The sequence below is a fragment of the Oryctolagus cuniculus genome, chromosome 6 (genome assembly GCF_051225735.1).
Source record: "Oryctolagus cuniculus isolate XC-2025 breed Fujian yellow rabbit chromosome 6, ASM5122573v1, whole genome shotgun sequence".
In the NCBI taxonomy this organism is placed as follows: Eukaryota; Metazoa; Chordata; class Mammalia; order Lagomorpha; family Leporidae; genus Oryctolagus; species Oryctolagus cuniculus.
The window spans coordinates 94,511,753-95,665,185 of NC_142872.1; the positions used below are offsets into that span (position 1 = coordinate 94,511,753).

Below are 1,153,433 nucleotides of genomic sequence, written 5' to 3' on the forward strand. Positions count from 1 at the left end.
AACTAGAGAGTTGGATAAAATAAAATTTAAGTTTCCTTCCAGTTTTAAAGACAGATAAAAGGGAGCCAGTGTATGGCACAGCGGATTAAGCCACTGCTTGGGGCACCCACATCACATATTGGAGTGCTGATTCAAATCCCAGCTACTCAGCTTCTGATCCAGTCCCCTGCTAATGAACTTGGGAAGCAGCGATGATGGCCCAAGTACTTTCGAACCTGCCTCCTGCATGAGAGACCCGGATGGAGTTCTGGGTTCCTGGCTTCAGCGTGGCCCAGCCCCAGCTGTTGCAGCCATCTGAGGAGCGAAACAGCAGATGGAAGGTTTCTCTCTCTCTCTCCCCTCACTCTGTCACTCTAGCTTTCAAATGAGCAACTTTTTAAAAATAAATAAAAGGGAATCATAAAATGTTTAGTAGGAATTTAAGTGGAAAGAGAGGATCAGGAAATACTTCCGAGAAAGGTAGACTTGGAAATGGGCATTGGAGAACACACACTCAAGATCAGGCAAGCTGGCTTTGTGTTCTGGATTCAATCCACTCTAACTTATAGGTATGAAAGTTGTGAAATGTGAAGCCTTTAGCATTACAGCAAGTGACCTAGTTGGCCAGAATAAGAAGAGTATGTAGAAAACAAAAGGTTTGAACATTCAGATTTGGATTATATAGTTCAATTATTCACCATGTATCAATTAAGCATTTGCTATATGCCTGACAACTATCCTTAGCATATGATAAAATGTCAAGCAGGTTAAGCAGGGCCTCTTTAAGGGAACTTATGGGCCGTTAGTGGAGAGAGAATATTTAACACTTTATGAAGGGGGTCATAGAGCATGGACATCTAATCAAGCCCGGAGGAGAAAGTCTTTGAAGAAGTTCCGTGTAAGCAGAAATCTAAAGGCTGAATACACATCAGCCAGACTAAACTGTTCCAAGCAGTGACATATCTGCTTTTCCTAATCTTTTATGCCCAAATCTTGTTGACCAAGTTATATACCTTGTGTCCAGTAGCCAACAAAAATGAGCCACTATCCCTCAAAGCTATTAAAAAGGGGTTCATTCACCCACTCTGGCCTAGGATAGGCTGTGCCATAATGAGGAGACTTTGAAATGTTATCAGAAAATGGAATTAAAAGAAAAAATCAAAAATACAAACTTTATTTCTCAATATAAGGTCCATCAAGTGCTAGATGCTTTTCTAAGCCATAACACCAGCCATCTATTTTATCCCTAAGGGCTGAAGGTCCTGGGAATTTAGCTGTACCAATGCAGTATTTTTAAGATTGATATTTGTCTTTGCTACAATTCTAGTATAATCCATTTGGTCTGATAGGGGATTTTTTTCAAAATGATTGCTTACCCATCTTTGTGTCTCAGCCTAAGTCTGTTAAGACATGTTGCAACAAGTTAGTATGGAATTATTTTGGCACAAAAAAAAATTTGAAACACATATAAAGACTTTTCTTAGTATGCATTTTACATGCACATTTTGAAGATGCTTCACAGCATGGCAACTTTATTCTTAAACACACAAATTTTGGGGCAAGCATTTGGTACAGCCTTTCAGACATTATTGGGGATACCTGCAACCCGTATCAGAGTACTTGGGTTTGAGTCTTGGCTCTGCTCTCCAGTCCAGCTTCCTGTTAATGTATACCTTGGGAGGCAGCAAGAGATTGTGGTGGCACAGAAGTTAAGCCAATGCTTGTCTGCATGCCATATTGGAGTGCAAGGTTCAAGTTCCAGCTCCGTGGCCCCTTCAGCATTCTTGCTAATGCATATCTTGGGAGGCAGCAGGGGATGGCTGAAGTAGTTGTGTCCTTGCCAGAGTGTGAGACCCAGGTTGTGAACTCGGGATTCTTGGCTTCAGCTTAGCTAGCCCTACTAGCCCTAGCTGTTAACAGACATTTGGGGAATAAACCAGAAGATGGAAGATTTCTCTCTTTCATTCTGCCTTTCAAATAAATACAATTTCATAACACTTAAAAAGAAAAAGCAAAGTGTGACAAACAGGGCAGCTCTGAGGATGACAAGGTTTAGTGGGTAGCTGAAAAAAATGGAAAAAGGAACTAACTGAGGCTCTGATGACAACTGAGTCTTCCTGCAGATGGTTAGGTCACCCAGGATGAGGTGGGACCAGGGGCAGGGCCAACAAAGAGTGTGAATAATTTTCTCCAACCAAGGACCAAACAGGAAGTCAGTGGATCCCCATGACAGGGAAGAGGCAAGAGTCAGATGTAATCATCAGCCCAAAAGTCCCTGGAAGAGGAGGAACAAGAAATTGTTCTGAGATGATAATGGAAAGTATGAGGAATGTAGGTACCTTCTTTGAGGACAACGCTGTGAAGAGGGGAGTAGGGTGAGGCAGGGTCCTAAGGAAGAGGTGAGTAACATTTAAGGTAAGTGTTGTGAGTATGGAGTAAAGAGGTTGAGCAAGTGGGGTGGACATAATCTAAAGAAATGTTAGGGGCTCAAAGAACAAAGATTGTCCCAGGAACACAGGGACTAGGATGAGAATACAAAAATGACAAAGGCACTGCAAAGGCTTGAGCTGACAATGTGAAAGGTGTCAGAGACAAAAGGTCTTGGTGTCGCCTAGTTGATTTTAACACTCTTACTAGAACTTGGAGGTAAAGATATTCCCCCACTGATGCAGAGAGGAACATTCAGTCACGTCTGAAGCCAGACAAAAATCTCTACACTGTGGCCACTTTCTGTCTTAAAAGACAAGCTGCCTTCCCTGCAAAGGTAGGCAAAGCCTGGCAGGAGTCATGGTGACTCGCTCAGAATTCTTCCATGGGAGGCACAAACAGACTTCTGGATAAAGGAGTGCCTCTGATTTAAGAATCACTAGATGGGGTCAGTGTTGGCATTAACTAGATTGATTGGAGTTGACAGATTTATCAGAGCTAGGATTTAGGATCAGCATGTGTCTGGTGTAGAAGCCAAATAGACCAGACAGTGGCGAAAGGGGACTGAGGGTTGTGCAAAGAGAAGATAAATCTTTCTATAACTTGTTGCACACACAGACCATCAGAATTCTGTCCAGCCGTGGAAAACCACAAAACTAGGCCCAGACCCCTATCACTTAGTCAAAAGATACTTAATATTTCCACATCCCGTTTCCTTAGATTGTATGTCTGGGTTTGATTAAGACAGTGACATACAATCATGGCTATGAATATATTGAGAACTTAAGTCACTAGGTGTAGCTCCTTTAAAGATTAAACAGTATATAAAGGTCAGAAACAGACTATAGAACCTACTACAGAGAAGCCAATTGAACCTGTCCTCTGGAAAGTGAAGTCTGGGGAAAGCACATTTTACCTGTCTCCTGTCTGCTCTGAACAGTGATCTCAAGAGGCTGGTAGTAAATAGCTAGTGTTGGGAGCCACGTCCAGAGTCACCCAAAGACACACACATGTTAAGTGTTTGCAGCAAAGACAACTGCAGGGCCAAAAAGATGTGTATCCTTGAAGCTTCCATAGTGTTTAGCTTTCCACTTGGCACGGAATCATTTAGAGCACAGCAAACCACATATCTTAATCCAATTCAAGGCAAGGGAAGAAGGCGGCACCTGGGAAACCTTAGATCACAGCTGACCTTTTAAACTAATAAAGGATGAGCGTACTGTATAAAGACTAAGCAATAGTGATGCAAATAGCAGCCAAACCTTATCCTCTAGAGGACAATGGCATCATGACATTGATAATAGTTGTATAGACTGGGAACATAGGTCAGGTTTGCTTTGTGGAAGTTTTTTGGTGTGGTTTTATCTTGGCTTGCAAGAATAAGAGTTGGTAATTTTGGTTCTCTAGCATTATGTCTTTATGACTCAATGATCTATTTGGGTATCAAGTATTATTCAATCAAGATTTTAAGTAAAAGATAGGTGAGGGAAAAATGTAATTGTAAGGCTCCAGTATGTGATGACAGAATAAAGTTAAACTTTCCCTGATATATGGTATATTTATAGCTTTTTAAAAAACTTTTATTTAGTAAGTATAAATTTCCAAAGTACAGTTTATGGATTACAATGGCTTTCCCCCCCAATAATTTCCTTCCCACTCACACCCCTCCCATCTCCCGCTCCCTCTCCCCTTCCATTCACATCAAGATTCATCTTCAATCATCCTTATATACAGAAGATCGATTTAGTATATATTAAGTAAAGATTTCATCAGTTTGCACCCACACAGAAACACAAAGTGTGAAATGCTGTTTCAGTACTAGTTATAGCATTACTTCACATTGGACAACACATTAAGGACAGATCCCACATGAGGAGTAAGTACACAGTGACTCCTGTTGTTGACTCAACAATTTGACACTCTTGTTTATGGCGTCAGTAATCTCCCTAGGCTCTTGTCCTGAGTTGCCCAGGCTATGGAAGCCTTTTGAGTTTGCCAATTTCAATCTTATTCAGACAGGGTCATAGTCAAAGTGGAAGTTCTCTCCTCCCTTCAGAGAAAGGTACCTCCTTCTTTGATGGCCCTGTTCTTTCCACTGGATTCTCACTCGCAGAGATCTTTCATTTAGGGGTGTGTGTGTGTGTGTGTGTGTGTGTGTTTGCCAGAGTGTCTTGGCTTTCCATGCCTAAAATACTCTCATGGGCTCTTCAGCCAGATCTGATTGCCTTAAGGGCTGATTCTGAGGCCAGAGTGCTATTTAGGACATCTGCCATTCTATGAGTCTGATGTGTATCCCACTTCCCATGTTGGATCATTCTCTCCCTTTTTGATTCTATCAGCTAGCATTAGCAGACACTAGTCTTGTTTGTGTGATCCCTTTGACTCTTAGACCTATCAGTGTGATCAATTGTGAACTGAAATTGATCACTTGGACTAGTGAGATGGCATTGGTACATGCAACCTTGATGGGATTGAATTGGAATCCCCGGGCATGATTGTAACTCCACCATTTGGGTCAAGTCCGATTGAGCATGTCCCAAATTGTACATCTCTTCTCTCTCTTATTCCCACTCTTACATTTAACAGGGATCACTTTTCAGTTAAATTTAAACACCTAAGAATAAGTGTGTGTTAATTACAGAGTTCAGCCAATAGTATTAACTAGAACAAAAAAAATACTAAAAGGGATAAAGTATTAAGTTGTTCATCAACAGTCAGGACAAAGGCTGATCAAATCACTGTTTCTCATAGTGTCCATTTCACGTCAACAGGTTTACCCTTTGGTGTTCAGTTAGTTGTCACCCATCAGGGAGAACATATGATATTTGTCCCTTTGGAACTGGCTTAATTCACTCAGCATAATGCAACAAAATTGAGGAATCTATTTATAGCTTTTTAACTTTAATTACAAGTGTTCGAGGTTAATTTTTTCATACAATTATAAAAAGCATGTATAAGACATTATTTTAAGAAAACATGTATTCATTTGAAAGACAGAGTGACAGAAAGAGACAGAGAAAGAGATCTTCCATTTGCTGGCTCACACTCCAATAGGCCAAGACTGGTCCAGGCTGAAGCCATGAACCCAGAAATGCATTTTGGTGTCTCATGCAGGTGGCAGGGGCCCAAGTCCTTGGGCCATCTTCCACTTCTTTCCCAAGTGCATTAGCAGGCAGCTGGATCTGTAGTGGAGCACTGGGTACAAACCTGTGCTCTAATATGAGATATTGGCATTGCAGGCAGAAATTTAACATGTACCACAAGGCCAGCCCCTATGTTTTTTTGTTTGTTTGTTTGTTTGCTTGTTTTTTTTTTTTTTTTTTTTGACAGGCAGAGTGGACAGTGAGAGAGAGAGATAGAGAGAAAGGTCTTCCTTTGCCATTGGTTCACCCTCCAATGGCCGCTGCAGCCAGTGTACCGCAGCTGGCACACCGTGCTAATCCGAAGCCAGGAGCCAGGTGCTTCTCCTGGTCTTCCATGGGGTGCAGGGCCCAAGCACTTGGGCCATCCTCCACTGCACTCCCTGGCCACAGCAGAGAGCTGGCCTGGAAGAGGGGCAACCGGGACAGAATCCGGCGCCCTGACCGGGACTAGAACCCAGTGTGCTGGCGCCGCAGGCCTATTGAGCCACGGCGCTGGCAGCCCCTATGTTTTCTTTTGAAAGTACTATCTGAAAGAGAAAGGGAGTGGAAAGCCATGTAAGGGAGATGTCCTCATTTCTCAGGTTCCTTATCTTTTATGTCAGTTGACACACGTGGCCACACTCCTCTGGCTCTGAGGGGAGCTCTCACTACAACAAATTTGAGGACATTAGCGAAATGAAAGGCACATCAGGGTCAAGAAGGGATCTTGGCTTCTAAAGACGGTAGATGTCAGTCTTGAAAACTTGTAATCTTATCCAAAACAGACATGGGCACCAACATTCTGACCCATTTTAAAATATTCCCATGGTATTATTGTATTTTATTTCATTTTATTTAAAGATTTATTTATTTATTTGAAAGGCAGAGTTACAGAGAGGCAGAGGCAGAGGCAGAGGCAGAGAGAGAGAGAGAGAGAGAGAGGTCTTCCGTCCGTTGGTTCACTCCCCAGATAGCCACAATGGCTGGAGCTGTGCAATCTGAAGCCAGGAACCAGGAGCATCTTCCGGGTGCAGGGGCCCAAGGACCTGGGCCAATTTCTACTGTTTTCCCAGGCCATGGCAGAGAACTGGATCAGAAGTGGAGCAGGCCGGCGCCACGGCTCAATAGGCTAATCCTCTGCCTGCGGCGCAGGTACAACGGGTTCTAGTCCCGGTCAGGGTGCCAGATTCTGTCCCGGTTGCCCCTCTTCCAGGCCAGCTCTCTGCTGTGGCCTGGGAGTGCAGTGGAGGATGGCCCAAGTGCTTGGGCCCTGCACCCTCATGGGAGACCAGGAGAAGCACCTGGCTCCTGTCTTCGGATCAGCGCGGTGCGCTGGCCGCAGCGCGCCGGCCGCGGCAGCCATTGGAGGGTGAACCAACGGCAAAGGAAGACCTTTCTCTCTGTCTCTCTCTCTCTCACTGTCCACTCTGCCTGTCAAAGAAAGAAAGAAAGAAAGAAAGAAAGAAAGAAAGAGGAACAGCAGAGACTTGAACCGGCGCCCATATCGGATGCTGGCACTGCAGGCGGTGGTTTTACCCACTAAGCCTCAGTGCCAGCCCTGCCATGGTAACATTGTGAATGTATGTTCATATATCAAATATCCCTTATTCTTTAAAAATTCTTCCTTATATTTAATTTAAGGACTTCCTTCCCCTTATTATTAATCATTTAAACATAGTCTATCCAGATGTAATTAAAGCTCATTTCCTCTACTTTGGTAATTAGTTAAGAAGCAAGAGAAGGGAAGGGGGGGGGAGAGAGAGAGAGAGGAAACATTTCTTTCTGAGGCTATAAATCTTTTAGGTATTAGTTTTTTAGTACTGTGAATGAAAAAAATAGGAAAATTAACAAGCTTGGGATATTATTGTGTAAACCTCAGTTGTCTCTTGTCCCTTATACAGCGTCAATCTTGATTGCACTAGTTAATTTAGAAGCTTATAATGAAAATCAATTCCAATTTCTGTAACCCTCAGCAACGTTGTTGTATCAAGGAAGGTCTACAGATGTTAGCATTTTGACTGCACAGAATCAAATGTAGTTGATTCTTATCAATCATCTGGATACAGACATAAAATTTTATATAACACATTTTCCTTTTCCTTCTACCTCTTACAGCACTATTGATTTTGAAATCTTCAGGGACCTCAGACAGCTGCTTTTCAGACCCTGAAGCTAGGGTTGCACTGGGGCTGATATGCTTTCTGGAGACAAAGGAATCTTTTCTGAAGCCTGGTTTTTACTCAAGAATTATTTTCTCTGGGAAGCAGTAATGATGAACCACTTTTTCCATTGAAAATCCTCCAGTAATATATCAGAGCTTCAGAGCAGTTTATTACTTCAGAAGGAGGTCATTTAAATCCAATGAAGCACCATCCTCATTTAACCTCTTTGTGGAAGAGATGAGTCTGTTATAAAACATTCTCCCGCATTTGGACTTAGAAATAATCATACAGTTAAATAAAGGTGTGAGACTGGATAAGAGCAGAGGGCTTTACATTAAAGAAAAGTTGAGTCTTTGCTTTTTCATTTACTAAGCTGCCTAATCTTAAATTCCCTCATCTGAGAAATGGGGGAATTAGTGGACACCCAAAGGTACTTGCAAAGAAAAAAAATATTGTTAATGTACACCAAGTTAAGCAGCACAGTGAACAATAAACAGAAGGTATCTCTTTATGTCAATTGAGCTATATTAGTTTGCCGGTGCAAATTTTACTTTTTTAGTTTCAGTTATAGCTGCATACAGTAAGGACTTTAGCAATGAAAATAGGGTATAAAAGGTGACTCTCTAAAATGAAAAATCCAAAGAATAGAATACATATAAAAGTACATATTATTGAGCTTCAAAAGGTTCACAAGAAATGCATATTATAAAAAAGAATGGATTTCAATTTTTAAGCCAAAATAATATTATCTTTTAATTTCATTTTCCATAACCTTTTGATTTACCTTTGCATTTTATTATATATTATATAATGATGTTATATAATTACCCTAATAAAGCTATGATTATTTACTTTATTATATGTTTAACTATAATTATATACTTTATTTATAGAAAGTATTAGTATTTAATTCATTCCCAGGTGATTTCTTGTAATACAATGATATCAGTTAGTTAAAATTGCCAATTCATAAAATGTATGTAACAATTAAAATTTTCTAGACACAGAATTTTGAAATAAAGAATCATTAGTGGCTGGCACCTTGGCTCAATAGGCTAATCCTCCGCCTGCGGCGTCGGCACACCGGGTTCTAGTCCTGGTCGGGGTGCCAGATTCTGTCCTAGTTGCCCCTCTTCCAGGCCAGCTCTCTGCTGTGGCCCGGGAGTGCAGTGGAGGATGGCCCAAGTGCTTGGGCCCTGCACCCCATGGGAGACCAGGATAAGTACCTGGCTCCTGGCTTTAGATCAGCACAGTGCGCTGGCCGCAGCTTGCGGGCCGCGGTGGCCATTGGAGGGTGAACCAACGGCAAAGGAAGACCTTTCTCTCTGTCTCTCTCTCTCTCTATCCACTCTGCCTGTCAAAAAAAAAAAAAAAAAAAAAAGGAAAAAAAAGAATCATTAGTGACCAAGTTTATATAAATTGCAAATATGTAGATGTCCAATAGATTAATGAAATTTTATGGCACAATTGGCAATATTTGCATTTACCACATTAATTTTCCTATATACTTCCTAACAATCATGTGAGTTGAAGAGATCAGTAAGAAAATCATATTAGCTATAAAGGCAGAAGAGTCTCGGCAGCTTCTTTGAAGTTTTCACACATTCCATATAAAGCTCTCTCTCTCTGATTTGAGGAGCTCTTCTAAGGATGCTGAGAGTTGAACTGGGAAAAGCAGGATGTATAATCAAATCCAGAGGGTGAGATATGATGTGTGTTGGTTAACTTTCTGTCAGCGTAACAAAGCATCTGAAGACACTCCTTATGAAGAAAAGAGGATTATTTTAGCTCCCACTTCTGGTAGCTCGTGGCCCAAGATCATCTGGTGGCCCTGCTGGTTTTAGTGAGGGCTTTCTGTGCCCACTGTGGCACAGAGGGAGCAGCTGTGGAAGGAGAATCATGTGGCAAACCAGGAAGTGAAGAGTCGGGGCCCCCGTTTTGCTTTTATCATCATTTTCTTGTGTGTGAGAAATAGCTTCCAAAGTCATGCTCCCAATGTCCTAGTGTCACCTCCTAAACAGTGTAACTGGATCAAGCCTCCTCCTTTAGTATGGTTAATGTATGTTTTTGGAGCTTAAGCAAATCTGCTTGAGTTCATGTTCAAATCATAGCATTCTGTCTGTGGCTCCCAGAAACTTATGTCCTTTCACATGCAATATATAACCATCCCATTCCCAATAGTTTTGAAAATTTAGTCCAGTCCAGCATTAATGCAAAAGTCCAAAATAACAAAGTCTCATCTGAAACCCAAGGCAAACTCCCTTAGCTATGAGCTTCTATAAAATCAAAAACAAGTTACATACTTCCAAGTTAGCAGTCACAGACTGAACATTCCCATTCCAAGAAGGAGTAATAGGCAAGTAAAGAGGATTAATTAGACCAAAGCAAAATAAAAAAAAAAATAATAGAGCAAACATTAAATCCTAAAGCTTTATGTCTGGCAGCCAGGGCACACTTCAGAAATTCTGGAAAAATATAATTAAACGATATTTATTTTGGTACAAAGATATTTTTAAATCTGTGCACCAGGTGTTTTATAATATGCATTTGTCATGAATATTTTGAAGAACTTTGTACAAACTAAAAGGAGACACAAGGTCTAGTAAAGGTTAGCAACTGAACACTAAGAATATGGACATGGGCAAAGTTCATTTGAATCTAACAAGTTAATCCAGCAAGTTCATTTGTTACAAGTTGGCAGGAAGACATTTTGCTTTTTCATTTTTAATTCTTTTTTAAAAAAAAAACATTTTATTGGACATTAATTGCAAGATTTATGCGTGCTGCTCTGTTTGAAAAGTAGACATTGACAATTTGGGTTGTTTTCTGTCAGAGATGGAGTGTACACACAGAGGAATCAGATGAGAATTTCAGAAATATTCATCTGGCAATAAGGCATTGACTCAATTTAAGGCCAATCTTGTTTCATTCAAAGTAATAATTTAGAGAATCAAAAACCTTGGCCTGCGCCGCGGCTCAATAGGCTAATCCTCCATCTAGTGGCACCAGCACACCAGGTTCTAGTCCCAGTCAGGGCGCCGGATTCTTTCCCAGTTGCTCCTCTTCCAGGCCAGCTCTCTGCTGTGGCCAGGGAGCGCAGTGGAGGATGGCCCAAGTGCTTGGGTCCTGCACCGCATGGGAGACCAGGAGAAGCACCTGGCTCCTGCCATCGGATTAGCGCGGTGCGCCGGCCGCAGCAGGCATTGGAGGGTGAACCAATGGCAAAGGAAAACCTTTCTCTCTGTCTCTCTCACTATCCACTCTGGCTGGAAAAAAAAAAAAAAAAAAAAAAAAAAAAAAAAAAAAAAAGCCTAAGTAGGAGAAATAAACACAGGAATAGAGAAGGAAGTTTTTCTTGAAAGCAACATTTAAAGGATTTGGCAAACACCTCCCCACACCCCTTTGCTGCTACTCCTCCTCCTCCTCCCCTGACTCCGCCCCACTTCCTCTCTCTTGTGGAGACCCTTGATGCCTAAGCAGACCCTTCTCAACTCCTTGCAATGCAAATGGCAAAGCAGATAAACTGCACAGGGCAGCTATGAAACAGATAAGGGAAAGTTCCCTGAGACTTCCAGGAGCCCCATACTCTTCCACCAGCTGCCTTCTATCCTCTCCCCCCTCCCAGTGGCAAATTCCCTCCTCACCCAAATAAAAACCTGAGTTCTAAATGCACCCAGCGCACAGTCTGTTCGAAAGAACAGACTATTTTCCAACCTCTTTGCTTCAAATAAAGCAACCTGTCTCTGTTGAGATCAATCTCCGTCTCCTTTTTTGGTCTTTCCTTTCTGGGGTGTGAACGGTCAGAACCCTGAGCTATTCCATACTTGACAATGTTGACATGGATTAGCAAAGATTTAGAACAGATTTCTGATTAGTCTACTTTTGCACAACTCCCAAAGACACATTCATTAGTTGTGTAATATACTACAGGACACTTTTTGTATTTTACACATTTTACTTAATTACTCTCCTTCCTGCTTGGGGCTAAAAGCCCAAATTCTAAATTTTAGGATATCGAACTATGGCTAGGCAGTGACTATGTCCCATGCACAAGTACCAAATGCCATGAGCATAGAAATCCAGAAAGAAGAAAAATCAGTAAAATATACAGCTTAGGATTAACCCAGCAAAGTTTCAGAGGATTTCCTTTGTTTCTCCTTTCTGTTGCCACTTATTCATAGTTGTGGAGATTCTTTGTAATGACATGTTGGTGCTTGTATATGAGGGTCAGCTTTCTATTCAAATTACTTTAATGTATTCTGAATTACCTGTTATCATAATGAGCTCTCATCCCCATAGCTCTTATCTCTGAGGCCCACAGCTATGTAGTTCCTGGCTGATTTCAGCAGTCACTGTCTAGCACTTTAACACACCACTTAAGCCTTTGCCAATTTCTGGTGTTGGGTCATAGGTAGCCTTAGATTTATATTCTCATCACTGCTGTTGTTTACCCCCCCGCCTTGGTTTTCCACTGAGGGATACAGTCACTTCTACTTTCTTTTTGTAGACGTTTGCCCCTATTTATTCCCATAAGGGTTTTGCTGTCCTATAAGCCCCATTTTTCACTTCTTTCTAATATATATAATCTTCTACCACACAGATATATAACCATTCCCCTCCACACATGCCATTTATAATAGCTTATCAAACACTACTGGGTTTTGGAGTTGGGGCGCTGATTGAAATGAATGAAAACGTTTCCTGCTTCACAGAGATGAATCTACATTTGGGGTTATTTCGGAGCAGTAGTTAAGGAGCTGGCTGTCCTCCAGCAAAGGGATGGAGGCAGCCTCCTGCAGTCATCTTGGCACTTTCGTGGAGGGTCCTGTTGTTTGCAGATGGTGCTTTGATGGATGGGTGTTCACTGTGGTGATAAAAACCCTTGTGCACCGAACCACGGGCAAGTTTTCATTGTTCTCCTTTCTGGAGTGACAAGAAAACCTTTTCTGCCTCCTAGAACAATGCTGCAGACCCCCTGAGAGAGCTGGACAGTGTGACTCTGAGTTCGGTTTCCTGTGAAATGTGACTACAGAATGCAGAGGAGAGCACTGTGTATATTCATGCATGCATGCATGCATTCATTCATTCACTTATCTGCGAAAGCCCCGTTCTGCTTACCTTTATTAGACTTCCTTGAGCTGTAGAATGTTTCATGTGATCCGGCTAAATGGAAACATAACAAAATAAATAAATAAAAACTTCATTCAGGAGGGTTGGTGCTGTGGCGTAGTGGTAAAGCCTCCACCTGTAGTGCCAACATCCCATAAGGGCGCCTGTTCAAGTCCCGGCTGCTCCACTTCTGATCCAGCCATCTGCTATGGTCTGGGAAAGCAGCAGAAGATGGCTCAAATGTTTGGGCCCCTGTGCCCGCATGAGACACCCGGAGGAAGCTTCTGGCTCCTGGCTTCGGATCAGCACAGCTTTGGTAGTTGTGGCTATCTGGGGAACGAACCAGTGGATGGAAGACTTCTGTCTCTCTCTCTCTTTCTCTGGCTCTGCTCTGTAATGCTACCTTTCAAATAAATAAATAAATCTTAAAAACAACAACAACAACAACTTCGTTCTATAGAAATCGGTTTGGATTGAACTGTGATTCCTCTTGGCCGTGAAAAAAATAGCCACCTGTCTGAAACAAGTGGCATCAATTTTGTTCTAGCATGGACTGGTTAGGGAAGCCCAGACAAGTAAACTGTGACTTTAAAAACAGAGAATGCGTTTCTTTTGTTCCTTCCCAAGGGCTGTGGACTGGGGTTGCAGAGTGCTGCTGAGGGGGGTTACTGCCCTGAGTGACAGAGACTAGGCGTCTTCCATTTAAAACACTCCATGGGTATTATTTTATGTAAAATCTGTGTTTTCATGATAATGTGAGAAAATGTTGGTGGCAGCATCATAGCTAGCCATTATTTATTTATTTATTTATTTATTTTTTACTTTCATCTGCCTCAGGACAGAGAGAAGAGAAAGCAGAGCTTCAGATTTGGCCCACAGTCGGTAGCAGGGATGGTTCTGTCTGTTCATTTTTGGGAGTGTGAATCAACCTATCCCAGAGGTTTTCCAGAGTCTACTTTTTCTCTTTTCTCCACGTGGAATGCTCTGTTTCTGCTTTTTGAAAATCATCAGGACAAAAACAGGGTCACTTGTGTCAACTCTAATAAATGAATAAAGCCAGCGGGTTGTGAAGGAGGGGTTCTCATGCCTGTAAAGCTGATGCAACAAGAACTGTTCACAAAAGACTTTGTTAGAGTTTACCTTGCACAAAGGCCACTGCAGTCTTACACACAGAATACTTCCGCAAGGACATCTGCCTGGCAGCTTTGGACTGGTGCCACCCTGTTTAGGATTATTGTTTCTAAAGATCTTATGTAATTCTCCTCATTTTTGCCTTTAAAAATTTCCCTTTGCTCCATATCCTTGAATACACTCATAGTTTACTACAGCATGTGTATTCCCATTGCAATGCTACTCTTTTCCCAAGCAAGCTTAATTAACCTTTAGAGAATCTCTCTGTTATTTAGGCTGACATCTTTTATTGTTTTATACACAGGTCACCTCCAACATCCATCACATCATGTTCTAGCTAGGTGTTTATGCAGAAAAGTCTAACTATTGATTCATGTAGCATGGAACTTACAAATGAGAGAATTCTCCATCCTCACTGCAGTGTACAAAATAATGATGGCAAAAAATGTTTCTTTACGGTTCAAGACAAATAACTGAGGTCTGTGCACTCATTTGACTGGAAGAGACTTTATTTCTCATCACTAGATGATATGAATTCTAGTGCGTATTTGTCCATTTTGCAAAGTGAAGAATACAACGAGTCTGCCCCATAATATATAATTGAAGTTTATCCCCAAAGTCTCTCATAAGTAACAATAATTTTATGTAAAGAGCAGTACAGTTAATAGACAATCAATTCAATACCTATTCATATTTTAAAGCTTTGTAAACTTGAGTGTTTTGAAAAAAAAGTCATTTATTTACTTGAAAGGTAGGGTGATATGGGGGGGGGTGCAAAAGAGAGAGAGCGATGGAGAGAGATCTTTTATCCATTGGTTAACTTCCCAAATGGCCACTGAAGCCAAGAGCCAGGAACTCCATCTGGGTCTCCTACATGGGTTGCAGAGGGCCAAGCACTCAGGCCACCTTCTGCTGCCTTCTGAGGTCAGAAGCAGGGAGCCGAATTTGAAGTGGAGCAGCCAACCCCTGCACTGGTGGCTTAACCCACTGTGCCACAACTTAGGCCTCTTGAGTGAGTTTTGATTCTTAAATTTCTTATCAGTTGAATAAACCAGCAACAGGACCTGCCTTGTAGGATTAATACAAGGATCAAGTAAGAGTTTAGATTAAAATACTTAAATTCAAAAAGTATTATGTAAATATTTGTTATGTGGCTAGTTGAGCATGCATGAATTTTATATCATGCTCTCTAGAAAATATCTAGTTCTTACAGCTTCTTTAATGTGCAAACAAAAGTAGTTCTATCATGATGCTATATTTCCAAAAAATTGTTTTTCATTACTCAAAAAAACAAAGAAAGAAAGAACGGGCCAGTGTGGTGGCACAGCAAGTTAACTTGCTGCTTGTAATGGCAGAGTCCCATATCAGAGCACCAATTCAAGTCCCAGCTGATCCAGCTCTCTGCTAATTCACCTGGGAAAGCAGTGGAAGGTAGTACAAGTACTTGGGTCCCTGCCATTCGCCTGAGAGACCTAGATGGAGTTCCTGGCTTCTGGCATCAGCTTGGCCCAGCTCCAGCCACTGCGGCCATATGGGGAGTGAACCAGAGGATGGAAGCCTGCTCTCTTGCTCTCTCTGTTTCTCTCTCTCCTCCTCTCTCTACACTCTCTATCACTGTGCCATTAAATCAAAAAAAACATGTCTTTTTTTTTAAAGATTTATTTATTTTACTTGAAAGTCACAGTTACACAGAGAGAGGAGAGGCAGAAAGAGAGAGAGAGTCTTCCATCCAATAGTTCACTCCCCAGATGGCTGCAACACCTGGAGCTGTGCCGATGCAAAGCCAGGAGTCAGGAGCTTCTTCCAGGTCTCCCACGTGGGTGTAAGGGCCCAAGGACTTAGGCCATTTTCCACTGTTTTCCCAGGCCATAGCAGAGAGCTGGATTGGAAGTGGAGCAACTGGATCTCGAACCGGTGCCCATATGGGATGCTGGAACTGAAGGCAGCAGCTTTACTGGCTACGCCACAGTGCCAGCCCCAAAATACATCTTTTTAAGACAGGTAATATGAACATTTAGAAATACTTAGGAAGGTGATGTCAACTTAATGTATAAAACTCTGGTGGGGCCGGTGCTGTGGCGCAGGGGGTTAAAGCCCCAGCCTGCAGCACAGGCATCCCATATGGGCACCGGTTCGAGTCCTGGCTGCTCCTCTTCTGATCCAGGTCTCTGCTATGGCCTGGGAAAGCAGTAGAAGATGGCCCAAGTCCTTGGGCCCCTGCACCCATGTAGGAGACCCGGAAGAAGCTCCTGGCTCCTGGCTTCGGATGAGCTCATCTCTGGCCATTGTGGTCATTTGAGGAGTGAACCAGCGGAATGGAAATGTCCTCTCTTTCTCTCTCTCCCTCCCTCTCTCTTTAATTCTGTCTTTCAAATAAATACAATAATTCTTTAAAAAAAAAAAAAAAAAACTCTGGCAACACTTATGTGCTCTAGCCATAGTTTACTATGCAATCTCACAACCAGAGTCAAACATTTAGAAAACTGGATGGCAGATGTGTTTGCTTGTGAATTGGTAAAGATAATTTTCTCTATTAAAATAGCATAAATCTGATCTAATTGGTTCATAAAATGTTTTTTGAAACCTTTGTGACTATATTAAATATATAATTTGAACATTGAATTCATGTTTGAAAATACACTTACCAAGTTTAAAATCAGAATGCATCATAATTAAGAATTTTTCCAGGACTGGTGTTGTGGCACAGCAGGTTAACTTGTCACTTGTGACTCTGGCATCCCGTATAGGTGCTGATTGGTGTCCCTGCTTCTCCACGTCTGAGCCAGCTTCCTGATAATGTCCTGGGAAAGTAGCAGAGGACGACCCAAGTGCTAGGGCCCCTGCCCCATGTGGGAGATCTGAAAGAAGCTCCTGGTTCCTGGCTTTGGTCCAGCCCAGCCCCAGCTGCTGTGGCCATTTGGGGAATGAACCAGTAGATGAAAGTTTTCTCTCCTGTCTCTATTCTCTCTCCTTGTAACTCTGCCTTTCATATAAATGAACAATCCTTTTTAAAAAATAATTTTTCTTTAGTCATTCTTGGCTGGATAATGGATTTGATTATAGTATTTGTGTGTTTGTTAATTTGACTTTATTTTCAATAGCACCATTAAACTAAGCTAGTGTGTTTTTATCTCAATTTGTAACCAAAAGAAATGACATTTGATTTTTATACAACCCAAGATACAACCAAAGTTGAATTATTTTTGCAAATATTCTTTTTTTAAAGTCCTTACTGTTTTTTTTTTTAATTATTTATTTGCAAGTCAGAGTTACACAGAAAGAGGAGAGGCAGAAAGAGAAGGAGATCTTTCATCTGATGGTTCATTCACCAATTGGCCACAATGGCTGGAGCTGCGCCGATCCCAAGCCAGGAGCCAGGAGCTTCCTCCGGGTCTCCCACGTGGGTGCAGGGGACCGAGGACTTGGGCCATCTTCTCCTGCTTTCCCAGGCCTTAGCAGAGAGCTGGATTGGAAGTGGAGCAACTGGGTCTCGAACCAGTGCCCATATGGGATGCTGGCGCTTTGGGCCAAGGCGTTAACCCACTGTGCAGGCCCCTTTGCAAATATTCTGAAATCAGACTTTGTCTTTTGTTTGTTTGTTTGTTCTTCATAGCATTGGTGTAGCGGTTGATCATTTTTTTAGTTCTGGCTAACTTCAGCCTGGTCTGTGATGTGCTATCTTTCATGAACCTTCTGCCTCCAGAAGAAAGGGAAGCAAAACCACTGAATGAGATTATTTGGTTTGCACAATGCTCGGTGTCACTCTGAGTTGGTAGTCAAATTACTAAGAGCACCATGACCTTCAGGAGTGGCCCAGACTCAGAAGCTGGTGCCACCAGTGAAACAAGGTGGAGCTCAACCCAAGGCCCTAAGAGAAGGTACCCCGCTCTTAAATGACCCCTCCCTCCACCAACATTCCTTGGTTTTCATTGCTTCTGATCCCTCTGTGGTAGAACACTCTGATCTTTTCTGAAAGTACTTTGCTACTAATCTTGCCAAGGGTGTGGCTTCAACTTTTGCCTAAGAGAAAACCTTCAAACTCATTTGCAGGTCTGATTCATCATCAGTCGAATGAATCTTTAGTCTAATGGCTTCCTTTGCTTTTATTGCTTATTAACTTGAACTCCACTGGTACAAAACAGAAACATATCCCTTGTCTCTCATGGGAGAAAAACCTACCATTTCTCTTCATTTTCTAGTTTCCTTAGAGAACATCACCTTTCTCCCAGTTACCGTAGCTTAACACCTTATAGCAACATTTTACCTAGATGCCAGGTAGATTCTGACTTACACATGTCTTTTCTATCTCCTTTTTCAGCACTGTCTATAATACCTTTGTGATTTCTGCCTGCATTATTAAAAAATCTAATGTGGAGTCATTTTCTTTTTCCCAACTCATCCTATACCCCTGCTATGAAAAGGATCTTCTTTAAATGTATGTTATTTGTTAGTCTATAAAGAAATGTATTCTGTAATTTATTTATTTATTTGAAAGTCAGAGTTACACAGAGAGAGGAAGAGACAGAGGCTGGGTCAGGCCCAAGTCAGGCACCAGGAGCTTCTTCTGGGTACCCTACATGCGTGCAGGGACCCATGCACTTGGGGCATCCACTTCTGCTTTCTCAAGCACATTAGCAGGGAACTGCATTGGAAGTGGAACAGTCAGGTCTCAAACTGGTGTCCACGTGAGATGCTGATTGCAGGCGATGGCTTTACACTCTGTGCCCCAGTGCTGGACCCAAAGAAATGTAAAAAGTCCTTTCCATAGCCTTTGAGTTAAGCAAAGTGTCTATTGTCTTGTATCTACCTGGCTTCCCTTTGGTTTAACTCCTGCTCTGCTACCAATATCCTTTGATCAAATCAAAGACAACTGTAGTTGATGGATGTGCTCTGTGCTTTCTACCCCCTTCCCTTAGGCTCTGTGTGCTTCCTATCCTCTCTTCCCAGTAGAATTCCACCCACATTTGTAGACACAATCTTCATGAAGTCTTCCTGGCTCTCTTCAGTTCATTCTCTCCTCTGAATGCATGTGGCTTTGTACTTAAGATCTTTCATGGGCAACATATGTTCTTCATTTAGATGTAGTGGTACATGCAATCCATTAAAGATATTTTTTATTTATTTAAAAGGCAGAATAACATAGAAACAGAGAGACAGAAAGACAAAGGGACAGAGAGAGAAAGAGAGATACCTCCCATCTGCTGATTCACTTTCCAAATAACTGTTACAGTCAGGGCTGGGCCAGGAGCCACGAATTCAATCCAGCTCTCCAACATGGCTCGCAGAGGCGCAAAAGCATGAACCATCATCTGCTGCCTTCCCAGGAGTCTTAGAAGGGATCTGGATCAGAAGTGGAGCAATGAAGATTTGAACTGGTACTCTGATATGGAATGCCAGCATCCTAAGTGGTGGCTTAACCTGCTGCACCACAATGCTGGTCCAACACAAGCGTCCCACTGACACAGCCTTCTGCCACGTGTCCATCAACGTGCAGGCTGGCAGTTGCTCACCCACCTCTATGAATTTATTTCCCCTGAATAAATTCAGTCTGGTTGTAGATTTGCATGCTGCCTCCTCTATTCTGTGCCTCTTTTCCTAACATTTTGGTGCCCTGTGTGAGGAGGTACCACTCTGCAACTCTTTTCCTAACACACAGCATTGCAGAGGTGCTTCAAATGATCAGCTGGGACAGAAGGCCCTTCCATTACTGCTGTTGAATATTTGAGATTTTACTTTATTTTCCCATGCTCAATGGGGAAAGGATTCTGGACACTCAATTCTGGAAGGAATGGAATCCACCAGAAAAACTGAGGGAGAGAAAGCGAAGCTATAGTCATCCCTGCAACATAAAGTTAGAGCTTGGTGGGGCCTCATGAGCAGCTCAGGCTTTAGGTCCAAAGCTGAATCCCTTACTCCCAGACAGAAGCCTCAGGGAATGGATCACTCATCAAGGCCACAGGCTACTGTGTGATTCCTTCCAGTGGGGCAGCTGGGCATGCTGAGAGCTGTGAGCTAACAGACGTCAGAAAGCCCCCTGGGCAGCTTCAGAACCGAGATACTCTGATCTTCGGCCTGCCTGTCTCTCACTATTTCATTCCCCGCTGAAGTAAGACATAGAAACAGGTATTCTCCCTAAGGCAGATTATAGAAACTAGAAACTGTTTTCCCATCAGTCTTTTTTTTTTTTTTTTTCGCGCTGCTGCTGGCGCACTGCGCTAATCTGAAGGTAGGAGCCAGGTGCTTCTCCTGATCTCCCATGGGGTGCAGGGCCCAAGGACTTGGGCCTTCCTTCACTGCACTCCCTACCACAGCAGAGAGCTGGACTGGAAGAGGAGCAACCGGGACAGAATCTGGCGCCCCGACCGGGACTAGAACCTGGGTGCTGGCGCCACAGGCGGAGGATTAGCCTATTGAACCTTGGCGTCAGCCTCCCATCAGTCTTAAAAACGCTACTCTAAACTTCTAAACTTCCTCTACCCTTGAATGTCAAAGCTGTCCATAAAGAAATTCTCTGACTTTCCTTGTCTGATAGCAGACAAGGAAAGAAGGGGTTCTGTCCCGTACCTGCAGGAAGGAGTCCCAAACAGAACAGCCAGGACCAGTCTGAGCAGACAGGATTTGTTGGGCCACCCAGCATGGTTTATTACCATTAGATCTCACCTTGTTGTCCAATATCATTTCAGTAAGGCTTATCCATGCCTCATGGAACTAAACACAAACAAAATAGACAGTTCCTCTTGGATATTTGGGTCTTCGTAATGAAGGCTCCCATGTCATATGAAACCCTGATTAAATACATTTGTTACGTTCTTCTGTTGTTGTCCTGTCTTTTGTCATAGGAGTATCAGCCATGACCCATATGAAGCATAGGAAGAGTTCATTCCCTTCCAGCCTTACAAACTTGAACATGGATAGTGAGGGAACTGAGCTTCTTCCAAGGGAATAAGGAGCATAAACTCCCTGGTGAATGTGCTTTAGCCTCACTTGGGCATGAAACAAGAGCTGGAAGGGGGAATTCGATTTTGGAGAGCCAAGACCCAGCCTGACATTCCCAACACAATCTTCAACATTTTGTTCATTTTTTATTGATTCTCTTCTATATGCCACTGCACTGGGCATTTTAGATAGAGTGCTGTATTTAATCTTTGTAATTTGTGTGAAATCAGCATTACTTTTCCATTTTATAGATGCTGAGGCCGAATCTTAGGGAGATTAAGTAATTAATGAGGTATAGTCATGAGGTTCTGGAAAACAACTTCAGGGAGACAGTCCTAAGCTATAGGTAGAATCAGAAATGAGTCTGTTCAGCATTGAGAAGTGGACACAACACAGATAGTAACAGTTTGTAGATGGCTGCAAATAACGAAGATAGTTTCTAAATGCAAATATGCTCAAACCAGAAGATTGCTTCAATGCACAAATTGTAGTTAATGCCATTTTTGAAAACCTTTAAAACATTTTTAGTAAATGGCATAAAGTTTAGTTCCCTATTTTAATTTTAAAAACGAATCCTCTTTCAATTTAATGTGTATTATATTGTAGTAAGAAGAATACTATATTTGATTTATAAAATATACATACACAAAATATATGAAAAGAATTACCTTTGATGCTAAGGATGGAAATTATTTTCCCTGAGATCCTCATACTTTTAACAAATTTTTTTAAATTTTTCCTCCCCCAAAAAGCCTTTTATTTAAGGGATACAGACTTCATGTATTCCATAAGCACAACTTTAGGAATGTAGTGATTCTTCCCACCATACCCACCCTTCCACCCACACTTTCACCCCCTCCTCCCTCTCCCATTCCCAGTCCCATTCTCCACTAAGATCCATTTTCAATTAACTTTATACACGGAAGACCAATTTTGCAGCAATTTGCACGGTAAACTTTGTGGTCAAAAGCCATTTTCAACAACAAAACTAGGCAACATTCTTAAACACTTTGGAGGACAGGAGTGTTTTGCAATTTTTGTGGCACACAGTCTAGGTCAAGGTCAACTTTTCATATGAAGTCCAAGTTTAACTGATGGTGGATTACAGTTGACAGTGACACACCAAGAAAATCTGACATGGAAATACTTTTCAGTATGTTCTCTTGGTTACTGCTTAATGTGAATCATACCTGAAGCCTGTAGGGAAAAAATGATTTAATTCTCTACTTTCTCATTCGAATTGAGGAATATAAAGCTTTTAGAAAATATAACAATATAACTCCCTTAGACCAACAAAAAATGCCTGATAGTGATTGTTTAATTGCTAGATTAATATGTAGATATATTCTAGCAACTAATATGTACAATATATGAAATTTTTAATGTCTTCAAACTGAAAGTTTTAAGATGAAATTGGGACTAAAATATTTCCCAAAATATATTTCAATTGTCTTTTATTGTTTGTAAGATGACAATAGGAAACTGAATATAAACCCAGATAATGATTGTGTGTCTATGAAAGCATTAAATTCCTTGTTATTAAGCAAGTGCAAAAGGCTTTGATGTGTTTGGTGAGGTTGCTGCTATAAAACTAGACTGAATATACCACTCATTGCTTTATGTTTTCTTGTGAAGACAGTTTTACCAGGAGCAGTTAAGGCCTCGCGTCTGAAGACGTGATCAGAAATGTTTCTGCGTTTAAAGTGCAGTGTATTTGAACAACACAGTGTTTGGAAGGATTATTTCTGTACTGATTTGAAGTCAGAGTTCCTGCTTTGAGAATTATAGCAAAAAGTCTTTTCATGATATCTTAACTTTGAGTTCTTCACTTTTTCTTTGCAGCCATGTTTATTACATTTTTGAGCTTGAAAATATTGTGAGCTCCAATTACAAATTGGTCTTCAACTTAAGTAAAATTCTTCTATTAATTTATTGTCATTCCTCAGAGTTATTTTTTCTGAATATTATTATCCCTTTCACTTCCCTTAGTTGCTTCTTCTTATGCCAGTACTTGTGATGTTTACTTGAAACCCAGCAGTTTCTTTGTGTTTAAAGTGTGTTCTGTGGCCAGCACTGTGGCGGAGTGGGTAAAGCCCCTGCCTGCAGTGCTAGCATCCCATGTGAGTGCCGGTTCTAGTCCCGGCTGCTCCACTTCCAATCTAGCTCTCTACCGTGGCCTGGGAAAGCAGTAGAAGATGGCCCAAGTTCTTGGGCCCCTGCACCTACTTGGGAGACCTGTAGGAAACTCCTGGCTCCTGGCTTTGGATCGGCGCAGCTCTGGCCATTGTGGCCAACTGGGGAGTGAACCAGCAGATGGAAGATCTCTCTCTCTCTCTCTGCCTCTCCTTCTCTCTCTGTGTTTCAAATAAATAAATAAATAAATAAGTCATTAAAAAAAAGAAGTGTGTTCTTTGATCTTGTTTGTTTGATTTTTTATCCATTGTAGTAACTTTTGAGTGTTAAGACTGTTTACATTTAAATTAATTAGTATTACAATTGGTTTATTTCTCATCTTGCAACTTGTTTTCTATTAGCTGATCTGTTCTTTATTTGATGTCCATTATTTCCCCTTTCCTAACTTCTTTTGGATTTATCAAATCTTCTCTGTAACTGCATTTTTCTCCTCTGCTGACTTTCAGTTCAACATCTTTATTAATTATCATGGTTATCCTTGAAATTACATTTAAATATGCATCCTTGATTTTTTTTTTATTTGATAGGTAGAGTTACAGAGAGAGGTAGAGACAGAGAGAAAGATCTTCCTTTTATTGGTTCACCCCCCAAATGGCTGCTATGGCCGGAACTACGCTGATCTGAAGCCAAGAGCCAGGTGCTTCCTCCTGGTCTCCCATGCGGGTGCAGGGGCCCCAAGCACCTGGGTCATCCTCCACTGCACTCCCGGGCCACAGCAGAGAGCTGGCCTGGAAGAGGAGCAGCTGGAACTAGAACCCGGCACCCATGTGGGATGCCGGCTCCGCAGGTGGAGGATTAAAGTGAGCTGTGGTGCCGGCCCACATCCTTGATTTTTTTACACTCTATCTTATGTAAATAATTCTTTTTTTTTTTAAAAAAAAATATTTATTTATTTATTTGAAATGCAGAGTTACAGAGAGGCAGAGGCTGGAGGAGGGCTCTTCCATCCACTGGTTCACTCCCCAGATGGCTTCAATGGCCAGAGCTGCTTCGATCTGAAGCCAGGACTCAAGAGCTTCTTCCGGGTTCAGGGGCCCAGGGACTTGGGCCATCCTCCACTGCTTTCCTTGCCATAGCAGAGAGCTGGATCGGAAGTGGAGCAGCCAGAACTCAAAAGGGCACCCACATGGGATGCCAGAACTGCAGGCAGCAGCTTTACCTGCTGCACCACAGAGCCGGCCCCAATTCTTAAATGATACAAAATTTAACATGAGCCTCTCTCCATTTGCCTTCATTTTTGTTTATCTTTAAAAATTGTACACATTTGTGGGGTTACAATGTGATAACTTGACAAATATATTTAATATATCATGACCAAATAAAGGTAATTAGTATATCCATCTCCTTAAATATTTATCATTACTTTGCACTGGGCCCACTTGATTTTTTTTCCCACAAAACTTGGTCACCTTTGAGAGTGAAATGGTACAATATTTACAATTATGATGCAAGAATTGGCATAAACTGGAATACATTTTAACTGCATAACTTTTGGCAAATTAATTAAAATATGGAACCTCAATTTCTTTATCTACAAAACAAGGAAAAATGAGATCAAATGTATAGAATTGTTATGAGGCTTTAAAAACAAGTTTGTTTGATTAACTTGCCTTAGCTCAAGTTAATACTTTGCATTTGTGAGAACTTCCTGAGGCTGGCCCTTTAGGAGGTACCATCCGTCCAATTTTGCTGGACTTGCCATTGACCTTTCCAAATATATATGGAGCATGTCACTCCCCTGCTTGCAAGTCTTTGCAAGTTGATTATCTCCCACAAAATCCAAGCTTACTAAAATGGCATAGATGTCCCCAAGTCCTTGCCTGCCCCTCACCCAATGTAACCTACATTCTAATAAACTAAATTACTTGGTAATCTCTCTTCAATAAAATCATGACTTTGAGAAATCATGATTTCATGCTGTCCAGAAAATATTTACTAATTTTTCATGCATTACTTAGGTTAATTGCTCCCTTTTCTATGCCTTGATTTTTTTTTTTTTTTTTTTGACAAGCAGAGTGGACAGTGAGAGAGAGAGACAGAGAGAAAGGTCTTCCTTTGCCGTTGGTTCACCCTCCAATGGCCGCCGTGGCCGGCGCACTGCGGCCGGTGCAGCGCGCTGATCCGAAGCCAGGAGCCAGGTGCTTCTCCTGGTCTCCCATGTGGGTGCAGGGCCCCGGGGACTTGGGCCATCCTCCACTGCACTCCCGGGCCACAGCAGAGAGCTGGCCTGGAAGAGGGGCAACCGGGACAGAATCCGGCGCCCCTATGCCTTGATATTACTTCTTAAGTGTAAGCTAATCCAAGAGTGAGGTACATAATGTTCCGAGAGTTGAACAAATAGAGGAGATCAACATGTCCAAGACACCTTAGAGATAACATTTTCCCAAGCAGAATATGGAATAACTACAACTGTGCTTCTTATCCCAAATAGAGCACTTAAAAATATTTGCAAGGTTTTTTTTTTTTTTTTTTTTCCTTTCTGGTGTTGTAACAATTATTAAAGGCATAGTCACTTCTGCTATGATGCCCATTTTGAAACTGTGAATTTGTTCCAAGGCAATTAAGAGATTAGGTAACAATTTGAGCATTAGGAAATTTGGTGTTTACTTTTTTGCAAACTTCTGTCCTTGCAAAACACTAAATGAATGCAGAAAAATGCTCTTGAATGAACCTAGTTATTAGGAACACACTATGAACACCTACCATCTACCTATGGTTACCATATGTGTTGTTTTATAAAGTTGTGCATTTTCTGTAGTTATGAATGTATCTCTCTTCAAATACATATAATTTCAAAAATATATACAAATTTAAAAAATATCTACATATATATTTATTTTATTTGAGAAGTAGAGTGACAGGAAGTGAGATGGAGAGACAGAGAGAAAAAAGATCTTCCGATCTCTGGTTCACTCCCCATTGGTCACAAAGCTGGGGCTGGGCCAGGCTCAAGCCAGGAGATTGGAACTCCATCCTGGTCTCCCATGTTGGTGGTAAGGGGCCCATATACTTGGGCCATCTTCCCCTGCCTTCTCAGGTGCATTAGCAAGGAACTGGGTTGGAAACAGAGCTGCTGGGACGCAAAATGGCCCTCCAGTATGGGATGTCATGGTCAGAAATAATGGCCTAACCTACTGCACCACAACACTGGTCATATATATGCGTATCATAAATCTGTTCAGAAATCCTATAATCCTAGTTCAAAATGCTTGCAAAAAGGAAGCTCTGGGTAATTGGGGAATCATCAAATCCCTTTAAAGCTCTTTTTGATAACAGTGTCAGGTTTAGTGGTTTCAAACATCACTATGATTTTCAAAATCTTCAACTACCAGAAGAACCTGCCACTGCAGACAGGAACAGTAGAAAAGAATTTCCAGCAATGATGCAAAAGTTAATTGAAGAAGAAAGTTGTATATTGGGTCAAATTATCAATTTTTTTTGAAAAGTTTTTGTTTTTATTTTCAAGATCAAATATTACAACAGGACATTTACATGTATTTATAAAAAAATGCAGCAGTTGAATTTATAGATCAGAGGTTTCCTTGAGTTTGGTCCCTCTCTCAGCACAGTGAGCTGATGTCTTTGATGGAATAGGTCTGTGCCAAATAATCTATATCTCAAAGGTAAAAAAAAAATGCCTCAGGATTAAAGACTAAGAAAGATCGCTGAAAGGACAATGCAACAGCCCCGTCTGTATCTGGTGTCATGAGTTTCCCAGTGATTTCAGAAAACCTTCATTCCACCACTTCATGGTGACTTGTAAGCTGTAGCCCTGCCAGTGAGCACACTTCCAAGCAAATTCCAAGTCTTTTGCTAAGTCTACCTTTATTCCAGTATTTATATATGTATTAGCCATTGACCATAAAGAAAATTGTGTATTGTGTTTATAATATTTGTATCTGACATTTCAAAAATTTTATTATTCATTTTTATTTTATTTGAAAGGCAGAGAGAGATCACATGAGAGAAACAAGAGAGAGAGATAAGAGAGGGGGATGTAGGGGGAGATTGTCAGTCTACCGATTCATTACTTGAATGAGAACCCCAGAAGTCTGGTCCTGTGTGTGTGTGTGTGTGTGTGTGTGGCAGGGACCTAAGAGCTGAAGTTATCTCTTACTGTGCTTCCCTGGGTGCACATTAGCAAGAAGTCGAATCAGAAACGCAGGAGCCAGGACTCAAATTAAGGGCTCCAATCAGGGACTCCAACAGGGGATGTGGAAATCCCCATAGGCAACTTAACCTCTGCATCAAACACCTACCCCTAGATAACTTCTTGAGTGTTTTACTCTAACCTTGGTTTCCTCCATGGTAAGCCTTGTAGTTTTTAACTGGACAATTTTGTATAGCAGATGTCTTTGAGGGATGCACATGTCATATATAAGAGCTGATTGTACTCCTGGCAATCATGATTGCTACACAATGCCTTGGAAACCAAGGATTTTCTTGTGTTGGAGATGAGTTGCCAGTGTTCCTTTGCCTTAAATGTAGACAAAAAACTGTTTTTAATGACTGAGCCTAAAGACCTACTCAATTTTAAGTATAAACTGAGAACATTTTAAATTAACATTTTAACATTTTAAATTAAAGTGCATGCTGAGTTTTTAAGAAATGTCTTTACGGTGTAAATTGAAGAGTGATTATATTTTTTTTTCCAAATTGTTCACCATCTAGAGAAGACAGTACCCTGGTAGCAATGTCAATTAGAATATTTAAAGTCACAGGAAAAGCAAAATAAAAACAAACATACAAATAAAATAGCACTAGCCATCATCAGTCTACTACTCTGGTATCATATTTATAGTGATTCTCACTTTTTATGCAAAGATCTAATTTATTGCATCTTGTGGTATCATCATAAATGAGCTTTCAAGTATTGATGCAAATTCTACAAATCAAATTTCTTTAACAGAGTTAGGGCATAATATTGTGTTAACCATGTCTTTTATTTTCTACATTCTGAAATATTACAAATAGCTCCACCTTGCTGACTCCAGAGGGGCTGCTCCTCTTAAGGTAAACCAATTCCCAGTGATAATAAACTCACTTGTCCTTGTTCTTTTCAATGCTCTCCAGCCAATCCAGAGCCACCGCATCAACAGCCTCTTTTTATCAGGCCCTCATATTCCACACCACCAGCCATTTCCCCTAGCGCACCACAGCCAGCCGCTAAGTCTAGGAGCCTCCTGGAATTATTCAAACTAGCCAGGTCCAAGCCTGCTTAGTGTGTCATACCTGTCCCACCGTGGGTAAACCACAATATAGGCACTTGGCACAGTTCCCTTCCTCACTCTTTTCTGACCCATCCTGGTGTCTCCCCACACAAGTTATGTATCCATCATGTTGTGTGCCCCTTGCACTTGGCAACAGTAACAGAGTTTCAATGGCAATCATCTCCTGGTGTGTTGACTTTACCTTTCTTGGACTTTGTATCAGTATAGCTATAATGTAAAACAAATGTTTATTTAAAAATACAGATGAAGTGTGGCTTCATGTTCTATGCATTCCTTGGCTATAAAGGGGACATTACACAATATGTGTTTTTAAAAGGTAGCATTGAGTCTTATAAAATTGAAGGCTACTAAACCAGAATTTGTAGCGTATGGAAGTACTAGCATAATTCTAGAAACAGTATGTTGATCAAGGAGTATTACTCAGTCTTTTTTTTTTTTTTAAGAATGATTTATTTTATTTGAAAGTCAGAGTTACACAGAGAGAGGAGAGGCAGAGAGAGAGAGAGAACTTCCATCAGCTGGTTCGCTCCCCAAATGACCACAACGGCCAGAGATGAGCTGATCCGAAGCCAGGAGCCAGGAGCTTCTTCCAGGTCTCCCACACGGGTGCAGGGACCCAAGGACTTGGGCCATCTTCTACTGCTTTCCCAGGCCATAGTAGAGTTGGATCAGAAGTGGAATGCCAGGACTTGAACCAGCACCCATATGGGATGCTGGCACTGCAGGCGGTGTCTTTACCCACTATGCCACAATGCTGGCCCCAGTGCTACCCAGTCTTGATCTGAGACATATTGCACATATTTATTCTGTGTGCCTTAGCACTGGTGTTTGGAAAGGGATACTGATAAGCCAGTGTACAGTCTGGTTCTCCTCCTCTGTTGTGTAGAGGAGGCATCAGACAGGGTCAGATATCAGCAAAGCCTCAAGTTAGAGCAATGACTCCCTCTCCCAGGTTCTGTGGTCAAACATACAATATCCCATCGATTTGGCCAATGAATATAGAGTTTAAGTAGTGAGAAAATATGATAATCAGGAACAGAAATAGCTTACTTTCTTGAAAATTAGAAGTAGTCACATAAAATGAAAAATATTATGTGAATTAAATTACTAGACTTTGAGAATTTAGGTGGCATCCTCAAATGTGATCATCTTAAAACAGATGCAAAATCAAGTTATTAATCCTAGAAGGCTTTGCCAGTCTTCAAAGATCAGCCCTGGATCCTGATAAATTCATTAGTGTTAGGACATTCATAAGGACTACTCGGCTTTAAGCTTTTCCTTTCAGCCTTCCACAATACTCAATTCTGTTAAGTGATTTAGTTCTGTTATCATCATGTTTTATTAGTTTGTTATTTATATTTTATTTTTTCCATTTTCTTGCATATCCCTGGCACATATTATTAGAAAATATTTTTTAAATGGCGCTTCAATCTCTTTTGATGTTGTAAATGCTTACAAAATCCAGGAGTAAGCCTGTTAGCTATGAGTCTGATTGAAAAAGACATTTCTGTGTAAAAATGCAAGTTCTGGGATTGCTCACACTGTCTGAGGAATTATGTACGCCGCACTGACTCAAGACCATGGTTAGCCGGCGCTGCGGCTCAATAGGCTAATCCTCCACCTTGCAGTGCCGGCACACCGGGTTCTAGTCCCGGTCGGGGCACCGGATTCTGTCCTGGTTGCTCCTCTTCCAGGCCAGCTCTCTGCTGTGGCCAGGGAGTGCAGTGGAGGATGGCCCAAGTGCCTGGGCCCTGCACCCCATGGGAGACCAGGATAAGTACCTGGCTCCTGGCATCAGATCAGCGTGGTGCACCAGCCACAGCGTGCCGGCCGTGGCGGCCATTGGAGGGTGAACCAACGGCAAAAGGAAGACCTTTCTCTCTGTCTCTCTCTCACTGTCCACTCTGCCTGTCCAAAAAAAAAAAAAAAAAAAAAAGACATTTAGCTATCATTTATTAACAGGCAGTATCTACCAGGCTCTTGCATTTTTTTCATTTCTTATTTGCTCCTTTTAAGTCTAAGTTTATAAAAATAAACCATGGAAGATACAGAAAAGATACATTTCCAATTCTAAGATGATTAGGTGAAACTTGATCATATCATTTGCTATCATCAAATAATGTTAGAAAAAGAGAGATAAGTACATTAACAGAAATTTACCTACCCATGACAAAATTTGAGAGCTTTTAGCTTCACATATTCACTGGAGATGCACCTGTAAACTTGCAAATTTCATTTTGTGCTATTGTCCTCAATCACAGTGCCAATTTCTCCGAGTTGTGAGCATTAAAGTTTAATGTGGGCTCATCAAAGTTTAGAGTTTGAAGTCAGCATTTTATAGTGATGATATAAATCAATTCTATAAAATAATTATGTTGGATACACAACAAGCAACACCAACATAATTCAATCATTTTCTAGGAATGTTGGATTATTGCCACATGGAAACATCCTGAGAGAATAGGGGTGAAGTTCAACTGCAAATACATCTTCGGTCATTCCAGGTCATTCATGTTTAAATACTGAAACATTATGCAGATGTCTTCAAATGAAGCAGGGGAGAAAAAGGCCTAGAAATATAGAGGGGGGAGGAGAATATACACTTCATAACTCCAATAAAATAATTCATTTTAATATACAGTAAGAATATTCATGTCCAAGTGAGTTTGAAAAGCATTATTGAATTATTAAGGCTTTTTGGGGGATTTTCTGATAGACAGGGCATTTGTGAGGTCAACCACCTAATCAGTGATATGTTTTTCCATTAATCTTTTTTGTTCTATTTTTAAGAAATTTTTGTGCATTTTCTGTTCTTTTAGAGATAGTAGCTTAAATGAAATTGTCAATGACTTGAAATAATTTTCTTTGATGTATAATGTCTTGCAACTCTGGGTTCTTAAATGAGATTCCATTACATTCAGCTATATAAAAACATTTTAATGTCACATTGCACATGTAACTTTATAATGCAAGTTATTTGCAAAAAAAGCATCCCATAAAATAGAAATATATTCTTTAAAAAGAAATTTCATACAGCATGTATTTATTTCAGTTCAATTCAAACCTTCCTGAATACCCAGTCCTCAAACAGGTGCTATGGGGAAAACACAAGAATTCCATTTAGATTGTGCAAGTGATGCTCCAGTCTTTGAACAGTTATACCACTTGTCCATAAATGTAAACAAAAACACACGCCCTAGGACTGACTACAATGTTTTGGAATTAAGACTTGAGATATTAACAAAATAATAGATCAGATATTCCTGCTAAATGAGTAAGACCAAGCAGAATAACAGAGCAGATTTTAAAAGATAGACCAGCTGGGATATTATAAGCAGACAGAGGAACAAGGAATTCTTAGCAACCTGATTTTCCTCCTGAGTATTCAGGACAGGGAATGTTAATGCTTTATCAGTAATCTTATATGATAGCTTTCAAAGAATGTAGTCCAATACAAGAAATGCCAATGTTAAGGTAATTGCTAAAAAAGTGATAGTATCTGAAAATATTTGCTAAGCTATCATTCTTTAAAAAGAAATTCAAGGATTGAATTTCTGTAAAGAAAATGGAAACACTGCATCTTTATGAAAACATCTGAAGCTGAGTGCTGAGTCATTTACAAGAAACCAGTATGGTTCTGGCCTTTCCCAGGTATCCACAAGCCCCTTGCTTCCTCCAGATGGGGGTGGAGGGATGGATCTGGAAGGGGGTATTGATTGTTAAGGAGTATCTGATGGTAGATAGTAGAGCTCTGATTCTTGGAAATATCTGAGTGAGAAAAGAAGTTGAAAGCAAGAACCCCTTCCCAGGGAAACTAGAGTACCTGGTGAACACTCAAAGAGTAGATTTAGGTGCTCAGAAAACAGAAATTAAGAGTCAAGATTGGAGATCAAATAAACCTAGGTTCCAACCCAGCTGTAAAACTGTGATTTGGGGAATGTTATTTTATGTGTCTAGGCTTTGTTATCCAAGGATTTTTTAACAGAAAATATACTATGCCCCTTTTAATAATTTTATTTAAGATATACAAATGTCAAGTATTTCATATATACAGATTCAGGAACATAGTAACACTTCCCACCCCATGCTCCCTATTGCCCATATTCCCACCTTTCCTCCTCCCCCCTCTCCTATTTCCATTCTTACTTTTCACAAAGATCTATTTTCAGTTAATTTTATACTCACAAGATTAACCCTCACTAAGTAAAGAATTCAACAAATGATATGAAGAAAAAAGACAAGGGCTGTTAAAAATCATTACCCTGCCTGTGGAGCCGGCACAGAGGGCTCTAGTCCCGGTTGGGGCGCCGGATTCTGTCCCGGTTGCCCCTCTTCCAGTCCAGCTCTCTGCTGTGGCCCGGGAGTACAGTGGAGGATGGCCCAAGTGCTTGGGCCCTGCACCCGCTTGGGAGACCAGGAGGAAGCACCTGGCTCCTGGCTTCGGATCAGCGCAGCGCGCCAGCAGTTACACACCAGCTGTAGCAGCCACTTGGTGGGTGAACCGATGGAAAAAGGAAGACCTTTCTCTCTGTCTCTCTCTCTCTCACTGTTCTAACTCTGCCTGTCAAAAAAAAAAAAAAAAGCATTACATCTGAAAGTGTCAATTTCATTTAGGTACTCTGTTACCACAGATCAAGGAGGACATACAGTATTTGTCTTTTTGGGACTGGTTTATTTCACTAAGTGTAGTGGTTTCCAGTTGCACACTTTAAAGGGCTGACATTATGACACAGTGGGTTAAGCTGCCACTTGCACCCCAGCATCCCACATGCGCACCGCAGTTTGAGTCCCAGCTGCTGCACTTCCCATCTAGCTTCCTATTAATGTCCCGGGAAAAGCAGCGGAAGATGGCCCAAGTGTTTGGGCCTCTGCCATGCATGTGGAAGCCCTGGAAGAAGCTCCTGGCTCGTGGCTTCATCATGGACCAACCCTGATCATTGAGGCAATCAGGGGAGTGAACCAACAGATGGATGATCTCTGTCTCTGTCTCTCTCTCTCTCTCTGTAATTCTTTCAAATAAATAAATGAATCTTAAAACCCACTTCCAGTGATTCTTTTGAGAATTAAATAGTTTAGTATGGTTCTTGACACATTGCAAACTTTTCAAAACAGGCAGCTTGTTTTTATTAAGGTTGGTTTAATGTTGAGCTGTCAGAGCTCAGGAAAAGATTGAAGACAAAGCTTAAGGCAGACAGGGCTCAAGATGGCAGGGGAGGTGGGTGAGTGGCAATGGTTCTCAGGATGAAAGAAGGCTGGGTCAAGAGCCACAAAACACAGCAGGTGATTACAGGAGTCAGGAGTGACTGATGGTCCCATGCATGCTCTGAAATCTCATTGTTATGGATCTGTTTCCTTCCCTCCTGGGGAAGAGGTATACAGCAATCACTGGCTTCTCAGTGGAATGTGTAATCTATAATAATAACCTATAATAATAATAATGTGTACCCTCCAAAAATTGATTTAAAAGTTCATAGAGCAATTCTCTCTCTTTTTTTTTTTATCCACGTTGAAACTCTGCATTTTCCAACCCCATCCTGTTATTTTTAGGAGGCTTCTCTCCCAACATAGCCAACTCTGATTGGCTCCATGGACAGGGCATAGATTTAGAGTCAGATTCAAGGGTACTGAGTGTGAACTTGGGCTTCTTTCTGCATGAGACACTGTTACATGTAGAAGGGGTGACTGTGATGTGTAGGTTGGCATTGGTAGCAAAACGATAGTGAGATTCAAAATCTTTGATGTCATATTGTGGGAATGGTACTATTGAACCTTCAATAAAATTTTAATTTCTTTTGATTCATGAGTACATAGAATCCTTGTCAAGTAAAGTTACTTTATTTGCTGAGTTCAGGCCTGGACTCTATATTATTCCTAAATTTATTGCTCATCTCAAATTTATTCAGTTCAATGGGTTGTCAGACAGATTCTCTTTGTAAGGTGATGATGTTATTTATCTGTGCCAGCTTCAAATGTTTGTGGAAGGAATTAGGAGTCAATAACCAAAAGGTGTAGTTGCGCTGATTTCAAATTTGGTAGTATAAAGACAAGTTTGCTGCTGATAATTTGAACTGCAATTTCCAGTTCGTGTTACCACTCCTCAGTCATATTTCCACAACAATTTTCTGATAAAGTCAGACCATTTTAATTTTGCCTGTTAGCTAATATATAAGGCTTTCTAAAATATTTCAAGAGTTTCAAAACTTTTTATTGCTTTTTATCCCATAGATGTCAAAATACATGAATCCCACTCACACATGAAATAACAGATTATGGCTGATTGTAATAATTTGTTTAAAGATTTATTTATTTATTTGAAAGGCAGAGGGAAAGGGAGGAGAAGAGGGAGAGAGAAGGAAAGAGAGAGAGAGTAAGAGAGAGAGAGAGAGAAAGAGAAGGAGAGAGAGATCTTCCATCCGATGATTCACTCCCCAAATGGCTTTAATGGTTGGAGCTGAGCCAATGTGAAGCCAGGAGCTTCTTCAGGGTCTCCTACACAGGTGCAGGGGCCCAAACACTTGGGCCATCTTCTACTGCTTTCCCAGGCCATAATACAGAGCTGGATTGGAAGTGGGGCAGCCAGGACCCAAACTGGTGCCCATATGGGATGCCGGCACTGCAGGTAGCGGCTTTACCTGCTACGTCAGGCTTTACCTGCTACGTCACAGTGCCGGCCCCTGCAATCATTCTCTTTCCAGTGCTGTCATTGAAGTTCTGTTGCTCTACAACTGGGAGATCTCAACCAGCTAAAGCAACCAGAAATGAATCCAAGTTAAGAACCTGGATCAGGGTTAAATTTAGATGACGTTTCTTGCAACTACTTTGGCTGAAAGTTATACAGAATAGCACACTATTAATATAACTATTAATGGTAATTATTCATTTATTCATTACCATTTATCATAATATGTAACACTCAGAGGATTCATTGATTATTATGCATTTTTGCCAAATTGGCACCTTTAACCCAAAGGTTTAAGTGTAACAATGAACAAGAATAACATTTTTGCATCAAACCAAAAAGTTCATGACAATCTGGTTATTTTACATCTCATATATATTTGGTTGATAATGTTCCTTCCTTTTTATTAAAAGGATATAGGGTCCAGCACTGTGGTATAGCACGTTAAGCCACTGCTTGGGTCACTGGCACCCCATATCAGAGTGCCACTAGTTTGAATACCTATGCTCTACTTTCAGTCCAGTTCCCTGCTGGGGGAGTGAACCAATGGGTGGAAGATCTCTTGCTCTGTCATTCTGCCTTGCAAGTAAATAAAGAAATAAATATTTTAACAGGTCATCAAAAAAGGAGGCACCTTTCTCTGAAGGGAGGAGAGAACTTCCACTTTGACTATGGCCTTGTCTAAATAAGATCGGAGTTGGTGAACTCAAGAGGCTTCCATAGCCTTGGCAGCTCCTGACAAGAGCCTCAGGTGATTACTGACACCATAAATAAGAGTGTAAATTATTAAATCAACAACAGGAGTCACTGTGCATTTACTCCCCATGTAGGATCTCTGTCCTTAATGTGTGTACTATGTGAATTAATGGAATAACTAGTACTCAAACAGTACTTTATACTTTGTGTTTCTGTGTGGGTGCAAACTGTTGAAATCTTTACTTAGTATATACTAAGTTGATCTTCTGTATATAAAGATAATTGAAAATGAATCTTGATGAAGAATGGGATGGGAGAAGGAGTGGAAGATGGGATGGTTGCGGGTGGGAGGGAGGTTATGGGGGGGAAAAGCTGCTATAATCCAAAAGTTGAACTTTGGAAATTTATATTTATTAAATAAAAGTTACAAAATTTAAAAATGCTAAAAAAAGAAATAAATCTTTTAAAACATTTTATTGTCCTGCAGATTGTGAGGTTCTGATTTATTTGTCTTTCAGTGTATTTTCCTGTTGTTGTTCTAATTGAATGAACTCTAGTGATCTCTCCTCAGTTTCACTGGTTCTATTGTTTGCCAACTGAACTTTTCTATTGAACTCATCTAATCAGGTTTTTACAAATGTTAGATTTTTTGGTTGTTTTATTTCCACATGGCTTTGTTTCTTCCTCCTCATTCTCCTTTCATCAACTTCCTCTTCCTTCTCCTCTTTTTCCTCTTCCTCCTCCTCCTCTTCTTCTCATTCCTCTTCCTGTTTCTCTTTCCCTTCTCTTCATCTTTCTTCTTTGAGATTTTATGATGACTGATTGAAAATTGATGGTCAGACTATTCCAACATCTGACTCATCTAGATATTGATGTTAGTTGATGTTTCTCACTTATTCAAAGTTGTGATTTTCATGGTTCTTGGTAGAATGAGTGAATTTCTTATATATTAGATAGCTTGGTTATGTTAGAGGAGTCTAAATGACTGTTGAAATGATTTTTTTAGCAGAAAATCATTCTGTTTGTGGTTTATCATGCAAGTCCTGCCCTAATTCTGTTGACTGTGATTCTGGTGATGGTTTAATTTCTAGAGTCCTTGTGGTGGTGCTTTGGTCTATTTGGTTATTGGGTACCAGGAGGGCTCCTATTTGCCTCTGTTGACATGGCATGAGATGGTGAATAGGTTGTCCCAGGCCAGGATATCTGGTATTTTTCCATGGGAGAAGGAGTGTTAACCTCTTGACAACAAAGTTGTTTTCTGGCACTATCCCAGAGCCCTCCACTGACTTGGGACTAGGAAGGGGAGCCCTGTGCCAATGGAAATAAAGAGGCTTCCTGGAACAGGCTACTACCGTGGTGGGGCTCATCTTACACGTGACACTCTGCTAACTGGTTATCTCTCTGTGGGTTGCGGGGATTATTAAGCCTGCCATTGTACAAAGGTCATCAATATACTTGATGGCTTATATTCACAAAGCTCCCAGTGAATTCTCCTGGGTATTACCGTTGGGTTGGTCTACTTTTGCTTATTTTTGTTGGAAGAACTGTCCTTTGATTCATGGGAGTAATGAAAGACCCTGAGCTGTCCCTTCTGTTGTTTCATTGTGTGTTGAAAAATACTGATCCCAGGTTGCTTTCTTCTGTTTCATGCGGAGAATCAGGGGATATAAAGTGCCCTACAACTGTGTTGTTTCTCCAGTCTTGGGGTCCCAAACCAGCTCTCCTTTCTTTTAATTGCCTTTGGTTTACTATTGTATTATTTCCAGAGTTTGTATTTCTGTGTAGCCAAAAGGAGAAGAGAAAAATGAGGTTTATGCCACCATGTCTAGAATGGAAATCATAAGCTAACTAAAAGCATGATTTTTTTTAACTTATGAGTGCTATCTCTTAAGATCAGACAACTTTGTATGTGTGCATTTGTTTCTGGGCTCTATACTTTCTCATGACTTTGCTAACAATTTGAAGTTCTCTGAGTCACTGATAAATAGAAGTTGGCAAGTGCTCAAACTTTAACCCAAACAAGCTTGATCAGAAGTTTACACTTGAGCCCAAAGAAGACAGTATGGTGGAGAGGGGTCCTACCCACTGGCTTTCCTGAGATAGTTGGTTTTTTTTCTGGGTTTTCATCAGGTTTAGGAGGGAAGACCACCTTTGGTTTCTGGGTTGTCCCTCTCAACACAGGGCATTTCAGTTTCTGCACAGGTGTTCTGCACAGGTGCTACTGTTCCTCTAGCACAGGGCATGGCTCCCTAGATCCTCCCAAGAAAGTCAAATATTGGTTGCAATTGGCTATTCTGGGCATGTGGTTGGGAAAGTTACTAATGGTGCTGATGGAGATTTTGCATTTTAGAGTTTTTAGGAACTTTTTGCTCCTTATTGACTGGAAGTTTGGTGGGGTGACCGGTGGTTGCAGCTGGGCAAATGGATCCATGGTCAGGTCAGGAGGAGCTACCTTGACTTTGTGATCCTGTCTCCTTTGACTATCAAGTTTGCCTCTGATCTTCATTCCTGTAAATTATCCTTCCACTCCCTGCTCTGTTAAGACAAAACAAAGGTTCTAGATTAAGTTTGCTTTTTGCTGCTGCTGTTGTGGCTGCTCCTTGTCTATGCTTAGCTGAGAGGTTCTTGAACAAATTAAATTGTCTTCTGGCTCATTTTCCCATCTGTAAAAACAGGAGACTGATTGGAAGTATGCCTCTGAAATCTGTTACTAAATAAGCCACTGATAATATGAAAAATGCAAACTCACAAAGAGAGAGAGAGAGTTCAGTGAAGATTCTCCTGGGATTTGGACGAGTGTTTTCTTCAGGTTCACTAACACTCACTCAAAACATCTCACCATGTGACTTTAGGCTTGACTCTGTAATCTTGACTCTGTAATCTTCTCCATGTTAAATTCTATTCTGTGTTTCAATGGCTATCTATCTAATTGATCTCCTAATTTTCTTTGATTCTATGTTTTGTAAACCTTCTTCTAAGCATTACCTCAGATGCAAATAAGAACATGAAATATACTTACAGACATAAAATCAATGCATGTGTAAATATGATTATCCAAAGCATATTACTAGAATAAAATCATGATAAAATATGTGAATGAAAGCTTACTAGACTATAAACTCAACTATAGTTTGATTATGATTTCAACATGGCCCCCAAAGTTTCATGTGTCGGAAGCTTGGTCCTCAGTGTGGTGATGTTGCGGAGGTGGCCTTATAGGAGGTCTTTAGGTCATTAGGGCCACTGAGCTCAGAAGGAATTGAGACCTCAGTCCCTCTCTGACGTCCTCTTTTGAGCTGTAATCTCTCCTTCCTGCAAAGGTTCCTTCCATTGCCATTTTCCATGATGTATGGCAGTGGAACAGGATGCCCTCCCCAGAGCATGTACTGTGCTGTTTGGACTTCTAGCCTCCCGAATGTGACCCCCCAAAAACATTTATTTATAAAATCAGCCTGCCTCAGGTATTTTATTACAGTTAGGCAAAATGGACTAAAACAAGCTATATGAAGGCAACGATTAGGTTGTTTTTTATATACCATATTATCTTCCTTGTCCACAGCTGAGACTCAAATATTCACTGAAATAATAAAAGGAGCAGAAGGAATATTATGTCATGTTTGGTATACTGATAATTCCAGGCAGTAAGAAAGTTTAAGTAACGAATCTGAATGGCTGACGGCAGGTGTGTTATACCAACGTGCACCATTGTGCGTAGGCCTGGGCGCAGACACAGGAGAGAGAGGGATTGTGGCAGGACTAGGGGCCATATCATTTGAGTTAGGCATGAAAGACTGTGGCCTTCAAGTTGGAATTTCAGGAAAGCGGCATTTAACTGGGAGAAACAATTTGAGTAAAAGCTCAGGGGTGAGAATTCTGGAGAAGAGATCAGATTTAATTGGAAGAATAGGGCAGGGAGTCTTTAACAAGCAGATTGGAATCTAGTCATTGCAGAGTCTGATATTTATATTTCCTTTCTGTGCTCTTCATTTTTCACTCTTATGTACAGTTGACAATGCCTGTGTGGCTACAAAACAATAATAAAAATGAAATTAAAATTTCTGAGCATGTTTTTCTGTCATCCTTCTTTTCATTGTTATTAGGTTAACTTCATTTTTAGAAGTGTATATTTGAAAACAAATAAATCATTAAATGGCATTTAAATGTAATAACAGTTCATAATGTATAAAGGACTTCATTTATTATAATCATCCTTAATGTTCTCATCAAATCAAATGAAACCTACTACTGACACTAAAACAATGAAAGAAGGAAAATGGGATAGGTTGACCATGTTATTCTTGGAGCCTGCCTCTTTGATTATCTTTTCTATAAGGTGAAATAAAAACAAGTAATAAATTTTACATGTGTCAAGAGGAACCAAGAGAGTGGGAGGGTCATATTATATGCTCATAAATAAATCATAGTAAGGCTTCTTCATATGTCATACACAGCCCTTGATTCTGTTCTGGTCCAGGAGGCATTGAAGAGATAAACAAGACAGAGGCATTATTTAGTCACAGATAAGAAAAGTAGACAAATACTAAATCCACTACTTGGTCTTCTTTCTATCCTGTTTCTCCAGCACTGTTGACAAGGACACAAACTATCTTCTTTCAGAACCTAGAGAAGTGAAACAGATTTAATCATTGATTAAAGAGGGATGAAGTAAAAGAGCAAATATTCTTATTTATATATATATATAGTTATATAGAGAGAGAAACAGACAAAAATATACATATTAATATTTGATTTGAACTTTGACATCTCAGTAGATCCACTGTGTACACTGGTAAAGAATTATGATAATAAAGGAATTATCAGAATGCCATTCTGTGGGGTGGGCATTGTGGTCCCATAGGTTAAACTATGACATACATATCCCATGTCATGGTGCTGGTTCAAGTCCCAGCTACTTTGCTGCTGATCCAGCTTCCTGACTAATGCATCTTGGAAGAAGCAGCTGATGGCATAAGTGCTTGGTATTCTGGCACCCACATGGGAGACTTATTTCCCAGGCTTCTGGCTTTGGCCCGACTCAACCCTGACTGTAGCAGATATCTGAAGAGTGAACCAGAGAATGAAGATTCTGTCCCTCTCCCTCTCTTACCATTCAACCTTTCAAGTAGAGGAAAATAAATAAATAAATATTCTTCTAAAATGAATGCTGCTCTGACTTATGCAATACACAGAAATTTCATGATGACACTATTGTGTGTTCTCCCACCAAATAGCAGAATTTGTTCTTTCTAGGAAAATAAAAAGATAAAGGGATGCCTGTATATGATGAAACTGAAAATATTGTATTGTGTATTTTATTGCAGTTACCCAATTCTTGTATTTTTTTAATTAATAAAATTTGGCCTGCATTGTAATGCAAAGCATTCGCCTTAAGAATGAGTTTTGGGGCTGGTGCTGTGGCACAGTGAGTTAATCTGCTGTCTGCAGTGCTGGCATCCCATATAGGCACAAATTGGATTCCCAGCTGCTCCACTTCCAATTCAGCTCCTTGATAATGCACCTGAGAAAGCAGTGGAAGATGGCTCAAGTGCTTGGACCTCTTACCCACATGGGAGCCTTGGAAGAAGCTCCTGGCTCCTGGCTTCGGTTCGGCCCAGCTCTGGCCATTGCAGCCATTTGGAGGTTCAATTAGTGTATAGAAGGTCTCTCTTTCTGTCTCTTCTCTCTTTGTATCCCTTTTAAATGAATAAATAAATCTTTAAAAAAGATAAAATTGAAAAAAAAAAGAGTTTATGGGAGCAGGCGTTTAGCCTAATGATTAAGATGCCTGTGTCTCATACTGGAGAATCCCAGCTGAAGTTCCTGACTCCAGTTCCCTCCAAGTGTGGATCCTGGGAGGCAGAGAAGATGGTTCACATTGTTGAGTCCCTGCCACTCACATGGGAGACATAGACGGGGTTCCTGGCTCCCAGCTAAAGCCTGGCTTAACTCTGACATTGAGATGTGAGTGAGCACTTAGGGGTGTGAGCCAGTGGGTGGGAACTCTTTATGTCTCTCTGATTCTCAAATGATTGAATGAATGAATACATATATAAATACAATAACTTGTTTTAATGTCTTTAAATGTTAATTGATTGTCTCCTAAAATTATTATGACTTTGGTTGAATGGACATTGCATTTGTTGAAAGAACACGTAGAAGTCTTTGGATTCTTTCCCTTCATTTAAAAAAGCACTAACATTGGAGCTGGCACAGTGAGTTAAGCTGCCACCTGCGACACTGGTGTCCCATATGGATGCTTGGTTCAAGTGCTGGCAGCTTCACTTCTGATCCAGCTCCATACTGGTATGCCTGGGAAAACAACTAAAGACAGCTCAAATACTTGGGCACCTGCCACCCACATGGGAGACCCAGGAGTTCCTGGCTCCTGGCTTCAGCCTACCCCAGCCCTGATTGTTGCAGCCATCTAGAGAGAGGACCAGCAAATGTAAGATCTTCCTCTGTCTCTCCCTCTGTCTCTGTAACTCTGCTTTTCAAACAAAATAAATATTTAAAAGAAAAAGACACTAATCCTAATAGTTAGGACAATCTTTAAAAAGAAAAGTTAGTTTAAAGCTAGGTGAGGGGCTGGCACTGTGGCATAGTGGGTAAGGGCACCACCTGCAGTGCCGGCATCCCATATGGGGGCCAGTTTGAGTCCGGGCTGCTCCACTTCTGATCCAGCTCTCTGCTATGGCCTGGGAAAGCAGTGGAAGATGGCTCAAGCCCTTGGGCCCCTGCACTCGGGAGACCCGGAGAAGCTCCTGACTCTTGGCTTTGGATCCATTCAGCTCCGGCTGTTGTGGCCAATTGGAGAGTGAACCAGTGAACAGAAGGCCCCTCTCTCTCTCTCTTTCTCTCTCTCTGCCTCTCCTTCTCTCTCTGTGTAACTCTGAATTTCAAGTAAAAGAAATAAATCTTAAAAAAAAAAAAAACACAAAAACTAGGTGAACAAAACTTCAGAGCCTAAATTAAGCAGGCTCAGTACCAACTTCATTTTGATGTTTAATCAAATCACTTCACATTTACTTTTCTTGTCTCTTGTATTTCCCCAAGCTCTCTAGCTTTCTGTTACTTTCACTATCATTTCATTCTTCAATGCATCCTATGTCTGCTACATGATAATTTGTACTACTTTTTGTGTTTTTTACTTTAATAATATTTTGATTAAGCTAAATATACACAAAATGCTGTCATTTCAAAATGTAATTCTCACAAAATGTTGAAAAGGATATTTTATATTCTTGCTTTATACTATTTCTTCAAAGTGTATTAGTTTTACTTAGAGCGTATCTCATTTCAGAAGTTAAAATTTTACTGCATATACTTATTTGTATTTTGATTATATAATATTGACACTTGAAAGAGAAGATACACGTTTATGTTATTCCAAACAAACCTTCGAGTTTCCTAATAACCAAATCTAATATCCACTTTTAAAGTTGAATTCACACTAATTAAAATGAAATAAAAGAAAACATTTCTTTTTACTGCTGGATGGTACCTCATGGTATGAAGAGAGCACAGGTTTTTTTTGTTTTGTTTTAACTTTTATTTAATGAATATAAATTTCCAAAGTACGACTTATGGATTACAATGGCTTCCCCCCCATACCGTCCCTCCCACCCGCAACCCTCCCCTTTCCCACTCCCTCTCCCCTTCCATTCACGTCAAGATTCATTTTCGATTATCTTAATATACAGAAGATCAGCTTAGTATACATTAAGTAAAGATTTCAACAGTTTGCTCCCACACAGAAACATAAAGTGAAAAATAATAGATGATTTTTTAAATGATGATGAAATCAGATCAGACCTATTGTCATGTTTAATCCCAGTGAGAGTCAAGTTGGGAATTGATAATTTCTTTCTTTTTTTTTTTTTTTACAGAAGATCTGTTTAGTATGCATTAAGTAAAGTTTTCAACAGTTTGCACCCCCATAGAAACACAAAGTGAAATATACTGCTTGAGTACTCGTTATAGCATTAAGTCTCAATGTACAGCACATTAAGGACAGAGATCCTACATGAGGAGTAAGTGCACAGTGACTCCTGTTGTTGACTTTACCAATTGACACTCCTGTCTATGGCATCAGTAATCTCCCTATGCTCCAGTCATGAGTTTCCAAGGCTATGGAAGCCCTCTGAGTTCTCCGACTCTTATCTTGTTTAGACAAGGTCATAGTCAAAGTGGAGGTTCTCTCCTCCCTTCAGAGAAAGGTACCTCCTTCTTTGAAGACCTGTTCTTTCCACTGGGATCTCACTCACAGAGATCTTTTTGCTGGAGTGTCTTGGCTTTCCATACCTGAAATACTCTCATGGGCTTTTCAGCCTGATCCGAATGAGAGCACAGGTTTTTAATCCATTCACACACTGAAGGATGTTTCAGCTGTTTCTAGTTTTTGGATATTCTAACAGTGTTTCTTTAAATAGTTGCATATAGCTTTTGCTTGAACATCTTTCATTCTCCTAGGGTAAATGTTCAAGATAGGATGCTGGCTCATAGGATAAGCCCATATTTAACTTTATAATAAACAAACAAAACCCTGTCAATTTCCCAGAATGGGTGTTCTGTTTTGCATTCCCAGCTGCAACATAAGAGTGCTCCAGTTGCTTATACAAAACACACCAACCCTTGATATGGCGACTGACTTATTTTAGTTATTCTAATGCATCTGGTGTATTTTCCTCAAAGCTCTAGATGTTGAACATTGTTCTATGTATTGAATTTCTTTCTTTATATAGGTTTTGGTGGTGTATCTGTTCAAGTATTTGAAGATGATGCAGAATTGATAACCTGTGTCTTTGAGGGGAGCAACTTTATCAACTAGAGTGCAGTGCTTATATAGACAGAGATTCTTTTGTCTTTGGTCTGAAAGACTGTTCACTTTCAAAGTTAATTAGTTTAGCTCCTATCCTCCTTCAGGTAAGTTCTTTCACACATTTGTAATTCATTTGAATTATCTTATCATAGTGTACATTTCAACCTGAGATCTTTTGACTGCCTATATTCTTTCCTAAAAGTTTGCATACATTAAGGTTCATTCTTTGGGCTATAAAGCTCTATGGGTTTTGGCAAATGCATAACATGCCAGATATTACAACACTACAAGGAATAGTTTTTCTACCTTAAATAAATCACCTGTGTTTCACCTATTCAACTCTCCCTTCCACTAATTCAAACCAACTACTGGTCTGTTTATTATCTCTTTTTTTTTTTATGAAAAATCTCACTTTTTATGAAAGTGTCATATAATTGGAATCATTAAGCATATGGCCATTTTAGATGGGCTTCTTTTACTTTATAATATGTATTAACACTTATATAAGTTTTCTTGGTTTGGTGGTACATTTACTTTTATTGCCAAATGTGTTCCATTGTTTGGATGTACCACAATTTGTTTTTCCCGTCATTTATGGAAAGACCCCTTGTTGCCAATAGTTTTTGGCAATTATGAATAAAGATGCTGTAAGACTTTGTGCACAGGTTTTTATGTGGATATATGTTTTCAAATCAGTTGGGTAACCTAAGAGTGAAGTTGCTGGATGGTATAGTAAGATTATATTTAATTTTGTTAAGAAATTGCCAAGTGGTTTTGAAAGAGACTGCATCCTGTCTTGTGTTGCCAGCAGCAAGGAAAGAGAGCCCACAGTTCTCTGACATTCTTCAGCAATGGGTATTGTCAAGTGTTTGGAATTAAGGGTGAGGCCCTAATTGAATATGTTTTATACCCTTATAAGAAGGAGAGGCACCAGGGACACTGAAAAAAGATCATGGGAGGACACAATGAGAAGGCAACCGTCTTCAAGCCATGTGTAAGTGCCTCAAGAAAAACCAAACACAGCAACACCTTGATAGATTTTTAGGCTCCAGAAAAATAGATTTATGCAAAAATAGATACATGTTATTTAAACCACCTGGTCTCTGGTATTTTATTATGCCAATACTAGCAAACTAATACATATGAATCTAAAGATTTCCTCCAAGATGTTTTATAGTTTCGCATTTTGTATTTAGAGGTCTATGATTTACTTTGTGTAAATTTTTATGATGGGTATAGGCCTGTGACTAGGTCTCTTTCTTTTTCTTTTCTTTCTTTTGCATACAGATGTGGAATTGTATCAGCATCAATTATTTGAAAAGACTCTGTTAGGTAGGAAGGTAGATATTAGCTTATGTGTGTGGAAGGGGCTAATGGGAACAAATAAAAATGTTTCTGCAGGAAAGTATGTAGCAAACTCAAAAGCATGCCTTGGAAGTAGCCCAACATTTTACACATCCAAGCTCTACACATAGCCCTGATGGTGGTCCCAATCTCCCCCACCCCTCCCTGGAAATACCTTAGGAGACTCTTCCCTGCCCTGTGCCAAGGGGGATACCCAGTCTGACAACATTGGGTAGTAGCACCATTCATGAAATTTCATGAATGTCACACCAAGAAACCCTTTATCCAATAAGGGAGAGGGGAAAGGAGAAAAGGTAGGAAGAAGTAAATTCTATCCCTTACAAACCCCAGCCTGAATGTAGATGACACTTTCTCAGAACCATCTTTAGAGTTACCCATTCACCCTGTTGGATGAACCACATCATTAAACTTGACTGCTATTCTCTGTTTCACATCTGAAATTCATTTCTTAGAGAAAGACAAAGACCTCTATTTCAGCCATTTCCATTCACAATTCTTTGGTCTATTGAATTGCTTTTGCACTTTTGCCAAAGGTCATTTGACAATATTTGTATTAGGGTCATTTTTTTTTTACTATTTAGGCAAGTTAATGTGAATTAATATTTATAAAACTAAAGTATTATCTACAAATATAGCAATGACCTACTTAGCTCAATAGTAACTATAATGTTCTAACTGATTTGTCCGCCTCATTGAATCATTTGTCTCTATCCTGAAATTTTCTTTTCATAGATGAAGTTAGATATAGCTACTCCTTAGAAGAGGGACACTTCAATTTAAGAAAATTACCAATGATTTATATTGCCATTTGGGGAGTCAGGCTCTAGGCCAAAATTTCACATGCAATCTTTCAGATGCAACCATAGGCAATTACATAGATTCCCATGAGGGAAGTTGGCTCCCACACCAGACATAGGGTGCCAGGCTGGAGGGAGATGAAATCAGGACTCAGCCCCCACTCACTTCTCCCCCAACTCTAGACCTCCTTCCCACCATAACCATGTCACATCTGCATTCACAGCCTAGGTGCCTTTCTTCACACACCTTACTGGGAAAGGAGAGGGGGGCTCAGCTGAAACACTCTGCAGGTTGACTCTTGGGAAGGTTTTCAAGACACTCTTCTTCACTCTCAACCAGTATGTACATACTCTTGGTCCTTCCTCTCTCAGGATCTATAAAAGGGCAAGGCCTTTTTTTCATGATTTCCTGGAAGTGAACTGATTATCCTATTATTTGTGTAAACACCATCTGTCTTCTTATGCTGTCTCACAGGGGAAAAATGCAACATTGGGATGGCCATCATCTTTCTCTTTTCAACTGCAGAGTTAAGTGAATAAAGCCTTCATTGTTACTTCCAGTTTGGTTTGTCATATTAAAATACTACCTGGACATCTGCAGTTCTCTAACAGCATTTATCATAGTGCTTTCCTGTCATTTTAAATAACTTTGTTTATTCAAAAAGCAGTGAGAGACAGAAAGAAAGAGAGGCAGAATCTTCAATCCATTGGTTCACTCTCCAAATACTCACAACAGCCAAGCCTGGCTGGGTCAGGTGAATGCCAGGAACCTGGAACTCAATTTGGGTCTCCTGTATGTGTTACAGGGACCTAAGTACTCGAGTCATCATTGGCTGCCTTCCAGGATGCATATTGGCAGGAAACTGGATCTGAAAGAGAGCTGGGACTCAAATCCAGAAACTACCATGTGGGATGCAGGACCTCCAAAAGAGCTCTTAACTTCTGCACCAAATGCCCACCACTGGCAGTTCAATGAATCCTCCCTTCCCTCCAAGGATCATTATGTTTTCTCTCTACCCATATACCACTCAGCCATCACTCTATCTACTTTTGCGAAACACTTTAATAAGTTGCATGCATTGTGATTAGTGACAGGACCACAATCTTCAAACTTAGAGGAACACTGAGTTTTAGCAATCAGCACATCTGAAAATAAATGACCACTTTCAACTTCTGAAGTCCAAAAATGTAATTCTGTGATGAACATGAGAGCTTTACATAACTAAATTGACCTTAGGAAAAGCACATTGGCATCCACTAAATTTCATTTATAACCATGGCCTATATCACAGTGTTTCTTAAATTTCCCCAGTGATAAGGATTCTTTGGATTACTTTTAAAATCAGATTGCTAGGAGCCACCCCAAACCAACCGAATGAAGTTTTTCAAGGAAAGGGTTTGGAAATGATTATGGCTGAATGCCTGGATTCATTCTTGTCATCAGAGAAGTTTTGGTAACCGTAGAAGACTCAAGTTAAGTACATATTTTACAGTAAGAATTCTGATCATCCTTCCTTGGATTTTATTGAATTGCTGCAAATTTTACTAAATTCACCCGTGTAAATCTTTAGCATGTGAGCATTGCTTTGATCTGCTTTTCTTTATCCTTCCCATTTCCTGGATTCTCTGGATTCCATCGTATTTAAGCAAACATTCTCATGGTCATAACTCCATTTTCTTCACTTTGGGGGTGAGGAAATGTGTAAGAATCAGTAGCACATTTATTTTCAGAAAACTATTTCATTTGAGTATTTCAAAACTTACACTGGAGACATTTAAAACTGTAATTAAATGTGTGGGATTCTCCTTTCTCTCTATCTCTCTCTCACTGTCCACTCTGTCTGTCAAAAAAAAAAAAAAGTGTGGGATTCAGGGCAAAAGCTGGGTCATAGGAATAGGGGCAGAGAAACTGAAAGAGTTCAATCGGAGTTGTTTTTTTGAAGACTTTCCAGGAGGAGTTATCAAGCCGCCAGTCAATCAAGGAAAGCAGCAAGAAACCAGTCTGGGTCAGAATTTTAAAGGTACAATGCATGGGGACGTATGTTACTTCAGCAGGATGGGTCTTCCTGATCCCCGTCCCATACCTCCAGGTCCCTCCCCTTGCACCTGCTCTGAAAGGCCTGGCATACTGCTACTTGGGGAGGCAATTTCTTTAGGAAATCTATACCTTCCCACTCTCCTTTACTTGTCACTAGTCAGTAAAGCTTTCTTCCGGGCAGCTCTCAACAGAGGCTGATTATTTGGTGACACTTCAAGCAAATGGGACCCCTTGTGTCTGCAAACAAAATGAAGACAGATCCTTTCATTTATGTCCAGCATCCCTGAAGTTGCCACTTAATTTTAGGATATTTGTATCCATACATCTTTATCATGTCGAATTTCCTTTAAACATGATTTATTGCATCTATTTGAAATCCTTAAAGAATTCTTCAGAATTTTGACCTAAATATACTTTGAAAATATTTTTTAATTGGTGCTCTATCAGATTTACTGAGCTGCTGGGCCCTTCCAATACTGCAGTAGCAAGAAGAGCTACAAAAGATTTAGGCTCACTCAAACCAAGAGTTTGTCACTTAGGATTAAAACATAAACTTCCATCTCCATGATTAAAAGGACTTGTAATTCTTATAAGATTGTATGTATTTTTGTCCAGCTGATACCTGGACACAGGAATACACTACTTTTCGAAATAGATACCCATATTTGCAAAGTCCTTTCAGAAACAACTGTCTTTCTCATATTAAATTTGGCAACAGAAACCATAGTTTCACAAAGGGCAACAAACTCAGTGCTACTCATAATGAATGCATTTGAGCTTGAAGCTCTGAATTATCATAACTTAGAATTTTAAATAGTAGAATATAAAATAGCTTTAGCTACTATTTTACCAAGATGTTGATAAGAGAACACACACACATACACAAACAGATATACACAAACACTTGTATTTTTTTTTCCCAGTCAAATGCTATTACCAAATAAAAATATAAGCTTTTACCTGGGGCAGTCTGACTATTGCCACAAACAAAACTGAGCCTTAAATGTGATCAGCAGGGCTCTATTTGGTCACAGTGGAGAGGCTGTCATCTGGCAAGTTGGTTTCATAAGATATGTGAGCTCCTGTCTTTGTAGAATTCCTAAGCTAGTGAATCCAGTATTAGAAGGGAAAACGAAGCATTTCAGAAGTAAATGTATTGTTTTGAGTAAATATAGAAGAGGTGAGTTAGAATGACTTTGGAAAAGCCAGAGGCACGCACAGAAGACATTGCTGTGCTAGAGATTGAGGGAAATAGAAGTTCTATGGTTTGATAGAGAAAGAAAGGGGGCATTTGGAGAAGAGTGTCTGTGCAAACTCATGAAAGTGTAAGAGACTAAGATGTGTTTAACAAAATAGATGTTGTTTGATATGACTACAGCATATAATGCAAGTGAGAAAGAAGTCCTTTCTTAATGAAGAGGAAACAAATCTCCAAAGAAAACAAAGGTGGATGCAGTATCATTGCCATCATCCAGCCCTGAAAACAGGCATTGGGGTTTTTCAGAGTTCCTGTTTGTTTTGCTTCTGCTATCTAAGCTGAAATTTCTAAAATTTGGTCAATAGGCAAGTATGCCCTGAGGAAAACACAGAGAGTTCAAATAAAGTATATATAATATATTTGAAGAAGAAGCAGATCTGCATCTCTGGGATTGACAACCACCTGAATTAGTTTAGTTTCAGTATAAGTTTAACATAAGGCTATACTTGACCATAAGCTGTAAAGTCCTACAGAAAAAGAGCATTTGACAGTCTCACATCAAAATAATCATAAAATCTCAGCAGAATTGTACTTAGCAGAATTCCACTACCTGATCAATACAGATCTACTGCTTGATCAGTTCACCAGTGTGGACCTTCTCATTTGCCTTTTAGTTAATTACTTTCAGAATGCAAGGGCAACCAAAGATTACCAGACATTTGAGGAAATCTTTCTGGCATGAAAGATTCCCACACAAAATAAATGAGACAAAATCGTCAGAAGAAACAGAAAACAGTCACAGAAAACTTCAAAAATAAGTTAGTGAGGGTACCACTTACAGTATGGAGCCCAAGGAATAATATCTATAAATATATATATATATTTATAAATATATAATATAATATCTATAAATCCTGAACAAAATACAAAAAACAACTACCAGAAGATAGTAAAGAATGAACAGAAGTAAGTGAACTTTGGAGGGGAAATGGGATAACCTCTTCCTGACAACTTTTTAAAAGATTTGTAAACTGAAGACAATCTGAAATTGGCCTCATACCAAGTGGATAAATAAAAAAGGAAACAATTTGTAATCTTTCTGCCCTGCAAAAAACAAAACAAAACAAACAAACAAAAACCAGGAACAGAGTTCAGAAATATCAGCAACATTGCAAGTAAAGAAAAATATTACCAAGATAAGAGCAAGGGAAGACGATCTCTAAATTTTCTCTATAAATTTTTTTGGGGAAAAATTCTAATTTAGCAGAAATTTTGGTGCAGTGGGTTAAGCTGTGGCTTACAATGCCTGCATCCCAAATCAAGCATTGTCATTTCGATTCCTGGCTCCTCCAATTCTAATCCAGCTTCCTTCTTATGTTTCTGTAAAGGCAGTGGATGACGGCCCAGAGACTTGGGTCCTGGTAACCATGTGGGAAACCCAGATATAGTTAGTTCATGGCTCCTGACAGCCTGGTGCAGTCCCCCTGCTGCAATCATTCAAGGAATGAGTCAGCTGATATAAGATCTGTCTCTCTTTTTTTTCTCTCTCAATCATTTGGCCTTTTAAATTAATTAATTTAAAAAATCTTATCTATGCACACATAAAGTAAACTCCAAACAGTATACCCTTACTTTAAGCCAAGCCAAGTTACTTGCTTACAAAACAGCATCATTTGGAGAAATATCCCAGAACCCAGAAACTGTAAATGACAAAAATTGAGTTATAGACAGGCTGAAGTACCCACATGAAACATACACTTGTCTGAAATTCAAAATATATAAAAACAAATGTTTATCAACGTAGGAATACATATTTGAAAAGGCACAAATAGTGAAATGCTACTGCTAGAAGCTATGGGCCAGGCATATTAGTGCTCCCTCTAAAATTCTTTTAATTTTGATACATGTTTCAAACTTTGATGAAAAGTATTTGGAAAAAATGAAGTACTGCAACTAATATCTTCTGAGAAAAGAGCATTCAAAAACAAGATACTGTAAATAAACAATATTCAGACAACTAAAAGCTCTTATGTAGTAAATCTCAGCTCCAAATGACACACAAAATCAACAAAAAGATGGGAAATTTAGATTCAGGCAGTGTCCTGAAAGATGAGATGGAAAAATACAAGAAAAAGAGAAGAAAACTACAGTATTAAGCAAGGAGATCCAGCATCAGCTCAATGATATTTCAGACATTGAGAACTGGCAAAATATTATACAAGAAATCACCAAAGAAATGGTAAGAGATTGGCCTAAAAACAGGTGAGAAAACAAAAAAGTGCTTTCCTATACTGAAAGGATTATGAGCTAGCACAATGATGGGGGGACATATTCTCACCACTAAGCAATTTCAGAGCACTATGATTTGCAAACTGATGGCATTGACTACTCAACTGAAATGCTGGTGTTGGAAGATGATGGAATTACAGCGTTTATATTTTGAATTGTTTCCTAACTAGCATTTTATGATCAGTCAAGTAATCAGATTAGAACAAAACATTCTAAAAGACTGAAAGATAAAGCAATCAAATAAAAAAAGATCTTAATGAGCTATTTGTCAGAAATCTACAGGATGATGCTCAAGTAAACTTACAAACCATGAAAGAAGAGATGTGGGACCTGGGAAACAGGAAGCCACACTTGAGAGTCCCATGAAATGAATCCCTGAAATGAGGATGAAGGGATATGCTAAAATCGTGTTGGGAAAGCTGGCCTAGGAAGCTACTTTCCCAAATAAAGGAATGGTATTCAGGGATTTAACTGCTGTTATAAACAAATTGTATAATTTTATTCATACAAATGGGAGGCAGTTTGGACATGAGTCAGTGAGAGGAAACTAAGAGAGGAATTAAATAAGAATCCTGATTAAAGCCAAGGAAATAATTCTTTAATGAACTATTTCCTTCATTAACAACTACAGCTATAGATTATTTTCTGCAAAGGTTATTGTCAAATTGACAATTCCCCAAAGTGACAGGCATTAGGTGAATGTAGGAAAGAGCATTTTAGGGGACTAAATCCACATCTTCCAGATTATGATGTCAAGAAGCATGATATCAAAAAAAAGAAAACAAACAAACAAAAAAGAAAAGTACTCTATATGAGAGTTTAAGATTTTTTTAAAGATTCATTTAGTTATTTGAAAGGCAGAGGTACAGAGAGAAGAAGACACAAACACACACACACACACAAACACAGATCTTCTATTCATTGGTTCACTTCCCAGATAACTGCAATGGCCAGCACAGTACCAATCTGAAGCCAGGAAACAGGAAGTTCTGGGTCCCTGCATGGTTGCAGGGCACTTGGGCCATCTCCCATTGCTTTGCCAGCCTCATTACCAGGAAGCTGGATTGAAAGTGGAGCAGCCGGGGCTGGCACTGTGGCGTAGCAGGTAAAGCCACGGCCTGCAGTGCTGGCATCCCATATGGGCGCCCGTTCATGTCCCAGCTGCTCCACTTCTGATCCAGCTCTCTGCTGTAGCCTGGGAAAGCAGTAGAAGATGGCCCAAGTCCTTGGGCCCCTGCACCTGTGTGGGAGACCTGGAAGAAGCCCTTGGCTCCTGGCTTCAGATAGGCACAACTCTGGCAGTTGTGGCCAGTTGGAGAGTGAACCAGCGGATGGAAGACCTCTTTCTCTCCTTCTCTCTGCTCCTCCTTCTTTCTGTGTGTAACTCTGACTTTCAAATAAATAAATAAATCTTAAAAAAGAAAGAAAGTGAAGCAGCCAGGATCCAAACAGTGCCTGTATGTGATGCCGGTGTCATAGGCGTTAAATAACAGAAGAAAATGACTTCAGTACCAGTTGCTCTCCAGAGAACAGACCAAGGATGAAGAAGGAAGCTGTCCTCTCATTACATGTCTTCCAAAATGCTTCACTTTTTAACAAATAAATAAGAAAATAAAATTTAATATGTAGTGATATTATAGATTGATATCACCCAGATCATTCTTTTTGTAGAAAAAATTAATTGCTTTGATCAAATCATATTACAAAATATAATAATTTTAGTGGTTTTCACATGGGAATTACTATGGAATAGTTGAGCCAGTTAAGTCAGAAACGTGTGCGTATAAGTTTATGTGAAGCAGTATCTATTTTCTGATGAATTTTTTTTTTGCTTTTAAGAAAACACTGTGAGGCATTGTGACATGGGGGTTAAGCCACTGGTGGTGATGCTGGCACTGCTGACGAATGCAAGATGGAGCTCTCACTGCTCAACCTCCCCTCCTGCTCCCTGCTATTGTGCCTGGTTAGGAGCCCTTGCCACCCATGTGGGAGACATGGATGGAGTCCCAGGCTCTTGGCTTCAGCATCGTCCAACCTGGCCTTTGTAGCCCTTTAGGGAGAGAATCGAAAAGTGGAAGATCTGTCTGTCCCTCTCTTTGTAACTCTACTATTCAAATAGATAAATAAATAAATCTTTAAAAAAATAAAGAAAACACTGTGATATTCTCCAGAGCTCTCTATTCTCAAGCCATTTGCTTAACAGTAGTGGAAATCTGAAAAGTATACCAGTAACTGCAAGAGAAATTTTTATGGGATGCTGAATTTATTCAGAAGAAACAACTTGTAAGAGTTCCTTTATTGTGTCGTATAGAGATCTAACAAAATATGTCATGGAGATAAGTTTATTCAGGATTGATTTCCATAAAACACAGGCCTGGGCAGTTCACACTAGGCTAAAAAAAAAAAAAAATCACCTCTGTTCCATAACCTACAAATCAAGCCTTTGCTTCTTACCTTGAAGTTTAAGGCTATCTGGGCTCTATTCCTAACACTCATTTTCTAAATAATTCACTGCTATTATCCCTTCAGGAGAGTCAAACTGCACTCCCAGCAGTTCCTTATAATGAATGCCTTATTTCTCTTTGCCATGATTGTATTTTTTTTTTGTATTGATTCTTTAGGAATGCTCTTCCTTCTTTTTAAAAAATCTTTTATCTTAACAAATTAATATTTTATCATAACATTATTTTATATTGAAGTTAATAAATTTGAGTTAAAAGTTCATTTAAATTTGAATTAAATATGTTTGTTTTAAATGATCTTAAAATTGTTTTATTTTAAAAATTAAAAATTATTAAAATCAAATCTGTTAACTTTACATCTCTTTCTAGTCATTATCTGATCTATCTTCTTTTACTAATTTCTTCTTGAAAATGCTGAAAAGCATTTTTATGCGTAATTAGGACTTCTTTGACTAACAGAAAAAGCAGTGTCAGAGGAATGCTAGAAAGTTATAGAGACAATGAGATAAATAAGAAATTACATAAAAACAAATGGAGATATTTCTAGGCTAGCAGGAAGCAAATCTTTCCATAAAGGGCCAGGTTTTAGGTAGGTCAATAGGTTATGTCAGCCTATCTGTCTACCTACCTACCTACCTACCTATGTATCAACCTACTATCTATGTATTATCTATCTATCTATCTATCTATCTATCTATCATCTATCTATCTTTATCATCTATCTAATCTGTCATCTATATGTCTCTCTTTTAGGCTTTGTGGGCCACTCTGTCACATTTGCAATTACTGTTTGCTGATGTAGCATGAAAATAGCAACACAACCTACATACAGATATCAGCACTGCTGTGTTCCGTTTCACCTTGGTTTTGACCCAAGGGACACATGTTTGGTGATCCTGTTTCTAGGCTTTTCTAATATCACCCTATACACTTCTTCTAAGAGTTACTTGTCTGTGTCACAGAGTTAAGTTATGCTGTGGTAGCAAACAGTCCAAAATAACTCATTACCCGTGGAATCTACATGTATCTACATGAAGTGGGTAACTGTTCCCCTCATTTTCTCCCCTGTGTGTACATATTGGAGATTCTGTCTCCAGTTTTCCCTTCACAGACACCACCATATATAAAGAACAGAGTTCAAAGATCTGTCAAATGTTCCAACCTGGAATCTGCATGTATTTCATTTTCCCACAATCCAGAACTAGCCATATGGCCATGGCTGATTTAAAAGAACCAGAAAATATAATGCTCTTGTATGTCTAGAATAAGAGTAAAATCAGGTGCTTTTGAATAGTGAATGCTGTGTGGTAGAAAAACTACAGAAAAGGGGGTGGTAGGTCCACCATATAAATCAGACACATTTTGGTAAGAGTTTTCTTTTTACTCTTCATTTAGCAATAGACTCTCTCTCTGGGGCCTGCACTGTGGCGTAGCAGATAAAGCCACCACCTGCAGTGCCGGCATCCCATATGGACTCCAGTTTGAGTCCTGGCTGCTTCACTTCCAATCCAGCTCTCTGCTATGGCCTGGGAAAGCAGTACAAGATGGCCCAAGTCCTTAGGCCCCTGCACCCACGTGGGAGACCCAGAAGAAGCTCCTGGCTCTTGGCTTCGGATTGGCACAGCTCCGGCTGTTGTGGCCAATTAGGGAGTGAGCCAGTGGATGGAAGACCTCTCCCTCTCTCTCTGCCTCTCCACTCTCTGTAAAACTCTGACTCTCCAATAAATAAATAAATCTTAAAAAAAAAAAAAAAGAAAGAAATATACTCTCTCTATCACCTTGTAAAGCTGCAAGTGGAGCCCAAAAATTTAATCCAGTAAAATGTAAAGTTGTAAACTGTCTCACAGACAAAAGTTGCCAATTAGCCTTCTGGTTATGGTGTCCCCCAAATGACCTTTATTAGAGGTGTGAGAAATGAGCTGCAATAGCAGAAGGCGGCCGGCGCCGAGGCTCAATAGGCTAATGCTCCGCCTTGTGGCACCGGCACACCGGGTTCTAGTCGCGGTCAGGGCGCCAGATTCTGTCCCGGTTGCCCCTCTTCCAGGCCAGCTCTCTGCTGTGGCCTGGGAGTGCAATGGAGGATGGCCCAGGTGCTTGGGTCCTGCACCCCATGGGAGACTAGGAGAAGCACCTAACTCCTGCCTTCAGATCAGCGTGGTGCACTGGCCACAGTGCGCCGGCTGCAGCAGCCATTGGAGGGTGAACCAACGGCAAAGGAAGACCTTTCTCTCTGTCTCTCTCTCTCTCACTGTCCACTCTGCCTGTCAAAAAACAACAACAACAACAACAACAACAAAAAAACAGCAGAAGGCACAGCTATCTACGCCCGAGAAAATTCAAATGGTCATGAGGTAATCACTACTTTTCCCCATATCTCTCAGAAGACAATGTAACTTGGTATTCCTTGTTTGAGTATGGGTACTGTGCTGTAGAGGGAGTTAATTGCTTACTATATGCATATTATATCTAAACTCACATTATTGTGGAATATTCTATATGATCAGGTTTGTTGTTTTGGCTGTGTAGTGAATCTTAATTAGTTTATTTCAATTTAAGTAAATTGTGTACTATGCCTACTGCATAAAACTGACATAAAAGCTGACATTCCATATGGGTGCAGGTTCGAGTCCTGGCTGCTCCACTTCCCATTCAGCTCCTTACTATTGTGCCTGGGAAAGCAACATAAGGTGGCTCAAGGGCCCCAGAATCTACCTAGGAGACCTGGAAGAAGCTCCTGGCTCCTAGCTTTGGATCAGTCTGGCCCTAGCGGCTATTTGGGGAATGAACTGGTGTTTGGAGGATCTCTCTCTCTCTCTTTCTCTCCCTCTCTCTCTGTAACTTTGACTTTCAAATAAATAAATGCATATTTTTTTAACCATAGTCCCTTGTTTTAACCCCTTAAAGAAAATGACTTTGAAATGGCTAATCCATTTTTTGTTCCTTGTTTCTGCTTTCTTCTTAGGAAGTCACATTTTTTTCTGCCTATGAACTCAGATGAGTGGAGTACCTATTTTGTAGAAGGGATACTGCCCATTCCATGAATCATCAATAAAAGCCAAATAGATATTTCAGTGAAGTGTGTTGAAGTTTTGTTTATTAACAAGTGATGAGAGGTGCCGGCGCCGCGGCTCACTAGGCTAATCCTCCGCCTGTGGCACCGGCACACCAGGTTCTAGTCCTGGTTGGGGCGCCGGATTCTGTCCCAGTTGCTTCTCTGCCAGTCCAGCTCTCTGCTGTGGCCCGGGAGTGCAGTGGAGGATGGCCCGAGTCCTTGGGCCCTGCACCTGCATGGGAGACCAGGAGGGAGGCTCCTGGCTCCTGGCTTCGGATTGGCGCAGCCCGCCGGCCATAGCGGCCATTTGGGGGGTGAACCAACAGAAGGAAGACTGTTCTCTCTCTCTCTCTCTCTCTCTCTCTTTGTCTAACTCTGCCTGTCAAAAAAACAAAACAAAACAAAAAACCAAGTGGTGAGAGGATAATGACAAAACGTGACAGAATAGCAGAATAATTAGTGTCATAGTGGGTTTTTAGGAAGTCCTATTCTCTTCTTGCAGAGGGTCAGATGCCTGAACTATGGGTTTCTCACAGCTTGGACATCGTTGGACATGGAAATTTTCCACTGTAGGCTGTGAGGAGCAACTGGGAGCAACTCAGACTAGACTGTTACTCGAATTAAGACTTATTCTATGCATCTGCTCTCACACAATATGGCGCTGGGAGAGGAGGAAACAGCTTCTACACAGCTGCCTCCAGTTCAACCAATAAACAGCAGGACCTGCTCCTGATTGGAGGAGAGCAGCGCGCTTAGCGTGTGGGTAGCAGAGCACGGATTGGTGGAGAGGACTATATAGGAGGAGAGAGACGGCATGGTGGTGTGGGTTGGTTGGAGAGTGCGTTGGAGAGTTCGCGGGGAAGTTCGTTGCTTCGTTCTTTCTCATTTCTCTCCACTCATTCTTGCTTTGGGAGTTCGCTGTTTACTTATTCTTACTTTACTATAGAAAAGACTTGTAAAAAAGGGGAACAACAAGCGTCCGGTCCGGTGCGGCTCCTCCGCGTGCGGAGGAGCAGCAAATGGTGCCGTGACTCGGATAGGAAACCTAGGTAGGGTTTAGTGTCGTTCCTCCACGAAGAGGGGGAGCGACATAATGGTGCCGAAACCCGGGGGGGCCGAGCAGACAAAAGAACAGCGCAGGGTCCTGTGTCGTTCCTCCATGAAGAGGGGGAGCGACATAATGGTGCCGTGACTCGGATATGAAGCCTAGGCAGGGTTTAGTGTCGTTCCTCCACGAAGAGGGGGAGCGACAGTAGGCTAAAATATTTTTCAAAAATTGCCTCTCTGAAGCTCAACAAAGAAAGACATACATGGGAAGCAGTAAGTTTTGTGATTGGAGCACACCCAGCATGGAGGGGAAAATGAAGGGAAGAGATCCTGGGAGGGAGCTTCCAGCCTTCAGGCCACCTCTTGGGCTGAGAGGAAGTATCTGCCTGTATGTCTCTTGTTTTTCTTCATCATCTTTATTCCCTTCTCTCATCATCATCTTTTAAGACTCTTGCTCCCAAGTCTGTATAATTATTTGCTTAAGTTGGGCAATTCTTGGTATGTATCACCCAAAGTGAACACCAAGTATTTCACATGCATGTTGGGATACAGAGACACTTTTACTTATTTATTTTAAAATACTCTTACCTATTTACTTGAAAGGTAGAGTGACAGAGAAAGGGAGGGAGCAAAGGACAGAAAGAGAGAGAGAGAGAGAGAGAGAGAGGAATCTTGTGTTTGCTGGTTCACTTCCAAATGGTGCAACATCCAGGTCTGGGTCAAGCCAAAGTCATGAGTCAGGAACTCCATCCTGATCTTCCCCATGAGTGGCAGTAGTCCAAGCACTTGGGTCATCTCCTGCTGTCTTCCCAGGTGCATTAGCTGGAAGCTGGATTGGAAGCAGAACAACCAGGACTTGAACTAGCACCCCACTGATACAGGATGTCAGCATTGTGAACAATGGCTTAACCTGCTAGACAAAAGTACCCAGAGCTGCTTTTAGGTGAAAGCCATCTTTCATTAGAATTACTACCTTTGAAAAATAATGTGGGACCAGTGCTGTGGCATAGTAGGTAAAGCCACTGTCTGTGGTGCTGTTATCGCATATGGGTGCTGGTTCAAGTCCTGGCTGCTCCTCTTCTGATCCAGCTGTCTGCTATGGCCTGGGAAATCAGTAGAAGATGACCCAAGCCCTTAGGCCCATGCACCTACGTGGGAGACTCAGAAGAAACTCCTGGCTTCAGATTGGCGCAGCTCCAGCCGTTGCAGCCATTTGGGGAGTGAACCAGCGGATGGAAAACCTCTCTCTCTCTCTTTCTCTCTCTCTGCTTCTGCCTCTCTGTAACTCTGATTTTCAAGTAAAATACATAAATCTTAAAAAAAGATGCCATCTCACTAGTCCAAGTGATCAATTTCAGTTCACAATTGATCATAATGAAAGGACTAAGAGTCAAAGAGAGCACATAAACAAGTCTAGTACCTGCTAATACTAACCGAAAGAATAAATAAAGGGGAGAGTGATCCAACATGGGAAGCGAGATACTCAGCAGACTCATAGAATGGCAGATGTCCTAAACAGCACTCTGGCCTCCGAATCAGCCCTAAAGGCATTCGGATCTGGCTGAAAAGCCCATGAGAGTATTTCAGGCATGGAAAGCCAAGACACTCTGGCAAAAAAAAAAAAAAACAAAAAACAAAAAAAAAAACAACAACAAACAAAACAAAACAACACCACCACTACCTAAATGAAAGATCTCTATGAGTGAGATCCCAGTGGAAAGAACAGGTCTTCAAAGAAGGAGGTACCTTTCTCTGAAGGGAGGGGAGAACCTCCACTTTGACTATGACCTTGCCTAAACAAGATAAGAGTCGGAGAACTCAAGGGGCTTCCATAGCCTTGGAAACTCATGACTGGAGCATAGGGAGATTACTGATGCCATAAACAGGAGTGTCAATTTGTAAAGTCAACAACAGGAGTCACTGTGCACTTACTCCTCATGTAGGATCTCTGTCCTTAATGTGCTGTACATTGAGACTTAATGCTATAACGAGTACTCAAACAGTATATTTCACTTTGTGTTTCTATGGGGGTGAAAACTGTTGAAATCTTTACTTAATGTATACGAAACTGATCTTCTGTAAAAAAAAAAAAAGAAGAAGAAATTATCAATTCCCAACTTGACTCTCACTGGGATTAAACATGACAATAGGTCTGATCTGATTTCATCATCATTTAAAAAATCATCTATTATTTTTCACTTTATGTTTCTGTGTGGGAGCAAACTGTTGAAATCTTTACTTAATGTATGCTAAACTGATCTTCTGTAGATAAAGAGAATCAAAAATGAATCTTGATGTGAATGGAAGGGGAGAGGGAGTGGGAAAGGGGAGGGTTGCGGGTGGTTGGGACGTTATGGGGGGGAAGCCATTGTAATCCATAAGCCGTACTTTGGAAATTTATATTCATTAAATAAAAGTTAAAAAAAAAAAAGAAAGAAAAGTAATGCTGCCATGTTGCCAATCATAGCTAGGCCATGCTGGGGAGTGAAGGTAAGATCATTATTAAAATATCCTTGGATAATAAAAAAGTATGTCTAATATTTATTATCCGGTTTTATTAACTTACCAAGTGACTATAACACATGCTATGTGTCAAAGTTGTAAGCATTTTGATAAACACAACTCACTGAATCCTTCCACAATAGCCCTTTCTTATCTGAGGTTTCATTTTTGGAGGTATCAGTTAGCAGAGATCAACAGCAGTCTGCAAAATACCCAAATGCATGTAATTTCAGTTGTGAACGTTCTGAGCAGTGTGATGATCCACAACACATCCTGCTTTGTCTTGTCCTGGACATGAGTATCCTACAGCTCCACCTATTCCTTTGCCACCCACCCATTAGTCACTGAGTTGCCATTAGGTGGTTACAGCATGGTAATACTGTAATCTAATACTAATCCTGATTTTACTTAATAATGGCCTCAAAGCATGACAGTAGTAAAACTGACCATTCAGATACACCAGAAATGTCATAAAGTGCTTCCTTTCAGTACAAAGGTGAAAAGCCCTCTACTTAAGAGAAAAGTTATATGCTGAGGTTGCTAAGATGTATGGCAAGCACAAATTCATCCATGAAATTGTGAGAAAGGGAAGGAGAAAATTCAAGCTAGTATTGCTGTCACACCTCAAACTGCAAATGTTATGGTTGCAGTGTGTTGATAAGCACTTGGTCAAGATTGAAAAGGCATTCAGTCATAAGGTTCAGTACTAACCTAGGTTTTAAGTATCTCCCGGGGGTCTTGCAAAATATGCCTTGCTGACAGGGTGGGCTTTTGCACCAAGCCTCTAGGATTGATAGTATTGTTATTATTGTCATCTTATATATGAAAAGACTGAATCCTAGAGAGATGAGGCACATGCACAAGGTCACACAGACCTGGGGTTCAAACCCAGGCAATCTGGTTGTAGAGCCCCCACCATTAATTGTTATTCTGTGCTGCCTTAATGTTGACTAATGAATGCGTGGAAAGAGTTTCATGGCTCATTGTAGTTGCTAATTTGATTCCACTTACTTTCTTTATGGTGTCCAACATCTGGGGGTGTTTAAAGATTGCTCAGGTGCTGAAAACATTGTCAGGGATTTAAGAGGCTGGCAGTACAGATAACTTGAAAACCCTCCAGCTACAAACACCAAGAATTGCTCAATAAATTATAACTAACATCCTTATAAATGCATGGCTGAACTGCTAAGAAAGGCAGGGAAATTGCCTTGGGCCAGAAATGAAGAAGGAACTGAAAATCAGGACAGTGAACAGCAGAGCTGACACTGTATCTACTCTAGGGTATTTATTGCCTTAAATAATATAGTGGCTGAAATGTAATACCGGTGTAGGGAGGGAGAGAATTAGGCTGGAGACCTAGACCTTTTTGACACAATCCCATCAGTGAGAGTGAAGATTCCAGCAAAGGAAACTCTCAAAACTTGTGGAAAAGATTATAAATTTATACAACCACTTTGGAACAATGAGACAGTGTCTCAGGAATTTGAATATATGCATCCTTATGAACAAGCAATTCCTTTGCTGGATTTATACCCCATAGAAACTCTATACCATGGGAAAATCAGACGTGGGCCAGAATTTTACTACAGCATTGTTTATATTAGTAAAAACTTGGAACAGGAAAGGGGATAAATGAATTGTGCTGTAATCATACAATGGAATACACAGAGCAGTGAAAATCAATGCACTATGGCCTTATATCTCCAGGGATAATTCTCAAAGGCTTCACTTTTGTGAAAAAGAGAAAAGTTGCAGATTATTTATAGTATTAAACCCAAGTAATGCTAAAATGCAGAGGACCAGAAATAATAGAAAAAAAAAAAAAAAACACAACCCTGTAATCCTTAACCTAAAAAAAGAATGAGGCAAACAAGAAAGGACTTGTAATTATCCCTCTCAAAAATGAAATCTACACCAGTGCTGCAGATGTAGTTGACTTCTCTTTGGCCCAGTGCCAATTCTGCATACAGACCCTCAAAACTGGTCTCAGAGCATAGCAAGACAGATGGAACCAAAGTTTCACTGAACATGTCCTGAGTAGAGGGGAAAGTCACTTAAGGAAAAAATAGAATGAAATTGTATTTATATATTTGGTTTCTTTCATCATAATTCAAATCAACTCAATATAGTCAGTGGCCTCACCCAGTGTCCCACTTCCTGAAAAACAAAATGTATGTAGTCTCAGACTAATGCAATCATTTAATTCCCTTTTGCTTTTTAACTTGCATTTTTATTACATCATGCCGCTTATCACATAAAGGTTCCTTTTTAGAATCTGTTTACTACTATGTGTATGTGTGTGTGTGTGTGTGTGCGCGCACTATAATGGTACTTTTCTGTCAGAAACAAGAAAACAAGATCCAAGAGGACCTCGGAATCAAAAATTTAGCAATTATTGTTAATTTTTTAAATTAACATTTACATTGAGCTTAATTCACTAAACAAACAATTCACCTATTTAAAGAATATGACTGCATGATTTTAGTATTGTTGGTGCTGTGCAATCATCAGCATAATAAATTTTGGAACCTGTTCATCACACCAAAAAGAAATATCACACTCATTAGCAGTTACTCTCTTTTTCTCTACCTGTTCCCACCCCTATTATTACCCCAAAGCCTTTTATCCCTACCCCTCCACCCCCACTGCCTACTTTCCTATGAGCCTTGGACCACCGCTAATCTACTTTCTGTCTCCATAGACTTGAGAATTGCCTATCCTGAATTTTTCGTATCACCAGAACCAAACCATATGTGGTGCTCTGGGACTGGTTTCTGTCACTTTTCAAAGGTCACCTATGGTGTAGCATGTGTTAATACTACATTCATTTTTTTTTTTTTTTTTTTTGGACAAGCAGAGTGGATAGTGAGAGAGAGAAAGAAAAAGAGAGAAAGGTCTTCCCTTTGCTGTTGGTTCACCCTCCAATGACCACTGCGGCTGGCGCACTGTGGCCGGTGCACCGCACTGATCTGAAGCCAGGAGCCAGGTGGCTCCCATGCTCTCCTGGTCTCCCATGGGGGTGCAGGGCCCAAGAACCTGGGCCATCCTCCACTGCACTCCTGGGCCACAGCAGAGAGCTGGCCTGGAAGAGCGGCAACTGGGACAGAATCCGGCGCCCCGACCAGAACTAGAACCCAGGGTGCTGGCACCGCAGGCAGAGGATTAGCCTATTGAGCCGAAGCACCGGCCTACTATATTCATTTTTACCACCAAAATATTAAATTGTATGATCATGTCATATTTTATTTAGCCTTGCATGAGGTGATAAATATTTGGGTCTTTAGATCATTTGCACTTTTTGATTATTGTGAATATTACTGCTACAAATTTTCATGAGTAGGTTTTTCTGTGGGCCTGTGTTTGCAATTCTCTTGGGTATAAATTTAAGAGTGGAACTGCTAGGTTGTATGATAACTCTGCATTTAACCTCTTGAAGAACTGCTAAAGTGACTGAAATGATTTTACTTACTGAGCAATTTATGAGTGCACCGATTTTTGGACATCTTTGTCAGCACACGCTATTGTCCACATTTTTTGTTTATATATATATATACTTATATAATATATACACTCATATATATATTCATATAATAACATACATAATATATATACACTCATACACACACACACACACACACACACAGTCTGAGGTAAAGATCCAACTTGGAGGCTGGTTTGAGGCACAGTGGGTTAAGCCACCACTTGTGATGTCCTCATCCCATATCAGAGGACTGATTCAAGTCCTGGCTACCCTGTTTCCCATCCAGCTCCCTGCTAATCTGCAGATGGTAGTTCAAATACTTGAGTTGCTGGCACCGAAGTGGGAGATCCAGATGGAGCTCCTGGTCCAAAATGGCCAGCCCTGGCTATTGTGATCATTTGGGGAGTGAACCAGGTGATAGAAGACATCTTTCTCTTACTCTGCCTTTCAAATAAATAACTCAGAAAAAAATTCAGCATAATTATTTTGTATGTGAATATGCATTTGTCTCCACACAGCTTAATGAAAATATTCTTTCTTTATTCAGTTGCTTTGACTCCTTTATTTAAAGTAATTTAACCACAAATATGAAGTTTCATTTATGTACCACAATTTTTTTTGACAGGCAGAGTTAGACAGAGAGAGAGAGAGAGAGAGAGAGAGAGAGAGAGAGAGTCTGAGACAAAGAGAAAGGTCTTCCTTCCATTGGTTCACCCCCCAAATGGCCGCTACAGCCTGCGTGCTGTGCCGATCCGAAGCCAGGAGCCAGGTGCTTCCTCCTGGTCTCCCATGCGAGTACAGGGCCCAAGCACTTGGGCAATCCTCCACTGCCTTCCCCAGGCCACAGCAGAGAGCGGGACTGGAAGAGGAGCAACCGGGACAGAATCTGCTGCCCCAACTGGGACTAGAACCAAGGTGCCAGCACCACAGACGGAAGATTAGCCTAGTGAGCTGCGATGCTGGCCTATGTACCACAATTTTATTCCATTGGTCTATGTGTCTATCTTCATGCCAGCTGCTCTTCTTTTTATTTATGTGAGAGGCAGAGCCACGAACAGAGTGAGGGAGAGATAGAGCAAGAGGTCTTCTGTTTGCTGGTTCATTCCCCAGATGGCTGCAGCAGCTGGAGTTGAACCGATCTGAAGCCTGGAGCCTGGAGCTTCTTCTGGGTCTCCCTATGGATTGTCTAACAAGATCAAAGACGGAAATATGTTTTATCATAAATGAGAGACCACCACTATCAATTCCCCATGGAAAATAAGATGATAAAAGAATATTGTGAGGCTGGTGCCATAGCTCACTAGGCTAATCCTCTGCCTGCGGCGTCAGCACTCAGGGTTCTAGTCCCAGATGGGGTGCCGGATTCTGTCCCGGTTGCCCCTCTTCCAGTCAAGCTCTCTGCTGTGGCCCAGGAGTGCAGTGGAGGATGGCCCAGGTCCTTGGGCCCTGCACCCCACGGGAGACCAGGAGAAACACCTGGCTCCTGGCTTCGGATCAGCGTGGTGCGCCGGCCGCAGCGGCCATTGAGGGGTGAACCAAAGGAAAAGGAAGACCTTTCTCTCTGTCTCTCTCTCACTGTCCACTCTGCCTGTCAAAAAAAAATTACAAGTTGATTATGTCCAGGAACCAGTATTCAAATTCATGGAAGTCTGTTCTGTATTCTTTTATGTGGGGTCAACTGGGTATGGCCATAGGAGGAGACATAGGAGGGACCCTACTTACAATGGCTTGACTTATGAGTTTTAAACTTCTTAATGGTGCAAAAGCAATATGTATTCAGTAGAACCAGCACTTGGAATTTTGAATTTTGACTTTTATTTTCCTAGGCTAGTAATAAAGTAATGTCATGTTGTCTGGAAATGCTGGACAGTGACAGCCTCAGCTTGCAGTCAGCCTTAGGGTTGTGAAGGAAGCAATTGATGTCCTACAGTTATTGTGTTACTGAGATAGGAAGATGGTGCAGATTAGGTAGATTCAATGCATTTTTGAACGGCGGTATTTTCAACCTACCATGGGTTTATTGGAATGTAAGTCCATTGTAAATTGAGATGCAGCACTCACAGATTCAGTACTCACAGACTCTAGAAACAGGAGACCAATATATCTTTCAGGGGAACATGAGAGAGCTTCAAGGTGTTTAGAAGGAGAAAGCAGGAGTGGGGGAAGAAAATAGACCAAGGAAAAGGCAAGGCAGGGCAGGGTGAACAGTTTAGGGTTGGTTAGTTTAGATAATTTCATTGAGTTCTGATCTATTTGGGTGGTTTCTGGTTGGCTTGTACCTTGTCCTTGGAAGATTAAGAAAGTGGAATATTTTCTCCTGAAATGTATGAGCCAGCTATAGGAGGTCTGGTTCTGGATTGATCATTTTGTATATCAAGGCATGCTCCCTGGTTCTTTCACTAAGTAAGAATTTACTGGCCTTGGGAGGGGCAAATTGCCCAGCCAGAAAGGTTTTTAAGATGTCAAGATGTTATATTCCAGAGTCTATGTGTTCAAGTAGTCTCCAAGACTGCCTCTTGCTTTCTAAAATTAGTGAGGAAACCAAAAAGTTATAGCACAATATGCGAACACATACCTCTTCCAACTGTTGAAATATACGATTGGTCAACTGCATTACAAGTATATGAAATGACATTATTGAATATTATTCTAGATATAAATAGTTTGAAAGTAAACCCATTACAAACATAATGGAAGGAAAGGAGATGCTAAGGGGTATTGATAAGGAGTCTCTCCTTTACTATTCTTTAGACAAGTTCTTCCTTACTAAGCCTCAACTTTTGAGCTTCCGTGTCACACTTTTTATTGCTCAGCCTTAGCAAGAATCCTGCAAAAATGGTTTAACCACAATCTCCCTTTATCCCTAATTTTCCTCTTAGCAAATTTTCTACCACTGACCCCATTCTGTTTCTTGGCTATGAAGTCCCATGTTGGCCGGTGCCACGGCTCAATAGGCTAATCCTCCACCTTGCAGCGCCGGCACACTGGGTTCTAGTCCCGGTTGGGATGCCGGATTCTGTCCCGGTTGCCCCTCTTCCAGACCAGCTCTCTGTTGTGGCCCAGGAGTGCAGTGGAGGATGGCCCAAGTGCTTGGGTCCCCATGGGAGATCAGGAGAAGCACCTGGCTCCTGCCTTCAGATCAGCGCGGTGCGCTGGCCGCAGTGCGCTGGCCGTGGTGGCCATTGGAGGGTGAACCAATGGCAAAAGGAAGACCTTTCTCTTTGTCTCTCTCTCTCACTGTCCACTCTGCCTGTCAAAAAAAAAAAAAAAATCAAAACAGAAGTCCCATGTTGCCTTACTGTATAAAGCATTGAGCCCAATCTCTATCCCAAACTTTAAAACTCCATTGCAGTAATCCTCAAATCTATTGTAATAGTCTTGAAGAAAATCTGCTATTCTTTAGAACAAGTGTTAGAACAAGAATTCAAAACAATAACAGTTGAAATTGATCCTCTATAATACAAACATATGTTTTGGAATCAGATAAACAGAGCTTTGGCTTTTCCAAAGTTGTCTACAGTTACCTACTTCAGTTGTCTTATATGTAAAAAGCAGAGTGATAATGGCAGATGATCTGGGGTAACACAGTTGTCTGAAAGTACTTGACCCATAATTCAATTTCAAGTTAAACATCAAAGTTGGTTTAACCGTCTTTGAGAGAACCCTATATACCGAGGGAGATAAAGATCTCAAAAGGCACATAAATGTAGGATATCAGCACAACCACAGAGCAAATATGAAGAAAATCCATTTATTCTGGGGAATAGATGGACACACTTCAGAAAAATTGAGTCTTGCACATTTCTGTATCATTCTGTTGCTGACTATTTTAATTTTGTCTGAGATTTTGAAATTAAATATCAGTGAAATGTTGAAGATTGCTTTTTGCCTTTTTGAAGTTTGAAATATCCTTATTGTCATTCCTTTATTCAAGACAATTTTTTCAGATCATGTCATTTTATTAAAGGCAATGAAATGAAAAGGAGAAAAAACTTTTTCTTTTGATAATATTTTCAGAACCTATGTATGAGTCACTTTATGTTGAGAGTAAGAAAAAACCACCCTGACATATATAAAAACATATATAATTTGACATAAAAATATGCCTAGTGGTATCAGTTGTCAAGGGCAAGGGTTTATAGATAAAGAGATCTTAGAATATGTTTTAGAAAGTGGATGACACAGAAAATATTTGTCATTTGTTCCAGTCAATCGTTTTTCACTGACAATTGTGTACAATTGTTTTAGGCTCATGCTGCAACATGAACAGAACATCCTTTAAAAGAAAAAAAAAACAAAAGAAGAAAATAAAAAGAAGGAAGGAAGGCAGAGGGGAAGGAAATAGAGAAGACAGTGACAAACCGAAGAGGCTCAAACACATAAAGGCAAATCTGTGCTGTTTTCTGATAGAAACACTATTACATAAAGCATTAAAATACTTAAAAGCATATTTTAGTAAATGAAATCAACTAGATGTTGTGTATGTAGGCATGGGACTTAAATGTAGATGAGTATATAGTTATCGGATATACCTCAGTGTTACCTAACGAATTACCACCATTATATTCATTTAATTTTTTTCCTTAATTCATTTATTCTTCCATCTCTTCACTCATTCATTCATTTGATGATTTTTGATTTCCTAATCCTCCTAGGCATAGTTAGTAAGTTCAGTTTCTGCTTTTTTTTGGTTCCATCACATAACAGATAAGTGTGATTCTATGATGCTTTCAGAAATTTAGCCTATCCTCAGACATCACAAGATTCCATCTCAAGGACCAAAACTGTCTGAAGATTGAGGGGTGAGTATTATCCACAGAGAATGGGCCAACTTCTGCTTGAGAAGGAGACAATTTGCGGAGTGCTTTGGGTACGATTGTGCACAGAACATTTTTGCAGGAGTTAAGTCATCCTTCTACTTTATTTCTTGGTTAAGATTTAGATTCGCTCTAAATTTAGGCAATTGTGGTCCAATAATTCTGCCACAAAACACCTTTAACCCTTCCTGCTGGGGTTGCGGTGATGCACTCCATTATGACTGAGCATCAGCTCGCATCCACAGAGATGCATGTTTGAGGAATAGGTCTTGTGTCACTTAATTCTTGATAGTGAGACTGGAGCGATAGTACGTTCTGTCCTAGGCAGAATGCCTGCATCCCCAGGGTGCAAACCAAGCAGAATTGTTTTGCCTTACCACATCATCTTTTGTTTGCTTAGTTGCTTTTATTTTCTCCATCCTTTCAATAAATTCAGTATCACATTACAGCATCCTGTAACATTTTTTACTGTTCAAGGGTTTTTTTTTTTTTTTTTTTTTTTACTTCTAACAGTGACTCACTTAATAGGGTGAAACATGATTTTGGAAATTATTGTAAGCAAAAAGCAAGTAAGGGTTATTAGAATTTATTGACAACATCCTTTAAGTGACTCATGACTTAATGCAAACAGACATGCCGTAAAATATTGTTGCCGTAAATTATCCAGATAAAGAAAGCTTGAAAATATCCCAATATTAAAAATGAACCATTAAACCTAATATTTAAATATGGAAATTAAAGAGATATACATGTCACTTGAGGAGGTTGAACGGCAAGATATCTCACACTGGCAACTTCATTTGGGTTTTCCAATGAACAGATCCAGTAAGTTGATGTTATCAGCACAGTTGAATCAGGTAGTCCTAATGCAATTGATTAGCTATTACTCACACTGACAAGATTCAGTGAATTGATTTAGTATGTGGCCAGAAAATAACCCTGGTATCTGCCACACAAGCGACATCCTTTCTACACAGGCTACAACCATTCTACATCTGTATACTGGAGAAGTCCAATGAGATATAAAAATGTCTCTTGGTCAAAACGAATTCAAAAAAAGGAATGTGGCAGGACTGGAATATTGGCAGTCAGCCTTTGAGTGTTTAAAACACGACCAAGGTTCAAATACGGACTTTAATATTTACTAACTATGAACTTGAGTGGGCTATTTATCTGCTGAGTGCCTCAAGTCCTCATCTGAAAAAGCAAAACCAATAGGAATATCTACTTCATGGTGTTGCTTTGAGGGTTAAATGAGTTAGTGCAGTATATGAAAATGCTTGTACCAGTTGCTGGTATATAGGGAAGGATGCATTTGCATTAGTTAACAGAGGTAGTTTAGGCTGAAATGCAGAAAACTGTGTCCACTCCCTTTTGAAGATCAAGTGCTCTGTGTTCTTTGTTACAAGGAGGTAAGGAGAAAAGGGTTCAGGAAGAGGCTAGCTATGCTTCAGGGCTAGTAGTCAAAATTCAAGAAACAAAATTTCTCTGCTCTCTGACTTCAATATTTAATTAATTTGAGGGATTGAATTGCTAATACTTCCTAATTGGGTCAACTGGACTTCACCACTGCTCCCTCAGCTCTCAGCAGAAATCATTTGTTTAAGGAGTTGTGCAAGGTGTCTTACAAATGGAGTTAGACAAGGGCCTTAGTACATTCTATAAATTGGATTCCGTATACTTGTAAATTATGCTGACAGGCACTCCTGCAACACAATGAGGTCAAAACGGTCTCAGTGAAAATGGCCTTTTCATACTGTACCCAAGCCAATGACAGGGGAAGGATTATAAGGCCACCAAGTCACATGTGTAGAAGAAAGTTACTAAATCCAACCTAAGATAATCATTTCCTTTCAGCTTATCTTAAAGGGGTTAAATGATACAAATTCTTAAAATGTATAGCAATAGGGTAGGATCTTAACCTAAGCTATGTTGAGGAAGAACCTATTATATGAAAATACACTGTGTTACATATGGTAAAGTATATGAAAATTATTAAGACATAGCTCACAATTTTAGAGGGTTTGCAGTTTAAAAGAGGTACCAATATATGCATGCAGTTAACAAAATGAAATGAAGCCGAGTATAAATACCAGGAGCCAGAAGCAAAGGCTAGTCTGGAAGAACATGGCTGGATTGGATTGGTCTGCTAAATTTAAATTCATTCGTTTAACTGCTGTTTAAGGGGTGCCTACTATGTGCCAGCTCAACAGACCCAACTCTAACTCCAAATTTCATGTCTAGTATTCAGATTACAGGGTAGAGTAGACATAGCTTCAGCTTTAGAGCTAGAAACACCTGAATCAAAACCTGCCACCCCTCCTGCAACAAACCTACCTACCTTACCTTACCAATGATGCACTGGGTGGCTTGATCAAATCATTTATCATTTATTTAATCAATATGTTAATGGTCACATTTAAAAAAAGCATCATCCTCATCTTTAGAGGAGGAAGACTCCTGTTTTCAGGAAGCCATCCTGATGTTCCAGCACAATATGATATTGAAAATACTTGGCTTTTTAGCTAGGCCAAGGTGGTCTTAGAGCTCTACACTGTACTTTATAGCAATAGAAATGTTGGTATTCGCTCTGTATACTTAATTTCTCTTAAACATATTTAAAAATACTTAAATACCTTTGAGCCACAATGGAAAACACCTGGTAGCCCTAGGCATCTCACTGCAGTTCAATTTAACTCTCCATAGACAGATCATCCTGCATCTGATTGAAAAAGATATAATGTGGACATGTTTCCCTCCCAAATGTTGTCCATTTCAGGATATCAGTGATGTCTGAGCTTCTACTTACTCTGATTTACTCAATGGAATATTTTCTGAAATATTCCATCCTTAACTATTGAATACTTTCACAGGTAATTTAAAATCCAGACAAGAAGCCCGGACACCAGTAAAGAAATGAATCTAGGAAATCCAGAACACAGTGGAGAAAGAAAAAAAAGTCAACACCGATATTGTGTGCTTTAAGGAAAATTAACCCATTGTTCTAAATGCTAGTATTTATTAACATAAACCATTTGAGTCTGGCAGCTCATCACGGTTAGGAGTCGGAGGAAACGTCTTGGGACCGCAGTGTCTTGTATCACACAGGAAGGGAAGCTCTGTAAAGAAACTTGGGCTGTCTGTAGATCTTCAATTCGCAAGAACCCGCATAAAATAAGAAAGGTACCGGCTACATTGGAGGCGCCCAGGAAGCATCTAGGTGGCATATTGTGCAGTAGGGTTGATGCTGCTCCAGACTTACAGACAGGATCCAAGGCGCGGATTAGGAAGGCAAACTTGGAAGGTGCGGGCTGGGTCGCTTATGTCTCCTGACGGCTTACTCCCAGCCCCTGTGAGTTGGCACTCGGTGAGTTTTTAACTGTTCTCACTTTGTATTCGCCCATCTTCTTGCTCCAGGCCAAACCAGATTTTTAAAAGGAGGGCCACTTCATTTCGGCGGCACACCGTTAGACCCACCCACTTGGCCCGCACTCTGACCTTCTGAGACCCTGAGCTAGTTAGTGTAGGTAAGGCGAAAAGGTGCCCTGGAGAGGCTGCGGAGGGGCGGCCGGGCCGAGCCCCTTCCCGAGCCTGTTTGTAGCTGCCAAGGAGTAGCCAACAAGCGTCAGATTTATGTGCACTTTGAAAGAAGCACCTTTACCATTGGCTTTTGGAGCGGCGCTGTCGCTAGGGAGCGTGTGGCGAGCGCAGCCTCGGGGAGAAGCCCGGGCTGTTTGTTCCAGGAATCTGGCAGAGGGGTACCCAGAGGCGGGCGCGCGCGGGCGCCTTCGCTCCCACACGTGCGGCGAGTTCGAGCCCGGCCGCCCCTGGCGGGCCGCGTGCGCCCCCCCGGCGCGGCTCTCGGAGCAGCAGCGCCGCCGCGCCTCGCCGCCCGCCCCCCGATTCCTGCTGCTGCCGCCCAGAGGAGGAGAAGAGTCGCTGCTTTCAATTTCCCCGCGGCGCCGCGCGCTGCGGAGAGCCGTGGGGGTGGGCGCCCAGACGAGAACGCGATGAATGAGTTCTCCCCTCGCCTCGGAGTTGCCTGAGTTGGCGGCGCCGCGCTTGGCTTTCCTGCTCTCAGCGCCCCAGGAGCTCGCGGCTCCCGGGGGGCACCGCCCACGCCCGCCGCCCGGGGCTGAGGTAGCGGCGCAGGCGGGAGCCGAGGCTCCGAGACCGGGGCAAAGGAGGGCTGTGCCCCACGGAGGCGCACCGCGGGGCGGTCTTTCCGCACTCTCTCCGCGGCCCCATCTGTCTCTCCATGGCGTCTCACCAGCAAACCCGGATCCAGGCTTACCTGGAGAAGAACAAGATCGGCCCGCTGTTTGAGGTAAGGCGCTGTGGAGGAAGACGGGTCCGGTTGTCTTCGGGGGAAAAGGGGGAAAAAAACCAAAACACCCCGGAGAGATAGAGCGTGGAGAACAAACGCGCGGGAGAGGGCGCCCTGTGGTCCCAGTTCCCTGGCATCCGCTCTGTCCGCGCCAGGTGTCCTGGAACGCGGCGAGGCGGGTGCCTCGCCAGACACCTGGACGCGGACAGGTGAGCTTGGGGAGGACCCAGCCTCAATCTGGCAGGGGAAGTTTGAATCGCCGCCCTCCTGTGCTGCACCTCGTAGCCTCACGTCCAGCACCCAGACAGGTGATGCTCACGGATGTACACACTCAACTATCTTAAGCACTCACACCGTCTTCCTGGAATCCTCGCCAGCTTGCGTGCTTTTTTTTTTTTTTTTTTTTTTTAAAATGTGGGTGGTAGTATAACCCGGAAAGGTGGAGGAGGTGATTAGCAGTGGGGAGGACTATTGCTAGCTGGAGAAAAGCCGAACTGCTAAGGAAGGGGTGGGTTTATAGGTGCGGGCGTGTGCAATATAACTGGCAAACTGGGAGGCTGGCAACCACCTCTGGGCTAAAGGAGGTACCTTTCTCTTCCTAGCTGTGTTAGGGAAGAGAAATATTCTAGAAGAGTACACTCGTTCTTTGAGAAAGAGAGGGGGCAACCCTGAACTGCTTTATTTTTACACCATCAAAGAACTGATGTCAAAAATACGGTAGGAGAAGAAAAAAAAAAAAGTGAGAGAACCAAAGAAAATCAGAGCAAAAGGCAAAGGCGGAAAGCCGCACCTGCAGAGCGTCCCACCGGTTGCCAGGGCGCTGGGCAGGGGCGGGGCTTGCCGAGCTGGTGGAGGCATAGGCCCGCTGGGAGGGGCGCCCAGGAGCCCTTCCCCTCGTGGAACTGCAGTCCCGCTGCGTGTATCCGAGCGGCAGGAGTACGTGGGAGGGAGGGGGTACCCCTTGCCCCCAGATGCAGGTATGATCCTTCGCTGGCGGTGGGGAGGGTGATGGGGTTACAAATCCTCGAATGAGAAGAGGCGGAAACGCAGCAAGAGGAAGAGAATGCACTGATCCCGGGGAACGGAGCAGGTTTCGTAGGCACTGAAAAGAAGCGAATGAGATCTGCAGAAGAAGAAAAAAAAATGCTAATGCGAATTAATGCCTCTGAACCAAAAGGGAGACGACAACGCTGTGGCCCTCTGAGGAAGAAGGGGCTTCCAATAACCAAGGTTTGCAAGACCTCTTTTTTTTTTTTTCCTTTCTTTCCTGCACAACTTCAACTTTAACTGCCCTCTTGTAAGACCATTGTTTCAACTGAAGCTTGCTGTACCCAATCACAATGCCCTACAATGGTCTTGAATCCTGTTTGTACCAAGAGTTAGAAGTCCCCCCAAGAGTGACTTGGAGCTGCTGGAGCTACCTGAATTCTTTGCTTTTACTCGTACCTAATCCCATATGTATGCATATGATATATATATATGATACATAAGAATCTACTGTGAAACAGTGTATTAATGGCATCACAGGAATCACAAGAAATACACTTGGAATATATGTTTGCTGGCTGCTCTCCTGTAATATAAAGCCCAAGTAGCCAGGGAGAATAAATGAATAATTTTTAATAGAGGCAGTTCTTGTTCGTGAAATTGTTTTAAAATTCCCCTTTTCAAGTGATAATAAGAGTTTGGAATATGTGTAAATTTTCTACATAAGTAGGAAATAAACCCAGCTTGTTATTGATCAACGGCTCCCCCCTTCCTTCTTCTTGCTCACTGGTTGACTCTGCACTGAAGAAGTTTAAGTGATGTTAAATTGTTTCATGTAAGCTTTGGATCTTGCCACAAAACAAACACCACCAACCAAGCTTTATGTTTTGTGATTTATTGATTGCATATTATACAATCCCCTTTAGCTTTGATGGCAATGATTAGTAGTTAATGGTTGATGTCCCTATTTTTACAATGTAAGGGAGAAAATGGATAAATTATCTTCTAAAAGCAAGATGATACACAGATTCTTAGCAAAGTTTGGATCATGATAGAGATTAGCTATATTTCGGAGACAGGTGGACATACAACACGCCTGTCTGCTGATTCACTCCCCAAATGCCTACAATAGCTGGAACTGGACTGGGCTATGGCCAAAGCCTGTAACTAGGAACTCAGTCCAGGTCTCCCACATGGGTGGGAGGGACTCAACAACATCATCCATTAGCTGCTGCCTTCCAGGGTCTGCATTACCAGGAAGCTAGAATTAGGAGATGTGGGACTGGAACTCACAAACTCTGATATGGGATGCAGGTGTCCCAACTGGTGACATAACTGCCAGGCTAGACACCTACCCCTAGACCTTAGTTTTGAGAGTATACTTCACTTGTCACTTACCAGCTTATGCTGGAAAACCAATGAAGGAGTACTACCTGTGAAATGGACTTTGTTGATCTAACTAACATCAAAACTTCCAGGAGTTCACTCGGTAGTTCTTCTAAGAGCTGATTCAGGGGGTCGGAACAGGCATTCTGATTTTAATAAATTCAGGAATCTGTTTCCTGAATTTATTAAAGAGCAGCAAAAATGATTGTTACTCCTGGTTCACATATTAAGAAACAATCATATAAGGGTAAATCTCATTTTACCAATCATGGTTTGAAATAGGCAACTCCAAGCTTTATCACAGTGCTTTGCTTTGATTTGTTATATTGAGTAGCAGGAGTTGCTAACACAGCCTTCCTTTAGTCCTGAAACTACATAATATCTGACAGTATGTCCCCCTGGTGGATTTTGGAAATTAGGAATTTTTTTTAAGATTTTATTTATTTATTTGAGAGGTAGAGTTACAGACAGTGAGAGAGAGAGACAGAGAGAAAGGTCTTCACTCTGTTGGTTCACTCCCTAAATGGCCTCAATGGCCGGAGCTACGCTGATCTGAAGCCAGGAGCCAGGTGCTTCCTCCTGGTCTCCCATGTGGGTGCAGGGGCCCAAGCACTTTGGTCATTCTCCACTGCTTTTCCAGGCCACAGCAGAGAGCTGGACTGGAAGAGGAGCAGCCGGAACTAGAACTGGCGCCCAAATGGGATGCTGGCACTGCAGGCGGAGGATTAACCTAGTGTGCCATGGCACTGGCCCCAAGAATGTTTTAAGAAGACTTATTGGAGTGAGTGAGACACTCTAAAAAGAGCATAGGAATGTTATTTAAAACAATAGCGAAGATAACCCAGACACTGGTACTAAGAAAGCCTATATCCTATTTTTTACCTGTAGGGCTTATTTACTTAGTTTGGTTAATAAGCTTATTTGTCTATTTATGGTTTTTTTTTTTATCATTTGTGATGTTTTTGAAGTACTACAAGCACTATGGTATTCCAAAAATGACTCTAAATTGAAATTAATTTTGTTTTCTGGTGATTGATGAGCATAACTTTGTACTACCTTTAAATATTGTTGAAGATGTTTTGAAGCATTACAAAATTATGCAACAGAGCTGTTTTACTTAAATAATATGAAGATGTAAGGAGAAAATAACTTATATTCCACAAAATCTGACGCTGTGATAAGACATAGCAATCTCAACATTTTCATCACCTTATTTAGGGCAGCCAAGCAATGAGCAGCCCAGACATCTGTCTTTAAGGAGGGGTTGACATTGCCACAGTACAGGAGAACTGCATTCCTACTTTAATTTTCCCCACATCATTCCTTCCTTAACTGGCAAGTTATAAAACCGCTCAGCTCCTAGCAAAGTAGAAAATTCTACCTAGGTAAGATGCATGATACAAACACAAGTCTTGCCTCACCTCAGACCCCGAGGCCTGCCAGTTAATAGAGAAGTTGGCAGTCAGTCAGAAATTCCGAAACTGAAAAGTTATCTGGTGTGTAGGGCTTTTTTGGATTAAAGTAACCCATTTTGTCTCTATTGTAAGCAGTTCAGGTTAGTTTCTGACAGAGTATATGATGTGGAAAATAAAAATAAATTTCTTAATTTCCATGTAAAGAAGTATGCCATGTTTAGTTCTCCCATTCCCATTAAGTAGAGCAATTTAAAGATTATTGATTGCAAGGGTGCGCAGGGAGTCACATGTCTTGAATCAGGCCTGTTCACACTCACAAGTGTGTGAAATCCTAAGGTATTAAATAACATAACAATGGAGATCTTCATCAAATCACCATAGAATTTGTGCACTGAAGAAGTGGCAGACCAGACTCAAACCTAGCTCTGACTTACTCCAAGTGGAATGGAATAACTTTATCATCTTCACCATTTAGCTCAAAATATTCCAACTCACATGGTCAAAATCTGTGTAACTGATTTGGCACACACGTTGTGAGGTGGACTGCTGTCACACTCACGGCCTTCCATGAACCCACATGCGCACACCTGCCTCTGTACCTCACTCTCTTATTTGCTTTCCTACTGTGTGTTTCCCAGCCACGAGTGCAACCGGAACTCCAGTCTGCTTCCACCCCTGCAGGAGCCTGTCAGTTTACTTGCCTCCCTGAATTATGGCCTGAAAAATGTCCCCTGCCCTCATAGCAGGGCTGTGGAGATGTCCTTTGGTGTCCATCCTCTTGTGAGGTTCATAGTCCTGAGCTACTTGTTATGTCTGAAAACAAAGACTTTTTGTGATTATAAAATAAATTGAATGGATATCATTGCCAAAATTAAAAGAAAAATAAGAAAGGAAGGAGGGTGGGAAGTATCATTATGTTCTTTAAACTGTATATAGGAAATACATGAAAGCCGTTCCCTTTGTGTAAATTAATACAAAAAGCAAACAAAGACTTCATCTATTTTGGCCAAGTTCATGGTTGCATAAGGCAGTGGATTTGGAGATAAGAAGGTTACTAGTTCCTCTATGGTCAGAGGTAGAATTCCCACCTCTAAAAGTCATCTTAATGTTTAAAAAATAAATCGTCTGTAAAGATGTAATGTAACTGTAATTAAAAGATTAAGAAACTGCTCTCATGAGAAAGGTAATACAAAACAAGCTTGGCACTTACAACATGTTTAGTTTTACTTGTAGGTAAGGTTTTGGAGTAAACTCTGTCCAGTAATTTTCCTCAGTGCTTGAGATTATGAAGATTTTTCCTGTGTCCAAATTTTTGTAATGATATTTATAATTTCAGGGCATCCAGAGTGCAAATGGATAAAGAAAGCAGTTCATTTGTATAATACTTTGCTGAGAGTCCAAGTTAAGTATTTTTGTTGGTTTACTTAAAAAAGAATTTAATGTTTTTAAAAATACATTTTAGATCATCAGTGCATTTATTTTTATTTATTACTTGATATATTTCCAAGTAGCTTATAAATAGCTCAATAAAATGATTCAAAAATAGACTCAATAACTCTGTAATTTTAGAAATAATAAAATATAAATTAACTCTAGTGACATCATTGTATTTGGAAGAACTATTTTGGTGTTTGTTGGTCTCTTTTAAAGAAACTGTGACCAATAGAAATTTTAAATTTCAAAAATAACTAGAACATCCCCTCATTTCTTTCCATAATAATTCAATGAAAAAATATATTAGGCAGACTCATGCAAAGAGGGCAGCCAATTGGAGCAGCTGGCTTGGAGAGCATCAGGACAAGATTGAACAACAACAAAAAAAAGGAAACCACAAACCTGGATGGGCAGTGGCCTGGCAGGGTCAAGCATTTTGTTCTATATTAGGTGGGGGCAGAGTGTTGAGAAAAATAAGTAAAAGTAAATACATTGCCAGTCATGCAATCCAGCCTTCTTATCAATGGAGATAAGAGTCATAAAGATAAAAGGGAGAAAAGCTAGAATGAACCTTGTGTTGGATTGAAACTGGAAGTTTCAGTGATCTCAAGACTTTCAATAATTGAAGCAGATATTGATGTAGTAGAAATAAAAATAGATCTGTATGTATTTACATATACTGCAGTGCGTGTACTTAGATTAATTTTCTTGCTCTGGGGACTGTGTGATCCTGGGAATAGCAATACTCTAGTAGCCAAGAGTGTACTCAGTGCCCAGATTTTGGTTTCTAAGTACCATTACTCATTAAGTACATCCAGGTATCCTTAGCAAAAAGGTTGATTCTAGGTTTGGGCCTGAGAAAGTATGAAAGTATGACCCTGGATCATCTTATACCAGGTGGTAAAAAAGTTTCAAAGATTGATGGACTGTACCAAAAGAACACAGAAGCCAGTCTGAAGAAACTCCTTCCCCTGTAGCAACCTGAGGTTCCAAATAAAGAATGATAGTAGCAGACTATCCTACTAACTGAAATAGGAATATTTTATTTCACTAGGATATATAGAATTCAGAATGTATTCAGTCAGTGAGGGGGCAAAGGGAAAGCTTCACCTTCTGGTAGAGTGCCAACTAATAAAAAGTAGAAAGGATAATGGGATTAGAAAATCACTGGCACCCATCTGGGTGCTAAGCAAGATCAGGCAAGAAATATTAATCAATGCTAAAACTAATGAGTGAAAATTGTACGATGACAATGAAACGTTACATAAACTCAACTATGTTCTCCTGATACACTTGTTGGTTACAAAGGAGAAAACTAATCTTTCTGTCAGGGAATTTGGCAGACACCACTTTGCTTGAGTGATGAGACAACCCAATATTGTATGCCCCGATAGGATGTAGTTAAAGCGACAGCATTGCCTTACTGCCAATCATATATAAAAATTGAATAATGAGGAAATATTTAATGGATCCCAAGGGGAAAATCCTGCAAAGTAAATTTCCTAGAGTCTTGAAAAATGTTAAAGTCTTGAATGCCAAGTTTGTGGGGTGAGACTCAGACTGAAGGGGCTTGTCAACTACGTGCAAAATGTGGTCCTGGATGTGATACTTGCAGTGTGAAGAATGTTATAGGCAAAGCTGACAGAACTTGACTGAGATCCCCAGGTGAAGAATGTTTTGTTCATATACTTTTTCTATAAATTAGAATCTTTTCAAAATAAATATGTTACAAATAAAAAGTACATTACAAGGCCATCTTTAGAAGTGACTTAGAATAGTCCTTGTCTCGACTATTGAGGAACAGTTTTGTTTTTCATATTATTTTCTGAACTATTTGCTTAGTATAGAGTTAATCTTATGTGTATGAAGTTAATTGAAAATAGGTCTTAGTAAAAAGTAAGAATGGGAATAGGAGAGGGGGGAGGAAGAATGGGAGTGGGGATGGGAGGGCAGGTACTGTGGGAAGAATCACAGTGTTCCTAAAGTTGTATTTCTGAAATGTGTGAAGTTTGTGATGCTTATTTGCAAAATAGTTGACCCATTGGATTTCTTTAAACAGTTAATTATGTGAATGCAGTAAGGATTTTATACATATTTTTACATGGGAATGGTTAATAAATAAGGAGCTAAGAATTCTGCATAAAGAAAATTTCCAATTCTGGGTAACTCAGCATATCCATTTCCCTCTTCGCTTGCAAAAATTTTGTTGTAATGCAAAAAATACGTAATGAAATATATGAGCCCTTGAACAAGAAAGTGTGCTAAGGTAAGAGACTGTTTTTCCTGCTTAAGAACAGAATTTCTTTATTGTGAGTGTGGGAATCCCCTTTACAGCTATATACAGGTCCTGCTATGCTTGATCATGTAGTTATGATCTGAGAAATATGTTGTTAGGCTATTTCTTCATTGTGTGAACATCATAGAGTGTACTTACACAAACAAAGATGGGTACAATATCACTGTCATAGAATCTTGTGAGATCACTGTGGTATGCGTGGTCTACAGTTGATAGAAAAGTTTTTATATGGTTCCTGACTGCATAGTCATGGGATGGAGTCAGTCATGTATTATAGGTCCATTTATGCTGCGTTAATGCAACACCTGTGACTGAGCAATTTCTGAACAACAGAAATTTATTTCCCATGGTTCTGGGCAGTCCTATACCAAGCTACTGGCATTTGGACTGGTGAAGGCCTTTTTTCTGATCTTTGGATGGCAGAAGGCAGAAGAGTAAGCTGGCTGAATACTGATTTTGGCTTGCTTAAGTACTCTGGGGAAGTACTTCACTGTTTTAATTTATAATTCCATAATGGCATGTGATTTTGAGCATCTTTTCATCTTTTTATTTGCTATCTGTGTTTTCTTCTTTGGCTGAGGTGTCTGTTAAGGTCTTTGAACACTTTTGAATCAGGTTGTTTTCATATTGTTGAGTTTTAAAAGTTTCTTTGTGTGTTTCGGACAGCACTTCTTTATCGGATATTCCTTTTGAAAGCATTTCCTCACAGTCTCTGACTCCTGTTTCCAATCTCTTGAGTATTCTCCCAAGTATTTAAGAGACATTGTTAGTATTCAAAATATTGTTAAGAAAGCTCATTAAGAGGGTTTATACAGGAAACATACATGAGACTGTTTTCTTTGTTCCACCCAGTAAAAGTTATGTTAGTAAAATGTGAGCCCATTTGCAGAGTTCATAGGATGAAATCCATTTGATATGCATTTTGTAAGCAAATAATTGAAACTAGAAGCATTTACCCTTGTTAAGGTAAATATGTGGCTTTTGGTTGCTATTCTTTTTCTTTGTGGAACTATCTTAAATAATGATTTCTGTACAAGTTATCCTAAGCATTCTGCAGTTATCAATAGGAAGTTGCTCCATGCACTTGCCCTGTTGCACCGTCTTCACCTGGTTATTGAGTTGCTTGGGGAAAGTTGGCCCAGCTTTCATGAACACATACCTTTGAGTACTCAGAAGGTCTTCCTAGGTCCCTTTTTGGCATGTTTTTAATTTTGGACTCTTATTCACATTTCGTGGGATTGTAAATTTCAAGTGCCTTTTGGGTTGAAAATTTGTTAAAATATATCAAAATTAAAAAGAACCCTGAAGAGCAATTTCATTTGTAGGAATGAGTTCTATAGAAATTTTGCTCATTCAGGGACATAGATTGTACAGTATGTGAAACAGTCAAGAGTTGTGAACAATCTAAATATCTGTAGATAGAAAAATAATTGAATTAATGTTTACTCATATATACTTGTTGCAGTTGATTTCTCAACAATGTTGCTTTTCACCTGAGTGGCCTTCTTGGCATGAACTTTTCACCTCATTCCACCATATATACTTTCAATTTTTTTCATTTTATTAGAAAGAGAGAGGAGAGAAAGGGAAGGAGGAGAGACACAAGGTGTGTGTGTGAGAGAGAGAGAGAGAGAGGGAGAGAGATAGTGAGTGGTATCTTCCATCTACTCCCCAAATGCTCAAACTTGCCAGGGCTGAAACATGCCAAAGCCAAGAGCTCAAAGCTCAGTGTGGGTCTCCCACTTGGGTGACAGGGACCCAGGTTCTTGAGTCATTGCTGCTTCTCAAGGTACACATTAACAGGGACCAGAAATGAAATATCAGGGATTCTGAAATCATATGGTCTGATGTGGACATCCTAACTACTGCACCAAATGCCTGATCTTATTTACCCATATTTTTGAACACATCCAGCTGTTCTAAAAATCACATAGGTATTTATATACTGAATGCATAAACTGACATGCAAATATATCTATAATAATTATTTATAAAGATTTATTTAATTATTTTGAAAGAGTAAGAGAGAGAGAGAGAGAGAGAAGGAGACAGACAGAAGACAGATAGCTTTTATTTTCTGATTCACTCCCCAGAAGGCTGTGATGGGCAGTACTGGGCCAAGTCAGAGCCAGGAGCGAGGAGCTAGGAGCTTCATCCGGGTCTCCCAAATGATGGCATTGGCCCAAACATCTGGGTAATTTTTCACTGTTTTCCCGGGCCATTATAGGGAGCTGCATTGGAAATGGAGCAGCTGGATCATGAACCAACCAGTGTCTCTATGGGATGCTGCCATTGCAGACTGCAGCCTTACCTGCTAAGCCACAACGCTGGCCTCTATAATAATGTTTTTAAGTGAATGTTTTTTGAAACACATGTATTTCTCGCAATACAATCCAATAGATATCTGAAAAAGATTCCTTGCTGAAAATTTTATAAATTACCTCATTATTCATGTAAAAACAGTATAAAAGAATATTAAGGAAACCATTCACTAGAAATGAATAGGGATTATTTAATTGAACTGGTAGTTTGACACTAAATCTACATCTGCTCTGAGTATTATGCTTCCTCTCCTGAATGTTGAGCGTGGTACATTAATGATTATGTAACTGACAAAAGACATGGCTTTGGACTTTGGATATAAACAATGAGATGTTAAAACTGAAATCCCCCCCCATACACACATGAAGAAGGATGCATTATATATTGAATCTAATTAGATAGATGAGAATCATAATACCATATTAGAAAAATAGTAATTTCTTAGAGGAATAAGGCGAGTGCAACTATTTTGGTAATATTTTCCATTGTTCTTTTGAATTACAGGTAGCTAGGTATTTTCTATATAATTATTTCAACTCTGTAATTTTCAAATAAAAATTTAAAAGTAAGGAATATGTGGATATATGTGTTATGTGTACAGTGTGCTTTATGTTAATACATCTATTTATTTATATCTAAACAAAGTATGCGAATTTTTTATGTGTGTTATTTGGGAAATTAACATTGAATTGTTTAGTAGTTACTCATAGGTAAGGAGATACAGAAGATTAGTTAAAGGTGGCTGGAGCTGCGGCTCAATAGGCTAATCCTCCACCTAGCAGCGCCGGCACCCTGGGTTCTAGTCCCGGTCGGGGCGCCGGATTCTGTCCCGGTTGCCCCTTTTCCAGGCCAGCTCTCTGCTGTGGCCAGGGAGTGCAGTGGAGGATGGCCCAAGTGCTTGGGCCCTGCACCTGCATGGGAGACCAGGAGAAGCACCTGGCTCCTGGCTTCGGATCAGCACAGTGCACCAGCTGCAGCGCACCAGCTACAGTGGCCATTGGAGGGTGAATCAATGGTAAAGAAAACCTTTCTCTCTGTCTTTCTCTCTCACTGTCCACTCTGCCTGTAAAAAAAAAAAAAAAAAAAAAAAAAAAAAAAAAAAATTAGTTAAAGGTGACTTTTATTTTGTGCTATAAATTATTTGAATGTTTTGAAATACTCTTATATTATGCTTATGTTTATCAATAAAAACAAATGCAAATATTTTATCTGGAAAATTATAGTCCAATTCTGTAGAACGCAATTCATTTTGGAAAATTTATACCCTATTTTATTTAAAGGGATAATAGGCCCCATAATCATAGTACCACTGTAGGCAATTTATTATTTTCAGACTGTGTTTCCTTGGAATAAAATAATTTTAAGTCATATGGATTTGAGAATATTAGAGCTATGTCATTATCAGTGGACTGACTACTAGAGTAGATTGATATGACTGGCCAAAATAGTGCACTTGACTGCTTTGCCTTTTCTTTGTGCCTCCAAGTCACAGAGAACAATCTACCCAAGTAAAGAAAGCTCTTCTATAGTCAGGGTGTATTATTACTAGGTATATGCTGGCAGGAGGTATTTACTCCTGTGTTCTATCATGTCTTCTTGTGAAAGTAGAGCTTTGGTTCTTGCGGCTGGAAAAAAAGTGTTTTGTTTCATGTTTTATTGTGCATCTACTGTAGTGTCTAGGGGATGATGGACTATAAACAAGGACCAGCAGATGTCTGTTAAAGTGAGCAAAGTAATGATATGTTTATATGTTTTTCCTTATAATGGAAAATATTGAAGATGAAACTAGATAGCTAATAGCATCTTAATATTTATTCTTTTAAATTTCAAGAAAAAGATGCCCAACCCATTAATTTACCTTTATACACAGTGAATACATTTTAATAATGTACTTAGCTACCTGATCAGCTGCTGGCCATCTTTTTTTCCTGTTTTAATATTTGCTTTCAAGAAATGGGCTTATAAATTAATTCACACTGCAGTACAAAGTATAATACCTAATTCTTCCTGAGAAAGTGCATTTGCATTTGATAGGAAAGGAATTGCATGACATAGCTATAGACAGGAGGGAGGCAGGTATTATTTGGAGAAATTTAGAATTAGGAATCATTTACTGCCTGTTTGACCTTGAGAAAGTCATTTAATCTCTGTAAACATTGGTATTTTAATTTGAAAAATAATATTAAAGGGGAATATGAGAAATATGTGAGTTAAAAAAATGTCTAAAGAACCTGTTTTGGTGCCTGATACTTGGACATTCAGTTAATTTTGGCCGCCATTACATTAAATGCGCCACTTCTCTATTCTGTTAAAATTAATGGCCCAGTGACTGGCCAGGTGGACAGATGCTTTTCAAGTTTGGCCTGGTATCCTGGAACTCATAGTGTGCATCTGCTCTTTTGGGTTCTAGCTCTGATGTATTTGGGAAAATATCATGGTGGTGGTGTAATAGAAAGTAGCACTCATCAGAGCTGTGTGTGTGTGTGTGTGTGAGAGAGAGAGAGAGAGACTTGGTGAGGGTGGCAGAGGAAGCCTCGCTTACTGCTGCATCACCAAAGTGACAATACAGCTTGGAAAATTTTGTGACACACCATATACGTAGAAAATAGTCCAGAATATCTATGAGAGACTACCTGACTCACCCTTACCTGAAATACCATACACAACCCAGCTTTCCTTTTTTTCCCTGTAGAATGATTGTCTTTGCTTATCTTCATATCCCTTATCATCATCTGAGATGGTCTTGTTGGATTGATTCCTTTGATTTAAGTTTAAATTCTGCTTGTTCCTACTAGAATATAAACTGATTAATGAAACTCTTTTGTGTTTTTTTTCACTCCTTATATCTTCATGCTTAGAAAATATCTGGTACATAATAGCTGCTTTCTTCAAGAGTTTTCAAATACAAGGGCAAGCATTGTGGCTCAGTGGATTTAGGCACTGCCTGCTGTGTGACACTAGCATCTCCTATGGGTACTTTTTTGAGTTCCAACTGCTCCACTTTTGTTCTAGCTCCTTGCTAATGAGCCTGGGAATGCAGCAGAGGACGGCCCAAATGCTTGGACCATTACCACCCATATGGGAGACCCAGATCAAGGTCAAGATTCCTTATCTTCAGCCTGGCCCAGCCCTATCCATTGTAGCTTTTTGGGGGAGTGAACCAGCAGAGGGAAGATCTCTCTGTGTCTCTTCTCTCTCTGTAACTCCACTTTTCAAATAAATAAGTATGATGTTTCATTTTTCAACGAAGGTGATTTCAAATATATTTAAAATTTTTGTTTATTTTGTTATTCATCTGAGAGGTGAGGGGAGAGAGAAAGCAAGAGCGAGAGCAAGCGAGTGTGTGTGTGTGTGTGTGTGTGTGAGAGAGAGAGAGAGAGAGAGAGAGAGAAACAGAGCAATGAGACAGCAGAGGCAGAGAGACAAAGATAGAAACACATAGACAGAGAGTTTCTGGTTCACTTTGGAAACACCCACAGCATCCTGGGCTGTAGCAGTCAAAAGCTGAGAGGAAGTCAATTTAGGTGTCCCACATGGTCTCAGGGACTCAACTACTTGAGTCATCACCTGCTATCTCTCAGGATCTATAACAGCAGGAAGCTGGCATGAGGAATTAGCAGGATGGGATCCCAGGCACTCTGATACCAGATGCAGGTAGCCAAATGCCTATCCAATACATTTATAAATGAAACAATTAGGACCAACCTATCATATCTGAAATGTATGGCTTGTGTATGACTAATCATTTGCCACTAGGAATTTAAGAATACTCTCAGGGGTTTAAGGAAGATTTCACTTTATTGAAAATTCATTCAGATTTTGTTTCAACAGCTATTAAATTCATTAGCGTATGACGTTTGGAACTTCACTGACTTCACTGAGTACATATTTATGGGGTGCTGTACTATGTACTGAGAAATATTACACTATATTTCTTGTCCTCAAAAAGTTCTGTGTATTTAGAAAATGCAGGTGTACTTGGGGCACTCTGAACTATTATGTTCTGACAATTTCATAAAAGCCTACCTGGTTTTCTCTTTGTATGCCTGGTCAATTTCCATACTCATTAAAACATTCCACCATGATAATGTTAGAAGTAAGAAATGCATGTTTGAAATTCATATTCAGTTTTCAGGATACTTGCCATGGAATCAATTATTTAAATTAGATGAGGTCAGAGACAGATTTATTAAATAGAGCAGTTTCTGTTATGGTTGTTTTGTTCATGGAACAACAATAAAAGGATTATTTAAAATATACAAATGATTACTTTGCTACTAGAATACTTCCACATAAAAGACATTGAAAGTTTCAGGTTGAAAGTTGTTCCTTTTACCCAAGTGGGAGAGAGAGAGAGAAATTCTTCTTGCAGTACAGTCTGAAGGGTTTAGGAGTGTATAACTCCTGCCATTCCTTCACTTTCGGAACATATTGATCTAAATTCATAGTGACAAGCTATATTGCATTGAGAGTGATTTTGATTTGTTTCCACACTAGCACAACATGTCTGTTTTCATGAAGGAAACTTCATTGTGTCAGATTTATTGAAGCTGTTGGTTTTTGAGACATTATCTTTAATTCAGTGCTCCTTTACTTTGAATTCTCTCTAGAAAATCTAGTATTGTTTTGATCATTTTATTCTTTTCCTTTTATTCTTTAAATGATTTATTGATTTATTGCAAGGCAGAGTGAAGTGGGAGGGAGGGAGGGAGGGAGGGGAAGAATGAGAGAGAGAGAGAGGGAGAGAGAGAGAGAGAGAGAGAGAGAGAGAGAGAGAGAAAGGCCACAGCAGCAGCCAGGATGGGGCCAGGCCAAAGCCCAGAAGCAGGACCTTCATCCTGGTCTCCTACATGAGTGGAGGGGGCCCAAAGTACTCAGACTATCTTTTGCCACCTCCGCGGGCACATTAGCAGGAAGCTGAACTGGAAGCAGAGCAGCTGGGACTGGCACTCTGCTATCAAATACGGGTGTCACAAGCAGTGGCTTAACCCATCATGTCACAATGCTAGCCCCTGTTTTATTAATTTAAAATGTATAATCATCTTAGTAGTCTATAAAATGTTAATTATATTGGGCACACATGTTCTGTCTGTCTGAAAATATGTAGTGAAAAATTCTGTAGTATATTTCCTGTTACTGGTATAAGAATGATATGTAAGCAACAACATTAAGTTTATACAGATGACAAAATCTGTGCTTTGTGGAAGCACCGAACCTTTCTGTCGTGTCCTGAAAGTTCCAGACTTCACTGAACTCACTATTCAGCTAAGACACAGAGGTGTATGACAGGCAACGTTCCATTCTGAAGGTCTCATATTATAGGAAATACAAGACAGCATTACTAGGTTTATTAATATTTCAGTTTTAGGAAATAAGATTCAGGGAACAATTCAGAGGCTCTTGTATGTTAACTTCTAAGTTATTATAAAAAGCCTTTTTGGGTAAAATTAGTTGAGTAATGACCTGGTGCACATCTTTTCGAAAGGTGGTCCCCTGGAGAATTTCTTTCCCTGAGCTATTCTGTGGAGTGGTGGCAGAAGCCTCTATTGTGATTCTTTATAAGAATCAGACCAAGGAAAACCCAGTTTTGTCCGTTGGATGATGTTATAAATTGAATGATGTTATTGTGTAATATTTCTCAGTACATAGACATTACTTTAGGCAGCAACTTCATAATGAAAACTATTTTGTAATTTTATAATATCCACAAAAGTTATGTGAATGTTTTGCTTTTTGCACCTAACAAACTAACAGTATTATCCTCCCCTTCTTTGTTTCGGCATAGGCTATTATAAAACACATAGCTCAACCAGATCCAGATTGTTGGTCATTATCATAAATCATTATTCTCTAATTTTTCTCCCACTTTGTCTTCATCTTGTTTTACTTTGTCTTTTCCTCCTCTATTATTAATGCCGTTTGTTCATAATTTATACTTCTTGGGAAAATGCCTTAAAGTCTTTCTGAAATAAAGATGAAGATAACTGTGTCAAATATATATCACAAAGTACCACATTCTTGGTCTAAATACTTTTGGTACATTTAAGATGGAATCTGTTTCCTGTTGATACATGCTATAGCTGTAAAAAATCTTATATTTGGCTCATTCCAGATTGTTTAGTGAGAATTTATTTTTCAGTGCTGCCTCTTAAGATGTCTCATGAACAGCCCAGACAAAGCTGTCTACAAGGGAAGGTTTGAGACTTGGGGCCTTTTCCTAATCTGTTTTCTCCAGTAGAAAGTTGCCACCATATTGTGGCTGACTTCATCTTGCCATTCAAATCCTGGGTTAATCATTTTGTCAGAGAAATCCTCATAGAAACTCAATCTCAGCAGCTTTGCCGTCAGCTGTACTCATATCACAAACTTTATTTTCACAACCGTTTTCATCAGTCACTAACATTTTCTTATTTATTTGTTCAGCATGGTGCACCTCCTTTTATATTTCTTCCATGAGGAAGATGACTTTGTCAGCCTTGTTCTTGGAAATATTGTGTCTTTAAGATGCACAGTAGCCCAGTTCCTCCAAGTGGCTATTCATTCATTTTTTTGACGATGTTCATTTATTTAAGAATGTTGACAAACATTATATACTTATTCATTCTTATTCATCTTAATATTATTAATAACAATATTCTTACTAATTATTATTACTACTAATAATATTAATAATATTCATCTTACTATTATTAATAATATTCTTACTGATTATTATTAATTATTATTAATAATATTTTACTAATATTAAGAAGGATTAAATAATCTTTCCTTCAAATAGAATACAATAGAGCCATTATAATGTAGAAAAAATTAGTTCATGATTCTATATGCAATATTACTCCCATTGTGCAAGAAATGTAGGAAGAATGAAAAATAAGAAAAATTTATAACTTATAAGTGATGTTTTAGGTTAGTGGAATGTTTCTTAAAATAAAATGAACCAGGTTAAGGAGCTCTTTTTTCTTAACTCTTTTTTTAATGTACCAGATTAATGGCTTATTTTTGCTCCTATGCAATCCATCCAAATATTCTAAGCTCTTTGTAGTATTGCTCTATTGTATTTAGTATTGTTAACTTGTTGCTTCAGATTGCTTAGTCTTATAGCCTGTATTGACTCCCATATAAGTTCTGTATTTGCATTTAAGACTGGATTTCTTGTCAATTAATACCTTTAATGGAGATTTTTTGGCAAAGGCCTAGCATAAAATCCTGCTTGGATAAACCAAATTAGGAGTGATGGTGATGAGAGGACAGGCGTAGGTAGAATGAAATGACAATCAGTAGAGTAGAAATGGTACCAGGTAGGCAGGTGGAGCAAATGAGTCAGAGTTTAGAAATACAGCCCTACTATCATGCTATACTCATTCCTCTCTCTTTTTAAAAATCCTCTTTTAAAGAGCTGAAGAAACATTGAGAATTAGGGACAATATGTGCTATCTGGCTTCACAGATCTTAGCATTATTTCATCCCATGTCCCAGCTCTTTGTAGGAGTGAAGGGAGTGAGAACTGAGGTGGCCTCCAGGAAGTAACTGAAAGCCTTCTGGTAACATATTTCCTGCATGTTGAGTCTCACTGGACATGCCTCAAGCCAAGCTGGAATTTACTGTAATAATAACATGTCAACAGCTGACTACACAGGATGGCTATTTCACAAATATATTTGAATGAATAATATTTGACAGACTTTCCATCATCTTATAGGTCATCTTATAGGTACCTTAAATTAAAAACAACAGAAAAGAATGGAAGATAACACGAAATGTTCCACATTCCTTTTCTGTTTCAGATATAGTTTAAAAATTCTTTTCTTGACCCAAAGTTTCTGTCTTCTCTCTTCTTAAATAAATGAATTTTTCAGTTTGTTCTTTGAAATGCTTTTGTGTCACTCCTTTTCTCATTATTGTCAAATTAGTGCTGCCATCAAGAGAATTCCATTAGATTTTCCCACCTCAATTCGTTGTACATGTGGCTGATATGTTAACTATACCAAAGAGTGATATTCATATAATTTCATTTCTCTGCAGAAAATAGGGACAGATGTTTGGTATGGTGGTTAAAATACCACTTAAGAGTGCTTAGGTTTGAGTCCCAGCTCCACTTCTGATTCCAGCTTCCTACTGATGCAGATCCTGGGAGGCAGTAGCTGATGGCCCAAGTCTTTGGGTCCCTGCCACCTACATGGAAGTCCTGGACTGATTTCCATGCTCCTGACTTTGGCATGGTCCAGCCTTGGCTGCTGCAGGCATTTGGGGAATTAACCAGTGAATGGAAAAATCTCTGTGTGTCTCTCTGCTTTTCATAAATAAATAAATAAATTTAAAAATGACTATCTAGTATTGTTTTCTTATTTATTGTAGCCGTACTTTTTAAAATAGGAGTGTGCCTACATTATTTGACACACTTTGGTAACTGTGGACAGAAAGCAGAGTTCATGTATATTTTGTTTTATTTTATGTTTCTTAAAATTTATTTTATTTATTTGAAAGACAGAGTTACAGAGAGAGGTAGAGACAGAGAGAGAGAGGTCTTCCATCTGCTGGTTCACTCCCCAGATGGCCACAGCGGCCAGAGCTACGCTGATCTGAAGTCAGGAGCCAGGAGCTTCTTCGGGTCTCCCACGTGGGTGCAGGGGCCCAAGGACTTGGGCCATCCTCTACTGCTTTCCCGGGCCATAGCAGAGAGCTGGGTCAGGAGAGGAGCAGCCAGGACTAGAACTGGCACCATATGGGATGCCAGTGCTTTAGGCCAGGGCTTCAACCCGCTGTGCCACAGCACCGGCCCCTCATGTACATTTTAAATATAATCTAGGCTTAGAGATCTTCTTTATCACTTCTAGCTATGCCTCTAGTTGTTCGGGAGAATGAATTAACAGCCCTGGGCTACAGAGGATACCAACAATTTAAAACAGTGAATTAGGGGATGAATTCCAAACCAGTGTCATTCAAGGTTCTCCACAGTCTACTGAGCCATACTTTCATATACTGCCTTCGGTATTTGCCAGATAGATTTTCCAGTTTTCTCAATAAACACAGTGTTAAGTTTTTACTTTTTTTCCAGAATTTCATAGACCAGCTTCCTTTGGAACTAGACTCTGAGATGGAGACTTTCATTCAGATAGTTGTGGAGTATTCCTGGGAGCAGCCCCTTGGAGAGAGCATAAGGGAAATGGATTTAACAACAGAGACATCAGCCCATCCATAGGGCAGTTCACCCAGAAGGCTCTGGAGATGGAAGAAGCTGAAGGATTGCTCTGATGGAAGTGGGGTTGGGCTTATGTACTCCATATAGACTAGTGTTCAGAGGCAGGCCTTCTGGAGCGTGGGCCTGGGTGAGGCGGCTGTCTTCTGTGTGAGGACAGTTCTGGAAAGGCTGCATTAAGAGCTCCCGACAACCAGGGCCCCTGCAGCTGGCAGAATGAGTGCTTGTTCCTGAAGGCAGAAACTGGGCATATGCCACAATGTTGACCTCATTTCCCTGTCCAGCTACTCACTACTCAATAGTGGAAAACTTATACGTTGCCTCTTGAATTAAGTATTCTTTTAATGCTCTAGCATCCTTAGATTTTTCTGTTTCTGTGAACTTCCAATGTAATTATGAGTTATTTTACCCATTTTTTGTTGTTGTTGTTGTTTATCACATTGTCACTTAACTACTTCTAGGTTACAGATTGTCTTTCTATTTTGGTAGATATTTTCCAACATTCCTTAGAAGTATCTAACTTAGAATATACACATCATAAAAATTCCATCGAGTACTTGTTGGATGAACAAATGAATAAAAAAATAGCATGATCTACAGAAACATGAAATAATATTTGGTTTTACACAATCAGGGTAAACCTTTCCACTAATCTTTTTTTTAACCTTTTATGTGTATTATTTCATATGCTAGTACTCTAGTTAACTATGCATTAAAAGCAAAGATATCAACATTCATAATGGTTAAAAGACTATACACAAGATCCAACGTGGTCTTAGAAGTCACAAAGCCTCACAAAAGGAACATCTGAAAGGTCTCAAAGAAGATGATCTACAAAGATAAAAGGAATTGCAATCTCTACAGTTGGTTACATGTGTCAATGGATCATTTTTTGTTTATAAGCCAGATTGATTTGGATTTTCTATTGGTTTTGACATAAAGAGTCCTAGGTTAAATAAATTGCAGATAACGCCAACAAAACAATTTATGTGACTCTAATCAATCTGTGCATGAATAAGAAAAAAACAGTTAAAATAAACAGCATTTCTGTTTAACTGATTGCCTTCTTTTTCATGTAGATTACAAATTTGTGTGTCTTAAGTATAGAGTTCTTTTCATGAAGACTCATTTATTTAGCTATCAAGGTTATTCATTAAAATAGTGCAATATGTACAGGTTAATTCTCAATTTGATATTTTCTTCATTAACACAGAGATTTTATTTTTTAATATTGGAATCCACTATTAGTGAAAAATAAATGCAGTGCTGAAGTAACAGAAGATAAATTAACAATAATTGTTACTCTACTTGCATTGTGGAGGCGCTGTCCAATCTAGATATATAGATTTACTTCTATATTCTATTATACCTCAAAGTATGATGTTAGAGGAGCATTCAACTCAAAGGACTTTAAAGAGTTTTAGATGCTCTGTGAATAAAAGAGCAACCTGTGCAGAGGCTTTTCCACAGAATTCTTAATTTTCTGATTGGACAAGAAGGGACATTTAATTATGATGAAGTTAAGTTTTCTTAAATTTTATTTAACGTATACAAATTTCATGTATTTCACATATACAGATTTAGGAACATAGTAATATCTTTCACCCCACCCTCCCTCCCACCAATGCTCCTATCCTTCTTCCTCTTACCTCTCCTACTCCCACTCTTAATATTTACAAAGATCTATTTTCAGTTCACTTTATACTCATACAATTAACCCTACACTAAGTAAAATGTTCAACAAATAGTATGAAGAAAAAAAACCACTATTCCTAAGCAGTAGAAACAAGGGCTGAAAGCAATCATTGAATCTCAAAATGTCAGTTTCACTCCAGTACATTACATTTTAGGTAATGTATTAATTGACACAGAAGAGGGAAAAAATATGGTATCTGTCTTTTTGGGATTGGCTTATTTTGCTAAATATAGCGGTTTCCATTTGAATCCATTTTGTTGGGAAAAGACAGAATTTCATTTTAAAACGCCTGTGGCCGGCGCCGCGCCTCAATAGGTTAATCCTCCACCTGCGGTGCTGGCACACGGGGTTCTAGTCCCAGTCGGGGCGCTGGATTCAGTCCCAGTTGCCCCTCTTCTAGTCCAGCTCTCTGCTGTGGCCCGAGAGTGCAGTGGAGGATGGCCCAAGTCCTTGGGCTCTGCACCCGCATAGGAGACCAGGAGAAGCACCTGGCTCCTAGCTTTGGCTCAGCGCAGTGTGCCAGCCGCAGCGCACCGGCCGCAGCAGCCATTGGAGGGTGAACCATCGGTAAAGGAAGACCTTTCTCTCTCTCCCTCTCTCTCTCTCTCACTGTCCACTCTGCCTGTCAAAAAATAAAAACAAAACAAAACAAAACAAAACAAAAACACCTGAAGTATTCCATGCTGTATATGTGCCATAATTTCTTTATCCAGTCATCAGTTGATGGATACTTGCGTTGATTCCATATCTTAGCTATTGTGAACTGAACTGCAGTGAGTGTTGGGGTGCAGATAACTCTTTCATTTGATTTCGCTTCCCTTGGGTAAATTCCCAGGAGTGGGATGGCTGGCTTATATGGTCGATCTATTTTCACCTTTCTGAGGTATCTTCATACTGTCTTCTACAATGGCTGTACCAGTTTACATTCCCACCAACAGTGAATTAGGGTACTTTCCCCCCAACATCCTCACCAGCATTAAGTGTTGATTTTTGTATTTGAACCATTCTAACTGGAGTAATGTGAAGCCTCATTGTGTGTGTGTGTGTGTTTTTTTTTTTTAATTTTATTTAAGGTATACGAATTTCATGTATTTCTAATATACAGAATCAGGAACACAGTGATACTTTCTACCCTACCCTTCTTCCCAACCATGCTCCCATCCATCTCCCTCCTCCCACTCTTATTCCCATTCTTATTTTTTACAAAGATCTATTTCAGTTAACTTTATGCCATAAGATTAACCCTACACTAAGTAAAGAGTTCAAGGAATAGTATGGAAAAACAAAAACAAAAACAAAAACACTGTTTCTCAGCAGTAGAAACAAGGGCTGTTAAAAATCAAATCTCGGGGCTGGCACCGTGGCACAACAGGATAAAGCCCTGACCTGAAGCGCCGGCATCCCATATGGGCGCTGGTTCTAGTCCCGGCTGCTCCTCTTCTGACCCAGCTCTCTGCTATGGCCTGGGATAGCAGTAGAAGATGACCCCAGTTCTTGGGCTCCTGCACTCATATGGAAGACCTGGAAGAAGCTCCTGGCTATTGGCTTTCTTCCTTCAATCCTTCCTTCCTACCTTCCTTCCTTCCTTCCTCTCTTTCTTTCTTAGAAAATTTTTATTTAATATAAATTTCAGAGGTACAGCTTTTGAAATATAACAGTTCTTCCCCATACCTGCCCTCCCACCCCCACTCCCGTCCCACCTCATACTTCCTCTCTCATCCCAATCTTCATTAAGATTTATTTTTAATTATCTTTTATACAGAAGACCAACTCTATACTAAGTAATGATTTCAACAGTTTGCACCCACCCACACACACACAAAGTATCAAGTACTGTTTGTTTGAAGACAAGTTTTACCATTAATTCTCATAGTATAACTCATTAAGGACAGAGGTCCTACATGGGGAGCAAATGCACAGTGACTCCCGTTGTTGATTTAACAATTGACACTCTTATTTATGACATCAGTGATCACCCGAGGCTCTTGTCATGAGCTGCCAAGGCTATGGAAGCTTTTTGAGTCCACAAACTCCATCAGTATTTAGATAAGGATAAGCAAAGCGGAAGTTCTCTCTCCCTTCAGAAAAAGGTACCTCCTTCTTTGATGGCCCATTCTTTCCACTGGTGTCTCATATATAGAGATCTTTCATGTAGGTTTTTTTTTTCCCACAGTGTCTTGGTTTTCTATACCTGAAATGCTCTCATGGGCTTTTTAGCCAGATCTGAATGCCTGAAGAGCTGATTCTGAGGCCAGAATGCTATTTCGGGCATTTGCCATTCTATGAGTCTGCTGTGTGTCCTGATTCCCATGTTGGGTCATTCTCTCCTTTTTAATTCTGTCTATTATTATTAGCAGACACTTGGTCTTATTTATGTGATCCCTTTGACACTTATTCCTATTTTTATGACCAATTATGCACTTAAAATGATCACTTTAACTAATAAGATGGCATTAGTACCACCTAACTTAATAGGATTTGGAGTCCCCCAACAAGTTGTTAAGATGGTGGATTAGGGAAGGAGCTTACTGCTCTAGTGCAGGAGAAGATAGTTTAAAAAAGTGGATATCATGTCGTCTCAGGGAATAGTTAGGGAGAAAATGGCAGAAGAAACTCTTCTAAAATTAGAGGGACACAGTGTACATACATGGAGGGTGTAGGCACCCATGGCTTGGGACTCCATCAGTGGAGAGCCTATGCATAAGAACTGAAAAGTGAGGTGAGGCCAGAATGCAGCAGCCCAAGCCACTGGCAAAAAAGCGGCAGGAAGAGCCTAGAGGGATCCTGGCTTGGAGCCCTGTAGGGGAAAGTGTACCAGCCAGACTAGAGGAGAAAAAAAAAGTACAGGACGGACATGTTTCTTTCCCCTTGATCACTTTACAACAGTGTCCTGTAATAAGCCAATAGAGCTGGTGCCATTTTGGACATATGTTAACAGCTGTGCCAGCTTGTGTCTGCACCAGGTAATCAGCCAAGCAGAAACTCCTGACTCTGGTGGGGGAGAACTAACGGGGCTAGGAGCTTGTGATTGTGTGAAGCTTCTTTACCAGGCCTGTGAAAAAAGAAAAATGAGTTGTGTGGGAGCAATCACGGTGTGGCTGGGACTTTGAACAGTCTCAGTGGGAGACTCCACAAGCTCAGGGGTTCCTGGTTACCTGTTGAGACACATTGCTAGGAAGTCTGGATTCACACTGAGGGCTGCACAGATCCTTTGTGTGGTCCTTGGCACAGAGCAGATGATTATTATACTCACTGGGTCTAGCGCTCAAGCACTGGTGGTCTCCATTGAGGAGAGGAGCTCAGCTGAACAGAATAAACCTCCCTTCTGATTAAAAAAATAGAAAAAGAGAGAGAGAGAAAATAAGTTCTTTCTCAGCCATGCATTGTCTGTGTATACAAAGGCAGTTGATTTTTGTGTGTTAACTTTATATGCAGCCACTTTACCAAACTCTTTTTTTATTCCATTTGTCTCCTAGTGGAGTCTGTTGTATCCCCTGTAAATAGAATCCTATAATCTGCAAATAGAGATAGTTTGACTTCCTCCTTTCCTATTTGTATTCCTTTGATTTCTTTTTCTTGCCTAATGGCTCTGACTAAATCTTACAGGACTATACTGAATAGCAATGGTGAGAGTAGGCAACCTTGTCTGGTTCTGGATCTTAGTGTGAATGTTTCCAACTTGTCCCCATTCAATATGATGCTGGCTGTGGGTTTGTGATAATTTGCCTTGATTGTGTTGAAGAATATTCCTATCTATACCCAAGTTGCCTAAGGTTTTCATCATGAAAGGATGTTGTATTTTATCAGATACTTTCTCTGCATCTATTGAAATAATTGTATGGTTTTTGTTTTTCAGTTTGTTAATGTGATGTATCACAGTTATTGATTTGTGAATGTTGAACCATCCCTGTATACCAGGGATAAATCCCACTTGGTCCAAGGGAATGATCTTTCTGATGTGTTGTTGGACTTGATTAGCTAGTATTTTGTTGAGGATTTTTGCATCTGTGTTCATCAGGGATATTTGTCTATAGTTTTCTTCCTCTGTTGTTTCTTTTCCTGGTATAGATTGAGTTTGGGAAGATTCCCTCTCTTTCAGTTGTTTTGAATCACTTGAGAAGAATTGGAATTAGTTCTTCTTTTTAAAAAGATTTATTTATTTTTTTGAGAGTCAGAGTTAAAGAAAGAGGGAGAGACACAGAGAGAGGTCTTCCATCTGTTGGGTCAGTCCTGAAATAGCTGCAATGGTTGTAGCAGTGTCGATTTGATGCCAGAAGCCAGGAGCTTCTTCGGGGTGTCCCACGTGTGTGCAGGGGCCCAAGCACTTGAGCTGTCCTCTGCTGCTTTCTTCAGTGTCAGCATGGATCCTATTACCATGAGCCACCCCAGGATATTAGGGAGCTCCGAGCATGTGAGGCCATTGATATAGATTGCCTGGAGACCCAGCTACGCCCTTCACTGTTTTGTGCAGTCACTGGCACAAGGCTCCCACAGTCATGGAATGTAGAGAATCCATTCTGCGCCTCTGGCCTGTTCTTGTCCATGGAGAGGCAGTGATTTTCTCAGAGCCAGCTGCCCCTGCGTGCTCTGCCTAGGTGATTTGAGCCCCTGAGCCTATGATTTATGAGAGGCTGGGGGCATCTTACAGTCCTTTGTGGATGCCCAGTCCCATGTCAATCCTCCCAGCCAGTCTCAAAATTAGTGGGTAACCCAGATTTTCCCCTCTGGTAGAATCTGGATCATTTGTGTGCATAAATGATCCCTTCTTCTCTCTCCTTCCCCCCCCCCCCATCTTCTGCCAGCCACAGCTCCTACTTGTTTTACAGTGTTGCCTTCTCCCCGCTGTTTGCTGGGTGCATTCACACCAGCTACTATGCAGCTACTGCTGATAACATGACGTCTTGCCCGGCCAGTTGCTGGGCGTGTTCACAAGAGCTTCCAGCCATGCTGCTTATGCCCAAAATGGCACTCTCCCTCTCTCATCCGGTTGCTGGACGCTGTTGGGGTAAAGGGAATGGGGAGAGAGAAATCTACCCCTATTTCCCACTGAGTTAGGGGGTACCCTATCCTCCTTAGGGCTCTAGGCCGAACTCATGCCAAGCTCTCCCTCCAGTTATATCACAAGTTTCATGGGCTGCAGCGTTCTGATCTCACCCCACTCTCCAAAGCTGGTGCTTTCTCTGTCTCCTGGTTGCTGGGGTTGTGTGTTGTGTCCATGCTCATGCTGCACATCCACACCTTCCACACCAATCCACAGTGTTCCTCTTCTTTCTGTAGAATTTGCACTGTGTTTTCTCTCTAACTCTCCCTTAAGAATGTAATTCCCCCACCCCACTTTTTTTTTTTTTTACCATTCACCCCTAGCCTAGAGTAGTATGCCCTTCCCTATTCTGCCATCCTGAAATCTAAAAATGAAGTTTTCGTGTTGATTTAAAACACACACCATGAAACATGCTAAATTTCCTTACTAGTCTTCCTTAGGTTGATGTTATTTTGAGCTCTCTATGTAAAAAACCTTATTGTTTGTGAAATTGATAGTGTTGTTTCTTTCCAGTTGAAGATTTTACTTTTTCTTTTTGACCTTATGATGGCTGTTATTCGTGAAAACTGACAGTTCTAGGTTTTTTTTTTCTTTTTTATTTATCTGATCAGGCTCTACTGGCTGGTTAAGATCTTTAATACTATGTTGAATAAAAGTTGTAATATTCTGTGTGTGCTTCCTGATTTTAAGAAGAAAGGTCATTGTAAAGTGGGTAGATTTTCCTTATATGGATTTCTTTCATAAAGTTAGAAAAATTTACTTCTCTTAACAGTTTGCTAAGAATTTTACATTAAAAGGTACATCCAATAACACTTAAAGGCCCTTCTTTATGTTTTGATGTTATAAGATTTTTCTGCTTTACACTGTTACTGGAAAGACTTACATTGGTGGTTTTTAAAATGTTAAACCAACTTTCCATTTCTGGAAAAAATTGATTCTTGACCAAGTTTATAACCTATTTTTGCAGTAATAGATTTGCATTGCTAATATGTTGTTTAAGATTTTTTATCACAGGCACCGTGGCTCACTGGGCTAATCCTCCGCCTGCCGCGCTGGCACCCAGGATTCTAGTCTCGGTTGGGGTGCCAGATTCTGTCCCGGTTTCCCCGCTTCCAGTCTACCTCTCTGCTGTGGCCTGGGAAAGCAGTGGAGGATGGCCAACGTGCTTGGGCCCTGCACCTGCATGGGAGACCAGGAGGGAAGCACCTGGCTCCTGGCTTTGGATCGGTGCAGCGTGCTGGCTGTAGCGGCCATTTGGGGGGTGAACCAACGGAAAAGGAGGACCTTTCTTTTTTTTAACTTTTATTTAATGAATATAAATTTCCAAAGTACAGCTTATGGATTACAGTGGCTTCCCCCCCATAATGTCCCTCCCACCCGCAACCCCACCCTTTCCCACTCCCTCTCCCCTTCCATTCACATCAAGATTCATTTTCGATTCTCTTTATATGCAGAAGATCAGTTTAGCATACATGAAGTAAAGATTTCAACAGTTTGCTCCCACACAGAAACATAAAGTGAAAAATACTGTTTGAGTACTAGTTATAGCATTAAATCTCAATGTACAGCACACCAAGGACAGAGATCCTACATAAGGAGTAAGTGCACAGTGACTCCTATTGTTGACTTAACAAATTGACACTCTTGTTTATGGCATCAGTAATCACCCTAGGCTCTTGTCATGAGCTGCCAAGGCTATGGAAGCCCCCTGAGTTCACCGACTCTGATCATATTTAGACAAGGCCATGGTCAAAGTGGAAGTTCTCCCTTCAGGGAAAGGTACCTCCTTCTTTGATGACCCGTTCTTTCCACTGGGATCTCACTCACAGAGATCTTTCATTTAGGGTTTTTTTTTTTTTTTTTTTTTTTTTTTTTCCCAGAGTGTCTTGGCTTTCCATGCCTGAAATACTCTCATGGGCTTTACAGCTGGATCCACATGCCTTAAGGGCTGATTCTGAGGCCAGAGTGCTGTTTAGGACATCTGCCATTCTATGGGTCTGCTGTGTATCTCACTTGCCATGTTGGATCGTTCTCTTCCTTTTTTATTCTATCAGCTAGTATTTGCAGACACTATTCTTGTTTATGTGATCCCTTTGGTTCTTAGTCCTATCATTATGATCAATTGTGAACAGAAATTGATCACTGGGACTAGTGAGATGGCATTGGTACATGCCACCTTGATGGGATTGAATTGGAATCCCCTGGTATGTTTCTAACTCTACCGTTTGAGGTAAGTCAGATTGAGCATGTCCCAAATTGCACATCTCTTCCTGCTCTTATTCCCACTCTTATATTTAACAGTGATCACTTTTCAGTTAAGTTTCAGCACTTAAGAATAATTGTGTATTGATTACAGTATTCAACCAAAAGTATACTAAGAGGGATAACATATCAAGTTGCTCATCAACAGTCAGGGCAAGGGCTGATCAAGAAAAGGAGGACCTTTCTCTCTTTCTCTCTGTCTCTCTCACTGTCTAACTCTGCCTTTCAAAAAATAAGATTTTTTTCTCTTATATAATTGAAAGTTTGAACTCAGTTTCTTTTATTATTATTATCTTAGAAATAGTAGGTTGTGTGTATAACTTAAAATCTGAAATTGAGCAGTAATCTCAAATTTGCCTTTCTCCTGAATAATGTAAGGAATTTGGAGGTCTTTGCTTTAAGCCACCACTTATTTTTTGGTAAATTTTTTAAAATTTATTTATTTGAGAGGTAGAATTACAGATAATGAGAGGGAGAGACAGAAAGGAAGGTCTTCCTCCCATTTGTTCATTGCCCAAATGGCCACAATGGCTGGAGCTGCGCCAATCCGAAGCCAGGAGCCAGGTGCTTCTTCCTGGTCTCGCACATGGGTGAAGGACTTGGGCTGTCTTCTACTGCTTTCCCAGGACATAGCAGAGAGCTGCATTGGAAGAGGAGCAGCTGGGACTAGAACCCATGCCCCTATGGGATGGCAGCGCTGCAGGCTGAGGATTAACCTACTGCGCCATGGTGCCAGCCCCATCCATCACTTTATTTTTTAAAAATGTTTTTACCTCTTCAATTTTCATTTAAAATATTTTAAATATTACAGGAATGTATAAGGAATAGTTTAATAAAAAACATAGATTTAAACATTTTTAATGTTTTGCCAGGTCGGTGCTATGGCGTAGTGGGTAAAGGCACTGCCTGTGGACCAGCATCCCATATGATCACTGGTTCTAGTTCCAGCTGCTCCATTTCTGATCCAGCTCCCTGCTAATGCACCTCAGAAAGCAATGGAAGATGGCTTAACTACTAGGGCCCATGAAACCATGTGGGAGACCCAGAAGAAGCTCCTGACTCCTGGCTCTATTGCAGCCATTTGGGGAGTGAACCACCAGATGGAAGATCTATCTCTTTCTCTCTCTCTCCTCTCTCTCTCTTTCTCTCTATGTAACTCTGCCTTTCAAATAAATAAAGAAATCTAAGAAGAAGTGTTAAAAATTAAAAAAATGTCGTATTTGCTTAATATGGTTTATTTTCTTGAAAGCAGGGATGGATATATTAATATCATACTATGTGATATTCATGTCAAATCATAAAGTGAGGAAAGAAGAGTATATCATTATATAAGAGGTATAATTCGATGAAGACAATATTTATAAATATCTATATACCAAATAATAGTGACTCATTTTTCTATTATATATAAAACTTCTATATATGAGAGAAAACATAAATTGTCTTTTTTGTGGCTTATTTCACTTAGCATAACTATCTTAAATTCCAGCTATTTTGTTGCAAATGTCAGTATTTCATTCTCTTTATTGCTGAATTGTATTGTATTCTTAATCAAGTCATCAGTTGATGGACATCTAGATTGATTCCATATTTTTGCTATTTCTGAATTGGGCTCCAATACACATGTAGTGCAGGTACCTCTTTTGTATGCTGACTTCTTTTGGATATAGGAGTGGAATAACTGGATCATATGGTACATATATTTTAGAATTTTAGAGAAGTCTACATACTGTTTTCCATAATGGCTGAACTAGTTGACATTCCCACCACAACACACTATATGAGAGTTTCCTTTTCTCTACATCCTTGAAAGCGTTTATTTTTGATTTTTTGATGATAGCCATTCAAACTGGAGTGAGATGATACCTCATTGTGGTTTTCATTTCTCTAATGGCTCGCATTTCTTCATGTCTTGTTCTCCATTGTATTCCTTTTTTTTGAAAAATGACTGTTCAGATCCTTTGTCCATTTGTTAACTGTATTGTTTATTTTGCTGTTGAGTTCCTTGAGCTTTTTACATATTCTGAATATGGACCCTTTATTAGATGTGTAGTTTGCAAATATTTTGTCCCATTTTGTCAGTTTTCTGTTCCCTCTTTTTTTTTTTTATTCTATGTTCAGAAACTTCTTAATTTGATATATTCCTATTTATTTTTGCTTTTATTGCCTGTGTTTTGGGGCTTTGATCCAAGAAATCATTGCTTATGGTAATATTTTGGAGTGTGTTCCCTTTATTTTCCTTTTAGAGATATATGTCTTAAATTTAGATTTTTGATCCACTTTGAGTTGATTTTGGTATAAGGTGTAAAGCCACTACTTTTTAATTTTTTTGTGTGTGTTGTTCATTATATCAGTTCTATTTTACTTTTTTTGGTTCAGATACACAAAACAGATAATCAGTATTTTCTTCCTTTATACACATTTTAAGTGATTTTTCCTCATAACTCTTCCAACATTCTTGCAACCAATCTTCTAATTCTAATCTTTTCAAATTTCTGAGTCTTACCATTATTCATTGACTACAAGTCAATGGATCTCTACTTTTATCAACAGATCATTCAATTTAATGACCAAGTAAGCTTAAAGTTTTGCTTCCTGGGAACCTTATTGCCTGTCTTTCTAACATGTCTCAGTGGATCTGCAATGCTGTAATCATCCACTTATATATACTGACTGTGGCACAGCAAATGCAAATAAATTTATTATTCATGTTAAACAACGTTTGCTATAATTCAAAACAGACCAGACACACTATATCACTTGAAACTCCAGACATCTACCAAACACAGATGAAATATCTGAATTTCTTAGTAATTGTTTTCATGAGCTTTGAGATTTGCAGAGTGAATCTTCAAGGATACTGTATGTCTCCTAAAACATTACCATATTCCCTACTGCTTCAAATTGTCTGTAAGTGAAATACATGAAATAGTGAGAAGTAGTTATGATTCCTTTTAAAAAAATAAATGATCTATGCTTAAATAATTTAAGTAATTGGACCAAGGTAATAGGTGAGTTCCCAAATTGGGATTCTGTCAAAGGGGAAATGCTTGGATATTACAATAAAAATATTCAAATACCAGTTTTCTTTTTACTAGAATTACAACTTTATAAGCTTGCTTAAGTTTCTGAACTTCCTCAAAATAAATGATAATGTAGGGTAAATATCCCATTTGTTAGTGGGTGGCTATGAGGATGACTATTTTGCAATTGTGACTAGTGAAAACAAGATATCAGTAGTTTTCCATTCCCCTACCCAATCCTCATTCCCTGGAAATAACTGCTCTGATTTTTTCCTTGGGCCGGGAGTGGTTTTTTGTTGTTGTTATTGCTTAAAATATTTAAAAACATTTAACAATTTTTAAATTTTCAATTAGGTTTTAACAGATTCAATATGATTTGTTGATATAGTTCTAAGAACATATTGATACTGCAGAGGAACAATTGGAACTTTTAAGGGTAATGAGAATGTTCTGTATCGTAGTTATTGTATGGTCTAAGGACTGTATATATTTGTCCATATTCATTGAACTGTATAATTAAAAGAATCTGTGCTGTATGTGAATTACTCCTCAAACTTTAAAAGTATATTAAAGATAATGCAGTTTAAAAATAGTTTTCTTCATTTAGGAAAAGATGTTATAAAATCTACATCAATGAGATTCTTTGAGGTGTTTTCCAGCTCATTAGCAAAGATAGACCTGTGAGGACTCATCTTCATCTTCTTAATTGAACTCAATTTTAGAATAAGTTTCTTGGCCATGCTCTGATTTGTTGGCAGGGTTATGTGTAAGTTTCTACTAAAACAATTTAGGGAGCCTATTTTTACAATAAAATCCACTGTTTGGACAGCACAGCAGAGAAATCTTGATCCACGGTGGTGTTATTGAGTCAACCATGCTATTGAGTTGGTCCATGCTGAGGATTTTCAAGCTAATGAATTTTCTTTATTATTTAAGCTAGTTAGAATTGAAATTTCTGTTATTTGCAACCACAAGCATATTAAATAATACTCATATATGATAGATAAGTTGGGGAGTGAATGCTAGAAAGGCCAGAATGCCTGTGTTGTGAAGATCTTTTATTTTTAAAGTTTGAAGACTAAGCCAATAAACAATGGATGATGTTAAGAACATTCAACTGAAAATAGATAATATTACTTTTGCAAGTTATAATAATGTTATAACTTGCATAAAGTGAAGTTATCCTTGAAATGAAAAGGAAGAGTGGAAGCATCAAACAGTCATGTGAACTCTGTGTGTATTATTAAATGCTTTTAAAAGTTTCTCAGGATTTTCAGAGAAAGAAGACTTGACCTATGGACAAAATGAGTGCACTTACTTGCATATCACTTATATTGATAAGCCACATACACATATATAAACCAGTGAATTAAAATTGGACGTTGCATTGATTTGTAAGTAATAGCCTATAACTAATCATTGTTTGAAGAGACAAAAAAGATAACGGAATACTTCAGTCATTTGTGGATATTTGAGAGTCCTAAGAAGTTTCAGTGTTGCTTTGGTTATCTATTCCAGACCCATTACATTCCTGATGGTAAGAATCAGATCATCTTTTGAATAAAACTCCAGGAAGGATTTAATTCTTTCCCCACAAAGGCAGAATGTCTATTTTCACATTCCTACTGGTAAATTAACCAAGCATAAAGCGTGTCTACTTATGCTTCTGTCCACGCCAATCTGCATCAGCATTGCCTTAAATAAAATGTATGGGAATATTGTTCCAATCATTTCTATTACTCTTGTCTTTCTTCTGACTTCCTTGTCACTCTTAAAACTGCTGCAACTTCGTCTTATCTTAGTCAATTTTCTGTTGCTGTAACAAAATATCTAAACCTGCGTAATTTATAAAATATTTGAAAGCTTATTTGACTCCTGGTTCTGGAGACTGGGGGACCCAAGAGTGTGGTGCAGGCATCAGGTTAAGGCCTTCCTGTATCTGACATGGCAGAAGGCATCAAATGATGAGACCCAGTAAGGCTAGCTCAGGGCTCTGTACCTCTTCTTATAAAGCCACTCGAGCCTTCGGAGTCCCTCTCTCACAACCTCATCTAATCCCAATTGCTTTCTGAGGACCTGACCTCCAAACACCATTGACAAATGAGTTATGGGGATTACATTTCCTCAGCTGAACTTTTCGGGGAGCACACTAAAACTGTGGCAGTTCTCTTTCCTTCCATGGCTTCTATGGTTTAGAACCTTCTTTCATTTCTCTCTACAGTATTATCTGATTCCTTCTACAAGTTAATGATTCCTATTCACACACAAAAATGCAGCAAGCTTGGCCAATGTAGTCCACTTTGAGAAAAGAAGGTCAGGATTGCATCACTGCTTAGCATACAGATGTGCTAGGACACCCGCCTGTTCCTTGTTATCACAGATGTATATATCTCCACGTTTTCCTGTTTAGTCCTAGCTCTGCTTTTGGTTAGAGGAAATATCATTGAGCCACTGAGATTTGTAATTTGGCCAACTATGCCTTTAATTCACTTGAAAAGCTACACACACACACACACACTCACAGAGAGAGAGAGAGAGAGAGAGAGAGCTCCATTTTGCCCTGACAGGAACAAGATGTACTTGAAAGAGAAATTGAGTTCAGCTCAGAAAAATAAGATGTAATCAATGGAAGGGGCTTGAATAGAAATCTAGCATTTAATTATGCTTAATTGTCACTGTGGAAATGACTGTTTACAGTATTGTCATTTTAAAAAAGATGTTTTCAGAAGTGACATTTTGATTACGATAATTTCCTGCTTTCAACATAGTGCATTTTTATCATTATTTGACTCATGGCTGTCAAGATAGCAAAACCACTGATGGAGTTTTTAGGTTGGAGGAATTCAGGCCCCAACTATCTTGATTCTAGCTGGGGTTTGGTGAATGCAGCTGTATTTCACTGATATAATAAACTATTTTTTGCAACATTAACTGAACTAAATTGTACAACCTGGTAAATAGATGTACTTAAGGTAGTGTTGAGCTCAGCAATATTTTATGCGTGCAACTTGGAGAGGCATTCAAGATTGAAACTTAGACTTGTGTTATGCTATGTCTGAGGCAATCATGAGTCCCTCAGAAGATTCTTTTAGGAAACATAAAACTTCTTCCTATGTGTCCAGTCACACCTCGAGACTATATGCTGAAAGTCCAAATGAATAAAATAGATAATTACAGGTAAGCATAAAAGAAAAGAAAAAGGGAAATTAAGTAAGGTAAATTATGCTAGGAAAAAGAAGGCTTCAGGGTGTCAGAATTATAGTTAACTACAATTTCTACTTTTTAATTGTTGAACATTATGGTTAGTAGTACATTAAACCTATGATTATAAAGTAAACTGAAAGTATGTTATTGCAAAAATTAAAGGAAAAAGAAGGTGGGGACTTTGAGAGAGAGAGAGGGAGGGAGGGAAGAAATATGATTACCTTGGTTATCTTCTTAGAATTGTATCTGTGAAATCCTTTCTCTTTATATTAATACAAAATTTAAAAAGTGAAACAGTGTTAGAGGAAAATTTTATAAAGCATGAAGGCTTTCAGTTATTTAGCACAAGAAGGTAACTGTAAAATTGTATAGTTCTGTATACAGTATTATATGGACTTACTTCTAAGATTAAAAGTTTGTCATGGAACTCCAAATCCCACTAAAATTGGTAGTAAAAACGCCATCTTAATCGTTAAAATGATCATATTAAGTGTTAAAGTGAACATATAGATAGGATTAAGTGGTAAAGAGATCATATAAATAGCATCAAGTGCCTGGTAATAATAGACAGAATTAAAATGGAGGGAATTTCCAACATGGGAAGCAGTCCACATAGTAGACTTAATAGAAGGACAATTGCTTTAAGTAACAATCTGACCTCAAAATCAGCTGTTAAGGCATTTGGATGTGGCTGAAAAGCCTATGACAGCATTTCAGGCATGGAAAGCCAAGACACTGTGGCAAAAAAATATCCTACATGAAATGTCTCTGTGAGCAAGACCCCAGTGGAAAGAAGGGGCCATCAAAGAAGGATGTACTTTTCTCTGAAGGAAGGAGAGAACTTCCACTTTGCTTATCCCTGTCAGAATACGGATGGAATTTGTGATCAAAAAAATCTTCCACAGCCTTGGCAATTCATGGCAAGGGCCTTGGGTGATCACTGACGTCATAAATAAGATCATCAGTTGTTAAATTAACAAAAGTCACTGTGCACTTACTCTCCATGTAGAGATGAGCTGTACTATGAGAATAACTGCAAAACTTGTTCTCAAACAGTACTTTATATGTTTTGTGTGTGTGTGTGTGTGTGTGTGTGTGTGAGTGCAAACTGTTGAAATCTTTAATTAGTATACAGTTGGTCTTCTGTATATAAAGTTAATTAAAAGTAAATCTTAATGATGAAGAATGGGATGGAGAGTAGGAAGTGGGATGAGAGAAGGGGTGGAAGGGTGGGTATTGGGGGAAAAACCACTATATTCCTAAAGTTGTACCTATGGAATTTTCATTCATTAAATAAAAGATTTTTAAAAACTTGAATCATGCTAAATTACTGTTTTACACTCTTGAAAATTTGTATCAGGAACATATATCACATAAAATCTTTTATTGATAACTCAAGATTAATGGCATTCCACTGTATAAATACATCATGATATATTTACCTCATTTGCTATTTTGTTGGATATTTGATTTTTTATCTTTGCAATTTAACTATGGCTGTGGTGAATATGTATACACATCTGACTACTTCCAAAGATAGATTCTTACTGATAGACTGCTATATAAAAATGGGTATAGTTTATTGCTTTTGCATATATTAACAAATGGCTTTCTGGAGAGAATTTTGTAGTTCACCATCTCAGCAATTTCAGAGTACCCTTTCTCTATGATTTTGCCTCTACTTCCTCAACTGTAAAACAGGAATAATGATAATTATACTATGCTTTTTTCTAATTTTTTTGTTTTTTAAAAGATTTATTATTTTGAAATTCAGAGGTGCAGAGAGAGAAGGGGGGAGACACACACACACACACAGAGAGAGAGAGAGAGAGAGAGGGAGACATACACAGACACACACATACAAACAGAGAGAGAGAGATAGAGAGAGCGAGCATGACAGAGACAGAGAGATGGCTCTTCTATCTGCCGATTCACTCCCCAGAAGACTGCAATGGGCCAGGACTGGGACAGGCTGAAGCCAGGAGTCAAGAGCTTCATCCATGTCTCCCACATAGGTGGTAGGAGCCCAAGTATTTGTACCAATTTCAGCTGCTTTTCTCAGGCCGTTAGCAGGGAGCTGGATTGAAATGGAGAAGCTGACACATGAGCCATCCTATGGGATGCTGGCATTGCAGGTGGTGGCTTAATGAACTGTGTCACAGTGCTAGCCCCAATAATATTTTTTTAAAAGATTAGTTATTTGAAAGATGGAGTCACACACACACACACACACACACACACACAGAGAGAGAGAGAGAGAGAGAGAGAAGGAGAGAGAGGGGGAGAGAGGGAGAGAGAGATTGATTCCATCCACTGGTTCACTCACCAATGACTGCAACAAGGAGCTAGAAATTCCATCCTGGTCTTTCACATGTGTGGCAGGGGCCAAAGTACTTGGGCCATCTTCTGCTGCCTTCCCAGGCACATTAGCAGGAAGTTGAATGTGAGGTAGGCGAGCTGGAACTCAAGCTGTGATTCCCATTTGGGATTCTGGTGCAAGCGGTGACTTAACTCTGCTACACCACAATGCCAACCTCAATGATACAATTCTATCCTACTGTCTAGGCTTGGTGTGAAACTAGACTGCACTGATACATGAAAATGTTTTATGTAAAGAATTAGAAACTTGAAGTTCTGAGGTTCTGATGGTTTTCTGCCATTCTGTCTTCTTTCTGTGGCTTCCTTGGCCACTTCTGTGGTTGTGGAATGGCTCTCTGGCAGATAGAAGAAATCTTTCTCTCTCTTTCTCTTGCTGTTATGTGCTAGACACTGAACCATTTTATTCTCAGTATTAGTAATTAAACAACCTGAAAAGATGATATTATGACCCACTCAGCTGATCAGTTTATAGAATTGCCCCTCTCCTTTCTCTACTTAATCCTTAGAGTTTAATATCTTATTAGTTGGAAATAAACACATCCCTCTCTCCCACCTCCCTTGAATTGTTCACCACATTCATTTTCAGGTCCAGGAAATCCCAAGCGGTTCATGTAATTTAATGGAGGAAGAATGATCCATCCTCTGCTTTATATACTGTAAATACAAAGGCTTAATTTATAAGGCCCTCCACCTTTCTTGTAATATGCCAATCGCTTGGTCTCTGTGTGATTTTTAACCTTCTGTGAAAGACCCCATACATGATTCCAAGGAGTATCCTTATCTGCTTTTCTAAGGGAGACTAACTTCTATAATTCTGTGTAATCTCTTAATTTCATATAATTTCAGAAAATATCATTCAACATTTGTTATTTAAAAATATATGTGTTATCTCTGGCAGGGAAATCTCTCCCATTAGGGCACCTATGGCTGGAGGGTAACTATCAAATAATGTCATTGGAGGAAAAATCTATTGAGATCATGACATCCAAGGCTTAGCTTACAAAGTCCAGAGATAGCTGTGGATAGCATGAATGCATGGCTAATCCACGAGAAAGCAACAACAAAAACCTCACATCCACTGTTAGGAAAAGAGGCACAGGATAGAGAGGAGGCAGTGTACAAATTTACAGCCAGGCCGAATTTATTCAGAGAAAATAAATCCATAGAGGTAATTGACTAACTGCCTGTGTACCCATGATGGAACACGTGGCAGAAAGCCCTGACCTGCAAGGGCCAGGCCTTTTTATATTTTAGGAGGGCTGGGGATGGGTAAGAGGCAGGGAATCCCTGGAACTAGTCTTTCAGGTGTTCAGAGCAACTGTTTTTTCAGGTGGCTGTAGAGGGTGGGGTATGAAGGCAATAGGGTGTGAGACCCAATTGAGTTTCAAGAGCACGGAATACATTCCAAAGTTTATCTCTTTTGGGCAATGAGGCGGAATGGCTGAGGCTTATGTCATTGTTCCATCATCCACCAAAATGCACACTGGACAGAGAGGGCAACAGAGGCTTATGTCATTGTTCCATCATCCACCAAAATGCACACCAGACAGAGAGGGCAACAGAGGCTTATGTCATTGTTCCATCATCTACCAAAATGCACACCAGACAGAGAGGGCAACAGAGTACCAAGTTTCCCTTTAAAAGGGGATTCATAGTTGTCTCATGCACCAGCAATCCTGGTGTGCCTGACTAGAAGGCTCTTGTCTCAGAGTCAAGTTTTTTGAGAAAGACATTTTGTCAGTGTTTTTGTTAAGAAATCTTTCTTACTGCTGAGAATAGGTAAACTATGTGATTTCCAGGATGTTCTCACTATATGAATAGAACTATATGGGACTCTCACAACTACTCAGGGATATTGATAGGAACAGCGGAACTCAATGTGATGTGTGGATGAGCTTGCAGTGACATCAGACTAAGAGGACCCAACCTGTTATTCTTACAAAAGGAAGGTTTTGCTTTTGTGACTAGGTAAGTATGACTGCTCTTCAGGCCTTCTGTCCTTTATGTGGAGCTCCGATGGGCACCAATGTTTGTGTCTTGACACTTCCTTCTATGCTTTTGTAGTTCACCATCTTACTTTTAGTTGACAAATTCCTCTTTTTAGATTTGTTAAGAGCAGACAAATAGGTTTAAAAATCTCTTTTGGATGACTTTTTATATTTGTTTTCAACTCTTCTAAGTATTTCTAGATTTTTTTTATAGACCCACCTATTTTTTCTCATTTGTAAATTGTTTGGAAATGTCACATCTAAAATGATCTCATTTAATACTTTTAGCTGTGCTATTATTTATTTTAAATCATGCCTGCTTTGCATATGAAGAATCTTAACCTTGTAGAGTGACATAATTTCCGTACAGTATACTGTGCTTTAGTGGAGGAGATGATATGAGCCTGGGATATGTCTGAGTCTAAAGCTCAGACCATGCTGTTAAACACTATGCTGCTTTGTCCTCTATCTCCTTAGACTCCACACTGTGCAATATAGCAACCACCTGCCACATGTGGCTACTTAAATTAAGTTAATTAAATGAAATTGTCAGTGCTTAGTCTCACCAGCCACATTCCAAGAGTTCAATAGTAATGTGAAGCTACTGTACTGGACACAGCAGAGCTAGAATACTGCCATCACTGAAGAATGTTTCACTGGGTAACTGGTGCTTGGTTTCAGAGGCATTTCTTTTTCCCATCCTTCCTGGCCCTCAGTGATTCTACACAGTGAGATGCTGTTTTCCCTGGGCTGCAGTGACACCGTCCTCTTCTAGTTTTTCTCCATACTTTTTAGGCCATTTCTTCTTAGTCTCCTCCACCTCCACCTGCTCTTTAAATATTGAAAATTCTCAGGGCTGAATTCTAGATTCTTCCTCCTTTACATTGTATGCTTTCCTTTTGAGAAGCTCTTCCACTTCTACAGAGTCAAACCCTTTCTATTTGGTGACAAGTCTGAGTTTTATACTGGCACTTCATAGCATATGTTCTGATCCTATCTGCTTCCTTGTCAGTTGAATTTCTTGCCAGTTTTTCCTGGAAGAGAAGGAGTACCCCGATAAGAACTGGAAATTGAGGGGATGACTCTAGTGATTGAAAGAAGAGTGCTGTCCCCTCTCTTGGTCTAGATACTGGGTGTGGATAACTAGGAGGCTATCTGTTATAGCATAGGTTACAGACAGCATTGGGACAGGTATTAGGAAATATTGAATACAGGCATGGTACAGCTTCCAAGTCCAGTGCACACATGAAGGTGAAATTTTCTGAGGCTGTTTTCATGACTGTGTTCATATTCTTCATCTTCCAGCCTTTAGCACAATTTTATTGGAAATTCTAGATTTGTGTCATCTCTTTTATATAGAGTTTGTTGAGGAGAAAACCCCTTGCCTAACATTGGGCCAGCATGGCAATCATGCAATTGTGTCCTCCACCCATTAGTCCCCACATCTCCTGCTTCCTCTGCAATGGTGACTGATAATTTTATGAGATGTTTCACAGGTTTGTGTCTTGCTTTTCTGATTTAGATACTTTGCCCATCATGAAATTTTCCTTCTAGTGTTAATAATTAAAATTTCTAGTTTTTATGTAACTAAAAATATGCATGTACCCTTCAAATTGTTTGCTGGAAGGAAATACATTTGAGTCCAGAATGTTCCTCTAAGGTTTCTGGTTTAATATGAGTATATTCTTGTACAGCTACAATGTGAGAACAACAAATGTGCTTCTAAGTTATTGTGTCTTGATTTATGCTTTGAGCGATAGAAGGTACAACAGTGCACCCTTCTGGAAAAAAAAAAATAGGAAAAGCTTCCCATCCCCTTACACAGCCCATCCTGATTCTTTAACTTCTGCTGAAAAATATTCTTATCCTTCGTATAGTCACTGGCATCATCTCCATGAGTATCTTGTATCAGTTTGTCTGGGAGATGATCCTGGCACTGACTAGATACTGAAAAAACAGTTGTTGAATCAAAGCATCCATATGTGCTTCATTGAGCAGTCTAAGTGAGGCTGTGTAGCTTCCCTAGCAGGGTGGAAAGAGGAGTGTTTCTGTTCCGGTAACACTGAAAATGCAAGACATTGGATACATATGAGTATTGTACAAGTGATCTGAGATTCAGATACGTATACTACTTTGAATAATATACTTAACCACACCATCCTTTCTCAGCAGACATAATAGGAAGGGAGATTTAACTACAAAATGCTTTTGAGATGGAAATTTTGCTTGCTTCAATCTGATGATCTGAAACTATTATTTTAAAATTTGTTTGTTTCCACAGTCAATATCAGTTTGTTGTTTTCAGCCTTCTTTGACATTCCAAAAGTTTCCTTAATTACAGAGGGAACAAATATCTTCAACAGGACTAGTAGATCAAAGGGACCTGTATTCAATGACTTTTGCCAATTTTCTGTTCAAGGTACAAATACGTTGCTGTTTGCATCAATTTTAGGCGATTTGCTACCTTGCCCAACAACACGTGTGGGATGAAGGGCAGTCTGTGTAGAATGGAGCTGGCCTCTGCTTCTGGCTCTGCTCTTTGGTTGCCACTCTGTTGCTTTACTTGTTAAACAAAAGAAGACAAATTTAATTGCTTCAGAGTAAAACTCAAGGGCGTGTGATTAAATATGGCATAAGAACAAACATGGAGGTGAAAGATGCTTGGTGGTTCAGTGGTTTATTGATCAAAGTTACAATTTGTCCTCTTTTATTGTTGATCACTGAGATGAATAGGCTGAAATTGGTCATTTAAATATATAAATGTACTTTGACAAGGAAACTGCTTCATTTGTTATGTGTAGACATAATTGTTAATCACATTCAGTCAAAGGTGTTATTCTCCCACCCCCCCTTCATATTTTGAAAGATTGGAAATGTAGGTTCTAATAATAACATGTTGGGACAAAGCTCATAGTGGGAGCAGATGGTAAAATTTTAACAGATGCCATGAGAGAGTGGAAGAATTTGACCTTTATTTTACTGATGCATTTTCTATCAAAGAGAATTATCTTTAAAAAGCACAAAATAGAGCATTCTCAATTAAGCAGAAATTGAAAAGCAATAAATGGCGAACCCAATGCAATATGTTTTAAATGAATTTTAAGTCTCTTGGCCCAGGAAGTCATCACCTTGTAAATTTGAACAATTTGAACTGAGGTCACAGGAGCGTGGTGTATCCTCTTTAAGTAGTAAGTTAACTGTTAATCATAATTACTGTGTGCCAGCAACTTTTCAAGTACCAGGCATTGCTTGATTCTCACAACAATCCCGTGTCATAATTTTATTTACTTTGTAGTAAGGACACTGAGGCACAGAAAGGGTAAGTGATTTGTCTGAGGTCACATAGCAAACAAATGAAATAACAGACTAGGACTCAAACTCAGATATTTTGATACCAATGTCCACATTCTCAACTCCCGTGAATACTTGCCAAACTGGGCTTGCTTAGAAAGTAGCAGGTGATGGCTCAGGTGGTGGTGGCTCTGCCACCGATCTGGGAAACTTGGGTGGAATTCTTGACTCCAGCATTTGGCCTGTTCCAGCCCTTGGTAGATAGGAGATAGCTCTGCCTGTCTCTGTTTATCTCTCTCTTTCTCTTTGTCTCTTTGCCACTTGACTTACAGACACACACAGAGACAAACACACACAAAAGCCTGTGTGAGTTTGCTGGAAACATTCATTCCTCACTAGCTGATTTTTTTCTTTCTGATACAATAACTTGTCTCCTAGATAAGATCCATGGAGGAGACAGAGCTTATCTGTTTTTTATATGCCATTGGAAAAAGCCTTTCATAGGCACAAGACAGTTAGGTATAAGATGGAGAAATATGCAGTGAGTGATGGTTCAGTCATTCCAAGCTTATTGAATCACCCTGCTCATGAGGATAGATTGTTGATTGGTGTGAGCTTGTAAGATCAACCCCAGTGACTTGTTGGTGCCAGAACATGTCCTGTTCAATACTCTTACCAAAAATGTAGCTGATGAAGGGGAAGCGTCAGTTTTTTGTACATTAAAAAATAGAACCTGAAACTTAATGAACAATATGAAACTTATATGGGTAAATATGAAGTTCAACATTAAACCTAAAATATTGTTTATGCAATTGTCATTACCAGAATGGCTAGGAGAATGAGAAATACTTGAACTATTTAGCAATAAGAAATTCAAGAAGGAAGATATAAGGGAGACACAGCACATGTTCTAAAATGCACAAAGTATTGCTCTATGGAACATATGTTTGGTCTGTATATATTCAGGAGACAATGCTAGAAGCAGTAGGTTAAAATGACAGCAGACCTTGTTAATGAATTCGTTGTTTAGAATGTGAGTGGGTTGCCTTTCCCTCTCTGAGCTTCCACATGTCTATGGAACATAGACATAGGTAACTAACTGCTGGTTCTACTTAGATCTGCACTATGATTTGAGAAATATTAATGGATTCCCATCACCGCCTGTCAAAATGTCTTTTTACCACTGAATCTTCGGCAGACTTCCAGGTGTCCATGCTATTTATGACACTACGGCTTGCTTCAGCACAGCACTGTTAACAGTTTGGACCAGATAATTCTTTGTTGTGTGAGTGGCCCCATGCCTTGCGGGATATTGCTGGTTTTTACCCTCTAGAGACCAGTAGTAGCCCTCTTCTTGTCATGAAAAAAAAAAAAAAAATGTCTCCAGACGTTGTCAAAGGTTCCCTGAGGGGCAAAGTCACCACAGATTCATAACTACTACTTTAGGGAAAGGTGTTAAAGATTCTTGCTAAAATGGAAACATTAGTAGGAAGTATATAAAACAATGTTTAGTTACTGATTTGTCAGACTGCCCTAGTTTTATCACTTAGCACTGTTAGGAATGGGCAGAAAGAACTGAATGAAAAACAAGTGATATTTAGGGAGATAGTATGACAGGACTCACTAAGAGCTAGAGTCTTAGTACATCTGTGTTGCAATAACCAAAGAAACCATAAACTGGGTAGCATATCAAATGACAGAGGTTTATTTCTCACCATTCAAGATGCTGCAGATTTGGTGTCTAGAGAGGGATGGCTACCGATAGGCGAGCATCATAAATCTGGGTCCTCACATGGCAGAAGCAGCACAGGAGCTCTCCAGGGTCCCTTAAACAAGGGCATTCATTCTACTTCTGTGAGTGCTCTCACAATGGAATCACCTCTCAAAGGCCCCATCTCCAAATACTACCACATTGAGGATTAAGTTTCAACATTTGAATTCTGGTGGAGGTGTGTTGTGGTGGGACACAAACATTCAGTACATAGCAGTTCAGTTATGTAGGGCATTTTGGAGCAAATATAAGCACAGGAAGGGTCTCCATATGGTATCTCCATCAAGTCAAGGAACAAAACACAGCATTTGAGAGTCCTTCAAAAAGTTCATGGAAGATGTTTATGGATTTCAAAAATTTTTGCACTCTATAATCTTAACTTTTAATGCCATTTTCCATGAACTTTTTGAAGTTCACTTGTGTATCACATATGCAGCTACTTGTAAAGAGTACAAGATGAGGGCAAGTGTTTGACCCAGTGGTTAAAATGCTCAGTTCCCATATTGGAGTATTTACCTTTAATTGTCAGCTCCAGCTCTGGCTCCTGAGTCTGGCTTCCCACTAATTAATAGCGTAGGAGGCAGCAGTGATGGCTCAAGTAATTCAGTTCATGTCCCTCATTGAGGGCAGGTGTTATTCATTTAGTTACACTACCATCCACTCCCTGCTCAACCCTATCATGGCTCCAATGTCTTGCCCAGTAGATGCTCCGGAAAATGTTTGTTGAATGTAAATGGAAGAAGTTATAATTTGAAATGTGATATGGTGCAATGATGGGCAAGAGAGACATGGAGGTGGGATCTTTTCTTGAAGGAGCAGCTTGGAACTCTGGCTAATGGCTTATGACTAGAAGGAAGGTGGAAGATTGTTATGGGATGGTAGGCTGGTTCTAGGTGTGGTGCAGCCTCAACATCAGGCAGGAAGTATATGCTAGCTTTGGTTGGCAGGTGAGAAAGAGAAATATTTAAGTGGACCGTGCTCATCAAACTGCTGCAATGGAAGAATACATCTTATAGTGGTGTGTAGGGTGACTGGGTGAGTAGGAGTGGATGTCATTAGTTAATGTTTATTACTAGGAGAAAAATAATGACCTGACCTAGAGTGATGATTAAGTGGAACTGAGAAAGGAGGCAGCAGATGGGAACTCTTAAAGAAGAGCTATAATTGAATGGATATGGGGCATGTGAGCTGGGAAAGAATGATTCGTAACTTTCAAATGCAGATTTAAAAATGTAATGTTAGTTCTTTTAAATATAGAGAAAGGAGGGCAGCCATGGAAATAGAGAGGGTGACAGAGAAATTGGAATAGACACTAAGTTCTTAAGATACAGAAATAGGGATTTGCAGAGGACAGAGTTTCCTTCAAAGTGCTGTGTTCAAAGGTAAAATGATCTTATAGAAATCTACCCTTAATTGTGTAGAACCAAAAATAAGCCAAATACTTCATTCTTTTAGATCAATACCTCATTGTTTACTGAAATCTAAAACATGAAATAGGCATTGGAATATAAATGTGGCATTTCTTCTCTTTTTCTGATACACGTGTATATATGTGTATGTGTGTGTATATATATATATATAATTTTGAATTAAAAAATGTCTCCTCATCCAGTGTTTAGGCATTTAGCCTGAGTTTGTATAAAAGCACTTGCTTGCTCACAAGCTTGAGCATTCTGCTATTGTTTCAGGTTTTCCTTGTTATTCAGAGAACATATTTCAGATTAGCATTGCCTGTGAATTTCCTGATAGATACAGTGCAGTGCATTTGATTGTCTTCTGTTGTTGATAGTTGTTTTCCACTGATCATTTGCAGTCATGATTTCCATGAGAATTTCTTCCAGTTTTTGTTCACAAGACCAATTGTTTTTTCAGATAAAATAGACAATTTAACTGTTTTATCCCCTCATTTCACGTTACTCCCTGGAGAAATTCTTCACAAAGTCTATACAAAGGATTTGGGGATGAAGTGCAATTCATTATATTTTGTATTTAGCAACTTCAGTCATTAAGCTTGCTAGTCTCTTTGTATTTTGTTCCAGAGCCCCAGTGGAGTCTAACTCAGCCTCCCCTCACTCTAGAGAACCACCCCTCCTATGAGGTATGGAGTAGATGGATCACTTTCCACCCTTGTCATTATGATGTGTATTTTGATAGAAACATTTTTAAAAAACTTTAGCTCTTTGGGAGTGGGGGGCCTATCCCTCTTGCCCCAGATAATACACACATAGTTTAGCAGACTGAGGCAGTGTGTTGTAATGGTGCCGAGTCTACTGAGAAATGAACAAATGAGTCTACGTGAGGTTATTTTTAAAATTAATCTTTTTTGGTACAGGTCGTTTGCTTCATGCCAAAGCACAATGCTGACAAAGCAGTACCAAAAAGTCTAAAATAACTTGACTTGTATTTTAGACTTGTTAGAGGAATAGATGGACCTTACATCGTTTGAAGCATCTTATCTCACTAGTTATGGTTAACACGACTTCGGTGTGTATTGGAATCATCTAGAGGACTTGTTAGAGTAGACTGCTAGGTCTCATTAGTTGAGTGTTAGATTCAGTAGATATAAAGTGATAGCCAAAAATTTGCATTTCTGCTTCCCAAGCATGCTGTTGCTTCTGGTCCAGGGATCATATTTTGATAATCCCTGCTCTAAATAGAGCTTTAGAGGAGTGCTGTTAAGTCTCTCATTAGCCTTTTCTGTGTAGTAACTGTATTACAATTCTTTTGCTTTGTTGATTGATAATGCATATGTTATGCCAATTACAAGGTATGCTAATCAGCTGGTATTCAATGACTTGAAACTTTATTGGTAATAAGATCTGGCATCTGTATTTTTGTATGCACTCATTTCATAGAGCTTTCTAAAATCTCCAATTTCTGTTAGAAATAGTGAGCAAAATAGTGTCCTCATGGAGCATCTATTGTATTGAAGAAACAGAATGGGAAGGAGGCAATTATAAAGTTCAAAGACATGGTTTCCATCCCAGTTGTGGTCTTATGTGATTTTGGGCATGGTCTTCACTTTCCATATGTGAGATGCAGTGGTGAGAATAGAACTTGCAGAGATGTCACAAATGAAATGAAGTATCAAATATAAGCGCTATGTATACTGTCAAGTTCTACTCAAAAGTGGGATATAAACTAAAAATTAAAACATTTCCAGTGTGTATGGAGACGATGCATGATAGGTAGAAAAAGATGATTGTAAGATATCTTGTTGATAGATAAGAGTCGGAGAACTCAGACGGCTTCCATAGCCTTGGAAACTCATGACTGGAGCATAGGGAGATTACTGATGCCATAGACAGGAGTGTCAATTGGTAAAGTCAACAACAGGAGTCACTGTGCACTTACTCCTCATGTAGGATCTCTGTCCTTAATGTGCTGTGCATGAGATTTAATGCTATAACGAGTACTCAAACAATATATTTCACTTTGTGTTTCTATGGGGGTGCAAACTGTTGAAATCTTTACTTAATGCATACTAAACTGATCTTCTGTAAAAAAAAAAAAAATTATCAATTCCCAACTTGACTCTCACTGGGATTAAACATGACAATGGGTCTGATCTGATTTCATCATCATTTAAAGAAAATCATCTATTATTTTTCACTTTATGTTTCTGTGTGGGAGCAAACTGTTGAAATCCTTACTTAATGTATACTAAGCTGATCTTCTGTATATTAAGATAATCGAAAATGAATCTTGATGTGAATGGAAGGGGAGAGGGAGTGGGAAAGGGGAGGGTTGTGGGTGGGAGGGACGGTATGGGGGGGAAGCCATTGTAATCCATAAGCTGTACTTTGGAAATTTATATTCATTAAATAAAAGTTAAAAAAAAAGATATCTTGTTGATGACTTAAAGTCACATTTTAAGTACATCCAACATTTAATTGTATTTGATACCCACACATTTATAAATGGAGCCTGATCCCCCCTTTAGAAGGTATGAATTGTTTTGCTATTATTATATTGTAAAGTCCATGAATGACTGTCTTTTCCAATTGTTACTTAGGAATTTGGAAACTATAAGGCACTTAGAGAGGCTTATTCAATCAAGGGGTTATATATTAAAAATATGAATATGAGAAAATGAATAAAAATAAAATGTTCTTTTGGTATATATGGATTGATTTGACCATTTGTTTTCTGTTTATTTTCTGAAAGGCTTGGAGAACTTATGTGGAGAGTAATATATTTACTTTTCACGTAGGAAACAAAATCTGGTTCAAGGACAATTTCTTTAGACAGAAATTATTTTAGCCTTATATAATCCCAATGATGACAACTTTCTTGTAACCTCTTTTCTAAGGTTCTTATGTATTAAGGTGTGTGAGTAAGCATTTTGGAGAGCACAGTTTCTCTTGAAGTGATTGCCACCACCATCACTATTAGCAACAAGGTGACTCCTCCATTCCTCCAAATTTAGGTCTCCGATTTCAAATTTGAGTATGTTTTGCTCTTTCCTCAAGCTGCATATTTCTTTTTTTTTTTTTTTTAGATATTTATTTATTTATTTGCAAGTCAGAGTTACATACAGAGAGAACAGAGAGAAGGAGAGGCAGAGAGAGAGGTCCTCCATATACTGGTTCATTCCCCAACTGGTAGCAACAGCCAGAGCTGCACCAATCTGAAGCCAGGAGACTGGAGCTTCTTCCAGGTCTTCCATGCGGACACAGGGGCCCAAGGACTTGGGCCTTTTGTACTGCTTTCCTGGGCCATAGCAGAGAGCTGGATTGGAAGTGGAGCAGCCAGGACTTGAACTAGTGCCCATATGGGATGCAGGCACTGCAGGCAGTGGCTTTACCAGTTATGCCATAGTGCTGGCCCTGCATCTTTCTTTTTGATGTTGGATTTTTACCATGGGATGAATGAGAAGGAAGTAGGATATAGTAAATATATACCTGTTTGGGAATGAGGGATATTGATCTCCCAGTCTGTCCCCTGAGCCAATCCCCTCACAGGATAGTATCTTGGGCTCCCTAAACCTGAGGACCATAGTCTAACTTTCTTCTTGAAAAAGAAAAATCTGAGAAGTTACCAAGTTAGCTGATTAAGTCTGAAATCTTTTCAACAAGAAGGTGGTAGCTATTTTCTTTCTATATGTATCATAAATATATCAAGAAGAAATAACTTGCAATAAGAATCTGCAATGAAAAATATGCTGATAGAAGTTAATAGATATCAGAAGGGATTATGAATGGAGACTGTATTGTCTAGAATTCTTCAGAACTGGTAGAGTCTTTCTTTCCATTCCATTTATTTCCTTTCTAATTCCACTATGGGAAATTTATCAAGTTTCTAACATATGTTTGTTCATCTTTACCAGGCCACAGGCTTTGGAACAAAGGAACCTAAATTTGAGTTCAGGCTTCAACATTTATCAGCTCAGTTTTTTTTATCTCTAAAATGGAGATGAAATTGGTAGTTGTGCTCTGATTGGCAGTATTCGCTAAAGAAACAGGATAAATATAGATTATTTTAAGGAATTGGTTCATGCAATTGTGGATCCTGGCATATCCGAAATCTGTAGGGTAGTTGCAGCATGCTCTAACTCAGGCAGAAGTTGGTGTGCAATCTGAGAACAAATTTGTCGCTCCCCGTCTTCGTGGAGGAATGACACAGGACCCTGCGCTGTTCTTTTGTCTGCTCGGCCCTTCCCGGGTTTGCTGCTGGTTCCTCCCGGGTTGGCTACCGTCCCTTCCACCTCCGTGGAAGGGCGGTTCCCCCTGCCACTTTCCCCACTTCCGCAGGGGAGCGGCACACCGCCGGCCGGCTCTCTCAGGGGCTGCACAGGTGTTCCTCTTAGATGTTCCTGGTGCATGTTGTCTCTCTCCTCCTTTATAGTCCTCTTCCTCCAATCCCAACTCTGCTACCCACACGCCGAGTACGCTGCTCTCCTCCAATCAGGAGCAGGTCCTACAGTTTATTGGTTGAACTGGAGGCAGCTGTGTAGAAGCTGTTTCCTCCTCTCCCAGCGCCATATTGTGGGAGAGCAGATGCATAGAATAAGTCTTAATTCCAGTAGCTTAGTCTAGTCCGAGTTGCTCCCAGTTGCTCCCCACAAAATTCTTCAAGGAATTTCTGTTTTTGCTCTTAAATCCTTCAGCTAATTGGATAGGACTACCACCATTGTCAAGGGTAATAAAATTAACTAAAAGTCAACTGATTGTAGCTGTTAACCACAGCTCCCAGAAACCTTAAACAATACTTACTATTTGATTAAATAAGTAGATGCTGTGGTCTAGTCAGGGTGACACATAAAACTAACCATCACATAGTCCTCTTGTGTGGCTGGTATGTATTTACTGCCTGAGCTAAATGCTCTTGTGGGAGATTTCATTTAACTGTGATAAAAACCATAGGAAGGGATTTTATTTCGTTACAGAAAGCGTAAGACTTGCATTTTCCCACAGAAACGTGCATAGTTACTTGGGAGACATATCATGTCTGGGACAGTCAGATGTCTGTCCACTAGTTTGCAAATTTGGATTGGAGAGGGCAGTTTTCTTTCCTGTCTCAAAGTCGCAGGCTTTAGGGTCATGCTGGTGGTGACATCTCCTACCCATGAAGGAGGCTGGCTCAAGAGCATGAAGCCAACATGCTAAGTGAAGTGGTTATGAGAGTCACAGATAGGTAACCATGAATGTTCCGAGATTGTCTTTCCCCTTCTGCAAAATATTTTTTTTAATGTAATAACTTTTCTTCTTTCCTTAAGAAACTTTGAGTTGGGTTTTTGTCATTTGCTATCAGGACCCAATTTGACACTGTCATGTCACGATAAAACTGACAGCTAACAAATTGCTATGAAATTTCAGCTCAGCTTAGTCCATGCCATGTTCTTGTAACTATCATTCTCACTAGAAACCTCTACTTCTTGAAACATGGCTGGCCACCAGAGCAGAGAGACAGAAACATGGAATATTGTGCACTGGTTCTTAAAGGCTTCTGCCCAGAGTGACAGAAATCACTTCTGCTCACATGTCATTGTCCAAAGCAAATCACACATGGCCCCCAAAGCTTAAGGAACTGGGAAAGTGCTATCCCTATCACAGGAGAAAGGAAAACTGACAAATATCATCATGAATAATGAAAAGTTCTCAGAACTCTCTACTCATGTGAAACACTTCGGAAGGATTTATTGGTTAAAGGTAAAAAACTTTATGAGAATATAAATTCTGCTTTCGAAATTATTAAGTTTTCATGTATTGCCATGGCTTTAATTTCTCTTCAACAAAATATTTTCCTGCCATGAGGTTATAAAGATTTTTCTCTGTATTTTCTTTTAAAAGCTATTTTTCCTCTCCCATTAGACCTTTAATAGATCTAGACTTCATTTTACTATGAGGTTTGAATGATTAATTTAATTTTAATTTTATTTATACATAGAAAGCAAATTGTGGGGCTGGCGCTGTGACATAGTGGGTAAACCCACCACCTGCAGTGCCTGTATCCCATATGGGCGCCGGATCAAGTCTCAGCTGCTCCACTTCCCATCCAGCTCTCTGCTATGGCCTGGGAAAGCAGTAGAAGATGGCCCAAGTCCTTGGGCCCCTGTACCCGGATGGGAAGAGTTGGAAGACCTCTCTATCTTTGTCTCTGTCTCTGTCTCTCTCTCTCTCTCTCTCTCTCTCTCTGTGTGTGTGTGTGTGTAACTCTTTCAAGTAAAATAAATAAATTTTTTAAAGTAGTATTTCAAAGGCTGAAGAATTAACAAATGCTAAAGTGCAAACCACATGTTCATTGTACGTCTGTAAGCCTGTAAAAGTTAAAAAAAAGAAAGAAAATTGTTCCAATACCTTTTATAAAAAGTGCATTTTTCTCCTCTGATACATAAAGCTGTCTCTAAGACATATCAAATCCCCATATCTACAGGGGAGCATAGAGAATTTGTATTTCTTTAAATTGTTCTATTTCTTTTATAGCAAAACAGGTCTGAAAACAAAATAATGTATCTCACATTTGAATTGATAATATTATAATGTTTCCTAGATTCTTTTATTTATTTTCCCCAAGTCATGGTATGTCAAAAGTATTATTTTTTTCTTTAACATTTCTGTAGATATTATAGAGAAAATTCTGTTACAGAATAATTGTTTGCCAAATACTTACCACTCTCAATTACTTAACACAAATGTATTTTAATTAAATTCATAAAAAGGGATATAGATATCCTCTGAGAATGTACTTGAGAAGAGACTGACCCGAGTTCATCCTCAATCTACTCTTAGTCTAAAGAATATGCCCCTGGTAGGAACTGCAGTCCTATTTTCTTCTCCATAGGCTATTATGATTTTGAAAAGTGTTAACATCACATCATGTCCTTGGCTTCAGGTAATAAAGACTAAGCTTTGGAAAAAAGCCCAAGGATTTAATACTGACCTTGGAAATTTTTTCTTAGGAATTGTATTAGAAAAACATATTACTGTCTTAATTTTATTTTATACATTAGCCAGAGTTTCATTTCTTTTATAAAACAATGCTGTAGTTTCACTCATACTTTAAGTTAATTATTTGGGTCTGGTGGAGGAAGAAAATGCTAATGATGAGAATGAATGAATGAATGCCTTTTTTGTTTAGTGAATTTCATAGAAGTGTACAGCCTTTTTGTAAGAAATGGGAATTGAATTCAGGTATTAATGTTGGTTGGTCAAGTATAGATGGTCTGAAGGTAGAGGACAGTCAATCTCATTTCATTTATTACAATGAGTGTCAGCTGAAGTAATGTGAGTTGATCAAATATAAAAATATGGAGGACTGACATGCTCTTCTTGGAAATGTTGTTTACTGCTGCAAGAAATCAATGGAGGATTTAGTGAAGCAAATGAATCACAACAAATATCTGTTTTTGGTAGAACAAAGCATGATAAACTGACCAGGTCAGTGAACATGAGGAATTTTCTAGTGAATCTTCTTTTCTACCATAGTGCTATGGCACTGGGCTGAAGTGACAGTGGGAAACTGGCTATAATGCCAAGTCATTGCATGGCTTTTTGTTTCACTTGACTTCCTGAGAATGGCATGGAAGAAGAAAATAAGAAATAGAACAAACAAGGTGATTTAGTTAAAGATTTTGAGAATAAATAAGTAGTAAGGATGAAATTGGAGAGTTCAGCAAGAACCAGTTCATGCAGGTCTATATAAACATGTAGGAGTTTGGGCATAACAAGGGGGTGGCAAGATATTGAAGAGATCCAAACAGGTTAGTGAAATAATTGGATAGGGGCTTCAGAAATATACTCTTATCAATTTGAAGAATAGATTTAAAAGTTGAAAGCAGTGGCACCTGTTTCAGGGGCCATTACAGTGATTCAGGGAGTGCTGGTGGTAGCTACAACTAGGTAGTGGCATCAGGATTGGAAAGGACTGACTTGATGCAAAATTCAGCCTGTGATGTGCCAGACTTAGTATTCAACTACTTTTGTGGGCCTGAGAGTGGAGGCGAATCCCAGAACAATGCCCTGGGCAGTGAAACTGAGTGGATAGGAGTGCTATTTCTGAGGCAGGAAATACACATCCCTTGACAATTGTCTGATCCTAAGTATTTTGCACGTTTTTGTTTCTAATTTTGTAAAATATTCTCCACTGTTAATGAGGGATTCAATCTTGTTTTGAACTCATAAACACACATAATTTCTCATTTTTTCAGTGAAGGCAGTTATCTCAAAAATTTGGTACTAAAAAGTAGTGGCGTTTCTACTGTTGCCATCTAGTGGCTACTCTTAGTTATGGAGGATTTTATTTAATTTTCTGCTCACCATTATGTGTAGTCAGATGAGCCAATCCTAAATAGACCAAAGATCATATGTTTTCCCTGATCTGTGGCAACTATAATAGAGTACAAAAATGTAATGTGTAGAAGTGAAATGGACATTTGGAATTTGATTATTATTTACAGCCCTGTCTATACTGCTAAGGAACAGGTTTTTTTTTTTTTTTTTCCTCTTCTTCTTCTTAGTATTTATTGAATTCTTTACTTAAATATGTCATTGTGAAAATTAAAAGAAAAAATAAGAAAATAAGGAGTAGGGAGTGTAGAAGCATGGGTGGGATGAAAGGTAGAGTGGGAAGTATCACTATGCTTCTAATTCTGTATATATGAAATACCTGAAATTTGTTCACGTTATATAAATAAAAAATTTTAAATTTTATTTCCTCAAGGATACCACTTTAAATTAGAAGGTCATACTATAGTAAATACTAACTCTTAGGAAATCAGTTTCTTTGAAAATGTGGTAATTCTAGGCTTACCTGTCATTGAATGAATCTTACTTTGTAAAATGTTAGTGTTGAAGGCAATTTTTTGTAGTTGAAATTCTATTGTCTTCTTAGAGTAGGACTTCAAGCAAATTATTTTAGTGATTTTGGGGGGAATCTATCAAGATATTCATGGGTAATCTAAATTTTTCCATATCAAGTGCATTTTCATTAGTGGCAAGTATATGGAAAAGGTACAAACGGATTCTTATAACTATCAGAATGGGAATACCTTGGGATCATGTTCTGTGTGTCCAAAAATGAACATTTTCATATTCCAGGAGACATAAACTAAGAATAGACTGCTTTTTCCTGGATGTATAACTGAATTAGGGGAAAGGGAGCAAAATATCGTATATTTGTCTTTCCTAAATCCAACACACACATACACACACAATAGTTTACAGTTCTGAGCATCTGGACTGGGTCTCCTGTTCCCATTGGTAAAGAGTGATAAAATATTAATTGTGAGATCCTGGTGTTGAGGGACGTTTTCCATTTCAAGCTTCTTTGCTTTGCCTTACTTGGTCAAACAAATAACAACAAATGTAAAAATTTAAAAGCCTCATCTATTACAAAACACTGACATATGCTATGAAAAATTTAGAAATATACATGAGTCTGAGCCCAGATCCCTATGGTTTAGGAATTTATAGTCTGTTTGGGAAGTGGCATGTGGACAACTTGATATTAGAACAACTATATTTAATAGCAGGCAAGGTAGGTGCTGGAGGATTCAGTGGAAAACTAAATCAGCTTCAGGTGTCCACACTAGACTTTGTTCTTCAGGGGTAGAAGACCAACATCTATATTCTGTCCAGAGTATTTGGTAATAAGGAAGCCCACAGAACTGAGGGCAGGGACAGTAAGTGTGCCAGTGACTCTTTTTGGTCCTTTATAACTAAAAAAGATTATGATTTTCTCTAAATTTGTTCCTAAGGAGACAATAGAAGGTTACCTACTCTTATACTAAATAGCATGTCATTGTATTCTACACTTTGGTATATTTTACAATTCTAAAACAAAATGGAGCACGTTATTTAAAGCACTTTAAAGCATTCTTAGGAATATTTTTAGCTCAACCCGGCCCTACTTACCATTTGCCAATAGTTAAGAGACATATTACTCATCCTGGTGTCTCCTAGACCCTGGCATGGAGTATGACATATGATTTTAAAAAACACTCAACACTTGTTAATGGAATTTCTTTAAATTGTAATGAGTTATTTTTTATAGAAAGCTTTTATTTAATAAATATAAATTTCATAAGTACAACTTTTGGATTATAGCAGTTCTTCCCACCCCCGTACCCACCTTCCCATACCCAAACCATCCCATCTCCTACTCCCTCTCCCTTCCAATTCTTCATTCAGATTTGTTTTTAATTTTTATACACAGAAGATCAACTCTATGAGTAAAGATTTCAACAATTTGCACCCACACAGAAACACAAAGTATAAAATACTGTTTGAAGAATAGTTTTACCATTAATTCTCATAGTACAACACATAAAGGACAGAGGTCCTACATGGGGAGCAAGTGCACAGTGACTCCTGTTGTTGATTTAACAATTGACGCTCTTATTTATGATGTCAGTAATCACCCGAGGTTCTTGTCATGAACTGCCAAGGCTATGGAAGCCTCCTGAGTCCACAAACTCCAACCTTATTTAGACAAGGCCATAATCAAAGTGGAAGTTCTCTCCTCCCCTCAGAGAAAGGTACTTCCTTCTTTGATGGGCCCTTCTTTCCATGGGGATCTCACTCACAGAGATCTTTCATGTGGGTTATTTTTTGCCACAGTGTCTTGGTTTTCTATACCTGAAATGCTCTCATGGGCTTTTTAGCCAGATCTGAATGCCTTAAGGGCTGAGTCTGAGGCCAGAGTGCTGTTTAGGGCATTTGCCATTCTATGAGTCTGCTGTGTGTCCTGCTTCCCATCTTGGATTTACTTCGAAACTTAGTAGTTATGCTTAAATAAAGCTAATTAAAGTTATTATACAATGAAACCTGTGATTAATAACTATTAAGACTATGTAATTTATAATTAATAAATGATCATACATTCATTAACATAAGCCTGAAAGTAAAAAAGAATCAAATTATTATCAGGAACAAAATAGAGTATCGTAATATTTTCAGGGTTGGTGCTGTAGCATAGTAGGTAAAGCCACCACCTGCAGAAGTGGCAACCTATATGGGCACCAGTTTGAGTTTCACCTGCTCCACTTCCGAACCAGCTTTCTGCTATGGCCTGGAAAATCAGTGGAAGATGACCAAAGACCTTGGGCCTCTGCACCAGTGTGGGAGTCCCAGAGAAAGCTCCAGGCTCCTGGCTTCAGATCAGCCCAGCTCAAGCTGTTGCGGCATCTGGGGAGTGAACCAATAAATGGAAGACTTTCTCTTACTCCCTTTCTCTCTTCCTCTGCCTCTCTGTAACTCTCTCCTTTCAAATAAATAAATAAATCTTTTTTAACAAAAGAAATAATATTTTGAAAACTCAGTAGTGTTATTTTAAAATAGGGTTTTATTTTTGTTTTTATTGTGACAAAAAAACCACAATACAAAAATGATTACTATATGAACTAATGTATATGTTAATTTGCTTGACTACAGTAACCATCTCACTATGTGTATGAAAACATCATGTACATCTTAAACCATGCAATTAAAAATAAACAAAGTCATAATTTTGGCACAGAAGAATTCCCTTACATAACTCAGCAACCCCATTAACAAAATGATTTTACAGCAATTTGAGGAAGTTTCAAGTAGTCTTGAGATATTATTGCTATATTTGAATTGTTTTGCCAAATATGCAGTTTTATCATTGGTGAAATCTACTGAAGAAGGAATTTACAGACAGCACAGCAGTATCTGACTCAGCACCTTTTACTATTCCTTAGTCAGGGCTCTGGCTTCATGGGTGCGTGAACTGTGTGGTCACTGCAACCCCTATGCTCAGAGGTTCCCACTCTTGATTTAATGCTCTGCTCTTGCAATCATGAAATGCCCAGTCGTTATTAGAGCAGAGGGTCCTGCATTTCTGTTTTGTACTGGATCCAGCAAACTATGACCCCAACCCTTCTCTTCATACATTTTTCAGGATAACAGTTTTTTTTTTTTTTAAATAAAACGTATCCTTGAGTCAGTATTAATCAATCCCAAGTACAGTGAGTGTTTTCAGTCACTGAGAAATGTCAAGCACAGAAACAACTGGATGAAGATTTCTGTTAATACAGGAATTTCAGATCTATACAGTTCAGGGCTTCTAATGTCAAATTACTTCTTGAAGACTAATGTGACCCCCAATAAAGATCAGTAAGGAGCTTTGTGATACTACCCTTGCAGTCATGGAGATGATGCATACTCTGTCATATTCATTTATGCCCTTACGTGGTAGGAATTGTCTGAAGACTGGCAGCAGTTTGCTGTTTGATGCTCTTTGTCATCTTCTGTGCCTCAGAGTTACTATGCATGAGTGATTCAATATATCGTTCAACTCTGAACATTCTTTGTTTTTTTTTTTCTTTAAAAAATTTTTAAGGTGAACAGATTTCATGTTTTTCAAATATACGGGTTTAGGAGCACAGAGATACTTCCCACTAAACCCTTGCTCCCACTGTTCTTCCCAACATTCCTCCTCCTTCCTATGTTATTCTTTTGTTATTTTTTGCAATGATCTACTTCCAGTTTATTTTATGCTCATAAGATTAACTGTACACTAAGTAAAGAATTCATCAAATAGCATGAAGAAAAAAAATCACTGTTCCTCAACAGTAGAGACAAGGGCTGTAAAGAATAAATGAATCTCAAAATGTCAATTTTATTCCTAAACATTACATTTTTTTGGTACTCTGTTACCACAGATCAAGGAAAATATATGGTATTTGTTTTTTTGGGGGGACTGTCTTATTTCACTAACTATAATGGTTTCCAATTGCATGCATTTTGTTGCAAAAAACAGGATTTCATTCTTTCTTTTACAGCTGAGTAGTATTCTATACTATATATATTCTAAACTATATAAATATATATGTATACACTTATGTATGTGTATATATTATAATTTTTTATTAAGTAATAAGTTGGTGGACACCTGGGTTGATTCCATTTCTTAGACATTGTGAACTGAGCTGCAATAAGCATGAGATATAGAACTCTTTCATGTGCTGATTTCATTTACTTTGGGTTTATTTCCAGGAGTGTGGTTGATTGGTAGTATGGTAGATCTGTTTACAGCTTTCTGAGGTATCTCCACACTGTCTTCCACAATGGCTGTACTAGTTTACATTTCCACCAACAGTGGATTAGGATAAGTTTTCACCCACACAGTCGCCAGCATTTATTGTTTGTTGATTTCTGTATGAGAGCCATTCTAACTGGGGTGAGGTGAAACCTCATTGTGGTTTTGATTTACATTTCCTGATCACTAGGGATCCTGAGCATTTTTCATGTGTCTGTTGGCCATTTGAATTTCCTGTTTTAAAAAATGCCTTTTTGCCTTTGCCCATTTCTTAACTGATGGTTTTGTTGTTGCTGAGTTTCTTGAGCTCTTTAGAGATTCTGGATATTAATCTTTTATTAGTTGCATAGTTTGCAAGTATTTTCTCCCATTCTGTCAGTTGCCTCTTCATTTTGTTGAGTGTTTCCTTTGGAATGAGGAAGCTTCTCAGCTTGATGAAATCCCATTAGTCAATTTTGGCTTTGATTGTTGTTAGGTAGGGGTCTTATTTCATACTTCTGTACTTGGACATCCAGTTTTCCCAGCAATGTTTGTTGAAGAGACTGTCCTTTCTGCAGGGATTGATTTTAGCTCCTCGTGAGATTAGTTGGTTGTAGATATGTGTTTATTGAGATAATCATATGGTTTTTGTTCTCTAGTTTGTTAATGTGATGTATGACATTGATTGATTTGAGAGTGTTGAACGATCCTTGCATATCAGGAATAAATCCCACTTGGTCTGGGTGAATGATCTTTCTGGTGTGTTGCTAGATTCCATTAGTTAGTATTTTGTTGAGGATTTTTGCATCTATGTTCATCTGGGATATATATTGGTCTGTAGTTTCTTTCTTGTATCTTTTTTCTGGTTTTGGAATTAAGGGGATGCTTGCCTCGTAGAAGTTTGAGAGGATTCCCTTCCTTTCAGTTGTTTTGACTATCATGAAAAGAATTGGAAATAGTTCTTTAACTGTCTGGTAGAATTCATCAGTGAAACTATCCAATCCTGGACTTTTCTTTGTTTTGAAGGATATTTGTTATTGATTCAATCTCTGTCTTGGTTATTGGTCTTTTTAGGTTTTCTGTATATTCATGGCTCAGTTTTGGTAGATTTTATGTGTCCAGGAATCTTTCAATTTCTTCTAGATTTTCCAATTTTTTGGCATTTTGTTCTTTGTGGTAATTATCTGGAATCTGTTGTTACATCTACTTTTTCACCTCTGATTTTATTTATTTGTTCTCTTCTTATTTTTAGTTAGTTGGACTAATTGTGTATCAAATTTTTTTTTCAAGAAACCAGCTCTGCATTTCACTGCTCTTTTGTATTTTTTGTTTTACTTTGATTTCTTCTCTAATTTTAATTATTTCTTTTCTTCTAATAATTTTGGGTTTGATTTTTTTGTTGTTTTTCTAGGTCCTTGGGATGCATTGCTAGGTCATTTATTTGGTGCCTTTCCAATTTCTTGATGTAGGCACCAATTGCTACAATGTTCCTTAACATTGCTTTTGCTGTATCCCATAAGTTTTGATATGTTGTATTGTTGTCTTCATTCATTTCAGTTTTTTCTCTTTATATTTCTTATATGATTTCTGTTTATTCAGGAACATGTTATTCAGTCTCCATGTGTTGCATATTTCCTAGAGATTCTTAAGTGATATTTTCCAACTTCATTCCATTGTGGTCAGAAAAGACACATGGTATGATTTCAATTTTTTTTTTTTGAATTTGATGAGACTTGCTTTATGGCATTGCATAAGGTTTAGCCTAGAAAAAGTTTCATGCACTGTTGAAAAGACTGTACATACTTCAACTATGGAATGAAAAGTTCTGTATATATCAGTTAGGTCCATTTGGTCTGTATCATAGATCAGTTTTGTGGTTTCTTTGTTGGTTTTCTATCTATTATTTAGCATTTGTGAAGATAATGATTGGATTCTTCTTTGCTTTTTGGTGTGGTGGCTTTTATCTTTGTATTATGTCTCTGTGGATTGGTGGAGTGTCTGCTTTTTCAATGAATACCTATAAGGTTGTGGTGCATGGGGCCAGGGAGCTATGTTCAGTGCTCCAGGGTGAAGAGTGTGTTCAAGTTGATATCCAGGTTGATCTTGGTAAACCATTCTTTATTTTTTTTTATCAGAAAGGGGGTTTTCTCTTCTCTGTTGGTGTAGTCTCAGCTAACCTCTTCTCATCATCAGATACCAGTGCCTGAGCACTAGCCCCCATGGGTATAATATTCATCCATGCTGCCACAAGAACCACACAAAGGATCTGTGCAGTCCTCAGTGTAAGCACAGATTCTTCAGCAGCGACCCTCACCAGGCAATCAGGGAAGCCTGAGTGTGTGGAGACTTTCACAGTGACTGTCCAAAGTCCTAGCCACACCCTGAGTCCTCCCATGTAGCCTCAGTGTTTTCACATTTCCAGCATACAAGTCTCCCACATTTACCAGCATCCAGCCTCCTGTTACTTCTCTTCACCAGATTCAGGCATCTCTGCTTGGCTGGTTGCTGGGACATGGGCTGGCCCTGCTGTTACCTATGTCCAAAATGGTGCCCACCCTCTATTGGCTTGCTATGGGATGTCATTGCAGGGTGATCTGGGAGAAGAAATGTGCTCACCTTTTTTTCTCCACTAGTTTGGCAGGTACACCATTCCCCACAGGGCTCCCAACTGGATTCCCTTCAGGTTCTTCCTGTGGCTTTATCGCCAGTGGCTTGGTCTGCTGCAGTCTGGTCTCACCTCACTCCAGAGCTGGTACTGAGGTTCTCTGCTGCTTGAGTCGAGTTGTGCATTTCCAAACCCTCCATATAAGTCCACAGTGTCCCTCTAATTTGTGTGGCATTTCCTCTCCATTTTCCCCCTGACTCTTCACTCTCTCCACTTTTTCAAAACTATCTTCTCCTAGACTTGAGCAGTATGCTCCCTCCTTATGTGCCTTCTTAATTTAATCCCTTGAGATTCTTGAATTGTTGATTTCTATCTTTACTCCATTTTGGTCAGAAAAGATACATAGTAGGATTTCAATGTTTTTGGAATTGTTGAAACTAATATATGGTCTGTCCTAGAGAAAGTTCCATGCACTGATGAAAAGAATGTGTATACTTCAATTGTGGAATGAAATGTTCTGCAGTTATCAGCTAGATCCATTTGGTCAATACTGTTAATTAGCTTTGTTGTTTCTTTGTTGATTTTCTGTCTAGTGGATCTCTCCATTGATGAAAGTGGAGTGTTGAAGTCCCCATTACTATTGTACTGGAGTGTATGTCTCCCTTTAGATCCATTGACATTTATTTTAAATAGCAAGGCACCCTGTATTGGGTACATATACATTTATTATAGTCACATCTTTCTGTTGAATTGACCCCTTAATCATTACATAGTGCCCTTTTTTGTTTCTTTTAACAAATTTTGTGTTAAAGTCTTATTTTATCTGATGTTAGGATGCTACACCTGCCCACTTTTGCTTTCCATTAGCACAGTGAAGTGCCCCTTTATCTGTGATAATACAGTCTGTCACTGACTGAAACCCATTACACAGAGTATGACTGTCAGTGGAATCCAGTTAGAGACAGTCTGGGTGTTAAACTGAGAGCTTGTGTTTCTCTTGGTGATTCAGCTGGGAGAGATGGTAAGTGTAATAGGATCCTCCCAATAATCTTTCAGTAAGTAGGTCATCAGCTAACTCTGGATCAAGGGCTTCTTGGATAACATGGCTCTCTTGGCTGGTCCCTGTGCTGATGCCATCTCAGAGGATTGATTTCTTTGGTACATTTGAGTTCCAGGTGATGCTGTGACAGGTTTTTTTTCTTTTTAGCAGAATCACAACAAATGGATCAAGGAGAAAAAGGTTAGTCAGGGACAAGAGGGCAGGATCTGTCCCAGCAGTAGAGAGCTAGGGAGGCTGGTGCAGCAGGGATTGGCACAGGAGCTTCCTCTACTTTGTGACTATAGATACACATTCAGTGCCTGTTTCCAAAGGGAAATTGAAAAGTAATCACATTCTATTAAAATATTATTACTGGGAATGCAGTAATCCCAAGATGCCACTTGGGATATTGCATCCCATGTGGGAGTTTCTAGGTTTGAGTTCCAACTCTGTTTCCAATTCTAGCTTTCTGCTCTTGCCCACCCTAGGAGGCAAAAGATGATGGCTCAATTACATGGATCCCTGCCACCCTGCCCCATGCCTTGGTGACTTGGAATGACTCCCCAGCTCCTGGCTTCAGACTGGCTCAGCCCAGTCTGTTGTGGGGATGAACCAGCAGTTGGAATATCTCTGTCTCGCTCTTTCTCTCCCCATCTGTCTCTTTGCCTTTCAAATAAAATAAAATAAATAATATTACTTGAAGAATGTACTAAAGATCAATATCTGTTTTTAATAAATTTTGTTTATTTTCATTTTACTTGGAAAAGAAGAGAGAGAGAGAGAGAGAGAGAGAGAGAGAGAGAATCTTCCATTTGCTCACTCAATCCCCAAATGTCTGAAACAAGGGTTGGTGGGCAGGCTGAAGCCAAGAGCTGAGGACTCAATCTGGGTTTCCCACTTGGGTGACAGACCCATATAATTGAGCATCACTGCTGCCTCTCAGGGTAGGCATTAGCAGGAAGCCAGAAACAGAAATCGAGTTAGCACTCAAAGCCAGGCCCTCCCCATGGAATGCAGGCATTCTGAGTGTCCTCTTATCCGCTGTACTAAATGTGTTCCTCAATTTGAACATTACATTTTTTTCATGTTCACATTTTACCACATCTCCATATTTGTGGCTGCCTCTGATTCCTACTGCACTTTTTCTTAGATCCCTTTTTTACTTATTGGGTATCTATCTAAAGGCTGTTTTTTCATATAGAATGTGAAGGCAATATACCAAGTTTCATGTCTGAAAAAATCCCATTTCCCTGCCTCCACATTTGATGTACAACTACTTGTTCATAGATATCTAATATTTTTCTAAGACTTTATACCTCCCTTCCTATAGTCAAGGATCTTAAAGCTCTCTGCTGCTTGTTTTCTTTCTAACATTTATTTATTTATTTGAAAGGCAGAGAGAGAGAGAAAGAGAAAATCTTCCATCTTTTTTTTTTTTTTTTTTTTTTTTTTACAGGCAGAGTGGACAGTGAGAGAGAGAGACAGAGAGAAAGGTCTTCCTTTTGCCGTTGGTTCTCCCTCCAATGGCTGCCGTGGCCGGCGCACTGCGGCCAGTGCACTGTGCTGATCCGAAGGCAGGAGCCAGGTGCTTCTCCTGGTCTCCCATGGGGTGCAGGGCCCAAGTACTTGGGCCATCCTCCACTGCACTCCCGGGCCATAGCAGAGAGCTGGCCTGGAAGAGGGGCAACCGGGACAGAATCCGGTGCCCCGACCGGGACTAGAACCCGGTGTGCCGGCGCAGCAGGCAGAGTATTAGCCTATTGAGCCACGGCGCCGGCCAAATCTTCCATCTTTTGGTTAATTCTCTCTAAATGGCTGCAGTGGCTGAGACTGGGCCATGCTGTAGCCAGGAGCCAGGGACTCCATCCAGGAATCCCACATGGATGGGAGGAGCCCACTCACTTGGGCCATCTTCACTGATTTTCCAGGCACATTAGCAAGGAGTTTGATTGGAAGGGGTGTAGTTATTATAAATAAATTGTTTGGATTTCTCCCTACTTGAAGAGTGTCCCCTATCCAGCTTCACCTTGATTGGGGAGTTCAGTGAGTTGGCTGGAGATGGTAGCAAACAAAGTACCAAAGGAAGGAGAATGTGACTCTAGGAGGGCAGAGTGCTTTACTGTGGTTCACCCATAGACACTTGCTCTCACTTGAAATGTGTTGTCCAGCATTACCGGAATTTCTGCTTTATAGCTGCCAAAGACTCTCAGGATGCTGGCCTTGGAGAAGAGTTATTTGACCTCACCCTGTGGATAAAAGCCTCAACTCCCTGCAGCCGTCTTTAGAAGACGGAGATGTGATCCCAATTAACCAACCCAGCTGCTTTGACTGCAGTACTTGAATGAATCATGCTGATGGCTTCCCCTTGGACTCTGGGTTTTCATTTCAGCTCGAATGTTTTTCTGGGTCTCTTAGAAAGCATAGAGCTTATTTCTGCTTTTTTGGGCTATAGTATGTCACCTGCTCTGTTATGATCATCAGTGACCCTGTCTGCTTTATTTTTAAGGTTTTCAACATTTCTCAATGTTTCTCAAAATTTCTGGTCCATTGATGACACACTTTATTCTTTTCTCATGCTATTGTGTTTTCATTATTTAAATAACATCTTTTCTGTTATTGTAATAGAAATTTGGAGGCCTGAAGAAAGAGTTAGCCAATGTGCAGGTGTGTAAGCTTATTCCCCCTTGACTGCACAAGGAGAAACCAACATGTGTATTGAACTTGTCATGTCAATGTCACGGAGGTATGTGGCTTCCTAGTAGTATTTATGATCTGCATTTCATGTTTAAGAAAACATTTTTGGTCAAATGACCACTATAAGCATATACAACATGCTTCGTCGGTCCTAAAGGTCTTCAAGAGAAGCTGAAGTGATTGTACATCACCTCTGCGGAAAAAGGATTTTACTGAACTATTCTGAATCTTTCTGAATCTCCTGGGGGTTTAGTGGCTGCAATGAACTCAGTTGGACTCGCTGAAGTTTCATTGAAACTGAGTGCTCTTTATCACCAATTGAAGAATTTTAGCTTTAAGCACACAATGTCTGTTTATATAAAAACAAATAACTCTTCCAAACCTTATGTAAAGTGTATATAAGTGGAATTCAGCCCATGCCATCTGTGAGTATGCCTCTTCATTATCTGACAATTTGGAAGGTATTAATAGCAGTTACTGATGATGTTAACATATTCTTCCATTTCTTTTAAAGATTATTTATTTATCTGAAAGTCATAGTTACAGAGAGAGAGAGAGAGAGAGTTCTCCCATTCACTGGTTCACTACTCCAGTGTCAGCAATGTCCAGTGCTTTGCCAGGCTGAAGCCAGGATCCAGGGGCCCCATCTGAGCCTCCCACATGGGTGCAGGGAGCCAAGCACTTGGGCCACCTTCTGCTGGTTTCTCAGGCTGTTAGCAGGCAGCTGGATAGAAGTGGAACAGCCGGGGCTCTAACTGGTGCCCATAGGGGATGTGGCTTCACAGGCAGCAGCTTTACCTGTTCCACCACAGTGCCGGCCCCATCTCTTTCATTTCTTAAACCATGGAAAATATGTGATGTCTACATATTAGCAAATTAATTTATATACAATTTCTGTCTATGTCTAGTGCCCTGACTTGTATTTTAATGTAGACTTGGGACTATATGCCTTATCAGTTAACTGTTATTCACATTGGTACTCTGTGTAGTTGACATTTTTTCTTTAAAAATGAATACATAAATTTGAATATTAGTGTATTGCGGTATAATTTTGGATTTAAATAGTAGTAGTGTAACCTTTCATAGCTGAGGAAATATTTCCAATAAAGAGGCAAGATTAGAATTTAAGTGTTTCAGATATGCTAGATTTAGGAAATGCTTTAAAATTGGCCTGTCTTTACGTGTACTTGGATTTACTTCTAAAGGGTAAAGCTAGAAACATGCCATGGGACTCCAAATCCCAATAAGTTGGCAGGTAGCAATGCCATGTTACTAGTTAAAGGGATCAGTTTAAGTTCATAATTGATCATAAAGATAGGATTGTCAAAGGGATCGCATAAATAAGACCAGTGTCTGCTATTAATAATTGATCGAATTAAAAAAGGGAGAATGATCCAACATGGGAAGTGGGATACATAGCAGACTCATAGAATGGCAAATGCCCTAAACAGCACTCTGGCCTCAGAATCAGCCTTTAAGGCATTCAGATCTGGTTAAAAAGCCCCTGAGAGCATTTCAGGTATAGAAAACCAAGACACTGTGGCAAAAATGACCTAAATGAAAGATCTCTGTGAGTGAGGTCCCAGTGGAAAGAACAGGTCTTCAAAGAAGGAAGTACCTTTCTTTGAGGGGAGGAGAAAACTTCCACTTTGATTATGGCCTTGTCTAAATAAGGTCAGAGTTTGTGAACTCAGGAGGCTTCCATAGCCTTGGCAGCTCATGACAAGAGCCTAGGGTGATTACTGACGCCATAAACAAGAGTGTCAATTTGTTAAGTCAACAACAGGAGTCACTGTGCACTTGCTCCCCATGTAGGATCTCTGTCCTTAATTTGTAGTACTATGAGAATCAATGGTAAAAATAGTCTTCAAACAGTATTTTATATTTTGTGTTTCTGTGTGGGTGCAAACTGTTGACATCTTTACTTAGTATATACTAAGTTGATATTCTGTATATAAAGATAAATAAAAACAAATCTGAATGAAGAATTGGATAGGAGATGGAGTAGGAGATGGGATGGTTTGGGGGTGGGAGGGTGGTTATGGGGGGAAAGAGCCACTATACTCCCAAAGTTTAACTTTTAAAATTTATATTTATTAAATAAAAGTTTTCTAAAATAAAGGCCTTTCTTTGAACTCTATAATTAGATCGCATTTCCTGCTGCCTCTCATTAATTTCATCTAAAGATCCCAGGGTCATTCACTTATATTCCTCAATAGCTTTATCTACAAGTTATTTTTGTCCTCTAATACTACCCCAATATTCAAGTTTTGGAAATTTTCATATTCATGTGGAAGACCTTTCTAAAACCCCACACTATTGTACTCCTTTGAGGGCTGTTCTTGATTGTTTTAACCTATTGTTTGCTTCAGCCACTCCTAATGATGTTACCATAACTGCAAACTCTCCATCATTTCTCTTGGAAGCATCCTTCTCAGTTCATGTCCTCCTACCTTTCTAGCTCATTGTCACTAATATCACACTGCTGACTATACTTTGGTCATATTTGGGCAGTTAGTCCATTGATTCTGCTACTGTTTCTGTTGTCCCTTGCATTTTTGATTTCCTCACTCTGCTTCCTGTCCAGCTTAAAATCTAGGACCAGATTATTCTAGTTATTCTAATCACTCCGTTGCCTATACTCCCAAGGGCTTTTCATCTCCCAGTTCAGGCTATCCTATTAACTAAACTATAACCTGCCTACACAGAAACTTCTGCCTCTTTCTCTCCTACACTTGTGTGATGAACATAGCTTGTCTTGCTTTGAAATTAAAACCACAAATATCAAGTGACCAGGAAACCATAAGACACTTAGTTCAATCATTTTTGTATTCTCCTGCATCACTATTTCACATGTGTCCCTTTTGTAACCCCCCCCACTCCTGCCCAATTCTCATCTTTTTCTTCTGTTTCCTATTGTGCTGGTATTAACTGAAGCCAGCTTGAAGAGGAAATCCCTAGACAACACCACCAACTACAGATTAGGAATATCTTTCTGGTTTGTTTACTGAATATCTGCAATATATTGCCTATTTTATAGATGTTCAATAAATAGCTTTGAAACAAATAGAATCAGTCATTTCAAAAGGGAAGCATAGCTTAATTTGGGGTTATATTGTGGCACAGTGGATTAAGTAGCTGTGATGCTGGCATCCCATATCAAATGCTCATTTTAGTCCCAGCTGCTCTGCTTCTAATCCAGCTTCCTGCTGATGTGCCAGGGAAAGCAGTATATGGTGCAAGTATTTGGGTCCCTGACACCCATGTAGGAGACACAGATGGAATTCTTGGCCTCTGGCTTTGGCCTGGCACAGCCCTGTCTGTTGTGTCCATTTTGAGAGTAAACCAGCAGATAGGAGATCTCTCTTTTTTCTCTCTGCTACTCTGCCTTTTAAATAAATAAATCCTGAAAAATAAAGCACAATAATTTAAACATGATTACAGCCACTTTCTCTGTAGTTTACAACTCCTTGTATCATGCCCAAATTGGAACACTTGATTTCCCAACCCTAAACCATCCTTCAGTCATCTTGTACCAGAGTGAGTGGCACCAACATCAGCCTGGTCATTCAAGCCTGACATCTGCTTGGGGTCACTCTTTAGGCTGCTTTCATCCACTCCCCAGGTCTAGTCTACTTCTGAGAGTTGTATAAAGTTAACCACCTTTTTATCCCATCCTAATTTAAATTACCACTGTAGATATGTGCTCTGTTCTTCCTGATTCCTCTATTGCCCTTTGTATAGTGTCAGGGGTGTCACATCTTTTAAATATATACAGAAATGTTCCTCTCTTCCTTAACACTCTTCATTGATTTTGCACTCCATTTAAAGTAATAATCAGACTCCATACCTTAACTGAGGCATCTCTGCATAGTCTGGCATCTCTAACCTTTAACTCACCTGCTGTTTTATCCCTATGGCCATTTTGACAGCTCCTTAGAGTGTGTTAAGCTCTTCAATATCCCTTTGCATATATGGTTTTTCTCTGTCTGGAATGCTAGCTTCATGTCTGGTTCTAGTCTTATCCTCAGGTTAAATATTACCTCTTCAAAGAGGCTTTCTTTTCTTCTTCTTTTTTTGGAAGTCCTTTCAAGCATGTTTTTTAAACCTAGAAACATTTTATTTAACAAATGCTTATTTATTTATGCATTTCATATATACAAATTTAGGAACATAGTGATTCTTCCCAAGCTACCCTCCTTCCCACCCACACTCCCACTCTTCTTTGTCTTCTTACTCCTATTCCCATCCTTATTTTTTACAAAGGCCTATTTTCAATTAACTATATGCACAGAAGAATAACCCTACACTAGGTAAAGAGTTCAACAAATAGTATAAAAAATGTTCTTCAACAGTCGAGACACAGGCTGTTCAAAATCATTGCATCTCAAAGTGTCAATTTCACTTCCATAGATTACCTTTCAAGTGCTCTATTAGTTGCCACATATCAGAGAGAACATATGGTATTTTTTTTGGAGACTGACTTATTTCACTAAATATAATGGTTTCAAGTTGCATCCATTTTGTTGCAAAAGACAGGATTTCATTTTTTACTGCTGTGTAGTATTCCATGGTGTACATATCCTATAATTTCTTTATCAGGTGATTGATGTCTGGGTTGATTCCATATCTTAGCTATTGTGATTTGAGCCTCAATAAACAAGGGGGTACACATCACTCTTTCATATTCTGATATCAGTTCCCTTGAGTAAATTCCCAGATGTGGGATGGCTGGGTCATATTGTAGGTCTACATTTGGGTTTCTGAAGTATCTCCATACTGTTTTCCTCAGTGACTGTACCAGTTTACATTCTCACCAACAGTGGATTAGCATACAATTTTCCCCACATTCTCGTCAGCATTTGTTGTTTGTTGATTTCTGTATGAGAGCTATTCTAACTGGGCTTGGGATGAGGTAAAACCTGATTGTTGTTTGGATTTGCAGTTTCCTGATGGCTAGTGATTTTGAGCATTTTTTTCATGTGTCTTTTGGCCATTTGGATTTCCAAAGATGCTTTCTTGATCAACCTGTGTGATACATCCCACTCCCTTTTTCTCTGGTGCATTACTTTGCTGGTTTTTGCATAAAACTTGACAGAATATATATGTTGTTTTCTTTATTTATTTGAATATTTGTTTATTGTCTGCTCCTCTTAAGAATGTAGGCTCTAAAAACCCTGGGCCATGTCTGTTCTGTTATTCTGAAATGAGTGACTCCTATAAATACGTGGCAGGAAAGTTAAAGTTGTATCAAGGAACCTCTGTTATCTGTAGAACCTCTGTTATCTGTGCATATTATCATAACAAATGAAACTGCAGATTGGGAATGATTTGAATGCTATAATAGGAAAAATGTATTTTTTTGTAAGTAATATGTAGAAATGGAAAGATTTTAGTAGGCTGCTGACATAATTTATTCATTTATTCATTGTTTCTTTTAGCAAATGGGCTAAGAGCTATTTTTTGATCTTGGGAAATAAGGAATTCTAAGAAATGTTTCCTGACCTCATGCACACCACAGACAGCTGCACTGGCAAAACACATGATTTAATATAGGGTTGTGCAGAATTGCATTTGTAATATTATTCATGCTTATTATGAATAATACTTATTATATCTAACTACTTTGGGTATACTGAGAACAATCAGAGCTGTTTATTTTATCAGCAGCTCTCCTGTTTAGATTTAGCTCGTAGGTTTTGGCCTACATTTGTAGACTTTAGTTTCACTGGCAGCTTAGATTCTAGAGCTCTTGAAATGCTATTCTGGTCTGCTTTGTACTTTTTTTTTTTTTTTATTTGACAGGTAGAGTTATAGACAGTGAGAGAGACAGACAGAGAGAAAGGTCTTCCTTCCATTGGTTCACTCCCCAAATGGCCACTACGGACGGCATTGCACTGATCTGAAACCAGGAGCCAGGTGCTTCTTCCTGGTCTCCCATGTGGTTGCAGGGGCCCAAGCACTTGGGCCATCCTCCGCTGCCCTCCTGGGCCACAGCAGAGAGCTAGACTGGTAGAGGAGCAACCGGAACTAGAACCCAGCACCCATACGGGATGCCGGCACTGCAGGCAGAGGATTAACCAAGTGAGCTACGGCACCGGCCCCTGCTTTGTACTTCTCATAGTGCTGGAGCTCTCACTCAATACCTGCTGCTGCAACAGCAGGAACTAAATTCTTTCCTGGAACAGTTGATAAAAATGGATGACAAGGAGATCTTCTTATGCCATTTGGTGGAAGGGACAGGTGAATGACTGAACCTGATTTGTGGATACAGAGTTTGGTTGGACTGATGATTTGCTTCTGCCATTGTGGGAACATCAGTCTACCCTTTGGTTCTATGACTGCTTAGCAGTGGCTGACTGGCCGAAGGATTTGCTGATGCTACTGTTGACAGATTAAAGAGCCCACATGTACCCTGGTTGTGGAATAGGACCTGGGACTCTGCCAGGCTTCTGTTGTGATTTCCAGGTCCTTTGGCAGAGAGGTCAAGCTTTTGTTCTTTTTGTTTTAGTTTAGGTTGCTTGGTTTTGCCTATACCCATTGTTTATTCCCAGTTAACTCTTTGTCTTTCAGTTCAGGATACAATGGAATATTATAAAACAGTCTGGAAACTCATCAAATTGTTATTCCTCCTAACCAGAACACCTTCTTTATAGATTTCAGAGTCCTTTCATTATTGTCTGTTGAATAATGCTGAAGGTGTTTAATTGTATTGAGAAGGGAAGAGCAGGGAAGTAAGTCTACACCATCTGTTCCAGAATTTGAAGCACAGTTTTGTTTTTGTTTTAATCTGCAGCATTCCAAAGACATGTTTACATTTTGCTTTACATTTATTTACTTGTGGCTCATTCTAAGAATTTTAATCAATGGGTTGATGCCTTTCACAATTTTTGGGAGTTGTTGGCTCTTTTTAGGTCATTATTCTATGCTTCACTCTATCTTCTGCTTCTGCAACACCAATGACAGTGGAATAAACCTTTTCAGTGTTTCAACTCTGATTTTGTTGTATTCCTTTTTTCCTATGATTTTATTACTGTTTGCTTCATTCCAAATATGTTCTTCTGATTTATCATTCAGGTTTTAAATTTTGTCTTCAGTTATGTTTAATCTTGCTATTAATCCTGAATTTTCAGTTCCTAATTTCTGTAAATGTATTTTTGTTTAGTTTTAAATTTTCAGGTAGAAGTTTTTGTTGAAATCTTAGTTGCCTTTTCTCTCCTGGAAGTTACTCAGTCTGTAATAGTTCATTGTGGTAGCCCCAGGGAAGTAACAAAGAGAGGTGGATAACTAGGAAGACAAAAGAAAGTAAGAAAATCAAAAGAGCCTGTAATGCAGCTTATGCTTAATACTGGAATGAACCTGGAAGGCAACAACTCAAGAGTCTCTGGAACATATCCAAACACATGGGGACTGAACAACATATTCCTGAAGGAACAGTGGGTCTTAGAAGAAATCAAAAGAGTAATCAAGAATTTCTGGAAGTGAATGAAAATGACAATGTAACTTATCAAAACTTATGGAGCTGGCTCTGTGGCATGGTAGACTGAGCCTGCGTCTCCGGCATTGGCATCTCATATGGGCACTGGTTCCTTTCCTGGCTGCTCCTTTTCTGATCCAGTCCTCTGCTAGTGGCCAGGGAAAGCAGTGGAGATGGCCAAAGTGTCTGGGCCCTGGCAACTGCATGTGAAACCCAGAAGAAGCTCCTGACTCCTGGCTTTGGATTGGCCCAGCTCTGACCATTGCAGTCTTTTGGGAAATGAATCAGTGGATGGAAGACCTTTCTCTCTGTCTCTCCCACTTTCGGTCTGTAACTCTGCCTCAAATAAAAGAATAAAAATATTAAAAGAAACTCATGGGATATAACAAAAGCCATGTGAAGAGGGAATTTTGTAGCAGTTGGTGCCTACATCAAGAAATTAGAAAACTACCAAATGAATGAGCTATCAATGCAATACCTAAAAATAAAACAAACCATGCCCAGTGAAATGAAGAGCTGGTGTTTTGAAAAACTAAACAAAATTGATAGACAGTTGACACAACTAACCAAAAACAATAAAAGAGGGAGAAATGGAAGTCAAAATGACAATGAAGTTTCACTTCATCCCAGTTAGAATGGGTCTTATACAGAAATCAACAAACAACAAATAAAAAATGCTGGCGAGGATGTGGGGGAAAAGGAACCCTAATGCACTGTTGGTGGGATTGTAAACTGGTCCAGCCATTGTGGAAGACAGTATGGAGATACCTCAGAAATCTGAATGTAGACCTACCATATGACACACCCATCCCACTCCTAGGAATTTACCCAAATGAAAAGAAATCAGCATATGCATATGAAAGAGTGATCTGTACCCCCATGTTTATTGTGGCTTAAATCACAATAGCTAATATATGGAATCAACCCAGACGTCCATCAGCTGAAGACTGGATAAAGAAATCATGGTATATATACACTTTGGAATACTAAACACTGGTTAGAAATGAAATCCTGTCTTTTGCAACAAAATGGATGCAATTTGAAACCATTATATTTAGTGAAATAAGCCAGTCCCAAGAGGCAAATATCATATGTCCTCCCTGATCAGTGGTAATTAATAGAGTACCTCAATGGTAATCTATAGGAGAGAATTTGACCCTTTGACATTTAATAATTTTTAACAGCACTTGTCTTAACTGTTGAGGAGCAGTGCTGTTTTCTTTTTCTTTTTTAAAATTTATTTGACAGGTAGAGTTATAGACAGTGAGAGAGAGAGAGAGACAGAGAGAAAGGTCTTCCTTCCGTTGGTTCACTCCCCTAATGGCCGACATGGCCAGCGCTGTGCCGATCTGAAGCCAGGAGCCAGGTGCTTCCTCCTGGTCTCCTATGAGGGTACAGGTGGCCAAGCACTTCAGCCATCCTCCACTATCCTCCTGGGCCACAGCAGAGAGCTGGACTGGAAGAGGAGCAGCCGGGACTAGAACCCGGCACCCATATGGGATGCTAGCGCCACAGGCAGAGGATTAACCAAGTGAGCCACGGCGCCTGCCACAAACAGTGCTTTTTTACTTCGTACTATTTGTTGAACTCTTTACTTAGTGCTAGTTTTAGGAGTATAAAGTTAACTGGAAATGGGTCTTCTATAAATTAAGAATGAGAATAGGAGAGGGAGAAGGAAGAAGAGTGGGAATGTGGGCTGGAGGGAGTGTAGCATGGAAAGTATCAATATGTTGCTGGATCTGTATATAGGAAATATATGAAATTTGCATACTGTAAATAAATCATAAACATTTTATTAATGTAAGGTGAAAAAATTTCATAGGTTACAATTCTTAGAAGATAACCTTATTTCTCTCTTTTCCTGTTTTCCTTCCTCAGTCTCTGAGGGATCACATTCAAATTATGGAGACCACTAACAATTGCTTTAGAGAAAATAAAATATTTAGGTATGACATAAAAAAATTCATGTACCAGATTCTGATGAAAATTTCAAAATGCTGGAGAAAATAATTAAGGAAGATTTAACTAAATGGTGATGCATACTGTGTTTGTTATTTGGAATACTTTACATAGTAAAGATGCCAGTTCCCCTTAATTTGATGTGTGTGCAAGAATCATTCCTATAAAAATTTCAGCAAGATTTTTCGGTTGACATGATCAAACTTTTTCCATAATTTATAAGAATTTGGCTTTGAATAGTAAAATATGTTTGAAAACAATGAACTGGGAGAAATCACAATGTTTGATTTTAAAGATTTCTATGATATGAATATAAAAATCAAGATATTGTGTTGCTGCTGGGAAATTAGACACAGAGATCAGTGGAACAAAATAGAGAAAACAGAGATAGATATGCAAAAAACATGCCAAATAATTTTTGGCACAGAAACAAAAATGGCTCAATGAAGAACAAATAGTCTTTTAGTAAATGGTACTGGATAAAGAATATTCCTAGGCAAAACTTCAACCTTAAATGCAAACCTTGAACCTTGATATCTTATGAAAAAATTAATTCAAAATGAATCATTGATTTTAATGTAAAACATAAAGCTTAGGAGAGCACTTAGCAGAAAATCTTCAGGATCTAGAGCATGATGAAGATTTTTTATACATGACTGAAAGTATAATGAAAAGTTGATAAATGAGACCTCATCATGATAAAATAAATAACTTGCTATATTATATAATCCTGTTAAGAGGATGAAGAGTGAAACTGCAGAAAGGGATAAATATTTTCAAATTACATCTCCAACTAAACATTATTATAATTAATGGGTATTGAGCTCTCAAAAGTTTGTAAGAAAAACATTCAATATGAAAATGGGTAAAAGATATGCAGACATTTCACTGAAGGTTTACAGATGGTAAATAAATACATCAAGAAATGTTCAATATTCTGAGTTGTAAGGGAAATGCAGCTAAAACTACAGTAAGATAGTATAAAAACCATAGGAGAATGACTAAAATTACCCATATATTATAGATTTTAAAGTGAAGTTTTATATTCACTCTGCCAATAGTTTACCAATTCCTTTTGATACTAACAATTGCCTTAACACATAACCCAGCCATTGCACTAGTAGGCATTTATCCCAGAGCAGTGATGACTTAGGTTTACAAGAAAGCCTATATAAGAATGTTCATAACATCATTATTCATAGTATTTAAAGCCTGTGAACTAATAGAATGTCCTTCAATTGTTATTAATGAATGGTTAAACATACACCCTGAATCTTATGTAGCAATAAAAAGGAATTAATTATTGATAGGCACAACAATTTAGTTGAATCTCAAGGAAATTATGCTGAGTGTAAAAATAAAATCCCAAAAGGGTATACACCTCAAGTTTCTTTAACAAAATGTTGTGACAAGTCATAATTATAGAGGAGAACATATCAGTGATTGCTGAGTTAGAGATATGGAGGAGGAAATACATGTATGTGAGTATGAAGTTACAGCATGAGGGAGTCTTGTAATGGTGTATTTAATTATCACTATTGTGGAAGTGGTAACTCATTGCTACACAACAATAAAATTACATCGAGCTACACACAAAACAAGAGTGTATGTAAAATGTTGAAATCTGGATACGCTGCCAATTTTACTAGTGCCAATTTCCTAGTTTTGATGTGCTGTCATTTTGCAAGATATTAACTTTGGAGAAAGTTCGATGAGGGGTATGTGGAACTTCTTTGCACATTTTTTGCAACTTTCTGTGAATGTGTAGATATTTAAAAACAAAAAATTAAATAGTAAAAAGTGACTAGTAAGTCAGATGTTCTTTAAAGTAATGTGGCTGAATTCTCAAAAGGATAATTGAAAGAAATTAGATGTATGTGGTTAGATACAGTGAAAATATTTCAAGTTGATAAAGCAATAACTATATTACTGTGCAAAATGAGACACAGAAATTTGTCATCACTAAAATAAAATATTTTCCTTAGCTTGTGTGAAAGATCCCAAATGGATGGTTGGAGATCATGGAAAAATAAGAGCAATAAAATTGGCAAATATGTGGGTGCTTATAATTATACAACAATGGTAAAAAGTAAAAATTAAAACTATTTTATGTGATCTAAATATATCTATAGAATTATAATGCACACTAATAAAAATAAGTCAGAGATGATAAGTGGAAAATATTCTAAAATCATTGTTAGACTTCACCATACACCTTCTATAGCATCATAACAAAGGAGCTTCTGCTAATTACCCTTACCACTGGGCAGTTTAAAGGTTTTGGGGAACTCTATGCTAGGAATTCGTGGCAAAGACCAAATATTTTCCTATGACACAACACATCCATACACTTTAGTTCATATTTGCCTATTGTGGCAGTTAAATAGGCACATATGGTATCTATTGTTTAAGTCTTTCTTCTTTGCTCACTCTGATGTTTATGAGATTTAGATATAGTTGTGTATAGTCATGTGATTTGTTGTGTGTATCTGTAGTCTCACTCATTTCCATTGCTGTTTAGATTTTCATTGAGTGAGTATAACAAAATATTTGTATATACCCTACTTAAAACATTTGGGTATGTGCTGCTTATTTATAGACAGTATAAGTATGGATTACCTGGGACTTGTGATTGGCTCCTGAAAATGGGTCATTTTTTTGTTGATTCTATTACTATCCCCAAGTAGATAGTGTTGAAGTTGAATAGAATTATTGGGTACCTGGTTGATGTCTGGAGCATTAGAGAATTCATTGTTGTTGACTGAAAGGTTCTTGGGTGGTAAATGTATAATGAAAATCCAAAAGGTTACTATCATGAAAGTGTGGAAAATTGTTGACTTTGGAAGATTAAAATAGTCTGTGAAGAGGGAAGACATACTATTTTGGGTTGGTGGCTCTAAGATTTACCATGCAGTTGCCTGGAGCTGAATGTTTTCTTGTGAATTGGCTTATTAGCCAGTCTTATAAACGCTTATCTTAAGAATCATAACATTTTGGGGGACTAAGTGGGCATCCCTCTGCACTGCACATTCTTTTCTTACAGGAACCTAAATGGGAAACTGCATTGCTATGAAATAAATCCATACACTCCATGCAATGTGCTATATGCATTTTTTTACTACTACTGACAATGAATTGACAAGATAGCTATTTTCCTACTTAATCTAATGATTAGACAACTGAGGCACTGAAAACCAAGTAACTAGACTAAGTTCATATGGCCAGTGGATGATGAACCAGGATATAAATCCAGGTCATTGCAGCATCAGAATTTTCATCTTCTTGTTAAATCACATTCTGTTTCCAAATTATCTTTTAGAGTAAATACAATCAGAGAAAGGACTTAATATGTAGTAATTTCACTTATGATAGTCCACTGTGCCCAACACCAATCTGAAGATACACTTGCTATAGAGACAGAAATGTGTCCAACATTTCCTTAGATCCCCAGTTCTTAAAGGAGATGTGGGGTATACACCATGAAATTTTCTCATTACAGTGAGCACCTTGTTAAGTTATACATTCTTTATATATGATATAAGGCTAAAAAGTATCTATGACTCAATTGAGAGATAGCTTCCTTCCTATGATGACTTACACAAATGAAATTTATTTTATTAATTTATTTGAATTTTGAACTGTCTCCTTATTGCATTTAGTACATCCAAATTGTAGTCTACATAAGTATTTTCTAGCATAACTGTGGAAAGTCCAACATAACAACAATTAAACTGCTTTGGTAGACTATTACATTGAACAATGTAATTCCCTAAATGAAAGTATTTCTGTATATGTTAATGCTTTTCATTGGGGACCTTGAAGTTTTCCCAGAAATTTAACTCCCATTTTGCATTGATATGAATTCCTTTTCAAAGTATACTCTAAGTATTTAATAATTTAATCTGAGAATATATCCTGTAATAGAGGAAAGATTCTTAGGAACTAGACAAAATATTGCATCAGTTATTATCATTGGGTAGTTGTGTTGGTTAGATTTATTATTTGCCAATATCAGTAAAAGCAGAGAGATTTAAGCTATGAATCTAAAGCTATGATATAGCTTTAGAATTTAGGATGATTATCTTTTAGTTGTGGTATTTTCAATCTTCATTAATAAAGCGATTTATTTTAATCTGCTTTAATATCTTGATTATATTTCATATTATATAACAAGGCTAATTAGAGACATTTTCCTTTTGTTAAAATTAGTACATAAATTTAATTTCCTATTAAATTACATTTTTAAAAGATTAATTTTATTTATTCAAAAGGCAGAGTGGCAGAGAGAGGAAAAGACAGAAAGAGCCCTTAATCCTGTCTTTTGCAACAGAATGGATGCAATTGGAGACCATTATATTCGATGAAATAAACCAGTCCCCAAAAGACAAATATATGTTTTTCCTGATTTGTGATGACTAATATATGAAGTACAAAAATGTAGTGGATATAAGCAAAATTGAAATTTTGAGATTTGACTATTGTCTATAGCCCTTGTCTGTACTCTGAGGAATAGTGGTTTTTCTACATACTGCTTACTGAATTCTTTGTTTAGTGGAGAGTTAAGCTTGTGATTATGAAGTAAATTGAAAGTCTGTCATTGTAAAAATTAAAAGAAAAGTAATGGAGGAGGAGGGAGGGTGGGATCAAGGGAAGGAGGAAGGGCAAGGTTGAAAGTATCATGATGTTCCTAATTTTATATATATATATATATATATATATATATATATATGACATACATGAAATCTGTTCCCTTTAGATAAATAAAAAATTACAAAATAAATAAACAAGAAAAAAAAAGGTTCTCTATCTGCTGATTCACTCCCCAAAATGGCTGCCACAGTCGGGGCTTGGCCAGGTTGAAGCTTGCAGCCTGGAACTCCACTGGGTCTCCCATGTGGGAGGCAGGGTCCAGGTATCTGGGTTGTCTTTCGCTGCTTTCCCTGGCACATTAGCAGAGGCTGGGTTGGAAGCAGTGCAGCTGGGATGTGATCCAGGGTTCAGAAGGTGGTGGCTTAATTCACCTTGTCACAATGCCACTGTCATTAAGAAGGACTAACAGTCTAGTAATTCAGGGAGTCGAATTTTCTTATTTCCCAGGCCTGTGAAAGCGGGGTAGGTAGTTATAACAGAATTGATGAGTGGTTGGTGAGGGCCAAGTAATGTGAAATAAGCACGGAGTTAACCAACACCATTGTAACAGTATAGACATATGTTGGTTGGGTTGTGCATTTTGATTTCTATTCTTTAATTGGTAGTGAATATTTCAAAACAATTTTATTTAAATAAAATCTGACAGACATGTAAAAATTGTACTATTTTGAGGTAATGTGTGATTTTAATTACATTTGTACATTGTGGTAAATCTATCCTTTTAAGCATGTAGCATCTCTTTATGGATTTAAAACCTAAATTGATCAACCTTTTGCAATCTCTTCCTCCCCACTTGTCTCCTTAGCCTCTGGCAACCAACCACAAATTATATTCTTATCCTTTAGACTCCACATATGAGATCATGTGATATTTGTCTTTCCATTCTTGACTTATTTCATTTAACATACTGTCCTCAGTTACATTCATGTTGTCCATCTTTTTTATGGCTGAGTCATATTTCATTTTGTATAGGTACCACATTTTCTGTATCTGTCTATCAGTTGGCAGAAATCAAGATTATTTCCATTTCCTGGCTAGTGTGAATGGTACTGCAATAAACATGAAACTGCAGATGTCCTTTTTACACATGTAGTTTTATATTTAAAAGTTTACATATGTATTTGGAGGGCAGTTATGGGGTGAGAGGAAGAGAATATCTTTTCCTTTGGATATATACCCAAGAGTGGGCTTACTGGGATCATATGATAGTTCAATTTTTAGTCATTTGAGGAATTTCCATGTATTTTTACACACTGGCTGTACTAATTTACATTCCCACAAAAGCATTCAAGAGTCGCCTTTTTGCCCATCTTAACCAACCCTTGTTATCTTCTAGAAATAGCCATGTTCTTATCACCTTTGTCAAATTTCAAGTTGTTGTAGATGCCTAAATTTAATCTAAGGTCTCTATTCTGTCCATGAATCCATGAATCTGTTTTATGCCAATGCCACATTGTAGCTTTGTAATATATTTTATTTTATTTATTTTATTTTTTAACTTTTATTTAATAAATATAAATTTCCAAAGTACAGCTTATGGATTACAATGACTTTCCCCCACCCCATAACGTCCCTCCCACCCGCAATCCTCCCATCTCCTGTTCCCTCTCCCATTTCATTTGCATCAAGATTCATTTTCAATTATCTTTATATACAGAAGATCAGTTTAGTATATATTAAGTAAAGATTTCAACAGTTTGCACCCACACAGAAACATAAAGTGAAAAATACTATTTGAGTACTAGTTATAGCGTTACTTCACATTGGACAACACATTAAGGACAGAGATCCTACATGAGGAGTAAGTGCACAGTGACTCCTGTTGTTGACTTAACAAATTGACACTCTTGTTTATGGCGTCAGTAATCTCCCTAGGCTCTTGTCATGGGTTGCCAAGGCTATGGAAGCCTTTTGAGTTTGCCGACTCAGATCTTATTTAGAAGGTGATAGTCAAAGTGGAAGTTCTCTCCTCCCTTCAGAGAAAGGCACCTCCTTCTTTGATGGCCCCGTTCTTTCCACTGAGATCTCACTTGCAGAGATATTTCATTTAGGTCCTCTTTTTATTCATTTAATTTTGCCAGAGTGTCTTGGCTTTCCATGCCTAAAATACTCTCATGGGCTCTTCAGCCAGATCCAAGTGCCTTAAGGGCTGATTCTGAGGCCAGAGGGTTGTTTAGGACATCTGCCATTCTATGAGTCTGCTGTGTATCCTGCTTCCCATATTGCATCGTTCTTTCCCTTTTTAATTCTATCAGTTAATATTAGCAGACACTAGTTCTGTTGATGTGATCCCTTTGACTCTTAATCCTTTCATTATGATTAGTTATGAACTGAAACTGATCACTTGGACTAGTGAGATGGCATTGGTACATGCCACCTTGATGGGATTGAATTGAAATCCCCTGGCATGTTTCCACTGCTTTCCCATAAGCAGAGAGGTGAATCAGAAGAGGGGCAGCTGGGACATGAACTGGTGCCCATGTGGGATGCCAGCCTTGCAGGACGCAGCTTAGCCTGCTATGCCACAGCAGTGGCTACCCTACTTTATTTTTTGCTCAAGATATTTTTGGCTATTAAATATCTATTGTGGTTCCATATAAATTTTAGTAGTGTTTTTTCTAGGTCTGTGAAAAATATCATTCGGATTTTAGTAGGGATTGCATTGTATATATAAATCACTTTGGATACTATGCGCATGTAATGTTATTGATTCTTCCAATCCATAGACATAGGGTGTCTCTGTTTCTTTGTGGACTCTTCAGTTTCTTTCATCAGTAACGTAGTTTTTATTGTACATCTCTTTCACTTCTTTGTTTAAATTTATTCCCAGATATTTTATTTTATTTTTTGTTGCTTGTGAAAATTGAATTATTTTCTTGATTTTTTAAAAATGGTGTACTCGGCCGGCACCGCAGCTCACTAGGCTAATCCTCCGCCTTGCAGCGCCGGCACACCGGGTTCTAGTCCCGGTCGGGGCGCTGGATTCTGTCCCATTGCTCCTCTTCCAGGCCAGCTCTCTGCTGTGGCCAGGGAGTGCAGTGGAGGATGGCCCAAGTGCTTGGGCCCTGCACCCCATGGGAGACCAGGATAAGTACCTGGCTCCTGCCATTGGATCAGCGCAGTGCGCCGGCTGCAGCGCGCCGGCCGCGGCAGCCATTGGAGGGTGAACCAACGGCAAAAGGAAGACCTTTCTCTCTGTCTCTCTCTCTCTCACTGTCCACTCTGACTGTAAAAAAAAAAAAAAAAAAAAAAATATGGTGTACTCTTGGTGTATAATGACACTGCTGATTTTTGTACATTGACTTTGTGTCCTGCAACTGTTAAATTTCCTTATTAGTTCTAACAGCTTTTTGGTGGACCCATTAGGTTTTTCTATGGATAAAGTTAAATAATGTGCAAATAGTGACTGTTTGACCTTCTCCTTTCCAAATGGATGCAGTTTATTTCTTTCTCTTGCCTAATTACTCTAGGTAGGACCTCCAATATGATCTTGAATGAAAGTGGTGAATGTGGACATCCTTTTCTTCTTATCTTAGATAGAAAGACTTCAGCTTTTCCCCATTCAATATGATATAAATTGTTGGCTTTCTATATGTGCTTTATTATGTTGAGGTATGTTCCTCCAGTTTTCTCAAAGGGTGTTTTTTTTCATGAAGCGTTGTAGAATTTCATCAAATGTCTTTTCTGCTACTATTGAGAAAATGATTTGATTTTGTCCCTTATTCAGTGATGTGAAGTATCACATATACTGATTTGCATATGTTGAATTTGCATTCCTAGGATGAATTCCACTGCTTACAGAGTGGTGTTGGATTTGATTTGTTAGCCTTTTGTTGAGGATTTTTGCATCCATGTTGATCAACATATGCAGATTTCTTTCTTGCTTTCTTTTCTTTCATGTGTCCCTTTCTGGTTTTGGTATCAAGGTGGTGCTGTCCTCACGGAATGAAAATAGAAAAAAAAAAAAAAAACTTTCTCCTCTATTTTGTGAAGTAATAATTTAATCAAATTTGTTAATTCCTCTTTAAAAATTTATTAGAATTGAGCAGTGAAGGGCTAGGCATTTTTATGCGTCCTATTAAGTCTATGCCATTTTATGCGTCCTATTAAGTCTATGTCCTGTAAGGGAACCTAATTCTAGTGCTGGCTACTCAGTGCTTCTGATCCACCTTCCTGCTACTGTGCTTGAGAGCTGGCTAATCATGCCCCAAGTTCTTGAGCCCCTACTACCCACATGGGAGACTCAGCTGGATTTCCTGGCTCCTGGCTTCTTCTTGGCCTAATCCTGGTATTTACTACGTTTGGGGTGTGAACCAGCAGATGGAAGATCTTTCTTTCATTGTCACTCGCTCTCTCTCTTTCTGTTCCTTTCTCTGTCACTTTACCTTTCAAATGAATGAATGAATATATGAATGATTGAATCTTTTTATAAAAACAGAAGAATAAGGCATGAAGCTGCCTAATCCTGGGGTCTGTTTTGGTGGGAGAATGTTTTTACTGGTGATTCAGTCTCACTACTCATGATAGATTTTTAGATGCTCCATTTACTCATGAATCAATCTGGGTGAGGTGTTTGAGTCCAACAACTTGACCATTTCTTCTGTGTAACTGAATTTGACTCCATAGAGTTGTTTATAATAATGTCTAATAATTCTTGAACTTTTGTGGTGTCAATGGTGATGTCTTCATTTTATTCTATAATTCTATGTGTTTGGTTAGCCAAACTAAGGGTTTTCAGTTTTGTCTATCTTTTCTTTTTTTTTTTTAAACTTTTATTTAATGAATATAAATTTCCAAAGTACAGCTTATGGATTACAATGGCTTCCCCCCCATAACGTCCGTCCGACCCACAACCCTCCACTTTCCCACTCCCTCTCCCCTTCCATTCACATCAAGATTCATTTTCGATTCTCTTTATATACAGAAGATCAGTTTAGCATACATTAAGTAAAGATTTCAACAGTTTGCTCCCACACAGAAACATAAAGTGAAAAATACTATTTGAGTACTAGTTATAGCATTAAATCACAATGTATAGCACACTAAGGACAAAGATCCTACATGAGGAGTAAGTGCACAGTGACTCCTGTTGTTGACTTAACAAATTGACACTCTTGTTTATGGCATCAGTAATCACCCTAGGCTCTTGTCATGAGCTGCCAAGGCTATGGAAGCCCCCTGAGTTCACTGACTCTGATAATTTTTAGACAAGGCCATGGTCAAAGTGGAAGTTCTCTCCTCCCTTCAGAGAAAGGTACCTCCTTCTTTGATGACCCATTCTTTCCACTGGGATCTCACTTGCGGAGATCTTTCATTTAGTTTTTTGTTTTTTTTTTTTCCCCCCAGAGTGTCTTGGCTTTCCATGCCTGAAATACTCTCATGGGCTTTTCAGCCGGATCCGCATGCCTTAAGGGCTGATTCTGAGGCCAGAGTGCTGTTTAGAACATCTGCCATTCTATGGGTCTGCTGTGTATCTCACTTCCCATGTTGGATCATTCTCTCCCTTTTTTATTCTGTCAGCTAGTATCTGCAGACACTAGTCTTGTTTATGTGATCCCTTTGGTTCTTAGTCCTATCATTATGATCAATTGTGAACAGAAATATATCACTGGGACTAGTGAGATAGCATTGGTACATGCCACCTTGATGGGATTGAATTGGAATCCCCTGGTATGTTTCTAAGTCTACCGTTTGAGGTAAGTCAGCTTGAGCATGTCCCGAATTGCACATCTCTTCCCTCTCTTATTCCCACTCTTATATTTAACAGTGATCACTTTTCAGTTAAGTTTCAGCACTTAAGAAGAATTGTGTACTTTTGTCTATCTTTTCAAACAACCAGCTCTTCCTGTCATTGAGATTTTTTGTACTTTTTTAGTCTCTATGTTATTTATTTCTTCTCTGAGTTGTATTATTTCCTTGCTTCTATAAATTTCAGATTTTATTTTTTTCTTGATTTTCTAGTTTCCTGAGGTGTAGTGGTCAGTTACTTATTTGATATCATTCTGTTTCTTTGTTGTAGGCACTGATTATTATAAACTTCCCTATTATTACTTCTTTTACTGTATCTCATAGGCTTTGGTATGTTGTTACCATTTTCATTCATTTCAAGAAATTGAAAAAAATTTTTGATTTCTTTCTTGATCCATTGATTATTAAGGAGTAACTTTTCTTAATTTTCATCTATGTGTGTGGTTATAATATTTTTGGTTGATTTTTAGTTTGCATTGTGGCCAGAAATGATACTTTTTGTCTAGTTTAAAAAGAATCTCTCTCTCTCTCTCTCTCTCTCTCTCTCTCTCTTTCTCTCTCTTTCTAAGATTAATTTATTTATTTGAAAGGCAGAGTTTTAGACAGTGATAGGGAGAGCTGGAGAACGAGGTCATCCATTCACTGGTTCACTCCCCAAATGGCAGCAACAGCTAGAGCTAGGCCAATCTGAAGCCAGGAGCCAGAAGCTTCTTCCAGGTCTCCCACATGGGGTCCAGGATCCAAGTACTTGGGCCATCTTCTACTACTTTCCCAGGCCAAAGTAGAGAGCTGGATCGGAAGTGGAGCAGCCAGGGCTAGAATTGGCACCGATATAGAATGCTGGTGCCACAGGCGAAGACTATGCCACAGCACCAGCCCCAAGAATCTCTTTATTAAAGTTGTTACATTAGGATACGTTTTTATAAATGATAGTACAGAACATTCTGTAAGGATGGTTGCCAAAAATGTCATGAGTAAGGTTTTCCTTTATTTTTGCTTTTTTGAATCCTTTTTTCCTATAATGCATATGTATTTTTCAGTAAACTCTTTTTGCACTCCCTTGTTCTCATGACTTTATTATAGTTTATGACCTATCCACTAGGATCTGGGACAACTGTTGACACAAATATTATTTCTTGGGTTTTATTTCAAACTATTCTAAACTTCTTCTGAAGCAATTTTTGTTGAGGCATTTAAACTGTGACTGTTGACAATGATTTCTCTTTTTAAATTTGTTGAGACTTGTTTTGTGACCTACCATATGATCTGCCCTGGAAAATGTTCCATTTACTATTTAGAAGAATGTATTTTCTGCAGCTGTTGGATGGAATGTTCTGCAGATATCTGTTAATTCCAGTGGATCTAGGGTACAATTTAGCTGCTGTTTCTTTGTTGATTTTTGTACAGTGAATGATTAAATATAGTCAAATATTGGATACTTGTGCGTATAGATCACAATAAATGACTGATATTTTAAATTATTATTATTCATATTGCTTTCTTTCCCATGAGGTAAGCCTTCTATTGAAAAATCAGTTTTGACTGGGAATGAGGCACAAAATGGGTTCAGGTCAGGCCTGGGCATGAGCCTGAGGCTGCGTAAGGTTGAACTTTCAGAGGATGGTCTGAGTTCTCTGAATGTTATGGAAGGGTCTGATGGGAAATCAAGATGTGTCTCATTCTTACTGTGAATGGGAACCCAAACTGCATTGGAGTCTATGTCTTGTCAAAGTCAGAATTCATTACAGAGCTTAAAGGCCTGATAAGGCATAAAAACAATTCTCTCCATTCTACTTCCTATTCAGAAAAAAATGCAATGAAAGAAATGGCAAGCATTGGTTAGAGTGCAGATAGGAATCAAGTCAGATATTATTTATTGGGTTAGGGGACTGGTGCTTAGATGTAGTGGGTAAAGCCATTGCCTGTGACAAAGGCATCCCATATGGGCAATTGTCCTGAACTGGCTGTTCTACTTCCCATCCAGCTCTCTGCTAATAGCCTGGGAAAAGCTGCATAAGATGGCCCAAGTACTTGGGCCTTTGCCATCGCATGGGCGACCTGGATGAAGCTCCAAGATTCTGGTTTTGGGTTCATCCAGCCCTGGCTGTTGAGGCCATCTGGAGGGTGAACCAGGGAATGGAAGATTCTGTGTGTGTGTGTGTGTGTGTGTGTTTCCGTGTTTCCATCTTTCTGTAACTCTGGCTTTCAAATAAATAAATCTTTAAAAATAAGCAAGCAAAATAAATATTTTTGTAGGCAATCAAATATCAAGCTTTCTTTTATTTGTTCACCACTCAATGTGCTTTACCTACTTATTTATGAAAAAAGGTTGGATGGTGGTAGGTGTTTGGAACATTATGATCTCAAAAGCAAATTTTTAACAGAAGCCTAATTAAAAATAAAGTAATTGAAGTATTTACAGATTTAAAATTTATTAAATTCAATCATCAGATCTTAATTTTAGTTGTGAACCAGAAAAACATGATACAAATGATAATATATCATATGCTAATAATAGTTAAGATATTTATAGGTATTAGGTAAAAAAGATACTTGAATTATTATACCTCTGCTATTAATTGAGTTCAATGTCTTGCATATATGCTATTTAAACAAAAGCCATATAATGAGTCATTTTTCAGACTTTAGAAATTGTTTTAATTTCATTCTACAATAACTTCCTCTTGATGTCCAAAATGAGAAAATTATATCTTATTTCTCAGGGAAATAAAGTAAAATGTAGCTTAGTCCCAAGTCACAGATTTTTAGGCAGAATACCATGCTTTCATACACTACAATACAGGATAAGGGTGCAAATCTCGAGCCAATAAGATCTCATTCATCCAACCATGGGTGGGTCAATACCCAGGAACATTATGTACAGTTTGGTGTTTGTGTGTACCCATGCACTTGTGTGTGTGTGAGTGTGTGTGTGTGTGTTTTGACAGGCAGAGTTAGACAGTGAGAGAGAGAGACAGAGAGAAAGGTCTTCCTTCCATATGCTCAATGTGCACTTTTATTGGCTTTCTATTTTTGTTCTAAAATTAATAAATGGTCTCATATAGTTTATTATTAATAACAATGTTTGATTTCATGACACACTATATATTAAGACAGACCCTGACTGCTATTCTATTATCATTTTGTTATTGATGCCAATTCAAATACATTTAGTTTTAATATTTAAATATATATGACAATAAATACTTTTTAAAAACTGAAAAACCGATACATCAGAAGTTATTAAGTAATTAGTTTATAAATTTGCATTATGCATTATACAAGGATTAGTGGAATTGAGGTTATCAATAACCAGTGATAGACATTCTTTTACTATATACAAAATTAGCATGATTAATAATCTAAACAATGAATATTAACCATTGTGGGGAGCAACCCGGACTGGACTGAGTTACTGGAATTAAGACTTATTCTATGCATCTGCTCTCCCACAATATGGCGCTGGGAGAGAAGAAAACAGCTTCTACGCAGCTGCCTCTTGCCAACTTGAGTGATGACCTCCAGGAGCTGATCCTGCTCCTGATTGGAGGAGAACAGCGTACTCGGCATGTGGGCAGCCGAGTTGGGATTGGCGGAGGAGGACTATAAAGGAGGAGAGAGACGGCATGCACCAGAAACATCTAAGGGGAACATCTGAGGGAACACCTGTGCAGCCCCCGAGAAAGCCGGCCGGCGGTGTGCCGCTCCCCTGCGGAAGTGGGGAATGTGGCCAGGGGGAACTGCCCTTCCACGGAGGTGGAAGGGATAGTAGCCAAGCCGGGAAGAACCAGAGCAAACCCGGGGAGGGCCGAGCAGACAAAAGAACAGCGCAGGGTCCTGTGTCGTTCCTCCACGAAGAGGGGGAGCGACATAATGGTGCCGTGACTCGGATATGAAGCCTAGGCAGGGTTTAGTGTCGCTCCTCCACGAAGAGGGGGAGCGACATAATGGTGCCGTGACTCGGATATGAAGCCTAGGCAGGGTTTAGTGTCGTTCCTCCACGAAGAGGGGGAGCGACATAATGGTGCCGTGACTCGGATAGGAAACCTAGGACGGATAGCAAACTTAGGAGGGAAGAAACGGGAAGAAGCAGGAAAATACCAGAGAGAGAGACTAGCAAACAGCCTAGGGAAAAGCCGGACGATAAAGGTGCCGGAAGAAGCTATTGAAAGCCTAGGCATAGACTCGGATACGGACTACGAGGGGAAGCTGGGAGAAATCTCTAAGGTCGAAAGCGAAAGTGAAAGCTAGAACAAACAGACTCGGATGCGGACTGTGGGGAGAGGCCAGGAGAAATGAGGGAGGAGTATTGTTGGAAGAAAGCTTGGGGAAACATACCGGGTAGAGAAAAATGTTAGGGAAATTGAAGCTGCCGCGGGGCGAGGTGCCGAGAAGCAGCCTCGGGGCAGGCGCCGCCGGGAAGCCGCAGGGATAAGAGAAACAGAAGTTTAGAAGTAAAATGAGAGAAATAGGAATGCTGGAAGATAGAAGTAAAATGGGAGAAATAGGAATGCCCGGAGATAGAGAAATAGAGAAATAGAAAGGCCTCCCCACAACATGGCAATGAGAGAGCTTGGATTCGGTCTGCCTGATTAAGGTGGTAAGCACCAGCAGGCAGCTCGACCAGAGTATGAGTTGCAGGTCACCGAAGATAGGCACGAACCAACACTAATAAGTCTCCCCCACAATACGGCAATGAGAAGGCTTGGATTCGGTTTGCCTGATTGTTAGGGCTTGTAAGCCCCTGCAGGCAGAGCAGAGCATGCGCTGCAGGGCACCGAACACAGGCACGCATCAGCGCCTAAAAACCTCCTCACAACATGGCGAAGAGAGGACCCGGATTCGGTTTGCCTGATTGATAGGACTTGTAAGAACCTGTGGCAACTCTAGCAAGCAGAGCAGAGTGTGTGCCGCGGGACACCGAAGACAGGCGCGTATCAACGCCAAAAAATAAAAAGAAAGGGGGATCTGTGGGGAGCAACCCGGACTGGACTGAGTTACTGGAATTAAGACTTATTCTATGCATCTGCTCTCCCACAATATGGCGCTGGGAGAGAAGAAAACAGCTTCTACGCAGCTGCCTCTTGCCAACTTGAGTGATGACCTCCAGGAGCTGATCCTGCTCCTGATTGGAGGAGAACAGCGTACTCGGCATGTGGGCAGCCGAGTTGGGATTGGCGGAGGAGGACTATAAAGGAGGAGAGAGACGGCATGCACCAGAAACATCTAAGGGGAACATCTGAGGGAACACCTGTGCAGCCCCCGAGAAAGCCGGCCGGCGGTGTGCCGCTCCCCTGCGGAAGTGGGGAATGTGGCCAGGGGGAACTGCCCTTCCACGGAGGTGGAAGGGATAGTAGCCAAGCCGGGAAGAACCAGAGCAAACCCGGGGAGGGCCGAGCAGACAAAAGAACAGCGCAGGGTCCTGTGTCGTTCCTCCACGAAGAGGGGGAGCGACATAATGGTGCCGTGACTCGGATATGAAGCCTAGGCAGGGTTTAGTGTCGCTCCTCCACGAAGAGGGGGAGCGACATAATGGTGCCGTGACTCAGATATGAAGCCTAGGCAGGGTTTAGTGTCGTTCCTCCACGAAGAGGGGGAGCGACATAATGGTGCCGTGACTCGGATAGGAAACCTAGGACGGATAGCAAACTTAGGAGGGAAGAAACGGGAAGAAGCAGGAAAATACCAGAGAGAGAGACTAGCAAACAGCCTAGGGAAAAGCCGGACGATAAAGGTGCCGGAAGAAGCTATTGAAAGCCTAGGCATAGACTCGGATACGGACTACGAGGGGAAGCTGGGAGAAATCTCTAAGGTCGAAAGCGAAAGTGAAAGCTAGAACAAACAGACTCGGATGCGGACTGTGGGGAGAGGCCAGGAGAAATGAGGGAGGAGTATTGTTGGAAGAAAGCTTGGGGAAACATACCGGGTAGAGAAAAATGTTAGGGAAATTGAAGCTGCCGCGGGGCGAGGTGCCGAGAAGCAGCCTCGGGGCAGGCGCCGCCGGGAAGCCGCAGGGATAAGAGAAACAGAAGTTTAGAAGTAAAATGAGAGAAATAGGAATGCTGGAAGATAGAAGTAAAATGGGAGAAATAGGAATGCCCGGAGATAGAGAAATAGAGAAATAGAAAGGCCTCCCCACAACATGGCAATGAGAGAGCTTGGATTCGGTCTGCCTGATTAAGGTGGTAAGCACCAGCAGGCAGCTCGACCAGAGTATGAGTTGCAGGTCACCGAAGATAGGCACGAACCAACACTAATAAGTCTCCCCCACAATACGGCAATGAGAAGGCTTGGATTCGGTTTGCCTGATTGTTAGGGCTTGTAAGCCCCTGCAGGCAGAGCAGAGCATGCGCTGCAGGGCACCGAACACAGGCACGCATCAGCGCCTAAAAACCTCCTCACAACATGGCGAAGAGAGGACCCGGATTCGGTTTGCCTGATTGATAGGACTTGTAAGAACCTGTGGCAACTCTAGCAAGCAGAGCAGAGTGTGTGCCGCGGGACACCGAAGACAGGCGCGTATCAACGCCAAAAAATAAAAAGAAAGGGGGATCTGTGGGGAGCAACCCGGACTGGACTGAGTTACTGGAATTAAGACTTATTCTATGCATCTGCTCTCCCACAATATGGCGCTGGGAGAGAAGAAAACAGCTTCTACGCAGCTGCCTCTTGCCAACTTGAGTGATGACCTCCAGGAGCTGATCCTGCTCCTGATTGGAGGAGAACAGCGTACTCGGCATGTGGGCAGCCGAGTTGGGATTGGCGGAGGAGGACTATAAAGGAGGAGAGAGACGGCATGCACCAGAAACATCTAAGGGGAACATCTGAGGGAACACCTGTGCAGCCCCCGAGAAAGCCGGCCGGCGGTGTGCCGCTCCCCTGCGGAAGTGGGGAATGTGGCCAGGGGGAACTGCCCTTCCACGGAGGTGGAAGGGATAGTAGCCAAGCCGGGAAGAACCAGAGCAAACCCGGGGAGGGCCGAGCAGACAAAAGAACAGCGCAGGGTCCTGTGTCGTTCCTCCACGAAGAGGGGGAGCGACATAATGGTGCCGTGACTCGGATATGAAGCCTAGGCAGGGTTTAGTGTCGCTCCTCCACGAAGAGGGGGAGCGACAACCATTATGACAATGATTCCTAAAAAATTTCAATTTTGATGTACATTAAACAAAACTATAGCCACAAGTGAGTTGGTAGGTCATCCTACAGTCATTATTATTAAAACTGGAATGAGAAATTCAGTAATAGTAAAAAATTATTTTAGTAAAAGTTCCATTTGATTTGATAGAAGCTATGGAATCTTTTGCTTAAAACACACACAAGGCCAGCACCATGGCTCACTTGGCTAATCCTCCGCCGGCACCCTGGGGTTCTAGTCCCAGTTGGGGCACCAGATTCTGTCTTGGTTGCTCCTCTTTCAGTCCAGCTCTCTGCTGTGGCCCTGGAGGGCAGTGGAGGATGGCCCAGGTGCTTGGGCCTGGCACCCACATGGGAGACCAGGAGAAGCACCTGGCTCCTGGCTTTTGATCAGCGCCATGTGCCGGCTGCAGCACGCTGGCCGTGGCGGCCATTGGAGGGTGAACCAACGGCAAAAGGAAGACCTTTCTCTCTGTCTCTCTTTCTCACTGTCCACTCTGCCTGTCAAAAAAAAAAAAAAAACCCTATTTTGATAGAAATGTCAGTAATGATAGTAATAGTAATAAACATATAACCATGACAAATATGTAAAATATATTCTATATATAAACATTAAATATTAAAAACATTAAATTATCAGGTAACACTTTCTTGAAGTGCCCCATTAAGGGTAAGTCAGGAAAACACAAACACTGTCTGTGTCATAATAGATTCTAATAAAAATGAGTTTACTTGGTGGAGAGTTATAAGGTTGGGACCCACAGGCCAGGAAATTGCTGCAAGTGATTCTCAAACACTTACTCGGAAGCTGCTGCTGTTCTCCAGTTAAAGCTGTCATTGCTATCCCAGGCTGTGGTGGAGTTTGCCTCAAACATGCATGGAAACTGTTGGATCTCTCATATGTGCCCGCACATCTTTTTCCCATCAACTCCAGGGAATAATTTCTTCTGATTCTCTTTATTTTCCAGCTCTCTTAAAAAGTCCTTCACTGGGAAACTGTAAGCCAGATCATGTGAAGGGGATTCTGGGAAACAGTTCCCAGCCTTAGGTGGAAGTGTGAAACAATTCATCACGGTAGGCTGCATAGTTCTCAAGCAGGCATGAATGCTTTGCAATCATTATCTTTTTTAATCTCCATTGAAACTCTGATGTGAGTACTATTATCATTTACATTTATTAGATAGAGTACTGAGGGTTGAAGTGATCAAGTGCCTTGCACAAAATCACATAGCTACTATGTAGAACATGAGTTATTCCTAAAATCCACCATCAAGTTTCAAAACATGAAACATCACTACCTCTCCTTGTATCATCAATCTTCCTAATGCCAATTCTGTTTACAATAATGTACTTGATATTAGCAATAATGAATTTAATCTTCTGATGGTGATTATTTTGTTTGCAATGTCCCAGGTTTAACTATCCTGTGCATGCAAATCGAAGCACATTAAAATGAATTCTTGCAATTCACCAATACCCAAGTCCTTAACCTAAATTGTCCACAAATGTTTTCTTCCAGGCAAGAGTGCTATGGGCAGAACCTTCTGGGGAATTTCATATCATGACTTTTACACTAATAAAAATAGTGGTAGTTGAAACTCCTCTCTGTTCTATTCCCAAATAGCATTCAGCCTCTGTACCTGACACTGGTCTGAAGCTCTGGAATACATTATTTTTTTCATTACTGGGAATGATCCCTGTGAAACTTTCTGCAATCAGATTTCTAGCTCCAACTTGACATTTTAGTTGCACAACTCTGTTTTCAACCACTAATTCTATCAGTCCCTCAGTTCTATTTCTGTGTTTCTGAACCCTAGTGGTGGAAAGAAATCAATCCTTTTATTGCCAGGAGCATCTTTGCAAATCTAAGGATTTAAATTTCCATTCCCCAAAATAGGATTTTTGTTAAGTTGAAGTTTTCAAATTCATTCAAACTCTAATGCCAATGAATATATGAAATAGAATAATCTAAAACTAGAATTTGCCCAATTAAGACACACAGAATAGCCTAGTGCAGTTATTAACTATGTCCACTTTTTTCTGACTAAATTTGTCTGATTTCCTTTTTTAAATTTTATTTAAGTTATACAAATTTCATGTATTTCATATATATAGATTTAGGAAGAGTGACGCTTCTCTCCCCCACCCTCCCTCCTGCCAATGCTCCAACCCTTCCTCCTCCTCCATCTCATATTCACACTTTTAATTTTTACAAAGATCAGTTTTCAGTTAATGATTGTATAGTTAAACATACACTAAGTAAAAGAGTTCAACAAATAGCATGAAGAAGCAAAATAAACTTTTACTCAATGGAAGAGATAAGAGCTGTAAACAATCTTCGAATTTCAAAATGTCTATTTCACTCCAATACATTACATTACAGGTACTCTATTAGTTACCTCGGATCAGGGAAAACATATCTGTATTTTTGGGACTGGCTTATTTCACTAAGTATAATGGTTTTCAGTTGCATCCATCTTGTTGCAAAAGACATGATTTCATTTTTTATAGCTGAGTAGTATTCCATAGTACATATATGCCATAATTTCTTTACCCAGCCAACAGTTGATGGATATCTGGGTTGGTTCCATATCTTATCTATTGTGAATTGTGCTGCAAAGAACATGGGAGTACAGATAACTATTTCACATACTTTCTTTTTGTTTGGGTAAATTCCCAAGAGTGGGATGCCTGGATCATATGGTAGATCTATATTCATATTTCTGAGTTATCTCTATCCTGTCTTCCACAGTGGCTACATCAATTTACATTCCCACCAACAGTGGGCAAGAGTTCCTTTTTCCCCACATCCTCACCAGCATTTGTCATTTATTGATTTTTGATTGAGAGCTGTTAAAAAAAAACCTCACCATGGTTTGATTTGCATTTCTCTCATTTGCCTGATTTCTTTAATATCATAAATTTGTTAAAGAACAAAGATATATCTAAAATTAAATACTAGACTGATAATATTTTTAAAATTTAATAGTGGTGACTTGTTTTATTATAACTGTACAGTCCATCTTCTTTCTTGTTTCTATAATACAGATACTTTCTCTTTTTCTTTCTTTCTTTTTTAAATTTTACATAAGGAATACAAACTTCGTGCATTTCATAAATATACACATTTAGAAACACAGTGATTCTTCCCACTTTACCCTCTCTCCTAACTGTACTCCCATTCATCTTCCTCCTCCAACTACTATTCTCATTTTTATTTTTTACAAATATCTGTTTTCAATTAACTTTATACTCATGGGATTAACCCTAAACCAAGTAAAGAATTCAACAAATAGTATGAAGAAGAAGAAGAAGAAGAAGAAGAAGAAGAAGAAGAAGAAGAAGAAGAAAAAAACTGTTACTCAACAATTGAAACAAAGGCTGTTCAAAACATTGCATCAAGAAGTGTCAATTCCACTCCTATAGATTATGTTTTAGGTACTCCATAAGTTACCACAGATCAGAGAAAACATATAGTATTTGACTTTTTGAGACTGGCTTATTTCACTAAGTATAATGGTTTTTAGTTGCATCAATTTTTTTTTGCAAAATACAAGATTCCATTTTTTTACTGCTGTGTAGTATTCTATAGGGTATATATACTATAATTTCTTTATTCAGTCATCAGTTGATGGACAGCTGGGTTGATACCATATCTTAGCTAGTGTTATTTGAGCTGCAGCAAACATGGGGGTACACATTGCTCTTTCATATCCTGATTTCTTTTCATTTGGGTAAATTCCCAGGAGTGGGATGGGTGGGTCCTATGGTAGGTATATTCAAATTTCTGAGATATCTCCATACTGTCTTCCACAGTGGCCAGACCCATTTACAATTCTACCAATAGTGGATTAGGACATTTTCCCCCCACATCCTCATCAGCACTTGTCATTTGTTGAGTTCTGTATGAGAACCCTTCTAACTCTGGTGAGGTGAAACCTCATTGTGGCTTTGATTTGCATTTCTCTGATGGTTAGAAATCCTGAGCATTTTTTCAGGTGTCTGTTTGCCATTTGAATTTCCTCTCTTGAAAAATGCCTGTTCAAATCCTTTGCCCATTTCTTAACTGGATTGTTTGTTTTGTTGTTGAGTTTCTTGAGCTCTTTATAGAGTCTGGATATTAATCTTTTATCAGTTGCATAGTTTGAAAATATTTTTTTCCATTCTGTAGGTTGCTGCTTTACTTTGCTGAGTATTTCTTTTTGTAGTGCAGAAGTTTCTCAGTTTGATGTAATCCCTTTTGTCAATTTTGGCTTTGATTGCCTTTGCTTCTGGGGACTTTTCCAAGAAGTATTTGCCTAGGCCAGAGTCTTACAGAGTTTTCTGAATGTTCTCTAGTAATTTGATGGAATCAGGTCATAGATTTACATCTTTGATATATTTTGAGTGGATTTTTGTATAAAGTGTAAGGTTGGAATCTTGTTTCACACTTCTGCACATGGAGATTCAGTTTTCCTAGCATCAGTTGTTGAAGAGATTGTCCTTACTCCAGAGATTGATTTTAGCTCCTTTTTCAAAGATAAGGTGGTTATGGAAGTGTGGATTGATTTCTGGAGTTTCTATTCTGTTCCGATTGTCTACATGTTTTTGGCAGTACAAGGCTGTTTTGATTATAACTGCCCTGTAGATGTCTTGAGATCTGGAATTGTGATGCCTCCAGCTTTGTTTTTGTGTATGAGATTGCAATAGCTATTCAGAATCTCTTGTGCTTTGATATGAATTTTAATCACCATTTTTCTTAATATTAAAAGTATGTTGTGGGTATTTTGATGGGAATTTTATCTTTTCTATAAATTGCTTTTAATACTATCAACATGCTGATGATGCGGATTCTTCTAATCCATGAACATGGAAGATTTTATCATTTTTTTGTGTTTTCTTCAATTTATTTCTTTAATTTTTTAAAAATTTCCGTTGTAGAGATCTTTGGCATCCTTGGATAAATTTATTCCAAGGCATTTAATTTTTTGTAGCTATTATGAATGAGATTGATCTTGGAAGTTCTTTCTCAGCTGGGACCTTGTGTATACATCTATTGAGTTTTGTGTGTTCCAATAGTCTGTTTGTGGAGTCTTTAGACTCCCCTATATTTATTTTTTTAAAGATTTAGTTATTTATTTGATAGAGTTACAGAGAGGCAGAGGCAGAGAGAGGTCTTTCACCCGCTTGTCCACTACTCAAATGGCTACAATAGCTGGAGCTGGGCCAATTGGAAGCCAGGAGTGAAGAGCTTCTTCTGGGTTTCCCATGTGGGTGCAGGGGCCCAAAGACCTGAGACATCTTCCACTGCTTTCCAAGGATAAAGTATAAAGCTGGATCGGAAGTGGAGCAGCCGGGACTCGAACCGGTGTCCATGTGGGATATTGACACTGCAGGTAACAGCTTTATCTGCTGTGCCACAGTGTTGGCCCCTCCCATATATTTAGAATCATATCATCTGCCCACAGGGATAGTTTGACTTCCTCTTTCCTAATTTGTAATTTGTATCTGTTATTTTTTTTCTTGTCCAATGGCTCTGGCTAAAACTTCTAGGACTTTATTGAATAGTAATGGTGAGAGTGGGCATCCTTGTCTGTTCTGGTTCTAGATCTATTTTTTTTTTTTTTTGACAGGCAGAGTGGACAGTGGGAAAGAGAGACAGAGAGAAAGGTCTTCCTTTTGCCATTGGTTCACCCTCCAGTGGCCGCCGCGGCCAGCGTGCTGCAGCCAGCACATGGTGCTGATCTGAAGGCAGGAGCCAGGTGCTTCTTCTGGTCTCCCATGTGGGTTCAGGGCCCAAGGACTTGGGCCATCCTCCACTGCCTTCCCGGGCCACAGCAGAGAGCTGGATAGGAAGAGGAGCGACCAGGACAGAATCCAGTGTCCCGACCGGGACTAAAACCTGGTGTGCCGGCGCTGCAGGCGGAGGATTAGCCTATTGAGCTGCGGCACCGGCCTGGTTCTAGATCTTAAAGGGAATGCTTCTAAATTTTTTCTATTTGATAAGATGTTGGCTGTGGGTTCGTAATAAATGCTTTCTCTGAATATATTGAGATAATCATATGGTTTTTGCTTTTCAGTTTATTGATATGATGTATCACATTTATTGATTTGTGAATGTTGAACCATTCCTGCATACCAAGGATAAACCACACTTGGTCCAGTTGAATGATCTTTCTTATGTGTTGCTGTACTGAATTAGCTAGTTAATGTTTCTTTTTTAAAAAAGATTTATTTTATGTATTTGAAAGACAGAGTTACAGAGAGAGGTAGAGACAGAGAGACAGGTCTTCTATCCACTGGTTCACTCCCCAGATGGCCGCAATGGCCGAAGCTGTGCTGATCCAAAGCCAGGAGCCAGGAACTTCTTCCAGGTCTCCCACATGGATGCAGGGCCCAAGGACTTGGGCCACCTTCCTCTGGTATCGCAGGCTATTGCAGAGAGCTGAACCAGAAGTGGAGCAGCCCAGACTAGAACTGCCACCCATATGGGATTCCGGTGCTTCAGGCTAGGGCTTTAGCCTGCTGTGCCACAGCGTTGGCCCCAATTAGCTAGTTTTGTTGAGGATTTTTTGCATCTATGTTCATCAGGGATATTGTTCTATAGTTCTCTTTCTCCATTGTTTCTTTGTGTAGTTTAGGAATTAGCATGATGTTGGCTTCATGGAAGGTATTTGAGAGAATTCCCTCCTTTTCAATTGTTTTGAATAGCTTGAGAATTGGTATTAATTATTCCTTAAATGTTTTGCAAGAATTTAGCAGTGAAGCCATCTGGTCCTGGGCTTTCTTTGTTGGGAGGGACTTTATTACTGATTCAATCTTTCCACCTTGGTTAGTGGTCTGTTTAGTTTTTTATGTTCATGACTCAATTTTGGTAGATTGTAGGTGTCCACATGTCCAGGAATCTATTCATTTCTTCTAAGTTTTCCAATTTGTTGGCATATAGCTCTTCATTGTTATTCTTGAGGATCCATTTTATTTATGTGGTATCTGTTGTTACATTCCCTTTTTCATGTCTTATTTTATTTGAGTCTTCTTTTTTTTTAGTTAATTGTTCTAATGGTATATCAATTTAATTTATTTTTTCAAAAAAACCGGCTTTTTATTTCACTAATGTTTTGTATTATATTTTTGTTTCAATTTTGTTTATTGCTTTCCTAATTTTAATTATTTCTGTCCTCATATTAATTTTGGATTTAGATTATTGTTATTTTTCTAGGTCCTTGTGATGAATTGATACCTTATTTATTTTATACCTTTCCAATTTGTTGATATAGGCACCAATTGTCATAAAGTCCCCTCTAAACATTTTTTTTTCTATATCTCATATGTCTTGATATGTTTCATTATCATCTTCATTCATTTACAGAAATTTTTTGAATTCTCTTTTGATTTCTTTTGTGACCCACTGTTTGTTTTGGAGCACATTGTCAGTCTCCATGTTTTTCATATATTTTAGAGATTCTTAAGTTGTTGATTTCCACCTTGCTTCCATTGGGGTTAGAGAAGATGCATGGTATGATTTTGATTTTTTTTGAATTTGCTAAGACTTGCTTTATGGCTTAACATACAGTCTATCCTAGTGAAATTTCCATGCACTGATGAGAAAAATGTGTATTCTATCACTCTGGGATGAAAAATCTTGTACATTTCCATTAGGTCCTTTTGGTCTATAATATAGATTAGCTCTGTCATTTCTTTGTTGATTTTCTGTCTGGTTGATCTGTCCATTGATGAAAGCAGGGTGTTAATATCCCCCATTACTATTGTATTGGAATCTGTGTCTCCATGATTATTTTAAATAGCCATGCCGCATTGGCCACATTTATATTTACATTTATTATAGTCACATCATCTTGTTGAATTGACTCCTTAATCATTACATAGTGCCCTTCTTTGTTTCTTTTAACAGTTTTTTTTTTTTTTTTTCTGATGGAGTCTATTTTGTCTATTATTAGGATGGCTACACCAGTTCTTTTTTGGTTAATTTTAGCATGGAATATATTTTTCCATCCTTTCACTTTCAGTCTATGTGTATCATTGTTGATAAGGTGTGTTTTTTTAGGCAGGAAATAGATGGGTCTTGTTTTTAAATCCATTCAGACTGTATCTTAACTGCAGAGTTTAGACCATTTAAATTCAAGGTTACTATTGATAAGTAATGACTAAGCCCTGCCATATTTTTATAAATATTCCTCATGTTTCCTTTCAGTTTCCTTTGTACTTTTACTAGGAGATTTTCTGCCTATAAATTCTTTCATAATCTTTCATATTTCTTTGTGTTTCTGTGTGTAGTACATCCTTAAGCATCTTTGTGGGCTGGATGGGTGATGACAAATTCTTTCAATTTCTGTTATGGAAGGTCTTTATTTACCTTCATTCATAAATGAGAGCTTTGCAGCATAAAATATTCTGAGTTCATAGTTTTTTTCTCTTAAGACTTGGACTATGTATTGCCATTTTCTCTTAGCCTGTAGGGCTTCTGAAGGTAGCTGTGAGTCTAATTGGAGATCCTCTGAACATAATCTGGCATTTCTCTCATGCACATTTTAGAATCTTTTATTTATGTTTTACTGTGTAACGTTAAATTAAATATATCGTGGTAATGCCTTTTCGGAGTTCTATGTGCTTCCTCTACATGGAAATCCTTTTTTTCCCTCCAAATTGGGGAAGTTTTCTATAATTATTTCATTAAATAGGTTTTCTAATCCATTCTCTCTTTTAACTCCTTGAGGAACTTCTAAGACCTGTATGTTGTGTTTTGATAGTATCCCCAAATCCTTCAACATTGTTTTTATTTTTTCTGATTTCTTTTTTTTTCCTGACTGAAAATTTCCAAAGATTTGTCTTCTAGATCAGATATCATTTCTTCTGTCTCACTGAATCTATTGTTAGGGATTTCCACCACTTTTTATGTGTTATCTATTGAATTCTTATTTTCTAATATTTCATTTTGATATCTCTTTAAAATCTAAATTTCATGGGAAAATTTTTCATTTGTGTCATGCATGGATTTCTTTAATTCATAGATTTGCTTCTGATTGCTTCTGAATAATCCTGTGATTAATCTTTTGAATTCCATTTCAGACATTTCATCAGTATCTTCATATTCACATTCTATCATTGAAGCGTTGTTGTGTTCTTTTGGGGGTGTCTTGTTATCTTCTTTAATGTTATTTCTTGATTTTCTACATTTATTTTTATGCATTGGTGGATATCTTTGTTGTTTTTTTTTTTCCTCTGGTGGCTTTTATCTTTGAACTATGCTCTGTGGCTTAGTGGAATACACACTCTTTGAGTGAATATCCAGAGATGTTTTCTGGATGTGGTGAGGGAGCTCTGGTCAGTGTCCCAGGGTAGGGTGAGTTTTGAGAGTGATACCAAAGTTGCATGTGGTAGATCTCTTCTTGTTAACAGAAGATGGGTATGGTTACCTGTATTGGTGCGCTTACAACCTCACTTCCTTCTTCCAAGGTAATTAACGCCTGAATGTTAGCCCTCAGTGGGTGTAATAGTCACCCTTGTTTCCACATGGACCGCAGAAAAGATCTCTGCATTTCTCAGTGTGAGGCTGGATCCCACTGCAGTAAACCCCAGGCAGTCAGGAAGTTGTGAGCATGTGGAGCTGCTCAAAGTGGTTACCCAGGGATCTAGCTACATCCTGCACCTTCTCATGTAGTCAAAGAGTTCTTTCAGTTTCAACATCTGGGCTTCCATAGTCACAGAGTGCAAGACGATCCACTCTTCCCTGCTCACCTGACCTGACCACAGAGAGACTGAAAGGTTACAAGACAAGAGCCCACTGCCTGTGGGTGTTGTGCCTATGTGGATTGAGCCCTGGAGCCCCAAAGCCTGTGATTTGTTGAGAGGTTGGGGGCACCTCACAGTTGTATGTGGCTGCCCAGCCCCCTGTCAATCCTCCTTGCTAGACTCAAAATCAGTTGGGGCCACAGATTTTTTTCTCTCTTATAAAATCCCTGAGTCACATGTGTGCACAATACCCGCTGGCCACAGCTCTACTCATTTCAGAATCATGCTGGGCATGTACAAGTCTGCAGGCAGTAGTAATGCCAGAGTGTCTCCTTCCCCCTGCCCGTTGCGGGGTGGGTGCAGCACAGTTGCTGCGGTTGTCTCTGCTAACAAGAGCTAACAAGATGGAGACTGTCCCCTCTAGTTGCTGGGTGTGCACACAAGAGCTGCAGCAGCTGTTATCTGCTTATGTCCAAGATGGCGCCCACCCTCTCACAGTTGGGTGCCAGGCACTGTTATGAGGGCAGGAGGAGGATTGGGAGAGAGAGACATGCCCTTATTTCCGCTCTGGGTAGGCAGGTACCCTGTTCCCCTCAGGTCTCTGGGCTAGGCTCAAGGACAATCTAGTGCGTTAAGCTCCCCTTCTGGCTATATCAGCAGTGGCAAGGCCCCTGCAGTCTGATCTCACCTTGCTCTGTAAAGCTGGCACTTTCTCGTGTTCAGGACTCTGGGGTTGTTTGTTGTGTCCGTGTTCATGCTGGGCATCTCTTGCTTCTGCAGAATCGCCACTGCAGTTTTCCCTGCACTTCCCCCTGAGAATGTACTTTCTCCATTTTTTTTTTTTTTTTTTTTTTTTTTTTTTTTTTTACTATTTTCACCTAGCTTGGAGCAGACTGCTCTGTCATTATCCCATGGTCTTGGAATCCCCATAATCCACCTTCAAAACAGAACATAGGAACACTTCAACTTATTAACTGCAGGCATTTGGCTTAGCAGTTGACACTTCTTGGGATACCTGTGTTCCATATATGGAGTGCCTGGGTTCTAGTCTCAGTTTTGTTCCAGATTCCAGGTTCCTGCTAATGTGCACTCTGGGCAGCACCAGGTGTTGGCTCTAGTGATGGTTTCCCTTCTACCCATGTGGGAGATCTGGATTCAGTTCCTAGCCCCAGGGTAGGCCCCGGACAGGGTCTGTTGCATGCGTTTGGGAAGTCACCTAGTAGATGAGAGTTCTCTCTTTTCTGTTCCCTTTCTCTTCTCTGGGTCTCTGCTTCTCAAGTAAAATAAATACATAATGTAAAAATCCAGAAACTTTCCATTTAAAAAATAATTAAAAGAAAATGTATGAAAACTTCAGAGGTCTCCAGGAAGAAATTACTGTGCCTTTAAAGCACTTTTATCTGATTTAATTTTACTTTATCTGAGTGTCCGGATAATGCCTTTTGTGACAAAAGTAATATAGTTTTTACTTATGTTTATTTTTATTTCCAGTTTCTAGTGACTTTCATAGTGTATCATGAATTCAGATAGAATATAACCTATCTCTTCTATAGAAGCAAAATATAAAGTATGTTAAGTTGTATTCCACTGATATAAAAGATATTTCAAAGGTTTATGGAAAGTAAAAGTAAAGATAAATTTTTTATTTATATTTAAATATCTAATTACTTACTTGAAAGTCAGAATGGCAGAGAAAGAGGGAGAGAGGGAAGAGAGACAGAGAAAGAGACAGAGAGAGGCCCTCTTTCTGCTGGTTCACTCCCCAAATGGCCACAACAGCCAGAGTTGGGCTGATCTGAAGCCAGGAGCTAGGAGCTTCTTCTTTGGGTCTCCCACATGGGTGCAGGGGCACAAGGACTTGAGCCCTCCTCCAATTGTTTCCCAGGTGCATTAGCAGGGAGCTGGATTGGATGTGGATCAGCTGGAACTTGAATTGGTGCTCTGTTGCATGGTGGCTCTGCAGACAGTGGCTTAGCCCACTATTCCACAGCAATCGCCCCAAGTTGGTTTATTTTGTATTATAGGGTATTTATGGTATAAATACTTTACTCTTTAGTTGCAACTCTATGTTCAATCTGCATGTTTTTGAGATATGTGGATTATTTTATCTATGTCTCTATGATCAACTTGGGATCTTATCATCTATAAATCACTTTAGCACCTACTTGGATAAGGTTGTGTTCCTAGAGTGTTATAAGTATAAACAAATATCATTGAAAAAAATTATGGCAGCAGTTTCTTGTATAGGAGGTCAGATTATAGTTTGGTGGAGATGAAAAATCCATGACTGCTATAATACCTATTGAATGGTACAAGAAGGTATTTAACTTACTAATATCTACCTGCAATCAATAAACTAGTCACTTCCCTTCCTCCCTCCATTCTTTTCCTTCTTTCCTTCCTTCCTTCCTTCCTTCCTTCCTTCCTTCCTTCCTTCCTTCCTTCCTAGTTTCTTTCCTTCCTTTCATCCTTCCCTCCCTCTCTCCTTTTTCCTTTTCTTCCTTGCTTTTTAATTCAATGAATGTTATAAGCTAGATAGAGTTCTAGACCTTAGGGAGAAAGTAGACACCAAACTAGGAAAATCCTGAATTGAGGAGGAGAGACAGGCAACAAGCAGGTAAGCAAACATTGAACAAAACAATTCTGTAGAGTGAAAAAACTAAAATAATAAAGTTAGAGATACAAAGATTAGCTAGGATAAACCTCACTAAGGTATCACTTGAAACTGAATAATGACAAGCCAGCCACCTGAACATCTGAGAGATTCAAGACAGAGGAATTAAGCTACCAACAAAAATAAAAAGACAATGAGATATGGAATTTCCAGTAACCCTCCATTTGCATTCCAAGTATGTGATATGTCTGGCTTATTCTGTAGAACTCCTGCCTCTCACAGTATTTGAACTTAAACATGACAATTGACAGACTAGAATTCTCGGCTAAAATTAACAGGATGGCCTGTGACTTATATGACTGTAAAATGCTGCATGTAAGTTCACAAACTCAATTACAAAACCCAAAATGATATCCATGTGGCTTCTCAGCTATTCATATTTGAACAGTACGGGGCATTCTAATTGACCACAAATTAGAGGCTGCTCTCTGCTGTTCCTCACTGGAAAAAAAAAAAAAAAAACAACAGTAGGTACTACCCTTGAGGAGATTTCCGTGTAATTTAAGGTATCATTAGAGCTGTCTGAAAAAGGATTGGCCTGGCTTTCAAGTAGAGAGATCAGCTGCTTAACTCATTAAGAAATGGAGAGGCAGGTAGGGGAAGAAGGGGGAAAGGAAGGAAGGTAAGTTGGTTATCAGGACATTTTGTAAAAAAGAAAATTCTGTATTAATCGGAGACTACTTTAAGACACATTTGATTTCTGTGATTCTGTGATTTATTACTTGTTTATTTCATCCCAACAAGATTTCCTTCCCTTGGGGATATTTACGATTGATTGAGAGGGGAAAACAATATTGATCTATAAGGTACTTGGTGAAATTTATGGAAGTTTAACCTCTAAAGGTATTTTTCAAAATGGTAATTGAGGTTTAAGGTTCTTAGACCATAATTTTTAAAAAGAATTTAGATAAAATTTCTAGTATGTTTTTGACCAACTATAATAAAAATGAATGTAACTGTATCTTGCTTTTGCTACATCTTAGCTGTGTCAAGTGAGGACAGTAATGTGTAACTGCCTGAAAAGATTATTATGAAGATCAAACTAGTTGTTGTATTTAAATGGAATAGTGCCCAGCAGTAGTAAATGCTGTTAATGTTTGCAGTTATTGTTGCTGTTCCTGTTAGATGTAAACGTGTCATTTGTTGTGCCTTCAGGAATTAATGACCAAGTTAATAACTGAGACACCTGACCAGCCTATCCCGTTTCTCATTGACCATCTTCAGTCTAAGCAAGGACACCGAGGACAATTGCAAAGAACTTTGTCTGGATCTGCAGCTCTCTGGGCAGAAAGTGAGACATCAGGTAAATGAAACCATGCTTTTTGCAATTAATTTTGGATATATATAATGTAAAATTTTATCAAAGGTCTTCTGGTTATAATAAGAGAAATCTAGATGCATAGTTACTTAGGGTTTTCTTATGTTCATGTGTGACCTTATCTAAATGCTAACATTTGTCATAAAACATTCTTTAATTTAAATATGTGATAAAATATTATACTTCAAAATTCAAGAATCAGTGTATCCAATTTTGCTAAAATAGAATTTAATTTGCATGAGACTTCATTTCATATTAATTCAAATGAATAATCATAAACTTATTTTTCTTTGTGTGAAGAATTTTATTTAAATGCTTAGAGTTCATCTTTATAGAAAGATACACAGTAGATTTTCACAAAATTATTTTTCTCATTGCCTAAACTGATAATTGTGAGGCTCTTCAAGAAGCAGAGAGGAAAAATGGAATTAAAAGATAAGTGTATTTTACTGCAAAAAAATGTTGAAACCCATGTATATGAGAGGCCCTCAAAAAGTTCATGGGAAATGTGTATTATGAAAAAAACAATGCACAGATTTCAAAGACATTTTTATTAACATTTACCTTGTTATTCAACTTTCCATAACCTTTTGGAAGTACCATCATATTCTCTAGATCCACAAACCTCATCTTTTTCCCTCTGTAGGAAGTTCAACTTTAGGAAGATTCACTCACTCTGTACACTGGGGAACCAACATTCCAAGTCTATAATACTTGAATTTCCTAGTGAATAATAGTGAAATAATTGGCTAAATTTAACTTAAATCTTTATTTGTAAAATATGTGTTCAGCAGCTTTTTTCTTCTGCACATTATTCTGTTGGTTTGGTATTTACTTTTAAACCCAAATTCCCTCATGTCTGTTATTTGCATAAACATCTCCTGGTCTGCTTCTCAAGGAGATTTGACTTATTGGACTCCAATGTTTCCCAGAGATTTCACCATCACTTCTCTTCTTCATGCTCAATGGGATCCTGTGAGAAGATATTGGTCCTCCTTGAGTGTATTGTCAAATCAGTGCCTTCCTGAGACCATGTCTCAATGCTGCCATAAATGGGATTGAGAATGGGACATTCCCTGAAGGATGTAGACATCTATGGTGTTGGTTTCCATGAAAAACTTATTTGAAACATACAAGAAAATAGAATATGAGCTTTTGGTATTCAAAAGAAGGAAATATTGTTTTTGTTTTCTTAACCCTACTTTCTTGGGTTCAGATTCTAAGTAGGGTGAGTCTAAAAGCATGGGCTTTGTTTTGTAGGTGCTGAATTTGTACCTACCATGTGAAAGCAGACGGATATCTGTCAGCCAACTTAAGTTTATATGAACCCATATTCTAGACTCTGTAGTATCTAGAGTGATGGGAGTGCATTATTAAACTCTGCACTTCTAACCTGCTCCCGTCTCAGTGTCCTCGAACATTAGAAGTCTGTGCACAGCATAGCTAACTCATCTTTTAACCTCATGAGGCTGCATATCAAGACACTGGCTGGATTGCATTCTCATCTGGAGTCTGGACCAGAAAATAATCCGCTTCCAAGCTCATCTGAGTTGTTGGCAGAATTAACTTCCTGCCTAAGATCCCTGTTTTCTTGCTGGAATTCAGCCAGGGTCTGCTGTGAGCTCCTAGATGCAGTCCATAGTTCCTTGCCAAATAACTCTGTCGCATCATGACAGCTCACTTCTTTAAAGCCAGCAGGGGAATTTCTCTCTCCAGGCTGCTAGATGGAGTCTTATATAATACAAGGTGATCACAACATTGACATCCTAACAACATCCTTGTCATATTTTAATGATTTGAGGCAGGTCAAAGGTCCTGTCTGCACTCAATGGGCAGGAATAGTATGAGAGGCCTTTAAAATGTTCATGGAAACAAAGAATTAAAGCATAAGCTTATTTTGGTGAATTTTTTTAAATCCATGCATATGAAGAGTCTTCAAGAATTTCATGAAAGATGTATATTATGAGAAAAACGGTATGGGTTTCAGAATCTGTGCAGCAAAATAAACATATTTTAATTTCATTTTTTATGAATTTTTAAAGCGTGCTATCACAGGGCATAACGCCAGAGGACAGAGATTATGGCTAAGAGTTACCATATTTTTCCATTAATTACCTTAAAATGCTGCCTAGTACAAGGACTTACTGACTCTTCTCTTGGAGAGGATTTAGGAAGAGAGGAGGCTACTATAGTTTTTCAGCTTGCTGACATATAGCTGGATGCTATATTTTTTTCTTTTTAAGATTCATTTATTTATTTGAAAGTCAGAGTTACAGAAAGAGTAGGTCTGAGACAAAGAAAAAGAGAGGGAAAGAGAGGGAGGGAGGGGGGGAGGGAGGGAGAGAGCGAGGGAGAGAAAGAGAGAGAGACAGGGAGAGAGAAATCTCTCATCCTCTGTTCACTCCCCAAATAACCACAAATGCCAGGCTGGACCAAGCTAAAGCCAGGACCCAGGAACTTCTTCCTTATTTCCCATGGCTGGCTGGGTTCCAAGAACTTGAGACATTATTGTTACTTTTCTCAAGCTATTATCAGGGAGCTGGATTGGACCAGGGATAGCTGGGCTTGAAGAGGTGCCCATATGGGATGCTGGTGTTGCATCCTGGTGATGGCTTAACCCACTACACCACAACACCGGACCCATTGAATGCTATATTTTGGTTTTTGTATTAAATTTTTCTTAAAATGAGCTAAATTGTATAAGTAGATTCTTTTTTGGCCTCCTTCCTTTATGTAAAACTTTTTTTCCTTAACAAAAGTGGAGAATAAGAAAAGTTACAAAATCAGTATCTAATTTCTCCCTGTCTGTTTTTAGTTTTCTTTCATATCAGGATATACTATATTTTGTGACCAAGTTTCTTTCTTCCTCACTATTGGGTTTTTGTCTATATTTTATTTTAACAGAACCTAAGGGAACAAGAAGGGATATCAGGAGCTACGATAAACCTTGGCAACTAAATGCAAAGAAGCCTAAAAAATCAAAAAGTGACCTCGCTGTGTCTAATATTTCACCACCATCACCAGACTCCAAATCATGTAAGGAAGTTTGCTATTTAAATGTTACTCAATGTGTGTAGTTTATGTTGTTAGGAAAATGAAGAAAAAAGCCAAAATTTGCATCTGATATTTCTTATGAAGTTCATCTTAATGACTTCGACTTTTAGCATTAACATCGCACTTGGTTTGTGTACATTTATTCATTCGCCAAAACTCTTGAAGTGTGTAATTGATTTAGTAGATTTTTTTTTTAGTGTGCAATTCTTTAAAGAATGTAAACTACATGAAACAAACAAGTCTCATGTCTCTCATGGCCTGTTGTAACATTGTATCTGTTTCAAAACTGCATAAAACACCCATTTAATAAAGTACAGAAAAACAAATTAAATCTTTTTAAAAGAATAGTTATTTATTTGAAAATTTGAAAGGGAAGTGAAAGAGAGAGAGAGAGAGAAAGTAAGAGAGAGTTAGACACTTGCATTTGTTGGTTCACAGAAGCCAGAACTCCATCTTGTCTCCCACAGGGTTTCAGGGGGCCAAGCTCTTGGACCTTCTTCTGCTGCTTTCCCAGGTGCATCAGCAGAGAGCTGGATCAGAAGCTAAGTAGCTGGAACTCAAACTGAGCTCTGATGTAGCATGACAGCATTTTAGGTAGCAGCCTAACTGTCACAATGTTGTTCCTGCAAATTAATATTTTAGAGCAGAATCAAAAGACAATTCTTGTCTTGTCTTCTTGTACAAAACAAGTGAATAACAACAACAGAAAAGTGTTCCTTTTTTTTTTTTTCTTTTTAAACCTTTACCTAGGATCTCCCTAAAGTTCAGCTGGGGAGTTGTGACTGAAGTTCCTTCATTTATTCTCTTCTCATTACCCTAAGTTATTCCTCCTCTCTTAGTGCCCCTGCTTTCCCGCTACCTCAGTAACCTCCGGATTTCTCCAATGCTCTGCTATCTCTTCATATATGGAAACACATTTAATAATCAGGAACCTATAGCAGATTGGAGGAGAGCTTAAAATATGTTTGTTCTTACACATTAAATCCTTGTATGATTGAGGTGTTTGACTTTAATTTGAACAGAGAAAGGAGTAGGTTGAAAATATTTATTTTTGTTTGAAAAACCACTGTACGCTAAATGGGATCTGAATCATCTGTGAAATTATCTCTGTGTATCTTCATTACATGGTATACTCATAAAAAGTTTTGTATCAGGGGCCCACACTATGGCACCGTGGGCTAAGCCTCCAGCTGCAGTGCCCGCATCCCATATAGGTGTTGGTTCTAGTCCTAACTTCTTCTCTTCAGATCCAGCTATCTGTTAATGGCTTGGGAAAGCAGTGGAGGATGACACAGGTGCTTGGGCCCCTGCACTCAAGTGGGAGACCCAGAAGAAACTCCTGACTCCTGGCTTTGGGTTGATTCAGCTCTGGCTGTTGCAGTTATTTGGGGAGTAAACCAGTGGATTGAAGACCTCTCTCTCTGACTCTCCCTCCCTCTGAAACTCTACTTCTCAAATAAATAAATAAATGAAATCTTTAAAAAAGTATTATATCAACCACAATTTTCTAGAGAATTGTGTAAAATATTACACATTTCAAATGTTCTTCACAAATTATGATTGTAAAAAAATTTTCCTGCTTCACCAATTTGGTATATGAAATTAGGCCCAGTCTTCTGTTTTTTTAACATTTGATGATATAATTTTATTTTTTTTCCCTTAGAAATTTTTTATTTAATGTATACAGACTTCATGCATTTCATAAGTAGAACTTTAGGGACATAGTGATTCTTTCCACTATGCCTGCCCTCCCATGCACACTCCCATTCTTCCTCCTTCTCCTATTCCCATTCTTATTTTTTGCTAAGATCTATTTTCAAGTAAGTACACAAATTTTATATTTGCATGTCTTGTTTACAACAATATACCTAGTAATATCTAACACTGTGCCTGATTTAATTAATGAATGCTAAAGGAAAAAGAATAATAACAAAATAAAAAATGAAAGGAATCATCTCCACTTTCTTTTCCATCATGAATCTATCTTTGTTTCTCTCTCTCTCTCTCTGTTTTCCTGTGAACAGTTCATAGTGCTAGGGGATTACTAATTTGTAGGGTCAGTTCTGGATTCCATCACATCATTGAGGAGAGAATGCCAAAAGATGTAGTCATTGGGCAGGCTCTTTGTTTTGTATAGGATGTTATACCATCATAAAGTGTTGCTTGCAGTCTAGTTTGATTCCATCATTTTTCTGCCCAAGTAAGCTACTCCCAACCTCCAGTTCTTTGAGACCAACAGTGAGATTTTTAAAGCAACAACAATAATAATAAATTAACATGTTTTAAATATTTTAGTTATTTGTTTGAGAGGTAGAGAAGGAGAGACAGAGAGAAAGGTCTTCCATCCACTCCCCAGGCGGCCGCAAAGGCTGGAGCTGAACTGATCTGAAGCCAGGAGCCAGGAGGCTCCTCCATGTCTCACACACAGCTGCAGGGGCCCAAGGACTTGGACCATCTTCCACTGCTTTCCTAGGGCATTGCAGAGAGCTGGATCAGAAGAGGAGCTGCCGGGACATGAACTGGTGCCCATATGGGATGCCGGCACTGCAGGCAGAGGCTTAACCTACTATGCCACAGCACCAGCTCCTTAACATGTTTTTAAAAAATAGAATATGTAGCAATAATATATGGGTTAATTTTTGGAAATACATTATCAAAACATTAAACATTCCCTGAAACAATATAATGTCCTTTAATGCTGATTGTGATAGGTTAAAGATGTGTATTATAGTTCCTAAAGCATCGCAAAGAAATTGCACAAAATGCATGAATGAAAAGTTAGTAGAAGTATTAAAATTGGGTTTAAAAAAAAAACCTCCAAAATAAAGGCAAGGCAAGAAAATAGGAAAAGATTAACAAAGAACAGATTGGATAAACAGAAATCAAACACTAAGACGGTAGGCTTTAAAACATGTCAATGGGCCCTGTGCTATGGCATAGCTAGTAAAGCTATCTCCTGGGTTGCTGACATCCCATATGGATATCCATTTGTGTCCCAGCTGTTCCACTTCCAATCCAGTTCCCTACTAATTGCCTGGGAAAAGCAGTGGAAGATGGTCTAAATGTTTGGGCCCCTGATACCCATGTGGGAGATCTGGGAGAAGCTCCTGCCTCCTGGCTTTGGCCTGGCCCAATCATCTGGGGAGATAAGCAAAGGATGAAAGCTCTCTCTCTGCCTCTCTCCCTCTCTCTGTAATTTTGACTTTTAAATGAATAAATAAGTATATATTTTTTAAAAAGTCAAGATTAGAATTTTTTAATGATTAGAATTGAAATGAACTAAACCTCTCACTTATTAAGCAAATATTGACAGGATGGATAAAAGGAATACTTTTTTTTTAAACAAGAATCATACATTTTATATATACACACACACACACACACACACACACATAAAGATTGAAAAGCTGAGCATGAAGAAACTTGTCAGACAAAAGTAAAATCAGCCCAAGTAGCATTTAAGGTGAAGGGTATTATCAGACATAAAGACTCCATCTTATAATGGTAAAAGGTTAATTAAATAGACAGCAATAAAAAAAAAAGGGCTATGCAATGAAAAGCAAAGTTTCTAATTACATAATATAAAAATTTATAGAATTAAAGGGAAACACAGGCAGAATAAATAGTTCAAAACAATCAATCAGGACATGGAAGATTTGAATAACAATATCAACTACTTTGAGTTAATTGACATTTATAGAAGATTCTACCCAACAAAGTTAGAATATATATAAATCTCAATTCCAGGTATAATATTCATAGGTGGACAGTATGATATGCGATAAATCAATTACTGAATTACATAGTATGTATTTCCCAACAAAAATTATATTTAGTTAATAAGCAAAAGAAACCTAATGGGGCCAGCATTGTGGCACAATTGTTTATGCTGTTACTTTTGAAGCTGGCATCCCATTTTGGAGTGTGGTTCAAGTAATAGCTGCTCTGCTTCAGATCCAGTTTCCATGCTAATGTGCTTAGGAAAGCAAAATGTGGCCCAATTAGTTGGGTGCATGCCACTCACATGGGAGACCTGGGTGGTGTTCCTGGTTCTTGTCTTCAGACAGGCCCAGTCCTGGCTGCTGCAGCCATTTGGGGAGTGAACCAGAAGAGGGAATATCTGTTTCTCTCTTTTCTTTCTCTCTATTCTACCCCTCTCCCATGTCACTCTGCATTTCAAATAACAAGTAAATAAACAAATACTTAGGAAAAAAAACTAGATCTGTCTTCCTGCCACACACACCCCAATATTTTCAAATTTAAAAATACATTTCCAAAAAACTAATGAGTTGAGAACAAATCTCACAAAGAAAGTAAGACAAAATTTTGGAAATAAAGTATATAAAAATTCATGGAATGAAGCTGAAACCGTGCATAAAGATAAATTTATAACTCTAATGTATGAATTATAAAAATTCCTGTATTAGAAAAGAAAAATGGTATAAAATAAATGATCACAGCCTTTATTTTAAGAATATAAGTAAATAATCCTTGTTTTTAACAATTAATTAAACCAAGAATATGTTGAGGAAAAGTAGTTGTAAGAATAATAAAATATGAAATATAAAACAGAAACAATGAAGAAAATGAATTCACCCAAAGTTGATTAATGGAAAAAAATAGTAAAACAGATGAATACCAATTGAGATTTACCAAGAACAGAGAAAGAAAAACTGCAACTGTGAGGAGTGAGACAGTGAACATGACTGCACAGAGAGGGCACTGAAAGAATACCACCAGGATAATCTGAACAACTCTATGCTAATGAAATTGACAATTTACATGAAACTATAAACTCCTTGGAAGACACAGATTATTGAAACTGATCTGAGAATAATGATATTTAAATTTCCTCTATCAATTAAAGATACTGAATTCAATTTTTCACCAAAAGAACTTGAGGTCCAGAGAGCTTCACTAGGTGATGCAAGCATTTGGAAAGGAAAGGGAATAACACAGGATGCAACTCTTTTAGAAAATGGAGTGGGAGGATGGAATAATTTTCAATTTATTTTGGAGGCCTTCATACCCCTGACACTAAAACAAATAAGGACATTTCAACAAAAGAAAACTAAAGATGAATATCTTTCATGATAATAGTCACAAAATTTTGCCAAATATTACTAATATTCATACAAGAACATGTAAACCAGAAAATAACCCATGATCAACTTTGGTTTATCTGAGAAATATAAAGTCCATCTGATGTGCAAAAAATAATTGTATAATTAACTATATTAACAGACTAGTTATATTAAGAAAAAGTATTTTCATTTCAACAGATGGAGGAAAAGCAGTTGACAAAATGTAAGATTTATGATAAAACATATCATATTGAGAATAAAGAAAAATATAAAGAGTGACAGAAACTTCATAGCAAATACCATATTCTATATTCCACTGTATAACTGGGAATATGTATTCACATCTGTTATTCAGCATTGTAGTGGAGCTCATAGACAATGAAATCAGACCAGGGGAAAATGTATAATTGCAAATGAACATAAAAATATTTTTATCTCCAGATCCTATCATTACACACATAGTAAACTGAAGGAATTTGTAAGAAAAATATTAGAATTGTTAAGTAAATTCAGTAAAGTTACTAGATACAAAGTTAACATGCAAACATCAATTGTGTTGTATATAGCAACTGTAAATTAGAAAATGTCCTTTAAAATACCATTTATGATAGCATCAAAGAACACCAAATATTTAATAGAAAATTTGATGAGAAAATGTGCAAATCTTTTCCTCATGGAAAATTATGAAACTTTGTTGAAATAAATTAAAGAAATAAAATGGATAGATTTACTTTGTTCAGGTTTAATATTGGTAATATTTTAGTATGCTACAAATTAATCTAGGGATTGAATATAGTTTGTAAGAAAACTTTCAAAAGGGCTTAACCCCTAGAAATTGAAAGAGTTATTTTTAATTTTACTTCAAAAGTCAAAAGTCATAATTATCTAAGGCAATCTTGACAAACCTGAATCAGGTAGGAAATTTACCATATTTGACTTCATCTTTTTAATAAAACTGCAGTTAGAAAGTATTATTCTGGCAAAAGAATGGACAAATAAATCAACTGAATGTAATAAGGACTCAAAAATAAAAGCCTCCACATATAATCACTTGAGTTCTCATAAGGACAAAGGGAAAAGAAAAATCCTCTTGGTGTTGAACGTCCATAGAGACAACACACACACACACACACACAAAACCTTAAATCATTACCTTAAATTATACCTGAACAGAGGCTAAGTATTTTTAGATGTTCCAGTTATGATGGCTGCATACCAAATCATTTCAAGACATTTTATTTTTTTAAAAAAATATTGATTAACCATTTTAAAAATGTATAATTCTGTGGCAGTTAGTACATTCACAATATTGTGCTACATGCTCTGTGCTGACATTTAGTTAAAAAATACTTTCATCACTTCAAAGGGAAGCCCTATACCCAGTAAGTAGTCTTTCAACATTCCCATCTTCTTTCGGGTTCTAGGAACCTGCTTCCTGCCTTTGTAGATTCCGGGTATATCAGATGAAGAGTCACACAATTGTGATCTTTGTGTCTGGTTCACATCACTTAGCATGCTTTCATGGTTCGACAATGATGCAGCATGTGTTCTACTTCATTTCTTTTTATGGTGAATAATATTCTGTCATTATTCGTTAATTGGTATTTTGTTTCTACCTGTGAGTTATTGTGAATAGTGCAATTGTTTTAACATCCATTCATAAGCATTTGTTTGAATGCCTTTTTTTCCTTTCATTATTTGGGCATGTACTTCATAATGGAATGTTGGGTTATGTGGTAATTCTATGTATTACTTTTTTTAGAAAAAAATAAAAGGTTTATTTATTTATTTGAAAGGTAGAATGACAGAGATATATAGAGATGACAGAGATAGAGCTAGGTAGAGGTACTGCTGGTGCTAGATAGGGATAGGGATGGAGATACATACAGATGGAAGAGATCTTTCATCAACTGATTAACTCCCTAAAAGGCTACAATAGCTAGAGCTGGACCAGGTGGAAGCCAGGATCCAGGAACGATATCCAGGTCTCCCATGTGAGTGGCAGGGACTCCATCAAGCCATCATTTTGCCACTTCCCAGGCACATTAGCAATTTTATGTTCTTACTAGTGATATACAAGGATCTCAATTTCTCCACATCCTCACCAACACTTATTTTCTCTTTATAAAAAAATTACAGTTATTTAAGTATGAGTTAAGTGGTATCTCATTGTATCGTTGATTGGCATTTCCTTAATGACTAATGTTGTTTTTCTCAAGTGCTTCTTGAATGTTTGAATATCCTGTTTAGAAAAAAATGTCTTTTTATCTATTTTTAAGTGGATTGTTATTTTTTCTGTTCTTAGATTATAAGAGTTCTTTGAAAGAGATTATTAGATGCTTATCAGAGATATGATTTATGAATATTTCTTCTCATTTTGAATGTTCTTTTTCTTTCTTGACAGTGTTCTTTACTGCACAGAAGTTTTTAATTTTGATGAAGTTCAATTTACCTATTTTTCTTTTTTCTTGCTTCCAATGTCATATTTAAGAAACCCTTTTCAAGTCCTAGATTATAAACACTTATATTGATCTTTTCTTCTAAAATTGCATAGTTTTTATATATCTGTCAGCACCATTTCTTGAAAATACTATTCTTTCAGCATTGAATGATCTTGGCACCCTGCTGAAAATTAATTCACTATAAATATGAAAATTTATTTCTGTACTCTCAATTCTATCCCGTTAACCTACATGATTATACTTATGTGAATATCACACTGTTTTAATTACTGAAGCTTTGTAATAAATTTTAAACTAAAGAAGTGTGAACATACCATCTTTGTTATACTCTTTTTGTCTACCAGGATTATTTAGGCCATTCTTACTCCCAATTCTGCATACACTTTAGAATCAGATGTTTCATTATGCAGAAAGATCATTTTGATTTTGACAGGAAATGTGTTGAACAATTTGATCAATTTTCAGAGTGTTGGGGCCATTGTTGTGATGCAGTGGATAGCTGCTGCTGCTTGTGATGCCAGCATCACCTATCAGAGTGCTGCTTCCAGTCCCAGCTGTTCCAATTCCTATGCAGCTCCCTACTAATGTGTCTGGAAAAGGAGCAGAAAATGGCCCAAGTACTTGGGCCCCTGATAACCAATGTGGGAGACAAGGATGGAGTTCTTGGTTCTTTGCTTTGGCCTGGGGCAGACCTGGCTGTTGTGGCCTTTTGGGGAGTGAGCCAGTAGAGGGAAGATTCTTTCTCTCTCTCTGTCTCTCTACTCTCTCTATGTTGCATTTTCAAACAAATAAATATTCTTTACAAATATCTCAGAAGTGTTGTCAGAATAGCAGTGAGATTTCTAGTCCATGAATATGAGATTTCTTTTCATTTATTATGTTTCTCTTTAATTTCTTTAAGGAATATGTTATAATTTGCAATGTCACAAGGATAGCACCTCTTTGGTTTAATTTATTCTCAAGTATTTTAGTCTTTAAGTTGCTATTATAAACTATTTTAATTTTACATTTCATATTGTCATTGCTTTGTGTTGTGTGATTATTTTGTATCCCAACACTTTACTGAACAACTTTATTAGTTCTAAAAAATTGGTATGTGTGTGTATGCAATTCTTTAGGATTTTCTACAAAGAAGATCATGCCAACTGCAACTAGAGATAGTTTTACTTCTTTCCTTTCAATTTAGATGCCTTTATTTTTTAATTGTTTTTAAAAAATTTTTGGCTCATGGCTCTAGCTAGAAATTCCAAAACAAGGATGAATAGAAATGATGAATGTTGGCAGTTATTTTATTACTCATCTTGGAAAATAAGTTTTGTGCCACTGAGTATGATGTTAGCTGTGAGCTTTTCCTGAATACTTTTTATTATGTTAAGGAAGATTCCTTCTATTCCTAGGGTGTTGTACATTTTTATCATTAAAGTGCATTGAGATCTTTCAAATGCTTTTTCTCAATCGAGAAAATCCTACAATTTTCCTATTAATATGTTACATTGAGGCTAATTCTCTGCCTGCGGTGCCGGCACACCGGGTTCTAGTCCCAGTCTCCCTTCTTCCAGCCCAGCTCTCTGCTGTGGCCCGGGAAGGCAGTGGAGGACGGCCCAAGTCCTTGGGCCCTGCACCCACATGGGAGACCAGGAAAAGCACCTGGCTCCTGACTTCAGATCAGCACGGTGCTCTGGCCTCAGCTCACGGGCCGCAGCGGCCATTGGAGGGTGAACCAATGGAAAAAAAGGAAGACCTTTCTCTCTGTCTCTCTCATTGTCCACTCTGCCTGTCAAAAAACAAACAAACAAAAAGTTACATTGATTAATTTTCTTATGTTAAATAATCCTTGAATTCCTAGGGTAAATCTCCCTTGGTCATGATATATAATCCTTCTCATATGCTGGTAAGTTTTATATTGATATTCATGAAAGATATTAATCTGTAATTTTGTTTTCTTGTAATGTTTAGGTTTTTGGTATAAAGGCAGTATTGGCCCCTTGGAATGAGTTAGGAAGTGTTTCCTCTTAATCAGTACTTTAGGAATAATTTGAGAATTTAAATGCTTGACAGTATTCACAGTGAAGCCATCTTATACTGGACTTGATTTCATTGGGAGGTGTTTGATTACTGGCTCAACATTTTTGCTTGTTATAGGTCAGTTCAGGTTGTCTATTTCTTATTGAGTCAATATTGGAGGTTGTTGTTTCTAGTATTGTTTTCATTTAATCAGAGTTATTCAATTACTTAGCCTAAAGTTGTTCCTGGTATTCTTCTAATCTTTTTTTTATTAAGTTCAGTAGTTATGTCTTAATTTTGTTAGATATGAGCATAGCTTTCATTGCACTCCATAAAGTTCAATATGCTATAATTTTTCTTCCTTTTAGTTCTCAAAGTACTTTTTAAATTTTTGTTGTGTTTTTTCTTTTCCTCACCATTTGTACATGAGTGTATTGTTTAATTTTCACATATTTATGAATTTCTGAGATCTTGTTTTGATTTGATTCTGTCCTATTGTAGTCAAAGAAGGTACTTTTAATAATTTCATTTTTAAAAATATCTTGAGACTTATTTTGTTGCCTGAGATGTGATTCCTACTAGAGAATGTTCCATGTGCATTGGAGATGTGTCTTCTGCCATTCTGCTATTTTTAGGTGGATTGTTCTTTATATGTCTGTTGATCCACTTGGTATATGGTTTTGTTCAAGTCCTTCGTGTCTTTACGAATTGCCAACTTGTTCTATTCAATAGTGAAAGTAAGGTATTGAAGTCTCCAAATGTTATTATAGAACTCTCTATTTTTCTCTTTAATTATGTAACTTTGTTCTTTCTGAATTTTAAGGCCCTCAAGCCAAGTGTATATATCTATAATCATTATATCTTCTTGCTAGATTGATTTATTTTATTTTATTTTTTTTTTTGACAGGCAGAGTAGACAGTGAGAGAGAGAGACAGAGAAAGGTCTTCCTTTTGCTGTTGGTTCACCCTCCAATGGCCACTGCAGCCGGCACACTGCGGCCGGTGCACTGCGCTGATCGGAAGGCAGGAGCCAGGTGCTTTTCCTGGTCTCCCATGGGGTGCAGGGCCCAAGGACTTGGGCCAATCTCCACTGCACTCCCTGGCCACAGCAGAGAGCTGGCCTGCAAGAGGGGCAACCGGGACAGAATCCGGTGTGCTGGCTCCACAAGGCAGAGGATTAGCCTATTGAGCCCCGGTGCCAGCCTAGATGGATGTTTTTATCAACATAAAATCTCCATTTTTGTTTCTTACAATGATTTTTGCCCTAAAGTCTTCTTTGTCTTATGTTAGCATAGCTATCCCGTTAGTATATCAATTTTGCATGGATTAATATTTTGATCATTAGTTCCTCAAATATTCTTTCTTCTCCTTTCTCTGTCTTTGCTCCTTTGGGATTACCATTGTATGTTGGTACATCATGTAAGAAAACCCATGACATCCCAGCCAGTACTTGGATTGTATTTCATACAAATTTACATCTTCCTGTTTTAAAACATGACATGTTAAAATTCTTTTAGGAATAGAAAAATATTTCCTGGCTATAGCATAGCCTGGCACAAATGTTTGTGGAATAAAGCTAAAAAATATCTAAGATACTGTTCGTGTTAAAAAGGAAAAAGGGGGCACAAATTAACAGTCATTAATTTTTATACGTAGAAAAAATACTGTTATTAATTCTTTTAAAATGCTTGTTCTGAAATTTAGTTCAATTTTTTATTAAATAGTAAACATGTCAGCTTTGTAAAGAAAAGAATAACTTATCAAGCCTATTCAGTATATCCTGAGCTTAGTAGAATACAATCTTCAAAAAAAAAAAAAACTAAAATTACCAAAGCAATCTTAAGGGGAAAAAGTTAAGCTGGATGAACCACTATACCTGACTGTGGAGTATACCACAAAGTTATAGTAATTAAAACAGCATAGTGCTGGCAAAAAAAAAAAAAATACAATCTTCATGAGTTCAGGATTTTGTTACTTTAATTCTCACTGATTCAACCTGAGCATCAAGACCAGTGCCTGCTATATAGTTATATGTCACGTTGTTGTGCGATATAAATGAGTGAATAAAAGAATAAATGAATGAATAGTTCAACTGATTTATCCTCAGCATTGGGGACAGTGCACTTACACCATGAAAGTTCTTCAAGGCAATATTATGTTACTACACTTGATCTTAGCCTAAAGGCCAAGAAGCAATGGGTCAATGTTATGTTATCAATTTTTTTATCATCACTTGTCATAGGTAAGGTATATAGGACTCAGAGAAGTATTTCTTCTAGTAACCTGGCATGTGGAGTGACCACCGACTGTGAGCAGAATTCAGGTAGACATGCGAAGTACATTGTTCATGAATCTCTGTGCATTGTAGAGAGTGCTGATCATTTATGGCCACCTCAGTTTTATGACTCAGGTCAAAAGATTGAGGTAAATGTTGACCTAGATAAAAACCAAAAACTGAAACCAAATGTCACTAACTGTATTTATACTTTTGTGTTTAAAAGAGTGTTTCTCAGGTTGTTGTTGTTGTTGTTTAATGTTGCTACTAGTATAGAATATACAAAGATGAAATAGCTGGATGTTTACAAAGTACTCTTCATTTTAGGAAGAAAGGAGAGGCAGTGCACATTATTCAAAATGCATGTTACAGTAATAAAAGAGACTGAGATAGTAGAACAATGACTGAAAATTGTAATATTGAAAATACCAGCAGGCAGGAGACATGCACGATGCTCTTTGTGTAGTCGGTGTTGGGTGTATCATCACTACAGTGATGGGAATGTTTCTAGCATATTTAAAACAAAAGTAGAGTAATGGGGAGGAATTTTCAGATAATAATATTAGCAATTTAATAAATTTTAGAAAATTGACTTGAAGGATCCAAATAATTGAAATTATTCTTGTTCAAATGAAATGGACAGACTTTCTCAAAAATCATGGAGGTACACGGTATATTTCTTTTCTAATCCATAGACAGAAACTATAGGTAAAGATCATTGTGAATAAAATTTCAGTAATATAAACAGTTGTTCACAACTGAGTCCTGCCCAGCATAGGCGTGCAATAGGCTGATTTGAGAAATAGTGACCTCGTGATGGGAGAGTGGGGAGCGTCATGGTGGGAGGATGGTCAGCCTCTGTCCGGGAGGCGCTGTGGACTGCCTCCTGCGCTGCAGGGAGCGTCACCTCAGTGACCTCAAAGACCCGCCCTGATGTCAGATTCTGTCGTCTTTTCCCTTGGGTCGTTTTATGTTGCTGACCCTGCCTGCCCTTCTTCACATCGCCTGAGGATATTTTTATAAAATGTGTGTACACTGTAGCACAGCATCTTAAGATGAAATATGACCTAAGGAAGCTTTGTAATCTGTCAGAAAACCTAAGAGATATTCTCACCCAAAGATTGTTTCTGGACTGGTGACCTCTGAAATCTCCTTCTATTATTTATCAACACAGCTTTGGGAAGTACTGTTTCATTGATTAGACCATGATTATCCTGTGGTTTGTTGTCCTGGATAAGTTATGTCACATATAGGTATCGAATTGTCACAAGCTATAAAAATGTTAAAAGAAATTGAGCTTATTTTCTCTGCATGGTTTCTGAGGAGAAGTTCTTGATTGTTGTACCATTTTTGAATTTGTTTCTCATAACCTGCCCCAAACACAATGACCTAAAACAACAATGCATGATTTACTGGGTTGACAGGGCTGTTCTGATGCTGGGTCACTTACACTGGTGCACTTAGGTGTTACAGACCTAGGCACAGCTTGGATAATGGACAGCTGGGCCATGTCTTGGTGGCTGATTATCCTGGAATGGAATGTTGATTGGGATTATTATTTTTAAATCTATGATTTTATTTTTATAAATTATAAAAGAGAGTTTTCTCTCATGTGGTAATTTCTGAGAAATCAGTAATGCAGTGGTACAAGTTACAGATTTGACAACTTATTCAAAGAAGTCTAATAAGATTGCCAAATGATGTTTGAAGAATCCGGTATATGTGATGTTTTATCTGCTCCCTCGTTTGAGCCTGCCTCTCTGGTCTAGGCTCATCCTTAGGTCTCCCGGGGGAGTGGCCTGTTAGGTAATAGCAGTTGGCCTGGAACAGCTTTCTAGATTAGCCATGCTCACTACATCCATGCTCCACAACTTGAACACTTGTGTGCTAGTGTTAGCTGATAGCTCCATTCCAGAGTTCTTTAAGCAAAGAGACTCAGAGGAGGCAGCTACATGTGATTCTGCTTTTTAAAGTTTTAGATTATTTAAGTTAAAGATGCAATATTTTAGTATTTTGGAAATTTACAAAACATAGACGTATAGAAAGAGAGTCTCTTCTTCATCCCTCCCTCAAATTCTACTCCTCTGGAAATAGTTTGTATGTTTGCACATCCCTTTCTTTGTATCCACTGACATAGATAATATGTGTGGGTTAATTTATGGCAATAAAAACTGCCTTAAACGTATACATTCTTATACAAACTGTTTTAATTATTTAAAAATGCATTTGTAAATCTTCATGGCATTAACTTATATTTTCAACTCATTTGATTGACAAGTTTTTTATTTATTTATTTATTTTTTGCAGGCAGAGTTAGACAGTGAGAGAGAGAGAAAAAGACAAAAACTTTTTGTCTTTGTCTTTGTTTACCACTCAAATGACCACAAGAGAAAATGGTCTTCCTTCCGTTGGTTCACCCTCGAAATGGCCGCTACGGCTGGCGCCCTGTTTTAATAACTGCATTCTGTAACATAGTGGAAATGTGCCATAATTTGTCAGTACTCTGTTGATTATATCTAGGATTTTGCACACAAGCTATTTGCTGAGATAAATGAATAAAACTCTTGGACTTTCTTGGAAATTAATAACCTTATACATACAGATGTTTTTCTTTTAAATTTTACTTATTTATTTCAGGAGTATAATGACACAGAAAGGCACATAGAGAGAGGAAACTCCCATCCACTTGTCCCACTATAGCAGGGACAAGATGAAGACACAGCCAGCAGCCAGGAGCTCAGTCCAGGTCTCCCTTGTGGGTGGCAGGGACTCAACTTCTTCATCATCTGCTGCCTCCTGGAGTGAGCATTAGCAGGAAGCTGGATTGGGAATGAAGGTGGCACTCCATCTCAGGTGTGCAGATATGAGATGCAGACATCCTGAGCAGTGTCTTAGTGCCGGGCCAAATGGCCACAGCATTTCTTTATGATGACTTACCAAATATAAGCCTACTGGGCCATAGTGTCAGTACATTTTTCAGTATAATGAATGCTGACCGATTACCTTTATAAAAGTAGCAGAATGATATATTTTGGTAGTTTGAGAGACTATTTCCTATGTCCTTATGATTTGTTTGACTTTTATCAAAATAGAATGTACATGGTTTCAAAAAGTAAAGTAGTACAGATAGTGATGTCCTTCTTTCTCCTCAAGTTTGATGTTAACCTGAAATTGTTTTCAATTCATTTAAATGTTTCTTCTGGTTTCTGCTTCTCCATATCTGAATATGTGAGGTACTTCTGCGGTTTTCTTGGTTGGTCTGAGGCATTGTTTCCCTGTCTCTTTCCCATGGGCTATTTCAGTCCCCAACCACCATTTCATCCTGCAAGTATCACTATGTAGTTGTCTCACAGATTGGCTAAATATATATTCTGCACAATATTACTATAACTATCTTAGTTAACACTTTTCACAGTTGAGCCATATGGTGTCTATTTTCCCCTGAATTAATCATTTTCTTGCTTTCCTGTTTGTTTTCTTTATACCCACCCCTTAATGAAGTGTCACCAATCCTTGTCCAGAGAAGTAAACCTTCTCAATATGATCAAATACATCAAGTAAACTTAACTTCTCTTTATTTTATATTTATATTTTATTTCATTTAAAACGTTGTAGAGACATCTCTCCTGTAGTTTTCCATCCTTTTTTTCTACTCTTGACTTTGGATTTTAGACTTTTTCCTCAGCTGTCTTGTGAGACTTTACTTCACTGTCATCTGAAAATTTCCTTTTCCATTTTCGTAAGTGGTATTACCAGTTTTTTGTATCCCAATCCTTTCAAGTTCTCAGCTTACTTAATCATTTTGGTATAACACTCCCACTTGGAGTTTTCTGTAAAGGAGTGCTTCCAAGATGAATTTGTGAGTCCTTATGAGCATCTCAGTTGGTTTCTTAGGTGGGCATGTAATTCTCAGAGATAATCTTCAGCTGGAATTTTGAAAGAATTGCTTTCTTGTCTTTGAAGTCCATGTATTGCTATTATACTGATACCTATTTAGGTTCCAATTTTTGTCTTAACTATTTTATTTATTTTTAAGATTTATATATTTATTTATTAGAAAGGGATAGTGACAGGGAGGAGGGGGGGGGAGAGAGAGAGAGAGAAACACGGAGGGAGAGTGAGAAATCTTTCATTTGCTGGTTTACCCCCCAAATGACCACAATAGCTAGGGCTGGGCCAAGTGCCAGAAATTTCATCTGGGTGACAGGAAATCAAGTAGTTGGATCATCCTCTGCTGCCATAAAGGCACATAAACAGGAAGCTGGATTAGAAGTAAAGGAACAGGAACTAAAATCAGCTTTCCAACATGGGATGTGGGCATCTTGAGTCACGGAATAACCTGATACAAAAAAAAAAAAAAAAAAGCCTGGACCTAAAGTGTTAGTGATCTTTTCTTTACTGCCACAATTTTAAATATTTTTCATAATATGCCTTTAATTCAGCTGGATATTTAATAAATCCTGGAAAACAATTCCATTTATTATTTTGACATTGTCCCCTGAGTTGATGTATTAATGCTTTTTAAACTTTTATTTAATAAATATGTTTCCAAAGTACAACTTTTGAATTTTAGAGGCTCCTCCTCCCCATAACCTCCCTCCCACCTGCAACCATCCCATCTCCCACTCCCTCTCCCATCCCATTCTTCATCATGATTCTTTTTCAATTATCTTTATATATAGAAGATCAACTTAGTATATACTAAGTAAAGATTTCAACAGACTGCACCCACACAGAAATACAAAGTATAGAGTACTGTTTGGGTAGTAGTTTTACCATTAATTTGCATAGTACAACATGATAATGCTTAAATTGTGTGAAGCATTTACTTTCTTGGTGTTCTCTTTAGAGACTTAGGTTCCAGTTTTCTTTACCTAGTTAAATCCACTTACCACTCATCAGTCCACTTTTCCTCTTTAAAAAAATGTGATGCTATTTCTAGCCTAATATTGTCTTCTCTCCTTGGTCAACTAATTATTTGAGGAAAAAAGATCCCTTGACTGTAATATAATTTTACTGAGATTTTTGGAAGTGAAGATATATCTATATCTATATATACATATATAGATATACACACACACATTTGGTCTTTTTGATTTTAGAAGACGTGACAAGAAAGTCTTTAATATTTACTAAGTTTTTATTTATTTTAAGCTACTAACATGATACAAAATATACTTTGCCTGTGCGTTTCCCCCTACATTACAGAAATGATGAATTTTATATCAATTCCTGAGTTTTGCTTTCTGATATATGCTGCCCCACTTCCCTTTACTTGTTCAGTTAAAGCATTTTCTTCAAATGGACTTTATATCTTCCAGTCTGCTCACAAGAAAACCATCTCCACTTTAAACTCTTTTTATTCTGTACATTGATCTTGGTACAGTCTTTCACATAATGATGAGTAGTGAGTTCGTATCATTATGCTGCATGCTTTTGAAATAACCATTTTTTTTAAACATAGTGCCAAGGTCAGTAGAGCATCATAAGTGGAACTGGCGGACTAAACCAGTAAGCCGTGATTTTGATGAATTGAACCACATCCTTCAAGAGAGCAAGAAGCTGGGGAAAGCCCTTGAGAATCTCTCTAGAAGTAAGTTCATTTACTTGATTCTAATTGAAATTCCTAAGTAGTGTTAAAGCAGACACATTCATTACTATTGCCAATAACCCATTTCCAACATCCTTGTTATGATTCTGTGAGAGGCTGAGGAGTTCCAAGGTCATGAGACTGGAAATGGGGATTGATTCTGCATTTTACATACATTCGTGGGTTGACTGGTAGGAATGAGTAGAGGGGTTGTGAAACCACTCATAGCTGTTTGGCTCCAACCTTTCTACATGGTCTTTGTTACGCAGTTCAAATGTGCCTGCAATGATATCTTCTTCATTCTTCTCTTTTGAAACACATTGTTTTATGTTTTTCTCATTAATACGCATATCCATTGTTTTTATGAGTTTTTATTTATTTGAGATGTAGAGCCAATCCCAGCTCTGGTAACCAGGAGTCAGGATCTTCTTTCGGGTGTCCCTTGTGGGTGCAGGGGCCCAAACACTTGGGCCATGTCCCACTGGTTTCCCAGACCATTAGCAGGGAGATGGATTGGAATATGTGCAGCTAGTACTCGAACCGACACCCATATGGGATTCTGGCACCACAGGCTTAGCCTACTACACCACAGAACTAGCCCCATCTCTAAGCATCTTAAGGGTGGTGCCTGGGCCAGATTCTTCCTTGAATCCTTTCAGAGCTTAGTACAGTGCCTTGTAACTTTTTTTTTTTTTTTAATCAACAACTGTAATCTCAGGGCCTGGGTTAGAGGTTTTGCTCTGCCACCCAGGGGGTGAATGACCTCATGTAAATCATTAAACCATCAAGAATCTTGGTTTTCTCATTTCCCAAACCAAAAGATATTGTTGTGCTTCTTTCTTCTGGTGTATTTGAGGGCTTACAAGAATACCTTTCAAGTAAAAGCTTTTAAATAAATGTTATTGTTATGAGCATAGGCAATCATAAAGGCATTTTGATTTGATAAAGGTATTCTATATATGTTGACATGCATATATGCTTTATGGTTTTAGTAGTAATTTCAAAGTATTTATATCTTTTTTGGGTTCAGTTATTTCTCAATGTTAAAAGTTAGGCACCATTAGGAACACATTAATGCATGACCTCGTTAAAATTTTCTTTTGATACCATAGAGTATTAAAATTTCTTAAATGGAAAGTAGTTAAAACAGTAGCAAATTCTAGTGGATTGTATTTTAGCACATATAGGGTTTTAAAAAAGATAATATAGCTTTATTAATTTCATAATTTATATGAAAGTTAAACATTCTTCTATTGGTATATTTTGAGAGAAGTATCAGGCTGACAACTCATTCTCTAATTCAACAGTAAATTTATTACTCATATTTTAGTTACTAGAAGAATAAAAGAGATGGAATTTTCCTCTAGATATGATCAAAAGGAATAATCAGTGTCTTGATACTTTGAACTTTTCCAGCATCATATCCATCTAAGGGAAAAAGATTGGAAACTTTTAGTGATTTCCCTATTTTAATAGAATTCTGATGAGAATTCTCCCTTTGCTTTATCTTAGTGTACATTCTAATAAAAAGCTTGCATATTTTAGAAGCATCTTTTAGTTGAGATTGACAACAAATAATCACTTACATCTATCAGAATTATAGAATTAGCTTGGCAGCTGTCAACCTACAGAGATGTAAGATATACATACACATACATACATGTACACACATACATGGTTCAAATATAACAAGGAAGACTAGATAATCTCTCCAGTTTGAAAATATGATTTTTGCTTAGTGACAACTGCATCATATTCCTTTTCTGGATTTTTGCAGACCTTGCAGTATAACTGTGGCAATCTTCGTGATATTTTTCCTGTAAAGGTAGACATGGTCGAGTGACTTACTGTGGCTGGTAATGTCACATGGTTATAGTGTGCTAGGCACAGTGGCTTTTTGGCTTCCTGGATTCCTGGCTTTATAACATTTCTGCATTTTCTACAAACATTACTTCTCTCTTCCTAGGAGCCAGGATTCATAATTAATTATTCAAGTGCTTGCTCCCATGTAATTTTCAACTAGCAAGGAAATTTGATTTTAAATAGGGAGTTGTAAAGATGGAAGGATTTCACATTCTAACATTGTACATCTCTTTTAGTGAATGTGATTCAAAGGCCCCAGAGCATTATTCTTCTCCTGCATGTTATGAGCTCCTGTTATCCCATTACTTGTCACATTAACCTCAATCCATTGATTAAGGTGGTTTTCTGTCACATCTCTTCACTGTAAATTTAGTATTCTTCTCTTTGTTGATAATAAATATTTTAAGAATACTTTGAATCTATGAAAATATCTTGTTTCTCTTCAAAAATTCAACCACTAGGATCTTCCCTGCCACAATTATCATTTGTTGTCCTGAATGTAGTTTTCTATTACTCTCTTCTACATTTGGTCATTGAAATTCCTCTGCAGTTAAGAGAAAGGAGGCCGGCGCCGCGGCTCACTAGGCTAATCCTCCACCTTGCGGCGCCAGCACACCGGTTTCTACTCCCGGTCGGGGCGCCGGATTCTGTCCCGGTTGCCCCTCTTCCAGGTCAGTTCTCTGCTGTGGCCAGGGAGTGCAGTGGAGGGTGGCCCAAGTACTTGGGCCCTGCACCCCATTGGCGGCCAGGATAAGTACCTGGCTCCTGCCATCGGATCAGCGCGGTGCACTGGCCGCAGCACGCCGGCCGCAGTGGGCATTGGAGGGTGAACCAATGGCAAAAAGAAGACCTTTCTCTCTGTCTCTCTCACTGTCCACTCTGCCTGTCAAAAAAAAAAAAAAAAAAAAGAGAGAGAGAGAAAGGAATACAAACTTTTAAGCATTGCAATAGTTATAGGGCCTATTCACTGTTGCTTGTGACTGGCCATATGTCTGTAAATATTTAGGTATGTATATAGAATAATTGTGCATATACATGTAAGTGTCATTACAAATACACTTGTCAATAGATATTGACACAATGAAGCTAAGGTTTGTATATATTCAAAGCCAATTCCCACATATTTTTCTCAGTATTGAAAATAATAAATTTGCTTGATTAAATTTACTCAATATCTTTTTAAAGAAATAACATCTAGAGCTAGAGCAAGGTACTGTGATGTAATGGATAAAGCCACCACCTGTGATGCCAGCATCCCACATGAGTGTTGGTTGGGGCCCCAGCTGCTCCACTTCCAGTCCAGCTCTCTGATAATGGCCTAGGAAAGCTGTAGAAGATGACCCAAATGCTTGGAAACTGATATCCAAATGGCAAACCTGAAGAAGCTCCTGGTTCCTGGATGTAGCCTGGCCCATCCTTGGCCAATGCAGCCATCTAGAAGCAAACCAGCAGATGGAAATTTTTTTTCTTTGTCCCTCCCTTTCTCTATAATTCTGACTTTCAAATAAATAAGTAACTTTTTTTAAAAAAAAAGAAACAACATCTAGGATGGACAAATTTGTTAAGACTCTAATATTGCCTTTTCTACCTAATTTTTGAAAATATTTACCTCTTTTTTTGAAAGATTTATTTTATTTGAAAGAGTTACAGAGACAGAAATAGAGAGAGTGAGAGAGAGGTCTTCCATCTGCTGGTTCTTACCCCAAATAGCTGCAACGGCTGGAGCTGAGCTGATCAGAAGCCTGGTCTCCCATGTGGGTGTGGGGCCCAAGGACTTGGGCCATCTGCTGCTTTCCCAGGAACATCAGCGTGGAGCTGGATCAGAAGTAGAGCAGTCAGGATTCAAACTGGTACCCATATAGGATGTCAGCACTGCAGGCCAGGGCTTTAACTGAGCCACAGTGTCTGCCCCAAAACAGTTAGAGAAAGAGAGGGCAAATGAGTTAACTGTCATCAACTGATTCATTTTCTAAATACCTGCCACAGCTAGGACCAAGTCAAAGCTAGGAGAAGGAACTCAATTTGAATCTCTCATGTGGATGGCAAGAAACTAGTTACATGAGTTTTTACTGTTGATTCCCAGGGTGTACTTTGGCAGAAAGTTGGAATTGGGAATGGAGCCAAGATAAAACCAGGTATTCTGATACAGGATGCAGGTGTCCCTACCAGTGTCATGACTGCTAGCCAAATGCCTACCTCATCTACATTTTTCATAATCCCACTTTCTACTTATTTCACAGACATATTTGCAAAAGTAACAGACCAGCTCTAAAAAATAGAAATCTGAGGCATCTTTTGTGATTATTATTATGAAATGGTCTAGTGCCATCTAAACAAGTAATTTTTTTTCCTAAAATTCACATAAAATAATGTCTCTCCTGGAAATCTATGTATTTATACCTGCATCTGTGTGTGTGTGAGTGTGTGTATGTATGGAAAGTGTTTGGTTGGTGATCAAGATGCTGCTCCAGATGCCTGCATCCCATGTCAGAGTGTCTGAGTTTGAGTCCCAGCTCTGCTTCTGATACAAGATTCCTGCTGGTGTGCACACTGTGGGGTTGTGTTAACGCCTTAAGTACTTGGGTCTCTGCCACACATGTGGAAGGCCTGAACTGAGTTCTGGGCTTTGGTCTGGCACAGTTTAGCTATTGTGATCATTTGGGGAGTGAACCAGTGGATAGAAGATCTGTCATTCTGCCTATATATATTATATCTATATAATCTGCATATATATTATTAATATATACATATTATCTTATCTATAGCTGATCAATAACTTTAGGAAATGTTTTTCAGTGAATGAAAGCAAATGACACATTTTTATTAGACATTCAGTTTATCATTCTGCATTCTTCTGTGTCAAACAGTAACAGACTGTATTTTGTCATTCTGAACATCTCATTTAACTGTATTTAAACCACACAGACACACTCACTTGAGCTTGCAGTCAAAGCATGAAGTCAATCAATGTCAGGGACACAGTTTTAGTTTGATTTTAGAAAATCATCCTATGTCATATCCTTTTTTGATGCATTAATGTGCATCACCTAAAACAGTTCAAGGACTGTCCAGGAGAGAGATCTGGACAGAAAGATGGCTTGGTCCCTGCCCTGCCACTAGCTGGTTTCCAGTTGTGTGTGCCATCTAGACTCACTCAGCTTCTTTATATGTAAAATTAAGGCATTTACACTAGAGTACCATAAGCAATTCCTTTAGTGTTCAGAAACTGTTGAGGATTGATAACTCATGTTTCAAAGTTGTACTTCTGGTTCAGAGATTGAAGTTCACTCTCCCTGCTTCCTTTTTTTCTTTCTTCTGCTCCTCCTTTTTTTGTGTGCTCCTATCTTTTGGTTCTTCATTTTCTTTTTCAATTTCTACTTATTTATTTTCATTTTATTTGAAAGGCAGAAATGGAGAGAGAAAGAGACAGAGAAACAGAGAGAGAGCTTCTATCTGCTGATTCACTCTTCAAATGCTTACAAAAGGCCGGCCTGGACGAGGCTGAAACCAAGAGCTCAGAACTGAGTTCCATCTGGATCTCTTACATAGGGAGCAGAGCTCCAATTTCTAGAGCCCGCATCTGCTGCCTCCCAGGGTGCACATGAGCAGGAAATTGATGAGAGTGAGGCTGAGAGCCCCTGGGAGTAAGGAGAGATCAAAGTTGAACATTGTGCTACAGATTTATGATTAGATATTGAATTAGGATTCCACTGCTGCCTAACATACTATCACAAATTTAGGAGCCTTAAAAATACAAATTTATTATTGTGACTCAGAATATGAGTAAGGAGTAGCTGGTCAAGGTCTAGGCAGGTAGAAACTAAGGTGTGGGTTGGGGCTGTAATGTCACTGGAGGTTTGGGGTCCTCCTCCAAGCTCCTTCAGCTGTTGGGCAAATTCAATCCTTATTTTAATAGACTGAGATCTCTGTTTTCTCATGGGATGCAGATGGGGCTGCTGTCACAGACGAGAGGCTGTTCTCAGTTGCTTACCTGTGGGTGCCACTTGCTTCACACAGTTCCTTACTACTTCTTCTCTGAGGCCACAATGTCATGTTTCTCTGATGCTTTCCCTTCTTTTAAAAAACACACTTGGATAAGTCAGACCCTTGCTGAGTAAAATCAAAATTTATCGATTTACTCAAAATCTACTGATTAGTATTCTAATCAAGGTTGTGATATCTGTACTCAGCAGTCCTACTAAGACTCAAAGGGAATTTATTCTACAGATGGTTCTAGGCAGCCATCATGGAAATTTGCCAACCACAGATATTGTTACTGTTATTACTGTTTTTTTTTTTTTAATTCATCTACTTGAAAGGCAGATTGAGAGTGAGAGTGAGAGCGAGAGTGAGAGTGAGAGAGGAATCTTTTTTTTTTTTTTTTTTTTTTGACAGGCAGAGTGGACAGTGAGAGAGAGAGACAGAGAGAAAGGTCTTCCTTTGCTGTTGGTTCTCCCTCCAATGGCCGCTGCAGCCGGCGCACTGCGCTGATCCGATGGCAGGAGCCAGGTGCTTCTCCTGGTCTCCCATGGGGTGCAGGGCCCAAGCACTTGGGCCATCCTCCACTGCACTCCCTGGCCACAGCAGAGAGCTGGCCTGGAAGAGGGGCAACTGGGACAGAATCCGGCGCCCCGACCAGGACTAGAACCCGGTGTGCTGGTGCCGCAAGGCGGAGGATTAGCCTAATGAGCCGCGGTGCTGGCAAGAGAGGAATCTTCCATCTGCTGGTTCACCCCCTAAATGTCAGCAACATCCACAGCTCAGACAGGCTGTGTTGGAGCTCAGAACTCCATCCAGGTCTCATACATGAGTGGCAGGGGCCCAAGCACTTGAGCCATCAGTCACTGCCTCCCAGGATGCATTAGCAGGAAGCTGGATAGGAAGTGGAGGAGTTGGGCTCTGAAATTGGATGCAGGCATCCCAAGCATCAGCTTAACTCACTGATCCACAATGCCTACCCCTTTTGTTGTTACTCCTAGGCAGTGCAGAGCATTACATAGAATGAGACAGGAAGAGCACGTGTCTGTGTGCACATATCTGTCGTTTCTTATAAAGCCACCAGGAGACAATCACAGGAGCTCCATCCACCCTAAAGGCCTAATCCAATGTAACCACTTTCCAAAAATCCCACCTCTAACCACCACAACAGAATTAAGTTTCCATCCCCTTAGTACCATCAACACAACACATTGTGGTCTAAATTCCTAAGTATGGAGGGACAGATACTCAAACCATAGAAGTTATCTAATCTTCCCACTTTTCCCTCTAAAATGTATCTTGAATATGATTATTTTCTTTACCCCTACCTGTATCCTCTGTTGCACACCCCTAACATCTCTGATCAGATCATTGATTTATCTATTTAACATGTTCCATTTCATTCATGTTCCAGGCCACCAAGAACAGAGAGTCCTTGGTTATATTGAGCTTATGGCTGGCTGGATTGCCATGAATCCATGTTAGGAGAGTGACATTTCTAAAGTCTCTGTAGCTTAATCCGATGTAAATATGTTGCCCTTCAGTAACTAGCTTGGTGTGTTCCAGGGCTGCAGGCCAGGCCATCTTGTTATTTACCATTGTTGACACATTCTTTTTCTCAGAAGCAGAAAGAGACAGTGGAGGATCAGGAGGGAGATTGCTAATGCCTAAGGTGGATGTAGCATGTGTTAGATTGGCACACATTCTAGAGTTAGTTACAAGGAAGCTGGGAAATGTGATATACTTTGTGTGCCCAAGTGAAGCAATAGGTTAGGAATGAATAACCAGTCTTGCCCACATACTTAATCCATTTGTCTGTTCCTCCAGTGTGCTCTCACTGCAAGTGTGGTAGATCTAATGTTAAATGAGATCTTTACTTGTTTCAGGTATTCAGTGGCTCCTTAAAGTCTCAGTGAAAGTGCTGTACTATCTGGCCCTTCATCATGTCTCCAGTATCATCTCTCATGACTTTTTTTTTATTTTATTTTGAAAGGCAGAGTTAGACAGTGAGAGAGACAGAGATAGGTTTTCCTTTCTGTTGGTTCACCCCCCAAATGGCTGCTATGGCTGGGGTGCTGCGCCTGGCGCAGGGCCCAAGCACTTGGGCCATCCTCCATTGCCTTCCTGGGCCACAGCAGAGAGCTGGCCTGGAAGAGAAGCAACTGGGACAGAATCTGGCGCCCCAACCAGAACTAGAACACGGGGTACTGGCACCGCAGGTGGAGGATTAGCCATGTGAGCCGCGGCGCCGGCCTCTCATGACTTTTTTATGCACCATGTGCACTTGCTGTTCCTCCATAAACTGTTTGTGTGTGCCATCCCCACATCCTAAAATCTCCCCTCACCTCCTTCTATCCTTTTCCTTTCCAACAAACTAAATCCATTCTTTCTTCAGCCTCAGCTCAAAAGCCATTCTCCAAGATAACTTCTCTGTTGTCCTGCTATGGACTGAATTTCTTTTTGTGCTTTTATGCTTTTCTCTCAACATACATATCTACCATTATCTGTTCTTATTTATCTTTTCTCTGGACTTTGAGACTCCTGAGGGCAGAGTCGCTTGCTCTCAGAACCCTTGGGACTTGGCATAGTGATTATGGTAGAATTCACTTGTGGTTTACTGGATGAATGCTACTTCAGATTCTCTTTCTTCCTATTCATCCTCTCTGGGACCCCTTCCTCACTCTGGCTTTCTTCCCTGTTTGTCTGCCTTCTGCTTCTCTGAATGTGTGCCTTTGATTAAAATTCCATGGGTTTTGGGTATTTGTAGATTTGGTTTGTTTACTGAGGACTTTGACTTTGAGCATGGCTCACGTATTTGAGGAGTTACAATTAAAAGTTAATAGCTTCATGTGTAAGTTAACAAATAAATAAACGCAAAAAACTAAAGGGCTTTAGTCCCCTATTTCATGGAACTGGTCAGCAAAACCCTTTGTTTAGTGAAGTGCTTGTCTCAGGGTAGTAGGGCTTCCAGTGTTTTCTGGACCTAATGCTTTTGTTGCTTCTGGCAGATTTCTCTAAAGCAATGTAATGCTAAGATGAGCATTTCCAGGCATCCATTGCTTTTCAGACTGCAGTGCAGGTTAAACATAGGCTGGAACTTTTCCAAGGAGAAGAGCCCAGCTGTTGGGGGAGCAGAGGGTAGATATTTATGCTTCGTGACTAATAATAGCAATATGGATTCAGCCAAGGAAAAAATAACAAAGGACTTTTTTTAGTTACTCAATCGTGATCATACCCAAAGTCTCTTCTCTGACATAACAGTCTGAAGAGCTACAGAATAATAAGCCATCGGAGAAAATGGAGGCAGATAATGTGGCAGTTGTTTGTTCATTCATTCCCCTATTCGCTTATTGTTTGTTGGGAGACAGAGGTGACATGTGGGCCCAGGTCACACATTTACCTTTTCGTGGGAGAGAGATGTGCAAGCATAATATCAACATCTTATTGAACATGTTGTAAGAGAGCTGTGGGAACTTAGGGCTAATAAAAACAAGAGGTCTAATAAAGTTAGAAAACCTGTTAGAGGACATATGTTAGGAAACTCTAAATGATCAAAAGGGAAAAGTCAGGTAAAAAGAAAGGGAATGCATGCCATGGAGAGAGGTATTTATTCCTTACAGAGCAAGAAGGATGTGTGTAAGAAGGCATTTCAAAGAAAAAGGGCAATTTTGTATTGCTGGTACAACAAGGATGAAGCAAGTGATAAAGGTAATGAAGCCAGAAGTCTAGGCAACAGAGGAGTCAGGGGCTGGGGACCTCTGTGCTGCAAGAATCTTGTGAAGTCGTGATCCGAACCATGTTGTATTTGTTAAGGATCACTGGTGGCAGCATGGAAAATAGAGGAATGCCTTGAGGAAAAATCAGAATAAAGAAGCCTGAAATTAAGTAGTAGTAATAGGATGGAAAAGAGCAATGTGTTTAAGAAAATCTGGAAGGTTCTATGACTAAGATTTATTGATTTACATGAAGGAAGGGTGAGAAAAGAGATAAGAATGTGTTTGGTTTATCTTGGTTTCTGGTGCTGTTTATAATCAAGGTGATTGGGTCTGCCTCTAACTTAGATAAGAATTCACAAGAGTTAGAGGGTGGAGGATTGCTTGTTTGAAACTCCATTTGCAGGGAATTTTGGGACAACCCAAATGGATTGTGCTCCATTCCCATCAATCAAGTGCCTAGATGAGTCAGTAATTAGGGACAGAGGTTTCGTTAAGGATATAAAAGTGGGAGTCCTCATTGCATATAAAAAGACACACAGACATACAGACACACACACACACACACCCCACATTATCAGCATTTGTGATACAGAAAAAGAGTGACTTGATTGAAGAGACTGAAAAGGAATTTTCACAAAGGCAGATGAAAAGGAAGATAGAGTGCCTTCCTAAAAATCAAGAAGAGGACATATTCCAGAAGATTGGGGCATTCAAAGTGGTTCCTAGCTTATGGAAGAAAAAGAAAGAAACATAGGTATTCTGAGTTCAGTTGTCACTGAACTGTGTTTCTTACAGTAGTAGAGTTCATAATAGTGAAAAGCCCATGGCCAGCATCCTATTGAATGGGGAAAAGTTGGAAACGTTTCCACTGAGTTCTGGTACCAGACAGGAATGTCCACTTCTACCATAGATATTCAATATAGTACTGGAAGTTTTAGCCAGAGCCATTAGGCAAGAAAAAGAAATCAAAGGGATACAAATTGGGAAGGAAGAAGTCAAATTATCCCTCTTTGTAGATGATATGATTCTTTGTCTAGGGAATCCAAAGAACTCTACTAAGAGATTATTGGTCTCATAGAAGAGTTTGACAAAGTAGCAGGATATAAAATCAATGCAAAAAAATCAACAGCCTTTGCAGGTAATGCTATGGTGGAGAAAGAACTTCTAAGACCAATCCCATTCACAATAGCTACATAAACAACCAGATACCTTGGAATAAACTTAACCAAGGATGTCAAAGATCTCTACGATGAGAATTACAAAATCTTAAAGAAAGAAATAGCAGAGGTTACCAAAAATGGAAAAATCTTCCATGCTCATGGATTGGAAGAATCAATATCATCAAAATGTCCATTAACCAAAAGCAATTTATAGATTCAATGTGATACCAAGCAAAATACCACAGACATTCTTCTCAGATCTGGAAAAAAGGATGCTGAAATTCATATAGAGGCAAAGGAAACATCGAATAGCTAAATCAATCTTGTACAACAAAAACACAGCCAGTGGCATCACAATACCAGATTTCAAGACATACTATAGGTTAGTTATAAACAGAACAGCATGGTACTGGTACAGAAAAACAGATGGACAGAGCAATGGAACAGAATAGAAACACCAGAAATCAATCCTAACATCTACAGCCAACTTATATTTGATCAAGGATCTAAAGCAAATTCCTGGAGCAAGGACAGTCTATTCAACAAATGGTGCTGGATTTCCACATGTAAAAGCATGAAGCAAGACCCCTACCTTACACCTTACACAAAAATCAACTCAACATGGATTAAAGATCTAAATCTATGACCCGACACCATCAAATTATTAGAGAACATTGGAGAAACCCTGAAAGACAGAGGCACAGGCAAAGACTTCTTGGAAAAGACCCTGGAGACCAGGTAGTCAAAGCCAAAATTAACACTTGGGATTGCATCAAATTGAGAAGTTTGTGTACTGCAGAAGAAACAGCCAGAAAAGTGAAGAGGCAACCAACAGAATGAGAAAAAAATATTTGCAAACTATGCAACAGATAAAGGATCAATAACCAGAATCTACATTGAACAACACATTAAGGACAGAGATCCTACATGAGGAGTAAGTGCACAGTGACTCTGTCCTTAATGTGTTGTTCAATGTGAATTAATGCAATAACTAGCACTCAAACAGTATTTTACACTTTATGTTTCTGTGTGGGAGCAAATTGTTGAAATCTTTACTTAATATATACTAAATTGATCTGCTGTGTATAAAGAGAATTGAACATGAATCTTGATGTGAATGGAATGGGAGAGGGAGTGGGAGATGGGAGGGTTGCAGGTGGGAGGGAAGTTATTGGGGGGGAAAAAGCCATTGTAATCCCTAAGCTGTACTTTGGAAATTTATATTTATTAAATAAAAGTGAAAAAAAAATAACCAGAATCTACAAAGAGATTAAGAAACTCCACAACAACAAAACAACCAACTTAAGAGATGGACCAAGGACCTCAATAGACATTTTTCAAAAGAGGAAATCCAAATGGCCAACAGACACATTGACAAAATGTTCAGGATCACTAGCAATCAGGGAAATGCAAATCAAAACCACAATGAGGTTTCACCTCACCCCGGTTAGAATGGCTTACATACAGAAATCAACTAACAACAGATGCTTGCAAGGATGTGAGGAAAAAGGGACACAAATCCACTGTTGGTGGAAATGCAAACTGGTAAAGCCACTATGGAAGACAGTTTGGAAATAGCTCAGAAATGTGAATATAGCCCTACCACATGACCCAGCCATTCCACTCCTTGGAATTTACCAAAAGGAAATTAAATTGGCAAATAAAAGAGCTGTCTGCACCTCAATGTTTATTGCAGCTCAATTCACAATAGCTAAGTCAACCTAAATGCCCATCAACAGAAGAATGGATATAGAAATTATGGGGGCCAGCGCACTGGCTCAATAGGATAATCCTCTGCCTGCGGCACCGGCACCCCGGTTTTAGTCCCGGTGGGGCGCCGGATTCTGTCCCAGTAGCTCCTCTTCCAGTCCAGCTCTCTGCTGTGGCCTGGGATTGCAGTGGAGGATGGCCCAAGTCCTTGGGCCCTGCACCTGCATGGGAGACCAGGAGAAGCACCTGGCTCCTGGCTTTGGATCAGCGCGATGTGCAGGCCACAGCGGCCATTGTAGGGTGAACCAACAGAAAAGGAAGACCTTTCTCTCTGTCTCTCTCTCTCACTAACTCTGCCTGTCAAAAAAAAAAAAAAGAAAAAAGAAAGAAATTTTGGGATATTTACTCGATAGAATACTATACAGCAGTAAAAAAAATGAAATCTGGCCATTTGCCAGACTTGATCAGCCCTTGTCCTGACTGTCAATGAACAACTTACTATTTTATTGATTTTAGTATTTTTTATTCTACTTAATACCATAGGTTGAACTCTTTAATTAATACACAATTATTCTTAGGTGTTTAGATTTAACTGAAAAGTTATTCCTGGCGAGGATGTGGGGAAAAAGACACTTATCCACTGTTGGTGATAATGCAAACTGGTAAAGCCACTATGGAAGTCAGTTTGGAGATTCCTCAGAAACCTGAATATAACCCTACCATACAACCAACCCATCCATCCCACTCCTTAGAATTTACCCAAAAGAAATTAAATTGGCAAATAAAAAAGCAGTCTGCACCTTAATGTATATTGCAGCTCAATTCACAATAACTAGGGTCTGGAATCAACCCAAATGCCCATCAACAGAAGAATGGATAAAGAAATTATGGGATATGTACTCTGTAGAATACTATACAGCAGTAAAAAAAATGAAATCCGGTCATTTGCAACAAAATGGAGGAATCTAGAAAACATCATGCTGAGTGAAATAAGCCAGTCCCAAAGGGACAAATATCATATGTTCTCCCTGATTGGTGACAACTAACACAACTCCAAAAAGGAAACCTGTTAAAGTGAAATGGACACTATAAGAAACAGTGACTTGATCAGCCCTTGCCTTGACTGTCGAGGAACAACTTAATACTTTATTCCTTTTAGTATTTTTCTTTTTTCTGCTTAATACTATTGGTTGAACTCTGTAATTAACATACAATTATTCTTAGGTGTTTAAATTTAACTGAAAAGTGATTCCTGTTAAATACAAGCGTGGGAATAAGAGAGGGAGGAGGTATTCAGTTTGGCACATGCTCAATCAAACTTGCCCCAAACGGTAGAGTTTGAAACATACCAGGGGATTCCAATTCAGTCCCATCAAGCTGGCATGGACCAATGCCATCTCACTAGTCCAAGTGATCAATTTCAGTTCATAATTGATCACACTGATAGGTCTAAGAGTCAAAGGGATCACATAAACAAGACTAGTGTGTGCTAATACTAACTGATAGAATAAAAAAGGGAGAGAACAATCCAGCATGGGAAGTAGGATACACAGCATACCCATAGAATGGCAGATGTCCTAAACAGCACTCTGGCCTCAGAATCAGCCCTTAAGGCACTTGGATCTGGCTGAAGAGCCCATGAGAGTATTTTAGGCATGGAAAGGCAAGACACTCTAGTAAAACAAAACAAAACAAAACAAAAGAAAACAAACAACAACAACAACAACAAAAAAAAACAAAAAAACACCCTAAATGAAAGATCTCTGCAAGTGAGATCCCAGTGGAAAGAACGGGTCATCAAAGAAGGAGGTACCTTTCTCTGAAGGGAGAAGAGATCTTCCGCTTTTACTATGACCCTGTCTAATAAGATCGGAGTTGGCAAACTCAAAAGGCTTCCATAGCCTTGGCAACCCATGACAAGAGCCTAGGGAGATTTCTGACACCATAAACAAGAGTGGCAATTGTTAAGTCAACAAGAGTCATTGTGCACTTACTCCCCTTGTAGGATCTCTGTCCTTAATGTGTTGTCCAATGTAAATTAATGCTATAACTAGTACTCAAACAGTACTTTACACTTTGTTTTTCTGTGTGGGTGCAAACTGTTGAAATCTTTATTTAATATATACTAAATTGATCTTCTGTATATAATGATAATTGAAAATGAATCATGATGTGAATGGAATTGGAGAAGGAGCAGGAGATGCGATAGTTGCAGGTGGGAGGGAAGTTATGTGGGGGAAAAAGCCACTGTAATCCAAAAGCTGTACTTTGGGAATTTATATTTATTAAATAAGTGTTAAAAAAAGAAAGTTAGTTAAATGCCTAGAAATTGCCCATCTCTTCTCAGGGAATATCTTTGGGCATTCTGCTAAGTGCTTGCAGAAGTATCCTGGTTACTTTATGAATGGCTACCCTTGGAGCACCATGCTTATCTGAAGTATAATGTTTCATTAAAATTCTTTCAATTGCTTCTAATTAGCTTGAGCTTTGATTAAAATGAAATTTAAAAAGTGAAAAATACCCTGGGCAATTTGACATTGATGATAGAAAGCTGAAAGTATTATATGTAATAGAATGGAGATTTATTTGGATGATTTCTCAGGCAAAGTCATTAAAATATGTAAATTTTAAGCAAATATGATATTAGATATCTGAGCAAAATATTGTCAGACCAAACACTTGGGATAACTTGAGGTATAATTCTTTCCTAGGCCAAGTGTTTCATTTAGCTAGCTTGAGTTTTATTCTGAGCCCATGGCTTCTTAGTAATGAAATATATATCTTCCTAGCAATGTTTATCTTCATCTCCGTTTTCTACTGCTAAAATTTTTCAGCTCTGAAAAATAGCTCATGGTGCTTACAAAATCAAGAGGAGCTGTAACTGTGTGATCCACATTTTTACTCTTCATAGTTTTTTGATTTGCTAGCTCTTGGCTACATTTACCATGAATGATGTATTGCTGTTATCTTTATGAAAAATGGTTTCATAAATCTGAGGTGTAGATGAAATTTAAGGATCAACTGATAGCTTTCTAAAAATTGAATGAGAAAATTCTTTTTGCAGGCCCAAGGGCATTAATGCAGCAAGTTTAAAAAATCAAGAGATTGTCCACAATCCCTGACAACTGAATCATGGTTCATTTAATTTCAATTATCTAAGCTTTATGACTGGATAGAAAGAGGATTTTACTTCATCTTATCTACTCTTTGTGTCCCTTAAACCATATTAAGTCTTGTCCTATAAATATTTACATTTAAATATGTTATTTGGCTTTAATCTTGAATTCATATTGCAAAGGAACATTCTTGTAGAATGCATTATGTGTAAGTACAAGCATTTATAAATATATTTGTGACTTGTATAAACTGAATAGTGTATTTTAATTCTACTGTAGACTGTGACATAAACCATTTGGTCTACCATACATTTTCTAAATTTTCTCAAAATCTGAGTTATTCTAAGTGACCATTTATAACTATATGTATTTTAAAAATCTAAGCAGTCATAAGTATGTGACTTATATTAGGTCTTGAGAAATGTTTATGATCACCAAGGAACCCTTATATGCCCAGTATCCCCTCCCTGACTATAAGCCCATCATATCTCAGGGTTCTGTACCACGGTGCACTGGGTAGTAGTAACAGCACAGCTCCAATGCTAGTTCTCCATAAAGCCATTTCCCCTAACGTTGTCTGAAGGAACTACCTTCATAATACACTAACAGTATTGAGTGATTGTTAAACTTGGATTGATCAAAACCACTTAAGTGGTAGCTAAACCCTTTATTTGTGTGTGTAGTGATATAAAAATGATTAGTTATCAATAACTTTTATGAAGTACCGAAGAATTTCATAGAATATTGCTATGAACAATATACGTCAAATATACCCCTGTTTCTAGTTTCATCTTCAAGAGGAAGAATGGTGCCATTTACTGAGAGGAAGAAGCATGTATTTTGTCTGCTTTTTGCACAATTGGTTTTTTGGTTAGTGGTGTGAGGGATCTTTATGAATAAGTAAATTACTCTCTAAACTGTTGCGGAACTCTGCACATGCGCAGGGAGAGGATCAGGACCCCAGAATCGACCTCGACTCGAGTCTAATATCTTGAGACTTTTGCATTCTCTTTTTGTACCCATCTCGTTATTCCGTACTCTTTATAGTCTGCAGAACTTCGCCTTCAATCTTGTTCTTATTTCCTCTGTGTTTCCTTGCACTTCGACCTTGAGTCTTTCCTTTTATCTTGGCCCATCTCCTATTGGAATCTGACACCATCTCACCTTTGCTTTCTCTCCCAAGCCTGGAGTTGGGCTCTTCTGCTCCACCACTCATCTACAATGCCTGAGTTTGGCCCTAGGCACACCATTGTTTAAAAATAAATAGATTAATATCTTTGTTTGAGATGTTGAAATGAAAACGTCCATGGGAATTCAACAACTAGCTCAGCAACAAAGTCTGTGTTGGCAATGAACATTTACTGGTCATCACTATACTAATTGAAGTGTATCGAGAAAGAAAACATTGCAACAAAGAACCCTTGGATTTCAGGAAAGAATTCCTGTTCCTTTCAAAAAGAGAACTACTGAAACACACACACACACACACACACACACACACAGAGAGAGAGAGAGAGGGAGAGAGAGAGAGAGAGAGAGAATAGAAAAGAGATGATAGTAATTGAAGAAAGAAAATGGGTTAACAACATCTATGATCTCAGGAAAATAAATTAAGGATAAAGCTTTTTCTGTTGTTGACATGGAATAATTTTGGAGGAATAAGAAGGAATCTGACGTCAACGTGGAATATATGGAGGGTGAGAAGTGGAACTTGTGACAGGGAATCCTGTCTCTCTTGGTTCAAGAGAGCTGTCTATAGGACTGTAGGACAAACACCTTAAATTATCTCCAACTACTGTTTTGCCTTTCGCCTTGTGACAGGCTAAGCTGTTCACAATATCCCCATGATTGTCTTTGCATGTTTGCTCTGCTCCTAGCACCTACAGCAATATGGTAGTGCTTTGTTTTCCTTGTGCCATTTACATTTTATCAGCAGTTCATGATTGTCATAGTTTTTTCCATTATTTGAAAAGATGTGCCACATATTTTGAAGTACTTATAAAATAGAATAGGAGCTGCATTGGTTTTACAAAAAAACTTTTGTTTTCACATTAGGTTATTAAATATTGTTTCTAAATTTTTTATAAATCTCTTTTGAATCCTAGGTATTGCAATTTCAGATGAACTTGATAAGGTAAGCCCCACTGCATATCTATCAAAAATAAAATGTAGAATTTATTCTTTAATCCATTGTATAAATTCAAGTTTCTAAAACATAGGAAATGTTCAAATATACTTTGTTTGGTACTAACATTTAAAACTTTCAAAGGTAGGTGCTTAGATTCTCTTAGGAAAGTTGTTGTTGCATTAAATATGTATCAACTACTCTTTTGAGTTAAGGTCTTTTAGAATTTTTTTAGAGAAAATAGAATCAATGTAAGTACTGAATTACTGTATTAAAATTAAAATATAACATTTTATGAGATGAATTGTTTGAATTCTGCCATATGTAAATGAAGACACTTATACATTTCTGCAGTTACTCTATGAAAACTTCACTAGCAAGGCTTTTTGTTTGTTTTCATTTTGCAAAGTGCTAAGAGACTATGATGGTGCTTTAAAGTGATAGTTGTGAGAGAATGATACGATTAGGAATGTATTTCAACAGCATTGTGGTGGAACTCCTGCTAATGGATTGTACATGGAGAGTTGTGGGAGAAATCATCCAAAATCATTCCTAGGATTAGAGGATGAGCAACTTGGTGAATGTGGGAACCAAAACTGGGAAACCAGTGAGAAAGCAGATTTGTCAGGTTGAGACAGCACATGGTTATCATTTGGACTGTTTGTTTTGAGTTGTCTACTAAACTTTTTTCTATGAGTTGTTGCTCATGAAATAGATTTGATTTTGTGATATACATTTAGGAGTCACTGGAGAAATTTTTTTTTTTAATCTCAGGACCCCTTCTCAGTCTTAAAAATGGTAGAGAACCCCAAGGAGAGTTGGTATGTTCAGATTGTATGTGCTAATAGTTTCTATGTTAGAAATTAAAACTAATAAAAACTTTACATGCTTAGTCACTAAAAAAAGAAAAAGAATCAGTGAAGGGTTTGCATTGTAGCACAGTGGGTTAAGTTGTGCTCTGTTACATTGGCATCTCATTGCATTGGTTTGAGTCCTGCTACTCTGCTTGCTTAATGCGGAGTCTATGGTCTATAATCCAGCTTCCTGTTAAAGCAGTTGAGAAAGCAATGGAAGATGGTCTAGATGTTTAAGCACCCTGACACCCATGTGGAGACCAGGATAGAGTGTTCCTGTCTCCTGGCCTTTTCCTGGCCCAGCCCTGGATGTTGTTAGCATTTGGGGAATAAACCAGCAGATGGAAGATATCTCACTCTCACACACTCTCACTTTTCTCCATCCTTCACTCTCTCCCCCAAAATGAAATATTAATGAGAAAGTTACTTTGTTTACATTTTAAAAATGTTTTTAATGTTTATTTTGATGGATTTTTGTAGCTGCTTCTGTACTCAATTTCTTGTAATATGTTTTTCCAGTTGAATAAAACCTGACATTAGAAATGTGGATGGAAAAGGAAGAAGTACTTAGAAGTAGTCATCATCAATATCTGGTGAATATCAGTCCAGATATCTCTCAAAGATAGGTTGAAATTTGGCCTTGGTGGCTTGATATATATAGCTCGAAAGAAAACATTGGAAAGAATTGAGCAAAAAAAGGAATCTTATACATAATGACATTTTAAAATAATAAAGCCATCACATAAAATTGTATTATTTTTGCAAAATCAGTAACATTCTAGTCCAAATGGGAATATACCTTTTGAATCTTGTGTCATAAAAATGCGTTTCTGGTTAAATAACCAAAAAACAAATATACTGTTAAATATGAATTCCTATTAATAAGCCATAATCATATTTTAAATTGTCTTCATTTCTTACTGTGCACTAGGTCTTGACTACAAACCGTATCAAGTGTGATGAGCGGAGGTGTGGTCTCCAGGGTCTGTTCAGGTTTCCTCATCCTCTTTTCATCCCTCGTTGTCTTGCCAAGCTGGTCTCCTTTTGCCATCACCTTCCTTACAGTTTGCAGAAACTTAATTCCCTGCTCTTGCAGCTATAGTCAATGTTCCTTTTTAGTACAAAGATACAATCATCAATCATTCTTTGAGATCATTTGCCTCTTCCAGTGTTCTGCCAACCTCTGGTTGCCGTGTCCGTAAGGCAGCCTGGGTGGGGCAGTTCCTCTGCCTGGCTCTCATCCTCCCCTGTGCCCTGTGCCCCTGCTTGCAGCAGCATTGGTGTTCACACCTTTTTTGGTGAGCTGAAGAACTTTGATTACTGATTGAACCAAAATAGGTTCAACACTGAATAAATTGAGATTCCCTGACACTTGCCTCAGTGTCTTCCTGAGGACATATCCTCTCCTCTATACTCTCTTTCTTCCCAGTGCTAGGTCAGGGCTGTGTCCATTTAACTAAATTGTATGACACTGCCAATTTCTATATACTTACCTAATATTCTTATTTTTGGACACTTCATGAAAATTGCTGAAATTTATTGCATATTTATTATTTTTCATGACAAATATCTGCATAAATATGTCTTTATTGGAAAAAGTATTTATATCCGTGAAAAACAGTTGACTCATTCTCAGATTTGATTTTCAAGAGTGGCAGTTAAGAATCAAGGCTTCCAGAGCCATAGCCATCATGCTTTGCTTGATGGAAAAACACCCTTGGATGAGACAGCCTGTCCAGGAGCACCCTCTGGTGACCATGAAGCTCATCGTTCTGAATGTTTCTAAATAAGAGAGTGACTTTCCTGCTGATACTGTAACTCAGCCAGTCAGAGTGATTTACAGTTTGTGTTGACCTTTCACCTGTCTTTAATGTAATGATAAAAATAAGCACAGTTCCTTCTTTTAAATTCCCCTTAACAATTTTGAGCGTTCACGGAAAGATATATAATATTATTTAAGGATTTTTCTTCAATTATGGGAACTCCAGCAAATTCCTTATTCACAAGGGTTTTGTTTTCCTTCCTGAGTCATCATATTGGTTTTCTATGATGCTGTAAAAAATTAAAATACCACAGATATATTGTCTTACAATTCTGTAAGCTAAAAGCTCAACAGGAGTCTCCTGATGTAGACATCAAAATGTCATCAGGGGCCGGTGCCGTGGCTCAATAGGCTAATCCTCCACCTGCAGCGCTGGCACATGGGGTTTTAGTCACGGTCAGGGTGCCGGATTCTGTCCCGGTTGCCCCTCTTCCAGGCCAACTCTCTGCTGTGGCCCGGGAGTGCAGTGGAGGATGACTCAAGTGCTTGGGCCCTGCACCCCATGGGACCAGGAGAAGCACCTGGCTCCTGGCTTCAGATCAGCGTGGTGCACCAGCCACAGCATGCCAGCCACAGCGGCCATTGGAGGGTGAACCAACGGCAAAGGAAGACCTTTCTCTCTGTCTCTCTGTCTCTCACTGTCCCCTCTGCCTATCAAAAAAAAAAAAAAAAAAAAAGATGTCATCAGGGAAGATTCTTTCCTGAGATGCCTGGGGGAATCTATTTCCTCACTTTTTCTAGCTTCTAGCGGTACCTTATTCCTGAGCTCATGCATGGCCCCCTTGCACCTTTAAAGCCAGCATCAGCTCTTCTCTCTATAACTTCAGCCAAGAATAGTTCTCTGATTTTATGGAATCATGTTAGCTTGGGGCCACCCAGCCAATTCAGATGATGGTTTCATCTCAAGATCTTTATCCAGAATCCTGAAAAGTCCTCTTTCCATGTCATAGAACATATTCACAGGTTTAGGGAATTAGAACACAGACACCTTTGGGAATCCATTATTTTGCCTACACAGCCAGTATACAAGTTGAGATGACAGTACTATTCACATACATATAATTCTTAAGATGTCTATGATTTCAGTTCATACCACAAATACCTCACAGTGATCATAGTTGATGCCTACAGTTTCTCTTTTCACTTCTACAGATTGCCTTTTAGGTTCTCTATTAGTTATCACAGGTCAGGGAGAATATGTGATATTTGACCCTTTGGGACTGGCTTATTTCACTAAATACGATGTTTTCCAGATTCATCCATTTATTGTAAATGACCGGATTTCATTTTTTTTTTTTACTGCTGTGTAGTATTTCATGGTGTACATATCCCATAATTTCTTTATGTAGTCTTCAATTGATGAGAATTTGGGTTGATTCCATGTATTAGCTATTATGAATTGAGCTGCAATAAACATGGTGGTGCAGATAAATCTTTCATATGCCAATTTCATTTCCCTTGGGTAAATTCCCAAGGACGAGATGGCTAGGTCATCATAGGTCTATATTCAGATACTGTCTTCCATAGTGGCTTTACCAGTTTACATTCCCGCCAACAGTGGATTAGGGTACATTTTTGCCCACATCCTAACCAGCATTTATTGTTTGTTGATTTCTGTATGTGGGGAGCAACTGGGAGCAACTCGGACTAGACTAAGTTACTGGAATTAAGACTTATTCTATGCATCTGCTCTCCCACAATATGGCGCTGAGAAGGGAGAAACAGCTTCTACACAGCTGCCTCCAGTTCCACCAATAAACTGTAAGACCTGCTCCTGATTGGAGGAGAGCAGCGTACTTGGCGTGTGGGTAGCAGAGTTGGGATTGGCGGAAGAGGACTATAAAGGAGGAGAGAGACAACATGCACCAGGAACATCTAAGGGGAACATCTATCTGAAGGAACACCTGTGCAGCCCCCGAGAGAGCCGGCCGGCGGTGTGCCGCTCCCCTGCGGAAGTGGGGAAAGTGGCAGGGGGAACCGCCCTTCCACGGAGGTGGAAGGGTCAGTAGCCAACCCGGGAAGAACCAGCAGCAAACCCGGGGAGGGCCGAGCAGACAAAAGAGCAGCGCAGGGTCCTGTGTCGTTCCCCCACGAAGACGGGGAGCGACATAATGGTGCCGTGACTCGGATATGAAGCCTAGGCAGGGTTTGGTGTCGTTCCTCCACGAAGACGGGGAGCAACACTGTATGAAAGCCATTCTAACTGGGATGAGGTGAAACCTCATTGTGGTTTTGATTTGCACGTCCATGACAGCTAGTGACCCTGAGCATTTTTTTCATTTGTCTGTTGGCCATTTGTGTTTCCTCTTTAAACAATGTCTGTTAAAAAGTCCTTTGTTTATTTCTTCACTAGATTTTTTGTTTTGTTGTTGTTGAGTTCCTTGATCTCTTTATATATTCTGGTTATTATTCCTTTATCAGTTGGATAATTTGCAAATAAATTCTCCCATTCTATTAGTTGCATCTTCACTTTCTTGAGTGTTTCTTCTTTTGTAGTACAGAAGCTTGTTAATTTGATATAGTCCCGTCTGTGAATTTTGGCTTTGATTGCCTGTGCCTCTGGGTTCTTTTCCAAGAAACTTTGCTTATGCCAATGTCTTGCAGGATTTCCCCAGTGTTCTCTAGTAAGTTGATGGTACCAGGTCATAGATTTAGGTGTTTAATCCATTTTGAGTAGATTTTTGTGTAAGGTTCAAGGTAGGGGTCTTGTTTCAGATTTCTGCATGTGGAAATCCAGTTTTCCCAGCAGCATTTGTTGAAGAGACTGTCCTTGCTCCAGAGATTGATTTTAGCTCCTTTGTCAAATAGAAGTTGTTTGTAGATGCATGGATTGATTTCTGACCTTTCTATTCTATTCCATTGGTCTACCCACCTGTTTTTGTACCAGTTCCATGCTGTTTTGATTATAACTGCCCTGTAGTATGTCTTGAAATCTGGTATTATGATGCCTTTAGCTTTGTTTTGTTGTATAAGATTGCTTTAGATATTTAGGGTCTCCTGTATTTCCATATGAACTTCAACATCATTTTCTCTATATCTGGGAAACTTACCTGGTATTTTGATTGGAATTGCATTGAATCTGTAAATTGCTTTTGGAAGTATGGTCATTTTTATGATATTGACTCTTCTAATCATGATTATGGAAGATCTTTCCATTTTTTTGTATCTTCTTCTATTCCTTTCTTAATGTTTTGTAATTTTCATTGTAGAGATCTTTGATATCTTTGGTTAAAGTTATTCCAAGGTGGGGCTGGTGCTGTGGTGCAGTAGGTTAATCCTCCACCTGTGGCACCAGCATCCCATATGGGCACTGGTTCTAGTCCCGGCTGCTCCTCTTCCAATCCAGCTCTCTGCTATAGCCTGAGAAAGCAGCAGAAGATGGCCCAAATCCTTGGGCTCCTGCACCCACGTGGGAGACCTGGAAGAATCTCCTAGCTCTTGATTACGGATCAGTGCAGCACTGGTTGTTGAAGCCATTTGGGGAGTGAACCAGTAAATGGAAGACCTAAAAAAAAGTTATTCCAAGGTATTTGATTTTTTTTGTAGCTATGTGAATGTGATTGATCTTAGAGGTTCTTTCTTGGCCATGGCTTTGTCTGTGTATAAAAAGGCTTTTGATTTTTGTGAATTAATTTTATATCTTGCTACTTTACCAAATTCTTCTATGAGTTCCAATTGTCTCTTAGTGGAGTTCTTTGGATCCTCTAAATGAAGAATCATGTTGTCTGTAAATAGGGATAGTTTGACTTCTTCCTTCTGAATTTGTATCCCTTTGATGTCTTTTTCTTGCATTATGGCTCTAGCTAAAACTTTCAAGACAATACTGAATAGCAATGGTGGAAATGAGCATCCTTGGCTGATTCTGGATCTCAGTGGAAATGCTTCCAACTTTTCCCCATTCAATAGGATGATGTCTGGGGGTTTGTCATAAAGTGCCTTGATTGTGTTGAGGTATATGCCCAATTTGCTTAGGGTTTTCATCATGAAAGTGTGTTATATTTTATCAAATGCTTTCTCTGCATCTATTGAGATAATCATACAGATTTTGTTCTTCAGCTTGCTAATGTGATGTATCAGATTGATTGATTTGCAAATGTTGAACCATCCCCACATCAGGGATAAATCCCACTTGTTCCGTGTGAATGATATTTCTGATGTGTTGTTGGATTTGATAGACTAAATTTTTGTTGATTTTTGCATCTATGTTCAAGAATTAGAATTAGTTCTTCTTCAATGCCTGGTAGAATTCTGCAGTGACGCCATCCAGTCCTGGGCTTTTCTTTTTTGGGAGGGTCTTTATTACTGATTCACTTTCCATCTCAATTATGGGTCTGTTTAGTTTTTCTGTGTCTTCATGGCTCAATTGAGGTAGGTTGTATGTGTTCAGGAATCTATCCATTTCTTCTGGCTTTCTAGCTTTGTTGGCATTCAGCTCTTGGTAGTAATTTCTGGTGATTATTTTTATTTCTGTATCATTTGTTGTTGCATTTCCTTTTTTATCTCTAATTTTATTGATTTGGGTCTTCTCTCTCCTTTTTTTGGTTAGTTGAGCCAATGGTGTATCAAATTTGTTTATTTTTTCAAAAAACCAGCTCTTCATTTACTGACCTTTTGAATTATTTTTTGGTTTCAATTTTATTGATTTCTTCTCTAATTTTAATTATTTCTATTCTGTCGCTCCCCCTCTTCGTGGAGGAACGACACCAAACCCTGCCTAGGCTTCATATCCGAGTCACGGCACCATTATGTCGCTCCCCCTCTTCGTGGAGGAACGACACAGGACCCTGCGCTGTTCTTTCGTCTGCTCGGCCCTCCCCGGGTTTGCTGCTGGTCCTTCCCGGGTTGGCTGCTGATCCTTCCACCTCTGTGGAAGGGCGGCTCCCCCTGCCACATTCCCCACTTCAGCAGGGGAGCGGCACACCGCCGGCCGGCTCTCTGGGGGGCTGCACAGGTGTTCCTTCAGCTAGATGTTCCCCATAGATGTTCCCTGGTGCATGCCGTCTTTCTCCTCCTTTATAGTCCTCCTCCGCCAATCCCAACTCGGCTGCCCACACGCCGAGCACGCTGCTCTCCTCCAATCAGTAGCAAGTCCTACAGTTTATTGGTTGAACTGGAGGCAGCTGTGTGGAAGCTGTTTACTTCTCTCCCAGCGCCATATTGTGGGAGAGCAGATGCATAGAATAAGTCTTAATTCCACTAACTCAGTCTAGTCCGGTTTGCTCCCCACATATTCTACAAGTTTTCGGTTTGGTTTGCTATTGCTTTTCTAGATCCTCGAGGTGTATAGATAGTTCATTTATTTGGTGCCTTTCAAGTTTTTTGATGTAGGTACCAATTACTATAAACATTCCTCTTAACACTGCTTTTGCTGTATCCCATAAATTTTGGTATGTTGTGTTGTTGTCTTCACTTGGTTTCAGAAATTTTTTGATTTCTTTTTTTTATTTCTTCTATGACCCTCCGTTCTTTCAGAAACATGTCGTTCATTCTTCATGTATTTGCATATGATGTAGATATTCTTGAGTTGCTGATTTCCAGCTTCATTGCATTTGGTCAGTGAAGATGCAGATATAATTTTATTTTATTTTTTCAATTTGCTGAGACTTGATCAATCACAGACAGTGAGAAGAATGTGTATTCTGCAACTCTAGGATGGAAAGTTCTGTAGAGGCCGGCTCACTAGGCTAATCCTCTGCCTTGCGGCGCCAGCACACCGGGTTCTAGTCCCAGTCGGGACGCCGGATCCTGTCCCGGTCACCCCTCTTCCAGGCCAGCTCTCTGCTGTGGCCAGGGAGTGCAGTGGAGGATGGCCCAAGTGCTTGGGCCCTGCACCCCATGGGAGACCAGGAGAAGCACCTGGCTCCTGCCATTGGATCAGCGCGGTGCGCCAGCCACAGCGCACCGGCCACAGCGGCCATTGGAGGGTGAACCAACGGCAAAAGGAAGACCTTTCTCTCTGTCTCTCACTGTCCACTCTGCCTGTCAAAAAAGAAAAAAGAAAGAAAAAAAAAGTTCTGTAGATACATGTTAGATCCATTTAGTGTGTAGTGTTGATTAACTGCTGTTTCCTTGCTGATTTTCTGTCTGTTTGGTCTCTCCATTGCTGAAAGTGAGGTATTGAAGTCCCCAATTAACTGTAAATTTGCTCAAGTTAGTGAGGTCTCTGGGCTTCAACTTTACTAAGTTTAAAATGCAGGTAATTAGAGCTTCCCCATAGGCTGTCATGAGGAGGAGGAGGACAAGGAGTAGTTTTTCTGTTCTGTTGGCATACACTCAGCTCATTTCCTCTCCTCAAAGGAAGCACTGGGTGCTGGTGCTTGCCCAAGTGGATATAATATTCATCCGCATTTCCACAAGGAGCACTATAGGATCTGTACAGTACTCGTTGTAGGCAGATTCTCCAGCAATGTCCCTCATCAGGCAACCAGGGAGCCCTGAGCGAGTGGAGTCTCCCACAGTGACTGCCCGAAATCCCAGCCATACCGTGAGCCTTCTCATGCAGCCTCAGTGTTTTCAAAGCCCTGCAGTATCAGTGTTTTCACAGTTCTGGCACACAAATCTCTAATAGTCAGGAGCCCCCAACCCCCCAACAGTTCTTCCCACCAGACTCAGGAATCTCTGTTCGGCTGGTTGCTGGGTGTGGACATGAGTTGGCATAGATGTTACATATGCTCAAAATGGTGCTTGCTCTCTATTGGCTTGTTACAGGATGCCATTGCAGGGTGATCATGGAGAGAGAAATGTGTTGCGCCCACCTTTTTTCTTCTCTAGTTTGATAGTTACACTATGGCCCACAAGGTTCAAAGCTGGATTCCCTCCAGGCTTTTCCTGCAGCTTTATTGCCAGTGGCTTGGGCTGCTACAGTCTGGTCTCACCTCTTTCCAAAGCTGGTGTGGATGCTCTTGACTGCTGGGGTCCTGATTTGTGTGTGTCCACACCCTCCATGTGGGTCCTCTCTGTCCCTCTATTTTGAGTGAAGTTTCCTCTGATGTTTTCTCCCTAACTCTCTCATATTTTTTTTTTTGTGCTTTGTTTCCCTCTTTTTCTTTATTTAGAATCTCTACTCAACAGGGAATCAGGGAATAGGAAAAAGCAGATAGACTTCCATGATTCCAGGTCGTGTTATTCATTTCCACATTTTTGTTCATGTTAGTTGGTGTTCTCTTTCTGTTTTCTGTCCTTCAATTTCCATTTTTCCCTGGTCACCCTTGGACAGTATGCTGTTACCTCCCATTCTCTCAGTGGCTGTGTCCCAATGACACTTCCTGTGGGTATTTATTTTTGTCACTACTTGAAGATGTAGACTGATATTCTGGAAAAATATAAAGATAAAATTTGATTGAATCTTGGCTCCTACCATTTGCTGACCCTGTGCCCTTCAGCAAGTTATTTATAGCTGCTAACTATAGCTTCCTTCTCTGTTAACATGAGACATTTTTAGTAATTATTAAAAATATTATTGATTAATTTCCCACAAAAATAATTTTAGGTAGGCATCTAAAATACCAAAAACATAAAACATTTCAGTGATATATGTAGGAAAATTATTTTAGAGGAATAAAACATGGAAAATGTAAATCTTCTGTACAAAATGCAGTTTTGATGTTCTGTATTGTTGCTTCACTTGGGCCACAATTGAGCTTTTTGTCAATAAGTGACATCACCATCCACAGGATCTGAACAAACCAATTGCTTATGGAAAATCTGAGTACTCCTGTTATTGAATCCTAAGAAAATTGTCACTCATTCATCCTTACACATAAAATACTCTATTATATAATTAATGATATCTTCAAAAAACTCTTTTATATTTCTAAGCATCAAAGGACACAGTCAACTGAATGAAATGGGAGCTAATGAAATGGGAGAACCATTCACATATCATATATTTAGTATGGGATTCATATCCAAATATATAAAGGACTCTTGCAACTCCACAGCAAAGAAGCAAATACCTCAATCAATATATATGGGCAAAGGACTTAAAGAGGCATTTCTCCAAACTTGGTAAGCAAATTGACAAAAGCATATGAAAAGATGGTCAAGTTCACTAATCATTAGAGAAATCCATATCAAAACCACAATGAATACTATCTCACATCCCTTAGAATGACTATTGTTTTAAGAAAATAGCAAGTGTGGATAAGGATGTAGAAAAATTGGGAGAGTTGTCTTAGATCCCAGTGCAATAGTGTTAAGAGGTGGAGCCTTTAGGAAGTGGTTATATCATGAGGTCTATATCGTCATGGATAGGATTAGCACACTTATAAAGGGGCTTGAGAGGCTTGGCCTTTCTATTCCCTCTCTCTGGTATGAAGACACAATATTCATCCTTCCTTCCATGTGAGGACTCAGGGAGACAGAACCATTTGGGAAGCAGAGAGCAGCCCTTCGAGACACTGAATTTGCTGGCAACTTGATTTCAGACTTGATTTCTCCAGAACTAAATTTCCATTAATCATAAGTTACCTATCAAATCAAGAATTGACTAGGCACCACACACACACACACACACACACACCATAAAATATTTGACAAACAGTCCTAATTCTAAGTATGTAGCTAAAAGAATTGAAAGCAGAATCTCCAAAATATATTTATCATCTTCATAACAGCATTATTCATAATAGCAAATAGGTAAAAGTAACTCAAATGCACATTAGCAGATGAATGGATAAGCAAAGTGTGCTATATACCCACCATAGAATACTATTCAGCCTTCAAAAGGAAGGAAATGTATTCATATGATGCAACATGGATTAACTGTAAGGATCTTATGCTAAATGCAATAAACCAACAAGAGAAAGATAAATACATTATGATTTCATTTAACATGAAATATTTAAAGCAGTCAAGTCTGATAAAACAGAATGTAGAGTGGTGGCTTCCAGGGGTCAGAGGATGCAGGAGATGGAGTTCTTGTAAAATGGGTGTAGTCTCAGTTTTGCAAGATGAAAAATATAGGCTCAGCATTCATTTTCACAAAGATTGGCTGCACAAGACTGAGTACACTTAATGCTGCCAAACTGTTCATTTAAAATTGGTGAGGATGGTAAATTCCGTGTTATGTGTTTTTACCATGATTTACAAATATATTCTTTCCATAAATGAGAGCATTACTTTCCTTTGCGTTCTGAGAATAATTTCTGCAGACACAGGCAGATGTCAAGAGACAAAAACAAACTTCAATTAGAACAATTCCCCAGGGGTTTTTGATATTGAAGAATAAGACTGGTCTCCCTCATGTTCTGGCTTAAGGAAAAATACACATTTTTGAGTACTATACATCTTTGAGATTACTCATCAGAAATACTATTCTCTTTATCACCTGTTGTTATATATTGATTGGTAGTGAAATTGTTTCCAGTCCTTGAATCTTGAGATTTATATGTAACAGAGACAGTAATATACTATTTAGTACATACTGTATTCTTGACCCTGGACTAATAATTTTATAAAAATTATGGTTATTTTATGCTAATAAAGTAGGTAACATTTATTGAAAACTTATTAAAAAAGAAAACTTATTACATGCCAGACTATATTCTAAGTTATCTGTATTATCTAATTTAGTACTTAGCAATAGCCTGTGGAATAGAGAATTTTATTCCCATTTGACAAGTGAGATAATTGAGACTCAGAAAGGTCTTGTCCATCTACCTGTGCTTATATAAATAGAAAAGAGAAGAAGCGGAACACAAACCTAGGGAAATTATTTCCAAATCCCATGCTGTTAATGAAACCACATTTGTGAGATATGTTCTATCAGTTTAATAGCTGGAATTACAAGAGTTTCTAGAGTTTATAAGCTCCCCTATCTCCATAATGAGCCAAAGAGATAGAACTCAAACCCAGGCAGTTAATATTTCAGAATTTGTACTGGAATATTATATCCATAGTTCTCTATACATTGCCTATCTCAGAACAGTCACTCAATTAATAATTGCTATCTTGCTTATTAGGAAATCCTTTCCCACAGGCTATTGAATGGCCTGTACTAAGAGTTTGGTGAATGATTGCTGAGTAAGTAACTAACCAGAACATATTAAAAACTGATTTCTGCCGGTGCTGCGGCTCACTAGGCTAATCCTCTGCCTTGCGGCGCCGGCACACCGGGTTCTAGTCCCGGTCGGGGTGCCGGATTCTGTCCCGGTTGCCCCTCTTCCAGGCCAGCTCTCTGCTGTGGCCAGGGAGTGCAGTGGAGGATGGCCCAAGTCCTTGGGCCCTGCACCCCATGGGAGACCAGGAGAAGTACCTGGCTCCTGCCTTCGGATCAGCACGGTGCACTGGCCGCAGCGTGCCGGCCACGGCGGCCATTGGAGGGTAAACCAACGGCAAAGGAAGACCTTTCTCTCTGTCTCTCTCTGTCACTGTCCACTCTGCCTGTCAAAAAAATAAAATTAAATTAAATTTAAAAAACCTGATTCTCTGTTTAATTTGCTCTTCATTTTATAACCTGTTTCCCCCATTTTCCCATCATCAAGGCGTTTTCTCTGTGTGAAAAGCTCTGACTTGTTTTCATATGACAGTAATCTAGAAAGACAGTTAAGACAGTGTAATGTTCCTACTCACAACTAATGTTTCAACATGGAAATTAAATATACATGAGACAGTGGGAAAGACTAAACAGGCAGATAATGAATGAGTACATTTAACAAGCAGCAAGTGTGATGGGCAAGGTGCCAAGTGCTCTGTGTCCATCTTCTCACTTGAACTCATGACAGCTTATGGGGAAACTCTAAAATCTGTATTTCACAGTTAAGAAAGTTGAAGCCCAGAGACCTCGCTAACTTGAGTAAATTTACAGTTATAAGTAATACATGCAGAACTCATATTTGAGCACAAATTTGACTCCAAGACCCATTACTTAAACACTGTGTCATTTTGTCTCCCTAAAATTTCATAAGCAGTTCCTATTTCAAATGTTTTCAAACTAGCTGTAAGTGTGATGCTAATACAATGCAGATGTAATGGGCCATGGACTTTATATTGCCTTTATAGTTGCCCCACCGAATAGACAACTGGAAGAAGTGAAATCTTAACTCCTTTAGGTTAGAATGTCTTTTTTCCAGATAGTTTTGTTTTGCTACTGACTTTGTTTCTCTTTCTGTTCATTTCCTCCCTAGGCAAACACATAAACAAAACCAAAAAGCTTCTATTGCTTTTTGTGCCCACTGATTGGAGAATACTTTAGAAATTATTTGTCTAGCAGGGTATACCTACATTGCTATGACCGTTAAGTACTGCTTCTATGTTGAAGAATTTCTTGCCTACCTCCATGTGACATACATGTGCATCACATGGAATTTTTGACAGTAGGAAAAATTTCATGGAATTTCTTTATATGACATAACTAGTCATTTTTTAAAACAAGTAACAATTCTAATATTAAGGAAGATTATGCAAATTTTCTTATATGTTCTATAGCATGATTATTACCATATTTGTGTTCAAATAACTTGTCTATTAAAAATAAATTGTAGGGATAGATATTTGATCTAGCACTTAAGATATTACCTAGGACACCTATATCCCATATCAGAATGCCTGGGTTTTTGTCTGAGCTCCTCCTCTGTTTTTAGCTTCCTGCTAGTGAAACACTGAGAGGCAGCTGGTGATGGCTCAAGTACTTTGATCCTGCCATCCACATGGGAAACTCACTGGCTTTGAATTTCCAGCTCCTGGTTATGGTCTCAGTCCAGTCCTGACTATTGCAGGCATTTGAAGAGTAAAACAGGGACTGGGAGCATTCTCTCTCTTTCTCTACCTCTCAAATGAATATAATTAATTAAGGGATAAAAATCATCAAGTGTGGAAATTCATAATCAAGGAAAAATATTTGCAATTTGCATCACAGATGAAACTTAATATGGCTAATTAGAGGAAGCTTCTAAAAATGGAGAATAAAAATATTCCAATTCCACTAAAGCAAACAATATAAGCAGATTGTTTATGGTGAAATAGTCCTTCTTAGTGTTATGAAAAGTTGCTCAACTTTGTTCAAAATAAGAGAAATGCAAATTAAAGCCTATTACACTGACAAAACTTACTGACCTGCTACATTTACAAAAATTCCCAAGTTTGTCAAAATACTCTATTAGTGAAGCTCAGGGAATCGGGCACTTTCACACATTGCTGGTACAAATGCAAAATGGTGCAAACACTGTCGGGGACTTTTGCAGTATCTAGAACATTACATGTACCATTATTCTTTGATCAAATGATCCTATTTCCATGAGTCTATTCCAGGGACACGAAGGGAAACATATGAAAAAACTACCTATGTGACTATATACTGTCAAACCACTTTACTAACAAAAATGTAGAATAATTCTGGATAAATTTTAGTATACCCATACAACAAGGGATTATACAACTATAAAAATGAAATAATATATATTATTGGATGATTGTCTAGGATATATTATTAAATGGAAATGCAAGAATAATAATCTTGTTTATAGTGTGCTCCCATTTATTTAAGTAATTGTAATAGAATTATAGATACCTACTTACTTATATTAAAACCAAAACAGTACAAAAACCTCTCATACTGTAGTATGCACATACATGCTTGCCTACACACATATACACATCAAATTGTGAGAAAAAATACCTAAGGGAGAAGGGAAAGTAGAAAGAGAAGGAAGGAGAGGTACAGAGAAGGGAGCAAAGAAAAAGAAATTTGACTTCTTAGAATTTTGAATATCACAGTTTGGAATCATTTAAATATATTTTTAAATATTTATCTATTTATTTTGAAAATAAGAGTTATAGAGAGAGTGGGAGCAAGAGAGTGAGAGATCTTCCATCCACTGGCTCACTCCTCAGCTCCACTTGCAATCCAGCTCCCCACTAATGGCTTGGACAAAGCATTGGAAGATGACTCAAGTGCTTGGACCCCTGTGACCAATATGGGAGACCCAGATGAAGCTCCTGGCTCCTGACTTGGGCTTGGCCCAGTCCTAATCTTTGCAGCTATGTGGGGAGTGAACCAGAGGATGGCAGATCTCTCTTTCTCTCCTGCCTTTCAAATAAAAATAAATAAATAAATCTCACAGACACACAAAAAAGAATGAGAGAGTGAGACAGAGAGAGAGAGAGAGAGAGAGAGAGAGAAAGCAAGAAAGCCCATCTCTTACTACCCAAATGCTCACAATGGTAGCAACTGGGGCAGGCTAAATCTAGGAGCCAGGAATTTAATTGAGGTTTCCAAAGTGAGTTGCAGGAACTCACTTACTTGAGAATTCACCACTGGAAGAATTCTGGAATTCTGTACTGGAAGAGAGCAGGAGCCCAAGCCGAGAGTCAGACCCATGTACTACATTGTAGGACTCAGATGTTTTAACTGCTAGATTAAAGGCTTCCTATGCAATACAGTCTTAAAACATTTTTATTAATCATGTTTTTAAAAAAGATTTATTTATTTATTTATTTATTTGAAAGGCAGAGAGAGAGAGGGAGAGAGAGAGAGAATCTTCCATCATCTAGTTCACTCCCCACATGGCCACAACGGCCAGAACTGTGCCAATCCAGAGCCAAGGAACCAGGAGCTTCTTCCGGGTCTCCCACGTGGTTGCAGGGGCCCAAGGACTTGGGCCTTCTTCCACTGCTTTCCAGGCAAAAGCAGAGAGCTGGATTGAAAATAAAGCAGCCTGGAATTGAACTGGTGCCCAAATGGGATGCTGGTACTGCAGGTGGTGGCTTTACCCACTATGTCATAGTGCCAGCCCCACTAATCAGGTTTTTAATGACAGTCTTGATGTAATTATAACCAGGCTATTGTGTATGCTTTGTGTGATACAAAAAATAAGGAACTAGCATTTCTGGCACAAGAGAATGGAAGCACATCTGTACTATCAATAAATGTAAGCACAAATTCCACAATCCTGATTTCAAATGAGAAGTTCCATTAGGAACTCATAATATTTTCATCTTTTTTTTTATTTGACAGGTAGAGTTAGACAGTGAGAGAGAGAGACAGAGAGAAAGGTCTTCCCTCCGCCAGTTCACCTCCCAAATTGCCCCCATGACTGGCGCACTGCACCGATCCGAAGCCAGGAACCAAATGCCCCCTTCTGGTCTCCCACATGGGTGCAGGAGCCCAAGGACCTGGGCAATCCTCCACTTCCCTCCTGGGCCACAGCAGAGAGCTGCACTGGAAGAGGAGCAGCCGGGACTAGCACCTGGCACCCATATGGGACACCAGCGCCTCAAGGCAGAGGATCAACCAAGTGAGCCACGGCGCTGGACCCAGTATTTTCATCTTTTGAGATACATACTCTAGTGACAGTGAGCTTGGATAAAGTCCAGATACTGTTTTCTAAATACCATTTGCTATAAAAAGGAGTACCCGGGATCCTTTGAGAAATGATTGAATCTAGGGCAGCAACTAAGAAAGTTCAAGTTGAATCTGAAATATCTTCTAGTGCCAGATAGCAAAGGCACATTAAAAAAATGCTGGAGTTTGTTAAAAAGATACAGAACTCAGGTTCTAGAGACTCCTTTTTATGAAACCTGGGTAAATACCAAGTATAAAAATCAAGAGTGAGGGGCCGATGTTATGGTGTACTGGGCTAAACCTCTGCCTGCAGTGCTGGAAACCCATGTGGATACCAGTTCATGTCCCCACTGCTCTTCTTCCTATCCAGCTCTCTGCTAATGGCTTGGGAAAGCAGCTGAAGATGACTCAAGTGCTTGGGCCACTGCACCCATGCAGGAGAATCTCCTGGCTCCTGGCTTCGGATAGGTCTAGCTCTGTTCAATGTAGCCATTTGGGGAGTGAACCAGCAGATGGAAGACTTCTCTCCCTCTCTCTGTAACTGCCTCTCATATAAATAAATAAATCTTTTTAAAAAATCAAGAATGATTGTTGTATTTTAGAACCCACTGGGTAAAATAAAATCAACATATTCATATTGAAATATATATATATATGTATACACACATACATACATACATATATACTTACACACATACATATATAAATTAGGTGAGGGAGAAGTTCTTCCACACAATAGAGTACCAGTAAATAAAATTAGAACACAAGATGGAATTAGAAAAACCACAGATTGACAACTATTTATTTTTTTAAAGATTGATTTATTTATTTAAAGGCAGAATTACAGACAGAGGTAGAAACAGAGAGAAAAGTCTTCCATTGACTGGTTCAACCCCCAAATGGCTGCAACAGCCAGAGCTGGGCTGATCCAAAGCCAAGAGCCAGTAGCTTCTTCTGGGTCTCCCATGAGGGTTCAGGAGTGTAAACGCTTGTGCCGTCTTCCACTGCTTTTCCAGCCCATTACCAGAGAGCTGGACGAGAAGTGGAGCACCCTTGTGGATGCCAGTGCAACAAGCGGAAGCTTAACCTACTAAGCCGGAGCTTCAGACTAGACAACTGTTGATACAGGCAAGGCTCAGCAAAGAAGTTAAAATTAGTCAGCGGCATTTTGTTGAATTCTAGAGAATATGCATACTTTCAGTGGGACTCCCTAAAAGATAGTTATTAAGAGAAAAGTAGCCACTTTACACTGAGGAAACATGAAAATATAGCACATTAACCAAGTGATCAAGATTGATACCACCAAAGATGGGGAAAATCATGTTCCTTTCGATATGAAAAAAATACCTGAATTTTGTGTTACTTTTTCCGAGCATGCATGACTTTCATATAATTGTGAGGAAATGTTATAAAAACAAATTGAGAGACCAGATAGTAATATTTTGCTCCTACTTTTCAAAAACACAAAAGGTATATATGTCAAAGCAGGACTGAAATTTGTTCTAACTTAATGGAGTTTTTTTTTTAATGACTATTTGATGCCACATGTAATTTAGCATTTTCTTTTGCTAGGAGCAACATTATTCTAATTATTGGGGGAATTTAAACAAGGTTGGTATATTAGTATCATTGCAATGTTAATTGCTGGTTTTGATTATCATATTTTGGCCATGTAAGAAAATATCCTATGCCCTGAAGTGTTTAGTGAAAAAGGAACATCATATCTGCAAGTTACTTTCATGTGGTTCTGGGGGAAATTTATATATATTAAGAAGAAAATATATAGTATCATACATATCTTCTTTTATTCTCATATATATCCATATATATATTTCTCATATATGCGTGCATATAAAGAGAAAAGTAATAAAGTGCCAGCATAGTGATAGTACAAACTGCCAACCAGTAGTTTTTTAAAGATTTATTTATTTATTTGAAAGTCAGAGTAACAGAGAGTGGAGGGAGACAGAGAGAGAGAGAGAGAGAGAGAGATCTCATCTACTGATTTACTCACCAGATGGCCACAATGGCTGGGACTGGGCTAAATGGAACACAGGAACCAGGAGTTTCATCCAGGTTTCCCACGTGGGTGGCAGGCGCCCAAGTACTTGGGGCATCTTTTTTTTTTTTAAGATTTATTTTATTTATTTGAAAGACAGAGAGACAGAGAGAGAGGTCTTCCATCCGCTTGTTCTCTCTCCAGATAGCCACAACAGCTGGAGCTGTTCTGATCTGAAACCAGGAGCCAGGAGCTTCTTCCAGGTCTCCCATGTGGGTGCATGGGCCCAAGGACTTGGGACATCTTCTACTGCTTTCCCAGGACATACCAGAGAGCTGTATGAGAAGTGGAGCAGCTGGGACTAGAACTGGTGCCCATATGGGATGCCGGTGCTTCAGGCCAGGGCTTTAGCCCACTGCACCAGTGCCTGCCCCCAGGGCATCTTCCATTACTTTTCACAGGCCATTAGCAGGAAGCTGGATGGAAGTGGAGCAGCTGGGATAGGAACTGACCCCCATATAGGATGCTGGCATCACAGATGTCAGTTTTAACTACTACACTACAGTGGTGGCCCCAACAATGTTTTCTTTTCTTTTTTTCATTTTTAGCTTTTTTTAGTTTTTGAGATAACGTATTTTTAATTTATATTACTGGGCTTAATGCCCCACCAAACAAAAAGTTTAACGAGTAAAAAGTAAATCAAATAGATCCTAGTTTATCAGGAATCTGGTAAGGGCTATGAACAATAATTGAAAGAAAGGACGATCATTTCACCCATATATAGTACATTTTACTGTAATCATAGATCATTAATCTATAGTAATATAAGATTCTTAATCATTGTCAACTGACAGTATTGACATTATCATGCTAGCAACTAACATTTGGAAATATGTGTGAAAGGTATACAGGAATTCATTGATTTTTTTTCTTTTTGCAACTTTTCTGTAGATCTGAATTGTGTGAAAGTAAGTTATTGTTTAAACATATATATCCCTTAATTTTAACCACTATTACCAACCCAAGAGCAATTAGTACTCTGAGTGTCCAGCTTCTAGCCTATGTATGCTATGTTAAATTAAATGTATTTAAGTTCTTTTGGAACAATGGCTGACCGCATGTATTGGAGTAGGTATGTGCAAAAAGAACCTGAAATACCCATAACCTGTCACAGCAGAAGTCTATAACACCATCAGAGACCACTGAGATTATATCAAAAGATACAATTGCCAGTGTAAATAGTAACGCATTTGGAATGAGTTAAGAAAATTTGAACTTTAGTAAGAATGATTACTGCAAATCAGTGAGTTATATAAAATATTTTATATGCTTATAATCTGTTAAAAATCTTTGGAAGATATGAGGATAGCAAAGTCATGACCTTGAGAAAATTCTAAGAGTACAAGGAAAGAATGTAACATTTAATCTGCCCTTTTTGTACAAATTGAACTTCATGGTAATCAAATATTTGATTATAGGAAGTTTCTCTTCACAGAAATATTCTAATAAATAAATGAATATGGAATTATATAACTAGACAATAACCATTTGGCATTTGTTACTGAATTAATGGATCTGAGCCCTAATTATCTATGTTGGCAACATCCACAAAGAATAGTCAGTGGAACATTATGTGCCTCCAGATGAAGCTGTAACATTCTCTCTGAAGTAGCATTGGCAAAAACAAAAACGACAACAACAACAAAAAGCTTTAATCCAGATCTAACTGCTAATTACACAAATTACAAAGGGCAGAAGGACATTTCAAACCACATCACAAGGATGCAAAGGGAAAAGAACAGACTGGAAAACTTGCAAGACAAAAATCCCCACTAAACTCATGCTTTTTGAACAACAGCAACAAAAATACAAGTAAAAGCATGAAACAGAGGGATAGAATACAGAGATTAAAAGAAATGTAAAAGACTATAAATTAGATGCAACATATGGAGAATTGCTTGTAGCCTGATTTTGCAAGCAGAGATTATCAGGAACATCTGAAAATGAATTGGATATTTGTTGATATTAATGAATTAGTTAATTTATTATTAGGTAAAATAATCAGATTGCAAAAAATTGCTCTTTCTAGAAACATGTATTGAAATATTTAAAAGTGATAAGTTGAATAGGTTTACTTTGACATAATTAGGGCAAAGAAAGGGAAATATAAAAGCGATGCAAGCAAAGATGAAGTGAATTTACCGATGAGAATGAAAATGTGTGAAATATAAAGGAGTTTATTTTGTCGTTATTTCTATTTTTATATCAGTATTAAAATCTCTATAGTAAATAATGAAAGTTTTAAATCATAAATAAAATGGTGTAGAAGACAGAGGAGGAAGGAAGAAAGGATGATATTTTACTAACAAGTATTTCAGGTACTTTTTGATATGCTATTAATTTTAGTTCTTGCATCAGTTAAGTGAGGTTGTTGTGCTTTACCTGAGACTGCAGTGTTTCAGTGATGTGCTCAAGATCTCACTAATAGTACTTGGTAGAACTGGAATAAATACCTCCTGGCCTCTGTTTCTCCATATGTCTTACTCCAAATTATGCCATATTGTATTCTACCATATTGTTATAATAGTTACATCTTCCTGTTGAATTGATCCATTAATCTATTACATAGTGCCTTTCTTTGTCTCTTTTAACAGTTTTTGTGTTAAAGTCTATTTTGACTGATATTAGGATGGCTACACCAGCTCTTTTTTGGTTTCTGTTAGCACAGAATATCTTTTTCATCCTTTCACTTTCAGTCTGCGTGCATCTTTGTTGGTGAGATGTGTTTCTTGTAGGCAGCAAATAGATGGGTTTTGTTTTTTTAATCCATTCATCCAGTCTATGTCTTTTAACTGGAGAATTGAGACCATTTACATTCAAGGTGACTATTGATAAGTAACAACTTGGCCTTGCCATTTTCTTGTAAATGTTCCTATTTTTTACTTTAGATTTCCTTTTTCCTTTTACTGGGAGATTTTCTGCCCTTACCTTCTTTTGAATTGATGAAAATGTTTCTGTGTTTCTGTGTGCAGCACATCTATAATATCTTTTGCAATTCTTGATGGATGGTGACAAATTCTTTCAATTTCTGTTTGTTATGGAAAGTTTTTGTTTCAACTTCATTCACAAATGAGAGCTTTGCAGGGTAAAGTATTCTGGGTTGACAGTTTTTTTTCTCTTAAGACTTGGAATATATCTCATCACTCTCTCCTAGCCTGTAGAGTTTCTGATGAGAAATCTGCTATGAGTCTCATTGGTGTTCCTCTGAATGTAATCTGGCATTTCTCTTGTGCACATTTTAGAATCTTTTCTTTATGCTTTACTGTGGAGAATTTTACTACAATGTGTCATGGTAAAGAGCTTTTCTGATCATGTCTATTGGGAGTTATGTGTGATTCCTATACTTGGATGTCCCTTGCTTTCTCCATATTGGTGAAATTTTCTATTATTTCATTAAAAAGGTCTTCTAATCCTTTCTCTCTTTCCATGATTTCAGGAACTCCTAGAGACTATATATTGGGTCATTTGATAGTATCTTGTAGATCTCCATCTGTGTTTTTGTAGTTTTCTAATTTCTTCTTCTTGTTTTTGGTCTGACTATAAAATTTCAAGAGATTTATCTTCTAGTTCAGATATTTTTTCTTCTGCCTCACCTATTTTGCTGTCAAGACTTTCAACTGCATTTTTTATATTTAATCTATTGAATTCTTCATTTCTAGTATTTCATTCTGATTTCTCTTTCACATCTCAATTTCATGGGACAATTTTTCACTCATATCATGTATGCTTTTCTTTAGTTCATGAATTTGCTTATGATTGCTTCTAAGTAATCCAGTGATTAGTTTTCTGAATTCTGCTTCTGGCATTTCTTCAATCTCTTCATCTTTACCTTCTAATATTTATTTGTTTAGTGTTCTTTTGGGGGGGTTCATAATGTCTTCTTTATTCTTATTTATGTTTTTGCTTTGTTTTTCAGCATTTGTGTAGTTTTTTTAATTGTCTGGTTGCTTTTATCTTTTGGCTGTGTCTTTATAGCTTAGTGGGATGTCTGTACTTTCAGTGAATACCAAGAGATGTGTGCTGGGTGTGGCAGGGTGCTCTGTTCAGTATTCCAGGGTGGAGCAAGTATCCAAAGTAAGACTCCTGTTGGGCTTGATAGCTCTCTTCTGGTTATCTGGATGGAGGAGATTGTCACCTCTGCTGCTGTGACCCTCCATTCTCACAGCTGCAGGACAACCCTATGGTAGTCCCCAGTGTGCTCAGCCCTCATTCACACTGCTTAATGAACTGCATGTTTAATCTGTGGAGTCCTTCCTGTGAGCACGGTTCCCTCTGTTAGGAGATCTGTAGGTAACCGAGGAGCTCAGGGGTTGTGGGGAAGCGTTCTGTAGTTGTCAAGGGCCTAGCCACATTTTGTCTCCTCTTATGCAATCCCTGTTTTATCAGACTCAGCTCCCAGGATGGGTCTTTCTCTCTGGTTAGGTCTGTAGATTGTATTGGGGGTACGCAGATCTCACACCCACTGGAGCTCTGCTTACTTCTTGATGATAATGGACAGGTAGGAGATTCCCATAGGTTGGGCTGCCCCTCCCCTCCCATTGCTGGGCAATGGCGCAGTACAGCCAGGAGGAAGGGATTCTCCTGAATTGTGGCCCTTACTAGGTGGGAGAGTGAGGTGATCCCCACTATTGTTGGGCATGTACATGGGAGGTGGGGGCTGCAGCCAGCTGCCTGTGTTAAAAAAAATGGTGTGACCCTTCTTTTGGCTGGCTGCAGGTCTCTGCTGTAGCAGAGTTGGTGGAGGGGAGGGGGGTACACCATCTCCTTATTTATTTATTTATTTATTTTTCTTCCCACCTCTGCTGTCCAAAGGGGGTTCACGTGGAACTTCAAAAGCAGCTTGCCATATTTTCCCTGCTGCTGTTATCTACAGCGCTGTAGACCCATGGATTCCCCTCTCACCTAGTCTGCTGGGGCCAGTGTTCTCCCCCTATAATTTTATCTTAAACTCAATAAACTCACCAAACTCATATTAATTTAATATTTGTATTTGAATTCTCTTGATTTTTATATATGGTAAAATAATCATGTGATGATGACAGTTTGGTTTCTTCCTTTCCATTAAGTAATGACTGACATGAATTAGCAAGATTAAACACCCCATTTGAAAAGGAGAATAATGAGAGGTTCATAAAAATTACTAGCTATAAAAATTCTGAAATATTGCTGGGCCAGTATCATGAGGTCTTCTTACCTGAGGGCTGGGGGAGTGGGACCTGGATTCACTGAGAGTTTCCATCTGTTGTTTTCTGTAGCTCTTGGCTTTGGCCTCTAGAAGTTTCTTCTCTTTGTTAAGCTCTTTGGCCACTTTTGAAGACGATGTGGAATAGCTTCCATTGAGCAATGTTCTTAGCTTTCTTCCTTATGGTAGAAAAATGGGGACCCTGCCCTTTTGCTCTGGCCGATGCTTTTGCAATTAAGTTGTCTCAACTCATTTATAGATTATGTTATAGATTCTGATTATTTTCCCATTCTTGTACCAAATACCATATTGAGAATTCTTTCCAAGCCATGCCTCTCTTTCTAAATTTAATTCTGGGTATTTACGTGTTCTGAAACAAAATTTTGAATACACACAGTCTGTATTTTCAGAGGACTTAATAAAGAGTTTTATAACCACATCTTTGATTTCTTCTTTAGCCTGAAGGCCTTATCTTTCTGTTAGGGCCATGTATTGAATATTTGTATAAGGATTTATATTAATTTAAAGATATTTAGCTGTCTGGAAAAGCTGAAAATGATATACTCAGACTCTCAACACTTTCTCTAAGTTTTGCTTGCAAACTGGCCAGTTATTTCTGAGCTCATATATTTCTTAAGGTAACTTTTATGTAGCTAAAAGTAAATACGTAATGTTTACAATATTTTTCCTGGAGATCTCCTTACTTAATTTAAAAGTTTATTAGGTACACTTTTTGTCTCCCTAGTTACCATGGCTGACAATTTTACTAAGTATTTGAATACCACATAATCTTCCTCTCCATTTATTTCCAGTCTCCCCAGATAATTGCCTCATCATTTTACAGCTTTTACCTGTCACTCTGTACCAAAGTCAGTGGCATATATTTTAGGCTTTTAGTAAGCAACACTCTCCAGGGGATCAATTTCTGCCTCAGCTACAGATGCACAACAATTTACTTCAAAACTCAGTGATTTCACATGGCAAATATTTATTTCTCCTTCTTTGGGGTTCAGCTAGCTGATTTATGCTGGTTCCTGGCCAACTGGCTCCACAGATCCCCCCTGGTCTTCCTCATGTGTCTGAGGGGTGGTGGAGTTGGCTGTCACATGATACAGCTGGGCTTGTTCCAAGTGTTTCTTCTCCTCTTTCTGAGGCCAGTGGAGTAACATAGACATGAGCTTCTTTTGACAATGGCAGAAATGCATGATAGCAAATAGAAGCATGCATGGCCTGTGGAGACCTAGGTTTGTAAGTGGTATGTGCTAACTTCTGCTGTGAACTAAAGTAAATCATGTGTGTAGGGAAATAAATTTTATCATTAAGAGAGGAACTCTAAAGTCACATGTCAAAAAAGCACAGGCACAGAGTGGTTGGAGAACAGGGCCATTAGCACCATCAGTCTCCCACACAGTAGCAGCACAGTTGTTAAAGTCAAAGGCATTAAGTCACCCAGGATATGCTGCAATGCTTAGGGCAGCTTCTTGCTTCAACTCTGTCTTTCTAGTTTGGACATAGACTTTCCTTTTGGATGGTTTCCAGTCTTTTCTCACAAGCTCCTTTCTCTGAGATTTGCATTGAGCAATATCTTATTCCCTTGTATGTAGCTTTATTGGATATTTGCAAAACAGAATTTTCAGGATTTCTAGTCTACATTACAGGTGAAAGCAATAGTGCAAAAGTTCTTAAAACTATTTAAGACACCATATAATCTGCTTGTCCAGCCCGCATGATATCCTCAATGGGCTTTTGTAGTCCATAAAAGGATTCCTATTGTGAGTGTTATTTTCATTCAACAGTATAATAATTATCCAGTTGATTGCTTAGGGTATTTGTGGACTATGTAAAAACTCCAATAACAAAAAAAATGAAGAAGTAGAAATTCATCAGAGAAGGGAATGAAGTTTTGTAATAGGATATAATGTTAAGGACAAGAGTGAATGCAGGAACCACAGACAAAGTGAACAGAGGAGACAGGAATGGACAGGAATCAGAATGATAAAAGTAGCAATGAAACAACTGAATGGCATGCATATGCACAATATGCTAAGTATACATGATCAAAAGCTGTTCAGGAACTGTGTTCTGAGACCTGAGCTAGGATTTGAGTTCTGAGACCTGAACTGACTGATTATTTTGCTGTTGATCTTTCTTCTCCAATGGAACAATCCTCCTTCTTCCTTCTTTGTCCAGCTGCCCTTAGTAAATTGCATGCTATGAAATGTGGCAGAGTAGATGAAAATCAAGAAGACTGTTTTTTTTTTTTTTAAATAATGTTCCAAAGTTAATCATCCTAAAGTAGTATAAACTGAAACTATTTAATGTCCTTGCACTCCATTTATAATCGACATTATGGAAAGTATATGCAAACAGTTAAACATTAGTAATAAAACCTGACAGCCACAGCACCTCATCATATGGTTTGAAAAATATAGTGTAGTGATTTTCTCCTTTCATATTTTCCATATTACACTTTAGCATTTTGACTAGTAATACATAGATTATCCATTTTTTCACTTAATGTGATATAAAGTTTTTGAGGAAATGTATACTGATAAATATTATTAAAGCAAAACAAAATTTTAAAATATTCCTTCTACTTGCTGAAGTATTAGCCACCCCCAGTTCTCACTAATTACTATGGAACAGTAAAGGCTGATGGAAAGAGCTTTTAACTATGAGCTTCCGTTTGTTTCTTTAATCACTAACTAAAGTTCAACATGCAGGTTGTTATCAAATCTAATTTAATGATATTTTGTATGAGATTTATGTATTCCCAAAACTCATTTTTGTGAACTGGGAGGATTAAAATAATTTATTCCAAAGTTTAAGTTTTTATAAGAAACATTTGTTATAAAACTTGATAACCATCCTGCATACTTTCTTCTGATATGACTTTTAAAATTATGTAAAACAATGTTGTCTATGAATCATTCATATGGTTTTTAGTTAGGCCCAAAGATATTTCATGATTCACCACATATGCATTGTTTTCCATTCTTTATTTTTAATCTGATGAACACTTGTTTGGGTGCTTATTTCAGGAAATCAGAAATGTGCTAGTTATTGTGGAGGGAAACACAGTTTAAGACATGATCCCAGCCTTCCATGAATGCATAGTTTTATTGAGAAGATAAATCAGACCCATGTAACATAGGACTAATCTTGTGTTTTGCTGGTATCTGGCAAACAAAGCAGTTGAATTTATGGGTTAGCCACTGGGTGCTGGCTTCTCAGAGAGAGTGGGTCCAGGAAAAAATGATTACTTCCTGGATAGGTAAGCTTCTTGCTGATGGTGAACACTAAGCAAATCTGTAAACACTGGAAAAATTTTTAGGTGGGAATTATTTTCTTATTAAATTTAAGCATACTTGCTTAGGAACTTCAACATGTACCACTAGCTCTAAAGGACAAAAGAACATGTATTTTTATATTTCTAAAGAACAATTTAGGATTTACGAAGCTTGCTCATAAAATTTTAATTGATTTGTTTATCCATGCACAGAGTAAAATATTTTCAAAAGCATTTTGCATTCAATTTACATTTAAAAATTCCTTTTTCCATGTACTGATACTTGTAGTGTGTTATTTGTAGTGATCGGAAAACTCTTTTTACTAAGACCCTCTCAGTAAAGATACACGAAAAGACGTTACTTAACTTAATCTAATAAAAACAAATTGTCTGTGGTTCCTGCATTCACTCTTGTCCTTAACATTATATCCTATTACAAAACTTCATTCCCTTCTCTGATGAACTTCTACTTCTTCATTTTTTTGTTATTGGAGTTTTTACATAGTCCACAAATACCCTAAGCAATCAACTGGATAATTATTATACTGTTGAATGAAAATAACACTCACAATAGGAATCCTTTTATGGACTACAAAAGCCCATTGAGGATATCATGCGGGCTGGACAAGCAGATTATATGGTGTCTTAAATAGTTTTAAGAACTTTTGCACTATTGCTTTCACCTGTAATGTAGACTAGAAATCCTGAAAATTCTGTCTTGCAAATATCCAATAAAGCTACATACAAGGGAATAAGATATTGCTCAATGCAAATCTCAGAGAAAGGAGCTTGTGAGAAAAGACTGGAAACCATCCAAAAGGAAAGTCTATGTCCAAACTAGAAAGACAGAGTTGAAGCAAGAAGCTGCCCTAAGCATTGCAGCATATCCTGGGTGACTTAATGCCTTTGACTTTAACAACTGTGCTGCTACTGTGTGGGAGACTGATGGTGCTAATGGCCCTGTTCTCCAACCACTCTGTGCCTGTGCTTTTTTGACATGTGACTTTAGAGTTCCTCTCTTAATGATAAAATTTATTTCCCTACACACATGATTTACTTTAGTTCACAGCAGAAGTTAGCACATACCACTTACAAACCTAGGTCTCCACAGGCCATGCATGCTTCTATTTGCTATCATGCATTTCTGCCATTGTCAAAAGAAGCTCATGTCTATGTTACTCCACTGGCCTCAGAAAGAGGAGAAGAAACACTTGGAACAAGCCCAGCTGTATCATGTGACAGCCAACTCCACCACCCCTCAGACACATGAGGAAGACCAGGGGGGATCTGTGGGAATGGAATGGGAGAGGGAGCGGGAGATGGGAGGGTTGCGGGTGGAAGGGAAATTATGGGGGGGAAGCCATTGTAATCCATAAATTGTACTTTGGAAATTTATGTTTATTAAATAAAAGTTTAAAAAAATAAACAATTTGTCCAAAGAAAAATCTACTGTTTTAATCTATTATCTTAAAACTTCTATAGTCAACAATTTGCAGAAATAACAACATTTTTATAAAGGGAAACTATTCTACTCCCATCTTTTCATCAATACTAAAATGTTTGGTCTTAACAGAGCTTTGTCCATTCAGAAAAATAAAATTTAATGAGCCCGACCTTTCATATGTAAAATACTTTCTATCTCCTCTGAACCTGTTTTTAGCTCTTTATATTGCTTTGTTCCTCAGCTATTGCTCACTAAATTCCTACTTCCAGTTGGAGTTAAACATCATAGATGTACCATTCCTCCTCTCTGTATTTTCTCACAGCAGTGGTGTCTATAATTTTATTGAATATCCCAGTAAGCAACTATTTCTGATTTTTCTGAATAACTTGTTGATCAGACCCAACTCTAAACTTTACTATTATTGTTCTGGGCCACACTGCCTCAATCCACCAATTATAGTTGTCCCCATGATCAATTTCTTCACCTCAATTCTTACCTACATTTGAACCCATAGCAAGGCAATTCTGAGAGCCGAATTCTTCCTCATTATTTTGATGATATTAATAATGTGGAATTAATTATCCAACCTTTTTATATATGATCTAGGAAATAAAAGTTTCTGAGACAAATCTCTGTACCATCAATTTCCTGTTATGTTCCTCTGTCCATGCTGACAACCAAGCAAATATTTTTACCTATCTCCTCCATTCAAGTAGTTCTATTTACCTTTTTTCTCCACATATATCACATATGTAGGAATGATTTGAATGCAGTCTGTAAGCTTTAGTAATTGCATCTAACATTTGCACAGGGTTTTATGGTTTCTCTGTATTAACTACTAATTTGTTTGACACAAGAGGCTTTACGATTCTGATCATCTCCATTTTGCAGTTGGACTAAATGAAATTCATAGGATAAGTAACATTTCAAAATCTTACAGGTTGAAACAGATGGTGAAGTGGTATATATGTTCATAGGTGCTTTATTCTGAAAATGTCTTCACTAAAGTTTGCCTTTAAAACTAAAGGTATATTTAAAATGTAAGAATACTTTTCATTATACTTTCTGTATATCAAATGAGATTAAATCTCAACAGATGGAAAAGGCTTTCCACTTATATTAATTGGGTTATATGAAGTCCAATTGTAGTGCTTTGCTTTCTGACACTAGGAACGAAGTTCAGGAGTTCAGAATAGTTGCAAAGTTTTATAAACACTCTAACTAAAATTTATTTGCTGCATATTCATGTAGACCCAATTAATATTAAGCTACTCAACTACTTTTGGGTTCTTACTACCACTTGCAGAAATGCTCATCAAATATTTCACCATTTTTTACCCATTGCTTTTGATATTGTATTTGTTAGTTACATACTACTTTGAATATATTGTAATACTTTATTTGTATTTGGTGTTGTATATTAGATTTATTTTTTGAATTATAAAAGCTTAATATCAGATATGATGAATTTTTCAAGACATAATTCTAATATTTGTCACTAAATATAATTTAAGCAAATCTTGTGTTTCTCAGATCAAAGTCTTAAAATATATATTTGAGAGAGACACACACACACACCCCCCAAAACAGAGGGAGATCAGCCAGCCACTGCTACCCTCCCTTAATATCTGCAGTAGCTGGGACTGGGTCTGGCTGAATTCAGGAGCTCAGAAATCAATCTGGGTTTCTCACAAGGGTATCAGGAATTCAAATACTTGAGCCATCACCTGCTGCCTCCCAGGGTGCATATCAGCATGAAGCTGGAAAGCAGAGCTGTGACTCTAACCCATGTGCTCTGATATGGGATGTGGGCATCCCACATGGTGTGTTAACCACTGCAGCAAATGTCTGCCCCAGAACAAGATATTCTAAAAAGACATTTATTATTACAAGTACAAATTTAGCATGGAATATTAAAAGGATATGGGAATGCCACAACTTGAAATTAAAACGCCCTGAAATCCCTCCACTAAAATAAAATTATGTTAAATTTTGCCTTATTCACCTTTGTTTTCCCCAGCATAACAAACAGTACTTTGTGCATAGTAAATCTTAACATATATTAGATCATGAGTATATAAATGATGATTATATGCCTAAGTGAATTTCTAAACAAAAATTAGATACTATTAGTAATTCTTTTTAAATTGTCCTTTTTGCACTTAAAATATCCCTAGAAATTATACATATCAGTTTTCTCATGCAATATCATTTTAATATCTGTGTCATATCTAATTTTGGGAAAATCGATTAATATATTTTGAATTATGGCATATCTGTCATCGATATTGCCTTCATTTGAACTTCCATTGTATCTCTAAAAGTCCAAAATGCCTCTCGGTTGGACAAAATAGGCCCTTTCAGGCCACTCTCCTCTTGCCCTGACCCCAAACCAATACCCACCTGAGAAATTATTTGCCATTCCCCAGAAGTGACACCAACATTTTTCACTCTGTGGGCCCCATGATACACTCTTCCTTCCATTCTTTGTCCCTTCAAATTCAACCATGGTTTCATTCCTGGATTTCCTATCCCAGTGGCCTTCAGAAATTAACATAAGTCACATAGAACAAGTCATGTAGTAAAGTTGGAGAGAACTGAAGTTTTATGTCAATTCAGAAAGAAAGGAACATTTTGATCCAAATAAGTGGTCAAGTTCTAGACAAGATCTTTTCTGTTTTCCTACTAGCAAGAAAAAGTGGCCCAAGACAACATATTCTTTTCTTCTCTTCAGGAAACAATTGCTTTTAATTCTTCTCTTCTGAGGCCCCGTGTGATTGGAGAATGGATTGGCAGAGAAGACAATGATGCTGATCCTCTTGCTGCTGAAATGCTACAGCCTCCAATTCCAAGAAGTAAAAATGACCAATGGGAAAGTGAAGACAGTGGCTCTAGCCCTGCAGGAAGGTGAGTGAGATGTTGTCTTAGATTCTATATTATCAGTTATTAAAAAGGAAAAGGAAAAATACATTAAATTGCATGATTTCAATGAAAGAATTGTTTTCACCAAACCTATGTAGAAAATAGGATATACTTAGGTTAAAAATGTATTACTTTCTTTTAAAACTAGAATGATACTAGACTTGCTATGAGGTTATGGTTTTGACGATTTTCTTCATATCTTTGATATCTTTATCGTCTTGTTACTAACACCAAATAGGGAGATAATTTCAGGAATGTTAGCTATCAGTCAATATCTGCTATAATACTGAGCATGGAGTGGCTGGCTAAGATCAGAGGAGGGTATCAGTGTCATGGCACAGTAGGTTAGGCCACCAATTGTAAGGATGCTGGCATCCTACACAGAGTGCTGATTAGAGTCCTGTCTGCTCTGCTTGTAATCCAGCTTCCTGCTGATGTCCCTGGGAAGGTGGTGGATGGGAAGTTGTTGGGGCCTGCCATCCACATAGGTGACCAGGAGAGTGTTTAGACTCCTGACTTCTGCCTGATCTAACTGTTATGGGTCATTTGGGGAGTACACCAGCAGACTGAAGATCTCTTTCTCTCTCTCTGTATCTCCCTCTCTGTCTCTATCACAATGGCTTTAAAAGAAAAACATAATTGGAGGGAGCACATCTGATGTGCTAGAACAATGTAGTCAGTCATCATGGAGAAGAAAGTTAATGGATCTGTAATAGAGAGGAGATGGAGTTAGTGTGGAATATAAAGACCAAAATAAAAATTTAAAAAAATTGTAATGTGAAACTAGTTGAATATAATTATTTAAATTTTCTTTAATTTTTATTTTGTTTAAGTAATACAAATTTTATGTATTTCATATACACAGATTTAGACACTTAGTGATATTTCCCACCATACATTCCATCCTGCCTATGTTTCCACCCTTCTTCCTCTTCCCACTCCTATTCCCACTGTTCAGTTTTACAAAGATTTATTTTCAGTTTTACTTTATACTCATAATATTAACTATACACTAACTAAAGAGTTCAACAAATAGTATAAAGAACAAAACACTGTTCCTCCACAGTAGACAAGGACTGTAACAATCACTGAATTTTAAAATGTCAACTTAATTCCTATATATTACATTTTAGGTATGCTATTAGTTACCACAGATCAGGGAAAATATATGGTGTTTGTCTGTTTGGGACTGGCTTATTTCACTAAATACATGGTTTAAATTGTATCTATTTTGTACCAATAAACAGGCTTTCACTTTTTTTTCTTTCCACTGAGTGGTATCCCATATTATATATGTACCTTAATTTCCTTATCAGTCATCAGTTTATGGACATTTGTGTCAATTCCATATCTTAGCTATTGTGAATGAGCTGCAATGAACATGGAGGTACAGATAACCCTTTCATATGATGATTTTATTTTGTTTGGGTAAATTCCCAGGATAGGTATTACTGGGTTATGTGATAGATCTAATTTAGATTTCTGAGGTATCTCCATACTGTCTTCCACAATAGCTGTACCTGTTTACATTCCCATTGAAAGTGGATTACGGTACCTTTTTCTCCTTACCAGCATTTGTTGTTTGTTGATTTCCATATGAAAGCCATTCTGACTGGATTGAGGTGAAACCTCACTGTGATTTTGATTTGCGTTTTCCTGATATCTAGTAATCCTGAGCACTTTTTCAGGTGTCTGTTGACAATTTGAATTTTCTCTTTTAAAAAATTCATAACTGGATTCTTTGCTTTGTTGTTATTGAGTTTCTTGGGCTCTTTATAGATTCTGGATATAAATCCTTTCTTAGTTGGGTAGTTTGCAAATATATTCTGCCATTCAGTCGGTTGCCTGTTCACTTTGTTGTAGATATTTTGGTAGTGCAGAAGCCTCTAAGCCTCTTGTTATTCCATTTGTCAATTTTGGCTTTGATTGCCTGTGTATCATGGTATTTTCCAATAAGTCATTGCCCATGCCAGTGTGTTGCAGAGTTTTCTCAATGTTCTCTACTAATTTGATGGTTTCAGATTGTAGATTTAGGTCTCTGATCCATTTTGATGGAGTTTTGTGTAAGATGTAAGATAGGGATCTTGTTTCATATTTCTGGACACAGAGAACCAATTTTCCCAACACCATTCGTTGAAGAGACAGTACTTTTTCCATGGATTGATTTTAGCTCCTTTGTCAAAGATTAGTTGGCTACATATTTATGGATTGATTTCTGGGTTTTCTAATTTTTTCCAATGATTAACATATCGTCTTTTTTTGCCTTTAGCAGGTTTTTTCAATTATAACTGGTCTGTAGTACATCTTGAAACTTCGTATTGTGATGCCTCCAGCTTTGTTTTTCTTGTGTAAGATTGGTTTAGCTACTTGTGGTATTTTGTGTTTCCATATGAATTTCAACCTCATTTTTTTCCTAGAACTGAGAAGAATGTCCTTGATATTTTGATTGGGATTGCATTTAATCTCTAATTTGCTTTCATTAGTATGAGCACTTTGATTATATTAATTCTTCCAATCTGTGAACATGGAAGATGTTTCCTTTTTTTGTATCTTCTTCAATTTCTTTCTATAATGTTTTATAATTTTCATCACAGAGTGTGGTGGAATGGGAAGGCCATACCAAGATGGCTGCTGGCAACAAACTGCCTGGCAACAGGCTGTGATTGGATGGCTTTGGAAACCACATGACGAGGGATCCTGCCTGGCAACAGCGCTGTGATTGGATGGCTTTGGAAACTGCCTGGAAACAGGGTGTGATGTGTTAGTGCATAGATCACCCCTTGACCAGATTGGCTGCCTTGGTTTAAGCTGCTGTAGCAACTGAAATAAATGAGTCTGCAGGCTGCTCGCCTCAGGCCTGCTTTCACCCAACTTCCGGTGTCTGTCTGGTGACTCCGTGCCTCTTGCCCTCACCATGCTCTCCTCTCAGAATGATTCCACCGCAACACAGAGATCTTTATCTCCTTGGTTAAATTTATTTCAAGATATTTAATTTTTTTGTTGCTGTTATGAATGGGATTGTTCTTACAAGTTCTTTTCCAGCCATGGCCTTTTCTATGTATACAAAGGCTATTTCTTTGTGTGTGTTAATGTTATATACTAGAATTTCACTAAACTCTGAGTTCCAATAGTCTGTGGAATCTTTTTGTTCCTGTATATATAGAAACATGTCATCCACAAATAGGGGTAGTTTGACTTCCTCCTTCACAATTTATATCTCTTGGATTTCTTTTTCTTGCCTAATGGCACTGGCTAAAACTTCCAGGACTATATCGAGTAGCAGTGGTGAAAGTAGGCATCCTTTTCTGATTTCAGATTTCAGTGGAAATCGTTCCAATTTTTCCCCATTTAATAAGAAGCTGGCTGTGGGTTTGTCATAAATTGCCTTGATTATGTTGAGAAATATGCGTTCTATCCCAATTTACTTATGATTTTTATCATGAAAAGATGTTGTATTTTATCAAATGCTCTCTCTGCATCTATTGATATAATGGTATGGTTTCTGTTCTTCAGTTTGCTAATGTGATGTATCACATATATTGATTTGGGAATGTTGATCCATTCCTTGCATATCAGGGATAAATCCTTCTTGGTTTGAGTGAATTATCTTTCTGAAGTAACGTTGGATTTGATTAGCTAATATTTTGTTGAGGATTTTGGCATCTACATTCATCAGAAAATTGGTTTATAGTTCACTTTCTCTGTTATATCTTTCTCTGATTTAGGAAAAAGATGATGGTAGCCTCATAGAAGGATTTTGGTAGGATTCCTTTCATTTTAATTATTTTTAATAGCTTGAGAAGAATTGGAATTAGTTCTTAAAAGTCTGGTAGCATTCAGCAGTGAAGCTATCCAGTCCTGGACTTTTATTTGATTTCAAGGTTCTTTATTACAGAGTCAGTCTCTGTCTTGGTTTGGTTGATTGTGTGTGTCCAGGAATCTATCAATTTCTTCTAGGTTTTCTGATTTGTTGGCATACAATTATTTGTAGTAATTCCTAATGATTCATTTTATTTCTGTGGTGTTTGTTACATTTTCTTATTGATCTCTGATTTTATTGATTTGGCTTTTCTCCCACTTTTTTTTTTTAAGTTCAGCCAATGGTATATCAATTTGGCTATTTTCTCAAAAAAAAAAAAAAAAAAAAAAAACCCAGCCCTTAATTTCATCAACCCTTTTGTATTTTTTGTTTACATTTTGTTTATTTCTTCTCTAATTTGATTCATTTATTTCCTCTTACTAATTTTGAGTTTGGGTTGCTGTTTTACTAGGTCATTTGTATGCATCAATAGCTTATTTATTTAGTGCCTTCCCAATTTCTTGATTTAGGCACAAATTGCTATAAACTTCCCTGTTAACACTGCTTTTGCTGTATCCCATAATGTGGTAGAATGAGAAGGTGATGGCTGCTGGTAAGCGAGCATCAGTTACTTAGGAATGGCTTTGAAACCCACTTGGCAATGGAGCCTGACTGGCAACAGGTTGTGATTGGATGGCTTTGAAAACTACATGGCAACAGGCTGTGATTGGTTAGGGCATAAACCACCCCTTGACCGGATTGGCTGCCTTGGCTATTTAAGCTGATGTAGCAACTGAAATAAATGAGTTTGCAGGCTGCTCGCTTCTGGCCCACTTTCACCTGACTCCCGGAGTCCTGTGTGGGATCCACCATGCTCCTCCTCTCAGAACAAACCCACAGTAACATCATAGGTTCTGATATGTTGCATTGTCATCTTCATTGAATTCCAGAAATTTTTTTATTTTTCTTTTGATTTCTTTAACCCACTGTTCATTCAGGAGCATGTTGTTCAGTCTCCATGTGTATGCATATGTTCTACAGATTCTTAAGTTTTTAATTTCCAGCTTCACTCCATTGCATTCAGAAAATATTTGTGGTATGATTTTATTTTTTTTTAATTTGATAGGACTTGCTTTATGGCCTTGCATATGGTCTATCCTAGAGAAAGTTCTGTGTACTGATGAACAGAATGTGTATTCTGCTACTTTGAGATGAAAGGTTCAGTGGACATCAGTTAGGTTCATTTGGTCCATAGTGTCAATTAGCTCTGTTATTTCTTTGTTAATTTTTTGGGATATTTTGTTAATTTTTTGTTAATATTGCTTTTGTTAATTTTGATCTGTCCATTGATGAAACTGGGTTGTTAAAGTCCCCCATTACTGTCGTATTAGAATCTATGTTTCCCTTTAAATACATTATCATTTGTCCTAAATACCCAGACACCCTGTAATTGGGTGCATATACATTTGTTATACTCACATCTTCCTGTTTAATTGATCCCTTAATCATTACATAGTACCCTTCTTTGTCTCTTTTAAAAGGTTTTTTAAATTTAATTTTTTAAGTTATACAGGTTTAATATATTTCATATATACAAATTTAGGAACATAGTATGATTTCATACCCTACCCTTTCTCCTCCCCACACACTCCAGTGCTTCTTCCTCCTCCCTCGTGAAATCCTGTCTTAAATCTTACCATGATCTATTTTCATTGTGCTTAATGATCATATAGTTAACCCTACTTTAAGTAATAGAGTGCAACAAACAGTATGAAGATAAAGAAAAAAACAGAATAAAGCCAAATTAAAAAAAAAAAAAAAACATTCCTCTATAGAAGAGACAAGGGTTATAAGCAATCATCAAATCTCAGGATGTCTGTTTCAGTCCAATACAATACATTTCAGGTATGCTATCAGCTACATGCTATCTTTTTGGGATTGGCTTATTTCAGTCAGTATAATGGATTCCAGTTTGACCATCTTGTTGCGAAAGATAGGATTTCTTTTTTTACAGCTGACTAGTACTCCATAGTTTATATATAACTGTAATTCGTTTTCCAGTCAACAGTCAATGGACATCTGGGTTGATTCCATTTCTTTGCTATTGTGAACTGTGCTGCAGTGAATATGGGGGTACAGATAACTCTTTCATATAGTTATTTCTTTTGGTTTGGATAAATTCCCAAGAGTGAGATGACTGGATCATATTGTAGGTCTATATTCAGATTTCTGAGATATCGCCATACTGTCTTCCACAGTGGTTGCACCAGTTTACATTCCCACGAAGAATAGATCAGGTTACCTTTTCCCAACATCCTCACCAACAATTTTCATTTGATGATTTCTGTATGCAAGCTGTTTAACTGGAGTGAGGTGGAACCTTGCTTTGATTTTGATTTGCATTTCCCTTATGGCTAGTGATTGTGAGCATTTTCATAAGTGTCAGTAAGCCATCTTAATTTCCTCTCTTGAAAAATGCCTGTTTAAGTCTTTTGACCATTTTTTCACTGGATCATCTGTTTTGTTGTTGTTGAATTTCTTGAGCACTTTATATTTTCTGGATTTTAACCCTTTATCCATTGCACAGTTTGCAAATATTTTTTTCTCCCATTCTGTCAGTTGTCTCTTCACTTTGCTGAGTGATTCTTTTGCAGTATGGAAGCTTCTAGGCTTGATGTAACCCAATGTGTCGATTTTGGCTTTGATTGTGTGCACTTTTGGGGTCTTTTCCAAGAAGTCTTGGCCAATGCCAATGTCTTGTAGAGTTTCCCCCATGTTATCTAATGACTTGGTGATATTGGGTCTTTGATCCACTTTGAGTGGATTTTTGTGTAAGGTATAAGGTAGTGGGCTAGTTTCATACTTCTGCACATAGAGATCCAGTTTTCCCAGCACCATTTGTTAAAGAGACTCTCCCTGCTTCGTGGGTTGATTTTATCGACTTTATCAAATGTAAATTGGCTGTGGATGCATGGATTGATTTCTGGAGTTTATATGCTGTTCCATTGGTCTACAAGTCTGTTTTTTGTGACAGTATCATGCTGTTTTGATCATAACTGCCCTGTAGTATGTCTTGAAGTCAGGTATTGTGATGCTTGTTTTTGTTGTACAAGATTGCTTTAGATATTCAGGATCTCTTGTGTTTCCATATGAATTTCAGCATAATTTTCCTTAGATTGAGAAGAATGTCCTTGGTATTTTGATTGCCATCACATTGAATCTCTAAATTGCTTTTTGATAGTATGGAAATTTTTATGATGTTGATTCTTCTAATCCATGAACATGGTAGATTTTTCTGCTTTTTAATATCTTCTATTTCTTTCTTTAGTGTTTTGTAATTTTAAACATAGAGATCTTTGACATCCTTGGCTAAATTTACTGCAAGGTATTTGATCCTTTTTGGAGGTATTGTGAATGGGACTAATCTTAAAAACTCTTTCTGAGCCATGACATTGTCTGTATATACAAAGGTTATTGATTTTTCTGTGATTTTGTATCTTTCCACGTCACATACTCTTTTATGAGTTCAAATAGTCTCTCAGTGGAATCTTTTGGATCCCCTTTATCATGTCATCTGCAAATAGAAATAGTTTGATTTCCTCCTTTCTAATTTGTATCCCTTTGATTTTTTTTTCTTGCCTAATGGATTGGCTAAAATTTCCAGGACTGTATTAAATAGCAATGGTGAGAGTGGGTATCCTTTTCTGATTCTGGATTTTAGGGGGAATGCTCCCAGCTTTTCCCCATTCACTAGGATTCTGGCTGTGTATTTGTCATATATTGCCTTGATTATGTTGAGGAATGTTCTTTCTATATCCATTTTGCTTAAGGTTTTCATCATGAAAGGATATATTATTCTACCAAAGGCCTTTTCTGCATCTATTGAGATAATCATATGGTTTTTCTTCTTTAGTTTGTCAATGTGATGTATCACGTTAAATGATTTGCAAATGTTGAACTGTCCCTGCATACCAGGGATAAATCACTCTTGGTCCGGGTGAATGATTTTTCTGCTGTGTTGTTGGATTTGATTGCAGTGTATTTTGTTGAGGATCTTTGCATCTATGTTCATCAGGGATATTAGTCTATAGTTCTTTTTCTCTACCACTTTTATTTACTACTTTCTTTACTACTACTTTTATTGCAACTTTTTCTGGTTTAGGAATTAAGACAATGCAGGCTTCATAAAAAGAGTTTGGGATGGTTCCTTCCCTTTGAATTGTTTTGAATAGCTTGAGAAGAAGTAGAATAATTTCTTGTTTAGATGTCTGGAAGAATTCAGCAGAGAACCATCCAATCTTGGGCTTTTAGTTGTTGGGAGGGTCTTTATTACTGATTCAATTTCCATCTTGGCTATTGGTCTGTTTAGGTTCTATGCATCTTCAAGACTCAATTTTGATTGGTTCTGTGTTTCTAAGAATTTATCCATTTTCTTGGGGTTTCCTAATTTGTTGGCATACAGCTCTTTGTAGTAATTTCTGATGATTCTTTTTATTTCTGTGTTGTCTGTTGTTGCATTTCCTTTTTCATCTCTGGTTGTATTGATTTGGGTCTTTTCCCTTTTTTTTTGTTAGTTGCACCAATGGTATTTCAATTTTGCTTATTTTGTCAAAAAACTAGCTCTTCATTTCACTGATTTTTGAATTTTTTGTTTCAATTTTGTTTATTTCTTCTCTAATTTTAATTATTTCTTTTTCCTACTAATTTTGGATTTGATTTGTTGTTGTTTTTCTAGTTCCTTGAGATGCATTAATAGCTCATGTATTTGGTACCTTTCCAATTTCTTCATGAAGGTATTGATTGCTATAAACTTCCCTCTTAATACTACTTTTATTGTATCTCATAAGTTTTGATATAATATGTTGTCATCTTGATTTATTTGTAGAAATTTTTTTTTATTTCTCTGTTGATTTCTTTTCTGGCACAGATAGTCATCATTCTGAAAGAACGTGAAGGCAAAAAATCACCCAGTAATCCAAAGCAAAAAATATTTATGGGTAAATATCATGGCAAAGTTTTTAGTTATCTATAGTGACCTTGAATGTAAATGGCCAATATTCTCTAATTAAAATATACAGTTTCTTTGTGTAGCCATCCTTAAGAATTTTTTGTAATACTGGTTGAATAATGACAATTTTTTTCACTTTCTGTTTGTTATGGAAGGTCTTTATATGGGAACTTTGCAGGGTACAGTATTTTGTGGTGACAGTGTTTTTCTCTTAAGACTTGGACTATTTCTCTGCACTCTTTCCAAGCCTGTAGGGTTTCTAATGAGAAGTCCTCTGTGAATCTTATTGGAGATCCTTTGAGTAATCCAGCATTTCTCTCATGTACATTTTAGATTGTTTTCTTTATGTTTTACTGTTGATAGTTTGACTATAGTGTGTGGTAGTGAAGATCTTTTCAGGTCATGTCTATGAGGGATTCTTTGTGCTTCCTGTAATTGGACATCTATTTCTTTTTCCATATTGGGGAAGTTTTCTGTGATTATTTCACTAAATAAGTCTTCTAATCCATTCTTTATTATCACATCTTCAGGAACTCCTAAGAGCCATCTGTTGGGTCATTTAATAGCATCCTTTAAATCTCCAACACTGTTTTTAAAAGTTCCAATTATTATTATTATTCCTTCTTCTTCTTCCCCTTTTTCTTCCCCTTCTCCTCCTTCTCCTTGACCAAAAAAGTCCCAAAGATTTGTCTTCTGGCTAGGATATTCTTCCTTCTGCTTCTACCTCACCAACTCTATTGTTAAGGCTTTCCATAGTATTTTTATTTGACACATTGAATTTTTCATTTCTAGTATTTCTGGTTTATTTCTCTTCAAAATCACAATTTCATGGGAAAAATTTTCATCCGTGTACCGTATGGATTTCTTTAACTCACGATTTTGCCTCTCTTTGTTTCTGAGTGATCGTATGATTCATCTTGAATTCCATCTCAGGCATTTCATCAATCTCTTCATCTTCACATTCTAATATTGAAGTGTTGTTGTGTTCCTTGGGGTGGATTGTGTTGTCTTCCTTATTATTTCTTGAATTTCTGTATTTATTTTTAGTCATTTGTGGAAATACTTGTTGGTTTTCTCCTTCGATTGTCTGCTCTTCCAGTGAATATCCAGAGGCGTATTTTTGGGGTGGCTATGAAATTGTAAGCACTCCAAAATGGGGCGAGTATTCAAGCTGGCACCTGAGTTGAGTGTGGTAGATCTCTTGTTAGCAGAAAGTAGGGTGTTCACCTTTGTTGGCATAATAACGCCCTCACTTCCTCTCTTCCAATGTGATCAATGTCTAGGTGCTAGTCCACCATGGGTGCAATAGTCATCTGCACTTCAGCATGAACCACACAAACAATCTGAACAGTCCTCATGCTGAGCATGGATCCCACTCAGATACCCACCCCAGGCAATCAGGGAGCTTTGAGCTTGTGGAGCCACATACAGTGATGGTCCAGAGACCCAGCTACATCCTGTATCCTCTTGTGCATTTATATTCCCACAGTCTCAGCACACTAGGATCCCACAGTAATGGCATATAGAGGACCCACTCCATCCTACTAGCCTGTCCCATCCTGGGAGGGGAAGATATGTCAGAACCATCTGCCTATAGGTGCTCCACCTTGGCTGTTTGAGCCCCAGAACCTGTGATACGTTGATAGGCTAGGGGCACCTCACAGTCCTACATGGGTTTCTAGCTCCCTGTCAGTCCTCCCAGCAGACAAAAAAAGTCAGTGGGGAACACAGATTTTTCCCTCTGGTAAAATCTCTGGATCACATGGGTGCAGAAGAGCTGCCAGCCGTAGCTCCTGCTCATTTCACAGTGGTGTCTCCTCTCCACTGGTTGCTGGGTGAGCACACTCGAGCTGCTGCTGCCGCTACTGCTGTCAGGATGGCATCTCTTCCCTGCCATTTGCTGGGCCTGTGCACGAGAGCTGCTGTAGGCACTACTCGTGTCCAAAGTGGCACCCACTCTCTCTCAGCCAGTTGCTGGGTGCCATTGGCTGGGGGAGGTGGAGAGAGAGAAATGTGCCCCCTTTTTTCCCTAGGTTAGCTGATATCCTGTCCCCCTTAGGGTTCCTGGATGGACTTGATGGCAGTATAGTCTGCCAGGCTCTCCCTTTGGCTATACCACCAGTAGCATGGGCTGCTGCAGTCTGATCTCACCTCTTGTCCAAAACTGGTGCTTCTTCTCACTCTTGGCTGCTGCGGTTATCTGTTATGTCTGTGTTCGTTGCTGTGCACCCACTCCTTCCACACTGATCGTTAACGTCATTCTTCCTTAGATTTTCCACTGCAGTGTTCTCTCCAACTCCCCCTGGAATGTACTTCCTCCACTTTTTTTTTTTTTTTCCTGTTTTCTCCTATCCTAAAGCAGCATACCCTTTCCCCTATTCCATCATCTTGGAATCCTAATTTTTGAAGCCATTATGACTTAGGAACTTGAAACTACGTATTTCTCTCTCCTGATACTCAAAATGGTAGCAGGTATCTGCCTTAAGTGTTCATGTTCTGATAGAAGTGCAGTAGTGTTGAAATGTTGAGATCATATTTATTAGAAAATCTGTTTTCAGAATAATCATTTTTAATGTTTGTGATACGAATGTCAGTGATTAAAGCACAAAACAAAAATGAAAACTTCTACAAGAAGTTGGCATGCAAAGCATTATTGGAGGCCTGACTTACCTAACACAGAGAAAATATATTTAAATCCTCATGAATTAACATATGGCAGAAACTTACAGTCTCTGTGTTACTAGATGGCCGCCATACAGGAGTTTTTGCTGTGCATAGCATAGGCACAGTAACTTGGCATTTCCTATTTTAAATTTATCAGCAACCAATAACTATTCTTTCTCAAGGAGAAAATTATATTTTCTACAGTGTAATAGCTTTCAAGGATCCTTTGCTTTGACTTATCAGTTGGCTAGAAGGAAAAAAATTCAGAATACTCATTTCTGTGCCTCAGGCACACAGAAAACTGAGTCTATTTCCATGAAAAATAACTTTAAAATTATTCAAATTGTTGAAGTGTCCTCTACAAAGAGAAGAGAACCATTTTTAAAAATCCATTTACCTTCTTTTGTGAAATGTCAGATCAATTTCACCTGTCAATGAGGGTAATTTTATTTTCAATACCAGACTTGTGAAAACCTCTAGACCTTTAGTCATTGTTAGATCTTTAGTTCTTAAATGTAAAATAGAGAAATGTCAGCTTTCATTTGGTTTTCACTTAGTCATAACAATAATCAGAGCTATTTATTGCAAATGTTAGGGCTTCTATTTTTTCCAAGCTCCACTGAACTTTTATTCTTTCTTGAATACCCAATAAAAGGAATCTGTTCTGCAATCCTCACTGAATCCCTGATTCAGAATATGTAGTCAATGACAATCTCGCCCAAATGCTTGTCTTGAACATTGTTTTAATTTTTATTTTTTAGCTATACTTAAAGTATGAGTTGAAATAAATAAAGTGGTGAATATTCTGCCCCATTAGAACAAAGAGTTTTTATCTTGAGTAAATACAGAAAATGTGACAAACTATCTGTTAGAAGATATATTTTTCCCAATTTCTATTTTTCAAAGCATGATTTCTGAATTTAAACCAATAACACAGACAGCATTAGATTTGATTTAAATGGTAAGGAAAATTTGGGGAGAAAATTTTAATAGCTCTAGGGTCTATAACTATTGTATTAGCTCTTGCCTTCTGGTAGGAACATACATACTATAATTGTACCATCTTAAACATTAACAGGCAAAATTATATACTACCCTCTGAAAAGAAAATTTCACTTTCAAGCATGACTTCATCCATTACCCAACTCATCCCCTACTTCCCAGGACGGGTACATTGTCTTGTCAGTACACATCTGTTACATGATGGAACAGGGCAGAGGGTGTCACTAGACATCTGTAAAATAAACATTTTTTAAAAAATAATGAGCATTGTTTTCCAAACTGGCTTTTTCCTATTGGTGATTGTGTAAGTTTTCTTTGAATGGCTGTGACCAAAACACTCCATATTTAGCACATAGCCAATTTTCCATTTCATGCAGAGTAATAGATTCCTAATAGGTTGGACTTCCACCATTAGGTTAGACAAAATTACACAAATGTCATATTATAGAAACCTGGAGTCTAATGGGTAGAAACTTTTCTGGAAACATTTTTGAGGAAATGATATACCTTACCTGAATTGTTATCCTTTAGGTGCTTCAAATACAATTTTGTGTGAAGAGGGCCGACAACTCGGGTACACATAGCTGACATTTGAAGTGTTAAGTGCTGGACAAAACAAAGGCAGGTGAGGGCATTGTGGGGAAACTAATGGGATAGGAGCAGAGATGCTAACCCAGGGTCCTAACTCTTCCACAGTCTCTGTGAGGGCCTCGAGAGTGCTGGAAGTGTTGTGTGTATGTGTTTGCAGACATTTCCCTGCGCTTTCCTGCCGCATCATTCTTAAGATTTTCAAAATGTTCAGAATTAAGAGAGCTTATGAGAGAAACATCTGAGTAAGAAAAGGAAAAGGTTCTCCTAAATCAATGTGTTGAGGAATGATTGAAGCTTTTCTGCAACTGTCAGAATCTACCTGTTGGCATCAGTTGCCATGACTTTTTTAGCTAGTTGATGAGAAAGCATGTACCTTCATTATACATTTTGAGTTACTGAAAGTAATCACACACTTGTAACATGAATGTAAATAAAAATTGAATATGATAAACCCATCTAATCTTGTTTTAAGCCATTTTAATTAGACTCTGTGCAATGGATTACCAAAAACTACTTATTAAACTGTAAATTTTAAAATAAGCACACACCTTGAAAACTTTAAGAAACCCGTCTGCAGCTGAAGTATCTTATTAAAAACAATAATAACATCTACAAATATTATAGATCAGGTGAATTCATTTTATTTTTTAAATGAAGATTGTTATTAGAGTGTAAAGAGGACATAAAATGAATAGAAAAATCTTAGAATTTAAGCATATATATTAAATATATTAATTAATGCTAAGTTTCCATTAAGAAGTTTTCCTTTTCATAAAAGCTCATAATTACTTCTGACATATCAGTAGATAAGGTCTGGAAGTATTCTCCTCTCACAGAAAGACAAATAGTAAGCATGTAAGTGTACTAATGCATACCACAAATCTATGTGGCATTAGGTGGTGTGAAGTAAAACAAGAAAAAAACAAAAACAAAACAAGATACAAAGGGGGACAATGGATCAATGAGATCAGAACTCATTTACTTCTGTTTACATGACAAGTGCTAGAACAAGGAAATGACTTTATTTTTGCCAGATTTTGACTATTGTAGACCTGGTAGAAAATATGCAATGCATATGGAAAAGGTAGTCAGATTTAGAAATTTAGTGGTATTCTAACATGCACATTTTAAGAATAAATGATACTGATTAATCAAAAATTAAATTGCAAAGAAATCAAAGAACAGAGGCCTTAAAATATCTAAAACACAGAAATTATAACTCATGTTTCACAAATTACCTTTAAAATATAGTTAAATCATATATTTATTTCAGAAAACTGATGCACGTTTGAACAGTGTCAAAATTTGCTCCATTTCATTTATTTAGAAATTCATTCATTTATTTATGAAGGAAATAGATATCTTAATTCAATTATTTTATGAAACACAGTACTTGTGATCATGGACTTCACTTCTATTAGATAGATAACATTTTGAACTTAATCAGTATCCAGATATCTTAACCCTGTACTACCTTAACGACTAAGCCATTTATTCTAATGATACTAAAGAGAACACTTACTTCATTTCTCATGAAATTATCTTGGTTGATTTTGGCTGATGAATGGAAGTTATACATTTATGATTTATCATTTGTTCCTAATTGTCCACATTTATATCTACATCCTTTTTCTATACATTTCTATATTTCCCTAGATTTTAATATTTCTCAAGTTGAAACACATAGGCATCCACCTACAATAATTTTTATTTTATTTAGTATGTCTGGTTAAAAAGAAGACATGCTGAAAGAAAGAGTTAATTTTTAAAATTCATCTATTTGTTGAATATGTTGGGCAGGTAATGTGAGACCAACATGAAGAAAACCCTAGTTTCAAAATACCTGCTTTAAGGTGAGAGTGACAACATAATAATAATATACAAATATTAAAATAATATATAAAATAATATATAATATATATGTCATATCTGCAGTTCAGTGCACACAGTATTTGGTATATGACAAACAATAACTAACTACTAACATGATTATAAAAACATCACAATTAGGCATGTTAACACAAAGATCTCATATATGTAAAAAATCTAAATGTAGAAATTGCATGGAAAACTTTTATGATCTCATTAATGCAAAGAGTTTAAACCATTTAATTTCTGTCTAAAGTCAAGAAAAGGGCCAGAGCTCTGCCTATGAGGTTGTGAGGATGAATACAACAAATTTAGGAGATAATTTGAGAGAAATCATCCAGTTTTTCACCACTGAGAACACATGAGGCGAAACCTAATAGGTACCGATGTGTGCTCAGAAACAGAGTGTGAAACAAAATGGAGCAAGGGCAGCCTGGGGTCAAGAGGGAGAGACACGTGTTCAGAGTGGAGCTTGAGAAGGGGACTGACCTGGAGAGGTAGCCCATGAAGGTAGGGCTCAGAGTGGCACTTTGATCTATCCTTCTCCATCTGATGCTCGTTTAAAGGTTGTCCTTCTAAAGCAAAACCAAATAAGCTTCTTGAGTATAGAAACAGCAGATTGAAATGTAAATTGCCAGTCTTTTTCATTAGGCCTCTTTTGGTTCCTTTTCTGTGTGGGAAGTAGTGACATGAAAAGACACATGGAAAATTCTAGAATGCCGCCCTTATTTTCTTTGAACTCTTGCTGCTGCTGCTATTACCCCTTAGAGATGGCTATGTGCTCTGTGGGCTTTACCTATCTTAACCCTTTTTATCTTCATGAATATTTTATTATTATCCCCATTTCAGAAATGAGAAAGCTATGTCCCAGAGGTGTAAAATCCCAGGATCTGATAACTACTAAGTGACTAAGCCCTGTTGTCTTACCCCAGATTCTGTGACCTAAAGTTCTTTGATATCTTACCTCTTCCAAGTGGAGTTCTAAGAATCCTGTTATCATGGAGACTTAGGTTCAAATTTGAGGAAGTGGCCAGAATGCTAAGTGTTCTTAGAAAGACCCCTCCAACATCTCCTCCCCATCTCACCAAACACTGGCCTCCCTGCCACAGATGCTTTGTCTCTTACTGTGGCCAGTTTCACTTCTAGGATTCTTAGGTGATGGGGCTGAAGAAGAGGAACATGTCACCTTTGTTCCAGTGCCTACAGAATTTATTCTTTCCCTAAAAACATCCCCAATTCAGAATGCTATGTTTTCCCACAGTGATCATTTTCCAAATCATCTTGTAGTAACAATTTGCCAATCCCCAGTCATTCACCTTACCCTGCTCACCCATCACTCTCTCCAATACCCTTCTGTCTTGGTGAAATCAATGTCAACACTGGTGATCTTTCCTCAGATCTAACCTTTTACTTCCTTTGCCTTTTTGCCACAGGTCTTGAATTCTGTCCAACCTCATCCACTCATTCCCTTTGTCACAGCTTGTGATAATCTTGTGATTATCATTACAAATCTATATTGTAAAGTTAAGGCCCAATACTCTTTATCTTCCACCTCTTGTCCTTCTAGTTCTTTCCCTGTATTTCCAAATTTTAACTGGATCCCAGATACCCTAATGCTCCCAAATCACCTTTCCCCTCTTTCCTCGTACTCGTTTTTTTTCTCTATTCAGTTTTTCCCATGGCTTTTCACTGTATTGGAATAGACCCTCAACTCTCTTGCTCCTCTTCTTGTTGTTACTCTCCTGGTAAAACTTCACCCTGGTATAGGATAGAACCAGCATAGGGTGGAGACCAACACATGACATACTGGCCAGTGTCTCTGATTCATAACTACCCAACTTCAAGGTACATTGGATCCACCCAACCATGCTACTGACAGACTAGTCCACTAACATACTCTCTTCAGTGCTGGCTTCACATCTTTCCTGCTCTCCTCAACTCTGCAACACTGCTCCACAATTCTCATTCTCAGTTGATGACTCTGCTTTATGCCTCACAGAGAGAAAATAGCTTCAGCAAGGGAAAAGAACTTCCATCAGCTCCTTCCAAGGAACACCAGTTGATTCTTGGCTCATCCATATCCCTGTCTTCTGCCATGGGTGAGCTGTTGGTGCCAGATCTGCATTCTTCCTCTGATGTAAATGCATAACTCCCTAGTTTTCCCTGCACTATTTGCTCTCCTAGATCATTCCCACCAAGATAAATGTATGGAGGGACTTCTCTCTAAAAAGGGAAGTCTCCCTAGTACTCAACTATTTTTGCTCCCTGCTTTTCATTCTTTTTACAACCAAGTTCTTCTCAGATGTCTTGTGTTCACTGTTCCCATTTCTTATGGGAATTGTATTCCTTCCAGCTACTGAAACCACTTTTGTCAATGTCACAAGATGACCTCTGTCAGTGTCACTCAATGTCTTTCAGATTAAATGGCTTTCTTTCTCAAGTCTCAACTTTAAGTCTCAACCCTATCTTACTTGACATGACTGCAGCATTCAAGGTTCCAACTCTGGCCTGGATTAAGATGGTGGAGTATGGAGGGAGCTTACTCCTACAGTCTAGGAGAAGATAATTTAGAAAAAGTGGAGAGAGTACAGACTCAGGGAAGAGTTAGGGAGAAAACAGCAGAGGAATCTCCATGCAAATTAGAAGGACACTGTGGACTGACGTGGAGGATGTGGATGTGCACAACTCAGGACCTCAGCAGCTGAGAGCCTCGGTACCAACTTTGGAGAGATGAGGCCAGACTTCAGCAGCCCAAACCGCTGGTGATAAAGCTGCAGGAAGAGCCTGTAAGGAAATTGGCTTGGAGCCCTGTGGGAGGTTGTGTACCTGCCAAATTAGAGGAGACAAAAAGAGGAGCACATTTCTCTCCACAATAACCCTGCAATAGTATCCTGTAACAAACAGATAGAGAGCAGGCACCATTTTGGACATATGTAACAGCTGTTCTAGCTCGTGTCTGTGCCCAGCAACCATCCAAGTGGAAATACCTGAGTCTGGCAGGGAGAACAGACAGGGGTCTGGATGTCTGTGACTGTGGGAGGCTTGTGTGCTGGGACTGTGAAAATACTGAGGCTGAATGGGAAGGCTCAGGGTATAGCTGGTACTTTGGGCAGTCACTGTGGTAGGCTCCACATGCTCATGGCTCCCTGGTTCCCTGGTGAAGGACATTTCTGAGGAATCTGTGCTTACACCAAGAACTGCACAGATCCTTGTGTGGTTCTTGTGGCAAGGCAAATGAATATTCTACCTATTGGGGCTAGTGCCCAGGCACTGGCCTCCTTTGAGGAAAGAAGGTGAGCTGAGTCTATGCCAACAGAACAGAACCAAACCTGTGCTCTAATTAAAGAGAGAGAGAGAGAGAGAGAGAGCAGATTTACCATGCCCAACCTGGGTGTGACTTTAGACACTCGCTTCACCCTAGAGCTCTAAACAGAGCTCACTGACCACCACATACCTCTAAGTATTCACTGAATAATGTACACTCCACTAATCCATTTAGTCATAGTCGGAGATAAAAGCTGCCACAGAGAAAAAAAACAAAGAAGAAACCAACAAGTATCTCCACAAGTGCCAAATAATAAATGCACCAGTTCAAAAGCAAGAATAAGGAAGACAACATGATGCCCTCAATGAACACAACACTTCAATACTAGAATGTGAAGATGAAGTGATTGAAGAAATGACAGAAATGAAATTCAAAAAATTGATCTAGGATTACTTAGAAATAATCAGAAACAAATGCAAGAACTAATGAAATCTGTACATGACATGAAAGAAAATTTCTCCCAAGAACTTTAGATCCTAAAGAGAAATCAAAATGAAATCTTGAAAATTAAAGATTTAATAGAACAAATAAAAATGCAGTGGAGAGCCTTAATAACAGAATTGGTGAAGCAGAAGAAAGAATATCCAACCTGGAAGACAAATTTCAGGTAATTATACAGTCAGACCAAAAACAAGAAGAAGAAATTAGAAAACTAAAAAATACTGTTGGGAATCTATAGGATACTATCAAATGACCCAACCTATGGGACCTAGGAGTTCCTGATGGTGTGGAAAGAAAGAAAGGATTAGAAGGCCTTTTTAAGTGAAATAATAACAGAAAATCTCCCTAACTTGGAGAAAGAAAGGGATATCCAAGTACAGGAAGCACATAGAACTCCTAACAGATATGACCAGAAAAGATCTTCCCCATGAAACTTTGAAATCAAACTCTCCACTGTAAAGCATAAAGTAAAATTCTAAAATGTGCATGAGAGAAATGCCAGATTACTTTCAGAGGATCTCCTGATTTAGGTTCACAGTGATTTTCTCATCATAAACCCTACAGACTAGGAGAGAATGGTGAGATATATTCCAAGTCTTAAGAGAAAAATCTGTCAAACCAGAATACTGTACACAGCAAACTCATTTATGAATGAAGGTGAAATAAAGACCCCTCCCATAACAAACAGAAATTGAAAGAATTTGTCACCACCCAGCCTTGCAAATGATGCTTAAGGATCTGCAGCACACAGAAAGATGGTCATCTTATGGAAGAAGGTGAAGGCAGAAAATCTCCCAGTAAAGATACAAAGGAAATCCAGAGTAAAAAATAGGAATATTTATGGAAATATTGCAAGGCAAAGTTGTTACTTGAATGTAAATAGTCTCAAATCTCCAGTTAAAAGACAAAGACTGGCTGAATGGATTAAAAAACAAAACCCATCTATGTGCTGCCTACAAGAAACACATCTCACCAACAAAGATGCATGCAGACTGAAAGTGAAAGGATGGACAAAGGTATCCCATGCTAACTGAAACAAAAAAAGAACTGGTGTAGCTATCCTCATATCAGACAAAATAGACTTTAACACAAAAACTGTTAAAAGAGAGGCAAAGAAGAGCAATATGTAATGATTAAGGCATCAATTCAACATGAAGATGTAACTATTATAAATGTATATGTACCCAATTATAGGGCACTTGGCTAGTAAGAAACTATAAGAGATTTAAAGGGAGACATAGACTCAAGTACAGTAGTAACAGGGGACTTTAATACCCCATTTTCACCAATGGGCAGATCAACCAGACAGAAAGTCAGCAAGGAAGCAACAGTTACTTGACACTAGAGACCAAATGGACCTAACAGATTTCTACAAAACATTCCGTTCTAGAGCTGCAGAATAGACATTCTTCTCACCAGTCCATGGAACTTTCTCTAGGACTGACCACATGCTAGGCCATAAAGCAATTCTCAGCAAATTCAAAAAAAAAATTGAATAATACCATGAATCTTCTTGGACTGCAATGGAATGAAGCTGGAAATCAGCAACTCAGGAATCTCTAGAACATATGGAAACACATGGAGACTGAATAACATGCTTCTGAATGAACAGTGGGTCATAGAAGAAATCAAGAGAAATCAAAATTTCTGGAAACAAATGGAGACAATAATACAACATATCAAAATGTATGGGATGCAGCAAAAGCAGGAAAAGTTTATAAGAGGAAAGTTTATAGCAATCAGTACCTACATGAAGAAATTGGAAAGGTACCAAATAAATGAGCTATCAATATATCTCAAGGATCTAGAAAAACAACAGGAATCCAAACCCAAAAGTTGTAGGAGAAAAGAGATAATTAAAATTTGAATAGAAATAAGCAAAATTGAAGGAAAAAATATAAAAGATCAGCAAAATGAGGAACTTTCAAACAGAAATCAACACACAAAAATGCTGGAGAGGATGTGGGGGAAAAGGTACCCTAATCCACTGTTGATGGGAATGTGAACCATAAAGACGCTATGGAAGACAGTATGAAGATACCTCAGAAATCTGGGGGATGGCACTGTGGTGCAGTGGGTTAACACCCTGGCCTGAAGTGCCGGCATCCCATGTGAGTGCCGGTTCGAGATCCGGCTGCTCCACTTCCCATCCAGCTCTCTGCTATGGCCTGGGAGAACAGCAGAAGAAGGCGCAAGTCCTTGGGCCCCTGAACTCACTTGGGAGACCTGGAAGAAGCTCTTGGCTTCAGATCAGCATATCTCTGGCCATTGCGGCCAATTGAGGAGTGAACCAGCGGATGGAAGACCTCTCTATCTCTCTCTCTCTCTGCCTCTCCTCTCTCTGTGTAACTCTGACTTTCAAATAAATAAATCTTTAAAAAAAAGAAATCTGAATATAGACACACCATATGACCCATCCATTCCACTCCTGGGAATTTACCCAAGGAAAATGAAATAAGCATATGAAAGAATGGTCTGTACCCCCATGCTTATTGCAGCTCAGTACACAATAACTAAGGCAAGGAATCAACCCATATGCCATCAGTTGAAGACTGGAAAAAGAAATTATGGGATATGTACACCATGGGATACTACACAGAAATAAAAATGAAATTGGTCACTTGCAACAAAATGGATGAATCTGGAAAACATCATACTTAGGGAAATAAGCCAGTCCCAAAGGGACAAATACCACATGTTCTCCCTAAACTGTGATAAATAATAGAGCATCTAAAAGGCAAAGGACAGAAGTGAAACTGACACTGAAACTGACACTTTGAGACACAATGACTTGAATAGCTCTTGTCTTGACTGTTGAAGAACTTTTTTTTAATATTTATTGAACTCTTCACTTAACAGAGTTAATCATATATGTATAAAGTTACTTGAGTATATATCTTAGTAAAAAATAAGTGAAAATAATAGAGGGAGGAGAAAGAGGGTTGGGAGTGTGGGTAGGGGTGTTTGCATGGTGGGAAGAATCACCATGTTCCCAAAGTTTTAATTATGAAGTTTATGAATTATGTAATTATAAAGTTGCATACATTCTTGTGGAATTACTTTAAGGGTACAGTTTAAATACTTTCAATGGGACCCCAAATTCCCTTAAACTAGGTGGTAAAAATACCATTTTAAGTGTTAAAGTGATCCTGTGGATAGGATTAGTGTTAAAATGATCATATAGATAGGATTAAGTGCTAAAGTGATCAAATAAATAGGATTAAGTATCTGGTAATAATAAAAGTTATAATAAAAAGGAGTGAATGCTCCAACATGGCAAGTAGTTCATACAGCAGACTCATAGAATAATAATTGCTTTAAGTAGCAGTCTGATGTCAGAATCAGCCCTTAAGGCTTTCTGGTCAGGCATGGAAAGCCAAGACAATGTGGCAAAAAATGCCCTACATGAAGGACCTCTGTGGGTGAGACTCCAGTGGAAGTAAATGGTCATCAAAGAAGGCCTTTCTCTGAATGGAGGAGAGAACTTCGACTTTGCATGTGGACTTGTCTAAATACTGATGGATTTTGTGGCTTCAAAAAGCTTCCATAACCTAGGCAGCTCATGTCAAGTGCCTTGGGTGATCACTGACGTCATACATAGAATGTTAATTGTTAAATTAGCAACAGGAGTAACTGTGCATTAATTTCCCATGCACGACCTCTGACCTCAAAGAGTTGTATAATGAGAGTTAACAGTAAAATTTGTTCTCAAAGATTTATTTTGTTTTACTGTATTAAACGAACAATATTCTTATGTCTCATAAGATTTAGTTATGCCTAAGTGTCCAGCTCCATTATTTGCTTTCTTAGTTGCTTCATTAATTAATGATAAAACTTGTTCTCAGGGATGAGCTTTGTTTGAATATGTGAAGTGGAGGATAAAAAAGAAGATTTCAACTCTTTGTTCCCTATTGAGATATTTTCCTATCATCCTTGTCTGTATTGTAAAATCAAAAAACCTGGAAAACTGAATATTTTTACAACACATGAAAGCAAAGCCTGGTATGAACACTGTGTACTCTTTCCTTATCCTACTCAGGGGTAGTGCTGACTTATAATGAGTTTGGTAACAGGGTAAGCCTCAGACTTTTCTTTGGGTGCTGCACAATATAGGGTTTGTTCAAGGATACTATGAAAATAGTTGTGGCCTTGGAATAGGGTTCTACATTTAAAATTTAAGCAGAAGTTTTTTTTTTTTTTTGTAAATAGGAGTATTTTGATTTTTGATTGATTGTAGACTAACTTTTAAAAATATTCATATTATATTTACAATAGTAAAAGTAAACATTTAACCTATGTGTAGTCATATAAAGTCACATTTTCAGGATAGAGTATGTATTATTTCTGCATGAACAGTTCAATTTCTAATTATACATATATAATCTATATATTTATATGTAGGTGTATATATATATATATATATATATATATATTTAGGTACATGGTAAGTGGGCATTGTGAGAATCTTCATAAAACATTTGTTCCAAAGAGTAATACATTAAGAATTATTATCTATCTCTAAGGAGAAAAATTACCTTACACCTATGACTGTCTTTATACATGGAAACAAAATATATTTAAGTGCAATATATTGTAAAATGTTATATTTTATTCTTTTTGGTTACATTTACAATATAAAATGTCAAGTTATGAAGGAAAATTCAAATAATTGATTTATTCAACAAAAACATAAAAAAGATATTTTCCAGGAAATGTTCTATAGCTGTTTTTTAAGGTTTATTTATTTATTTTGAAAGTCAGTGTTACAGAGAAAGAGACAAAGGGAAAGACAGAGAGAGAGAGATCTTCCAACTGCTGGGTCATTCCCCAAATATCTTCAAAGGCCTATGTTGGGTCAAGTTGAAGCCAGGAGCCAGGAGCTCCTTCCAGGTTTCCCACATGGGTAGCAGGGGCCCAAACACTTGGGCCATCTTCCATTGCTCTTCCCAGGCCATTAGCAGGGAGCTGGATTGGAAGTGGAGCAGCCAGTATATGAACCAGCACCCACATCAGATGCCAGCACTGCAGGCAGTGGCTTTACCTGCTAGGCCATGATACCTAGCCCCTGTTCTGGAGTTCCTAATCTTTTTGAATTGTTAAACTATTGTATATAGTAGTTACTACTATAATCTGCATTACAGAGAGAGAAGTCAAGGAAGAGAGAAGTAACTTGTCCAAAATTACTCATATTGTAAATTGGCTCTGCTCATTTGTCAACCAAACCAATATGTGTCCCTTCTTCTAATCAAAAGCTAATGCAGCTCAATTTATAAATGAATATAATTATTTTAAAATAATTTGATTCAAATTAAATAATTTACAAGTAAATTCTAGTTTAGCATGTTAGGTCTATCAGCTAAGCAATCTAAATTAAAATTTTGTTTTGTTTACATCTCAGTGAATAAAACTAGTGAAAAAAAGACTTTAAAATTGCTACATTATTTCTCAGTCTAAAAGACACATGAAGTGATGGAGAAGGCAGATTTCATTGGTAGGAACTAGGATAAATAAACATTTTCCACCATTTTGCAAGGGAATATTTAGTCTTATTTACAACATTATAGAGTAAAAACAGCTTTCTTTAAATTTTGAAATTATACTTATCATTACTCAAAATATTTATTTTAAAAGAGATGAGTTTTTATGACATCTCAGCACCAATCCTGTTTATATTGGAGACCTAAGTTGGATTGAAGATAAGATTGAAATATTGTGTCCAGGACCTGAGATCTCCCTCCACACTTAGTGGCAACAAGCAGTTCTGCACCTTTTACTGGCCACAAAGGCACAGTAAGAGGTATCCTTCCACCACAAGGCTTGGGGCAGGAGCCCTTTTTCTCCCCCTAGTCGGATACTGCCTTTGTCCTCCTGGAGGCACCAACTGGCCAATGTGGGGTTGTGTCTTTGGCTCCCTACCACAACACCAGCAAGGGCCAGAAGGAACCACAGAAACACGAAAGAGACCAAAACAGCCTTGACAGAGGTGTGACAGCTAATTGTCATTATACCTACAAGGCCACAAGAGTAATCCAGGAACTATAGGTGGTTGCCCTCTAAAATAAAATATTTAAACAGAACCCAAGGACTCTTAAAATAATAGCCAAATTGTGCAAAATACAATACAGTCAATTTATATCAACATTAAGGTTAGTCAAATGGTGGAATTATCTGGCATGAAATGTTAAACAGCCAATCATAAAAACACTCCAATAAGAAATTAAAAATTTTGTTTGAACAAATAAGCATAAAAACTACCAGCTAGTAAATATTAGTATCAAAAAAGAATCAAATGGAAAATACAGGGGCCAGTGCTGTGGCATAATGGGGCAAATCTGCCTAAAATTTCAGCATTCTCGTTTGAGTCCTGACTGCTCCACTTCTGATCCAGCTCTCTGTTTATGTGCCAGGAAAGCAGCAGAGGATGGCCCAAGTCCTTGAGCCTCTGCAACCACATGGGAGACTTGGAAAAAACTCCTAGCTCTTGGCTTTAGGCTGGGCTACCCCTGGCCATTGTGGCCATTTGGGGAGTGAACCGGTGATTGTGAAACTCTCTCTCTCTCTCTCTCTCTCTCTCTCTCTCACATGCACACACACACACACAATGTAACTTTGCCTTTCAAGTAAATAAAATCTTTTTAAAAGTCTAGAAAAGAGAAACTACAGAACTGAAAAAATGTAAAAATACAATGCTGGCTGGACAAACTCAATAGTTGAGGGAAGATGAGAGGATTAATCATAGCATGTGAGTACACAGCCATAGGATTTTCTCATGCTGAACAGCAGTAAACAAATAAACTGAAAAAAAGTATGATACAGCCTCAGGACCTATGGGGAATAATAACATAATGTGACAGTCACATCACTTGAGTCCCAGAAAAAAAGTGTGTGTTGAATGAGAATTAGAAGTGACAACTCAAAACTTCCTAAATTTGCTTTAAGGTGTAGCCTTTAGATTTAAGAAACTGAGAAAACTCCCAAATAGGATAAACTCAAGTTCCGTGTCAAGGCTTATCATAAGTAAACGTCTGGACACTGATGTCAATGAAGACTAAAAGCAGAGGGAGTTAAAAGACACATTACCTTTTGTAACTGAGGTAGGGGAACCTCAATTGGAATGACAGAGGATTTGTCATCTGAAACTCCGGAGGCCAGAAGGAAACATCAGAAGCAGAGAAAGGTTAACCATTAATTCTGCATTTAATTAGACCATATTTCTGAATGAAAGGCTAACAAGGACTTTTGTAAACAAAGAAAATAGGAAAAGGGGTTACTAGGAGGTGTATCCTTAAGGAGTCCTGCAGGAAGTTCTTCAACCAGAAAGGAAATGATGAAAGAGACAGTCATAAAACATCATGGAGAAACATGGAAAGAGCAGAAATATGAGTATATGAGAGTGATTAAAAAATTCACAGAAGGGGCGGTTTTTTGTGCAGCAGTTGAGTCACCACTTGGGATGCCTGCATTCCATATTGGAGCTGGTTCAAGTCCCAGTTTTTCCACTTTGGATCCAGCTTCTAGCTTACAGACATCCCGAGAAGCAATAGATCACGCTGCAAGTACTTGGGTCCATGCCATCCACATTTGGAGACTGATGGAGATTAGGCTCCTGCCTTCGACCTGGCCCAGCCCTGACTGAGGTGGCCTGTTGGAGAGTGAGCCAGTAAATGGAAGATTCTCTCTCTCTCTTTTCTCTCTCTCTCTCTCCTACTTTCTCTCTGCCTTTCATTCAAAAATAAAAGTAAACAATTTTTTTTAATTTATGGATAGCGGAATTAAAAGAAAAACCTGTGAAAAACATTTGGAATATATGCAGGTTTTCTATAATACACATTTTTCTTGAACTTTTTGAATACCTATAGTATATGGTAGCCTTTTTTCTGGGGTTTTATGAATGATGTTCAACTACTGCAACAAACATAATGCCATCTGATACCAAAATAATGTCTTTTTAAAAAGTAGGGAATATAAGGGGTTTGAAAGAGAAGATGTTCACACTTCTTTGAACATGGTAAATGTTGATGTTAATACAATAATCTATTGACTAGAATACCTCATACATGTATTTTGCAACATAAAGAAGAGTCACTAAAAACCACAGGACAAGATAGATTTAAAGTGCTGTACATACTGCAAGGTAGTTCAGTGAGGAAAAGAATCATCTTTTCATAAAATGTACTGGGGGACAACGTTAAGGTATACACATGCCAAAGAAAGAAATTAAAGTAGGTTTTTTTTTTTTTTTTAAAGCCAACCTTGGAGTAGTATGTTAAAGGATTTATCCCATTCCATTTGTTTTTCTTAATATGGCTTTGTTTTACAAAGTCAGGGAACAGTAAGCTAGACTTTGTACCTCTTTTAAAAAAAATCAGAGTATTGGTTAGAGTGACTCTAATCCCCACGTGGCAGCAATTGCAGATTAGCATCTCCTCTCTTAAAGGGGCAGCAGTTTTTTGCTCCCCCACACTGAGGTGGGAATTTGTTAGTAAGGTACTGAAAGATGATTAAAAAAGGCTGTATATTCCCGTTATCCTTGGGGAATCTTTAGTAACAGGTGCATCTGTTTGCAGAACAAAATAACTGAATGAATAGTGCATGGATTTTCTCTATTTCCCAAAACTAATTAGCATTTTAATTATGTCTTTAGTTTAAAGATGGAACCTAAAACTAAAGGATTAAAACAGCAGCAACAGCAGCATAAGAAACTTCTGGCAGCAATGCTTTCTCAAGATTCTTTTGAGTCCCTCCACAGCCCCACTCCATCTGTAACAGAAGAAGATATTGATAATGAAGATGATGCAATGGAATTGCTGGGTAATTTTAAAAATTAATAATTTCTCTTTTTCTTTTTCTCTGGCATTGTAAAAACACGTAGTGACTAACAGTTTTTAAAAAGGTTTGGGTACTTTTGTCTTAGGGGAAGAAAACTATTTAACACATACTTTATACTAGATGTCTATGAAGTTGCATGTAAGAACTAACTTGAAATAACCTAAGCATGTGGAATATTTATTAAATTGTATTTTGTGTGTTGTGTATGCAGCACTTTACCTTCTGATGACTTAATCAAGCTTTATTCTGTGTGCAAGTGTTCAATTGTGATACGAATTCATCTGTCTGCTTTATTCTCTGATTATAATTGCCTTGATCACATCTATTGTCTATAAAATATATCCAAAGTACTTAATTCAGTCATCCCAAGATGGCCTCCTTTAATTTCAAGAATGCTTTAGAAAAATAGAATAAAATTTAAAGGGCCAAGTAGTAAATCAATATGTCTTCTGTAAATAACAGGAAAGCTTGCAAAGATGTCAAAGTCCTTTCATGTTTTCAGCCTTGATATTGTATTACTATATAGCATAGGTTTTTATATTCTTAATGAAGAAACATATACTTTTGCTTGGACAGGAATCTCTTCATTTAAACTTGTAAAATTTAAATTCTATTGGGAACATATTTTTCCAAATAATCCGAGTGATCTACAAGTAAAACCATGTGTTTTAAATTCAGTGATATCAGATATTTTATCATGTTATTAGAAAATTTTCAAATACTTTCTAAAAGAATAAAAAATAATTAATTGAAAGTTTCAACCAAGTTTTAATTCCAGAATATGAAATCCCAGAAAAACACAGCTGTTTTCTAAAATCATTTTTTATCTGAACCAAATCCTTTGTTTTAACTGTTGATGTCAAAGCATTTTTTTTATTATAACTGACATATGGCTCCATACATTGGTCTGCAAAGGTGTTATTTACTCAATGATGGTAGATTCAAAAATGTTTTCTGATGATTTAATAGCAATACTTATTCCAAAATTAATAAGATCATATCATTGCAATTATTTCTCTACAAACTGTTGGTTCTTATTTTGTTGTTGTTAACAATTAAGTCTTATTTCTCCACCTCCAAATGATTAATGCAACGGGCCAGATGTGACTGTGGTACCTTTATTCAACTTCCATTCAACAAACATTTTTTAAGCATTTACTCTCTGCTAGTCTCTGGGCTTGGTCCTGACAACATAAAAATAAAATAGTGTTGGTTTCTCTTTGTAGGAACTTTACATTTTTAGTGTTGAAGATAAGAATGTAAATACTTCACTCTATTAGTGGTTACTACCTATACTAACTGGATTAAGCACATTGTTGTATATATGGGTAACATTTAATAGAAAAGTGGGGGACCATGATTAAGGAGTGTTTTCCACAAAAGCTGATTCCTCTGGTTAGTCTGAAGGATAAATAGGTGTCAGCTCTGCAGATGGAGTGTGATCCTGACCCCATGGGTGTACACATGTAGGTTTGGACTCTTCTGCCATTGTGCTCCTCGGCTTCATAAATTGTTTCTCAGCTCTGGCCAGTAACAGTGAGGGGCACAAGTGCATGCAAGGGATTCTTTAAGGCGATTCAGGTGTCCATTCGGTGCTGTTACTTCTCAGAGTTCAGCTGTTCTGTTTTGAAGTCTTACAGGCTGAAGACCAGAGGGTTGGGTCCTGGAAACTCTTTAATGATTCTTGCTTTCATTAAGACATTTCACCCTGGGTCTGAGCAACTTCAGTAATGGTAGATAGCTGAAGATGTGGACTTCCTCCACTTATCTTACCAGGTGAATAATAATGCTGGTCTCTAGACTACTAGGTTTCTCCATGATAACATGGAATCATCCGAGTTCACTGGAATATCCAATAAAATAATGCCATAGGCAATTTATTTTTGAAACTGATTCCAGAGAAACACATGATTGTATCTTTTTGAGGAAAATACGAATGCTAAAAATCTTGAAAATTTGTGTGAAATCAAATTTTAGGATATAGAATCATTGTAAGATGGAATACAGACACCTGGTATTTAAAATACTTTTTCAAATATGCAATATTTTATAGTATGAGTTTGCTATAATTTAAATGTTTTTTAAGTATTTAACTTTTTATTGTTTTCTATACCAAGATATCACTGAAAATCTTATTTACTCATGCATGGAATGCATTCTGTAAATCTTAGGATGTGATAAATAAGTAAAAGATATAATTATTATCTAATATTAATATAAATTACTCCTCAATAAAATTGTTTGATTTGAAGCTGGAAAAGTATTCTGAGTTGAACGAGAAGTTAGTAAATCTATCTTTGTATTGTTTACTAAATAATCTATTATTGTTAATATATACTGTTTATTCAAATTTGTTCAATTGTATCTGTGGATTTCTTTTCTAAATGTATTGTGTATATGAAAATATTATAGTATAGCACTTGTAATTTTAAGTAGATTAAATATTTTCTGAAAGATAGCCTGAAATACTAATTAATTCATAGTATAAAACATGGAGTTAATACTACCAAAGAACAAAATATTCACTGATTGAATTTGAAAGTTTGACATTCTTAATCAAATCTGAAATTAATACTATAATTGCGATAGATAGTGAATAAAATATCTCCCAAGTCACGTTAAACTAAATAATTCTCAATCTCAAATAGAAAATATTCTCAAGCACTTTGGTAACGGTGCTGTCAATTAATGAGCACAATGAATAGAATTCCTTACAGATAATCTTTACATGTTTTCTCAAAATTATTAAATCAGTAATTTTTCAAAAATTTTATGACACATTTGAGTGGTGGAACACGAATTATAAAAACCCATATATATTTCATTTAATTAATTTTAACTTGTGAAGGATCTCATGAGTTTAAAAATATTTCAGCTTGTATGTATGGGTTCATTTCCATTACATTACATGCATTCATCATCTTACACATTTTAGTATGGGATATTACTTGAAAAAATGTTTGAGTCTTTTTCAGAATTGGTGATGAGGCAAGTATGTAAAAATCACATTTCAGATATGGTAAAAAAGAAAAACAAGTTGTATAGGTTCTGGTATTACCTCCTAATCATATAAAATTAGGAATTAGATGTGAAATTATATTGCTAAAATTAAAAGTTAGTGCAAAGAGATTTTATTGGCTTTCAAGTGAATAATCAAGAACAAACATAATGATACTAGTACTCTTTGTCTACTATATTCACTGAGTTCCTGTGACCTTAATATCTTAACAAATTTTGTAAAATAAAAATTTACTAGATGACTAATTATATTAAGGTGATGCCTTAGCAAATTCTTTCTCATTGTGACTGAACCTTATAAAATAAATGTTCATTCTCTGCTCTCATTTTTTTAAGCTTTTTTTTTACTTGGAAGACAGTTACAAATAGAGAGAGAGAGAGAGAGAGGGAGAGAGAGAGAGAAATCTTCACTGGTTCACTCCTCAAATGGCCATGTCAAGCAGGGTTGGACCAAACTGAAGCATGGAGCCAAGAACTCCATCCTGGTCTCCCACATAGGTGCAGGTGCCCAAGTACTTGGGCCGTCTTCCATTGCCTTCTCCAGCAAATTAGCAGCAAGCTGGATTGGAAGTGTAGCAGTCAGGACTCGAACCAGTGCCTATATGGGATGCCAGCTTTGCAGGCAGCCACATAACCTGCCTTGTCACAACCTAATGCAACACAGTGACAGCCCCTCCTATGTATTTTGTAAGTGGGAGGCTTCTTAAAGCGGAAACTATCCTTAATTGCAAAATGAGAATATGCATTTCACTTAAAGGGAAATGAATGCTGTTAGTGTTGTAGAACTTGAAAAAGGGATAGGGGCTGTAAATGTGTTCAGATATGATCTCCCATCTACACACCTAAATTTTAATAATTTAAAATATGTGAAATGATCGAAGGCACAGGGGACAATACATGCACTTTTCTTTCTTTTTCTTTTTGAATATTGGTCATTGGATTTATTGGGACTACAGAAAATTTGCCCATTTTAAAATGAAGTTTCTTCATAAAAAATACTTCATAAAAAGACATACCAAATTAAATTTATGGATCCTGCAGTATTGTTTATAAGATTGCTTTAAATGCCACTCAGAAATTTACTCAGTATAATGTAAAAACAACTTGATATGGATTTTGTACATAATGGAGATTGAAGCATCAAAACTGGTAGGATTTTTAGATATTGCAGTATTAACCCCCTACTGAATTTCATGCTCTAATTCCAGAAAATGTGAAATAATCTTCAAATAGCCACAACCTAAATAGTTATCATCTTTAAAAATATGATATTCTTAAAAAATTTCAGTAAATAAGATGACAATTGATGACTACAATTGACCAAATAGTATAGATAATCTATACATGTATTTTCAATTGTTAATTAAATTAGGGGCATAATAGAAAAATTAGGACCTCATGAAGGTTTGTGAAAAAGTCTTTCACATACTGCATGATGTTTTTTCCTATTAAGCCCTGTATTTGATTGTAGCAGCTCTATGAAATGCCCTTCTATTATACCATTTTCACTTGAATTTCTGAATGCTAACTTCAGCTCTTTGTTTGCACAAATATCTACTGAGCTTGGCTTAAGAGTGGTCTGAGGAACTGAATAGCTTTGTGCATCTCTCTCTGGAAAACAGTGACAACATTTGAAAAGATCCATTCAAACATACCCATTCAGCAAATTTTATGTATCTGTTTTGTGAACAGTACTAGTTCATAAAAATATACAATCCAATAACCATTACTTGTTATATTTTCTAATTGTCTTGACCTCTTTGAGACCAAGATTAAAATAATGAACACTGGCTCTTTATAGAACCCAACAAGTTGTGTGTCTTGCTTCAGAACTTAATTAGTCCTTTCATTCATTCATAGGTTTATATTTTCCCAAATGTGTCTCCATCACCTACAAGTGACTATCTGCATATTCTAGTAGTTTGAACAAACATGGGCATGTTTCAAAAGTGCCACTAAAGATTCATCTGGGAAACTTGTTTAAATGCAGATTCCGGTCTCCTCTGCCCCCAATTTTTGGTTCATTAGATTTGGTTATAGCCCTGGAATCAATAATTTTTCAAGAGAAATGACCTCTTGCCTTTCTTCAAGAGATTCTGTTGTAGGTGACCTGCAGAACATACTATGAGGGCCCTAATCTATTAGATACAGTTAATGAATTGTGTTTGTTAAGTGCTGAAGCAAAAAGAACAAAATATTAGAAGTCTAACGTTTACCACATAAAGAGCATGGGATAGAGATTCCCATAAGTATCTCCTGGAAACATCTGAAAATCTTGCTAACAAACTTTGGGTGAAGTATTGTCTTATTTTCTGTATTCTTAAATGATATATTTTCAAGGAGTACTTGAAATGTGAACTGTTTAGTATAGGAAACTCACAAAAGTTATAAAATAATTCTAGCATAGACCTGAGGAAATGGTTTCTTTTTATTTTACTTTAATTGTCTTATTAAAATTTTATTTAAAACTTTTACTTTATTTTGGCTGAGTGTGACTGATGGCTGCTTCACTGCCTTTTATATTTATCTGTATTTGGAATAATTTTTGTCATGCATTCCCTCCATTTCTGTTTCTTTTCAATAATAACAAAAATGAGAACATTTACAGTTGATAACTAAAGCTTATATAGAGATTGCCCCTTAAGTAAGTATAAATTTGCAAACCACCAAAATATATACAACACTCAATATGATGTATTTAGTAAGAACTTCTGCTTTTTTTTTGCCAAAAGGATTCCAGTGGTAAGCGTAGCTCCATGTAGCAGAAGAAAATCAATGCTTTGAAATGAAAATCTAAACCCTTAAATAAAATACTGACAATTACCCTTTTCCTCAGTTGTATTTTAATGTGAAATTCTTTTATTAAAGAGGTAGCTATTTTAATATATTTGTGAATATAGATGTTTTGTGCATATTTATCACTTTAAATGAGTTATAAATTGGCATACACCGATAATATAGGTTAATGTGCTTTATCCTGTTTGTGTAATAGATTTTCACTGAATGTTTTGCAAAGAGTTTGAGCTACAACATGTTGTGGTGTAATGGGGTAGGCCAAAGCACTGGGCTAAAAGTCTTAAGCCACAGGTCCAGTTCTTAGATTGCCTTTTCCTGTTTGGTCACCTGAGCTGTAGTAATTAATTATAACATTCTGGTTACAATACAGACTTTCCTACTCCACAGGGATGTTGTGGCGATCAAAATGGGATACTGTTTGAGAGTGCTATTATTTTTTTCTTTTTGTCATGGCTTTGAAATATTTGAAAAAAGACAATTGAATTTATATACAAAACTTTTATTCTATTAAATTTATATATTCTCTAGCTCACATATATTTTAAATAGTTATAGGCTTTTGAAAAGTATTCCTTCTTTAGTTTGGGAAAACTTCCTACAAACAATAAAAATTGATGTTTACTGCTATACAGTAAAATCAAAGGCTTGAAGAGAAAGGAATTAAAACTGTTAATGTACCTGTAAGTCAAAATATGTGATATATCAATATAAAGCACTGCATCTTTTACTTTTAAATGGATAGTTAGTAAGGGCAAACATTTATATGATTTGCTTTAGGATGTGATATGAACTATTCTATTTTCTTTAATTTTCTTCCACATAAATGCATAATATGTAGGAAGAAAAAAGTTGTGTATAAACATGAATCTTCACTATCATAAGTTGGACTGAGAACAGACAAAGAGGGAGATACTTGCAGGAGATACAGAAAAATTAGAAAATTATATTCTCTGTTTACATTCTTCTGTGTAAGTAATGTTACAAAAGTGTTGAAAATCCATAAGCTTTAAGAACTTTTCTAAGAATATTGATAAATATAAAAATACTTGAACATCACGATTTTGATGGTTTAACATTAATTCATTGTAGAAACAAATCTTCACCAAATTGAAAACCAGTGCTAAATATTATTAGGGTTTTTTTTTCCTTTTCAAATACTAATAAACAATGATGTTGTACTTGAAGATAATTTGTTTAGTCATGGTAATGATTTTCATATAATTTGTATTTAAATATTGTGCTGTATGTAAAAGCCATTGGAAAGTGATATGAGAGCATAACTTTATTGTATTTTTTGTGGTTGAAAATGTGTAAAGAAATGTATCCAATTCAGTAATTAATATCAATAGATTAATTAAAGAGATATTAAAACTCTTCTTTCTGAATTGTTTAAAATTGATTGTATCACTCTAACAATCTCTAGATTTTCTTATAATGTCACTGATGACTTATTTAATTATCTCTGTTAGACACTGAATACACGTTAACAGAAGAGTCGCCACAAATCCTGCTAATTATTTTCATCATCTGAAAACCAATAAATTCTGTTAAGTGAATCTTTCTTCACAATCATTTTTGAAGCATTTTATAAACACATTTACAAAATGCCAAATGTTTAAGCTTGTTCTACCTGTGAATTTATTTTAGAATGAAAATATTATGAGTTTCTCTTTCAAGTATCTTATGTTCAGTAATCTTAGAGAGAAAAATATCTTTAGCAATAATCATTTTTTATTTCTCTTAAACTTTCAAATAGAAGAGTATTAGCAGAGTGAAAAAATATGAGTTTTATGGAGATAAATCTATGTCACTTTACTTTTGAGTTTTAAGGTTCTTTCTGTAAATGATAATTGAATGCTTTATGTTAATATATGATTAAGTTGTATCAAAATATAAACATCTTAAGATTTCATATAAATTTTGATTGCCTTAAAATTGTTTTACAAATTGTCAGAAGAGGATTGATTTGGGTAGTGTTTTTTTTTTTCCCTCTCTTAAGTCTCATCATGCATACTTTTAAATTGCTGATCCTTGTTTGTATCTCAAGAATTTAATGTAGAGTAGCATTATTACAATGAACTGAAATTTAAGTTAACCTTATAGAATTAATTTTATGGAAGACAGTATCACATGGTATTAGAAGCAATAACAACATGAGCTTTGTATCCAGATTGCTCTTGTTTCAAGCTTCGCCACTGCCGTCTGTTTTATGATGTAAGAATAGTAACTTCCTCCTCCAAATATCAGATCTGTCATTAGAAAAATGGGAGTGAATTATATCATAGGGTCCTGTGAAGATTAAATAAAAGTGCTCAATTAACTGATAAATAATTAGAGCTAGATAAATGATTTGTGATTGTAATCATCTATTGTTGTATTGATCCTTATCCTATCTCAGTCTGACACATGAAGTTTAGGACACATGGAAAACAAAGCTATCCTATAGAAATTTTGCCTTAGGGGTTAAATATTTAATCTGTTTCATTAATATCTCACCAAGATAGGAGCCACCCATTTAGACTATTTTTCCCAAGTCCTCTATTCTTGTTACTTAAGTATTATTTCTAATTTCTTGCTTTCTTTTAGAGTTCAAAAACAACTTTCTGAAAAGATCATGTCAGAGGAACCAAGTTCTCAGCAATGTGTTAGAAAGAAACTTGGTATGCTCTTCCATTTTAAGATAGTAGCCTGGGGGAGTATTTGGCGAAGCCTTTAAGATGCCATTTGGGTTTTAGTGCTGTCAACTCCAAAGAAAGTAGCAAATGATAGCTCAAGTAGTTGTGTCTCTACCACCAGATTCAGTTTTCTTGACTCCTGGCTTCAGTCTGGCCCAGCACTAGCCATTGTGGTCATTTGAGGAGTGAACCAGCAGATGGAAGACTCTGTTGGTTTCTGTATCTTTTAAATAAAATAAAAATAAATAAAAATAAATAAATATTTATTTATTAATTATAGTATCTTTTTTTTTTTTTTTTTTTTGACAGAGTGGACAGTGAGAGAGAGAGACAGAGAGAAAGGTCTTCCTTTTGCTGTTGGTTCACCCTCCAATGGCCGCCCGGTGCACCGTGCCTATCCGAAGGCATGAGCCAGGTGCTTATCCTGGTCTCCCATGAGGTGCAGGGCCCAAGCACTTGGGCCATCCTCCACTGCACTTCCCTGGCAACAGCAGAGAGCTGGCCTGGAAGAGGGGCAACCCGGACAGAATCCGGTGCCCCGACCGGGACTAGAACCCCATGTGCCGGCGCCGCAAGGTGGAGGATTAGCCTAGTGAGCCGCGGCGCCGGCCTAATTATAGTATCCTTTTTATAAAACATCATCATATTCAAAATTTTTCTTGAATTAATAAATTATTTTTGGTAACATGAAATATTAAAGCTATTTTTAGTAGCAAAACTCCAAATGTCGACCTTATTTTCTCTTTTATGTGTTTGCCTTCCTCCATGAATTGTAGTCATAGACTCTCTGGAATCTTTCTAAACATGGAAACTGTGCTATCTTGTTTGTAAACACAAAGACACTTTCTTGGTCCCATGAATCACAGCTTATAATGGGAATAGAATATGCAGGATTCGAAACTTGCACAAAGAAAAAAAAGTTTTCCAAAGTTGTTATGAAATGCTTTTTTTATATTATAATTCATTTTTTATCCTCTCACAATACTGAGAATCAGAAAAAAATAGCAAGAAAGGTAAGGGGGGGGGGACCAAATTTCTTTTCCCCAGATTACAATCTGATATTCTTATCTTCTCATTATGGACTTTTGACATTTATGATCTGAGACTTTCTCAAATAGCATTGTTAATATTTTGATACCATCTGAGAGCTGTGTCTTGGTGGCTGAGTTAGGGACATCTTTTATAGAAAATAGTTTAAGATAGGAAATATGTCTCTGTTCATATGTGGGTTAAACACAGTGGATGAAACAAGCTCCAGGGAACTCTATTTTGATAAGGAAAATTGAGAATGTGAGAGGAGATACTCGTCAGGATAAAGCTTTAAATTGAAAGAAAGAAACCCCAAAGAATATGCACAATCACCACAACCATATCCCTTTAAAAATAAACATTAGATCGTTTGCTCAAGGAGCTATTCCTTTTTCTGCCAAAAAAATAAAGGAGTATTCTTTTGGAAGTACTATATTTTTTTAAAAAAATACTTTGTAACAATGAGGGTAATGTCATCATAATATACAACCCTATAAACAATATTTATTTTCTAAATTGTATTATTTTTGTGGTAACTATGGGCTTAAATAACAAATTTCAAAAGAGGAGAAAAACAAAACAAGATAAGAAAAGCAATATATATGCTTATTATTGGTCTTATTTGGCTTTAGGATCTTAACATTCTTAATTCCCCCTGCCACCTCTTTCTACAAATGTGCATACTATCAACATAATTTTGTTGTTTATTACCTTCCTAATAAGTAAAATTTTTAGAAATTTCAATAACCAATAATGCTTTTCTGAAAAACCGTTGGCACCGTGGTCATTTGGGCTTTAAATATCAAAACTTCTGGGAATCCAATTGCCATTTAAATAGTAGTTAGTTTGGTTATTTAAGGTAGATATTCAATATAAACTGCAATGAAATTCAGAGGTCAGAAAATAAATAAATATTATCCTGAAATTATTGCTATTGATGTTTTAGTGATGTTCTGTCTAGATGTTTCAATATATAATATATAGTGAATAACATTAACATTTGTGTATTTGCAATATGCAGTGAATTATGAAAAATATTTTCTGTACATCATTGAACAATCACAAAAATGCAATACTATTATCCTCCTACTGCAAGAAAAGACACAAATCCTTGACAAACAAGATTTACCCAGGTTATATAATTGGTGCTCAAAAGATAGATTCCAAATCCAAGCAATTGAACACTATGCAACACATACATATTAAAAAACACATGTATGTTGATATGTACATATCACATGAGTATATATGCAGTTTTCTTATGATGACAAAGTTTTAGAATTTACCATCAGCCTCCAGTCATGACAGAATAACTGATGTTGGCCTTACTGCTCTGCATTAAACAACAGTGAAACTGGACAAAACCCATGCAGTCACCTTCTCAGGTACTGGGCAAAGAGCAACACAGAGCTTTGCTTCTTATGGTTAGGAAAATAAATGAAGTGAGCCCTCTGTTTCATTGTACCTTTCTCCAGCTAACACTTTGCTGCCAGCTTGCATGTGAGTAGAACAGAAGTTTAAAGTGAAGAGTGGCCATGTCACAGAGGTGAGGAGGGAGAGATTGGAGTTTTGGGGCTACTGAAGTGACTGGATTTGTGGGACTGAGAGAAGCATACAGGTGTGTTCTCCTTGGATCCTAGGAGGAGCACTGTACTGCTCTTGCACTGGGCAACCATTAGGCTTAGTGAAACCAGCCAGTCCCCAAAAGACAAATAGTTGTTTGCTCTGATCTGTGTTAGCTAATAGAATACAAAATATGTTCAAGAATGAAACTGGTGGCCGGCGCCGTGGCTTATTTGGATAATCCTCTACCTGTGGCCCCGGTTCTAGTCCCAGATGGGCGACGAGAACTAGTCCCGGTTGCTCCTCTTCTAGTCCTGCTCTCTGCTGTGGCCCGGGAGGTCAGTGGAGGATGGCCCAAGTGCTTGGGTCCCTGCACCCACATAGGAGAACGGGAAGAAGCACCCGGCTCCTGGCTTCAGATCGCCGCAGCACCGGCTGTGGCAGCCATTAGGGAAGTGAACCAACGGAAGGAAGACCTCTCTGTCTCTCTCTCACTGTCTATAACTCTCTCTGTGTCTCTCTCTCTCACTGTCTAACTCTGCCTGTCAAAAAAAAAAGAGAATGAAACTGGTATCTTAGGATTTGATTACTGTTTATAGCCCTTTATATTCGTGTGGGACAGTGGTCTATTTTTTACTTGTTGAACTTCATGGTTAGTAGTGCATTAAGCCTGTGATTACATAGTAAATTGAATTTAAAAATCAAGAACTGTTAAAAGACAAGAACTATTAAAGTATGACTAAAGAGAAATGACACCAGGTCACCAGGTGGAAAAGAATGAAGAACACCATAATTGATAAATATGTAAGATTCTCTCTGTTTTTGTTAATTTTCAAAATGACAGTTGACTACCTCAAGCAAAAATACAAACAACATAGTGTAGGGTTTATGATTCACAAAGAAGTAAAATTGTATGATAAATACACAAAGGAGAAGAGTAAATGGATTTAGAGTAAATAGACTGTAATAACTGAGGGCTGCATTTCTTTAATCCCAACAGCAATCACCAGCAAAAGTTGCTTATAATATAAAGAGCTAACAGAGGACATAAACTGGAATACAAAAATATGCCTGACAAGGAGAGACTAAGATATCCGAAGACACCGAGGCAAAGAGAAAAAAGAATGGTGTAATCAAATCCAAACTTACTATTAATTACACTAAGTGTAAATGGACCACACACCAATGAAAAGCTAGGGTTTATCAGCCTGTATAAAGCAAGACTGTATAATGACGATAATATACAAAATTCAAAAACAAATGAAAATAAAAGTCTAGGAAAGTTATTGTGCAAAATTGGGAACAAAAAAGTTGATACAGCATAATGATAAAAATGCATTAAGCAGGAAAACATGACAACCCTAAATGTATATATATTTAAAGCAGTTTGAAATACATGAAGTAAAAATGATAGAATTGGAAAAAAGAGAAATAAGAGTTCATAATTGGATATTTTAAGTCAATAATTAATAGAAAAAGTGAGAAAAACTTGGTTTTTATATTGTAGACAACACTGTCAACACTAACTGTAGATTAAAATTTATAGTATATTACGCAAGAAGCAACAGATTATGCATTTTTTCAAGTGCAGATGAATGTTCAATGAAATGCTGGTAAACGTATGCTAGATCAACTTTCTATACTCTGCTCAGAAAGCATTAAATTAGAAATCAGTAACAATATGACATTGAGACTGGCGCTGCGGCGTAGCTGGTAAAGCTGCCACCTGTTGCCACCTGCAGTGTTGGCATGCATATGGACTCCGGTTTGAGACCTGACTGCTCTACTTCCAATCCAGCTCTCTGCTATGGCCTGGGAAAGCAGAAGATGGCCCAAGTCCTCGGGCCCCTGCACCAGCGTGGGAGACCCAGAAGAGGCTTCTGGCTCCTGGCATCAGATCGTCACAGCTCCAGGTATTGCGGCCAATTGGAGAGTGAACCAGTGGATGGAAAACTCTCCCTCTCTCTGCCTCACCATCTCTCTGTGTGTGGCTCTGACTTTCAAATAAATAAATCTTTAAAAAAAAGAACAATATGACGTTTAGGAAAATCTTGAAATATTTTGGTAATCAAACACATCTTAATAACTCATGGGCAAAGAAAAATCTAAAGGGAACTTACAAAATATTTCAAATTAAACAGCAATTAAAATTCAACTCATAAAATTTAAGAAGACATAACCATAATAGTTCTTAAAGAGAATTTCAGAGATTTACACAAAAAATTTAAATCATCTATATCAATTTTTATATTGAAGCTAGAGGTGCAAATTGTAAATGCAAATTGAATACAAATAAGAAGAAAGAATAAAATAATACCTATAAGATGAATAGATGACACAAAAGGAATGCTAATATACAGAGTTTTGTAATGCACAAACTGGAAAATTCCTAGTAATACTGACAAAGAAAAAGATAGGCAATTACAAATTACCAATATTAGAAATGAAGACAGGATCAGACTTGACTACTGATTTTATAGACACAAAGGATTACAAAAGACTATTGCAAATTTATTCCAACATATTAACAACTTGGATGGAATAGAAAAAATTATATGGCAAAATATGTCATATCATACAAGATATAAAGCAAGAAGATATAGTATATCAAAATATTCCTATGTATATATAAGCAAAATCCTTCTCAAAATGATGACTTCAGTTTCCCATTATATCATTGGTTAATTCTATCAAATGATTAGTAAAGAAATGATGCCAAATATAACAAAATCTTTCAAAAATTAGAGAAGAATACTTACTTCTCACATTGTTTTGAGACCAACATAGCTGAGATCAATACCTAAAAAGATATTAAATGAGAATTACAGCTATTACAGCTAAATATCCTTATAAATATAGATAAAATATATCCTTACCAAAATATTATTTAATTAAATCTTCATTTCCAGAAAACCTGAAATGCTTGCTTCAAAAAAGAAATTGACAAATTAATTCTAAAGTTTATATGGAAATAATGGCATGAATACCCAAATCATCTGATAAAGGAAAAACAGTATGGTGGAATTACAGTATCTGATTATAAGAATTACCCTAAGGCCACAATAATTAAGACAATGTGGAATTCAGTAAGGATAGACAAACAGATTAGTAGAATGGATCACTGACCAGACATATAGTCACACATGTGGTCAGTTAGTTTTCAGTAACGATATCAAGGCAATTTGGTATACAAAGAAAAATATTTCAACCACTTCAACCACTAGTGCTAGAAAAGTTGGGTAAATGTAAAGAAAAACTTGGACATTCTGCTTCATAACAACTGTTTTGAGATGAATTATAAGGCCCAAACAGAAAAGCAAGGAACACATACATTCTCATAGAAAATGAGGAATATAGTCACAATCTTGTAGCAGGTAAACTTTCCTTAGAGATAACAAAAATCATGAAGGAAAAAACATTTGGTAGACTAGAGCTCATTAAAGTTAATAATTTCTCTTCAAAACCTGCACTGAGGGGTGGGTGTTGTGGCACAGCACGTTAAACCACTGCTTGGGAAAGCAGCAGTGCCAGTTCCAGCCCTGGCTACACTGACTCTGATCCAGCTCCCTGCTACTGTGCCAGAGAAGCAGCAGATGATGACTCAAGTGCTTGGCTCTCTACCAGCTGCATGAGGGCCAGGATGTAGTTCCTGACTCTTGGCTTCAGCCTAGCCCAGCCCCTGGCTGTTGTAGCCACTTGAGGAGTGGACTAGAGAATGGAAGATTCTCTCTCGCTCTCTCTCCACCCACCATTTCTGTCATTTTGCCTTCCAATTAAATAAGTAAATCTTTTAAAGTATGAAAAAGAAAATATAAGGAATACTAGGAGAAAAATATGCAACATATCTTTTTAAACAATATTTTGAGATAACATTATTTTAACATTATTCTAAATCACAGTGTAGTCAAAGGCTTAATGACTGTACTAAATGAAGAGTTCAACAAATAAAAGTAAAAAGTTCATAGTCCAGCAGGATAATAGGCAAAGGATTTAAGCAACAATCAAATGAAAATATGTTCAATTTCATTCATATAAAGTAGTATGAGTATATCTTTAAAAACATGTATTGAATGGCCACAAATAAACCCTCTAAAAGGACATATAGCATAATAAAAATAGTAGAAATACTTCAATAGGCACTTCATAAAACAGGGACAAATGGGAAGTGAGCAAATGAAGATTGTTCCACATTATTATCCCTAAGAGAAATACAAGTCAAAACAACATTGAGATTTCACTTCACACCAACTAGAGTGGTTAAAATGAAAGCCTCGAAGTAAGTTTTCTCAATTATGTGGAGTGCCCAGACTGCTCAAATTATGTCAATAGGAATGTAAAATTTTACAGTCACTTTGGAGAAATTGTCTGACAGTTTCTCATAAACTTCACTAAGTACTCATCCTATGACCTAGAATTTCCTAGATGCTTTCCCAAGGAAAATCAAACATGTTTCCATAAAAGTATTTGCATAAGAAAGTAGTTTTATTAAAAATAACTCAAATAGAAAAAAAGCCAAGTCAATAATCAGGAGAGCATATAACCATATTGTGAAATATTCAGAGAACAGTATTGAACAATAAAAATGAATTAGTTAAATCACTCATGTAACATCATAGATCAATCTTGTTGCTGTCAATTGAATTATGTCCCCAGAATTCCATATGTTGAAATTCCAGTTAAATTGTATTTGTAGACATTTAACTTTTAGGGGCTAAAGTTAAGTGAGACTTTAAGGGTTAAGTCCTACTCCATTAGCATTGGTGGCCTTTGTAAGAAAAGGGATAAAGAGAAATTGATTCATGTCCCCATGCATATGTGGGGGGAAGAGCATGAGAGGACAAATTGATAAGGTGGTTGGCTATCTACAGCTTAAGGAGAGAATCCTCACCAGAAGGTGACTCTGCTGCCACCTTGATACTGGACTTTCGAGCCTCCAGGATTGTGAGAAAATAAGTTTTTGTTATCTAAGCCACACAGTTTATGGTTATTCAATATAGCACTCTGTGTTAACTAACACACTCATGAACATGTGGGACAACAACATGAGATCCACATGATTACATACTACTTTAATTTAATCATAAAAAGTCACGAACACACAAAACTAATGGATAGTCATAGAAATCAGAACAGGTGATATAACGAAACTTTCTAGGGCGGTGTAAATATTTTAAATTATGATGCATATGTTTATCAAGTCTCTTAACATTCCACATTTAGTGTCTATGCATCTCATTGCACATTTAACTTCTATAAATCAAATAGTAATTTCCATATATAATAAGTCATGAATCCATAAAGTTATATAAAAATAATACATTAGGGATCAAAGTGAAACTTGACATTTGTTGTTTCTGAAATCAAATGATGATGTTGAAATCTCCAGTTACCAAAGTTGATTTATCTACTTCTCATAGTTCTGTCTGTTTTTGCATCATTTATTTTGATGCTCTATCATTAGGCACAAAAATATTAAGGATCGTTATATCCCTTGGCCACATAACATTTGTCATTATGGAATGTCCCTCTGTCTCTGGTACCTTTGTTGCTTTTAGGTTTGCTCTGTCAGAAAGTATTACAGCTACTTACCTTTTGTGCGTTTATTGGTGTTAGCATGGTGTATAGTTTTCCATCCACTTATTTTCTTTTCTTTTCTTTTATTTTTTTATTTTTTGACAGGCAGAGTGGATAGAGAGAGAGAGAGACTGATGTTTTCAATAATTATTGATGTAGTGGAATTAATATCTACATTTGTTCCCATTTCCTACTTATCTTTGCCATTTGTTCCTATTGTTATCTTCCACTCTTTTTCTTCTTAAATGTAATTACCATTAAACTTGCTCTCCTTTCCTAGTATATCAGTTATACTTCTTTTTACTCATTTCATTGGTTGCCATTGAGTTTGGAATGCACATCTATAACTGTTTCAAATCACTTCCAAATTGCACTGCTTCATAGGTAGAATAAATTCATTGTAATATCAAAATAATCAGAATTTCTCCCTCCCATCCCTTGAATGTAGGAAAATTTTAATTTTACTTCATTCATTTTCTAATGCTTTTACTTTCTTCATGCAGATCCCAGTTTCTGACCTACTCATTTCTCATCTCTGAAGAACTTCTCTTAATGTTTTTTGAGGCAGCAAATTTCCTTAATTTTTATTTTGTGAGAAATTCTATTTTCATTCCATTTTAAAGAATAATTTAAATGGCGTAGTATTCTACATTGTTTTTTTGTTTGTTTTATTACTCCCAGTGTTTTGGATTTTTTCTTTCTGACATGTTTCTGAATATGGATATGATCCTATTTTTTGCTTCCTATGAGTAAGGATTTTTTTTTCTGACTTTCAACATTTATTATTTTTATCTCATCTTCTACAATGTGAATATAATATGCACAGCTATGATTTTATTGACATTTAGTCAGCCTGGTGCTGTGAGTTTTCTGAATCTGCAGCTTACTATATTACATTAACTTGGGGATAATTCTCAGTCTTTCTTGCTTCAAATACTGCTTCTGCTCTTTTCTCTCCTTCTGATGTTTCCATTATGTATATGTTATGTTCCTTTTGTGATTGTCCCGAAGCTCTAGTATATTTTAATTTGTTTTTGTTTTAATTGATTTTTTCTTTGCTTTCCTGTTTTATATGTTTTTATTGATATGACCTGAGGCTCAACAATTCCTTTCTCAGCCAGGCTAATGAGTTCATCAACAGCATTCTTCATTACACTTCCAGTGTTTTGATCTCTAGCGTTTCTTTTTAATCCTTAGAATCCATCTGTATGCTTACACTGCCAATCTGTACTTACATGATGCCCCCTTTATCCATTAGAGTGCTTAGTATATTACTTAATACTAGAAAAAAAAATTCCTAGTCTGATAATTCTAACATTCCTGCCTTATCAGAATCTGGCTATGATTCTTGCACTATTTCTTTTCAAGCTGTTTTTGGTGTGTGTGTGTGTGTGTGTGTGTGTTTGTATATATTGTAATTTTTTTCTTAATACCCAAGCATGTACTGGGTAATGAAACTGCTATTGCAAATAGACTTTTAGTAATGGGGTAGTTAAATGGTGAGTAGTGGAGTTGTGTTCTATTGCTTTATGACTGGACCTCTGTGTTTTAGTGAGCCTGTGCTTCCTGGGCTTTGAACTTCACAAATGTTCTCCAGCTACTACCACCCCAACCCTCACCACACACACATCCTAGCTAGGAAAGGAAAGATAAAGAAACTCATGTTTTCTTCCAGAGGTTTCAGTTTCAACTCATGGATTTAAGTCTATGATACATTTTAAGTTCATTGTTGTGTATGGCATGAAATGTGGGTTAACGTTGATTGTTTTGTATGGAGATATCCTGTAGTCCCAACACAATTTATCAAAACAGCAGTTTTCCCCATTGACTTTGCTTGATATGCTTGTTGAAAATCAATTAACTGAGGCCGGCACCGCAGCTCATTAGGCTAATCTTCTGCCTGTGGCACCGGTACTCCAGATTCTAGTCCCAGTTGGGGCGCCGGCTCTAGTCCCAGTTGCTCCTCTTCCAGTCCAGCTCTCTACTGTGGCCCTGGAAGGCAGTGGGGGATGGCCCAAGTGCTTGGGCCCTGCACCCGCCTGGGATACCAGGAGGAAGCACCTGGCTCCTGGCTTCGGATCGGCGCAGCGCGCCAGCCATAGTAGCCATTTGGGGGGTGAACCAACAGAAGGAAGACCTTTCTCTCTGTCTCTCTCTCTCTCACTGTCTAACTCTGCCTGTTGAAAGAGAGAGAGAGAGAGAGAGAGAGAGAGAGAGAAAGAAAGAAAGGAAGGGGAGGGGAGGGGAGGGGAGGGGAGGGGAGGGAAGGGAAAAGAAGGGAAGGGGGGAGGGAGGGAGGGAGAGAGAAAGAAAGAAGAAAGAAAGAAAGAAAGGAAGGAAGGAAGGAAGGAAGGAAGGAAGGAAGGAAGGAAGGAAGGAAGGAAGGAAGGAAGGAAATCAATTGACTGAGTTGGTATTATGGCACAGTGTGTTAAGCCACTGATGGTGGTGCCAGTCTCACATACCAGAGTGCTGGGTCAAGTTCTAGCTGCTCTGTTTCTGGTCCAGCTCCCTGCTAATGTGTCTCTGGAAGGCAGGAGAAGATTGTACAAGTACTTGAGCCCCTGCCAACTGTGTAGGAAACGAGATGGATTTCCTGACTCCTGGCTTTTGTGCAGCCCATTTGGAAAGTGAACTAACAGATGGAAAATCTCATTTCTGTCTCTCTCTTTCTCTCTCTCTCTTCTTTCCAACTAAATATGGGTCTTAAAGAAAATAAATAAAAGGGTACATTTGAAAAAGGGAAATTAGTTTACCATAAATTATGGTTTTATTTATGGACCTTTGCTTTATTCTATTTATCTATATGTCTGTATTTATGGCAATTATTTCTCTAGCTTTGCGGTAAGTTTTGAAATTGGGAAGTGTGAGTCCTACAACTATGTTAAATTTTAAATGTATTTTTCTTATATTTATAGATGAATGGTAGGGCCAGCTTGTTGGTTTTTTTAAAAAGTTGTCTCAGCGACCAGCATTTTGGCATAGCAGGTTAAGCCTCCATGCCTGACACTGGCATCCCGTATCGGTGCCCATTTGAGATCTGTCTGCTTTTCTTCTGATCCAGCTCCCTGATAATGCACCTTTTATGGCAGAGAAAGGTGGCCAAAGTGCTTGGGCCCCTGCACCCATAAGGGAGACCTGAAAGAAGTTCCAGGTTCCTGGCTTCGGCTTGGCCCAGCCCCTGCTGTTGCAGCCATTTGGGTAGTGAATCAATTGGTAGATGGAAGATCTCTCTATTTCTGTCCCTCCTCCTCCTGTCTCTAACTCTACCTTTCAGATAAATAAAGGAATAAATCTTTTTTTTAAAGTCATTAGAATTGATAGGGATTTTGTTGAAGCTGTAAATCATTTTGAGAAGTATTACCTATGTTAAGTATTCGGATCAATGAATATAAATAACTTTCTAATTGCTTACATCTTTATTTTTAACAATATTTTAAGCTGGCAAGAATGCAACTTTTACATTTATTTTGTTATATTTAATCCTAAGCATTTTATTCTTTTTCATACTATTGTGAATGTGTAAAATACAATTGATTTGGATAGAATACACTTGTTTATGCTTCAATCTTGCTGAATTAATTTGTTGTAATAAGTTTTCTAGTGATGCCTTAGAGTTTTCTATATATAAGACCATGATATCTGCAAATAAGTTTTTCTTCATCCTTTCCAATTTGGATGCCTTTAATATTTTCTTAACTAATTATTCCGACTAGAATCTCCAGTAAAATGCCAAATAGAAGTGATTAGAGAGCACATCTCTATGTTGTTTTTCATTTGGGGAGGAAATCATTTAGTCTTTTATCATTAAATATTATGTTAGTGTGAGTTTTTTGTAAATTCTCTTTATCAAGGTAATTTCCCTTTTATTCATAATTTGTTAAGTTGTTTATTAAAAAGTGCATTGGATTTTTGTCAGATTTTTCTACATCTGTTGAAGTTATCATGTGGTTTTTATCCTTCATTCCATTAATTGTCTAATGCATTAATATTTTATATACATATTTCATCAACCTTGCATTTCTGGGACAAATCCCTTTTTCTTGTGTTCATAATCTCTTTTATAGGTTACTAAATTCAGTTTATTAAAACCTTGTTAAGGATTTTTGTGTCTATATCCATAAGAAATATCAGTTATTTTCTTTTCATGTCTTCATCTGGTCTTATAGCATGAATTAGAAAGCTTTTCATCCACTCTTATTTTTTGGAAGAGTTTCTGAAGTACAAACATTAATTCTTTAAATGTTTACTATAATTCTCCAGTGAAGCCATCTGGATCTAGACTTTTAAATTACTAATTCAATCTCTACTAGTTGTAGGTCTATTCAGATTTTATATTTCTTCAGTGCTGTTATGAATATTCCTGTCCTGTCTTCTTGAGAACCTTTGCTGGAGATCTGTTTACATACACCTGAGAGAGGTATTTCTAGATCATTAATAGGCTTGTATATGCAACTGTTTGGGTTTTATTAAATTTCTATTGTTTGTTTCTCAGTATAAATGCGTGAGTTTCTTCTTATCCTGTTTAACGCTTCTTTTTTGGCAAACCAAAACTTTATTCAAGAAATAAAATATATATAGAAAATATTTCTAAGTCAACGTTTCATTTGAAAATGAAGTCATTAAGTGAGCATTTAAACAATTCTCTTCCAAGAAATCATCTAAAAGAAAGAAAAAAACCACACACATTCCATTTTCAGCTAAATAGACAGCCAAAGCCTCAAATTTTAAAATAAGTTAGCGGACTGCCAAAAAGTACGAGGGAAAAGCAAGAACTCATGTAGGGAAGAATGGATGAAGTGCATGTTCTCAGAGACCCAACACTGAAAGCACACTTCTGCAGGGGAGGGGTGAAACACACTAATGCAAAACCTGAATCCTTGCTCTAGGGCTGCGGACCTTGTTTTCTGCTGAGGGCCATTTGGAGATTTATATTATCTTTTGCAGGCCATATAATATCATCGACTTAAAAATTAGCACACTATAGATATATTGAATTTCAGGTGCCACCCAGACTGAATGTTTTCACTATAGCCCACAGGCCAGACATTCCTCACCTCTGGTTCAGTCCAAAGGGGCTGTGGCCGGGTAGCAGAAGTGTGCCCAGTAGAGGCTGTAATCAAACAGCAGATGAACCACCATGTGTTCAGAAATCAGTCTATCTCTTTGGAAGCAGAGAAGAAAGGTAATGCACTCTGAATCGCATCTACCTTCACCCCCTTTCCCTATTCCAGCAGATAGCCATGTACTTAAGCATTGGGAGAAACGATCTTAGGAAAATCCCAGGCCACTGAGAAAATATTAGCATATCTGGATAGTCTCTCCCAAATTTGTAGTGGATCTAGAAAAGATTCACTTGTTTTAAAATTGAGAATTAAGAAAACCCCCCCAAAACACCAGATTTTCAGATTTTAGAGGAAACTTCCATTGAATATTTAAAAAACAACTATTATAAAGCTAAAGTTTTCCAAAACACAGAAAAATAAAAAGTGCCTGAATAATTTCTTCCCCCCAAAATCTTTTTATTTAATGAGTACAAATTTTGTAAGTACAACTTTAGGAATATAGTGATTCTTCCCACCTTACCAGCCCTCCTCCCACCCCCACTCCAATTACAAGTCTTCCTCTCTCTCCCATTCCCAATCCCATTATCCATTAAGTTTCATTTTCAATTAACTTTATACAAAGAAGACAACTCTAAGTAAAGATTTCAACAATTTGCACACACACATACAAAAAAATGTTTGAGAACAAATTTTACAGTTAATTCTTACAATACAACTCATTAAGGAGAGAGGTCCTGCATGGGAAGTAAGCGCACAATGATTCCTGTTGTTAATTTAACAATGAACAGTCTTATGTATGGCATCAGTGATCACCCAAGGCACTTGATGTGAGCTACCATGGCTATGGAAGCCTTTTGAATCCACAATCTTTGTCAATATTTAGACAAGGCCATAAGCAAAGTGGAAGTTCTCTCCTCCCTTCAGAGAAAAGTACATCTTTACTTGATGGTCATTTCTTTCCACTGGGGTCTCACTCACAGAGATCCTTTATGTAGGACATTTTTAGCCACAATGCCTTGGCTTTCCATACCTGAAATGCTTCCATGGACTTTTCAATCAGACCAGAATGCCTTAAGGGATGATTCTGAGGTAAGAATGCTGTTTAGAGCAATTGACATTCTATGAGTCTGCTGTGTGCTCTCTTCCCATGTTGGGACATTCTTTCCTTTTTAATTCTATCTAATATTATTGCCAGTCCTTGATCTTATTTATATGATCCATTTAACACTTAATCCTATCAATATGATCACCTTAACACTTAATTTGATCGTTTTAACACTTAAGATGGCATTTTTACCACCCAGTTAAATGGGATTTGGGGTCCTGTGGCAAGTTTTTAAATGTACCCTTAGATGCAGTCCATGTGAATGTTGGCAGAACTATACAGCTTTACAGTTACAAACTTCCTCCTCCTCCTTCTCTTATTCCCACTCATTTTTAACTGAGATCTATTTTCAATTGACTTTACACACATATGTTTAGCTCTATGTTAAGTAAAGAGTTCAACAAATAGAATGAAGAAGAGAAAACAAAAAACATAAGTGTTCCTCTACAGCCAAGGCAAGAGCTGTTCAAATCATTACTTCTCAAAGTATTAATTTTACTTCTACAGATTTCCTTTTAGGTGCTGTATTAGTTATCACAGAATAGGGTGAACATAAGGTATTTGCCCCTTTGGGACTGGCTTATTTCACTAAATATGATGTTTTTCAGATTTTTCATTTTGTTGCAAATGACCATATTTCATTTTTTATCACTGTCTAGTATACTATAGAGTATATATATCCCATAATTTCTTTATCAAGTCTTCAGTTGATGGGCATTTGGGTTGATTCCATGTCTTAGCTATTGTGAATCGAGCTGCAATAAACATGGGGGTGCAGATAACTATTTTACTTGCTGATTTCATTTCCCTTGGATAAATCCCTAGGTGTGGGATGGCTGGGTCATATGTAGGTCTTTATTCAGATTTCTGAAGTGTCACCAAACTGTCTTCAACAGTGGTTTTACCAGTTTACACTCCCACCAGCAGTGGATTAGGGTACCTTTTTCTCCACACTTTTGCTAGCATTTGTTCTTTGTTGATTTCTGTTTGAAAGCCATTCTAACTGGGGTGAGGTGAAATCTTATTGTGGTTTTGATTTGCATTTCCCTGACAGCTAGTGATCCTGAACATTTTTTCATGTGTCTGTTGGCCATTTGGATTTCCTCTTTTGAAAAATATCTATTTAGGTCCTTGGCCCATCTCTTAAGTGAGTTGTTTGTTTTGTTGTTGTGGAATTTGTTGATCTCTTTGTATATTCTGGTTATTAATCCTTTATCTGTTACATAGTTTGCAAATAATTTCTCCCATTATTTTGGTGGCATCTTCACTTTCCTGAGTATTTCTTTTGCAATACAGAAGCTTGTCAAGTTGGTGTAGTCACAATTGTGAATTTTGGCTTTGATTGCTTGTACCTCTGGAGTCTTTTCCAAGAACTCTTTGCCTGTGCCAATGTCTATAGCCTTTTCCCAATGCGCTCTAATAATTTGATGGTATCAGGTCATAGATGTAGGTCTTTAATCCATTTTGAATAAAAAGTGTAAGGTAGGGGTCCTGCTTCATTTGTCTGCATGTAGAAATCCAGTTTTCCCAGCACCATTCGTTGAAGAGACTGGCATTGCTCCATGGACTGGTTTTAGCTCCTTGATCAAATATAAGTTGGTTGTAGATGCTTGGATTCATTTCTGGTGTTTCTGTTCTGTTACATTGGTCTAGCCATATTTTTTTGTACCAGCAACCAGTCTGTTTTGATTATAACTGCCTTGTAATATATCTTGAAATCTCCTATTGTAATGCCTATGGTTTTGTTTTTGTTGTATAAGATTGCTTTAGCTATTATAGGTCTCCTGTGTTTCCATGTGAATTTCAACATAATTTTTCCCAGATCTGAGAAGGATGTCTTTGATATTTTAATGGGTATAATATTGAGCCTGTAATTGCTTTCAGAAGAATGGACATTTTTATGATATTGATTCTTCCAATCCATGAACATGGAAGATTTTTCTATTTTTTTGTATCTTCTATTTGTTTATTTAATGTTTTGTAGTTCTCATCATAGAGATCTTTGACATCCTTAGTTAAGTTTATTCCAAGGTATTTGATTTTTTTGAAGCTATTGTGAATGGGATGGGTGGTGACAAACTCAATTTTTGTTTGTTATGGAGGGGCTTTATCTCACCTTCATTCATAAATGAGAGCTTTGCGGGATACAGTATTCTGGGTTGACAGGTTTTTTTCTCTTAAGACTTGGAATATATCTCCCCATTCTCTCCTAGCCTGCGGGATTTTTGATGAGAAATCTGCTGTGAGTCTAATTGGGGTTCCTCTGAATGTAATCTGGCAATTCTCTAGTGCACATTTTAGAATGTTTTCTTTATGTTTTACTGTGGAGAGTTTTACTACAATGTGTCATGGTGAAGATCTTGTCTGGTGTGTCTATTGGGAGTTCTATGGACCTCCTGTACTTGGATGTCTCTTTCTTTCTTCAGATTGGGGAAGTTTACTGTTATCATTTAATTAAGAAGGCTTTCTAATTCTTTCTTCTTTCCACACCTTCCAGAACTCCTAGGATCTGTATGCTGGGTCATTTGATATTATTTTGTTGATCTCCAACTGTGTATTTTAGTTTTCTAATTTCTTCTTCTTCTTTTCTTCTTTTTTTTTTTTTTTTTTTTTTGGTCTGACTGTAATATTTCCAGACATTTATCTTCTGGTTCTGATATTCTTTCTTCTGTCCTACCTATTCTGTTATTAAGGCTTTCCACCACACTTTTTACTTGACCTATTGAATTCTTCATTTCTAGTATTCCATTCTGACTTCTCTTTAATATCTCAACTACTTGGGAGTACTTTTTATTCAGATCGTGAATTTGCTTCTGATTGCATCTAAGTAATCTGATGATTAATTTTCTGAATCCTGTTTCTGGCATATCCTCAATCTCTTTGTCTTCACCTTCTATTATTGAAGAGTTGCAGTGTTCCTTTGTGGGGCTCATAGTGTCTTTCTGATTCTTATTTAGGGTTTTTCTGCTGTTATTCAGCATTTGTGTATTTTTCCTTTTTTTTGTCAGGTTGCTTTTCTTTTTAATTTGTGTCTTTGTGATTTAGTGGCACATCTATACTTTCAGTGAGTTCCTAGAGGTGTGTGCTGGATGTGGCCTGGGTACTCTGTTCAGTATTCCAGGGTGGATAGCATATCCAATGTAAGCCCCCCGTGGGGCACTGTAGCTTTCCTCTGGATTTGTGGTTAGAGGAGGTTGTTCTCTTCTGGTGGTGTGACCTGCCCTTCTCCTCACAGTTGCAGGACACATCAGTGTTAGTCTCTGTTGTGTTCAGGGTTTTTTCACCCTGCTTAATGGAACTGCACCTCTAATCTGTGGAAATTTTCTTGTACTAAGGTTTTCTTCTGTTGTGAGCTGCTATGTGTACATGGCAAGTGGAAGCACGGAGTACCACCTAGTGTAACCCAACTCACTTCTCAATCATGGTGGAGCTGGGTATGAGCTCTGGTGCACAGAGCCCCACCTACTGTAGCCTGGCTCACTTATCAATAGTGGATGGAACAGGCTCAGGTTTTTAATATTCAGGACTTCTTGTTGTACAGCTTGTCTTTTGGGGAAGAAATTCTCAAATGTTGTGGTCCTCATTCTTGGGTGAGGGATGTGGTGAAGTTACCCCCGAATTAATGGGCATGTGTGTAGGACTCAAAGGCAACAGTCCCCTGCTTACATTAAAAAATGTAAACAAATTGCTTCTCCCAGCCAGCTGCAGGTCCAGGTGAGGGGGTGGAATGTGCAAGGGGGTGCTCGACCTCTCTGTTTCTCTATACCTTCTCTTTTTTCCCATGTGAAACTTCAAAAGCAGTTGCCAAGCTCTCCCTCCTGCTGCTATTGGCAGCTCCGTGGAACAAATCGAGATTTCCTGTCTCACCTGGTCTTCTGGGGGCTAGCGCCAACCTTCCCAGTCCAGCCTCCACTACTTCCCTTTCTTATTTGCTTTTTCAGCGAGGACTTGCCCAGTCTCTGTTGCTCTCCTGGGCTTCCTGTCAAGAATTTCCCACAGCACTATCTCTGGAGTGTATCTTCTCTCCTTTGTAACTATCTATTTTACCCTGTGTGACTCGAATCATCCTGTTGCTATAGTGCCATCTTGGGACCCCTAATCACTCACTTGGTTTTGGAAGTTTTGCATTCCAAGACCAGCTGGTCCCTGCTAGTGAGACCGTGAGAGCACACAGTGGGAATGGTCCCTTAATATTTCCTAATTATGGCGAGTGCTGTCCAGTCCAGGTGAATTTGTAAACATGTGAAGGCATTTTTACTTCTCATAAGAGCTAGGGGAACTACTGGAACACTAGTGTGCAGGAGCCAGGGATTGTGAAAATCCCATTTTGTTCAAGATTGTCTTGTTTGCTAAATGGCTTTCTTATTTAAATTTCCAGTCATGCCCTTTTAATATATTTTATATCTGGAAGTGAAATTGCTGATTAAAATGGTATAAACTTTCACTTGTACAAAAGACTAATTAAAAAGTTCATGGAAAAATGGATTTACGAGTATAATTTTATTTTGGTACAGCAACATTTTTCATAATATCAGGAAAATATTATGGAAAAGATGTGCATCAAAATAAAATCATGCTTCAATCTCATGTTTCCATGGGCTTTCTGAAATACCCTTGTCATTAAAATTATCATCGCGCTCTAAAGTGATTGCATCAGTTTACTCTTAAACCAGTAGTGGAAGTTTCTGATTTCCTACAACTTTGACTATCAGACTTCCAGAAATCTTCATCAGTTTGATTCTGAAAAAGCTAATACTTTAGAAAATTATTTTAGCATGCCTTTTAAGATTGAATTTTCATATTTTCTATTTCCTTGGTTATTTCTTCTTATGGATGATTTCTTCAGATATTTTGTCCCTTTCACTGATTCATCCTGCAACTCTGATTTGTAGTTTTCTTGTATGTTAATATTTTTACTTTCCTAACTGTATTTTTCATGTCTAGTAATTTTAGTGTTTTTATTCAAATTTGTTTGTGATTATTGCTGTTTTAGCCCATATTTATCATTCTTCTCTTATGGGTTCTACATGTTCTTTTTGTCTCTGAGTTTAAATAAACTTCAATTTGGTCCTTGAAATGAATCTGACACCTCCAGTTCTTGGGATATGAATTCTCTTCTGGTTTTTACTTTGTTTATATTTCCTCCTGGCAATTAATTTTTAATGTTGCCTATTATTATTAATTGCGACCCAATTTGGTGTAGAGACCCATTTACCCTTGATGGAGAGATACTAACAGAAAGGGTTTTTGTATTGCTTTTTACTGGGCTCTCTTGGAGGTTTATAGGTTCAGTTTTCATATCAATTTATTAAACTTTCCTCACCACTTGGGCAATGTAAGCTGCAGCTTTCCATTCCCATATGGCATAAGTTTGTGTTTCCATTTTTAATGATTTCTTTTCCAATGAAAGTTGCCAGTGAATGACAAACACTCTTGCCACTGCCTTGCTGCCTATTGAGAAGCTTTTTTTGTCTTGGTTTCCAGTCAGAGTTTCATGTAATTTACAGCTTTTCGGAGTTCCCAGCTTCATTCAGCAGACTGCATTCCAATTCCCCAGTTAGATGAGCTGGACACCTCAAAAGCTTGTCCAGTTCTCAGCCTGTGTGGACTAGTTTTGTTTTTTTTTTTTTTCCTAAATGTCATAATACAGATTTCTTTTTCTTTGTTTCTGCAGTGTGAAGATCTTACTTCTTTCCAAAATTATTTGGAGCAGTTTTATTCTGTTGTAATTTATCTAGCACTTTTGCATTTGAAATAGCACACAACTTTTTCTGACAGTCATTCAGTCATACTGGTAGCAATTTACTTTGTCTAATTAGGATGAAATTGAGTAATAGTTTTTAACAAGCAATAGAAATATGCATGTTATTATATCCTAATTGTCACCCTTAAAAACAAACATTATGTATGAAATAATTAGTTTTTCTAAAATTTTTCAGGAAAAATTAGTTCAATTTATGTAAAATAGAAATAAATCTATCTGCCTGTCTATATTTATTTTTAATTTTAAAGACACACACAGAGAAATAGATAGATAAATGCAGGTGATTTCTCATGCGTTGATTCACTCCCCAAGTGCCTGAAGCTACCAGGAGTTATCCAGGGAGAAGCTAAGAGCCTAGAACTCAATCTAGGTCTCTGAAGTGGGTGGCAGAAACCCAACTACTTTGGCCTCAGTGCCAGAATATACATTAGCAGGAAACTGGAATAGGCAACAGAGTCGACATATGAACCCTGAAAACCTGGTAAGAGGTGTCATTATTTTTTTTTTGTTTATTTTTTTAGGATTTATCTATTTTATTTGAAAGGTAGAGTTGCATAGAGGGAGATACATTTGGGTTCATTCCCCAGGTGGCTACAATGGCTAGGGCTGGGCTATCTCTAGGCTCTGGACTGGATGGGACTCCTTCCAGGTTTCCCATGTGAGTATAGGGCTCAGATACTTGGAGCATCTTCCCAGGCACTGCTTTCCCAGGCACGTTAGCAGAGAGCTGACCCAGAAGTGCTGCAGCCAAGACTCAAACCATCACCCATAGGGTTACTGACACAGCAGTAACAGCTTAACTTGCTATGCAACAGCTCTGACCCCTGTGTCATATTTTTTATCTCTATTTCTATTTATCCAGAAGCAAAGTATCATTCATCTTCCTATTTTATGTACATTCTTATTTCATTTTGTACACAATCATTTGAAATGGTAAAAAGGTACGAAAAGTGCTAATAATTTTAAAATAAAATGTACTGCAATTTTCTGAATAATATCTTGATGATTAACTGAAAGAGAAACTTTTTAAGACTGAAAAGCAGATTGTAAATTTGTTTCGCAGACTGCATGTAGTGGCCAGAGTCTCAGGACTGGGACACAGTAGTAAGAGGCAGAGATGGTGAAGAGTATTTGCATCTCCCAGGCCTGCTGGTGGCCAGGACCAGATCAGTCAGACCAGGGGCACAGTGATCCACTGGGGATGCCAGTAATTAGCATTCGTTCTCCCAGTGGTGTCAACCTCATGGCCTTTTAAGTTTGTTGAAGTGGATCACAAAGTTCTTACAGGGTCGAACATTTATAGTAATGTTGGTGTAGGTATGACAGATCCCACTCACAAATGGTATTTAAAGGTCAGTTGAATTTCTCTCTCACATCTAACTTGACTTCACTTCTGGTAGCCATATACTCTATTTAAAAATTTTTCATTCTGAGTCTTCTAAAACATGTTTTACTCACCTTAAAATAAGAAAAGAATTCTTGTAATTAGTTTCCTTACACGTAAGGTGTCTTAACTTGCATTTGACTTTATTTACGGATCGTTTCTATCAGACATATAACCCATTAATCCATAAACAACAAAACATGTATTTGATTGAATTTCAGTATGCCCATAGAACCATGAAAAAAATCTTGCTTTCTTTACTAATTGAGCATTGCTTCATTATTTCCGTGCAGGCTAAAATAAAGTGTGTTAGCATCTGTGTTTTGTAATTATCCCATTACCCATTTATACTTAGTATCTTTGTCAACATTTAATTCTAGGAAAATAATTTTACACTGAAATAGCCATTAATCTGCTCTGTGGGGGAATAATTTTCTTGTAAATTAAGTTGCCTAGTTAGCTGATCCTTTAGAAAATTGATTCTGAACTCGATCCCCAAAAGCTTAATCAATATGTTTCTACTTTTATAATAAACAATTATAAACTGTTTCAGAAAGATATCAGTTTCAAGTTGGTTTTTATTAGGTCAATAGAGAGGTCACTTGTTCTAGGAATTAAGCGACACATCAAGACATACCATTTTAATATTTTACTAGCACTGTTTGCTCATTCCCATCCAGCTCTTGCAGGAAAGCAGCCAAAGACCCACCTTGCGTATGGAACATTGTCATGTGCTTCGGCTTCCTTGCAAACAGCCTGTAAAAGGACAACCTTGAAACAAAAAGTTTGTTTTTATCAAACAAGCTTGCTACACCAATAGGGAATAAATAAACTTCCCAAAGACTGTAATGTAAATTAAAAAATATGTTATCTCAAAAAGAAAGAAAGAAAAAAGAAGAAGGGAAGGAAGAAGGAAGGAAGGATTGGGATTTCATTATATTCTTAGAATTGTATGTATGATCTACATTGAATTTGTTCACGTTGTTGATATCATATTAATATGAAAAAATAAAGTATGGAAAAAGTTATTGAGATGCTTGTATATTCTGAGGATATTGCAACTTTCATTATTGTTTCTACTTAATATTTGATCAGCAACAACTGAGATATTTTTCAATGCACTGTTTTCTTTTCAGGAATGTGAGTGGTGGAGCCTTTCCAGACCAGGTACCTATAGCATAAGCATTGCCACAATGGCAGGTGTGGCCATTGGCAGTCAGAGTTAAAGGCTAAGAATTAGAACAGATGTCGAGTTAGTGATTAAATATTATTCTATATTCATTGCCCTGATCTTTGGACACTTGAATAAAATGCCCTAGAGAAAGAAAAAGAAGAAAATTTCCACTTAAAATATGAACAGATGCTAAAAGATATACAGTTCAGAATGCGTTTCTTTATGAATCTGGCTCTCATTTTTGGTCTACAACTGAGTTCTGAATTTTTTAGAGATAAAATTTACAGGAGAATATATGAAAATTCTACAATAATCCTGTTTTTTTTTTAAGATTTACTAATTTATTTTATTTGAAAGAGTGGCAGAGAGAGGGAGGGACAGAGGAAGAGAGAGAGAGAGAGCGCGCTTCTCTCTGCTGGTTCACTCTACAAATACCTGTAACATCCAGAGTTGGGTCAGGGCAAACTCAGCAGGCAAGAACTCCATCCATGCTTCCCACATGCATGTTAGGAACCCAGAACTTTGGGCCATCTTGCACTGTCATCCCAGGCACATTAGCAGGAAACTGAATCAGAAACAGAGCAGCCTGCACTTGAACTAGTACTCTAATATGGGATGCTGGTATCACAAGCATCATCTTAACCCACTGTGCCACAGCATCAGCCCCAATTCTGAGCATTTTTATTTTGAATAGGCGCACATTAAAATAAAATAGTCTATTATTCAGCAAACACGGTTAGTATACACACACATTTAAGCATAAAGTTGGTTATTACTTATTCTTTACTTCACTTTGGGCTTTGAAGCTGGTGTTGTTAAATAGTCTTAATAACAAATTTTATTTATTTTTATTTTTATTTTTTATTTATTTGACAGGCAGAGTGGACAGTGAGAGAGAGAGAGAGACAGAGAGAAAGGTCTTCCTTTGCTGTTGGTTCATCCTCCAACGGCCGCCGCACCCAGTGCCCTGAGGCCAGCGTACCGCGCTGATCCGATGGCAGGAGCCAGGTACTTATCCTGGTCTCCCATGGGGTGCAGGGCCCAAGTACTTGGGCCATCCTCCACTGCACTCCTGGCCACAGCAGAGAGCTGGCCTGGAAGAGGGGCAACCGGGACAGAATCTGGTGCCCCGACCGGGACTAGAACCCGGTGTGCCAGCGCTGCAAGGCGGAGAATTAGCCTAGTGAGCCGCGGCACCGGCCCCATGAACAAATTTTAGAAATCAAATGCACATTGCCATTAATTAAAAATCTAATGAAATCTACATCTTAAATTAAATCTTTTCGAAATAGAGAACCTCAAACCATGTAGTTTCTTTTTTCTTTCCTCATAGAAAGTTAATAATGTGGAGAATGTAACTGATGGAATTTTTTTATAATTCTTAGGAATATGGAAGAGGGAAAGGATGAATGAGATAAGGGTTCTCTCCCAAGAGACAGAGATAGAGACCACAAATATGAGAAAACTTTTCAGTCTTCTAGCAAAAAGAATAAAAATAAAAGATTAGACATTGAAATGGGCCAATTCTTTTGGTGATTGGTTGGGTAACAGTGTCAATGGAAATTTATGATTCTATTTCTGATTAGCTATTAAGGTCATTGATTATGCCACACCCTGGAGTACATACTGAAAATAATGGGTCAATTGCACCACAATTAGCAAAATATAACAGAAAAGGAAAAATTTAACAAGAAGATTTAAACAAAAACTCATATGACACTACCAATATTAGAAGTAGGTAAGAGCTGTGACATGATTCAACAAAACAATGATTGCTTAATTCTGGCCGAATCAGGGATGATTTCCCAGAAGAAATGAACAGATTAACAGGGTTTTGAGTAATGCAGATGAGTTCTCTAGTGAGAAGTTTGAGTGGGGGAAGGTACACCAACAGGAGTGAATACTAACATAAAACAGGATCAGATTTGCAAGTGTGAAAACACAAATTCTGCTCTGCGTGGCAGTGATTACAGGGGGTTATTCCTAGATTTAGATCCCAGAGTAACTGACTATAGAAAGCCAAGTGGAAGAGGATAGTTTGTCTAAAATGATGTCCATGTGTCTAGTCTGAGAGAATGCTGGTGCCATCAACATAGAAAAGGAATAGAGGAGGAGGAACTTTTTGTCTTGCACTGAGAAATAATTTCACATTAAAATAGTTTTAAAGTGTCTTTGACATATCCCATAAATTACAAGACATGTAGTTAAGTCTATAAATTGGAGGGAAAGGGTTGATGAAGAAGACAGGATAGGAAATTGAATTTTGCAAATTAAAACAATTCTGCATATTAACAATAAAGGGGTACAATTAACTTGATAAATGAGACACTAACTATATAGCAAATAAGCCTTTTCTTTAGTTGCCATAAGAACAATTTATGATCCTGTCTTAATACGCAAGATTCATCTACATGAGAAGATAATCTGGAGTTTTTTTAAAAAAAGTGTTTTTTTTTTTTTTTGAAGGGAGACAATTCCCATCTGCTGGTTCACTCCCCAAATGCTCACACAGCATAAGCAGAGGAGCAGTTCGAAGCTGTGACTCCGTCTAGGTCTCTAGCATGGTTAGCAGGAGCCCAACTACAAGTCATCACTGTGGCCTTCCAGGCTCTGGATTAGCAGAAACCTAGAATCAGGAGTGAAGAATTGAACCTAGGCACTCTGATGTGTTTCACGGGCATCCTTATCAACATGTTAACTTATATGCCAAATGCCATCCCTGGATTTAATCTTATTCATAGATATCTATATATATGTCTTCTTAAAAAACTAAATTCTAATATGACATCAATATGGAATTAAACAGCCAGTAAGTTCAAAGATTTCAGAAATTAGTGGCTTTTATGACCAATTAAAATATACTGAGTGGTAAATGCTATGATGTGGCTAGAGTGTGATACCTGGGGAACATGTGATGGGCTCCTCATGAGTGGAGAAAGTAGAGTGAGAACAGAAGAATTCACAGTACTTTTAATGGTACAGTGTCCCTGAAAATCCAGTAGGTACAGAGAATTGGAGTTTTTAAGCTTTTTCTTTATTTCATTTATGTTTATTTGAAAGGCCGAAAGACATAAGAGCTAGAGCGAGAGCGAGAGAGAGAGAGAGAGAGAGATCTTCAGAGACCCACAACAGCTATAGCTGGGCCAGCCTGTGGCCAGGAACTGGGAATTGAATCCAGGTCTCCCACATGGTGGCAGACACTAAAGTATCTGAGTTTTCATCTGCTGCTCCCCATGGTGCACATTAGCAGGACACTAGAAGAAGATGGAAGTGTCCCAAGTGGTGGCTTAATTGCTGTGCCTAACATCTGTCCCCAAAATTGAGTTTTAGATGAGGACAACAGAGATCACGGAAGTATTAATATTAGGTGGCTCAGAAGACCAGAGACAGAGCATTGAAAGTGATGAAGCTGGACAGATTGGCCAAGATCAGACAACAGAGGACTTTGCATTTTACATTAAAATGATTTCAGTCTTCTGGAGTCACTAGGAAATAAACAAGTGGGTATAAGCAAGGGAGTCAGTGAGAAACATTACCATAGAAAGTGTTTGGAAAACCTCATGACCAGAGGTTAGCAGAATTACACATACATGCACAAGAAAAACTTCATACATATGCAACAGAGGGAAGAAACAACTTTCATTTTTGACCCTTTTGTGTGTTCACTTCATTCCTATAAAAAATAGCAAATTTTTAAATCACATGTGCTGAGTTTTAATTATTTATCTTCCATTGCCTTGCTCTATTTCTTGGTTTGCTTTGAAATCAGGACCTGAAAATCAGTGGCAACAGGTTTACCTTCATTTAGCTCTTCAATAGAGAGAGAGCATACTACTCAAATGAATGAAATACTTGCAGAACCCCTTCCCTTTTGTGACTTTTCCTCATGTTTTAGCTACACTTGTAAGTCAACAAAGGGATTTATTTTCATTCAACATCTAGTAAATCACTTCTGCAGTCTTACTGTATGGGAGACATCGTACTAGGCACCATTTATCAACCTCTGAGCCCTTGGCTATTTGAAAATGGGAAGGAAAATGTGTACAGGTCCGATACATGTAGTTAATTTGAACAGGGGAGAAGGATCAGGGAAAGACTGTAAGGAAAATATAGGTGATGTAGCCTGATCTAATAAGGATGCCCTGTATGCATTTTCTTGCAAAGGGCTATATTGCATGAATGTGAAAGGAAAGAAAAGGACACTAATTAGAATCTAATACCTGAATACACAATTATACTGTGTAACTTGCTGACAGGTGTGAATATGTGTCTCACATCAGATCAAGAGATCCTGGAGGTTCAAGACTTGGTCTTTGATGTTTTTATACCCAGGCAATAACCCGGAGTTCTGAAAGAGTGTTGTCATTCCTATTGTGTCAAATTGATTCATTAACCATCCCTTCAGGAACTAACATTTCTCAGCATACCCTAACCTTGATAGGTGTGCACTATTACTGAACCCATATTCAAAGCTATATTATGTGGCACATCGCTGTCACTTTTTAAAAGATACATCTCATGGTTGGCACGGTCTATTCTGGTTTAAAGTTATATTAGCAAATGGATGCTTTTCAAAGCTATACAAAATTGTTGTTTGGGGGAGCTATTGGCCAACATGGACTGTGAATTAATGATCTCAGTTTATAGGGACTCTGTGGCTTATTCTTATACCTCTAACTCTCTAATAATACTAATAAGGCTACAACCTTAATACTATCAATATTTAACAAGATTTCAGAGAAATAATATGACCTACTCAGATAGACAGAAAAATGCTCATAAAACAAGAAAGATAATTAAGATATCCATTTCACAGTCACAGTAAAATGTATGCCACAAATCCTAGGGTCATTGCTATATTTTGAAAAGCTATCCTTTTATATTTTACAGTTGTGATAACTGCAAACAAATCCAGCTTCACTTAAAGAAGAGGGATTGAGATTAAGTCAAGAAAATAAAAGCATTAAAGATAAGCTATGTTTATTGGAACCTTCACAGAGACCTTACCAAAAGCCTGTGGAAGTTTCAAATAAAACCACAACTTTGAAAGATATTTTCTTTTTCCTCAAATGGAGTGATCAGCAGATCCCAGGGCAGTCAAAGGAGAAAGAGGGCTAAAATGAAAGCCAACTAGGAAAATTTTGGAAGGCTCATGTTTCTGGTTTGGGATTATCTGTTTGAGAGAGTTAAAATTAAAAAAAAAAAAGACAATGCCATCAATATTTCATAGATGCCTAATTTTTTATTCTGAGATATTGATATGTAAATAATGTTTCAGCCCTCAAAACCTTCACAGATTAGTGAAGAAATGAGCTCATAATTGAATAATTCCATTACTGGTGAGTGATAGAAGAGAAGCATACAAATTTTTTGAGGGAATAGAGGAAGGAGCAAATAACACTGAAACAAAATCAAACTGGCAAGGGGAAGGAGAATTACTGAAAAAAAAATTTAGCTCCAGAAACTCTACTAGATCGCTTTTCGGCCTTTTGGCTAAGATCAAGTGCAGAAAATGTACTAGAAGCTTTTGGAGAATATTTAATATTGACTAATAAAATGCCAAGATATCTGAAAAAGAAATTCTGTACTTTGTTTAAATAAAAAAAACCCCACAACTCACTATGTTCGATAACTGGAGTGTATGTGTATCCTTAAATTAGTCTGCTTTAATAGTTTCTTAGTAAAGAAACATCCTTACTCTCTACATCTTATTATTAGTGTGATCAAATTGACATACCTTTTGTATTGATGACTTTTTTTTACTTTTATAAATGAATAAACATCAATTTTTCATGAACATTGCGAAATGACACTTACCAGCAACATAGTTCTCTGAAAAGTGTGACTATATGTTCATGGAAATAGATATTATAAGAAAAGTTGTGCATGAATTTCGATCTTTGGCACCAAAATAAATTTGCTTTTTAATTTCATTTTCCAGTCTTTTGAAGGTACCTGCATAATACTCTTTCTAAACTTCTCTATGTGTATGTGTGTGTGTTGTTTTGTTTTTAAGGGATGGAGAGAGGGAGAGAAAGTGCTCTCTGATCTACTTGTTCACTTCCCAAATGCTCACAACAGCCAGGACTGGGCTGGGCCAAGACCAGAAGCTAGGAACCCAATCCAAGTATCCCACATGATCAGCAGTAGCCACTGAGCCAATACCACTTCACCCCAGATCTGCAGTATCGGGAAGTCGGGGTCAGGAATTAGACCTGGACATCAAAGCCGAGTTTGGGATGCAGGCATGCAAGCATCTCAGCTAGCATGCCAACCACTAGCCTAAATGCCCAGCTCACTTTAAGAGAGTAACAAGGTAATAAAATATAATTGACCATTATAGCTTCAGTCTATCTTAAAAATGGTAATTTGATTACATTTTTCTCACCTTCACACTCTAGAATGATATTTGAAATTAGAAGGGATTCCCAAAGTTGCTGTAGACCTACTGATTCAGGATTCATGCTACGAAGTACATGTTTGTAAAGTAAGAAACCTGTTTATATATTTTGCAGTAAAATATGCCTTACATATTTTGTAATAAAATATGTTTTATACATCATACAAAATGGGCCAAGACTAGAAATAAGGGCAGTGGGATGTAAAGGGGATTCCTGGGCTTGGAGTCAATAGGCTGATGTCCAGTTCTGCCTTTGATTTGAGTTCCGTTTATGTCAGGAAAATCATCTCATCCTGGGAGCTCTGGCTTCCTTCTCTGTACAGTGAGGACTGGAGAGCAGGGATCCCCAGTGTTTTTTCCTATAGAAGAGGATCTCAGAATCAGAAAAATTTGCACCAGAAAAGGGTACTTAAAATGAATTCATATAAAATGGGGCACACAATTTTTAGTTCATATTGGAAAAAAAGTTTGACTAGGATAACCCCTAAAAATTTAAACTAACAATTACTTTTAAAATTATTTTGAATTTACTAATAAAATTTAGACTGCAATTCTATTCTACATTCCTCATTATAACAAAGAAATTTCAGATTCTTAGAAATGTGAGTTGTGTTGACTTTTCCCATGTGGTCATTGGAGGATACTGCAATACCAAACTCTTCATTCCACATTACATTGTTTATTACAGTTTTATCTTCATATCTGTGAGGGATGGGTTTCAGAACTCTCCATGCACGCACATGCACACACACACACACACACACACCCCAAAATCAAGTCCCCTCTAAGAAACAATATGTTTGCTGGGGATCAATGTCAAATTGCATATTCATATTACATAATCATCCCTTAGATGTAACAAGTAATTGGTTCCAGGACCCCCTGAAGATATCAAAATTCCAGATACTCAAATCCCTTATGTAAAATGGCATATTACTTGTTTGTAACTTGTACAACATATTCTTTAATTATATAATTTAAATTATTTCTAGGTTACTTATAATACATAATTGATTTTAAATGAATTCATTTAAAATAATTGCATTGCTTAGATAATGACAGAAAAAATCTGTACATGATCAGTGCAGATGCCATTTTTTAAGTATTCTCCATCTATGGTTGATTGAATTTGAAGATGAAGAACCCACAGAGGGCAAGGACCAACTATGCATTCATAGAAATGGTCAGTTTTACAAATTGATTTGAGGATTTACGTAATTTTCCCAAAGTTATCTGTCTTTTGGTATGAAAATACTCTTCTGAAGCTCCTATAACCGTTCCTATCTGTCTTGTCTTTTTTAGTTGTTAACTGGACATACAAACCAATCCTCCTCTCTCAGCGATTAAGCATTTGGCACCCAGCCTTTTTTAATTTTCAGCTCTTCATTTTATCCTTTATCTTTCTCAAGATAGCCAATTGCATTTGTTTCACTGGATTGCCAGTTTCCAGCAAGACTGACTGATGTTAGAAGCAGGAGAGTAAGTCTCCGAGGAATTTTCAAGTTGGGGTTGATGTTTGTACATAACTACTTCATTGGCAACGGTTTTTGAGTCACATTTACAGTTGATTATAGACTTGAAATGTGTGCACTTATTTAATGAAGAATGAGCTATTGCATCCTTTTTGTACAAATTCCTTTGAACATGGTTCCTAGGAGTTTTCCCTAGACCAGATTGCTTCTTTTGGGGAGATTTCAACCAAAATAGTGCCAGCAGGTGCCAGGGTGGCAGCAGCCACCAAGCGGTTCACTTGCCCTTCTTGAGGCCTGATTCTCTCATGGCCCATCCTGCTGCTCTGTGATGCACACCTAACAGGGAAGGATCCGAGGGAGAAAGAGAGGCAATGTCAAGTACAAGAAAATTGGAAGGCAGGGAGATTTATCAGTGAATTCCTTTCCATTTAACTTTGAAAAGGTAGCCAAATGTTTGGATTTAATGCCGTCTGCAGGTTGTTCTGTTTAGGTTGTTCTGCTGGAGAGAGACTAGAATGAGGGAGAGAGAGAGAAAGAGAGAGATTGAGATTTAGATCTAGAGTTAAGTAGATATACTGAAAACCAAGTGTGTTATGCCCATGCACACCCTTGGAGAAGGAAGCTGTCTCTGCTTAGAGGTACTCCTGGAGCTGGGCCAAAGGTGAGGTTCTGTGTTTTCAGGCACTGAACCACTCCAGTAAAGCATTCCGAGTGTCTTCTTTCTTCACTTTTGACTCACTGGAGGCAGGTAGAAACAAAGGCAGCAGTAAATTGTTCTTTGTTTTTTTTCTTTTCTTAAGGTATTCAGAATTTGTTTTGCTCTGTTTTATAATAAGTCTAAACCCTTTCTACTTTGTCTTTGTTTTCCTGTCGTGGCCTTATTGATCCTGTTCACTTGGGCTATCTCTAACACCATAGTCATGATATTTTCAGACCTGGATCTTTGCTTTCTGAAAGAATGGGCTTTTGTAAAGTGTAGCTTATCATGATCCGACTTGGATAACTTATTCTTCTGTGTTATAGGAAACAAATCAATTTCCCAAAACATAAAATTGCTTCTCAATGATTATTAAAGCCAGGGCAAGGCCACAATGAATCACTATCTGCATTCCTCAAATATCCTCTGAAAATGCTTTGCAAAGTAGAACTTTCTTGAAATCTGTTTTCAGTGAAGTAAGGAAAGGAGAGAGCAAAGAGGGTGAGGGAAGAAAAGGAGGGTGAGGATGAGCATATGAAGCAAAAAAAAAATACAGTCACATTTTATGTACTAAAGTAATGGTCATCCAAGATGGATGAGTCCTTTTGGCATTGTACCACCAAGTGTTTTCTAACCTCACTGAAGAAGACAGGTGATAGACTGTACAAAATTTGTCCTTACATATATTAAGCTATTATGTATTCTGTCAGCATAGACAGACTTACATTTTATTTTATTTTTTAAAGATTTATTTATTTATTTATTTGGAAGACGGAGTTACAGAGGGGCAGAGGCAGAGAGATAGAGATCTTCCATCAACTGGGTTACTCCCTAAATGGCTGCAATGGCCAGAGCTGAGCTGATTCAAAGCCAGGAGCTTTTTCCAGGTCTCCCATGTGGGTGCAGGGGCCTACGGACTTGGGTCATCTTCTACTTTCCCAGGTCATAGCAGAGACTTTTTATTTGTCAATTCTTATTCTCTTCACTTGACCCACTTATCTTTCCCACTAAATAACTACCTGATTTATGGGCTCGTAGAAATAAAGTATGATTCTGCAAAAATTTTCAGTTTTAACATGCTAGCCCTTACTAAGAAAAGAAAATTTGAATTCAACCTTTATCACTTAGAGGTTGCTTAAAGACACAAAAGAACTAATACTGATACAGAATAAAGAATTTGTTATAGGATTTGACCGTACATGGTGAAATGATTAAATAGCCTGTGTGAGGCAGTTGTTTCTATGTCTGATGTTGAACTTTAGACTGCATAGCAGGCCTTGAAGGAGAACAGATGGACACAAAGTAGGTGAGAACAAAAGACAAACCAGAACCCCTGCTTGCCTCTCCTCACTTCTAGACCTCAACCTCCAAGGATGCAGGGGACTCCCAAGAGACACCAGGCCTGGGTCACAAACCTCCAGGGGACCTTTGGCCAGATCTGGAGACATCATAAACAGTGGCTACCCAACCTCCATACCCTAAGCATGGCTACTGCTTCTCTTCCTCTTCCCACATTAATGCAGAACTCCCTTGCAGCTATTCTTAGCCCAAGTTCTACAGCAAAGGGGCTTTGAGGAAAGGTTTTATCTGAGCTAAATACACAGAGTATAACAAAGTCTGCATCTGAATTAGAGTGTCATATGCCAAGGAATTCAGAGGGCAATGCCAGTCAGTGTCCCAGCGTCATTAAAGTATGGGCATGTGACTGTAATCTCAGCTTCTACAGCAACTTGAGCAAAAATACTGTTTACTGTATTGCTTGTACAGCTGCCTGTGTAAAGCACCGTGTAAATAATTGAATAAACATCAAGAGGACAAGCAGTGAGAACAACAACAGAGCTGTGAGCTCCAAAGCTTGCTGGTCAGTCAGTTCTTTCAGTTGTTCCCAGCCTGAGTCTCTTCTTACTGCTCACATTCTCCTTGTCTATCTCTCATATCCCCTGATACCTTCAAAATAATTTGCTGGAAGCTCTGTTTTTAAAATATCAGCACCATTCTCAGAAGGCAAACCAGAACATAACTTGAACATAGAGTCCCTAATCAGTGCACATAGTTCTAAAGTCGAATCTGGTCTACAAAAATTTAAGCTTTTGGGTCATCTGGTTTATCTCAGGGTCCTTTTATCTGTTTTTGACATTTACTGTTCATTTACTGTCTTCTGGTATTCAGCAGAAAATTTCCTATCAAACACATGCTTCCCAAACGTTTATCATGAATGACTTCAATGTGCCAACACGCAGAGCTATGGGCATAGTGACAGAAGACATGTGTCCCACCTAGAGTAACACAGTGATGATCTGTATTCAGCAAAATTGTCTTAGTGGTCTCCTGTGATTTGGAGGGAATCCTCATGCTAATAAAAAATGTAAAGCATTTAATTTTGTACATTTGTGGTGCATCCAGTGTTTAGTTACAGTTCCCCTATTTCACTTCTACACAGCTTGAGATATGAGTTGGCCTCCTCTTGTAGCCTGGAGTCAAAGGCAGCACATCATTTCACATTTTCCTTCTACTAACTATAAGCTCTGAGAAATAAGTCATTGACACCTTGCTACTCAAGGATGTTCATGAACCAGCAGCATAGGCATTATCTGGGAGCTTGCAAGCAATGTGGACTCTAGTCCTAAGCACAGAGCTGCTGAATTCTCATCTTTTTTAACAAGGTTTCTTTATTGTGGGTGAGCACATTAAAATGTGAGAAGTGCCTAATTAACTCTTGGAGACATCTCATTAAACTGGAAGTCATAATATAATACACAAATGGTCAAGAGTTTTAAGTGAGATAGTGCATGCTAAGTATGTGGTACAGAAGCCTGGAGCAATAGGAGTTTCCTCTACTAAAGAAATTTGAGTGGGCATTTTTTTGTTGTTCTCTAATTAATGGAAGAAGCTTTAACTGGTCAAGGGAATCCTTGGGAAAGACACTATCCTAGAGAGAAGAGCAGAACCTAGAGGAACGAACGTGTCTACTCTTGGGAATAAAGCATTGTGAGCATGCGTAGGTCAGTTGTCTGTCTCAAGAAAGCCATGCCAGGGAGCCTCTTCAACCACGTGGAGGGAGTGTCCTGTGCTATTGGCCACACAGATGTCATTTAGTCTTTGTGCCAAATTTCCTTGTTGGCATTACTCCTCATGAGACATTTCTGTAAAACCCCGCTTAGTTTGTTCACAAGTAAATCCCCTGAAGGGAATACACATGTGGGATCTTTGTAGTCAGGGAAGATTTCATTTTAATCTTCTTGCCCTGAAAACAGCTGTAGAAAAGGGTACATTGTCAAGTTCAGCAGGAATTATCATGCCTTTCATGTAAACATAGGTATTGAGCAACCAGGGCCTGTAAGATACTTCAAAAGTTGTTCCTAAGCCTGCTGTGCTTATGATGTTGGTGGCAGGTTAACTTAACATTTGTTGATACCTGTGAATAAGTATAGAAAAAGAGTTTTCTTAAAAATAGTTTCTGAGTGCAAGCTTAGATATTATGGCCAATAAATAAGTTATATTTACATAACAATAGGAGGTACATGAAGTACATGAACATTTTGATTGAGCCTTTTATCTGCCAAGAAAACTGTGGATTTTCGAATACTAACAATAAGTGTATAATTAAATAGCATATTATTCCAAAAAAGAAAATCGTGAAACAATACTTTTCAATCATCATTGGTGTTCCCAAATGAGACCAATTATTACTTTACTATTTTCTATTTGAAGATATCATTAAAACTATACAGTACCTGCATGTATTATATGACATTTCTGACATTTCCACCTCATGAACACATAAAGGTTTTTAGAGCTGTGTTCTAGTTTTACCATAATCACTATTCCATAATATGTAATATGTATTTTAATATAATTGATAAGATAATTCTCAGAATGCATACACAAATACACACACACAATCCTAACCCTGATGATACAGAAAAAATTCCATTTTCTTTATCTACATTTTCAGCAGTGTATGTGGTATTGTTTTTTATCAGATTACAGAAATATTGCACTGCCTAATGCTGTACTAGGGGTGCTCTTAAGTGTGTTTTACTCCTGTTTAGCTAGATTTGATTACGAACTTCAGTGCAAATGAACAATATGTCTTGGTTTTATGTCATGCCTGTGGTCTGTTTCCTGAAATTGCTAAGATTAGCTGAAATTGCTAAGATTAGCAGGATTGCATTGTGATGATCAGTGCTTCAGATAGGAATGATTTTGTGTGTTTCAAAATAACATGGGTAATGACAGTACATAGCCTGATTTGTATGTGGGACTGGAATTTGCCTTTCTGTTTTCAGTCTCCTAGGGTGAACATCAACAATCCTGAGTTCTCTTTCCTACTCAATATGTCAAGTATTTCAATAGAGTTATCATGGCTCCCCCAAGTTGTCTTTCCTTTGGCTAACTATCCAGATTTTCTTTGCTCCACTGTTCCCATGATCTGTTTTACCAAAACATTGCATTGTGATGTTAAACACTGGTTTCAGTTCTTTAAGCCCTGCTGTACCCACACCCTTAGCTACTTAATCATATAGTTCCTCCTACTAAATCTGAATATAAGACTCTTCAACACTTAAATTCAGGCTGTGCCTCGTCACATTCTTTTTCTTTTTTAAAAAAAGATTTATTTATTTATTTGAAAGTCAGAGTTACATGGAGAGAGAAGGAAAGGCAGAGAGAGAGGTCTTCCATCTGATGGTTCGCTCCCCAGTTGGCCAAAATAGCTGGAGCTGTGCTGATCCAAAGCCAGGAGCCAGGAGCTTCCTAAAGGTCTTCCCACAGGGGTACAGAGTCCCAAGGACTTGGTCCATCTTCTACTGCTTTCTCAGGCCATAGCAGAGAGATGGATCAGAAGTGGAGCAGCTGGGACCTGGACGGGTGCCCATATAGGATGCCGGCACTGCAGGTAGAGGCTTTACCCACTATGTCACAGTCCCGGCCTTGTCACTTTCTTAAGTTAACAAAATGTAGGTAGAAATGGCAGGGTACTGATTCTGAGGCTAGAGCTTCAAAAGCCCCCATCACTGTGCTTTGTTCTTGCATCTCTGTCATTTCACTAAGAATGTGCACCAGCTAGATGGTAGTCCAAGGAGGAATAAGAAATACATAAAGCCAACTCAGATCCAGCCTGTAACACATAACCAGGCTTCTAGTTGTGCCCATCTGAGATCAGCATGTTTTTCCCAACTGACTTGCAGATTTGTGAAAAATGTTTTCATATACAAATGAGATTTTTGTGGTTGTTTGTTACAGCACTAACTGCCTGATATAGGCCTACTTTAGTTGAAAGTGATATCCAAGACAAAAAATGGGACTGTCTGACCAGTCCAGTGCATCTGTTTCTTCCTTTTGAACACACAGGACTGAGTATCGTATAACTCTGCTTGTGTAATGTTCCAGGGCATGCTTTCACATCACATACAATGATGTGAAAGGTGTCTCGTGGAATTGTTCAGTTCCGCAGTACTGTGGAGTGTGCATGTTGTACGTTGTTTAGTATTGTATTAGGCTTTGTCTATGTTCATATTACATTCTTGGCTAATTTACAACTGCTGTGGCAAATACCCTTGTCTTTTACTTTTGTGATTGACCTGTTTGAATGCAGTTAGTCCTCCATATCCATGGGTTCCATGTCCAAGAATTCAACAAACCACAGATCAGAAATACTTAAAAAGAAAAAAAAATTGCATCTGCACTGAACATGTTGATTTTTTAGCCCTTAGATAATACAGTATAGCAAGCTATTTGCATGCATTTTCATTGAATTAGCTATTGTGAGGAATCTGGAGATGATTTAAAGCATATGGGAAGATGTGCACAGGTTATAAGCAAATTCAATGCCATCATATATAAGGGATTGAGCATCTGTGCATTTTGATATCTTCAGGTAGTCCTGGAATCAATCCCTTGTGGATATTGAGGCATGATTGTAAAATTTAATGATCCTCATTACCCTCAGCTTAACCACTTGGACATTTGGTTTAGACCATCAAAAGTCCATCTCCTGAAATGTTAATTCTGTGTGATTTTTTTTTAGTCAAAGATATCTATGGTCAAATAAAGTTGTATGCATGCAGATTTTTAATGAACACTAGGTGATCCAAAGTTCTGAGGATTTCTACAGTAAAGAAAATAACTTAACCTTCATTCACTCAACGTTTCCCTAAAACTACTGAATTATTTTTCAAGTCATAATAGTAACATACTATAGGCTGGTGTCCTTTATATATTTTGCAAGTCATTAACTTATTCTATCAGTTATTTTCCTTTTGATTCTATTTTCTAATGATGTTACCTGTTTCTTTTTCTTTTAAGATTTTATTTGAAATGCAGAATTGCAGAGAGAGAAAGAGAGAGAGAGAGAGAGAGAGGAATTCCATCTGCTGGTTCACTCTCCAAATGGCTATAACGGCCAGGGCTAGGCCAGGCAGAAGCCAGGAACTAGGAGCTTCTTCTGAGTCTCCCACTTTAGTGCAGGGACCCAAGGACTTGGGCCATCTTTTCTGCTTTCCCAGGCACATTAGCAGGAAGCAGGATGGTAAATGAGCAGCTGGAACTCCAAGCAGTGCCCATTTGGGATACTGCCACTGCAGTCGGTGGCTTAACCCTCTACACCATAGCACTGGCCCCAGACCTAATGTTTTAACATGTGCACAAAAATGTGTGTGTATTTGGTATTTGGGATACTTACCTTCATTTAAGATACTGTGAAAAATGATTAAAAGAGATTGTTAAGGCAAACTATTTGACATTTGCCTCAGCTTATTGGCTTTCTCATGACTGTAACATCCTCTGAATTAGAAATTATTACATAGCTGAGACAGCATCCATCCTACACTGTTTCACTTTGATCTCTGATTAGAGTATATATAATGCCTTGTAATCAGGATATTTTCTAGTTTTTAAATCTAGTCTAAAGTAAACATGTCTATTGTTCTTAATTGACTTTAAAAGTTTTGAAAATGCAAAGTAGACAGTACTTCTCACAAATCTTATAGAATTAGTTAGATAGTTTCTTAACTAGAGTAACAGAACCCTAGTTACTGTTTTTGTTTAACGTGTAACAACTTCATGTATATATGTATTTGTCTTCCATTTCATGTAAACTTGAAAGTGATGCATAAATGACCACTGTGCTATCTGATGGAAGATCTTATCTGGAAATCTGGTAGATTTTGTAGTTTCATTTGTCAAACTTGTGACAGAAGTGGTTATTCCTTCAGAAACAGAAATTAGTCCAAACAAGTCCACATTGGGAGATTGCGCTTTCTAGGGCATCCTCAGGAAAATACTTATCCTCTTCTACTTACTTTCCCTTCTACTTTTGTCTTCCTTCTTGCAGATCATAAGTTCCTTACATTGACTGATATGTATAGAAATCTGAATAAATGTTAACTCCACAGCTGGAAACAATTCTAAGTAAAATAGTCAGTTTGTGTAAAATCCATACCCAAAATGACGTTCCTATATTAATTATCCTGCATCTACAAAGGAAGGAATACAAACCATTAAAAGTTGGAAATGTCATGAGGAGAAAGGCACAAGTCATAAGTTTATAATTTTTCACTTATAAATATGTCTCCTATTTAGACAGCTAATGTGATGTATTAATATTCTTGGTGAATTATATTAAAATACCAATAAAATGCTTATACATCTACATCACTGTAAAATAAATATCTAAAGCTAAAAGTAATTTATAACAGCTACTTCCTAATCATTCTTTTTGTCAGGCTGTTACTTTTCAGTTTACATTGCTACTTTTGGAACTATAAACAGTATAGTTTTCTAATCCTTCATACTGTCACTTCCCAAAGTACTTGTGCTATATTATGGCCTACTTGTGTTTTCAATGCCATATATGTTATGTGGTGCTTCAAACAGGAGTTTGAAAATGGCACTGGAGATGGGTACTCATATTTCCTTTTGTGAATTAATTGAAATAGAAAAGAGCTATATTGTCATATTATAGAACTGTCATCCCTAGAGTTCAAACATAGTGCATCCCAAATCTATCTCCAGATTGAAATGCCCAGGCCCTACTAGGAGTACTGACCAAGCAATATTGGGTGGTCTTTTAATGAGGTCCTAAGGTAAGTGTAATCAGAGGTAACAGGATGATTCTTCCTTATGCTGTATGTCTTGAGTGTCCACCTGGATGAAAGCGTTACAGTTGCTGGTCTTCATGAGCATATTTGCTGAGGCTTAATGAAGTGTTATTGGCGTTTTAAACTTTGTTTCCCAATTTGGACAAGGTGGATAACAATATATGTTTGTTGTTTTTATAACAGACTGATAGAATGCTAGTAGATTTTCTCCTTTTCTGCTTTCTTGATTTTTTTAAGAAAATTATGTTATTTGGGCATTAAGTTACCATTTCCAAGGTACAATTATTATAATTTTGCTGTTAAGTCCTGTCCCAAGATTCAAGATATTAGGTCATTTACTTATTATCAACTAAATATTCTTTTACACCACACACAAACATATACACATATACACACAAACAATTATTCTATATGTTATTTTTCTGCTTCTCTAAAAATGATTATTAAAATAACATTATAATTATATGGCTGTGTTAAAAAAGAAATAATAAACTTTCACTTAGGATTTAGGCTGTAAATACTCTGTGGTAAATGATAAAATACAAACAGTAAAACATATTCAGCTAACATTCAAGTAGCTTTTGGTTTCTTCTAGATATGATGCAAAATTAGGGATGGAAAGTTAATGAAACTAAGTCTTAAAAACAGTTTGTTTAAGGGCCAGGATTGTGGCATAGCGGGTACAGCTGCAGGTACAGCAACTGGTTGCAACACCGACATCAGATATTGGCACTGGTTTGAGTCGTGGCTGTTCCATTTCCTATCCAGCTCCCTGCTAATGCTACTCAGATAACAGTGGAAGATACTCCAAGTGTTTGGTACCTTGACACTGAAGTGAGAGACAAGGAAGAGGCTCCTGGCTCCTGGCTTCTGCTTTGCCCTGTCCAAGCGGTTGCAACCATCTGGAGGGTGAACCAGTGGATGGCAGATCTCTCTATGTCTCTCTCCCTGGCTCTCTGTATCTCTGACTTTCAAATCAATAAACAAATTTAAGAAAAATGGTTGTTTCATATCATGGATAATAGGCAAGGTTTCTCTTAGCAGATGGAATGAATACTTAGTTACTTTTCTAAGTCACAATCCATCCATATAATTGCATTATAATCTCATTATAATTATAACATCATTAATAAATCGGTTCTAGTTCAAGTGTTTGAGCACTGTATTTGATAGAGTTATGTAGTAATAGCTGAAATTTACAGATCTCTTAGTATATGCCAGCCATGTGTCAATGCATCCATTGTTACTTTGATATTTGTACTGATTTAAGTTCTATGATTAAAATTCAACCTTGTTATTGATTTTTAACTCAAAAGTTTCTGTGAAGAGCTAATATGTGAGAAACAATGAAAGTAAAATATATATCAAAATAACTTTTCATTTTCATGTTTGTAAGTCAAAAGGAGGATAAGATAAACTAAGAAACATCCCTTGGGCATTTTCTGTGAACTTATTAACATGCAATAGTATATTAAATTGCACACAAATAAGTTAATGTGTAGAAGTACTTAGTTTTTTAAAATGATTATTTATTTATTTGAAAGTCAAAATTACAGACAGAGGGAGAGAAAGGAAAAAAAAAAAAACAGAGAAAGAGAGAAAGAGATCGTCCATCTGCTAGTTCATTCCTCAAATAGCCACAATGGCCAGGGCTGGACCAGGCTGAAACCAGAAGTCAGGAATTTCATCTGAGGCTCCCACATGGATGACAGGAACCTAAGAACTTGGGTCGTCTTCTGCTGCTTTCCCAGGCACATTGGCAAGGAGCTGGATCAGAAGTGGAGCAGCTGGGACTTGAACTGGCACCCATATGGGTTACCAGCAGTGTGGACAGCAGCCTGAAAGTACTTATCTTTAAAAAAATGCATTTCCCCCCCCAAATTGTATCTTTATATTTCTTATCTAGCTGTTTTCTCAGAATATTTATAAATATTTAATAATGCTTTCTATAAACAAGTGGAATACTTTTTTCCATGTAATTACTACTCAAAATATATTGTTTGATTCAGGACTATAAGTAGCTTTCAGGAGTTTTTAGAAATACAAGATATCAGGCATCATGCAAACCTGTTGAATCAGAACTTTCATTTCACTAAATATCTAGCTGATTCATATGCATATTTGATTAATTAAAAAATAAAAATTTAAATCCACTTTTAAAAGGGAAATCACGTGACTTAAATATATATTGTTATCGTAAAGTAGAGGAGAAAAGTCTATGTAGTTTTCATGTCTTAAATATGTAACAAATCATTAAAGTTCTCTTTAAATCAATGTAGTTTTTTAAACATTTTTGACTTGCCTTATGTTACTCATTTGCATTTGGAAGTGACCAGAATATATTTGAAATTACATGTTACAAATGGGAGGTTTTAAATTGTTAAATTTATTATTAAAAAAGGAACAAGGCAAGTTTTTGTACTCCTTAGAGCTTAAAACTTGATAGACCACCAGGGGGTGCTAATGCTTTTGATATGCATTTTCCAAATATTAAATCTAGATAAAATGAAGTTTTCAGAAAGAAGGGAATGAATATGTGAAACATGTGAGTAAACCCTTTAAAGGAAAAAAAGAATGATGCAGGCTGGTGAAGTTGAAACCTGGACTGGAAATTTAAATTTGTTATATGATATGCTTTTATGCAAAAGGAATAATTTTTAAAACCTTACTTCATGGTTCTATGTTTTGAATCTTTTTGCAAAGTTAGAAGAAAATATTTAGCATATAAACATTAAAGAAAACATGCTGAAACATGACAATTCTCTTGTGAGACCAGAATTATGGGAGATTATCTTCTTCTGTATACTTATGTGTATTTTCTGTTTTATTTTCCAATATTTTCATGGGAGATTTAGTTTATAATGTTCTAAAAAGATATAAAAAATGAAAGAAGCAGCAGAAAAGAAAGAGAGAAAGAAGAGAGAGGACTCCTCTGCCAGGATATTTTGTGGCTAACACTGAAATTTTATTGAGAGTTCCAAATTATTTAAATATATTTAGGACTCGAGAAAACAAAGCATTATTTTTATGAATAGGATTACATAACGTTGACAACGCCAAGTACATCCTCAACTTGCTTGTCTTCATGCGGTTCATAATGAGGCAACAAAGAAAATAACATGACTTCATTTCAGATTCTTTCTTAAATCAGTTTAACACTAGACATGATTTCAAGAGGATCTTCTATTGACTGAGACTGAACCCAAGTGACTACAAATGTGTTGCTCTGGCAGAATATACTCCATCTTTTTATCTCAGGAGGGTACCTACCATTGGTGTGACTGTCTTAGTACATCTAGAACAAACTTGGTGTCCCATAGAGGTAAGTTTTTAAAGAAGTTTCACTATTATGCTTATAAGTAATTTAGGTCCAGGAGAAAAGAATAACAAAAGAATTATAGAAAAATATTTAGTTGAAGACATCTGTAGTGCACTGTAGAATAAATATGATGTGTAAGTGGATGTGCATATGTTTATGTATAAATATATCTATAATCTGAAGAAGAATCAAACTAGTTTGTAGGTATTGTCTTGGTTTGCCATTGTTTTTCGAGTAGTACTATATACACACTTATATTTACACACATTTATATATACACATTTAAAAATTACATACACACATTTAAATACACACTTAAATGCTAGTAGTGTATTTAAATTTCAAACCTAAGTACATTTTATTAACATTTGATCTATTGCTCCACTACTTATGGCATAAATTTTGCTTTGAGGAAGAAAATGCTAAATCAAGATCTACAAGTAAATAATATATCACAACTCCTACCCTTACTCCATTTACTTTGGTTTTGGAGTATTGGTGAGTATCAGTCCTTGTTTCTTTAACAGGAAAATAACCTTTTATTCCTTCTTTGTCACGTATCAGAGCTCTTTACATGCTTGTAGAGCATAAGCCTCCCTCACTAATATAGCATGCCTCAGGTCTTCCATAATTGTGCAGAAAACAATGTTGAGAATCAAAGAATGACACCTATATAAGTTGTCCTTATTCCAGGCTCTGCCCTCTGAGTTCTGATCCCCATAAGTTCTGACACTTTGATTTTTGTGATCACAATCGTGCATGATTTCCTGCTGCTTCCAGGAATGGAAACTGCTTTTACAAGGCTCATCATGATATGACTGAGAGAAGCTGATATTCCTAAATGATTTTTATCAAATTCTTTGAGAGCACAAAATGCAAATAATTTGATAAGAGCAGAACTTAAAAATTTTCTTTCCACTGAACAGGTTTAGTAACCTAACCTAACTTTTCTTATCCTCATGTAAAGACACATTAATTCCAAAGCACCTACTACTTCATTAATTATATTCCTCTTGAGTTTATAACTTCCCAGACAGTATCTGTCTCTTTACCAAGTAACCTTTGACTACTATCTTGTCCTTTAATACCTTTAAGATCTAGTATGATGGTTTATCTTTCCTCTGTAAAGAAAAGTTGCAAAGTGAACTTTCTTTTTCTTTTTTGGTTAAAAAAAATACCTTCTACCTTTGCTAGTCCAAGTGTGCTTTTCAGGTGAGCAGCAGCAGCAGCAGCATGACCTGGGAGCTTGCTAGAAATAAACACCTGTATCTCATTCTCATTCATGGTCTGAAGGCTTGACTCACCCGGGAACTGCTTCTAAGGGCAGGAATGACTGAGCACATGAATTTTAAAATGACGATGGCAATTATACAGCATATGTACTACTACTTTCCTCTACTGCAACTTAAAGATGCACTGGTTGTCAGTCAAGGAACATGGCGTTTATCTCCTTGATCCTAGACTCTGCCTGAGACACATTTCTAACCCCAGTACTCTAAGTAGTCTCTAACCTAGATTCAGGTTAAACCTATTTATTAGACTATATATAAGCTGTCTATTCCCAGGTTATCTATTTTATTCACACTTAGAGTAATATAAACCAAATAAATTACTTTGTAAAAAGCTGGTCAACCCTGGAAGACAGATTATGGCCCAAATATGTGGCCCTCTGCCTCCAACATGGACTGATTTCCAGACTCCTAGCTTTTGTGTGACCCAAACCTATCTGTTCAGTGGAATAAAACAGCAGGTGGAATATAACTCTCTCTCTCTGCCTCTCTCTCTTCTCTCTGCTTTCAAATAAATAGAGGTCGGTGCTATGGTATAGTAGGCTAAACCTCTGCCTGTGGTGCTGGCATCCCATATGGGTGCCATGTCTTGGCTGCCCCCTTCCAATCCAGCTCTCTGCTATGGCCTGGGAAAGCATTGGAAGATGGCCCAACTGCCTGGGCCCCTGCACCCACATGGCATATCTGGAAGAAACTCTTGGCTCCTGGCTTTGAATGGGCCCAGTTCTGGCCTTGCAGCCATTTGGAGAGTGAGCCAGATGATGGAAGACCTTTCATCTGTCTCTCCCTCTGCCACTCTACTTCTCAAATAAATAAATAAATCAACAGAAGGCTACTCATAGGGATATTAAGATGAATAGTCATAGTAAGTAAATAGATAATGAATAGCAGTAGTTCATATACATATACAATAAATGAGGGAGGGTTATTCATTCCAAGAATGAAAAAGAATATATTAGACAAAATCCCCACAGGCCAAAAGCTTATTTGTTTTCCTAAATAGAGAAACAGAGTATCAAAGGTTTAAGAAATATGAGAAATCACCCAATCCCTATTTTTAAAGAAAATAGGAAAGGACATCACAAGTGCTAAATAGTTTTGTTATATAGTCAGTTATATTGTATTCCATTAATGTTTAATCATTAGAGCTGATTTTTTCATGTATTTAATTAAAAGTAATAAAAACACCAAGAAATTTTATAGTGAATACTATTGATATAATTATAAGGTTATACTTATGGCCCCAACAAGTTGATTAAAGTTCAAGCTTTAACTATTAGAGTCAGAAATAAGCAAAGGTCCTGAGAATGTTCAGTGGAAAAGTTTCTACTATTTAGCTTATGTCTACTAGTATAATTGGCACCTAGTACTAATAACTCATAAGAAGATAGAATTAATTGCTTCTGAAAAAATGGGAAATTAAAGAATTTTTGTTTTTCGCTTAAATAAAACACAATACTCTCCAGAGATAGATTTTCTCATGTGTAATGAAAAGATACTGATTTTTCTGATGATGGAGTCGGCTGCTCTGTAGGCTTCGATACTGTTGAGATTAGGAAAAAAATCTTTCTCCATTTTAAATTCCCAGGGCCTACAATGTGTTTGGACCCTAACATGGTAGATCAGTGAAATTAAGTGTTGAAAAAACTCTTGCATTTCAAGTGCAGAGTGATTTAAGACAGGGAATTAAGTGTGTAGGGGAGGAAATAATTTTCCTCAGCGCTTTTAGTGTCTCCGGCTAGGTCTTCAAGCTCAGGAGGACTCTCAAAGATAAATTAATAAGAAAAGCATAATAAGAAAAGCATACAAGTTTACTTAGTTGCATGTGACATGGGCCTTTATAAGGAAATGGAGACCTAAGAAAATAATCAACATGCTTTTTGTTTAACTAATTCATTTATTTACTTTAAAGTCAGAGTGAGAGAGAGAGAGGGAGAGAGAGAGAGAGAGAGAAGGAACCTTCCATTAATTGGTACACTCCTAGGTGGCTGCAATGGCCAGAGCTTGGCCAGGCAGAAGCCCGGATCCAGGAGCTTCATCCCTCTCATGTGGGAGGCAGAAGCCCAACCACTTGTGTCATCTTCTGCTGCTTCCCCAGGCACATTAGCAGGGAACTGGTTCTGAAATGGAGCAGCCCGTATACCAACCAACTCCCGTACGAGATGCCGGCATCACAGGCAGTGAGTGCCTTCACCAGCTATGCCACAACACTGGCCCTTACATGTTTCTTTCTTATGCAGTGGATAGATATGGAGAAATATGATTTTGTTAAAAAAGATTAATCTAATGCTAATAAACTGGGGAAAACTTTGCAAGACCTGTTTGTGCAGCTCTGAGTATGTGTTCTTCAGAGATAAGGTTGTCTCTTTCCTCTACGTATAGGAAGGGCACTGCTACAGTGAGGAGCCAATAATCTGCTTCAGGGAAGGTCAAAACATTCATCCTAGGGTTGATGAGCTGCTTCAGGGTAGAAGAGTGAGGGACAGGTGGGCAAGACTACCTTACTTCTGATATTTTCTTAAATGCTAAGAAGCCATATTTTGGGGCAACGTGTCTTGAATTCCATCAGATGCTAGCAAAATTATTGGAACAGACTGGAGAGTGAAAGTCAGGGTTTCAGGTTTTCATATTATTGCTGAACAGCTGTATTGCACTTTGTGAAGCTGCTGCTGCCAGACTGTCTCGCAGTCCCAAAGCTGATAACTGGCAGTGGCGTGCAGAGGGAAGCCAGCCACTTCCACCTCTCCATCCCAGAAGGCTGTTTTACTGCAGATAAAATGGCCTTTATCATGCTCCCAACTTCCAAATGTCTTACCAGAACATCTCTTTGGCAGAACTAAATTTCATCCATGATTGTAGCTGCAAGAGAGTCTTAAAGGAATTCCTGAACTTCCAAATCCAACAAAACATGGAAAAGCATGGGTGCTGAGTAGTGCAGGAGAAGAATAAAACAATTTCCAATGTACTGATCTCAGTCAGTAAAAGGGCCGGGGTAGGGGGGGGAAGGGAAGTTTATTAATGTGTGAGTGTGTATGTGTGTGTGAGAGAGAGAGAGAGAGAGATTCTCTGGGGTGTCTTAGTAATGCAGTAGATCTCAAAGAAGGGGCCCAGAATTAGGTCTTACATTATGTCTTCAACTGCAAACAATGGGAAAAGGGTGAGGAAAAGACAAGTTAGGAGGGGGTGACTAGAAAAAGCACAAGGTTTGTTCTTGTAGATCTACCACTATTCTTTCCACATTGGTGAGTGACTTATTGTCATCCTTCTCTTCCTGACCCAGGACAGAGAGAACCTTACAAATGGAGCCTTCTTTTTTAAAAAAGAAAAATAATTTTCCTTACAAAAGTGTAGCGTACTGCTGGTGCCGTGGCTCAATAGGCTAATCCTCCGCCTGCGGCACCAGCACACCGGGTTCTAGTCCCGGTAAGGGCACTGGATTCTGTCCTGGTTGCCCCTCTTTCAGGCCAGCTCTCTGCTGTGGCCCGGGAGTGCAGTGGAGGATGGCCCAAGTGCTTGGGCCCTGCACCTGCATGGGAGACCAGGAGAAGCACCTGGCTCCTGGCTTTGGATCAGCTCGATGTGCCCGCCGCAATGCGCTGGCCGCGGTGGCTATTGGAGGGTGAGCCAACGGCAAAAGGAAGACCTTTCTCTCTCTCTCTCTCTCTCTCTCTCTCTCACTGTCCACTCTGCCTGTCAAAACAAAACAAAACAACAACAACAACAAAACAACACAAAAGTGTAGCATAGGTTGTTTTCAGAGTTTCTCCTGTGTCTGCTGTTTCTCCAAATAATCCTTATGACAAAGATGCACGTTTAGGTGGTTTATTCTGGTCTACAAGAGTCATATTTTAGGGTGGCAAATGCACATCTCATACATCAGAAATAGAAACTCCGTGCAACTTTGCCTGGAGGTCCTTGATTCTAATAAATACTTTTAAATCTCAAAAAAAAAAAAATAGACAACAGCCAAGACATACAGGGAAATATTACATATAGCTGTCCTTTGTGATCCATGGGAGAATTCATTCCGGGGCCTCAGGGGTATCAAAATCTGCAGGTGCTCCGGTCCTTTCTATAAAATGGCATAGCATTTGCATCTAGCCTATGCACATCCTCCTGGACAATATAAACCATTACCTCTAGATTACTTATCATATCTAACACTATGTAAATACTATGTAAGTCATATTGTTTAGGAAAAATGAGAAGGAATAAAATCCATAAATGTTTAGTAAAGAGAGGAATTTTTAAAATTATTTTGTGGGCTGGAATTGTGGTGGCGCAGGCAAAGATGCCATCTGTGACTGACATCCCATATAGATGCTGGTTCTGGTCCTGGCTACTCTATTTCTGATCCAGTTCCCTGTTCCCTGTTAATATATCTGCAAAAGCAGCAGAAGATGGCCCAGGTGCTTGGGCCCTTGCACGTATGTGGGAGACTTGGATTAAGCTCTCGGCTCTTGGTTTCAACTTGGCTCAGCCCTGGCTGTTGTGGTCATCTGGGAAGTGAGCCAGTAGATAGAAGACCTCTCTCTCTGTCTCTCCCTCTCTCTAACTCTGACTTTCAAGTAGATGAATAAACCTTTTAAGAAAAGTTTTCAAACCATGGTTGCTTGAATCTACAGATGGTGAAATTAGAAATAAAGATGAGTCAACTGTATATTTAATATTTTTAAATATTTAATCCAACTTTTCTGAACTGTTTTTTAGCTAGTAGTCACCTTCAACTGTGTTTTAGATTTATTTATTTATTTTTATTTGTTTGAATGGCAGAGTGATGGAGAGAGAGGGAGAGAGAGAGAGAGAATGATTGATTTTCCATCTGCTGGTTTAATGCCCTAAATGCCTACAACTGCTAGGGATGGGCCAGGCCAAGGCCAGGAGCCAGGAATTCCATCTGGATCTTGCACATGGGTGGCAGGGACACAAATACTAAAACCATCGCCTTCTGACTTCCATGATGCTCATTAGGAGGAAGCTAGATCAGAAGCCAGGTGAGGACTCAGTTCCAGGAATGCAGACATGGGATGTGGGCGTCCCACCTGGTGTCTTAACCCACTGCACCACAAGTCTGCCTCTAATTTAATATTTCTAATAACTTTGTTATTCCAACTTTTACTGGAGCTGAGTGAAATTAAGTCACTTGTCAAACTTCATATAGCTAGTAGATGACGGCTATAGTCTGAAAACTGTAGTTTTCATTTTATTTGAACTGCCATAGTTCAAATAAACACAGATGTTTAAGTCCTAAAGGCATAATTTAATGATACTTAAAGGGTGGAAATGTAATCCAATTTTGGGATTTAAGAGGTGAGTCTAGTGAGAGATCCTTGGATAAATGGGGGAGTGTCCTAAAATTTGAGTTTGTTCACCCTCTCATCTTCCAGGCTCACCACTGACATCCACTACTCTTTCTAGATGTCAATTAATGGGACTGACCAATCTTGGACATAAACTCCCAAACTGTGAACAAAATAAACCTTTTCTGTTTCTAAAGATGATTGCCTCAGGTATTTCATTGAAGTAGTGGAAAGCAGACTACTACAGTGACAGAGAAAATAATTTTTTTTAAAGAATTACTTTATTTATTTGAAAGGCAGAATTACAGAGAGAAGTAGAGCCAGAGAGAGAGAGAGAGGTCTTCCATTCCACTAGTTCACTCCCCAAATGACTGCAACGGCCAGAGCTGAGCTGATCCGAAGCCAGGAGCTAGGAGATTCTTCTAGGTCTCCCATATGGGTGCAGAGGCACAAGGGCTTGGACCATCTTCTACTGCTTTCCCAGGCCATAGCAGAGAGCTGGATCGAAAGTGGAGCAGCCAGGACTTGAACCGGCACCCATATGGGATGCTGCTGTTCCACGCTGGGGCTTTAACCCTCTGTGCCACAGTGATAGTCCCAAAAATAATTAATTTTTAAACACACTTTTCTCTGAATCCAAAACCAGGCGTGGTGCTAACCTTAATGAATTATTTAGATAAATAGTAAGCCAGATATTTAGATTTCTGTCCATTTCCACATCCCCATAGTGATATTTTTCAGTATACTAATCCAATTCCATCTCTTTAGAAATCAACAGATATGTAGGTAAATGATTCTCCACAATTTTATGTCATAAACAACTGTGAAGACTTTCTTAATTTGTAAATACTAGTACTTAAAGGATTGAAGATTATAATGATGGCTTTCTCCAGATTTTTAAAGATTCAAAAAAGTTTTAAAACAATGTGATGGTCTTATTTTCATCTTGATTTGAATTCTTCAAAAGGACAGATGAAACTGACACCTTGCAATGTTGCATAGCACACAATCACCTGTTTAATGCAGACGTGATGTGAATGGCTTTTTACTGATGGTTACGAATGTTAAACATGTTACTTAATCACGAAAATTTTCAGAGTTCTAGATATTTGTATAAATGTTATCTGCCATGTGAAAATGATATCTGAATCATGGATGAAAAAAGTTTAAACATTGTTGATGTGGAATATTATGGAAACTATAACTGAGGACAATATAACTGTGGACAAAAATAACTGAGGATTCACGGATTATCATTTGGTACATTATTTCTTTTTATTATTCAAGAACTATTTATTGTTCTATACTTACTGTTACTAGCACATTGCATGGGTAGAATTAGAAAATCTCTTCCTAAATGGTACCTTCAGATATAGCCGCTCCATTTTGTCTGCTAAACTCAGTTGAGATTGTTACAACAGCCATCTGTCCTGATAGAATTCTCCATGAGAAAAAATACTGGATGGAACCTGATCAAAGAGTGAATGTGAATAGTGGAGATAAACCAAACAGCACTGCATGTGGGTATCCTCTTTTCTCAGTGGGTGAACTGTTTAATCCCACCAATTGAGATATAACCTTCTATGAAAATTGTACTTAGATGCATTTAAATATCCATTTCCTTGTGTATCTTTGGGATACATACACATATACATTTCTATACCCCCGGTATCTTATCCCTGGAGTACCAAATGCACAGAAAGAGCAAATGCACCACGGAGAACACAGCTGGGAATCATTAGTTGTAATCATAGCCGGGATCAAAGGGAGACCCGGCAGGTAGAATGTTCTCTCTGACAAAACTGTCCAGAAATCTGGAAAGAGGAACATTGTTTAAAACGTAGGTCTTCAAATAAATCATGAATGCAACTTCCTCTCGTCTTAGTTTTCTTTCATTTCTGATTTTTTAAACCTGGCTCTTACTTGCTTAAAAATGGAATATTTGGCATGATAAAATAATAAACATGAATGGAGTTGTGATGGGACTTAAAGAATTCCATAAAAAACATGGACTTAGATATAACCCTTTTCCTTTGGCTCTGAGGCCTGTTAACTGTCATACAAACATCATCTTTTGTTTGTTTGTTTTAAAGTGAAGACGTGGAAACAGGGCTAGACAGAAATAGAATCCCTGGAATCTGATGCAGACCTGTCACTGTTTGATCTCGGGGAGGTTGCTTGATCTCTCTAGACCTAAAATATTAAAGTTTGTGAATTGAGACCCTTTTTAGTCATAAAACCTTGTCATTGAGCTTAAAGCTCAGGGGAGGGGTGGGAAAAGGGTGATTCCTTTCCTGCTAGTCATAAAGGGCCAGAGCCAGCATCCCTGTAACATAAGACTGGTTAACAACAGAGACTCGATAAATTCACTTGATCACGGGTTTGCGAAACACAGGAAATTTCGGATTGAAGACACAATGATCAGGGGTGAACTGGACTCAATGAAACATGGACTCAATGAAACATGGACGTCCATGTGAAAAAGATGAGTGGACAGAGTATGATCCAGTAGTAATAGGCTGAGGGAGTGGACAGGCAGCAGGGGCATTCTGCTCAGGTTCTTGGCACCTCTGTGCAGCGTTGCTTCCTCTCCAATAAGTGGCAGGACCCTTTCTGGACTGGGGTGTTATGACCTACATTCAGACAAGGCAGATCAGATTTCCTTATGGCCAACTCTTCCATGGAAAGGTTTGTGACATTTAGAGTAGCATTTTTGGATTCGGGGGAAGTGGGGTTTTTGTGTCTGTGACTTGCCTTGGGAAAGGGGAGTTCTAGTTGCCATGGTTTGCTGTGTGGTAGAATGAAAGGAATAAACAGGCAAGGAGTAGGTCAAAAAGAAGCTTTGTTTCTCAGATCTTCACTTTGGGGTGATTTTCTGGATCCCAACATCAGTGTTGGATGGGATGAAAAAGATCTGAAAGTCTGAAAAGTGAACTTAGATTACCCTTGGGATGCTTACATTTCCATTTATTGAACCAAATGGGAAAATTGGCAATGTGGTGAGTGGATCTATAGATGAAAGGGAGAAAGAAAACCACAACATGACTTCTTGGAAGTGATAGAGCAGTGAAAAAAGCTTTGAAAGATAGGAATTTCATGGGATAATTTGTGAATTTAGTTTGGTCAAGGATGGGTCAAAAGACAATTTCAATACATGGTTAAATAAAAAACTTGGTTGTAGATTGAATAAAAAGGGCATATTAAACAAACCATTGAGGACACTGTTACATGGTAGTCTGTATTTTGTTTTGCCATAAATTACAATATGTGTTAGTTATCTACATTGCATAACAAATTATCTAAAAATTTAGTGGCTTAAAACCATAAACATTTATTATTTCACAGTTTGGGTGAATCAGGAATTTTGGTGCAGCTTAGCTGGGTGGCTTTGGCTCAGAGCCTCTTATGTAGTTACAGTCAGTGTGTCAGCCAGGCTTGATGGGACTCACTCATGTACCTAATGGGAGGAAGCTTTACTCCCTCACTGCATACATCTCTCCCTAAGCTGTTAAAGTGCCCTTGTGGAATGGCAGCTAACTACCACCAGAAAGAGAGATCCTGGTGTGTGTGGGGCAGTGGGGAGGGAGAAAGAGAGAGAGAGAGAGGGAAAGAAACAAGAGCCACAATGCCTTTTATGATCTAGGCTGAGAATTAACACGGCAACACTTTTGCCATATTCTATTACTTAACCAGTTCAACCTTAACACAATCTGGGAAAGCAATGACACGAAGGTATAAATACCAAGAGGTGGGATATTTGGGTACATGTTTGGAGGCTGGCTACACAAATGCAGAATGCAATACTAAGGACTAAAGATGGATGAGATTTTGCTCTAAGTATATATACATGAAAAGGGGAGGGGAGATTTTATAGAGAAAGATACAATATACAGCTGGATTTGATTATGCTCTTCTGTACATTAAAGGGGGAGAACACACATATATTTATGGAATTTACAAATTGCCTACTCCTCTGTTATCAATAATATTTCAAGGAAACATCAAAAATCCTCCCTGTTGTTAGATGTTATTCAATTTTTTTTTCCTGTTCAGTCTGTCTGACTAAGATCTTATACCATGTGAAGATGGGCCTGTTTTACCATTTTATTGTTGCTTGCTTATGTTTTCATTATTAGTATTATCTTTAATCTGTTATTTCTATTCAGAAATCTTTTGTACTTTGAGAGGGCTAATTAGTTAAAACTGTACAATAAAATTTATTCATCCATCCAGATAAACTGTAATGTGCTGCAACTCTCCAAGAAATGCACTGTTGACTGGTTGGCTCACTGGAAATTTTACTCAATTATAACTCACTTTCTTTCCTAGAAATGTTATCATTAGCATGAGCATATTGAGAGTACCATTGTTGATCTAGTTTATGGATAAAGAATTTCTTAAAACTTATTTTGCTGTGATAAGCAAGGAATAGGCATGGATATAGATCATGATTCAGAAACCTTGGCCCAAGGTCAAATCCAACTTTTCACTTGTTTTTGTAATAAATTTTTATTGGAACTCAACCACTGATGTTTGTTTACATATTTCCATTGGCTTCTTTTTTGCTGTAATAGCACAGCTGAGTTGCATCTTTTCTATGGCCTGTAGATCTAAAATATTGCATGGCCCTTAAGAGAAAATGTATGTCAGCCTCTTTTTCGTTATGTTAATTTTTTTCCAGGGGCTGTTGCAGTGGTGCAGTGGGTTAAGCCACCGTCTGCAGTGCCGGTATCCCATATGGGCACCAGTTCAAGTCCTATCTGCTCCGCTTCTGATTCAGATCCTGATAATGTATCTGGGAAAGCAGGAAAGGATGGCTCAAGTGCTTGGTCTCTGCACCCACATGGGAAACCCAGATAAAGCTCCTGGTTCCTGGCTTCTGCCAGCCTTGGCTGTTGTGACCATTTGGGCAGTGAACCAGCAAATGAAAGAGTTCTCTCCTCTCTCTGTTCTTTCCCTTTCTTGTTGTAACTGTGATTTTTAAATAAATTAGTAAATCTTAAAAAAAAGTTTAAAAAAGAGAAAAAAATTGTTCTAGAATCAGGCAGATTCTAAGACAGCTCAGCCTAGTGATTAAAGACACAGGTTTTAGCTGATCAGATCCTTCTGTGAACTAGCTCTCACACTCTGGCCTTGTGATCTTGGGCTGGTTATTTCATTTTCTTGGAGTCACACTTCTATTATCTGTCAGAGCAGAGAGGATAAAATGCTATGTGTCAAAGTGACTAATTCAGTGCAATATTAGGCACTGAATAATGGCAAGCTTTCAAGACACATTATTTAACAGATGATCTTTAAGAAATAGAAATAAATTCAGTGCAGATACCTTGCTTTTTTTTTTATTATGTTTTGCTATTCCTTTATAGATTCTGTGTTGGATAGTTTATTTCAACCTAGATCTTAAGTGGGTTTATCAGGAATTGCCTTTGGTCCTTTTTAAACATTTTGTCAAAACCTCGATGATGACAGAGGCAAGTTTATCATATTTGAGGGGCTGGTGCCTTGGCTCATTTGGTTAATCCTTCACCTGCAGCACCAGCATCCCATATGGGTGCCAGGTTCTAGTACCGGTTGCTCCTCTTCCAGTCTAGCTCTCTACTGTGGCCTGGGAGTGCAGTGGAGGATGGCCCAGGTGCTTGGGCCCTGCACCCGCATGGGAGACCAGAAGGAAGCACCTGGCTCCTGGCTTCAGATAGGTGTAGCTCCGGCCATGGCAGCCATTTGGGGGGTGAGCCAACGGAAGGAAGACCTTTCTCTCTGTCTCTCTCTCTCGCTAACTCTGTTAAACAAAAAAAAAGTTTATCATATTTGTGATTAACACAAAGTTAGGAAAGGTAGACAAATGTTAAAAACAGATTCAAAATAATATAGATTCTTATATTCATTTAATCAATAATATTTGTTAAGTTTTCATCAGATACTCTTCAATGGCATAGAGATTGTGGTAAATAAGCATTTTTTGCATGTTGGGGAAAGCAAGTTTCTCTAGGAATTTATTGAAAGACAATGAGGGGCCTGTGCTGTGGTACAGCGTGTTAATGTCCTGGCCTGAAGCGCTGGCATTCCATATGGACGTCGGTTGGAGACCTGGCTGCTTCACTTCCGATCCAGCTCTCAGCTGTGGCCTAGGAAAGCAGTAGAAGCTGGCCCAAATGCTTGAGCCCCTACACCCGCATCCGAGACCTGGAAGAAGCTCCTGGCTCCTGGCTTTGGATTGGTGCAGTTCCTGCTGTTGGAGCCATTTGGGGAATTAACCAGTGGATAGAAGATCTCTCTCTCTGCCTCTCCTCTCTCTGTATAATTCTGACTTTCAAATAAATAAGCAAATCTTTAAAAAAAAGACAATGAGAGTAGAACAACACATGGAAAGTTATAGCAAATGATCTGTAGACAAATGAGCTGTAGATATTAGTCCCTACCACAAAAGTCTAATGGGTGGTCATAAGCTTGATGTTTTGTTTTTTTTCTTTAAGGATTTTATTTATTATTTTAGAGGTAGAGTTACAGACAGTGAGAGGGAGAGACAGAGAGAAAGGTCTTCCTTCCGTTGATTCATTCCCCAAATGGCCACAACGGCTGGAGCTACACGGATCCGAAGCCAGGAGCCAGGTGCTTCTTCTGGGTCTCCCATATGGGTGCAGGGGCCCAAGCACTTGGTAGGCCATAGAAGAGAGCTGGATTGGAAATAAAGCAGCCAGGACTAGAAACAGTGCCCAAATGGGATGCTGGCACTGCAGAGAATTAACCTATTGTGCCACAGTGCGGGCCCCATAAGCTTGATCTTTATGCATGTACAGGACTGTCATAGAAAACTGGATAGTCCCAGTAGACATTTCACTCAATGATACCTTTTTTTAAAGATTTATTTATTTATTTGAAAGTCAGAATTACACAGAGAGAGAAGCAGAGGCACAGAGAAAGAGAAGTCTTCCGTTGGCTGGTTCATTCCCCAGTTGACTGCAACGACCGGGCTGAGCTGAGTTGAAAATGGGGACTTGAACTGGTGCCCATATGGGATGCCAGCACTGCAGCCAATGGCTTTACCCACTACACCACAGCGCCGGCCCCCTCAATGATGCCTTTAATAATAAAGACAGAAAGTTGTTAAAAGACTGGTACCATCTTTGCACTGAGAAGATCTTCCAGAGGTGAGCGCTCTCTAATAATGGTCTAGATCCAAGGTCAGTGGTCTTTCATCGTAAAGGACTAGATCATAAATATTTTAGACTTTGGAGGCCAGGTGTTATCTGTTGCAGACTCCTGCACCCTGCTGTTGTAGTGCAGAACAACCATAAACAACATGTGAATGAATGAATGTGAATATGCTCTAAAATACCTCATTCTTAAAAATAAGCAACAGCTTAATTTTGACCAGTGAATCACAATTTACTGATCCATGGACAAGGCTAATTCACAGTCCATGAAATGCAAATGGCTAAACACAGACAAGCAGGCTATCAATCCCATTAACTATGGAATCCGAGAAAAAACTAGATTCTTAACCTAAGATTCTTTGGAAATTAAGGTTGCTGTTAACAGTAGCTAATTATTGTCTATCTCTCTGTCTATCTATCTACCTATCTACTTATCTATCTATCACCTATCTCTATCTATGAATTCTTCTCTTCCGTATTTCATTTATGTGACTTCTCTCCTATTTAGCCAGAGATGTTTATTTATATCAGAAAGTTTCTTTTAAAAATATTTATTTTATTTATTTGAAAGACAGAGTTACAGAGAGAGGTAGAGACAGAGAGAGAGGTCTTCCATTTACTAGTTCACTCCCTAGATGGCTGCAATGTCCGGAGCTGCGCCAATCTGAAGCTAGGAGCCAGGAGATTCTTCTGGGTCTCCCACATGGGGACAGAGTCCCAAGGACTTGGGTCATCTTCTATTGCTTTCCCAGACCATAGCAGAGAACTGGATTGGAAGAGGAGCAGCTGGGACTAGAACCGGTGCCCATATGGGATGCTGGTGCTTCAGGCCAGGGCTTTAACCCACTGTGCCACAGCGCTGGCCCACTATTATATTACAATTTTATGGATCTCAGATCTTTCTCATCATTCAACCAGTGTCCTTAAGTATTGATTTTGACATAATGGTTTCACTTTAATTTATTTCTAATTATTGTTTAATTTCCTTCAAAATATTCTGTCTAAGCTAAAGGTTATTTGATAGTAATTCATTTTGATTACAAACAAAAGGTTTTTTTTTTCTTTTTCTTTTGGTTATCTGTTTTGGGGGCATAGTTTCAATGTTTATTTATTAGGATTTATTGAATGTTATCTGTCTTTGAAAAATATTTTTAGAATGAGTGTTCCTACATTGTGCTTGGTGATATAAAATGTTTTATATCTGTTTATTGAATGTAGTAAGTATGCTCACAAATATTCTGCTTCCTCCTGACTAATGAATTCCTGCACTTATCTCTTAGATTTTTCTCAAATGTTGTTTTTCACCTTTAAAGATGATGCTAGATCCATATATGGGATGGGGATATTGATTCAATCTTCTGAATCTAGTGTTTCTTTATTTGAATACAGTTCTCTGTTTCTTCTTCTGAAGTTTTATGACATTAAATTCTCTTTTATCTAAAAATATTAAAATTAGTACTCTAGACATTATTGGCATGACAATTCATCATTAATCTTTCTGTTCTACTTTTCTGAAATTTTCTTCTATGTATTTCCAGATTTTAGCCAGTACCATTCTGGATCTTTTATAAATTCACCCTGAGAATCTCAGACTTTTTTTTTTCATACTCCAATTTTTTTTATTTAAAAATCTGATGCGCCAACTTAGCGTTTTCCACCAACTCGGGGAGCAGAAACCTTCACAGGTTTTACAATCTTTTGCTTAGGTGCTGCCTTTGTAGGAACCTTAGCAGCAGCCATTGCTGTCTTTTTAGAAGCCTGCTTAGCCTTTTTGGCTTCCTTGGCAGCCCTGATAGCTTGTTCTCGTTGAGCCTTTCTAACTTCAGGTTTCTGATTTCTCTTGGCCATTATATCAGCAAGAGATGCACCAGTGATGGCTCTCTGGAATTTGACTGCACGACGAGTTCTTTTCTTTTGAATTTCTTCCGACTGCCCCTTTTTATGTTTTCTTCTGTAGAGGACAGTCCAGTTTATCTGCCGAGGATTTCTCTTGGAAAGAAACGCACACTCGCATTTTGCGTTAAGAAATTGGAAAACCTTCCTGTCGGTCCTGGCATAGCGCCTCCCGTGTCCGGGATAGATCTTATACCCGCTGAAACTGCACAGTTCGACCTTCATGGCGGCGGCTCCCCAGGCGAGAATCTCAGACTTTTGAGTGGTGAATTTAGCCCAAGTACCTTCATGTGAACAACTCTCCAAGCAGGGAATATTTTTATTATCTTGTTTTAAAATTTCTATTTATCATTTATCATTGTATTTTTTCTCCTTTTATACCTTCATTGGGATAGATCAACTTTAATCCTGCTCATTTAAAAGTTATGCATTTTATTTTTATCTTACATTGTTTTCTTTTTGTTTATTAAGGTCAGTGTGTATTTTTATCTTTCCTCACCAGTTTTTGAGCTAAGATCAGTGTGTTTGCTTGGTATCACTTCCTTTTGAGTTCCAAACTTATTGGGAGCTCATTGAATGTCTTAATCTAGTGTTTAGTCCTGAATTTTTACAATTAGTAACCATAAAAATTTGTTTATAATAAACCTGTCTGAGTAATTAAGTAATCTTTATCTCTCAAATACTTTTAACATTCTCTTTGATTCATTTCTCTTCTAATAGGCTACTTTTACAGTTCTTTCAAAGATCTTTGGTTGATTAATTTTGGGGGCTTCTCTGTCTAAAAATATCATTTAAAATATACCCTTACTTTAAATTAGTGACAGTTAAAATTATAGTTGAAATATTTTCCTTTAAAAATATGTAAATATTGTTTCTGATAAGAAGTCTCATGTTGCTTTGTTTTTTGTAGATAATCTACCTTTTTTTTTCTCTCAAATCCTTCAAAATTTTCTTAGTCCTCAGGATTCTTGTATTTCCCTATAATGTATTTAAGTGGTTATAAATTTGTTTCCTCTAATATATGCTGGAGATATTCTCCAAATAAAACATTTGGATGTGAGAATGTACATGTGCAGGAAGGATTTCAGGCACTATTTCTCTAGATACTGAATCTTTTCCAACATCACCATTTGCTCTTCAGTCAAGACTTTTATCTCACATAAATTGACACTTATGCTTTTATTTTCCACATCTCTTATATTTTTCTTTATCTTTCATCCTTCATCCTTCCCTGAAATAGTCAGATGCTTAAAACTATTTTCCAGAACACTACTTGATTTATTTAAGTGTATCTGTTATATATTTCAAAATTCAATTATTTATTTCAAATACTACATGTTTATTTATTTATTTATTCATTTATTTGAAAGGAAGAGTTACAGAGAGGCAGAGGGAGAGAGAGAGAGAGGTCTTCCATCCACTGGTTCACTCCCCGATGGCCCCAATAGCCAGAGCTGCACAAATCCGAAGCTGGAAGCCAGGAGCTTCTTCTGGGTCTCCCACACCAGTGCAGGGGTCCAAGCGGTTGGGCCATCTTCTATTGATTTCCTAGGCTTTAGTGGAGAGCTGGATCAGAAGTGGAGCAGTAGGGTCTTGAACCTGTGCCCATATGGGATGCAGGCATTGTAGGCTGCAGCTTTACCTACTACACCACAGTGCCAGCTCCTGTTTATTTTCACATCCAGTATCTTCAAAGAGACTTTTTCTATTGTAACTGCTAGTATTTGCTACATGTTTCTGTAATATTGCTCTTTCTCTCTGAAGACATTTATTATGTTCCTTATCAATATTTTTCTTTTTAAATCTTTCATTGGTAGAGATTATCCAGTTTATGCCCGGGTACTTATATCCCTGGAACATATAATATTTCTCTCCATGTCAGTTCATGTTCCCTTTGGCTGATTTGATGGACACTATTTCCAGATAAGTCTTGGGGTTTCAGAAGGAAGTAGAATAGAGAATTTCTGGTGTTGCTACTCTCTTTTTGTCCTGTCCACACTGAACAATCATCTTCCTTAGATAATTCATTTTCTAGGGCCTCCTTCATGTTATTGTCCTTGCCCTGAACACATTTCTTTTAGAAACTGGTGTTATATTAAAATACATACACAGGTGTTGGTATCAAGAAGTATGAAGGGCCAAAGATTTTTTCTCCTACTTGCAATTTAATAACCTAGTCTGCTAAAGCTTCCAGGATGCTAGCAGAATACCTGAGACTCCTGCACATTAGAGAAAAAGGCCAAGTTATTACTCAAAGCAATAGTAGCAGTTAGACTATTTGCATATCCTTATGCTCATTCCTTATGCCTCAGTTCTCACATGTCCATGATGAGGCCAGCTGATCCCTGTATACCTGTTGGTTGTGTCCAAGAAATTAACCTCAAGCCTAGAAAACTTCAATCTTTCATAAAGGCTAGAAGTAAGCCTGCTGAAGTTTTGTCCTGGAGGAAAACATTATCTCTGAACAGTTCTGCCTTCTATACTTCTGTGAGGTCCTTTGTGTCCCCAGGCTATCTAAGAATACAAACATCTTTGAAAAGATAAAAAATTATAGAGAACTGTTTCCTAGTATAGGTGGATGCAATATTTTAAGAATCCACTTGGGGGACTTCCCAAGATATATATTGTTATTTATCCTTGATGTACACGTCTGTGCACACTTTAGTTGAGGATTGAACTTTTTTAAATTTATTTTTACTTAAAATGATGTTATTGTAAGAATATTGATCCTTGGAACCACACACACTTTCAGACATGCTTCACATGTTAATGATTTTTCTAAGGATTCTTGACTAGACTGCCATTCTCTTTCAAATACACCATATGCTTGTAGGGTATCTTTGGAAATATCAGTCATTGTTTAGAAAACCAAATATGAATAAAATAAAATCTCAATGATCTCAAATGGGATTTTGTGTTTCAAAATGTGCGAAAACTCAAATGAAACTCAGCATAAAGTTTTTAATTAGAATCCTGATCTCAGAAGATGAGTGATGCTATCTATCACTGAGCAGGATTTTAGCCTACTGTCATGAATGTGCTCCCCAAGTCAGAACATGCCCCCTGGAACAATGGGTGTGATAGGAAAAGGGGCCATGTGTCAATCAGGAAGCGCAAGCTGGGGCTTCAGAGGTGAAGTTGGGGCCCATGTACATTCTCAAATGGATTGCAGATTGGTTTTCTGACTAGATTTCTATGGATGGAATTTTTTTATATGTAGGACATGGGAAGGCACTTATTTCTTTAAATGGTTTTATAGGGAATATCTTCATCTTCTACACAAAGTGCCCCATCCTTACTGCTTTGGAAGAGTGGTTGAAGTGTAAGGGCATGAACTTTACATTGAAAATCCATCTGTCTGTTTCTCTAACTACAAATCCTGGGAAATCAGAGGAGCTTTAATAGATTCATCCTGCAGTTCACATAATACATATGCCAAATCAGCATGTGTGTATGTATACTGATGAAGGAAATTTAAATGGGCTCTTTCCCTCATTATTTTGATATCCAAGGAAGAACCCCCAAAGGGACTCTCTTTGTTAGAAAACTGATATTGTAAGAGCAATGTTTCTCATGTTTCAGATAACACTTTTATACTTTGCTTTAAGCCTTAAAGTAATATAACTACTAGGAAAGAGTAACTTTTTTTTCCTGTTTCTTGTCACAGTCTGACAGCCAGTAAGTAGTGTATATATCTTAGTTCTAACTTTGTTTATACTGATAAAAAAAAGAAGGTGGTGAATATTTTACTTTAAAACCAGGAAATTTTTCTTCCTGGATCTAAGTTGATTAAAGTACTTTTGAATTATGACCTTCCTTTTTTAAACCATGTTGAAGAAAATTAATATTTTCATACAAGTATAATTTACAAATTGAAAATATAACTAATTAATCATTTTAATTAAAAAGTAATGTTGAGCTGAGATGATTACTTGTACATGTTTCTGTAACATGCACCCTCCTCATTCTTACCATACCAATCAAAACATTACAGCTGACCAAGGAAGAGAGTGACAAACTTCCTTAATCCTTGATGCATTTCCGCTGGAAACAATGCAGCCAAGATCAAAATGATGACTCTAGAGATCATCTTCAACTCTCTTCTTTAGTCAGTAACACACTCATTAGTATCCCCCCAAGTGTCTAAGGAGAGTGCTATAGTTTGAATATGATTTTGCCTCTTAATTCTTGCAGATGTTTAACCCTCAAGACATAAATTATAGGACTGGTAAGGTGGAGACTCAATCCAGTTACAATGTTCAGAAGATGGGCATAGAAGAAGGTCCTTAGATCATCAAGGAGTACCCATGGAAGGTAGTTGTTTGGAGAGAATTGCCTGTAAAAGACTGAGAGGTGGGCCGGGATTCTGTCTCTTCTTTCTGGTTTGCCCACTGATCATTCCTTTGCACCTATTCCACCATTGCCAGCCTACTGGCCCACCAGACAGCTTAACAATGGGTCCTTCCTGATCTTGGACTGTGAGCCTCCAAAATCAAGAGAAAAAACAAACCTCCTTCCTTCACAATATTTATCTTAGATATTTATTTGTAATAATGAAAAGATCACTCATACAGGGAATGTGATGATGATATTCTAGCAACATGACATTTGTGAATCTTTTTGTTACTGGGGATCCAAAGCAAAAGCAAAGGCTACCAAGGGTTGTTGGGAACCTGACTCATATCTTACACCTGTTACCATCAGGCTAATTCCTGAACAGCAATGGGCACCAGTGGATGAGACCATGGCATAGCTAATCTTGCTGTCATACATGTAGAAACATGGAAAATGGCATTATGGTATCAAGAAATAAAAAGAAAGCAATGAAGAATATATTTTCCTTTTATGACTACTTGTGGCTCCATCTCTCCCCAGTTCTAAGAAACGTTGGTTCAATTAATAAATTATAGACATGCTTTAATCTCTAAGATATCCCTTTTCATATATGAAAAGAGGATTCTAACTAAGGGGAGAATAAATACATTCAATGAAAACATGTCAGTTATTTTTAGGGAAAATATATGTAAATAGAAAACCTCTATAACATTAACTTAAAAAAACGGTAGGATAAGTGAGAGGATTTTGTTTTGTTGAAGAGCTGATAAGATTGAATATATAAGAGAGATAAATTTTAGGCATTTACTTTGCATTTTCAACTTTGAGAGAACATGGAGATTGTGAAATTAGAGATAAAAAGGGAACATAAAAATATAGTGTGATGAGATTTATTTACTTGAAAGGCAGAGACAGAAGGCAGACTGACAGACAGTCAGAGAGATGGAGAGATATCTCCCTTCTGCTTACCCCACGAATTCCTGCAACAACCAGGGTGGAACAGACTGAAACTAGGAGCTGGGCACTCAACTCAGATCACCCAATGTAGATGGTAGACATTATGTGCTGCCTCCAATGGTGTGCAAGAATGCAAAGCTAGAATGGAAACGAGAGCTGAGACTTGAACCCAGGCACTACTCTGAGAAATTCCCAAACCCAGCATGGTGAGATTTCACTGGAGCTGGAGAGGAAAAGGAAAAACCAAAGTGGAAATTAAACTAGGTAAGTTCAATATTCAGAAGTATCATATATAATTATAAATTTGAAGCAATAAAGAACAAAAACCAGCCTCCAAAACCACGTAAAATAGCTAAAAATCATAAAATAATTAGAAATAAATTTTTAAAAGTTTCAAAGTCCATACTGTTAAACATACATATCTATGAGATATTAAAAAGGACTGAAGTAAATGGAAACACACATCATGCTTGTGAATTTGATGAATTAATCTTGATATTAGTTTAGTTATATGTATAATGCAAGCTCAATGAAAACCCAAACATGCTCTTTTATAGAAATTGACAAGCTGTTTCTGAAATTTATATGGAAACACAGAAATGTTGATAGCCAAAAAGCAATCTTAGAAAAGAACAAAGTGAAACTCATACTATATAAGTTCAAATTCAGCAATTACAGTAATCAGGACAGTGCTGAGTTAGAATAAGATGAGAAAAGTAGGTCACTGGAAAAGAATCAAGAGGATAGAAATAGACCTTTGCATATATAGTCTGAAAAGAAAGCCTTTTAAAAGAATTCTGCTTGATGAAAATGAAGCTGGATTCCTTCTCCAAGCAATACAAAAAATAAATTCAAGATACACCTATAAGAGATAAACTATACTTCCAAATATAAAAGCTACAACTATAAGACTGAGAGATGAAAATATAGGCTAATATATCCATGCTTTGGCAGAAATAAAGATTTCTTAGAGAGGACAAAAAATATCAATTATAAAAATGTAAAAAAAGGAACCCCATTAAAATTAAAATATTTTGTTTTTAAAAATCATTTTTAAGGAAATAAAAAGGTTGAAGAAAATATAAGTACATATATACATATATCATATTGTAAAAACATACGTATGTGAGTATATATCCCAGTACTTCCTTTTAAGCATTGGCTAGAGGTGGACATAGCTTCCTGTTGGGCTGTCCCGACACCATCTGTGGGGAAGGAAGCCAAGTGTTGACTAGTCTGGTCTCACACCCCCTTGTTAAGTTCAGCTCTCCACTAGACCCCTGAATGGGAAATTGAAGATCACTGTCTCTTGAGCCCATGGAAATCATAAGGCAAGGGGCAGTTTTCCTATAGACTGTTGGTTAGGGTAATGGATGTTTTGTCAAGAAAGCTATCTATTTCAATACTCATCCTTTTCCTGTACCTTTAGCCAGAACAAATATGCTTTGTAGGAGCTTATTTTATTTATGCTTATGGGCATTCTACATTTAAAGCTTCCATGGCATACTCTCAAGCATTTATGAAAGGCAATAAGGAAACCCAGGGAAATCACTGTGATGTCATTCCTCAATTCTTGAGGTTCCCTATTAGTGCACTCTTTCTTTTCCACCTTTCAAAATCTCCCCATGTTTGCTTATTATGTTGTGTTCAGGTTGGTGAGACGGAATGTAGCTACACACTCATGGCTGGAAGCAGAAACCTCCTCATTATCAAGGAAAGCATAAAACTACACAACCACTTTGAGAAAAGGCTTCACAGCTTCTCCTGAAGTTATATAACACTTACTTGGTCACCTTGGCAATTAAACATATGCTTCTGTTTTTCCTCTCCTAGGTATAAATTATGTATGCCTGTCTATATTCATAATATATTTCTTTGTAATAGTACCAAATACAGACAATGCATATGACTATTGAAAGAAAGGAAAAACAAATTGCGGTACTTTTATAAATGGAATACTACCCTGGTATGTACAACCGTATGAATGAATTCCTATACAAAGAAACCATGGTGTATGATTTCATTTATGTGAAGTTCTAGAACTAGTGCAAGTAATTTATGGTGGAAAAGAACAGAATCAGAGTAGGGCAAATAGGTGCTGGCAGGAACAGCGAGAGGAACTTTCTTGATTGACAGCATAGTTCTATACTTTCACTGAACTGTTGGCTACAGAATGAATAACTAAACTCCTAAAAATTACACTAAAGATCTGTTCATTTCACTGCATTTGAATTTTATCTCAATGAAACAAATCTTTTAGATAAACCGGTGCCCTGTAGTTAGGTGCATATACATTGATAATTGTTATATCTTCCTGTTGAATTGTTCCCTTAATCATTATGTAGTGTCCCTCTTTGTCTCTCTTAACGGTTTTTGTGGTAAAGTTTATGTTGTCTGATATTAAGATGGCTACGCCCGCTCTTTTTTCATTTCTGTTGGCATGGTATATCTTTTTCCAGCCTTTCACTTTCAGTCTGTATGGATCTTTGTTGGAAAGATGTGTTTCTTGTAAGCAGCAAATAGATGGGTTTTGTTCCTTAACCCAATCAGCCAATCGGTGTCTTTTAACTGGACAGTTCAGGCCATTCACATTCAATGTGACTAATGATAAGTGGTAACTTTGCCCTGCCATTTGCCAAAGATAAGTTCTAATATATGCTTTGAATTCCCTGTGATCTTTTGCTGTGAGGTTTCCTTCCTTGGTTTCCTTCCTTTACCTTCTTTCATGTTGATGACTGTGTTTCTGTGTTTCTGTGTGTAACACATCTTTAAGCATCTTTTGCAGGGCTGGACGAGTGGCGCCAAATTCTTTCAATTTCTGTTTGCTATGAAAAGTCTTTATTTCACCTTCATTCACAAATGATAGCTTTGCAGGATATAATATTCTGGGCTGGCAGTTGTTCTCTCTTAGTACCTGGGCTATATCTTGCCATTCCCTCCTAGCTTGTAGGGTTTCTGATGAGAAGTCATCTGTGAGTCTGATTGGAGATCCTCTGAGAGTAATCTGACGTTTCTCTCTTGCACATTTTAGGATCTTTTCTTTATGTTTCACTGTGGAGAGTTTAATTACAACGTGTCGTGGTGAGGATCTCTTTTGGTCGTGTTTATTAGGGGTTCAGTGAGCTTCCTGTACTAGGATGTCTCTGTCCTTCTCCAAACCTGGGAAATTTTCTGCTAATATCTCACTAAAAAGGCCTTCTAATCCTTTCTCTCTCTCCATGCCTTCAGGAACTCCTAGAACCCGAATGTTGGTTTTTTTAATAGTATCCTGCAGATTCCTGACAATATGTTTTAGATTTCTAATTTCCTCTTCTTTTCTTTGGTCTGACTGTATCCTTTCCTGTTCTCTGTCTTCTAAGTCCGATATTCTCTCTTCTGCTTCACCCATTCTGTTTGTAAGGCTCTCTATTGTGTTTTTCATTTGATCTATTGAATTCTTCACTTCAGTCACTATCACAGTTTCCTGTTGTACTAGTTGTTTCGTTTCATTTTGATTCCTCCTTAATATTTCATTTTCACGAGAGAGATTTTCTATCTTGTCCATTAAGGATTTGTGTAGTTCCAGAATTTGTTTTTGAGAACTTCTTAATGTTCTTATCAATTTTTTGAGATCTGCTTCTTGCATTTCTTCTATGTCATCATCTTCATAATCTTGAATTGGGGTGTCTTTTTCATTTGAGGGCGTCATGGTGACTTCCTTGTTTTTATTACCTCGGTTTTTGCATTTGTTATTTGGCATATTGGAGATATTTGGTTTCTTCACTGTGGTGCTTTTTCTTGTTATACTATGACTCTAGATTAAGTGGACTGTCTGTTTTTGATGGAGCCTTAGGGCTTGAGATGGGTGTGGCCTGAGAGCTCTGTTTGTTGTGCCAAAGGTGACACTCCCAGGTTAGGCATGGTGGACCTCTCTCTCTCTTTTTTTTTTTTTTTTTTTTGATTCAAAAGGGAAGTAATTCTGCACAGCTGAACGAAGTTGGAGGTAGTTAGCAGGCAAATGATATACCCACAGGAGCCAGAGATCGGAAGCTCTTTCCCAAGGACCACACAGGGAATCTGTTCGGCCCTCAGAGTGGGCTCAAATTCTCCTTCAGTCTCCCACTGGGTTGCCAAAGTTACGGAATTGTAGCGTCTCTGGAGAGTGCTCACGTGAATTCCATGAGTTCTCTCCCCCACCGTCTCTTTTTTCACAGTCTCAGTTCAGTAGCACCACAAATTTACTAGGTCCTAATCTCCTGTTAATTCGCCCCGCCCAGAGTCAGGTTTTTCTGCTAGGCTCAGGGCCGGTGCAGACCTGAGGTCGCTCTGCTTATGACGTATGTCCAAGATGGCGCCTGCTCTTTGTCTTGCTCGCCCTTGAGAGGTGAGCGGAGAGAGAGAAACCCGTGTCCGTACCAGTCACCTTTTTTTTTTTCTCTCTCTCTCTCTTCCAGTTAGCCTGGTGAACTCCCCCCCCCCCCCCCGGGGGTCGTTCCCTCTAGTCTCCTCTCTCTGCTTGCCTGCCGGTGTCTCGGGCTATTGAGGTTCGGCTCACCTCGCGTTCCAGCGCTGGTGTGTTGAGTCTGCTGCTGGTGTCCCGAACTGTGGGCTCCCACGCTCTCCACGCAGGTCTCTATCTCAATGAAATAAATGACAATAATATACATGTTCTAAACTTTGTAAAAATACATGAATGTTCCTGACTAGTAAATAAATTATTAGGCAAAAATGATTTGACTAAGGAAGAATTTTAAAAATCTAAGAAGCACATCTACGGACTCAAAATTTTCAGTGGAAATAGATAAAGGTGAAAACATTGAGGAAATTGGAATTACTATATGGGACGTCACTGTTAAGCAGCTTTTTCCCAAGGAGTGGCAGGGGCCAGGCAGCTCAGCTTCATGAAGGTTCTCAATGAACATGGCCCGCAGGCACTCAGCACCGACCCTTGCCACAGCCAAGATGCCAAAGAAGGTCAGCCCTGCCGAAGGGGCCGTGAAGGGAAAGAAACCTCCTTCTGCAAAAGTGGAAACAAAGCCCAAGAAGACTCCAGGGAAGGATAAGTCATCAGACAAGAAAGTGCAAGCAAAGGAGAAGAGGAGAAAAGGGAAAACAGGCCGAGGTGGTTAACCAAGAAGCTAAAGATTTGGATGCAGAAAATGGAAAAACTCAACATGAAAAAAGAGGCCAGCCTCTGTTGAAGCAGAAGAGCAAGAAGCCAAGTCTGATTCAAATCGTATGCCATGTCTTGTCAGTGGTCCCTGGCTCCCTTCTTGTATAATCCAGAGGAATGATTTGTCAATTATTTTGTAAATGCAAGTTTTTTAATAGCTCTAGAAACATTTTGGAGAAGGATGGAAGCCCTCTTTATCCCATTTTTAAAATGTAAATGAGTTTTTAACAGGTGAAATCATTTATTGGTTGTTTGTTTATTTATTTATTTTTTGGTACAACCAGAAGATAGTGGGATATTGAATTATGGGAGGCTTTGACTGTTTTGGATGTCAGCTTAATATTCCATAAGGGGGTGATTTTTATATCCTACAATAAAATGCATACTAAATGACAATTTTTGGACACAATGGTGCATTTAATCTGTCTTGAATATTTTCTATTACTTCTCCTATGTTGCTTCGTAGAATTGTTTCCCCATAAACAACTCTTTGTTGCCCTGTCAGAACTGTGTGCACTCTGTAACATCTTTGGTTGTGGTAGTCTAGTTTTCTTAATAGTTTTCCAATGTACTGTGAAAGATTGAAAATATGAGTGTGTGTGTATGTGATATTAAATTGTGAATTAGTGGGATTTATGAAACAGCAACATTTGAACAATTGGTACTCAACTGCCTCTTAAGGAAGAGTTGCTTCCAAACTTAAAGCTGGAAAGTCACTGGAACAACAATGCATGGCTTTTCAGATTTTCGGTATGTATGCTAAGAATTTTGTACACATTGAAGGGCCTGTGTATTGATTCTCAACACCAATAACATCTCGATTATGCACAACAAAAAAAAAGTAACTTTTTCTCAAATGGCAGAGGAAATAAAGCACTGACAGAGCATGACAAAAGAAACTATGTCACTTACAAAGTGAAGAAAAGGATTTGTAACAGGAAGAAGAGAATAGAAACAAACTGGAGACAAGAATCATAGATCCAAGGGAACTAGACTAATACTCAGATCAAAGGATGTCACTGTGAACCATGCACATTAAGTTTTCAATTTTCTTAAAGATTTAGTGGAAAGCAGAATTAGAGAGAGAGACAGAGAAAGAGAAATCTTTCATCTGCTCGTTTGCTCCCAAAATGGCTGCAAAGGCTGGGGCTGGGCCAGGATGAAACCAGGACCCTGAAGCTCTATCTGGGTCTTCCACGTGGTCGTCCAGGTATTCAGGGGTCCAGGTATTCAGGCCCTTTCCTCTGCTTTCCCATACACCTTAGCAAGGAGATTGATCACAAGTGGACCAGCCAGGACTCCTATTGGATGATAACCTTCAAGTGCTTTAATCTGCTGAAGCACAACACTGACCTGCATTAAGTTATTTAAAAAGTTAATAAACAAGGGTGGGCATTGTGATGCAGTGGATTAAGCTACTGCTTGCAACACCTGCATCCCATATTGGAGTGCCAGTTCAAGTACTGCATACCATGCTTTTGATACAACTTCCTGCTAGTAAGTAAAGCCTCTGCCTGGGATGTCAGCATCCTTTATTGGCACAGATTTGAGACCCTACTGCTCCTCTTCCAATCCAGCTCCCTTGTAGTGGCTTGGGAAAAGCAGAAGATGACCCAGGTGCTTGGGCCTCTTCCACACACATGGTAGACCTGGAAGAAATTCCTGGCTTCTGGCTTCAGCCAAGTCCAGCCCTGGCAGTTGCTATAAATAATAATAAACCTCAGAATGTCAGTTTTGCTGATATTCAGTATAGTTTTTTGGTACTCTGTGTATTAGTTACCAAAAATCAGAGACAACCTATGATAGTTATCTTTGGGGACTGGCTTATTTCATTTAGCATAATAGTCTCTAATTGCATCCATTTTTGTTGCAAAAGACAGGATTTCATTCTTTTTCATATACTATAATTTCTTATCCAGTCATCAGTTGTTAGATATCTGGGTTGATTCCATCTTAGCTATTGTAAGTTGAGCTGGGGTACAAATGGGGTACAAATGAGCATGGGGGTACAAATAACTCATATGCTGATTTCATTTCTTTTGAGTAAATTCTCAGGAGTGGAATAGCTGGGTCATAAAGTAGATGTATTTTCAGAGTTCTGAGAAAATGCCATACTGTATTCCATAAAGGTGATGCTAGTTTACATTCCCACCAACAGTGTATTTTTGCGTACCTAACCCCCCAAATCCTTGCTAACATTTAATATTTTTTGACTTTTGGATATAGCCATTCTAACTGGTGTGAGGTGAAACCACTTGGTATTTTTTATTTGCATTTACCTGATGGCTAGTGATCCTGAGCATCTTTTCATGTGTCTGTTGGCATTTGTATTTCACCCTTTGAAAAATGTCTGCTCATGTCCTTAGCTCATTTCTTAACTAGATTGCTTGTTTTGTTGTTGTTGACTACCTTGAGCTCCTTTCCTATTCTGGAAATTAATCCTTTATCAGATGTGTAGATTGCAAATATTTTCTCCCATTCTGTGAGTTGCCTCTTTATTTTGTTGAATATTTCCTTTGCTGTGCAGAAACTTCTTAGCTTGTTGTAATACTATTTTTCTGTTTGTGCCTTTATTGTCTATGCTTCTGGAGTCTTATCCAAGCACTCCTTTTCTATGCCAATGTCTAGTAGTATTGTCTCTATGTTTTTCTTTAGTAATTTGATAGTTTTAGATCTTAAGTTCAGATCCTTGATCCATTATGTGTTAATTTTTGTAGAGTGTAAAATAGTGGTCTTGATTCGTACTTCTGCATGCAGAGATTCAATTTTACCCAACAGCATTTATTGAAGAGAATGTCCTTTCTCAAGGGATTGACCTTAGCTTGTTTATCAAAGAGTAGTTAATTGTAGATGTGTGGATTAATTTCTGTGATTCCTAATTTGTTCCATTGGTCTGTATTTCTTTCCTTGCACCAGTCACAGGCTATTCAGATAGTAACAGCCCTGTTATATATCTTGAAATCTAGTATTCTGATGCCTCCAGCTTTATTTTTATTGTTTAGGGTTGCTTTATCTATTTGGGATCTCTTTTGATTCCATATGAATTTTAGAGTTTTTTTTCTAGATCTTAGTAGAATGTCCTTGGTATTTTGATTGGTATCACATTGAATCTGTAAATTGCTTTGGGTAGTGTGGACATTTTGGTGACTATCAATTTTTCCAATCCATGAGGATGGAACATTTTCCATTTTTGTATCTTCTTTATTTTTCTTAATATTTTATAATTTTTATTGTAGAGATCTTTCACATCCTTGGTTAAATTTATCTCAAGATATTTAAATTTCTTTGTATTGGTTGTGAATGGGATTGATCTTACAAGTTCTTCTCAGACAGAGTATTATTTGTGTATGCTTTTGCTATTTGCCAAACTCCCTCATAAGTTCCAATGATCTCTTAGTATAGTCTTTTGGTTCTCCTATGTATAGGATCATATCATCTGCAAACAGGGGTAATTTAACTTCCTCCTTTCCTATTTGTATTCCTTTGATTTCTTCTTGTTGTCTAATGGTTCTGGCTAAAACTTCCAGAACTATATTGAATAGTAATGATGAAAGTTGACATTTTTGTCTGGTTACATATATTAGTAGAAAAGGTTCCAGTTTTTCCTTAGTCACTGTGATGCTGGCTGTGGATTTGTCATATATTGCCATGATTGTGTTGAAGTATATTCCTTCTATATCCAACTTGCTTAAGATTTATATCCTGAAATAATTTTGTATTTTATCAAATGCTTTCTCTGCATCTATTGAGGTAATCATTTTGTTTTGTTCCTTCAATCTATTAAAATGATGTATCATGTTTATTGATTTGTGTATGTTGAACCATCCCTACACTCCAAGGATAAATCCTACTTGATCCAGTGAATGATCTTTTTGATATGTTCTTGAATTTGGTTAACTGGTACTTTTTTGAGGCTTTTTAGATCTATTTTCATGGGGACATTGGTCTATAGTTCTCTTTCTTTGTTTTCAGTTTTGGAAATATTGTGATGCAGCCCTTATAGAAGGAGTTTGTGAAGATTCCCTTCCCTTTAGTTGTTTTGAAGAGATCAAGAAGAATTGAGATTAACTATTTAAAAGTTTGTGATAATTCAGCAGTGAAGCTATCTGGTCCTGGTATTTTATTAGGTTTATTAGTTTCTTTATTCAATCTCCATCTTGGTTATGGATCTATTTAGGTATTCTGTCTTCATGACTCAATTTTGGTAGATTGTATGTGTCAAGAAATCTATCCATTTATTCTAGAATTTCCAATTTTTTGACATAGGGTTCTTTGTAGTAATTCTAATGATTCTTTTCATTCCTGTGGTACATATTGCAACATCTCCTTTTTCATCTCTGATTTTATTAATTTGAGTCTCCCCCTGCTACACAGACACACCTTTTTATGGTTAGTTGAGCCAATGGTTTATCAATTTTGTTTATTTTTCAAAAATCACCTCTTCATTTCACTGATTTTTTTAAAAAAGATTTATTTGTTTAATTTAAAGGCAGAGGTACAGAGAGAGAAGAGAGAGAGAAAGAGAGAGAGATCTTCCATCTGCTGGTTTACTCTCCAAATGCCTACAACTACCAAACATGGTCTGATCTGCAGCCAGCAGCCAGGAGCTTCCTTCAGATCTTCCATGTGGGTGAAGGGACCCAAGGACCTGGGCCATCTTCTTCTGTTTTCCTAGGCTCATTAACAGGGAGATAGATCAGAAGTGGAGCACCTGTGATTCAAAATTGGTGCCCATATGAGATGGCAGCACCACAGGCAGCAGCTTTGCCAGCTACACCAGAGTGCTGCCCCTTCACTAATCTTCTATATCATCTTTATGGTATTAGTTTTATTTATTTCTTCTGTAATATTTACTAGGTCCTTCCTTCTGCTAATTTGGTGTTTGATTTGTTCTTGTGTTTCTAGATCTTTGAGATGCTCTGTTAGATCATTTATTTGATGTCATTATAATTTCTTTCCTCTTGACACTGATTTTGCTAATCCTATAAGTTTTTTTTTAACTTTTATTTAATAAATATAAATGTTCAAAGTACAGCTTTTGGATTGCAGTGGCTTTTCCCCCCCATAACTTCCCTCCCACCCGCAACCCTCCCATCTCCTGCTCCCTCTCCCAATCCATTCACATCAAGATTCATTTTCAATTATCTTTATATACAGGAGATCAATTTAGTGTATATTAAGTAAAGATTTCAACAGTTTGCACCCACACAGACACACAAAGTGTAAAGTACTGTTTGAGTACTAGTTATAGCATTAATTCACATTGTACAACACATTAAGGACAGAGATCCTACATGAAGAGTAAGTGCACAGTGACTCCTGTTGTTGAATTAACAATTGACACTCTAACAATTGACACTCTTGTTTATGGCGTAAATAATCACCCTAGGCTCATGTCATGAGTTGCCAAGGCTATGGAGGCCTTTTGAGTTAGCCGACTCTGATCATACTTAGACAAGGTCATAGTCAAAGTGGAAGGTCTCTCCTCCCTTCAAAGAAAGGTACCACCTTCTTTGATGGCCTGTTCTTTCTATTGGGATCTCACTCGCAGAGATCTTTCATTTAGGTGTTTTTTTTTTTTTTTTTTTTTTTTCCAGAGTGTCTTGGCTTTCCATGCCTAAAATACTATCATGGGCTCTACAGCCAGACCCAAATGCCTTAAGGGCTGATTCTGAGGCCAGAGTGCTGGCTTCAGACGTCTGCCATTCTATGAGTCTGCTGTGTATCCCACTTCCCATGTTGAATTGTTCTCTCCCTTTTTTATTCTTTTTTTTTTAAATTGTTTTGTGACAGGCAGAGTGGACAGTGAGAGAGAGACACACAGGGAGACAGGTCATCCTTTTCCGTTGGTTCATCCCCAATGACCGCATCGGCTGGCGCACCACAAAAGGTGCAGCGTGCTGATCCAAAGCCAGGAGCCAAGTGCTTCTCCTGGTCTCCCATGGGGTGCAGGGCCCAAGGACTTGGGCCATCCTCCACTGTACTCCCGGGCCATAGCAGAGAGCTGGCCTGGAAGAGGGGCAACCAGGACAGAATCCAGCAGCCTACCGGGACTAGAACCTGGTGTGCCGGCCCAATAGGTGGAGGATTAGCCTATTGAGCTATGGCAGCGCCGGCCTACTTTTTTATTCTATCAGTTAGTATTAGCAGGCACTAGTCTTGTTTATGTGATCCCTTTGACTCTTAGACCTATCATTATAATCTATTGTGAACTGAAATTGATCACTTGGACTAGTGAGATGGCATTGGTACATGCAACCTTGATGGGATTATATTGGAATCCCCTGGCACATTTCTAACTCCACCATTTGGGGCAAGTCAGCTTGAGCATGTCCCAAATTGTACATCTCCTCCCTCTCTTATTCCCACTCTTATATTTAACAGAGATCACTTCTCAGTTAAATTTAAACACTTGAGAATAATTGTGTGTTAATTACAGAATTCAACCAAAAGTATTAAGCAGAACAAAAAAATACTAAATGGCATAAAGTATTGTACATCAACAGAGATGACAAGGGCTAATCAATCACTGTTTCCCATAGTGTCCATTTCACTTCACCAAGTTTCCTTTTTGATGCTCGGTTAGTTGTCACCAATCAGGAGGAACATATGATATTTGTCCCTCTGGGACTGGCTTATTTCACTCAGCATGATGTTTTCCAGATTCCTACATTTTGTTGCAAATGACCGAATTTCATTGTTTTTTACTGCAGTATAGTATTCTATATAGTACATGTCCCATAATTTCTTTCCAGTCTACTGTTTATGGGCATTTGGGTTGGTTCCAGGTCTTAGCTCTTGTGAATTGAGCTGCAATAAACATTAAGGTGCAGACAACTTTTTTGTTTGCCAATGTAATTTCCTTTGGGTAAATTCCAAGGAGTAGGATGGCTGGGTTGAATGGTAGGGTTACATTAAGGTTTCTGAAGAATCTCAAGACTGACTTCCATAGTGGCTTAAACAATTTGCATTCCCACCAACAGTGGGTTAGTATCCCTTTTCCCCCACATCCTCGCCAGCATTTGTTGTTGGTAGATTTCTGCATGTGAGCCATTCTATCCGGGGTGAGGTGAAACCTCATTGTGGTTTTGATTTGCATTTCCCTGATTGCTAGTGATCCTGAACATTTTTTCATGTGCCTGTTGGCCATTTGGATTTATTCTTTTCAAAAATGTCTATTGAGGTCCTTGGCCCATCTCTTAAGTGGGTTGTTTGTTTTGTTGTTGTGGAGTTTCTTGATCTCTTTGTAGATTCTGGTTATTAACCCTTTATCTGTTGCATAGTTTGCAAATATTTTTTCCCATTGTGTTGGTTCCCTCTTCAGTTTCCTGACTGTTTCTTTTGCAGTACAGAAACTTCTCAATTTGATGCAATCCCAAATGTTAATTTTGGCTTTGACTGCCTGTGCCTCCAGGGTCTTTTCCAAGATGTCTTTGCCTGTGCCTATATTTTGCAGGGTTTCTCAAATGTTCACAAATAATCTGATGGTGTCAGGTCGTAGATTTAGATCTTTAAACCACGTTGAGTGGATTTTTGTGTAAGGTGTAAGTTAGGGGTCTTGCTTCATGATTCTGCACGTGGAAATCCAGTTTTCCCAGCACCATTTATTGAATAGACTGTCCTTGCTCCAGGAATTGGTTTTAGATCCTTGGTCAAATATAAGTTGGCTATAGATGTTTGGATTGATTTCTGGTGTTTCTATTCTGTTCCATTGCTCTATCCATCTGTTTGTCTGTAAAGTACCATGCTGTTTTGATTACAACTGCCCTGTAGTATGCCCTGAAACCTGGTATTGTGATGCCTCCGGCTTTGTTTTTGCTGTACAAGATTGCTTTAGCTATTCGAGGTCTCCTGTGTCTCCATGTGAATTTCAGCATCATTTTTTCCAGATCTGAGAAGAATGTCTTTGGTATTTTGATTGGTATTGCATAGAATCTATAAATTGCTTTTGGTAGAATGGACATTTTGATGATATTGATTCTTCCAAATCATGAGCATGGAAGATTTTTCCATTTTTTGGTATCTTTATATTTCTTTCTTTAATATTTTGTAATTCTTATTGTTCAGATCTTTAATGTCCTTAGTTAAATTTATCCCAAGGTATTTGATTGTTTTAGTAGCTATTGTGAATGGGATTGATCTTAGAAGTTCTTCCTCAGCCATGGCATTGCCTGTGTATACAAAGGCTGTTGATTTTTTTTTTGACAGGCAGAGTGGACAGTGAGAGAGAGAGAGAGAGAGAGAAAGGTCTCCTTTGCCGTTGGTTCACCCTCCATTGGCCACCACGGCCGGCGCGCTGCAGCCAGCGCACCGTGCTGATCTGATGGCAGGAGCCAGGTACTTCTCCTGGTCTCCCATGGGGTGCAGGGCCCAAGGACTTGGGCCATCCTCCACTGCACTCCCAGGACACAGCAGAGAGCTGCCCTGGAAGAGGGGCAACCGGGACAGAATCCGGCGCCCCGACCGGGACTAGAACCAGTGTGCCGTCGCCCCAAGGCGGAGGATTAGCCTAGTGAGCTGCGGCGCCAGCTAGGCTGTTGAATTTTATGCCTGGATTTTATATCCTGCTACTTTGCCAAACTCTTCTATGAGTTCCAATAGTCTCTTAGTAGAGTTCTTTAGATCCCCTAAGTAAAGAATCGTATCATCTGCAAAGAGGGATAGTTTGACTTCTTCCTTCCCAATTTGTATCCATTTAATTTCTTTTTCTTGCCTAAAAGCTCCGGCTAGAACTTCCAGAACTATATTGAATACCAGTGGTGAGAGTGGACATCCCTATCTGGTACGAGATCTCAGTGGAAATGCTTCCAACTTTTTTCCATTAAATAGGATGCTGGCTGTGGGTTTTTCATAAATTGCTTTGATTGTATTGAGGAATGTTCCTTCCATACCCAGTTTGCTTAGAGTTTTCATCATGAAAGACTGTTGTATTTTATCAAATACATTCTCTGCATCTATTGAGATAATCATGTGGCTTTTCTTCTGCAGTCTGTTAATGTGGTGTATCACATTGATTGATTTGTGAACATTGAACCATTCCTGCATACCAGGGATAAATCCCACTTGGTCTGGGTGGATGATCTTTCTGATGTGTTCTTGCATTCTATTAGCCAGTATTTTATTGAGGATTTTTGCATCTATGTTCATCAAGGATATTGGTCTGTAATTATCTTTCAATGCTGCATCTTTCTCCAGCTTAGAAATTAAGGTGATGGGGGCTTCATAGAAAGAATTTGGGAGGATTCCCTCTTTTTCGATTGTTCTGAATAGTTTGAGAAGAATTGGAGTTAGTTCTTCTTTAAATGTCTGATAGAATTCAGCAGTAAATCCATCTGGTCCTGGGCTTTTCTTTGTTGGGAGGGCCTTTATTACTGTTTCAATTTCTGTCTCAGTTATGGGTCTGTTTAGGTTTTCGATGTCTTCCTGGTTCAATTTAGGTAGGTGGTATGTGCCCAGGAATCTATCCATTTCTGATAGGTTTCCCTGTTTGCTGGCATACAAGTCCTTGTAGTAATTTCCTATGATTCCTTTTATTTCTGTGGTGTCTGTTGTTATGTTTCCTTTGTCATCTCAGATTTTATTGATTTGAGTCTTTTGCCTTCTTTTTTAGTTAGTTGGGCCAATGGGGTGTCAATTTTGTTTATTTTTTCAAAAAACCAGCTCCTCGTTTGGCTGATTTTTTGTAATGTTTTTCTTGATTCAATCCTGTTGATTTCTTCTCTGATTTTAATTATTTCTCTTCTCCTACTAGATTTGGGTCTGATTTGCTGTAGGTTTTCTAGATCCTTGAGATGCATTGAAAGCTCATCTATTTGGTGCCTTTCCAATTTCTTGATGTAGACATCTATTGGGCTCTGGAGCCATGGGCATCCTTGCTCTCCCGGTAGGTTGTCCGTGTCACATCCACTAGATCCGGAAGTGTTTCCTCTGCAATATTTTCCCCGAGCCTTTCCCTGAAACTACAGTAACTCCACTTTTATTAAACTATCTTTTCCTGGACTATCAGTGTGTGCCCTCACTATTCTGCCATCTTGGCTCCGCCTTTATTTCCTTTTTGATTTCTTCTGTGACTCACTGTTCATTTCTCCATGTGTTTACATATTTTCTAGAGGTTCTTAAGTTGATGCTTTCCAACTTCATTCCATTGTGATCAGAAAAGATATATGATAGGATTCCAGTTTTTTTAATTTGCTGAAACTTGCTTTATGGCCTAGCATATGGTCGTTCCTGGATAACATTCCATGCACTGATGAAAATAAGGTGTATTTTGCAGCTGTGGGATGAAATTTTCTATAGATATTAATTAGATCCTTTTGGTCAATACTGTTAATTAGCTCTATTGTTTTTTGATTCTTTTCTAGTTGATCTGTCCATCGATGAAACTGGGATATTGAAGTTCCCCATTATTATTGGATTGGTGTCTGTGTTTCTATTTAGGTCCACTAAGATTTGTTTTAAATAACTAGGTGTCCTAGCATTGGGTGCATATACATTTACTATAGTCACATTTTCCTATTGAATTGATGCCTTAGTCATTACATAATGTCCTTTCTTGTCTTTTTTTTTTTTTAACAATTTTTGTGTTAAAGTCTATTTTGTCTGATACTAGGATGTGTACTCCTGCTTGTTTTTGATTTCCATTAATATGCAATAACTTTCTACATTCTTTTACTTTCAGTCAATATATTTGTTTGTTGCCAAGGTGTGTTTCTTTTAGGCAGCATATAGATGGGTCTTTTTAAATCTGTTGAGCCAGTCTGTATCTTTTAATTGGAGAGTTTAGGCTATTTACATTCAAGGTTCCTGGCATTCTTCCATATATATTTTCCTATTGTTTGCTTTAGATTTCCTTTATACTTTTACAAGGGGATTTTCTGCCTTTACATTCTTTCATAATGCTGACTATCTCTGTTTCTGTGTATAGCACATCCTTAAGTATTGTTTGTAAGGCTGTATAAATGGTGACTAATTCTTTTGATTTCTGTTTGTTTTGGAAAATCTTTATTTCACCTTCATTTATAAATGAGAGATTCACTTGGTTCAGTATTCTGGATTGACAGTTTTTTTTTTCTTTCAGGATTTGGGTTATGTGTCTCCATTCCCTCCTAGCCTACAGGGTTTCTGATGACAAATCAGCTGACAATCTAAGTGGAGATCCCAATGATAACTCTCATGTGTTGAAAATGTGGAATTCATTCACATAGTTGACTGTCTTTGGCAAAAGAGCAAAGGACAACGGAGTAACATAACATTAGTACTTAAAATGACTAGAACAGTGGACATCCACATTTTCTAGAAAAAGAATCTAAATACTGACATTATATTCTTCAGAAAAATTTACTCAAAATGAATCATAGACCTAAATTTAAAATTCAAAGCTTTATAATCTTAAAAGTTAATGTGGGAGAAAATGTAGATGAACTTGGGTGTGATGATGATTTTTTTATATAATTTCAAAGGTACCATCCATGAGCTAATTGATAGGCTAGAGTTTATTAAAATTAAAAATGTATACTCTCTCAAAAAATTCGAGACAATAAAAGACAAGCTATAGATTGGGTGAAAATAATGTGCAAAATACATGCTTGATAAAGGACTATTATTCAAATTATACAAAGAATTTAATTTAAAAATGGACCTTAACAGACACTTCAATAAGGAAGACAAAAAGGTGAAATATAAGCATTCAAAAATTTGCTCCACATTTTATATCATGAGATAAAGGCAATTTTTTTAGATTTATTTTATTTATTTGAAAGAGAGATTTACAGAGAGAGGCAGAGACAGAGAGAGAGGTCTTCCTTCCCCTGGTTCACTCCCCAGATGGCCACAATGGCCGGAGCTGCTCCAGACCGAAGCCAGAAGCCAGGAGCTTCTTCTGGGTCTTCCACATGAGTGCAGGGGCCCAAGGACTTGGGTCATCTTCTACTGCTTTCCCAGGCCATAGCAGAGAGCTGGATTGGAAGAGGAGTAGCCGGGACTAGAACCGGCACCCATATGAGATGCCCACACTTCAGGCCAGGGCTTTAGCCCACTGTACCACAGCGCTGCCCCGAGAAAGGCAAATTTAAACAGCACAACACAGGGGTGAGCATTTGGTACAGTTATTAAGATGTTGCTTGGGAATCCTAAATTGAAGGGGCTGGGTTTGAGTCCCATTTCCACATCCAATACCAGCTTCCTGCTTATGCACACCCTCCAAGACAGCAGCTAATGGTTCAATTGTTTGGGCCACTGCACCCACACAAGAAACCTAGAAGGAACTCCAGATGCCTGCCTTCAACCTGCCACAGCCTGGGCTGCTGTGGGTATTTGGGGAGTGAACCAGCAGATGGAAAATCTCAATTTATCTATCCATTGATTAATTTTTTTTATCTCCCCTCTGTCTTTAAAATAAATATAAAAATAAAGATTTAAAATGACAAATGCAATGAGATGCACACCTATCAGAAAGACCAAGAATTTGTACAATGACAGAGCCAAATGTGAGTGAGGATGTGGAACAACTGGAACTCCCATTCTTGCTGGTGGGGTCCAGAATGGTAAAGCTATTTTTGTAAGATAGTTTGACAATTTCTTACAAAATTAATCATGATCTTGACATTTGATCCAGCAATTGTGCTTCTAGTATTTACCCAAATGAGCTGAAAAATTGTGACCACAAAAGCAAAAAGAAAACCTGTGCAAGGATGTTTATAACAGTTTTGTTTATAATTGTCAAAATTTTGAAGCAAGAAATCCATTTTTTACTAGGTTAATGAGTCTATGGACTGTGGTACATATACAATGCAATGTGATAAAATGAATGTTATGAAAAGGCTTTGCATGGATTTCAAAATAGTTTTTTACCAAAATAAACTCTCACTGCCTTCTTATTACGTGTCTGAACAAGATGTAGTTTGAGACACAAGGACAGTTAAGACATCTGAAAAAAGCCACCCTTATCAGAGCAGCATGAATTGTGTTAAAATTTAAGCAAAAACAAACATTAAATTGATAGTGAAGCATGGGTGGAAGAATTATGTAATTTTTGATGCTATATGAAAAGTTTATGGAGATATTGTCCCTCACCCATCAATCCCCACAGTCAGTAGTTAATGAATGTACAACTTTTTTAAAGAAGGATAAGAAATGATGAAAAGGAAGTCTGTGGTTACAGGATATCCACACAAATTTGTGAGAAAGTAATTAATCTTTTACTCTAATGACATAAAACTTTTAATTAATATCAGAAACAACAGCTAACATCAGAAGTCATCTTGATTCATTCAGCTCACAGAATCTTAACTAACAATTGAAAATGGAGAAAACTTCTATTCATTGAGTGCCAAAATTCTTCCCCAATTAGTTGCAGACAGGGGTAGAGCTTTCAATGGAAATTTTGAACAAGTGAGATCAACAGCCTGAGCATTTCTTTCTAGAGTTATAACAGGAGATGAAACATGGGTTTACCAGTATGAACCTAATGACAAAGTACAGTCAAAGAAATGGCTGCCAAGAGGAGGAAGTGATCCAGTCAAAGCAAAAGTGAACCAGTCAAGGACAAATGCCATGGCAAGAGTTTTTTGTGGGGAGGCTCAAAGCATTTGCTTCTTGACTTTCTGGATGGCCAAAGAATGATTACATCTGCTTATTAGAAGAGTGTTTTGAGGAAGTTGGCCAAAGCATTAAGATAAAAACACCAGGGAAATCTTCACCTGAGAGTCCTTATCTCCCAGGACAGTGCTTGTGCTTATTCATCTCAGGAAACAAAGGCAACTTTGTCAGGGTTTCAGTGGGAAACCACTAGGCAGCCACACTACAGTCCTGATTTAGCTCCTTCTGACTTCTTTCTGTTTTCTCATCCTGAAAAGTGTCTTTAAACGAAATGCATTTTTCTATAGTTACCAATATGTAAAAAGACCCTCAGATTTTTAGAGGTCAACTGAATAGCTCATGTCATCACTTTCAAAAGTGTCCTGACTTTGATGGAACTTACGTTGAGTAATGAAGCTGTATTTTTTTATTTTTATATTTAATTCCACTTTCAACAAGATTTTTGACATCCCCTTATATAATTCAGCTTTGGTAGGAAATGATCTACCAAATTGTAAGGAGACCTAGAAGAATCTTAAAAGATAATATTAATGAAAGAATTAGTATTAGGGGATAGGGGCAAGAAGAATTGAATCAACAGAGCACAGAGCAGCTTCATGGCAGTAAAGCTATTGTATTTGACACTGTTATGATAGTAACTTGTCATTATACATCTATCCAAAGCTACAGAATGTACAAGACTGAATGTACCAAGTGTGAACCCTAATGTAAACTTTGGACTTCTCAGTGATAATGATGTGTCAATTTGGTTCAATTGCAACAAATAAACCACTCTGGTGGGAGATGTTGATTACGTGGGATGCTATGAATGTATGAGGCAGAAGGACTTTGCTCAAGTCATAGCTAGATAAGAGTAAGAAGTTCTGAGACTTTTATTAAAAGGAGAAACAACAAATAAAGATTTTACAATCCACTCACTAGCATTTTAATGATCTACAGTTGATGTCTTTAAACAGATTTGATGTCACATATTACCTTAGAATGCAAACTTTTAAAGGAACAGAAATTGTGTTTGTTGGTATTTAGTTTGTATCCAGCAAAATTAACATCACCCAATAAATCTGCAACTAAATCAGAACAAGCAACATGATATCCTGCTTCTTAATAATTACTATTTTGTTGATAAAATGCTATAATAGAAAGGCAGTAGTTCCTGCATGATTTTGTAGAATGAGGAGGCAAAAGGGGAGTGCAAGAGAATATAGTTGAGTATCATGCATAAAATGCATTAAATTGAAAATTCTCTCGAATCAAGGTATTCAGTAATACTTGGTATTATTGTAGATTTTTGGATTTTACTTCTTTATTGGATATTTTTAAATGCAAATAAGCTAGTTGAGCTAATTTAACATTTCCATGTGTCTACTCTCTGACCAGAAGAGTAAAATTTTATACTGTAGCACCTCTTAGGAAACATTCACTCACATATTACATATCTCCAGATGCTTACCATTTGTGAAAGTTTGTAAAAATGAAAACTACCATCTGTGTTTCTTACCCTCCATCAGAGTGTATCATCCATAGCAAAGGTATTCCAAAGGCTTTGTTCATCAAAAGAAAGCAAAGAAGAAAGGAAATTAACTTTTTCTTCCTTACTTCATTGGCAGTAAGATTTATGTTTCCTTGTAACAAATATTCTTTATTACAATAAAATATATTAAAAACTAACATTATTACCTACTGTCTCAGTTCACTAAGGCTACCATACAGAGTACTACAGACTATGTGACTTAAAACAGTTCTGGAAGCTAGGCATCCAAGATCAAGACATGAGAGTGTTGATTCCTCCTAAGTTTCTCTTGTTGGCTCAGAGATGGCCATCCTTACTCAGTGCCTTCACACTGTATTTCCTCTGCATATATCTGTGTCTCTAAATTCCAGTCATGTTGTGTTGGGACCCACCCTAATGACATGATTTTAACTTAATTCTTATTCAATGGCCCTATCTCCAAATACAGTAATATTGTGAAGTACTAAGAGTTAGGACTTCAACATATGAAATTTGGGGTGACACAATTCAGCCCACAATAGCTACTTAATGTTCACTTTGAGGCCTGAAAATTCAGATTTTACTGAAAAGTGAGGAATCATTCCTGTTGCAGTATTAATGAGCCTTCAAGTGTGCAGAATATCAGAATATCAAGATTCTCAAATTGTGGTTTGAACTTTGGTGAAGAAGATATAGAGGATTCTAAAGCATAGTGAACAATACAAAGAAGGTGCAGGGTCATCATCAGCCTGCTGCATGAATGGAAATTGGAAGCAGCCATTTATGTAGTGATGCAAGATCAAAGTCAGAAGCAGGAAGAGAAACAACGAATCAGGCAATCACATTGCAAGAAGTTAAGATATGAGCTTGTCGACAAGGACGTCTGAGTATGGCATGATCAAATGCAATTTTCCATAAATCATGTGGCAGCTGTGTCAAACCTGTATCTTAGAGGGGTGAGATGAGAACCAGGAAGAATAGTTGAAGGTGCTTTTAGCAATCCCACAGAAGAAAGATGAATGTTTTACTACAAGGTATCAATCTGAAGGATTGAGTGAAATAGGTGATATAAGACATATTTGGGAAGTAAAGTTAGCAGACTTTGACAATAAGATGGAAGGAAAGTGGAGACTTGAGGGTAGAATAAAAGTGAAAAAACAGTATAAAGTACAGATTTATGTTGTATAAATTCAATTGCCAAATGTGCAGGTCAGCTCACTGAAGGTGTGCATAGGAGTAATTAGTAGACATGTGGTGGTTGAAAGCCATGGGATTAAAGTAATCTTCCAGGATAGAACAGAGAGTAAGAAAAGAAAACTAAGCATGCTAACTTGAGGACTTTCAAAAGTAAAAGTCACAAAAGAAAGAAATCATAAAAAGCTACAAGGAAAAACAGAAATTGGTCAAAGTTGTGATGAGTTTTTAGAAAATTTGATGATCGTCAATGTCAAACTACGTTTGAGACTGAATTCTTTCTCAGGGTTTGAGATTTGTGAAACCACTGACTTGAGAGAACAGTGGTGTGGTGATGGCAGCATTGTTTGCTGTAAATAGAAAAATCAATGGTAGGTAAGAAGATGGAGAAAACACTCAGTCTGGATGAGTCTTCCAGGGAAATGATTAAGTTCTCCTATGATTAATATTTTCCTTAGTTTTAGAGTACATTAGCTCTCAAGGGAGAAGGAAATCTGGGGAAAAGATAGTTATGGTTCAACTCTCTGAAGATGGTGGATGATCAGATTAAGCACAAAACCAGGGATGTGGAGCCAGTCAGAGATAAAGAATGATGTTGTGAAAAAGTTGGAATAGAAAGGCAGTTCCTGCCATGTCCAAGATCATTCCAAATGCAGCTAGGTATACATAAGGCGCAGAGGCTGAGCCTGGGTCAAGTGCACTGAGATCTCTAACATTCACTTAGAAAAGGTAATGCATGTAAAATCAAGCACCAACTTCCCATGGGAATTTTTAACAGCAGTGTGCAGTATCCTTATGGAATGTTTGATATATATGCAATATAAAAATTTTTAATTAAAAAATAATTCTCTTAATATAAATTTAAACAATAATTCTTGATATGTAATTCAGTCATTTCTAGGAGTTCTGGGAAAGTGGATATATGAGAAAGAGAGGTGGAAAGGAAGAGAGTAATCCAAAAAGTTAATGGTGTGAGGCAATACTTTGAAGCATGTGCTGTTTGTTGCACTACATGTACTAAGAGCTGGTGTTGACACTTGTTTATAATCATTGGTTGTAATACTTACTTAGTGATTCTCATGAGATATATCAAATACATGTTAGTGTAATAAACCTATATTAAGACCTAAGAAATATATGATATTAAAACAATGTAATCACACTTGAACTTAGATAGTTTAGTTTAGGAAGATAGACTTTCAGATATTTTTGATTTAATTCACATAATCAGCAGGTTTTAGATTTCTACCAAGTTTTTGGGGGTACGTGGCTACTAAGCAAGAGTTACAGGAGGAGATAGAAGATATTAGTATCTTTTCCTCAATTTTTAACTTAGTTGGGGACATCTGAAAACCATAAAAGAACAATACAGACAGGATGGAAGTAACTAATGAAAGCATATTAGTGTCTTATACATTTTAGTTATATGTCCAAGGATGAAGAAATAAGAATTAGAAAAAAATGGATTTATCAGCAATTTGACAGATTTAATGAGCCTCATGTGAATTCATGGGAATGCCTAATTCACAGAGAAATCAGGGAAGTAGTGTAAGCTAAGGTTGTAGAGATGGAAACAAATGTTTAGATGGAGAGGCAGAAAGTGATGAACATTTTAGAAGAAAATTAGAACCATTTAGTGTATTTGTTCTTGTTCTTAGTTTTCAGTTCATTTCAACTGTATTGTTCTGGTAACAGAAAATCAAGACCCTCTATGTCTACAATAAAATATCTTGGTAGAGTGGACATTGTAGCTCAGTGGGTTAAACTGCCACTTGTGATGCCCACAACCCGTATCAGAGGGCTAGTTTGAGTCCTGGCTGCTCTGCTTTTGAACCAGCTCTCTACAAATGTGCCTGGAAAAACAGCAGATACTGGCTCAACTACTTGAGTCCCTGCTATTCACAAAGAAGGCCCAGATGCCGTTCCTGGTTCCTGGCTTCAGCCTGGCCCATCCCTGAATATTACAGACATTGGTAAACTAGGGGTTGGATGATCTCTCTCCTTCTTCTCTCCCTCTTTCTCCAATACTTTCAAATAAATAAATAAATATTTCAAAAAATAACGAAGAGCTGATGTTGTGGTATAGCAGGTAAAGCTGCTGCATGCGACAGGGGCATTATATATTTGGGCTAGTTTGAGACCCAGGTGCTCCACTTCCGATCCAGTTTCCTGCTAATGTACCTGGAAAAGCAGCAGAAGATGGCCAAAGTGCTTGGCACCCTGAACCCGTGTGGCAGACCCAGAAGAAGCTCGGTGCTCCTGGCTTTGGCCTGGCTCAGCCCTGACCATTGTGATCACTTGGCCAGTAGATTAGATATTCTTTCTGTCTCTCTGTCTCTGTCTCTGTCTCTGTCTCTGTCTCTGTCTCTCCTTTCCTGTCCCCTCCCTCTCTCTGTAACTCTGGCTTTCAAATGAAAAATCTTTTAAAAAGTAAACTTTATTATTCTAAATGGCTTAAGAGACAGACAACATAATTCAGGTTTTAGAGATCTGGAAGGAAAGCTAAGAGAGTGCAGATGATTTACCATGTTTTAAAGTTGATAAGAGAGGGAAGTTTAGGATGCAAAGCTTGAAGCTAAATGGCCTATGTTTGAAACTCAGCCCTGTAACTTACTTGTTTGATCTTGGGCAGTGACTTTAGTCCCGACACTCAGTTAATTTTATCTGCAAAATAGGACTGAAATTCGCATTTGCCTTTTGGATTTTGGCAGCATGAGCAGTGACAATCCAGGTAAATGGTCTAATATTGCTCAACATGTAGTGTACATTCAACAAATATTAATTCATAGTAATGTGCATTTCATCTTCTGTTGAGTATTGGATTTGCCACTCACATCTGAAGTATATGCAATAGCTTGTTTGGTCTTTCAAGTACCATTCTTTTTTGCAATTCTAGTTACTGGATGATCTGACAAACTATAACTTTTTTTCAAAGAAACAAATTAGTCTAAAAAAAATCTTATAATTTTCTATCAGTTTCCAATATCAAAATTGACAAATCAAGGCAGCCTACCTTTGAAAATATATAGAGAGGAATATTGCAACTTAATCACCTGATTTATTTTCTCCTTCAAAATTTTTTTAAAAACATTGGGATAAAAAAGGAAAATTGCATTGGAAACAGGGCTGTTACCCTTTTATATCTTGAAAGTGAATAAGTAGTTGGACGATTCTCTCTTGGCTTCTCCCTTTCTCTCTGTCACTCTACCTTTCAAAAGCCTTTAAAAAATCAGTTGGTGATTTCAAGAGTTTTTCTTAAGGCTATTAGCTGAGACCACAAGAAATGGATGCATTTTATGAGTAAATATCTTTAAACTTTTCAAGAAGGTTTTAACCAAAAAACATTCACATACCCTTTCAGCCAACAAAAATTAGCATACAGCATTAGTTATTTCACTTTGGAAGTAAAGTTGCTACTTGTAGCTGTTTCTCTTTAAAATTAAACTGAAAGTTTTTTTTCCTTCAAGTTTTATAAGTTTTCATTTTGTAATGGTATGAAATTAAATATCTACAAGTGTATCGAAACCACTACTTTTTTTTGACAAGCAGAGTGGACAGTGAGAGAAAGACAGACAGAGAGAAAGGTCTTCCTTTTGCCATTGGTTCACCCTCCAATGGTCGCCGCGGCCAGCACACTATGGCCGGCGCACCGCGCTGATCCGATGGCAGGAGCCAGGTGCTTCTCCTGGTCTCCCATGGGGTGCAGGGCCCAAGGACCTGGGCCATCCTCCACTGCACTCCCTGGCCACAGCAGAGAGCTGGCCTGGAAGAGGGGCATCCGGGACAGAATGCGGCGCCCTGACCGGGACTAGAACCCGCAGCGCCGGCCTCGAAACCACTACTTCTGAGACAGATTGTCACTTATTCCTTGCTACTCACTCTTCACAGATTTTAACCTTCTAACAATTTTGATTAGAAGGTAAAGTGAAAATGCACGTTAACTTAGGCTCCAATTTCAATTGTCCATGTGCATACAAATAATAGCCAGTGAGCAGAGTGTGAAAACGCCAACAATGAAATCTTGAATTTCAGTGAGTCAAAGAGAAGAGTTATGTTTTTCACATGAACTTCAGGTTAATGTGGCTTTGTTGTCAGATGCCATCTTGTCCAATTTAATGTGTGTTGCCTTTTCCTGGAAAGTTCAGGAAACCAAACTTGCGAAGGGGCCACTGTGAAAGTGATATATGCTGGGCAATTTTGTGAAGCAAATTACCAGATGACGGAACCTTCTTCTTCATAGCTCTACGGAGATAAGCTGGTCATCAGTATCACCCACAGTGCTTCCATCACGAGTTCATCTTGATCGTTTCCAACATTAATAACAGCTTCATTGCCATTTACTAAAGGCTTTCTGTGTGGTAGACATAATTTTTCACAAATCCCGAGTAAGCCACCGTTTTCCCAATGGAGAAGCTGAGGCTTTGACATGTTAAATAATATGTGTGTTGAGAGCTTCTCTGACTATCTTCCTCTGGGTCACTTTGCTGTCCTTAATATGACACAGACAGTTGCTCTGGGTGTGATCAAAGCAGTAGACAAGAAGGCTGGAGCTGGCAATGTTATCAAGTCTGCCCAGAAAGCTCAGAAGGCTAAAGTAATATTATCCCTAATTCATGCCATCCCAGTCTTAATCAGCGATAGAAGAACAGACTCAGAACTGTTTGTCTCAATTGGCCATTTAAAGTTAATAGCAAAGGACTGATGATAACGGTGCATGCTATAACCTTTAGAAGGAAAGAATGTTTTGTGGACCATTTCTTTTTGTGTGTGTGGCAGTTATAAGTGACTAGTTTTTAAAATCAGTAATTTTTTATAGAAACAGCTTGATGGAAATTCTGTCATAAAATTTTGATACCCATGAAAAAAAGGTCTAGTGAGAAAAAAAATCAGCACGAAGCATAATCAGAATTTGAATCTCAATAGCGTGGTTCCAGGGGTAAAACCTGTGTTCTGAAACACTATCAAAATAGAGGCATGCTCTGGCTCCACAACACTGTTTTACTTATCTGGTCATTGCAACCTGTATTGATTGCCTTTTCTATACCATTTTAATATTTGTATCACCTGTCTCCTCCCTAATCACCCAACTGAAAGCTTAGTAAAATCTCATCATCTGGAATATCTCAAGTAGGCTTGATTTTCTTAAGATAATTGTTAGAGGTATTTAAATTAGCGCTCTTTTTGAAAAGACAAAATGGTACCAGTGATGAGCAAAATTATGTTAATTATGTGTTATATCCAATAATTAATAATTCATTCTAATATAAGCACACAGCTTATTCCCTCTTTTCCATTCTTTAAAATCTAGGTATAATTATTTACCTTGACCAAAGATTTAACATCAACTACATTATTTAAAAGATCAAAATAATGTGAATGAAATTAAGAACTATAAAATCAACCTATAGCTGAAAAGCTTTTCGTCAAGCTGGTAGGGGTTGAATGGACATGGTGCAGAAGCAACAAAAGTGATCCACACAAGTATGTGAGCTCTCAGTAAGAGGTGGAGTAGTCAGGGAATGAGTAGACTAATATTTAAAGTAAGAAATTGATGCAAAGCCGTATACTCCTAAGTGTAAATATCACTAGTAATGTGTCACTGACATTCAATGGAAAGAAATAATTACTGAGAATTAGGATGATGGGAAAGTCTTCAGGGAAGAGTGATGTTTGATCTGAACTTGGACGGAGAGGTTGATTTTTATTGCTGGTGAAATCATGAGAAGTCTTTATGGATGAGAATAAAACTTTTGAGTGAGGACACACAATGCCCATAGGAAACAAGGTTGTCATGAACAATACAGATAATGGTTGCCATTGAATCAATGAACTTTTTTCATTTTCAATTGTATTTTAATTATATATTATGTTTCCCTGCTTTTGACAACATTGAGCTATCATTTCTAGGAAGAAGCAGTACCATCTAAAATAAAGAGGTTACTTATTGATCAGCTTTGTGTTTCAGAGTTAATTTCTTTGAAGGCAAAGGGATACAAGATCCATAAAGAAAGTGAGAGGCATTTTCTAAATTCCCAAAGCTTTCCCTTTGCCTCTCTAAAACAAAGCATTTATGAGGTTTAATCAGGAGTCATAGTCACATTGAAAAATAGGATTTTAAAGAAAGTACCCAGTTGAACACAAAGTGCAAAAGGAAATCCCTTGCAGTCCTGGATCATAGAAAAGCAGTAAAAAGACAAAATTGGGAAATCAGAGAGAAATGTCTCCAGTTAGCCCTCAAGGTAGACATCCTGGTTGCATAGGCTATAAAAGTATGTAAGTGGATTTAGGAGTAAAGAAGGTGACAGAATCTTCACTCAACAACCACCTCAGACTGTTTAATGTACAATATGGATCTCTTGGGCTACCCATTTTTATTCTCCAGTCACATAGCACAGAAATGCAGAACAGAAAGCAGGAGAAGGGAAGGGATAAATAAGATGGGCCTGGAAAGCACATTCAAACTTCTTGAGCTCCTGTGTGACATGGCAGGCGCCCACCGGCTCCCACATGCCCCATGAAGGCTGTGAAAGATAGTCAGGAATCGAGAGCAATGAGGCTGCCACACTGAGGGACACAGGGACTCCACAGCAGATGGTGCAGTGCTACAGCCTAGGCCAGAGCCCAGGAAATTGGAGTTGGGCTTCCGAGGATTAATGATTGAGCTGGGGCTGAGTCAGCAGTAGAGGGCTGGAGCACAAAGTTCCTGACCAGTCACCAGGCTCCATAAGAGCTGTCTTCTGAGGGTCCAGTGGGACCTGAACCGAGAAGAGCTGCCATGTAATCCATTGTCCAGAAGACACCCAGCTCCCCTTGTGTCTAGATGCCACACTGAGTGGCAAGGGGGTGGGGAGGAAGGGAAACTTGAAAGAAGCAAAGGAGAGATTTTGAACCAAATTTGACTGTATCTATGTCTGAAAAAGGACAAAGTTTCCTAAAAGAAATATCTCAACCCAGAGGATCTGTAAATTGTAAATTTAAATTTTTAAAAATATTATTAGTTTTCTTTTTTTCCCCATTATCCGACAGAATAGAGACTTAACAACAAGGTCAGATCACATATAATAAAATAAAAGATACTATATTTTTCACCCATCCTAACTGTATTTAGAGAGCACTCTAAGTGTTTTGAAGGCTATGAATAAATCAAACTTCCAAGAGTGAATCAGTTTGTGTTAGGAAATAGTGGTCCATAGAGTAAGAAATACAGAAATATTTCCTGGATGTGGGAACACCAGTATTTTAAAGTTGTGTCTGGAAATATATTCAATACATCTTTACATGAAAAGGTGTTCTTTATAATTGCAAAAGTTCCAGAAGATGAACCCAAGGAAGTGTTGGTTGGATGATCCTCTGTCTGTGGCTTTATCTAAGCCATGACTGTGATCCATCTGCAGACACTGAGCTAGGACAGTGAGGTAGGAATGCACATGTGGTGCTTTGGTACTTGAGTAGTGTGTGTTTGTGTGTGTGTGCCTGTGGGTATTATGTGTCCCGTGAAAAGCTGCTACAAGCTGACTCTAGTTTTTGTCAGAATGTGTTTGTGAGAACACATATTGGATCTGAGACTCACAAAGTAAATCATATTGTTCCTATCCAAATATTGTTATAATTGTGGTTGAATTTAAGAAAGAGCATCAAGTAAACCATAATTGTAATCAACATCAGGACACAAAAGGGAAAAACTCAGGCCCCATAAGCCTTTTTTTTTTTTTTTTTTTTTTGACAGGCAGAGTGGACAGTGAGACAGAGAGACAGAGAGAAAGGTCTTCCTTTGCCGTTGGTTCACCCTCCAATGGCCGCCGCGGCTGGCGCGCTATGACTGGCGCACCACGCTGATCCGATGGCAGGAGCCAGGTACTTATCCTGGTTTCCCATGGGGTGCAGGGCCCAAGCTCTTGGGCCATCCTCCACTGCACTCCCTGGCCACAGCAGAGAGCTAGCCTGGAAGAGGAGCAACCGGGACAGAATCCGGCGCCCCGACTTGGACTAGAACCCAGTGTGCCGGCGCCGCAAGGCAGAGGATTAGCCTAGTGAGCCGCGGCGCCGGCCCCCCATAAGCCTTTATAAATAATTTTGAAGTAACAAAATCATGATTTCTTATAGAATATCCTACAGACAATTTGTCTATATCATAAATTGGCCAAATTGGAAGTTTAGATGACTCTCATTCTTTAATGTATGATTTTACTTGCCATTTTCGACCAAGAAAAATACTTTAAGGAATAATTTAAATGGCATGTGTCTTAAAATAAGATAATGTAGAATTGCTTGTCTTTTATATATAAGTTTTAACTGATCTTCAACTGGAGTTATTCATGTAAAACTACTCCCAGAAGTAATTCTTCAAGGATTCACTAGAAATTTTATTCTAAATAATTTGAAGGAAAGTATGTCATTGTAAAAATTCAAAGAAGGGGCCAGCTCTATGGTGTAGTGGGTAAAGCTGCCGCCTGCAGTGCCGGCATCTCATATGGGCACCGGTTCAAGTCCTGGCTGCTCCACTTCCAATTCAGCTCTCTGCTATGGCCTAGAAAAACAGTAGAAGGTGCCCCAAGTCCCTGGGACCTGCACCCATGTGGGAGACGCGGAGGATGCTCCTGACTCCTGGCTTTAGATTGGTGCAGCTTCAGCTGTTGCAGCCATCTGGGGAGTGAACCAGTGTAGGGAAGACCTCTCTCTCTCTCTCTCTGCCTCTGCCTCTCTGTAACAACTATGTCTTTCAAATAAATAAATGTCTTTTTAAAAATTAAAAGAAAAATAAGAAAGGCAGACAAAGAGAGGAAGGAGGGAGTAAGAAGGGAGGCCACCCTCAGTCTCTTGTGATACGAACCTCTTCAACCTGGCAAAGTGTTTCATGCAAGTGTGGAAGCCAAGAAAGCATAGAAAGTGCTAGCAATATGGAAGTGGAAGTCATGGTCTCTTGTAATTTAATCACAGATGTGAAGTCCAAGCAACACGGCTGCATTCTACTAGTTAGAAGCCAAGTCACTATATCCAGATGACAATCAGTAAGAGGGAATCACACCTTTGAATGAATAGTGAAAATGGTGTTTTATGGTCCTCTTGAAGGGCAAAGAAATAAAAACATTGTAAGTGGGAAAACCAGAACATACGTGCATTTGATATGTTTGTCCAGCAATCTGATAGGTTGATGGCATGGCTATAAGCTTGACACTCACAATATCAAAGGGCACTGTAATAAGTGGGATGGCAGAAAATATTTCATAAAAAAGATAAATTTCAAGATGGGATATTTGTTTTATTAATCTTGGTGTTCACTAGGAATGCAATTAGAGTTAGTTCAACTGTACTTTGAAAGCACTGCAGGTGAGGCTACAGTTATGGAAAGTGTAAGAATCAACACAAAATTTGGGATGCAAGATATGGAGTAGCCACAGGGAACAAAAATTGGCAACAGAGGCAAGTATTTTAAAGGGGGAATATTTACTATGTAAAACTCAATTATCTTTTCCATAGTGTCATAAAATTTCCAGTAAAATTTTCCTTAGTTAGGTACCATTTGGGATGAGAGTATAAAATGGAATAATTGACACTGGTGTAAAAATAAATGCAACACTGCCCCAGCAGACCAAAGCAACTTTGTGCAAGGAAGAACTAATCAGCAATATAATTTGAATAGGCTATGGTACTATAGTTGGAAAAACATTGCTTTAATGCTCCATTCCAGGGCTGTACCACACACTAGCCATGAAATCTGATCAAACTAGTCTCTGGCTCAAATGTCACATCCCTAGGCTGAATCTGACCTATACTCTTGCTTGGTCCAAACATAAAACTTTCAAAACCCTCTGAAACCCCATCCAAAATTCTATTTTTTCTTATGCCTATCCATTTTGTTCATATAAGGTACACTCTTGTAATGCTTAATAAATATTAAGAGATCCAACAATCCCCCCAGCAGTGGTTCTAAACTTCAGCACTGTTAACATTTTAAATTTAATAATTTTCAGTGTTAGGGGGCTGCTGTCTACCAACTAGATTCCAGTAGCACTCCCCATCTTCACCTCTGGTTATGAAAAAAGGAAAATGTATTTAGCTCTACCAAATGACTCAGCCATTCTACTCCTGGGAATTTACCCAAGCGAAATGAATTCAGTGTATGAAAGTGTTAGTTCTACCCCCATGTTTATAGCAACTCGATTCACAATAACTAAGATATGGAATCAATTCAGATATCCATCAACTAATGATTAGGTAAAACAATATACTATGGAATATATAGTATTTTCTCATTACAAGAATGAAATCCTGTCTTTGCAACAAAATTGATGCAACTATAGACCATTATGTTTAGTGAAATAAGCCAGTCCCCAAAACACAAATATCGTATGTTTTCTCTGATATGTGATAGTTAATATAGAATACAAAAAACCTCACAATCTGTAAGAATGAAACTGACATCTTACAATTCAGTTATTGTCTGTAGCCCTTGTCTATATTCCTGTGGAAGAATGGTCTTTCTGCTTTTTACTTGTTGAACATTATGGTTAGTGATGCATTAAGCCTGTGATTATAAAGTAAATTGAAATTATGTTATTACAAAAATTAAAGGAAAAATAAGAAACAAAGAAACAAATAAATGAAGGAAGGAAGATCAAGGGAGGAAAGTTTGGTTATTTTCTTAGAATTTTATCTGTGAAATGTGTTCTCTATATCTTAATAATTTTTTTTAAATTATAAAAAGCAACAAAACATTGTCCCAATGTTATCTTGTGGTTGAGAAGGGGCAAATCACTCATGTTTGAGAACTTCTGCCTTAGACATTTTCATGTGAGACAAAATAAGATACAACATCTGAAAGTACCTGTCATTGTCCATTTGGATATTTTAACAAAGTATCATAAACTGGATGGTTTATAAATAACAGAAATTTGTTTCTTATAGGTCTGAAGGCAGGAAATATGCTTTTATACTCACATGACATAAAGAGGGCGAGTGAGCTTTCTGGCGTTCCTTTCCTAAAGACACTAATTCTATTCATGAAGGCTCCATATACATGATCTAAGCACTTCCCAAAACCTCATCTCCTAATATCATCACATTAGGGGTTAGGATTTCAATATACAAATTTTATAGCAACTTATATATTCAGTCCAAACAAGTGATTAAACATAACACACACTTAAAGCACTATAATTTTCTTCTAAAAATTTGACACCGGAGAATAGTATCACCTATGGAATTTATTAAATATGTTTACTGAAACATAACACAAATAATGTTTTTTTTTTAATTTATATAACCACTACTTTGAGAAATACTTTGTTGAGGTGTTTACATGTATGCATAAAAGCTGACCCTCAACTCTAAAATCAAACTTCAATTCCTGTCTCTACCAATTAATGCTTGTGAGTCTTGGGAAAATGCTATAGACTTTCTAAGAAACTTCCCTATAATATAATTCATGTGAAAAATGGGAATAATAATAAATAGCAATAATAATAAGCATGATGTTGGAGTAATTTATTCACTCAACAATTCAAAATGTAACTAGTAAACATCCATGTTCCAATGACCATTCTAGGAAATAAGGATATGGTAGCAAATGTGAGATAATTCTTGCTTCCTGGGAATTTATTAGTAAGGTTATGAATAATGAATAATAAATAAAAAAATAATGCTGTGAATATAAGAAGTATAAAGGACTAACAATGATAGAAGATGCTCTCTCTGATATAATAGTCAATAGAAGGCAATGTTTAATCATATGAGGGGAGATGGTATATAGAGAATATCTAGGAGAAGGGTTTACCAGATTAAGGACAGAACAAGTACAGAAACCTGAGAACATTAACATTACATTCTTGGCTTTCTCAAGTATAGAAAGGGTCTACGGCTATTATATAAAGGAGTGTATTGTATAGCTAAATAGCAGATTTTTATATTTTTCTTAATATTAAGTACTCATTTTTTAGGAAACTCAAAAATCATGCATCTAATGTAGGAAGTGAGATGAGATTCTTAAGTGATATCACACTGCATGACATATTACTAAGGAATCACTCCACAGAGGCAACTATCCAAGAAAATGGAACAAATCGAAAATGGTCTTGTAAAATTTCATTTGGAGTGGCAGTGTTTGTGGCTTGAAGTGTAAGGGATGAGAACAGCATGTGAATTCCAAGAAAGCACCGCAGAATGGAAAATGGATTTTCAACGTGTCAGACAGGGTGGCAACATCTTGTGGCGTGTGGCTTCATCTCAGTGATGGGAAAGGTATGTCATGTGCCTGCTGCTTGCCTGTGGTGCACCACAAGGGAGAATGAGTCGGCAACCATAGCTGAAATACATCAGCAGCAATTTTAGTGTATGGCAAACCATACTCTTCTTTTCAATTTTTCTCCAAATTTGATTATTTTCTATTTATCTCCAGGGGCTGAATGTAAGACAGAAATAAAGAGTTTGGAGGGTAGATGAAGGGGTAGCTATGATATTTAATGTCATCTTTATATTAACCTATTAGATCTACTTTCCTAAAAAATGGGACTACATTAATGGAAGGCAGCAGAAGGTGGTCCAAGTATTTGAGTTCTTGCCACCTGTGGGGGAGACTTCTATGGAGTTCCTAGTTTCTGGCTTCTGGATGGCCCAGCCCTGGTTGTTGCAGGCATTTGGGGATTGTACCCACAGATGGAAGATATTCTTCTCTCTGCCTCTGACTCTCTCTCTCTGCCACCCTGAATTTCAAATAAATAAATAAGTAACATTTTTTAAAAAAAATCCTCTACTATCATATAAATTTAATTTTGTGTATTAATGTCTAATATATGTAGTAAATGACATCAGGCAGAATCAGCTATACTAATGGTAAGTTTACAACATAGGTAGAGAAAATGTAATTGCTAGGATTGGGACTCCAGCAATTAGTATACAAATTTATAAATTTATCATAGTCTCCCTTTTGGGCTTTTTGCAATTTGTTCTTTGAGTTAGAATATAATATAATCTAAAGCAGAAGCACTCATCAAAATGGGCCCAATCAATACTTATGACCTAGATCAAGGTAAAAAAATATTAAATATGGTACAGGTACAATTATAGGTTTGTGGTCAAAGTTCATCTGCAATCAAAGTATTAATAGAATGCATACAAGCAATTCTCAACATATAAGACTTATTTTACTTATCATAGATTCTGTCAGAGTATAAACACTATATTAAATAAGGTTAATGATTAGTTTTAGCAACAAAAAGAATAAATATAAGTTTGAAAACTCAGCTCTAGTGATTGAAATGATTTCAGCAACCTAGTAAAACCTAATAGACCCACAGTCATAATCATAGTCCCATGTTGAGTTGTACATTCTCAAAAAGAATGACTTAACTGTTTAGAGATATTTCATATATGAGTCCTAGAGCTAGAGACACAACCTAGGGGAATCAACATGTTGTAAATACACTTTGATGTGGTAAGTAAAAATGATGAGCAGTTTGCAAGACTTTGTGTGATTTTCACAGTAGAAAGAAATCACACACTTTAACCCATCACCCTATACAAAAATTAATCATTTGTTTAATACCATTCTTCTGGGCCAATCAACGTTTCCTCGTGATAACTTAGATAAAAATCTTTGCTTTACTTATGTCTATGCTCTGAGCATTTTGCCTGGTTCCCCTCACTATTCCTGGGAAGTATTCCTTCTACTCATATTCTCTTTGCTACTCTACTGTCTGTGGTCTCCCTCCTTGCCCTTAAAACCTGGTTCCTGATGCCACTCTTCTGTTATTGCCTCTAGATTTCTTTGCTGTCATTTCAATGAGGGCTGCAACTGAGTTTTCATTTATACCGGATCACTCTGCTTACACAACACTACCCTGACAAGCATTCACACATCCACACACCTGGAATTTTGTTAATTTTATGAAAGAAAATTGTTCACACTCTCTAACCTGTAGCTGTCATACCTTCAAATAGTGACAAAAGTTTTAGCAAACAGAAGTCCATTGTTGAGTGCATACAATATAATGTCTTGAATTTCTGATGGGTGAAACTCAAGAAAAATAAAAATGCATTCTGATGTAGAAACCAGGCTTTGCATAGTGTTTGGATTTGAAGTGGCTAGAAGAACTAGTATTTTCTTCCAGCCTGGAAAGAGAAAACCACTCCCAGATGTCTTAATTTTTCTGACTAACAGAAGAGCTTCAACAATTTATATAATGATGGGTTCAATTAGCACAAGTCTTGTCATTTATTTGCAGTATAAGCAAACACATTCTAACCTATAAATTTTTTAACAAAACTTATGGTCATTGTGTGTTTTTCTATTGAAGATTGTGTTCAAACAAATTAAACAGGAATTGGTAGTTTACAAAAAATTCATCAGGAAGTTTCTTGCTCCTTTTAGTCAACAATAGAAGACACAGAATATTTGTAAATTTTTAGTTTATATAACCATTTTCCCCAATTTACTGAACTAATCATTTTCTTTGTTTATCGATCACATGTAGGCAAGGAAAGTAAATATCCTGTAACTTAATCTATTATGCTATTAAAATGGGAAGCTTCAACATAGCATTTAAATTATGCAGGACATTTTATACAAATCTAATTCTAATAATTTTTAAATTAAGAGTAATCTAAAAAATTAAAGCCTATAGTTTCTGGTAACTACCTCTTTGTTCCTATCATTTATGAACTTGATTATTGTTTATAAACTTGAAGTTGTACTATTCTGATGTTTTAAAAAAATTTTGAAGTTATATTTGAGGCATGATTGTAAAAATAGAGAAGCAATAAGAAGTATGACCTTAATATCCTTTTTCCATCTTTCAACCAGAATGTGTCCCAGTAAAGTGAATTATGTCTTGCTGTCCTTTCTTCCTTTTTTAGAAAATATAGCTGTCTCACATAGCTAAAAAGTTTTCGTACACATTTTATTTAAACTTGTCTCATTTCTGATATATTTTCTTAACATTTGCTTTATTTTTAATAATTCATTCAGAATATACAACATCTGCTTGAAACATTTGACCAGATCAACTTTATTGATGTAAATCAACAAACCAATTACAATGCAGGGAAAAGCTGCCATATAACTCTTTGCAACCCATCACTGAATGGCTGTGAGGGGCCTCATGTTTGGAAGGCTTTTAATTTTCGTTATAAAGTTCCTTGAAACAGATGTGAAAATTCACTCATCTCCCACATTGTCTAGTTCAAGCAGCTGTAAATTATTTCATGGATTACACTTGAATGAAATGAAAGCCCTGGGATTATTTCATCTAGGCAGCTGTTATTTTCTTAAATTAAATCAAAACACTTCTTTGCTTGATTAGCTCTTGGTTATTTGCCATTATATAGAGATAAAATGCTCACAAGTCTTTAGCTGAAATTAATTCATCTTCTTCAACTGTGTTCCTATGATGTGGAAGATGAATCCCAATTTTATAGGTTACCTTTAAAAATAAGTTACTGTTGTGAAAAAGAAAAAAAAGTAGTATTCTTCATAAGCTTTTGAATAAAATATTCATATAATGCACACATTTTACTTGTAAAGAACAGTTAGACACAAGAAGTGTCACTGCCTAATGTTAACTACTGGGATGAAAATTTTGTCAGTTTTTCTCAGCCAGATGGTGTAAAGTTCCATTTCAAACTCCTCCAATGTCTCCAGACTTATCCCACTGCCTTCCAGAAACCCATATGGATAACTTGAAGATAGCGCCATGTTGGCATGTGTGAAAGTGAAAGCATTATCTCTTCCTGAGTTCCCTAAAGTGATTAGATGGAGAAACTTTTTCCGGTTTTTCCATCCATTGTTCACTACACATTATTGAGTCTTCCTCCAAAAGAAGCTTTGAGTCCATTCTCTCTTCCTCATGGTCCTCAGGCTCTTACGTGTGGACTCCCAGTAAAGGCTTCTTCCCATCACAGCTCCCTGTTCACAGTTTCTTCTTTTTCTAATGGATATAGATAAGTAACAAAAAGTATTCCTTCAAAAACCCATTTCCATAAATCAATTCCAGGTAATGATCACATTATCTAATGATTAATTAACTAATTATCAAACTATATGAAGTCTTGTGGTCAGCAAATACCAATTAATGCTTTCTGTGTGCTGGACTCATTTCTATGACATTGAGATTACAAAGACAAAGTTCCTATTCTGAGATGTTGAAAAAGATATAGAGTTTTAAAAATAAGTAAGGAATAGATCTTTGTGTATATGTGTGGAGTACAGATACATGTATATTTAAGTAGGTAGGTATGTATGTGTGTGTGTGTGTGCTTGTGTGTGTGTGTGTGTGTGTGTCAAAACAAGTAATGAAAAAGGTTTTAGGGAAAAAATAAGGGCAGAAGGGATGATAGCAAGGAATGAAAATAAGTATTCTTTTAAAGATAGTCAATGAAAAGATTAGATTTAGCTCATAAATGTTATTCTTGAATAGTTCCAATGACTATTATTCTTTTCATTAATATAAATAGTATTTATTTAGCTTAAAGTTGCAGAACAAAGATTATTTTAAAATATAATTTTATCAGCATAGTCATGAAATATATTCTAAAATAGTACTGGCCAATAGAAATATAATATGAACCTTGAAATGAAGTAACATACTCATTTTAAATTTTCTACTAGACACATTAAAAAAGGAAAAACAGGTAAAATTTTATTAAGAAATTGTATTTGACAGGTTCTATTCATAATATATATTTTAACATGTCTCTCACTGTCTAACTCTGCCTGTCAAAAAAAAGGAAGTTAAACATGTAGTCAACATGAAAAATATTTAATTAGATGTTTTGTTATTGCCACAGAATCAGAAACACTTAGGATAACAAATTCATAAAAACTGAAAACTCTATCCTTTGGAATCCTTTGATTCCAATTCACTGGAATCACAGTACTTTTTTATAAATATGTGCATATTTATGGTATACTTTGTGATATTTTGTTACATATATACATTGTATTATATCAACCAGGTTAAATATATTTATTCTTTTTTTTTTATTTAATGACCATAAATTTCCAAAGTACAGCTTATGGATTACAATAGCTTCCCCCCCGCCCCGTAACTTCCCTCCCACCCACAACGCTCCCCTCTCCCACTCCCACTCCCACTGCCCTTCCCCTTCACATCAAGATATATTTATTCTTTCAAGCATTTAACCTTTCTTTATAATGTAAACAACCCCTAAATCCTATATTTAGATATTTTTTAAAATAGAGAAATATACAGCACATTAACATTACATATAGTCACCCTACTGTGCAATAGAACCCCAGAACTTCTTACTCCTATCCAGCTGTAACCTAGTTCCTGCCAAACAAACTTTCCTTAACCTACCCTCTGATTTTCCTCTCTAGCCTCCTACAATCACCATTCTATTTTTAACTTTTTTTTTTTTTTTTTTTGACAGGTAGAGTTAGACACTGAGAGAGAAAGAGAGAAAGGTCTTTCTTCTGTTGGCCAGCGTGGGTTGCGGTGGGCGCACCGCGCTGATCTGAAGCAAGGAGCCAGGTGCTTCCTCCTGGTCTCCCATGCGGGTGCAGGGCCCAATCACTTGGGCCATCCTCCTCTGCTTTCCTGGGCCGCAGGAGAGAGCTGGACTGGAAGAGGAGCAACCGGGACAGAATCCGGAGCTCCAACCGGGACTAGAACTCAGAGTACCGGCACCGCAGGCGGAGTATTAGCCTAGTGAGCCGTGGCACCGGCTATATTTTTAACTTCTATGAGATCGCTTATGTTTTTATTTTGTTTTATTTCTTTTTTAAAACTTTTTTTATTTATAAAAAGGGAACAAAGTTCAAGTATTTCATATATACACTTTAAAGAGTGTAATAGGGCCAGCACCGCAGCTCACTAGGCGCGCTGGCCGCGGTGGCCATTGGAGGGTGAACCGATGGCAAAGGAAGACCTTTCTCTCTGTCTCTCTCTCTCTCACTGTCCACTCTGCCTGTCAAAAAAAAAAAAAAAAAAAAAAAAAAGAGTGTAATGATACTTCCCACACTACTCTCCCTCCCTCACTTCCATCCCTCCTCCTCCTTCCTTTCTCATTTTTCTTTTAATTTCTATAGTGACATTCTTGCAATTTGCTTTATAATCACAAGCTTATCCTTCCACTAAATAAAGAATTCAACAAGTAGTAAGTAGAAAAAACACTGTTCCTCAAGAATGTAGACAAAGGCTATAAACAATAACCAAATTTGAAAATGTCAGCTTCATTCTTATACATTACATGCTCTGTATATTAGTTACCACAAATCAGGGAAAGCATATGATATTTGTCTTTTGGGGACTGGTTTAATTCACTAAGCATAATAAGGTCACCTATTTTTTAGCCTCCATATATGAGTGGGTTCAGGTGATATTTGTCTTTTTATGATTAGTTTATTTTGCTTAACATGATGACCTCTAGCTCCATCTATGTTGTTACAAACAACAAAATGTCATCACATTTTATGGTTGAGTAATATTTCATTGTTCATATGTACCACGTTTTCTTTATCCATTTATCAGTGGATGGATACTTACATTGTTTCCATTTATTGACTTGTGAACAATGCTTCAATAAATATTGAAATACACATGTCCTTTCAGCAAATGGATTTCCTTTCTCTTAGATATTTGTCAAGGAATGGGATTGTTGAATCATATGGCACTACTATTTTTAGCTTTCTGAGGCAACTTCATGCTGTTTTACACAATGGTTGTACTAATTTATGTTCCCACCAATGGTGTGCATGGATTTCCATTCCTGCACATCACAGCCAACACTTGTTATCACCGCCTTTTTAATAATAACCATCTTACTGGGGTGATGTGATTTCTCTTGGTGGCTTTTTGAGTTGCATTTCCTTGATGATTAGTGATGTTCAGCGTTTTTTTTTTTTTTTTTTTCATGTACCTATTGGTCCTTTGTATGTTTTCCTATTAGAAATGTCTGTTTACACCTAATGACCAATTTTAACTATTTGTGGTTTTGCATTGAGCTGTTTGAGTTCCTTATATATTCTGAATATTATTCCCTTGCCAGACGTATAGCTTGTAAATTTTTTCTCCCATTCTTCAGGTTGTCACTTCACTTTACTGGCTGTTTCTTTTGCACAGCAAAACCTCTTATGAAACCTAATTTGTCTATTTTTGCTTTTATTTCCTGCGCTTTGGGGATCTGATCTTGAAAATACTTGTCTATTCCAATGTCCTGAAATGGTTTCTTGATGTTTTCTATGAGTTTCAAAGTTTTAGGTATCGTATTTAGATACTTAATACATTTTCAGTTGATTATTGTACATGGTGAAAGATGGGTGGTTAGTTTCTTTCTTCTGCATGTATATATCCAATTTTCTCATACCAATTATTAAAATGACAATTCTTTCTCCAATGAATGTTCTTAGCACATGTGTCAAAGACCAGTTGGTCATAGAAGTGTGGGTTTACTTTTAGGGTCTCTACTCTGTTCCATTGATCTATAGATTTGTCTTTATGCCAAAACCACGCTGTTTTAATTACTATTGTAATATATTTCATTTTTTTAAAGATTTATTTGTTTATTTGAAAGTCAGAGTTACACAGAGAGAGAAGGAGAGGCAAAGAGAGATAGAGAGGTCTTTCATCTGCTGGTTCACTCTCCAATTGACCACAACAACCGGAGCTGCGCCAATCCTAAGCCAGGAGCCAGGAGCTTCTTCCGGATCTCCCAGGCGGGTTCAGGGGCCCAAGGACTTGGGCCATCTTCTACTGCTTTCCCAGGCTATAGCAGAGAGCTGGATCGGAAGTGGAACAGCCAGGTCTTGAACCGGTGCCCATATGGGATGCCGGCCAGGGCGTTAACCCACTGCACTACAGCGCCGGCCCCTATTGTAATATATTTTAAAGTCAAGTAGTGTAATGCCTCCTGCTTTGCTCATTTTGCTTAAGATTACCTTAGTTCTTCATGGTCTTTTGTGGTCATACAAATTTTAATAGTGTTTCTTTATTGTTCTGTGGAGAATATCATTAGATTTATACTTTTATTCCTTTGTATTAAATCTCTAAATCTTGTGTCTTTTTTTTTCTGTATATTTCAGTTTGGACTAGCCACATTTCAAGTGCTCAGAAAAACATGTGGCTCTTTACTAATGAACTAGGTGATGCAATTCTGTAATATATTGAATATGTTGACTATATTAAATATAAGTTCAGAATGTTTACATAGTTTTATTTTTCTGAGCAAAGATTTATTAATAAGAAGTACATTTATGATTATGAGTTATAAATCTCTAAACTTATTCAATGAATGCATTAAATAAGTATATTTATTTCAATGAGGCATAGTTTATAGAGATTATATTACTTGTAATATTGTCTATGTTTAAAAAGAATATTCCTAAAATTAATTTTTATAATTTTAAAAATGCTTCTTTGGTAAATTGGTTTCTATAAATATGGCAATAGTCACCTTTCTAAAATGCAGGATTGATCACTTTAATCCCTCTTCCTGATGGGAGACTACACTCTCCTAATATCACATTCCTGCCTCATCTAGCGTGTGTACATTGACACATCTGTCATCTAACTTAATTCAACTTCCTGATGACTCCCTTCTCAGTCAGTTTTCATTCAGAAAACTAAAACTCTTCTGTGAAATTAAAATTGCTAGGAATTTAATTCAAGGAATTAGATGCTTGACCTGAAAGATTGAGGATCAATGCAGCCACCATCAACTTTAAGATATTAACTGGCTGGGGTTCAGTGGGTCAGGGATTGGCTGTTGCCACCCAAAAGTTAAAAAAAAAAAACTGCTGGAAATTGCTCTAAATGTCACAAATCCTCTGTAGTACAAGCATGATTATTCTGAGGATTAAAAAGGTTTAGAAAAATCAACCAATAGCTCTCATCTCTACTGAAGTCCACCCAAATGGGACTGCTGCAAAAGGAAATGAATTAGTCTATCCCTCTTCTACTCTCCAGATGTGCTAATGACTATTTGATGAAACTCTTTGTGGAGAACTAGACAGTAAAAGAGAAAAAAAAATGTAATTCTTAATCTTATAGCCTCTGCAACATAGGGAAACATGGGTAAAAGTAAATCGTGCTAAATGCCAAGAGACAATATTTGGCATTTTTTTTAATTCTTGGCTAATTGTTCTTCTCATTTGTTTCCTACAACATTTAAAAAGATTCATTTTTGGTTTTTTTTTTTGTTTTTTGTTTTTTGTTTTTTTTTTTGGGTGGAGGGGAATAGAGCTGACAACACTACATTATACTATTGTTATATATCATAGCTTTCTTTTTCCCATTTACCAGATAGTTGAGAAGGGACGTCTCATTATATTCTTAGAATTGTGTCTATGAAGTGCTTTGGATCTGTTCTCTTTGTATTAATATCACATTACCATGAGAATTGATGAGAATTGTGTTGTAGTAATTATCACGTATATCATGTCACCTTGAAAATTATACAGTAATAAACTCCTTTTTAAATTTTGCAATAATATGATTGCAGGAAGCCACTGATTGAGGCTACTGTTGCAGGCAGTAAGAATTCACCAGAACACAGAGAGGAATGAGCAGGTTTAGGTTTATTAAAACTCACTGCAACAGAGCAGTTATTGTAATAATCCTAAGTATTTTTGGTAACAGAAAGTATTCCTGGTTGCCTCCAAGAAATTCCTAGTTGGACAGAATCTGTCCTTCATGTACTGGTTTTGTACCTTTGAAAACAAAGAGGTATATCTGCTTTATCTAAAGCACTAGAGTCAGTATTGTAAGCGAGTATCTTCAATAATATTTTACATTGGAAAGCAATTCCTAAGAAAGAAGGAAAGGAGAGAGGGAAGAAGAAAAGAAGGAAAATTCTCCCCAGCAAAGTTCACTGAAATGAACAGACAGTAGATAGATTAGCAAGAGAAAAGAATTCAAATTATTAATGTGAATGGAGGCATAGGAAGATAATTACCCAGTTAGATTCAGAAACTTACATATCTTTCTTTAGAAGAGAGAAGGAAATGGTGTTGCAAGAATTTTTGTGGAGTGGAAAATGATTTCAGAGGAGTTTAATGTGCCCCCCAAAACAGGCAACGACCTGGGACAAAGTTCCTCTGAGTTCCACGTGTGGTGTTTGATTTCCAATTTCTTCTCCATGGTTAATTCTTCCTAGTTAAGGAGATTTCATAGCAATTACATTCCTTCTGGGAAAGGAACTTTCTTAAATAATCTCTAGTTTCACATTTTCACATATGATCCATCAACAAATAATATTGGGTCAGGATTTTCAATGGGAATCCTTATAAAAAGCTAAATAAAGTACAGAATGTTCTCTAACTGAGGCAAGAAAATTGAGCAGTTTCAGTTTTCTGGTAGTGGCAACAGAAAGGCCAAAGAACCATAAGATCAAAAAGGAAGCTATATTTTAATTCACTGGAAGCACCAACTTTTGAAGTTGCTGTTATGTTGTATTAACAAAGTTTGATGTGAAGGCATGGGGCAAGGGTGGTGTGTGGGTTGTGCTTAATCAAATATTAAAATGAAGGGGAGTTTGTGTCAGGGCTTGAGAACTACCCATTTTTGTGTCCCATTTCGGGAATCTTGGAAATGTCATGGCACCAGGAGCATGGGGAGAGAACCTCCCTGCCTATATCAAAAGCACACAGGAAAAGTTAAGAATAATAATAATAAAAAAAAAACCAGAGAGAGATGATTTCAGATATATTCTGATTAGAGAATGTTAGAAGGGAAAAATGGAGGCAGACTATTAAGAAGCAAAGATTTTGTATAATCGCTTTTGGCTTTGTTGGGTTGATTCTGAATTGAAATCAAAGGCAAACTATAGGGAAACAGGAGGTTGTTGATCACATCCTGAGCATTTTAGGCTAATTGCCTAAAATTTGATTTCCCAGGTAGGGGTTGTGCATCACGGTTCTGTTGTCGCAAACATTCTGTCCATTGTCTGTGTGTATTCATTCTCTAGCCATTTTGTCTTCTGTAAATCTCGCATAATTTGTTTTCAACTATTTGTAGAAATATCTTTTTAAAAATTGGAACATGAGGTTAGATGTTTGTGAAAGAAATTTAAAATAGTATTTTGCTTAACAAAATACTGGCATATACCTGAAAATGTAGATCTTTTTCCTTAATTTTAGTAGAGTTAACATCTTTTCTGTAATTGTGTTGTTACAGAGGATCTTGATGATTTAAGAATGGAGGGAGTAACAACTCTGGTGCCTTCTGGGAGCAAATTTAACCCCGGCCGTCCTACTCATGCTGCTGAACCTCAGGCCAAGGTCACATTGAACATCTGTTCAAGGTGTGCCAGGTAAAAACACATAATAATATCACATAATAAAGTATACATAAAGATGATATTTATTTTTATTAAATTTAAGATTTTGATGCAAAGAATGTGGTCTTCTGTTTTCAGAAAATCTTTTCCTTCTTTTTATCTTTTACGCTAACATTGGCAAGGGAGTTAGTTATGCAGCCTATCCTTGTGCCCAATGCCTCCTTGGTCGATAATGAATCAAAGAGTTTAGATTGTCTTCATTTCACAGCTTGAGACTATTTTAAGTCTTTCTGGCTCTGAATGTCATTTGCTGTCTGCCCTTCTGTTTCCTTTCTAAAGAAGATTCAAGGGACTCTGACTGTTCAAAACCACTTTTAAAAGCACTTGCATAAAGGAAGAGTTTGCTCAGGTACAGTTTATGATCTAATATTATTAGCCTCTTAACCTGCCCCTCATCCTGTTGACCTCCTGGAAAGAATTTAATCAGCTTGATGCTTTTCAGTTTTGGCAGCTGGAAGCAATCTTTGCATGTACTGTATGTCGCCAGAGAAGTAGCTTATAGTTACTGCCAAGTCAGCTCCCGGTGCAGGTCTAGCAAAAACTCACCACATAGCTAGAATTCATTCTTTTGTAGGAACTAAATCTCATTTGCAAAGCGGCTTTTAAGTCTGTTTAAATGATGAAACAAGCCTTCTAACCCTTATGTAAATGGTTCAGATTAGCAAGAACAATGTACTGGCTGGCCAATTTTACCTCCTTTTCTTTATGTCTAGCTGTTCTATTGTACTGTTTGAGAGGGGATTACTGCTTGGAAATGGGGAGGGGAAAAGTGTAGGAAAATCAAATCAGGGTTTTGTGGCTTCTCCTCTTTTGCTTTACCCCTTTGGAATTTTTATTTTAATTGTCCCTGGCTTAGAAAATAGAAAGAATGCCTCTGAGAAAACCAAGGGATGTCATTGGAGGACATTAAGAGAAATGCCTTAGCACAATGCAAACACCAATGGAAACATTGCATCTGGCATGTAATATTTGGTGAATTGACTTTTTACTAGGACTGTGACGAAAGCTTCTAACATTTATGTGATAAGATTTGTACATCTTGAGTGTACAAAATCCTCTATGGAAGAGTTACTTGCCATTGTGTTTTATAGGGTATTTGAACATTTATAATTTGATTGAAAGACTGATGTTTGGTTCTTTCTATCATTTGTAGAAAATTGGAATATGAGGTTTTTGTGCTTTTTATTATTATTATTAAAGGGAAAGTCTATGTTTAACTGAATTATTGAGGATTTGAATTAGTACTGGACCAAACATACGTGCACATGTAGACATAAATTATCTCTAAGCTTCTCAGTGATACAGTTAGATGGTAAATCACTAGCTGCATTTAAGGTGAGTACTTAACTAAATTTACTCAAGAAATATCCAAACTGAATAATAACTGGTCACATATGAGTATATTACACTCTCATTCTGTACTGTTAAGTCCTTCCACTTTATCAGGGCCCTGTTATGTGGGGAGGGACCTTGAAATTGGGTCCTTTGTTGCAAGTCATGAAGCCAATAATGAAATTGCAGCTAAGTGAAATCGGAGAAGACTCCCTAAAATTTACACTAAAATGTGGCCCTTTAAAGTTCCCCAGAACGTTATCTGGGGTGCCACATGTGCTACCAGAATTTGGGGTGCCATACAATTTCACCATGGGCTTATTACTAAATCCCCAATATTAATAAGCCAGAGAGGGTTCTTGCCTAATGTTTAGAGAAGAATTCTAAATACCAGCACAGATAAATGAGGCAGTATGGTACATTTTAAGCTTTTATTTAGTGAGAAAGATGCATAGGAGAGTGAGAGCTTTGTTTAAGAGAAAGGGATGAATAGGGGTTCATACCGAGCACCAGGAACCAGCCACGTGGAAGAGCATCTAGGCCGGTATCTGGGCCAGGAAGCCTAGGGTGCAGGAGTCCACGGAAGAAGAGCAGGCCAGGCCACACTGTGTCCCAGGCTTTTAACCCACTTCCAAAGGGGAGTGGTTAATTAACCTGATTGGCTGGTGTGCATTCAGGTGTGGCCAGGTAGGGGGATGAGGCCACACAGGGGCTTGGTGAAGGTATCAGGTAGGGGCATGAGGTCACACAGGGGCGTGGCGAAGGCGTGATCTTCCAGTTCACAGATCTAATCAATATTAGCCTGTATGCCTGCCTACTTCATAAGCGCAAACTCTATTCAGTGACCAAAAGAATGAGAGACCAATAATGGACCAAAAGAATGACCAAAGAACGGAGAAGTATGAGCCTTGCTTGCAAGTCAACTTTCTGTTATACACCCCCAAAGTTGGTTTGAGTGACTGCTATAGAACTCACGAAACTGGATGTACCCACCAGAGAGCAAGCCAATTCCTGACACCAGGGTAGTGAAAGAAAGTAGGTATTTACTGCAAAGTGCAGATCAAAGAGCACAGCAGTTCTCACTTCATTCCTGGGTTCCTCAAGATGTTAGAAGTGAACGTTCTTACAGCTTGAATTTGGGATTGAGATATGCAAGTTCAGTATGTGTCCAGGTTCCTGGGTGTTCTTTGACCTTCCTTTGATTAGTCAGATATATGGAATTTTGAAGATGGCCGAGTGTATTCCAGTCAGTCCAGGGACTACATGCAGTCAGTAGTTACTTTTTGCTCAGGACTTGGAGTTTCTGGCAAAGACATCCCTTGAGACAACACTAAACATCAAGATGTTATCCATAAGGGAAATAAATGACCTCATGAAGTAATGAATAGGAAATTTGCAGGACTGGTTGCACCACTTCTTCAACTCAGTAACTTAACTGTGCAATCATAAAAGTAGGGCAAAGGAAATTTTAAGTTAAGAGAGGGAGTCTACGATAATGTGGGAGACTAGGACCTGATGCTGTTTAGTATCTGCACACACAGCACTGTAAGGAATTTGGTTTCATTCTCAACTTGCTGGGGGTTTAGGAATCATAGATATAGGGCAACAGAGATGAGGGCAAAAGGGCTAGTGTTGTGATAGAGCAGTAAATTTTCCTGCTATGCCAGTATCATATTATGGATGCCAGTTTGAGTCTAAGCTGCGCCACTTCAGTTCCAGCTCATGGCTAATGGCCTGGGAAAAACAGCAGCAGATGGTCCAAGTATTTGGGCCTCTGCCACCCATGTGGAAGGTCCAAATGAAGCTTCTAGTCCTAGCTTTGGCCAGGCCCAGCTCTGACTATTGAGGCCATGTGGGGAGTAAACCAGGGGATGGAAGATCTCTCTCTTTCTCACTCTCTCTTTCTGTAGCTCTGACTTGCAAATAAAGAAATATTTAAAAAAAGTAAATGAGGGCAAGGAATATGCTAATAAGTGGGAGGAATACTCACAGATTGGTCAGGGAAAGGTGTAATTTCTGGAATTGGAAAGCTGTCTTTTTGATACTTCTATGCTCTCTTTTGGTGTTTCTTGTTGTAATTATCAACTGTTCTTGTTCTTGTAAGAATGCCATTTAACATGGAAATTAGATTATAATGAAGCTTAAGGTCTTAAAAAGGTTACTGAAGCAGCCATATTGGATCTAGCTTCTACTGACCAGTTAGCCTAAGTCGGAGCTGTTGACTGCAGGGCATCCTATTTGCAAAGTGAAATAATGTTAAAGAGGGCTTAGTTAGCAGTGCCACTTACTATTCTAAACACATTGAATGTGTAAACTCTTTTAATTCTCATATAATTCTAGGAATTAGTTACTAGTATTATCCTCATTTTATAGATGAAGAAGCTGAGATATGTATTGCTTAAATAACTCATCTGAAGTAACAATACGTAGGTAGCAAACAAAGTTGAAAACAGGCAATGTGGGTTGACTGTGTGCTAGTCATGTCTGAAGGTGAACAGAGATCCAGAATCAATAAAATGAATGAAAGAGAAAGAGATATAAGTGCTTGAAAGGATGGGAGTTAGTGATTGCTTTGAAGGAGAATAAAGCAGTGTTGTACTTTTGAGAAGAAACGAGATATATGTTCATTCAGAGAAATTTAGTAAATAATATGGAAGGAGACTCTATTAGATGGTTCATTAAGAGCAGCTATTGTAGCTACATATTACTGTAGAAGAAACACTTAGAAGAGCCTGAGAGTTCACTGTATTTGCAACAATATGTTAGTCTGTTTTAAGCACACTAGTGGAAGGCATGAAATTCTTGGGTCAAAGACCAGGAACTTTATTATTCATAGCAATAGAAATAACCAGAACATGAGCATCATCCCTGGTTCCCTGAGCCACAGTGCTCACAGGGTGAGACTAATAGTGCAGTAAATTTCATTACATGAGAGAATCTCTGAGCTTGGGAAGTCTGAATATATTATCGTTATAATAGGCAGTCAGCATGCCCTGCTATTGCTGTGGTGTGGAAAGAGGAGCGTATTGCTCTGTCAAGGTTGTTTGCTATGGAAACATCCTTAAACAGATGATTGGAAATAAAGGTTGTCAAATTCCCTAACTGTGAGAGATTTATGGAGAATCGTCTCTCAGTACTACTTAGAATGGATTACTTTTAAATTGCATTGATTATCAAAGTTTTCTATCATTAATTCTCCAACACCAAGTTATGTCTTTGCCTTACCTCTCTTAGTTTTAAGTAAAACATTTAAGACTATGAGAATTATCCCTCCCAAGCCAGGGCTGAACAAGGTTCAGTTATAAACTAGAAGACTGTGGATAGTGTCTAGTTGGTTTTATGTCCACATGTTTTTAAATGTCACGAGATCACTATCTTGGACCATTTGTGCTGCTATAACAACAAAAATAAAAATAAACATGGTGGGTTACGAATGACAGACACTTATTTCTCACAGATCAGTTTCTGGAAAGTCTAAGATCCAGGGGTTGTCAGATGCAGTGTCTAGTGGATGGCCTTGCTTCCTCCTTGTAGGTAGGTGTCTGTCCTCACATTGTGAGGGGTTAGTTAGCTTTCTAGAAACTCTTTATAAGGGCACCAATCCCATTTGTGAGATTGTATCCTTGTAACCTAATCACCTTCATACGCCCCACCTCCTAATAGTCTCACTTGCGGTATTAGGATTCAACTTATGAATTTTGGGTGCAAGAGGCACAAACACTCCAATCATACCAATTAATTATCAATTTCATGTAAAAATTGGAATGTTTATCTCCTCTTAAAAATTAGCACAGCTGACAATATAGGCCTATACTGTGAAATGATTTCACAGTAGTAGCTTCCCTCACAGGACCATGAGGCCAGCAGTCTTGCTCAGGTGCACCTCAGTTTATCTGGACAATTTCACTCACTTACATTTCCTGTCTGAGGTTTGGAGACCTTTGTTGGTAACCTCTTCTTTGTAGAAATGCTGCTTAGGAGAAGGAACTTTTGCTCTGTACTCTGAGGTTTCAATAACTGAGTCTATGAAATAAAATGACAACAGGAAAAGATCAATAGGAGAAGAGGTATACAAGTTTATTATATGCACAGTGGCATCACAGGAAAGAAAAGTGAGTGCCTCCATACCCAGAGAGATTTAGGAGCTTTTATATCCACTTTACAGGGGGATGGGGCAAGTTAGGGGAAAGGAAATGATTTTGGGGAAAGAAGAATGGGCTTGTGGAAGAGTGACTGATGGTTTGTGGCCAAGTTGTCAAGGTCTGGGGTCAACTCCCAGTCTCCTCTCCTATGACATGAGTTGTTCTTCCCTGGTTGTTGAAACTCCTGAGCAGGGGTTGAAGACAATGGAGTTCCTTTTGAAGGCTCTGTTTCTACGAGTTCAGAGAAAGCTCTGCATTTGCTGAAGTACCTTCAGTTCCAAGTGATCAATTTATGAAATAGCATAATTAAGGGTGACATGTTCTGAACTCCTTCATCTGGAACTGTTGTTGGAATCTGTAATAGTAGCTATTCCGGTTTGTGTTTCGTGACCAAGAAGAATGAGGAGCACGGACAATGGAGAGTGATCAGGAAAGAAAGTCTATTAAGGGAAAAGAAAAAAGCACAAACAAAAGCAAAAGCTCCAACAAACACCAAAAGGGATCCCAGAAGAGATGTTCCACATGGGGAAGTTACCTTGGGGTTTACATCTTTTGAGTTAGGAATGTTTGTACATGGTTTTGCAAACCTATCAGTCAGTCACTGATGACTTTCTCAATGCTGGGAAGTCAGTACCTGGAACTGGATGGATCTGGCTGTAACTGCATCCTGTTCTATTTTCAGTTTCTCTACCTTGTTTACGAGTGGCATTTCATTCCAGGTATGTCCTTCTGTACGTGAGGCTTGCGTCTCCCTCTGTGCCAGGCTTGAGTCATGTGAGCCCTTAGTCCGAGATTGTCCAACTCAGACCTCAGCTAATTGCCTCTTGCCTCTATCAATACTTCAAGGATAAGCAGTGCCTTGGGAATGACCATAGAGGAAGGAAGTTGGGCAGGCCACTGGGAAAGACTAGTGCTAAGAAGATGCAGACAGGATCCTAGAGCATAAGGGTTCCAAATTCTGGGCAGAGTTGAAGCAAAGCGGGTTGTAGTCTCAAAACTCAGAGTATGCCAATCAGAAATCCAGTGCTGAGAGTGTACAGTAGTTTAAGTCATTGATACACCCATATCTCATATCAGAGCACTTGGTCAAGCCCCCCTTTCTGCTTCTGTACCTGTGAGACAGCAGATGATATGACCAAATTACTTAGGTTCCTGACACTCACATGGAAGACCTGGATGTATTTCCTCACTTCAAGGATCAGACTGGGCTAGCCAAAGTATTGCAAGAGTTAGAGGAGTGAGCCGATGGATAGAAGCTCTCTTTCTCTTTTTCTCCATCTCTCTGTTCAAATAAATGAACCAATAAATAAATATTTTTAAAAAGAAAGAAATACAATGCTACAGATTAGATCAACATGAAGAAAAATGATTTTTCATCTGGAGAAATGTGCCTTATTCCCATTTCTTTCTGTGGGCACCTGTACCCATCCAGAAAGAGACATGAGAGGATAATGCAGACTTCATAGTGGAAGCCCAGACTTTGGACCCGAGATCAGAATTTATTTCCAAATAACTTGGGGCTGGAGATGGTGTGGTGTTGTTGGGTAAGAAAATTTAGGATACAAATGTTAAATTAGATCCCTTTCCTTACTATCACCTGTCAAGACTTTTCAGCAAAAATAGAATATAAAGACAATCTGCTGTGAAGTTTGATGAAAGAGATTTAGCATTTGTACTCCAAACCAGCTGGGGTGTCATCTAGGGAAAAATTCTGGAGGTCTTCAGAGAATCTGCTTCTTTATCTGTGAAGCGCAGTTCACAGAATCCTGGAGGTAGCCTTCCATGGTGACTGTGAAGGCTGGGTGGGAGTTGGTGACAGTTACAGAGCAGGGCTCTCAAGGAACAGGCTTTCCTTTTTTCTTTCTCTCACTCACTGAGATAGTCATCATGTACATACTCAGAGGTGTAAAATTCTTCGGAATTTTGTCACCACCTTGAGAGGCTCCTATTAAAGTGCTAAGATGTGAAAGAAGAAAAAAGCCTCATTTTCCTGACATTGGAGAATTTTCTCCCAGCCTTAAACTTCTGAATGGTCAGGAGAGAAAATCTAGGTCCATCTTCTGGAATTTTTGGGTTTAATCAAATTCTAAAGTAGCAATATTTTTGTTTATTTGCTATTTTTTAGAATCATTTTTCCCATATAACTAGGGAGGCAAAACATTTTAAGTGGTTTAATAGATGTTTGTGAACTTGAAATAATTCTGTAACCCCAAGTTACTATAGATAACCTTCATGTAGAGTTAGTAAGATCCAACTGATGTTGACAGTTTCCACAAGAGCCCATTAGTGATTAATTTAGTATGTGGAGTACAGTCAAATTTTTTTTTTTTTTAAAGCAGAGTTGCAAACAGGTAGAAATAGAGAGAGAGAGAGAGAGAGAGATCTTCCTTCTACTTTTTTACTCCCCTGGGGATGGGCCAGGCTGAAGCCAGAAGCCAGGAGCTTCTTCCAGGTCTCCCATGTGGTTGCAACGACCCAAGCACTTGGACCATCTTCTACTGCTTTTCCAGGCACATTAGCAGAGAGCTGGCTAGGAAGTAAAACAGCCAGGACTTGAACCTGTGCCCATATGGTATTCCAGCTTTGTGGGTGGTGACTCAACCCTCTATGCCACAACACTGGTCCCTACAGTCAACGTTTTAGATTTTCATTTTTCTCAATCAATTCTCGAATACACTACCATCTGTGAGATACTTAAGGAGCTGTTGTGTCCCAGGGCACAACACCCCAAAGTATGTTGCTTTGGTGTCTGTGTAGTGTGAACTGTAGGAGACTGGAAGGGCCTCGAAAGCAAGGTCTTTCTCATCTTCTCCTGTCCTCCTATCTCCTGCCTCTTCTCCCATAACCTGTCAAAGAAACTAGAATTTTTCTTCCTGTCATTAGATCTTTGTTTCTGAAGTCTACCATGTCACTGAAATCTTTGATCAAATACATTTATCATGCTAACCCATCTTTTGTTATAGGAATGTCTGCCATGCCCTTTGTGATGGGGATTGAAAAGAATCTACCTTTCTGTCCTCACAGGGTCACATTGTTTAGAAGTGTGTTTGCACATGATATACCCGGATAATTACTGCTGCATTATTATTTATTATACTCACTATGTATCTGAAATTCTCTATGCTTTTATCAACATCTCCTTTTTCTCAAATCACCCTCCCTCCCCCCATCTTTGGGAATCGCCCTTCTATTCTATACTTCCATAAGTTTGACTTTTTTGAGATTCCACATATAAATGAAATCATATAGTGTTTGTCATTCTGTGCCTGATTTATTTTACTTAATATATATTTAAGAATCCTTCAGGTTCTTCCATGGTGTTGCAAATGGAAGGACTTCCTTCTTTTCTTAAAGGCTGAATAGTATATTTTTTGAATATGTGTGTGTGTATCTATATCTATCTATCTATCTATCTATCTATCTATCTATCTATCTTCTTTATCCTTTCATTCCATAATGGGCATACAGATAGAGTGCTTTCAAAAATTAGCTCTTATGAGTAATGCTGCAGGGAATATGGGATTCAACATATCTCTTTGGCATACCGATTTATTGTAATTCTAAGCTTCTGCATAGCAAAATAAAGTGTAGAGACAATCCAAAGACTGGGAGAAAATATTTGCAAACTATACTACTGATGAGGCTAAATATAGAAGGAACTAAGTTAATCAATAGCATAGAAATGAAGATTTCAGTAAAAAATGGGCACAGGACCTAAATAGACACAAATGGCCAACAGAAACATGGAAAATGCACATAATCACTAATTGTTAGGGGAATCCAAATTAAAACCAAATGAGAGATCACTCTATGCATATTGGAATGGCCATTATCAAAAAGATGAAAGATAGCAAGTGTTGGCAAGAGTGAGAAAAACAAGGAAAGCTTGTGCCCAGCTGATGGGGATGGAAATTAATATAGCCTTCAGGGAAAACACTGAGAGTTCTTCAGAAAATGGAAAATCAAATTACCATATGTTCCAGCAGTCTTGTGTCTGGCTATATATCCAAAGGAGCTGAAATCATTACGCCAAAGAGATATCTGCATAGAGTTCATGACATTCAGAACCTGACTGGAAGACACCATCAGTAATGAGCCTGGTATATTACTCCAAGAATAATCAAGGGATTGAGCTATGCATGACCACTGGAGATACTTTCACTTTTCAAAACATCAAGACAAGAGGCAGTCAGCTCACATTAAATTGTTTTGTAAAGTGTTATGTACAGCAAAGTGACTTAGAAGATCAGGAATGTAAAAAAGTCTGATCAGCAGAGTTTGAGAAATAAGACTATAGGCATTTTTTTTTTCATAAACATTTCACACATGGTTAGAAAACTGCAAATGGAAGATAACTGTGTTTTCCAGCTGGAAATGACCCTAGCATAGTGTTACTGTGATATCGCTTGATGATTTTAATCTGGTATGAACTCTGCTGCAATCTGTGTGATTTAAACCAAAAAGATGACATGGTTTAGCAAATAGAATAATGCATGGCTAAGAAGAGAATTGGACAATAAAACGCATAAACATTCTAAACCAGAACATATATTTTCCCCAATGCCTTAAAAGAAAGAATTTTACAGAAAATAGAAATATTAAGTAAATAAATAAGGCATTCCAGTGTGGGTTATATCAATTTCCTTATAATTGGCAGCTTTATTTGTTAAAGGTAGACTTTCAGTATGGTTAATGAGTGTGTTGGCTTGACTTTTAGATTTCACCAATGCAGTCACAAATCTGTGAATGGTGTGGACAAGACAAATTTCTTTTGTTGCTTAGGAATCACACAAGGTCATATCAACTAAAAAGTAAAGTGTTACCAGGTCAATGATGAAAATTATCAGTGATCACCAGCAAAACTTAAGGTTTAGGAAAGTAGTTTTGCAGAAAATCGTGAGTTTCACATTAAAGCTCTCTGTTAAATGTGTTAAATTTTTGTTTTAACATAGCAGTTAAGATACCAATAACAAGCAGACAAATGCTGAAACCAAGGCACCAAATTACTATTTCAGTGAAGTTTATAAGCCATTTTTCTGGAAAGACCACCCATTAATTCTGTCTACCCACTGCCATTCTTAGGAGTTAAATCTTGTTTTTGTGGACTTATGCCAGGGCATTCCGGGTGGTAAGATGCTATTTGCTTTTGATGGTGCAAGTGTTTGCATTCCTTCATGCTTAACATCAATAGTGCACAAAAAAAAAAAGGAGCTGAAATCCATTTTAAAAGAAATTGGATTATAGAGAACATAACAATGATTCTGGCATGAGAATTCTAGGAGAGGTTTGTTTCCAAGCAGCCTGATGATTTTAACCCATTTCATCATTTCTGCTAAATATCATGGCATTTGAATATTAAGTCAACATACATGGTGACTTGATAAAGCAGAAGTCCATCATTGTTGGTGATAGCATAGTGAAGAGAAGATGAATGCTAGACCTTGTAAACATGAACTAAATTCAAACTGTCTGCATTAGAATTTACTGCTTGACTCGAGAAAACCTAAACAGTTAATCATATATTATATTTCATTATGCTATTGTGTACCTTTTTCCCAGTTATTTTTATAAGGCTTAAATTCAAATAGTTTTTATTGGGAGGGAGATTGAACAAAAAAGATAAAACAAAATAGAGAAGAGTAAAAATGTTTTTAGCATCACTTGTTTAAATTTTTCATGAAGTAGAACTCCTGATCCTCCAGGAATAAAGGGCTCCTTCTGAGGCATGTAGGCAATGTGTCACCTGCTACTGTGACTCAAGTGACAGAAACATTTAATTTGAATCAAAATGCATTTATCTAGCATTCATTCTGTGACAGACACTGTGATAATCCCTAAACACAAAAATTAACACCCCTGACTACTAGGAAGGAATAGTCTACATGGAAATAGACTTATAAACAAGTGAGCATATATGGAAATGTAGACCTCAGACCTTCCCATGTGCTTCTAAAATGGAGAAAACACCTAGAACATACAGAGATTTATGAAAATGTCAACAAATAAGATGATACCCAAGGAACCGGCATATTGTAAAAGTTAATTCTTACTCTCCTAACTTCGGCCAGGGAAATCTGGGTCCAATTCTGTGATGTCATAGGGTTAGGGGAAATATTGTTGCCAAGATAAAATTCATATTTGAGTGAGTCAATATAAAGATATTTATGGTATGTCTTATTAGATCAGTTGTGATGAAGAATACAGATAGAAATAAGAAAGGCAACTTTAAATTTAGTGTATAGACAAAGTGCAGCAGTGAGTATACCCAATTCTATGGTTATTTTAGAAAAACAGTTATTGCTGGGAGGCAAGGGATAAATTTTTTGATCCAATCACCCCATTCTATTACTGGAGTCCCTAAAGGAATCCATGAAATAATTACTAGATTATCTACAGGCGCAACATTTCTTTGAGCCCACTGACCTCACCTCCAGCTTGTTTTCCTTCATTGTTTTTTAAAAGATTTATTTTGTTCCTTCAAAAGGCTGAGTGACTAAGAAAAACAGAAATCTTCCATCCAATGGTTCACTCCTGTATTGGTTGCAACAGCCCTAGCCGAGCCAGGCTGAAGCCAGGAGCTAGGAATTCCATCAGTTTCCCATGTGAGTAGCAAGAGTGCAAGTCCTTGTACTATCTTCTGCTGCCTTCCCAAGAGTACTAGCGGGGTGTGCTCTGATACAGGTTGCTGGTGTCACAGGCAGTGGCTTAACCTGCTTGTGCCACAACACCAGCTCCTTTATTGTTGCAAAAGTAAGCTGAGTCATATTTATTTGACTAAGGCCCCTTCCCCACACTGGTCAGAAGCATTGACTCTTGCTTACCTTACCATAGGGTGTTGTGGCTTCCCACCTTCCCATCCCACATCATTTTGTCCCATTATCCCCTTGCTCCTGCCCACCTATCACAGTGGTCCTTGAGCTCTTCCTCTAACACATTAGATTCATTCTAGTCTTGCTTTTCTTCAGCACTTGGGTTTTCCTCTAACTGAAGAAGGATCTCTACAGATGTTTGTGTGGTCTGCTCCATCATTTCAGCTGTCTCTTCCTCAGAAAGGCCTTTCCAGATCTCTAATTGTGTCTTTCATTATTTATCTCACTACTTGTTCCTGTGTCACCCCTGTTAGAGTACCTGTAAGTAACAGAGAAAGGAATTTTTTTTTAAACTTTTATTTAATGAATATAAATTTCCAAAGTACGGCTTATGGATTACAATGGCTTCCCCCCCATACCGTCCCTCCCACCCGCAACCCTCCCCTTTCCCACTCCCTCTCCCCTTCCATTCACATCAAGATTCATTTTCAATTCTCTTTATATAAAGAAGATCAGTTTAGCATACATTAAGTAAAGATTTCAACAGTTTGCTCCCACACAGAAACATAAAGTGAAAAATAATAGATGATTTTTTAAATGATGATGAAATCAGATCAGACCTATTGTCATGTTTAATCCCAGTGAGAGTCAAGTTGGGAATTGATAATTTCTTTTTTTTTTTTTTTTACAGAAGATCAGTTTAGTATACATTAAATAAAGATTTCAACAGTTTGCACCCCCATAGAAACACAAAGTGAAATATACTGTTTGAGTACTCGTTATAGCATTAAGCCTCAATGTACAGCACATTAAGGACAGAGATCCTACATGAGGAGTAAGTGCACAGTGACTCCTGTTGTTGACTTTACAAATTGACACTCCTGTTTATGGCATCAGTAATCTCCCTATGCACCAGTCATGAGTTTCCAAGGCTATGGAAGCCCCTTGAGTTCTCCGACTCTTATCTTGTTTAGACAAGGTCATAGTCAAAGTGGAGGTTCTCTCCTCCCTTCAGAGAAAGGTACCTCCTTCTTTGAAGACCTGTTCTTTCCACTGGGATCTCACTCACAGAGATCTTTCATTTAGTATTTTTTTTTTTCCAGAGTGTCTTGGCTTTCCATGCCTGAAATACTCTCATGGGCTTTTCAGCCAGATTGGAATGCCTTTAGGGCTGATTCTGAGGCCAGAGTGCTGTTTAGGAGAAAGGAATTTAATCAGGAAGTCTTGCTCTGCGGTAGAAGCTTTTCCCCCTCTGTTGCTAACAGTGATGAAAGGGGGAGTGAGGAGTTTGAGGAGGTCAAGAAGGGAAGGTGGCTGTGTGACATGTGGCTCTCATAATCAGCAAAATATGATAAATTTCGCCATAATAGGTTGCCCTTGATACACACAAAGGGACTTAAAGTTCATGGAAAGTGGAACTCAAAGATGAATTTACTGTCATGCAAATATATTTTTGAAATTCACATAGATACCATGAAACTTTTGAAGATCCCTCATAGAATCAAATAATAATGTCAAAATTATATGCCTTTGGTGTATTACTTAATGTTTCCCAAATGCTTTTATGCTTGAAAAGTAAAAGCAAACTCCATGGAGATATTTTTTACCTTCTCTTTTTAAAATGAATCAAATCAAATAAAAATTAATGCTTCTCAAATTAGACATCCTCTGATTTGATTTCCAAACCTCTTATTTCAGTTTTAAGAAATAACTTGTTAAACAGAAGTTTAATGTCAACAGTTCAGTTATTATCTCAGTGGTTAGAGATTCTTTTCTGCTCTGTACCAGATTTTCCTGCTGAGTTAAGTCTAGTAGCAGCTGTTGTTACAGCAACGTGGTTCAGTTAAATCATTTTTGGAATGGCTACCTTTTGCATGCAGCCTTAGTACTAACACAGAGCAAAGTGAAAAGTAGGGGCTTATGTAAATTGTAGATCGTAATCCAGACATGATAAAGACTTTTATGACTATGGTTCAAAAATTGGTCAAATATTCTGTGTTCTAGAGCCATTCAAAATTGTTATTTCTTTCTTTCTTTAATTTGTTTGAAAGTCCGACAGATGGGTCAGTGAATTGGGGGTTGGAGAGAGATACAGAGACAGAGATTTTCCTTGTTCATTTCCCAAATGCCCACAACACCCAGGGCTGGGCCAGGTTGAAGCCAGAAACTGGGCTCTCAGTCCAGGTCTCCAGTGTGGCTGGAAGGAGTCCAGGTACTTGAGCCATCACTCCTGCCTCATAGGGTATACATTTGCAGGAAATTGGACTCAGGAGCAGGATCTGGGGTCCAAGCCCAGAGACTCAAATGGGTAATGTGGGCATCTCAAGTGGTATCTCAACTACTATGCCACATGCTCATCCCAGGACCATCTTAACTTACTTTAATTAGTAGTGCAGAACATTTTACACTAATATTTTACACAATTAGCCTGGCAAGGAGGAATAGGTGTTTATATTTAAGTCAATTTTGTTGTCACTAGAGAGTTAATCAGGTAACTAAAAATAACATTGCCCAGGAGAAATGTATCTGTCTAGAAGGAAGGAACAGAATTCTGTCTCACATCCATTGGCACACTTGAAAGAAATTTCACAAAAATGTGGAACTGAACCGCTTTCTGACAGATTTAATCCAGCAAAATAAACCCAGAGGAGAAAATGAAACACTCCTGTCAAACACCCAGCAGTGCAGAGCGGAACCTGTTGGCGGCAGATATCTAGTCCTTTAGAAACAGCTCAGAAACCCTAGGAAATAATGGAGATACTAAAAATTAAGAAATACTCTTTTAAGACCGAGCATCAATTTATATGAAATATACGCTCATTTCTTCTACAATTGTCAATACATGGCAATTCCATTTAACTTTCAAGATACATGATGATTTCTTCATTTAGAACTTTCATTAGAAGTTGCTGGTGAGTCTAAGTAGCAAACTGTCTTACACAGGAGGAACTTTCCCTTAGCTCAATGGCTCAAGAAAATAGGAGGATTTAGGGAGTTTATATTGGAAAAGAATAAGTAGAGCTATGCATGTGTAAAGGGCAATTCCATGGAAGAAAAAATATACTTATGTTTGTGGCTCCAAAAAGCAGTACTGGCACTAAATAAAGGCTTTACTTCAGCTTGAGAAAGGACAGCAAGACAAGTGACATGACAGAAAAATGGAAGAGGGTTGGGAGTATGCATTATCTGAAGTTTGCAAGCACATGCCCAGAAACTACCTGGTGGAGATCTGTTGAGTGAGGGGCTGGACAAGAAGACCTGACAGGCAAAATTCTAGAAGTGCTCTGCTAAAACACTTTCCATGGCACAGCCAACAAAAGATAAAAAGAGAATCCGAATGGGATACATTACAGTTTAGCTTCAGCCAAGCAGATATTTATAGTCATGGTAATTTATTGCTGCACATTTTAACTTCCCTGATTTTACAATTTTGATTTATTTATAACTAATTTTTATAGCGAAGAGTTGTTTGAAAATGTATATATGATGTTATAATTTATTTCTCATTAAATTAATGTTAGAACTAATTTGAGTAAATACTAGGCTTCTAAAGCATTATCTGCCATTCAAACGGGTTTACTGAGGTTTGAAATTCAAGTAGTGACAGTAGGGGCATTCAGCACACAGAATTACTGGGCCAGAGGCCCTAGAGTCGGTCCTGCACCTACGGGCTCTACACTTTCAGGTTGAACCAATGGTGAATTGAAAACATTTGGAAAAAAAAAAAAGGTGTTTCTGCACTGAACACATGCAGACTTTTTTCCTTGTCATTACTCACAAAACACTACAATAATTATCGGCACAGTATTCTCATTGTACTACAGTGTATTATGTGCTCTAGGGATTATTTAAAGTATATGGAAGGATGCCCATGGATTGCATGTAAATACTGTATTTTATATAGGAACTTGAGCATCCTCAAATTTTGGTATCCATGAGGAGAGTCAAATACCATTGTCTGTTAAACCAAAAAAAGAAAGAAAGAAAGAAAGAAAGAAAGAAAGAAAGAAAGAAAACAAGCAAAAACATGTGGAGTGTGGAGTCCATTTATGAGGAGAAAATCAGGAACACTCAGTAAATGAGGTTTAAGTTCCGGCCTTCTCCATTGATAAGAGTCTCTGTTGATTTATTTTTCTCTTCTCGGCATAGAGAGAAAAACACCTTTACAAATGGAGTTTTTAAAAAAATTAATATGTTTCCCTCACAGAAGGGCAATTTATGCTGTATTTGTAGCTTCTCCTGTGTTTACAGTTTCTCAAAATAATAGCTCAAAATAATCCTTGTGCCATATTTTGGGGTGGTGCATTCTGGTCTCCTACATCATCAATAGCAATTGTTGATTTAAGTCAATTTATAGTAAATTCTGCATTTAGAAATTATAAACTTAAAGACACATAAGTATCCACAGTGGTTTCTAGCTAAAAAATTTTACAATGGCTTCATAGAAGTATTTTTCAAGCCGTGATTATTCTTTCCAATTAGAAAGTAAATTCTTCCATTTCAAATTGGTTTTCATGAGGGGTGAGGGGAACCATGTCTTGAACGTCTCTACAAGGAGATCTCCTAAGGATCTCTTATCTTACAGACTCTGTGTAACCAAGTGCCAGCGAAGCAGACTGACTGCCAAGTGTGGCTGTTGAGAATTAGCACTGACTTTGGATTCAAATAAGCTTCTTAGTACAGTCATACAGAACAGAAAAAAGTATGATTTATACTTGGATAAGAATAATAAAAACATTGAGAACTCTGGCCTCACAGACTCTGTACGACAGTCACTTAGATGACTGTTGTCAGTTTTACCAAGTCATATAGAATATTATTTTTGGAACTCAGATTTTGTTTAAAAGGGTATTTATAAGATTCAGACAAAATTATGGTTTAGAATCGATTTAAGAGTATAGGTTCTGGTTGCTGTTAAAGTTTTAGAAATGGGACTAGCAGTCTGGCTCCATTAGATGGTAAAGAGCTTAAAATTGATTTGTGTGAAGAGGAACAAAGACCGATCTTGATCTAGCAAGGTGTATTGATCTCTCTGATAACCACCCATTTCTCAAGTGCTTTAAGAAAGGGTAACACGAAGGACTTGAAAGAGTTGTAACTCTGAATATTTTGCTTTGTGCTTCTTGATAGCAAAAAGAGAGATAAACAAAGAACTATGGTATATACAAATTTAAAACATGGATAGAAATAAAAATAACATATTTGAGAAGTTTGGAAACAGGTCTATGTTTCAAAAAGAAAATGTACATTCCAATACCTTATCAGTATTTAGTGGAAAATCAGAACCTGTACTCAAACATTGTTTTTCCAAAAATCATAAGAAAAAAGGGGGGGGGGCTGGTTCTGTGGTGGAGTGGGTAAAGCCACTGCCTGCAATGCCAGCATCCCATATGGGTCACGGTTTTAAGTCCCGGCTGCTCCACTTGGTATTTAGCTCTCTGCTATGACCTGGGAAAGCAATAGAAGATGATCCAAGTCCTTGGGCCCCTGTTCCCATGTGAGAAACTTGGAAGAAGCTCCAGGTTCCTGGCTTTGGATCAGCCCAACTCTGGCCATTGAGGCCATTTGGGGAGTGAACCAGTAGATGGAAGACCTCTCTCTCTCTCTCCCTTTCTCTCTCTCTCCCTTTCTCTCTCTCTCTCTCCCTTTCTCTCTCTCAGCCTCTGCCTCTCTGTAACTCTGCTTTCAAATAAATAAATACATCTTTTAAAAAAGGAAAAAAAAGAAATGTGATAGGGAGAAGACGATAAAAATGTTACATTTATTATTTTTTGATACCTGGCTTTTGGGGATATCTTTCATCTTAGTGATTTTCTGTTGCCATATCAAAATACTGGAGGATGGGTAATTTATAAAGGAAGAGTTTTATTTTGACTCATGGACCTGTAAATACAAGAACGTGGTGCCAGCATCTGGCTTCTGCTTAGGACCTCCTGCTGTGCCATATCATAGCAGGTGCGCTGAAAGGAAGCAGGCACATAAGACTAAATGCCACAGGGACTGAGGAGAGGCGGCAGACTTGGTTTCTAGTAACCCACGCTTGTGGCAGCGACATTCATATGAATGTGGCACCCCTGTCATTTAATTACCACGTAAGAGTGCCACCACCTCTCAAAACTGTTATGGTGGGAATTAAATTTCAACTTGAGCTTTGGCAGGGACAAACCATATCCAAATCACAACATTTTTCATATTCAAATTCTGAAAATAATTGGAAGAGTTAGAAATGGAGCAACCGGGTCCTCTTGCATAAATCAGAATCTAGCTGACTGTAGTTGTGTTAAGTGAAGTCCCAGATGGTAACGGCTGTGGGGAGCAATCCGGACTAGACTAAGTTACTCGAATTAGGACTTATTCTATGCATCTGCTCTCCCACAACATGGCGTTGGGAGAGAAGTAAACAGCTTCCGCACAGCTGCCTCCAGTTCAACCAATTAACTGTAGGACTTGCTCCTGATTGGAGAGCAGCGTACTCGGCGTGTGGGCAGCCGAGTTGGGATTGGCGGAGGAGGACTATAAAGGAGGAGAGAGACGGCATGCACCAGGAACACCTGAGGAACATCTGAGCAGCCCCCAAGAGAGCCGGCCGGCGGTGTGCCGCTCCCCTGCGGAAGTGGGGAATGCGGCCAGGGGGAACTGCCCTTCCACGGAGGTGGAAGGGATAGTAGCCAACCCGGGAAGAACCAGCAGCAAACCCGGGGAGGGCCGAGCAGACGAAAGAACAGCGCAGAGTCCTGTGTCGTTCCTCCACGAAGAGGGGGAGCGACATAATGGTGCCGTGACTCGGATAGGAAACCTAGCTCGGGATAGGAAACCTAGGACGGATAGAAAACTTAGGAGGGAAGAAACGTGACTCGGATAGGAAACTTAGGACGGATATGAAACTTAGGAGGGAAGAAACGGGAAGAATTGGGAAAATATCGGAGAGAGAGACTAGCAAACAGCCTAGGGAAAAGCCGGACGAAAAAGGAGCCGGAAGAAGCTATTGAAAGCCTAGGCATAGACTCGGATACGGACTACGGGGGGAAGCTGGGAGAAATCTCTGAGGTCAAAAGCGAAAGTGAACGCTAGAACAAACAGACTCGGACGCGGACTGTGGGGAGAGGCCAGGTGAAATGAGGGAGGAATATCGTTGGAGGAAAGCTTGGGGAAACATACCGGGTAGAGAAAAATGTTAGGGAAATTGAAGCCGCGGGGGGCAGGCCGAGGCGGAAACGGAAGCCACTTTGGGATTCTCAAGTTAGCCCGGGAATAGGGGGCGAAAAGTTGAAACCAGAAGCTGAGACGTAAGCCAGATTGGGATCCGTCTGATTAGCCCGGGGAGCAAAGGACGGGAAGCCAAACCGTGGGGCGGAGACGTACGCTGGGTTGAATTCGCCAGGCTAGCCCGGGGAACTTAGATTGAATGCTAGTGGCGGACACGTGAGCTACGCTGTGTTACTCGCGGAAGCCGCCGCATGCAGAGAGAGCACGGGGCGTGAATAGATAGGGAACGGGGCTGGAGTAGGCCGTGGTTCAGACGCGAAAGGGTTAAGCGTGGAGACCGCGGAGCGCGCGAAGCCGAGCCGCGCAAAGCCGGGAAGCTGCGCAGATGAGAGAGGCGCGCGGGCTGAAGCGGTGCAGAGCCGGGAACCCGCCGGCGGGGCGAGGTGCCGGAAAGCTGCGGGGATAAGAGAAACAGAAGTTTAGAAGTAAAAGAGAAATAGGAATGTTGGCAGACAGAAGTAAAATGGGAGAAATAGAAATGCCCGGAGATAGAGAAATAGAGAAAAATAAGGCCTCCCCTCAACATGCCAATTAGAAGGCTTGGATTCGGTCTGCCTAATCAAGTGAGGCGATGAGCACCTGCGGGCGGCTAGCAGCTTATGCGCCGCAGGTCACCGAAGACAGGCACGAATTAACATCAGTAAAGCTTCCCCACAATGCAACAATTAGGAGGCTTGGATTCGGTCTGCCTGATTTAAGGCGGTAAACGCCAGCAAGCAGCTCGACCAGAGTATGAGCTGCAGGTCACCGAAGATAGGCACAAACCAACACTAATAAGTCTCCCCCACAATACGGCAATGAGAAGGCTTGGATTCGGTTTGCCTGATAGGTTTTGTAAACACCTGCAGGCAGAGCAGAGCATGCGCTGCAGGGCACCGAACACAGGCACGCATCAGCGCCTAAAAACCTCCTCACAACATGGCGAAGAGAGGACCCGGATTCGGTTTGCCTGATGGATAGGACTTGTAAGAGCCTGTGGCAACTCTAGCAAGTAGAGCAGAGTGTGTGCCGCGGGACACCGAAGACAGGCGCGTATCAACGCTAAAAAATAAAAAGAAAGGGGGATCTGTGGGGAGCAATCCAGACTAGACTAAGTTACTCGAATTAGGACTTATTCTATGCATCTGCTCTCCCACAACATGGCGTTGGGAGAGAAGTAAACAGCTTCCGCACAGCTGCCTCCAGTTCAACCAATTAACTGTAGGACTTGCTCCTGATTGGAGAGCAGCGTACTCGGCGTGTGGGCAGCCGAGTTGGGATTGGCGGAGGAGGACTATAAAGGAGGAGAGAGACGGCATGCACCAGGAACACCTGAGGAACATCTGAGCAGCCCCCAAGAGAGCCGGCCGGCGGTGTGCCGCTCCCCTGCGGAAGTGGGGAATGCGGCCAGGGGGAACTGCCCTTCCACGGAGGTGGAAGGGATAGTAGCCAACCCGGGAAGAACCAGCAGCAAACCCGGGGAGGGCCGAGCAGACGAAAGAACAGCGCAGAGTCCTGTGTCGTTCCTCCACGAAGAGGGGGAGCGACAAACGGCCAACAAGGAGTTGCATTGTGCTTACTTTAAAACTGTTTTGAAGCTTGGCTAATGCTTTAAAAGCTACTTTTAAAACAAAAACATATAAAAACAGTAGTGGTATATTTAACAATCAAAGGAGGTTTACTTTTCTTGTTTCTCTTTCTGGTTCTTTCATCTCCTTCGTTTGTTCAACTTCTCTTTTCTTTCACCACCTGAATCCAACCTCGTTTGACCAACTGGAACCTGTTTATTTAAAAATGTTCTGTGAACTCATAAAATTATAGCTTGCAGTGGGACTTTCCTCTTAGACCCAAAGTATGTCGCTGTTGCCCAGAACATGTATGCTTCAAAGTAAAACTAAAGTATAATATATTCAGCCCTGAAAACAATAAGGATTGGAAATTACCTAAATGCTTTTGGGGTAAGAGGAGACAGACATTTTCTGTCACAGATGGTAAATCTTTAATGGGCATAAAGAATGAGGATTTAGGAGTCAGTCTGAGTGGACACTGGGATCCTACCAAACTCCAAATGTAAGATATATTCATAAATTCCGTAAGGAACATATTGCTCTGAATGACAATCTAGTCCACAAAGTTTCTAGTCAATTTTTCTTTCTCCAGTCACTGTCTTACATCTTGCTAAACTTGCCTAATAGCATGAAAAGGCAAAACTGATTGTGACTGATTAATTGACTGACTTCAGTTTCTGATGTTATGTATAATTTCTGAGAATGAGTTTACAAATTAGAATAATACTTATCCTTTGGTATTGTAAAGCAATAGTAGTAAGAATCATGCTAATAAACATGTAAATCCAGTGCATTTATTTAAATTCCTCTAGAAATTTTTTTCTAGCAGTATAGAAATATTTTGAAAAGAAGAATATTATATGTTTCTTCATTTTTATAAAGAATTACTTTATTTATTTGAAAGAGTTAGAGAGAGAGGTAGAGCCGGAGAGAGAGAGGTCTTCCATCCACTGGTTCACTCCCCAAATGAGCGCAACAGCCAGAGCTGAACTGATCTGAAGCCAGGAGTCAGGAGCCTCTTCTGGGTCTCACACATGGGTGCAGTGGCTGAAGGAGTTGGGTCATCTTCTACTGTTTTCCCAGGCTATAGCAGAGAGCTGGATCGGAAGTGGAGCACCCAGGACTTGAACCCACGCCCATGTGGGATGCCAACGCTACAGGCTGGGGCTTTAACCTGCTGTACCACAGTGTCGCCCCCCCAGGACATTTCTTTTTTAATCATTTATTTGTTATTTAACTTAAATGCTCTAAGCAATATATCAGCTCAATAAACATACAGAAAAACACATTTATAAATTTGATGGGAAGAGTTAGTCCAAATATACTTTTACAGTAAAATACAAAAAGCTTATTTATTTTCTTTTATTTATTTTAATGAAAAGTAAATCTGAAACATTTTTGCATAGCAGTTAAGATGTTGCTTGGGGCACCCACAGAGTGCCTGGGTTCAAGTCTATCTCTATTCATTATTCCAGCTTCCTACTAATGCACACCCTGGGAAGCAGCAGGTGTTGGCTCAGGTAATTGAGTTTGTAACATACACATAAGAGACTTGGATCAAATTCCCAGCATCTGGTTTGACCTTACCAAACCACCAGGTGCTGTGGGCATTTGGGGGAGTGAACCAGCAGATGGAACATCTTACTGTCTTTCTCATTATCTGCCCATCTGTCCTTCAAATGAACAAAATAAAAAAGTAAAAATTTCTCTCTCCCTCTTATTCTGTAACTCTGACTTTCAAAATAAATAAATAAATATTTAAAATTATAATAATAATAAGGGGGTCAGCATTGTGATTTAGTGGGTATAGTTGCTGCCTGTGGCGCTGGCATCGCATATGGGTTCTGGTTTCAGTTCTGGCCACTGCACTCCCTATTCTTCTCCCTCTAGAGGTCTGCAAAAAGTGGTGGAAGATGGCCTAAGTGTCTGGATCCTGAGAAGTCTGGATGAAGCTCCTGGCACTTGGCTTTTGCCCAGTTCAGTCTTGGCCATGGTAGCTATCTGGGGAATGAACCAGCAGATGGAAGATCTCTCTCTCTTTTCTATCCCTCTCCCTCTGTAACTCTGACTTTCAAAATAAATCATATATCTTTTTTAAAAAGTAAAATATTTAAAAGAAATAATATATATAATGTATGTATACATAATGTGTGTATGTATAATAAAAAGACAATATTAAATTTAGTAAAATAATTGGTTAACATTTAGAGTGATTACTGTATTATTTTATATTTATATACTATAATTCATAAATATACAGCAGACCAAATAAGAATGTGATCTCTGCATAAATAATTGTGCACATTAAAATATCCTTTTAGTGAATCTCAAAATCATTAGAAATTTGTACCAGTTGTTTTATCACTGCCACATTTCCTAACCAAGAATAACTTTAAGCAAGTTATTTTCTTAAAAGATTTATGTATTTGAAAGTCAGAATTACACAGAGAGAGAGGAGAGGCAGAGAGAGAGAGAGAGAGAGAGAGGTCTTCCATCTTATGGTTCACTCCGCAATTGGCCAAAACGGCTGGAGCTGAAGCCAAGATCCAGGAGCCAGGAGTTTCCTCCAGGTCTCCCACGTGGGTGCAGGGGCCCAAGGACTTGGACCATCCTCCACTGCTTTCCCAGGCCACAGCAGAGAGCTGGATCGGAAGTGGAGCAGCCGGGTCTTGAACCCACGCCCATATGGGATGCTGGCACTTCAGGCTAGGGCATTAACCTGCTGCATCAGAGTGCTGGCCTCTAAGCAAGTTATTAAGACACTTTTCTGGGAGCAGAAAATGATCTGGGGCCGGCGCCGTGGCTCACTAGGCTAATCCTCTGCCTTGCGGCACCGGCACACCGGGTTCTAGTCCCGGTCGGGGTGCCGGATTCTGTCCCAGTTGCCCCTCGTCCAGGCCAGCTCTCTGCTGTGGCCAGGGAGTGCAGTGGAGGATGGCCCAGGTGCTTGGGCCCTGCACCCCATGGGAGACCAGGAGAAGTACCTGACTCCAGCCATCGGATCAGCATGGTTCGCCAGCCGCAGCGCGCCAGCCGTGGCTGCCATTGGAGGCAGCCATTGGAGGGTGAACCAACGGCAAAAGGAAGACCTTTCTCTCTGTCTCTCTCTCTCACTGTCCACTCTGCCTGTAAAAAAAATTAAAAAAAAAAAAGAAAGAAAAGATCTGAAAGTGTTGGGAGAATCCATGGATGAATTCAATATACATGCTATGCTTAAACCAATTGTTATCTCAAACTTTCCTTTTTCTCTATCATTTATTCTTTTATTTTTTGACAACCAGAGCTTCAATTCATTACTATGCCATCAAGGCTCATCATACTTAATTATAAAGGCATACAAATAAAATTTAATAAGCTTTTATATTCTCATTGTGAAATGACCCAAATTAAGGGAAGGGAGGGGAGATAAAGGATGTAGAAATTCAGTCTAAAGTACGTTTACCAAGTGACATTTCCTGAGATTCAAAAGTCATGACTGCCAAGTGAAAATTTCTACTGAGTGGATTTTGACAAATGGAGCAAATCAATGACTTTACATGTAATATTGAAACATTTCAAATTTATGAATATGAATTTGGAAATGTCCTTAAAAAGTAGGCTGAAAGTTTCTTTGGCTCCATAGCATTTTTTTTTATTTTGACAGGTAAAGTTACAGACAGTGAGAGAGAGACAGAGAGAAAGGTCTTCCTTCTGTTGGTTTATTCCCCAAAGGGCTGCCATGACCAGAGCTGCCTTGATCTGAAGTCAGGAGCCAGGTGCTTCCTCCTGGTCTCCCATGCGGGTGCATGGGCCCAATCACTTGGGCCATCCTCCACTGCTTTCCTGGGCCACAGCAGAGAGCTAGACTGGAAGAGGAGCAACCAGGATTAGAACCCGGCGCCCTTATGGGATGTTGGCGCCGCAGGCGGAGGATTACCCAAGTGAGTCACGGTACCGACCCCACTTCCATAGCATTTTTAAGACTGATTAATTTGAAAAACAGAGTTAGAGAGAGAGAGACCTTTTATCAGCTTGCTCACTCCCCAAATGACTACAATGGCTGGAGCTGGGCCAGGCTGAAGTCAGGAGCCAGGAACTTCATCTGGGTCTCCCATGTGGGTATCAGGGGCCATAGTACTTGGGCCATCTTCCAATGCTTTCCCAGGCCATCAGCAGGGAACAGGATTGGAAGCGAAGCAGTCAAGACTTGAACTGGTACCCATATGGGATGCCAGCTTTGCAGGCGATGGCTTAACCCACTGTGCCATAATGCTGGCCCCTCAGTGGCATTTTTGAAAAGATTTATTTATTTGAAGACAGAGTTTATTTGAAGACAGAGTGAGATAATGAGAAAGGAAGAGAGGAAAGAGAGGAAGGAGAGGAAGGAGAGGGAAAGGGAGAGGGAGAGAGGAAGCTTTCATCTGCTGGTTCCTTCTTGAAATGCTTGTAATAGCCAGGGCCAGGCTGGGCCAGGAGCCAAGAACCGCAATCGAGTCTCTCACTTGTGCAAAGGTAACCTGAGTACTTGAGCTGTCATTTGTCATTTGCTGTCATTTGCTGCCTCTCAGACATTTAGCAGCCAGGAAGCACAGTAGCGTGGACTTGAACACCAAGGACTCTGATACGGGATGCAGGTATCCCACGTGGGGATTTATCTTCTGCGCAGTAAGGTTTGTCTCCTCCTGCAGAACATATTGAACACACGGTTAGGATGTACCACATGTGAACCAAACACCACGCTGGGTGCGTTCTGAGATCCATTGTCTCCATTCATCAACTCTTCCAAGGGGGTGTCTCTCAGCCTTATTTTGCTAAGATGAGAACTGAGATTCAGAGAGGCTGAGTGAACTTCTTAAGGCAAAACTTCTTCTATGTGGCACAGGCAGAATTTGAACCCAGCTTCATCTGACTCCAAGGCCTTGGTTTTTGTTCGTACTCAATGCTGTCAACTAACTTGAAAGCAGTCAAACTGCTGTTCCTGTTTTGGAAATTGATACATTTTTCAAATAACTTATTAATAATACTTAATCTATTTTGGGAATAAAGAGCCCATATGGTAGAGTCAAGCCTATTATTCATAAGACATTGAAAGTTTATTTGTCAAGCTGTAGAAGTTTAAGCTAAGCAAATATTCATACACTTTTGTTTATACAAGGCTACTTAAAAAAGTTAGTAGATTTGGAATCAAAAGATAAGTTTATTTGGTGACAAAAATTTTTGAAATTATGCATAGATTTTCTATCGCATGCATTCTCCACAGAGTTTTTGAACACCTCTCATATAATCTAGGTGAAATAATTACATTATCTATTTTTTATAGTTTATTTCTTTTTTTAAAGATATATTTATTTATTTGAAGGTCAGAGTTACACAGAGAAAGAAGGAGCGGTAGAGAGAGAAAGAGAGGTCTCCCATCCATTCGTTCACTCCCCAACTGGTTGCAATGGCCAGAGCTGGGCTGATCCAAAGCCAGGAACCAAGAGCTTCTTCTGTGTCTCCCACACAGGTGCAGGGGCCTAAGAACTTGGGTCATCTTCCACTGCTCTCTCAAGCCATAGCAGAGAGCTGGATCAGAAGTGGAGCAGCTGGGACTCAAACCAGCACCCATATGGGATGCCAGCACTGCAGGCAGCGGCTTTCCTGCTACACCACAGTGCCGGCCCCTATAGTTTAATTCTTATTTCCTTTGTTTTATAGTTTAGATGTGTACAAGAAATTTGGAATCTATTTAGAGGAGGAAAAATTTCATCACTACCTTCTGAGGATTTTTTGACTGGGCTTGAGAAGTAAACTCTTTAAGATATTAATAGGAGAACAGTATTTAAATTTATTTAGAAGCAGTTTAATATGACACAGGAGCCCTTGTAAGGAGATGAAGGCCCCAAAGAAGTGGCAAAACCTAAATGTTCTTATATTAGGTTAATCAAAAAGAGGCAATTGTGTGTGTGAAAGTAACTGTGGGGGCCGGCGCCGCAGCTCACTGGGCTAATCCTCCGCCTAGCGGCGCCGGCACACCGGGTTCTAGTCCCGGTTGGGGCGCCGGATTCTGTCCCGGTTGCCCCTCTTCCAGGCCAGCTCTCTGCTGTGGCCAGGGAGTGCAGTGGAGGATGGCCCAGGTGCTTGGGCCCTGCACCCCATGGGAGACCAGGAAAAGCACCTGGCTCCTGGCTCCTGCCATCGGATCAGCGCGGTGCGCCGGCCGCAGCGCGCCTGCCGCGGCGGCCATTGGAGGGTGAACCAACGGCAAAGGAAGACCTTTCTCTCTGTTTCTCTCTCTCACTGTCCACTCTGCCTGTCAAAAAAATTAAAAAAAAAAAAAAGATTTAAGATTTAAAAAGAAAGTAACTGTGGGGAGGCTGAGGGAAGATAAGAAATATTTTAACAAGATCTGTTTGTACAGAATTCTCCTGGACTCAAACTCCCATTCTTGATGATAAGAACATTTCTTTCTTTCTGGTGCAGGAGGACGTTTTCCTTATGGACATTTTATCTGCTATTTTCAGGAAGAAAAGGAGAGGGCGCGCTCAACATTCTATTCTAAAAAAATGCTCCCTTATTTTTCAAGTGCTTCAGCTTTAAATATTCCATATGTCAAAGTGGCATATTTTGGGGTGAACTCTTCTTCCACTCTTCACACTGTAGTAATAACAAATAATTTCAAACTGAGAAATAGGTTATTTAAATATCTTTTTTCTAGTTATGTTTCAAGATAAAATTATTCACTTGCTTTGTGGAAAGAAAACACTAGAAGCATTGTAGATTTTTAAAACTGTCTTAATTATAGCTATTTCCTTTTTTTTTTAAGATTGATTTATTTATTTGAAAGGTAGAGTTACAGAGAGGCAGAGGTAAAGAAGGGGGAGGCCTTCCATCCACTGATTCATTCACCAAATGGCTACAATGGACAGAGATTTGCCTTTCTGAATCCAGGATCTGGAGCTACTTCTTGGTTTCTCACATGGGTGCTGGGGCCCAACAGCTTGGGCCATCTTCTACTGCTTTCCCCAGACCATAGCGGAGAGCTGGATCAGAAGTGGAGCAGCTGGAACTTGAACAGGTGCCCATATGAAATGCTAGCATTGCAGGAGGTGGCTTTACCCACTACCCCACAGTGCCAACACCAGCTATTACTTTCACTCATTTAAGACAAATAAGCTAGAGGCCGGCACGATCGCTCGCTCTCTCTCTCTCTCTCTCTGCCTCTCCTTCTCTCTCTGTGTAGCCCTGACTTTCAAATAAATAAATAAATCTTAAAAAAAAAAGACAAATAAGCCTTGCTTCTAATTCTTACTGCATTTATATAAAGTTCAAATTCTAGTTAAGTTTGTTCTCACAAGGCATTAGCTTGTCAACAAAATCAGTGAGAAGTAAAATCCAGTTCTTGTCTTGTTTTTAACAGTAAACATGTCCTCTTTTTTTTTTTAATATTTATTTAATTTGAAAGTCAGAGTTACACAAAAAGAGGAGAGGCAGAGAGAGAGAGAGAGGTCTTCCATCTGCTGTCGGAGCTGTGCCGATCTGTAGCCAGGAGCCAGAGGCTTCCTCCAGGTCTCCCACTCAGGTGCATGGGCTCAAGGACTTGGGCCATCTTCTACTGCTTTCCAAGGCCATAGCAGAGTGCTGGATCGGAAGCGGAGGAGCAGCTGGGTCGCGAACTGACGTCTATAAGGGATGCTGGCACTGCTCGCAGTGGCTTAACCTGCTATGCCACGGTGCCAGCCCCAATATGTCCTCTTTCAAACCCCTCTTTAAGGAACTCCAATCTCAACCCAATGTAGGTTGTCTAAGCCATCTTGGTTTTGGCAAAAAGTGAAGATTATAAGAGTTTGGTTTATGTTATATATGTGTTAAGAATTTTACAGGACAAAGTTAAACAACTCTAGGGATAAAATACAAGGAGGCACTTCTTTTAGTGAGTGTAGATTCAGAGAAATAATTCAAGTGACACAAAACTGAAAAATGTCAATGAGCATTGGCTATAAAGATGGGCAAAAACCATTCATATTTGTGATATCAGAAATGCCAAAGATGATCTAAGTGTTTAGAAGCTGGATCTCATTGCTTCTTGGCCTTTTCACTAAGATCAAGTATAGAAGCTGGATCTCAGGGTAGGGTAACTTGGTAGATAATGAGTGGACCTTGTCCATTTTGAAAGATTGAATGGATAAAGAGCAGGAGAGAAAGAACCATGAGAGGGCAGAGAACTTTTCTTGGGCACGTGTACTGGCTTGGACAACTGCCTAGGACATGGATTCAAGAAGAAACAACAGAAACCATAAGTGAGGAACAACTAGATTGTGGTAGAGGAGAAGATTAATAATAACTTTTTTCTTCAGTGAATGATACTTATTTGGAATGGATCCCTATTACAAAAAAAAAAAAAAAAACACTGTGGTTTATTATTAGTATGTAATTTCATATATACATGGGAGACTCCCCCAGGGAATGGGTAGTTCTCAAGAGATGAATTGGAATTCCAGCTTATTCAGAATTTTCAATAAAGAATAGTACATTTTTGGATAAGACAAAGAAAAAGGACAGCAACTTGTGGGAAGGCAAATAAATGCAGAGAAAGACTAGTTAGTGTGACTGTCAGTGCAGATTCCTTGGTATCATCTCCAGATGATAGAAGGTCTGAAGTTGTCTTCAGTGGCTAACCTACCTAGTGTGGTGGGCCGGGGGTGGTCAGTACACGTTTTGTCTTTGTAAATCTGTGTCCTATTTTTAGGCGAGCAGAGGGAAGGCACAGAGCGCTCCTGTATTGGTATCTTAATTTCCTTCAACTCAACACTGCAACACATGCTAACCCCTCAGTGGGTTAAGGAGGCAGTTTTCACTCTGACTATAAAGCTATCAGCAAATAACTTAAAGATAAGGAGATAACTGAGCCAGGCACTTAGAAGGAGATAGGAGGGAACCTGGAGATACAGCTTACCTACAACTCTTAAAGAAACAAGCTGGAGCCAGCATTGCTGCATACCAGGTAAAGCTGCTGCCTGCAGTGCCAGCATCCCATATGGGCATTGGTTCAGGTCTTGGCTGCTCCACTTCTGATCCAGCTCCCTGCTAATGTGCCTGGGAAAGCAGCAGAGGATGGCCCAAATATTTATGTCCCTGCACTCAAGTGGGAGACCTGGAGGAAACTCCTGGCTCCTGGCTTTGGCCTGGCCCCAAGATTTATTTATTTATGTGAAAGGCAGAGTTACAGAGAAAGAGAAGGAGAAATGGAGAGAGAGATCTTCCATCCTCTGGTTCACTCTCCAAATGACCACAACTCGGGGCTGGACAGATCCAAAAAAATCTTAAGAACATTAAACCTTAGTGCATTTGGAGTGCCCCCCCTCCCCCCGCCTTTGGAAACACTCAAATTAAGGTATTTGAAAGAAACTCATGCAACAAAAGCATAAGTGATTTGTGAGACAATGACAATTTGGTAAAGGATGTCAGGTTTATAAGCACCTTCTAAGAAAAAAAAATATATATTGTAAATGCCACAACAGAAAAATACAACTTCCTTAGCTTGTGCTTATGTATGGAAGCATTTCAAAAAACTCTTGGGAAAAGGAATTTAAAAAATTAACTTTATTGCAAAAATGTGAAGATCCACACTTATGAGAAGTTTTGTAAAAGTTTACAGAAAATGTATATTATGGACAAAATTTCAAATGGTTTTACAGCACAATAAACTTATATTTTAATCCCATTTTTATGAACCATTTGAAGTACCCTAGTATATATAATATCAAGAATATCAATCATGTTGTAAAGATAATTTTGGAAGTATTCTAATATCTATTTTCACTTAAATATTTTTTCTCTGACGATGCAGTAACAGTAGCATTCTTGGAGTTTGCTGTGATAATATGGGGAAATTGATTTAAATGACTCTTCTTATCTTTGTTTTCCATTTTCATTTCCCTAGTGATATAAAATGAGACATATTGTATGAGAAATAGGAACAAATAGCATAAAATCACATTTCACCCTTTTACCCACAGATAGGAACTTATTTATTATTCACTTGCGTGACATAATAGATCTCACTGGTACTCATTGTAGTCAAATTGAAATTGAAATTACTTCCAATTACTTGTTATGGTAATTACCCTTATAATTGGATCATAGTTCCTAAATGGCCTACATAAGCCCTATCAATCACTAAGATGCTCTTCATTTTGTCTTCTTCCCAAGTTGGTGCTTATGGTGAAGTCTGAAACAGCACCTGGAAATAACAGCACACGATTGACTACAAGGCCATTGTGTTATATTTTAGTCAGTCTGTATTTTCCAGGGAGCTCACTGGAGCTCTTGTTTTACTAATAGTTTTCTGTGGAATATTAAATATATTAATCTGTTTTCTCACTTAAAAACAGAAATTTGGTAACATCTAACTCATGTCATGTTTGAGTCAGAAAAATACATGAAATCTGAGAATACTTTTGATTTGATACATGATAAAAATGTGTAAAATTATATGATGTATAAAATAAATGAAATTAGCAATTATTTAAGACCATTGGAAAACTCTTACTTATGGGCTTATGGCTGGTTATCAGAGCAGAATACAGGTAGAAAAACATTTAAGTATAAGTAAATTATATTATCATTTCAAGGGAAAAATTGATTTACACATTAGGAAAAACTAAATTCTAGGCTAAGACAGTTAAATTTTAGCAAAGCAGTATTTGTGTTCCCTCGTAAGTCACTGGATGTAAGTCCTGCCTAGAATATTAAAGCAAACCATGAATTATCTTGGTATCTTTCTGCCAATTATGCAGATATTTATATCCAATGTTGCCGTTCTTTAGAATTTTAAAAGCATTATTAAAAGAATAAAAGGAGGCCTTCATCTTTTCCTTGATAGCTTCCTCAAGGACTTCACATGCTTCACAGTTTGTAAACCCATCTTCTTTTCCAGTTCATCAACTTTTTTTGTCAGCAAAATCTACAATGCTATCTAAACTCTAATAAATAAGGCGATTTAGTATTGAGTCATTTAAACACTATTTGTTATCTGAGTTTGTATTGGCCTATGCAAGGTTACGTTGAACACAAACTTACACCACTCAAACTTCCTGCCCCACAGCGACTTAAAAATCTAGAAAACAAAGCAGGACAAGGCTAGTGCTAAAGTCAGACTCAATTAGCAACAGTTTATTGCCTATTATGAATACATCAGTGCTAATGCACAGTGAAACAGGAGACCAAATTATGTTTGTCTGCTCCAATTTCTGACAGCTAATTCTTGTATACTGTACTATGGAGAGTGTTCATAGAACTTTGAATTTGGAAAATTAAGATTTCCTTGTAATGTTGTTGCCACATATTCTGAAATCATACTTTCCTTGAGTTGGGTACAGATATTTTGAATCCAGTTTCTATCTGCTTATCATCTATCCATCTATCCTTTATGTACCACTATATCATCTAGCTCTTTTGTTTCATGAGAGCATATATACGTCTTAATTTAATTTTATGTGATTCATCTAACACATTGGCGAATATTTATCTGCATTGCATTTCTCATTGTTTAAGCCACTGTTATATATATATATATGCCCTCCCATGTTTTTTTTTTCCTTTTCATTATTTTTTATTTATTTGAGAAGTGGAGTTACAGGGAGGCAGAGCCATCTTTCACTTGCTGGTTCACTACCCAAATAGCCACAACAGCTCAAGCTGAGTCAAGACGAATCTAGGAGCCAGGAACTCCTTCTGGGTCTCCCACGTGGGTGGCAGGAGCCCAAGCATTTGGGCCATTTTGCACTGCTTTTCCAGGTACACTAGCAGGGAGCTGGATTGGAAGTGGAGCAAGTGGGACTCAAACCAGTGCTTGTCTCATGCCACAATCAAAGCCTGCAGCTTAACCCACTGGGGTACAATGCTGACCATGCTTTGATTTTTATAAATCAGTCCCTTATTGTATTTATTTAATTTCTCTCTTAAGCAACTCAGTGATGAATATCTTTCTCATTTTCCTGAACTATCTTTTTTTAAGACTTATATATTAATTTGAAAGGCAGATTTACAGGGAAAGGGAGAGAGAGAGACAAAGAGAGAGAGTATCTTCTATCTGCTGGTTCATTCCCCAAATGGCTGCAACAGCCAGAGCTGAACTGGTCTGATACCAGAAGCCAGGAGCTTCCTCCAGGTCTCCCACATGGATACAGGGGCCCAAGCAGTTGGGCCATCTTCTGATGCTTTTTCCAGGTGCATTAACAGGGAGCTGGATCCAAAGTGGAACAGCTGAGACTTGAACTGGCACCCACAGGGGATGCAGGCATTACAGGCAATGGCTTTACCTATTATGCCACAATGCAGCTCCTCCTCCCATATGTTAAGATGGTTTCCTCAAGAGAAATTTATGATTCAAAAAACATATAAAACAATGAATCAATTATCTATTTATATAAAATTTATATATAATTATATCAAATTACCCTTTCGGAGTGTGTTTTTTTTTTATTATTTCACTTGTCCCCAAGTCATGTTTTAAATCTCTACTAGGTAGCTAGTTGGAAAAGTCCTACATTGTTTGTTCTTTCTCAAACTCTTTTGTGCTATAAAATTCAGCTAATAAAAATATACTACAATTAGGCAATTGAATAATTCAAACTCTAGGGTTGTGGGAAGCAATCATGAACCAGGCAGGGACGTTCAGTGCTCTTTGGAAGATTGTGTTCCAGTTGAGTAAAATCAATAAAACGGAGTTTTTGTTCTCTGGTCTTCCCCTCCATTTCATAAATGCCACAGTAATGGTGTGCTAGGCTAGTCTACAGGTGAAATGACAACAGACTAAAGAGAGGGGGGCCCTGGTTGGGTGAAGAAGCAGCTCACAGTTCATTTCGCTGTTCATCAATAAATACCACCCCACATTAAAAACATCTTTCATGTTTTTTAAAGATTACTTAATTATTTATGGGAGAGGCAGAGAGATAGAGAGCAACACAGATTGACTGAGTTCTCACCTGCTGGTTCACTCCTCAACTATCTACAACAGCTAGGGTGCCAAAGGCAGGAGCCCAGAACTCAATCCAGGTCTCCCAGGTGGGTAACAAGTGCCCAATCACCTGAGCTGTACCATTGTCTCCCAGGCTCTGCGTTTTCAGGAAGTCGGAGTCAGAAGCTGGAGCCAGGAATTGAACACAGGCAGTCCATGTGGGATGCGTTGTCTTAACTGGTATCTTTTCTGCTATACAATGTTCCCAACTCTAGTTTCAAAAATTGAGTTCTACTTTTCCTAATAGTAATGTTAAACTACAGTTAAAGTTTTCCTTGAATTTTTCTAGCATATTTCCTCTGTTCCTTGACTTGTAAATTTATTTATAATTTTGTGTCAGACAAGTCTGTTTTAGTCAATATGTAGTAGGTTTTGTCCAATACTGGGTATTAAATAAATAAGCATTTATTTTATGATAAATATAAAAAGATAATAGAATAATAGATTAATTGTTAAGTTTACTTTGGTGCAAGAAATTTTGAAATCTATGTATAGTTTTTTCATAATCACCTTTTCACAAGCTGTTTGAAGACCTTCATATATTCTGAAATTTGTTACTTTTTGAACTTCAATAATACTTCCTTGATGTTTTCTTTACTTCCTGTATTTTGTCTGTTAGAATTTCTAAGCTCTAAAGCTTGTTTTATTTCTATAGTAAGTCCTAAAACGATTACAAACAAACTGTTGCATTAGCAAAACACAGCATCTTCTCCTCTGATGTAGGGTTACCATAACCAAAACCATCCCAGCTCCCTCCCATTCTTTCAGTTTTTGCATCACTTTGTTATTGCCAAACTACTCTTGCATTTTTTCCCCTCAAGCATCTTCTCTACCTAGAATCACAGTGATCCCTCACTGGAGTCACTGGAATTATTTATACTTATTCCAATTACTTGGGCCATTACAGTGCTTGCCACTCATCTCCTAGCTTTATGGCTTGCTTAGCAATGAGTTCTGCATTTTGATTCTTATGCATTGTACCACCCATGGGAAGATTTCCAGGAAGGGCAGATAGAGGGTACAGGATTCTGAACTTCTGACTCTTCAAGTATGTCTTGTTAGTGAAATGTCTCAACCCATTTTCTTCATGTAGAATAATAAGCTACTGACTTACTGTGGGGAGCTCCCTGTGAAGAGGTCCCCATCTCATTGACTGCCCTCACCCTCTGTCCTCACTTATCCAGACTAGGGGAGCTTTCCTGCAATTCAGTGGCATGATCCCTGCAATGTGTGATCTTAAATCTTGCAGGAGTCACAAAATTCCCCTCCGGGAATTATTTGACAGGGTAGCAGCACTCCAGCTGACCTTCCTTAACAACACAGTGGTCTTAGGATTCTAAGGGACTTTTCTTAGATTTTTTTTTCCTGTCCTCTGTCCTTACCCCTCTAGAGTTTTCTGGGAATTCCTCTATCTCCAGTCCACAAGGGCGTACAACATTCCAGCAATGATTGCTATGAGGCCTCCCCTGATTCATTTCTTCATGCTGGCTCCATATCTAGTAGCAATTAATTCATATTTATAATATTACATATCATTGGGAACATTCTTTAAATTGCCATTTATGGGCAGATAGAACCCTATTAACATCTCACCTGTCTTTGATTCAAAATAATATTCCTATTAATTGGGAAATTTCAGGATACCTTCTAATTCTTCAAGTTATCACAATTTAATATCAATTTTTTCTAAATCTTATGGAATGCAAAAACCCATGAAAGGAACTTAAGTCAGCTTACCAAGGCAGCATGACACACTTTCCCTCTTGTGCTGTGGTGTGGAAAAGTCCAAAATTGTTGAGTTTGTCTCTACTCCCAGAGAGAAAGAGCGATCAGCTACATACAAAGGGAACAGCTATCTAACAGATGCCTCCAAAAAATGCACAAAAAACGGGGTGGTCTCCCATGATCTACATATGTGAGGCAGCCCTCGGTTTTAGTACCATGAATAAGGGGTCCCTGATTAAAGGAGGGAATGGAATAAGGAGAGAATGACAGTTTTGGCGACTTTTCAAAAGGGTGTTTTGGCTCTGCACACAGGCCCATTTTTCAACCTGCTAGAAATCAGCACTTTAACAAGACTCCTCACAGCTGCTGCTGAACGTGATATCTGCTGCCTGAAACTTCTCTGGATTACGTGAAGTATGCGGCATCCTGAGCTCAAGTGGAATCAGACTCCAGGAAGACCAAATCATAACATATGTGGGAATACAATTAGGTGTTTAGCCAGAAGTCATTACTCAGACAGATAGAGAAAGTAAACACCTACACTCTCTGGTAGAGTCTTCTCTGTTTTTGGCATTCTGTGTCTGCTGCCACACTACAGCAGTGAGGATGGGTAGAAAGGTCTATCTCATTCCATAGCTGTAAAGAAAACATTACTTGGGGCCAGTGTTGTGGTACAGTCATTAAGCCATTGCCTGCAATGCCAGCATCCCATATGAATGCTGGTTTGAGTCCTGGCTGTTCCACTTCCACTGGCTCCCTGTTCATGTGCATGGCAAAGCAACAGAAAATGATCCAACTTCTTGGGACCCTGCCACCTACATGGGAGACCCAGATGGAGTTCCAGGCTCCTGGCTTTGGCCTGGCTCTTGCGGCCATTTTAGGAGTAAAGCAATGGATAGAAGATTTTGTCTCTCCATTTCTTTACAACTCTCTGCCTTTCAAATAAATAAATAAATCTTCTAAAGATAGAAAGTATCACTCACTAGCAGTATCAGCACCACCTGGAACTTGTTAGAAGCCTAGATTTTTTTTTTTTTTAAAGATGTATTTATTTGAAAGGCAGAGGGGAGGCAGAAAGAGAGAGGGAGAGGGAGATCTTTCATTCACTGGTTCACCCCCACTAGGTGACCAGAACAGCCAAGGTGCAACCAGGTCAAAGGTAGGAGCTTCAAACTCCATGCAGGTCTCCCACATGGATAGCAGGGGCCTTCCCCAAGCACATTAGCAGGAATTGGATTGGAAGAAAGGAGCAGGAACTCCAACTCGCACCCAGGTTATGTGATGCTGGTGTTGTAATGGGCAGCTAAATTCTGCACCACAACGTTGGCCCCTGAAGCACGAGATTTTATGCTGTGCCCTAAACTTTCTGAACCTGAAATTCTGTGATTGGAGCCCAGTAACCTGTACTTTAAGAAATGCTTGAGGAAATTCCAAGGCATCCCAAAATTTAAGAACCACTATCCTACAGAAAACAAATACGAACCTTAACTGTGTCTTTCCATTAGGATAGATTTTTACCAAGGGCCCACTTGTGGGGAGGATGAAAAATTGAAAGCATGCCTACATAGCACTGCTTCCTCTTATGGACATGACGTGGAATTAAAGATGTGCATGAACAGTGGTTGTTAAGGAAACATGCTGATTCCAGGGCCGTGGGCTATCTCCAGCCCAAACATTTCATGTTTGGCCTCTTTTCCCTGGAATTTCTTTGGCTCCAGAGGCAATTTAACATCATCCTTTCTCATCCTTAAGAATTTAGGAAAGTTGGGATGTCCTTTGCATCAGCCTTTTGTGCACATAATAATCTGGTCAATGTGTGTGGTGAGTCAGTGGCCCAGAATCTGATTATATCAGCTGGAAAATCTGGTGTAGTGATTCCCAAGCCTGTTCTGTGCCTCATCTTCTCTACCTCATTTTGGGGCTGACATTTTTACATCTGGTTTGAGGTCAAGCAGAAGAGATCAAAACCAGAGCAAATCTATTCTCATGAGTACTTATTTTAAAATTCTTAAGCCTCGGCCAGGAAGGTAATTAGCAGCCCAGATAAGAGGCAGCTACATGTCTGCCATCCTGTGTGAATGAGAGCAGTGCAGATTTGATTAGAGCACTAAAGATAGTCTGCAGACCCGTATCTCACTTTCAGGAGATAGGAAGTAAAAGGAAAATTTAACAGGAAGAAGCATGTTTTTAAAATCTTTATGTCATCATCAATCATTATATTTTAGTGGTGGTGTTCAGAGGTTCTTCTGAAGGAGGGAGTGAATCTAATAAGTAACGTTTAAGAAAAGCCCTCACGTGAGAGAGAATGTCATGTTCCATTGCTTTCAGGAAAAACAAAAACAAAAACAAAAAACTTTACCTTGATTCGTTACTTAGCCTCCCTCAACAACAACAGCAAGAATTTCACAATAGCAAGAGTCTGCACAGAAGAGTGCTAGAAGAAAGGAGAATATCTAGAAGAACACACTAAAATACAAAAGGAAATCTAGGTACTGCTGAATGGTTTCTCTTAGCAAAGGAGACCCTGGAAGGTGGAGCAGTGTCTGAGGACCTGGAAGTGCTGCCAAGGACAGAATCAAAGCAAGCAGAACATAAACCAAAGGGTCCAGCTGGAATGATCAAGGCACAAAGAGAGGAGTGAGTAGAAGTGTAGCTCAGCGGTTAAGACACTGCTTGGGATGCCCACATCCCATGTCAGAGTGCCTGGGTTTGAATTCCAGCTCTGCTTTCAATTCCAGTTCCTCTCTAACGTGCCTACTGGAGGGCAGTAGGTGATGGCTCAAGTCCCTGCCACCCGTATGGGAGACCTCAGTTGAACTCCTGGCTACTTGCTTCAGTGTGGGCCAAATCCAACTGTTGTTGGAATTTGGGTAACCAGCAGATGAAAGATTCCCCTTGGCCTCTCTCTGTCTCCCTCTCTGACTCTCAAAGAAATTTTAATAGAGAGAACAGCGAGGTGGAGTAGGTGGGTTTAGGAAACAGAGTGGGAGGAAGGACATCCTGCTAATTCTTTAAAGAATATGGGCATGGAGAGGAGGAAGTCAATGTTTCATAAGGCAGTGGTGATTTTTTTCAAGAGTAAGAAAGGAACCACTCAAATGCTGAGTAAACATCTTTGAATTCCGTAGTTGTTCAGGGGAAAGGTGGTGGAATGCATGCAAGGACCTGGTGGTGCAGGGAATATCGGGCCTGGTCCCAGACCTCAGGAAACTTACAGTCTTTGGGAGGTCAGGCACAAACAGGTAGGTCTCATGCCAGATCACAAGCTCAGGGCTCCAGAAGAGCTTAGTCTTTGAAGGTCCCCCATACATTTTTTTTTTTTTTTTGACAGGCAGAGTGGACAGTGAGAGAGAGACAGAGAGAAAGGTCTTCCTTTGCCGTTGGTTCACCCTCCAATGGCCGCCGCGGCCAGCGCGCTGCGGCCGGAGCACCGCGCCGATCCGATGGCAGGAGCCAGGAGCCAGGTGCTTTTCCTGGTCTCCCATGGGGTGCAGGGCCCAAGCACCTGGGCCATCCTCCACTGCACTCCCTGGCCACAGCAGAGGGCTGGCCTGGAAGAGGGGCAACCGGGACAGAATCCGGCGCCCCGACCGGGACTAGAACCCGGTGTGCCGGCGCCGCTAGGCGGAGGATTAGCCTAGTGAGCCGCGGCGCCGGCTTGGTCCCCCATACATTTTTGATGCTCATGATGATCTTGATCTTTTTAAGACCTCAGCATTGAATAAGTGACACTAAATTGTTAGACTTCCCATTAGAAAACAAATGTGGAGAAATTCTAAAATGGAAAATTAACATTTAGAAGGAGACTAAGAAGTAACTCAGTGAAGACAGCTAACAAAGAGCCTTTGTGAGTTAAAACTAGATGTTAGAGGGAAAAGATAAGTTAATTTTTTCTTTGAAAGAAATGGTTCCAAATTTCTTAAAACCCCACTGTTTATATGGCTCCTATGATGTAATTGACATACTATTTATTTTTCAGTGAAGCAGAAAATCATGTATCCAAAATTGCTGAATTTAATTGTAGTTTATCATATATTGATGTTCTGTGTTAAGATTTTGGACCTACTAAAAGCAAAGCTTATGTATTATTCTCCAAGCCCTTGTTCAACATCACCACAGGATTGATTATTCAACTGCTTTCTACATCTTTATCTACACATCTAAATGCATTTTAAACTTGCCCTGTCCCAAACCAGATTCCACTGAATCCCCACCAAATCTTTGTCAGTTTTCCAGAGTTCAGCAAATGAGGACATGATCAGTTCAGTTGCTCAGATCAAAAACTTTAAACATTTATTTTTTCCTCTCCCTTTTGTCACATCTTAAATTTCATTTTTCAGGACATAAATCAGGTTGCAGCTCCAGAATTTATCCAGAACCAGCCCCCTTCTTACCACCTCTTTCAAGGCTTCCTTGCATCAGCCATACTGATCTCTTACCAAGATTGCTGTAAAATTGAGTCTTCTGGCATTTTTGCTTGTCCTGGACGGGCCATCTTCAACACAGCAGGCAGAGTGATTGTTTTTGAAGCAAACATGATCATGCTACCCATCTGTTTATTTTTAAAAAATACATAAATACATTATTCATTTATTTTCACTTTATTTGAAAGAGGGAGAAGAAAGGGGGAGAGAGAGATAGAGGGAGAGAGAGAATATGATTTATGCCTAGTGGTTCACTCCCTGCAGTACCCTGGGCTAGGCCAGACTGAAGCTAGGAGCCAGGAGTTCTGTCCAGGGACTTAAGTACTCGAGCCATCATCTGCTGCTTCCCAGGATGTATTAGCAGGAAGCTGGATTGGAAGCAGAAGAGCAAGGACTTGAATCAGGCACTAACACAATGGATGCAAGTATCGCAAGTAGCATCTTCTTTTTTTCTTTCCTTGTTTCCAAGTAGCATCTTAACTGCTGCACCAAATGTTGCCTCTACTCTTCTGTTTCCAAAGCCTCCAATGGATACCCATTTCTATCAGGGAATACCACCAAATATTTAGATGATGTTGTGGTATATCCTGATTGATGTAATCTTAGCTGCCTCTTTGTCTACACTTACTATTCATCCTCTCACCCATTCCACTCCAGCCACTGGTCTTTTTTTTTTTTTTTTCTTTTTTTTTTTTCAGGCAGAGTGGACGGTGAGAGAGAGACAGAGAGAAAGGTCTTCCTTTGCTGTTGGTTCACCCTCCAATGGCTGCCACGGCCGGCACGCTGTGGCTGGCGCACCGCGCTGATCCGAAGCCAGGAGCCAGGTGCTTCTCCTGGTCTCCCATGGGGTGCAGGGCCCAAGGACTTGGGCCATCCTCCACTGCACTCCCAGGCCACAGCAGAGAGCTGTCCAGCCACTGGTCTTAAAAGGTACAAATCACAGCTGGTGCCGCGGCTCACTAGGCTAATCCTCTGCCTTGCAGCGCCGGCACACCGGGTTCTAGTCCCGGTCAGGGTGCCAGATTCTGTCCCAGTTGCCCCTCTTCCAGACCAGCTCTCTGCTGTGGCCAGGAGTGCAGTGGAGGATGGCCCAAGTCCTTGGGCCCTGCACCCCATGGGAGACCAGGAGAAGTACCTGGCTCCTGCCATGGGATCAGCGCAGTGCGCCGGCCGCGGCGGCCATTGGAGGGTGAACCAATGGCAAAGGAAGACCTTTCTCTCTGTCTCTCTCTCACTGTGCACTCTTCCTGTCAAAAAAAAAAAAAAAAGGTACAAATCACCTTTCCTTTTCTCCTCCAACTGTATTTAAAACTTCCCTCTCAGAATGGATATAGCTGATGAGCGTGTGTTTTAACCAATCCTTGTGTTTCAGGACTTAGTTTCAATGGGCCCTGTTTTCAGTTTCTTTACTTTTCCTTACTGAGTGAAATATTACAGTCAGTTGTATCTCAAAATATCACGAGGTAGCAAAAATTTAATCACTGCTATGAATCCCCAGAATAAATTCTGATATTTTTTTCTTGACTGGTCCATTTTCCTGATGTATATTCTTAAGATTCTGGGGGCAATTTAGCAACATTTATTTAATGAATATTTATTGATCATCACATGTGATGGATATTATGATAATGATAGGCACAATAATCTTTGTGAACATAATCTTTCATTGATTTTTTCACTGTTAAGAATTGGTGGAAAGTGATTAATGACTCATGAACTTCTATATAGATTGTTTTACAATGTTTCCTCTAATCATTTTCACTGGACAATATAAAATTAGATCTGATTCATTAATTTTTAAAAAAGATGTATTTACTTATTGAAAGAGCAACAGAGAGAAAGGGAGACACACACACACACACACACACAGATTCATTTTCCATCTGCTGGTTCATTCTCCCAAATGGCTGCAGTAGCTAGGGCTGGGCCAGGCCATAGCCAGGAGCCAGAAACTCCATCTGGGTCTGCCACATCTGTGGCAGGTGCCCAAGTATTTGGGCCATCTTCTTCTGCTTTGCCCAGGCCATTAGCAAGGGGCTGCATTATGAGTAGAGCAGCTGGGACTCAAACAGGTGCCCGTATGGGATGTTAGCATTGTAGGTGGTGGCTTTACCTACTATGCCACAACACCAGCCCCTGCAGTCCACTTTTTTTAAAAGATTTATTTATTTATTTGAATGGCAGAGTTACAGAGAGGCAGACATATAGAGAAAGAAAGGTTTTCCATCCGTTGGTTCACTCCTCAGATCGCTGCTTTGGATGGCTGAGCCCATCCAAAGCCAGGAGCTAGGAGATTCTTCTGGGTTTCTCACGTGGATGCAGGGGCCCAAGGACTTGGGCCCTTGTCTACTGATTTCCCAGGCCATAGCAGAGAGCTAGATTGGAAGTGGAGCAGCCAGGACTTGAACCGGCAGCCATATTGGATGCCGGCACTGCAGGTGGCAGCTTTACCCAGTACATCATGGGGCCAGAGCCCTGCAGTCCACTTTTGGATACTCTGCCTCGCCTCTTCTTGACAGTTATTCCTGCACATGCTTTAAGCTGTGGCAACCAGCTTTGTCAGGTGCAGCCTTCAGCATTTCACCTGAGAGCTTATTTTCTGAGCTAGGATGGCAAATGGAAGACATTCAACACTAAAGTACTTGTATCTAAAAAATTTAGGGGTATCAGTGTTCAAAGACCACCCTTGACCCCACGCCTAACGATAAAGGTTTTACCTTTTCATCCTTCAGGTGAACACATCTCAGTAGTATCTTTAGAAAATTTTATAAGATTGTGTAACAGCCACTTGTATAATAATTATCCAAAATTCCATCCAAGTATTGGATTTCTTCTTTGTATGTTTCACATTGAGTCCCTCATGCTTGCCTCCTAGATCTTACAACACATCTATAAGCCTCTGTATTAGGATAAACCAGGCAAGTAACTACTTAACTCAAAATATATGCAAGATAATTTTTACCACTTTTAAGAGAAATATAATCAAAACTGTAGTATCCATGGTATTGCATAAAATATTCCCCATACATAAGCTGGGTCAAATTTTCCTTTCTTTATTTTCAAGGTGAAATGATCACTAAAAATACCTTAAACCATCTCTTTTAAAATTTACAATGTACCAACATTGTTCTAAGCTAGACTTTAGGGACATTACAAATATGAAGAGCAAACTTCTTGCCTTTAAGACACTTACAATGTGTTGACAAACGTGGATTTTTAAAATAGACAATTAAAATACATCAAGGAAAGTACTATGGTAAAGATTTAAGCGGGTGCTAAGACTTATGGAAGAAAATCTTCTGAAAAGAGAAGAATCTAGAATAAAAAACTAAGAATATGCTAAATAGTGAAAAGGAGGAGAATAGGAGTGAGTAAATGCTGCCAGAGATAATAGTCTAGTGGCAAAGAAACTTAGTAATGCTATCTGCAAAAGCATGAAAGCAGCTTGAATGTTATGTTGTATAAAATTCATGGTGGAATACCCGATAGGATGAATGTGCCGACAGATGTAAGCATTATGCAATAGAGAGGCCCACAACTTGCTAAGGAAACCATAACTCTTCCTATAGGTGATGAGAAGCCAATAAAATGGTAGTTATGAAACCCCTTTATGTCAAGAATTATGTAGAGAAATTGGTTAAAAGTACTGGCTCTCAAAATGGATCACATCCAGCCAAAAGCTCTTTATTCTATGCATTGTGAATTACTGTGATTCCCCTAAAGTTTGTCCATGAACCTAGTAAAAATACTAAGGTTAAAATACTTAAAACACTAAAATACTTAAAGCATGGAAGTAATATTATTGTATTTATGTTTTTAAACACTCTGGTAGCCATATGGAAATTGGAATTTGGGACGGCAGGTTTCCAAGTTAGAAAACTGAACAATAATCTAGAAAAATAAAAAAAAAGAGCAGTAATACTATAGTGATAGTACAAAGAACTGATAAATTCAAGAAATCATTTCTGGAAGTGCAATTAGTAAGACTGGGATTAATTACTCAGGTATATTGAGAGGCAGAATGATAATGACGATAATTTTCTTTTAGAAGTGTTGCTTTTAAGGTGCTTGCTATATTCAAGTAAATTGCTGTGCAAGAATTTGTATATGTCAATCTTGAACTGAGGATTTAGATAAAGATCTGAAAAACCTCAACCTTTACATGATTAAAATCATAAGGCTAGATCAGACAATTCAGGAAGATGGTGTAGAGTAAGAAATGAGGTGCAACAGATACAGCTGAGAGGATAAATATTTAAAAATCTGCAAAGACCGGAGACCCTACCAAAGAGTGATGCTGGAGGGAGGGACTACAGAGAGCTAGCAGTGACAGCCTCAAGAAACAGGAGGTATTCAAACACCATTAAATAAGGATAGTATCTAAATTGTGTCCATTGTAGATGACAATTAGCAGGTCAGTTTTTCAGTGGCAGAGGCACAAAGCAAATCAAAACAGGTTGAGGAGGATACAGAAACTGTGCAAGTGAAGGCATTGAAAGAAGACTTTTTAAAAAATATTTATTTGAAAGGCAGAGTTACAGAGAGAGTAAGAGAGACAAAAAGAGAGATCTTCTATACAGTGGTTCGCTCCCCAAATGGCTGCAACAATCAGGGCTGGGTTAGGCCAAAGCTAGAGGCCAGGAGCCAGGACCTTCATCTGGATCTTCCACTGGGTGGCAGGTGCCATCTTTTGCTGCCATCTGTGGCACCTTAGTACAGAGCTTGATCTGAAGTGGAGCAGCTGGGACTCTTACAAGCGCCTGTATTGGGATGCCAGCATTGCAGGCAGAGGCTTAACCCTCTATGCGGCCACAATTGCCCCAAAAGAAAAATATTTTAGGAGTTTGTCTCAGAGAACAACAGATATGAAAAGGCAGCAGCCATAGGTTTTAGTTGAGCTACTTGTGGGTGGGATTTTATTTGTGTGTTTACTTTTCTTAAGCTGAAAAGTAAGTGAACTTGCTCATATGTTGTTGAAAAATATGCGGTGGAGATAAACATGTTGAATACTGGTGTTTGAGTTGATGTGGACTAAATAGATGGAGGTCCAAGATGGAGATGAGACAACAGAATCCAAATTCATCAGCTTGGTGGAAATACAGGACTTTACCTTCTGTGAACTGGATTGCAAGGAATCTGGGTCAGGATAAAATAATTCTGGAGGTGTTGTGTGAAGGGGAGTTGAAGATCTTTATTCCTGGTTGCATGTTTTTTTCTGGATCACATAGAAAAGAGGTGATGTTGTTGAATAGATCTTGAAAGGAAAGGAAGAAAAAACAAAACCAAGAAGCCCACGTTTAAAGTTGGAGATCACTGATTTGTACTTAGCAGTGAATTCTCTTTGAGTGGCATGAGTGTCTTCAGTATTCAGCTGCACATGTGCAGGAAAGTGGTAGATTCCTACAGGACTGGAGTCTGATTGGACAAGATGACTGAGGCACAGAGTGCAAGGACTCTTAAGAGACAATAAGTCTTAGTTGATTAGGGAAGGAAGCAAATCAGCAGGGACTGGATATCCGGAGAAAACAGAGAAATGAAGATGTACAACTGGTCCAAGAGACCGTGCTAAAACAGATTGTGAGGCGCCGGCACAGTGGTGCAGTAGGTTAATCCTCCACCTGTGGCACTGGCATCCCAGATGGCCTCCGGTTCAAGTCCCAGATGCCCCTCTTCCAATCCAGCTCTCTGCTATGGCCTGGGAAAGCAGTAGAAGACGGCTCAAGTCCTTGGGCCCCTGCACCTGTGTGGGAGACCCGGAAGAGGCTCCTGGCTCCTGGCTTCAGATCGACACAGCTCTGGCCATTGTGGCCATTTGGGGAGTGAACCAATGGAAAGAAGACCTTTTTCTCTGTCTCTCCCTCTTACTCTCTGTAACTCTACCTCTCAAATAAAATAAATAAAATCTTAAAAAAATAAATAAAACAGATTGTGAAAGAGCCCAAAGGAGGTAAGTTTGTTGTCAGAGAATAGAACATTAGATTTGTAGACTTCTGGCATGGAGCAGTTTCGAAAGGTTTGGCCCTGGGTTAGGGGAGGGTGAAGTGGGGGGGAAGGTCCCCAAGAGACTTTGAGATTAGTAAATAGATCCAGATACTTGGGTTGAAAAAGAACATTTTGAGCCTGAGCTTAGTCTGTGAGCAAAGAGAAGAAAGGCTAATTTAAATCATCCACTGTTATCTGAAGTCATGGGTTCAGGCAGCATCTTTTGGAAAAGGGGACATTTGAATATCCTTAGCAGGGAAGGGATCTCAGTCTGACAGAGAGGAGTAGGAAGAGCGGTTTTACTAAGCAAAGAGAACGGAGCTTAGGAGTATGAGTAAAACTCTTGTAGTGAAAAAACAAAACAACAAAAAGCAATTTAACTTTTTAAAGCTGTATTTCCCGGACTTGCCCACACAGCCCTTGTTTGCACAGCGCCCATTAACCTCTTACAGAGGGAGTGCTGTGTGGGTTTCAGCTGGGAAACATTGGCAGAGCACTCACGGATAGCAGGGCTGTGAAGCATTCCACAAAGGAGCTGGTGCCAAGTCACAGTAAACTCCACTCTTGAGGTATCTGCAGGGCAGTGTTTGGACAAAGATGAGCCAGCTCAAGGCCACCCAATTTGCTAGGTTTTTATTCATGGACATTTGTCTTTTCAACTCGGCTAGATTGAGAATTCTGTGAAATCAAGAGCAGTTATTATTCCTTCTTATCTCTACAATATTTGGCTTACTATTGAGCATGTTAATTAAGCATTATGTTAAATATTTTGTTTTACTGATGCATGCAATGAGCAAAATAATACAACATAATTTGTGTGTCTTGTTTCTTTCTGCCTTTTTTAGAGATTTATTTTTCTACTAGGTCTTTTATCTAAAATTAAGTACTGGAATGTGTTGGAGCTTAGTATGAAGTTTTAATCATAATTTCTACTTAATTTTTTCAATATCTGACATACCTATATAACTTATCTCTTTGATAAGCTTTGATTGAGTGGTCCTAGACAAAGAGAGATCAAAAATTATATTTGATATATTTTTAAAAGATTTATTTACTTATTTGAAAGGCAGACTTACAGACAGAGAGAGGGAGAGACATAGAGAGAGGTCTTCCATATTCACTCCCCAAATGGCCGCAACAGCTGGAGCTGTGCAGATCCGAAGCCAGGAGCTAGGAGCTTCCTCCAGGTCTCCCACGCGGGTACAGGGGCCCAAGTTCTTGGGCCTTTTCCACTGCTTTCCCAGGCCATCAGCAGAGAGCTGGATCAGAAGAGGAGCAGCCAGGACTTGTAGTACTGGCATCCATATGGGATGCACATGCCTCAGGTAGAGACTTAACCTACTATACCACAGTGCCGACTGTTGATATTTCTTATTATTGAAGTAACTCTCTTATTTACTGGAAGTGAGTAAAAATAGAGAGAAAACAGTAGGAAATATCTTACATAAATATAACTAATTAATTTATCGGAACAGGTGTGTTTCCCAAGTAAATTTTAAAAAGTAAATTAAATATATAAAACCACTTATAGCTGACCAAAAAGTATTAAGACTGTCAGAAAACCCCCTTGAGAATTTTTCTTTAATTGATAAAATACATTAAATACAGTTTTATATTTAGAAGGTAATATGTAATATAATAATATAAAAATAAAAATACATGTATAATTTATGGTATTTATAATTACACAAAAAGATAAAGAAAGAGATATGTAAATATGGTAGAATTTGTAAAGGTCAAAAGTGTATTTTTATTTGATTCCACCGTGGTATATAAAAGAAAAGTGAGAATTTTAACATTTGAGTACCATATAGTTATTGATTGTTCTTATACTTAAAAAATTTAAATGTTATATGACATATATTTGTTAATTCTCTCCTGAAGGTCATTCACCATTAGCTATATACAAGAAAGAAGTATGACACTGGTAGAAACTTCTAGTCTCTGGATTCTTTGATGTGTTGTCCTCTATCATTAGCAGAGATGTATTTATTTTACAGTTCCCAAGACATAGTTCCAAAATGTATTGTTGAGCTATACCTCCTTGGATCATATGGTCTCAGAGTGTAATATACACTGCGACTTGCAGTGACTTTGAGTTCATTTTTCACACTCTAGAGAAGAGGATAGGGAAGCTCAGAAATATAATGCCATAAAAGTACCTCCAGAATCTTCCTCTCCTGAAGCTGGTCTAGTGTCTCTGGAAGCCTGGGCAGGCAGTAACACACATTAGGAGTCTTCACTCCACAGGTACATGGGTCAGGTTGGTTTAAGGTCAGGTGAGTTCTTTGGAGATCTGTGTTTGATGGAGTTCTCTGTGACTTTGTAAACACACCCAAGCCTCCTGCATCTGCACCCTGAAATTAGGTAAGCTTGTGTGTCTTGACTCTTGTTCTCCTTCCATTCAGTCCTGCTTTGCAGTTGCACTGCCGACATTGCTCATAGAACTTCCTTGGTCATGCAGAGAAGAAAATCTGATTCTTCCTAGACTAACCATGTTGGGTAAATAAGAGGAAAGGTAGAACTCTCTCAATGGTGAGAACAGCAAAAAGTCTATCTTTTTTTAAAATTATTTATTTATTTGAAAATTAGCAATACAGAGAGAGAAGGAGGGGGTGGGGAGAGAGAGAGAGAGAGAGAGAGAGAGATTCCATCTACTGGTTCACTCCCCAGATGGTCACAACAGCTGGAGCTGGGCTCATCTGAGCCAGAAACCAGTAGCCAGGAGCTTCTTCCAGGTTTCCCACATTCGTGCAGGGCCCCGAGCACTTGGACCATCTTTCACTGCTTTCCCAGGTGATGACCACTTGGACTGGAACTGGTGCCCATATGGGATGCTTACACTGCAGGCTTTACCTTTCATACCTTTCATGCCACAGAGTCAGCCACCAAACCCCTATCTTTTTTTTTTTTTTTTTTTTTTTTTTTTTTTACAGGCAGAGTGGACAGTGAGAGAGAGAGAGACAGAGAGAAAGGTCTTCCTTTGCCGTTGGTTCACCCTCCAATGGCCACCGCGGCCAGTGTGCTGCAGCCGGCACGCTGCGCTGATCCAAAGCCAGGAGCCAGGTGCTTCTCCTGGTCTCCCATGGAGCACAGGGCCCAAGCTCTTGGGCCATCCTCCACTGCACTCCCTGGCCACAGCAGAGAGCTGGCCTGGACGAGGGGCAACCGGGACAGAATCCGGCGCCCCAACCGGGACTAGAACCCTGTGTGCTGGCGCCGCAAGGCGGAGGATTAGCCTGTTGAGCCACGGCGCCGTCTCCAAACCCCTATCTTAAAATGTCTTTAGTAAACTTGTATTTCTACTTTAAAGAAATATGTCTGATTTTAGAGTCCAGAAGTTCACAGTCATGTGCTTCACAGTATGCATTTCATATGTCATGATTTAATATTCAGACGTGTCTTAAGAATCTTTTTTAATTATCTAGGCTTCAGGGAGACAGCCTGGCAGAAAGAACAGAGGAGACATTACAAATACTTCATTCTCCGGATGAAATAATCCCAGATTCTTTGGGTAAGTTTTAAGTCTACCAATACTTATTATTGTTTTAGGCGAACTCAAAGACAAAAAAATGAAAGAAATAAAGTATATATACATACTCAAATCCGTTATTGTACTAATGTCATGGCACATTCTTAGGATAGACCTTTAACCCTGACAATGGAAGTTGAGCCTTGCCTCACTAGCAACAATGAATGTCCCAGACTGGCTTTTTGTTGATGCTCCCTTAGCTTCCAGAATCATCTGAGTTGCTCCTCACAGTTAAGCTAGTGTTTGTATTTTTCACTTGGGCTATTCTTCCCTGACAAAGTTCTTTTTCTTCTCTCTTGCTTATTTAGGTCATCCGTAAGGTCGTGTTGTGGCTCACTGATGTTTAGCACACTCCAGTGTTTCCTTTGTCTCATCCCCTAATTGCTTTTGAATTGCTTCAATTGAATTAGAGGATTCTTAAGGTTTTCTTGTGCTCCCCATCATGCCAAAAACAAAACAAGATGCTAGACAGATGCTATTTAACAACTTGCTCATTAAATGTTTAAATTCCATCAAAACCACTCCAATCTATCAATATGCAGATAAATATCTTTCAGCATTTTATTTATATAATTATTGAGAACTTTAGGGATTTGAATGTTTTAGGAAAAATAAAATCTTGGGAAACTGCATCAATAATATGCTGTTGATTAAACATACTTATATTCATTAAAAATGTAGTTATTAAGTTTAATATCTTTCCTTGACATAATTATATCCTGCATTCTTTACACTCAAATGTTAGTAGATCTAATCAGCAAGTTAAAAAATACAAGTTTCTGATTTAGTACATTCTTTTCTACTTGGCAGAATCACAGGATCTAATAACTGGATATAATTGACACTATCCAAAAACTCTAATGTGACTTTTATGTCAATTTTTATTCAATATAATCTTTATAACTAATATGATTTTTATGTTAATATTGAAACTGGCTCAAGAAATAGTATTTCTATGTGTAGGATAATTATGCACATAAAAACCTGTTGTGTTGCAAGCAGCAAAAGTAAAATAATGCCAGGAAGAAGTTCAATGAAGTTAGCCATTGTGATACAGTCTATAGATTTCTACTCCTAAAAGGTTGTTCAGGTAACCACAAGCCAAATTTCTAGTGAAAGTGCTGCTAGAGACTTGGTTTTTGACAAAATTGCTTCAACTTCCCTTGCTTTCATTTCTTATTCTAAAAATGAGAAGAGATAAATTTTGTAGTAGATGAAAAATTGAGAGACTTCTTTACCATTAACTCCTATAAGATTGAAAAATATCTTACGGGGCAAGTGGCAGGTGGCATAGCAGGTTAGGCCACCATCGGGATGCCCACATCCTATATGGGAGTGTGTGGATCAGAGTCTGCCTCCACTTCTGCTTCTGATCTAGCACTCTGCTAATGTGTTTGGGAGGCAGCAGATGATGACTCAAGTACTTGGGTCCCCTACCAGCCAAGTGGGAGACCTGTATGGAATTCTTTGTTCTTGGCTTTGGCTTGGCACAACCCCAGGTGTTGCAGACATTTGGGGAGTGAAGCAGTGAATGGAAGACCTATCTCTACCTCTGGTTTTCAAGCAAATAGACAAATATATCTTAAGAAAATATCTAAGAAGTACTCCCTTGTATTTTGAACATCATATAACTTACAGAAAAAAATTTCTCCAGAGAAGTCAGAACAAAATTATACAGACGCATCTACCAATTGCTGTTAATAAGCAATGTATTCAGAACACTTTGCCTTTTTAAAGATTTATTTATTTATTTTAAATTCAGAGTTACACAGAGAGAGAAGGGGAGAGAAAGAGAGAGAGAGAGAGAGAGAGAGAGAGGTCTTCCATCCGCTGGTTCACTATCCAAAAGGCTGCAACAGCTCGAGCCGCTCCTATCCAAAGCCAGGAGCCAGGAGCTTCTTCTGGGTCTCCCATGCTGGTGCAGGGGCCCAAGGAGTTGGGCCATCTTCTACTGCTTTCCCAGGCCACAGCAGAGAGCTGGATTGGAAGTGGAGCAGCTGGGACTAGAACTGGTGCCCATATGGGATGCGGGCACTGCAGGTGGTGGCTTAACCTGCTATGCCACAGCGCTGGTCCCTTAGAACACTTTGAAAACATGGAGTTAACCTCAATGTTTCCTCCCCTCCCCTCCCTTCCTCTCCTCTCCTCTCCTCTCCTCTCCTCTCCTCTCCTCTCCTCTCCTCTCCTGATTGTTATTTATTTGAACAGCAGAGTTATAGAGAGAAAGATGCAGAGAGAGAAAAGAATGAGAGAGGTATTCCATCCGATGGTTCACTCCCCAGATGGCTGCAACAGCCAGAGCTGAGCAGAGCTGAAGCCAAGAGCCAGGAGCTTCTGCAGGGTCTCCCACACAGGTGCAGGGGCCCAAGGACTTGGGTCATCTTCTGCTTTCCCAGGCCATAGCAGAGAGCTGGATTGGAAGTGGAGCAGCTGGGACTTGAACCAACATCCATATGGGATGATGGCACCACAGGTGGCAGCTTTACCTGCAATGCCACAGTGCCAGCCCCCCAAGATTTTGTTTTCCTTTTGTATATCGCCTGTAAGCAGCTAGTTAGATTGGCATTCTATCATTGGATTTGGACTAATTGGCAGGGTGCACTCCACTTAGTAGCTTTCAATTCAATCTGATATTTAAGTTTTCAAATCTCTGGCTACTTATGGTTGTCCCTCCGTGTTAAACTCTATGAGCTTTGCTACATGATAGATCTCACTGAGCATGGACTCATAACCAGGAAAATTCAACCAAGACAAAAACAGAACAGAATATAAAACCATTGTTACCAATGTGTTCTCTCTATGAATGCTTGTTATTGTTAAATATCAATGCTGTAAATGTATTCAAGTGAATTCCTTGAGAGAAAGAATGTTGAAAGTGTTTATTTGCCCAAATAAGATAATTTGAGCTCTTGCGCAATTATGACTTCACTGGGAACTTCTTAATTAGGAATACTTAGGATTTTTGTAAGTTGTCTTCATGCTACATAAATTTCATTCTGCACTCTGCTTCACAAACATTGTGATATTTTGACAACTAATTCAATCACTGTATTCATTCATTTATTTGAAAGGGGAAAGAAAGGGAGAGAGAGAAAGTGTTTATTTGTGGCTTCACTCCCCAAATGCTCTGAACAGCTAGAGGCTGTGCTAGGTTGAACCCAGGAGCCTGGAAGTCCATCTGGGTCTCTCTTGTGGTTGTAAAGATTCAGTGCTTAAGGCCTCACCTGTTGCCTCCCAGGATGTGCATTAGCAGTCTACTGGAATCAGGAATGGAGCCAGGACTCCATCCCAGGCACTTTGATATGGGATGTGGGCATTGCGAGCAATGTCTTAACTGTTATGCCAAACACTCACCCTTCAGTCACTTTAAAATGCCTCTCACCAATAGGTTTATGTATGAGAACTATTAAGCAATAATGTGACCATAATTTATTTATTTATTTTGTAAATCAAAATAGATTCTTTACCTGGGCCTGAAGAAACACTAATGGAAGAGGAGGAAGAATTCCAGAAAGTATCTAAATTAGTAGGATCTGTAAGTATATTCATTTACTTATTTTCTTAATCTCTGAACTGGTGTATCTCATGAGTAGGAAAATTAAAAAGGAATTAAAAATAGCAATCTTTAAATTAAAGAGTATTTTCAAATGTATATGCAGTGTTCTGCACATTGTCACACCAAGTAGTTGCTACACTAGCTGGCCAGTGTTATTAGAGTAATACAACAAGACTCTACCAAGACATGAACAAGATGGAAAAGTTAAGTTCTGGTATTACTAGCTGCTTGGTTGTCTTTTTAACATTTCAAAAGATTATGAGCTGCCATTTTAAACTTCAATATCTTTAGTGATGTATATCTTAGTAGAAAGATGTGTATTTTACCTACCCTAAGATTTATATGTTACTTAAACATGTTTTTCATAATTATGTACTGCTTGTGATATTTTTATTAGACTTTTTCTGCATTAGAGTATATCAAAAGTAAAACCTTGGTTTTAAGAATTTTAAATGCAATTTTAAGCTAAAGCAAAAAATATAAAATCTGAAATCGCTATATAAACTCTAAAAGTTTACCAAAGGTTCTGAGTGGCTATACAAATGAGTAAGCAATATTGCATTATTTTAAACATACTTTTTGGGACTGGATTCATATGCTTCTGTATTCTCTGTGTTCATTTGTTAGGGATGCATTAACAATATACCACAGACTTTGGTAACCTCAACAATAAACATTTTTGTTTGTCACAATGCAGGAGGCAGAAGTCCAAAATTAAAGTGTTGGTGGGGCTGGTTTCTTCTGAGGCCTCTCTCCTTGCCTTGTAGGTAGCTGTCTTCCTCTTGCGTGCTCTCTTCTTTCCTTTGTACCCATCTGATCCTGTCTCCTTTCATCCTCAGTTGTACCTCACTGGTGTCACCACTCATACTGAATCAAGATCCACACTAACGATCTCACTCAACTTAATTACTTCTTTAAGACCCTATCTCCAAACACATCCTGAGGTACTGGGATTAGAACTTCAACATATGAATTTTAGGGAGACATGATGCAACCCACAATATTTAGCTCATACTATTTGTTTAAGGGCACCATGTTTTTCAATGGATTTCATAATAAAATAGATTTTAAAAATGACTGATGAAATTAGTGTGTCTTTGTTGATATATTGCTTTCTCACTGAAGCTTCCTTGACCTTGCTTCTTTATTTTTCTACACTGCTACTGTCCTATAGTATTTACTTGCTTGTTTTGTTTATTTTATTTCACTATAAGATCTATTTTTCTGTGTAACTCCTATCACTGCTAATGTCCTATTTAATTTACTTGTCTTGTTGTCTTTTTCCGCTATAATATAAGATCTACAACAAGAGTTTTTACCCATTTTTTTAGCTCTTGTATCCCCTAGGAGAGTACCTACAACATAGAAGCCTCTCAATACAGACCAGTTTAATGAATAAAATAATTAAACAATAATTACCCACCAAGAGATAAAATATTAATATTTCCCTTATAATAAAATGGCAGAAATTTAGAAATAGAACCATAGCGACCATCTATTCAACACTTTCCCTTCCTTGCCTCGTGTTCTGAACTGCTGCCACATCTCCTTCCAGTGCAGGCATACCCATTTTATAAATGAGGAAGCAGTAAAACACAGACGTTCAGGAGCTGGTCCAGGGTCCCAAAGAGGAAAGAGCAGTGAGGTCAGGAGTTGAGCAAGAATAAATTTTCCAACTAGTGCACATCCTGGATATTTCTAGTGCTTTCTTGTGTCTTCTGGAAACAGTTTGTTTCTTCTTATTAGGATTTTTTCCCTTCCATCCTTCATCAATTACTTACAGCCAATGGTCCTGGTTCAATTCCTGGGGTGAAAGCTTCCATCTAATCCTTCCACTTAACTGCTCTCCAGCTGTTACAAGCCATCAGCATGTCCCATCTGAGACTTAACAGTTTTTAGCCAAAAAAAATTCCTTTTTTTTTAAAAAGGTACATTTATTTACTTTTGAAAATCAGAGTTACAGAATTACAGAGAGAGAGAGAGAGACAGAGAGAGATATCTTCCATCCACTGGTTCACTCCCCAGATGGCCACAATGGCCAGTGCTGGGTCAGGCCGAAGCCAGGAACTAAGAGCTTCATCTGGTTTCCTACATGGATGGCAGGAGCCCAAACACTTGGACCATTTTCCATCGCTTTTCCCAGGCCTAGCAGGGAGCTGGATTGGAAGTGGAACAGTCAGGACAGGAATCAGCACCCATATAGGATGTTGGCATTGCAGGAGGCAGTTTTACTGCTACACCAACATGCCAGTTCCAAGAAACAATTCTTGTGTTGTGTCGTTTTCAAAATTTCAGTACCTGATGCTTCCTCTCTGCATATTCTCATAGCTTAGATCTGTTTGTAAACTGTGAGTTATACTACCACCAAATCCACACTTCCCAATTGTGTTCATACAGCAAGGAATATAATGGGGCATGTTCTTAGAGCAAATATTAGTTTTAGATTATGACCAAGGGTTACATTAACTTTTTTTTTTAAAAGAGTGTTCTGCCATTTTTACACTTTAGTGTATCTCCATGGTTGCATGATGATAAAAGCTGTTGTCATTCATGTTGTAATAATCTGTCATTCATCACCTTTTTGGAAAGTTTTGTTTTATCAGCTGTGAATTCCACCAGAGCCCATATTTCTCTCTCTTGTTTAAAAAGATACGGTTAGATTCTTTCTTCTAATAACATTCTAAAATCAAGATATATTCTGTTCATAGCATTTGGCTTGTTTAGTAATACCTAAAAACCAAGAATAAAGAAGTTACCTTTACCTTGAGAAATTTTTTCTGAGTAATTTCAAATTGACTCTTGTAGACTTTTTTCTCTTTCCAGAATGCTCACACAGTATTTCTCAGGTCAAAAATTTGTTGCAGGTCAAAATTTATATCATTTTAGATTCTTAAAATTCTCTAATTCCATTTGATGACAAATTACCATTTAAATATTTTTTAAATAGGTAGATAGAAACAATACAGGTGAGTGAATGAACATCAGGATCTTAACATGGCAGTTTCTAGAGGTAGTTGCTTTTATGTTGAGGAAAATGGGATTTTTTTAAGGTTAACTATGTCATAGTAATATCTTAGATGCAAATTCCCTAAAATATACTTTTATGATATTTTAGGGGATAGTAGTTTTAGTAAATCAAGTAAAAAAGTGACTTCATCTAAATATTAATGGAAAAATACAACAAAACAAAATTTTTCTTTACTATAAGAAATACAAAATACTTCAAAGCAAATTTTGAGTCATATCCTGAAAAATATAAATATGCCACAAATGTTGAAAGCCTTATAGGGTAATTTCAACACTCGCTGCCTTTATTTGCCAACTTTCTGTGTTGGGTATTGTATATTAATAAGTGGGAAAGAGACTCTTGGAAACATTTTTCTCTAGTGGCTTAATCTTTTCTGGAAATATTGCTTTCACATTTTGTGAATATTAAGTGAGGAAAAGACAGCATTTGGATTTGGGTGCTTATCCTCTCCCCATTAATCAACTCATTTTTCTGGAATTTCCCACTCCCTGTCTTCTTCTTTGACTGTTCTGGAATGCTTCTTAACATATATACACTGTGTACAGATTTAGAGCTGGATTTGTCAGGACAATCCATTTTCCAAAAATGAGCCAACAGAAAGATCGTCTTGAGAAGGAAATAGCTAGCCATGCTATTGAGTGTGACCTTTTACCTTCCTAAATACAGTACATGGCTGTTCTAGGTTGATGATTGATGAGGACATAATATCAATGATTTTGGCATTCTCCCTCTTAAAAATTCCATTTTGTTTTAAAAGTATCAAATAAACATAGGTAAGTAAAGGGAAGATGGAGAGACAGTGAAGAAGGGCATTGAACATTTAGTGTCTTACTGACTTTCTTTCTCTCTTGTAAAGGTTTTATGTGTTTGATTTATTGATCAGTACTGACGAGCTCATCATAAGCTAGTCCCTTAAGACTTCACGTAACTGCTCATCGTTTCTGACTTAAGTAGAAGAAAAGTTTCAGGAAAAACTCTTGTAGGGAAGGAATTCCTAAAAGACCAATTTTATTTATTTTTCTTCTGATGGATTTTACCTGTTCAAACTAGAACAGTAATAGTAATAATTACATATTTTATGCGTTTTAATTCTTAATTACTAAGCTATTAATATATTGAAGGTCTCTGCATTTTTCAACTCCTAATATTTATCACTTCATTCTTGGTAATCCTCCTGTAATGTAAGTAGTACCTACCTTACTCAGTCTTGACTGACATGAGCATCCTGAGGTCCCAAAAGATCTTGCAATTTGTCTGAGATCACCGAGTCAGGGCAGAACTAAAGTTTGTATTACCCAATGCCCAGACACTCTTTCCCAGAACTTGTCAGAAGCTATATAAAGTTTACTTATTTGTGCATCTGTATTAGGCACTGCATTACTGTTGAATAGCACATGCAATTTAAAGGGGGATAAGAATTAGTACATTTTCGGTAGCCAATATGAAAACCAGAATTACTCAGTAAGTTAAGTAGGTGGTGAAAAAGCAAGGGTTTGAGGGTCTGGATCATAGGAGGCAGGAGTTTATGAGATGAAGGGATCTGTAAGTTTGGGGCATTAGAAAATAATCTTACTTGGGTTTATCACAATTGCATGGGTCTGATAAAGTAGAACCGTGTAAGCTAGGCATTCTAAGACTGGGAAAGTACTAGAAGAAAAGCACAAAGTTAAACAATACACGTCTAAGAAATAAATTCCTGTGGCAGACTATCTAATAGACTCCTGTGATTCTAGAATTATCTTAGTAAGTGTCTGCCCAGCTGGACTGGAGCTAAAGTTTGATTACTTTTAAGTTTGCCTGATTTTGCGCTGTGTGGATCAGTAAATAAAACATTCTGTTTATTAATACTCTAGGGACAAGTAGATGGTGTTCTTTTTTATGCTTTCCTGATTCTTTCTACTGTTCACAGCTAGTGATGCTTCAGTCTGATTATTTTAAGCTAGGATTTCCCAAGATTCCATGGAAATGAACTCAAAAAGAAGGAATATGGACAATATGTGAATATAATACTCTTTTGATGACAATTGTAGTAGGAAGACCTGAAGCTACAAATGCATCTAAGTACATAATCTCTTGTATACTGACAATTTCTGAGCTTTTTGACAGAAATTAATTTCTTCTTACTGGAAAGCATTAGGGAAACATGTTTTATTAATTTTTAAAAATTTTATTCAGCCAATACTGTACATAGCACCATAAAGGGTTTTGACTATATTTCTATTCCCTGCCTGGATGTTAATTAGCAGAGTGGAATCCTCTTATAATAAATCCTGGGTACTCTGGGGAATTATGGTAAAAGGGGAATTCCATTACACACACCGAGTATCGATTAAGGCTAGGCTAGTTTTGCAATCTGCTGAAATCATATGGCTTTTCACAATATGCAGGTTGCACAAATCCCTCTTTTCATTTCCTTTCTTGAGAAATCACATAAGACTTTCATGCCAAGTAATGTGTCTCTTTGGAGATTCATTCTTCCATCTCATTACATCTTTTCCAGATTTTAACTCCTCCTGTTATGCATGTCTAAAAAGACCCCTGCTTTTAAGGGTTAGGAGCTTGGCACAGTAGTTAAGATACCATTTGGGGCCAGCGCTCAATAGGTTAATCCTCCGCCTGCAGTGATGGCACAGCGGGTTCTAGTCCCTGTCGGGGCGCCTGATTCTGTCTCGGTTGTCAATCTTCCAGGCCAGCTCTCTGCTGTGGCCCGGGAGGGCAGTGGAGGATGGCCCAAGTGCTTGGGCCCTGCACCCCATGGGAGACCAGCAGAAGCACCTGGCTCCTGCCATCGGATCAGCGCGGTGCGCCGGCCACAGTGCGCTGGCCGCGGTGGCCATTGGAGGGTGAACCAACGGCAAAGGAAGACCTTTCTCTCTGTTTCTCTCTCTCACTGTCCACTCTGTCAAAAAAAAAAAAAAAAAGATATCATTTGGGATGTCCACAACCCATATTGGAGTGTGTGGGTCCACTTTTGATTCCAAATCCCTGATCATTTTAGGCAGCAGGTGATGTCTCAAGCATTTAGTTCTCTGCTACCTGCATGGGAGACCCAGATTGAGTTCAGGGTTTCTGATTTGGTTTGGCCAGGCCCGGCTGTTGCAGGAGTGAACCAGCAGATGAAAGATTCTCCCTCACTCTCTCTTTTTCCCACTCTCTCTTTCTCTGCCTTTCAAATAAAATGCTAAATAATTTTAAATATCCATATTTTTGGAAGAAACAAAATTATAAAATTAACAGAGTTGACCATAAGCATTAAAAAATGTTTTACACACACTTTTCTATTTTAACATTCAGGTGAGGAATAGTGGATCTTTAGATTGTTTATTTAATCATTACTATTGCTAACTGTTTTGTATGTTGTTATTGACACTGTCTACAAAATCCTTCCCCCATAAAGACGACATTTTAAAGTTTCTAATAAAACATCCTCTACATTCTTTTACATATTTAACCATAATTTTATAGCAAGTAAATTGTTGCACAAATTTTAGAGGATTTATAGTTTTATGCAAGTTAATTCAAGTAGGTAGGCAATGAAAGAAATGTTGACTGAATAAGCTAATGAACAATTTGTAATTATTTGTATGATATATCTGGCATGGAAATATAAGCACAAATGAGTGTTTATGGAATTAAGGATAAACATATTTTAACTTGTTCTCTTGCAAAATGAAAAACAAATAAATGAATGTTCATTATTATCTCACCAAATAGAAGTAATAAATTGCTGGGAATTTTGCCTTTTAACAGATAGTGTTGACAAATGGCTGGCAGCTAGTTGTAGCAATGGATTTTATGTTGGAGAACACATTTTGCTCAATCCTAAAGATTTTTGCTGTCTCTTTTTCCTTCTAGTCTGTGGAATTTTGCTTGGCTTTCATGACTCATAGATCTAGATGCCAATAAAATTGCTTATAAGTAACTGCTATAGTAGGCAAGTTATCTAACCAAATTTTGGGATCTGGTGAAATTTTTCCTTTTGACATTTTGAGTGTGTTGATTTCTAGCACATTGAGGATGGAAATATCTGCCCAAACCTATGCAAATATTTTTTAAAAACATGTATGAGTTCTGAAAATGTAACTTCTAAATGTCACATTTGCATAGGAAAAAATGGCCCCAGATGGTAAAGTATGACATAATAAATGTTTAAATATTGATTGTGGCTTTGGTAATTACTTCAGGCCCTTTACATAATTTCCATGTTTCTCCATTAGTAAAAGTATGGCTTTTTTCTTGGGATCAGCTAAATTCTGCATTTAATTTTTAAGGTAATAGGGAGTGAGAATGGCCTCAATTGCTCTGATATAGAGTAAGTACTATTGATTTCTAGGCAAATAATACCCAAAAAGATGTACGACAGCATGCTGTTAATATTCTGAGATCTAATTGTGAATCCATTTATACTTTATCAATATCACAAACAGAAAGGAAAATGTATATTGATATTTTCAGTATTTTGAAGTTATTGCTAAATCTGTAGCAAAGTAAATGCCAGCTGCTACACATTTCATCTGGTTGATGTATGAGTGTAAATAGGCTGAAAAGGAAGGAAGGTAATAAGGATTGTGCTTGTGTCATGAGGTAAAGCCCCATAGCTCTGATCAGGAACTGTGGAGGACGTGTGCTAGGAAGCACGTCATATTACTACTCAGCCCCTTGCGGGGAGGGGAAACATTAAGGTCCCCACAAAGATGTTTCCTTCACATTTTTCTTCAGTTAAGAAGATAACATAGATTATATCAAATAGTTGGCTACAAAGTGATTTTCTAAAGGGGCTTCCACGCTGTGGACTTCTTTTTACCTTTCAACCACACTTTTTTAACCAAGATCATTTTCTTGCTCATCATAAAAGGTGATCACATATATAATCTCAGTCTCAGAGATTATATGTGTTGATCAATGTGCTGATTAATATTCGACACTTCTGTTATGGTGTGGCGCTAATGTGGTATTTATTTTTTTTGGGGAGGAGAATATATTCAATGCATATTTATCAAAGGATTTTTATTCTAAATATATAATGAGCTCTCTTACAACTAACATAAAAAAAAACCCAATCCAATTAAAATAAAGCCATTGAAAGATGCATGGATGAAGAACATTCTCTCTATATACATATATACATGCACAATAGAATATTTTTCAGTCATAAATGAGTGAAATCCTAACATCTTCAATTAAATGGATGGAACTGGAGATCACTATGTCCAGTGAAATAAGCAAATGCAGAAATACAAATACTACCTGTTAAAAGAAGATTTGGAAAAATATTTTAGGAACTAAATTTGAAAGGATGTTGACAGTTGGATCATATTAAAGGACAATTCCTTTTTACAAAATATAGCTCTTTATAATATTAAATAGGAACGGTTTTACATTCTGCTTTTCTTTAATTTTCTAATACAAAAAACATTCTCATATGAGCTTCATAAGCATCATTTCAATGATTGCACATTCTTATTATTTAATGTGTTTTAATGTCTATTGGAGCCTCTATCTGCTTATTGATAATTTTTACAGTTTGAGACTGTAATATAGAATCATTATTCTAGAATTAATGTTAGGTTTTAGGTTGAGTATTCCCAATTGGTTTGTCTCTGACTACTTATGATCAGGAGTTGCTGACACAGGCTGGGATCTCAGCAATGCAGTCTTTGGGCAACTGTTCAGAGTCTCATTCTGGTACAAACAGTCTATTTCAGATCCTTGTGTATGCTATAGAAATATTATTTTATATGTTTGTTTTGGTGTGACAAGAGCTGGGAAACGAATTAGTTGTTCCTGAGACTTTGATCTCAGAAGTAGTGCTTTGAGGAACAACTGTAGACAAAAATCACAGGCAATGTTTCAGTGTTTTCCTCAGGCTAAATTCCTTCAAGGTTAAAGTGAATGAACTGTTTTAAATTCTTGGTCCATTACGGGGGTACTCTGTTGGCATGTTTACCAAGAATTTCCAAAACTGTTAACCAGATTAAATCTTTTCCCAAAGCGTATAAATGAAAAGAATAAAAACCTCACAAAATTTATTTATTCTGATCAATATGAAATCAAATATTTTTGTTCTTGAATTTGGATTTTTTGGCTTACCAGTAAATTTCCTTGAATACTGATGAACAATTTATTATACCTATTCATTTATTTTTTATGAATTATTTTTCTATGCCACTGACCATATTTCTTTGTTAATAAAGATATATTTATTTATTTGAAAGGCAAAGGGACAGAGAGGGAGAGATGGACAATGAGAGAGAGAGAGAGAAAGAGAGATTGAGATCTGCTGCTTCACTCCTTAAATGCCTGCAACAGTCAAGTGTAGGTCAGGCTAAAGTTAGGAACTAGGAACTCCATCTAGGTCTCCCAATTTGCCTAAAAATTCTCTCTATTTTTTTTTATCATCTGGGTGACAGGCACCCAACTACTTGGACCAGCATCCACAGCCTCGTAGGTGCATTAGAGGCAATTGGATCAGAAGTAGCTGAGATTCAACAGAGTAGCTGGGAGTCAAACCAGGCACTCCAACGTGGGATGTGGATGTCCCAAGTAGCAGCACTGAGCTACAATGCTGTGTCTTCCAGCCATGTTTCTTTTGAAGTGTTTGTGATTTCTAATTGACTTGCTAGTATTCATTATATAATTATAAATAGTGACTTGCTCCATTTCTTTTTTAAAAAGTATTTTTATTTATTTATTATTTCACTTACTCGAAAAGCAGAAAGAGACAGAGATCTCACATCCTCTGATTCACGCCCCAAATGCCTGGAATAGCTGAGGGCAGGGACAGGCTGAAGCCAGAAGCTAGAAACTCAATCTAGGTTTCCCACTTGGGTACAAGGACCCACCTTCCTGGGCCATCACTTATTGCCTCCCAGTGTGTGCATTAACAGGAATGTGGACTCATGAATGGACTCAGACAGACTCAAACCAGGTGCTCCGATATGGGATGCAGGTATACCAAATGGTTTCTTAAGCCTTGCTTTGTTCAATTTCATATTTGGGCAAATATTTGCAAATATTGTTTCTAATCTTAATGTTGTTTATAGTCATTTTTTCATTGTACAGAAGATATACTTTTTATTTATGCTTTCTTTCATTCTTATTATACATTGTTTTCACTCTCTAATACTAATTAAATATTTACCTAAAAATTCTCTCTATATTTTCTTTGAATTCCTAAGTCAATTTTGAATTTATTTTGGTGATTATTCTGAGACAAGGATCTAACAATATATTTCTTGTAGAACTTGGCAGGGTCATTTGTACCATGGAGTCCATTCCTTCCTTATTAGTTTGAACATCTTCTTTTCATTGTAATATAGTATGAACAATAATCTCACACCTAATATTCAATAAATAATAATTTTTCACAGGTTTTACAAACCCCATCACTTTTTTGCTGCCAACATGTCTTAATTATTACCCAACTTATATAGAGAAACTTAAAATTGAGAGAGATGTGTTAACTTGGTTTGAGTCTTCAATTTTGTTAACCAAGGAGCTGAATTGGACTTGCCCTAGGTAGTACATATCTAGGCTGTGTTAATTTAAGTTTCTGTCATTGGGACTGTGAATAGTTGGCTTCTATGAATTTATACTATTTCTGTTTTAGTTATTACAGTTTTACATATATAATATAGACAAAGTCCTCCCAAAGAATTGAACCTCCAATCAGCAAACTACCTGTTTTTTATACAATTCTGAAACATGACTTCTTGTATGATCTTTAAAAATATAGAGAATTATTGCTTTTATCTTTCAAAAGAAGCTTGGTGGATTTTTTTTCCAGAATATTAGAAACTACTCATCGTTTCTACAGATCATTTGATTTAGTTATATAAAAATTTCATCTATTGATGCTTGTAGAATTTCTGAAGTAAAATTTGAATAGAATTCAAGTGAATCTCATAAATTAGAGACAGAATTAAAATCCTAGTGTCCAGTTATTTGTTCAGTATATTGGGACATTTTGATCCAGAAATAAAAAAAAATAAGCTTCTTGGGGAAAAAGGAAGCTGAATAATTTGTAAGTTCTCTCCACGATGTCATAACTATAAAAAAATTCATATTTCTTAAGAATTGTGAATCAGATGTCTGTATTTATTTTACATAAATGAATTTCTGGAACTTCACATTTTCCTTTTATGTGTCACTGATGCTTTTTAAAGTTTAGCAAGAAATGTATTTGCATTCCAGTAGTAAGAAAACAGGCATACTGACAAAGGGAATTTCTGGAAAGATCACTGTATCAAAGAAGAAATATAAAGGGGTTATTGCCTTTGGGAGATGCATCTCAAGTTATGTAGAAAAACACTAATCAAGAATTAACAGGCACCTGAACTTAGAGACCACAAAAGTTGAGATTTAGTCATTGAGGGTCTATCTGTCCTTGGAAAGAAATAGACAACGGTATCCCAGCGTGGAAGATTTGCAGCTGAAGCACAGTAGAATGAGAGCAAACAGGATACAGATCTTGAAAATGCAAGTCAAGGGGCTGGTGCTGTGGCACAGGAGGTTAATCCTCTGCCTGTGGTGCCAGCATCCCATATGGGCGCTGGTTCAAGTCCCGGCTGCTCCTCTTTCAATCCAGCTCTCTGCTGTGCTGGGAAAGCAGTAGAAGATGGCTCAAGTCGTTGTTCCTCTGCACCACGTGGTTCTCCTGGAAGAAACTCCTGGCTCCTGGCTTCGGATTGGTGCAGCTCTGGCTGTAGCAGCCATTTGAGAAGTGAACCAGCAGAAGGAAGGCCTTTCTCTCTGTCCCCCTCTCACTGTCTGTAACTCTACCTCTCAAGTAAATAAAATCTTAAGAGGAAAGAAAAGAAAAGAAAAGAATCTCTGTCAGGGAGTGTTTGCTCCTGTGTCTCCACCACTTAATATCAACTCAGGAGACATACGCCTTGCTTTGGTGGATTTACCTCACTAAATGGTGCTGCTGATGTATGCCAGGATGAATGGGTGTTCCCTGCCTCTAATTTTCATTAAATCTTTTTTATGCCCAACATATCTTCCATCTCCAAATCCTGTAGAAACTTCTTATGGATTATCATTATACTTTATTCCACGTAGTGATTCCAGGAAGCTGTCTAGATAGTGCCTTCTCTTCCAACTCTAGTTCAAGGCAGTTATGCTCACCATCTTATCATTTCTGCACCACTCCATTGGAATGTATCTGTCCGATGACTGTCCAACCCAGGGACTCCTACCTGGTGGATACCAGAGTTCATGTGCCTGTAGAGTCAACCCTTCCTGTCTGGGGTTCACTGCCATGGCTTTCTTTCTTTCTTTTATTTTTTAAGATTTATATATTTATTTGAGAGGCAGAGATATAGTCAGAGAGAGGGAGAGACAGAGAGAAAGGTCTTCAATTCTCTGGTTCACTCCCCAAATGCCAGCAATGGTCGGAGCTGGGTTGATCTGAAGCCAGGAGCCAGAAGCTTCTTCCAGGTCTCCCATGTGGTGGAGGGGCCCAAGGACTTCTACTGCTTTCCCAGGCCATAGCAGAGAGCTGGAAAGGAAGAGGAGCAGCTGGGACTTGAACCGGTACCCATATGGGATGCCAGCACTGCACATTTAATTAGACACGTGAGTGTTGTGTATAAGGAGATGGAAATGCTAAATAACTGATTTTGTCATTAGATATTACATTATTGTATTTAATTAGCACACTGAGCCTTATGAAACATACAATTTGAAATTAAAAATATATACTGAATCTTTGAATTATTCAATTTGAGAGAGAGAAAAAGAAAAGAGAAATATAAATGAAAAATGAAATAGGCCACAAATACAAATTGTTAGAAACTCATAAGAAATTTTATGTTTGCAGATAGGCCCTAACCTATTCTATCATTTTTATTTTTGAAAGAATGGTAAATTTTAACTGTATTACTCCTAATTCAAATTTGTAAAATACCAAATTCCCACTTTTCTTCCTTTTTAAAATAGCCCAGTTATTTAAATTCTGTTCTGGGAGGCCTGTTCTACAGAATAGAGTTAGTTTATGGCCTGAGGTTCAACAACACCACAGAGATATTTAGGAAAACCTCTTTGTTCCATTGTTGTTCCACTGTTGACCGTTTTCCTGCTTAGACAACAGGAGTTGATGTTCTCCATTTCTCAGACCACTGACTTTTTCAAAAAACTGTTGACAGAGAAGGAAAGCAAAGAGGTTTAATAAATCATCGTTTGTATATTGGAAATTCAAGCATAATGTACTCATTTTATCTGTGGTTTTAAGTCTTTGCTCAGCCGTGATGTGCAAATGTCAAATAAATAGCTGATGTTTGATGTATTTTCATACAGCAGTAAAAGAGACTGTAACAAGGCAAACTTTGTCTTTACATATCTTTGTTGCTCATTTTCAAAACTCAATAACTAACATTTACATGCGCATTTTAGTTTATAAAATGATTTTGTATGATTTCAACAACCTGGAAGTAAATACTGTTTTTCCCATTGTAAACACAGAAAAGAAGCCGAGAAAGGGTACTGTACGCTGAATCACACAGAACTAGAATTCCTTTGGACTTGTTCTGTGTTTCCTTTAGAATTTGAGCAAATAGATGGCAGTGTAGCTTGAAAAACCACCAAGCAAATAATTTTACTCCCATTTATGATGAATTCAGAGTTTCGTGATGTTGATTCTGTGATTATCAATGCCAAAATGTTTTTACTAGTAATATAGTAAAGTAGGAAGTGGAATTTCTATCTTTGTGAGTCCTGTTTATCTTGAGATATGCAGTAACTAGCAGAGAGCCAGGAAAAGGAAGTGCTCAGTGAACGTTTAAAATGAAACCTTTAGGTGAGTGTTTACTAATTAGTCATTTTCCCCAAAAGGCTTATCCTGAATCGGAGATAATGATGTCTATTAAATAGCACACTATTAGCCCTTTTATCTTTCCTAAAATATGTAGCCCCTGTGTCTTAGAAAACTCACCAGTTTTCTGGATTCTGTTTATCAGTTTGGGGGTTATATAATGGTGTGGTTCTGAATAACTTACATGTTTTGGTCTTTAATATTTGAAGAAATTTCATCTGTTTTTCAATAATTCAGATTGCATTGATTATTATGGCATCCCACACAATTTTAAGCAAACTTTGAGAAAATGTCCTGGAAGTCTTAAACAGATTATGGCAATATTTATGATAATGTTCAAGGAGACAACACTACCAGAAGTCTTAATTTTCATGCAATTAAATAGAAGCAGCTTTGAATCAAATGTTTGCATATAGTATGACATTATTGTAATTATTATTATTATTATTATTATGGTGGCTGTTGTGTCAGTATAACTGTAAGCAATAGTATAGTTTTACTCAGATTGGCATTGTAAACCAACATCCTAATATCCCCAAGACATATCTAGAGCATGCCTGTATTGCAAGTTTGAAAAATTCTTCTGGCGAAATGCACTTAGAACCATCTTATTTTGAGCTCTTATTTGAATAGAAAATAAAATGCTTCATATGAAGTGTCTTCATAATAGTCATGGAAAATGTGTATCAAGACAAAATCTGTCCACAGATTTCAAAAAATGTTTACACTAAGGCTGGCGTTGTGGTGTAAAGTATAAAGCAGCCGCCTGCAATGCTGGCATCCTTTATGGGTGCCACTTTGAGTCCTGGTTGCTCCACTTCTGATCCAGCTCCTTCAAATGGTCTAGGAGAAGCATCAGAAGGTGATCCAAACACTTGGGACCCTGCCACCTACATGGGAGACCTGGGTGAAGGCCCTGACTCTTGGATTTAGTATGGTCCAGCCCTAATCATTGTGACCATCTGGAGAGTGAACCAGTGGATGGAAAATCTCTCTCTCTCTCTCTCTGTTTACATCCCCTTCTTCCAAACTCTTTCAAATAAATCATTTAAAAAATTATTTGCACCAAACTAACTTGTACTAAATTGTTACAGCATGTTTGAACAAGATCTTGTACGTGGCACTAAGGAGGATTAAACATGAGCTTAAAAAGAATTCTGACTCCTTGTGCACTACCATCAAGTGTCTAATTAAATGCATAAGGGTTGTATTTATCATATATCCTTACAACAATTTAAAGTATAAGGAATTATAACTCTGAACTCCTCCATCTAATTGTATCTGTTTGAAAAAGTTTAGTGGGAGATCTGGGTTTCTGGATTTGACCAGGCCCAGTCCTGGCTTTTGTGGTTATTTGGGGGAGTGAACCAATAATGGAAAGCCTTTTTCCATTTGTCTATCCATCTCTGTCTCTCAAAATTATAGAAATACATAAATTAAAGCTTAAAACATTCATGGTGCCAAGATGTGGAAGTGGTCTGGTCAAACAAGAGTGGATCAGTGAACAGCAAATGTCATGGCAACAGTCCTTCGCAATGCTCAAAGCATTTTGTTTGCTGGCTGTCTGGAGGGCCAAAGCACCATACAGCTACTTATCAGGAGGGTGTTTTGAGAAATTTAGCCACAGCTCTATCAGAAAAAACTCTTGAAAGCATCTCCAGAGAATTCTTTTCCACCAGAATAACGTTCCTGCTCATTCTTCTCATCAAACAGGACAATTTTGCATGTTTCATTAGGAATCCTTCTTAGTGTTGTGGTTTGCTCCTTGAGAATTCTTTTTGTTTCCAGTCTTAAAAAAATCTTTAAAGAACACCCACTTTTCTTTGCTTAATGGTATAAATAAGACTACACTGGCATGACACAGAGTTCTTCAGAGATGGATTAAATGGCTGATACCATCATTTAAAAAAGCGTCTTCAATTTGATGAAGTTTATTTTGAAAAAAAAAAGTTTCTATCTTAGAAAGTTTTATCTTCTAATTCCATTTCCATCAACTGTTTGAAGTCCCTTCATACCTTCAGCCTCTTAATTTCTGCCTGTTTTTTCCTGCTTATTTCTGCCTCTTTTTTCTATCCTTTGGAAAATGAATATTCTCTCAGGCATTTACTACTCTTTTTTTTTCTCATAAAATACCCATTTTTTCTCATATCACAACTATAAGAGGCAGCTATTTCATAATTCTCTGTTGAAACTTCCTAATCATTCATTTTCAGCTCTAAGTAAAAGTTATTCTTCCTGTGGCATTCATATTATCCACGCTAATTTACAATGGTAATTTACATTATGCCATGTTAATTTGCCACTTATCTTATTGCATTTTGTTCTGCTGGGTAATTGACAATGAAAATTTATTTGGCTGATGGCCCTGGAGAATGGCTAGTATAAGACTGATCTGGTACCTGGTAGTGGCATTATCCTGTATCACCCCATAGTGGAAGGCAGAGGGGCCCAGGAGATGGGGGGGCGGGGAGAGAAAGAGAGAGAGAGAGAAAGAGAGAGAGAGAGACTGAACTCCACCTTTTATAACGGACTCCTTCCTGTGCTAAGGGTGTAATCCTTCATGAGGGTGGAAAACACATGCCCTCTCACTTCTCCTCCAGCCCTATCTTCTAGCACTGTTGCATTGAGCCTTTCAGTCTTAAAATATCAAAGCTGAAATATTGAAACTTCCCTTGTTTTATCTGTAATTCAAAATTCTCTCTCTTACATCCAAACCGTTTGGAAAATTATCACTATGCCCACAGTCTTATCCTCCATCAATTCATTATGTTAAAAAAGAAGAAGATATTTATAAAATAAAAATCTGAGCATGTTTCTCTTGCTAGTGGGAAAGCATCCAAACTTGTAGGTTTGGCATACAGGTTCTGGAAAAGCTGGCCCAGGAATCTCTTTACCTTTTTCTACTGTGTATCCTGACTCTTCAGCCACTGTGTTTGGATTCCCTCTTTGGAATCACACATTTTAGCTTCCAGCTTTCTTACTTAAATTGCCTGTATCCATGGAAAATGCTCTTAGATTCTGGAAAATCCCTATTTTCTTTTAGTGTTAAGCTTTATAACTCCTTCAAGTTCCTTTCTTCATCCTTTCTTTTGTTGCATATCTCATTTGTGTTCAGAGTGGAGCTGTATTCCTGAGCCCATTTCAATCTCATCACTCCAAGGAATTTTGTTATTTATCTGTCTCAGTCTGCTAGATTCGAATCTCCTGAAGTTAGGAACTTATCTTATTCTTTACCCCAGGACATAGTTGGGCAGGCAAAGGGAGAAATGAATCAATCAGTGATGAAACCATGCATCCCATCTGTTATTTTACAATTTTCATGGTGTATCACTGGGTATGAGACGTTGTATTACTTCAAGCTGTGGTTGCTTTCTTTCTGTTGTGTCCAAGTACAAACAAGCTCAAATACAAATAAATAGGAAAGGAAAAAGGAAATCCAATTCCTTATTATCCAACATAGATGCAGAAATTTTTTTTTTACTTCAGTTCTTTAATTAGTAAATCATCAGATAATTCAATCAATAAATATTTGCATAGTCATCATGTACTGTGGAGAGTAATAGTAAAGATTGGCTTTAATTCTGGACTCAAACTCTATAATCCAATCTGGGGCTGGTGTTGTGCTTCAGTGGGTTAAGCCATTGCCTGCAATGCAATGCCAGCATTCCATATAGGCATCTGGTGGAGTTGGCTTCCAATCCTCCTCCCTGTTAATGCGCCTGGGGAAGTAGCAGAAGATGGTCCAAGTACTTGGGTCCCTGTACCCACATGGGAGACATGGGTGGAGCCCCTGGCTCCTGGCTTTGGCCTAGCCTAGCTCAAGCTGTTGGAAGCATTTGGGGAATGAAACTTCAGATGAATGATCTCTCTCTACCTGTCTCTGTAACTCTGCCTTTTAAATAAATAAATCTTTTTTTAGAAAAAATGTATAATCTAATAAAATAAAATAAAATATTCATTAGGAAACAGAATAAAAATCAATGTAGAAAAAATGATCAAAGTCATGTTTATGATTTGATACTTAATGGATTTTTTCTCATTGTGCCAGTCTGCTAAGTGTTCTCATGCATAATGATTTTCACAACAAACCAATGACATTTTATTTGCTTTATTAATGAGTAAATTAAATAAAGGTTCATTAGACTTTCTCAAGAACACAATGTTAAAGGGTTCAGTGAAAATTCAATCCCATGGAATCTAGCTCTCCAGAACAATATCCCACTAACATCAATTAGAAAGGATAAAGACAAATATTATTACTGAGCACTATTTTAGGCTTAAAAACATGATAACAACAAATTGTTGAGGATTACCTTAAAGTTTGGAATGATTTTCCACATAGGCAGAGAAGGGGTAAAGCACAATAGGTGAGAAAGACACAGGTGAGGAAGTCTTGGAGTTTAAAAGAAATGGCTTCATTGCAAGAGCCATAGAAGCCAGCCTGATTGTTTAAACCGTTTGTGATTGAGCTGTAGAAATACTAGTAGGTTGTGGATGTTAAATATCAGGTTGAGGGCAGAAGAAATCCGACTATCTCTGAGAACATTCCATAAATTTAGACCATTAAAATTATCTGATGTGATGGTGAATTGTTATAGCTAAATTTGGTAAACCATTCTAAAGATGACAAGGGCATCCTTGCATATAATGACCAACTTATGGACCCACAGTAATGGAGAGAATAAGGGGAAATAGTATGTTTTTTTCAACCTTGTATTTGTCTTCTCTGCAATTGTTTTTACAGCTTGGTTGAGGCATAATGTATTTGATCATAAAATTTGCCCATTTCAAGTGTGTGGATGAGTTCTTTGGATAGTTTTGGTACATTTCCTGGGTTGTAAACCCATCAACATAATTCAGCTTTGAGACACTATTGTCTTACCAATAAAGGCTTCTCAGGTCCAGACAACCATTTTCCTATTTCCAGGTGCTACATATTTGCCTATTCTTGATATTTCATGAAAATGAAATAATGAAGCATGTAGTCTTCTGTGTCTGGCCTCTTTCATATAACTTAATTTACTATGAGATTTATTCATTTGTTTGAAAATCAGAGTTACAGAAGGAGAGAGAGGGAGGGAGGGAGGGGGGAGGGAGAGAGAAAGAGAGACAGAAATATCTTCTATCTACTGGTTCAGTACCCAAATATCTGCAATGGCTGGTGTTCAACCAGGTCAAAACCAGGGACCAGGAGTTTCATCAGGGTCTACCACATTGGTGGCAGGGGCCCAAGGACTTGGCCCATCTTCTGTTGCTTTCCCAAGCCCATTAACAGGGAGCTGGATTAGAAATGGAGCAAAGGGAACATGAACCTATGCTTATATGGAATGCCAGATTTGTAAGTAATGGCTTAACCTGCTATGCTGGCCCCACCTCGATGTTTTTGATGTTCAACTATGTTGTGGTATGATCATTGATTTATGTCTTCTTATTGATAATTGATAGCTTTCCAACTTGGGGATATGCCACATTTTATCTATTCATGACTGGTTTTAATAGTAGGCTGCTATTAATAAAGTTGCTATAAAGATTCATAAGCAAGTCATTCTGTGGATGTATGCTTTCATTCTTCATGGGAGAATCTTATAAGAGTAGAGTTGTATTGGAAATTTACCTTTAATCTTTTAAAATTTCTGCTTTCCATTTTAATGGTACAAAATTAAAGCTGTAAAATATATAGTTACCTATATAAGCCAGGAATTCTACTCCTAGGCATATACCCTATACTACTGAAAACAAGGTGTTCAGAGAAAACTTCTACATGATTTTTCATAGCCACTTTCTTTACAATACCCAAAAGGTGTAAGCAACCCATTGTCCATGAGCTAATGAATGACCAAACTATAGCGCATATATATGTATATATATATATATATATATATATATGCATATACACACATATACATACAATAAAATGTAAAGGTACTTCAAAAAATTCACAAAAATGCAATTGAAAGAACTCATTTTGATGTTTTAAGTTATGTAAAGCTATGTATGTTTTTTTCATTATGTACATTTTTGTCAACTTTTTGAAGGCAACTTCCATGCACTGATTTCAAAAATTATTGCAACAAAATAAGGTTATCTTTTGGTTCATTTTCAGTGAAATTTTTGAGGTACTCTTGTTTTATTCAGCCATGAGAAATGAAGTTCTAAAACATGCTATAACATGAAAAAGCATTAAAAATATTATGTTAAGTGAAAAAACTCAAAGATGAAAGGTCACACAGTCTACAATTCCATTTATATGATATATCAGATTCATATAGACAAAAAGATTAGGATTTTCCAGGAGTTGGAGAGAAAGGCAAAAGGGGGGTGGCTGATAAATGGGTTTTAATGAAAAATTTTTATGATTGGAGAGTAGTGATGGTTGTCAATGTATTTAATGCCACTTGGCTGAATACTTTAAAATGATGAAAAACCTGTAGAAGTGAAATGGACACTATGAGAAACAGTGACTTGATCAGCTCTTGTCCTGACTGTTGATATACAATATAATACTTTACCCATTTTAGTATTTTTTTGTTCTAGTACTATTGGTTGAACTCTGTAATTAACACACAATTATTCTTAGGTGTTTAAATATTAACTGAAAAGTGATCACTGTTAAATATAAGAGTAGGAATAAGAGAGGGAGGAGATGTACAATTTGGGACATGCTCAATCAGACTTGCCCCAAATGGTGGAGTTAGAAACGTGCCAGGGGATTCCAATACAATCCCATCAAGGTGGCATGTACCAATGCCATCTCACTAGTCCAAGTGATCAACTTCAGTTCACAATTGATCACACTGATAGGTCTAAGAGTCAAAGGGATCAAACAAACAAGACTAGTGTCTGCTAATACTCACTGATAGAATCAAAAAGTGAGAGAACAATCCAACATGGGAAGTGGGATACACAGCAGACTCATAGAATGGCGGATGTCCTAAATAGCACTCTGGCCTCAGAATCAGCCCTTAAGGCATTCGGATCTGGCTGAAGAGCCCACGAGAGTATTTTAGGCATGGAAAGCCAAGACACTCTGGCAAAACAAACAAACAAACAAACAAAAAACAACAACAACAACAACAAAAACCAAACCAAACCTAAATGAAAGATCTCTGTGAGTGAGATCCCAGTGGAAAGAACTAGGCCATCAAAGAAGGAGGTGCCTTTCTCTGAAGGGAGGAGAGAACTTCCACTCTGACTATGATGCTGTCTGAATAAGATCGAAATTGGCGAACTCAAAAGGCTTCCATAGCCTTGGCAACTCATGACTAGAGCCTAGGGAGATTACTGATGCCATAAACAAGAGTGTCAAATTGTTAAGTCAACAACAGGAGTCACTGTGTACTTACTCCTCATGTGGGATCTCTGTCCTTAATGTGTTGTTCAATGTGAATTAATGCTATAACTAGTACTCAAACAGTATTTAACACTTTATTTTCTGTGTGGGTGCAAACTGATGAAATCTTTCCTTAATATATACTAAATTGATCTTCTGTATATAAAGATAATTACAAATGAATCTTGATGTGAATGGAATGGGAGAGGGAGCGGGAGATGGGAGGGGTGCAAGTGGGAGGGAAATTATGGGCGGGGGAGCCAATGGAATCCATAAACTGTACTTTGGAAATTTATATTTACTAAATAAAAAAAGAAAATAGTAAATTTTATACTATATGTATTTTACCACAATTAAAAAAAATGAAGCTGTGTGTGATCTGCAAAGAGAAAAATTCTAAAGTTCATGTTAGTAGAGTGGATTGATTTGGTACACTGCTTTTGTGGAATCAGAATGGTAAAGAAGTGAATTTTTTTAAAATGATTCTTAGAATCAATTAGTCATCTTCACTATCTCATAATTCATGAATTCAGTGTCTTCTATTCCATGAATCGTTTATGAGCCTCACAGATGTAATTTTCTTAGCAGTCCAACTGGGTAGATATTTTTACCCCAGTTTTTAAGGCTGGGAAATATACACTCTAAGAAGCTAGCATATTCATAGTCACAGATCTGGCCAATTCTAGAATTGGGGGTCAAGATACATTATCTTTTATACTGAAGCCTGTGGGTTTTATATGTATTTGTTGCTCTAAATTTTTTTGTGCTTGTACTAGCTGAAAGTTACCAGGTACAAAAGAATCATAAAATAAAGTATTATTATGGAGGACGGAGGGAGAACCTGGAAAGGGATCCTCTTACTGGAGAGCTGAGTGTTTCAGGAAATTCATATTGTGTTTAATGCTAGTAGACCCCAGGGTAAACTGGAACAATGACCGTAATTTATGCCACATTGTAGCATGACAGTTCCTAGCTCAATATATGCTTACTATAAGCTGATTTCAAATATTTTGGCTCACAGCCAGGAAGAACACAGAGCTTGTAATTTCAATTACATGGTATTTCAAGTAGAACCATGTCTTAATATTGAAGGGAGGAATTAGAGCTGACTGCCAGGACAGCAACAGGAATCAGAGAAGGATTATTATTTTTAGATTACATTAAGGACCAAGTCGACCAGCTCACCCCTGTGCTCGAAAATCCTCCAAAGGCTAAATGATTTAATTCTTGGTGAGTCTTAATAGAGAAATGTAGGTTGTGTGAAGTAGTTTATACAGAATCTCAATAGGAAGTTAAAACTCTTGCACACCATGTTGTACTGAAGGCTTAGAGGCTGGAATTGCAATCAGCCTCCTAAGCTGTGGGTTAGGATTTGTTTAAACTATAGATTTACCAATGGTTGTTGGAAATATATGAAATTACTTTGGGAAATACTTGGCCATAGTAAAATAAATAAGGGACAGAATATAGGTGTTAGAAGAGATACATAAGGGGCCAGCGCCATGGCGCACTGGGTTAATCCTCCGCCTGTGGCTCAGGCATCCCATATGGGTGCCAGTTCTAGTCCCAGTTGCTCCTCTTCCAGTCCAGCTCTCTGGTATGGCCTGGGATAGCAGTAGAAGATGGCCCAAGTGCTTGTGCCCCTGCACCCGCGTGGGAGACTGGGAGGAAGCACCTGGCTCCTGGCTTCTGATCGGCGCAGCTCCGGTGGTTGCGACCATTTAGGGAGTGAACTAATGGAAAGAAGACCTTTCTTCTTCTCTCTCACTGTCTGTAACTCTCCCTGTCAAATAAATAAATAAATAAAATCTGTTTTAAAAAAAGAAGAGATACATTAAATACTTTATCATTAAATTGTTAGTAAAACTTGTATTATATTGAGATTTACAAAATGTAAGATGTATCTATATATAAAGGGAGGGTACTTGGTGAAGCCATTAATGCCACTTTGGTGTCTGCATTCAGTATTGAAGCGCCTATGTTCAAGTCCTGGCTGTGCTTTTGATATCGGCTGCCTTCTAATGTGTATCCTTAGAGGCTTTGGGTGATGGCTCAAGTAGTTGGATCCTTGCCACCCATGTGAGAGACCCAGATTGAATTTCTGGCTCCTGGCTTCAGCCTGTCCAACCCTTGCTGTTATGGACATTTGGGGAAAGAGCCTAAATGTCTGTGTTTTACTCTCTTTGTCTTTCAAGCGAAATGCAAATAAATACATGATCTTTTAAAATGTGTTTTTTAATTTTAAGCATTCAGTATATAGGAAATAAACTCAAAGTCTTTTGTGTAAATTCACATGTATATTCATAATGATAGGCACTTCTTTCAAATCACAAAATGAAAGTGTGAAGGTTGTTAGTGTTTTAGTTTAAATGCAATTCCTGTCTCATAGGCTCAAAGTACATGAAGAACCCTAAGAACACTTGCATTGTTAGCCAACCAATGTTAAGTAATCCCTCAGCCTTTTATCAACTTCTCCAGGTTAAAGGTGACTTAGACCTCAAAAGCAGGGACATATCTCTGCAAAACTTGTTGGAGAGTTCTCCCTCATTTAGAATGATTAAAATTTGGTTCCTTCTGCCTTCCACAGATTGTGTTAATGTCTCACTAAACCTAATTTCCTTTCTTTTGAATTCTATGAACCAGAAACTCTATGGAATTTTCCTGACTAGTCCCCTGATGAGACTTATACCTGTAAGTCCATTCCTTATTACCTAAGGCCTCCTTTCCTCTGGGATATTACAAATAGCATTTAGAGTGGGATTCCTGAGGTGCTCCCTAACTGGCTCACAGAAGCTCCCGGGCCCTGGTAGTACCATCTTTATGGTAGAATGGATCAGGGACAGACTGAGCTGGAAGAATGTCTCTTATTTTTTTTTAAGATTTTTAAAATTTATTTGACAGGTAGAGTTATAGACAGTGAGAGGGAGATTCAGAGAGAAAAATCTTCCCTTCACTGGTTCACTCCTCAAATGGCTGCAATGGCTGGAGCTGGGCCCATCTGAAGCCAGGAGCCAGGAGCTTCTTCCAGGTCTCCCCTGTGCATGCTGGGGCCCAAGCATTTGGACCATCTTCCAATGCTTTCCCAGGCCACAGCAGAGAGCAGCATCAAAGAGTAGCTGGGACTTGAACCGGTACCCATATGGGATGCCAGCATTGCAGGCAGGAGATTAACTTACTGTGCTACAATGCTGGCCATGTCTCTTAATTTTAATTTTATATTTAGGCAAGCTTCTCTTTTTAAAACATGTTAATTAATTAATTAATTTTCATTTTATTCAGGAAGCAGAGAGACAGAGAAAGACAGAGAAAGAAATCATCTACATGGTGGTTCACTCCCAAATGCCCACAACAGCTAGCACTGAGCCAGGTTGTAATTGTGAGCCCAGAATTCCATCTGGGTCACCCATTGGATAATAGACATCCATGTAGTTGAGCCATCATCTGTACCTCCCTATGTATGCATTAATAGGAAGCCAAAAGTGGAAGTGGAGCCGGGACTTGAAACAGGCACTCCTATATGGGATGGTGACTTCCCAAGTGATGTTGTAACCGCACCAGATGCCTGCCTCAACATGTCTTTTAGTTTTTAAATTGTGCTTTTTTTGGATGTCAAGAAACTGCCAATAAATTAGTAGGTGTTTTTTTTGAAAACAGTGTGGATCCAGTTTCTTCTCAATTTACTAGATTGTTGATTTTTAAAAAACGATAGGCAGCATTTTGTGAAGCTCTGTATTGCTGCTCATTACTCATTCTTGTTTAAAAGAAAACAAATGACATATTTTAGGGACATGAAAATGAATGTTAAAAGCATATTTTCTTTGATAAAGGAAATGATCACTCTTTTCTAAAAATGAGCATTCTTAGATCATATAGATATATTTGTGAATGTTGAATGTCTAATGTAATGCACAATTTGAACATGTACCTTCCTGGTAAATCAGCTGTGATTAATATTAATTTTTAGATATAGCCTCTCCTCCCCCAAAATCCATAAAGCTTTGCACACAGAAGAATAGTGAGAAGTGCAAAAATTTTAGCCCCAATGATATGCTGGTTCTCTTAGGAAGATTCTCTAAATGCAGCAAGATAAGAATTGTTCAATAAATTCTGTAAATTGTACATGTACAATCAGCTTAGAGATAGGAGACTTTTTCCATAGGCTGGAAGAGGTAGCTAATCAAGAGAAGATGGAAACTGATCTTTATGTCATGGAAGTTGTTCATGTTCATGTGGTGTTTCAGTTAGCATAGTATCTGTTTCTAGCCGTGCAAAATAAAAGCATGAGGAAGAAAGCAAACTAGGCACCTCAGGTATATGGTGCATGTGATTCTCCCTTAGAAATTCCATGATGTAGTTTACATATGACTTGGATAGATCCTCTGTTAGAGATAAGGTTTTCAAAATCTTTTATTTTAAGGAGTGTGGTTTCTAACTTCATAAAAAAAAGGAGTCTGATGTATGAATAGCATGCTCCATATTGTTGAAATTGACTAATAACTTTGATGTGTCATACATGGCCTCAATGTGACATTTCTTGGTGTGTGTTCTGTTCCTGGCCAGAAATAGAGTCATGGTGAGCAGTGCCAAACCCTTTCTGTGGCTGCTGGAGAGGTCAAGTCATGCTCTAGTCAGGAGCAGGAAGCGCTGAGAATGAGCCGGCCACATTCTGTGCAGGTTCCCATTGCTGTGATTGATGTCTAGCATTTAGTTACCATGTTCTTTTGGGCAATTTTGTGCATGCATTAACTGAAAAGAAAATCACTTAAAAAATGTCTGGAGCACTTTAGTTAAGCAAACTGATTAGAAAATACAGAGCTATAAGGATCACATTAAGGTATGTGAAAACCCAAACTAATAAATCATACTGTAAACTAATAAAACAGACTGTTGACCTTAGAAATGAAAAAGTGTATCCTGAAAGTGTTACTTTTGCATTTTTTTTCTAAAGCTATGTTAAATTGCTACCTTAGTTCAAAGTAGAGAAAAGAAGCCAAAACCTGCTACCGGGAGTGAAGTTGACAAGTATGTTCTTTCATGATTACTTTGTATTAAGGCATAAAATTCCTTTCTGATGTAAACAGGGCTTTTAAGAATCTGGAAAGGAATGTTAAACAGCAGGTGAAGGTTGGAACCTGGAGGCCAAAGAAGACTTTAAGTAAACTCAACCCACCCAAATTACCCTGGGACTTGAATCAATCTGGGTCCTGGCAAAGAATCCTGAAGGCCGTCCAGGCCACAGAGAATTCATGGCTGAATTAACTGGAGCTGCACTCTTTGCATGGAGATTGCAGGGATTTTTAAAAAGACAGAAATGCAAATGTTCTACCTTTGCAATTTTACTTTGTGAAACTTTTAAAGTGTCAAGGACATCATAATCTACCAATCTTGGAAGAAGTACACTTGGAAAAGTGTACATAAAATGAAAAGCCAAGACAGAATAGATTTCTTAGAGAAACTACATTACATATATCTACATATATCTTACAAATACGTAGATTTCAACATTTTTCTCCAAAATAAATGTATCTTTTGGTTCTATTTTCTACAAACTTTTTGTAGTTTGCTGCTATAATTCAACAAGTCATAGAATCCACACATTGAGACATTTTTAATGGTCAGTTAATCCTTAATTTAAATAGTTTATTAAGATACTTTCTGACCTAAAAAAATTTAGGAATATTTTGTAGGAAATTCCTGGATCTTATACAGCAGAAGATTTTATAGCACAACTGGGATTCTTCTTTTGATTGCGCACTCTGGTAAAATAATGTGTTCTGTGTCAATGTAAATATTCATAGCGTTTCAAATTTCTTCCTTCCAACTTGCAGTAAATATTTCATACTTGCCTGGATAAGAATATTTTCAAAAGACAACAGGATCATTCAGGGTCACTGCATTCGAAATGAAATCCAAGCTCCACTTTGGCAGAGCTATCAGAATTTCACTGTCAAGGGAAACTTGTATTCTAGATTCAATGAGTGTCTGCTGAGAGTCATCCTGACAATGACAGTTCTGAGTCTACCGTAACTCCCTGTGAACTTAACAGAAAGAAGCAGTCCTACTAACAGTAACAGAATAATATGCCAACATTATCAAAGACTTGTTTTTTTACATATTGAAAATTTATTATTATTCATGAATGTGTTATGTTCTTCGCAGATATTACCTTGTAAATTCCTCATACCAATCCTAGGCAATAGATACTGTTATTCAAAATTTTAAATGTAGAAAATGCTCCAAGGAAGCTTTCAAGATGGCAAACATAGGGAATAGCAGAGTCAGCTTTGGACAAAAGTCCACAGGACTCCTTAGCCTGTGTTCTTTTCTTTTTTTTTGTACTTGCTTTTTATGTATTTGAAAAGCAGAGACAGAGAAAGAAGGAGTCACAGAGAGAGAGAACCAGAGATAGAGAGAGATACACAGAGACATATTTCATCCATTGATTTACATTTACTCCTCAAATGCTACAACAGTTGGTGCTATCCCATGTCAAAGCCAGGAGCCAGGCACCAGGAACTCCATCAAATTTTTCCATTGTCAGAGTCAAGTGCTTAAGCCATCATCTGGTGCCTCCCAAGATATGCATGAGAAAGAAGCTGGAATTGGAAGCAGAGTTGAGACTTGAACCAGGCACTCTGATATGGGATGTTGGCAATACTATCAACATCTTAAAGACTGCACCAAACACCTGCCCTGTCAGTCTTCATTCTTAACTCTATTAGAATGCTACCTCTTGCACATATGTCCAACCACCCACAATTGCCCAACCCACTTTAATAATTGAGGGGAAATATGTTCTTTGTATTCTAGGAAATCATTCCATTTACAAATGTGTTTGGGACTTAAAAACTAAGAATTATTTTCAGACAATCAACAGAGACAGAAAACACATCTGACATCTGCCAGCAGCCCTATTTTTCCCATTATACCATCTGATGCCCCCTATACAGAATACAGTACACTGAAATAGAGCGTGTGTTTGAGTGAAGAAATGAAGCTGGAGTACTTTATCTTTCTTACATTTGCAGCCTGAAATAGATGTAAGTACTCTGATGCTATAGACAGCTTGCACAAAATTAATTCCACTAGAAAATAATTTATTCTATTTTCAAAAGTATAACTCTCCTGAGCTTCTGACCTATTATTAATTTAAGGAAGTAGAAAATACACTGGTGATCTTTAAAATTAAAATTGGCACTAATTCAGTCTAATTCAGCCAATAATTGCTATGAGCCTCTGCTGGGCATAATTCTGAGATGACAGATATGGGTGGGAGGAGATTTCTGAGTCTAAGTTGAGTGAGTCTGTAAGGATGAAAAGAACTTATAAATACCTAAAGAAGAGAATGGGGGGATAAGAAATCTTAGATAGCATTTCACTTAAGCATTTTGTATTTGCTTTGTTTTTTGTACTTAACTGATGTATTAATTTGGAGAATGTTAAAGAATGTTCATCAAAACAGGACTGGTAGAGTAGGAATATAGCTTAGTGTTTCTGATGTGCACATCCTACATTGGAGTGTCTGGCTTTGATTTCCAGCTTTAGCTCCTGATTCCAGGTTCCAGGCATTGCAGATCCTGGGAGGCAGTGGTGATGGCTCAGATGGTTGGGTTTGTGCCCTCCATGTGGGACACCCACCTGGAGTTCTGGCTCCTGGCTTCGACTTGTTCCAGCTCTGGCTATTGCAGGCATTATGGGAGATGGGTACCCTCTATCAGTCTCTGTCTGTCTGTCTTTCTCTCTCTCTGAAGAGAAATTGTTTAAAAGACAACAAAACAGGACTGGTATGGTAGTGAATCTGCACACCAAAATATTTCAAAAATATCTCAGCAGATATCCTGCTGATGATCTTGAATAACATAGATGCTGTTGACTGATATGATTTTAAACAGGACTAGCTCATTTCTCTGTGAAAATCTGGAGGCTTCACATATGGATGTTTCTTCCTAAAGATGAAAGGGAGCTCTTATTTACTTAAATGCAGTTGACAGAAGACTTAATAGATGATTTACACATAGAGGGATCAGATGCGTACCAAGCATACTATTCATGAATTGAAACAATCCCTCCTCTACAACATAAAAAAGACATCTTATCTGCACACTTGCATTTCATAGTGAGATGTGATTGTTACAGTGAAAATAAAGTTGACTCCATTTGTTGTGTAGCAGAGAAAGGACAAAACTTTTTCATTCGTCCTTATTATTTATATTCTCATTATTTCATTACCATCGAGATCCTGCGAGCTGGGTTTTAAATGAAAATTAACCCCTATGCTTTCAACAGGAGAGATGAGCAGACTCTGTGTCCTTCTTTGTTATCCTATAGAAGTTCTCTGCAGGCCAAGGAATCAGAGCTATATACTAAGCATCTCACTATAGCAAATATGAAAGGTTAGTAAAACAAATGCTACATACATGGAATATTGTGCTGAATATATATACATATATACATATACATATATATGTGTGTGTATATATATATAAATATATATATATATATATAATTTGTCCAAAATTCATTAAGGCCAGGTAATATCTTGACTCTGTTCTGGTTCTGGGAAGTGAACACAATATGTACAGATAGATCTTGAACTCTGAAGTTGTAAAGTCTCATGGGTAAACCTGGCTTTAGTATCTTTAAGTCTAAGATATTGGGCAAGTGATAGTCTTTTTGAATTCATATTTGAATCATTTTGTACTCATAAAACATTAACACCAACTTCACGTAGGAAGGATGAACTGATAATTTGTAAGCACAGTTCTAAAAGTGGTAGATATTTTACATATCCATGGTTGTTTCAGATTTTTCTAGATTTTAGGTTGAAATAGTCCCACAGACCACATAATCAGGTGGGAAACATTAACAGCTTGCTGGGTGCCCAACACTCCAATGGCAGGGAGGACACACTTGTGCTGCAGCTTAGCTTCTGTCCTTAAGGGGCTTCCAGTTCATTTGTGAAGATGAAGAAATGCATGCACAGTTTGACCAGCCAAAGACCCTCACCAAGGTGGCCACAGAAAAAGCCAAGGCTGCCTGTATCCATTAAAAAAAAAATCTTTCTCTTTTATACAAACAACCAAAGTGAATTGCTTCTCCTGCCTCCCCGTCTCATGTGGACTTGTTTATTTTTTTCCTGTGGGTCACTGGTTTTTCTATTACAACAGCCAATTCCCAAGCTAAACTGGAGTCAGGGTAGTAACACAGGATGATTCTTTTATGAAGTTGAATGCAAGCCATACTCATTAGTCAGCAGTTGACTTGGCTGGGAACATCAGGGCAGAATATCCTCTCCAGAAACAAGTGATATATGAATGTATTTACATTAGTTCTAAGAAATCAGGGAGTATAGCACCGCTATTAAGGACTATCTATCGTGAATTAAGCCTTTCAGGTCTGCTCACTTTCTTCCAAACTCTGGCAGGAAGAGTTGTGAGCGGTGGTGGCGGCTTGCTGTCTGTGTGGGAACTCGAGGGCCTCTCAGACCTTTTCACATCAGGCAGGGACCATGCAGAGCACGCAAATGATTATCTGGGGCTTTATTTTATTTTATTGTTTTTATCGGCTTGTCTATTTAAGTAGTGTATTATATCTTGTAGGTGGACTTCATGACCAAATCAGCCAATGTTCCTTAAATAGATAAAAGTAGTAAAATTCAGCAGTAAAGGCAATCAGGCTTATACTGTATTTATTTTTCCTGGGACTGCTCACAGCAACATTGGCACAGTTGTTACTTGGCTGTCTTCCCTTACAGTTTTGATAAAAATAATTACTAGTCATTTTACTTTTACCGATTTGCATTTCCAAAAAGAATGCCAAAGCTTTCCCAGGAAGCACTCCTAAAAATTATATGTAGACAGAACACATGCATAGACATGCATATACCCAATCTATATTATTAAACCATTCTAACCACTATTGGTTAGATAAATAAATATATATTATATTTTATATATTTAATATTACATGTTATATACATATAAATAAATATGTTATATAAATATAAATATATATGATTATATAAACAAATCACTTTTTTATTGGCTATAATACATCTGTTTTATTTTTTTAAGACTTATTTATTTATTTGAAAGTCAGAGTTACACAGAGAGAGGAGAGACAGAGAGAGAGAGGTCTTCCATCCGATGGTTCACTCCCCAAATGGCCGCAACAGTCGGAGCTGCGCTGATCCGAAGCTAGGAGCCAGAAGCTACTTCCGGGTCTCCCACGTGGGTGCAGTGCTTTACCAGGCCATAGCAGAGAGCTGGATCGGAAGTTGAGCAGCTGGGTTTCAAACCAGCCCTTATGGGATGCTGGCGCTTCAGGCCAGGGCGTTAATCCGCTGCGCCACAGCACCAGCCCCAATCTATTTTATTTAAGGGAAGAAAAAATATTGAGTTTTCTACCAGATTTAAAATGAATGTCTACTAACTTTACATGATGGCATTTTACCATCTTTTAATGCAGGAACTAGCCTTCATTTCTGTTGAAGGAGCAAAAATTAGAAAAATACAATTTTGAATTTTTTTGTTCCTTCTCACATACCTGATCCACCTGCCATCATTTCAGTTTTACCATTGTGTGATTTAGGATCATATCTGTTAAAAATGAGACTCCCAAAACAGGGAGCTCTTTCTTTTACAAATTTTTATTTACTTATTTTCATTTTCTTTGAAAGACATAGAGACAGATTAGGTGGAGGAGGATAGCAGAGAAAGAGAGAGAGAAGGGGGAGAGAAAGAGAGAGAGAAAAGAGGGAGAGAGAGAATCTTCGATCTGTTGTTTCTTTCTACAAATGCCTGCAGCAGCCAGGGCTAGGTCAGGCCAAAGTCAAGAGCCCAGAGCTCTAACTGGGTCTCTCATACGGGTGGCAGGGACTCAAGTACTTGAGACATCATCTGCTCCATTCCAAGGTGTGCTAATGCAGGACGCTGTATTAGAAACAGAACAGCTGGGTCTCAAACCAGGCACTTGCATATGAGATATAGGGTCCAATGTATGACTTTACCACTGCACCAAACATCTGACCCCAGTGAATTCTTATAAGAATTACAGAACACAGGGAAGCATACTGCTTGTATGTATGAGTCCATCTAATATACATATAGAAGTGGAAATGGATAAGTGGCATCTTTGTTTATCAGTGGACAAATAGTGATTGATTTTTCTGGATGCCATTCAGATTGTCTAGTAAATGCATGTTTAACCTCTGTTTAATATTCAGTAAGATTTTGAGCGGATTGATAGATACACCTAATCTTAAAAGATGATTTAGTGTAGCATTGGAAGAACATACTGTACTGACCTTCTATGAGTAGTGTATTCATTCATTCAACGAATGTCTAAGGAACATTTATTGTAAAGCACTCTGAGGTTCTGGGAGTCCGCAAATGCACAGTACACTCCTTGCTGTTGAAGAGACCACAGTATGATGGCAAGGGCATTGAATGAACAGACGTTTGTGAGAGCATGGAAATGCTGTGACAGATGCACAGCATGCACACGGGAAGGGAGAGGCCCCCAAGGTAGCCTGAATGGCCAGAGAGTGATCCGAGACAGCTTCCAGGAGCAGGTGGTCTCTGGGTTGATGGCTGAGTCGCTGTGTATGGCCAATATAACAGTCAGAGGTCAGCTTGATGGGGGCCCACATTCACTTTAGCACAGCTGGGAAATTAGGTGACAGGAAAGTGTAGCAGACCATGACGTTGGAGTGACAGGTCGTAATCAAATTGGGAACTATTAGTCTATTACCTAGCACCACAGTTTACAGATAGTACCCCTAACTCTTTCCACTACAAGTGTTCATAGCAATTATCTTTATAACTGAAGAAAGAGAAAGGCTTGGGGACCTTAAGTCACTTGCCTCAGAGACCACATACCTGATGGAGGACAGAACAAAGGACACAAGACTTATTTCTTCTCTGAAGTCAATATTACCTCTACTGTTTGGAGTCTTGACTTCCCTGGAGAGTTGAGTGACACGTTTGCATCTTGAAAGCTCAGAGGAGACACAATGATTTTAATACTTGTTTTTACTTTTTCTTACTGGCAGAAATGAACCCACTTATTAGGGCCTATTATTTTTGCAATATTATTGATAAACTTCATTTAAAAACCTAACAAAAAATATGGCGACTCATAGTAGGTTTTTTTCCTTTAATGACTTTATATATTTGTAATGGGTTCAGATATCACAGTCAAAGACAAGGCTAACTCTCTGAGGACTTTTCCACTTCCTTATCCCAAATAAAATCCAGTATAGTTATGCTTATGACAAGAAAATTTAGTCTAATGTTATTTCTTCAGTACCAATCTTATTCAGGTTAGTGGCTGAACTTTGGAATTTTAAGAAGAAATATGTTCCCCAAAAGAAGACATTTTTAAAAAGATGTATTTATTTGAAAATGCTGAGTGATCGAGAAAGACACACACACACACACACACACACACAGAATGAGAGAGAGAGAGAGAGAGAGAGAGAGAGAGAGAGAGAGAGAGAAATCTTCCATCCATGGTTTCACTCCCCAAATGCTAAGAACAGCTGCAGCTGGGCCAGGCCAAAGCCAGGAACCAGGAACTCCATCTCAGTCTCCCACATGGGTGGCAGGGACCCAAGTACTTGAGCTACCATCTGCTGCCACCCAGGCACATCAACAGGAAGCGGGATCAGAAGCGGAGACAGTACTTGATTCCAGACATTTCAAAGAGGTGTGAACCTTCCAAGCAAGAGCTTAACCTGCTGCACCAGGAGGCCTGCTCTAAGAGAAAAAAATTTAACAGGAAGACTTCAATGTTAGAATACAAGGTGATTTCCGACTCAGTAGAGAACACTTTCTCTAGCCTACTGCCTGATCTTACCCTCAAGATTTCAGACAGCAGATCCTTCCTGAAACCACCCAGATTTTATTAATGCTCTAGAACAACATCTCTCATTTTGAGAGAAAATGTTTTCCCTGAAACTATAATCTATATGAATCTATATGACTGAATTGGTTTTCTGAATAAGAACTCTAATTTCCTCTCCATCTTTTAATTCTTCAGCTGTATCACAATCACTTTCTTTTTTTTTTTTGTCCTTCTGATGAAAATGAACTACTTCTTCATTCATTGCTATGTGACCTGTTTTTTAGATTTCTTTTTGTTTTAGTCACTTCCTCTTTCAATACACCAAGCCTAAGCACTATGTTCTAGCATGATCAACGAAGTACAATTCAACTGTTCATTCCCTGGAAGAGAGTTTTTATTTAACAACCGCCTCCACCCTCCTACTTTTTTTTTTCTTTAGCATGAACTGCTGTCTGGCTACATTTCTATAATTCTATATTTATGTGATTTTTAAACTGAAAACATAACAGAATGCTTCACAATTAATTATATTGACTTAGTTTTAGCTTTTTATGAATTTAAAACTTAATTATTTCATTTCTTTTTTCTTATTGTCACTGTCGAAAGTCTTTCTACCCTACCAAATTGAACAGCATTGCTCCCCCTGCATCTTTGGCTGGGGCTTACCCTTCATCATTGTGTATGGTAGCCAGCCCTAAGTTTGAGGGTTGGCCAAATTAGTGATTAAAGATTCGCTCAATATTTTAAGGCCAAACTGTGTGGCAGGTGCCTTGATTAGCTTGATTTGTGTTGTCTCTGAGCTTCAAAGGGCATCTTCCAAGAAGAAAGAGAACTGTTTCCCAGGAGACTTTTGATCTTTAAAAATACTGAGTCTGCCTTTCAATGCTTGGCTTTATTAAATTGATATATTTAACTAATTGGCAGTGACCACAGAAGAGTTACATTTAGCTTCTAATCTGCAGTGTTGGTATGGATTTCAGACAGTGCTAAATAGTTGGGCTCTGAAGCTCATTGTCAAGGAGTATTCAAGATTTCATGTGTTTTTCTCAATTAACAGTGAAGCTGAATAAAATTAGGCCCTACATGTTATAACAATTATTTTTTCTCTTGAAATCTCTGGCTTTTAGATTCCCAGACATGGTAGGAAATCTTTTTAGCTACTCTGTTTCTGATACTAGCTGTTCTTACAAAATGCAAACACATGCAAAAACATTGTAATAAACCTCAGTGTTCAGTCATGTTCAGTAAGACCTCAAAAATGTTTGCTTTGAACTTGGTTCTAAAGATGGGTATACCTACATGAGAATGGAAGATATCTCTTTACCCTCTATGATGTGGTTTGGCTCTTTTCAATGTCCCAAAGTAAGCTTTGTTCTTTGTGGCATATTAAATTCACTTTTTGGAATAAGACTTAACAGAGAAAAAATTTCTTCCTATAGTGCATCTTGGGGGCTCTAGTCCTCAAAGGAGCAAGGATTTTAGACCACGAAAGAAAAACTGCACTGCATCAAAGAAGATGGGAACATCATTAGGAGGCCCACACTCTGTTTCCTGCCTTAGATTTAATGGAGCATTTGAATTGTGGTTCATTAGGTTGTTGGGTCTGGTATCACTTTGTGGTTTTGCCTCTAACATGTTTACTATACTGATTGGTCTATGAAGTCTGTTCTATACACCAATGAAGCAATTTTTACTGGATAAATTCTTCCTGGAGTGAGAGGGAGCTATTTCTTCAGTTCATGCTACAATTGTCTTGTACTAAGAATGAATGAATTTGTAAGCAAGAATTTAAGATTAAGCTGAAGGAGTATATGTATATAGTGGAATACCCTTTAGTTAGTAGAATATGATTGCCAAGATACCTTCTATAGGTATTCCCTTCCATGTCATTGCCTGCTTTGTTTCCTTTCTGTGTTTTATACAGCTTACCTGATAATGGCATTGCAAATCACCTTGCCTATCCCAGATAGAAATTTTGTCATTGATCTCTTCTCAAACAGTTGGTGGGTCTGAAGATTTATTGTTGATAGGTAATTTCAACTGGATCCTACTCCCTTATTTGTATTTTTATATTTCACCTTTAAGTTTGATTAATGTGTTTGCATATACTATCCAACTCAAAACAAAGTCAATTTTTAAAATGTCTTCCTGTATTTGTCTTCAGACTCTTTCTGTTGATCCTAAATAGATCTAAAATATGACTTTCCGTAGTATCTCTTGATACTTGAATCTTCCTGATTCAGTCCTTTTGAAATATTCAAAACTGTCACATAAAGTTTTTGTCTTTATGCCTTTTAAGTACATCATCTACTGTCCTTTGTGCATCAATGTGTGCCTCTTATAATAATCTTGATTTATTCAATGATAATTTTGGAGTGACTATTAGGTACCAAGCCTTGCACTAAATGTTATCAAAGTAGGAGAAATGTTTCCACCATCAAAGAACTTCAGTGGTACTCTTAGACAAACCCCAGGCTGTGTTCCTCCTCATGGGATGAGGAATCTATGAGGTTAAGGAGACATCCACTTGGAGCCTGATCATGTGCTGGGAACCAGGATCCTGGAATCCACAGCACAGAGGATCCCATGAATTCTGGACCTCCATGGGCTTCTTTCCCTGACCTATTTTTCCTGACAGCTCAACTCTAGGCTTGAAGCCTTTTGTGTTACAGTGTGTGGTGTGGGGAAAGTGCAGTCAGGGTAAGCAATCCCTTTCTGCTCTCTCTTTTAAGTTATGGTGCAGAACTCAAAGAACTCCAAAATTTCTAAACTTAAAGCTGGACTCTCTAAGTCTGATGAAAAGTCAGGAATATATTTTGTGTAATGGTTTATTGGTCATGTGGATATCTATTTGACCTCTTGCTCTAGACTTTGTAGATGATAAGATTGAGTCTATGGAAGTGGTGGTGTAGCAGAGACTACTTTAGCTCAATGCAGTCAGTGGGCAAATTTTCTAGTAGTAGGAAGTCATGAGAGCATTTGGCGATTCAGGAGACGTCTTGAGAGTGCATGATGGGGCAAAATAACACAAACCTGTAGGTTGGGGAATCTTCCTGGAACAAGTGACATCAGGGCTGAGACCTGGCAAGGGTAAATTCTTGCAATATCAGGAAGAGGACATGGATTGAACTTAGAAATGGCTTGAGAGGAAAAAGAAAGATAGAGATAGGAGGAAAGGAGACAGACAGACAATGAGAAGAGACACTAACTATCGAGGACGTGGAGGTTATTCAGTGTGACTATTGGAGAAGTTCTTGAGATTGTAGATAAAGATGGAGATATATTAAGGAGCAACATCTTGTTAAGGATTCTATCATACTCCCTTGTCTCAACAATTAATTTCTCTTGACTTTTGTCATTTGCTTCTTTCCAGTTCTGATGCTCTAGGTTTTTTAAACTTCTCCTGTATTCAATATCAGTCAACCTTTCATGTACCCTTGAATTTGCTCCTGGAAACTTATTTGCATTTAAAGCCATTCAATAATTACCTGTCATTGAAACTGCAAGTCTCTTCTAATGAAAGTGACACAAAAATAAGAGGAGATAAATTAAGAAATAGCACCTGGTTTTCCCATAATCAGGTCACCTTTCTAACAGTGTTGTTAAATAATTGAGCATATGTTCAATTTTTGTATCCTTAGTGGCATAATGTTGGTCTTTTCTGTATTTCACTCATTACAAATTTCCTAAGTAGTAGCACTAACATGATGAGAGCCAGGGGTTTGTTCTTGTCTTTTCTGCTCTATAGACATCATTTCATTTAATCCTTAAAATGACTCCTATAGCAAATGATGTTATCACCATTTACAGAGGAAGAAATTAAGAACTAGAGAAGTTATATAATTTGCCCACTGCATCTGAGCATGGGTGACAGAACTAGGGTTTGGATGCATACTTATTTGACTTCAAGGACCGTCTAGGTCATTACAATCTTCGTCACCTTCTGAGAGCACACAGTCAGACCCCTCTTAGTCTAATGACCAGCACATATCAAGCTCACATTAGACAGAAGAAATATATAACACAGTGATGAGTTATGGTGCACTGATAGGGATTGTCTCTCAAAGTGATCTAGAGGCTGGAGATAGAATGTCAAACTTAGTGATTGTCATAATCTGAGTACTTTAAAGACCCTCTGTATATTTCCACTCAGACATACTTCTCTTATTTATGTGGAGGTCAGCTCTGTTTCCTGGACAATTGATTATGCACATTCCCTCCCCCCTCCCCAGGGAGTAAACCACAATTCTCCTAGTGACACTGTTATGGCCTCAGCTGCCAAGTTTGTGACAAGATAGATAATGATCATTCATGCATTTTGTTTATTTGATTTAAGACCTTAATTCTGAAAATAGCATTCTCTCTGAACTATTATGGAATCAATTAAAAAATAAAAAAATTATTCTCCTTCAAATCAATGTGTTAAAGATTAAAAATATACTTTCAGCTTCAAATGTACTTCTTTCTGTATCATGTGGCCCACATTTGTTTACATTTGCAAGTCAGTGAAAAATAATTTCTCTTAGAAAGTTTACACTATTCAATGGCACTTTAATGTGTATTAAATATTGTGATGATGTCTGAAATATGAAACTGGTCTTTTTTTGCTGAATGAAAAAAAATAGAGACATATGTTGAAAGAAACAAACAGGAATTTTTGTATCCTTGTATCTGTTAGAGAGATATGCTTTCTAAACATAGAGAAATGGCCACTAATATAACTTATCTGAAAAATCAATCACTTTTTAAAATTAAAGGATAAAACAGGAGACCAAACCCTTGGGATTTCATGAGCATCACACTCCCTGATGAACCACTGTTCAGGAAACTGGTCACCCTAGATGTACAGTCATTTTGCAAAGACATGGGTTAATTCAATTTTAAGAGAACACTTCATGTATTTTGTTTGAATTATGGTACTCACATTCACATTTCACTAACCTTGGAGAATGTATACAGGTACATTAAAAATTCCAAAGTGACATCTATTGATTTTCTAAAGCGTCTGATGGAAGAGAGTGTAAAAGCTTAATTATTTAAAACGGTAAAATTAAAAATTGTCCAATGATTTTTATGAGGTCAGTGTTAGATTAGTTTAAGGTCAAATCAGATCACCAAGAGTGCCCTTTACTTCTCTGGATATATAACCAATAATTACAGCTTTACATGGACCAACTGATTTGGATAAAGAGAGATTAGTTATGTGACCATGCAGATACAATCAACAATAAACAAAGTGTAATATTTCATTCAAAATTTAAAAAATTTCACTTGGGGATGTGGAGGGACAAGATCTTGACACAGTGGTTAAATCATTTCTTGGAGGTCCCATATCCTATATCAGAGTACCTGGTTCAAGACCTGGTTCCTCTGCTTCTGATTTCAGTTTCCTGCTAATGAACACTATGGGAGACAATAATTGATAGCTGAAGTGCTTGGGTCTCTTCCACCTGTGTGGGATGTGGGATACCCATATGGAGTTCGGGGCTCCTGGCTTCAGCCTGGCCAGCTCCAGATGTTGTGGGCCCTTGAGTAGTGAATCAGTAGATGGACGATTTCTCTCTGTCTGTCATCCTTTCTCTGTCTTCTGTCCTTCAAATACAGTAAAAATTTAAATGGCTGCCTGTTTATTTTTAAATATCATTCCATCATAAAATCAAACACACCTGGGGCAGGCTCTGGTGTAGTATATCAAGCTTCCACCAGAGGTGCCGGCATCCCATATGGATGCTGGTTTGAGTCCCAGCTGTTCCTTTTCCAATACAGCTCTCTGCTATGGCCTGAGAAAGCAGTAGAAGATGGCCCAAGTTTTTGGGCCCCTGCATCCGCATGGGACACCCAGAGGAGTCTCCTAACTCCTGGTTTCAGGGATCAGTGCAGTTCTGGCCATTGAGACCATTTAGGGAGTGAACCAGCAGATCGAAGACATTTCTCTCTGTCTCTCTCTCTCTCTCTTTCTGTAACTATAGCTCTCAAACAAGTAAATAAAGTCTTTAAAAAACATTAAACACACATAGAACATTGCCCATAGTAGATTTATGCCTTAATTACTTACTATAATGAGAACAGAACATAGGTCAATAATGAGCATCCTTGGTGTGCCTCATTCCAGTCACAACCTCTGGCTTCCATCACAAATAAGTACTATTCCAATAATCGACTCCTTGCATTTAAAAACGTGTTAGCTTCTAAATATGCATCTGTTACTGTGGTTAACATCGCCAACTTTTAAAACTTATAGATCTTCTTAATTCTTTTTTTAAGTTATAAATTCCCCCTCATCCCACACATTTCTTACAATTTGTCTTTTGTGGAATACAGTAAAGTTTTCTTGAATTGTAACTTTTTAAAAACATTCTTCCCCTTTGCTTTTGTTTCTTTTGTCAGCATCTCCTATTCTTCATATGTATGATCTTCTCTGCCCATCTTCAATATGTGTCACTTTCCCCAAAGTACTGTTTCTTCAATCTTTCTTAATTTCTTTCTGACTTTTAAATTTTCCCACGAATCACCTTCTGGCTCTCATCAGGCCTTATTGGTTGCATTTATTTCTTCTTGCATTTCTTCTATTTTAGTCCTCATTTTTGAATTTTAAGTCTTCTAGTTCTTTCTTCAATTCTGTATCACTTTATGTTCTTAAAAGGCCAATTCTGGGTATTTATATTTTTCATTATTGTGGAAAGAATCATGTACTTATTACATTTCAAAAAAATAAACTTGCATACTAATACATTCTTGTCATATTTCAAGGTGAAAGTTCTATTCAGTAGCTACTAATAAATTTTAAGTAAGCAGCAGTTTCTTTGGTGGGTTTGCTTCAGTTTCATAAACAATATCTACTCAAAGATTTTAAAAGCGACTTAGCTCTTTTTTCCACTATGTAGGGAATTTATGACTGTACAGGCTCTAAGTATATGCAGTCAAAAATAAATAAGTCAACACATAGAAGGGTAGATGTATGACTGATACAATTATTAGTTTAATGTTAACTGGTTCATTATAGTCAATTGGTCAATAATATATGCTTTAGTCTATTCCTAAGTTGCTGCAATCAAAACTAACCCTAGTCATCCATTGTTGTAGTCCCATCCTCTTTTCCTGTTTCTTCTTTTGTTCAATAGGCACTGATAAAACCCACCACTCTTCCAATTATGCAGTTTTCTCTTATTATCTTTGTCCTTCCACTTTTTTACATAAAATTCAAGCAAAAAGAGGATTAAAAATACATTTTCCCAAATAAATATTTTTCACAAAATAGAAAGGAACACTACTATGTCTGAATTCATTTAAAATTTAACATTTTCGGTAATTGCCGTTAGTCCTGTAACTGCTCCTGCTCGTGTTTATTCTTTTTCTAAAAGATATATTTTATTTATTTGAAAGACAGAGTTAGAGAGAGAGGTAGAGACAGAGAGAGAGGTCTTCCATCCACTGGTTCACTCCCCAGATGGCCGCAATGGCTGGAGTTGCACAGATCCAAAGCCAGGAGACAAGAGTTTCTTCTGGGTCTCCCGTGTGGGTGCAGGGACCCAAGACCATCTTCCACTGCCATCCCAGGGCACAGTAAAGAGCTGGATCAGAAGAGGAGCAACTGGGACTAGAACCGGCACCCATATGGGATGCCGGCGCTTCAGGCATGGGCTTTAACCCGCTGTGCCACAGCGCCAGCCCCATCTTGTCTATTCTTTTAAGATAAATCTCTAAGGCACAGGCTTCACCAGCTGAAGGAATTATTTGTGAAAATAGTTAACAAGAGAAACTTTAAGACAAAATGTACACTGTTTTATTTTAATTTAAAACCTGGTCATATGCATAGTTTATGAATATTTTCTGCTCAAATGTAAAGTTGCTGATTCCTGATTCTTGCTTTAGACACAAAGTATGTGTCTGAATGCAATGGTTGAGTGATATCATAATATTTTGTGTTAAAATTCATTTTAGTCTTAGCAATACCAGGGTCTTCTCTATTGTAAAGACAGTGCTTTCTGAAAAAGATGATTGACACTGATATTATAATTGTTCATAAATTATGGGAAAATTTCAAGAAAGATGTTGAAACTTAATATGAAAAGACATTGGAAGCAATTCAAATAGCATCTGTTCATATATGTGGGTCTGAAAGCAAACATAAATATTGATTTACTGAATATATAAGTGATTTCAAAGACTTCTAAACTTTCTAAAAATTCTGAGTTAATAAAATACTACACTCAATTTTCAACTAATTGGAAGTAGTTCACTGTTTGTTTTCTTGAATATCAATAGTAGTTGATGTTAAAGTTTGCCAAGCTTGGAAAGCTGAATTTCAATCTCTTTGTCATCTATCATAAACTTAAGAATCCTGTGTACTAATGCTATTTGAAAACACAACATGTAGCCATTAAGTTAATAGTTATGTTGTAAAAATTTTAGTACATTACATTTTAGCACATTGTATAATTTATGCTCTTCATTTCAATATATGGGCTCCTCAAAGCATTCACAGAAAATGTATATTATGGAAAATTATCATGGATTTCAAAATATTTTGCATAAAAATATCTTTAGTTCCATTTTCATGAACTTTTTGAAGTATCTGTGCTCTCTCATGTCTGGGCCTTTGCTCAAAATTTTCCCTCTTCCTGGAATTAGTTCTCCCCACTTTATTCTGCTCCTTCATCTGGTTAACTGACCACATAGTTAAGACTAAGCCTAAAAATAACTTCTTTGAGGGTTGCTACTTCCACTTTGCCTTCTTTCATCACATGTACACAGTGTCTACAGTAGTTTCCCCCACATGGCAGTTCTTGATTACACTTGTTAAATGAACAGAAGACTAACTGCTTTTTCCTCTTTTTTCTCACTGATGGCACTTTGGTCTTACTCGCGTCAAGTAACTTCTGTTCTGCATTCTAATCAGTTGTATATCTATTTTCTCAATAGGGATTAGTTCTTGTTCAACTCTTTGTCCCAACACCTGGCATGCTATGTGGTACCCGATAAATGCTTCCTACCTACATGCACAATACCTGTTGGGTGGTTTTATGAGTCCCTTGAGCTTAGAAATGCTCTAATCATTCATGTTGAGTTCCCATTGTTTTATGGGCCCCAGATAATTAAAGTACTTCTTAAGAGCATGCTGTCTGTTTTAGGATTATTATTTAGCTACAATTGGGGGGAAAACATTGGAAGAAAGATCATGCTGGTGGAAGCAGAGTTATAGACCTTTCTTTAAAGAAGGGTTATCATAGACCTTTCTTTGAAGAAATCTCAGACATACAGTGTTTGAGAAAAAAATATAATCTATGTACAAGTGTCAGTCTACATTTTGTCTAAAGATTAGAAAGAGATGAATAGAAAACACTTACTGGCTGATACAAGAGAAGCAAGATACAGTGAAAAGTGACAACAGATAGAGGACAAGAAGGATCGAGTACTATGTCTGTCTCCAGGATGTTCTATGTTGTTCAGAATGTTTCTTTAACTGTAGAGTAACCAGGGAGGGACAAGAGCCTTCCTCTCTGAAGCTGTTATCACCCTATGTCATATGCTAAACAGCAATCACAGCAGCCTCTTTTATTCCCTTTCAGTTTATTATAGATTTTCTTTTTTAAATAATTTTTGATATATTTTTTGATTCACATGAAGACATTTTTATCTCAACTGTGATTATGTTATGAATTCATGGTAAGTGAAACCACATTTCAGGAAATACCTTTTTTTTTTTTTTCACAGCACAGTTTCCATGTATTCTGCCCTTTCCTTCCTTCACACATCCCACTCGGCCTCCCTTCTCTGTTTGTCAAGGGAAATTGCACTTGGGTATTTTTGATCCGTGTCCAGGTGATTGCCAAAATATTATGTTGTTAGAATGACTTGATATATAAAATACCAATTTTCTAACATTAAGAAAATTTGACTGAAAGTGCAAGCTTTGTGCTGTGAAAGGGATTTTGTTTCCTTAGCGCCCCCAGTGGGGAGAAGAGGGGAATGTCGGCGTTTCACTGGTCCTGCTTAGAAAGGAGGAGACTGAGGACAATCTGATCAAGCTTCTTGCCTGGGCCAGCTCTTCTGACCCCAAAAATCAGATATTTTGACATCTTGTTCTTTCCCTTTCCATTGTCCAATTGGCTCTGTACCCCGTTTGTAATCCCCACTGCCAAGTGTTCATTTGTCTGTGTTTTCCTCCTAGAGTCTCTTATTTTATTCGTTTTTGCCACCCATGTCAGTGATTCATGAATGGCAGCTGAAACCAAACTCTGGTCTGCGAAACAAATGGTGTTATGTGGGTTTTCCATTTCAATGATGTAGCTATCGAAAACACCTGGCATTGTGGGACGAAGCAAGGCTGCGAGGAAGCCTGCTTTATTTACATCCGATCATCAAGAAAACCCTTAATCATTACCAGGTCTTTTTTTTTTTTTTCTTTAATTTTTTTTACAGGCAGAGTGGACAGTGAGAGAGAGAGACAGAGAGAAAGGTCTTCCTTTGCCGTTGGTTCACCCTCCAATGGCCGCTGCGGCAGGCGCGCTGCGGCCGGCGCACTGCGCTGATCCGATGGCAGGAGCCAGGTACTTTTCCTGGTCTCCCATGGGGTGCAGGGCCCAAGGACTTGGGCCATCCTCCACTGCACTCCCTGGCCACAGCAGAGAGCTGGCCTGGAAGAGGGGCAACCGGGACAGACTCCGGCGCCCCAACCGGGACTAGAACCCGGTGTGCTGGCGCCGCTAGGCGGAGGATTAGCCTAGTGAGCCGCGGCGCCGGCCAATCGTTACCAGGTCTTAGCAGAAGACTGCAAGTGTCCAAATTGGGAAAACCACTGCCCTCCAGCTCTAAACAAACCACCCTTTCCAGTGAACTCCCAGGCATCGCTCTTGCATCTCAGTGTTAGCCGTGGAATGTTCAGAGGCCAGCGAGGCTGCCCAGAAAGCACATCTGTGCCTCCAAGCAGTTTTCCACCTTGTGCTCTTATGCTCTTACTCCGAGCAATTAAGGCAGAGTGGTGGGATTATTAGCGTGCAAAGGATGGGTTCTGAAACATGGAAGCATCCCATTGAAGGAACCCGCAGCACTCCTAGACTAGTTGTTCAAACGAAGGACATCGTTCAACTCTATTAATTCAAAGTAACTTTCCAGTCTGCTTTTACACATTGAGTTAAATTCCTCTCAGCTTTGGGGATTCGTATGGATTTCATTTTTCCAAATAGTTTGTTCCTTAGCTTAAGTAAATAGAACTATCTTATCTCTTTTACTACATTATCCCAATAAAAATCCCATAAGTTTGGAAGCGTTTAAAAGCATTTAAGCTATACCATATTAATTTTTGTTGCTAGCAAAAACCATGCTTTAGGAAGAAATATTACAGCCTCTGTGATTTGACCTGTGATTTCTAAGTTTTAGTAATATCAGCATTTTATTCTAGCTTAAGTTTTATTGCGACATGGCATGCTCCCCTCCTCACCCTTCCCCAAGTGCTCTGCAGCTTACATCCCAATTTAAAAAAACTAAAATAAATTACTTTTTTAGTTACAAATTTTTCATTCTGGCCAGGTGGAAGAGTGTCATGCTAGAATCCAGTCCCAGGAACACCATGTCTAGCTCCTTGATTTTCAGCGTTTTGCTTAACTTCTGCTGACTTTTAATTTCCCTATGTGTTATGTGGGTCTGAGGGGGTCTTTGTTCAAGTTGTAGCAAAAAAACAATACAATGAGATGATACATATGAAGGTCCTGGAAAAGTTAAAAATTATTTTTTAGAAACAAATGTAAGCTTGATTAAGATTTATTTAGTTATCTTTTAAACACATATGGTGTCTGAGAATTTATCATTCCATGATATCTCAGAATTTATTTCTCAATGTCTGTGGTCATAAAGCATAAAAATATAACTTATGAAAACTAGCGAGTTGTTTGACAACTGTGACCACCAATGTTTAAATGAGTTTGGGATAAATGTTTAATTGAATGGTTTAAGTCTCAATGATTTAAGTCTCAGTAATTATGAGTGCTCAATGAAGTGCCAGTAAAAGATACAAATAATGGAGAATTCACCAGTTACATACTGGGAAGGTAAAAAAAAGATTGGATATAAAGGTTAATGATCTATCCCCTTTCTAAAAATGGGGATATTTTTCAGACCATCTGTTAAGAGTTCCTCACATAAATTCATAGAATAAAGAATTGGTGACTTCTTTTTGAAATAAACTTTTAAGACCACATTTATAAAGTTAATAACAGGAAATTTATTTTCAATTTGTTTTGCATCCTATCCTAAAGTTTAGTTAACTACTCTAGCTGGTTATTTTTTATATTAATTTAAATGCACTGGAAAGATACACTGTTGTCTTGAAAAAATTATCTCATTCAAAGAGTAAAATGTTGCCAAATTGATAATCCTACCAATATCAACTGAGTACGAGGGGGGTAGGAAAGATTCGTGTTGCTCTCATCTCCCAGGATACTTTTATTTCATTCTTTCACCTTCTTCTGACTTTCTCAATATCCCTTCCTCTTTGCCTCTAGGGAGAAGCTTCTAGTGGAGGACACTTATTGAAAAACTACATGGAAGAAGTGAGTTTTCTGAGGTTGTCTTACAATATATTCTGAAATCAATCTCTCAAATAGAATGAAGCAGTCACTTGGGCTTTGAATATCTACCTGTAACATTTCTAATCTACATATGACCAGTGGTCATGTCCAGAAAAACAAGATAATAAGTCCCATGTTATCACAAGAGTCTTTGATTAAGCCACCCTGAACATGTATACAAAAACCACGCCCGTCTAGTGTTATCATTTATTTTCATTCACAAACATTTGCTGATATCATATTAAATGAGAGACACATATTTACAGTGGGTATGCACAAAAGGCATAATCATTCTTTTTATTAAAAGAACAATCTATGTTATATCGGCATTCACTTATGGGACAAATTCTTATCAACAAAGCTATTTGTGTAAACCATTACAAAAAAGCATGGTTCTGACAATTAAAATATATGGTAGATATCTCTTGAAAAACCCTTGAAACTGCTAAATTTATTCTTTGGTGATATACAAGGATATTTCATGTCACAGAACTTTGGGCTCATTATAGATTATTTGGGCATTCTGAGATAAGTCCACAAGCCATGGTTGATTTGAAGCCAAACTACAGTGGTTACTAAATTAACCATCTGAAATCTGTTGCAGGTGAAGGGGATGGGGCAGGACTTTGGTGATGATAAAATAGCCATAAGAAATATTTTGTTTGAAAATTATTTCTCACTAGGGCAGAATATGTTTCTATAAATATTCTTACATGTGTGAGTCAACTTAAACACTATTATGAGTGGTCTCCTGAATGTACTCTGTAGTTGATACATTAATTTAGAACAAGGTACCCATACTTCAACTCTCAGTTGCTTCCAGATTTCACTTGGAGAAGGAAATAATGCATGGCATCCCTTTCAGTGTATACCGTCTCTGGTTTGCACACTTATTTGGAGGTGGTTGCAGCTTTGCCAAAGCTATATGGAGAAAGAACAACAAAAGCAAAGAAAAGAGATATTTAGATGGATGCTTGGAATTCAAGTTAGAAAGCTGAAAATGCACAGGGCAAAAAAATTTCCATTTAATGAATATGATGAAGAAATTGAATAAAATATATTAAATCACTAAATGTTGCTTAAAGAGAGGAGATGCTATCTTCAATATTTACACTAATAGAATCTCTTTTTAGGATTTTGTGTTTGCTGAAGCCATTGGTTCAGCATTCCCCATTTGGCAGTGGACCTGGAGGTGGTAGGCCACGTTCACCAGAAGGCTGCTCAATGCCTCCTGAAATGTGTCCCCTTGAGGTCCAACACTGAAAAGGAAGGGAAGCAGGGCAGTGCTGGCACAGGAAATGAGCTACATATCAATGATAGAACTTTTAGAATAAATATTATTCTAATTTTGGAGTTCTTATCTAAGAAAAGGAAATTTATTTTCTCCATAGCAATTACCAATCTGAATGTGCATGCAGTATGCAAGTCTGAATGTTTCATGTGGCAGGGGGCTGAGAATGTGTGCTTTTTTCTTGGTGGCACTTGAGGGCATTGCTCCACAGAATGTGACCCTCCTAGTACAATATCAACATCACCTAGGGACTAGTAAGGAGTTCAGAATCTCAGGAGTCAGCTCAGCCTGAAAGATTCAAACTCTACGTCCTAGTAGATCGCCTTGTGATTCGTAAGTGCTCTAATTAGTGAGAAATACTGCCTTCAAGTGGCCTTCTCAACAATATTTCTACAGAGAAACTATCCATCATGGAAATCCCCCAGTGTTGTACAATATTGGTAAAGATGAAACTTTTATTAAAAACATATTAATTTTATTTATTCATGTCCTGCATAATATTTTTTGGTTGATTGGGGGTATCAACTCTCTTTAGTTTGGAAGATTCATTGCTAGTTTTTGGTTTGAATTTTGCAATTACATGTGAGCTGTCCAGCATATACCTTACCTTTCTTACTGGCTCAGGAACTCATGGTATTTTTATCAAATATTGGTCAATATTTAGCTTTTAGTTCTTTTTGAAACCATCAAATGTTCACTCTTTACAGTAAAATTGTGTTACCTAAGTTAGTGAATAAACTTATGAATAATTGGTTTCTTTTTACAGATATTCACCCATTTATATGTAGTCAAACCATTCTCCACTGGGAACATATTGAGAATGTGAGCCATAAAATGATAACATTTAGTTTTTTTCTCATGCTCTGATTTTGCTTTTATCCTCTTTCATCATGTTAGTAGAATCAGCAAACAATAAGAAACAATATTTATAAATGTTGGAAACATTGAAGTTAAAATAGACATAGCAAACATTTGCTTTTATTTAGTACACACTGAAATTCAAATAAACCATACTGTTTACATTTTAATATATTTAACATTTCTTGTTAAAGTTTGGACCACTTTTTGCAGATCAAAGTCTCTATTTTTTGAAAAAAACATGGTCTTATAATGAGAGAGAATCATAACCACCTGACATTAAACAATTTTGTTTATACCTAAATCAAAACTAAAGAGATAATATAGTCACCTCTGAAAGTTGAGACAAATGTAACTTCTATACTTTATTTTCTGTCTTTAATGTATTATTTTTTCAGATTAGAATTTGCACTTTTGACTAAATAAAAAATGAGATCTTTTAAAATAGTTTACTTTTCTTTATCCTCAGAGTTTCCTGATAATTAAATTTCTTTAAAAACTTACATGCCTTTTGCATCTAAGGCACCTGATAACTCAAAGTAGGAGTAATAATTTTGTATCATAGAAACTTTAGCTTTTAGAACCATTACATTAATATTCATTGAAAAATATATATAATTTATGACAACTCAAGATATACAAATACCTGCAATAGTTGATTATCATGCCTTTTAGAGAGAAACTCATCTATTTAAAATACCACACTTTCCAAATGAGTAATTGAGAAGCAATATGGCATGTTGATAAAAAAAAATCACATACTTACTAGTGAAATGTAGTAATTCAAATACATATACATCAGATAAGCATTGTCAACTTAAATGGTTAATGAGTTTTAAAGAACTAAAGCGACTGAAGTGAGTGACTTTTTTAAAAACTTTGCATAAAGCAGATTAGAGTGGTTCCTCACCACTTTGGGAAGCAGGGTGGTGAAAACCAAAGGCAGCAGACACCAGTGTGAAACCCCTGGGAGTGTCAAGAGGCAGCTGCACAGACTGTAAGGGTGCCAGACAGTGAAAGAAACACTTCAAGTAAGGAGGACTTTTTCAAATTCGTTGCGGTTGGTTTTGCCAGTTGTACCAATTGAACTGGAAACAGGATCAATTCAATTGAACAAGATATAACTAATTATCTTTTGTGAGAATTTTGATTTTCTGTCTCATTTTCTTGTGTTGTATTCTGTAGTCTCTGTTGTAATCAGTTTTGAACTGTACTTTTGATAGAGTGTGTCATATCATTCCCTATAAGAAATTAGACATATTTTACTTTTTATCGCTCACAGGGTATTTTCTTACAATTGAATATTTTATTTTTAATTTGAAAGGCAGAGCGATAGAAATAGTGGGATAGGGAGAAAAAAAAAAGTTTGTGTAGAGGGGATAGTGATATCTGCCATCCACTTGTTCCCCCCAAATGCCCCTATCAGCTTCAGATAGACCAGATTAGGAGGCCAGAACTCAATCCAAGTCTCCTTGATGGGTGACAGGAACTCAACCACTTCAGCTATCTCCTGCTGCCTTCCAGGGTGTGCATTAGCAAGAAACTGGAATAAGGGTGGAGCTGTGACTCAGATCCAGGCACTCTAAATTATGATTCCAGTGTTCCAAGTGGTGTCTTTTTTTAAAGATTTATTTATTCATTTGAAAGGTAGAATTACAGAGAGGCAGAGGCAGTTAGTAGAGAGCGACTTCTTCCATCCTCTGGTTCACTCCCCAAATGGCTGCAAAAGCTGGTACTGTGCCAATTCGAAGCCAGGAGCTGGGAGTTTCTTCTGGGTCTCCCACGTGGGAGCAGAGGCTCAAGGACTTGGGCCATCTTCTACTGCTTTCCCAGGCCATGGCAGAGAGCTGGATTGGAAGAGGAGCATCCAGAACTCAATCCGGTGCCCATATGGGATGCTGTCACTGTAGGCGGTGGCTTTACCCCCTATGCCACAGCACTGGCCCCCCCGCCAAGTGGTATCTTAACTGCTGGATCAAACACCCAGCCCAATGTTCATGATATTTTTAATGTTATAATCAAGTTATAACTAAACAGGTATAAAATCAATGCATGAATAATTTTTTAAGTCATTAATGAGGAATAAACACAATATTACAGTCAAAGGAGAATTCATACCCTCCTATACATTATCAAATAAGTAATGCTAAAATGTAGTTATAAATAGATGCAAAACCCTCAAAATGGTTCAACATCTGTAGAATAATTATAACTTGTAATCAAATGAATGTAATTTGCATTTATATGGACAACAATCGTTTGCATTGCTATCAGTTTCTAAAAATTACATTGTTAGTAAGTCTTCTCCTTATGTTTTAATTGCCCTTTTACAATTATCAAAGAAATGGGCAACAGAAGTCTAATTTACTGAAAAATTATGTATTTCACCTGGTAATTTGAAACATTTTATTAGCAAATGCAAAGGAAGTTATTTACCAGCTTTACTAATTTAACTATGTAAATTATATATGGGGAATTTCATTTTAGTGGAAGTATAAAATTCCTTCCTCATTAGTGGAAGCAGTCTATTAAAAGTATCTGGTATGGAAGGTAGTTTAATTTTGCGTTGTATTTGGCATGCTACAGAGATCCTTATTTTATAGGGATTTAATGATTATAAAGGTAAGTGAAGATCCTAAAGCCTTCTAAAAGATGAAGACTGATGTTTTATACATGATTTACATACTTAGCACTAAAGATACATAATTTCTTAATTTAGAATTAAAGTATCCAATGGTAAACGTTTGAACAAAGGGGTATTTTTTCCCCTCTAACTGCATTGAACTTCCATGGCCACATATGACACAAATCACTGATTGATTGCATTTAGAAGATCTAAAAATAAGCTATCCATGTGGAATAACAATACTGCTGAAGTTTACAAAGCACTTATTCTGTTAGCAGATAGAATGACTGTTGATTCAGAGCTAGCGACTGTTTTCCATATGATCCATGTCATTCTTTCCCATCGCTCCTAGTCCCTGAACGTTTGCTATACTTATGGCAAAAGTGTTTTAGAGGAAGGATGAAAGGCATTTCTTCTGAAAGCAATCCAAAGAATTTACTCTTGGGAATATGAGTTTGTATTATGCTCAGACACAGTTTAATATTCTTATAAAATTTTTGAACAAGTTAGCAAAGAGGAACATGTCAGCTCTTGTTTTTAAAAATGTCTAAGATTTTACCTTCTTGACCCCATCAAAAAGAATTATATGTGGCCTAAAGGGCTGAGCTTTGGACATACATAGTACTGCCTGTTGGCACTGATAAAACAAACAGGTGCATTATATTACTAACTGTATTCCAGGGAGAACCAAAGTAAAGCATTTAAATCATCTAATAATAGTAATATTTGTGCTATCTTTATGATTACAATAACTCAACATTTTAAAGTTCTTCCCAAACCGCATATTTTACTGAGTCAGTGTTCCATTTGTGCTTTATAAAGTTTGCTATAAACAAAGAATATTTGAATGCTGCTTATCTGTTCAGGAGTAGAGCATTTAAAACTGGAATCCAATAAGTAGTATTGCTTAATATTCTAAACTATTGTGGGAAAAAACCCTATTCACATATTAGTCGTATCTTTTCATATAAATATGAACTTTAGAATTTGGATCAAAATATAAATAACCCAATTACTTTTCTAAAGATTTTATTTATTTACTTGAGAGGTAGAGTTACAGAGATAGGGAGAGAAAGAGAAAGATCTTCCATCCATTGGTTCACTTCCCAAATGGCCATAATGGCCGGAGCCGAGCCAATCTGAAACCAGGACCCAGGAGCTTCATCCCAGTCTCCCAGATGGTTACTTGGGCCACCTTCCACTGTTTTCCCAGGACATAGCAGAGAGCTGGATCAGAAGAGGAGCAGCCAGGACATGAACTGGTGCCCATATGCGATGCCAATGCTGCAGGTAAAGGCTTAGCCCATTATGCCACAGTGCTGGCCCCTGCTTTTTAAATAAAACACTTTTTCTTTTTCCTGGTCACTTTAAACTTTTCTGTTTTAAATGAAGACCTTCAACCATATACTTTTAACTTCCAAAACAACCATTTTTCTTATTTATTCTTTAAGCATCAGAGACTGCTGCATTCAGTTTTTGAAGAGATGCAGGAATGTGAATTCTCCATTATGTGATAATTTTTGAAATTTTATTTTTGCTCTATTCTGTTTTGGTGGAATTTTAAACCTAACACTTTTGACATTTGTGCTGCTTCTTTGGTAAATGCCTACAAAGACAAATCTAATAATTGAGAAATAAAAAAATTAAGTTGTAATCATAATCAATGACATATTTAAATACTATTTTATAAGATTAAATATCTGTAATTTTTGTTGTTGCTAATTTTCCATACAACAGGCCAGCCAGCACCTCTCAATGGCTTGTAGTCTAAAGGATCCCAGATCCAGACGTTAGCCACATGTGACTGACTTCCTGGAGATTCACTAGTCTAAAACTTCACCCTCAGCTTTCCATCACAGGAGGTGACATAACACACCCTAGCTTGACCAGGATAAAAAGCTGTGTCTCCTGACCATTGGAGCAAGGACTTTCACCCTGTAAAGCCTCTCTCTTTTGATAGGATTTTAAATTTCAATCCAAGTGACAGGCTGTTTCCAAGAATTGCAGGTGCTAAGAAAAAAAAAAAAAAGTTGTGCTGAAATGGACATTTCAAAGTCAAAGACACCAGTTGAGCCATCCACATTCTGTGTCAGAGTGCCTGGGTTCAAGTACCACCTCTGCTCCTAATTACAGCTTCCTCCTAAGGTGTATGTGCTCAAGTCCTCAGGTTCTTGGCACGCTTGTTAGAAACTAGGTTTATGTTGCTGGCTCTTGCCTTGGCCTGGCCCAACCCTGGCTGTTGAGGGCATTTGGGACCTCTGTATCTCTCTGTCTCTGTCTCTGTCTCTCTACCTTTCAACTACAATATTAAAACAATGTCTTTTTTTTTTAACATAGAAACCTTTTATTTAAGGTATACAAATCTCATGCATTTCATAAATACAAATTTAGGAACACAGTGATTCTTCCCACCCTGCCATCATCCCACCCACACTCCCACTCTTCTTTTTCCTCCCTCTCCTATTCCCATTCTTATTTTTCACTATGATCGATTTCCCTTCCCTTCCCTTCCTTTCCCTTCCCTTCCTTTCCCTTCCCTTCCCTTCCCTTCCCTTCCCTTCCCTTCCCTTCCCTTCCCTTCCCTTCCCTTCCCTTCCCTTCCCTTCCCTTCCCTTCCCTTCCCTTCCCTTCTCTTCCTTTTCTTTCTTTTCATTTTTTTTATCCTTTAAGATTTTTATTTATTTCTTTGAGAGGTACAGTTACAGAGAGAGGGAGAGACAGAAGGGTCTTCCATCTGCTAGTTCACTCCCCAGATGGCCATAATGGCTAGAGCTGAGCTGATCCAAAGCCAGAAGCCAAGAGCTTCTTCCAGATCCCCTAAATGAGTACAGGGGACCAAGCACTTGTCCCATCTTCCACTGCTTTCCCAGGCCATTAGCAGAGAATTGGACCAGAAGAGGAGCAGCTGGGACATGAACCGATGCCCATATGGGATCCCAACGCCACAGGCGGAGGCTTAGGCCACTACACCACAGCGCCAGCCCAAGATCTATTTTAAATTAACTTTATACACATAAAATTAACCCTAAACTAAGTAAAGAGTTCGACAATTAATATGTAAAAAAATACTGCTCCTGAACAATCATGCTATTATTTAACAAGTGAAAATCACTGGGCTGGCAATGTGAACAAAGCCGCCACCTGCAGTGCTAGCATCCCATATGGATGCTGGTTTGAGTCCCAGATGCTCCACATCCAATGTAGCTCTCTGTTGTGGCCTGGGGAAGCAGTAGAAGACAGCCCAAGTCTTTGGGGCCTGCACCCATGTGGGAGAACCGGAAGATGCTCCTGGCTCCTGGCTTCAAATCAGCACAGTTCCAGCTGTTGGGGCTATCTGGGGAATAAACCAGCAGATGGAAGACCTCTCCCTCTCTCCCTCTCTCTCTGCCTTTATCTTTATGTAATTCTGCCTTTCAAATAAATAGGTTAATTTAAAAAAAAAAGTTAAAATTATTTTAAAAATTTGCTTTTCCTTGGTTTCAATTATTTAAGTAAACCTTTTATTTTAGAACTGTTCTAAAATCAAGATTTTCAGAATTATTGCAAAGGTATTAGAGATAGTTCCTATATGTATCCTACTCACTTTTTTAAGATTTATTTATTTATTTGAAAGAGTTACACAGAGAGAGAAGAGGCACAGAGAGAGAGAGAGAGAGACAGAGAGACAGAGAGACAGAGAGAGAGAGAGAGAGGTCTTCCATCTGCTGGTTCACTCCCCAGATGGCCGCAATGGCCAGAGCTGCGCCGATCCGAAGCCAGGAGCTTCTTCTGGGTCTCCTATGTGGGTGTAAGGGCCCAGGACTTGGACCATCCTCTACTGTTTCCCCGGCCATAGCAGAAAGCTGGATCGGAAGTGGAGCAGCCGGGATTCGAACTGGTGCCCATATGGGAAAACTGGATGTCCACATGTCAAAGTATGAAAAAGATCCCTATCTTACACCATATACAGAAATCATTCAACATGGATCAAAGATCTAAATCTAAGCCATGACACCATCGAATTAATTGAGAGCATAGGGGAAACCCTTCAAGACATTGGAACAGGCAAAGAATTCCTGGAGAAGACCCCAGAGGAACGGGTAGTCAAAGCTAAAATGAAGAATTGGGATTACCTCAATTTGAGAAGTTTCTTTAAAGCAAAAGAAACAGTCAGGAAAGTGAAGAGGCAACCAACAGAATGGGAGAAATTATTTGCAAACTATGCAACAGATAAAGGGGTAATAACCAGAATCTACAGAGAGATCAAGAAACTCCACAAAAACAAAACAAACAACCCACTTAAGAGATGGGCCAAGGACCTCAATAGACATTTTTCAAAACAGAAAATCCAAATGGCCAACAGACACATGAAAAAATGTTCAGGATCACTAGCAATCAGGGAAATGCAAATCAAAATCACAATGAGGTTTCACCTCACCCCGGTTAGAATGGCTCACATTCAGAAATCTACCAACAACAGATGCTGGTGAGGATGTAGAGAAACGGGACACTAACCCACTGTTGGTGGGAATGCAAACTGGTAAAGCCACGATGGAAGACAGTCTGGAGATTCCTCGGAAACCTGACTATAACTCTACCATACAACCCAGCCATCCCACTCCTTCGAATTTACCCAAAAGGAATTAAACTGGAAAAAAAAAAGAGCTGTCTGCACCTCAATGTTTATTGCAGCTCAACTCACAATAGCTAAGACCTGGAATCAACCTAAATGCCCATCAACAGAAGACTGGATAAAGAAATTATGGGATGTGTCCTCTATAGAATACTATACAGCAGTAAAAAAAATGAGTCAGTAATAAATGCATTACTGAAAAAGAAGAGCCCAGGACCGTATGGCTTCATCTCTGAATTCTACCAGGCATTTAAAGAACAACTAACCCCAATTCTTCTCAAATTATTCAAAACAATTGAAAGGGAGGGGATCCTCACAAATTCTTTTTTTAAACTTTTATTTAATAAATATAAATTTCCAAAGTACCGCTTATGGATTACAATGGATTTTCCCCCCCATAACTTCCCTCCCACCCGCAACCCTCCCCTTTCCCATCCCTCTCCCCTTCCATTCACATCAAGATTCATTTTCAATTCTCTTTATGTACAGAAGATCAATTTAGTATATATTAAGTAAAGATTTCAACAGTTTGCACCCACACAGAAACATGAAGTGTAAAATACTGTTTCAGTACTAGTTATAGCATTAGTTCACATTGGACAACACATTAAGGACAGAGATACTACATGAGGGGTAAGTGCACAGTGACTCCTGCTGTTGACTTAACAAATTGACACTCCTATTTATAGCATCAGTGATCTCCCTAGGCTCTAGTCATGAGTTGCCAAGGCGATGGAAGCCTTTTGAGTTCGCTGCCTCCGATCTTATTTAGACAAGGTCATAGTCAAAGTGGAAGTTCTCTCCTCCCTTCAGAGAAAGGTACCTCCTTCTTCTTTGATGGCCCTGTTCTTTCCACTGGGATATCATTTGCAGAGATCTTTCATTTAGGTTTGTGTGTTTTTTTTTTTTTCTTTGCCAGAGTGTCTTGGCTTTTTTTAAAATACTCTCATGGGCTCTTCAGCCAGATCTGAATGCCTTAAGGGCTGATTCTGAGGCCAGAGTGCTATTTAGGACATCTGCCATTCTATGAGTCAGCTGTGTATCCCACTTCTCATGTTGGATCGTTCTCTCCCTTTTTGATTCTATCAGTTAGTATTAGCAGACACTAGTCTTGTTTCTGTGATCCCTTTGACTCTTAGACCTATCAGTGTGATCAATTGTGAACAGAAATTGATCACTGGGACTAGTGAGATGGCATTGGTACATGCCACCTTGATGGGATTGAATTGGAATCCCCTCGCACGTTTCTAACTCTACCATTTGGGCAAGTCTGATTGAGCATGTCCCAAATTGTACATCTTCTCCCTCTCTTATTCCCATTCTTTTTAAAACAGAGATCACTTTTCAGTTAATATTTAAACACCTAAGAATAATTGTCTGTTAATTACAGAGTTCAACCAATAGTATTGAGTAGAAGAAAAAAAAATACTAAAAGGGATAAAGTATTACGTTGTAGATCAACAGTCAGACAAGGGCTAATCAAGTCCCTGTATCTCATAGTGTCCATTTCACTTCAACAGGTTTCCTTTTTGATGCTCGGTTAGTTGTCACCAATCAGGGAGAACATATGATATTTGTCCCTCTGGGACTGTCTTAATCCACTCAGCATGATTTTCCAGATTCCTCCATTTTGTTGCAAATGACCAGATTTCATTTTTTTTTTTTTTTGCTGCTGTATAGTATTCTATAGTGTACATATCCCATAATTTCTTTATCCAGTCTTCTGTTGATGGGCATTTAGGTTGATTCCAGGTCTTAGCTATTGTGAGTTGAGCTGCAATAAACATTGAGGTGCAGACAGCTCTTTTTTTTTTTTCCAGTTTAATTCCTTTTGGGTAAATTCGAAGGAGTGGGATGGCTGGGTTGTATGGTAGAGTTATAGTCAGGTTTCCGAGGAATCTCCAGACTGTCTTCCATCGTGGCTTTACCAGTTTGCATTCCCACCAACAGTGGGTTAGTGTCCCATTTCTCTACATCCTCACCAGCATCTGTTGTTGGTAGATTTCTGAATGTGAGCCATTCTAACCGGGGTGAGGTGAAACCTCATTGTGATTTTGATTTGCATTTCCCTGATTGCTAGTGATCCTGAACATTTTTTCATGTGTCTGTTGGCCATTTGGATTTTCTGTTTTGAAAAATGTCTATTGAGGTCCTTGGCCCATCTCTTAAGTGGGTTGTTTGTTTTGTTTTTGTGGAGTTTCTTGATCTCTCTGTAGATTCTGGTTATTACCCCTTTATCTGTTGCATAGTTTGCAAATAATTTCTCCCATTCTGTTGGTTGCCTCTTCACTTTCCTGACTGTTTCTTTTGCCATCAATTGCATCAATTTGATGCAATTCCAATTGTTAATTTTGACTTTGGCTGCATGTGCTTCTGGGGTGTTTTCCAAGAAGTCTTTGCCGGTGCCTATATCTTGCAGGGTTTCTCCAATGTTCTCTAATAATTTGATGCTGTCAGGTCGTAGATTTAGGTCTTTAATCCATGTTGAGTGGATTTTTGTGTAAGGTGAAAGGTAGGGGTCTTGCTTCATGCTTCTGCATGTGGAAATCCAGTTTTCCCAGCACCATTTATTGAATAGACTGTCCTTACTCCAGGGATTGGTTTAAATCCTCAATCAAATATAAGTTGGCTGTTGATATTTGGATTGATTTCTGATGTTTCTATTCTGTTCCATTGGTCTATCCATCTGTTTCTGTACCAGTACCATGCTGTTTTGATTACAACTGCCCTGTAATATGTCCTGAAATCTGGTATTGTGATGCCTCCAGCTTTGTTTTTGTTGTACAAGATTGCTTTAGCTATTCGAGGTCTCCTGTGTCTCCATATGAATTTCAGCATCATTTTTTCCAGATCTGAGAAGAATGTCTTTGGTATTTTGATTGCCAATATTACCTTAATTCCTAAGCCCAGAAAAGATGCAACAGAGAAAGAAAACTGTAGACCTGTCTCCCTGATGTACATAGATGCAAAAATACTCAACAAAATCCTGGCAAACTGAATCCAGCTACGCATACAAAGATCATTCACCTGGTCAAGTGGGATTTATCCCTGGTATGCAGAGATGGTTCAATATTCGAAATTCAATCAATGTGATACATCACATTAACAAATTGAGAAACAAAAATTATGATTATCTCAATAGATGCAGAGAAAGCATTTGACAAAATACAACATCCTTTCATGATGAAAACTCTAAGGAAATTAGGGTTAGAAGGAACATTCCTCAACACAATTAAGGCAACTTATGACAAACCCATGGCCATCCTTATATTGAATGTGGAAAGTTGGAGGCATTTCCATTGAAAACTGGCACCAGACAGGGATGCCCACTCTCACCATTACTATTCAATATAGTCCTAGAAGTTTTAGCCAGAGCCATCAGGCAAGAAAAAAGAAATTAAAGGGATACAAATGGGTAATGAGGAAGTCAAACTATCCCTATTTGCAGATGATATGATCCTATATAAAGGGGATCCAAAAAATTCCTCTGAGAGACTATTGGAACTCATAGAAGAGTTTGGTAAAGTAGCAGGATACAAAGTCAATGCTCAGAAATCAACAGCCTTTGTATATACAGACAATGCCATGGCCGAGGAAGAACTCCTAAGATCAATCCCATTCACAATAGCCACAAAAACAATCAGGTACCTTGGGATAAATTTAACCAAGGATGTCAAAGACTTTTATGATGAAAATTACAAAACATTAAAGAAGGCCGGTGCCGAGGCTCAATAGGCTAGTCCTCCACCTAGCGGCATGGCACATTGGGTTCTAGTCCCAGTCAGGGCGCCGGATTCTGTCCCGGTTGCCCCTCTTCCAGGCCAGCTCTCTGCTATGGCCTGGAAGTGCAGTGGAGGATGGCCCAAGTGCTTGGGCCCTGCACCTCATGGGAGACCAGGAGAAGCACCTGGCTCTTGCCTTCGGATCGGCGTGGTGTGCCGGCCTCAGTGCGCCGGCCACGGCAGCCATTGGAGGGTGAACCAACAGCAAAGGAAGACCTTTCTCTCTGTCTCTGTCTCTCTCTCACTGTCCACTCTGCCTGTAAAACAAACAAACAAACAAAACAAAAGAAAACAAAACATTAAAGAAAGAAATAGAAGACACAAAAAAATGGAAAAACCTGCCTTGTTCATGAATTGAAAGAATCAATATCATCAAAATGTCCATTCTCCCGAAAGCAATTTACAGGTTAAATGCAATACCAATCAAAATACTTCACAGACCTAGAAAATTCTTCACAGACCTAGAAAAAATGATACTAAAATTCATATGGAGGCATAGGAGACCACAAATAGCTAAAGCAATCCTTTACAATAAAAACAAAGCTGAAGGCATCAGAATTCCAGACTTTAAGACATACTACAGGGCAGTTATAATCAAAACAGTCTGGTATTGGTACAAAAACAGATGGATAGACCAATGGAACAGAATAGAAACATCAGAAATCAATCCAAACATCTATAACCAACTCATATTCGACAAAGGAGCTAAAACCAACCCCTGGAACAGAGACATCCTCTTCTACAAATGGTGGTGGGATAGGTTTAAGACGAAGATTATAGAGATAAAATTCCTTTTTTACCACATGCTATCAAGTGCATGCACTATCAATATGACTCATTTTTCAGAAATGGGCCTTGTTCACCTGGTTTGAGGTACTCTTTGTCAAGTTTTTCCACTGTAAAGTGGCTCTTTTTTTTCTCTCAATTTCTGTAGTGCACTTTTAGTGACAAAGTCACTGGCACAGCTCACAGTGGGAAATTATTCTTTATCTCCTTAAGGGCTGAGTATCTATTCTACGTAAATTGTTTGAAATATTCCTATATGCATATTTGTCAATTCTCACTTATAATTTAATTATTCAATCATGCATTTTTATCAGTATGGACTCAAAGATATTTATTTTTTTACTTTGATAATAATCTAATATTGCCTTATTTTGTTTCTTAACTTGTTCTAGCTTTGACTACTGGCAGCCTTTATCCCTTTGACATACCCTCACCATTGTGTGTGGGATGTGGGATGAGATTTCTTGCTTTCTGGTATTATTAGATGTTCTTGTACATCTTGTGCATTTCCTACCTCAGTCCTGGAATTGAGAAGTTCTTTAAGAGCTCTGGCTCTTTTACTAGAGAATGCTAATAAAAACAAACAGCAGGGTGGTAGGTTTGTTTATTGCTAGTAAGTATCATTGCTTCTAATTCCTCATAGCTGTCAGAGCAGGAAAATACACATGCGTGTATAATTACTAACACACATACAAATATCTAGAAATATTTTTGTATAAAACAATCTGCATTTATAGTAAGCTAGACACGAGTTCCTAGTGATGTCTTTTTCTCTAATACGTTACACATGGATTATTCTAGACTGCTCTTCTTGTTTATGTGTAAAGTACTACTCCAAGAATGAGAAACCTGGCTCACGCCAGTTATCATTTATTTATTTTATTATTTAATTTCAGAACACATGTATAGCAGCTTCAGAATTGTTGACCTATATGGTCTATGAGAAACAACTTTGTTGAATAAAGTACATTCCAGTGCTACTTAGATTGGGACCTTATTATCTACTCTCTTCAATGAGTTTCATATGTTCTAGTACATTAAATTATTTTGTAGTGTTTTGCTTCCATCCTGGGATTCCCCTAGACTTCTTCTTCTTTTTTTGACAGGCAGAGTGGACAGTGAGAGACAGACAGAGAGAAAGGTCTTCCTTTGCCGTTGGTTCACCCTCCAATGGCCGCCGCGGCCAGTGCGCTGCAGCCGGCACACCGCACTGATCTGAAGGCAGGAGCCAGGTACTTATCCTGGTCTCCCATGGGGTGCAGGGCCCAAGTACTTGGGCCATCCTCCACTGCACTCCCTGGCCACAGCAGAGAGCTGGCCTGGAAGAGGGGCAACCGGGACAGAATCTGGCTCCCCGACCAGGACTAGAACCCAGTGTGCCGGCGCCGCAGACAGAGGATTAGCCTATTGAGCCATGGTGCCAGCCCCCCTAGACTTCTAATTGATCCTTTTCACTTGTATCCCATGAAGTTTGTGCTATGGTATGAGGTTCAATGAGTTTAACAAATTCATAACAAATTTGCTTATCAAAATGCTTTGTCTTATATTTACTGTAACAATATAAGATATTCCATGGGGCTGATGTTGTGGCATACTGGGTTAAGCCACTGTCTTTGGTGCTGGCCTCCCATATGGGCATTGGTTCACATCCTAGCCACTCCACTTCTGTTTCCGCTCCCTGCTGATGCACCTGGGAAAGCAACAAGTACCTGGGTACCTGCAACCCACATAGGAGACCAGAGAAAGCCTCTGGCTCCTGGCTTTGGCTTGGCCAAGCCCTTGGCTGTTACCACCATCTGGGGAGTGAACAAGTGTATGGGAAATCTCTCTATCTTTCTCTCCCTTTCTCCCTGTGATTCTGAATTTCAAATGAATAAATAAATCTTTTTAAAAAGATATTCTCTGTGATGCAGTATTCAACACTCTGCTACTAAACTCCTGAAAAACAATGCCTTTTTGAAACTATGGATTAGTTTAGTTAGTCTGAACATCTCCAGAATGTTAAAAATGTTCAAATTTAAAAGATTACAGATGTTTCCCTCATGCAGGAGTTGCGTTAAGCAAAACGGACATTTAGTGTTTCATAGTATCATGTTTCCTAGAAAACAAAGGCTGTGGGTTTTGTTTTTATCTCAGTATTTGAACAAAATATCTAGCTGATAGAAAAGGTCACCAAAGGCATAAAATAGCAAATGGACTTTAACTGATAGGTGATATTTGTTCAATATCTGTAATTTTGAAAATGTACTAGAAAAGTATTTCTTTATTCATGGCTCCATGAAGTTATACCTTTGTAATTGTTACTGATTTTGATTATATTGAATCCATGTTTCTTCTCTCCTTCTTATCTACTCTTTACATACTCATATTTTTTCCTAAATTTCTCCTATTCAAATATTTCCTTAGTGAGTTTCTGTTTTGTGCAAGAAAATGCATAAATGTTAAACATTTATCTCTGCCTACAGGATGCTTCCTATTATTATTGAGGCAGAAAGATAAGAAATGACATTTGTTATACAGTAATTGTTACATAGGTACAAATGTACATAGAGGAATAGGGGAGTGACTCTGGAGGATCAGGGAAGGGTTCCACTGCAGACACCTTACTCTTGGAGGAGGAGAGATAAGGAAGTACAATGTGAAGCATCTTCTCAGATTACAACACCACTGAGGAGCTCCAGTTTAATATAACTGGAGAGGCTGAGACAGGAAGCAGATGGTCAAGTGCTAGGTCAGGCAAACAGGGATCCTGAAGTTTAGATTTCATTCTGGGACTAATGAAATAGGCACTGAAGGATTAGAAATAATGCAATGGTTACATCATGCTACTTCTTTAAAAGTTCTTGCTGGTGGGAAGAAATAAAGAGAGTTTGAAAATTGGACCTAGAAAATGTCATAGAACGCTATTACTACAGATAGGAGAAGAGATGATGAGAGTCTTCTCTTAGTCAACGATAAAAAGTAAAAGAACAGCAAGGAAGTATAGGAGAAATATTTTAACAAAAGTAAGGGTGTGAGAAGAAAGAGGCCATTAAGTAGAAATGAATGGTCAAGTTCAGGATGTTCTCCAAATTCTACTCATGTTTATTCTCATTAAAGGAAATTTTAAACCTCAATGGCCAAGAGGCACCTTTTGTACAATTTTATGCTGTATATTTCATAATTTAATACTGGTACTATTAGATGTGCTTGCACATCTTGTGTATTTCCTACCTCAGTCCTGGAATTGAGAAGTATCAACATTTCCATAAAATATTAATTCAGGAGAAACATAGTTTCAGTAGTTCTTATTATGACTCTAAATAGAAAAATGTAATGGAAATGAGCTCAGAGTTTCGTGGTTTATGTCTATCATATGAAAATGAACTTAAATTTAGAGGTTTCCTCTGATGTGGAGAAATTCTTCTCATGGTTTTCGAATGTGCAGTCCATGCAGAGTGAAGTACCTAGACTGATGTTAATGTGATCGATCTGTATTTAATCTAATATAATTTATTCTTTGGCAGGATGAATCCTTAAAGCAACTGCAGGTAGTTCATCAACCATGGCTCTTGCCAAGTGACACAGAGAGTGAAGGGCTGGAGGCAGAACCTGAAAAACGTGAGTAGATACTGTAATTTGTAGACAGACTGCTTGTAATCAAACTTCCACAGTAACAGTACTCACCCTTCATAGCATCAAGCAACTTTTGCCAAAAGAAAAAGACTTCAATAGGGATAACATGTAGAGATAAGCTAATTCAGTGATTAATGGTGGCATAGAGACCCATTAACCAACTCTGAAATGAACGAACCGTTCTTAAACAATATAGAATTCCTACTTGGGATCGTCTATATATACTGTAGAACTATGTCAGGGATGACTTGTGATTAATTAAAAATTTCAAAGTGTGCCTGGACAAACTGAATATTACATATGAAATTATCCTTATTGAATACATTTATGAATACAGTTTTAAATGAACAAATTTATGTGTAGAGAAACTATTTTATTAATAAAACAAATAGAACTTGAGACAAATAGACTATATAGCTCTTGATTTAAGTCACTGGATGATCACTATAACAAAGAACAGATCACTATAATATGGCGTGACTCAGTGCAAACTCTCCAAGGATTTGACATTGTCAGACATATGGGGTCAGCAAAGCAGTTGAGAGGTTAGTGTCTGGATTATATAGAAATGGAATTGCCTTTTAAAATATTAACATGTCAAAATTACTTTGTTTTACCAATATGAGCCTACAGAGAGAAATAAAAACTGTATATCATAACATAGCCCTCATCATAACTGGTATGAAGTGATTAATTAATAATTATTCATCAGCCCTAAGCATCAAAGATACCTAATATGTATACAACAATCATGACTCTGCACCCTGAGGGATTCAGGAGCTTATCCCTCCAGGTTCAAAGGCATTTTAGAATGCCCTCATCCCAATTTCTTAGCTGTAGGCTTATATGGCCAGAGTACAGTCAAGAAACAGGCTTAAGGGCCAGAGTGCTCAGGTTGAAGGTGGAGGCTTGGAGCCTACCTGCTACTCAGCTGGCATATTCAGAAATACAGCAACAAAATGTAGTAACATTTTCACAGATTCTATTGGAGGAAAACAGCAGCTTCCATATTAAACATCTGGTGAAGTCTCAGAAAATAGAATGCACTTTAAGCAAATGCTGAATCAAAGAGAATATTTTGAATATTTTTAATGCAGGAAATCCTAAAAAAATGACATAGGCATTCCAAAATCTGGAAGGATCAATGGTGGCCTACAACTTTTATGAAAAAATGCAAATGCAACTTCCTTTCACCTCCTCAACTTTTCTACATATTTAAATATACAAAAACTTTCATTCTAGAGCTTGCAATTTATCATTTAGTACTTTTGAGACCTTCATAAATTCTTAAAAAATTTTTTTCAAAGACTATATTCTCTAAAAGTGATCTACTCATATGTCTTTCTACTAGTTTTATGCTCTTATATTCAGCACGTAGATGCCTGAGTTGGGTATAACTAGGTACAAACTTCCTCATATAAAGCTCAGTTAATTAGATGAGAATGTTATATCTTACAATAAATTAAAACAAAAAACATTAAAATAGGGTATTCCATCGAATACCAAATTCTGACTTACTATATTTCCTTCAAATTTTTTTATCCCTAATCAATAACAAGACTAGAAAACACACCCTAACAATGTAAATGTGACTAAAATACTCAGAATGTTCTTCAGCCCTTGTCATTAAACACACACTGCCTTTCTGCAAATATTTTCCTAAGATTTTACAATTTTCTTCTGTTCTACTAGGGTACAAATTATTGGATAGAAGCCCATCTGTTCTATTCATTTCATAGAAACACATAATAAATTCTCATAAATATTGGAAGAATTAATAAATGAACAAGTAAATGAAGGAGGGAATAAATGAATAGATTTCTTTGGTACTTCTAGAATTATTTGTTGAATAGTTACAAATTTAAAGCAAATAATAACTGTGACTATGAATAACTTTATAAAATTATTTACAGTTTTATTAACATTTTAATATTGTATTCGTGTTTTAGCAATTGACTTTGCTCATTGGTCTATCAATCACTCTACAGAAGACCATTCCTGAACTCTTCTGACCATAGACATAGAACCAAAAATATTTGATCCCAGCAATGTTGTACTGGGAGGTGATCCTTGACAATGGTAAATTGTTTGAAATAAAATCATGGTTTAGAATAATTAGGTGGTAATAGGAGCCATCTGGAGATGGAATGTTAGCTAGCATTGTAGCAGACTCACAGCACATAGACACAAATATTTCAAGAGTGGCTTCCATTATCCAGGTGCTGGGACATGTATAAATGGAGCCACTGAAGCACTGGCATATCCAGTAGTACTTGCACTCAGGGCATGTGCTTTGTGGAACAGCTGGCAAGACACGTGTACATCATCTACTTCCCTTTCTCATTGAAAGGAAATAGATGACATAAATCTATGTGGACCCAGCATCTGATTCAGAGTGTACGGGCTCATATAATAGAAATTTATGAGTGAGGCAGACAACAAGTTCATCATTCCAACGAGAACACCTGTTTCTTGACTCAGCTTTCTATAAATTATGCCTAGGTAAGATTCTGGAATTCTCTGATTTCTCCTGAGACAAAAACCATCCCTGCATAAAGTTCCCAAATAATGTGAGGATCTTTGCAATGGCATATATTTCTTACTGTATCATTTGAAAATAAAGCTTGGCCCAAATAAATTTTATAAATGAGCACTTTTTAAAAAAAGATACCTTGAAAAATAAAATGGGAACCTTTGTAAAATTTCCTTATAAACAAAGTAAGAAAAAAACCTTGATTAATTAGTATTTTTCCTTTATTCTGCTTTCATTAGAAAATCAGAAATCGTAAGAATGAAAAAAAAGTCACAGATTTTTCTTAATTGATAGCATTATGGTCAAAATACATTAAATAAATCAAACTACAATTATTGAATCTACTGGAGTGCTTGTTTCATGGTCGTGCTCTACAATTCTATTTCACACCTAGTGAATCAGTTTCTGTGCCTGAGATTCTTTTGAATTCTGCATTTTTAATAACTCCGCAGTGATTTTTCTTATTGTGAAGGTTTTAACTATTGGTAGGAAAATTCAGTGTAACAGGGTTCTGATTGTAGAATTGGCCCATAGTGTCTTTAGACTTTGGACCATCTTACTCTAGGCCTCTTTCTCCATCTATAAATTAAGTTTGCTCATAAAATGTGAGGTTGGACAAGAAGGAAGGTTGAAACTTTTTTTTTTTTAATTTTATTTATTTATTTGACAATTATAGAGAGAGAAGAGACAGAAAGAAAGGTCTCCCATCCACTGGTTTACTCCCCAAAATGGCTGCAGCAGCCAGAGCTGAGGCGATATGAAGCCAGGAGCCAGGAGATTCTTCTGGGTCTCCCACACAGGTGCAGGGGCTCAAGCAGTTGGGCCACTTTCCACTGCTTTCCAGGGCCATAAACAGAGAGCTTCATCAGAAGAGGACCAGCAGTGAGTGAGCCAGTGCCCATTTGGGATGCAGGCACTACAGGCAGAGGCTTATGTCACAGTGCTGTTCCCAAGGAACATTGAAATGTGAAGGAATAAATGTAGAGGAAAAATGACAGGTGTTCCAGACTGCAGGTTCAGAAATTACAAAGTCAAAAAATCATGAAACAGTAGAGTCCTTTCACCTAGTAACTTCTGAAAATACTTAAGATTCATAAAAATATAAGTAACCAAGCTAAAAACAAACAAAAACAACCCAACAAAACAACACAGGTTGTTCTCCCCACACACAAACAACAACAATAACAACAACAAAACAAGAAAGAGCCAGAGTGATGTGCACAAGCTCATGTTGTCATGACATTTTGAGACTTCAGACGTGGGTTTCCTGGCTGAACTCTGGGGCCTATCTATGATAGGTGATTTGGCAGTGAGCATTGTTAAAGCGGACAGTCTAATGTGGTGGCACTGAATAAAGCTTGACCCAGAGATGAATTGGATGAGAAATGAAAAGGAAAACAAAATACCTGAATTCTCTTTCTGTAGAAAAGCCCAGATTTTTGTTGTCTTAGAGTTTTGAGTGAAAAATGTGAAGTTATCAATAACAAAGCCAACTCCTTTGTCTATACTTTGGTTGTTGTGTTTTGCTGGGAACTCCAAATTGTCATAATAGTTGGTCAACCTCATTAAATTCATTGGGTCTGGACATATATAAATGCATGTGCTGAGGTAATTACAAATCTCTGTTTTAAAGTTCAACTCCTGATGATGATGAGCTCTCAATCAAAATTTATTTATTTATTTATTTATTTGACAGGCAGAGTGGACAGTGAGAGAGAGACAGACAGAGAGAAAGGTCTTCCTTTTTGCCATTGGTTCACCCTCCAATGGCCGCTGCGGCCAGCGCATCGCTCTGATCCAAAGCCAGGAGCCAGGTGCTTCTCCTGGTCTCCCATGTGGGTGCAGGGCCCAAGGACTTGGAACATCCTCCACAGCACTCCCAGGCCACAGCAGAGAGCTGGCCTGGAAAAGGGGCAACCGGGACAGAATCTGGCGCCCCGACCAGGACTAGAACCCGGTGTGCTGGCGCCGCAGGTGGAGGATTAGCATATTGAGCCATGGTGCCAGCCCAGAATTTAAAAACTTAAAGTTCAGCAGCATTGAGCAGATGTTGTGGCACAGTGAATGAGGTGGTTTCTTGGGATGCCTGCATACCATATAAGAGTGCCTGGTTCGATTCTTGGCTAGTGAACTTCTGACCCACCTTCCTGCTAATGCACCTGTGAGGCAGGTACTCATGCCCCCAACACCCATGTGGGATATCCAAGTGGAGTCCAGGACTCCTGGCTTCTGCTGGGCCCAGCCCTGCTTGCTATGCGCATTTAGGGAGTGAACCAATGGATGATCTCTCTCTCTCTGTCTCTGCTACTCTTCTTTTCAAATATATAAAAATGAATAGACATTTTAAAAGTTCTAACAACAGAAGGAGAATCTGCAGATGTGAAAACATATAGAGCTAGCATGACTGGAAATAAAAATAGGACAATCAGAAAAATGTTCTATGAAAAACATATTCAAAATGTTTAAAGATAAAAGAAGATGAAGAGACAAAGACACCATACTAAAAGAACCAGAAAGTAAGAAAAAAAGACAAAGAAATCTTTGAGATTATCAAAGAATTTTAAAGTAAAAATGTAACTAAAATTAAAAATTCAATTTGTGTTTTAAATAGCTCACTGAAAATTCTGAAGAGAGGATTAGACAAACAAAAATGGATCTGAAAACTTCTTCCAGGAAGCAATAAAGAGTGCAAAGAGCTGAAAAAGTTGAACTGGAGGTTTAAAAGCATGTGATGTGGGCCGGCGTCGCGGCTCACTAGGTTAATTCTCCGCCTGCGGCGCTGGCACCCCAGGTTCTAGTCCTGGTTGGGGTGCTGGATTCTGTCCTGGTTGCTCCTCTTCCAGTCCAGCTATCTGCTGTGGCCTGGGAGTGCAGTGGAGGATGGCTCAAGTGCTTGGGCCCTTCACCTATATGGGAGACCAGGAGGAAGCACCTGGCTCCTGGCTTTGGATCGTTGCGCCACGCTGGCTGAACGCACTTGCTGTAGTGCCCATTTGAAGGGTGTACCAATGGAAGGAAGACCTTTCTCTCTGTCTCTCTCTCTCTCTCTCACTAACTGCCTGTCAAAAAAAAAAAAAAGTATGTGATGTGCATGTATCTATGTGAATTTATACATATATACACCTTATAATGGTCATATATGTATGAAGATACTCCATAAAGTTTGAGGAAAATTGAGAGTTAAGTTTATTTTGCCGTAGAGAATTTTTGAAAATATGTATATAGAGAATCTTCAAAAGTTTATTGGGAAATTTAAATTGTGAAATCAATATGCAGCCGGCACCGCGGCTCACTAGGCTAATCCTCCGCCTTGCGGTGGCAGCACACCGGGTTCTAGTCCAGGTCGGGGTGCCGGATTCTATCCCGGTTGCCCCTCTTCCAGGCCAGCTCTCTGCTGTGGCCCGGGAGTACAGTGGAGGATGGCCCAAGTACTTGGGCCCTGCACCCCATGGGAGATCAGGATAAGTACCTGGCTCCTGCCTTTGGATCAGCGTGGTGCGCCGGCTGCAGCGTGCCAGCCATGGCGGCCATTGGAGGGTGAAACAAGGGCAAAAAGGAAGACCTTCCTCTCTGTCTCTCTCTCTCACTCTCCACTCTGCCTGTCAAAAAAAAATCAATATGCATAGATTTCAAAATTTTGGTACACCAAACTAAGCTTATTTTTTAACTTCCATTTTTCACAGATTTTTTAAAGTATCTTCAGATGTACACACACACACATATACATATAAGTATAATGAGCTTTATATAAAATACAAGCTCCAGAGGAGAGAAAAACAGAATAGGAGGCAGTCAGTGGTGAAAAGTAGAGTATATGAAAAGTTTACACAATTAATGGGAAGTTTTAATGCTCAAATTGGGAAACAATAAGAACTATGTATTTTAACATTTACTCTAAAAATACAGAATATCACATAGATAAAGTTTTAAAAACAGCCAGAAAAACTATGTAGGTTGCATATAAAATAACAAATTAGACATACTATAGAATCCTCATCTAGTGGCCGGCACCGTGGCTCATTAGGCTAATCCTCTGCCTGCAGAGCTGGCACTCGGTGTTCTAGTCCCGGTTGGGGCACCGGATTCTGTCCCGGTTGCTCCTCTTCCTGTCCAACTCTCTGCTGTGGCCTGGGAGTGCAGTGGAGGATGGCCCAGGTCCTTGTGCTCTGCACCCGCGTGGGAGGCCAGGAGGAAGCACCTGGCTCCTGGCTTTGGATCGGCCCAGTGTGCTGGCCGCAACACACCGGCCATAGCAGCCAACTGGGGAGTGAACCAACGGAAAGGAAGACCTTTCTCTCTGTCTCTAACTCTACCTGTCTGCTAAAAAAAATAAGAATCCTCATCTAGCAAGACTACATTTGACTAGTATTCTAAGAGGCATCTTGTGCCAGAAAAACTACTTCACATGAATGATCACCACCCATAGCACTTTACTGAAGCTAATAAGGATGCAGTTCAATAAGAAATATAAGAGATTTCAGAAGGATTTTAAAGTATGAAAGAAACAAAAGATGAGCAAAAATTTGTGAACATGCTGGTGAACTTCAAGAATTACTGACTATAATTTTAAAAACTTTATTCTGAATAAATTCAGGAAATGGGGTGAAGGAAAAAATATGATAAACATAGAAAATATGATGGTATAAATAAAAATGAGTTTAAAGACTTCCTTTATTACAAAAGTTGTATATGAAATAAGAAATGAACCAAAAAATGCTGCTTAATTAAGTATATCTTGTTATGAAATAAAAGTTATATTCATAAGCTATGAGTCTTTAACAATCAAAGTAAAATTCATTTTTTATCTGTATATTATAGGAAGGGTCTTAAAAAGTTAATGAAAATGCATATTATGAAGAAATTATTTGACTTCAAATTTCCTTGCACTAAGATGAACATATCATTTAATTCCATTGTTACATTAAATTTTTGGAATGCTCTTGTACACCCTAGGATACAAATATGAGCAAATAAGTACATTTCATTCAATTTTCCAGCAAAAAGAATTTATAAGGAATGTATTCTGAATAAATCTGGGTTTATTAGATTATTATATCTGAAAATTCTGATCTATTAAATTTTTATTGTACCTAATAAATATAATGATATAAATGAAACAACACACATTTTAAAAATAAAATTTAAAGATTTAAATTTAAATATAATGGAAAAATCTTAGAATGTAAGGAAAGACAACACTGGAAACATTAATGTATTTTGAATTAGCAGAAGTTAATGAGAAAAGTCTAAAGTTGGCAACTTTGTTTCAATACTAGCGATAATGCTATATCTCAGCGTCTTTTCCTGTATATATTTTACTGTTAGTTACAATTTTCAAGTTTCAAAATACATGCTTATTTACATCTTACACAGGGATAGACAGAAGAGCTATATAATTTTTTACCTTATTAGAACAGAAATCTTTTGAAAAATGATTTTTTGAATAACTGAGAACAAACTTTTGTAAAGATAATAGTAAAGAGAGTTTAGATAGACCTTGCATCATTTCCTGTATGTCAACATTTCACAATTCGATGGTAAATTACTGAAATAAAGCGAAATTTTATGAATTAAATATTAGAATTTGTTTACTCATTATGTCTTTTTATTCTCTACTGTTCTTTGATTGTTTTCAGTCTCATTTTCCATAAAATTATCAGATTGCTCTAGCATAGGTCAAATTTTGTATAATAGCTCTCAGTTAGGATTTATGTGATAGTTTAGAGTAGGAAAGTCAGGTAAAGCACTCCCATCATTTAATTTTGATGGATGCACACTATCAACATGATTTGTCAGTTGTAACGTTACTTTTGTCACAGAGCAAGGTAACATTTATAATTTCTCCACTGTGAAGTTACTTTTAAACTATCTCTCTATATTCTTTGATAGCAAGTCACTAATTCTAGTCTGCATTTAAAGAATATTCCATCCCACTTCCTCTGGCCACCATAGTTTCCAATTAAAAGTCAGCCTTCAATTTTATTGATGACCCATTGTAAATGATTTGCTGTTTTTCTATTGCTGCTTTTAAGATTCTTTGTTCATCTTGCCTTTCAAACAAATGCATAAGTATATGTAGAAATCATTAAGTTTCTCCTATTTGGAATTTCTCAAACTTCTTAGATGTGTAGATTAATGTTTTCATTAAATGGGTAATGTCTTCAGTCATTATTTCTGCAAATACTCTTTGTGTCCCTTATTTCCTAACTCTCACTTCTCCTTAAGGTCGGTCTCTCTCTCTCTCTTTCTCTCTCTTTCTCCACACACACAAACACACACTTGCACACACATACATATTTGATGGTATCTCCTAGGTTTACCAAGCAACTTTAATTTTTGTTATTATTATTTTCTTTTTTCTTTCTGTTCCTTGCACCAGATAGTGTCAATTGATCTGTTTTCAACGTCTTTAATTTTTTTCTTATTATATGTGAAATGTACTATCGGGTTCCTCTAGTGAAATATTTATTTCAATTGCAGGCTTTTTATTTTTTCTGTTATAATGTATATCTCTTACCAATCATCTCAATTTGGTGTGACATCTTTCTTTTCCTTTCATTTAACTTATTTGACATGGTTTCATTCAGTTATTTGAATATATGTACAGTGGTTGTTTACAAGTTCTTGTCTAATAAATCTATTATCTGGTCTCCTCAGGAATGGTTTGTACTGACTACTTTTCCTCCTGTTTATAGGTCATACTTCCTTGCTTGCTGCTTACTGTTTTTTTCACTATAATTTAGCCACTGGAGCATCTGATCCTCAGCTTAGTGATCAGCTAATGATCACATGAGGTGCTGAAGCATGCCATGAACATTCCAGTACTTTCATACTCTGCTTACACAGAACCTCTAGATCAAACAGATCTGAGAAATAAAACCCTATCAGGTCCTTCCTAATAGATGCACAGCACTGCATGTCTGTTTAGTGCCCTACTAACACTATTCTTCAGATTTCCTTTTATTTTATTTACTTATTTATTTATTTTGGTTTGCCTCTTTTTTGCACCTAGCTAGTAGCATTATTTAGGGCAGTTGCTTTGTAAAACTATTGGCCTTGATAGTTTTTGAAAAATGTTCTTGAGACAGAGTTTGTCACTGAGTGAAAAATTTTTTTTGTTTCAAAAGGTGCTTTTTAAATTAACTTTTATTTAATGAATATAAATTTCCAAAGTACAGCTTATGGATTACAATGGCTTCCCCCCACGTAACTTCCCTCCCACCCACAACCCTCCCCTTTCCCGCTCCCTTTCCATTCACATCAAGATTCATTTTCAATTCTCTTTATAGACAGAAGATCAATTTAGCATATATTAAGTAAAGCTTTCAACAGTTTGCACCCACATAGAAACACAAAGTGAACAATACTGTTTGAGTACTAGTTATAGCATTAAATCACACTGTACAGCACATTAAGGACAGAGATCCTACATGAGGAGTAAGGGCACAGTGACTCCTGTTGTTGACTTAACAAATTGACACTCTTGTTTATGGCATCAATAATCTCCCTAGGCTCTTGTCATGAGTTGCCAAGGCTATGGAAGCCTTTTGAGTTCACCGACTCTGATCATATTTAGACAAGGTCGTAGTCAAAGTGGAAGTTCTTTCCTCCCTTCAGAGAAAGGTACCTCCTTCTTTGACGACCTGTTCTTTCCACTGGGATCTCACTCGCAGAGATCTTTCATTTAGGTCATTGTTTTTTTTTTTTTTTTTTTTTTTTTTTTGCCAGAGTGTCTTGGCTTTCCATGCCTGAAATACTCTCATGGGCTCTTCAGCAGGATCTGCATGCCTTAAGGGCTGATTGAAATTTAATTCAGATAAAATCAAGAAAAACTTTTTAAGCAGAGATGTTCTAGGGCTCTTTTTGTATATGTCAATTAGTAACAATTCTCTAAGAGTAAAAATTTGGGAGAATGCCACCAAATCCATCCTTTTTAGTGAATACTGTGCTATTTGACCAAAGCTGCTATCATTGTGACGATACTGATTTTCAAAGATACATTTGATTTAGAGGGAAGTATATTGAGACAAGGCAAGTTAAAGTAAAGCTTGATGTAGGCACTAATTACTATGAACTTCCTTCTTAACAGTGCTTTTGCATGTAAGTTTGATATGCTGATTTGTAATCTTCATTCATTTCCAGGATTTTTTAAATTTTTCTTTGGGTTTCCTCCATGACCCACTGTTTATTCAAGAGCTTGTTCATTCTGCACGTGTTTGTGCATTTTCTAGAGATCCTTAGGTTGTTAATTTCCAGCTTAATTTCATTGTGGTCAGAAAACATACATGGCATGGTCTCAATTTTTTTGAATTTGCTGAGACTTGCTTTATGGCCTAGCATGTGGTCTATCCTAGTAAAAATTTCATGGACTTAAGAAAAGAATGTGTATTCTTCAGTTGTGGGTGAAATGTTCTATATATCAGTTAGGTACATTTGGTCCAAAGTTTAGATTAGCTCTACTGTTTCTTGTTTTTTTTTTTTCTTTTTTTTTTTTTTTTTTTTTTTTTTTTTCTGTCTAGTTGATCTGTACATTGATGAAAGTGGGACGTTGAAGTCCCTCACTATTATTGTATTGGAGTCTAAGTCTCCTTTTAGGTCCATTAACATTTGTTTTAAGTGGCAGGAACACTGGCATTGGGTGCATATACATTTATTATAGTCACATCTTCTGTTGAATTGATCCATTAATCATTACATAGTGCCCTTCTTTATCTCTCTTAACAGTTTTGGTGTCAAAGTCTATTTGGTCTGTTATGAGGGTGGCTTCATGTTTTTATTTTTTTCTTTCTGTCAGCATTCAATATCTTTTTCCATCCTTTTGCTTTCCATCAGCAAATAGGCAGCAAATAGATGAATTTTTTTAAAATACATTCAGCTAGTTTGTACCTTTTAATTGGAGAATTTAGCTGATTTACATTCAAGGTTACTATTGATAAGTAATGGCTTAGCCCTGCCATTTTTCTGCAAATATTCATATTGTTTGCATTGGATTTTCTTTGTACTTTTATTGAGAGATTTTCTGCCTTCACATTATTTCATAATTATGACTATATTTTGTGTGTGTGTGTGTATAACATCCTGAAGCATAATTTGTAAGGTTGGGAGAGTAGTGACAAATTCTTTCAATTACTTTCTGCTATGGAAGATCTATATTTCATTCATAAATGAGTGCTTTCCAGGGTATACATTTTGGGTTGACAGTTTTTTCTTTTAAGACTTGGATTATGTCTTTCCATTCTCTTCTAGCTTGTAGGATTTCTGATGAGAAATCAGCTGTCAGTCTAATTGGAGATCCTCTGAAAGTAATCTGGCATTTCCCTCCTGCACATTTTGTCATCTTCTTTTATGTTTTACTGTTGAAAGCTTGATTAAAATGTGCTGTGGTGAAGATCCTTTCTGGTCTTGTCTATTAGGAGTTCTCTGTGCTTCCTGTATTTGAATGTTCCTATTTTTCTCCAAATTAGGATAGCTTTCTGTTATTATTTCACTGAATAGGCCTTTTATTTTTCTAAGACCTGTATGTTGGGTCATTTGATAGTGTCTCAGGTTGTTTATAGATTTCTTTAACTCATGAGTTTGCTTCTCATTGCTTCCAAGTTTCCTATGACCATTCTTTTGAATTCCTTTTCAGGCATTTCATCCTTGTCTTTTTCTTCACATTCTAATATTGAAGTGTTGCGGTCCTTTGGAGGAGTCATTTTCTCTTCTCTTCCTTGTTCTTGTTTCTTGTATTTCTGCATTTTTTGGCATTTGTAGAAACCCTTGTTGGTTTTCTCCATTGATGAATTTTATCTCTGAACTATCCCTCTGTGGCTTAGTGGAGTGTCTGCTCCTTCAGTGAATACCCAGAGGTGCGTGCTTGGTGGGATGATGGAGCTTTTGTCAGTGTTCCAGAATGGGAATCAAGGTTGACAACCAAGTTTGGATTTGTAGTTCTCCTCTATTTTCAGCAGAGGGTAAGGTATGATCTTGTCTATTAGTGTAATCACAACCACACCTCCTGTCTTTCTAGATGATCTAAGCCCAGGGTTAGCCCACACTGGCTACAACCCTCACCTGTGCTGGTGCATGAACCACACAAAGGATCTGGGCAGTCCTCTGTACACAGAACCCTATGCAGCAACCCACCGTAGGCAGTCAGAGAGTTCTGAGACTCAACTCAGACACAGTGTTTGCCAGAGAACCAGATACACCCCATGCCTATGTATAGTCACAGAATTTCCATAGTCACAGTGTGCAATGGTCCCACAGTCACAGGGTGCAGAGGATCCCTTGTCTGCCTTGCCAGCCTGCCCCAACCACAGAGTGAGCAGAGTCATTTCCAGAGCTAGCTGTCTATGGGTGATCAGCTTTGGAAGTCTGAGTCCTGGGGTCTCTGATATACTGAGAGGCTGAGGGCACCTCACAATCTTAAGTGGGTGCCCAGCCTCCTGTCAACCCTCCCAGCCAGGCTCAAATTCAGTGAGAAACACAGATTTTCCCTCTGGTAACATCCCATGATCTCACACTTGCAGGAGCCACCGTAGCCTCTGTTGGAGTCTTCTCCCCACAATTTGCAGGGAGCCCTTGTTGGGGGATGGAAGAAAAATGTGCTTTCCTTCACTGGACTAGGGGCATACCTTGCCACTCACTAGGCTCCAGGCTGGACTAGAAGTCAATGTAGTCTGCGAGGGTCTCCCTCATGTAATATCACCAGTGACACAGGCTTCTGCAGGCTGCCCTAACCTCAATCTCAGAACCTGGTGTCCCTCCTCCAATCCCAGCTGCTGGAGTCGTGTGCAGTGTCCTCGCTCTTTACTGTGTGTCTGCTCTTTCCATGCTATTGCATGGTGTCCCTCTTTTTTTTTCTGTAGAATTTCCACTGCAAACTTCTTTACAACTCTCCCTTGGAAATACAATTTCTCTACTTTTCTCCTGCTATTTCTCCCTCCCCATTCTCTTGCTATATTCAAGGACCTAGAAAAACAACAAAGCAAACCCTAAATTAGTAGGAGGAAAGAAATCAGTAAAATTAAATAAGAAATAAACAAGATTGAAACAAAAAATACAGAAGAGCAATGAAAAGAAGAGCTTATTTTTTGAAAAAATTAAGCAAAATTAATACATAATAGGCCCAACTAACCAAAGAAAGAAGAAGAAGACACAAATCAATAAAAGAGAAGAAAAAGGAGATGCAATGACAGATGCCACAGGAATAAAGAGTCATCAGGCATTGCTACACACAGCTAAATGCCAACCAATTGGAAAATATAGAAAAAAAAATGGATGGCTTCCTCGACACATAAAATCTACGAAAACTGAGGCATGAAGATTCTAAAAACCTAAATGAACAGTAACAAAGTTGAAGATTAAATCAGTAATAAAGACCTTCCCAACAAAGAGATGTGTAATACTTCACTGCATAATTCTACCAAACATTTGAAGAACTCATTCTAATGCTTCTCAAATTATTCCAAACAATTGAAGGCAGGGAATCCTCCAAAATTCCTTTTATGACGCCAGCATCACCTTAATTACAAAATGAGAAAAAGATACAAGAAAGAAAACTATGGAATAATACCACTGATGAACATGGGTGCAAACTCTTCAACAAAATCCTAGCTAATTGAATTCAAAAGCAAAATCCTAGCTAATTGATCAGAAAGATCATTCACACAGACCAACTAGAATTTATCTCTGATATGCAGGTGTGGTTCAGCACTCTCAAGTCAATCAATGTGATACATCACATTAACAAATTGAAAAATAAAACCCACATGATTATCTCAATAGATGCAGAGAAAGCATTTGATAAAATACAACATTCTTTCAATATAAAAACCTTAAGCACATTGGCTATTAAAGGAATATTCCTCAATACACTCAAAGCAACTTGTGACAAGCCCACAATCAGCATCATATTGAATAGGAAAACATTGGAAGCATTGGGGCTGGCACCATGGAGCAGTAGGTTAATCCTCTGCCTGCGGTGCTGGCATCCCATATGGGTGCCTGTTCTAGTACTGGCTGCTTCTTTCCAATCCAGCTCTCTGCTGTGGCCAGGAAAACCAGTGGAAGATGTCCGAAGTCCTTGGGCCCCTGCACCCACATGGCAGACCTGGAAGAAGCTCCTGGCTCCTTGCTTCGGATCCTCACAGTTCTGGCTGTTGCAGCCATTTGGGGAGTGAACTAATGGAAGGAAGACCTTTCTCTCTCTCTCACTGTCTGTAACTCTACCACCCAAATAAGTAAATAAAATCTTAAAAAAAAGTTGGAAGCATTTCCACTAAGATCTGGAGCCAGCCAAGGATGTACACTTTCACAATTACCGTTAAGTAGACTTCTAGACAATTTAGCCAGAACCATTAGGCAAGAAAAAGAAATCAAAGGGATACAAATTGGGAAAGGAGGAAGTCAAATTATCCCTTTTTCCACATGACAAGATTATATACATAGGGAATCAAAATACTTCACTAAGAGAATATTGGAACTCATAAGACAGTTTCATGAACTTATAGGACATAAAAATCAACACACAAAAATCAATAGCCTTAGTATGCACAGACAAATGACATATCTGGGAAATACTTATAAGATCAGTCACATTCAAAACAGCTACAAAAGTTAAATACCTTGGAATAAATTTACCAAAATGATGAAAATTCTCTATGATGAAAATTACAGTTAGAAACGTGCCAGGGGATTCCAATACAATCCCATCAAGGTGGCATATACCAATGCCATCTCACTAGTCCAAGTGATCAATTTCTGTTCACAATTGATCATAATGATAGGTCTAAGAGTCAAAGGGATCACACAAACAAGACTAGTGTCTGCTAATACTGATAGAATCAAAAAGGGAGAGAATGATCTAATATGGGAAGTGGGATACACAGCAGACCCATAGAATGGCAGATGTCCTAAACAGCACTCTGGCCTCAGAATCAGCCCTTAAGGCATTCGGATCTGGCTGAAGAGCCCATGAGAGTATTTTAGGCATGGAAAGCCAAGACACTCTGGAAAAAAAAGGAAGACCTAAATGAAATATCTCTGAGAGTGAGATCCCAGTGGAAAGAACAAGGCCATCAAAGAAGGAGGTACTTTTCTCTGAAGGGAGGAGAGAACTTCCACTTTGACTATGACCCTGTCTGAATAAGATCAAAATCGGCGAACTCAAAAGGCTTCCATAGCCTTGGCAACTCATGACTAGAGCCTAGGGAGATTACTGACACCATAAACAAGAGTGTCAATTTGTTAAGTCAACAACAGGAGTCACTGTGCACTTACTCCTCATGTGGGATCTGTCCTTAATGTGTTGTCCAATGTGAAGTAATGCTATAACTAGTACTGAAACAGTATTTTACACTTTGTGTTTCTGTGTGGGTGCAAACTGATGAAATCTTTCCTTAATATATACTAAATTGATCTTCTGTACATAAAGATAATTGAAAATGAATCTTGATGTGAATGGAATGGGAGAGGGAGCGGAGATGGGAGGGGTGCGAGTGGGAGAGAAATTATGTGGGGAAGCCATTGTAATCCATAAACTGTACTTTGGAAACTTATATTTACTAAATATAAGTTTAAAAAAAAGAAAATTAAAAAACATTAAAGAAAGAAATAGAAGAAGAAAAAATCAAAAAATCTTCTCTGCCTATGGATTGGAAGAATTAATGTCATTAAAATGTCCATACTGCTGTAAGCAATATACAGATTTAGTGAGCTCCCAATTAAAATAGCAGCATCATTCTACTCAGATCTAGAGAAAATGATGCTAAAATTAATATGGAATCACAAAATGCCCCCCAACAGCTAAAATAATCTTAAACAACAAAAATGAAGTTGAAGGCAACACAAAACCAGATTTCACGACATACTACAGGACAGTTATAGTCAAAATAGACAGGTAGACCAATGGAACACAGGAACCTACAGAAACCAATCCACACATTTACAACCAGTTAATCTTTGGCAAATGAGCTATAATCAATCCCTGGAGAAAGGGCAGTCTCTTAAACAAATGATGCTGGGCAAATTGGATCTCTACATGTAGAAATATGAAATAATACTCTTAACTTGCACCTTTTAAAAAGCAACTCAAAGTGGATCAATGATCTAAATCTCTGACCTTATATTAGTAAATTATTAGAGGAGAACATTGGAAAACTCTGAAAGACATTGGCATAGCCAAAGATTCCTTGGAAAAGACCTCAGAAACACAGTCAATCAAAGCAAAAATGACAAATGGGATTACAACAAATTGAGAAGCATTTGCACTTAAAGCTAAACACACAGTAAAGTGAAGAAGAAACTGACAGAATGGAAAAAAAATCTGCAAACTGAGAAACTGATAAAGGATTAGTATCCAGAATCTGTAAAGAGCTCTATAAACTCAACAACACTCAAACAATCCAGTTAACAAGTGGGCAAAGGATTTGAACAGACATTTTTCAAAAGAGGAAATTCAAATGGGCAATAAACACATTAAAAAATGCTCTGGCACCATGGCGCACTTGGCTAATCTTCCACCTGCGGTGCTGGCACCCCGGGTTCTAGTCCCGGTTGGGGCACCAGGTACTAGTCCCAATTGCTCCTCTTCCAGTCCAGCTCTCTGCTGTGGCCCACGAAGGCCGTGGAAGATGGCTCAGGTGCTTGGGTCCCTGTACTCATATGGGAAACTGGGAGGAAGCACCTGGCTCCTGGCTTCAGATGGGTGCAGCTCTGGCCGTAGTGGCCATTAGGGGAGTGAACAAACAGAAGGTAGACCTTTCTCTCTGTATCTCTTTCACTGTGTATAACTCTACCTGTCAAATAAAAATAAAAAAATAAAATAAAAAAAAAAATTCTCGCAATCACTAGCCATCAGGGAAATGCATATCAATCCACCATGTTTCAAATCAATCCAGATAATATGGTGCACATACAGAAATCAATAACACAAATGCTGACAAGGATGTGAGGAAAAGTTTCCCTAATTCACTGTTGGTTGGATTGCAAAGTAGTACAGCCACTGTGGAAGACAGCATGGTGATTCCTCAGAAAGCTGAAAATAGATCTACAATATTACTCACCCATCCTTCTCCTGGGAATTTACCCAAATGAAAAGAAATCAGCATATGAAAGAGTTATCTGTACCTGCATGTTTAGTGCAGCTCGATTCACAATAGCTAAAATATGAGATCAACTCAGATGTTTAACAACAGATGAATGGATAAAGAAAATACGGTATATATACACTATGGAATATTACTCAGCCATAAAAAATGAAATCCTGTCTTTTGAAACAAAATGGATGTAAATGGAAACCTTTATATTTAGTGCAATATGTCAGTCCCAGGAATACAAACATTATATGTTTTCCCTGGTGTATCGTAACAAATAGACTAATAAAATGTAATGGATTTTAGTGAAATTGACATCTTGACATTTGTTTATTGTTTGCAGCCCTTGTATCTATTGTTGTGGTACACTGTTTTTTGTCATTGTTGAATTTTTTACTTTATGGATGCTAATCTTTTGATTGTAAAATAAACTGAAAGTATGTTATTGTTAACTTTTTTTTATTTTTTGACAGGCAGAGTGGACAGCGAGAGAGAGACAGAGAGAAAGGTCTTCCTTTTGCCGTTGGTTCACCCTCCAATGGCCGCCGCGGCCGGTGTGCTGCGGCCGGCACACCGCGCTGATCCGATGGCAGGAGCCAGGTACTTATCCTGGTCTCCCATGGGGTGCAGGGCCCAAGTACTGGCCTGGAAGAGGGGCAACCGGGACAGAATCCGGCGCCCCGACGGTGTGCTGGCGCCGCAAGGTGGAGGATTAGCCTAGTGAGCTGCGGCGCCGGCCCCTATTGTTAACTTTTAAAGAAAGAATAAGTAAGTAAGGAGAAGGGATGATGAGAGCATAGGCGGGAGTGAGGTTAGGGTGAGAAGTTCCTCTGTGCCCCTAAATCTGTAAATATTAAGTACATGAAATTTGCTCACATTATATAAATAAATAATAAATAACCTCACCTATTTCATTGTTATTGATATTCAGCTGTTTCCCTTGACTTAGTGTTCCACGGACTGTTGTGAGCCTTTGATTAATCTCAGGAATCTTAAAACATCAATTTTGAGGAATTTTTTTTTTTTTGCCAGAGTTCTCACTACTTTTATGGAGTAGCACAATTTTGGAGAACTCTACACTATCTTTGTGAAAGGGCTTCTCCTCTCCTATTTTTGTTTATTTCATCTGTTTGTTTTCTTCTTTGAGAAGTGAGACTATGACATTTTCACAATGGGGTAGAGTAGAGTTTCATGAGAAGCTATTAAAATCAGCTCTGTGGTAAAATAAGTTTTGTGAAATTCTACCTGTTACTATATCTGAGCAATTTCCAATTGTAAGACAATATTGTCTATATAGTAATAGATTTTCAAGATGAACAAAGCAATTCTTATTTTAACTGAAATATCTAGTGTATTCAGTATCTTGGTTTAAAATATGGGGAAACTATTATCCATTGTTGAACTTTGCAAAATGCCAGAGCTCCTCTTCTAGAATATTTACACATAAAACATGTATTGAAATATCACAGTGAAACTCATATATATGTAGAACTATTCTTCTTAAACAAATTTTTTAAAAAAATAAATGTTCAAATAAATACAAAATCATTGGGTAGTCTCATACCAACAATATCTTCTTGACTGTATTTAGCTTAGGTATTTTTTCTTTGCATATTGACTTTTTTCCCAGTATGCATTTTAACTTCTATTTCCAGAATGCTTAAAATTTTTAGAATGTTTATTAACTTCTAGCAGATTCAGTGTTCTGGAAGCACTAATTAGGAAGCAGTAATATGTAATTCTCAGAGTCTCAATTCTCTTAATTTAAAGATTCAGAAATTGAGGCTCAAAAAAATTGTAGGCTTTTCTATGTTATCTGGTTAGTAGCAGAGGCAGAACAGTCCAGTGATATTAACCCCATTGCTCCATTCTCGAAACATAGGTGTCTCTCACTCCCATTATCTGGAATGAAACAATATATGCTGTGACTCTTAAGAGCAGAAGTTATTGGGGGCCATAAGTGGAGCTTCAGATTCCATTGTTCACCCACAATGGGGCTAGGCTTTTCACCTTGATGAAAAACCTCCCTTTTCTTATCTAGCCTTTCCAGTTAGTCTCCCAATATTTAATTTGAAAAATGCTTAAGATAATGCTTAAAATGCTATTGATAATGTCAGCAAACCCAAGATAATGCACTAATGGACTGATCTATCAAATGATGGGTACAAGGATCATCAGGGAGCAATGGACTATATAGATATATAAATACCAAAATGAGTGTATGATTACCCAAGTAACATCAAAAATAGGGATGACAAAATAAGCTTTATGCAGTAGTTCCTCAGGAAGTAAAGGAGACAGGACTTTGGCACTTTGATATTATTTAAGTCAGCTAGGTTACCACACACAGCACTAATATACATAGACACTCTGGAAACAACTAAGAACAACTCAATAATAGCAACACAATAAAAATAATATAGAGATAATCAGAAAGATGAGCTCTCAAAGCAAAGTAGACAAAAATTCCCAACAAGCTGTAATAGTTTTTTTTAATAAAAAGATTAATTTATTTATTTGAAAGGATGGGAGTGGAGAGGAAAAGATCTTCTATCTGCTGGTTCATTCTCCAAGTGCTCACAACAGCCAGAGGTATGCCAGGCCAAAGCCAGAAACCTGAAAATCCATCCAGGTCTCCCAGTGGCGTGGTGGGATCACTAGTACTTGGGCCATTATCCAGTGCCTTCTCAGGTGCATTGGCAGGAAACTGAATGAGACTCAAACCGGCATTCTGATACGGGATGTGGGCTTTGCTGCAGGGGCTTAATCTATTGTACCATAATGCTGCCTCTTTTTGAATATCATAGTTCTTTTTGAAGATCAAAGGACATGTTCACAGTTTTTAATTCTCATTTTTCAGTATTCTATGAGCTTTAAAAATTCTTAACATTCTTCTGAAATCTTGGTATTTGGGTCAGGCATGTGATGCAGGAGTTACGTTGCCTCTTGGAATGGCCACATCCCACATTGCAGTGACTGGGTTTCAGTCTTGGCTACTCTGCTTCTAATCCAGTTTCTTGATAATGTACATCCTGGGAGGTAGAGATGATGACTTAGGTACTTGGGCCCTGCCTCCCACATGAGAGTACTGGATCGAGCTCCTAACTCCAGCCTGTCCTAGCCCTGGTTGTTGTGGAAATTTAGAGAGTGAAACAGCAGATGGGAAACTTCTTTCTGTCCATCTGTCTCACTCTCTTTCAGACAAAATGTCTCTCAAATAAAATGCAAATTAAAAATTAAAGTGTTCAGGACATTTGAACTTTTATTAGATGATAAATCTTCTAAATTAGGTATATCACACATATACCAGTTTGGTGTCTGTAATTATCGTAAGTATATTAGGATTGGTCTTTGACTAATAATTATAAAAATAAGTGAAAACAATTGCTGTTAATTGTCTGTTAAGATCAAACATTTTCAATGCTAAAGTATAATTTTAAAAATAATAGTTATTATAGAGTTTACACTGGTTATGAATAAGATTTTGCAATTTCTACAGAGCAAATGCCCCTGAATCATTATGTGGTATTATTTTGAAATGTTTCCCACATCTGTGGTAAACTCTAATATTGTGGAAGTTTCAATTGTTTCCTAAGGCCATAGAAAAATATTTAAAGGGTACCATTTAATAACATATAAAATTTAATCTCACCAAGTAAATGATTATTAAGTGTAATGGAAAAATGTGTGAGGTTGCTCAGCAGTATATAAGGTTACATACTTCAGACTACCTGCTTTGTTTATTAAAAGTCCCTGTCATGTGCAACAGTAGTCAGAAATTTCATAGCAGAATTGCAGAAGGCTGTATTTAAATAAGACAGCTGTACTATTCTTTTGCTAATGCAAAATATTTGGATTAAAGAGTTGAATTCTTTAAACTTAAAAATAGAAGAACGCTGGTACAATTTTTTGTTATTTTAAGAAATCAAAGTCACAAACGAGGGGCAAATGTTTTAAATCCTTTTAAAAACGCTTTTTATTTGTCTTACAATATTCTTATATATGCTCTAGATGTGGCCTAAAGTACAAAATAAAATAATGAAAATAACACAAAGGAAAATCTAGCTCATTCTTCAACCTTGATGAACTAATAGCTTATAGAAGACTTATGTCAGAGGAAGCATGTCTTTCACAAATGAGAAAAGAATGTATTGGCTGGTTGCAAGAAAGGTCTGTTTGTCCCTGTGGGTTTTGTTTGTATATTTCCAGTCACTGAAAGAACTTAAACACTGGCTAAGGTGTTTCATGATTTTCTTTGTCTTCCTTTTCAGTATTGATGTGCTTCACTGTCACAAATTAAAGAGACTTAGACTTTTTGTCCCCCAAATTATTTATGATTCTCCAATAAATCTTACATTAGTTCCTTAGGAGGTAACTTTTTGCAAATATTCATGAATTTTATATATAGACAGAGAGGTTACCACGTATTGGGCTCTATGCCATGGTATATGTGTAGATAAATAAGATATTTTCTCTCTACTCACACAGAAATTAGTATGCAAGCATCTGCAGCATTAATCACATTCTCTCTTAAGAAATAAATTTAATGCTAAGGGCACTAAAGGAAGTAAATAATATATTGAGTCCATAGTTGGTACATGAGATTAAAAAGACATTCATGGCCGGCGCCGCAGCTCACTAGGCTAATCCTCTGCCTGTGGCGCCGGCACACCGGGTTCTAGTCCCGGTTGGGGTGCCAGTTCCGTCCCAGTTGCTCCTCTTCCAGTCCAGCTCTCTGCTGTGGCCTGGGAAAGCAGTGGAGGATGGGCCAGGTTCTTGGACCCTGCACCTGCATGGGAGACCAGGAGAAGCACCTGGCTCCTGCCTTCGGATTGGCGCAGCACGCCTGCTGCAATGCGCTGGCCGTAGTGGCCACTTGGAGGGTGAACCAACGGAAAAAGGAAGACCTTTCTCTCTGTCTCTCTCTCCTCACTGTCTAACTATGCCTGTAAAAAAAAAAAAAAGATATTCATGAGGCAGGTCATGTTTGAACTGAGGGCTTGGGAAGGAGTTTGAAAGGCAGGAATAGGTAAGAAGTTCTTATAAGCAAGAATAACAGCATGGGATAAGGCCAAAACACAGGAAGAACATTGGCTACACTTGATGGTCCATGGAACATAGTAATTGATGTGCACTGTTTGTGGTACATAACAGATAGTTCCAGGAGATTAGAGAGAAAGAAGGGAATCTAGAACATAAATCTTAAGAACAGAGAAGGCCCATGGCATAGGGATAAGAAATGTGAATTGCTGAGTAGGTAGTGAGGACATCTTTGCAAAGGATTAGCAAACTCTGGTGAGAGCCTCCATATCCATAATGTTCATTCATTATTTGACTACGTGGCAGTATTTGTACATTTTCTCCCCTACTTTCAATTTTCTTCTTGATTTCATGTATAACTTTTGGAAGAAACGGTGCTAGTTTGGAATGACTTACTGTTATGTTAACAACCTATATCTGAACTCACCTACATAACTAAGGATTCATTTTCAAATGACGCAAAATTCTTGCGTATCCCTATGTAGTAAAATTTAAAGGCAAGAGACTATAAACTTGTAGCCCAAGTGATGGATATATCTGCATATATGTTTTGTTTAACCAAAATAATATTTTAACTTAACAATAAACTTGAGGCCAGCCCTATGGCGTAGAGGGTTGAAGCCCCATTCTGTAGCACTGGCATCCCATATGGGTACTAGTTCGAGTCCCGTCTGCTCCTGTTCTGATCCAGCTCTCTGGGAAAGCAGTAGAAGATGGCTCAAGTCCTTGGCCCCTGCACCTGCGTGGGAGACCTGGAAGAAGTCCTGGCTATTGGCTTCAGATCAGCTCAGCTCTGATCGTTGCAGTTATTTGGAGAGTTAACTAGTGGAGTGTAAGACCTTTTTATCTCTCTCTGGCTCTACCTCCCTCTGTAACTCTGTCTTTCAAATAAATAAAATAAATTGCTAAAAAAGAAACCAATACATGTAACACTTAAAAGGCTGGAGATCTCTTGCAAAAAAAAAAAAAGCAATACCTTTTAAAAGACAAAAGATAATGGTATTCCTTGGCTGAGGATCCATCATAGCACACTAGCTTGAGCTGAGTAGTATTTTATTTTATTTTATTTTATTTTATTTTATTTTATTTTATTTTATTTTATTTTATTTTTGACAGGCAGAGTTAGACAGTGAGAGAGAGAGTGAGTCAGAGAGAAAGGTCTTCCTTTTCAGTTGGCTCACCACCCCAGTGGCCGCTATGGCTGGCGTGCTGCGGCTGGCGCACTGGACCCATCTGAATCTGAAGCCTGGAGACAGGTGCTTCCTCCTGGTCTCCCATGCGGGTGCAGGGCCCAAGGACCTGAGCCATCCTCCACTGCTTTCCCAGGCCACAGCAGAGAGCTGGACTGGAAGAGGAGCAACTGGGACAGAATCTGGTGCCCCAGGCAGAAGATTAGCCTAGTGAGCCGCGGTGCTGGCCCTGAGTAGTCTTTTTGGATGATGAACATGCTCTCCAGTTTCTTCATTAATTCACACTCCACCCCTGCCTAGGTTAGGACATAAGGCTGCTGTCTGTGCTCTCTGCTCAGGTCAGGAGTCTTTTCTGTTAGCCAATAGTGTCTCCTTCTAGATGTCCAAGGATTTTTGACTTACATTTTCATAACACCTGAAAAAATGCAGAGTTCCTAAATTTGTTCTGCTAATCAACAACCACTTTCACAAATATACTGTAGAGTATTGATAGGCTTACCTTTAGAAAAACATTCAAAACTTAAGATAAATTAGTCTGATCACATTTGCTTAATTCTCAATTAATATCTATCAGAATATAATAATATGACCCCACCACTGTATTCTCCCAAACTTTTTTTTCTTTTTTTTTAACTTTTATTTAATGAATATAAATTTCCAAAGTACAGCATATGGATTACAATGGCTTCCCCCCAATAATGTCCCTCCCACCCGCAACCCTCCCCTTTCCTACTCCCTCTCCCCTTCCATTCACATCAAGATTCATTTTCGTTTCTCTTTATATACAGAAGATCAGTTTAGCATACATTAAGTAAAGATTTCAACAGTTTGCTCCCACACAGAAACATAAAGTGAAAAATACTGTTTGAGTACTAGTTATAGCATTAAATCTCAATGTACAGCACACTAAGGACAAAGATCCTACATGAGGAGTAAGTGCACAGTGACTCCTGTTGTTGACTTAACAAATTGACACTCTTGTTTATGGCATCAGTAATCAACCTAGGCTCTTGTCATGAGCTGCCAAGGCTATGGAAGCCCCCTGAGTTCACTGACTCTGATAATTTTTAGACAAGGCCATGGTCAAAGTGAAAGTTCTTTCCTCCCTTCAGAGAAAGGTACCTCCTTCTTTGATGACCCGTTCTTTCCACTGGGATCTCACTCACGGAGATCTTTCATTTAGTTGTTTTTTTTTTTTTTTTTTTTTTTCCCCAGAGTGTCTTGGCTTTCCATGCCTGAAATACTCTCATGGGCTTTTCAGCCGGATCCGCATGCCTTAAGGGCTGATTCTGAGGCCAGAGTGCTGTTTAGGACATCTGCCATTCTATGGGTCTGCTGTGTATCCCACTTCCCATGTTAGATCATTCTCTCCCTTTTTGATTCTATCAGTTAGTATTAGCAGACACTAGTCTTGTTTGTGAGATCCCTTTAGTTCTTAGTCCTATCATTATGATCAATTGTGAACAGAAATTGATCACTGGGACTAGTGAGATGGCATTGGTACATGCCACCTTGATGGGATTGAATTGGAATCCCCTGGTATGTTTCTAACTCTACTGTTTGAGGTAAGTCAGCTTGAGCATGTCCCGAATTGCACATCTCTTCCCTCTCTTATTCCCCCTCTTATATTTAACAGTGATCACTTTTCAGTTAAGTTTCAGCACTTAAGAAGAATTGTGTATTGATTACAGTATTCAACCAAAGGTATTAAGTAGAACAAACAAAAAAAAAATACTAAGATGTGTGCTTTCAAGGGTATTGCAGGTGATTCTTAACTGTAGGGACGTTTGAGACATTCAGGCTTGTGCTTGATAGTGACCCCTTCTCTTTGGGAGTTAGAACATGACATCTTGGAAATGAATGGCTGATTCTATTTCTTTCTTTCTTTTTTATTTGATAGGCAGAGTTAGACAGTGAGAGAGAGAGAGAAACAGAGAGAAAGGTCTTCCCTCTGTTGGTTCAACCCCCAAATGGCCACTATGGTCGACCGAAGCCAGGAGTCAGGTGCTTCCTCCTGTTCTCCCATGTGGGTGCAGGGGCCCAAGCATTTGGACCATCCTCCACTGCCCTCCCAGGCCACAGCAGGGAGCTGGACTGGAAGAGGAGCAACCAGGAATAGAACCTGGCACCCATATAGGATGCCGGTGCCACAGGTGGAGGATTAACAAAGCGAGCCATGGTACCGGCCCCCTGGTTCTATTTCTTAAGATTTTATTTATTTATTTATTTGAGAGACAGAGTTACAGACAGAGAGGAGAGACAGACAAAGGTCTTCCATTCACTGGTTCACTCCTCAAATGGCCACAACAGCTGGAGCTGAGCTGATCTGAAGCCAGGATCCAGGAATTTATTGCAAATCTCCCACATGGATGCAGGCCCCACGTACTTGGGCCATCTTCTACTGCTTTCCTAGGCCATAAGCAGAGTTGGACTGGAAGTGGAGCAGCCGTGATGCAATTGGGAGCCAGCGTCCCAGATAGAGGTGGAGGCTTACCCTTCTACACCATGGCACTGGCTCCTCTTCCACACACTTTTAGGAAGTAATTTAAGGGCCAGCACTGTGGCATAGAGGGTAAAGTCACCCCTTGTGATTATGGCATCCTATATTGGAGTCAGCTCCTTACTAATGCACCTGGGAAAGCAGAAGAAGATGGCCCAAGTACTTAGGTCCCTGTAACCCACAAGGGAGACTTGGAAGAAGCTCCTGGCTTTTGCCTTTGGCCTAGCTCAGCCCTGGTCATTGCAGCCGGCTGAGGTGTAAACCAGCGGATGGAATCTCTCTCTCTCTCTCTTTCTCTGTCTCTTTCTCTCCCTGTCTCCCTCTCTCTCTGTCTCAGTCTCTCCCTCTCTGTAGCTTTGATTTTCAAAATAAATCAATAAATCTTAAACAATAAATAATTCTTTTTAAAAAAATAGTTTCACTGTTAGACACCCATTTCCAAAGAATCAGAGAAAACATTTCCCCCACTGTATGTCTCGCTAAACTTGATTCCAGTATGTAAGAAAATTATAAGGAAAACCTATTTGCCTGTAAGCCAACTAACTGACAAACTTAGATATAAAAATCCTAAATAAATAGTTGCAAGCCAAATACCACCTTATATTAAAGATAATACAGATATACTACATTGGCATATCATAGAAAACCATCATCGTATTGACTTGTTGAATATCACTAAGTTCAATTAACCGAACTAGTATAATAAATAAGAAACATAATATCAATACTGCATAAAAGTGATAAATATTAAAACATATTCATGATTTTAGAAATTTAAAAGTGCATTTTTAAAAGCAATTTACTTGATTCAACATTGAAACTTTTTTCCTTAATATCAGAGATCAGATCATAATGTTTAAATATGAAGTGATATCTTGTTAAAATAAACAAAAAAAAACAGGGCAAGATGATAGCTATGTTTTTGCAGATGGTAATTAGTGAGCAGAGAGGAGCTCCTAGGGCTGTCAGGATTAACTGGATAGTGGTTGATGGGTTTGTATTTTGTCCTTTCTAAATGAATGTATATGTCTTTTATACTTTGCTGCATGTGCATTGTATTCCACAATTTAAAATGCAGGCAGAGTTAAGATGAGTGTTGTGGGGCAGACAGTGCTTTGGACGTCCACATCCCATATGGAAATGCCTGATTCAAGTTCCAGCCACTCCACTTCTGAACCAGCTTCCTACTAATGTACCTGGATGGCAGCCACAGTACTTGGGTCCCTGCAACCCATTGGGAGATCCAGATGTAGTTCCTGGATCCTGGCTTCAGCTTGGCACGACTTTGGCTATTGTGGGCATTTGGGGAATGAAAAAGTAGATGGAAGATTCTCCTTGTCTCTGTCTTCTCTCTTTCTCTGTCACTCTTTCAAAAAATTAATTTTTTAAAAGTAGGTGGCTTTAAAAATGTTCTGGATTTTTCTACAAGTTGACAATGATTTTGTGTTGCATATGAATATAGAATAAAACATTTCTATGTAGAGAATCTTGCTCAGTGGTTCATAAAAGGTTCATTCTGTCAATTGACAATTATTTTCTTAGAAATCACCATTAACACCTTCAGCATAACTATAGGGATGTGGAATACAGTTTCAGAAATAATTAACAAAAATGTCCTCTTTGACTCCACTACAAATCAATTTTCCTCAACTTTGTTGTTACTTTCTGATTTAAAATTCTATGCATTGAAACTTCACAATTAAGAACCAAATTTTCCATCTTCAAAGTTCTTAATTGTTTTATATGTCATCTTTGCCATCAATATAAATAAAATTCTTGAGGGGGGTGTTCAGCTTAGGCATTAATATACTGGTTAAGATGCCCATATCCCTATAGGAGTACCTGGGTTTGAGGCCTTGCTCTGGTTCTTGACTCCAGCTTCCTGCCTAGGTAGACTTTGGGAGGTAGCAATAATGGCTCAAGTAATTGGCTTCTTGCCCATTACATGGGAACCTGGCTTGAGTCCCCAGCGTGGTGCCACTGCAGTTATTTGGAGGGTAAGCCAAGGGTATCTCCCTCTCTGTGTCAGTCTCTGTCTCTATATCACCAGCAAATTACAGAGAAAAGATTCACACTTGGGTGCATCTACAGGTGCTCAATTCTCAGATTTTAGCTAGGTGGAAATCATGGAGAGTGCTTTTCTCCAAATACCACCTATTTTCTTTGTTTTACTTACTAACTGAAGAACAATTGCCTTTTTCTTTGTAAAACTACAACTCGGTTTTCTATGTCTTAATTAATCATGGCCTCTGTAGTCAACTTATATACCTATGACACTGCAGAAGAAGAAAGGGTTTTGAATTCCTCATTTGGGGCATAAAGAGGCCTCTTTCCATTGGATGTGTCCATGAGTATTATGGTTGTCTTCTTCAGTGTATAAGAGTTCAAGATTTTCATTTTGTAAGCATTTCATGGCCATGCTGTCATAGATCCCAAACTACTTAAATATTTTCTTCTCCCTTTTCCTCTTACTTCAGACTTAGCTTTTTCTTTCACTAAACCTAAGAAAAAAGATGAATAAACCATTCTCTCCAGAAGATGCTCTATTGCTGTGGTTTGATCTAGGATAAAACTTAACCGGCATTATGTCACAGGATGTAGTGAGGTATTTGTTACTAGCATCTGGCAAGAAATCCTAACCTGAAGATAGACATTATCACTGCTGAAACAATTGTGTGGGTATAATAGAGAGGGTATGTGAGGATAGAAGAACAGAACTCCAAAGTATGAAGTGTGTTTTTTCTCATAGAATCAGCAGCATTCCTTTTGATAGGATCTAATTGAATAACAAATTGGGGAAATTTTCATATACATAGCTAAAAATAAAATAGATACACATAGTCTATTTTTTGGATATAGCATTGCATTTCTCCTTAAAACCTATAGTGAACCATTGACATTTCAAAGATTGTAGTAAAACACATACATTTTTAAAGGAGAAGTGGAAGAGGGCAGATTTTATTAAATTTTTGTTATTATTTGTCATGTATTTTAAAATCCATGCAACGACTTCATGTACGAGCAATATTTTTATTTTATGAACTTGGATCCATTAAGTATATTTTCATAAGAATACATAGCTAGTAACTGCAGTGTAACTTCTAACCTAATCTAAGGCCATATACTCTGAAATTTCACTCCATCTCTAGAAGCTAAAAAAAATTGTGTGGGAGGGATGTGTGTAAAAATAGTAATAAGACATGAATTATTTCACTGAAGCCTGAAACAGTTTGTATCATAATGAAAACACCATAAAACAAGAAAATAAGGAAACATATGAAGAAACTTATGAAGTATCATAAGGGTAGGAAATCTGTTTTTAATAGAAGCTTCAACTTGATTTAGTCATATTTACTCTATGTTCCAAATTATTATCTACAAGCATAGTCATCCAGAAAATTAAGGGAGGCAGATATGATAAATATAAAAATTAAAATTTTGACAGAATAAAATAAATAGCATTTAGTAATTACATTAAACATGTTTTCAGTCCCATAGTAAGCTATTAAAAGTAGAACAACTGTTTAATGCATGTTGCCAAATTGCTTCAAAATGACTTGTTTTGAAACGTTGACTAAATGCCTAAAAACTGTATACCATTTTCGGTATAATTAAACATTCTTTGAACAAAAACATAGCTATTTTTTGTATTCGTTAACATGAATTATTTGTGACTTTCTCTTTTATATCAGGACACAAAAGAATATCCATTTGTTAACATTTAAAATAATTTTTAAAAACTTCCCACCATTTAGATAAAATTGTATAGTTCATAAACTGCATCTAATTACTTAATTCAAATATTGACTTATTAGGGAAAAATTTACTCTTTATAGTCCTATTTTATGTACTGAATGTTCAATAAATATTTATTAGACATTTATATATCACTATTTATTTAATACACATTTAATGAATAGATTTAATGCCTGAATGGTGATTCCATTTTGCTCAAATTGGTTAAGTGACTTTCAAAGATCCTTCTAGAAGTGGTAAAGCCTTGGTCTGGATCTTTGTAATTCAAAGGACACATACATGGTGTTTACTTATATATGATAAAAAAGGATTTGTTCAGTGACATGCCATATGTTCTATATATTATCCTTTATAGTGAATATAGTTCCATCAGAGTTGCAGTGAATGTGGTGTTCTAACAAAGAATTAACTTTACTTCCTGCATATGTATTTGTGGTATGTTGTCTCAGGTGATTTGTGATATTAGTTTCACTGAATAGACGTGCACCAATACCATCACTCTTAACAAGAAATAAACAGTGAGGCTGGAGTTGTGGTGCAGCAGGTAAGCCCTTGCTTGTGATGCTCACATCCCACATCAGAGTGCCAGTTCAAGTCCTGGCTATTCTGCTTCCAATCCAACTTCCTGCTAATGCACCTGGTGAAGCAGTGGATGATGACTCAAGTGGTGGGGCTCCATCCACCCACATGGGAGACTCAGATGGAGTTCCAGGCTCCTGGCTTCAGGAGGTGAAGCAGCCAGCGCTATGGCATAGCAGGTAAAGCCACCTCCTGTAGTGCCAGCATCCCATATGAGTGCCAATTTGAGACCCGGCTGCTCCACTTCTGCTCCAGCTCTCCGCTATGGCCTGGGAAAGCAGTAGAAGATGGCCCAAGTCCTTGGACTCCTGCACCTATTTGGGAGACCTGGAAGGAGCGCTTGGCTCCTGGCTTTGAATCGGAATAGCTCTGGCCTTTGTGGCCAACTGGGGAGTGAACAAATGGATAGAAGACCTCTCTCTCTCTCTCTCTCTCTGCCTCTCCTTCTCTCTATGTAGCTCTGACTTTCAAATAAATAAATAAATAAGTCTTTTTTTTTTTAAAAGAAATAGTATCTTTAAAAAAAGAGATTGCATTCTAATGTGTTTATATAAATTATATATATATATTATTTCTAGATATGATAGCTATTCTCTTAATTATTTGCTACTAAACACCACCAAATTGCCTCATTCTAAAAATTCCTTCAAAAAGGGGAACTAATGGGTTATCCTCGGTATAAGGAATTCTTCAAATATGAGGGAAATAATATTAGATTGGACACCTAAGTCAGTTTCCGTGCAAGAATAAAGTTATGCCAAAGTTCAACTCAGAAATTTGAGATCATTTAACTCTATCATTTATCCCTGTTATCGTTGGCCATTCTGCCTTGCTCCACCTCCTCTTTCAAAGAAAATATTTTCTTATATGAATATTTATATGGCTAACCTACACTGACATAGTTTCCATGTTTTTGTGCTGTGCTATATGGTACTGGAAGTTGATTTGTGAACTGATTGTCCTTCAGTGCTGTTCAAAGAATACTCTGCATGTGATTGTCACCTGATTTGAAATGGGTTCTTCCTGGAAGACACTGCTTCCCTGTAAGCCTCTCCAGGGAAAGGGACTCTGTCTTCCAATGACCGTGTCAAATGCAATGAGGCAGCATCCACTTCTTTTCCAGCCCAGGCGTTTGTCATGCTGTCTGTCCCTTACTTGTCACTATAATTTTGCCTACTATTTGTCTTCATTCATGTGAGACTCTTACATCTGGTTTGCTCGTTTCCTCTCTATCACAACTCTTATCATTAGAAAATTTTAACTCCTATGTGGATGGTTTTTTGATGTTCTACCAATTTAATTCCTTGGCCCTCTCAAATCCAATGATCCTGTAAGGCTATGAATTACTTTTTTTTTTTTTTTTCATTTTGAATGTGCAATAGCATCTAATGCTATCATTTTAGATTACTATAATTTGTCCCAAATTTCTTACTCTTAAAATCCTTTCTGGCCAGTGCCGTGGCTCACTAGGCTAATCCTCCGCCTTGCAGCACCGGCACACCAGGTTCTAGTCCCGGTCGGGGCGCCGGATTCTGTCCCGGTTGCCCCTCTTCCAGGCTAGCTCTCTGCTGTGGTCAGGGAGTGCTGTGGAGGATGGCCCAAGTGCTTGGGCCCTGCACCCCATGGGAGACCAGGATAAGTACCTGGTTCCTGCCATCAGATCAGTGCGGTGTGCCGGCTGCAGCGTGCTGGCCGCGGCGGCCATTGGAGGGTGAAACAAGGGCAAAAAGGAAGACCTTCCTCTCTGTCTCTCTCTCTCACTGTCCACTCTGCCTGTCAAAAAATTTAAAAAAAAAATCCTTTCTGTCTCATGGAACCTACACCTCCATCTCATTTTGGTTACCATACACTTGGTTACTCCTTTGTCTCCAAGTTTGTGAGGCCACTGCTGATCGTACCCTTCAGCCTGAAGTCCATGCAGCAGTGATATGCAACATCTAGTCCTCAAATAGCAGCATCAGCAACAGTATCTCTTGGAAATTTATAAGAAAAAAAATTTCCTTGGACCCATCTTAGATCCACCAAGTCAGAAATTCTGTTGGATCCCAATAATTGTGTTTTATATTCCAAAGACTTCTTTGAAGGTGAGGGAGTGGTTCTATCTGCTGGTTCACTCCCAAATACTAGCAACACCTGGAGCTGGCCTACACTGAAGCAGATACTAGGAACTTGATCTGGGTTTCCTACTTGGTGGCAGAAACTCAAGTACTTGAACCATGAGCTGATGCCTGCCAAGGTGCACATTAGCAGGAAGCTAGGTTGGAAATAGAGTAGCCATAACTTGAACCAGGCACTCTAAGGAAGGAGACAGGTGTGCCAAGCAGTATCTTAATCTGCTGTACCACAATGTGTGTTCAAAGCAAGCTGTGTTTTACAGAGCCCTGCAGGTGAGTCTGATGAATTTTAGAACTTGAGAACCATTAAAATAGAGTGTTAATTTTTCTGCATTTTTGCCAAATCTTTAATATTTTAGGGTGGTAAATATCATTCAAATATACATATATCATTTTTATTACAAAGCCTCCCATGTGTAAGATTTCTAAAAATTTACCAACTTCTCCTGCATCATCCGGCATGTACCTTCCATATATAATCCCTGTCTGCAATCCAAATGCTTTTCATAGTTCCAATTCTTCTAAATTTAAATAGTGATAGCATTAAATGCCATAACTTAATGATACTTCCAAAGGTATTTTGCACATAGCCATACTTTGGGAAGATGTTAAAATATGCTGAGTTTCTAAGGATCACATATATAAGAAAAAGTGGATCCAAACCTTAAACTCAGTTCTACCTGAATACAAGCTCCTTGTCTCTTATATCTTTCTGCTAAATTTTTTGAGACAACACCTAAACATTACTCCAGTTGAAGAAACACTTATTGATAGATGTTCTATAAATTAAAAACAAAAATAAGAATGTTATATGAAAATCTATTATGAGTTAGGGATAGAATTAGGACTTAGTATTTCTGGTGGTAGAACCAAGATGGTGATCAAGTAAGAGGTCTTGACACCCACCTCCCCACAGAGACACCAATGTGGACACCAGGTCACTTTTGTAAGAGCTATGGAAGCCGGGCGAGAGATCACAGTGCCTTACCTTGTTCATCAGAAAGTAAAGAGTTGTCTGATGCAGCTAGAGAGATGCCTCCTACTTGGGGGGGGGGGGATGCAGAGGGAGAGAATGAGGGAACTGAACCCCAGTGCTACTGCAAAAAAAAAAAAAAAAAAAAAAAAATCAGACTGAGCACTGCTGCCCTGGCCACTATGGAGTGAATATTTGCAGCTTTCACCACCAGGAGGCCTCAGCCATTCTTTCCCCAAAATGCAGGGCAAAAAGTGAAACTCCTACCACGCAGAGAGGTAGGAGAAGAAGCTTATGACTGCTTCTCAGATCTCAGAGCTGAGCTTATCTCACTGAGGCCTAGCAGCTGGTAAATCCAAAAGGCCTTTAGCCCTGGGTTTGTGCTCAAAGATGCAGACTCAAGACTGGCCTGGATTCTGTCAGAGCTGGCACTCTAGGGGTTTGGACTCAATTTGCTGTGTGTCACTGCTGGCCTCCAGTGGACTTGGCAGACACCCCTGGTACTTTGTAGGGTGCTGTGACTGTACGAATCACGTGTGACCAGCCTGGGGCCACTTTGGGTGCCCAGAGGGCTGCCTTTATCAATCTTTTCTAACCATGAGCAGATAAGGAACTGTGTCTTTGGGACTCAGTGTTGGACTGGTAAAACCCAACTGGATAGAAACTAATGGTTTCTGTCCCGAGGCACGTGCCTTTGGACAGAGGCTCTGGCTTTGCCCCATTATCAGGCAGAACCCTGCACCTGGTGAGAAAGACTTGTTTGGGAGCATTTCACTATCAGCCTCTTGTGGGGTTAGGATGAAAACAAGGCTTGATGACTTTGAGACTTAACACTTGCATGAGTAGCTGAGGGGTGCCTACATCACCTCTACTATAACCACATAGATAGCAAGGAATCACAAGAACATTTTAGGACTCTGCCAGACTGATCACACCCAGCACTTAGCTGATCCTAACTATCTGTCAAAGGCAGTGCAGGAAGACAGAGCCTCTGGACTAGATTCTGTGCCCAGCAGAGTTCTGTGGTTCCAATTGAGCAGTCTCATATCTCAGACATTACCGGTGACGGAGAAGTGTGGCACTGGGAAGTGAGCCCCTCAGCAGAGGAGAGATCACAGCATGGTCAGCGTTGCTCTGGGTATGCTGAGAGCTCTGGATGGGGTCTGGTATTGTGGCATTTATGGATATAGGGCAAGGAGTCTGAGCCTACCACAGCCTCAAGGAGAAGCTTGTAGTGATTGACTACCCATTTTTAGATAATTCCCCTGTTCATATTGAGCAACATATCAACTGCAGGTTTGAGACAAAACTGAGTTTGGGTAGTATTGTAAAATTGAAGCATTAAAATATATCAACAGCAGACCTGGGGCAAATCATGACTTAGGGTGTTATCTAGTGTTGAAATAACAGAAATATTCATAGGCTCAGAGAAATTAAAATAATCAGAGTGTTTAGAATTTCTAGAATGACAGCCACAAATGAGTCCAGATTAATATAACTGATCTTTTAATGCACAGATGACATAGTACAGCAACAAGCAAAAAGAACTGCTAAGAACCAAGACCTCACCTAAAAAGAAAAATAAGGAGTTGGAAACCAAACATCTTAAACATTTGGGAATTAAATTTCTGAATGCTCAAATGAAATTTAAAGTAGCTACTTTAAGGAAACTCAGTGAAATTAAGGAGAAAACAGAGATATGATTCTAACAGAAAACCTGGTAGACAGATGGTTCTAATTAAATAAAATTAAGTATAAATCCTTCACCTGAAAAGTCCACCTACTGAAATTAAAAATATGATAGGAAGCATCAATATCAGAATACAACAAACAGAAGAAAGAATCCGTGAGCTCACAGACAGGCTATTTAAAAATATGCAATTTGAGGGGAAAAGGAGGAATAAGAAAGTTATAGGAGATATAACATGAAAAGAGTATATATTTAAGTTGTTGGGATTCAAGAGAGACTTGAGAATGCCAAAGAGGTATAAAGCATAATCAAAGAGATAATGATAAAAAATGCCCCAACTCTCAAGAAAAATACTAATATCATGATACAGGGAGTTAAAAGGTTACTAGTCAGATTCAACTCAACCAAGTTACCCTAAGACATATTACAAGCATGCTCTCCAAGGTTAAAGATAAAGTAGAAGATTATCAAAGCTTCAAAAGAAGCAAATTACACAGGAAGGGGTCTACAAACTTCTCATCAGGAAAGTTAGAGGTCAGGAGGGAGTGACATGAGACTTCTACACTTTTGAAGGTAAACAATTTGCTAGTCAAGAATATGATATCCAACAAAGTTATCCATCAGATAATAGGCAGAGGCAATGGCATTCCCATGAAAACAAAAGCTGAAGTATTTATGGCTACCACAGACTTGTGTTATAAGAAATGTTAAATGGAGTTCCTCCAAGTTAAATAGATGTGAACAAGTAAGAAGAAAATATCAGAAGGTACAAAATTTGTAGGTAAGAGTAACTATAAATTCAGAAAGTGTTAATTACTTAAACATGGTAAGTAATCAAGTTCTATATTTCTCATAAAGAATAAAATAATTATACTTGCTAGATTAAACCTGAACAAACAGGCAATATTGAAAGAGGTCAAATATAACAACAAAAATTCAAAACATGGGAAGGAATGGAACATAAAAGTAGAGTTAAAATTTCTTATATCTTTGTTTCTCACTTGTCCATTTTCCTATATTTATAATCAATATTAGGCTTTTATTATTTTAAGATAGCTTTTTAGAACCAAAAGAAGTTTTTTGTAAGCCTCATGGTAATCAGAAAACAAGAATCTATGTCAGACTTAAAAAAATAATAAGCAAGGAATCACAGTATTGATTAGAGAAAATCACTAGAGAAAATCATGTAGCTACAGATGAAGACCATAAGAGGGAGAGAAGGTCTCTAAATTAAAGTAGAAAACAAGTATCAAAATGACAGTAGTAAGATTTTATCATTAATAACTGCTTTCAATGTCAATGGAATAAATTCTCCAATTAGAAGGCTTAGAGTGACAGAATGGCTTAAGAAACGGGACTTAACTATAAGACTAAGGACACACTTCTAATGACACAGTCACTGAAAGTGAAAGGATGGGACAAAGTTTTCCAAGTAAATGTAACCCAAAAGAAAGCAGGAGTAGTCTAGCCTCTATCAGAAAAAATATTTTAATTCAAAAGCAGTATAAAGAGAACAGGAAGATCATTATGTAATGATGAAGGGCTCAGTTCAGCAAGAGGTAATAACTAATATGCATCCAATATTAGAGCACCCAAATACATGGAGCAATTTTTAAAGGCTTATTTTATTTACTTGAAAGTCAGAATAACAGGGAGAGAGGAGGGACCAAGAGAGGGAAAAAGGGATCTCTCTCCATTTGTTCACTCCACAAATGGCCAAGGCTGGGTCAGAAGCTTCCTCTGGCTTCCCACTTGAATGCAGGGGCCCAAGCATGTGGGCAGGGAGTTAGATAGGTAGTGTAGCAGCCAGAACATGAACCAGTGCCCATATGGGATGCTGGCATCACAGGCTGTGGTCTTAGCCACTACACCACAGCACTGGTCCCAATGCTAATTTTAATACACCTAAAACACATAGAATCCACTACTGTATTAGTAGGTGACTCTAACACTACACTTTCAGAAATGAACAGATCATATAGATAGAAAATCAACAAAGGTTCCATCCTAGAGCAATTGGACTTAATGAAGATCAATAGAATTCTCCATCTCACAGCTGCAGAATGCACATTCTTCTCAACAGCATTTTTCATGATATATCATATGATAGGTCACAAAACAAATCTCAAAAAATTTTAAAAATATAAATCATAGTATGTTTCCTGTCCACAATGTAATAAAACTAGAAATCAATAACAAGAAAAACTTTAAAATGTTCACAAATACATAGAAATTAAACAACTTACTGCTGAACAATCCATGGGTCAAGGAAGACATCAAGGAGGAAATTTTAGGGGCTCATGTTGTGGTGCAGTGCATTAAGCCACTGCCTGTGACGCCACATCCCGTATGGGTACCAGTTTGTGTCCTGGCTGCTCCACTTCCAAACCAGCTTCCTGCTAATGGCCTGGGAGCAACAGCAGAAAATAGACCAAGTGCTTGGATGGCTGTCATTCATTTGGGAGACCAGCATGAAGTTCCTGGCTCCTGGCTTTGGCCTGGTTCAGCCCTGGCTATTGCAGACACTTGGGGTAGTGAAGTAGCTGATAAAGAACTAACTCTCTCTATGTCTGTATATCTCTACATATAATTCATTAAAATAAATAAATAAATCTTTTTAAAAGGAGTAACTTTTAAAGGTTTTGAAATGAATGAAAATGGAAACTCAACATTCCAAAATCTATGGTATATACAAAAGCAGTACCAACAGGGAAGTTTATAGAAATTGATTCTTGCATCAATAAAATCAGAAAGTTCACAAATAAATAACTTATCACTGTACCTTAAAGAATTATGAAAAACAAGAACAAATCAAAGTCAAAATTGGTGGAAGGAAAGAAATACTAAAACCTGGAACAAAGATAAATGGAACTGAGACCAAATAACACCAAAAAGTCAATGAAATATAATTAAGAATTAGTTATTTGAAATGATAACCATAACTGATAAACCCTCGCTAGACTTATCAAGAAAAGAGTGTGAGAGGATTCAAATACATAGAAACAGAGATGAAAATGGAAACATTAAGACCGATACCACAGAAAAACAAATGATTATTAGAGATTACTATGAACCAATATATGTAACAAATCTAGCCACCTAGAAGAAATGGACACACTCTTGAATAAATATACCTTACCATAATTGAATGGTGAGGAAATACAATACATAAACAAACTAATAATGATTAGCACGTTTGAATCAGAAATAAAAATCTTCCATCCAAGAAAAACCCAAGACTAGATAGCTTCATTTCTGATTTCTACCAAATTTTAAATAAAAAATCAACAGCAATTCTTCTTAAATTACTACAAAAAAAGAGAACAGGATGGAATTAATTCAAATTCATTCCATTGAAGCCAACGTTGCCTTAATACCAAACCAGAACAGGGAATAACATAAAAAGAAAGCTACAAGCCACTATTCTTGATGAGCCTAAATGCAAAATGCTTAACAAAATACTTGCCCATAGAATCTAACAGCACATTGAAAAGATCATTCACTATAATCAAGTGGAATTCATCCCAATAATGGAAGGATGGTTCAATATAAGCAAATCAATAAACACAACACCTCAATCAGAATGAAGGACAAAAAAAAAAAATCAAAAAATCATCTCAATAGATATAGAAAAGGCATTTGATAAAATTCGACAACCATTCATGGTTTTAAAAAAAATCATGCCAAATTAGGTAGAGATGGAAAATACTTCAGCATAATAAATGAAATAAATTAAATACCAACAGTTGGGGCTGATATTATGTAATAGAGTGAGTTTAAGTGACCACCTGGGACACTAGCATCCCATATTGCCACAGTACATGTTCTGGCTATTCTACTTTTGATACAGTTCCCTGTTAATAGCCTGGGAAAGCAGCAGAAGGTGGCCTAAGTTCTTGGGTCCCTGCCACCTACATGGGAGACCAACATGAAGCTCCCAGCTCCTGGATTCAGCTTAGCTCAGCCCTGGCTGTTGCAGCCACTTGGGCAGTGAACCAGCAGATGGAAGATTTCTCTCTCTATTTCTCTCTGTCTATATATCCCTCCCACCACCACCTCATTCTCTGCAACTCTTTCAAATAAATAAATAAATGTTTAAGAAAAATGAGAGCTAACAATATATTGAAGGTTTGCTCTCTAAGATTTTGAACCAGACAAGGATGCCAACTTTCAGCACTTTTATTCAACAAGGCATTGAAATCCTAGCAAAGCAATTAGGCAAAAGAAAGAGATAAAAGGCTTCAAAATTGTAACAGGGGAAGTCAAATTGTCACTCTTTGCAGATGACATGGTGTTATTCATAGAAAACCCCAGAGACTCTACCAAAAAGCTATTATAACAATAAAGAAGGGGCCAGCGCTGTGCATCTGCATCCTATATGGGCGCCCGTTCTATTCCTGGCTGCTTCTCTTCCAATCCAGCTCTCTACTGTGGCCTGGGAAAGCAGAAGGGGGTGGCCGACTCCTTGGGCCCTGCACCCATGTGTGAGACCCAGAAGAATCTCCTGGCTCCTGGCTTTGGATTGGCTCAGTTCGGGTCATTGCAGCCATTTGGGGAGTGAACGGTAGATGGAAGACTTCTCTCTTTCTCTCCCTCTCACTTTCTATAACTCTACCTCTAAAGTAAATAAATAAAATCTTAAAAAAAAAACAATAAAAAATTTCAGCAAAGTTGTGGGATACAAACAATGTACAAAAACAGTAGCATCATAAACACTAATAGTGAATCACTTGAAAACAATAAAAATATCAATCTCATTTCCGATAGCTACGATAATACAAAATAAAATACTGTGGAACAGTGGCTGGCAGTGTGGTGCAGCTAGTTAAGCCATTACTTTCCATGTTGGCATCTTACATTCAAGTGCCAGATTAAGTCCTGGCTACTCCACTTTCCACCCAGTGTTCTAATGTGCCTGAGAAGGTATGGAAGATGGCCTAAATACTTGGGCTCCTGCCACCCATGTGGGAGACCAAGATGCAGCTCCTAGATCATGGTTTTGGCCTTGACCAGACCCAGCTGTTGTGGTCATTTGGGGAGTGAATCAGCAGATGGATGATCTCTCTCCCTCCTTCTGTCTCTGTAGTTCTCTATTTCACATAAAGAAATAAATCCTTCTAAGAATGTGCGAGAATGAATTTTTAAGAGTTACTTATTTATTTAAAAGGCAGAGTTAAAGAGAGGCAGAGAGAGAGACAGATTTTCCATCCACTGGTTCACTCTCCAGATGGCCACAATGGTAAGAACTGTGACTACCAGGAGCCAGGAGCTTCTTCTGGTCTCCTTTGTGGATGCAGGAGCCCAAGGACTTGGACCATCTTCTACCACTTTCTCATGCCATATCAGAGAGCTGTATTGCCAGTGGAGCAACTGGGACTAGAACTGTTGCCCATATAGGATGCCGGCACTGCAGGCAGTAGCTTTACCCACTATGCCACAGTGCTGGCCCCAGACAATAAATTTAATCAATGAGATAAAAGATCTCTATAATGAAAACTATAAGTGATTGATGAAATAAATTGAAGATGACACAAAAAATAGAAAGACATTGTGTGTTGATGTATTGGAAGCATCAATATCATTAAAATATGTATATTACTCAAAACGATTTAGAGTTTCAATGCTATCCCTATAAGAATCCCTATTATATTTTTCACAGAACAAGAAAAATGCTAGTAAAATGTGTATTAAACCATAAAAGATTCCAGTGGCCAAAGAAATCTTGAGCAGAAAGAACAAAGCAGGAGGCATTATCCTACCTGGTTGTAAATTATATTAGAAAGCTACAGTAATTAAAACAGCATGGTTTTAGGCATTAGAAACAGATCCACAGACCAATTGAACAGAATAAAAATCATGGAGGTAAGCACATCTACAGCCAACAGATCTTTGACAGGGGTGCAAAGAGTGTGCATCTGAAAAGAATAGTCTTTCAATAAATGGTGCTTGGAAAACTAGATATACTCATGCAGAAGAAATCTGACCCCTATTTTTCACCATGTACAAAAATCAATTAAAAATGACTTAAGACCTAATTGTGAGACCTGATAACTTGAAAGTATTTGAAGAAAACATGGAGAAAACCCTTAAGACTTGAAATGAGTAAGAACATTCTAGATTAGGTCCCACATTCACAAGAAATAAAAGCAAAACTAGACAAATGGGATTTCATCAAGTACGGAGTTTTTGCATGAAAGAAAAGCAATCAGCAGTGTGAAAAGACAATCTACAGAATGCCAGAAAATATTTTCAAGCTTTGTGTCTGCCCGGAAGTTAATATCCAGAATATATAAGGAACATAAACAAGTCAATAACCAAAAACCAAATATTTCAATTAAAAGTCGGGCAGTAGATTTTAAACAGACATTTCTCAACAGAAGACACACAACGAATGCTACTGAACCTAAAATCATCAAAAGAGCTGGTGGCCTGTAAGTGCTATTTCTTTGCTGTAAAAGTAACCTTGTCCACAGGCCTATGGCAGCAGGCTAAAAAGTGTGAAAATAGTTTAACATTCTGAGTTGACAGAGCTTTAATAATGTACAGTGATTTCTAAATAGTTCCTGTTTTTTAACACTTTAACAGATGCCATTCTAGGTTAAACTGGGTTTGTCTGCACTAAATTATATGCAGAGTTAACTTGAATCTTTTATGGATTATGCATTGATTCTAACAAAAACTGTCATGGCCTTAACAGAACTCATCTTATTAATATAGTATAGTTCTTTAAAGCACATAATTTATATTGAATACAATTTCATTTGTGAAACTGTAAATAAGAGCTTTTGTACTAGCCCAGTATTTATTTACATTGCTTTGTAATATAAATCTACTGCTTTAGAGCTGCATGCAGTTTACAGTCGTACATACTGCTCATCTGTTCTTCATCTGGCATTGTTATGATTGAGTGATCTCTACGTTTGATTCCAGAGGCTATATTGAGTTTTTGAGTAACATTGATTTATCAGATTTAATTTGCTGATGGAAACATTTGTCTCACGTTAATAACTTTTTTTTAAGAACTTACTTGTAAATACTCTGGAGTTTCTAATTTGTGATGTCTTTGTATTTCTAAGACATACATTCCAAAGAGCTCTAACTATGATTGATTTTGATTACTACAGAAGGTTCTTTACTGGTCTCAAACTCTGGATCTTGGATTGGAAAATTTTCTAATGTCATTCTCTGAAAATTAAAGCAATTGCTCCTATTTTTAGCAAAGCTAAATCTTGCTTATGGGCAATTATGTTGTTTTCATGAACTGTAAATAGGAAGTTGAATTTCAGAGATAGGAAGGGCAATTCTGGATAATTTCCCACTCTGTTTTAATTAACTGAAGTCTAAAAGGAAAAAAAAAATAGCAAATGAGGATGGGTAGTTTTTTATTCTAAGTAGTTTTTATTTTTTCCCCTATTCTTTTTTTTTTTTTTTTGGTCTTACTGTTGTATCTGTAACCAATCTATACATCATGAGTTGAGTCAGAACCCTTAAAATATCTTTTTTTTTTTTTTTTGACAGGCAGAGTTAGACAGTGAGAGAGAAAGAGAAAGGTCTTCTTTCCATTGGTTCACCACCCAGATGGCAGCCAGGGCCGATGCGCTGCACCAGTCCAAAGCCAGGAGCCAGGTGCTTCCTCCTGGTCTCCTATGTGGGTGCAGGGGCCCAAGCACTTGGGCCATCCTCCACTGCCCCCCAGGGCCACAGCAGAGAGCTGGACTGGAAGAAGAGCAACCAAAACAGAATCCGGCACCCCAACTGGGACTAGAACCCCGGGTGCCAGCGCTGCAGGTGGAGGATTAGCTTAGTGAGCCATGGTGCCAGCCAGAACCATAAAATATCTAATAGATGTCTTTGTTGTCTCCTGGCCTCCGAAATGGGCTGTTGCAGTATCGCAGGCACTTCCTGGTCCTCAGTTGTCTCACCATGACATTATGCCCTCTTGAAAATACACTTCCAGTTTTGTGCACCTTGTGAAGACCAGGCTTGTGTTCAGTTTGGCAGCTGTGGAAGGAGGTGCTAATCTCTTAAAACACCATTCCTGACTATTCCATGAATTCTGTTCAAGCATATTGTACAGAGACATGCATTACAGCTTGACAGAATATTTGCTTTTTGGACTCTAGCTCTGTCAGAAGTCAAGGAAAGGTTTTTAACCACTTAAGTCTTTGCAAAAGAGGAAGTTCTCCCCTTTCAACCAATTCAGCTTTGTTTTATATTTCATTTAGTCTTTAATTAACTGGTACTTTGCAGTAACTTGTATATAAAGTGCTAGAAGATCATGTTTCCCATAGTGAATAATGGTTAATAAAAATAAATGCATACCTAGAGTTATTTCTATGGTATAATTTATGGTCATTAGTTAAAAGTTCAAAACATGAACTGTTAAAAGTACTTTGAAGTACTTTCATACACCTCCCTAATAATTGCAGATACAATCAAAAAGTTATATCTTGACACACAAATGGATTACACCAAATTTTATATAAATATTTTAGGTTCTCTAGGTGTTCAGGTTTTAAAATTAGAAGATACCATGATGATTTATTGGCATTTGTATTTACGTATTTCCCAATGGTTAGCCCATCTTATGCACCCTGTGAGTGAGTTTGGAACTTCCTGTCATGTAACATTTCTCTAGTCCATGAGTTTACAATATTACAAACTGTATTATTTCATCTAGTCCATTGCTTAATCTGTGTGTTTTTTTTTTCATGAATGATTATATTGTGGTTACTATGCTAGCATGGCAGTAATTCAGATAGCTTTGTGTTGGGTGGTGGTTTTTTTTAAGTACTTTGCATGAAATACTTTATAATGATGGAGTTGCCTTTTCTTTTTGTCTTGTGATGTTTTTTGAAATAAAATTAATATTTCATGCAAGTAGTACTATTATACCCATCTTAATTACAAGTGTCTTACTTGTACTGTATCACATTCCATACATTCATTTAATTCTTAATAAACTGTTCACTTTTTTTTTTTAAAGAAAGACATACAGATAGCCAGCAGGTACATGAAGAGATGCTCAACATCACTAATCATCAGGGAAATGCAAATCAAAACAACTCTAGTAAGGTTGGATATTACCAAAAAGACAAAAGATAAACAGTGTTGGTAAAGATGTGGAGAAATGGGAATACATTCACACAGTTAGTGGGAATATAAATTCAAACAGCCACTGTGGAAAACAGGATGGAGGTTTCTCAAAAACTAAAAATGGAACTACCATATGATTTGACCATCCTTTTTCTGGGTATAGAAACAAAGGAAATGAAACTGATCTGTCAAAGTTCAGCTGCATGTCCATGTTTATTACAGCACTACTCAAAATAGTCAAGAAATGGGAACAACTTAAGTATCTATGTACTGATGAATTAATGAAGAAAATGTGCCAATAATACACAAGGGAATATTACTCAACTATCAGAAGGATGAAATCACGTCATTTCCAACAACATAGATGGAAGTGAAAGTCATTATACTAAGTAGAATAAGTCAAGCACAGAAGAAAAATATCCAATGACCTCACTCATATGTGGAGTCTAAAAAATAGGTGATGTCATGGAACTTAAAAATGTAATTGTGGTTACCAAACGCTGGGGAGGGCGGTTGATTGACAGGTAGGAGGTAAAGCTAGATAGATGTAAAAAGTCTTGGTTTTCTATTGGACAGTAGAGTGACTACAGGTACTATTAATATGCTGTATATTTCTGTTTTTCAAAAACCTGGAAAATATGATTTTTGACACTTTCACTATTAATAAATGTTAAATATTTGAAAAGGTGAATATATTTACCCTGATTCAATATTACAAAATATATACATCACACAGTATCCTATAATTATGTACATTTTTATATATCTCTTAAATATTTTTAATAAAAATTTTACAGATTCAAAAAAAGAAAACATGTATTCAAATATCTTTGGTGGATATCAAGTTAAATGATTTTCTTACTTTTAAATGATGTCTTACTTTTATGAGCTTTTAAAACAATGCTATGTATTTTGGTCCTCCAAAACTCAGATATACTATGCTTTCCAAATTTCCTTGACCAGCGAGTTATTTGTTTGTGGACTATGTATATTAGCCCCTCTTAAGGGTAGTGATCCAAGATATGCTTTGAAAAATCTGAATTTAATCTTTCCTTTCTCTTTAATGTGCATGGAATTGTATCTCACATTATTTCCTTGTTTCACATGCTTTACGTTGTTTTATGTTTTGCTTTGTTTCTGCTGCTCCATAACCCTCATAGTCATATGTCCCCTGGTTCTACTAGGCACTGCTTTTCCCTTTCTTCAGAGATAGTCTCACATTCCACTCTTCTGCCTCAGGGCTATATTCAGAGGAATTATTTTTAGTATGTAATGCTATGTACCAGGCATTAAAAATGGTGTATGTGTGTGTATATGCAGTACCTTTTAGAAATCTCATAACTTCATGATGGCAGGACTAATTTAGAAATCCTATAGTATGTAACACAAATGTGTGATGAATATACAAGGCTAGGGTAGCAACCCATAGAGCTTTGCCTTCCCACCTAACCCATGTTAAGCACCAGAATTATGACTGCAGTTTAGTGAAGGGGGATTTCCACCTTCTGTGTGCATCTAGAACACTACCCAGGGAGGAAATTTTGCCCTAGATGTTTTTTAAAGGATAACAAACACTTACTTTGAAAGTGATTCAACTGTGGAATGAGACTAAATATACCATTAAAGTTAACTTACATGTATTTGTAGTTCACCATATATAATACAATTTTATAATTTATATAATAAAAGCATAAAATTATATTAATTTCAATTAATTTTCATAAGAAATTTGCTAACTCCCTAGGGAATTTTGTTTGATAGATTTTGAAATTTTGGTCATGGTGCAGCATATTATCTCTTTTTCTTTCATTGTGCAGGTTCTGCTGATCTTCTTCTTTGTGTTCCATGCTCTTCTTGTCCTACCCTGATCTACTCTGGTATGTTTGCTCAGGGCAGTTACTGTTAATGCAATGTAATCATGGGTACTACCTAAGCTACTAAAATTTCAGAGATTTCTAAATACATACTCTTCATGACTTAATAAGAAACGATTTCCATCAAGGACCCTGTATAACATTTCTCCTTTTCCCTTTCATAATCTCAAGTTCTCAGGGTCCTCATTTAATCTATATCCTCTCATGTCTAGGTGAGGGAATGGGGATTTTTAAACTCCTTCCCCATAAAAGGAAATTAACTTCTAGATCTATATTCCCTCACTGTGCATACCATGGAGTTTATGACACCATTAAATATCTCCTGGAGTTACAGCATCTCAGTCATTTCACATCCATGAACATAAGGCTACTGTAGGAATTGGTCAAACAAGGTTAAAAAAAACAGAAAGAAGGACTGGTGTACAGTTTGTTCATAGCACTCATAGACTCACAGAATATCAACACTTAAAAGAATTTTAGAACTATTTTCTACTCTTTTGATCTGATGATGGCCTCATCTCTTCAAAATTCCTACCCAATGAACATGCAGACTCTACATTACCAACTTGAACACCTCTTGTAATGGCAGTTAATCGTATCACTGGGTTGGTTGTTCATTCCATTTTGTTCTGTTCTAGTTATCCATTGACCCAATAATTCTATATTACAAAATCACCTAAAGTGATAATTTCTACAGTGCAACACCATATAGCTATCACAATAGTATAAAAAATGTAGCACACATGTAAAAATTGGGAACAGTCTGCTTACCAACAAAAGAAGACTGATTAAAAATATAGCAACTTATATAACAAAAATCTGTGAATTCATTATGACAAGAATATAATAATGAGATATACATCTATAAATATATATCTATATTCTGATATAATTGTAGAGATGTATATCTGGCTTGGAATTTTTCATAAAACAAGTCACAGACAAAATACTAAATGTAACTCATTTTTGCTATGTATAATGCACAGACACATATACAATAGTAAGGTTATACTTTCAGAAGACTGTATGGTTACAAAAAGTATCATCAGTAATTGTCTCTATGTAATATACTTAGATCTCTGTTTATCTACAATATTTCAATAGTAAGGATGTGTTGCTTAAGTTGTAAAAATGGTTTAAATATTTAAAAGAAATTAGTCTTTTATTTTAGTCCTAAATATTAATTTTTATAACTGCCTTCTTTCTGGTTCTATATTCTATTACTTCGAATCACAGACAATATTTGTACTCTTCCATATAATAAGTCACTATAAGCTTAAATTTTCTTTGTGTGACACATCAATATACTGCTACTCAATTTAAGAGCTCTAAAGAAATAAATCAGTAATGTGACCCATTGTTAATGAAGGCCTAAAATGGAGTAGGTAGTATGTAAGAGAATAGCATATGTCAGTATCATGGGTGATACGATATCCATCATACTTTTTTTTTTTTTTTTTTTTGACAGGCAGAGTTAGACAGTGAGAGTGAGAGACAAAGAGAAAGGTCTTCCTTCCATTGGTTCACCCCCAAAATGGCCACTACGGCTGGTGCGCTGTGCCGATCCGAAGCCAGGAGCCAGGTGCTTCCTCCTGGTCTCCCATGCGGGTGCAGGGACCCAAGCACTTGGGCCATCCTCCATCGCCTTCCCGGGCCACAGCAGAGAGCTGGACTAGAAGAGCAACCGGAACAGAATCCGGCACCCCAGCTGGGACTAGAACCTGGGGTACGGGCGCCGCAGACAGAGGATTAGCCTAGTGAGCCGTGGCGTCGGCCTTTCATACTTCTTGTCATTACAGAACCTACTATGTTGTATAGAAAACACACAATGAATAATTATTTACATAAAATACTCATGATTACTGTTATAGAGGCAGTAGGGTGACATAAGTGCATGCAGGAAGTGAATTCAACCTTGCCTATCATTCAAAGGGCCCAGAATAAATAATGTTTAAGGCTAATACATAAAGGATTTCGGGAGTTAATAAGGAAAAGAAGTTGGCTGTGGAGCAAGGATATAGGAGAGGTTAGATATTTGGTGTAGTAGTTAAGACTCCTTTTTGGGATGCCCATGTCTCATATTGGAGTGCCTTAGTTGGAGACCTAGCTCTACTCTTAATTTCTGCTTCCTGCTAATGTGCGCTCCTGGAGGTAGCAGATGATGGCTCAAGCACTTGAGTCTCTCCCACTCATTTGGGAGACCTGGATTGAGTTCTGCAATCCTGACTCCAGGCTAGCATAAATGTGGCTGTTTCAGGTATTTGGGGAGTGACCATCAGATAGGAGATCTATCTATCTGCTTGTCTGCCTCTCTGCATTGCAAATGATGAAAATAAACTAAAAAAGAGAGAGATAGGGTATAGTATAGCCACACTAACTTCAGCTGCCCTGGGATATGAAAAGAACAAAGGGAGGACCATGTTTCCAGGGACATGACTGATGGAATTTTTTTGCAAACAACTGAAAAAACAACAAAGATTCTGTGGGACAAAAGGAGAGAAGCTGTGAACTACCATCATGCCATGACAAGGTAGGAAGAAATCACCATGTGCGCTGCTGCTCAGAGCTTTCTCTGAGAGGTAATTCCACAATCACACACTGACTTTTACTTCAGCCTGAGGAGCTGACCCCAGTCTGAGCAACTGCCAGGCCTGGAGCAGGGAAGCCAAACTGCTTCTTCCCTTCCCTTACTCCCCTAGAGCACCATACTCAGCACCAAAAAGTAAGGCAATGCTCTTCTGTTCTGCTAACACAAGTATTAGAATCAGCATCATGAGCAGATGCCATTTTCTTAAAGAGAAATGAGAGGAGACTGCAGCAGCCTGTGTCACTGGTCATATTGCCAAAGGAAGAATGCTGCAGACCACATGGATTTTGTATCTGGCTTGGAGCACTAGTGGGGTGCAGGGTGCCCACCTAAACACATGAAATGAGGGTACATTGCCTGTATTCCATTTCCCCAACAAAGGCTCTCAACAAATAGCAGTGAAGAGGCACCGTCTTAAAAGGAAACTGCAGTCTTCTGCTGCTCTCATATGTGTGTTTAGGAGATTTTATCTGAGTGATAAATCCATGGTGCCCACTGACCTTGAGTCTGACTTGCGGGGTTGGCAGGGGAGAAGCATCTACTTAAGCCTCCTTTCTATTCACTGGCCCCTGTACACAAACTGTCAAAGCAGAATGACAGGAAGCTGGCTCTGGTAATGCCTCAGCTCTCTTAATGGACAAAGGAGCCTGAGAGTGGATACCTTGCACCCTGTGGCTGTGGGAGCCCTGTGCACTATGACTGTGGGTATTCTGTGACTGCACACTAGGAAGTGGAGTGTAGCTGGGTGTCTGGGCAATCACTGTGCCTGACTTCAGAGGCTCATATTTCTCCTAGTGTCTGAGGTGAGTCATTCCAGCATGTTCTGTGCTCACACTGAGGGCCATACAGATACTTGTTGTGGTTCTTTGGAATGTGTGGATAGGGTGTGTGTCCACTGCATGGTTGTTTTAGGCATTGATCACCTTGGAAAAGACAATTGAAGAGACCTACCATACCCAATGTGGGTGTCACCCTGGACTCTTGCATCATACCCAAGCATTGACCAGAGTTCCCTGTATCACCAGCACATATCACTGAATATCCACTGAAGGACCAAAACACTTCACTAAGCAACAGAGGCATATTTCAAAGACAAAATATATCAGGAGAAAACCATCAAGTATTTTCACAATACCTAAAAAAACATTGAAATATGAGAAACATGAACAAAGAATATGATATGACTCCCCTAAGAGAACACAACAGAGCTTCAATATTAGAAGTGAAGACAGATATTGATGAAATTCCTGAAAAGGAATTTAGAAAAAAGATGATAGAATTACTTAAAAGCAATGAGAAGCAAATTCATGAGTTAAAGAAATACATACATGACATGAATGAAAAACTTTCACATGAGATAGAGCTATTGACGAGAAGTCAAGCTGAAATACAAGAAACAAAGAATTCAATATGTAAAATATAAATACAGCAAAAAAATCTTAACAACAGACTTGGTGAAGCAGATGAAGAATATCCGAGCTAGAAAATAAATCTTTGGAAATATCTCAGACCATAGAAGAAGGAGAAAGAGGAGGAGGAAAGAGGGAGCAGGGAGCAGGGAGTAGAGAAGGAAGGGGAGGAAGGAGGAGGAGGAGGAGGAGAAGGAGAAGGAAAAGGAAAAGGAGAATAAGGAGGGGAGGAGGAGGAGAAGGAAGAGGAAGAGGAAGAAGAAATTAGAAAAATCAAAAACAATGTTGGAGATTTATGGGAGACTATCAAATAACCCATTATATGGGACTTCGGAGTTCCTGCAGAAGTGAAAAGAGAGAACAGAATATAAGGCCTATTCAGCAAAATAATAACAGAAAACTTCCCTAATTTGGAGAACTAAAGGGAGGCATAAGTACCCGAGGAACATAGAACTCCTGATAGACTTGACCAGAAAACACCTTCACAATGAAATAGTGTAGTCAAACTTTCAACAATAAAGCATATAGAGAAGATGCTAAAATGTGCAAGAAAGAAATGCCAAATTACCTTCAGAGGATCTCCAATTAGACTGCTATTTGATTTCTCATCAGAAACCCAACAGGCTGGGAGAGAATGGACTGACATAGTCCCAGACTTAAAAGAAAAAAAAAAAAAACTGTCAACTCAGAATACTGTACCCTGCAAGTCTCTCATTATGAATGAACATGAAATAATGACTTTGTTTATCTTGTCACCACTCCCACAGTCTTACAAATTGTCAGTATATGCTACACACAGAAACACAGAAAGATAATCATCATTATAAAAAAATGTGAAGACAGAAAATCTCCTAGTAAAAGTAAAATGGAGGGGCCAGCTCCGTAGCTCATATGGTTGATCCTCTGCCTGCAGCGCCGGCATCCCAAATGGGCACTGGGTTCTAGTCCTGGTTGCTCCTCTTCCAGTACAGCTCTCTGCTGTGGCCTGGGAAGGCAGTGGAGGAGGGCCCAAGTGCTTGGGCCCCTGCACCTGCATGGGAGACCAGGAGGAAGCACCTGGCTCCTGGCTTCAGATTGGCGCAGCGCATCAGCCCTGGCAGCCATCTGGGGAATGAACCAACGTAAGGAAGACTTTTCTCTCTGTCTCTCTCTCTCTCTCACTGTCTATAACTCTACCTGTGAAATAAAAAAATTAAAAAAGTAAAATGGAAATGCAGAGCAATCAAAAGTAATTATTTATGGAAAATGGCAGGGCCAAGTCATTACTTACCAATCATAACCTTAAATGTAAATCAGCTAAATTGTTCAATTATAAGATACAGACTGGCTGAACTATTCTTTTTAAAAAAGATTCATCTGTTTGCTCCCTGCAGAAAACACAATTCACACACAAAGATATAGGAAGACTGAAATTGAAAGCTTGGAAAAAGATATTCCATGCTAATGGAAACCAAAAAAGAGCAGGAGTAGACACTCTGATGTCAGACAAAATAGACTTAAACACAAAAACTTAAAAGAAACAAAGAAGGCATTATATATTGATTAAGGGATCAATTGAACAGGTAGTTGTGACCATTGTAAAGGTATATGTACCCAATATTAGGGTGGCTGTCTATTGACAAGCAGTAAAATGGATCTAAAGGAGACATATATTCCAATACAACAATAATGAGGGACTATAGCCCCCCACTTCCATCAATGACAGATCAACTAGACAGAAAATCAACAAAGAAACAACAGAGCTAATCTACACTATGGAGCAAATGGACCTAATTGATATCTACAAAATATTTTATCCCATAGCTGAAGAATGCACATTCTTTTCACCAGTACATGGTACTTTCTCTAGGTTATATCACATGCTAGGCCATAAAGTAAATCTCAACAAATTCAAAAAATTGGAACTCATACCATGGATCTTTTCTACCACAATGGAATGAAGCTGGAAATTAACAACTCAAGAAACTCTAAAAAATATGCAAACATATGCAGATCAAACAACATGCTCCTGAATGAACAGTGGGTCATCAAGAAGGTCAAATTTTGAATCAAAAAATTCTTTGAAACAAATGAAGATGACAACATAACATATCAGAACCTATGGAATGCAGTAAAAGCAGTGTTCATAGAAATTAGTGCCTACAAGAAATTGGAAAGGGATCAAACAAATGATCAAAAATGCTTTTCAAGGACCCAGAAAAGCAAGAATAATCCAAACTTATTATTAGTAGGGGGAAAGAAATAATTAAAATTAAATAAGAAATAAAATTGAAACAAAAAATGATACAAAGGATCAGTGAAATGAAAAGCTGATTTTTTGGAAAAATAAACAAAATTGACAGACTATTGGCCCAGGGAGATAAGTCCCAAAGAAATGAAAGCATAGATGAGAAAGGATATGTAACAATGGGTACCACAGAAATAAAAAGAATCATCATGAATTAGTGCGAACAGCTGTAAGCCAACAAATTGGGATATCTAGAAGAAATGGATAGATTTCTGGACACATAAAATCTACCAAAATTGAGTATGAAAACATAGAAATGGACCAATAACCTAGATAGACATTGAATCACTAGTAAGGATCCAATCAACAAGAAAAAATCCCAGGACCAGATGGTGTCACTGCTGAATTCTACCAGACTTTTAAAGAAGACACATTCCAGTCCTTCTCAAACTATTCAAAACTATTGAACGTGATGAAATCCTCCGAAACACCTTCTATTAGGCCAACATTACCTTAAATCCAATATCAGAAAAAAGATATACCAAATAAAAGGAACTATAGACCAATTTCCCCAAAGACCATAGGTGAAAAATTTTCAACAATATACTATCTAATCAAATGCAGCAACACATCAGCAAGGTCATTGACTTGTACAAAGTGGGGTTTATCACTAGCATGCATGAATGGTTTAATATATGCAAATAAAAATGTGATAAATCAAATAAGCAAAGTGGGGAATAAAATCATATTTCTATTTCAATAGATGCAGAGAATGCATTTGATAAAATACTAACATCCTTTCATGACAAAAACCTTCAGCAAATTGAGTGTAGAAGCAAAATTCCTTTACACAGTCAAGGCAATATATGACAAATCCAGAGCTATCATATTGAGTGGGGAAAAGCTAGAAGTATTTCTGCTAACATCTGGAAACAGACAAGGGTGCCCACTTTCACCATTGCTATTAAATATAGCCTGGAAGTTATAGCAAAAGCCATTAGGCAAGGAAAAGAAATAAATGACATACAAATTAGAAAGGAATAAGTCAAATTAACAGTGTTTGCAGATGATTTGATCTAATATATATAGGGAAAAAAGATAACACCAAGTGATTTTTGGAACTCTTAAAAGAGTTTGATGACATAGCAAGATATAAAATCAACACACAGAAATCAATAGCCTTTGTACACAAGACAATGCATGGCTGAGAAAGAACTTGTAAGATCAGTGCCATTCACAATAACTAAAAAAGTTTAGATACCTTGGAATAAATTTGACCAGGAAATGAATCTCTACAATAAAAATTACAGAACATTAAAGAAATAAATAAAAGAAGACACACAAAAATGGAATAAACTTCTGTGTTTGGAAATGGAAGAATTAATACCATCAAATTGTTCAGACTATCCAAAGCAATTTACAGATTCGGTGTGATCTTGATTAAAATACCAACATTCTTCCTAGATCTAAAAGAAACAATGCTAAAATTCATATGGAATCACATGATATCCCAAGTAGTTGAAGCAATATTAAACAACAAAAACAAAAACAAAGCTGGAGCCATCACAAAATGAGATTTCAAGACACACTACAGGGCAGTAATAACCAAAACAACTTGGGACTGGCACAAAATATGGAACAATGGAATAGAATAGAAATCCCAGAAGTCAATCCACGCATCTACAACCAAATAATCTTTGACAAAGGAGCTAAAAAACAATCCCTGGAGAAAGGACAGTTTGTTCAACAAATGGTGCTGGGGAAATTGGATCACCATGTGCACAAATATTTAGCAAGACTCCTACCTTATATCTTATACAAAACCCAACTCAAAATGGGTCAAGGATCTATATCTCTGAACTGATACCATTGAATTATTATAGAAGAACATTGGAGAATCTCTGCAAGACATTGACATACACAAACACTTCAAAGATCTTAGAGACACAGGCTATTAAAGCAAAACTTCACAAATTGGATAACATTAAGCTGAGAAGTTTCTGCACTGTAAAAGAAATGCTCAACAAAGTGAAGAGGCAACCAACAGAGTGGGAGAAAATATTTGCAACCTATGCAACTGGTAAAGAAATAATATCCATAATCTATAAAGAGCTCAAGTAACTCAACAATAACAAAGCAAACAATCTAGTTAAGAAATAGAGAAAGGACTTATACAGGCATTTTTCAAAGGCTGAAATTCAAATGGCCAAGAGATAAATGAAAAATGCTCAGGATCACTAGCTATCATGGAAATGCAAATCAAAACCACAATGAGGTTTCACCTCATCCCTGTTGGAATGGCTTTCATACAGAAATTAAAAAAATAAAAAAAAATACTGGTGGGGATGTGGGGGAAAGATATCCTAATACAGTTGGTAGGAATGTGAATTAGACATTGTGTGAGATAATATGGAGATTGTATAGAATGCTGAAAATAAACCTACCCTATGGCCCAGCAATCCCACTCATTGGGATTTACCCAAACAAAATGAAATCTGCATATGAAAGAGTTATCTGTGCCCCCATGTTTATAGCAGCTCAATTCACAATAGCTAAGATATAGAATCTGGCCAGTGCCTTGGCTCACTTGGCTAATCCTCCGCCTGTGGTGCTGGCACACCAAGTTCTAGTCCAGGTTGGGGTGTTGGATACTAGTCCCGGTTGCTCCTCTTCTAGTACAGCTCTCTGCTGTGGCCCGGGAGGGCAGCAGAGGATGGCCCAAGTGCTTGGGTCCCTGCACACGCATGGGAGACCAGGAGGAAGTACCTGGCTCCTGGCTTTGGATTAGCACAGTACTGGTCATAGTGGCCATTAGGGGAGTAAACCAATGGAAGGAAGACTTTCTCTCTCTCTCTCTCTCACTGTCTATAACTCTCTCTCTCTCTCTCTCACTGTCTAACTCTGCCTGGAAAAAAAAAAGATATAGAATCAACCCAGGAGCTCATTAAGCAATGATTGGATAAAGAAAATGTGGCATATATACACTATGAAATACTACTGAACTATAAAAAGAATGAAATACAGTATTTTGCAACAAAATGGATGCAACTGGGAATCATTATACTTAGTGCAATAAGCCTATCCCAACAAATATCATATGTTTCCCTGATGTATGATAACTAATAGAGTGCAAGAATATGTAAAGTATACGAGCAAAATTAACATTTTTGAGGATTGATTATTGTTTTTTTTTATTTAGTAAATATGAATTTCCAAAGTACAGTTTATGGATTACAATGGCTTCCCCCCATAATTTCCCTCCCACTCGCACCCCTCCCATCTCCCGCTGCCCTCCCATTCCATTCACATCAAGATTCATTTTCAATTATCTTTATATACAGAAGATCAATTTAGTATATATTAAGTAAAGATTTCATCAGTTTGCACCCATACAGAAACACAAAGTGTAAAATACTGTTTGAGTACTAGTTATAGCATTACTTCACATTGGACAACACATTAAGGACAGATCCCACATGAGAAGTAAGTACACAGTGACTCCTGTTGTTGACTTAACAATTTGACACTCTTGTTTATGGCGTCAGTAATCTCCCTAGGCTCTAGTCATGAGTTGCCAAGGCTATGGAAGCCTTTTGAGTTCGCCAACTTTGATCTTATTCAGACAGGATCATAGTCAAAGTGAAAGTTCTCTCCTCCCTTCAGAGAAAGGTACCTCCTTCTTTGATGGCCCTGTCCTTTCCATTGGGATCTCACTTGCAGAGATCTTCCATTTAGTTTCTTTTTTTTTTTTTTTTTTTTTTGCCAGAGTGTCTTGGCTTTCCATGCCTAAAATACTCTCATGGGCTCTTCAGCCATATCCGACTGCCTTAAGGGCTGATTCTGAGGCCAGAGTGCTATTTAGGACATCTGCCATTCTATGAGTCTACTGTGTATCCCGCTTCCCATGCTGCTTTCCCAGGCCACAGAAGAGAGCTGGATTGGAAAAGGAGCAGCCTGGACTAGAGCTGGCACCCATATGAGATGCCAGGGCCCCAGGTGGAGGATTAACCTATTGCGCCATGGTGCCGGCCCCACCGCTGCTCCACTTCTGATCCAGCTCTCTGCTATGGCCTGGGAAAGCAGATGGCCCGAGTCCTTGGACCCCTGCACCAACATGTGAGACCTTCAGGAAGCTTCTGGCTCCTGGCTTCGGATTGGCACAGCTCTGGCTATTGCAGCAAACTGGGGAGTGAACCATCGGATGGATGACCTTTCAGTCTCTCTCTCTCTACCTCTGCCTCTCTCTAACTCTGCCTTTCAAATAAATAAGTCTTTAAAAAAACAGTGAAAGAAAGGGGTGTAGGAAGTGCACTTTCTGGAGAGAATCAGAAAGAAAACCACACTGGAAATCTTATAACAGTAGGAGGAATTCCATGGACCTGTGTGAAGGGTGCAGATGCGCAACACAAATGCGGGCACAGCCTACAACTACAGCGGCCAAGAGTTGGAGTGGGTGGCAGCTTGGAGATGAAGATGAGACTGGACTGCAACAACCCATGGTGAAACAGCTCGAGGGAGATTATGGTGTGTCAGGACTGGAGCCCTGGAAACTAGCGGTTGAGAGTGGTTGCAAGTGGTTGCCTGCAGACCCAGTGAAAGCAGAGGGGGCCTATTCTTCTTGCTCCAACTGCAGCATGACAGTGCCTGCTGCCCAGCTGAGAAAGACAAGGCATCATTTTGGGTCCAGGTGGCAATGATGGAGCAACATTTGGACAGTGGTTCTTGTGTTCCTGTGTGATCCAATGATTCTAGCAGAGGGGGAAAATCTGTAGTCTTCACTGACTTTGAGCCTGGCTTGGAGGTGGCTGGGCAACCATGTAGAATGGTGAGGTGCCCCCAGCCTCCTATGATAAAAACACCTAGGCAGAGTGGTTTCGTTGAAAATCTGACTTTCTTTTGACTAGACAGGTTGGGGGCGACAGAAATATTTGCACCAGGTGACTGTGGGAGCCCTGTGTGCTGAGACCAGGGGGACTCAGTGGTGACATAAGAAGGTGCAGGGAGGGGCTGGGTCTCTAGGTAATCACTGGGAGCAGCTCCACGCACTCACTCTGTTCATAGTTAGGACTGAACAGATGATCTCTGTGATTCATACTGTGGGATGGAACACATTGGGAGCTAATACTGGGCACTGAGATCTACAGTGCTCACTTGGGAGTTACCCTGGATACCTGTCCCACCCTGGAGCCCTGACTAGAGCTCCCTGGACACACTCATCACACATGTCTTGATATTCACTGAAAATGCAGACATCCCACTAAGCCACTAAACCACAGATCAAAGATAAAAGCCATCAGAGGGGGGGAAAATCACAAATGCCTAAAAACAAACACAAGAAATTCAAGAAACAAGAAGCAGGAAAACACCATGACTCCCTGAAAGGAACATAACAACATTTAAATATTAGAATATGAAGATGAGGAGATTGGGGCAATGATGGAAATGGAATTTCAAAAAATTAATCATAGGACTACTCAAAAGCAATCAAAAGCAAAACCGTGCACTAAAGAAAACATCAAAACAGCATGAAACTGGTACAGAAACAGATGGATAGACCAATGGAACAGAATAGAAGCACCAGAAATCAACCCAAACTTCTGTAGCCAACTTATATTTTATCAAGAATCTAAAGCCAATTCCTGGAGTAAGGACACTCTACTAAATAAATGGTTCTGGGAAAACTGGATTTCCACATACAGAAGCATGAAGCAAGACCCCTACCTTTCACCTTACACAAAAATCCACTCAAAATGTATTAAAGACCTAAATCTACGACCTGACACCATCAAACTATTAGAGAACATTGGAGAAACCCTGCCAGATATAGGCACCGGCAAAGACTTCTTGGAAAAAACTCTGAAGCACAGGCGGTCAAAGCCAAAATTAACAATTGGGATTGCATCAGATTGAGAAGTTTCTGTATGGCAAGTAAACAGTCAGGAAAGTGAAGAGGCAACTGATAGAATGGGAAAAAATGGTTGCAAACTATGAAACAGATAAAGGGTTAATAACCAGAATCTACAAAGAGATCAAGAAACTCTACAACAACAAAACAAACAACCCACTTAAGAGATGGGCCAAGGACCTCAATAGACATTTTTCAAAAGAGGAAATCCAAATGATTAACAGACACATGAAAAAATGTTCAGGATCACTACCAATCAGGGAAATTGTACATCAACAGTCAGCACAAGAGCTGATCAAGTCACTGTAGGGGGAACATTTCATTATATTCCTAAATCTGTATATATGAAATATATGAATCTTGCATAACTTAAATAAACTTAAAATAAAAGAAATCTGCATTAAAAATAGCCCAACTGGGTTCTCTTCTTGCCTCCTTCTCTTCCTTCCTTCTTCCCCTCCTTCCTTCCTTCTCTTTCCTTCCTTCCTTCTTACATTTCTTCCTTCCTCCCTCTTCTCCCTCTCTTTCACTAAATAAATATTTTATAGAGAAAATTTTCATTGTAATATATGGGTTGAGGCCCTGAAAATACTTTGCAGATTGATCATCTTCTCTCAAAATGTTTATGTTCTAATTAGTTATTCTTAAATATTAAATATTAACTGGCACACAGAACAATGAAGAAAAGGTAAAGAAAATAATCTAGAAATGTGGATAATTTCCTTTTCTGTCCTAAGATGATAAGAATTTTATACAAATACCAGACATTCTTGCACTGAAAGCAAAATGTGGTTAATAAAGCTAGTATTCTAATGTTAGTGCTATTGTCAAAGTTTATACAGTATAGAAGAAACATGAGCATTAATGCTCCAATTTAAAAAAAAAATGCTGCATGTGGACATATTATTAAGTACCTTTTTCATTTTATTTCTCCTCTACAGGTTTGTGAAACAAGCAGAAGAAGTCGCAAGTGATCCTTAAACAAATTGCAATTAGTCAAATACTTATATATATATATATATATATATTCCTTATTTTATTTACTAAGTGTAATCATTTAGAGAATGGTTATTTTTATAATATCAATAATAAAGTTCTGTTGTAACAAGGGGGTGCCCAAGTGTGTATTCAGGAAACACTAACTGTGGCAAAGGATGCTGGGGTGGCCAGGATGCCTGCTGCACTTTGACACAGCTAATGTCCTGGCTCTACATTACTTTATATATAGTTGTTAAGATTAATATTTGATATATTAAATATTGCCTGATTCAAATAACTTGGCTTAAATTTTTCTGTATTTTAACTTGTCTGAGGTTTTCTACTTCTATTTTTATAATATTTTCTCATTTTTTAGATTATAAACATTACTTACCCACCTGTACCAAAATGTGCCCTAGAGGTCTCAGTGGGAGTTAGATATTCAGTACCATCACCTGCCATCTACTCTGTTTGCAGCCACGAGAGGCATATTCTCCATGCTGATGTTTCCCATGATTATTTCCCCTATTCTTTTCAAGCAATTAATTGATATGTTAATCAGTAAAGCAAATCAATAAGTAATGAAATGCATGCCCACAAATAATATGCAATGGAAATCATTTGACCATTTATCCAATTATTAAACCCAACTAAAGATTATCCAATTTTAATTTGATGTATGCTTGCTTTGGAATGTGTTATGCATTGATGCTAAATTAATGGATCTAAGTAAATCTATTGAGCATATCTAATATCTGTTTTATCTTATCTCAATTTAAGTTTGCTTTTTGGACCTTAAAGCATAAGGTTAAATTATAAAATTGCCTGTATTGCTGTCAAAAAATAAATGTTAAAGGCCACAACATGGCTGAAAAGAGCATAAACAGTGAAATCCCAATTGCAAGATTTAAGTCATATTCCTAAGTATAGGATGTATAATGTTATAGGTAATATAATAAATATTCTGACAATAGCATGTTCTTGTGTATAGAAATGAATGACACTAATTTTCATTAAATTTATTAGTGTTTATAGGTAGAAATAAATACTTAGAAAACAGCACATTTTTTAACAGAAAGAAGGCAAATGAGTACGTTTTGGTGGTCAGAACATTCCTCTACTTAAAAATTCTTACCATGAGGAATATTTCTTCAAAAATATACAACCGAGGATTCAAATATTTTCCCTAATGGGAAACAGCCTTTCTTTAAAACTCATCACCACTAAGGCCTTTGTTGAAGTCGTACCTTCCTCCAGCCTTCACTTGCTTGGTTTTTCTCCTTCTCTTGCCCATTGACCTTCCCCTAGAGCTAGTTACTCTACTAGGGGTAGCATCAAACTCTGTAATCAGTTCCGCCAGAACATCAGAGGGAGTATTGCTGAAGTTGCAGTTCACAACAAAGGCAAGCACTGCTTGAAGTAGAGGTCCAGTGGATCTGAATTCAACACCAATTGTTGCAGAGGTCACTGGGCCATTCAAAGGGGAAATAAGGGAGAAAGGAAGGGAAACAAAATCAGGAAGGTGGACATTCATAAAAATGGAAAAAAGAGGCTTGTCTATGTGGCTCTCCTCTGGGTTTGCTAATTGGTCCTTATATAAGTTAGATTTCTACCATCTCTGGCAGACTGCAAGACAGTAGCTATATTGGGTATTGGCAAGAACAAATACTAGGAGACAAAAAACTTTATGAAACATTCACATGATCATTTAGTTTCATTTTCCATGACATTTTTTGAAGCCCCATATAGTGACTTCTTTTCACAGTCTTGAGCTTTTTTAGGCAGAACCTAATGAAACTGAAGTTGTCATCCTAGGTGCAGCGTTGGGCAGTTAGTTTAAGTATTTGCTCGTCTTTTACTATGAATGACAAGACTGGATGAAATAATTCATGTTGAGAATCATAGGTTTATATCGAGACAAGAATCTTCAACAATACCAGCTAGGCAGGCCACACAATACACACGCACACACACACACACACACACACACACAAATGTATACATATACTTATATTTTATCAAATGCTTTTAACTATTTTCATAGGTCAAGGTCAGTGAACAACCAGATCTCAAATTTGGAAATTTCTCCATGTTGCTATCTAGTTTTCTCTTTGAAGCTGCACACATGAAACCTGATATTTTTGGTTTTTCGAGACACTCCTTATACACCTTTGCCCCTTTTGTGTTTCTGTACAATGCTCCAGAATTATTGCAATGGTAAAACTTGAACCCACCCCCTCCCCCAAAAAAGAGGGCTTCTTGAAATGCTTCTCAGATTCCCCACTGCAAGATCACTTCTGTGGACAGATGACTTTAGACTTTATGCCATGGCCTCTGGGTTTCCCTGCATATGACTCTTGTAGCCTCTGAACTTCCAGATACAGACACCAAACCCTTATTCTCAAAGCCCTGGTAGCCTTACAGGGGAAACAACAATCCAAACATAGAATTTGAGAAAAATGTGATGTGCAATGATAAAAACACTTATGTGTGGGACTACTGTCTATGGGAATATACAAGAACAGCTGCAAATGTATTTGGGTTCTTTAATTGCAAGGAAGTGAGTTATGTGGTAAGCGGAAATTAAAGGCTTGCTGGATGTGATGAAGCCTCAGCTATTCTGTAATGATTAGATAGAGTCAACTGAGCAATGAAGGCAGGTATGATGGTCTCACTAGCAGCAGTGAAGAATCCTGTATGGAAGTCTGAGTAGGCAGACTGCATGAAACTGAGTGCAATGAATGTATTGCAATTATCAAAACATAGAGAATATGGTCTGATGCTATTGATGGAGTAGAGAAGTGTGCAGGGACTGAGCTGGAAAAAAATCACATTAGACATCCACAGGCTCTGGCTCATCATCAGAGTCCTGGATACTTGAACTCTAGATCTGGGACTAGGATTAAGTTGGACTGAGTTGGATACTAGTCATCAGTATTTTTTTTACAAGCTTCTCACTTGAATCTGAGGAACAGACATAGATAAAAGTGATTGTTGGAGAGAGTTCGAGATTTTCAGCAGGTGGAAGAGAGGGAGGATCTCTATTCAGATGAATAGTTAGGTCAGATCACTCTGGCAGCTGTGAAGAAAATGGCAGGTGACACAGGAAATGAGCAAGCACAGGAATGAGGAAACCAGGAAGCTGCTGCTTTAGGAACTAAAATGAGGAAAAAAATAGGTCTATTTAGGAAGGCAAAATAAGTTATTGACCTAATTGTAGTTGGGATATCCCAGAAACAGGGGAGGAGTTGGAATCAAAACTTCTTTAATTGGTAACTTTTGTGGAATTGTTGCACATAGAAGTGATGGGTAAGTTGCTGTCAAAAGTTTCTTCCAGCTTATGCCCCAAACTACACATGCAGGAGTGACAATAAGGCAACAGAATGAAAAATTGTGTATTTGCTGATAGAAATTAAAAGTTTAGTGCAGATAAATTGACATGGAGCTGCTTATAGGACTTTTTATCTACAGTGTTCAGTAGGTATTGAAGCCAAAGTGTAGGGCTGAAAATGTCAGATTATGCTGTTTATTTCACTTAATACTTATTCAACAAGTATATATTGAACAACCACTATGTATCCAATACTGTATTAGACTTTGAAAATCCAGTAGTCCTAGGACAGACATGGTCCTTGTAATCATCATACAGGTTTGCTAGCATGCATGCAACACTGACAGTCAATTACAATATATACAGGATTGTCAATTACAATAGTACAGGATGCTAACATTTAATTTACGTCACACATAGAGAATATTAGTGATTGGTTAACATTAAATCTAAAGGAGGACAGGCATTTTCAGGTGAAATTGGGGGAGGTTGAAAATAATTAGGGATAGAGCTAAAGAATATTTCAACAGAACAGCCTTACCAAGATCGTGACAGAAGTATGAAGATGAAATATAGAATGAAATGAATATTTAAGTATGACTGAAGCACAGGATATACAAACAATTGTCAAATAATGCAGATGAGAAGTTAGTAGCATTCAAACTACTCTTCTACCATAAGATATACTTCAAGGTAATAGAAACCCATGGAAAAATTTTGGGAATTGAGTAGTAAGATTTGCATTTTAGAAAGACAGCTTTTGGCTTCAGTATGGAACATGGGTCATTTTAAAGAGACAAGACTGGAGGCAGGGAGAAAGGTTAGGAGAATTTCATGGTAATCAATATTGGAGACAAAGAACAACACAGATAGAGCAGGAATTTAGATAATTAATTAAAGATAGGCAGGAAGAGTGACAGATAATGGAAACTTGTGGTGAAATATATTTTGAATGATGAGACTATTGATTTCAGTTTGAGACACTTTGATTTAAAGGGACTAGGGACATAGCCAAAATTTGAATATCATCAACATAAAGACAGTCAAAGAGCATAAAAGACATCACTCCAGCAGATGACATCACCCAAGGAGAGTCTGTGTGATGAAAAGAGGACAGAAGTCTCAGGAACACACCAGCACTTAAGAGACTAAAGGAGTGCTTTCAAGAGTGAAGATTTTATGTGCATTTGACAGAGTGGGTGGCCCACACACTGTTTCTAGGAAGCAGAAGGTCAAAATCCTTGCACTTCAAGGTCCCCAGTTCCTGTAAGCACAGCTGGATTTCAGGGGAGCGTCAAGACTGGGCTCATTTGTTGAACAACCTTTAGTAGTCTGGCTTAATGAGGCTGTAGCCATTTCCTGTGGGTGGATGGAATTAAAAACAACTATATGGGAGCAGGAGGGGGAATGTTAAGGACCTTAGCATTTCCCGCATTCAGGAAGTAAAACTAAGGCGTTACTTATTTCAGGTATTTTAAGTCAGTGTCTGGAGACATCTACCTGAGAATTCCTGTGTCTCGGTTTTAGTGACTAAAGGACAACTGACATTTTTAGGAGAAAGCTTAAGACTTAGTCTTGTGGTTTATCTCAGTGTGGTTTTCATTTGCAACATTTTTGTGTATCTCCCCAAATCTTCTCAAACATACCTTTTTGGCTGATTATAAGGAAAATGGTTATAACCATTTTTAGCTGCTGAACTCAGAGTCTTAAGAAACCGTCCTGGCTGGCGCCTTGGCTCACTAGGCTAATCCTCTGCCTGCAGTGAAGACACCCCAGGTTCTAGTCCTGGCCGGGGCGCCAGATTCTGTCCCGGTTGCTCCTCTTCCAGTCCAACTCTCTGCTGTGGCCTGGGAAGGCAGGGGAGGATGGCCCAAGTCCCTGGGCCCTGCACCTGCATGGGAGACCAGAAGGAAGCACCTGGCTCCTGGCTTCGGGTCAGTGCAGTGTGCTGGCCGTAGCAGCCATTTGTGGGATGAACCAACGGAAGGAAGACCTTTTCTGTCTCTTTCTCTCTCACTAACTGCCTGTCAAAAAAAAAAAAAAAAAAAGAAACCCTCCTTTGAGGGTGAAGAAGGAGCATTTATTATCTTCCTCCACCCGAAACAAGGTGTTCTTTCTTTGCTGGAGATCATGGCTTGTCTACACAAACACACACACATACACAAAAACACATACACAAATGTTTTTTAAAATATTTATTTATTTGTTTGAAAGTCAGAGTTGCACAGAGAGGAGAGGCACGGTGGGGGGGATCTTCCATCCGCTGGTTCACTCCCCAGATGGCCGCAACGGCCGGAGCTGTGCCGATCTGAAGCCAGGAGCCAGGGGCTTCCTTCGGGTCTCCCATGCGGGTGCAGGGTTCCAAGGGCTTGAGCCATCTTCCAGTGCTTTTCCAGGCCACAGAAGAGAGCTGGATCAGAAGTGGAGCAGCTGGGTCTCAAACCTGTGCCCATATGGGATACCGGCGCCTCAGGCCAGGGAATTAACCCACTGTGCCACAGCGCTGGCCCCCACAAATGTTTTAAGATCAACTTTATTGAGAAAATCTGCATCAAATAAAATGCATCCATATAAAGTCCATAGTCAGATGAGTTTTAAAATTGTATACATCGTTGTAACCATCTTATTCTTGATATAAAATCAAGTGCCCCAAAATATTAGAACTTTTTTCACCAGGAGCAATCAAAAATCTAATTTCTGTTTCTTTACATCAGATCAACATTCTGGAAGGAACTACTTATTTTCCAGTTATTGGGCAGAAAAAGCTTGTATTTTGCTCCCTTACTACTGGTTTTTCTGTACAGTTTCTATGGTGGCTTCGTGTCCATTTTGTGTCTTAGATGTTTACATATCTGGTAAGCCAACACAAAATTGTTGAAGTTGATTTCTTTTCTGAGAGGATTTGTTCTGAGAGGAGGAGCATGGTAGGGGCAAGAGGTGTGGAGTCACCACACAGACCCTGGGAGTCAGGTGAAAGCAGGCCTGAAGCGAGCAGCCTGCAGACTCATTTATTTCAGTTGCTACAGCTGCTTATATAGCCAAGGCAGCCAACCCAGTCAAGGGGCAGAAACTGTCTGTTGCCAGGCAGTTTCCAAAGCTATCCAATCACAGCCTGTTGCCAGTCAGGCTCTTGTTGCCAGGCAGTTTCTGAAACCATTCAATCACAGCCTGTTGTCAGTCAGGCTCTGTTGGCATGTGGTTTCTGAAGCCATCGAATCATAGCCTGTTGCCAGGCAGTTTCTGTTGTCAGCAGCCATCTTGGCATGACCTTCTCACCTCAGCAGCCATCTTGGCATAACCTTTTCACCTCAGCAGCCACTTTGGCATGACCTTTTCACCTTCTCATTCCATCACATAAAATGATTTTGGTATTTGTAGAAACCATGCTTTGGCAAAACTTCTATTATGATCATTTTTTAAAAATTTACTTATTTGAGAAACAGAGCCACCAACAGAGAGGGAGATACAGAGACGTCTTCAGTCCACTGGTTCACTCCTCGAATGGCCACAAGATCTGGAGCTTGACCAATCTGATGCCAGGAGGCAGGAGTTTCCTCCGAGTCTCCTACATGGGCAAAGGTGCCCAAGCATTTGGGCTATCTTCCTCTGACTTCCCAGACCACTACCAGAGAGTTGAATCCAATGAAGAACAGCTGGGACACAAACCAGCACCCATATGGAATGCTGGTGTCACAGAAGGAAGCTTACCCTACTATGCTACAGCACCAGCCCCTATCTTGATCATTTAAAACGTACCTGAAGAACTCTGAGTCCACCTGGAAAACTATAATAGTCATGTGATCCAGTGACTGAAAAATGCAACAGCCACACAGCAATTTTTTCTCAGAAATAGCTTAGCACATGACAATCCTTTCAAAGTTATGCAGTGCAAATGGATTCTTAGGGAAATTTGCCAATGGTTGCTTTTAAAATGGAAGCTCTGGCATAGTCTACTACTTGGTGAAGTTGCAGCTACCAGTGTAGAACATTATGACTGTGCCTGAAAATCTTTTATCACCAGCATGTTTTTGATTGATTAATCCAAGGTTGCCTTCCCTCTGGATTCTCGTGGCATTTCCATTGGCATCCCTCTGGATGCCTGTGGAAAACTAATTATTGGGTTTTTCAAATTCTTTTAGGTAATGATAATGAGCAAATGTAGAAAAGTCCCTAAGGGTATAATCTGAATCACATTATTAATGGATTAAGTTGAACTATGGAAATTTGTATTTCAATATGGAGAACAAAAATGTATATATCTTAAGTTATAAGCCAAAACTTTATAATCTTCTGTATATTTATTTTTTTAATTCACTGTAAAATTTTTTTCATATTTGTGACAGATTACTCTTGCTCATGCTATATGACTCTCTTCTTCCTTGGCACAGCAAAGGTTCTCTATTCTTCTACAGTTAGACCCATTTATACTCCTGGTACTAGTCCCAGCTAATGAGCCATCATTCATAGAAGGACTATACATTACTGCCACCTAAACATACTCATGGGTTTATGACTATGTGGAACAGAGCTATACTGACCTCTGCTAGATGGCTATTAAATCTCCCTTCAGTCACTAAGGTCAGGGGCTTATTGTTACTGCAACATATTATGCTTGCTTTGAATAATTCTAAATTGAATGCTCTCCTTGCAGAAAATGACCACTGCAAAATATAAACTACCAGGTCATGTTAACACTACTGAATTTAGAAGTGTAACTTAGCATGGTCATTTAAAAGAAACTGGGATAGCTGTACATTGAGAAAAGTAGATTGCAAGAAGATGAATTCATAAGGGATGCTAAACCGTCCATCTAATTTAAATCTCACCAAAACTTAGACTAAATTTTTTTTATGTATAATCTCAAAGAATTAAATATTTGTATTTTAAATGTCTATGCAAGACAGTAATTTTGTTTGATTTGGGATTAATATTTGTGATTTTAAAATTAAATGGCTAGAGCCTCAAGTACATTACAGATTTGGATGGACAATAAGACAGCTAGTTTCCTAAGTCAATGGGGTTTAGTAAGTGGAATCTCTCCATAGGTAGACCAAGCCATAAAACACAAGCTATATAAAACCAATTGCATGATTTCATATTTACTATTAATATGTTTTTAATACTTTAATTTCTATCTTTGGCTTATTCTTATTTCAAGAACACAGTTGTATGCCTTGGGAAATTTTTCTGACACTAGCAGTAATAAAAATCAGTTGTACTGAAGTCTATTTATGTGACCTCGGCCAGTGATGGCCAGATTTAAACTACAGCCTTCTTATTAGAAGGAATGTTATTGTATGAAAATAACGTCATTGAATCAAAACTGTTAAAGAAAGGCAGAGATAATGCGTTATAGTAACAAGACTGTGTGGCTTGCTGTTTACAAATGTATTTTTGAACACTTACTGTATTCAGAAGCTGGGAAAATTTGGGTGATATAGTTAACTTTTCTGAACCTTAGTAAACCAATGATGTTTAATCATTAATAGACAATAATATTATAGAAAGCTTAGCAGATGTTTTTGCTGTGTCTTGTACTTAGTATTTAATCCTCTCCACAGTTCTATGAAGCTTAGAGGAAGTAAATAGCACACCCTTGCTTTTGCTTTAAGCATGAGACAGAGGTTCATACCTTCTGTGTCTTAGTCCAGTACTATTAATTGCTTCTCTGGAGTTATAATCTATCTATAATACAGGTTGTTATGAAAAGTTAAATTAAATAATAAGGTTAATATCCTAAGTTAATGACACATATCCTTTTAGCATGGGCTCTATAACAAAATTCCATATAATGGGTTACTTCAACAACAGAAATTTATTTCTTGAAGTTATGGAGGCCAGAAGTCCAAGATCAGAGGCCCAGCATGGTCAGATTCTGATGAGTGCCCTCCTCTTGGCTTATAGGTGAATGCCTCACGCTATATCCTCTTAAATAGAGAAGGGGAGTTCCGGTCTCTCTTTCTCATCTATTAAGACAATAATTTCCATCATTAGGGCCCCATCCTCAGGACTTCATCTAAATCTAGTTTTTCCCCAAAAACATTGCCTCCAAATACCATGACACTGGGGGATTAAGGCTTCAACACAAGCATTTTGTGTTGAATATAGTATGCAATATGCAATAAATGTTGAGTAAATGGTAGCTACTCCTTTTTTATAGTAGTGATATTATAACCCATAATATTTATCTTCTTAAGAAATTAATGTAGAGATATAGGTGTCAGCTCTAGAAACCTGTGCCGTCAGCACCCTCTGAGAGTCTACCCGTTAGATGTGACTACAGAAAGCTGGAATTTCACTTAGTGTTACATTTTTCGAAATAAGCTACTTGACTGTGATTTCTTATGTCATCTATAGCAGTTAAGCTACAACAACAGCAAAACACTGGAACTTGCAAGTCCAGCTTAATAAGGATCAACTTGTTCTTGTCATTCCTCAAACTCAGGTCACTTTCAAAAGTGGCTATAGTATCTGATTACTTAGAGTTTTAAAAATACCTGGGGCTAGAATCAAATCCCATAGCAATTAATCAGAATATCTGGAAGTGAAGACCAGCCGTGATGTCTGTAAATACCCATGTGATTCTTCTTGCAGCCAAGAGTGAGGAACCCCACAACTTTCAGTACTATAAGCAGTGTTGTTGCATAGGAAAGATATGACAAGACTCCATTTACCTCGTAAGAAAAGATCAACACACCTATCATTTTCTTTGTGATACTGGTTTTTAGTCACAAATCTTAAAGTAATATTTTACAAAGTTACTATTTTTTTAAATTGGGGGTTTCTCTCCTGCCAGCTGCTTTCCTAAGTGCTCTGTGTATGATCTCATCTAGTGTTCACAGTGGCCCAAGAGGTAGGGCTATGATTAGTCCCATCTTACAGATAAGAGAACTGAGTAAACATGAAATTCAGTTCTGTTCTCTGGGATGATGCAGTAGGTGGCAGGCCATGTTTGTGTACCTAAAGACTCAGACCCTTTTTCTGCTCCAATGTGATGGGTGTGTAAGCACTCTAGACCAGGGGGACTTGGTCATAACTTGTGTCTTCATGAGGATCACCGACCTGTCTATCTATTGAGAACAGTAACTGCTACTTTTGTTTGTCCCTTGCCTTGAATGATGAGGTGATGCTCTAGCTATCTCGCCCTGAGGAATCTTTCCAGGGATGATGTCTAACTCCTGTGTATATCCTTATGGATAAGGCTATGTTTGTACATAGTAGGTTTCCAAAGCATTAATAGATGTGGATTGGCATCCCAGTGTAGCAGCTTAAGTCACCATCTGTGAAGCATATAGTCCCTGATTCATGTTTTGGCTGCTCTGCTTCCTATCCAGCTCCCTGCTAATGCACCTGGGAAAGCAGCAGAAGATGGCTCAAGTGCTTGGGCCTTTGCCACACACTTGGGAGACCCAGAAGAATTTCCTGACTTCTATCGTCCTGTCTTCAGCCTAAGCTACCCCTGACTGTTGTGGCCATTTGGAGAGTAAACCTGGAATGGAAGCTTTCTCTCTCTCTTTCTCTCTCTCTCTCTCTCTCTCTCTCTGATCTATTTATCTTTGTTTCTCCTTTTATCTCTGTAACTCTGTCTTTCAAATAAATTAATAAATCTTTTAAGAAAATTAATAAATGTATAGTAAAGAGAACTGGTTGCTTGGGAGTGTTTTCCAAAGCCTTATTTTTTTCTAGAGAGGTAAATAAGAAAGAGTTTCTCAGAGGCCAGAGTTGTGATGTAGCAGGTAAAGCTGCTGCCTGTGATGCTGGCATCCTACATGGTCACTTGTTCATGTCTCGAATGCTAAACTTTCAAACCAGCTCCCTGCTTATATCCTGGGAAAAGCAGCAGAAGATGACACAGGTGTTTGGACCCCTGCCGTCCACGTTAGAGACCCAGATGAATCTCCTGGCTTTAGTCTATCCCAGCCCTGTTTGTTGTAGCTATCTGGAGAGTGAACCAGTGGATGGAAGATGCCTCTCTGTCTGTAATTCCTTCAAATAAGTAATTAAATATTTTAAAAAGTAAATAATATAAAATAGTGTTATTAGCAAAATACACTTTTAATAAAAGGGCTTCTCCTCCCTGGAAGAGAGATGACTTTGTTATCCCATCTTGAAAGCCTGATAACTGGACTCCAGGCAACACCTTGACTGCTCATATTGGAATGCCAGCCAGAACAAATAAAACATATAAATGAAAATGTTATCTTAAGTATTATTTAAAGATAAGCAGCTTTATACAAGAGGGACAATGCTGCAAGTGGTCTTGTGCATGGGATGAGACAGCTAAGGGAAAACCAAAAGAAGAAATAGGATGTGATGTGAAGAAGACTTCCAATGTCCAGAAACTGAGTCAAGGCAGCCACAAGGAATCTGGCCCTTTATTGATTGCAAAAGATTGCAGCCTGAAGGCATTTTTATGTAAAATATGTTGGGAGAAGCCAACTATGATATGTTTAGTAACAGTGAAAGCTGCCCAATTTTAGTATTTACTCTGAGACAAGCCTGTACTGTTTTGTATGTACTGATTCACTTATTTCCACACAGCACATCAATCCATTTGTATTGTTCTCATTTGATGAATGATAGGATTGAAATTTGAACTTCCAAGTAATCGCTCAAGTCATAAACTGATGGAGTCAGGAAGTGAACCCCAATTGTGTGATATGCTAAGCCAAGGATCTGACCACTCTAGTCTTCCCAGTTCATTAGTGCGTGCAAGCACATTGACTTGGATAGAAAAGTAAGTGATCAGTGGTCTGGCACACCACAGTCTGGCCAAGTATTCCCACCCACTCCTGTAACCGCCTGCAACACTTTCCCCTTGATTAGGCTGAGTAGTATGGGATTTAAAGGATTGAAGGTTTATGTTTCTGATAGTTCTCAGGTCTTCAGATAGTAATCCTGGTCCCCTCTATTTCTTAAGTTTAAGCGATGTTGAATAGATACACAATTTCAGACAGGACACCGTTGCATAGGTATGCTAAGGCATGCCATGGATCAAAGGTGTGGTAGCACCCCTCAGGCCAGCAGGCTAAACTCTGCTGGGGTGTTAAAGTGAAGGGGTTCCCATGGGGAGTCACAGACAGGCAGCCTTGATCTCTGATGGGTCTAAAAAAAGAGATTGTGGCTAATCCTGGCACACCTCCCAACTTCGTACCTCATTCCCTAACATTCCTGGCTGCCCCTATCCAGTCGCACCTCATTTCTATTTTTTTGAAAACTGTGGTAAAATGCTCATGCATTTTAGTTTCCATGTAGAAGTGTATGCTGCGTTAGAAAGAATTGTTGATAGGGAAGGAAAGTCATTTTGCCTTGTTGTACGTATTTGTGTTCCTGGACGAGAATACTTGGTAAAGACGGAATGGACATTCAGAATTATACCTTGGTTATATCTCTTGGCTGCATTCCAGAAAAACAGATAACTTCAGCGGGCACATAAACCGTTGAGTCTGATCTGATCACAGATGCATGGGAAACACACCGACTTTGCTTTCATTACCAGTTGAAGGTCTTTATCTGCCAAGATAATTGGTGCCAAGAGCAGGTCCACAGTCTCTTCCCAGTGTTCCCCTTATGAGCTGACACAAGGCAAAATTGTAAGTTCACGGCACCAGCTGTGTATCTGTGTTGAAATCTTGATAAATGGAATGTAGAGGGATGAGAGGGAATGGGGTGGTGTGAGTTGGTTTAAACACCACAAGAGCACTTGCCATGAAAATCAAACCAGATCTTCTCTGGGAGTTGAAGTTATCGGTCAAATTTCCTTCCTGTTTTCTTTTCACGTCCTTTGTTTTGCTTGCCTGATCCCCTACTTTGTGGTTCTCATGGACTCGGAAGTAAAACAATACCACAGAAGAAAGCAAACCCAGCTTGCAGTGTCCCTGTCTGAGCCAAACCCAAGAAACATTGGAAATCTCCATTGCCAGCTAGAATTGTTGAGATTTAAAACCCATTAGCCAGACCAAAGAAGTTTGGAGTGATAAGCAGGCCTCCTTTGCATGAACCTTTGCAAAGTTTGTGTTAATTATTTCACTCCTCTGTCAGTGACACTGAATTTTGGCTTAAACTTTATTTTTTAGCACTATTAACTATTGCATTTCCAATAACTCAAAAATATTTCATTACAGTGTGTGAAATATTGTGCTAATTCTTTCCCCTTTAGCAAATATCAAAGTTCAATTAGAGCCAGTATGCATTTGAGAGTCTATAATCAATAAATACCCTTATCCTGATACAAGCACAAGGGTGTAATGATGTTTTAAGATCACACTCAGTGGGCCGGCGCCACGGCTCAATAGGCTAATCCTCCGCCTGCGGCGCCGGCACCCCAGGTTCTAGTCCCGGTCGGGGTGCCAGATTCTGTCCCGGTTGCTCACCTTCCAGTCCAGCTCTCTGCTGTGGCCCGGGAGTGCAGTGGAGGATGGCCCAAGTCCCTGGGCCCTGCACCCGCATGGGAGACCAGGAGAAGCACCTGACTCCTGGCTTCGGATCAGCGCAGTGGGCCAGCTGCAGTGCGCTGGCCATAGCAGCCACTGGGGGGTGAACCAACGGAAAAAGGAAGAGCTTTCTCTCTGTCTCTCTCTCTCTCTCACTGTCTACTCTGCCTGTCCCCCCCCCCCCCCAAAAAAAAATCCCACACTCAGTGGGGTCTTGGTTAATATTTAGCAACATTTCCATGGTGTAAGGACTTTCACTGTGTCTGATTCCAAGCTAATAACAAACATGTACTTGCTGACCATATAATTGGGCAAAGCTGTAACAGGCTCTTACCAGGTGCCAGCATTGTGTTCACATTTCACCTGGCTTCAAGTAGCTGATACAAAGAGATACTAGGTTCCTTGCCCTTGTTATAGGACCAATTGGGAGAATTGCTGGGAAGTGAAGTGGGGATCACAACCTAGGTACCTACATATTAATTATCTGTGGGATCACGTATAAACACTGTGACCTCTAGAGGATCACTCACAATTTAAGAAATTAAAGGAAAATCAAGATATATGTTTCCATATCTCTCTTTCTTTTTTTTTTTTTTTAATAAAGGAAGGGCTTTTTTTTTTTTTTTTTTTTTTGGACAGGCAGAGTTAGACAGTGAGAGAGAGAGAGAGAGAGAGAGAGAGAGGACAGAGAGAGAAAGGTCTTCCTTCCATTCGTTCACCCCCCAAAATGGCCACTATAGTTGGCGCACTGTGCCGATCCAAAGCCAGGAGCCAGGTGCTTCCTCCTGGTCTCCCATGCGGGTGCAGGGCCCAAGCACTTGGGCCATTCTCCACTGCCTTCCTGGGCCACAGCAGAGAGCTGGCCTGGAAGAGGAGCAACCGGGACAGAACCAGTACCCCAACCGGGACTAGAACCTGGGGTGCTGGCACCGCAGGTGGAGGATTAGCCAAGTGACCTGCAGCGCCGGCCAATCCATATCTCTCTTTCAATGACTATTGAAAAGCTACCCTAAGGTTCTAATTTATTGAAGAGAAAGTTGAAGTTAAAATGTGGCTGACAGGGTCGGCACTGTGGCATAGCAGGTAAAACCGCAGCCTGTAGTGCCAGCATCCCCTGTGGGCACTGGTTCAAACCCCTGCTTCTACACTTACGATCTAGCTCCCTGTTAATGCACCTGGGTAATCAGCTGAAAATGGTCCAAATCTTTGGGCGACTGTACCCACATTGGAGACCTGGAAGAAACTTCTGGCTCCTAGTCAGATCAGCTCAGCTGCAGACATTTGGAGACTGAACCAGCAGATAGAAGCTATCTCAGCTGGCGCCGTGGCTCACTAGGCTAATCCTCTGCCTGTGGCGCCGGCACCCCGGGGTTCTAGTCCCGGTCGGGGTGCAGGATTCTATCCCGGGTGCTCCTCTTCCAGTCCAGCTAGCTCTCTGCAGCCTGTGCTGTGGTGCACCGGGTAAAGCTGCCACATGCAGTGCCAGCATCCCATATGGGTGCCAGTTCTAGATCCGGCTGATCAACTTCTGATCCAGCTCTCTGCTATGGCCTGGGAAGGCAGTGGAAGATGGCCCAAGTCCTTGGACCCCTGTGCCTGCATGGGAAACCCAGAAGAAGCTCCTGGTTCCTGGCTTGGGATCTGTGTACTTTCAGCCGTTGCAGCCATTAGGGGAGTGAATCAGCGGATGGAAGGCCTCTCTCTCTCTCTCTCTCTCTCTGTCTCTCTCTCTCCCTCTATCTCTGCCTCTCCTTCTCTGTGTAACTGTGACTTTCAAGTAAAATAAATAAAATTTTTAAATTTCTGAAGAAGATAAAGATGAAATGTGAGCATTTATTCAAAGAGAAATAATTTGAACAGGTTTTGAAAACAGAAATGACATAGAAAAGGAAACCCAAGAATGAGTAGACAGGTGCTATGAACTAAGTTATGTTCTGTCAGAATTCAGAATGCAGTTCATTCATTGAAACCTTAATCTCCTTGTCCCCCGACACATATTCAACTGTATGGGAGCTGGGAGGTGACAGAAGCTATATTAGGTCACATAAGTGGAGTCCTGTTCTGATAGAAATAATGTTATTATAAATGAGGAAGTGACACCAGAGGTCTTTAACACTTGTGAGGACACAGCAAAAAGCAGCTATCTTCAAGACAGGAAGAGAGCCCTCACCAGAAACCAAGCTCTGCCAGAACCTTGATCTTAGAACTTACAGCTTCCCAAAGAGTGAGAAGGTAAATGTTTACTACTTAAATTACCAGGCTATGGCATCTTGTTATAGTGCACTAAATGATGAACACAATAGCAATCATTTAAAAAGAATAGAGGAGCAAGTGATTTTTCTTACAAAATCTATGTTTCACATTTTGACAACTCAGTAGATGATCTTGGAGTTGAATGTTTAGAAAACGTAGATTAAAAACAACAGAAGATAAATCAGAATAAGGTTGAAAGCCACTTTGAATGCCACTAAGAAATGTGTACTTTATCTTTTAGCAAATGTTTCTGAACAGAAGAATGATATGTCCAGTAGTGAAACAGCACTTTACCAAGAATGCTTCCATAGTAGTGGAAAAGACAAATTTTAAATAGCAGAGAGAAAGTTTCAAGGTTGTTGTAGTAAAACATTTACCATTTAATGCCAAGGAAAATAATTTTCTTTTATTTCTTATTACATTTTTTATTTATTACTACATAGAGAAGGCATTTCATGAATTTCTTAGACATGATGGCAAGAATACATTATGTTACTGATTTCCTCCTTTCTCCCCTTCTTTCCTTTAATGTTTTGCAATAACACACTTTCAGTTTACTTATAATCATAGACCCAATGCTCCTCTAAACAAAGAGCTCTACAAGTAAAAGGTAGATGGACCGCTGTTCCTCCGGGATATAGACCATGGTTGTAGACAACAATCCAATCACAAGATGTCAGGGTAGCTTGATATACATTAATTTTTTATATTCTATATATTAGTTACAACCAATCAGAGAAAACAAATGATATTTGTGTATTTGGTACTGGCTTATTTCACTAAGGATGGTGGTTTCCAGCTGCGTCCATTTTGCTGCAAAAGACAGGATTTCATTCTTTTAAATGGCTGAATAGTATATTCTACCATGCATTTGTACATTTTCTTTATCTAGTCATAATCTGATGGAAATCTGTGTTGAATCCATATTTTAGCTATTGTGAACTGAGCTGCTATAAACTTTGGGGTACAGATAAATCTTTCATATGCTGATATCATTCCCTGAGTGTATATTCCCAGGATTGGGATAACTGGATGATATGTAGACCTATGTTCAGATTCTTCAGGAATCTCCAGACTATCCATCACAGGTGTTGTACTAGTTTACATTCCTGTCAATAGTGGATTAAGGTACCTTTTCTCCATATCCTTAGCAGTAGTTGTTAATTTTTTTTTTATTTTTGAATAGTAGCCATTCTAATTGATGTGAGGGGAAACCTTACTTTGTTTATTTAAAAATTAATTTATTACATGGGGTCAGCGCTGTGGTGTCACGGGTAAAGCCACAGCCTGCAGTGCCGGCATCCCATATGGGTGCTGGTTTGAGTCCTGGCTGCACCTCTTCTGATCTGGCTCCCTGCTATGGCCTGGAAAAGCAGTGGAAGATGGACCAAGTACTTGGGCTCCTGCACCTGAGTGCAAGACCCAGAAGAAACTCCTGCCTTCTGGCTTTGGATCAGCTCAGCTCCAGCAATTGCCACCATTTGGAGAGTTAGCCAGATGATAGAGGACCTGTTTCTCCCTCTCTCTGTCTGTAACTCTACCTTTCAAGTAAATAAATAGAATTTAAAAACAAAGAATAATTTATTTGAAAGGCTGAGTTACAGAGAGTGTGTGTCTGGGGAGGGAGAGAGAGAGAGAGAAAGAGAGAGAGAGAGACCTTCCTTCCACCTACTGGTTCACTCCCCAAATGGCTGCAGCAGCCAGTTCTGGGCCAGGCCAAAGCCAAGGAGCCAGGAGGTTCATCTGTGTCTACCACATGGATATAGGGGCCCAATACTTAGACCATCTTCTGCTGCTGTCCCATACACATTATCAAGGAGCTGGATCAGATGTGGAGCAGCCCAAACTTGAACTGGTGCCCATATGGGATGCCAACTCTGCATACAAGAGTTTAATTGCTGCGTCACTGCACTGACCCCATTATTGTGGTTTTTATTTGCATTTCCCACATGGTTGGTGATCCTCAGCATTTTCTGATGTGTCTGTTGGCCATTTGTATTTCATTCTTTAAAAAATGCCTGTTCATGACCTTGGCAAACTTCTTTTTTAAAAACTTTCATTTAGTAAATATAATTTTCCAAAGTACAGTTTATGGATTACAATGGCTTTTTCCCCCCATGACTTTCCTCCCAGCCGCAACCCTCCCATCTCCCTCCCCCTCTCCCATTCCATTCACATCAAGATTCATTTTCAATTATCTTTATATACAGAAGATCGATTTAGTGTATATTAAGTAAAGATTTCATCAGTTTGCACCCACACAGGACATAAATTGTAAAATATTGTTTGAGTACTACTCAGCTGTAAAAAAAAAAAAAAAAAAAAAGTCTATTTTTTGCAACAAGATGGTTGCAACTGGAAGCCATTATACTTACTGAAATAAGCAAGTCCCAAAAAACAGATATCATACATTCTCCCTGATGTGAGGTAACTAATAAAGTAAAAATTAAGAGTGGGATATCGAGAGCAAGGGGAGGAATAGTTGGATCATTATGATAGGTCTAAGAGTCAAAGGGATCACATAGACAAGACTAGTGTCTGCTAATACTAACTGATAGAATAAAAAAGGGAGAGAACGAACCAACATGGGAAGTGGGATACACAGCAGGCTCATAGAATGGCAGATGTCCTAAACAGTAATAGTATTCCACAGTGTATACACACCATACTTTCCTTATCTAGTCACCAACTGATGGACATCTTGGTTGATTCCATATCTTAGCTATTGTGAATTGAGTTACAAAGAATATGGGGACACAGATAATTCTTTCATATACTGATTTCTTTTGGTTTGGGTAAATTCCCAGGAGTGGGATGGCTGGATCATGTGGTAGGTATTATTCAGCTTTCTGAGGTATCTCCATACTATATCTTGCACAGTGGTTGCAGCAGTTTACATTTCCACCAAGAGAGGACCAGGGCACCTTTTTCCCCACATCCTTGCCAGTATTTGTCATTTGTTGATTTCTATAGGTGGGCCATTCTAACCTGAGTGAGCTGAAACCCCATTGTGGTTTTGATTTGTTTTTCCCTGATGGCTAGGGATCTTGAGTATGTTCTCCAGTGTATGTTGGCCATTTGAATTTCCTTCTTAAAAAATGCCTGCCCAAGTTTTTTGCCTATTTCTTAACTGGATTGTTTGTTTTGTGGTTGTTGAATTTCTTGATCTCTTTAGTTTCTAGATGTTAACCCTTTATCAGTTGCTTAGTTTGCAAATGTTTATCCCATACTGCCAGTTTGCTCTTCACTTTGCTGCGTTTCTTTTGCAGTACTGACCTTCTCAGCTTTAGGTAATCCCATTTGTCAATTTTGGCTTTGATTGTTTGTGCTTCTGGGGTCTTTTCCAAGAAGTCTTTGACTATACCAATGTCTAGCAGAGTTTCCCCAATGTTCTTTGGTGATTTGATGGTTTCAGGTCATAGATTTAGTACTTTGATCCATTTTGAGTGGTTTACAGATTTGAGTGATTTACAAATGTTGAATGCATACCAGGGATAAATACTACTTGGTCTGGGTGAATGATCTCTCTTATGTGTTGTCGGGTTCAATTAGCTTATATTTTCTTGAGGGTTTTTGCATATGTGTTCATCAGGGATATTGTCTATAGTTCTCTTTCTCTGATGTAACTTTTTCTGGCTTACAAATTAAGATGCTACAGGCTTCATAGAAAGAGTTTTAGAAGTTTCCATTGCTTTAAATAGTTTTGAATAGCTGGTGAATAATTATAATTAGTTCTTCTTTAAATGTCTGGTAGAATTCAGCAGTAAAGCTATTTGGTCCTGGGCTTTTCTTTCTTAGGGGGAATCTTTATTACTGATTGAATTTATGTCTTGGTTATTGGTCTGTTTATGTTTTCTGTCTTCATGGCTCAATTTAGGTAGGTTGTATGTGTCCAGGAATCTATCCATTTCTTCTAGGCACCAGTTTGTTGGCATACATATTTTTGTAGTAATTTCTGATGATTCTTTTTATTTCTGTCGTGTCTGTTGTTATTACACTTTCTATTTCAACTCTGTTTTATTGATTTGGGTCTTCCCTCTCTTTTTTTGGTTAATTGTATCAATTTTGTGTATTTTTTTCAAAAAATCAGCTCTTCATTCCATTGATTTTTTTGTATTTTTATTTCAATTTTGTTTATTTCTTCCCTAATTTTAATTATTTCTTTCCTCCTAATAATTTGGGGTTTGGTTTGCTGTTGTTTTTCTAGGTCTTTTTAAAAAATATTTATTCATTCTTTGAAAGTCAGACCCACACAGAGAGAGGAGAGGGAGAGAGAGAGAGAGAGAGAGAGAGAGAGAGAGAGAGAGAAAGAGAGAAAGGTTTTCCATCCACTGATTCACTCTCTGATTGCTGCAATGGCCAGAGCTGTGCCGATCTGAAGCCAGGAGCCAGGAGCTTCTTCTGGGTCTCCCACATGGATACAGGGGCCCAAGGACTTGGGCCATCTTCTACTGCTTTCAAGGCCACAGCAGAGAGCCAGATCTGAAGAGGAGCAGCTGGGAATAGAACTGGCGCCCATATGGGATGCCTGCACTTCAGGTCAGGGTCTTTACCTGCTGTGCCACAGCATCCGCCCCTTCTAGGTCTTTGAGATGCATTGATAGCTCATTTATTTGGTACCTTGCCAGTTTCTTCATGTAGGCACCAATTGTTATAAACTTCATTCTTAATACTGCCTTTGCTATATCCTTTTAATTTTGGTATGATGTATTGTTGTCTTCATTTGTTTCCAGAAATTTTTTGATTTCTCCTATGACTCACTGTTCATTCAGGAACATGTTATTCGGTGTCTATGTGTTTCCATATGATCTAGAGATTCTTGAGTTGTTTATTTCCAGCTTTATTCCATTGTGGTCCAAGAAAATGCATGATATTCTTTCATTTTTTTTGAATTTGCTGAGATTTCCTTTGTGGCCTAGCATATGGTCTATCATAGAGCATGTTCCATGCACTTCTGAGAACAATGTGTATTCTGCCACTATGGGATGAAAAGTTCCATAGATATATGTTAGGTCCATTTGGTCTATATTGTCAATTAACTGTTGTTTCCTTGCTGATTTTCTATCAGTTTGATCTGTCCATTGCTGAAAGTTGGGTACAGAACTTCCCCATACTATTGTATTATAGTCTATGTCTGCCTTTAGATCCATTAACATTTCTTTTTAGTAGCCAGGCACCCTGTAATTAGGTGCATATACATCTTCCTGTTGAGTAGATCTCTTAATGTTTACATAGTGCCCTTCTTCATCTCTTTTAACAGTTTTTATGTTAATGTCTATTTTGTCTGATATTAGGATGGCAACACCTGCCCTTTTTTGCTTTCCATTAGCATGGAATATCTTTTTCCATCTTTCACTTTCAGTCTGTGTGCATCTTTGTTGATGAGATATGTTTCTTGTATGCAGCAAATAGGCCTTGGTTTATTTTTTTAATCCATTCAGCAAGTCCGTATTTAACTGGAGAGTTGAGGCCATTTACATTCAAGGTGACTATTGATAAGTAACACCTTTGCCCTGCCATTTTTCCATAAATATTCCTATTGTTTACTTTGGATTTCTTTTGTACTTCTTCTGGGGGATTTTCTGCCTTTTCATTCTTTCATATTGATGGATATCTTTCTGTGTTTCTGTGTGTAGCCCTTCCTTAAGTATCTTTGGTAAGGCTGGATGAGTGGTGAGTAATTAATTCAATTTCTGATTGTTATATAAAGTCTTTATTTTACCTTCACTCATAAGTGAGAATACTGTACTGCAGGGTACAGTATTCTGGGGGGAATAGTTCTTTTTTTTCTTTTAAGATTTAGAATATGGGGACTGGCACTGTGACTCACTTGGTTAATCCTCCACCTGCAGCACCCGCACCCAGGGTTCTAGTCCCGGTCAGGGTGCTGGATTCTGTCCCGGTTGCTCCTCTTCTTCCAGTCCACCTTTCTACTATGGCCCAGGAAGGCAGTGGAGGATGGCCCAAGTGCTTGGGCCCTGCACCCGCATGGGAGATCAGGAGGAAGCACCTGGCTCCTGGCTTTGGATCATCGTAGCTCCAGCTGTGGTGGCCATTTGGGGAGTGAACCAATGGAAGGAAGACCTTTCTTTCTGTCTCTCTCTCTCTCTCTCTCTAACTCCATCTTAAAAAAAAAAAAAGACTTAGACTATGTATCACCATTCCATTCTAGCCTGTGGGGTTTCTGATGAGAAATCAGCTGGATATGCTCTGAAAGTAATCTGGCATTTCTCCCAAGCACATTTTAGAGTCTTTTCTTTATGTTTAACTGTGGAGAGCTTGAGTACAGTGTTTCTGATCATGTCTATTAAAAGTTCTATGTGCTTCGTCTACTTGGACATTGCTTTCTTTCTCCAAATTGGGGAAGTTTTCTGTAGTTATTTCACTAAGTAGGCTTTATAATCCATTCACTCTTTCTACATCTTCAGGAACTTTTAATACCCATATGTTGGGTCATTTGATTGTATCCCAAAAATCTCCAACACTGGTTTTAAATTTTCTATTTTCTTCTTTTGCTTTTTGATCTGACTAAAGGATTTCTGAAGATTTATTTTCTAAATTGGAGATTCTTTCTTCTGCCTCACCGAGTCTGCTGTTAAGGCTTCCAACTGTATTTTGTATTTGATCTATTGAGTTCTTCATTTCTAATATTTGACTTCTCTTCAAAATCTCAATTTCATGGGAAAAATTTTCGTTCATGTCATGGATTGTTTTCTTTAGTGTGTGGATTTACTTCTGATTGCTATTGAGTAATCCTATGATAAATTTTTTGAATTCTATCTCCAGCATTTCATGAATCTCTTCATCTTCACATTCTAATATTGAAATGTTGCTGCGTTCCTTTTGGGGGAGTCATGGTGTCTTCCTTATTCTTGTTTCTTGAACTTCTGCTTTTATTTTTAGGCATTTGTGGATTCAATTGTTGTTATTTTCCCCTTCTGATGGTTTTAGATTTGAGTTGTGTCTCTGTGGTTTAGTGGAATGTCTGTGCTTTCTGTGAATATGAGAGGTCTTTGGTCAGAGTATCCAAGGAGCTCTGGTCAGTGCTCCAATGTGGAGCGAGTATCCAGGGTAGCACACAAATTGGGGATGGTAGCTCTCTTGTTAACAGAAGGGGAGTACACAGTCACGTGTATTGGCTTGATCACTCTGTCACCTCCTCTTCTTCAAGCTGAACAATGCCCGGATGTTAGTCCCCAATGTGTTCAACACTCATCCGTAGGAATGATTTGCACAGTCTTCCCAGTGAGGACGGTTCCAGCTTCAATGAGCTGCTCTGGCAACCAAGGAGTTCTGAGAATGTGGCTCTATACCCAGAGCTTGCCCAGACCTTCAGCCATACCCTGCCCTCTCTCACCCAGTCACAGTGTTTTCATAGTTTCAGCATTGAGGGCTCCTTCTGGTGTGGAGGGGGAAGAAGTGGAGAAAGAAGTGCCACCGAACCCCCCCACCCCGCCCCAGCCATGATCAGTCGCCAAGCTCCCCTCAGGTTTCCAGGCTGGACTCAAACATGGGTGCAGTCTACTAGGCTCTCTCTCCAGCTGTATCAACAGTGGCATGGTCCCATGCAGTCTGACCTCATCCTGCTAGTCAGTGCAGGCTGCTGGGTTCTTTGCTGTGTTCAGGCTCAGTCCTCCATGCTTGTCACTGCGCAGCTGTGTCTTCCATTCAGGTCCTGACCATTCCCTCTGCTTTCACAAGACCTCCCACTGCAGTTTTCCCTGCAACCTTTTACTTTTTTTCTTCTAAGTTCCTGGAGACTAGAGCAGACCCCACCCATCACTATTCCGCCATCTTACCTTCCCCTGTTTTTAAATAATCTTATAATCATTCTTTTGAATTCCTTTTTTAGTTTGTTGTCAAACTCATCTTCAAATTCTAATATTGAAGTATTATTTCTTTTGTGGAGTCAAAGGGTCTTCCTTGTTCATGTTTCTTCTATTTCCATATTTATTTTTATGCATCTGGGTAAACCATTGTCAATATCTCTTCCCAAACCTTTGTCTTTGGGAATGTGCCTCTGTGGGTTTACTGGATAGCCCCTCCCAGCACACACATCTGGATATTTATTTTCAATTTATCTAAAAAGTGGTTTTTTTAGCCCTTCACATTTTTGCCTTTCTGCTCCAAAACTTAGCAAATCCAACTATTAGTTCCATTTTTCTGCTATTTTTTCTACCCTATAATAAGTCACACATACATTATTTGTTGTTGTTATACTTCTATTTATTAGTTTAACAACGTGTATCAAAACCAACTAAATTCCAAGCTCTTTTATAAATGAGCAAAACAGCAAGACATAGCAGAATATCCCTGTTTCCATTAGCTTACATTCCAATAGACAGAGACAAATAATAAATAAAATAAAAAAGGAATCAATATCATGTATTAGTATATAATGCAATTATATACCTTATGACAGAACATACAAAATATAAATTACATGCCATATGACTGTTATAAACCTTAATTTATCTTAGGGAACTCTTCCATAGTTCCATGAAAAAGAAAAATCACAACACAAAAAGAGGAATTAAATATTGCTGGGGAGAACAGAATGACTGAAAAGGTGACATAGTCAAGACTTGTACCTGCATCTCATATTGGAAATCAATACAAGCCTTTTTAAACTGGAGGTTTTAAATAATACATAATAGGAAGATTTCTGTAGCAAGAATGCAGCAATTAAGGCTCAGACAGTGAGCTAGTGGCATTGAGAAGAGAGCAATGGAAGGAAAATTGTTGAAGATTATCAACAGCTATGAGTCTAACTTACTCTTGTCTTTTGCTCTCCATATTTAGGAAGGTGGTCGGGCTTTCAAAATCAAAGAAAAGAAAGTCTTAAATCTTCATTTGCAGGAGTTTCAAAGAATGAATAATGGTGAAAATTGTGAGTTTTTCTGAAACCAACCCAAAAGGACAAAAAAAATATATATATATATATACACAAACACACACACACACACATATATATAATATGTATATGTAATGGAATTCTATTTGTAGTGAAAATGGAAAACAGCAATTTCCCTAAATCATAGTCTGTGAAGATTACCTGACAAATACTCTGAAATTCAGATACACTGAGGAAAGTTGTTAAGAGCCAAAATAAATTAATATATTCACATCTAGAGTAAGATGTAGAATTCTATAAAAGTAAATGAGAGTCTTGTGGGAATATGTGTGGGTTGAAGTAATAGTATCTCTGTGAGCCATAAGTTTCCTTCAAATCTGGGATCCTAGATGTGAAAAATTAACTAGATATGAAGCAAACTTAAAAAGAAACAAAGGGGCTGGCATTGTGGCATGGTGGGTAAATGTTGGCAACCCACATGGGCTCCAGTTCGTGTCCTGGCTACTCCACTCCTGATCCAGCTCCCTGATAATAGTCTGTGAAAAGCAGAATAGGATTACCCAGGTGTTTTGAACCCTGCCATGTACTATGGAGATCTGGAAGAAACTCCTGGCTCCTGGCTTCTGCCTGATTCAGGGATGGCTATTGCAACCATCTGGAGAGTTAGCCAGCAGATAAAGGATTCTGTGATTCTGTGTGTGTGTGCGCGCGCGCGTGTGCACGTAACTTTGACTCTCAAATAAATAAATCTTTTTAAAAAAGAAACATAAAATACTAGCCTCTAATTAAATTTAATGGCATATAAATTAAATAGATTCAATAACTGAGCAGAAGAGAAACAGGAGAAATAAGAAGCCTCATTTCACATCATGCTAATTTATCTGGATGTTGTGTCCACTTCAGGAACAATGTGGCTCTAAGGCATGGAACAGAAAAGATAGGGTGATTGAGTTTGTGATAATACATCTCATTTAAAATTTCCAATAATTCAAAACCTTTTTGCTGCTGAAATAATAGAATCAGAACCACATTTATTCAACATGAGTAATGAGACTTCCACTTCTAGTCGATGTGGAACACCAGGGACCAGGCTCACATCCCCACCTAAAAATAATGACACACTGGGCAAACATATATAGTGTAATGGTTTTCAAGCTGCTAGGCAATGGAAGATAGTGATCACTGAGAGTCAGCAAATAAGCAAAGACAACCCTACAATTGTCCTAGTTCCCAATTTTCAGTTAGTGGTGCAGGGAAGGAGAATTCAGGCAGAGTTTAATAACTTTCCTGAATTGAGGGGACAGATGCAGAACCTAGGGAGGTCATGGGAGATAGGTTTATAAGTCAATGGAGAAGACACAAGAAACGGAAAGAGAGAACTCCAGAAATTTGTGGAGTGTTTTCTTTAAGGCATCAGCTTTGTACTGATCAGCACATACATGTAAGGAACTGAAACTCAAAAGATTGAAGGAACACTCAGGAGCTCCGTGTGGCTTAGAATATTTCCTGTTCTCAAAAATAAGACTGCCAGATCTTATAAGTCACTACATTTAGTACAGCACCCAGAGGGATTTAGCTCTGTAGTGGGAAAATTTTAACACAAGATTAAGTACGGAAATCGTCCTATTTTCTAAAGCCTAAAAATCAAGATAGAAAATTATTCCCAAATAACTTAACTATGTCGCAGAATAAAATGCAAGAATATTTATAAGGATACCCAACCATCCAGCATTCAGCAAAATAAAATTGACAATATTTATCATCCAATGAAAAATTATCATAATCACAAACAGGAAAATGCAATCCGTGATGACGAATAAAATTGGTCAATAGAAACTGACTTAAGAATTGTAGAATTAGTGGACAAGGACAAGAAAGCAATTATTGCAACTATTCATATTTCTTACAAGCTAGAGGGTAGATCCAGAATGTTATGCAGAAGCTTAGCAGAGATGAAAGACTGAGTGAGCCTCCATTGTGGCACAGTGGGTTAAGCCACTGCTTGTGACATGGGCATTGTCTATCAAAGTGTTGTTACATGCTCTGGCTTCTCTGCTTCTGCTCCATTTCCCTTCCAAGGCACTGGGGAAAGCAGCAGAAAATGGTCCAAGTACTTAGGCTTCTGCCAACAATGTAGAAGACCAGAATGGAATTCTTGGCTCCTGGCTTAAGCCTGGCCCTTTGGTGTGAACTATGGGCAATCTTTCTTTCTTTCTCTCTCTCTCATTTGCTTTTTAAATAAATAAACCTTAAAAAAACCTAAGGGACTAAAATTAATTTCCAAATGAGAAAATGACAGTGCTTAAGGTGAAAAAATTACTGTGGGTGATAGCAGTTTGGAAATCGCAGAGAATAGGTTACTGAATTTGAAGATGTGGCAATAGAAACAATTAAAAATGGAATAGGATTAAAAAGATAAAGAAGAAGAGGATAAAAAAGGATTGAGAGAAGGAAAAGACGAAGAAAGAATCTTCAATGTGTGAAATAATTTATATATGTGTAATTGGAAACCTTGAAGAAGGTTTACATAGTACAGATTGAAAATTTACAAGTTCCATGAAAACTGTAAGTTCAAAGTTCTAAAAAGTGCAATGAATCCCAAGCACAAGAAGCATGAAGAAAACTACCAGACATATTGCAAGCAAATTACTCAAAAACAGTGGCTGAGGGAAAGGCTTAAAAGAAGCCAGAGGGTGGACAAAGCCATATATAGACAGAGATCAACATTACGGCAGACTTCTTCTCAGAACTAAGAGGAAGCCTGCAGAGCAGTGTGATGTACTGAAAACCAAAACAAAACCCTGAATCAGAGACAAACCCAAACCAACTTGGCAACCTGTAATTCCATAACCAACAAGATATCTTTTTTAAAAAGATATTTTTATTTATTTTGAAACTAAGAGTTACACAGAGAGAGGGAGAGACACAGAGAAAAATGTCTTTCATCTGCTGGTTCACTCCCCAAATAGCCACAACAGGCAGTGCTAGGCTACGCTGAATCCAGGAGCCAGGAGCTTCTTCCCTGGCTCCTACATAGGTACAGGGGCCCAAGTATTTAGGCCATCTTCTGCTACTTTCCCAGTGAATTAGCAGGGCATTGGATCAGAAGTGGAGCATCCAGGACTCAAACCGACACCCATATGGGATACAGGTGTTCAGGCCCTGGCTTTACCTGCTATGCCTCTGTGCTGGCTGGCCACACAAGAAGGTATTTTTTAAAGATGAAAGTAAATAAAGATATTTTCAAACATGAAGTGGATACAATACTTCAATGCCAGCAAATCTTTACTAAAACAATTAAGGGAAATCCTTTAAGCATAAGGAAAATGATTCCAGATAGCAATTGGATTTACTCACATGAAAAAGTATACCAGAATGGAAATAAAAAAATTAATCATCTGTTAAATCCCAAATAAAAGAATGTACTGTAATGTTTCTAATGTAACAAGAATTAAATTTCTGAAAATAATAGTACAAATTTCAAATGAAAACAAAGAGATACAAGTATACATTTTCTAGAATTGTTAAAATTAAAAAAATACCATGACAATTCTGATTGCTGGTGAGTAAGCAGAGTGACAGGGACTCTATTCATTGCGGGATGGAATGCAAAATCACACAGCCCTATTGGAAGATAGCATGTCAAACTGTAGTCTTAGCTATCTAAATATTTACCACACTTATTTGAAAATCTGTTCACAAAAATATGCATGTTTATAGCAGCATTATTTATAATCACCAAAAACAAGGAGCAATAAAGATTCATTAGCCCTTGAATGGAAAATGGTCAATCAAGCTATAGTACTTTCCTATAATAAAGTATTACTCAGAAGGCAAGTATTGTGGCTTTGCAGGTTAAGCCAGTGCTTCAAATGCCTGCATTCCTTATTGGAATGATTCTTTCAAGTCCTGGATATTCTGTGCTCCTAATCCAGCTTCCTGCTAAAGCACCTGGGAGGCAGAGGATGATGAACCAAGTATTTGGGTTCCTGCTGTGGGCATGAGAAAACCAGATGGATCTTCTGGCTTCTGGATTCAACCTGGCCCAAATCAGGTATTGTGTGCATTTGATTTGAGGAATGAAGCAGTGGATGAAAGATTCTCTCTCTCTCTCTCCTCTCTCCTCTCTCTCCCTTCTGTTCCTCAAATAAATAAAAAATTAAGAAAAAAGTAACAAAAATAAGATACCAAGACAAGAAGAGATATGGAGTAAATGTAAATGCATAGTTACATGAAAGAAGTCAATATAGAGTTGATACAGATTATATGATCCCAATTATGTAAAACATGAAGTTTTAGAAAACATAGAGCAATAGAGTATAATGGCCACTGGTTGCCAGGAGTTAGAGGAGAGAAGAGGCAAGAAATAAATGAAGCTCAGGAGATTTTTTTTTATTTGAAATACAGAGTTACAGAGAGAGTTCTTCCATCCGATGGTTTATTCCCCAGATGACCACAACTGCTGGAGCTGTGATGATCTGAAGCCAGGAACCAGGAGCTGCTTCTGGGTCTCCCAGGTGGGTACAGGGGCCCAAGGACTTGGGCCATCTTCTACTGCTTTCCCAGGCCATAGCAGAGAGCTGGATGGGAAGTTGAGCAGCCAGGACTAGAACCAGCACCCATATGGGATGACAGAGCTTCAGGCCAGGGTGTTAACCAGCTGCGCCACAGTGCCGGCCCCAACTCAGAAGATTTTTTTGGGCAGTAAATTTTTTTCTGTTTGACTCTGTAGTTGTTGATACAAACTGCCATGTATTTTTCTAGACTCATAGAACTACCATGAACTTTAATGTATAAAAATTAAATGTGTCTTTTAGGAGGCTGAGGGATTCCTGGAAGGAATGTGGACTATGCCAAAATAATTCAAATTTTTTATATGTGCCTGAAACAACCTCACTGAAGGGGATGGTGGAGAAAGATGTTGATCTAAGTATGTGTGAAAATGACTAGAGATAATAAGACTAAAAGGAAAAGTAACTGCAAATGAGTACTATCCTCTGGTTGATAATGTCATTTCCCACAGGAAAATGGGCTAACAATTCTGAGAGTGCTATATGTTTGTACTGCCATATTATAATTTTATAGATGAATTGTAGAACCCATGTTTCTCACTTTGGAGTAGGAAATTACAGGTAGTTAGGGAAGAGGGTTATTGATCCATGGAATAATGGATTGGAGAGATCAGTATAAGTTCATGTTTAGCTTATTATAAGTAAACATATCATCACATAATAGAAATATGTATAAATAGGTTCATGTGCCCAAACTTGTACAGATGTATATTTTTTACTCTGTCAGCTGAGAGGACCTAAAACAAATGGCAGACTTGTAGCTGTGAGCACACTCTGGTCCCAGATCTTGGTTTGTAAAACAATTTTTGAATAAAGGCATCTGCCCTTCTCTTCTTTTTCACATTTTAACTAACTGAAGGTAACTACCAATCTTTTGATTTGCCTATGATTAGTTTTATGAGTAATAATGTTTGTATAAGGATCTCAGGAGCCAACTGTCAGGAAATGACTAGTATGGCAGAACTTACACCCTAGATAAGTAAGAAATTTACAATCATCAAGTGCAAACAGCTAAGCTTTATACCAAAAACTCCACCTGTTTGGAGGTTTTCAGTATAGCAGTGAAGATACCTCCCAGGATGCCCACATTCCATATCCAAGTGCCTGACCTAAGGTTGAGTTTGGGCTCAGTTTCTAACTCCAGCTGTGTGCTAATGTGGACTCTGGGAGGTCACAGGTGGTGGCTCAAGTACTTAGGTCTCTGCTACCCACATGGAGATCCAGCTACAGTTCCTGGCTTTGGCCTTCGGTAGTGAGCAAGCAGTTGGGAGATTCCTATGTCTTTGTATCTCAAATGGCAAATGGTCAATCAAGCTATAGTGCTTTCGTATGGAAGACCTCTCTCTGTGACTTTATTTCAAATAAAAAAAATCTCCTGTGCTTCATTTATTTCTTGCCTCTTCTCTCCTCTAACTCCTGGCAAATCAAATAAATAAATCGACAAATTTTTAAAGTGGGATATTTTCAGTTACTTTTTAAAGTTTATTTATTTATTTAAAAGGCAGAAGGCAGAATGAGACAATGAGACAATGAGAGAGAGAGAGAGAGAGAGAGAGAGAGAGAGAGAGAGAATGTTCCATCCACTGGTTATTTCTTACCCACCTATACTATCACTAGTTATATAAATACTATCAACAATATTGGAATTTTTCAAATGGTCATATGAAATCCACCTATATTTTCCTGGATGCTACCTGCTCCCAGATTCTATGTGAGATGAGGAACATGACAACAGCATAAGATGGAACACCAGAATCAACTTTCTAAGAGACCTAGCCTAGTGTGAGAATGAAGATATGCATGGTCATACCCTAGCCTCCTGTACAGACCTTGGAACTATCCACTCGAGTGAAAATTCCAGCACTCAGGACCGACCCACTTATCTCAGTCTCTTTCTCCCATTGTCTTGGTAATGAACAAGAAGAAAAGAAGATTAAATTTGTGTGTATGTGTGTGTGTGTGTGTGTGTGTTGGCTCTGCTTACTGTATGAGCTCCTCATGTGAGAAACGTGAAGTAGTGGCTATTACTCAGTAGGCAGACAGCAGATTCCACCATGAGTGGGATCAAAGGGTATAGCAAATAGCATGGGGTGTTTAGCTATCATTCATTTTAGGAAAGTCAAAGGAGCGTGGCAAGCAATGACAACTGCTAACGTATATTGATAGATCATCTGTGGATTCTGGTATCCATGAGGGCTCTTGAATCAATACCCCATGGATACAGAAGATGACTTATATACTTTTTTAACACTTATGAAAATCTATTAGGTAAATGTGTTTGTTAAATACATTTTACAAATGAGAAGACAGGTAATAGGAAGTTAGAAATGGTTCCTGCATTGGAATCAAGTTGGAAGTGGAGATATTGAAGAACACCTAACAATTTCCACTTTTACATTGACTTGAATGTTATAAACTATCTCATATAAATTATGGAGGAAGTCAAATGATCAAAATGAGAGTCTTGTTAGAGGCAAATAGTAATTTGAAAAATCTGGAGGACATACTTCCCAAATTAGCAGTTCGATTCAACACTGCATAAGCTTTTACTTTATTAAGAATATTGTATTGATTTTAGATATACTATTGCCTTCCTTGTTGAGAATTAATTTATTATTATAAGTACAAATGTTCTCTAACATTGTTTGTGTTCTCAAACTCATAATATATTTGAGAAAAGACTGGAAATTCTTAGTGGGAAGGGTCTCTGTACTAGCTTTTGTATTCCTAGTGTTTAGAATATATTTAATAACATTTGCTGAAAAGACAACCAACATTTTCCATGAAAAACAGAGCCTTTTATAGAGTTCACCGTTATAAGTAGCCCCAGAAATAGTGACTTTCTCTGATGAGTCCAGTCCATCTGCTATATACTTAAGATTTCAGCTGGAATCGATGCGAAGGCTCTTCTGTAATAATTAATTGAGAGCAGTGTCTGTGGCTTCAAACTAGCCTTTCAATTCCCTTTATTACCCCGGTTTTATTGCTTCTAGAACAACTATCTCTATGTGTCCCCCCACTGGGAGTGCTCTCACATAATTTAGCTCTCCCTTCCCAGAAGTACAAGTGCTGAAAACTGGAAATGATCTTGTCTAGGGCATGTGAATATATGTGGCTCGTGAGAAATCAGCCCAGCTGGGAATATCCACTCAGGCCATAACTTTAAATCTACTGTGTGCTGTGAAAAACAAGGCTCCATGGTCGGTTAAAGGCGCATATGCTAGAAGAACTGTTATTTCCCCAACTTTCTGAGTCTTATCCAAGTAAGCTCACTCTGTGCTGATATATTATGTTGTCATACGAAATGTGCAGCAACACAATCCATACATCTCTAAGTGTCTTCGGGGTATTCATTGTTTCTCTATTTCTTGGCCTTTTCCTAGAAGTTAGTTGGAAATAAATACTCAAAATAGAACTGCTTGGAAATCCCCTCCATGACGAGACTTGTGGGAAAGTTCAGGACCAGGTAGTATTAAAGAAAGGATCACCATTCTAAGATGCAACCTGGAATCCGAAAGGGATGTTTGTGCCCTAGTGCTCTGAAGTCAGGTTTCCAGCTCTAGTTCAGGAAATCCAAGTTATGTGTCTCTCGTACATCAGTGAGCAGCATTCCTTTAGCAAAGAACCTCTCCTGTTAGGTTTCATACAGTGCCATCCACTGAAATTTTGTATACATACATATTTGCTTGTGACTTTATTTCACAGCTTTAGGTGAGAAACAGTATCTTTTCCTTCTACCCATCTTAGAGTCATTAGCTCGGACTCCCAAGACAGAAGTCATAATAATGAGAAAAGTGCATAAAAATGCATTTAATATGTTTAATAGGCGCTTTCATCAGGAAATGAAGACCCAAAGAAACAATTAAAGCAGGGCCTTTTTATGTTAGGTTTGATGAAGAGAGGGAAACTGTGAGAGGAAGTAATAGGATAAAGGGCATGAGTGAACTGGGGAGACTTTGTGAGGTCTCTTAGATTCCCCTGCATGTCCTTGTGTGAGGGGTGCTCCTTTCTTCACCGTATAGAAAGGTCATATTTCAGAGTAGGATCTTATAACCTGCTTTTCTGGAATGGCAGAAACTGCTTTCTGATTGCTGCTTCCCAAATTTCTTCCACTTGAAATATTCAATACTCTAAGGTATCATCTCTTGGAGGTGTGTGTCCTGAACCCCATTGTGCCTTCTCCCTGAAAGGTCCTATCTCACGTGTGGGAATCTGCAAAACACATACACGAACTTCATTGGCTTCAGTGCAAAAATACAGACTTATTTTTAGGCTGATAAATTTTACTGTTGCTTTGCTTTGCCCCTCAAAGTCATCCTGGTCCTCAACATTTGGTGGTTCAACTTAGGATGTTTAAACTTTATGATGGTGCAAAAGTGATACACATGGGATAGAAACTGCACTTGGAATTTTGGTATTTAGTGTTCTTCTGGACTAGTGCAATGCAGTACAATTCTGTTTCGTGATACTAGGCAGTGGCACAGGCACAGGTCTCAATCAGTTATGGAGTCATGAGGATAAGCAACAAACGTTACATTGAACTGTGATGATATGTTAAAATGTTCAGTTGGTTAGGTGTGCTAATGTATCTTCCACTTATTATATTTTCAACTTAAGATGGGTTTATTGGGATATAGCCTCATAATAAACCAAGGAATATTTGTATTAATGCTATAATAATCTTTTTTTATCCCAAGTGGCAAAATATGTCTTTTATTAGAACTTAATCACACAAAACTTATTCACAAATGCACACTGTAAATATGCATTCTGATCATGCACATAGTTTCTTCAGATCTTCCTTAGCATGTTAGAAAGGTAACCTGTCTGCTTCCTGTTCAAGTGCAAAGCTTACACGAATCCAAGTTTCAAAGAAAAGACAAATACTAAAGTTGGTCTCATCTTTTATTGATATGCTTTAAAGGCCAGAGGAACATAGCTATGGATAATGCCAGAAACCTTGGATTTAAAAACTGTCAGGTGACAGCAACTGTTAACGTTTCACCAACCCTTGTGAAATAGAAGCCAAAGCTTGTTCTACCAGCAAACTCCCTACACAATTATAACCAGAAATGATATAGCTGAGCCTTCTCTTTTCTCTCCTGTGGCCAATTGTTCAGAGAATTCTAATTAAGTCTTTAATGTACCTTTTTCCTCTCTAAACAAATTGCCACTGTCTTACCTTCTCCTTTGGGGTAATTTCAGCAGCCTCTTTCTGCACTCTTGCTTCCTCTCAATTAGGCTGGTCCAAATCTTCTTGCATGAAGTTGACAGTGTTCTGGATCAGAAAATTATACCCCAGGGACTGAAGCTATCATTCTGCAGGTTAAGCAGTGTCTGTGGTACTGGCATCCCATATCAGAACACTATTTTGAGTCCTGCCTGGTCCACTTCTGACTGGTCCACTTCTGCTTCCTGATAATGCACTTAGGAAAGTAATGGAAGATGGCCTCAGTACATGGACCCCTGCCACCCAAGTGGGAAACCTAGATGGAGGTCCAGGCTCCTGGCTTTGACCTGGCCCTGTCCCAACTATTGAGGCCACTTGGGAAGTTAGCCAGTGGATGGAAGATATCTTCTTCTATCTCTACCTCTCTGTCAATGTGCCTTTCAAATAAATAATTTTTTAAATGATGACTATATGCCAAAGTATAATGTTTTGGCATGCTGAATACCTTGACCTAAGGAAGAATCAATGTCTCTTACATTCTTTTACTTACCTGGATCTTGCCTGCCTGGTTTTTACCTCCCTTTCCCTCTCAAATGTAAGCTTTCTCTGAAGTCTCCCTATCTACCTAAGGACTGGATCTTGTAGAGCTTCACTCACTAGAATAAATACTAGAATTGATAACACATCACACCTAGGCAAGCTTTGTCCCAGTCTGTTATCTGTTCTTTGAGCTAATTCTTCCCTCTTAAAAATCACTTATTCTTCCTCTGAAATTTCCTATAGCCCCAACTTCCCTGTTCCTATGAAATAGATATTCTGAGTGTCATATTTGTATGGCCCTCAGGCACTTGTGTGTTAATCAGTTGTCTCTTGTTAATCCACTTGTTGTCATTTATACACTTACATAAAATCATCATGTGGTGGAAAGTTCTTTTCACTCCCACAATAAAATTGACAGTGATGTCTCCCAAGCACAAGATACAAAACCAAGATACAAAACCAAAATATATTGCTTCCTCTCATAAACCATGCCCAGTAAATCCAGTCAATAATTTATAATCTTATGTTATTAAATGAAAAATCATGTGACCAAATTTTATGATAAGACAGATGATTCCAGATACCCAACTCTTTTTTTTTTTTTTTTTTTTTTTTGACAGGCAGAGTTAGACAGTGAGAGAGAGAGAGAGAGACAGAGAGAAAGCTCTTCCTTTTTCCATTAGTTCACCCCCCAAGTGGCTGCTATGGCCGGTGCGTTGCCGCCGGCGCTCTGCGCTGATCTGAAGCCAGGAGTCAGGTGCTTCTCCTGGTTTCCCATGCGGGTGCAGGGCCCAAGTACCTGGGCTATCCTCCACTGCACTCCTGGGCCACAGCAGAGAGCTGGACTGGAAGAGGAGCAACTGGGACAGAATCTGGCGCCCCGACCGGGACTAGAACCCGGGGTGCCAGTGCTGCAGGTGGAGGATTAGCCTAGTGAGCCGTGGCGCTGGCCTCCATTAGTCTGTCTATATCAAATGAAAAAAAAAAATTCTGAGCAAGTTTTCTGGCACCAACTAGTATGGTATAATACAGTCATGATGCTAACCACTTGGAATTAGTGTCAGACTCCACAGGTAAAAATGCATGAATTCCAACAAGACTGTCTGTCTTCAAACATCTGCCACTCACATTTCTTTACAACTGGCTACAAATTTGAAGGTCCCTACAACCCCCACAAGTTTAGTGATTTGACAGAATGACTTAGAGAACTCATCAAAGACTATACTTAATAATATATTTTATTACAAAGGATATACTCGGGTTATGCTAAAGAAAGAGAAGCATAAGGTAAGGTCTGAATTCCAGTTACAGAACTTCTGTGCCATCTGCTTGTGGAATCAGCGTCCTTCACCCTCCCATCACATCAATGTGTTCATTGATAAGAAATCTTTTCTGGCTAAACACCCAGAGTTTTATTGGAATTTCACCATGTAAGCAGAATTGATGGCATCCATGACTATGTGAGTGAACTCAACTACTTCATCTCTCAACTCTTTAATCACATGATTGATGTGCTCAATCCCATTCCTGGATCATCTCATCTCTTAAAAAAACAAACAAACAAACAAAAAAACTCAGGTGTGATCCCAGAGGCACATGGTTAACAAAGATGCTGTTGTTTGGAAAATTCTAAGGTTTTTATAGAGTCTTGCGTCTATGAACCAATGAAAAATGCTCAATTGTATAACATCAAAAGTTGGCTTTAGTCCTATTTTGTTAAATAATGCTGAATTCCCATATCAAACAGTTTCTTAGATAAACCAACAATTCTTCAATGAAGTATATTATCTAGAATCTAGTTCAGAATATATTGTGCATTGTTTAGACTACAATATATTCCAAAATAACTGCTTCATTTTAATTTTATCACTATCATATGCTAATCACTATGGTCAAGTCTGTATTTAAGGTTAAGTTTTAAATCGCTCTACTGTTCTTTGTAAAACCCTTCTGCCTTTTAAAAACAAATTCTATTTTTTCAATCAAAGATCTTCTATCTGACCCTAAAATCTAAATCCAACCTTAAATTGAAAATGAGTAGCTACCTAATTTCTGTTGATACATCATAGTTTCCTGAGGGAAAAATAGCCTGGAAATTACAAGTGTAACTCTAAATTCAGCAAGAAACAGAATTTACTTCCTAGTTGTTTTACCTTACCCAAGTGATTTAACCTCTGTAAGCCTTTGTTCTCTATTTTCTGATGTTAAGGAACATTTTGGGGTTTAAGTGACATGCAGTATTTATCAGAATTCTGGTGTATGTATGATAAGATGTCAAAAGTTGGCAACAAAAGTTCTATATTTTATTCTTAGACTCCCTTTGCTCATCTCTACTTGCAGGTTTCTTGCCGATCTTGCTAGCTCTAATTCAAAGATCTCTTCTCTGAAGTGCTTTCTGTCCACCCCCACCTTCAGAAGGTATGAACTTTTTTCCTTTTTACACTGTGAAACACTTGTTCATTTTGGGTAGTTTTCATGTTTTTTTTTTTAATAATGTCCTTTATGGACCACTCACAAATTGGCTAATATGACTATCAAAAATCAGGCCCTTCCAAAGTGCCTTGAGCTTCTCATGGTGTCCAGCACAGTTCTAACCCTTACAGCATGGTCATCATTGTGTTGAGTCATCTGGAATTCAGTATTTTCATACAAAATTTATGAACTGAAATGTGAGAACTCAGAAATCCAGGAATATCTGATTTTCCTATAGTAATAACTCTTTATTCTAATTTTTTATTATTATTTTAGATAGTGGAGGTTATAGGTGAAATTATTTTCTGTGAACTCTTTCTGTTAAATACATATGTACCTATACACAAAAGAGCTTTTTACTTTAAAATAAATCTACTAGACACTTGACTTTATTTCTAATTTTTAAAATAATTACACAGTTTGAAGTATACTATGCACACTTGTAGATGAAAAACATTATTTTAGAAGTTAGGTAAACTTTTCCAAGCTGCTTAATAAGTGAATGACAGAGCCAGATCTCAAATGCAGGTCCATCTGACCCTAAAACCTGTCCGATTTCCAACACTCGTTATATTGCCTCTTGGCGAAATTCCTACTACTTCTGTACAACACATGTAAAGGAAACAACCTTTAGGCTAAAGGCTCAGTTAAACCTTTAAAAACAAACCAGTCAGGGGAGTGAGTGACAAAATAAAAACAGCAATGTGGTAATGCTTCCCAGGGCTCACAGTGATACTGTGCGGACATGAGGTGATTAAATACCTGAATCCTATAAGAAAGGCTGAATTCACTCAGGGAACACAGGACTAATGTCTTGGGCATAGCTTTGGCTGAAGGCCAAGCTGCATTTACTCTAACACAATGGACACATTGATTGAAAACCATCCCTGAGTTGGAGCACTGAGTTCACTTAAAACATGTAGGAAAGAGTCTGGCTACCTTACGTGAGTGACATGGTAAATATTATGAGTATTGTAACTTTTCAAGCAAGGTGGCTAGGCTTGTGAATTGCTGGGCAACTTATTGCAACCATGTCTGTCTATGTTTATAAGCGTGTAGAGTCCATCTAAATTCTGAAATGTATAATATTTTTTTGAGGAGTGTTAGAATCAGTAGGGTATGGAGTTCGTACATCATAATAAAGGCAGTTAGAAACCTTATTTATAATTATGTGTTTGAAGGAATAATGGAACAGTGATTTAAAGATATAATTGTGATTGGCACACTTACAGATGTTGTAAGATAGCACGTGCCTAAAACCTTTACGTGCACTGTGGAGCAATAGGAAGTAGACTCCATTAAGTAAGTGCGCACAAAAGTCCAGTATAGGACTGAACATATGTGCCTTCCTAAACAAGTGAAGCTGAACTTCTCCTGAGATAACAACAGTTACCTAGTAGACTTTCCTTGACACAGCAAATGAAACTCAGATCTACTTCTTGTGACCCTAATTCCAATCCAAGCAACCTCAATGTATTTCTCCTGGGGTTACATGAGAAGTGCAGCAGTTCTTAGTCTAAAGACAAATCCATTGGAAACTGCCTGCTCTACTTAACTCAAAATGAGAAGTTTGTATGGTTAGACAAGTCTGTACCTCTTGACTATATGTCAAGCTATCCTGAGAATGTGTGTCCAACTAATTCTTTCTTGTGAGCAAACAGAAATATGTTATGCAAGGCACTATGCAGCTGAGGATATGCCAAAGCATTCCTACTTCATTTAACAAATATTATCTTTGTTTTATAATATTTTCTTGCAATATCATTACATACATAATACTACTAATACAGTGTAAATGATGCAATTTAAACTTATGTGCTAACAATATTCTGTAAGAACTGTTGAGTTGTTTTATATTACTCTGATGCCATGGGACTTTTTTTTTTCTGTACTGTACAGGCCTCTATTGTGTCTGCATTCCTCCTTAATTCTCTGTTGACCATGAGGAAAAGACCTTACATTTTAAAATATATGTGTTTTTAGAGAGACATAAAAATCTTACTGGATTTCCAATTTTAAGAATGTGATGTATAGACTGTTCTACCATTTGAACAGCTTTTAAAGATTACCCATGAAACAAGACAAAAAGAAACATACAGGCATGCAACATAAATACAACATAAAGAAGTTTGTAGCTTAGATATCAATAACACAAATTTCTTAATTTATAACCAGGAGTCAATCATTAATATAAAAACTGATAAATGAGATAATTAAAGTTTGCCTTTGTAATGCAATAAAAACTAAATAAATAAAGGAACCAAGGAAATAGTATAATCAATTACTATATTGATGGTAGTGAGAAGAGACGAAAGGAAGAAGAGCTGGAAGATTGTAAAGCATGTTCATTTCTTATTTCCTCATAGTGGGGGAGTCAGTTGACACTTTTCATGTAAATAGAAAATTAAATATATTACAGTAACTATAGTTGCAATGGTAACTGAAGTTATTGCTATGGTTTCTAAAAGCAGAAAATAAACCTCCACCCAAATTGTAATAAAGCTGTCATACAAATTCACAAAGCACAAATACGGGACACTCTAAAACAAAGTAACTAAGAGGAGTGGAAAATTTTAATACTTGAGAAAAAACAATCCAGGAAATGAAGAAGAGAGAAAAATAGGGGCCACAATATCAAACCAATAGCAATTAGAGAGCAGATACTGAGTTAGACAAGTAGGAAGAGTATTTTTGGATAAAATATGCATAATTTGTAAAGACCATCTTTCATTCATATCTCAGCACTAATTACCTAACATCTAAGCTCATGAATTAAAAGAAAAAATTGGACTGAATATGTTAAACACAGGAGAGGGAAGGGAGTATTTAGCTTAGCAGTAAAGATATTGGTTGAGTGGCTAGGTTCAATATTTGGCTCAGTTTCCTAATTACAGCTCCTGGTAAAGAAGACCCTAGGAGGCAGCAATGATGGCTCAAGTGATCATTGTCACACATGGGACACGTGGATTGAGTCTCTGGCTCCCAGCTATGGCCTGGCCCTGTCCCAAACCACGATGTAAGAGTGCACTTTCTCTACTCTCTCTCTCTTTTTCCTCCTACTTAAATAAGTAAAAATTATTTTTAAATAAGTAAGATACTTTTATTTATTGATTTTTGACAAGGCAAATGACAAACAAACAAGACAGAGTAACAGTAACATAAGCTAGACTTAAAAAATTACATACTAGGAGCCTTCTGGATAATGAAATTCAAAGATCTAATAATTTTGCTGCAATAAAATGAATCCATGCAGAATGTTTCATAATAAACTTTCTGCGAACTTTTTTGAAGATCTCAGGAACATGTATAATGAATATTATATACCACATAGTTACATAAGTTATATATGCAATGATTTTATAACATAAAATAGAGAATGTATCTTGTTTTCAAGGAACATAAACACATGTTGAGAAAATACTAGATTATAAAGGAAATCTTAGTAAATCACAAATACTTATAAAACAGAAACCATTTTCTTTGTTCAACTAACTGAATACTAGTAAAAACACACAACAAATCTTATCTATTAAATAAACATCAAAAAATAAATAAAATTGAGTTTGCACAATATCCAGAAAACACTAATAATGAAAAGAAATCAGAGATGTGAACATATCATAGATTGTGCTGGAAGAAAAATATTGAGTAATTATTAAATAAGAACATTAAAAATCAGTAGAACAAGTAAACAATTAAAGAAATTCAACAGAGATGAAAAAAACGAGAGAGTAAAGCAGTTAAAACAGTAAAAGCAGATATCAATGAATAATCAAACATATTGGTGGTAACATTTATACAACAAAAGTCAACTCTTTTTAAATAACTACATATGTAGCAGAAAAAACTCATTAACCAAACTAAACAAGAAAAGGAGCAGATACGGAAATAAAAAATGAGAATGGGAAAATAGTCATAAATACAGAAGAATTAAAGGGATGATAGATGAAAACTTTGCTTAAGTCTAAGAAAATCAAATTTGGAAATCATGATACAGTAGGTTATCTTCTACAAAATACAACAAGTTGAAGCTGATCTAAGACTACCAATTTCTCAGGATGAAATTGTTGACAAGGTAGCTCCTAACCTCCTGTAAAGTATCAGAATCACAATGTTTGTAATAATTATATAAAATTGTGTTGACTTTTATAGCACATATACTAAAAATACACAACTTTAAAATATAGAAAATAAAGTTATATAAATTATCAAAGAACATGAACACAAAATGTACAATTCTAGCTCTTTTCATGAAACAAGTATAATGTTGATTCTCAGTTTTTTAAAAAAGTAGCACATGGGAAAGATTTGTGGATATTTGAAATATGAACAGAGATCAGCACCTAACCAAGGGAGATTCACAAAAATATTTTTACTATGACTCAGTATTATGATATCTATTAATATCATAATTTCCATAGAGGCTTAAAAGATATTTTTTCATTTTTGAATTTATATTTTAAAAAAAGTCTCCAGATAAAACAGGAATAGAACAATATACTTCAACATAAGCCTTATATGCATATATGTTCTTTGATATAATGAAATATGTACTTTAGCTTAAATCAAAGAAATTGGGAGGCATTCCATGATAATAAGGAATACCACAAGGATTTCTTTACCATCACTATTATTTGTCATTGTTTTGGATCTAGTAGCTGAAAAGAAAGAAAAAAAAGAAAACTTGGGAGAAGAAAGTAAGAACGATCATTGTTTGCATACTGTACAGTATGATACTTAGAACACAGCAAGTCAGGAACATTATTAAAGTCAGATAATTCAATAAAGTTTCTGAATACCAAATTAATGCATAAATTAAGAGCTTTCTTGTGTACGGACAGCATCTTGGAACACAGATAATAGGGGAAAATATCATTCTTAATAGCAACTCTATATAAAATACCTTGATACAAGCTCAAACAGAAATAAGTAATGTATAAATAATTTTTAGAACTCCCAAATCTCTTTAAATGCACTAAATTAGGTCAAAGATTAAATAGAAGCCAGTGTAGCTCATGAATGCTGACATCCCAGATGGGTTCCAGTTCTAGTGCCAGCCTCTCCACTTCCAATCTAGCTTACTGGATGCAGGGACCCAACCCTGCCACCAACAAAAGCTCCTGGGAGACCCAGCAAATGCTCCTGGCTCCTGGCTTCCTTCTTGCCCAGCTGGCCATTGTGGCCATCTGGGGAGTGAATCAATGGATGGAAGATCTCACTCTTTCTGTCTCTACGTGTCTCCCACCCAATAACCTTACCTTTCAAATAAATAGGTCAATCTTTCAAAAAAGATTAAATACAAGAGAAACATAACCTGTTTCAGAATAGGAAGAATAAAAATTACAAAGAAGCAGATTTTATTTAAACCAATCAACAAATATAATGTAACACTAATAAAATAAAAAGCTGTGTTTGTGTGTGTGCATGTGTACATACTTTAAACCCTTCTAGGTGATACTAAAAGTCACATGAGAAAACACACATACAAAAACAGACACAGAGGAGTGGATATTTGGCCAGTTTTGGCCAGTATTTGGTTATTGTGGGTACTTGGGGAATGAACTAGCACATAGGATCTCTTTCTCCCCACCCTCCAGCTCACCTTCTTTAAAAAGGAGTGGTCCTTTGACCTAATGATTAAGAAGACAATTAGGACACCCACACCTGCATCTCACCTGCAGAGTGCTGGAGTTGAAGCGGGGGTAGTCTGTGACTGGCTAAGACTTCTGACTCCAGCTTCTTTCTAATGTAGACCCTTGGAAGCATCAAGTGGTAGCTCAAGTAGTTGTATCTCTGCCAACCATGTAGGAGACCTGGACTGAGTACCCAGGTCCTGGCTTCTGCCCAGTTGAAGTCCTTTGAGGTATTTGGGGCATGAATCAGCAACTGGGAGTTTCTCTTTTTCTCTGCCTCTCAGGGGAAAAAAAAAGAATACTCAGATATTAAAACATGTGGGAATTTGCAGTAATCACACAGTGTAGGAGTGTCATGTGAACAGATACACCACATAATGGAGCAGAATAGAAAGTTCAGGAAATAGATTCAAAGACATAATGGGACTTACTATTTGATACACATGACACTGTATCAGTGGACAAGAATTGTATTTTTAAATTTGCAGTTGCTATTTCAAAAACCATGTTTATTCTTATGTCAATTCTTATACCAAAATAAATTCCAGATAGAGTGACTATTTAAACATGCAAACGTTATGAGATTTTATATATATATATATATATGCACACATACACAGGTAGCATGATATGTATTCTACATAGGCATATGTATGTATCTGTACTTATCTATGCATGTGAGCATGTATATATGCATACAGAAAGAGAAGACCTCTCAACAGATGACCTAAAACACAGGAAGCGGGAAGTCAATGTTTAGTTCCAAATTTAAAAAGAAACCATAAATAAAAAAGAAAACTACATAAAAAAGAGAATACAAAACACCAGCCAAGAAAACATATCTGCTATACAATACAGCAATAAATGACTGCCTTTCACTAAAAAGAAATGTTATGTAAATAAACCCTTAAAAACTAACAATTACAAGAAAAACGACAAAGTACAAGAGAAGGCAGTTGAGAAGTCTGAAAATCAGTCTGAAAAATCCACTCCTTCTCCATGATACAAGTACTTTTGTTTATGTCCTAACAACCACTATGGCTTCTTCTCCTACCTTCCCATTTGTCCTAATGTTAAACATGCTTATGGTATAAGTGTAATTCTATTCTTATAAGTTCTTGGGCACTGATTCTTTGTTGCACATTCTGATTTGACCTGCTGTTTTCTTCTGTGACTGTGAATTTAGGTTGTAAACTAATCTTCTGCAGGATTTGCTTGTATGCCCTGGGCTACAACTGTGTTCTCATAAAGCAGTTTTGATTTTATTTTTGTCAGTTTCTCTGGGTTTCACTTGTCTCAGACAGATTTTATATTAATATTTGGCCTTAGGGTTCTAGTACCACACATGTTGAACGTGTTTGAACCACTCAATCACACATAGAACTGGCTAGATTTCAATTTCATGCTGATGTTTTTTTGTTCTTTTTGTCATTCATGGTCTCAAGTGGATAGCAAGATTCCTTTGCTGCTTTCTTGAGCTGATGTGTGGATGTTTCCCAGTTCCTTTTAAATAAAACCAAGGGAATTTTGTGGGGTCCTGTCTGTATGCAGTTTCCCACACCAGTTTACTATCCCGGGATCAGTTGTCTGCCTTCATTAAACCAACCTCAGGCATAAAATGTATCTCTTTCCAATATTGCTCAAGACAGTATCAGAATCACACACACACACACACACACACACACACACAAACACACACACACTCACACACTCACACACAGAGTCGTACACACAGTCCACACACTTGCACTTTGGATATTAGTCATTTACCTATGATTTTTAACAGCTTCAATGTGCTGATATTTTGTCAGAGTTCATATGTGTTAAAGAAATCACTTCATTTTTTTTTCCTAAATGAGTTTCTACTTTTCCTGTTGGTTACACATGTTGTTTCTTTCTGATGATGGCACTTTTCCTTGTATGGCTAATTATATTTTGGACTAGGTGGGTCCCATTGGAATATGATGGGACTCCCAGTAACTCTGAAACGTTGAAGCATTCCAGCGTGATTTTGCTTTTGCTTTCTGGGCCCTGATTCTAACCAGCTATGTCTCTCTATTTTAGGCTCTCGATTCATGGCTACAGTATAAATTCACACCTCACTCCTGCATGTGTAACTGACTTGGGTTTTTCATTTCACTCTTTCCGCTCTCTGTGGTCCCTGAAAATATCCAATTCCTTGGTCAGGAAGCAGAAATTTCTAGCTCCAGTTTCATGGAAGGTGCATTCCCCCAAGCCTGCCAGCTTTATTCATGGAACCCTCTGATTTTTCCTACTCTGTTTTACACAACTTGCTCCAGCTCTTCTGTTCCACTTGAGACCCCCTAATGTGGCTCTTCAAACACCTTTACCTTGATCCAAATTCCTCTTCAGTGTTAGCTTTAAGTTTGCAAATGCTTCTGTCTTAAATAGATTTTTCCTTGCTTCTTCTGAACTTACTACATATTTAAATTTCCTTTGTTGTTATATTTTATCTACTATTTCTCTGAGTTTGGAGGAGGCACTCAACTATGTAATCACAATCTTTCACAGTGCCTGCAAATAAATTAAAGGGATGAAGAGCCTCCAAGTTCTGGAAGTGAGACCAGCCATCTTCCTGAAGATAAAATTTACAGTCTGTTTTCTTGCAATGTAATTTTTAGGCACAAGATCCAGAAAGAAAATGAAGAGAAAGGAATCAAGGAATAAATATCCTCTAAATGGAGACAGTCAATGAGTTCTTGGCTAGCTTTGGTGCAAGGTGGAATATAAAACTTGTACTCTGCGTCATTTGTGAATACAGACAGGGAAAATATATTTAGCACCTACTACATGCCAAGCCCCATATTAATCCCACCAGGCTCAAAATATTTAAGTAATTTGATAAATATGTACCCAGTAAGTATTTGTGCTGAGATTCCACAGGAGGCTTTTTAAGCTGCACTTTTTCCATTTTAATGTTTATTCTCAAGCCTGGGAGTTCTCAGACATGTTCTGGGAATCCAACAACATGTAAGTTATAAATACTACCATAATCACTCATACTGGAGAGATATTTGTATGAAATGTACCTTTTCTTTTTGTCTTTTTAATGTTTATTTATTTGTTTTTTCGTTGAGTGTGTGTGTGTGAGAGAGAGAGAGAGAGAGAGAGAGAGAAAGACCTCTTCCATCTTCTGGTTTACTACACTAATGTCACAATAGCAAGGGCTTGGTCAGGCCAAAGCCAGAATCCAGAAACTCCATCTAGGTCTCCCAGTGGGTGGCAGGGACCCAAGTACTTGTGCCATCGTCACTGTTTTGGAGCTAGGCTATGTAGTATTCTGATGATAGATAAAATGTTCTAACATACCATCAGGGAGAGGAAGAATTGCATAAGAAGTCTTCACAAACTTCATAGAAATGTGTGTTATGAAAAAAACTATGTACAGTTTTCAAATTTTATATGCACCAAAGTAAACTTATCTTTTAATTCCATTTTCCTCAACCTTTGAGGTATCTACATACGTTGCTTAAACTGCATCTGGACATTTGAATTTGAGGAACACACCCCTGTGTCTCATACTTGTTACCTTTGAGGCTGAGATCAGTGTGTTAACCCTTACATTTTGTTGTGTCTTGTTTTCCTTTAGAATTTTAAAAATTGTATTCTTGGTATTACAGTGGACTGGAAATGGGTTTTCACACAGCGTTTTGGAATGGATAAGGAGAGTAACATACCCACCGACTAGCTGGCTGGAAAATTCCCAGAAGGTTTAGGGCTGAGGGGAAATCACCCACTTTTTATGCAAGAATCAGGGAGGAGGGGGGATTTAGCCTTTCCACTCTGAGGTGCTTCCTCATAATCCATGGTCTAGGCTCGCAATAAGTTTAACCCTGGCATTATCCTCCCTTGGCCCCAAGAAAACATAGATGGGGCCAAAATTATTAGCATTTTTTATTTAATCATTTTAAGAATTGCTTACTTATTATATTGATTTGGAAGCCTGAGAGAGGAGGTGAGGGGAAAGAGCTTATTCACGGCCTGCAAGAACTGGGCTTGAGTGGAGCTGAAGCCAAAAGCTGAGAACTCAGTCCAGGTCTTTGATGTCGGTAGCAGGGACCCAAGAACTTTAGCCATCAACTGCTGCCTCTCAAGTAACATCTTAACTGCTATGCCTAATGACCACCCCAATGTTTAATCTATTTTTTATGTAAAGATAATTTTTATTTTTGTGTAAAAAATAATTTGAAACCCACACACAGTATTCTCATAGTACATATTTCCAATGAACATTTTGAACATCCCTTGAATGCATGGACTCCAAAAATGTTTTGCACCACAAAGAACTTATCTTTTAAATTTTTTTCCATGACCTTTTTTGAAAGTGCTTTCTTCCCCGCCACTTTTTTTTTAATTTGTCCTTTGCAGCAATGTTTTTTGTCTGATTTCATATTCATGTTTTTGCTTTAATTGCAGTAGTTGGCCCTCTTCCTCACCTCCTTGCTTTTTTTTTCCTTGCTGTAAAGACATTGATAGAATTGGGGGAGATCTTTAAAGGAAATAGCTAACATGACTGAGGGTATGGACTTATTTATGCGAGGAAACTGAGACCGGAAGGTATACAGTTATTTAACATTCCCTGCAAACCTTCTACTCTCTGGGGGTACTCTAGGAAATTCAAAAAAAAGCAATTTTGTTATCTTTTAAGATTTGCAGGTTTTTAGAGATTAAATAACTGTAATTTTCAGCCCTGCTTCCAACTTCTATTTTCATTCCTTCTGTTTCTTTTTCTATTATTTCTTTAAAAAATACACAAACAGATATATTATATACCTGATTTATGCAAGAAATAAGCTACTTTGTGATCCCTGGGAGACCTGAACTCATTGTTAGATTTACGATAATGGGCATCTTGTGGACTGCAGCCAGGAATGATGAACAGATGCATGTTTGAGGATCTCCCGGCCCACAACTTTAGTCTCTGGGCTGACTACGAATTCTATAGCTTCTCTAGCTCCCTCAGAGTGAATGGAGGCTCTGTGGCACAGACCCATTATAAAGATAATCAAAGTGATTCTGCCACTTAAGACTCACTTCATATAAAATGTCTAAATCCTATTCCTTTTGATGACCCCAGAGATTGTGTCACATAATCCATGATGTGACATCTCTCTAAGAAGAGGAAATAAACTTCAAGTGGTACTTGCCTTAGTCACTCTCTACGTAGGTAGCAAAGCTGAAACGCAAGACCAGGCCTTCTAACTCCAAATTTGTGCTTCACTTTTGACTACAAAGGCAAAGAAAAAAAATTGAATGTAAACTTTCTAGAAGTTTAGGTTGCTGAATCCAGCTGTGCAGCATGTGCACTCCACCCTCTGAGGAGCGTTTCAGCTCCCATTAAAAGGAATATATATATATATTATATACCTGATTTATGGGATGACATGTACTCTATGCTCAGCATTCTAGGCCATGTGCTAGAAGACTGTATGCACCAGAAGAAATGGTGACTATTTTCTCTCAAAATGGGCCCAGTATTAGACAAGAGGATGCTTTTTTCCCAGGGTGGGATTTCTTCTCATCAAAAGGAGTAGAGCAGCAAAGTCCCTGTTGGAACTCTCTGGGGAAGTCCTATCTGAGTAGGAACTTTGAGGATGGTGTAGCAATTTCTGTCAATGCTGTACTCACTAGGCAGAATGTACTCCAAGGAACAAATTTCATGATTGAATAATGTTTTTAAAAACATGGATTTCTTTTTTTTATTAAAAAAGATTTATAGGGCCTGGTTTTGTGGTGTAGTAAGTAAAGTCTCTGCCTTGCGCCACCAGCATCCCATATGGGTGTTGGTTCAAGTCCTGGCTGCTCCTCTTTGGATTCAATTCTCTGCTATGATCTAGGAAAGCAGTGGTGGATGGACTGAGTGCTTGGGCCCCGTACCCATGTGGGAGACCTGGAGAAAGCTCCTGGCTACTGGTATCAGATTGTGCCAGCTCTAGCCATTGTGGCCATTTGGAGAGTGAACCAGCAGATGGAGGACCTTTCTCTGTCTCTCTTTCTGTAACTCTGCTTCTTAAATAAATAAATAAAAATTTAAAAAGTGAAAATACGTATTTATTTATTTATTTATTTGAAAGAGTTACAAAGACAGAGGGAGAGACAGAGAGAGTGATCTCCCATCTACTGGCTCAGTCCATCCCCAAATAGCTTCAATTTACCAAGGTTGGCCCATGCTGAAGCCAGGAGCCAGGAACTTCATCTGGATCTTCGATGTGCATGGCAGGTGCTCAAACATGTAGACCATCTCCTGCTGCTTTTCCTAGGCCATTAGCAGGGAGCTAGAGAAGAAGAAGAGCCACCAGGGCACAAACTGGCATTCATTTGGGATGACAGTATGGCAGGTGGTGGTGTTGCCTGCTATGCCACAATGATGTCTCCAGGACTTGGGATTTCTTAATGTCTCTTGAGGCTAGGGCTGCTGCTTGACACAGGATCCCTTTCAATAACAACCCCACTACTCCATTTTGCCTTTCTCTTTTCTTTCTCATCCTTATAAACTTTCCTGAAACTGTTGGACTATTTGAGTTTTCTAACTGGTTATAAATACTTACTTCCACTTCAGATGCAGCTCCCTGCTAATGTGCCTGAGAAAACAGTGGAAGATCGATAGAGTTTTAGGCTCCTGGCTTGGTCTTGACCACTTCCAGCTGTTGAGGCCATATGGGGTATGAACCAGTAGATAGAAGACCTCTCTTTCTCTTGCTCTGTGTGTGTGTGTGTGTGTGTTTGTGTTTCTCACTCCCTCTCTCTCCATATATATATATACATACATACACACACATATGTGATATATATATATATATATGCCATTAAAATAAAAAAATTCATTAAAAGCAAATCCTTACCCTAGACTTTTGATTGCTTTCCTGATAAGCCAAAATCTGTACTGTCCTGTTTATGAGGATCCAGTATCATGAATTACCAAGTATCCAACAAACAAATCCTTATTATGGAGCTGACAGGTAAATAAAGTCACATGTTACTGTTTCCATTGTTGAGTCATTTTTGGATAGTGCCCCTTTTGAGATACCAGTTCTTAATGTTTAGCACCTAGACTCAGGAAATGAATCACTGATACTGGAAATATGGGTGTTATGTGTGCAAATTGTAGGTAGCCTCTCAATAGCCTCCTGGTATACTTGTTTCTAATATATAGAATATAGAATATAGGAAAATGCAATGTCATGTTTGAGATTAGGCCATAAAGACTGACATTTTCTTTCTGACTTGGTTTGTGGGCTCACCCTGATGAAAAGGCCACTGACAAGGAGTTGAGGGTTGCTGCTGGCCAGCTGTCAGTGAGGAAATGAAATCCTGAGTTGAGCAGACCACAAGGACCTAATCTCACCACCAACCTCATGAGTGAGCTTGGAAGTTGATCCTTTCCCCATTAAGCCCTGAGATCAACCACAGGTTTGGCTAAGGCTTTGATTCAGTCTGGGCGAAATCTTCAGGAAGGAGACTCAGCAGAGCTGTGCACAGATTTGTGACTGAAGAAATTGTGATATAATAAGTTGGTGTCACTGAGCTTTGGGGATAATTTGTTATGCAGCGATACAGTAATCCACTAGGTGAATAAGGCTTATTTGGAGAGTATTTCTGACATTTTTCATTTATAAAAGATGCTGCTTGGTCAGTAGTCAAATTTCCAGCTAAAATTGGGAATTTTATACCTTCCAAGGCATATTTGACATTGGAATTTAATGTGTATTCTCAGCAATGTTATGAAGATTAGTTGAAATATGAAGACTCTTGCTTCAGAACAGCAAGTAACAGTTTAGATTGTTGCTCATGGAGGGAAGATATATTTGTAGAACAGACAACTAATATTGTGTTCATGAAAAAGTCACGTAATCTGGGGCCGGCACTGTGGTGCAGTGGGTTAACACCCTGGCCTGAAGTGCCGACAGCCCATATGGGTGCTGGTTCTAGTCCTGGCTGCTCCTCTTCTGATCCAGCTCTCTGCTATGGCCTGGGATAGCAGAAGATGGCCCAAGTCCTTGGGCCCCTGCACCCGAGTGGGAGACCTGGAAGAAGCTCCTGGCCCCTGGCTTTGGATAGACCCAGCTCCAGCCATTGCAGCCATCTGGGGAGTGAACCATCGGATGGAAGAGCTCTCTCTCTCTCTCTGCCTCTCCTTCTCTCTCTGTGTAACTCTGAATTTCAAGGGAAATAAATAAATATTTTTTAAAAATCACATAACCTTTAGAAACATCAATTTTTCTATCTACCAAATGGTAACCGTCACACTAGATGATCTAGAAGACCTTCTAGACTTAAATTCTATGGATTCATCTCAGGTTTTTCTAGAGTTAAAAAAATGATGAAAAAAAGGCTTTGCACCAAAGATCTCATTTTCTGCTCAGCATTCCCCTGTGGACTATTTATTAACCATGGGAATTCTTGGGCTCTCTGACATGACAGATTCAAATGTCAGAATCCATAAACTGAATAAATGCAATATTGGGTAATCAAAACTATATCACTCTAGAAAGGGGTCACTTGAATAAGACTTAGAGAAACATACACACAGGATCTTGGAGAGGGCCAAGAATGTTTAGACAGAACATCAGAAACATGAATTACAAAGCAAGACAATAATTATGAATGGCACTACTAAAATAAACAAAAGTTTGTTCTTTGAAACACAACTAAGATGTCAAAAAGATATGTACACAACAGGACATGAAGTCCACAACACACATTTCTGATGTATATGACATCTAGGATACGGAGAAGTCTTATAAGTCAGTTGTAAGAGGATTAATAACCTAGTAAACAATGCAAAACATTTGGGCAAACACGACTCAAAAGAAGTCACACCAATGTAAGATAAACTCATGATAAGATGATGTTCAAAACGACATAAGCACTAGGGAATTATACATTACAGCAACGTATGTCACCTCATACACACAGAAATATTTACAATTTAAAGACTAAAAATATACCAACCAATACTCACACTTTTGAAATCTTTATAATTTCCAAAAAGAAAAATACATATCTTTTATATGATCCCACAGTCCCACTTCTAGGGAGTTAACAATGGAAGCAAAAACATGTCTACACAAGCCTTTTTCTGTAGTCAAAAATTACAAATGACTCCAATGTGTATCAACAGTTGAATGGATAAACAAAATGTGTAATATCTATATAACAAAATACTGTTCAGCCATAGAGAAGAGCAAATCATGAACAGAGGCGAGCACATGGATCAGTAGAAGTCTCAAAAGAAAACTTCAGACTGTGTGGTTCAATTAATATAAAATCCTAAGAATGCAAATTAATCTATGATAACAAAACATAAATTTGTGGTTTCCCATGGTCAGAGGCAGCAAAGTTGATGGTTTATGAAGGGGCACAAGAGTTCTTCTGGGGGGGGGTGGGCTGCCGCCATAGCGTAGGAGGTTAATCTGCCTGCGGCGCCAGTACCCTATATGGGTGCCAGTTCTAGTCCTGGCTGCTCTTCTTCCAATCCAGCTCTCTGCTATGGCCAGGGAAAGCAGTGGAAGACGGCCCAAGTGTTTGGGCCCCTGCACCCACATGGGAGACCAGGAATAAACACCTGGCTCCTGGCTTCGGATTGGCCCAGCTCTGGCCATTGCGGTCATTTGTGGAGTGAACCAACGGAAGGAAGACCTTTCTCTCTGTCTCTTCTTCTCACTGTCTATAACTCTACCTCTCAAATAAATAAATAAAAAAAAAGAGTTCTTTTGGGGACAACGGATACAAATATTTTGCATTTTGATTGCACTGAATGAAGCTGTTGAAGCTTACAGGATTTCACTAGTACACTTCAAATGGTTGTCATTTGCTGTAAGTAAATTATTCTTCAATAAATTTGGCTTTAAAAATGACCTAGAGGTAGGACTAGTGAGGGAAAAAATTACAATTTCTTCCTACAAAAGCAGAAAATTTAATGATTGAGTGGGATTTCAAATGAAAGAGCTTGTTTAACAGGCAGTAAGATTTTAATGGATTTGGTTTTGAGCTTTGGAAAATCTTAGTCAACTTCTAGATTGAAGACAGAGGTTTTTCTTTAGTTCTCAAATGTCTTTATGTGTGACTATATTCCATTCGCTGTTCATGAACCTAAAGAAAACAAACCAAAATTTTTTTATTATGTCTTTGTTTGCTGATTTACTTTCTATAAGAATACTGCAAAATTGGATTAAAAAGTAAGGTTTTTTAGGTGCAAAATTTTTTGAAATCTATGTGTCATTTTGTCATAATATACATTTTCTTTGAAGCTTTTGCAGGCCTTTTTGTATGCATGTGTTTCAAAATAAATGTATCTTTTTATTTCGTTTTTCCCAGGACTTTTTGAAATACATTGGCACATGAGAGCCTCCTGGTGAAGAACTTCCAGACTGTTCCAGATCTGTAAATGATTGTAGTCTTAGCCTTCCTGTTTCCAGATCAACAGTGAGAGGTGTAACAAAGCCACAAAACAAGACAAATAATTTTCCAAGTACTTATGGTCTGAATGTTTGAGACAAGGAAGATGAATAGCCTATGTGATAAAGGGGGGGGGTGGCTAAGAGAATCAAAATATTGATATCATCACAGAAAGTTAAAATATTGAAACTTCTCCAGGGGATTGCATGGATAATTGTATAGCGCTCTCTATTGGCTGAGTAGAATATTGGGCTCTGGGGACCTGGAAATGATCCAGATATAGTCAATACACGAAAAGAAAAGTCTTATTTGCATTCTTACTATGTGAGAGAGCAGAATTAAACCCACACCAAAAGCACTGAACAAAAATAGCCTTTATGAGGGCAGGGGCCAGAGTGGGGGGATGGGGAGAGAGAGTTTGTGTTGTATGTGTTTGGAGAAGGGAACAAAATGTTGTGGATATTTTAGTATCAATTTATTCCTCGTCACTTTACTGCCCTTCTCCCATTTAACAGGTCTGGCTTCTGGGAACATCTGTCTGATTTAAAACTTAGCTCTATGTGAATGATATTTAGACAGGAATAACCAATTTCCAAATAACAGCTGTAGTGCAAATAGTGCAATAGGGACAGGTAATATTTTATCACTGCCTGTAGTTCACACTCAGTTCATAAAATTACTTTCTGTGGGAGCCAACCTCTTAAGTCATTCGGACTCAATAGTGCTACTCACTGGGCAATCTTGAAAGAGCAGGGTTGAATTAATTAGGCAATGGAAAAACCTAACTGGGAATAATGGGGTTCCTGTGTGCATTTGGATAGCTTTGATAGGCAGCCCTTACAAGAGAACAGGAGCTCCAATGTAAGCTTAGTGAGCCTGGGAGTCCAGGCCAGACAAAGCAAGCATGATCATTGCTTTTCTAACCCAGGACATTGTAACTTTTAATCAGTAGTGGTTTAATGAGTTCTGAGTATGTTTCTAGCATTGAGTTAGATCTGATACAGATTATACAGAATTATAAAGATATATATCAATGTATATGTATCTTCAATCATATATATATATACACACACACACACACACACACACACACACACATGACTCTTCACAGGTGCCTAAGAGCATTAAGAGTGTGAAAGAATTCTCAGAACTGAGTAACGGTTGTAATCATTTAGGTCTTCTTCCTAGGCTATGCATAGAATTTCTCTGACCCTCCAGGAGGTTTGGTATCCACGAGCAGGCACTTATTTTGCTTTCTCCTCTTTAGACAGAGGGCTTTCTCCAGGTGGACAGCATATTTATCACCAGATCATAACTTCTCTGTGGTTAGTTGTGAGGAGTGCTGCCAAAACTGATTGGTCCACCAAACAAAGATTAAACTATAGAATACTTTACATACAGAGGCACAGTGGGAAGTTGATCTACTGGAAGAGATGATAAAACTTAATGTGTAGTTTGTGGGCATGTTAGAAGGATTCATGGTATTCATAAATAATTGTGACTGCTAATACACCAGGGATTTGACATTTATGGGTTTTTGACCTAGTGTTTTCTTCATTCTTAACTTTGTTATCGCTTGGCTGTACTGTGGAAAGATCTAGATTTTGTAAATGGAGAGGCATTTTTTTTTCTTCAAAAAACCATTGGCATTTGCAGCACTTTTAGGCAAGGATGCTGCAGGAAGTGGAGCATCGTTGGTGGAATTCCTGCCCTTTGAACTCCCTGCCTTTCCTGTGCCCAAGTGGCCACGTATTGAAGCAAAAATCCTTTCAGAAACCGTCCACAATGCTTCTCCACAACCTGTTCATCCTCATGTATAATTTGGGACATGCTCAGGCTGACTTGCCCCAAGTGGTGGAGTTGGAAGCATACCAGGGGATTCCAATTCAATCCCATCGAGGTGGCATGTACCAATGCCATCTCACTGTTCCAGGTGATCAGTTTCAGTTCACAGTTGGTCATGGTGAAGGGACTGGGAGTCAAAGGGAGCACATAGACAAGTCTAGTACCTGCTAATGCTAACTGATGGAGTAAATAAAGGGGAGAGTGATCCAACATGGGAGGTGAGATACTCAGCAGACTCATAGAATGGCAGATGTCCTAAATAGCACTCTGGCCTCAGAATCAGCCCTAAAGGCATTCGGAGCTGGCTGAAAAGCTCATGAGAGTATTTCAGGCATGGAAAGCCAAGACACTCTGGCAAAAGATCTCTGCGAGTGAGATCCCAGTGGAAAGAACAGGCCATCAAAGAAGGAGGTACCTTTCTCTGAAGGGAGGAGAGAACCTCCACTTTGACTATGATCTTGTCTAAACAAGATAAGAGTCGGAGAACTCAGAGGGCTTCCATAGCCTTGGAAACTCATGACTGGAGCATAGGGAGATTACTGATGCCATAAACAGGAGTGTCAATTGGTAAAGTCAACAACAGGAGTCACTGTGCACTTACTCCTCATGTAGGATCTCTGTCCTTAATGTGCTGTGCATTGAGATTTAATGCTATAACGAGTACTCAAACAATATATTTCACTTTGTGTTTTTATGGGGGTGCAAACTGTTGAAATCTTTACTTAATGTATACTAAACTGATCCTCTGTAAAAAAAAAAAAAAAAATTATCAATTCCCAACTTGACTCTCACTGGGATTAAACATGACAATAGGTCTGCTCTGATTTCATCATCATTTAAAAAAATCATCTATTATTTTTCACTTTATGTTTCTGTGTGGGAGCAAACTGTTGAAATCCATACTTAATGTATACTAAGCTGATCTTCTGTATATTAAGATAATCGAAAATGAATCTTGATGTGAATGGAAGGGGAGAGGGAGTGGGAAAGGGGAGGGTTGTGGGTGGGAGGGACGGTATGGGGGGAAAGCCATTGTAATCCATAAGTCGTACTTCGGAAATTTATATGCATTAAATAAAAGTTAAAAAAAAAATAAATAAATAAATTTAAAAAAAAAAAAAAACGTAATACGATGGCCAGAAAATGGAACATGCATTTCGGCCTGGCCTGTGGAGCAATGGTAACAGGCACTGGGCTCTTTGCTTCCTGGCAAGGACAACCAACCCCAGGGAAGCCTTCCTCACCACCTTCATGAATGCATGGTGGGTTGCTTTCCTACTGCAGCATTTCCGTCCTTTGAGTATCCGAGGTGGTGATCAGTGGCAAACACCACATTTCATTACCAGCCTCCATATGTGTCTTCTGTTTGCTTACAAACTAACAGGCAGCAATGGGTGAATGAAATTAACTGAAAAATGTTTAAGGTGAGAGTACACACACTTATAGGACCTGCTGTCCCCCTCTGAAACTGTTAAATGAATGCCCGACTGAACATGGTGACTAAGATTTAAGTCAAAGGGAATAATACTGTCAAAGGCCCCGAGATATAAGGAAATACAGAACATCTGAGGAACTGAATGGGAGCCAGAAAACAGAGTGCAAAATGGTTCTAGGAAAGATTGACAGGCAGGGGACACGTGCTGCAAGATATGGTAAACCAGGAAAATTTGGGTTATATTCATAAAAGCCTTGTGCAGCCATAGACAAAAATGTCAGGCCATGAGCAAATAACAGAACCAAGCTATGCCTGAATCCTGCTCAGTGTATCCCCTTTGTGTAGTTTTGTGCTGTCCTTATGCTACTCAGCTAGGAAATCCAGAAACCACATCACCAATAAGAACCCATGCAAAGTCTATCTACTTCTCTTGTGGCTCATGGGAGAAAGTTACTTCAGTGCATTATGGCCTGTGCTGGGCAGAATTTTAAGGAGGCCCTCCAGATCCCCAACCCCTGGCTATTCAGTCAAACACTAATCTAGGTACTGCAGTGAAAGAATTTTGCACATATCATTAAATCACAGGTAAGTCTTGAGTCAGTGAACCTGCAGACACAGAGACTAGTCAGTTGACCCTAATCTTTAAAAGTAGTTTTCTCCTGCTCTTTTTTTTTTTTCAAAATTTATTTATTTGAAAGACAGAGTTACAGAAAGAGGCAGACAGAGAGAAAGGTCTTCCTGGTTCACTCCCCAGATGACTGCAATGGCCGGAGCTGCGCCAATCCGAAGCCAGGAGCCAGGAGCTTCCCCCAGGTCTCCCACGCAGGCACAGGGGCCCAAGGACCTGGGGCATTTTCCACTGCTTTCCTAGGCCACAGCAGTGAGGTGAATTGGAAGACGAGCAGCCAGGACTAGAACCGGCACACATATGGGATGCCAGCACCCCAGGCCAGGGCTTTAACCCACTGCACCACAGTGCCGGTCCCCCTCTCTTGCTCTTGGAAGAAAGAGAATTGAAAGAAATTTGAGTCATGAGGGGGATGTGAGTTGAGGAGTTTTTTGATTGCTGAGATGAGGGGTTCCACCTGAAAAAACCTGAGAGTGGCTTCTGGAAGCCAATAACAGTATGTGGCTGACAGCTAGCAGGACCACGGAGACCTCTGTCCCCACTCACAGTGAAATGTACTCTGGTGCCAATGGGCAAGTTTGGTTACAGATCATTCCTCAGAGTTTCTGTGGGAGTGCAGTCTAGCCAACACCCTGAGAGCAGCCTGCGAGACCCTAAACAGAGAACAGAACCATATGGTGCCTGGACTCCTGACCTATGGAACTGGGATCTGATAAAGGGGTGTTGCTTAAATCAGTGATTTTGTAATAATTTATATCAGAAATATGAATTCATCCCTTAGTATCCCCAGAGCTGTAGTCCAGGGTCCCCTGCAGATAGCAAAATTTACAAATTCCTATGTTCTTTATATACAAGATATCAATATAATCTATACACATCTTTCCATATATTTTAAACCATTTTTATATTATAATGCATAATACAGTAAATGCTATGTAAGTAGTGTTGTAATGTAATATTTAGGACATAATGACAAAAAAAATTGCACATACTCATTCTCCAGGCATTTCCCCTAAAATATTCTGGACACATGGATGTAGAAGATAGAGGGTCAACTCTCATATGTATTTTGAGTTAGTGACTCAGTTAAGCCACTTGCTACATGTATGACCTTATGCCATTTTCTCCCCTGTCATGCTCCTATTTCTGTAAAATGGAGATGATGATTCCTTAAAGCTCACAGGCTGCTGTGCAGACTGAATGAGAGAATACATTCTTGGTACAGTACTGGTGTGCTAAACACTTTTACCATCAGTAGCAAATTTACCCAGAAAATACAATATTCATATAAGCAAATGAAGTCTGTTTCCTCACTTGGAGGAAATATATTTATAAACATTTCTAGTATGGATACACTCAGCAGATATATAATATACTTATAATCTAACTATCAAAGCTTTGCTTTTATCATTGTTCATGGAAACACTTAGCTCACAGCATAGCTTTAAGCAAAGGATGTCACCAAATACCTAAGTAAAATCTGCAATTTAAAATTCCGTGGTCACGCATCGTCTGCCTTCAGAAATAGAGTTAAAATGGCTAAGTGCCCCTCGTGGTGTTTTGCAAACTGCAGTGCAGTTTTTGGTTTGTTGCTGTTGTTATTTTTTGGGGAACAGAACACAAGAAGTCAGAGGGCAAGAGATTATGTGTCAGCAGAGTTCTCAGACACATTCTAAAGGACTGGAACTCCTTACAGAATCACACTGAGGGACCAATTTCCTATCATTGTAATAGGATTGTGGGTGCATCTGTATTCTATTAAGATCTTCAGCTGTATACGAGTTGCTCTAAACTGATATATGATCTTGGATCTCAACATACACCCTCTATTTAAACAGATGACTAGCACAATGATTCAGTTATTTTTTTTAAAATGTACTCTGTATATCCTCTCCTAGAAAGAGGGAATAGTACTCCTTGAGAAAATCTTTTTTTTTTTAACTTTTATTTAATGAATATAAATTTCCAAAGTACGATTTATGGATTACAATGGCTTCCCCCACATACCGTCCCTCCCACCCACTACCCTCCCCTTTCCCACTCCCTCTCCCCTTCCATTCACATCAAGATTCATTTTCGATTATCTTAATATACAGAAGATCAGCTTAGTATACATTAAGTAAGGATTTCAACAGTTTGCTCTCACACAGAAACATAAAGTGAAAAATAATAGATGATTTTTTAAATGATGATGAAATCAGATCAGACCTATTGTCATGTTTAATCCCAGTGAGAGTCAAGTTGGGAGTTGATAATTTCTTTCTTTCTTTTTTTTTTTTTTTTACAGAGTATCAGTTTAGTATACATTAAGTAAAGATTTCAACAGTTTGCACCCCCATAAAAACACAAAGTGAAATATATTGTTTGAGTACTCGTTATAGCATTAAATCTCAATGCACAGCACATTAAGGACAGAGATCCTACATGAGGAGTAAGTGCACAGTGACTCCTGTTGTTGACTTTACCAATTGACACTCCTGTCTATGGCATCAGTAGTCTCCCTATGCTCCAGTCATGAGTTTCCAAGGCTATGGAAGCCCTCTGAGTTCTCTGATTCTTATCTTGTTTAGACAAGGTCATAGTCAAAGTGGAGGTTCTCTCCTCCCTTCAAAGAAAGGTACCTCCTTTTTGAAGACCTGTTCTTTCCACTGGGATCTCACTCGCAGAGATCTTTTGCCAGAGTGTCTTGGCTTTCCATGCCTGAAATACTCTCATGGGCTTTTCAGCCGGATACAAATGCCTTTAGGGCTGATTCTGAGGCCAGAGTGCTATTTAGGACATCTGCCATTCTATGAGTCTGCTGAGTATCTCACTTCCCATGTTGGATCACTCTCCCCTTTATTTATTCCATCGGTTAGTGTTAGCAGGTACTAGACTTGTTTATGTGCTCCCTTTGACTCTTAGTCCTTTCATTATGATCAATTGTGAACTGAAATTGATCACTTGGAATAGTGAGATGGCATTGGTACATGCCACCTTGATGGGATTGAATTGGAATCCCCTGGTATGTTTTTAACTCTACCATTTGGGGCAAGTCAGCTTGAGCATGTCCCAAATTATACATCTCTTCCCTCTCTTATTCCCACTCTTATGTTTAACAGGGATCACATTTCAGTTAATTTTCAACACTTAAGAATAACTGTGTATTAATTACAGAATTAAACCAGTCATATTAAGTAGAACAGACAAAAAAACTACTAAGAGGGATAATGTATTAAGTTGTTCATTAACAGTCAGGGCTATGCTGATCAAGTCACCGTTTCCCATAGTGTCCGTTTCACTTCAGGAGGTTTCCTTTTTGGTGTTCAGTCAGTTGTCACCGATCTGGGAGAACATATGGTATTTGTCCCTTTGGGACTGGCTTATTTCACTCAGCATGATGTGTTCCAGATTCCTCCATTTTGTTGCAAATAACTGGATTTCGTTGTTTCTTACTGCGGTATAGTATTCTAAAGAGTACATATCCCATAATTTCTTTATCCAGTCTACCGTTGATGGGCATTTAGGTCGGTTCCAGGTCTTAGCTATTGTGAATTGAGCTGCAATAAACATTAGGCTGCAGACCGCTTTTTTGTTTGCCAATTTAAATTCCTTTGGGTAAATTCCAAGGAGTGGGATGGCTGGGTCGAACGGTAGGGTTATCTTCAGGTTTCTGAGGAATCTCCAGACTGACTTCCATAGTGGCTTGACCAGTTTGCATTCCCACCAACAGTGGGTTAGTGTCCCTTTTTCCCCACATCCTCGCCAGCATCTGTTTTTGGTAGATTTCTGAATGTGAGCCATTCTAACCGGGGTGAGATGAAACCCTTGAGAAAATCTTTATAATTCCACAATGCTGAGCATAATCTGCCCATTAAGCATTTGCTGAATTAAGTGGGCCATCATCAGCAAATAGAAATCTTCATGAATCTGGCTCCAAAATTATTCTTTTAAGTGACCCTCTGACTCAGGAATTTTTTTGCATTGAAGCCATGTATACTCTTGGCAGCTTGGCAAAAACTACAAGCCCTTTCTCAGAATAAATTGCTGAATGTCCAAAGTAAAACATCCAAAGTTTCAGAAGAAAACCAACTACATTTAAATACAGTCATCAAAACATCAAGAAACATGATTACAACATGGTAATCTATGTGCTTTTCAACATACTAAATAAAAAAGAACTAGTGACAGGCCAAGTAAATTTTAACTACCTTTAATGGATTTCAATACATATGTATGTATATATATAATATATACATATATATCTCTATATATAAAGCATTGTTAATTGTATTGTTTGTTGCCTACATTGAAGTTCTTGAAATTTCTTAATATTCTCTGTAGGCTTCCTGGGTCCCCAAGTTACACACACTTTAGAATCAAGTTAAAAGCCACTTCCCTAATCAAGGCTAGGTTGGACCCTTAAAATTCTTCATGACCAAAGTTCAGAAACTAAGAGAGAAGAAGCACAGGTCTAGAAAATCAAGTAATTGATAGTCACAAGGTACCTGTGACTATTGGATCAATGTTGAAACCATCATCTGCACATTTTTTTTCCCCCAAACAGCAAGCACATGGTAAGTGAAGGGTGATAAAGGATAGATACTACTGACATAATCTATAAGGATTTCAGAAACAATATTGGAAGACTTTGTCAAATTGGTCATCCAGAAATATCTTACACCCCAAAAATACTAACTTGAGGTTAACCTGCTATGTGGTATGGACAATGGGTGACATACCTGGAATTCCCATGTTGCTTGACAAATGTTCTTTAAATGTCATAAATCTAATAATGAAACTTCTTAATAGGGCAAGTGATGGAAAAAAACTAGGAAATGAATAACATTATGGAAAAAAGAATGAAAACCAACTTCATTTGATTCAACTTAGTAATAGTATTTTTTTCAAGAGCTTGCAAATATCTACATACAAGTATAGATGACCACTAGACTATAAAAATCTGTACTATTATAATCCCAGATATTTTAAAGTAGTTCTTCTCTAATGACAGTTATATTTTCAAGATCCAAGAAACAAACTAAAGAAGTATGCACTTGCATGTACAATTTTTCGTAGAAGACTATTTCAGAATTGTTGGTTGTGGTGTTTCAAATAACTGGAAACTATCCAGAGAACCTTTTAGCTAATCTTTCAGCCCACAGAAGATTGTTGCAGTAAACACATGTTAAGAAATTATTCAACTGATTGGGAAACAGGTAAAGGACTTCTGTATTTGCTTCTATCTCAAGAGAAAGAAAAATAATATTTCAAAGTCTGGATATTGTCATTGAAATCTGAAGGTTCTATAAAATTGCTTATTCTAAAATGTTCTGCTTTATAAGAATGTTTCTGATATTTTATCTGCAGAAATAAAACACCAGGCAATGCCAATGTCATTTATAATTGCATCAAAGGCAGAGAAAATAAACACATGTAATTTCTTCATTACCCATTCTATTTTAATGGAGATAAAAATGGACTAACATATCAAGAGCCACTTCCCTTTTAATAACAGGACACCAAATATCATTACTGAATCTTCAAATCAATATCCTTCCTGTGGAATCCTTGCTTTTAGTAAAAAAATATAATTGCTAGCCTCAGCCAATATCATAACTGCATTATTCATTTATTAAGGAACTTTTTCTGACCCACTCTGATAGAAAAAGACCCAAAGTTTGCCATTATCTCTCTTGCTTATTTCCAAGATATTCAAGATCCATTAGGTAATTATGCCTTATCAAGAACACGAAGTGGGTATAAATAAGGCAAAGCAGCAGAGTAAAATTTTTTAAGTTGCTTTGTTTTATATTTATTTATTTATTTATTTATTTATTATTTAGTAAGTATAAATTTCCAAAGTACGGTTAATGGATTACAATGGCTCCCCGCCCCGTAATTTCCCTCCCACTCACACCCCTCCCATCTCCCGCTCCCTCTCCCCTTCCATTCACATCAAGATTCATTTTCAATTATCTTTATATACAGAAGATCGATTTTGTATATATTAAGTAAAGATTTCAACAGTTTGCACCCACACAGAAACACAAAGTGTGAAATACTTTTCAGTACTAGTTATAGCATTACTTCACATTGGACAACACACTAAGGACAGATCCCACATGAGAAGTAAGTACACAGTGACTCCTGTTGTTGACTTAACAATTTGACACTCTTGTTTATGGCGTCAGTAATCTCCCTAGGCTCTAGTCATGAGTTGCCAAGGCTATGGAAGCCTTTTGAGTTCGCCGACTTCGATCTTATTCCGACAGGGTCATAGTCAAAGTGGAAGTTCTCTCCTCCCTTCAGAGAAAGGTGCCTCCTTCTTTGATGGCCCCGTTTTTTTCCACTGGGATCTCATAGAGTAAAATTTTAATTATGAAATGTGTTCTGTATTAGTTACAGAAAAATCAAATGATGGATTATATCATAATAGGAAAAATTAGCAAATTTGTGGATGTTGGGGTAAGCGGTTATTCTTTTATTAAAAGTTGAGCATTTCTAATCCAAAACTCCAAAATCTGAAATGCTTCAAAATTTGAAACTTTTTGCACATTAATATGTTGTCATAAATGGAGTATCCTACACCATGATAACCTGTTCCATTTTAGTATTATTCAAGATTTTGTGTAAAATTAAATTCAGGCTACTTGAATAAGGTATTCATGAAACATAAATTAATTTCATCTTTGAAGTTGGATAATGTCTCCAAGATATCTCATAATGTGTATACAGGTATTCCAAAATTTTTAAGATTTCTGCAATACTTCTGATCTCAAGAATATTGGATAAGGGATATTCAATCTGTAATAGTTTTATAATAGGGCTCTCTGTGTTTTAAGAAATTCTTTTATGAAGGAATGCATTGTATCCTTTCAATCTTAGATGATTTCACAATTTAGAAAATCAAACCACTTATTTTACTGATTAACTATCATTATAGTTTCACGTGTTTTCTTTTGTAAATCTTTTAACTGAAAAGCAATGTGACCTGTACTCAACCCTCTAAGGTCTTTGTTGGTTTCTTCTGCATTGCTCATGGCATTTGTTGGGTATCATTCTGCATGATTTAAAGCAGCTTCACTCACGGTCCATCCAATCGCATCTCAGGGTGGTTAGTTTTCTCAAGTTCAACAGTACAATTTTGAGCATTCAAACAAATACACAATATTTAAGTGTTTGTATTTCTTTTTTTAGACTTTAAAAATTATTTAAGATACACGGTTTCATTGTATTTCTTTTTGAAAGTATATGAAGTATTACAAAGAAATAGATTTGTACAGACTTCAAGCCCACATGGACATTTATGTGCAGTGTGTTTTCAATTATTGTAATTATTATAAAGGCTGTTAAAATGTTTTCTACAATACAAAGAGAGGAAATGCAATGGAATTTCTGTTTGTAGTCTGTCTTCAAATTCTATAAATCTTAACTGATAGTGGCAGAAATGTCTGTCTATTTTACTATAGTATTTATTTTTCCTTGATAACATGGTGTATGTGAAAGTATCTGGTTTGGTTTTGCAAGGATGGAAAAACACAAAGGAAACAAGAAAAATAATGTGTGGTGGTGAACATTGCCATGTGTAAACTAAATCCCTAATGACATAATTTGGTGAGTTTCTTCTTTGTCAACAAGTAAACTCACAAGGATTAAGCTTTAATGCTGTGGAAAACTGGCACATTTCAGCAGTTTGCTGATTGTATTTTGCCTTCCAATGTCTGAATTACATGAATACTTGGACTAGGAATTCTGTTATTCGAATGTCTTTGGAAAGGTAACATTAGCTAAAGGCAACTGTTGATGAAAAATGACTAGTGCCAAAAAAGTGCTTTTTTAAAATTATTTTTAATAGAAATACACCCGCATTTGGAATTGTGGATAAAAATGTGTCCTCATTTCCTTTGTATGTAACTATGACTAGTAGTTTATTACATGAAGACAAGCAACACTTTTAATTTTCTTATTGTAGATCATTATTTGAATTCATAACTCTGTACATCAGAGATATAATAAAATAATTTGGGCTGAATATTTTCTTGGAGGTCAATGGTACACTTTCTACTAATTTATAAGCAAGCATGCCTCATGGTCTAAAATAAATGCAAACCATGAAAGGTTAAGATGGCCTCCTGAATTACTTTACTCATGAATCTTCATTGATAAGATTTCTTTTAATAATTTGATGTTTGCACTTTTAATGACTTTGTTACTATAGAGGAAATATTGAAGCTTTCTGAGTACTTCAACATCTAGGTTAAGGCGTATAAGAACTTTTAAGTGTGTGTGAACTACATGCCAGTTTTGTTTTAGTAGGAGAAAATGAACCATCTAAAATCAATCATTTCTAGCATGAAAAACACTACTTTCCTATTTTCCATGAAAAGTTCACAGAACACTACTTAGTGAATTCCATATATTTAGTGGAATCAGCCAATTGAACCACTCATGAGCAGATTCTACGTTCATAAGTCTGATCACTCATAGATCTTTATGATTCCTTAGTTCTGTTTTGTTGTTTCCAACTGTCACTTAACTCAGGAAAATCTGTAGCGGCTGTGTCCGGTGAGAGAGCTAAACATTTAAGATATCTCTGCTGGATTGTATTAACACTTTTGGGAAAAGTAAATGAACCAAACCACTGAGATAGGTCAGTGAATAACTTATACTTTGCTTATATACGCTGGTACAGCATGCACCCATTATTTATATACTTTTGCCATTCATCAATTATCTGAAGTAGTTTTTACTTAATTCATAGTTATAATAAGTTCTCATATATAAAATGAAAGGACAAATTAATTACGTATTCTTTCCTTCTTTCCTGTAACAGAAAAGAACTGTATTAAGCAAATTATTGCAGTTATATACAAAGCCTACTTGGAAACTCCCTACAAGCTAAAACAAAACAAAACACACACAAATTTATGTGGACTTCATTATATAACAGATGATGGAATGAATTTAATTAATGTCTTTTTAAATTACACCACAGACTCATTAGTATTTTGATGAAATTATAGGCAAAAGAAGCTTAATATATATTAAAACATGCTCATAAATGGAATAGTATTCCTTTTCCCCCCAAATGATCTAAAATCATAATTCCATAAAGCCTTTCTTAATTATATTATTTAGAGGAATGCACATGTTTCTAGGTTAGAGTATCTACTTTTGAATATGATCTTAAATGTTCTTACAATCTACCACCAAAAACTTTTTCTAATCAGAGTTACAGACAGAGAGGGAGAGACACAGAGAAAAAGACAGATCTTCCATCCACTGGCTCACACCCCCGATGGCTGCAACAGTGAGGGCTGCACAGGGCTGAAGTCAGGAGCCAGAAAATGCATCCAGGTCTCTCATGTGGGTGGCAGTGTCCCAAACACTTGGATCCTCTTCTATTGCTTTTTCCAGGCAAATAATAGAGAGCTGTATCAGAAGTGGAGAACCCAGAACACAAGCAGGCGCCCATATGGGATGCCAGTATCACAGGCAGTGGTTTTACCTGCTATACCACAATTCCTGTCCCTTTATTAATTTATTTTTTAAAGATTTATTTATTTATTTGACAGTCAGAGTTACACAGAGAGAGGAGAGGCAGAAAGAGAGAGAGAGAGAGAGAGAGAGAGAGAGAGAGAGGTCTTCCATCTGCTGATTCACTCCCCAAATGGCCACAACAGCCGGAGTTGTGCTGACCCAAAGCCAGGAGCCAGGAGCTTCTTCCTGGTCTCCCACGTGGGTGCAAGGCCCCAAGGACTTGGGCCATCTTTTACTGCTTTCCCAGGCTATTGCAGAGAGCTGGATTGGAAGAGGAGCAGCCAGGACTAGAACCAGCGCCCATATGGAATGCCAACGCTGCAGGCCAGCTGTACCACAGCACCGGCCCCCTTCCCCTTTATTAATTTTTTAAATATGTAGTTAATTGTTGTCAATCATAGCTATCTTACTGTGCTATAAAACATTAGTAGTTATTTCTCACATCCATGGGCACCTCTATACCCACTAACCATCATCTTTCCATCTTCTCATTGTCCCCACACCATTTTTATTGCTGTTCTACTCCTTAATCCTGTGAGATCAACTTGTTGACTTCCATGCATAAGTGATAGCATTTTATGTTTGTCTTTGGGAGCCTGACTTTCTCCTGCTTGGCATAATATCCTCCAGTCCCATTCATGTTTCTGCAAGTGATAGAATTTTAATGCTTTTACGACAGAACAGTATTTCATTGTCTCTATATATAGCATGTCATTTTCTTTATTCATTCATCCATTGATGAGCATCTAGGTTGATTCTTACATGTTGTGATAAACATATGAATGCAGATGTCTCTTCGACACACTGATTTCATTTCCATTCCATAAATGAGTATACTTGGTAGTGGGCTACCACTGGACTGTGGTAGTTTTCTTCCTAATTTCTGTAAGGAAACTCTACATTGTTTTCCATAATGTTTGTACAAATTTACATTCTCATCAAAAATGTAGCAGTTTCCCCTTTTTAGCATGCTCATCAAAATTTATCATTTTTTTTCCTTTTTGGAATATCTATTCTAACCGGGATGAGAAGCTTTTATTTATATTTTTTATTCATTTTTAAGTTTAAAAAACAGCTGAGAAATCTGAAGATCAGAATGATGAGATTACTTACTTAAGATTATGTGACTAGTGAATCTTGAATTTGAAGCTAATTCTATTGGATCCCAAAATTCACATACTTCCCATAGTGCTTTATTCTATCATGCAATCTATTCTTTCAGTGTACTGGATAGAAAATAATGCAACATCGCTTCTCAGCATTTTCACTAAGATCAAGTGTAGAAAACAATGCAACAACACTTATGCATTTGAATACTTGGCATGATTAAAAATTTGCCTGGTATTGATGAAATATTCTTCATTGTAAATACGTTTGACTTAAATCTTTAAGTTGGTAGCTTGACTGTTTAACCTCCTTAACTCTTTCTCATTTGTTATGGAAAATCGTGGATTATGTGTCCTGTGGCCCCTGAAACAATGAGTGGCTGTTACCAGGAAGTTGGATTTAAAAGGAAAAAAAATATATATGTGAAGTAGAAACCTCAAAGATGCTTTGATTTTTACAGAATTTTTTTTCCTTAAAATGTTTCTCCCAACCCATTGAGTGGCTTGCAAGTATAGACAATCTTGTAAACAATAGCTTGTTTCTAGACATTGCCTTATGATGATAGCACTAAATGTGTTAACCCCCAAGGGTTGGGTCAGGTGCTCTTGAATCAAAAATAAGTAGGCATCACAGAATCCATGCCTAAACTATTCTGCATTTGTGGCTCCCTTGGAGACCCCTTCTAGTGATCTGTATATCACTAAGTTGTGCATGCACATGGCCATGCCATAGTTCTCACCAAACTCACATGTCCAGACTGCAACCAATGTCAAATATAGCAAGGAAATAAAGCCCCACAGTTTATAGAGGTAAAATGAAATGCACACATTTTATTACATTTTGTTATGGTGATTTAGTATAACTACAGATTCTTGAGCTAACATATTAGGAAAAAGGGTATTCCTTTTAACACAGAAATTTGTTAATAGTTACTATTATTTCTTTCTAGTAGATTATTCCATATGAGCATATTTTAAAAAGTTCATGGTAAATGGAATTAAAAGATCAGTTTATTTTAGTTCAAAATTTTTTTTGAAATTCATGCATATTTTTTCATAGTGTGCATTTTCCATGTATCTTTTGAAGATACCTTGTATTATAATAAAATAATTGGTTATGTAGTCGTCTTTATAGTCTGGACATTTTAAAATATATTTATTTAAATAATGCCCAAGAGTACTTTTATCAGCCAGGGAATCTAAACAGTATTCCAGCTGTCTCTTAATGGTCTTTCTTATAAGAAAATATAAAAATTAATTTGACAGCTATCTTGAAGAAAATTATCTACAGACCCAAATAGATTGGAAATATAAAAATCCTGTTAAATGGTTCTGTTTCTACTTAGTCTGTATTATATACCAATGTAATTTAATAGAGCAGTCACCCTTCCCTGGTGGAATACAGACTTTATTCTTTGTGAGTATTAGGATTGAAGTGTTGGAAACATAAACCAGCATTCTCACTGGGCTGCTTTTGCTCAATTGTGACATTATCCTGAGATTTGCCAAAAAGAAAAAAGTTTGGTAATCATAGGAAAATTGAGAATGTTTGTCTGGGTCCCAGCTATCTAGGTTAAATCTCAGGATGTCTGTGAGACTGCATTCTGTATCAAAACATTTTTCTGCTGGGACAGTCCTGAACTTCTAGCCAGACTGGATTTCTAACATGAGGAAGAGACCCAATATCTTGTGTGTACAAATGGCTATATTTGGGATTTGTTTCTGCCACAAAGGGATATTTCCAGCCTGTAGGATTGTTTTAAGGAAGCTTTAAGTTCATTCTGAGAACTGAAATAATTTGAATGGCAATTTAATTCCTCCTACCTCTGCCTACATCAGTAATCTGATGATGGTAGGAACTCCATCTTAATCAAGGTAGCACCAACACTTATCACAGGGTTTTCCATTTCTATGCACTTGGAATACTATGCATTGAACAAATGGGAAAGATTTTGTAAAATGGTGGAAGAATCCCATCAACACACTCAATCCTACATACAAAACAGTTCCTTACCTGCTTGCACACTCTCTTCCAGGAACAGAGCACAGGAGAGGGGATAGATTTTGTAAAAAGTGATCATGTTCCTTATACGGATTACCATATCCAATGTTGATTTTCTTTCCCAAAAGCACCCTGAGAATCCCTGTTCATAATCAAGAGCTCCCTGATCTCCTAGGCTTTCAAGAAGCAGTCATTTCTGGTTTCAAGGGGTTCGCCTCTGCCTATTGCCCAGTCAGACTTAGAACCCAGGCCTCCCTTTTGGCTGTGAAATTTAAAAGGGGAAAGAAATAGTAGCAGAATTTCCAGTGACATAAATCCCCTACACTGGATCTTTGTGAAGCTAATATGTCACATGAAGACCTCCGTCAATGCTACTTAGAATGTATTATCCTACCTGCAGCATCAAGGGCAGGACATGAACAGTTGAGTGTGCTTTCAAGTCAGGTTCATAAAATCAGTTTTTCAGACATCCCTCTCTGTGTAATCTTTTCCATTGTATTTGTTATTTGGCCATGGCCTATTGACTTCAAAATTTCCTGGAATTCAGCATTGTGGATCTTCATTCTCTGGAAAATTATTTATGACCCCATATTCAATTGTTCCATCTGGTTTCTGGACTAAAAATAGAAAGGCCCATCTGAATTTATGATTTTTTCTTCCTTCCTCTCTCCTTCCTTCCTTCCTTCCTTCCTTCCTTCCTTCCTTCCTTCCTCTCTTCCTCTCTTCCTCTCTTCCTCTCTTCCTCTCTTCCTCTCTTCCTCTCTTTCTCTCTTTCTTTCTTTCTTTCTTTCTTTCTTTCTTTCTTTCTTTCGCAGGTAGAATTAGACAGTGAGAGAGAGACAGAGAGAAAGGTCTTCCTTCCTTTGGTTCACCCCCGAAATGGCCACTAAGGCCGGCGTGCTGTGCAGATCCGAAGCCAGGAGCCAGGTGCTTCCTCCTGGTCTCCCATGTGGGTGCAGGGCCCAAGCACTTGGGCCATCCTCCACTGCACTCCCTGGCCACAGCAGAGAGCTGGACTGGAAGAGGAGCAACCGGGTCTTTCTGCTTCCTTCCTTGCTCCTTCCTTCCTTCCTTCCTTCCTTCCTTTTCTTCTTTCTTTTTCTTATCATTTTTTTTTTTTTTTGCAACTGGATATGTAAATACTGTTGGCACTTTGTCAACTGAAAAAGCATCACAGTTTGGTTAAGTGAGTGAATCAGCCACAATTTCTGCTTCATTTCTGTCCTCTAGTTTTGTCTGTTTCTCCAACTCCTACTTTGCTATGAGCAGCACAGCTTAGATAGACATTGCCAGCTTCCTGATCTTGCTTTAACATGTGAATGCTGTGGTGGTGTTAAATGTTCAGCTCAAAGTAAATAAAAAATACAAAATCATGAAAGTAAACAAATTCTAGTGGCACAAGTTTAAATGCTACAAATATTATTAAGTAATGAGGAAAATACAAATGATAACAAGTTATACCAAGATTAATATTCTAACAAGATTTGAAATTGACAAAAGGGAAAATAAAACTGAAAGCAAACTAAGTCTCTTAAGTAAGAATTAAATAATCAAGCTTTATAAGTGCTAAGGTTCTTGAGAAAATTGTTTTCAAAATGTGAACAAAGGGGGCCGGCACTGTGGCATAGCAGGTAAAGCCGCCACCTGCAGTGCCAGCATCCCACATGGGCACCGGTTCAAGTCCCAGCTGCTCCACTTTCAATCCAGCTCTCTGCTATGGCCTGAGAAAGCAGTGGAAGATGGCCCAAGTCCTTAGGCCCCTGCACCCACGTGGGAGATCCGAAGGAATCTTCTGGCTCTAATCAGCACAGCGGGGCAGTGAGCCAGCAGAGGGCAGATTTCTCTCTCTCTCTGCCTCTCCTTCTCTCTCCGTGTAACTCCTACTTTCAAATAAATAAATAAATCTTTTAAAAAATATGAACAAAGGTAGCTTCTTGAAATATTTTTGAGCATGACAAAAGGTAAAACAATATTTTATATTTTTGAAACAATACTCAGAAAATATTAAATATGATTCAAAAAATTGAGAACTAAAATCTTATTTTTAAATGTGACATATCTTTTTTAAAAAAAGATTTATTTATTTATTTAAAAGGCATGGAGAGAGCGAGAGAGAGAGAGAGAGAGAGAATCTTCCATCCATTGGTTCATTATCCAAATGGGTGCAATGGCAGGGGCTGGGCCAGGCTGAAGCCAGGAGCCAGGAGATTCTTACGGGTCTCATGTACTTGGACCATCTTCCGCCGCTTTTCCAGGTGCATTAGCAGGGAGCTGGATCAGAAATGGAGTAGCTGGGACTTGAACTGGTGCCCACATGGGATGCCACATGGGAGGCTTAACCTTCTATGCCACAGCACTGGGCCCATCAGCACATTTTCATGTTGATAGAAAAGCCATGCCCCTCCACCCCATTGGCATGATTAATTATATAAGAATTCATTTGTGTACATAAAAGTGCTTGTAGTCAGTGAAATCTGGCCAATAAAGGTAGGTGTTCTGAGACAACGGCTTCTTCCTGAGATTACGCATGATTTGAGGCTCTAGACTTCTACAGGCTTTTGCACCTTCCCAAACTAGTTTTCCAGCTCACTCTTTCTTAACCTAATGCCATATTTCTCACTGATGGAGAACTGAGATTAAACAAAGTAGGCAGCTGAGAAAGGAAAAAAAATTATGAACAATGAAAGTTATCTTTATAAACAAATGATCAATTCTCAATGTATGTATATGTCTGTTCTATATATCCCAAGCACTTTGGAAATATTCTAATTAAAAGTATGTGAGAATAAAAACATTTTAAATAATCTCTTAAATTTATTGACTTTTCTTGGCAAAGGTAGAGAGACAATCCAATAGTAAAAGGAGAATCCTTTAACCAGATGATGCTGGGACAATTGAATGTTCATATTTAAAAAGGAGAGAGAATCACAGAGACCTTCCCCTGCAACCACACACAAATATTCAGTCAAAATGGATTATAAACCAAATGGACAAATTAAAACTATGAAAGTTCCTAAAAGAAAGCATAAGAGAAAATACTGTAATTATCTCTATGGTAAGATCATTAATTTATACACTGAAAGCAAATTGCTAAGAAAATTCATAAATTACATTTTAGTATTTTTATCTTGCAAAGATATAATTAAGAGAATGAGAACACAAGACATACACTTGGATATTATATTTCAATTCATATATCTGATAAAAGATTTGTACTCAATATGTAAAAGAATATGTAAAAGAACCCTCATAGCTTAATAATATGAATATAAGTTGCTTCAAATTGGTCAAAGTATTTCTATAACCATTTTGTCAATTAAAATATAGGAAGGAATAATAAGCACCAAAGATCATGCATTACATCGCCAGTCATTTGGTAAATGCAAATTAAAAACATACTACTTCATGGTAGGTTCTTGAACCCTTATCTACTCCCTTTAATGGGAATGCAGAACATCATCACTATGTTGGAAATACATTGATAGTTTCTTCAAAGTTAAACATATATTTACCATACAGCTCAGCCTCTCCAACTCGCCTGCCTAAGAGAAATGAGAACATAGTAGTTATTCCTAGCAACATTATTTATAGTAGCCCAAATCTGGAACTAATCCTGATGTTTACATCTAGTGAATGAATACACACATAGGAGTATATTCATATGATGTAGCATCATTTACAAACAAGGAGAAATGAACTACTAACACACAAACATTGTGGATAAATATCGAAAATATTAGACTGAGTGAAAAGACACTAGACATAAAAGAAAACATACTCTATGCAATTGTTCGTATGGCATTTCTAAAAAGGTAAATTAATACAAACAGAAAACAGACCAGCAGTCCTCTAAGCACAGTAGAAGGGCAAGAACTACTCAAACAGACTCAAGGGAACCCTTTGGAGTGATAGCAATGTTCTAAGATAATAATTTGCTAGTGGTTACATATCTGTATAAAATTAATAAAAATCACCACTTGTTATAACTGACAAATTTTATGGTGCCTAAATTGTACTTTAATAATGTATTATTTTAAGTATGTGGAAGGCAAGTCTCTACAAACATAGCTTCCTTTTTGTAAACTCTTAAGAATAAGCATATACATTAATGCCTACTAGGAATACATTGTTCACAGAAAAGGGTGAGTGCTTTAAGTCTGCCTGTAAAAAATCATTTCAAGGTCTAAAGTTGCCATTGTTCCCCATCAGATGTAAAACAAATTTAGTGGACTATTTTCCCTTAAACTATACCCAAGGAATACTGTTCCAACTCTGATGTCTCCATACATTCACACAATAAGTCAAGCAATTTATGAAAGTAGCGAGTTCTTTTGCTTTGGAGTACCATAAATTACTTCCTCTATCAAAAACTGATTTTGGAGATCTATGTGCAAATTACCTCCGCAAAAATTGCCGAAGAATATCGAATGAATACTAGGAATGATCAAGCAATATGAATCCCATTTTTAGAAGTAAACGAAAGTAAAGAACAAACTGGGGCTTCCTGAGGTTGTGGTGTAGAGAGTTATGCAACCGCCTTTGATGTTGGCATCCCATATGAGTGCCTATTCGAGTCCTGGCTGCTCTACTTCCTATCAAACTCCCTACTAATGCACCTGGGAAGGCAGCAAAAGATGGTCCCAGTACTTGGGCCCCTGCCACGTGGGAGACCTGAATGAAGCACTTGGCTCCTGGCTTCTGCTGGCTGTTGTGATAATTTGGAGAGTGAACCAGCTGATGAAAGATCTCTCTCCTCTCCTTTCCTCTGTAACTTTGCCTTTCAAATAAAGAAATCTTTATATTAAAAAAAGAAAGAAGGAACAAACTGAGAGGGAGTTTTTCCTCTTCAGAATGCACATTGTCTTTTTGAATCATTCTAGTAGATTTGAGAAGAGAAAGAGAGAGAAGAGAATATTTTGAACAATGCTCAACAGTAAAGAATGCAGTATTTTTATTTTAAGACCTTTTGTTACTGATTTCTTGACACGATGCTTTATTTTTTTTTAATTCAGTAAAACAAACTAGCACCATTTTTCAAACATCAGGAACTTGATTTTTCATGCCCTTCATCAAATGATCTTTTCACTATTATTCATTTGGCCTTAACTAGTCAAGGTTCATTGAAATTCATTTCAACTCAGTGATCATGGAAATTAAAAGAAGGCAGCATCTGTTGCTGTGTTTAATTTATATTACATTCTGATTAAGAAAGAGTGTACTAGTACCAAGAAAGCTTTTGTCAGCATAAAATCCATAAAAGAGAATTACATAGTTTTCTTACGAAAATCTATCAGTTTTTTTTTCTTATACAATCTGATGGAAATGACAGAGATGAGAGGAGTAAATGAAGGAGGAATCAGTTCCAAAGTCTGTGGCTAAAGGTTACAGCAGGGAATGTGCACATCCAAATGCTGTGTTCCAAAGCTTTGGCGACCATCAGAAACTGAAAACTGTGGACTTTGCCACAGACTCAGCCTCTTGGAAGGAACTAGATGCTGTTCTTCAGTGGCAATATCTCTACATTGGGAACAGAGATGAAGAAATATGATCCTAGGGCCAGTGCTGTGGCATAGTAGCATAAGCCTACACCTGGTGGTACCAGCATCCCATATAGGCACCTGTTTGAGTCCCAGCTGCTCCACTTTAGATCCCTACTGATGCACCTGGGAAAGCAGTGGAAGATTACCCAAGTGCTTGGGCCCCTGTATCCATGTAGAAGACCTAGAAGAAGCCCTTGACTCCTGCCTTTGGATTGGCCCAGCTCCTGTTGTTGCAGCCATTTGGGGAGTGAATCAGTAGATGGAAGACCTCTCCCTACCTCTCACTCTGTCTGTAATTCTGCCTCTCAAATAAATAAATAAATCTTTAAAAAAAAGAAACATGATCCTGTGGAGTTTTAGTAATTCCATTATCATGTTTAAAACTGTGTAGGATTCAGTTTGTAAAGTTACTGCTTATTTCTCAAGGGAAAACTGTTGAAGCTAATGGATATATGCCATTTTACTTTTGTTTACATTTGCAATGAAAGCATACCACTTAAGTTGGAATGTAAACTTGTTGAATTTATCATCATAATTATGCTTTTATCATAAACTTAGGAATCTACATGCTTTAGATAAACTTAGTCGTTTTATCGATTAACTGTTACTAATGCCAGGATCATTTCAGTACCATATTTTTATGAGCCTAATTAGATGTTAATCTCCCTATAGTCTTAATTTTTCATACAGCTATAAAAGGACAAAGTGTGAATCTAACGAATTCCAGTTTTTCTAGACTTATCTATGCCTTCCCTCTCCATTTTTCACCTAATCAAATGAATTGACTTTTGTTATCTTAATATACAAGGAATTATATTTAGCTCACAAGTTGAGAAAAACTTCACTTGGCCTTCATAAGCCCACTAAATCAATCTGTTTTGGCTTTTTAAAACACTATATTATTCTACTTGGTCTGACAACTCAAGCTGCAAGAAGTACTTGTTACTCATTTACTTGTACTTTTTTTTTATTTTTTTATTTTTTGACAGGCAGAGTGGACAGTGAGAGAGAGAGACAGAGAGAATGGTCTTCCTTTGCCGTTGGTTCACCCTCCAATGGCCGCCACAGCCGGCGCACCGTGCTGATCCGATGGCAGGAGCCAGGTACTTATCCTGGTCTCCCATGGGGTGCAGGGCCCAAGCACTTGGGCCATCCTCCACTGCACTCCCTGGCCACAGCAGAGAGCTGGCCTGGAAGAGGGGCAACCAGGACAGAATCCGGTGCCCCGACCGGGACTAGAACCCGGTGTGCCGGCGCCGCAAGGCGGAGGATTAGCCTAGTGAGCCGCGGCGCCGGCCGACTTGTACTTTTAAAAACTTCAAAATTCCAAGTAGCATAGTCCATGATGTGCAGAGGCCAATTCAAATACCATAAAAAATACACAAAAAAATTTCTAATTCATGTCCACTACCTCCCAAACATCCATTACTGGACCGAAGAAGGCCTGGAAGTCTAGAAATCAGAATGTGCCCATGATCAGGATTCATATGCCAAAAAAAGAAAAAAAGAAAAAAAAAAGAAAGGAGACTCAATGAAACATGAATAATTTCATTACATTTATTATAGGGTTTCTTTTAGTTTAAAGTATATATTCTACTTGGAATTAATTATATTCCTCTAGCTGTCATGAATAATGAACACTTTCTACCCCGAAACACAGTAAGGATTCAGAAAAGGTCAAAATCAAATTTTACCCCACAGAATTTGGGAAGCCACTGGGGAAAGATAAATGATAGAGTAATACGGGGTATTACACAGCCTTCCCACTTCCATCTGACTGTCTCTGGTATGTACATTAGGTAACACTGAGCGGTATATGGCCATTCTGGGTATTCTCCTTCAGTGTTTTGTTTTATTATTTTTGCCACTTTTTTTTTTTCAGTTGAGAGAAATAAAGACAAAGGTTGATACAGATTCTCATCCATGTATTCATTCCCTAAGTGTCTGCAATGGCTGGGATTAAAGCCAGCAGCTCAGGACTCAGTCCAGGTCTCCCACATGGGTGGAAGGGTCTCAACCACTTGAGGCATCGCAGCTGCCTCCCAAGCGTATGCATTGGCAGGAATTTGGAGTCAGGAACTGTAGCCTGGACTTGAACTCAGGAACTCCGATGGGGGATGTAGGTGTCTTAACTGGTAGGCTAAATGCCTGTCCCTTTTCTGTTTTAGTACTACCCTAAGTTGTTTGCAAACTATGTGGGCAGTTTTGTTCAGCTTAATGATCTTAAGTCTAAGGGAAGCTGGTAATTGCTTTGCAACTACTAAGGATAGAAATGACATTTTTAAAATGTAGGTTTTATTCTTTCTGGTTTGTTATATATTTTTTCCAGAAGTGGAAGTTTTAAGAATTATGGGAGACAAATTTTGTAATTTTGCCAGAAATGTATTCATGCACATAAATTGAGGGATATTGGGATGACAGGATAGTGTTTATAAAGTATTTTTAAGAGACTAAAATAAAAGTATGTGGAGTTTGTTTTCTTTGGATATACTGCTTCATCTAGTGAACAATGTAAAAATATGTTTTACAGTCTATCTTCCCCATTGCGCTAGAAGATAAAATTGGAGTTACTTCCATCTTGATGATGCTTTAAACTCATAAATTCACAATGGATTCTATGTCCTCTTGCATACTACTCATGAACATGCTGTTAATAAATAGGAATTAGAATAAATAAGGCAGAGGAAGTTAGACAGATGTAGGGTGTTAGAATTGAAATCAGAGTGTTTAAGTGCTGGGTCAATCAGGATGGGTTAGATTATGCTGTGTTAAAAAAACAGTGGTTCAACATATGAAAGACTGTTTCTGTTGCACACTATTCTTAGACAAAGTCTTCGTCCTGCCTTGTTTCTCAGTGACCTAGGATGGCAGAGGCTTCATCCTGATGTAATTCCAGTGACCTATGGGGAGGAGGATGTAGCAAATCTCAATCTGGTTCTTAAAAGTTATGTTGGATTGCATTGACCGAAGTCATTCACTTGGCCACATCTAACTTAAAAAGTGTTGAGAAAGCACAAATCTACCCCGTGGCCAAAACTGGAAAGCCAGATATATATGATAAATACCACTAATGACCTGAACAGTATTATAAATTCTTTCCAAAAGATGATTTATCGTTCAGCTAACTGATCACCATATAGGAAGACAATCAGTTTAGTGACAATGACTTATATCGGTTTCTTCAATTAGTCTGGTTACTGGAAAAGCAAACACTGTTATGGATTGCAACATCTCCCGTGGTGTATTCCTTTTCCAATTCATCTTGTCATCGACATTTATGATTTATATTTCTTTTTTAAAAATATTTATTTTATTTATTTGAAAGACAGAGTTACAGAGAGAGGTAGAGACAGTGAGAGAGGTCCTCCATCCGCTGGCTCACTCCCCAGATGGCTGCAACAGCTGGAGCTACGCTGATCCGAAGCCAGTAGCCAGGAGCCTCCTCCGTGTGCAGTATGTGGGTGCAGGGGTCCAAGGACTTGGGCCACCCTCCACTGCTATCCCAGGCCACAGCAGAGAGCTGGATGGGAAGAGGAGCAGCGGGGACCAGAACTGGCACCTACATGGGATGTGGGCGCTTCAGGCCAGGGCCTTAACCTGCTGCACCACAGCGCCGACCCCTTGATTTCTGTTTCTAAGTTGAATTTATTTATTTATTTGACAGGGAAAGATGGTGAGAGATAGATGAGATAGAGATAGAGATAGAGAGAGAGAGAGAGAGAGAGAGTCTTTCATGCACAGGTTCATTCCCCAAATGCCCACCACAGCAAGTTCTGGTCCAGGCTGAAGCCAGAAATCAGAAACTTAATCTGAGTCTCCCATGGTGGGTTGTAGGAACCATGTACTTGAGCCATCATCTGCTGTCTCCCAGGTGCATTAGCTGGGAGCTGTACTGGAAGTATAGGCAAGACTTAATCCCAGGCAGGTGTCCCAAGCAGCAGCTTAACTCTATGCACAACTGCCTTCTCAATATTGTGATTTCCAATAGAGGAAAATAAAGTGTTCCTCAAAGTGACTGGGCTTCTCCAAACTACTGTTTCTATAACATTCTCACAAATAGGTCTGAGGCACTTATGTCAGTATGCATGAGAAAGCCATTGAACATTTTATATTGCACAGATAACTATTATAGGTCATAAATTATTCTCAATACGTTAGATGTGGTGACCTGTGGCTGGCTGTTGGTCTTTAAAACTAAAGTTCAACTAACACAATCATTAAACTCTACTGGTTGAACATTGTTTTGTTATGTTAAATAGTGGATCACATTTTCATTGCTATTATGAATCATTGGATACTTCCCATAGGAAGTTTGCTCCACAATCACATGCATACTGATACTTTGAGCCCCAAACCATAGTTATGAGAGCACAAGGTAATGATGGAAATAAAATCTGAATGCTAGCTAAAGTTGCAATGTTTTTCACCCAATTGTTGGACTACCTAGTATAAAAGACAATTTTGTGCCACTTCTTTGCAAGAGAGGTGGTTTACGACATTTAATTGGATATTAAGAGCACAGTAGATCACCAAAAAAGATTTGAGAATTCATATAAGTCATTTTTTCTGAAACATTTTCTATCCTGGAGTAACACAATACTTGAAGGTATGTAATTATTTTGGTTCCCAACAACTCCACTTCCTATCCAGCTCCCTTCTCATGCACCTGGGAAAGCAGTGCAAGCTGGCCCAACTACTTGGGCCCCTGTCAACCAAGTGGGAGACCTGGATGAGGCTCCTGGCTCCTGGCTTTGCACTGGCCCAGCCCTGGCTGTTATTGCCATTTGTAGAGTGAACTGGCAGATGGATGATGTCTTTCTCTCTCTGTCTCTACTATCTCTCTGTGGCTCTGCTTTCAAATATATAAATACATTTCATTTTTTAAAAAAACTTAAAAATACATAACTATCTCTAAAATATATTATTACAGCACATAAAACTAACATGGCATTACTAGGAAACCAAAATGTAAAGACCCTGTTTTCTTGCTAGCATTAGAAGGAAATTTGAGGTCAGTTCTTCTAAATTCTCTTTGTTAGTGTCATACCACTGAGATGGAAGAATGCCCCAGTAATGCACTATTGCTACTTTTGTGCAGGAAGTAATTAAAATACACAAAAATGAAAGAAAGAAAATGCTTTCAAACAACAAACAGAAAACAGCATAGGACTGGTCAAGAATGAACAGAACATCATTTGGCAATGTGGTATGATAGAGTAATTCAGTGTTTTTCTAGTACATTTCTTCTCATCGAAAGACTCCATATACTGAAATGCAAACTGAATAGGAACCACACTTTCTTTTGATTTGGGGTCAAAGTCATCCTGAGGCTAAGATTTAAAGTCCCCAATAGATTTGAGGGTTTTACAGTGGTTGGTAAAGTTATTTGCATACAACCCATTGAATTAATAGTAGGATGTTTTACTTCAGAAATAGAGAAAAAACAAACATAATAGAAAGCATAAATCACTCACCCTTTAAATAAAATGTATATAGATTCTAAAGTGAAAGTTTCTTTGTCTTCCCTGGTCTCAAAATGTTTTCTCTGTGCCTATGCAAACATACACGGAAGGTTGTATCTTTTTGAAAGGGAAGGGTCATGCTATACACACTGACAAAAATTTCAAGTGTCTGTCTCAATGCAGTATGTCATATACACCTTTCCAGTTCACACATCTAAAGTATATCACTGAGATAACTACTTAGAATAGCACTATACCTATGTTCTATAACTTACCTAGTGATTCCCTTACTGATAGAAATTTTTATTTACAATTTTACATTACTACAAATAAAACTGAAATGAGTGTCATTTTAAATGTTGTAAATACTTCAAAACTGTCTTAACTATAAGACTTAAATGTCTTAATTGTAAGAAAAATGTATTTATTAATTATGGGCTATGGGCTTAGTGATTAAATATGCCAGTTAAGACGCTTGCATACCATATTGGATTATCTGAGTTCAAGTCTCAGCTCTGATCCAATGCCAGTGTCTTGCTAATGCACACTCTCGGAGGCAGTGGTGATGGTTCAAGTACTCAGGTCCCTGTCATCCATGTGGTAGACCCAGATGGAATTCCCAGCTTCTGGCTTTGGTTTGGCCCAGTCTTAGCCATTGCAGGCAATTAAGGGGGAGCCAGTGAGTGGAAGCTCTGTATCTCCATCTATAATCTTCCCAGAAAAAGTTATTTGCTCTAAGCATCTCTTACTTTTCAATGCATATAATCTGGTTTCAACAGAAAGAGAGAAGGGGCTGGGGATAAAGATGAGAGAGAGAGAGAGAGAGAGAGAGAGAGAGAGGAGAAATAGAAACCAAAAAATCTTGTTATCAAAAATCACTGGGAGAATGCACTATTTACTGTTTATTTGTGGAGTGTTCAGGTCATTTACCATATGACAACATGGAGTACAGAATGTTCCAGTTCAGAGTCATGCCACTAAGATCCTAAATATGTCACTTGAGTTCCAGGTTTCATTGTGTGCTTTCACTTCCAGTCCAGCTCTCTGTTGTGGCCTGGGAAAGCAGAGGAAGAGGGCCCAAGTCTTTGGGCCCCTGCACTTGCATGGGAGACCCTGAAGAAGCTCCTGGTTCCTGGCTTTGGATTGGCACAACTCCGGCCATTGTGGCCATTTGAGGAGTGAAACTAGCAGATGGAGGACCTCTCTCTCTTTCTCTCTGCCTGTCTGTAACTCTGTCTTTCAAATAAAATAAATACATCTTTTAAAAAATGAGAAATGCTTATTTTGGTGCAAAAAGTTTTAAATCAATGTGTAGTTCTTCTATACGATGTGCTTTTATGAACTTTCTGAAGATGCCCCATAGTTAAGGTCATTATTCTAGACCACATAGTGCATGAATCCTGTCGTCCAGCTATCTGCTGCTTGCTGAAGTACAAGTGCATGGGTAAATATCCTCAGTCAAGACTCGCTGCCTCCAAGACTCTGGCAATGGCAGTGGTCACAGGTGAACTGAGTCCTGTGGCAGAAGTAGTGATTTTTTTTTTTTTTTTGGCCTGGCCTGGTTTTCATTTTATTTAACTTCCTATACATCAAAACTAAATAATATTATACTTAGTTGCCATTGTAGAAATACTATTGTTTTTTTAAAGCTTTTATTTAATGAATATAAATTTCCAAAGTACAGCCTATGGATTACAATGGCTTCCCCCCCATACTGTCCCTCCCACCCACAACCCTCCCCTTTCCCACTCCCTCTCCCCTTCCATTCACATCAAGATTCATTTTCTATTCTCTTTATATACAGAAGATCAGTTTAGTATACATTAAGTAAGGATTTCAACAGTTTGCTCCCACACAGAAACATAAAGTGAAAAATAATAGATGATTTTTTAAATGATGATGAAATCAGATCAGACCTATTGTCATGTTTAATCCCAGTGAGAGTCAAGTTGGGAATTGATAATTTCTTTCTTTCTTTTTTTTTTTTTTTTTTTTTTTTACAGAAGATCAGTTTAGTATATATTAAGTAAAGATTTCAACAGTTTGCACCCCCCATAGAAACAGTGATGTTAAGAGTGAGATCCAGGCTGGTGCTGCAGCTCAATAGGCTAATCCTCTGCCTGTGGCACCAGCACACCAGGTTCTAGTGCGGGTCGGGGCACCGGATTCTGTCCCGGTTGCCCCTCTTCCAGGCCAGCTCCGGGAGTGCAGTGGAGGATGGCCCAAGTCCTTGGGCCCTGCACCCGCGTGGGAGACCAGGAGAAGCACCTGGCTCCTGGTTGCGGATCAACATGGTGCACCGGCCGCAGCGGCCATTGGAAGGTGAACCAATGGCAAAAGGAAGACCTTTCTCTCTGTCTCTCTCTCTCTCACTGTCCACTCTGCCTGCCCCCCCCCCCAAAAAAAAAAAGTGACATCCAGAGACAATTACTAATGGTGCTGGTGCAAGCTGAGCATTTAATGTTTCACAGTGGCAAAGGCAGTGGAATCTTCAAAGGATCAATTGTGCAACATGATTTAATTCAATTTGCTTTTATTTGATTTAGGTAAGAAGCACAGAGACAATAAGAGAGAAAGACAGACAGACAGGAGAAGCTCCTATCTGCTGGTTCACTCTGCAAATGCTGCCAAAACCTAGATTGATGTTGGGATCTCTCGTGGATGCCAGGAACCTAATTGCATAAGCCATCACCACTGTCTCCCATGGTCTATGTTTATGGGAACTTGGAATCAGGAGCTGGAGCTGAACTTCAAACATGGGTACTACACTGTGGGACACAGGCATCTTAACAGCCAGGCCAAAATATCTGCCCACATAGCATGACTTGAGACATTCCTGGGGTGAGTAACATGAAAAAACTCACCAACCTTCCTGACAAATCTGTAAGCTACTCAATAACCATTAACAAATTTATCTTCTATTTAAAACAGCTCAAGGTTGATTAACTCAAGTAAATCTTTAGAAAACATTTGAAATTACCTGTGTCTACTTACAAGGATCATCAACTATTTTCTACTAATAGTCAAATAGTGAATGTGTTTGCTTTTCCTGGTCAGATGTCCTCCACAGAAATTACCTAACTGCTACTGCAGCCAAATAAAAAAAAGCAACTTAGGTTAATAAGCAAACGACTATAAACAAAGTCAATCAATTGGATTTGGCCTACAGATTGTAGTTTGTGAATGACTATTTCACTGTTTTAATGAGATATCTTACAGTAGGCTGTACACTTTGACTCTGTTAGTTGAAATGGTCATCCAACTGAATGCATCTCTAGCTTCTCTTTGATTAACGACTTCTAACCTAGAAATATTGTAACTTCTCACACCTTTCTGAGATTCGGTCTCACTTTGACATTAAGTTCACAATATTCTACTCTAAGTGCCCAACGTAAGAGATTTGCTGTGAGTTTCTTTTCTAAAACAGACACATAATTTCCAAAATCCTTTTTGAAATGTAATTTCAAAAGATATAGATACTAATATATCATTTAAAATACTCTTTTGAATTTATTTAATGGTGAAATGATAATTAGATGACAATTTTAATCTCAGGATATCTCTACAAGTAGTTTGGGAGCATCATGTGTCAAAGAACATCCTGAGGACATAGTAATAGGAACTGAAGACACAAGATTGTTACGTAATTTTTCAGAAGTGAGTCACTGAAATGTTAGAATTTCCACTATTTCTGTAATGTTAAATCAAATCATATGATTGTGGTAACATAAGGCTTAAAGTGTTTATTGTGCAACTGGTGTTGTGATGCAATGGGTTAAGCCACCACCTGCAATACTGGCATCCATACGGGCACTGGTACAACTCTGAGTAGCTCCACTTCTGATTCAGCTCCCTGCTAATGCAGGGAAAACAGCAGAAGATGATTCAAGTCCTTGATCTCCTGAACCCATGTGAGAGGCATGGATGAAACTCCTGGCTTTAGCCTAGCCCAGCCCCATTGTTGGCAGCCATTTGGAGAGTGAACTGGAAGGTAGAAGATCTTTCTTTCTCCCTCTCACTCTCTTTCCTCCTCCCTCTCTCCGTAATTCTGCATTTCGAATAAATAAAATAAATCACAAAAAAGTATCTATTGCTATAATCTGCAATATACTAAGCTGATCTTCTGTATATTAAGAGAATCGAAAATGAATCTTGATGTGAATGGAAGGGGAGAGGGAGTGGGAAAGGGGAGGGTTGTGGGTGGGAGGGACGGTATGGGGGGGAAGCCATTGTAATCCATAAGTTGTACTTTGGAAATTTATATTCATTAAATAAAAGTTAAAAAAATCTAAAATTGCCTTCTATGTATAACAAGATAAAAATAAAATCCTGAATGACAAAAAAAGAGAATGTAATGGGGAGAAATGAAAGGATTTTGAGAAGCAGTGTGACATGCTCTGTATCCCTCTATTATGGACTCAAGTGTGTCCCGTTAAAATTCATATGTTGAAGAACTAAGCCCCAGTTATTGTTTAGTAACAGAAGATTGAATGAAGTGATTGATGTTAGATGAAGTCATAAAGATAGGGCCTGAATCAAATAGAATTGATGTCCTGAGGAGAAGGAAATAGATACACCAGAGAGAGGCACTCACAGAGAAAAAAAAACACATAATGACACAAACAGAAGGTGGCTATCTGTAATCAGAAGAAACCAACACTGCTGGTATCCTAATCTTGGATCCCAGCCTCCAGAACTGTGAGCAAATACATATTCTATTTTTCCTAAATTGTTATTTATTTATGTTGATTTTATGTAAAAGCTGAAGGGAGAGAGATGTATAGAAATGAGAGAGATATGAGAGTGAGAGAGAAAGGAAGAGAGAGAGAAATTTCCCGTCTGTTGCTTCACTCTCCAAATGCCAACTAGGACAGGGCCAGGTTTAACTGGGTATCCCACATGGGGGCAGAACCCAGCCATCACTATACCTCCCAGGGCACATTAGCAGGAAATTAGATCAGAGGCAGAGCTGGTTCTCTAACTCAGGCACTCCACTGGGATGTGAGTGTCCTAAGCAGCAACTTAATCACTGTCCCAAACACCATCCCACCCAATTTCTGTCTTTATTTTATTTTATTTTATTTTATTTTATTTTTTTGACAGGCAGAGTTAGAGAGAGAGAGAGAGAGAGAGAGAGAGACAGAGAGACAGAGAGAAAGGTCTTCCTTTTTCTGTTTGTTCACCCCCAAGTGGCTGCTACAGCTGGCGCATTGCAGCCGGCATGCTGTGCTGATCTGAAGTCAGGAGCCAGGTGCTTCCTCCTGGTCTCCCATGCGGGTGCAGGGCCCAAGGACTTGGGCCATCCTCCACTGCACCCCTGGGCCACAGCAGAGAGCTGGACTGGAACAGGGGCAACCGGGACAGAATCCGGCGCCCCGACCAGGACTAGAACCCGGTGCCACAGGAGGAGGATTAACCTATTGAGCCACGGCGCCAGCCCAATTTCTGTTTTTAAACCCACCTAGTCTATTGGGTTATTTTGTTGTTGTTGTTGTTAGTTTGACAAAAGTCAAACTGGAGGTACCAGAATGCAACATATTATGAATTTACTTTATTTTCTAGTATCTTAAATAGGGCTCCCTGTCTGAATCTCTGGGGTACAGAGTGAAAAGGCTATGTTTGCCCTTGAAAAGTCTTGCTGGTCTTCCTTTTTAAAGATAGAAAACTAAAGGCAAATGATTCAATAGTGATACAAAGTTTTAAGACATACTTTATAAAAATATTAAACATGTACTTTTAAGTTTTACTGTGTTTGAGAAACTGTATACTTATTTAATCATCACACATTACAAGAAGTGGATATCATTATTATCAGACAGGGAGCCCTATTTAAGATAATTTTCCATCATAGAAGAAGCTTTTATTGTTATAGGTCACTGGCATCTTTCTGTCTAAAAGAGTGCTCAAAATATAGTTACTACTCTTAAAATTTCCTATATGTGAATTAGTCACGTGGGATATGGATTATACACAAAAGCATGAGATCAGATGCAAAATACTCATAAGTCTGAGAGTATCATGACTTCATCAAACACATTTAAAAATTATTTATTTATTTGAAAGATGAGTTACAGAGATAAGGAGACATACACAAAGAAATTTTCCATCCACTGTTTGTCTCCCCAGTGGAAACAATAGCCAAGGCAGGACCATGCAAAAGCAAGGAGACTGGAACTCTATGTGGGTATAGGGACTCAAGGACTTGAGCCATCTTGCCCTGCTTTCCCAAGCACATTAGCAGGGAGCTGGATTAGAAGTTGAACAGCTGGTACTTTAACCAGTGCCCATATGGGATGCTGGCATTGTAGGCAGTAGCATAACCCACTGTGCAACAACACCAGCCCTGATAAAATACATTTTTGACCTAAGAATATAGAGAAAGATTTGTAAACCCTCATGAATTTATCTGAGAACAATTCAAGTTTGAGATACCAGTAAGAGATCTATGTGAAGATGTCCAGTTGTAGAAATGGTTTTGGCGTTGTAGTATATATACATTATGGAATACTACACAGCAGTTAAAAAAATTAAATCCTGTCATTTGCAACAAAATGGATGCAACTGGAAACCATTATATTTAGTTAAATAGGCCATTCTCCAAAAGACAAATATCATATGTTCTCTCTGATCTGTGGTAACTAATAGAGTACCTAAAAAGTAATCTATAGGAGCAAAATTGATGATTTGAGATATGATGATTTTGAACAGCTTTTGTCTTGACTGTTGAGGAGCAGTGTTTTTTATTTTCTTTCATACTATTTGTTGAATTATCTACTTAGTGTAAAATTAATCTTATGAGTATAAAGCTAACTGAAAATAGATCCTTGTAAAAAAAACATGGGAATAGCAGAGGGAGGAGAAAGGAGGATGGGAGTGCTGGCGGGAGAGAAGGTAGGGTGGGAAGAATCATGTTCCTAAATTTGTATATATGAAATGCATCAAGTTTACACACTTTAAATATTTTTTAAAAAAGGAGACCTTGGTTGGATGCTGACCTCAGAGTCATAAATGATTAAGAGTTAGGCAATGTCATGATCAAGATGAAAGCCACCTACAGTAAGATCAAACAAGAAGAGAATCAGGTGAGAATGTATCCCTTTGAAAGGACCAACATCTAAAGAGAAGGAAGAAAAGAAACAGAGATAAGGGGACAGAGAGCTAGAGAACCGGGAAGAATAGTTAGGATTGATGATAGACATTGATATATACATTTTCAGGAATGTATAGTTTATATAAGGTAGAGGATACTGATTATTCAACATTGCAATTCCAAGAGAAATTCTCTAGGAAAAGTTCTATAATATGCTTAGTATAGGTCAGAAGTGAAAAAGAAGGAATCATTTTGTCTTGGATCTTGACAGATTATGTGATATTGCCATGTTGGGATAGCTATAAAGGAAACTCATTTAGTAAACTCACCTACAACTCAAGCAATCAAATCCTCTCTTGAAAAAAATCTGAATTCCTTTGAGCCAAATTGGCATTGAAGAAAACACTTCATGTGTGTATTTGAAATCTGAATTATTCTCTTCAATATGTTTATAAAATCCTATCCTAGCACTTCACGTGACATTCTTTAACACTAAACCTCCTAAAAGTCATCCTATTACACTGATGTTCAGAATATGTTGATCCTAAAATCTGTTCTCCAGGATTAAGCAAATGAAAACGGACATGGTGAAGGTGGAGCAGGAACATTCTGAGTAAATTAGAGCTTGAAGAATGAAGATCAGAAGTGTTTCTAGAAGAATGCTTTCCTAGGCTTTATTCAGAAGTTCAGACAAGATCCTTCTATGAAGCCCTTGTGAGAATTCACTCCAAATGAGGTTGACATTTGGATAGTGTTCTCTTAGAAATCCCATGCAAGTTCCCTGGTGAAGGCATTAAATGTCTTAACTGTAAAATCCTTTCTCACCAACTTGACCAATATATTTTCCTGCTAACTTTGCCCTGAATTTTCTCATTTTATTATTATATCATTTACTGACATTTGGCCTGCAATTTTTGTTAAAATTCTTATTGCACTTGTTGTCCAGATTCTTTTCTGCCCTTGAATTTATTGTCATTTTTACATAATTCTATTTTTTTCACATAAAAAGGTCCATGATTTTATATTTATCCCTGGACTTCCTTCTACATTAAATTATCATATTATTTTTAGTCTCTCTCCATCCTTAACATTTTGTTTATAATATCTGCTCATTGGCAGCCATCTGAGATTAGACTTCCATTGAGGCAATTTTGGCAAGTGTTTTTTCAAAGGCGGTGGTACATAGAAAGTGGCAGACGAATACAATTATTGTTGGGTTTTGCCATGAGAAAAATATACAGAGATGTCCACAAATACCAACTTAGACCTCATAATGTTTCTGTCAAATGAGGTGTGAAACAGTCATAGATACATATCAACTATCAGAGAATGACTTTGGGTATTTTATTTAACCAGAAACCTAAGAATATATATACTTTTAGATCATGAAACACTGAATGTTTGAGTGTATGTATTAATGAAATCCTTTATACAAATTACAGGAGATGCTCCAAGGATAATAAGGGATCAGTATAACGAATAAAGTCTTAATAACACAGTAATATCTTTACAATTGTAATATAATGTTTATAACTTGAGTGTTTCTGAAGACAGGAATATAGAAAGGTGTCCCAGTAAAACTTCTAGCTAAATAGGCTGTTTTGAAATAGAAAATGTGAAGTACATTCAGAAGTGTGTCATTGAATTGTTTAGAGTTTGCTGCAGTACCCTTTGCTTTTTCTCTTGAATGTTTGCACACTGGTCTATATTAGATTCTATTTTTACAACTATTATTGTGGGTATTTTTGCTGAAATATGTGCCCTTTTATAGATCAGAGATTTTTCAATACTTAAATTTTCAATACTTAAATCACATCACACCTGGCCCTGAATCGTAGCCATAATTCATATATAATTACTAGATCAATATCTGTAATTTATCAAATATGTCTTGATGTACAGTATCATTCAGGTCACCTGATGGCACTAATTTTTTGACCTTTTATTTCAGAATAGTTTTAAATTTACAAAAGATGGTGAAGTAGTACAAAGAGATCCCATAAATCCCAGAGCCAGCATCCTCTACTATCAACACCTCATATTAGTATGATATATTCTCACAGTCAGTGGGCCACACCCAGCTTCTCCCACCTTTTATCTAGACTCCTTGTATCTTTCCTACCACTCCCAGCCTCTAGTAATCAGCATTCTGTACTCAGATGGAGAGGCTTTGCTTGTTAGTTTTTTAGCTTCCACATATGAGGAAAATCATACAGTATTTGTTTTCTTGTTTCTGACTTACTTCAGTCAACATGAGGTCCTCCAGTTCCATTCATTTTGAAGATGTCAAAATTTCTTTCTATTTTATCATATGAATAGCATCCCATTGTGTATATATACCTCACTTTCTGCATCCACTCATCTGATTATGGACAACTTATTTATGCCATACCTTGGCCTTGTGAACAGTGCTACAAAGACCTTGATGAAGCAGGTATATGCTTGATACTATGATTTATTGTCTTTTGGATACATATCCAGGGGTTGTATTGCTGGATCATATGGTAGTTATATTTTTAATTTTTTAAAAAGATTTATATATTCATTTGAAAGTTAGAGTTACCCAGAGAGAGGAGAGAGAGAGAGAGAGAGAGAGAGAGAGAGAGAGAGAGATCTTCCACCCGCAGGTTCACTCCCCAGATGGCCACAAAGGCTGGAGCCATGCTAAATCCAAAGCCAGGAGCCAGGAGCTACTTCTGGGTTTCCCTCATGGGTACAGGGGCCAAAGGACTTGGGCCATCTTCTATTGTTTCCCAGGCCAAAGCAGAGAGCTGGATGGAAGTGCAGCAGCTGGGTCTTGAACTGTCACCCATATGTGATGCCATTGCTTCAGGCCAGGGAGTTTTTAATTTTTAAAGAAATCTCAATTTTGTTTTCCACAGTGGCTATACTCGTTTACATTGCCACCAACAATGTGCAAGAATTCCCCTTTTTCCACATCCTCATCAACATTTCGTATTTTCTGTCTTTTTGATAATAACCAATCCAACAGGTGTGAGGTGTTATTATGATTGTGATTTTCATTTCCCTGATGGCCAGTGATATGGAGCAATGTTTCTTATTTTTTGACCTTTTGTATTTCTTTTTTTGAGAACTGTCAATTCAGCTGATGACACTAAATTTTAATGATGCTCTGAGAGGTCCACTCTGGGTGCCCTGGGTTTGTCTCTTGGATTAGTTTAAGAAAGAACTAACAACACATAAAGAGCCTCAGAGACAGGGACAAGGATTCTTTATAGCAACCTCCACAAGAAGGTAGGCCAAGGTGGATCATTGCATCTTCCGCTCCCTCTCCCTTTCCATTCACATCAAGATTCATTTTCAATTATCTTTATATACTGAAGATCAATTTAGTAAATACTAAGTAAAGATTTCAACAGTTTGCACTCACACAGAAACACAAAGTGTAAAATAATGTTTGAGTATTGGTTATACCGTTAATTCACATAGTACAACACATTAAGGACAGAGATCCTACATGGGGAGTAACTGCACAGTGACTCCTGTTGTTGAATTAACAATGGACACTCTTGTTTATGGCATTAGGAATCACCCGAAGTTCTTGTCATGAGTTGCCAAGACTATGGAGGCCTTTTGAGTTTGCCAACTCCGATCTTATTTACACAAGGTCACAGTCAAAGTGAAAGTTCTCTCCACCCTTCAGAGAAAGTTACGTTCTTCTTTGATGGCCCGTTCTTTCCACTGGGATCTCACTCGCGGAGATCTTTCATTTAGGTAATTTTTTTTCCAGAGTGTCTTGTCTTAGCATGCCTGAAATACTCTTCTGGGCTTTTTAGCCAGATCTGAATGCCTTAAGAGCTGATTCTGAGGCCAGAGTGCTGTTTAGGACATCTGCCAATCTATGAATTTGCTGTGTATCCTGCTTCCCATGTTGGATTATTCTCTCCCCTTTTTGTTCTATCGGTTAGTATTTTTAGACACTAGTCTTGTTTATGTAATCCCTTTGACTCTTAGTCCTACCATTATGATCAGTTATGAACTGAAATTGATCACTTTGACTAGTGAGATGGCACTGGTACATGCCTCCTTGATGGGATTGAATTGGAATCCCCTGGAATGTTTCTAACTCTACCATTAGGAGCAAGTCCGATTGAGCATGTGCCGAACTGTATATCTCCTCCCTCTTATTCTCACTCTTATATTTAACAGGGATCACTTTAAACACCTAAGAGTAATTGTGTGTTAATTAAGAGTTCAACCAATAGTATTAAGTAGAACAAAAAAATACTAAAATGGATAAAGTATTAAGTTGTTCCTCGACAGTCAGGACAAGGGCTGATCAAGTCACCGTTTCTCATAGTGTCCATTTCACTTTAACAGGTTTCCATTTTGGTGCTCGGTTAGTTGTCACCAATAAGGAAGAACGTATGATATTTGTCCCTTTGGGACTGGCTTATATCACTCAACATGATGTTTTCCAGATTCCTCCATCTTGTTGCAAATGACTGGATTTCATTGTTTTTGACTGCTGTTTAGTATTCTATAGAGTACATATCTATTCCACTGTTGATGGGCATTTAGGTTGATTCCAGGTCTTAGCTATTGTGAATTGAGCTGTAATAAACATTGAGGTGCAGAGAACTCTTTTATTTGCCACTTTAATTTCTTTTGGGTAAATTCAAGGAGTAGGATGGCTGGGTTGAATGGTAGGTTTTTATTCAGGTTACTGAGGAATCTAAAGACCGACTTCCATAGTGGCTTGACCAGTTTGCATTCCCACCAACAGTGGGATTTTTTTAAATTTTTATTTAATGAATATAAAATTCCAAAGTACAATTTATGGATTACAATGGCTTCCCCCCATAACTTCCCTCCCACCTGCAACCCTCCCCTCTCTCGCTCATTCTCCCCTTCCATTCACAACAAGATTCATTTTCATTTCTCTTATATACAGAAGATCAGTTTAGTATACATTAAGTAAAGATTTCAACAGTTTGCTCCCACACAGAAACATAAAGTGAAAAATACTGTTTGAGTACTAGTTATAGCATTATATCACAATGTACAGCATATTAAGGGCCGAGATCCTACATGAGGAGTAAGTGCACAGTGACTCCTGTTGATGACTTAACAATTTGACACTCTTGTTTTGCATTGGTAATCTCCCTAGGCTCCAGTCATGAGTTACCAAGGCTATGGAAGCTTTTTCAGTTCACTGACTCTTATGTTTAGATAAGGTCATAGTCTCCTCCCTTGAGAGAAAGGTGCCTCCTTCTTTGATGACCCGTCCTTTCCACTGGGATCTCACTCGCGCAGATCTTTCATTTAGGTAATTTTTTTTTTTGCCAGAGTGTTTTGGTTTTCCATGCCTGAAAATGGGTTTTTCAACCAGATCCGAATGCCCTAAGGGCTGATTCTGAGGCCAGAGTGCTGTTTAGGACATCTGCCATTCTATGGGTCTGCTGTGTATCTCGCTTCCCATGTTGGATGGTTCTCTCCCTTTTTTATTCTATCAGCTAGTATTTGCAGACACTATTCTTGTTTATGTGATCCCTTTGGTTCTTAGTCCTTACATTATGATCAATTGTGAACTGAAAATGATCACTTTGACTAGTGAGATGGCATTGGTACATGCCTCCTTGATGGGATTGAATTGGAATCCCCTGGTATGTTTCTAATTCTACCATTTGGGGCAAGTCAGCTTGAGCATGTCCCAAATTGTACATCCCTTTCCTTTCTTATTCCCACTCTTATATTTAACAGGGATCACTTTTCAGTTAAGTTTCAACACTTAAGAATAACTGTGTGATAATTACAGAATTAAACCAATAGTATTAAGTAGAACAAAAAAAATACTAACAAGGATAACGTATTAAGTTGTTCATCAGCAGTCAGGGCAAGGGCTGATCAAGTCACCGTTTCTCATAGTGTCCATTTCACTTTAACAGGTTTCCTTTTTGGTGCTCGGTTAGTTGTCGCCGATCTGGGAGAACATATGGTATTTGTCCCTTTAGGACTGGCTTATTTCACTCAGCATGATGTGTTCCAGATTCCTCCATTTTGTTGCAAATGACTGGATTTCATTGTTTCTTACTGCGGTATAGTATTCTAAAGAGTACATATCCCATAATTTCTTTATCCAGTCTACCGTTGATGGGCATTTAGGTTGGTTCCAGGTCTTAGCTATTGTGAATTGAGCTGCAATAAACATTAGGGTGCAGACCGCTTTTTTGTTTGCCAATTTAAATTCCTTTGGGTAAATTCCAAGGAGTGGGATGGCTGGGTTGAATGGTAGGGTTATATTCAGGTTTCTGAGGAATCTCCAGACTGACTTCCATAGTGGCTTGACCAGTTTGCATTCCCACCAACAGTGGGTTAGTGTCCCTTTTTCCCCACATCCTCGCTAGCATGTGTTGTTGGTAGATTTCTGAATGTGAACCATTCTCACCGGGGTGAAGTGAAACCTCATTGTGGTTTTGATTTGCATTATCTTGATTGCTAGTGATCTTGAACATTTTTTCATGTGCCTGTTGGTCATTTGGATTTCCTCTTCTGAAAAATGTCTGTTGAGGTCCTTGGCCCATCTATTAAGTGGGTTGTTTGTTTTGTTGTTGTGGAGTTTCTTGATCTCTTTGTAGACTCTGGTTATTAATCCTCTATCTGTAGCATGGTTTGCAAATTTTTTTTCCCATTCTGTCGGTTGTCTCTTCACTCTCCTGACTGTTCCTTTTGCAGTACAGAAACTTCTCAATTTGATGCAATCCCAGTAGTTGATTTTGGCTTTGACTGCCTGCACCTCCCGGGTCTTTTCCAGGAAGTCTTTGCCAGTCCCAATATCTTGCAGGGTTTCTCCAGGGTTCTCTAATAATTTGATGGTTTCGGGGCATAGATTTAGGTCTTTAATACATGTTGAGTGGGTATTTGTGTAAGGTGAAAGGTAGGGGTCTTTCTTCATGCTTCTGCATGTGGAAATCCAGTTTTCCCAGCACCATTTATTGAATAGACTGTCCTTACTCCAGGGATTGGTTTAAATCCTCAATCAAATATAAGTTGGCTGTTGATATTTGGATTGATTTCTGATGTTTCTATTCTGTTCCATTGGTCTATCCATCTGTTTCTGTACCAGTACCACGCTGTTTTGATTACAACTGCCCTGTAGTATGTCCTGAAATCTGGTATTGTGATGCCTCTGGCTTTGTTTTTGTTGTACAAGATTGCTTTAGCTATTTGAGGTCTCCTGTGTCTCCATATGAATTTCAGCATCATTTTTTGTAGATCTGAGAAGCATGCCTTCGGTATCTTGATTCGTATCGCATTGAATCTATAAATGGCTTTTGGGAGAATGGACATTTTGATGATGTTGATTCTTCCAATCCATGAGCATGGAAGATTTTTCCATTTTTTGGTATCCTCTTCTGTTTATTTCTTTAAGGTTTTGTAATTTTCATCGTAGAGATCTTGAACGTCCTTGGTTAAGTTTATTCCAAGGTATTTGCTTGTTTTTGTAGCTATTGTGAATGGGATTGATCTTAGCAGTTCTTTCTCAGCCATGGCTTGCCTGTGTATACAAAGGCTGTTGATTTTTGTGCATTGATTTTATATCCTGCTACTTTTCCAAACTCTTCTATGAGTTCCAAAAGTCTCTTAGTAGAGTTATTTGGAACCCCTAAATTATTATATCATCTTCAAAGAGGGATAATTTGACTACTTCCTTCCCAATTTGTATTCCTTTAATTTCTTTTTCTTGCCTAATAGCTCTGGCTAAAACTTCCAGAACTATGTTGAATAGCAGTGGTGAGAGTTGGCATCCCTGTCTGGTACCAGATCTCAGTGGAAATGCTTCCAATTTTTCCCCATTCAATAGGATGCTGGCCGTGGGTTTTTCATAAATTGCTTTGATTGTATTGAGGAATGTTCCTTCCAAACCCAGTTTGCTTAGAGTTTTCATCATGAACGGGTGTTGTATTTTATCAAATGCTTTCTCGGCATCTATTGAGATAATCATATGGGTTTTCTTCTGCAGTCTGTTAATGTGGTGTATCACATTGATTGATTTGCGAACATTGAACCATCCCTGCATACCAGGGATAAATGCTACCTGGTCTGGGTGGATGATCTTTCTGATGTGTTGTTGTATTCTATTGGCGAGTATTTTATTGAAGATTTTTGCATCTATGTTCATCAGGGATATTGGTCTATAATTCTCTTTCAATGCTGCATCTTTCTCTGGCTTAGGGATTAAGGTGATGCTGGCTTCATAGAAAGAATTTGGGAGGATTCCATCTTTTTCAATTGTTCTGAATAGTTTGAGAAAAAATTGAGTTAGTTCTTCTTTAAATGTCTGGTAGAATTCAGCAGTGAATCCATCTGGTCCGGGGCTTTTCTTTGTTGGGGGCGGGGCTTTATTACTGTTTCAATTTGTTTCTCAGTTATGGGTCTATCTAGGTTTTCTATGTCTTCCTGGTTCAATTTAGGTAGATTGCATGTGTCCAGGAATCTGTCCATTTCTGACAGATTTCCCTGTTTGCTGGCATACAACTCTTTGTAGTAATTTCTGATGATTCTTTTTATTTCTGTGGTGTCTGTTGTTACATTTCCTTTTTCATCTCTGATTTTATTGATTTGGGTCTTTTCTCTTCTTTTTTTAGTTAGTTGGGCCAATGGGGTGTCAATTTTGTTTATTTTTTCAAAAAACCAGCTCTTCGTTTGGCTGATTTTTTGTAATTTTTTTTTGGATTCAATCCTGTTGATTTCTTCTCTGATTTTAATTATTTATCTTCTCCTACTAGATTTAGGTCTGCTTTTGCCATATCCCATAAGTTTTGATATGTTGTGTTGTTATCCTCATTTACTTCCAGAAAGTTTTTGATTTCTCTTTTGATTTCTTCTATGACCCAGTGTTCATTCCGGAGCATGTTGTTCAGTCTCCATGTGTTTGCACACTCTCTAGTGATTCCTGAGTTGCTAATTTCCAACTTCATTCTGCTGTGGTCTGAGAAGCTGCATGGTATGACCCTAATTCTTTTAAATTTGCTGAGACTTGCTTTATGGCCTAGTATATGGTCAATCCTAGAGAGGGTTCCATGCACTGTTGAGAAGAATGTAATATCTTTAGATGTAGGATTGAAAGTCCTGTAGATATCTGTCAGATCCATTTGGGCAAAAGTGTTGATTAAATCTGTTTCTTTGTTGATCTTCTGTCCAGATAATCTGTCTATATCTGAGAGTGGAGTATTGAAGTCACCCAGTACTATTGTATCGCAATCTAAGTCTCCCTTTAAGTACCTTAGCATATCTTTTAAATAAACCGGTGCCCTGTAATTAGGTGCATATACATTTATAATAGTTACATCTTCCTGTTGAATTGAACCCTTAATCATTATATAGCGAACCTCTTTTTTGTCTCTCTTAACAGTTTTTGTGTTAAAGTTTATTTTGTCTGACATTAATATGTGTACACCTGTTTTTTTTTTTTTTTTTTTTTTTTTTTTTGGTTTCTGTTGGCATGGAATATCTTTTTCCAGCCTTTCACTTTCAGTCTGTATGCATCTTTTTGGATAGATGTCTTTCTTGTAGGCAGCAAATAGATGGGTTTTGTTGCTTAATTCATTCAGCCAGTCTTTGCCTTTTAACTTTAGAGTTCAGTCCATTAATGTTCAATGTGACTATTGATAGGTAGTGACTTCGCCCTGCCATTTTCCCAAAAATATTTTCTAGTATATGCTTTGAGCTTCCTATGATCTTTTACTGGTAGGTTTTCTTCCTTTACCTTCTTTCATATTGATGGCCGTGTTTCTGTGTTTCTGAGTGTAGCACATCTTTAAGCATCTTTTGCAGGGCTGGACGAGTGGCAACAAATTCTTTCAATTTCTGTTTGTTGTGAAGGTCTTTATTTCACCTTCATTCACAAATGAGAGCTTTGCAGGATATAATATTCTGGGCTGGCAGTTTTTCTCTCTTAGCACCTGGGCTATGTCTCGCCATTCCCTCAAGCCTGTAGGGTTTCTGATGAGAAGTCTGCTGTGAGTCTAATTGGGTTTCTCTGAGAGTAATCTGACGTTTCTCTCTTGCACATTTTAGAATTGTTTCTTTATGTTTCACTGTGGTGAGTTTAATTACAACGTGTCATGGTGAAGGACTCTTTTGGTCATGTTATGAGGGGTTCTATGAGCTTCCTGTACTAGGATGTCTCTGTCCTTCTCCAAACCCAGAAAGTTCTCTGCTAGTATCTCACTTAAAAGGCCTTCTAATCCTTTCTCTCTTTCCATGCCTTCAGGAGTTCCTAGAACTCAAATGTTGGGTTTTTTAATAGTATCCTATAGATTCCCAACAATATTTTTTAGATTTCTAATTTCCTCCTTTTCTTTGGTTTGACTGTATGCTTTCCTGTGCTCTGTCTTCTAAGTCTGATAGTCTCTCTTCTGTTTCACTGACTCTGTTTTTAAGACTCTCTAATGTGTTTGTCATTTGATCTATGGAGTTCTTCATTTCATTTTGATTTCTCTTCACTGTCACACTTTTCTGTTCTACTAGTTTCTGCATTTCATTTTGTTTCCTCCTTAAGATTTCATTTTCATGAGAGAGATTTTCTATCCTGTCCATCTGTAGTTCAAGAATTTGCTTTTGAAAATTTCTAAATGTTCTTATCATAAATTTTTTGAAATCTGTATCTTGCATTTCTTCTATCTCATCATCTTCATAATCTTGGCTTGGGGTGTTTTGTTCATTTGGGGTGTCATAATGTGTTCGTTGATCTTGTTCCCTTGGTTTCTGTGTTTATTGCTTGGCATTTTGGAGGAATTCTTTGAATTCTTTCCTTACTGTGTTTTTTTTTTTTTTTTTTTTTTTTTTTGCTTGTTATACTATGACTGTGGTAAGTGGACTGTCTGCTCTTTGAGGAGCCTTGGAGGCTTGAGATGGGTGTGGCCAGAGAGCTCTGCTTAGTTCTTCAGGGTTAAGGGTGTGCCAAAGGTGACACACTCAGGTTAGGCGTGGTAGATCTTGCTCTCTCTTTTTTTTTAAATTAATTAATTAATTTTTTTTTTTTCAGGAGGGAAGTAATACGGCACAGCTGAGCAGAATTGATGGTAGTTAGCTTTCAGTCTCTGGCTTCTGTGTGTATAGCATTCATCTGCTTTTTTTTCCACAGACCACCCAAAGAATCTGTTCTGCCCTCGGTGTGGGTTAAATTTCTCCTGCCGTCTCCACCGGGTTGCCAAGGTTACCGAATTGTAGCATCTCTGGAGAGTACTCATGTGACCTCTGTGAGTTCTCTCACCCACCGTCTCTTTTTTTTTCCCCACCTCAGTTCATTAGCTATACCCTTTCACTAAATCCTAACCTCCTGGTATTTCACACCCCCCCCCCCCCCCCGCCCAGAGTCAGGTTTTTCTGTTTGACTGAGTTCGTGCTAAGCTCTGAGTTCTCACACAGCCCTGATGTCACGCACAGCTCTGACGTCCTGCACAGCCCTGAGGACACGCACCTTTTACGTATATCCAGAATGGCGCCTGCTCTTTGTCTCTTGCTCACCTTTGCAAGGTGGGTGGAGAGAGAAACTCATCCATACTGCCCCCCCCTTTTTTTTCTTCCCTCCTGAAGTTAGTCAGGTTAACTCTCCCCCACGGGGCTTCAAGCCTAGTTCCCTCTCTGTCTGCCGTTTCCCCAGCCAACGTCTCGGGTTACTGAGCTCACCTCCCCTTCCAGCGCGGATGTGTAGACTTGGAGCCGTGAGCATCCTTGCTCTCCCCACAGGTCGTCTGTGTCACCTCCACTAGATCCAGAAGAGTTTCCTTTGCATTTTTTCCCTGGGCCTTTCCCTGTATTTATTGTAATTCCTGTTTTATCAACCTATCTTTTCCCAGACTATCAAAGAGCATCCTCACTATTCCGCCATCTTCCAACAGTGGGTTAGTATCCCTTTTTCCCCAGCATCTGTTGTTGGTAGATTTCTGAATGTGAGCCATTCTAACTGGGGTGAGGTAAAACCTCATTGTGGTTTTGATTTGCATTTGGCTAGTGATGGCTAGTGATCCTGAACATTTTTTCACGTGTCTGTTGGCCATTTGGATTTCCTCTTTTGAAAAATGCCTATTGAGGTCCTTGGGCCATCTCTTAAGTGGGTTGTTTGTTTTGTTGTGGAGTTTCTTGATCTCTTTGTAGATTCTGGTTATTAATCTGTTATCTGTTGCATAGTTTGCAAATATTTTTCCCATTCTGTCGGTTGCCTCTTCATTTTCCTGACTGTTTCTTTTGCAGTACAGAAACTTCTCAATTTGATGTAATCCAATTGTTAATTTTGGCTTTGGAAGAGAATATAATTTAACACAGTTTTCTAATGATACTGAATTCTATTAGAGAAATCTATTGAAATATTTAAAGAGATGCAATAAATACAAATTTCCTTTGTAGTTTAATGTTTTCAAAGAATCTATCACATTTTGGACTCTGAATATGTGTATGGAATAATGAAGTGTTGGCGACCTGCCTAAATAATGCAATAAACGAGTTACTCAAATGGAACACACACATTGAACTTTATTTTTTAATTTTAAAAAATTTAATTCTATTTTTCTCCATTTTATCACCATATAATTGACAAATTAAATGATACATGTTTAAAGTACACAAGTGATGTTTTGATACATATATATATTTTGAGATAATATCAAGTGAATTAATATATATATCATATAATCTTTTTAAAAATATTTATTTATTTATCTGAAAGAGTTACAGAGAATTCAGGGAAGAGGTAGAGAGAGAGATCTTCCACCCACTGGGTCATTCCCCAAATGGTCACAGTGGCAGGGGCTGGGCAGACTGAAAGCAGGAGCAAGGAGCTTCTTCCAGGTATCCCATGTGGGTGCAGGTGACCAAGGACTTGGGACATCGTCTGCTACTTTTCCAGAAGCACTAGCAGAGAACTAGGTCAGAAGTGGATCAGCTTTGACTCAAACTGGTGCCACAGAACTGGTCCTGGTTCACTTCTTTAATATATTTTTTTGTCATGAGAACATTTGAGAGCTACGTGATAATTGCTAAGAAAGTAGGACTTAATTTTTAATGCAATTAACTTCATTTTATATTTATATGTAGGCACTTGGAATTTCACAGAATATATTTAGTATTTAATCATTTTTGACATGTCACTAAGTGGCAAGAATAGCAATACCCACCACTCATATTAATGAAATTAAGAGAAATTTAAAATATTTAAATTTCATCCAAGTATTGTTTCTTTCCAAATAAATGAAGACTAAGATTTTGAGAAATCACCTAATGTCTTGTCTTTTTTCACTTCAAAATAAGCAAAAATAATAATTTCAATTTTTTACTGTTCAATACTTAATAAGTGATAACAAAGTTTATCTAGTCAAAATGAAATCTGAAGTCTGAGCAGCAATGCATTAGCTACTGCCCCATCCAGCGGCAAGACCAAACAGCCTTCCATAAACTTTGGCTGGGTGATGAATGGCTTCAGCTTTCATAAGTGCCACAATATTACAGCCGTTTTAGAGCCAGTATCCAACTCCAGTATAATCCCTGCACTTCTGTTCCACTTTGGTAGAGAAACAGATAGAAGAGAAACATCCAAATACAGGATCTACAGAATAATGATGTAGTGAAGATAACAAATATATAAATGCACTGAATAATCTGCTTAAATCTTTGAAGTTGGGGCGGTCAGTTAAGAAAAAAAGTAACTAAAAGTTGACCTCTAAATTTTACCCATAAGATATGATTATTGAATGATATTTATTTATTTATTTATTTTAACTTTTATTTAATGAATATAAATTTCCAAAGTACAGCTTATGGATTACAATGGCTTCCCCCCCATAACGACCCTCCCACCCGCAACCCTCCCCTTTCCCACTCCCTCTCCCCTTCCATTCACATCAAGATTCATTTTTGAGTCTCTTTATATACAGAAGATCAGTTTAGCATACATTAAGTAAAGATTTCAACAGTTGCTCCCATACAGAAACATAAAGTGAAAAATACTGTTTGAGTACTAGTTATAGCATTAAATCTCAATGTACAGCACACTAAGGACAAAGATCCTACATGAGGAGTAAGTGCACAGTGACTCCTGTTGTTGACTTAACAAATTGACACTCTTGTTTATGGCATCAGTAATCACCCTAGGCTCTTGTCATGAGCTGCCAATGCTATGGAAGCCCCCTGAGAATTACATTCTTTTTGAATGAGTAAAATTTTTTCAATGAAATTTTTTTTTTATTTATTTGACAGATAGAGTTAGACAGTATAAAGAGACAGAAAGAAAGGTGTTCCTTCCATTGGTTCACTCCCCAGATGACCAATATGGCCTACACTGTGCCGATCTGAAGCTAGGAGCCAGGTGCTTCTTCCTGGTCTCCCATGCAGGTGCAGGGGCCCAAGCACTTGGGCCGTCTTCTACTGCCCTCCCAAGCCACAGCAGAGAGCTAGACTGGAAGAGGAGCAACTGGGACTAGAACCGGTGCCCATATGGGATGCTGGCACAGCAGGTGGAGTATTAACCAAGTGAGCCATGGTGCCGGCCCTTCAATGAAATTTTTTAAAAGGTAATTTTTGTATTTCAAAGTCAGAGCCAAAGAAATGGGATGGGGGGAGAGAGAGAAATCTTCCAGTCACTGGTTCACTCCCCAGATGGCTGCAACAGACCAAGGTTTACTCAAACAGGAGCCAGGAGCCAGGAGCTTCTTCCCAGTCTCTCATTTGGGTGTAGGGGCCCAAATACTTGGGCCATTCTCTGCTGCCTTTCCGAGTCCATTAACAGGAAGCTGGATGGGAAACGGAGAAGCTGGGACACTATCCAGAGCTCATATGGCATCAAAGACGCAGGGTAGCTTTTCCTGCTACTTCACAACACCAGCCCTGCAATGAACTTTTTTGCGATACTTTTAGCATTCCCAAGTAGAAACTCAGGGTCCAAAACGCATTAACTTAACTGCAGATCAAGATAAACAAAACTTGCAGTGCATTTTCTTATGTGCACTGACAGAGATGAGCATGTCCTTCAACAGGTGAATAGAGACACTAAGGTGCATTTGACCTAAGAAACCAAGGTCTTGAGACTGTCAGAAAGCTTTGGTTTTGCATTTTCCATCTCCCTGTCACAATGAGATTAACCATTAAGAGTAAGACAAGCGGGCTGAGTGCCTTTACTGCCCACACTTGGCCCATTTCCATATCTTGCAGATATCAAAGATTTTACTACTAGGACATGGAAGAGAAGGAAAAAAGTATTTATCTCTGCAAATAGACTCATTCAATGCTAAAGGTTTTTTTTTTTTAATGTATTTATTTGAAAGAGTTACAAAGAGAGGTAGAGACAGGGAGAAAGAGAAATCTTCCATATGCTGGTTCACTCTCTAAATGGCCATAATGCTTGGAGCTGAGCTGATCCGAAGCCAGGAGCCAGGAGCTTCTTCCTGGTCTTCCACATGGGTGGAGGGGCCCAAGAACTTGGACCATCTTCTGCCACTTTCTCAGGCGCATTAGCAGGGAGTTGGATCAGAAGTGGAGCAGCCAGGTCTTGAACAGGTGCCCATATGGGATGCCAGAGCTATAGGCTGGGGCTGTAACCTGTTGCACCACAGAGTTGGCCCCAATGCTGAAATTTTTAAATACATAAATAACAGAAAGTGTAGAGAATGACATCATTAAAAACTCGGAAGGAAGAGTAATAAATGTTGTGTGAGAAAGAAATCCCCAATGGTCACTGAACTTGGAGAAAATCGCCTCATTTAAGTTTCAAAAGCTGGAATGGTAACCTAAAATGTAATACATAGGCAATAAGAAGAAGCAGGGAAACTTTTAGGCAGTAGTGACTTTTATGTGTTTATTACTTTGGGTTTTGTGTACAATTTATTTATGTGTAAGGTTGGAGAACTTAATTCTTTTTTGATGGTTGTGCTTAAGAACCAGCTTGCAAAATTCCTGTAAGTCGAGCAGTCAGCTCTGTGAAGTTCATCCATTCACCTCCCCCAGATAAGGAAAGAGATGGAGTTTGAGAGAGTTTCCAGATTGTGTGGACAAAACCAAGATGTTGTCTTGAGAAACTAAAAATCTCTGAAGCGAGACAGGGGCTTTTTAGCCATGTGAGTCTCAATTTTGAGGAAGGGGAAAAAGCACCTTCCTTTTTTCTGATTGTTATGACTTCCCCCACAACCATAAGTGAGAGGCTATTCAGAAACCACACTGAAGGAGTAATGTTTTACAAGACTGTATGAATTGCAGAAACAACACATATGGTTGTCTAAGTTGGTTTGAATTCACTTGCACAGATTATGAAATGAATACAAGGTGCTTTTAGTTGTGGTTGAATGTATGTTCTACAATGACAAGTTCCTGACTGCTACCAAGTCTCACTCCTCAGTCTGAAAATGAACTCCTATAAATAGCTGAAATTTGAGAGAACAGAATCAATTTCATAGTATTTGTGTATCTGTTATACTTATCTTTGTGTGTTTCCCTATAATCTTTCAGTGTCTAGACGTATGTATTTCAGTAAATTAGAATATAAGTTGACTACTATTTGGGAAACATATGAAATGATGTGAATTGGATGAAAAATATGTTATCAATTAAAATTTCATTCATGAAATTCTATACAACATATTCAAAACATAAATAACTGCTTGCTTTAATTTTCTCAAGTTAACATACATTAAAATGAGTTCCAGTAAAACTGAGGTTGTAAAATATTTTATCATGTACTTTATGTCGGTGGTGGATACAATAAAATAGAAGTAGATAACACACAAGGTTCTGACTCCAAATATTTCCCAATCAGCATCTGTTGCACAGATATTTGTAAGGTTCTGTGTCTACACTGTATACAGTTTAACTAACGAGGAAGTTCTCTGATGCTCTCATTGTTGATTCTTGTAATCCCAGTTATCCTTTTCAGTCTTTGTTTATTTCTACTTGACATAGTTCCCGCTCCACTTTTTCCTTCAGTTTGCTTGCTGATTTTTTTCTACCATCTGAAATATATTCAGGAGGGATTTTCTTTTATATCAGGAAAAAAGTCAGCTTTTTTTTCAGATATGTGACATTTTGTTTTTATAATTAACATACAAAATATTTTGGTTTATAAAGGATGATTCTTTGGAAAGATATTTTGCATAAACACTTGTCACATAATCAAAAACAGCTCTGTTCTAGTAAATAGGTGTATAACTCAGCTAATCTAACTCATCCCCGAACAATTCAATACATGTAAATTAATAGGCATATACCATTTCAAAGCAGAAATGATCTATATTTAACATACTTTTAAGAAATTCAATGAAGTGGGATAATTAAATTTGTGAGACTGACATTTGTAGACATGACATTTTGGTTAGTAATGAATGACTCTGGCACAAATCAATAGAGGTACAAAGACTGTTTCTATGCAGAAAGTTCTAATTTTGTGAGGCAGGTCATATTTGCCTTTAAGCTAATATCTCAGAGTACACTCTACTGAACTGTGTTCTTTTTAGTTTTAATTTGTTGAACTCTATTTAGTGGAAAAGGAGGCCTTTGACTATAATGTAAATTAAAACTGTTATATCAAAAAAGAAATTAAAATTTTAAGATTAAAAAAAGGCAGAGGAGCTCTCACAGATGAAGGTAGAGACTACTTTTAAAAATGACTATAGGCCAGTGCTGTGGCTCAATAGGCTAATCCTCCACCTTGCGGCACCGGCACACCAGGTCCTAGTCCCAGTTGGGGTGCCAGATTCTGTCCCGGTTGCCCCTCTTCCAGGCCAGCTCTCTGCTGTGGCCAGGGAGTGCAGTGGAGGATGGCCCAGGTCCTTGGGCCCTGCAACCGCATGGGAGACCAGGAGAAGCACCTGGCTCCTTGCTTCGGATCGGCGCGATGCACCGGCTGCAGAGCGCCAGCAGCAGCGGCCATTGGAGGGTGAATCAATGGCAAAAAGGAAGACCTTTCTCTCTTTCTCTCTCTCACTTACTGTCCACTCTGACTGTCAAAAAAAAAAAAAAGACTATATCATGCTGGCACCGTGGCTCAATAGGCTGATACTCCGCCTGTGGCGCCAGCACTCTGGGTTCTAATCCCGGTCAGGGTGCCGGATTCTGTCCCAGTTGCTCCTCTTCCAGTCCAGCCCTCTGCTGTGTCCTGGGAGTGCAGTGGAGGATGGCCCAAGTCCCTGGGCCCTGCACCGGCATGGGAGACCAGGAGAAGCACCTGGCTCCTGGTTTTGGATCAGTGTAGTGTTCGGCTGCAGCGGCCATTGGATGGTGAACCAACGGAAAAGGAAGACCTTTCTCTCTGTCTCTCTCTCTGTCTCTCTCTGTCTAACTCTGTCTGTCAAAAAAAAAAATGACAGTATCATGAAGGTCCAAATGAATCAATTTTCATGGTGGAATGAGAGGTAGTGGGGCTGCTGTTTTGATATTGGTGCCCTACTGATAACGTTTAAAGTAACCAACATTGTCAGTCATCTCATTGTCCCACAGATGAGGTCACAGCTGTCTGGGACATATTCCTGTGACTACTGCTTTGAGTTGTCTAGAATACAATAAGGAGTCAGATAGGGAAAGAGGTAAGAGCACATTACTGGAGGTTGGTTTGTGTATCTTTTTTGCACAACTGTGCTAAATTGCACTTTCCTAGTTATGAAATTAGCATTTCCTAATTAGTTATTTTTTTTTAATTCACTATGTCTTTAAATGATCACTATTGCATTAACTGTGACTGGAATTGATTTTTATGCTTTCATGACTGCCATTAAATTACAGCTCTGCTAGGCTGGTTGGAGAAAGATAATGTTAAGATCTAATTGGTGCATGGGAAGCTGGATACACAGCAGACTCATAGAATGGCAGATGTCCTAAACAGCACTCTGGCCTCAGAATCAGCCCTTAAGGCATTCGGATCTGGCTGAAGAGCCCATGAGAGTATTTCAGGCATGGAAAGCCAAGACACTCTGGCAAAAAAAAAAAAAATCAACTTGAATGAAAGATCTCTGCCAGTGAGATCCCAGCAGAAAGAATGGGCCATCAAAGAAGGAGGTACCTTTCTCTGAAGCGAGGATAGATCTTCCACTTTGACTATGACCTTGTGTAAAAAAGATTGGAGTTGGCAAACTCAAAAGGCTTCCATAGCCTTGGCAACTCATGACAAGAGTCTCAGGTGATTACTGACTTCATAAATAAGAGTGTAGAGTGTCAATTGTCAATCAACAGCAGGAGTCACTGTGCACTTACTCCCCATGTAGGATCTCTGTCCTTAATGTGCTGTACATTGTGATTTCATGCTACAACTAGTACTCAAACAGTACTTTACACTTTATGTTTCTGTGTGGGTGCAAACTGTTTAAATCTTTACTTAGTATACACTAAATTGATCTTCTGTATATAAAGATAATTGAAAATGAATCTTGATGTGAATGTAATGGGAGAGGGAGCGGGAGATAGGAGGGTTGCGGGTGAGAGGGAAGTTATGGTGGGAAAACCACTGTAATACAAAATCTGTACTTTGGAAATTTATATTTATTTAAAAAAAAGTTAAAAGAAGATCTGATTGGTGAATTAACATATGGTACCTGTCCTCCAGGCAGTAATCAGTGATGCAGGTGCACAAGAATATAGGTTGTGGTTGCTGCTCCTCCAATAAAGTGGTATGTGTGTGAGTGTGTGTGTGTGTGTGTGTAGGAGGGCTGTATTTTATGTAGTACTACACGTTTATTTGTTCTAGATGATGATTAATCTGATGATTAATTAAAATGATTTTGTACATATTTCCCAAAATTGCCTCTCTCCATGAAAACCAAATGGTGATGGAGGGACATAGTAATATGTAATAATTAACTGTTTCTTGGGTTGTCATGTAACTGGGAGGGTTTTCATAGCCTCTGATGAATCCCTAGCATGAATGAGAGGTAGGTTATGGCCTCTTATATGAAATAGATGAAGTGGTGATGTTTGTTTCAGTCCTAGAGCAGTGGTTTTTAAAGCACCATCTCACCAAAGGCATCATACTTGCCTATCAGCTTGCTAGATATACAACTTGTCTGAGCCCCACCACAGACCTACTAAATCAAAGTCTTTGGAATCAAGACGCTGCCACGGTTTACTAGACTTCCAGGTGAAAATAACATATGCTTAAAGTTGTTCATTCACAGTCAATGTGTGTTAGGAATGGAAATGATCACAGAGCACTGCCTGGATGCAAGTTTAGACTTTAGCTTTTCAAACTCATCTTTTATTTGATGATTCAACCTGGTGCTCTTTCTCTTTCCGCATTATGGCCTCTTATGTTAAGAATTATTGTAGATTAGGTTGTACCCTGCCCTTGAGCAATCCAAGCCAGGGTCTGGTTCCCAGTTCACAGATATTCCTGCCTTGTATCTTCTTTGCTCAAATCCCCAAGAGCCAGACTCTAGACTCAATACCATTATAGTTCTATGATCACAAATGTACCAATATTTCTAGGTACACTGTTTGCATAGAAGGTTAGCCCAGGATGTAGGACATAGGAAGATGTTTGACTCACTTGTCTATAGAATGAGAGACAGTAAATATTTAATAACTGAGTGAAAAAAAGCCCTGATTTGTAATGTTTCAGATTTCTGTTGTGTAATTGTCCCCATGACAGCCAGTTTCAAGTCACCTACATGCCAATATTAAATATAGCCAATTTCAAGTTACCAACATCATGATACTGAACATAGTTCAAGTGCGGAAGAGAAGTGCACAACTGGCTCTTTGTAAGGCTGCAGGAGCTGACTCCATGACAGTAAAACCTCTATTCTCATTTCCTACAAAAATCCTTACACAAAACTGTAAGTAGATGTTCAGTCAATGCATATTTAATAAATGAAATAAAGTGAGTGGATTGATGTAATCTTTTTTCCCACCACTGGAAGACCAACTCCAAATTTATGTGTCATTGGTGAGAAAATATGGCATTTATATACTTGGGTTGCACATCTTGCTTTACACTCTTTGCTGGCATTGGAGAATAAATAGTTGGCTTCAAATTGCATAAGCATTTGTCACATAATCAGAAACAACTCTGTTCTGATGAATAAGTGTATATCTCAGCTAATCTAACTCATCCCCAAATAATTCAATAGATGTAAATTAATAGACGTATACCATTTGAAAGCAAAATCATCTATAATTTAACATTCTTTTAAGCAATTCAATGAAGTAGGATAATTAAATTTGACTGATATTTGTAGACATGACATTATTTTTCTTTGTTACCTCTTACTAAACAGATACCATCTGATAAGAAACCCACTATTCAATAAGTCCCTATTCCAGGAGTGGGTGTCTGGCACAGTCATTTAGACACCACTCAGAACACTGGCATCCGATGTTGGAATATCTAGGTTTGAGTACTGGCTCTATTTCTATATTCAGGTTCCCACTAAAGCATACCCTAGGAGACAGCAGATGATGGCTCAAGTGCTTGAGTCCCTGCCACCCATGTGAGAGTCTTGGATTTAGTTCCTGGATCCACACTTCAGCCTGGCCTAACCCTGGCTTTTGTGGTCATTTGAGAAGTAAGACGCTAGATGGAAGATCTCTCTTGTCTATATCTGTGTGTGTGTGCGTGCGTGTGCATGCATCTGATTTTCTAGAAAATAAACAAATTTAAAGCCTTTGCCATGTTATTTAACATTACCAAGTGCATTTGGTATAAAGTTATATTTTAAATATCCTTAATATCTATAGATAAGTATCCCTCCAGAACTGTAAAGACAAATAATACTTTTTAAAAGTTTCCAGAATAAAAAAAAGAAAGTTTCTAGAATAAATGTCGATTCTCTAATCCAATTTTATAACTCTGGGAAGAAAAGGTATGTCTTTTCCCCGCCGTCTAGTAGGGCTGGCTTTTTGAGACTTCAAAACATGCATTTGGACGACAGAGCTTTTGTTAACTTCCCTACCATTAGATAATAGAAATCACTGCTGTTCCTCTTTGCTCTGCTCCGTCCGTCGCTGTTTCAATGCTCCCGGGAGGTGTTCATGTTCACTGCGATTTTCTTTCAACAGTTCCTGTAAGTTATCCTTTCTTTGTGGATAACTAAGAGTTTGCAAAACTTTACACCCTTATTCTTCAATTAAATACCGACATGGAATGGCAGTGTGGAGCATGCTAATCAGCAGGACCTCCCTGTGGGAATCTGTGCTAGAAGCCTGGTTCACATTGAAGGCAGACAGCGCTGTTGACACTGGCTGTCAAAAAGGCTTCACGTCTTTGAAAGGAAATCTTAATCTTCTTTATTCATGTGTGAACAGGTCCAGGCCCCCATCCTGGGGCTCTTACACATTGGTTGTTTAAACTACAGGTTGCTAGGCTTTGGGGGTAGAGTCTGTTTGCTGTGTCTAGTTCCCCCAAACGGATGAGAACTGAAAATTAAAATCTGTCTGACACAGACCATGGCTTTTCTGTCTCTGTTTGAAGAGACATGGCAACCTAGGGCGAAATGAAAAGGAATTTTATTGAGCGCAAAACCACTCAATGTTTAAATGTTGGATGCAGGAACTGAATGGTGATTTGGGGCAACTGGTAGATTGTTTATAGACAGTGGGATGACTGTCAATCAAGGCACAAAGGCAAAATTTGTGTCAGGGGAAAAAAGTGCTTTTCTAGTGACTGAACTCCTGTTTCCTGTTAACATGCCCAAGTCCACAAATAAAAAAAGCTTTTCCCTTTGAGTTTCCAAGCACAAAAATTTCAGAATAACAGAGATGGTTTATTGATCTGGGTGGCACAGTTCAAAATTGAGTTACACCCCCCAGAAAGTGCTATATGTTTCCTCTGCTGTGTTTGAAAGCTTTTCCTCTTGATTGTATCTTGTGTTTTCACATTTTTCACAAATAAGAAACACAAGAAACAGATTGGAAATCATCAATGCATTTAGGATGCTATGTAGTGTAATATTTTAAAAACCTAATACTAAAAGGTTTTAGGCATGCATTTGATTTTATTTTCAGATCTCAATTTTTTTATGATTTTGAAAAATTTTTAGCTGTTTTTAGGTTGCTTATGAAATATTTTCATTGCTCATAATGTTTGAATATATGTTTTGATTCAGTACTTACAGAGAGATCTTAAAGTATGTGCGTAATATATATTCATTAATATAGTGGATATTCAAGTGGATTTCTTCATTTAATTTTAGACATCAAGAATTGAGATTTTTATTAGATGATGATAGATCCCAATAGAACTGTCAAATCTGAGCATTTTTTCAACATTTATATATGTATTATTGGACAAGGGTACTTATGTGAAGAAAACAGAACTGGCTCTCTATTGATGAGATCCCCCTCCCTAGATGTTTCAGGAGAAAAATACATTTACTCTGTAATTCAACATGTTGGGCCCAGCTGCCTTTTGGATTCATGCCACACATTTGTAAAATGACAATTCAGGGACATGTCTCCCACCCTACACAATGGGAAGAAGCAGAGCCAAAGAGAAAAAGACAACCAAAGCCATTCTCCTGTTACTCTTGGTTTGAGGGAATACTGGTTGATATCTTTTATTATCGCTCAGCTCTGAATAGTTTGAGAAATAGTCACAGATCCAGGATGTGATGAAAAGTTGGGAAAATTCGAATTGGAGAGAAAAATTTAAGCCCTAAGCTGAATCAAGCTTATCAGGAACCTCATTTGACAAAGACTTTTTCCCTAATATTTCCTCGAATAGACTAAAATGTTGGGGAAGTCTCCTGCATTGTGGCCTGGAGCAGACATACCAGGTGAGTAAAGTAAGAGGTTCTAACAACTGGCGACATCTTATGGGACAAGACCAGACATGGGACTGGGGTTTGGAGGCAAGAGAGATAGAACAGTCTAGGAATAGTTTTATTGCCATGAGCAGCCATCAAAATCACTGGAAAATTGAAAGGACATTTATAAAATTTGGACATCTTCACCTGTGAAAAGAATAACAGTGCCAAGACTGGAGCCATGCCCCTGAAAAGTCCCAGCTCCCACCTGCAGAGGACTAACATCCAGAATCCCACAGTCTCAGATGTTCCCTTCCTGCCCACAAAGGCTTTCTGCTTGACCAAGATTTCCTCAGCTCCTCTGAATCCTCTTCTCAGCTGTGCCTCAGGCTTCAGTGTCCATCCTGGTTGGACTGGCCTCTCCTATTTTTAACAAGAATCCTAGGTCAGCTTATGGAGAATCCTTCTGGAATCAGGGCTCCACATTGCCCCAGTGACATATGACCCTTTGACTTGTCTTCAGCAGAATCCTGTTAAACTCAGTTTAGTAAGAACCCCCTAACCCCGAAGTCTCCTCTTAGCAATTTTGTTTAAGCCACTGACTCTCTTTCCAAACTGCTTCCGGGTTATAAATCCTTACTTGTCTTTGTTGTCTTCAGAATTGAGCTCAGTTTTACACTGAGAACTTGTTTCTCCTATTGCAATAGTTCTTGAGTAAAATCTGATTTTACTGCTTTATTGACTAACTATGGGTCCTTTAAATACCATTCCCTCAAACACCTGCAGCTGACCAGTGGGAAGAATAAAGAACACCCTTCTGGATCATCACAAATCAGTAAAGTAATGGTTCCACTTCTCTGAGGAGTTCACCAAGACTCTGAAAGTGAACATAGGTTTCCGTGCAAAGTCTTGATGCTGATAAGAACTACAAGACAGAAACCACAGTTACTGCTGGAACCAGAACCACAAAGAACTGAAAGATCTATCACAATTTTTCACAATGCCTCCAGGATAAAGAAAGTTGAATGACTTACAAGTAGACCATTTCCTCAGGCACTAGCGCAGCACAGTTACCACGTCTTTGTGTGGGCATTTTGGATTATTAGCTTCGACTAATTCAAAGTCACTAAATCACCTTGAAATTCATGGAGAACAAGAATAAAACCCCATGAGTATAAATAACGTCAACACAGCATTAATAATACTGTCAACTCCATGGAGGTGATTAGGAGGAAATATTTCAAATTCCAGAATACAAAAAGATCTTTGAAATATAGATTTCTCTATAGGATGGAGATTTGAAGATGGGGAGTTGTTTAATTAAATTGTCTGCTGTTATTCAATCTCTTATTCCAATGTTATAACACATCATTCAAACAATTTAGCTGCCACCATTCATTCCTCTCTTAAAATGATATTTCACTGTATACAAAGGTCTTGGACAGGAAAACCATTCTAATCTATTTTCGAGAAATATTACATCTGCTATTTCTGGGTCGATCTCATCTTTTCAACCCTCTAGGAAGTGGAAGGTTTTTGAGTTATGGGATAATTCTAATTTCCCAGACTTCTCTAGATTTTAGCCTTTGCTTATGAATAATCTTTTAAAAAAACTTTATTTAAGAGTGCCTATGACAGGACTATTGATTCCATTCCATTTTACAAAGGTTACTTTTTTTCCCCATGCTTAACATTCCAAAGACTTTCGGAGGAGTCCCATCAGGCACAGAAATCAAAATCAGTATAACCTACCTTCAATTGAAAAGGTTAGAAGGAAAGACTCACATTAGGCTTTCCATGTTGCAAATCAAATCTTAGTTATTTTTTCTTAAAAACAAAACTGAAGAAGAGTTCATATATTTCAAAGCTGTACACTGTAATAGTTAAAAACTATTGAAGCAGGAGGATAACATCACTGAACACGCATCTGTTGTGAATGCTCCTTATCCCTCTAACTCCCATTTCTACCAACCCCGTTCCCAGCCAGAATCCTCTGAACAACAAGAACAAGATCATAGCATGGGAATTTTGTCTTTGGCCAGCCATCACATTCATTTACTTAACTTGTTAAATAAATTAATTTGTTTGTATTTTTTAACCCTTGTTACCCATTTCTTTCATAGCTTCCATCAACATTGTCTCCAGTGCTCAGGGCCTCTGTTTCTTTTTTTGGTTTTGTTTTGGTTTTGGTTTTGGTTTCCGCTACACTAACTAGGGAGTTCTCTTAAAATTTTATTCAAGTAAAATGGTTTTGATACAGATCCTAACATAGTCAGATTTTGCATACTCTGTGATGCAATAGTGCCCTTTCCAGATTCTATAGATACCTACTTCATTCTTTAAAATCCTATTGAATGTTGGAACAAGGGCCGACATTCTTCTTCTGTTTCACTGGGAAAAAGAAATGAATAAATAGCTCCAGTCTAAGGCCTAACAACCAGTGATCAAATTCTCCCATAGAAGAAATTTCGGATTTCTAGTTCCTGTGAGTCACAGAAGCAGCCTCATTGAAGTGATGACAAAGCATCATCTTAGTATGATCATGGTTTTTTTTATCCAGTGGTGTGCTTAGGAGGGTGTGACCTCCTAAGTGGTAGTTGACATCTTCCTGGCTTTGCCCTTTCTACTATCTGGAGTTGCTATTGGTTTGGGGTTGGCGGAGATGAGTGGCTGACAGAAGTTAGTTGAAAATCAGGGTGCCAGCTCTTACCTCATAGGCTGTTCTTATGGGTGCATTTATGCTCCAAGTAGAAAATTCTGACAACAGTTCCCTTATTCTAGCACTGTTATGTTTCAAGCACCCTAGAAGTGTAGGCTGGCCTTAAAGGTGTTTGCTAAAGTCCCCGAGTGATTCCAATCTGTACCCATGCTTGAAATCTGCAGCTTTTAACACAGAAGACTTTTCTTATCAACATCCTCCACACTCCACCCTTGCACCACAAAAAGCAAAAACTCATTCTGTGATAAGGTTGTCTTCCAAGGATCTACAATAATTTTCATTCACAAAGAGAATACCAAACTACAAGTTCTGAGACCTGGTCTCAGTAAGCATGCTCCAAAACTGACAGCTTATCACCAGGTGTTGCAAAACCAGCAGTGCTCTTTCTGTTGATCAAGGAGAGATGAAACCAAATCACTTGTGGCTCCTATAAAGCAAAGACAAAAGAGAAACCACCCATTTAATTGTAAGTCACAATTCCTCCATATTTGACCAGAGAACAATAACTACCACTTCTACCTAATAAAAACGAACATCAGAGAAACTAGGACTCTTTTAAACCAGTTTTCCCTATAGATGTTCTTCTTAACTGGTCAAGGTAATTAAGATTGATTGACTAGGAATACCAAGGGAATCATGCATGCTATAATAACCTTTCTGGAAGGCCAAGTGAACATAAACCTTGTTTCATTTAATAAAGTGTCCTCTAAAAGGACATAATAGAAAGCGCTCTGTTTAATATAGCATCAATGCTGTATATTTTCCCAAATGTGGTTTTTCAATGAGCATTTAAGACACTCAAACAAAAGCAAGAGATGAAATATTCCCATATATACACATAGCTTTTTCCATATGGTCCCAGGCTCAACATGATTTTAAAAGCATATAAATTGCTGGCAGCCTTGAAATTTGATTGATCATAACTGTGTGGACAGCTGAACTGAACTGTTCAAATGCTCTGCCTTTGGTCAAAACTTTAAATGAGAGTTCATAATTTATTAAATCAGGATAATCCTGGAAAGGAAAACAGAATAAAAGATCCACTAAGTTAAAAAATAAAATGGAAATGTGGTTCCTGGCAGGGATACATCAAGCCGGATAAATTTTATAGAACAAATCAAGATCTGGCTTCTGGTTAAGATGACAGCAACATAAAAAAGTGTCCCTAGGTTATGGGATGTCTGGGTAGGTGTTGCCAAAGGAATGCAGGCCACATAACACCAGGACACTTGTTGCATTAAAGGGAGATCATCAATATATCATCTCTGACCCAAGTTATCCTTCCTCTTCCGTCTTCTGTTTTACTCACAGATATCTCTTTTGTGCAAGAATAAAACTTCTTAGCGGCGCCACGGCTCACTAGGCTAATCCTCCGCCTTGTGGCTCTGGCACACAGGGTTCTAGTCTTGGTCGGGGCGCCGGATTCTGTCCCGGTTGCCCCTCTTCCAGGCCAGCTCTCTGCTGTGGCCTGGGAGTTCAGTGGAGGATGGTCCAGGTGCTTGGGCCCTGCACCCCATGGGAGACCAGGAGAAGCACCTGGCTCCTGCCATCGGATCAGCGCAGTGCGCCGGCTGCAGCGCGCCAGCCGTAGCGGCCATTGGAGGGTGAACCAATGGCAAAAAGGAAGACCTTTCTCTCTGTCTCTCACTCTCACTGTCCACTCTGCCTGTCAAAAAATAAAAATAAAAAAAAAAGAATAAAACTTCAGTTCTTTTTGGAGATTTTTGGGTTTTAGCTGAAAGTCAGTCAAAGCGTTGACCCAGGATACATTTCCTCAGCATGAAGAAATGCTTCTTCTGAGTGACACAAACTTCTTATTGCTACACAAAGAAACCAAAACTATTCCATAGCATTAAAAAGAAGTTAGAAGCTGGTGCTGTGGTGCAGCAGGTTAAAGCCCTGGCCTGAAGAGTCGGCATCCCATTGGGCGCTAGTTCTAGTCTTGGCTGCTCTACTTCTCATCCAGCTCTCTGCTATGGCCTGGGATAGCGGTAGAAGATGGCCCAAGTCCTTGGGCCCCTGCACCCACGTGGGAGACCCGGAAGAAGCTCCTGGCTCCTGACTTCGGATCGGCGCAGCTCCCACCATTGTGGCCATCTGGGGAGTGAACCAGCGGATGGAAGACCTCTCTCTCTGTCTCTCCCTCTCTCTGTAACTCTTTCAAATAAATAAAATAAATCTTAAAAAAATAAAATAGCAATGATATAGGCACTTAATTTCCATATTTTATAAATGAGAAACATTGTTAAAGGTCATATGCTAGTAAGAAGGAGAGCTACTACTTGATTTCACAGTTGAAGCTTTTAAAAATGATGCCCAGTGTTCAGCCTGCAGTTAGGAGGCCTGCATCCCATAGCTGAGGACATGAGTTCAATTTCCAGCTCTGGCTCCTGCCTCCAGCTTCCTGCTAGTGCAGACTCTGCAAGGCAACAGTGGTAGCTCAAGCAACTGGATCCCTGTCATCCATGTAAGACACCTGGGTTGCATTCCTGGCCCCTGGCTTCAGCCTTGCCTAGGGAGGGGGACCATCATGGGCATTTGGGGAGTGAAACATTCAATGGGAGCTTCCTCTGTCTCTCTCTGTGTGTCTCTTTGCCTCTCAAATAAATAAATAAAATTTTATTAAATTCTACCCAAATCTGGTTAGTAATTGTTAAACAACCAAGCAGAGAGTCCTACAAATATAAGCCTTAGTTTCTTTAATAAAATATAAATAACAATGTACATCTGTCCTATGGGTTGGTTGTAAAAACCAAAAAAAAAAAAAAAAAAAAAGACAAGGTATAATTCTGGGCTTCTGAAATAGAAGCCATCAGCATCTTCTAAAAAAATAAGGTCTTCAAAGAAGGAGGTACCTTTCTCTGAAGGGAGGAGAGAACCTCCACTTTGACTATGACCTTGTCTAAACAAGATAAGAATTGGAGAACTCAGAGGGCTTCCATAGCCTTGGAAACTCATGACCGGAGCATAGGGAAACTACTGATGCCATAGACAGGAGTGTCAATTGGTAAAGTCAACAACAGGAGTCACTGTGCACTTACTCCTCATGTAGGATCTCTGTCCTTAATGTGCTGTGTATTGAGATTTAATGCTATAACGAGTACTCAAACAATATATTTCACTTTGTGTTTTTATGGGGGTGCAAACTGTTGAAATCTTTACTTAATGCACACTAAACTGATTCTCTGTAAAAAAAAAAAAAAAAAAAGAAAGAAAGAAATTATCAACTCCCAACTTGACTCTCACTGGGATTAAACATGACAATAGGTCTGATCTGATTTCATCATCATTTAAAAAAAAATCACCTATTATTTCTCACTTTATGTTTCTGTGTGAGAGCAAACTGTTGAAATCCTTACTTAATGTATACTAAGCTGATCTTCTATATATTAAGATAATCGAAAATGAATCTTGATGTGAATGGAGGGGGAGAGGGAGTGGGAGGGGGAGGGTGTTGGGTGGGAGGGACGGTATGTGGGGGAAGCCATTGTAATCCATAAATCGTACTTTGGAAATTTATATTCATTAAATAAAAGTTAAAAAAAAAAGAATTATCCCCCAGAAGGTGAGAGTGATATGTTCATTCTTTATATTGCTGCTATTGGAAAGCTCAGATTCTTCAGTCATTCCTTTAAATTCTATACAGCACATTAGCTCTGCAAAGGTGAAGGAAACAGACACATTGTAAAGGAAGGGGCCAGAGAAGGAAAAGCCAAGCATGCATTTAATCAAAAACTACTGCAAAGTACTGCAACACAAGAATTGGGTGAAATGGGTGAGAATTAGTGCTTCTGTGAAACAGTGCAGGGCCCTTTCTACAGATTGGCTGCACTGTTTATCTTCATGGATCCCCACGTGTGTGCTTGCTGCCTAAGAGAGTGAAGGAATGCGTTCGCCCTGACAACGGGGGCCAAATCATGCTATTATATTTTCCTCATTACTTAGCATGGTTTGGGCCTCCTCATTTGATCTTTCTGTGCAAAGTGGAGTAAATCTGTGAACCCTGCTTAACCTTCTCTTTTTGACGGTCCCACGGCTTAGACTCTTTTTCTCCTTCTAATTGTCATTGACAGCTCAGAGATCTTAATCTCCATCAGAAGAAGTTGGAAATTTGTATTTTGAACTGACAAGTTTGTTCCTGCCTTGCATTAAAACTTCTTGAATCCATTTGTTCTCCTGATGGTTTGTGAAGGGTTTCATGTAGGTTTTCTGATGAATCCTGCTTGACCGACATATGGGTTCTTACATGATTTTCTTAGTTCAAGTTTGAAATAAAGTGCAGTAATTAGATGTCTCACAGATCTGAATCAATGTAGACAATGTACACTAAGTCCCTGAAGTAGGCTTTTTACTACAAGTGGTGAGGCTATGGTCTCAATAAGTCCCCTCCAAAATTGAGGTATTATAATGTTAAGGTATTAAGAGGTGGGGCCTGTAAGAAGTGTTGAACCTGTAAGAAAAGTTTCCTTTCAGGTCCTTTTAAAAGTGCCTTCCTGTATCACTGGCTTAACTTACCCTTCTGCCTTCTGCCATGTAAGAAAGGAGCAAGCAACCCTCACCAGACCAAATGCCAGTACCTTCGTATTAGACTTCCCAGTCCCCCAAATTGTGGAAAACAAAATTTTATTCTTCATAAATTATTCAATCTCCAGTATTTTGTTTTAATAGAATAAAACAGACAAATTATGTATCTTCTGAACATCTTTTTTGTCACTGTTTCTTGCAAACCCCCATTTGTGGAGTCAAGGTAAGTTAATCTGATATTCTAGCAATAAGTTTTAAACCATTCAGAATCGATTTCTGGTAGAGGATCTGGTTCTACCAAGTAATAGTTTGTTTTTCTCTCAGATACAGGATCATTATCAAGCCAAAGATCAGTGGTTGGTGCGGAAACTCTGACGGGTGAAAGAGATTGCTTGGGGATTGCAATTGGATACGGGGTATCTTGAGACCTTTCTTGAGCCTGTGTTCATGATCTCATCATTTTTACTTAACTGCATGTTCATTGGTATAGATAGCATGATGGATATTATAATTAATAAATTCATCATCTAGCCCAAAGCACTCCTTATGGTTCCTATGTGTGGTGGAAGCCATAGAAGAAAAGCTGTGAAGGATGTCATTACTCCTCTGTAACTCAGATATCCAGTTGGTACCTGCTTTAATATGGAGTGCAACCGGGGTTACATGGAGGAGCATGCTTCCAACTCTTAGAAGTTTGTGAAGACAGAATGAAGAAACTGGGACAGAACTGAAGTTCTACCAAATCATTTGAGATGATTCTCCTCATCTCTGCTGATCCATACAAGTGTGGCATATTGCTAATGTCCAGGAACAGATGTTGATTTACTTTTTGAGATTGGTTACTTTGAATTCTTCTATGCATTTATTCAGAGGAAAGCAAAATGTACTTAAATTAATGTATGCATGAACGTACAACTACATTTGGGATGAAAACAATAGCAGCTGACCTTAAGATGGTACAGGGTCCTAACACACACTTGGACGGTTATCACGATCTGTGGCATTCTATCTCTGTTTTGAGATCCTTGTAGTTTCACAGCAGGCTGTCACCTTTGACACCCTGATGCTCTTGGGAATGTTATGTGATCATGCCAGACTTAGTTTTTTCATCAGTTAAGTAGGGCTTATGACATCGAGTGGTGTGATGAAATCAGTTTACACCAACTCATGAGAGTGTTAAAATTTCAGGGATTTTTCCAGATGGTTGGTATCACTAAGGTTGCTCTCAATGGGGGTATATTGGGAAGAGTAACAACAGAGCAATCAGCAAATGCTCTAATCATGGATCCATTTTCCTGGTCTCCCAGACAGTCAATTGTTATTTTTTTTTTTTAAAGAAAATTGTTAAAGCTTATGTTCACACCGCTATAATGAATGATATGCTTTATGTAAAGCTGTGCCTGACTACAAGATCATACTAAACTGAGCTGTATTATAGGGTGTTCTATTTCTAGTCATCCATCCATTCTGTGCTTCTAGTCTAGGGTGCCATATCAAGATACTGTCTGTGGCTCAAAATAATAGAAAGTATTGTCTCAGAGTTCTGGAGATGACAAGTCTGATACGAAGTTGTCTGCTGTGCTGTGCTTTCTCTCTGAAATGAGTAGGTGTATTCTTTGTCTCTTCCTAGTTCTGGTGTGTTCTGGGAAATTTTCGATATTCTTCTTTCAATGAGTCTACTCCTGTCTCTGCCATCCTCATCACGTGGTGCTCTCATTGCATGTCTCTGACTTTCTATGATAGTCTCCTTGTGAAGAAACCAGTCACATTGGACTAGGCACACACCCTACTAAAGGAATACTTCCTCTTAATCAATTACTTCTGCAACGACTCTATTCCCACGTAAGGTCACATTCTGAGATATTGAGGATTGAGACTTCAATTTATCATTCTTCAAAGGTGGTGATTCAAAGCCAGGTCCATCCTGCTACCTAGCATTTCTTGAAGCTGTCTTTCGGTCTGCCTTTATAGCATGGCTTGGCTCAGCTCTGCTTGTAGTCGATGAGTTTCAATTTGTTCTGAGTGTTTACCAGTAATCTGATCAGGTTTTACCTGTTATATGATAGTCTAATGTTGGAAAAACAATATTGTTTGAAGTTAGAACCGGGATGATTGACACTAAAGAAAAAAGTATAAAGTTCTAAATGTTAAGCATCCTGCTAAAAGTGCAAATGATTGAGTTATATAAAAGATGGTTTTGCCTCCAAGGAGTTGAGCAGGAGAAACACATGTGCAAACACATATGTGTAGAAAATACGCTAAAATGCATGTGCAAGGGGCCTAGAAGCGTGTAACGTACAGGTTCTACATTCATACTGAATTTACAGCAAGTGGGGAGGGAAAGCTAGAAAAGCTTCACAAAGATCATTTAACCTTAGGGGTGAGAGGCATCATTTGGACTAGTGGTTAAAACACTCACATCACACATTGCAATTCTTGGGTTCCTATCTGGGTGCTGGCTCTTGACCCCAGCTTCCTATTAATGCACACCCTGGAAGGTCTCAGGTGATGGGGGCAGGCACCCTCATGGGAGACCTGGATTGAGTACCTAGCTGCGGACACTGCAGTCATTTCAGTCATTTACAAATAGCTTTTCAAACATGTAATCCTCAATTAAAAAAATAAATTGAGAAGAGGCAGAGCAAAGCTTAATTATTCCTATTCTTCAGTTTCCAGCAGATAATGTGACTTTTACGGTTTTCTACAGCATGACTGTATCACCCTTTGGAAGTCGTGGTCCCTAAGGCATAGGCACAGGCGGCAGATTTTGTCCTTTAAATCTAGGCAAACTTTAGGTGATCAGGCTTCAGTGCAGACTGGTAGTCAGTCACAGGCTCATTGAGTTGTGTGTGCTCTAATGATGCTTTTAAGTATTTCCAAATATTTATCTGATACATTACCTGCAATTATTGTCTCCTATATAACACTTCAATATCTTTGAGGATTTTCTTAATATAATGATTTAAATTGTCAAGATTATCAAAAATTCTGTTATCAACCAGATTACAGGAAACTTGTACCAAATCTGTGAATAGGAAAGATAAATTGAACAAGCAGGCACTTACTAGACAACCATGACAGCAGTGGTAACAACATAATGAAAGAAGTTTTGGAGTCGAATATACCAGAAATCAGATTCAGACTCTAGTTTTATGAGCTGTGAGACATTGTAATAATGTCGTACCATATGGTTGTTATGAAAATCAAATTAAATGGCATAGAGAGACAGATTGGGCAGTGCAATCAGAGTGAAGTTCAGATTTCATTTGCTACATCCAGTTTCTACATCAAGTGGTGATGAAATGATATACACTAGAGGGGAAAAGTTATGAGTTGATATCATCCACTCGTATGGGGCAGTCTCATCCAGACCATTGTTTCCCTATCACAACTATTCCACAGTGCTTGCAGCAAGAAAACAGACCTGGGCAGTGTGCAATTATGTCTATGAGTTTTCCTAAGTTCCACAAAACTTTATAAACACTCAAATTTGAATTTCATATAATTTTGATGTGTCATAAAATCATGTTTCTCTTTTGCTTTTCCTTTTCATATAAAGATGGAAAACTGCTCTTACTCAGAGTTTCCACAGCACTGACCTAGACCACTAAAGTACAGCATTCGTATGAACAAGTCCTGTGTCTGTCTGACACTTCCAGGAGAGCAAGAGCAAGTAAACAATTAGTGACCCAGTGAGATAGTTCCAGAGAGAAAATACATAACAAATGTCTTCGTAAGTGGAAGAAACAGGGTTTGAAATCATGTTCTCTCATTCTACATTCTAAGAGGCTTCTACAACACCACATTTCTAGATTTTCTAGATTTCACAACTCAGTTATGTAGGTAGTTTCTTCAGTTCAAATTCTTGTGTTCTACATAATGCCCAGAGTTACTTCTCAGTGGCTCTCACAGTATATAGAGTTGACAATGTTTCAAGTAAAGATTCCAAGTTTGACATCCTGTTAGTGATTTTACATCAGCTTTCTGCCTTTGAATTTGGGTCTGATTTCCAATGTTCAAGCATCAATTGATTATTTGAGACCACTCACATCCAGCTATTCCTCCATTTAAGACTTTTTGTGGTCAGCGCCATGGCTCACTAGGCTAATCTTCCTCCTTGTGGCGCCGGCACACCGGGTTCTAGTCCCGGTTGGGGCACCGGATTCTGTCCCGGTTGCCCCTCTTCCAGGCCAGCTCTCTGCTGTGGCCCGGGAGTGCAGTGGAGGATGGCCCAAGTACTTGGGCCCTGCACCCCTTGGGAGACCAGGAGAAGCACCTGGCTCCTGCCATCGGATCAGCGGGGTGCGCCGGCCGCAGCGCGCCGGCCACGGCAGCCATTGGAAGGTGAACCAAAGGCAAAAAGGAAGACCTTTCTCTCTGTCTCTCTCTCTCTCTCTCACTGTCCACTCTGCCTGTCAAAAAAAGAAAAAAAAAAAAGACTTTTTGTGAATTGTTACACTTGCTAAGATATATTTAATTGTTTCTAAGGCAAAAGAAGAGAGGAAGAGAGACAGCCTGAGTCACATGGACAGAGGCAAACATACTAAAACATTCCATCTATATATTTACTCCTCAAATGCCTGAAATAGCTAGGGGTGGGCCAGGATGCATCCAGTAGCTGGGGACTTTCATGGGAGTGGTTGGAACTCAATTACTTGAGCCATCAGCTGCTACCTCCAATGGTGTACATGAGTGGGAAGCTAAAATTGGGAAAGGAATTGGGACTTTTATCTGTGCAGTCAGATACAGAATGTAGGTTTTCCAGGTGTTATCCTAAGCACTGCACCACACACCTGAATCTATTTCTGTATTTTAAAAAACACTTAAGGATATAAGAAAAATATTTATATATGTATCTTCTAACTTTGTAGTTTTATTTTACTTGGATATAAAGGAATAAAACCAAAAGTAGTTATCATTACTTCAAGAATACAAGAAAAAAGTTGGTATCATTTTTTAAAGATAAAGAATATATTTTATAGTACTTGCCCATAATTATGAATTGAAACTTTTTTTTTCCTTTGTTAATTAAACTGGCACTATAAAATATCACTTGTGATTTTGTGAGTTAAATACTACAATTCAATATAAAGGTTAAATACTCATAAAATAGATTCATAATTGGAAAGTAAGACCAATTATATATAAGACAAGTGGGAAGGAAGAAAATTATGAGACACTATAATAAAGGCTGTACAGGCTATTGTAAATCTAGCAGGATGAGGATGTAACGTAATGCTCAGACTTAAAATGCCATTAAGGGATTCTGTGAGTCAAACCACGAGCAAAGTCAACAAACTTTCAGTAAATTACTATTTAGATTAAAACGATCTAAATAGATATTAAATTAGTAAATTAGGAATTGAGAAAATTTACGTTAAAGCAATGTTACAACTGGCTGAAGGCCTAATACATATATCATTTTAAAAATAAGTGAGATTATCCACATATATACACACTCACATTTATACAAACATGGACATACTCCACACTCTCCAAAATCTTGTAGTACAATTTTGTTATTTGTTTGAATCCTTGACATTGATTATCAAAGAAAAAATGGGAACTATATTTACATGTAGGCTAAGAAAAATTTATTCTGTCAAAATTTAAATTGCCCTTCTAAAAGAACACCATCATTAACTATAACTCTATTTATTTACCTCTGTTTTTTATTCCTCTATTTCATTGTAGGATTAAATTCTCATATAAGCTTGTGCTTTATATATTTAGCCAGTTTTTAGCTTAAAGTTTTGTATCTTCTAAAAAATTATTTCTAATATATGACTTGTCTTTCATTCTTTCAGCATAATCACAGAAACCCATAGACTTTATTTAGCAGTATATTGGAGTTTCATTATTTAATTTCTGAACTTTAAAGACATTTACAAATGAGAGAAACTTAAGCAAGCCAAAATTTATTTAAGGTCTGTCAACATTTATTGATTCTCAGCTGTGTCTATAGATCTCATACCCTTGGCATCAAGATTATACAATCCCTGTGTACACGACTGAGACCCACGAAACAGCACAAGAGCGCATTTATTGAACAATAAATTAACAATCTAAGCTAATAAAGTATCCGGCAACCTGAGCCCATAGGTCCTGGGGAACATCAGTCAGAAGAATGACACAGCTGATGGCCACTTGGAAACTTTCTGATGAAGGTGAAGAATGCACCTTTGAAACTTTTTGGCATATATATATATATATATATATATATGTATGTATGTGTATATATATATATATACACATATATGGAATTAGCAGTAAATAACACTCGGAATTATCTTTTTCGTGCATGTTTAATATTAAAATAATATATTTGCTATTAAAGACAGATTTACTGTGAAATTTATCATAACGTAATTTATGCGCAACAAAGATGTATTAATTAAATCATCTGTTTAGTATTCTCCCTGAAGATGGTGGTAAATTTTAGAAATTTTACCAGAAAATTTTTTTCTTAAAAAAAGATCTCACTTTAGACTCCTCATATATTTTAGTTACTTTTCATATGATGCCCTATCTTTGCTCAGCCAAGCACCTATGGACTTGCTTTTGGCACCTCGCTGAGTATTCATTTCCATCTAGGAACTTCCAGGTACATGTAACAATCAGTGTGCTTTTCTCCTGCTAACCTTAGGTCAGTGTAATTCTGATGCCCCCTTTGAGACCTTAATTGAGAAGAGGTAGAATTTTATCTCACCTACAGAATTTTTTTTTTTATTTTGTACTTTAATTTTTTTTAACTTATTTTATTTGAAACATAGGAGGCAGGGAGAAAAAGAAAGAAATGGGGGTGTGGTAGAGATAGAGATAGAGAGAGAGAGACAGAGAAATAGAGTGATACAGAGACAGAGACAGAGAAAAATTTTCCAGTTTAACCCCTGGACTCAGTGTCTACCTCATATTATTTTTTAAAGTTCATATAATACACTTCCATTCTAAAATCCACAGTTAGTTTTCCTTTAAGTTCTATACATGTAAGACAAAATTTTGTGAATCTCAACCATTTATGCTATGCATTAGAAAGCCACGAATGGGGCAGGGCAGGTGTTTGGTACAGAGCTTAAGAAACCACTTGGGACAGCCACATACCATATTGAGAGGCATGGGTTCAAGTATTGGCTCCACTTCTCATTCTAGTTCCCTGCTGATGTGCAGCCTTAGAGGGAGTGAGTGAGAGTTCCAGTAGCTGTGTTCTGATCACTCTCATGGGATGTCCAAACTGAATTCTAGGTTTCTGGCTTTGGCTTGCCCAGCCTTTGTTGTTGCAGGCATTTGGGGAGTGAATCAGCAGATGAAAAATATCTCTCTATGCCCCCCTAACTATACATAAAAATAAATAAATAATAATGAATGGACACAGAGCTGTGAAAACAACAAAGAAGGATGTGGTGTGATCCCTGAGCTCAACCAACAGCTCTAGAAGAATATTTTGCTTATATAGAATCAAGAGCTCCTTTTTAAAATTTTATTTAATAAATGTAAATTTCCAAAGTACAACTTTTGTATTATAGTGGCTTTCCCCTGCATAAGCTCCCTCCTGCCACAACCATCCATCTCCCACTCCCTCTCCCATCATTCACATCAAGATTCACTGACTCTGATCATATTTAGGCAAGGTCGTAGTCAGAGTGGAAGTTCTCTCCTCCCTTCAGAGAAAGTTACCTCCTTCTTTGATGGCCCGTTCTTTCCACTGGGATCTCACTCACAGAGATCTTTCATTTAGGTCATTTTTTTTTTTTTTTGCCAGAGTGTCTTGGCTTACCATGCCTGAAATACTCTCCTGGGCTTTTTAGCCAGATCTGAATGCCTTAAGAGCTGATTCTAAGGTTAGAGTGCTGTTTATGACATCTGCCAGTCTAAGAGTCTGCTGTGTATACCGCTTCCCATGTTGGATTGTTCTCTCCTTTTTTATTCTATCAGTTAGTATTAGCAGACACTGGTCTTGTTTATGTGATCCCTTTGACTCTTAATCCTATCATTATGATCAGTTATGAACTGAAACTGATCACTTTGACTAGTGAGATGGCATTGGTACATGCCACCTTGATGGGATTGAACTGGAATCCCTTGGCACGTTTCTAACTCTACCATTTGAGGCAAGTCTGATTGAGCATGTGCCGAACTGTACATCTCTTCCCTCTTATTCCCACTCTTATATTTAACAGGGATCACTTTTCAGTTAAATGTAACAGCTAAGAATAATTGTGTGTTAATTAAAGAGTTCAACCAATAGATTAAGTAGAACAAAAAAATACTAAAATGGATAAAGTATTAAGTTGTTCCTTGACAGTCAGGACAAGGGCTGATCAAGTCACCGTTTCTCATAGTGTCCATTTCACTTCAACAGGTTTCCTTTTTGGTGCTCGGTTAGTTGTCACCAATAAGGAAGAACGTATGATATTTGTTCCTTTGGGACTGGATTATTTCACTCAATATGATATTTTCCAGATTCCTCCATTTTGTTGCAAATGACCGGATTTCTTTTTCTTTCTTTTTTTTTTTTTTTTACTGCTGTATAGTATTCTATAGAGTACATGTCCAATACTTTCTCTATCTAGTCTTCTATTGATGGGCATTTAGGTTGATTCCAGGTCTTAGCTATTGTGAATTGAGCTGTAATAAACATTGAGGTGCAGACAGCTCTTTTATTTGCCAATTTAATTTCCTTTGGATAAATTCCAAGGAGTCGGATAGCTGGGTTTTATGGTAGGTCTCCAAATTGACTTCTAAATGGCTTTACCAGTTTGCACTCCCACCAACAGTGGGTTAGTGTCCCTTTTTCCCCACATCCTCACCAGCATCTGTTGTTGGTATATTTCTCTATGTAAGCCTTTCTAACCAGGGTGAGGTGAAACCTCATTGTGGTTTTGATTTGCATTTCTCTGATGGCTAGTGATCCTGAACATTTTTTCATGTGCCTGTTGGCCATTTGGATTTCCTCTTTTGAAAAATGTCTATTGAGATCCTTGGCCCATCTCTTAAGTGGGTTGTTTGTTTTGTTGTTGTGGAGTTTCTTGATCTCTTTGTAAATTTTGGTTATTAAACCTTCATCGGTTGCATAGTTTGCAAATATTTTTCCCATTGTGTTTATTGCCTCTTCACTTTCCTGACTATTTATTTTGCAGTACAGAAACTTCTCAATTTGATTTAGCCCCAGTTGTTAATTTTGGCTTTGACTGCCTGTGCCTCTCGGGTCTTTTCCAAGAAATCTTTGCCTGTGCCTATATCTTGTAGGGTTTCTCCGTTGTTCTCTAATAGTTTGATGGTGTCAGGTTGTAGATTTAGATCTTTAATCCATGTTGAGTGGATTTTTGTGTAAGGTGTAAGGTAGTGGTCTTGCTTTTAAAAAAATCTTTTCAAGTTTGGGCACGTCGACATATCCACAACTTAGGTTCATTCGGTCTGACCCCTTCCACAGATGCATTTCTTTGGAGGTTCTGGGAAAATGCATCTGCGTAAATAATGACAAGTTCTCTGCCCCTCTGTCTGCAGAGAAAAGAGGCAGCCCTGCAGATCAGTGTCAACAAAAGAAAGATTCTCCATGCTCCGTTCTGAGGGGCATGTGGAAGGGTAAATTTTTTTCATCCCACCTTGTGGAATCTGAAGTCACTACCTCAGCTCTGCATTCTTCCACCTTCCTAACTTCTACACTGCTGTTAACTTCCTCAGGTAAAAGCTAGTGAGCATTGTTTAACTGAGAGCCTGAGTAGGATACCCAAAGAAAGGATGATCAAATAGCATTCCTAGGGGAAGGTAAAGTGGTTGAAAAACAGTTGAACTTTCTGGAAAAAAATGGAGATGGTGGTAGACCATGGGGGAAGGACTTTCTGGTATGAACCTGAGATAAACACAATTTCACCTGAGAGCTGTGTTGATGTAAAATGTAAAAATGCATCTCATTATGATCCCTTGGATGTACTTAATTTCTTCATAGACATGATTGCAATTTTCTTGTCTTTGTTTTAAGAACATAATCAAGGTAACTAGCTTGATTCAATGACCTTACAATACATACAACATATAGCCACACATTGTTCAATAACACAGATGCATTCTGAAATACTTTGTTAGGTGATTTCCTCCTTGTCTGGACATCCCAGTGTTTACACACAAAGACCTAAGTGGAATATCTTGTTTCACATCTAGGCTGTGTAGTCTAACCTATTGCTCCGAGGCTGCAAGCCTGTACAGCATGTCCCTATTCAGAACACTGTAGGCAATTTTAACAGAATGTTAAGTATTTGTGTATCTAAATATAGAAACTATACAGTATATACAATATAAAGGATAGAAAGGCACATCTATGTGGACACTTACCATAAACAGAGCTTGCAGAAACGGAACTGCTCTAGGTGAGCAAGTGAGTGAGCAGCAGGTGAATGTGAAGTCCTAGGACATTACTGTGCACCACTGGACAGTTTACAAAAACTGCACACTCAGGCTATGCTAAATCTGTTAAAATATTTTTTCTTTAATAATTTGTTAACCTCAGTTTATTGCAACTTCAAAAATGTATTTGCTCATTCATTTATTATTTGAAAGGCAGAGAAACAGAGAAAGAGGGAGAGATAAGCATCTACTATCTCAGTGGTCAACTCTTTGAATACCTGCAACAACCAGGGCTGGACCAGCCCAAAGTCAAGAACCAGGAATTCAATCCAGGTGCCCTGCTTGGTTGGCAAGGACCCAACTACTCAAGCCATCACCTGCAGCTTCTCATGGTTAGCAGGAACCTTGAATTACTGAGGTGGGACTAAAATGGAGCTGGGCATCTGAAACACTGTCAGCTGCTGACCAAACTCCAACCCCTACGCTAACATATTTACTTTTAGCTTCTTCATTTTTTTAAACTTTTTCACTCTTTTGTGATAATGCTTAGCTTAAAGCATCTTGTACAGATGTACTAAAATATTTTCTCTATGTCTTTGTTCTTTAAAGTGTTTTACATTAAAAACATTTGTATGTTTCTTTTTTGTTTTTTGTTTTTACTTTGTAAGCTCCTTTGTTAAAATCTGAGATAGAAACACACAGATTAATCTACTCCTACTCCTATGAAGGGTCAGGATCATCGGTAGCCCCAAGTTGCCACTCCACACCTTGTCCCCCTAGAAGATGCAATAACATTCGTGGAGCTGTCATCTCCTAAGACAGCCATGTCTTCTTCTAGACACCTCATGGAGGACCTACCAGAGGCTTTTTGATAGTCAGCTGTTTCTTAGAATTAGAAAGAGTGCACTCTAGTGATTAAAAGTTTAGTATAGTAAATACATAAACCACTAACATAGTCATTTATTATCTAGTATTATGCATTATCCCTAATTACACGTCCTATACTTGTGTATTATTGGCAGTGAAACAACATCAAATATTACGTATTGTTCACAATTATATGTTATGATTTTATATGAATGGCATTACAGTGGGTTTATTTACATCAACCTCACAACAATAAGTGAGGAATGTGTTGCACTATGATGTTATGACATCTGAGGCATCAATAGGAGCTAGGGTCTTCTCAATTCCATTGTGATCTTATGGGACCACCATGGTATTTGCAATCCTCATTGATCAAAATCTACAGTGCATGTCTATATCATAGCATCCCATAAATGGAATCCCATAAATATATGCAATCATAACTTGTTAACATTTAATTTAAAATGAATATTTAAATCTATATAAAATAACATAACTAATGACTTTCATTCATTGAATGGCTTGCAAAACTGAAAGCTTAAAGGAGGGGGCAGTTTGCAACTGGGGTGAGCTGTTAGTGTTCGGAGAGTTGAGTTTGCCACTCTCGAGCTTTGGTTTCCAGTTGCCATTGTTACTGCATGATGATGTCAGTCAATGTATAAAAGTAAAATACACTTAGCAATAGAGAAAGAGCTGAGAGGACTATTTTGTTAGGACCTCATCTTTCTTTCCTTCTGTCCTTGTAGAACTTACTACTCCCATCACATTCTCAAAGGTCATTGGTGTATTTTTCTTTCTATTTCAAAAATACAGTCACCCAAGACAGAATGTATCCTCTCAAGTTCATATGTTGCATTGAGTGAGCTGGGTGATGAAGTGACCAAGGGCATGGACACATCTAGATTTGAACACCAGCTGTGTCTCTGACTGGTAGGTTTGATCTCAGCCATGTTAAGTGAACTTTTCTTTAGATCATTTTTTTCATTTGTAAAATCAAGATAATTTCAAAATTTGAAAAACTGAGAGAATTTAGGACTGTACTTGGCATGTAGTATTTACAAATTAAATGGCAGTCACCTTTGACTGACAGTTGTGCTAATATTTTCTGTTTTCTTGTTCTAGACAGTTCTAATACATTGATTATGCCATTATACTAATAAAAACTAAATCACAGATTTGCTCACATTGAGATTAAAGTAGTTTAAACTTAGCAAATTTGTAGATCTCATAGACTTAGAAGCTTACTCTTTACATCTTTCTCCAGGACACCTGATCAAAGGATGTTTCTGCACAGATACTAAAAAAATTTGGTGAGGGAAAGAGCAAACTGAAAAAGCACCCAAATAAAAGCACAGTAAATATGATCTCTCAGTATAAAGATTACTCCCATAGTCTAGAAGCTTTTGGCTCATTCTTGAAAGTTCACTTCTGAATTGTTTCTTTTCTTGTTGGAAGTTGCTGTATTTTCTAAGAGTCATCATCTCTTCCTCTGTCTCTCTTACCCTCTAGCAATCAGTCCTCAGTCCTTTTTAATTCTATCCTCTGATTAATTTTTGGCAACCTCTTCTCAGTGCCACTGCCATTGTGTCCTATATTGTGTGGTTATTAGAATAGCTTCTTTACCAGGTTTTTCCTCATTTGCTATTCTCTAATACATCCATTTAAAAATGTAAAGTCTGACTGTGTTACTCTCTCCTAAAACCAATGGTGATTCTCTATGCCTAATGGAATTTGTTATAGGATTCCTGGATTACCAATCTCCCATTTTCTTTAATAATATCAGGGCTCTTCAGTTCATGGAAAATGCAGAATAAGAAGAAAACTGTATGTGTACTGCAAATGTTTTTCACCAAAATAAAACTTTCTCTCTTTTTTCTTTTAAAAAATTATTTATTTATTGGAAAGGTAGAAATACAGAGAATGAGATACAGAGAGAGATTCCACTCTCTGGTTCACTCCCCAAATAGCCAAAGGACCAAAGGAGGGTTGGACAAAAGCCAGGATCCTGGAACACTTTCTGGATCCCTCACATAGGTTTCAGGGGCCCAAGTACTTGACCTGCTGCCTTTCCAGGCACTCCAGACACTTGAATAGGAAGCAGCAAACAATGTCAGTCTCATTATCCTTTAAGCCATTTTTCTTTCTTTCTTTCTTTCTTTCTTTCTTTCTTTCTTTCTTTCTTTCTTTCTTTCTTTCTTTCTTTCTTTTTATTTTTAAAGGTAGAGTTAGTGAGAGAGAGAGAGACAGAGAGAAAGGTATTCCTTTTTTCATTGTTTCATCTCCCAAATGGCCGCTATGCCTGGCGCGTTGCGCCAATCTGAAGCCAGAAGCCAGGTGCTTCCTCCTGGTCTCCCATGCAGGTGCAGGGCCCAAGCACTTGGGCCATCCTCCACTGCACTCCCGGGCCACAGCAGAGAGCTGGACTGGAAGAGGAGAAACCAGGACAGAATCTGGCACCCTGACCGGGACTAGAACCTGGGGTGCCGGCACCACAGGTGGAGGATTAGCCTAGTGAGCCGCAGCACCGGCCAGCCATTTTTCCATGAACTTTTTGAGTTACCCTCATAAAACTACTCCCTGCCATTTTTAGAAGCCACATAGTTGACCACATGAATGTTAAATTTCTCAACCTTCCTTATAGTTCGTTGTTAGCATATGCTTCAGTTCTGGTCAATAGAATGCAAGCTACAGTGTCAGGTGCCCCTCTGCTCAATATCCCTAAAGGGTGCTACAGACAAAACATTTGTGTTCTTCTCAAGTTCATGTGTGGCAATGCTAATGCCCCGGCATGAGGATAATATGAGGCGGGGCCTTTGGTGGGTGATGTGGTGGGCAAAATACCCATGAATGGCACTAATGCCTTTGTAAGAGACCCTGGAGAGCTCCTTCACCTTTTTCGCTATGTGAAAACTCACGTATCAATGAATGAAGAAGCCCTCACCAGTTGCAGTATCTGCAAGCACCTTCATCCTGGCCTCTCCAGTTTCCACAACTGAGAGAAGTGAGTTTCTATTATTTATAAGCCACCTATTCTAATGAATTCTGTTACAGCAGACTGAACAAATTGACAGTGAGGTAGCATGTCCTTCTCCACTCCTTTCTCTTTCTTAAAACCTGAATTTTAGGAACAGGTGTTTAGGCCAGGCTGTTAAGCCACTGGGTAGGATGCTTGTGTCCCATAACAGAGTGCCTGGGTTGTATTCCCACCTCCTGCTCCTGTCTTCAACTTCCTGCTTGTGTAGGTGCCAGGGAGGCAGCACGTGATGGCTCAAGTAACAAAATTGTTATGACTAATGTGAGAAACTTTGATTTTTTGGCTCTTGAATTCAGCTTGAGCCCAGCCCTGACCATTCCATGTCTTTGTGGAGTGAATCAGAGGAAGGGCATGCTATCTCTGTATATCTTCCTCTCAAATATATAAACAAATGACTACAATAGCCCTGGGTTTTAGAAGTGAGGATTAGAAATCAATCAGTTCTTTGAACTTGTGAAATTAGAGGTAAACTTGTGTTTTCTGTAAACCAAATGACTTTAACAGTTGGTTTTGGCAAGGCCAAAGTCAGGAACCAGGACTGCTATTTGAGTCTCCCATGTGAATAGGAGAACCCAAGAAACTGGACCATCATCTGCTGCCTCTTAGGAACATTATCAGGAAGCTGGATCAGAAGTACAGGCAGGACTCAAACCAGCAACTCATTGTAAGGTATGAGCCTCCAAAGAGGCAACTTAACCTGCTACATCACAATGTCCACCTATAAGGGACTTGAATATTTTTGAATTTATTTAAATATTTTGAATATTTTGAATATTTTTAAATTTTTAAATATTTTAAATTTAAATATACCATGTAAAAAAAAAACACAGAATGTGAAATAGAGATCCCCTGTAAATTTTAAATCATACACAAAAGAAAAAGCAGACCTAGAAGCAGAACCAAAATCAGAGAAATTTCTAAAGGTGTTTATTTAGAAAAATTTCTGGTAGGAATAGTTTGAATAGCAATGAATAACATTGAAGTTCTGAAAATAGGATAATATCTTTTTTTTAATTTCAACAAAGGCAAAGGAACAATAAATTTGCTCCACATGTCTTTGAGGACTAAAGTCCTTTTCTTCTATACTCAAATAATTCTGTTATGTTGAAATAAACAAATGTAAAAATACAGAAAATGCTCTCATAATAGTATGGACATTCATGTATAGGTTTTGGTGTAGGAAATGCTTTCAATTGTCTTGTGTATATACTTTGAAGTGGTGCAGCACAATAATATCTTTCAAACAGGAGCTATCTTTTTTACAAAAAATGTATTATTTATTTATTTGAAAGTTATAGTTATGGGGAGGGGAGAGATGAGAGAGAGAGAGAGAAAGAGAAAGAGAGAGAGAGAGAAAGATCGACCTTCCATCTCCTGATTCACTCTCCAAATTGTTGCAACAAAACCAAGAATAAGGAATTCCATCCAAGTCTCCCATGTGTGTGGCAGAGGACTGAGCACTGGGCCAACTTCCGCTGCCTTCCCAGGCACATTAGCAAGGATCTGGTCAGAAGTGGAACAGCTGGAACTCAAACTGGCCCCCATATGTGATGTTGGCATAGCAAGCAGTGATTTAACTCACTATGCCACAACACCAACCCCCAAATTATTCAATAACCTTCCCAAGTGGTTATACCACTTTGCATTTCCACTAGTGATATACCGATGTTTTAATTTCTCCACATCCTTATCAATACTTGTTACTATCTTTTTTTTTCCATTATGCTTGTCCTAGAGGGTATGACTTAACTTGCCTTTCCCTAGTGACTAATGATGTTGAATAGCTTGTTGTGTGCTTATTGTCCATTTATGTATCTTTGAAAAATTTTAGTGTATTTCCATATCAAATCTCACATTTCTGTTTTTGTTCACAGAATTTAGTATTCAGGAGGCAGTATTATGGCATAGCTGGTTAAGCCACTGCCTGAGATGCTGGCATCTCATATGAGCACCAATTTGAGTCCTGGTTGCTCCACTTTCAACGCAGCTCCCTGCTAATGTGCCTGGGAAAGGAGTAGAAGATGGCCCAAGTCCTTGTTTCCCTGACACCCATGTGGGAGACCCTGAAGAAGCTCCTTCCAGTGGATGGAGGATTGCTGTCTCTCTCTCTCTCTCTCTCTGTAACTCTGCCCTTCAAATAAATAAATAAATTTTAAATAAAAAATAATTTTGTGTGCAATACTCTAGCGCCATTACATTGTGAAGAGGTTCAGTAACACATAGCAGTAGGAAGAGTCTTTAAGAATTTTCAGATGATGGGAAGCCATTGTAATCCATAAGCTGTACTTTGGAAATTTATATTCATTAAATAAAAGTTAAAAAAAAGAATTTTCAGATGAAATTATTTAATATAGAGTTGAAAGAATTAATATCCAGAAATGTTGAGTGATTGCCGATCACAGTAAAACAACCTAGAAATAGTAAGTTATTGTTATATTATATCAACATATTTTCTGCAAAATCCAGAGGAGCAGATATATTGTGCTCCAATAATATAAAGTCTCATTCCACAATTGGGTACTTTGCTGGCAATACAATTGGATATAATTGATAGTATCAAAGTGTTCTACTTTGTTTTGACTGCTGAAATAAATTGATAATAGCTTGAATCTACAATTTATCTCAGTTGATGACTTCACAACTTATGAGCACAATTTTGGTAGGCTAAAATGTATTACTTGAGGAAAGATATCTCAACTTTTGCTGGATTAGGATCAGGATATTAAATTCTTCAATTCCTGATTACTGGATTGGTAATCCTTTAGCTAAACTCCATACTGCACTCACTTTACTAGGATCGTTCCAGAAAGCCAAGCTCTCTGCAGTCCCTGGTACGATTATCTTGGGAGTTGTTCATTTCTAGTGAAATCATATTTGGTAAATGTTAAAATCCCTATGGACTAAACCACTGCCTGCCATTCAGCATCACATACGGGCGCCGGTTCCAGTTCTGGCTGCTCCACTTCCAATCCAGCTTCCAGTTAATGTGCCTGGAAATGCAGAGGAAGATGGTGCAAGTGCTTGACCATTGCCATCCGTATAAGATACCCAGAAAAAGTTTCTGGCTCCTGGCTTCTGTCTGGTCCAGCTGCAGCCATTGGGACAATTTCAGGAGTGAACCACCAAATGGAAAAGCTTTCTCTGTCTCTCCTCTTTCTCTGTAACTCTACCTTTCAAATAAATAAATAAATCTCAACTAATAAAAAAGGATAAAAGTTAGAGAGGCTAGCTACAGTATGCTGTTAACATACATGAATCCATAGACTATACACGGAAATAATCTTTAGGGCTTGTTCCCTGACCTTCTCAAATGCTATTATATCTTTTAATGTTTCTTCATTATTATTTATTGAGCAGGGTGAGAGAGAGAGAGGGAGAAAGAGAGAGAGAGATAGAGAGAGAAAGTAGAGAGGTGTTCTATCTGTTACTTTGCTCCTCAAATTCCTGCAACTTGGTCCAGGCTGAAGCAAGGAAACCAGAAATCCTCCCAGGGTTTCTAGTATGGGTGGCAGGGACTCAACTTCTTGAACCATCACTACTGACTCCCAGGATGCTGGATAATAACTGGATGCAAAGGCAGAACTTTATACCATGCAGTTTGATATGGGATACAGGTGCTCCAAGTGGTGGCTTAAAATGTGCCACAAAACCTACCCCCTCCCAATGTTGTTATTCACGAATTTCTAAACCTAAGATTTGTCTGCAATGTATACCTATGAGCAAGCAGGTCGTCAGCCCTTGGCTGACATCCAGTATTGTGTTTGTTTAAACTGTTTTTAGATTTATTTATTTGTATGAAAGACAGAGTTAGAGATAGTGAAAGAGGGAGGGAGGGGGTTGAGAGGAAGAAAAGAGAGAGAGAGGGATAGAGAGATCCTCCATCCACTGAATCCCAACCATGTGCAGGAGCCCAAGTACTTGAATCATCTTCAACTGCCTTTCCAGGCACTTCAGTGGGGAATTGGATAGAAAGTGAATCACTTCTGATCTAGCTCATTGCTAATGTTCCTGAGAAAGCCTTACAGGGTGGCCCAAGTGCTTGGACCTCTGCCCCACTTGAGAGACCTGGAAGAATCTGCTGGCTCCTGACTTCAGCCTGGCACAGCCCTGGCTGTTGCAGCCGCTGGGGAGTGAATCAGAAGATGGAAGATTTGCTCTCTCCTCCTCTCTCTTCTCTCTTTTGAGTTGCTTTCAAAATAAATAATTTTTTAAATAAAATAAAGAAACAATACTGAGAAAGGCATCCCTTGCCCTTTCTCATATATGAGCAAGCATGTTTTTTGAAATTTACCTGGCAGTTCTAATCTGAGTCTTATTTCAAATCAACAATGCAAATAAATAATAACCATTTATTATCTTAGATCTGGTGATTACCTTCTGACACATTTTCCAACACAATCATGGTTAAAGACTCTCATAATTCACTTAATGGTAATTAGTTAAATATATTTAATATGCAACTAAAGGAGACAATCCAACATTTCAGATTTACATGTTATACTTTGCAAATTAGTAAAACATAATCGGTACTACATGTATTGTCTGTGGTTAAATATTCATGTTTTAAACATATTTTATCTATTTTCTTGAGCACCATGAAGAAAATTGGTACATTTACAAGATGTATTTGGATAGCAGAAAATCACTGGTCTGTAATAATTGACCCATTAAATGAAGAAAAGGAAAAAAATGTAAGAACAACTTACATGACTTTAGAGAGATTATTCCCTGAGTTTCAATTTTCTCATCTCTAAAGCGGTAACTTAAATAGATGAACATTTGGATTCTTATAGCTCAAGTATCTCATGACAGTGAATGAAACTTTCTGGGGAATCTTTTCAATAACCATAAGATAACACACAGTAATCACACAGTTTAGAAAGTGAGACAGCGAGGGAGTCTTGTCTTTGAGTAGTGATAGCTACTAACGGAGACTGTCTCAGTGGTTATACTTGGTGTTGGAAAAGTTAATATGTTTCCAATATGTGTATATACTCTATATTCTGGGGATTAACCATAAAATATTGGGTCAGATGATTATTTTGTTAAACAATGAAATCCATGATTTAATTAAATTAATGCACAATTTCCTAGGGGCACTTTTTTCATGGATTTTTGTATTAGTTGATTTCAACATAACAGATTGATTCAGTATAGAAGTTCTCAAAGACATTTGGAGAAATTTATTGTTCTCAAAGACATTTGGAGGAGTTTATTGTTCTCAAAGACATTTGGAGGAATTTATTGTTCCTTTGTCTTTTCTTTGAAGTATAAAAAGCTATTATCCTATTTTCAGAACTTTAATGTTACTCTTTGCTATTCAAACTAGTCCTACCAGAAATTCTTCTAAATAAACACCTTTAGAAATTTCTCTGATCTTGGTTCTGCTTCTAGGTCTGCTTTTTCTTTTGTGTATGATTTAAAATTTATAGGGGATCTCTATTTCACATTCTGTGTTTTTTTTTTTTTTTTTACATGGCCATTTAAAAATATTCAAGTCCCTTATAGGTGGACATTGTGATGTAGCAGGTTAAGTTGCCTCTTTGGAGGCTCATACCTTACAATGAGTTGCTGGTTTGAGTCCTGCCTGTACTTCTGATCCAGCTTCCTGCTGACGTTCCTAAGAGGCAGCAGATGATAGTCCAGTTTCTTGGGATCTTCTACCCACATGTGAGACTCAGATAGAAGTTTTAGTTCCTGCCTTTGGCCTAGCCTAGCTAAATTCAGCTGTTTTAAGTACTTGGATAGTGAACCAGAAGACCGAGATCTCCATCTCTCTGTCTTTCTGTCTCTCCCTCTCTCTTTTCTCTCTCTCACTCTGTCATTCTACCTATTAAGCAAATATATAAATAAATAAATCTTTAAAAATAGAAATACTAAAGTATTTGAAATACAGAATTATAGGATTTTAAAAATTTTAATATTCTGAATATAACATTAAAAGTAGAAAGAATTTAGGCTTATATTTGCTATTCGTAGTAATAAGTGAAATAACTCTTATTTATTTTGTATAAAATATGTTATTATCCAAAGATACTGTTAAGATTTTACATTAACTAATACGCATGAGCTACATACAATGTCAAATCACACCTTTCCTTTCTCAAGGAAAATTCCATCATAAATGTCCTTATATCTAACAATTAAATTATAATAATTTTTAAATATTTAAGGTCTGTATTTCAGAATTTTTTATTCTCTTACTTCTCTTCCTTCCCTTAATAATACTTAAATAATTGCACTGAAATATATGGCCAGTTTACATTGTTTTTTTAAAAAAGGTTTATTTTTTTTTTTTCATTTTTTCCACCTACTTGAAAGGCCACGTGGGAGAGAGAGATAGAGAGAGAGAAAGAGACACTCCCAAATTCCCTCAACAGCTTGGCTGGGTCAGGTTGAAGTCAAGAGCCTGAAATTCCATCTGGCCTCCCACGTTGATGGTCACAACCCAAGCACTTGAATCATTATGTGCTGCTTTCCAGAACATATTATCAGGAAGCTGGATTGCTAGTGGAGGAACCAGGATTTGAACCAGAAATCTGATATAGAATGTGGATGTCTCAAGACATGATTTAGCCTCCTAGATCACAATGTCTGCTCCTGTTTGTTCATTTTTATTCTTCCAGTCATTCAATGAATGTTTATTGCTCATTTATGATAACCAAGAAACTGCAGAATCTGAAGTGACAGAATTGAATGACAAATTAACCCTGGTCACAACCGGTACAGTAACTCACTCACACATAAATTGCATACAAGGAATTGTCTGTGGTCACGAAATAGGCAAATTATAAAAAAGAAAAACACAAATGTGCTTGGCTAAAAATAATTTTAATTTATTCTCATGTTATGGTTTAGGGAAGCAACGTGAGGGAAATAGTCCATGTCATATCTTTGTAGTTCTATTGTGGAATCAGTTGAATAAACAGCTACTTGCTACACAATTTGACAAGTATAATATTATGGAAAAATACAGAGTAAGTAGAGAACACACAGGAGGGACACTAGTAGCCTGGAAATGTTCTGCAGAAGAATGAATTGTAAGTTCTGAGATTAAACAGGGACATCCAAGTAGACAGAAAGTAGATTCCGAGAAGGAAGAGCAAATCAAATAGGCACAGGCAGGGTATTCACATAATTATCTGGATTGAGATCGCTCTAAAACTCATGAGAAAAATGTGAAAATCTTTGAGGTCTTTAGTACTGCTGTTGTCTACTCGTAGTGTAATAGACATCATAACCTGAAACCCAAGCAGTAGTATTCCCATTCTACTAGATTTGTATGGTGTTTGAATCTTTATGAATAAAATTGTTTTTTATATTCAGAAAATAGCTTTGATTTCTTCTCTAAATTTTTAGGCTCTATTAACTTCCTAAAAAGATCCGTCTCCTCATATTCCTCTCCTAGTCCTTGTATCATTGGGAGGACTGGAGAACTATGGAAAACTGAGGGTTGCATAGGGTCAGGACGGCGAAGGAATACATAGTGCTAAAAATGTCCTTGTCAGATATATGCCTGATCAAATAAAGCTGCAAAACAAGGAATCCTACAAAAAGTAGAAATGCTTGTTAAACATTCACTTTTATTTATTAAGTGAAAGCAAATGATTGTAAGTACAAAATTCTAAAGATGACATTTTTTCAACCAACTACTAAGGAGTAACTGATTACAAAAAGCAAAAGAACCTGAACAATATATATTGCAAAATTTTTTCAGGAGTTAGACCAATAGACAATTCAGAATTATGATTCCAGAGAAAATTGTATTTAAGGAAGAAGCTACACAAAATAGGCATGCTTTCTTCTAGAGACAATTTTTGGACTATGATCCAGAAAGAGAACCTAAAATTGAATAGGTAGCCTAAGTTATGAAAAAGAATAAAATTTTGGGAAATTAAAGTTGCTAGAATTTTCAGGGCAGGGTAATTGGAGGATTGGCATATGAAGAGAAAGAATTTCAAAATCTTCAAGGGATTTCCTGGAGTCACAGCTAAATATTAATCTGGGCTTGCTTAGGGTAAAACTCTGTAAGTCCAGGAAAAGAACTGCTAGAGAGCTATGATCTGACAAAGTTCCAGAGGTCACATAGTGCCTGGGGGTATTTGAATTCTAACTGGGTAGAAAAGAAAAAAGGAAATGACATAGAACCCTTAGAGCATTCAGTAGAAATCACGGAAGATCATGTGTTAGTAGTAAGAATAAACTAGTCCCACAGAAAGACCACTCTCAATCTATTTTAACAGTAATTCAATCAAACAGTTAAAATATTGCAAAGTTACAAGCAATTCATCTGCTTGCCAAAACAAACTTCAACACTCTAAATGTAAACAAACACATCACTCAACTATGTATCATATGTAATTTCTAGATTCCAATCACAAAATTGCTAGATGTACCTCAACCTAAAAAAAAAAAAAAAAAAAAAAAACCTCCAAAAGCTAAAAGCATCAACTTGCAGCCCATACTCAGGAAGAAGTTTATTAATGAAAAAAAGAATTTATCAACAAGATGTTGAAATTAGGAAGAAGAACTTTAAAATCTCTATTTTCAATATCAAAAGTAGGTTCAAATACTTAAGAGAAAATATGTATATAGTAAGAACAGAAACACAAGATGTATAAGGAAACAAATAGACTAGACTTCTTGATAAAATATACTATCTAAGATTAAAATTTAATGATGGATTTATATTAGATACTTCAAAAGAAAAGAACCAGGAACTTGTACATAAACCAATAGGAAATATCCAAACTGACATTCTTGGAAAAGAAAACTTCAAAAACATAAATGAACAGAGTGCCTGTGACCTGTGGAATGTCAGATAGTCTAATCAATGTATAATTAGGTTTTCAGAAGGAGAGTGAGGCACAAAAGCAAAACAAGTATTTTCAGAAAAGAATAGACAAAATCCTTGTGTTAATTCTTACCCCACATCATTCATGGAAATTAATTTAAACTGAAACATATCTAGATGTAAGAGTAAAACCTACATGACTTCTAGAAGCAAATGTAGAAAAATTACATTTGTCTGTGATACACTCAAAGATTTCTTCTGACAGAAAAAGAAGCAGCCATAAAATAAAAAATATATAAATTGGACTTTGGCAAAAATTAAAAACATATGTTCTTTAAATGAAATGTTAAGAAGAAAACTTAAGCCGCTAACTATAAGAAAATATTTGTGATGCATACCAAGGTACTTCAAAAAGTTAATGGAAAATATGTATTATGAAAACACTATGCATGGATACTAAAATAAACTTATCTTTTAATTGCATCTTCTATGAACTGTTTGAAATTCTTTGTATAACTCTGGCAAAATGTTTGTGTTCATGAAAGACAGACATTTTACAAGAGAAGATTAAAAAAATTCCAATAATTGTATAAAAGATGGTCAACATCTGGAACCATCAAAAGAATTAAAACAAAAGCTACAATAATATCTCACGATACACCACCAGAATGGTTAAAATTAAGATGTCTGACAATACTGAAAGTGGATGAGATATGTAGGAACTGGAATACCCTCATATAGTGAAAATGTGAAAGGATGCAACCGTTTTGGAAAGCCATTTGTCAGTTTTATTTTTATAACTAAATGCATCATTACCATGAGATCCACCAACTTCCTTCCTAAAGGCATTTACTGATGTGAATTAAAACATACGTCCTCATAAGGATTTGTACATGAATGTTTGTAGTAGCTTTATTCATGGCCCCAAATCAGACATCGCCACAATGTGCATCATCAGGTGAATGAATAAACAAATGGTGATTCATCAATTTAATGGACAATTATTTGGTTGGAAGGAACAGACTGCTAATAGAAACTACAGTGTGGATGAATTGCACAGTCATTTTTCTAATGAATTAAAAAGATACAAAAGAATTTCTACCTGATTTCCTTTATATAAAATTCTAGAAGAGATAAAGTAAGCCCATAGTGACAGAGCAGATTACTGCTTTCCTGGGGCAGGGCTTGGGGCCTTCAAAGAAGCATGGGAAAACATTTTGGATTATGGGAATATTTTATGTTATGACTAAGGTGGTGGTTCCATAAGTGTGTAGGCATATCAAAATGCATTATTCAGCACACTTTAAAGAATGCATTTATCACATGTAAGATATGCCTCAGTAAAATTGATTTAAAATACTATTAAAAGGTCCATAAGTGAGAAAAATTACAACTGAGACTGAGATCTTTCATGATACATAGTGAGTTCTCATCAAATGAGCAGACATTTTGTTTGGGTTATTGATGGTATAACAGCTGTGAGCCAGTGTGGTGTTAAACGCAGAATTACATGCTTTGTCAGTCAGATAATGCTAAACCCTCAAAGCTGAACCTCTTCCTCTTAGATTTCCCAGTACATGAGGAAGCTTCAAGACTAGGCATGAAGATGGTTTGATAACTGCATGTGTGAAAATAAGGCAAATAATAAAACATGTTTTGTTCATATCATTACAAGATATAATTTTGCATATTAGTTTGAGTATATTTCATTCTGTTAGACCTCACTCATAATCATTCTTATGTGTTTTCAATAATCAGGTATTGCAGATTTACTTCAGATAATTTAGCCTTTTTATATTTCATTCAAATATAAAATTAGCATAATTACATCCAAGTTTTATGAAATGGCATGAAAATAACAATAGAATATATTTTACATGATCCAGGTAGAGATACAGGTACATGATCCATTTTAGAAGATGTATGAATGCAAGTCAAGATATCCCTGTCTACTTGGTAATTCCAAATGCACTCTTCATCCCAATATTAACTCAGCACATTTAAATTTGGCATTTAGATTACTCACCATAGTGATTTTAATAGGTGAAAAGACCCCTGAATTTTGAATTGATGATAAACAAGGGATACCTATCATGCTATTCATTTTGGTTTTGTGGCCACCATTCTTGTCAGTTACCAGGATTACCCAATTACATCAATAGAGCTCAATAATGATTATGGTAATGAATAATTTCTCACTTAAGTTATTAAAGTTATTAAATATGCTGAACAAAGTATTTTTTAAAATTTGACATAAGAAAAATGATGTTAGTTAATAGAGAAATCAGCTTATATCTATTCTGTAAAAAAATAAGAAAGCAAATATTATATACAGAATATTTAGAATTCATTTTTTCTGTAAACTTGAGCATGTCTACTTCAATCTTGACACATAATTATGTAGCATGTAACATTTACGGAACTGTCTCATAGTTCTAATGATTTCTTCAGGGAGACACTGAGCGAAGTATACTCAGATTATAAAGTCTTATATGAGCATAATTTTGGTACCTTACTAAACTTCTGGGCTTTTGTAATTGTCATGAATCCTATATGAAAAATCAGATGTTTATATTAAGTGAGTTTCTTAGTAGGACTGGATTCCCATGCAAATCCTTGTAAGATACTTTTGGTAATAGAATAGATAGAATAAATGATCTGTCTGGATGACCACTTAAATTTTGTCTTTAGATATGAATATTCACTTACATTGCTTATGGTAAATATCAATTGATATTGTTAAGATTTTCTTTAAATGATAGAACAAATTTAAAACCTTGGAAAACATGAAGCCTATTTGCAGATGACTAAATTAAAAAAAAAAAAAAACTTGTGGCTTATAAAGAAGAATCTAAATTCTATAATATTATCCTCAGAAATAAAAAGCCTTCCCATACAAAGAAGCAAGCAATGCAATTGAGGGTGTGAATAAAGAGCTCTTTAGACTTTGGAGTCAAACACTCTTTGTTTTCTGAATTGGGAATGGGCATTTTTTAAGTGACTTTAACATCTACAGAAAAATAACTTCAGCTCAGTAGCGACAGTGGCCAGTGCTGGGCTATGCTGAAACCAGGAACATGGCATTATATGTGAGTCTCTCATGTGAGTGTCAGGGGTTCCAGTACTTGAGCCGTCATTAGCTGCCTTCCCAGGTGGGAAGCTGGATCTGAAGTGGAGCAGCAGAGACTTAAACCAGTGCTCTAATATCAGATGCTAGTATTTCAAGCAGCAGATTAATCTGTTACTCCATAACACTGGCCCCAAATGATCTTGTTTTTATTTTATTTATTTATTTATTTTTAAATTTGAATTTATTTCCTTTTAAGATTTATTTATTTATTTGAAAGGCAGAGTTACAGAGAGACAGGGAGAGAAAGAGAGAGATCTTCCATCCACAAGTTCACTCCCCCAATGCCCACAATAGCCAAGGCTGGCCCAGGTTGAAGCCAAGAGCCAGGAACTAGGAGCTTTCTCAGGGTCTCCCACATGGGTGCAGGGGGCCAAGCACTTGGGCGACCCTCTGCTGCCTTCCCAGGCACACCAGCAGGGAGCTCGATCCTAAGTGGAGCATCTGGGTCTTGAATCAGCATCCATATGTAATGCTGGTATTGCAGGCAATGGCTTTACCCACTATGCCACACGCTGGTCCCAGTGATTTTGATTCTAACTTTCCATGGCTAATGTTATTCTTTATTTTTAGCTGTATTAGTCAAATAAGAGTATTTGGAAAAGTTTGCAATTCGAAATTCGAAATAAAAATGCTGTGTTTTGGCAACAGATGAAATTGGACTATACTTATTTGTAATATAAATTGGCACTTTTGCCCATTTATCTCAAAGTACCTGATGTTGTTAGTGGATTTTTTTTTCAAAAATTAGCTTTCTATACAATAATCCAAATGGTGTGTGTTCATTAAAAAAGCAAACTCTCTAAGTGGCTGTAGTGCATGACTATGATGAGATATTTGCAAAAGCCCTTGTAGCTAAAATATAGCACTTATAATTAATCCCTTAAAATGGATTATGTATGTATGTATACGTGTATTGAGCATAATTAGCTAACCACAACCCACAGCTTATGTCTTTATGGTATGTGTAATCTGTTTATAGAACAGGGCAGATGACATAATGTAGATGTTGGCAAGTAATCACATTCCTCTTCCACAAACAACATCTGAAATGATAAAAAGCAACCTACAGATGAATTGCTCCCAATAGGTAAAATCATTATAGCCCACATTCGCCAACCCAGTTTTAAATTTGTTGGTCAAATATTTTGAGAGGGAGATGTGTGCTTCTATATGTATGTTTCAACATTTTACTTTAAGAGGAAAGTGACTCTCAGGTATCAAGAATGTGGGAAGAAGAAACACGGCAGTTGGCAAGGACAAGGAGTGTATGAGAAACCGAGCTAGGGGCTGAGCCACATGCTCAGTGTTAGCCTTGCTAAAAATTCCAACAGTGTGATCCAGCACCCACGCTCAACCTCACTGCAACCACATCCTAAACCTTTGAAACAGCTTCAATAAAACTACCCCCAGTGGTGCTGCTCAAGAGGTTGTCATCTGAAAATGTAGAGGTCTTCTTTCTATGGAAAATTCCACACTGGACGGCAAGTGGAGGACTCAGGGTCAATGACAGAGCAGAAAAGATCCTACGGTTTAAGCCCACATTTACCATGACACAATCATTAACTGTGACTTCATTTTCTTCATTCTTAGGATGAAGAACCAGGAGTTACAATTAGGATAACTCTTCCTGAAGTTACTAGGTGGGCCATTGGAGCAAATGAAGCCCCAAAACAACTGAGCTATGCCCCACTCATTAGTCCCCTTTGTCAGGATTTCAGAGAATCACAAATGTAGGTACCTAAAAATAATGCCAAATATTATCTCCCACTGCCAGAATGCCTACAGCTGAGTGTTGGGCTGTACTGAGGTAAGATAGAAACCCACCTCATTCCTTCTATTTAATAGCTACTTGGATTCTGTCTTGGCTATGGAAAAGCAATGACAGTAGACAATCAGTTAAACAATCACAGTCAAAAGAGAAGAGAAGTACCAACTTCTACAGTCCAGGAAACAAGGGTACAGCCACTGAACGGTGACAGGCTCCCAAAAGAAACATAGTCAGTGCATGCATTATAGATACCGGAAATTAGGAGACAACAAATATTGAATATATCTAACTGTGAAGTTTTACACTGATATCCTAGCAAAAATGAATAAAATGAATTTGTCATAATTTAGCAAATAATAATAAGGCAAAATAATTATCTAGAAAGGAAAAGACTACATTGCAAATGCTATGAAAGTAAAAAGAGTAAAATTAACAGGAATTATAGTTCTTAGCAGTCACATGTTTGCAAGTCAGCTGTTTATAATAAGTGAGGCTTTAAATTGATTAACTATTTTATTGGACTGGCTTTTCTTTTGAAAATAGCTGCATCAAGTAGTGTGAAAACGGATCCAGATGTGGCTGCTTCTTTGCATTATTAGGAATGTATGAGCAAATGGAAGATAGATGATTTGATTAAAATATGTAAAAATTCATTTTTATGTGTGGAAATATCTGAAACATTTTTAGCATTAAAGGTACAGTATCAAAATTAAAAAGGCAATTAGCCTATTTGTAATATTGGATGAATTCATTGGTATTATGTCTATGGAGATTAGCCTGTTTCTTGGTAACTCCTCTTTGCAGAATTAATTGGTTACATCTTTCTTTAAAAGAGAATGAAAAAGATGTAGTGTTATATTGAGTAGCTAACTCTCATGAGAATGTTATAATAGGACTTTGTTTACAAAGTCAGAAAGATTATGAGACTTTATAGTAATTGAAGAGGGCATTTATTTAATTATAGATATTTTCATTATAATTTTAGAGGAAATACTATACAATTACATAAACACTGAATACATCTTTTTAATTCGCATAGTGTGATTAAACTCATACTCTAAAATAAACCAGAACCATAATTATACATACTTTTGAAGTTAATAACTAATCTTTTCACCAAATATAACCATCTATCATTTTATTTGTAAATATGTTAGTATGTCAACATGTTTTAGCCACTAATATATGGTGAATTCTTTTTAATAATTATTTATGTTTTTCTTTCCTTTTGAAAATATCTATATCACTTCACCTGGTTAATATTTTGGAAGAACATATGGCAACATGAAAAAAATCCTTGGTATTAAATAGTATTTGATGTTTTATCTAGAATGTACCACCTATTGTTTGGATGCTGTAAGACTCTATTTCAACAATCTGCCTTTCTACTTTGAACCATATTGATATGTTATGAAATTTAGCAATTAATTTCAGCACTGAAGTGGCTTCTCTATTCAGAATATGTTGCTAATGTATTTCATACAGTGTTTTCTATAATTCATGCATACATAACTGATCAAAGCACTGATTGACTTATTTGAATCTTCTCCAAAATGCTGTAGATGTTGAAAAAAAAATGAGGAACATATAAGGCAAAATATATCCTAAAAAATGTTTCTGCAGATTACAATGCATTTCATTGTTAACAAAATTGTTCTCTTACAAAGTCTTCATTGATGATCTACTTTGATGAAGGCAAAGGAATTTACATCTAAACTGGTATGAATTTTACTTTCAGAGAAGTTTCAACTATAAGGAGATAGGTAGGACACATACATCATCAAATAAGATCAAAGCAGGAAAGGAATCTTACATTTCATGGCAGAGGAATAAACAAACGCAGAAGGATGGAACTGCGAAAATGCTGAGAGAGCGTTAAGAAGCAAAGGAGCTGATGCCTCTAACATTTCCTCTCTAATCTGCACAAAGGTCTACCTTGCTTCCTTCTTGAGAAGGAAAATGAGAGCAATTAAAGCAGAGTTTCTGGGCTGGCTGACATTGTATTTCAGTGGGTTAAGCTGCTGCCCGTCATGCCGGCATCCTCTATTTGGTGTGAATTTGAGTCCCAGATGCTCTACTTTCAGTTCAACTTCCTGCTACTGTGCCTGCAGAAGCAAGGGAAGATGGTGCAAATATGCAAATACTTTGGCTCCTGTCAACCACGTAGGATGTTGTTCCAGGCTCCTGACATAGGCCTGGGCCAGTCCTCGCCACTTTGGCCATGTGGGGAGTGATCCAACACATGAAAGATCTCTTTCTGTCTCTCTCTACCTCTCTTCTGCTACTCTGCTTTTTAAGTAAATAAAATATTTATTAAAAAAAAAAAAAAAGGAAAAGAAAAACAGAACTTCCGGGGCAGACTAGCTACATCCAATACCAGAATGCCTAGGCTCAAGTCCCATTTTCTGCTTCGGGTTCCAGCTTCTAGCTAACGTGCATCCTTGGAGGAAGTAGGCGGTGGATCAAGTACTTGAGTCCCTGCCATCCACATGAGAGACTCCTGACTCCAGTCTGATGCAGATCTGTCCTGGCTGCTGCAATTGTTTGACGAATAAACCAGGGGATGGGAGATCTCTCTATGTCTATCTATCTGCCTCTCTCTCCTCTCTCTCTCTCTCTCCCTCTCTCTCTCTCACTTTGCCTAAAATATATATACAAAGAAATAATTTCTATTAAACACAGTCACCATTTCCACTTACCTCCTTTTTACTATGGATATCCTAGGTCAGTTCCTCAGTTTGCTCCTGCATTGTTTTCTGTTTTTAGATGGCACTGATCAGCATACAAACGTTATGCTATTTCTTTTATTAAAAATACACAAAAGCACTTCTTTTGACCTCATTTTCCTCTCCAGGTGACATGTTATTCCTTTTCTTCACCTTTGTAAAACTCCTTTGTAAGAATTGTCTCTACCTGCCATCTCCAAAACAGAACTAAACATAATCTTGGTCAAGTTTCTCCCTTAAACCATCAAAAATTCTTTTGTCAAACTCACTAAGGATGTATTTATGATAGATCTTTTCTATCAAAAAACCCTGTTTTGAGTTTTTGTTTTCATCACCCTTCACCCATTAGCAGCAATGTACACCACTGATTGTTCCTACTTGGAACCTCTATTCACCTGTTATACCACACATACCTAGATTCCCCCTCTAGATCCTCCTTCTCAGTATCTTTGAATCTCTCTCTTCATCATCTGACCTGTTTGTTGAATTCCAATGTCCAATCACTCAATCTATTTACACTGCTGTGCACTCTCATTCCTTTGAGGCTTGTATCAAATCTCATGGCTTTGAAGACCATCTTTATGCTAATGGATCCCGCCTGCCTGGAGACTGTTTTCTTATTATCTAGGTCACACTTGATAGAGTTGTCACATTTAACAAATAAAAATACAAAATGACCAGTAAAATGGGAATCTGGACAATCAAAGAATAATTTTGAAAAAGTATGTATCATCTCATATCTGACTCTTTTGAGATTGTTCTCAAAACAGCAACAAAACATAATGGAAGGATAAGGACAGATGTCTCTATAAGATACACAACTGTGTCAAATGATAGCAGCACCAACCCTGGATAAATGCTTGTAGAATATTAAAAACTTGGGCTTGAATTTCGCACATGTTGTTTTCTTTTTTTAACTTTTATTTAATGAATATAAATTTCCAAAGTACAGCTTATGGATTACAATGGCTTCCTCCCCCCATAACTTCCCTCCCACCCGCAACCCTCCCCTCTCACACTTCCTCTCCCCTTCCATTCACATCAAGATTCATTTTTGTTTCTCTTTATATACAGAAGATCAATTTGGTATATATTAAGTAAAGATTTTCACAGTTTGCACCCACACAGAAACACAAAGTAAAAAATACTATTTGAGTACTAGTTATAACATTAAATCACAATGTACAGCACACTAAGGACAAAGATCCTACATGAGGAGTAAGTGCACAGTGACTCCTGTCGTTGACTTAACAAATTGACACTCTTGTTTATGGCATCAGTAATTTCCCTAGGCTCTTGTCATGAGTTGCCAAGGATATGGAAGCCTTTTGAGTTCACTGACTCTGATCATATTTAGGCAAGGTCGTAGTCAAAGTGGAAGTTCTCTCCTCCCTTCAGAGAAAGGTACCTCCTTCTCTGATGACCTGTTCTTTCCACTGGGATCTCACTCGTGGAGATCTTTCATTTAGGTCATTTTTTTTTTTTTTTGCCAGAGTGTCTTGGCTTACCATGCCTGAAATACTCTCATGGGCTTTTCAGCCAGATACGAATGCCTTCAGGGCTGATTCTGAGGCCAGAGTGCTGTTTAGGACATCAGCCATTCTATGAGTCTGCTGTGTATCCCGCTTCCCATGTTGGATCCTTCTCTCCCCCTTTTTTTTTTTATTCTATTGGTTAGTATTTTCAGACACTAGTCTTGTTTATGTGATCCCTTTGACTCTTAGTCCTATCATTATGATCAATTGTGAACAGAAATTGATCACTTTGACTAGTGAGATGGCATTGGTACATGACACCTTGATGGGATTGAATTGGAATCCCCATAACTTTTCTTTCAGTTAAAACTTTACCACACCCCTGAAATTTCATCTTTCAAGGCTGATGCTAGTAAGATATAGCCCTTATTTGCACCCCAAAGTCACACTGCGGGGAACATGATAAAAAAAGTCCTGGATACATAATCAAAGATGAACTGTTTCCAAGATTTGGAAAATTTGGAGATCAACAATTAAAAGAACTATTTAATAACTATTTTTCTTGTTTCCTTACAATGAAATGAGATATGGCATTTATTTGGCATTTACTGTGTACCAAATCCTGCTCTAAGCATCTCTCATGGACTCTGTACTTCTACATCACTAGTTAAGCATGAAGAACAGAAAGGCTAGGGCAAGCATTTAGTCTAGTGGTGAAAATGCAGGTTAAGATGCCTGCATCCCTCTGCAGAGCACCTGAGTTCAATATCTGGTTTCAGCTACTGACTCTAGCTTTCTGCTGTTACAGTCCCTGGGAAGCAGCAGTCATGGATCAAGAATCTGGGTCTATGACCCCTGTGTGCAAGGCCTGAATTGAGTTCTCAGCCTCCAGTTTTGGTCTCAGCTTAGCCTCAGTTTTTGTAAGCATTTGGGAGAAAGCAGGAAGTGAGTTTTATTTGTCTCTGTAGTTCTGTCTGCCCATCAAAAATAAAATAAAAAAATCAGAAAGATTAAGTGACTTGTTCAAATAAAACAACTACAGTATTGCAGAGCCAATAGCCCAGACCCATTGATGAACCAGAGACTTCACTCTATCTGGCATGTCAGATACACACAGCCCAAGCAGATCAGGAGCTCTTTCATTTGCATTGTTCACAATCTTTGCTTCTTGTTTTTTTATTTTTTAATTTGGATTTGTTATTTTACTTAAAGTTTTAATTACGATAGTTTTAGTTGTCAGCAGAAAAAAAATGTCGATAAACTTGAAAATGAAAATTGGCCATTGAAATCAACATACTCTTTTATAAAACATTCTTAGAGTATGAAAAGTCTGTTATGTTCACATCTATAGCCCAACTTGCCCATCTATGTTTGAAGAATTAGAACTTAATAATAATACTTTTCTGTGACTCCTTGAAATTATGTTGGTTAAGCAATGCATGCATATTCTGAAGTTATTACTTAATTGTTATAGTAGTTATTATAATATTTATTATTCTAATAGTTATTTCAATAGTTATTACAATTGTTATACAATATTATAATAGTTATTACAATAATTATTGCTAATGAATTAAAGATCATGGCTTAATGTTATTAAGGGGTTCCTCAGGTGTTTTGTATTAGGATTCTGCAGCTGTCATGTGCCTCATGAAATCCAACATATCCAAGAAGAAGATTGATAGACACCCATCATGGAGTCATCTTCAGGAGATCAATGTGTTCTTTACATTCTTTATCAGATACTCAAATGAAGATTTTCCAACCTCAACAAAGACACTAAGTGAAAAAGAAACTAGTTAGCAAAGGTGATTTGGAAGATCTGTTGTTGCATTCTGAGCTCATCATCTGGTCATAGAATTATTTATCATTTAAGGCTTTTGGATCTCTCAACAAGATAAGTTCAAGTCATTATTCATGGGTCATGCAATACAATGACAACAGAGAACAGTGGCAGAGGTGGCATGGGCATTTGGTCTCACCCACAATTGGGCTTTGCTTATTTTTAATGAAAGAAGCTAGGTTTTAAAGATATAGTCCCCTTAAAAATATTTTTATCCAAGATGGCAAAGAAAGAAAGTGTTGTAAATTTGATATCAAAACATGGAGTTGGGAAGGCTATTTGCCCTAGAAGTTAAGTTGCTGCTTAGAACGCTGGCATCCCATATTAGTGCCTGAATTTGATATTTGGTTCTAGCTCCTGACTCCAGTGTTCTGCTAATGAAGACCCTTGGACATAGCTGTGATAACCTACGCAGCTGTGTTCTTTTCACACACCTGGGAGATATGGGTTGAGTTCCAAGCTTCCAGCTTTGGCACAGCTCACTCCTGGCCATCACAGGAATTTGGGGAGTGAACCAACAGATGGGAGTGCACGCTCTCTCTCCCACCTTTTCTCAATCTCTCTCTCAAATAAATAAATAAAACCAATAATTTCACTTAAAACCAAGAAATTGTCAAATTAATTTTGAGGCTTCTTAATAGCAAAGCAATTGGTTAGTAATTTTTTTCTTTCCAATTAATTGATAAAGACACATTCTTTTGGAAAATAAAGGGGGGTGATTTACATGTTGACTAAGCTTAACTTATTGTTCAGTTGAGCTGACTGCACACCCTAATTTTTAACTTTAAAATAAAATTAGTATCTGATAAATGGAATCATCAAAATTCATGTAGTGGTAATCATCATTTCTATTTCTATAAAAAGAAGTTTAGGTACCATCAAAGAGGTGACTTAAAAATCAAAATATTACTAAATTAGAGAATTAGAAAAGTATTGCCATATACAATATTGCCTATGGTTACTGGACTATGCACTCAGCTATCATTTAGCACTGTAGGTGTTTACTATGAAACATTTGCTATGGTGGCTGGACTCTAAAGAATACATAAGACAAAATTTTGAAAATCTTATATGGATACTTCTTGAATATCTTTCATAGATTGTGGGTGATCCTGTGCCTGGTTGGGAGACTAGCCCATGCAGGAGGTTAAAAGACATGGCACACCATGCTTCCCAGGAAGGACTCTAAGACCTGACTGCTGGCAGGTGGCAGGAGCCCCAGGCACATTTCCCCCCCCACCTCTGCTTCCAATTGAAGGGCTTTGTAATTAGTAATCAGGTAAAGAGCTCCCAGGTGTGGCCCAGACCCATAAGGACCACCTGGAAGGTGATGTAGGCTATGTGACCTTCAAACTGATTAGAGAAGCATAGCAGTGCCAATATTGGCTTTATCCTATAGAATTAGTGTTACCCTGAACTAGCTACACCCAGCTCTGCCTGCCCCTTAAAAGCTTATGCTTAATTGTTAATAAACAGACATGTTCACCGAATCTTGCTCCGGTGCTGCTTTTTGAAGAACGCCATCGCCCCACCATCCTGACAGTGCTGGCCTTGTAGTAGGAGTCCCCAATAGATACATGGACTCACTTTGTATCAAAGTAAATTACCATTCGATTCAGTATTTATACCAAGAGCAATTGCTCTGTTAATATAATACTCAGTGATGTTACTAATGGCCCAAGAAGCCAATGGTGATTGTTGATTTATTTAAAAAAAAAGTAGAGGAATTTAGTTATGCTTCTCTGAGAAAAACAATAGAGGACAATGGAAAGGAAGAAAAAGAAGAAGCCAGTAAGATGCCTAGAGCCTAGTCAACCCATGGGGAAGGGAAATGAGAAATTTCAGGGCTTCAATAGTCAAATAATTTTAAATAACTTCATGTATGTGATTTTATTTGGGTCACCACCCAAATGGCCACTACGGGCAGCGCTGCGCCGATCCGAAGCCAGGAGCCAGAAGTTTCTTCCTGGTCTCCCATGCAGGTGCAGGGGCCCAAGCACCGGTCTATGCTCCACTGCCCTCCTGGGCCATAGCAGAGAGCTGGACTGGAAGAGGAGCAACCGGGACTAGAACCTGGTGCCCATATGGGATGCTAGCGCCTCAGGCGGAGGATTAACCAAGTGAGCCATGGCGCCAGCCTATAAATCCCTCAAGTTCTTACTCAAACTTCTCAGAGCTATTAGGCCTCCATAGCATATCTTGTTTATTAAGGGTTATCAATCTTATCAAGGGTTGAAGTCTCTCAGGATGATATAAAAACTCAGAAGAGTTAGAGAGCTCAGAAATGGATTGCCCAGCCTGAGACATTCACAGATACTTGAAAAAGTTCATGAAATATGGAATTGAATTTTGCTGCAAAAAAGTTTGAAATCATATATTCAAGGGATCTTCAAGAAGTTTGTGGAAAATGTGCACTATGAAAGATTTTGTTATAATTTCAAACTCTTTTCATACCAAAAGGAACATTATTTAGTCCTATTTTCCACCAACATTTTGAAGTACTATTGTATGTGCTGAAAAAAGAAAAGTATGTCACAATATTTTTATTTTATTTTCATGGGGCTAGTGCTGTGGTGTAGCATGTTAAGCCTCCACTTGCAGTGCTGGCATCCCTTATGGATACCGGTTTGAGACCCAGCTGTTCTACTAACAAGCCAGCCCTCTGATATGGCCTGGGAAAGCAGTAGAAGATGGCCCAAGTCCTTGGGCCCTGAACCTGCATGGGAGATCTGGAAGAAGCTCCTGACTCTTGGCTTCAGATGAGTGCAGCTCTGACCATTGAGGCCAATTGGGAGCAAACCAGTGGATGGAAGACCTCTCTCTCTCTGCCTCTCCTTCTCTTTCTATGTAACTCTGACTCTTAAATAAATAAATAAATCTTTTAAAAAAGGTTCATAGTTTACCTATTAATGTCATTCCATGTTGACACAACAGTAAAATCTAAACTGATAAATACTTTTCTGGGGCTGAGTCTGTCCTCATTTTACCTACCTACCTCTCATTTCATTTCTCTCTCTCTCTCTCTCTCTCTCTCTTTCTCACCAGTTTTTTTTAAAGCTCCAAATAACTGTCTTCAAAATTGTCTATTTTGTGTTGCATAAAAGTAGAATAATGCAGCATATTTGTAGAAATCCATGGACTTTGATGCCAAACAGATTTGTGTCCAAATAAAAATTTAAAATTTTACCTGAAAGCTGTTAAGGCATTTTAAAGCTTCAGTTTTCTTTCATCTAGTGTGGAACTAGAATACTTACCTCCTCTGGTTCCTGTAAAGATTAAGTAAATGACATACCTAAAATCTTCACTCAGGGCTTAGTCATAATTAGCTACTAATATGTTGGTAGGAATGGTTGGTATTATTATAATTTGAGACTTGCAGCTAGCTATCTGCACCTGTGAAAGTGTTAGCTGATAAAAATGTAGGGTATTACTTTTCCATAGTATACATGGGAAGAGATGAGTAGGAAAGACTGATGAATTACCTGAGAATGCCTGGAAGTGAGCCTACTGGGACTTGAGGCATTTCCCTAGATGGGGTAAAAACTTCCATTCTACTTTCTTAGAGAGAGTGAGGCTGTCCCACACCTCAATCACTGAACTTAACTTTCCACAGGAAACCAGGAGTGAGGCCTCCCTCCCCCTTCATCCCGAAAAGCTCATCTCATACTGTCATTCCCTATGCTTAAACTGCTTTGTGCCAGGACCCTGATCAATTACTAATACCCACACACATGACTGGAAATCTAGGTGGGAGGATAGTGCTATCACTCTGAGGAAGAAAAGTGACAATGTGTCAAGAGGCCACAGGTCATAGTTAGTCCACTGGAGTGCAGCCCCATGGTAGGTGAAGTGAGGCTTAGAAAATTGGAGGATTGTCCCATCAAGGTGGCTTGTACCAATGCCATCTCACTAGTCCAAGTGATCAATTTCAGTTCACAATTGATCATAATGAAAGGACTAAGAGTCAAAGGGAGCACATAAACAAGTCTAGTACCTGCTAACACTAACCGATGGAATAAATAAAGGGGAGAGTGATCCAACATGGGAAGTGAGATACTCAGCAGACTCATAGAATGGCAGATGTCCTAAACAGCACTCTGGCCTCAGAATCAGCCCTAAAGGCATTCGGATCTGGCTGAAAAGCCCATGAGAGTATTTCAGGCATGGAAAGCCAAGACACTCTGGCAAAAGATCTCTGCGAGTGAGATCCCAGTGGAAAGAACAGGTCTTCAAAGAAGGAGGTACCTTTCTCTGAAGGGAGGAGAGAACCTCCACTTTGACTATGACCTTGTCTAAACAAGATAAGAATCGGAGAACTCAGAGGGCTTCCATAGCCTTGGAAACTCATGACCGGAGCATAGGGAGACTACTGATGCCATAGACAGGAGTGTCAATTGGTAAAGTCAACAACAGGAGTAACTGTGCACTTACTCCTCATGTAGGATCTCTGTCCTTGATGTGCTGTGTATTGAGATTTAATGCTATAACGAGTACTCAAACAATATATTTCACTTTGTGTTTCTATGGGGATGCAAACTGTTGAAATCTTTACTTAATGCATACTAAACTGATCCTCTGTAAAAAAAAAAAAAAAAAAAAAAAAAAGAAAGAAAGAAAGAAATTATCAACTCCCAACTTGACTCTCACTGGGATTAAACATGACAATAGGTCTGATCTGATTTCATCATCATTTAAAAAAATCATCTATTATTTCTCACTTTATGTTTCTGTGTGAGAGCAAACTGTTGAAATCCTTACCTAATGTATACTAAGCTGATCTTCTGTATATTAAGATAACCGAAAATGAATCTTGATGTGAATGGAAGGGGAGAGGGAGTGGGAAAGGGGAGGGTTGTGGGTGGGAGGGACGGTATGTGGGGGAAGCCATTGTAATCCATAAATCGTACTTTGGAAATTTATATTCATTAAATAAAAGTTAAAAAAATGTTTAAAAAAAAAAAGAAAAGAAAATTGGAGGATTGTGTACTCCCTGTTGCTGATTTCAGGGCTTTTGCATTTACCCAATGAAATTTGCCTTTTATATTCAAACTGTGTGACACTATAATAATACCAAAACCAATTTACAGATTCAATCTAATACCAATCAAAATACCGAAGACATTCTTTGCAGATCTAGAAAAAAATGATGCTGGAATGCATATGGAAACAAAAGAGATCCTGGGTAGCTAAAGCAATCTTATGTGACAAAAACAAACCTAGATGGATCACAATATCTGTTTTCAAGAAAAACTATAGGGCAGTTACAATTAAAACAGTCTGATACTGGCACAAAAACAGACTTGTAGACCAAAACAGAATAGAACCTCCAGAATTCAATCCATGCTTCTATAGCTGACTTATCATTGACTAAGTAGCTAAAATTAACCCCTGGAGTAAAAACAATCTTTTTTCTTTTTTGGACAGGCAGAGTAGACAGTGAGAGAGAGAGACAGAGAGAGAAAGGTCTTCCTTTTTCTGTTGGTTCACCCCCTGATGGCTGCTGTGGCCGGCACACTGCGGTTGGCGCACTGCGCTGATCAGAAGCCAAGAGCCAGGTGCTTCTCCTGGTCTCCCATGCAGGTTCAGGGCCCAAGGACTTGGGCCATCCTCCACTGCACTCCCATGCCACAGTAGAGAGCTGGACTGGAAGAGGAGCAACCTGGACAGAATCTGGCGCTCCGACCAGGACTAGAACCTGGGGTGCCGGCGCCGCAGGCGGAGGATTAGCCTGTTGAGCCGCGGCACCCGCCAAAGAACAGTCTTTTTAACAAATGGTGCTAGGGAAACTTGATCTCCACATGTAGAAGTATGCAATTAGACCCCTACCTTACACCTTACCCAAAAATCCACTCAAAATGGATCAAAAATCTAAATCTATGATCTAATACCATCGAATCATTGGGGAAACTCTACAAGACTGGCATTATCACTGGCAAAAACTTCTTGGAAAGGAACCCAGAAGCACAGGCAATCAAAGCCAAAATTGACAAATGAGACTACATCAAGCTGAGAGGCTTCTACACTGCAAAAGAAGCACTCTTCAAAGTAAGGAGGCAACCAACAAAATAGGGAAAATATTTGCAAACTACACAACTGATAAAGGGTTAACATCCAGAATCTCTAAAGAGCTCAAGAAATTCAACAGCAGCAAAACAAACAATCCAGTTAAGAAATGGGCAAAGGACTTGAACAGGCATTTTTCATGAGAGGAAATTCAAACAGAAAAACAGACACTTGAGAAAATGCTCAGGATTACTAGCCATCAGAAAAATGCAAATCAAAACCATAATGAAGTTTCACCTCATTCCAGTTATAACAGTCTACATACAGAAATCAACAAATGTTAGTGAGGATGTGGGGAGAAATGTACCTTGTGACACTGTGGGAATGTAAACTGATGCAACTGCTGCGGAAGATAGTATGGGGATACCTCAGAAATCTGAATATAGACCTAACATTCAATCCAGTCATCTCTTTCCTTGGAATTTAACTAAACCAAAAGAAATCAGTATATGAATGCATTATCTGTACCCCCAATTCATTGCTGCACAATTCACAATAGCTAATATATGGAATAAACCCAGATCTCCATCAATTGCTGACTGGTTAAAGAAATTATAGCATATATACACTATGGAGTACTACTCAGTTGTAAAAAGAAAATGAAATCTTATCTTTTGCAACAACATGGTTGCAATTGGAAACCATTATACTTAGTGAAATAAGCCAGGCCCAAATAGACAGATATCATATATTCTGCTTGATCCAAGGTAACTAATAGAGTATCTGAAATATAATGAATTGGAGTGAAATAGAAATTTTGAGAGTCAATTATTGTTTATGGCCCTTGTCTCTTTCATTGAGGAACAATGTTTTGTTTTGTCTTCTCTTCATACTATTTGTTGAACTCTTTTACTTAGGGTAGGGCTAACTATATGGTCATTAAGTGTACTGTAAAAAGATCATTATAAAAATTGAGTGGGAATCCAAGAGGGAGTAGGAGGAAGGGTTGGAGTGTGGGTGGGAAAGAGGGTATGGGAAAAAGTGCCACTAAGTTCCTAAAGCAGTATAAGGGAAGTATATGAAACTTCTATAACTTAAATAAAATTTTAAAAAGAAGATACCTAAAATATTACATATATAATATTAACATGTAAAATACCTATGAATGAGTAAAGAATATTATATGAAGAGAAGTTCTATGAATAAAAATTAAGCAAAGTTGATCTTAAAGAAGTTGACAGAAGAAAAGCAATTACTGGAGTTTGGGAGAGCAAAGGGGAAGGGAGAATGGGAAAAAGATAGGTCAAAGGGAGCTAAATTACATTTAAATAGGACAAATAAGGTCTGGTGCTCTATCACACAGTGGGATGACTACAAACAACAATGTGTGCCTATTTTAAAACAAGCTGGAAGGGCAGGCACTGTGGTGCAGTGGGTTAAAACTCAGCCTGCAGTGCCAGCATCCCATATGGGTGCTGGTTCTAGTCCTGGCTGCTCTACTTCCGATCCATCTTTCTGCTATGGCCCGGGAAAGCAGTGGAGGATGGCACCCACGTGGGAGACTTGGAAGAAGCTCCTGGCTCCTGGCTTCGGATTGGCTCAGCTCTGGCCACTGCGGTCATCTGGGGAGTGAACCGGTGGATGGAAGACCTCTCTCTCTCTCTCTCTCTCTCTCTCTCTCTCTCTCTTTCTCTCTGACTGTAGCTCTCTCTCTGTCTCTCTCTCTGTAACTCCATCTTTCCAATAAATAAAAAAATAAATCTTTAAAACAATAAGCTGGAATAAAGGATTTTGAATGTTCTCACTATGGAGAAATGATAACTGAGCAGAAAGGTATATCCTTATTTGAATATTACACTATGCATACATGTATCAGAACATCACACAGTACCTTATAAGTATGTAGCATGACGTGCCAATTACAAATAATTGAATCAGATGATGGTGAGTGCTGGGAAAAATCAGATATCTTATGATCTAATAATTTACCTACATGTATCTATAACCTAGATAATGCTCTCAGGACAGGTTCAAGATAATATAAAAACATGTTTATTTCAACACTATTTGAAGTAGTCTTAAAAAGAGGGGTGGGGTGTGGGAGAGATCTAACTGTCCACCTTGAGATAACCTGGCAGTTATTTTCCTATGGAAAGCTCACCATAGTCAATTACAGAGATGGATGGAAGAAAGTCAAGACTGGCTCCAGTGAGACTCAGCAGATCATTGCTGTAGTGCAGAAAAGAATAATGAAAGCTGATATTTAGGAGTATTTGCCATGTTTTGGTTGATGTTCCAAGAATTTAACTCAGTTCACTCAATCTCCCTAACAATTCTATGTAGTAGATGCTATTATTATTATTTTTTCTTTACAGATGAGAAACCAAAAGAAAAAGGTTAAGGTCTTTCTCAGATCACATCTATTAGTGAAGACAAAATCAGACCAGACATTCTGAGTTCAGAATTACAGTTTTGACTATGACTCAAATTGCTTTGTTCTGAAAACATGCACATGTTCCTAGTGATCACAAGAACAGAAAGCGTGAAGAATTTCTAGGTAAGATTCTACTTCCTCCTACATAGTTACTATTGTATTATGTTTTATGACTGCTGACAAAAGGTATTGCCTAGAGAATAACACACAAGAAAAGAATTCTGTTAATAATGGGTTAGAAGTTAGTGTTTTATTATATATTGGACAGAATAAAGTTTCATCTTCATCAACATCTGCTTAGAGCAATTTGTCTCCTATCCTAATTAGTTTCAGAAACATTTGGAAGAAAAGAATAGGAATTTTATGTATTTCATAAAATGTAATCGCCTTCCATCTGCTCTACAATAGAAATTTCATTAAGCACTGAATTATGAGGCCTAAAATTATACAGGGGTGTTTTTCCTTTGTTTTCTCACCCATACATTTTTATGTTATTGTTACCCTTGGTTTATTGCAAAATTTAGTGCTATTTTAGTTTTGCATTATCAATACAGCATTTTAATGAGATGGCAATGAATTGAAGCAAGCATTAAATATTGCAAATTATAATAGTCCTGAATTGTTATTTCAGTTCCACCATTCTTTCACCTCAATTGTGAGATTGTAAGTTATCTACCAGAGTCATTATTTCCATAACTTGCAAACTACCATTCTTACACTGAAAATATCAGAATGTGCAATGTTTAGAGAAGGGCTACAGGTCATTTTGAACATGATGTGTCTTTTCTTAGTTTCTCATTAAAAATGTGTAAAATGCTTCCTTTAACACATTAATCCTAGGTAGAGTTTATTTCATTGCCTAGCTGTAACAGAAAAATAAAAGAGCCTTTTAGATAGATTATTAGATTTATTAGGCTAAGCAAATCCACTTTGGAATAATAAAAATCTTATTGGGTCATTAAAGACTGAAATATGGTATATTTGTTTTTATAATTTTACCTCATGAGCTTTGTGCTACAGTGAAATTTTTAGGACTTCATAAACTTTCTTACCTTGTAATAACTTCACTATTAGGCTATAAAGTAGTTTTACTTCTTTACAGAATATCTCAAGCATGTCAATAGTCTTAAAATCCTGTGACTTTGCTCTTTTTGTAAGAAGGAAATAATTATAACTCAAATTTACTCTTAGTCCAATCTAGTCATTGGGAAAATTGAGAAATGTGCTATTTCTGTATAAAGTCAAACAACTCAGGAAATAGGAGAAACAACTATGACTAATTTCTTTTGCTTCTGTGTAGTCAATTGGAAGGGAGGACAGGTCTTGGCAATGGAAAACCCTGGGGTCATCCCCTCCCCCTTCTGTGATCCTGGCAAAGCTTTGATTCTCTTTTTAAACTTCTTTTAGGCTCAAGTCCCTTGTCTGCTTATGTAAATTTGATATAAAAGTAGTACCACCTCAAGGAGTTCAGGCAAAGCTTAAGCAAAGCATTTTATGTGCTACCTTGGATAGAGTTAGAGCTTCATACATGGCAGATAACATCATTATTACCACTGCATTATTTTATCTCATCCTTCATGATATGCTGAAGTTCTGTCTTCATGCCTGGATGGTAAGATGGAGAGGAATCTGACCTGTCTCCATAGACACATTTTACTTACATGTCCCAGAAAACTAAGCACCTAGCAAAGAATGTCTAAGTTGTTAATTACCAGGCACTTCCATTCAAAGATTGCATTTTTGACATGTAAAAGTATTTCTGTTGAAGATGATATGATCAGCAGATCCCAGACAAGCCACAAAAATGCAACTAGGCCTAAGACATTAATTCATTAAAGTTGCAGGGTCCAAGTTCAACACAGTTGTGATTCTACAAATCAGCAAAGAACAATCTGAAAAGGTTGTCAAGGGAAAAATTCTATGCATAATACCATCCAAAATTATAAAGTACCTGATAAATAAAATACCTAATAAATAAATAAATGATAAATTTAACAAAGAAGACAAAAGGCTTGACCATTGTAAACCACAAAACCTTGCTGAAATAAATCAAAGTAAATATAATAAAATAGAAAAATACCTTATATTCTTGAAACAGATTTAAGAGGCAACTTACTGTTAAGAGGCAATATAACCCAAATAATCTATGGATTTATTGCAATATCTGTCAAAATACTAGCAATTTTCATAGTGCAAATGAGAAATGTAGTCCTTAAATTCATATAGAATTCCAAACAGTCAATATGTATCTATACATTGAAGAAGGTGAACAAAGTTGGTGGACTCAAACTGACAACTTCAAAGCCCACTACCAAGCTGCAGCAATCAAACTATCAATGTGCTACTAGTATAAGAATTGAAGTATAGAACAATTAAATAGAATTCAAAGTCTACAAAAAAACTAATATACCCACGTCCCATTGATTTCAGACAACAGTGCTAAGACCTACCAGCAGGGATATAATATTCACTTCAAAAATGGTTCCGAGAAAACTAGATATCCACATGCAAAATTTGAAAATTGAACCACTATCTCTGAAAATATTAACTCAGAATGGAACAAATACCTAAATATAAGAGCTGAAAGTATAATACTCTTAGAAGAAAATATTGGAGTAAATCTCTATGATCTTGGACTTGACAGTGGATTCATCAATGGGGCTAAGCACAGTACAAAACAATGAAATACATCCATATTTGATCATAATATGCATTTTCTATGAATGGTTTGGAGATCTCCTGTGTGTGTGTGCGCATGTGTGTGTATGTGTGTGTGTGTGTGTGTGTGTGAGAGAGAGAGAGAGAGAGAGAGGGAGAAATGGGCTTTATCAAAATTCAAAATTTGCACAGCAAAGGACAGTATCAAGAAAGTGAATAGATGACTTACAGAGTGGCAAATGCATTGGGAATTATGTTATAATAGGGATATTCTAGTATGTAATTATATAAAAAACTTTCACTATGCAACGACAACAAAAAAAAAAAATCAAAAACACAATTTACAAATGGATAGGGGCCAGAGATATGGCTGCCTGAAGTGCCAGCATCCCATATGGGCGCCAATTCAAGTCCATAGCTGTGGGGAGCAACTCAGACTAGACTGTTACTGGAATTAAGACTTATTCTATGCATCTTCTCTCCCACAATATGGCGCTGGGAGAAGAGTAAACAGCTTGTACACAGCTGCCTCTCGCCAACTTGAGTGATGACCTGCAGGAGCTGATCCTGCTCCTGATTGGAGGAGAGCAGTGTACTCTGCGTGTGGGTAGCAGAGTTGGGATTGGTGGAAGAGGACTATAAAGGAGGAGAGAGACGGCATGCACCAGGAACATCTAAGGGGAACATCTGAAGGAACACCTGCGTAGCCCTCGAGAGCCGGCCGGCGGTGTGCCGCTCCCCCGCGGAAGTGGGGAAAGTGGCAGGGGGAACCGCCCTTCCACGGAGGTGGAAGGGTCGGTAGCCAACCCGGGAAGAACCAGCAGCAAACCCGGGGAGGGCCGAGCAGACAAAAGAACAGCGCAGGGTCCTGTGTCGTTCCTCCACGAAGAGGGGGAGCGACATAATGGTGCCGTGACTCGGATGTGAAGCCTAGGCAGGGTTTAGTGTCGTTCCTCCATGAAGAGGGGGAGCGACACATAGCTCTCTGTTATAGCCTGGAAAAGCAGTAGAAGATGGCCCAAGCCCTTGGACCCCTGCATCTGTATGGGGGACCCGGAAGAATCTCTTGGCTTCTGGTTTCGGATCAGCCCAGCTCTGGCCATTGAGGCCGTTTGGGGAGTGAACCAGTGAATGGAAGACTTCTCTCTCTCTCTCTCTCTCTCTCTCTCTCTGCCTCTGCCTCTCTGTTACTCTGACTTTTAAGTGAAATAAATAAATCTTTTAAAAAAAAGTGTACAAAGGGCTTGAATAGAAAGTTCTCCAAGAAAGATACAAGAAGGATCAACAAACACATGAAAACACGCTAAAAAAGATTAGTTATTAGAGAATACAAAATAAAACCAGTTCACAATAATTAGCACAGTATAGTAAAAAAAAGAAAAAGAAAATGAAATTGTTGGTGAGGAAACAGAGAACTGGAGCCCTCATACATTGCTAATAAGAATGTAAACTGGTGCAGCCACTGTGAAAAACAGTTTGGCAATTCCCAAAAATTAAAATATAGACTCACCATAACTCAGTGATTTTACTCCTATGTCCATATCCAACATATTGAAAACAGGTGTTCAAACAAAAACTTGTGCACAAATGTTCATAGGAGCACTACTTATAATTGCCCTGTCATCAATAAATGATTGTAAAAGCAAACTGTGGTCTATACATACAACAAAACATTATTCAGCCATAAAAAGGAATAAAACTGATATATGCTACAATATGCATTTATGTTGAAAACATTTTGATGTTGCGAAAGAAGCTAAGTGAAAGAACCCCAACATAAAAGGTCATATAGTGTATGATTCTAATTACATCAAATATTGTGAAAAGGCAGATTCATACAGGAAACAGATGAGTGGTTGCCAAGGGCATGGGATCAAGAAAGACTGCATAACGGGTATGAGTTTTCTTTTGGGGGCTGAGACAGATGTTTTGGAATTAGATAGATATAGTGATTATCCAATATTGCAATTGCACTAAAGACCACTGAATTGAACCCTTTAAAATGGGTTATCTTATGTGAATTTAATATCATTTTTTAAAAAGTAAAGAAAAATAAAAGCAACCTTCCTACTAGAATAGCACAAGATCTGAAGACTTTTTCTTTCATCGGAACTCCTTTAAGAATCAGTCCTCGTACATTTATGAAGACAAACTCTAGTCATTACAGCCAGGTGCAGGATCACTTCTAGACTACACTTGACATTTCTGATCTCTGAATCAGGTAGGGAAATCCTAAACTACCTTGAGAATCTGCATTCTCTTCGATAAACCTCCCAGTATCCTTAATTTTTGTCTATTGCCCAAGTCTTCCTAATCCTGAACCACCACCGTACTGCAAAAAAATAAGAATGATCTACCTAACGACTTCATTCTGGCCTCCCCATCTAAGCCTCTAGTATTAAAGCAGAAGCACAAATGAAAGCACTCATTGTGGGTCATCTCCACACACATCCGTCTCTCACACATCCGCTGTTGCCACAGATTCCCTCCACAGTCTCGCCAGGCAAGCTTCAACATCTTTCACTCCTAGAGCCAAATGTACGCATCTAGACGATGTGGTTTATGGCTGTCTTCACAAGCATTAATTCTTTTTGAGACTAAACACATTTATCAGTATTATTGAAAACCTGCTTGGCTCAAGTTAATTTCAGACCCTCCTCTATGTCTTCCTTTCCTTGAGCTTGTATTAATGTATGTTGGAGATACTCATCCCTATTCTTGCCATCTTCCCTTTCAGAGAAATATTTAATAAGCTTAAAGGTGTCACTCCAAGCCACAGCCACTCCAAGCCACAGCACCATGTCTGTGTCTTAATGTTTGGTTTCTAAGAAGGAAAGGGGAAAAATGCTGTCAATAGGCAGCGCCCAAGTTTTAAACTTAGTAAAGGAAATTACTAAAATGTAACACTGGAAGTTATTCTGAATATGTAAAAACTTTGGTTCAGAAATCTAGGACTAATACTCTGCAAAATAAGTGAATAGAAAGGTCTGTGCATCATTCAGTCTCTGAATAGTAAATATCACCCTCTTACAGAGGCCTTTGGGGTGCAGACATTCTGGCAAGACTAGGAAAATGGGGAACGTCTAACTGAATTGCAAAACCCTTTCACCTTTCCATTTTCACTTTTTAAAGACTTCTTCCCTAAGCCAATTAAACATTCAATTCCCAAAATTCATACAGAAACACTTGCTTCTGTAGTAATCACTAGCATTGCTGTGACGATAGAGTAGTTTTATGATTGTTTATTTGATAGAAAAGAAAATATAAATGTTCCCGCTCTTGGGGATAATTCGTTTGTTGCAGAAGTTAAAAGATGTTGCTTGACAATCTCACATCCCATACCAGAGTACCTCAAATACAAGCTCTGCTTCCAATTGCAGCTTCCTGCTAATATATGCCCTGGGAGGTAGTAGTGCCCTGTTAATCATGTGGAAAATCAGATTGAGTTCCAGGCTCTGTCTTTGGCCTGATGCAGCCCTAGCTAGTGAATGCCTCTGGGGAGTGAGACAGTAAATTGGATCTCTCTCTCTCTCTCTCCCTTCTCCTCTCTCCCCCCTCCCCTCCACTTCAAATTAAAGATCTTCTGATCTTCATGCTTTCAAACGCATCTTGATCTTTCTCAAGTGACAAGTTAGATCTCTTTCTCCAAACTATGAGGGGCCTTAAAAGGTCCCAGATATGAATATTATAAAAAAGTGACATGAATTTTAAGTATTTTTTAAAGATTTATTTGTTTTAATTCAAAGTCAGAGTTATAGAGAGGGAAAGTCAAAGGCAGAAAGAGAGAGAGAGAGAGAGGTCCTGTATATGCTAGTTCATTCCCCAGATGGCCACAACAGCCAGGGCTGGGCCAGCCCGTAGCCAGAAGCCAAGAGCTTCATCCAGGTCTCCACATGGGTGCAGGGGCCCAAGGACTTGGGTCATCCTCTGCTGCCTTCCCAGTTCATTAACAGGGAGCTGGATCAGAAATAGAGCTTGTGGGACTCAAGTCGTAGTGTATATGGGATACCAGTGCTGCAAGTAGTAGCTTTATCTGCTCACCACAGTGTTGGCCCCCAATTTTAAGAATTTTGTATGAAAGTAAAAACAGTTTCATTCTGTTTTTCCAAACATTTTGAACTAATCTCATATTAGTAGTTTTTTATAGCTATGTCTATTTACCTTTGTAAAATTTTAAGTGTATATAAAATGGATATTTCTTCTGTTATAATTTTAAATTCAAGGGGAAAGATTTTTATGAACTAATGAATAGAAAACATTGCATGTGACATACTGGAGATTAAACTGTAAATAAATTTGCCAGTCGTTTAAATGAATTTAGTGAGCAATAAGCTATATACAAGGACTTAACACAGAACAGCAGTGTTTCCCAAGTGTTTCCAACCATAACACTCACCTGGAGACACCCTGAAATTTGACATTTATCTCTAAGTATTGAAATCTCAAAAGACTACGTAAGAGAGGTGACATTTGAGTTCAGTCTTTGTAGGATTTCAATAGCAGAACTTACAAGAGCAGAGGCAAAGTATCAAGAACACATATTATATTGCAGAATGGAAATTATTTTAGCAGAACTAACATTTACAATCTGTGTAAGGAGGGATAAGGGCCTATTAAAGGGAGGCTTTGGATATTATGCTAAAACATTTAAAATGAATTCAATGCATAATGAAGATCAATGATAAGCTCTTTTTTAGAAGCTGAACCAATTGATTAAATCTAGAGTTCTCTATGTCATTTTCACTGATTCCAAAGTGAGTTAAAAGTGACCGCTTATTTTCATCATAACCAAAACAATGATTTTTTAAACAAAAGAAGAAAAATGACTTATGCTATTGCCTATGCATGTGACCAAATCATTTGTACAAACACAAAACTATGTGTGTATAAACAGTTGATAAATATTATACATTATATATACTTGCCTATAAAAATTTATTGGTGTTTATTTGTCTTTCCTGGCTGACATAAACTAAATTTTTCACATTAATTTTTATATACCACCTAATTTATGGTGTATTTATTTCATTGTACTTTCACATGCGAGTGCAGTGATTTCTTCGGTCTCCAGCTTAGAAATCTTAAAATGTTAAAATGAAGTAAAGTACTGAGATTTTCACATTTATTTTTCCCCATATTGTGGGTTCTAAGGAGTTTCAGTAAAAGAAAAAGAAATCTTACGGTGTAAACCATCCACATATTTATCGATTCCCATTCCAGAATAGGCACGGAGGTTAGTAAGGCTCTAGTTCTGCCAGTGAAGAGCCTGAACTCCAACAGAGGGAGACACAGCCACTAATAAATGAGCAAATGACGTGCTTCAGGATCTACACTGGAGAGAGGAATTGTAAAGAAGGTGTATGTGTCCAGTAGTACATGAAGTTTGGGAAGGAAAAACAAATGAGTGGAGAGAGCAGACTAGAAGCAAGACAAGGTTCAGAGCAAGTGACCCTTGAGTCTTTAAAGATGATTGTGCATTCATAAGAAAGAAGGATGTAGATAATTCAACACAAGCGAAGGAACAACAATCTTCACATAAGATAGCAATTAATTTGCTCCTGTCTTAACTAGTTATCCTGGACAGCAGACATCAGGAGAAGCAGTAATCATTAGTCAACATATAAGCTTTGCTTCTGCTCTCCCATAAGTATTCAAACCACATTTGTCTTGTTGCATGAACCATTACCTAGAGAATATTTGCCTGTCCATTTGAAATGCCCACTCTGAGTGCCCAAAGTGAATTTCACATTTATAATCATGTGATTCATATTTTAAAATAATTTTTAAGTTATTTTCTAGAGTCCAACACTGTGGCATAGCAGGTAAAGCCACCACCTGCAGCACTAGCATCTCTTATGGACAGCAATTCTACTTCCGACTGCCCCACTTCCAATCCAGCTCCCTGGTAATGCACCTGGGAGGACAGAGGAAGATGGCCCAAGTACACGGGCCCCTGCACCCATGTGCAAGATCTGGAGGAAGCTCCTGGCTCCAGGCTTCAGTCTGGCCCAACCCTGGGTATTGCAGCCATTTGGGGAGTGAAGCAGCAGATGGAAGATCTCTCTCTCTCTCTCTCTCTCTGTCTCTCTCTCTGTAACTGTGCCTTTCAAGTAAATAAAATAAATCTTTTTTAAAAAGTTACTTTCTAAACATAGTGAGACTGATGAAACCATTTTTGTACAGTGATATAGTCAACAAAACAGCTTTATTATATATAATGACAAAAAGTGAAGTAAAATTTTAAAAAGTGCTAGATACACTTTGAGGTTAAGTGAACTTAACCTCAAAGAAGAATCAGAAGCTATAATGTATTTTTTAATATGCCGATATTGATAATAGAAGATTCTACAATGCACCCCATGTTTCATGCAAAGTAGCATGACCAGTCTGTATTTCAGGAGACTTCATCTGGCCTGGGATAGAGGAAATGATGGTAGCTGGTTGGGGAACCATGGCTGATTTCTTAGTGATGTTTTCAGGAACTTCCAGCCCAGCTCTCTGTTGTGGCCTGGGAAGGTGGTGGGGGTGTCCCAGGTGCTTGGGCCCTGCACCTGTGTGGGAGACCAGGAGGAATCACCTGGCTCCTGGCTTCGGATCAGTGTGGTGCGCCAGCTGTGGCAGCCATTTGGGGGGTGAGCCAACGGAAGGAAGACCTTTCTCTCTGTCTCTCTCTTGCACTAACTCTGCCTGTCAAAAGAAGTAAAACAATAAATAAAATAAAAAAGAAACCCTGATAATAGAACAAGGGGAAAGGTGGGGTGAGAGGGATGCAAGAAACCCTGTAGGAAGTGTTCCAAAGAACCCACATGATATGATATGCAGAGACAGAAAAGGAGAAGTCAAATATGATTCTGAGATTTGATATCTGAGCAATGGAAATGCTTGGAGTGCCATTTGCTTTAGACATAAGGAAAGGAGCCAGCTTGGAGGGGTGGAGATCAGTTTCTTTTTGATTGTAAGATACAGAAGCAAGTAATTGTGGTTGTTGTTCTGTTTCATTGAGCCAAAGTGACTGCTATCACTCATGGCATTGGTGTAACTAGCAAGAACACAGCACCTTGTATTGGAAACATCAAATGCTATTTGATCAGCATAGCTGGTGACATGAGAATCATATCCTTGCCCACAAGACTCTAAGAGTTTTGAAGGCAGATGGCAATAGTACACCAAGTAGCATTAACTGTGCAATTGACTCCAAAGTGAAACTTTAAATCCTTGTAGAGCTAGGTAAGACTGTGGAAACCAGGGAGATTTATTTGCTTCAGTGACCTCATCTCTCCTGGACTTCTTTCTGATGGCTTCTTGGCTTAGGGTTTGGGGATATTGATGGGAGTGTGTGTGTCAGAATGTGTGTGTGTGTGTGTGTGTGTGTGTAAATATCTGAGTTTCTTGTGGGCATATGTGTATGCCTAGGGAACTTACTTCAAAATAAGAGGAATTTTTCAATTTTTACTGTCTCTAATATGGTAAAAGAAGTGATATTGAGCACTCTCTTCAACTATCTCAGTGTAACACAGAAACTGACTCATTCTTACAGCCATCACAGAGTATTACCTTCATTGTAAAAAGAGAGAAAATCAAGGCACAAAGAAGTTAAATACATTAACTGAAATTGTAGAGCTGGAGGCAGAATTAAGATTTCAGATGAGACAGTCTGGTAGTAGGGCCCAGTCACATCACTACTATATCACATTGCTTCTTGATAGACGCTCTTTTCAATCAATTTCAGTGTAAGTAACTAGCCAGAAAGAACCAATGTTCTCCATACCCTCCATGGAGACTCATGACATAGAAAATGCACTTCATCCTCACTGTAAGGCATAATTATGTATCACTACTCATGGTACACTCTGTAATGCATTCTTATAGGATTGTTTTCTTCATGGCCTTGCACCAATCCAATTCTTCCCCCTTCTTTCTTGCAGTTTGAAAAAATACCTACAGTTTTCTAGGAATGTTAATTTCCAAATATGGGAGTGGGGAACTGGCTGGAACAGCCCAGGTTCTTTTCCAGTCCACCACCCCAAGAATACAAAGTCCTTCAAGGATTTAGCCCATCGTGTCATATCACCCTAGGGCATAAACCCTAGAGTGATCTGCTCTCCAAGGTCCTTCAACTATGGTACAAGTGAAACATCAGTAGTCAAGAGTCTATCTACTCTGGGCAGCTTTCCGGAGCCTTTGGAGTCAGCTCTCATTTGAATCCTAAGCTTCTGTCATTGTGTTGTCTAAAAAGAAATAACCCCATTTCATGTAATTTGTATACATGACTATTCTGTCTTACCGAAAATTCTATTTGTACCATAAATTAATTGCTTGCCAAGAAACACTTGTGTTGTCCTCCAAATCTATTTAGGCCAGTTGAACTTATTGTTATAATTACAGAATGTAATTAAATACTACAGTAGGCCGGCGCGGTGGCTCAATAGGCTAATCCTTCACCTGCAGCGCCGGCACACTGGGTTCTATTCCCAGCCAGGGCGCCGGATTCTGTCCCGGTTGCTCCTCTTCCAGTCCAGCTCTCTGCTGTGGACCGGGAGGGCAGTGGAGGATGGCCCAAGTGCTTGGGCCCTGCACCCCATGGGAGACCAGAAGCACCTGGCTCCTGGCTTTGGATCAGCGCGGTGCGCCGGCCGCAGCGCACCAGCCGCAGTGGCCATTGGAGGGTGAACCAACGGTAAAGGAAGACCTTTCTCTCTGTCTCTCTCTCTCTCACTTGTCGCTCCCCGTCTTCGTGGAGGAACGACACAGGACCCTGCGCTGTTCTTTCGTCTGCTCGGCCCTCCCCGGGTTTGCTGCTGGTTCTTCCCGGGTTGGCTACTGTCCCTTCCACCTCCGTGGAAGGGCGGTTCCCCTAGCCACTTTCCCCACTTCCGCGGGGGAGCGGCATACCGCCGGCCGGCTCTCTCGGGGGCTGCACAGGTGTTCCCCTTAGATGTTCCTGGTGCATGCCGTCTCTCTCCTCCTTTATAGTCCTCCTCTGCCAATCCCAACTCGGCTGCCCACACGCCGAGTACGCTGCTCTCCTCCAATCAGGAGCAAGTCCTACAGTTTATTGGTTGAACTGGAGGCAGCTGTGTAGAAGCTGTTTTCTCCTCTCCCAGCGCCATATTGTGGGAGAGCAGATGCATAGAATAAGTCTTAATTCCAGTAACTTAGTCTAGTCCGAGTTGCTCCCAGTTGCTCCCCACATCACTGTCCACTATGCCTGACAAAAAAAAAAATACTGCAGTAACCAGTGTAACATGAATGCAAAACAAAACTTAGCAAAAATAGAAAGAATTACTGATTATTTAAAGTAAATGTTAATTTTTAAATAAATAAAATGAAGTAAACTCATTGAACCAGGAAAATACATAAATGGTCATATGGAAACAGGAAGAGGATGTGGTATGTTCCAGAGAGAGAGGACTTTCAGATGTCAGTAGAACTTCAAAATTGTGATATTCGGTAAGTGTCTAGAGTGGCAGTCATTACAGTGTTCAGCTCTTCCAGGGAAAAAGATGCTACTGGTTGATGGCCCATGTGTTTTGAGTTCTTGCCACCTACATGGAAGACAGACAGAGTTCCAAGCTCCTAACCTCAGCCTGGCACAATGCTGGCTGTTGTATTCATTTGGGGAGTGAACTAGCAAATAGGAGATTTCTCTTCCTCTTTCTCCCTCTCCCTCCCCTTCTCCGTCTCCATCTCCCTCTCCCTCTCTATCTTTCCCTGTCTCTCTGCTGTTCAAATTAATTAAATAAATAAATCCTTTTAAAAGTGAGGGAAGCTGCTGGAAGCATGGAAGGAGCTGAGAACCTGACTAGTAACTGACCATGATGAAGAACTAGAACCAACAGGCCATCTTTGCAGCCCACCAATGACCTGGGTAACACTTGAACTCAGATGTCTAATTTTTTGAGGACCCAAACTGAAGATGTGCATTCAAAGTGCATGATCTGGGCTACCAACCTGGGATTTTTTTTTGGCAGGTGGATGATAATCTGAGAGCAGTTGATCACATTTCACAAGATTTTGTGGAATGAAAAGGACAAACACTTGTGGTAGAGACATGGAGAACACTAACAGGTAAGAGAAAAAATAAGAAATCCAGAGGGAAACTGAGGAATGGGAAGAGAAGTAAGAAGAAAAACCAGGAGGCTCAGTATTATAAGAGCCAATAGGAGAGATACATTTTCAGAAAAGTCTATTTGGTTCAGCAATAGAGATTCTATGTATCGTTGACAAAAGTAGTCATATTGTCTAGCGACAGGAGAAGCTAAATTTCAGAGACTTAAGGAAATAAATTGGAGGGGAGGACATGGAGACGCTAAGATAGGAAAATGGCTCAACAATTGTGGATGGAAAGAAATAAGAGACCTAAGGGGATGCCAGTGCTGTGCCGCAGTGGGTTAGGCCAATGCTTGTGATTCAGACATCCCACATTGGTGTGCCAGTTAGAGTTCTGACAGCACCATTTCCAATCCAGCTCCCTGCCAATGCTCCTGAGCACTGGAAGACGGTCCACATATCTAAGTCTCTAAATCCCATATGGGAGACCGGGATAAAGTTTCTAGGTCCTGGCTTTGACCTGGCCAAGTCCTTATTATTGTGGTCATTTAGGGTGTGGACCAATATTTGAAAGTTCTCCTTCTGTTTTTCTCTCACCCACCCTACTGTCTGTCATTCTGTCTTTCAAATTAATAAAAAAATAAAATCTTCAAAAAAAAAGATACACGGAAGTAAAAGTTGACTTGCATGAGAAACGATGTGGTGTGCACACATGCACATGTATGTGTGTTGAAGATGGGAAATGTGAGCACGCCACATCACCATGACCATTTGCCTAAAATATTAGGATATGCAATTTAAAAGTATTTTGACCCAATTCTTCACCCTTATCCAATTTCATTCAACCTGTACTTTCCTGCCAGAACGTTCTGCCAGGAGCACAGTCAACCTCTCTCCCGAAATACTTCAGATGCTTCTCTTTTCCTAGTGAAAAAACTCCACACTTCTGATTATGGCATTTTCAAATGAGCCTCCTTCCCTTCATGAATCAGGAATGCTTTGTTTACATCCAGTCAGATTCATCCAGTCTTTCCCAGGCCTTAAATATTGCCTGCCTCCACCTTTGCCCCAGCTGTGCCCCCTGCCTGAAAGATCCCATCTCTCAGGTGTTTTTCCAGGAGGCAGATCTCAAGCACCTACCTGAGATAACACCACTCGTCGATATCCTATCTGAAAGTTGTCCTCTTTTCCATTCTCTTCTCCTCACACTAAGCCTCCTTGACAAATGACCAAATGACCATTCTTTGCCATGTAGTTATTCTCTAAATATCTTATTTCCCTTATTAAATGATAAGTTCTAGCCAAAAAAAGAACAAATTCTTTGTCTTCGTGTTACAGAAACCCCCAAACCAACGTCTGCTTGCTTGATAGGCAGTGAGTTAATCACTGACAGTAGGGTGGTGGAAGAAAGTAGATATCTATTACAAAGCACAGAGCAAGGGGAAGCTTTTGTGTAATTCCTATGCTTCCCAAGGGAATAAAGGTAAGGAATCTTACAGACTGAAGTTGAAGTGAAAGGGTGCATGTTTAGCTCATGTGCAAGTTGTTGGCCTCAGTGCTCCTCGTTTTCCTTTGATTGGTCAATGGTAGGATGCACATTGTGTTCTTTGGGGAATTTTGATGATGGCAGAGTGGGCTCCAGTCAGTCTGGGGATGTTGTGCAGGTGTCTGTTATATTGTTCAGAGATTGACATGCTAGTGGAAAAAAAACTCAAGACAGCGGTGCCTAACATCAGGACATTATGTATAGAGCAGAAAAATGAATCTCTGAGTCTTGTGATCTGGTTCCCCATGAGGCTGGTTGGGCCTAATACACCACCCTCACAATTCAGTGAGACAGTCTTTAGAAACAGGATTACTTGCAATTATCAAACAGGGCAAAAAATCCTAACCTAAGGGAGAAAGCCTGAGAGTAGGGTATCAGAATGCCTTCAGCAAAGGCACCAGTTTCATTTCTATGACAGATAGCACTAGGAGTGGTGTCCCATCTACTGCAGAAGCTCATAAGTGTTCATCAAATCAAATTGAATTCAAATTAAAAATCAATACATATTTGGTGAGTGTGCTTATGGTCAAAATATTACTAGATTTGGCTGTGAGGAGTAAACATGCATGGAACAGTCCAAAGACTTACTGAGGAGAAAAGAAAAAAAATCGAATCATAGACATTATAAGACAGCTGATTTCTGTGCATTTTGAATTTATTACCAATGGTCTGAGTCCTAGATTTTTAAGAATCCAAAGACTTAATAATAATATAGAGACAGAAAGCAGTCAATAGGAAAATGTATAGAAAAATTACAATTCTGCATAACACAATAGTTATTTTGTATAATTTTTAAAATTTATTTGAGAGAAAAATGGTGTGTGTGTGAAAGAGAGTATGTGTGCATGTGTGTGTGTGTATGTGTGTGTGACAGAGAGAAGAGAGAGGGAAAGAGAGGAAGAGTGAGAAAGAAAATGATCCCATCCATTGGTTTACTCTCCAAATGCCTGCAACAGCCTGGACTGGTTTGCAGCAGGAGCTGAGAGTTCAGTTTAGATATCTCATGGATGGCAGGGTCCCAGTCATTTTGGCCATTGCTACAGCCTGCTAGGATCCACATTGAAGAGAAGTTGGAGTCAGAACTTGGAGTTCAATCCAGACACTCCAATACATGATATGGGCATCAAACCACTAGGCTAAACATTCACTCCCACACAATAGAGATTTTATCCATCATTTTCTACAATCTACAACTTAATAGACTTTCAGATCCATGTGACATATGCTTCAGGGTTTTCATCTGTGAAAAAGGTATGTTAGAAGAATCCCTGAGATGGGGCGGTTGCAGATGGGAGGGAGGTTATAGGGAGGAAGAAGCCGCTACAGTCCAAAAGTTGTACTTCGGAAATTTATGTTTATTAAATAAAAGTTAAAAAACAGTAAATAAAAGAAAAAAGAAGAATCCCTGAAATATAATTCTTTTGGAGCAAGTACAAATATATACTAAGGATATCCAAAAGATCATGGAAAATGAATATTGTGAAAAAGTGTACAGATTTCAAAACATTTTGCTACAAAATAAGTGTATCTTTGTATTCTAACTTTCTATTACTTTGTGAAGTACATTCCTTTCAAAATAAGGCATTCACTGCAGGACTCAGTTTTTCTTCTTCTGTCAAGACAATATGCTTGGGGAATGCATTTACCCTTATTTGCTCCATTCACAAGTGCGAATTATATTTTAGTCACAGGAATGTTGAAATATTAAAGGGCTTAAAATGAAAAGCCTTTGTTGTCATCACCTGTGCTGCCTCTATCAACAATGTGAAATATTCGTAGAATGTGTTTGTGCCTGTATGTGTGTGTGGCCTAGACACTTTGACTCTGTTGTGATGTTTCTGTGGAAAACAAAGAATTGACAAATACAATAGCCCACAATAAGAACTAAAGATGTAAAGCAAGTTTCAGTTATCACCTATACAAAGAGTTAATTCTCATTTAGATCATCACCTTTGAAGTGAGCACAAAATAGTGGGTGCAAAACCCAAGAAGAGATCGTAGAAATTTCTCTGGTTGCTTCATAGTTGCCATTCCTGAGCAAAATAAATTACTTTTCTTCTAAACAGGCAACTTATATGTTACATGATGAAAAATATAAATCCTTTCAGATTCACATTGAGTTGGTACTGACTGTGTTGGAAACCAGGACAATCATCAATCAGATTGTTTCATGCGTAATCAGAAAACAATGAAAATACTGAAGTAGTTAAACGTATGGATGCTAAAAAACAAAAGAAACTCTTATTCTCAGGTGAAATTAGAATAAAAGACACTTCCCCTTCACACCAATGCAAATTCGCTCTGTAGAGAGGCTATAGAGCCCAATGGCTGAGGGCTTATTTTAAAGAAATAATAAGATCTTCAGCAGAGAATGATCCAAACCACAGAGAGAAATGAGAATCTGTCTTTTTGTAGGGCTGGGGAGTAGCTCATAGATATTCTAATCCTATGACTTATCTCTGACACTAAGGATAGCAGCTTCTTGGTAAGCCACATTACATTTATAAGGATATAAAAATGTGTTGTCTTTTTATTCCAAGTTTCCAAACAGTGGACTGAATCACACTTTGAAATGTTTCCTCTCTCACCAAACACACAGAAGAAATCTCAATAGGCTCCTAATGAAGAAGTAAAGGGAAGGATTTTGTGGTCAGAGAGTACGGTAGCTATTTTAAAGAATTACAAAATAGGACTCAAAAAGTTCACAGTGATTTTTGGATGGGAAATTCTGTTCCACCCATTTTGTCACATAAAAATATCTACACCACAGTATTATAATACACCAAGCTAGGAAAAATCAGGAATATTCTTTTAGAAAATATTCATGTGCTTGCAGGATATAATTTTCCACTTTTCCTGAAGTCAATAAGGAAAAAGAGACTATTACTGGATTTTTCTTTTTTAATGTTGAGCAAATAATTAGTTTGACAAGAACTGGAATGATCAACATAGTCTTTCTTCATCTCTCTGAGTTGCATCTAATGTGGACAAAGGGAAGTTCTCTTGATAATTTCTTTCTTTAAAGTTCAGGGGATTTTTTCTTGATTTTCACATTTCATAACAAGATATAAATAAATGTCCATTAAGATTGGGTTTGGAGGATCCATATTCTAAAATGGTATTCACAGAGCTATTTCATCCTGATAACTTTTATTTTTAGTTCATAAGTATTCTTTGCATTTTCTACAGTGGGATATTTAAAAACAAAATTAGCAAGCATATTGAGATATAGCAGTACCAGGAGTTTGGTACTTTATAAACTGAAGACCAACAGAAGGAATGAATTTAGATGAGAGAATTTTCTTTAAATGAATGAATAAGGGCCATTGAAAGTACTTTATAAATTGAAGACATGGTTAACATTTTTGCTCTCATATTCTGTTTTAGTAATGGGATAAACTTGGAATATCATAGCTACCATGCAAAATTAAGGGTTTTTTTGTTTTTATTTTTGTTTTTTGTTTGTTTGTTTGTTTTTGTCTCCTCAGAATTTAAAAAGAGAGATTTCTCTAAGCCTCAAAGCTCTTTTCTAAATGATGGAATCCTATAGAGAGAGTTTTGTGTGAGAAAACCATGGAGAAGAAAACAGAGATGAAAATGATGAATTATTAGTATTTAATGCACTTTTTTAAAAGTTGGCAGAAGCCTGTGAGCCTTTCGGGAGAATTTGTAAAGGAAGCGTTGTAGAAATTCAGTTTCACAGGAAATACACATAGAGCATATGCATGTAAAGGAAAGTTTTTCTGAAAGGTCAGTTTTTAAAAGTCAGATACAGAAGGGGTGACCGGGAACTTTCATTTTTGCAACAGGAGCTATGTCCTCCATGGAGCACAGCTGTGCCGTGTCTGTCTCTGGAGTGGGACTGTCAAATGTTGCTCACTCTTCTCAGCATTAGCAATCCAATGCAAGTTCCTCTTTTTGTCCTGGATTCTGAGAATCTCGGGGCTGATTCCAGAAGGACCTGTGATCTTTTGGAAAATGAAACTGCATGAACTATGGAGAATCCACAAAATGTGCTACATGTGTAAAGTTATGCAGTTTTAACTAATAATCAACCAATACTGAACTCTGAAAACAAGGAGGGTTTTTTGGAAGGGGGGTTGTTTTGTTTTTTGTTTGTTTTTTTTTTTTTCTCTTAAGAGAAACAAGGAATAAAGATGACTGCATGGAGCCAGCGCTGTGTCACAGCGGGTCAACTCCCTGGCTTGAAATGCTGGCATCCCATATGGGCGCCGGTTCAAGACCTGGCTGCTCCACTTCCAATCCAGCTCTGCTATGTCCTGGGAAAGCAGTGGAAGATGGCCCAAGTCCTTGGGCCCCTGCACCCATGTGGGAGACCCAGAAGAAGCTCCTGGCTTCTGGCTTCGGATCAGCACAGCTCTGGCCATTGCGGCCATCTGGGCAGTGAACCAGCAGATGGAAGACCTCTCTCTCCGTCTCTACCTCTCTCTGTAACTCTGTCTTTCAAATAAATAAAATAAATCTTTAAAAAAAAGATGACTGCATGATAAAGCTTGAGGTGTATCAGCCACATCCTGCTGTGTGCCCAGCTTCAGAGGATGGCCGGGCAGGCCTCTTCCCCTTCCTCCCTGCCTATCGCACACCTGCCTTCCTTCCTGTCTTCAATCTTTCCTTACACCTCCTCCCCTTCGTGTCTTTCTTTTCTTTCTCTGCCTTTCCTTCCTTTCTGCTTTCCCTTTGTGCTTCCTCCTTTCCTCTTTCCATCATTTCCTACTTTTCCTTCCTTTCTTCCATTCCATTCCCTTTTTCTAAAAATTTTGCTGCTAATGTACTTTTTTTTTTTAATAAAAAGGATTCTATTAAGGGAAATAGAAAACAATACAGAGCCTGGACTAAAGCTGGGGTGGAGGTTCAGTATCCCGAGCTCCTTCTCCTTTTCATTACCCCTACAAACAACTGCTATAAATCATGCAAGAAAAAAATGTGGGGCCAACGCTGTGGCATAGCAGGTAAAGCTGCTGTCTGCAGTGCCAGCATCCCATAAGGGCACTGGTTCTAGTCCCGGCTGCTCCACTTCCAATCCAGCTCTCTGCTATGGCCTGGGAAAGCAGTGGAAGATGGCCCAAGTCCTTGGGCCCCTGTACCCATGTGGGAGACCCAGAAGAAGCTCCTGGCTCCTGGCTTTGGATCGGAACAGCTCCAGCTGTTGTGGCCAATTGGGGAGTGAACCATCGGATGGAAGACCTCTCTCTCTCTCTCTCTCTCTCTCTCTCTGTATCTCTGCCTCTCCTTTTCTCTCTGTAGCTCTGACTTTCAAATATATAAGTTTTTTTAAAAAAAGAATAAAATTTAAGCATAGAGTTTAATCAAAGGAGTAAAACCAACACACATGTAACAATCGTACAATTCCAGCATTTGACAAGTGCTACCTTAGATCATGCAGGCTGTGCCATTTATAAAATAATATGTAATTGCCCCTCACCACAAAAACAAGAGCAGAAAATGCTTTTTTGCTTTATCAACATCAAGATAAATTTAATATGCTATATTCTACTAGCATGACAGACATTTTTAAAAATTGAAGGTGTAAGTTTTTAAGCGAACCTTTGAAATATGAGAGAACTGAAATAAGGAATCAATAGGATCTTACTGATGATAAAATAGATAAGTCGTCAATTTTACCATGTACATAGACAATCAATATAACATATGGCCCCAGATAGCTGAACACAGTGAAGAGCTCTCTAAGGGATAAAGGGGATAAAAGATACTTAGAAAATTTTGGGTTGCACACCATCTTTTACTTTATTCCAAAGAATGCTCAATTCCACATGATTGCACAACAAAGAAAATACATTGCACATGCTTGATCAATTAAATAGGTCTTAGATATCTGAACACTAGTGGACAACTACCGTCACTGTATTACGCATTTTTATGTACTGTGGACATGATCGATTGTATATATTTTTAGAAAGCCAAAAGGAAAAATAATTTCTAAGTGTTTTGTGCCTATCATTTAACACGAATGTCCTGAATATGTAATAAATACCTATTGCTCTTTGTCTTTGACTGTATAACCAGAAAAGCAGAAAAAGGTGCAGAAATGCCACACAGCCAATAGAAATGTTTCTTCTCATCTCTTGATACTGAGTCTGATTATATTATTCTGGATAAATAATCCATTTATCCACTAGTTTGTTCTTAGGCCAAATGTGAGATGATTTAGAAGGAGCTCTGCAGGGAAGGCTTAAGCAATGTGGATATAGTTTTTTCTCTCATCATTAATTGGAATAAAATTAACAAAGGCTTTTCTGTCCCTTCTTCTGCTATGAAAGCAGACATAAATTGAAAATGTTTTAGTATGGAATTGAAACTAATTGGTACAGTCTTGAAGTTTACTACTATAGAACTATGTTAAAAATATCACAGATTCCTGGTTGACTACACCGGAGAGAGTATTTACCCAGGAATGTTGACTGGCTAACTTTTGCAAAGCAACATCAGAAAGGAGAAATCTTACATCAACATGAAGTTTTTCTTCTAAACAAATGATCAGCATAAAAGAGTAACTGAAATATTTCTTGGATCTTATAATATTGCCAATCAAATGCCCAGGCCCAAAGGAAAAAAATAAATCCAAACTAGAGCAATGTTATAAAAAGTACTCATTGGGGCCAACGCTGTAGCTCAGTAAGTTAATCCTCCACCTGCAGCACCGGCATCCCATATGGGTGCCAGTTCTAGTCCTTACTGCTCCTCTTCCAATCCAGCTCTCTGCTGTGGCCTGGGAAAGCAGTGGAAGATGGCCTGAGTGCTTGGACCTCTGCGCCAACATAGGTGACTGGGAAGAGGCACCTGGCTCCTGGCTTCAGATCAGCACAGCTCCAGTCATTGCGGCCATTTGGAGAGTGAACCAACTGAAGGAGGACCTTTCTCTCTGTCTCTCCCTCTCACGGTCTGTAACTCTACCTCTCAAATAAATAAGTAAAATCTTTTAAAAATTAATCATTATGCTCTTTAAACTATATATTTAAATTTTTAAAAAAGTATGTTATTGCAAAAGTTAAAGGAAAAAAGGAAAGAAGGAGGAGTGTTTGCAGTAGGAAGGAAGGCAGTCTGGTTATCTTCATAGAATTATATTCAGGAAATACATGGAACCAGTTATTATCTTTATATTAATAAAAATTTTTTAAAAGTAATCAGTCCAAAAATACTTGTGCTATGCTACAGATTTGGTACTCTCTCCTATCTGAGTACTTTGTTAATTTTTTTCCCTCTGCCCCTCTTTTGTACTTCATTATATGTGTGATTTGTTTCTTTCTACTCTTCTTTGCCTAGCTGACTACTGCTCAACTTTAAAGTGATGGCGATGCAAAAACATTTCTAGAATTTTCTTGCCTCAACCCCAGCATACAAGTTTCAGTGAGAAGAATCTTTTTTTTTTATTTTGCTAAAACTTTAGAGTTTATTTCCATCTAAACCTTTACCAATCTTCTCTGTAGACCTAATGATCTTTGTATTCCTAACATATTGTGAGTTTGAAGAAGGCAGAACTGAATCTTATTCTTTTGTGTTTCATATGTTTTTATTCAGTGCCTATAACATTGAAGAGTATCTGACAAATGGAATTGCCAACAAAAACTATTAAATGTGATAATGAATTTTGTTTACTTTGAAATATATATAGTTCATAATAAAACTACAGTAGACACAAATTTCATCAAATAACATCATGGAATTACACAAAGAAAAACTTATATTAAAGAAGAGAATTCCAGAAATACAAATGTAGGGGAGGCTTTGAGATGTCATTCTGTATCTGAAAGATTGATGATTGTGTCATTAGGATCTCACATTAATTGCCCAATCCCACGCTAAGTTCTTTCTACGAATTATGTTATTTACTACTCAAAAAAACCTGGGAAGAGATGTGGTAATTAACATCATTTTTCAATGGAGAGAAATGATATTTAGAGAGTTTAAATAACTTGCTCAAGTGGTTAAAATAAATGGTAGAGGTGAGATTAAAAGTCATGCAAAATGATTCATAACTAACATTATTTAAACTTTCTAAATCTAAGGGAGTGGTGAAGTTTTGCCAACTAAATTTATATTTTCTGATCTCTTTTGTTTTAACAAGAACTTTTCAGACTCCTTTATTTTTATTTTTTTTAATTTTTTTTTTTTATTTATTTGAAAGTCAGAGTTAGAGAAAGGGTAAGACAGAGAATTAATGCTTCCATCTGCTGGTTCATTCTAGACATGGCCGAAACCAGGAGCCAGGAGCTTCTTCCAGGTCTCCCACCTGGGTCCAAGCACCTGGGCCACCTTCTGCTGCTTTTCCCAGGCCTTTAGAAGGAGCTGGCTTGAAATTGGAGCAGCCAGGACTGAATTGGCACCCATATGGGATGCCAGTGTTGCAAGTGATAGCTTTACCTGCTGTACCGCATGCCAGCTCTCATTTTCTGAACTTCTGAGACAGATTGGAAAATGATGATTTTAGAAATATAGCTTGCATAAATAGTTTTAATTACCATAGAAAAATCATAATATCCATTTATTATCCTTTAAAGGTCTGTAGTGTTTTGGGTTGTATCTTCTTTCTCTTCTAAATTTTATTTGTGGATCCTCCTTTTCTTTACTATGTCAGCATGAAATTTTCACTTCAGTTTTTCTTTTTCAGGAAACCACTTTTGAATTTGTTAATTTTCTTTGTTCTCAACTTTATTAATTATTGTTATTTTCCCATCTACAGGTTGTTAAAATCCTTGCTGATTCTTAGGATTCATTTTTTCCAACTACTGGAAATGCTAAAATCCCTTGTTTTGATTGTGGACTTATCTATTCCCTTAAGCAGTTCTGTGAAATTTTCTTTGATATATTTTGAACCATGTTATTGAGCCATAAATATAATTCTTATTTGTATGTAGAAATCTTTTCTCATGAACTGATGTTTTATTCTTTAGTAATGATTTTCACTCTGAAGCATTCTTGATATAATACTCATATGGTGGTACTGGCGCTGCAGTGTGGTGGGTTAGGATGCATATGGATGGTGGTTCAAATCCCAGCTGCTCTACTTCCGTATCCAACTCCCTGCTGGCATACCTGGGAAAGCAGAAGAAGATGGCCCAATTTCTTCAGCCCCTGCGCCCATGTGAGAGACCAGATGAACTTCCTGGCTCCTGACTTAGACCTGGCCCAGCCCTGGTTGTTGTGGCCATTTGGGGAGTGAACCAGAAGATGGAAGATATCTCTCTCTCTCCCTCTCTCTCTGGGACTTTGACTTTCAGACAAATGTAGAAATCTTAAAAAAAAAAAAAAAAAACTCATATTGTGCAACTGGTCCTCTTCCCAATTAATATATTTTTAAAGATTTATTTATTAAAAAGGCAGAGTGATAGGGCAGGAGAGAGAGAATAAGACAGAGAGACAGAGACAGAGAGAGATCCATTCACTGGTTCACTCTCCAAATGGCCCCAATAATCAAGAATGAGCCAGGCTGAAACCAGCACCCAGGAACCCAGGAACTCCATCCTGGTCTCCCAAAAGGGTGACAAGTGCTCAAGAAATAGAGCCTTCTTCCGCTGTCTCCCAGGCACATTAGCAGGAAACTGAATCAGAAGTGGAGCAGCCAGGACTTGAATTAGTGCTCTGATATGGGATATTGACGTTACAAGCAGCAGCTTAACTTTTTGAGTTACAACACTGCCCACATTCATATTTATATAGTATATTCTTCCAGCATTTTGTACAGTTTCTGTGTATGGCTCTGAATGTAATGTGTCTCCTGTTAGTAGGATATGTATTGTTAGATTTTTTTGAAATATTTAATCTTTTTGCCTTTATTTTGTTTAATTAACTCATTTATATGATTTTACAATATTCTCTTCAATCCTTTTCATTAAACGCTATATATTTCCTCCTACGAGAATCATTTATTAATGAGTTTCCCAGAGGTTAAATCTAATGCAACTTTCAGAATTATAAAGTGTTCTGTTTGGTTGGATTGACACGGTAAGGTACACAGTATCTTTCCTGCTCCTAAGCATAATAAGTATAAGATGGTATGAAAATGAGTGACATAGAAATGATTACAGTGCATACAGTATAATAATACAATAGAGCAATGTAACCAATTATCAATTGAACAGAGCAAAATGAAGGGATACTATTGACTCCTGATAACAGATGTAGTGACATTGCAGACTTCAATGTCATGAGAGTTTTGAAATCAGCTTTCTATTCTTGTTTTCTTGAATGACAGCAGTTTGTTCTCTTGCCTTACTCCTTATTATCATTGATTTCTTTGGGCCTGCCAGAACCACATGGTCTCACGTGGTGATATCCTATTTTAAAAATTTTAATTGAAGAATAACATACATACAGAAAAACACAGGAATCATAAAAGAAAAGCTTGGTTAATTTTCTTTTTTTTATTTATTTATTTTTTATTTTTTGACAGGCAGAGTGGACAGTGAGAGAGAGAGACAGAGAGAAAGGTCTTCCTTTGCCGTTGGTTCACCCTCCAATGGCCGCCGCGGCCGGTGCGTTGCATTGATCCGATGGCAGGAGCCAGGTACTTATCCTGGTCTCCCATGGGGTGCAAGGCCCAAGGACTTGGGCCATCCTCCACTGCACTCCCGGGCCACAGCAGAGAGCTGGACTGGAAGAGGGGCAACCGGGACAGAATCCAGCGCCCTGACTGGGACTAGAACCTGGTGTGCCGGCGCCGCAAGGCGGAGGATTAGCCTAGTGAGCCGCGGCGCTGGTCGGGTTAATTTTCATAAAGTAAACACATCCATGTGTAACTTGTATACATCTTCCTTAAGAGAGAACATTAGCAGCATTTTGGAAGATCTTCCCTTACCCAGTGTTTTATCTGAGTGACTGTGCCTTCACCTCAAACAAATCTTCATTCTTCTTGTAACAAAGGATGTAATATTTTATTAATTAATTTGTGTTTGTCATACATTCGCATGCAGCTGCAAGAAATAATACAGAATTGTGCACCTATACTCTAGTTTTGTGCAATAGCAAAATCTTAAAAAACTATGAAAGCACACGACCAAGACATTGGCATGGATGTACTAAAGATACAGAATGTTTACATAATCACAAAGGCTCCCCATGTGCCACGTTTTAACCAAAACTCCTTCTCTGCCTTCTCCACCCGAAACTTAACCTCTGGAAACTACTAGTATGTTCTGGTGTTGTATAATTTTGCAATATCAGGAATATTGTACAAATGGAATCATATAGTATTAAAACTTTGGGGAATGGCTATTACTCCAAATAATTCTTTGGATGCACTTCATACAGGTTAATGAACAATACATGTATTGTTACTTTGTTTCTTTTATTTCCATACATTATTGATGTACCATAGTTTACCTGAAATACTTAAGTATTATCTAAGCAAAATATACATAGGATGTTGAAATGCAATTATAAATGCCAAAGCACTTTTAATTTTGGTATCCACACTCGTTGCCACTTTATAAAATATAATTGATTTTGACTTTTAAAATATTTTCAGAATTATTGCCCTCTTTATTTATGGTTTTAAAAATATATTTATTAAATATTTGTTGATCTATCAGTTTTAGACATTGTATGTTGTCCTTTTAAAAGGAATTTGAGAATTGGGCTTTTACCACCTCCCCTTTTCATCCTAATAGAGCTATACCACAATATTTTGCTAATCAATGTTCCAGACATTCACTATTATAACTAAGTAAATATCGCTTGTGTGCCAGGTGGTATACCCTAATTATGTTTCCTTGTACAAATTTTGTTCCTATGCAAGCAATATTTTTCTGATTTTTTATTAGCCTGGTTTCCCATGTGTGAGTCTCTCATGCCTCTTTCTTATACAACTAAACCCATCAAGCAAGCACTTTCTTGTTTCCTCTGAATACTTCATTTAACCTCCTATTCAATATGGGCATTGAAAACCCACTGCCTAGCTGTCATCGGGGACATCCACCCTGTTTCCTGGATCCTATTTTCTTCATGTTTCTTTTTTACTCCCATGGCTTCCTGACAACATATGCAAGGAAAGTATATTTTTTGAGAACTTTCAAGTCTCAGTAATTTTAGTCTATCCTAACTTGTGACAGTCAAAGCACACAATTATACTTACGACATTTTTTGTGGTTAGAATTTGGGAGGCATTCTTCTGGGAATCATAACTTCCATATCCCTGTATGAGTATTTGTATTTTTCTTCTGACATTTTAAGTCTTCCCTTTTTCTCAATGGGTCTCTGAAATATCTGTGGCCATGCTTCACTGTAGTTGTTTTCTATGTATTGGTCATGGTTCTTGGTAGTTTCCTTGAATTTAGAAACTCAGTCACCTCGTTTTGAGTCACATTTATAAAACAAAATAATTTACTCATTATTTCCCTCTTTCATCATACCAAAAGTTTTACCTTATATTGTTCTTCTTGCAGCAAACCTATAAACTTTCAGCATTTTAATGTATCTGTTTTTGTATATTTTTGTTCTACCTTTCGGGAGATTTTTAAAAGCTTATTTTCCAACTCTCCTACTGCAGTTTTATTTTAGCAATTAATTTATAATTCTAGGAATTCTTTCCTACGCTTGCTGTTCAATTTTAATAATTGTTTATCTTTGTTTCAAATGTGCAGTACTTTGCTTACATCTAAGAGTTATAATTACAGGTCATTTCTTGAAGTTTTCTTCAGCTTCCTTTCTTGCCTCTATTTTTTTTCTTTGCTAGAGGTTTTAAATTTTATAGTTCTTTTCAAAGAATCAATTCTTTGTTTCAATGATTTTCTGTTTTGAATTTCATTTACTTCTGCTTTTATCTTTATTATTATATTCCTTCTTGTGATGGTTTTATTGAGTTCTTCATTTTCTAGGTTCTTGAGGTAGAAACTTAGATCATTGATTTTGACTTTTCTATTTTGTGGTGTATTTATTAACTATTATAAATGTGTCTTTTGGCACTGCCCTAGGTGTTTCTCAGGCACTTTGAAATGTTATATTTTCATTATGTTAAATACAATGTATATTCTCATTTTTCTAGACATTTCATTTTGATTATGATTGTGAAGATTACATTAATTCCCAAAATTTGGAGATTTTCTTGTTATCTCCCTGTTGTTGATTTCTATTTTCTTCCCATCATGTTAGAAGAATATATTCTGAATTTCTAATTTTTTATATTTGCTGAGGTCTACTTTATGGCCAAATATATAATTTTTTGAGGTATATGTTCCATGGGCACATGATGAGAATATATGTTCCCTGGTTGGTGAGTTATATACTCTATAAGTGTTACTTAGAGTCTGTTGGTTGATGATATCATTGAACTCATCCGTATCCTTTCTTTCTATCTGGTTTTTCTATCAATTGATAAGAAAGGTATAAAGTCTCTCTATGTAATTGTGGATTTATCTATTTCCCTTTTCATTTCACTCAGTTTTTGCTTGGCATGTTTTCAAGTCTATTTTTGATGAGTACAAATTTGTAGTATATATGTCTTTCTAGATTGGCCCATTTAGCAGTATTAGTATTCATATCTCTCCCAATTAACTTTCTTTCCCCTTCAGTCTACTTTATCTGGTATTAATATTGCCACACTTACTTTAAAAATATAGTTATATGATTGCTATGGGGGTTAATTTTGTGTGTCAACTTGGCCAGGGTATTATTAAATATTTTTCAGTTTTCTTATTTCAACATAACTCTGTTACTGAAGTACTTTAAACAGCATTCACAGCTTGAGAATCATTGAATTATATAGAATATGTATATTCTCCTTATATATGTTATATATATTATAATACATATAGAATGTACCTAGGAATAAATGTAACAAGAAGTATATGGAACCTACATGAAGGAAACATTAACATTTGACAAAGAAATGTGAGCAAGATGCCAATAATTAGGAAGCTATATCATGTTTCCAAATAGGAAGACTTATAATGTTAAAAATAACATTACTCTTCCACTGACACAGAATAGCCTTCACGTATCTGAGGAGGATATTTTTCAATGCTCACCAGTGAATACGTGAAACCAAGGTTGCACTCACTATAGCCTATATATGCTGGCTTTTTTTTTTTTTTTGTACATACATACAAAGCTATGGTAAAAGTTAACTTATTAATTAAGAACAGCAAGAAATTAAAACAATTAATACTAGAACAATTTTAAAAATACACAATAAAGTTTATGCTAATGTTCTATTTCTTTCTTTCTTTCTCTCTCTCTCTCTCTTCCTGAAATTTTCCAATTAATATTTTTTGGACCACAGTTGATTACATGTAACAGAAAGCATGGGAAGTGAAAATGAAGATAGGTGGACTGTTTATACATTTAAGTCCCAGAAAAAAATTTTATTGCAGTTAACATATGACCATGTGAAGATAGTTACTTCTTTATCAGAAAAAAAATGAATTTTGAAAGTACCTAGAATGACTGGAAAAATAAGAGGTGTGACTGCCAGTGGTAGCTGGAAGAGACTCCTTTCCCTCCCTTGGTGTCACAACCTCTTTAGCTATTTCAAGAGCACAAGACTGCAGTTGTGATGCAAATGTCAACACAGATCAATGGACAAAAAAGTCACCAAAGTGTGAGAATCAATTTTGTGTGTAAGATATTAGAGCTGCAGAACTTCAGCTCTGTTCCAAAAAGGTGAATTATTTAACAGTGTTGGAACAGCTGATTAAATCTTAGGAAGGAAAGTCTGTCTTTATATCATATGGCAAAATAAATTATACATGTGTGAAGATTTAAATCTGACTTCGATGCTCAAGAACAAATCACAAAAATACTAGAAAAATCATAAATAAATACTACCTTGGAACTTGGGAAATGTTTCAAAGTTTAAATCCAAAGAGAAAAATGGATATCTTTTCCTTTGAGTATTGCTTGTAGCCCTTACCTATATTTTTGCTGAAATGTTCTTTTTTATCTCTTATTTGCTGAACTCTTTATTTAATGGAGCAATAAACCTTTGACTATGATGTAAATTAAAAACATATTATCTCAAACATAATAAAAGAAAACAAGTAAGCAAGTGAGGAGGAAAGGAGGCAGGGAGGAGGAAGGGATGGAAAGAGAGAGGAAAGTGTCAAATTCTTAGAATTGTATTTATGAACTACATTAATATCTTTTCATTAATGTCACATTAGCATGAAAATCTATGAGAACTGTGTGTAGTATCATGCATTTGCTGGGATCCTGAGACTCTAATGTATTAATAAATTCCTTAAAAAGTTAATAAGTTTTATTACTGAAAAATTGTCATGAATTATCTTAACAAAATACAAATACCACGAATAACCTAGGAATTAAAGGGGTTTGCAACACAGTAATAGGCAATATATTAGTTCTTGGATTAGTCTAAAACTGACTTAGATACACTGAACTGCCAGAGACGCACATATTTTTTGTCAGTGAGATTATTCATAATTACAATAAAAATATTAGTAATTAGTTGTTATGGGTAAGTTGCCTTTTTAGGTTTCATGACTTAGTTTTCTTCTATTAACTCAGCTTTTAAATTGTATCTATATTTTGTGATAAATTTTCAAATAATTGAATGAAAATTTTGCTTTATAGCTGTTAGTTATCAAATATATAGTAAATTACATAGGTGATAAGCAAATCTGAAATTCAAAACATTGGGGCTGGAGTTGCATTGCAGCAGGTGAAGCCATTGTTAACAATGCTAGCATCCCATAGGGGTGTCAATGGGAGTGTTTTCTGCACTTCCCATCCAGCTTCCTGCTAATGTGCCTGGGGAAGTAGTGAAAGATGATTCGAATGCTTGGGCCCCAGCCAATCCTGTGGATGACCAGGTGGATTTCCAGGCTCCTGGCTTTGGTCTGGCCCTACCCTGGCCATTGAGGCCATTTGGGCAGTGAACCAGCAGATGGAAGATCCCTCTCTCTGTCTCTTGTCTATTTGTAATTCCAATTTTCAAATAAATAAAGAAATTTTGAAATATTAATAAAAAAGAAATTCAAAACATCAAGTTTGGCTTTAAAATTTTAAACAAAACCTCTATGGATTAAACATAAGAATTCTGACTAAAAAGTAAACCATTCAAATGACTTTTTATTTATTATTTTATTTTTATTTTTATTTTTTTTGACAGGCAGAGTTAGACAGTGAGAGAGAGAGACAGAGAGAAAGGTCTTCCTTTGCCGTTAGTTCACCCCCCAAATGGCTGCTACAGCGCTGCGTGGATCCGAAGCCAGGCACTTCCTCCTAGTCTCCCATGCCGGTGCAGGGCCCAAAGACTTGGGCCTTCCTCCACTGCACTCCTGGGCCACAGCAGAGAGCTGCACTGATAGAGGAGCAACTGGGACAGCAGAGAGCTGGACTGAAAGAGGAGCCCCCCAACCGGGACTAGAACCCGGGATGCCAGCGCCACAGGCGGAGGATTAGCCTAGTGAGCCGTGGCGCCGGCCTAAAATGATTTTTTAAATTGCTTTTTTTATATAAAGGGAACAAATTTTCTGTATTTCATATGTAAAGTTTTAAGAACGTAATCATACTTTCTGACCTACACTCCCTCTCTCCTCCTTCCTTTCTTATTTTTTTTAATTTTTGTAATTTTTTTGACTAATTTACATAGGAGGCTGTGATCTCCCATTGCTCTGTCTTTGTACTAGAAATAATCTATAAAACTATTTTAAAAGGTTATAACTATGATAGTAAATATGATAAGAAATTTAAAATACCATTTTTAACATGTGTGAACACTCAAAGAACACAAGTGACAGACCTATTCTCAAAAAGTACTCAAGTAGGTACTATAGTTAATGGGAAAACTAGTCAACACAGAACAACTGGCCTGAGCCCAGAACTCCATGTGATTCTCCCACATGGGTGCAAGGCACCAAGTACTTGGGCCTCTTTCTGCTGCTTTTTCAATACATTAGCAGGAAGCTGGATCAGAAGCAGAGCAGCCAGGACTGGAATTGGCACTCTGATATGGAATGCCAGTGTCATAAGGGGTGGCTTAACCCATTGTGCCAAAACTCCAACCCCAAAATCATATTTTAAGATTAAGAAGCAGGCTCTTTATTTTATAATAGTCACTATGCAGGATATAATATCGTGTAATTTCACATGTTAAAAATTCCCCTACTTTTATTCTCCAGCAAAAACTGGTCTTGTTATCTTTTATTTTAGTAAAGCAGAGCTGTGAAGCAGTCAGAGTGTTCAACTTTAGGAAATAAGTGATTGCATAACTACAAATAGAACCTGGCTAGGGATGATAATGCACCACAGCCCCACTTAAAACTGAAGAACAGAGAGCTGTGGGCCAAGGGCAGAGGAGAGACACTGACACACACTTATCAGGCTGCCCTTGATAGGCTGTTCTGAAGGAAAGCTAGGGTTGGCCTCAGATCCTCTGTCCTAATTCAAGCTACCATTATGTAAATCAGTGTGTGAAGTTGGATCTCTGCCAAGAAATACACCGAAGGAAATGTGTACAACCTTATAGAAATTCAAGTGAGTATGCCTTGTTTGTAGTTGTACCCTATTGAGTGACCCTCTTTCTCTCTTTGGATGCTTTCCTTGTTCTTTTGATTCCTTCCTGCTACCTAAGCCCAAACTAGTCTATCAGTTCTAAAGAAAAAAATGTTTATAGTTGACACTAGACCTATCATCATATAAATTCTTTTTTCAAAGTACTTGCTTTAAATATTTGTACCATATTTGTTTTTGAGTTTGCCTTACACACTGTCCAATGTCTGTATAAATGGCCTGCATAGAGATGATCAAGTTTTCAGCTTTCAATATCATTCCATTCTTGCTCACCGTCAGCCATTCATAACTTTATTTATTTATTTATTTATTTATTTATTTATTGACAGGCAGAGTTAGTCAGAGAGAGAGACAGAGAGAAAGGTCTTCCTTCCGTTGGTTCACTCCCCAAATGGCCACCACGGCTGGCACGCTGCACCGATCCGAAGCCAGGAGCCAGGTGCCAGGTGCTTCCTCCTGATCTCCCATGTGGGTGCATAGCCCAAGCACTTGGGCCATCCTCCACTGCCTTCCCGGGCCACAGCAGAGAGCTGGACTGGAAGAGGTGCAACCGGGAGAGAATCCGGCACCCCAACCGGGACTAGAACCCGGGGTGCCAGTGCCGCAAGCAGAGGATTAGCCTGAGCTGCGGCACCAGCAGCCATTCATGACTTTAAATTGAACTTGTGGTCTCTGCTAAAATACAAACATGCCTGAAGAGAGTTGCAAATATATAATGCTAATCTCAATCGATAACTTTTCATTACTCATCCTCTTTTAGAATGTATAAAATCACTTTAAGAAAAGGTTTTGGTGTGTATGGAGGGGGGAAAATTCTGGAATCTTAGTGTAAGATCAATCTGACTTGGAGAGACTTAAGTAGCAAAAAGACATGAAAAGATGAACAAAGGGACAAAGGAAATGTGAACAAAGGACCAAATACAGGTTGATATTGAGTCCCAGCAGCAAATGTCCAATTCATATTCTAAGTATTTTTCATGGTGAGTTCTATTTGCCAGAATCAAGTAGGCTAGGAAGTCCCAGAAAAATCTGGGTGCAGATGGTGCCAAATCTACAAGTAAATTACCCAAAACTGATTTATATGATAGTTATTTAGACACTAGGAAGCACTTTTCCATACCAACAGCGCTTTCAGTAATAGATAAGATTCTGTGTAGCCCTGAAATTTTATTTAAATAGTGGTAGATATTTAATACTATTAGTCGTCTCTATTGCTACATAGCAAACCTCTGCAAAGTTTAGCAAGAACAACCTTTGTATTCTTCCTCACAGTTCTAGGACTTGGCTGCTTTTTCATCTTATCTTGGGCTACAATTTTGTGGGTGCTGCATGGGTGGGAATTTCCAAAATGGCACATTCACATAATTGGCAGTAGATTCTGGCTCTTGGCTTGGTGTACAGCTGGCTAACAACCAAAAGCATTTACACATGACCTCTCATTAGCCTTGGCTTCTTATACTGTGGCTGTTCGTTCCAAGATGGAGCATCCCAGAGGCAAATGCCAAGAGGCGGAAAAGAGAAACTACTCAGACATTAAGAGTTACACATGGAAGCGGTAAAGCATCACTTCAGCCATATTCTATCGGAGCAGTCACAGAACTCAGGGACACTCAGTGCATGGGAACAGAAACTCTCTGGATGGGAGAATGGGAGAACGGCAGTTCCATTTCAAAAGAGGATGTGAAATCCGAGGCACTTGGATGACCATCTATGGAAAATACAATCTGCAACCACTACTATCTAGCAATGCAACATAAGTAAGTTCAGTACTGTAGCAAGAGGTAGCTGAGATGCACAATACTAACACTGAGAATCTTAAGGCTTCTTCAGATCTCTCATATTTAAGAACTCCTCTAAAATATAACCTACTATAACAACAACAATACAATTATCTTATTTAGTGCCTGATATGTGCCAAATTTAAGTGATTTGTGCACATTTATTTAATCTTACCAACTGTGCTATGACATAAATTTTATTGCTGTTCCTATTAAAGAAATAGGAAAATAAAAATTTTAAAAAGATTATAAGGAGTTTCACCAAGTGAGCCAAGGAGGTGACACAGATATCAGTAGAGGTTATATTTGTTTTCTATTGCTTCATAACGAGTAATTATAAACCTAGTGACCAGTTCAGAAGTCAGGGTAGCATGATTAGATTCTCGGAAACTAAAATCAAGGAGTTGCCTGTGGCTGCAGTTCTATCTGAAGCTTGGGGTCTTCTAAAGTCATTGGTTATTAATAGAGTTCATGTTCTTGCAGCTTAAAACCTGGGGTTCCTGGGGCTGGTGCCGTGGCACAGTAGGTTAATCCTCCCCCTGCAGCACCGGCATCCCATATGGGCGCCGGTTCTAGTCCCTGCTGCCCTCTTCCAGTCCAGCAATCTGCTATGGCCTGGGAAAGCAGTGGAAGATGGCCCAAGTTTTTGGACCCCTGCACCCGCGTGGGAGACCAGGAAGAAGTACCTGGCTCCTGGCTTTGGATCGGCACAGCTCTTGCCGTTGCCGCCATTAGGGGAGTGAACCAACAGAAGGAGCACCTTTCTCTCTGTCTCTCACTGTCTGTAATTCTAACTCTCAAATAAAATAAATAATTTTTTTAAAAACACCTGGGGTCCCTGTTTTCTTACCAGCTATCCGTCAGGTATTACTCTTAGCAGCAAAAGACCACCCTCAGTTTCTCACCTCATGGTGGTCTCAGCACAGATGGGTGGGTGCCTTTCATCCAGACTAGCTAAGTGAGTATCTCTGACTTTCTCATCTGTGACCTACTAGATAAAATTCTCTGCTTTTTAAAAAGAGCTCATTGATTTTGGTCTGATCCAATGGATAATCTCCCTATTTAAAGGTCCACTGACTTGGAAACCTAATTATGCCTGCAAGATTCTTTCATAGCTGGAGCTAGATTAGTATTGATTGGATGTCTAGGAAAAGGTGTCTATGTGTCAGGGATCAAAAATTGAGATGGGAAGAAAATACTTAGAATTCTTCTACCTGTGATATGATAACCTGAATAGCATGAAATGTTTGTAAAAGAAAACACAGAGGCCAGATGGTGGGACCCCACATTTCAGAAATGAGCCTACAGTTCGATGTGGGTCAAAGACTGGCCTATAGCCTATTTGTTTAAAAATTACCTGTCATGCTTGCTAAAAATACCTATTAAAATTGCAAATGTATTTATTTATATAATAAGGGTTGTAAGTTCACAGACTTGAGTCGATTGTGATTCTCTGACCATGGCATTCTATCCTAATTTGTCATTTGCAAGGCCTCTGTTTGTCTTTTACCTTATATTAATTTTTCCTCTGCATCCTCATTCTCATTTTTATTCCCCATCCCCATCATCACAGCCACTCTAATATTCTAAGTGTTCTGCTAGGCCACTTTTTTACATGTTCAGTATATATATGAATATCCTTGAAAAATATATAATGTTGGGGTGTGTGTGATCATATTTTTTTTTCATATGGGACACTATGAGTCTCATGTGGTCAGTTTTTCTAAAAAAAATATTTATTTATTTGAGGTAGAGGCAGTGTGAGAAGAGGTGAGAGAACTCTTCAATCCAGTTGTTCACTCCCCAAGATAGCCACAATGGCTAGAACTAAGCCAATCTGAAGCCAGGAACCAAGAGCTTCTTCTAGATCTCCCACATGGGTTCAGGAGCCCAAGCGCTTGGGCCATCTTCTACTGCTGTCTCAGTCTATAGCAAAGAACTGGAAGTGGAGCAACCAGGTCTCAAACCAGTGCCCATATGGGATGCCAGCACTGCTGGCAATGGCTTTACCTGCTATGCCACAGTGTCGGCCCAATCGTGTGGTCACTTTTACTAAGTGACCGCTTTATGGTGTTTTTTCCTAGGTGGAGTTGTATTTTCCTTATCAGCTCTTATGGTCATTGAAATCTGGATTGTCACCAACTTTTTGGCCTCATGTTCTATGTTCTCTAATGGCTGACAAGTTCTCATGGAGATATATCTGAGACTGGAACTGCTGTGTTATAGATACATTTCACACTTATTTCATTAGTTATCAGATTTGTCTCCAGAAATCTTGAATTAGTTTTAATTGCCCACCAGAAGTGCTTGAAGACTTTTGTTTCCCTATATTGTTCACAATAACTTGTATCTTAAAACATCCTAACTATTGCTATTCTAGCATCTAATGGACATCTTGTTAGCTGAAGTACATTTATTTGATCGCTAGTAAAGTTGAATATTTTTCATATTCTTTGTCTCATATCCTTTTGGGTATTTTGTCCTTTCTTGTTGTTTTGTAGAAAGTTGGTGCATATTCTAGTTTTGAATCAGCTCTAGTTTTAGAGATTGCAAATATTATATTCTGATATATATGTTAATTTTGTGATTTGAAGCACCATGGGGAAAGAGTACAATTGCGATCTTAGCAGATTTCATGGTACTAATACTGCATTTATGTATGATCACAAAGATTATGTGTAGTTGATTTCATTCTGCTTTTAGCTGTATGTGTTTTTCCTTCACATTTAGCTCTGTAATTCATTTGGAGTTTTATCTGGTGTGAGACAGGGATCTAACTATATCTTCTCCATATTGTGAACTAATTATCCCACAGCTTTTACTCAATCACTTCTCATTTGCAAGACTTAAATAATATCTTCTCTACCAAGTTGTCATATACAAAAAAAAAAAAAGTGTCTTTGGGCTCTCTATTTTGTTTCATAGACCTATTTGACAGATGCTGGAGTATCTAATTACTAGGGCTTTGTGTCATTTCAACCACTATCTAATAAGAAAAGCCCTCTTCTTTACTTTTTTCCCCCAGAATTGACTTGGACTATTTTTTATTTAAATACATTTTAGAATCAGTTCGCAAATTTCAAAAACAATCACATATACAAATTTTTCTGAGATTTGATTATATTATACACATATAGTAATCTGAGGAAAATTGACATTGCTGTATCTTTAATTTGACATTTAAAATGTTGATAATGATAATTTCTGTTTATTTTTTGCCTTACCACTGGACATTATTTATTATACTAAATGCTAGTTTCTTATCCTTGTGGCTTGCATTTTGTTTTCTGGAAGATTTTCTATTGCTTTTTTCTGCTATTGATAAATGCTATTGATGCTTTTGTTCCTGTAATTGCATTGCTGAACTCTTTTAATCCTCACTGTAACAATCCATGTGTTCAGCACAGCAATTAGGGACAGTTCCAGCAAAGAAATACTTAGGAGAGAAAAGTCATTAAAGCAGTTACACAATTACTTGAGTAAGACATGCCTTTGATGGAAAAAGAGAAAGTATATCCCAGATTAAAACGCCTTTCTGCCCAAACTTGCTGCACAAATATCATTCTTTCAAAATCATTATTTTATATGCATTACAAAGTTGACACAAGGTTCTAAAACAGAATGTGCATGCATTTCATCTTCATACACGTATTTTCTAAAAAGGGGTACTACATCGAGTTCTGCTTTTTCACTTAGGCATTATCAAATATGATTTTCAATTGTTTAACCATATTCTTTTTTGCTGTTACATGAACAAATCAGCATTCTGTAGTTTGATAAATTTTCATAAAGTGAAAATACTGGCATCATCAGAAGCCAGACTAAGAAACACAAAAATGAGCATAATTTTTAATGTTTAGGTTGTTTCCAATTTCCCAACACATGAAACTTTATTTAAAATTCTGATTTTATTTCCTTTGGAAAGAGTCCTAGAACTTGAGTTACTAGTTAAATAACATGAGAAAATTTTAAAGTGCTTCATACATACTAGTAAGTGCCTTTTGGGAAAGATTGATTCATTTCATAGAACCAATAAAACAGCCCTTGGAAGAGCATCTGTGTCATTCATTCTAGGGTGGTAGTGTTTTTCCAACTGATGAATCAAAAAATAAAAAAAAAATCTCATTATTCTTTCAACTTTTATTAGTAAAAAGATTTGTACTTATGGGGCTGGCATTGTGGTGTAAGTTAAGTTGCCACTTGAGACTAAGGCATTCCAAACTAGAGTGCTAGTTTGGGTCAAATCTACCATGCTTCTGATCCAGTTTCCTGCTAATGTACCTAGGAAGGCAATGGAGATGGCCCAAGTGCTCAGACCCTTGCCACACGTGTGGGAAGCCCAAATGGAGTTTCAGTCCTGGCATCAGCCTGGCCAAGCCCTAGCTATTGTAGCTACTTGAAGAGTGAGCCAGCAGATGGCAGATGGAAGATCTCTCTCTCTCTCTCTCTCTCTCTCCCCCCACCCCAACTCTATTCCTTAACCTTAAATAAATAAATAAAACTTTAAAAATTAAAAGGCCATTTTTAATCTCCTCATCTGTAAATTATCTCTCCTCTGGTCATTTTCCTCCACTGGAGTATCTGTGATTTTTTTTTAACTTTTATTTAATGAATATAAATTTCCAAAGTACAGCTTATGGATTACAATGGCTTCCCCCCCATAACCTCCCTCCCACCCGCATCCCTCCCCTTTCCCACTCTCTCTCCCCTTCCATTCACATCAAGATTCATTTTCGTTTCTCTTTATATACAGAAGATCAGTTTAGCATACATTAAGTAAAGATTTCAACAGTTTGCTCCCACACAGAAACATAAAGTGAAAAATACTGTTTGAGTACTAGTTATAGCATTGAATCTCAATGTACAGCACACTAAGGACAAAGATCCTACATGAGGAGTAAGTGCACAGTGACTCCTGTTGTTGACTTAACAAATTGACACTCTTGTTTATGGCATCAGTAATCACCCTAGGCTCTTGTCATGAGCTGCCAAGGCTATGGAAGCCCCCTGAGTTCACTGACTCTGATCATATTTAGACAAGGCCATGGTCAAAGTGGAAGTTCTCTCCTCCCTTCAGAGAAAGGTACCTCCTTCTTTGATGACCCATTCTTTCCACTGGGATCTCACTCATGGAGATCTTTCATTTAGTGTTTTTTTTTTTTTTTTTTTTTTTTTTTTTTTTTTTTTTTCCCCAGAGTGTCTGGGCTTTCCATGCCTGAAATACTCTCATGGGCTTTTCAGCCAGATCCACATGTGTTAAGGGCTGATTCTGAGGCCAGAGTGCTGTTTAGGACATCTGCCATTCTATGGGTCTGCTGTGTATCTCACTTCCCATGTTGGATCGTTCTCTCCCTTTTTTATTCTATCAGCTAGTATTTGCAGACTATTCTTGTTTATGTGATCCCTTTGGTTCTTAGTCCTATCATTATGATCAATTGTGAACAGAAATTGATCACTGGGACTAGTGAGATGGCATTGGTACATGCCACCTTGATGGGATTGAATTGGAATCCCCTGGTATGTTTCTAACTCTACCGTTTGAGGTAAGTCAGCTTGAGCATGTCCTGAATTGCACAGTATCTGTGATTTTTAAAATAAAAATTTAAAATAGTCTATATTTTAATAAGTAATACTTGTTACAGTAGCTTTATATTTCTATGGCTTGCTTTTTAATTTCTAGGTCTTTTAAATTTTGTTTATTTTTTTCAAATGCATTCACTTAAATAATTTAGTGTTAAGACACGCTACAAAGTTTCATAATTCTATTCATATATCTATGTATCTTCCCACCTATCATCTACCTCTCTATAATAGTCTTACATCACAAATATCTCCTTTACAGAATAGATTAGCATCTTAAACTCTTTTTTGGCATTCATATTTACATCTCTAAGCAGCATGTATATACTACTGCTATCTTTTTTTGGCTCTCAATCATTGCCTTTTGGTCCATGATAAAGACAAAGATTTTGTTCTCTTTCACAACCGCTCCACCACCCACTACCCATAAGCTCCCGTTACAAATACAATGATAATGTCACTTAGGTCAATATTCAGTGTCCACATGATCATGACTGTGCAATAGTATTCACAGCTACAGAATGCAGAGTCTGTGTGTGCTTTCATCATCATTACATCCTTGTGTTTCTCCTGGAGTTAATGATTTTTTGCTTACTTTTCTATACCCTTACATCTAATGCATACCCTACACATTCCTGTAGTATACATTTATTCCTTATATTTTAAAAGAGAGAATTCTATCAGTGTAATCCACCAAGAGCTCTCTCTCACAGAGACTCTGAGTGGTTACAGGCTATACATCTCTCCTTGGGTCGGCCAGCAGTGTAGACATCTTCCTCACAAATCTTTCTTTCACCATCCTTTGATATGTGTGGAAATCCTGCTTAGCTGGATTCTATGCTTCATTCTTTCTTTCATCCTTTGCTTTGAAAATGGCCTAACTATAGCACATGTGTGAGATGGTCCTCATTCTTCCATCACATTTAATTGACAGAGTCTGTAGAAGTTTCAGTGCTGAATAAAGAGATACTTCAACATGAACTTGGTTCCTAGACCCAATCCACAAAACTGTGGCTGTCACATCATCTCCAGGCAGGAGATTAGAAAAGTTATTTTCTGTGAACTCGACCAGCCCAAGAGTAAAACTATAGACAGTATCAGCCCACACTCCATAAGGAGATGAAAGAAACGTCCCGAACAATTTATCCAGAGGTGACGAATTACAGTTGGAATTTTCCTCAGAATTTTGAAGATACTCTTCCACTTTCTTCTAACGACCGTTGTTATTGCTCAGTCTGTCTTAATTCCAGTTTTTTTTTAAAATTTTTAAATACAATCTGACTTTTCCCCCTCCTGAAATCTCTTAGAATTTTCTTAGTACACCGTGTTTCTGAAATTTAATAGCATACCTATATATGTTTCTATATTTGCCTATAATGAACACTCAATGGGCTTTCTCAACAAGAAAATTATTGTTCTTCAGTTAGAAAAAAAATCACTGGACTATTTTCTATTGATTTATCTCCCTTCTTTTTTCTCTGTTCTCTTTCTCTCTTTAATATTTTTCATGTTATCAAGCTTTCTACATGAATCTTCTGACTTTAAATGCTATACTTTTTAAAGTTTTCTTCTCTACTTTCTGGAAGATTTCATCTTTATCTTTATCCTGTTTTTTTTTTTTTTTCATTTTGCTATCATGTTTGTAACTGCTTTTTTATTCTTGGAGTGGTTATTATTTAATGTAGAACTTTTACATACAATGCCATTGACATTTTTTAGAGACCATATGTCTTTTCTCTTTCTCAGAAGTTATAATCCTTTTTAGTTTCCATGTCCTTACATCCTTTCTATCATCTTTGAGTAGCTCATTTCATGTTAGGGTTTTTTTTTTTTCCAGATGTCGAGGTTTTTCATTTTTATTTTATTTTTTTTTATTTTTGGTTGTGTGTTAAGATGTTGGAGGGAGACACCGAAGCACAGATGGAAAACTTTCCACGCATAGGGATGTCAACTCTGTGCTTTACCCTTGGGTGATGGATAGAGAAGATTTTCTTGTTGTTTTTGCTGCTGGTAGTGGTGTTTCACAGGGGAGCCCATGATGCAGATACTTTTGGGTCTTCTTTTGGTTGCTAAGTGTTCCAAAGAAAAGAATCTTTTATTCTCCTGCTTGCCAAAATTCTATGAATTGATTCCAAGCAAGGTGTGAAGAAGCAGTTTTAAGCATTCAATAGGTATACTTTTCTTAATCTGTCCATTTTCAGTATAATAATTATGTCTACAATTGGACCTGGTGTGGTCCAATTTAGAGAACACCTGTTTTGCTCTCTTGATAGAGAACGCCTATATATTTCCGCCAAGAAGAGAAGGCTGCTGTTCACACTGGCAGTGACTGGAGATAGAGATAAATGCTTCTTAAAATGATTGCAACCCATTCTTTTCTTATTAGCTCCTACCTCACTCCCACTTCATGAGATGCCTCATACTGAAATTGGACATGACCCCCTAAAATTTACACAAAAATGTGGCCCCTTAAAGTTCCCCAGAATTGCTATCTGGGATGCCACATGTGCTGTTGGAATTTGGGGTGCCATACAATTTCACCATATGCTTACTAATAAATCCCCAATATTAGTAAGCCCAAGAGGGTTCTTGCCTAATATTTAGAGAATAATTCTAAATACCAGCACAGATGAACAAGGCAATGTGGTACATTTTAAGCTTTTATTTAGTGCGAGAGGTATCTAGGAAAGGGAGGGCTTTAGTTCAGGTTGCAGAGAGGGGAAAGTCTGGAAACTAGGGTATGTCCATACCAAGCAGAGAGCAGGCCAAAAGCCACATGCAGCAAGCACCTTGAGCTCCTATCTACCGCTTATCACCAGCAGCAAAGCAGAGGCTGATCGCATTTGGTGACACTCCCTGCCTTTTTATATATTTTCTACAGTAGAGTGGCTTGTGGGCAGATGGGCGCTCAGATATGGTCAGGTAGAGCCTGATATCACATGGGGGTGAGGTGGGGGTATCAGGTAGGGTGTGAGGTCACACAGGAGTGTGGCGAAGGTATCAGGTAGGGCGTGAAGTCACACAGGGGCGTGGTGAAGGTGTGGTCTTCCAGCTCACAAGCCTAATTGATTTTAGCCTGTATGCCTGCCTACTTCATTCCCCCCATCAGAGACTCCAGACCTTAATCTTTAGGGGATGATGATGGTGTTGAGTCATCATCTTCTGTAGCTGTTTCCCACTTATTAGGGGTGCAGACTCTGCCTGTTCTCGGTCCGGAAGTCTCTGCATATCTCATCTAATGAGTTCGTTTCACGAGCTGGAGCCGTTTCAGTCATGGCCATCCTCCATGTCTCCTACATAGTCATCATTATTCTCAGAAGCTGCTGGGTTCTGAAACATATGTTTGTCAATCACCATGAGCAAGATTGGAATAGCTCCAAGTGCAACTGGTTTGCCCCTTACAATAGAAAAAAACATGTCTAGCCATCTCCCAGACAGTAGATGGTGGGAGATTACCCCTATGCAAACTATAAAACCATTTAGCTTGAACATAGAGGGCTTTGATGTCCTTTTCTGTGAACATACTATTATTTGAACAAAGGTGACAGATCCCGGTGAGCACTGCACACATGCCCCCTTGTTCTATTAACATGAACTCTAAGGCCTGTCTATTGTCCATAACTACCCTGGACAGGGAGTCTACTGAAATCAGAGCCTGCTGCAGAAGCCATCCTGAAGTGTAGGCCAGATTACCCATAGCCAAGGTCAGGTTCTTAAAGTCAGTTTCGTAAAATCTTCTGGGCTGTCACTCTTTATTGCTGAGGAAACCACCAAGGGGTCCTTCTGCCAATAATAGCACCCAGAAAGGACCAAGAGAGGTATGTACATCAGGTGGGTGCTGAATTGCAGCATTTTGATGTGGCTAGGACAAGAGTTCTACTTATCTTTCTGCCTTTTGAAGAGGTATTTTAGATCTTCAGTTGGCTCACGGGAATAAGCCGATGCATCTGTTGGATCCACCTGTGGAGACTCAAGAGGTAGAGGTTTAATCCTTGACAAATGTACCCAGGTTGGGACTCCCTGTAATTTTACTGACGTAGGCGTGCTCAGCAGTACTCGGTAGGGCCCCTTCCACTGGGGCTGTGACTGGTCTGAGGGAGACCCTTCCTTCCAGGTCTTTAATAAGACCAAGTCCCCTGGGGAGAAGGGCTGCTCATGAGCCTCAGGGTCTGGCGCCGGAAGGCCATACTTTACCAGAGCCTTTTGTATCTGGCCTAAGTTGATGATATACTTTATGTGATCTTGCACCTCTGAATCAAAGAGGATGTCAGAGGTGACGAAAGGCCTTCTGTAGAGCATCTCGTAGGGGCTAAGCTTTAAGGCAGTTTTAGGAGCTATTCTCATCCTGAGAAGAGCAATTGGCAACAGTTTGAGCCATGTTTCTGAGGTCTCCTGGCAAAGCTTGGCCAAAATTCTTCTAAGGCTATGATTAGCCTTTTCAATTTTACCTGATGACTGAGGCCTCCAAGAAGTATGGAGGTGGTAAGAAATTCCTAGAGCAGTGGCTACCTGCTGGGTTATTTTAGATATAAATGAATGTCCATTGTCACTCTGGAGTGACCCTGTGAGTCCGAAGCGTGGCACGATGTCTTTCAACAAGGCTTTCTTTCGTGTGCTTTCTCTGTTCGGGTCGGAAAGGCCTCTTTCCATCCTGCAAAAGTATCAATAAAGACTAGAAGGTACCTATAATTACTTGTTGGGAGCATATTGGTAAAATCAACCTGCCAATCTTCACCTGGGTATGTTCCCCTTCTCTGCACAGGAGTCAACAGGGGAGGTGGCCTTGCGTGGCCAGGGTTATTCTGTAAACAGAGTGGGCAAGAATGAGTCACTTCCTTTATGACAGTATTTAGTCCCTTTCCTCCAAAAGCTCAGGAGACCAGTTGTATTAAGGCATCTCTTCCCAAGTAGGTAGAGTTGTGTATCTCCTTAATAATTTTCCATTGAGTGGCCATTGGTAGCATAATTCTATGATTTAGTGTCCACCATCCATTTGCGTTTTTAGTATAGCCTCGCTGTTGGGCCCATTCATTCTCAGGCTCCGTATGAGGTTCCTTAGCCACTTCCACAGATTGAGGTATAAGAGCCATTTCCAAACTCTCCTGTGTAGCTGCTCTTTTTGCTGCTCTCTGCTAACACATTTCCCTGGTTAACATAATTATCTCCCTTCTAAAGATGTCCCTTGCAGTGGATGATGGCCAGGGCACGTGGCCTTCGTGCTATGTGCTCTAGGCTTCCAGGCCTAGATGCTCCTCCATGTGGCTGGTTCCTGGTGCTCGGTATGAACCCAGATTTACCTCTCTTAATAAAGTTCTCACTCTCCTATGCATCTTTTTCTTTTTTTTTTTTTTTTTTTTTTTTTTTTTTTTTTTTTTTTTTTTTTTTTTGACAGGCAGAGTGGACAGTGAGAGAGAGAGACAGAGAGAGAAAGGTCTTCCTTTTGCCGTTGGTTCACCCTCCAATGGCCGCCGCTGCAGCCGGCGCACCGCGCTGATCCTGGCAGGAGCCAGGAGCCAGGTGCTTTTCCTGGTCTCCCATGGGGTGCAGGGCCCAAGCACCTGGGCCATCCTCCACTGCACTCCCTGGCCATAGCAGAGAGCTGGCCTGGAAGAGGGGCAACCGGGACAGAATCCGGCGCCCCAACCGGGACTAGAACCCGGTGTGCCGGCGCCGCAAGGTGGAGGATTAGCCTATTGAGCCACGGCGCCGGCTCTCTCCTATGCATCTTTCTCACTAAATAATAGCCTAAAATGTTCCATGCTGCCTTGTTTATCTGTGCCAGTATTTGGAATTCTTCTCTAAATATTAGGCAAGGACCCTCTTGGGCTTATAATATTGGGGATTTATTAATAAGCATATGGTGAAATTGTATGGCACCCTAAATTCTGGTAGCATATCTGGGACCCCAGAAAGCACTTCTGGGGAACTTTAAGGGGCCACATTTTTGTGTAAATTTTAGGGGGTCATGTCTGATTTCAATACCACGACTTTGAGGGTTTATGGTACAAATCAAGTTGCCTCGGGATCGGCACCGTGGCGCACTAGGTTAATCCTCCACCTGTGGCGCCAGCACCCCATTTGGGTGCTGGGTTCTAGTCCCAGTTCCTCCTCTTCTGGTCCAGCTCTCTGCTGTGACCTGGGAAGGCAGTGGAGGATGGCCCAGGTGCTTGGGCCTCTGCACCTTCATGGGAGACCAGGAGGAAGCACCTGGCTCCTGGCTTTGGATCAGCATAGCTCCGGCCATAGTGGCCATTTGGGGAGTGAACCAATGGAAGGAAGATCTTTTCTCTTTGTCTCTTTCTCTCTCTCACTGTCTGTAACTCTACCTGTCAAATTAAAAAAAAAAAAAAAAAAAAGAAAAAAGGGCAGGCGCCGTGGCGCACTGGGTTAATCCTCCACCTGTGGCCCCGGCATCCATATGGGTGCCGGGTTCTATTCCTGGTTGCTCATCTTCCAGTCCAGCTCTCTGCTGTGGCCCAGGAAGGCAGTGGAGGATGGCCCAAGTGCTTGGGCACCTGCACCCACATGGGAGACCAGGAGGAAGCACCTGGCTCCTGGCTTCAGATTGCCGTAGCAGCCATTTGAGGGGTGAACCATCGGAAGGAAGACCTTTCTCTCTGTCTCTCTCACTGTCTAACTCTGTCAAATAAATAAAAAAAAAATCAAGTTGCCTCCTGCTTTATTTTCTTTGCTGTCAACAGAATTCCACTTCCTCAGTTCACTGAGTCTCTTATCAATAATCCTTTGCATGGCAGTAAGTTATATTGGTGTCATTTTCACGCTTATTTGTTCTTGTGGGTCCTTTCTTTCAGCTATTTGCATCACCTTACTGGATCGTGAAAAGAAATGGAGGCAAATGCTTCAATTTAATCTCTCATTATTATCAACTCAATATTAGTTTTTGGCATAAAAATATTTCATTTTCATAAATTAGCATTTTTTGATTTTTTTCCTTGACTATCTCTAGTTTGTTTTCTTTCACAAAATCTTTCTTTACTCCTAATTCATTTAAATATTTATTTGTGTTTTAGTCTGCATTTTGTGATTTCATTTACACTCAAATATTAAATTCAGCTGGATTTCTTTGTATGTATATCTTTAAAATATTTAGTCAACTTTCCCATATAACTTATTGAATAATTCATTATTTTCCTATCATTTGATAATTCTCCATTTATCATTCAATGCCTATAAATTCTAGGATCTGTTTTGAAATGCCTTTTCCAGTTCATAAACATATTGGTTTACTATCATGGGTAAACCACATTATAGTGCTACATCACAGAACAAAAGAGAGAAGAATAAACTTTGTGATTGCTTTTCTTGGGATGTGAGTAAAACATTCAGATACCAGTTATACCAAGTATATTCTTAAAATTCTGTTTTTAAAGAACAGGCATTTAGTCTGGTGGTAAGATGTCCGCGTGCCATGTCCGAGTGCCCAAGAATCAATTCCAGGTTTTACTCCTGACTCCAGCTTCCTACTAATGCAGACCCAGGGCGCGCTCTCTCTCTCTCTCTCTCTCTTTTTGCCTGTTGAATAATGAAATTTAAAATTATTGTTTTTAGAATACAAAATAAGCTTTCACTTTATAATTTAGCTATTGTAGAACTAGCTAAGTTTGAAGAGTACAATTTTTGAATTTGAATTCAGTGAACACATTTGCGTATATTTTCTGAGTGAAAGAACAGTGAGTTCAATATAATCAACAATCACATTGGTGCTTCAGTTAAAATATTTCTAACCTTCAATTGTTATTTTCATTTAATTCATTCAGCTTCATTGGTTTTGGTTCCACTTGTAGTTTTTGTTTAATTTCTTTCTATATTAACCCTGAGTCAAATATTTTTCAGCTCTGTGACAGGAAATACCCGCAGTGCTGGCATTTACATTATATGCTGGGGTGTGAGGTTAGAATGAGAACAAATAAGGTGTTATTATGGACTAAATTATGCCCCAGAAGCTGTATTTGTTGAAGGTCTGACTCCCCAATGGGGCTGTATTTGGAGATAGGGCTTTTAAAGAGGTAAGCACAGTGAAATGAAGTCGCAAGGGTGGGGTTGCAATCCAACATGACGGGGCATGCACACAGAGAACAGGTCATGTGCAGACACAGGAGAAGGAAGTGGTGTGCTAGCCAAAGAGAGATGCTGCAGGGGAAATCAAAGCTGCCAGCACCTCCATCTGGAACCCTCAGTCTCCACAACCAAAACAAAAGAGCTTTCTGTGTTGGAGCTATCTGCTCTGTGGTATTTTGTTATGGTACCCCAGGCTTATTAATACAGAGGAATAGATGGAAAGGATAAGTGAGTTTACTCTTTCAAGTTCACTGGACACAGTTTGGGAATCCCGCATCACTGTATCTTTTTTTTTTTTTTTTTTTTAAATCCTAGTTGAAACTTAACAAATGGATTCCATGAACCACTCATGGATCACAATACAAAGTTTTCAGAAGTCAGATTTGTCCTACTAATCAATATCCAGACGTGGCAGGATAGACCAAAGGCAGGATAAATCATTTAGATGCAGCCATGGCTCGCTTGTTCAGAGGGTGAACCCTCGGCTCTTTCCCCAGCACTGGCAGAAGAGGGGCTTAAGTAGGATTCTTGCTGCTGAACCCAAGAATGCTACTTCCTCACCATGACCAAAATGTTGGTTCTTATGTTTAAAAAAGTAAGACACTTATGGTCGACGCTGTGGTGTAGCAGGTAAAACTGGTGCCTGCAGTGCTGGCATCCCATACGGGCGCTGGTTCGAGTTCCAGCTGCTCCACTTTCGATCCAGCTCCCTGCTATGGCCTACGAAAGCACTGGAAGATGGCCCAAGTCCTTAGCCCTTTGCACCCACATGGGAGACCCAGAAGAAGCTCCTATTTCCTGGCTTCAGATCAGCCCAGTTCCGGCCGTTGCAGCCAACTGGGGCATAGACCAGTGGATGGAAGACCTCTCTCTATTTCTCTCTCTTTCTGCCTCTGCCTCTCTGTAATTCTGCCTTTCAAATAAATAAATAAATAAATCTTTTAAAAAAAGAAGTCGGTCAGTCAATTGTTATCTATCAGTGTATATGAACAAGTTAGCAGCAAATAGCCCCCAGCTTAATGGCGGACATTGTTTAGTTAACATGAGTTACATGTAAAAGCTGTGTGGGAAAAAAAAAAAGTTTTAAAGGCTTGTCTTTTATCTTCCCTTAGTATTTTCTCTATCAAAACATAAGGATGAGATCATAGCAGTAAGAACAAATAATTCAAAACAAATATATGAGTTGATACATTTGGAAAACCCTTACCGATAAAGTATTCCACTCTCTGATATTAAACTTTTTATCATTTGGATGCAGCATGTGATTTTTTTTTTAAAGTAATTGTCTCTTGGTTATGGCCCATTAAGTCAATCAAAGCAAATTAATTACATTTTCCAGCATGTTTGTTCACTGTTTTTTTTTTATTATAAACTAATGCAAACTGGATTAAAAAAAAAAAAAAACAAAGATCATAGCATCATAGCAAATGATTTTCAGAAAGTTTTAAAAAAGCACTAAAATTCCACATCTCAAAAGAAAGAGTGTTAAATTTAGCTTTTGTCTTAAGAGAAAGATGGAGAAAAAGACAAAAGAGATGAGAGTGGAGTCAGAGAGAAGGCAGTGGCCATCAACTGTGCACCTTGGCTCCCAATTTACAACCCCACAGATGTGTAACAAAGCTCCTGAGCTGATGTCACACCCGCTGTGTCTGGACTTTATGAATGCTTGAGAATAGGGTGTATTTTTCATAGGAGCTAGGATAGGAGGTGGAGAACATAGAGGGAAACTGACAGCTATTTTTTGACACACTTTCTGTTTGTGCTATAAGACTGTGTCTTCCCCACATTTTGCAAGTATTGTCCCATATTTTCATTTGACTAGTCATCTCGATGTAGTTTTAAAATATAAATCAGCTGATTTTGCGTTTGCCCTTGATGTGATCTTACACCTTGCACCTCTGTATCTGGTGGAAAGTATGACTCTCATTCTTGCTACCATGGCCAGCTCTACATAAGTCCTCTCCAAGTGGGTCTGGGCTTCATCAACTGGGGAGAGTATTTATGGTCTGTGTTTTAATAAACTTATGCTTCCTATGCTTGATATTTCTAAGTGTGTTTACTTCCTTGAGAGTGGATTTGGGATTTAATGTCTCCATCATCTCCATAGTGCCTCATCCTTCAATTCTACAGAAATTTGTGACACTTTTATGTGCTTACCATGAGCTAGGCAAAAAGCATTAGCCACATAGTGTAAGGATACTTCAAGATATTTGTGGAAATGAAGTAAAAAGCTATGTTTATTTTTGTGCAAAATCTTTGAAGTTGATGCATATTAAGGGTCTTCAAAAAGTCTATGAAAAACACATATTATGAAAAAGCTCTGCATGGATTTTAAAATATTTTGCATAAAAATACACATCTTTAAATTTTATTTTCCTCAAATTTTTGAAGCATCTTCATGGATCTGATGAATAATGAAAGAATTAAATTCTGTTGATAAAATGATCTTTAAATTTAGAGTACAAAATTACTTTAAAATTTATGGAAATGGAAATAAAGATAAGTTTATTTTCATGTAACAATTTTTTGAGATCTATGGATAGTTTTTCCATAATTACATTTCTATGAACTTCTTGAAGATCCCCTTAGAGCAATACTGCAGCTGGTTGTACTTTTTCAGCTTCTGTGTTTGTTCATTTTAGTTTGCAAAACAGAAATGTTACAAATTAAAATCCTCCCAGGGATAGAATAAATCAGAACATAAATAACTCTTATAAATTATTATTTTCTTAGAGATGGTTCACTTGATTATTGTAACACTTGAATAATCTAGCTCAAAAATTATATAAAACCATTTCTATACATATTTAATCTATTTTTCAGCAAAAGCAATATTGTTGCTTAAAATAACATAATGTCATACATAATGACCAATGCAAACTGAATACACCTGTGCTTGGGGCCTATAAAAAGGGCAAACTTAACTAACTTTTAAGCATGTGTTAAACCATGACTATATTTTTTCAGAATTAATGGAAATGCAAACTTCATATGGAGCCAAATCTATGGGTGTGACTGTGCCAAGAAAAATAGATCTTCGAAGGGTAGAAGCAGGTGGGAAACAAATGTCTTTCTAAAAATCATTCAATCATAAACTGCTCAAAGAAAATACTGTTGAAATACAATTGCTCTCACCCTGCAATTGTATTTATATACCAATATTATAGACTATTCTCACGAATGAAATTTTATTTTTGATATTTCCATAATAATCCACCTAAACTCATTGGCCTACATGTTCGTCATCTAAGTTTTTAGGGTCCAGCGCTGTGGCGTAAAAGGTTAAGCATCCCATACAGGCGCCAGTTCTAGTCCCAGCTGCTCTACTCCTGATCAATCTCTCTGCTATGGCTTGGGAAAGCAGCAGAACATGGCCCAATTCCTGGGGCCCCTGCACCTATGTGGGATACTGCGAAGAAACTCCTGTCCTGGCTTCAGATCAGCCCAGCTCCAGCGGTTGTGGCCATTTGAAGAGTAAACCAGTGGATGGAAAATCTCTCTTTCTGTGTCTCCCTTTCTCTGTCTGTAGCTCTGCCTCTGAAATAAATAGATGCATATTTTTAAAAGAAGTTTCTATATTACAAATGCCTTGCTGCAAGTGATTAGTCAATAGTGGCTTCAAAGAAGAGATAATTTTTCACTTGAGGCTATATAGGAGTTCACCAGTCAAATTCCCAGGTGAGTATCAAACTAGCCAGGGAATATGGTCTAGACTCATGGGTTCTCCCATAACAAAATCTTTCTTCTTCTCTTTATCATAAGACCTGATCATCCTATCAGCACTTTGCCTACATCATTTGCACATACGACTTACTCTGCTGTATGCCTAAAAACTACACATTCAACATTAAAAGTAAATCCAAGGAACATTTGTTCATTTAATCTTTTCTTGACCCCTCCTAGCAATCCCACTGTACCATCTCTCCCGTCTTTATGTCTCTGAATACTTCTTGGCATTCTCTTTCTTTGCAAGTGAGTCTTTATTGGTCTTCCCTTTAAATCTGGACTTTTCTCTTGAACATTCATAGAGTTCTGAAGCATAAACAGTCCCTGGCAGGGTGGAAAAATCACCAAATAAGTATTTTATCAGTAGAATTACGTATTTAGGGAAAAACCATATCAAAAATATCTGATCATACCTCACAGTATTTCAGGTTGTGCTCATACTTAATTCAACATTACACTCAAGTCTATATCTGTAAGTTTCATAATTCTACTTTGAAGGACCATTAAATAATATTGCTTCTAAGAATTATCTTATAAAATGGCAAATTAGATGTCTTCTATAAAGTGAAATTTAATACCCAGGAAAGAAGAAAGTTAAACATTTTCAATAACAAATATTCTACATTGTGTCAGAATATTTCTTTTTAAAAAAATTTATATATTTATTTGGGAGATAGAGTTCCAGACAGAGAGAGGGAAAGACAGAGAGAAAGGTCTTCCATGCATTGGTTCATGCCCCAAACAACCACAGTGGTCAGAGCTGGGCCAATCTGAAGCCAGGAGCCAGGAATTTCTTCCAGGTATCCCAGGTGGGCATACGGGCCCAAGCAGTTGGACCTTCCACTGCTTTCCCTGGCAGTGGAAAGCAGAGAGCTGGACCAGAAGAGCAGCAGCTGGGACATGAGCCGGTAACCATATAGGTTACTGGAGCCACAGGCAGAGGCTTAACCCACTATATCACAGAGCTGGCCCCATGTCTGTGGATTTCTATTGTCTATGAATTCTCATATGTATCGATGTATATATACATATATACATGTACTCACACATGTATAAACACATTGTTTAAAGATATAATGGAAACATGATACTTAAATGGTAATCATATATTTTTCAATTACTATTTTACATATCATTTATTTCTAAAAATCTTATCTATATGTTTATTTGAAAGGGAGAGGGAGAGAGAGAAGTAGACACATAAAAACAGAGGCAAAGATACAAAGCTTCCATCTACTACTTCACTCCCCAAATGTCTGCACTACCACAGCTGCAGCAGGACTGAAGCTGGGATACGGGAACTCCCACATGAGTAACAGAAACCCATTACTTGAGCCTTCTCTGCTGTCTCCCAGGGTCTGCATTGGTGAGAAGTCGGAGTCAAGAGCCAGAAACAGGAAGTAAAACCATGCACTCTGATGTGGAACATGGGCATCTTACCCTCCCCCTAAATACCACTTTCTTTCTGCCTTCATTGTTTATTACATACTGTATAATGTGAGTTTTCTTGTTTTCCCAATGTTTTGGGTAGGAATGTATCCAGTGATTTCATATTTATGTAAAATGCTAGGCATGAATGCCATGGCATTAAGGAGAGTACATCCTTGAAAGGCTTCTCAATATCGGTAGATTTGCTATGTAATTTTTCTTCAATGAACTGTTAATGCGTTAAATCAAACCATGTGGCTCCCAGTTCTAGATCCGGCTGCTTCTCTTCAGCTCTCTGCTATGGCCTGGCAAAGCAGCAGAAGATGGCCCCAGTGCTTGGACCCTGCACCTGTGTGGGAGACCGGGAAGAAGCTCGTGGTTCCTGGCTTTGGATTGGCAAAGCTCCAGATATTACGGCCATTTGGGGATTGAAACAGCAGATGGAAGACCTCTCTCTCTGTCTCTCCCTCTCTCTGTCTGTAACTCTACTTCTCAAGTAAATAAATTAATATTAAAAATAATAAATAAATAAATAAAAAATAATAAATAAATAGCTATTGGTTTCAGTGAAAAATTGGCCAACTAATGAAAACAAACAAGAGAATGGTCAACAATAATTTCCACACTTGCATAGATAATCAAGTGCAAATAAGAATACTTTCTAAGTGCCTTCAAAAATAAGATATGTATTTATCAAATATAAAGTATAGATTTTATTTTATAAAATTGGAATACTCATTGAGAATTCTCTTCATGATTTTTAAAAAATTTTACATATACGTCAATTTTTGGCATATTACATATTTTATTTTCATCATCTATCAAATTAAGTTGTACCTTTAATTATTTAATGTAAAAAAGAGCTAAAACTAGTAAAAATATAAATTTACACACAGACCACAGATTTAGCCAAACAAGCAAATGAACACTTTATGATTCTCCTTGTTACTCATGAAGCTCAACATAAAAGTTGAGATCACATTTTACTTGGCTCTACTATTAACATAACCATTGTATTGAATTCCATTGTGTGTTGCAAAGCTGAACCTCAAGATGTAGGATTATATGGCCATAAATTACAATTATTTGACATATGTCAATAAAATAATATTGCCAAGTACTAAAACACTTTGGCTTTATGTCAAGTCTGAGGTCAGGATTTGTAAGAATGACATAGTCCTTGTTTTTGCCTGCTTATTGCTGTGGCCCTGAGGCTGTAGCAACCAGATGTCTGGCACTTTACATTTAAAGGTCTCACAGTTTTAACAGATAAAGCCTCAATTTTTCCTTTTTTTAAACTCAGAGTTACACTGTTTCCATTAAATTATACACTCTTCTTTGTTAATGTGATTTTTGTCTTTCTCTGTAAACTATCGTTAATAAATAAAAAATAAGAAAATTATCATATAGGGTACATTTGAATTACTCATTACTAAAGGGTCAAAGGAATATTTTTAATTTTCCTCATATTGCTTGGATTGTGATGTGCAAATCTCATATGCTGTTTAAAACAATCTATGTTACATCAACAATCTAAGATTCGTTTCTTCTATTCATGTAATGATCTCCCACACTTTATACATTTAAGGAGTGTGCCATAAGTATGTTGAAAGACTGAATAAATGAATCTGTAATTTACTTCATTTGCAACGAAGATTTCCTTAAGACGACCTCAATACTGTGATTTGAAACAAACAAGTACACACATTGGTCTGCATGAACTTCTTGAAAGATTGTTGACTGATATCCTTTAGGGGAATTTGGAGTTGAACCTACTGTCACAGATAAGGAAAATCAAATGTTATAGATTTTTGGTCATAACCTAATTGGTATATATGGAGAGATACAGATCCAATCTGTTGTCTTACAAAGCATAGGAACTTCATCATTCAGTCCCTTTTATTACATTTTAAAATTAAATTTTATTGCAGTTATTATGACCAACCATCTGGATTTTATCTGAGCAACTCAAAGACAATAAGGGCTCGGCTACATCTATAATAACCCTTATTGCAGGAAAATATGTCCTTCATAAAATATAGGAAGAGTTCAGAACACTATCCAATGGGCAGTTAAGCTCCAGAGAAGTCTGTAAAAATGTAGACAAAAGACAGGAGCCATAAAATGACTTGGACTTCTTAGGGAAATGGCGGGTTCCAAGTCCATCACAAGAGATAGCAACATGAACCTGGGATGTTTTGATGGGCCAGAAATTAAGAAATCTACTAAATATTCTTGAGAATATATCAGAAAGACTCAGGAACCAAGTTGGGGAGGCTCCCACTGGCCAAGGATGGAAAAATTTGAGTATTCACTAGACATTGAGTATGGTTCTGATTAAATCCAAAAATTCTCTCTCTCTCTCTCTCTGTCTCTCTTTCTCTCTATCTCACACACACACACACACATACACCACTCACTGCCTTCATCAGTCACCTTTGGAGGATTCTAAGTAAACAAACTCAGAATTGTGAAAACATACTAAAAGGAGTTTTTTTTTAAATAAATCTTGACTTTCCTGTTTGAATTTTATCTCGAACAAATTCAGTTGCTGATAAAAATTTCTTCAAAATGCCACCATCCAAACTTGCAGATGAAGAAGGAATTATAGAATTAGACGGTAGTATTTTACAATTTCTTGTCAACTAGTAAATCTAAGAAATAATTACTAAACAATAGTTAACACCACAGAAAGTTGGAATAACTACAAACTCATCTCTACTGGTAGGAGCATACCATAACACCTTAAAATATTGCCAAAAATTTAGTCTTGTTATGACCACAGCATTCTAGACCACTGTTATACAGGAAATACAGGAGAAAAGCCAATAAAAGTACTGACCGATGCAGTGAACAGAACCCAGACAATGCTTCTGAAAGTGGAGTACCCAACTGTTTGTGACCAGTCCAGGATAAGATGAAGATTTTGCGTGGATATGTAAGATAACTATATTATTATGCACATGCTTTAGTTCAGATGAAGGAAGCTCAGTGTGTCATTTTGGGACAACTTGTTCTCGTACAGACTAGCATGTTCCCTAGCATAGCATTACTGTATAAGACATGATATCCTTTTAAAAATTCTGTATATACACATGTTATAAATGTATGCATATATGTAACAGAGGAAGTGAAATCTGTGAATTAAAAGAGATAATAGAAATATAAACTAATCATAATATATTAAGCATAATTTGCAAGGTTTTAAGCAAATAAGCAGCAATTAAAATATGTAAAAATATCAAGAAAAAAATTGAACATTTATTGGATATCTAGTAATTTAGTGAATTGTTGCATTTCTAGATAAGATAAAAGTATTGTGGATATATTTAATTTTTGAAGGAACTCTTTGTAATATTATGGATGGAATGATACAATAGCTAGACTCTAAAATTTATATGGAGGGATTGGGAAAGTGGATGAGCGATATAAGAGTAACAGAATTAGGAAAGTTTTCACGGTTTATCAGTTGTGTGATACATACATACACTTTCATTATGTTATTTTCTATAGTTGGATGTATTGGCATTTTCCAACATGAAAGTTTTGAAACTAAAAATGAAAGAAAAAATGCATGTCACCTCTGTAAAAATGAATAAGAAAGTACAGAAAGCACTAACTAGAATTTGGGACAAAATATCACTGGGTAGCTTTCAAAGAAGCATGAATAGTTCACAAATATATTAACATATAAAGGGCTTCAAACAGTGCATAGAATATGAAATTAAAAGACAATGTATTTTCGTGAACTTTTAAAGTCCCTTTACATATGAAGAAATTATTTCCAACACTGGTGGACAAGCAAATGGGCATTTTTCTTGCAGAATAAACCAGAGCTATCTAAAAGCACTGAAGCAACTGGCAATTTGGAGGAAAAACTGATTTGATTTCTTGGTATTTATTTTCTAAATGTGACAACTAATTTTGTGGTATCATTTAGGCCAATGTTTTTCTAACCCTGTGTTCTACTAGGCACTGCTAGTGGCCAACTTCATAATGAAATTTGGTTTGTTGTGTATTTTTAAAATTTATGGGAGAGGCAGGGAGACAAAAAGAGAAAGACACATACACAGATACATGCAGGGAGAGATAGAGATGCTGAGATAGAGATAGAGATAGAGATAGAGTTAGAGATAGAGATAGAGATAGATAGAGATGGGGGAGAGAGAGAGAGAGAGAGAGAGAAACACTCCCATTGACTGTTCAATCCCCAAATGCCTGTAATATCTGGGGCTAGTTGAGGCTGAATCCAGGAGTCAGGAACACAAGCCATCTCCAATGTGGGTGCCAGAATCCCAGTTGCTCGAGTTGCCACCTGCTGCTTCCCAGTGTTTGCTCACAGGAAGATGAAACTGGAAGCCAGATCAGAACCTGAACCCAGGCACTTTGATGTGGCATGTGAACACCTATACTATCATCTTAACTGCTGAGCCCAACAGCTATTTCTGTGGTATTTTTTTTCCAACCCATATTCTTTACTGCAATTGTTAGAATAAAGGAAGACTAAGAGGAGAAAGTGGTAAGGGGAATCCAAAAACAGGAAAAAATTGAAGGAGAAAGACATAATATGAGTTACATGCAGATGACCTTTTTCTCTGTTGGTCTTCATATACAGTTAATAGCAGTGTATTTTTCTGGTGAATAGATTTGATGTCATACATCTACAGTGCTTTTCTGATTAACTCAGGAGAGCCTTTGCGATCCAAAAAGATCTGGTTCCTTTACAAAATGATGGTGCAGAAAAAGAATAGGTATCACCAGTCCTCAGGAAATTAGACTCAAGCTTTCCTAGAAGAGGATCCCAGGAAATTAAACACAACCCAAAATAACTGTTTCTGCAGTTCACAGTCAAACATTTTGTTGGCAGATCTTCACTCTTGGCACCACTGAAAGTATCGTCAATGGAGAGATAACTCATTGTTATCCCCTTGGCGCCTTTTCTGACTGCAATGGATGGTCCTTGCCTGCTGCTTCTAGCAGCTGCTGTCATGCTTTCCAGGAAGTTTTCCTACTGCTTCAGAATGCACCAGGGAAATAAACCTAAGAATGGTAAAACTGTGATCCCCACTGCCCTCCTCCCCAGATGCCCTTGAACTCCAGGGCTTTAATCCAACAAGTATTCTGAAATATTTAAAGGATTTAGCCATTGAGATTGGGGAAGGAGAGGGTAGATATCTAAGAAAACATACAAAAAATCTTCATGTAAAAATAGCATGTCTGCAAGAAATACAAAGTATTTCAGCTCAAACAATATCCAAAATAAGATTAGGATAATATAATTCAAAGATGAAATGTGTATGTAAATATTACTAAAAGCTTAGTTCCCATCCCTAGTGGTGAATCAAAATAATGAGGACCAGTACCAGGCTGTTTTGATTATAATTTTCCTGTAATATGTCTTGAAGTCTGGTATTGTGACACTTCCAGCTTTGCTTTTGTTGTTTAAGGTTGCTTTAGCTATTCAGAGTCTCTTCTGTTTCCATATGAAGTTTAGCACCACTTTTTTGGCTCTGATAAACTGCAATTGGTATTTTGATTGGGATTGCACTGAATCTGTAAATTGCTATCAGTAGTATGGACACTTTGATGATATTAAATCTGCCAGTCTTGAACATTGAAGATTTTTTAAAGATTTATTTATTTATTTGAAAGTCAGAGTTGCACAAAGAGAGAAGGAGAGGCAGGAGAGAGAGAGAGAGAGAGGTCTTCCATCTGCTGGTTCACTCCCAAATTGGCCACAAGAGCCAGAGCTGTACCGATCTGAACCAGCAGCCAGGAGCCAGGAGCTTCTTCTGGGTCTCCCATGTGTGTGCAGGGGTCCAAAGGTGTGGGCCATGTTTTACTGCTTTCCCAGGCCATAGCAGAGAGCTGGATTGGAAGTAGAGCATTCGGGACTCGAACTGGTGCCTATATGGCACTGCAGGAGGCGGCTTCACCTGCTACGCCACAGTGCCGGCCCCAAACATTGAAGATTTTTCCATTTTCCTGTGTTTTCTTCTAAATCCTTATTTAATATTTGCTGGTAATGGCACAAAAGTAGACATGTAGATCAATGGAACAGAAAAGAAACCCCAGAAACAAATCCATGCATCTACAACCAACTATTCCTTGAAAAACCAGCTGAATTCAATCCCTGGAGAAAGGACAGTCTCTCCAACAAACTCTGTTGGGAAAATTTGAATTCTTCATGCAGAAAATATGAAACAAGACCCCTATATTTCATCTTATACAAAAATCAACTCAAAATTGGCTAAAGTCTATATCTATGACCTGATACCATCAGATTACTAGAGGATTAATATCCAGGATCAATAAAAAGCTCAAGAAATTCTACAACAACAACAAAACAAACAATTGAGTTAAGAAATGGGCAAAGGACATGGGTGGACATTTTTCAGAGTATAAAATTCAAATGTCAACAGATACATGAAAATGCTCAGATTCACTACAATCAAAGAAATGCAAATAAAAATTAAAATGAAGTTTTACTTCATCCCAGTTAGAATGGCTATAATCCAAAGATTGAAAAAAAAAAAAACAATAAATGTTGGAGAGGATGTGAGGAAAAAGGTGGGAATGTAAACCAGTGCAATCATTATGGAAGACAGTTTGGAGATTCCTCAGAAATCTAAGAATAGATCCACCATATGATCCAGCCATCTCACTCCTGGGAATTTACCCAAACAATATAAATTAGCATATGAAAGAGTTATTTATGTTCCCATGTTTATAGCAGTTCAATTCACAATAGTTAAGGTATGGAATCCATCCAAATGTCAATCAACTGATGGGATACTACTCAGCCATATAAAATAAAGAAATCCTGTTTTTTGTAACAAGATGTATGCAACTGGAAATCATTAAGTTTAGTGAAATAAACATAGAAAGACAAATATCATATGTTTTCCTTGATATGTGGTAGTTAATGTAAAATAGAAAAAATGTATCAGAACGAAATGGTCATTTGGGATATGATTGTCATATTTAAAGATTTATTTATTATTTATTTTAAAGAGTTTCAGAGAGAGAGGAAGAGAGAGGGAGAAAGAGAGAGAGGGAAGAAGAGACAGAGATCCTCCATCCACTGGTTCACTTGCCAAATGTCCACAATGGCTGGGGCTGTGCCATGCCAAAGCCAGGAGCCTGGCTCCTGGTATCCCACATGGTTGCAGGGGCCCAAGCACTTGGGCTATCCTCTGCTGCTTTCCCAGGCACATTAGTAGGGAGCTGGTTCAGGAGTGGAGCAGCTGGCACTTGAAGTGGTGCCCATATGGGATGCTGGCATTGCAGGTAGTGGCTTAACTCGCTATGCCACAATGCTGGCCCAATGATTGTCATTTTTAACTCTTCTTTATACTTCTGTGGAAATGAGGTCTTCCTATTTTTTTTACTTTGTGTATATTATGATTAGTGGCAAATTAAGCATGTGAATATAGAGTGGATTAAAATTATACCTTTGTAAAAACTGATGAAGAGAGTGGAAGGAGGAGTAGGGATAGAGGGGAAGGAGGAGTAGGGATTGACGGGGAACAGAGTGAGGGAAGTGTGGCAGTCTTCTTGGAACTCTACCAATGGAATGTATGGAATCTGTTCCCTATATATTAATAAAATTTTTAAAAAATAAAAAAATTACCAGTCTACCCCCACCAAAAAAAGTAGCAAGGACAAGTTTCAACAATAAAAGAAATATTTAATATAAAATAGATGATGGGATGACAGACTGATACCTTAAGAACTAGTGCCCTGCTTAGTGAGAATGATCAGAAACTTTTTTAAAGATTTATTTGAAGGGCAGAGTTACATAAAGGCAGATGGAGAGAGACAGAGAGAGATTGAGATAGAGAGAGAAAGTCTTCCATCTGCTAGTTCATTCCCCAAACAGCTGCAACCGTCAGAACTGGGCTGATCCAAAGCCAGGAGCCAGGAGATTCTTTGGGTCTCCCACGTGAGTGCAGGGACCAAGGACTTGGGCCATCCTATTCTGCTTTCCCAGACCATAGCAGAGAGCTGGATTGGAAGTGGAGCAGCTGGGACTTGAATCAGCACCCATATGGGATGCTGGCACTGCAGAAGGCAGCTTTGTCCATTATGCTACAGTGCTGGCCCATGATCAGAAATTTTTAGTGAAGCTGTAGAGAAGGATGGCTGTTTGCACAGAAAATGCAGGAGGAGCAACAGATCTTCAAGGTAGCTGTGATAAAGTTCAAAACGAATCAGCAAAGCCCTGAACTTGCCACAACACTGCTGTTCAGTCCTTGAGAAGTTCTGTAGGTGGAGAAATTAACCTGGTCTTTGACTGTGTTACTGTGTTCTGACTACCTGTAAGAGAAAAACAGAGAAGAATTAAAGCCTGGAGAAAGAGAAAGTCAGTAACTTAGGCTTGAAGCCCAGCATACCAGAGTGCTTTGTAACAGCAGCCTAAAATCAACATAATTTGTCTGGAAATAGTGAGAGTGAAGTTGTACACTACGGGAATCTGTTGCATTATATAGGATTGGTGCAAGAACCAATTTTTGTGATAAAAACTACAATATTTTTATCACTCTGCACCTGATTATGTAAAGTCAGTTTTTTTTTTTTTTTAGTTAAGAGCAGAAAGTAAATTAGCAGATATGGGAAGGAAAGGAAAAAGTAATTGAATAACCAAGAAACACAAATGATGAAAAAAAATGGACTGGAGAGTAAGATGGCAAAAGTCGACGTAGGAACAAGAGAGAAATGGACAACAAAAGAAATAAAAGGGCAGCTCAGAAAGGTTTTAAGTGCAGATTGGTTGATTAGGTGGGGCTACATGGACTTATCTCATCTGTGGTAATGATAATTAGCTGATTAGTCATTGCCCACAGTTTTTATTTCTTAAACTCGCATCTAGGCTCTCAAGTCCTGAGTACACATTGCAACCACATGGTTGTTTTAAAATGCCCACGTCTGGATCTCACTCCAGAGATTCTCTCTTATTTGATCTAAGCACAGCCTGCAATTGTGGTTTTTAAAAGTTCTCCAGATGCATCTTATGTGTATTCAAAGCTGAGGTAATTGACATGAGGCATCCATGAGTGACAAAACCAAGGCAGCATCCTCCCAAATAGGTAAAGCATCATCCCTGGACCCTGAGGACCCACTCCTATACACGTTTTAGATCAGTGGTTCTCAAAACACGGTGTGCGTCAACATCATGCAGAGAATCCTCTTTGAACATCAGTTTCTGATCCCCATATCCATTATTCTGGTTCTGTAGATTTTAAGGTTTTCTCAGAGCATTTGTGTTTTGAAAACTCTTCATGGATGACTCTGATGTGAAACAGGCATAAAATCAGTGGCTTAGAGTTCAGATAGTTAAACTTCAATTCACTTGGGAATTGGAAGTCAGAAAAGTCCGAGGAAGAAAAAAAGAAAGATGCATTAATTTGCTAAGGCTGCCGTAACCATGTTCCACAAACTTAAACAATGGAGATTTATTGTCTCAGAGTTCTGAATGCTGGAAGTCCAAGACCCAGGTGTCAGGATGACTGGTTCCCTCCCAAGGTTGTGAGGGCCCATCTGTTCCTGCCTCTCCCTCAGCTTCTAGTGGTTTTCTGGGAATCTTTGGCATTCCCTTGCTTATAGATCTTTGCTTTCATCTTCTTGTGGTGTTTTCCCTATGTGGATGTGTGTGTCCAAATTTCCCCTTTTAAAACAGCACTAGTTGTATTGAATTAGGACCCACTCCAGTGGTCTCATTTGAACTGATTACTCTGAAAAGACCCTATCACCAAGTAAGATCACAATCTGAGGCAGCACTTTAGAACTTCAACATGAATTTTAGGAGGACATATTGCAACCCCATAACAACACATTCTGCTTTTCCTGCAAGAGTGCGTCGGTTATATTTGTATTGTCAGTATCTAAGGAATTGGAAATCAATAAAATATAAGTAGGCCAAGTAGTGCTAAACCTGGCCTAATTCCTATTCAAAATCTTAAGTTTTTAGACAGCAGCAGTCAGATTCTGGTCCTGGCATGTAGCACAGTAAGGGCCGGTTAGAGTCTGCTGCTCCACTTTTGATCCATCACCCTACTAATATACCTGGGAAAGCAGTGAAAGATGGCCGAAGCGCTTGGGCACCTGCACCGATATGGGAGACCCGGAAGAAACTTCTCATTCCTGGCTTCAGTCTGCCCCAGCCCTGGCCATTGCGGCCATCTAGGGAGTGAACCAGCAGATGAAAGATTCCTCTCTCTATCTCACCATCTCTCTCTGTAACTCTGCCTTTCAAATAAACAAAATAAATATTTTTATCCTTTTTTAAAAAAGAAAAAATAAATTAGATTCTGTAGTACATCTATTGACTTCTCTGGTAAGATTAAAGTGTTTTTAAAATATTTAATGATGTTTTTGTTTGCAAAATATCAATAAAAGCTTTAACAGGTTAAATTATAAGAATGGACTGGCTTAATCAAATTTTTAAACAAGGTGAAGATGATAGAACAGTGTTACACTAAAAATATTTATCTTTCACTAGTGAAGTTTCTAATACTCTTGGGAGGTTCTCCAGGCTTGCAAAAAGGTTGTAAGGAAATCCATAACTCTCAGGTAACAGATATTCTTTGTGATTTATTCAGATATGAAGTTCATTGGGGTAATATCCTCCTTTTCTTTTTTTTTTAAAGATTTTATTTATTTATTTGAGCATTAGAATTACATACTGAGAGATGGAGAGACATAGAGAAAGGTCTTCCATCTTTCCATCTGCTGGTTCACTCCTCAAATGGCCACAATGGCTGGAGTTGGGCTGATCTGAAGCCAGGAGCCAGGAGCTTCTTCCAAGTCTCCCATGCAGATGCAGGGGCCCAAGGACTTGGGCCATCTTCTACTGCTTTCCCAGGCCACAGTAGAAATTTGGATCATAAGTGGAGTAGCCAGGTCTCGAACCGGTACCCATATGGGATGCTGGCACTGCAGGCAGCGATTTTACCCACTATGCCATAGAGCTGGCACCATTATTCTCCTTTTTCTACAAATGCTTTTCATGGTAGAAGATCAGGTCCCAGGTCATGAACAGTTATCCTATGTTTGAAATTTGACCTCAAGAGTCAGCTGATTAAATAGATCTTCTTAAACAAAATATAGAACTTTCTCTGTTCCACACAACAATTTCTGACTTTTTTTTTTAATTGAGAATGTATCCACCTGTCTAACTAGCCTGAATGAAGACATTCACAACTATTTCAGGTGACTGATGTCTAATTCCTCTAGTGTGAGATAGGAAAATAACATCCCCTTATCAGCACATGTTCAATGCAGAAAAATCAATTCAGTTGGAAACAACTGAAGAAACACTAAGAATGCTTCTGCTTTTCTTCTGGGTCAGGGTGAAAGGAAGAGCTTAGGGAGAAATAATGGATGAAATTAAGATGAATTATTTCTATGGCAGCTTCTCCAAGAACTGTCATCATTGGGTCACGTGGATGAGGATGTTACAGAAAGACATCTTAGAAATTGAAGAAACACACAGACCGGAGCCAAAACACTAAACAATAGGATTTAGATTTGTTCTGTTTTGTCACAATTTCCCTCAGGGGACCTTTCTTTAATGTAGAGTTCTGGCTTAAATTCTAAGACTTCTGCCTTCTTCCATATTTTTTAAGATAGGAAACAAGGGGTGTGTGTGTGTGTGTGTGTGTGTGTGATTTTTTTTTTGTATTATGTGAATATTGCCTTTCTTCTGATCTCCTAAAGCAGCATAGTTTATATGCACATATCTTCCATCTACAGAGAAATGAACACAGAATGGAGGGGACGCTTTGGCTGAGAGCCTCAGTTGGGATGTGGAAAGCAAACAGAATAAGGTTAGTTGAAGGTTAAGCTGCGTTGTATTGATGTAGTAATGTTGTCTTTAGAACAAATTAGCTCACTGGGACTTGGTGACACAGTAGAGTATTAAACCCTTCTTACAAAAAGAACATGTGCAGGTTTTTTCTAGCTTGAAAAATGCCAGTGAAAAATGACACAAAGATCAAGCTTGAAAAATGTTTACTTTGCAGAAAATCATTTAAAAATGGAATCTCAATTTTGTTGCCAGCTCAGATTCTTAAAAGGGCTATTTATACTAGACTCCTGCAGCATATGGTTTATTGCAGTTTATATGGTGTATTGGAACTGCATGAACTTGGGCACCTTAGGGAATGTTTGTTTTTATTTTTTTAAAGGTGGTTGGACTGAAATCCAATATGAATCATATAAGAGAGATTTAGAAGCACGTGAAGATAAATGTTTCCCATGTGACCCAGAGCAGCACATCTGGAAGGTGATCCTATATAAATAAATAAGCTGAAAAGACTATAGTTTTAAATTATATCAATAGAGAATAGGATTGTGTTTTCTTATTAATTTGAAGGAAAAACATACTTTTCATATTTAAATATGGTATATTTTCTAATGTAAATTTTTAGAATCAGTGTAGAAATAAACTTGTAAATTATTTTTTCACTTACTGATTTTTTCATTTTCTGAACAAAACATTATTGAGAATCAACCTATTAAAGCTGTTATCCTTCAAGTTTCCACAAATGTAAAACTGAATAAGACATACATTACCCTATCATTTTGTAGGTTAGTCATTGAACAATTTATCTTAAATGTATGAGTTATTAAAAATATTTTATTTAGTTATTTTAGAGGTAGAATTAGAGAGAGAGAGAGAGAGACAGAGAGAAAGGTTATTCCATCCATTGGTTTACTGCCCAAATAGCCAAAACAGCTGGAACTGCACTGATCTGAAGCCAAGAGCTAGGAGCTTCTTCTGGGTCTCCCACATGGGGACAGGGACCCAAGCACTTGGACCATCTTTAACTGCTTTCCCAGACCATAGAAGAGAGCTGGATCAGAGGAGGGATAACCAGGACACTAACAAGAGCCCATATGCTAGCACCACAGGTGGAGGCTTAGCCTACTATGCACAGTGCCAGCCCCTAAGTGTATGACTTTTATGCATGCCCACTAATGCCTTTGACATAATTGTATAAACACACATATATACTAAGATACTACTGTATATATAAATAATTATTTTTAATCTCTACCAAGATTCACAAGAAATTTCTCAAAATTTGTTTTGAATTATTTAAAGAAAATTCTAACTACTTTTCCTTGCTTTTGCCCAGAATAATTCTAAATCACTTGTTAATCCTTAAAATACAGTTTTTACCAAAAAAAAACTTCCAACATTTAGTAATTCTTGATAATTGAAATAAATACATATATATCATTTTGGTTTTACTTCAGATGTTCCAGTTTTGTTGTGATTGTTATCATTTTGTTTTTAGTATCAGCTAAATGTAGTGCTTTGGTATGGTGAAAAATCACACGTATATTTTTAGAAAGTATTGTAGTCAACGCTTCTCACTGCACAACCTTCTGGCCAAGAATGCTGGAAAGCACAATTTACTCCAGAAAGTATACAGAGAACTGACTTTGGGGAAGCTTTCTTTCTTTAGATCAAAATGACATTAAATATATTTGATGCATAGCCAGATAATCAACCTAAGTTACTTTTGCAGTTCTTGAATGCTAATAGATAATTTCTCAAACATCTCCTTGACTCATTATTTTACAACAGTTACTATATAGTAGTAGGTTTTAAGTAACAATATTCTGGATAAATGAATGGATGATTGATGAATAAATTATTTATATGAAAATTTTGCAATTATCAGTTTTATGAAAGTTTTACTGATTTAATATTCATGAAAATGACAACCTAACTTTTAAAAAAAAGATTTTATTGATTTATTTGAGAGGCAGATTTACAGATAGAGAGAGGGAAAGACAGAGAGAATGGTCTTCCATCCACTGGTTCACTCCCCAAATGGCCGTAATAGCTGGAGCTGGGCCTATCTGAAACCAGGATCCAGGAGCTTCCTCTGAGTCTCCCACATGGGTGCAGGAATCCTAATAGTTGGACTGGATCAGAAGAGGGGCATCTGGGACATGAGCCAGTGCCCATATGGGATGCCAATGCAACAGGGAGAGACTTAGTCTACCATGCCATAGTGCCTACCCTCCGGCTAACTTTTTTTGAAGTGTTTGACAGAATACACATATTGTCTCAGGCTCTTAAAAGATAAATATTTAGAAGAATGTATGAAGAAAATTAATTTTCAGAAGGGGACACATCCATGAAAGGTTCACTTTTTCTTCCTAGCACTAGGTTAGCGTCCTTGGCTTGTCATTTTGTCTGACAGACATAAGAAGTTTCCATAATCCTAAACTGCACTCTCTTTCCGCTGTATGACCTCTTTCTCATTTCCTTAGTTTTTCATTAAATAATAGCAGGTAAAGAGAAAAAAAATTCCTCTTTAACCATCCTCCAAGAATGTAACACAATTAATACAGAATATTTCTTTCAAATAAGTAAAATTCATTGGAAGCTTGTTTAGTTTCTTTTTTAAAGCTTGTATGAGATACTGCAAAGATTTTTATTGTACATTATTTTTTCCTATAACTTTGTCTCAAAAATTAAACTTGGTAAACTTTGTTTAGTACATTTGGCATTAGATAAATAAACTTGTTGAAGAGCAGTTTCTCCTCTCATGAGCATTATAATTTCTAAATTATAGTACCTCATTGTTCTACACAACTTTTTGTGATAACGAATCCATATTTTAAAATGACAATACTTAGGAGAAGCTAAAATGAGTCACAAAGCACTACATTTTACTGATTCCGAAACAGACTTTCTACTAAAAAAGTGTTTTCCCTGAAAGCTGGAATATATCTAATAATTTCAGACATGCTATTTCACTCAATGTATTTCTATCATGGTGTCTTCTAATTTTCCCTAAAGTGAAATGATCTGCCTTTCCATTGCAGTTGCATATGATAAGCTCATTTTCTAAAAGTTGAGACTGAATGTGATAGAATCCTTTACCAAAGTGTTTCTCTAATGAATCAGGCAAGTTTTAACGTTCCAGAAAATGATAGACATGTGTTTTATTTGTCAACAAATAAAATGGTCATCATTTTAATGACTATTGTATTATTTCTTATCTTATTTGTCCCAATTTTTTTCACCAACAAAAATGAAATAATGATATTTATGATTTCATTGTTTTAGAGATGTACTCACCTTGACTTATGTTTGGTGCACTAACATTCAGTAAATAATGTCGTTTAAGACAAAAAATAATAATTGCAGGATTCCAAAATGGCAGAATAGAGACAGGGTTGTCTGATCTAGGCTAAGCCAAATTAGTAGAAAAAAAGTGAAGAAAGTCCACTCTCCAGGTAAAGCTGCAGGAGAAACTCCAGTGGGAAAGCAGTGGAAACAGCCTTGACCTGTGTGGAAGGTACAGAGCAACAAGCAAGGGCACAGCAAAGGACCCAGCAGCTTGGATCCAGAAGTGCGCACTCTGGCGAGCAAGTTGAGGTCAGACTGCCCGTCCTGCACCGCTGCTGATACAGCTGGAGGAGGAAGATCGTGCTGGAGGAGGAAGATCGTACTGCACTGACGACACTGCCTTGGAGACTGGCCCAGAACCCTGAGGGGAACAGGATGACTATTCACCCAGAGGGAAAAATGGGAGAACACATCTCTCTCTCTCCTGTTTCCTCCTCCCCAACAGCGACCAGGAGTCAGCTGTGGGAGGACTGGGGCGATATTTAGACATATGCAGGTAGCATCTGCCCCAGCTCTTGTGCACACACCCAGCAACTAGCAGGGACACTCTCTACCTGGTCAGGAGAGACAACCACGGCATTTCAAGAGCAATTGGCAGGGAATGTCTCCACCTTGTCAGTTGTGCCCACTGGGCAATGGGTGGGGTGGGGAGACCATCCCGATGGAAGGGAAGTGACAACTGTAGGGACTCTTGTATGCACCCAGCACAATTATGAAGCTAGTGGGGCTGAGGCTGGCAGGTATTGTGCATGTGTGTGATTCAAGGATTTTACCAGAGGGAAAAACCCACATTCCATACTGAGGGTAAGTCTGGGTGGAAGTATAAGGCTTAGTCTACCAGGTTGGAACACACATGGGCAGTGGCCCTGAGAACTCCTCAATCTCTGGATGGGACAGGCTAGCGGGGTGGACTGAACCCTCTTGTACTCCTTGACCATGGGAACCCTAGGTGATGAGAATTAGAAAACACTGTGATAGCATGAGAGGAGGCAGAGTGTAGCTGGGCTTCTGGACAATCACTGGGTGTTGTTGAACACCCTCAGAGCTCCTTGGTTGCCTAGAGAAGCTCATTGCAGTATGAACCATGCTCACAATGAAGACTACACAGATCATTTGTGTGGTTCATACATTGGTGCAGATGAATGTTGAACACATTTGGGGCTAACACTTGAGCATTTCTCAGCTTGGATAAGAGGGCAGAAGGGGGAGATAACACCAACAAAGGTGACCATTCTCCTTCCTCCTGTTAACTGAGGACAGCTACCATGTCCAACTTGGGTGCTATCCTGGATACTTGAACCACCTGCAGCACTGAGCAGAGCAACCTGGCCACAAATACCTTGGTGTTCACTGAAAGTGCAGACATTCCACTAAGCCACAGAGGCATAGCTCAACAATAAGCTATCAAAGGAAAAAAAATTAACTCTGCAAATGCCTAAAAATAAATACAGAAATTTAAGAAACAGGAATAAAGAAGACAATATGACCCTTCCCAGGAATACAACAGCATTTCAATATTATAATGTTAAGATGAAGAAATGGATGAAATATTGGGTATGGAATTTGAAAAACTAATAAGGATTACTCAAAAACAATCAGAAGCAAATCCATGAAGTAAAGAACCATACATGATATGAATGCAAACTATTCCCATGAAATTGAGAATTTAAGAGAAATCAAAATGAAATATTAGAAATGAAGAATTCATTATCAAATAAAAATGCAGTGGAAAGCCTTAACAACAGACTTGGTGAGGCAGAAGAAAGAATATCTAAGCTAAAAGACAAATCTCTGGGCCAATGCCATGGCTCACTTGGCTAATCCTCCACCTGTGGCGCTGGCACCCCGGGTTCTAGTCCCGGTTGGGGTGCCGGATTCAGTCCTCGTTGCTCTTCTTCCAGTCCAGCTCTCTGCAGTGGCCCGGGAAGGCAGTGTAGGATGACCCAAGTGCTTGGGCCCTGAACCTGCATGGGAGGCCAGGAGGAAGCACCTGGCTCCTGGCTTCAGATCGACACAGTGTGCCAGCCATAATGGCCATTTAGGAGGTGACCCAATGGAAAAGAAAGACCTTTCTCTCTGTCTCTCTCTCTCTCTTTCACTAACTCTGCCTGTCAAAATAATAAAAAAAGACAAAACTCTGGAAATCATTCAATTGGACAAAAAAATAAAAACAAGAAGTTAGAAAACTTGAAAACAGTGTTGGAGATTTATGGAATATTAGCAAATGACCCAACATATTGGTCTTAGGAGTGCCTGAAGGTGTGGAAAGTGAGAATAGACTTGAAGGACTAATTAGTGAAATAATTACAGAAAACTTCCATAATTTGGAGAAATAAAGGGACATCCAAGTAGAGGAAGCACATAGTACTCCTAACAGAAAAGATCTTCACCATGACACATTGTAGTCAAACTTTTCCAAGTAAAGCATAAAGAAAAGATTCTAAAATCTGCTTGAGAGAAATGCCAGGCCACTTTCAGATTTCCAATTACACTCACAGCTGACTTCTCTTCAGAAATGATACATTCTAGAAGAGAATGGTATCCAAGTTTTAAGAGAATGTAATCCAAGTTTTAAGAGAAAAAAAACTGTCAACCTAGAATACTGTTCCCTGGAAAGATCTAATTTGTGAATGAAGGTGAAAAAAAAGATCTTCCATAACAAACATAAATTGAAAGAATTTGTCACCACTCTCCCAGCCTTACAAAAGGTGCTGAAGGATGTGCTACACACAGAAACACAGAAAGAAAGGCATCATCATGAAATATTGTGAAGGGAGAAAACACGCTAGTAAAAGTACAAAAGAAATCCAAAGTAAACAATAGTAATATTCATAGGAAAATTGAAGGACTAAGTCATTACCTATCAATAGTAATCATGAATGTAAATGGTCTCAACTCTCCAGTTAAAAGATGCAGACTGGCTGAATGGATTAAAAAATAAGACCCAACTATATGCTTCCTACAAGAAGTATATATCACCAACAAAGATGCATGTAGACTGAAAGTTAAAGGATGGAAAAAGATATTCCAGGCTAACAGAAAGCAAAACAGAACAGGGATAGCCATCCCAATATCAGCAAATATAGACTTCAACACAAAAACCATTCAAATAGATAGAGAAGGGCACTACTCAATGATTAAGGGGTAAAAACTATAATAAATTCATAAACACCCAATTACAGTACACTTGGCTATTTAAAAGAACTCTTAAAAGATCTAAAGGGATATATAGGCTTCAATACAATAGTAACGGGGGACTTAAGCATGCTACTTTCATCAATTGATAAGTCAATCAGACAGAAAATCAACAAAGAAACAACAGAGAAAATTTAAACTATAGACCAGTTGCAGAATACACATTCTCCTTGTCAGTACATGAAACTTTTTCTAGCACACTATGTCATAAAGCAAGTCTCAGCAAATTCCAAAAGACCAAAATCATACCATATATCTTTTCTCATCACAGTGGATTGAAGCTGGAAATGAACAACTCAAGAATCTGAAGAACATATGCAAATATATGGAGACTGAGCAACATGCTCCTAAAAGAACAGTGGGTCATAAAAGAAATAAAAAGAGAAATAAAAAATTTTGGGCTGGCACCGCGGCTCACTAGGCTAATCCTCCACCTTGCGGTGCCGGCACACCGGGTTCTAGTCCCGGTCGGGGTGCCGGATTCTGTCCCGGTTGCCCCTCTTCCAGGCCAGCTCTCTGCTGTGGCCAGGGAGTGCAGTGGAGGATGGCCCAAGTACTTGGGCCCTGCACCCCATGGGAGACCAGGATAAGTACCTGGCTCCTGCCATCGGATCAGCATGGTGCTCCGGCCGCAGCGTGCTGGCCGAGACGGCCATTGGAGGGTGAACCAACGGCAAAAAGGAAGACCTTTCTCTCTGTCTCTCTCTCTCACTGTCCACTCTGCCTGTCAAAAAATTTAAAAAAAAATAAAAAATAAAAAAAAATTCTGGAAATGAATTAAGACAACATATCATATCAAAACTCATAGGATACAGCAAAAGCAACGTTAAGAGGGAAGTTTATAGCAATTAATGCCTACATCAAGAAACTGGAAAGTCACCAAATAAATGAGCTATCAATTCATCTCAAGGATCTACAAAAACAACAACAAACCAAACCACAAATTAGCAGGAGGAAGGAAATAATTAAAATTAGAGAAGAAATAAACAAAATTGAAACCAAATATAATACATAAAAAGATCAATGAAATGAGGAGCTGGCTTTTTGTAAAAGCAAAAATTGATACACCACTGGTCCAACTAACTGAAAAAAGAGGGAGAAGATCCAAATTAATAAAATCAGAGATGAGCAAAGAAATGTAACAACAGTTACCACAGAAATAAAAAGAAGCATCAGGAATTACTATGAAGAGCTGTATTCCAACAAATCAGGAAACCCTGAATAAATGGATAGATTCCAAGACACATAAAATCTATAAAATTTGAGTCAAAAGACATAGAACATGCAAACGGATCAATAACCAAGATGGAGATCGAATCAATAATACAGACCCTCCCAACAAAGAAAAGACAAGGTCCCAAGGGATTCGCTGCTAAATTTAAAGAAGAACTAATTCCAATTCTTCATAAGCTATTCAAAACAATTGAAAGGGAGAGTACCATCCCAAACTCCTTCTAAGAATCCAGCACTACCTTAATTCCAAACCCAGCAAAAGAAACAACAAAAAACAGAAGTAAAGACCAATTTCCCTGATGAACATAGATGCAAAAATCCTCAAAAAATACTAGTCAATGTAATCCAACAACACATCAGAAAAATCATTCCCCTGGACCGAGTGAGATTTATATCTGGTATACAAGAATGGTTCAAATCAGAAAAATCAATATCAAAATAGATAGAGAAAGCATTTGATAAAATTCAACATTCTTTCTTGATGAAAACCTGAAGCAAATTGGGTATAGAAGGAACATTCATCCATATAATCAAGGCAATTTCTGACAAAACCATAGCCAGCATGTTACTGAATGGGAAAAATTTGGATGCACACCCACTAAGATCTGGAAACATAAAAGGATGCCCACTGTCACCATTGCTATCTAATATAGTCCTGGATGTTTTAGAGACAGCCATTAGACAAGAAAAAGAAATCAAAGGATACAAATAGGGAAGGAAGAATTCAGGCTATCCATATTTGTTGATGACATGAATATATATATATATATATATATATATATATATATGGAACCCAAAAGACTTTTCCAAGAGACTATTGGATCTCATAAAAGAGCTTGGTAAAGTACTAGAATATAAAAATGACACACAAACATCAATAGCCTTTGTATAAACAGACAATTCCATAGCTGATAAAGAATTCCTAAGGCCAATCTCATTCAGAAAAGCTACAAAAATTTTAAATACTTTTGAATAAATTTAAGTAAGGATGTCAAAGATCTCTATCATGAACATTACAAAACTTAAATAAAGAAATAGAAGAAATAAAAAGTGGAAAAGTCTTTCATGTTCATGGATTGGAAAAATAAATATCATCAAATTATCCATACTACTGAAAACAATTTATAGATTCAATGCGATCCCAATCAAGATGCTAACAAAATTTTTCTCTGATATAGAAAAAACAATGCTGAAATTCATATGTAAATATAGGAGACCCCAAATAGCTAAAAGGATCTTAAACAAACAAACAAAAAAACTGTGCTGGAAGCATTATAATACCAGATCTCAAGAAAAACTACAGGGCAGTTATAATCAAAACAACCTGGTATTGGCACAAAAAAACAGATGTGTAGAGCAATGGAACAGAACAGAAACTCCAGAAATCAATCCATGCATCTGCAACCTGCTTATATTTGACAATGGAGCAAAAATCACTCCCTGGAGCAAAGACAATGTCTTATACAAATGGTGCTGGGAAAACTGGATCTCCACATGCAGAAGTATGAAACTAGACCCCTGCCTTATTCCTTACACAAAAATCCACTCAAAATGGATCAGAGACCCCAGTTGATGACCTGATGCCATCAAACTACTATCTTTAATATTTAATCTCCCCCACAGCCCTCTGAGGTAGTTGTGTTAGCCAGGACAGATTGGAAACAGAAAGTGACCCATCCCAATATCTCAGTGCTTAACATAATACATGATTCCTTCTCACTCACCTCACAGGCCCATGCAGATCAGCAGGAGGCAACTTCAATTAGGGAATTAGACTTTGGGCACGTAGTGGTTCCAGGTGCTCTGGCTCCAGATTCCTTGACTGATTCTTCATATTCAGGGATCCGACAGAGAAGAGAAGACTGGAATAGAGTACAACATGGAATTCACACCTAAGGTCAAGATCAAAACTATTCTATATAAGTATTGGTAAGTATATGGAGAAACTGGAGACCTTACACACTGCTGAAGGGAATACAAATTTTTTGCTGCCTCAGAAAACAAATTGGGAGTTTCTCAAACAGTCAAATGTATAGTCACCATATGATCTGACAATTATTCCCCTAAACATATGCCCCAGAGAAATGAAATCTAATGTCTACACAAAAACTTGTCCATGCATGTTCCTAACAGTGCTGTTCATAAGAACCCAAATGTCCAACAAGTGATGAATGGATAAATAAAATGTGGTAGATCCACACATGAAATATTGTTTTGTAATAAAAAGGCAAGATGTGCTGATACATGCTGCAATATGAACAAACCTCAAAAACATGTTATGTGAAAGAGACCAGACCCAAAAGGCCACATGTATTCATAGTCCATTCATATGATGGATCCAAAACACATAAATATGCAAAGAAATGTAAATAGATTACTGGGGAAGGCTAATTGACAGCCAAGGATTGCAGGATTTCTTTCTAGGACAATGAAAGTTTTCTGAAATGAATTGTGATGATGGAGACCCAATAATGTGAATTATTAAAAGCCATTAAATTATATACTTTAAAGAGATGAATTGTACATATGAAGTGTTTCAGTAAAACTGTTTGATCTCTTGAAAAACTATTCAGTATGATTCTGTAACCCTTGCTATTTCTGAAACTACCTTCTACTCCTCTTTGCACCCTCAAGATTTGACATTACATATTGTTCACCAGGGACCAGCACTGTGGCATAGTGGGTAAAGTGGCTGCTGGTGTCCTATATGGGCACTGGTTGCAGTCCTGATTTCTTGGCTTTCTTAATTTCCTTAGTGTACCTGGGAAGGCAACTGAGGACCCTGCACCCACATGGGAGATCCAGAAGAAGCTCCTGGCTTCTGGTTTTGGACTGGCTCAGCTCTGGCCATTGAGGACATTTAGGGAGCAAACCAACAGATGGTGGACCTCTCCCTTTGTTTCCCATTCTGTCTCTCTGGGTAAAGCTGCCTTTTGAATAAACAAATAAACTTTAAAAAAAAAATGTTCACCAAATTATTCACTCAACAAATATTTACAGTAAATCCTCTTCGTTCAAATAACACAAATGAGTTGAATGAACCATATATTAAATTTACTAACATAAGTAGCAACTGCTTGCTTACAAGTATGACCATAAGAAATCAGACTATAAAACAAATTAATCTGCCTGTTGGAAAATCCCACCAATAGTTTTATTCTTACGCTTTAGTCTTATGCTTTAGTCTTATTCTTATTATTTTATTCTTTAAATATGTTACATATTTATTCCCTGTTTGAAATTAGGATTATTTTCAATGGGAGTGAGAAAATATTAGAATACTGGATTATTTCTATGTGGGGTTTCTCTAACAAAGCCAAGAGGACAAAGCCAGACTTCACTTAGGCTTTTCAACAAATCATTTCAACAAGTCATTTATCCTAAAAGTTCTCTTTCCCACCTAGAAAAGATTTATAGGGTAAGATTTATGATGCCTACTAGTTGCTATGAATCCAGAAATTTCTTTCTTGAAAAGATGCACCTGTGAAAGTAGGATACTGGTAATAAAATCCAGGAGAGGGATGAAAATTTGAGATCATTAACATATGAATTATTTGTGAAACCCAGAAACCAGATTCTATTAGCATACAAGAAAGTTTCAAATAAGGAAAGTCATCGGAATCCCAGAGAACATCAGTGTTTATTACACCATAAATGGTATAAATAAATGCCTCCTGAATTAGTCCTGTTTACACGAGTGCCATAGTTTAACTGCTATTTGGAGTCTTTGATTATTTTGACTACAGAGCCTAATTAATGTCCTAAATTTTCTATGAGGTGTCTTCAAAATATTCCTGGAAATGTGTATTTTGAAAAAACTATGAATGTATTTCAAAAATTTTGCACCAAAATAAATATGCCTTGATTCCAAATATGAGAGGACTTCAAAAATGGTTACTTAGTTTCTATTTATGCTTCATTTTTCAATTTTCAAAGAAAACTTGTTCAATTTCTAATTTATTGTTACTCTTCTTTCTATGTAGCTTTTTTTTTTTTTTTTTTTTTTTTGACTGGCAGAGTGGACAGTGAGAGAGAGAGACAGAGAGAAAGGTCTTCCTTTTGCCGTTGGTTCACCCTCCAATGGCCACCGCGGCCGGTGCACCGCGCTGATCCGATGGCAGGAGCCAGGTACTTATCCTGGTCCCCCATGGGGTGCAGGGCCCAAGGACTTGGGCCATCCTCCACTGCACTCCCGGGCCACAGCAGAGAGCTGGCCTGGAAGAGGGGCAACCGGGACAGAATCCGGCGCCCCGACCGGGACTAGAACCCGGTGTGCCGGCACCGCAAGGCGGAGGATTAGCCTAGTGAGCCGGGGCGCCGGCCTTCTATGTAGCTTCTTAGAAAGCACTTGGGGGCAGGTAAAGCTAACACCTGCAGTGCTGGGATCCCATATGGGCTCGATTTAGAGTCCCGGCTGCTCCACTTCTGATCCAGCCCTCTGTTATGGCCTGGGAAAGCAGTAGAAGATGGCCCAAGTGCTTGGGCCTCTGCACTTGCATGGACAACCTGGAAAAAGCTCCTGGCTCCTGGCTTCAGATAGGCCCAGCTCTGGTCATTGCAGCCATTTGGTGAGTGAATCAGGGGATGGAAGACTTTTTTCTCTCTGTCTCTGCCTCTCTGTAACTCTGCCTTTCAAATAAATAAATAAATCTTTTTTAAATAAAAGAACGCACTTGGTTTTCACAATACTAGTCATCTTATTTTAAAACTGTTGGTATTTGTTAACTTTGAATTGTTCCAATCATCTGAAAATATGAGTATTCTGTACATATATAGGACAGAGTTGGTTAAATAAATACATAATCTTCCATTAGACTCCTAGGCCAGTCCTACATTTGAAAATGTATTCCCACACAAAATACATTTCACTGCCTTTAACAAAGCAGGGAATTATGCAAAATAGTAGGAAAGAACATTTAATGATCAAGATTAACATAAAATTGTATATTTATTGAGGTGAGGCAGAGAACAAAAAAAATAGAAAGTTATTTATATATATATAAACATTCCTTTCATTTTTAGTTATAGTCATAGACATATCTAATTATGTTCATAAATGTGTTTATACATTTCACATTTAACATCTTTTATTTATGGTATTTTGCACAACTTGGCAGAGTTTTTTGCATGGTAGAAGTCCAGATAAATATTAATTGACTATATTATTGTTTGTTAAGCTCTTTGAAAGAATTGCTGCCTTTAACACTCAAAAGCCTATGAGGATATGTTGGTATTAGTCTATTTGACATAAAAACAAATGAAAGAAAACCTAAAAAAATGTTCACTTGCTCATATAGCTGCTTACTATCTGTGTTGGGAATTCCTTTCAAGTCTTCTGCTCCTGGTGACCTTGGCCTGCCTCTGATGACAATACCTTTTCTGTGATTTTTTTTTTTTTTTTTACATAGCATGGTCCATAGTGAGGAAATGTTTATTCTTGGACATTTCAAACAACTAAAGAGCAGTCATGGCTGTGCATATGCCCTAGTTGGTGTCTGTTTCAGATAAAAATTATCTTCATAGGGAATTGCAGGTAATTTTTTAAATAATTAAAGGATATAGTTTGCTGTATAAGGTTAAAATGCAACTCATGGTTGCATGGATACTAGTAAATTAATTTTGAAAAAGAATGTCTCACATTTTTATGATCATTTAAATTAAATTTAGACCTTCTTATAATCTTATTTCAGGTAATGCTTCAGGAAATCATTTCCTGGTACAGCATACATTTCCATAAATGGCAGTATTTATGTTTCCAATATTAAGAGCACAACCTTCTTAGTATAAATGTCTCAAATTTAACACCACATGCCATATGAGCCACTGAAATAGCACCTGACCACCTACCTTCATTTGTAGACCAATAAAATCTAGAGCCTTAAAAATGCCATCACCTTGTTTGACTGCACTGAACTGTGAAACCTGGAAGAACATGAAAACCAGAACAGGCTGCTAAAATTAAGTCATGTTGCTGAAGGGACAATTTGTAATGGGGCATTGTGCTAACAAGTCTGCAAGCCTGTAATCTAAAGTCAGTTATATGTTTCAGATCAAAATAGATACTGTGTGTGACAAAACAGCACTGTTCTCAAGAATTGAGGCAACTTGATGGATATTGCTTCTCCAAATTCTGGAAAATTAAAATTGAGGTCCTTTGGAAATATCAATTCATGTACCTTATTTTGTTTTCTTAAAGCGCAATAGTGTATGTAGGAAGAATGATGTGTTATTGAACACAAAAAATATCTCTTTCTTTTTATTTTAAAAACTTATTTACATGCGTATAATCTGACCTAGTTTATCCTGACCATTCACAAAAGATATATTTCCCAATGATATTTGACAATACATTCGCTTGGCAAAACTATTAAACAGTATTGCCCAGAAAGTCTGGGTGAAAATTATTATTTGGAACCAGATCATCTATTAACAGAAATAACAGTATTTTGAGCACTTCATGAAGTACAATTTTTTATAATGTGTTTTATGTTCTTATGTATTTATGCAACTTCAAAGGGTTTGTGTGAAAATGGAATAGAAAATTAAAACAGAAACTCTGTTCCTTAATCTCTTTTCAATTACTATTTTTTTAAAAAAATAAGTGCCCTTTAATATTTTTTAACACTAGGAAATGAAAAGAAGTCAGAAGGAGCCAAATCAGGATGGTAATGTGAATATTTAATGATTTCCATCAAAACTGTCATAAAATTGCTTGTGTTTCATGAGAGAGCATTGTTGTGGTTGTGAAAGACTCTGGTGAAGTTTTCTCAGACATTTTTGCTAAAGATTTGGCTAAAATTCTCAGAACACTCACAAAGTAAGCACATGTTATCATTCTTTTGCCCTACAGGATTTCAACAAGCAGCATTCCTTGATTTCCCCCAAAACTGTTACCATGATCTTTGCTCTCACCAATAAGCTTCTGCTTTGACTGGATCCTGTCCATTTTTTGATAGCCACTATTTGCATTGTGCTTTGTCTTCAGAAAGACACTGGTAATGTCAAGTTTCATCCTTTCAGCACAATTCTTCCAAGGAATGCTTCAGGATCTTGATCCCACTTGCTTCAATTTTACATTGAAAGTTCTGCAGTTGTCTACAGTTGATCTGCATGCAGTTCTTACTACTTTTTTTTTTTTTTTGACAGGCAGAGTTAGACAGTGAGAGAAAGAGAGAGAGACAGAGAGAAAGGTCTTCCTTCCGCTGGTTCACCCCCCAGGATGGTCGCTACAGCCGATCCGAAGTCAGGAGCCAGGTGCTTCTCCTGGTCTCCCATGGGGTGCAGGGCCCAAGCACTTGGGCCATCCTCCACTGCACTCCCGGCCACAGCAGAGAGCTGGACTGGAAGAGGAGCAACTGGGACAGAATCCAGGGCCCTGACCGGGACTAGAACCCAGGGTGCCGGCACCGCAAGCAGAGGATTAGCCAAGTGAGCCAGAGCGCCGGCCCTAATCTTACTACCTTTAGAACAGGAAGTCCACTCCACTTTAATTTTTCAATCACAATAACATAAGATGAATTAATTGTCTGTTTTGTGGGTTTTTTCCAAGAATTGTTATTCTTCAATCAGGGCATTGAAAAGACTAATTTTTTTTTCTTGCAAGTAGATGTGAATGATCTTCCCCTGAAGGCTTTACCTTGAATATTATCCTGTCCATTCTGAAAACAAGTTATCCATTTGTCCTCATTACTTTTTGCTAAAGGATCAATGATTTCACCCTACTTCTACTCAAATGTCACCATTAATTTGATGTTTGTTCTTGCTTCAGTTTCAGAATCCATGCTGCTCTGATAGGGGCTCTTTTCAAATTGATGTCTTATATTTCTCAGTGCTTCAAGCTGGATCTTGTTCAGACATGTTATAGCCAGCTGGTATGGGTTTATTGTGGTGTACTAAAAATTGAATTCCAACTTCCTTGGCTGTCTTTTTCCCCCTGAGGCTCTTGACTTCTCAAGAATACTTTTCAGTTCTTTAGCTAAGTAGGTATCTTAAGGGCACATCATTACACCAGATGCACAGACAGAGATGAATTTCAGTGATGATTTGTGTATATTTGGAAAAATGAAATGGAATCATAAGAGGAAGCTGATGTGGTCTCCTAAATCTGATTTTATTTATACAAGCTTTCTGATTAGACAAAATTGCATAGAGGTTCTGAGCAAAAGATCTGGAGCTGGCATTTTGGATGAGTGATTCACATGCCAGTCCTCCCATGTGCAAGTTATATACTATAAATTGCAGTGTCTACATCTCCATGCCCTACTTTCCTTATCTGCAATATGAGATATAAAATTAGGCCTCGTTGATGGAGATGTTGAAAAAAAAAAATCTGTCCTAAACAGATGTTGTGAATGCCCTCATCCCATAAAGGACAGAATGCCAGGCTGAGTTGCGCTAATTTGCTTCTGATCAAGTCTCCTGTTAATGTGCATAGAAAGTAGCAGATGATGGCTCAAATATTTCTTTTTTTAACATTTTATTTATTTATTTGAGAGATAGAGTTACAGACAGTGAGAGTGAGAGACAGAGAGAAAAGTCTTCCTTTTACTGGTTCACTCCCCAAATGGCTGCAATGGCCGGAGCTACGCAGATCCAAAGCCAGGAACCAGGAGCTTCTTCCTGGTCTCCCATGTGGTTGCAGGGGCCCAAGCACTTGGGCCATCTTCCACTGCTTTCCCAGGTCATAACAGAGAGCTGGATTGGAAGAGGACCAGCCAGGACTCGAACCGGCACCCATATGGGATGCCAGTGCCACAGGTGGAGGATTAACCTACTGTGCCACAGCGCTGGCCCCCTCAAACATTTCACTTCCTGTCTCTCATGTGAAAAATACCAATAGAGTTCCTAGCTCCTTGGTTTAGGGTGACCAGTTCTTGGCTGTTGTGGTCATTTGAAGAGGGAATGAGCAGATGACCTTTCCATCTCTCTCTCTCTTTCTCTGTTTCTCTTTCTCATACTGCCATTTAAATTAAAAAAATAAACTTAAAAAAATTAAATGTAAATGTTAAGTCCAAATCAAGAAATCAAACAAAGGAAGAAAATTCACAAAAACATATTAAATAATGGAAAGGTCATAAAATATTTTAGTTCAAAACAGTGAAAGAATTCATAAAGAACAACTGTTACAGAGAATTTCCCATAGTGAGTTTTAAAATTTATGTGGCTCTAAAAATACCATAAACAAAAATAATAGTCAAAAAATTTCAGAAAGTATTTGCACATATAGAAAATAGAGCTGATAACTTTCGTGCATAAAAATTTTCTTAAAAAGTTTTAGCTAAGGGCATCTCATAAGAACAAACATTCAGAATAATATTTAACTAATAAACATAGAAATTATAATATCAGTTCTGAAATGACTTCTGCTCCTGGGAGCATGAAGTAGACATGCTAGTCTCTATTCCATCCTCTAAGTCCAAATAACCTCTGGAAATTATGTATGTATATATGAAAGTACTTCAAAAAATTCATGGAAATGGAATAAAAGATACATTTCTTTTAGTGCGAAAAATGAAATACATGTAGTTTTTTACATAATGTGCATTTTGGAACAACTTTTTGATCTCTTCATACATATGTTTAACAATCTCTGATCCTCCTAGAAACTAACAAAAAAAGAGAGAGAAAGAGAAGCCTCTGAAATATGGAGTGAAAGCAGACTGCCTAGAGACTTTGGTTTCAAAAATAGCACGGCGTCTTTTTCCATTGTATGTTCCATATTCGGAACTGAAAAGTCGGGAAACCCAATCACTATAATGGATGCAGAAGAAGTCCCCCCAAAAAAGTTGCTCTCTCAAGCAAAGGACCATAAAAGGAGCAGCCTATAAACTGAAAGTTTTTACACAATAATCATTTTTTACAGCCAAAGACTAGACAAGAAATTGTGGCCCCATTCCTACTCATGCTAGCAACAGGAAGAGAGCCAGGACTTTCATTTCCTGTACTCATTTAAAAGACCTTGCTGAAGAGCAAACGGAGATATAGAGGAAACCTGGATTTCCATGTCACCTAGAAACAAGTCAGCCCTCTCATTCCCCTCTGGGCTGTTGAATAGCCTAGTGAAGATCCAGGCTACTTACCACCAATCAGTCATGACAAAGCCAATATCCTTGTAGTGTCAGTGGAGACGATGTGGAGAAGCAGCACAAATATACGTTGCCCAGAAGTTATAAGAAACCAGTTGTTTTACCTGGGTCAGGTGTCAATGGAGATCAAGTGAAGAAACCAGACTTTTACTTTGAATTGGCTACACTGAGCAATTTCCCCCTCCCAAAGAAAACTGCATCAAACAAACTTAGCTAAAAGGGCTCCTACCTTAATATAACAATTTCCAAATTTACATAAAAACAACTCATAAAATTTTCCATAAAAAATAACTCAAGGAAGATATCAAAAACAATTAAAAATGTATAAATGTCAGTACTGAGATGACAGAAGTATGAGAATGACCTGTTAAAGCAACTATTATAAAATGCTATTAGAAATACACTTGAAACAAATGATAACGCAAAAAGCTTCAGCAAGGAAACAGAAGGCACAAAGAACTGTTGGGAATTTTAAAACTGAGAAATGGATGGGGGCTGGAGCTGTGGCATAGCAGGTAAAGCTTTACCATCCCATATGGGCACTAGTTTGAGTCCTGGCTGCTCCACTTCTGATCCTGCTCTCTGCTATGGCCTGGGAAAGCAGCAGAGGACGGCCCAAGTCCTTGGGCCCCTGTACCCCTCTGGTAGAACCCGGAGAAGCGCCTGCCTCCTGACTTCAGATTGACACAGCTCTGGACATTGCGGTCATTTGGGGAGTGAACCAGTGGATGGAAGACCTCTCTCTCTCTCTCTCTCTCTTTCTCTCTCTCTCTCTGCCTCTGCCCCTCTGCAACTGTCACTTTCAAATAAATAAATAAATAAATATTTTTAAAAAAGTAATGGATGAAATGTCAGACTAAACAGGACAGAAAAACAAGTTGATGAACTGTGAGATAGAACAAGAGAAATGAGACAAAAATACCACAGAGGAAAAGGAAAAAAAAAATAAAAAGAACAGAGTCTCAACAATCTGTGAAACATAAAGAAAAGTCTAATATTTGTACCATCAAAGACTCAGAAGAAGAGATAATATGATAGATCTAAAAATATGCTCCAAGAAACGATGTCTGGAAATTTCCCACATTTGAAATTAGACATAAAGTACAGAATATGAATAAATATGAGTAAAACACAAACAGAATAAACACAAGATATTCTCATCATTCTACAGTAAAATTAAACATTCAGAAACTAAAAAGAAGGAAAAACATTGAAAACAACCAGAGATTAGTGACACTTTACCAGCAGGAAGAACTATCTAAATGAAAGTTGATTTCTCACTAGAATTCATAAAGGTCAGATGGAATTGGCACAATATTTTTAAGACGCTGAAATTAAAAAAAAAAAAGATGCTGAAAGTAAAGAACTGTTAAGCTAAAATCCTACATCCAGAATGAGAGTGAAGTCACCACATTCTCTGCTGAAAGAGAGCTAGGATAATTTTTTCAGCAGAATCACCCAAAAATTTTAGCTGAAGTTCTGTGGACATAAAAGACGTAATAAAAGGGGGCTATCAGAAAAAGGAGACTGAGAAAAAATAAGGGCAAATAAAATAAGTTTTCTTCTTCTTTTGGGTTTTCTAAATTAGGTTTTATAATGTTTGTAACTATAAAATGTATAATGAAAATATTTTAGAATTAGATATTACCTTTAGGGAATGGTAAAAGGACCTAAATAGAGGTAAAGGTTCTATAAGGAGAGAAACAAATTTTCCCTATTTGCAGATGGCATGATTCTTCATATAGGGGAACCAAAAAAAAAAAAAAAAAAACACTAAGAGATCATTAGAATTAATAAGAGAATTTGCCAAAGTTTCAGCATATGTCGCTCCCCCTCTTTGTGGAGGAACGACACTAAACCCTGCCTAGGCTTCATATCCGAGTCACGGCACCATTATGTCGCTCCCCCTCTTCGTGGAGGAGTGACACTAAACCCTGCCTAGGCTTCATATCCGAGTCACGGCACCATTATGTCGCTCCCCCTCTTCGTGGAGGAACGACACAGGACCCTGCGCTGTTCCTTCGTCTGCTCGGCCCTCCCCGGGTTTGCTGCTGGTTCTTCCCGGGTTGGCTACTATCCCTTCCACCTCCGTGGAAGGGCAGTTCCCCCTGGCCACACTCCCCACTTCCGCAGGGGAGCGGCACACCGCCGGCCGGCTTTCTCGGGGGCTGCACGGGTTCCCTTAGATGTTCCCCATAGATGTTCCCGGTGCATGCCGTCTCTCTCCTCCTTTATAGTCCTCCTCTGCCAATCCCAACTCGGCTGCCCACACGCCGAGTACGCTGCTCTCCTCCAATCAGGAGCAAGTCCTACAGTTTATTAGTTGAACTGGAGGCAGCTGTGCGGAAGCTGTTTACTTCTCTCCCAGCGCCATACTGTGGGAGAGCAGATGCATAGAATAAGTCTTAATTCCAGTAACTCAGTCCAGTCCGGATTGCTCCGCACAAGCATATAAACAACACACACACACACACAAATCAATGGTATTCTTATATACTGATGTTCTTATATATAAAATATATACTTAACTATAAACATATCCTATATATAAAAGATACTAATGTTCTAGATGAGAAAAAATTTATAAGATCAGTCCATTCATGATAGCTACAAAAAATTCCCAGGGCTTTGGGGTTGAACAAGTGGGAGGTATGAAGAGGTAGATTTCCTGAAATTTTTAGGAAAGAAAGAACCATGTTGTATGTGATTGAAATGGTGGATATAAGTCATTAAGCAATTGTTGAAGGCCATAGAAGTGTATTACATAAAAGTGAACTTTCAAAAACTTTATTTAATAGTAATTGATCAATATTATCTCATTAGTTGTGACAAATGTGTTATGTTTGACATTGTGCAATATGTGTGGGAGTGTGAAAGTAAATCAGTATTCTCTATATTGTCTCTTCAATTTTTCTATTAACCTAAATCTATCCTGAAAATTAAATCTATTGATTTTAAAAAGATTATAGTATTTTTTAAAAAACTTCAAATCATCTATAATTTAAATCTCTCAGAACTATAGGAATAGAGAAAAATTTCTTCAACTTGATAAGAAACATCTACTAAAAACCTATAGCAAACATTTATTCATACTTAATGGTGAAATATTGAATACTTTCTCCTCAAGATCAGAACCAGGAAGAGGATATCAACTCTTGCCTCTTTTGGTCAACAAAGTGTTAGAAAATCTAGTTTGTGAAATATGGCAAGAAAAGTAAGTTAAAAGAATACATATCAGAATGTAAGGTATAAAATCATCCCAATTTTTCAGATACACAACTGAGTTGTCTATATATAAATTTCCATGAGACTACAAGAAACCTTAAAATTAATAAGTAAGTTCAATAAAGTCATGGGATATACACACTAAAATCAGTTTGATTTTATATATGTGTGTGTGTGTGTGTGCATGTGTGTGTGTATACAATGTACACACAGATACCAAAAATAAAAATACATTATAATTTATAGTCCCTGAAAAATAAATCAAATATTTAGGTATAAATCTTATGACGTTTATAGGAATTGTGTATTAAAGGCACCAATATGACTCATTAGTTTTTATTGCTGCTGTAACAAATTACCACACGCATTTATCAAAGTTCTAAATGTCAGAAATAAGTTTAATGGGACATACTTTCTACACATATGTTGTAGAAGCTCTTTGAGAAACCCCATTCCTTCATCTCTTCTAACTTGCAGAGACTGTTTCCAATTCTTAGGATGTGGCCCTTAGGCGTCAGTCTCTCATTACAACCTTGCTTCCCTTGTCACATCTGCTTCTCTGAATCTTTTGCCTTCTTTCACTTATAAGGACATTTACAGCTGTATTAGGCTTACACAAATAATCCAACATCATCTCCTCATCTGAACTTTCTTGTTTTAAAAGATTCATTTATTTACTTGAAAGGTGGAGTTCCAGAGAGACAGTGGAAGAGAGGGAGATTGAGGAGAGAGAGAGACAGAGAGAGAGATACAGAAGCTTCCATTTGCTGCTTCACTCCCCAAATAGCTGCAATGACCAGAGCTGGTCCAGTCTTAAGCCAGGAGCCAGAAGCTTCTGTGTCACCTATATGGGTACAGGAGCTCAAATACTTGGGCCATCTTCCACTACTTTCTCAGGTGCATTACTAGAGAGCTAGATCAGAAGTGGAGCAGCTAGGACTCAAGCCAGTGCTGTAAGTGGTGACATTACCCAATACGCCTCAGTGCCCATTCCCTTATCTGAATTGACTAACAAAATCCACATAGTCCTTTTTTGCCATGTGGATCACATATTCACAGATTCCAGGGATTAAAACATTAACATATTTGAAAGGCTATTATTTTGTTCAGGAGACCTAACTAAACAGTAAAATTAGTTTTATATAAACGGAGAGATATACTATACTCATGGATTGGAAGGCTCAATATAGTAAAGTTGTCAATTGTCCCCAAGTTGATAGAGTGGTTAACTCAATTCTTTTCCAGAAATGACTTTTGTAGCATATAAGATTATTCTAAAACTTATACGGAAAGATGGGGAAACTAGAAGAGATTAAAAACAACTTTTTTTTTTTTTTTTGACAGGCAGAGTAGACAGTGAGAGAGAGACAGAGCTCTCTCTGCTGCAGCTGGCACACTGCGGTGATCTGAAGCTAGGAGCCAGGTACCTCTCCTGGTCTCTCATGCGGGTGCAGGGCCCAAGTACTTGGGCCATCCTCCACTGCACTCTCGGGTCACAGCAGAGAGCTGGACAGGAAGAGGGGCAACCGGGACAGAATCTGGCACCCCGACTGGGACTAGAGCCCGGTGTGCCAGCGCCGCAAGGTGGAGGATTAGCCTATTGAGCCACGGTGCTGGCCCTAAAAACAGCTTTGAAAAGGAAAAAGGAAAAATCCATCCACCTAATTTCAAGACAGTGTGATGTCAGAGAAGGAATACACACATATGAAAACTGAACAGAAGAAATCAGAATACACAAATAAACCTATACAAGAATGTACAACTAATTTTTAAGGAGGATACAAAGTAAATTCAGTGAATGATAGATTACAAGCAAATGCTGGAGCAATTAGAGATCCAAACGCAAAATAATGGACATCAACACATCACACTGTAAGCAAAAAGCAGCTTGAAAATGGAATAACAAATGAAAAGGTAAAATAAAAAATTATGAAACTTTTAGAAAAAGAAAACAGCAGAAATATGAAGAATTGAAGGCTAAGAAAAGAGTTCTTCTGCTGACAGAAAAAGCATTATCTGTACAAGGAATGTTGATAAATTGTATGTCAGCAACACTTTAAATATTTTCTCTTAGAAAATGGCTATAAATTCATGAGGATAATGAGACACAAACAGAAAGGGGAAAATATTTGGAAACCACAAGCACAATAAATCTGTTTTACTTTGGGCCACTTAACGTGTGTCAATTTGTTAAGGCAGCAATAAAAATGAAAGCACTGTCTTCGAAGAACAACACCATGCCAGGATCTTCACTGTTTTCCTGGCCAATTATTGGACATTCAGAGGCAGCAGTTACCAGACTGGCCTTGTTGAACACTAGCTGCGAAGAAGTGAGCTCTTATAGGGGAGGAGTGAGTCACTGCAGCTCTCTGGTTATTCAGAGAGCTCTGCAGAGCCAACATCTTCAGAGACTTCTATTTATTGATGCCTCTTTATCTATTTCAGGACCCAAGATACTTCCGATCAAGGCCACGATATTGGCATAACAGACACGCCTTGGCTGAATATTAGAAAATCTCTCTGGAGCTTTGTGACTCTATCAAATCTATGGTATGCTGCCAGAAATGAGCGTCTATTTATAAGTTATCAAATAGGACCTGTAGTTCTTGGTTATCAGTCTGCAGTCTCTGGAGCATCAGCACTAATTGACACTAACCAGTCGGCTGTCCTGCCTTTGTAATCATGTCTCCCACCTCCCTACATGTAGCCATCATAGGCTTGGATCATTACAGCAGCCACACTGATTCACTTCCCAGATGGCTGCAATGGCCAGAGTTGGGCTGATCCAAAGTCAGGAGTCAGGAGTCAGGAGTCAGGAGTCAGGAGCTTCTTCCTGGTCTCCCATGAGGGTACAGGGGCCCAAGGATTTGTGCCATCTACCACTGCATTCCCAGGCCATAGCAGAGAGCTGGATCAGAAGTCGAGCAGCCGGGACTTGAACCAGCATGCATATGGGATGCTAGCACCACAGGCAGTAGTTTTATCTGCTGCACCTCAATGCTGGCCCCACCCATAATTTTTTACAAATGCATTTTAATTTGTCTTTTAATATCAAAGATTATACTATGGGTGTATTCTTCTCTATTGAAATGAGACAATCAGCATCTGATTATCTACCCCCATCATCAAATTTTATTGAAGTCTTTTTTTTTATTATTTTTTGACAGGCAGAGTGGACAGTGAGAGAGAGAGAGAGAGAGAGAGAAAGTTCTCCCTTTTTCGTTGGTTCACCCTCCAATGGCCGCCGTGGCTGGCGCGCTGTAGCCGGCGCACCGCGCTGATCCGAAGCCAGGAGCCAGGCACTTCTCCTGGTCTCCCATGCAGGTGCAGGGCCCAAGTACTTGGGCCGTCCTCCACTGCACTCCCGGGCCACAGCAGAGAGCTGGCCTGCAAGGGGGGCAACCGGGACAGAATCCGGCGCCCCGACCGGGACTAGAACCTGGTGTGCCGGCGCCGCTAGGCAGAGGATTAGCCTGTTGAGCTGCGGCGCCGGCCTTTATTGAACTCTTAATGAAATTTAGTTCACTTGTTTTTTTCTGTGTTTTCACAATATCTCTACATTTTGAAGAATCCTCTCATACATTGTATTAAACTTCACAGTTATAATGGTTGAATTCATGTTGATACACCTACAAAGTTTTTGCTTTACTCATCACTTTGTCTTACACTGCCTACTCCCTTGTTTTTTCATTTCTTTTTCTTTTCATTATATTCTATTGTTGAGTAATTCTGTTCAGACAGTGGGTATAAATATTTTTAAAACCAGTACATTAGAAATACAAGGGGCCTTCAAAATGTTCATGGGAAGTGCATGTTATGAAGAAACTTTGAAGTTTGAAAAAACACACCAAAAAAAAACCCTTTTTTAAATTCCATTTTATATAAATTTTTGAGTCACTCTCCAAGATATTTTATACAAATATGTTACTTTCCCTTACTTTTCTGTAGACATGTTATATGTAGCTGCATTGTGAATTTCATGGAAGAAGTCTGATGAGACTCTCCTCTCTTATTCCTAAGTAGAGAGCTGACTCTTTGGTTCTTTTAATTCTCAGGGATCAGAAATTTCAGTTCAACTTACACTCTATGTGAAGGTATGAGTCTTTCCTTAATCTCTACACATTTTTTAATCTCACCTTTATTCATTCCTTTCCCCTATTCCCTTTTCAGCTGGTATCTTTTTTGTAAAAGACATTATCATCGCTATCCTACATTCTCTGAAACTCTGACTACATTGATAACAGATAATAGGTATGGCTTTCCTATATCAGTATCCGATAATCTTAACTTCCTCCCATACATTGCCTGTGATGATTTGGCATGCCTTCTGATAGACAGCCTTTTCTATTTCCAATTCATTCTTCAACATAGCCTGTTATTTTCCTGCCTTTCTACTAAAGTTTTCATTCTTGGTTATCATATTTTAATTTGACAAATATTTTGTAGATGCAAAGAATGTTTTTCCTTATCAGTTCATATTTTATGAGTATACAGTCCTTTAGTTCTCCTTAGGAGTGTGAATTAAATTGTTTTATTCTGTGTTTTCTTCTTTTACTGTCATCTCCTGTTCTTCTGATGTCTTTGTTCTGGTTTCAGCTTTACTCTTCTCTTTCATATTGTTGGTGTTGCTAAGATTCTTGTAGTTGTTTCACTTCTCTGCTTCCAAGGCCGTGTTACACTTGATCTTCTGCCAACAGCATCATATTTAATTACTCTCCTAGAGACCTATTTAAATTATTGTCTCTAGAATCAGCTTTCTTCTGGAGCTTGGATGGAAAGTACTAAATGTCACCTTTGTAATGGGCTCTTTTTCCCCCCTCTGTCTCCATATCCCGTATCACTCCCCTTTAATTTTTTATGCTTACTCTCCTTCTGTCTTTCCTGAATATCTTAGTATTTATGACACAGTGATGATAGTAACTGACAATATTATGGATAGATTTCTTAATAAGTATCCTTTTTAAATTTTCAGTTGGATTTTGACAGTGGAAAACATAAGAATTTATGGGGTTATATTGAATCAGAAGACTTATATTGCTTTTTTTCAGAAAACTCTTAGCTACTTACCACCTTTAGAATAATATATGCTAAGCCACAGAATAGTTAACACATTTATGGAGGAAGGAACTGTTTTTTCCTTCTGATTAGTCTTGAGATCTTAAGCAAAAAAGCGAGGAACATAGGCTATACATAGACAAATTTATCTTCAGGGTGGAGAAAAACTTAGTAGAAATCATTAGAATATTAACTGACTACCTTTGAGTTTTGAAGGAACAAAATCAATTTTATTTGCTTTTCTTTGTGTGACTACTACTTGGTAGACTGTACTTTGATCAACTGTTTGGGGGAACTTTGCAATTAATAAAGTTTATTTTAAAATATCCCAGAATATGGAGGCCAGCATTGAGGTATAGCAGGGTAAAGCCACCACCTGCAATGATGGAAGCCCAAATGGGAGTCAGTTTGTGTCCCAGCTAGTACATTTCTGATCCCACTGCCTGCTAATAGCTTGGAAAAAGCGACATGGCTCAAGTGCTTGGGCCCCTGATACCCACATGAAAGACCTAGAAAAGCCCCTGGCTTCAGCCTGGCCTAGCCCCAGCTATTGTGACAACATGGTCAGTGAACAAGCAGATGGAAGATCTCTCTATATATCTTTATCTCTCTCTCTCTTTTTCTCTCTCCCTCTCTCTCTCAGGCTTTCAAAGAAGTAAATCTTTAAAATAAAATATTATATAAATCATCCTTATAAGAAATAGATAAAAATATGTGGTTTCTAGGGTGTTCTCTATGTGATTTTTCTCTATTTTCTAGTATTTTGGTGCAATAAGTTCTATTTCTTCAAAAAATGTTCAGTTTTCTTGAGCTATGAAATAAAATTAATAGTGATATGCATTGATGGTGGAGACCTTGGGTACCAGTGCTACAGATTTCATGGCTCATGGTAACCTTTTGCAGTGGGGACCATCACAGGTTACATCAATACCAGGGCAGTGACCCAGAGGCCTGGGCAAATTGCTATCATTTGAGATTTTGTGTAGCTGATCATTGAGGTAGTGACAAGAAATCTAGATTTAATAGAAAGCACCAAAAAGGAATCACTGCCATTGATGTTCAACTCATGACCCCATCACACATACCCTTGTTAAGTCATCTGATAGACATTAGTTATATGAGAAAAATTAAGCAATTGGAATGATATTGCTACAAGCCCAGACTGGGTTAGACAGGCAATATTGTTCACATTTTAAATTTGTAGCCTCTCCTGAAGGAAGCAGTGAGCCAGAATTCAAGTTCTACCACATAGAAATGAATAATCAACTGCATTGCATTTCAGTTTCTCATGCTTTGTTTCTTATTAGAATTTTCAACAAAAAGATACAAAATTCTCATTTTCCAAAAAATATAATGCTACATCTACATGTGTAAGGATGAAGCAGACCTCTTATGATTTGATTTTTTATAGTCCTTGTCTGTGTTGCTGTGGAATAGTGGTTGTTCTGCTCTTTACTTATTAAACATTATGGTTAGTGGTGCACTAAGCCTGTGATTATATTGTAAACTAAAAGTATGTTACTGCAAAAATTAAAGGAACAAAAAAGAAAGGAAGGAAGGAGGGGGTTAGAGGAAGGGAGGGAAGGAGGGAGAGAAGCATGGTTACCTTCTTAGAATTGTATCTGTGAAATACATGAAATTTGTTCTCTTTATATTAATAAAATTTAAAATACTATAAGGTAATAATGAACTAATATTTCACAAACAGGCAGTAGCAGTCTCCAGGCCATTGGGATTTCCAACTCCATACGCTGTTTTTACCTGAGTATCAGCCACTGGTCCTGGGATTTACAACATCTTCTATGAACTTCCATCACCATTTACATTATGCTTTCCTGGTTGTTTCATTTTTGATCTTTTCCCCTAATATTACTCATAAAGATATTTTTCCAATTAAAAAATATATTCTGCAGTTTTCATAGTGTATGGAATGAGTACACGTGTGCTAAATATCTAAATTAGTATTTGCAGTTTTTTTCTTTATAAGAGAAAACATTATTTCAGAAGTTATATTTACAGAATAAACACAATGAATTAACCACTATCAAAAATCTCACATCATAAAAATGTAATCTTCAATATTTCAGTGTGTAACTGTATGTCACTACTTCAGTATTTAACAGAACAGACAAAAAAATCCACTACTTTATTATTTGTTTTTCACATTGCATTGAGCTTTATCATAAAGCATACTGTTTGCTATCTCAACAGCTGGCCTTTCTCTGCTGGCATAAATTCAGACTGTATTACAAGAACAAATTCAGGTGGAGTGAAAAAGACATCAGCATAAAAGGCCTTAAATAATTTATATTTCAGTGTCAGTGTTGCAAGCAATCAAAGGAGAGGGAGAGCAACTGATGGACTCGTGGCCTTCATCTGTTTTTTTCCTGAGAAGTTCAGAGCCTTGTCATTTTTCCAAATATTGCTTTTAAGATTCTTGTTGTATGTTGAGTGCTTTTGCTCTTTGCAGTATCTGAAAAGGCTTGCTAGGTTATGTTCTCTTCCTTTTTGGGGGGTCAGAATCTACTTTGCCTGCTGTCTGTGTCCTACACTTTCATTAACTCAAAAGAATTCTCCACAACAGTCACAGCAAAACCCAAACAATAAAAAAGTAATGTTGTGCTTTTTAAAAATGTATTGAATTTTGTATTTATCTAAGTCCACAGAGCACATTTTTGTCTATTGGGTCTTTACTTAAATGAATGAACCTCTAGATTCAAAGAAATTCAAATGTGCTTTCTACTTTCAGTATTTTTGCCCTAGAAACATGACTTAAAAATGCTGGCAGTGGGGGCCGGTGTTGTGGTGTAGTGGGTAAAGATGCCGCCTGCAACACCAGCACCCTATGTGGTTGCTGGTTTGAGTCCTGCTTCTGATCCAGTTCCCTGCTAATGCACCTACGAAAGGAGCAGGAGATGGGAGACCTAGATGAAGCTCCTGGCTCCTGTCTTCAGCCTTGCCCAGCCGAAGCTGTTGTGGCCATCTGGGGAGTGAACCAGCTGATGGGAGATCTCTCTCTTTCTCTTTCTCTCTTTCTCCTTCTCTCTGTTTCTCCCTCTCTCCCTTTAATTCTACCTTTCAAGTAAATAAATTTAAAAAAATATTGGCAAGTGTGTTGTGATGCTTCTTTCAGGAGATTTGGGCTCTGAATAGGAAGAACACAGGTACAATTATTGCTTTATACTAATGAGATGGACTGCCTCCATGATTCAAAAATTCTGTGTCTCCAGGGGTATTCAACCATCTCTTTTGGGGAAAATTTGCAAAATTAAGCAAAAATGATCATTAAGTGTCTTCTAACTCTTGTAATGTAACTTATAGTACACATTCACCATGTATTCCCAGGGAGATAGAATAGGCAATGAGATGAAAATTACAGTGAATTTCATGAATTCAAGGAAGGTATCATCTAGTGAAGAAAAAGCAAAAGAATAAATTCAATGCTAACATCACTGGTATCAACCAGGAACTTGGAGTTAAGAGGCAGAAAAGGCTATCATGTTAGGTTTTCAACAGAAGTTAAAACATTAGCTGGTGTAACAAAATAGTATGGATTATTTGGAAAGAATAGGAGAAATCATATTTCTGGTACAATGACACCAAAAAACTAAGCAAAGAAGAGGGATGAACATTGTGTTCAAGAAAACTTGTTGAGCACTGTGTTCAAGAAAACATGTTGGCAAAGAAAATTGGATTTTTGTATGAAGACAGATTCATGAACTATTTTAACTCTTAAACTCTTTAAATACCAGAGGCAATAAAGCAATATAATTAACACCATTTTTCAAGCTTCAAATTTGAGGAATTTCCCAAAGCATTGCATTTAGGGCTAACAACCCTCTATATTCTACTCATTTGCTCCACCTCCCTGGTGTCATTTTGTGACATTTCTGCTATCCATGAAAGATTACTATTTTCTAATTAGAAGCTGTTAAGAAGATTATTATATCAGTTAATCTTATCATTTTTACTGCATAGTCACATACAAATACATTGACAATATGACTGAGTGCAAGCAAAGCAATCTGTCATGTTAGTGGAATGGAAGAAATAATACTATCAAAATATCCACATCACTTAAAATAATTTACAGATTCAATCAACACAATCTCCATCATTTTTCTTTTCACAAACTATAAAGCATAATCTTAAAATTCATATGGAAATGCAAAAATTCTAAGAAACCAAAGCAATTTTTAACAAAAAGAACAAACCTGGAAGCATTACAGTATAGATTTCAAGACATCCTACAAAACTATTGTAACCAAAACAGCACAGCACTGGTACAAAAACAGACACATAGACCAATGGAACAGGATAGAAATGAACCCACTGTATCCAAAGGCACCAACAACATATTCTAGAGAGAGGATAGTCTGTTCAATAAATGGTGTTGGTGATGAGAAAACTAGACATACATGTACAGGAGAATGAAGCTAGACTCGTCTCTCTCACCATCTACAAAAATCAACTCAAACTTGATCAAAGATCAGAATGGAAGATCTGAAGTTATGAAGCTACTAGAGGAAAACATAGAGAAAAAATTTCAAGATGTTGGCATAAAAAATGATTATTGGTTAAGTCAACAACAACAAAAAGATAAATGGAATTATAACAAACTAGGAAATTTTTATACAGCAAAGAAAAAATCAATAGAAGTAAAAAAAACACCTGACAGAACGGGAGAAAATATGTTTAAGCAATTCATCTGACAGACAATTAATATTTAGAAAACATTAGTAGTTCAAACTACTCAAAACAAACAAGCAAGAAATCAAGTTAACAAATGGGCATATGAGAAATTAACATTTCTCAAAGAAGAAAAACAAAAGGCTAACAAAGACATAACAAAAAAAAATTCTCTGTATCACTAGCCATCAGGGAAGCGCAAATAAAAACACAATGAGATATCATCTCATTCTCAAAAAGAGAAAAAACAAATATTGGTGAGTATGTAGCAAAAAAGTAAACCAAATACACTGTTGGCAGAGAGCAATATGGGAACTCTTAAAAATATTAAAAAGATTTATTATTTGAGACAGCTCTTATACTTTTGGATATATATCCCAAAGAAATCAAGTAAGTATATGGAAGAGATACCAACACTCCCATGTTCATTGCAACAATTTCACAACACTCATATTATAAAATCAATATAGATCTACATCAGCTGATACATGGACAAATAAAATGTTGCATGTATATACAGTAGAACATTATTCAGCTGCAAAAAAGTAATATAATCCTGATATTTAAAGAAAAATGTATGGAACTGAAGGTCATTATTATGAGTGAAACAACTAGATATAGCCAAATAGTTTTTCTCCCTCAAAAATGCAAGTATATATTTATATATGCATATATGTATATATGTATATATATTTACACACACACATAAACTGAATTCAAAATCGTGATTCCTAGGAGTGATCATTTAGCCTAATGAGAAAGACAATAAAGACAGCCATGTTCCATATCGGAGTATGAAGTTTCAACCACCAACTTCTGTTTCTGACTCCAGCTTCCTGCTAATGTAGACCCTGGGAGGCAGTGGTGATGGCTCAGATAACTGAGTTTCTGTCACCTGTGTGAGAGACCTTTTTGAGTTCCAAGATCGTGGTTTCATCCTTGCCTAGTCCTGGTCAATGTAGGTATATGCAGAATGAACCAGTGGACAGGAGGACTCTCTCTCTCTCTCTCTCTCTCTCTCTCTCTCTCTCCTTCCCTTCCTCCCTCTCTCCCTCCATCAAATAAATGATTTTTAAGTAAAAAATAAATAAAATAGTGATTACTAGAGGCTGAGAAGAGTTGGGGGAGGATAAGGGGATATTTGATAATGGGTACTAAAACACATCTGAATAAAGGTGATGGGGGTATTGTTTTCTGAATAAAATAGAGTCACTGTAGTTCAAAATAATGTTTTCTTTCTGTATAAAGCACTGGAAGAAAAGAGCTAGTAGGTTCCAAATACAAAGTGAAAATGAGAAAATGGGAAGACTAATTGCCTGGTATGATCAGGTAACACTGTGTAAAACCATTGAAACATTTCACTGTACTCCATCAAAATGTATAATTATTACACATTAATCAAAAAATGTTAAGAAACTCCTCTACTTCAAAAGTTATAACATTATGCCACGTTAAAAAGTTTTTTTTTCTGATTAAATTCAAGTACTTCAGAAAAAGTCTTCTAAAGATTATTCTCTATAACAAAAAAAGAAAATACAATGGCAATCATCTGCTGGTAATCCTTGTTATTTGAAGGAGTAATTAGCTATCAAATGGTACATTGACGTTTCAAATACGGGAAAATGCTGCACATTGATTATGATTTGTAGTGTTTTTTTCCAGGTTAAAAAATAGCTTTAAAAATAACTGGCTTTTGGAATCATTTTTTTTTTCAGGCCACAAATTGGTGTTAGTTTTCATATAAGCCAGACATCCAAGGCTGACTTCAGAGGTTAACTATTGAAGGGTGAATCAATGGAAGACGGCACGCAAGAACACTATAATAAAAAGCAACTTGCAGAGATCATATTCTCATTAGCAAAACCTCCTTCTCTCCATAATTTCTGTGAAATATTGTTTTGAGTAACCTTTGAAATCCTGATGGGGAAAAAACAAATCAGGCTTTGGCTGACATTTTCAGCAAAATCAGATCCTTCCTCACAACTGGAGTGTGTATAATGAGTGGGTGTTTCAGGGTAGACAATGCAGGGAGTTCTTCAAGTCTGTTTTACATTAGTTAATGTTGGCAGGTAATGTCCTTATTGCTGCCACTGTTTTGTTAAGAAGAAAGAATGCGGTGTAAATCCTCTTAAAATTAAAAATAAGGCACCAACCTCCCCAACCCCCAACGTGAGTTCATTCCACTGAAATGACTTCTTTTAGAATAGTTAAAGAAGCCTCAGTCCCACACCTTTCTCCACCCAATTACTGGAAATCTTTTATTTTTTTCCCCTCTGTGGGCTTCATAGTGACAGCCCTAGAGTGGAATGTGAATGCCTTTGCTATAACCTAAGTAATGAATCATCCAAGATTTGTGAATAATGCCTACACTCAATATGAGGCACAGGCAAACAAGTCAAGGAAACCAGTAGGAAGAGAATTCAGACTGAATCAGACAGGGTCAACATTTGAAATCAAATAAAGTCAAAAATCCAAAGGGAGAGAAAACAAACTGCCCCTAAGGTTGCAGTCAGAGTCTGGATGAAAACCAGTTCCTTGTATTTCTAAATCAATGTTGTCATTATGCTACCTATTTCATTTTAGAAAGTGTTCAGCTCATTCCAATTATGGGATCATAATATCACACAGAAACACAAGAAACAGTAATCAGTAGCTTTGGGGGTGAAGAAAAAACTCCTATATACAATTAAGCCACCATTCTAAAGCCACTCTGAAAGAATTCCAAGGACACAGTAAAAATAAGGAATTGTCCCTCAAACAAATGTGATGAATTTCATCAAGAATTTTGAAGGACAAAAACAGTTCAATAATTATCCTTGGAGATAATGAATATTTCACCAATTTTAGACAAAAATATTTTGGTGTTAAAGCAAGTGGTGTGTTACATTTTCAAAATGCATGAAACAAAACCAGGAATATCAACATCCTTGTCTTCATTTAAAAGGCCGCCTCAGAAGGGAAACTCCAGCTTTAGATTCTCAGCACACATATCATTCTAGGATGGTAATAAAAAATATAAAACAAAGGTGTGGGGGTAAGCTCTAGTTTATTTCTGGTCCCTAGTTTTGTCTTTTCTAGACTTGATAGATCAGTTTACTGTTGAGTTCTCACAATTCTAGGTACCATAAAGAACTCTCAAAATTCATCCAAGAAGGCTGAATAGGGTATAGCCACACTAACTTCAGCTGCTCTGAGATATGAAAAGATCAAAGGGAGGACCCCAGGGACCTGACTGATGGAAATTTACAGCAAAAAACTACAAAAACTAGCAAGAGAGAGGAAGAAAGAGAACAGGGACAGCAAGTAAGAGGGCAGGGACACCACGACAGCCAGTTGCATGGCACAGCCAACTGCTGGCTGTGGTCCGCCATCATACATGACAAGAGTGCCATACTTGGCAGTGAAAAGTACAGCAGTGCTCCTCTGTTCTGCTCAGAACAGTATCAGAATCAGCATCAGAAGACACTGTCTTCTTAAAGAGAAACGTGAGGCGACAGAGAGAAATGAGAAGAGACTGCAGCAGCCAGTGTCATGGTGATATTACCTGAGGGAGAACCTTGCAGATCACATGGACTTTGAGTGTGGACTGGAGTGCAGGCGGGGGACAGAGTGCCCACCTATACACGTAAAGTGCGAGTACATTGCTTGCTTCTCATCCCCCCAACAAGGACTCCTGGTGAACAGGAAGGAAGAAACACCATTTTAAAAGGCAAATACAGGCTGCCATGGTTCATGCACATGTAGCTAGGAGATTTTATCTGAGGGATAAATCTGCAGTCCCCACTGACTTTGAGTCTAACCTAAAGAGTTTGCAGAGGGTGGGGGAGGGAGGTGCCTGCGTAAGATTGTGAGGCACTCCCTTCTCTTCTACAGCACTTGCAGCTGTATTCAAACTGCCAAGGTGGAACACCAACAGTCAGCTGGCTCTGGGAATGCCTCTGCTCTTTCCAGGGATGGAGCAGTGATGGGGCTGAGAGTGGGTCCCCTGCTCCCTGCGACTATGGGAGCCTGTGCACAATAGGATGTGGAGCGTATCTGGGTCTCTGGGCAATCACTGTGTCTCGCTTCAGTGCCTAGGGTATGTCACTGCGGAGCATCCTGTGCTCACACAGGACTGCAAAGATCCTTTGTGTGGTTCTCATGAACGTGTGGGTGGAATAGGAAGCCACTGTGGGCTCAACCTGCCATTGATCACCTTGGCAGAGAGGAGGTAAGGCAGTGATGACACCTGCTGATGTGATCAGACTCTCCCCCTGCTGACAATAGAGATCTACCATGCCAAACATGAGTGCCACCCTGGACTCTTAGCCATACCCAGGCACTGACCAGAGTTCTCCGGCCCCACCCAGCACACTAAAGCATGGAGACATTGAAAACCTACAGATTCAATACGATCCCAATCAAAATACCAATTACATTCATCTCAAATCTAAAAGAAATGATACTAAAGTTCATATGGAAACATAAGAGACTACAAATAGATAAAGCAATCTTAAACAACAAAAACAAAGCCAGAGGCATCAAACTATCAGATTTCAAGACATACTACATGACAGTTATAATCAAAAAGGCCTGGGACTGGCAAAAAACACACCTGTAGTCCAATGAAACAGAATAGAAACCCCAGAAATGAATCCACACATCTATAACCAACTGATTTTTGACAAAAGAGCTAAAATCAATCCCTGGAGTAAGGGCAGTCTCTTCAACAAATAGTGCTGGGAAAACTGGACCTCTGTGTGCAGAAGTATGAAACAAGACATCTACCTGAACATCTATATGAAAATCAGCATAGAACGGATCAAAGATCTGAATCTAAGACTCGATATCAACAAGTTACTAGAGAAGAACATTGGGGAAACTCTGCATGAGATGACACAGGCAAAGACTTCTTAGAAAAGATCCGAGGCATGTAAGTAACTGCCATCCATGGAAAGATGAATATCTTTTAGTTTCTGTGATTACTGCTGATGTTTGGTCAGTGTATTGTGACCTCTGTATTGGTATAAGAACCACTATAATGCAAATCTGGCAGTGAAACCTTTTATTTCTAATGATTTAGTACAAGTCTGACATTGAGAGTCCTCTGTATTTTAAGATTCTGGTGCTAAATGTTCCTGTGCAGAAGAACATAACTGAACAAAAGTGGAGGAGGAGGGGTTTGTACTGAAAAAAAGAAGTATACACACGAGATAGGAGATGGGAAGCGGGGTGACCTGTGGATCAGGATGGACTTTTCTCTGGGCAGTTGCTGTTGGAGCAAGGAGGCTTTGGGAAGGGAGTGTCCTTTGGATTCCACTCTTACTCACTGATAGTTTGAGAGTGGGACTAGCAAAGGGGTGTCTGTCCTTTTGTTCCTTAAACATTTAGGCCTTCCCAAAAGCTTTTCACCAGAGTGCAAAGTCATTTTTCTACATTCCAAACATCTTTTCTAATGCATGGGTCCACAAATTTTTAGTTAGGGGTTAAAACAATCTGGCCCCAGATTCTTGATTTCTGAGTTTTCAGCTATACTCTGCATTTATCATTTTAGAGAATAGTTGTTAAGGGAACCAGAATTTGTGTGAGTTTTTTGCCTTAACTGATTAATAGTGAATTGTTTTTTCCAAAGGCTATTGACTGTAACTTAGCCCATGAATTTAGCTAAAACTTTGTTCTATTACTCTTAGGAGCCTAAAATGGAAATTCTGACCTTAGATGTTTGACCCTCAAAAGCATAGGACACTCATAGGAGGCAAATAAGTGGTTCTGATATCCAAGTCCATAGGTGGTGTTTAAATTAAAAATTGGTCTTCATTTAAAAACTCTGTTTTAGCCTCTTACCAGGTGTTTGACTAGATTATTATGCCTAACATGCTGGGAAAAAATAGTATATTGGCATTAATATGCTTCACATTAAAATACTATTATTTTTACTTTGAGAAATATTGCCAGTAAAGTCTACAGCATGGAAAGCAGGCAATACTTAAAGCCAAATGGCACTCCAGCTTATGTCCAGTTCTATCTTTATGTGAAAATACTAGCTCATTGCCTGAGGATCTAGGATCAGTTACCATCTGATTTTATACTTGCTTTTGGTATCTATGTCTATTAAAACAACTTGGAAATTTTAGAATTAGGGAACAAAAAATTATTTACTATACATCCATTTTGAGACTTGAAGATCATATCTGATTAGAGCCTTGGCAGAATTAATAGAAAATAAAATTTTGAAAACTGGGGCTGTAGATATGAATGAAATTCATCCTTTTTCCAGCTTAAGGTTGTTTAATTTCTCTGTACCAGGATATGATTTAGTTACATGCTAATGAAACATGTATGTTGTAGTGGGAGACAATGGGCTTGCTGTGTGTAAATATATATATATATGTTTTAAAATTAATAAATATGATCTTACTAAGCTCCAAAAAAAAAAAAAAAAGATCCCAGGCAATAAAGACAAAATAGACAAATGGTAATACATCAAGCTAAGAAGCTTCAAAGAAAACACTTAATAGAGTGAAGAAGCAACTGACAGAATGAGAGGATATGTTTACAAACCATACAACTGATAAAGAATTAATATCCAAGATCTATAAAGAGCTCAAGAAACTCAGCAACAGCCAAACAAACAACTTATTTGATAAGTGGGAAAAGGACTTGAATAGGCATTTTCAAAATATGAAATTCAAATGGCCAACAGAAACATGAAAAATTCACAGGATCACTAGCTATCAGGAAAATGCAAATCAAAATCTCAGTGAGGTTTCACCTTACCCAGGTAGAATAGCTCTCATACAGAAATCAAAAAACAATAAATGATGATGAGGATGTGGGAAAAAATTTTCCCTAATCCACTGTTGGTGGGAATGTAAATGCAGACAATCATTTGAAAGACAGTATGAAGATTACTATGAAAGCTGAAAATAGATCTAGCATATGACCCAATCAGCCCACTCCTGGGAATTTATTCAAAGGGAATGAAATCGGCATATGAAAGAGTTATCTGCACTCCTATGTTTATTAAAACTCAATTCATAGTAGCTAAGATATGGAATCAATCCAGATGCCCATCAAACAATTACTGGATTAAGAAAATGTGATATATATACAATATGGAATATTACTCTACCATAAAAATGAATGAAATTCTGTCTTTCACAACAAAATGGTTGTAACCGGAAACCATTATACTTAAATAAGCTAGTCCCAAAAAGACAGATTTCATGTTTTTCATGATCTGTGGTAATTAATAGAGCACAAAAATGTAATATGTAGTTGTTTGCATTGTAAGTTGCATAAAATTATCCATTTACATAAATTGTTAAGAGGAAATACGTTGGAGTTTAAATGAGCTTAATTATTATCTTATAACCACACAGAAAATATCTAGATGCTACACTGTCATTGGTTATATTTCATTGAAAGAAATTATAAATAACTATTTGACAAAAAAAAGTTGTATGTGGGTGAAATGGCCATTTATACATCCAATTGTTGTTTATAATCATCGTCTATATGCCTACTAAAACTAGAGTCTTTTTGCTTTTCCCTTGTTAAACATCTTATTTGGAGAAATATTCCAACTTTTTACTGTAATGTAAGTTTAAAATATTTTTATCTCAAAAACATAAAAAACAAGGCTTGAAGGGTGGAGGCAGAGAAGGAGGGAAGAAGGGAGTGAGGGAACACCATTATATTCTTAGATTTCTGTCTAAAAATTGTATTAAATCTGTTAAAAATAATTAAAATTCAAATTTAAAACTGGGGGAAAATGAACCTTAAAAAAAGCCAACAGAGCATAACATTAGAAAGTAGTCCCACAAATACCTGAAAATAAATGTAAAAACATCAGAAACATGAACATGGGGGATATAATGGCCCCCAAAAGAACACAACACTTCAATATTAGGTTGTGAAGTTGAAGAGATTGCTGAAAACCTGAAAAGGAATGCAAATGAATGACCATAAGACTACTCAAGAGCAAGAGAAGCAAATTCATGAGTTAAAGAAATCCACAATATGACATAGATGAAAAATTTTACCATGAGATAGAGATATTGAAGAGAAACAGGACTGAAACATTAGAAATGAAGAATTCAATATGTTATATAAAAATACAGTGCAAAGCCTTAACAAAAGACTTGAGGAGGCAGGAGAAATAAATTATCCAACAATGAAACCCTAGGACCTAGAAACACAAGAACAAACAAAATCCAAAATTAGTATTAGGAAAGAAATAATCAAAATTATAGAAGAAATAAACAAAATTAAAACCAAAAAAAGACACAAGATACAAAGAAAACATTTGATAAAACACAGCATCCTTTCATGATGAAAACATTAAGCAAATTAGGTATAGAATGAATACTATTCAACACAATTAAGGCAATTTATGACAAAAATATAGCCAGCATCCTATTGAATAAGGAAAACTTAGAAGCTTTCCCACTGAATTCTGGAACCAGACAAGGCTGTATATTCTCACCATTGCTATTCAATATATTCCTGGAAGTTTTAGCCAGAGCCATTTGCCAAGATAAAATTGGGAAGGATAAAGTCAAAACATCCCTATTTGCAGATGGCATGATTCTATATAGAGAGGAGACCCAAAAGCCTCTGCCAAGAGACTATGGGAACACATAGAACAGTTTGGTAAGGTGGCAGAATAGAAAATCAACACACAAAAATCAATATCTTTGTATACACAGATCATGCCACACCTGAGAAAGAGCTTCTAAGATCAATCCTATTCACCACAGCTACAAAAGAAAAAAAAAAAAAAAAAGGAAAGAGAAAAGAAACAACCAATTACTTTGGAATAAATCTAACAAAGGATGTCAATGATCTCTAAAATGAGATTTACAGAACATTAATTTAAAAAAAGACATTAAAAATGGTAAAATTTTCCATGTTCATGGATTGGAAGAATCAATACCATCAAAATACCCATACTACTGAAAACAAATTACAAATTCAATGTAATACCTATCAAAACACCAAGGATATTCTTCTCAGATCTACAAAAAAAATGATGCTGTAATTCATATGGAAACACAGGAGATTCCAAACAGCTAAAGCAATCATATCCAACAAAAACAAAACCAGAGGCATCATGATAACAGATCTCAAGACATACTGCATGGCATTTATTATCAAAACAGCCTGGGGCCGGTGCTGTGGCTCACTAGGCTAATCCTCTACCTGCGGCGCCAGCATCCCATATGGGCGCCGGGTTCTAGTCCCAGTTGCTCCTCTTCCAGCCCAGCTCTCCTCTGTGGCTGGGGAAGGCAGTAGAGCATGGCCCAAGTGCTTGGGTACCTGCACCCGCATGGGAGACCAGGAGGAAGCACTTGGCTCCTGGCTTCGGATTGGTGCAGCCCCAACCATGGCAGCCATTTGGGGAGTGAACCAATGGAAGGAAGACCTTTCTCTCTGTCTCTCCCTCTCACTGTCTAACTCTATCTGTCAAATTAAATTAAATTAAATTAAATTTTTAAAAACAGCCTGGTATTGGTACGAAAACAGATAGATAGACCATTGGCACAGAAAAAGAAACACCAGGAATCAATCCACACATCTATAACCAACTTATCTTTGAAAAAGAAAGAAAAATCAATCCCTGAAGCAGAGACAGTTATTTTAACAAATGATGCTGGGGAAACTGGATCTCCACATGCTGAAGTATGAAGCAAGACTCCTCTTTATACCTTACACCAAAATCCATTCAAAATGGATTAAAGACCTAAATTTATGAATCGATATCATCAAATCTTTACAGAATATTGGAGAAACCCTGAAAGACATTGGCATAGGCAAAGAGTTCTTGCAAACGAGCCCAAAACACAGGTAATCCAAGCCAAGATTGACAAGTGGGATTCTATCAAGTTGAGAAGGTTCTGCACTGCAAAAGAAACACTCAGCAAAGTAGAGAGGCAACTGACAGAATGGGAGAAAATGTTTGCAACTATGCAACTGATAAAGGGTTAACATCCAGAATCTATAAAGAGCTCAAAAATTCAACAACAAAAAAATAAAAAATCCAGTTAAGCTATGGGCAAAGGACTTACAGGCATTTTTTTTTTTTAATTAGACAGGCAGAGTTAGACAGTGAGAGAGAGACAGAGAGAAAGGTCTTCCTTCCATTGGTTCATTCCTCAAATGGCTGCTACGGCCGGCGTGCTACACCGATCTGAAGCTAGGAGCCAGGTGCTTTTCCTTGTCTCCCATGCGGGTGCAGGTGCCCAAGCACTTGGGCCATCCTCCACTGCCTTCTGGGGCCACAGCAGAGAGCTGGACTGGAAGAGGAGCAACCGGGACTAGAACCCAACACGCATATGGGATGCTGGTGCCACAGGCGGAGGATTAACCAAGTGAGCTATGGAGCCGGCCCCTTGAAAAGGCATTTTTTTTTTATTTGACAGGCAGAGTTAGACAGCAAGAGAGAGAGAGAGAGAGAGAGAGAGAGAGAGAGAAGGAGAGAAAGGTCTTCCTTTTTCCGTTGGTTCACCTCCCAAGCGGCCTCTATGGCTGGCGCATTGCAACTGTGCACTGTGCCGATCCGAAGCCAGGAGCCAGGTGCTGCCTCCTGGTCTCCCATGCGGGTGCAGGGCCCAGGGACCTGAGCCATCCTCCACTGCACTCCTGGGCCACAGCAGAGAGTTGGACTGGAAGAGGAGCAACCAGGACAGAATCCGGTGCCCTGGCCGGGACTAGAACCCAGGGTGCTGGCGCCACAGGCGGAAGATTAGTCTAGTGAGCCATGGTGCGGGGCGGAACTAGCATTTCTTAAAGAGGAAATCCAAATGGCCAACAGACACATAAAAAATGCTCAGGATCACTAGACATCAGGGAAATGGAAATCAAAACCACAATGAGGTTTCACTTCACCCCAATAAGGAAGGCTTTCATACACAAATCAACAAAAAACAAATGCTGACAAAGATGTGGGTAAAAAAGTACCCTAATCCACTATTGGTGGGAATGTAAACTAGTACAGCCATAATGGAAGACAGAATGGAGATAACCTCAGAAATCTGAATATATGACCCAACCATCGTACTCCTGGGAATTTATCCAAGGGAAATGAAATCAGTGTATGAAAGAGTTATCTATACACCCTTCTTTATTGCAGCTCAATTCACAATAGCTAAAATATGGAAATAACGCAAATGTACATCACCTGAAGACTGGATAAATACATTATGGGATATATACACCATGGAATACAACACAATGGTAAAAAAAAATACAGTAAAATGAAATCCTGTCATTTGCAATTAAATGGATGAAATTGGAAAATCTCATACTTGGTGAAATAAGCCAGTCTCATAAGGAAAAATACCATATGTTCTCCCTGATCTGTGAGAACTAATAGAGCACCTAAAAGGTAATCCATAGAAGTAAAATTGACACTTTGAAATGCAATGACTTTGAACATTCCTTGCCCCGACTGTTGAGGAACAGTTTTTTTTTTTTTTTTTCAGACTACTTGTTGAACTCTTAACTTGGTATGGAGTTAATCATATATGTATAAATTAATTTAAAATAGAATTTAGTAAAAAAATGATTGGGAATAAGAAAGGGAGAAATAAGAAGAGTGGGGTATGGGTAGGAGGGAGGGAATGTGGGAAGAATCACTATGTTCCTAAAATTGTATTTATGATATGCATGAAGTTCTTATTCCTTAAATAAAAGGTTTCTGGGAAAAATGATACAAAAGATCAGTGGAATGAAGAAATGATTTTTTGGAAAAATGAAAAAAATTGAGATACTATTGGCCCAATTAACAAACACAAAGGAAGAAATGCAAATTAGTAAAATCAGAGATGAGAGGCAATATTCTAATGCATATCAGAAATAAAAATAATCATCATGAATTACTTTAACCAGCTGTACACCAACAAATTGGTAAATCTAGAAGAAATGGAGAGATTTTCAGATAAAATCTACCAAAATTGAGTCACAAAGTCATAGGAAAGCTAAATAGTCCTGTAACCAATTTGGAGATTGAGTTGATAATAAATATCCTCTCAAAAAAGAAAAGCCCAGGACTGGTTGGCTTCACTGTTGAATTCTATCAAACTTTTAAGTAAGAACTAATTACAATTCTTCTCAAACAATTCAAAACAATTTTAAAAAGGGAGCCTTCTCAAACTCCTTCCATGAGTCCAGCATCACCTAAGTTACAAAATCAGAAAAAAATCAACATAGAAAGAGAATTGAAAACCAGTATTACTTATCAACATAAATGCAAAGATCCTCAACAAAGTCCTAGCTAATTGAATCCAATGACACGCCAGAAAGTTCATTCACCCAGACCACATGAGATTTATCCCTGGTATGCAGGTATTCTTCAACATAACAAATCAACAAATGTGATATATCACAGCAACAAACGGAAGAATAAAAATCATGATTATCTCAACAGATGCAGAAAAAACTTTTCATAAAATACAACATCTTTCATGATAAAAAACCTTTAGCAAATTGGGTTTAGAAGCAACATGCCTTAACACAATCAAGGCAACATTTGACAAACCTATACCCTGCAACATATTGAATGGAGAAAGATGGAAACATTTCCACTAAGATACTGAACCAGACAAGGAAGTGCATTTTCACAATTGCTACTCTGTATAGTTCTGGAAGTTTTAGCCAGAGCCATTAGGGGAAAAAAAGAAAAAAAAATGGAAAGGAGATCAAATTATCCCTGTTTGCAGATGATAAGATCCTATACATAGGGAAACTAAGAGATTTGACTAAGAGACTTAAAAGATTTTGGTAAAGTTGCAGGATATAAAATTAACACACAAAAATCAATAACATTTGTATACACAGACAATGTCATGGCTGAGAAAGAACTAATAAGACTAGTCCCATTGACAGTAGCTCCAAAAAAAGCTTAAATACCTTGAAATAAATTTAATCAAATATTTGAAAGGTCTCGACAATGAACATTTTTATAATTTGAAAATTCTGTATTTTTGTACAAAATGTTTTGTACATTAAAGAAAGAAATATAGAAGTCACAAAAAATGAAAGAATTTTCCATGTTTGTCAATTACAAGAATTAATATCATCAAAATGCCAATACTAACAAATGCAGTTTACAGATTCAATATGATCCCAATCCAAATATCAACAGCATTCTTTTCAGATCTAGAAGGAACAATGCTGAAATTCATATGTAAACAGAAGAGACCCTGTATAGCTAAAAATTCCCATAAAACAAAGAAGAAGCTGGAGGTATTACAACGCTAGATATCAAGACATACTACAAGGCAATTATAATCAAAACAGCTTGGAACTGGCACAAAAACATGCATGTAGTCCAATAGAACAGAATATAAACCCAGACATCAATCCATACTCCTACAATCAACTGATCTTTGACAAAAGAGCTAAAATCAATCCCTAGAGAAAGGCAAGTCTCTTCAACATGTGGTAGTGGGACAATTGAATCTCTGTATGCAGAAGTATGAAACAGGACCTCTAACCTAACACCTTTAAAAAAAATCAACACAGAATGGTTCAAAATCTAAATCTAAGACCTGACACAATCAGATTACTAGAGAAGAACATTGGGAAAACTCTGCAAGAGATGGCATAGGCAAAGACCTTTTGGAAAACACCCTAGAAGCACATGGAGTAAGGACAACATAGACAAATGGGATTATATCACATTAAAAAGCTTCGGCACTGCAGAGGAAACACTCAAAAAAATGAAGAGGCAACCAACAGAATGGAAGAAAGTCTTTGCAAACTATGCTACTGGTAAAGGAATATCCATGTCCTATAACATACTTTAAAAAACTCAACAAAAACAAAACAACCTTGTTAAGAAATGGGCAAAGGACAAAAAGAATTTGAGCAGGCATTTTTTGATGGATGAAATTCAAATGCCCAACAAACATACAAAAAAATGTCAGGATCACTGCCATCAGGGAAATGCAAATCAAAACCACAATGAGGGCCGGCGCTGCAGCTCACTTGGCTCACTTCCGCCTATGGCGCCAGCACCCCAAATTCTAGTCCCGGTCCAGGCACTGGATTATGTCCTGGTTGCTCCTCTTCCAGTCCAGCTCTCTGCTGTGGCCCCAGAAGGCAGTGGAGGATGGCCCAAGTGCTTGGGCCCTGCACCCGCATGGGAGACCAGGAGGAAGCACCTGGCTCCTGGCTTTGGATTGGCGCAGTGCGGCAGCCCTAGCAGCCATTTGGGGGGGTGAACCAACAGAAGGAAGACCTTTCTCTCTGTTTCTTTCTCTCTCGCTAATTCTGCCTGTCAAAAAAACAAACAAACAAAAATGAGGTTTCACCTCACTCTAATTAAAAGGGCTTTAATAAAGAAAAAAAGAACAAATTCTGTTGAGGATGTGAGGGGAAAGGTAACCTAATCCATTTTGGTGGGAATATAAACTTGAACTTGTACAGCCAATATGGAAGACAGTATGGAGATTTCTCAGAAATATGAATACACCTAAACTAAATGAAATCAGCATATGTAAGAGTAATTTGTTTCCCCATATTGTAAATCCATTAACAATAGCTAAGATATGGAATCAACCCAGATGTCCATCAACTTATCAATAGGTAAAGAAAATGTGGGTTCTATACACTATGGAATACTACTCAACCATAAAAAGAATGAAATCCTGACTTTTCCAATGAAATGTACACAACTAGAAACCATTATATTTACTGAAAGAAGCCAGTCTCAAAAAGACAAGTGTATATTTTCCCTAATCTGCTGTAACTAATTTCATATAAAAATGTAATATATGTGAGCAAGATTCACATTTTGAGATTTTATTTTTAAGTTTTATTTAATGAATATAAATTTTGAAAGTACGGCTTATGGATTACAATGGCTTCCCCCCCATAACGTCCCTCCCACCTGCAACTCTCCCCTTTCCCACTCCCTCTCCCCTTCCATTCACATCAAGATTCATTTTCTATTCTCTTTATATACAGAAGATCAGTTTAGCATACATTAAGTAAAGATTTCAACAGTTTGCTCCCAAACAGAAACATAAAGTGAAAAATAATAGATGATTTTTTTAAATGATGATGAAATCAGATCAGACCTATTATCATGTTTAATCCCAGTGAGAGTCAAGTTGGGAATTGATAATTTCTTTTTTTTTTTTTTACAGAAGATCAGTTTAGTATACATTAAGTAAAGATTTCAACAGAAACACAGAAAAACAAAGTGAAAAATACTGTTTGAGTACTCATTATAGCATTAAATCTCAATGTACAGCACATTAAGGACAAAGATCCTACATGAGGAGTAAGTGCACAGTGACTCCTGTTGTTGACTTAACAAATTGACACTCCTGTTTTTGGCATCAGTAATCTCCCTATGCACCAGTCATGAGTTTCCAAGGCTATGGAAGCCCCTTGAGTTCTCCAACTCTTATCTTGTTTAGACAAGGTCATAGTCAAAGAGGAGGTTCTCTCCTCCCTTCAGAGAAAGGTACCTCCTTCTTTGAAGACCTGTTCTTTCCACTGGGATCTCACTCAGAGATCTTTCATTTAGGTTTTTTCTTTCTTTTTTTTTTTTTTTTTGCCAGAGTGTCTTGGCTTTCAATGCCTGAAATACTCTCATGGGCTTTTCAGCCAGATACAAATGCCTTTACGGCTGATTCTGAGGCCAGAGTGCTGTTTAGGACATCTGCCATTCTATGAGTCTGCTGAGTATCTCGCTCCCCATGTTGGATCACTCTCCCCTTTATTTATTCTATCGGTTAGTATTAGCAGGTACTAGACTTGTTTATGTGCTCCCTTTGACTCTTAGTCCTTTCATTATGATCAATTGTGAACAGAAATTGATCACTGGGACTAGTGAGACGGCATTGGTACATGCCACCTTGATGGGATTGAATTGGAGTCCCCTGGTATGTTTCTAACTCTACCATTTGGGGTAAGTTAGCTTGAGCATGTCCCAAATTGTACATCTCTTCCCTCTCTTATTCCCACTCTTATGTTTAGCAGGGATCACATTTCAGTTAATTTTCAACACTTAAGAATAACTGTGTATTAATTACAGAATTAAACCAGTCATATTAAGTAGAACAGACAAAAAAAACTACTAAGAGGGATAATGTATTAAGTTGTTCATTAACAGTCAGGGCTATGCTGATCAAGTCACCGTTTCTCATAGTGTCCATTTCACTTCAACAGGTTTCCTTTTTGGTGTTCAGTCAGTTGTCACCGATCAGGGAGAACATATGGTATTTGTCCCTTTGGGACTGGCTTATTTCACTCAGCATGATGTTTTCCAGATTCCTCCATGTTGTTGCAAATGACTGGATTTCGTTGTTTCTTACTGCGGTATAGTATTCTAAAGAGTACATATCCCATAATTTCTTTATCCAGTCTACTGTTGATGGGCATTTAGGTTGGTTCCAGGTCTTGGCTATTGTGAATTGTGCTGCGATAAACATTAGGGTGTAGACCCTTCTTTTGTGTGCCAATTTAAATTCCTTTGGGTAAATTCCAAGGAGTGGGATGGCTGGGTCTAACGGTAGGGTTATATTCAGGTTTCTGAGGAATCTCCAGACTGATTTCCATAGTGGCTTGACCAGTTTGCATTCCGACCAACAGTGGGTTAGTGTCCCTTTTTCCCCACATCCTCGCCAGCATCTGTTTTTGGTAGATTTCTGAGTGTGAGCCATTCTAACAGGAGTGAGATGAAACCTCATTGTGGTTTTGATTTGCATTTCCCTGATTACTAGTGATCTTGAACATTGTTTCATGTGCCTGTTGGCCATTTGGATTTTTTCTTTTGAAAAATGTCTATTGAGGTCCTTGACCCATCTCTTAAGTGGGTTGTTTTGATGTTGTGGAGTTTCTTGATCTCTTTGTAGATTCTGGTTATCAACCCTTTATCTGTTGCATAGTTTGCAAATATTTTTTTCCCATTCTGTCGGTTGTCTCTTCACTCTCCTGACTGTTTCTTTTGCAGTACAGAAACTTCTCAATTTGATGCAATCCAAATAGTTGATTTTGGCTTTGACTGCCTGTGCCTCCCGGGTCTTTTCCAGAAATTCTTTGCCTGTGCCAATATCTTGAAGGGTTTCTCCAATGTTCTCTAATAACTTGATGGTGTCAGGTCGTAGATTTAGGTCTTTAATCCATGTTGAGTGGATTTTTGTGTAAGGTGTAAGGTAGGAGTCTTGCTTCATGCTTCTGCACGTGGAAATCCAGTTTTCCTAGCACCATTTATTGAATAGACTGTCCTTGCTCCAGGAATTGGTTTTAGATCCTTGGTCAAATATAAGTTGGCTGTAGATGTTTGGGTTGATTTCTGGTGTTTCTATTCTGTTCCATTGGTCTATCCATCTGTTTCTGTACCAGTACCTTGCTGTTTTGATTACAACTGCCCTGTAGTATGTCCTGAAATCTGGTATTGTGATGCCTCCAGCTTATTTTTTGTTGTACAAGATTGCTTTAGCTATTCGAGGTCTCTTTTGCCTCCATATGAATTTCAGCATCATTTTTTCTAGATCTGAGAAGAATGTCTTTGGTATCCTGATTGGAATTGCATTGAATCTATAAATTGCTTTTGGGAGAATGGACATTTTGATGATGTTGATTCTTCCAATCCATTAGCATGGAAGATTTTTCCATTTTTTAGTATCCTCTTCTTTAAGATTTTGTAATTCTCATTGTAGAGATCTTTAACGTCCTTGGTTAAGTTTATTCCAAGGTATTTGATTGTTTTTGTAGCTATTGTGAATGGGATTGATCTTAGCAGTTCTTTCTCAGCCATGTCATTGCTTGTACATACAAAGGCTGTTGATTTTTGTGCATTGATTTTATACCCTGCCACTTTGCCAAACTCCTCTATGAGTTCCAATAGTCTCTTAGTAGAGTTCTTTGGATCCTCTAAGTACAGAATCATATCGTCTGCAAAGAGGGATAGTTTGACTTCTTCCTTCTTGATTTGTATTCCTTTGATTTCTTTTTCTTGTCTGATGGCTCTGGCTAAAACTTCCAGAACTATGTTAAATTGCAGTGGTGAGAGTGTGCATCCCTCTCTGGTACCAGATCTCAGTGGAAATGCTTCCAACTTTTCCCCATTCAATAGGATGCTGGCCGTGGGTTTTTCATAAATTGCTTTGATTGTATTGAGGAATGTTCCTTCTATACCCAATTTGCTTAGAGTTTTCATCATGAAAGGGTGTTGAATTTTATCAAATGCTTTCTCTGCATCAATTGAGATAATCATATGGTTTTTCTTCTGCAGTCTGTTAATGTGGTGAATCACATTGATTGATTTGCGAATGTTGAACCATCCCTGCATACCAGGGATAAATCCCACTAGTTCTGGGTGGATGATTTTCCTGATGTGTTGTTGCATTCTATTGGAGAGAATTTTATTGAGGATTTTTGCATCTATGTTCATCAGGGATATTGGTCTGTAATTTTCTTTCAGTGCTGCATCTTTCTCTGGCTTAGGGATTAAGGTGATGCTGGCTTCATAGAAAGAATTTGGGAGGATTCCCTCTTTTTCAATTGTTCTGAATAGTTTGAGAAGAAATGGGATTAGTTCTTCTTTAAATGTCTGGTAGAATTCAGCAGTGAATCCATCTGGTCCTGGGCTTTTCTTTGTTGGGAGGGCCTTTATTACTGTTTCAATTTCTGTTTCAGTTATGGGTCTACTTAGGTTTTTGATGTCTTCCTGGTTCAATTTAGGTAGGTTGCATGTGTCCAGGAATCGATCCATTTCTGATAGATTTTCCTGTTTGCTGGCATACAAGTCCTTGTAGTAATTTCTGATGATTCTTTTTATTTCTGTGGTGTCTGTTGTTACGTTTCCTTTTTCATCTCTGATTTTATTGATTTGGGTCTTTTCTCTTCTTTTTTTAGTTAGTTGGGCCAATGGGGTGTCAATTTTGTTTATTTTTTCAAAAAAACCAGCTTCTCGCTTGGCTGATTTTTTGTAATGTTTTTTTTGGATTCAATCCTGTTAATTTCTTCTCTGATTTTAATTATTTCTCTTCTCCTACTAGATTTGGGTTTGGTTTGCTGCAGTTTTTCTAGGTCCTTGAGATGCGCTGAAAGCCCATTTATTTGGTACCTTTCCAATTTCTTGATATAGGCACCTATTGCTATAAACTTGCCTCTCAATACTGCTTTTGCCGTATCCCATAAGTTTTGATATGTTGTGTTGTTATCCTCATTTACTTCCAGAAAGTTTTTGATTTCTCTTTTGATTTCTTGAATGACCCATTGTTCATTCAGGAGCATGTTGTTCAGTCTCCATGTGTTTGCATACTTTCTAGGGTTTCCTGAGTTGTTAATTTCCAACTTCATTCCTCTGTGGTCTGAGAAGCTGCATGGTATGATTTTAATTCTTTTAAATTTGCTGAGACTTGCTTTATGGCCTAGTATGTGATCAATCCTAGAGAAGGTTCCATGCACTGCTGAGAAGAATGTGAAGTCTTTAGATGTAGGATTGAAAGTTCTGTAGATATCTGTTGGATCCATTTGGGCAATAGTTTTGATTAAATCTGCTGTTTCTTTGTTGATCTTCTGTCCGGATGATCTGTCTATTTCTGAGAGTGGACTATTGAAGTCCCCCAGTACTATTGTATTGGAATCTAAATCTCCCTTTAAGTCCCTTAACATATCTTTTAAATAGACCGGTGCCCTGTAATTAGGCGCATATACATTTAAAATAATTACATCTTCCTGTTGAACTGAACCCTTAATCATTATATAGTGTCCCTCTTTTTCTCTCTTAACAGTTTTTGTATTAAAGTTTATTTTGTCTGATATTAATATGGCTACACCTGCTTTTTTTTTGGTTTTTGTTGGCATGGAATATCTTTTTCCAGCCTTTCACTTTCAGTCTGCATGCATCTTTGTTAGAGAGATGTGTTTCTTGTAGGCAACAAATAGTTGGGTTGTGTTCCTTGAGCCAATCAGCCAATCGGTGTCTTTTAACTGAAGAGTTAAGACCATTAATGTTTAATGTGACTATTGATACATACTGACTTTGCCCTGCCATTTTCCCAGGGATATTTTCTAGTATATGCTGTGAGCTTCCCATGCTCTTTTACTGGTGGTTTTTCTTCCTTTACCTTCTTTCATATTGATGGCCGTGTTTCTGTGTTTCTGAGTGTAGCACATCTTTAAGTATCTTTTGCAGGACTGGACGAGTGGCCACAAAGTCTTTCAATTTCTGTTTGCTATGAAAGGTCTTTATTTCACCTTCATTCACAAATGAAAGCTTAGCAGGATATAATATTCTGGGCTGGCAATTCTTCTCTCTTAGCACCTGTGCTATGTCTCGGCATTCCCTCCTAGCCTGTAGTGTTTCTGATGAGAAGTCTGCTGTGAGTCTAATTGGAGATCCTCTGAGAGTAATCTGACGTTTCTCTCTTGCACATTTTAGGATCTTTTCTTTATGTTTCACTGTGGTAAGTTTAATTACCACGTGTCGTGGTGAGGATCTCTTTTGGTCATGTTTATTGGGGGTTCTATGAGCTTCCTGTACTAGGATATCTCTGTCCTTCTCCAAACCTAGAAAGTTCTCTGCTAGTATCTCACTAAAAAGGCCTTCTAATCCTTTCTCTCTCTCCATGCCTTCAGGAACTCCTAGAACTCGAATGTTGGTTTTTTTAATAGTATCCTGTAGATTCCCAACAATATTTTTTAGATTTCTAATTTCCTCTTCTTTTCTTTGGTTTGACTGTATGCTTTCCTGTGCTCTGTCTTCTAAGTCCGATATTCTCTCTTCTGCTTCACCCATTCTGTTTTTAAGGCTCTCTAATGTGTTTGTCATTTGATCTGTTGAGTTCTTCATTTCATTTTGATTTCTCTTCACTATCACACTTTCCTGTTCTACTAGTTTCTGCGTTTCATTTTGATTCTTCCTTAAAATTTCATTTTCACGAGAGAGATTTTCAATCCTGTCCAATAAGGATTTCTGTAGTTCAAGGATTTGCTTTTGAAAACTTCTAAATGTTATTATCATAAATTTTTTGAAATCCGTATCTTGCATTTCTTCTATCTCATCATCTTCATAATCTTGGCTTGGGGTGTTTTGTTTATTTGGAGGCATCATAGTGTCACCGTTGATCTTGTTCCCTCGATTTCTGTGTTTGTTGCTTGGCATAGTTAATTCTTCTTTCGTCACTGTGCGTGTTTATATATATATATATATGTGTGTATATATATATATATATATATACTATGTCTGTGTTAAGTGGGCTGCCTGCTGTTGGAGGAGCCTTGGAGGCTTGAGATGGGTGTGGCCTGAGAGCTCTGCTTGGTTCTTCTGGGTTACAGGTGTGCAAAGGTGACACCCTCAGGTTATGCGTGGTAAATCTCTCTCTTTTTATTTATTTATTTATTTATTTATTTTATTTATTTATTTATTCAGGAGGTAAGTAATACCACACTGCACGGCTGTGCAGAATTGATGGTATTTAGCTTCTGATCTCTGGCTTCTACCCAAAGAGTCTGTGCAGGCTCTGTTTCTCCTCTGGACTCCCACTGGGTTGCCTAGGCTACTGAATTATAGTGACTCAGTTCCTTAGCTCTCCCCTGTTGTTATGTAAATCCAGAGTGGGGACCTCCTCTTTGTCTCTTGCAAACTCTTGCAAACTCTTGCAAACCTTGCAACCTTGCAACCTTTGCAAGGTTGGCGGAGAGAGAAACCCCCCACCTTTTTTCCTTCTCTCCTGTAGTCAGTCTGGTGAACTTTCCCGCTCCCCTCTAGATTCTGACCGCCATTTCCCTGCCAATGTCTCGGGTTACTGAGCTCACCTCCCCTTCCAGTGCCGATGTGTGGACTCGGAGCCCTGGGCGTCCCAACTCTCCCCGCTGGTGTCTGTGTGACATCCACTCTCCTTCCTGCACTCCACATTTTGAGATTTGATTATTGTTTACAGCCCTAGTGTCTACTGTTGAGGAACACTTTTTTTAAATTTTTTTCTTCTTACTATTTGTTGAATTCTTAGTTGAGGGTTAAGCTTTTGATTATAAAATAAATTAAAAGTATATTGTTGTAAAAACTAAAAATATAAGAGAAATAAGGATGGAAGTTGAGAGTGTGAGCAGGAGGGTGGTAAGGTAGAAAGCATCTCTGTGCTCCTAGATCTATATAGGAAATTCATGAATTTTTTCACATTATATAAATAAAAAAGTAAAAGAAGAATGTTCAGAAGTCATCAAGAAGCCAAAGAACAGAACATAAGACACCCTACCTGTACCTTGTGCTGTTTCACACTGTCTTCATGGGCACTTTTGAAATCCTGAAAGAAATATTTTTGTTAGCTCATAAATCCTCTAGAATAGCCATCATAAATAAAATAATTTCATAAATCTGGCCATCAATAATATTCCATGAAGGTTCTGTCCAATTTACATATATTGTTACATTTATTTTTCACAAAAATTTTATTATGATCTTAGTAATGATAAGAAAATAAAATTAGAAGTCCTAAGCAACTTAGCCAAGAACATAAACCTAAATGATGAAGTAAGAGAAAAAGCTAGGATTTCTACCCATCTGATATTTGAGTCCAGAGTTTTAGCTACAATGTATGTCTGTAGACTGTTACACTATTCATTATTTGATTTCTTTGGTTGAGAGCAAAAATGGTACATGAGGGAAGAAAGTGGAATTTAGACACAAGGGTATGTTTGAAGATGTAGAGACAATACATTCTGACAAGGATTAAGTAAAGGTAGTATTATAGAGAAGGAAGAAAAAAGAAAACATTTGGGCCGGCGCCGCGGCTCACTAGGCTAATCCTCCACCTAGCGGCGCCGGCACACCGGGTTCTAGTCCCGGTTGGGGCGCCGGATTCTGTCCCGGTTGCCCCTCTTCCAGGCCAGCTCTCTGCTGTGGCCAGGGAGTGCAGTGGAGGATGGCCCAAGTGCTTGGGCCCTGCACCCCATGGGAGACCAGGAGAAGCACCTGGCTCCTGGCTCCTGCCATCAGATCAGTGCGATGCGCCGGCCGCAGCGCGCTGGCCACGGCGGCCATTGGAGGGTGAACCAACGGCAAAGGAAGACCTTTTTCTCTGTCTCTCTCTCTCACTATCCACTCTGCCTGTCAAAAAAAATAAAAAGAAAAATAAAAAAAAAGAAAACATTTGGTATCTAAAGCACAAGATGATTAATTTCATGTATAAAACAATAAAGAACTGGTCATAATATCATGTATCCATTCTGAATGTTGATTAAATACTCTGTACTGTAAGTCCCCACAAGGGACATAATGGGGAATATAACAAAGTCGTTACTGACTTGTAAGCACCGGCCTCCACTGGTTAATTTGCTTATGCCTAGAGAGAGTAATAAACAAGCCACCAGGGAGAAGCCACTTCTGGATGTGAAGTGTGTTGTAGGGAGCCTCTTCTAAAAGCACACTTGGTTAGCAAGAGAGTTTAAATGCAAAGATAATCAGCATGAAAAGGGTTGAAAATATCAAAGTATGAATGGAATTTAAAAAGATCCAGGTGTTGTATGGAAAATACATTCCAAAAACTGAAGAAGTGGAATTTGGAGAAATGCTTGAAAAATGAGCAGTGGTTTGCCATTTAGTTGTTCACATAAAGATTGAAAATAGGGATTAGGACAGAGTCCTTTCCAAACTGTTTTAACTAATTTGTTATTCCTATGAAACAAAATAATTTAGGAAGTGAATTAGAATTAACCGTCCCAATAAACACTTGAACGAGAACATTCAGGGCACTGTGGCTTGTGATAAAATGAATAAGTCATGGTTTCTGCTTTCACGATGTAGCCCCACAAGGATATGGCCAAAATAATGTAGCCAAATACACAAATCACTCTTCAGGGCATGATTAGGAAAGGCACAGAGAGGTAGAAAGTTTAAGAGATACTCAGAGGTACTTGCCAAGATGACAAGACGATACCATTAAAGGGCTGATACTGAAACTGCAATTCAAAGAGAAGACAGAATTGGAGAGGGAGATGACCAGAGAGCTTCCATATAGAAGGACTCAATACAGGCAGAAAAGGCAGCAAGAATAGGTATTTGGAAGGAATGGGGATTTCTAAGAGCATAAAATAATCATGCCAATGCTGGTAGAGTAGACTAGGAGTTATCTGGAAGACACCTCAAATGTTAAGTTAAGGAATTTGAACTTCCTTTGGCAAATAATAGTCTTAAATCAATACCTCAAACCTGAAATGGAAAAGACAAATTTCCCAGAATACAGTAAAGTGAAAATTGTGCTTGCAAGTAACAAAAGTACTGAGAATTCGGCTTTGCAATAAAGGCACATTGTTGAATATGTTGGCCTGTACAAATGTAGGAGGTTTAAATGAATCCCAGTGGATGGACAAGTTGGTAATGCTTACTAACAATTAGGCGAAGTTTTTAGGAAATCAAAATGTAAAAATTACATTAAGGAAAGCTGAATTGTGTTAACCAATAGACAAAATTTACATCCTGTAAGGTTTAGGTTCAAAGAATGATTTTAAATATTGACAATAAATGAATCCTCGTCTAACTAAATAAGTGATGGTTATTTTTACCAGCTAGTTCCAGAAAATTAGGATGTTATTGAATAGCAGAAGTATCAAAATAAACCCAAATTATACTCGGGTTTTATTTTTTCATGGAAGAAAAAAGCAGGCAGTTCTGTTTCAGAAGTGTATGTGGATATGTAAGGTTGTTCGTATGTGTATGTATTTCTTTTTATTCTGGGATAGCTTTAGTAGGTAATAGTATTTTTAAAATTTATTTATTTTAAAGTGAGATAATCATCTCACTATGGACAATTAGCTTGCATAGAATGGAAGACAGATGTTTACCTGAAGTTCAGCCAAGGAAGGACAACCATAACCAATTATTTTGACTCTTTATATACATAAGAAAATATTAATTGCCATATTACTCTTAAAGTTAATTGTTTTAAAAAACTATAGGCTCATACAACCTAAGAAACTAAGCAGATAGTTTTTTGGGGGGGCTGGTGCTGTGGCACAGCGGGTTAATGCCCTGGCCTGAAGCGCCGGCATCCCATATGGGCGCTGGATCGATACCCATCCGTTCCACTTCCAATACAGCTCTCTGTTGTCGCCTGGGATAGCAGTGGAGGATGGCCCAAGTCCTTGGTCCCCTGCACCCACGTGGGAGACTTGGAAGAAGCTCCTGGCTCCTGGCTTCAGATCTGCACAGCTCCAACCATTGTGGCCATCTGGGGAGTGAACGATCGGATAGAAGACCTCTCTCTCTCTCTGCCTCTCCTCTCTCTGTGTAACTCTGACTTTCAAATAAATATATAAATCTTTTTTAAAAAAAAGGTAGTACTTGCATTTCCTTAAGGAAATAGTCATCACTTCTATAATTTGAAACTTTATATGGAAATGATTGTTAGTAAGCATTTTAAATTATATTCCAGATGTACATGAACCTCACAACAAGCATTCACAAGTTTAAAACTGTGTGCCCTCTAACTGAAATTAGTCAGAATCTAACAGTCTTCAAACTAGCATTCTGACCTTGCAAATGCTTAATTCAGAAATTACTAAATTTTCTTCTTCAGATTTGTTATGAATGTAAAAGAGGAGATAGTACGTCTGAATTACCATCATTTGTATGTTTGCTGTAGAGATATTATACTGTCTTCACTATACTCTACAGAATTGCATCTTATAATGCAGCTCTTCTCCTTAGCAAAATGCTTTGAGATGTGAAAGATATATTGCCATTATATAACTCGTCGTTTCCATGTTTTAAGGTTTCTTGTCCACCAGGTCAGAGAACAAATAGAAAGACTAAAGACTGGGCACAAAAAGACCACTTGAAATGCACAAGTGTCAAGTTCAAATAATTAAGCAATTATGTAGCAATCGAGGTACCCATGATATTTTATGAGTTATCAATATGATGTAGTGAAATCAGATCCAGGTTTAGGATAATTACCACTTTCTATTTACTCAAGACTGACCAAGTATTAGCACTAAAGTCTCCATTCTCCTGAAAAATTCCTCCTTGGATTTCAGTGAAGGATTTGGGTGTTTTTAGGGCAAGTATAATACTTACACAGTAGCTCAAAAAATAAAGACTGAAATCATGACTGTCTATGGTATAAAATGGATAAAACTGTATGCAGAAAACAAAGTGGAATCAGACATATTGAGAAGGGGATATTAAATGTATATGGAGCCTGAACATCAAAAGTGCAAAGAGATAGACAACTACTTTTAAAATTAATCAATTTTAATATCTACTCCAAAAATATCAATAATAGCTTGGGCATACCATACCAATGAACATTTGTTATCACAGCATTCAAGTGACTATGAAACTCAATGAAGTTATATTTTCTGATTCAGAGATTGCAATTTCAATATCTTTTTTTTTTTTGACAGGCAGAGTGGACAGTGAGAAAGAGAGACAGAGAGAAAGGTCTTCCTTTTGCCATTGGTTCACCCTCAATGGCCGCCACGGCCAGAGCACTGCGGCCAGTGCATTGCACTGATCTGAAGCCAGGAGCCAGGTGCTTCTCCTGGTCTTCCATGCAGGTGCAGGGCCCAAGCATTTGGGCCATCCTCCACTGCCTTCCCGGGCCACAGCAGAGAGCTGGCATGGAAGAGGGGCAACCAGGACAGAATCCGGCGCCCCGACCAGGACTAGAACCCGGTGTGCCAGTGCCGCAAGGCGGAGGATTAGCCTATTGAGCCATGGCGCCAGCCACAATTTCAATATCTTATGGGCAAACCAAAGGTAATATTCTAATGACTAATGTGTTGGATCCTTATAGGAGAGCTCAGATTCTGTGACATCTTCTGCCACTTTCCCAGGCTTATTAGGAGGGAGCTGGATTGAAAGTAGAGAAAAATAGAAAGACTATCTGAAGCAGTAGCTTAACCCACTGTGCATTGACACCAGCTTCAGCACCGAATACGTTTTAAAAAAATATTTATTTCTTTATTTATTTGAAAGGCAGTGTTCAATCTAGAGAGAGAAAGGGAGAGATGGGAGAGAGAGAGAGAGAATCTTCCATCCACTGGTTCACTGCCCAAATGGCCACAACAGCAGGGACTGGATCAGTTCAAGTCAAGAACCAGGAGCTTCTTCTGGGTCTTCCCATATGGGTGGCAAGATCCCAAGCACCTGTGCCCCTTCCACTGCTTTCCAAGGCACATTAGCAGAGTTGGATCAGAGGTGGAGCAGCTGGGGCTTGAACTGGCCTCCATATGTGGTGCCGGTGTTGCTGGCAGCAATTTAACCTACTGTATCACAACACAAACCCCAGCACTGAATTCTGTACCATCACACAACTTATATTTTAGTGGAACACTATGAAATTCTAGTGATAGCTTTGAAATCTAGTTTGTTAAATGTAGATTCTTCTAAATCCAAAAAGAAAAAATCCTATTTGTAGATGGAATAAATGTCTACAAAATGGGGTGCAATACAGTCTTGCCTCTAACAATTTTCAACTTAATAGATCGATTGAATTCTTACTTGGATGATAAGAACTGTAGTCTCTCCTCATTCTTGATATTTTCATGAAGCCTAGGATCTTACCCAGCTCCAAAATGGAAAACAAAAATGATCAACTGGCTGTGTACTCAATTCCAGCTAGCACTATAGTTTACTTATTGGTCTATCACATTTTATAATAGCTCTCACACAGTATCACTTTAAGAAACTGGCTGTATGTGGTTTCACAAGGTTGGTATTCCATGGGTTAATACTTTCACCAGGCAAGACTTCATTTCTCTTTCTCTATGAAAAACAAAATATCATTACCATTTCTAGATGAAATTCAAACAAAAAAGGCCTATGTTTGGATTAAATACCAAACCTTAATGTCAACAAATTTAGGATTACACACAAACTTCTCCATATTCATCTTTCACCACACAACCAACAGCTCAATACTGAAGGTCATAGCTGGCTTCAGGAGAAGGAGTAAGTATCTTGTGTTTTATAAACCAAGACTCTCAATCTTACTTTGCTTGCTTGAAGTTAAAATCCTGGGGCCAAAGAATTAAAGTACTCGAAAACAAGAATCTGACATATGAGGAGTCTTCATGAGAATGTGTATTAAGTATATTAAGAAAAAATGCATGAATTTCAAAATTGTTTTGCAATCAAATATGGTTATATTTTAATTTCATTTTCCACAATTTTTTAGTACTTTCATACATTCATTTCTTGGCCAGTGAGACTTGTAATTCATGGTTCCATAAGACCTGAAGCCAGACCTCTACACATAACTGTCTTCTCTGACTGATGGTGACTTTCGTGTTTTAAGGCCTTGCTCCCCTTACAGCATCATGGGATTTTCTATTGAAAATCAGATCTAAATTTGGAGGACGACATGATAAATTATTCATAAGGCATTCTTTTCTTTCTAGTTTTCTTTGTTGTTGTTGTTGTTCTCATTTCTCTATGAGATTCTATTGTGGTGCAGTGCACTTTATCTGATCTCCATAGTTTATTGTTTTTTTCCATATCTTCCCTTAAGAAAGGTTTCAGGCCCCCTCAACCACTGAAGACTCCATGTTAGCCTGAGAATCATACAGCAAATAATTATGTTGGTCACATACTCGTCTCCCTCTAATTACACCACACTGAACCTCCTGGCACCACTAATCAGTCTGCCCTGATGGTCACACTGACCACAGACTGAACATTTCTCTCTAGTTTGGCTCCTCTGGCTGATCAGGCAGTTTGCAGTGACCCTACACACAGTCTGTAACTGTGTTTCAGGGGTGGGCACTGACTGTGGGAAAGACCAGTTTCCTGGCACAACGCCTCTAGAAAATGATCCCTTAGGAATTAAACTGACAATCTGCTGCTCTGCTATTTTCCTGTTTCTCCACTTAGAAATGTTTCTTGCTAGCAAACTGAGGTTAAGAAATAGAAGGGTGTGCTTCAAGAAGTCTTCCCTCAAATCACTACTTTTCCCAAAGAGAAGCTGTTCAGTAACCCCAGCCTTCAATGCTTTCCCACTTGTACTACACCTGGAAATCCTTGTATCTGGCTCCGATTACAGAGCAAAGTTATCCTAGCAGAGGGATGGAATCAGAGATATATGACAGGTATTTACCTGAAAGGAATGGATGAAATGAGCGGCACTCTGAAATGATAATAAATGAAGCACTTGAGTTAGGACCAGTTAACTGTGCAAATGAACTGAAGAATTGACGATTCAAAAATGGTATATAAACTTCGGCTTTGCATCAACGACATTACAACACCTCAACGAGGGGCTTGAATAACAAGCAAGCAAGCACATTCAGGCTGGAACCAACAAAAGACAAAATTTATAATGAAAAATAAATTCCTTGGAAGTGACCTGGCTGTGAATTTAGTTTCAGATGGGACAATCATACTGAGAGAAAAGCTAACATGTATTCATCATTCATCCTAGGCCAGTCCACCATCTGTAACCATCAGGACAGGCTCTGAAGGGTTATTACTGTTTATAATGATTTTGTAAATTGAAGAATATTAGACTGAGCAGTGTTAAGCGACTTGCCCAAGGCTACATAATTACTTAAGGCAGAACCAGAATTTAAACTTTAATATGGGTTGACTAAATTATTAGAGAGCCAATCTGGGATACAGCCATTTCAAACAAAAGAACATAGCAATATAATATGTAATACATAATTATGCTCCTATGTGTTATTAAAGTTTGTGCTTATTGGAGATTAGATATTGCTCATTATCTTTTCTATATATATATATTATTTAAACAAAGGAACAACATGACCAGTTAACAGTATCAATTAGTAGTAATTAGTAGTAGAACTTATTAAACAAGTGACATATTGAGAAAACATAGTAATATTTAATATGTTGCTTTTCCTATTCATTAATGATATTTCTACTTCTGCTTTTGCTGCCAAAAATATTTCTCTGAACCGCCTGCAGCCTAGGACTTTTTTAGGTTGTTTCATGCAATGTTAAGTTGAATGCAGTTAAAGCTAAAATATACGCTGAGTTGCAGCTCTCTTCTCATCAAACCCAGATTACATTGATTCATGGAAGGCTTCAATTTGATGACATCAAGCTACGTAACATTCGAGCATGGAATATTTAAAGTTTAACCACACAGCAGTAACAGGTGTTTAGACTTGTAGGAAAAAATTTCTCAGATCAAAAAAATCCAACCACTTTGTATATACTTCCCGTTATGCAGATCAGCTGTTTGTCAACCAGGTATTTTGTATCTACACATTCATCAAATAGGAGGGTTCCTCAAAAAGTTCCCATAAAATGTACTGCATGAAAATCTTAGCATATATTTCAAAAAATGTCAGCACCAAAATAAACTTATCTTCTAATAGTATTTTTACATTAACGTTTTGCAATATACTCACAGGAACTCCCCATCTAAAATACAGATAATTTTTGAACCCTAGGAGCCATAATGAATATCATCCTATAAAATATGGGGAAAAGGACTTTAAATATATTTAAAATATAAAAAATTTGCTTATTCATTTTCATTTTATTTTCAAGGCAGAGAGACAAACACAGAGAGAGACAGAGAGAGATACAATCTGTTGATTCACCACCACCACCACCACCACACCCCCCCCCCCCCCACCAAATCTCTTCAACAGCTCCAGATAGGCCAGACTGAAGCCAGAAGTCCAAAACTCAATCTGGCTCTTCCATGTGGGTGGTAGAGACCTAACTGCCTGAGCCATCATCTGCTGCCTCACAGAATGCAAATCAGCAGAATGCTGAAATTAAAAGTGACCAGGGCCTGAACACTGGGTCATTCAAGAAATCAAAAGAGAAATCAAAAACTTTCTGGAAGTAAATGAAGACAACAACACAACATATCAAAACTTATGGGATACAGCAAAAGCAGTATTGAGAGGCAAATTTATAGCAATAGGTGCCTATATCAAGAAATTGGAAAGGTACCAAATAAATGAGCTTTCAGCGCACCTCAAGGACCTAGAAAAACTGCAGCAAACCAAACCCAAATCTAGTAGGAGAAGAGAAATAATTAAAACCAGAGAAGAAATTAACAGGATTGAATCCAAAAAAACATTACAAAAAATCAGCCAAGCGAGAAGCTGGTTTTTTGAAAAAATAAACAAAATTGACACCCCATTGGCCCAACTAACTAAAAAAAGAAGAGAAAAGACCCAAATCAATAAAATCAGAGATGAAAAAGGAAACGTAACAACAGACACCACAGAAATAAAAAGAATCATCAGAAATTACTACAAGGACCTGTATGCCAGCAAACAGGAAAACCTATCAGAAATGGATAGATTCCTGGACACATGCAACCTACCTAAATTGAACCATGAAGACATCGAAAACCTAAATAGACCCATAACTGAAACAGAAATTGAAACAGTAATAAAGGCCCTCCCAACAAAGAAAAGCCCAGGACCAGATGGATTCACTGCTGAATTCTACCAGACATTTAAAGAAGAACTAATCCCATTTCTTCTCAAACTATTCAGAACAATCGAAGAAGAGGGAATCCTCCCAAATTCTTTCTATGAAGCCAGCATCACCTTAATCCCTAAGCCAGAGAAAGATGCAGCACTGAAAGAAAATTACAGACCAATATCCCTGATGAACATAGATGCAAAAATCCTCAATAAAATTCTGGCCAACAGAATACAACAACACATCAGGAAAATCATCCACCCAGACCAAGTGGGATTCATCCCTGGTATGCAGGGATGGTTCAACATTCGCAAATCAATCAATGTGATTCACCACATTAACAGACTGCAGAAGAAAAACCATATGATTATCTCAATTGATGCAGAGAAAGCATTTGATAAAATTCAACACCCTTTCATGATGAAAACTCTAAGCAAATTGGGTATAGAAGGAACATTCCTCAATATAATCAAAGCAATTTATAAAAAACCCACAGCCAGCATCCTATTGAATGGGGAAAAGTTGGAAGCATTTCCACTGAAATCTGGCACCAGGCAGGGATGCCCACTCTCACCACTGCTATTTAACATAGTTCTGGAAGTTTTAGCCAGAGCCATCAGACAAGAAAAAGAAATCAAAGGAATACAAATCAAGAAGGAAGAAGTCAAACTATCCCTCTTTGCAGACGATATGATTCTGTACTTAGAGGATCCAAAGAACTCTACTAAGAGACTATTGGAACTCATAGAGGAGTTTGGCAAAGTGGCAGGATATAAAATCAATGCACAAAAATCAACAGCCTTTGTATACACAAGCAATGCCATGACTGAGAAAGAACTGCTAAGATCAATCCCATTCACAATAGCTACAAAAACAATCAAATACCTTGGAATAAACTTAACCAAGGACGTTAAAGATCTCTACGATGAAAATTACAAAACCTTAAAGAAAGAAATAGAAGAGGATACCAAAAAATGGAAAAATCTTCCATGCTCATGGATTGGAAGAATCAACATCATCAAAATGTCCATTCTCCCAAAAGCAATTTATAGATTCAATGCAATCCCAATCAAGATACCAAAGACATTCTTCGCAGATCTAGAAAAAATGATGCTGAAATTCATATGGAGGCACAAGAGACCTCGAATAGCTAAAGCAATCTTGTACAACAAAAACAAAGCCGGAGGCATCACAATACCAGATTTCAGGACATACTACAGGGCAGTTGTAATCAAAACAGCATGGTACTGGTACAGAAACAGATGGATAGACCAATGGAACAGAATTGAAACACCAGAAATCAATCCAAACATCTACAGCCAACTTATATTTGATCAAGGATCTAAAACTAATTCCTGGAGCAAGGACAGTCTATTCAATAAATGGTGCTGGGAAAATTGGATTTCCACGTGCAGAAGCATGAAGCAAGACCCCTACCTTACACCTTACACAAAAATCCACTCAACGTGGATTAAAGACCTAAATCTACGTCCTGACACCATTAAGTTATTAGAGAACATTGGAGAAACCCTTCAAGATATTGGCACAGGCACAGAATTTCTGGAAAAGACCCGGGAGGCACAGACAGTCAAAGCCAAAATCAACTATTGGGATTGCATCAAATTGAGAAGTTTCTGTACTGCAAAAGAAACAGTCAGGAGAGTGAAGAGACAACCAACAGAATGGGAAAAAATATTTGCAAACTATGCAACAGATAAAGGGTTAATAACCAGAATCTACAAAGAGATCAAGAAACTCCACAAAAACAAAACCAACAACCCACTTAAGAGATGGGCCAAGGACTTCAATAGACATTTTTCAAAAGAGGAAATCCAAATGGCCAACAGGCACATGAAAAAATGTTCAAGGTCACTAGCAATCAGGGAAATGCAAATCAAAACCACAATGAGGTTTCACCTCACCCCGGTTAGAATGGCTCACATACAGAAATCTACCAACAACAGATGCTGGCGAGGATGTGGGGAAAAAGGGACACTAACCCACTGTTGGTGGGAATGCAAACTGGTCAAGCCACTATGGAAATCAGTCTGGAGATTCCTCAGAAACCTGAATATAACCCTACCGTTAGACCCAGCCATCCCACTCCTTGGAATTTACCCAAAGGAGTTTAAATTGATAAAGAAAAAAGCGGTCTGCACCCTAATGTTTATTGCAGCACAATTCACAATAGCCAAGACCTGGAACCAACCTAAATGCCCATCAATGGTAGACTGGATAAAGAAATTATGGGATATGTATTCTTTAGAATACTATACCGCAGTAAGAAACAACGAAATCCAGTCATTTGCAACAAAATGGAGGAATCTGGAACACATCATGCTGAGTGAAGTAAGCCAGTCCCAAAGGGACAAATACCATATGTTCTCCCTGATCGGTGACAACTGACTGAGCACCAAAAAGGAAACCTCCTGAAGTGAAATGGACACTATGAGAAATGGTGACTTGATCAGCATAGCCCTGACTGCTAATGGACAACTTAATACATTATCCCTCATAGTATTTTTTTTTTGTCTGTTCTACTTAATATGACTGGTTTAATTCTGTAATTATCACACAGTTATTCTTAAGTGTTGAAAATTAACTGAAATGTGATCCCTGTTAAACATAAAAGTGGGAATAAGAGAGGGAAGAGATGTATAATTTGGGGCATGCTCGGGCTGACTTGCCCCAATTGGTAGAGTTGGAAACATACTAGGGGATTCCAATTCAATCCCATCAAGGTGGCATGTACCAATGCCATCTCACTATTCCAAGTGATCAATTTCAGTTCACAATTGATCATAATGAAAGGACTAAGAGTCAAAGGGAGCACATAAACAAGTCTAGTATCTGCTAACACCAACCGATAGAATAAATAAAGGGGAGAGTGATCCAACATGGGAAGTGAGACACTCAGCAGACTCATAGAATGGCGGATGTCCTAAATAGCACTCTGGCCTCAGAATCAGCCCTAAAGGCACTCGGATCTGGCTGAAAAGCCCATGAGAGTATTTCAGGCATGGAAAGCCAAGATACTCTGGCAAAAAGATCTCTGTGAGTGAGATCCCAGTGGAAAGAACAGGTCTTCAAAGAGGGAGGTGCCTTTCTCTGAAGGGAGGAGAGAACCTCCACTTTGACTATGACCTTGTCTAAACAATATAAAAGTCGGAGAACTCAAGGGGCTTCCATAGCCTTGGAAACTCATGACTGGTGCATAGGGAGATTACTGATGCCATAAACAGGAGTGTCAATTTGTAAAGTCAACAACAGGAGTCACTGTGCACTTACTCCTCATGTAGGATCTCTGTCCTTAATGTGCTGTACACTGAGGCTTAATGCTATAACGAGTACTCAAACAGTATATTTCACTTTGTGTTTCTATGGGGGTGCAAACTGTTGAAATCTTTACTTAATGTACACTAAACTGATCTTCTGTTAAAAAAAAAAAAAAAAAAGAAACTATCAATTCCCAACTTGACTCTCACTGGGATTAAACATGACAATAGGTCTGATCTGATTTCATCATCATTTAAAAAAAAATCATCTATTATTTTTCACTTTATGTTTCTGTGTGGGAACAAACTGTTGAAATCCTTACTTAAGGTATACTAAGCTGATCTTCTGTATACTAAGATAATCGAAAATGAATCTTGATGTGAATGGAAGGGGAGAGGGAGTGGGAAAGGGGAGAGTTGCAGGTGGGAGGGACGGTATGGGGGGGAAAGCCATTGTAACCCATGAGACGTACTTTGGAAATTTATATTCATTAAATAAAAGATAAAAAAAAAAAAAAAAGTGACCAGGGCCTCAAACAAAGGCACTGTGATATGAAAGACTGGTGTCCTACACACTCTCTTAACTGCTGTGCCAAACTCTTGCTCCTAAAAAGACAATGTTGAATTTGTAAAATGGAAGTTAGAGTTTTAGCAAATAAATTTTAAAAGTCCCTATTTGTTTTGGCTGCCCTTCGCAGATGACAGATCTTTCTTTCTCTACTTTTTGAATTCTAAAGCAGTCTGTTTTTCCTCAAAAAAGAAATTATTTCCTGCATGAATTTAAGAACCTACAAGTGATATTGCACAACACACGTTCAGTCTGTTCGTACTACTTTTGACTTTTTATGTTCTCTTCAGAGATCACCAAACAACTTTGGAAACACAGCATTTAAATTTTTATTTTAATAAATCTCTGTATTCTCAGCTTCAATGTGTTTCTAAATTAGATGTTCTTTTCCCATAGTTTGGAAATATTTTTCAACAGGTGCACATTTTAACGTATTACCTATGTCCAGGAACAATATAATCATTCTGTATGCACATGCCTGATGAAGATATCTCATTTCTATAAAATCGAAAGCTTTCTATTGCTTCTATACCTCTTGAAGAAGCTGAAAAATGAGCAAATATTTTAATTATATAGACTTCAGTGTTACAGATAAGTAAACCACAGCCATTTTCAGCACTATTGTATACATGATACATAGGATCTTGCAAGAATGATCCTTTTATTTTCTTTGGCAAGAAGTTTAGAGACTGTGTGAATTGGCAAAAATTTTCATTCACATTGCCTGTCAAATATGCAGATATATGAACAAAGTTTAGTATGTAAGAGACCAGTCATTTTGTCTTCTAATTTCTGTTGTTTCACTAAAATCTTCACAGAAGTCAAGAAATTGATTTGAAATTACATTGTCAAATCAAAGTACCCAAAAAACTAAAATAACCATTTTATTGCTGCTGGGGCTTGGCACATCCCTTGTTATCCCAGAGAAAGTCTTATGGGAGACCAGGATGGAGCTTCTGGTTTTTGGTTTCGGCTTGTCTCAGCCCCGGGCCATTAAATGTTTGGGGGAATGAACCAAAATTCTATCTCACTTGCTCTCACTCATGTTCTTTCTCTTGCTCTCACTCTGTCTCACCCTGTCTCTCTGTAGCTCTGCCTTTCGATTAAACAAATATTTCTTTTTAAAAAAAGAATTCAGTGCTGTATCCTCAAAATTTAAGAATGTAGTGTCAAGTGTTTATTATATAAATGAATGAAAGCACTTTCATTATAATATTTTAAGATTCATAAGTATAACTTAATACATAGATCATTAAAAGAATTGGGGAAAACATAAACACATAGTTGATTTTGTTTGTGTAGAGAAGATAAGAAAATGAAACATAATTCAATCCAATCTATGTAAACATTTATCAATAATTTATGCTTGTCAGATACTGTACTAAAAATGTAATTGAATGAGCAAATTACTATTCTTAAGCAATTTAGTGAAGGAGACCTATAACCAAAGGAGGTACTTCATTCACTATAACAGGCATACACTCTGACTGGTCTACAGCAAACTGAAATGAATTAGCCAATGACAGGCTCTGTGGAAATGCAATTGGGTTGGCTTTGAAATCATGTGGAAAGGAATAACAAGCAAAGAGGAGAAAAAGATACAGGCAAAGAGCCATTTGGCAAGAAAAAGAAATCAAAGAGATACAAATCAGAAAAGAGGAAGTCAAACTATCCCTATTTGCAGATGACATTATCCTATATATAGATGATGCAAAAGACTCCAATTGAGAGACTACTGGAACTAATAAAAGAGTTTGGTTAAGTGGCAGGATATAAAATCAAACACAAAAAAAATAGCCTTTGCATACACCAAAGCCATGGATGAAAGAACGTCTAAGGTCAATCCCATTCACAATAGCTGCAAAAATAATAAAATACCTTTGATAAACTTAACCAAGGATGTCAAAGACTCCAACAATGAAAATTACTAAACTTAATGAAAGAAAAAAAGATATTAAAAAATGGAAAAATCTTCCATGTTCATGGATTGGAAGAATCAATACCATCAAAATGCCCATACTACCAAAAACAATTTACAGATTCAGTGCAATACCAATCAAAATACCAAGGACATTCTCAGATCTTGAAAAAATGATGCTTAAGTTCATATGGAACACAAGAAAACCTCAATAGCTAAAGCAATCTTAAATAACTAAAACAAAGCTGAGGCATCATAATTCCATATTGTAAGACATAGTACAGTACAGTTATAATCAAAACAGCCTGAGAATGGCACAAAAATAGATATGCAGCTCAATGGAACAAAATAAAATCTACAGAAATTAATCCATGCATCTACAACAAACTTATCTTTTGCAAAGGAGCTAAAATTAATCTCTGGAGCAAGGACACTCTCTTCAAAAAATGGTGCTGGAGAAACTGGATCTCCATGTGCAGAAATAGAAACTAGACCCCTTCTTTACACCTTACACAAAATCCACTCAAAATGGATCAAAGACCTAAATCTACAGCAAGATACCATCAAATTACTATTATTATAAATTACTATTATTATAAATTATTTTGGGGAAACTCCATAAGGCGTTGGCTTAGGGAAAACTTTCTTGGAAAAGGCCCCAGAAGCACAGGCAATCAAAGCCAAAATTGACAAGTGGAATTACATCAATCTGAGAAGTTTCTTCATTGCAAAAGAAATATTCAGAAGCATGAAAAGGCAACTGACAGAATGGGAGAAAATATTTGCAAACCACACAACTGAAAAAGGGTTAAAATCCAGAATCCATAAAGAGCTCAAGAAATTCAACAACAAAACAAAGAATCCAGTTAAGAAATGGGAAAAGGACTTGAATGGGAATTTTTCAAAGAGGAAATTCAAATGGGCTGAGAAAAAAACAAATATTTCTTATGTCTTCTGTTACTGGTTTCCCACTATTCCATTAGACTTACTGGTCTTAGCATGTGAATTCTGCTTCATTCATCATGTCAGCACTCAAAAAAATTTCCAATTTTGGGCCGGTGCTACGGCTCAATAGGCTAATCCTCTGCCTGCGGCACCGGCACACTGGGTTCTAGTCCCAGTCGGGGCGCTGGATTCTATCCTGGTTGCCCCTCTTTCAGTCCAGTTCTCTGCTGTGGCCTGGGAAGGCAGTGGAGAATGGCCCAAGTCCTAGGGTCCTGCACCCACATGGGAGACCAGGAGAAGCACCTGGCTCCTGGCTTCGGATGAGCGCGGTACACCGGCCGCAGTGGCCATTGGAGGGTGAACCAACGGTAAAGGAAGACCTTTCTCTCTGTCTCTCTCTAACTGTCCACTCTGCCTATCAAAAAAAAATAAATAAAATAAATAAATAAAAATAAAAAAATTCCAATTTTGAAAAATGTAAATTTAAGAATTTTGAATTAGGGAGGCACAACTCATACATTGTTTCTGGTTTGTAGTACAGTGGACAAAATATCTTTCTTTATTAAGGCATTTGTTTATCTAACACCAAATCTCTACCAGCTCTTGCCATCTCCATTGGTGTTAGAGTGGATATTCATCTCTTTGGTTCAGAGTTTTAGTTCTAACGGTTTGCTCTATGATTTACTCCCAAACGTCTTCACATTAAGTCATCCCTTCTGGGACTTAATTAATATTCTGAATGAAAGAACTATGTTGAAGATAATCAAAATTGGTTCAGATTTATTAGTGCCAATTATTTTCTCCTTTGTTACTGAGGCAATCTGGTATTAATCCAAGTCCACATATCACTCACCAGCCATTCGACATATGTGTTCCATTGGCTCCTTTGGTCTTTATTGTAGAGTTCCCTTATTATTATAAAAGTAATTTATATTTTACACATAAATTCTACATTCCAAAATGTTTGTATCTTTAGAATGCTCATTCAGAATTTCAACAAAATTGCTCTTTTTACTTCCTTCCTTTCTAATTTGTTTGTTTTCAAACACCAGCCATGCCAAGATTAATTTTAAAGAAAAAATTAACTTTTCTCTTTTTTTAAAGTTATAGAGATAATATTGCCGATCATTTTTTTTAAACTTTTATTTAATGAATATAAATTTCCAAAGTACAGCTTATGGATTACAATGGCTTTCCCCCCCATAACTTCCCTCCCACCCGCAACCCTCCCCTTTCCCACTCCCTCTCCCCTTCCATTCACATCAAGATTAATTTTTGATTCTCCTTATATACAGAAGATCAGTTCAGCATACATTAAGTAAAGATTTCAACAGTTTGCTCCCACACAGAAACATAAAGTGAAAAATACTGTTTGAGTACTAGTTATAGCATTAAATCTCAATGTACAGCACACTAAGGACAAAGATCCTACATGAGGAGTAAGTGCACAGTGACTCCTGTTGTTGACTTAACAAATTGACACTCTTGTTTATGGCATCAGTAATCACCCTAGGCTCTTGTCATGAGCTGCCAAGGCTATGGAAGCCCCCTGAGTTCACCGACTCTGATCATATTTAGACAAGGCCATGGTCAAAGTGGAAGTTCTCTCCTCCCTTCAGAGAAAGGTACCTCCTTCTTTGATGACCCGTTCTTTCCACTGGGATCTCACTCGTGGAGATCTTTCATTTAGTTTTTTTTTTTTTTTTAACAAATTAACTTTTCTATTGCTACTCAGTGCTGTTCTTAGGCCCTTCTTGATATATTATTATACTCCATTGCTTAATAAAAATTATTTTTTTATTTTTTGTGGGAAATGTAATCTTGCAATTATTTCCCATAATCCAGTATGAAATTTTGTTGGGAAAAATTTTGTGTTTCAAAATCCAGACAATTGATTCTTTCCTATAGTTTTTTTTTAAGATGAATAAGGTAACAGTTAAATAAAACTAAAATTATAATACAAACTGAAGATTTTGTCATGAGCATATGAAAATGGTACTTTGAAAATGGAGCCAAGATTTAAGAACAGATTTGTTTAAAAAACATAAAAATACAGTTCATATAAAGTCCCAGAACTTTGGAATTGTGGGAAATTTCAATCTAATTCAGCCATTCACTGAATAATTCACTCTTCACTTATAAAATGTTTCATTAAGGGAAGCATTTAGTCTAGATGTTAAGAAATCCAGCTTATGCTCCTGACTCCAGATTCTCTGGTAAGATGCAGGGCTAATGGTTCAAGTAATTATGTTGCAGCCACCCATCTGGGAGGCTGAAATAGAGTTCCCAAATCCTGGCTTTGGTCCAGCTGAGAGTTTGTTTCAGGCATTTGGGGAATGATCCAATGGATGGAAGTTCTCTCTCTCTCTCTCTCTCTCTCTCTCTCTCCCCCTCTCTCTCTCCCTCCCTCCCTCCTCCCCCATCTCTGTGTGTGCCTTTCTCTGTCTTCTCTCTTTGCCTTTCAAATAAACAAATATTTATATATGCTTAGTTAATATTTTGAATTAAAGAAATGTTTTGAATGTAGATTGAATTGATAACTTACATTTATGTATCCCAGTTATTTTTACCACAAAGCTCATTCTATTTTACTCCCTGGATATTTTCCTGATTCTTGCAATAACTTAAGTCAGTATGACTAAATATGCACACATAATCATACATATATATGCACACATACAAACATACCTACATATGCACACACACATATTCTGAACTGGATTTATTGTAGTACAGAAAATGTGTCTCTTTTTTAAACCACAAGAAATTGGTTTAAAGATAGAATTTTTGGAGCAGGTGCTGCCACTCAGCAGGTTAAAACTGCAGGCTGCATTGCAGCATCCCATATAGACACCAGTTTGAGTCCTGGTTGCTACAATTCCAATCCAGCTCCCTGCTAATGCAACTGGGAAAACAGCAGAGGTTGGTGCAAGTGCTTGGGACCCTACCCTCATGTGGGAGACCTGGAAGAAGCTCCTGGCTTCAGCCTGGTCCAGCTCTGGTCATTGTGGCCATTTGGGGAGTGAACCAGTGGATGGAAGATTTCTCTCTCTCTCTCTCTCTCTCTCTCTCTCTCTCTCTCTCTCTTTTTTAAATTTTATTTAATGAACATAAATTTCCAAAGTACAGCTTATGGATTACAATGGCTTTCCCCCTCATAATTTCCCTCCCACCCGCAACCCTCCCCTTTCCTGCTCCCTCTCCCCTTCCATTCACATCAAGATTCATTTTCAATTCTCTTTATATACAGATCAGTTTAGTATATATTAAGTAAAGATTTCAACAGTTTGCTCCCACATAGAAACACAAAGTGAAAAAAACTGTTTGAGTACTAGTTATAGCATTAAATCACAATGTACAGCACATTAAGGACAGAGATCCTACATGAGGAGTAAGTGCACAGTGACTCCTGTTGTTGACTTAACAAATTGACACTCTTGTTTATGGCCTCAGTAATCACCCTAGGCTCTTGTCATGAGTTGCCAAGGATGGAAGCCTTTTGAGTTCACTGACTCTGATCATATTTAGACAAGGCCGTAGTCAAAGTGGAAGTTCTCTCCTCCCTTCAGAAAGGTACCTTCTTCTTTGATGACCTGTTCTTTCCACTGGGATCTCACTCATGGAGATCTGACAGATGCGATGAAATACCAGTCAAAATAACAATGATGTTCTTCTCAGATCTAGAAAAGAACAATACTAAAATTCATATGAAAACATGAGAGACCCTGAATAGAAAAAACAATCTTATAGAAGAAAAGCAAAGCCATACCTGATTTCAAGACATACTAAAGGCAGGACAGTTATAATCAAAACAATCTGGTACTGGCAAAAAAAAAATGTACAGACCAATGGAACAGAATAGAAATTCCAGAAATCAATCCATGCATCTACATCCAACCTATCTTTGAAAAAGGAGCTAAAATCAATCCCTGGAGCAAGGACAGTCTCTTCAACAGGTGGTGCTATGATAACTGGATCTCCACATGTGGAAGTATGAAACTAGACACCTACCTATGGGGAGCAACCCGGACTGGACTGAGTTACTGGAATTAAGACTTATTCTATGCATCTGCTCTCAAACAATATGGCGCTGGGAGAGGAGAAAACAGCTTCTACGCAGCTGCCTCTTGCCAACTTGAGTGATGACCTCCAGGAGCTGATCCTGCTCCTGATTGGAGGAGGGCAGCATGCTCGGCGTGTGGGCAGCCGAGTTGGGATTGGCGGAGGAGGACTATAAAGGAGGAGAGAGATAATATGCACCAGGAACATCTAAGGGGAACATCCACCTGAGGAACACCTGTGCAGCCCCCGAGAGAGCCGGCCGGCGGTGTGCCGCTCCCCTGCGGAAGTGGGGAAAGTGGCCAGGGGGAACCGCCCTTCCACGGAGGTGGAAGGGACAGTAGCCAACCCGGGAAGAATGAGCAGCAAACCCGGGGAGGGCCGAGCAGATAAAAGAACAGCGCAGGGTCCTGTGTCGTTCCTCCACGAAGAGGGGGAGCGACACTACCTACCTTACACCTTACACAAAAATTGACTCAAATGTATCAAAGACCTAAATATATAGCAAGACATAATAAAATTCTTAGCAAACAATGGGAAGACCCTAAAACACATTTGGCATAGGAAAAGATATCTTGGAAAAGCACAGGCAGAAGCATAGGCAATCAAAGCCAAAATTGACAAGTGGGATTACATCAATCTGAGAAGCTTCTGCATTGTAAAAGAAATACTCAAAAGAGTGAAAAGGCAACTGACAGAATGGGAGAAAATATTTATAAACTATACAATTAATAAAAGGTTAACATCCAGAATCCATAAAGAGCTCAAGAGATTCAACAACAAAACAATGAATCCAGTTAAGAAATGGACAAAATATTTCAATGCATTTTTCAAGACAGGAAATTCAAATGACCAAGAGAAACATTAAAAAATGCTCAGGATCACTAGCTATCAGGGAAATGCAGATCAAAACCACAATGTGTGTTCACCCCACCAGTTAGAATGGCTCTCATGAGCATGTCGGGGGAAAGGTACCCTAATCCATTGCTGCCTGATATGTTGGAATGTAAACTGGTGCAGCCACTGTGGAAGACAGTATGGGAATACCTCAGAAATCTGAACATAGACATACCATATGACCCAGCCATTCTTCTCCTAGGAATTTTTCCAAAGGAAATAAAATCTACGTATGAAAGAGTGACATGGACCCCATGTTTTTGAAGCTCAGGTCACAATAGCCGAGATATGGAATCATCCCAGATGTCCATCAACTGAAGACTGCATAAAGAAATTATGGAGTATATAAATTATGATATACTATAAAACAGTTTAAAAAAGAAAAAATGAAATCCTTTTGTTTGCAACAAAATGGATGCAACTAAAATCATTATACTTAGTGAAATAAGCCAGTCTCAAAAATATAAATACCATATGTTCACTCTGATGTGGTAATTAACAGTGTACCTAAGAGGTAATCTACAGGAGAGAAATTGACACTTTGAGATGCAATGATTCTGAACAACACTTGCTTAACTGTTGAGGAACAGTATTTTCTTTCTGCATACTATTTGTTGAACTCTTTATTTAGTGGAGGGTTAATCTTATGTTTATGTATAAAGTTAACTGAAAACAGATCTTCATAAAAAATAAGAATGGGAATAGGAGAGGGAGGAGGAAGAAGTGTGGGAATGCCGGTGGGAGGGAGGTTGGGGGGGAAGAATCACAATATTCCTAAATTTATATATATGAAATGCATGGAGTTTGCATACCTTCAATAAAATTTAAAAAAAGAAACCGGTATGGGACGCCAGCATCAAAAGTGGCAGCTTGAGCTGCTGCACCCAACAACTGGACCCAATTGTGTATTATTTGATAGTTTCATAATAATATAAGACGTTCACAGGCAATTCACTCTTATTCAGTTTTGTTTGTCTCAAAGGCATTTTTATTTGTTTTATAAAAGGTTAGTCACAGCCATCAATTTGAAGACCATCATAATTTGTTTTCCCTCCTTGTCCCTCATAGTACTGCAGTTGCCAAGACGATATGAATTTGGTGCCTACCTATATAAATTTTAGTTTTGAAATTATAATATAATTTGTACATGTTGTAAAACACACACACACATGCTATGTGAAAAAGTCAGTTTAAAGGACCACAGATCATATAATTCCATTGAGATGAAATGTTCAACATAGGCAAGTGTATACAGAAAATAGACAAGAGTTTGTCTAGGGCTACGGAGAGGGTGTGAAATGGAAGTGACTGCTGAAATGTTAGGATTTCCTGAGGAGTGGTGAGAGGATTGTAAAATTAAATGTAGTAACAATCATATACACTTTGAGTATATTAAAATGAATTAAATTGAATAATTTAAATAGACAAATTGTGTATTTAGGAATTTTAATTTGTAAATCTGAAGCAAAAAAGAAATCTAAGATGTTTTTAATATTTTAACAATTATATGTTTTACATTAAAATACTATATTCATTTGGAATTTATTTTGGTGGGATCTAAGGAGCTGACCTTTGCCCAGAAATCTTTCTTACATCATTTATTGAATAATACAATCTTTGCACATAGATTTTAAGGTCTATCATTATTGCTTAGTAAACAATGAGGCCTGAATTCATGTATTGACTCAATGTGCTACCTTGATGGGTCTGTATATAACTATGTTAGTGTCATATATTTTAGTCATAACCAAATTATATTTAAACTTTTACAAAATTTACTTTTTTAATATTTATTGACTACTTTGAATATTTTATTGTGCATATCTTCAAATATTTCTCAGGTAAAATGTAGTAAACATCAAGAATACAATTGGTACTTTTATTAAGTTCAAATTGAATTAAGGAAATTAACAGAAGGTATAAAAAGTTCACTCATGATCATTTTATTATGCAAGTGTTCAGTGACATTCCTTAACAGTTTTAAATCAAGTGTTAAAGTTTCAAGTTAATTTAATTAAGGTTTTTTAGGTTTTTGGGTTTTTAATTAAGTTAATATTAAGTAATTTATCTTTGCTGTTTCCTATGGTATATGATACTTTTCTTCTTCTAGTCTATTCCTTTTTTGTATACAATAAAGCTTTTTGATTTGGATATTTTAATTTTACTAACAACCATTTTTCTGATTTTTTTTCACTTCTGTTTTAAGGTGGTTCTTTTAAAATCATAATTGGGAACCAGGATTGTGGCACTGCAGGTGGAACCACCTTAAAGTGGATGCTGGCATTCCATCTCAGAGTCCCTTCTGCTCCACTTCCCATCCAGCTCCCTGCTAATGCTCCTGGGAGAGCAGTGGAGGATGGCCTGAGTGCTTGTGTCCCAGCCACACACATTAGAGACCAGAATGGGATTACAGCCTTCTAGCTTTGGCCTGACAGCCCTGTTGTAGTCTTTGGGGGGTGAACCATCAGAAGAGAGATCTCTTTCTGTGTCTTTCCTTCTGTCTCTGTCACTCTGTCTTTTAAATAAAAAAATCATTTAAAAATATCCACAATCAAACTAACTTTAATTAATAGTACTTTAGAGTAGACCTCCCCAGAGTATGTTTTCATATTTCTTCTTTTGTCTATTTTTTAAAAAAAAATTAACACATACATAACACTATACATATTTACATGGTATTCTGTGATGTTTTGTCACATGTATACATTGTGTAATATCCCACTGAGGTAAATATACTTATCCTTTCAAGCATACAATGTTTCTTTGTAGTTAAAACATCCAAAATTCCTATCTTCTAGGTTTTTTTAAATAGAGAAACATACAGCACATTAACATTATCTGTAGTCACTTACTGTGCTAGAACCCCAGTTATAATATAGTACCCATCAACCAATCTTTCCCTATCATTCCCTCCACTTCCCTCCCCAGCCTTTGATTACCATGACTATTTTTAACTTCTATGAGATAACCACATGTGAGTGAGATCCTGTGATATTTGTTTTTCTGTGCTTGGCTTGCTCCACTTAGCATAATGATCTCCAGATCCATCCACTGTCTTGCAAAAGACAAGATTTCATACTTTTAATGATGGAACACTATTCCATGGTGTGTGTATAACATTGATTTTTCATTCTTTCATCAATGATTGGACATTTTGGGTGCTTCCATATCTTGAATATTGTGACAAGTACTGCAGTTAAATAAGGAGCGCAAATGTCTCTTAGATTAATTTCATTTCCTTTGAATACAAATGCAGGAGTGGAAATGCTGGATCATATAGTAGTTTTATTTTTAGTTCTTTGAGGAACCTTCTTGCTATTTTCCTACAATAACTATACTAGTTTACATTCTCATCAACAATACACAAGAGTTCCCTTTTCTCCAGTCTCCTGTTTGTCTTTTGCCTTTTTGATAATAGCAAATCTTCCTGGGGTGAGTTGATATCTCACTGTGGTTGGTTTTGATTTGCATTTCCCTGAAGATTAGTGATGAGGAGCATGTTATCATTTCCCTGTTGGTCATCATATGTCTTCCTTTGAGAAATATCTGTTTAGATCTACTGTGCATTCTTAATTCAATTATATGGATTTTTGCTACTGAGTGTTTTTTAGTTCTTTATTTATTCTGTATTTTAACCCCTTTTAAAATACATAGCTTGTAAATATTTTCTCCTATTTTGTAAATTGTCTCTTTTACTCTGTTGATTGTGTCCTTTGCTATGCCAAAGTTCTTTGGTTTGATACATTCCCATTTTCTATTTTTGTTTTTATTTTCTAATTCTCGGTGTCTGATACAGAAAATCCTTGCCCATTCCAATGTCCTTATTTATTCTTTACTCCGTTTGTGCTCTGGATTTTATTGTTTCTTCCCTCCCATCAATTTTGGATTCATTTATTCTGGGTTTTCTGTTTCCTTGAGGAGCAGTGAGAAGGTTATTTACATCTTTCTGGTTTTTTGCTGAAAACTTCCCTCATGGTATTGCTAGTGACCTTTGACCTTCCTGTACCTAGATAGTTGCATTCTTCTTTAGGTTTGGAAAGATTTTTGTCATGATCTTTTTATGTTTTCTATACCTGTGGGATTCTCAAGTCTCTCTTGAATCTCAATAACGTGAATATTTGCTCTTTTCAAGCTAATATTTCCTGTGAGCTTTATTCATTCCTCTTGATTCTTTTTTTTTCTCCTCTAACTGAATATTTTCAAATAGTCTGTCTTTGAGCTCAGTGATTCTTTCATTTGATCTGTTCTGCTATTCACGTCTTCTATTGATTTTTAATTGCAAAATTTTTAATTTTGACTTGAAGAATTTCTGCTTTAAATCCCTTATTTATTGCCACCTATTAAATTTCTGTTAGAATATTTGATCATTTCTCTGCATTCTCTTGAATTTCCTTAAAATAGATACTTCGAAATCTTCATCAGAAAATTTGGAAATTTCAATTCCTATATTATTTGGTTTCTGGCACCTTATTTTGCTCTTTTAGGTGAGGTCATGGTTGTCTAGAAGTTCTTGATGCTTGTTGGTGGACAACAGCTTCTGTGCATTGAAGGATTATTTATAAAAATTTTGTGTGATTTGTGACTGTCCTTCTAGAAATTCAAAGCATTCTAATTATTTTCTCTGATCCTATGGATCATTCTTCTATTTTAGCACTTGATAGCACTCTAAATTGTGATTTGCCCAAGGTCTGCTGTTGCTACATTTTTATGGACTGGGTTTTACAATACTTCCCAAACTCAATTTTGTTCTACACCTTCATTTGATGTGCCATTTACTGTGACCTGGGGAAGTGCCAAAAAGGAACAGTGCATCCCTACAAGCCTCCTTCTGGGCCTGCAGTAGCTTCACACTCATCTACAAATACCATGCTGCTGGATCTGAAGTCCAAAGACACCACGATCATTGCAGCCTGAGGATGGGACCAAAGCTCACCTTGCTGTTGTCTGTCTACAGCTGAGATGGACTTACTGCTAGATGCCATACCATATCCCCTACTGGGGATGTTGGCTGAGGTATAGCCTACTCAACCAGGGCCACAGAATTCCAGTGAGCACTAAAACAGGTCCAGAAGATCTGAGGACAGGGACTACTAGGATCTCTTCAAGGCCGGATTTTTTGTGGGCGGACACTGAGTCCCGCGGCGGCCATTGGAGGGTGAACCAACGGCAAAAGGAAGACCTTTCTCTCTGTCTCTCTCTCACTGTCCACTCTGCCTGTCAAAAAATAAATAAATAAAAAAATTAAAAAAAATACTCCTAATAATTTGGGGTTTGGTTTTTGTTGTTTTTCTAGGTCTTTTTTAAAAGCATTTATTCATTATTTGAAAGTCAGAGCCACACAGAGAGAGGAGAGGGAGAGAGAGAGAGAGGTTTTCCATCCACTGGTTCACTCTCCAATTGGCTGTAACGGCCAGAGCTGTGCCGATCTGAAGCCAGGAGCCAGGAGCTTCTTCTGGGTCTCCCACATGGATACAGGGGCCCAAGGACTTGGGCCATCTTCTACTGCTTTCCCAGGCCACAGCAGAGAGCTGGATCTGAAGAGGAGCAGCCAGGACTAGAACTGGTGCCCATATGGGATGCCGGCACTTCAGGCCAGGGTGTTAACCTGCTGTGCCACAGCACCCGCCCCTTTTAGGTCTTTGAGATGCATTGATGGCTCATTTATTTGGTACCTTGCCAATTTCTTCATGTAGGCACCAATTGTTATAAACTTCATTCTTAATACTGCCTTTGCTATATCCTTTTAATTTTGGTATGATGTATTGTTGTCTTCATTTGTCTCCAGAAATTTTTTGATTTCTCCTATGACCCACTGTTCATTCAGGAACATGTTATTCAGTGTATATGTGTTTCCATATGATCTAGAGATTCTTGAGTTGTTTATTTCCAGCTTTATTCCATTGTGGTCCAAGAAAATGCATGATATTCTTTCATACCTTCACTCCTAAATCATATTTGTGCCTAACAAAGCAATCTTGGATGGGGGTCTTCTAGTACATTTAAAAATTTTGTGCAACTGCCACCATTGTTTCTTTTTTTTTAAGATCTATTTATTTATTTGCAAGTCAGAGTTACACAGAGAGGAGAGGCAGAGAGAGAGAGAGAGAGAGAAAAAGAGAGAGAGAGAGTCTTCTATCCGATGGTTCACTCCCAGTTGGCCACAAGGACTGCGCTAGTCCGAAGCCAGGAGCCAGGAGCTTCCTCCTGGTCTCCCACTGAGCCACAGTGCCTACCCCAGCCATTGTTTCTGATAACAAAACTGGAGTCATTCAAATCACCATTTCTCTGTATGAGGGTACTTGAAAAAGTTTTTGGTGAAAATAAAAATAAAAAATAAGTTTCTTTTGGTGCAAAAATATTCTCGAAAGAAATGCACATGATGGCTTTTCAAAAAGTTCATGGAAAATGCATATAATGGAAAAAATATACAAGGATTTCAAAATGTTTTATGACAGAATGAACTTCTCTTTTAATTGCACCTTGTTGAAGCACCCTCATATGTGACAGGCTGGTTTTCTCAGGCTACTTTCAAAGCTTTCTCTTTGGTAGTCAGTATTCGACTATGTTGGGTCTGAGTATATCTTTCATTGAATTCATCATATTTCTAGTTTCTTGATTTTCTACATTTATGTCTTTCACCAAACTTATGAACTTTTCAGACATTCTTTTTCCTGCACCATCCTTTTTGTTTCTCTGCTTTTAGAGACCCGGTAATATGAGCATTAGACCTTTCGGTATTGCTCCATAGTCCCCAAGGCTCTGCCTTTTTTTTTTTTCTAATAGTGTTTTTCTTTGTTATTCACTTTGTAAAATTTTCTATTGATTCATCTTTAGATTCACTGACATTTTCCTCTGTCATATTCATTTCATTATCAGTTTTATTCAATAAATTAATTTTCACATATTTTATTTTTCAGTTCCAAATTTCCACATAATTATTTCTAATATTCCTGTTTCTTTACTGACAACTTCTATCTTCCATTCCTTTCAAAAGAGTTTATTCTTACTTGATGGAACATAGTTGTAACAATATGTGCTTTAAAGTTTTCATAGTATAAATCCATCACCTGGATCCTCTTAGGAGTTGATATGTAAGTAAACTATTACCTTTGAGCACTATTGAAATTTTCCTGGTCCTTTGCATGTTGAAAATCTGAATTTTTAATGAGGACTTTGACTATTATATCATGAGACAAGTTAACTATGAAAATCCTCTGGAGAATGTTGATTTGTGGTCTGTTGTGGCTCGCAATATATACAGTTAGGCTCATAGTCCAAGTATCTAGTCATTTTTTGAGGACAGTGATCTCTGTGCCAGTTTTGTTTACAAAGCTTCTTTCATGCCCTACAGTTGATATCACATGTGGTTCTGGGAAGAGCATAGTGATTGGTACAGTAATGAAATTCCCAGGCTGTATTGGGTCAGTTTCCCACACACATACAGCTCTCCCAAGATTCCATAAACATATTTAGGGGAACTCTTTCTCCAGTTTGCCTGCCCTTTGATTTCCTCCACACTCTAAGGAACCCTTTTTCCAGTCTTCTTTTCTGCAGGTAGGGTTTTGATCTCCCCCTACTGCTGGAATCTGCTGATTATATCTGCCAAGGTGGTGAAGAGGATAGAGGAAGGGGGAAAATAATAATTAACTCTTCATTCTCTGGAACACAGGACCCTGTTGTTACAGGGAAGAATTTTCTTTCCAAATGCAGCTTCATGACAAAGGTTTGCCTAAAGCCAGAATAAAAGAGCTTAAAAAACAAACAAACAAAAATCAGGTGCCTTCCTTCAATTTCTGTTCTATCTCACTCTTCAACCTCTGACCAAAAAAAGTGGGTGGAGGGGTTTCTCTTGGTATTTCTCTGCCCATGATGGCTATACAGTTCAGAAGTCGGAATGACCTTAAAGTCTCAGCCAGAATTAGAGGAGAAAAAGTGAATAAACCAGGAAACTCATTTCTATATAGGTAACTATTTTTGTTTTTTATTTTGCCTTCAATCCACACGTTATAATTTATTTTCAGCATTCTTGGTTCGCTGCTTTGTGCATTATGTCTTGAGTTTTAGTTGTAATTAGTTAACACAGGTAGAATGAAGTGTAATGTACATAGTGCATATGCATTTTAACCATAACTAGAACTAAAGCTGGGCAGTACCCGTCCTCCAAGGTAGAAGTGAAGGCTCATCTCCAATCAGTAACTTGTAACGAGGATTTAGGAGAATTCTCTGCAGTTCTGTTTCCTTTTCTTTTCTTCCTTTTCTTTTCTTTTCTTTTTTTTTTTTTTTTTTTTTTTTTGACCTAGTAGAGTGTCTCACAAAGTGCCCCTTGATAACTGACTTTTACTAAGGATCAGGTAACAAGAAGATTCTTCACTAGTGTCACCTTGCATTTTTATGCAGCTATGCATAAAATGCTTTCTAGTCTTTTATTTTGTATATATGTGACAATGAATGGCAGTTTGGAGGAGTAATTTTAAATAAAAGAGAATAATACTAATCATTAATAACTCAAGGCAGGTGTGGCACAGCAGTAAAGCCACCACTTGGGATACCCTCATCTCACATTGGAATGTCTAAGTTCATGTCCCACCTCTGCTTCTGATCCAGCTTCCTGCTAACCCTCACCCTTAGAGGCAGCAAACACTGGCTCAAATACTTGAATCCCTACCATCTATGTGGGAGACCCAGATGCAGTTACTCCTGGATTTAGCCAAGCCCAGCCTTTGCTATTGTGGGCATTTGAGGAGTGAACCAGCATTTGGTGGTTCTCACTCCCTATCTCTCATTCATATTCTCTCTCTCTCTCTCTCTCTCTCTCCCTCTCTCTCCCCCCCACCTTTCAAATAAATAAAAATAAATAAATATTTAAGGACAGTTGATAACAATTTAAATATTCATTTTGCTCAAGATATTTTAATACATTACCTGTAGCTGAGTTTGAAATTTTTTAATGGCAGTCAAACTTTCAAAGGGAAAATTAGAATACATAAACCCTAAAGAACTAGATTCAATGGTGATTCACCTGATATCTTTGTAAACAATATATCATTTTTCATATATGTCTTTTTTAATGAATATGTGTATGCACAGACTGAGAGCCTGAAAAAAAGAAAAAGATCTCAGATAAACAATAGAAATTATTAAATCACACATAGTTGTAGAAAGCAGAGAATAATGGTCACATCAGAGGAGAGGTAGAGAAATATGTTTTTCTTTAAAAGCTTAAAAACTTCAGAAGACCTTAGGAGAATTAGATAAGAACACAAAGTATAGGAATCAGAGATAGGAAATGAGAAGTCAGCCATCTGACAGCTTCTTTGAGATATAGAGGAACTTAGTAAATGCTTGCCACAGTACCTGAGCTGGAACCAGGGTGGATTTTAGGGAATGAGGTTCTCTTGGGGTCTTCATAGAGAAGGTCCAATGATAGGAAAGCATAGATTCAGGAAAAGTCCTGATAATCAGCACCAAAAAAAAAAAGAATTCATGTATTCTTCTAAACTCTGGTCATAAGGAGTAAAATAATCTGTCCTGCTTTAATATAAGTGATCAAGAGGATGTTTATATTCCATATTTTCAACCTATGGTATGGCAGCAGGCCAGGGAATGAGTGTTCTAAGAGAAAGCTGGGTTATAACCTCCAGCCAGTGAGTCCTCCCAGGTGTTTGGCCCAAGAAGAGGCAGGAAAGGCAAAATCCCTGGATTTCTTGGATGTGCACACTTTCTTTCAACATGTGTACGAAAAATGAAGCAGTAGAAGACTCTATAAGAAACACATTCTCTGTTGCTCTTGCTTTCAATGTGCTGCTCCTTATTTGAAACTGAAAACTCTTTAGCATTATGTGGGAGAGAATGATTAGAAAACTCTGTGTGAAAAATCCACTCAACATGGATTAAAGATCTAAATCCATGACCCAACACCATCAAATTATTAGAGAACATTGGAGAAACCCTGCAAGATATAGGCACCAGCAAAGACTTCTTGGAAAAGACCCTGGAGGCACGGGCAGTCAAAGCCAAAATTAACAATTGGGATTGCATCAAATTGAGAAGTTTCTGTACTGCAAAAGAAACAGTCAGGAAAGTGAAGCGGCAACCAACAGAATGGGAAAAAATATTTGCAAACTAATAACCAGAATCTACAAAGAGATGAAGAAACTCCACAAAAACAAAACAAACAATCCACTTAAGAGATGGGCCAAGGACCTCAATAGACATTTTTCAAAAGAAGAAATCCAAATGGTCAACAGGCACATGAAAAAATGTTCAAGATCACTAGCAATCAGGGAAATGCAAATCAAAACCACAATGAGGTTTCACCTCACCCCAGTTAGAATGGCTCACATACAGAAATCTACCAACAACAGATGCTGGCGAGGATGTGGGGAAAAAGGGACACTAACCCACTGTTGGTGGGAATGCAAACTGGTCAAGCCACTATGGATGTCAGTCTGGAGACTCCTCAGAAACCTGAATATAACCCTACCATTCAACCCAGCCATCCCACTCCTTGGAATTTACCCAAAGGAAATGAAATTGGCAAACAAACAAGCTGTCTGCACCTTAATGTTTATTGCAGCTCAATTCACAATAGTTAAGACCTGGAATCAACCTAAATACCCATCAATGGTAGACTAGATAAAGAAATTATGGGATATGTACTCTATAGAATACTATACAGCAGTAAAAAAAAATGAAATCCGGTCATTTGCAACAAGATGGAGGAATTTGGAAAACATCATGCTGAGTGAAATAAGCTAATACTAACTTATAGAATTAAAAAGAGAGAATGATCCAACATGGGAAGTGGGACACACAGCAGACTCATAGAATGGTAGATGTCCTAAATAGCACTCTGGTTGAGAATCAGCCCTTAAGGCATTTGCATCTGGCTGAAGAGCCCATGAGAATATTTTAGGCATGGAAAGCCAAGACACTCTGCCAACAAAATAAAAATAAAAAATAAAAAACCTAAATGAAAGATCTCTGTGAGTGAGAGCTTAGTGGAAAGAATGGCCCAACAAAGAAAGAGGTATCTTTCTCTGAAGGGAGGAGAGAACTTCCACTTTGACTATGACCTTGTTTAAATGAGATCATAGTTGGTGAACTCAAAAGGCTTCCATAGCCTTGGCAACTCATGACTAGAGCCTAGGGTGATTACTGACACCATAAACAGGAGTGTCAATTCTTAAGTCAACAATAGGAGTCACTGTGCACTTACTCCCCATGTAGGATCTCTGTCCATAATGTGTTGTTCAATGTGAATTAATGCTATAACTAGTACTCAAACAGTACTTTACACTTTGTGTTTCTGTGTGGGTGCAAACTGTTGAAATCTTTCCTTAATATATACTGAATTGATCTTCTGTATATAAAGATAATTGAAAATGAATCTTGATGTGAATGGAATGGAATGGGAGAAGGAGTGGGAGATGGGAAGGTTGCAGGTGGGAGGGAAGTTATGGGGGTAAAAAGCCACTGTAATCCAAAAGCTGTACTTTGGAAATTTATATTTGTTAAATAAAAATTAAAAAAAAGAAAACTCTGTGTGATTTGGTTATAACTAAATCATTATGCTTTCCCAACATATATTGCAAGATATTGACTGAACATAGTTTACATATAGACAATATTCTCTATAAACTCTGTTTTCTCTAGAGAAATGCTTTTCAGTTTATAAAAATGGTTGTCAGTGTTAAGAATTTCAATTCCTATCAAAAGATTTTCTAAAATGAAGCCATTTAAGGATGTATCTGGAGGCACAAGTGAAGGCATAAGGGTGTTGGGAAAACCACAGGGGGGAAAATTCACTGAACAGTATCATCATATGAAGTAGTACAACTAGGGAGACGCATTATATTTTACTGCCCAAAATATGCTTTGTTCAGCACTGCAGCAATGAGTATCTCATTGGCAGGAAAATAAAGACCCTTGAGTTTGTCCCAGCTGTGTACTTAAGAAGACTCCACAGCTGCAGTATTTAGATCTTTTGTGGTAAACTATTTTGAGAGGGGGAGAGAGAGAGAGAAATTTGTGTAAACATCCCTATATTCTCCCTAATAACTTTTTCCACCTCAGACATTGTTCAAAGTGCCAATACTGGCCCACAATTAGAAAGCAAAGAAACTATAAAGTTTTGGAGCTTGTATTTTGGCCTTCTGATGTGTGAACCAGAGCGAGAAACAGAAGGTAACGGAGACGAAGCATGTGAGCAGTCCTTGCGTGGGGTTTCCTCCTTAGCCTTCCTCCTCCAAGTCAGAAGTTTGCCAGAGCCCTGCTGGGAACTACTGGAGTTGCTACTGGGACCAGCCCAGAGGGTCTAAACATCCAGTCACTTTTCGGTGGGAATTGACAGTGCGGTTCCTGCCACACTCGTGTGCTCTCGGCTCCCAGAGTCAACTCAAAATTTCTGAGCTACTCAAGATGGCTGACCACATAACATCCAAAGGGCCACACACACACAAACACACACATTCAAACAATATGCAAAATATTTCTAAAATGTTGATGAAGAAACTCCACAGAAATTATGGACAATTCTCTGTTCACAAAAACCCGCATCAAGCATATAAGTCACAAACCAGCAATATCCTAGAACCTTTGAATTGGCCCTGCCAGCTACTTTCTTTTGCCTCTGCAAGAGAAGTCCTTGAAGCCAACTTCCTGTTGTTGTTCCCTTTTGCTGCTTGATTAAACTGTGAAATCTGAGATCTGTGATTTCTGGTTCAGACTGCTCATCTCATGTTTTTAAATTGAAAACAATAATGTCCCGATCCTTCTCCTCTCTCATTATTACTCATTTTCTAAAACCCCACAGTAAAATAAGAGTCAATAAAATAAAGACTGTGGCTATTTTGTATCTTGATCAACCTCCATAAGAATAAGATCATCAGCCTTTATAAAACATACTGGAGTTTAGCCTTCACTTTTGTAAACAGCTTCGTTGAGAATTTGCTGGCTTCAAATCTGTCCTTTTAGAATACATGGCTGAGATAATCTTTTGCCTTATATTCATGTTAGGCAGCAGTGTCTTCCAAGGACCTAGAAACATAGAGAACTGAATCATGCGGGTTACAAATAAATCTCTTTTTTCCCACATACTGGTGGCTCTTTCTGTACTACGTTCTATCCTATAGTGCCTCCATTAGAAGTACTTAAAATCTGAAAGACAAATGCAGCAAATTACATAATCTCTTGTTTTCACTGCTCAAGCAATTCTGTTTGGTCAATGGTTTTGTGGCAAGACACAGCAGTTAGAGTGGAGAAAGAGGATGGAAAGCAATAGCAGAAATGTGTCAATAAGAGTATTGATGCATTTCTGTGATTTGATTCTTTTGGCAACCTAAATTTAGGCTCACAATGTTTCTCATTAATCCAAATCAGCAACTGTAAGATGTCTCAAGAGCTTAAAAACTCCTCTTATATGGAAGAAAAAAAAAAAAAAACTCAGACACTCTACTTTCAGAGATATAAGAAATATTAATATCATTTCACATGCTTGCATATTAGGATCTTATATATGGTGTGGTATCCAAGGAAACAAGTAGAACTAAAATGTGTAATTGGATTGATTGAAAATAAGACTTTTAAAATAGAACATTACAGGCCGGCCCCGCGGCTCACTAGGCTAATCCTCTGCCTTGCGGCGCTGGCACACCAGGTTCTAGTCCCAGTCAGGGCACCGGATTCTGTCCAGGTTGCCCCTCTTCCAGGCCAGCTCTGCTGTGGCCAGGGAGTGCAGTGGAGGATGGCCCAAGTACTTGGGCCCTGCACCCCGTGGGAGACCAGGATAAGTACCTGGCTTCTGCCATCGGATCAGTGCGGTGCGCCAGCCGCGGCTGCCATTGGAGGGTGAACCAACGGCAAAGGAAGACCTTTCTCTCTGTCTCTCTCTCTCTCACTGTCCACTCTGCCTGTCAAAAAAAAAAAAAAAAAGAACATTACATATCTCCCTCATTAGTTTGAATTTCTAAATTGACTTTCTAGCTGTCTGTCCATAAAACAGGAAAGATGAAGCATGCTACCTAATTATCCTTAAAATTGTGGAAGCCAAATAGATTTCTCTAAATTATTTACCTATCTGAATTACTCACTTTTATTAAAAAAATACTTAGGTTTTGAACAATTTTTATCTTACTTGCTATACTTGTCTTACTTGCTATATTACCTGTCTAGTACACAGACTTTCAATGGTGGACCTGATAAAATTCAAGGGAACATCAATGACTTATAGGACTGATTTGACTGACTGACTGATGGACTGATTGATTGATTATTTTACTAATAATGGATGTAATGTTATGTACCCAGAATTTCAGGAAAATACATGTAAATCAAGCACATGTTCATCAAGAAGAGGAGATGTAAAGACATTATTTATGTGAATAAATATTAAGAAAAAATTGTATTGCTTTTATTAGACAAATGCTATGTTATAGGAATATTATTTTCAAAACTTTGAGTATAAAGAAAGATTTCATGTGATAATTATAATGAGAGTGAGTATAAGAAATGTGTACAAACCAAGAATTAAAGATAGAAGATGATACTGGAAAAATGTCAAGAAGAAAGATGTGGAATGGTTGTGGGCATGCTGTGCACCTAATAGTGGAGAATGGTATCTTCAGTGGAAAGTTTGGGATCAGAGTGTAGAAAGATTAGATTGCTCAGCTGTGGAGTTTCACTATCACACAATTACAACGTGAAGTCAATAAAGTGCTTGAGTATATGGTGTTCACGTTGTACCTCAGAAATATTAAAGGGCTAGCACTGTAGCATAGTAGGCTAAGGCTCCGTCTGTGGTATCAACATCCCATATGGGCATTGGTTTATGTCCAAGCTGCTCCTCGTCCAATGCGGCTCCCTGCTAATGGCCTGGGAAAGCAGTGAAAGATGGCCCAAGTCCTTGGGCTCCTGCACCCATGTGGGAAAACCCGGAAGAAGCTCCTGGCTCCTGGCTCCTGGCTTCGGATTGGCACAGCTTCAGGCATTGCAGTCATTTGGGAGTGAACCAGACCTCTCTCTCCTCTCCCTATCTCTGTCTGTAACTCTACCTCTGAAATAAGAAATATTAAATTAACTGCAGTAGATTGGGTAAACCAGAGTGAGGAGACATTAAAATGTTTCTATACTAGTTCAGATGGAGAGAAATGATTAAACATCAAGTGGCAGGGTAATTAGAAAAAGTCATAGTTGGCCAGCACCATGGCTCACTTGGCTAATCCTCCGCCTGTGGCCAGTACCCCGGGTTCTAGTCCCAGCTGGGGCGCTGGATTCTGTCCTGGTTGCTCCTCTTCCAGTCCAGCTCTCTGCTGTGGCCTGGAAAGGCAGTGAAGGATGGCCCAAGTCCTTGGGCCCTGCACCCGCATGGGAGACCAGGAGAAGCACCTGGCTCCTGGCTTTGGATTGGCACAGCGTGCCAACAGTAGCGACCATTTGGCGAGTGAACCAACAGAAGGAAGACCTTTCTTTCTGTCTCTCTCTCTCTCACTGTGCTACTCTGCCTGTCAAAAAAAAAAAAAAAAGTCATAGCAGTAGGAAGAGAAGGAAAGAATCATCACAAGATGTAATTCTAATGACTTAATCTTCTAAATTATGGGAAATCATTTTACCTTGAAATATAAAAAAATGATCCTGTTATCAAGACAATTGCTCAGCCTTTACCAATAAGAGAAGAGTAAGAGAACCAAATGAACCTTGAGAACAGCTCTAGGTTTCATAACACGTCGTTTTGAGTTTCCCCTTGGTCTTGCAGAAAAAGTTCAAACTTTTTTTCAAAGTGCTCAGAGTACTTTTAATAGCACCATGCAAACGTTCATTTGATTAAAACACGTATTCCCATCTGACGTCAAATACACTGCCAAACCATGACTTTACAATGAAACCGCAGGGTGCCAAACAGAAAATCAAAATGCCATGTTTCTTCTGAATTCCAGGGGAGCAGATGACTGGTGAATACACATTGTCCTACGTTTGGAATTAAAGGGGCTCTCACTAGGGCAATTTGGCTCCCAGGGCAAATAAGCTTGTGTATGTGATCTGATATTTTTATGTCAGTGATTTACTTGTCTGTCTCTTCGAATTAAGCTTCAACTACCTTACCTTTCTTTATGTCAGTTGTTCTTGCTGAAGTCTAAATAAAGGAAACTTAATCTAATCAAACTAGAGACTGAAAATAAACACTGAAGGGGAAAAGTAAGCAGCCTATGTTATTGGAATTCCATAGGCTCTTTTAGTTTGGCCGACACTACTCCTATTGGGGAGCTTCCAGTGGGATCGTTGGTAAGTGTATAAACAAAAAGCCAAGTACTATCAAGTAATTGTCTGGCAATATCAGAAAATTTCCATCTTATTTAAGAAAGCACCCATTGGTGTCAGGGAGCATAACATAGCAGTGAGGAAATTCACACTGGCATACAATGGCTTCTCCCCATTAAGCCATAAAGGGCAGGCTGAGTTATGTTCATGCCTTGCCAAACGAGTTTCAGCTGAAGTCCTGAGAGTGGAAAATGCCTGGGTAGTTCATTGTTTAATGGAGAACACCAGATCTATAGAGAGACATGCAAAAGGCAGGGATTTATTGACTGACAAACATGCTCAAATGGAAATAGGGAACTAGAGCACTGGCCAGAATATAGATTTTCCTGTAACAGCTTGCAACTTAAAGTCCCTGGAAAGGACCACCCTCTCAGAGAATGGAGAACTGCTCATATGTATATGGCAAGGGCAATCTGAATGGCTGGAATTTTCAACCCAGACTATTTAGGAAATTGTATCACTGGAATTTTAAAACCTGAATTTCTACTCCATATATCACAAAGAACTGAAGTTTTACTCTGTAATATTTTAAGCATAAAATTCCACAAGATAAAAAAAGAGTTCACAAAAATTGTTCCTTTGACTTTCTTATTAATTTGAAGATACTGAGAAATTTGTGAATTATTGAACAGTTTATATCATAGACGTTTCTAAAGCAATTATTACATAGAAGTGGGAGGGAGGGAATGAGAGCGATGCTTTTACTTGAAGGAAGAAAACAAAATTAACGTGCCAATACTCTGCACATATAACTAATTTACATCTCAGAATACTCAATTGTGGTAGACATATTAATCTCATTTTGTGTTTGAGGAAAGAGTGACTAATAAAAATGAAATTATTCAATTCACAGAGATAGAAATATGAAGGTGAGGTTTTTACAGTTCTTTGTATGTATTGTGCTTTATTTATTTATGAGAGAGAGAGAGAGAGAGAGAGAGAGAGACCATGCACTCCCATCTCCTGATTTATTCCTCAAATGCCTACAGTGACTGGGGCTGGGCTGGGGCTGAATCCAAGATCCATGAACTCAATCCAGGTATCCTACATGGGTGACAGGAACCCAACTACTTTGAGCTACCACTAGCTGTTCAGCTAGCTGACTCCCAGGATCCATATTAGCAGGGAGACAGAATCAGGGAAGCTGAGCCAAGACTTCAATCCAGGCACTCCATTATGGGATGAAGATTTCTAAACCAGCATCTTAACTGCTAGGCCAAACAATTGCCCCAAGGTGAAGTTGTTTTTTTTTTTTTCACTAGAATCCCTTGATTTATCTGCACACCTGGTATTCACCACTATTTGCTCAACACTCCAAGAACTAATAAGGAAAGCTCCTTGGAATTTAGCCTAATGACTAGATGAAATTTATTTCTCACTACCATTCCAAAAGTTATATTCAAGTGGATGATTTCTGGATTATTTCAAAGTATTTAAAAATAGTTCATCGTATCACTCAGGAGATGAAGACAGCTTTTCCAATTCTTCTACAGCTTTGGTGTATGACCTTAGATAAGTCACTTAATCTCTCTAAGACTCACTTTCTTCTTGTGTAAAATGAGGATAGTAAAACTGACTTCATAAATTACTATGTGAGTTGAAGTGATCCATGTAAATCCTGAGCACAGTGCCTATCATACACCAATGATCAGTTCAGGTTAGTACGTGTAACCAGCTAGGTAGGTAATGCTGCCTTAACATGACACTATCAATGCATCAATGGTGTAAACAATCCATTTAATTTGTCTTTCACTTATGTGTTAATCATTGCTCAGCTAAGCTCTAAATTTGGTTTACTCAAGGTCCCAGGATGTTGGAAAATGTCATTTTTGTGTGACACATGCTTTCTTTGTCATTTCACTTAGAAAAGTGAAAATAATGACTCATGCATTGGCTTTTAAAACTTTCACCTGAGAGTGAAACATGATACTTCTCACATTTCATAAGTCCAGGAAACTTGTATGTCTCTGCCAAATCCACTAGGGTCCATGTGAACAGAGCCAATCACAACAATGATTGAAAAAATTTCTACCACGAATTCACCAAAAAGAACGTAAACCTAAATCTTTAAAAAATGTAGTTGTCAATCATTATTAATGAAATGTTATTATATTATCAAATACAAGTACCCCTCACTATCCGAATGTATTCATTTCTAAGTTCAACTGTGAAGGTATTAGAAGTGAAATATCAGTACCGGAAACCCAGAATGATACCACACTAGACCGATGACCTAGTTTCTCTTTGTTATTCTTCATGCAGACTTCCCCAGTTTGTTAGCATTTTTCTCCTCTTTCTTTCTCACTTTCTCTGTTGCTCCTTTTCTCTCTTTTCTCCCACCATTCTCTTTCTATTATCCTCTCATCTTTATCCTTTCCTCCCTCTTTCTCCCCTTTTCTTCCTTCCTCTTCCCCCTTCTCTCCCTGTGTATATGTGTATATTATGTATGCATATGTATATGCACATGCACATATATACTTATATTTTCTTTTTTGAACCATTTGAAAGTTGCAGAATTGGTGTCCTGCTACCTCTGTTTCAGTATGCATTTAATACACACAAGTACATGCTCCAATATAATTACAGTACAACCATAAACATAAGGAAATTAACATCATTGCAATAATGCCATTCCATTCATAGATCCCTTCACTGTGTCAATAATATTGTTGTTTCAATCATATTACTTATAAATTCTTTCCCCTGTGTCTCTGGATCCTTCATGTCCCTTTAGTCTCCTTAATCAGAATAGTTTCTCACAGTTTTATTATTTCTTGTATTTCATAGTCTTAACATTTTAGGCATAGAAAATAATAAGTTCGTAGAATATTCTTTACGTGGATTTGGTTGACACCTCTTGATTCAGGTCATGCCTGTTTTGGGCAGGAATATCACAGAAGATATGACATTCTCAAAGTATTATATCAAGTATGTCTCATAAGTCTATAACATTGATTTTACCACCATGTTAACTGACTCTCTGTCAAATTTCTCCAAATGAAGAATAGCTAATAACACTTTTGTACTCTAATAGCTATTTAATAGGGAGATACGTTGTAACTATTTTATCATCTGCCTATCTATGCATATTTAAAATCGTGTCCTCAAATACTTTAAAAAGAAAGCTAACATAATATACAGCAATCCCACTCCTGAGTATACATCCAAAGGCCATGAAATCTATCTGTTGAAATTAAATCTTTATTCCATGTTTATTGCAGCACTATTGTCCATTGACAAGAAATGGAAACAATCTAAATATCACCCACCAACTAATGGGTAAAGAAAATATGTTAGGGATACACAATGGAATGTTACTCAGTCATTAAAAAAGAAGAAATCATGTCATTTGCAACAACAAATGTGGAAGTGGAGGTCATAATGTTAAGTGAAATAAACCAAGCACAGAAAGACAGGTATCACATGATGTCATCCATAGGTGCAGTCTAAAAAATAGGTGATCTCATATAATTTACAAGTATCATTGTCATTATAAGAGTCTAGGGAGGGAACGAGGAAGGGAGGGACATGGAAAGTTTGATTGACAAATATTAGGCTCTAGATGTACTGGAGTAAGAAGTTATGGGATCCTATTGTACAGTAGAGTGACTATAGAATGCTAATGTGCTATATATTTTTCTATTTAAAAAAAAAAAACAAAAGATATGATTTTGGATGCTCTACCATGCAGAAATTTTGAGATGATGGAAAGGGTAAATATATTACCCTGATGGATATTACACAAAGCAAACATGTATCAGAACATCACATAATACCTCACAAATATGTATATATATATATATGCAATTTGTATTTGTTTTGTACCAATAAACAAGATTTGTTTTGTCTGTCATATTATTTTCAAAAAATTAAGTATTTGAATCTTGAATCTTCAAATGTCTTATGGAAGTATTATAATTCGATATTATTATTATTATTTTCACTTTGTCACATTTTCCTTTAGTCATTGAAAGAACTCTGAACTCTGTGTATATCTCATATAATCTAAAAGAACTGCATGCCTTTAGAATTTCCACATGAATCTTTTTTATAAGACTTCAACATAGGATTTCTAGGACTTTGGCTTGGATTTTTTGGATGCCCTTTTTAAATTTTTTCAAGGAATATAGCTTCATGCATTTAATATATACAAATGTGATAACATGGTGATTCTTCCCTCCCCCCCACCCAAACTCCCACTTCTTTTCCTCCTTCCTCTTCCTTTGCCATTCTTATTTTTTACAGAGATCAATTTCAGTTAATTTTATACTTATAAGATTAACCCTACACTATATAGTTAGTTCACCGAATAGCATGAAGAAAAAAGAAAAAGAAAATAAAAACAAACAAGAAAAACATAGCTCCTCAGCATTCAAAGCAAGAGCTGTTCAAAATCATATTTTCTCACACCTATAGATTACATTTTAAGTAATCCATTAGTTACTACAGATCAGAGAAACCATGTGTTATTGGTCTTTTTGTGACTGGCTTATTTCACTAAGTATAATGGTTTCCATTTGCATCCATTTTGTTGCAAATGACAGGATTTCTTTTTTTTCTTACCACTGTGTAGTATTTCATAGGGTGCATATACAACAATTTCTTATTTTAGCTATTGTAAAATAAGCTGAAATGAACACAGGAGCACACATCACTCTTTCAGATGCTGTCTTCATTTCCTTTGGGTAAATAAATAAATAAATGTGATATGTCACATTAATATAGACAGACTATATATTCAGCTTTCTCAGGTATCTCCATACTGTATTCCACAGTGGCTGTACCAGTTTACATTGCTACCAACAGTAGATTAAGGTATGCTTTTCTCCCACATCCTTGCCAGCATCTGTTGCTCGTTAATTTCTGTATGAAAGAAATTCTAATGGAGATGAGGTGAAATCTCATTGTGGTTTTGATTAGCCTTTTCCTGATGTCTAGCAATCCTGAGTGTTTTTTCATGTGTCTATTGTCCATTTGCATTTCTTCTCTTGAAAAATGTCCTTCAGCTCCTTTATCTATTTTTTGACTAGGTTGTTTGTTTTGTAGTTTGAGTTTCCTAAGCTGGTTGAGTTTCTTGAACACCTTGTATATTAAGAGGAAATCCTTTATCAGTTCCATAGTTTGCAATTATTTTCTCCCATTCTGTGATTACCTCTTCACTTTGCTTATTGTTTCTTTTCAGCGCAGAAGCTTCTCAGTTTCATGTAATCCCACATGTTAATTTTGGCTTTGATTTCCTGTGCTTCCGGGGTCTTTACCAAGAAGTATTTCCCTATGTCAATTTCTTGTAGAGTTCATAAAAAAGAGTTCCCTATTAATTTGACAGTATCATGTTATAGATTAGGTTTCTCATCCATTTTGAGTGGCTTTTTGTGTAAGGTGTAAGATAGGGGTCTTATTTCATATTTCTGTATGTGAAGATCCAGTTTTCACAGCACCATTTGTTGAACACACTGTCTTGGCTCCAGGGGTTGATTTTTGTTTATTTGTCAAAAATAAGTTGGTTGTAGATGTGTGGATTGAATTCTAGATATTCTATTCTGTTCCATTGGCCTGCATGTCTGTTTTTGTGCCAGTCCTAGGCTGTTTTGATTATAACTGCCCTGTAGTATGGCTTGAGGTCTGGTATTGTGAAACCTCCAGCTTTGCTTTTATTGCTTCAGCTTGCTTTATCTGTTCGGGGTCTATTGTGTTTCCATATGAATTTTGGCATCATTTTTTCTAGATTTGAGAAGAATATTATTGCTATTTTGATTGAAATCTCATTCAATTTGTAAATTGCTTTCAGTAGTATAGACATTTTAATGAAATTGATTCTTCCAATCCATAAACATGGAAGATTTTTCCACATTTTATGTCTTCTATTTCTTTCTTTAATGTTTTGTAATTTCATCATAGAGATATCTGACACCCATGGTTAAATTTACTCCAAGGAATTTAAACTTTTTGTAGCTATTGTGAATGGGATTGATGTTAGAAGTTCTTTCTCAGCTATGGCATTGTCTGTGTATTCAAAGGTTATTGATTTTTGTGTGCGGATTGTATATCCTGCTATTTTACTCTTTTTTTCTTTTTTTTAAACTTTTATTTAATGAATATAAATTTCCAAAGTACAGCTTATGGATTACAATGGCTTCCCCCCCCATAACGTCCCTCCCACCCGCAACCCTCCCCTTATCCACTCCCTCTCCCCTTCCATTCACATCAAGATTCATTTTCATTTCTCTTTATATACAGAAGAGCAGTTCAGCATACATTAAGTAAAGATTTCAATAGTTTGCTCCCACACAGAAACATAAAGTGAAAAATACTGTCTGAGTACTAGTTATAGCATTAAATCTCAATGTACAGCACACTAAGGACAGAGATCCTACATGAGGAGTAAGTGCACAGTGACTCCTGTTGTTGACTTAACAAATTGACACTCTTGTTTATGGCCTCAGTAATCACCCTAGGCCCTTGTCATGAGCTGCCAAGGCTATGGAAGCCCCCTGAGTTCACCAACTCTGATAATTTTTAGACAAGGCCATGGTCAAAGTGGAAGTTCTCTCCTCCCTTCAGAGAAAGGTACCTCCTTCTTTGATGACCCGTTCTTTCCACTGGGATCTCACTCGCGGAGATCTTTCATTTAGGTGTTTTTTTTTTTTTTTTTTTTTTTTCCCAGAGTGTCTTGGCTTTCCATGCCTGAAATACTCTCATGGGCTTTTCAGCCAGATCCGCATGCCTTAAGGGCTGATTCTGAGGCCAGAGTGCTGTTTAGGACATCTGCCATTCTATGGGTCTGCTGTGTATCTCACTTCCCATGTTGGATCATTCTCTCCCTTTTTTATTCTATCAGCTAGCATTTGCAGACACTATTCTTTTTTCTGTGATCCCTTTGGTTCTTAGTCCTATCATTATGATCAATTGTGAACAGAAATTGATCACTGGGACTAGTGACATGGCTATTTTACTCTTTTATGAGGCCCAAAAGTCTCTTCATAGAGTCTTCTGGATTCCCTATAGAATCATGTCATCATCAAATAGAGATAGTTTGACTTATTCTTTCCCTATTCATATCCCATTGATTTATTTGTCTTGCCTGATGGCTCTGGCTGAAACTTCTAGGACTACTTTTAAAAGCAACAGTGAGAGTAGGCATCTTGTGTGGTTCTGGATCTTAATGGGAATGCCTCCAATTTTTCCCTATTCACTAGGTGCTTTCTGTGGGTCCATTATAAATTGCTTTGATAATGCTGAGGAATGTTCCCTCTATACTCGATTTGCTTAAGATTTTCATCATAAAAGGCTATTGAATTTTGTCAAATGCTTTCTTTGCATCTATTGAGATAAGCATATGCCTTTTGGTCTTCAGTGTGTTAATGTGACATATCACATTTATTGATTTTTCAGATGTTAAACCATCTCTGCATTCCAGGGATAAATCCCATTTGTTCTGGGTGAATGACCTTTCTGATGTGTTGTTGGATTCTATTGGCTAGTATTTTGTTGAGGATTTTTGCATCTGTTCATTGGGAAAATTGGTTCTTAGTTCTCTTTTTCTGTTGTATCTTTTTCTGGCTTAGGACTAAGGTGTTGCAGAATTCATAGAAGGAGTGTGGGAAGAGTCCCTCCCTTTCAATTGTTTGGAATAGCTAGCTTGAGAAGAATTGGAGTTAGTTCTTCAAATGTTTGATAGAATTAATCAGTGAAGCCATCAGGACTTGGGCTTTTTGCTGAGAGAGTTTATTACTGATTCAGTCTCCTTCTTGGTTATTGGTCTGTTTAGGTTGTCTATGTCTTCCTGACTCAATTTAAATAGGTTGTATGTGTCCAGGAATCTATCCATTTCTTCTAGATTTCCTAATTCATTGACATACAGCTCTTTGTAAAACTTCCTGATGATTCTTTTTATTTTTATTGTATCTCTTGTTACATTTCCTTTTTCATATCTGATTTTATTGATTTGGGTCTTCTCCCTGCTTGTTTTTCTGGTTAGTTGGGTTTTCTCCCTTTTTTTTTTTTTTTTTTTTTTTTTTTTTTTTTTTTTTTTTGGTTAGTTGGGCCACTTTCAGTCAATGTGTAACTTTGTTGATGAGATGTGTTTCCTGTGGCAGGAAATAGATGGGTCTTGTTTTTTAATCCATTAAACCAGTCCGTATCTTTTAACTGGAGAGTTGAGGCTGTTTACATTCAAGGTAAGTACTGATAAGTAACTACTTGGTCCTGCCATTTTTCTGTGATTTTTACTGTTATTTAATTTGGCTTTCTTTCATACTTTTACTAGGGGATTTTCTGTCTTTGCATTATTTTATGATGATGGCTTTCTTTCTGTGCTTGTGTGTGTAGTTTGTAAGGCTGGATGAGTGGTAACAAATTCTTTCAATTTCTGTTTGTTATGGAAGGTCTTTAATTCACCTTCATTCATAAGTGAGAGATTTGCAGGGTACAGTATTCTGGATTGACAGCTTTTTTCTTTTAAGATTTGGACCATATCTTGCCATTGTCTTCTAGCCTGCAGGATTTCTGATGAGAAGTCAGCTGTGAGTCTAATTGGAGACCCTTTGGAAGTAATCCAGCATTTCTCTCATGCACAATTTATAATCTCTTTTTTATGCTTTACTGTGGAAAGTTTGACTTCAATATGTCAAAGAGAAAATCATTTCTGGTCATGTCGGTTAGGAGTTCTGTGTCCTTCCTATACTTGGACATGCTTTTCTTTCTATAAATTAAGGATGTTTTCTGTAATTATTTCACTAAATAGGCCTTCTAGTCCCTTCTCTCTTTTCACACCTTCAGGAACTTCTAAGAACTTTATGTTGGATTGTTTGATAGTATCACACAGATCTCTAACACTATTTTTAAGTTTTCTAATTTCTTTTTTTATCTGAGTACAAAATTTCCAGATATTTTTCTTCTAGTTTGGATATTCTTACTTCTGCCTCACCAATGCTACTGTTAAGGTTTTCCATTGCATTTTTATTGAATCTATTGAATCTTTCATTTCTAATATTTCATTTTGGTTTCACTTTAAAATCTCAATTTCATGGGAAATTTTTCATTCATATCTTACATAATTTTCTTTAGTGCATGGATTTGCTTCTGGTTGCTTGTGAGTAATCCTATGATTAATTTTTTGAATTCCATCTAGAATTTCCTCAATCTCTTCATCCTCACATTCTAATATTGAAATGTTATGTTCCTTTAGAGGGAGTTGTAGTCTTCTTTATTCTTGTTTCTTGCATTTCTGCATTTATTTCTAGGCATTTGTAGATTTTTTTTTTACTCTCATGGCTTTTAGCTTTGAACTATGCTTCTGACTTGGTGGAATGTCTACACTTTCAGTAAATGCCAAGAGGTGTATGGTGGGTGTGGCCAGGGAACTCTGGTCAGTGCTCCAGAATGGGGTGAATAATACTCAACTTTGGTATGGTAGCTCTCCTCGGTAACTGGATGGAGAGGAATGGTCATCTCTGTTGCTGCAACCACCCCTTCTCCTTCAAGCTGAAAAATGCCCAGTGTTAGCCCCCAGTGTGCTCAACAGTCATCTGCACTGCTGTATGAACCACACACATGCTATGTACAGTCCTTCCTGTGAGCATGGTTCCCTCTGTTATAAGCTGCTCTAGTCAACCAAGGAACTGTGAGAGTGTGCACCAGCACTCTGTGATTGCTCAGAACTCAGCTATACTCTGCTTCCTCTCATGCTGTCACAGTGTTTTTCAGTCTCAGCACCCTGGGCTCTCAAGGTCAAGGAGTGGAAGTGGGGCCCCTCCACACCATTGGCCTGTCCTGTCCACAGGGAGATTAAGGTGTTAACCAGAGCCGCTGTCCATGTGTGTTCCAGCCCACTGGATCAAGTCCAGTCCTCCCAACCAAATTCAAAGTCTGTAAGGAATGCAGGATTTTCTCTCTGGTAAAATCTCTGGGTCACAGACATGCTCAGTATTCACCAGCTGCAGCCCAGCTTTCTTGACAATTGTGCTGGGCATATAGGAGAGTCCCACAGGTGGCTTTCCCTTCTAAAGGGATCGCTCCCCCTTATTTGGAGTTCTGGTCACCATCTCTGTCTGTTGCTCTTGAACTGCTGTGGTTGCCCCTGCTGACTGGGTGGAGGTTGACCACAATGGTTTCTGGGTGTGCACACAAAAGCTGGACCCGGTGCTGCCCGTGTATATTCAAAAATGGTACCAGCCCTTTCACTGCTGGCTGCAGATGGCTATTGTAGGGGAAAGATGGGATGAGCAAAAGCCCCGCTGCCATGAGGGATCTGAGCCAGACTCAAAATTGGTGCAATTCACTAAGCCCTCCCTCCAGCTGAATCAACAGTGGTGTGGGACCATGCAGTCAGATCGCACTTGGTTTTCCAGGGCAGGCGCATTTTCCCCCATCCAAGCTACTGAGGTCTTTGTTGTTTCATTGCTCACGTTCCGTGTCTGCAACTACCACATGGGTCCAGGCCGTTTCTCCTGCTTTCGTAGGACCTCCCACTGCAGTCTCCCCTGCAGTTTTACACAGAGAGTGTACTTTCTTCACTTTCTTTATATTTATTTCACTTAGCCTAAATCAGATCATCCTGTCAATAGTCTGCCATCTTGGAACCCCATAATTTTTATTTTTAAAAAATTGTGAGCTTACACAAATACCTACAATTCCAATTCAACTTCAAAGGATGTTTTTCTTCAGTCCTCTACACTTCAACCCTTCTGATTCAAGAGTACTGCAAAAAGTTCACAGAAAAACAAAATCAAAAGATAAGCTTATTTTGGTGGAAAATATCTTTTGAAATCCACACATAGTTTTTTCTTGTATTTTCTGTGAACCTTTTGAATACTCGTCATATTGTTTATCAGAGATCATTGCTCTTGTTCTAGCTACCTGGGATTCCTGAAGACTTTGTTTCTACATAACATAATTAGGAAATTATAGTAAGGATTGGATAAAAACTATTTATTTGCAATTGTGGTCTCATTTTATTTACACTAGAAACATAATTGTGGATTGAAAATAATATAGGGCTAGAGAAGGAAAGGAATTTCAGGTTTGAACAGTGCTTTGTGTACCCAGAAATTTACAAAGCAGGAAAAGAAATGATTTCTTGGGGCAACTTTTGAATAATTTGTCCCAGAACTATACATAAGACCTGCCATTTTTGTGGTAGTGGTGGTTTGGGGGTGGGGGATGAAGTGGGTATGTGAAGTTTTTCATTAATGAATTGATTTCATTGATTAATTTTTGGATATGTTTTTATAGTTTGAGCATCTCTTATTGGAATATTCAAATCTAAAATATTCCAAAATCTGAAACTTTTTGAGTAGCAGCATTACACCACAATCAAAGCAATGTTCTAAGAAAATTCCATATCATAGGACTTTGTTCTGTGCCCAGAATTACTTAGAATAGCATAAAACTTGCCTTCAGGTTATGTATATAGGTATATATGAAACAGAAGTGAATTTGTTCCTTAAACTTGGTCCTATCCCCAAGATATGTAATCACGTACATGTAAATGTTCCAAAAATTTTTTAAAAAATGCAAGATCTGGAAGCACTTCTATTCCCATGTATTTTTGATAAGGTGTCTGCAGTCTGTATATTCAAATTGTGGAGAGAGAGAGAGAGAGAGAGAAAGAGAGAGAGAGAGAGACTGCAATAGGACCTCTGATTCCAGCCAAGATGGAATTGTCTCATTCTGCCCAGATTTTCTTTGAAACAATATAAAAACCCCAAAATTAAGCATTGGAAGACACTGAGAAGCAGATGGACTACTTAGAGATCTCAGAACTTTATGGAAAACTGCCCTGGTGAGTTACCTGGTTTCCTTATTCCCTCCTATATATCCAAGAGAAGCCACTGCAGGAGCCTTCAACCTTAGATTGCAAACAAGAACAGAAAAAGAAAAACCAAGAGATCCCATTCCTCTTAGGCAAAGTATGGAAACAGAGTAAATATCAACAGCAAATATTTTTGGCCCTACTGCAGCCAATCATTCACAGAAAATCCCCCATCCCACTCCACAATTTCAGTGGTACTGTGTAAGGCATTCATTTTCCATGATAAGCCTCCACCCTGTAAAAGTAAATGGTGGTGCACTCTTTCCCTGACTGGATCCTGTCGGAATTTCTAAGCAAGAAATTGAATTCATCCTTACCCAACATTAACGAGATTAGAAAATGCTGTGCAAGTCAGATTTAGTCAACACTCCTCGTATCAGCAGTCCAAGGAGGAAGCTCAACACCTCCACCCACTGAACAAGATTGAATAGGGAAATTAAACATCGCGCTAATCCAGTCGGTATTACACTTCCCCTTACCCTTTTTGTCAGCATGACACATTAGGGAGCTGAGGCTCCAATCCCATCCAGTGTTAGTGGGGCAGAACTTGGTGATGAGTGGCAGGACTAGCTGACATTTAGTAATCCTCTCCACCAGTGTCATCAGGTTGCACTGAAGAGCTAAACTTCTAAGCCAAGTATACAGCAACAAAAGGGTTAGGCTGAAAATAAATATCCACCTGAGTCTTACACTATGCATCAATAGGACAACAGGAAAGAGAGAGAGAAACAGAGAGAGAGAGAGGGAAAATAAATATAAACTAGAGTTGCATAATAACAATTTTCAAAATTTCCAGCAAAAAAATTCAAAGATCACAAGAGAATGCCAAGTGCTGTGATGCAGTAGATTGAGCCATCACTTTGGGCTCCCACATCCAGGTTGAAGTGCTGGGATCAATTCTGGACCCCACTTTTGATCCAGCTTCCTGCTAATACACACCTTAGGAGGCAGCAGGAAATGGTTCAAATATTTGGATTCCTGCCACCCGTGTGGCAGACCTGGATCCTGGCTTCTTCTTGGCCTGATCCTAGTTGTTGCAGGCATTTGGGGAAAGAACAAGATTTATTTCTCTCATCTCTGAACTGACTACTCTGTCTTTCAAATAAATAAAGAAGAAAGAAAGAAATCTTACAAAAAAATCACAGGAAACTCCCAATTTGAATGAGAAGACAATCAACACTTGTCAATATCCAAATCAGAATTTGGAACAAGAATTTTAAAGCAGTCATCAAATCTATTTGGATTAAACTATTATTTGCTTTCTTGATATAATTTTTTAAAGATTTCTTTATTTACTTGAAAGTCAGAGTTACACACAGAGAGAGGAGAGGCAGAGAGAGAGAGAGAGAGAGAGAGAGAGAGAGAGGTCTTCCATAGGATGGTTCACTCCCCAGTTGGCCACAATGGCCGGAGCTGTGTCAATCCGAAGCCAGGAGCCAGGAGCTTCTTCTGGGTCTCCCACATGGGTGGAGGGGCCCAAGGACTTGGGCTATCTTATACTGCTTTCCCAGGACTTGACAGAGAGCTGGATCAGAAGTGGAGCAGCCAGGTCTCGAACCAGAGTCCATATGGGATGCCAGCGCTTCAGGCCAGGGCATTAATCCGCTGTGCCACAGTGCTCGCCCCCCCTTTATATGAATTTTTAAAGATTTCTTTATTTACTTGTAAAACAGAGTTACAGAACAGAGGGCAGATGGCGGGGGTGGGGAGGAGAGATACTTCCCTTTCTTGGTTCATTGCCCCAAATGACTGCAACAGTTAGTGCTGGGCCAGGCTGAAGACAGGAACATGGAACTCCATCGTGGTCTCCCTCGTGTCTGGCATCCTCTGATGTTTTCTCAAGTGCACTAGCAAGGGACTGGATTGGAAGTGGAGCATCTAGGACTCCAACCGGTGCCCACATAGGATACCAGAGCTTCAGGCGGCTGCTTAACCATCTGAACCACAATGTCAGCATCAACACACATTTTAAAATAGAAAATCCCAGCAGAGCAATAGCAATTAAACAAAAAGATCCAATGTAAATTTTAGAACCAAAAAATGTAATTCTTAAAAAAAAAAAAAAACTTGCTGTGTGTACTTAATCACAGAACAGAGATGATAGAGGATAGAAGCAATGGATTTGAAGACAGATCTATGGAATTTACCCACTCTGAACAACTGAGGAAAAACAGAAAAAGAAAAAACATGAGCATAGTCTCAAGAATCTGTGAGACAAGCACAAAAGATCCTTCATGTATCACAGCTCCAGTAGGGAAAGAGAGTGATTGAAAGAATACCTAAAGAAATTATGACTGAAAACTCCCCAAGCGTGGCAAAATAAATAGACTCTCACATTCAAGACGTTTAGTAAGCTCCAAACAGAATAAACCGAGAGAAATCCATGCTAAGGAAATTTCATAATTAAATATGTGAAACCTATAGACAAAAAAATCTTCAAAACAACCAGAGAGAAATATTACACTTCCTTTAAAGAAACAACTATAATCCCTGTAGATTTCTCCTTCGAAACCAAGGAGGCCAAAAGGAACTGGCACAACATTTTTCAACTACCAAAAGAAAAGCAAAGTCAATTGAGAATTTTACATCAAAGGAAAATATCTTCCTGGAATGAAGAGGCAGTCAAGACATTTTAAGAAGAGGAAAAACTAAAATATCTTATTACTTGTATGACCACCCTAAAACTGCCAAGGGGAGATTTTTAATCAGACATGCGATAATGACTATTGTGGATCATTGATTCTTTTTACCCCTGTAGATAGATTCATTGGAAGAAGAGGGAACCCATATGTACTTTCCATATTGAGCATCAGTGTTCTTGGAAAATCTTGGTTCAAGAATATTGTTGTCTGTTCCAAAGGGTGATATAACACTCTGGGTAGCACGAGCTGCAGGTCCAATCCTGGTTTCCCGTTGCAGTTTTGTGACAGAAATATGGTGCTATTCTGGGTCCTCAAACAGTTGTTCCCAGATGCAGGGCCAATGGCTAGTGACAGAGCCTCCACCTGGAGTTTGTGAGGCACCAGGAGGAAGGAATCTCCAACATCCCCAACAGGAGAAGGGTGATTCCTTAGAAATCAACCTGGAAATACTCTTCCAGGAAGAATGCCAGTGATCTCTGATGTTCTGAAACCGAGCCCAGGACTATTCTCCAGAAAAGAAAAGACTTGGATTCATCAGTTTTGTTCAAAATGATCATGGGTGAGGGTGAAAGAATAGCAATTTGCAAAGGTGTGACTTGAGAAAAAAAAAAAAAAAACTTTTCCATTATTGCTCTGTCTGAATATTCAAAGTCTGGAAGACATCAAAAGCAGTTAAAAATAAAGCAGATTGTTTTACTTATCTGTCATCCCAATGCAGTTTCCATATTATTTAAAATAGCAACCTATCTTTGGGTGACATTAGCCTTAGTGATGTGAATTGCAGTTTTCTTTATGATGTCAAGGCTTAGCTATTTAGTAAGTGGGAGGAAAACTATCTAACAGAATGTACCTTAATAGGAAGAAAATCAGTTCAACTGAATAAACTAGAGTTTACATTCCCTTGGTCTCTATTTTTCATCTAGTATTACCCCATGCTACCAGAGTCTCAGCCAAGAATTGGATTTTATTCTTTCTGGCTCTGTGATTTCCCCTCAGTATGAAATGTTCAAGCTAAGTCACATTAATAAATGCAAATAAATTTAGCTAGTATTTGCTTGGCTGATTCTCAAAGAGAATCAAGAAAGGAAATGGAGAACACCAATGATAAACTATGCAATGGAGCATTTTGAAATTGGCAAAATTGCAAGAATGGTATTTTATGGTGGCTCAGATATACAATATGTTTCAAAGAACATTCAGAAAAGTTAAATGATCAAATCAGAGCCTTTTGGACATAAATGGCATGGCATTTGATATATAGTAAATTTGATATATAGTAAATATTTGAAAATGATTTCAATACATTTCAAGAAAGGTCTGAGGTTAGATTTGTTGAAGAAAAGATCTCTGTAAAGCATATTGAGGTATTTAGCATTAGATTAGATTTTGTGCATGATGTAAGGGGTATATGTTCAATATTTCTTTTAGAACTTAAGGAGTCTTTTTAATCACCTATAGGTACACTGCTGCTCTAGTTGCTCACAATCATCAAACATGTGTTATGCATTGGGATTGTATATGCTTTATTAAATGTTATATTACTGTATCCCTAAATGCATGTGTGGTGAGAAATGATTGTCATTAGAATTCGCTGGAAGATACTAAGAAAAGAAACACATTCAAATTTGGTATTGCTATTAATGTGGGAAAAAAGTAAAATACAAGCCTGAAAATAAAATAAATTTAGTGGAGGTATGTTTCAGAATGGCCAGTGTTCTTATTTTTTTTGATTGACAATTTGATGTAGCATTTTCATTTTGTTTTGCTTTAATTCCACAGGTCTTCTGCCAATCACCATACTAGAGTTCTAAATAAGCCCACTGACATGATTTCCCAGTTGCCCAAATAGGGAAATGGTGAGATGTTTAAAGAATTTGATTACTGTAGTTTATTTTCCATATCAAGTAACTTAGGTCAACTTAAGGAAATTTCACAAGCATGAACTACTAGAGTTTTAGAGGAAGTGGATGCAGTGAACCAGTAAATCTCAAGAGTTTATTTTAACCTCAGAAGTAATTCTATCTTTACAGTTAATCAGTGACATGGTTAAGAATTCCAGAGAAAACAGCCTATTTTGCCAGGAGTATCTGCAGGTATTTAAATTCAAACAAGCAAGAAAATAAATGTTCAAAGATAGTAGTCTTCAAGAGCCTCATTAGAATTCATAAAAGGTTTCCCTTTAAACAGAGCTGCAATTAGAATAGCTATAATGAGCAACTGATCATGTTCACTGTTCTCCTGGTTTACCTGGGTCCTTTGGAGTTTATGAACCAGAAGCAAACAATCTGACATGAAACTGGATGGGCAGGTCTGCTCTTTTCTCTGACTGATATGACTCAGCAGGTTTTCAGGGAGAGTCACCTTGGGTTTAGACTTCCTGTGTTCAGGTCAGCTCTTCCATTTACTCACTTCTTGACCTTGCAAGTTCCTTTAACCTCTCTGAGCTCATTGACAAAAGGAGGCCCTATAAACACTTTCCCTGTTTACTTCATATGTTTGTCATGAGATCATGATGAAATAATGAATATGAAATTGCTTTGTATAAAATCAATCATTATACAAAGAATAACATGAAAGTGAACTAAATTAAAACCATCCTAGTTATCCAAATTGGTTAAATGTGGCCTAGCAATGATATCTGGTCATTTTTCACACTTGCAAATGAAAAACTCATTGTTAACCTATCAATATTATTGTGAGTGGTCCTGGCTTTGAGATATTAGAAGACAATTAGGGAACACAGATTGGATTGCCCTTAGGGGTTGAATAATGTGTTCTTCAGAATTAATAATTGCACAAGAAATATTTACTAAATGAAGTAATGAATTATAAGTCTTTTCCACAGAAATACATCTTACCTGTAGATTCAGAGTAGCTGGGAAAACTAACTGCCTGAGAATCATTGTCTGTTTTAGACATTTAGAAAAGCCTTTGATTTCCATTTTTATAGAACTTTATTTAATTTCTGACATTACCTTCTTAAAATTGATGAGCCTAGACATTCTAGATAATTACTTAGTTTATTCCTGATAAATACTTACTCTTCTTAATATTGAAAACAGGAAAAAGTCAATGAGGAATTGCAAGGCCTTGATCACTTCAATACCTGGATTTTGGTAAATCAAACAAGTTGTATGTCCAGTGGATCCCTATATGTCATCCAAGAACTGTATAGGAACTTATTTCTCTTGAAACAACCACTTTTTCCATGGACAATGAGCACCATTATGTGCTTATCCACATGCCAGTCAAAACTTGTGTGCAAAGAATTCAAAATGAGTGTAAATATATTCTGTTAGTATCACTCTCATTAAAGGAATGCTAAGGAAATCTGTTAAGTAGAAAGATTTAGTAAAAGATTTCACAATATGATAGTTATGGTGAAGTTGGTATTCTAATACCCATCAAAATACGGAAGACATTCTTCTCAGATCTGGAAAAAAATGATGCTGAAATTCATATGGAGACACAGGAGACCTCGAATAGCTAAAGCAATCTTGTACAACAAAAACAAAGCCGGAAGCATCACAATACCAGATTTCAGGACATACTATAGGGCAGTTGTTATCAAAACAGCATGGTACTGGTACAGAAACAGATGGATAGACCAATGGAACAGAATAGAAATACCAGAAATCAATCCAAACATCTACAGCCAACTTATATTTGATCAAGGATCCAAAACCAATCCCTGGAGCAAGGACAGTCTATTCAATAAATGGTGCTGGGAAAACTGGATTTCCATGTGCAGAATCATGAAGCAAGACCCCTACCTTTCACCTTACACAAAAATCCACTCAACATGGATTAAAGACTTAAATCTACAACCCGACACCATCAAATTATTAGAGAGCATTGAAAAAACCCTGCAAGATACAGGTACTGGCAAAGACTTCTTGGAAAAGACCCCAGAAGCACAGGCAGTCAAAGCCAAAATTAACATTTGGGATTGCATCAAACTGAGAAGTTTCTGTACTGCAAAAGAAACAGTCAGGAAAGTGAAGAGGCAACCAACAGAATGGGAAAAAATATTTGCAAACTATGCAACAGATAAAGGGCTGATAACCAGAATCTACAAAGAAATCAAGAAACTCCACAACATCAAAACAACACACTTAAGAGATGGGCCAAGGACCTCAATAGACATTTTTCAAAAGAGGAAATCCAAATGGCCAACAGACACATGAAAAAATGTTCAAGATCACTAGCAATCAAGGAAATGTAAATCAAAACCACAATGAGGTTTCACCTCACCCCAGTTAGAATGGCTCACATACAGAAATCTACCAACAACAGATGCTGGAGAGGATGTGCGGAAAAAGGGACACTAACCCACTGTTGGTGGGAATACAAACTGGTTAAGCCACTATGGAAGTCAGTCTGGAGATTCCTCAGAAACCTGAATATAACCCTACCATTCAACCCAGCCATACCACTACTTGGAATTTACCCAAAGGAAATTAAATTGGCAAACAAACAAGCTGTCTGCACCTTAATGTTTATTGCAGCTCAATTCACAAGAGCTAAGACCTGGAACCAACCCAAATGCCCATCAACAGTAGACTGGATAAATTATGGGACATGTACTCTATAGAATGCTATACAGCAGTCAAAAACAACGAAACCCAGTCATTTGCAACAAGATGAAGGAATCTGGAAAACACTATGCTGAGTGAATTAACCCAGTCCCGAAGGGACAAATATCATATGTTCTCCCTGATCAGCGACAACTAACTGAGCACCAAAGGGGAAACCTGTTGAAGTGAAATGGACACTATGAGAAACATGACTTGATCAGCTCTTGTCCTGACTGTTGATGTACAATGTAATACTTTATCCATTTTAGTATTTTTTTGTTCCAGTACTATTGGTTGAACTCTGTAAATAACACACAATTATTCTTAGGTGTTGAAATTTTAACTGAAAAGTAATCCCTGTTAAATATAAGAGTGGGAATAAGAGAGGGAAGAGATGTGCAATTTGGGACATGCTCAATCAGACTTACCCCAAATGGTGGAGTTAGATACGTGCCAGGGGATTCCAATACAATCCCATCAAGGTGGCATATACCAATGCCATCTCACTAGTCCAAGTGACCAATTTCAGTTCACAATTGATTACACTGATAGGTCTAAAAGTCAAAGGGATCACACAAATAAGACTAGTGTCTGCTAATACTAACTGATAGAATCAAAAAGGGAGAGAACGATCCATCATGGAAAGCAGGATACACAGCAGACTAATAGAATGGCAGATGTCCTAAACAGCACTCTGGCCTCAGAATCAGCCCTTATGGCAGTCGGATATGGCTGAAAAGCCAATGAGAGTATTTTAGGCATGGAAAGCCAAGACAATCTGGAAAAAAAAAAAGAAGAAGAAGAAGACCTAAATGAAAGATCTTGGCAAGTGAGATCCCAGTGGAAAGAACGGGGACATCAAAGAAGGAGGTACCTTTCTCTGAAGGGAGGAGAGAACTTCCACTTTGACTATGACCCTGTCAGAATAAGATCGAAGTCAGTGAACTCAAAAGGCTTCCATAGCCTTGGCAACTCATGACTAGAGCCTAGGGAGATTACTGATGCCATAAACAAGAGTGTCAAATTGTTAACTCAACAACAGGAGTCACTGTGTACCTACTTCTCATGTGGGATCTGTCCTTAATGTGTTGTCCAATGTGAAGTAATGCTATAACTAGTACTGAAACAGTATTTTACACTTTGTGTTTCTGTGTGGGTGCAAACTGATGAAATCTTTACTTAATATATACTAAATCGATCTTCTGTAAATAAAGATAATTGAAAATGAATCTTGATGTGAATGGAAGGGGAGAGGGAGCGGGAGATGGGAGGGGTGCTAGTGGGAGGGACGTTATGGTGGGGGGAGCCATTGTAATCCATAAACTGTACTTTGGAAATTTATATTTACTAAATAAAAAAAGTTTATTCATTTATTTGAAAAACAGAGAGAGAAAGAGAGAGATTGATTTTGTCTCCTGGTTTACTCCCCAGATGCCAAGAAATAGCCAGTGTTGCATCAGGCTGAAACCAGAAGCTAGGAACTTCACTCAGGTCTCCCATGTGAGTGACAGGGACCCAAGGACTTGAACCATTATCTTATGCCTCTCAGGGTGCACATTAGCAGGAAGCTGTATCAGAAGCAAAGATGTGACTTAACCCTAACTAGATGAAATAGAGGGCATCTGAAGTGACAATTTAACTCCCTGTGACACAATACCTGCCCCTAGATTCCTCCTTTTAACTTGTTTGTTTCTGTCATTTGCAAATAAGAATATTGACTAATAATCACAAAGTTCCCAAAGTAATAGAAAAAAAAAACCATTAAAATCCAAAAGATTGCAAAGCAAATTTCTTTGTGTAAGAATAACAGAAGTAGGCCAGCGCCACGGCTCACTAGGCTAATCCTCCGCCTGCAGCGCCGGCACACCGGGTTCTAGACCCGCTTGGGGCACCAGATTCTGTCCCGGTTGCCCCTCTTCGAGTCCAGCTCTCTGCTGTGGCCAGGGAGTGCAGTGGAGGATGGCCCAAGTGCTTGGGCCCTGCACCCGCATGGGAGACCAGGAGAAGCACCTGGCTCCTGGCTTCAGATCAGCTGCACCACACCAGCTGCAGCGACCATTGAGGGGGCGAACCACTGTCAAAAGGACGACCTTTCTCTCTGTCTCTCTCTCTCACTGTCCACTCTGCCTGTCAAAAAAAGAATAAAAGAATAATAGAAGTATACCTGCATAACTTAAAAAGTACATTTTCCAGATTCATAAATTCTGATTGGTTTTTAATCTAATGTATTCAATCTTGACCACTCAGTATTTAGCTGAAAATCAATTAGCTCACCACTTTCAGTAAGTACACAGAGAGATCCTCAGTACTATGATAATCTTTTCCTTCATTCATCATTTCAACAAAATTTGAAACTTGCTTAATACACATTAATGGGTAGTTCTGTTTCATGATCAGTGTTCTACTTTCTACAGTGTCAAATAAGAACAAGAACATCCTGCTCTGGGGACTCATAGAGAAGTATGGGCTCAGCATCTGCGGGTGGTGATGGGGACCCCAGGGAGAAGGCAGCAAGCCCTCTGAAAGGATGGGAAGGCCTGGGAAGCCTTTGAGTTGCTTCATAAAGCAGTGGAAATTTTTTCCTGCAGTGCCTTTTCCCATATGTCAGTTTCTCACCTTTCACATATCTGCATTTGAAATCGGAGACCCTTAGAACATTAAAAATGGCCTTAGTGCCAATAATTGGAGTTAAGAAAACGTTGGCTTAAAGCACAAGAACAGGTGAGAAAGACCATAATGCTGAAAATAGATTTTAAATGACAAAATTGGAATCAGATGAAACATTATAAAAAGCAGAAAGGTCTGTTTTGTATTTATGGGTAGAATTTCAATTTTTTTTGTTCCAGAACCACTTTTTAAACATTATTAATAATTCTGAGGTCCTGAATAGATCCAGGAACATTGCCAGAATTTCAGGGCATGAAACTATGAATGTCTTCACCATGGTTTTTTAATCATTTCAGTTCTGAAATTAACTTTCCACAGCCTGTTCCTATTAGTGATTGGTAATTCATGATAGTTGATCAAGGCAAGGCAGGTTTTCAGATGATGCTGGTGTTTTCAAGTGCTAGCTTTTCCCCAGGAAATCATTCTCATGCTATCAAAATTGAACCCATCGTCAAAATAACACTCTAACTGTTGGGAGTTTCAGAACTTGTATTTTGTTTATTTTAAGTCTGGAAAAATATACACACAGTTGAAAATGAATATTTTTCCCTTTTATTTCTTCCATTGGATTTCACTCTACCTAGAACTGAATTTAAATAACTTCATTTGAAAATGTGTAATATTGCTTGCATCTTTACAAAATGAAGTCTAAGTTTAAAATGGACTTGGGTGTCTGCTAATTATCCACATTGTTCATATTCTTCAAGTTTTAGTCATTGTCAAAGGACGATTCCTGTGGCTTGGTGTGTGAGTTCCTGCAGAAACTCTTCATGAACAAATTTTTTATGACATCATTTGAATTAGGAATAGAAAGGAAGTGGTTAGATTGGAACTGGCTGATATTCAAATACACAAAAAAGGAGGAGGGAACATTGCATATGGATGATGAAAACGAAATAGCAATGTGTAAAACAAATAGGAAAACACACATGTACCTACTTTGAAAATCGCAAAGTCTTAGCCCAAGAAGTTGGCATGTTTCTATGGGAAAAGGTAGCAAAAGAAGTCCTGAGATTATAATCAGCTACTCCTAAAATAGAAACATTCACTTTCCAATACCACCAACAACTTATTTTGTGACACAAACCTGTAGTTTAGTACAGCATTCTGAAAAGTACTGATTTTGTCTGAATTCATGGTAATCATCTTTTTGTATACTACAAATCAAACAGATACACCAAAAGAAGTTGTGTTGATGTATTACAGTCTGTTCACAGTCCCTACTCAGTCTCATATTATCACTCTTCTCTGCACTAACCACTTATTTTCTGGTACATGCAGTTTATTGTTAAAGTGTTATGTAAGGTCAACAGCTATGCCAGTAAGTCATTAAGGTCAGGGTGGCCTTTCTATTTTGCTTCTATGAGAAAGTTCCAAGTTGTGTTTAGCAGATTACTATACTAACTAATGTGACATACACATGTTCTTCACATTATCAACTGTCTGTAGACAAATTACTAAAAATTCTAGTTATTAGGAATGTTAATCCAGATCCAACTGAAATGCTCTTAATAAAGTATTATAGCCAATTGAGGTTTATGGAAAATCAACCAGGGTTTGCCTGTGCTTGACAATTAGTAAGACTGTGATATCCTGTTAAGAGTATCCTGATTATTTTCTTAAGTTTCATAGCTCAGGGCCTACTACCTTCTGATTTTTCAGGGTAAAAGAAGCTTCAATAGAGAAAATACAATATTTTTAGGAGTAATAATCTGGAGTGTATTTAAATGTCCACTTTTTATCATTCTTTATTGCTAAGATTTGGGTACTGAAGTATAGCCACACAAAATTAAAGTATAATGAAAATACTTTTATAATATTAGTAAATAAGTGTTTGGTAGGTAGCTTTTGTAAATTAACTTTCAAATATTTCCTTACAAGGATAAAAGAAACCACCATCTTTCAAGAGTAGTCAAGAATAGTCAGTCTTCCAAATAACATACAACCATATAAACTAAACAACTTAGTAAGAAAAAAACAGGACAAAGGCAACTGAATGTTTGAAATTTCTATTTGTTTTGTAGATTCTGAAGCTTTCTGAGAACCTTTAAATTGGGACTTTCTAGTATCCATAAGGATACCTTAAATTATCACAAGATTACCACTTCCCTATGTAAGGCTACTGTTTCTGAAATAATATTTTAAGGTGCTTAATCAGGGCTCATTTCAGAAATCAATAGTGATTCTTGGTTAAGGACAGCCTTCAAGAGTTGGATGTTAGGGAACTTTTACTTTTCATGCCAGGTCTGTTTTTTGAGCTGATCAATGTGTAATTTTCAGGAAATTAGTTTACCCTTTCCTGTCTTTACTGATAAAGTGACTACTTTAAAGGTGTTCTAAAAGCAAACATTGTTTTGATACTACTAGGTAAAAGCAAAATTATGTTGGCAGTTCAAAACATCTTGTTCTTATAAGCAGTCCTTTATAAATACTGCCACATGAGAATGGTCCACCTAATTTTTGTGGCAATCTTCAAGGGTATAATCATCCTCCCACTACTCTAATGCATTATCTGGTAAGGTTGGGATATCGGTTCTTCAGAAAGGAGATAAATCTCGCTCTCATGCCAACTAAAACCAATGTTATTGGATATAAGCATGGCAATTTCCATACTTATTTCTTTGAAGCTTATGTCCACACATGTTGGTATCTGGTATGTTACGTACAATGAAAATGAACATCTGATCACTGACCTAGCACCACTTCCTCTCCAGAGCAGTAATGTTGTTGCCTGTGGCTGCCACAAAGTGGCAGTGTGCCCACTAACTTCTCCATTCATGAACCCAATGTTGGCCTTCAAAATGAACAGGGACTAAGCTACACTTCAAGATTAGAAACAAAATACAGGAAACCTAGCCACATTTAAATTCGGTTACCAACATATTTATACTAAAAACGTATTGTTTGTCTCAAATTTAAATTTAACTGAGGGTCCTCTCTTTCCGTTTGCTAAATCTGGCAACTCTACTCAAGATGGATTTGATTCTTGCAATGACATCAGTTTCTAAGTTGAATTAGGTCTATTCTGCAGTTAGAGGAATCTATATTACTCCCCTCCATGAGAATTCCTATGATACTGGATTCACATTTTTAGTGTTTTATAGGAACAAATGTTTTTGAAAGCATATTCATAGCACATCTTGAATGCTGGTTTCGTCACTGATACTAAAGTAACAAAAATTTATTAAACTGAATATTTGTATATTTGTATCAAATGAATTAGAAAAGACTCTACAGAAACTTTAAAAAAAAGAAAGAAAAAAGGAAAGAATTAGATACTGAGAATGGAGATACAAGAATAGTTTAGATATGGCCAGGTATTTTCTATGGAAATAAATGTTCTATTGAAATCTGAAAGGTTTAGCTCAAGGAACTAGTTAGAATATTAAACTATTAAAATCATTCTAATATAGGCAGGCAGATAGGATTAAATTAATTGGATTCATGAGCTGGAAAACCACACACCCCTCCCCATGCCCACTGTATGATCTCACACCCCTACCTGATCTCACCTGTATACGCCCCCCTGTTAATTAGACTATGTCACCACTCCCCTTTGGAAGTGAATAAAAGGTGTGGAGTCACCTTGTTCACCCCCGCACTCCTGGCAGCCTTTTGGCCAACTCTGATGTCTGCTCACCTGCGTGGCCAACATAGCTGCTCTCCTGCCCACATGCTGTCTCTCCCTTGCAGCCTCTGGTCTACTCTCTGGAAAAGGAGGGTATACAACTCCTGGTTTACATTTCTGACCTACTTTCTCTTAATAAGGCACTTATGTTCCTGTGTATTTCTCTCACTTCGCCAAGTAAATTCTAAACCGTACCATGTTGCCTGTCCCTTTTACAAATAATATTTAGAATTCTTATCTAAATATACAACAAGATCCTAAAGATATTAATACTAGAATATGTAATAATTTTAAAATAAAGGTAAATTATTTCAATTCATTCACTCATTCTAGTGTCCCCCCAAAATCATGGTATATGTAATAGGTACTTAATAATGAATTTATTAGTAGTAGCATAATTATCATTACTTCAAAAAGTAAAAGTAGCACTTGGCTAGATTGATCCTTTTATTTTTCATTTTGATTCACTTTAACTTTTCTCCTCAACTTTAATGAAATATCATCAGACTTTATGAAATTTCAACAAAACCCAATCCTGACTTTTGTTATATTGATCCCGTGTAGCATTTTTCTAAATAAAATTATGTATATAAGCTGTGATTCCAGTACAATTAATTTAAAATGGAAATTATTTTTCTTTTGTCTATTGGATTCACAAGTATAAGTTAAAATGGAAAACACTTTAATTTATTTGTAGTAGTTGATAAAACTTTGTCCTCCAAATATCTCATTCTCCTAGGAATGTTGCATCAAGATTATAGTTTGTGAGCTTTCCCTTCCATTTTTCAGAAAGCTGAAGTTCACACGCTACATTTGAAATCCTACAAGAGCTCTATTCTGTGCTCCTGTTATCCAACATAATGTGCCTAGAGAGACTCCATGTTTACTTATAAGTTTTCACACAAAATAAATCATCTACTTATTATAAGGAATTTTAAATATTGAATCAGAAATTCTACTCTGAGCTGTGGATATAGCTTAATATAATTATATACAAATACTTTAATGCATTTTTCTTTTGAGTTACATCTGGGAAATACTGCAGATAATCAAAGATTTTTTTTTAGTTTTTGGAAAATTATACCATAATTTTTTTATATTTAGCTTCAGACAATATTAATGAAACATCATTTTAGATAATTTTTCATTTTGTCATCAAAAAACTCATTTAATAGTATATGTACCAGTCTTTTATATATATTATTTCTTTCTAAGATCTTTTGAAGTAATTTATAAACATAAAGTTAAAATAAGATATGCTATTAATAGGTACCAATATTATTACCTGAAAAATCTTCAACAGTTGCTAAGTAAGATTAACCAATTTGGCTCAAAGTTCTGGGGTGAAGGAAAGCAAAACCAGAAATGAGTGGTGACAGGAATAGCAGAGAGGTGGAACTATATTCTTCCACAAGTAATCTCTTCATATTCCATGTTGCTGACAACAAATGTGTATGTTTTGATTATATATATAAGACAGAAATAGCATTGACTTATGGAAATCTCCTATCCTTACTAGTAACTGAATATGCAGGAAATCTACTTGGGGCTGGGGGTGGACAGAGGAAGGAGCCATGAGGGTGACGCAGCCTGTACCCAAACCATAAATTCTGAACAGAAGGACAGTGTATTTAAAATCCAAATGAGACAGGCTGAAGAACAAAGGAAAAGGATGAGGCATGGTGGTAAGGAGCATGTCAGAGTAAAAGACCTAATCCCCTTAATATTCAAATTCCTACAAATCAAAGAGAATAAAACCAAAACCTGATTTTTAACTAGGTGAAGGATATGGACAGATAGTATGTTATGGTAACAAAATACAAATACATTTTAAACATCTTAAACAACCATCAACCTCCCCAAAATTTGAAAGGTGCAAATTAAAACTACAGTGAGATACCATTTTTCATCAATGAATTGTTATTGGGAATAAAACAGCAACTAAGACAGTCAATGTCCCAGCTCTTATGGAGCTTACATTCTTTTTGAGAAATAACCAACAAACAAATAAGGATACACTATGATTAATAGGGAGAAGTGATATGCAGGACATAGGATCAAGTGACACTGACCATGAAGCAGATGACAACTATTTAGATGGTGTGGGGTACTCCACTGTAATCACGGAGAGGGAGGGTGGACTGACTCACAGAAAACAATGAAGATGGATAATTTGTTGGAGGTTTTTGACCTTAATGGAAACCAGAGAAACAGGACAGTGCCTAGAGGGGAAATATAGGAAAAAAGAGTTTCATTTAATGCTAAGTGAAAGGGTATGAATTACAATATTCAGTTCTAGGGAAGGAAATTTGATGGTTGGAACATGGAGGATGAAGGATAATTTCCTTTTGTGCTTTTCAAATTTGAATCATATACAGGAATCAACCATATAGAAACAAACAATGATTATTCCAAATACCATGTAAAATACGCTCAACTCTGACCATGATTTAACAATTCTGTATTGTTTTTAAAGATCTTAGTTATTTATTTGAGAGAGAGAGTTACAGACAGACAGGAGAGACAGAGAGAAAAGTCTTCCATCCATTGGTTCACTCCCCAAATGGCCACAATGGCCAGAGTTGGGCCAATCTGAAGCCAGGAGTCAGGAAGTTCTTCTAGATCTCCCACATGAATGCTTGGGCTATAGAAGGCCATAGCAGGGAGCTGGTTTGGAAGAGGAGCAGGACCTGACTGGAACCCAAACGGGATGCTGACACCTCTATGCTATGCCACAGAGCGGGCCCCAAACTATTTTATATTCAGGACCACATAGTTTTGTAAGTGAGAAAGATTGAAAATTTTGTTTGATTACATTAAGAAAACAACAATCATGGAACATTTCATTCATATTAGAGTGACATGTGAACTTTAGCTAATAAATATCTATCTTCCTTATCATAATCTACCAGCATGAACTAAAATGTGTTTTCACAATTATTGCCTGTTGAGTTGTGCTCCCCAAGAAAGAAATATTCAGATTCTAACCTCCATAATGTGGTGTCCTTACTTGGAAATAGGATGCTCATAGATGTAATCAAGTTAAGATTAGGTCATACTGAATTAAAGTGGTCCCAAATGTAAAGACTGATATCCTTATAAGAGGAGGAAAATGTGAAAACAAAAAGAACACCATGTGACAATGGAATAAAGATTGGAGTAATTGCTGCTGCAAACAAAGAAATAACAAGGGTTTTTAGTAACCACCAGAAGATAGGAGAGCCAAGGAAGATTTATTTCCAAGAAACAGAGGACGTATGGCTCTGCCAGCACCTTGATTTTGGAGCGCCTACTCTTCATTGGGAGAGAGTTAATTTTTGTTGTTTGAAACCACCTAATTTGCTCCAGTCTGCTACAGCATCCCTAGAAAACAATACACAGTAACACGACATGAAAGATAGGAGAATTCTTCTTGTAAAAGCAATTGAGATTTCAAGAATAAGGATTTATATGCGTTTTCAGAAAATAGATTAGAGCAACACAGATTTTTAAAGAGATAATTTTTTAAAGAAATAATTTTTTAAAGAGATAAAAATAATCAGACCAAATCTCAGTAAAATGAATAAGAAAGATAAACAAATAATTGAGATAGACTAAGTCTCTGCGTTAAGGTGAAATGGATATAAATATATATAACTAATTTTCTCACATGACAAAGGTGTTAAAAGGAAAGCAAGAAAGCAAAACTAAATCATAGACACATGACTTTGCGATTAAGACTGTTATTCTTAAAATTTGTCTATCAAGCAATCTGCTTTGAAAAAAGCACAGATGGTTTTATTCATGTAGAAGGGGTGTATTCATGTTGGGAAAGGTGTTGCAAAGAAAATACTGTGTACTTCAGAATTCTGAAAAATGATGCAACTGTAATTTCTCAGTGTTTCATACAGAGCAATGAATAATCGCTCTCTTTTGTTTATTTTTAGATAAAAGATCTGCAGCTACAGAACTCCTCTCTATGACATTTTCACAGAACACAACTATTTAAGATTTACATCATTTCATCTCTCAAGGTTATTTATTTCTTAAGAATACCATAAAGGCTATTTAAGTCATTTCCTGTCTCCCAATGAAATGAGACATCTCTAAAGGGATTTCAGTGTGTCCTATTGAGTGTGTGTGTTTTGTGTTTTTCCATTTTCCCAGGAAGAAATGGAGACAGTGACTCAATTAATATATTATTCTTATCCTCTCATTATTTCATTCGTGGTTTTGGTGATCATTTGAAATAAATGAAGGCTGTTTGTTCAGCTCTCTTGGGCTGGTGCTTATTAAATTACAGTTCTTTTCTACCCTTTGGAGTTTTTTTTTTTTCTTTTCTGTTACTATTATTTTCTTTGGTAGTTTAATTCTGATTAAATAGCATTCCAGCTATTTAAAGTATACCAAAGTAATATTTGAAAACTATATTTTCTCTCTTCTTTATTTACTTCTATTACCATTAAAAAAGAGAGAGAAAGTAATTTTGACATCGATAAAAAGTTAAAGTTCATGAAGTCTTAAAACATGAATGAAGCTCCTCAAATATCTGCTGAAAGACGAACAACACTCAGAGACATTAGACTGGAACAAATGAGTTAGCTATATGACTCCTAACTAAATTATTACAATATTCTTAGCTAAGATACTAAAAATTTGCCATTAACACTTGTATTTGTTCTGCAACTTTTAGATTCACATGCAGGTATAAAAAATGTTACCAATTTGGGGGGGGCAGCATTGTGGCACAGTGAGTTAATCTGCTGCCTGCTACACTGGCATCCCATGTGGGTGCCCTGGCAGCTTAGTTTCTGATCCAGTTCCCTGCTAATGTCAATGGTAAAGAGCAGATGGCCAATTGCTTGGAATCCATGTACCCTAATCCCTAATAATCACAAATGTGTTCTCTGTTTTGACAATTTTTTGTTGCAAAATGTTCTATTACTGAAATTACACAACATAGATTTTAAACATAAATTATTTTTTCATTCTAGAAATTCAAACATTGTCATATAAACATATGACGTATAAATAGTCCATTCCTTTTCTTTGGTGAGTAGTGTTCTGTAGGATGTGTGTATCATCATTTTTTGACCAGTCATCTGTTGAAAAACTGAGTATTTCTAATCTGGGACTATTATAAATAAAGCTGCTCTGAATAATTGTGCTGGTTTTATTTATTTATTTATTTATTTATTTATTTTGACAGGCAGAGTGGACAGTGAGAGAGAGAGAGACAGAGAGAAAGGTCTTCCTTTGCCGTTGGTTCACCCTCCAATGGCCGCCGCGGCCGGCGCACCGCACTGATCCGATGGCAGGAGCCAGGTACTTTTCCTGGTCTCCCATGGGGTGCAGGGCCCAAGCACTTGGGCCATCCTCCACTGCACTCCCTGGCCATAGCAGAGAGCTGGCATGGAAGAGGGGCAACCGGGACAGAATCCGGCGCCCCGACCGGGACTAGAACCCGGTGTGCCGGCGCCACAAGGCAGAGGATTAGCCTAGTGAGCCGCGGCGCCGGCCAATTGTGCTGGTTTTAAAAACAAAAACTGTATTTATCTTATTTTTATTTGAAAGGCAGAGAGAGAAAGAGAAATATTCCATCTAGTGATTCACTCCCAGAATGCCTGCAGCAGCCAAAACTGGGCCAGGCTGAAGGCAGGAAAGGCTCAAGCATGTCAGCCCTCATCAAATGTCTCCCAGGATGGGTAATAGCAGGAAACTGAAACAGAAGCCGAGCAGTTGAGACTCAAACCTGATATGGGATAGAGATGTACTGAGTGGTAGCGTAACCTGCCTCACCACAGTGACCACTCCTATGCACTGGTTTTATGTGAACATTTTTGTTTCTCTGAAATAAATGCCTAATAGTATAGTCTCTAGATAATAGAAAGTTGTACATTTTGTTTTGCGAGAAGTTTCCAAACTTTTTTTCACAGTGATGTACCATTTTACTTTCTCATTAGTATTATGAGTGTCATCTGTTTGTATAATTTCCATATGTAATTTATCGCTTTTTTTATTTTAGCTATCCTGGTCAGTTTGTAATGATGTAATTTTGTAGTTTTTCTGTTTCTTCTTTATTTATTTTATTATTTTGAAAGGTAGAGAGGGGCCAGTGCTGTGGCATAGTGGGCTAAGCCTCCACCTGTGGCGCTAGCATCCCATATGGGCGCCAGTTCCAGTCCTAGCTTCTCTTCCAATCCAGCTCTGTACTACAGCCTGGGAAAGCAGTAGAAGATGTCACAAGTGCTTACATCCCTGAATCCACGTGGGAAACCTGGAGGAAGCTCCTGACTCCTGGTTTCATATCAGCCCAGCTCTGGCCATTGTGGCCATTTGGGAAGTGAACCAGGGGATGGAAGACCTCTCTCTCTCTCTGTCTCTTCTTCTCTGTGTCCGTAACTCTACCTCTCAAATAATGAAGTCAGGAAAGAAGAGGGAGGAAGGAAGGAAGGGAGGAAGGAAGGAAGGTAGAAAGACAAGAGGTCTCCCATCCATTAGTTAACCTCCCAAATGCCCACAACAGACACAGCTGTACCACGTTGAAGGTAGAGATCAAAATTTCGACCTGGGTCTCCCACAGGGAGACCAACTATTTTCAGCCATCATCTGTGGCCTCTCAGAGTGAGCATTAGCATGAAGCTGGAAATGGATGTGGAGGTGGGACTCTAATCCAGGCATCACAATATGGGTTGCAGGGATCCCAAGCTGTGTCTTAAACACTACACCAAATGTCCTCCACTCTCTTTGTGGTTTTAATTTGTATCCTTCTGATAGCTAATGGGATTGAACATCTTTTCACATACTTCTGTCATCCGATAGTGTGTTCATTTAAAAGTCTGTACCCATTGAGCAAATTCTCCTCATCCTCCCCTCCCCAATTCTTCCTTAGTCTTAACAACTACTCATACTCTTCACTTCTGCAAGATGATCTTTTTTGATATTCCACAGGACCGAAGTTATGTGGCATTTGTCTTTCTTTGTCTGGATTATTTCACTTAAAATAATGCCTTCCAGATTAGTCCATATTGTTTCAAATGACACTACTTCAGTCATATTTTATAGCTGAATAGTATTCCATTATATAGAAGTACCACATTTTTTTATCTGTTCATCTATTATTAGGCTTTTAGATTGATCCCAAGTCTTGACTATGGTGAGTTAGTACTGCAATAAACATGGGAGTGTAGAAATTTCTTTGGCATTAATGATTTCATTGCCTTTGGTTATATACTCAGTAGTTGGACTGATGGTCTATTTTTAATGTTTTGAGGAAGGTGTACTTTTTACACATTTGAGGCAAAAATTTACATCCCACCAATGGTGTGCAAACATTACCTCTTCTACACAGTTTGCCACAGTTACATTGGTTTTTTGATAACAGTCAATTTAACTAGAGTGTCAAGATATCTAATTGTGGTGTTGACTTACAATTCCTTAACGTGTAGTGATTCTGAGCATTTTTTGCATATTTTTATGTCCTATTTTGATAAATGTCTTAAGATCTTTTGCCTATTTTCTAAAATGTTATTTGTTTTTACTGTTGAATCTCTAAAATATTCTGCGTATGAATCCCTTGTTCAAGGTATAGTTTGAAAGCTTTCCCCATTCTATAGGTTTTCTCTTCATTTCATTGATTGTTACCTTTGCTGTACAAAAGCTTTCAGATTAGTATAATTCCATTTGTCTGTCTTTGCTTTTGTTGTCTGTATTTTTATAGTCTTATATTTAAAAAAGAAAGAAAATCCTTGCCCAGCTCAGTGCTGTAAAGCATTTATCCTAGATTTTCTGTGAGTAATTTTATGGTTTCAGGTATTCTATTTGTCTTTAAGCCATTTGAAGTTGATTATTTTATATGGAATAGGTAGGGTCTATCCTCATTCAACTGCAAGTGGATATTACATTTTCCTAGTGCTATTTATTGAGAAACTGTCATTTTCCAAATAAATATTCTTTACATCTGTATAAACAATCAGCTGGCTGTAGGTATATGGATTCATTTTGTGGGTCTCTATTCGGCTCCATTGGTATATGTACATGTTTTTATCCCAGTACCATGTTGTCTTGGCTTCTATAGCTTTGTCATATATCTAAAGCTAGGTTGTGTGATGTTTTCAGTTTTGTTCTTACTGTTCATTGCTATTTTTTCTGAGGGTTTTTGAGGTTCTATATAAATTTTAGGATTATTTTTTCTACTTGTATGAAGATTGTTACTGGTATTTGGATAAGGATTGCATTAAATCTGTAAATTTCTTTGGGTAGTATAACCATTTTTATATTAATTCTTTCAATCCACAAACATGGAATATCTTTCCATTTATTTTGTGGTTTTTTTTTTTCAATTTCTTTCATCAATGTCATAGTTTTCAATGTAGAGTTCTTTCATCTCCTTGGTTATTCCTAGGTATCATTATTTTTGTAGCTTTTAGATATGGAACTGTTTACTGTTTGTTCATGAATTTCACTCTTAGTGTGTAGAAATGGTAGCAAGTCTTGTATGTTGATTTTGTACCCTGTAATTTTCCTGAATTTACTTACTAGTTCTAATAGTATCTTAGTGGAATATCTAGGGTTTTCTATGTATAAAACCATGTCATCTGCCAACAGGAACAAATTGACCTCTTCATTTCCAATTTGGATGACTTTTTTTCTCGGACCTGATTGCTCTAGCTATTACTTCTGACATTACTTTTTTTTTTTTTTTTTTTTTTTTGACAGGCAGAGTGGACAGTGAGAGAGAGAGAGACAGAGAGAAAGGTCTTCCTTTGCCGTTGGTTCACCCTCCAATGGCCGCCGCGGCCCGCGCGCTGCGGCCGGCGCACCGCGCTGATCCGATGGCAGGAGCCAGGAGCCAGGTACTTCTCCTGGTCTCCCATGGGGTGCAGGGCCCAAGCACCTGGGCCATCCTCCACTGCACTCCCTGGCCACAGCAGAGGGCTGGCCTGGAAGAGGGGCAACCGGGACAGAATCCGGCGCCCCGACCGGGACTAGAACCCGGTGTGCCGGCGCCGCTAGGCGGAGGATTAGCCTAGTGAGCCGCGGTGCGGGCTGACATTACTTTTAATAGAAGTGGTGAGTATTTTGCCTTAGTGCTTGAAATACACTTTTGTCAAATACAGAATTCACAGTTGATGGTTCTTTTCTTTCAGTAAGAATCTCCAGGCCTCTATGATTTCTTGAAAAAATCTACTGTCACTTAGATTCATATTCCCTATAGTAAATTCGTTGTTTTCACTAGGCTGCTTTCAAGAATTTTTTTCATTGTCTTTAGTTTTCAGAGTTTTTTTTTAAGATTTATTTATTTATTTGAAAGGAAGAGTTACAGAGGAGAGAGAGAGAGATCTTTCATTTGCTGTTTCACTCCTCAAATAGCCACAATGTCCAGAGCTAGGCTGATCCAAGACCAGGAGCCAAGAACTTCCAGGTCTCCTACGTGAATGCAGGGGTCCAAGCACTTGGACCATCTGTCACTGCTTTTCCAGGCACATTAGCAGGGGACTGGATTGGAAATGGAGCAGCCAGGACTTGAACAGTTGCCCAAGTGGGATGCCAGCACTGCAGGTGGCAGCTTTACCAGCTTTGCCACAGTGTTGGCCCCCTAGTTTTTAGTTTTAATTATGTTGTATGTTGGCCTGTGTTTCTGTGAGTTTACATTGTTTAGCTTCACTCAACTTCTTGAATCTTTAAATTTACTTACTTTGTCAAATTGGGAAATTTTAAAAAGCACTTACTCTGTTTATGTTATTCCCAATGTCCTGGCCTCTTTCATGGGCGGTGTTTCCAAGAGATTTCAATTTTCAAACGTTCTACTTAGTTAATAACATCTGCTTGGTTTATCAGTTGCTACTGTTGCCTCCAATGGTGCTGGCCATACTTGAGAGGGTAGAAATAATTCCATGAGTTAAGAGCAAGGGTGTTTCATAATGGAGGAGGGAAATCCCAGGGCCTTGAGGGCCTGTCATCTGCCAATTTTTATCTTACTTAGACTTCCCAGCAACATTTAATGCTATTGATGATGCCATCTTTTTAAAATCCTTTCATACTTTTAAACATTGAGCTTGTGGGATAACATCTTTTGTTTTGTTTTTCTCCCTAATCACTTCTTTTCAGTGTCACTTGCTTATTTTTCTTATTCTTTTTGACCTCTACATATAAAATACCATTAGGTGTCAGGAATTAAATAAAATGATCCTGCCACCTTATAAGTGATCTCAAAAAGGTTACAATTTCCAAATACTACCTATGTGCTTAAGTTTATATCTTCACTCTAAGGTCCTCCATGAATTCCAAACTCATCTTTGTAATGGTCTACTCAAAATCTCATGGAAATATCTAATAGCTCTACATTGTGTTAGTTGCTTAAGTCAAGTCTTTGAAATAATTTTGAATTCATCCAGGTGTTTCACATCCCATATCCAACCCATGATCAAATCTTGTTGGCTTCACCTTCAAAATGTCTCCAGATTTTTACCATGTCATTACCTCCATGGCATCCATCCTGGTCTAAGCCACCATAAACTCTTGCCTTAATTGTTGCAGTACTCTTTGTACCATTCTCCTTGTTTTCATAAATGCTCTCTTACAGTTCAGCTATCTACAAATTGGGTTATTTTTCCTAATGCAAAGCAGATCATGTTATTTCTCTGCTCAGAACCCTCTAGTGTACAATAGTTTTCCAACAGTTTTCCTTCTGGCTTAGAATAAAAGTTAATGTCTGTACTACGTCCTGCAAGGGACTTAGTGGCATGACTCCCCTCCTCTACTCACTCTGCTCTGGTCATGTTTGTCAAGCATAACAGTTCGTCCCTACCTCCAGAACTTTATAATTACTGCCCATCCTGCTGGAGACCTTCTTGACCGATATATTTGTGTGGCTCACTTCTTCACCATTTTAAGACATCAATTCCAACCTAATATACAACAAAATCTTTCCTTATTATCATATAGAAAAATAGTCTCATGCTCACCCTGCAGCATTCCCTATTCTCCTACTGTAATTTGATCTATAGAACAAAACATCAGGTATGTTACACATTTGTTTACTTATTACCTAAATAATCTTCATTACACAAAAGCATTATAAAACCAGGGATTTTATAAACTTTTATTTATTTGTTATATGTTGGGTACCTACAATAGTGTCTGGTACCAGGAGGTATACAATAAATATCTATTAATTGAACAGTTAATGGATGACTAAAACAACAAATGACCAACTGTGATTGGAAGGGAAAAAAATATGTGAAGTGTTCGATGATTCCTTCTCACCAAAGAATTGGTGACAAAAGTTAACCAATCCTATTGAGTGGTCACCCACCTGCACATACTACGGGTCCTGTAGTTACTTCCAGTCCTCATTGTCCTCCCCCTAGTAACTGTTGGAAATCCACATATCCACATTTCTTTCCTTTTTTTTTTTTTTTTTTTTTTTTTTTGACAGGCAGAGTGGACAGTGAGAGAGAGAGAGACAGAGAGAAAGGTCTTCCTTTGCCGTTGGTTCACCCTCCAATGGCCGCCGTGGCCGGCGCACCAAGCTGATCTGATGGCAGGAGCCAGGAGCCAGGTGCTTTTCCTGGTCTCCCTTGGGGTGCAGGGCCCAAGCACTTGGACCATCCTCCACTGCACTCCCTGGCCACAGCAGAGAGCTGGCCTGGAAGAGGGGCAACCGGGACAGAATCCGGAGCCCCGACCGGGACTAGAACCCGGTGTGCCGGCACCGCAAGGCGGAGGATTAGCCTAGTGAGCCGCAGCGCCGGCCCACATTTCTTTTTAGAGCTTTTATTACCAGCCAAAAAGTATCCTGAAAAATCTATTTGTTGAAAGTCATAAGCAATTTATTTCCTCCAAACAGTTTCTTTCCTTTCAATACTCAGAGTTCATTTCTGGCTGCCTGCTTGATTTCTTATAGAGAATGCATTTATTTTTTCATATGAGAAATATTATTGACGATCTGTTAGGTACTAGGCAAAGTACTGAGAGTTTCTTTCTCTAAATTGAGTGCTCAGCATCTTTTCCCCTGGCAGCTATGTCTTCTCTATTGGATCAATGTTTCCCTGAAACACCCAAGTTTTCATATACTCTATTGATGGAAGGCAATTTCCACTGGAGAAAAAAAATCTTTTCCAGACCAGAATAGAAGTTAAAAATAGATGCCCTCCTTTTCAGAAGCATTAACAGCCTGATACTTCTTGTGTACACCATTAAATAAAATATCAAGTAATGTACATTACTGCTTCCTTATATCAAAGAAGACATCAGTGATAATACAGTTAGTTCTGTTTAAGTGCACAAATAAAATTATGAAAGAATCCAAATATTATGAATAGTAGGTTTGGAAACAATGAGAATTAAATAGCAGAGTAAACACTGTTTATGTGTAAGTACACATGGAAAACAGACAAAATAAAAACTAGAAGCTTCATCTCAATGGCTCTTGGTCATCTATATGTTTTCCTAGTGGAATGGCCTTCTGGTCACCCTGCTATCCCATGCTTCCTGATGCTGTAAAATTTTGTGCCTACAAAGCAACTTCTGAAGATAAAGGGAAATTTTCCCTTAGGGGATAAACAGAGACTGTATTAAGTTGTAACTGATAGTGAATTCCACCAATTGGTTGGCTGCTTGCTAATTAATACATTACAATCAACTTAACTTCATCTGATCAAGATGTGTTATGCAAGACTCTCTATTAGCCTCCTGGCACAGTAAAAATTCTCCTTCTGTTGTCCATGTGCTTGAGTTCAGGGTTAAATCTGAGGAGCATTATTGGATACTGGGATGGTTCTCTATATCTTAAGCACATGAGGCAAGCTGTAGATGTTTATTCTGTACTACTTGATTCTGGGCAAATTTTACTTTCCATTTCAACTAAAAATGCAATCCACAGATTATGTGATTTATAAATAAACAATAATCTGGAATATGCCATGAATTTCCTGGAAAATAGTTGAAGACTTATTTCAGAGAATACTATGTAGCAATGTACAGGCTGGCGATTCAGTAGAGATTGGATGAATTCCCCTACTTCATGTAGCATGCATTCTAGAGGATTATCAGATAGTAAACAAGGCAATAAATTTAATAAGATTCTCATTGACTGGGATGAGTCCCTTGAACGAAGTAAGGAGGGAGGAGAGATGGAATGACCAGAGGAACATATTTTTGCTTAACTGATCAAAGATTTCTCCAATGGCATTCACCCAACATCCTGATGAGTACAGTGATCCAACATTTGGAAAAACATGTCCCGTTCCTGAGCAACCAATCTGTCACAAAGCAACCCTTTACAATTTGAAATAGCCCTGCCATTTAACTCTAAGCTTTCTGACATTAGTTTGAGATGAAAGTATAAGTATCAAACATCACCTGTTACCTAAAAAGATTTTTCATTGTCTTTTAAGAATAATGAATTACTTCCTTATTATTAATTTGTGATGACTCCATCATACTGCAAACTACAGATGTATTAAGCAACAAAGTTTCACTCTTTAGTATCCGTATTTTAGTCTAAGACAATGTATATAATAAACTTCTCCTGTTGTGTCTTACACATACTATTTAGTGATACCACCTTTGTCATATTTTAGAGACTTTTTTCAAATATTTTTATTTTTTTTTTCAGAGACAGAGAGACAAAGACAAAGAGAGGAAGAAACAGACTTAGCTTGCTTCTGCTGGTTCACTGTTCAAATGGCTGAAACAGCTGGAGCTAATTCCTGGAGCTAAGAAGGCCATCCAAGTCTCCCACAAAGGTGGCAAGATTTCAGTCACTTATGTCATCCCTGTTGTCTCCCAGGGTTTGCATTAGCAGAAAGCCGGTGTCAAGAGTCAGAGCTGGGAATAAAACACAGGTACTTGAACGTAAGATATGGGTGCCTTAACAGCTAGGCTAAATACCTGCTCTTCTCAAGCTGTTATGAATAATATTGTTTCAAGAATTTATCCTATTATTATACTTCAAATAAAGTTGCCTACTTAACTTATTTTTTTTTGGGCGGGGGGGAGATTAGCTTTCCCAGGTTTCAGTCATGGTTCTATGAGCATCAGTCAATTCAGTTTTGTAACCATTGTGAATCAACTCTATTGAATTAGATTTCTCTAAAAGATATCTGTTTCAAGAGTTTTAAATATTTCACTATAGTTGCAGATTTTCTTCTCTTGTTAACTCCATTAAATTTGACCCTCAATTTTTATTGAGTTTTTCCTTTTCCAAATCATTGCCAGAAGTATGATTTGAATGATTATTTTTTATTTTTTTAAAGATTTACTTATTTTACTTGAAAGTCAGAGTTACACAGAGGAGAGGAGAGAGAGAGGTCTTCCATCCGCTGGTTCATTCCCCAGTTGGCTGCAATGGCTGGAGCTGTGCTGATCCAAAGCCAGGAGCCAGGAGCTTCCTCTTAGGTCTCCCACGTGGGTGCAGGAGCCCAAGGACTTGGGCCATCCTCAATTGCTTTCCCAGGCCATAGCAGAGAGCTGGATCAGAAGTGGAGCAGCCGGGACTCGAACCATGCTCATATAGGATGCCCACACTGAAGGTGGGTGGCTTTACCCTTTATGCCACAGCGCTGACCCCTGATTATTTTTATAACTGGCAAGTTCCTGAATATATGTATATTTGTTTTCTATTGTAGCTATACCAGAATATCTCCAAAATGGTTGCTGAAAGCAACATATTCATTTTTTGAAAGTTCATTTTTTTAAAGAAAGGTTTATTTTTATTTTATTTATTTGAAAGGCAGAGTTACAGAGAGAGAAAGGGAGGAAGAGACAGAGAATATGAGAGATCTTCCATCTGCTTGTTCACTCCCCAGACAGCTGGGCCAGGCTGAAGCCAGAAGCCAGGAGCTTCAACTGGGTCTCCCAAGTAGAGGCAGGGGCCCAAGCACGGCGCCATCTTCTGCTTTCCCAGGAGCATTACTAGGGAGCTTGATTGGAAGTGGAGCAGCTGGGACCCCAACTCACATGCTATAGGATGCAGCATCTCAGGCCGCTTTACCTGCTCTGCCACAACAGCAGCCCGTTGTTTGACAGCTCTACAGGTAACATGTATGATGCGTTCCCATGGCTGAAAACCAAGGTGAAAGCAGGGCTGCTTCCTTTCTGAAGGCTCAATGGGAGAATCTACTCCTGGCTTTGTCCAGCTTCTTCTGTCCCCTAGGCTGGAGGCCTCTTTCTCTATCTTCTAAGCCAGTGAAAGCAAGTAAAATTCTTCTCAGGTTGTATCACTCTGACCATCCATAATCGCTATTTTGCAGTAAATTAATCAGTAACCTTTATTTATCTGGTACCTTTAATTCCTTTGCATGTAGCCTAACATTCACATATGCTGAGGGTCAAGACATGCACATCTTGTGGGGGTGGGAGTAGAATGAACATGTTTTCCCTACCAAAATAACAATAATTTTTTAAATATTTTACCATCATTTCCTGTCTTTATTTTAATTGCTATTTAAAGTTCGGGGCGGGGGGCAGCGCTTGGTATGCTGGTTATGACACCACTTGAGATGAGTATGTCCCATATCTGAGTGCTTAGGTTCCAGTTCCAGCTCTAAATGTACACCTTATGAAGCAGCGGTGATGGCTCAAGTATTTAGGGTCCTGCTTCCTATGTGGGCCATGATGACTCCTGAAGTTGGTGCATGCCCTAGACCCAGACAGTGAGGGCATTTAGAGCATGAACCATAAATGGGAAATTCTCAATCTCTCTCTCTCTCTTCCTCTCTCCATCTCTCTCTCTTTCTTTATCTCTATCTCTATCTCTATCTCTATCTCTATCTCTATATCTCTCCTCCCTTCTTTCTTTGTATCTCTGCCTTTGAAATAAATAAATAAATCTTTAAAAAAAACTTTGTTCTTTACATCTACTTTTATTGGAAATTGGTTCATCTTTTCTTTAGATGTTATCTTTGTCATATAGTATGAAAGCTATTTTTAGAAACAACCCATCCTAATGCAGTGTGAATGAGTAATTTCTATTGTATTTTTTAATTTGTATTTGTATTTTTTAAAAAATATATTAATAGCAATGTTGATAATAGCATTTGTAATAATATACCTGGAACTGTCCTATGTCATTATAGATATTCTCTCATTTAATTTTTATGACTGAGTGGTTGATGCTTTATCCACTATTTACAGAAAGAGAAAGTCAAAGTCAGTAGAAGAGAAAAACAACACAAATTTAAATTATTCTCTCTGTTGTTCAACATTAAAGAAATGCATGATCATAATGTTTTATACTATTATTTTTCTGGTCTGCTTAAATTCTTTAAATCTGAGAATAAGTGAGTAAAATTTCGCAAAACTCTTTTTCTATTGATTTCTTGAACTTCTACTAAATTTTTGTTTTATGCGGTATGATGTTAATTTGGTCCACATGCTATTTCATAGTAATTTCTCTTCATTTGTAAATGTATGTTTCTTTAATTAAAGATAGCCTTCTTCTCCTTTACTCTCTTTATTTCTCATATATTGTTAGTATTATATCGACACCTCCCTCATTGTCCTTTGGTTTTGCATAATACATTGGCCTCTTCATTGTTAACATTTGGCATCACTTCTTGTTAGCTGTATAATGTATGAGTAATTTTTCAGCTTGATTTTGTTGAGTAACTCAATCTGTGTCTTTAAACAGAGTTTTGAAACTGTGTTTTTTTTTTTTCCCATTACTGAGCACTGCAGCCTCTGTTCTATTCACTGATTTTTGTATTTCTACTTTCTCTGTTTTTTGCTATGTGGAAAATTATAGAGTAAGTTATCTTAGTTTTGTCTTCTTCAATGCTTTCAAAATCCCCTTTTTAATACTCCTAATGGTTATCATTATTTTTCAGATTTTCTTAAGGTGTAATTATTTCATTATGAATGATTAAACCAAATACAGTACACATATGAGTTGAGGAATTTTCTACACTTTTACTTACTCCTATTATCTTTATGCCATTTGTCAGCCATATTTTAAAAGTCTGTTTCAACACATATTTGACTAATAAATTTATACTCTTGCATTTAAATAAACTAACTCATGCAAAAATACCATAAAATTGGGATTCGCATTAGTTTTACTATATCAGCAATTATTTACCTTTTTCTCTTTTTCTGACACTGGTTTTAATGTGTACCAGACTCAATTCTTGGTCAAATCTTACCCAAAAAAACTGAGAGGTTTGGAGAGAGAGAGTTGATTTTCCTCCTTATTAACAACAGTGTGGATTAAGTATGAAATGCATCGAAAGTCCCATTTTTATCCCTTTGCTCTGTTATCTAAAGAAGAAATAAACTTCCTAAAAGTACTGAAAACAGGTGTTAAATAGAAGACAAGGATGAGGCTGGTGAGTCCAAGGGGAGAAGGAAGCAGACTGGGCTGGACTAGGGCATGGTAATACGGAGGGACTGTGATAGGGGCTGATGTTCTCCTCCAAGCATCCGTGACTCTACTGCTAAGATCGGGGGACTCCTCTGAAAATTTTACCTACATTATTTCATTTAATCTTCACCCATGGGTGAGAACTTGATAGATAAAGAACTCGAAGTTCCAAACTTATATAATTTGCCAAATAGATAAGAAACTGGAAATTCTAAGAGTGCAACAATTTGCCAACAAATCATGTATGGCCAGCATAGGATTTGAACTTAGCCATGCCAGACCTGAAAGAAGTTTTTTGCTCTTAACCACCATACTACATAGAGTACACAGACATCTCTAGCAATGCATTGTACAAAATAAGTCTCTCTCCTCTCGCTTTCCACTGAAGCAAGAAGATCAATGTCTTTAAATACCTCCAGCAGGAAATTATATATGGCACCACCCTGTAAGTCTAAGATCAAGCTTTAGTGACTCATTTCAACTGCTTGGAAAATTACTATTACTGTCTCTGTTCACAGCCTCTAAACTCAAGCATGCACTAGTTAATGGGAAATGTAGCTAATAGTTTTATCTTCAAAGAATTTTGCAAAAAAAAAAGAATTAATTCACAGGTATTAGGAAAATTTTCTCACCAGTCAACATATTCAGAGTACATTAAAAAAAAAAAAAAAAAATGCCCCAGCCAGCACTGTGGCATAGCAAGTTAAGCCAACACTTGCAGCGCCAGCACCCCATATGGGTGTTGGCTCAAGTCCCAGCTGTTTTTCTTCCAATCCAGCTTCCTGTTAACGTGACTGGAAGAACATCAAAAGATGGCCCAAGTCCTTGGGACCCTGCATCCACATGGGAGACCTGGAAGAAACTCCTGGCTCCTGTCTTCGGACCAGCCCAGCTCTGGCCATTGCTGCAATTTGAGGAGCGAACCAGAGGATGGAAGCTCTCTCTGTGTGTCTCCCTCTGTCTCTCTCTCTCTCTCTCTCTCTCTCTGTCTCTCTCTCTGTAACTCTGCCTTTCAAATAAATAAATAAATAAATAATTCCCAATGACCCACATCTTTCATTTCTTTCTCTCTTTCTCTCTCTGTCTGTACCTCCTTTCTTCTTTCCTTGTGGCTTTGGGTTTTTTTGCCACCTGGATGCCTCCTATTCTTTAACTTAAGCACTGATGATTTTCTGCATCAATGGTTTGCTCTGCGGTCAACTCATGGAAATTAGTAATTATACTTGAGAAGTGATGAGAGAGGACGTGTCTCTACTCCCTGAGGCTAAAGTTGGAAGCAATATTACTTCCTTGTTTATAAAAAAAAATTGTAAGTAAATCAAGCTTAGTATTACTGCAGTGAAAATACTTTAAGATAACAATGTAATTGTTTATTAAATCCTCACTAGTAGCTTTTCTTTACTGTGGTAATGTATGTATATTTTTGAGTACTATTATTGAAAAGGAATGATGACATTTGTCATTAAGGCCAGTGATTTATGTTAAATTACAACAGATTACTTATTTTGCTGCAGAATACAAAAAAATCAATTAATTGATGATAAATAAACATATTAAAAACATAAATCAGTCCAGTGTTTGCTCTACAAAATAATATACAGATTAGTTTTGACTTTGACATAGCCTCATGTGTCAACCTATGAGTTTCATTTTGGGAGTATTGTCAAATCACAGTGTGATTATTACCAGGGATATTGCTTCTGTTGATGCCCCCTTAACCTAGAAATAGATCAAGGGTGATGGAGTCAGGATAGAGTGTACAAGAGGCAGGATATTTCTCATCAGGCTCCAAAGACACCCATTTGTTAGTCATTCATGCTCACAATTGCTTGTTTTACCATTTGTTTTCCATGCTCATATTCCAGCTGACCATATGTTCCTACTTAAAGTGGCATGTTAGCACTTTACTTTCCAGTTGCTTGCTTACTCTTCATTTTTAATAGCTTCTATATTTCACTTAGCATATCATTTTTGGAAGAATTTGAAAGAAACTATAGGCATGCTATAATCAGTACCATTAGCTTTAGCAGAACGATTAGGTATAGAAACTCTATGACTCATGTTTTTGATGTGGTCTCTGTTTTCCATGACACTTCACTGACAATGTCTGTCTGGCCTTGATGAGCTCTGTTCTGATCAACAATTCTATTGTGACAGGAAAATATAAAAGTAAACCATGTATGTGTGTTTTTGACTTATTTTAGCTATGTTGAATATTCTACTTAAAAATTAAATTGTATTTGTCTATAAGAGACTGAACAAAGTGTTTAGAGCAGTGATTTTCCCCCAATGGAATCAAAGAGGTAAGTCCTGATCACATAATATATTTTTTTTTTATTTGAGTGATAACAGGAACTCCAATTTCTCCAGCTTTCTCTTACTGCCTTACCTAATCCATTGAACCCAGTAACAGAGACAAGTATTGACTTCACAGTCTTTCTGTGAGTAAGTATGAGAATAGCAGGGAACTGAAAAGGAAGTTAACACAAGTCATAAATGGTAATGCTGGGCCTAGCAAGAGACTCAGAAGTGTCTGCTCTGTTCCTCTCAAGCAAGCATCAGCAATCTGGGTGAAGACAGCAATTTGCTAGTCCCTATCACTCTGATGCACTCGTGGAAATCACATCAAAATGGGAATTTCCATTTCTTTACCTGGACTGGACACGATTTTCATATTAAGACACAGTAGTTTCAAAGCAAAAACTCAAAGGCAGGAAATAAAGCCACCTACCACTCTGATGGAGAAAAGTCAGGGCTTCCCCTTTCTCTCCCTCCTATTCTTTCGCCACTGCTCCCTGCAGGTGCCCTTAGCAATGCACAGTGAAATCTAATTAGTCATGTTAACAGATTGGTCTGATGTTAGAAACTAGTAATGGAGTCTTTCTTACACAAATGCTCAAGATTGACTAGGGATGTAGAAATTTTTGAAGCCAGAGGCAGAAGTCTGACACAGTTTATGTTAAAAGAAACCTGCCACAATGTCTTCAGCAAGACCCTTAGAACCTATCCCATAAGTGAGTGTACGTAAATGTGGTGTTGATTAAGGAGAAGAAAATTTTGCCTTGTACTGGTCTTTTATAATGTGCACAGATAGCAAGTCATCAGGAATGTCCTCTTCAATTATAAGAGGCAGCAATGCACATGTGACAAGTGAAAACAGACACTGGCCCAACCATAGAGGAATTTTAGATTCCCTCAGTACATTTATGAGATTGATTCCATGTAAGTTTCCCATAAAATGAATAGATGGGAGGTGGTTTTTCTAAGAACACACAGTAAGACAGTAGACAAGGAGTCTAAGAACTACACCAGATGTCATAGAGCATGAAGTCTGTTCTCTTTAACTCACTGATGTAGCTTAGATTAATTATACAATTTCCAATGCTTTTATAAAAACAGGACTTTCTGTTTATTTTTAGAGACATAACATTTAAAAGGTTCAACTGGTTTTCTGTCCAATGTAAGTTGTACTACAAGAAAAGTTAGAGAGTTGTATCAAAGTATGATGATATCTACTTAATACATAGGGAAGAAAATTAATTAAATTAAGGTTACTATTACACAAGGTCAAATGCAAGCACAGAACACAGACATCGAGCACACACTCTGCTACCTAATTTCTAAGAGTATAGACTGGCCACGTCTTCACCCATCAGGGGACAGCTACCAGTGGAAAGTATCTCCATTAGTCAGGGAAAGTTTCAGAATGATATTTATCAGAAAAGTTTGCTAACAGCCCTGAGTCTATAGCAGCATAAGTCTGCTAACAGCCTCCTAAAAATTACAGCTGATGAAAAACCCAAAACTCTTTAGGTTTAGGTACTATAGTAAAGGTAGCTTCTCGTATATTCACCCTCAACTGGCATTCAACCCATTGACACATCAAGACACTGTCAACTTCAAATCAATTGCTTGTCTACTAGATGCTGGGTTGACCAAAGGAAAGAATGCTACTGTCCTCCAGAACTCTTCTTCAGGCTCTCCCCAATCACTGACCCTGAGCTTATGAAGTCTTCTTTCAAACATGTGTATTTTATTTTCATTTTCTTTCAAAGGCAAGGAGACAGAGAACGAGAGAGGCAGAGACTGAGATCTTCAATCATTTGGTTCACTTCCCAAATACCCACAATAACCAAGGCTGGGCTAGGCTTCAGCCAGGAGCTGTCACTAAATTTGGGTCTCCCAGGTGGATGGCTGGGACCCAACTACTTGAACCATCACTTGCTGTTTCACAGAAAGCCACATCAGAAACAAAGGAACTGAGGGTTGAACCAGGCACTCTGATATTGGAGTGGGCATCCCAAGCTACGACTTAACCATTGTACCAAATGCATGTCCAAGAGTCTTTTTATGTGATTGGCACTGGATCATCTAAAACAGTCAGAATTGTCCTAAAAGAAGAATAATGCCCCAAGGTTAAACCAGAATTACATTTAAAAGCAATGTGTTCTAATACATGTTGGTAAGTAAGACAGGAAACTAGAAAAACAGGACAAATAATTTTGAGGCCAAAGCCAGGTGTTGGTAAAGAAGTAGACTGAGATTAAAAATGAATCACCACAAAATTACATAATCCCTCTTTGGTGACTATTTGCAACTTAATTCAAGGCCCAAGGAATAGCCTAGAACAGGGTTGTGAAGAGTCGGGCAATTGGATTACCTAGTTTTACTTTGTACTGAGACTAATGACACACTGTCCATCAAAATATCCTTGCCCTGTTTCTCATGAGTAGTGTATTGCTCATGCAGAATGACATCAACAAAAGTATTACCCCCAGAAGCATTCCACACTTTCTTATCAGACTCTGCTTCAAAGACCCCTCAGTGCCCAATGTGACCTTTCTCCAAAATTTTCTAATTTAGGAAAAGGAGTTTAAGACCTAGAGAAAGTAAATGTAAAATACTGCCTGGAAGTAGTATTCAAAGGTTACTCAAAAGATAGAACAAACAAGCACATCCAGGTGTGCGAAGGCAAGGCAATTATAACCACGGGCTTTCCAATTAAAAATAAAAGCATATGGGGCCCAAACTGTGGGACAGCCACAAGCATCCCATATCACAGCGCCTGTGTGTTCCACTTCTGAGCCAGCTCCCTGCTAATAGCCTGGGAAACAGCAGAAGATAACCCAGGTTCTTGAGCTCCTGCCACCCATGCGGGAGACCTGGAGGGAATTCTAGGCTCTTCAGGCTGACCCAGGCCTAGCTGTTGCAAGCATTAGTGGAGTGAATAAGTGGATGGACAACCTCTTTCTCCTTGTCTCTCTCTCTCTCTCTCTCTCTCTCTCTCTCTGCCTTTCACATAAATAAATTTAAAAAAAAAAATTGACAAGCATCAACATGACAAAACAGCAGTCATCTAAAACCACTGAACTTTGCTCGTCACAAAGTGTGATTATATAGAATCAAAATATTCAAAAACTTGTAACAACACTACTAATTCTTTAGAAACCACTTAGATTGACTTTGATTTTAATAATTTCTGCCATTGGGAATGTTCTTCATACTAAAACCAGGTAAACAATCAACCTGAATTGATTCAAAGAAATGGTCGAGATGTATTAGTGGAAAATGAAATTCATTCCAGAATTGTAATGATTTGTAATGTCCTTCACTGGCACATCATTCTCAGACTTCTAGAATTTAGCATCAATTACTAGCTAACAAATATTTAGTCACATTTTGTAGTGATCATTTGGGATACTTTTCTCCCTAGATTGACACAGTTTGGTAGCTAAATATAATAAACATCTGCCCAGTGTGTTGAGAGTAAATAACAGTTAACATCTGATTAACAGATGGATAAGTTTTTGTCAGTGCTGAAAGATTGACAATTTTCTCATAGTGACTAGGAAATAACAAAACAATATAAGATCTGAATTTCATTTATTAACATGAAACATGAAATACATGAATTCTTCACATTGTGAAATATAGAATAATGCTCAAATTAAAATTATCTTTTCAAATATATTTAAAAAGTGAACTCATAAGGACTTCTAATAAGAGATCTTCATTTTGAATACGTATGGTTTCCACAAAAATCATCATTCTTTGTTAATTTTCACAGAGGTAATGTAAAGAAAAGAGTGCAGATATCTAACTGATTACTACAATACAATACTCATTACAACAAATATATTATGGAATTAAAAGCCAAAAAATTTTTTTTCAAATGATTAGTTTTGATCCCATTTTTTTTTTTCTTAGTTCTCTATTGTCATTTGACATCACAGAAGCAAGCATTATGTACATATTCTGGGGCATTTTGCTTGCATACTTGCTAAAAAACAGATACTTCTTTGTTAACTTAGACTTAACACATTTCCCATGTTGATAATTTCTTTCACAGTGTAGGAAAAAGAATACCAGGCTGTATTAAGAATATATTATAGAGGCCAGCGCCACGGCTCAATAAGCTAATCCTCCGCCTTGCGGCGCCGGCACACTGGGTTCTAGTCCCGGTCGGGGCACTGGATTCTGTCCCAGTTGCCCCTCTTCCAGGCCAGCTCTCTGCTGTGGCCAGGGAGTGCAGTGGAGGATGGCCCAAGTGCTTGGGCCCTGCACCCCATGGGAGACCAGGAGAAGCACCTGGCTCCTGCCACCGGATCAGCGCGGTGCACCGGTCACAGTGTGCAGGCCGCGGCAGCCATTGGAGGGTGAAGCAATGGCAAAGGAAGACCTTTCTCTCTGTCTCTCTCTCTCACTGTCCACACTGCCTGTCAAAAAAAAATTTTAAAAAGAATGTATTATAGAATATTTTTAAAAAATTGATTTTATTTGAAAGGTAGTTACAGAGAAAGGAGGGAGAGAGAGGGAGAGAGAGTAGAGAGAGACAAAGAAAGAGAGAAATAGAGAGAGACAGAGAAAGAGAGAGTTCATCACCTCTGGTTCATCCTCTGTTTAAAGGGCATCAGTGGCCAGGGCTGGGCCAAGCAGAAGCCAGGAGCCAGCAGCTTCTTCTTGGTCTCCCATGTGGGTGCAGGGATCCAAACACTTGGGTTATCTTCCATGGATTTTTCCAGGTGCATTAGCAGAGAGCTGGATCAGAAGTGGAGCAGCTGGGACATGAACTGGGATGCTGGTGTTGCAGGCAGCAGCTTTACCAGCTATGCCCTGTGCTAGAAGTAAACAACGCTTATGATGACAAAGTATTTGAGTATGGTAACCATAAAATCACACAAGCTCCCACATTTTCTCTTTAACATTTGACTGAATAGAATTCTAATCTAAATAAAGGCTTAAATATGTATATATTAAAATTATAACTAAATTACTATAATCACATGGTAATATCCTTGTAGTTCACACATTACTGATGAAATTCTCATAAAATTCCTTTTCTATCACAACACACTTTAGTCTGGGTTCCTTCCTTCACAATTGACTGTTACAGGGATTTTTTATATGGAACGTTTATTAGGTAGTACTCTCAGGAGATTGTCTGTTAATAAGTGAGGAAGATAAGTGCTGGGAAAAGAGAAAAGTTGATTTACACTGTGGTTGCAGCTCAAGCCTCTGGCAATCTATCCTAGAGAGAGCTCTGGACTTAGGAAGATCACTGGGAGTTGTCCCACATCATTGACTCTGGGCAGGACCTGTGTATGGAGAAGATAGGAACTTGGGCCAGGCAGTTCCTTGGAGATAAAGCAATTCCCATTGAGGGACATGGCTGTGACCCTCCAACACTTAATATCCCTGCAAACTAAGGATGGATATGTGGACCTCACAATGGAGATCAGGACCAGACGTTGCAATCACGACCACACATATTTGGTTAAAATTCTATTCTATAGACTCAGTTATTTAGGCAGTACTTTGGAAATAAGGTAATAAGATAAGAATACTATCACATATGAGTATTTTTTTTCACCATGAAGATATCTGAGTTGCTTATGTCTGAAAAACTCTTTTTGGTTTCTTCTCAAAGGGTATTTGTGAATTAAATATAGCTTGCCAATAAAGGTAGAGCTCTTTAGGAGTGGGCATATGTTAAAGTTATCTCTGGAATCTTCTCTCCAGTTCATGTCTCTCCTCCTCATCTTCATAGACACACAACTGCCCAAAGAGAGACGGAATTTCCTGATCTCTCTGAAGTCTCTAGGTGGTCTTGTGATGAAATTATCACAACTGGGATGTGAGCAGAATGAATTGGGGCATTTATTTCCATGTCCTTTGTTTAAAATGCTTGACATGAACTCATTCTTCTCTTTCCTTTCTTCTGGTCACAATGGAAGTCACTAGGACAATCCAAAAGTCTCACGCTAAAGTTAGCAGGGGAAGATGCCTGCACTTTGTGGAGTGAGGCCAATCTGTCTTTTCACTTTACATATGCTGATTGTAAATGTCTGGATTTTGTAAGAAGTTCTATTTTTCAGTATATCGGTTATAGGAATTTAGTTTTTAATCTAATTAAAACTGGTCATTTTAAGAAAACACAGAAATTAAGGGATACAGAAATCATCATGTTTCATGAAAGATGATTGAGGAGGTCATTCATGACACAAACAACTCTAGAAACCAGATTTTCTTGCTTTTCTTCAATGTGAGGTTTCTAATACTTCCTCTTCCAGTTATGTGCTTATTATGATTAAAGGAATCCTTCCTTGTCGTGCTATACTAACTTCTGTCTGCAGTACTATCCAGTTCTGCATACACCTTCTCCTGTCTTGTGGTTTCTGCTGATTCCCTATGCTTTGTGTATTTTCCAGCTTAACAGAACCCCAAGTAAACTATGGACTCTCTTTGTCTGAATTACATTTCAACTTAATAAGAGAAAAACTCTAATTGCTTTCCATTGTAATTGTTATCCCTGTTGGCTGAGCACTCATTCTGGACCACTGTTTGGGCTTTAGGCCAGCCTGAAGTTAGCCTAAGGGGCAAGCACTGTAGAGAGCTTTGCCAATTTTGGCTGCCCTGCAACTGAACCTCTTTCCTATTTGTTTAGACTTCTCATTGTGTATGTTTTTGGTAGCAGCCATGGGGAACCAGAAATCCCTCCACTTCTTTCTTAGCTTAAATAATAGACACATGACCTAGATTCTGAGAACTAGGTACTCCCACCTGGTACTCCAATCAGGAGAAGTGACATGAACTCTGTAAGGCCAGTTAGAGACTGCTCACAATGGAGATAGTGTGGCCCACAGACCACTAGCCCTGAACAGTGTTGCCTTACGTAGACTGTACCTGAGAAATGTCATTGGCAGAGTCCCCTGTTGCTGCTATATTTCTTTTTCCTGGCAATGATTTTCCAGACTTCCTATAAATACTACAAGCTTTCCAAAATCTGCTCCTCCCCAGAGACATCTTTTCTGACAAGTTAGCCATTTATATGGCTTGCATCCAAGATCCCAGTTGTGATGGCTGTTGGCACCCATCCTTAGTTCTAATCAGCGTGGTTCAGTGGGAAAGTCACAGGATCAGTTTTCCTCAGAAATGGTTATGAAATGGGCAACCTGAGTATATTAGGGTCCACCAATTCAAATCTATAGAAATCTATTGAACTCTAGCCATTGTTCAACCCTACAAACAGTGCTCAGAATAAGGGAGAAAAGTCTTTTGCTATGCACTGGTTGACTCTTTCTAATGTAATGTAATGACCTTGAAAGATGGTGAGTTAATTCAGTTTCCATAGGCCTTCTCTTTAACTCTGAAAGTCAGAGTGATATAGAGAGGGAGACACATACACACACAAACACACACATACACACACACACACACATACACAGAAAGAGAGAGAGAGAGATCTTCCATCTGTTAGTTCATTCTCCAATTGGCCACAGCAGCCTAGGCTGGGCCGAGCCACAGTCAGGAGCCAGAAGCTGTACTCTTGTCTGCCACGTGGGTGCAGGGGCCCAAGTACTTGTGCCATCCCGCATTGCTTTCCCAGGTACATTAGCAGGGAGCTGGATTGGAAGTGGAGCAGCTGGGGCTAGAACTGGTGCCCACATGGGATGCTGGCATCACAGGCAGGAGCCCAGCCCACTGCACCACAATGCCAGCCCCAAAGGCTTTCTCTTAGCAGAGAGTGAAGTTCAGGACAAGAAAGGAGAGTCCACCTCTCCTCTCCTGCTTACAAACAGCAAGTCACTGTCTGTTCCTTGGTGACTACCCTAGGGCAAACACAGGTACAGTTGAACTCTAGTCATTGTTCAACCCTACAGACAGTGCTCAGAAAGCACATTAATGTGCTTTAGGATTATGCCTTTCGAGTTCCACAACCCGTAGCAATTCTTCTTATTTATTGTCTGAATGAAAAGCACAAAGTCTATTCCCTGGAAAATAAACATAATTAGGAAATAAAATGTTCCACTTTTTAAAATAAGAAAGTTGGCAATTTAAAAAAATCTGCATCTTCCTAAGGATCATTGCATAAAGCTCTAGTGCTCAGATATGGGGAAGCAATCAGTATAGCTCTTTTTAAAACCTATAGAGGAATGACATGGAGTCTGAGAATAATTTAATCACTATGCTTCTGAGTCTCAATAGTATAAAAGGTCCTTAACCTAATCTCGAACTGATCAATCAAAAATTTTCTTTCTCCTTCGCTATTCCTTTTTATTTTTCTCTTTTAGCATTTAGAACAGTACTTTACAGAGCAAAGAAAAATACATCCATATGCATGATAATGTAAGCACTATTGATTTTCAGTTTTCAGTATCACTCTATACACGAAACACATAGAAGATTTGCTTATGGCTATAAAACTGAATATAACAATGCTGACAATTGTGCAATAAAAATACAACTGGCAGAATTTAAGAGATGAAAATGGGAGTGAAAGAAGAGTTGGAGTAAACGTGATGCAGTAATAACCATATGTACCCAATAAAGTCAAAGCATACTGAAGAAAGCACATAAAACAAGAAGTAGAGGTGTAAGCTTATCAAAGTTACAAAAGTTGCCAAAGATAGAACAAAATAGTGGAATAAGGAAAACTAAAATATTGCAGGTAAATGTTATTCTCATGATTTATTGATGGATAAACAACAAACAATATCTGTGATAGATAAATCTAAATTTGCTTTTGCTGTTGGTTATAATTCTGCTTGGTGATAGATACCAGTAGGTAGATATTTTGTTATTTGTCAAGATACTTCCATAAATGGTGATTATGCTTTACTGCACCACCCTTACATTAAAATTATCCAATCTGGCATTCTATTACAGGCATTTATTTCATATTTATTTTTAAGTCTCCTTTTTTATAAAATTGCTGTTTTATTGCCTTTTGTGCCTCCAGCAAGCACATTGATAAGAAATGAATTGTAGTTCCCCTGGGGCCTAGTATGGCTTACAGTAGGTCCTCAGGTACTACTGAGGTCCTAGTGGGATTTATTTTGCTTTTTTTTTCTTTCCTTGCTCATTTTGTTAACATCTCTCATGATCCCTATGATGGTGCCTTCATGGTTTGTTTTTAAGATTTATTTTATTTATTTGAAAATCAGAGTTAGAGAGAGGGAGAGACACACAGAGAGAAAGATCTTCCATTCACTGGTTCACTCCCCAAATGGCCACAACAGCCAGGGGTAGGCCACAGGAAGCAAGGAGCTAGGAGCTACTTCCAGGTCTCCTAAGTGGGTGCAGGGGTCCAAGCACTTGGGCCATTTGCTGCCGCTTGCCCAGATGCATTAGCAGGGAGCTGGATCAGAAGTGGAGCAGCCAGGACTAGTGCCCATGTGGGATGGCAGCACTGCAGTCTGCGATGCCAGCCCTGTTTGTGTTTTTTCTTTTTAATTTTTATTTTTAAATTCCATTATTTCCCATAAACTCTTTGGAGTTTCCTTATGGATAAGCATGCATATCATGCTCCCATGGTGGTGCCTCAAGGACAATTGAAATGTAGAGAATTTGTTCTGCAGTGATCTTAATTTCCAGAAGCATAGAGATCTATCTTTTCTCTCATCCCTGATCTCTTCTCTGCAAATACTATGATGTGCCCTCATTCTCTTATTTCCATTTCCAAAAACCTTAATTTTTCTGCCTCAAGCTCTTTTTATTTTTATTTTCCTTCTGTCTTGTCTCTTCTCTCCTCTTGTTTTTCTCAGTATTTTTTGATAAGGATGCTAATATGTATCAGGGATACTCACAAAGTTCAAGATAAATGCAGATTATGAAGAAAACTACGCACGGATTTAACCTGTTTTTGTACCAAAGTAAACTCATCCTGACTTGTTTGTTACAACGTGTCTGGACTGGATCAAGTTCCAGGCATGAAGAAGGGTAAGACATCAGTTTGAAAAGAGCTCTTATCAAGAAGCAACATCAAATCAATGGTGCAGCTCAGGTGAAAGTGTTTGGGATAAACAGGAAGGAAGATGATTAGGTAGAAATAGATGAGCTGCCAGATTTTTCATAAGTTCCACACGGTAACTCCACCCCCTTGCATGTCAATCCAGTATTCCCCCTTTCCCCTGTTGCACCTGTGTCTCATCTAGGACTAGGAAGGAGGATACACCATTAAGGCCACGTAGAAGACAAACTCCCATAGAGGCACCTTGAAACTCCCAGAGACCCTTAGATACATTAAATTGTGCCAAAATTCCACTTCGTTTTTATAGTCAATTAGGAGACCACCTGTACCCCACAAAGGGGATGGATACACGTGGGAGTGGCACTTTTACCCTTTGGCTAGTGGCCCTTTTGGTTGGCTCATCTCTGGCCTCCTCCCATGCTCTCTCCACATAGACAATTCTCTGGCCCACTCTTGGCAGGTATATCCCCGTGTGAGACTGCCTAAAGAGAGTATATATTCACTCTCGTACTTTAGATAAATCCTGCTCACATTTGAGCACATTACTTACGCCTCTGATTTGAATTCTTATCTCTGTGGGGGCAAAAGCATTGGAATAAAAACTGAGATTATATACTCCCACTTCAAAAGAATGGTGAAAACACTGATGCCTTATGAAAAGTTCCTGGAGACAATTCTCCAAAGAAATCAGCAGTTACAATGGATAACTCATTTCTCAGACAGGATCAGACAATGTTGAAGATGAAGCCAGACCATCCACATCAATTTGGGAGGAAAAAATTAACGTGGTTCATGCCCTAATTGAAGAGGACAAAGGATTAACAACAGAAACAATAGCCAAGCTCGTAGATATCTCAATTGATTCAGTTTACATAGTTATGTTGGAAAAATTAAAGTGGAGCAAATTTTCTGCTCAGTGAGTGCCAAAGCTGTTGCACTCGGATCAGCTGCAGACAAGAGCGGAGCTTTCAGTTAAAAAGTTAGACAAGTGGGATCGAGATCCTAAAGCACTTCATGGAAGATTTATAGCCAGAGATGCAACATGGCTTTACATCTAAGATCCTAAAGACAAAGCATCACACAATGGCTATCACGAGGTGAACATGGGCCATTCAGAGCAAAAGCTGAGCAGTGAAAGGTAAAAGTCATGGGCAGTTGTTTTTGGGGGATGCGCAAAGCATTTTGCTTGTTAACTTTCTGGTGATCCAGAGAACAATAATATCTCCTTATTAAGAGAGTGTTTTAAGAAACTTTGCCAAAGCTTTAACAACAACAACAAAAAACCCTGAAAAATCTTCACCAGACAGTCCTTCTCAACCATGACAATGCTCTTGCTTATTCATAACCCCCATGAAACAAGGGTGATTTTTCAAGTGCTTCAGTGGAGAAGCATTAGGCATCCACCTTACAGTTCTGATTTGGTTCATTCTGACTGATTTTTGTCTTCTGATCATAGAAAATCTTTAAAGGGCACCCACATTTTTCAATTCATAACGTGAAAATGACTGTATGGTTGCAGTTAAATTCCCAGAACCCTCAGGTTTTTAGGGCTGGACTAACTGGCTAGGATCATTGCTTACCATATTCTCTTGAACTTGAAACAGCTTATGTTGAATGAAGCTCAGATCTTTTATTTTTTAATCCCATTTTCCCAGCAGTCATTTGAAGTTCCATTGTATGTGTTCATATGTACATGTATTTATGTATGAGTATGTGCATGTACCTATTGCCCACGTTTTTTCATACAAAGCAGGTGCAGTATACATCCCTAAATATCATTTCCAATCTTGTCCATTTTAGACTTTATAAAAGTGCTGTTAGATAATAAGAGTGAGTTCCTTCACAGCCAGAATCATTGGACTGAAGTTGTCTATACATGTGCCCCATTTTTGAACTTCGACGGATTTCTGAGTGTCCTAGGAAGCTGATTCAGGAAAGTAGGAGAATAGACACTTCAAATGAGGACCAAGTTTTGTTTCCAAAGAAAAAATTGAGTATGTTTACCATAGAATACACATATTTTTGAATAACCTACCAATACAGTCTTTACTGTTTCATAATAACAAGGTTGGAGAGATTATTAAAATATGCTTAAGAAAGATAGGAATGTGACTGATGATAAAGTGAGTTTATGACAGAAGAATGTGAGCTGATATAACTGGCAAAGAAGAGTTGTAGACATAGATATTCACAAAAGGGAGAAACTTGGCAAAGTTTGCTAAAATGGACTGTAGATGTAATCATTTCACAAAGCGTGTTGAGTGGTTCTGATATCAGCTTTCGATGAAGTATGTTGAAACCAAGATACAGCATATAACTCTCAACTCCACATTACAAAATTCTGCTTTTTCTCCTGATAATGTGTACTAGTTGAAATTGCACAGTTATTTCATAGAGATGAGCTAGCAGTTATCTGAATGATTTCAGTGATGGTTTTACACTGTACACCCCCGGAAGGCAGAATTTGTGTAACACACTCTGGTTTGCCTAGCATTTTGAAGGACATGGTTGAGATATTTCGCTCTTGCTTATAAAACAATGACCATGTCTAATATGAGAAATGTTGCCATCATTACGATAACAGGACCCTCCAGAATGTTTCCTTAAAACAGGGTAATATTCAAAATCATTTCTCATTGTGGTGTTAAAGGTCCTCAAAGCCAGACAGAGCTACCATAATATATGGGAAGAAAAAAAAAACTAATACAGGTAAATAGATAAATGGAGGAAATATTTTGAGAGAAAAAGAAATTATGCATTTGGAAGCAAATGCTGAAGCTTTAATGAGCTAAGAGGGGAAAAAATGAGGAGAATCTGATAAACGAGAAGAGAATCTTTGGCCCACAGAGTTGGGGGACAGTAGTGTTGGAAGGCAGTGTCCAGGCTGTCACCATGACCCCCTAGATACTCATGATTCCTAACCTGGCAAATGCACTTGCAATTTTTAACATCATCTCTTCCTCATTTGTACACAGAAAGGCGACTTCTTCATTCTCTTCTTCAGGAATAAATATTTTATTAATTTCCATAAATGGCTTCATTCTAGGCCTTCATATATCTCTCTAACCTACTCCCTGAGGAATACTACCTCAATGACTTCTCACAGCCTAAAAATAGAGAAAAACCATGAATATCCCTCTTTATTTTAGCCTTTATCTTCATTCTCTACTTCCTTCAAGGTATCATTTACCATCTGCTTTTTTTCTGAAGTTTTTCCTTTCAAATTTCATCACAATAGGATCTGTAAAGGCAAACAGAATGTGAACATTGTGAATTCTATCATATTATCACGTTTGCCCATATTGTGTCTAAGATTCACCTATCAAATTTCATATCAATGTACCCTGATTCCCAAATCAGACAATATATATCTTAAAAACATTGAATGGAAGCAACTACATTTATATACAAAATCCAAAAAACACTGGACATACCATATGCACTATTATAGTTACTCATTATATCTCATAGATGTATTTGACTTTTTGATTTTATGCACTATCTCTTTAAATATATCTAACATAGAAACTTGGATCCAACACTTAGAATGTTTCCTTGCATGTTATAAGGACTCCACATTGTATATTTGTTGAGAGAATGAGTGATGCATATTTTTAAATATGTTTAGTATTTTAAGAAAGATGCATTTTTAAATGGAAAAATCTTCCCCTTTCCCTTTGCTGAGTTAGTTTCCCCTCTCCTGGCAGATCTTAAGGATCTCACTAAAAGGATACATGCTACATTTTATGTCTCAGAGCCAGATTTCTTTTGGGTTGGGGGTGGTTTGGGGAGTCTTTTGTTTGTTTTGCAACTCTCAGTTCAGATCTAATTTTGTGGTGGGATTTGGACATGATTGTTTTGGCTCTTGCTCTAAGCACTCTGGACTATAGCACACAAGGATAATAAGTATGGTTTCACTTTATATAGTCTTTTTTCTTTTTCTCTGAGGGTAAAACCACTCCTTTGTAGAATGCAGAGCATAAGCCTTTGCTATAAACACATCACATTTCATCTCTACACATACAAATTTTTAGAAACCCTCTTGAGAGCCTACAAAATGTGCCACATCAAATCAGAGTTGATACAGCTTTGGAATAATTTCTCTTCATCAGATTCTAAAATTTTAACTGAAAAAAATATCTAATTACTCAAACTTTTCTCTGATATGACAGTATCAATGTGAAATGTAAATTTATACTAAAACATTCGTAAGGTCATTGTCATTTTATTGTGACATCTAATGGACCTACATAGTTTATAAAGTCGCGGTTTCACTGGGTGACTACTTTCCATCTTGCTCGTAATTAGACTCTGGGATATCCATTTACTCTTCTGGATCCTAAGTAAATATTTTGGTTACATACCAGAGACTGTTTACAGTGCATTTAGTCTGGTACCTATTGTGAGGATGTAAAGTGAAATGCAGTTTGCAGCAATTTTGAAATTTTGGTGATTAATTTCTGCTGTTCAATTGGAAAGATTTGTTCAAATAAGATGTAAATTGCCCAGAACTTGTAGATTTGAGACAGGCATGTTTTAAATGAAATCTGAGAGTCCAAGGGGGAAAGTGATCAAATAAATTCATGTAGTATTCACTGCACCTTTTTTTTTTTTTTTTTTGACAGGCAGAGTGGACAGTTCACTGCATCTTTGATTCCCACATCCAACCTATGTGGGCAGAATGCATCTGATGATCTTAAGGAGATGTAAAACCAGTTTTCTCTCAACAGCACCAGAGGCTCAGGAAAACAAACGGCTTGCCCTAGGTCACACTGGAGAGAACAGCTGAGCCCCTGGGGACTACAGGCTGATCCTTGGGGCTGCATTCTTCACCTCCGCACTACACTGCCTCCCCCTGAGGCAAAGTGAACGTGCTGATTTCCATGCTACCAAAAACCTGTGATTCCAGGGCAACACTGATCCCTGTGGACAGTGCACCTTTGCCCTCTCCTCTGCTGGGTAAGCAGATGTGAGCTCATGACAAGCCTTTGGCGGGGACGATTCAGCCTCTGGCTGTCAGCTTCTTAGTACAGAGTGACCCTTCGCAAGATTCCCACACCTGGATTTCACATAGTTTATGTCCAGGAAGCCACTACTGAAATGTTCCCAAATGGGGTTAAATCAGAAACAAGAGACTTTGACAGGAGGATTGGATGGATCTTCTTGGAAGAATAAACACCCATCAAATATTTAATGCGTGCAAAGTCCTACTTGCGGCCACAATTGAGAATTCGCTACCGTGGGAGCTAGTGCAGTGCCCACCAGCGTGATGCTCAGATGTCAGCCCTCCAACCCCTTCCAACCCCTTCACTCTGCCAGGGAGGCCCCAGGAGAAGGAACCTGTGCCTCCAGTACTCTGCCATACTTGCTGTCCTACTCTAATCTCCCTCTTCTATAAACCAGACCTTGACCGTGGCACAAATTACTCCTGTAGTTTCCCATTAATTTTTAAAGAAAATTATTTTTAATTGTATTTTAACTGACATATATTAACTTATACATATTTATGAGGTACAGTACAATGATTTGATATATGTGCAGAATATTTAATGATCAAATCAAGGTAATTAGCATTCCTATCCCTTACACAGTTATCATTTCTGTGAGCTGGGAATGTTTGGACTCTTCTAATTATTTTGAAATGTATAATACATCATTAACTGTAGTTACCCTACTGTGCTCTATAGAATACTAGAATTTATTCCTTTTATTTAACTGTATTATGGTGCTCTTTAACCTTTAGTTTCCACTTCCACTTTTTTAAAATATTTATTTGAAAGGCAGAGTTACAGAAAGTGGGAGAAACAGAGAAAGGGAGATAGAGAGATAGAGAGAGAGAGAAAGCGAGAGAGAGCTTCCATCCACTGGTCCACTCTCCAGATGGCAGCAACTACCTGGGCTGGGCCAGAGTGAAGCCAGGTGCCCAGAACTCCATCTGGATCTCCCGCGTGGTTGGTTAGGGGCCCAAGCACTTGGCACATCTTCTGCTGCTTTCCCAGGCACATTATTAGGGAGCTGGATTAGAAGCTGCACTGCAGAGTCTCGAACCTGTGACCATCAGAAGTGGCACAGCCAGGATTCGAACCAGTGCCCATAAGGGATGCCAGTATTGCAGGCAGCAGGTTAACCCACTGCTGTCATCTTTTATCATCCTTCTAAGTCTTTACTAATCTGTATTCTATGTTCTGCTTCCATGAGATATCCTTTTTAGTTTCCACAAATGAGTAAGAATATGTGGATTCCCACCTCTTTGTTGTGGTCTCCAGGATCCTCTGAGTCTGGCCCCTGCCTTCAGTAGGACACCTCCTATCACAGCCCCGTCACCTGCCCTGCTGTAGCCTCCCAGCCTCCATCTCCCAGTCCTGGGTGCTACATTGTTCCTTGGCAGGGGTTCCCTATGCCTAGTACATTCTCCTCCCAGGAATTCCACCTGAATACATCTAAACAAATTCTCCAATTCCCACTCCAGCACACAAGCTAAAGCAGCTATCTGACAATTGGAACACCAGTTAAGACATCTGTATTCATATTGAATTACCTGGGTTCAATACATTGCTCTAGCTCCTAACTCCCTGGGAGGTAGGCTCAAGTAATTGGGTTCCTGTCATCCATGTGAGAGACCTGGATTGAAATCCCTGCTCCCAGCTTCAGCCCCAACCCAGTTTTGGCCACTGTCAGCATATGGAACATGAACTAGAAGTTGGGGCTCTCTCTCTCTCTCCCCTGTCTGTCTCTCTGTCTCTCAAATAACTTTAAAAAATCCACACATACGCAGATGTGCACATGTGTATAAGGCAGTTGGGTCAACAGAGGTTTACAAAACAACCACAAATTTTCCCTGGAGTGGGTTCTTCCAGCTACTGCTCACAGCCTTTGCCAAGACAGCTCACCAGGCTGTATTCTCTCCGTCTGCATGAATTCTCCAAGTCCCACAAACTTCCCTGGATTTCCTCCCCTCCATTTCCATGTTTGTATGTTTGAATTTCAATGGTTGACATTATCCAAATTCTTTTAATGGGAGGAGGACCCTTGATGGTTGTGGTAAGGTTAAGAGATCATTGCCTGTATATTCATCATTGTGAAGAATTCAGCACATTTCCTGACATGTAGTGGAACTCAATAAATATTTGTGGGTTGAGGAATGGATGAATAAGTGATGTTCCCTGAACCCTGTACAAATCAACTGGGTGAAGGGAAGGGGATTTTCCACATTGTGTCACCTCTTAGGCTCAATCTCACCCTGCCACATGCCATAACACGATTTTTACAAAAAGAAGCATGATAAAGGCCTTTCTTTTGCTCAGTTAGATTCTAGTGAATAGAGGTGACTGAGAGATGCATAGATTACTACCAAGCATAAAGACCCAGAGAGAGAGAGAGAGAACATACCTGGGCTATGTGGCAAAACAGGAAGGTCACAGAGTTTGCAGTTAACAAGCGCTGAGTTTAAATCCTGCCTCCATGACTCTGTAACTCAGTGACAAGTTAGTCTCCACATTTTGTTACCTGTAAAGGTGAAGGTCATCACCACGATCAGTTCACTCCTCTCTCCCAACTCTTGCTCTTTCTCAGCTCTCCTGAATCAGCAATGAGCAGGCTCCTCTGGAGGATGAAGCACAGAACTGTTCTCTCCCCAGACCCTCAAAAACAGCTCAGGAAGGATGTTTTCACAGGTGGTGCCTTTAAATATCTCACCATAAAGGAAATATATTTTAGTGAGGTTTCTAGGGAGATTTCTTTGTTTTCTAAACTGGAACAGTTCTGGAAAACAAACCATCTATCTGGCTGGAAAGTGACTTAACTCTGCCTCAGTATATTTTCATTATGTATCAAAAATTTCTCTTTGTGAATATAAGAATATGGACATTTAAAATATCAGTTTCGTCAGGGTTTTTTTTGTTGTTTTTTGTACCATTAACAAAAATATTTTCAGTAGAAAGAGGTATATACTGTTTGGGCAGGCCAATTTTCCATTAGAAAAGTAGGGAGGAACCTCTGGCAGGAAAGTGTAGTACTAAGATTTGTTTAAAGTGAAACAAAGGCCCAAACCAACACAAAAACAAATTAGCAAACTGAAAGGAAGCACATCTGTAGCTGTCATGTCATGGTCTGAGGTGACCAAGTTGGCAGTGACCTTTGAGATCTGGGGAATGAAAACTTCAACGGGGTACCCGAATCTTTAGGGCAGTACTACCTTATCAATCTACTCAGTTGCGCTCCTCTCAAAGCCAATTGTTTCAGATTTCCCTGTTAAGCACTAAATTGTGTTCCCCCTAAAAAGATATGTTGAAATGTGACCCCTGGTATCCAAGATTATAACCTTATTGTAAAATTTGATTGTTGCAGATGTAATAAGTTAAGAAGTCATACTGCAGAGCTTGGGTACCTAATACATTTTTATTGATGTCCTTGTAAAAAGAAGAGAGAAATACACAGAAGGAAGAGGCCATGTGATGACAGAGGATTGGAGTAATAAATCGATAATCCCAGGAATACTAGAATTGCCATCAAACCACTAGGAGGTAGGAAGAGGCATGAAAGTATTCCATTATAGACTGTAGAGGAAGCACAGCTCTATGATACCTTGATTGCCATCTTCTAGTTTCCAAAACTGTGAGACACAACGTTCCTGTTGTTTTAGGTCACCTTATCATGGTACTTGATTATGGCAACCGTAGCAAATAATGCATTTCTCTTCACTCCAAAAACATCCGTCATCCCTTCAACTTCTCAATACCCATCATAACTGGCTGATATGCTTCAATGAGAAAATAAAAGTACTTAATTTATAAAACAATATTCATATGACCTCTTCCAAGCTATACTGGTGCCTTCCCTCTTGTTCCAGTGAATTCCACTCACTATCCCCAATCGAGGATAAGACTAACTTCCCTGCTCCAATTGCACTGGGCCCTATTCTCTTGCCTACTCAAGGAATTTGATCTTGGGATTATAACCATCAGTTCCTATATCATCAAAAATTCTCTCTTAACTGTGTAACTCTATTAGTAAATGAGCAAAACTACCCAAATGTTAAAATAAGTTTGGGGAGCAGGGGGAGTGAAAGAGAGAGAGAGAGAGAGAGAGAGAGAGAACATACAACATACATACCTGTTTGTTTTCTTGATCCCATTTTTTCCTTTAACAAACACCCTATTTCTTGCTCTCTTTTCTAGAAAAACACCTCAGAATGTTTGTGTATCCTCACAGACTCTGTTCTGTCAACATCCATTATCTACTAAAATAATTCATAAAAATCAGAAAATACCGGCCGGCGCCACGGCTCACTAGGCTAATCCTCCGCCTAGCGGCGCCGGCACACCGGGTTCTAGTCCCGGTCGGGGCGCCGGATTCTGTCCCGGTTGCCCCTCTTCCAGGCCAGCTCTCTGCTGTGGCCTGGGAGTGCAATGGAGGATGGCCCAAGTGCTTGGGCCCTGCACCCGCATGGGAGACCAGGAAAAGCACCTGGCTCCTGGCTCCTGCCACCGGATCAGCGCGGTGGGCCGGCCGCAGCGCGCCGGCCACGGCAGCCATTGGAAGGTGAACCAACGGCAAAAGGAAGACCTTTCTCTCTGTCTCTCTCTCTCACTGTCCATTCTGCCTGTCAAAAAATTTTTAAAAAAATCAGAAAATACCTCTGTATTATTATCAGTCTTTCATTGCTATTAAATACCTAAGGAAACTAACTTCATGAAAAGTTTTATTTGGCCAATAGTTTGAGAGGTTCTAAGCACACGATTGGATGGCTCCATCGGTTTTCCTCTGGTGGGGGCAGCCAATGACTGTGGTGGGGTGTGTGCACATTAAGAGTCATGTGGTCATCCAGCAAGCAGAGAGAGTGGCCTTGCCCAAGGTCAGGCTTTTACAACCAACCCTCTCATGAGCAGTCCATCCCCAATGACTTATGGGTGTTGCCTCTCAGTAGGCAACAACTCCTGAACACTGTGATTGGAATGTTTCCACTCTCTTAGCTCCATTAATTCATGACTTTGGGATTTAAATTCTTACTTGGTTTCAGGAGCCAAATCATCTTCAAACCACAGCAGTTTTTACCTTTGATCCTTTATCCCATGTATTACCTCACTTAGGACATTTAGTTCAGATTTCTTGTCTTCTGTCACCTGATTTGAGAACGCCCATTCCCTGTCACCTGCTGTCCTTCCCTCTGTTTATTTACCTTCCTGGCACTTAGTCACCAATTGGCATTATATATTTGCCCACTCACTTGTTTGTTATCAGTCTCTTGAATTGAATGTAAACCGCATGAGAAAAGGGACTTAGCTTTCACACTAAATTATTCTAGTAACTAAAGCAAAGAGGAGAAAACTCCTAGTAAAAAATGTGTATGCTGATAAATGAATGCCCTAATGACTTTTCCTGTGTGGGGTATTTATTAAGATTCAATGGCATGACCCTTCTAAAAATGGTCAAAAAAAAAGTCAAAAAACACATCGCAATGGTTGTGACTGAAATAATTAGTGGTGTTTTATGAAATGATATCATAAACAGAGGACCTCTTCAGTGTACAATTATTAAAGAGATGTGTTTTTAACATAGATTTTTCTTATTTAATATTAGGGTAGATTAATGAATAAATGTATAGTTTTGTTTGATGTCATATGTAATAAAGTTGTTAAACTAAAACTTTATTAACCATGATTAAAAATGCAAGAAAAAAATACAGCTTTAAAGAAGATGATCTTTGGTTTGCATTTACGGTAGATTGAAAAATAAATCATTTGTAGAACAAAGCTTCAACAACTGATTTATTTATAGTAACCAAGCCACTGGATTTGTATAATCGTTTCATACAATATTCCCCAGGAAAGATTATGTAAACACCATGTATGTGCACTTGGGATTTTTTCATCTGTTGCAGGAAAAGCGTAAATAAGTAAACTAAAACACTGAACACTCAAACCATAAGTTCAGGGTAACCATAAGTTCAATGCCCAATAGAGCAAGTAGTTCCAGCATTGTTTCTCACTTTAAACCCAGGCATAATAACTACATTCAGTTTAAGCTGAAATTTGCAGGGCTGGAGCTGTGGTGCAGTGGGTTAACACCCTGGCCTAAAGCATTGGCATCCAATATGGATGCTGGTTTGAGACCCTGCTGCTCCACTTCTAATCTAGCTCTCTGCTATGGCCTGGGAAAGCAGTAGAAGATGGCCCAAGTCTTTGGGTCCCTGCACCCACATGGAAGAAGCTCCTGGCTTCTTGTTTCGGATCAGCGCAACTCTGGCCATTGCAGCCATCTGAGGAGTGAACCAGCAGATGGAAGACCTCTCTCTCTCTCTCTCTCTCTCTCTCTCTCTGCCTCTCGTCTCTCTGTGTAACTCTGATTTCAAATAAATAAATAAATCTTTAAAAAATAAATAAAATAAACTGAAATTTGCATTCTAAAATAATGTCTTCTGTTGGCATGAGACCACAGCCTAGAGCCCGCGTTGTAGTGTAAGCAGTTAAGCCTCCACCTGTGACACCAGCATCCTTTATGCGGGCCTGTTTTCAGGTCCTGGCTGCCCCACTTCTGAGCCAGCTCCCTGCTAATGTGCTTGGAAATGCAACAGAGGATGGCCCAAGTGCTTGGGCATCTGTGGGAGACCTAGAAGAAGCTCCTGGCTTCCTGGCTTCAGTCTGGCCCAGCCCTGGCTGTTGCAGCCATTTGGGGAGAGAACCAGCAGATTGAGGATTCTCTCTGTTTTCTCCCCTCCTTTCTCTGGAACTCTAAATTTGAACATCAGAAAGAAGAAATGAAGGAAGGAAGGAAGGGAGGGAGCAAGGGAGAGGAGAGAAAGAGAGAGAAAGAGAAAGAGAGAAAGAGAAAGAGAAAGAGAAAGAGAAAGAGAAAGAGAAAGAGAAAGAGAAAGAGAAAGAAAGGAGGGAGGGAGGAAGGAAGGAAGTAGGAAAGAAGGAAAGAAGGAAGGAAAGAAAGAAAGAAAGAAAGAGAGAGAGAGAGAGAGAGAGAGAGAAAGAAAGAAAGAAAGATAGAAAGAAAGAAAGAAAGAAAGAAAGAAAGAAAGAAAGAAAGAAAGAAAGAAAGAAAGAAAGAAAGAAAGAAAGAAAGAAAATGGAAATCATAGACTGAACTGCCTTGCAAGGATTTTGCAGATCCTGGTTTCTCTTTGTTCCAGTTTAATGGAAGTCAGTGAGTTTTCACTTTCGTGAAATGCATAATATTCAGCATTCAAATTATCAGTAGTTTGTCTTACACTTGCTATAAACACTTAACTGTATGCTTTGTTTATACACTAACCCATATACTTGGTAGCAGTGGAATTTCCAAGTCACCATTCTCCTGTTGTTAGGTCTACATGACTATATCACACTGTTGGAAAACAACCACGGGAACCTGTTTCTAAGCCCAATTCATTCTAATTAGCTTGATCCACAGTGAGGTCTGAGAAGCAGTTTCATGTTATAGAAAGAGCTTTGACTTTGGAACCAGACTGAAGTGCCAGCTCTGCTATTGACAGCCAAGCTCAGTTATTTTGTTTGGTAAACAGAGACAGTAAATCTAACATCATGATATATTGAACATATTTGAAAGATGAGATATAAAGTTTTTGGCATGATACATATTCGATGAAGGAAAATTATTTCATTTTTCATCATTTTTCAAATGTATAAGTGGAGAAGAGTTCTTTTCTAGTTCATCTGTAATAGTTCTGAGTCTGTTTCTGGGGAAATCAGAGCAAATGGACCATTTAGGTATTTGAAACTTATGGATGCAGTCACAGAGCGCCTGAACTATCATCTCAAAACATCCATCACTATTTTGACAACAGTGATGCAAAATGTAATAGGTTGCCTGGTTAAATCTCCAATCATTTTATCTTGTTACATTAGCATTTTCTTTTTTCCCAGCTTTATTGAGATATCATTGATCAATAAAAATTTTATATATGTAAAGTGCATAACACGATGTTTTGATATACATGTATGTTATGATATAATCTCAGTAATCAAGCTGCTTAAGATCTACTCTTAGCATATTCCAACTACATAAAACAGCATTAATACATAAACTCACCATCTATACCTTTGACTAACATCTACCTACTATGGCATTTTCTCAATCAGATCTGTCAATATTTTTTCAGAAGACGTCTACTATACACATGCACTTGGATATCCCCAAATTATGACAAATTCCACAAGGACACCTATCTAACTACAGATCACTGTTCTATCCAAGAAGGCAAGTCTAATGTCAGACAGTGGATGATATTATAAGGACAGCCTAATTTTAAAAAAATAAAAAGCACATGACACTCACTGTGAACCCTTAGTATCATGTTATTCACTGCTAATATCATTAGTATCATGTTATTCACTTAGTATCATGTTATTCACTGCCTATGATACATTAGATAAGGGCCCTATCTCCAGAGAGAAGTGCTGCTGAAAACCACCTGAAAATTTAGTAGTCCAAGAACCATGGCAGGAGGTAAAAGGTTGATGACAATGTGTGTGATGTTTCAAGACAAAAGAGGCAGACTGAGAATGCTTAAGCACCAGTGATCTGATCTGGGCCTGTGTGAAGACGTGCTTTGTAATGTAAATGAACAACTCCATGAAGAGGTATCCAAGGACAGAACTCATGAAAATAATCCAGGCCAAGAAAAAAAAAAAAAATTCTTATTTACTCATAAATTCATCACAATTACCAAAAGCAATAATCATTGCACAAGTGTGTGTGTACACTCACAGACGTACACAGAATGTTTCAACTCTGCTGAACTCAGGCAACTGATTGCGGCTGCTTTGCCCTTTTCCTTTCAGATACTGCTGACAATGACAGTGCAAGAAGTGATTGAAACCTTCATTATGCAACCTTTATCTTCCCTGACAAAAGGGAAAAATTAATACTATTCACGGAACTGTCAAAAATGTACCCTTTTTTTGTGGAGAAAGATAAGAATTTAGAACGATTTTCTTTGTTTCTATGGTGATTTCCTACCTACAATTGTCATGTAAAATTGAAAATCTGAGATCTGAATACATCAACATACTAACCTAAGTTTTCTGTTTGTTAGTTTGTATCTTTCCTTGCTTTTAATTTTAACCTTTTCAAAACCCTAAGGGATCAGTTCTCATAAAAATGACTGTTTAGCATATTATTAATCACAACCTTCCACATGCATAAATTCCCTGTTTTATTTAAAGATACCAGGTGCAATATCACCAAGGCTCCAAACTGGAAATCAGACTCCTTAAAGCTTGTGCAAAATTCTCATGATGTTACTAGTACTTCAGAGTAAACATTAAGAGAAAATACAGTGTTCATTATGAAAGCTTCTTTTCTGAAAAGGAAAGCCTCTTCTAGTGATATTCTTCAATACATGAAAACTATTAGATTTTATTATCACTGGGAGCTGCACCATCATTTTCTTAAATAGTTAAAGCATATTTACTTCTGGGAACCTGGATTGAATAAAACTCATTATTCCAGTGGTGATACACTACTGGCTTCGCATTGTTTTTATGTTCATTCGGTAGGCATCTTAAAGGAGCACTGATATATCTCAACATTTGAGACATTTGGGATGCATAGCACTTTAAAAAAGCGTTTCAACTCCATGATTTGCCCTTTCTCTTCTCTTCTGTCAGATTGTCTTTTAAATTGAGAAATATATGTATTTGGTGAAATAAACCATAAGCATGTTTCAATAATTTTCAATTACTCCATAAGGGTAACATCTGGCTGTTTACATCAAAAGAAAAAAATATATGGTATTAATAAGAGTTTATAAATAATATATATTTTAGATCAGATGAATTCTCTATGAAGTTTTCACTGTGCCATCTGCAATGATTATATAAAATTAAAAGATTAATGGAATATTATCTAACCATGAATAAATAAATTCCTATTATTTAAAATCACAGCATAGGTCTCCAAATTAATTGACACTTTGCATTGAAATTTTGTGAAACCCCATCTATATCATACTAATGAGTTACTTTTAGATTGAGTACTCTCTTTTGAACCAAAAACTACTCTCCAGGGTTGAAGTAAGAATTTAGTACCCTGAACAGTCACTAGCTGATTGTTTCATGGCCTAAAACAATTAGTACATTTTATAATCATAAGTTCCCCATTTCTGGGTGTTTTCCCCTCCTAGAAGTCTAACACATTTGATCAAAGTCATTTGGATCAATGTTCTTTATCCTCTTATCTCTTACTCTCTTTGTGCTGAAGATCAATTATGGACACCCTAGTGCACAGGTATATTAATTAAAAACCAGATGAGATTGGGGCCGGTGCTGTGGCGCAGCGGGTTAACACCCTGGCCTGAATCACTGGCATCCCATATGGGCGCTGGTTCGAGTCCCGACTGCTCCACTTCTTAGGCAGCTCTCTGCTATGGCCTGGGAAAGCAATGGAAGATGGCCCAGGTCCTTGGGCCCCTGCACCTGCATGGAAGACCCAGAGGAAGCTCCTTGCTCCTGGCTTCGGATCCACGCAGCTCGGAACATTGCGGCCAATTGGGGAGTGAACCATCGGATGGACGACCTCTCTCTCTCTCTCTCTCTCTGCTTCTCCTCTCTCTGTGTGGCTCTAACTTTCAAGTAAATAAATAAATCTTTAAAAAAGAGATGAGAACTTGATATTTGCTTGTAGTTTTTCAGTAATTCCAATTCTCAAAACTCTGACTCCAAATATTTCATTTTGAAACTACTGAATTCCTCCTCCAATGTTTGACTCCATAGGGGTACATGAAACCCCTTCAAAGACTATCTGCCCGGTTCTGCTCCCCACCATGACTTTCTCTCAACAATGGAATTTTGGCTTCAGATTGGCTGCTCTCCTTCTGGTGAAAGGGAGAACATTCCATTAAACTAATTACATGAATGAGAGAAAAAGACTCCCCTTTCTTTCACCCACTCTCCCCCTCAGCCCACAAGTATTGGTGAATATACCTCTCCATGAAGTTTTTTCTTCTTAATCAAAATGAATAATTTAGTAGACTAGTGAGCCACATTCACATTAACATCTGCATTAACATCTGTTAGAGATCCATTTAAAGGATACTAAGCAGCTGGCTCAGTTTCCCCATCTATAGAATGGGGATAATACTGTCAACCTCACAAGTTGTTGAAAGCATTAAACAAGTTTCTGCATTTAAAGCACTTAGACTAGAACCTGATGCCCAATAAACATTTTTAGCAATGTTGTGATGATTGTGGTCAGTGGTCTATTGTGGGTAGTTTGCTCAATGAGTGTATCACTCTCATCTTAACAGAGGTAGGAGTGGAAAGGAGGGGCTTGCGCTCAAAAGTTCACTATTTGCTCTCCTGGAAAGTACCTATTCTCTGCTGTTTTTGACAGACACAAGCATAGTTGCTCAAGAGACATTATACTGTCCCAAGTTGAAGATAGGAAGAAAGAGTAGAGGTACAATTTAGGACATGCTGCCCTTTGTATTCTCACTTCTCAACACTCAGTTCTTGATCAGTTTTTCTTTAGTTTGTTTTTGGCATTTTAGGGGGATGGAGGAAGTTAAATAGTGGTAGAAAGCATAGGACAAAAATTTAACATTTTGAACATTTATAAGTGCAATTCAGTAGTGTTAAATATATTCACATTGCTCCATATCCATGCAAATCAATTGCCTCAGACATCCTGAAATATTTTATTTTGCAAACTGAAAACCTCTTGTCCATTAAACAACTCTCCATTCACAACCCCATACCATGTCACCTCCCGTATTCCTAGGAATATGACTGCTTTAGATGCCTCATATAAGGGGAATCATACAGTATTTTGCTTCCTATGACTCAATTCCCTCAATGGAATGAGCTCAAGGTTCATTTATACTGTAGAATGTAACAGGATTGTCGTCTTTTTTAAAGATTTACTAATATTCAGTTGTATCTCTACCTCTACTTTCTTTATCTATTCAACGACCAGTGGATATTTAGATTGTTTCCATCTTGGAGTTGTTATGAATAAAATAACAAATGTAGAAATATAAATATTTCTTTGAGTTGATAATTTAAAATTTTTTGGAAATATACCCAGAATCAGCATTGCTGGATCAAATGACATTTCTACTTTTAATGTTTTCAGGGACTACACACTGTTTTTCATAATGGTTGCACCATTTCTACAATCCCAATGGTGGATAGGAGCCCAATTTCTACACATTCTCCACCAAGATTTCTTATTTTCTGATTTTTCATAGTAGCCATTCTAGTGGATAAGATATGATAATTCATTGTACTTTTGATTTTCATTTTCTAATGAAAAGTGTTGTCAAGCATATTTTCATAAGCTTGATGTCCATACAAATGTATCTTTGAAGAAATGTCTGTTCAACTCCATGTTCATTTTAATGCATTTGTTTGTAGCTGTTGAGTTGTATGAATTCTTTATATATTCTCAGTATTAACCCCTTATCCAATATGTGATTTGAAAATATTCCTCCTATTCTATAGGTTGCCTTTTCACTGTGCTGTGTCCTTATGCATAGAATTTTTTAAAGTTTTATGCAGTCTTATTAATTTGTTGTTGTTGCCTATACTTCAGATGTCATATGCAAGAAATTAAAGTCAAATTTCATTTCATGAAGCATTTCCATTATGTTTTCTTCTAAGAGTTTTATGGTTGGGGGCCTTATAGTTAAGTCTGTAATCAATTTTGAAATAATGATGTAAAATAATAATAATAATCTGGTTATCCAGACTACCTTTCCTCATTGAGTGCATTTGGTGCCTTGCCCTGGTCTTCTATTCTACTCTGTAGTTCTAAATGTCTTTATGCTCCTACTACCCTATTTTTATTACCTTAGCTTTCTGATGTGTTTTGAAATCAGTAAGTGTGAGATGTCTAGCTTTGCTGTCGTTTTTCAAAATTGTTTAGACTAATCCTGGGTCTCCTAAAAGTCCATATATATTTTAAGATTTATTTTCTTTTTCTGAAAATAATGTTATTGGATTTGATAGAGATTGATTTAAATCTGTTGATCACTTTGAGCAGTATTGACATTTTAACAATATTAAACATTCCAAACCATGAACATGGCATGTCTTTTCCCTTATTTGTGTCTTTTAGAATGTCTTTCAGCAATATTTTGTAGTTGCCAGTATTTTTCTCCTATTTGTTGATGTTTGTTCCTAATTATTTTACTCTTTTTCTTGCTATTGCAAGTGAAATTCCCCTAATTGTCTTTATGGATTGCTTATTGTTAAAACTGATTTTTGAACATTGATTTTCTGTCTTGCAACATTACTGAGGTTTTTTTGTAATTGGTGCTAAGAGTTTTTTTATTTCTGAAATCTAGAGTTTCCTAAAAGTATGTCAGAAATGATTTTATTTCTTCCCTTCTATTATGAAGGCATTTTGTTTTTTTTTTTTTTCTTTCCTGTTTGGTCTGGCCAGGACTTCTATTGTTATGTCTAATATAATTTACGAGAGATGGCATCCTTAACCTATTCCTGATCTTAGAAAACTGTAGTCCTCACCCATGAGTTTGATGTCAACTATGAACTTTTCATGTATGGCCATTTTTATGTTGTGACAGTTTCCTTGTATTCCTAATTTGTGAGTGTTTTATCATGGAAGAGTGCTTAATCATGTAAAATGATATTTCTATATCAATTGAAAAATTTATGTGCTTTCATACTTATTGTGTCAATGTGATTTATTAATCAGCTTTCATATATTGAACTATCTTTGCATTCCAGGAATACATATCACTTGGTCAAGAGTACATAATCTTTGCATGCTATTGAATTCAGTTTGCTAATATTTTGGTGAGGATTTTTATATGAATATTCATAAGGAATCTAGATCTATAATTTTATTTTCTTGTAATTTCTTTGTCTGGTATTGGTATCAGAGTGATTATGGTCTCCTAGAATGACTTTGGAAGTGTTTCCTCCTCCACAGTTTTTTGGGAGATTTTAAGGAGTATTGATGTTGATTCTACTTATAGTTCACAGAATTTTCCAAAGAAGCAATTTGGTCCTGGGCATTCATTTGTTAGAAGTTTTATTTCTGTAATATTAGTTGTAATGTCTCCTCTTTGATTTCTGATTTTCCTTTTTAAAAATTTTTTATTTATTTATTTGAGAGGTAGAGTTACAGACAGTGAGAGGGAGAGACAGAGAGAAAGGTCTTCCATCTGCTGGTTCATTCCCCAGTGGCCGCAAGGGTTGGAGCTGCGCCGATCCGAAGGCAGGAACCAGATGCTTCTTTCTGGTCCCCCACGTGGGTGCAGGGGCCCAAGGACTTGGGCCATCTTCCACTGCTTTCCCAGGCCACAGCAGAGAGCTGATTGGAAAAGGATCAGCTGGGACTAGAACCGGTGCCCATATGGGATGCCGGTGCCACAGGCAGAGGATTAACCTACTGTGCCACAGCGCTGGCCCCTGATTTCTGATTTTTTTGTCTCAGTCTTCTCTCTTCTTTCTTAGTTAATCCAGCTAAAGATCTTTCAACTTGCTTGATCACCTCAAAGGACCAATTTTTAATTTCATTCATTTTTCTATTGTCAAATGCATGTATTTCTACTCTTTTATTATCTCCTTCCTTCTGCCAACTTTACAATTTAAATATTTTCAAACTTGTTAACACTTTTTTGTGGCCTAACATGCAGCCTGTCTTGGATAATATTTCATGAGCACCTGAAAAGAATACATATTTTGCTAGTTTGGGGTGGAGTATTTTGCGTGTTTTTCATAAATTTACATCTGGTGATCTATAGTGCTGAGTCCTCTATTCCGTATTACTCTTCTATCTGGATATTCTATTTATTACTTAAAGTGGGTCATTAAAGTCTCCTGTTCATGACAATTTTAAAGCGTATACCCTCCTGGAATTTTCATACAGAGCAACATCTTGTCCTAAAGCAATCATGTGATACCATGGAGCCTCAATAAGGGTATTGACTTTTTTATTATGATCACACATTTCCTTTAAATCACATATCAGAATTACCTTTTAAGCAGTTTTGGCTTTTATTTCCAGAAGTAATGCAAAAGAACTTTAGTAGCAAGTTTTACATGAAAACTCCTGCACATGGCTGAAACGAATCAGGTATAGTTAAATAGCATTATTGAAATTTCACTGAAGTATCTTTTGGTTTTGCTGATTTTCATATATTATTTTCTTATTTTTCAATATTATTCATTTATACTTCAATTTTCTTTCCTTTTCTTTTTCATGCTTCAATTGTTCTTCTTGCTACAGTTTCTTAAAATTTATTATCTGGGAACATTCTTCATGTGTTTTGTGAACATTCACAGTTTCAGGTGTATTTTGTTGTCCAGACTGTGGTCCATCCATGGAAGCTTGATCTTGTTGGACAAAGAATTCTGTAAATATTATTAGACCAAAGTAATTGATAAGGCTATTAAAGCCAAATTTATGCTTCTGGTTTTTTGCATTTTTGAACAGCCAATTAATGGAAGATTGATGTTCCCAAATATAATAGTGGAACTTTCTCTCTCTCCTTGAAATTTTGTCAATTTTTAAAAAAAATTTATTTATTTGAAAGTTAGGGTGTCTGGGTAGAGCAGGAGTGGGGAGAGACAGAGAGAGCACACGCGTGCGCACAAGAGAGAGAGAGAGAGAAAGAGAGAGAGAAACAGAAAGAGAGAGAGATCTTCCATTCACTGTTTCACACTTGAAATGGCTGCAATACCTGGAGCTGGGCAGGCTTAAGCCAGGAATTCCATCCTGGTCAACCATGCAGCAGAAAGACAGAGAGATGGATTGAGAGGGGAGCATCTAGAATTCCAAACAGCACTCCAAAATGGAATACAGGTGTCCCAAGCAGTGGCGTACCCTGCTTTGCCAGAATGCCCACCCTCATTCTGTAGGTTTTTGAAGTGTATTTTGCAGTTCTGAATTTAGGTGTATACACAAATTTGCTAGGTTTTAAAGCAATGGCTGCCTAATCATTAAGTAATCTTCCTGTTTGTCTCTGATAGTTTTCCTTGTTCTGAATTCCATTTATCTGAAATTAGTGTAGTACCTCCAGCTTTCTTTCAATTAGTTTTAACATATCTTTTGCTATCGCTTTATTTGAACTTGTCTGAATCAGTATATTTAGTGAATGTCCAAAAGACAAGAGGTAGCCGAATATTGTTTTTTTGTTTTTTTTTTTTTTTAACTTTTATTTAATGAATATACGTTTCCAAAGTACGAATAATGGATTACTATGGCTTCCCCCCCATACCGTCCCTCCCACCCACAACCCTCCCCTTTCCCACTCCCTCTCCCCTTCCATTCACATCAAGATTCATTTTCGATTATCTTAATATACAGAAGATCAGCTTAGTATACATTAAGTAAGGATTTCAGCAGTTTGCTCCCACACAGAAACATAAAGTGAAAAATAATAGATGATTTTTTTTAAATGATGATGAAATCAGATCAGACCTATTGTCATGTTTAATCCCAGTGAGAGTCAAGTTGGGAGTTGATAGTTTCTATTCTTTTCTTTTTTTTTTTTTTTTTTTTTTTTTTTTTTTTTTTTTTTTTTTTACAGAGGATCAGTTTAGTATGCATTAAGTAAAGATTTCAACAGTTTGCACCCCCATAGAAACACAAAGTGAAATATATTATTTGAGTACTCGTTATAGCATTAAATCTCAATGCACAGCACATTAATGACAGAGATCCTACATGAGGAGTAAGTGCACAGTGACTCCTGTTGTTGACTTTACCAATTGACACTCCTGTCTATGGCATCAGTAATCTCCCTATGCTCCAGTCATGAGTTTCCAAGGCTATGGAAGCCCCTTGAGTTCTCCGACTCTTATCTTGTTTAGACAAGGTCATAGTCAAAGTGGAGGTTCTCTCCTCCCTTCAGAGAAAGGTACCTCCTTCTTTGAAGACCTGTTCTTTTCACTGAGATCTCACTCACAGAGATCTTTTGCCAGAGTGTCTTGGCTTTCCATGCCTGAAATACTCTCATGGGCTTTTCAGCCAGATCTGAATGCCTTTAGGGCTGATTCTGAGGCCAGAGTGCTATTTAGGGCATCTGCCATTCTATGAGTCTGCTGAGTATCTCACCTCCCATGTTGGATCACTCTCCCCTTTATTTATTCTATCGGTTAGTGTTAGCAGGTACTAGACTTGCTTATGTGCTCCCTTTGACTCTTAGTCCTTTCATTATGATCAATTGCGAACTGAAATTGATCACTTGGACTAGTGAGATGGCATTGGTACATGCCACCTTGATGGGATTAAATTGGAGTCCCCTGGTATGTTTCTAACTCTACCATTTGGGGCAAGTCAGCTTGAGCATGTCCCAAATTATATATCTCTTCCCTCTCTTATTCCTACTCTTATGTTTAACAGGGATCACATTTCAGTTAAATTTCAACACTTAAGAATAACTGTGTATTAATTACAGAATTAAATCAGTCATATTAAGTAGAACAGACAAAAAAACTACTAAGAGGGATAATGTATTAAGTTGTTCATTAACAGTCAGGGCTATGCTGATCAAGTCACCGTTTCCCATAGTGTCCCTTTCACTTCAACAAGTTTCCTTTTTGGTGTTCAGTCATTTGTCACCGATCAGGGAGAACATATGGTATTTGTCCCTTTGGGACTGGCTTATTTCACTCAGCATGATGTGTTCCAGATTCCTCCATTTTGTTGCAAATGACTGGATTTCGTTGTTTCTTACTGCAGTATAGTATTCTAAAGAGTACATATCCCATAATTTCTTTATCCAGTCTACCATTGATGGGTATTTAGGTTGGTTCCAGGTCTTAGCTATTGTGAATTGAGCTGCAATAAACATTAGGCTGCAGACCGCTTTTTTGTTTGCCAATTTAAATTCCTTTGGGTAAATTCCAAGGAGTGGGATGGCTGGGTCGAACGGTAGGGTTATCTTCAGGTTTCTGAGGAATCTCCAGACTGATTTCCATAGTGGCTTGACCAGTTTGCATTCCCACCAACAGTGGGTTAGTGTCCCTTTTTCCCAACATCCTCGCCAGCATCTGTTGTTGGTAGATTTCTGAATGTGAGCCATTCTAACCGGGGTGAGGTGGAACCTCATTGTGGTTTTGATTTGCATTTCTCTGATTGCTAATGACCTTGAACATTTTTTCATGTGCCTGTTGGCCATTTGGATTTCCTCTTTTGAAAAATGTCTATTGAGGTCCTTGGCCCATCTCTTAATTGGGTTGTTGGTTTTGTTTTTGTGGAGTTTCTTGATCTCTTTGTAGATTCTGGTTATTAACCCTTTATCTGTTGCATAGTTTGCAAATATTTTTTCCCATTCTGTCGGTTGTCTCTTCACTCTCCTGACTGTTTCTTTTGCAGTACAGAAACTTCTCAATTTGATGCAATCCCAATAGTTAATTTTGGCTTTGACTGCCTGTGCCTCCTGGGTCTTTTCCAGAAACTCTTTGCCTGTGCCAATATCTTGAAGGGTTTCTCCAATGTTCTCTAGTAACTTGATGGTGTCAGGTCGTAGATTTAGGTCTTTAATCCATGTTGAGTGGATTTTTGTGTAAGGTGTAAGGTAGGGGTCTTGCTTCATGATTCTGCACGTGGAAATCCAATTTTCCCAGCACCATTTATTGAATAGACTGTCCTTGCTCAAGGAATTAGTTTTAGATCCTTGATCAAATATAAGTTGGCTGTAGATGTTTGGGTTGATTTCTGGTATTTCAATTCTGTTCCATTGGTCTATCCATCTGTTTCTGTACCAGTACCATGCTGTTTTGATTACAACTGCCCTGTAGTATGTCCTGAAATCTGGTATTGTGATGCCTCCGGCTTTGTTTTTGTTGTACAAGATTGCTTTAGCTATTCGAGGTCTCTTGTGCCTCCATATAAATTTCAGCACCAATTTTTCCAGATCTGAGAAGAAGGTCTTCGGTATCTTGATTGGTATTGCATTGAATCTATAAATTGCTTTTGGGAGAATGGACATTTTGATGATATTGATTCTTCCAATCCATGAGCATGGAAGATTTTTCCATTTCTTGGTATCCTCTTCTATTTCTTTCTTTAAGGTTTTGTAATTTTCATCGTAGAGATCTTTAACGTCCTTGGTTAAGTTTATTCCAAGGTATTTGATTGTTTTTGTAGCTATTGTGAATGGGATTGATCTTAGAATTTCTTCCTCAGCCATGGCATTGTCTGTGTATACAAAGGCTGTTGATTTTTGTGCATTGATTTTATACCCTGCTACTTTGCCAAACTCTTCTATGAGTTCCAATAGTCTCTTGGTAGAGTTCTTTGGGTCCCCTAAATAAAGAATCATGTCATCTGCAAAGAGGGATAGTTTGAGTTCTTCCTTCCCAATTTGTATCCCTTTAATTTCTTTTTCTTGCCTAATAGCTCTGGCTAGAACCTCCAGAACTATATTGAATAGCAGTGGTGAGAGTGGACATCCCTGTCTGGTCCCAGATCTCAGTGGAAATGCTTCCAACTTTTCCCCATTCAATAGGATGTTGGCTGTGGGTTTTTCATAGATTGCTTTGATTGTATTGAGGAATGTTCCTTCCAAACCCAGTTTGCTTAGAGTTTTCATCATGAAAGGGTGTTGTATTTTATCAAATGCTTTCTCGGCATCTATTGAGAGAATCATATGGTTTTTCTTCTGCAGTCTGTTAATGTGGTGTATCACATTGATTGTCTTGCGCACATTAAACCATCCCTGCATACCAGGGATAAATCCCACTTGGTCTGGGTGGATGATCTTTCTGATGTGTTGTTGCATTCTATTGGCGAGAATTTTATTGAGGATTTTTGCATCTATGTTCATCAGGGATATTGGTCTGTAATTCTCTTTCAGTGCTGCATCTTTTCCCGGCTTAGGAATTAAGGTGATGCTGGCTTCGTAGAAAGAATTTGGGAGGATTCCCTCTTCTTCAATTGTTCTGAATAGTTTGAGAAGAATTGGAATTAGTTCTTCTTTAAATGTCTGGTAGAATTCAGCAGTGAATCCATCTGGTCCTGGGCTTTTCTTTGTTGGGAGGGCCTTTATTACTGTTTCAATTTCTGTCTCAGTTATGGGTCTGTTTAGGTTTTCGATGTCTTCCTGGTTCAATTTAGGTAGGTTGCATGTGTCCAGGAATCTATCCATTTCTGATAGGTTTCCCTGTTTGCTGGCATACAAGTCCTTGTAGTAATTTCTGATGATTCTTTTTATTTCTGTGGTGTCTGTTGTTACATTTCCTTTTTCATCTCTGATTTTATTGATTTGGGTCTTTTCTCTTCTTTTTTTAGTTAGTTGGGCCAATGGGGTGTCAATTTTGTTTATTTTTTCAAAAAACCAGCTCCTCGTTTGGGTGATTTTTTGTAATGTTTTTCTTGATTCAATCCTGTTGATTTCTTCTCTGATTTTAATTATTTCTCTTCTCCTACTAGATTTGGGTCTGGTTTGCTGTAGGTTTTCTAGATCCTTGAGGTGAATAGAAAGCTCATCTATTTGGTGCCTTTCCAATTTCTTGATGTAGGCACCTATTGATATAAACTTCCCTCTTAACACTGCTTTTGCTGCGTCCCATAAGTTTTGGTATGTTGTGCTGTTATCCTCATTTACTTCCAGAAAGTTTTTGATTTCTCTTTTGATTTCTTCTATGACCCATTGTTCATTCAGGAGCATGTTGTTCAATCTCCATGTGTTTGCGTATGCTCTAGGGATTCCTGAGTTGTTCATTTCCAACTTCATTCCTTTATGGTCTGAGAAGCTGCATGGTATGATTCTAATTCTTTTGAATTTGCTGAGACTTGCTTTATGGCCTAGTATGTGGTCAATCCTAGAGAAGGTTCCATGTACTGCTGAGAAGAATGTATAATCTTTAGCTGTAGGATTGAAAGTTCTGTATATATCTGTTAGATCCATTTGGGCTATAGTGTCGTTTAAATCTACTGTATCCTTGTTGATCTTCTGTCCTATTGATCTGTCTATTTCTGAGAGTGGAGTATTGAAGTCCCCCAGTACTATTGTATTGGGGTCTAAGTCTCCCTTTAAGTCCGTTAACAAATCTTTTAGATAAACCGGTGCCCTGTAGTTAGGTGCATATACATTGATAATTGTTATATCTTCCTGTTGAATTGATCCCTTAATCATTATGTAGTGTCCCTCTTTGTCTCTCTTAATGGTTTTTGTGGTAAAGTTTATGGTGTCTGATATTAAGATGGCTACGCCTGCTCTTTTTTCATTTCTGTTGGCATGGTATATCTTTTTCCAGCCTTTCACTTTCAGTCTGTATGGATCTTTGTTGGAAAGATGTGTTTCTTGTAAGCAGCAAATAGATGGGTTTTGTTTTTTAACCCAATCAGCCAAACGGTGTCTTTTAACTGGACAGTTCAGGCCATTCACGTTCAATGTGACTAATGATAAGTGGTAACTTTGCCCTGCCATTTGCCAAAGATAAGTTCTAATATATGCTTTGAATTCCCTGTGATCTTTAGCTGTGAGCTTTCCTTCCTTGGTTTCCTTCCTTTACCTTCTTTCATATTGATGACCGTGTTTCTTTGTTTCTGTGTGTAACACATCTTTAAGCATCTTTTGCAGGGCTGGACGAGTGGCAACAAATTCTTTCAATTTCTGTTTGTTATGAAAAGTCTTTATTTCACCTTCATTCACAAATGAGAGCTTGGCAGGATATAATATTCTGGGCTGGCAGTTGTTCTCTCTTAGTACCTGGGCTATATCTTGCCATTCCCTCCTAGCTTGTAGAGTTTCTGATGAGAAGTCAGCTGTGAGTCTGATTGGAGATCCTCTGAGGGTAATCTGACGTTTCTCTCTTGCACATTTTAGGATCTTTTCTTTATGTTTCACTGTGGAGAGTTTAATTACAACGTGCCGTGGTGAGGGTCTCTTTTGGTCGTGTTTATTAGGGGTTCTGTGAGCTTCCTGTACTAGGATTTCTCTGTCCTTCTCCAAACCTGGGAAATTTTCTGCTAATATCTCACTAAAAAGGCCTTCTAATCCTTTCTCCCTCTCCATGCCTTCAGGAACTCCTAGAACCCGAATGTTGGGTTTTTTAATAGTATCCTGAAGATTCCCGACAATATGTTTTAGATTCCTAATTTCCTCTTCTTTTCTTTGGTCTGACTGTATCCTTTCCTGTTCTCTGTCTTCTAAGTCCGATATTCTCTCTTCTGCTTCTCCCATTCTGTTTGTAAGGCTCTCTATTGTGTTTTTCATTTGATCTATTGAATTCTTCACTTCAGTCACTATCCCAGTTTCCTGTTGTACTAGTTGTTTCGTTTCATTTTGATTCCTCCTTAATATTTCATTTTCACGAGAGAGATTTTCTATCTTGTCCATTAAGGATTTCTGTAGTTCAAGAATTTGTTTTTGAGAACTTCTTAATGTTCTTATCAATTTTTTGAGATCTGCTTCTTGCATTTCTTCTATGTCATCATCCTCATAATCTTGAATTGGGGTGTCTTTTTCATTTGAGGGCTTCATGGTGACTTCCTTGTTTTTATTACCTTGGTTTTTGCGTTTGTTATTTGTCATATTGGAGATATTTGGTTTCTTCACTGTGGTGCTTTTTCTTGTTATACTACGACTCTAGATTAAGTGGACTATCTGTTTTTGAGGGAGCCTTAGGGCTTGAGATGGGTGTGGCCTGAGAGCTCTGTTTGGTGTGCCTAAGGTGACACTCCCAGGTTAGGCGTGGTAAACCTCTCTCTCTCTCTCTCTCTCTTTTTTTTTTTTTGATTCAACAGGGAAGTTATTCTGCACAGCTGAACAAAGTTGGAGGTAGTTAGCAGGCGAATGATATACCCACAGGAGCCAGAGATCAGAAGCTCTTTCCCATGGACCACACAGGGAATCTGTTCGGCCCTTAGAGTGGGCTCAAATTCTCCTTCAGTCTCCCACTGGGTTGCCAAAGTTACGGAATTGTAGCGTCTCTGGAGAGTGCTCACGTGAATTCCGTGAGCTCTCTCCCCCACCGTCTCTTTTTTCACAGTCTCAGTTCAGTAGCACCATAAATTTACTAAGTCCTAATCTCCTGTTAATTCGCCCCACCCAGAGTCAGGTTTTTCTGCTAGGCTCAGGGCCGGTGCAGACCTGAGGTCGCTCTGCTTATGACGTATGTCCAAGATGGCGCCTGCTCTTTGTCTTGCTCGCCCTTGAGAGGTGAGCGGAGAGAGAGAAACCCGTGTCCATACCAGTCACCTTTTTTTTTTCCCCCTCTCTCTCTTCCAGTTAGCTTGGTGAAGTCCCCCCCGCCCCGGGGGTCGTTCCCTCTAGTCTCCTCTCTCCGCTTGCCTGCCGGTGTCTCGGGTTATTGAGGTTCGGCTCACCTCGCGTTCCAGCGCTGGTGTGTTGAGTCTGCCGCTGATGTCCCGAACTGTGGGCTCCCACGCTCTCCACGCAGGTCTGCTCCCCTTCCAGCGCCGATGTGTGGACTCGGAGCCCTGGACTTCCCAAGTCTCCCCGCTGTTGCACTCCCCTTCGAGCACTTGCGGGCAGACCCTGCAGCTTGCGCAGCTCCGTCCCTCGGCTCGGCTTCCGCGGCTCAGTCCCGCGGCTCGGTCCTGCGGTTCGGCTTTCGCGCGCGGTGGGCGACCTTGTTCTCCCAGTAGGTCCTCTGATTCACGCCCACTGGATCCAGAAGAGTTTTGTCTGCAATATTTTCCTGGTTCTTTTTTCTGAGGCTACCGTAACTCCCCTTTTATTAAACTAAATTTTCCCGGACTATCGGTGCGCGCCCTCACTATTCCGCCATCTTGGCTCCGCCCGAATATTGTTATTATACTCACTTTGTCAATCTTTATCGTTTAATGAATATATTTAAACGATTCACATTTAAGCCTTTAAATAAGAAGATGGTTTTCATCCTATTTCACAATGGTTACTGTTCCTCTTCCCTGTCATAGCTAATAAATGATGTTTCTAAGCCCTCTACTGTGAAAAGTTGGTGGGATTCCTCAAGATAAAGCAAAGTATTGGATCCCTAAGTCCATGTTGCCTGGGAGTTTCCCATTCATGGTAGGAATGGCCTCCAGCCACTGGGTAAAATTGCCTTCACACAAAGTTACCCTCTAAGTGCTTCAGCCAGGGCTCTGTTCCAGATAAGCAGGTCCCAGCTGTGATTCCAGCTTTACGACCTTTGATGATTCCTGGGTGCTCATTGCATTGTAACTGCAACTCCTTAGTGTGCCCAGAGAAGCTGTTGATATTTGTTTTGTTTAGCTTATTATTGTGGTAATGAGGAGAGTAATGACTTTCAAGTCTTTTCATTTCGGAAATGATACTTGAAAGAACTTCCACTTTGACTATGACATTGTCTAAATAAGATCGGCGTTGGAGCCTCGGGTGATTACTGACGCCATAAATAAGAGTGTCAATTGTTAAATCAACAACAGGAGTCACTGTGCATCTACTCCCCATGTAGGATCTCTGTCCTTAATGTGTTGTACTATGTGAATTAGCGGTATAACTAATACTCAAACAGTACTTTACACTTTGTGTTTCTGTGTGGGTGCAAACTGTTGAAAACCTTACTTAGTATATACTAAATTGATCTTCTGTATATAAAGATAATTAAAAATGAATTTTGATGTGAATGGGATGGGAGAGGGAGCGGGAGATGGGATGGTTGCGGGTGGGAGGGAGGTTATGGGGAGAAAAAGCTGCTATAATCCAAAAGCTGTACTTTGGAAATTTATATCTATTAAATAAAAGTTAAAAAAATAAAAAAAGAAAAAAAAATACAAAGAGTGGGAATAAGAGAGGTAAGAGATGTGCAATTCGGGACATGCTCAAGCTGACTTACCTCAAACAGTAGAGTTAGAAACATACCAGGGGATTCCAATTCAATCCCATCAAGGTGGCATGTACCAATGCCATCTCACTAGTCCCAGTGATCAATTTCAGTTCACAATTGATCATAATGATAGGACTAAGAACCAAAGGGATCACATAAACAAGAATAGTGTCTGCAAATACTAGCTGATAGAATCAAAAAGGGAGAGAACAATCCTACATGGGGAGTGAGATACACAACAGACTCATAGAATGGCAGATGCCCTAAACAGCACTCTGGCCTCAGAATCAGCCCTTAAGGCATTCGGATCCAGCTGAAAAGCCCATGAGAGTATTTCAGGCATGGAAAGCCAAGACACTCTGGGGAAAAAAAATAACCTAAATGAAAGATCTCTGTGAGTGAGATCCCAGTGGAAAGAACGGGTCATCAAAGAAGGAGGTACCTTTCTCTGAAGGGAGGAGAGAACTTCCACTTTGACCATGGCCTTGTCTAAATATGATCAGAGTCGGTGAACTCAGGGGGCTTCCATAGCCTTGGCAGCTCATGACAAGAGCCTAGGGTGATTACTGATGCCATGAACAAGAGTGTCAATTTGTTAAGTCAACAACAGGAGTCACTGTGCACTTACTCCTCATGTAGGATCTCTGTCCTTAGTGTGCTGTACATTGAGATTTAATGCTATAACTAGTACTCAAACAGTATTTTTCACTTTATGTTTCTGTGTGGGAGCAAACTGTTGAAATCTTTGCTTAATGTATGCTAAACTGATCTTCTGTATATAAAGAGAATCGAAAATGAATCTTGATGTGAATGGAAGGGGAGAGGGAGTGGGAAAGGGGAGGGTTGTGGGTGGGAGGGACGTTATGGGGGGGAAGCCATTGTAATCCATAAGCTGTACTTTGGAAATTTATATTCATTAAATAAAAGTTTAAAAAAAAATAAATAAATAGCATTATTGGCTTCTCAGAGCAAGCTTCAAAGTGACAGCAGTCTGCTCATTTACATTCCAATTTTCTCATGGCAAACTTAGTGTTAACTATTTTAGAGTAACTTTCGTCATCTGAGCCAATTTATAAAGCTGTCCAGAAGCTAAGCACTTTGCTACCTCTATCTGTGGTGAAAGGACAGAACAGCTCTGACTGGGAATCAGGCTGGTGAGCAGAGCTATACTGTGCTTTTCTTAACCCTAGAGACTTCCACTTTCACTTCAGATGTCCCACCTCACAGACAGCTCCTTTCCTATTGTCTCAGACAACCTCCTTCCAAATGCTTTGTAAGCTCTACTTTTGCTCTGTTCCAGGGAGCCTGGAAGACTTCACATCATGCTATGGTTTGGATATGGCTCAAATGTACCCCAAGGGTTCATATGTTGGAAACTTGGTCCCCATTGTAGTGATACAGGAGGTGATAGGACCTTTAAGAGATGCGGACTTATGGAGATACTACCCTTAAAAAGAATGAATGTAAGGCGCCGTTGCTGTGGCTTAGTAGGCTAAGCTTCCGCCTGTGCCACTGGCATCACATATGGGTACTGATTGGTGTCTCAGCTGCTCCTCTTCTGAACCAGCTCTCTGCTTATGGCCCAGGAGAGCAGAGGAACATGGCCCAAGTGCTTAGGCCCCTGTGTCTATGTGAGAGACCTGGAAGAAGCTCTTGGTTTCTGGCTTCAGATCGGCCCATCTCAGGCTATTGTGGCCATTTGGAGAGTGAACTAGCAGATGGAAGACCTCTGTCACGCCCTCTCTCTATCTGCAGCTCTACCTCTCAAATAAAAAATAAAAACTTTCAAAAAGAATTAATGTAGGTCTCTTGGGAACCTGGTTAGTTCTTATGAGAGAGTCATAGAGTCAGGCTGGCCTCGCTGCTTCTTCGGCTTCCTTTCATCCTGTGATATTCCCCTCTTGCCTGTGTTATCTCCCTGTGCCATCCACCATGCTATGACTCTGACAAGAGCGCCTCTCCAGAATGTAAGCCTCTTTCCTTTATAAATCATCCAGCCTAAAATATGTGGCTATAGCAATGGACATTGACTAGTACACATCATTTCCCCAAAACCATAGGAAACTCAAGAACAAAGTTCCTGCTCCTTGCTCTGGAGTGGAAAAGCAGATGCTTGTGCACCTATATGGAGTTAAGAAGAGGGCTAGATGGGAGGAAACTGAAGTACATCATATTTACATACTTGTTTCTTATTTTACCTATTCAGCAAAACATAAGCATTTATTCTGTTACATTACAATATTTATCTTAGTAATTACTAATAGCATTCTAACCTCTTTTTACTAATTACTTTTTACTTAATTGCTTTCAATTTTTACATAATCATGTTTCTTTGTGCAGGCATGTGTGTTGCTTCTAATTTCCCACATGAATAAATAACCTAGTGATAGACATAGTTGCCACATTTAGTAAATTTTCTTTGAATTTATTCTGCAAATAGAATTTCTAATTGATGGACTGAGATCTAGATTGAGCATTTTGCCTAGCAGTTAAGACACGAGTTGGGATATCCACATCCCATACCAGAGAGCCTAGGATCAAGTTCCAGGACTACTTCCAATTCCAACTTCCTGCTAATGCAGACTCCGGGAGAAAGCAAGTGATGGCTCAAGCACTTGGATACCTGTCACCCACGTGGGAGACCTCTGCTTCCTGGGTACAGAGCTTAGAAGTGCAGAGAACAAAGAGAAAAACAGAACACAGTACATGAAGGGAAGGGAAGGGGAGGGGATATGAGGGGAGAGGAGGGGAGAGAAGGACAAAGCCACTACTGGGAAGTAAAACCTGGAAACATCAAAAAATTTAATCTGTTTTTTTCTGATGCAGTCTGTGCCGTTCTCTCTGGCTTTCTTTTGTTCCAATGTTCAATATTGCTCACTTGCAGTTCCTCCCTTTTAATAACATTATCTAACTTTTGTGCTTTTGCATATTCATTTTCCTCTGCCCTGAGTGGCCAAATGCCTCCAACTACCTCCTCACTCTTTCCACTTGCCTAACACCTACTTATCTTTGTAATCTAATCATTTCCTGCTCCAAAAAAGCATTCATAAGTCTACCTTTCATAATACTAATCAGATCATGAAAAGCCTTCTCTTGATATGTTCTGCTTTATACTGAAATTGTTTAAATCTCCAAAATATATACCTCATTAAAATCATAAATGTAACCTTCTTAATTTAATACAAATATGAAATATAGTGCCAATTCATCCAAATATTTTCTAAATAAAGACCATATGTTCAGACAAACGAAACAGATAATAACCTAAAGATCACAGCAGTTTGTGTTAGTCTACAAAATTATGGATAACTAACTAATGATGATACCATTTAATTTGAATGATCTCTGTTATATTGTTCCAGTGTTGGTGTTTAAGGTTCATTGCTTCATGCAGTTTTTTTCATTTGTTAAATTTTCATCTACTCAATTACATTTATTGAGTATCTACTGCATATACAGCTATGTGCTAGGTTGTAAAGATTAAAAATGTATTATTTCTAAAAGCCTAACTATTTAATTAGGGACTTTAAGACACAACTAAATGATGTATAGGGTCAACCAGTGACCCTTTCAGCACCAGCTGTAAGGAGAGAGAATATCAGCGTCCGCCCCACCTCCCCCTGAGGATGATGCACCAAGGCTGAGCAGAGGAGGTAGCAATGACATTGCCCCAGAAAGAGAAGAATTTTACCCAGGGGTATGTGTCATTATACTAAGATTCATGAATGTGCCAAAAGGTAGACATGTGGGTTGTTTAGAGAGTACACATGTTGTAGGTTAGTAATGAAACATAGCATTAAGAGAAGTATGTTGAAGCTGGATGAGGGGCTCCCAAAGGCCATGTAGACCTTCTTTTTGGTAGAAAATGGAGAAGTCTGACTTTTTTTTTAGCTTTCTTTTTTATAACTTTTGTTTATTTATTTTCATTTTGTTTAAAAGTTACAGAGACAGAGAGACCGACAGGAGAAGTCAGATCTTCCATATATTGGCCTACCCACCAAATGTCCACAACAGTCAGGGTTGGGCCAGGCCAGTGTCAGGAGCCCCAAATTCAGTCTTGGTCTCCCACAGGGAGGTGGCAGGGAACAAAACTTGAGGGACCATCTGCAGTCTTCCACATTGTGCACAAGCATGAAGCAGAATTGGAAGCCATGTAGCCAGGACTCGAACAAGGCATTCTAATGTGGGACACAAGAGTGCCAAGCAGTGCACTTAACAGCTCATGCCACGTTCCAGCCCCTCCTCCTGATAGCTTTTGATCAGAGTAATGACATTACCAAATTTAATCTTTGAGGAGATTCATTTTGGTGAATTCTTGAGGTTAGATATAAGAGAGGGAAGGAAAAAGAAAAACTAGATAAAAGTAGAGAATAAAGTTAATTCAATAGTCTGACACAATGAGGCTAAGAGAGTGACAATGAAATTTTAAAATAATGCATTGATAAATACTTCCAAGAAATCATCAATGTTTACTTAATATATTACTAGTAAATTATTAAAAATAATTTTTGTGAGGTTTTCTTATCCCTAAATACTCTAATCAAATTATGCCAAAATCTCTCAGCTAATGCCAGAAAATCACCCATTCCTCATCAGAATTATATGAGAACTATGAGGCTGAAGTGTTGCTTTTAAATGGGTTTGTTCTCATGCCTAAGGTGTCCCAAGATACCAGTTAATGAGTAGTGTCAGAAAAGAATGGAATTTCAGAACACACTGAGTTAGTTTATTATATTTGTAGGCCTCTTCATTTTAAGTGTAGGTCAGGTAATACTAAGCATAGTCTTGTGTCTTCAAAAAAATAAATAAATAAAGTCTCCATGAACTCACTATCTTATGAGAATAGATCTTTCCTGGAGCCTGTGCTTCCATCTGGAACTCTTCACATGAACTTCAGTCAAACCAAAGCTACATTTTTAAAAAATTATTCCCCATGGTGTCCAACAAAGGATTTTTTAAACATCAGTTTAATATACATATATAAAAAGTACATACCAAAGCCATATAGCTGGCTGAAGTGTTACAAACCAAACACACCTGTGTAACAAGGCACAGATGAAGACATAGGGTGGCCAGGCCTGCCAAGCACTCCTGGGGTTTGCATGCAGTCCCTACCTTGGTCTATAAGGGGAACTGTTATCCTGACTCCTAAAACCATAAGTTCATTTTACCCACCTTTGCATTGTATGTAAACAGAATCAAATAATATACTCTTGGTTTCCTTTTTTTTTTTTTTTCGCTCTAGGTTTTGTGAGATTCACCCATTTTGCTACATGTAGTTGTACATCGCTTATTCTCATTACTGAATAGTATACCACTGTGCAGCCATAATTCTATTTATACGCTGACATAGAGCAGGAGTCAATAATTTACTGCCCACTAGCCAGCTGCTTGTTTTTGTAAAGGAGGCTTGATCAGAACATAGTCATGTCCATTCATGTACAGCTTGTCTAGGGCAGAGATCAATATTTGTAGCAGAGACAATATGGCCTGCAAATACAAAATACTTATTATCTGGCTTTTTACAGAAAAAGTCCATTACCCCTGCTTATATTATTCTATTGTGTAAATATGAAATACTAGGTGGATATTTCCCATTTTGAACTGTTAAACATGTTTCAACTCTGAGCATTCTACCACCTGTCTGTGTAGGAATATGTAGTTAAATAAGTCAGTCACAGGGTGTGTTTTTGTTCCAAAATAGATTTACCAAAGTATGTACCCACTAGCAATATTTTACTTCCAGTTTTTCAATGTTTTGCATATATGAGACATTGTCTGCCTTTTTAAATTTAGCTCTCCCAATGGGTATTTAGTATGATATATCTTTGTGGGTTTAATTTACATTTCCCAGCTGGGCTTTTTTTGTATGTTTATTGGTCTTTTGGATAGCCTCTTTTGTGAAATATTTATTCAAACAGAAAACTTTATTAATGGTGAAACTGTTTTGTTTTTTACTTATATGGAGGCATTCTTTTGACATCCTTAATTACTCTATAGTTGATATTGATGTATGGTAATAAAAATCTTTTTTTTAACCAAAGAATAAAAATAAAAATAAAAATCTTTCTTTTCGGTTCCTCTTCAAAATATCCTGGCTATTTTGGACCTTTTATGTTCCATATGAATTTTAAAATCTTCTTGGTAATTTACACACACACACACACACACACACATCTACGAAGATTCTTATTGGAAAAGCCAATGCATTTAGGAAGAGAAGAAATCTTTACAATTTTAGAGGACTATAGGTTGTTTAGAGCAAGCAAGGAAATCTGGATTTATTAACTCTTCATTCATTCATTCATTCATTCGGTATATAGGAGCATCTATATGCCATAGTTACAGAGTCTTAAGTAACAGGAAAAACTTGAAAATAGCAACAACATAAAACCCAAGAGAAATTATTATAAAGCACTAGCGTTTTCTCAGGGCAGAAATAAGGGGCAATAGAAGTAGGAAATCTTAAGAGTACAGTGTAGAAATACAAATAATTCTGGTAACTTTACTGACAAATTAGGAAAAAGTTTGACAGATTCATCATGGGTAGAGGTTTTGCCAACTAAATGCTAAAATAAACAGTTAAGTAAGAGATTTAAAGGTACAGGCTAAAAAGTGATTGATGTTACAGACTCTTTAACCTGGACAGGGAATAAAGGTAGAAGTAATAGACATGGAGATAGGAAGGCATAAGAGGATTTGAAGTCCAAGGACAGCTAGAATGAATAGGTATAGCTAAACAAAATAGCTATAAAATCATCTGAAAGTGAAATATGGAATAATAGATTTCCATGGTGTGCATTTCCAGGAAATGACACATTCCAAAGTAGAGCAATGACATTCAAGTAAAGGTTACTAATGACGAGGAGGCCAAAGAAATGAGAAGCTATGGACTAGAAGATTGTGGTAAACCAACATGATACAAAGACCCAGGTCAGAGAATAAGATGCGGAGCCAGGTGCCAACGTATCCAATAAATGAAGGAACAGCCTACAGTCAGATGGAGGTCAGTTTTGAGCAAGCGACATTCATCTTCTGCATGAGTAGCATGGCCAAGAACGAGACTGAGTGTTAGGGCTAGTGATGTGCAGTGGACCGGATGGCGAAGAGCTCCTGACAACTCCTCAGGTCTCCAAAAGATGAGGTGAAATCTTCATTGGAGAAGGAGGAGTTCTTTCTTCTGGGGTGAGCCAAAGCTCAGTTAAGGGAAAGATAAAAAGAGAGAATGAAAGGCATTGTTGGAGAGTGTGAGAGATTATGTTACAGGGCACACAGTAGAAGACTGGTTATGGAAATAATTTGAGAAAGAGAAAGACTATAGCTACATGATCAGAACTATCCATAAACCTGAACAAACAGATGTATATGCTTATCATTGAGCCTTAGTCTTATAGTTAGAAACTTCTCTACTGCCATTTACACAGTGCCTCATAGTCTACAAAGTGACTCAACTCACTTATTTTATTTGAACCTACAAGAAAGAGTTTGGTATAAAACACAGGTAGAATATATTCTTGAAATATCATAAGTGGCATTTTTATATTTGTACCTTGTGAAAATAAGCAAGTTTACTTGTAGTATTTATAATACACACATAAACAGAATTCATTATTAGCTTCTAAATCTCTTAATTTTCATATGCCTGGGTTTTGTTCCTCTTCAGTGTATAAGCCATGTGTGTGTTCTGTTTTCTCAAGAACATCTTAAAGAAAAAATTAATTGATGTTTATTTAAAAGCAATTTTATTTGCCATTCTTAGGAAGAGCTAAGTCTCTAAGAAGTCATCCTGTTACTTCAAACCATATTTTTAAAATACCTGAAAAGAGGAGGGCATTGTGGTACAGTAGATTTAGCTATTACATGAGATGCCTGCACTCCATATCAGAATGCTTTGAATCAGGTCCTTCCTCTGCTTCAAATTCAAATTCCTGCTAATGTACTTCCTGTAACAGCAGGTGATGCCTCAAGTACTTGTGTCCCTGCCATCCAGGTGGGAGACCCACATAGAACTCCTGCCTCCTAGATTCACCTGGCCCATTGGAAGCTGTTGGAAGCACTGGTAGCATGAATCAGTGGATAGGATATGGCAGATCTCTCTCTCTCTCTCTGTCTCTCTCCCTCCCTTCCTCCCTCCCTCCCTTTTAAATAAATAAACATTTAAAAATAAAATTTTTGCAACTGCAATTAGGCTATAAAGGAATAATTGAAGAAATGAGAATTTTTCGAAGTCCTCTATATAGGAGTAGGCTTTCCCTGAGACAATTCAAAGAATCTAAAATTATCTTCCATGTAAGAAATCAAGTTTTACAGAGGTTCAAAAGGGGAGCAGACTCCTACAAATTAATTTCATCACCAAAAGAAAGACTTGTAATCAGCTCATAGGTATCTGTGTTTACTTTTTCCTTGTCTCAGGGATACCCTTCTTTTTATCTATATACCATCAGGAGAGTAAAAGTTTTTGGCAAATTTTCTTTCTTCCCAGCAATGGAGAGTAAAAAAACTCAGATTTTGCCATGAGGTTATCAGGCTTGCCCATAGTCTCTTCACTAAATATCAGTCAATACATTTTAACACACATTCTTTCATATTGTCCTGAGATTTCTGTATTATGAAACAAAATGAGTAAAAACAGACTCTGTTTATTTTCTTTTGGTGTTCTACCATCAGCTATAAAGTCGGGAAAAGCAACACAAGCACCTATTATTTGCGGCACAATTATCTTTGCCGCATAGTAGCCTTGGGTTTGTTTTGTTTTCTTTTGTTTTTTCCCTTCTCACTGCAGAAAAATAACAAACTATGAGTTCTAGTGTGAGTGTTTAGCAAACTGCAGTGGGGGCTGGGACGCAGCTGGGGCAAGGAGTGGGAGAATGAGCTTTTGTTAGTTATCCTTTTCTTGTTTACTTACAGGCTCGTCTGGACTATTACTTCCTTCTTTGAGCCTTATCTGTGGGCAAAATAATCCCCTGGAAAAATGAAGGGTAGCTTGACCTCTCATTTGTCTTTGTCCAGAGTCCGCTGTCCTCAGACTGATGAAAAGTGGGGGAGAGAGTCCATCAGCAGAGCCTGTTAATTCGAAGATTGCTGGCTGACTCATTTTGTTTGGGGAGTATAGACTTTCTTTCTGTTAAGTGAACAAATTATTTTCTTTCTGTCCAACTCTGGCTATAGAATGATTGGAGCCCCTGAAGAGTAAATTAGACTCTGATGACTGTGGTAACGGAGAAGTTGGAAAGTCAACAGCGTTGTTAAAATGAGACTTTCCTTCCAAGTGCCATTATGTCTGCCAGAGCCAACTGTTCATGACAGCGCTGAGAAATAGAATGAGACTGATAAGGCTCTACTTAGATTTATCCAGAGCAAGGGAAAGGTTGGTTGGGATTTGAACAAATCAGACAGCAGGGATCTTGGAGTCGATCAAAGCTGGCCATTGATTGGAATGTATAAATCCTTTATTTGCCCAAAATTTGAATTTATGTGGTCAACTTTGTAGCAGTGGGTTAAGGCACTACTTGTAACCCCAGCATCTTATATCTAAGGGCTTTTTTTAGTACCAAGTACTAAGCTTCCTATCTAACTTCCTCCTAAGACACCTGAGAAGGCAATGGAAGATGATCCAACTACCTGAACCCCTGCCACCCATGTGGGAGACCAAGATGGAATGAGTGAAGCCTAGCTTCAACCTGCCCCAGCCCTGACCATTGTGACCATCTGGGGAGTGAAACAGCAGTAGGAAGATCGATCTCTCTTGTTCCCTTTCTCTGTCACTCTGCTTTTCAAATAAATAAAATAAATCTTTCAAGCATTTTTAAATTTTTTTTCTGAAGTTCCTTTACTTTTCTCCAATTATTTCATTTGTTGATAATCTATGTCTTCTTCCTTAGATTGCAAACCATGGATATCTTTCAGCTCACATAGACCATAAAGGTAATTAAAGTAGAAAAGTACTTGTAGTATTCATTATTTTAGAATACCTTTATATATGGACCTTTTGTATTAATCCCAAAATTTATAACAATGAAGATTGTGCTAAAGTAGTTCAAAGAAGAATCTAGTAGCTGATAGTTTATGGAGTGTGGGGTAAGGAAGAATAATAGAAGCACTGTCCAAAACTACAATGAAGAGCTCCAACTATTGTGATGAAAAAAAATAAACTATAAGCAATATGTTATTCCTTATTGGGGAGGGACGATGAGTCTACAAAATACATGATCTCAATTGACTAGATAGATAGAACTACATTAATGTCAACAATGGCTACTGCTGAGTGACAAGACCATGGTAGATTTTAATTTTTTATTTATTTATATTTTACTTTTACAATCCCTTAGCGACATACTGGCACTCATTTGCTTTGTAGATTATGATTTTTGGAGGGCAAGTCACCATACAGTTTCCCTTCTGCAAAATGGGGAAAGAAATATCTCATTGAATTGCTATGAAGACTGAGTGAGGCAAACTCCGGGTTCACAACACAGAGGATTAGTTACCATTATTGCAGGGAGTCTGGGGAAAGGAAGATGGAAGTGGGAAAAGAACTTGCTGAGAGAAAGATAATGTTCTAAAGAGGGATTCTATACTTGGCATACAGCTTGAAATCTGATAATAGTGTTGGGGACGTGGGGAGGTTAGACTGAGATTGTTCTCCAAGTGACTCTATCTCCTGCAAATATACTTTCCAGAAACCACAAATCTCTTTCAATTCTTCATAACTGGGGCCAGTGAACCCAATGAAGTGTCCAAAGTCACATAGTTGAGAACAACCTCTCGTCACTGAAATCTGCCCATCCATAAGCCATCTCACATCAAGTTCATAGAAGTCAGAGTGCACCACCCAGTGCTCACACTGTCCTTTCCCTGTGTTATTTATTCTCTTGCCTCTAGACATTTACCTTTGCATCTTTGTTGTCAATGTACTTGACCATGGACTTTGGTGCACCTTCTCCTCCCTCATCTTCTTCAATAGGATGCTGTAGTCACAGTGTGTCCCCTGTGCCATCACTCACAACACTTCCAACAATATGGAGCAGGATTTGGGCCATACTGGATTAAACAATACTCTGGTACTCAAGTATTTAAATTCCACCATGTTGGTTAATTTAAAATATGAAGCATTTTCTATATACTGCATCTCTTTGCTTTGGTAGACTGCCTAGAGACCCACTTTTTATTAGAAGTCCTACTATAGAAGTTTGATAATATTTTTGGTAGCATGTGAAAAGTAAAAAGGGGTATAAAAAATAAAAGTGACACAAATAGCTTTACTTTCTAACTTACTTTTCCTGAATTTTGATAGCCAAAATGTCTCTTATGTAAGTACTTTAGGGAGATGGGATGGTTGTGAGTGGGAAGGTGGTTATGGGGGAAAAAGCCACTATAATCCAAAAGTTGTACTTTGTAAATTTATATTTATTAAATAAAAGTTAAAAATAAATATAAAAAATTTTATTATAATATGCCTAATGTATGTTTATTGATGCCTTCATTTTCTTGAAAGTAAAAATAAAATGATTTATTTATTCACTTGAAAGACTTACAGAGAAAGAGAAAGAGAGAGAAAGAGAGAGAGAGAGAGAGAGAGAGATCTTCCATCCACTGGTTCCCTCTCTAAATAGCTGCAATGACTAGGACTGGGGCCAGACTGAAGCCAGGATCCATCTGGGTCTCCCATATGCATGGAAGTGGGCCATCTTCTGCTGCTATTCCAGGCACATTAGCAGGGAGCTGGATCAAAGGTGGAACAGCCAGGACTCAAACTGGTGCTCATATGGAATGCTTGGCATTATAGGTAATGGTTTAACCCACTGAGCAAGTGCAATTTTTAACTTTGCTTTTGGTATGCACTTAAGACAGTGATGGGATTGGCAAGTTTAAAATTTATAATATCAAAAATTCTAAATTTAAAAAATATTCTAAAGGGTATTGATGAGTCGCAAATGTGGGAAAATTTGTATGCTTGCTTAACGAAATTTGATTTATTTAAAATTTAAAATGAGACTAAAAAAAAAAAAAGAACTGGTAGCAGTTTATGGTCTTTAAACATTGCTCTATGAGTATATGTTTCCAAGAAACACTTTTCTCTTTAGTGACCACTGCAAAAGAATAAAAAATTCTGTCGTAAAAATATTGTGCTTTGTATGTCTCCTGGGCAATTAGCTGAGTCATTGCCCTGCAAAACAGAAGGCCAGAATTCTCATAAAAGTCCAATGTTGACTCACCACATGTTTATGGCTGAGCTGTTCTTGTGCGTTTTTCTTAGGAAAATGAAAAAGAAACTCTTATTCCCATCTCCATTTGACAGAAACTAGGCCATCTTTATATCCTCAAGCCTGAAAAAAAAAAAAAAAAAAAAAAAAAACACAACATCTCTTGAGAATCGTGGTGAGAGGCAGGCATGTGACACTGTGGGTTAAACAGCCACTTGGAACATCTAGTTATATCCTTTATTGAGCTGTACCTGGGATGTAATCCTTCCTCCACCTCCTGTTCCAGCTAAACTTCCTGTTGTTCCATACCCTGGGAGGATGCAGATAGTGGCTCAAGTACTGAATTCCTGCCTGCTACATGTGAGACCCAGATGGAGTTCCTTGCTCTTGTCTTAGGCTTGGCTTGGCCCCAGCTGCTGTGAGCATATGAGGAGTGAACCAGCAGATGGAACATCTGTGTGTATGTGTATTTGTGTGTCCTTTCAAATAAAAACTAAAAATTAATGAATACACATTTAAAATAAATGGAGATTTTATATACAGTTAGAAATATAAGATTTTTTTATAACTCTTTGGTTTTGTCTGTTTTCTAAGGCATAGTTCTAGATATTTAGTCCAACCTTCATATACAAAATAATTGATAAGGTCATTTTCCTTGGAAGCATTTGTAAAATCCGTGTAATGAATTTCTTTCTTTTCATTTTTCAGTAATATTGTATCAGTCTTCCTACCATTACATTAAAAACTTAATCTCCAAGGAAACTATATATACTGTAATTATATATGATAGCACATATTTAATTACAAATAAAAATAAATGTTTTCTTTCAGTAATTCCTTAGTAACGCTAATGTAGAATAGATTTTATTTTTAAAGTCCATCGTTATTTGTACGAGGAGCAAGTTCTCCATCATTATATCTAACCCCAATCAGGAATCAATTGAGTACTTGTGTATCTTGCACTTTTTAAGCATCATCATTATGTAGAAGAATATTTAATGTGGTCTCTGAACTTAAGGGAGTTCAAGCTAATTGAGGAAGGGGGAAATAATTCCCGTTAATGAAACAAAATGACAGTACACTATAGGTAACTTCTGATACACTCTGCTAGTAATCCAGAGAAGAGAACATTGGGTAAACACCAGAACTGTATTTCTCAGAGGGTGTTCTTGGATGGTCAAGGAAGGTCATCAAATGTCTTTACTTTCATATTTATCATAGAAATATGACTTGGGAATCTAAGAAAGTGTGATTACATATAATTCTACCAATTAAAAATACTTGTGAGTGACCAGGATGTATCAGGCACTGGGAATTTAAAGGTAAGAAAAAAAGGCCATGCTCCATATGGTGCCTTTATTTAGGGTTGGCAGGTGAATCCTCACCAAGAAGGTCACACTCATGAGCAGATGCCTGAGCCAACCAAGTGAACAAGCTTCATGGTTCCACGAGAAACAGCCTGTAGGGAATGGGAAAACAAGAGACCCAGACAAATCACCAAGAGGAAGAGTTTTACCAGCAGACAAAACTATAAATACTTGCTAGGATAGGGCTTGTTTTGGGAATGACAAGGAGTTCCTAGGGCTAGAGCAGAGGTCAGGAGAGGAACCACTGATCTACTCAAAGGACATCGATCTTCCCAATGCAGTTGGCCCCTGAACCCTCACTTGCCTTTTGAAGAGAATCTGCAAGGCTAAGGGCAAGCAGAACACATCGGCCAGGAATAATTAGGGGTCAGAAGTTGGATGTGTTCTCAACGTTAGAACTTGAGTTAGAGTTTGTGGTTGCCAGGTTGAGACAGGACATTCCAGGAAGCAGTGACAGTGTGAACAAAGGCCCACAGGAAGAAGAGATCGAATGCAGGAGGTGGAACAAGTATGTGGGGATGAGACTCGAGACCAGGTGGTTATTTAGTCAAGTTTATTTATTCAGACTAAATGGCTGGAACACTGAGGGAATTGCTTGTATATTTCAAGCTGAAAATATATTTTGCTTAGGTTAATGTGGGGCTTGAATTGGCCAGAAATTTATTTCATGTCTCCCTCTAACTCTGAATGAATATGTGCCTTTTTCATTGAACAGAACAAATTTAAATCACTGTATGTGTCTCCTGGGGAAGGAATGCCAGGCGTTGTTCACAATGATTTATATGGAATCATTTATTTAACTCATTCGACAAATCACTCATGCATTCATTTTGACATTTAGTCAGGGAGCCAGTCAGTTAAGATTTATTAAACACCTACCACTGAGAGAAGACATTGTCAAGGACTGTGTGTTACAGAACTGGTAGAGCCCAGTCACTACCCTCAAACAAAGTGTGATCATCCATGGAGCATACCAAGATTGACATTTGCTTCTTGGGAAAAATCAATACATCACGGCAAAATCTAATTCCAGTTCAGCTATCATTCTAGAATTCTCAAGGAAGCAACCTATCTGAGTGAAAATCCAGCACTGTCAAGCAACTCCTAACACATTAAATCATTGCTCTGGGATGAACGTAAGATGAGCCTAAAGAAAATGAAGATTTGGTGCGAGCTGGGATTTGTCTGCTAAGACTCTGAAATAACATTTGATTTGTTGAAAAGAAAAGGGGGGGGGTAGTTATGAGTGTTTGATGTGACAAAAGTTGGAAAATAAACTTTTTTATGTATTTGGCAACCTACACTCCACAATTCTGCTGTCAGGTTCTGCCCCTTCAGGAAAGCTTGTTTTTAGGAAAACAAAATTGCTAAAAATCAAAGCCCCTGATGAGGCAGCTTCAATTTACCCCTTCCATATTTTTCCACAATTAAAAACATGGAAACACATGAAACTCTTCCATTTCACTGTTTGTGTGGGCTGTTCATCTTTTCTCTTTTAACTTCTTTGCTCCCTTTCCAGATAATATCTTTTATTATGTTGTCTTTTTAGAACATTGTCTCTGACATGAACAACCTCCTTAAATTTCCCTTGACATAAGATTCTTTGGATGAAAGTATGGAAAGGGGCAAATGGACCTTGTCCAAAGGAAGTTGGCAAGCCTCTTCTTGTTACCACCACAATCCTCTACAGTAAAAGCAGAGAGAAGAGGGCTTTATTATGGTAACAAGCTGATTCAATATTTTCTCTGCCCTTAAGTGATCTCAGAGGTCTGTATCCTTTCAGAGCCAATACACATTACACTACAGAGTTAATTTTTATAGAAGAGTGTTTACTGGTATAATAGTTGGAGAGTTTAGTTATATAATGATTTCTACCTGAGTTGTGATTTTCTACAATTGTTGTCAGTTGCTCATTTTACATGGAATGTTTACTACTACTGAGTTTTAAAATCTAGTTATCAGTTCATTTGTCTCCTCCACTGGCCTATGAGATTCTGGAAGAGATGTAACTACAAAATAGATGTGCACATGGGTAGAGAAAGCTCCACATTGGAGATCAGTGCTTTGAACATGTTAGATACATGTATGCAATTTATGGATTGATTTTTGACTACAGAGAAGCAACATGCTACTTGCATGCGCCTGTGACAGGGGTTAAAGAGACACAAACGAAGGCTCCTCTCCCAGGTTTCATTCATTGAATGTTAGTTCTTCAGGTGGGCCTTCACAGCTCTTGCCTGGGTACCTCATTTAATAAAATGGAAAATAAAATGATTAAATTGACAGCAATATCTCTTTCTTAATAGCTGAAACTATAATTTTATAATAATTCTCAAATTCTACAATTCTAAAATAGTTCAAAATAAGAAATGTTAGTATGTTATCTTGGATTTACACTGGCAATTAAAGTGCTTAGCCTAGAGACTAACTTTTATAATGACCTATTTGGTCTTATTTTTAGCTTTATTTTGAAATAATTTGAAACTTACAAGAGTTACAGAAATGATATAAAGTTCCCATATACCCTTCCAGCTTCTCCTATTATCATCTTGCATCATGACAGAATTTTCAAAAGTCAAGAAATTAACAATCATATAATACTACTATCTAAACTGAAGAATTTATTCAGATTTCACCCATTTGTCCATTAGTACCTTTTTTTCTGTTTCAAAATTCAATCCCATATAACACTTTACATTTGGTTGTCAGTGTTCTTTTTTCCCCTGATTGATTAGGTCTTTTGGCTGTTGGGAAGATACCTGTGGATGGTTCTCACTTCCAAACCATCTTACTGTTGCGCATGAAGTCTTCAAAGGGTTCTTTTCTCAGTAATAATGATATTATTTTTACTCGGCAACTTATTTCTTGACATAATGAGTCAATCTCAAATCTCATCTCAAGATTTCAGAAGACGAACCTATATCTGCAAAATGCAATCTTTCATTTTCTTCTTTTCCTCAAAAAATATCCCTACCTGGGAAACCATCCACATGGTAACTGAAGTAGGTTTTTGTAAAGTACAGCTTTGTGTATTCTGAACTAGCGCCAGGAAAGATTTTGAGTAGGATTAGCGAGGGTAAGAACTGAAGTGGGTCCTGAGAAAGCAATGCTTATCTGCAAGAAACGTGGATCCATGGCATTTTATGATTTTCATTCTTCCATTATCAGAAGGGATGTGCTGGGATGCTTGGATCACTGCTGAATACAAACTCGCTTCACAGTGGATTTTTCTACCTTGAACTTTAGAAAGATGATCATCTCAGAAGTTTATGGGCACAAAAGTTAGGTGTGGCATACTGGCACACCACTGAGGGCTGCCAAAATGGACACCTGAAGCCTCATGGTCTACTCCTATCCTAACAGTCGACTGGTTTTAAGGCCAACAATAATCGTGAGGCACACCTCTGATGTCCTCTGCACCAGGTTTTCGTGGCTAACTGCTGAGCAGATGTCTCAAGTGAGATATTCAGCGGGGATAGTAATTGGTAACTGCTGAAAGCCTCCTCCTTCAGCGGGAAATTTTGGAAGACATGTCTTTCCCTCCTACTGTTTAAGCATTGCAGATTGTCAAATTATACATGGCAGATGGATTACAGTTTGTCCTTTTAGTGACAGGAAAAGCTGTTTCTTCATCCTGGCAAAGACATTCACTTACATCAAGATAAGATTCTTCTGCTCCTCAGCTACGTTTGCGAAAATGCTTTCTGGTCTGTTTTAACAAGTTTCCATAAAAGCTTTCCATTATACTATGCTATAATTAAATACCTGGTTTTCATTAATATATTGTACTAAATAATGCTATAGGAATCCTGTAATTATATGTAAGACTTGGCTAGTATTGACTCATCTGTATTGTCTTTGCAGTGTATAGGAAAATTATATAAGATACGTGAAGTTTATATTGAGAATTATCTTGGCATCATTGGGGATACATAATATCTACTTAAAAGTAAAAAGGAAATGTGACATCTTTATTTTTGTTGGAGTCATTAAAAAACTCAGGCTTTATTCTTTTGTTTTTCCCGTGCCTCTTTTTTCTTAAATTTTAAGCTTTCATGTCTTCCTTTTTCTTTCTTCCTTGTCTCTCACATTTTCTCCATCTTTGTTCTTTCTGTAGATGCCACTGATTTCATCCCCAGCAGTCAATCTTCAAGGAGTCTTTTGACATGGCTCCAGGATGGATAGATAAACTTCAAAGAATGGTTGTCATTGAACTCTGTTATCTGCTGAATGAATAAATGAAAGAAGAACTGCATCAAATAGAAAATCATGTTTTATAAGTTTGAATGAAGCTCTTAAGTGCTCTCATCTGCTATTCAACTTCTCCATTATAATCTTTTCTCTCCTGAAAAAAAAAATTCCTTTCTGGGTGAGAATAGAAGTCTTAAAATATACCTACTCTTCCCCTCATTGTTTAATTTTCTATCTTTCTGGAATTCTCAATTATACCTATACTGTGTTCCTGAAATGCAAAACATCCACACTCAAACAGATTTCTGTCCTCCATACCACTATGCATTCGTGTTAGCCTCTCTTTAGATACTAGCAATTTCTCATAGCTTCAATAACCAAGAATGATCCTCTACTCTCTATCACATTTGTTTCATAGGAAAGACAGCTCTTCTGCCACCATTCTCTATAAAATGTTCCCATCCTAGCTATGGCTTCTATGCTTTGAATATCCACTCTATAGTTCATGTTCAAGTTTAGTGACCATCATTTAGCAAGAGTGATAAAATGAAAGCATGACTGGATCATGAGGACTCCATGCTCATAAATGAATGAATGCTGTTAATTCGCAAGTGAGTTAGCTATTGTGGTAGTGGTTTTGTATTAAGCAGAGGGCATTCCTATGCTCTCTTGCTCCTGCCCTTTGTCTGTCGCACTGTGGTATCCTCTACCATGTGGTAATGCAGCAAGAGGCCACAACAAGGTGCAGCCCTTTGATATGGAACTTTCCAGTCAACAGGAGCATGAGAAGTTAAGCTCTTCTCTTTATGGACTACTGGCCCTGGAGTTTTCTGTTGTAGCTACAGGAAATGAAGTAATACAGTGATCTACTTTTAAAATCTATAACTTACTGTGTACACCATTTTTCTTCTGCCTGTGTCATTGTGTTAGAATTTATTTATCAAAAGATTTCTATTTTTTTTTATTCTCTTATCTATGACTTACTACCCAAATATGTTGTAAAGTCTTAAAAGGCTAAGATTCGAAGTCAATGTTTTACAACCCCTTCATCTTAGACATAGGCATTTTTGAGAGGTCATGCAATTGAGGGATTCTGAACTTTTGCAAGGTCTAAGAATCCATTAAAACATCAGAATTTTCTGAAGATTAAACTGTATGTGGCTTACAAATATACATATTGACGTTTTATATACATACAAGGATACTTCAAAAAGTTTGTGGGAAATGTAATTGTTTGAGAGTTTAACTTGGAGCAAAAATAATTGAAACTTATGCATTTGAAGACTCTTCAAAAACTCAAGAAAAATATATATTGTGAAAAATCTGTGCATAGATATCCTCATATGTATCATGTGATTATTTATGTTTAAGAATTATGTGACTGCTATGTAAATAGTTATTTTACTGTATTTCTAGAAGATAATAAGGTGTAAAGTTCAGTGCACACACACACAATATTTTCACAATATTTTCAATCAGTGGTTTGCTGAATTCACCATGTGGCACCAGTGACTACAGAAGGCTGATAAAAGGCCCCACATGAGTCGGCTTCCTTGCTCAGCTACATCTCCTAGTTGATAGGCAGCTGGATACACACTTTTTAAGTTGACAATATGGCAATCTGGATTCTCCAGCTATGACTAATGAGTTCCTTGTTACCAAGGTGAGGTTCATGGTAGATAGGATAGGAAAGTCAGATGTTTACTGAGGGGTGGCAAGGACATATATCCTGGTTTTGCCAACAATTACCAGAAAACCTAATGTTAAAATGTGCAGTGTTCTGCCAATTAAATATATATATATATATATATATACACACACACACACACAAGAGTTCCCCTTTTATATTTTTAATGCACTTTGGGAACACTGTTGGGTCAGCTTAGTTTGAGGGTTTGTATTAGAAAAACAAAGGGTAGTTCAAGTCTGGAATGGGGCACACAGGAGAACAGGCCTTGGAAAAGGTGAAAATTGAGGTAATCAGGACAAAGATTTTTGTCGATACTCTTAAGGAAATAAATCCACATTTTCATCTTCTATTGTGAGAAGCTAACAGATAATGCTTAAAACAAAAGTTTTCAATGGAATTCTAAGCATTTCACTTAGAGGTACAGAGATAAACACACAAAACCTAAAAGCTAAAAGAATGTTGAAGTGATTGCCACTGGGAGGTGAAATGAGAGAGAAGACAAGGTTGATGATTTAAAAAAAAAATAAACTGCTTATGGAATGTCTTCTGAAACAATCTGCACACGCAATTCTGATAAAAAGAACAGAGTGGCCATTGTGGTAAACTCAGATTAAGTAGACAACCAATCCAGAACTGGCAGCAGGTGCTGGGAAAGGATCAGCACAAAGTGTGGTGGTTTACTTTAAGAATTGCAATGCTGCTAAACCAGCAGCACCTTTACAGGTAATGAAGCAAGGCACAACATGGAAGGGCCTTCATAAAAGTTCCTGGAAAGTGCATATTATGAAAATCATGCGTGTATTTCAACATTTTCTGTGACAGGATTTATCTTTCAATTCCATTTTCCATGAACTTTTTGAAGTACCTTTATATAGTTTGCTAAAGATGAGAACCAATCACAGAATCACAGAAGTATGTCTTTTTTGGAAAATCAAATTTTTAACATTTTTCTGGCATAAATTAGGCATATTTATGGACAAAAGGTATGCTTTTAAAGTTCAACCCTAATCTATAAATCTAAGGAAAATTCAAATAGTCAAGTTATTACAGACTGAGAAAATGACTAAATTTTTAAAAAAGAATTGTATGATTAATAAAATAATAGTTTATCCAAAGTATTATTAATTTATCATAATTTTTAGTACTGTGTCCCTCCAATATATATTAACACTAGAGCTATTATGAGGGAATCCTCAATTTTTATCTGAGTTTATTTATATCAGTCAGTCAACTCCATGCACTTAGAGGAAAATGCAAAATGCTTTTTCTCCAATTAAATCAACTTTGAACTAGTTCCTACAACTTGTTAAGGAACTCTATTTTCACAATACCAAACACGTAGAAGGTGGGACCATGTAGCTGTTGAATAAATTATATACTACTAGCTGTTTACGGCACAAGACAAACCACTTAAGAGACTGCAAGGTTAGAAAGCAGATAGGTACCACAGGGAAAATGTAATGCTCCTCCATTTCTGTGTGACCAGGGAAGAGATATGCACCATCCTTTCTTTACAGCAATCCCATCCACCATCAGCATGTTTTTGAGTTGTCCTGACATTCTTTTCTAACATACTCTCAGAAATCATATGTCAGTGAGCACTGAGAAGTGGAAACTTAGCAGCACTTGCAAAATACCCAAGACATGGAATATCATTGGCAAACAGACAATCTGTTTAATTGCCAAAGGCCCCTGGACACTCAGAAATATCATGGTAACACATTATGGGTTTTAATTTAGCAAGGGAAGAATGAACTAATTTAAAAAGTCAGACAGGAAGATGTCAAGTATTTACATTGAAAAATGCTTGATATGCATATCTGTTGATGAGACATTTCTGCTTCTGTTATGCTTATGTCTGTTGGGTGTCTTGTGGGAAACATCAGAGCACCCAGCTTCCTCTAGCATCGATTTGGTATGTCATAAAGCAGAAGTAGTAACATTTAGAGATCAATGTTCTACATTAAGAATGAAAATGTGTTAGGACAACAACTGCATTAACTATCATGGAATTAACAAAATATTTTTGTTGCTGACACCTTAATTAGCTCATTAGCTATATTTTAATTATTTGTATCCATAATCTATAACTGTTGGTAACTGCATTTTCAGTCATCGATGTTACTTATGTATTCTGTAACGATTCTCCATCACAGACTGGAGCACTCCCATCCAAATGAGCAAGCATACAAGCCAGGGCATTTCAATCTGCTCAACCTCACGCAGACGATCATAGTGACGGCAACTTACCCACTTACCGTCATTACTCTAGTGATTATTTTAGAAGGTAGACTGCAGCTAAATTCACTGTCAATTCTTTGTTCACTCAGTCTTTAATTATGGTGATCATGCACTGAAATAGTTCCATAAGAAACTTTTACTTGAGCTATTTCATCCCTTTGAAAAATGTGATGTAGCTCCCTCTTCAAGTGGAATCTTTGCCAACCAAAAAATAATTGAAGGCTGCACTGCCAATGTCCACAAGGCCAGACCTGTTCTGCCCACTTCCCTGGATGTGTGACTTGAGAAAGGCCAGGAATCCATCTTTCCAAAAATATCCATGGACCTGGCTTTATTTCCAAGCAAGCACAGTCTGAAAAAAAATTGTTGATTTGTTTACTTACATATGACAAGAATTGCACAATTAAATTACATTAGGAGAAACTTTTAATCAGGGATTTTTGTGGAAAAATTAAAAAAATTTAAATATTTGGATTGATTCACAGTGTCTGGACTAATCTAGGACATGTGACTTTCAACGGTGTTTTCTTCTTCTCCACCCCAGTCTTAGGATTTTGAAGGCACTGCAATCCTCAAGAGGTTCTAATTAAATTTGACCTTCCCAGCTCCCAGGAACAGTATTAACTTTAGCATTTCTCAGTGAACATCTTCGTGAAAAACATCCATTGCAAGTGAGAATTGGTGAGAATTTTACAGAATGTCAGAATATAGGAAGTGCCAAAACTGCTTCATTGTCTCACTTTATTCTCTGGAGTTAAGAAGGTGAAGGAAAGAAATGCTAAAGAAAAGTAATGCCTAATTCTTAAATGTTGCTTTAAAAAGCACATACACACACATACACACAAATATACATATATGTATACATATATACTGCTTTTTGCTTTTTTTCTTAATTTAATAGAAGCTTAACAGCTCTCCATGTTTTCTAACCAGCTTTGCATTGCCTATCAACAGAGACGTGAGAGTGCTGTGTAGTAACAATTTAAATTAATTACATCCGTCAATTTTTCCAAGTACTGTTTTGTTCTGACGGCATGATTACATATCTTGAAATTTCAGCTCAAATCAGAAAACAACTCAAAAATGAAAGAGTAAAAAAATGTTTCACATCGGGAATATGAATGCAAAAAATGAATACAATGAATAAAATGCATGTTGTAGATAATAACATTTCAGAACATGGACTGAGCAGAAAATATCATGTATAAAAAGATATATACTCAATATCCTAGGGACTTAGACATTTTATTCACCTGAAGCATTTCTACTGAGATCTGGAACCAGACAAGGATGTCCACTTTCTTTTTTTTTTTTTTAACTTTTATTTAATGAATATAGATTTCCAAAGTAAAGCTTATGGGTTACATTGGCTCCCCCCCCCATGACTTCCCTCCCACCTGCAACCCTCCCTTTCCTGCTCTCTCTCCCCTTCCATTCTTATCAAGATTCATTTTCAATTTTCTTTATATACAGAAGATCAGTTTAGCATACATTAAGTAAAGATTTCCAACAGTTTGCACCCACACAGAAACACAAAGTGAAAAATACTCTTTGAGTACTCATTATAGCATTAAATCTCAATGTACAGCACATTAAGGACAGAGATCCTACATGAGGAGTAAGTGCACAGTGACTCCTGTTGTTGACTTTACAAATTGACACTCCTGTTTATGGCATCAGTAATCTCCCTATGCTCCAGTCATGAGTTTCCAAGGCTATGGAAGCCTTTTGAGTTCACTGACTCTGATCATATTTAGACAAGGCCATGGTCAAAGTGGAAGTTCTCTCCTCCCTTCAGAGAAAGGTACCTCCTTCTTTGAAGACCTGTTCTTTCCACTGGGATCTCACTCACAGAGATCTTTCATTTAGTTTTTTTTTTGTTTTGTTTTGTTTTTTTTTTTTGTTTTTTTTGCCAGAGTGTCTTGGCTTTCCATGCCTGAAATACTCTCATGGGCTTTTCAGCTGGATTCGAATGCCTTTAGGGCTGATTCTGAGGCCAGAGTGCTGTTTAGGACATACACCATTCTATGGGTCTGCTGTGTATCTCGCTTCCCATGTTGGATCACTCTCCCCTTTATTTATTCTATCGGTTAGTATTAGGAGGCACTAGACTTGTTTATGTGATCCCTTTGACTCTTAGTCCTTTCATTATGATCAGTTGTGAACAGAAATTGATCACTTGGGGATGTCCACTTTCAAAATTGCTTCACATAATTCTGGAAGTTATAATTACAGACATTAGAATAGAAATAAAAAATCAGAGAAAATTGAAATGGAGAACATCAAATTATCCCTATTTACAAATGATATGACCTTATATTCAGCAAAAAATACATATTCCACTAAGAGACTATTAGAACTCATGAGAGAGCTTGGTAAAGTTACAGGGTAAAAAATTCAACACAACAAACCAATAGCCTTTATTTTTTTTTGAGAAAAATTTTATTTAATACATATAAATTTCCAAAGTACAACTTTTGGATTATAGTGGTTTTTCCCCCCATAACCACCCTCCTACCCGCAAACCATCCCACAGCGTCTGTGTGGGTGCAATCTGTTGAAATCTTTACGTAGTATATACTAAGTTGATCTTCTGATTATAAAGAAAACTGAAAATGAATCTTAATGAAGAATGGGATGGGAGAAGGAGTAGGTGATGGGATGGTTTGTGAGTTGGAGGGTGGTTATGGGGGGAAAAACCATTATAATCCAAAAGTTGTACTTTTCTAATTTATATTTACTAAATAAAAGTTTTCTAAAATAAATAAATAAATTTGTGTATATGCCATACATAAAATTAGTTCACCTTATATAAACAAAAAAATTAAAAATAAAAACTAGAAGCTATTTCCCCTTGATAGCATAAAGTATTCTAATAACAAAAAGCATATTCCAATATGGATAGATCCTTCTTTTCTCAAATTATGTCCTGCTTTCTATAAGCTACTAAGCTGTAAGAATTATATTCCTTAATTGTTAGTAGTTTCTCATTCTGGATGAGGGTATTAGTGAACAGGATGACAGAACTGTGTGGCTCACAGTTCACTGGAGAATATTGCACATATTACTGAATCCCCTGTAGGGACCTGGTCTGAGAGAACAATGACCATAAAATTATAGAGTTCAGAGCTGACACTACCATCAAAACGTCATCATCTAGAATTTCTTGTTCTGTCAGATGAGGAGCCTGAGACCTGCAATTTGAATCATTTTTCCAAAGGTCCATAGTGGATAAGTGTTAAATCCTGGACTTGAGCAGAAGTCGTTTGATTCCTAGAGAATTTCTTGCTGGAGTAGCAACATAACATTATGCATTCTGGCTGTCTCTTTTAAATTGTAAAGAATCATAACTTTTTAACTTTTAAAAATTGTTTTTACTTTTCTTGTTATTGTTGCAGTGGTTTTCCCTTACCCACAAGGCTCCCTATATTAGTACAGCCATGACTGATTCACCTTGTGATGGGCCTTGTACAGGCACAGATATAGTTACCAACAAATCAGAACTTCAAGGTTTTTGCGTCAAGTGCCCTTCTAAATTCTTAATTTTTAAAATAACATAATAAAAATGTTACTCACATTAATTCTTGACCAAATACATAATTTTAAGAATCATTTCAATTCATTATATCAACCTATAAATGAAGTCTTACTAGCTTGAGCATTTGATAACCTGCAAGTCACCTGCTAGAAGAAAAAAATTCTGGAAGAAAAAAAAAACAAATCTTGTAAAGCACACAATGCAACTATCAGAGTTTTGTCATGGAGAAAAGTGATTTTATTAAGACATGATGTGTCCAAAAGCTGTGGAGAACACAATAGCATCTTTATTTTCCCTTGGCCCAAGAGAGCACAAGCAGTCGAATGCACATGCTCAATAACCTGTTTTTGCTGAGAAATCACTAAGTAGACTTAGGTTTCTCATTACATACTATCAAATCTGTTGATCATATGGCAGCATATCCTACGTTATACTTAGCATAAACAAGATAAGCAGATGACATTTGTTATACCACTGCTGGACTATTCAGGTACATAGCACTTCAATCTTCCTAATTTGGCTCATAAACTTTTTCTGGGATGTGTGTAGCAAAATATAACTGAGTTTGCCCAAGTCTTTCCTCCTTACTTGCTCTGTGCTGCCCTGAATAGGTTGTGCTGACTACATCATGCAATGTTTCAATAAGGCTTCTCAACTAGTAAAAGCGATTTGTGACTTATGATACTCCTCCAAAATTATTTGATGATCATGAGAAAGATACTTTTACACAGTAAATTATTTTCAGCCTGGCCAGACATGATATAATGATGAATAGCGTTCATGAAGGTGGATAAACCAATCCCAGTGTCCTGATGAAATGTGTTTCAGTTGGCAAAAGCTGCTAACATCAACTTCATCCCGGCATCCTCTTGAATTCAGTTAGTAGCTTCACTTTGGAGAAGGGGGATGCATTAAAGCTATGTAACTACAATTGAAAGTGTTAATTAATTTTACGAACAGAGATAGTTTTGCATTTACTCATAGCCTAAAATGATACTCAAGAATCAAATGTTTAAGAGAAAAAAAAGCATTTTTCAAGAATTTAATATTATTAAGAATTAGCTATTTTGGGGCAGGAATTTGACACGACAATTAAGAAGTCCTTTAGTATATCTATGCCCCATATCAGAGTGCCTGTGTTCAAGTCCTGGCTCTACTTCTAATTTCAATTTCCTGTTAATGTGCACCCTGAGAAGTAGCAGGTGATGGCTCAAGTATTTGGGTCCCTGTTCTCAAGGCAGAGGACGTGGACTGAAGATTCCTGACACCTGATTCCTGGCTTCAGAGCTGTCCCAGTCCCAGTAATTGTGGGCATTTGAGGAGTGAACTACTGGATAAGAGAGCTCTGTCTTTCTCTTTCTGTGTCTTTGTCTCTCGCCTTTCAAACAAATAGACAAAATTTTAAAGAAGAATAGTTATCTCAGAAAATAAAAAATATTACACTAAATTTTCCTAGTGGACTTAGTTGGGTACAACTTTGGAGCACTCACAAAATTTCATTTATATCCTAGATTCACATTTGGAAATAGGGTCCCTTGCTGTGTTTTTCAATCTTGGATTAGAATTAAACACTTTATTCTCCTAAATCTTTCCATTACAGGAAGAATTGGCTAAAAACACTTGGTATATTAGAAGTCTGAAGCAGAGTGACAATTTGGCCAGAGAGCTGTTGCTGAGCTGATGGATGGAAATCGCTTATCCACCACCTGTTGGAAAATGTTAGTGTTCATGTTCAATTATGTGCCTAATTTAGTGTGTAATTGGGAATGTAGTGCTTGCAAGGCAGGCAAATCTTTTTGAAGATTTAGCTATTTATATTGAGCGTATTAATTACACTAAAATAGAGGAGAACACAAAGCTATCAAGAGAACAGAGACCATTTTCAAAGTAACTGCTCAACAGGACACACACTGCTTACTCGAGAGATAAAAGCATGATGTTGCCTGAGTAAGTGTGAAATACTTCAAGGCTGCCATATTATCACCATCACAAATTGTCAGCAGATGTTTCTCCTATTCAACTGAAATGGGTACTGCTTCTTCCCACTGCAAAAAAAAATAAAATAAAAATAAGGAAAGGAAAACATACAGCAAGGCTTTTAAAGTCCTCTGTTACTTATTTGCCTATACTGTTAGCATTAAAATTTTCCTGCTGTGTTTATCAATTTAATTTGAAATAGGACTTTGCAACTTCCCCAGTGTTTATTATTCTGCTGAGTCCAAACATTCGACAGGTCCTAAGAACATTTCTGAGTTTATTGAATGCAATCCGTTTGCCACCCTCACCATCAACAGGATTGGGACTCCCTCACCCAGCGACTCAGTGTTGTCTGTGTCAAGGAGAGGTTTGTCCTCGAAATTAAGACCGTTGTAAGGTCCTGAACTGCAGCCACATAAGTTCCGAGGGAGGGAGGAAAGAACTGCAGCATCAAATGGAAATTGGGGTCAAAGATCATTCCCTAGCATCTATTGTATGCCCAAGTGAAAAGGGTGTGGGAGAGAACGGTAAGCATGGAAGATACCCCCAACGCTAAGTGATATCCTGAACAACAGGCACAAACAGGGATACTCTGTTGGTGATTCTAAAACTTTTCATCATAAAACTATCATAGAAGTATAAAAACCCATGTTGCCGGTCGCAGAGAGGAGGGAGGTTGCTGGAGTGAGTTTCGTGTGCTCTTTTCCTGAAGCTCAGTATAGAAATAAAAAGCCAGGAAATAATTTGCAAAGAAGCACATATTTGTTCATTTGATTGGAAAGCCACAGAAAAAGCATCGGGTTTGAGAAGAGACCAGGCGGTGTGCCCAAATGGGAAACTGACTTTGAGGAATTGTCCAGGGTTTTTTGTTTTTGTTTTTGTTTTTGTTTTTGTTTTTTTGACAGGCAGAGTTAGACAGTGAGAGAGAGACAGAGAGAAAGGTCTTCCTTTCCGTTGGTTTACCCCCCAGATGGCCGCTACCGCTGGCTTGCTGTGGCCTGCGCGCTGCACCGATCCGAAGCCAGGAGCCAAGTGCTTCCTCCTGGTCTCCCATGTGGGTGCAGGGCCCAAGGACTTGGGCCATCCTCCACTGCCTTCCTGGGCCACAGCAGAGAGCTGGACTGGAAGAGGAACAACCGGGACAGAACCCAGCGTCCCAACAGGGACTAGAACTTGGGGTGCCGGCGCCGCAGGCGGAGGATTAGCCAAGTGAGCTGCAGTGCCAGCATATTCAGGGATTTTAAGGCATTGTTATCTATGCAGTGGGTCATTCCATTAGGGGTGCCCATTGAACAGGGGTTTCACATATGTATGTTGATTGGCTTGGGGCTCATGAAGATAGAGGGGGTCTCCTGGAGATGGCCTGATTCCCCCTAAGGTCTCAGCTTCTTCTCTGCCAGCTCTGGTGAAAGTTTTCAACCAACCTGGAGGTGTGATTGAAAACTGCAAGGTCACACGTGCAGTACAAGAAGCTATTAGTGCGGGAGATTCCAATCAATCAGGAAATAAGCTTTCCAGCTACAGCTGACAGCCTGCTTGTGAAGGACATTCCCCTTCTGTCTGTGGGGCCCACAGGACCCCAGCCCCACTGGATGGCCTCAACCCATGGAAAGCCTGTGCATCCCCCAAGAAAAACAAATCTTCCAGCTGTCATACACACCCAAGCAAATATGAAGGGTCTTCAAAAATCTCATGGACTATGAAAAAACTATGCAAGGATTTCAAAGAAAAAATTTGCACCAAAGCAAACCTGTCTTTAATTCCATTTTCCATGAACTTTCTGAAGTTGTCCACTGTAATTCCAATGCTTTGAAGACTAATGCAATGCCAATCTTTCATGCAAATACATACCCTTGATGGGGCCAGAATGAGGAGGAGCTAATATTTGTTTTAAAAATCTTCATCCCCAGGCCCAAGAATCACAGGCTGCCTGTAATGCTGACATCCTGTATGGGTACAAGTTGAAGTCCTGGCTGCTCTACTTCCCATCCAGCTCCCTGCTAATGAGCCTGGGAAAGCAGCAGAGGATGGCCCAAGTGCCTGGAACCCTGACCCATGTGAGAGACCCGGATGAAATCTCTGGCTCCTGGCTTTGGTCTTGCCCAGTCCCCCCCCCCTCTATATAATAACTCTGCTTTCAAGGAAATAGTTTTTTTTTAAATCCTCCTTCCAAATTCTCTTTCCAAACCCAAAATTCCTTAATTTTTTTTAACCTTCAGACTACATTGGCCCTCCATTTTTCTAGTATCACCTTCTCATCTCCTTATCCTTTAGAAAGTTTTATTTTGGTGAAAGAATCAGCTCTCTGTCCTATCCAATTTTAGTCAGCATCTTTCAGCATCTCCCATTTGTCTTCTGTATCTAGTCTGCCTAATCACTCCCAGAGACATAAGAACTAAGTAGTAGGGGAGTTGGAAAGACTATGAATAACACTCAGAACTGTGAATGGCCTGATGGACTTATATTTGATATACTTATCTTATTTATATTAACTTCTATGCTATAGTTATCTTGAGAGTCTCATGTTTCCTTTTAACATAAATAGTAGGTTAAAATGTTTTTGAACAATATGAGTCAGAGAAAATATACATAAGAAAGCTGGCAGGAATTCAGAGACTAGCAGTGTAAGAGAGAAGAAAATATGAGGTTCCTCCAAACAGTCCATAGGAAATGCAACTAGTGAAAAAACTATGCACAGATTTCAAAATTGCTTTGCAGCAAAATGAATTTCTCTTTTAATTTAATCTTTCATGAACACTTTGAAGTCAGAGGAGGATCAGCTCACTTTACTAATCTGTGTTTACAGATAATGATATGCACTGGGCACTCTGCAGGACCTCCCAGATGAAAAAGCAGGAACTTGGACAGTGATAACACCACAAATTAGCAATGGGAAAATTTAATTTCCATGTGAATATGTGGCTGTAAGATTTCTTTCTCTCTGTGTATTTTCCTCTCTATTTTTCTGTCTCGGTCGCTCTTCTTTTCAAATAAATCTCTTTTTTAAAGATTTATTTTTTTTTATTGATTTGCAAGAGTTACAGTGAGAGAGGGAGAGACAGAGAAAGAGAGGTCTTCCATCCACTGGGTCACTCCCCAAATGGCTTTAACAACCAGGACTGGGCCAGACCAAAACTAGGAGCCAGGAGTTTCATCCTGGTCTCCAACTAGTGGAGATCTGCATTGAAAGTGGAGTAACCAGGACTCAAACCGGCACTGGTATGGGATGCCAGTGCTGCAGATGGTGGCTTAAGCTATTGCACCACAGGACCAGACCCTAAATAAATCTTTTAAAAAAATGGCATCCTGCCATTTGAGACAACACAAGTGAATCTGGAGAACGTTATGCTAAATGGAATAAGCTAGACGAGTACATCAATGCACCTGGAATCTACCTAGTTAAATTCATAGGAATAGAGAGTAGACCAACAGTTACTAGGTTGTGCAGAGAGGGTAGGATGAGGAGATGTTAGTAAAGAGATAGAAAGCTTCAGTTAGGCACAAAGGAGAATTTTGGAGTGCTGATATCAATAGTGTACTACAGCTAACAACATATTGTATATCTGTAGTTTGTAAGAGAGTAGGTCTTAAGTGTACTCGAAAAAACTATGCTGAATCAGCTAGTTAAAAAGCATACATATTTATGTTATTTCTGTATCTACATTGATCAGTCTATCATCATCTATCATCTACAATTGCTTCAAAATATTCATGGAATAGAATTAAAAGATATGTATGGGGGCCGACGCTGTGGCACAGCAGGTTAAAGCCCTGGCCTGAAGCTCCGGCATCCTATATGGGTGCCGGTTCTACTCCCAGATGCTCCTCTTCCTATCCAGCTCTCTGCTGTGGCCTGGGATAGCAGTGGAAGATGGCCCAAGTCCTTGGGCCCCTGCACCTACATGGGAGACCCGGAAGACACTCTTGGCTCCTGGCTTTGGATCGACACAGCTCTGGCTGTTGCGGCCATCTGGGGAGTGAACCAACGGATAGAAGACCTCTCTCTCTGTCTCTACCTCTCTCTGTAACTCTTTCAAATAAATAAAATAAATATATATTTTTAAAAAGGTATATATGTATCCCACAATCTTATTTGAAGCACCCACATAACCTTCATCTATCTATCCATTCCAATAACTTCCTGCTTAAGTAGTCTTGTCTGGAAACGTATTGCCTCTGTCCTCTGCATATTGCTGCCAGAAAGATCCTCTAAAGCACAGTTGCAAATCACGGCATATCACATCTCAACACTTTCCATGATTCCCCATTTCCTTCTGTTTAAATTCCAAGTGACTCACATTGGCCTTCAAGGTCTCCTGTGATCAAAGACACATGTGCATTTCCAATTTATTTCTCACTGTTCTTATACCCCATGCTCTGAACAAGCCAAGCCTTCTCACTATTCCTCAAATGAGCTCTATACCTAAAGACTAGCATAACTCTTACCTGGAATGTGACCATCAATAAGATTCTCTGCCTACCAAAATTTTACTGCATTTCAAGTGAAATTCCAATATTGCCTGCTCTGGGAGTGTTCTCCAAAACTCTGAATTTTATCTCTATACCCATGGGTTTTTGTTTTGCTTTTTTTCTACTATGATACATTTTATTTTACAATAACTTTATTACTAGCACTATCACTGTTCCTATTCCCAAGTAAGAACATAACTTGCTATTTCTAACAAACTCAACACCTAACACCATTAAATACACATAGAAAGCATTCAATATATGTGTGTTTAGCCTGGCAGTTAAGATGCCCACATCCTACATCAAAGTACCTGGATTTGACTCCCAGCTCCAGCACTAGACTCCAGCTTCCTGCTAGTGCCTGGGAGGCAGTGGTGATGACTGAAGTAATTGGGTTCTTGCCAACCACATGAGAACTTGGATTATGTTCCTGGCTTCTGGCTTCAGTCCCAAACCAAGCCTGGACCACCCTGTCATTGCAGGCTTTGGGGGAGTGAACAAGTAGATGAAAACACATTTATTCTATTGTGTGTGTGCCCCTCAAGTATCGAATATATATTTTAGATATATATACACATATATATGTTTAAATGATTAGCTAAAACAATCTAGTTGTTTAAATAAAATGAATTTCATTGGATTTTTATCTTCCCATAAATGTTCTAAACCAAAAGTAATGATTTGGGCTTTCTGTGCTAGTAAATTACAAAACATCTTGAACATGAAAAATGAAATAATTGATAAATTGAAAATAAATTAAATATAATAATATGACTTTCTAGATTTAAGCCAAAAGGCATATGTAATAATTTGGCCAAGTGTATTAAGATTTACAGTTCTACAAGTGAGAGTTTTAGATAGATTTTAGCTAATTGTTTCTGTTTCAGGAAAGTATTGGGAGACCTGAATAAAGCTCCTGGCTCCTTTCTTCCATCTGGTCCAGCCCCAGCCACCCACTGTAGCCATTTGGAGAGTGAACTAGTGAACAGAAGATCTGTCTGTCTCCTCTCTCTCTCTCTCTTTCTCTCTTTCTCTATCTATCTCTATCTCTATCTCTATTTCTGGAATTCTGCCTTTCAAAGAAACAAATAAATCTTTTTGGAAAATACATATATATATATGTATATGTATATATGTATATATATGTATGTATCCACATACCTATATAGAATTTTGATATCTATGTACATAAGGGTCTTCAAAAAGTTCATGGAAAACCTGTTGATGAAAAATTCATGGATTTCAAAATTCTTTTGCACCAATATAAGTATCTTTTGTATTTATTTGAAAGTCAGAGTTGAGAGAGAGAGAGAGAGGAAGACAGAGATAGATATCTTCCATCTGCTGGTTCACTCCTGAGATGGTCAGAATGACTAGGGCTGGGCCAGACCCAAAGCGGGATACAGGAGCTTCTTTGGGTCTCCCACCTGGGGCAGCGGCCCAAGTCCTTGGGCCATTCTCTGATGCTTTCCCAGGCCATTATCAGGGAGCTAGATAGGAAGTGGAGCAGCCAGGACTCAAATCGGCACCCATATGGGATGCCAGCACTGCAGGCAGTGGCTTAACCCACTATGCAACAGTGCCTGTCCCCAAATTCTTTTAATTTACTTTCCACAAACTTTCTTAAATGCCTTCATGCATATTTAGTTATATAGAATCATATATATGTTGATGTATATTTCTCTGCTCTATACATCTGTACTCATAATATTAAGTTAATGGGATTCTCTGCAACTGACAGCTAGTCCAAAAATCAAAATTAAGGGCAATAAGCAAATTACACAGATATGTCAATTTAGTTATTAAATTTAACTTTCTTTTTCCAAAATGTATAGCAATAATTTTCCATTCAAAGAAATATATCCCATAATGGTACTTCTTAGAATCAGTAGTCTTATACTGTATTGGCTAAGAAGCAGAAGACCACATTTACATTCTTACTGGATTAATACAAAACTGGAGTGGGAAATTCCTCAACTACTGTGGAGATTTTTCCTTATCTAGGATAATTTCATGTTTTTACTTTCCATATTCATATAATCTTTTTTCTTTTTCTAAATCGATCCCTTTATGTTCAGGTATGATGACTATGAAAGCCACCTACATTATCCAACTCAATGAGAAAGAGATGAAATCATAACCACTTTAGAAAGGTTAGGGTTCATCATTCAAAGGACCTTTTTTTCCCTTAAGTTAATGATCAAAAAGCTACATATACTTGTGAAAGCTGAGCATAAAACTTTACATGTAGTAACAGCTTGAGAAATATTTATTAAATCAGTGGATGATTGAGTGAATAAAAATGGAAACCCTATTACCTTGCATTGAAACACTGGTCAGATAACAATTCACTTTAGTGTTAAAAGTGCTTAAGAAAAGTAGAATAAAGTACCCAAGTGCTAATTTTCAATGATATTGTGTTATAATTGACTGTATTTGGAGTTCCTGCTTTTTTCTTATAGTTTTGGGAAATACCTTCCATTAAATAAGACAATAAAGGTAAGAGCAAGATATGATAAGAATAGACATCATTCCAAAATATCTATTTAAATGTAACTATATAAATTTTTGGCTACTTGCTTCTTTGGCAAAACATTTGCCTTAAGTACTTCTGACCTCTTTACTTCAATGGAGCCCCACGTGCCAATAGTAACAGAAAATTCTTTTCTGAAGTAATTATTTGCTCCTGAATACCAATACTTTTCTCTCAACTTAAAGCTTGAAAATTTGGGGTTTTTTGACATCTAGATTGGGGGGAGGGTGGGCAAGCCATGCCCTTAAACTGATCTTAGGTACAGGACTAAGACTTTTTTTATTTGCATGTATCTCATAAATACAACATTAGGAACATAGTAATTCTTCCCACTGTACCTGCCCTCCCATCCATTTCCTCCCCTTCCTCCTCCCTCTCCTGTTTAGTTTGAGAAAAAAAAAAGAAACAGAAATAAAGAAAAAAAAAAGAAGGGAATAAAAAAGCGTAGAGAACTGTTCCTCAACACTCTAGACAAAGGCTGTTCTATGTTATTATTTCTCAAAGGTGATTTTGCTTATCTTTTTTCCCTTCCTCTTGTCCCTTCTTTCCTTCCCTTTCTTTTCTTTTAGAAACTTAATTCTCTTCAAAGAATAGCCCAAGGATGATACATCTTTTGTGAACTGTTAGACATAACTTTAACTTGAGACATAATAATATCCTCCATTTAATACACTAAAAGGAAATGATTCTTGAGAACAAGTTTTACTATTAAGTCTCAAGATGCAACTCTTTGGGGACAATGTCCTGAATGGGAAGTTAGTGCACAGTGACTCTTGTTGTTTATTTAACAAATAACATTCTTATGCATGACATAGTGATCACCCAAGGCTCTTGACATGAGCTGCCTCCACAGTGGAAGTCTTTTGAATCCACTAGCTCAACAAGGCCACAAGCAAAATGGAAGTTCTTGTCTCCCTTTAGAGAAAAGCATGTTCTTCTTTGGTAGCCACTTCATTCCACTGGGGTCTCACCCACAGTGTTCCTTTATGTAGGACTTTTTTTTTTCTAGAGTATCTTGGCCTTCCATGCCTGAAATGTTTCTCCTGGGATTTCCAGCCAAATCAGAATGCCTTAAGGGCTGATTCTGAGGTCGCAGTGCTACTTAAAGTGATTGGCATTCTATGATTTTGCTGTATGGACTGCTTCCCATGGTGGAGCCTTCAATCCTTTTTAATGCTGTCTGTTAGTGTTTCCAAACACTTAGTCCTACTTATATGATCACTTTAACACTTGATCCTATATATATGGTCACTTTGCAGCTTACTCCTATCCATTTGATCTATATAACACTTAGCTGCTATTTTTATCAGCCAGCTTAAGGGATTTTGGGGTTCTATGGCTAGTCGTTAAGCTGTACCCTTAGAAGTAAATCTGTAGGAATGTATGTAGGACTCTACTGCTTTACAGTTGCAAACTTCATATGTTTCACAATTACAAATTTAGGATCTTGGTAATTCTTCCCACTGTACCCACCCTCCCACTCATGCTCCCACAACCCATCCTCTTCCCTTTATTATTCTCACTCTTATTTTTTACTAAGATTTGTTTTCAATTGACTTTATATATATATATATATATACACACACACACACATATATATGGTTATCTTTATGTTAAGTATAGTGTTTAATGAATAATATGAAAGAGAAAATGATGAAGATAATATTATAAAGGAAAAGGTAAACAAAATATAGAATAAAATAACTGTTCCTCTGCAGTCAAGAGAAGAGCTATTTAAAATCATTGCTTCTCAAAGTGTCAATTTCATTTCTATATGTTGCCTTTTATGTGCTCTATTAGTTATTACATGTCAGGGAGAGCATATAGAATTTGTCCCTTTGGGACTGGCTTATTTCACTAAGTATGATGTTTTCCAGTTTCATCCATTTGTTTGCAAATGACCAGACTTCACCTTTTTTTAATGCTGTATAGTATTCCATGGCACACATATCCTGTAATTTCTTTATCCAGTATTCAGTTGATGGACATTTGGGTTGATTCCATGTCTTTGCTATTGTGACTTGGCTATGATAAACATGGAAGCATAGCTAACTCTTTCAGATGCTAATTTCATTTCCCTCGGGTGAATTCCCAGGAGTGGGATGGCTGGGTCATATAGTAGGTCTACATTTAGATCTCTGAGGTGTCTCCACACTATCTTCCATAGTGGCTATCCCAGTTTACATTTGGGGGGACGGGGTTGGTTGCTTTTATCTTTATTTTATGTTTTGTGGCTTAGTGGGACATCTATACTTTCAGTGAGTACCAAGAGGTGATGCTGAGTATAGCCTTGTTGCTCTGTTGAGTATTCCATGGTGGAGCAAGTCTCCAAGGTAAGGCCCCCTATGGGGCTTTGTAGCTCTCCTCTGGTTATCTGGATAGAGGAGGGTGTTCACCTCTGTTGACGTGACCCACCCTTCTCCTCAGAGCTGCGCGATGCCCTGGTATTAGTCCTTAGTGTGTCAGCAGTAGTTCGCACTGCTTAATTAACTGCTCCTTTGATCTGAGGTATCTTTCTTGTCAGCATAGTCCCCTCTGTTCTGAGCTGCAATAGTTATGTGTGTAGTGGGCGTGTGTGTGGAGCCTCTGCCTACTGGAGCCCAGCTCACCTCTCAATGGTGTTTCGTGGGCAGGGGCTTTCAATAGGTGCGGCTTACCCTTGCCATACAGCTTGCATGAAGGAGGAAGGAATTCTTCTGAATTCTGCCCTTACTGATTGGGTTGGGGGTAAAAAGACCTCCACTATTGCTGGGTGCACCCCCAGGAGGGAGGGACAGCAGGTGCCTGTCTGCATCCAAACATAGAAAGAAAAAAAAAAAAGGAGCAGAATGGCTGCTGGTCCCAATATGTGTGTGTGTGTGGGGGGGGGGGGTATGCCACCTCCCTATTTGTTCATTTATGGTTTTCCTGCATGAAACTTCAAAAGCAGTTCACCAAGCACTCGCTCCCACTGCTATCCACAGCTCGGTGGACCCGTGGATTCCTCTCACCTGATCTGCCAGGGTCAGCGCTCTCCTCTCCTCTCCGGCTCCAAGTCTTCACTGTTTTTGTTGTTGTTGTTGTTGTTTTAATTTGCTCTTTCAGCGCAGACCTGGGCCATCTCTGCTGTTCTCACTGGGTTTCCCACTGAGAATTCCCAGTGGCTTTATCTAGGGTTTGTAGTTTCTACCCTTTTTAAATATTAATTTTGCCCTGCGTGATTAGGACCATTCTGTTGTTCTTCTGCCATCTTAGGACTACATCTTCACGGAATTTTGTACCTTGAAATCTTGCTTTTTTTTCTTCCTACCCCAGATCCACAAACAACAGATTTTTATTTTCAAGTTTCAAAATCTCAAGTTCTGGACTGCAATTTATGTTATTTTACATGTAAAGCAGAAATTCATAAACTAGAGTCGCTTTCTTTGTCAGAAGCACAAAGTCAAAATAAACACACAGAGCCATTCCACTACTTTGTAAATATTTACTTTTAAACTAGAGACTCTGCAAGCACATGGTAGACCTTTCAACTTACTCCACATAACTTATTTTGCCAATTTTTTTTTGTTGTGTAACCTGAGTCTTACTTTACAGTTTGGTTTCCATTTTCTTCTGCTTGCTATCTCATAGCTAAGCCAAAGATATATTTTTGTCCTCCTTTGTTTTACTTAGCAACATCCCACTTCTGGTACCAATTTCAGTGTTAGTTAAAATAATGTTATCTGTATTACCAGATAATAAATCCCTATTTCCCTATGGATTGACACATATGAGGTTAATTTTTTCTCACATGGACTTCCATGGGTCTTCTATCATTTTACCACTTCCTTTCCTACAGATCTCAGTGCTCTCTACATTCAGTTGGATGAATGGGAAAAGAGAAATCATGCATGGAATGTTTTCATTGCCAATACTTCTAATGGTACTTTTAATATCTTCACAACCCATTGGCTAAAACCAAGCCATAAGAACTAATGTAAACAAGATAGATAATGGAAGGAATAGCTTGGCTTTTGTGCACAAAGAAGAAATAGTGTATTTCAACATCAGATAGCTAATATTTGGCACTCACAGAAGAATTCTCCAAACTAACCTGAGAACCAGGTTTTAGAACTGTACAATGAAAAAAGTGCAGATTTTTCCCCAGAATGAGTACAGTACAAACAGCATTGCTGTTACTGGGTGAAGGTCTTGCAGCCAGAAGTAATGAAACTGATCTTTTTGCACTGCTTCTAAAAGTGTGCCACTACATGAGCCCTGGTTGGATTCCCTACTGCTCTGTTCACAATCCAAACCCATGCTAATGCACCAGGGGAAACAGAGGAAGATTGTCCCAGTGTTTAGGCCCCTGCTACCCATGTGGGAGAACTAGATGGAGCTTCCCAGCTCCTGTCTATACCAGTCTTGGCCATTGCAGCCATCTGGGGAGTGAACCAGAGAATAAAAGATCCCTCTACTTCTTTCTCTGTCATGCTGCCTTTCAAATAAATAAATAAGTCTTTAAAAAGCAAACAAAAGCTATTTTGGTGCAACAAGTTTGAAATGCATGCATAAAATTTTCATAAAATGCATTTTCCATGAACTTTTCAAAAGGCTCCCTCACCTTTTAAAACTAAATACATCTGCATCTCTGTTTTCCAAACTCAACTCCTGGAAGTTTTTACGTCTGTTTACCAACTTTTCAACTGCTTCCAATTCAATGTCAAGGGAAGTACATCTGCTTGGTGGGCCTTTGTATGCAAAAGTCCTTAGTCATAAGAAACCCTGGGAAAGCAAATTCTGCCAATTTTAGCTTCAATAAAAAATAAAAACACCAAACTCCTATTCAAAAGGTAGGACAAATTATAAAGATAGGCCAATAATTAACTTATCTTTTCCAACAAAAAGGAGAACCATAGACCATACTCACCATCAAGATACAGTTTGCCTAGAATTATTAGAACTATTTTATCTCAATACTCTTATGAATTTTTGACTAGACAAACTATCAGTATTTCATCAATTTGACTTTGTGAAAGTACTAGCTCTCTTATAAACTGTTGAAAATCAAAATTGAGAAATGCCATCTATGGTAAATAACATGTATAGAATATGAGAGCTGTCTTTACTGATAACAATAGCCTCCCAATTTACACATCATTCTTTTGTGCATTTTTGAGAATGAAGCAGTTTTTAAAATTACACTTTGAAGAAGTAACCTCAGTAATTTAAGACAGCATAGATTCAACAGTTCCTCAGAAAGTTTTGGGTATCACCAGGACAGCGAAATACTGAGAAAGTATTTCAATCAAGTGAGACCAAAGTAATTCATGATTCCTAATCTGGGTGGGTTGTGTGATGGCATTCACTTGCCCGATCAGCATACGATGCTGTGTTGTCCAGGATAGAGCTTTGTTAGCATGGTTATGTTCAGTGAGTTTTCCTCTCAACTCTTCAGGGAAATGATAACAGAAAGTATTGAAATTTACTAGAAGGTCTCAGAATGAAAAAGCTGAACGAAGCCATCATTTATGCAGCAAAATAATGTTGTCAGCTCCAATGAAGTAGTATACACATCAACACTGACCCAGATATTCACCTAACTGAAAGCATAACAGATGAATACATAAAAATATAAGATGATAGAAAGACTTTAATTCATACACATTCCATTGGTAAGAAGAATCTCTTTGAGAATAATGAAACTAATAGTTGGATATGACAGTGAGCATCGCCAATTAATTTGGTGCTGTTTTTGCTTTTGTGGGAGATGCAACAGTTAAGAACAGGCTCATGACTCTCCCAGTCACTACTCCAAAACAAAAGACGATTTCCTTAGCCGTTCTGCATGCTTCAGTTTATCCATCTGAAAAATTGCAAAGATAATAGTACTTATCCAATAGGATTATTGTATTTAACAGTTTTTGGCAAATACCTATCATATGCCAAGCTTATTCTACTTGCTTGGAATATATCAAAGAATAGAACATGTAAAATTATCTCTCTCCTTGTGGAATTTACCTTCTAATCATTTCCAGAATTAAGTGAGATTAAAATACATAAGAGTAGGAATAAGAGAGGGAAGAGATGTACAATTTGGGACATGCTCAAGCTGACTTGCCCCAAATGGTAGAGTTAGAAACATACCAGGGGACTCCAATTTAATCCCATCGAGGTGGCATGTACCAATGCCATCTCACCAGTCCAAGTGATCAATTTCAGTTCACAATTGATCATAATGAAAGGACTAAGAGTCAAAGGAAGCACATAAACAAGTCTAGTACCTGCTAATACTAACTGATAGAATAAATAAAGGGGAGAGTGATCCAACATGGGAAGCGAGATACTCAGCAGACTCATAGAATGGTGGATGTCCTAAACAGCACTCTGGCCTCAGAATCAGCCCTAAAGGCATTCCAATCTGGCTGAAAAGCCCATGAGAGTATTTCAGGCATGGAAAGCCAAGACACTCTGGCAAAAAAAAAAACAAACCCTAAATGAAAGATCTCCATGAGTGAGATCCTGAGATCCCAGTGGAAAGAACAGGTCTTCAAAGAAGGAGGTACCTTTCTCTGAAGGGAGGAGAGAACCTCCACTTTGAATATGACCTTGTCTAAACAAGATAAGAGTCAGTGAACTCAAAAAGCTTCCATAGCCTTGGAAACTCATGACTGGTGCATAGGGAGATTACTGATGCCATAAACAAGAGTGTCAATTTGTAAAGTCAACAACAGGAGTCACTGTGCACTTACTCCTCATGTAGGATCTCTGTCCTTAATGTGCTGTACATTGAGACTTAATGCTATAATGAGTACTCAAACAGTATATTTCGCTTTGTGTTTCTATGGGGGTGCAAACTGTTGAAATCTTTACTTAATGTATACTAAACTGATCTTCTGTAAAAAAAAAAAAAAAAAGAAGAAGAAGTAGAAATTATCAATTCCCAACTTGACTCTCACTGGGATTAAACATGACAATAGGTCTGATCTGATTTCATCATCATTTAAAAAAAATCATCTATTATTTTTCACTTTATGTTTCTGTGTGGGAGCAAACTGTTGAAATCCTTACTTAATGTATGCTAAACTGATCTTCTGTATATAAAGAGAATCGAAAATGAATCCTCATGTGAATGGAAGGGGAGAGGGAGTGGGAAAGGGGAGGGATGCGGGTGGGAGAGACGATATGGGGGGGAAGCCATTGTAATCCATAAGCCGTACTTTGGAAATTTATATTAATTAAATAAAAGTTAAAAAAATAAAAAAATACATAAGTGTTCACTAGATACCAGTTGTTTCTCTTTCATGAGATTTCCTTTTCTCTTCTTAAAGTTTTTTAACAGTTCATATTAGTGTAATACAGAACAAAAAGTAATATTAAAACATGTCAGAAATTTTTCAACCTCCTAGATCAATCATATCTCCTATAATTACTTTTTTTTTAGGGTAAGGTATATATGTCAGAGGCCAGAATTGTGACACAGTGAGATAAATCACCACTTGCAATGTCAGAAAATACTGGAGTACCAGTTTGAGTTCAGGTTGCTCCGCTTCTGATCTAGCACCCTGCTGATGTGCCTGACAAGGCAGCAGAGGATGGCCCACGTATTTGGAACCCTGCCACCCATGTAGGAAACCAAGATGCAGTTACAGGCTCTGGGCTTAGGCCTGGCCCAGCCCCAGTACTTGTGGTCTTTGGGGCAGTAAACTAGCAGAGGAATCTGTGTGTGTGTGTGTGTGTATGTGTGTGTGCTTCTCTCTGTGTGTGTGTGTGGGGGGGGGTGCTTCAAATAAATAAAATAAATGCTTTTTTTTAAAAAAAAAAAAAAAGGATATATTTCAGGGCCAGCGCCGTGACGCACTAAGTTAATCCTCCACCTGTGGCCCCGGCATCCCATATGGGCACCGGGTTCTAGTCCCAGTTGCTTCTCTTCCAGTCCAGCTCTCTGCTGTGGCCTGGGAGGACAGTAGAGAATGGCCCAAGTGCTAAGGCCCCTGCACCACATGGGAGACCAGGAAGAAGCTCCTGGTTCCTGACTTCAGATCGGCACAGCTCCAGCCGTTGCAGCCATTTGGGGAGTGAACCAACAAAGGAAGGTCTTTTTCTCTATCTCTCTCTCTCACTGACTGTAAATCTGCCAAATAAATAAATAAAATCTTTTAACAATTCATACAAAAAAGGATATATTTCAGTTCTAATGTTTCTGAATTATTCTGTTCATAGAAATCAACAAATAAAGCTGGGGAAAGTACAGAATTTTTGTTAAACAGAGGTCTTCCCCTTTTCTTGATCAAAATGTAACAGCCAATAACACAAAACCCAGAATTATACAGTTCAAGAATAATATGTTAACAGATTTTAAACTGTTTTGGTTGCTAAAAATTCATACTTTTGACAGCCATATTTTTTTAATCTATGAAGCCCTTTCACTTTATTCCTAGTTGACATAGATGGGGATATACCACCTAGTAGAGTCAATCACAGCACAAAAAAAATGCTTTTCAGACACAGAAGCTTTAGATCCATAAACTACTTGCTGTTAGGTTGATGGATTTCAAATACTCCATGGAGGTTTGGAAGGACTCTCCATTACCTTAAGTTATATCCATTTTATTTAAAGTCACTATCTCCAGAGGGTGTTTTGTCCTTTAATAGGCTGCTGATTTTTTTTCATCAACCTTTCTTTCTCTTAATTGATTGTGGCATGCTGTTGATTGTTAGCTCAATAGATGTGATTCAGAAACTAGTAAGCACTTTCTTTCAGCATATAACAGTTCAGTATGCCAGAGTCAGATGACTTAGGTATTTGGGGAGAATTTCAGAAGCCTCTGGAGCAGACTCATTTACCTCCTGCTGCCACCTTTGCAGTTCCAGGAGTTGGAGATGGTTAGATAACTAACTCTCCTTCCGTAAGTGGCTTCTAGTGCACTGAGTATGTTCTCAAAAATTAGTTTGGTGTTGGAAAATTGATATGATGAGCCTTTTGTAACTATCTTGGAAGGCATTTTCCTTATTCTTCATGTTAAGGAAGAATAAGCAACTGTATATACAGATGCCTACAGATAGTTGTCAAGGAAACCTCAAAAGTGATATTAGATATCCCAAGGATCGGGAAAAGGGATCTGTTTTCTAAAGATTTATTTTATTTATTTGAAAGTCAGAAATACACAGAGAAAGAAGGAGAGGCAGAGAGAGAGAGGTCCTCCATCCGCTGGTTCACTCCCCAATTGGTCGCAATGGCCAGAGCTGTGCCGATCCAAAGCTAGGAGCCAGAAGCTTCCCCCTGGTCTTCCCACTTTGGTGCAGGGGCCCAAGGCTTTCCAAGGCCAGAGCAGAGAGCTGGGTCAGAAGTGGAGCAGCTGGGGCTCAAACTAGCACCCACATGGGATGCCCGCACTGAAGGCGGGTGGTTTTACCCGCTACACCTCAGTGCAGGCCCCATTTTGTTTCTTTTTTGTTTTTAAGGTGGAATCATTAGATTTTTTTGCCATGTGAAGAAACTGAGTCTTAGAAAGATAAACTGCCTAAGTTCATACACCTGCCAATTGGTGAGGCTGGGATTTGAACCCAGGCAGGTTGGCTCCAGAGGGCACATGCTTATTCATGGTCCTGTACTGCTTTCCTTTGGCTGTTGGGAGTTTTGGTCTTTACTCCTCTCATCCAGAAACATTTAATGATAATTAGTAATATCTTTAGTGAATGTAAAATTAGGGACTTCTTGACAGGTTGTGAGATAGAATAAGTGGTAAGGATGGACAACTTTTGTTTGTTGAAGTGGGAACTTAAGTAGAGGGGAAATCAAGGTAGGCTTGTTGAGAGCAGAGCCTCCCTGCCTTATTGTTGCAGGTCGATTTGGAGGCAGGTGTCATAAACTAAATAATGATACTCCAAAGATATCCACTCCTCAATTCTTGGAACCTGAACACTATGGCAATGAAAGGACCTCACATTTATGATTAGATTAATGGTTTGACCATTGGGTTTTATTCTGGATTATTTGGGTACATCCTGAATGCAAACAGTTGGATCCTTCACTGATTACAAAAGAAGAGGGGCTGATGTGACTCTATGTCACCATCAGAAGCTGGAAGAGGCAAGGAACACTTTTTTCCAAATGCCTCCAAAGGTGTAGTAGCTCTTTCAACTTCTTGATTTTGGTCAAATGACTGATTTGGGGTATCTGGCCTGTAGAACTGAAAGAATGAATTTCTGTTGTTTTATAAAAAGGAGGATTCTAAGGATCTAAAGTCAAGTTTTGATTTTACAAATGCAGAATTCAAAATTGGTTGGAGTAAGAGGAATAATTCTAACTCATCCTCTTCAAAGATGCAACATCTATGTTCATTTTTTACCTCCTTAACAGTTCTGTAAACATCTCCCTCCTATCCTTGATTTCGGCCACCGTGAACTCTTCTATGTATTACTTCCGTAGCATCTTTACTGTTGTCTATGCTCTATCCCACTACCTTGACCACTCTAGATGTGGTCTCTATTATTAAGTAAGAAATCAAATTCATTCAATTAATTATTAGTATAGCACAAATCTAATGAAAGCTCTCTCCTGTCATGGCTATCTTTTGTTTATGAAGTTCAAACTCCTCACCCTGGCCTTTCATGTTCTGGTCCTTGCCAACCCTTCTAGTCTCTTCTCTCTTCTGTTATGTCATCTCCTTTCTCACTCTAGGCTACTTACCATTTTGTTATGTTTCCATGCTCTCACTTTCAGGCCCTTATAAATGCAGTTTTCCTGGACTAGCTTTCTCCAACCTTGTCAAGCTAACTTCTATCCATCTATCAGGAATCAGCTAGGAAAAGAATCTCCTCAAATAAATTTTCTCTTATCCATGGCCCAACCCCTCCACAGTGAGACTTGGGATAAAAGTCTGTTCAGTATTCTAAATCAGCACACGTAGCTAATTCTATCATAGTGTTCACTGAACACACTATTTTTTAAGTTGCCTGTACACATTCCTTCCTCATCTATTAGACTTCAGATTCCTAGTTCAGGATCTAAATTTTGTTCTCCTTCCTCTAACCAGTATCTGGCACACCACGATTTATTAGCATACATTTCCTGAAGAAAAGGTTGGTCGACTATGCATGTGGCCTGGTGCTGGGTCCTCCAAGCACTTAGGAGCTTTCCTACCTGCAGTGTGATGGTTAATGTAAAAGATGGCAGGAATTTACATTAATGAGATTGGAGAATTCCTCACTTGATCATTAATTTTGAGTATCAACTTAACTGGGATATGAAGTGCTCAAATATTTTGTTTGATATCATTCAGGGTATGTCTGTGCGGGTGTTCCTGGACGAGATTAACGTTTGGATTAGTAGACTGAGTAAAACAAATTGTCCTCCCCAATGTCAGCAAACCTTTTTCAATGTATTGGAGGCCTGCGGGGAGCAAAAGGTGGGGGTGAGGGGAAATTTGCACTACCTGATTTCATGTTGAGACATTGTCTTCTCCCACACTAGGACTAGATCTTACACAGTAGACTCTCCTGGTTCTCAGACACTGGGCTCTCCAGCAACATCTGGAGAAACTCAGCTGGCAGATAGTAGATTGTGAGACTTCTCCCTCTCCATACTTGCATAAGCCAATTCCTTATGATAATGAAAATCTCTCGTTCTGGGCCGGCGCCGCGGCTCACTAGGCTAATCCTCCGCCTAGCGGCGCTGGCACACCGGGTTCTAGTCCCGGTCGGGGCGCCGGATTCTGTCCCGGTTGCCCCTCTTCCAGGCCAGCCCTCTGCTGTGGCCAGGGAGTGCAGTGGAGGATGGCCCAGGTGCTTGGGCCCTGCACCCCATGGGAGACCAGGAAAAGCACCTGGCTCCTGGCTCCTGCCATCGGATCAGCGCGCTGTGCCGGCCGCAGCGCGCCGGCCGCGGCGGCCATTGGAGGGTGAACCAACGGCAAAGGAAGACCTTTCTCTCTGTCTCTCTCTCTCACTGTCCACTCTGCCTGTCAAAATAAAAAAAAATAAAAAAAATAAAAAAAAAAAAAAGAAAATCTCTCGTTCTCTCTTCCTCTCTATATACATGTATGTGTATTTGCACATATGTATTTGTGTGATGAAAATCTCATTCTCTCTTCCTCTCTATATACATATATGTGTATTTGCACATATGTATTTGTGTGATGGAAATCTCTCATTCTCTCTTCCTCTCTATATACATATATGTGTATTTGCACATATGTATTTATGTGCAATTTCTTTTGGTTCCATTTCCTTGCCTGTGACTAATATACTGCCTCTGCAAAGTTAGATCTGGTTCTAACTAGAACCAAGAAGTAGGGTAGAAATTTTTCTCTCTAAAGTATTGCAATGACTAAAAGGACAAAAGAGGACTCAGTATCCTTTTTTAAACTCACCGTATTTGGAATTGTCAGCAAGTTGTTTTCCTTCAGAAATTAAACCTAGTAAAATACAAAGTGTGATTTAATGGAGGTAAAGATTCCACTGTGAAGCCAACGTAGTGACAATGTAGCGAGTCTGCTGGAACAATCAGTAAATCTCTCTCCATCAAAATACAGTTAGTAAATATTTTAGGCTTTGCACACCACTTTACCCCTGTGGTTGCTTCTCAACTATAGCTCTGTAGAGTGGAAGTAGCCACTGAGGGTACACTGACGAATGGGATGGGAGAGGGAGTAGGAGATGGGATGGTTTGCTGGTGGGAGGGAAGTTGGGGGGAGGGGGGAGATCTGCTATAATCCAAAAGTTGTACTTTTGAAATTTATATTTATTAAATAAAAGTTTTCTAAAAGAAAAAAAGGAAAAAAAGAATGGGCATTCTCATAAAGCTTCATTTGCAAAAACAGATGGAGGTGCCGGCATTGTGGCACAGACAGTTAAGTTACTACTTACAACAGCAGCATCCCATGTTGGGAAGCCAGTTCAAATTCTGGCTACTCTGCTTCTGATCCAGATCCCTGCTAATGTGCCTGGGAAGGAGCAGAAGATGGTCCAAATGCTTGGATCCCTGACACTCATGAAGAATACCTGGATAGAGCTCCAGGCTCCTAGAATCAGCCTAGGCCAGTCACAACTGTTGGAGGCATTTAGGGAGAGAACCAGAGCATGGAAGATCTCTCTGTCTCTCCTCTCTGTGCCACACTTTCTTTCAAATAAATAAATGAATCTTAAACAACAATAATAACAACAACAGAAAGCAGGTAGAGGTCAGTTTATGCCCATAAACCAAGGCTTACTGACCTCTGGTGTAGTGAATTAGAGCATACACAGTGAAATTAGGAGGCCTGGGTTCAAATTCTGACCTCACCAATCTGCTCAATTACCATGGGCCATGGGCCAAAGGCCTCTTAAACTATAAAGAAACCATTCCCTAGGGCTCTTGTGAGGGTGCAATAAATTATATGCCTTGAGTGCCCAGGGAAGCATCTGAAATGTAATAAATGCTGTAGAATGATAGTTATTACTCTTTACAACTTTGGTACTATAAGGGATAGAATTTTTGCACAGCACCTGTTTACCAAAAAATTTTTAAAAATTAAAAAATAGCTGACATAAAAGTTATAGTAAGTTTTGTAGACTATTGTCATCACTGCTGCTAAAGTAGTGTGCAGCTATAGAGCATGTTACTGCAAATGTTACTCAGTAATCTCTCTTAGCAACCTACTCTCTCTGGCAACAAAGAATATCTTATGGCAGTGAAAGTGGAGAAATTGCCTTGAGGAAAGAAAAACAGTTTAGATAAGACTCTGGGAAAAAGAAAATTTTAGCTACTTCAGTAGTTAAGCTTTCTCGTATAACTTCTTAAGGTTTTGACACTTGGTTCTACTCAATTACCCCCATTATTGTTTTCTAATTCAGAATCCCCCAGTTGTTTGACGATATGTATTTCACCAAAGGTCAGTCATAAATACTTCATCCCAAATTATCTTTTCTTTCTACCTCTTTGATCATTTTACACTCATCCTGAAAATCCTAAAGTAGCTTTTAACTGTCCCGTATACATCATGACCAGCCCACCATCCGGGAGTTCACAGCTCTGTTCAAGTTTCCCAGGACCCTCCCTTGCTCTCCTGTACTCCCCCACCCAGATAGAGAAGCACATCCGCACTTTCATCTGTGCATTCTCAGGACCTGAGCTATGCCTGGAATGCCTTCTCCCTCCGTCTTGATGGGTTCCCTCCCTTCTATCATTTATGGAGCTTATCAGATCACACCTCCTTCCCAGCCTTCCCCAAATAACTGAAAGTGCTGGAGTTCCCTGACCCCCACCAAGCCTTTCCAAGACAGACACAGAATTGTGGCTACAAATGTAAGAATGCAGGCATCACCAGCATTTCACACTTTTTCCTTGCTGGGCTATTATCATTGCATTATGATCCAAATGACATTCTTTAATGTTGCTAATTTCAACAGGATTGGCTGGAGAACTGTCCTATATCCTTTGAGGGAAGTGTTTGCCTTCTGAAAACCAGGGCTTCCTGACTCACAGAATTACAAGGAAAGCAGATTGTCCACAGTCTCTGGGAGAGACAATCGTCAGCTTGTAGTGAGCAGAATAACTCCAGGTTTCACACATGTGAATCAGTGAATACGATGCTACCTGGTAAAAAGAGACTTTGAGTGAAAGTTACCAACCTTTACATAAAGAGATTACCCTGGATTATTTAGATGTACACAATCAATTTAATCCTTAAAGACAACATTTTCTCCAGCTCCAGTCAAAGAGATACAATAAAGAGAAGTTCAGACAGGTTCAGAGTAAGAACAGGACTTGATCTGGCATTGTTTGAGGGTGGAGATCACAAGGAAAGCACGATATGAATGCAAGCAAACTTTAGGAACAAAGACCAACCCCTGGCTAACAGGCCAAGAAACAGGAGCCTCAGTCTTAAGACTAAAAAGTTAAATCTCTGGGGTCGGCGCTGTGGCATAGCAGGTTAAAGCCCCTGCCTACAGCACCAGCATCCCATATGGGCATCTGTTCAAGTCCCTGCTACTCCACTTGCAATCCAGTGCCTTGCTAATATGCCTGGGAAAGCAGCAGAGGATGGCCCAAGTGCTTGAGCACAGCACCCATGTGGGAAACCCAGAAGAAGCTCCTGGTTTCTGGCTTCTGATCAGCTCAGCTCAGGCCACTGTGGCCATTTGGGAAGTGAACAAGCCGATGGAAGACCTCTCTCTGTCTCTCTGTCTCTATCTCTTTCTGTAACTCTCTTTCAAATAAATTAAAAAATAAATATTTTTTTAAAAAGTTCTGAAGGTCAGAAGAAAAATTACACTATTAAAAAAAATTAGTTAAATCTACAAGGAAATGAATTCATCCAACAACCTGAATGAGTGTGGAAGCAGATTCGTCTTTGAGCCTCTCCCCAGAAAGGCGTACAGGCCTGCCAGCATCCTCATTTCAGCTTTATAAAACTCTAAGTAGATACCAAGCCAACTCCAGCAGATGTCTAACCCACAGAGCTTGGAAACAATAAACAGGTATTGTATTAAGTCATTGAGTTTTTGTTATTTTGTTATAGCAGTAATAGAACACTTATATACAGAGTTACTCCTACTCCCTGCGCTTCCCACCTTCTATGTACTACATACACAGAACACCACACAGTAGCTGATGATCTAACCACAACTGTACTAGCAGATTTTTTGTTACTCTAATGAAACACCTTAGGCAGGCAAATCTCATTGCAAAAAAGGGATTGTAGTTGCTTTGAAGATTTCACGTTACTGGAAACTTGAGGAACTTTGCCTTTCATATGTTTCAGCCTTTTGTGTGACCTACTTGAAAACACCAGCTTTTGGTGGAGAATGCAGAAATCTAGGAGACCATGGTAATTAGTGTCTTCTTCAGTTTGAGCTGTTAAAACAAAATTATCACAAGCCAAGTAATTTACAAACAAGAGTAATTTGTTTCTAACAATTCTGGATACTGAGAATTACAAGATCACGGTGCCAACAGATTTGGTGTTTGGTGAGGATCCACTCCCTCATAGATAACCTAATTCTCATTCCAATATCTTATGGTATGAGGGTCCAGGTAACTCCCTGAGGGTTCTTTGACTCTACTTTGAGGGCTTTGTCCTCATGACCTAATCATCTCACCAAGTCTTCACCTCCAAATGCTATCACCTGGGAGGTTAGAATTTCAACAAATGAGTTTTGAAAGAACACAGACACTCAGACAATAGCAGTGGGTAAAACAGTGACCCGAAGACCTGAAATTTTCCCACACTTCAGTGAAATTCCACACAATGAGTCTTGTACTTTGTAGAGCTAGATTGAGCTCTAGAAAATAAGCTACATTGAAAGAAACTCCAAACAGACTAATTTATAGCATTGTGTTTAGTTCCCAGGCCAATTCCTGTTAGAAGAATATTAGTCAGTGCTACCAGCAGTCATAAAGGTGTTGATACCAGGGGGAAGAAAGAAAATATAGGAGTCTGGATCATTTATCCAGGTTATAGCAAAGCTGAAAGAATTTTTCAGTTCTACTGTGGAAGATACAGGTTCAGTATCAATGTTTCTTATATATTTATGCTAACCAGCTAGCTCATTTAATGCTTAAGTAGTACTGGCTAACCAACCCTGACAAGTCATTTACTAATCAGTGGTTCTTTATAATATTTCTTATCAAACACCAGAACTTTCTGCCATCATTTAAAGTTATTGACCGTTACAACTATCAGAATTATAATTTTCCATTATAATTCACATTTCTAATTAGCTACTAATGAAAGTTTCATTTCATATCGTATTTAAAAGAAAGAGATAGTAAGTCCTGGTGGTTTCCCATACTTCACTGGTGCTCTACTCAATGTGGTCATTCCAATCATCAGAAAACCACCCAAACATATCCTTGTATCCAGCTTGTATCAGACATTACTTGTAAGTTGGTTGATTACTCAGAAAATCTCTGCAAATGGTGAATTCTTTCTGACTCCAGTTGTGAAATAGACATATATAAAGCTTATCTGTAAATTTGTGGAAGTAGGATGAGGATCAAGAATGGAAATGTGTTTTTATACCTTCAGCTTTGTTCTTTGTCCTCATTACAGATGTTAACAAATAGAGAATTGCTACTCTTTCACCCTAAGATCTGTGCTAGAATTTTGTCTACATAAAACAGGAGCAAGGAGATGATTTCTTCTTGCAATACCAATGGAACCATGTACTGCATAATTGGAAAGGACGTAGCAGGAGAGCATAAATGAAAATAATCACACCTATAGAAGTTGAAATTCGATTTTCAATCTGGGTATGTGATTTTCTACAGATTTTTGTAGCTACTGAAACTCAGTGTGCAAAAAAAAATGAGTTCAGATATAAGTAAAAGCAAAGTATTTTAGAAGTCAAACACTAACATATAATAATTGTTAACAATTACTGAGTGTTTACAATTTATAATAATTTCTAAAGTGTTTTCCCTGCATTATCTCATTGACTCCAATTCTGTAAGGCATGTGCTGTCATTATTTTCATTTCAATGGTTGGAGAAATGAAGCAAGAAATGTAATAAGTTTGTATCACACAGGTAGCACAGCTAGTGCTGTGGTCTGAATGTTGTTCCCTCAAAATTTGTGTTGAAATTAATCACCAATGTGATGTTGTTACAAAGTGGGGCCTTTGGGCCTGCACCATGGCTCACTCGGTTAATCTTCCACCTGCTGCTCTGGCATCCCATTTGGGCACCAGTTCTAGTCCCGGTTGCTCCTCTTCCAGTCCAGCTCTCTGCTGTGGCCTGGGAAAGCAATAGAAGATGGCCCAAGTGCTTGGGTCCCTTCAACCGGATGGGAGACCGGGCAGAAGCTCCTGGCTCCTGGCTTCAGATCTGCGCAGCGCCGGCTGTAGCAGTCATTTGGGCAGTGAACCAACGGAAGGAAGACCTTTGTCTCTCTTTCTCACTGTCTATAATTCTACCTGTCAAATAAAAAAAAAGTGGGGCCTTTGAGAGGGCTCTGCTTCATGAATGGTATTTGTGCCTGTCATGGGTACAGAAGGATTTGTCTTGCCAAAACTCATGCAGGTTTTTAAACTCTGATGTGTTAATTTTAATGATTGTTTGATTAAGGGTGGAGATTTTATCTAATTATGCCTAGGAGGTGGAGCAGATGGGAAGACTTTTGGCCATTGGGGAGGTGGCATCAGAGGGTGATCAGCCTCCATTAGATGGTGGACTACTGGATCTCCTGATCCTGAAATGCAACCCCCAGAAATGTAGGTTGAAATCAACCTTTTCTTTGCCAAAGAAGCACCTCTTGGGTATTTTAGTTAACAAAAAGCAGACTAATAGAGGCCCAAGAGAGCTACTTTGCCTCTTCCACCACATGAGGACACAGTTTTGATGGAGCCTTTTATGAGCCCCAAAGTGGGTGCTCACAAAACACCAAATCTATTGACTTGACCCTGGACTTTTCAGCTTTCAGAACTATGAGAAATAACTTCCGTTTTTGTAAACCATAATTCATAGTTATAGCAGACCTAATGGATTGAAACAATAAAATAGGATAGCAGGAAATCAACAATGGTTGGTTCAAATATATCCTGTGTTCAAGTATAACACATATGTAACTAAACCCCTTTCACTCTCCAAAATATTCAGAACAATTGCTGTTGTTCATTTTTAAATAAGATGTTGAAAAGGAAAAACAATTTCTGTTTCATCTATACCTGGAGTAGTAGTGTACATACACTTGAAGAGTGTATAGAGATCAACCTCCTTCCTTTTTGCACCATGATGTACTTAATATAAACTCTACAATCTAGAGATAAGTCTCCAACCTGCCTCTGTTAACCATCTCATTCGTTTTCTTTATTCTGATGTTTTGACATCTGGGGTCTTACCCTAAAGAGACTACTCCTCACAGAGTTAGCCAATTCCTAGAGATATTAAAAAACAAAAACACAGAGTGTGTTTCAAATACAAATCAACAAGTCCAGATCCTCAACCACCTCACTATCAGGCTCTCACAGTGTGTGCCATTGCTTACTGATCCTAATAACGCCAGCCAGGTCCCAGACAAGTAGAGACAGCCCCTATGATCTAGAGGACCCTGAAATTGTGCACCCCAGGCAGACTCAGCATGTGCACCCTTCCCTACCCATTCTTTTCTGCATAAATCACAATAAAGGCTTTGGCCCACATTTTTCTTCTGTTCCTTCCATCACATGACTGTTCATAGTGCTTCCTTAAGTGGCCTCTACTGCATGAATACACCATGCTTCCTATTTCTGGGTGCCTTTTCTGACTTATATGATCCCTTTGCTATAGACTGAATGATTATGACCCCCCAAATTTCACATGCATAAATCCTTACCTCCAATGTGATTATATCTGGAAGCAAGACCTCTGGGAAGTGATCAGGGCATGAGGGTTGAGTCTTAAACGGGCTTAGTGCCCTTGCAAAGAGGTCCCTTTTGTCCCTAACACCAAATGAGGTGTTGTTGTTTTTTTGCCAGAGTGTCTTGGCTTTCCATGCCTAAAACTAAAAGTATTTATAGGCCGGCGCAGCTCACTAGGCTAATCCTCCGCCTGCAGCGCTGGCACCCTGGGTTCTAGTCCCAGTCGGGGCGCCGGATTCTTTCCCGGTTGCTCCTCTTCCAGGACAGCTCTCTGCTGTGGCCAGGGAGTGCAGTGGAGGATGGCCCAAGTGCTTGGGCCCTGCACCCCATGGGAGACCAGGAGAAGCACCTGGCTCCTGGCTTCGGATCAGCGCGGTGCACCGACCACAGCACACCGGCCGCGGTGGCCATTGGAGGGTGAACCAACGGCAAAGGAAGAGCCTCCTCTCTGTCTCTCTCTCTCACTGTCCAATCTGCCTGTCAAAAAAAATTTAATCTGGTGGAAATTCCATCCCTAAATTCATATGTTAGTGGGATTTGGAGGTAGGACATTTAGGAGGGCACTAGTTGGAGTGAACTAGCCCATTAATAGCTTAATTTAGTGATCAAGAAGTGACTTTGTTATAAAGTGAGATGCATTTGGCACATACTTGCTGTCTCCCTGTGTGATGCCTTCAGCCATGTTATGATGCAGTAAGAAGGCTTTCACCAATTGCTGAGCAGATACCAGGAACCAGCTCTCAGACTTCACATCCTTCAGAACTGTAAGCTAAGTTAACCTCTGTTCTACAAAAGTTACCCAGTCTGTGGCACCCAGTTATAAAAACAGCAAATAGACAAAGGTACTCCTTTCATGTGCACCTTGTTCCAGCAGTTCTTCTGTGCTGATTCCATATGCTCTTCTTCCCTGACCTTTTCCTGTGTGCATATTCATGTCTCTCTTTCAAATCTGTCTCTAGCAAACTGGAAGTTACACAAGATCCTTCCGCCTTTGAACATGGCAGTAAGATTTAATGCCATTTCTTATCATCTGCTTTCTAATATATAATATCTTCCTGCTTTTGACAGGGTAGGGATCATGTTCTATTAATTTCACAACATACTAAAGCACTTAGCACAATTTAGTTATTCTTCAGTTTATTCATTCATCAAATAATATTTAAAGGGAATGAATAAATAAGAAAAGGTTCCTGAAGAATTTCAGAGGAACCAGAAGAGCACAGTCTGAAGGATGAGTAAAAGGTGCAGAACTACGAACGGGCAGTTCATCCGGCAGTTAAGATACCCACAACCCGCACGGAGTGCCTGGGTTTGATTTCTGCTTCAATCTCCTGACTTCACTTTTATTCTAACGCCTACCCTGGGAGTAGCAGTGATGCTTCAACTAGTTGGATTCGACCCCTGTGGGAGACCTGGATTGAGTTCCCAGCTCTCAGTTTTAGGTTAGTCCAACCCTGGCTGTTGTGGGCATTTGGGGATTAAAGCAATCAATTTCAGTACTATCTGTTTGTCTCTCTTTCTCTCTCTTGTTCTGCCCCTCAAGTATTTCTCTTTTTTTTTTAATTTGCAACTTTATCTGCAGAAGTAGAGTATATCATTTTGGTGTTTGGGAAGTTTGGTCAGTTTGATATGTCTGGATTGATGTTTCATATTCAGGAATGTTCATAGATTTACATATAAAATTTTTCAAAATGCCCATGTCCAACTCTCTAGCACCTGAAATACTAATATAATATAGTAGGAGTATCAATCAGAATGAAACTACATAATTTAAAACGAAATTGAGGGCAGGCATAGTGGAGTAGTTGTTAAAGCCACCACCTGTGACTCCAGAATCTCATATGGGAACCAGTTCAACACCCGGCTGCTCCACTTCCAATCCAGCTCCCTGCTAATATGCCCAGGAAAGCAGCATAGGACAGCTCAAGCACTAGATCTCCTGCAGCCATGTGGGAAACAGGGAAGAAATCCAGGGTCCTGGCTTTGGTTTGGCCCAGCCCTGGCCATTGTGACCACATGAGGAGTGAATCAGCAGATGGAAGATCTCTCTGTGTCTTTCCCTCTGTCTCTGTAATTCTGCCTTTCAAATAAATAAATAAATCAGAGCAGGGTTGGGGGAGAGAGATTGATATAGATATTCTTTGGGAAATGTTTAAATCAACAAGGAAAGAAAGAATGGCACAGTATCCCTTTATCTTAGGATTGACAATGTTAGAAAAGACCCCAACAAGTTAAGGGAAAGAGTGGTTTCAACAACCTAGACTGAATAGCTTTACAGAGGAGGCTGCCATTAATAGATTTCAGTAGAGGAATTTAGCAAGTGCAGGGCAACATAACAGGGAGAGATATTAATGAACAAATCATCTAATATCACTCTACCCTTGGTTTTCTCCAACCATTCTTTGAGAAAATCTTGCCAAAATCTAAGGACCTGAGAATATGACCCTACAGCCCATAAAGATTAGCTTCTGTGGGCATGGAGCAGAGTAGAGTGAGGTAGATGATGGACCTGGATGGACAAAAGGAAACTCTCTCCAGCACAAGTGTGGAACGAACGCTTGGCATATGTGTTTTGACCTGTGTAAACCTGGTTGTTTACACTGATTTATGGCTCCGCAGCCAGCTGACTTTGAATCATGCATTTATTTATTCAAGAAATATTACTTGGGGCTGGCCTTGTGGTATAGCAGATTAAGCTACCACTTGCAATGCTCTGCTTCCCATCCAGCTTCCTGCTAATGTGCAGGAAAGAATGCAATGTAAAATGGCCCAAGGTGTTTGGATATCTGCCATCTGTGTGGGTGACAAATCTGGAGTTCCTAGCTCTTGGCTTCATTTTGGTCCAGGCCCTGGCTATTGTGATCATTTGGAGAATGAACCAGTTTCCCTTTCTCCATCTCTCACTCTCTCCTCCTCCTCCTCCCCCTCCTCCCCCCTCTCCTCCCCTACCTCCCTCTTCCTCTCCTTTTTTTTTTTTTTATTTTTGACAGGCAGAGTGGACAGTGAGAGAGAGAGACAGAGAGAGAAAGGTCTTCCTTTGCCGTTGGTTCACCCTCCAATGGCCGCCGCGGCCCGCGCGCTGCGGCCGGCGCACCGCGCTGATCCGATGGCAGGAGCCAGGAGCCAGGTGCTTTTCCTGGTCTCCCATGGGGTGCAGGGCCCAAGCACCTGGGCCATCCTCCACTGCACTCCCTGGCCACAGCAGAGAGCTGGCCTGGAAGAGGGGCAACCGGGACAGAATCCGGCGCCCCAACCGGGACTAGAACCCGGTGTGCCGGCGCCGCAAGGTGGAGGATTAGCCTATCGAGCCACGGCGCCGGCTACCCTCTCCCTCTTTCTAAACACTCTTCTTTTCAAATAAATAAATAAGAAATATTATTTGTGTGGCTACTATTTGTATGACCCAATGCTGATGGTTGGCAAAGCAAGAGTGAATAAACTAAATAAAATTCCTTTGCACCATTTATTGGGGCTACAGCCATTAGTATTGGAATGTACCTATTGGGATTGCTGATAGTTACTTCCAGGCTGCTACCCATAGTTGCCATAATACCTTCTAGCTGTATTCTTCTATGCTGATTGGTCACTGCCACCAGTGACGTTGCAACAGTTGCACAGTTGTTAATGTTGTTTTTTAATAAACAAACAAACAAACAAACAAAACTATTTACAACCCAAGTTGGTAAAGTTCTGAAATTCTTTTGGATTTTTAAAGTAGATTTCTGGGATAAGTGTTTGCCTAACAGCTAAGACACCTGTGTTGCCCATTGGATACACAAATCTGGCTGTGACTCCAGGTTCTCAATGGCATGCACCCAAAGAGGCAGCAGGTGATGGCCCAAGTAGTTGGATCCTTGCCACCCGCTAGGGAGAGCTGGATTGACTTTTTGGATTCTGTTTCTGGCCTGGCCCAGTCTCAGCTACTGAGGGCATTTAGGGAGTGAAGCAGCAGATGGTAACTGTCTCTTTCCTTTTTTCTCTCCCCACCCCCCTCAATATCTGTCATTCTCTGTGTCCCTCTGCCTCTCAAATCAATTGACTTTTTTAAAGTAAATCGCCTTCCTTCAGAACATGCACTTGTCATCAGAAAGGCATGATAATGTGTGGCTCAAATAGTAGCTATAACACTCTACCTGAAACAATCACTACCCAATGGGTCAATCAAAGTATCTACCCCAGCTTTTCCTCCTTCAGGTTGGATATTGTCCCAAGTTCCAAATTACCTTTTTCTTTTCCTTGGGGAGAATCAAAATGCAATTCATTTCCTGTATCAAAGAGATGGGGAGCAGCCATCCAATCTTCCTTGTGCTCAGTTGGGACATCAAGTGACTAACACCATACTCAGCAATTTAGACTTCATCCTGGAGAGAATGAGGAGCCATAATTTGGAGTCAGAGAGAGATCTTCAAAGGAATTTGAAAGTGTTCATGCTGTACCATTAGCAATACAAGCAAATTATCTTCTGGGAAATGTTGACATTGTCAGTAGTGTGAAATAAAAGCAACATCCTTCAGCCTCAAATTGCTAATATTTTTCCCCCAGAGAAATTTTGAAAATCATTAATTTTGATAACTGTTAGGGGACTTCAATTGATCAGGGGAAATTTGTCAAAGGAATCCCCAGATTTAAACTTTAAATTATAGAAGTGGCCATAACTGTTTATTCCCATCTAGTAAGTACTAAATTGCAAGTTAGTGCCAGACCTTGTTAGGTCAATGGGATTTTTACACAGGACTTACCCCTAAGGAGACGAAGTCTTTAAAGCAAACATCATCAAACAACAGGTTTAAGAAGCAAGTATTAGATATAATCATTAAGGTGAACAATGAAATTTAAAATAATGAAATATTTTGCATATTACATAATTATTTTGCCTTAATTTACCAAAGCATGTTATTCATGGCCCTTTGATTGTAATCTGCAATATCTATCCTAGGCAATGCCTTCAAATTTTGTGACCAGTACAAATTTCTTATCTTGAAATATACATATTTTTCATGTAAACTTGATGTTTCTATCTTGTTATCCATTCAAGTCTTGATTTCTCTTTTTTAAAATTCTGAAGTCTATATATCTTTTTATATCCTTTACTATCCAAAACTCATCCCAAGGAGGCTGGCATTGTAGCATAGTGGGTTAAGCTGCCACTTGCAATGCCTACATCCTGTAGTGACACTGCTTCAAGTCCTGGCTGCTCAGCTTTCAATCCAGCTCCCTGATAAAGCACCTGGGAAAGCAGTAAAAGATGACCCAAGTGCTTGGACCCCTGAACATGTGTGGGGACCAGGATGACACTCCTGGCTTCAGCATGGCCTGGCTGTTGGGGCCATTTGGGGACTAAATCAGTAGATGGAAGGTCCCTCTCTCTCTCTCTGTCTCTCTCGCTCTCTCTCTCTCTCTCTGTCTCCCTCTCTCTCTCATATACACTCCACCCCGTTTAACTTCACCTTTCAAATAAATAAGTCTTAAAAAAAAAAAACTTATCAAAAAAGTCAAGTCTCTGTATGCCAAATCTAGTTCACTAACAACCACAATCAGCAATTTAATAAGTGGATTTTGAAGGCAGATGAACACAGCACCTCTAAAACTATCTAAATACCTGTTTTGGAGATTCCCATATATCCATGACCTAGAGCAGCATAGGGTATCTTTCTCTACAGCAACTCATTTTTATCTTCTCTGTACTGATGTCCCTTTTTTCTGTTTGTTTTCTGCATTGACTTCACAGATTTTCTGGTTCCTCTAATATTAATATATAAAGTTCAGATAAATATTTTATGACCTTCAGATTTTTAAAGACCTATTATTTCTCTCAATAACGTTACTATAGCTTTAAAGTCCAAATTCAATAGTTTTTATCTTTTGTGATTTAACTACCTGGTAGTTTTCTAGAGCCCATTAACTAAGCCTACAAGATTAGAATGTTTTTTGATAGAATAGCAAACAAGTACATCAACATTTTTCTGTTGTTGCTGTTGAAATGACTGCAAGTATCATTTTCAAATAACTTAACCCATAAGCATCACACACTTTTTGGCTGAAATGAGAGATTAATGAAACAATTGATTTTTTTTTAATTTTGGAAGAACTATAAACTTTTCATGGACACAGTTATTTATCAGTACATTTATTAGCAGCACTCAACATATTCTGTACCTGAAATTTTATCAAAAAAATTCAACAACAAAAGCAAAAATATGTAAAATCTGCAATTTAATGTATTTAAAAACCAAGCATAAAGTTGCTCCTAAGTTCTGCTTCCTATTCGCCCTTTCTCCCTCCCCCCCCCCCTTTTTTAAAAATTTCACTTTCTACTTCGCCAATGGCTCATAATAACAGCTTTGTCTGGCCTCTGAATTCTTCCTTGTCATTTAATGCCAGCTGGAGTCTTGAGGAGCCCTGGCTTCATTTCTAGCTTTTAACTTCTGCAGACTGTAGGTCGTTAATTGTTCAGTAAAATAGCTGAAGATCAGATAAAGTTGCTTAACTCTTCCCAGGCCAATGGCCCATACAGTCTACAATCTTCCCTTTGCAAGTCGTTCTGCTTCCCAGAGAGCCATTATAGGGCCAGCTCTGGAGGGTTTCAAACAGTATCCTATTGTTGTACTCAATTATCCCTCTCCAGGGCACTAAAAGAGTTAAATAGCATTAAAATAAAAATTTATTTGCACTTTACCCTTTTCATCATTTGTGCTGTTTTGGATGGATATGGGACTACTGCTTCCCTTCTACTGCTTCACATGTCTGGTTAATGCATCTATTAAAGAGGAGAGTGTTATATACTTAGGCTGTAATCTAATATATCTCTTTAGCTTACTTAATTAATTAACTCATCAACTGCCTCTTTTCTTCAAACTCTTCATGGTGGCTTATAGGAATACAAACTATGGGAGTTGGAATTTTATACATAAATACATATATTTGCATATATAAAAGTATATGCATACACACTCTGCAGAAAAAGTGCAAATATACAAGACACATTAGAGAAAATAGTAGGCAAAAACATATATAATTAATATCCTATAAACATTATATAATATTCACACATAATTAATTCTAGAAACATACTAATATATTCATTAAAGGCACATTAAACAGAAATAGACTGTAAGAAAGCCATGGATGAAAACAAACAAACCAGTTTTCTACATTAGAAACTGAAATGTAACATATTTGTTTAATCTAAAGTAGATTTTGATATGCATGGTAGTTACCTTTTTGACAAACTACTATGTAGGCCAATGGCAAGTGGCAGACATGCAAAGCTGGCAGATCCTGTGTCCCAGTTGCACCTCACCTGCTCATATTTAATTTCCTCAATGGTTTTACTTCTTTAAAAAAGTGAAAAGACTTCATAAAGATAAGTGTACATTACAGCCCATTAACACCAATAGGGCAAGTGTCTTAAAGAAAATCCATTAAATATAACAAAAATGCTGAATTTCTACTCGCCTAGGCATTTTTTTTTTCTTTTCACTTAGCTCCTAGGACTACAGCCAGGTGGGGTATATTTCAAAGCACCTTAATGCCAAGTATATTTTACTTATGGGATATCATGACCACAGATAAACCTGGCGAAGAACAGAACCATTTGGTTAAACCTTGCACTAGGCCACGTGACATAAACTACACACAGACAGTGTCCAGCTGCGAAAACACTTAAGTTCCATTTACAGCTCTTGACTGCACTCCTGTCTTTAAAAGGTCTCACCAGACCCTTAGTCCAGTGCTTGGTGGGTTGCTAATAGGAGGAGTACAGGAGATGACCCTTTCCATTAATTTCAAGAAAACTGCATGCGGTCTTGAGAAGTGAGTTGTAAGGTCACAGGACTATTGTCACAGGGTTTTAAATTTCATACTACTAAAGAGGGAAGGCACAATTACATAAAGGGAACTATTTTGCCTAAGTCTTGCTTTTGTCTTCTGACACTTCCTTACTTCTTACAAAACCACAGAAAGACAAGTTTTATTTTGATCCCTAAGGAGAAGTTTATAAAATTACTTATCTCCCATTTGTGAGGATTTGATATCCATGATCAAGAAAGGGGGAAAAAAAAAAAGAAAAAGAAAAGCAAATTTCAATTCTTATTGCCAGAAAAAAAGGAGTGCTTCTGTGATTTTGTGACTCCTTGGATAAATAAAAACTTACCTAGATTTAAGTTAAACCCAGCACTCAGCACAGTACCATCTGCTGTTACGTTAAGTTGCTCTTGTATTCTCACTTTTTTTCTGTTATTCATTAAACTACTGATCTCTTACTAAGCATTCATAACTCTTACAGTTTGTAGTAATTGTTGACAGTAATTTTCCAAAAGTCACCAATGAAAAATGAGGTTTATGTGCAGGAAAATTTCTATGTGACCCTCAATGACTTCTCAATATAACATCACTCTTTATATGCCCCTTGGAAAAAAATACATAATATAAATACAGAAAAGTAAGAGAGGGATAACTTAAAGACAACCTGTTGATTTTCTTATAAATCATTTACAAGCATTGCTTCCCTTTGTAAGTCATGCTCTAGGCAATAAAACAAATCCAATATATCATGAGAATAGTAGCCGAGGATAGACTAGGGGCAGGCGTTTGATATGGTGGTTAAGGTGCTGCTAGGAACACCCACATCCCATTGGAGTGCCTGCGTTTGAGTCCTGACTCCACTCCTGATTCCAGCTTCCTGTTAATGCTCATCCTGGGTAGCAGTTGGTGATGGCTCAAGTACTTGTGTCCCTGCAAGCCACATGTGGGACCTGGATTGAGTTCTCAGCTCCTGGCTTTTACTTTGTCCCAGCCTCAACTGTTGCAGGTATTTGGGGAGTAACCAGTGAATGGAAGATCTGTGTCTGACTTGTCTGTCTCTGTCTCTCTGTTTCTCTCATTTTAAAATAAATCAATAATTTAAAAAATAATACAGGCTATTGGTGGACATTTAGCTGGGATCCCTGTCTCCCATGTCGTTGTGTGTGGTTTTGATACTCAGCTGTAACTCCTGCTTCCAGCTGACACAAACACTGGGAGGCAGCAATGATAGCTGAACTAGTTGGGTTCCTATCACCCACACAGGAGACCTAGACTGAGTCCCTGGCTCCTGGCTTAGGCCTCACCCAGTCCTGGAAGTTCGGGCGTTTGGAGAATGAACAAGTAGATGGGAGCTCTGTCTGTCTCTCAATTAAAAATAATAAAAATTGAAAAATAAAGAGTACAGGCTAGTGTCAGACAGTCCTGAATCTAAGAGTCACTTGTGTCATTTCCTAGTTATTGGACCTTGGAAACATTACTTCTCTCACTTTTACACTCTGTAAAATGAGAACAAGATCAGTAGCCTACACTTACATAAAAAAGATTCTTCAGAAGACCTAAGAAATAACACACTAACATATTAAGCATAGTTCTTGGAGCGTATTAAGTAAATGCCTTAGTTCAAAAACCATTAGTTCATGCATGAAAAATCTACTTCTACCCAGGAGAGAGAAGCAGGGTCTGGATATATCATTCTGGCATAAGTAATTTTAAAACTGAACAAAATACATGGAGCACCTGTGTCTCAAACCCTGAGCAAGAGGCAGCACAGGACTGTGATCTTAGAGAGAGAGACCGGAAACAAATGAGGTGAATTCTCATTAACCTAAAGATGTTTTCCAGACTATAGCAAAGATACAGAAGCTAAACAGCACGCCAGGTTGAGAAGATGAAGTTCGGAGTTAAGCATCAAAGTAGCTGGAATTTGAGCTCATATTTTTAGAGAGAGGGAATCAATTCAAGAAACAGTCCCAGAATTCTACAGAGTGTGTTCACTTGACACTTTGGCTATTTGCCAACGTGTGCATCCTTAGAACAAAATCTATCATGTTAGCAAAGAATAACATCTGGTGAAAGAACTTTGCTGAAAATCCGTAAGCCAGTCTCCCAAGCTCAGGAATAACTCAAGACATCACCATCTAGAATGGAGAGACCACATAAAATAGATAGGACATTCTGTAGAGTCGTCCCTCAAAAATTAAACCAGAGTAAAAGCAGGTTTAGAGTAGCACCAGCTCTAGGCTTCTTGTAGACCGAAAACAATCAAACTGATCCATAAATTAATTAACTGCCTGCCTGAACACACTAGCAGATTTTTAAAGATACATATTCAACAAAATCATGTTTTCAGAAGTGTAAAATTCTGATGTTCAACATCCAGATCACTGCATGATCTCGCCTATGTGTGGAATCTCAATAAGCCAAATTCATAAAACTAAAGTGTAGAATGGTGATTTCCAGAGGCTGAGACTGGGAGAAATGGAGAGAGGAAGTGTTGGTGAAAAACTACGAGGCTTCAGTTACTCAAGAGGGACGTTTTAGTGATCTATTGCATAGCATGGTAATCATAGCTGATAACAATATATTATATATTTCAAAGCTACTAAAAGGGTAGATGTTAAATGTTCTGACCACAAAAATATGATAAGGGAGGAGAGGGCTACGCTAATTAATTTGATTTAATCATTCCACAATATGTGTTGATATATCACATATATTACACAATATATGTGGATATATATTACATTATTCTCCATAAATATATACAATTATTAGTCAATGAAAATAAAATAAAACCAATAGAATCATACTAAATTGATCTTCTGTATATAAAGATAATTGAAGGCCGCGGCTCAATAGGCTAATCCTCCACCTAGCGGCGCCGGCACACCGGGTTCTAGTCTCGGTCGGGGAGCCGGATTCTTTCCCGGTTGCCCCTCTTCCAGGCCAGCTCTCTGTTGTGGCCAGGGAAGGCAGTGGAGGATGGCCCAAGTGCTTGGGCCCTGCACCCCATGGAAGACCAGGATAAGTACCTGGCTCCTGCCTTCGGATCAGCGCGGTGTGCAGGCCGCAGCGCGCCAGCCGTGGCGGCCATTGGAGGGTGAACCAACGGCAAAATGGAAGACCTTTCTCTCTGTCTCTCTCTCTCTCACTGTCCACTCTGCCTGTCAAAAAAAAAAAAAAAACTAAAAAAAAAAAGATAATTGAAAATGAGTCTTGATGTGAATGGAATGGGAGAGGGAGTGGGAGATGGGAGGGTTGCGGGTGGGAGGGAAGTTATGGGGTTGGGGGAGCCACTGTAATCCAAAAGCTGTACTTTGGAAATTTATATTCATTAAATAAAAGTTAAAAAAGCCAATAGATATCTGAAGAAGCAAGAAAGTGTGACTCATAACTAGGAAATATAGGAAAATATAATAGTTATAGAAATGTTTTAGATTATATAATTAGTAGATACCAATGTCATAAATGCTATTATAAATATTATCAAGGATTTAAAGAAAAAGAAGAGCTTAATGAACAGAGAAACTTCTGGGACAAATGGAATTCTACTTTAATTTTTTAATAAAGGTTCATTTTGTTTATTTGAAAGGCAGAGTTACAGAGATATAGAGAGACCGAAACAAATCTTTCACCTGCCGCTTGACTCCCCAAATGGTAGCAATAGCCAGTGCTGCGCCAGGCTGTAACCAGGATGCAGGAACCGCATCTTGTTCCCCCACATGGGTGATAGGGGACCAGGTTCTTGGTCCATCTTTGGCTGCCTTCCCTGTTGAAATAGCAGGGAGCTGTATTAGAAGCAGCTCGGCCAGGACTCCAACCAGTGTTCACATAAAAAGCTGGCGTTGCAGGCAGCAGCTTAACCTGCTGCACCACAATGCTGGCCCTCAAATGAAACTTTAAAACTGGAAAGCAAAATAGCTGTATACAAATTTTACTGGATAGAAACCATAGCAGATCAGGCACTTCAAAAACAAAGTTTGGTGAGTGGCTGCCACTGTGGTGTAGCAGGTAAGACCCTGCCTGCAGGGCCGGCATCCTATGTGGACTCCAGTTTGAGTCCCAGCTGCTCCACTTCTGTTCCAGCTCTCTGCTGTGGCCTGGGATAGCAGTAGAAGATGGCCCAAGTCCTTGGGTCCCTGTACCCATGTGGGAGAGCTAGAAGAAGCTCCTGGCTCCTGGCTTTGGATTAGCTCAGCTCTGGCCGTTGCAGCCATCTGGGGAGTGAACCAGCAGATGGATATCGACCTCTCTTGTTCTTTTTCTCTTTCTCTCTGCTTCTTCCCCTCTGCAATTCTGCCTTTCAAATAAATAATAAATAAATCTTCAAAAAAAAGTTTGGTGAACTTGTAAATGTAGCAATAACACTACATCTCAGTTTGATTGAAGTCCAGTAAGGAAAACAACTGCATTAAAAGAGAAAAAATGTCAACAGTGGTCTTGGTACAATACCAAGTCATCTACCAATTGTGCAATGGGAATTCTGAAAGAAAAGGAGCTGGGGAGACAGGGAAGGAAACTGGAGAAATAACAGTTGGAAATATTTATAGTCGGATTAAAGTTACAAGCTTATAGTTGAAATGAACTCAACAAACCCCAAGCTGCACAAATTACAAACAAATAAAAATATATAAGATGTATCATAATCAAATACATTTTCAATTGTTAAAAGCAAACAGAGGAGGGAAAGACATATGGTATACAGATATGAACAACAGAGCAGACTTCCCATCAGAACTACAAAATCCAGAAGATAATGATACAACATTTTACCAGTGCTGAAAGGGAAAAAAAATCAGTCCAGAAATCTTTCAAGTGTGAAGTTAAATTTTGAGTTTGCTTTTCAGACAGAGGAGAGAATTTGTCACTAACAAAACTGCATTGCATAAAATATGAAAGGAACTTTTGTAGACAGAAGAAAAATAATACTAGGTGGAAACTGGGATCTTCATAAAGGAATTCGAGTAACAGAAATGATCACTATAGGGCTAAATATAAAATTATTCCTACATTTTAATTTATTTAAAACATGATGACTTAAAAATGAAATCAATTTCTTATAAACCTTATAATACATGTAGAGGTAATATATATGGTATCTATTAAACAAAGTGTGATAGGGTGAAATGGAATGATAGAGCTGTAAGATTCTTATTGCATATGTGAAATGGCACACTGTCACTTGAAAAAATGATTGCAAAAAGATAAATTTGCATATTGTAAGTCTTGGCAAAAGCTAGAAGTTAATGAAATAAAATGAAGAGCAATACCTAAAAACGAACATTGAAAACACAATGGACTTCTTAAAACAGAACCAACCAAAGAAACAGTATATAGGGGGAAGAAGGAAAAAAGAGTGAACAAGAAAAAATAATAATTAATAATACCTGAAATGAAACCATAGTGAAAATAAGTAAATGATTCATACCACAGCTAAAAGAAGTCGTCAAACTGGACAAAGGAGAAAAAAATCCAACATACACTAACTGTGAGAAACTTCTTTTACAAGTAAAGACAAATTAAGTTCTTAATTCTAAAATGAAGGAAATATATGCCATGCAGCCAGCACTAACCATTAGAAACTAGTGTGGCAGCATTCATAAATGACGAAGTGAACTTCAGAACAGGGAATTTACCAAGACAAAAAAATCACATCAGAAAGAAGAAGGGCTAATCTTTAAATAAGAAAAAGCAATTCAAAATATACACACCCTTATTAATGGAGCTTCAAAGTTGTTGTAGCAAAAACTGACAGATCAGAAACAAATGTGGTTACACATTTCACCATTCTTTTTCATTAACTCTAAGAATGTAATAGACAAAAAAATATGATTCTGCAATACTTAACAATAATGTCAGTCAACTTGATTGAAATAATATTTAATATAACACTCTCCCAAAAACTAATCCAGAATTACACCAAATATTCCCTTTGGTTGAATATATGCTGCCCATAATATAGGATGTTTATATTAAAAAAAGAAAGGCCTAGTTGCAATAATCAAAGCTCAAATTTAGAGGTCAGTGCTGTGGCATAGCAGGGAAAGCTGCCTCCTGCAATGCCGGGATCCCATATGGGCGCTGGTTCGAGTCCCAGCTGCTCCACTTCCAATCCAGCTCTCTGCTATGGCCTGGGAAAGCAGTAGAAGGTGGTCCAAGTGCTTGGGCCCCTGCACCTACATGGGAGACCTAGAAGATACTCCTGGTTCCTGGCTTCAGATCGGTGCAGCTCTGGCCATTGTGGCCATCCGGGGAGTGAACCAGCAGATGGAATACCTCTCTCTCTCTCTCCCTACCTCTCTCTCTGTCTGTCTCTCTCTCTCTGCCTCTGCCTCTCTGTAACTCTGTCTTTCAAATAAAAATAAACAAATTTTTTTAAAAAATTAAAGTTTAGAAATTTGGAAAATGAAGAATGAAGGCAACAAAAAATGGGGGAAAATAAATAAAACAGAGACATGTTATAAAAAAATTAATAAATCAAAAGCTGATTGCAATATAGTCATCAAAAGTATCAGTATGAGAAATAAAGAGGGGGTTACACCAGAGCTGCTAGAGACATTACAGGGTAAGAAGAGAATATCATGAACATTAATATGACAAGCTGGATGAAATAAACAAATATCTTGAAACGTGCAAATTATGAAAAATTAAAAGAAATAAGAATTTTAAAATTTTGTATCAAAGAAAATTAAATACATATTAAAAACCTTCCTTCCAAATAAAAACCAATTTCTAAAAATCAATGGTATCGCTATATACAACCAACAAGAAACTGGATTTTTTCATGATTTATTTATTTGAAAGGCAAAGTGACTGAGAGAGAAAGAGAGACATAGAAGAAAAGAGAGAGATCTTCCATCCATTGGTTTACTCTCCCAGTGCCCAGAATAGCCAGGACTGGACCTGGCCAAAACCAGGAGCCAAGAACTCCACCAAGTTCTCCCACATGGGTGTCAGGAACCCCCAAGTATTTGGGCCATCACTGCTACCTCCCAGGTGCATTAACCACAAGCTAGATTGGAAGCTGGGACACAAACAAGCACTCCAATATGGGATGCAGTCATCTCAGGCAGCAGTATAATCTGCTGGACCAATCCACACCTGACAAAATTAATATTTTTTTAAAAATAAGTAAGTAAAACTTTAAATGACATCATAAAACATAAAAGCTTAAGGATAAATTTATCAGAGTTAGGCATTGTGGCACAGTGGGTTAAGTCATTGCTGGGGTCACCCACATCCCATTCTGGACTACCACTTAAGTCCCAATTGCTCTACTTTGAATCCAGCACCCTGCTAATGTGTCATGAAGCAGACCAGTGTCCTGGATCCTGGGATCAGCTTAGTTCAGCCCTAGTTGTTGCAGCCACTTAGAGATTGAACCAACAGATAGAAGATCTCTCTCCTCATTTCTTTCTCTCTCTCTCTCTCTCTCTCTCTCCTCTCTCTCCCCCCCCCCATCACTATGACTTTCAAATACATAAATAAATCTTGAAAAAATTGAACAAGAAGCTGGTTCTCTGGCTCAGCAAATTAAGCCATCACCTACAGTGCTGACATTGTCTGTGTATACAAAGGCTACTGATTTTTGTTTGTTCATTTTATATCCTGCCATTTTGCCAAAGTCTCATGAGTTCCAATTATCTCTTAGTGGAGTTATTTGGTTCCCCTATGTATAGGATCATGTACAACTGCAAATAGAGGCAATTTGACTTCCACCTTTTTCATTTGTATCCTTTGATTTCCTTTTCTTTTCTAATGACTCTGGCTAAAACTTCCAGGATAGTAATGGTGAGAGTGGGCATTTTTGTCTGGTTCCAGATCTTAGTGAAAATGCTTCCAGTTTCTTCCCACTCAATGGGATGCTGAATGTGGATTTGTCATATATTGCCTAATTGTGTTGAAATATGTTCCTTATATACCCAATTTGCATAAGGTTTTCATCATGAAAAGATGTTGTATCTTATAAAATGCTTTCTCTGCATCTATTGGGATAATCACATAGTTTTTATTCTTCAATTTGTTAATGTGATGTATCATGTTTATTGCATATGTTGAGTCATCTCTGGATACCAGGTTAAATCTCACTTTGTTGGGTGGATGATCTTTCTGATGTGTTGCTGGATTCAATTAACTAGCATTTTTTGAGAATTTTTACATCTATTTCATCAGGGATATTGGTCTAAGTTCTCTTTCTTTGTTGTATCATTTTCTGTTTCTTGTAATTAATGCAATGCTGGCCTTGTAGAAGGAGTTTAGAGTATTCTCTCCCTTTCAATTGTTTTGAATAGTTTAAGAATAATTGAGATTTGTTCTTTAAAAATTTGGTAGAATTCAGCACTGAAGTCATCTGGTCCTGGGCCTTTATTGTTGGGAAGGTCTTTAATATTCTTTCAATCTCCATCTTGTTTATTGGCCAATTTAGGTTTTCTATGACTTCATAACTTGATTTTGGTAAATTGCATGTGTCCAGAAATCTATCCTTTTATTTTAGATTTTCCAATTTGCATATATCTGTTTGCAGTAATTCCCAATGATTCTTTTCATTTTTGTTGTATCCTCTGTAACATTTCCTTTTTCATCTATGATTTTATGAATTTCGGTCTTCTCTTTTTTTTCTCTCTCTCTCTTTCTCTCTCCCTTCCCCCCCACTTTTGGTTAGTTGGGCCAATGGTCTATCAACTATGTTTAGTTAGAAAAAATAGCTCTTTATTAGACTAATCGTTGATATCATATTTGCTTCAATTTTATTCATTTGTTCTCTAATTTTTATTATTTCTTTCCTCCTATTAATTTTGGATATAGTTTGTTCTTGTTTCCTCTATATCCTTAAGATGCATTATTTTATAATTTATTTGATGCCCTTCCCATTTATTGATATAGGCATTAATTGATATAAATTTTCCTCTTAACATGCTTTTGCTGTATCCCGCAAGTTTTGATATGTTGTGTTGTCATACTCATTCATTTCTAGTATTTTTTTATTTCCATTTTGATTTAGTCTATGATATACATGTACTACTCATTCAGGAGCATATTGTTCAGTCTCTGCATGTTCGCATTTTTCAAGAGTTTCTTAAATTGTTAATTTACAGCTTTATTCCATTGTGGTTAGAAAAAGATACATGGCACAATTCAATTTTTTGAATTTGTTGAAACTTGTTTTATAGTCTAACATAGATCTATCCTAGAGAAAGGTCCACACACTGATGAAAATATGCATTCTGCAGCTGTGGTATGAAATGTTCTCTGGATATCAATACGATCAATTTGAAGAATATTACAGATTAGCTTTGTTGTTTGATTTTTTTTTGTCTAGTTGTTCTGTCCCTTACTGAATGTGGAGTGTTTACATCCCCTATTATTATTGTATTGCCAATGTCTCCGTTTAGATCCATTAACATTTGTTTTAAATAGCCAGGTACCCTAGAATTGGCTGTATATACATTTATTATAATAACATTTTTATTGTTTATATTTTCTACTTCATTGATTTATTCTCTTAATGATTTCCTTTCTTTTCCTTTCTTTGTATGTCCTTTTCTTTGATTTTTTTTCTAGCATCCTGATTGTGAAACATTGATTATTATTTTAAACCTTTCTCTTTATGGAAGATCAGCCTTTATATACACATTTATTTCTCTGTTGTCATTGCTTTGCTTGTATTTTCTAAATTTTAATATATTATTTTAAAATTATTATTTGGTGAAAAATATTTTCTGTTTTCCATTGTGAGTATGTCATAAGAGTATATTGGAAGTCTTTTCCTTTCCTTTTTGTTACTGATTTCTAGGTTAATTCTATTGTGGTGATAAAGATCTGTAATACATTGAGACTAGATTTATGGTCTACTATTTATTATATTTTAGTGAATATTCCATTCTACTTTGAAAATACTATTTTCTTTGGCTGTTAGGTGACGTGCAGTACAAATGTTGATAAGTTGGCCAGCGCTGCGGCTCAAAAGGCTAATCCTCCTCCGCCTGCGGCACCTGCACACCTGGTTCTAGTCCCGGTCGGGGTGCCGGATTCTGTCCTGGTTGCCCCTCTTCCAGTCCAGCTCTCTGCTGCGGCCCAGAAGTGCAGTGGAGGATGGCCCAAGTGCTTGGGCCCTGCACCCGCATGGGAGACCAGGAGAAGCACCTGGCTCCTGCCTTCGGATCAGCGCAGTGTGCAGGCCACAGCGCGTCAGCCGCAGCAGACATTGGAGGGTGAACCAACGGCAAAGGAAGACCTTTCTCTCTCTCTCTCTCTCACTGTCTACTCTGCCTGTCAAAAAATTTTTTAAAAAAAATTGATAAGTTTAGTTGCTTAATAATGTTGATAGTCTATGTTTTTTGTTATTGTCTATTTTTATTTCAGTTACTGAGGAATGTACACAAAAATGTTTATGATTATTGTTTATTTTTCTATTTCTTAATGTATTTTGGAATTTTTACTTAAATATTTTAAAATTATTTTATTAAGTATGTGTATATTTATGACTTTCATCTTCCTGATCAATTAATTTTTTTGTCAGTAGTTTCTGCTTAAACAGGGTATACTCATTTCTCTCTGGAATATAGTTCGCTTTGACTTATTTGCATCTTAGTATCTCTGTAAGTATATAGAAAAATTTTAACTCTTATTTGATCCAATATTTCTCAATGTTAAGGTGAGAAGCATAACTTTTTTGTGAAGTTCTGTATTCAAACCGAAGAAGGATTAAAAGAAATGTTTACTTCTTCCAAAGAAGTGACCAGATTGTAATGTCTAAAAATGTTAGATATGTTTACCACAAAAACCATATACAGTTTTAATTAGTGGCATGCTATTAATCTTGGGAAAATAAAAAGAAAATAGTCATTTTGGAAAGTATGGCATTATTTCCTAATGCTTACAAATTTTGTTCAGAAAATTCTGTACAATAATAATAAAATTGGATTTGGTAGAATACAATAATGTTTGTCTCTAATACAAGTGTTCCAGGAATAATCTTTTGCAAGCCTGGGGACACTCTATATAGCCAATAGATCATACGAGAGATGATTCCATGGATGTCCATACATCATCTAAAATTTAAGCAGCATTCCTTGAGTTATGTGATGTACTGTTTTTATTTTTAAAAGATTTTTTTATTTATTTGAAAGGCAGAGTTACAGCGAGGCAGAGAGAGAGAAAGAGAGAGAGAGAGAAAGGTCTTCCATCCGCTGGTTCATTCCCCAGATGACCACAACCGCTGGAGCTGCACCAATCTGAAGCCAGGAGCCAGGAGCCAGTAGCTTCTTCCAGGTCTCCCACAAGGGTGTAGGGGCCCAAGGACTTGGACCATCTTCCACTGCTTTCCCAGGTGCGTTAACTGGGAGCTGGATTGAAAATGGAGCAGCCAGGACTCAAACTGGTGCCCATATGGGATGCCAGCACTGCAGACCTGCACTTTAATATGCAGCATCCAAGTGCTAGTCCCAGTGATGGACTACTTTTAAATAGTACACAAAATATTTATGAAACCCAAAAACGATCAAATGAGCTACCTGCTGTAAGTCAGGACTAAATAAAAACTTTTTATTGTCCTTTGAATTAATGCAATTTTTGATGAGCATCTGTCATATTTCAATGAAATTCTATCTCAAAATTTATTTTTAAAGCATTGAATTGCTTTTATGTTCACAATTAATTTTCTTCTTCTTTTTTTTTTTTTTTTTTTTTTTTTTTTTTGACAGGCAGAGTGGACAGTGAGAGAGAGAGACAGAGAGAAAGGTCTTCCTTTGCCCTTGGTTCACCCTCCAATGGCCGCCACGGCTGGCGCACCGTGGCCTGCGCACCGCACTGATCTGAAGGCAGGAGCCAGGTACTTCTCCTGGTCTCCCATGGGGTGCAGGGCCCAAGCACTTGGGCCATCCTCCACTGCACTCCCTGGCCACAGAAGAGAGCTGGCCTGGAAGAGGGGCAACCGGGACAGAATCCGGCGCCCCGACCTGGACTAGAACCCAGTGTGCCAGCGCCGCAAGGCGGAGGATTAGCCTAGTGAGCCGTGGCGCCAGCCCACAATTAATTTTCTTTTGATACTTTGTTGTGCTTGACCAAATTAAAATTGTATTTCATAAAGTAGCAGAGACTGTGTTATTTTGGAGATAACCTATGCACAAGAATTATTAGGCATATATCTTTTAAACAGTCAGACAACACATAAATATTGTCCCATAATTAGTTTCTGGATATTGCCATGTATCTTATTTGAAAATATATCCAGGACACAAGTGAATTTGGAATTTTAGGTTACATAAAACATCATTATAAATACTTTTTTTTTTTGACAGGCAGAGTTAGTGAGAGAGAGAGAGACTGCCTTCCCGGGCCACAGCAGAGAGGTGGACTGGAAGAGGAGCAACCAGGACAGAATCCGGCACCCCGACCGGGACTAGAACCATGGGTGCTGGCGCCACAGGTGGAGGATTAGCCTAGTGAGCTGCGCCGGCCTATAAATACTTTTAATTTTAGGCATGGAAAGCCAAAACACTCTGGCAAAAAACAAACAAACAAACAAACAAACAAAAACACCTGAAAGAAAGATCTCTGAGAGTGAGATCCCAGTGGCAAGAACGGGCCATCAAAGAAGGAGGTACCTTTCTCTGAAGGGAGGAGAGTACTTCCACTTTGACCATGGCCTTGTCGAAATAAGATCAAAGTCGGTGAGCTCAGGGGGCTTTCCATGGCCTTGGCAACTCATGACTAGAGCCTGGGGAGATTGCTGACGCCTTAAACAAGAGTGTCAATTTGTTAAGTCAACAACAGGAGTCACTGTGCACTTACTCCCCATGTAGGATCTCTGTCCTTAATGTGTAGTTCAATGTGAGTTAATGATATGACTAGTACTCAAACAGTATTTTGCACTCTGGGTTCTGTGTGGGAGCAAACTGATGAAATCTTTACTTAATGTATGCTAAGCTGATCTTCTGTATATAAAGAGAATTGAAAATGAATCTTGATGTGAATGGAATGGGAGAGGGAGCGGGAGATAGGAGGGTTGTGGGTGGGAGGGAAGTTATGGGGGGGAAAAGCCATTGTAATCCATAAACTGTACTTTGGAAATTTATATTTACTAAAGAAAAGTTAAAAAAATGAACTTCATGAGTTTTCATTGTGTTCCAAATTTCTTCTCTTATCAAGGACAGCAGTGCTATAAAAACAGATAAAATATCTACCATGAACCATCCATTATGCACATAATATCTCATCTGAGTATCACCCAACCTGATGAGATTGGGCTTCATTAACATATTTTAATGTTAAAAATTTAAACAAATCCTAAGTTTACAGAAGGGCCAGTAACTTATCCTGAGACAAACAGCAAGCTATCAGCAGAAATAAAATTTGAATCCCAGTTTCAAAGACTGGTAACTCAATCTCAGCTCATGTAACTGGAAAGGAATCCAGAAGATAAGATTTAAAGGGTCGTCATTATTTTTTGAATTATAAAGTTCAGAGCATAGCCGGCGCCGCGGCTCACTAGGCTAATCCTCCGCCTAGCGGCGCCGGCACACCGGGTTCTAGTCCCGGTCGGGGCGCCGGATTCTGTCCCGGTTGCCCCTCTTCCAGGCCAGCCCTCTGCTGTGGCCAGGGAGTGCAGTGGAGGATGGCCCAGGTGCTTGGGCCCTGCACCCCATGGGAGACCAGGAAAAGCACCTGGCTCCTGGCTCCTGCCTTCAGATCAGTGCGGTGCGCAGGCCACGGCGCACCAGCCGTGGCGGCCATTGGAGGGTGAACCAACGGCAAAGGAAGACCTTTCTCTCTGTCTCTCTCTCTCACTGTCCACTCTGCCTGTCAAAAAAAAAAAAAAAAAAAAGTTCAGAGCTTAAAGTAGATAAGTTAAGAGGATGATAATATTCCTTCTGTGAATTAATTTCTCATCAAACTAAAACTGTTATGTACTTAGTGTCATGTAGGCACGTAATAAATTCTAGTTTGAATGGACAAATGGATTACTATTGCCTGTACCCTCAGGAGTTTATAAATACATTGCTTTCCATATTTTCAGGTATCACATTATATTCTTGAGGGTTCCGAAACCCAGTTCAGAATTGGAGCACCTTCGCAAAAGTATTCCTTGCTTTGGAGGAAAGAATTTGCCAACTGAAGAGTAATATTCGCTGCAAGCTTCTTACGGGGAGCAGTACCCAGCAGTGTCTTGTCGCAGCAGGTAGTTTCTAACAGATGACCACTGAGCGACCCAATCTGGACTGCAAGTTAACTACAGAAAAGATTTCTGCTGGCCTATGTTTAGAACCCCAAACTATGCTAACATTTTCAATAGAATTCCATTTAAAATTATATTTACCAATAAATATGCTTTGGCTCTTTAAACTTAAATCACTGGAGATCATGATGTACCAATCTTAAAATCTGAGGTTTAAAATATGAATAATATAAGCAATATAATTGACATTTGCTAGCGTATAATTTGTGACAAGCTTTGGGCTCTTTTCTCTGCCTGCAGTTTATAAGAACAACCACCCTAGCAGTAAAAATCCACTCATTTTGTGGACAAGCTAAGTAAGCTTTGTTCCAGTCCATCTGGGTAGTAAACAGCACACCTGGCATGCTGGCCTAATTAGCCACTCCACACATTTACTTTTATTTATTTATTTAAATTTATTTAATTATTTGAAAGGCAGAGTTACAGAGAGGGAGGGGGGAGACTCACAGAGATCTTCCATCTGCGGCTCACTCTCCTAAATGGCCGCAACAGTCAGAGTTAGGCCAAGCTGAAGCCAGGAGCCCGCAGCTTCTTCTGGGTCTCCCACGTGGGCACAGACTTGGGCCAACCTCAGCTGACTTGGGCCATCCGCCTCTGCTTTCCCAGGTGCATCAGCAGGCAGTTGGGCTGGAAGTGGAGCCCACATACCGGCGCCCACATAAAATGCAGGTGTTGCAGGCAGCAACTTCACCTGTCATGCGACAGTGCCGGCTCCAACACTTAACTTCCAGGTTTTCTCTTTTGCCTTGACTCTTACTGACTTCATCATAGGGCAAATCATTAAGCTTTGGGAATACCCAAAGGGGGACTAATCACAAGTTCAATCTACATGCCACACTCGTTCTGAGGGCCAAAGTGGAAGAGTTTATCTGTAGGGGGGGTATGTTAGTGTGGACATTTAGGTGGGTTTGGGAAGGCAGAAACACTCTCCCTTAGAGGGACCTTGTGCCCTGGGCAGGTTATTCCTACTGTTTTATGTTCAGGGAGCTTAAATTATCTACAGTGTTTCAGCAGCATTTAAGAAGGATTGCCATGGACCCAGGATCAAACATTTTGAGCTTTATCCATAACTTGTATCAAATACATGCAGATCTGTTGGAGGGAAGGAAGGGAAGGACCCTAAGAGAAAGCCACCAAAGAATGAAGTAGTGATGTATTTGGGTGGGCTACACTATCCATGTAAGGAGAGAGGCATAGGAATCTGACCGCACTCATCCATGCTGCCAAAGTCAGTCCTTCTCTGCAACCCAACCCTGCCCCAGACTGCATGCATCATCTAGGAGGAAAAATGGCTATTCCATAAAGGAGATATCAATGTCATTCATGGTCCAAACAATACTGCCAGGAGAACTCACTGTGAGACAGCTCTTCACAAAGTAGGATTTCCTCCTGGGCCAGTGAGGAGAGAACCAGCAAAGATTGGAGGGCTGAAACTCTCTGCAATGTAATGGGTGCAGACCCTTGTGCGGTGCACGTGATCTTCAGGGCTGGTTTCTCTGGGATTCACAGGTGGGGATTCTGCTAACACAGGAGACAATGCCTCTCCCTTCCCCATCCTGCTAAGAGACTCTGCTAGTGGGAGGGTCTTCATATAGAACCAAAACCTGGTTTTGCTCAGGGACATTAGTACCCAAAAGATTCAGATCAGATCCATCAAAGAGAAAGTTTTTTTTTTTATTATTAAATTTTAGAAAGAGCTTGGGTTGTAGTAGTTTTATATCTAACAACATTTGGGAAGCAAAATACTAAGAAAAGGTAAACCCATGGGACAGGCATTTGGTACGGCTGTTGAAGATGCCACTTGGATGTCTGCATCCTATATCAGAGTGCCTGAGCCTGCGTCCTGGCTCCACTCTGACTGCAACTTCCTGCTAATGTGCATCCTGGGAGGCAGCAAGTTATGGATCAAGTTCCTTGGTCCTGGCCACCCCCATGGCTTCTGGCTTTAGCCTAGCATAGTGTTCTGGCTTTTGCCTGGTACAGCCCAAATGGTTGCAGGCATTTGGTGAGTGAACCAGTGGATAAAAGTGATTTGTGCCCCCCACTAAATAAACAAGTAATTAAATATTAGAATGGCAAATGTATAACATAATTTCAACAACATTTTTCTTCTCTGTTCACCAGGCACTATGCTTGATGCAGAGGTACAGTGTAGTAGGAGAGAGAGATACACAGGTGTCAGTGAGTATTGAGACAAATGCTCAATTGCAAAAGAGGGAAGTATAAGGGGAAAGAAGGAATGAGAAGTCAGGGAAATCCCTGGGACTTGAGGAGAAGCTTATTGGAGGACACAGTTCCAGATGAGTAGAAGTGAGGCAGGTGACTTCAGGAGAGAAGAGAATTTTAAAGAGAAGAAACAGCACGTGCCAAGGTAAAGAAGCTGGTGCCATTGGGGATTAGCAAGGAGCTTGGGGCTGTCAAGTGCTCTGCAAGGTACCTGACACCAATGGACACAGCTGGAGATAAAGACACACAGAGAGGCACCTGGCAGAGAGCAGAAGGATTTGTGTGCCCCAAAAACGTTTCTGACAGAATCTTGCCAGTGATGAGGTACCTCTGGAGGATTCCAAGCAGGGGAGTTCCATGATAGGGCTGCATTTCTGAGATTGCTCACAGGGGTGTGTGGAGCGCTCTTGTGCCAGGCAACACAGCCAGCAGGTCAGCGAAGTGTGTCCTCCACACACAGAGGAGCAGCTGCCCTGAGAGTGCAACTGTGCCCAGTAAGAACTCAGACATGGTGAGATCTTGAGACTTCTGTCAGTGAGGAAATGTATTTTAGTTTTTTTTTTATTATTTATTTTAAAGGTAGAGTTACAGAGAGGGAGAGGCAAAGGCAGAAAGAGAGATAGAGAGATCTTCTGCTGGTTCACTCCCCCGATGGTGGCAATGGCCAGGACTGGGCCAGATCTGGGTTGAAACTAGAATCCAGGAGCCCGGATCTCCATTCAAATCCCCAACATGGGTGCAGGAGTCCAAGAACTTGGGCCATCTTTTGCTGCTTTCTCATGTGCATTAGCAGGAAGCTGCTGGAAGCAATGCAGGACTCAAACAGGCACCTCCGCTGTCAGCAACTTAACCTGCTGTGCCACAGCACTGGACTCCAGAAATATCTTTTGAAAAATTATTTACTATTTTTTCATTTTATTTGAAAAGCAGAGAGAGAGCGAGAGGGAGAGGGGAAGAGCATAAGAGAGATTTCCCATTCATTGGTTCACTTCCCAAATGCACACAACAGCTGGGGCTTGGCCAGGCCAAAATCAAGAGCCTAGAACCCAGTCTTGGTCTATAACATGAGTGGTAAGGACCCAGGTACTGAAGCCCTCACCTGCTGCCTCCCAGGGTGCACATTACCAGGAAGTTGGAATCAGCAGTAGAGAAGAGATCCAACAGAGATGCTCACATATGGGATGTGGGTGTCCCAAATGGCAACTTCACAGCTTAACAGCTGCACCAAACACCACCCCTAGAAATATGTTCTCATAGATCTTCAGCAGCTAGCAAATCCATTCACAAACCACTAAGACTTGAAAATAGTTTATAAGATGTACTAGAAAACTATTAAATGGAGGATTTGAAAGAAAGTGTAAGTGAACAAGGAATGATAGATTTTTCCTGGATGAAAAGACACAACATTTAAGTATTTCAGTACTGACAAGAATAATCTGAAAACTCGAAGCAGCCCAAGTAAAACCCAAGACTTCTTAAAGGATCGCAATAAAGAAACTTTAAAATTTGCCTGAAAAAATGCGTAAAATTACCTGAGAAAATCTTTAAGTATCAGATTTTAAAACTTTCAATAAAGATAAAACAAGCAAAACATTATGGCAGTCATGTAAAAATAAAATTGTGAATAATCAGTGGAATGGCTTGGAGAATTCACGAATAGAGCCTTTTATAGATGGAACTTAGAATATGATGTACCCAGTGGGAATGGATGGATTCTTCCATCAATAGTATTGAGACAATTTGGAAAAATGACAAAGGTAGCTGCCACAAACAGGTAAGCAAATATTTGCTAACCGAGGTAAAATTTTATCAAAGTGCGCACTCACAAATGTGTAAGTGTGGGTGTATATGTGCTGGTTCAAGTCCAGGTTGCCACACTTCCAATTCAGCTTCCTGTTAATGCACTTGGGAAAGCAGTGGAGGATGTCTCAAGTGCTTGGGTCCCTGCACCCATGTGGGAGACCTGGAAGAAGCTTCTGGCTCCTGGATCCTGGCTTCAGTTTATCCTAGTCCAGGTGCTTGTGGCCACTTAGGGAATGAACCTGTGGATGGAAGATCTCTTTGTCTCTCCTCTCGCTCTGTAACTCTGCCTTTCAAATAAATAAATAAATAAGTCTCTCACTGGGCTTGTGGAAGAGAATTGACAAACTGGGAGAAAATGTTTTTAATATTTAAAATACTTGAAGTGTATGTATTCATTAAATATTTATAACTAATCAACAGTAAAGCGAACATTTTGAAGAAAAAAAGGGCAAATGATATAAACTGGCATTTATATGGAAAGGAAATACGACTAAAAATGTCCAATTAACACTTCAAGTTAGCACACTAGTAATCAGGAAAATGCGAATTAAAATAGCACAGTACTATTTTTCACCCATTAATCTAGCAAAAACTACCAAGTATCAAATGTAGCTGAAGTTTCAGGAAAACAGTTATTCCGGTCGTTGACTCTAGGAACATAAATTTCATAGTAAATAAAGGGCAAATTGGCAACAGCAAAGAAATATTTTTAAAAATGTACATAATGATGTGTTTACCCTAGTAGTTAAGACACCGATTAGGGTACCCATGTCCCAGATACCCACCTCTGGCTCCTGACTCCAGACTTTTGCTAACACAGACCCTGACAGGCAGGGTTTGCTCAAGTTCTTGGGTTTCTGCCATTCATGTGGAAGACCTGGATTGAGTTTCCACCACCAAGTTTTGGCCTGGCCCAACCTCAGTAATTGCAGGTATTTGGAAAAGGAACCAACTGGATGGGAGCTCCCTGTGTCTTGCTAAAAAAAATAACAAAACCCATACCTTGCATTTTCACTTCTCAGTAATTGTCATTGCGAAGCAATTGTGTATTTGTACCAGGAGGTATAGGAAAGGGTGTTCTCTGCTTGAGGTATTAAAGACACTAGAAACAAATTGCATGTCCATTGAGAGGGTGATTGAATCAGCTGTGATGTATTTATGCAAGCAAAATGTATGTATTCAGTGCTACAAAACACTGAGATGGTAAAATCTTTAGAGCACAAAGGGAAACTTCAGAGCAATGGCTACTGAATACTATCTACAAGAAAACATGAACATCCAAGATATATTTCAAATAATATACAGTGGGGCTTTAGAAAGTTCTTAGGCACATTTGAAATTTAAAAGTCCTGGGTATCTTCTATGAACTTAATGAAGTACGTGTGTGTGTGTGTGTGTGTGTGTGTGTGTGTTTGAAAACACACAAGAAAAGCTATAGGACACAAAGAAAAAAAGTGTTTTTCTCTGAGGCAGAGTATATGAATGTGTGGAGTTCTTTAAGAAAAACTGCTTTGCTTTTATTGTTGAAGGGATATAAAACAATGATTTATGATATGAAATGGAGGATATTTGCACTTGATGGTTGCAGGTTTTTCCTGTGAAACAACATGAAATAAAATCTGTTGACTGCAAATAAATATCATTAACATAGTGATAAAAGCTTTGAATGGTTTCCATGAGACCCATGCCTCCATCTGAGGTTAAAAGACTTAAGTTTGAAAGGTAGTAATCACAAGGTATTATCACTGTACTCAGCAACCATCAGCAAGAAGTGATGAACTAGAAGCAGTAGACAGATTAACTGAAGATGTGGTGATTTATGGCAGATTCTGAGGGGGAGAGTTTTGAGGATACAGGTAAGGAAATAGGAAGTACTTGCATTATAGGATGAGGATGATAGATTTGAATAAAAAGGAGAAATCAATTCACTGGAGGTTTTTTCCTCTAAATTGCCTATTCATATAAGTTGCCATTTTCTCCTCGTGGTTTGACCTTTCCTTATTGATTTATAGGCATTTACCCCTTGCTGGATGTTTGCAAACGTTCCTGTGTTGTGAATTAGATGTGAGAGGGTGGTAGGGATGAGAAGTATGGCAAGGGAATCAGAAAGTCTGGCTGAAATCCCAGCTCATGGGAATGGGTTGCTCAAGAGGAATAAACACAAAATTCATTGACTTCAAGAAGAGTAAGAAGTTTTGTGTATTTCGTTCTGTTTTGTTTTGTTGTTTTTTTTCTGTTTTCCTTCTTTCTCTCTCATTTCTCTACTTCACATTATATGCTGAACTCTCTATGTAATACAGAGTTAATTATATGTATTTTAAGACAATTGGAAAAGATCCCAGTTAAAATAAGAAAGGGAATAAGAGATGGAGGAGGTAGTCTAAAACTGTGAAACAGTATAGTTCTGCATACAGGCATATAGACTTACCTCTCAGGGTACAGCCCAAGAACTAATCCTGGGGCTCCAAACCCATAAGAATTGGTGGTATAAACACCATCTTCATTGTTGAAATGATCATATTAAATGTTAAAGGCAACAGATAGATCAGTCTAAGTAGAAAAGGGATGATATAAATAACATCAAGTACCTGGTAAAAATAATAGAATTAAAAAGGAAGGAAGGACCAACATGGGAAGCAGTCCATACAGCAGTTTCCTAGAATGACTTTCGCAATAAACAAACACTCTGACCCCTGACTTCCTGGTCGGGCTGAAAGGCCTGTGAGAGCATTTCAGGCATGGAAAGACAAGACTCTGACAAAAAATGTCCTACACTGAGGATCTCTGTGAAAAAGAAAGGGTCATCAAAGAAGAAGACACTCTTCTCTGAAGGGAGAAGCGAACATCCATTTTGTTTAAGGTCGTGTCCAAATACCAATGGAGTCTATGGTCACAGAAGGCTTCCATAGCCTTGGGAGCCCATGACAAGAGACTTGGATGATCACTGACATCATAAAAAAGAGTGTTAATTGCTAAAGGAACAACAGTAGTCACTGTGCACTTGCTCCCAGGGTAGGACCTCTGTCCCTATGGAATTAATATGAGAATTGATTGCAAATTCTCTCCCCCAAACTATACTCTATGTTGTGTGTAGGTGTGGGGGCAAATTGTTGAAGTCTATGATTGGCATAGAGTTGGTCCTCTGTATATAAAGTCATACTAAAATGACCCATAATGAAGAAGGAGAGGGGAAAGAACCACTATATTACCACTATATTCCTAAAGTTGTATCTATGTAAAATGTATTCATTAAATAAAAATTTAAAAATGAAAAAAAAGAAGTTTTGTGATCAGGGAGGTGGGTGGGTTGTATGTAAGAATTCTGCAAATGTTTGTGATGATACTTGGAGATTTCTGGAGCTGAAGGCTGTACAATGAATGCCAAAGTCTTAGATTTAGGGGCCAGCAGTATGGCACAGTAAGTTAAACAGTGGCTGACAATACCAGCATCCCATATCTGAATACCAGTTCAATTCATAGCTGCTCCACTTCCAATCCAGCATCCTGCTAATTTGCCTGGGAAGGCAACAGATAATGGCCAAAATGCTGGAGCCACCTACCCTCCATGTACGAGACCCAGATGGAATTCCTGTCTCCTGGCTTGGACCTGGCCCAGTACTGACATTGTGATCATTTGGGGAGTGAACCAGTGGATGGAAGATACCTTTTCTCTCTCTCCCTCCCTGTCCCTGGCTTTGAAATAAATAAATAAATCTTCAGTCTTGGATTTATAACTGGTGGAGGTGTGAAGAGGTGGGAGAGAGTGACAGATTTTTCCCACCCAGATGAAGCCCATCTCAAGGCAAGAATGACTGGCATCAAGGTGGAGGCATAATAGCCTGAAAAGGAACATGGATGCCTAGGAGAAAAGGAAACAGCTGGTCTTCAGCGCTGTGGGGCAGCAGATGAAGGTGCCCCTTTGTTAGCCAGCATCCCATATGAGAGTGCAGGCTCCAGGCCTGGCTGCCCTTCTTCTGACCCAGCTTCTTGCTAATGCATTTGGGAAAGCAACAGAAGATGACTCAAATGCCTAGGCTCCTGCCACCCATGTGGGAGACCCAGATGCAGTTCCTGGTTCCTGGTTCTTGCCTGGTTCTGCCCTGCCATTGCAGGTGTTTGGAGAGTGAAGCAACAGATGGAAGAACTCTCAATTCCTGTCTCCATCCTCTCTCTGTCACTACCTTTCAAATAAATAAATACATCTTTAAAAAGGGTTGGGGTGGGGGGACAATTGGCCTGATAACCTCATAGGCTTGGGGTGAGATGTAAGAAGAAACCACTTCTATTTGCAGGGTCTATCTTGGAAGTAATGTCTGTAAGGCAGGCCTCTTTTTAAAGTCTCTATGAACTCCTAATTGTCCAGTTGAGATTAGGGGCAGAAAAGGGTAAGCTAGAGGAAGGGTCTTTCACATTTCACGGATAAGCTATGATTTATATGAGAACATATTGGATAAAACTCAATCTTAGTTTCTTTGCATCTTGTAATTCAACAGATTCTGTAGAACCAGAATCGCCTGTTACCTATTTAATCGCCTATTCCCTGTTTAAATGTCGCCTCCTCTTTCTGGTTGGTTGCGGGTTGTATGAGGTTTCGATCAGGAAAGTTGAGGGAAAAGCAGTACTTTTTAGTCTACTGCATCATGATGCATTTTAAACCATGGAACAGATTGAAAGGGCATTATCGGAAATGTTACTTCACAGGATTTTAAGTCCATCCAGCTAAGTGTTTCATTAAACATGTTCCCTGTTGTGACTCCATTTTGAATCTTGGCTCTTCGACCAGGAGCCATTCATTTAGAAAAAACTCATAGGTCATACAGCAACCATTAGGAACAAATATTTGTGCAGAGAAAGCAGCTTTAAAAATGATTAAATAGAAGTTGACTGTTTTCTAGAGTTTTAGTCATTGTAGTTGACATTGACAAGCTTTCATGGGAAGTGAAATTGGGTCATATATGAAAATGAACCAGGTTTCATTACAGTTACATTTTTATTTATTCAGAATATCAATAATAGTAATTTCAGAAAATTACTCTTTTCCTATACTGATATAATTTTAGCTTACATAATAATATTATTTTAATAAGATTGGAAAGGATAAAATTTTCTAAGAATTAAACCACAACAGTGTTGCAAAAAAAAAGCTCAACTGGAAAATGGAAATTTTAAAAAAGAGGTTCACTAATTCCCAGGCAGTATTTAAGTCTATCTTCAATTCAGTTTAAGGCACTAACCTTAGGATTTTCTTCAGATAAGTCAATTTTAAATAGTTTAATGGCACCATGATCCATGCATTGTCCTGACTTAAAGAAATGTAGCTATGTTTGATATCCACTATGGTTTGAATATTTGAATCCCCCTCAAAATTCATGTGTTGGAAATCAAATCCCAAGGTGATGGTATTAAAAGGTGGAGCCCTTGGGAGGTAATTAGGCAGTGAGCGCTCTGCCCTCATGGATGGGGTTTATGACCTTATAAAAGGGCGGAGGGTGTGAGTTCCTTCCTGTTTGCCTTTCTGCCCAGCTGCATGTGAGGACACAGCCTTCATCCCTTCCACTATATGAGGATGTAGCAAGAGGAGGGCAGGACATTGCTAGACAGTGAATCTGCCATTGCCCTGATCTCACACTTTTCTGCCCCAGAATTGTGAGAAATGAATTTCTCTTGTTTCTAAAGCACCTTGTTTAAGGCATTGTCTAGTAGCACCAGGCCTGAACTGTAAGTGTGCTACTAACACTTAAGATGCAAAATCTTCTGGATTCTGCAAATATTACGTCTTTCATTATTTGTCTTTTCATCTCCATTTCCACTTGAATAACCTAAACTCAGCCCCAGTATTAGTTAGATTACTACCACAAAATATCTGAGACAACTAACTTTATAAAGAGAAAGGTTTATTTGGCTCACAGTTTTGGAAGTTCAAGTCTGAGGCTGGATGGTCCCCTGGGTGTGGACATCTAATCAGAGTAGTAGATGGCAATGGCAGAACTGAATGAGGAAGAAGGAGCTTATGGTCAGCTAGGAAACACAGAGGGTTACTGGGCCAAAATTCAGGGTCCTTTCTTTTTAACCACCTCTCATAGGAATTACCTTCTGGGGGTATGCCCTGAGGTACAAAGAACTTCCCACCAGGCCTACCTCCAAACACCATTGATGGATTACATTTCCACCTTATTCTAAAAAATGATGTATTTGTTTATTTGAAAGGCAGAGAGGAGAGAAAGAGAGAGACAGAGAGGTACAGGAAGAGAGTTCTTCCATCCACTGTTTCACTCCCTAAATGGCCTCAACAAGCATGCCCGGGACTGACTGAAACCAGGAACTTCATCCTTGTCTCCTCTCTGGGTGGCAGGGGCCCAAGTAAATGTGGACCATCATCCACTGCCTTCCCAGGCACATTAACAATGCACTGGATAGGAAGTGGAGCAAAGCAGCACTTCTCATAGGAGATGTAGGTGTTGCAAGAGACAGCCCAACTCACTGCACCATATCACCATCTCTGTGTTCCCACCTTCTTTCCATTAGCCGTGACTATGGAGTTTAAAGTCCTGAGTAAGTTCTGGAGTCACACTGTACTCAAATCATAGTGTTGTTTTGTTTAAAATATCCTTAATGAAATATTGATGTAATTTTTCCTTTGTATTTTATACATAGTTTTTTACAGATGCAAATTCAAGCACTTTAATATTCACTCATTCAGCAAGTATTCATTAGGATTCACTATGTGACAGGCATTTGCTCCGAGTTCTTGGATTACATTCACGAATTTTTGGCAAGGCCCTTGCTCCTACAGAGTTCCCTTTCTAATAGAGATATGGACACCGAGTCTTAAACAGGTAGACAAATAAATGGAAAGTCATTTTTGAAAAGTAGTAAATACAATGAAGAAAATGAAACAGTAATGTGACAAAAACTCATATGGTGGCACTGGAGGATTGCATTTTGCAAAGACCCCTACCCAAGCCTTTGTACTACTCGAAAAATGTGTTCACATGGTTCAAATAAGATATTTTACCCAAATTGGTTAACATTGCTATCTCATTCCACTCTGATTGTAAAGAAGACATCAGAATTATTTAAATTTTGGAGCTAATAGTTGGTAGAGAACTGATTGGATTTGTTGATTAGAAAGAGCCTGACCAAGGGAAAACACAATAATAAGATAGGGTAGTTATTTAAAGAAATGGGGGCAAAGTTCTCTAGTCACAGGTAATAGTAAGAGGTCCTGAGTAGCACAGAGCTTGAACCAGTGTGTGAGGTGAATGAGGTGGAAAATGGTCAGAAATGAGTTAGGGAGGCAGCCAATGCCTAGGCCCTGTAGAGGTCCACAGATATTATAAAGAAGTTGGACTTCACTCCAACTGCAGCAGGAAGCTTATGAAAGGTTTCAGTGTTTGTGTTTGTTCTACACTGAAATTAAACTTTCCAAATTCTTATTCTTATTTATGGAAGGAGATAGCAGAGAGAAAGAATGGCTGCAGGGGAAGCAGTTAGAAGGCTAACAAAGTGCAGGACGTCAGCAAGAGATGAGGTCTCTTTGGACTAGGTCAGTAGTGTTCGAAACAGATATTCAGTATATGCTTTAGAGAAGAATGGGCAGGTCTTTCTAATGGTTTTGAAATGAAAGTGAAAGAAAGAGAGTTCAAAGAGAAACACTGAGTTTTTCGACCTGAGAATTAGACACTGGCATCATTTATCCAGAAAGAGGGGTTTAGGGGTGTGATTTTGGTGTTATATGAAATCAGAATCTGTTTTTTATCTAATTGTTGTTGCTATTACCCATCCAAGATAACATATTGGAGACAGATGGACTTTTAAAATAGACTTTATATTTTAACAGTAATTTTAGGCTCACAGAAAAATTGAGTCAAGGGTGCAAAGATTTCCCACATACACTGTGCCCCCATATATGCAGAAGACCTCCCACTATCAAAATTCTTCCCCAGAGTGGTGTATGTATGTTATGTTCAGCGAAGCTCAGCAATGAAGAAACCAACCCAAGTTAGAATTTGGTGTTATTGGCCGGCGCCGCGGCTCAATAGGCTAATCCTCCACCTGTGGCACCGGCACACAGGGTTCTAGTCCCCGTCGGGGCGCCGGATTCTGTCCTGGTTGCCCCTCTTCCAGGCCAGCTCTCTGCTGTGGCCCGAGAGTGCAGTGGAGGATGGCCCAAGTGCTTGGGCCCTGCACCCGCATGGGAGACCAGGAGAAGCACCTGGCTCCTGCCTTCGGATCAGCGCGGTGCGCCGGCCGCAGCGTGCCGGGCACAGCGGCCATTGGAGGGTGAACCAACAGTACAGGAAGACCTTTCTCTCTGTCTCTCTCTCTCTCACTGTCCACTCTGCCTGTCAATAAAAAAAAAAGAATTTAGTGTTATTAACATAATGTTTTATTTAATACCATGATATCAGATGAAATCACAGAGTGACCTCAGGATTGAAATTACTCAAATCTCTACAATCTGCACCCTTTCCCATTATTTTCATTGTGGTCTTTAAAATAAATCTTTCCCTTACTCTTATTATTCCTGCATTGAATAAAAAACTTGCTACATTGGGCCGGCGGCGCGGCTCACTAGGCTAATCCTCCGCCTAGCGGCGCCGGCACAGCGGGTTCTAGTCCCGGTCGGGGCGCCGGATTCTATCCCGGTTGCCCCTCTTCCAGCCAGCTCTCTGCTGTGGCCAGGGAGTACAGTGGAGGATGGCCCAGGTCCTTGGGCCCTGCACCCCATGGGAGACCAGGAAAAGCACCTGGCTCCTGGCTCCTGCCACTGGATCAGCGCGGTGTGCCGGCCGCAGCGCGCCGGCCGCGGCGGCCATTGGAGGGTGAACCAACGGCAAAGGAAGACCTTTCTCTCTGTCTCTCTCTCTCACTGTCCACTCTGCCTGTCAAAAAAAAAAAAAACTTGCTACATTTTGCATATTTTCTTCAAGATCTAGCTCACATATGCTTTTCTACATTTGTTTGGCTTGAGCTATGTCATCTCAGAGCAGGCACTCTTTCCTGTGAATATACCTGGGACTTTGTACCCTCATTTTCCATATGACCTTACAGTAACTTACAGTACTGTTTCTTATCTCCTAATACTTTTTACTTTTGGAATGTAAGGTCTATATCTTTTTTATGGTCCAAAAGTTCTGGTATGTTTTGCCAATAAAAGACAATCAAGAAAAGTAATATTTCAGCACCATCAGTCAATAGGATTAAGCCATGGCTCTTTTGTAGCATGGGGTCTATAAGTATTTGCTTTTGCATAGTGTCAGTAAGAATTTTGCTGGACCTGGCTTGTGGCACAAAAGGTAAAGCCACCACCTGAGATGCTGGCATCCCTGAGATGCTCCATCCCCAGTTGGAGTCCTGGCTGCTCCACTTCTGATCCAGCTCCTTGCCAATCTGCCTGGGGAGGCTGCAGAAGATGGTCCCAGTACTGCACCACTGCCACACCCATGGAAGACCTGGATGGAGTTTCAGGCTGCAGGTTTCTGCCTGGCCCAGCCCTGAATGTTGTAGCCATTTGGAGAGAGAACCAGCAGATGGAATATTTCTCAGTCTCTCTCTGTTTCTTCCCCATCCTGTACCTCTGCATTTCAAAAAATAAAATAGATCTTTTAAAAGATCCAACATTTTGCCTCAACTCTTCAAATCCCTTTATGGTGATTATTTATTAAGCATTCATTCAATTTCAAGTAAAATATTTGCAGTCTTAAAAGTGTTTTCTGGAGCTCAGGTACATATATTATTTAGGGGCACAAAGTATTTCTGCTTTTATTCATTTAAATATTTAGAAAAATGTGTACACGTATCGAGTTCCCAAAGTTTTTAAATAATCAGATTTATTGAGGTCAAATTTATGGATATAACTTGATGTGCTTTGATTGGCTTTCTGTTACCACAGAAAAGATTTCTCTTTGGAGTTTTGCATATGAATAATATTATGTAGTATGATTTTTATTTCTTTTGCTCAGCATAGATTAATCCTTGTTTTATCTTTATTAGTAAAATTCCCTTTTTATAGTAAGCATACATCACCTATCCATATATTTGTTGGATATTTAAGTTGTTTTCAAGTTTTGGGCAGTATTAGTTTTCTATTGCTGTGTGGCTCATGGTCACTAATTTGACTTAAAACAATACTCATTCACAGAATCCTGGTCTGGGCACAATTTAGCTGGGTCCCCTATAAGACCTCAATCAAGATGTTATCCTGTGTTGGGTTCTCACCCCCAAGAAGGAGTCTATTTCAAACTCACTTGGTGATTGGCATAATTCATCTTCTGGAAGCTGTAGGAAAATGTGGTTTCTTACTTCTTAGATGTCAGAAATGTACAGCAACACTTTTGGAGACAGTCAGCTAGTATGGTGGCATCTTAGATAACACAGGGGTGACACTGCATCTCTTTGCTATGTTCCATTGGGTAGAAGCAAGTTATAAGTTCCACCCATACTCTAGGAGCGGAAAGAATATTCAGGGGCATAAACATCAGAAGAGGAAGACCATGAGGGTCGTCTTACAGTCTTTTGCCACAAGGCTATTACAAAAAACTTGGCATGAAAACGTGTATACAAGATTTGGGGTTGACATATGTTTTTGTTTTTTGATTTTCTTTTTTTTTTTTTTTGGATATATACCCGAGTAGAAATCCTGAGATATGTGGTAAGAGTATATTTAACTTTGTTAATAGATTGCCAAACTATTTTTTGAGAACAGTTATATCATTTTAACTTTCTACTAATATATGTAAGATTTCCATTTGTTCCACATTATCATTAACATTTAGTATCATCAGTTGTTTTAATGTCAGTCATTCAAGTGTGTGTGTAGGTGTACCTTATTATGGTTTTACTTTTCATTTCCTTAATAACTAATGATGTTGGCATTTTCTCATGTGTTTATTATTGGCCATTCCTGTATTTCCTTTTGTGAGTATCTATTCAAATTTTGAGGCCTTCTTTTTATTGAGCTGTTTGCTTTTACATGTTCTTGATACAAATCATATGTCAGATATATGTACTGTGAATATTTTCCCAGTATGTTGCTTTCAAATAGCAGAAGGTTTTAATTTTGATGAAGTTTATTTTAACATTTTCCATTTCCATTTTGTTCTTTTTAGTTCTAAGTAATCTTTGCTTAACCTAAGCTCATAAAATTTTCTCATAGATTTTCTTCTATAGGATTTATAGTTTTATCTTTAATGTTTGGCATATAGTCAATTGTGGGTAAGTTTATCATCTCAGATATCAAGTAAGAGTTGATTTAATTTTTACTGTTAGTAAGACAATCCTTTTCTAATGTAATATCTTGACTCCATTGGAAAAAATCAATTGACCATATATCCTAAGGTCTGTTTATTCTGTTCCATTGATTCTTCTGGCAATATACCACCCTTCTAGCTACTATAATTCTAAAGTAGGCTTCATATCAAGTGTCCTAGGTTTTCTGATTTTGTTTTTCTCTTTCAAGATACATTGACCTACTCTCTCTCTCAGTGCCTAACTCTGCCTGTCAAAAAAAAAAAGATACATTGACCATTATAAGTCCTTTTTGGTCAAATTCCAGAATAGCCTTTTCAATTAAAAAAAGATGGTTTAAATTTTGATTGAGGTTATGTTGAATATATAGAGTAATTTGGGAAGAACTGATTTGATACCTGCAATATTTAGTGTTCAATTCTCCAAACATATATCTTTAATTGTTCCCTACCACATTTTATAATTTTCAGTGTATAACTGTACATATTTTTGTTTAATTTTTAAAATTTAACAGTGGATGGAAGAGACAGAGATCTTCCATCTACTGGTTTACCCCCAAAATGGCTGTAATGGGCAGGACTGGGACAGGCTAACAGCAGCAGCCAGGAGATTCATTTGGGTCTCTCAGATGGGTGACTGGGGCCAAAACTCAGCTGCTTTTTCTATGCCATAAACAGGGAGCTACTTTAGAAGTAAAGCATCTGGGACAAGAACTAGTGTTCATATGGGATGCTGACATCACAGGTGGCAGCTTTACCTGCTGCACCACAATGGCAGCCCCTGTTTAAGTTTTTAAGCATTCATATTGTCCTTTTGTGGTTGAAGATTTATTGGTGGCATAGGGGAGGATCCAAGATGGCTGAATAGGGAAAAGATGTGCTGATTTTGCCTATGGGAGAACAGGGGAGGAACGTCACTCCAAGAGGACAGCAGGAGTAAAGATTTTAGTGGAAAATCTACAGATAGAAGAGAGTCCTTGTAGCAGTGGGGATGGTACATACATCAGAAGGAGGGACACCATCGGTGACTCCCATAGCTAGTGGCTGGTGGGGATGCTATCTTCACAGAGCGAGGCAAGAAGACTATATAACAGCCCATGCTACTGGGGATATTGCTTGAGGCAGAACCTTGCAATCCCCACTGACTCTGAGTTCAGTTTTAGATGCTAACAGGGGCCAGGGTGCCAACTTAACACTGTGAAAGGAGAGCACCTGCTTTCCTCCCTTCCTGCCACCAAGGCACCCAGCAACCAGCAGGAAGGAAGCAACATCTTAATAAGGTGAGTGGAGGCTGCTGCAGCCCATGTGTGACAGGGAGTTTTGTCAGAGGGTTAAATCCATGGTCTCCCGACTCTAAGTCTGGCCTGGAGGCATGGTGGGGGGAAGAGTGTGCACTCCAGTCCATGAAGCAAGGGCACGTTGCCTTCCCCTCACTCTATGAAGGAGCTGGACTTGCCAAGGTGGAGCGCTGAACGACCTCTGTCAGGCAGGCAGCTGATTTCTGGAATGCTGTGGCTTTCTCCATGAATAGGGAAGCATGCAGGGCTGAAAGTGCATCTCCTGCTCCCTGTGACTATGGGACTCCTGTGACTGTGTGATAGGGCATGGGATATATGGCTAGGTCTCTGGGCCATCACTGGGTCTGGCTGCAAAGGTTCAGAATTTCCGGAGTGCTGGGATGGGTCATTGCAGAGGGCTTCGAGCTCACGCTCAGGAGAGCATAGATCCTTCTGTAGTTCATGTGCCTGAGTGGGTGGGGTATACAGGTACTGTGGCTTCACCCTGAGCACTTGGTTCATCTTGGCAGAGCAGGGTTGACGTTTTGACCATACCAGCCGATGCAATCATACAGGCCTCCTGTTGATGATATAGGAGATCTCCCATGCTCAACTTGTATGTCACTTTGGACACTTGCCCTACCCATAAGCACTGGTCAGAGTTCCCTAGTCCCATCCAGCATACACCTCTGGATATCCACAGAGGAGCAGAAACATGTAGGAATATTAGAAACATGAACAAGAAGATGATATGACTCCAGAAATGGAACACAAAAATGCATCAATGTTAGAATGTGAAGACAAAGAGATTCATGAAATAACTAAAAAGGAATTTAAAATAGTGATCATAAGATTACTCAAAAACACAGAGAAGCAAAAATATGAATTAAAGAAATCCATGGGGCCAGTATTGTGGCATAGTGGGTTAAGCTACCACCTGTGATATCCATGTAGGTGCCAATTTGAATCCCGGCTTCTCCACTTCCAATCTAGTTCCCTGATAATGTGCCTGAAAAAGCAGAAGAAGATGACTCACATGCTGGCACCCCTGCACCCACATGGGACATCCAGATAAAGCTCTTTGCTCCTGGCTTTGGCTGTCCCACTCCTGAATGTTGTGGCCTTTTGGGGAGTAAACCAGTGGATGGAAGATGGAAGATATCTCTCTCTCTCTCTCTCTGTCTTTCTCTCTCTCCTTCTTTCTCTGTAACTCTGCCTTTCAAACAAAATACATATATTCTTTAAAAAATGATGAGAAATTTTCCAAGAGACAGAGATGCTAAGAAAAAATTAAACTGAACCATTAGACAGGAAGAATCCAGTATGTCAAATAAAAAATGCCATAGAAAACCTTAACAGCAGACTAAGGCAGAATAAAGAATAGCTGAGCTAGAAGAAGGATCTTTAAGGAACTCTTAATAGGCACAGTCAGAAATGATTTTCCCCATGACACTTTATAGTCAAACACTCAAAAGTTGAACATAAAGAAAAGATCCTAAAATGTGCACCAGAGAAATCACAGATCATGTTCAAAGGATCTCCAATTAGACTGACAGGTGATTCACAACAGAAACTCTACAGGTTAAATAAAAAGACATAGCTCAAGTCTTAAAAGAAAGAGAAAACTGTCAACTCATAATAGAGAAGGCAGCAAAGCTCTCATTTATAAATTAAGTTGAAATAAAGACCTTGGGGCCAGCATTGTGGCGTAGCGGGTAAAGCCTCCGTCTGCAGTGACAGCATCCCATATGTGCGCCCGTTTGAGTCCCGGGTGCTCCACTTCCAATCCATGTCTCTGCTATGGCCTGGGACAGCAGTAGAAGATGTCCCAAGTCTTTGGGCACCTGTACCCAAGTGGGAGACCTGGAAGAACTCCTGGCTCCTGGCTTTGGATCGGCACAGCTCTGGCTGTTGTGGCTATTTGGGAAGTGAACCAGCAGATGGAAGACCTCTCTCCCTGCCTCTCTCTCTCTGTGTAACTCCAACTTTCAAATAAATAAATAAATCTTTAAAAAGAAGAAATAAAGACATTTCAAAACAAACAGAAATTGAAAGAATTTGTCACCATTTGCCCAGCCTTACAAATGATATTTAAGGATGAGCTACACACAGAAACAGGGAAAGATAGCAGGTATCATGAAAGAATGTTAAGACAGAAAATCTCCTAGCAAAAGCACAATGGAAATTAAAAACAAACAATAGGAATATTTAAGGAAAAACTCCAGGCCCAGATGGTAAAATAATACTAAATCATTCTAAGTAGAGAGAGATAAAAAAAAAAGTGAGAGAGAAAAAGAAGGAGGAAGAGGAGGGAGAGAAGAAGGAGAATTATTTCAAAGATATTATTTAGGAAAACCTAGTGAAGGCAAAGTATTTCTTTTCATCCCTAAACTTTCTGCTCAAGAAGCATTTGTACATTCTTCTTTTTATTTTTTATTCTCTTTTATGACCAAAGTTATATTTTTAAATTCTATCCACTAGATTGTAATTTAAAACACTGTTTTGTTTCCCCACTTATAATAATGTTAATCATTCATTTACTACTTACTATGTAGCAAAAGTTTGCTAAGCATTTTACATACACAATGTCACTTTACTCTCATAAGTGCGCTTGGCCACTATATTTTCCTAACATTACAACTGAATGAACTAAGACTCAGAGTTCACTAGCATTCCTAACAACCCCAAATCTCAAACACTTTCCTACCCTATGTGATACCAGAGCCCACTCTCCTTCCAGCATACCACCCTGTCATTAACAGTCAGTGATTAATGGACCCTTCTCAACCAGCTTGTTGAGAAGTGCCACACAAGTTCTGTACTGAGCAGTGCTTTAATTATTAATTGAACCAGAAAAAATATAAGAACTTCAGGGGGAGTATTTATCCAGCTGTTTGTATTCTTGTAGACCAATCTGGCATAGTTCAAGCTACAGGATTTGTCAGAGGGTAAATAAACTCTACTTAATTTATCATTTGTAAGCTTTTAGGGATTGCTGAATAAGGATATCCTAACCCCATAGGCTTTTGTGTAAAATGGGTTAATTTAAAACAGGCAGAAATGAGAAAACCTGCCTCTTAAAATAGTGTGAATACCAGGAAGTCTTTTCTGACTTCTTATTCTAGCCCATCCACCACCACTACGCTAGGCTATTTTCACTATTACTTCCTCCTCTACCTCACAGTCACCATTTCAGAAATATAACATCATGCTCAACCAAAAACTCCTTAAATACTGCCTAGAAAAACAAACGGACTTGTTCACAACTGGTTATACTCAATGACTGGTTTATAGTAAGTACTTAATCAGCATAAGCTGTTTGAATAAACAAATGAGGGTCCGTTGATTGTATTATTTGCAACCTGTTTTGCATCCCTATCTTTGTAAAATTTGTTTTTAATGTCTATTTTTATTAAGGAATTTTTAAAATTTGATACCACTTTGTTTACCTAACAAATATCTTTTGAGTATCTACAGTTTTCTGAGTCTTAAAAGAAAAACAAGTGCTAGGAACCCCTATGCTAGAATAGTGCCACCTGATTGAAATACAATGCAAGCCACAACTGTGAGTCATAAGTAGTTCTAGATTTTCTAGTACCCACATTACAAAATTTAAGATCGATGAATTTAGTTTTAATAATGCGTTTTGTTTAATCAGTGTATGAAAGATATTATTTCAGCATGTCATCATAAAAGGTTATTGCTAAGCTTTAAATTCTTTTATTCATCATTTGTCTTCAAATGTTCATGTCACTTACATCTTACACAACATCACAATTCCGACTCGCCACATTTCAATTGCTTAATAGTCCCATAAAGCTAGTGGGTAATGTATTGAACAACACAGAGCAAGAACTTATTGAAAAAATAATTTTATGTAGGCAAGAATGAGATTTCCTCCAAATAATAAGGCAGCAGTCACACGAAGAGCAGGGGAATTACCTCTGATTGGAAAAAGGCATCCATGGTGATTCACACTGGAAGAAAAACAGAACATGGCTGTTTCTGTCTTCTACTTTTTGCCAGGTACCATGAGTCAGAAAATGCCTCTAAAGAGGCTGGCACGGAAATGTATCAGAAGAATTTATTCCGATGTTAAATAAGAACTGGCTTTTCAATTTGAGGCATAGTGAATACTCTAAGCATCTCAATGAATTGATCAGTGATTACCAGACAGAAAGAGTGGCCTTCATCCCAACATCAGAAAGACAGAAAGACACCAGTGTCTGTTCCTGTCCCACTTATATGAAGGAAAAAATCAACAAGCCCACAGTGTTCGCTGGATCACAGTCTTGTTACAGAGATTGTGAGGAATTCAAAGTAACTTTTGTTTTTCGGAACAGAATAAAAGTTCTTATTTCCTTAAAGACTGATTAACCCTCAGTCCATAGGTAGCTATCTTTTTTATTAAAACCTGACATATCCTAGCACCTCAAAAGTAGTTTAATTCCCTAGCCTCACTCTGACCTAATCCTGGGTTTTAGAATTTACACCATGAAATCTAAATTTCCACAGATGATTCTAGTTTGAGAAAATTACCCTCAATTAAAGACAGAAGACTTTATGTGCCTGCAGTAAAAAGCAAAGTGTCCTTAGTATCATTGAGTCTCACAGGGCAACCTTAGAAAAGCCAACCCAAATTTCCTGCTCCAACCATACTTAAGAGATCTGTCAGGACCATCTCAGCAAGACACAATCCCCCAGTGTCATCTTCCCCAAAGCAGAGTCGATGCACCCAATCAAATCAATGAAGAGTTCCAAGAATCTTACTGTTTGGTTCCTGAATTTATCTAAATGTCAGTGAGTTGGAAATGCTATCCTAACTCCATGTGATACTTTAATGGGACATTGCCCACTTAACTAATTATAGCAAACTGCTTAGAAAGTGAATATTTAGACAAATAATCCTCTTGGACTAGTAGTAATCAAATGTGGTCAATTTCTAACATGAAATTTCCTTATGAAACAATTTCCCTAGAATAAGGAGTTATCTAATCTAAATGAGACTTCTGTAGCATCAAGATATCAAATTCCTTATTAGACCAGGGGGATATCAGAGAAAGCAAATTATGAGAAACGCCATGTCTGAAGTAGGTGTTGCTGTGTGAAAATGCTTGAAAGTTAAATTTTCCCAGTGAGTTTTTTCAAAAACTACCCAATTATAAAATGTGGCTCTAATTTAAAAGTCAGCAAGAAGGCAAATTTATAAATTTCCTCAGAACAAGTTAATCTACATGGTTTTCACTCAAATTTCTTGAATTGGTCTAAAAATTGAGAGAGTATTTGCTTAGTTTAAGCACATGGTCTTCTGGCAGTGTGCTTCTTTTTTTAAAATGTGGTTTCTCTTACACTGGTTTCCACTGCCATCAAGGTTAGCCTGTTAACTGTGGTGTCAGCCTGCTCCTCATGGCACATGTTCAATAAATGTCAGTAAGTGAACAAAGAGAACAGATACTGGAACACTCTTGGCCTTAATAAACTGAAAAGGTAGTAGTGAACTGAAAGCCAAATTCATTCAGAATAAAAAGGCCTTTGGAGTCAGTTTTTCTGGTTGAGAGATCAGAGCAAATGAATCTCAAACCTAAAATAGAAGTTGTTTTATTCTCAGGGGTTTTGACATTTTAGTGGTAAGCTGCAAGTTATAAAAACTGCTACTAAAATCCAAATTGCTAGCACCATATGGAAAAAGATGCCTGCAATATGTCTTTTACCATTGTTTTATATATATATATATATATATATATATATATAGAGAGAGAGAGAGAGAGAGAGAGAGAGAGATGGAATGGAAATTCATTGCACTTGAATTATTGAAGAATTTTTTTAGCATAAGCACAATGGCAGGAGAATTGAAACCTTGGGAGGTCATACAGATTATAACAGTAAAGGGATAGCCACAGAACTCATGCTGGCCCTAAGATTTTAAGTAGCTGCCTTTGCTTGATATTTAGAAAAGATGGTGAATTTTAGAGGGATAGTTTTTAGGTTTCTTTGTCAAAAATCTCATCAGATTTCTCATGATCACAAGTTTCTTCTGAGGCAAGGAATTTGAGTCTTTATTTAAACCAGAATCATCTAGAATTGAAATTAAGTAAGTGGCTTATGCCCAAATAAACGTTGTACATTCTCAAGTATAATTCATTTTATAAGGCAGCTATGCTTACCACTATACCACCAACACCGTTTAAGTATGTTTTGAAGACAAAATATATTTTCTTCTTACCTTCTGTTAGTGATAAAATAAACAAACAGAAAGATTTTGAGATCTTGAAATGCAACTTCACTTAAAATAATCAGGAAAATGAGTCTTAGGATATAATTCTAGAAGACAGGACTAGCAGTGTATTTTTAGAATCCCTATTCAACACTTCCTCTTCTACAAAGGAATAGCACCTTGTTCCTGCATGGTTGTTGGGTGCAGGGTCTTACTTTATTGGAGGTACCTCCTCCTACCTTAGCATATACTTTGGGTTAGAGTCTAAGCTATCATTATCTTTTCAGTGGTAATAATATCTTGAAATTATTAAGTTGATTTTGACACAATAACAGGTAACTTGTTCTCATTGAATTCTCACTACTGTTCTGTGCAGTGTTATCCCCTTCACTTTGCTAATGAGGAAATAAATTCAGAGTATCCAGATAATCTCTTCCTTGTCTATACGTTGAAATTAACTGGGAGGCTTTGAATATCCCAGTCTTTGAGCTTCAACTCAGAGCTAAGCTAGAAATTCAGAGAGTGGAACCCATGTACACCCATTTCATAAAACCTTCTAGGGTGACTCCAGTTGGTAGCTTTGATTAAGACACGCTGAGTTCATCAAGGTAATAGGTAAGCTGGGAATTAAGGTAAGTTTATGTCAATGCAAAACCCTTGATTGGCCTTAAGGATTTACCACAAAGGTTCCTTGGGTCCCATTCTAGGGGTACCATCCCCAGAACACATATAGGGCTTGTATGCCTCAATCAACCACTGACCCTGGGAAAATTAGAACGACTTGTTGCACCCTCACTCTACTCCATATTACAGTAAGTCAATTTCCAAGTCTATCTAGGACAACACACATCATATTGCACAGAGCTATTAAATCATTGTAAAATGCTTGGGAAAGGAAGATTCCACTGTTTCATGCACTTGATACTTCCTGCCAAAAGCTTTGCTTATCATTGGGCAGCTATTGACAGAGAGTCTGTGGGATGGCTAAGTGTTCCTAACCTAGAAGTTTATTTTTCAGGAGTGGCATATAGCTACCATGGGAATATGCCAAGAATGCAAAAATCTGTGACGCTTTTATGTAACTAGCACAAAACTTTCCATATGACAGAAATTCAAAATCAGGCAGCCAATTCACTAGTGGCTGAAAACAATAAACCTAATTAACTTAATTTTCTTTAAAAAGAAAAAAACCATTTTATTTCCAGAGGTATTTTAGCTTTGAAATATTTAAAGATATATTATTGCTGAATGTATGAAAAATATACTGGCTAATACCATAAAATTAGCATATAGAATAGCTGCCATTGTATACTTGCAGCGAATTCTCACACACTACACCCCTAACTTTATTTAGCTTTTATGACAATTTAAATTAGTTGATTAAAATATTTTTAAAAGAATAGATTCTCCACCCACAAAACTAAAGAAGAATGTAAGGGAAACAGGAAAAAACACTATTTTTAATGTGTGGAATCTATACAAAGAAAATTAGAAAAGCTTGCCCAAAGATATAAATGAGAATGTAAGTGAATAACTATATGTGTGGAAAGAATAAATGTTGCGAGGGCATGAATGCTTCATAATATAATTTCTAGGTTTCATGTAATTCTGATCACAATTCTATTTTGTTACTTTTGGACATGGGAGAATGTTTTCCAAAGAAAGAACAGCTATTTTTTTAAAAGAGTTACTTCTTCTATTTGAAAGATAAGGTTACAGAGAGAGACATACACATAGATCTTCCATTTGCTGGTTCACTCCCTCAAATGGCCTCATCAATAGGGGATGGGCCAGGCCAAAGTCAGGAGCCAGGAGCTTCTTCTGGGTCTCCCACATGGGTGCAGGGGCTCAAGGACTTGAGCCATCTTCTACTGCTTTTCCAGGCCACAGCAGACAGTTGGATCAGAAGTGGGACAGCTGGGACTCAAACTGATGCCATATGGGCTGCTGGCACTGCAGGTGGCGGCTTTACCTGCTAAGCCACAGTGCTGGCCCTAAGAACAGATATTTTTAATAAAAACTTCAAAAAGACTAATTTCTGAGAAATTAAATGTATTAGAAATTGGAATTCATTATTGATTATTAAATTATTTATTATTAATAAGTATTTATTAAATTAATAGTTATTCTTAAATAATTATTTATTATTAAATAATATTATTTATTATATTATAATATATTAAATATATTGTAAGTCTTCATTCATTAGGATACAAGTATACTGATATAATAGAAAATATACAAATTACTGGCTGAAAAGCCCATGAGAGCATTTCAGGCATGGGAAGCAAAGATACTGTGTCAAGGACCTCTGTGAGTGAGACCACAGAGGAAAGAAGTGGCCTTCAAAGAAGGATGTACTTTTCTCTAAAGGGAGGAGAAAACTTCCACTTTGCTTATGGCCTTGTCCAAATACTACTGGAGTTGGGACCCAAAAGGCTTCCATAGCCTAGGCAGCTCATATCAAGAGCCTCAAGTGGCCACTGAGGTCATACATAGGAGTATTAATTTTTAAATTAACAACAGGTGTCACTGTGCACTAACTCCCCATGCAGGCCCTCTGTCCTCAATGAGTTGTATTATGAGAGTTAACTGTAAAACAAGTTCTCAAATTTTTTTGTGTGTGTGTGTAAATTGTTGAAATCTTTACTTAGTATAGAGTTGGTCTTCTGTGTACTAAGTTAATTGAAATTGAATCTTAATGGAGAATGGGACTGGGAATGCGAGAGGGAAGAGGATGTGGTGTGGGAGGGTGGTATGGTGGGAAGAATAACTATATTCCTAAAATTGTACTTATTACATTTGTATTCCTTAAAAAAATAAAGAAAAAAAGAGAAAAAAAGAAGGCATACAAATTAGTAAATGCTTCACAAAGACCAGAAAAAAACTTTAATTAGAGTTTCATATTATTTATAATTTAAAGAAAAATAAATCAAGGGGGAAAGAATATAAGTATTTCATAACTGGAGAAATAAATTAACTCACGTTTAATTATTTAGAACTTTGCCTTAGACCACATAATAGGGGAAAATAAATATAAAGCAAAATTATAAACCTCTAAAAGAAAATGTAGGTTAATATTTATCTTACTTCAGGATGGGGAAAGACTCTAGGCAGAAAATGATAAGCTTTTAGTAATGAATATAAATAAAGAATGGGATAGGAGAGGGAGTAGGAGGTGGGATGGTTTGGGAGTGGGAGGGCAGGTATGGGGGAAGAACCAGTATAATCCAGAAGTTGTACTTATGAAATGTATATTTATTAAATAAGAGCTTTCCATAAAAATGATAAGCTTTTAGAAAGAAGAAGAATCATACAATTGATTCACTATGTATTTTAACTTTTTAAGTTCCTCCTTCATTTCTTTTAGAGAGACAGGGTGAGAGAGAGAAATAGAAATTTTTCATCAGCTGATTCACTCCCCAAATGCCTGTAACAGCCAGGTCTGGACAAGGCTAATGCCAAGAGTCAGAAATTCAATGCTTCCCAAGGCATATATTAGCAGGAATCTGGAGGAGAGACAAGATTCAAACCTGAACACTCTGAATTGGAATGTGGGAGTCCCAAACAGCTTAACCACTACGCCAAATATCCACCAAATAAAATTTTACATAAGAAAAACTCAGTGGCCAGCGCCGCGGCTCACTAGGCTAATCCTCCGCCTAGCGGCGCCAGCACACCGGGTTCTAGTCCCGGTCAGGGCGCCGGATTCTGTCCCGGTTGCCCCTCTTCCAGGCCAGCCCTCTGCTGTGGCCCGGGAGTGCAGTGGAGGATGGCCCAGGTGCTTGGGCCCTGCACCCCATGGGAGACCAGGAAAAGCACCTGGCTCCTGGCTCCTGCCATCGGATCAGCGCGGTGCGCCGGCCGCAGCGCGCCGGCCGCGGCGGCCATTGGAGGGTGAACCAACGGCAAAGGAAGACCTTTCTCTCTGTCTCTCTCTCTCACTGTCCACTCTGCCTGTCAAAAAAAAAAAAAAAAAAAAAAAGAAAAAAGAAAAACTCAGTGAACAAAATCCTAGGAAAAAATGGAAGAAATATTTGCCAAAAAGATGATACAAGAAAGAGCTAATGTATAAAGAACCAATTTTCATGGCCAGCACTGTGGTGTACCGGGTAAAGCTGCTGCCTGCAATGCCAGAATCTCATATGGGTGCTGGTTCAAGTCCCAGCTGCTCCGCTTCATATCCAGCTCTCTGCTGTGGCCTGGGAAAGCAGTGGAAGACTGCTCAAGTCCTTGAGCCCCTACACCCACATGGGAGACCCTGAAGAAGATCCTGGCTCCTGGCTCCTGGCTTTGGATTGGCCCAGCTCCAGTTATTGCCCCATTTGGGGAGTGAACCAGCAGATGGAAGACCTCCCTCTCTCTGTCTCTCTCTCTGTCTCTCTCTCTCTCTGCCTTTGCCTCTCTATAACTCTGCCTTTCAAATAAATATATAAATCTTAAAAGAAAGTTTCATTTATAGGAAAGTCATTACTAGCATAGTAATGCCTACTTTTGTAAGTAGGCAGAAGACAAAGACAACTAACAGAAGAGGAAATACAAGAGAGCAGTAATCAAAAACAAAGAAGCAGAACCTCATGGTAATCTTAGAACTACAAAGTACAGGAATAACATGTTATTTCAGCTGCACCAAAAATTCAAAGTTTTATATTCAGTATGATCAGAGTACCCTGGGATTGCTACTTACCTGGAATGCAATTTTTTTTCAAGAGTTTATTTTAATTTTTAATTTTTTTTTAACTTATTTGACAGGTAGAGTTACAGACAGTGAGAGAGAGAGACAGAGAGAAAGGTCTTCCTTCCGTTGGTTCACTCCCCAAATGGCCGCCATGGCCGGCACACTACGCCGATCCGAAGCCAGGAGCCAGGCGTTTCCTCCTGGTCTCCCATGCGGGTGCAGGGCCCAAGCACTTGGACCATCCTCCACTGCCTTCCTGGGACACAGCAGAGAGCTGGACTGGAAGAGGAGCAACCGGGACTAGAACCAGCGCCCATATGGGACGCTGGCGCCTTAGGTGGAAGATTAACCAATTGAGCCACGGCACCAGCCCTGGATGCCATTTTAAACATAATTTACCTGGAAAATAAGTTAGTAACCAAAAGACCATCAGAAAGGAAGACCAATGTTTATGTACCATGATGTTAATCACATTGTTATATGTATAATAATAATGCATCAGAAACCTGAGAAATGCTCCATGATGAGAGAATAGATTAAAATACACAACCCAAGAATAAACTAGTGCTGTTAATAAAAGTCCCGGTTTTGAAAAAAATTAATAATATACAAAAATGCCAGAATATGAAGTGAATTAAAAGAAGCAATGTAGAATAAAAGCATCATACATAAATCAGAGCCAAATATTTTTAGGATGTATGTGTCCTACCTTGTACATATACCCATAAAATATCCTGGAAAAGAAATGCTCTAAGAAGCAAGGTTTCCTGAGAGATAAAATAGAAGATTTTATTTTCTTTCTTATGCCTTTTTACAATTTACAACTTTTATTCCATAATCATTATGATGTTCACTATAAACTATGATAATAAAAAACAAATGCATTCTTTTTATTTTTTTAGATTTATTTTACTTATTTGAGAGGCAGAGTTAACAGAGAAAGAGGGGAAGAGACAGAGAGGGAAGTGTTCCATCCACTGGTTAATTCCCCAAATGGCGGCTGGCGCTGCGGCTCAATAGGCTAATCCTCTGCCTTGCAGTGCTGGCACCCTGGGTTCTAGTCCCGGTAGGGGTGCCAGATTCTGTCCCGCTTGCTCCTCTTCCAGTCCAGCTCTCTGCTGTGGCCTGGGAGTGCAGTGGAGGATGGCCCAAGTTCTTGGGCCCTGCACCCACATGGGAGACCAGGAGAAGCTCCTGGCTCCGCAGCAGCCATTGGAGGGTGAACCAACGGTAAAGGAAGACTTTTCTCTCTGTCTCTCTCTCTCACTGTCCACTCTGCCTGTCAAAAAAAAAAAAAAAAATTCCCCAAATGGCCACAATGGCCGGGATTGGGCCAGGCCAAAGCCAGGAGCCAGCAGCTTCTTCTGGGTGTCCCACATGGGTGCAGGGGCATGAGCATTTGGAAAGAAAAAATTAAAACCATGCGTAGATTTTTCATAATACGTATTTTACACAAACTTCTTTAGAAGGCCGCTTGTATGCATGAGATACCATGAGAAATAAGACATAATAAATATTTGGTCTCTGTCTTCATCCAGTTCACTCCTGTTTGTCAGAGCCAGGAAACACCATCAGAAGGCATATTCATCCAGCAAACATTATTGGGCACTTCCAAGGAGCAAAGTTCAGGATAACCCCCTCTTCCATGTACCTCATCTCAGCTTGATTCCAGGTGCATGGGACACTTATACATCATTATTCACAGAGCTTGCCCCCATTCCAGTAACCACTCCAAAAACTTCAATTGAAATTTTTCAATGAGTCCCATTTGCCTGGCTTTGTGGTCAGTATGGAACTAATACAAGCACACTGCTGTTGGTGCCCCAAATTAGACAGAATGCCTGGGTACAGCTGGGTAAGCTACACTCCCAAAACATGAGGCTTTCAAATAACTCAAGTGGCAGTGGTCCAGGGAAAAGGGCCCAACACAGACAGATCGCCATCCAACCTAGTATCTTGTGCCAACATCATCTCTTACACTTGACATTCTTATAGGAAAGATAATCAATGAGTAGACATTGACAGCCAGGTGTGATTACAACAGAAATCCAAGAAGAGCATAGGAGCCAGCACTGTGGCGTAGCAGTAAAGCCACCATCTGCAGTGCCAGCAACCCATGTGGGCACTGGTTTGACTCCTAGCTGATCCACTTCCAGTCCAGCTGTCTGCTGTGGCCTGGGAAAGCAATAGAAGATGGCTCAAGTCCTTGAGCCCCTGCACCCATGTGGGAGACCCAGAAGAAGCTCCTGGCTCCTGGCTTCAGATCCGTGCAGCTCTGGTTGTTGAGGCTATCTTGGGAGTGAACCAGCAGATGGAAGACCTTTCTCTCTCCCTGCCTCTGCCTCTCTGTAACTCTGCTTTTCAAATACATAAATAAATCTTTCAAAAAAAAAAAAAAGAGCGTGAAATTTGTCAGAGGCATAGTTCCTCATCTCCTAGGTAAAATGATCATCAAGCAATAATCATGAGTACGGTAAAGCATTTCCTTAAAGCACCTGATAATCTTTTTTCTATAAACCAGGATCAAAAGCCAGGTCCTCTCTTTATGCCTTTTTCCACTGCTATCCTTGGAGCAAAAACAGTGCCTCTGCCAGGGTTGATAGGAGACTGTGTTATGGTTTAAGTGCTAATGCCAGAAAACTATAAGTTACAAATACAGATAATGTCGGTAAAGACCAGAAGTAACAGCATAAGAAAATGTGTCCATTTGCTCATTGATGAATATTGTCTGTCAAGAAGAGTTGAACTATAACCTTCACATGTAGGTAGCGGATTTCTCCTACAAAAATAAATTCAGAAAATGATCCAATTCCAAGGTAGGAAACATATTCTTATCTGCGTTTCTCCTAGAAGAATCCATATTTTAAAGGTACTTCCTAAATTCATTAAATCCTCCAACATTAAAATTTTGGCTCAGGATGGACCACTCATTGACCTTTTAAGTACACTTTGCCTCTCAGAGCACCTAATCAACCTACTGTTTGCTCTAGAATGTGACAGAATGTGAATAAGTCAAAATTGCTTATGTATATTTTCATTGAAGTAACAAGATATAAATAATGCTGCATATCTTTTATATTCACCAAATTATAATGAATCATTTAATCATTTTTAAGACAATTCATTTTTTTAGTTGTTAAATTGATATTTGAAAGGCAGAAAGACAGAAACAACCAGAAAGCCATCTCCTATACACTCGTTCGCTTCCCATTTGCCTACAACAGCCAGTGGTAGGCCCGGGTGAGGTTGGGAGCTAGGATCTCAAGCTAGGTCTCCCATATGGATGCAGGGATCCAAGTACTTAAGCCATCACTATTGTTTCCTAACGTCTGAAGGAAGCTGGAGGCAGGATCTGGAGATGGGAATGGATCCCAGGCACTCTAATGTGGGAAAAATTGTCATAAGCACCTCCCAGGGGTGCACAATACCAGGAAGCTGGAAAAGGGACTTGAGCCAAGACTCAAACTTAGGCACTCTGATATGGGTACACATTTGCAGGAAGATGGATCAGAAGCTAGGATTTAAATTCAGGTAGTCAATTATGGGACACAGGCATCCAAAACAATGCCTTAATTATTGTGCCCAATGCCCACACCGGACATTATTTTTAGAATTGAGGGTAGTATAGCAAGCAAAGCAGACACATGACCTAGAACATAAAATCTAAGAGAGAAGCCAAGTATTAAACAAATAACCACATGGGCCAGCAAGGTAGCACAGTGGGTTAATCCACAGATGTACACCAACATCCCATATCAGAGGACCAGTTTGAGTCCTGTTCAGCTCTTGGTAATGTGCCTAGGAAAGCAGGGAAGGATGGCCCAAGTGGCTGGGTCCTGTCACCCAAGTAGGGGGAGAGACACCTGGATGCAGTTCTGGTCACCCAAGTGGGACACCTGGGTGGAGTTCTGGGTTCCTGGCTTTGGCCTGGAAAAGACCTTCCTGGTGAGCATCTTGGGAGTGAACTAGCAGATGGAAATGCGCTCTCTCTCTCTCTCTCTCTCTCTCTCCCGCCCCTCCATCTTTATCTCTCGCTGTCACTCTCTTTCTATGTATTTATCCCTCACTGTTGCTGTAACTCTACCTTTCTAACAAATAAATCTTTTATAAAAAAGAAATATATTTGTTAAATCAATTAAATCTGTTTGCCTGCTGCAGAATCCTCATTGCAATTTTTTATTTTCTTCTCTCTCTCTTTCTCTCTGTTACTTTCTCTGCTTCCTTACCCCACATTGCTTCAAATAATGCAGAAAGCGATTCCTATGTGATAGTATAATCTACATGAGGACAATCTTAATTCACACTACATTTTGTGACCTGGGCTTCTGTGCCGACTAAATTGTGGGAGAAGAGATAAGCTATGAGTTTACTTCCAGGACCCTTTTTTCTCTCTGTCCTCTGTCCTCATAGCTTTCTCTATTCCATTCTCTTTTTTTAAAATTCTACCTATTTGAGAGGCAGATACATACATACATACATACACACACACACACACACGCACGCACACACACATGCACGCACGGCATTCACATCTACTGGTTCACTTCCCCACTGCCCAAATAGCTGGGACTGCACTGAAGCCAAAGCTGGAAGCCAGGGACTTAATCCAGGTCCCACAAATGGGCAGCAGAGACCCACGTACTTCAGCTATCATTGCTGCCTTTCTACAATAGCAGGAAACTGGAGTCAGGAGTCAGTTGTGGGACTCGAACCCAAGTATTCTGATGTGGGATGCAGGTATCTTAACGAGAGTTGTAAGCACAAGGCCAAATGCTGTCCCACCTGGACCACTTCTTAATGGTAAAACTGTTCTCAATGGAGAGTTTCAACCCCAATCATATAATGATAAGCAAGATGCTGCAATGAATCCATCTCCTTTGCTGAAGTTAACTAGATAGTTGGCTTTCTTTCTGAAAATGTCCCCTTTCTTCCCCTCTTGCCTCCTGGGACAATTTGTGCTTAAAATAGTTTATTGAAGCATTTGAGGCATGTGGCTGGATTGATGGGCAATCAGGGAACTTTCCCGGGCTTCATCTGTGGTCCCTTCTCGTTCTTGGTTCTCCCTTATTTAGCAGTCTTTATGCCGTTTGATTTGTACCAGGCTTCTGGCTATTCCTCTGTTTTTCCATGTGCACTGACAAATTTTACAGGGTACTAGCTACATAATTGCCCGCTGCTTTTATGAGCTCAGCCAAAGCATTGTTGGGGCCAGGTGCTTTTCCCAGCTCACTTTTTTTGCTGTGGGTTTTAGATGTGGTTTCAATTTCTTCCCCAAGGCTTCAGAGGCTGGGTTTCTTTCAGTGCATTTAACTGCCTCATTATTGATCATTTTCCCTAGAATATTTAATATCCTTTTCTAATGCCTATGAGCTTGAACTGTTCTTGCAGGTGTGAGATATATGTGTATGTGTGTGTATATATATATATACCCTTTGCCTCAGACAGAGAATTAAAATTTACAGGGTCTGATCTGAAACTCTGCATTTTTTAGAAAAGATGGCCATGCATTCTTAGGTTCTCTTTCTATGAGTCCAGTCTGTAATTGGAGATGCAAATCTAATGGATGAATCTGGTAATGTCTTTTTATTACCTTGCAAGGGTTACAATTTTTTGTAAGTGTTGTATATGAACATACAGACCTTCCCCAAGGAATGTGACTTGAAAAAGGGGAAAGAAGTTTTGTTTTGAATAATTGCTCCTTTTAAGGATAAAATACTAAGGAACATCTTGACCTCTCTTGAGCCAACTATTTTTTAGATTTCCCTTGGTAGACCCTAAAGGAGGACAAGAAAATGTTTCCATGAATTTCAGAACCAAGCACTCACCAATGGGATAAATATGAAATAGTGGGAACAGACAGATGATCCTTGTTCAATCAGGCATTTATTTGATTTTATAAAAAAAGTAAATGTTAGTCCCAAAGAAATAAAACATATTTCTTTTTAAACCACAAAAGCACAGGAAATAAAAGCAAAAATAGACAAATGGGATTTTGTCAAAGTAGAGTTTCTGTCCAGCAAAGGAAACAATCAACAGAGTGAAGCAAAAACATAACAGAATGGGAGAAAGAATTTGCACCTCTACTTCTGGCAAGAGGTTAAAATTCAGAATATATAAGGAACTCAAACCACCCAATAGCAAAAATAAAACACACATCTAATCCCATTAAACAATGGACAACGGATCTACACAGACATTCCTCAAAAAAAGACAAATGACCAAAACATAAAGTTTACAACTTTATGTGAAACAGATATACAACAAAAAAACTTAGGAAATTATAGACACTCATAACTCACGAAATAGCTATCTGGAAATTTTTTGAATGTGCATTTGGCTCAAAACTTCATATTTTGGAATGTGTATGACATTTCTTTACCTTAATCAGGTAGTGTTTTCCAACTTATTTAATTATTTCTCTTTTATAGATTTTTTTTAATTTGAAATGCAGTTACAGAGAGATAAAGAGAGAGGTCTCCCATCTACTGGTTCACTCCCCAATCAGCTGCAATGACCAGGACTGGGCCAGATCAAAGTCAGGAGCCAGGAGTTTCTTCTGGGTCTTCCACGTGGGCTCAGGGACCCAAGTACCTGGGCCATCTTACATTATTTTCTAAGGTGCATTAGCAGGGAGCTGGATCAGAAGTGGAACAGCCTGGATTCAAACTGATAATCATATGGGATGCCAGCACAGCAGAAGTGATTTAATTTGCTACACCACAATGCCAGCCCCTGTATTATTGATGTTTAATACAGAATATGTTTATTCACAAGTTGAGGATCTTGGAAATATTTCATTTAAAATCCTATGAAGATAGTTACATGGCTCCACTGGAAAGCCTTTTAAAAGGAATTACATTAGGACTGTGAACAAACTCTTAACTTGAGATCTGGTTTAGAGACAGTAAACAGAATACAGATGGGGAAGAACAAGCTCTGGGTGGTAAATTAACAAGTAGATCTAAAGATGTGTGTTGAACTTTTCACATTTGTCATTTTTATAAATAATTTCAAAGGGGATACTTACAGTGAAATCAACAAATTTAGAGAAAACATTAAGATATTCTAGATCAAACTGATCTTGTTGATATGCAAGTTTTGACTCTCTGGATCTGGAGCAGGCCCTAGGCTTCTGTATGCTAACAAGATCTCAGGTGATGCAGAGGCTGAGACTTAACCCTGAGGAGCAAAACCTCTAAAGCAATTGTTCTCCACACTGATTGCACAAAAGAACCACTTAGGAAGATTTTGAGAATCTCACTGCCCAAGTCACACCCAAAAAAATTAAAAATTTTGAGATGGAACATAGTCATAAGATTTATTATTATGATTTATTCATATAAGAGGCAGAGATAGTGAGTGATGCAGAGACAGGCAGAGAGAGAGAGAGAGAAAGAGAGAGAAATCCCATCCCATGGTCCATCACTCAAATGTCCACAATGGCTGGGTTGTGCTAAATCAAAAATGTGAGCCAAGATCTCAACCCAGATCTTCCATGTGATGGCAGGAGCCCAACTACTTGAACCATTATCACTGCCTCTCAAGATATGCTTTAGCAGGAAACTGAAGCCAAGAGCTGGATCAGGGAATCAAACTCATTCAAATACATGATGCAGACACCTTGTTTTAATTTTATTTCTTATATACAACTTCACATATTACATATATACAGATTTAGGAACATAGTGATACTTCCCTTCCTCTCACCCATACTCCAACCATTCCTCCTCCTCCCACTCCCATTCCCACTCTTAATTTTTACAATGATCTTCTTTCAGTTTACATAATGATAATAAGCTTAACTCTACACTAACTAAAAGAGTTCAATAAATAGTAGGAAGAAAAACACACTGTTTCTCAAAAGAGGAGACATAGGTTGCAAACAATCATCAAATTTCAAAATGTCCTGTTTACTCTAATACATAAAAAAAACTTTTAAATTATCTATTAGTTACCTTGGATCAAGGAAAGAATATTTTCAGACTGGCTTATTTCACTAAGTAGAATAGTTTCCAGTTGTGTCCATCTTGTTGCAAAAGATGGAATTTCAATTATTACAGCTGAGTAGTACTCAATAGTGTATATATACTGTAATTTCTTTATCCATTCAACAGTTGATGGACATTTGGATTGATTCCATACGTTAGCTATTGTGAACTTAGCTGCAAAGAACATGAGGGTATAGATAACTTCTCAGATACTGATTTCTTATGGTTTGGGTAAATTCCCAGGAGTAGGATGGCTGGAGCCAGCCATATGGTAGGTCTATATTCAGCTTTCTGAGGTATCTCCATTCTGTCTTCCATAGTGGCTGCACCAGTTTACATTCCCACCAAGAGTGGATTAAGTTGCCTTTTTCCCCACATCCTTGCCAGTGTTTGTTACTTGTTGGTTGCTGTCTGAGAGCAATTCTAACTGTGGTGAGGTGAAACCTCATTGTGGTTTTGATTTGCATTTCCCTGATGGCTAGTGATCCTGAGCAATTTTTCAAGTGTCTGTTGGCCATTTGAATGAATTTCCTCTCTTAAAAAATGCTTGTTCAAATCCTTTGCCCATTTCTTGACTGGATTGTTTGTTTTATGCTTATTGGATTTCTTGAGAATTTCTTTAGAATCTTTATGGATTCTGGTGTTAACTCCTTATCAGGTGCATAGTTTATAAATATTTTCTCCCATTCTGTCAGTTATCTCACTTTGTTGTGTGTTTCTTTTGCAGGGCAGAAGCTTCTCAACTTAATATAACCCCATTTGTCAACTTTGGCTTTGATTGCCTGCACTTCTGGAGTATTTTCCAAAGTCTTTGCCTATGTCAACATCTTGAAAAGTTTTCTCAATGTTCTCTAGTAATTTCATGGTATCAGTTCACATATTTAGGTCTTTGGTCCATTTTGAATTGATTTTTGTTTAAGGTGTAAGATAGAGGTCTTATTTCATACTTCTGCATCCAGTTTTCCCAGAACAATTTGTTGAAGAGACTGTCCTTACTCCAGGGATTGATTTTAGCTTCTATGTCAAAATTAAGTTGGTTGTAGATACGTGGATTGATTTCTGGAGTTTTTATTCTGTTTCATGATTCTGCCCATCTGCTTTACTGCAAGTACGAGGCTGTTTTGATGATAACTGCCATATAGTATGCATTGGAATGCCTCTGGCTTTGTTTTTTCTTGTATAAGATTTCTTTAGCTATTCAGGGTCTCTTCTGTTTCCAAATGAATTTTAGGATCATTTTTTTGAGATCTGAGAAGAATGTCATGGGTATTTTTATTGGAATCTCATTGAATCTGTAAATTGCTTTTAGTAGTATGGACATTTTGATGATATAGATTCTTCCAGTCCATGAACTTGGAATATTTTGAATTTTTTAATGTCTTCTGTTTCTGCCTTTAATGTTTTGTAATTTCCATCATAGATATCTTTGAAATACTTGATTAAATTTATTCCAAGGTATTTGATGGTTTTTTTTAGCCTTTGTGAATAAGATTTATCTTAAAAATTATTTCTCAGCCATGGCATTGTCTGTTAATGCAAAGCCTATTGATTTTTGTGTATTAATTTTATAGCCTAAACTTCACCAAACTCTTTTATAACTTCCAATTGTCTCTCAGTGGAGTCTTTTGGACCCCTGTGTATAGAATTATGTTATTAACAAATAGGGATAGTTTGACTTCCTGCTTTCCTATTTGTTTCCTTTTGATTTATTTTTATTGCCTGTTGGCTCTGGTAAAAATTTCCAGGACAATACTGAATAGCAATGGTGAGAGTTGGCATCCTTGTCTGGTTCCACATCTTAGGGGGAATGCTTCCAACTTTTTCCCATTCAATAAGATGCTAGAATTGGGTTTGTCATAAATTGCTTTGTTTGTGCTGAAGAATATTCCTTCTATATCCAAATTGTTTAACATTTTCATCATGAAAGGATGTTGTACTTTATCAAATGCTTTCTCTGCATCTATTGAGATAATCATATGTTTTTTATTCTTCAATTTGTTAGTATGTTGGATCACATTGATTGATTTTCAAATGTTCAAACATCCGTACACACCAAGGATAAATCCCACTTGGTCCAGGTGAATGGTCTTGTTGATGTATTGATGGATTTGATTAGCTAATATTTTGTTGAGGATTTTTACATCTATGTTCATCAGGGATATACTTCTATAGTCTATAGTTCTCTTTTCCTGTTGTATCATTTTCTGGTTTAGAAATTATGGTGATACTAGCTTCATAGAAGGAGTTTGAGAATATTCCTTCCCTTTCAGTTGTTTTGAAAAGCTTGAGAATAATTGGAATTAGTTCTTCTTTAAATATCTGGTAGAATTCAGCAGTGAAGCCATCCAGTCCTGGGCTTTGTTGGGATGGTCTTTATTATTACTGATTAAACCTCCATGTTCCTTAATTGTCTGTTTAGGTGTTCTATGTCTTTATGACATTTGGTAGGTTGAATTTGTCCAGGAATCTATTTCTTCTATGTTTCTTAATTTGTTGTCATACAGCTTTTTGTAGTAATCCTGATGATTCTTTTTATTTCTGTAGTATCTATTTTTACATTTCCTTTTTCATCTCTGATTTTATTGATTTGTATCATCTCCTTTTTTGGTCAGTTGGACCAATGGTGTATCAATTTTGCTTATTTTTTCAAAAAACCAGCTCTTCATTTCACTGATCTTTTGTAATTTTTTGTTTCATTTTTGTTTATTTCTTCTCTAATTTTTTCTTTCCTCACACTAATTTTGGGTTTGGTTCATTGTTGTTTTTCTAGATTCTTGAGATGCATTGATAGTTCCTTTATTTCGTGCCTTTCCAATTTCTTAATATAAGCACCAATTGCTATAAAATTCCCTCTCTTAACATTGCTTTTGCTTTATCACATAAGTTTTGGTATGATGTATTGTCATCTTCATTCTTACTTTCCCCAGATGATTCTAATGTGTAATCAAAGTTGGGAATCACAGCTGTAGATAATGAATAAAGAAAAGCAACTCAAAACACCTAGATAAAGCATAACTGTCCAAGGAATTTTAGGGTAGGGAAGTAGAGAATGATATCACCAACTATATATACAAGATGACAAATTCTAGAGTAACAATTTTGATTTGGGAAAAAAATGTGTACTTAAAAGCAACAACACTTGGTATATCATTTGCAAGAGCAATAGAAATAACAGACCAAAGATTACTCTGTATTTGTATAAAGCTAATATCAGAATCTAGAATATCATGGTTAGTTTTGGCAGTTGCAATGCAAAAAAAAAAAAAAACAAACTTTATATAACTAAAGAATTATTGGAGTGGAAGAGTTTTCATACCAAAATAAACTGAATGGAATTAAGCCTTTCAAGAGGATGACTGACATTTATATTATTTACAGTATGAATAAATATAATATTTATTTATTAAATCCTAGAAGACTAAAACTGTGTATTCTACTTCTTTAAAAAGGAAAAAGAATTGCAGAGAAGTATGAAGTAATACTTTAAGTCATTAGGTAACAAATACATGCTTTTTTCTAAGAGATTGTTCAGGCAGAAGAAAACTTTAAGAAAAGCTGGATTTTTATTTGCTTCATGTATGGGTTCCTGAGATTGAGGTCATGAAGGACATATTTACTTTCAGGCCTTCTCACATACCTTCTCCCTGAAATTCTCCTTTCCTCTTTACTTTAGACAGTCCTTATTTTTTCTTCTGGACTTATTATAACATTTTATTTCTGGAGTGCCTCCCAAGACCACTTCCTCTCCCAAGCTGAGTTCAACTGTCTCCCAGTATGCTCTCAAAATATCTCAGGCATGTCTATTATACCCTTCATTCTATATCATAATTACATGTACACTTGCCTCTCTCCCGGTAGCCTCTAGCATTCTTGAGGGGGTAAGAACTGGGCCTTATCAACCATTGGTTTCTAGGCCTCAAAAGAACACCTGATACAAAGTAGGTTCAGCAACAGCAGTTGTTTGTCACACCTACATCTCATCTTGCTATACCTGGGTTTGAGTCTCAATTCCACCACTTTCCATTCCAGCTTCCTGATAATGTGCACCCTGGGAGGCAGCAGGTGATACCTGAAGTAATTCAGGTCCTACTCTTCATGTGGAAGACCTGAACTGAGTTACCAGCTCATGGCTACAGCTTGGCCCAGCCTTAGCTGTTGCAGGCATTTGGGAAATGAACCTGCAGATGGGTGATCTTTTTGTGTCTCTCTGTGTCTCTTCTCTACTTTTCAAATAAATAAGAAAGTATATAAATAAATAAATAAATTTAAAGTAGGCTTATTGAGCAACTGTTGAATCCATCCATAAGTTCAACTTACAGATAGAGTGTCTATCTGGAGCCAAATGCTGTGATAGGCAACTGGACTACAGGGAGCAAAGAAGTCAGACAAGATCTCATTCTAGTGGGGATAGGAGGGTATGAGACAGGAAACAACTATAAATAAGAAGTCATCAGATAGTAAGAAGTTCTGGGCAGAGAATCCAAACCTGGTGATGTGACAGTGTTTAGAGGCTGTGTAAATCACATGTGATTGTATTCGGAGAACTAAAAGACAAGAAACAGCCACTCATGTGAAGATGCAAGTGAGCTTATACAAATGCTCACAAGCATAAAGAAGCTTAGTGTTCAATAAATAAAAGTGGGTGTCCTAGAAATTAGTAGACATGGCTGGCCGGCGTCGTGGCTCAATAGGCTAATCCTTCACCTAGCGGCGCCGGCACACCGGGTTCTGGTCCCGGTTGGGGCGCCGGATTCTGTCCCGGTTGCCCCTCTTCCAGGCCAGCTCTCTGCTGTGGCCAGGGAGTGCAGTGGAGGATGGCCCAAGTGCTTGGGCCCTGCACCCGCATGGGAGACCAGGAGAAGCACCTGGCTCCTGGCTTCGGATCAGCATGGTGCGCCGTTGGAGGGTGAACCAATGGCAAAGGAAGACCTTTCTCTCTGTCTCCCTCTCTCACTATCCACTCTGCCTGTAAAAAAAAAAAAAAAAAAGAAAGAAAGAAAGAAAGAAAGAAAGAAAGAAAGAAAGAAATTAGTAGACATGGGAAATATGATGAATTAAATATTACATAAGTTAGAAGTGGTCAACTTCAGTAGAAATTTGCAAGCAAAGCTAAGGAATTCGAGTTTTATTGTACACACAATAAAGAGCAATTCAGTGGGTGATTTTGATGAGAGGAAGAAGATCACCAATTCATGTTTTTAAAAGATACCATTAACTGCTGATGAGACATGGATGGAAGAAGGGCTACCACTGATAACGGGAGACCATTTAGGAGCCTATTGCTGAGACAGGAAAACTGGAGGAAAAATTACATGCTAGAAAGTGGAAATAAAGAATCCTGCTTGAAGTTTGAAATGTCTGCTTGTTAACAAACAAGCAGAAATACCAAGAAGGGAGTTCCATACACCAGTCACAGATCAGGAGAAAGTACAAGTCTGGAGAAAAAATATTTGAGGTAAGCTGGTACACCTGGAATATTTTAAACTATGAGGCTTGGTGATGGTACATACAGAAAGTATGAAGAAATGAGTGAAAAGGGAGAAGAGTGAAGGAAAGAGGTGAGGAGAAAGAGGGGAGTGAAAAAGATAAGAGACCTCAGGCTGAGCGTGTTGATACCATTTACTAAGCAGGAAAGGAAAAGCCTTTCAAAACATTAAAGATATTAAGCATAGAAATTAACTAAAATCCCGGAGAAAGAATACAGAACACTAGACAACTAGAAGTATTTTTCAAACTTAAAAGCCCTTCTTAATTATTCTGCACATAAAGTTAATCCATCCCTTATCAAAAGTACTTTTTATTTAATATATGATACTTTAAATTTTCTAAAAGAATTCATTGTGATATCCATTATGTAAAATTTTGCAGGATTAAAAATAATTTATGTCCAATAACACAATAAAATAAAACAAAGCATAAATAAATTGTGAAGGAAGAAATAAAACTATATTCATTCACAGTTAATATGATTATGTAGAAAATCAAAAAGAATCAACAAAAAATGAAACAAGTAAACAATGAAACACGATTGCAGAATACAAAGTTAATATACAAAGACAACTTTCCTATATCCAGCAAGGGACAAGTGGATGTTAGCATTAAGAACACAATGTCATTTACATTGGAACCTAAAATATGAAATACTTGGATAAAAATCTAAAAAAAATGTACAGAGTCTATATGAGGAAACCTGCAAAAATGAAAAAAAAGAGTTAAAAAACTAAAATCATGGAAAGATATTCAAGTTCATGGATAGAAAGAGAAAAAAAAGCAGTTTTCCAACTTGACCCATAGATTCAGTTCAATCCCAGTCTAAATCACAGCAAGTTTTTTTGTGGAGATCAACAACATGATTCTAAAGTTTACAAGGAGAGGCCCACAATAACCAACTCAATACAGAAGGAAAAGAAGAGATTTGGAATACATACACTATCCAACTTCAAAAACAACTATAAAGTTATAGTAAGAGAGAAAGCACAACATTAACAAAAGAATCAACAAATAGATCAATGAAACACAACAGAGACCCTAAAGATTGAGCCTGCAAAAACTTATCCTTGACAGAGGTATAAAGGTAACACAATGGAGAAAAGATAGTCTTTTTAACAATTGGTGCTGGAACAAAACAACTTCCATGTGAAAAATACAAATGTGAGACACAGATATTATACCTTTCACAAAAGATTAACTCAAAATAAATCACAGTCTTAAATGTAAACTGAAAATATATCAAATATCTAGAAAATTATATATGAAAAATCCAAATGATCCTTCATTTGATGATGACTTCTGAAATATAACATAAAAGGCACAATCCATAAAAGAAAGAATTGATAAAGCTATTTACATTACAATTAAATGCTTCTGCTCTGTGAGAGATAGTGTCGAGAGACAGAAGAAAAGCCACAGACTAGGATAAAATATTTGCAAAAGACATAATTGATAAGGGGCTGTTATCCAAACTATACCAAAAATATTAAAACTGATCTGGGTGCCAGTTCAAGTCCCATATGTCCACTTCCAATCCAGCTCCCTGCTAATGCACTTGAGAAAGCTGCAGAAGATGGCCCAAGTACTTGGGCTCCTGCACTCATGTGGAAGACTTGCATAAAACTCCTGGTTCCTGGCTTCAGCCTGGCCTAGCCCTGGCCACTGTGGTCATTAGGAGAGTGAATCAGCAGATGGAAGATCTCTCTGACTTTCTCACTTTCTGTGTCACTCTGCCTTTTAAATAAATAAATAAATCTTTAAAAATAAATAAAACAGCAATAAGAAGACAACCTGATTAAATAAGGGGTCAAACACCCTAACAGACTCCTCACTCAAGAAATATATGGGGGACCAGCACTGTAGGGTAGCAAGTTAAGCCTCCACCTGCAGCACTGGCATCCTATGTAGTCACCAGTTCGATGTCCAGCTGCTCCACTTCTGATTCAGCTCCTTGCTAAAGCACCTGAGAAATCAGCAGAAGATGGCTCAAGTGCTTGGGCCCCTGCACCTACATGGGAAACCCTTATGAAACTCCTGGCTCTTAGCTTCTGTCTAGCCCAACCCAGGCCATTGTGGCCATTTGGAAAGTGAACTAGCAGTTGGAAGATTTTTCTCTCTCTGCCTCTGCCTCTCCCTCTCTGTAACTCCATCTTTCAAATAATTAATCTTTTTAAAAAGAAGAAGAGGGGCCAGCGCCGTGGTACACTAGGTTAATCCTCCACCTGTGGTGCCGACATCCCATAAGGTCACCAGTTCTAGTCCCAGCTGCTCCTCTTCCAATCCAGCTCTCTGCTGTGGCCTGGGAAAGCAGTGGAAGATGGTCCAAGTTCTTGGGCCCCTCCACCCGCGTGGGAGACTGGGATGGGCTAGTGGATTGGTGCAGCTATGGCCGTTGCAGCCATTTGGGGAGTAACCAACGGAAGGAAGACCTTTCTCTCTGTCTCTTCCTCTCATTGTCTGTAACTCTACCTCTCAAATAAATAAATAAAATCTTAAAAAAAAATAAAATAAAAAGAAGAAGTAAAAAAAGAAGCTATATGGGCAGTAATTAAGCATGGGAAAATATGTTTCACATTATATATATCAAGGAAATACAAAGTAAAACAACACTGAGATACTACTACATTAAGATAGCTAATGTCTAGAACCCTAACAACCAAATGCCATTAAGGTGTGGAGCAGAAGGAATGTTCATTGCTATTGATAATGTAATATTGTGGAATCATTTTGGAAGATAGATGAGCTCCAATCATTGCAGCCATCTGGGGAGTGAATCAGTGGATGGAAGACCTCTCTCTCTCTCTCTCTCTCTCTCTCTCTCCCTCTCTCTCTTCTCTTTCTCTCTCTTTCTGTAACTCTGCCTTTCAAATAAAATAAATATTTTGAAAATCTATGTCCACACAATAACTTGCACAGAAGTGTCTATAGTAGTATCATGAGGCTCTTTACTAGATAAATGGATAAATATGGTACATCCATACAATGGAATACTGCTGAGCACTAAAAATAAATGAGCTATCAAGCCACAAAAAACACAGACGAAATTTAAATGTATATTACTAAGAGAAAGAAACAAAAAACTATTCACGATTTCAACTATAAAACATTATGAAAAAAGGCAAAACTATAGAGACAGTAAAAACATCAGTGGTTTTCAGGTTATGGGGGTAATGAAGAGGCAGAGCACAGAGGATTTTTAGTGCAGTGAAATTCTTAGTATGATACTATAATGACATCTGCACGTCATTACACATTTGTCCAAACCCATAGACTAAATGGTACCAAAAGTGAACTCTAATGAAAACTATGGACTTTTAAAAGATGTGTCCACGTCAGCTCATCAGTTGTAATGAATGCACAACTCTGGTGGGAGATGTCAGTGACAGAAGGGTTTTTGCAAGCATTTGGCCAAGGAGGGCGTGGAAAATCTCTGTGCTTCTGCTCAGTTTCTTGTGATCCTCAAAATGCTCCAAAACTTAAAGTCTATTAAGTATTTTTATAAATTTCATGTAATTACATAAATTTTCTCTGGAAAGTAGACACCATCCTCCATTTTAAAATATGTGAAGTGGTGCATCAGGCTTAAGTCAGTTGTTCTTTCCTATGTTAGAGCTGAGTGGCATGAGTAGGATTTCTCATTAAGCAAATATCTTATGATCACTCAGGGCCTAATTCCTCCTCACTATGGTTCCTCTATGAAGACTCAGACACCACCCAGCTCCCTGGTCCAGTGGAGATGCTGAGTAGGACAACACTATTCCAGTGAGCCACTGTCACTCACCAGAGTATACCCTACTCATCAAGTAGGTTAAGGCAAAAAAATGATGAACACTGCCTTGGGACATGAAAAAATTACAGTCTCCTTTGGTACCTAATTTTAAAATATCAGAGAAGCACCAGAAAAAATTAATTTCAATTTCTGTAAGAATAGCAAAACAACAATAGAGTTACCATGTTCTTTATCTCTGTTTCATTTAAGGGTAATTATACTTTTTAAGTTATTACCCACTTAAACTGTTTTCATAATACAAAATGCACAATAAGACCATTTGGGGAGTGGACCAGTGGATGGAAGACCTCGCTCTCTATGTCTCTGCCTCTGCCTCTCTGTAACTCTACCTTTCAAATAATTAAATAAACATTTTTTAAAAAAAGAAATCTAATTGGCACTCAGCTCTGTCCAGTACTAGTTATGTGTACCTGAGAAATTTCTTTACCTATTTTTGACTCAATATCTTCATTGTGAAGTGGGGATAACAGAGGTGATTCTTAATAGGATTGTCGTAACAAAGAAGTCAATATATATGAAGTAGTTTGAAAAAACATTAGATTCTTTGTAAAGATTTTTAAAATATCTGTTGTATTCATTATGAATATGTAAAAGACCAATCACAGTGCTTAATCCAAGATGTCATTCAAACTGAAAGTCGTTTCCTCTCTATGGTTATAATTTATTAATCATTATTTTTGTAATAAGCTTATCTTTTAATCTTTTTTAAAGATTATTTATTTATCTCAAAGGCAGAGTGAGAGAGAAAGAGAGAGAGAGAGAGAGACCTTCCATCTGTTGATTCATTCCCCAAATGGCCACAAATGCCAGAGCTGAAGTTTCAAGCTGAAGCCAGGGGCCAGGTATCCTATTGGGGCCTCTGATGCGAGTGGCAGGCCAAGTACCTAGGCTATCTTCTGCTGCTTTCTTAGGCACCTTAGCAGGGAGCTGGATCACAAGCAGAGCAGCTGGGAGTCAAACCAGCACTCCAATATATGATGAAGTCATCATAAACAGTGACTTAAACCATTCTGCCACGATGCTGGCCCCACTAAACATTAACATTAGGACACGGTATACACTATTTAAAAAAAAAAAAAAAAAACAGGCAGTTCGTGATTATCTGTTAAGTCCACTTTTTGGTGTACTTTTAAATTTTTTTTTTTTTTTTTGGCAAAATTTGAGTCCTGGAGTTAACTATGAAAAATGCCTCCAGGCACACCTTACTACCCAGTTCTTTGGCATTGGCACATGGAATGTAAACTTGGACATTAGACAAAGAAAAACAAAGAAAAGAAAAATTATCACTGCCTAGATTACTTTTCATTGCCCCACAACCTCCAAATCATAATCATTTACATAATCATTTACAACTTATATCCACAGAAACCTAGAAACTTCTGTCTGAATTTAAGAGTTCCAAATTCTTCAGTGGAGACATTTGGAAAACCTCAGAATTCTTAACACTTTTGATCACATATTAATATTTGCTAAGAACTCTGTGATACCTCCTAAAAGCTAAAAATAAATTTCAGACTGTGATTTCATGCTAGTGTGCAATCAAGGGCTAAGACATTAACTTCATTCATTAAACACCACTACATCGTCCCCTAAAATTCATTCAACAAACATTCCTTCAGAAAGCATGTATTGAATCATTCTATATATAATTGTAGAGGAAAGGGAAAATGGAGAAATGAATGAAACTAACAAAAAAAAATGTGATAAGGGCAAATACTCGAGCTTTCAACTCCTCCTGGGAGAATCAATAAAGGCTCTATTGAGAATACAGAGTGTGGAAACCTGAAATTTTTTTTAACTTGGATGTTTTCATAAAAGTTCCACTGGTTTACAAGGATAACAACAAAAATCTAAAACACTGATGTTCCAAAATAAATGAAAATTTACCCATGAAAAACCTAAAACATTTGTCAGAATCCTACCAAGAGTGTTTGACTTCAGGGCCCCAATGCAGAATTTGTCTCTCAAAAGCAGAGTTCCTGAGAGTAACCAACAGAGCTGTAGTGGGGGTGGAAGAGAGGGATCCATGCTTGCACAAGTCTGTGAAACTGAGGTGGCCACATAGGGTCTTTTGACATCTCTTCACATACCACCTGAGAGAGCTACGAGAATCAAAGAAATGGAAAATTTCATGATTACTTTCGTTCTAGTGGTGTTTAAAAACTTAATGCAAAAGACACCATTTTAATACAATCTTCCTTTTGGAGTTTGGCAAAACAAACCCATAAGAGAGAGATTGGATTTGTTTTCTTTGGCAGAGGAATAGTCTCGACTTCTTTCATCTGAAACTCTTTACCATCTTTGGAGGGAGAGGAGCTGAGATAATAGCCAACTTCTGCATTTTCCAAAGGACCCAGAAGGAAGCTGAAACCATCCTTGAAAATACTGATGTTCAACAAGAAGCTCCAAGAATGATTATAAAACAGAAAGAAAAATGGAAAACATATTTATAGATATATATTCTAATGCACTATTATATTTGAGAAAAAGTCTTTGCACTGCAACCTTAGACATATAAAATTGTCTAATATAAAATATCATTAAGCCACAGAGAGCCATTAACCACTATCAATTAGTTGCTTAAATTATAAATTCACAGCTAACCACAACACACCCTTAAGGAAAACTGCCAATGCTTTTATAGTGCCTAAATGTTACTCAGGCAAAATTGAGTAATGTATTAAGGAAATCATCTAGATCACTAAACAAACCCAAACCTAGCTGAAGAGTCTTACAATGTGAAAATTCTATTCTGTCTATCTACATTTAGATAGATACATTGAACTTTTTCCTCAATTTTCAATCTCATTTGAATTTAAATCAGATGATGACCTTAGAGAAAACAGGGACTAGTCGCGTACTTCAGAAGATGCGTTCAGAGATGAGAACAAGGAATGCAGTCTCTGATATCAAACCTAAGCTGTATTCTTTCCCACCCAGACAAGCCTGGCTGATTCATTTGACATTTCCGAACCTTAGTTTTCTCGTCTGGGATATGGAGTAAACTACACCTATTTCCTAGAGTGCTTGTGAGAGAGAAAGCACGTGGCAGGGCATTGAATAAAAGAGAGTGACCAGAATCATGGTATATGCGAGTAATTTTTTTAACTTCTTGGTTTAAGCACTGCTCACACCAAGTTGGAATTAATGTCATTTTTTTTCTGAAGTGACTTAAATGGGAAACAAAAGAACATGTTTGTACTTTTCTACTACCTATAAACCTTGGAAAAGCCTCTCAATTTTAGGCTTGGGAATTGGCATGAAAAAAGGACTTATAAAAAATAACAAAAATTACATGAAAAGTTATCCTCATCACGCAGTCTCTCAGGCTTTTGCAGACACTAATGAGCCTGGGAATGAGCACAAGCCTAGCACCTGGACTTTCTGCATGTTGATCCAGCCACCCTCCATCACTGGCCATCACAAAGGCACAAAGGCTGGGAGGAAACGTGTAAGGTCACAGTAAGATATCCATGAGTGCCTCTTGGACACGGTATTTCCTTTTGGATGGGACATTAAACGTTGGAGTTTAGAGTTTTACTCATTGGAGACATTGGAACGCTTTCACAGGTGAAGATGTTAAATAATCTTCTATATAAACTTTTGATGAGAAAGTTAGGCAAACCTCTTTTTTGACTGTTCTGAATAAAATCCCTGAAAAAGAAAGTCAAGGCTGGGATACTATGTACTATGTATTGTCCCTTGCAAATATATTACCCAGTAAATGTTATTCCATTGTATGTTTTAGGGGACATATTGTGTTCCCATAGACCCCTCCAAATGTCTTCTTCTCAGTCTTTGATATTGAAGGCTGTGGGTACTTGACCATTCACCTCCTCCATGGTTCCTGTTGACATAAAAGAACAGGAGAACAGAGACTAAAGGATTAGGCTGGAATAATGCTACAAACCTCAGGAGCCATTATAAATATTGACTAATGACATACACAAATCATATTTTAAGTATCGGTTGCCTTTAAGATTGCAGGTAACCAAGGCATTGTGGTAAGCTATAGGGCGTAAGAGTGAGCAAAAACCAATCAGCAGATTCAGCTCATGTACTAGGAGAGCAGTGAACCTCACCTTTCTGCACAGCCTGGGGTATATTCTTGGATGTAATCAGTACAACGCTTGGTTTGAATGACGCAACTGTTCGTGGTCGTGAGGTGGAAATGTGAAAATATAACTAGGGCAGCTACCCACCTTGATGAAAGTCAGCTCACATTATTCATGGTATTTGTATTTCAGTGGAAAAATATTTTTAAAGCGGAACAATTCCTGATCACCATGGATTCTGATCTGTGTAATTAGCTCCAAATTTGATCAAGAATGGCACAATTTTCCATTCTACTATGGGAGAAAAAAAAAGAAATTTTTGCTTAAGATTTATGAAAAGTCTTTAATAATTTTTTATGTTCTTACCTCAAAAACCTCTTAGTAAACAAACAACAAAAAAAAACAGAATTAGTGATTCTAGTGGATTTCTTTCCAGAAGTATTCACAGTAAAATGATTTTTTTTTATATTTCTAAACATCTGCATTTCATTCACATCTCTGCAAAGTAGAGAATCTGAGATAGGATAAAGGACCAGCTCTTCATCTACAGAATGGCTTGAATCAGCCAAATGTCTTAGAAAGTCCTTCCACTGAGAGAAAAACCCTGAAGTGCAACTCACAGCCATGAATAGCCCTATATGTTTCCTGCTACCCAGCAGATTGTCCTGGGTAACTGCTTAAATCCTTTAGATTTGGTAATAAACAGTTGCCATTTTGACCATTTCCTTTTGTAGACCCACAAACTACAGAATAACTGAATAGCTCCTTCCCTTTGATATCCTTGCCCACGGGTTGTTTGAGCACCCCATAAATCCTGTAATTGTATAGGATCATTTGGCAGTGTGTGGATTTTTCGGCTAAATCACAGTGAGAAGAAGATCAGGAGGAAACCTAAAAAATAAAGCATTATAGGGGCATTAGAAGATTTATACTGGGAGCGAATAGCACTGGCAAAACCCCAGCAAGGCCTTTATTACTGTTAAGAAAGCATGGCTAAGCATGAAATGTCTCTTGCATGAGATGAGAGTAGAACTTAGATCCCAATCTTTTTTCTCCTACATATTTCTGGTGTCAGCAAGAGTGTGATGAAATTCCGAAGGAGGCTCAGCTGTCAAGGATATCAACAAAGTATATGCCCTTTTATATAGATGTTCTGTAAATGGAATGATGACATAGTAGTAGGAGGAAACAGACATGGGAAAGAGAACACTTAACCATCCCTGCATACATTGTTTTTTTTTTTTGTTTAGTGGATGTGTGTGTTTTCCCCGGAGGGTCTCTGTCAAATAAATGTGCATAAAAGCATTGTAAGATTCTGCCAATTTTTTCTATACACTGTTTTTTCACGTCTCAACAAGAAGTCAGTATGACTGAGAAGGTTGGAGTTTACTAGGCTATCCTGCACCAGCTGTTAGCATCGGAACTCCAAATTGTACCTCATTTAATAAAATCTATGCTATTCTCTGGATAAGAAACTTTAGCTGCTGTGTTTATAAATGCTTTGAAAACAGAGAGGTATAAAAAGATATATAAAGAATTTCCCCTAATGGTATCAAATTTAAATATTTTCTAGCGAGTTGAAACCAGTATAAAGCTTCAGTAATTAACAGATTAAGATCCATCGGCAGATTCTTCACATCAGAAATTAAAAGAAAATTATAGGTCTCTTAAGAAGTCAAGGCTTCTCATAAAGCAATGCCAAGGAATAGCTGCAAACCTTAATGGAAAAAAAAATTTGGCAAAATAAGCATTGCTAAATTATATGGAATGTGTAATTCTTTTCAACTCCAAGGAACTGGGAGTCCTGTAAAATAGAAGTTGCCGGTTTTCAAAAGTGATTGCTAATACAGAGAGAAATGTATCAGAAATGACTGATAATAAATGTTAATTGTCCTGTAACTTAGCCCAGGCTCGGCTGAGGGTACAATGCCCCCATCCATATTTCCTCCTTTACAATAGAGAACAAAAAGTCATTTTTTTAGGTCCAACCTGGTGCTTGCTTTCTCCCATTGCCAGAAAAGATGCCCTCTACTCAGAATGGCATGGAGCACCTGTGGAAGCTGGGTACAGGGTTACAAGGCCCTGGATTCCACAAACTAATTTTCCCCTAGTTTCTAATACCAAAAGCAGAGAAGTAGGCCCTCAAAATTCCATGTAGCCTTAATAGTAGTGGTCAGCATAGACACACAACCCAAGACCAACACTTACTGGGCTATTGCTATGTGGTTATACCATCCCAAGCCCTTTATTGAGTTTGTATTTATTGGCATAACAACCTATAGGATAAGCACTGATACTACCATCCTCATAATAAACATGAAGAAACTGACAAAGAGAAAGTAATTGACTTTGCCATGGTTATGCTACTTTATTTAGTTGTCTGTGACTGCTACAACAAAGTGCCATAATCCTGGAAACTTAAAGCAACAGAAATCCATTGTCACCCAGGCCTGGAGGTCAAAGGAATAAAAACAAGGTGTTGGAAGGATCACACTGCCACCAAGGGCATCATCAGAGGAACTTTCTGTGCCTCTTCCAGATTTGTTTGGTCCCAAGGATCCCTTGCTCTGTGGCTGCATCCCTCCAGCCTCTGCCTCCTTCTTCACACAGTTTTCTGCTCTACTTTGTTTCTTCTTTTTCCTCTTCTGAGAACACTTGTCACTGGAGTTAGGATCAGGATGGTCTGAGGTGGAGAGATGAAATTTAATGACAGCTACAAAGACCTTGCTTCCAAATAAGGCTACATTCATAGGGTTGGAGTGGCAGGATATGGACACTTCTTTTGAGGGGCTGTTTCAATCCACTGCAACTTCTTGCAAAGAATGGAGCTGCAATTCAACACAAGCAGTCTGACTTTAGGGCTCTAGTCCCCCAAGTCACCCCATATAGTTCTCAAAGACCAAGATGCAGGAAGAGAGGGGGAACAGGGAAACTTTCCTGACTGTTCTGCAGTAGATAAGACTGCTGAAAACTTCCCCGGACCCTGACCAGGGGGGAAGAGTATCGCAACAATGACTGATATGTCATTTCTTGCCAGCCTATGTGTAAAGGTAAGATGATGTATATTTCACTCAGTTTTGTGTAGTAAAACTCATGCCCACAGTTGTAGAGGACTAAAGCATACAGCTGGGTCATCCTTTCTAATTGCCTTGAAAACCATTTAAAGATCAAAATCCCCACACTACTGGGGTAGGCATTTGTCCTAGTGGCTAAGATACCTGCTTTAAATATCAGAGTACCCAGCTTTGACTCCTTCTTCCTGCTAATGCCAGCCCTGGGAGGCAGCAGCAATGGCTTACATAATTAGGTTCCTGTCACACATGTGAGAGACCTAGTTTGAGTTCCTGTCTCTCAGCTTCATTAAAGGTATTTGGGGAATGAATCAATGGGTGGGAAGTTTCTCGCTCTCGCTCTCGCTCTCTCTCGCTCTCTCATCCTGACTCTCTGTCTCTGAGAGAAAGAGAAGCAAGAGAAAGGAAAAAACAAAATCCAGTTCATTTTCACATTTCCCAAGCACACCAAGTAGCTAATTGGCTTTACTAATCTCAATAAAGTTGCTTCACTAGGATAAGGGCAAAACAGAGCTTTTGAAGTTCCTAAGGAACATGGAGACTTAAGTTAATTAACCAAAAGATCTGTAGTCTGGCAATTGAGGCCCTAGTTATCAGGCAGATTTTGCACCCTAACCTTGAATAAATTTCTGAGCTTTAGGATTTCAGTTTTCACATTTCAAAGGTAAATGGTTACAAGAAATCCTTCTAAGAGTTTATAATTTGCTTTAAAACTTTCACTCAAGTTTCTATGACTTGCCCAACCTCACTACTCAGTGATAAGATCTTGAAGAGCTATATTACATTTGAATATTGATTTTCCATTGAGTCATATGACATTCCATTTGCTTTTAGCAATAAACTTCAAAAAGAAGTTTCCTCTGGACTTTCTCTACAAACAAACTGGATTTTGGTGACATCAGTCTCACTATGCACTAAAAGTTCACCACAGAAGAATTTCCTCATAAATTAATGATTTAATATCTGCTGGGAAACTTCCATCCAAATTTATCTCCTAAAATCACAGAATAATTGGTAATGGTACAGTTCATACCAATAAATTGTTTTCAGGGTAGGAACTCCTACTTCTGGGAAGTCTGACTGCATCATTGGTGATTCAGTTCTAAGTTGTGAAAGTATTTGCATGAGAAATAGCACAGGATTTCTGGAACTATTTTAGTGCATTGAAATTCCCTCATTTTTACCCCCCATGTCAGTCATAAATATGCTTTTAGGATAGGACAGCTTGGATGGATCAGGATGTATGAGTACCAACTTTTCCTTTTTGAGATTATAAATGATTCACCTGAAGTCACGTGACTGGCACTAAGCTTTGGTTTTCACCCTTCCCAACTATTGGAAAGAAAGTTTTAATAGAATGGTAGTGTTTCACTCATGAACTCCACAACCACTGCCATATTGTAGACACTTGTAGCACAGGGATTCAGCAAAAGTGGTCACTAAGACAGAAAATACGACAGCTAGCCTGCAAGTAATATAGTGAGACCAAAGTGGCCCTTTCCATTTCCTCTGGTGATGTTCGGAACTTCAGAGTCAGCCTGAGATAAACAAGGAAGCAGAGGCCAGCAAGAGCAAGGCCCTCCCTGCAATATGTTCAAAATTGAGCTCCTATTTTCTCTGAATCATATACTCCCCAGCTCCATGGATTCTCTAATGGATTACTCTCATTTAAGGGTTCCCACAGTCACACTCAGGTTCAATGATTCTCCAGAAGTTTTTACAGAACTCAGAAAAAGTATTACACTCACTATTACAATTTTTATATGAAAGGATGTGGATGAAAATCAGCAAAGGTACAAGACACATAGGTCAGAGTCTAGAGGAGTCCAGCACAGCTGCTGGTTACTTATTTCCAGTCACTCTAGCAGACACCTCTTAATTCTCCTGTGACACAAAATATTACCAACCAGGGAGGCTTGCTGAACCTTGGTGTCCAGGGTTTTTCTTGAGGGTTGGCCACAGGGGCATGGTAGACTTCCCACATATCTAAGATGAGTTGTTTGGCACTCAATAACTCTGGAAATCAAACTGCCACTACATGACCTAAGGTCCCCACTGTAAATCACATTATCATCATAGATTACCTGGTACAACCCAAGACCTCAGGTGAACAAAGACAATTCTTTTTTTAATTTTATTTAAGTTATACAAGTTTCATAAACACAGATTTAGGAACAAAGACAATTCTATTTGGCAGAATATTCCAAGAGCTTGAGTTATCTTGCAGGAGAGAGAAAAAAATCAGTTTTTCATTGAAATATAAAGGCTTTGAACTATTCAAATCTGCTGAGTTAATCCTTTACTGCACACAACTCAGGCTCCAAATTTTCTGAGTAATAATAAACCCCCGTCACCCAATATCCATGTCAAATTGGCCTAAAAGTCCTTTTTATTTTTTCTTTATATTTCTATACATACATACATTCATCCTTATTCATAGCTCTTCATTTCTCAGCACTAAACTCTCTATAACCAAGACATATTCACTTCTTGTTTAAAGATCAACCAAGCTAACCCTTATTTTCTTTACCCACACTACTGTCTTAGTTTTTGCCCCCATTATATCCTATACTGCCTTTGTTCTGCATTCTACCAACCATCCTCCGTACTACTTTCAAAGTGACTTTTATAGAAGGTGAACATTGTGGTGCAGCAGGTTAAGTTGCCATTTGGGATGCCCACATCCCATATTGGAGTGCCTGGTGTTCTGCTTCCAAACCAGCTTCCTGTTAATGCACCTAAGAATGAGTAGCTAGCCAGCGCCGCGGCTCACTAGGCTAATCCTCCACCTTGCGGCACTGGCACACCGGGTTCTAGTCCCGGTCGGGGCGCCGGGTTCTGTCCTGGTTGCCCCTTTTCCAGGCCAGCTCTCTGCTGTGGCCAGGGAGTGCAGTGGAGGATGGCCCAAGTGCTTGGGCCCTGCACCCCATGGGAGACCAGGAGAAGCACCTGGCTCCTGCCTTCGGATCAGCGCGGTGCACAGGCCGCAGCGCACTAGCCGCGGTGGCCATTGGAGAGTGAACCAACGGCAAAGGAAGAACTTTCTCTCTGTCTCTCTCTCTCACTGTCCACTCTGCCTGTCAAAAAAAAAAAAAAAAAAAAAAAAAGAATGAGTAGCTCATGGCCCAAATACTTGGATCCCTGTTACCCATGTGGAAGATCCAGAGTTCCAGACTCCTAGGTTAGCCTCAGCTATTGCAGACATTAGAGGAGCAAACCCACAAATGAAAGATATTATCTCTCTCTCTCTTTTTTTTCCTTCAAGTACATAAATAAAATATTTTAAAGTGATTCGTGTGAAATAGAACATGAATGTTTCATATTAAAATAGAACTAGCGGCAACTTAAGAGTATGAAATGCACACCAATAGTCTCGTTTGCTCATATTCCTTAGCACAATGCTGAGTACTATGGCTGCCAAGTTCTTCTTCATCTCCATTAGGGGCATGTTTCTGATTAACCAAAATGCTTCTTTGTAGCCAGGTTCTTGCAATCCCACTCTCTCTATCTGTCCCTCCTACAACCTATCCAACGTCTACCCAACAATCTCCCAGTTTAAATTCCACTTACAAACAAGAGCTAACTCAGGCGAGAGTTCCCTTGGAATGTTTCACCTACCTTTAATTTTGGGTCACATGATCCTTCCCTATACTTTGGAAACATTCTGCAAATGCCTCTGTCATTTCACATCACACCTTATTCCACTGATCTGTAAACTTACACATCTCCTTCATTTGTCCAAAAGATTTTCAATGGCAATGACTGTGTTTCAATTTGTCAGCCCTGAAAGCCAGTGGATGGCATACACAGTGCATAAAAGGGATATATTTCTGAAGGCTTGGCATAACACAAAACTGCACAAATTGTCTTAATAAAGGATGGCAGGTATTTTTGCTTCCAGATAAAGCAGAATCACAACATTGAAATAGCATAAACACCCTTTCCTAATTCCTTCATCTGCCATCTTTGTAAATGAACAATATCTTGATGATCTTTTACTTGTGAAGGGTTTGTATAGCTTTAATTTTTCTTTTTTTTCTTTTTTTTAACTTTTATTTAATGATATAAATTTCCAAAGTACAGCTTATGGATTACAATGGCTTCCCCCCCCCATAACTTCCCTCTCACCCGCAACCCTCCCCTTTCCATCTCCCTCCCCGCTTCCATTCACATCAAGATTCATTTTCAATTCTCTCTATATACAGAAGGTCAGTTTAGCATATATTAAGTAAAGATTTCAACCGTTTGCACCCACATAGAAACACAAAGTGAGTACTAGTTATAGCATGAAATCACAATGTACAGCACATTAAGGACAGAGATCCTACATGAGGAGTAAGTGTACTGTGACTCCTGTTGTGGACTTAACAAATTGACACTCTTGTTTATGGCATCAGTAATCACCCTAGGCTCTTGTCATGAGTCACCAAGGCTATGGAAGCCTTTTGAATTCACCAACTCTGATCATATGTAGACAAGGTCGTAGACAAAGTGGAAGTTCTCTCCTCCCTTCAGAGAAAGGTACGTCCTTCTTTGATGACCTGTTCTTTCCACTGGGATCTCACTCGTGGAGATCTTTCATTTAGGGTTTGTTTTTTTTTTTTTCATGGGCTTTTCAGCCAGATCCGCGTGCCTTAAGGGCTGATTCTGCGGCCAGAGTTCTGTTTAGGACATCTGCTATTCTATGGGTCTGCTGTGTATCTCGCTTCCCATGTTGGATCGTTCTCTCCCTTTTTTATTCTATCAGCTAGTATTTGCAGACACTAGTCTTGTTTGTGTGCTCCCTTTGGCTGTTAGTCCTATCATTATGATCAATTGTGAACAGAAATTGATCACTGGGACTAGAGAGATGGCATTGGTACATGCCACCTTGATGGGATTGAATTGGAATCCCCTGGTATGTTTCTAACTCTACCGTTTGGGGCAAGTCAGCTTGAGCATGTCCCGAATTGCACATCTCTTCCCTCTCTTACTCCCACTCTTATATTTAACAGTGATCACTTTTCAGTTAAGTTTCAACACTTGAGAATAACTGTGTATTGATTACAGTATTCAACCAAAAGTATTAAGTAGAACAAATAAACAAAAAAAATACTAAGAGGGATAACGTATTAAGTTGTTCATCAACAGTCAGGGCAAGGGCTGATCAAGTCCCCGTTTCTCATAGTGTTCATTTCACTTTAACAGATTTCCTTTTTGGTGCTCAGTTAGTTGTCACCAATCAGGGAGAACATATGGTATTTGTCCCTTTGGGACTGGCTTATTTCACTCAGCATAATGCAATACTTTATCCATTTTAGTATTTTTTTTGTTCTAGTACTATTGGTTGAACTCTGTTATTAACAAACAATTATTCTTAGGTGTTTAAATTTTAGCTTTAATTTTTCATAAAGTGACTTTAATATGTAAATCCTATTATTGCAAACATAGGTAAATTATATTTACAGTAAATGTAATGCCATATCCAAAACTTTATTTATGGTAGATCCTTATTACATATTTCCTTTCCAGTCTTCCTCTGTATGCATATCCTTATATCTTGTTCACTTTTCTCAACATTTTCATATTCATTACCATATTCATTACTAGTAATATTTCCTAAGATCAGAGAACAGTGAAAACTGTACATTTCTTCTCCTCTCTTTCAAGTTCTTACAAATCTTCCAAAAATTGTGAGTGTAGAAATGAAAGCAAAAATACCATATTTCACAATATTAAGAGATTGGCTACTTTCCTGTCATTTATTTTCCACCAGTGTGGAATAATCAACAGAGACTGTGCTTTAGAATTCTATGGTGAGCTGGTAGATCAGATACCAGTCTCAATATGAAGCATAACATCCATAGTGAGGTCACCCCGCTAAATAATCCAATCCAGATCAAGCCAGATCTCAAAAATAGGTTTAAAGAGCTATTGGAGGCCGGCGCCATGGCTCACTAGGCTAATCCTCTGCCTGTGGCGCCAGCACCCCGGGTTCTAGTCCTGATTGGGGCGCCAGTTCTGTCCCAGTTGCTCCTCTTTCAGTCCAGCTCTCTGCTGTGGCCCAGGAGGGCAGTGGAGGATGGCCCAGGTCCTTGGGCCCTGCACCCACATGGGAGACCAGGAAGAAGTACCTGGCTCCTGACTTCGGATCGGCACACCATCAGCCGCAATGCGCCGGCCTGTAGCGGCCACTTGGGGGGGGTGAACCAACGGAGAAGGAAGGCCTTTCTCTCTGTCTCTCTCTCTCTCTCACTGTTTAACTCTGCCTGTCAAAAAAAAAAAAAAAAAAGAGCTATTGGATTCTTACTACCATTTACATCGTACATCATGTTTACTGATTGTGTGGTCTACAATGATTGCACTATGTAGCAGTGATGTTAGTAACTTTAAAAAATAATAAACTTTTATCATCAAGAACCTAGAAATGTATAGCTCTCTTTAGGCATGAACACTTTTATATGCATTATTGCCACTTAAAAAAAAGAAGTATTCTGTGTAGCTTTATTGGCTGTCTGACAGAACAGCAATATAAAAATTGGAAAAAAGAAAAAGGATTTGGAGGGTTCTTTTTTTTTTTTTTTTTTGCTTTTTTAGCATATAGATTAGTATTAATTACCATGTAATGAGCTGAAAATTCCTGCCAAGAAGCTGAGGTTTGTGGATCCTTTAATGAGTGTTTTTTTCCCACTGGGTGAAATAAAATTTTAAAAGTGTTAGGGATTTGCACTTGGAAAACATCTCAAAGCTATTTATACAAGCAAGTCAATAGGAAAAGCACATTTTCCATTTATAGCCTTTGTAGTGCATTTATGGACCCGATGTTTCTGGCGGTGTGTAGCCGCTGGTGGCAGTTCTGAGTTGTGCCACTGGGCAGCCTTGAGTGCAGCAGGAGTGAAACCAGCACTTTCTACCATCCAGACATCTTGAACCAGCCTTAGGCTGGCTGTCACCTAATCTGCATTAAGAGTTCTCAGTTCTCATTTAACTTTCCAAACTGAGAGAAGCCAAAAAAAAATGCACTTTCTTACTCTCACCCCCAAAATGAATGGGTCCTGTCACAGGCACCCCAGCCTTTGAAGAACTGGTGATGAATAGCCAGCAAGATGGTGCTGGGTCTTGTTCCACCTGAAATATTTTTGGAAAGTTTGCTACTGCCACTGCCATCCCTAAGAATAGTTTCAAGAAGGAAGAGTATAAACATAGACAGGAACAGTATTTCACTACTAAGGAGGCACTGAACATGCACCATGATCAATTCTACTACTATGAAAACTAGGATGGCTGATCAGGCCCCAGGTGCAGTGCTCTGAATCCCCTGCCACACTCACTGCTCCCAGCCAGAGACTGGGGCATAGAGTGAGCTCCTGTCCACGAGGGATACAAGACAAAACCCACGCCTGAGACATGTAGGACTTCTCAGATGGGCAGCTTTGGCTTAAAGACTTCTACTGACCAGCCAAAGCCTTCCTGGATTGGCACCGAGGCTCTGCCTATCCACCCTCTGTCCTTTCCTCATTCCTTTCCCACCCCATCTGGTTACCTCCCCTTTTCTGTCCATAAATTCTCCCCCAACCCCAGTAAATCTCTTACTTGTGTAATCTCTTATTTGAAGTCTATTTCTATGACAACTGAGTCTAACGCAGCTGTTGTATCAATTGAGAGTATGTTGTCTTGAATATATTAGAAAGCCCAAAATAACACTGTATCAGTAATTATTGAATTCTACATTTCTCTGCAGTCCAAGAGTAGAAAGTCCAGGATAATGTAACTGAGGAGACTTCTCTCTCTGTGTTCCACCTCCCTAATGCTGGCTTTCATCATGAGTGTCACTACATGGAACAAAATGGCTGCCAGAGCACCAACCATCCCATCTGCTCCAGACAGAAAGAAAAAGTAGTCACAAGGGACCAAAATAGTGCTCCTCAACATGATATAGCTCCCTTTAAGAGCCTTCTTGGAAGTTATACACAACTTCTCCTATCATTTCATTGGGTAAAATATAATCACGTGGGAAGAGCTAGTTGCAAATGAAGGCTGCAGAAGTAGCATTTTAGCTAGGAACATTGCCATCCAGAATAGTGTTGATTTACATTATTAAAGAAAAATAAAAGTATGGAATTGGAAAACATTTCCAGGCTCCCACACTGCTTCCCTTCTCCCTTTTTCACAGATGTTGAGAGATGAAATGAAGTCTGGCCCTCTGAAAGGGGTCCTGACTGTGAGCCCATCTAGGGAAGCAGGAGTATGACCATGTGATCCCTTCATCAGGTGTTCAAGGGCATAGTCTGAAAATTTCCAAGTATACATTAGAGTCTTTAATTATCCTGGCTAGACAGACACGAGTAGAAATTCTACATGTCTTTAAAATTACAGTGTAGTGGTTAAACACATAAAACGTTTGGATGTCAGGAAGAATTAGAACCAAATCTTAGTTCTTTTATTCACTAAGGTCATGAAATAATAACCAAGCAATTAAACCTTTCTAACACATAGTAAGAGTTCAATAAATGGTTTGCTATTTTTATAGGAAATAGGAACTGAATTCATAAACTAAGAAGAAGTGTTAAAAATACTACTTTAAAAATTCTTTGGCTTCTGATTCAGCCCATACTAAATTCTATACCCCCAAACAACATACCTGCTTTTTTTAAAAGATATTTTTCCTGGGGCCAATGTTCTGGTATAGGAGGCAAAGTTGCAGCCTGCAATGTAGGCATCCCATATGGGCACCAGTTCAAGTTCCAGCTGCTCCATTTTATATCCAGTTCCCTGCTAATGTGCCTAGGAAAGCAGCAGAAGATGGTCCAAGTGCTTGGGTCCCTGCACCCATATGAGAAATCTGTAAGAAGCTCCTGGCTCCTGGCTTTAGCCTTTGTCCATCCCTGGCTATTGAAGCCATTTTGGAAGTGAACCAGGAGATGGAAGCTTTCTCTCTCTCTCTCTCTGTAACTCTGCTTTTCAAATAAATAAATCTTTTTAAAATATTATACTAGAAATAAATAGGTTAGTAATCATTTTGCCTTCTTTAAAGTTGAAATAGCTTTATGCACAGAGATAGCTCTTTAGGACCTTACACTTCCATCTATGTGTTCTGTGATTAATTGATTACCCTTTCAGGACTCAGCCCGTTTCTCAAGAAGAGTTAATAATACCTACCTGGCAGTATTGTTGTCAAGATCTAGAGATCAGACAACCATGGATATGAAGCACTAAGCCCAGGGCATCTATTAATAAGCACTCAACACAAAGGCACAATGATAACAATGATGAAAATGGCGATGATGACAAAGACGAGGACAATGGTAATGACTGAATAAAGGAGGATGTGAAAGTGGCTGAAATGAAGGCAGTGGAGAAGAAACACATATACGGTTTTGATTGCTGTAGCAACAAAGTACCACAACTTAGTGTCCAGAAGTTTGTGGCTCATCTGGTTTCTCTGCTGAGAGTCTCAGAAGACCTAGATCCAGATTTCAGAAGGGGTGTGTTCCTACTGGAATCTCCTTTGCCTTTTCTAGCTTCTAGTTTGCCTCCTTTTCCTCTTTCAACGGTCTCAAAAGCCAGCAGTAATGTGTTGAACCCTTCTGGGGCTTTGACTGTCTCCTCAGCTTCTTTCAGCTCATCTCTCTGCATTAATGGTCTGTTGCTTTCTTCCACATCTCAGTGTTCACATATTTTCATGGAGCCCACCTAGTATTCTTCCTGTATTAGAGCCACCTTTTTAATTCCATCTAATCTGTTTCTTTTGTCATGGAAGGTGACATAATCAGAAGTTCCAGGAACTAGGGTATCAACATCTTTGCTGGCTATCATCTAGCATGTGTGACATTTGGAGGGGAGAACTGGTTTTTGTACAGAACTGGAGCCTTCCTACTATAACAGGCACACTACTGAAGCAGTGATTGACCTTAAGTGCAAATTTGTTTAAGTTTATAATGTTAAGAGCTCAAAAGTTGGGCCCCACTGCAGCCAGAGCTGGTGACGATAAGCCTGGATAAGCAAAGATGCATCAGACCAGTCAGAGCCAGTTTTCTTCAGCAATACCACAAAGGAGACAGACTGTGAAGCAGAAGCTCAGATGTAGGTGGCTCACTGGGATTACCATCTGCAGGGGCCAGGGGTGACCTAAGGTAGGCCAAAGCAAGTGGGTGAAATGAGAAACCATCTCAGCAAAAGCCGCGGTCAAATGCACAGAGAGCCCTGGGACAGAGATGGCTCCTCAGAATTGTTCCCCTGAATGGGAAAGAGCTGCACGTTATCATGACTGGATGTGAGTTACACAGAAGAAAATCTAAAGTGGGAGGAAGGCAAGGCATTGGTGTGAGACCTTGAAGAAGTACTGTCACTGACACAGAGCAAGTCCCACAGAGGGACTTCAAAGAGCCAAGGGTCCCCAAGGGTCTCAGTCCTGAAAAGTTGATCTGACCTTGCCCGATGGTAGCCACCAGCAGAAGCTACCAAATTCCCGGGACTAACAAGCACATCCTCCATCCTTACTTATCTGGACTATGTCAGGAGATAACATTAAGAAATAATGTAGAGGGAGGCAAGATGGCGGAATAGGAAGGGAGCACACTGATAGTCCAGGGAGAGACAGTTTAATAACAGTGGAGATACTGCAGGTTCGAGGAAGAGTAGGGGAGGAAACAGCAGAAGAAACTCTTCCGAAACACGTGATTCACAGTGGACCTGCGTGGAGAGCTTGGGAGACCACAGTTCGGGACACCAGCGGCAGACTCAACACACCAGTGCTGGAACGCGAGGTGAGCCGAACCTCAATAGCCCGAGACACCGGCAGGCAAGCGGAGAGAGGAGACTAGAGGGAACGACCCCCGGGGGGGGGGGGGAGTTCACCAGGCTAACTGGAAGAGAGAGAGAGAGAGAGAGAGAGAAAAAGGTGACTGGTACGGACACGGGTTTCTCTCTCTCCGCTCACCTCTCAAGGGCAAGCAAGACAAAGAGCAGGCGCCATCTTGGACATACGTCATAAGCAGAGCGACCTCAGGTCTGCATCAGCCCTGAGCCTAGCAGAAAAACCTGACTCTGGGCGGGGCGAATTAACAGGAGATTAGGACCTAGTAAATTTGTGGTGCTACTGAACTGAGACTGTGAAAAAAGAGACGGTGGGGGAGAGAACTCACAGAATTCACGTGAGTACTCTCCAGAGATGCTACAATTCCGTAACTTTGGCAACCCAGTGGGAGACTGGAGGAGACTTTGAGCCCACTCTGAGGGCCGAACAGATTCCCTGTGAGGTCCTTGGGAAAGAGATTCCGATCTCTGGCTCCTGTGGGTATATCATTTGCCTGCTAACTACCTCCAACTTCGTTCAGCTGTGCGGAATTACTTCCCTTTTGAATCAAAAAAAGAAAGAAAGAGAGAGAGAGAGAGCTATCACGCCTAACCTGGGAGTGTCACCTTTGGCACACCAAACAGAGCTCTCAGGCCACACCCATCTCAAGCCTCTAAGGCTCCATCAAAATCAGACAGTCCACTTAATCTGGAGTCATAGTATAACAAGAAAAAGCACCACAGTGAAGAAACCAAATATCTCTAATATGCCAAATAACAAACGCAAAAACCGAGATAATAGAAACAAGGAAGTCACCATGACGCCCCCAAATGAAAAAGACACCCCAATTCAAGATTATGAAGATGATGACATAGAAGAAATGCAAGAAGCAGATCTCAAAAAATTGATAAGAACATTAAGAAGTTCTCAAAAACAAATTCTTGAACTACAGAAATCCTTAATGGACAAGGTAGAAAATCTCTCTCGTGAAAATGAAATATTAAGGAGGAATCAAAATGAAACAAAACAACTAGTACAACAGGAAACTGTGATAGTGACGAGAAATCATAATGAAGTGAAGAATTCAATAGATCAAATGAAAAACACAATAGAGAGCCTTACAAACAGAATGGGTGAAGCAGAAGAGAGAATATCGGACTTAGAAGACAGAGAACAGGAAAGGATACAGTCAGACCAAAGAAAAGAAGAGGAAATTAGAAATCTAAAACATATTGTCAGGAATCTTCAGGATACTATTAAAAAACCCAACATTCGGGTTTTAGGAGTTCCTGAAGGCATGGAGAGGGAGAAAGGATTAGAAGGCCTTTTTAGTGAGATATTAGCAGAAAATTTCCCAGGTTTGGAGAAGGACAGAGAAATCCTAGTACAGGAAGCTCACAGAACCCCTAATAAACACAACCAAAAGAGATCCTCACCACGACACGTTGTAATTAAACTCTCCACAGTGAAACAGAAAGAAAAGATCCTAAAATGTGCAAGAGAGAAACGTCAAATTAATCTCAGAGGATCTCCAATCAGACTCACAGCTGACTTCTCATCAGAAACCCTACAAGCTAGGAGGGAATGGCGAGATATAGCCCAGGTACTAAGAGAGAACAACTGCCAGCCCAGAATATTATATCCTGCAAAGCTATCATTTGTGAATGAAGGTGAAATAAAGACTTTTCATAGCAAACAGAAATTGAAAGAATTTATTGCCACTCGTCCAGCCCTGCAAAAGATGCTTAAAGATGTGTTACACACAGAAACACAGAAACACAGTCATCAATATGAAAGAAGGTAAAGGAAGGAAACTTCACAGCAAAAGATCACAGGGAATTCAAAGCATATATTAGAACTTATCTTTGGCAAATGGCAGGGCAAAGTTACCAGTTATCATTAGTCACATTGAACGTGAATGGCCTGAACTGTCCAGTTAAAAGACACAGATTGGCTGATTGGGTTAAGGAACAAAACCCATCTATTTGCTGCTTACAAGAAATGCATCTTTCCAACAAAGATCCATACAGACTGAAAGTGAAAGGCTGGAAAAAGATATACCATGCCAACAGAAATGAAAAAAGAGCGGGCGTAGCCATCTTAATATCAGACACCATAAACTTTACCACAAAAACTGTTAAGAGTGACAAAGGGGGACACTATATAATGATTAAGGGATCAATACAACAAGAAGATATAACAATTATCAATGTATATGCACCTAACTACAGGGCACCAGTTTATCTAAAAGATTTGTTAACAGACTTAAAGGGAGACTTAGACCCCAATACAATAGTACTGGGGGACTTCAATACTCCACTCTCAGAAATAGACAGATCAACAGGACAGAAGATCAACAAGGATACAGTAGATTTAAACGGCACTATAGCCCAAATGGATCTAACAGATATATACAGAACTTTCAATCCTACAGCTAAAGATTTTACATTCTTCTCAGCAGTACATGGAACCTCCTCTAGGATTGACCACATATTAGGCCATAAAGCAAGTCTCAGCAAATTCAAAAGAATTAGAATCATACCATGCAGCTTCTCAGACCATAAAGGAATGAAGTTGGAAATTAGCAACTCAGGAATCCCTAGAGCATACGCAAATACATGGAGATTGAACAACATGCTCCTGAATGAACAATGGGTCATAGAAGAAATTAAAAAAGAAATCAAAAATTTTCTAGAAGTAAATGAGGATAACAGCACAACATACCAAAACTTATGGGATGCAGCAAAAGCAGTGTTAAGAGGAAAGTTTATATCAATAGGTGCCTACACCAAGAAATTGGAAAGGCACCAAATAGATGAGCTTTCAATTCACCTCAAGGATCTAGAAAACCTACAGCAAACCAGACCCAAATCTAGTAGGAGAAGAGAAATAATTAAAATCAGAGAAGAAATCAACAGGATTGAATCAAGAAAAACATTACAAAAAATCAGCCAAACGAGGAAGGAGCTGGTTTTTTGAGAAAATAAACAAAATTGACACCCCATTGGCCCAACTAACTAAAAAAAGAAGAGAAAAGACCCAAATCAATAAAATCAGAGATGAAAAAGGAAACGTAACAACAGACACCACAGAAATAAAAAGAATCATCAGAAATTACTACAAGGACTTGTATGCCAGCAAACAGGGAAACCTATCAGAAATGGATAGATTCCTGGACACATGCAACCTACCTAAATTGAACCAGGAAGACATCGAAAACCTAAACAGACCCATAACTGAGACAGAAATTGAAACAGTAATAAAGGCCCTCCCAACAAAGAAAAGCCCAGGACCAGATGGATTCACTGCTGAATTCTACCAGACATTTAAAGAAGAACTGACTCCAATTCTTCTCAAACTATTCAGAACAATCGAAAAAGAGGGAGTCCTCCCAAATTCTTTCTATGAAGCCAGCATCACCTTAATTCCTAAGCCGGAAAAAGATGCAGCATTGAAAGAGAATTACAGACCAATATCCCTGATGAACATAGATGCAAAAATCCTCAATAAAATTCTCGCCAATAGAATGCAACAACACATCAGAAAGATCATCCACCCAGACCAAGTGGGATTTATCCCTGGTATGCAGGGATGGTTCAACATTCGCAAATCAATCAATGTGATTCACCACATTAACAGACTGCAGAAGAAAAACCATATGATTATCTCCATAGATGCCTAGAAAGCATTTGATAAAATACAACACCCGTTCATGATGAAAACTCTAAGCAAACTGGGTTTGGAAGGAACATTCCTCAATACAATCAAAGCAATATATGAAAAACCCACAGCCAACATCCTATTGAATGGGGAAAAGTTGGAAGCATTTCCACTGAGATCTGGTACCAGACAGGGATGCCCACTCTCACCACTGCTATTCAACATAGTTCTGGAAGTTCTAGCCAGAGCTATTAGGCAATAAAAAGAAATTAAAGGGATACAAATTGGGAAGGAAGAACTCAAACTATTCCTCTTTGCAGATGATATGATTCTTTATTTAGGGGACCCAAAGAACTCTACTAAGAGACTATTGGAACTCATAGAAGATTTTGGGAAAGTAGCAGGGTATAAAATCAATGCACAAAAATCAACAGCCTTTGTATACACAAGCAATGCCATGACTGAGAAAGAACTGCTAAGATCAATCCCATTCACAATAGCTACAAAAACAATCAAATACCTTGGAATAAACTTAACCAAGGACGTTAAAGATCTCTACGATGAAAATTACAAAACCTTAAAGAAAGAAATAGAAGAGGATACCAAGAAATGGAAAAATCTTCCATGCTCATGGATTGGAAGAATCAACATCATCAAAATGTCCATTCTCCCAAAAGCAATTTATAGATTAAATGCAATACCAATCAAGATACCGAAGACCTTCTCAGATCTGGAAAAAATGGTGCTGAAATTTATATGGAGGCACAAGAGACCTCGAATAGCTAAAGCAATCTTGTACAACAAAAACAAAGCCGGAGGCATCACAATACCAGATTTCAGGACATACTACAGGGCAGTTGTAATCAAAACAGCATGGTACTGGTACAGAAACAGATGGATAGACCAATGGAACAGAATTGAAACACCAGAAATCAACCCAAACATCTACAGCCAACTTATATTTGATCAAGGATCTAAAACCAATTCCGGGAGCAAGGACAGTCTATTCAATAAATGGTGCTGGGAAAACTGGATTTCCACGTGCAGAATCATGAAGCAAGACCCCTACCTTACACCTTACACAAAAATCCACTCAATATGGATTAAAGACCTAAATCTATGAACTAAACCCGACACCATCAAGTTACTAGAGAACATTGGAGAAACCCTTCAAGATATTGGCACAGGCAAAGAATTTCTGGAAAAGACCCGGGAGGCACAGGCAGTCAAAGCCAAAATCAACTATTGGGATTGCATCAAACTGAGCAGTTTCTGTACTGCAAAAGAAACAGTCAGGAGAGTGAAGAGACAACTGACAGAATGGGAAAAAATATTTGCAAACTATGCAACAGATAAAGGGTTAATAACCAGAATCTACAAAGAGATCAAGAAACTCCACAAAAACAAAACAAACAACCCACTTAAGAGATAGGCCAAGGACCTCAATAGACATTTTTCAAAAGAGGAAATCCAAATGGCCAACAGGCACATGAAAAAATGTTCAAGGTCATTAGCAATCAGGGAAATGCAAATCAAAACCACAATGAGGTTTCACCTCACCCCGGTGAGAATGGATCACATACAGAAATCTACCAACAACAGATGCTGGCGAGGATGTGGGGAAAAAGGGACACTAACCCACTGTTGGTGGGAATGCAAACTGGTCAAGCCACTATGGAAGTCAGTCTGGAGATTCCTCAGAAACCTGAAGATAACCCTACCGTTCGACCCAGCCATCCCACTCCTTGGAATTTACCCAAAGGAAATGAAATTGGCAAACAAAAAAGCGGTCTGCACCCTAATGTTTATTGCAGCACAATTCACAATAGCCAAGACCTGGAACCAACCTAAATGCCCATCAACAGTAGACTGGATAAAGAAATTATAGGATATGTACTCTTTAGAATACTAAACCACAGTAAGAAACAACGAAATCCAGTCATTTGCAACAAAATGGAGGAATCTGGAACACATCATGCTGAGTGAAATAAGCCAGTCCCAAAGGGACAAATACCATATGTTCACCCTGATCGGTGACAACTGACTGAACACCAAAAAGAAAACCTGTTGAAGTGAAATCGACACTATGAGAAACGGTGACTTGATCAGCATAGCCCTGACTGTTAATGAACAACTTAATACATTATCCCTCTTAGTAGTTTTTTTTTTTTTTTGTCTGTTCTGCTTAATATGACTGGTTTAATTCTGTAATTAATGCACAGTTATTCTTAAGTGTTGAAATTTAACTGAAATGTGATCCCTGTTAAACATAAGAGTGGGAATAAGAGAGGGAAGAGATGTACAATTTGGGACATGCTCAAGCTGACTTGCCCCAAATGGTAGAGTTAGAAATATACCAGGGGACTCCAATTTAATCCCATCATGGTGGCATGTACAAATGCCATCTCACTAGTCCAAGTGATCAATTTCAGTTCACAATTGATCATAATGAAAGGACTAAGAGTCAAAGGGAGCACATAAACAAGTCTAGTACCTGCTAATACTAACTGATAGAATAAATAAAGGGGAGAGTGATCCAACATGGGAAGCGAGATACTCAGCAGACTCATAGAATGGCAGATGTCCGAAACAGCACTCTGGCCTCAGAATCAGCCCTAAAGGCATTCCAATCTGGCTGAAAAGCCCATGAGAGTATTTCAGGCATGGAAAGCCAAGACACTCTGGCAAAAAAAATAAAAAAATAAAAAAAACTAAATGAAAGATCTCTGTGAGTGAGATCCCAGTGGAAAGAACAGGTCTTCAAAGAAGGAGGTACCTTTCTCTGAAGGGAGGAGAGAACCTCCACTTTGACTATGACCTTGTCTAAACAAGATAAGAGTCGGAGAACTCAAGGGGCTTCCATAGCCTTGGAAACTCATGACTGGTGCATAGGGAGATTACTGATGCCATAAACAGGAGTGTCAATTTGTAAAGTCAACAACAGGAGTCACTGTGTACTTACTCCTCATGTAGGATCTCTGTCCTTAATGTGCTGTACATTGAGGCTTAATGCTATAATGAGTACTCAAACAGTATATTTCACTTTGTGTTTCTATGTGGGTGCAAACTGTTGAAATCTTTACTTAATGTATACTAAACTGATCTTCTGTTAAAAAAAAAAAAAGAAGAAATTAGCAATTCCCAACATGACTCTCGCTGGGATTAAACATGACAATAGGTCTGATCTGATTTCATCATCATTTAAAAAATCATCTATTATTTTTCACTTTATGTTTCTGTGTGGGAGCAAACTGTTGAAATCTTTACTTAATGTATGCTAAACTGATCTTCTGTATATAAAGAGAATTGAAAATGAATCCTCATGTGAATGGAAGGGGAGAGGGAATGGGAAAGGGGAGAGTTGCGGGTGGGAGGGAAGTTATGGGGGGGAAGCCATTGTAATCCATAAACCGTACTTTGGAAATTTATATTCATTAAATAAAAGTTAAAAAAAAATAAAAAAAATTAAAAAAAAGAAATAATGTAATCAAGAGCAAATGCCCCTGACAAATCCAGAGGAGCGAGGATATGTAAGAAGTAGTGGTTCTGCAAGGTTACCCACTGATTTGCTGTCTATAATTCTATGAAGGCTGAAATATTTAAAGACTTTTCTGTAAATTTAAATAACTGTCCAGATCATGAACTTTTGATGCAGATCTTGATGTTGTTTTTTGTTTTTTGTTTTTTTGCTTTTGAACTTCTAGTTTTGTAACTCTGCTTCTATCCTTTGGCCTAATGCTGTCATTACACTGCCTCCTTCCTTTTTATTCCAATGAAAGCAGCTGCACCTGCCACTTCTCTACACAGCACTGTAATACAATGAGGGCTACAGAGGCTTGCAATGAAATTTTGCCAATAAATTATCCAAGCAGAGGGGTGGGAGGTGTAATTTGTTCAATCGTCACTTGTTGTACATGGCAATCTCTCCCAGTCCCTGTCAGGGCTCTGTCGTCCCTTTTGGAAGATCTAATGGCTATGGACCCAGAACAGTGTCATGTCTCAGGTGGAGATTTACTACACTAAAACGTACAGCACCAGAGTACGCAGGAAAGGCAGAAATACTACCAGTGAGGCAAAGCGATGCCCCCTGGGAAGGCTGATTGGAGTTCCGTGCCGTGTGTTCCTTGGTAAGGTCCTTTCCTGACTCCCCAGTGAGTAGCCAAGTAACATACAACATCAATGGCTGAAATCCCAAACACAGGCTTCAGTAAAGAGTCATCAGAAAGAATTTATTGAATGTGACTGACTAGCTCCTTGCTTTCTCCAGTGTTGAAAATCATAGAATACAAAATGAATACATTTCTTAGCATCTACACTCCTCTTCAGTTGACACATTTTTTCATCAAAGAGTAATATCTTCCTGCTCACCTAATTTGCAATTCTAAGCTGTGGTAACATTCACTTAAACTCAGTTTTTAAACATAAAGTACAGGGGCTGGCTCTGTGGCACAGTGGGTTAAAGCCCTAGCCTGAAGCACAGCATCCCATATGGGCTCTGCTTTGAGTCCCAGCAGCTCCACTTCCGATCCAGCTCTCTGCTATGGCCTGGGAGGGTAGCAAAGTTGGCCCAAGTCCGTGGGCCCCTGCACCCACGTGGGAGAACTGGAAGAAAGTCCTGGCTCCTGGCTTCGGATTGGCTCAGCTTCAGCTGTTGCAGCCTTCTGGGAAGTGAACCAGCAGATGGAAGACGTCTCTGTCTATCTCTGCCTCTCTCTGTAACTCTGCCTTTCAAATAAATAAAATAAATCTTTAAAAAAAAACCATAAAGTATAATTTCAACCACACTAACCTTCCAAACAAAAATATGCACGAAGAAGAAATTCTTAACTGAATGAACTTATAAATGTATATCCTACAATACATTACACATATTTAATCAACAAAGTTGAATTAGTTCCAGGAGGAAAAGATACAGTACCTGAATTTGATAGTCAACATATCACCAAATACTTTTATAGTAACATTTTTATAAAGTCCAATTATGAATTGCTAATGTATTTGCCTCAGGGGAAAATGAATGAATCACTGAATATATTATGAGAGTTGTTGGGACTCTGGACTAAGCACACTTATCATGCAGAGAACAAGATGGGGATAATTCTACTTGGAAGATCTGCTTTGTGTTGGGTAGTTACATGAATTCCTTGTCTGCTTTATAAATCAGTTTCTTAGTTACCATGCTCAGTTGCTGGCAACCCAAGCCATCTTGTCTTTTTCAGATTACCTAGAACAAGAATTAGATGGTGAATTTTTTCATTTTTTGATGGACTACATCAGTGTAACTTAGCAAAGCTCATCTAATCATCCCTGCTTTTCTAAGAATGTTCCATCTTCTTATAAATATCTTTCTTTCTACTAATCAAGAATTCTTTCAAGTTTAAAATCCATCTAAGAATCAAGCAATCATGATATTTTAGTAACACACACAGAGAGACATACATACACACACTATTCCTTTAGACTTTTTATTCAGAAACATTTCATTTTGCTAATTAGGTCAATGCTTTGTAAAATAAAATCTTCTCTCATGGCAATTAAACAGCATGTTACTGAAAGAACAATGGGTCACTGAAGAAATTAAAAAGAAAAACAGAAATGTTCTTAAAATAAATGAAAATGAAAACACAACAAAACCCTGTGGGATACAGCAAACATAGTAAGAATAGGGAAGTTTATAGCATTGTGTTTACATTCAAAAAGAGAAATTTATCAAATATATTATTTATTATGCATTTTGAATACTTAGAAAAACAAGAAAACCACACCTAGAATCAGCAAGAGGCAATAAATTATAAGGATCAGAGCAGAAGTAACTGAAATTGAAACTAAAAAAAAAAATACACCAAAGAGCTGGTTTTTTGAGAAAATAAGCAGAAATGATTGACATTTAGCCAAAGTAAAAAACATAAAAACTAAAATAAATAAAAATTAGAGATGAAACAGGAAATACTACAATCAACACCACTGAAATACAAATGATCCTAAGAAACCACTATGAAAACCTATATGCTTGATAACCTGGAAAACTTTGAAGAAATAGATAAATTGCTGGATATATATAACCTACCAGGACTAAATCAATAAGCTATAGACAATCTAAACAGACCTGTAGCAAGCAGTGACATTGAAGCAGTAATCAAAAGTCTTCCATCAGTGACAATTTCAGGACACTGTGGCTTTACTACTGAATTCCCACACTTAAAGAGGAACTAACTCCAATACTCTTTGAAATATTCCCAAACATTGAACAGGATGTAACTCTTACAAACTTTTTCTATGAGGCTAGCATCATTCTGATACCAAAAGCAAATATAATATGAAACACACACGCACAAACCAAAAAAAAAAAAAAAAAAGGACTCTCTGCAGAACTATATCTTTGATGAACATAGATGCAAAGATAGATAGATAGATAGATAGATAGATACATAGATACATAGATAGATATAGATAGATATAGATAGATAGATATGTGTGTGTTTTGTGTTTGTGTGTTTGTCTCTCTACATTTCAAATAAATTGAGAAATAAATATTTTTAAATTAACTTTGAATAATGGAATACTCACTAAGAAAATATCTTTTAATATATAAATAGTGTCACCCTCCCTCCTCATTCCTTTCTTATTTTTTCTTTTAATTTTTACAATGACATAATTTCAGTTTATTTTATAATCACAAGTTTAACCCTCCACCAAATAAAGAATTCAACAAATGGTAAATGGAAAAACCACTGTTCCTTAATGGTATAGACAAGGGCTATAAACAATAATCAAATCTCAAAATGTCAATGTCACTCATATACATTACACTTTTTGAACTCTGTATATTAAGAACCATAAATCACAGAAAATGGAACATTTGTATTTTCAGCACTGGCATAGTTTTTAGGACTAAGCATAATGGTTTCCAGTTGCATCCATTCTGTTATAAAAGGTAGCACTTCATTCTTTTTTTATGACTCAATAGTACTCCACAATGTACATATACCACATTTTCCTTATCCAGTCATCAGCTGATGGACATCTGGGTTTATTCCATGTCTTAGTTAGTGCGAATTGAGCTGCAATAAACATGGGCATAGAAATAACTCTTTCATATGCTGAATTCATTTTGTTGCGTTAAATTCCCAAGAATGGGATGACTGGGTCCTATGATAAATCTGTTTTCAGATTTCTGAGGAATCTCCATACTGCTTTTCATGATGGTTTTACTAGTTTACGTTCCCACCAACAGTGCATTCATGTACCTTTTCCCCACATCCTCGCCAGCATTTATTGTTTGTTTTTTACTATTATTTATTTTTTGATGGTAGCCATTCTAACTGGGTTGAGGTAAATCCTCATTGTGGTTTTTATTTTCATTTCCCTGATGGCTACTTGGAAAAGACCCCAGAACGACAGGCAATAAAAGCAAAAACAAGCAAATGGCATTATATCAAGCTAAGAAGCTTCTGCACAACAAAGGCAACACTCAATGAAGTGAATAGGCAATAAACAGAATGGGAGAAAATAATTTGCAAACTATGCAATTGATAAATCTATGTACAGCTCAAGAAACTCAACACTACAAAATAATTCAGGCAATAAATGGACAAAGGACATGAACAGATATTTTTCAAAGGATGAAATGCAAATGGCCAACAGACACATACATACTTGACTTTGAAATGTGTCTCATTATCTGGTTGCAATGTACCTATTTTCATACTATGTTTTGCTTTAGAAGGAATAACCCCACACACTATTCCCCAAAAGTTCAAAGACCTATAACTTATTAATAGTTGTTCTTTGAAAGCTGTCTCCTTATCATGTTTGAGAAAACCCAGGTAAATCTATTTTTTAAATAAATACTTGCAGGAGCCAGCATTTGTGCTCAGCAGATTAAGCCTCCACTTGAGATGCCAGCCTCCCAAATCAGAGTACCAGCTTGAGTCCTGGCTACTCCATTTCTGATTCAGCTTCCTGCTAATACATCTGGGAGGGGGCAGACAGTGGTCCAAGTACCTGGGTTCCTGCCATACACCTGGAAGACATGGATGGAATTCCTGCCACATTATTCCAGCCTAGTCCAGCCAAGGCTGTTCTGGCCATTTGGGGAGTGAGTCAGCAGATGGAAGATTCTCTCTCTCTCTCTCTCACTCTCTCCCCCCGCTTCTCTCCCTTTCAAATAAATAACTGAATAAATCTTCAAGAAAATAAAATAAACAGGAGAACATATACAGGTTATAAGAAAATATTACACTATTTAATATAAGGGATTTGAGCATCTACAGATTCTGATATCTGTTGGGATCCTGGAAACAATCCCCCACAGATAGTAAGGAACAGCCTGTAATTTATTTGTAATGTGTGTGTGTGTGTGTATGTGTGCATCTTGTAGGGGACTCAATTCTGTAGTACTTCCCACATGGCCATAATTGCTTGTTGCTTTTGTATCTAACAAATCTGAAATACATTGTCATTTTCATCTTACCATGCCCCAATTCCTACAAAAATGTCTTCCACAACAGCATATGTGTTATGTGGATATGCCAAGAATACTTCACAAGGATAAATAAGATCACTAATACTTTTTTCCATTGTTTGCTTATTTTTTGATAGTATTTATTTTCCAACTTGAAGATGTATGCAATTAAGTTCTTCTTGTTTGAAAAGTTTTTATTCACTTGGTAAAGGAAATTTGTCATTCAGAAATATTTATCACATTGCTAACTCATTGATGTGAGGATCTTTGCTGTTGCACACTTTACAGTGGGATATTTTGTGCTTCAGTAACTGAATTTCCACAGAGCACAGGAAAATTATCTTACTCTAATTAACTACAAAGCTGAGAGTACTTTTTAAGACAGAGACCCCTTAGTTTCTTTTAAAGTTCTCTTTTTCCAGTGAGTAATTCAATATTCTCATCTCAAGCTAATTAAAACTCTTATTATTTATATTTCAATATATTTTCCTCCTTCCATCCCCTTTTGAATAGTATATTATTTCTATTTTCATCAAATCTTAAGTTTTGCCAGACAAACTTTAATCTTCTAATTACCACCTCACATTTTTAGAATGAGGCTAGACATAAACAGTTACATAAATATATGGTAGAACAGGTAAATATTCCCAAAGATTTTTCTTGCTAAAACATTTTCCAACTTTTAGTGCAATTACCCTTCCTCTTTCCATCCCAGATGTATGACAGGATCTTTGGAAATTTTCTCTAGAAATCCCTACAAGCATTATGACAAACAAAAATCGGAAACTTAATAGTGAAACATGTACTCACTTGTGACATGTCTGTATATGCCATTAGAAATGAACTATGTGGTCAGATTATGTCACATTTTCAGAGATTATTTTGAGCCTTGACGTCCTGGGTTGTACAAATTTCTTATTTAATTTCTCCTCATTTAAGTTAATAATAAGAATATTCATGGCCCCCTGCCCTACATCCACCACTCCTGCCCGTGTCACTGCCACCTCAGGATCGGCTGCATGATTAAGCCACAATCTTCGGTGAGTAAACATATCCCTCAGTTCTGTGGTGCTCTTGGTCACACATTTATGGAGTTTCTGAAGGGCAGTGGAGACTACTGCCAGGCACAGCATGACCTCTATGCAGACAAGTGAGCTGTAAAGATTTGCTACTACTCCACCAAGAAGCCCCCCAACAGTGGTTAACCTGGGCTCAAAAATGTTGGGTTAAAATCCACAGAGCATTTTCTAAGAGTTCTGACCTGGATGGGCTAAACCTCAGTGCACTTCCTTTCTATTGCTTCACTATTACTGGATTGAAGAATCGCTGCTTCTTCTTAGGAGGCTCATTTCCTTTCCTGTTACTCCCCACTTCATACTTAAAGCACTGAGAATCACAAGTGGAAGATAGTGAAGTAGACTTCAGTTGCGTTGCATGTCATTTCTGTATTTGTTTTTTTCTTTTTTCTTTTCTTTCTTTCTTTTTTTTTTTTTTTTTTTTTTTGACAGGCAGAGTTAGTGAGAGAGAGAGACAGAGAGAAAGGTCTTCTTTCCATTGGTTCACCCCTCAGATAGCCACTATGCCGATCCGAAGCCAGGAGTCAGGTACTTCCTCCTGGTCTCCCACGCGGTGCAGGGCCCAAGGACTTGGGCCATCCTCCACTGCCTTCTTGGGCCACAGCAGAAAGCTGGACTGGAAGAGGAGCAACCGGGACAGAATCTGGCACCCTGACCAGGACTAGAACCTGGAGTACCGGCGCCACAGGCAGAGGATTAGCCTAGTGAGCCGCAGCGCCAGCCTGTATTTGTTTTTCTTCAAATTTTTTCATAACCCTATTAAGTGTTTCCTTAAGTAAATTAACATGACCTGCATGAACCACCCAGCTCCTGTGGAAGTCACATACAAGAACATGAGATTTCTCATTACACATAATCCAACCAATGCAACATTAAATAAATTTATTGAGGAACTTAAGAAATATGGAGTTACCATGCAAGTAAGAGTATGTGCAGCAATTTACGACACTAATCTTGTGGAGAAAGAAGGCAGCCATGTTATCCATTAGCCTTTTGGTGATGGTGGACCACAAGCAACCTGATCATTGATGACTGGTTAAATCTTGTAAAAATTAAGTTTGTGAAGGACCTGGTTGTTGTTATCACTGTTCATTATGTTACAGTCCTTGGGAAAGCTCCATTGCTTGTCACCCTAGCATTCAATGAAAGTGAAATGAAATATAAAGATGCAATACAGTTCAAAAGACAAAAGTGGCGTGGAGCTTTTAACAGCAAACAACTTTTGTATTTGGAAAAATATCATCCTAAGAGGTGGCTGTGCTTCACAGACTCCAATGGTCATAGAGACAACTGTTGCATTCAGTAAAACTGGGGTACCTAAGGCTATTGCCCTGGAAGTAGAACTTGAGACAGGATCTAATTTGTCATGTATATTAGCCAACATGTTGGCTTGGTGAGTAAGTTTAGTTAAACTTCCAAAAGGTATTGTAAAGCAGTTTTACCAGGCCATAAATCTGACAGAATTGCAACCTCTATCTTTGGGTTATAACCAACATATTTCAACATTTAGCAAAAGATTCTTGCTGTTTGGTATTTGAAATGTGCTTATCGAGGCTGGCACCATAGCGCAGTAGGTGTCAACATCCCATATGGGTACCAGTTCTAGTCCCGGATGCTCCTTTTCCAATCCACCTCTCTGCTGTGGCCTGGGAAAGCAGTAGAGGATGGCCCAAGTCCTTGGGCCCCTGCGCCCACATGGGAGACCAGGAGGAAGCACCTGGCTCCTGGCTTCGGATTGGCACAGCTCTGGCCATTGTGGCCGTTTAGGGAGTAAACCAACACACAGAAGACCTTTCTCTCTGTCTCTCCCTCTCACTGTCTGTAACTCTACCTCTCAAATAAATAAATAAAATATTTTTAAAAAAATAAAATAAAATGTGCTTATCATTTGTATCAATTGGCTTTTCTTGAAATCATGTAGTATTGAGTTGTATTTTAAATCTATTCCCGTGCCAGAATCTTCTCAATACATAAGAAATTTAGAAAGATTAGATGCCACATTCCCACAAACTTACCTCCAAGAGTGAAGCTAAAAACTTGCCATGGGACTCCAAATCCCATTAAGCTGGGTGGCACTCATCCCATTTTTTGTGATAAAGTAATCATATTAAGTATGGAATTGATCATATAGATAGGATTAAAAGTCAAAGGGATCACATAAATAAGACCAAGTGCTGGGTAATAACAATAGATAGAATTACAAAGGTGAGAAAGTTCCAATAGGGGAAGCAGTCCATACAGCAGACTCAGAATGACAATCGCCTTAAACAGCACTCTGATCTCAGAATCAGTCCCTAAGACATTTTGATCTAGCTGAAAATCCTATGAGAGCATTTCAGGTAAAAGCTCAAGACATAGTGACAAAAACTGTTCTGCATGAAAGATTTCTATGAGGGAGACCCCAGTGGAAAGAAGGGGTCATCAAAGAAGGTGTACTTTTCTCTGAAGAGAGAAGAGAACTTCCACTTTGCATATGGCCCTTTCTAAATACTGACAGAGTTTGTGAACTCTATAGGCTTCCATAGCCTGGCAGCTCATTTCAAGAGCCTTGGGTGGTCACTGACATCAAAAATATGAGTGTTAATTGTTAATTAACAACAGAAGTCACTGTGCATTTACTCCCAATGTTGGACATCTGTCCTTAATGAGGTGTACTATGAGAATTAACAGTAAAACTTGTCTTCAAACCGTACTTTTCTTTGTGAGTCTGTGGAGGTGTAAATAGTTGAAATCTCTACCTTGTATAGAGTTGGTCTTCTGTATATAAAGTCAATTAAAAATGAATCTTAAGGAAAAATGGAATGGGAGAGGGAGTAAGAGGTAGGATGGGAGTGGGAGGGAAGGTGGGAGTTGGGGGGGTAGAACCATCATATTTCTAAAAGCTGTACATATGAAATTTGTATTTATTAAGTAAAAACCTTTAAAAAAAGAAAGATTAGGTGCCAAAATATCCAGTACAATACTTCTATATTTTTAGTATCCTACAGAGTTAAAATCCCAGGAACTACGAACACTCAGACCTTATGTGGTTTATTCCTTCAATCATTTCAAACACTGAAACTAGGGACTCTATGGTTATTTGCCTGCTCACTTTATGTTTACATCTCCCACATTCATAGCAGTATACATCAGATTTGCTTAACCACTGATTTCTATTTTACAAAGTCTTATGATTATTTAACATTTCTATAAATCTTTTGCTGTTAATATAAAGCTCCATTTTGAAAATCTACATTATACAGAAGCACATAACTTTAATGTGTTCAGAAAAAAAAAAAGAAACACAGTTAATTCTATGTTAATTCAAGTTGGACTCTGAGGTGCACCTTAACAGAGTGGGCCTGAGCAAATAATGGGAGGGGGCTATTAAATATTTTTAGTAAAATGTGGCCTATGTCTTGTGCAAAACATGTAGAATATGTTATTTAATTTAGTAAATATTTTAAGAGATAGAGATGATTTATTATTGTAGCTTAAAATTCTTAATCATAAAATTTCTGAAATTGTTGTAATTTTTTCCATACTTATCATAAGTTGTTTACCAACTTATTTTTGTTTGAAGTGTGATTTTTTTTCCTTCCCAACATCTTGAAGAAAAAAAATAAGTGGGTTCTGCTAATGAATTGAGCCAACATTTAGTAATTTATATGCCTTTTGAGCTGTATAACTTAATATTTGACTACTTGATAATTTGTTCTATTATGTAGTTGATAAAATGACAATATATATTAATGTTAGTTCTGGGAATGTGTGGTTATAGTTCTGTGGGAGAAATAATTTATCAGTGTTCACCAGCTTGTAAAAATTTAGTGCAAGAGCTTAAACATCTAAATAAATGATGAAATGAATTTATCATCACTGAAAAAAAAGAATATTCATGAGAATGGCATTACAACTGTAGCACAGTCTATGTGTGATTGCATTACATGTATTCTCTCACTGAATTTTCAAAGCAGATGTGTGAGATACATGCCATTCATAGCTTTATTTTTTACATAAGCATAAGGATGATGAAGTCAGTTATGGGGCCAGCATTTGAATCTCTGACCCCACAGCATAGAACCATAGCTGTAAAGCAAGATATTTTTGTATTTATTTAAGTACAAATAATTATGCTTTTAAAATAATCTTTTAAAGAAGAACTAAGATTACATTAATCTTTGCTGTCTTAAGGATATGATTCTTGTCTCCTAAAATAAATAAAATCATTTAATGTCTATAAATTATGAGGCAAATATGTTTTAGTGAGGCTCTGATTAAACAGAGGAACCAAAGTCATATTTCTTTTCCCCAGTAAAAATATAATTAAATTAAAAATATTTTTACGTAGAATACTAAGAATACTTTACTAAGAATAAAATGATTCATAAATACTTTATTACTATATTTTAATAGATCAATAAGATTTTTTGATTCAGCAAAGATCAATTAATTAATAACAATTTAATTCTTTCATGAAATTCTAATTCTATCTGGATTTGGACTTTTCTTTCTTTTGATTAAGGAATTGGATTAATGTATAAGAACTTGTTCACTTTCATATTTACAGACTAGAGGTTTGAATGTCATTTTGAATTGCAGGGGGGAACCAAGGCACTATGATATGGTAAACTCCTGCAAATAGAGACAGCCCAACAAAATAAAACTTATTCATATGAAATGGAATTCTCGGCCGGCGCCGTGGCTCACTAGGCTAATCCTCCGCCTTGCGGCGCCGGCACACCGGGTTCTAGTCCCGGTTGGGGCGCCGGATTCTGTCCCAGTTGCCCCTCTTCAAGGCCAGCTCTCTGCTGTGGCCAGGGAGTGCAGTGGAGGATGGCCCAAGTCCTTAGGCCCTGCACCCCATGGGAGACCAGGAGAAGTACCTGGCTCCTGCCATCGGATCAGCGTGGTGCGCCGGCTGCAGCACAGCAGCCGCAGCAGCCATTGGAGGGTGAACCAAGGGCAAAGGAAGACCTTTCTCTCTGTCTCTCTCTCTCACTGTCCACTCTGCCTGTCAAAAAAAAAAAAGAAAGAAAGAAAAGAAAAAAAAAGAAATGGAATTCTCTATAACTAAATCATAATATCTTAAATTCTCAAAAGTAGTATTACATTGAAATGCCTCAAACCTATGGCAGTCTCTCACATCTCCAAGTGGGCCGTATCTGATACGAAGGGAACATGATATGATTTCCACAGTTCTTTCTGCATTGGAATGCTGTTTGCCATTCTGGGATTTTACATTTTTTAACTTGGGAAGGAAATGACAGAAATAAAATTCTTCAGACTACAAGATGTAACTATTCTTTCATTCAATTCTGATAGAGTACCCAACATCATTTATTAAGCAGTTGCTTTTTCCTGACCTTCTAATCAATGTTTCTTCAGTGCTACTAGAATTTTGAAGTGGGGTCAGCAATAGCTGGGTGGGGAGTGGGGATGTTTTGACTATTGTAACCAACATGTCATTTGTGAAACTATACCACACTTTCCAATCAGGAGCACCAACTCTTCCCATGCTAAAGAAACTTAAGGTTTCTTATGTCCAAAGCTTTGTACTTATGAGAAAACTTACTGTGCACCGTTCTCCTCAACTACTCAAAGTCAAATAGATGGGAAATGGCAGAATCAAGATGAACTCCTCATCCCATTGTCTTCCTACTCTGCTCTCTTTCCTTAATTATCAACCTCATTTTCCATTACTGATTTCTCATCATCTTTGCATTGCCTTTCTGGGGTTAATCTGAAAATTCAGTTTCTAAGTCTTGAAAGTTAGATACTCTGGGACTTTGATTTATCAAATGTCTCTCTGTATTCACTCCTAATCTTTATTTATGCCTTTGCACACCTGACTCACACCTGAAATGAATGGTGTATACCTGGCTTGTTTCAAGTCCTAGCTGCTCTGCTTCTAATCTAGTTTCCTGCTAATGTGCCTGGCAACAGCAGGTGATGGCCTAAGTTCTTGGGTTCTTGATACCCATGTGGGAGACCTGAATGGAGTTCTTGGCTCCTGACTTCAGACTGGCTCAGCTCTGACTGCTGCAACCATCTGGGGAGTGAGCCAGCAGATGGGAGCACATTCTCTCTCTCTCTCTCTCTCTCTCACACACACACACACACACACACACACACTGCCTTTCAAATAAATAAATAAGTCTTAGGGGGAAATATCCAGAATTAAGAAGCTGGCATCTGGCAAGGGCTTTCTTGCTAAGTAATTCCTTGGCAGAAAGCCAAGTGTCAGGGGCTGGGGGTGGGGAGAGGCAGCCAGCAAGTGTGCATTCACACATGCAAGAAGAGGCCAACTCAGCTCTTTTTTTAAAAATATTTGTTTATTTATGTGAAAGGCAGAGTTACAGAGGGAGAGAGAGAGAGGGAGAGAGAGAGAGAAGGATCCTCCATCTGCTGGTTCATTCCCCAAATGGCCACAACACCCAGAACTGCACCAATCCGAAGCCAGGAACCAAAAGCTTCTTCGGGGTCTCACATGTGGGTTCAGGGGCCCAAGGACTTGAGCCATCTTCTGCTGCTTTCCCAGGCCATAGCAGAGAGGTGGATCAGAAGTGGAGCAGCCAGGACTTGAACTGGTGCCCATATGGGATGCCAGCACTGCAGGTGGCAACTTTACCCACTATACCACACTCACGTAATAGCAGCATGAGTTCATTCATGAAGACAATGCCATGTGACCCAAACACCTCCTTTGCCATTAAGTATCGAAACCAAAGTGAGACATAAGTGGAAGTGAGATGTGCCACTCCCAGGTCACAACCTTCATAACGAACTCCTTTGCCCTCAACATTCTCTCATCCTCTCCAGTGCTCTGGAGTATGACGTGGAGCAGTGCTGTCACCTATTCCAGACTACCTCCTACCTCTATCTTACAACAGGAACTAAACATTATTGCATTGGAGTCATTGGAGTTGGGGCAGTCTCTATTAAAAGAATTTAGTTCATCTGCTCACCCAAAAAGTCTTATTGCCTGTGTTTCACGAATAAGAAAACTGAAATCAATCCAAGAAAATTTGGGAAAGAGATAAAGGATGGTCTCAGAAGGGTACTCCTGTATACATGAGCAACAGAAATACTAAAATCAAGCAGATACAGTCATGCCAGACTGCTCAGATTCTTGAGAAGCTATGGCATGAAGTCAGCAAAAGGACAACTTGATGGGGAAGGAGAATTGAGAGCCATCTTTGGTTACAAGGATTCCTCAGTGAGTTGCACACTGAGCAAAGCAACAAGCTGCTAGACAGATGCATGCCTTGCTTCCAGGTTAGTGTGAATATCTGCAGGTGCAATGGTGAGATTCAGTGGTAGAATTTAATATTACTCTATGTATGGTAGTCGAATTCTCCCTTCACCTATGCTTTGCTTTATTCAATTCTCTTATGATCATTTTTTTTCCCCTGACAAACTACCTCCCTCAATTCTGCAGAAATCATCTTTCCCAGAAAGCCTGAATTGCTTATGTTCTTTGGTGCAGATATCAACAAAGGCTATCATGGAATCTTAGAAGATTCCCATGCAAAAGTGTCTAACAGCAAATGGGACTTCATTATGCAAAAGTGGGGTGCTAGGCCCCTCATCACCTGCTTAGCCAACCTTTATTGACTGGTAGTATCAAAACAGGATTAAGAGCAGGGTCCCTGGGGTGCACTAGATCCTTAGCTATGTCACCTGGGGCAGTTATTTACCTTTGTGTAACTCAGCTTCCCCACTTGTAAAATGAGGAGTTTCCACGTACCCGTAGAATGCTCATGACAATTCATTGAATGAAATAGTTGCTTGAAAGAGTGCACAGCACATATGAAGCCCTCCATCAGTGTTAGCTACTGATGTTATCTATGCATTGAGCACACCCTCTGTGCCAAATTCTAAACAAATATGGCCATATCCTTCATCAAATGTGTAGTCTAGCAGAAGAAATGGACACTTCCAAATGTACACAGCAACGTGTTGTCAGTGTGGGGTGATTTCATACAGAGCTCCGTGGCATAAAGATGGCAGGACCAAAGTACACCTGTAAAGGTAGTGAAAACCTTGGGGAAGACAAGCATTCCATTCTTCCAAGTAGACACCACTGCTCACTTGCAGATTGCTTTTGTTTTCCTGGATTTATTTATGCAAATGTGGTGGAGCGAATAGAACACTGAAGTCAGAGTTCATTAAATACTGTTTCTGGTCCCAACTCTAACAGAGACTAACTGATTTGAAAAAGTAGTTCTGGGGTGAGCAATTAGCCTTTCATTTAAGACTCCTGTGTCTCATCTTGATGTACCTGGTTTCAATACCTAGTTCCAACTCAAGTCTGGGTTCCTGCTAATGCAAACCATGGGAGGCAGCGAGTGATGGCTCAAGTAATTGGGTTCTTGCCACCCACCTGAGAGATCTGGATTGATTTCCTGGCTCCTAGCCAGGAAATCCTGAAAGTTATAGGCATTTGGATAGTGAACCTACAAGTTGGAGCTATGTCTCTCTCTATATATATATCTCTCTAAGTGTCTGTTGTTGCCTCTTAAATAAATATTTTTTAAAAAAGAAACTACAGCTTTTGAGCTTCTACTTCCAACAGTAAGGCAGAGATAGTAATAACTATTCAATTTCACAGTCTTTGCAAAGTTTAAATAACATAAATATAAAAACATTTTGTAAGCTAAAAAGCACTATACAGATAAACAATAGAAATGATTATCGTGTCCATAATGTTCCCACTCAGAAGAACACCAATTCTAATTGCTTGGCAGTGACTATCTGCAGGACACAGATATGCAAGAAGCTGCATCTATTCTCCACTGGGAAGAGTACCCTGGTCAACAGGCAGTGGTCCCCTCTGGCACAGGCTGAAGACAAGGGACACAGCTTAGCTTTTGCCTACAGACTTTGCTTCACACAACATCAAGACCAAAACAGATCAACGCTTCTGTAGGAACACAGCCTGGGAAAGCCCTCAGCAATTAAAGTTACATGTATGAGAAAAGTAACTGCTTTCTAATGATTTGAAACTGTTATTTTCTATAAGCCATTAAAAATGTTCTGGATCCAAGTAAACTTCACTAGTTTTAAGATACCCCAGCATTTCCAAATCCTTTATAATTGCTACTGAAACATCTGTTTTCTAGTGCCATGGACTGAATTGTATTCTCCCTAAATTCATATGTTGACGCTCTGCCTCCCAATGTGACCATATTTAGGGATAAGGTTTTAAGGAGAAAATGAAGGTAACATGAGGTCATAAAGGTGGGGCCATGACCCAATAGGATTAGTGTCATTATAAGAAGAAACATCAGAAAGTTCCTCTCTCACTCTCCCTCTCCCTCCCTCTCCCCCTCTCTCCCTCCCCCTTCACCTTCTCTCCCCCTCTCCCTCCCTCCCCATGGGACATCAGCAGAAACTGAATCACTTACAACCTTGATCTTGGACTTCCCAGCCTGTCATTTATCCTGCCCAATTTATGGTATTTCATTATGGCAGCCCTAGTAGACGAATACATCTAATAATATTCATAATTACTAGGAGATATCTCATTACCAGGAAAATGTGGAGCGTTCTGTATTACGCTACTCTTATCTGTGCCTTGCATTTTGATATGGGATCCAGAATAAGCAGGGAATCGGGGGAGGGGGGGATTTTTCCCACACTTTCTGTCTCACCCTCTTCCATGCCAAGCCAATACATCCACTTTTCCAGGATGCTCCTGAGTCTCCAGGTTTAGGAAAGAAGAGATGCCATGGGGCCAGCGCTGTGGCATAGTGGGTAAAACCGCTGGCTACAATGCTGGCATCCCATATGGGTGCCAGTTTGAGTCCTGGCTGCTCCACTTCCAACCCAGCTCTCTGCTATGGCCAGGGAAAGCGGTGGAAATGGTCCAAGTCCTTGGGCCCCTGCACTTGCATGGAAGACCTGGAAGAAGCTCCTGGCTCCTGGCTTTGAATCATCACAGCTCCGGCTATTGTGGCCATTTAGGGAGTGAAGCTCTCTCCTCTCTGTCTGTAACTTTACCTCTCAAAAAAATAAGAAATTATTTAAAAAAAAAGAAATTGTCACTTGAGAAGAGTGCCTATTTGTAGATGTTTAGAAATGAGTGGATTCCAGTGGGTAATTTGCAGTTTTGAAAGTAGAGGCAATGTTTCACTATATACTCAGTATTTCACTTAATTGTGAAAAATTACAGGTATCTTAATTTTATCTCTTTTTTCCCCCACTGGGCCACAACTCATAGCCACCTCAGCTATTCACATTGAGCATAACCTTTCACATGACAGAACTCCCAGGGTGCAAGTATTGGTACCAAGAGCAAACTGAACAATGTTTATTCACACACATTGGAGCAAACAAGACACATTAGGCTAGAATCCCTCCCCACCCCGCCAGGTTCTAGGAGGAGCCACGTGACCCTTCTCTATAGAGCATGTATATAAGGTTACAGCTGCTGTTCAGGTCAGGTGTTGTCCTATGGGGATGGTCTTTCCAGTCTTCACTCTCACTTCTAAAATTATTCACTTGTAATATGCTTTCTGGAAACTATTTGCATAACATCTGTTCCCTTTATTTTTCTACCCTGCATGAGGCTTTCTAATCAGATAAAATGATTAAATCAATAGTGTTTATGTTGTCCATTCTAGCCCCACAAAGTAACTTTTTTGTCAACTTTCAAGAAACTCTAGGTGAAAATTGAATTTAACATATCTATATGCACATAATATCAGAGTCTAAGAATGCAGATCTTGAAAATCATCCACAAAATCATGTTTCCTTACATGAAGACAGCACCAGACTTTGTAAAAAAAAAAAAAATAGCATATCTGTAGATTGTATTTAAGCATTAAATGGGAATGTCGTCCATTGAATTGCTGAAGTAACAAATGACCATAAACTCAGTGACTTGAGCAATAAAAATGTATCTTTTAAAAGTTGGAGGCCGGCGCTGTGGCATAGTGGGTAAAGCCTCTGCCTACAGTGCTGGCATCCCATTTGGGCACCAGTTCGAATTTCAGCTTGTCTATTTCAATCCAGCTCTTTGCTGAGGCCTAGGAAAGCAGTAGATTATGGCCCATGTCCTTGGACCCCAGTACCCATGTGGGAGACCTGGAAGAAGCTCCTGGCTCCTGGCTTCGAATCAACACAGCCTCGGCTGTTGCAACCATCTGGGGAAGAACCACATGGTGGAAGGTTCTCTCTCTCTCTCTCTCTCTGCCTCTGCCTCTCTGTAACTCTGCCTTTCAAATAAATAAATAAAAATTTAAAAAAAAATTCTGTAGGCTAGAAGTCAAACAGGGCTTTCACTGGGCTAAAACCAAAGTGAGGATGAGAGTTTGGCCTAGAAGTTAATACACCAATTAAGATGTCCTTTCAGGGCCAGCATTGTAGCAAAGTGGATTAAGTTGTCACTTGCAATATAAGCATCACACATAAGCATGCCAATTCAAGTCCTGGCCATTCCACTTCTGCTCCAGCTTCCTGCTAGTGTGCCCGGGAAGACCCCAAAGCATGGCCTAAGTACTTGGGGTATTATTAACCATGTGGGAGATCCAGATAAAGATACTGGCTGTTGACTTCATCCTGTCCCAGACAAGGTTGCTGCTGCCATTTACAGAATGAACTAGTGGATCAAAGATCTCTCTCTCTCTCTCTCACTCTTGCTCTCGCTCTTTCTCTCGCTCTCGTTCTCTTGCTCATTCTACTTCTGAATAAAATCCTTTTTTAAAATGCCAGCACCTCACATTGCAGTTCCTGGATCAATATGTGCCTGAGACTCCTGACTCCTGATAATGTAGACCCCAGGATGCAAGAGATGACTCAAGTGATTATATTCCTGCCACCTGGACTGAGTTCCTGGCTCCTGGCTTCAGCCCAAGTTAACCCTGGCCACTGCAGGGATTTGGGGAATGAACTAATAGATGCCAGTTCTGTCAGTCTTTCTTTCATTTTCTTTCTCTCTCCCTTTCTCCTTCTCTCTCTTTTTCTCTCTCTCTCTCTCTGTATATGTGTGTTTGTATATGTGCCTGTCTCTGCCTCTCCTGCTCTGTCAATCTGCCTTTCAAATAAATATTTAAATAGTTATTCTTCTAAACATATTTATATTTAATTTTTATTTATTTTTAAACATTCATATTTAAAGATAAAATAAAACGCAATATTTAAAATAACACACGAGTGACAGCACATTCGCCTTCCTCTCCTCTCTGAGTGACTCCAGCCCTTGCCTTCTCCAGCTTCTGGAGCCCATCGGCATATCTCAGTTCCTTCCTCTATCTTCACGGCTGGCAGCTACAAGTCAAGTCCTCTCCCATTGCGTCTCTCCGTCTAGCTCACTCCTGCCTCTGCCTCTGTCTCCTTTTCTCCCATCCTCTTCCATGCTCAAGGACCCTTGTGATTCCATTGGGCCCACTCATGGAATCCAGAATCTCTTTGTTACTCTGCCTTTCAAATAAATAAATAGCTGATCAAGTCGCCATTTCTCATAGTGTTCATTTCACTTTAACAGGTTTCCTTTTTGGTGCTCAGTTAGTTGTCTCCTATCAAGGAGAACAAGTGGTATTTGTCCCTTTGGGATTGGCTTATTTCACTCAGCATAATGTTTTCCAAATTCCTAACAGGGATTACTTTTCAGACTGTTGATGAGCAACTTGATATGTTATCCCTCTTAGTATTTTTTGTTTCTTTGTTCTACTTAATACTTTTGGTTGAATACTATAATCAATACACAATTCTTCTTAAGTGCTGAAATTTAACTGAAAAGTGATCACTGTTAAATATAAGAGTGGGAATAAGAGAGGGAAGAGATGTGCAATTCGGGACATGCTCAAGCTGACTTACCTCAAAGGGTAGAGTTAGAAACATATCAGGGGATTCCAATTCAATCCCATCGAGGTGGCATGTACCAATGCCATCTCACTAGTCCCAGTGATCAATTTCTGTTCACAATTGATCATAATGATAGGACTAAGAACCAAAGGGACCACATAAACAAGAATAGTGTCTGCAAATACTAGCTGATAGAATAACAAAGGGAGAGAATGATCCAACATGGGAAGTGAGATACACAGCAGACCCATAGAATGGCTGATGTCCTAAACAGCACTCTGGTCTCAGAATTAGCCCTTAAGACATGCGGATCCGGCTGAAAAGCCCATGAGAGTATTTCAGGCATGGAAAGCCAAGACACTCTGGGGGAAAAAAAAAAAAAAACCTAAATGAAAGATCTCCACGAGTGAGATCCCAGTGGAAAGAACGGGTCATCAAAGAAGGAGGTACCTTTCTCTGAAGGGAGGAAAACACTTCCACTTTGACCATGGCCTTGTCTAAATATTATCAGAGTCAGTGAACTCAGGGGGCTTCCATAGCCTTGGCAGCTCATGACAAGAGCCTAGGTTGATTACTGATGCCATAAACAAGAGTGTCAATTTGTTAAGTCAACAACAGGAGTCACTGTGCACTTACTCCTCATGTAGGATCTTTGTCCTTAGTGTGCTGTACATTGAGATTTAATGCTATAACTAGTACTCAAACAGTATTTTTCACTTTATGTTTCTGTGTGGGAGCAAACTATTGAAATCTTTACTTACTGTATGCTAAACTGATCTTCTGTATATAAAGAGAAACGAAAATGAATCTTGATGTGAATGGAAGGGGAGAGGGAGTGGGAAAGGGGAGGGTAGCGGGTGGGAGGGGCGTTATGGGGGGGAAGCCATTGTAATTCATATTCTGTACTTTGGAAATTTATATTCATTAAATAAAAGTTTAAAAAATAAATAAATAAATAACTATTTTTTAAAGAAAGAAAGATATTATTGCAGATCAGGGGAGCAGTTCATGTTGCATATATAGAACCTGTGAATCATCAGCGTTTAGATGGCATTTAATGTCTTAATACCTAAAATAGCATAAGGAGAGAAAACAGAAAGAAGAAAACAGGAGATGGGAATATCAGAGTGCCTGGGTTTGGTACTTGCCTCTTGTTCCTGAGTCCAGCTTCCTGCTAACACAGACTCTGGGAGACAACTGTGAAGGCTGAAGTAAGGGGGTTTCTGCCACCCATCTGAGAATCATGGATGGTGTTCCTGGACCCCTGCTTCAGCTTCTACTCAGCCCATTGATGGCATTTGAGGAGTAAACCAGTGCATGGGAGTGTGCTCTCCCTTTCCCTCTCTCTCCTCTCCTCTCCTCTCCTCTCCTCTCCTCTCCTCTCTTCTCTCCCTCTTTGTTTCTCTTTCTCTGCCTTTCCAAATTAAAACTAAAGTTAATAAATTTATGCTGCAATGGAAATAGTACAGAAAGAGGGAAATGAAGCAAAACACTTAAAAGATAAAAAAAAATTGATACAAAGCAAAGTAAGTAAAATTCTCTTCTTGTCTTAACCAAATCTGAAAAGATCTGCTTGACAAGCCCAACAAATAGAAATATTAGACCCTTTCCACAGACTACTCCTTCCATTGCCTGCCATATCTTCATTAATATAAATTACAGGGGCCCGGCGCTGTGGCATAGCAGGCAAAGCCACCGCTTGCAGTGCCAGCATCCCATATGGGCGCCGGTTCAAGCCCCAACTGCTCCACTTCCGATCCAGCTCTCTGCTGTAGCCTGGGAAAGCAGTAAAGGATGGCCAAGTGCTTGGACCCCTACACCCATGTGGGTGACCTGGAAGAAGCTCCTGGGTCCTGGTTTTGGATCAGCTCAGCTCCAGCCATTGTGGCCATCTGGGGAGTGAACCATCGGATGGAAGACATCTCTCTCTCTCTCTCTCTCTCTCTCTCTGCCTCTGCTTCTCTGTAACTCTGCCTTTAGAATAAATAAATCAATCTTTAAAAAAATAATAATATTGTATCACTTAGCATTTTTTGTATTGACTCGAGGGAATCTTTTCTATTTTCATTCCCTTGTATTATTTAGACCCAATGCCAAATTAAAACACTTTAGATTGCATAGTTTAATGCTTAAAATCAACAAAGCAATAAAAACAAATATATTTCGTTCTTACAACAACAGAAATGCCAGACAAAATGAACTGAACTGTCTTTATTTTGTTTCTTGATTCAACATGTTCTACCCACACTCCCCACCTTGAGTTTACTGATGAGTAAGGAAGGAATGAGAGTAAAAGAACTAGGTATTACCCATCTTTCTCTTTCCCCATCATCACTTGCAGCACAAGTGGCTGCCACAGGGAAGGAGCACATGAAAACCGCATTAGTTTGCTAGGGCTGCCATAACAAAGCCTGCCAACTGGGTGGCTTAAGCAACAGAAATTTACTTTCTTACAATTCTGGAAGCTGGAAGTTCAACATCAAAGTGTCAACAGAGTTGTTCTCTTCTTAGACTTCTCTCTTTGTCTAGCATGGGGCCATCCTCTCCTTGTGGCTTCCATGATCTCCCTCTGCAAATACTTGTGTCCAAATTTTCTCTTCTGATAAGGATGGAAACCACTGGATCGGGGTCCACTCTAATAGCCTCATTTAATCCGTTACCCCTTATGAGATCCTGTCTCCAAAAACAGCCACATTCTGAAGCACTGAACACTGGAACTTCAATACATGAATTTTTTTGGAGGACGCAGTTTAATTCCTAACAGTGATAAAGGACATAGTAATGTTCCCTGGTTACTCATGTTTGTTACAAGGCATTGCCTTCTTCCTGCAACCAAAGCAAGCTCTGGTTTCAATGGGAAAAATCACAGGCTCTTAGGGCTGTCATCCTCTCCACTTGCTCAATTGTAAGCACAACACACTCAGTTGTACTTAAGAACTATCACACACTCTGGGTCCACTGGAGTTGTGTGCTTATGGGGCCATAGAAGTCCATATGAGAACGAGGAGACAACAAACAGCAGACATACTGCACATATCTCCTCTGCTCACACATGCTCCATTGACCACAGGCTCCATTGACCATACATGACAAGACACAAGTTTAAAGATAAAAGTATAAGAATTTCAAGAAGTGATCACAGCTAGGTATACCAAGTGGGAGCACTTTGGAGAGCAATGCCCCAAGGGCTAGGTGAACACGATACAGAATCCACTTAGCAGGAATCGCAAATGCTGTATGTGAATGAGGCAACAAGGAGCAATGGATACTCATATTTCACCTCTCTCTTCTATTCATTTGTATGCCCCCACTGACCTATCAGATTGTACATAGGAAGGATAAGTTCAAATGTAAGATTGTGAAGAATTTCAATGGCAAAAGCAAAGCATCCAAACAAGAGCTTTCAAGCATGAGACCCAGAGTGACTGCACGGGGTTGCAAGTTCCTGAAGCCAGTCTTGAAAACAGATGTGGCCACTGACAGAAAGTATTGGCCATGTGGGTAGTGAAGCCTTCCCTGTTCAGCTTCATCTCTGAACTGACCCATAGATTTAGCACGGCTGGAAAAATCCTCTCATCTTTCCTAGGATTCCCGTGTGGTTTCAGTGAAAGTATCAGGAACACCTGATAAAAATGTACAGGTCACCATACATCCCAAACATACAGATCAAAGACACAGAGTCTACAATGTATGCTCATAGAAATCTCTATAACAGCTTCAACATAAAATAATATTATGTAGTATAAATACATCTTATAAAAATTGTGATAAAATAAAGCAACATACTGCATGGCACTGAATTAAGTCATGTTACAACATAATAAAATGGTTCTAATTTTTAATGATCATTTTTCTATTTCATCAGCAGAAATCTCATTCAGACACTCAGTTTCCAAGCTGGACACCTGGGCGCCCTAACCTTTTCCTGTCTGGCCAAGCTGTTCTGTTTCAGAAATTTTAAAGTACATGTCAGCCACTAATGGTTCATCAATAGAGCTACATCTGTGTTGTGGTTTCTGAAATTCTTCCCAGTGTCTGGTAATACATTATTTGATATTCCTAGTTTCCAGTGTTGTTGGAACTCTGCATCAATTTTTATGCTTTCAAGAGTTTTCAATGGGAGTGGCAGGAAGGACAAATCAGCTCCAGGCCTTCAGAGCCAGTAAATCCACCTGTTCTATTGTCATTTAACAATAGAGGAAGAGCCGTGGATTCTCTGGAATCAAATGTAGCACATGCTGTGGAAAACATTACTCTATTGGTGCACACACATTAAATGCTATTCATGTGGGAGACACTGATTGAAGAAGTCAACCAGGATTATACTCATTTCAATTCGCTAACACCACCCCCCACTGTATTGAGTTTTGCTTTCTCTCAAGAGACAAGACATACAATCAACATATAAATATGCAACAAGTCAGGAGATGGAACTGTTCTAAAAAATTAAACGAGATTGAGGATTGGCAAATGAGGTGCTATTTTAGGTAGGGTCATCAGAGGCACCCTTTCCGAAAGGTTGGCATTTGAGAAGACACCTGCAGAAAATGAGCAAGTAGCCATGCAGATGCCTGTGGGAAATGAGTCCAGGAGGAATGAGAGCAAAGAGAGGGGTCTCTTGTGTTTGAGAAAGAGCAAGGAAACTAGTCTTCTAAGGGACCAAAGAGAAGAGACGATGTTTGAGTTTCTTTCACTTGTTAAGATAAGAATCTGTGAATGTGTTTGCAGCAGGAGTGTGACATGCTCTCTCCAACTACTGTGTAGTGAATAGATTTAGAAAATCAAGGACTTGGAACTGTACCTATGGAATACATAAAATCTGTTCTCTTTATATGAATTAAAAAATTTTAAAAACAACAAAAAGAAAAAAGAATCAAGGACTGAGGCTGGGTGAGCAGAACACTGTCAAGGGTGACTCTAAATTTTTTAAGGAAGAATAGGATTGGCAGCTAAAATTTCACTCTTTCTTCATTTATCAAAAAAGTACATTGTACGCAAGTATTGCATGTAATGATAAAGAACAAAGTCTGGTGCATTCTAATTTATAAAATAAAATAAATAACACTTAAATATGTTGATCTCTTTGACTGTTGAATAATCAGATGTATGTGGCATATCTCACCATTATTAGTGTGGCCCCAGTGTATGCAACACCACATTCAGATTTTCTGCATGTCCTTTCTTTGGAGACTTTAAGGGTAAATGAGCTGTACTTCCCAAAAGCAAGCTCACCTTGGATTATTGTTTAAGCTGAAAATTACTATAAAGAACACTGAATAGAATCCTCATTTTGCCAACATGCACAATCAGACATGTGTTGTGAATAGGGTGATCAGATAATTCATCAGCTGCACTAAGATATTTCTATGTGTGATGTTATAATTATGATGCTGTCCCAATCATTCTAGTTATGAAGCAAGTTGGAACAGACCCAGGAGCTAACTTGGTAGTGAGGTGGTTCCAAAGTCACAGTCTTTGCTTCAGGAGCTTAAGGAGTGTGACAAGTGCAGTACTGACCAATCTGGCTTTGCAGTACAAGACTGTCTCACTGCGTGGGGGTGCCTGGCAACCGAAGCTTCTAGGCAATTAAGACATGTGGTTCCAGGAAAGCCAGCTGGGTTGGTACAGTGTAGTATGCAGTATGAAGAACAGTGACAGCAAATCAGGGTCTCCCCAGAAAAACGAAGCCGTGGGACAAGGCTGTCAGCAGCAATCAAGGAATCAGAGTGCAAGCAAATTACCCAGTGCTGTCCCTCCATCCCACGAGGAGCCCTCTTCCACTCTGAGACACCTAAACTGTCCCTAACCTATCTCCTGATTATAGGTGGTGGAATTCTCTATCTGCCTTGCTTAAATGGGTTTTGAGAGGGCTGCAGCCTCAATAAGGAATAACTAAAGAAAGTGACTCACTAGATAGATAGATATATGTTTATCAACTGCACAAACAGAAACAAGACAAGCAAATATGTCCTAAAAATATTAAAATAAATAAAATGCTACCGTCACAGGGAAGTTGATGTTTGTATTATGACAAATTTTCAAATACACATACAAAAAAAAAAAAACAGGGAAAACTAAACACCTGTGTACCTGCCAATTCATTTTGCCAAATCCTAACATTTTGGGGTTTCTATTTCAATTCTTTTGTTTTTAAGAAATAAAACATTACAGAATGCAGCTAAATTCAAGTGTTTGCCCTCTCCTCACTCTATCTCCTTTCTCTACCTTCCCCTCCCAGATGTCACCATGATCCCAAATTGGATGTTTCTCAATCCCATGTATTTTTTTATGTTTTTACTAAAAAGGCATGTTTACATTTAAATACACTATTGTAATATATGTTTTAAGACTCTGGTACTCCGGAAATTATTTTTCTTACTACAATGTATTTATATTCTAGCTATATCCATTTTAATACGTTACTCTTATTATTTTAGTACCCAAAATTGAATATAAAACTAGAGATATATGTTTGTAAATAGACAAAGAGATTAGACAGATAAGTAGGTAGATAAATAGATAGATGGATACTATTTTTCTGTTAATGGATGTTTAATTTGTTTCCAATTATTTGGTATTAAAATACCACCAGCAGTGGTTGAGATTATTAATTTTTCCACTTGCTTTCCAACTCATGAATTTTTACTTTTTAAAAGCCACAACCTACCTAATTGCTATGACACAAAATCTGATTGTTTAATTTCCATTTCCCTGATATTAGCAAGATAGAGAATCAGTCTTGTCGGTTTGTGGGCCTCTGAATTTCTGGTTCACATCACTCACCCACTTTTCTGTAGTTGCTTTTGTATATTTCATACCTAACCACTTTTCTTTATGTGCTTTTCTGATGTCCACCACTCTATGGAATGTTGTTTCACTTTGATTTTGTATCTTTTATTCTATAAAAAATTTTCATTTTAATAAAGTAGATGCATCAACATATCCCTTCACATGTCTTATTTTTGAAATCTTTCCTTGTTCCAACTTTAAATTTCAATCAAAAGTATTGATGCTTTGCTCTTTGCATGAATGTCTTTCATTTACCTGAAGTTTATTTTTGTGATTGGGATGAGATAAGAATCTAATTTTCCACCAATGAAACAGCTCATTCTCCCTATCATCACGCATGGAATCACCCGTCCGTTCCCCAGTTGTAATGCTGCTTCTATCAATGTACAGATGTCTCTTCAGGGACCATCTTTTCTATTTGATGCATTAATTTTTCTAGGTCAGAACCAATATCACTATTTTAATTAATTCATCTTTGTGATACATATCAATAGTTGGTAGGTCAAAGATTTTGATGTTTTTACTACCTGTCTTTAATTGTTGAAGGTCTAGGGTATTCTTCTTTATATATATATATATATATATATATATATAATTTATATATATAATCTATATATTTATATATATATATTTATTTGAGAGGTATAGAGAGAGGGACAGTGCTCCTAAATACTGGTTCATTCCCCAAATGCCTACAATAGCTGGGGTAGAGCCAGCAGTCTAGATCAGAAGTCAGGAATTCAATCCAGCTTTCTACATGGGTGGCAGGAACCCAATAATCTGGACCATTATTGCCTCCCAGGGTTTGCATTAGCAGGAAAGCTAGAGTGAAGATTTGAAGTAAAGAACCAAACTAGACACTCCAATCCAGGCATCTTAATTGTAGGCTAAATACCAATTCCTCATTTGGTGCAGAGAAGATCTCACTTGGCAGGGTTGGCATTGTGGCATAGAGGGTAAAGCTGTTGCCTGTGACGCAAGCATCCCATAGGGGAGTCACTTCAAGTCCCAGCTGCTCCACTTCTGATCCAGTTTTCTGCTAATGTGCCTTGAGAAGTAGTGGAAGATGGTCCAAGTACTAGGGCCCCGCCAACCACGTGGGAGACCCAGAAGAAGCTCCTGGCTCCCGGCTTTAGCCTGGCCCCACCCCAGCCATTGCAGCCATTTGGGGAGTGAACCGGAAGATAAATGATCTCTGTCTCTCCCTCTCTGTCTCTCTCTGTAACTAAATAAAGAAATGAATCTTAAAAATATAAAAGACCTCACTTGGGGCATCTACATTTAATATTGGAGTGCTTGATCCAAGCCCTTGCTACTCTGCTTCTGAAGCAGCTTCCTGTTAATGTGAGAGACAGCCAGTGATGGGACAAATACTTGAATCTCTGCTACCTATATTGGAGACCCAGATTGAGTTCTAGGGTCTTGGCTTCAGTCTGGCCCAGACCTGGCTGTTGCAGATATTCGGGAACTAGCCAGCAGATGGAAATCTCTCTGTCTCTTTCTTCCTCTCTTGCAAAGAAAATGTAAATAAATAAATTTAAAAATTTTAGCTTTGCGCAGTGGCAGTATTGTAGCTGATGAGGTTTATCCAAGGTGCTATTATTGCTAATTAAAAATTTTTTAAATGCTCATTCTTAGGCTATTGGTAATCCATTTTTTAAATTTATTTCCACTTTTGATGTCAGCTGCTCAAATTCCATGAAAAATATACAGCAATTTGAGGGGCAGGCGCTGTGGTGCAGTGGGTTAAAGACCTGGCCTGAGGCTCTGGCATCCCATATGGGCACCGGTTCTAGTCCCGGCTGCTCCTCTTCTGATCCAGGTCTCTGCTATGGCCCGGGATAGCAATAAAAGATGGCCCAGGTCCTTGGGCCCCCGCACTCGCGTGGGAGACCTAGAAGAAGCTCCTGGCTCCTGGCTTCGGATCAGTGCAGCTCCGGCTGTTGTGGCGATCTGGGGAGTGAACCAGCGGATGGAAGACCTCTCTCTCTGTCTCTATCTCTCTCTCTCTAACTCTTTCAAATAAATAAAATAAATCTTTAAAAAAAAAAGAAAATTTACAGGAATTTGAACTAGAACATATGGAAATTTGGAGAAAAGTGGTATCTTTACATTACGGCTTTTCATTCATGCATTTGTATTTGTTTCCTTCTAATCAAGTCTTCATTTTACTTGTGACAGTCTCTGCTACCTGAACTTGTTCTCTTTCTTCCTTGAAGAGTATGTAACTATTTTCACCCTGTGGTCTACCATTTATAACCAAGGCAGAACGCAGCTCTATGCAGGGCTAAATAAATGATGGCCCACAGCCTAGATCGAGTGCACTTCCTATTTGGCTCAGTTGTCCACATGCTATCCATGTCTGCTTTTATACCACAGCTACAAAGTTGAGAATTTCCAACAGAACCTGACTGTAGGCTGCCACCAGGGCTTACCTTACAGCAAAATGTGCCAACCCCTGTCTTAGACAGCACTCTTTGCCAGATATTGACAGGAATGTTTCTATTCCTCTTTGCCAGATACCTACACTTCCATTCTTTTTGTGCAACTAAAAAGGGTTCATGATGCTTGGAGTTGTCTGATTCGTTCAGAGGAGACTTAAATTCCTAATGAAAGGAATAACTATTACTGACCCATCCACTTTTTTCCCATCTCAAATATAAACTTGATGCTTGGAGTGTGAGAGCTATCTTGCAATCATGGGGAAGCTATTATGAAATAGGGTTGGAGGGCAAGCAAGAATCTAAAGTTGGCCAATAGAGCCAACTTCATATAATTTTCAAATTAAAAAAATGAAACTTGCAAAGCCCTTGTTCATAAAGCAGGAAGAAGTGCCATTACAGGTGCTAAAATATAAAGCTTCCTTCTTTCTTCCATAGTCTCTCCTTTGGCTTGCTATGAGAATTTCTATTTACCATTGAGTAGTGCTTATGGTAAGGAAACATTAAAATATCAAAGAATTAACATGAGTTTTACCATTTTTTATTGTGTGATAACAATATTAAATGCATTTGATGCATAGGCAGTCACCAAAACTACACATTCGTATTTCACAGCTCATACATGCATGCAATGTATTTTACCGGAACAGTGGAAATGCTGCTCCAGACTAACTCAGTTGCCTCTATCTATAATGTTTTCATTCAAAAACGTTCTACCTGTACTCTCCACCTTCAACTTACTGATGAGTGAGGAAGATCTAAAAGAAAAGGCACAATAGTTTTCCCTATCTTTCCTTTTCCTTCTATGTTATTCTTTTCAGGATAAATGAAAGAGTAATATAAAATCTTAGCATGAGGCTGGTGCTGCAACTCACTAGGCTAATCCTCTGCCTGCGGCGCCGGCACATCAGGTTCTAGTCCCGGTTGGGGTGCCGGATTCTGTCCCGGTTGCCCCTCTTCCAGTCCAGCTCTCTGCTGTGGCCAGGGAGTGCAGTGGAGGATGGCCCAAGTGCTTGGGTCCTGCACCCGCATGGGAGACCAGGAGAAGCACCTGGCTCCTGCCTTCAGATCAGCGGGAAGCGCTGGCCGCAGCGCACTAGCCAAGGCGGCCATTGGAGGGTGAACCAACGGCAAAAGGAAGACCTTTCTCTATGTCTCTGTCTCTCTCTCTCTCTCACTGTCCACTCTGCCTGTCAAAAAAATAAAATAAAAATAAATAAAAAATTAAAAAAAAAATCTTAGCATGTGTAGAAAGACTATAGTAGAGTCTTGTGGTTGTTTGTGTTTCTTGGAATGACGCAGCTTCTTTTTCTGTTTGAAGTGAATTCTGGTTCAAATGGAAAACGTAACCCCTCTGAACTGTCATCTCTCTCACCTAGTCAGAAATGCAACACAGGGCCCGTGCTGTGGCACAGCAGGTTAAAGCCCTGGCCTGAAGCACCAGCATCCCATATGGGCGCTGGTTCTAGTCCCGGCTGCTCCTCTTTTGATTCAGCTCTCTGCTATGGCCTGGGAAAGCAGTACAAGATGGCCCAGGTCCTTGGGCCCCTGTACCCATGTGGGAGACCTGGAGGAATTTCCTGGCTCTTGGCTTTGGATCAGCACAGCTCCAGCCATTGCGGCCATCTGGGGAGTGAACCAGTAGATGGAAGACCTCTCTCTCTACCTCTATCTGTGACTCAGTCTTTCAAATAAATAAAATAAATCTTTAAAAAAAAAAAAAAAGAAATGCAACAGGCTTAACTTGTGATCACTTTGAATCTTGCCCAATTCCCACGTGTCCTGGTCCACCAGAATTTGGTGTTCATGGGACATCAGACACTCAATGCCAGCAGAGTGTCAAGGAATAAGAGACACATTCTACATGTGTCTTTGCTTTCACACACGATCCATGGTCCTATCATACTTCATTTACTAAGCACAAGATCAAAGATCAAACTATCAAGACTTTCAGATCAGCAACAGAAGCACATTAAACCAAACATGGGGCCCTTCTGTGTGCGGAGCCCTGTGTAACTTCGTAGACTACACACCCATGAAGCCAGTCTTAACGGCAAGCAGCAAAGTACAAAACCTAGATCATCACTGACACTGTTGAGCTGCCAAGCAGACCACTCTCAAATATTCTCTTCACTAAGCAGTAAGTATCCTTATTACGTAAGTCCAATTTTCTTTTTCTAACAGTTGAAATTACTCCATGTCCTTTGTTAAGACATGGCACATTAGAGTTTCTACTGCCATTATAAAACACAAGCTTTCAAATTTTTTTCTATTATTTGTTGTTGTAGTATGTTAGTACAATGTATTTTTGCATGCTGATATTGATTTGGAATCTGCTGAATTTTTATATTATCTCTAATATTTCCATGAATTCTCTTGGGCTTTAATCACAAATTGATAAATATGATATATAAATATTGAAAGTGTTATTCTTTTTTTCAGTCCTTATGACTTTTTTTTTCTGGTCTTGCTAAAATTAGTCTGTACTTGCAGTGCAATGACACGTCTAAGACAATTCTTATTGTCATCATTTAATATTGTATTTGCTATAGAATTTCAATGAATTTTTACTTAAATTAAAGAAACTCATTACTCTGTATTTTTGCTGAGTTTTTAAGAATTAGCTTTACCTTTTTAATTTTTTCCACTTATTAATTTTAATGTTGTCTAAAAGACAGGGACAGACAGAGATCTCATATCCACTGGTTTATTTCCCAAATGTCCACAATAGCCAGGACAGGGCCAGGCCAAATACAGGAGCCCAGAACTCAATCTGAGTCTCCCGTGTGAGTGGCAAGAACCCAACTACATCACCAGCTGCTTCTCAGGGTGAACATTAGCAGGAAGCTGGACGAGAAGTGGACCAGACAAGACCAAACCAGACATTCTGATAAGAAATGTGAGTGTCCCAAGCAGTGACTTAACCACTGTGCCAAACACTTGACCCTTGCTGAATTTTTATAATGAAAGAATGCATTTTTATTAGATGTTTTTTCTGGATCTAGTGAGATAATAAAGAATTAAATCAATAGATTCTTTAAGTCTCAGTATAATCTTGAGCTAAACATAACCTAATCACTTTGTCTCCTAGCTTGAAGACTAGCAGAAAACTGGATCAGAAGTGAGGGGGAAGGGGAGTGGCACTGTGCCTCAGTACGTTAATCTTCCTGCAGCGCTGGCATCCCATTTGGGCACCAGTTCAAGTCTTGGCTGCTCCTTTTCCAAGCCAGCTCTCTGTTATGGCCTGGGAAAGCAGTAGAAGATGATCCAAGCACTTGGGCCCCTGCACCACATGGAAGACCTGGAAGAAGCTCCTGGCTCCTGGCTTCAGATCAGCTTAGCTCTGGCCATTAAGGTCATTTGGGGAGTGAGCCAGCAGATGGAACACCTTTCTCTCTCTGGCTCTACCTCTCTCTGTAGCTTTTTCAAATAAATCTTTAAGGAAAAAAAAGAAGAAGAAGCGGGGTGGGGGGGACTTCATCCCAGGCATGCATCCCAAACAACAGCTTAACTTACTGTGCCACAAAACCCACCCCTATTTTTATTATTTGAGAAGCAGGCAGACAGACAGACAGAAAGCCCCCATACTCTGTTTCACTCCCCAAATGCCCACAATGAACAGAGTTGGACCAGGTTGAAATCCGGAGCTGGGAAGGCACACAAATACTTGACCTATCATCCACTGCCTCTCAGGATCTGCATCAACAGGAATCTGGAATTAGGAACAGAGTCAGGACTCAAACCCACATACTTCAACACAGGTCATAGGTTTTTTTTTTTTTTTCTTTTTTAAAGATTAATTTAATTATTTAATAGAGCTACAGTGACAGAGGGAAAGACAGAGATCATCCATCCACTGATTCACTTCCCAGATGGCCACAACAAGCATGGCTGAGCCAGGCTGAAGTCAGGAGCCAGGAGCTTCCACCAGGTCTCCCACATGGGTGCAGGGGCCCAAGCACTTGAGCCAGGCACATTATCAGGGAACGGGATCAGAAGTGAAGAAGGCGGAACTCGAACCAGTGCCCGTATGAGCTGCCAGTGCTGCATACAGCAGCAAAATCCACTGCACCAGAGTGCCAGACATGCATGTGAGTTTCTTAACTGCAAAGCCAAATGCCTGCCCCAATACAATATCCTTATTGCTTTGTTTCTTCTTGATTTAATGTCACTGTTATAATTTCCCTAGAAATTTTCCATTTTGTTTGTCTTTTAACTGCTGTATATTTCATCCATTTTTTGTCATTGCAGGAAAATCATTTAATTGTGTTATTATTTTTTTATTTTTATTCATAAATAAAATGTTACACCTTTTGATGTTTTGATATGTATACATGTAAGTTTTTGAACAAATGAATACACTTTTTCATAACTCCATGATAACAATGGCTGTTTCTTACTCTTTCTTATACTTCTGTTCCCAATGGATGTGTACTCCTTGGGCCAGCTACAAAATCCACTCTTCTGAGGGCCAGTGCTGCGATCCAGTGAGTTAAAACCCCGGCCTGCAGTGCCTGCATCCCATATGGGCAGCAGTTCAAGTCCCAGCTATTCCTCTTCCTGATCCAGCTCCCAGCTAATGTGCCTGGGAAAGCAGCGGAAGATGGCCCAACTGTTTGGGCCCTTTTACCCACAAGGGAGACCAGGAAGAAGCTCCTGGCTCCAGGCTTTGGATCAGCTCAGCTCTGGCCATTGAGGTCATTTGTAGAGTGAACTCGCTGATGAAAGACCTCTTTTTCTCTATCTCCACTTCTCCCTGTAACTCTGTCTTTCAAATAAATAAAAGAAGTCTTTAAAAAAAATCCACCCTTCTGTTTATACCTGGAATCTACTCATGTATGATTTTGTTGACTGAGCAAATGATGAATGAATGAATGAATGAATGGCTATTTAAGAAAACCATATGAAGCCCTGGTTTATCTCCAACTCAGAGACTTGTGATAGACTTTTGTATTTCTATTATTTACCATTTTCATTATGTGGCAAGAATTAAAATATCTAATTTGGATAGACTTAAGAAGATTCTTCAGCATTTAAAGAATAATTCAAAGCCATTACAGCAATCATTCCATTACTGTATGTAATATTTTATTTTTAATAACTTAGTTCAATATTCCACAACCACATTTTCTGTTGTAGCACATTCAGAAAGTTTGCTTTCTTTCATGAAAATCAAACCTTTCTAACCAAGTAACAGTTGCTAAGGGATTTGGAATGGAGATTAGCATAGATTTGGGTAGCACAAATGATCCTTTGTACATGGTTAAACAGTCTACTTTTCATTTAAAAAATTAATATCCATGTCTATGATGCTCACTAAGACTAGTTTGAAAATAAGCTAAATATAATGCCCTCTCGTTAATTTCCAGGAGGCCAGCACTACTTGATCTGATTATGTAATGTCAAAACCCTCAAGTTTTACTGTCTGAGTGCATAGCGCCTCTGTGTCCGAGTGCCTACAAAAGTCTCAGCAATTAATAAAACTTCTGTCTCATTAAAGTGGTCCTGAAAACAAACTTAGAACAGACAGCTCAAGAAATCTGAATGTAGAAACACTTGCATTTTGTTCCCTCAGCATTTTGGAAACCACTCTGATTTATCTTTTTACAAAAATGTCTATCACCTTGTTTCATAGGCCTCTATGCTTCTTACCCAACTCCTTCGCTCAGATCCTTATCATCTGTTTCCAGGGCAGCACTTCCACTCTCCTCCTTTTCACTGGCTACAGATCTCTTGAACCAGCCCAGATCCGGCAGCAGCCCAGATCTGGCTGCCTCCACCCTGAATCTTATCCACAGGAAGCCAGCTTGAACCAAATGTACCAGGGTACAGCCCTGAGTCCTCTCTGGGAGCACTTTCCTAGGGTTCAGTGAGTGCCTCTGACTTTGCTCATGCTCCAGGGATTTCCAGGCTCATCTCAGATCTCCAAATAATTCCATTTCACCAGAAAACCTTTATTTTCAAAGTGCTCTTTAAAGACTTCTGTCTCGGCTGGCGCCGCAGCTCACTAGGCTAATCCTCCGCCTTGCAGTGCTGGCACACCGGGTTCTAGTCCCGGTGGGGGCACCGGATTCTGTCCCGGTTGTCCCTCTTCCAGGCCAGCTCTCTGCTGTGGCCAGGGAGTGCAATGGAGGATGGCCCAAGTACTTGGGCCCTGCACCCCATGGGAGACCAGGATGGGTACCTGGATTCTGCCATCGGATCAGCGTGGTGCGCAGGCCACAGCGCGCCGGCTGCGGCGGCCATTGGAGGGTGAACCAAGGGCAAAGGAAGACCTTTCTCTCTGTCTCTCTCTCACTGTCCACTCTGCCTGTCAAAAAAAAAAAAAAACTTCTGTCTCCTCCCCACGGAGGAAAATTATTATTCCAAGATGCAGAGGAAGAATGAAGAATGCACTGAAAATCATTACTAAAAAATGACTTGTTAATCAGACAGCAGTTAGTATGTTACTAGAACGCACAGTTATGTGATGGAAGTAACCTTAAATATTAAAGCACTAAATCTGGTAAACTGTAATTAATATGCATGGGGAATCTGCTATGCAGTTAGCATTTCATGAGTTTTTTGGACGAGTACAAAAACCATGCCTCTGGAGTTTATAATCCTCTGAGCATGGTACAGTATATCCTATAATCATATTTAAAAACATAATCCAAAGTTGAATTCCACCATTATCATTGTATAAAAAGAGCACTGTACACAAACACTTCTTTATTCATCATGGTTTCTAGATTTCTAGACTTCTAGGTGGGGGGTAGAAGGTGGGGGTGGGAAAGAGTTCAATTCTTCTTAAAATAAATCACCAGCTGTTGAAGTGCAAAGAGGCATAGGACTGCAAGACCTACTAGAAAGGGGAAAGATCTTAACACTGTGTAAGGTAAGGAACAGGCCAGTAATTTTCAAATTTGACTATATGTTGATCAGGCCATCTACCTTATTTGCAGGACTGGTGCAAAATGTAACCTGCTCATTCAAACACCCATAAAAGGGTATCAAAGTATGGGTTATTATTTTTTCCTTTCTTCTCTTGATTAGTAATTGTTTATATTTTCTATTTAATGATGTTTTGAGCAAAGAAATTAAATTTTGAATTATTAGCATGAAGTAACTATTTTCTTTATATAATGCCATTTTAATGGCAAAAATAAGGAAATTTAAGTCACATGCAGAGTCACCAAAATTACCCAATTTGCATTTCATAGCTCATGGATGAATATGTATTTTGTTCTTAGGAGAGCAGAGGAAATGCTGCACAAATCTAAATTGCCTTTTCTCACATTTTGATTCACACACGTCCCAGCAGCATTGCATTCTCTATCTTTGATGATTAAGGAAGATCTAAGAGGAAGTACTAAGTACTAAGTACTGCAGGTTGCCCTGTGTTTCCCTTTCCTTCCATGGAAGGGAAAGTCTCAGCATAAAAGGCAGGGTAATGTGGGGAGGTGACATGAGTGAGAAAGGATTCACTGGGCCTCTTTGATTTCCTTCTTCCTTTCTTTGAAGCAGGTTCTGGTTCAAATGGAAAGTTCATCCCCTCGGGCTGTCATCTCCCCTCTTGTTCAGATGTAGACATAATACACTTCACTTGTACTCACTTGAAGTCTCACTGAACTCTCATGTGCAATGGGCCCACTGGAATCCAGTGTTCATGGGAGGATAGGAGAGGGCTGTGTGTGAACAGTGTAGCAAAGAACAGCACACACATGTCACATACATCTCCTCAGTTCACAGACATGCCCCACTGTCCTATTGTAATTTTTTTAAAAAAATGCCAAAGATAACATGATTACGAATCCAAGATGGTGGCAGCAGCGCCTTATACTAGACGTGGGTTCCTTCTGAATATAGGTCTGTGGAACCAGCCATGCACATTGGACTCATCTGAGGAGCTTGAAAATGTGTTGCTGCCTGGGATTCACTTCCAGAAGTGCTGGTTTAATTGCAGTTTTTGCCTGAACATCATAACTTTTGTAAATCTTCTGAAGATCCTATGTGCAAGCAAGGTTCAGAATCATTGACTTTCAAAGGTTCAGGCATTCCTTTTGCAAAGCAAACTGAAGAACTCAGTGATAATTAAAGAAGCATAACTTGGGACCGGAAGTTACCACCTTTCACTATATCATTAGAAAGCTCTTTTTTCCATTCAAACCATTCCGTGTTCATCAAATGTGGAAAATGAGCCTTCTTGCATGTTTTGAAAACTGGCTGCTGTTTAGACGACATACTGATATAGTGCTTGCCCAACCTCTAATTACAGTTAATGATAGCAGCTTTGCTGAGGAAGACAGATCAGAAGAAGGGGAGGGGAGGGAGACAAGGAGAATGGAAAGCTAATTAAGTTATCAAACAAGAAAATGATTAAATAAATGATCCTACATCCATGCAATGAGCTACCATATAACTATCAGGAGAAACAACAACAACAAAAAAAATGAGGGGTAGGCACTTGGCACAATGGTTAAGCTGTAGCTTTGGGACTCCCCCATTGCAGATTAGAGTGCCTAGGTGGGTTCCCTCTCCACTCCCAATTTCAGCTTCCTACTAATGTGCACTCTGGGAGGTAGCACTTGGAGATTCAAGTGATTTAGTACCTGCCACTCAAGTAGGTCACCTGGATGGAGTTCCTTCTCCTGACTTCAACCTGGCCCAGTCCTGATCCTCTCTCTCTCTCTCTTTCTCTCTCTCACTCTCTCTCTCTCACACAAACACACACTTCCTCACCCTGCTTTGCCTTTTAAATAAATTTAAATTAAAAAAATGCCTTTAAAAAAAAGTAAACTTACATGTGCTTACCTAGGAAGCAAACTCCATGATACATTGCCAAGGGCAAAAACAAAGTTCAGAGCTATATAACTACCAAAAGGTTATTCTCATAAAATATTAGTATATAAGCCATCCACGTGTATGTATGTATGTGTATATATGCATATATACACATACATATATATACACATATACATATATACACATACACATATATGTATGTACACATGTGTGTGGTGTGTGTGTGTATATATATATTTATTTCTAAGAAAAGAAATTGAGAAAAACGTCAAGGAGAAAGATGGCAGTTGTTAGGGGAGAGAGAGTAGTGGTGTCACCTAAAACTCTATCTCTGTGCTTCACACTG

General features: G+C 38.3%; 3 protein-coding genes and 1 pseudogene across 13 annotated transcripts; 3 read left to right on the plus strand and 1 right to left on the minus strand.

The window, feature by feature from the left end:
* The first annotated feature begins 72,624 nt into the window (after nucleotides 1–72,624).
* On the plus strand, nucleotides 72,625–571,196 carry C6H8orf34 (chromosome 6 C8orf34 homolog). 11 transcript variants are annotated; one of them, XM_002710514.6, is made up of 14 exons: nucleotides 72,636–73,858; nucleotides 178,898–179,045; nucleotides 181,965–182,096; nucleotides 199,404–199,532; nucleotides 217,178–217,206; nucleotides 248,863–249,035; nucleotides 276,394–276,560; nucleotides 393,198–393,333; nucleotides 442,995–443,080; nucleotides 446,557–446,633; nucleotides 493,172–493,219; nucleotides 510,699–510,792; nucleotides 557,176–557,235; nucleotides 570,302–571,196. In XM_002710514.6, the coding sequence occupies exons 1-14, from the start codon at nucleotides 73,790–73,792 to the stop codon at nucleotides 570,307–570,309; spliced, it is 1,356 nt and encodes a 451-aa protein (XP_002710560.3). In that variant the 5' UTR covers nucleotides 72,636–73,789; the 3' UTR covers nucleotides 570,310–571,196. The 11 variants fall into 11 exon arrangements, with proteins under 11 accessions (XP_089191459.1, XP_089191458.1, XP_089191455.1 ...); XM_089335334.1 differs by lacking the exon at nucleotides 72,636–73,858 and adding an exon at nucleotides 74,720–75,088; XM_089335335.1 differs by lacking the exon at nucleotides 72,636–73,858 and adding an exon at nucleotides 178,272–178,364.
* On the minus strand, nucleotides 343,054–343,584 carry LOC100346954 (large ribosomal subunit protein eL24-like). The gene has a single exon (XM_051843822.3). It carries the CDS (start codon nucleotides 343,571–343,573, stop codon nucleotides 343,100–343,102), a length of 474 nt encoding a protein of 157 aa, XP_051699782.2. The 5' UTR covers nucleotides 343,574–343,584; the 3' UTR covers nucleotides 343,054–343,099.
* A 551,873-nt stretch (nucleotides 571,197–1,123,069) lies between the features above and the next one.
* LOC100347219 (protein tyrosine phosphatase type IVA 1-like) lies at nucleotides 1,123,070–1,123,590 on the plus strand. The gene is made up of 2 exons (XM_051843823.3): nucleotides 1,123,070–1,123,264; nucleotides 1,123,303–1,123,590. Exons 1-2 carry the CDS (start codon nucleotides 1,123,070–1,123,072, stop codon nucleotides 1,123,588–1,123,590), a joined length of 483 nt encoding a protein of 160 aa, XP_051699783.2.
* Nucleotides 1,123,591–1,143,410: 19,820 nt separating this feature from the next.
* On the plus strand, nucleotides 1,143,411–1,143,534 carry LOC127490818 (U4 spliceosomal RNA; annotated as a pseudogene).
* The last annotated feature ends 9,899 nt before the right edge of the window (nucleotides 1,143,535–1,153,433 follow it).

Excerpts from the sequence above, each read along its gene's own strand:
- LOC100346954 (XM_051843822.3), bottom strand. The coding sequence starts at position 343,573 with ATGAAGGTCGAACTGTGCAGTTTCAGCGGGTATAAGATCTATCCCGGA.
- LOC100347219 (XM_051843823.3), top strand. The coding sequence starts at position 1,123,070 with ATGACCTGCATGAACCACCCAGCTCCTGTGGAAGTCACATACAAGAAC. Across the intron at positions 1,123,265-1,123,302 it reads AGAAAGAAGGCAGCCATGTT|CTGATCATTGATGACTGGTT; the intron begins ATCCATTAGCCT and ends ACCACAAGCAAC.
- C6H8orf34 (XM_089335334.1), top strand. The coding sequence starts at position 74,975 with ATGAGATCTGCAGAAGAAGAAAAAAAAATGCTAATGCGAATTAATGCC. Across the intron at positions 75,089-178,897 it reads AGGGGCTTCCAATAACCAAG|GAATTAATGACCAAGTTAAT; the intron begins GTTTGCAAGACC and ends TTGTGCCTTCAG. Across the intron at positions 182,097-199,403 it reads ATCACCAGACTCCAAATCAT|TGCCAAGGTCAGTAGAGCAT; the intron begins GTAAGGAAGTTT and ends TTTTAAACATAG.